The sequence below is a fragment of the Grampus griseus genome, assembly GCF_964374135.1.
Source record: "Grampus griseus genome assembly, chromosome: 13".
Lineage (NCBI taxonomy): Eukaryota > Metazoa > Chordata > Mammalia > Artiodactyla > Delphinidae > Grampus > Grampus griseus.
Window position 1 is genome coordinate 5341514 of NC_139007.1, and position 1145336 is coordinate 6486849.

Sequence of the window (1145336 nt, forward strand, 5' to 3'; positions counted from 1 at the left end):
AGACAGAAAATCAATAAGGAAACACAGCCCTTAAATGACACATTAGACTAGATGGACTTAATTGATATTTATACAGCACTCCATCCAAAGGCAGAAGAATACACATTCTTCTCAAGTGCACACAGAATATTCTTCAAGATTGACTACATCTTGGGCCATGAAGTGAGCCTCGGTAAATTTAAGGAAATGGAAATCATACCAACCATCTTTTCCAACCACAACGCTATGAGATTAGAAATAAACTACAAGAAAAAAAACTACAAAAACACAAACATGAGGAGGCTAAACAATATGCTACTAAACAACCAATGGATCACTGAAGAAATCAAAGAGGAAATCAAAAAATATGTAGAGACAAATGAAAATGAAAGCACAATGATCCAAAGCCTATGGGATGCAGCAAAAGCAATTCTAACAGGAAAGTTTATAGCAATACAATCTTACCTCACGAAACATGAAAAATCTCAAATAAGCTATGTAAAGCCACACCTAAAGCCACTAGAGAAAGAAGAACAAACAAAACTGAAAGTGAGTAGAAGGAAAGAAATCATAAACATCAGAGCAGAAATAAATGAAACAGAGACAAATAAAACAATAGCAAAGATCAACAAAACTAAAAGCTTGTTCTTTGAAAAGATAAACAAAATTGATAACGTTTAGCCAGACTCATTAAAAAAAAAGGAAGAGGACTCAAATCAATAAAATTAGAAATGAAACAGGAGAAGTTACAAATGACACCACAGAAATACAAAGGATCATAAGAGACTACTATATGCAACTGTAGGCCAATAAAATGGACAACCTGGAAGAAATGGACAAATTCATAGAAAGGTATAGTCTCCTAAGACTAAACTAGGAAGAATTAGAAAATATGAACAGACCAATTACAGGCACTGAAATTGAAACTGTAATTTAAAAACTCCCAACAAACAAAAGTCCAGGACCTGATGGCTTCATAGGCGAATTCTATCAAACATTTAGAGAAGAGCTAACACCTACCTTTCTGAAACTGTTCCAAAAAATTGCAGAGGAAGGAAAGCTTCCAAACTCATTCTATGAAGTCAATATAACTCTGATACAAAACCAGACAAAGATACCACTAAAAAAGAAAATTACAGGCCAATATCACTGATTATCATAGATGCAAAAATCCTCAACAAAATATTAGCAATTCGAATCCAGCAATACATTAAAAAGATCATACACCATGATTAAGTGGGATTTATCCCAGGGATGCAAGGAATTTTCAATATCCACAAATTAATCAGTGTGATACACCACATTGACAAATTGAAGAATAAAAATTATGTGATCATCTGAATAGACGCAGAAAAAGCTTTTGACAAAATTCAGCAAATATTTATGATAAAAACTCTCCAGAAAGTGGGCATAGAGGGAACCTACCTCAACATAACAAAGGCCATATACGACAAACCTAGAGCTAGCATCATACTCAACGGTGAAAAGCTGAAAGCATTTCCTCTAAGATCAGGAACAAGACAAGGATGCCTACTCTCACCACTTTTATTCAACATAGTTTTGGAAGTCCTAACCACGGCCATCAGAGAAGAAAAAGAAATAAAAGGAATCCAAACTGGAAAAGAAGTTAAACTGTCACTGTTTGCAGATGACATGATACTATACATAGAAAACCCTAAAGACACTACCAAAAAATTACTATAGCTCATCAGTGAAGTTGCAGGCGACAAAACTAATACACAGAAATCTGTTGCATTTTACACTAACAATGTAAGATCAGAAAGAGAAATTCAAGAAACAATCCATTTACCATTGCATTAAAAAGACTAACACAACTAGGAATACACCTACCTAAGGAGACGAAAGACCTATACTCCAGAAACTATAAGATGCTGATGAAAGAAATCAGACACCAACAGGAAAGATATACCATGTTCTTGGATTGGAAGAATAAATATTGTCAAAATGACTATACTACCTAAGGCAATCTACAGATTCAGTGCAATTCCTATCAAACAACCAATGGCATTTTTCACAGAACTAGAGAAAAAAATCTTAAAATTTGTATGGAGACACAAAAGACACTGAATAGCCAAAGCAGTCTTGAGAAAGAAAAATTGAGCTTGAGGAATCAGGCTCCCTGACATCAGACTACACTACAAAGCTATATTCATCAAAGATTATGGTACTGACATAAAAATAGAACTATAGATCAATGGAACAGAATAGAAAGCCTAGAAATAAACCCACACACCTATGGTCAATTAATCTATGACAGAGGAGGCAAGATTATACAATGGTGGAAAGACAGTCTCTTCAACAAATGGTGCTGGGAAAACTGGACAGCTACATGTAAAAAAATGATATTAGATCATTCTTTAACACCATACACAAAAATAAGCTCAAAATGGATTAAAGACCTAAGTGTGAGACCGGACACTGCAAAAGCTCTTAGAGGAAAGCATAGGCAGAACACTCTCTGACATAAATTACAGCAATATCTTTTCTGATCTGTCTCCCAGAGTAATGGAAATAAAAACAAAAATAAACAAATGAGGCCTAATTAAACTCAAAAGCTTTTGCACAGCAAAGGAAACCATAAACAAAACAAAAAGACAACCCACAGATAGGGAGAAAATATTTGAAAAATATGCAACTGACAAGGGATGAGTCTCCAAAATTTACACACAGCTTAATATCATCAAAACAAACTACCTGATCATAAAATGGGCATAAGACCTAAATAGACATTTTTTCCAAGGAAGACATATGATTGGCCAAGAAGCACATGAAAAGATGTTCAACATCGCTAATGATTATATAAATGCAAATCAAAACTACAATGAGATATCACCTCACACCAGTCAAAATGGCTATCATCAAAAAATCCACAAACAATAAATACTGGAGAGGGTGTGGAGAGAAAGGAACCCTCCTACATTGTTGGTGGGAATGTAATTGGTACAGCCACCATGGAGAACAGCATGGAGATTCCTTAAAAAACTAAAAATAGAGCTACCGTATGACCCTACAATCCCACTCCTGGGCATATATCTGGAGAAAAACATGGTCAGAAAGGATACATGCACTCCAATGTTCATTGCAGCACTGTTTACAATAGCCAAGACATGGAATGTCCATCTACAGAGGAATGGATTAAGAAAATGTGGCTCATATATACAGTGCACTATACTCAGCTGTAAAAAAGAATGAGATTATGCCACTTACAGCAACATGGATGGATCTAGATATTGTCATACTGAGTGAAGTAAGTCAGACAGAGAAAGAGAAATATTGTATGATATCACTTATATGCTGAATCTAAAAATAAATGATACAAATTAATGTATTTACAAAACAGAAACAGACTCACAGACTTAGAGAATGAGCTTATGGTTACTGGGAGGGAAGGGTGGAGAGAAGGAATAGTTATGGATTTGGGGATTGACATGTACACGCTGTTACATTTAAAAAGGATAACCAACAAGGACCTACTGTATAGCACAAGGAACTCTGCTCAATGTTATATGGCAGCCTGGATGGGAGGTGAGTCTGGGGGAGAATGTATACAAGTATATGTATGACTGAGTCACTTTGCTGTGCAGCTGAACCTATCACAACATTGTTAATCAGCTATACTCCAATATAAAATTAAAAAGTTAAAAAAATAAAATAAAATCAATCATGTAAGTTACCACATTAGAAAACTAGATAAAAGGGGCAAATTAGATTCAAAATGAGGGGAAAAACATCATAAGAAATAGGACAGAAATCAATGAAACTGAAAATAAGAAATCAATTGAGAAAAATCAACAGAACAAAAAGCTGGTTCTTTGAAAAATATTAATAAAATCAGTAAGACTTTAGCCAGGCTAAATAAAAGGAGAGAGAGAGAGAGAGAGAGCAATGGCATAAATTAGTAATATCAGAAATGAAAGAGAAGACAAGTACAGATTCCATGGAAATTAGGAGAATAATAAAGTAATACTATAAACAACTTTATGCCCACAAATTTGATAACCTAGATTAAATGGACCAATTTCTTGAAAGACAACCCTGTCATTTCACAGAAGAAGAAATAGATGATCTGAATAGGCCTATATCTACTAAACAAATTGAATCAATAGTTAAGGACCTTCCAAAACAGAAAGTACCATGCCCAGATGGATTCATTGGAGAACTCTACCAAACATTAAAGGAAGAAATTATACCAATTCTTTATAATCTCTATTGGAGGGTGGAAGCTGAGGGGATGCTTCTTAACTCATTCTATGAGGCCAGCATTATACTACTATCAAAACCAGAAAAAGACATTACAAGATTAAAAAAAGAAAAGTATCTCTCAGGATCATAGGTGCAAAAATTTCAACAAAACATTAGCATATCAAACCCAAAAATGTATTAAAACAATTATACACCACAACTAGGTGAGATTTACTGCAAGTATGTAAGACTAGTTTAATACTAAAAATAAATTAATGTAACTCATCAACAGACTAAAAAAGATAAATCACATGATCATATTAATAAATGCAGGAAAGGAATTGACAAAATCCAGTGCCCATTCATGATATATATATTAAAAAAAAACCTCTCAGGAAATAGGAATTGAAAGGAACTCTTCTCAATTTGGAAAGAATAGCTACAGAAGAAAAACAAAAACAAAAAACCTACACCTAACATCACACTTAATGGTGAGAAACTTGAAGCTTTTGCAGTAAGATCAGGAAGAAGGCAAAAATGTCCCCTCTCACCATTCCTTTCCAACATCATACTGGAAGTCTTTGATCATGAAAGGAAGCAAGAAACATAAAGTATAAAATTGGGAAGAATGACATAAAACTGATTTGTTCACAGATAACATGATTATCTATATAGAAATCTGAAAGAATAAGAAAAAAATCCTCCTGGAACTAATAAGCAATTATAGCAAGATTTCAGGAAACAATGTTAATATACAAAAGTCAGTTGCAAAGGGAGGTGGTTCAAGATGACAGTGTAGGAAGAGCCTAAGCTTACCTCTTTCCATGGACACAACAAGTATGCAGCTGCATATGGATTAATTCCCTCTGAAAAGAACCTGAGAACTAGCTGAACATCTATTTCACAACAAAGAATAAAAAGGACCACATTGAGATGAGTAAGAGATGCAGTGAGAGAGTCTGGCCAAAAAAGCCCTGGTGGGGTAAAACACAATAGGGAGGGATCTCACGTCATAGGTGCTTCTCCAAGAGAGCACCCACATCAGGCACCCTGTTCCTGGAACCTACACCAGAGAGGTGAGGTCCTAAAATGTCTGGCTTAGAAAACCAATGAGGCTGATATCCAAGGGTCCCAAAATGCTATAGGAAGCAGAGACTGTCCTCTTAAAAGGTCCATGTGGGGTTTCCCTCACCACAAGACCTAGCAAAGTAACAGCAGTTTGAAAAGTGCCAAGACTATACATGAAGGAGAGTCATTTACAAATCTAAAATCATAGCTGGAGGAACAGGGGAGGGTTCAAATGTTCCCTGGAGATGAAGGCACTGGTGGATGCCATTGTTCTAATCCCCACCTAACCTACTAGCATAAGTGGGCAAGCTTAGAAGAGGGAGCAAGCAATCATGACACTATCCCACTACCTGCTGAAGCTGGAGAAGTCCAGTGACTGCAGCACTCTCCTGTTGTGGCAGGAGAGCATGAAACTCTGCATCATTCTGCACTCTAGCTAAAGTCTGCAAGTGCAGGTAGCTGTGACACTCCCCTGCCCCCTGGCTGGGGCTGGTGGGTGACAGTCACAGTATTTCCCCACTCTTGGCCTATAGTTGATGCATGCACACAGAAAAGGCACTCCATGTTGCACTGCTGAAACCCACAGGTGCATGTGTCATGTCATTTTGCCTTTTTCCAGTTGTTTTTCTTTTGTTGTTGTTGTTGCAGTACATGGGCCTCTCACTGCTGTGGCCTCTCCCGTTGCGGAGCACAGACTCCAGACGTGCAGGCCCAGCGGCCACGGCTCACAGGCCCAGCTGCTCTGAGGCATGTGGGATCCTCCCGGACCAGGGCATGAACCCGTGTCCCCTGCATCGGCAGGTGGACTCTCAACCACTGCACCACCAGGGAAGCCCCATTTTGCCTTTTTGAAGCAAGAGAGCAAGCCCTTTCCAGTTGCCTATCTAAAGCCAGTAGGTATGCACAATCCACACTGGAGATACCCCTTCATCACCAAGAGAGCTGGAGTTTCTGAACGTCATAGGACTCTAACAATCAGAAAAAACATTCTTATCACTGCACAGATGCCAACTGAACCACAGCCTTAGTCTTCCTGTGAAAGAAGCCTCTTTACTTAACTTGGAGCTTTACCCTGAGGGACAGGCTTCAGGCATAACACATCTCTAGAGGCTTAGGAGGAGCTCCCAGGGAACATAAGCAGGGAGATACCATTCCTGCATACCTCTTTGGCTCATTACAGCTTGATGAGGCCTCTAAGAAAGGAGACTTTACACTCATCTGAAGGCGTGAACTCTACAGCTGTGCTCTCCAGATCTTCTAGACTGACAGTAGCTAGGTATTATAATTGTTGCCCTATGAGACTGTACATATTTGCATACTTTAGCTGCAGCCTGAGAGTCTGGCTTCAATCAGGCTGAAACTAGGTGCTAAATGAGATTCCTCCACTTGGAACAGATCTTGACACACAGATCTTGACACACTCACAACAGCAGGGGCATATTAAGAATAAACCAGAGGTATAGACAACCACAAAAATTCGAGACAACAAAGAGATAGGGCAGGGTTAAATGGGAAGGATCATCACCTACACAAGGCTACTCCTTCAAGACTGAGAGAGGCACTAGTTTTGCCTAATACGTAGAAGCAAAAAAATAAATAAATATAATAAAAAACAACAACAACAGAGAGCCAAGAAAATGAGTAAACAGAGAAATATGTTCCAAACAAAAGAACAAGGGAAAACCTCAGAAAAAGACCCTAGTGACATGGAGATAAGTAATCACCTGATAAAAAATTCAAAGGAATAGTAATAAAGTTGCTCAAGTAACATGAGAGAAGAAAGAATGAACACAGTGAGAACTTCCACAATGAGTTACAAAATGTAATAAAGAACACAATCAGGGCTGACAAACACAATAACAAAGAAAAATACAATAGAGGGAACCAACACCAGATTGGATGATATAGGAGAATGGATTGGTGATCTGGAAGACAGAGTACTGGAAATCATCCTATCAGAACAGCAAAAAGAAAAAAGAATCTTTAAAAATGAGACTAGTTTGGGCTTCCCTGGTGGCGCAGTGGTTGAGAGTCCACCTGCCGATGCAGGGGACACGGGTTCATGCCCCGGTCCGGGAAGATCCCACATGCCGCAGAGTGGCTGGGCCCGTGAACCATGGCTGCTGAGCCTGCGCATCTGGAGCCTGTGCTCCACAATGGGAGAGGCCACAACAGTGAGAGGCCTGCGTACCACAAAAAAAAAGAAAAAAAAAAATGAGACTAGTTTAAGGAACCTCTGAGACAACATCAAGCATACTAACATTTGCATTCTTAGGGCCCCATAAAGAGAAGAAAGAGAGAAAGGGGCAGAAAATCTATTTGAAGAAATAATAGGTGAAAACTTCCCTAACCTAGGGAAGGAAACAGATTTCCACGTGGAGGAAACACAGAGAATCCTAAACAAGATGAACCCAAAGAGATCCACACCAAGGCACATTATAATTGAAAAGTCAAAGATAAAGAGATAATTTTTAAGGCAGAAAGAGGAAAAAAAATTAGTTATATATAAAGAAACCTCCTTAAGACTATAAATGGATTTTTTTGGCAGAAAATTCACAGGCCAAAAGGAAGTGTCATGATATATTCAAAGTTCTGAAAAGAAAAATGTACAACCAAGAATATTCTACCCAGCAAGGTTATCATTCAGATATGAAGGAGAGATAAAGAATTTCCCAGAAAAGAAAAAACTAAAGGAGTTCATAACCACTAAACTGGCCTTACAGGAAACGTTTACATGGAAAAGAAAAAAGTTTTACTAGAAATAAGAAATAATATGAAAGAAAAGACTCATTGGTAAGAGCAAATATATAGGAAAGGTAGTGGATCAACCACTTATAAAGCAACATGAAGATTAAAAGACAAAAGTACAAACAGCTAGCACTACAATAAGTAGTTAAGGGATTCACAAAATAAAAGATGTAAAATATGATGTAAAAATAAAATGTGGGGGAAGTAGTAAAAATGTAGTGTTTTTACAGTGTGTTCACACTTATGTGACTATCAACTTAAAATAGGCTGCTTTATATATCGATTGTTATATATAAACCTCATGGTAACCACAAACCAAAAACCTATTATAGATACACAAAAAATTAGAGAAACATATCCAAATATAACACTAAAGAAAATCATCAGACCAGAAGAAAAAAGAACAAGAGAAGAAGGGAACAGAGAAGAATTACAAAAATAACCAGAAAACAATGAACAAAATGAAATAAGTATGAACCTATCAGTAATTGCTTTAAATGTAAATGGACTAATTGCCCCAATCAAAAGGCATAGGGTATTCTGAATGAATTAAACAACCAAGGGACATATATATGCTGCTTACAAGAATTTGCTTCAGATTGAAGACACACTTAGACTGAAAAGGAAGAGATGGAAAAAGATATTCCATAAAAATGAAAATGACAAGAAAACTGAGGTGGTAATACTTATATCAGATAAAATATAGTTTAAAACAAATATTGTAATAAAAGATAAAGAAGAATATTACTTAATATTAAAGGGGACAGTCCAATAATAGGATATAACATTTGTAAATATTTATGCACCCAATATAGGAGCATAAATATTTGAAGTAAATATTAACAGACATAAAAGGAGAAATTGACAGTAATCCAATAAGAGTCTAAGGTCTCACTTTACATCAATGGACACATCATCCAGAGAAAATCAATAAGGAAACACTGGCCTTACACAACACATTAGACTAGATAGACTTAAGAGACATATATATAGAACATTCCATCCAAAAGCAGCAGAACACACATTATTTTCCAGTGCACATGGAATGTACTCCAGGAAATCACATATGAAGCAAAAATACAAGTATCAAATGTAAGAAGATTGAAATCATACCAAGAATCTTTTCCTCAAAAAACTAAAAATAGAGTTGCCATATGATCCAGCAATCCCACTCCTGGGCATATATCCGGAGAAAACTACAATTGGAACATATATGTGCACCCTAATGTTAATAGCAGCACTATTTACAATACCCAAGACATGGAAACAACCTAAATGTCCATGGATGGAAGGACATTTCATGTGGTATATATATATACACACACACACACAATGGAATATTACTCACCCATAAAAAATAAATAATGCAGTTTGCAGCAACATGGATGGATGTAGAGATTATCATACTAAGTGAAGTAAGTCAGGAAGAGAAAGCCAAATACCATATGATATTGCTGACATGTGGAATCTAAAATATGACACAAAAAGAACTTATTTAAGAAACAGGAACAGATTCACAGACATAGAAAACGAACTCATGGTTACCAAAAAGGAAAGAGGGTGGGGGAGGGATAATTGAGGAGTTTGGGATTAGCAGATACACACTACTACGTATAAAATAGATTTAAAAAGTTCTACTGTATAGCATAGGGAGCTATATTTAATATCCTATAATAAGCCATAATGGAAAAACATATAATATATATATAGTTACATATATAATATATTATAATGTATATAATATATATATCACATAATATATACAATAAAATATATAATTATAATATATATTAAATATATTATAATATAATATGTTATAAGATATAATATATATTATAACAATAATATTATATATTATTATAACAAATGACTATAATAATATATACGAACATGTAATAATATATAACAATATATATCCTATAGCATATTATTATATAATAATTATTATATTATTATAATAATATTATATAACTATTATTACATAATATGTTGTAAAAATAATATAATATATTATAATAAAAAATATAAAATATATTTTACATAATATATTATATAATATATAATATATAATCTACAATAATATATAATTATATGTAATATATAATAATATATAATATATACTATAATATAATAAAACAAAACAATAATATAATACAATATGAAATATATATAATTATATAATATATATTATTATATAATGTATAACATGTATGTTACATGAATATATCATATATAATACATAAAATATATATAATTATATTTTATATTTATATATAATATATAATATATAACGCATATAAAATACATAGTATATGAATATATACATATATTATATAATAATAAAATAAAATAAAATAATATATAAATATATTGTACATTATATATTCATATATATATGATATATACATATATTAGTATGTTTATACCATACATAATATATATAATATATAATTCAAAATATTTATATTTTAATATGATATACTTATATTTATACTGTTTATATTTATATATTATATACTTATATATTCATATTTATATATTTTTATATATTTACATATTTTTATATAGTTATAATATATAATAATATATGATTTTCTTATATTATATATAATATAGATATATAACATTGCATATAATATATATAATAAAATATATTCATATATGTATATATTTCAATTATATGCTATATCATATAGTAATATATAATACATATATTATAATAATATATTATCATACATAATATATGTATTAGATATTATATATAATGTATAATATACATATTATTATAATATATGTATTATATATTATCTATATTATATTATATATAATATATGTGTTATATATTCATAAAATAATATATATTACATATAATATATATAATATATATGTAATATATTATATATAATAATACATATATATCTATATATTATCATAATATATAATATAATATATTATTTATATATGGTATGAATATAATATATATATATCACTTTGCCTTACACCAGAAACTAACACAACATTGTAAATCAACTATACATCAATTTAAAAAATTAAAATAATTCTCAGTTACATTAGAAAAATATAATACTTAGGACTAAATTTCATTATGTAGGTGAAAGACCTACACTGTGAAAGCTATAAGACACTGATGAAAGAAACTGAAGAAGTCACAAATAAATGGAAAGATAAACCATGCTCATGGATTAGAAGCATTAAAATTGTTAAAATGTCTATACAACCCAAAGCAACCTACAGATTCAATACAATCCCTATCAAAATATCAACGGAAGTTTTCACAGAAGTAGAACAAAAATCCTAAAATGTGTTGGGCTTCCCTGGTGGCACAGTGGTTGAGAGTCTGCCTGCCGATGCAGGGGACACGGGTTCAGGCCCCAGTCCGCAAGGATCCCACATGCCGTGGAGCGGCTGGGCCCATGAGCCATGGCCGCTGAGCCTGTGCGTCCAGAGCCTGTGCTCTGCAATGGGAGAGGCCACAACAGTGAGAGGCCCGCGGACCACAAAAAAAAAAAAAAAAAAATCCTAAATTGTGTATAGGACCATAAAAACCCCAAATAGCCAAAACAATTTTCAGAAAGAAGAAAAAATATGGACATTTATGACTCCTGATTTTACTACAAGCTATATTAATCAAAACAGTGTGATACTGGCATGAAAAGAGATGCATACATTAATGGAGCATAGTAGAGGGTCCAGAAATAAACCCATACGCTTAAAGTCAATTAATATATGACAAAGGAGGCAACAATATACAATGGAGAAAAGACTTTCTTCAATAAATGGTATTGGGCAACCTGGAGAAATACTTGCAAATGAATGAAACTGAATCACTATTTTACACCATTTACAAAGATAAATTCAAAAGGGATTAAAGACTTGAATGTAAGACCGAAACCATAAAATTCATAGAAAAAAACAAATGCAATATCCTCTTTGACATTTTTTTTTGGCCTTGCCTTCTCAGGAAAGGGCAATAAAAGCACATGGTCAACAAATGGTACTACATCAAAATAAAAAGTTTTTGCACAGCAAAGGAAACCACTAACAAAACAAGAAGGCAACCTACTTAATGTGAGAAGGTGTTTGCAAATCATATTTTCAATAAGAGGTTAATATCCAAAATATACAAAGAACACCTACGACTTAATATCAAAAAATGAATAAACAACCTGATTTTAAAAAATGGGCAGAGAACATGAATAGATATTTCTCCAAAAATGGAGACAGCTGGCCAACAGGCACATGAAAACGTGCTCAACATCACTAATCATCAGGGAAATGCAAATCAAAACCACAATGAGATACCACCTCACACCTGTCAGAATGGCTGTTATCAAAAAGACAGGAAATATCAAGTGTTGGCAAGAATGTGGAGATAAGGGAAGAGTTGTGTACTGTTGGTGGGATCATTAATTTCATAAATTGGTGCAGGCACTAGGGAAAACTTTATGAAGTTTCCTCAAAAAGTAAAAGTAGAAGTACCATAAGACTCAGCATTTCCAGATATGGGTATTTATCTGAAGAAAATAGAAACACTAAGGTAAAAAAAATATATGCACTCCAATGTTCATTGTAGCTTTACTCACAATAGCTAAGGTACAGAAGCAACCTACAAGGAAGGATATTAATAGATGAATGGATAAAAAACATATGGTGTGTGTGTGTGTGTGTGTGTGTGTGTATATATGTATATATGTATTTATACATATATACATATATATATGAAATGGAATATTATTCAGCCATAAAAAAGAATGAAATCCTGCCATTTGCAATAACATGGATGGACTAGATTATATTATGATAAGTGAAATGTCAGACAGAGAAAGACAATTACAGTAGAATTTCACTTATATGTGGAATCTATAAAACAAAACAAACAAATAAAAGAAAAACAGACTCATAGATATAGAAAACAAACTGGTGGTTGCCAGAGGGAAGGGGTATTGGGGAGACAGGTGAAATATGTGAAGGGGTTAAAGAGGTACAGGCTTCCAGTTATAAAAATAAATGTCATGGGGAGGTAATATAGAGTCCATAGGGAAAATAGTCAATAATATTGTACTAACTTTGTATGGTAACTGATAGTAACTAGACTTATTATGAGGATCATTTTAATTTTATATAAATATTGAATCACTGTGATGTACACCTGAAACAAATATGATATTGTATGTCAATTACATGTGAATAGAAAGAAAGAAGGAAGGAAGGAAAGAAGGAAATGTAAGAATAGGAAAGAAAAGAAACATTTATTCAGAGAAAAGAAAATCTGTGGTCCTTTGAGACTATAATTTCTGAAGAACTGTCTGTACTTTCACTCTGAGAGGGTTATGCTATAGAAGTGCTTTCTGTTTAAATCAGGAAAAGGGACTATGAGAGAGAATTTTTGCATATCCTTAGATATTTGACAGCTTTATGGATGCCCTCTTAAACTTGTGTGTTTTCTCCTCTTTTTGCCTCTTGTAATATTTCCCCACACTTGACAGGTTATGAGAGGTGGCTCTTTTAAGTCAGGTGAAAGGAGATTCAAAGTTTATCAATACAGATTTAGCTGGCTTTAGGGGAAACTATGAATAACAACATTTCTTACCACCAAATCACTGTGATGACTTCTCTGGGCAGAATTGCAAACATCACCATCTTTCATAAATTATTAAAACATAATCTTAGAAATATTCCCTTTTGTATAATCTCTTTTACAGACTTTGAGTATATATCAGGCAAAATATTTAAAAAACATGTGTGAGTGACATTTGAAATAGTGGCAAATAAACAAATGTACAATTATTTTTTATTACTATGTCAAAAGAAAAACGTGACATTTAGAACTATTTTACCTGAATGCTTTTCCATTCTCTCTAAACAGAATTTGATGTTTTCAACTTACTGTACCTGAATTCTGTCTAAAGAAAAATAATTCATTTTGCATCCAAGGAAATAAATATTTTCAAATACCGCATAATGAACCTCTATAAAGGAAGTAGATATGAGATTATATTTATTTTATTTTTTGTCTTTTCCCATATTTTCCAAAATTTTTACAATAAATATGTACAGCTTTTATATGAGAAAAATAATTTAATGGGATAACAGATAAAATTATACTAAGGCCAGGTCTCCTCCAGGACAAGATGAGGGTTGATGTACACCAAGGGAGTTTCGTGTGTATAGAAGTGGGGATGGGAGGAACTACAGAATTTTTCCCCATTCTCTTGCAACCCCTTAACCTGAATTAAATTGCTAGTTGCATTTGTGTAAATCTCACTTAAGTATTAAAACATGTAATAAGACCTGAAAGACAGAATAATCATTCTTTCTCTGCTCTGACACCACTACAGTAAACTAAAAAGAAGAGTAACTCAGCATCCAGAAAATAATTTAAGGAACTGATGTTGCTATCATCTTCTTAGGTGGGCAAGAAGTGACAGGAACCTGTGGAGAAAGACTCTGACCGAGTTCCCCAGAAGTACAAAATCTACTTTTGCCCCAAGTGTAATAGACAGAGTGATCCAAAATACACAAGAGAAGACCTTCGAGACAGCGGAGGAGTAAGACGTGGAGATCACCTTCCTCCCCACAAATACATCAGAAATACATCTACACGTGGAACAACTCCCACAGAACACCTACTGAATGCTGGCAGAAGACCTCAGACCTTCCAAAAGGCAAGAAACTCCCCATGTACCTGGGTAGGGCAAAAGAAAAAAGAATAAACAGAGACGAAATAGTAGGGATGGGACCTGCACCAGTGGGAGGGAGCCGTGAAGGAGGAAAGGTTTCCACACACTAGGAAACCTCTTTGTGGGCGGAGACTGTGGGTGGCGGAGGGGAGAAGCTTTGGAGCCGCGGAGGAGAGCATAGCAACAGGGTTGCTGAGGGCAAAGCGGGGAGATTCCCGCACAGAGGATCTGAGCCGACCGGTACTCACCAGCATGAGAGGCTTGTCTGCTCACCTGCCAGGGCGGGCGGGGCTGGGGTCTGGGAGCTGAGGCTCGGGCTTCAGTCGGAGCGCAGGGAGAGGACTAGGGTTGGTGGCGTGAACACAACCTGCAGGGGGTTGGTGCACCACGGCTAGCCGGGAGGGAGTCCGGGGAAAAGTCTGGACCTGCCAAAGAGGCAAAAGACTTTTTCTTACCTCTTTGTTTCCTGGTGCGTGAGGAGAGGGGATTCAGAGTGCCGCTTAAAGGAGCTCCAGAGAAAGGCGCGAGCCATGGCCATAAGCGCAGACCCCAGAGACGGGCATGAGACGCTAAGGCTGTTGCTGCTGCCACCAAGAAGCCTGTGTGCGAGCACAGGTCACTATCCACACCTCCCCTCCCGGGAGCCTGTGGAGCCCGCCACTACCAGGGTCCCGGGATCCAGGGACAACTTCCCCAGGAGAATGCAAGGCATGCCTCAGGCTGGTGCAACGTCACAAAGGCCTCTGTCACTGCAGGCTCGCCCTGCCTCCGTGCCCCTCCCTCCCCCCCACCCCCGGCCTCAGTGAGCCAGAGTCCCCGAAGCAGCGGCTCCTTTAACCCCGTCCTGTCTGAGTGAAGAACAGATGCCCTCCGAAGCAGCGGCTCCTTTAACCCCGTCCTGTCTGAGTGAAGAACAGATGCCCTCCGGTGACCTACACGCAGAGGCGTGGTCAAATCCAAAGCTGAGCCCCGGGAGCTCTGCGAACAAAGAAGAGAAAGGGAAATCTCTCCCAGCAGCCTCAGGAGCAGCAGATTAAATCTCCACAATCAACTTGATGTACCTGCATCTGTGGAATACCTCAATAGGCAACAAATCATCCCAAATTGAGGAGGTGCACTTTGGGAGCAACAATATATATTTTTTTCCCCTTTTTCTCTTTTTGTGAGTGTGTGTGTGTATGCTTCCGTGTGTCATTTTGTCTGTATAGCCTTGCTTTCATCATTTGTCCTAGGGTTCTGTCTGTCCTTCTTTCTTTTTTTTTATTACTTAAAATTTTTTTTCAAAATGATTATTTTTTAAAAACTTTATTTTATTTTATCTTTTTCTTTCTTTCTTTCTTCTTTTTCTCCCTTTTATTCTGAGCTGTGTGGAGGACAGGCTCTTGGTGCTCCAGCCAGGAGTCAGTGCTGTGTCACTGAGGTGGGAGAGCCAAGTTCAGGACACTGGTCCACCAGAGACCTCCCAGCTCCACGTAATATCAAATGGTGAAAATTTCCCAGAGATCTCCATCTCAATGCAAAAACCCAGCTCCACTCAATGACCAGCAAGGTAGAGTGCTGGACACCCTATGCCAAACAACTAGCAAGACAGGAACACAACCCCATCCATTAGCACAAAGGCTGCTAAAAATCATAATAAGGTCACAGACACCTCAAAACACACCACCAGATGTGGACCTGCCCACCAGAAGGACAAGACCCAGCCTCATCCACCAGAACACAGGCATTAGTCCCCTCCACCAGGAAGCCTACACAACCCACTGAACCAACCTTAGCCACTGGGGACAGACACCAAAAACAATGGGAACTACGAACCTGCAGCCTGTGAAAAGGAGACCCCAAACACAGTAAGATAAGCAAAATGAGAAGACAGAGAAATACACAGCAGATGAAGGAGCAGGGTAAAACCCCACCAGACCTAACAAATGAAGAGGAAATAGGCAGTCTACCTGAAAAAGAATTCAGAATAATGATAGTAAAAATGATCAAAATCATGGAAATAAAATGGAGAAAATACTAGAAATGTTTAACAAGGACCTAGAAGAACTAAAGAGCAAACAAACAGTGATGAACAACAAAATAAATGAAATTAAAAATTCTCTAGAAGGGATCATTAGCAGAATAACTGAGGCAGAAGAACGGATCAGTGACCTGGAAGATAAAATTGTGGAAATAACTACTGCAGAGCAGAATAAACAAAAAAGAATGAAAAGAACTGAGGACAGACTCAGAGACTTCTGGCACAACATTAAACGCATAAACATTCAAATAATAGGTGTCCCAGAAGAAGTAGAGAAAGGGACTGAGAAAATATTTGAAGAGGTTATAGTTGAAAAATTCCCTAATATGGGAAAGGAAATAGTTAATCAAGTCCCTGAAGCACAGATGGTCCCATACAAGATAAATCCAAGGAGAAACACACCAATACACATATTAATCAAAGTATCAAAAATTAAATACAAAGAAAAATATTAAAAGCAGCAAGGGAAAAACAACAAATAACACATAAGGGAATCCCCATAAGGTTAACAGCTGATCTTTCAGCAGAAACTCTGTAAGCCAGGAGGGAGTGGCAGGACATATTTAAAGTGATGAAGGAGAAAAACCTACAACCAAGATTACTCTACCCAGCAATAATCTCATTCAGCTTTGATGGAGAAATTAAAACCTTTACAGACAAGCAAAAGCTAAGAGAATTCAGCACCACAAAACCAGCTTTACAACAAATGGTACAGGGATTTCTCTAGACAAGAAACACAAGAGAACAAAAAGACCTACAATAATAAACCCAAAACAATTTAGAAAATGGTAATAGGAACATACATATCGATAATTACCTTAAATGTAAATGGATTACATGCTCCAACCAAAAGACATAGATTGGATGAATGGATACAAAAACAAGACCTATATATATGCTGTCTACAAGAGACCCACTTCAGACCTAGGGACATATATAGACTGAAACTGAGGGGATGGAAAAAGATATTCCATGCAAATGGAAATCAAAAGAAAGCTGGAGTAGCAATTCTCATATCAGACAAAATAGACTTTAAAACAAAGACTATTACAAGAGATAAAGGAATACACTATATAATGATCAAGGGATCAATCCAAGAAGAAGATATAACAATTGTAAATATTTATGCACCCAACATAAGAGCACCTCAATACATAAGGCAAATACTAACAGCCATAAAAGGGGAAATCGACAGTAACACAATCATAGTAGGGGAATTTAACACCCCACTTTCAACAATGGACAGATCATCCAAATGAAAATAAGCAAGGAAACACAAGCTTTAATGATACATTAAACAATAAGGACTTAATTGATATTCGTAGGACATTCCATCCCAAAACAACAGAATACACATTCTTCTCAAGTGCTCATGGAACATTCTCCAGGATAGATCATATCCTGGGTCACAAATCAACCCTCAGTAAATTTAAGAAAATTGAAATCGGATCAAGTATCTTTTCTGACCACAGCACTATGAGACTAGATGTCAATTAGAGGACAAAGTCTGTAAGAAATACAAACACATGGAGGCTAAACCACACACTACTTAATAACCAAGAGATCACAGAAGAAATCAAAGAGGAAATCAAAAAATACCTAGAAACAAATGACAATGAAAACACGACGACCAAAAACCTATCAGATGCAGAAAAAGCAGTTCTAAGAGGGAAGTTTTTAACAATACATTCCTACCTTAAGAAACAAGAAACATCTCAAATAAACAACCTAACCTTACACCTAAAGAAATTTGAGAAAGAAGAACAAAATAAACCCAAAGTTAGCAGAAAGAAAGAAGATCAGATCAGAAATAAATGAAAAAGAAATGAAGGAAACTATAGCAAAGATCAATAAAACTGAAAGCTGGTTCTTTGAGAATATAAATAAAATTGATAAACCATTAGCCAGATTATCAAGAAAATAAGGGAGAAGACAAATCAATAGAATTAGAAATGAAAAAGGAGAAGTAACAACTGACACTGTAGAAACACAAAGGATCATGAGAGATTATTACAAGCACCTCTATGCTAATAAAATGGACAACCTGGAAGAAATGGACAAATTCTTAGTAATGCACAACCTTCTGAGACTGAACCAGGAAGAAATAGAAAATATGAACAGACAAATCACAAGCACTGAAATTGAAACTGTGATTAAAAATCTTCCAACAAACAAAAACCCAGGACCAGATGGCTTCACAGGCAAATTCTATCAAACATGTAGAGAAGAGCTAACACCTACCCTTCTCAAACTCTTCCAAAATATAGAAGAGGGAGGAACACACCCAAACTCATTCTACAAGGCCACCATCACTCTGATACCAAAACCAGACAAAGGTGTCACAAAGAAAGAAATCTACAGGCCAATATCACTGATGAACATAGATGCAAAAATCCTCAACAAAATACTAGCAAAGAGAATCCAACAGCACATTAAAAGGATCATACACTATGATCAAGTGGGGTTTATCCCAGGAATGCAAGAATTCTTCAATATATGGAAATCAATCAACGTGATACATCATATTAACAAATTGAAGGAGAAAAACCATATGATCATCTCAATAGATGCAGAGAAAGCTTTTGACAATATTCAACACCCATTTATGATAAAAACCCTCCAGAAAGTAGGCATAGAGGGAACTTTCTTCAACAAAATAAAGGCCATACATGACAAACCCACAGCCAACATCATCCTCACTGGTGAAAAACTGAACCCATTTTCATTAAGATCAGGAAGACGACAAGGTTGCCCACTCTCACCACTATTATTCAACATATTTTGGAAATTTTATCCATAGGAATCAGAGAAGAAAAAGAAATAAAAGAAATCCAAATTGGAAAAGAAGTAAAGCTGTCACTGTTTGCAGATGACATGATACTATACGTAGAGAATCCTAAAGATGCTACCAGAAAACTACTAGAGCTAATCAATGAATTTGGTAGAGTAGCAGGATACAAAATTAATGCACAGAAATCTCTGGCATTCCTATACACTAATGATGAAAAATCTTAAAGTCAAATTAAGTAAACACTCCCATTTTCCATTGCAACGAAAAGAATAAAATATCTAGGAATAAACCTACCTATGGAGACAAACGACCTGTATGCAGAAAATTATGACACTGATGAAAGAAATTAAATATGATATAAATAAATGGAGGGATATACCATGTTCTTGGATTGGAAGAATCAACATTGTGAAAATGACTCTACTACCCAAAGCAATCTACAGATTCAGTGCAATCCCAATCAAACTACCGCTGGCATTTTTCACAGAACTAGGACAAAAAATTTCACAATTTTATGGAAACACAAAAGACCCCGAATAGCCAAAGCAATATTGAGAAAGAAAAACGGAGCTGGAGGAATCAGGCTCCCTGACTTCAGACTATACTACAAAGCTACAGTAATCAAGACAGTATGGTACTGGCACAGAAACAGAAATATAGATCAATGGAACAGGATAGAAAGCCCAGAGATAAACCCACGCACATATGGTCAACTAATATGACAAAGGAGGCAAGGATCTACAATGGAGAAAAGACATCCTCTTCAATAAGTGGTGCTGGGAAAACTGGAGAGCTACATGTAAAGAGTGAAATTAGAACACTCCCTAACACCATACACAAAAATAAACTCAAAATGGATTAAAGACCTAAATGTAAGGCCAGACACCTTCAAACTCTTAGAGGAAAACATAGGCAGAACACTCTATGACATAAATCATAGCAAGATCCTTTTTGACCGACCTCCAAGAGAAATGGAAATAGAAACAAAAATAAACAAATGGGACCTAATGAAACTTAAAAGCTTTTGCACAGCAAAGGAAGCCATAAACAAGATGAAAAGACAACCCTCAGAATGGGAGAAAATATTTGCAAATGAAGCAACTGACAATGATTAATCTCCAAAATTTACATGCAGCTCAATATAAAAAAAAACAAACAACCCAGTCCAAAAATGGGCAGAAGAGCTAAATAGACATTTCTCCAAAGAAGATATACAGATTGCCATCAAACACATGAAAGAATGCTCAACATCATTAATCATTAGAGAAATGCAAATCAAAACTACAATGAGGTATCATCTCACACTGGTCAGAATGGCCATCATCAAAAAATCTACAAACAATAAATGCTGGAGAGCGTGTGGAGAAAAGGGAATCCTCATACACTGTTGGTGGGAATGTAAATTGATACAGCCACTATGGAGAACAGTATGGGGGTTCCCTAAAAAACTAAAAATAGAACTACCATACAACCCAGGACTCCAACTACTGGGCATATACCCTGAGAAAGCCATAATTCAAAAAGAGTCATGTACCAAAATGTTAATTGCAGCTCTATTTACAATAGCCTGGACATGGAAGCAACCTAAGTGTCCATCAACAGATGAATGGATAAAGATGATATGGCACATATATACAATGGAATATTACTCAACCATAAAAAGAAATGAAACTGAGTTATTTGTAGTGAGGTGGATGGACCTAGAGACTGTCATTCAGAGTGAAGTTAAGTCAGAAAGAGAAAAACAAATACCGTATGCTAACACATATATATGGAATACAAAAAAAAAAAAAAAAGAAAAGAATAAAGAAAATGTTCAGAAGAACCTAGGGGCAAGACTTGAATAAAGAAGCAGACCTACTAGAGAATGGACTTGAGGATACTGGGTGGGGGAAGGGTAAGCTGGGACAAAGTGAGAGAGTGGCATGGACATATATACACTACCAAACGTAAAATAGATAGCTAGTTGGAAGCAGCCGCATAGCACAGGGAGATGAGCTCAGTGCTTTGTCACCACCTAGAGGGGTGGGATAGGGAGGGTGGGAGGGAGGGAGATGCAAGAGGGAAGAGATATGGGGACATATGTATGTATAACTGATTCACTTTGTTATAAAGCAGAAACTGACACACAATTGTAAAGCAATTATACTCTAATGAAGATGTTTCAAAAAAATTAAAAAAGAAAAGAAAAGAAAATACTTATTCCTGTGCCCCATCAAAATAAAGAAAGAAAGAATTAAACTAAAAGACAATGTGGCCTTAATTATACATCTTGAAAATGGGAAATGTATAGTTTGGGAGAAACTGCCAAAAGATTAGAATTTAATAATTAGAGAATACTACTTTCAATTTCTGACATTTGACACCTATTTTGATAATATTAGTGATTTGGGGTTCAATAAAACTATGCAGAAAATCTGAAGTCTCTAAAATAGCATAGATAATTCAATACTTCATCACATACCAGTACCGTGTATAATCTAATTTTATAGACAAATAAAATTAATTTTAAAAACAAAAGAACAACAACAAAAAACAAAATGCATAAGAGGGTGTAGCAACTGAATAAAAAATTAAAATGTCCTATCATTAATGTATAAGTTTTATAAAAATAAATAATATTGCTTGAGTGAATATGATGTCCAGAAAAAAAAAATTCACTGATTAAAAAAAAATAATATATCCTCCAATGCTATTTGCTAAAAAAAATAGAAGTCAATTGCTTTCCTATATACCAATAATTAAGAAGTAGAATCTGAAATTAAAAACACAATACGACATACATTATCACCCAAAAAACTGAAGCACTTCGGCATGAATTTACCAAAATATGTAAAAGATTTATATGAAGAAAACTACAAAACTTTGATGAATGAAATTAAAGAAGAACTGAATAAATGAAGAGAGATTCCACATTCAAGGATAAGAACATGTCCTTGGGCTTCCCTGGTGGCGCAGTGGTTGAGAATCTGCCTGCCAATGCGGGGGACGCTGGTTCGAGCCCTGATCTGTGAAGATCCCACATGCCACGGAGCAACTGGGCTCGTAAGCCACAACTACTGAGCCTGTGCGTCTGCAGCCTGTGCTCCACAACAAGAGAGGCTGTGATAGTGAGAGGCCCATGCACCGTGATGAAGAGTGGCTGCCGCTTGTCGCAACTAGAGAAAGCCCTCGCACAGAAACAAAGACCCAACACAGCCAAAAATAAATAATAAATAAATTAATTATTTTTTTAAAAAAAGGATAAGAACATGTCTTTCAACATTGTTTAGATGTCAGTTCTCAGCTTATTCTATAGATTCAATGCAATCCCAATCAAAATCCCAGCAAATTATCTTATGGATACAGACAAGCATATCCCTAAAGTTTATATGGAGTAGCAAAAGATCCAGAATAGCCAACATAATACTGAAGAAGTACAAAGTTGGGGAACTGAAACTACCTGACCTCAAGGCTTACTATAAGGCTATAATAATCAAGATAGTGTGGCACTGTTGGAAAAAACAGACAACTAGATCAATGGAACAGAAGTGAGAGCCCAGAAATAGACTCCCTATAAGTAGAGTGAACTGATCTTTGACAAGGAGCAAAGGCAATACAATGAAGCATCTTCAAGAAATGGCACTTGAACAACAAAACACCCACATGCAAAGAAATGAACCTAGACACGCACATTACACACTTCACAAAAGTTAGCACAAAGTGGACCATAGACCTATACATAAGAGGCAAAACTATCAAACTCCTAGAAGATAGCAGAGGAGAAATTCTAGATTACCCTGAACATGGTGATTCTTTTTAGATACAACACCAAAGACACTATCCATGAAAGAAAAACTAAGCCAGACTTCATTAAAATTAAAATATTCTTCTCTGTGAAATACAGTATCAAGAGAATTAAGAAGACAAACCCCATGCTCCAAGAAAATATTTACAAAAAACATATCTAATAAAGGACTATTATTCGAAATATTAAAAGAACACTTCAAACTCAACAATGAGAAGACAAATGACCCAATTAAAAAATGACCCCCAAACCTTAACAGACACTTTACCAAAGACGACAAATAGATGGCAAATAAGTACATGAAAGATGTTCTGCATCATTTGCATTGAGGAAAACACAAATTTAAACAACGCAACACCACTACATACTTAGTAGAACAGGCAAAATCCAGAACGGTGCCAACATCAAATACTGGTGAGGATGTGCAGCAACAGGAACTCTCCTACATTGCTGGCGGAGATGCAAAATGGTGCACCCACTTTGGAAGGCATTTTGGCTGTTTCTTACAAAATTAAACATACTCTTACCATATAATCCAGGTCATGTTCCTTGGTATGTACCCAAAGGAGCTGAAAAATTATGTCCACACAGAAACCTGCATGAGGATGTTTATAGCAGCTCTGTTCATAATTGCCAAAACTTGAAAGTAAACAAAATGTCCTTCAGTAGCTGAATGGATAAGTAGCACATCCAGACAATGGAATATTATTCAGAGCTAAAGCGAAATGAGCTATCAAGCCATAAAAATACAGGTGGAAGCTTCGATTCATATTCTCAAGTGAAAGAAGCCAATCTGACAAGGTTACATACTGTATGATTCCAACTATATGACATTCTGGAAAAGGTAAACCATAGAGACAGTAAGAAAATCAGTGGTTGCCCCATTTTTAGGGCAGAGAAAATACTCTTTATGATAATATAACTATGGCTATATATCATTATACATTTGTACAAACACATAGAATACGCAATACTAAGAGTGAACCCTAAGGAAAACTATGAACTTTGGGTGATTATGATGTGCAAAGGTAGGTTCATGTTTTAAAAAACGTACCATTGTGGTGAGTGTTGCTGATAAAGCAGGGAGACTGCATGTGTGGTTGTAGGCGGTGTAGGGGAAATCCTTGGACCTCCCTTAGAATTTTCTTGGAAGCCTAAAATCACTCTTAAAAATAAAGTCTTAAAATTAAAAAAAAAATAATAAGTGAAAAAGTAAGACTAAAGAAAAGAGAACTATAATGGGCAAGGTTTTAAAATGTACACAGAGAGAAAATCAATAGTTCAGAGGTACCTACACACCATTGGTGGGAGTATAAATATGTGTAATTTTTCAAGGAAGAACTTGTCAATATTTTTAAGAAATAGAAATATGTTCTTCTCCTATGTAGAAACAATTTAATTGATGTGGTTCTATACTAAATAATCTTCACATTATATAACTTCTGTGTTTCTCTCCTAAATATATAATCAAATATGGTAAAAGAAAGATATACAAGCATGTATCTATAATTAGTTTGTAAAGTTTAATAGATTGGAAACAACTTAAGGGTGTTGTAGTGTAATACCTAAATAAGTATATATGAAGATTCTGCAATGTTATGGGACCATTAAACCTCTGCTTTGGGAAGATATGTACTAACATGGAAAAAATTATCAGTACATAGTGGTATGTTTAAAAGTAGGATATGAATTTCTTTAGAGGGTTAGTTCTACAATTTTTTAAAATTGAAATACTTAGAATAATCATAATCATGCACATAACTTACAAATACAAAAATGAATGAAAAGCAGTGTATCAGAATTATTACACTGGATCAGTCTGGGTGTGGTGAGTAAATAAAATGTGCTTTTTGATTTGAAAGGATTATTTTGGGTGCAGCCTGGATAGAGCTTAAGGAGTATAAAATTGTACACATAGAGAACAGTGAAGAGGCTATTACACAAATATTGGAGGCTGCTGGGACTAGCATGCTGGTCATGACAATGGGGAAGAATGGAAAGATCTTCAAAATATTTGGAAGTTAAATCAGCAGGATTTGATGAAGTGGGGGTTGAGTGAGACAGGGCTGTCAATTATGACTCATAAGTTTCTTTCTCCCTTGAATAAAAAGAAAGACATTGGAGTCAGTAGTGATTGCTTATTTCTATACCCAACAATTTTTTTTCATGCTTCTTATACCTGAATTGTGTGCAATGCTGTCTACTATTCTGTATTCTGTGCTATTTTATTTCATTTTTTAAAAATGAAGTTTTGGTCCTTCTAAATTTATTCATGACCCACAAAGAGATCTTTGCCCATAATTTGAAATCACCATTTGAGTTGTTCTTATCTACTACAATGACTTCAGTATTATCTCTAAGGTAATAAAACACAAATTTTAAATCTTTGTAAAAATACATTTTCAAAATTCAAAACCATAAATTCTTCTATTTTAAACTTCCTTAGAACAAATTACAGACATTTCAAATTCAAAGTGACTGAACTCGGGCCTATGGTATTTCCCTCCAAAACTGCTTCCACCTCCAGAAATCCACATCTCTGCAAACACAGTGGCATCTACACATTTCACAGGCCAGGAATTGATGTTCATTTTTGAAGCATCTTTCTCATTCTTCTCTAGCTCCAACCGATATCCAGGTCCTGTCTCTTCTATTTTTTTTTTTTTTTTTTTTTTTTGCGGTATGCAGGCCTCTCACTCTTGTGGCCTCTCCCGTTGCGGAGCACAGGCTCCGGACGCGCAGGCTCAGCAGCCATGGCTCACGGGCCCAGCCGCTCCACTGCATGTGGGATCTTCCCGGACCGGGGCACGAACCCGTGTCCCCTGCAACGGCAGGCGGACTCTCAACCACTGCACCACCAGGGAAGCCCTATTTAATATTTCTTGATGGCATGCTCTTCTCTTGATCCCATTAATAACATATTTGAGCCTGTAAATTTTCTCTGGGTTACTGCTAAAAATGGTATCTCGGCTTCTGGATAAGATCAGAGCAATTTTTTTTACCATACTGCATCCAGATGGATTTTTAGAAAAACAGAATATTTATAGTATTTTCCATCTTTAAAAGTCTTGAATAGTTCCATGTTGCTAGTAGTAGAAGTTCATTAATAGGATAATACTCTTCATGATCATATGGAGATTTGTTTCTCTTTCCAAAAATATTGGCACCTAAGTTTTTTGCCCTTAGATTCTTCCTCCATCCATACAGAATTTTACAGATTTCAGTAACTCTCACTTGAGATGCTATTCCTTTCCAATCCTCAAATACTGATTCTTTAGGTTTAGGGTAAAGGCATCTCCTACAAGAATACTTTCCCATTCCCTGTAGACAGGGTGAAATATCATTCCATAAGGCCTCATTTTGGGGGTTTCCCTGGTGGCACAGTGATTAAAAATCCACCTGCCAATGCAGGGGACACGGGTTTGAGCCCTGGTCCAGGAAGATCCCACATGCCACAGAGCAACTAAGCCCGTGCACCACAACTACTGAGCCTGCGCTCTAGAGCCTGTGAGCCACAACTACTGAGCCCTCATGCCACAACTACTGAAGCCCACCTGTCTAGAGCCCATGCTCTGCAACGAGAAGCCACCACAACTAGAGAAAGCCCACGTGCAGCAACAAAGACCCAATGCAACCAAAAATAATAAATAAAAATAAATTTATTTTTAAAAAGGCCCCATTTTGCATTAATTTCTAACATAAAACTACACTGAGTTTTAATTGCCTGTTTACTTAACCATCTCCCCTTCAGTACATATGCTCCTTGAGGGAAGGGATATTTTCTTGTTTATCACTGAAACTTCAGTATGTGACAATGAATTACTGGCACACAGAGAGGGAAACAATCTTTAAGAGTTAGATGATAGGATGAGTTATCAAAAAGTATCTCAAGTGATATCACTCAAATTTAAGATGTAGATTCAATCAGTGCCCACTTTTCCTTCAAATTTTTCATTAAAATACTCATGAAGGATCTATTCATTATAAGGCCTAGCTGAAATCTTATTTACATGCCCACTGACACAATTCAAAGATGAGAGAAACAGGGATATATCTACACATTACGTATGGGATGGATAGATAGGTAGATAGAAACATAGATATAGACACATACATAATAAAGTCGATCAATTAATGTAAAATATAATGTGATGGTCTCAATTGAAATGTATTTTTAAAAATAATAATAAACCACCTGGGGTCAACTCACAAACCACTGCGTGTACGAGAATAAACCAGAATTTACCATAACCCCAGAACATTTACCAAACTGAAAGGGCACGTGTTGGAGAAAAGATCAAGGGTCCACATTAAAGATACCATGTTCTCTCTTTTCTTAAGTTTGGTTATTGTATTTCTTGGTTATAGAATTTCTATTTGGTTTTTATTATACTTTCCAAGTATCTGCTGAAAATCTCGATGCTGCTTCTATGTTATTGTGCCTATTAAGCATGATTATTTTAATGTCATTTTCTGGCAACTCCATTATCTGAATCCCCTGTGATTTGTTTCAGCTATCTATTGTTTGTTATGGTTTGGAATCACACTGTTTTATCTCCTGATGTGTCCGGTTAGTTTTGATTGAGTGGTGGATATTGTATATAAAAATCATAGAAGTAATTTCAGGCCCAGGATAATGTTATTTTCCTCCACAGAGAATTTGCTTTGCATTTGCCAGGTGCCTGGGGAGAATCATTCTGAGAGAACTACAATCCGATTCAGGCATTGAGATCATCTGAAGCTAGCTACAGTCTCTGTTAGTTTATTTGTATCAATACTTCTGGCTCATTCTTATCCTAGGGTGCAGCCCCTCCATCTCAATTCATGCTCAGAAAGCATGGTCATTAGCATATACCACTTGGCAAGTCCTTGATGTCACACGTCCTTGATGATCTTTAGCCCCATGGGATTGTCAAAACTGCTCCCCAACTTCTCAGGTCATCAATCCCCTTCAAGATAGACCAGTGTCTCCAGAGTAAAAAGAGACCCAAAGGCTAACCTCTTGTCTCTGGAGCTCTAGCCTCTCCTAGATCTCGCTCCACCTTTCTTCGCAATCTTGGTAACTTCCCACACCTTGGTGCAGATTTATCTACAGCATTATCCACCTAGGGCTAGGTCTAGGTCTATATTTATCCCACTTTCCCATTTGTTCTGGGCCAGAGGATTAATCTGGTTAGCACGATTCACCAACACTGGAGGAAGAAATCCCTGAGCTAATCTTAAACAAAAATTCCTCTGTGGAAATCCTCCAAGAATGGAGTAGACTCTGCTTTCCTTTAGAGCATCTTCACATTTGCTTTTATCAGGTGCTTCTCAGATTGGGGTGTAGTCTCACCTTAACTTCTCAACTTGTTGCTTTCTGGTCCACACAGAGCATACATTTGAAATCCAAACATATTTGGGGTTTAGGCTCTTGGTTACAAATTCACAGTTAAGATATTTTTTCTGACCTAGAGTCTAAATAGAAATATAGAAAAGCCTTGCTCTGTTGGCAGTGGTGGATTGAATCCTAGTGTTTCAGGGGTTTGGTTCCCTCCCATCACCTTTTGTAAATACATCCAAGCAAGGTCTTGTCTCCCTAGGAAGTTGTTAATAACCAAGCCTCTAAGCTATCAACTGGAATCCCTCCAGGACGGCCTTAGAGTCAGTGCAGGCAGTTAGGTTTTCATTTCACCTTTTTATTTTAGATTCTTAGCTTTTTCCTTAGTTTCTTGAATGCTCAAGTGATCATTTAAAAATATATTTGATAAAACTTTATCCAGAATTTATCCATATTTTATAACAGCAGCTTTTTCAGATGAATTTGTCTGATACATTGCTAGAACTAGAAGTCTATTAAAAATGTTTATGTATACTATTACTTTCAGAATAAAATAGCAGTTAATAGGAATAGCCATGAAAACTCACAAAAAGTCACAAAAATTATAACAGCAGTGAAATACAACAGTATGAGTTAAAGTTTCAAAGAGAAATCCTATTGAGAAATTATCAGTGATCAATGAATGCTTTGATTGATATACTCAATTAACAGGTTCAAACATGAAGACTGTTAGATTTAGATTAAACCCAGCTCTCTAAAGATTTGATACTACAGAATCTCAGAGTTTATCAATTCAGAAACTTAATATTCATGTCTTACTCTGTGGGAATCTATCTCTGAGAGCAGTCTACCCTGCAACCCCTTCATCACACGCTGATTCCACCACTTCTCGCAACCACCCGATCATCATAGATACCTTTCTCCCTCCATCCATTTAGAGGCCAATGTTGTACTAAATCATCAGCTAAGCCCAGGAGACCAGGGAGGTGTTCTTTTTCTTCTGTTTCTCAGAATCAAAATCGGGTATTAGAAGTGAAATCTGAGAGGGTCCTGGGTACAGTTTACTTTAATTGTGTTTTTACATATTCTTTCCTGTCAAAAAAGTACAAATTGCCTTTTATTATACAGGAATACATTCTTCTCCACAGAGATAACTAGTCAATAGGATCAAGAAACATTCCTTATTTAGGCATTAAAGCCATTTTAGGCAAATGCTACAAGGTCATGGGAATTTGTTGAGGGTGTGTATACCTCTAGACTATATACTTTGAAACCAAGAAGGACTCTGTCCCTGCCCAGTGAACACTAATGTGTATGAAAAAGAATTCATGTCTTCTCTGTTGGCAAACTTCAGGACTATTCTACTTTCACATGAGTAAATCATTAGCAACAACAGAGAAAAGGAGAGAAAATTCTGCAGTTAAAACAAAGGGAGAGTTTCCCTAAGCTTGACAAATAGTACATTTAAAATTTTTTTTTCTAGCAGACAAAATAAATATTTGGAAAGCACCTACTTTGCACAGCTGTAAAACCAATACAAGATGTGGCTACTGTGAAAGATGAGATTAAATATTAGATTAAAAGACAATGGACTGAGTGGCTCAGGGTATCAAAATAAAAAGGGATTCAAAAAAGGATAGAACAAGAATGAAAAGTACCTAAAATGAAATATCGGAATTAAGCTCCCCAGGAAGAGTCCATTAAAAGGAGAATCAACACTGCAGAGAAATGACTGAGTGACAAAATGAAAAAGCTTCCTATGAATTCAGGGAAAATGAAATACAGATGAAAGTAAAATAGATGATAAATAAGGAGGGTAGAGAATGGGGACCCAACCCATGAATTATAGGTGCTGCTGAAGAAGAAATGAGAACAAACGAAGTAGAAGGAATGATAAAATTATAATCATTGTCATAAAAACTGTCCATGTGGAAGAAAATCTGTCTGTAGATCTTTCTGCTCATAATGCTATGTGAGAAGAAACAGAATTAACCCATGCCTACGTTTATATAGAAGTAGATATGCTTTCTTTTTAACTTAACATAAACCACGAGTACATTTTTAATACATAGATAGATGGATAGATAGATAGATAGATAGATAGATAGATAGATAGGTAGGTAGGTAGATAGGTAGATAGAAGAATTCTCCCTCATAGAAAATATAAAGAAATCCTAGTTCATTAAAAAGGAAAATTAAAAGAAAACAAAAACATTGGTTAAGGTGTATATTCACTGAGGTGACTCACCACTTTCTAAGCACTTAACATATCCTCTCAATCCTTATTAAAATTACATATAATCTGAATTCTCACAGGAACCCTAGGGTGTAGGTAGCACCATTCCCCTTACTGTGCAGAAGTGGATTAGCTGATTGTCCATCTTCACACAGCCAGGAAGTAGCAAAGACAATTTGACACTGGTCAAGATGTTTGCAGAAACTGTGCACTTAACCACTGTGGCATGTCATCTAAAATCATTGTAAATACACTGAGAGATAGTTAAAACAAATAAACTATGATAAGATATCAAAATATATTTGATTAAAAAGTAAATATAAAATGATTTTAATTTCCCAATAATAAACAGACACTCAGATTGAGATAAAAAGTATACAATTGTGTATTTCCATTGTAGTCAGGACTCTTTTGGCTTACAGTCACAGAAACCTAACTCGACGTATGCAATTTCTTGGCATATGTAATTGCAAGGCACAAGCAGCATGACTGGTTTCTGATTTGAGAGGATGCAGTGGTTCAAAAGCAGCTGTGACTCCATGGGTTTCCAACTTTCACCTTCATTTCCTTCATGGGAAAACTCTCTCCATCTGGTGACCACGATGTAAACAAACCACAGCTATGGATTTAAACATTCCAAATCATGAGTGATTCACAGAGTAAGAAAAGCCTCTGGTCAGCTCAACCAGGGCTACAAATCCTTTTCTGAACCGACCACCATGGCCAGGTGTGTGAGACTCACAGAGCAAAGGTGGAGTATGTCATATCCCACAAGCAGAGGAGGAAGAAGGTTCACAGAAGGGAGAGATGAAGAGCAAACAGTGACAGACGGTCACTACCACCGCTCACAAGAGGACCAACACTATACAAAAATGTTTAAACAAAAATGATGCACAGGGGGACTTCCCTGGTGGCGCAGTGGTTAAGAACTCACCTGCCAATGCAGGGGACACAGGTTCCAGCCCTAGTCTGGGAAGATCCCACATGCAGTGGAGCAACTAAGCCCATGAGACACAACTACTGAGCTCACACACCACAACTACTGAAGCCCGAGTGCCTAGAGCCCGTGCTACACAACAAGAGAAGCCACCACAATGAGAAGCCCACACACCACAATGAAGAGTAACCCCCGCTCGCCGCAACTAGAGAAAGCCCGCGTGCAGCAATGAAGACCCAACACAGCCAAAAATAAATAATAAATAAATAAATTTAGTAAAGAAAACATGATGCACAAAGTTTACAAAGAATAAAAAGTAAAATTGGATTATTCCATCAAGAAAAGAATTCAAATAAAAAGCAGGTATGTAACAAATATTTATACTGATGAGAGCTCAATGAATAATGAACACATAACATGGACTGACCTCTAAATTGAATAATATAGCAAGAAAATATATTAGGAAACAGAAAAAATAATAAATTAAAACTTAGGGGAAGAGATATGGGAACATATGTATATGTATAACTGATTCACTTTGTTATAAAGCAGAAACTAACACACCATTGTAAAGCAATTATACCCCAATAAAGATGTTAAAAAAAAAATTAGAAAAAATAATATAATTAGTGTATGGAAACTAAAAGCACAGTAATCATTCCATGATAGATCTAGTAGAAATATGAAGACAAGGAGGACTGTACAACATAACAAATAAGGAAAAATGTTGATATGTATATTTTGAACATTTCAAATAGAAAATGTCTTTAATTTTCCCACAAAACTTTTTCAGAAATTGGTTATAAACTGGAACACAAATAAAAAGTCTCAAATTTCCAAAACTTAAATTATACTTTGTAAAATTAGACACTAAAAACAAATCTTTACAGTTTAAAAATTCAAACACTTGAAATTTTTAAAATCCTCCTGAATTATAGGGCTAAATAAGAAGATTCTTTCTAATTCCAAGTTTCTAGGGTTTGATGAGTTGAAAAATACTCACATGAGTATATTAAGTTAATGAGCCCCATTTTTAAAATAAATTTATTTATTTTTTATCTTATTTATTTTTGGCTGTGTTGGGTCTTCATTGCTGCATGCAGGCTTTCTCTAGTTGCGGCAAGCGGGGGCTTCTCTTCGTTGCAGTGCGCAGGCTTCTCATTGAGGTGGCTTCTCCTGTTGTGGAGCGCGGGCTCTGGGCGCGCAGGCTTCAGTAGTTGTGGCGCACGGGCTTAGCTGTTCCGCAGCATGTGGGGTGTTCCCAGACCAGGGCTCTAACTCACGTCCCCTGCATTGGCAGGTGGATTCTTAACCACTGCGCCACCAGGGAAGCCCGTCATTATTTTTAAATTAAATGAAAGCATTGTTTATTCATGTTTAAAATTAATGACCAATTCAATAAAGATGTTAAATACATATTGTGAACTTAATAAAATCTACTTTAATCAGCTTAACTGTATTTTTAAAGCCCCAACTCGTTTTATTCTATACCATATTTTCCAATACATGAAATAACCTATTTCTTCATATTTAACTCTTTTCAAAAAAGTGATATTGATTAGAGGGTATCACACGTGGTGAAAAGGTGAATAAATCTTGATGAAAAGGATGAAGCCAATACGACTATATTCTAATTGAATTTTATATTAATGCTTACCTGACATGAAGACAGTAGAAAAAAATTATCTAGAGTTATCTCCAACTCTAACACATTTAATCTTTACTCAGATACCGATGCTATTTTTCTCTCAGATAGTTCTAAATTCCTAAATACAATCAATTTCTTAAATGAACTTGGCAAACCCTCTAACTACTAGAGGGCAGTAAAGTCTTGTTATGTGCCCAGGAGTATCGCCAGTACAATCAGTCCCTTGCAAAACCCACATGGGGTGACTGTATGATGCAACTTTCAGCTTTATTTCCTGCCAAGTAGTAAAGTGTGAGAGATGGTGTGGTTCTAATATTAGCACCTTAAACAAACCCAATCAGGTGATCCATCTCAATCAGTAAACCCTAATTAGCAAGCCAACCTTTGTAATTAGGTTAGAAATCGGTTAAAGTGGTCTGTTCCTTTTAAGCATCAGATATTAACACTCTTCCTATAAGGCTCTCTACTCAAATTGTTGTAGGACTTTCTTTTTAAATGATCATTCTAAACTTAAACAATTGCCTCATTTAAGATATCATGACAAATATTTACTATAAAATCATGTATCGAGCCAACTTTTCAACATTTAATTATTCATTGGAAAGAAATAGCCAAAATAGAATTTTGGTGCTCTGAGGAATGTATGTAAAAAATGATACAGTTGCCTAGCAACACCCCCCAAAAAAGATGAGAAGCATTGTATACTGTTTAGCCATTTTTTAAAAATGCTATTCCTGTCGTGCAGCGTATTAGATCAGCCTGCCTTGTGAACAGGATTTTAACAGTCTAGAGATGTGACTGTATTTAAGATTCCTTTCTCCAGTCACTAGTTCATTGTCAGCGGCAGCTACAGAGCAGCTTTATGTGCATTCAGAGACCGCCAGGAAATTAGTTCTGCATGACTGAGTCAGCACTGTAGCTCAGAAAACCAGGAGCACCCATTTCCTTACGCAATTGTTTATTCCTTGTTGCTATAACAATATGAAATATTTTCATTCTGGTGTACAAAATAGTCACGCCGTTCTATTTCATGTAAAAATGTAGCCACCACTAAAAGGGTGAGCCACACTCTAGACTTCACTCAAGTTTAAATGTAACGTGCTGAGCTTTTCTTTGCTTTCTGTTGCATTCCAAAGTACTGGATGGCTGTTGATCGCTGATTTAGTGCCTTCAAACCTTCTCCTAAACTCTATGAGGCCGTGAAGTAAAATCTCAGTGAAATGAATTCAGGGAAAATGAACATGTAAAACTAGCGACGGCTAAAATTAAACTGATCTTTATAATTAAGGCAAATGTTTTTGTTTCTATGGTTTTCAAGGAAAAAAATTATCATGGCATTAAGATTTTCCTACCTGGACTAATTAGTCAGTAGGCTGCATCCCAAAGTAAATGTGCACTGTTCCAATGTGCTACACTGCTGCCATTCCTGTCTATGTGATCCCTCGCAAGCCTATCATACAAATTACTCTTCATCTCTGTTCTTTCTGTAACAAAGCAATATAAAATATTCCTAGACCCAGTCCTATAGATTTGACACTATTTCCTAATTAAGTTCTAAGTTGTTTCTCTAAATAAGGCTTTTGCATATTCTTTAAGATTGAGAAGGATTTTTTTCACGATTGCTATACACTATACATGCATATGCCGGCCTGCAAGTAGTCTCTGTTTCTTTGGTACATTTCCTAATCATATATCAAAATATGGTATATAGTCTCAAAATATTATGCACACCGACAGGCACACACACATGCACACAAAACTTTGAGTTTGGGCAAATTATCCTTGCCTGAAGGCACAGTATAACCCATTCAGAATTTTCTAGGCATTTTAAGGAAGGATTCCTATTTTATATTCCTCAGTGTTCACTATATATATATATATATATATATATATATATACCTCTTTTTAGGATTTCAACAAAATTACTAGCAGTCACTTTTTAGACCTGGGAAACTGATATGAAACTATCATCTAGAACATGGAAAAGAAATTCAATTCAACAGAAACTTACTAGGCACTACTCTATAGCTTGAACTTTGCAATGGTGAATACAGAAGTACACAACACAGATCTTACCCTGATCTTCGTTCCTTTAACAACATGAAAGATACCAATTTACCATCTGTCATAATTTTTTGGTTGAAAACATAAGAACATGTCGAGTAAATTCAGTTTGTAGAATTTTGTAATAGTAAGAAGAAGAGAACTTTTGCATAATATTTATGCAAAATATGATATTTATTTATCAATCTTTCAAATTGATCAAATTCCATTTTATGGTGGAATGACATGCTTCCTAACTCAGGAGAATCAAGAGATGTCATATGTTGATTCTACCTGGTCACAAACACTAGCAAAATATGGGGAATCTGGTTTACTTGAAAATGTTTTCTCTGCTGTTAGAAATGGGGTAATCTCAGGAATAAATGTTAACACATTATCCCAAGGAGGACAGAAAAGTATTTCATTAAAATCAGTTGTTTAATCTGAGCTTGATAAATTGCAAAGTAGCATGGAGCTATTCTGTAGCAATCATGAGACAAGTTGCAGCAAATACCAAACTAAGAACCTGAGACAGATTAGTATGCAACAATCAAAATCAGACAAGGAGACCAGGGTGCAAGAAAAGAGTAAAATCAAAGCCAATAAGTTTTAGCAATTTGTGCTACTTTCTAAAGAGCTGATTCCTAATTTTTGGTTCTTGTTCTGAGAGTATCTTAAAGCCTCTCCCCCAAACCTCCAAGTGAAGTTAAATTTTGAAGAACTAAATGGCATCACAATTCATTTAGGAAAAATATGAAATTTGTTCAAAAATATTAGGGCTACCAGTCCACAAAAGAAAACAATTTAGAAAAATACCTGACAGGTTGAATTACTCAAGCTTGTAAGGATAGTGTTAGGCTGTGTAAAAAAGAAATGATTACCATCGATATCATTCCACATGTTACCTAGAATATCTGCATGTGAATATAAAGCTGGAAATGCAGGTAGAAGGGGACTAATTCTGATGTTCTTTAACTCCTAAGACATTCATAGGTGATCGACAAATATCACCAGGGAGGTCTTCGACTGGTAAACACTAGCGTCCTGCTACAAGGACTAGTCTGAGAAAATGACTGTGGACTGAAGTCCACCCTCACTCTGCTCTTGAAGGCGTGGGTCCTGGCCTGGGGCTGCGTTTGCCTGGAAGGGAAGGGCACCATTTTATACATATTTTGTTCAACTCTCTGATGAGTCAGTGGAGGCACAAAGCTTTGTTCACACATGGAAAACATTCTGTGTTCATTTGTGTTTTCTTGACCCTTCCTGCCATTATGTAATAAAAAGATATCAGGACTTTGTCCTAAGAAATATTTTTACATGTGTTGCTGGCATCTATTATAAGAGGAGGAGGCATTGATAGTTCATGGCAATCATAAGTTTTTTTTTTTTTATAATTTGTTTAGTTATTGTATTCTTTTCACACTGAATTTATTTTTAAAATTGTAAAGCAAAATCTTTAGTTATCTCAGCTCTAACACAAATTAAAAAAAAAGAATTGTATCTTTCTAACAATAAAGAGTTGGTTCTATTTCATATCTTTTAATAGATATGAAAATATTTTACTTTGATCTTTGCCTCTTTTAAGATAATATTTTTACTTTGAAAAAAAATAAAGCTGGTCAAGTTGTATGAATGAAGATATTCATATTAGCTACAAGGTTTTATTTTCTGGGTGAGAGTTACATAATTCTTGGAAAAAGGAAAGAAAAATATCAATTAATGCATGCAGTTAACATATCACCAGCCAGCTGATACACTGAACACAAGACATTATGCTAAGAACTGTTCAAAATTTAAACCTTAAAGTAGCTCTAAGCCCATTAGACGCTGACAATCTGTCATCACAAGTAATCTCTATGAGGCAAATGTGTGACAAGACTTGCAAACATATATTGACTTTCTAAAAACATAATCCCAATTATAAGATTTTAGAGCTCTGCAGAGGATGTAAAGTTTCTAGGGGTAAGAAGATGGGTATTTTATTGAGAGAAAGGAAAAATAAATGGTACAGATAGTCTGCACAGCTGGGGGTAAATGATTAAGCATTGGGATTCTTAAAGAGAGAAGAGAAATAAAAGATGAAAAAATAAAGAAAAGAAAAATAATCTTCACCTACACAAGTAGACCAAAAAGAACTGTCCTCTTTCTCACTTGATTGTCATTCTAACTTAATTGTGTGTCGTCTCTCATCATTCCTCTCCACCAACATCTGTTACAGGAAGGATCAGCAGGTAGGGCTGATTGCCAGTTGCCCTGATCCTTTACTGTGCTTTGATTGAGGCTTGCACACAAACAGGACCAGCGCTCAGGGACTCGTTCCTGTAACTCTTGTTTCTCTAGGAGCGAGAACAATCTCTTGCTCGGTGTTATTTCCTGATTCCTACCACAGTCATTCCAGCCTTCAGATGACTTTCTTCAGAGAGTAGGATCAGAAAGTCCACAAAAAGTTGTTCATGAAAACTCACAGTGACCAAACTCACATGGGCTGAGATCTCTAGGAAATTTACTATTTGTCAGAGCCTTGTCTCTTGGCTCGGAACCATTCCTCTGACATTTGAGCCTGTTACAATATCGCACAGTGCAGGATCCGCTATGTAGTAACATGATGTATATTTTACAGCTTCCTTTACAACAAGGAAAACATACACAAAACACAAGTAGAAAATGAACACAACACCGAAGCACTATGAAAAGAAAGAGATGCCTCGATCACTGCTAACGCAAAAAAGAAAAATGTAGAGAGTATATCAATGTCACATGCTTATTCATAAAAGGCGTAATTAACTAAATGGACAACAGTCATTTGAGGTATGTTGAAAGTGTATGCAAGTGTCATTTGAATTTGGTCAAACAGAAATTAGTGGATTCAATTATAGAATTTACATGTCTATAAATTATGCTTTTGATAGATAAATTATATATCTGTGCTTCATGGACAGATATTTACTTTCTTGATATAAATTTGTAAACATCCACTATTACCACAAATTGGAATTTTGGTTTTATAGATCTATAACAGTAGAGGACAATAAAATAATATTACAGTATAAAGTGAGACTTGTAACAGATCTTCAAGTGTATAAGATTCTTAAATGTTTTAGTAACATCTCCATCTTGACAGATCATAAATCATATAGTTTATTCATATTTTCTAGAACTAGAGACCCTAACAGTATCGTAAGTTACCCAGTTATTTTTTTCCCTCCTTTAGGTTTTCTAAATACCCAAAACTAAAACTTTTTTCTTTCCCCAGAAGAGTCTTGATATTCAATCTGGAAATTCCTGTGAGTTTTCATCCATTGTCTGAATGAACTGTGGAAATAATTCCTTGTTTTGTCTTTGGTAAGTGCACTAATGGCCATGTGATAGACTCACAACCCTTCAAGGTAATGGTGTGAAACTGCTCCAAATGGGCTAAAGAAATAGAGATCCCATTTCAGCCCTAATATCTTGATGGTGGCAAATGATATACTTTTTCTATTAGAGAGTAAAACAGTCCCTCAAAGAATATTCCTTAGTTTTCACACAAAAGAAACTAAGAATTTTGAAATTTTATATTAAAAAAACTTTTCAACCAAATAAATAAATACTTTATATGCAGAACTATTCAAATCTAAATGTCAGGTGATCATAAATAAACCAGTGTTTACTCCAGTCATAAAACTTTCAGATAATGATTATAATTGCACTAGTTTATCTAATACATAAAAAAGTCTCACTAGCACTATGCAATATGTTTTATATATATATTTCAGTGTCCCCCAAACAAGCCAGCAAGGTTGGAGTCTCTATTGCATCTCTATTTTAGATACTGTATAAAATTAGGATGCTTAAGCATCTTGCTCCAGACTGAGTCAGAGTATGTGCCTCATCTTGATGAAATCTTATTTTGAATTGCATAATGACTTTATTTTTTGCCTTCATTGTGATTTTATTCTACTTGAAGCAAGTCTGATCATTAGAATGGACTGATTCCTTATAGAACAATAAATTGCCACTTTTTAAGATGACAAAATTCTTTGACTTATGAGTGTTGAATCATTTCTCCTGTATGAGAGGTTAGCTGAAGAGAACTTATATGACAAACTCCACAGTGGATGTTTTCCACGTATCCAGGGAATATCTGATTCCTTTCTCACCTTAGCAATTATAATTTAATTCTTTATTCTCAAATTACTGTATCCAATAACTGCTATATTTCTGCTTGTTTTCAAACAGCCACATTTTGTTTTTAATCATTTGTTATCTAAGGGCTATGCAGGGAGTTATAATATCTGTGATCAAACTACTCTTTCACTCACCCATGAGGTGGATTGAGGGAACATGTTGCATCTATCAAAAAACTGCAGACTGGTCGAAGAACACAACAGATAGTATTTCTTTATGAGCCAGAACGATTCCAAGTGAGTGGGGATATTATAGTACAACTCTGTTTTCATAGAGCCCCTATCACTTACCCTCATAACACTAACTTTTTCAGAGATAAAAGAATAGAAAGGTATTGAAAAGGCTTGGAATAAATGATAAATTACTGGATGAAAAATGAAAGCCTTTGGATGAAACAAAACCTTGTACTGTGACTTAGAAGAAAAAGAAAGAAGAAAGAATGAATTAAAACTGGGAGGAGAGGGTGTGAATAGGTCTACAGAAGAATAGGTGAGAGAAAAATGATAAAGACTTTGGAAAATGGATAAATTATTAGCAGGAGCACTCATACTATATTCCCAACCCTACATCAAGATCCCGCCCCCAAAAAAGAAGTGTAGAAAAAAAGAAAAGAAGTCATGCGAGGTTGTTGGAGTGTCTAAAGAGTCTTTGTATGAAGCCTGTATTTTTCAGCTATTAATTCTTGCTATGTCAAGAGAATAAGCAATTCAAATATTTGGATCAGAAATATTTGGAAAGTCAGATATATAATAATGATAATCATGTTTTTGAGTGGGACAAATCTGGGTTTGAAATGTTGACTACACTATCTCTTAAATTACTGAAGCTTTCTGAACCCAGTTTTCTTATCTTAAAATGGAGACGATAATATTTACCTCCAGAATGATGTTGCGGATTGAATAATTATGTAGAAAATGCCAAGAAAAGTATAGAACAAGGGAATAATGAAGCCAACCTAGGCTCCCTCACCATCTTGCTCACTGTGACACAGCCAATCCATCCTCTGTTGAAGATTTTTCATCCTTGCTTATATCCCCTATAATAAGACATCAACTTTGATTCACTCTGCCCTCTCATGGGAGTTTAGCCACTATCCACTCACCTGCACTAAATAAATAAGAGGAAGGAGTGGAGAGGTGTCAAGAGTAAGTCTACCTGATACACTTGAGTCATTGGTAGCTATTAGGGAGCCAGGGAGACCTCCGAACGTGACTAAGTAATACATGAGGATTATGCAACAGGTGACCAGGTGCAGTGCAGACGGTGATGCCAAGCAGGAGGTTTGAGATGCTGCTCAGTGGACGACTTGGAGAAAAGTTGAAGATTAGGAGTAAAGGCAGAACAAGAAGGATGGCCACAGGTAGCCTGGGGTCTTGGAAACAAAGTCAGGAATGAGAGTTTTATTGTTATTCTTAAATATGTAGCAACACTACAATTATAAAATCATATGTAACACTACTCCCTCCAAAAATGCATATTTTTCCTGTGGTGGACAAACATCCATCACTGCTCCCAGGCCAAAAGCCAAAACGTGTGCAGGAATGAACTATTTCTACGCCGAACACAAGGTCATCCATATCTATAGTTACCAGACACTAGAGCACAAAAAAGAAAAAGACAAGAAAAGGCAGAAATGAAAAATGGATACAGGAGAATGCATTTTAAATGATCACTTTAAAGGGGAAAGCGAAAGTCAAAACGTAGAAATTCTGCTTTAAAACTAAAGTGATTATTCGCGAAGCTGAGTGACCCATTGTTTCTATAATATTTGAATAAAGATTAAGTTTTATCTCAGCAACACAGCCTAGGAACTCTTTATCCTGCTTTAGCCTATGCAGAATTGTGAAATAGCCAAAGAGACTTTCCTCTCAAATTTTTACTCTTAACCTTCATCTGAGCAATCGGTTCTCCTTTTTACTTCCTACCAAAGTTAGGTTTTATGATCAATAATAATGTTACTGAAAAACACCCAAAATGTCACTCCTTAAGTAGCTTTGAGTTAAATAACAGGGCTCAGGGTCTGTCTTAGGTCGAGTCCCTAGAAGGAGAGCCTGAGATTGAGATTCTTATGCCTACAATGGATGTATCAAGGGCGTGACCTCAGGAGAAGCCTAGGAGAGCTAGAATGAGGCTGCATCAGGAAAGGGGAGAAGGGAAGTGAGGGTGTGGCTTCAGGGACCCTGCTCAGCCCGATCCCCCCGTCGAGCTCTGGAGTATGCATTTCACTACAGAGTCCATCTCCCTGAAGGAAGCGCCTTTGCAACACAGCACAGTCAGGTATTGTCTGGCCTCCTAGTAGTGAGGCAGCTCCAAAAGCCAAAGGGAGAGGTCCAGGGAAGTTTTCAGAAAGCTGAGCCCTTTGCAGCCCCTGAAGCTGCAGTTAAAGGGGATCCTCGAGAATCTGGGTGAGGCACCAACCGTGTCAGCGAGACCCATTATCAAAATCATCTAAAAATCACCAAAAGAGATTCTTATATAAATCTCTAAAAAATTAAAGTGAAATACGTTTTGAGTGACTTGGAAAGTGGGGGAGGGCATGGGAGAGGGAGAAGAAGCATTTTCCCTGTATCCCTGTAGGCATTTTTTCCAGGTTTTAAACCTGATTCCTCAGTAATATGACTTAACAGTGTTTGCTGAACACTTAGTGATCCACACAAAAGGTGAGTCAACAGATGCATCTGCGTGAAGTACTTTTCAGTACATATCTGCATGCAGGCACAGATAGTATATCTTATAAAAATGCGGGTATTATTCTTGAATCTTCTAATGACCCTGCGAAGTAAGTGGAGCAAGTATTTATTATCGCTTCATAAACAGGCAAACCAAGATCTAGAAAAGACACAGACTAATGCTGCTCACTAACTCTTAAGTGTTGTTTTCAAAACCTGACCCCACAATGCTGCAACTTCCATTTCAAAGCATGTTTCAACTTCCCAACTCATTTTTTAAAAAAACATCCTGTTCTCTAAACATGTCAAAGTTCATCCTTCCAGATAACACTTTGCAATAACTCTAGTGAAATAAAGAGGCAAAGCACTTAGAATCAAAGGAACATCATTCAAGATCTATATCTGACACTTATTATCTATATGACCATAGACAATGCATGCTGAACTTTAGTTTTCTCCACTGAGAAATTACAGGTAGAAATAATACCTTTTCCCCAAGTTTGGTTGGGCTATAGCTCCAAGAGATACAATGTTTGAATATTGTAAAATACTGTAAGGTGTTATTATTATCACCAACATCATATGGAAAAGACCAGATAATCTCTTGTCAAGGACAGTTATTTGCAGGTGACCATTACACCAAGCCTTTACAGCTTCTATCATTCAGAAGGTTTTAAGATTCAAAAATAATAGGACTCCAGACCTAGGTTTGTATCAGACAATATCTTGCCCAACCTTATGACAGCAAAACTCTATTCTTCTTTATCTGCTGGGGCTTAATTTCACTTTAATGCCAGATACCCACTGAGGCCCAAAGCTCGTGCTGAACTTTCTTGATGATTTTTCCTCCCTCTTTTTGAGGTAAGTACATCATTTCCTGCCTAAGTAGCACCGTTTGGTGGTGCCATTTAACTCTATTTTTCTGAAGAAAATCTTCACATTCTACTGTTTCAATTTCCTGTGACCTCAATTAAAATTGCAGATGGAATTCATAGTCACAGTTTTTGTTCATAAAGTATGGATACAGATAAGAGTTTTTCTTCAAAGGTAAAAGAATACAGTCTGAGGTTTCAGCATGAATAAAACTAGCGTCTTTACAATGCATGCCTAGTATAAATTCCCTCATGACAATGAATTACAGATTTCAAAAACCAGATTAGATAGTGCAACAGTGCCCTGATTAATCTCTCCATCAGAAGATTAAATTCTAGCTATCTTGTAACTGAAAGTTTGTATCTTTTGACTATCTACATCCAATTCCCCATCCTCCCTACCCTGACCTCTGGTAACCACAGATCTGATCTCTTTTTCTAGGAGTTTGTTTCTTGAAGTATAATTGACCTATAACATTGTGTTAGTCCCTGGTGCATGACATAGTGATTCTATATTTCTATACATTACAAAATGGTCACCACAATAAGTCTAGTTACTATCCATCAACACAGAAAGATATTACATTATTATTGACTATATTCCCCACGATGTTGAAAGTGTCACATTCATAAGATATTTGAATTCAAACACAGGGTTCTATTAAAAAGCAATCTAGAGCAATGTATCTCAAATATTTGTCAAAGTAAAGTGTATGTTTTGGCTTAAAGAAGTAACAAAAGTAGTCAAATATCTGAATATAATACAGCTGGTAGTAGAAGAAAATATTTTTCCCACACATGCATAGCAACTGGCACTTGAAAAACACATACTTTCCCTATTGTTTCCCTGTTTGTCTGAATTGGACGCAGCAGTGGGTGGCTGTGTGATAATGCAAATGATGAAATATATCCTAAGTGCCTGCCATCTTAAATTTTATGGTTATGAGTCAAATTGCAGTACAACACGTAACTCAGCTTTAATGAGAGAAAGAAAGAAAGAAAGAAAGAAAGAAAGAAAGAAAGAAAGAAAGAAAGAAAGAAAGGAAGGAAGGAAGGAAGGAAGGAAGGAAGGAAGGAAGGAAGGAAGGAAGGAAGGAAGGAAGGAAGGAAAATCGATCGAGAGACAGAGAAAGAAAGAAAGAGGGAGGGAAGGAGGGAGGGAGGGAGGAAGTGAGGAAGGAAAACAGAGAGAAAGGGAGGAAGGGTGGGAGATTTTCAATAAGATCAAATAATCATTTTGTCACAACATTTTAATTGGTTGATTTCCCACTGGAGAAATGCCAAATATTGCAACAAAGGGACTAATTCTGTGGAAAATAATAATTCTACAAAGACTTTAAAATATTTAAAGGCTGATACTACATTTTCAAAGAAAAGACTCTTCTAAATCAAGCATTTCTTAAAAATAAACAAACATGTATCTCTGACGGGAAGTACTTGTTTTACTAACTCTCAGAATTTAGCTTTTTTCTGCTCTCCTCATCCATACTTGAAAGGGAAGATTTAAGAGTGCATTTACATTCGTTTGTTAAATCCTAAGGACAGCACAAAGATACTCTGGTGATCTTAAAATCTCTTTTTCTGCTACTAGCTTTCCAGACCTCCATGTTAACCCCAGCTTGAGGGGAGAATAGCACTGCCCATCAGCCTAAACTCAGTCCTTTGGTTTAGTTTGAAATCAGCAAGCACAAAACAACAGGAATTCTATATGCAATTGGGCTTATACTGGTATAGTAGTATTTTTTAAAGTATCATGTCCAACTATGAGATAGAAAAATACTACATTAGGTCAAACAGAGAATATTCATCTCTGTCCAATTAGTTTCAGCACAGGTTCTTATCTACCTAGGGACACAGACTTGGGTAATTACTCTTTTTGTTTTTCTAACATGCTATGGTCACATTATTGAGTGTATTTTGGCCTTGCTAAAGTCCAAACTGACTCTTAATAAGGACAGTGTACTGGAACAACTGTTTAATGATGTAGTTTTTTGCATCACCAGGAGACATTTTAAACCTACGAAATGTCTAATGGGTGTTGCTGATTGGTTGGCAGTCCTGAAATAAATATCATTATATATCTGGATTATTTCCATAAATCAGTAGGAAAAAAGTTTCAAATGAGGTAAAAACTATTAACTCCTTCAGTTGCCTGGATAAAAGGACAAAAGTATCAATTGTTCTAAACTGAGTATAACAGCATCTATGGTGGAGTACCTAGACAAGAAGACACAAGATGCTTGGTACTCTGTGGTGAAAGCTCGATGATTTTTTCTGTATCCAAGAAATTATTAATGACATCCACCCATGACGTTCTCTTTTAAGCAGTATTCATTGCCGAAGAAAGGCAAATTCGCATATCTATTAGTGGATATTGCCTACCCGTGGAGGTCGTCCCCCCTTTATTTAAGTAATAATACTGTCATTCATTCAAGTGGCACATGAAAATTTTTTAAGTATTTTACCTACAGAATGCTCAACATAGAGGTACCAGTCCACTTTGGTTAGACTTCTTTTGGGGGAAATATAGTTTAATACTAATCACAAATGTGTGCTCTAACTTCCTATTAGAGACCAATTTAAAACCTACACTCAGTAACTATCTCTCAATTGGCTTCTGTGTAGTACATTCTCCAGCATATAAAGTTGAGAAATGTGTGCTCCATATATGGGATTTTTTAGTGATCTTAGAGCACAAAAACAGATTACATGGAAATGTGTTTGACAGATTCTGGCTTGTTTAACAATTCTACTGAGCAGAATAATTCTTAATTCCCCATATTTTTAAACGTCCTCATATTTAAAAACCCATTCTATTTTATAAAAGCTATCACACAGTCACCTATTCACAGACATTTAATTTAGGGATTGTATTCATGCTACATTTTGTTACTGTACAACAAAGGAGCTATTTCTTATTTGGCGGTTGTGGATAAATCATTAAGGTTCAGTGTAGAGTACACAGTTTGTATGCAGGGAGGGGGTGTGATTTTACCATCTTTCTTATTTGATTTGTTGATTCCCTTCTATCCCTTCCTCTCCCTCAACCTCTCTGCCTGGGCAACCATTTAATCTTATGTCTGCCAGTAATTTTTCAAAATGCATATTATCGTTCTGTATGCCAGTATTTTTAACTTTCATAAAGGCTTGTATTGTATAGCTAAATCACTCTCTCAGCTTTTTCACTAAGCATTGTCACTTAAGATCTGCCCTTATTGTCGTGTGGACTTCAAATCAGTTGCATCTAACGGCAGTACAACATGGCATGCATCAAGCACATTTTATTTATTTACTCCCTTGAAATGGAGATGCAAAATGCTTCCAACTACTCAGTTCCACAACCAACACCCTGCAAGGGATGTAGACATACACAATCCCCTAAGGACTGTATAAAAATTATACACTCTGGGGTGGGGTTGAGGAAGATGGTGGAAGAGGAAGACGCAGAGATCACCTTGCTCCCCACAAATACATCAGAAATACATCTACACGTGGAACAACTCGTACAGAACACCTACTGAACGCTGGCAGAAGACCTCATAAATCCCAAAAGGTAAGAAACTCCCCACGTACCTGGGTAGGGCAAAAGAAGAAAAAAAAAAAAAAAACAGAGACAAAAGAATAGGGACGGGACCCGCACCAGTGGGAGGGAGCTGTGAAGGAGGAAAGATTTCCAGACACTAGAAGCCCCTTCGCGGGCAGAGACTGCGGGTGGCAGAGGGGAGAAGCTTCGGAGCCGCGGAGGAGAGCACAGCAACAGGGCTGCTGAGGGCAAAGCGGAGAGATTCCCGCACAGAGGATCGGTGCCAACTGGCACTCACCAGCCCGAGAGGCTTGTCTGCTCACCTGCCGGGGCGGGCGGGGGCTGGGAGCTGAGGCTCGGGCTTCGGTAGGAGCGCAGGGAGAGGACTGCGGTTGGCGGCCTGAACACAGCCTGCAGGGGGTTAGTGCACCATGGCTGGCCGGGAAGGAGTCCGGAGAAAAGTCTGGAACTGCTGAAGAGGCAAGAAACTTTTTCTTATCTCTTTGTTTCCTGGTGTGCGAGGAGAGGGGATTCATAACACTGCTTAAAGGAGCTCCAGAGACAGGCGCGAGCCGCGGCCATCAGCGCAGATCCCAGACACAGGCATGAGACGCTAAGGCTGCTGCTGTTGCCACCAAGAAGCCTGTGTGCGAGCACAGGTCACTATCAACACCTCCCCTCCCGGGAGCCTGTGGAGCCCACCACCGCCAGGGTCCCGGGATCCAGGGACAACTTACCCGGGAGAATGCACGAGGCGCCTCAGGCTGGTGCAACTTCCCGCTGGCCTCTGCCGCCGCACACTCGCCCCACACCGCACCACACCCTCCCCCCAGCCTGAGTGAGCCAGAGTCCCCAAGTAAGCTGCTCCTTTAACCCTATCCTGTCTGAGTGAAGAACAGACACCCTCAGGCGACCTACACGCACAGGTGGGGACAAATCCAAAGCTGAGCCCAGGGAGCCAGGCTCCGGATATCTTACTTTATTTTATTTTATCCTCCTTCCTTCCTTCCTTCCTTCCTTCCTTCCTTCCTTCTTCTTCTTTCTTTCTTTCTTTCTTTCTTTCTTTCTTTCTTTCTTTCTTTCTTTCTTTCTTTCTTTCTTTCTTTCTTTCTCTTTCTTTCTTTCTTTCTTTCTTTCTTTCTTTCTTTCTTTCTTTCTTTCTTTCTTTCTTTCTTTCTTTCTTTCTTTCTTTCTTTTCTTTCTTCTTCTCCCTTTTATTCTGAGCCCTGTGGATGAAAGGCTATTGGTGCTGCAGCCAGGAGTCAGTGCTGTGCCTCTGAGGTGGGAGAGCCAACTTCAGGACACTGGTCCACAAGAGACCTCTAAGCTCCACGTAATATCAAACGGTGAAAATCTCCCAGAGATCTCCATCTCAACACCAATACCCAGCTTTACTCAACGACCAGCAAGCTACAGTGCTGGACACACTAAGCCAAACAACTAGCAAGACAGGAACACAATCCCATCCATTAGCACAGAGGCTGCTAAAAATCATAGTAAGTCCACAGACACCCCAAAACACACCACCAAATGTGGACCTGCCCACCAGAAAGACAAGATCCAGCCTCATCCACCAGAACACAGGCACTAGTCCCCTCCACCAGGAAGCCTACACAACCCACTGAACCAACCTTAGCCACTGGGGACAGACACTGAAAACAATGAGAACTATGAACCTGCAGCCTGCAAAAAGGAGACCCCAAACACAGTAAGATAAGAAAAATGAGAAGACAGAATAAAACACAGCAGATGAAGGAGCAAGGTAAAAACCCACCAGACCTAACAAATGAGGAGGAAATAGGCAGTCTACCTGAAAAAGCATTCAGAATAATGATAGTAAAGATGAGCCAAAATCTTGGAAATAGAATAGAGAAAATGCAAGAAACATTTAACAAGGATCTAGGAAAACTAAAGAGGAAACAAGCAATGATGAACAACACAATAAATGAAATTAAAAATTCTCTAGAAGGGATCAATAGCAGATAACTGAGGCAGAAGAATGGATAAGTGACCTGGAAGATAAAATAGTGGAAATAACTACTGCAGAGCAGAATAAATAAAAAAGAATGAAAAGAACTGAGGACAGACTCAGAGACCTCTGGGACAACATTAAACGCACCAACATTCAAACTATAGGGGTCCCAGAAGAAGAAGAGAAAAAGAAAGGGACTGAGAAAATATTTGAAGAGATTATAGTTGAAAACTTCCCTAATATGGGAAAGGAAACAGTTAATCAATTCCAGGAAGCACAGAGAGTCCCATACAGGATAAATCCAAGGAGAAACATGCCAAGACATATATTAATAAAACTATCAAGAATTAAATTCAAAGAAAACATATTAACAGCAGCAAGGGAAAAACAACAAATAACACACAAGGAAATCTCCATAAGGTTAACAGCTGATCTTTCAGCAGAAACTCTGCACACCAGAAGGGAGTGGCAGGGCGTATTTAAAGTGATGAAGGAGAAAAACCTACAACCAAGAGTACTCTAGCCAGCAAGGATCTCATTCAGATTTGATGAAGAAATTAAAACCTTTACAGACAAGCAAAGGCTGAGAGAGTTCAGCACCACCAAACCAGCTTTACAACAAATACTAAAGGACCTTCTCTAGGCAAGAAACACAACAGAAGGAAAAGACTTACAATAACAAACCCAAAACAATTAAGAAAATGGGAATAGGAACATACATATCGATAATTACCTTAAATATAAAGGGATTAAATGCTCCCACCAAAAAACACAGACTGGCTGAATAGATAGAAAAACAAGACCCATATATATGCTGCCTACAACAGACCCACTTCAGACCTAGGGACACAAACAGAAAGATAGAGGATGGAAAAAGATAACATGCAAATGGAAATCGAAACAAAGCTGGAGTAGCAATTCTCATATGAGAAAAAATAGACTCTAAAATAAAGACTATTAGAAGAGACAAAGAAGGACACTACATAATGATCAAGGGATCAATCCAAGAAGAAGATATAACAATTGTAAATATTTATGCACCCAACATAGGAGAACCTAAATACATAAGGCAAATACTAACAGCCATAAAAGGGGAAATCGACAGTAACACAATCATAGTACGGGACTTTAACACCTCACTTTCACCAATGGACAGATCATACAAAATGAAAATATATAAGGAAACACAAGCTTTAAATGATAAATTAAACAAGGTGGACTTAATTGATATTTATAAGACATTCCATCGAAAAACAACAGAATACACATTTTTCTCAAGTGCTCATGGAATATTCTCCAGGATAGATCATATCTTGGCTCACAAATCAAGCCTTGTTAAATTTAAGAAAATTGAAATCATATCAGGTATCTTTTCTGACCACAATGCTATCAGACTAGATATCAATTACAGGAAAAGATCTATAAAAATAAAAACACATGGAGGCTAAACAATACACTACTTAATAACCAAGTGATCACCTAAGAAATCAAAGAGGAAATCAAAATATACCTAGAAACAAATGACAATGGAGACACGATGACCCAAAACATATGGGATGCAGCAAAAGCAGTTTTAAGAGGGAAGTTCATAGCAATGCAATCCTACCTTAAGAAACAGGAAACATCTCAAATAAACAACCTAACCTTGCACCAAAATCTATTAGAGAAAGAAGAACAAAATAAACCCAAAGTTAGCAGAAGGAAAGAAGATCAGATCAGAAATAAATGAAAAAGAAACGAAGGAAACGATAGCAAAGATCAATAAAACTAAAAGGTGGTTCTTTGATAACATAAGCAAAATTGATAAACCATTAGGCAGACTCATCAAGAAAAAAGGGAGAAGACTCTAATCAATAGAATTAGAAATGAAAAAGGAGAAGTAACAACTGACACTGCAGAAGTACAAAGGAGGATGAGAGATTACTACAAGCAACTCTATGCCAATAAAATGGACAACCTGGAAGAAATGGATAAATTCTTAGTAATGTACAACCTGCCAAGACTGAACCAGGAAGAAATAGAAAATATGAACAGACCAATCACAAGTAATGAAATTGAAACTGTGATTAAAAATCTTCCAACAAACAAAAGCCAAGGACCAGATGGCTTCACAGGTAAATTCTATCAAACATTTAGAGAAGAGCTAACACCTATCCTTCTCAAACTCTTCCAAAATACAGCAGAGGGAGGAACACTCCCAAACTCATTCTACAAGGCCACCATGACCCTGGTGCCAAAACCAGACAAAGATGTCACAAAGAAAGAAAACTGCAGACCAATGTCACTGATGAACATAGATGCAAAAATCCTCAACAAAATACCAGCAAACAGAATCCAACAGCACATTAAAAGGATCATACACCATGATCAAGTGGGGTTTATTCCAGGAATGCAAGAATTCTTCAATATACAGAAATCAGTCAATGTGATACGCCATATTAACAAATTGAACAAGAAAAACCATATGATCATCTCAATAGATGCAGAGAAAGATTTTGCCAAAATTCAACATGTATTTATGATAAAGACCCTCCAGAAAGTAGTCATAGAGAGAACTTTCCTCAACAAAATAAAGGCCATGTATGACAAACCCACAGCCAACATCTTCCTCAATGGTGGAAAACTGAAACCATTTCCGCTAAGATTAGGAACAAGAAAAGGTTGCCCACTCTCACCACTATTGTTCAACATGGTTTTGGAAGTTTTAGCCACAGCAATCAAAGAAAAATAAATAAAAGGAATCCAAATCAGAAAAGAAGAAGTAAAGCTGTCACTGTTTGCAGATGACATGATACTCTACATAGAGAATCCTAAAGATGCCACCAGAAAACTACTAGAGCTAATCAATGAATCTGGTAAAATAGCAGGATACAAAATTAATGCACAGAAATGTCTGGCATTCCTATACACTAATGATGAAAAATCTGAAAGTGGAATTAAGAAAACACTCCCATTTACCATTGCAACAAAAAGAATATAATATCTAGCAATAAACCCCCCTAAGGAGACTAAAGACCTGTATGCAGAAAATTATAAGACACTGATGAAAGAAATTAAAGATGATACAAGTAGATGGAGAGATATACCATGTTCTTGGATTGGAAGGATCAACATTGTGAAAATGACTATACTACCCAAAGCAATCTACAGATTCAATGCAGTCCCTATCAAACTACCACTGGCATTTTTCACAGAACTAGAACAAAAAATTTCACAATTTGTATGGAATCACAAAAGACCCCGAATAGCAAAAGCAATCTTGAGAACGAAAAATGGAGCTGGTGGAATCAGGCTCCCTGACTTCAGACTATACTACAAAGCTACAGTAATCAAGACGATATGGTACTGACATAAAAACAGAAAGATAGATCAATGGAACAGGATAGAAAGCCCAGAGATAAACCCACTTCTCTATGGTCACCTTATATTTGATAAAGGAGGCAGAATATATAGTGGAGAAAAGACAGCCTCTTCAATAAGTGGTGCTGGGAAAACCTGACAGCTACATGTAAAAGAATGAAATTAGAACAATCCCTAACACCATACACAAAAATAAACTCAAAATGGATTAAAGACCTAAATGTAAAGCCAGACACTATCAAACTCTTAGAGGAAAACATAGGCAGAACACTCTATGACAAAAATCACAGCAAGATCCTTTTTGACTAACCTCCGAGAGAAATGGAAATAAAAATAAAAATAAACAAATGCGACCTAATGAAACTTAACAGCTTTTGCACAGTAAAGGAAACCATAAGCAAGACCAAAAGACAACCCTGAGAATGGGAGAAAATATTTGCAAATGAAGCAACTGACAAAGGATTAATCTCCAAAATTTACAAGCAGCTCATGCAGCTCAATAACAGAAAAAGAATCAACACCATCCAAAAATGGGCAGAAGGCTTAAATAGAGATTTCTCCAAAGAAGATATACAGATTGTCAACAGACACATGAAAGAATGTTAAACATCATTAATCATTAGAGAAATGCAAATCAAAACTACAATGAGATATCATCTCACACCCGTCAGGATGGCCATCATCAAAAAATCTAGAAACAATAAATGCTGGTGAGGGTGTGGAGAAAAGGGAACACTCTTGCACTGTTGGTGGGAATGTAAATTGTTACAGCCACTATGGAGAACAGTATGGAGGTTCGTTAAAAAACTAAAAATAGAACTACCATATGACCCAGCAATCCCATTACTGGACATATACCCTGAGAAAAACATAATTCAGAAAGAGTCATGTACCACAATGTTCATTGCAGCCTTATTTACAATAGCCAGGACATGGAGGCAACCTAAGGGTGCATCGACAGATGAATAGATAAAGAAGATATGTCACATATATACAGTTAAATATTACTCAGCCATAAAAAGAAACAAAATTGAGATATTTGTAGTGAGGTGGATGGACCTACAGTCTGTCATACAGAGTGAAGTAAGTCAGAAAGAGAAACAAAATACCATACACTAACACATATATATGAATTCTAAGAAAAAAGAAAAGGTCATGAAGAACCTAGGGGTAAGACGGGAATAAAGACACAGACCTACTAGAGAATGGACTTGAGGATATGGAGAGGGGAAGGGTAAGTTGGGACAAAGCGAGAGAGAGGCATGGACATATATACACTACCAAACGTAAGGTAGATAGCTAGTGGGAAGCAGCCGCATAGCACAGGGAGATCAGCTCCATGCTTTGTGACCGCCTGGAGGGGTGGGAGGGAGAGAGATGAAGAGGGAAGAGATATGGGAACGTATGTATATGTATAACTGATTCACTTTGTTATAAAGTAGAAACTAACACACCATTGTAAAGCAATTATACTCCAATAAAGATGTAAAAAAAAAAATCTTTCAACAAACAGAAGTCCAGGACGAGGTGGCTTCAGAGGTGAATCCTGTAAAACATTTAGAGAAAAGCTAACACCCATCCTTCTCAAACTCTTCCAAAAAATTGCAGAAGGAGCATTCCCAAACTCATTCTATGAGGCCACCATCACCCTGATACCAAAACCAGACAAAGATACTACAAACAAAGAAAATTACAGGCCAATATCACTCATGAATATAGATGCAAAAATCCTCAACAAAATACTAGTAAACAGAATTCAACAACACATTAAAAGGATCATACACCATGATCAAGGGGGATTTATCTCCAGGATGCAAGGATTCTCCAATAATGCAAATCAATCAATGTGATATACCATATTAACAAATTGAAGAATAAAAACAATATGATCATCTCAGTAGATGCAGAAAAAGCTTTTGACAAAATTCAACACCATATTATGACAAAAACTCTCCAGAATGTGGGCATAGAGGGAACCTACCTCAACATAATAAAGGCCATATACAAGAAACCCACAGCAAACATCATTCTCAATGATGAAAAACTGAAACAATTTCCTCTAACATCAGGAATAAGAAAAGGAGGTCCACTCTCACCACTATTATTCAACAAAGTTTTAGAAGTCCTAGCCACTGCAATCAGAGAAGAAAAAGAAATAAAAGGAATGCAAATTGGAAAAGAAGAAATAATAATGTGTCTGTTTGCAGATGACATGATACTATACATAGAGTATCCTAAAGATGCCACCAGAAAACTACTAGAGCTATTCAATGAATTTGGTAAAGTTGCAGGATACAAAATTAATGCACAGAAATCTTTTGCATTCCTATACACTAATGATGAAAAATCTGCAAGTTAAATTAAGGAAACACTCCCATTTAGCACTGCAACAAAAAGAATAAAATACCTAGGAATAAGCCTACCTAGGGAGACAAAAAACCTGTATGCAGAAAACTATAAGACACTGATGAAAGAAATTAAAGATGATACAAATAGATGGAGAGATATACCATGTTCTTGGATTGGAAGAATCAATATTGTGAAAATGACTGTACTACCCAAAGCAATCTACAGATTCAGTGCAATCCCTATCAAATTACCAATGGCATTTTTCACAGAACTAGAGCAATAAATCTTAAAATTTGTATGGAAACACAAAAGACCCCGAATAGTCAAAGGAGTCTTGAGGGAAAAAAACGGAGCTCGAGGAATCAGACTCCCTGACTTCAGACTATACTACAAAGCTACAGTAATCAAGACAGTATTGTAGTGGCACAAAAACGAAAATATAAATCAATGGAAGAGGATAGAAAGCCCAGAGATAAACCCACACACCTATGGTCAACTAATCTATGACAAAGCAGGCAAGGATATACAATGGAGAAAAGACAGTGTCTTCAATAAGTGGTGCTGGGAAAACTGGACAGCTACATGTAAAAGAATGATATTAGAATACTCCCCAACACCATACGCAAAAAGAAACTCAAAATGGATTAGAGACCTAAATGTAAGACCAGACACTATAAAACTCTTAGAGGAAAACATAGGAAGAAAACTGTTTGACATAAATCACAGAAAGATCTTTTTTGATCCACCTCCTAGAGTAATGGAAATAAAAACAAAAATAAACAAATGGGACCTAATGAAACTTAAAAGCTTTTGCACAGCAAAGGAAACCATAAACAAGACAAAAATACAACCCTCAGAAAGTGAGAAAATATTTGCAACCAAATCAACCAAATCAAAGGATTAATCTCCAAAATATATAAACAACTCATGCAGCTCAATATTAAAAAAAAAAATCCAAAATTGGCAGAAGACCTAAATAGGCATTTCTCCAAAGAAGACATACAGATGGCCAAGAAGCACATGAAAAGCTGCTCAACATCATTAATTATTAGAGAAATGCAAATCAAAATTACAATGAGGTGTCACATCACACCAGTTAGAATGGGCATCATCAGAAAATCTACAAACTACAAATACTGGAGAGGGTGTGGAGAAAAGGGACCCCTCTTGCACTGTTGGTGGGAATGTAAATTGATACAGCCACTATGGAGAACAGTATGGAAGTTCCTTAAAAAACTAAAAATAGAACTACCATATGATCCAGCAATCCCACTACTGGGCATATACCCAGAGAAAACCCAATTCAAAAAGACACATGCACCCCAATGTTCATTGCAGCACTATTTGCAATAGCCAGCTCATGGAAGCAACTTAACTGCCCATCAACAGACAAATGGATAAAGAAGTTGTGGTACATATATACAATGGAATTTTACTCAGCCATGAAAAGAAATGAAATTGGGTCATTTGTTGAGATGTGGATGGACCTAGAGGCTGTCATACAGAGTGAAGTAAGTCAGAAAGAGAAAAACAAATATCGTATATTAATGCATATATGTTGAACCTAGAAAAATGGTACAGGTGCACGTGTTGCATGGCAGAAATTGAGACACATGTGTAGAGAACAAACGTATGGACACCAAGGGGGGAAAGAAGCGGGGTGGTGGTTGTGGCGGTGTGATGAATTGGGCGATTGGGATTGACATGTATACACTGATGTGTATAAAATTGATGACTAATAAGAACCTGCTGTATAAAAAAATAAAATTAAATTTAAAAATTAAAAAAAAGATATACAACACAATGTTATGTTGTTTATAACAATAACGTTATGTTTTGTTATAACAATGTCTTCTCCCCATTCTGTGATCTGTGGTCTCTTTCATGTCACAGAAATCCTCAATTTTTACGTAATTCCAATGGTCTAAAATTTTCACTTATAATGTGTGCTTCTGAAGATTGTTTAATATTTCCCCATACATTGGTCACAAAGATATTTCAAATATAGATCTTTAAACTATCTAGTCTTCCTTTCTATGAATAGTTTTGCCTATAACGTACAGTGCATACAATTGTCTCAAAAGAGTGGACAGGTATAAAAGTGGGAATGCAACATTAACAAAGTGACTGACAAGAAAATATATTCATGATGGGAAAAACAAGTTGGTGAGAGAATTATTTTTAACAAATTCACCTTCTAAAGTAAGTTTATTTTTCAGATTTTTGCAGATGTATTCTAAAACAAACACAAAGATAAAGACACTTTGCAAAGAACTATATATGAATTCAAACAGATTTCAACCAGTATCATTGTTACAATACTCCATAGAAAGCTGACTCTTCATTAAAGTGACATGTATATTTCTTGGTATGAATAAGGAACTCAAACTCTATGCTTTCCCCCTCCAGTAGGCTTTCCTACCTCACTGACATGTACACTTAGTATGAATGAGAAATTAATAGTACTATATATAATTCTCCTATGGCAATTTGCTTTTTAAGCATTCCTCCTAATAGTGAAATAAAATAGATTTTAAAGAAATGTTAAGTATGTTGACCTGAAACAAAGAGACTGCCAGATATTTCTCCAGCAGAGATGGGTTTATTCAGGATCCACAGAGAATTATAATTCGGGGCCTGTAACGATGGTGAGCCACATGCGAGCCCCAGCAAGAATAGAGAAGAGAAGGCTTTTATAGAGGGGAAAGGAAGGGGGGAGGGCTGGAGTAAACAAAGAGTCTGTGGCTTTTCATTGGCTGAGTCCTTGCCAGGAAAGAAGAGGAGTCTTTTTCCTTCCTGCTGGGCTCTGATATCATCACAGGGTGTAAGAGAGCCTCCTGCTGGTCTACCCACTCTAATTTAGGTTTCTGTTTATTACTTTTTATAAGTACCATATCTAAGTCATTATTTAAAGCTTGAAATAATAGGTGAATATCAGTTTATCTTGAAAGGTAATAGATTACGTATTTCATCATATCAAGCTTTCAACACTGATACCTATGAACAAGTTAAATTGCTTCAAAATAAAAGGATAGGGACTTCCCTGGTGGTGCAGTGGTTAAGAATCCGCCTGCCAATGCAAGGGACATGGGTTCAATCCCTGGTCCAGGAAGATCCCACATGCCGCGGAGTAACTGAGCCTGTGCACCACAACGACTGAGCCGGCACTCTAGAGCCCGTGAGCCACAGCTGCTGAGCCTGTGTGCCACAACTACTGAAGCCCGTGTGCCTGGAGCCTGTGCTCTGCAACAAGAAAAACCACAGCAATGAGAAGCCCCTGCACCACAACGAAGAGTAGACCCCTCTCGCTGCATAGAGAAAGCCCGCATGAAGCAATGAAGACACAACACTGCAGAAAATAAATTAATTAATTAAATAATTAATTAAAATAAAAGGATATCTTATCAGGGAGTATTGCTACGTATACAAACACAAAATCTTGATGGCATATGAAAGCAGGCATTTATTTCTCATACACTTGAGGATTTATTTTAAGCTGTGATTCCAAATAGGTTGGTTCCTCACGGCTTATTGATGTCTCTTGCACTTAATATGTTTTCATTCAGAGGCCTGGGATGAAGGGGGAGCAACTAGCCAGGGGTGCTCTTCTCATAGCAGTGGTGGAAAAACAAGATGAAGCCCCACTGTGAAACCACATTCCAAATTTTGCTTGCATCATGACTGTTATAATCCATTGGTCATAGCAAGTCACAAGGCCATACCCAGAGTCAAGGGATACATTCAGCCCACCATGAGGCCAAAAAAGCTCACGGCCAAATCCAATACATACTGAGACAGGAAGTACATTCCACCCAAAGGAAGAGCAGAAGAGAGTCAATATCTTCTGAACAATAATCCAAACCATTACAGATATCTTTAAATTAAAGTATAGTTGATGCACTTTATGAGTAAGTTTCATGAGTTTCACATGTACAGCATAGTGATTCACGATTTTTAAAGCTTATATTCCATTTATAGTTACAACAAAATACTGGCTATATTCCCTGTGTTGTACAATACACACTTGTAGCTTATTTATTTTATAACTATTACAGATATTTTTGAAACAAGTACTAAGAGACATGATTCTTATGTACATTATTAGGGACAGGAAAAAGGAAGCACATATTTATTACTGGGAATATATAACATGCAACATGATTCTTTAACATAAGATAAGGAGCCTGGTAATTATGCAGAAGGTCCTTGTTTTAATTTGCTCAGGCTGCCATGGAAAAATATCATGAACTGGGTGGCTTAAACAACAGAAATTCATTTTCTTGAAGTTCTCAAGGATGGAAGTCTGAGATTATAACCCAGCAGAGTCGGGTTCTGGTGAGAGCCCTCACCCTGGCTTGGGGATGGCTGCTTTCTCACTCTGTCCTCACATGAATGGGAGGAAGCAAGCTCTGGTCTCTTTCTCTTCTTGTAAGGACACTAATCCCATCATGACTTCAAGATCCCCAAGATCATGATCCCCAAGATCATGACTTCATCTAAATCTAATTACCTCCTAAAGGCCCCATCTCCAAATGCCATCACTTTGGTTTTGGACTCGAAAATATCAACATGAACACATGACTTTCCCAGCTCTGATCCCTGAAAGGGCCTCGAAGCAGTGATATCTCCATAGCAATGCACATATCCAGTGCTCATATTTGCTTACTAAATGCCTTTCAGCAGAAAAGGGGTTGGGGAAGGATTACAGGAGAAATGGCAGATTCCAGGACTGAAGTGTAAACAGTGCAAGGTAAAATAATCCCAGAATATCTTGTTGCTATGCTGAGAGTAAGAGGATATATCATAAGACAAAAGCCAGCTTGAAAGAGTTTCTATCGGGAATACTCTGAGAATCACAAATTATAATGATGGTAACGAAGTATCACACATTGAATGTGTGTGTATGTCAACTGAGTCATTAGTGGTACTCAAAAATACAATGGAGAGAGCAAGGGAAGCTGTTTTTTGTTTTGTTTTGGTTTGGTTTTTTAACAGAAGAATGAAAAATCATAATTGTAGAAGGGAAGACAGATTGAAAATTACCTTTAGAAACCACTAAAATAATAAATGATATAGAAACGAATCATCAGTTGATACTAAAATCATTAGGTGAATGACTGGGAATAGGATATTCACATACTCTCAAAGATTTCATATTAATACATTACTCATTAATTAGAAAGAGAAAAGGTCACCTTAGTAATGGAAAAACCTGTCAGACACATCAATCGAGACTTCAAAATTAAAGACTTCCAATATGAAACACCCAGACCTTGTGTTCCTCTTGCTGTGATACACTAAGAAGGACACATTACCAGTTTAATGTTATTTCCAAAACAATATTTAATCCAAATGTCATCATAAGGTACTAATCAGACAAATTCAAGTCAAGGGACATTCTATAAAACCACAAGCCTGAAATGTTTGTTTTTTTTTTAAATGCCAACATCATGAAAGGCACAAAAAGAAGGGAATAGCTCTTCTAGATAAAAGGAGATTTTACAACTAAAGGCAATGCTTTCAATTTCATTGGATTCTGGGTATTTTTGGGGGGAGAGGGGGTTATATTTGTTTACTATGTAGTGTTAGTTTCTCCTGTACCACAAAGTGGAGTTCCCTGTGCTATACCACAGGCTCTCATTAGTTATCTATTTTATACACATTAGTGTATGTATGTCACTCTAAATATCCCAATTCATCTCACACACCTCTTTCCCCCTTTGGTGTCCATGCATTTGTTCTCTACATCTGTATCTCTATTTCTGCCTTGCAAACTGGTCCATCTGTACCCTTTTTTTAGATTCCACATATATGCATTAATATAAAATATTTGTTTTGCTCTTTCTGACTTACTCCACTCTGTATGACAGTCTCTAGATCCATCCACGTCTTGACAAATGACCCAATTTCATTCCTTTTTATGGCTGAGTAATACTCCATTGTATATACGTACCACATCTTCTTTATCCATTCGTCTGTTGATGCGCATTTAGGTTGTTTCCATGACCTGGCTATTGTAAATAGTGCTGCAATGAACATTGGGGTGCATGTGTCTTTTTGAATTATGGTTTCCTCTGGATATATGCCCAAGAATGGGATTGCTGGGTCATATGTTAATTCTATTTTTAGATTTTTGAGGACCCTCCATACAGTTCTCCATAGTGGCTGTATCAATTTACATCCCTACCAACAGTGAAAGAGGGTTCCCTTTTCTCCACACCCTCTGCAGCATTTATTGTTTGTAGATTTTCTGATGATAACCACTCTAATGGGTGTGAGGTAATACCTCATTGTAGTTTTGATTTGCATTTCCCTAGTAATTAGTGATGTTGACCAGAATATCATGGGTCTCTTGGCCATCTGTATGTCTTCTTTGGAGAAATGTCTATTTAGGTCTTCCATCCATTTTTTGATTGGGTCACTTATTTTTTTGCTATTGAGCTGCAGGAGGTGTTTGAATAATTTGGAGATTAATACTTCGTCCATCAATTCCTTTGCAAATATTTTCTCTCATACTGAGGGTTGCCTTTTCGTATTGTTTATGGTTTCCTTTGCTGTGCAAAAGCTTTTAAGTTTCATTAGGTCCCATTTGTTTATTTTTGTTTTTATTTCCATTACTCTAGGGGGTGGGTCAGTAAAGATCTTGCTGTGATTTATGTCAAACAGTGTTCTTCCTATGTTTTCCTCTAAGAGTTTTATAGTGTCGGGCCTTACATTTAGCTCTTTAATCCATTTTGAGTTTATTTTTGTGTATGGTGTTAGGGAGTGTTCTAATTTCATTCTTTTACCTGTAGCTGTCCAGTTTTCCCAGTGCCACTTGTTGAAGAGACTGCCTTTTCTCCATTGTATATCCTTGCAACCTTGTCACAGATTAGTTGACCATAGGTGCATGGGTTTACCTCTGGGCTTTCTATCCTGTTCCTTTGATCTATATTTCTGTTTTTGTGCCATTACCATATTGTCTTGTTTACTGTAGCTTTGTAGTATAGTCTGAAGTCAGGGAGTCTGACTCCTCCAGCTCTCTTCTTTGTTTGATTGTCTTTTTCTCAAGATTGCTCTGGCTATTCGGGGTCATTTGTGTCTCCATACAAATTTTAAGATTTTTTGTTCTAGTTCTGTGAAAAATGCCATTGGTTATTTGATAGGGATTGCACTGTATCTGTAGATTGCTTTGGGTAGGATAGGCATTTCCACAATATTGATTCTTCCAATCCAAGAACATGGTATATCTCTCCATCTGTTTGTGTCACCTTTGATTTCTTTCATCAATGTCTTATAATTCTTTGAGTACAGTTCTTTTACCTCCTTAGGTAGGTATATTCCTAGGTATTTTATTATTTTTGTTGCAATGGTGAATGGGATAGTTTCCTTAATTTCTCTATCTGCTCTTTTGTTGTTAGTGTATAGGAATGCAGGAGATTTCTGTGCATTAATTTTGTATCCTGCAACTTTACCAAATTCTTTGAATAGCTCTGGTAGTTTTCTGGTGGTATCTTTAGGATTTCCTATGTATAGTATCATGTCATCTGCAAATAGTGACTGTTTTACTTCTTCTTTTCCAATTTGTATTCCTCTTATTTGTTTTTCTTCTCTGATTGCCATGGTACGGACTTCCAAAACTATGTTGAATACTAGTGGAAACAGTGGACATCCTTGTCTTGTTCCTGATCTTAGAGGAAATGCTTTCAGGTTTTCCACCATTGACAATGATGTTTGATGTGTGTTTGTCATATATAGCCGAAATTAGGTTGATGTAGGTCCCCATTATGCACACATTCTAGAGAGTTTTTATAATAAATGTGTGTTGAATTTTGTCAAAAGCTTTTTCTGCATCCATTGAGATGATCATATGGTTTTTACTCTTCAGTTTGTTAATATGCTGTATCACATTGATTGATTTGCATATACTGAAGAATGCTTGCAACCCTGGGATGAATCCCACTTGATCATGGTGTATGATGACTTTTAACGTGCTGTTGGATTCTGTTTGCTAGTATCTTGTTGAGGATTTTTGCATCTCTATTCATCAGTGATATTGGTCTCTAATTTTCTTTTTTTTTTGTAATATCTTTGTCTGATCTTGGTATCAGGGTGAAGGTGGCCTCTTAGAATGAGTTTGGAGTGTTCCTTCCTCTGCAATTTTTTGGAAGAATTTGAGAATGAGGGGTGTTAGCTCTTCTCTAAATGTTTGGTAGAATTCACCTGTGAAGAGCTCCGGTCCTGGAATTCTGTTTGTTGGAATTTTTTTTTTAACATCTTTACTGGAGTATAATTGCTTTACAGTGGTGTGTTATTTCTGCTGTATAACAAAGTGAATCAGCTATACATATACATATATCCCCATATCTCCTCCCTCTTGCTTCTCCCTCCCACCCTCCTTATCTCACCCTTCTAGGTGGACACAAAGCACTGAGCTGATCTCCCTGTGCTAGGTAACTGCTTCCCACGAGCTATCTATTTTACATTTGGTAGTGTATATGTGTCCATGCCACTCTCTCACTTTGTACCAGCTTACCCTTCCCCCTCCCCATGTCCTCAAGTCCATTCTCTATGCCTGCATCTTTATGCCTCTCCTGCCCCGAGGTTCTTCAGAACCATTTTTTTTCTTTTTAGATTCCATATATATGTGTTAGCATATGGTATTTGCTTTTCTCTTTCTGACTTACTTCACTCTGTATGACAGTCTCTAGGTCCATCCACCTCACTACAAATAACTCACTTTTGTTTCTTTTTATGGCTGAGTAATATTCCATTGTATATATGTGCCACATCTTCTTTATAGTTTCAATTTCAGTACTTTTGATTGGTCTGTTCATATTTTCTATTTCTTCATGGTTCAGTCTTGGAAACTTATACCTTTCTAAGAATTTGTCCATTTCTTCCAGGTTGTCCATTTTATTGGCATAGGGTTGCTTGTAGTTGTCTCCTAGGATGCTTTGTATTTCTATGGTGTCTGTTGTAATTTCTCCTTTTTCATTTCTAATTTTATTGATTTGAGTCCTCTCCCTCTTTTTCTTGATGAGTCTGGCTAATGGTTTATCAATTTTTTTTATCTTCTCAAAGAACCAGCTTTTAGTTTTATTTATCTTTGCTATTGTTTTCTGGATATTTTTTGAAGCTAAAAGAATACTGTTAGAAAAATAAAAGATTTTCAAAATTAATTGTATGTTAGATTACTGTGTCAATATTAAATATTTCTTTTGGTTATTGTGGTGTTTATATGACTACAATTCCCATCTTTACCAAGTATTGCATATTAAATATAATAAAAGGTTTATGAATTATAAACATCTTGGCAATTTCTGAATGTCATCAGTAAGAAGAATTTATTATAGCCTATTATATATGAAGTCAACAATTGCCACAGGGGATTCAAATACATGTGACAATCTCTGTGCTTGACAGTTAAGAGATTAACTAGTTAAGGAACAATAAACAATAATATAGATGATATACCCCCCAAATATCAAATTCCATGATATTATCCAGTGCTTCTTAAATTTTTTATGTACCTATGAATTACCAAGGATTTTCTATTAGGCAGGCTTTGATTTGGTAAATCTGTTGTAGGGCCTGAGATTCTGCATTTCTAGTAAACTCTGGCCCTTGGATCACGATTTAAATAGTGGGTATAGACTGTAAGAGCTATAGGAGGAAGAAATTATTAAGAATTAGGGTAAGTAAAGAAGGCTTTGGGGAAAAATTGAATCTTGAAACCTTAACCCTTTTTCAAAAATGAAGGGGTAAAGGGAAAGGTAGAAAGGTGTTTATAATAGCTCTATTCATTTATTCATTCCTCATCTTGTACATCTTCTCAATTTCCAGCATGTAGAAGACTCTGTGTGCAGCAGTGAAGGCAGTGTTTGAATTCATTTTATTTTCTCTCACAGTGTCTTATATAGAGGAGGAGCTCAGTGAATATGTTTATTAAACTCAATTTAATTTATGGCTAGGAAATAACCAGAAAAAAGAATTAGAGAGAGAAATTATCATAATGCCATTATGGGCTGGTAAAATAAATAGTCTGACTCAAGAGAAATATAATTGTGCCTGTGAGGATAGGATGAAGAAGGATTATGAACAACTTAAAGGGGTAGCAGAGAAGTGTACATTTGATAGAGTTAAACTTTTTAAAATTGGGAAATAACATTCTAAAAATAATGCTTGAGAACAGTTTGTCAAGCAATGATTTTGATTGGAGGAGGATAAGATGGAGGTCAGTTGGAAGCTATTGCATAATCCAGAAAACCATCTCTCCTAATTTATCAATCTTCTCCTGGCATCAAGCATTTCCTTTGCCATCTTCTCTTTTCTCTGTATCAGAGGTTGGGCGACTGAGTGACTGAGTTATTCGAATTCCAGGACACTAGGTCGCTGGTAAAGGTGAAACCCTGGTCAGCTTTTCTTTTACCCATTTCAAAGTTCTTATATTCACAACTGATTTTTTCTTAACTTTTTACAAAAGTTTTTAAAGTTGCTTTTAAAGGAACTTGATATCAAAGATAATGCACCATGCTAATCATTTTAATCAGGTTCTTTCTTGAATCATTGATAAAGTTCAATTAGTTAGGCAATTATTGGTGTTAGCTTGTTAGTGCAAATATTTAAAAACCTCTCTATTTTACACTTACTTCTGTTAGTAAATACTATTCACATGTATATTGTGAATAATTTTTCCCTGTTCATGGCTTGCATTTTCATTTTCTTAATGCTATTATTTGACAAACAAAATGTATTAATTATTAATAATAATTACCAAGTGAGCAAGATGGCGGAGGAGTAAGAGGTGGAGCTCACCTTGCTCCCCACAAATACATCAGAAATACATCTACATGTGGAATAACTCCTACAGAACACCTACTGAAAGCTGGCAGAAGACCTCAAACTTCCAAAAATGCAAGAAAAGCTCCACATAACTGGGGTCCTGTTGCTTTGGCCAGGGCTCAGGCCTAAGCCTCTGAGGTGGGAGAGCTGAGTCCAGGAGGTTGGAACACAAGAGAATTCCTAGCCCCATAGGATATTAATGAGTGAGAGCTCTCCCAGAGATCTCCATCTCAACACTACACCTAGCTCCACCCAACTGCCAGAAAACTCCACTGCTGGATGCCTCATGCCAAACAAATAGCAAGACAGGAAAAACACCCCACCCATTAGCAAACAGGCTGCCTAAAGTCATACTAAGCTCACAGATAACCCAAAACACAGCACTGGAAGTGGCCTTGCCCAACAGAGGGACAAGATACAGCTCCACCCACCAGAACACAGGCAAGAGTCTCCCCCACCAGGAATCCTACACAAGCCACTGGGCCAACCTCACCCACTGGGGGAAGACACCAGAAGTAGAGGAACTATGACCATGCAGCATACAAATAGGAGACTCCAAACACAGTGAGTTAAACAAAATGAGAAGACAAAGAAATATGCAGCAGATAAAGGAGCAAGGTAAAAACCCAAAAGACCAAACAAATGAAGAGGAAATAGGCAGTCTACCTCAAAAAGTATTCAGAGTAATGATACTAAAGATAACCCAAAATCTCAGAAATAGAATGGAGAAAATACAAGAAACGTTTAAAAAGAACTTAGAAGAACTAAAGAGCAAACAAACAGTGATGAACAACACAATTACTGAAATTAAAAATAATTTAGAAGGAATCAATAGCAGAATAAATGAGGCAGAAGAACAGATAAGTGAGCAGGAAAGTAGAATGGTGGAAATAACTGTCACAGAGCAGAATAAAGAGAAAAGAATGAAAAGAATTAAGGACAGTCTCAGAGACCTCTGGACAACAGTAAATGTACCAACATTCAAATTATGAGGTCCCAGAAGAAGAAGAGAAAAAGAAAGGGTCTGAGAAAATATTTGAAGAGATTATAGTAGAAAATTTCCCTAACATGGGAAAGGAAATGCTCAATCAAGCGCCGGAAGTGCAGAGAGTCCCATACAGGGTAAACCCAAGGAGAAACACACCAAGACACATGTTATTCAAACTATCAAAACTTAAATACAAAGAAAAAACATTAAAAGCAGCAAGGGAAAAGCAACAAATAACATATAAGGGAATCCCCATAAGGTTACCAGCTGATTTTTCAGCAGAAACTCTGCAGGCCAGAAGGAAGTGGCAGGGTATATTTACAACGATGAAAGGGAAAAACCTCTACCCAAGATTAATCTACCCAGCAAGGAACTCATCCAGATTTGATGGAGAAATCAAAGGTTTACAGACAAGCAAAAGTGAAGAGATTCAGCACCACCAAACCAGTTCAACAAATGCTAAAGGAACTTCTCTAAGTGGGAAACACAAGAGAAGAAAAGGACCTACAAAAACAAGCCCAAAACAATTAAGAAAATGGTAATAGGAACATACATATTGATAACTACCTTAAAGGTGAATGGACTAAATCCTCCAACCAAAAGACACAGACTGGCTGAATGGATACAAAAACAAGACCCATATATATGCTGTCTACAAGAGACCCACTTCAGACCTAGGGACACGTACAGACTGAAAGTGAGGGGATGGAAAAAGATATTCCATGCAAATGGAAATCAAAAGAAAGCTGCAATAGCGATACTCATATCAGATAAAATAGATTTTAAAATAAAGAATGTTATAAGAGACAAAGAAAGACAGTACATAATGATCAAGGGATGAATCCAAGAGAAGATGTAACAATTATAAATATATATGCACCCAACATAGGAGCACCTCAATACATAAGGCAAATGTTACAGCTATAAAAGGGGAAATCAACAGTAACACAATAATAGTAGAGAAATTTAAAACCTACATAAGGCAAATGTTACAGCTATAAAAGGGGAAATCAACAGTAACACAATAATAGTAGGGAAATTTAAAACCTCACTTACACCAGATCATCCAGACAGAAAATAAATAAGGAAACACAAGCTTTAAATGACATGATAGACCAGATAGATGTAATTAATATTTATAGGACATTCCATCCAAAAACAGCAGATTACAGTTTCTTCTCAAATGCACATGGAACATTCTCCAGGATAGATCACGTCTTAGGTCACAAATCAAGCCTCAGTAAATTTAAGAAAGCTGAACTCGTATCAAGCATCATTTCCAACCCCAACGCTATGAGATTAGAAATCAATTACAGGGAAAAAAAACGGTAAAAACACAAACACATGGAGGCTAAACAATATGCTACTAAATAACCAAGAGATCACTGAATAAGTCAAAGAGAAAATAAAAAAAATACCTAGAGACATGGGACTACCCTTGTGGTGCAGTGGTTAAGAATCTGCCCGTCAATGTAGGGGACACATGTTCGAGCCCTGGTCCAGGAAGATCCCACATGCCACAGAGCAACTAAGCCCATGTACCACAACTGTTGAGTCTGCACTCTAGAACCACAACTACTGAGCCCACGTGCCACTACTACTGAAGCCCACATACCTAAGGCTCGTGCTCCACAACAAGAGAAGCCATTGCAATAAGAAGGCTGCACACCACAATGAAGAGTAACCCCCAATCACCACAACTTGAGAAAGCCTGTGCACAGCAATGAAGACCCAACGTAGCCAAAAATAAATAAAGTTATTTAAAAAAAATAACTAGAGACAAATGACAATGCAAACACAATGACCCAAAACCTATTGGATGCAGCAAAAGCAATTCTAAGAAAGAAGTTTATAGCAATAAAATTGTACCTCAAGAAACAAGAAAAATCTGAAATACAATCTAACTTTACACCTAAAGGAACTAGAGAAAGAAGAGGAAAAAAGACCCCAAAGTTAGTAGAAGGAAAGAAATCATAAAGAACAGAGAAGAAATAAATGAAATGGAAACAAAGAATACAATAGCAAAGATAAATAAAACTAAAAGCTGGTTCTTTGAGAAGATAAAAAAAATTGATAAACCATTAGCCAGACTCATCAAGAAAAAGAGGGAGAGGACTCAAATCAATAAAATTAGAAATGAAAAAGGAGAAATTACAACAGACACCATAGAAATACAAAGTATCCTAGGAGACAACTACAAGCAACTCTATGCCAATAAAATGGACAACCTGGAAGAAATGGACAAATTCTTAGAAAGGTATAAGCTTCCAAGACTGAACCATGAAGAAATAGAAAATATGAACAGACTAATCAAAAGTACTGAAATTGAAACTATAAAGAAGATGTGGCACATATATACAATGGAATATTACTCAGCCATAAAAAGAAACAAAAGTGAGTTATTTGTAGTGAGGTGGATGGACCTAGAGACTGTCATGTACAGAGTGAAGTAAGTCAGAAAGAGAAAAGCAAATACCATATGCTAACACATATATATGGAATCTAAAAAGAAAAAAATGGTTCTGAAGAACCTCGGGGCAGGAGAGGCATAAAGATGCAGGCATAGAGAATGGACTTGAGGACATGGGGAGGGGGAAGGGTAAGCTGGTACAAAGTGAGAGAGTGGCATGGACACATATACACTACCAAATGTAAAATAGATAGCTTGTGGGAAGCAGTCACCTAGCACAGGGAGATCAGCTCAGTACTTTGTGTCCACCTAGAAGGGTGAGGTAAGGAGGGTGGGAGGGAGAAGCAAGAGGGAGGAGATATGGGGATATATGTATATGTATAGCTGATTCACTTTGTTATACAGCAGAAATAACACACCACTGTAAAGCAATTATACTCCAGTAAAGATGTTAAAAAAAAATTCCAACAAACAGAAGTCCAGGACCGGAGGGCTTCACAGGTGAATTTTACCAAACATTTAGAGAAGAGCTAACACCCCTCATTCTCAAATTCTTCCAAAAAATTGCAGAGGAAGGAACACTCCAAATTCATTCTAAGAGGCCACATTCACCCTGATACCAAGACCAGACAAAGATATTACAAAAGAAAAAAAAAAAAGAAAATTAGAGACCAATATCACTGATGAATAGAGATGCAAAAATCCTCAACAAGATACTAGCAAACAGAATCCAACAACATGTTAAAAGTCATCATACACCATGATCAAGTGGGATTTATCCCAGGGTTGCAAGCATTCTTCAGTATATGCAAATCAATCAATGTGATACACCATATTAACAAACTGAAGAATAAAAACCATATGATCATCTCAATGGATGCAGAAAAAGCTTTTGACAAAATTCAACACACATTTATTACAAAAACTCTCTAGAATATGGGCCTAGTGGGAACCTACATCAACCTAATTACGGCCATATATTACAAACCCACAGCAAACATCATTGTCAATGGTGGAAAACCTGAAAGCATTTCCTCTAAGATCAGGAACAAAAACAAATAAGAGGAATACAAATTGGAAAAGAAGAAGTAAAACTGTCACTGTTTGCAGATGACATGATGCTATACATAGGAAATCCTAAAGATGCCACCAGAAAACTACCAGAGCTATTCAAAGAATTTGGTAAGTTGCAGGATACAAAATTAATGCACAGAAATCTCCTGCATTCCTATACACTAACAACGAAAGATCAGATAGAGAAATTAAGGAAACTATCCCATTCATCATTGCAACAAAAATAATAAAATACTTAGGAATAAACCTACCTAAGGAGGTAAAAGACCTGTACTCAGAAAATTATAAGACACTGATGCAAGAAATCAAAGGTGACACAAACAGATGGAGAGATATACCATGTTCTTGGATTGGAAGAATCAATATTGTGGAAATGCCTATCCTACCCAAAGCAATCTACAGATACAGTGCAATCCCTATCAAATAACCAATGGCATTTTTCACAGAACTGGAACAAAAAATCTTAAAATTTGTATGGAGACACAAATGACCCCGAATGGCCAGAGCAATCTTGAGAAAAAGACAAAAAATCAAACAAAAAAGAGAGCTGGAGGAGTCAGACTCCCTGACTTCAGACTATACTACAAAGCTACAGTAAACAAGACAATATGGTAATGGCACAAAAACAGAAATATAGATCAAAGGAACAGGATAGAAAGCCCAGAGGTAAACCCATGCACCTATGGTCAACTAATCTGTGACAAGGTTGCAAGGATATACAATGGAGAAAAGGCAGTCTCTTCAACAAGTGGCACTGGGAAAACTGGACAGCTACAGGTAAAAGAATGAAATTAGAACACTCCCTAACACCATACACAAAAATAAACTCAAAATGGATTAAAGAGCTAAATGTAAGGCCCGACACTATAAAACTCTTAGAGGAAAACATAAGAAGAACACTGTTTGACATAAATCACAGCAATATCTTTACTGACCCACCCCCTAGAGTAATGGAAATAAAAACAAAAATAAACAAATGGGACCTAATGAAACTTAAAAGCTTTTGCACAGCAAAGGAAACCATAAACAATACGAAAAGGCAACCCTCAGTATGAGAGAAAATATTTGCAAAGGAATCGATGGACAGAGGATTAATCTCCAAAATATTCAAACAGCTCCTGCAGCTCAATAGCAAAAAAATAAACAACCCAATCAAAAAATGGGTGAAAGATCTGAATAGATATTTCTCCAAAGAAGATGTACAGATGGCCAAGAGGCACCTGAAAAGCTGTTCAACATCACTAATTACTAGAGAAATGCAAATCAAACTATAATGAGGTATCACCTCACACCCATTTGAGTGGGTATCATCAGAAAATCTACACACAATTAATGCTGCAGAGGGTATGGAGAAAAGGGAACCCTCTTGCACTGTTGGTAGGGATGTAAATTGATACAGCCACTATGGAGAACAGTATGGAGGGTCCTCAAAAAACTAAAAATATTGTTACCATATGACCCAGCAATCCCACTACTGGGCATATACCCAGAGAAAACCATATGGCACTTATAGAGACCCTAAATACCCAAAATAATCTTGAGAAAAAAGGACAAAGCTGGAGGCATCACATGTACTGATTTCAAACTCTACTGCAAAGCTATAGTAATCAAAACAGTAAGGTACTAGGATAAAAACAGAATGATATACAGTTGACCCTTGAACAACGTGGGCATCAAATGTTATGGCCCTCTGTGTAGTTAAGAATCCAAGTATAATTTTTTGTCAGCACTCCAAATACATAGTTTCTTCATATGCACAGATTCAATCAACTGTGGATCGCGTAGTATAGTATTTACTATTGAAAAAAAATCCCTGTATAAGTAAACTTACACAGTTCAAATCCTTGTTCAAGGGCCAACTATAGTCAGATTTAACAAATGTTAAATCTTTGCAATATTTCCCACTGATTATTTTATAAAGAAATAAAACTTTGATACAGTTTTAAAACCCTCTTATCACTATCCTATTATTTCCCTCTTATCCAGAATCAACCCTTATCTGGAAACTGTTATGTTTGTTTCCTGACTGTGTTGTTAGCCTTAGTATTCTGTGTGCCATATAATAGATGATTTTGAAATTTTACACAAATTGCTTTATATTGTAGTACTAGTTTTTCCACTTTACTTATTTGAAATTTGAAAATTATAATATATGTCTTTACATCATTCACTTTATTAAGGTATTTCAAAATTATTCTTAATTAAAAATATGTTACAAAATATTATACACACGATGACACAGTTGTGCATATGTACTTAAATGTACTTATGCATAGGCAACAATGTGGATGATTATAAATAGAAATCTTACCATGTTTAGTTTTCTTCCTCCAACTGGTCACATTCTTAATGAACATATGTTCCTTTTTAAATTATATATATTATTTGTATATGCAACTTTTAAGAATCACTTCCATAACTCAGTTAACATATGCAAATTGAGGGCTTCCCTGGTGGCGCAGTGGTTGAGAGTCCGCCTGCCGATGCAGGGGACACGGGTTCTTGCCCCGGTCCAGGAAGATCCCACATGCTGCGGAGCAGCTGGCCCTATGAGCCATGGCCGCCGAGCCTGCGCGTCTGGAGCCTGTGCTCTGCAACGGGAGAGGCCATAGCAGTGAGAGGCCCGCGTACCGCAAAAAAAAATAAAAATCAAAAAAATGCAAATTGAGGGACTTATTCATCTGTTAGTATTATGTGGGTGGGAGTGGGGCCCAAAACTTGTAGTTTTTGCAAAGGGTTTAATTTACAAGCCAAAATGATTTAAATGAAATCTGTATTGACATATAATAAATCCTAATTCACTTGGAGCAAAAAATTAAAAATACAGCATATTATTCCACTAGAGAAATAGAGTTATAAAGAGAAAGAAAATATTTGAATAAATATAAGAAAGCAATGGGCTAACATAAAATGTAACCTATATTCAAGAAAAATGACTTAAAAAAACCCTAAGCTTTATTAATGTTACTAAAATTGTTTGAAATTGTCAAGCCATGCACAGCGATTGGAATAAGAAAGTAAATGTGTTTAATCATCATGGTATTTGTTGAGATGAGAGTGAGTTCTATGATAAAAACCCAGATAGCTATTATTAGTACAGTAAAATCTATCACAATAACCAGAAGAGAGCCTCCAGGAGCTCAAGGAGTCTAAAAAGCCGTTGTTAGAGCAGATGGCACAGCAGTGCTCTGGAATCCAGGATATTTTTGTTTGTTTGTTTGGAACTTCAGCGTTGGTCCTCAGAGTTCCCTCTGACTTCAGCTTCCATCAATAACCCCTCTCACTCAAGCTTCCTTCCGGTTGGGTACCACGTTCCTGAGTTTGGGCTTCTGCAAAGTTGCATCCCTCTATGGCAAAGATTGCATAGCCTCGTACTTGCTGGCTCCTATGCACTGATACACCAGCTATGGAATGTGATTTCTGGTGCCTCAGATTTCCCCCTCTCATCGTTTTTATATCTTGTAGAGTCCAGATAATTAAGTAGTTGTACACTGAAATGACACCTATGCAATCATATCAAATAAAAATGGATTGTTAGGCTTTTCATTGTTGAGACAGGAGTTTTTGGCTAATATTCATACTATGTTAAGGAGAAAATAAACCTGGACTTGGATTCAGAAGAGTTGGATTTGCATTTGAGTGATTGCACGTGTGCATTAGATTAGATATATAAATATGTAACATTAATCAAACTTTGAATTTCACTTTAGTCATTTATAACAAAGTTGGACAAACTTTTTCTGTGATGGATCAGATAGTAAATATTTTAGGTTTTGTGGGTTATACTCCTCTGTCATGACTATTTAACTCCGCCTTTGTAGCTCCAAAGCAGCCATAAAAAATATGTAAATGATTGAACACGGCTGTGATCGGATAAAACCTTTTTACACAAGCAAGTGGCTGGCCAGATTTAGCCCACAGACCACAGTATGCCAACTCCTGATGTACGAAATGGGAATAATAATGGCAGTCCCAGCTCTTTGACAGGGTTGACGTAAATGATGAAATACATAGGAATGGACTCCCACATAAAATGTAAGTTTCTATACCCTTGCATGATGTTATCGTTAATGATTTCATAAGCTTAGAATTCATTCTATGAGATATTTTTATGTTGAAACACCATAATATGATTCTTCAGTCTATAGCAATTAACTTTAGTCACTTCCACAAAAAACTTGATTCTAAAATCTGCACTACAATATTGAAACAAAAAAACCCTAGAATTTTAAATATATCTTTAAGTGTAAAATTTTGATGTTTCACCTATGAAGAGTATATGGCATAAACACATGACTGTATATTATTTGGTTGATGAACATTGACACAAATGGAGGATTAAGTTATAAAGGGGAATCAAATTGATGGCATAAAATTAAGGATCTATAATATAACCCACACTTTTACTGAGCTACCTTAAAGAGAATGTTCTGAAGTGGATCTTGATCAGAGTAGTAAGAGGTAATGCTATCCATTTAAATGGATTTTAATTCATTCTAAATTATAATTGAAATACAAAGCACATGAGGTGACCACATTAAAGAGTCATTGTTGAGCAAGACGGAACTTGATGGTAGTTTTGCTGTCTGCTTGAGAATGAATGCTGAACAGAGACAATGGCACTTCTGCTAGGAAATCTGGGAGAGCACATTTTATGGACATCTCTGAGGAGCAATTAAACCAACCGAATTCAATTAAAAATTGGCTGGAAACCAGGAGGATATGAACTTAGCCAGGAGAATAGAGCTATGTGTTAAAAATTTTTTTTTTAAACCCTGGACTTGGAGGAAAGAGGTAGAGCGTTGTACTGATTCTTTCGGATGTTATCTAGAATGAGATTGTGTTATTGCTATAATAGCAAATCATTTTAATAAGCAAGGACCTTTATGAATTATTTCTAGGTCACTACTTCAAAAGCTAAATTAAGCAACTGAGTATGAACCTAGCCAAAGGATTTAGTTAGAAATCTCTTTTATATCACTTGAGTTATTCTCCTTTCTGATGACAATTTGTTTAACAGATGTTAGATGTGCCTGAATCTTCCTACATGCTACATTTAAAACCGCCTATACTTTCCTAAATTAATCATTTTGATCTAGTTTATTATCATGATTTATGTATTTTTTCTATTTTACTTCTCCCCTTATTACCCTCAACACATACATATACGTACACACATAAGAAATAGTAAGCTATGAAGACTATACCCAGAATATTGTCATTCTATTATAAATATTTAAATGAGTAGATAATGAGGATCACAGATTATCTTTTCTCTTAATGTGAAATTTACTACTAAATAATGGCTAGGACATTAAGGACTGTAAAATGGAGAGTCTGTATTTCTTCCTAGGTATTTTACATTGTCTATTAAATACATGCTAATGTTTGAGTTTGAATTTGTGGATCCAGTAGAATGACTTGCTTATATGGTGGACAGTAATAAACTATCTAATTTAATATTATGTATAAAAGTATTACTAAAATAAGATAAATAATGAACAGCTATTGTTATTAATTTCTGGGTATATGAAATTTATAGTGTGAATAGAAAAGTGACATTGAGTTATCACTAATAGCAATAACAGTAAAGTATATTGCTCACTACTGTGCCCTGTGCTACTTAATGTGCTGTGTTTTAGTTGAAATTTTTTCATTCATACCTCACAATAACTTTATGAAGCAGGTACTATTATTATCTCCATTTTAGATTTGAGGAAACTGAGTACCTTTGATACACTGAGAATAGTAGTCAGGGTTAATACTCCTTACCATTAAGCCTACAACAACTCTATAAGATGAGCATTAGTCTCCCCATTTTACTGATGAAGAAGTTGGGATCCAGGAGATGTTAAGAAACTCGAATAAGTGATAGAACTACAAATTAAACCCAGTGTTCTCTTTTTCAGAATTCACCCTCTTAGCCAGTACAATATGCAAAATATAATTAGCAATATCAATACCAATGTTCATATTGACTTAACTATATAGTATAAGATTGAAACTATCTTTATAGCTGGTACCAGAACTTTACTCAGGGAGGAAATATATCTTTATTTGGAAAATTACATTGGTGAGCTGCTTGGAGGTAAGACTTGAATACAGGGGTACAGAGACATGATTGAAAATAAGAATTTTTCTGGTCATTGTTTCTGAAGGGGAAGAAAAGAAAGCTGGAAGAGGAGAGAAAAATGGCTATATAATTAAAGAGAATTTTAGGAGTATGAATGTATAATGTGTAATGTCACATTGTGTGTTGGGTGGTTTGTGATATAATCACTCCACAGATGTGAATTGGGATTGGGTTTTTGAAGCATTCTTTTAAGATCTCAGGAGACATAGAAGACTCCTAATGACATCTGATTGATCTATCTAGCATCTGTCTATTTATCCATCCATCTGTCTATCATCTATCCATGTATCTATGTATAATCTATCTATCACCTATCTCTCATCTATCTATCAGTTTATGTATCCATCTATCTGGTAGAGGCTATGGTAACAAAACTCCAGCTAACTTACTTACCAGATTACCTAAGCCGACTTGCTCATTCTCATTACTAGGGGATTTATTCAAATATTTCCTTCTCATACATAGGTTTCAAATGCTCTTTTAACCTTATCTGGTAACTATATCTCTTATATAAATTTATAACTAAAACAAGTTGAGAAAAGGTGGAAATGAAATACCTGTGTTAAAAAGAAAGAATAAATTAGGGGCTTCCCTGGTGGCACAGTGGTTAAGAATCCGCCTGCCAATGCAGGGGACATGGGTTTGAGCCCTAGTCCAGGGAGATACCACATGCCGCAGAGCAACTAAGTCCATGCACCACTACTACTGACCCGGCGCTCTAGAGCCCATGAGCCACAGCTGCTGAGCCTGTGTGCCACAACTACTGAAGCCCGTGTGCCTAGAGCCCGTGCTCTGCAACAAGAGAAGCCACTGCAATGAGAAGCTCTCACACTGCAAGGAAGAGTAGCCTCCGCCCACAAAGACCCAACACAGTAAAAAAAAAAACAAAAAAAAAAAACAAAAAAAAAACAAATCTTTAAAGAAAATAAAAGAAAGAATAAATTAAAATATTGAAAGTATCAGACAGATGCTACAGGAATTTGATCAAAATTGAGGTTTGTTCATCCTGAAATCTGGCTCCATTCCACATTCCTACCAGACATGAGGAGACTATACAAAGAGGAATGAAATGTCTTCTTCTATAGTATACTAGATCCGAAATGCTGTTCAGATCTCAACATTCATTTTCTTTATGTAACAAGGGAGATAATTTGATTCTAAAATTTCTATTGAATTTCAATGGAATTCTGAAGTTTTATGAACTCCATGGGCAATGATGTACAAATCTGGTGTCTTGGTTACTTAGTGATTATTTACGAAGATTTTAAAGAGAGTAAGAAGAATTTGTCTGACAATTGGTAAAAATTCTTTTCAAAAGTTTCCATGAGTCCTTTTCTCTTTTTGTATTAAAATAATTGATACATTTAGCAATTTTTATAAAATGAAAATATTGGTGGTGGTATCAAATTGACTCTTATACCTAGCAATTGCTTGAAAAGAGTGTCACTATTTAGTAACACATAAAATGATCCCAGAACATTTAACACCATTTAACATCTTCTAAAAGTCATACCTAAAAACAGCTAGAGTTTAATCTGAAATTCTAATTCATATGAACTAAATTTTCAACGATTATTAGAACCTACTTTTTATTGTAAGCACACTACAGAAAATTAATTTTCCAATTACATGGGTTTTATTATGGAAGCACTCAATTATACTGCCAAAGTCATATTCTCTGAGTGTTTTTCAGGAGGTTATGAATAGTTTGACATTAGCTGGCAATGTTCATCTCAGAATAAAATTTTACATTCAAAGCCTCTTTCGGCAAACTTTTTAATAACATGGATTGAAAAAAAACATGAAAATTGTTAGTTAGCATATGTCTTGAATTTATTCTTATACAATCCTTGAAAATTAAGATTATTACTATTAAATAATCAGAAATGAAAAGTAGGTTTAAAGATCCCAGTATCACTTTCTTACATGTAGAAGAATTTTAATAGATATTTTGATATTTTATTTCTCTTATTTTCACAGAAATAAAACTAAATTTAAGTTTAAAACACTAATATTGTTTCTGAATCATAGACTCATTATTCATTACCCGTCTGATTATATAAAATTATTCAATATAATTAGGAATGTATCTGAATGCTGGTTTTATATACCACTAATAACAAATGCTGGGACTTCCCTGGTGGTGCAGTGGTTAAGAATCCACCTGCTAATGCAGGGGCAAATGTTCAAGCCCTAGTCCGGGAAGATCCCACATGCCGTGAAGCAACTAAGCCCGTGCGTCAAAACTACTGAGCCTGCGCTCTAGAGCCTGCGAGCCACAACTACTGAAGCCCACATGCCACAACTATTGAAGCCCGTAGGCCTAGAGCCCGTGCTCCGCAACAAGAGAAGCTACCGCAAGGAGAAGCCCATGCACTGCAACGAAGAGTAGCTCCCACCCGCCGCAACTAGAGAAAGCCCGAGCACAACAACGAAGACCCAATGCAGCCAAAATAAATAAATAAATTTATAAAAATAAATAAATAAAATAACAAATGCTATATCCACATATGAAGACAGATTTATATTTTAGTATGTAAAACTATGAATACATAATTCATATCCTATCATACAAGTAACTTTTTTTGAAAAGAAATTAAACATGTTTAGGATTTACTGATAATCATTCAGATGCCAAAGTTTATGACCTGAATGTTACCATCTCTAGAAAACTAATTCAAATATTTTTTCTATATCTGGATTTTATTTTGCTTTCCAAGGAAAAAAATATATATAGCCAAATAAGCTTAAACAATTATATTTTAACAGTTAAACCATAACACAAAATGTGTATTATGTTAGCTCATTTTAACCTTTCTCTGTCAAGTGCTTGGAATGTTTGATACAACAAGCAGTCTCTAGTCTAAACTATATATGTAAAATAAGTGGGCAATGTTCCAGGTCTAACCTCTCCTTGACCTTGAGAACAGGAAACTCTTGTTCTCATCCTCATATCACCCCTGTTAGACTCAGCATATGTGAGTCAGTATACATGACTCAGAGTCAAACAATATGTTTGTAAATAGTGCTAACAGTTACCATTTATTATAATGGTAATTTATTATAATTATATGTTATAATTATAACAGTTATATATTTTTATAAATGAGGTCTTTCTCATTTCTTCCACCATATTTAGCACTTCCCATGTCATCCCTAATCCTCATGACAATGATGTGAAATAAGTTGTATTGCCTTAATAACTGATTTTTTAAAATACTGAGGCTCAGATGTAAAGTGACTTGCCTGTGTCTACACAGTCACTAGGAAGCCAAGTCAGAATTCAAGCTTTAGTCTGTCTCAAAACCTATACTACATCACTAACACATTTTGGTTATCTTTGCATTGTAGGCCATGATGATCTTTCTGAATTTTTTCAAATATAGTATGTGTATTGCAGAAACAAAGGCACAACAAACATTCTTCTTAAATGGATGCATTAATAAAAGTTTATTAGTTTTAAGAATAGCCCTCTTTTACTTCCATGAATTTCATCCACAATTTTAATTAATTAATTTCAAAGTGCACCCATCAAAGCTCTCAGTGGTTACAAGATATTTAAGCAGCTCTCTCTCCAGGCCCGGTTAAGAGGCGTCACCAGATGGCTTCCCATCATGTGAAGGTTGAGCAGCTATAATGCAGGTATAATGCAGGTATATTGCAGGTCCCAGTGCAGAAAGAAAAGCAATGCCTATGTCTTACCATCAAGTAAGAGAAAATAGTTCAGTATATTTTTTGTTCAAATAAGCTCATATAATGATAAAAACATCTACTCAGGAGAACTGGATGAATAATCGTCTTTCAGGAATCAAGATAAAAACATCAAAATAGAAATGATTTTGGAAATGGGAAAGAGCAACAGGCCATGAAAACCTAGCTTCCCATCTCAGCTCTGTCATCAGCCAGCTAGGCAATATTGGATAGTTCACTGTTGAAGCCTACGTCTCCTTTTCCTTATCTGTAGATGAGGACCTTGAGCTACACCGTTATTTCCCAAACTCATCTGATCATAAGAATCACTTAGGGTCAAGGTTAAAAATATAACTATGGAAAGCCTAGAGAATCAGAATCCTTGAAGAAGGGTCTTGGGAATGCGTATTTTAATAAAGATCCTTGTTGACACAGATGATGGGGCAAGTTTCAGAAACACAGGAGTAAACTGCCTCTAGTATTGCTTATGGTTATGAAAATCCATAATCTATCTTACAACTCTGCAAACTTTTCTGTAGAAAAATGGAGAGTGGATAAACCGAATGATTTATCATTGCCAATACTTGCGCTTAATCTAGGTTTTTCTTTCCAGTTTGTAAGTTACTTTCTTGAAGAAAATAAAATTTAGCCTCAGTATATATTCTGCTGTTACTGGTGGTCCTGACACGAGGACAGCATGAAGAATGAAATTTTGAGTAAAACAAAATAGAGTTGCATGTGTGAAGCATGAAATTCTTTCTGTGTTTAACGTGTTCAGTAATTCAGAAGGTAACATTTATTCAATGAGGAGACTTCCTTTTTAGCCTATGGGGAAACTGAATACGTTGATATGAATCTGCATTTTTATATGGCAGATTAATTTGAAATTTTTACTAGTTCTAATTCTGTGTGATTCAAGAGAGGCACAGAAGGAAAAGATTAATAAAATCCATATTGAATCCCCTCCTCTTTCCTGAAAAGAAAATATGAGGATGCATCTTGATGAGTGGCATCACATCAGCAGTTTGCCCTTCTTTTCTAAGTCACTGAATAATTCCTTTATGGCTAGTGATCTATGGATTAGCATGTCTCCCGGGTGTTCTGCCTGCAATCTGGGCAGCAAACTCCGCAGCAGCCCTGAGCAGGCTCTGGGAGATACAGACATTCTTCCAGATGTTGACACTGAAAGCATCAGTTAGGGAGGTCAGGTGCCCTTTAAAAAGGGAACTTTGTAAGGAGTTGTTTACCAATGTTTCCCTTAGCAGAGCAGCTAAGACCATAGAGAGATGGTGTTGACACAGAAATGGCAGGTTTGCCTGAGATTTCATCTCCAAAAGCAAAATCAAAACTAACCTATTTATAGGTTATGCAACTTAGAGAGAAATGCCTTCTCTACAAGTTGGAACTGTCAAATTCTCCATAGTATTAAAATTCAGAATATTTACAAGAGGTTTCAGTAAACAAATTTCCCTCCAAAAGACTCTGAAATTTTTGAGAGATCACTTTATCTTCAAGAAAAATATTTTAAAAGTATTAAGAAAGTTCCAACAAGGACTTACCGTGTAGCACAGGGAATTCTACTCAATATTTTATAGTAACCTATAAGGGAAAAGAATCTGAAAAGGACTCTATGTATAACTGAACCACTGTGCTGTACACCTGAAACTAACATGATATTGTAAATCAACTATACTTCAATATAAAAAAGTATTAAGAAAATAAATCGCCTCAAATGGATAATCTACATAATGCCTGTTCAGTAAGGCCAAAATTACATGAGCGAGTCAGTTACATCACTAGGATAAAATAACTTAGAAAAAATTTTGTAAGAATATTAAAAAGAAAGATGACCACATAAAGATAAAAGAAACAAAAATGTTCAAATGTGTAATAATAACAGAAAGTCTGAAGAAGAGCCTGCCTTCACGGCCCAGAATGTTTAATTACAATAGAAGACAGGAAAAGCAGCATTATTCAACTCTTACTTTGATTTTATCTTCCACTAAAAAGAGAATGACCTTTCACCTTGAAAGTATGGTCCAACAATGTCTGAGTGAAATGATACTCAAGAAGTCAAGAAAATATTAAATGAACCCTTGAATCCTTTATATTGATTCAAATGCCCTAGTCTAGAAAAATTGCATCACAGTATAAAGAAAGTATAAATGTTCTTAGGAAGGCGTTTTCAACGATGTTTGAAAAATCCTGGAATGTAAGTAGGCACAGGAAAAACATATCATTAAATGGTATATATTGACTCTGTTTCAAAAGGGAGAGAGAACTAATTTCTAGAAATCACAGTTTAACAAATTCAATATTGATCCCTGGAAAAACTTACAGAATAAATTATTGAATAGGTAGTTTGTGAATATATAGAAAGCAAAATGGTGACAAAGAGGAACACCCCTGGACATACTAAGAAACAATATTGTTGATCTAATGGTTATTTCTAGGGATGTTACAAGAGAGGAATGTTATAAGGATAATGCCTGTGCTTCCGATTACAAGGTATTTAACATAATCTGGCATATTCCTGGAGAAAGGAAAGATAAGCATGTGCTGTTTGATTAAAATGCATTCTCTAACAACTAAAAGAATGTCAGTTAGTGGGCTAGCCAACAAATATTCATCTGGTGAGTGCCATGGCATAAGACAATATCCCTGCTTTCCAGAAGTTTATATTCTAATGGAGAGAAGGTCCTAGTGGCATTTTATTGGACACTCTATTTGAACCTGATTTATTTAACATGGTCCATTGACTTGGATAAGCACATCAGATGTACAGATGCCATTGACTAAGGAATGTTTTGAATAATATTATCCACCAATAAGATGTCAATAAACAGAGTGGGCACCATGTATCACACATTCATTAACACTCCTTCCATGGAGAGGTGATTACATCAAGATGTCCCCCACCCCCCACTTCCACAGGTACCTTGAGTCTGGGCAGGCTTAGTGACTCCTCTGACTGGTAGAATAATGCTGGATGTGATGCCGTACCGACTTCCAGACATAGGCCTTCAGATACTGGCAGCCTTCTTTTCCTGACCCACGGGAGACAGCTTCAGTGCTGCATGGAAAGTAGAGCAGCCCTGGGGAGGCCAATGGGAAGGGGCACCGACAAATTCTGCCAACAGCCAACACCAAATGCCAGTCATTGAGTGTGCCATCTTGGAAGCCGATTCTTGGATGCAGTCGAACAATCTATCCCAGCTGACATTGCAGGGCACAGAGGCAAACCTTTCTGCCAGCAGAGCATTCCTCAGACTGCATATTTATGAGAAAAATAGATGATTGTTATTAAGCCACCATGTTCTTGGGATGTGGTTTCCCTCTCTCTCCCTCTCTCTCTCTCTCTCTCTCTCTCTCTCTCTCTCATACACACACACACACAGGATAAAATACTCAATTGTATAAATAAATAGGTACATAAATACGTTGATCAAAGTATTAAAACTGACTTACTTCAATATGAACCAGCAGAATGCAAATTCACTAACAGATGCCCTTATCTAAATCCAGTCATTCTTGCTATATGTAAACATTGACAAATTCTATTGATTTTACCTCCAAATGTCTCTTGAATACTCCTTCTTCTCTCCATCTCCACTGACACCAGTGTGGTCACTTACACAGTAGCCTCCTAAGTTGTTTCTTCACATCCATTCTTACCTCCCTCAAATCACTCCTCACACTGAAGTGAGAATGAACTCTTAAAAACATAAATCTCAATGAGTTATTTTTCTGTTTATAATCCTTCAATCAATATTGCTATTAGGATAAAGACCTATTGATTTTTATTCTAATCTTTATCAACAACATCAATTGCCATGATCCCTTCGTTGTGTGTTTTTTTTTTTTTTTTCATTCCCCTCACCTTTATTTTCTTTTTCTAGAATGTGTTCTGCTCCCAGCTGCCTCAATATCCTTGTGCTCTCTGTTCCCCTTGCCTGGGATGATTAGGAATCTCTCACTGTCCTTCAGATCTCTGACCAAGTACCACTGCTTCAGGAAAATGTTCCTTGTCCTCCCATACCTGGTCATACACACTCCTTACCCCACCACATACACTCCTCACCTTTCAGAATGCCATAGCTTTGTCCTCTGAGACATTTGACACATTTGTGATTTATAACTAAGAAGTGGTTAGTTGTTCATTAGTTACCTCTGCCAACAGAGACAGTCTTCACGATGGCAAGGACTATTCGCGTAACACCTCCGTTTCCCAAACATCGTACAACATGCCTTCTATGGAGTATGTGCTTAGTAATTATGTGTTAAATACATCAATGACTCGTTTATTTCAGGGGGTTTAAAGCCTTCTTCTCTGCAAATAGAAGACCATGAGATTTTCATCCTTGTTAACTACAGAGTTTGGCTAAGTAGATGCTCAGTAAATCTTTATTTAAACTGAATACACTAAATAGGATTATTTTACATACATGGGAAAGTTAAAAGAAGGAGTCATTTTAAAAATTAGGGCATCCAGGGCTTCCCTGGTGGCGCAGTGGTTGAGAGTCCGCCTGCCGATGCAGGGGACACGGTTTCGTGCCCCCGTCCGGGAAGATCCCACATGCCGCGGAGCAGCTGCGCCCATGAGCCATGGCCGCTGAGCCTGCGCGTCCGGAGCCTGTGCTCTGCAACGGGAGAGGCCACAACAGTGAGAGGCCCGCGTACCAACAACAACAACACCAACAAAATTAGGGCATCCAAGAACTGTGACAAACTGAAATAAATTCAATTGAAAGCAGCCATAAAGGTGAAAAGTTTGGAGACAAGGCACATGAGAAATGACTGAAAGAAATAAAGTCCAGGGAAGAGAGAACTCTAGCTGAGCTGTGATACACGTATATGTTATACAGCTATTAAAACAGAAAATACCCCAGTAGGCCCAACTAATGCCAATGTATGGAATTTATCATGTTGCAAATTCCAACCAACTCATTCACTGAATACCTAATAATCCCTTACTGTGTGCCTTGCACAGTGTTAGGGACGAGGATATAATCATGGAGCTTGTAGGCTAAGGAGGAAAAGAAATAAAGAACAATTAAATAATTAAAAATTAGCAAATACTAAAAAACAGACACATAAGTATCTTGAAAAGAATATAAGGAGAGAGACCATAGATTGGGTGGTTTAAAAAAGCCTCTCTGAAGAGAGGATTTTCAAGATGAAACCTGAGGAATGAGAAAAAGACAGGCCAATGAAATTTATCCCAACAGCAAGAGGAGGGAAGTCCATTCCTTCTACAGGAAGGCTGTAAGGAAAGGAAACATTTTGGTGTCTCTAAGGCACAGAAAGTTTAAGTAGCGTGGGCATCGTAAGTAAGCAGAAAAGCAGTGCAGGATGAAAGGGAAACAGGAGTCACATGATGTGAGGCCCTGTTGTCTGCAGTTAAGGGTTTGGATTTATCATATGTGCTATGAGAAGTAACTTGGGTTAAAAAAAGAAAAAGGATTCTCAATCCTTTTTAAAAGAGCACATTTTTGCCTTGAGTATAATTGATTGAAGGTAGATTAATGAAGAATATTGGACACCAGGTAGAAGTTTACTACAGTCAACTCGGCACAAACTACATGCTTTGGAAAATAAAGATGTAAGTGAAAAGGGAAAGAATTAGTTAGATTTGAGATATATGTGTTTGAGATGTGTTATGGGTTGACTAGTGTCCCCTCAAAATTCATATGTTGAATCTCTAACCCTCAGTATCCCAGAATGTGACTGTATTTGGGGACAGGGTCTTTAAAGAGGTGATTAATTTAAGATGAGGTCACTAAGGTGGGCCCTCATCTAATCTACCTGATGGCCTTATAAAAAAGGGATATTAGGACTTACAGACACCAGAGGAACCAGGCATAGAGGGACCATCCCGTGAAGAAGCAACAAGAGGGTGTCCATCTGCAAACCAAGGAGAGAGACCTCAGAGGAAATCAACCCTGTCAGCACCTTGATCTTGGACTCATAGCCTCCAGAGCCATGAGAAAATATATTTCTATTGTTCAAGCCACCCAGTCTGTGATATTTTGTTTTGTAGCCCTAGCAAATGGATACAAAGTGGAACAGACAGCACTTATCAAGAAACTGGATTTGAGAGTGATAGAAAGTGAGGCCACAAGCATAATTCTGATGTTTGCAGGTTGAATCACTGGGTGCATCATGGTGCCATTTCCTGAGATGGAAAGACTGAGGGAGAATACATTTCTTTGGGGAAACCAGGAGTTTTGTTGGGTTACTTAAGTCTGAGATGACGGTGAGGCATCTTTAGTAGAGGTATCAATTAGACAATTGACTATATAAAAATCTAGGGCTCAGAAGAGAGTTCCTGGCTAAAGAAATATATATGTGTGTGCCTGTGCATTTGTATGTAAGTATGTGTGTATATATGTTTGTATGTACGTGTGCATACATTCTTACAGTGATATTTGATATCAGGGAATGTATTAGATCACCAAGGAAGACAAGGTAGAGAAATGGAGGGAAGTAGACCCAAGATTTACCTCTAAGGAAGTGGCATTTCAAGGTCATGGAGAAGAAGAACCAGCAAAAGAGATACAATGCATTAGTTATCTATTGTTACATAGCAAGTTATCCCCAAACTTAGCAATCAGAAACAGCAGACACTTGGTATCTTGTAGTTTCTGCAGGTCAGGAAACTGGGAACAACTTAGCTGAGTAGTTCTGATTCAAGGTCTCTCACAAGGCTCCTACTGAGATGTTGGTATGGCTAGACTTGACTGGGGAAACTTCCCCTTCTGACTCACTCACATGGCTGAGGACAGGTCTCAGAAGATCTGCTCCTAGGTCAAACTCACACGAGCCTCCCGAGAGGGCTGTCTCTCACCTTGGCGACTGTCTGACCTCAGAGCCAGTAAAAAGAGAAAGAGCTCCTAAGATGGAAGATACAGCCATTCTATACCCCAACCCAGGAAGTGACATCCTATTACTACTGCCATATTCTATTCATCAGAAGCAAATTTCTAAATCTAGCCCACAGTCCAGGGGGGATGATTACACAAGAGCATGAATGAGAGGAAGTAGAGATGATTGGGGGCCAGGTTAGGGGCTGCCTACAACAGGGTATAAAGAGGGAGAAGAAATTGGCAGGGTCAATGGATTAAAGATCTAAATTTTATGGAAGACTTGGTTCTATGTGGTTATTGAGCAGGTGAGTATACAAGTGTAGAAGGTTGTACTTAGAGACTGAAACATTAAATTTGAAATACTGAAGATGGTGTGGTCATTGGTTTATGATCCCTTTAGCTGAAGACCAGAGAAACATGTTGTTGAGTGGGTAGGAAGGAAAATACAGAAATGGAACCGAGAAGTTGTTGTGCCATACAAGCCATCGACACGGATGTTGGAAGCATGAGAAAGAAGACTGGAACTTGGATGGAGAAGCTGTGAGCCAGCAGCTAAACGATTGCATGAACAAAAAGCAAAACATTGCAAGTCAGGAAATGCTATAGCAAGGAGGAAGAGGCAAAGCTGTTGAAGGGGAAAGAGGTGTAAAAGGCAGATGAGGAGTGAAGATCTGAAACCAGCAATGGACAGCAAGGAAAATGACCCCGTCTCCCCACAGACCCTAGTTAATCAGGGTGTAGAAGAGGCACGCAAATAGGAGATGTCATTTTGTCGTGAAAGAGCAGTTTTCAGTCAACAGAGGGTACAGAGGTTACTGTCCTGCAAAAGATGTGTTGGCATCAAACAGCAAGGAGTTCTTAGAAGGCAACGAGGGAGAATTTGGCAGAAGCAGGAATAGGTGGTTCAGGATTGGTAAGGAACTGGGCTGGAAAGGTACAAGAGCTCAGAAATAATGGGTAATTAATAGACCTCAATCTCTGGTGCTGATGAAAGTCAACAGACATGCTGGTCCTCACAGCTTTGGTTCTTGTCGTCATTACTGGTAGTGTGGGAACTCAATCTTAGGAGAGAAATGATCACAGTGAGGGAAGAATAAGAAGGTAAAGGGCTGTCTTTACATTAGCAGGTGACTAATTAGCAAGGAAGAAAGGCCAAAGCTGGTAAAACTATGGAAGTTTTAAAAATTATGATAGAGGAGTTTCCAGTGCTTGAATGGAACAACTGTGATTCTTCCTAGTCTATAACTTTGTTGCATTTTTCTCTCATTGCTGCCACTTCTTGTGAGATACCTTCTTTTAGTTAGAAGATATCAGGAAAAACCTTAGAAATTATTTCCTCAAAGTCTTTCCTGGGAAGAAGCTGAAGCCCAGAGAGTCCACAGCATCTCATCCATGACCAGGTGTAAAAACAGTGTCAGGTTCAGGGATAAAAATGAAGAATCTTGATTTTTAGTTCATTTGAAATTCTGGGGATAAAATATAGTGGCATAATAACTTTATACAAAAAAAAAGTAGACAAACAAAGTAGCTGACAAGGGAAGGATTTGGGGGTGAATTCACATTTAACTGAAAACATATATTTTGAGCTTTTAAAGTCATTTCCCAAGATGCTTTGACAACACACAAATGTGACATTATGTGTTACCTACCCATGGCATTTCCTGAGATTCAGATGAATTCTTGGGAATTGATGGCTAAAACTTTTTACCAGTTTAAATTCCATACATGTGTCACTGTAGAGGGACACAAAGACAAAAATAGAAACATGATGTAGTTGGGCTCTTCCAACTAGAAGTAACTCTGGCTGTGTCTGGCTTGGGGCAAGTTGGACTAACCAACCAGGATAATGACCATGTCACATAGTCCTTTACGCTATCCTTCTACTTTTTAGTACTTTTGTCATGTACTTTCTATTCTGAGATGTCTAAGTGAAAACAGCCAACTTGTTTTTAGAGACAGAAGGGGAGAAGAAGAAAGAGGAGGAAAAACAGAAGTTGTTTAGGTTCATAGTAAATATGCTTATCTTAAGTATAAGGGAAGTACTCATAACAATTTAATCATGTAATATTTTGATCATCCTATTAACAGAACATATATAAGCATTAGTTGATTATAGTAAATAATAAGGTAGTTAAGGTTCATATCTCTGAAGTTATTACATTAATTCTTTTTTCAATTTATTTTTTATTGAAGTAGAGTTGTTTTACAATGTTGTGCTAGTTTCTGCTGTACAGCAAACTTCAGTTACACGTATACATATATCCCCTTTTTTTTTTTTTTTTTTTTTTGGTAGTACGTGGGCCTCTCACTGCTGTGGCCTCTCCCGTTGCGGAGCACAGGCTCCGGACGCGCAGGCTCAGCGGCCATGGCTCACGGGCCCAGCCGCTCCGCGGCACGTGGGATCTTCCCGGACAGGGGCACGAACCCGTGTTCCCTGCATCGGCAGGCGGACTCCCAACCACTGCGCCACCAGGGAAGCCCTATCCCCTTTTTTTTTTATATTTCCTTCCCATTTAGGTCACCACAGAGCACTGAGTAGAATTCCCTGTGCTATAAAGTAGGTTCTCGTTAGTTATCTACTTTATACCAAAAAAGGCTTTTGGAAACTACTATAACTTCATTACATTAATTGTTTAAAAGGAATTAGTAGTTTCCAAAAGTCCTTTTTGGTGTATACTGGAAACATTAAGTATTGAAAAATTAGAGCATATTGAACAAGGAATACTCTACAAACTTATTTGTCCCTCTTAAAGCCTTACTGAAGAAAAGTTATAAAATTTAGAACGTGGTAATATAGTAATACCAGAAAGACTAGGAGAGAAAGGGGTGAGGAGAGAGAAAACACTTTCTAAAATTGAGTAAACATATTCAAAACACATTTTTTGAGCCTGAAAATTGTGCAGGTTATACTGAATTTTAAGCAATGATTATAGAAGACGGGGTGATTTTCAAATGCAGAAGGATCAGCCTTAGCAAGAAAAAAAAGGCAATAGAAGAAAAGGCAAGCGATAAATTACACAGAAATCTCATTTTTTCTGTAGTAATCTTAGTAAAACCATCAATAATAGGAGAAAGAAATTTGAAAGATTTTAACTTTACAAACCTGGGCCAATTTAAAATACAATACTATATTTTGCTGTGAACACTGGTTTCCCAGTAGTCTTTTTGAAAGTCGGGAAAGGACACTTAAATGAAAATTAGTTTATACAATTAATCTGGCAGTGTAGGGGTTAGAGTAAATTACCAAAGAGAAATATACAGCAATGCAGGGAAACCATCCTCCCAAATACATGTGTAACAACTGAAACACATATGTGCGTATTATATATTTATGTGTGTATGTACACTTACGTATGTGTGCATATGTGCACACGTGTATGTATCACGTGTATATGTAAAATATGTGTGTGCACATGTTTATGTACAGACACATACATGGACTTGTGAAAGAGGCCAAGGAAAGCTGATGATAATAATTTGAAATGGTGAATTTAAGATGCATAAAAGCATGAAATAGACCAATCTCAAAAGGGAGGAAAGGACACAGAGAGCCTACAGCATGTCAACTGTTGTGTTCCTTTTGGGGGGGAGGGTAAATGTGCCAGCAGTGCTTTCACGTGGAACACTGTGCAGACACGGAGCAGGGTGGTTCTCCGTCGTTGTGCCTCAGGAGCATGCTGTCGCCAGGGGCCCGAGACTGGATTCTCCATGTAAGGGTCTTTTTGTGATTCTCGATTCTGACTCCCTGAGCAAGACAGACCAGCCTGGGGGTACTGGAGCCCGTGTCTTGCCCTGCATATTTATCACCCACAAATCATCTGTTATAAATATACCTCAGCCAGATCATCATCAGGCCGGCTCCATAGCCCGCAATTTATGAAGGTTATAGGAAACAGTGTGAAGGGTGAAGTGCTTTATTAAGGGTGGCTTTCTCCCTAACCCAATCCTGCATTCCTCTTGAATATAAATGACTCTGAGAGTGTGTGCTCCTATCCCTGCAGGATTAAGGCTTTTTAAATTGTCCCTTTTGGCTGTTATTCTTATGTCACTGTCATGAGACACACAAGATTTTTAAAGAAACATCTAAATCAGTGTTCAAAGATAATGTGAGAAACCCCTAGATGCAAAGTAGAAGTATTTCTAAACCCCACACTGGTTCTTTTTTATGTACAAAGCATGCAAACCATTCTCCTTTTCTCCATTTTTTTTGCATGTCATTAGTCTCTTTATTTTTGCTTCTGGCAAAAATAACAGAATTGACCAAAATGTCTTGCAAATATCATAATCACAATCTCTGTGGAAGTTGAAATAAATGAAATGTGTTTCTTCTTTCTGTCGCTGAATGTTGTTTGTGTGTTTTTTTTTTAAGTGTTTGCTGAAGACACAATGTTTTGGATTACGCCCTGGACATAAAGCTTATTTTCCTTTCGCATTCTCTTAAATGAATAAAAAATACTGTAATGAACCAAAAACGACACAAAACCAAAACGCCACCCAGGCGGCTCTCTCAGCAGTGAATTCTCCTGGAACATGGTTAAAGCCTGCTAGATGGGGAATGCTTAACTGTTTCCCTTACAGAGTGTTATTCTGAACACCTGTCCCAGAAGAAAAAGACTTAAAGAGGGTCACCCTATTAATATGTATTGAGCAGTAAAGGGCCAATTTTAATATTTCAAACAACTCCTGTGAATAGAAGATCACTGTAGCGCACCTCCCTGATGCACTACAATCCTCTTTTAAAATGATGTTCTTGGCTATCCAATCGCCCCAGGCGTGAGGAACAACAAGAGGAAGAAAAAATGCAGAAAAAGTACGGAGAGAAAATGGTGGGAATTTGTTTTATTCAACTTCACCTGTCGCTCAAGCAACTCGCCCATAGGAAGACTCCACACTTTATATGAATTACCTAGTGTGGTCTCTTCCCACCACTTCAACGCACTATTTTAGCACCTTTTTTGCAAACCACCAACTGCGTTTACAAGTAGAGGCATAATCGGTAGGAGAATGACCTTTTGCAGCACGTACTGTAATCTAATTCATCAAATACCTGTCAGCCAACTGTCCAGAAAGCAAGAAAATCGAGGTGGGGAGAGGTGGAAATTTATCCCCCTTTCCCTGATAAATCGAGAATCTGGTCATTTCTCCTCCTCCTTTCCCTCCTTCCTTCCCATCTGCGTCCCCAAACTGTTACTAGGGAAACTCGAAAAAGGAATCGGAAACATTAGGAAAACAAAAGTTTAGACCCCATAACCACGATCCCATTGCCATGCAGAAAGCAACGCACACGCCCAACCTCGGTCGCCGCTATCAGCCAGAGCAAGTAAGACGTTAATTGCAGCCTCGCTGAGAAAAACTAGGATTGTTCCACCCGGGAACGCAAGTAGTTCGAAGGCCGAGACCTGCCCCCTCCGCGGCGGGCAATCCATCCCTCCGAATCCCGGTGCGGAAATGAGCGCTGCGACAGGTCGACGCTGAAAGAAAGAAAGAAAGACGATCAAGTGCGGCATTTACTCCCCAGCCCCGGGAGTCGCCTTCCCGTCCTCCGCAACCCCCCTGGCCTCGCCTCCCCGGGAGTTTCTCTGACGGCCGGTCGCCGTCGGCAGCGGCGCTGGGAACTGAGGAGGCACAGACCTCCCAGGCGCAGAAAGCACCGCTCCCGGGACGTGCTGGGCTCGGAGCAGCCGTGACGTGCAGGCGCACCGCGGCCCGGACTGGAGCTCCTCCCGCTGCCCTCCCGCGCCGCTCCCTCCGCGCCCCGCCAGGGCCCAGGCGGAGCTCAGCGAGGCGCCGCGGCCGCGCTGCGCTCGCGGACCCCAGGCGGCCGCCGGGCTCACCGCGCTGCATGCGCGCGCCCAAGAGCACGCGGGGCCCGGCGCGCGCCTCGGGGCCGCGCGCCCCCTCCCTCGCGCGCCCGGGTAGAGCGAGCGCCGCGCGCCGCGCGCACACCCGAGACAGAGCTTTACTATCTCGCTCCCTCCCGCGCCTCCCTCCTCGCCCGGCGTTCAAACAGCTTTCCGACATCACCAGTCGCGGATTTTTTTCCCCTCTCCTTAGTCGCCGTCAGTCCATCAGTACCTGCGGTGGGGGGGAGGGGGGAGGAGGAGGCGGGAGGAGAGCGGAAAGAGGAGAAAGCATGAGCTCCAGCCTTCCGAGGCGACCACGAACACTCCCGTAATAAACCCACCGCCCCCAACAAATCTGCCTTAGCAGCCGCCGCCGCTTCTCGTCTCAGCGCTTTCTCGGCTTCTTGGCTGACCGGTTTACTGGGGGGTAGATTTGGAAAAGCAAATCCTCGCTCTTAAGCCACTTGCTTTTTTTTTTTTTTTTTTGATTCCTTAGTGTCTGTCTTCGGGGGGCTCCCCCCGCCCCCGCCTGGGTTGGAGGTTGGATTCACTTGGCTACGGCTTAGGCTCCAGGGTCCTGGGGGCTTTTTTCTCCCACCCTTCCACTCTTTGATTCTTACCCCCCGCCCCACATCTTTTGCTTCTCTTATGAGTGCGTTAGAAAAAAATCAATCCTGATTTTTGAAGCTCAGCCGGGGAAAATGGGCAACGGTGCTTGGGACCGAAGGGGAGTCTCTCCGTCACTGTTGCTGGGACGCGTGCCTGTGCTGGTGTCTTAGAGCAAGAGCCTCCCTGAGCTTTCGGAGTGGAAGGTAAGGACGGGGGTCCGGGGGTCACCTTCCCTCTGCCGGGGGCGCCACCGAGGAGCTTTCCGCCGGGTGTTTGCGGAGGGAAGACCTGCAAAGGCCAGGCTGTTGCTGGCGGATGGAGAGGCTGCGAGCAAACCCGACTGCCTGCATTTACTTAAACGCCGCAGTTGAAAAGTTGGGGAAGTCTGGTTTTCCAGAGATGTGCTGGGTTGGAAGGAATCGGCAGGGAGACCTACAAAACCTGACAGTTGTGTGTGATTGGGGTAATTTGATGGGGAGAAATTTCAGGTTAAAAGGAAGTTAAGATAAGGGGAGGCCGTGGGTCTTTCATTGGGGAAAAAAAAATTCAGTGGAGTGATGGCGCCGTCTATGTTCGACTGAAAAGTGTCATCCAGAGAATCAGTTTTGAGGAGAGCTAAACTAAACGCCGCTTTGCCTCTCAGCAGGAAACAAGCAAATAAATAAATAAATGGCACATCCTTGAAACCTCGGGGGCCGGGCCCTTAGACACCCGCACCCTCGTCTTTCTTTCTTAAAGGGAGAAATACAGTTGTTTGAAGTGGCCCTGCAGGCGGGGGCTGGCGAGGGCTGGGGGTGGTGGCAGCGACAGTTCAGTGATTCATCTGTGATTAGTTAGAATTAAAGGAGACTCCGTACACCAAGGCTGAATGATTAAAATAAAGAGCATTACGTTGAGGGGGCTTTCTTGAGCCGGCTTGAAAGCGAAATCAGAGCCATTTCCTCACTCTTTCTAATCCTTGATGAGCACAGAAATGCAGACTTGCACCGTCAAATAGATGGAAGAAAAAGTACCGGATTTCATTAGGAAAAGAAATAGACCCCTTTTTGAGTTGGCGATTATAAAATGAAGCCCCCTTTCATGGATGGAATTCCTAATTTAGACACTTATTGTCACATTGGCTCTCAACGCCTACACTCTATCCTGAAGAACACTGCGCAGACCTGCATTGCCTGCAAAGTGCTACAGCAAAAAAAAAAAAAAAAAAAAGAGAGAAAAAAAAGGAAAATTCCTTCCAGAATTTCCTATAACTTTCCCTATTTTTTAACCTTTACATGCTCATTGGCTTCATTTTCTCAAGAAGAAAATACATTATTCATTGAACTGTATGTTTGAATTAGGAAAACACTGTTTTGATAGTCCCCGCAATTCTGATGTTATTTTAAACTGCTGCTATATGGAGATTTTAGAGTTGGGGTTGTTTTTGCTTATATCAAAACTTAGAATTTGTATTATGAACTGGGGAATGCAGATCTGTCTTCAGGGACTTAAGTCACTGGATTTTGTGTGCATGCGTTGGTGTATGTTATGCAACGGGAAGGAAGAGGGTTTCTATCCTTTGGTTCAGAGAGGACCCAGGCAAAGACATGAAAACTCTTAATTATCTATATGTCTGTGTGTCTGTCTCTGTTTACAGAACAGTGGAAGAGACTGCAGCCTAAAGACTTTTAAAATTAACTTGGCATCACTTAGCTCAAAAGCTAAGCAAAAAAAAAAAAAAAAAAAAAAAAAGCAGTGTCATTTATTCTAAGAAATAACTTCTTAAAGGTTACAGCTGAAAAATATTCAAGTTACTTTTGGATGACAACTTACAGAGGTAAATATAACCAAGGATTACTGTATTATGCAAGGCCAGGTTAAAAAAATAGAGAAAAAAAGGAGCTTTGAAGCTGTTATTGGAGAGGGAACAATTCAATAGTTGAAATCGGCTAGGAAAGACAAAGCTAATATCTTTTATGTACCATGTGTAAATCTTAAATACCAGTAGATAACTCTAGATAAAATAGCCCTATTAAAAAAAAAATAAAGCTGAAACCAACTCAGTTACTGTGGTTCTGGGATTTTTCACGGACATCGCCTTTGGATACAGATATTAATATAGTGGTCTACTTTATATATCCCAAGAGGGCATGTCACATTGAAATGACTGCCTTCTCAATGATAATGTCCAAAAGCAGGTCTTCCCTATGTATCTGCCCTTTCTTGGATGATGGTTTACAAATTCTGTTAATCCACACGAATACCTGTATTTTTGCACAGGAATTTCCCACCAGTTCACCCAGTGGCCCCTGCGAAGACGATTTGGGTGATGATGTTTCAGCTGCAACAAATTATCATTTGTGCTTTTAAAATTGAGGCTATCATGGATCATAATTGCTTTTCACATTTAAAAGAAAAAAAATAATATGCCGATAGCTGTTCTCCGATTATCAGATTAGATTTTGTGTGGTGTTGTTTACTGCAGGCAGAGGGCTAAGGGGGGAGAAAAGGTTTGTATAGGCTGCTTAAAAATATCTCAAAAATTAACATTTAGGCTGTTACATTAAAAAAAACAAAAATTTCCTCTTCTTTCAATAGAATCACCACGCACTTGAAGGAAATCTTGGTAGATAAATTAAGAGCATTCCTATTAATAATCTATTGAATATTATTCTTATATTGAATGTAGGGAATTTGGCCACTGTGAATGACCACGTGAGGGCGCTGTTCACACAGCAACAGATAATTTTCGTGCGTTATAAAATAAAAATTACCTGCCCTTCTTTTAAAAAGGGTTTTTTACTGAAATCTTGAAAACAGCTGGCTGTGATATTGAAAGGAGTTTCTTTTTTTCGATGCGCGTAGACTCCTACTTGCATTTTTCTTTCATTGCCATCTTTACAGGCCAAATGACATAGGATGAAGGCTGTTCGTAACCTGCTGATTTATATATTTTCCACCTATCTCCTGGTTATGTTTGGATTTAATGCTGCCCAAGACTTCTGGTGTTCAACTTTGGTGAAAGGAGTCATTTATGGATCGTATTCTGTAAGTGAAATGTTTCCCAAAAACTTTACAAACTGCACTTGGACGCTGGAAAATCCAGATCCAACCAAATATAGCATTTACCTGAAATTTTCCAAAAAGGACCTTAGCTGCTCTAACTTTTCCCTCTTGGCTTATCAGTTTGATCATTTTTCCCATGAAAAAATCAAGGATCTTTTAAGAAAGAATCATTCTATAATGCAACTCTGCGAATCCAAGAATGCTTTCGTTTTTCTACAGTATGATAAAAATTTTATTCAAATACGTCGGGTCTTTCCAACCGATTTCCCAGGATTACAGAAAAAAGGGGAAGAAGATCAGAAATCTTTTTTTGAGTTTTTGGTATTGAACAAGGTGAGCCCAAGCCAGTTTGGTTGCCACGTATTATGCACTTGGTTGGAGAGCTGCTTGAAATCAGAAAATGGGAGAACAGAGACCTGCGGGATCATGTATACAAAATGCACCTGCCCTCAGCACTTGGGAGAGTGGGGAATCGACGACCAGTCGCTGGTTTTGTTAAATAACGTGGTGTTACCCCTGAATGAGCAGACCGAGGGCTGCCTGACCCAAGAGCTGCAGACCACCCAGGTCTGCAATCTTACCAGGGAGGCCAAGCGACCGCCCAAAGAAGGTAAGCGCCGGCCGAGAGGGGGAGCTGGGCGGGGAGTGGTGCCGGGGGATGGAGTTAAAACGTGCTGTGTCACACACCGGCCCAACCCTTGCCCCTTTCCTCTGTCACCCTTGGATTGATTTGACTTGTGATCTTCCTAAAGCTAGTTTTACGTTTCAAGATTTGAGAGATGGGGCGGGGAGGATGGGATAGCGCTCAGCAACCTGACGCCCGGTGCGAGTGGCATGTTCAGGGGAAATGAGATGCTAAAACGTGGAGCCAGTTTGCGCTGGAGGTCGGTGAGGAGGGATGGGTGGGGGGCGCTTTATTAGGCTGCAGCCCCTCTGGGAGACGGACACACACACACACACACACACACACACACACCTGTGAATGGATCTGTAGACTTCTCCCTTCGCCTCCGGCCCACCCTCCCTTCCGTGACCCCTTTCCAGGTTGGAACTTGGGGCTTCGTGACCGAAAGGTGACACAAACTCAGTGGCAAGTCTGTGTGGACCAAATGACTTGGCGACACAGGAGGGCGAGGGTGCCCCTCCTCCCCAGGCCTGGGAAGGAGCCCACGTGCCGGGTTTTTCGTCCAGGGAAGCCCACTGGGGCTTCAGACTCGGGTCTCCGGGCAGTGAAGTCACGTGGCAGGGGGAGGGGGCGGAATTAACACAGGCGGGTCCTGCCAGACCTGGTATCCCGTTCGCGGGTACCCACGAGGAACGGGAGCTCCTCAGAGCCGAGCTAGATGCAAAAACAGTGCAACAGGAAGGAGAGATGCAGAGGAAGGAGAGAAAGTACAGGAGTGATTTACAGCTTTCACCCAGACGCTGGAGGGGGAGCTGCCCCGGGATCTGAGACAGTGGATTATGTTTAATAAGGCAAAAAAGCTGACACATTTTGAGAGAAAATGACTTTCCGGTTTGGAAGGTTAGGGCATGCGTTCCATTCGTTTGAGGGCACTGCTGGTACATAGTCGCTTCTGCTCCCCAGCCCTGCACCCAGAGAGTGTGTTGAATTTTTATGCAGGAAGTGTTTTCCGATCGCCACAAAGATCCCTGTCTGTGGAAAGGCACAGCCAAGCTCCAGTCCCTCTTTCCTCCCCTCTCCCAACAGAAGTTGTCTTTGTGGCCAATATAAAATTGACACGTTGTTGGAGAATTTTCTTTAAGGGTAGCCAAGGTTTTGTAAGGGGCAGGGGGTGGGGAAAGAGAGAGAAAAGGGCTTAACCAGCGAAAAGCGGTGATTTTTCTTCTGAAAGCATTTTGGGGGATGGGAGTTACGGAAGAGCCATGGCACAAGGGGCAAAGAAGCCTTAGAAAATAAATGCAGACTAATGGCACTGAAAAACCTTTAAGATTTCTACAGGTCAGTGTCTCCCTAACAGCTGTGACTGAAGAAAGCAAAGTGGTTTTAAATTACAGGAGTTCTTTTCTCCAGTATAAATCCCAAAGAAGCACTTGCAACTGCAGGGATGGTATTTAACACCATTTAAAACCAATTAATGTCCCCTAGAATGAGAAGCTACAGTACGCCAGGAAAGCGTGATGTTACAAGCTGGCTAATAAGACAATTAACACCAGAAACTAGTTTTTGCTCGTTTGTTTTATTGCTGTTCCAATAAAATTGAGAAAATCTGTATCTTCAGTAGTTAAAATTTTATCATCAAATTGACTGCAGATGACAGTGGAAAGAGAATCCAGGTGTACAACCCTTTTTTGTGAATGGTGACAAGTGACAAAAAACAAAGTCGTGTGCACACTAAGCATGATTTTCAGAGATTTTGCTGGTCATGATCATGAGATGTGGGTTAGGACAATGCTGGAATTTATAGAATTTGGACTAGATGGCCATTCGTTTTAGTATACGACGAAGAATAAGAGTGATTTTAGACATTAGATGTTTAAATCATGGGGGAGAACGTACATTTCTTTTGGCTAATTAGCTGGCGAAATGAGAACGAAATACCTCCACAGACCATTCAAAGATTGTATTAAAATTGTTAGCACGTTAATAGAACTGACAAGGAAAAGTTTATGTAATGGGGAAGAATATATGCTGTATCAGTAAAATTGCACAGCCTATAGTCTCTGTATTCTACATTTGTGCTCTTGAATTGTTTAGGTGTTCTGAGTCAGAAAGGTAACGATAAGTAATTCCTGATGACATAATTGTAGCTGATGCATTTATAAGTAAGTCTTATAAAATATGTGTATAGCACTCTTTCCCTCATTCAAAGAAGACCTTTTAGGCTAAGCTGCATTGTAGGGAAGGACTGTGAAAATCTGCAGATGCGTAATTTAGTCAAATTTATGCAAAGTACATTACATCTTAAATAGTTGATATAAACGATATGTAAAATCTTATGAAAGAATTATTTAATACTATTTCAAGTACACTACCACGTAATGATATTCACAGGGCTTGAGGGCTATATGTAATAATTACATATAGTTGTGCTACTCATATCTAATTTTATTACAAAATGTCTTTACTTTATTTGGTTAACATGTAATCCCAACTTCTAAAATGGGGTTTTAAAAATTCCACTTATATTTTATAGTACTTTATGATTTCTATTTTCTATGAAAAATAAACCATCCTGTAAATCATCAGGGGAATATATACAAAATTATTCTCCATGGTTTTTGACTCCCATTTTATTCACTGTAATAAGTACTGACTCAGAAGCTTAGAGTAGACATATTTTGATGCTTATTATATCATAGAGGTGGCATAAAGTTGACAGAAGGGTCTTTACACTCAGTAAACGCAGCTTCAGAATTTTTTTACGTGATGCTGTTAGTGATGGCAAAGGTATACTAAATACTGAATATTTTGGAATATGTGTCCACTGGAATTATCATATTTAGTTAGTATTTGAGGAAACTATGGGCTCCCAGCAATGGGATATTGATAGGATTTCTACTAAGATATTTGTTAATAATACATTCATGTACTTAAGAATTTCATAGCCAGAAAATAATAAGATGACTGTCACTGTTTGAAGTGACAACACCAACAATGACAAATTTTATCTTGAATACATTATAAAAGTAAATTACTGAATGATGCTTCATTAAAGTGTGAGATTTTAGTGTATTTCAGTGTCTTCCTATTTAAGATTGTATTTGACATATTTGAGGGTGCCATGTGATTATAGAAACTTTGTTGTTATTTCCCAATTTTTACGTGAAGTTTTGAAAACCAAGTAAATCAACAAAGTGAAGCCTTTTAAAAATAATGTTGTCTTATTTCAGGCAGTTGTTTTAAAAAAGCTGTCTACATACAGTGTATATAACCATTTTTAAAAGAAAACTCCAATAACGTTGCTATTTACCTGGTTTTCAGATATGAGTATGGGGCAAGACTGACATTGATTCATGAGGTCTTTAATATGTTTCGTAGGACTCTTACCAAAGATGATTCTGGACTATCTAGCTAAAATATAAAAGGTGATGTATGATCTTATTTCTTCGTACTTCACTTGAAATAAGTGATTTAAACAGTTTGGAGAGAAAAATTCCACACCAGCATATCTAAATCACATAATAAGCCTTAATGGAACCTTTGTTTCCTGCTTACATCAATGGAGCTACTTATGTGAAGGGAGATTGGGATCCCTGTATAGATTCCAGGAAATCTGAACACACACACTTATTTGTCTTTTCATTCTGCCTCTGCTAATCCTTGGTAATCAGCCGCCCAAGGGAAGTCTCATCATGTGCCTGTGTGAAATCTAGTCTGTGTTTGTGTGTGCATTTGCATGTCTAGAGCGATTTGTGTGTTTCATTTTAAGTGTTTTCATTTCTTTCTACCTTTGCTGTTTTTGTCCTCAGTACTGCTTCAGCCACCTTTCCCCTTCCTCTTTACCCTCCTTTGATCTTACTTCCTTTGTAAATGCGGTGATCCCACACTCTTTATCAGAATGTAGAAAGATCTACTGAGTATGTTGTATGTGACAGTTTGCCCTGCCCCTTGCCTGGACCCACAGCCCTTTGAACATACTGTGCTTCTGTTCTAGCGCATATTTCCATTTCTTTTTCCATCTTCCTCTACTAGTCTTACGAGTTCTTCAAGTGTACAGACTTGGTCTTCCAGTAGTCTAGCACAGTCTAAACAGACCTTCAATAAATATTGGTTGAAACGAATGTTAAATGAACAAAACAAAACAACTCAATAGGAAACATAGCAATAAATTGAGATGGCTACCATTTATAGCATTTCCAGTTCCATTAATGTATGATTTATATAACAATACCTTATCTCAAGGTATTATTTAATAACATTTTTAAAAGAACAAGAAGAATGGAGTCATTGAGAAATAGTCTTAATTACCTATGTGTTTATTTTAATAGATTAGATTAATGATAAATAAAACTTTCTATACACAGCTGTCTGCAAAAACAGGGGTAAGAAAATTTGCCAAATTTCTATCGGTTTAATTGCCTTCATTTCCATCGACACTTCTTTCTTCTGGTTCTAGCATTACTTCTCCAGATATGACATTTCCCAAATCTTTTCTTCCACAGTTTGAAGAGAAACGTATGCAAACTCTTTCCGAGAAAGAGGAAGAATACTTGCAGGTCAAGCTCAGTGCTTCTGTTACCTACTCCTTTTACTTATGTTGTAATCTATACATATAGTAATAGTATAATATTACTAAAATTGTAGACCTGGCCAAAGATGCCCTAATTTTTACTTTTGCCATTGTAGAATTTTGTCAAACAGTTTAGGAAGTGACTCAGATATATAGTATTAATAAAAATTCCATCATGTGGCAACATTCTTTTCGTAGACAGTAAATTAAAATAGTAACAAGAAAATGTTTGTGTATGCACGTGTGTCAGGCAGGTTTTGTTACTGAGTCCAGACTCGCTCTGCTTGCTGCATGACGGCAATAAATCGGAGACGAGGTGTTGAGACAAGGAATATGACTTTATTCGGAAAGCCGACAGACCAAGAAGATGGCAGACTAAAGTCTCAAAATAACCACCTTATTGGGGTTTGGATGCCAGTTTCTTTTATAGCACAGAGAGGGGGAGGAGATGAGGAAGTAAAGTAAAAAGGCCATAAGTCTTGCAAATATCCCCTGGAACGGCCAGCCTCGAGGAAGGGAGGTGCTAATTTCTTCTTTCTTGCAGCCATCCACAGGTGGACAGTGTCAGGATGCTTCCCTGAACAAAGGCACTTTGGTTTAACATTCAGGCAGAGGGGCAGGGTTCCCTGAGGCAGGCCATTATGTATAGACGGTGTCCTTTTAGAGAACAAAAGCAGCAAAGGAAAGCAAAGGTTAAAGTAAAAGAAACAGATCCAACATGGAGTCAGATTTGGTTCTTCCCCGTTACAGTTTTATTGGTGGCTGTAGATAAATGTGCCGTAGATTGGTTTTCTTCAAAATTGAGATGGGAATTTTACTTTACTTAGAATCTAGCTTCATGCATTCCTATGCTTCATTTCCTAATAGAAGTGATTTTATTGTTAAACGGAATACTTTTATAGAATATAGGTTTCTTTAGAGTCACTTTGATATGTATTTCCTGTAAAAGTCATCTGGCCCTTGGATCGAAAATCAATGTTTGTTCAAAAATCAGCCTTTCTTACTTTTTCAAAATACCACGAGCTGGGTTTAAAGATTCTGAACAGAGAGAGCCAGTTTTAAACCTGTATGTCCACCTCAGAACTGTGTTCTGCTGTGTCAACTACTTCCCTTCTTGGGTTGCTAGTAATGCTTATTCCTCAGGGTACAGAAGAACAGGATATGACATTATGTAGTAATAAAAACAAAATGAATAAAATTAATGGCTTGGAATATTTTAGTTCCTGTCAGCCCTGTGGAAATGTCTTACTAATTCAATTAACTAATACAAATCAGAGAGGTGTGTTCAGTTTTTCTAACTGTGGTCACTTCATTGAAATGAAAGGTGTATTTTGGTGTAAGATGCACTTGGGCCCTGAGAGTGACTCAGCCACCTCGTAGCATCTTTGACAAGAGACTGTGCTTACTGAGCTTGACTCAGCAATCTATACTGTAGTGGCGTGTTGTATTAAATGAGATTGCACATGAAAGACACTTAGTCAAATGCTCGAGTTATATTAGGCCCTCAATTCAGTTTTTGAAACCTCTTTTTTATTATCTTTTAGCTACAAATGATGGAGGATTGATAATATAATGAAGTAGGTTGCCATTTAATTATTTGAACTTTTTTAGGAATTTAGGGCATTTAACAAAGGGTCATTAAACATCTTGAAGTTATGTCTGTTTTGTATTATATAAAGAAAAGGTCCCGGGCTTCCCTGGTGGCGCAGTGGTTGAGAGTCCGCCTGCCGATGTGGGGGACACGGGTTTGTGCCCTGGTCTGGGAAGATACCACATGCCGCGGAGCGGCTGGGCCCGTGAGCCATGGCCGCTGAGCCTGCGCGTCCGGAGCCTGTGCCCCGCAACAGGAGAGGCCACAACAGTGAGAGGCCAGCGTACCGCAAAAAAAAAAAAAGAAAAAGAAAAGAAAAGGTCCCATTTCAATACCTTTGTGCTGATGGTGGCATGACTAATACATCAAATAGACCAAGCTAGTGCTGCGAGACATCCCAGGGCTAGGAAGCTGTCCTTTGGATATCATTGCTGATCCTTTGTAAAAGTCTGTAAAATTTAAATGTAAATTAAACAGTTTCCAAGTATTTTACTCTGCTGCATTATGCAAAGTTAAGTTCATGTTTTGAGATCTGTTTCGTAAAGGAATTATCTTGAAACATTAAGCCTATATTGAATCATTTGGAAAAAAGTAGAACTTTTTTTGGCATTTTTTTTCCCACTGAATTATGATCAGTTGTTATAGGCCAATGAGCCCTAAGAGTCCCCCAAAGGCTTGCATATTCAGGTATTGAAAAGAAGATTTAAAAATTTTGTTACTACTCATTTGCAGCTTCTGATATTTTCTTAAAGCAGAATTACAGAATGCCATCTATAAGACTCCATAAAATGCTAACTGTTGTATGTTCAATTAAATGCTAAATGCTGTATGTTCAATTATCTTTCAACTGTCATTCAGGAATTTTGCTCACATGCAGAGAATGACCAGCTACATATCTGATAAAGGTTAATAATAATTAACCTTTATAATAATAAAGTAATATATTATTTATTATTATAAATATATTTATAATATATTATAAATAGAAAAGTAATATATTTATTATATAATTATTTTTATTATAGATATAATATATTTATATTAAATAATAATAAGTAATATATTTCTAATTTGCAAAGAAAGTGCAATTAAGTAACAAATGCATAGTAAATACATTAGTATTTACTAATGTATTTGAGAGCTATTTCTCTCAAAACTAATTCCCTGAATAGGTGTCTTTTCTGAAATCCGACATGTTTGCTGATGTGCATTTTCGCATTTTCCTCATAACCAACCCCTTACGACAGCGGTCCCCAACCTTGTTGGCACCAGGGACAGGTTTCGTGGCAGACAGTCTTTCCACGGTCGGGGCTGGGGGAAGGTATGGTTCAGGCAGTAATGCAAGCGATGGCGTTCGCTCGCTGGCCGGCCACTCGCCTCCTGCTGTGCGGCCCACTAACTAACAGGCCTCTGACCGGCACCTGTCCTCGGCCCGGGCGTTGGGGACCCCTGCCTTATGACACATTCCTTATGATTGGAACATGTTGTAAAATACGAAGGCCAAATGGTTACTCTTTGGTTTCTGCCATGTTAAGTGAACTAATTTAGCTGCTAACCTAATCTTGGCTATTATAGTCTCAAATTATTTGTTCCAGATAACAAGTTTCTTTGGAGACAGAGTTGTTTGGGAAAACTGAGCAAATGGGTGCATGGATAAGACATTGGAACACTGATGGAACCAGATTACAATGTTGAGAATGCAGTTTACACGCACTTAGACATAATCCAAAGCATTAAAACAGTTGTGGGATCAACCAGAGAAAGTTACCTTGGTGAATTACTTTTTAGCAATAAATATGTTAAGGTGATTGAAATGTCACAGAAATATTTGCTCTCCTGGGTAGTTCATCTTGGGTGAATGGTTTAGAGCATTTATTTCATGACATTTCTACTGGTGTTCCTCCATTTTAAAATAATGTTTAAACATTTGATAAAATTTAAAAATTTATTTAAAAATTAAGTTCTATGCTTGCATATATAAATAAGGATAATTTGTTCTCTAATAAACTATTTTTAAAGAGAAGCTTCATCTACATATCGCTCTTAAGAAAATAAAGACGTAAAGTGGTTTAGTAAACGTTTTATAAATTAAAAGAGTATAATGAAACCTGCCGTTGAGAAAGTGCTTTCCAGTTTACAAAGTCTGTGGCACAAATTGTTGTACTTAGGCAGTAACTGTGTGAGACACCTGTTATCAACATGGGCTGCTTATACCCTGAAGACCGACCATGGCTTTCCTTTCTTTAAAAATTTTAATACAAATTGGTTCAAATGAAAAACTACAGCATTTCAAAGCTGTGAGTTTTCTCACTGTTTCTGGAACACTTGAATCTGAATCACAAATTCTCAGATTCATAAGGGGCTTTAGGCATTAGCTTAGGCCAAATCTTACCTAATTAAAGCAATCCCAATCTGCAGATGTATCATGGGAACATTATTTCAGCTGAACATAAGTGTTCTTGGAGTTTATATTTAATGCCATTTCTATAATGTAAAAGAGACACAGTCATTTAGGATGGTGGGATAGTTCTAATTATTTTAAAAAAATTACCTGGTATCCAGCCAAGACAATAATCAGAGTATACTTTGCTAGACTACTGAATACAGACTAGTCTGTACAAATCAGAGCTTTCATTCATTAGATTTTTTTTTTGTCCTATATTATTTAACAAATGTGATGCAGGTCTCAAAAAACGATTGATTTTCAGTCTAAGCTCATTAAATTTAAAGAGAAATGTGTTTCAAGTGCAGAGTCTGTCCAGATTTAGGAAAATGATTTATCAAGGTCTGTCTTGGATTTTCATTTCATTATTTCTCTAGGGCAATCTGTGTTTTAAAGAAATAACAGGTCACATTTTTTTTGTTATCCCATGGTGCACTGAGAAATACTGCTGTAGGTTGGGGCAGTGAGGTCAGGGTCCCCTCCCTGTACTGAAGGTCACGGCTCCTGTGGGGTGTCCTTCCCCTGGGCTCTCTGGAGACCCCTCTCTCCTCTCACTCCTGAGGCCTGCCTGCCCCCTGATTCTCACCCCAGGACTGTACTCTTGTCTCCTTGGTTTCTCCAGCCTCTATCCATGCCTTGTGCTCTTTTCAAATTACTGAACTTGAGGACACTGTCTGTTTCTTACTAGGATCCTGACTGGTACAGGGGTGTATGATTTTGGTGGTGAGGTGATTTCTAATTACTTTGGGATTGGTCTGAAATCAGCATTTTAAGTTTTGATCTTTTGATCCTTCCTTTTAATGTGCTAAAGGTCTTATGTAATGATTAGCCCTTTTGGAGATTGGCATATGGGCCAGCCCTATTAAATAAATAAATACATAATAATAATTTAAAGAATTGAGTTAATGAAAGTGAAAAACAGTCAGTCATTTTTTAAAGCTCAGTTGATGTGGTATTTTTTATACTTGGTCCTAACTCAGGATCAATATGTGTTCATCTTTGTAACTCCATTGAGTTTAGGCCCTCCTCCAAGAGTTCTTCTATATTTACCTGTTGGTTCGTTGATTACTTAGCTTGTTTTAAAATCACATAACATGTATACATTCATATACATCTTCCATACAATTTTTCAGTGTTGATGTGACCGCAGAACATTTAAACTGGCCTGGGTATTCAAAGAAAGTTTTGTAAGTTGGTAGTTTCAAGGCTCGCATATAAAACGTAAAAAAATCCTGACAGATTACTATTTAGTTTTAATTTTATATGATTATAATAATGGAAATATAAAATGAAAACAGAATTTCAGTTGCTAATATAAGTATCATTTTGCCTGTTGATTTCACTATACCCCTGAAAGCAAAGACAAAAACAATGAAAAACCCAACAAGACTCACACAAGGCATTTTTTCTTTCGTTTCATTGCAAAAAAAGAAACCAAGGCAGTTAAGTTTGCCCTTATAATTTCATTAAGAAAATTGCAATTTTTAACTCTTAACTGTGTTGGTCTTGAGGTGGCCTTTCACATCAAGGAGGTGTCCTGAGAGGCAAAAAGAAAAGTAACTTCAAAAAAACAAAGGGGCTAACCCTTTTTTTTTTTCTGACCTTCTGTTTTCTGAATAGGTGGTACATAACAAATATTTATTATACAGTGGATGCTTTTGGAAATATTTCTTCTAATGTTGGCTCATAATAATTGTAATGTGGAAAAGAGGGCACCTTGGGAAGACAGAAATCTGTTTATATAATCTTTCCACATAAATCTGGAAAATTTTCAAAGATCTATTTCTGCACTGTAGGCTGAGAAATTCCAGTTTATTTTGGATTCCCAGAGAGGTCAGCTTCCTTTACAGAAATGTCAGCCTGTGGTCAGCTCTCTGCCTGGCCTTGGTTTTTGTAACTTAAGAGGGCAAACACTGTATATTTTTTAAGTGGTGCCTGAGAAATTAACCAAGTGCAGCTCTTCCATCTGAAGTAAATGCCAGGAAGAACTATTGTTCCATTTGTACAGCATAGAACTTTAATGCCTTCCTTAGCTTGTAATATATTAACAATCCATTTTCTTAAAAATGTATGGCTTCTTTCTGTTTAGTGGTTTTCCTGGAGTTTTCTGATGACTATATTTTGGTGTTCGGTTGGTGATGAAGGGCATAAATGAGTTCTAGGCAATAATGAATATTACATGTCCTTGCCACTGGTCTCTGCATCCTTAGGCCAGAGAAACCACAGAGGTGGAGCTGACTAGAAGTTAATCCACTAAGTAGCAAGAACTGATTAATGCAAAAGAAATAAGTATGTGTAGGATGTGAATTAATACAGCTTTTTTTTTTTCCCCTTAGCAGTGGAAACTCTTTTTCTAAATAAACAACAGTATATTAAAAAAAAGATTTTTAAAAATAGAGCTGCGGGCTTCCCTGGTGGCGCAGTGGTTGGGAGTCTGCCTGCCGATGCAGGAGCCGCGGGTTCGTGTCCCGGTCCGGGAGGATCCCACATGCCGCGGAGCAGCTGCGCCCGTGAGCCATGGCCCCTGAGCCTGCCTGTCCAGAGCCTGTGCTCCGCAACGGAAGAGGCCACAACAGTGAGAGGCCTGCGTACCGCAAAAACAAAAAACAAAACAAAACAAAAAAATAGAGCTGCTTTCGTTGAGGTGGACAGGAGGCTCAGAGCCTAGCCTAAAGGGTCTCCAGAGGTGAGACTGCCCCCCTTCTCCTTTCTGTCAAACTTGTGGAATGAGAGACCTGTTCATGACCCATCCCTAGTGCCAGTCCTGTGAACACTTCCCTCGTGGTCTCTCTGGAGTCAGTTCGTCCTGGGGCTGCATGTGGGATTTCAGGATGAACACCCCAATTCTCCATCGTTCTGTCTCGTCATCTGTATTCCAAAGTTCTTCCACCCGGAGTTCCCAAACCTGCAAATACGCTTATCCCGATCATACCTCTTGCTCACAGACTAGAGTTTACCTAGATAAAAATGAATATTGGTTTAGAATCCCCTTGGATCTTTAATTTTAATTGATAAACAGTTAGAAGCCCTAACGTTAAATCTTTATAAATGTACTATATTTTGGTGGTGTTCATTCTGACTCTCTTCCTCAATGTTTTGTTAATCCCCAAACAGTTCAGTTGCAAAAGGTCAAACTTCTTGGAATAAACTAAAGTTATTAGGGCATGAGATTTATTTTGAGTTCCTTTGATGGTTCACACGTAATGGATATGCACAACTGAAGCAGGTTATTAAAACAACAACCGAAAGCATGTTAGCGTTGCCATTCCATAGTCATGCGTGGATAGTTGAGGTGTTATTAGTGCTCTTCCAATAGTCCCAGCCTTCCACCATTCTGGGCACAGGTAGGGATTGTTTTCTGGACCAGTTGTGGTTGGATGAGGTCATGTGACCCGCTCTGGCCAATGAGTTGTGAAGAGCAGTGGCACTCCTTACCTCTGAGCTGGGTCATTTCATTGCTGGAGTCAGACCACCAAGGTCTCTTGACCTCTGGCAGGGAGACCTGTGCCAGAGAGAAGGGCCTCCTGTGTCAGCCTGCATCCTTGAATGTGTGAAAGGAGAGGAGCCTCCTCCCCATGCCCTTGCTGATCTGTGATGGTCCTGAAGACTGAGCCAGGAAGGACCTTTTCTGTTTTGAGACACTGGGGATTTGGAGTTTGTCTTTGTTCCTGCAGCCTAACCTAGCATATTCTAGCTGATACAGTGTCCAGTTAGGGAGGACTGGGGCACAGTGGTGCTAATGAGGGCGCTAAAAGGTGAAGAGTTACATTGGTGGTGTGTTCTGTAATTGAGCTGTGATGATGTGGTGACCAGACAGGTCTGTGATGTTTTGCGGAGAGGAACTCACCTACCTGCATTTTCTACAATGTACTCTGGGGTAGCTGAATTTGTACTTATTGTTAGCAACACTCTGGACCTCATTTTAGGTAGTATTTATCAGTATTTACTTGTTTTAGCCTAATTAAAATTAATACTAAATTAACTACAATCAGTGTATGTTTAGATTACAAGAGACCGTTCTTCTGACATATTTTTAAAGTTATTGGGTTTTTCTATATTTTCAACTCACCCAGATTAGAGAGGGTATCATGGTCTCTTGCCGAGTCATGATTGTCAAAGAACTAAGGTGGAAGGGTTCATTTTGGCATGGCAGTTCTTGCTGAAAGGTAGAAACTTGTTCTGATCCCTGTCCTTGATCTTTCCTTCTTTTCTTTATCTTAATTCTTCCTTCCCTCCGTCCCCCTCCTTCCCCTCTTCCTCTTTCTCCTTTCTTACTTGTTTTTTTTTCAGATACATAGGCTATGATTTATATGTGTTTACCTAGATCTCATATTGCAATAATTTGTAGAGAATCTGTTATCAATATACATGTAGGTGTTTGTGGTAAACAAATATTTCTAGGGTAGTTCAAGGGGAGCTTATAATCACTGCTTCATTAATCTTAACAGTTTTCTATAGCGAGGTTAATTATGTAGTAATAATTAACCTCCCGTTTGAGTAGGTAGGCTTTTGCCACATTGAGAAGCCTTGTTCCTTTCCAGGAGAGGTGGGAGGGAACAGTGAGCTGATGTGAACTTTGAACAAACCTCTGAGCGTTCCTTAGCAGGAGTGAATGTTGATGGTACATGGGCAAGTTTTGTTACACTGGGCTGAGCCTTGCATTATTTCCCTGCCTCTCCTGTTCTCAAGTTTGGATTATAATATGCTCATTAATTATAAGAGACACACTTCAGGATTCCAACAGGGCTATACAGAACATTGAGCAACTGAGAAATTAAAACAAAAATGAACACAAACACTTTCTCTTTTTTTTTTCATTTTATATCATGTTCTGAAGAAAATCCAGGTATGCATTGAATTGTCAGTTTCCTTCCCACGTGTTTTATATCTGATCTGTGGGACACACACATACCCAGTCACTTATGCATGAATCTGTGACATTAAATGCTCACAGGTATTACATGCAATATGATTTGAAAAGATGAACGTTTTTCAATAGTTTGAGAATATATTCGCTGCTAAACTGCATTAATTAACTAAATATTTAATAAATATAAATCTACCTAGAGTGACTTATGAGAAGATCACAGGAATGATGAAGAATAAAGATACCGTTTGCAAGGGAAGCTTTAACATTTATATTGATATGTTTGAAAATGCTCTTGGAGTCCTTTTAACAGATACATTCAGAACAGTATTCTGTGGATCTTCTTGGATATCAGAAATTAAAGTTTTACTTAGGATATAAGAGTAAATCATTTGCCAAGCAAGTTTCTAAAAGGTGAAAATAAATGTCAGTTCAAAAAAGTGAATAATTTAACTTTTCCATTTCTGAAAAATTCATATATATTATGTCATAACAAATTAACACTCTTTCAAATTCTTTTTTTTTTTTTTTTGCGGTACGTGGGCCTCTCACCATTGTGGCCTCTCCCGCTGCGGAGCACAGGCTCCGGACGCGCAGGCTCAGCGGCCACGGCTCACGGGCCCAACCGCTACGCGGCACGTGGGATCTTCCCGGACCGGGGCACGAACCCGTGTCCCCTGCAGTGGCAGGCAGACTCTCAACCACTGCGCCACTGGGGAAACCGTCACTTTCTCCATTTCTAGCAGAGAACATTATGCATCTCTCTAAACCTCGGTTTCTTGTCAGTGAAGAGGTGATTATTGTAGTGAGGTAATTGAGAGATTGAATGAGGTCATTAGTGTAAAAAGTTAACATGATTCTTGGACTGTGTAGTACAGGCTCAATAAATGTCATCTTTCAGTAATTGGATGATTCTGGAACCCTTTACTGCATGAGATTTCTTTAGGCAACAAATATATAAAATTTTGATTTGTAATAAAAAAGTAATCAATTTATTTAAATGACCTCAAAGAAAGTAAACTGCCTCCTGGGTCATGTAGTCTGGAGAAATGCACTGCATCTTTCATCCTTTCTTCCCTCTGAAGCCTCACATTCCTGAGAAAAACAGTCTGAGTTAAGGTGCCGTATCTGTTCTCCTTTCCTCGTCATTTCAGAAGTGAATCACTCTGTTCCCAACATCATCGTTTTTCTCTTAAAACAGACTAGCCAGTGATATTCACAGATTGTTTGGCAAAGGGTGATTGCCCCAAATGATGTTCTCCGGAAGACCTGGGGCCCCTCTAATCAGAAAGCTGTGCTGATTGTATTTTGTCCACCTAAGCAACTTCATCTTCTGTGTATTTTCCTGAAAATATTTATGTCCCTTTGGGCTAGTCGTTTCTCCATAACATTATGGTTTAAATGGAGTCACATTTTATTGGTTAAGACAAGTTAAAATCTATATCCTGATTTCTTAGGGTTGGTATACATGTTAAAATGAAGCAAACTGTTAACCTACATCTTGGCCTGCAACAAATCCCTTTTTCCTTCTGAGCAGAGTCAGATCTCCTGGAAAAATAACTTGCTTGCTGCCTGCTTGGTAACATTTATTCTAAGGCTTACTGTAAGAAAATATCAATCAAATATAAATCCATATAATATTTTTCAAAAGATCATACTTTTTTACTTTGGCTTTTCTGAAACTTTTACTTTTGCCATTATAAACAAGAGAATTGGCAACATGGCTTTAGATTTTCTTTAATTCTCTAGAGTCCTTTGTATTTGGAAGAGCACTGAGAAGACTGAATAGCTGCCTTCTGAATGAGATGTGCCTTGACTTCAGGCAGGTCACATCATCCCTCAGAAAGAGTTTCAGTTAGCTCAGTTACAAAAATAAAATTGGGCGTCTGAAGCTCATAGGATTGTATGGCAAGTAAAGCTGTACTATATATGAGAGCCATTAAGAAAATGAAGAGGGGCATCCAGAAATATTGTTATTATTGTCATTGACAATATTAACTTGTAAATTTGATTAAGTCTTTTAGTTTAGTTCATTGGCAAGTGTGCATGTGAAATAATGGTCCTGTCCTGTGTTAATAAATATCACAGATTGTTGGTTGGATTGTTGGACTTGGCGTTTTTAGGTAAGACTGATCTGTCCCTAGGAAAACACTGTTCCTTTGTTGTTTTCTTTTTGCTTTTTCCTACGTCAGCAGAAGCTGTGACAGTTTGAGCTGCACATTCAAACCTTTTAGTCTGATTCCCAGCCCTGCCTTCTGCCCACTTTGTGACCTTAGGCAATTTGCTTCGTATCTGTGAATCACATTTTCTTTGTCTGTGAAAGGGAGATCACCTCTATGCCGTTGCTTTTTTATTTTTTAATGTAGTCTGTACAAAAACAATATTAAGATTAATGCATGAGAAATGCAGAAGTGGTCGGTTCTCTTAAGGCAGTTTTTAAGTAATGGAACACTAAGTTTTTGGCTGCCCATAGTGAATTAAAGTATGACTTCAATTGTGTTCAGCTCTAGCTTTCCTCATCTGTAGATGAAGACCAGAAGTACAATGAATCACTGCATAACAAGCTTCCACTCCATGTCGGTCAGGGAAGCAGTTTGAAAATAAACACATCCTTTCTTCCCTTTTGTGTCTTGGGAAAGTCAAGACTTGGCATTGGAGGAGAATGAGCAGATGAACTCTTGCCCGAAACCTTATCCCAAGTGCCAAAAAACTGTGTGGGAGAAATTGTAATTTTACAGAACTACTTGTTTTCTCTAGGGGACAAAAGCTACATGTAAATAAGCACGGGTTTCTCTACCCCGTATCAAGTAATTAGAAATTAAACATATTAATGTTTAAGGAATACAAATTAGGTAAATTTTGCATCAGGGTAAATTTTGAAACAGACTAAAATATGGATACATGTGGATAGAGCTTCATAATTTCATGGAGTGTTGTTGTATCAGTCCTGAAAAGACTACAGTTTGGAATCTGTTCTTCTCTATAGGTCATAGGTGGGAATACTTCCGAGGTCAAATGTGATGTAGTAGCCAGACATGTAGCCGTTCTGATGGGATTATCCATCAAATTTAGTAGATAAAATGCATACCCGTTACTTTCTACTTAAAATAATTAAAGAGTTTTGGCAAACCTAATACTTGGTAAACAGTTTTTAAAAACAGTTGTGTGCTTTTGAACAAGTGTAGCAAACTTAATCGGTGAAACTGTATACAGATTTTTAAAATAAACCTTCCATGATTCAGGTTTAAGCCTAAGTATTTTGACTTCCAGCTTCCTACACCTTGGCATTGTACCACTTAACCGCCTAATGTCGTAAACTTTTCTGTTAACCTGACAGTGAGGACCGGACACTTTCGAGATCCATTTAATAGCAATTGACCATGCATAATGGATATTTTGAAGAGAATCCAAATGGAACAAAACAGACTACCCAGCTTATACTTTTTAAATGTATTTTTTGTAAATGTGTTTATTTTCTAATCACAGTACTAATGAATACCTATCTGTGTGTCAGGTACAATTTTATATATCAACTCTTTTAATGTTGTAAGACTCCTCTGAGATGTTATTGTTATTATTTCCAGATGAGGTGTCTCAGACACAGCAGGGCTGAGTGACCTGCCAGAATGACACTGAGAAGGGACAGAACTGAAATTGAATTCTTCTCTTAATCTGTACAGTATACCTCTACTCTGTACACATGAATCCAGTCTAATATTTTGAATAATTGCAAAGGTGCTTAACTCTTGCTATCCTGTGGAACTATAAGATGTATTAAAAGAGTATCACGTTTTATTTTAATCCCTCCAAAGTCCATTTCCTCCTGTGTTTGTTGTAGCCTCTGATCTGTTAATGCTCCTTCAGCCTTAAGACTTCCCCAAGCTGTAGCCTGTGTTAAAGCCTCACTAATAAAGGAGCTTTCTTCTTTAACCAAGTCCATTATTCACAGAACTCTTCAATCTCATTTCTCCCAGGAAACCTCAACTGATGAAAATAAGAGTATTGATTTTGACCTGCTCTGAGACATGCAATGCTTATGAAGTCCTTTCTACTCTTACACATACATTTTTGAGTTTTTATATTTGCAATTAATGTAAATGTTCATTGAGATATAAGTACAGTCTGTTTTAATAGTTTTCTATAAAATATGAATTTCTTAGGTTTCAAGAGTAAGGTTGATAAAGGCTATGGTTTAATTGCTTGAACTTTACTTAGTACCATATTAACACAATGAGGTGCTTAATCTTTTCTGTAATTGTGATGGTAGAAGACCAAAATAAAATTAGAATGACAATTATCTTTTCTTGTATAAGTTAATGATTTTAAGTTGGGAAGATGCCATTTATATTAGACAAAAATAGGTTACAGTTAGATTAAGCGTCTTGAATACTAGAAAATACAGGATACTTATAAAAAGAAACAAAGTTGAAAAGTTCATTCCCTAGCTCAGAGAATATTTTATTTAATCTTTGTCTTTAAATTAATTTTGATATGTTCTTTTTAAATTCTCAACTTTTATATGCTTGGGCATTGAAAATGAATACTGTCTTACTGGGAAAAAGAATAAATCTTGATCCATTCCGACTAAAATCATTCTTTGTGGAATTTTCTTAACTGTGATAACATTCAAATACTGAAAATCAAGCTGATGCCAACTTTTACTTCCGAATGATAGTGATTAAGTGTTTTGGGGTTGTAGGAGTTTCTTGAGAGGGAGTAATCAAAATAAAATTATTTTTCTTCATAAAAAGAACAGCTATTCCATTTATTCTAAGAAGGGGAATTCAGAGACTTTATGTAGGTAAATGTCATAAAGCAAAAAGAGGAAAAGAAAACTGAAAAATAATTTTCTGAAAAGTTCAGTTACCACAGAAGATTTAAGGTTTATTTCCATTTTCTCTTCATTTATTTTATGTTTTCTTGAGTTTCTTTCACATTTATATGAGCTAGGAAGACATATTCCCCAATGACTTTTTATTCTGTGTTTCTTATTGAATTTTATAGATCTTACATTTTAATCAACATAAATATATCTTATATCCTGTCAGACCCAATACTAATCACTTTTATACTTCATTATTTCAAAAGGTATTGTATTTGAATTACTCCCAAATTCTTATATCATGCTAATTTTGTAGCAGGACTTTAGGTACATGATTAAAAATATTCTAGCATTTGCATAATTTAGCAGGTTAAGAAAAATAATTTAGAAAAACATTTCAGTAATTTACTTGTTTTGAACATCTGGTTAACAGCTGGAGTAATGAGAGTTAAGGCAGCAGTAACCATCTTTTACACTGATCCCTGATGCACTCCCTAACACTAGGAAGGATTAACTACTATTAATTCTTGCTTTCTTTTGCTATAGGGATTTACTTAAAAAGGGAAAAGAAGATTTGAGAATTCCAAACTGTAGAATGTCAGCTGAAATTTATATGAAAAATGGGAATAACACTGATTAAAATCAGATTCCAAATTTATTATCATAAACTGTAAAAAGAAAGCTAACTCTTGATAGTGGATACAGATAGTTAAGATAGTTAGAATTTCCTTGCAATGCAAATCAGCATACTTTAGGCAATAAACCACATTGCAGTAACAGCCCTGTCATATTCAGCAGAACCTTAATGGTGAATTGGTTCGTAGATAAGGATTGAGCACACACCTTTGAAGATGTTTAATATATTTGTTAGGTTATAAATGTATGTACAATATGTGTAATATATAATAAGTACAGTATGTTTTAATACTATAAGTTTTTACCTTTTCAAATAAATCTACTTTTGTATTAATCTATTTTCATTTAGTATGGTGATAACTTTGGGATGCTTTCAGTTAGAAATGTTAAATGATCTTGATCGCATGCTCAGATCCCAGTGAAAAATGGTTAATTTTCTGATTCAATTTAAAAAAATGATCATTATACTCTTAGTTATTAGAAAACACCAGAAGTTGGTAGAATAAATTGTCCTTTCAGTTTACTCAAAATCCCACAAACTGATACCCCTCCCTTTAAAATTTTTAATCCTGTATATCTAAATTTCTAGGCACAGTTAATAGAGTGAAAACAATTAGAGATAAAGTTGAAATTCTTATAAAGTAAACCGTAATGGATTTCTTTTAAAATGTCTCATCTCTAGCTAAATGCTTCAGTAGCACAGCAATAATTCCAGTTTTTAAGCTCTTGTCAAGGAATAGGATTTAGTTTTGCCAAGTGCTTCCTCTCTTTAGCAAAAGGTTTATTTAGTTCATGCCATGTTACAATGGTTGTAAATGGCATATATATATATATATATATATATTTCATATGAGGTAAGCTGAATAGTTGAAAGAAAATCATGATTCTTGGTGTTTTCCTTCCCTGAGACCATTCTTGAAAAATAAAATTATATGAAGTTTATATATATATCATAGTTCAAAATATGTAATTACTGGCATATACATAGTATCTCAGGGTGATGTAGTCAGCTGAATTGAATTATATACAAAATATTTGTTTTGCAACTTTGCTTTCTAAGAAGTGTCTCTAGGTATGGTATCACCAGTGATGAGCCAGTAATGGCAAACAGGTATTAATTGCATATATTATGTTCTTGGCCTTGAAATCAGAGCCATGTAATAGAAATAGGGAATGCATTTAATACATATCCCAAATGAGAAGAGTATTTGAGATTTTTGCCGTTATTGAAAAGAAGCAAACACTATAGAAGGTCAAAAAGAAAAGATCAATATGGCTCATGGCCATTGAGAATTAGATTGGATGTTCAAAGATTGGCAAGAATGTAATTGAGATGAAGGAAACAGCTTTAACAGAGATGGATACCAGGAGATGTTTATGCACCACTCTTCAGTGGTGTGGTTATTGGATTGTAAGAGGTATGGGCGGGCTTCCCTGATGGCACAGTGGTTGAGAGTCCGCCTGCTGATGCAGTGGACACGGGTTCGTGCCTCCGTCCGGGAAGATCCCACATGCCGCAGAGCGGCTGGGCCCGTGAGCCATGGCTGCTGAGCCTGCGCGTCCGGAGCCTGTGCTCCGCAACAGGAGAGGCCACAGCAGTAAGAGACCCGCGTACAGCAAAAAAAAAAAAAAAAAAAAAAAAAAAAAGAAAAAGAGGTATGGGCACAGATAGCCTTAGGTGGGGCAGGTCAGAGGGTTCTTTATTTAGGCTAGGCACCTAATCTGAAGGGATTTCATGATGAGTGTGTGGGAGGCTGACAAGAAGGTAGAGATTGAATGCAGTCTAAACTAGCAGAATTAGACTATCTGGGAAGGGATGTAGGGCATCAGACGCCTTGCGGGGACTAGTGATGGGGCTTCCGCAATAATCCAGACAAAGCGTGACTGAACAGTAATAATTGAAAAGCTATGGTGAAGAGCTATGTGATCCATTTGAGATGTTTAAAATGGCATGAGGTGACACATTTTTCAAATGAAGTACCGGAGGGAAAGAAAAGGTCTGAGTTTTGATGAGTGTGGCATTGGGACAGGTTAGCAACTTGCAAAGGGGAGCTGGTTCAAGTTCAGTCAAGTATGGTTCATAAATGATGAGTCTGAGGTTTTGGCAGATAATTAAATTGGCCGTGTCCTGTGAAAAAGCAAACGGTCTTTCATATTATAGCTCTGTCACTTAATAGCTATGGGACTCACCACAGAAATCAATTATCTAAGGAGCTTAGAGTAGTTATTTGCATGTAATTGGTGCTTAATAATTTTGGTGAAAATAGTAAATAATTGGAGAAAGTATCTAAGTTAATTTTCAGAGGAATAATTTATTTCATATGATCAAAATTGACAATAATGTAGAGAATTGGGGTCAAGTTTGGAGTCTAGGGCGAGATCATTGGGAGTCCTCAAGAGTAGCCAAGTGGTGAGAGGTAAAAACAGGATCTGAAGGCTTAAGTAAAGAATTTTTGGTGAGGATTTTAAAGCTCTTGTCATAGGACATGTATTTCAGGAGTTGTATTTTTTCCCAAAGCATTGTAAAGTCTAATGTTTAAAATCAAAATGGTGCTAGGCAAGGCAAAAAGAGAGCCGAGATTAGTCAAAATATAAAACTATTTCTTCTTTCAGTATTTCTTAAACATTGTCTTTTAGGGGTCATTGAGTTAAGTTAAAGGTTTTATTCTTGCGACTCTGTAGATAGAAATGGCAAAAGTACTTTTAAAATAATGTTAGAGTATAAAATCCACTCATTATAGAAAGTTTATACCACAATGTGTCATATATAAAAATATCATTTTTAGTCTTGTTAAAAATCTCTTATGAATATACATTAATTTTATTACAAGGGAATCATGAAAATAGTGCTTGTTGCCTTTCTTCATCGACACTATTTCACAAAATATAAAAATCACTAATCTAGAATTACTAGTCCCTTAAAGGGGAAAAATGAAAAGAGAAAATAACACCTGAGATTTTAAGGATTGATGTTATTTATCTCATGAAAAAAATGTTGCTATAAGTTTCTTCCCAGATATTATATAATCTTGCTTGTCAAATAAACAATAAATGTTTATTATATTCATTTTATCAGCTTTCAACAAGTTATTCAAAATAATAAGAACTAAAATAGATAAGAAAAAAATTTAAACAACTTATATTTTCTTTTCTCTGTTATTCAAATTCAGTTTTCTGAAGGTTCATAAATAAATATGAAGCAGACTATCTAGATTCTAAGAAAGAATTTTAATGGTATTTTGTATACAATAAATTATAGTTTGTGTTCACTATATAATTTCTACATAGAACTGTACCATTTCCCCATCAGTTCTATTTTGAAAGCTGTTGAAAGTAGTTCTTGATTTTGGAATAACATTTTTTTTCTTCTTAGAATTTAAAAAAATGTATGATTACCAAAAATTTGCACAATAAATTATGCATAAACATATCACATTTTAGTATTTGAAAAAATCTTTATATAATATTTTAGGGATTTTCAAGTTGAGATTAATAGGATTAAATTATTCATCCAAACCCATGCAGCCAATTTTATGCTTATTAAATTGCCTGTATTTGCTGAAATCTGCCGTTAATATCTGTATGTGTTCTGCCTACAGCGCACTGTAGGAATTCAGTTACTTTGAAAGACACATTTTGCCTTTAAAGAAGATGGGATTCAGAGTTGCCCGCTTGAAATGTTTCCTGTCTTTCTTTGAAGTTGTTAATAGCTTTGAATAAAAATAATTTTAAAATAGAAATTCTCAGCTATCAATGAGCACATTGCCTTGATTTCAACAGGAATTAAATACAAAGAGCTTAGCAGAGTACTTGGCCTTCCACTGTCTTCTTCATCTAGAAGCTTCAGTATTAAATAAGGGAAAGCCAAATGATTCAAGTATTTTCGTATACCACAGATTGAGATCTTTAGAGTTACATTATCTATAAATTACCAGTAGCCCAACTGAAACATCTGCAGTGTGGCACTTTCTGTGCAATTTAATTTTCACTAAAAGCATGAGAGTCAATAGGAAAATCACCCTGTCAGCAAAATTTGAATATAGAAGTTCCATTCATGGGATAAAAGGATTATTTGTAAATGGAGCAAAATATGCTGAGTGATATTTGTCATTTTGTTAATGATCAATGTTCTCATTCGTCCTAATTTATTTTATCTCCCCTAGTGTGTTCTACATTTATAAAATAGAATAAATAATCTTAATCACATTTTTTTCTATTTTACAATACTATCACTCCATAAACCTGCTGGGCCATCATCCTCAAAACTGTATTTTTTTTGAGCAGTGTGAAAATGTTCGAGACGTGTTTGATGTTTAGCATAAAATATCTTGTCATCCTAGTGTGTTCATGTGCTCTGGCCCAAATGAGGAAGTTGAGGACCGGCGGTTACGTGTAATTATTGCTGGAGGACTCGCAGGGCAAGACGCTGGTCTGCACCGAGGCAGTCAGTCCCTAGAGCCCATGCCCTTCACCACCGCTCCACGCTTCACTGCGCCCACATATTTGCTGAAAAATTACATAGGAGTGGGACAAGTGAGCGAGTTTGGGGGAGCGGAGAGAGTGTGGTTGCAAGTGAGTATGTTGGAGCGACTTCCGTTAGAGTTTATAGTCTTAAACATTCTTAGTACATCTTTTTTTTTTTTTAATTCCTTTTTGGTGGTTGGTTGAGAGCCTGTCTCTCAGTTTTCTGTGTTCAGACGCCTAGTGTGTGGATCAGATTAGGTCATTTAGGTCACAGGATCTCACCCCCTCCACTTTCACCAGGCATCAGCTTCAGCCCTCTGTACCCGGCAGGATGCTCTAGGGAACTCGGTACCGTGCTGGAGGGGTGAGGAGGGAGGTACCACTCTTCATCAACACTCCCCACTTCCTGATATTTGTAGGTTCTCTGTGGCTGGTGTTTGAGAGGTTAGGGTGGTTTCATTTCTTTGATGAAAATGAAGTCAGTCTTGCCCTCTATATATGTTTCATTGGACCCATTGGGTTGGAGAGTTCGTCTTTCTCTTTATGTTTGTTTTATTGTGCCTGTTGGGTTTCAGGGATTGAGAAAAGGTTTAGCAAGATACAGATCCTTTGCAGGCTTTAACTGTAGACCAAAATATTTTTCTCAGAAGACTTTTATCTAAATTAAAATTATAATAGTACAACATGTATGCCTCTGGACGAAAGAAAACTACAATGGTAGCTCTTGCCCAGAAGTCTGATGAGGTTTAATGAAGCTGACAGATGTGCAAAGTGTCTAGCCAAGTACCATATACTGTAATAATTACACAGTAATGTTTAGCTGTCATCAACATCATCATCATCATTATCATCACGGTTGGGGCTTTTGGGGGCTAATATTATATGTCTGTTTTGTTTGGATTTCACTTTAAATTCTGAATTAATTCAAATCAGTAACTCTACAAATACTTTATTTTGAATGTAATAATTGATGAAATAAAATAATTTTGATAATTCTTTATTGAAGTGGAATTGAATGTCAGTAGATCCATGAAATGAGCTTTGACATTATTATAAGCTGCAGCCATACTTTTGTAAATCTATATCACATAAGCATGAATATATTAGTGTCTAATTTCTGTATTCCCAAGTTTAGTGATTCAGTATGATCTCTTCAAATTTGTTTATCTGACATCAACTGATACATAGATGTATCCTGAGGTTTAATATAGTATCTTTCAATTATTTATATATGTATCCCAGTTAGAATATATTCCTAGGCTTTATTTACCTTGACCTTAGATGAGACACTTCTGTGAGTCTTCATTATTGAAATATCTCATACATGAGTTCTAGAATCATAGACTAGCAGACCTGAATCTGCCTGGAGAAATATTTTGATGTATCAGCACAGAGTTCAAAGCATTTTTTAATTTAAATGCCTCAGTCAGGGTCACCAGTTCTTTTCAGACTCTACAGCTTATGTACCACTGCTTTATACTCTCAGGTTAGGTGTGTGATCACGGACGGAATTGAGGTTTTGACTCCTGGACCTGTATCTAGGAGGTTGCTTCCCACTTTAAAGGCTTTGCATATCCATATGACTGTTCCTCTCTGCTAGAGAGGTGAACAAATTGGTCTTTATTTGCACCCACCTGCCCCATCCATTACGCTCTTTGGTGAATACGTGTAACTGTCATATTCCACTTGGGAAGAATGGCTGTTTCTCTTTTAGTCGTGGGTCCCAGAAAATAATATATTACTATTTTTGTAAGTGCTCATTATTTTGCAGTCTATAAAGGTATTTCAAGGAAAAAATATATTATTAATTCACTATAAAAATAGCAAATTTAGATTCTGTCTTAACATTAATCAGTTTTGTCATTGGCTATTTTCATTTTTCTCTTAAAATAATGTTTGAAGACTTGTGAATGTCAAAACTGTAACTTATTTCGAATTCCATAAGCATAATTAGATGACTACCCCAAAAAGAGTAATGGCAAATGACCTTGATGTAATAGTCATGGGATTTCAGTAGGCTAAAGATCAAGATAATGAGGTAGTTTAAAGGGAAGTGGTTTGTACCCTTTGAAAAAAAAGCTATCATATCCAAATTAATGATTATTTCTAGTATTTTATAAATATGAAGTTGACCCACTGCTGTCAGGAGTACTACCTGGAAAATTAAGAGTTTTCATTCAGTGGTTCTAGCAGATTATTTTTATAGGCAAACTGCCTTATAACCAATGATGGTCTTCCATATAGAACTGATGTATTTTGTGTGCTTTTTTTTTACTTTGGGGGAAATATAACTAAAATATGAATATCAAACTTGGTTTCGTTAGCTGAGATCAAGTTATAATTTGAGTTATAATTCTAAAGTGACTAAGAAGACATTACTTAAACGGGGGCTTTGATAAGGTTTTAAAATGATTATTTGCTCGTAGTATGATGAAAGTAAACATTTAATGTTACAAATTTAAGCAGAACACATCAAACTGCTTGGTGGTTTCACACTTCTACTGAAACTGGATTTGAATGTAAAAATGCTAATTCATAGGTCTTTCTCTGCTCAAAGTCAGCAGTGGTACTCCTCTGTTTAACTTAAGGCAATAGACTCATAAAATAAACTTGAGGAGCTCTGACAGTATGAATTTTGTATCTACAGAACCTTAGAGAGCCAAACAATTCTTAGAATTAATATGTATTCCAAATAAATTTTTAAAAGAAATCAATACGATAAAGAGTCCACTCACAATAGCAGCAATAGCAAAATTTCATAACTGTAACTAGAGACAACCTTAATAAAAGTTTATTGGGAATATTTGAAGAAAACGTACAATGCTTTGGTAAAGAACATAATTTTAAAATGGAGAAATTGGGTATTTTCTTAGAAGATAAATCTAAGAATTATGAAAATGTTAATTTTTCCAAAGTCAGATTATCATTCGAGTGGATTTTTCAAATGGAAAGTTTTGCAAACGTTATTCGAATAACATGTTTTTTTTGATTGAAAGAGATCTGAGGGGAACTCAATTATCAAGTAATTATAAAGTTGTAAGTAAAGAGCCTCAGTATTTAACCAACATTAACATATATCAGTGAGGTTATATAAAGCCTTAACAACCCTACTATAAATGGGAACTTAATATTCAGTAAGAGAAGCATCAGTAACAAATACAAGTGGAATCAAGGATTCAACCCGTAGCATTGGAGGGCTACTTGGAAAACTACAATTCAAGTTTAAAATCTCCCCTCAAATCTTATGCTGAAAGGTTAAAAATCTGTATGGGTTAAAAATCTTCACATCTGTGTTAAATGTAAGAATGTAGTTTCAAAATTCGAAAGAAAATATTGATACTTAACTAATCTCAGGTATTTAACAGAAAAAAATACAAAAGAAAATTTTTATTAAATTGACCATCAAAAAGTAAAAAAGGGCTTCCCTGGTGGCGCAGTGGTTGAGAGACCACCGGCCGATGCAGGGGACACGGGTTCGTGCCCCGGTCCGGGAGGATCCCACGTGCCGCGGAGCGGCTGGGCCCATGAGCCATGGCCACTGAGCCTACGTGTCCGGAGCCTGTGCTCCACAACGGGAGAGGCCACAACAGTAAGAGGCCCACATACCACAAAAAAAAAAAAGAAAAAGAAAAAGAAAAAGAAAGGAAAAGAAAACTAATACATAGCAGAAAATGTTATATAATCAAACTTAAAAGCCAAATTTCCAAATAGGCAAGATATTTAAAAAAATATTTCATTTAATAGGTTGATGTCCTTACTGCATAAATAGCTCTTATAAATCCAATTTCTGCTTTCCACTGGGCTTGGAAAGCATTATTATTTTAAATTAATAAAGAAGCAGAAAATACTGTAATGAAAGAATAGAGGATTGAATAGAATAGACAAAAAAGTAAATCCAAATGTACAGTAAATATATTAGGATACCAAACATCACTAGTAATGAAACATGACTGAAACAGCAGTTAGGATGCCATTTAGGATATCAATTTTTTAATCTATCAAATCAGAAAATGTTAAAGAAGACAATAGTGATAATAAGAGTGAAATCATAGGTGCCTTTTCTTAGACTACTATTGATAAATACTATATAAAAAGAAATTGGCAATATATACTAAGAGCTTTAAACCAGTAATTCTTCATTCTAAGACTATAACTGAATTTTCAGAGAAATCTTTATGTAATGTTCTTGTGTAATTTTTATATTTGTCAGTAACTGGAAAACTTCTTGTGCCCAATAATAAGTAAGTGATTAATTCAGTTATGATATATTTTTATGATGAAATAATGAGTATTCAAATTCATGGTTTTGAAAATTTAATGACATAGAAAAATGACCATGATATAATGTTAAGTGAAAAAACGTAGAAAAATTGTGATTATGAAGCCAAAGTTTGGTTTTAGATTACATCTATATGTATAGACTATATAGAAACACACCTAAATGTTAGTTGTCTTACTTCTAGTAGGATTATGGGTTGGTTTCATTTGCTTCTTCATGTTTCTAATTTCTTTTTGTCCAGTGAGTACAAAGAGCATAGAAGGAAGTACTGTATAGTAAGGTTAAAACTTGCCAATCCCAGAAGATATACTTTATTGCTTCAATACATATATATTATGATAAAAATCGCAGTAAGTTCAGTTAAATAACTAGCTATTTAAGCACAAAGGGCTTGAGAAGGTTAGATGTTTACACAGATAAAGGGCACAACAGCTCTCCTCTGATGTCCTGATGGGGCCGGAGTAGGTAAGGTGGCTTTATGCACATCAGCTGGTATCTTGGCTCTCCCCCATGTCCTCAGTCTCTAGTAGATTAGATTGCATTTCTTCACAGCATGCTTCTCAGAGTCCCAAAAGAGCAACAGCAGAAACTGAAGCCAAGTCCAGCCTCTACCTGGATACCAAATTAAATCTCGGAGACAGAGTTTTGGGTGAAGGATTAGAAAAAAATAGTTTCATTGCTTTGCCAGCCAAAGGGAGCCACAGCGGGCTAATGTCCTCAAAACTGTCCCAACCTGGAGGGGGTAGTGAGGAGTGTTATAGTAAAGGTGCAAAGAGGGCGTGGTCAGCTCGTGGATGTTCTTCTGATTGGTTGGTGAGGAGGTAAGTGGGAGTCAACACTGTCAACCTGATTCCAACCCGTCTGGTCTACCCGTGCTTGTGGGCAGCATAAAATTAACTTCTCCCACCTGATGGGGGTTTCGGAATAGCAGAAGAGCTTAAAGTCATTTTTATGTGTATCCCTTAAGGGGGCACCAGGACCCTGCCCCAAGGCTGCACTATTGTTTCCTGACTGCTCCTCCCTTGTCTCTGCATCCCCTCCCTTCCCTGATTAGCAAATGTTTGAACCTGATTGTTGGAACTCAGGGAACCTCCAGGAGGGCAAATGAAGCCTATTTCCTGTAATCGAGAAATGGGGGACACAGAAAGGCTTGTGTGCCCAGGGCATCTTTGTGCTCAGGATTCCAAGCAGCACACTGTTATTTCTACCATATTTTATTTGTCAAAGTAAGTATCAGGGGCAGCCCAGATTCATGAGGTGAGGAAATAGATGCTGGATGGGAGAAGCTGCAAAATATGGTTGCCATTTTCAATCACCTGTACAGTGTGATTTGCTTTGGCCAGTGGGACACTGAAAAATGCTTGCAATGAGAGCTAGCCTTCTGGAAAGTGATAGACCACAGGAGAGAGGATCCAGCCATGCTAGGGATCCCAGGTGTACCCAGTCGTCCCCGCCATCCCCACCGTGGGCACAGGTGTGTGACCGTCCAGCTGGAGCCGGGACTGCCTGAAGCTCAGAAGAACCACACATATGATCCGAATAATCTTGAGAAATTATAAATGTTTGTGGTTTTAAGCTGCTAAATACTGTGCAGCATAAGCTAACTCGTGATAATCCCCTTTGGTACGAGTCAGCGAACAGGAAGTTACCAGGTCAGATATTGGCTCAAAACTGTGCAGCCATTGCCAGATAGACTAAAGCCCAGGGTTGTCTTTCAGCAGCCGTCACTAAGGGACCACTGCCCTGAAGACAGATGCTTTCATGGGCAGCCTTACAGCAGAGAGCACCTCTCTTTCAAATATTGTACAGTGCTGTCTAATAAGCTGTAGCTAAATTAGGTCAAAAACCCTGCATACAGGAAAGTCTGAGAAATGTAGATTCTAGTACTCCAAAATCTATAGTGCAGGAAGTCATTATCAGGAAGGTGTGATATTGTGATTTATGATAAGAAATATTTATTTGTTCTTAGACTCAGTTCCTGGCACAGAGCTCCTAAAACCTTTAGAATTTCCTGTGATTAGAGCAATCAAGGTGTCTTTTGTTATGTTAATGAGGCGACCCTGAAGTAACCTAAGGCCCAGGAAGCTGGTTGGCAGGAGAAGGTGTGACTACAGGATTGGAGGTTTCAGTAGCCAGCCTCCCCCAACTCCCAGCCTCCTCCAGCAGGGGAGATGAATCTATTGCCAAAGGCAAGCGATTAATTAATCATGACTCTGAAGCCTCCATAAAAGCTGAAGAGGATCAGGGGTTTGGAGAAAATCTGGTTTGGTGAACATGTGGAAGTGCTGGGAGAGTGGGGCTCCTAGAGAGCCTGGAAGCCTGGAGCCCTTCCCCATACCTTGCCCTACACATCTCTTCATCTGGCTGTTCCCGACTTACATTTTTTTTTAATTAATTTTTTAAAAATTTATTTTGGTGCATAGTTGATTAACAATGTTGTGTTAGTTTCAGGTGTACAGCAAAGTGATTCAGTTATACATATACATGTAGCTATTTTTAAAATTCTTTTCCCATTTAGGTTGTTACATTTTTTTTGAGCAGAGTTCCCTGTGCTATACAGTAAGTCCTTGTTATATCTTTTTTTTTTTTTTTTTGCGGTATGCAGGCCTCTCACTGCCGTGGCCTCTCCCGCCGCAGAGCACAGGCTCTGGACGCGCAGGCCCAGCGGCCACGGCTCACGGGCCCAGCTGCTCCACGGCATGTGGGATCCTCCCAGACCGGGGCACGAACCCGCGCCCCCTGCATCGGCAGGCGGACTCCCAACCACTGCACCACCAGGGAAGCCCAGTCTTTTTTATACTAAATCGATAACCCAGTTAGTAAAATGTTTCTCTGAGTTCTGTGAGCCACTCTAGCAAATCAATGGGATGCATGAAGGGGGGTGTTAGGAACCCTGATGTGTACCCTGTGCAAGGGGACAGAGATCAAATAACAGGAGGGGGAAGGGAACCGCTTTCACTGGAGCCCAAGTGGAAGGAGTGGCTCAGGTGAGTCATTTCCCAGAGCGCCAGACCAGTTGAGAAAAGAAGCAACATTAAAAGTCAAGTGTTTCTAGGTCCAAATCTCCTATTTATCTAAAACTGTCCTGGGAGAGCAGAGGAGCGTTCTCGGGGTTCATAGATTAGTTAGGTTTTGCCTGGACAGAGGTTGTGGACTAAAGTAAGAGATATGATAGGAAAGTTAGTTTTAAGTTAAGATTTTGGACTCTGTTTCAGAGAATGCCCTCATTCTGGCTAATTCTGCAAATATTGGAATTTATTATATACCAGTCCTAACTTTAATGCAGTTTAGTTGTGTCGACTGGAAAAAAAAAATGCACGTGAGAGTTGTGAGTTAAGTTTTATTGGGGTCAAGATGAGGTCTATAACCTGGGAGATAGCATCTCAGGTAGCTCTGAGGAACTGCTCCAGAGAGGTAGGGAAGGTCGGTGTATATGTGATTTGAGTGCAGTCAAGCACACATTTTGGTAGAAGCTGGCTTCTAGTCACGAGGCGCAGATGCCACTGTTAATGATTTTAGCGATATTCTTGATGTGAGAAGATGCAAGAAGTTGGGCTCATAATATCTTCTCCGGAAGAAGATACCTAACTATCTGAAGGCCTGTTCTGCCAGCTTTTCCCAGAGCACAGAGGGCCTCACTCCCGATCTCCACCCTGACCTCCTTTCAGGGGGTGTTGAAGGTCGGTGGCTGCAGTGGCCAGTGACTTTATTCCTCTAGAACCAGATGGGAAGCAACAATTTTTAGTTGGCAGTCGTAAACAGTTGGTATTGTCAGGGAAAATTTAACATTTTCTTCTGAACCCGTGGTTAAAAGTGCAGGGTAGTTGGGAGTTAGATAACCTCCATTCTCCTTAGTCTGATATGTTGACATTCTTCTAAGCTTGGCATCTTGCTGGTCGTCAGTTCAAAGAAGAGAAAACGAAGGAGGTAAATAATAAGTTATTGCTGTGACATTTAAATTCAGGCTGAAAACTAGTAACCAGAATAAAATGTAGTGAAAGAAACAGGTACACAGAAGATTTACGATAGGAGATATAAAGGATCAAAAGCAAGGAGAAAAAGAAAAATGATTACAACTGGGCTTAAAATCTAAAAATAGTATTTAGACTGAGAAATAAAGTTGAGTGAAAAAAATGTTAGAATAGAAAGAAAAATTGAAACCAAAGTGAAGTAAGAGGATAAAACCTGCATATAATGTGGAGAGAGTAAAAGCCCTGGGTGAGGGAGCCCCTCATCACCCAGGTGGGTTTCCCCATGTCTCCCTCGAAGGGGAGCTTTAGGTAAGGTCCTCAATCACTTTTTTATTTGGGATCTTCTCGAATCACCCAAACCCCCCATAAGTAGTCATTGACAAACCCGTTGTTTATAAATGTCAATTCTGCTCTTTGATGATTTTCTTTTTTTATTTTTCTCTGATTAGATTTATCATAATTAAAAATTTTTATACAATTATAGAAATGTCTGTTCTCTTTGCCAGCTCACCATTTTGTTTTCCACTCACCCCAAAAATGCTTTATTTTCTTTGTCCCATTTTATCATTCATATAAAAAAAATAGCTTGTACATATTTATTCAAAATGTTTTGACCTACATAGTATTCTCCTTTAAAATCGTCTGCCAACATTTTGCTGTTTGTTTCCTAAATGAAATTGTGCCATTTTTATGGATGGTGTTTTCTTTCTAGAATGCTAATGTAATAATGGAACTGTAATAAAGCTAACTCACAGCCACAGAACGGCTGTTTAAGCACCTACCTATGATGTGAATCTTTTTCCAGCTGCATTATTAGGCGCTTGCTTTTGTTTTCTAATATTTCTGTGGTCTTCTGTTTCCAGCCAGACTGTAAAATCCCCCAGGACAAGGACAGCATCTTATTGCTTTTATGTTCTCCTTAGCTCTTGGTATCGTGCTGAGTGCAATGTGCTTTTTAATGTATGTTAGTTGAATTAATGATACAGTTCTTCTGTGCACATAAGGAGTCAGGTAACATATCTATGTAACCAAGGATTTCCAGTCTAATAAACCTACATTTAAATGGAAATAGCTTCCTTAAAAGGACATGTTTTAAAAAATTCTGAGACTCCCTAATTCAATTTGCAAAAAATTATGATGCAGTTACTCAGGACCCAGCCACTGCAGAATATTGTTTGTTCTAATTACATTTTGCTGTTTGATTCTAGAACTCTTAAATCCTATGTAGTGCTCATCTTGTCTTTTTGGCAAAGAGTATACATAAAGAGTAAGTACTCCATATGTTAATTTTTGGCAAGAATATTTGCTTTATATGGCAAGTTTCTGTCCTTTCTTTTATTCAGACATTTGTATTTTTTAAAAGACTCACAACAGAACAAAACAATATGTACATTGTGTAAAACTGAAAGTCTGTTTTTTTGTGCTGCATATAGATTTCTTAAATAGTAAAAGATTTGCTGTCCTCTGTGCATTTCTACTGGCTTTGGTTCAATACAAATATTTGATAACTCTCGGTTTTCTGAAGAATTATTTTCTTAAGTTATTTTCTTCTTGTCACTACAGATGCTATCTCAGAATTTTTTATGGGATGTCACTACTTTTCCCTTTTGTGTTTTTTTTTTTTTTTCCCACCTGAATGTTTCAAAGGAACACTCAGAATTTATTGATATAAATGGAATCGTAGGAATTTAAAATGTAATTTCAAGTAATAATAGAGGGGGCTATGCAAAAAGAAGCATCCAAATTTCTTTATTCACTTAGATGAAAAAAATGTGATGGCATCAGGTATAATCCTGAAAAAAATAACAGTATTGATAATCTATCATTAATAAAAACATCATAGAAAACTCCATCTTGTCTCTTCAGGTCATGCTAAATCAAAAGAGAGGCCAGAGTATCATTGCTCCTGAATGCTTGTTGCTTTTCATTTTCTTCATCAATTTAAAATACACCCTCAGTTGTTCACAGACAGGTAGAATCTTTAGAATACAGGTCAGAGCTGTGTCCATCATGTATTGTGGTTGCTTCCCAGTGTCTCAGAAGTTAAGTTAATTTCACATGCAGTTCTGGATTGTTAATTTTTCTGAAAAAAATCAGAGGATCAGAATCACTAGACTGACATGTCCACAAGGCATTGTTTGGAGCCTGGCATCTGCTTCCTGTAGAGGGGACATTGCCTCCCCCATTTCCTCACAAGCTCACCACTGCTGAGGAAGTATAACCTGCAGGCCTGGGCCACGGCCCCATCCCCTTTAAGCTTTTGGATTTGTGATCTCTGCTGTAGAACAGATAATAAGTGACAGGTATATAGAATGAAAAACAGTGGTTTCAAAAAAAAAAGATTGAATTCTTTTGGAGTTGGAATGCTGGTGAGATCAGAGGAAAATTAAGTGGACTGAAAGATAAAATTGAGAGTACATCCCGGTTTGGACCTTTATTTTCAGGATTCCTCCCTGTTGGGTCTAATAGCCAGTTTTGCATCTGTCACTTTTAGAATTTCTCATACTCATTAACTTTATTATAATTTTTAATATTCAAGGTTGTCAGTAGTATAAAAATCTTAATACTCCATTAATTCCAGGATTCATAAAGTCTAGGATATGTAAATTAAAATCTAATAACAAAATCAAAGGAACATTATAATAATAATTTTAAAAATTCAAAAGGATATTATTTCAAGCTCTCCAGTGACTTACCTGACAGATATTTTGGTGTTATGCACACAAATACAAGTGAATGGCTTTTCTTAACTCCTTTTCTTTTAAATTTTATCCCAGTTTATTCATTGTTTAGGTTTTTACAGTTTTTCTATGAATCCTCTTTTGAATATTTATGATGGGACTTCAACATTCAAATTGTATAGGAGACACTTGCATAAAATTAAATAGTTATTGATTACTATGAAAATATTCAAAACCAGACCAAAAAAAAAAATCACTCTAATTTATAGTGTGATAGTGTGTTAATTTGTAACAAACTCCAAAGTTTTAGTGGCTGAGTACTGTAGAATTTTATTTCTTGCTCATGTAACAGTTCAATGAAGATGTTCCTGGTTTGTGTGCAGATTTCCTTTATGGGGTGATAGAAGGACTCAGATTCTTTTTTTTTTATATTTGGTTGCATTGAGTCTTAGTTGTAGCAGGTGGGCTCCTTAGTTGCAGCTCTCAGGCCCCTTAGTTGCAGCTTGCTGGCTCCTTAGTTGTAGCATGCTAACTCTTAGTTGCAGCATCCATGTGGGATCTAGTTCCTGGATCAGGGATCAAACCGGGGTCTTCTGGATTGGGAGTGCAGTGTCTTAACCACTGCACCACCAGGAAAGTCCCAGGATTCAGATTCTTTGCTTGTGGCTCTTCACCCCTTAGGGACATGGAGATTCTTGTACCCAAGTAGAGAAAAGGGAAAGCTTGTAAAGAAGACACACCTGCTTCTTATGGACTAGAAGAGCCATTTCTGCTCACATTTTTATTGGCAAAAATTAGTCAATCCTACGTTCTACCATTAATGAATCCTTCCATTTGAAACCTCATTCTATACTGATCACAGTGGCTTTGATGAGTAAAGAGGTCAACATCATTTTCCAAGGAGAAACAAGTAAACAAAAAACAACTTGAGGACACATTCAAAAGAAAGGTATCATCGAAAGAAAAAAAAGCTGAGTTCAGTTATTTTTTCCTATAGAGAAAAAATTGAGAACAGTAAATGTAAATTTTTATTTTTCATAGTATACTGCTGTCAGATGAGTATAGGAGGAGGAATAAAGGATGCAACAAAAGGAAAAAATCTTTTCATATACCGATAGGCATTTGTCTGTTTTCTTTTTAGAAAAGTCTATTCTGGTCCTAAGCCCATTTTTTAATCAGGTTATTATTATTATTTTTTTTGCTATTGAGTTATTTGAGTTATATATTTTGCTTATTGACTCCTTATCAGGTGTATAGTTTGCAACTATTTTCTCCCATTCCGTAGGTTGCTTTCTCATTCTGTTGGTTGTTTCCTTTGCTGTGCAGAAGATTTTTAGTCTGATGCAATCCCACTTGTCTATTTTTGCTTTTGCTGCCTATGCTTTTGCTGCCTGTCATAACTTAAAATATCATTGCCTGCTCCAATGTCAAGAAGATTTTTCCCTATATTTTTTCTATTCGTTTTACAGTTACAGGTCTTATATATATCTTATTCCATTATGAGTCGATTTTTGTATTTTGTATATGGTGTGAGATAAGGGTACAGTTTCACTCTTTTGCAGGTGGCTATGTAGTTTTCCTGACACTAGTTATTGAAGAGACTGTTCTTTCCCCACTGTTTATTCTTGGCACCTAAGAACAGTTGACTGTAGATGTGTGTTATTATTTCTGGGCTCTGTATTCTGTTTCCTTTGTCTCTGGGTCTGTCTTTATGCCAGTACCATGTTGGTTTGATTACTGTAGCTTTGTAATATATTTTGTATCATGCCTGCAGCTCTGTTGTTCCTCAAGGTTGCTTTGGCTATCCTGGGTTTTTTGTGGCTCCATATGAATTTGAAGACCGTTTTTTCTGTTTCTGTAAAGATTGTCATTGGGATTTTGATAAGGGTTGCATTGAATCTTTAGACCACTATATGTAGTATGGACATTTTAACAGTATTAATTTTTCAATCCTTGAACATGGAATGTCTTTACATTTATCTGTGTCTCCTTTAATTCTTTCATCCATGTTTTATAATTTTCAGTGTACTAGTCTTTCAACTCTTTGGCTAAGTTTATTCCTAAGTACTTTATACATTTTGTTTGCTACTATTGGGACTGTTTTTTAATCTCCTTTTTAGATAGTTTGTTGGCAAGAGTGCAGAGAAAAGGGAACCCTTTTACACTGTTGGCGGGAGTGTACATTGGTATAACCATTATGGAAAACAGTATGGAGGTTCCTCAAAAATTAAAAATGGAACTACCATATAACCCAGCAATCCCAATTCTGAGTATCTATCCAAAAGAAATGAAATTAGTATCTTGAAGAGATATCTGCACCGTCATGTTAATTGCAGCAATATTCACAATATCCAAGATATGGAAACCACCTAAATGTTTGTTGACAGATGAATAGATAAGAAACTGTGATATATATATATATGTATATATTCAGCCTTAAAAAAGAAGGAAATCTGTAACAACATGGATGAACCTGGAGGACATTATGCTAAATGAAATAAACTAGATAGAGAGAAGCAGATATTATACTTCATGATCTCATGTGTGAAATCCAAAAACATGGAACTTCTAAAAGCAGAGAGTAGAATGATGGTTGCCAGGTTCTGACAGGTGGGGGAGATGGGGAGATGTTGGGCAGGGGGTACAATGTTTTAGTTATGCAGTATGAATAAGTTCTGAAGCTCTAGTGTACAGCATTGTAACTGCAGTTAATAATACTGTGTTATATACTTGAAATTTTCTAAGAGACTTAATCTTATGTGTTCTCACCACGCACAAAGAAACTGTAACTATGAGAGGTGAAGCATATGTTAGTTATCGCGACTGTGGCAATCATTTTGCAACCTATACATATATGAAACATGATGTTTCCCTTAAATATATACAATTTTTATTTATCAATTGTACCACAATAAAGCTGGAAAAAAAGCAAGAAACAATAAGCTAGGAAAAAGAAAAAAGAAAAGAACAAAAGGGGAAAGGTAGAGGCAGTAAAAATTGACATATACAAACCAAGCAGAGAGGGAGACTGCCAGTGGACAGGGACTAAGAAGGGAAGTTTTGAAGTGTGTGCCTGAGGACAGGCTCAGCTGTGCACGTTAGTAACAGGCTGTGGAGCATTCTGGACTCTTAGTGTGTCTGAAATGTGGCAGAGTGCTTCATCTTCTTTAATCCTGAAGTCTTTAGGCTACTCTGAATGGAATAACTGGAGCAACCCAACAGCATAGAAATTAATTTCTAAGCCTAGGGATCAGGAACCAGAAGAACTAAATGGAATCAGTTGAAAGTGGTCTCATAGTTAGTTTACCCTTCCTTTGAGGTGTACATTCAGATACCTATTAACAGGTTACTAACAACAATAAAATACGAGTATTTTTATATACATATAAAATTATATATATTTTGTGTGAATTTATAAAATTCATATTTATAAAAATACAAATACATATAAATAAATAAAACTTGGAGGGACTTCCCTGGTGTTCCAGTGGTAAAGAATCCGCCTTCCTGGGCTTCCCTGGTGGCGCAGTGGTTGAGAGTCCGCCTGCCGATGCAGGGGACACGGGTTCGTGCCCTGGTCCGGGAAGATCCCACATGCCGCAGAGCGGCTGGGCCCGTGAGCCATGGCCGCTGAGCCTGCGTGTCTGGAGCCTGTACTCCGCAACGGGAGAGGCCACAACAGTGAAAGGCCCGCGTACTGCAAAAAAAAAAAAAAAAAGAAGAAAAAGAAAAGAATCCGCCTTCCAATGCAGGGGATGCAGGTTCCATCCCTGGTCAGTGAACTAATTAATATCCCACATGCCGTGGGGCAACTAAGCCCGCGTGCCATAACTGGAGAGAAGCCCGCGCGCCACAATGAAGAGCCGGCATGCCTCAAGGAAGACCCTGCATGCTGCAACTAAGACCCGATGCAGCCAAAAAAAAAAAAAAGAAAAAAATAACTTGGAAATTAAACTATGTATTGCCAAATTTATTTTCTATTTCAGAATTGTGGGATTGTAGGGTTACTATCAGAAGACTCAGAGCTCTTATCCCATAAATTACATAGTATATAGGAGATCAGTTTGTCAGTAATATGGGGGCATAGCATAGAGGGTAAGGATGATTTCAACAGGATGCTTTAAAATCATCCAAAAAGGAAAGAGATTCTAGTTATAAGGGGATAAATGCACCTGTCTTCTTATTCATTACCTTTGCATCTTTTCTCGCTTACTTGTAATAGTTAAAATGAGTTACATAGCCTTTGAAATCTCTAAACTATCCCATGGAATAATGCTATTTCAATCTCTACTGCTTTCTTACTCTATTACCTGGACCGTCATGTTAATTGCAGCAATATTCACAATATCCAAGATATGGAAACCACCTAAATGTTTGTTGACAGATGAATAGATAAGAAACTGTGATTAAATTAAAGTTAACTTCTGCTCAAATTCTGTGACATTATTATTTTATCAGAAATTAAATGTACGTTACCAGGGTCATGAAGTTGGAAACATATTAGGACATTTTTAAAGCTACACTTTTTTGTTTTGTTTTGTTCCTCTAAAATGAAATCTCTTTAGTGAATTGTGTCATTATTCTAAAACATCAAACTTTTCCAAAATCTGTTGAGATACAATAGAGTTAATATCTTTAATAAATTAGTTAAAATGAAATTAGTTAATATTTTTAATGAGGTTGAATTTATAGCCATTCAGCCCTTTTAATACCTGGATGTTTAGATGAAGGAAACAAAGTTTCTGATCAGGCTGATATGACAGTCATATGATTGCTACTAAAGATTCCTCAGTTTATCAGAGGATATTTTCAAGCTGTTTTTGAGGATTGATTAACTTAATTTATAAAAATTCTAGTAATATTGGTGATCTGATTTTTCAGATTAGAGATAATAAAAAACCGTGAGGATAATAACGCCATGTAATGTGGCAGACATTGTCTATATAGTATCTAAAATGTTCTAATCACCCTACAGTTTAGGGCTAATTCTATTTTCATAATTCTGAAGGGAAAGTGAGCCATTCCTGAAGTGAGTGACTTCCTAAATCCCACAGGTGGATCTGGACTTGGAACCAAGAATTGTCTATACCCAGAACCTAAACTCTTCTGATGACACCTTTCTATTCCCTAGTCTGAGAACAATGCTCACATTACAATGCAGTTCTTTACTAGGTGGGCAAAATGCTGACATGAAGTAAGTTAGAGATATCTATGATATACTTGGTATGCACAGTTTTAAAAATGAAGAAATGTATCTCCAAAGGACTTTTTGGAGAAAATATTTCAAGTTAAATGCAATCTGTTGGCACTTAAATGAGAAAATTCCAATTTATTGGTACATTTATATCTATGACAAAGCACATTTCATGACTGCTACATTTACATCAGCACAATCAAGCACTCTTTCAGAAAAACAATTACACATTTTCTTTCAGTATTTTTTTTTAATTTTCATGTTGAGTTATTTTTTACTCTGTATTAGCGTGGGTTCTCCAGAGAAACAGAACCATTAGTGTTTGTTCATTCATTCTATTATATCAGTGTATATTCATATATTCATTCATTCTAGTGTATATATATATATATATATATATATATATATATATATATATATATACTAGAATGAATGAATATATGGTTATGTCCATATAACCTGAGGTTATGTCCCAGGACGAGCGGTCCACCAGCAGGATCAGCTGATGGTCTAAGTTCCGGTACCAGTCTGAGTCCTAGGGCAGGAGAAGACTGCTCCAGTTTGGAGACAGGCAGAGAGAGAAAATTTTCTCTTACTCTGCCTTTTTTTTTCTATTCAGGCTTTCAATGGATTGGGTGCAGCCCACCAACACTGGGCAGGGCCTTGGCTTCACTGGGTCTGTCCATTCAGATGTTACTCTCATCCAGAAACACCCTCACAGACACACCCAGAACGATGTTTAGCCAAATATCTGGGCACCCTGTGGCCTAGTCTAGGTGACACATAAAATTAACCATCCGAAACTTCTAGGAAAATTTGCATCAATTTTTGAGTCCTTATTAATCTAACTATAGGACAGTATGAAGCACTCAATGTATAAATATACTTAACTACCTAAATTTCAAAGAAAAGATGGATTAATGTGTATCTGTCATGGCTTTTAATTACAAATGACTTTCTCAAGATGCATTGTTTCTCTTTCTTTTTTACTTTTTAAATCTGAGATCAGAATATTCACTATAGAACTATGCTAGGTACAGACTGGCCTCTAGGCAAGTAAATAATAATCATTATAACAAGAGCAAACAGGCTGTGGTCCTCGAACTAGGCACTAGGTTAGAGCGCTTAGAACTTATTTCCATTTAATCCAGGAGAGATTCTATAGCTATCTAGGTCAACTTTCGATATTGGCAGGGACCATATTCTTGAACTTGTCCTAGGAACCTCTGCATTTACTCTAGTGTGACGTTGGATTGAAGTGCTGGCTCAAGGTGAGGAGTAGACAAGGTCCAACAGTGTGAAGAAGGGGTGTTGGAGACAAGCAGGTCACGTGCAAGCAGGCACCTGGAAGATTCTGACAGTCCAGCAAGGGCAGTTCCCTGGTCAAGGCCGACCATGAAACCAAGGGTCCAAGGAAGAAACCACTGGGCACTGTGCTTGGGGAACCAGTGCAGATGGGTGTCCTTCTACTCAGCCCTTAGCTGCTGAAGCTCTCCTTCCTGAACCCAATTGTGGCACAAATATACCCTACTGGCTTTTGACCATCTTTTACAAGAATCTCTTAAGAGTGGTATTTCAGGGGCTTCCCTGGTGGCTCAGTGGTTAAGAATCCACCTGCCAATGCAGGGGACACGGGTTCGAGCTCTGGTCCAGGAAGATCCCACATGCCGCGGAGCAACTAAGCTCATGTGCCGCAACTGCTGAGCCTGTGCTCGAGAGCCCGTGAGCCACAACTATTTTGCCCGCGCGCCACAACTATTGAAGCCCGCGTGCATAGAGCCTGTGCTCCGCAACAAGAGAAGCCACCACAAGGAGAAGTCTGCGCACCGCAACGAAGAGTAGCCCCCGCTCGCCGCAACGAGAGAAAGCCCACCCGTGTGCAGCAACAAAGACCCAACGCAGCCAAAAAAAAAATTAATGCTGTTTCACTCATAGTCATCTTATTTTGTTTTACCCCAAAATCGGGAATACCCTTGAAGACAAAACCTATTACGTAAGTGAAGATAACAATCAGGGTAGCCTGAAGCTGGAAATTAAACCTAAGAAAATAAATTCAGAACAATAAATTACTTTAATATTTTTATTTACATTGATAACTTTCAATTGTGCGATGCACTCTAAATTTAATTGGCAGAAAAAAATGTTAGTTTAGCAACTCCCCATCATATGGCCAACAGGCACATGAAAAGCTGCTCAACATCACTAATTATTAGAGAAATGCAAATCAAATCTGCAAACAACAAATGCTGGAGAGGGTGTGGAGAAAAGGGAACCCTCTTGCACTGTTGCTGGGAATGTAAATTGATACAGCCACTATGGAGAACAGTGTGGAGGGTCCTCAAAAAACTAAAAATAGAACTACCATATGACCCAGCAATCCTACTACTGGGCATATACCCAGAAAAAAAACATGATTCAGAAAGACACATGCACCCCAATGTTCACTGCAGCACTATTTACAATACCCAGGTCATGGAAGCAACCTGAATACCCATCAACAGACGAATGGATAAAGAAGATGTGGTGCATATATACAATGGAGTATTACTCAGCCATAAAAAGGAATGAAATTGGGTCATTTGTCAAGACGTGGATGGATCTAGAGACTGTCATACAGAGTGAAGTAAGTCAGAAAGAGAAAAACAAATATCCCTTATTAATGCATACATGTGGAAACTAGAAAAGTGGTACAGATGAACTGGTTTGCAAGGCAGAAACAGAGAAACAGATGTAGAGAACAAATGTATGGACACCAAAGGGGGAAAGCGGGGGGCAGGTGGTGGGGGTGTGATGAATTTGGCGACTGGGATTGACATGTATACACTAATATATATAGAATAGATAACTAATAAGAACCTGCTGTATAAAAAAATAAATAAAACTTTAAAAAAATTATAAAAAAACTTCCCATCATACACCAAGTAAAGTTTCAGAAGTATTAATAATTTTTTTCAAAAAGACCAAATAAACAGTTGTAATTCTTAAAGAAATTTATTGACTATCTGATCTTTGCGGCAGTGGGACATTTTACCATAAGAAGGAAAGGAAGAAACCATTAACAAAACAGTTAAGTGTATTTGACTCCTCAAGATAAAAAAATTTTGGCATATACCAAGCACCATAAACAAAGTAAATGACAAATGACACATGAGTAGTTTATTCAATGATTTCTAAAAACCAAATAACTAAATATTTTAAAATAAAAATAACCAACACTGGTTAGATTAAGGCTTAAGATACACACTGCTAGAATCATGTAAGTTGGTTTACCTGTAGAGTTGTAAATAAATTGGTTCATAACTCTTCTTCCCATTATTTATCTGCAAAAATAATCTGAGGTGTTAATAAATATTTTTATGATGGTAGTATTTATAGTACACTGTATTAGAAACAAGGTACCCAAACATAACATGAGGTAATATGACACAGTCATAAAACAAAGATTATTTCAAAAATTTTTATTGACATGGTAAATTTGTTTGCACAACTACTATTATTAAATTTTAACAAGCAAGTTAACAAAAAGATATGTGTATTAAAAACAAACATTGAAGTGACCTAAAAGTCTATCGACAGAGGAATGCATAAGAAGATGTGGTATATATATGCAAAGGAATATTACTCAGCCATAAAAAGGAACAAAACAGTGCCATTTGCAGAGATGTGGGTGGACCTAGAGATTGTCATACAGAGTGAAGTAAGTCAGAAAGAGAAAAACAAATATTGGATAATATCCCTTATATGTGGAATCTAGAAAAACGGTACAGATGAACTTACTTGCAAAGCAGAAATAGAGTCACACATGTAGAGAACAAACTTATGATTACCAAGGGGGGACGTTGTGGGGGGGTGGGATGAATTGGGAGATTGGGACTGACATATACACACTATTGTTCATAAAATAGATAACTAATGAGAACCTACTGTGTAGCACAGGGAACTCTACTCAGTGCTCTGTCATGACCTAAATGGAAAGGAAATCTAAAAAAGAGTGAATAAATGTATACGTATAACTGATCCACTTTGCTGTACAGCAGAAACTAACACAACATTGTAAAGCAACTATACTCCAATAAAAATTAAAACCCAGTAACATGATTTGTATATAGCAGCTGGAAAAAAACCCCAAACAAACAGTATAGTGATTATTTTAGACTATGGGATTATGAGTATTTTTTTCTTTACATATTTCATATTTTTAAAGTTTTCTATAGTGAGTATGCATTTCTTTATATTAGGTAAATATTCACATTAAAAATAATGAGTTGATCACTGGAATCATGATTAATTTTGTGGCCTGGCAGCTGGGGGTTGTGTTGATATTATAGGGCCTTTGGCTTCCGTTTGGAGTGAGACATGGGACCCGTGGAGGGCTGTGAGCAGAGGAGTGATGTTAGCTGACTTAGGTTTATAAATACCTGCTAACACTTTCCTGCACTTAACCTTTAAGGTGATGTTCTTCTGTCTGTACTAGTGCCTCATACAAGGCACAGCAAATGCAAGGGCATTTTTGTGCCAGGCAGGTACAGAACTGGTTGAAGCATGTCAGGGGTAAGTACATGGGCATGCCTGAACTGTGTGAGTGGTGAGGACACCAGTAAACAGTCTGGAGGGGAACCTGCTTCCTAGCACCAAGTGACAGCCCTCACTGGAAATGGGGGCAAGTGTAACTTGATCTAATATTATCAAGAAGAATTGAAACTGTAGATTTTCATATGAATTTAAACTTTTACAATGTGAGGCAACACAGATGTGGGATAAATCTAGCTCTGGAATGTTCGCTCACAGCCTTTGTCTTGTTCTCATTCCTAGTGTCTTAGGATAATTTGTACTGTTCCAGTAGTTTCTTGAGAGCTCTCATGACTGCCCTCCAGTTTTCTCGGTCACTCTGGATTTAATGTAGTTGGTTTATCTACCCATCTGGCTTATTGATCTGGTTTGTTCTTGAGCCTATGCAATGCCTTTCCTGGCCATTTTATTCTTTGTATTAATTCCACTGCATTGTACAGTTCATACTAAGTCAGTTAGGGAAAAAAAAAAAGCTCAGTCTGCTCTTTTTATAACAATCTTTTTAGCTCAGGGACAAAAAAGGTACAAAAGATGTATTTTTTAAACCCTCAACAGTTAAGAAATGCAGAATATGGCCATTTCTTAAGATTTAATCCTACATTTTATAATGGGGTCATTGAAATCTGAATTGAGATGTCTGACCTACTTTTAATGAGGCCTCGCTCTTTTAATATAGCCTTTATTAAGAGGGATTTCCATTGGGAGGAGGAAAATGAGAGCAATATGATATAAATTGCAATTATGAAAGATTCTAATATGAATATAGGGACAATTTTCCAGAAAAAAATTGAGGATGTGTTTATAAGAGACAGTAGACTAGCTACACATAAATAGATTATCTTTTGGAGTGGAACTAATGCCATATACCATAGCCATATATGGCTATAATTTAATTTTACGTTAATTCTTGTCATTAAAATCATCATAAAATGCTCTTTTTGAAAATAATCACTCTTAAAATAGGAGGCTATACTTTTGTATATGTTAAAAATACACAAATATGGAACCAGAGAGTGTTTGGACTTGGTTCTCACAGTCATAGGGGGTTGGGGTGATGTGCTGGACAAAACGGGGGTGAAAATATGTCAAGGAAGAGACCGTGCTTTACTCCTGTACTCCATGAGAGCCCAGATACTCAAACCCTTACACCCTCCAGGGAAAGAGTCAACAGAAACTGAACCAACTCAGACAAAAGACCTTCACACACTTGAACATTGACCCTCATCTCTGGTGAAAGCTCTGTTTGCATCTGTGAACCCCATTGATTGGACACAAGCTGCAGTGACAGGCCACTCATTCAGTGCTTTACTCGTAAGTAAATTAAAGAAAACCTCTAATACTACGAATCCAAATAAAACGGGTGAACAAGGAACACAGGAAATGAAGACTTTCAGAGAGCAAAATAAAACTTCAAAAAAGCTATAAATTATTATCTTGAGAGAAATAGAATATATTGTATCTCTAAAACAAAATAAAAAAGAAATCAACAAAGAATCTCAGAAACTAAAAATATGAGAAGCAAAATAAAAGTTTAATATATGAGGTTGAAATATAAAATTAAAGATAATAGAAAGTAAAAGTACAAAGATGGATAGTGAGAACTGAAAGAATTAAAAAGATATAGAATCAGTCTATAAGACACAATGGCTGATAGGAATTCCAAAAATAGAAAAATATCATGGGCAGAAATTAAATAAGAATATGTAATTGATTATTAAGTTTTTCAGAAATAAAGAATAAAGGACATGGTATCCAGATTTGGGCCCAATTTCCCAGGACAGTGATTTGGAGGTTATAGGTGCAGGCAGGCATAGCATTCGTTATTAATTCTCAACATTGGGAATAAAGGCAAGATCTTTAAAGTTTCCAGAAAAGCAAAACAACAAAAACAAAACAGAGAAACAGGTGGCACATAAACAGTAGAGATAATATAGGGAGTTAAAATGTCATTTCATTTTTAGTTTTTTAAGATATGATCCAGCAATCCCACTCCTGGGCATATATCCAGAGAAAACCATAATTTGAAAAGATACATGCACCCCAGCTTACATAGTAGCGCTATGTACAATAGCCAAGACATGGGAGCAACCTAAATGTCCATCAACAGATGAATGGATAAAGATGTGGTATTTATATACAATGGGATATTGCTTAGCCACAGAAAAAAAGAATGAAATAATGCCTTTTACAGCAACGTGGATGGACCTAGAGATTATCATACTAAGTGAAGGAAGTCAGAGAAAGACAAATATCATATGAGATCACTTTATATGTGGAATCTAAAAAAAAAAAAAAATGATACAAATGAACTTAACAGAAACAGATCCACAGACATAGAAAACAAACTTATGGTTACCAAAGGGGATGGGGCAGGGAGAGATAAATCAAAAATTTGGGATTAACATATACACACTACTATATATAAAGCAGAAAACCAACAAGGACTTACTAAATAACACAGGGAACTATACTCAATATTTTGTAATAACCTATAAGGCAAAATAATCTGAAAAAAATAGATATATATGTATGTATAACCAAATCACTTTGCTGTACACCTGAAATTAACAAAACATTGTAAATCAACTATACTTCAATTAAAAAAAAGTAAATTTTGGGCTTCCCTGGTGGCGCAGTGGTTGAGAGTCCGCCTGCCGATGCAGGGGACGCGCGTTCGTGCCCCGGTCCGGGAAGATCCCACACGCCGCGGAGCGGCTGGGCCCGTGAGCCATGGCCGCTGAGCCTGCGCGTCCGGAGCCTGTGGTCCGCAACGGGAGAAGCCACAGCAGTGAGAGGCCCGCGTACCGCAAAAAAAAAAAGTAAATTTTTAAAAAGATTTAAAGAAAAAATAAATTCAAACAAACAAAAGGTCTATGTTATCCAGTGAATAAAAAACAGAATGTCATTTCATGGAGACATTCTAAGCTAGATAATAAGATAAATTCCTTCAAATTTTTCAAGTAAAATGATTTTCCACCAAGAATTCTATACCTAACTAAATAATCAATCCAGCATAAAGGTTGACTATAGACCCTCTAAGACCAAAAAATTGCAAAAATTTGCTTCCCAGTATTCTCTCTCAGGAAGCTTCTAGGTGGTATACAGCAAAATGATATGTAAACCAAGAAAGAGGAAGATATGGGATCTGTAAAACAGGAAATTCAAGGAGGGGTGAAGGGATTTTGCAGAGTAATGACAGAGGGTAATCTGTACACAAGCCCAGCAAGCAGCCAGTACAGAAGGCGGCTCACAGAGAAGAGGATATCCTCAGATATGTGGACATACCTAAAACTGTGCAGAATTCCAACTTAAAATTTTAAGATGCAGCTCTGATTTCTCAGAAATCGGAGAGAAATCTGTGACGGAAGTCATCATGTAGGGCTGTGCCTACAGCACTGTTGGGCCACACCCAGCACAAACGCCCTGCTCCAGCCCCAGGGGCTCATGCTGGTAAACGCATGCCCTAAACTGGAGACAACTATCAAACCCAACTGGTCCCTGTCCAGGAAGCCTTGGACCTGCCGTTTCCTTCTCACTACAAGCGCTTCAGCATTTCCACCTGCAGTCTCGTGGACTCAGTGGCAAAGCAGGCACTCAAGGGACCGGTGTATCTGCACTGCAGTGCATCGGTCTGCCAGCCTGCTGGGGCACCATCCTGTACGACAGCCTGTCCTGCCAGACGAGAAGAAGCTCTGACATCCATTTTCAGAACAGCACTGCTAGAATTTCTAGCCAGTGTCCCGTGATTCTACTCCAAGCCACTCAGGACTCTTCAGAAAAGCTCCGTTAAGTGCTCAAGGTCTCCTGTAGACTCCCAGGCTCTATGGGTGGCTGGCCTTTCTGGAACCTTAATCATCGGAGCCTTGTTAGTGTCCTATCTGTCCATCAGGAAACAGAGATGAGTTCCTCAGACCAAATGTGTTAATAAAACCAGATTGCACTCCAAAAAAAAAAAAATTTTTTTTTCTCTCTGATTTCTCTCTGATTTTCTCCAATCCAGAAGCAGATTAATGATCCCTCATCGTTTCCAAGTATTTACCAATTCATTCTGGTTGCCCTTAGGACGCTCAGTGGCTTTAATGTGCTTCTTGGCAGTGTATATCTAACCTACTAGCTTGCGAGTCCCTAGAGGCTTTATCTTATTGACGCACACACCTGCAGTGCCTCTTGGAGAGATCATGGCATGGTAGGGCTTTAAAATATGGCTACATGTGTTTGGAAAGTCTTTGGCTGTTACTTCAACTTCAGAAAATACTTTGCTCTGGAACATTATTTTATGTTCATGAAACAAATTAGAATAGCAGACTCTATGTAACTATGGTATTGACTCAAAATTGAGAATGTTAATAGTTTTCATGTACCAATATAATATGGTCATTATATGGGGATGTGTAAAAGTTTCAAAAGAAAAATCATATGTAATGTGAAATTTAAATGTCTTTCTCCATATAACACTAATAAGGGAATCTTGTTTTTCCCTGACTCAAAGCTGTTATTTAGGAATTTTTTTCCATATATTTAGACCATTAGAAATTTTGCCACACACAAAATGGATATTTTCCTGATAGAATGCAACTGTTACCATGTATAAATATATAAAACCCCAAACTACTAAAAATCACTAAATGCACCTAATGTTTCAGAAAGCATATGTTTTTTAAAAATCACTTATTAATTTATAGAGATCACTTTTTAGATGATCAAGTTATATCTTCCTGAGAATTAGACTTTTTTTAATGAGAGAATATGGTACCTGTAGTTCTTCTGCAAGCTACAACAAATTCATGAAAATTGGGATGGAATAAAGCAACTTAGAGTGTGCTAAGTGCAAGTTTATGGGCCACTTAGAGACTAGAAGAATCCACATGTAATTAAAGATAACAGTAGGGACAGAGGAGGATAAGAGTAAAGTGGTTATTCGGATAGGTGAGAATCCTTGTGTACAAGGTGGAAATCTAACATTTCTGTGTCCAAAATCACAAAGATAAAGAATTTTTTAAAAATATTTTTGATGGAAAGTATTACTGTGGAAGATTGCACAATTGCTGTTTTTGCAGGTCTTTGAATATAACATACATTTTCTACCATGTATGTCTGTAAAAACACATATTGTATATTTCTTATATACCACTGACCATGAATCTTACCTTTCAGAGATGTTGAATATGTAACTTACACGAATAGTATACAACTAGCAATTTTTATAGGTTCTGTGAGAGAGTGCTATGAGAACGCAAATGTTCTTTAATATGCTTAGTTTTCATATGTAAAATACCTGAAAGTCTCCATGCATATTTTCCCCTAAAAACTAGCATTTATAAAGTGAACTTTCTGAGGTGCATTATTCACTAAGGCACACTAAGTTTTAGTGTAAGAACAATGTACTTTTTCACCATTCCTATCAAATACATTTAGAAAGAGAGAATGATGCTGTTATCTGTATTTGGCCCTTGGGGAAGTTGATTCACAGGGAGATTGAGTAACTTGTCAAAGAAATTTAAGTCAGGAAAGCTGGGGCTCTTTAGATCCAGGCACCAGTCATAGGACCGAGTTGTCAGGCTTGGCTTGTTGATAGAGAAAGGACCTAAGAAATTCAACTCCAGCCCCATCATTTTACACATGATAAAATTTAGGTCAAGGAACTTTCCCAGTGTCAGAAAAGTGTGGGAGCTGAATAGATATGCAGGTGACTTGATCGTAAGGCTTCTGTTCTCTTTCCTCCCTGACCTTATGCCATGATCAATGAGGTTAATTTTAGATTCCATTTAACTTTTAAAGATTCTAATTTCTCTTTAAATATTCCATTCTGTAAGAGATTATAATTTGCCCTTCACCTACTTATACTTAATTGGGTATGATACTTGGTATTCACCCGAGCCTGAAAGATTCAGTAAAGGTGCAATCCCTGAGATACCTAGTCTGAGTCATGATTTTATCTTTTTCCTCCTGCTGGAATTTCTGTTAGAAGCAGGGCACCAACCTCACCTATTCCGGTTTGTTCTTTCCCAAATCCCAGACTATTTCATACTCACTTAGGTTCACAGCTTATATCGTCCTTTCCACTGATTTTTGTGCAATCACAGGCTTCACTGTAAGATTATAGAAATACGTCTTGTGCTTCTGTCTTGGTTTTCTATGAAAGGCCTGCTCTAAATTTATGTCCTTAATAACTCCCAACAAACATAAACTATATGGTGAGTGTTAAAGAGAAGGGGTACACCGAATATAAGCAATCCATGTTTAATTCTGTGGAATTTTTTAACTTCATTTTTCTCTCCTGGGTATTATATATTCATTCTTAAAATTTTTAAAACATAAACATTACTACTGATCTGAATTCTGCATTCCTTTATTAACAGACACTAGTGCAAGGAAATACGTACTTCCTCTTAATAAAAGTACATATAGTTTTTAATATTAGGGATAATGTTTATCTAGTTGGTGATCTTTGCTTGACCATGTCAAGGAAAAACAAGAAACAAAGCAAAAGAGCTTTTGTGGTCTCTGCATCCTTAATCAATTTTGAAGTCTCTTTACAGAAAGAATACAAAACTATAAGACAAGGAAACAAATTCATAAGAAAATGCAAATTTAAAAAACTGATAAATGCCACAAATGTCATGAAATTCAGAACAATACCTTAATAATTTCAGTAGTTAAGTGACTGAGATACCTTTTTAAAACATTTTTCCTAAATTTTTGACTGCCTTTTTTTAATCTCCTCTTCATAAGACATTGATTTTATATTTTTTCCCCCTGAGAAAAATAGGAAGCTAATTCAGTCTTCCCCTAGCATGTATTTTATTATTGATAGCCAAAATGAATAATACATGCAACTTTGCACAACGGCCGATGTGCTATTTGTAGTACTGCTCCAGGTTTGTGTTCTGAAAACCCAGGGGTCATGATAAATTCTATTTCATACGATTCCCATCCATAGGAGAGAAAGTATGGCTGTTTATCAAGTGTGTTGCTGATAGCAGAGAACTTCTGTTTTGACTAGGCATTGATGAGAACCAAATTCTCCACTTAGAGTTTTATAGGCCTGATGATTGGAATAATTTTCTACAGAACTCACATCATGTTCTGTATATTTGCAAATCTTTTTTTCTCCTCCGCCACCCACATACTTCCACTACTGGGCACAGTAGGAGATGCTTTTATTGTGATAAAACCTTCATGTCACAATGCCTGGAAAGTAACCAGCCGGGAGGATTCTAGGAATCCATTCCTCCCTTGGGAAGGACAGCAATGATACATTGATTACTCTGACTACATACCTGGATCTCACAAGACCCAAACTAAATGGATCCTTTAGTTACCTTTACCCGTAGCTGGGTCTCAGATTGCCCGTGGCCATTGTATTGTCACCCCGTCTGATAGAGGCAAAACTGTCTTAGAAAGAGACAATGGACTTCACTGATTGCAACTGAAATATCTTATTTATGCAAATTTGACAAAATAAATTACCACATAAGCATATTGCTAGGTTCCCTCCCAGGATCTTAAGAAGATCCCTGCAGGTCCCCATTGTTAACCCATTCTATATATAGTAGTGTGTACATGTTAATCCTGAACTCCTAATTTACAATGGGGACCTGCTGTATAGCACAGGGAACTATACTCAATATCTTGTAATAACCTATAATGGAAAAGAATTTGAAAAATAATAGATGTATCTCTCTCCAGTGTGTGTGTGTATATATATATATATATATATATATGTAACTGAACCACTTCGCTGTACCCTTGAAACTAACACAGCATTGTAGATTAACTAGACTTCAATTGAAAACTAATGAAAAAAAAGAAAAAGGATCCCTGCAAGCAAGGGGCCCTGAAGCTGAAGCTTCATTGAGTTCACAGGACATGAGCCTCTGGTCTCTGAAAGCTTGGAATCAGATTTGCAACCTACCTTGATCAATGGACTGTAGAACCTGATTGGAATACATTTCTGAAGCCTAGGCTTTTCTCTGGGATTCTTTAATCCTTCCATGGACGATTTCCCATTGTTTTCATTGTTGCTATGTCATTGTCATATTGTGCACAGACACAAAACACACCCTCAGAGTTTTTCCCTGATGCAGTTTAAGGAAGGCCTGTTTACAGAGGTGTGGCTAGGGTTCCGGTGAAGTGCCCAGAGACTGGCTCAGTGGGAAGTTGTCAGCAGCTACCCCAGGCCTGGCAGGGCCAATGGCGGAAGCGCTAGCACTGGAGCCTGGGAGGCCTGAGGCCCCTAGGGGGAGGGATGGAGGATTCAGCTGGAATTAGAACCGGGGTTTTAGGCAGAGCACTCAGCAGCGGCCCCAGCCCGACCTCCTCAGGTCTCCTGTTGGTGCCTCCCAACTGGCTGCTACCAGGGGTCCGCCAGAGGCTCAGGGACCCTGGGTGCTGCAGTTCAAAACAATTCAAAAAAGTCCATAAGGGGTTGTTGTTACCCAACCAAAACTGGGTCCACTTGCCCACGTGCGCAGTAAAGCTAATCTACTGACACTGGGTTGTGGTGAAGGGAAGTGCAGCATTTATTGTATTTCTGGTACCAGACAAGGAGAGTGGGGCAGCTAATGCTCAAAAGACTCCAAACTCTTGGATGGATTTCAGGGAAGCATTTTTAAAGCCCAGGTGAGGGAGGGTGGTTGCAGGTTATATGATCAGCTCATGCACAGTTGTCTGATTGGTTGATGGTGAGGTAACAGGGTGGTGTCGCAGGGGTTAACGTTATCAATCCTTAGGCTCCAGTAGGTCTGGGGGCTACATGCTCAAGGTCATCAAGTAGTTAACTCCTTCCATTGGGTGGGGGTCTTAGCATCTGGAAAACAACCCAGGAAATGTGCATCACGTACTGTTATCTAGGTACTTCAAGGAGGAACTAAAGATTCTGTGACTGCCACATGGCTGATTTCCTGTTTAAGTTGTTACCGGTTCTCCTGGTCCAGCTGCTACTTTTGTCACTACGTGTTCACATCCTTTCAATCATTAATTCTTGAGTCAGGCCTTTGTGACTCAGGGGAGGCGTGGGAGACTTCAGCTTTTCCACAAACAAGAGGCAGGCAGAGGACATGGGGGGAGGGTTCTATCCCGGGAAAGCCCCATAGCATCCTTCTCGGTTACAGGGTGAAATAATAAAATCATGTAATACTGAGGGATTTATTGCTAAATATGTTTGTGAAGAGTACATACTATCAAAGGAGGGTAAATTGTAGTTTAAGCACACAATAAATTCCCCTGTGAACACAGAACAGCTTCCTGGCCCGGAGCATCCACCAGCCTGCAGACAGCATTTTGACTGTCTCATCTCCTGTCTTTTGCCCTTCCTGATGCTTATACTTACAGCTCCTGCACCAGCAACTTCCTAGAAAGCACTCTGTCCTGAGCCTTCTGGGCACAGTCTTTGTTCAGTGTGTTGGTGGTGACAGGCTTACGTGGGTGTGACAGTAAAGCCCTTCTCAGCCAGGGAGAGGCGGCCTTGCCTTTCCTCCCTGCCTGAGTTCCTGGATCCTGCAATCCGAGAAGAAGTGAATAATTGATGTGGGTGCAAGTCTTAGCCTTTATGTGCTACTGAGCTGCCAGGAACAACGTGTGGGGTTAACTGCAACTCTGGTGTGTGTGGGAGGTTTGTCCCCAAAAGATTTGGAAATATTATAATGCCCCTTTGTTTCTTTGTGTGTTCTGAGGCATGGAAACACAGCTTAACATATATTTAGGGGCTACAAGTTTCCTCCTCTCAGAATTTAGGAATAACTCCTTTTTGGGCGATATAATAATAGGTTTGCTGCCATCAGAATGAATGTTTCTGCCCACTGGTATGTTCTCCATAAACAGGATCAAATTCCTTTATATTTTAAATACACAGAAAAACTAAGAAGAAAAGTTTGCATTTCTAACCCCTGAATCATGTTAAATCATCACTTCTCTTGGGGTAATGGATGAATGTAGATTTTTGATTTAGAAAAGCTTCAGTTTGATTCACTTTACTTGTTTTCTGAGATTGAGCTTGACTTCCAAACCTAATTTTCATAATATGAGCTTGGATAACAGCTACCTTGTGTAAGGACTAAATACATTTAAACAGGTAAAACTAATTCTATTTGGTATCTAGCATATGGTCGGCACCCCGAATATAACAGTTCCCTTTTTTTCATCTTTTCTCCATGCTTTGTTATTTTATGTCTGTTTTCCTATTCATTTCATAGAGAAGCCACTCTGGGTTATCCTTCCCTTCCCTTCCCTCCCCTCCCCTCCCCTCGCATCCCCTCCCCTCCCCTCCCCCCTCCCCTCTCCTCTCTCCTCTCCTCTCCTTTCCTCTCCTTTCCTTTCCTTTCTTCCTTCCTCCCGTCCCCTCCCCTCCCTTCCCCTCTCCTTTCCTTTCCTTTCCTTTCTTCTTTCCTCCCCCTCCCCTCCCCCTCCCCCCTCCCCCCTCCCCTTTCCTCTCCTCTCCTCTCCTTTCCTCTCCTTTCCTTTCCTTTCCTTTCCCTTCCTTTCCTTTCTTCCTTCCTCCCCCTCCTCTCCCCTCCCCTCCCCTCCCTTCCCCTCTCCTTTCCTTTCCTTTCTTCCTTCCTCCCCCTCCCCTCCCTCCCTTCCCCCTCCCCCCTCCCCTCCCCTCCCCCTTCCCTCTCCTCCCCTCCTTGGTTATGTGGTGATCTTTCTTGCAGCTTTGGTTGTATGAGATCCCCTGCCAGCATTCAGTGGGTATTCTGTGAGAATTGTCCACATGTATGGATATTTTTGATGTATTTGTGGGAGGAGGTGAGCTGCATGTCCTTCTGTTCCGCCATCTTGCTCTCTGCCTCTGGGTTATACTTTTCTCAAGGAAAGGAATAAATTATTCAAAGAATTAAAAAAGAATACCAGTAATCATTTTATAAAATGACTATAATATTTTTCTCTAGACAACTGGGTGCTTTATCCAACAATGCCACCTTATTCTACATATTTTAAGGACCTGATAAATATTTGTCCAAAATTCTTTTCACTGATTTTAATTCACTTGTTATTGCTGTAGACTTTAGGATGAAGTAGATTAAAATACCCATAGGTTTAGATGTAACATGTGCCCATTTTAGCTGTAGGGGCACCAGTTGAGTTTTTGAATGGATCTTAAACAAAATGGAATGTGTTGTATAGAGGACATGACTTTTTTTCTTAATTAAATGCCAGAATTGTAGTAGGCATTGGGATGGGTTTCTAATCATGTTTGTTCTCTTCTCTCTGAAAGTAGCTGCTGACTTTGTAAGAGTCTAAGGCTCAGCTGCAGGAAACTTCCAGAGCCTTGGAACAAGGAACTTGCATTTGGTCAATTGATAGATGAATGTGCAGTGTCTGAGTTTTATCCCTCTTGGGGAAATTTTAAAATTTATGTGTCTGTGACTTGAAGCAGCTTATATACACCAGTGGAAATTTCTTTATTACCCAGTATCTCAGTTAGTGAACTCCCCAGACTGAAGACCATGTATTTAAGTTTAATATATTTTATATATACACCCACCCAAGTGTAATGGATTTTAAATGCATTGGTTCTTTAATTGCCACTTTTTTTTTTTTTTGGCTGTATCACACGGCGTTTGGGACCTTAGTTCCCTGACCAGGGATCAAACCCGCGCCCCCTGCATTGCAAGCACAGGGTCTTAACCACTGGACTGCCAGGGAATTCCCCAATTGCCACTTTCTTATCCAACAATCTTAGGTATGATGGCAGTCATTGGAAAGACATTAATATAGTCGTCTTAAATTCATATTTCATGTCATTAAAATAAATTCATAACTATCAATTTCAGATCACAGATTATTTCAGTACATAGATAGCTACAATAGGGGCTAATGTTGACCATGAAATAATAATAGTAAGCACTTATTAAAGTGCCAATTTCTATTTCTACTCTGCCTGAGACTGAGTACTATTCTGAGCCTTAATTAAAAGGACCACAATTTATAAATATCTAAGTAAATTTAGCCCCCATGTAAATATGTATATATCTGGATTGTTTATAAATTTCAAATGCATTATATTTTCCTAACAGATACTAATGAATTCAACGGAAGAAGCTAGATCTTAATTCACAAATAAATGCTAGCATATAGAGGACTGACAAAAGAATTGCCATATGTACAAAATTACACAGCTGTGTACATACACATTCATATATACAAAATCTATGATGGATTAACTCCAATATTTAGACTACTGTATAATTATAAAAGGAGGATTTTAATATGTATTCCTAAGATAATTTTAAATATATTCCCTAGGAAACTTGAAATAGGGTAAACATTTTCTAATGTTTGAAGTAACGATGCAAAATCTCTTGAAATCAGTTTTTAGAGTCCATTAACTTTGATGTCATTTAAAATGCTGTTTACATATGGAATAACTACTTTGATTATTCCCTAGGAAGTTAATTTGGTGTTTAAAGTAATGAAATCTGCTTTCTTCCACATTTAAAATTACAGAGAAAAAAAAAAACGTAAAGAATAGCAGGACTGTAAGCTAGGATACTGAAAAAAATGTAATTCGTGATGCTCAAATTTTGTTTATACTTCTAAGCTCCAAGGATTTTTTTTCTTTCTAATTTTAAGAAGTGAGGCATTACATTGAAATATTCCATATGTTACACCATTTCTGCACCTTGGTTAGAAAAAACCTGAAGTATACTAGAGGTTACTTAAACCTATACTGTAGCTACCCAAAAGCCCATGAAATACACATTCACCATCAATGGTCCTTAACTAATGCTGAAATCAAAACCAGCAAGGGAAGCCTTAGGGATATTCTGAAGTGGTTGTTTGAGACCAGTATTGTCTGTTGGAGGTTATCATACATTTCATGGCTGTGTGTCTTACTAGAAGTTTGAAGCGGATAGAATTTCGAAACTCAATATTGTTTTAAAGAGTTTGCCTTTTGACTCTCACTTCTATTTTGAGATGTTGGAAAAGGATTTTTCCTACTGCAAAGGGGGCTGTAAAGAGAAATGAGAGTGGTAGCTACTCGTGCAGACAGAGTTGCCACCTTAAAAATGTCAACAATGAAATAATGTTTTCAAAAGGGCTCTTAAGATCACACACTTAAAACCACATACTGAAAAAAAAAAGAAACAAGTTGTTGCTTGGTGCTTATATGACTACTCAGCTCCATGTAATCAATTTAAGGAAATTTAGAAGCTTCAAACAGGCAGCATGTTCAATTTTAAAGGTAACTGAATTTGAGGAAGGAAATAATAGTGGGAAATTGCTTGAGGTCAGATTTTTCTTGATAAAAATCTCCACTCTTCTGTGAGTTCAATGGGTGATATAGTTCATTGACCACATTTTTCCTCATATGTCCCTATAATTCCAACTCTGGGATTTAGGCTTATGGAAATGAATTGCACAACAAAGAGAGCAAATGAAATGAATTGCTAGTCTTGGGGTTTGGCCATCTATTGAAACATACCCAGTGTGAGAAGAACATTGCAATATTTTAAAGATGGTCTTCAACATTTAAGAAATTTAAAATTATTAAAAAGCTATTGCTAGAACATTCCATATTTTATAATATAAATCAGTTAACTAGAATATGGCATATCATTTTCCCCTGATTCCTTAGGAATGGTTTTGGCTTTGCTTAAAATTAAGTACTGCATGATACTGTATACTCTTGTGGTTTTTTTCCTATGATGTATATTCGTCTTTGATTTTCATGTATGTTTATGCCTATGAGTTAGCAAAATAATTTTTTTCAGCCTGAACTTACGACATCAGCAGGAGTGGGTTTTCTATACTAATCGACAAATTAGGTGCACATTAATCACCAGGAACACATAGCACCTACCTTCAAATTTGGAAAGCACTCAAAAGTATTGTTTGTGAATTTGGCACTGTTGACAAAATGGGCATTTTTTTTTTTTTTTGCACAAGGCATGATGCCAGGGGCCTGGTGAATTGACATAGTGAACCCTATTTGTAAGAAAGCATGAAGAATATGATAAGGCATATAGACCCATTTGGAATCACCATCCATTAAGATGGCAGAAAGTCAATTTCAGTGAGTTTCTGAGCCAACCCTTCCCCCTCAGTTCCCTGAGATTTATCCAAGTTTGGGGTAACTGGTATCAAGATATCGTCATGGAAGTGGGGTGGAGGGAAGACGTGGCGGTGGCTAATCCATCTGGTTTCCAGGTCCTCTGCCTACACACACAGAGGTCTGCTGAGATGGCTGTCATCCCATATGGCCCTCAATTATTGTTCCCACAGGTTACCTCAGAGACATGCTGTGTTCCTGTCAGATCAACCTCTTAAGGTCTGGTGCCCTCTCACTTTCCAAAGTTGGCAACATTTGATTGTTTCCAGGCTACATTAGGGAAAGGAAGTACGTACTCTGTGCTTTTCAAAATCCCAGCAACTGCCTACTTCCGCTGCATCTCTGGATTCTATCCCATAATCACCAATTCCTTGCCCCCAGACCAGGGTTCCCATCTTCAGAGAAAGCTTCAGTCTCCTTAAACCCCTTTCTCCTAAACATTGTGGGTACGCCTTGGACTTCTCTGTGTGTCCCTATGGGTTTAGGCTTTCAGAAATTAAAGTCAGGAGTACTCCTTTCTTCTCTGTGTTGGGCTATTTTATATCTCCTGTTAGAAGGAAGCAGGCACAGTAAAGTCTGCTGTCAGTGCTGTCCATAAAACTTGTGGTGATGATGGAAATATTCTTTATCAGAGCCGTCCAGTGTGGTAGCCAGTAGCTACATGTGGCTCTGAAACACTTGAAATGCGGCCAGTGTGACTGAGAAACTGAAGTTTTAATTTAATTCAGTTTTATTTGATTTACATTTTAATTGCCACATGTGGCTAGTGGCTGCTATGTTGGCTAGCACAGGTAACTGCTTGAACGTGGGGAAAGGACAAAGGGGAGACTTATGAGGCTTTTAGAGAAATGGCTATAATGACTAAATATCTGGCAGTCCTAAAATCACATCTGGGGAGTGCTATATAGCATGTTAAATATGAGTTTTACTCATTGCAACTCAGGCCGCCTGCAAGAAAATCTTGTCCCTCTTTCTGAATAGATTCTACTTGTGCTCCTCTGTCACCAGTGGGTGCAGGTGAGTAGCAGGGAGAGCAGATGGGAAATCTAAACTTTCAGTGAAAGATCTCTTCTGACTAAATCCTCCATCTTTCATGAGAATTCTTTCCTTCACTTTCCAAGATGGCATCAGGATGTGAAAGAAAGCCTACGGCTATGTCTTCTGGAGATGGGAAGGGGCCCCCTGGATTGCATGCCATTATCTAGGTCTCTTTCGGTCTCCTGAAGACTGGGGCTGGAGAGGTCTGGTGTCTGGGCATGGCTCACCCCCTGCTGCCAAAGTCCACAGCAGCCAGGACTCCTGGTCTGTTCTTGGTGGCTCTTGCTATCGGTCACCTCCCCTAGTCTGACCAGCATTGATGGGATCAGACTGCTGGCTCTCTAGGACAGCATAGATGAAGGCCTCTGAGAGCCCAGATAGTTTCTGCATCATTTCCCAGTGTTTCCCAGTGTTTTGGATCCTACAGAGGCAAAAGAACAGCCTGTGTGACATTAAATGTGGTGGGGAAGGAGCCACACGCTCAGATGTTCTTCATCTCAACCACAAGCTCAGGTCTTCATCTGCACCTCTGGAACTTCTGTTGTGCATTCTCTCAGCCCCTACCCATATCTGGCTGAGGCCAAAGTGGTAGTTGCTTTACAGAGTCTGTTAACTGACTCGCCCCCCGCTCTCCTCTGAAGGCTTTCCCTTCCTCTTCCTGCTTGGGCAGAACTTGTCTTACATCCTGTTATCAATGGTTAATAGTAAATTTTCACAATCTGAATTAGCCAAGCTTGAGTCTTAATATTTAAAGGGAACTTTGAGAATTTCTCATTGTCTCTTTAGGCAAAGCCTGGCTTTTTCATAACTGTTGTGTCACTGTGGAAGCAATTGCCTATTTTTGAAATTAAAAGTGAATATTGTTTTTTTTCCTGCATTAAAAATACAAAGGACCTATACAATGATATTAATAATGCAGCCTATGAATTGGGGGTTTTAAATTTTTTATACTTTGCTGTGTTTTTGAAAATTGACATTTGTCACTTTTGTATCCTAAAAAATAAAGAGAAAATCTAAAAGGGAAAATTATGAAATTTTGCACAGCCTCATTTAAAAGTAAAATACAAACTACAACTGAATTAATGAGACTGTTTCGATAAAGAAAGCCCCGGAATTTCATCTTATTGTCTGGATGAAAAGCAAATCTCCTCCTGACCTTCATTTTAAAATGTTTAACGAGAATCAGATGTTTCACATTGTATGAAAAATTCTGAATCCTAAACACTTATGTAATTTTTGTCCTAATGATTATAAGTAATTAAGGGGCAGTTTCCAATCTGGCTCCAAAGAGTTGAACATTAAACGGTTTTAGAGATCATAAAGTATATACATCCCTTAGTCAAGAAAATTAGCCATTTATTTGTAGATTATAGAAGATCAATGTGAAGCAGATTTAGCAAAGTTGTAGTTAACTTTGCTTGAGCATTTGCTTTAAAGAACGTCCAGAAAGCCCCAGATTGTTTTGCTTAATTAAAGGACGGTTCATTCTCCTGTAAATTGATGCCATCATAGTGTGGTGCTTCTTATTCTTGGCGAATTATCACCTGTCAGCTCAGTCAGTGGGAAAATAATAAAAAGACCTCAGGTGATGTAAAGGATCCTATGAAGGTATTCTCTGAGGGACTGATTGTGGGATGGATCAAACCTGAGATCAAAATGTTCAGCTGTGATTTTATGTTAAATACAGCTTTTAATACTTCTGCCTAAAAATTAACACCATCCTTTTGGTGGAACATCATTTTTACATTTATATTGACACAGGTAAATTTCATAAAATTGCTGTTTCATTTTAATTAACCAGTTGTTTCATGGTTCATTTCAGAATGAACCTCTGAAAATAAGGATTCTGTTATATTTAAAGTTAGAAAATTTTTTATACAGTCTGCTTTTGGTCATCTTTATTGATATCCTTGCTTATATTAGTCCAAGTGGCAAATGACTGACTTTTCCTCTCTGAGCTTGTAAACTAATGTTTATTTACATTGTTTACTCTTATAAAAACACATGAAATACTTTTCTGTGCGTGTATTCTTTTTTCACTCATTTATCTTTATTTTAGGAGGCTAAGTCCCTCATAATAACCTTCTTTGTTACTGACCCATCTGTTGTTTTTTTTTATTTTTTAAGACTTTTATTTTTAGAGCAGTTTTATGTTTACAACAAAATAGAGAGAGAGGTATGGAAATTTCCTATATCCCCACTGCCCTAACATACACATAACCCCTTATCAGCGTCCCACACCAGAGGGGCATATTGGTTAAAATTGATGAGCCCTACTTTGTCGCATCACATTCGCCTGAAGTCCATAGTTTACATTACAGTTCACTCATGGTGGTGTGCATTTTTTGGGTTTAAACAAATGTGTAATGACATGTATCTATCATTACGGTATCATAGAAATTATTTTTACTGCCCTAAAAATCCTCTGTGCTCTGCCTATTCAAGCCTGCCCTGGCCAACCCTGGAAATTGCTTTCTTTTTTTTGCGATTTTTTTTTTTTTTACCGTCTCTGTAGATTTTCCTTTTCCAGAGTGTCATATAGTTGGAATTATATAGTCTGTTGCCTTTTCTGATTGGCTTCCTTCACTTAGTGTGTATTTACGTTTCCTCCATGTCTTTTTCATGACTTGGTAGCTCATTTCTTTTTAGCACTGAATAATGTTCCAGTGTCTGATGCACCACACTTTGTTTATCTGTTCATCTGCTGGAGGACATCTTGGGTGCTTCCAGGTTTTGGCAATTAAGAATAAAGCTCGGGCTTCCCTGGTGGCGCAGTGGTTGAGAGTCCGCCTGCCGGGCTTCCCTGGTGGCGCAGTGGTTGAGAGTCCGCCTGCCGATGCAGGGCATACGGGTTCGTGCCCCGGTCCGGGAAGATCCCACGTGCCACGGAGCGGCTGGGCCCGTGAGCCATGGCCGCTGAGCCTGCGTGTCCAGAGCCTGTGCTCCGCAACAGGAGAGGCCACAGCAGTGAGAGGCCCGCGTACCGCAAAAAGAAAAAAAAGAATAAAGCTGCCATAAACATCTGCGTGCAAGTCTTTGCATGGACATATGTTTTTAGCTCCTTTGGGTAAATACCAAGAAGCATGCTTGTTGGATAGCATGGTAAGAGTATATTTAGTTTTGTAGGAACTGCACCCTTCTGCGTCACCACCAGCAGTGAATGAGCGTTCCTGTTGCTCCACATCCTTGCCAGCATTTGGTGGTGTCAGTGCTCTGGATTTTGGCCATTCTAATAGGTGATGCTGATTATTTTATTAATAATTTCAATCATCCTAGTGGAATGACATAGCTGTTTCGGAATAATGGTGATCACTGTTTAGAAAGCAAGGATTCAGCCATCCTCTGCCTTCCTTGTCTTCTCTTCAGTGCAAAATACTGGACAAGCACTGATACAGCTGAATTCTGGCTCCACCAATTAATATTTAAATAATGTTGTGCATGTTATTTGTAAGGTAAACGAGTTTCTTCATCTGTAAAATTGGAATAATACCTACTGTTTAGGGTTACTGTAAGCATCAAATGGATGTATAGATTTACAGATGTATATAGAAATTGATGTAGATTACTAAGTACAAAATATTATAACTATTACAGTTAAATTATAGTATAATATAATGATTACATGATTATCATTTGTGTTGGATTTGTAACTAACCAATGGAATACTAATTATATTTTAATTTTCCCGAATTGCCTTCCGATTTAGAACAGTTTTGAATTGAACACTCTTTATCTGGTTGGTGGTGAGCACACCTAGGAAAGGTCATCAAAACAGAAAAAAGCAAGTCTTATACAAAGTATAAATGAGACAGTAATCATTTAAGAATGCGAATGATTATAACATAAAGGATAGGTATTAATGAGGAAAGACTAAATTGTAAAGAACTTAAATTATACCATGGTGAATTGAAACGAATTTTCCACGATAAATAGAAAACTTTGATTCATAGATAATATTACCTACTAATTGCTCTATTTTGTTGATTTATCTAATTATCTTAGATCATTTGTTTTGTTTATTTTATTCATTCTTGTCAGTCTTTGTTTATTTTAACTGATATCATTGAATATCTTACCATGTGATAGACAAAAAGCATCATTGTACTTTTCTGAGTGTTAGTGATGGGCATAGGGGCACTAAAACTGGTAATATAGAGATAATATGGTTATTAATGATGGCATAAAATATGCTGGAGAGAGAGGGTGGTAGGAAAGCTAATAGCAGTGGTGTTTATTCCAGTCTGTGGGTTTGGGGAAGGTTCATGGAGGAGATGGTTATGTGATCAGCCTTGTGACTTACAGGTAAAACAAAGCAAGAAGGACACAGATAACTGGCACAGGATAATAGCAGGACCTGTTGAGTCAGAATCTAGCATAGGTATATCTGGGCACATGTATTATTAGTGCAAAGCTTCCCAGGTGATTCCCAGGTGATTCTGGTGCCTATCCACTGCTCTTTTTATTTCAACATAGAAGTCTCTAACTTTTCTGTAGTTCTTTCTCCAGAAAAACTAATTAACAAAATACATATTAAAAATACCAGTTTAAAAGGAAGGATTTATTTATGATGAAATCATTTCCTTGCACACTACATATTTTGGACCACAAATCCTGAAAAGTCGAGTTCCGTAATATGAATGGACATAAATTCTTCCCCATTTAACAGCAGCTGGGGAAACTTGTTCTTTGAATAAACACTGTACAATTTGCAGATACTTCAGGCTAATCTTAGATTGGTGTATCTATTTGTGTAAATTACTGCTATTGAGAAAAAAACAGCCACATAAATGAGGTAATTCTAAAGAGTAAATCCAACTAACATCCCTAGAAATGTTCAGAGTTCAATATTTCAAAAACTTTTTTAAAACCAAAGAGATATTCTTGGGATGTAGTGATTTATTTTGAATCCTGGCAAAAGGGGATGAATCTTCATAGTTTGACGGATAAACATTTTAATATTTTAGGTTAAATTTGGGTGAAATTGAAAATGTATCATGTGCAGCAGCTGGTGGTGTTAGATCGATCACATTTTCTTCTGTTCATACATGCTCTTCCTTTAACGTTCCATAGTTTCCTTTGATTTAAGTAAGCATCTCTCATTTGGAGAACCAAATCAGACCTGCTGTCCTGGGCACACAGTCACACACAAAATACAGACCCCCAGAACTGTGTATTAGCTTGAAAAACAAGAGGCAGAAGGTGACTGTGTATCACCACCCAGAGCAGGTGAGCATATGAGAGATGTGCTCCTGGGACCCCCTGCCCCATGCCCAGCTCTAAGTGGTCATCCCAGGGCTGGCAGACAAACGAGACACCTGAGTCCCAGGGGCAGTTAGTGATTCCAGCAGAGGACAGTCTTCAACACTTAACACTTGCCTAGGTGTGGTCCCTCCTGTTCTCAAAGGCATCTCCACCCTTACCCCTGTGACTCAGATCCTTCTTTCACCACTTAATGGTGAAGATGTCCACTAGCCATCATTAGGAAGTCTGTACAACACACAAATGCACACATACACTAAGAAACCAGAGACTAGAGGAGACAAAGGCATCAAAGAAGAAGTAAATGGACGAGGTTTGATCTTTAATGCACAGTCAGATATTTATATAAATAATGCAGAAGCATGTACAGGTGTGTGGGTCAGGGAGCAGGGAGAAAGCCTGGTCCTGGGACTGTAATGTGGAGACAGGGCAAAAGGTCCAAATTCAGAAAGGTTGTACCCACAGCAGATTTTCGAGTAGGCATCTCATAAACACACCACCAAATATTTACACTCTTCAAAGTCATATAAAACACATTTTTGTTCAAAATAGATCTATTTTATTTTCAAAACATTTTTTTCACTTACTGCATTCAATACAAGAAGAGATTAAAAAGAAAATCTATGCTGAGTGAGTTGGATTCAATTTAGTATTTCCCAGTCATAGGAGAGTATAAAAGGGATCTGGTGTTATTATTCTCCTCTAACTCCTGCGATTAAAACAAATACAAACTATATGCAGTGTTACTTTATTTTTTTTTAATGTGTGTGTTGTTTTGTTTTTACCCATCCACCAACATCTAAACAGTTTTGAGTGTAAGAGAAACAAATAGAAAACCCTTTGATATATCAGTTGTTCGTTATCATGGGATTAAGGAACATTTGGGCCTTTTCCTTATTTGTAACTAAGATGAATAATTTATAACTTTTTTAGATTTAGTCCAGGAATTCTACAGAACACATGAAAGCCTTAAGATATCCTAACTGATATCTTTGAAACTATACTGAAGCACCATGAAAAGCATTCTGAAATGATCTGAATAATCAATGAAACTTGACATTATGAAAGTGTCATTTATTTTTGTCAGCAAGCAAATGGCCTCTGAAAAAAAATCATATAGTGTTGAAAAGGGTACAGTATTAAAACCAAGAAATCAATTATATTACCTGGATATTTCATAGCCAACGACTATACAGTAATTTCAAATTAATGCTTGGGCCAAGGTTGACAAATAAACGTGAATCTCCGCTAGCTCCCTTTGTCCTTTCCAGCAGTAGCCATCAACCACCACTCAGGCATCCTTCCCACCTGGCGCAAATGAGGACGCACAGTCACACTGGAGAGAGGGGAGAGGGACCCAGGCTGTCACTACCGGTTGATCAGAACTGGCACAAAAGATAAATCCTATTCACCCTCCCCCTATTAGTGTGAATGTTTATTATATATTTATATTTTTAGACTGGGATAATGTTTTCATTAATGATAACATTCATACTGCGTTTCTAAGATTTACATCCAAAAGAGTATATTGTATGTACATGCAGTGGCCAGTCCAGGATAACAAACTCAGACCACAGCTCCATTAAGACTATGGCTTGTCCCAATTAAATACATAATACTCATACCTCCTCCTTTCAACATGTACAATAAAAATCCACTCTTCCTCCTTTTAAGGGATATAAAATTGCATTGGTAACTGCACGGATTAGAGGGGGAAAAATTCCCTCCTGGTGGTCCAGTGGTTAGGACTCCGCGCGGGGACACAGGTTTGATCCCTGCTCAGAGAACTAAGATCCTGCCAGCTGTGCTGTGCAGCCAAAAAAAAAAAAACAACATTCAAAGCTTGTTTTGCAAGGTGTTTGTGACTATGATTATAGCTCTGCCTCATCTCAAATTAACAGAACGTCTTCTTGAAAACTTGCTTCTTTTATTTAATGATCTCTCTTTCTCTCTTTTTTTTAACCACCTCTTGGTTCAGGGTTCTTGATTGGCAGCTTGCAAAACAAAAAAGTCATTCTTCTCCTGTGCTTTGAAAGCCATTTAAATTGGCTGTTCATTATTTTTCTGCCTCACAAAAGGAAATCAGAAGTTTCCCAGATCAAACGCCACAGACACATGAGGCCAGGAAAATCCTCCTTTTCCACATTCACCCGTTGTCCTAATCACTTTTTAAAGATGGAAATGGTGTTCATAAACACCTGAGGTTTTCAGTTTGTGTTAGTTTTTTCCCCAGACTGGGGGAAGCAAAAGAGACTGGGGATGGTTGATTCTGGTTTCGAAGGATTGGTAAATTGCCTTAGAATCTGCAAAATTTACTTTATATATAAATCTTTGAGTACATTTATGCAATTCATCAAATTATTTTTTAACTCCTTAATGACTTGAGTGTCAGTGTACAGAGGCAGCTTGTTGGTGGGAGGGTCAATCCTTCCTGCCCCCCAGAGTAGAGCAGGAGTGGGCTAGGGAAGAATCTGAGGCCAAAAGGGCACAACAGTCAACTCCTTTAGGGTTCAATATTAGAGCCTCTTAATATTTCAGGCCCATTAATAAGAATGTGTATGAATCTGAGAGACTCTATAATCAACCAAGATAAAAGTATTGTAAATTTCTCATGGTAATATTTTGGTCTTTTGGAACTACTCAGAGTGGTTTCTGTTTTCCTAAATGGAAACTGGCTGATGCACTTGGATGAAATATAAAATATGTAGGATTTACTCTTATTTTCTGGATATATTTATGTGTGGTTAGAAGTGGCATACCTTTTCTGTCCTTTTTGATGATTATTTCACAGAGTATTTAAGATAGATCTATGATTTTTTAAAATATTTATTTTAAAGTACATCAAAATGATATGGTTTGATGGTTGTCGGGAAAGATTAATAGTGGCTTGATATTAATAAAATAAGTATAGTAATAGTAGAGTCAAGGTAGTGGGTCCACAGCTGTTTATTGTAAAAATCTTTCAAATCTGCTGTATGTTTGAAAATGTTCATAATAAAATTTTGGAAAAAAAATCAAATTTTGTAGATTCCAAAACGATTTCTTTTTTTTGACACTCAGAATCAATGATTTACAGGAAATCCAAAAAAGAGGGGATATGTGTACACTTACAGCTGATTCACTTTGCTGTACAGCAGAAACTAACACAACATTGTAAAACAACAATACTCCAATAAAAAATTATTTAAAAATTAAAAAAAGAATCAGTGATTTACTTCACAATCAATATTTTTTGTTCTCCTAATTAGCTAAAAATTAATAAGAAAAGCATGCTTAAATGCAATTTAAACAGTCTTTTTTATTATATACTACCACTATTTTGTAGATCACCAAAGGACTTTGAAATTTTGGGAGCATTGTCATATACTCATAAAGGCCAGATTCATAATTGAAATATAAGAAATTAACATTGTTATTCATTTCACATAATTTCTAAGAGAAATTATGGCTAAAACTGAGGACCTTTCCTGTTTCAAGGATTTACTTGACACTTTTGCGTAATGCCTAAAATATTAAATGCAAGAAGCCTCAGTGAAATTAGTATGTCACCCTATTGCATTTAAAGGAGGCCTTTGCATGAAGCTTATAAGAACAGTGTTGTTGATATGTAAGTCCCTAATACATGTTGATAACCTATTTGGTTATCTGTATTTTACCATGAAGCACTGTCTGCATTTAATTTTTTAACTGAGATAATTCACATATAATATTGTATAAATCTAAGGTGTACAACATATTGATTTGATACGTTGTAGCATTAGCTAACACCTCTATTGGGTCACATAATTATCATTTTTTCTAGTGATGGGAAAGGTCTAGTCACTTAGCAAGTGTAATGTTTAAAATACAGTTTTGTTGTCTATAATCACTGTATTGTGTATTAGACCTCCAGGACTTATTTATCTACTGCTTGCATGTTTTGTACCCTTAAACCACATCTCTACCATTCCCCTACCCCCGAGACAGTGGTGCCCACTGCTCCATTTTCTGTTTTTTTGAGTTCTTTTTTTTTTCATTCACATATAAGGGATATCCTATAGAATTTCTCTCTCTCTGTCTGACTTATTTCACTTAGCATAATGTCCTCAAGGCCCATCATAAATGACAGGATTTCCCTTTTTCTCATGGCTGAATAGTATTCCATCATATATATATATATACTATTAATCATATATAATATATATGATGTATAATCATATATAATATATAATCATATGTAATATATAGGATATATATATATCATATAGAATATGTATATATATATACACACACACCTTATATTTTTATCCATTCATCTGTTGGTGGACACTTGGGTTGTTTCCATATCTTGGCTATTGTGAATGATGCTGTAATTAACATGGGGGTGCAGATATCTCTTCAATACCCTGTTTCCATTTCCTTTGAATATACCCAGAAGTGGGATTGCTGGATGATATGGTAGTTCTATTTTTTGTGTGTGTGGATTTTAAAGTTATTAAAAAAAAATCAATCCTCATTGTTCTACATGAAATGTTTTAAAATTGCTTGAGTTCTTGAAATATTTTACAATATGCATGTGATACATTTTGCAATATATTAGTTTTGTAATCAGAAAAAATTAAGATAGTAAAAGTAAAAGTGATAAGCACATACTAGAGACAATTTAAAAATTAGAGGGGAAAAATGGTAGTTCTATTTTTAATATTTTGAGGAATCACCATACTGTTTTCCACATGTCTGCATTTAATTTACAGGTAGTAAGTTAAAGTTATTTTTTTTTTAATAAAGTATAAGAAAGAGAGCCTCTGGAATATTGAGGTAAGCGCGGTATTATTGAAGCATCAAGGCTTATTAACCTCATGTACTATACGTCTTTGTTGTTGTAAAAGTTTTGCTCTGTTTTTAGATTTGGGGCATTTAGGGAATAATGCCAACCTGATTATCATTCTCAAGTGAGCTTTCAAGAGTTCATTAAAAGTTAAGGAGAGAACAGCATGCTCTAGGAAGCAGCTATTTTTAACAGAACCAAATTTGAATTCACCTACTTTAAAGCTTTTCACTCTTTTTAGAAAATATTTCCGTCAATAAATTTTAGATTATAAGTCTATTGAGGTTGCAGTTTATGGACCCATCTTGCAATGATCTGATATTTTTGCATCTGAGAATGAAATTCTTTCATTTCAAGAGCAGTCCAAATAAAGAAGCAGAGTATACAGGTTTGCTTTAAAAAACAAAGAAGCAAACAACCAAAGTCTCAAAATGTTCAGTTTAGTTGGGAGTCCTCAAATATATATACTTGTGCTTTGATTTGATAAATGGCTGCAAAATATTTTGCCATATGGAAACCTCACTTTATGGCAAAGGGCTCCTTTTAAAAGTGAAAATTTAAAATTCCATTAAAAATAAAATCCTATAATGTGAGGTATACTTTTGTCTTGGATTTAAATGAAAAAATAAAAACCAGTCCTTGAAAGCTGTAACATCTTCTTAGTAATTTAGCTACATCATAAACAATATATTTCAAATGTACTTACACATATTTTAGTATAGATTTATTTGAAGAAATACTAGAAAAATAGTTTTGAGATTACAAATGCATTTAAGAATAGTTACTGGACAAAGGAATGCTATATTTTTGAAATATCATGCCTGGAATAGGTCACAGATCTCTAGGCTATGGTTCCCTTTATCTGGAATGTGCGTGCTTCTCTTTCACTTGTTCAGCTACCCTTTGCTCTTTGGTACCAGTTTAGAGTTACTTTCTCTTCGTCTGTTTCCCTGTACCTGAAAACGGGCTCATCTATGTTATTCTCTTCTCCCAAATATAGCACTCTGTAGTGCTTACTACTGTGTTGACTTGTATATTTCCTCCCCTAGGATCTAAGCCCAAATTGAGCAGGGATTGTTTTCTCCAGTGCCCATTCGTTGATGCTTGTAGCCCCTCTGGAACAAAGTAAGTGCTCAGTGAATTGTAACAGTTGACTTATCCTCTGAAGCCTGCCTTCTCTCAGGGCTATTCTAATGCCAATCAGCATTTCAGCGGTCTTGAAAGAGAGCAAACTAATTTCAGGGTCCTCCCTTTTCTTTTCCATAGTATGTGTGTTTCTTTGAAGAGTCCTGGTAGAGTCAGTCTAGGTTGACGATTCTAGGTCTCTCTGCATCAGTCAGTGGCCTCTAGGAAGCAGATGCATGGTTTCATTGAAGAAAGTTTAATGAAGGGCCATTTAGAGGTGTGGGCAGGCTTAAGTTGACCAACCCGAGATAGGAAGTGCTCAAGGACTTGTGTTAAAGAAAAATAATTGGACAGGACTTAAAGCAGCAAAACCAGATTTTATTCAGGAACTGCTGAAATAGAGGAAGAGAGTCCTCGGTACAAAACTGGACTTGATTCTGAATACAGCATGGACAGTGGGGATTTATAGCCCAGGAGCAGGGTTGGGTCAGTGGATGGAACACTACTAAGTGGCAGAAGGGGAGTGTTTGGCTAAACTGATGCAACAAGATTCTTAAGAAGGTAGGCTAGTGTGATCAGGTGTCACCTGGGGGATCCAAAGGATCATCACCTTGGTCAGATATCAACGTGATCAGATATTGAGGGTGCGGGATTCTCTGTAAACTGACTTAGCAGAATTTTTGCTAAAATTGGGCAATGCCAAGATGGACACAGAAGTTCAAAAGTCGAGGCATGGTTGACAAGAGGGTTCAAAGGAGCCTGGCTAGAGGGAAGCTGTTAGCACCTCTAGCCCTGAGGGGCAAAGGGAAGGACACTGCAGGAGCTGGGGCTTGCAGGAGGCCGCTGCTAAAATTCTGACCCCATTAAAAATGGAGCTGGGCGTGGGGAGGATTGGGGAGTGAAGAATAAATACCCCAGTTGGCCAACCCAACAGGAGGCCAGGCAGCAAGGGAGCTCATGTATAGAGGTCGTTCTCCTGAGCCAAGAGCCAGGCAGAAGAGAGCACAAGAGACAGGAGGGGTCACTGGAGACTAATCACGCATATGCTCACTGGCTGGTGCCTTTAGCCAAATTGTTCATTTTCTTGAAAGCTATTTTCTCATCAATAAAATGTGAACAGTAAGACCTAATTTGTAGTCATAAGATTGAAAGAAAGAAAAATATGTAAGTCACAGCATACATCAGTCCCTATAATTTCCTTGTTCTTGGTGTTCTGAGCATAGACACAATTTAAATCTCTCACGTTCCTAGCCTTTGAACTTTCTTCTGATTTGAGAGTTACCTTCTAAGTCGAATATATCAAGAATGGGCTGAAGAAATTAAAGATACGGCAACATAATTAAAGCAGAAAAACAATATAATTTGGTGAACGTTAACTTTTGCTTTACCTAGCCTGTGAGAAAGTGAAGCTGGTTGTGAATAAGGAGGGAACTGTGTGTGTACAGCACGGATGTACATCTGTGTGTTTGTGTGGCCGCAGTGTTTGAGCACACGCTCTGAGCCAAGCTGGCGGTGTTCATATCCTGGCTCTGCCACTTACTACCTCTGTTACCTTCAACAAGTTACTGAATATCTCTGTGTGTTCATTTCCACATCTGTGTAAATGGGGATAACAGTATTTTTTGCTGTGGAATAAGATGAGATATACAAGTTGTGAGAACAAGTCCTGGGATGTAATGAAGATTTATTCGATATTAGTATTACTCCTTGGATATGTAATAATTTTTAATGCATACATATCATTATATATCCATCTATAAGTAATTCAATTATAATTAAGTTTGTTTTGACTAAAGGATTTTGCTGACAATGACTCTACCAGTGACAAAAAGGTCTTCTTTTTGTTTTTGTATAGCCTATTTGAACTGATCATCTGATGGATTGTATTGACATTGGCCTTGAAACAAAGCTGAAATAGAGTTTAAATCACATCTTCTTGGATTAATTGTGCTCTGTAGATATTTTCCTTCCTAACACCACATCTGCATTGTGTATCCAAATACCTTAAGAAACTCGTTTGGTTAAATATTTTCTGTTAAAAGTGAGGTAAGATCATTTGTGTATTTATGCATGTGTGTGTGTGTGTGTGTGTGTGTGTGTGTGTGTGAAGAGACAGTTTTCAAGTATAAACAATTTATTATTATAAACAATCATACTCTGAAAAAAGACAAAATGGGTTTATTTTTACCATGTGTCAGTTGCTATAATTAGTTATATTGCTATATACTATATACTATAACTATACTATATATATATTGCTATATATAGTTACATGTTCAATTACTATAATCCAATCAGGTGGGCTAAAGATTAAAATATAATTTCATGTAAGTATGAGATGAAGTAATTATACTTATAAATTATTGAGAAATAATCTTTGTTCTTATTCAAAATAAATTCATCAAATCATTATAATCGCATTAACTGGTAAATGGAAGAATGAAGTTGGGTGAGTTATTTTTAGGAGGAAGTCTAGCAGTGTAGGGGCAGTAAGAGATTAATTATTCTGACCTGCACCCCTCCCCCGCCATCAGAGTGATACCAACTAGGATTCTCAACCTTCCCCAATCAAGAGAAATTGATCAGAGGCCAGACAAGAAATTCAGGCAAGGTTTTACTGGGACCCCTGCTGCAGCAGGGAGGAGCAAAAACAAGTAACAGGTTCCCTTGCTGGCTTGCCAAGGTGGAGCGAGCTGGTTCCATTATATGGCGTGAGGTAGGGGTGTGTCCAGGGGTCAGGCCAAGGCATGGCTTAGGTGGTGTGCCCACCCCTTTGGTGGTGATGAGTGCAGGGGGCATGCGCAGGACCCTGCTTTTGCTCCCGACACTCTGTTTTTGTCCCTGCTCTTCATAAGTGATGGTTGGGGTTTTTTTTTTGTACTTTCTGTATCTTCTTGTCCATAATTTGCTCCAACTGCGCATGTGCACAGTTATTTTTAGTCCCTTGTGGTTTCTTTGTATCTGTGCCTTGAGGACAGGTTTGTCCAGGTGCAGCAAAGGGTCCCAGGTCCCAGGTCCCAGCCTGCCTCAAGAGCACTGGCCTGCTGCCCTACCTAAGAAAAGGGCATTTCTCCACCAAGGTTTCTGGAGGGCTCAGTTCACAGACACATACATTCCATAAAAATAGCAGAAGTTTGTATCATCACACATTGTTAGATTTTTAAGATACAAAAACTAAAGATACTTCTAATGAAAGAGGTCTACCTTTAAAAAGATCTTAACCACTGACATCTATCCTGAATATTTAAACAAATATTTTGAATTATTTCAGGAATACCTAATTAAGAACAAGATAATGGCTGACTCTTGATACATATCAGGTTTGAAGCTTCACTTGATTTCATTTTTAAAATAGTTTTATCTGACCAAAAAATTAAGCAAATGTTTCATACTTGCAAATGGTGTCTTATGAACTTCTGAAAGTGAGCTTCTTTTTAAAGAGCTTGATTCACATCAATGCCTATTATCAACCTGTACCTAATATGATTTTCTTATTTAATAGCATTGAAATCAGAAAAAAAACTTTCTGCCTTACTCAGGGCCACAGACACTGGGGCTAGGATGGGAGGAAATGCATTTCCCAGGCACTCCTTCAGTGAGGATTCTTTTAAAATGTATGTGGTTCTTCTTTAAAACTCAATGCTCTGGACACTTTGAACCTTTGCTTCATTGACCACATTCTTTCTAAAATACCTTTCAATTTAAAACAGGAGATAATTGTAATACCTTAAAGCAAATGTGATGTTATTGCAATAATTAAATCCAAAATGAGAGGCAGATACATTAGCCTCACTGCTGTGTCCGCCTGTTAATAGTGACTCACGTTCCCATTGGTCACATTGATTTCTTTCTTTTCCAGTGGAGGTGAAGTACTGCATAGTAATTGTATTCTAATGCCTTTTACAAGAGGTAAAATGTGCATTAAGCTCTACCACACTCTTTTAAATCAATCTAACTTTGCAAAAATTATAATAATTATATGACATTGCTTTCCTCCCATGCAAATCTGTATCAGATTTAAGAAAATAATTTTACATAAGAATAACATTACTTGAATACTAAGTGCATGCTTTTCCACTAATGAATCTGTTAGTAGAATCAGGGGGCTTTTTCTTAGCTCTCTCAAGCTTCAGAAACTTTTCAGTGTTTAAAATGTGCCTCAGCGTTATAGCTGGGGGATCAGAGCCTGTGGACTGGGAGGCTACGCCAAGAGGAGAAAGCATCTATTTTCTCCAAATAGTGTGATTTTTTTAGAGGGTAGGGAATATCATTTTCATCAAGGACACAGCTCCTATATTAAAATGTTAAACTGGGATACGTTATTTGTGTCACAGTACATAGGCAAAAGGAAGTTTCTGTTTATAGACTTGACCTAAATGTACAAATTCTCTTGAAGGACTACTTCAGGTCGGTGGGTTTTTCTTTTGGTGTAGATTATTATGCTCTCTGGTTCCTAAGAAGCTGAAACACACTATGTTTTTCCTACTCCTCATCCTTGCTTACGTCTTCCTTTTATCTTAAGTCTTATTGCTGTTTTCTTCCTTTTATCTTAATCTTACATTAATAAAAATACAAATAATAATAAAAAAAGAATAACTGACACATTAACACTTATTGTACACTTACTGGGTGATGGACTGTGGTTACTGCTTTGAAAGATTATCACCCTTAATCCTCACGATAAACATATAAAATGGATGTTCTTATTATCTATATTTTATAAGCAAAAACTCCACTGGTGGTGGAGTCATTTACCTGATGTCCTACAGAAGATGTCCCCATAGGTGGTCTGGCTCCAGGTTTCATCCTGTCAACTTCTCCATCATCCTGAGGTTACAGGGGCTGGTGGGTGGATGCCGGGAGGAGAGTAAAATCAAAGATGTAGGCTGTGTTGTTTTTCAAAAGTGTTTCAGATACAACCTTGAACCTGTGCTCGTCTCAGCAGAATCAGTGAAACCTCATTCCCTGAAATCCCCTTTCGTCCCCTGATTCTTTTTGTATGTTATTAAATCCACTTCAGAGCTGGTGCTATGAGTTTCTGTTTTCTTGCCCCCTGGCTCACCGTGTCCAGCCTGTTCTGCAGCAACTTTTACTCTGGGTGGTTCTCAGTCTTCTGCTCCTGTTCTTGTTTTGTATTGAGTGTGGCATTTCTAGTGATTAGTGCCATCTGTTATTTGGGTTTATCTGACTTCTGGTGACAGAGGCACTTTTGCTTTTGTTTAAAGAAGAGCCAGCTTCCACTTCCTACATGTACGCCATTGTTAGGATGTTTCTAGTTTAAGGCAGAACCTTCTCTCCTGCTGCTGCAAGGGAGTTGAGGGGATGGTCTGGGAACAGTGCTGGTGTACCACCCCAGCCCCTGAGAGTGCATCTCTACTGAGCTTGCTGCGGGCCATTCTTTTTGCAGAAGCCACTAATGATCAGAGGGCAGCCGCGACTTCTACACTAGTTTCAGAGCCTTAAACTAGGGGATGGCCCAGGGTTCCCATCATTCCCTTACTGTAGGTTCAGCTGGTTGGTCTTCATGGAAATTGGACTCCCAGATGTGTGCATTGATAGTTTTAAATCTCCCTGAGGGCTTCCCCCCAACCCCCACCCCCACCCCCACCCCCACACAGTAGTTTTCTTTCTGGGACCCCTTTGTCTTTTCTCCTTCCCTTACATTTCTTGAAATAAATGAAAGACTTTGGTGGGAAAGTTAACTACCCTAATTACCACTCTCCCTTCTCACCCCTCAGACTGCTGTGAATTTAACCCCAGTGAGTCTCCATCTGTGTCTATACATCCTTTGTTTTCCACCCAGGCCAGGTCTCTTCATCCTTATGGAATGAGGACAACTGATGCTATCTTTATCTTTCTAGATCTCAGAGCCATAACTTAAGACCTTATTTCTTTCCTCCTGCCAAGGCTGTGAACTGCTTGCATTTCTGTCTCTCTTACTTTTACACCTCTTCTAACATTTTCTTTGTCTTGGACTCCTTTCCCCTCCAGAAGACTGGTGATCTGTTTATAATTTCGAATCCCTCTTTCACCATACAGTTTTTATAAACAGCACATAAAATGATTTCTATTTTGTATGAGTTCTTATGGTTAGCTCATAGGAAAGCAAACGGAATTTACAAAATAAGCAAATAATGACAATTATGGAAATGCAAACCCTCTGAAGGCTTAATTCAAATTGAAATAGGAACTAAGTGTGCTTTCTAATATTCCCCACAGCTGCCCCTTGACTTTCTGCACGGATGCCCCCTGCCAGCCTCTGGTTTTTATTTGGGGCTCAGCCTGCTCAGCAAAGACAATGAGATTTTAGCTCCAGGAGAATGAGGCTGACCCGGCTGCTGGGTCAGCTGTTAGCCTGTCCTGTCCAGACGGCTTGCTGGCCCACTGCTGCTTTCATTCTCTGCAGCCACTCTGATTAATTCACACCCATGACCACTGATCAACTTATGTCTGCACAGGGACTCATCACATCACCCAGAGAAACATGGTTCTTGCCCCTTAGTACATTAAACCTAATTAGCATGAAAATTTTTTGTAAACTAAACACTGTGGAAATACCTTACTTAATGAGATAGGGTTGGAAGGAGTGGCTTTTAGGGGAACATGGTTTGTTGGGAAGGCATGTTTTGTTTGTTTTGGTTTTATTTTATTTTTTTTAAGGAAGTAGAGTTGACTTACGATGTTATATTAGTTTGGAAAGGCATAGTTTTTTATTTATTGGAGTATAGTTGATTTACAATGTGGTATTAGTTTCTGCTGTACAGCAAAGTGAATCAGTCATACATATACATATATCCACTCTTTTTAAAATTCTTTTCCCATATAGGCCATTACAGAGTATTGAGTAGAGTTCCCTACTCTACTCAAGGCAAGTGCTACTCTAGGCAAGTGCTATACAGTAGGTCCTTATTAGTTATCTGTTTTATATATGGTAGTGTGTGTGTGTCAATCCTAATCTTCCAATTTATCCATACTTTTAATGTGACTATATCTTAAAGATTCTGTCTGTTCTTGTCTTGAAATATTATGCTATGGAAACAAAAGATAACTCTGGGTTGAATGTCTTTGAAAAGTATGAATTAAAGTTCCAAAAATAATGACTGAGGCCAAAATATTATTAATACATTTATTGACTTCCAAAGTGCACTAAAATTTTTTATGGAATGGAAGTCGAGCAGAGGCTTAATTTATGTGTGTAACATCATTATTTTGCAACTTGTCTGAGTTCAGCAGAAATAAAATAAATAAAGAGGCAGGGCTTCCCTGGTGGCACAGTGGTTGGGAATCCACCTGCCAATGCAGGGGACACGGGTACGAGCCCTGGTCCGGGAAGACCCCACATGCCACGGAGCAACTAAGCCCATGCGCCACAACTACTGAGTCTGTGCTCTAGAGCCTGCGAACCACAACTACTGAGCCCACATTCCACAACTACTGTAGCCTGCATGCCTGGAGCCTGTGCTCAGCAACAAGAGAAGCCACTGCAATGAGAAGCCTGTGTACTGCAATGAAGAGCAGCCCCCGCTAGCCTCAACTAGAGAAAGCCCACACGCAGCAACAAAGACCTAATGCAGCCAAAAATAAATAAATTAAATAAATAAAGAGGCAGCAATTTCTGGTGACTATAACCGAGAGGGCAAAGAGTGTTACTGAACTGGACTTGGGTATGCTTGCCCGCAGTGCAGTAAAGCCCATCTACTGGCACTGCATTGTGGTGAAGGAAAGTCCAGCATTTATTGCAGGTGCCAAGCAAGGAGAAGGGGCAGCCAGTGCTCAAAAGACCTGAACTCTCCAATGGCTTTCAGGGAAGGGTTTTTAAAGGCAAGATTTGGGATGAGAGTTGCAGCTCATGGACTTTATTTAAAAAAAATGTTTTAACTAAATTATAGTTAACTTACAATGTGTTAGTTTTAAGTGTACAAGTGATTCAGTTATGTATACATATATATAAAATATATATTCTTTTCTAGATTCTTTTTCATTATAGGTTATTACAAGATATTGAGTATAGTTCCCTGTGCTATACAGTAGGTCCTTGTTGTTTACCTATTTTATATATAGTAGTGTGTATCTGCTAATTTATCCTAGACTCTTAATTTATCCCCCTCACTCCTGGCCACTATCCCTATCCCCTTTGGTAACAATAAGTTGGTTGGTTGGTGGTGAGGTAACAGGGTGATGTTTTTTCTGGAATCTTAGTCGTCAACCTTCTGGTTTCAGTCAGTCTGGGGTCTACGTGCCTGTGGTCAGCATGTAGTCACCATCCTCCACCTGGGCGAGGGGCTTGGTTTTTCTGCATAGCGGTGACTCAAAGATTTGTCACTGTCAAGGCCTCCCAGGGTCCTTCTGGGTCTCAAGGGCACAGCTATGTTAATGATTTTGGTCTTGACCTTCACCACAGGTATTTCAATAGCTACTATTTAAAATTCATTTTAAACTCTTATTTTTTGCATTTTAATAGCTTTGCTTCTAACACTAGAATGCCAAATGTGAATTTTTGCCTCTAGCATATTTTATTCTTTACCTGGTCAAAATCACTAGGAATCTATATTCTTATACTAGTACCCTGCGTGTCTCAGAAATCAGGAGGAGAAAGAATGTAGGGGTAAAAATGAGAGGGTATGGAAAGGAGTGTTGTGAAAAGGAGGATGGATGGAGACAAAGAGGTAGAAATATAGGAGGAAGTATTAGGGGAAAAGGACACCCTGGACAGACAAGGAAAAACAGAGAAAAACATGAAAGAGAAGTTTGGTAAATTATGACTTTGGATGTTTAGACCAGTTGAATGGATTTTGCTCTTTCCTATCTACTTGGATAATAGCCATTCTCAACTTTTATCACTGTTATTTCGAATCCCTCTATAATAGTTAAGAGCACCCCTTTCTTCCTTGGAAGGAGCTTGCCAGCTTTAATTTTCAGGGTTCAAAGTTTTGATGTTTTTAAAATAAATCTTATTGACTACTGATGGTTTTGCTGAAGGATGAAAGAATTCTTTTATAAATTTGTTTTGGGACTTACAGATTTTGGTTAGTTTATTATATGGGCATAAACACCTCAAACACTGGCAGAAAATCTTTTTTGTTTGTTTGTTTTTGTTTTTGGATTATTAAGGCTACCTTGTACCCCAAATAGCTGAAGGTTATATTTTGACTCAGCAGATATTTTGTACTTCTCAGCTGTTTCTTTCAAATCAAATTCAGCTTTATGGTCTAATTAGGGAAAACATATGGTGTGAACAACAATAACAAAATGACACCTTGATGGAAACGAAAAGGCTCAGAGGTAAATGGATTAGGCACTTTAACACAATTTTCAATTTTTGTGAGCACTCATTCAGAGAATGTTGTTCTGAGTCATAAAACCAGAGCCCCCGCCATTTGACTACCTGCTCCCACTGCAAACACTCCGTGCACTCATACCTGGAAGACTCCAGTTTCCTTTCCACTGTACCCTGGAGTTATGTTTTAACTCTGAGACGTAATTTGTATGATAACAAAATCATTCCCAGATTGACTACTGGAGGCATTTCACCCAGTGTCACTGCTCTGTCTCTGCATCTCTGTGTGTGCTGGGTCTCTGTCTCTGACCATCCATTGTTTTCTGAATTGAATGGAAATTTCTTAATTCTACCCTAACATCTGCTTTGCCAACTTAACTTCTACTTTTTTTTTTAATAAATAAATTTATTTATTTTTGGCTGGTTTGGGTATTAATTGCTGCACACGGGCTTTCTCTAGTTGTGGCGAGCGGGGGCTACCCTTTGTTGCGGTGCGCAGGCTTCTCGTTGTGGAGCATGGGCCCTAGAGCACGTGGGCTTCAGTAGTTGTGGCTCGCGGGCTCCGTAGTTGTGGCTCGTGGGCTCTAGAGCTCAGGCTCAGTAGTTGTGGTGCACAGACTTAGTGACTCCACAACATGTGGGATCTTCCCAGACCAGGGCTTGAACCCGTGTCCCCTGCATTGGCAGGCAGATTCTTAACCACTGCACCACCAGGGAAGTCCCCTAACTTCTACTTTTGTGACCCGTTGTGGGTCTTCCGTTGCCCCCCTTCTTGTTAACAGATTGTCTTCTTTTGACCCCTGTGCTATAACCTCCCACCAGGTAGCATCTCTTTAGTTGGAACACTCCAAGGCTAACAAAGGGCAACTGCTTTCCTTTCAGGTATTCACATGTGTATCTTAAATCCAAGTGAAAATTTTACTTTTACACCTAGAAAGTTGAATTTAATATCTCTTATCCCAAGATAATTCATCTATATCTATTTAATAAGTTAAAACACTTATGTTTTATATATGCGTTTAAAATATAAAATAACATTTTACATGGAAGGAGCATTATGGAGTAATTTCTGTTCATTAGAAGGGCAGTAAATACTTGCTAACAGATGTTTTAAAAAAAGTATTCTTTGGTTACATACAGTCTAAACACTTTGTACCTATGTTCTTACCTATATACTGTAGACAGTTGTTTGGCAACTTCTTTAAAATATTTGGTGCCTTGGTGGTTTTAATCTGGACTTAAGGCTCTGATTTCTGAAATAGTCTTTTGAATTTGAAAAAATATCGTTAATCGTACATTAGTTTCAAAACATTTTGAGCATTCATCAGTGTAGTCTAGGCAACTCTTTTTTTAATTTCCAAAGATAAGAAGATGTGAGAGGACATATCCAAAACAATAAGTCGATTTTCAGTTATGGAAAGAGCTTTTCGTCTAAAGGTTATTGCACACATGGTATTTTTCATTCTGTTCAAGTCATGTGACACTATTGTCAGTGTTTACACAAGTTTTGTCACCATATGGTGGTAGTGGGATGGTGATGCACAGGTGTGCACAAACCACACTTAGGTTCATGGATTTATTTTACCTGGTAGGCAGTCTGGAAAATAATGATGAAAAACGCTGATCAGGTAGCAAAACACAGCAGGATGGAATGTTCTGTGTCCCACAATATAATTGGCATGTTGAAAAATTGTTTTGAGGGTGTTTCAATTTAAAATGTACATGCAGTCAGGGTAAAGGTGAAAATACTGTGTTTTTTCCAGTGACCGCACAACCATTCTTCCATAAAAATGCCTTGGGAACACCTGGAGTTGATGTATTCATCTGCCTCCATTAAACTGCAGGGTACATTTTCATTGCTCGTTTTGTATGAATATATTTATGTATACTCATGTACATAAATAGATTCATATGGACTATATGTGTAAGTACAATGTAGTTTAGTTGATTTGAAATATTATTATCCTACTTGATCAACTGCTGGAGCAACTTAGTATGTCCATACTCCTGAAAGAACCCTGGAGATATTAAACACCTCCTGAAGTTGTGGACCCACGTTTTACTGGTCTTGTAATATAGACTCTGTTTTCTATATTTATTTGGACATGCTAAAATTTGTATCACAGCTTCATTTTGGTTTCTTTTCTAGAGGTGTCGTAGAGACAACTCAGACAGGCTCACAGAGCTGGCATTCCTTCCTCACTCCACATTCAGTGACCTCACATTGGTGGCTTGAAATTGCCCACTAGGAGTACTTCTACCACAGAAATTGGCAGACACTGCAACTCAGAGCTTCCTCCTTCCTCACATCCCAGGAGAACCAGTTGTTAAACGTTTTCAAGCTCATTCCTGCTTTTAACGCTTCTGCTGGGAAGTCTGCTGAAGTATCTGGGAGGTTTGTGAAGAGTCTGCATCTAAGCAAAATAATTTACCCTCCTGTTCCCTAGAGATAAGCTCTGACTTTTGGAAGTGATTTACTTTCTCTGAGCCTGTAAACTCAAGATTCAAAGATTTTTCTTTATTGTAGGATTAATTTTCTCGTGTTCTTTATTTCCATGAAAAGACCTGGTGATAGGTTTTCTTCACTTCTCACTTAGGTGCTTATCTCTCTACGTGGGATATTCAGCAGTTTTCAAGTTCTACTCAAGAATGTTTTGTTTGAAAAAGGACCTTCTTTTTCAAAAAGTGCCACTATATTTTATAACATATTTGTCAGTAAATTGCAATTTTCCTGAACCACATTTCAATAAAGGGCCATCATTAAGGGAAATTTTAATGTCTGCTATATCAACAGTTTTAAATGTTACGTATGCATAGCTCTTAAGAAGGTCCATATAACAATAGATCTAAACATAATTCTCTGTATTTTATAATAATTCCAAATTTAGAGCTCCAGTTACAGATGTTAATTTCTCCAATTCAAATGAAAGCCTGGGCATTAAAAATGATAGATTTTAGAATGTCAAATCATAACAAATGCTGGTCTACAAATGTCTTAGGTGTTCAAAATGATGAAAATAAAAAGTATTCTATAGAAAGTCTTCCTGAATGGGTAAGATAAAAATGAGTTTCAGTGTAGACGAGTTCAAGGTAATCCTTCTAGGGAAACGTGATTCTGCTTGGAAGTCACTCGGGTCCAAGACAGCTCTTGTACCAAGAAAGGGCTGGAAGCAGCCTTTCTTTTCATAAGAATTTGATGGACTTTTATTGATTAGAGAGGTCTTCACATCACTAGCCATAGTTAATGAGGATATAAAATTTACTTATATTTTTCTTATGATTTTGTGAATTAATAAAACATAGTGTGTTTCTGCCATGTTACATAAACTTCATTAGTACGTCTCAAGAACGTGTTATGGGGCTTCCCTGGTGGCGCAATGGTTGGGGGTCCGCGTGCCGATGCAGGGGACACGGGTTCGTGTCCCGGTCCGGGAAGAGCCCACATGCCGCGGAGCGGCTGGGCCCGTGAGCCATGGCCGCTGAGCCAGCGCGTCTGGAGCCTGTGCTCCACAACGGGAGAGGCCACAGCAGTGAGAGGCCCGCGTACTGCAAAAAAAAAAAAAAGAATGTGTTATGGAGAAATTCCATTGGACAAATGATTTGATCAGGAAAATGTGAGGCAAGGGGTGTGAGTGAGAATCATTTTAAGGAGTCATATACTTCAGTCCAGAAAACAGGCCTGGAAAAGGGAATAACTAGAGTATAAAAATTCATCAGTGGAATGATATGGTGAACACAGGCTCATGCAGTGAATTGAAATGAGTTAGAATGAGGAGGAACTTCTTGAAACCACTTAAACAGTGAGGAGTAAATTAACTTTTACTTAGAGGGAGGATGAAGGATGGAAACGGGCTCAATAATAATTCTAAGACTGTTCAACCTTTATTCAATGTTTAGCTCGTTTTACATGTTCAAACTATTCCGTCTGTGTTAAATGATTAAGGAATTGTATTTAGAGATGTTTTAACTAACCATGTATGTCAGTGGTTCTCACATGTTAAAAATATGCCTCAGAATCACAGCAATGTTTGCTCAGAATGGACGTTTCTAAGCAGTACCACAAATCCACTGAATTGGAATTTCTGGGGGCTGGGGCCCACGACTCTAAACTTTAACAAACACCAGAGATGATGCAGCTGAGCCATGGACCACTTAGAGAGATCCTGCTTCCTGTTGATGTTAGGAAAGAACATCCTGGTGTATTCTTAGAAAGCATGGTGGCCTCCTACTAATATATGTCCAGGTGCCTCTGTCAGCTCCAGTTACAGGGATCTGCCCCCAACTCACTGAGCAGGTCCTATGCTGTTAAGCCTTTTGTCTTTCTTCAGGTTGTTTCCTGTCACTGAAATTCCCTTCTTTTCATATTTACTCACTGAGGTCACGTTTATCTTTCAAGACCCATTTCGTATCTTCCCTCCCCTGGGAAATCTCCAGTTCACTCAGTCAAAACCTCTCTCTCAACTCTGTGTTTCCTTAAGACATTGAACGTGAGATAGCATTTATCACAGTGTATCTTGCATATATATACAATTCTTTACCTATTAGGTAAGTGCTTACCCATCAACTAGAGAAGGGGTTGGCAAATTGTGGTCTGTGGGCAATCTAGCCCATGCCTGTTTCATAAATAATGTCTTACGGCAACACAGCCGTGCCCATTTGACGGCACATCATTTAAGACAGCAGAGTTGAGTAGTGTCAACAGGGACCAATGTTCCTCAAAGTCAGATACTTACCACCTGGGTCCCTAGAGTTTGCCAACCCAGAACTAGAATATGTGCTGTATTATATACTAATTATGCATTAGTGTTTAATAGAATGTATTGTAGAGTTTTGGTACCCTGTAAGTTATATAAAATAATTGGTGAAAAAATGAAGAAATAGTTGGGAAATATGTTTATTATGTCAAAAAGGGAAATATAAACTTAAACTCTTTTCCCATTCCTGCCTCAGTTTTTTTTTTTTTTTTTTTTTTTTTTTTTTTTTTTTTTTTGCGGTACGCAGGCCTCTCACTGTTGTGGCCTCTCCCGTTGCGGAGCACAGGCTCCGGACGCGCAGGCTCAGTGGCCATGGCACACGGGCCCAGCCGCTCTGCGGCATGCAGGATCTTCCCGGACAGGGGCACGAACCCATGTCCCCTGCCTCGGCAGGCGGACTCTCAACCACTGCGCCACCAGGGAAGCCCCTCAGTTTGTTTTTGAGCCCTTGTCCTTGGTGTCATTCAGTGCTGCCATAGAACTTTCTGTGATGATGGATCGTGTTCTGTATCTGTGCTTCAAATTCACAGGCTCATGTGGTTATTGAGTACTTGATATGTGATTAGTATAACCGAATAACTGAATGTTAACTTAATTTAAATTAATATAAAATTAATATATGGTAGCTAGTCGAACCATATTGGACCATGCAGATAGAAGAAAAAACAGACGGGTTTATACATAGTTCTACCTAAAGATGAACTGCATGCAGTGAGAGGGAGAGAGAGAGAAGAATTAAGTCTACAAGATAGCTCTGATCCCTCTGTTGTGATCCCTAGTTGTATTTTGGCTAGTACTCTAGGGTTTGGATGTAAAACAAGAAACGGATTTCAAAAGTTAGGCCAAAACTCTTAGAGATATAAAGTCTTATTCCTAAGTTTCCATGTTTTTCTAGGGTCCTTCAGCATTTGCACTGATGAACTGGCATCTTTTCAAAGATGAAATATGCCAAGGTAAACATGAAAGAAGGAAATGAGAAACACTTAAAGATTCACACATAGATTCTATGTGTGAGTGTGTGTGCTTGTGCTGAGGTTGGATGCCAAGTAACCATAGGGAAAGAGAAAAGCAGGGAGGGTGAGACTGGCACAGGGCTTGGATGCATTGTCATTGGTGGTAGAGAAAGGGGGCTCTTACGTTTCCCCAGCTTACTTGTGTACTTATCATCTCTGCACTTGTGTTTACTGAAATTGAGTTAAACTTCCTTGTGCATGAACATAGTTGATGAGAATCCTGTGGGTGTGGAAAAGTGCAAATTCAAGGAGTTGATTTTTTATGCACGTACAACTCTTTAGGGACAGAGGCTAGAGCCCTATCTAGCACGTGATGAAAAGGAGCAGGGTGGAAGGGAGGCCGTTTCTGATGTCACCTTGCAGAGTAAGGAGAGCAGTCAAACATCCTTTGGATATTTTGTTTCACAGAATATTTTGTTTCTTAGAATTGTCCTGTCAATCAGTGTAGACAGAGCTCGGATTAGCAAGATAATAATGCTGTTTTCCTTTGTAGCAGTCATTTTCATGTCTTTAAATAGTCATTATATTGATGCTACGGTGTTCAAGCTTTCTGAGAATTTTCCATTCTTTGGAAAAGTGAGGCATCCACTTAAATTATCACCTCAGTCTCAGTAGGTATCTATAGATGTAGATGCATCCATATATAGATATTTTATTTTTGTATATATATTTATCTGTAGGTATCTATCACGATCATTTGATATGTATATTTAAATATATTTATGTATATATGTAAAATAAATTGCTCTGGTCTCCTCTAAATCATCCAAGCAAAGCAGAAGAAGAGAAGGCCATACTTTAAATTGATCTATGAGCCCAAAGAGGTGGCAACCCGTAATATTAGGTAAATTCTCCCTTTCCATTGTGAGGATCTTTCAGAGAGGAGGACAAACTTAAATGAACTTTTACATGTAGATTAAAGCATCTCTTTAGCTGATCATATTTAATTTATTAATGTAACTATGCAATAAAATTTTATTAAACATTTTTCACTCACATTTTATGAAATAATTTTCTTCCTTCTTTTCATATGCATTTTGTACAGAGCTGTGTCTACATCATCACCAGGATTATTTTTTGAGTTATGTAGTGCAGATTGACAATATCATTGCTTCCTACCAAATTATTTGAAATGCAGCACTTTTTAAATCTGTGTATAATTTTATTGCAAGCCATACATAGTTATTTGCATAATGTGAGGATTTAAAAAATTGATCCTGAGGTGTATGTTCATAGGTGCCACAGAATGTTTTTGCTATTAAAAGATGACGTTATACTGCCTTGAATAATGACTTGCGTTAAATTTTTTCCCCTCTTGTTTTAGTTGCTTTCATCAGGTTCCTTCGGTATCTCAAACCATCATTGCTTGAGGTCATTTCAGGCTGATGTGCATTCCCACCAATAGCACTTTATTTTGAAAAACAAAGTGATTAGAAATTGTTCCATAATATGAGACATGGTGTGAAGTCTCAAATATAAATCAACCCTTTCTTTCCTAAAAGATAACTTTAGGGAGTGACCCCATGTTATCTACATTTAATTACTGCATTTGGTGATGTTCATTTAGAAATGAGACCAATAAAACAAGCAAACAAATGAAAAAGGCAAGGAAAAAATATCTTAGAAGTTCCGAGGAGGAAATTACAGGACATAAAAGGCCCCCGAGGGCACAGTGCTCTCGGAGGGCAACCCTGGGGTGTCCTGAGGGCTTTGTATGGTGACGTTCATTTGGTGAATTTTTGCTATGCAAATAACAGTGTTTGCAGATATTAAATGTTCTGTTATATAACCAACTTCTTTTGTTCTGATTTTATGCCCAACTAGCAAACTTCTGATGATTTGGCTTCCCGTGTACTTTGCTTGTAAAAAGATGTGATTTGCAAAAGATAACACGCTACATGGTGTCAGTCCCTGGATTGCCCAGACCCCATGTTTGCCTTCATGACTTTTTTCCCAGCTTGAGCAGCTCTCTCTTAACTGGCATCTTCCATCTTCAGATGTTAATACATTCAGTGAAGTTATAGCCAAGGTCTGCCAATCTTGGAGACATTTGACCCCTTTAAGATGACTTTTTATGACTTCTGTCTTATCTGCTAAGTGATGGCTTGACAGTTTAACTCTCAGAAGGCAGTGTTATTTCCCACTTGCACTATGAGTCTGTAATCTCTGAAGAGGAATGACGGTCAATTGTGTTCACCCTCACATAGAATATTGTGCAACTTACTTACACATAAGGAAGTCACATGCTGTTGGTTTTGTACGTTTTCCCAGGAGTGGTGGGAGTTGCTGATCTTTCATCAGTACTTATGGACTGGATATACCTTGGGGCTAATACATATGTAATTGTAGGATTGCTGAGTTAGAGTATGGCATACAGTCTTAAATATAATTAGCACTTACTAATTTATTCCGGGAAATATTTATTGAATACCTATTATGTGCTGGATGAGGTGCTATGTGGTGACTATATAAAAAAGTATTAGCCATTTTGCTCGCCATCTAAAGCAATGATTCTCAACTGGAGAGTATTTTGCTGCCTAGGGGACATTTGGCAACATTTGGAGACATGTTTGGGCGTCACACCTGGGGGGCCGTACTGACATCTAGTGTCATCTAGTGCCACTGAGGGATGTGCTAACTACTGTACAATGCACAGGACAGTCCTCCATATCAAAGACATATCCAGCCCAGCATTGCCAGGTTTGAGAAACTTTGACCTGATGTTAAAACAAATGGAGATAAATTTCTCCATGACCTGGTAGTATATGTAAAGTATTAAGGAAATAGCCTCCGTGGAAATGTTGTTTTTATCCGGCCGTTTATTTTATAATTTGCTATTATGTACTGGTCCAGGAAATGCTGAAGCCTTGACAGATAGTTTCAAGAATCATATAGATGTCATGGTATCACATTCAGAAGTTCAGATTTCAGACATTGATTCTCTTTAGCTTGTATTGCACAGATTCCAAATTCCTGACTAGAAACAGATTTTAACTGCAAAATGGGGAATATGATATTAAATTAGAGATTCAATGGACTTTTATTGACTTCTGGGCATGGCCAAAATATCGGTCAACTGTAGGTCAGGTCTCTAAATCTCAATGGTTTATTGTTCTGGGAAGAAGTATTTAATTTAATAATTCTGGCTCGTGGTGAAAACAAGCTTTTCTACTTCCTGGATACCAACATCTTTAAACACACACACACACACACACACACACACACACAAACTCTCACAAAATTTTGTATTAGAGGTAAGCAAACTAAATACATAAATAACCATAAAGTTTTAATTTGAACTCTTAGATGCCAAAAGAAGAGAACTGGTTACTGACTTTGTGTGTCCCTTTGTTTTCTAGATTTATGATCCTGGCAGATCCAAGCTAGAGCATACAACACACAAGCACAGATTTTAAAAAAGTGAATTGTCTGTAAAAACTCACATTTCTTTACGAGTTCTTACAAAGAGTCTTTCCCATTCATCTCTATTTGATTTTTTTAATAAATTTATTTATTTTTGGCTGCCTTGGGTCTTCCTTGCTGAGCACGGGCTTTCATCTTTTTGTTGTTGTTGCAGCGAGTGGGGGCTACTCTTCGTTGTGGTGCGCAAGCCTCTCATTGTGGTGGCTTCTCTTGTTGCGGAGCAGGGCTCTAGGCGCACGGGCTTCAGCAGTTTTGGCACGTGGGCTCAGTGGTTGTGGAGCATGGGCTCTAGAGCGCAGGCTCAGTAGTTGTGGAGCACGGGCTCTAGAGCACAGGCTCAGTAGTCGTGGTGCACGGGCTTAGTTGCTCTGCAGCATGTGGGATCTTCCCATACCAGGGCTCGAACTTGTGTCCCCTGCATTGGCAGGTGGATTCTTAACCACTGCGCCACCAAGGAAGCCCATCATCTCTACTTTTTAACTTTTGTCATTGGGAAAAACTATCCAAGAACCATTTACTTTAATTCATGGAGGAGATGCATAAGCAGTTTGTTAGTCACTAGGAATATAAACCAGAGCAAGACATGGTCTGTGCTCTTGATAGAAATATAGTCACAACTGCTGTAACAAAGGCATGCATACGGCCACCATACATCCCAGTATTTCTAATACTGTCTTAATGTTTAGTAATCTAACCTATAGTTTCCATGAATATATTTGTATTTGTCAGATCTCCTGGCTATGCTACTGGTAGTCAGAGAATTGTGCTGTCAGTTGCCTTGAGGAGCTTAAGAAAGCTTCATAGATTAGGAAGGGGTTGGGATTTCTGGGCAGAAAGGATGTGACATTCAAGGGCACTGTAATAGAAGCATGCATCACAAATTTCAAAAAGAGGAAACCGATGCCCCTCCACCCATTGGGGTAGGAGGAGTAGGCAGAGCAGTGGCTCAGTCTAGAATTTGAAGGATGATACAGGTTGCACTGAGAATTTTAGGATTTATTTCATGGAATTTAGATTCCTAAATTTTTAAGGCAGTGGGAATGGCATGATTAGATTTTTGTTTTAGAAAGATAATTCAGGAGTTCCGCTGATAGATTAGACAGAAGGAAAACTAGAATGACAGAAGTTATTTAGGAGGTTGTGGTAGCCGTCCACATGCCAAAGATAGGAACGAAGCCAGAAGACAGTGCCCAGAATGGGGTGTTTTTCAACAACATTTTCATCACAAATTGAAAGGAACTGATGATCAATTAGATTCCAGAAGTAATAAAAAACAACTTAAGAATGATGAACTTGCCATAGTTTTAGCTTGGGTGACATGGAGGATGCGGACCAAAGACCTGTTTTGAGAGGAAAGGTTTTTAGTTGTCTGTGCAACATTTAGGGAGCAGTTGGGAAGATCCCTTGGGAGAGAGGATGGAGTCAGAGATTTGGATTTGAGAATCATTAGTAACTACAGTTGGTAGTTCTGATGCCAAGGGGGGGATGAGTCTGTAATCAGCACAGAGTGAGAATGGGCATAGTTGACAGAAGTTTGAGGAAAGGGTTGATGAAAAGAAGCCAAGACTATGAAAGTAGATTAAATTAAGGAAATACAGGTTCAAGGAGTGTTGTCACAGTAATCAAGATGGAAATAGAGGAAGGCTGGAGGATGAACAACAGTGTCAAATTTTGCAGAAAGTCTAAGAAAGGTAAAAGCTATGACACAGGCCTATGGATTTGGCAGCTAGGAAGCTATTACTATTATTGACTATAAACTTTTCCATCATTTTTGTGGGTAAAAGCAAGAACTGTTGGAGGGGTGCTATCTAGATTAGATTAGTTCTGGTGAGGATTATTTGTCAAACATTATTAGCTGGACATTTTTCTTCCATGAGTTTTTTTTGTTATCATCTGAGTGAATGTTTTTCACCCAAAGGTATGTACACCCATGCAAAAATAACGGAGGGATACAGAAAAGGGCTTTATAGATTACCTTTTCTACCTACTCAATTTAGAGAAAAGGAAATTAGAATCAAAAAGGTTAAGTGTTTTGCCCAGTGTGTGCACACAGTCAGTTGTAAAACCAAATCTGGGATTGGCCTCTTGATTCGTGGTCTGGTATATTATCCATTATTCCGTGAACAGAAAGATAGAGGTCATTTCTATGCAGAGAAAAACAAATGAGCTGTGTCATTGCAGAGATGTTCTGCATGGTTTGCTACCATCTGTCTTGAAGCTCAGTCTGGACTCCTAGGAATTGAAACTGCTGAGCTGCATTTAGATGGACCATGTGGGCAGGGCATGGAAAATCTTTTACTTGGGGGGTTTGGTTATTTCCAGATTTGGAATATGGAAGATGCAAAATATTTATGAGAAAATTCCTAGAGCTGTGGGGTTTTTGAGGACTGACTTTGATTTCCTGTTTTGTATGATTCCAGACCTCTGTGTCTTCTCATTAGACCTGCTATATTTTGTACATGTTAAAATGTTAAAATGGAGCAGAATATATTGCTTTTAGAGGGAGAAAAGGGTGAAGTAGACAGAGCATTGGGGTGGAAATCGGGGAAATTAGATTCTGACCCCAAGTGTGCTACTTTGTGCTTTGGACACTTCGCACTCTATGGGCCTCAGTTTCCTTATTGGACTAGGTCAGGGTTCGAAACTGGAGGTCTTCTGAAGTCCATTGAAGGCTTGTTTGGTCGAGCTCACACAACTGTTGGAATTTTAATGTCTTCAACCGGCAATGCTTTCCCTAGGATACCTTAGGTCCTCTTGCCAGGTATTCAGGTCATGGCCTCTGAAGGCATTAGGCTTGTGAATCCTGGTGTCCAGTTCCCTTTCAGCTTGGATATTCCATGATTCTACAATAGAAGGATTCAGAGTCAGTAGCTCCGTGTAGCCAAGTGTTCTAAGTATTAATTTACTATGTTGAAACTGTCAAAGCAAATGCACTTAAACTATATCTATACAACAGAAAAACAAACATAAACCCAGAACTATAAATAATAATTCCAGGCTTATTATTTGTTGCCCATAATGACATAGTTGCAAACTCCTGGAAAACTTATTTAAAACTAGAAATTAAAAATCCTGAAAAAGAATAGATACATGTATACATGTATAACTGAATCAATTTGCTGTACACCTGAAAGTAACACATTATAAATCAACTATACTCCAATATAAAATAAAAATTTTTAAAAATCCTTTAGGTTAAAAACTATATATATCATTTAATGTAATCATTAAATATTATCAGAACATTAAAGGTTATCAGAAAAATTACACCAAGACATAATTAGTAGGATGCTCTTTCTTGGTTGATTGTTTTTAAACAGCCTTTCCAAATTGCTTTCAGTACTATTCCATAAAATTTGAGAAAAAACAAAAGAGGTATACACAGAAATCTGTGGTGGTACATTGTAATTTAACCCCCTTTTTTTCCAGAAGTCACTTTTTAGACTAAGGCATGGTTGTCATTGTAAGGAGTCACTACAATTCTATATTTTCTTTCATTGGGACTTTTTCAGTTTACTTTTAAAGGTTCATGAGATTTGTCTTACATTGGGACTTTACGTTCTATAGCCATTGCTTGGAAATCCAAATGTCACGTGAAAAACTAGAAAATTGGTGCTAGGAATTGTTTGTGTGAATTCCCTTAAGCGTACTGCAACCAACTTGTTGACAGCACGTCCTTCTCGGTGATAAAATGGTTGTCATTTCAATCAGATGACAAAAAACAATTCTCAGAGGCCAGCTGAACTCCTTCACCAAGAGGACTGTTGAACTTTTAATAGTTTGAGAATGAAATAATCAGGCATTTATTTGTCGGAAGCTTAATATAAATTTCTTTTGTTTGATTTGATCTGGGCATTTTTATTGAATTTTACTTGATTTGATTTTTCCGACTCTTCTGTGAGAATGGCCTTTTGCTTGTAAGTTTCACTCAAATTGACATTTTGATGGTTTAACACATTAATGAAATTTCTAGGAGATAGGCTGTGTTCTTTGAAAAATAAAATATTGACAGAGCACACCCAAGGGACATTTTAAGGTACATTTTGATTTCCTTTGCAGCTTGATGACATATTTGCTGCTGCTGTTTGGTAGCTCCCCAAGCCATACTTTCCCCTCCAAATCCAGATGATATTTGACAATGTTGCAGTACAGCTTTCTGTATCTAGATTTATGTAAGCAAATTGAGTGCTTGGCAGTCTATGAATATCACAAAACCCTTATCTCCCAGGCTAGGAATATGGAACCAGAAAACAAACAAACAAAACAAAAAAACTTGCTGAAGCCATGAAGAAATCTTTTTTTCCACAGTCACTGAATTTCCAGACCAGATAAAGAGTCTAATTTTCTTTACAAAATATTTTATTTTGCAAAAACACACAAAGGTATACATGTAAATGCTTTCATAGCAATGAGTGCCAGGCAGTCTTCTAAATTATATATGTAATTCATGTCATTTGTTCTCGAAAGCATCCCTATGATAGAAGAACTGTTGTTAGCCTGTTTCACAGGTGAGGTAACTGAGGCACAAGGTGAGCCAACCGGCAAGAGGCAGCAGAGCTGTGTTCACCAAGACAGCTTGATCCCTGGGTCCCTGAACCTACCCAATAAACAGTGCTGTGCAGCTCTGACTGAAAATGCGACATGGAGTGCAGCTCCCAGTGAGACGAAAGAACTATCAGAAGTTCTTCTTATGGCTGAGCAGTATTCCACTGTATATACATGCCACATCTTCTTTATCCATTCCTCTGTCGATGGACATTCAGGTTGCTTTCATGTCTTGGCTATTGTGAGTAGTGCCACTGTGAACATTGGGGTGCATGTATCTTTTCAAATTATGGTTTTCTCCGGATATATGCCCAGGAGTGGGATTGCAAGATCATATGGTAGCTCTATTTTTTTTTTTTTTTTTTTCGATACGCGGGCCTCTCACTACTGTGGCCTCTCCCGTTGTGGAGCACAGGCTCCGGACGCGCAGGCTCAGCGGCCATGGCTCACGGGTCCAGCTGCTCCGCGGCCTGTGGGACCTTCCTGGACCGGGGCACGAACCCGCGTCCCCTGCATCGGCAGGCAGACTCTCAACCACTGCGCCACCAGGGAAGCCCCTATTTTTAATTTTTTAACATGGATGGACCTAGAGATTATCATACTAAGTGAAAGACAAAGAAAGACAAAGACAAATATCATATGATCCCTCTTTTATGTGGAATCTAAGAAAATGATGCAAATGAACTTATTTACGAAACAGAAACAGACACAGACTCACAGAGGTAGAAAACAAACTTACTGTTACCGAAGGGGAAAGGGGGGGTAGGGGAGAGAGGGGGTGGGAGAGTGATAGAGGAGTATAGGATTAACATGTACATACTACTATATATAAAATAGATAACCAACAAGGACTTACTGTAGAGCACAGGAGCTCTACTCAATATTCTGTAATAACCTACAAGGAAAAAGTATATGAAAAGGTATATATCTATATATTCATCTATCTATGTATCTATCTATCTATCTATCTATCGGAATTACTGTGCTGTATACCTGAAACTATACTACAGGACATTGTAAATCAACTATACTTCAAATAAAAGATTTTAAAAAAAAGAAGTTCTTACTCAAGCTAGAATTCTACACTGTACTATTTTTTTTTTTTTCCATTAAGAGACATTCATGAACCTTTTCGCTTTCCTCTAGTGAGTAACAAACTCAGCTAAGCCACTCTGGCGTAGGCAAGAAGTTTTGAGGATGTAGGGGTAGAATAATCCAAACACTCAAAGAGTAAATTTAGAAGAGTTTTGCTTTGTAATCAAGTTTTTCCAAACAGCATTAACAGGCAGTGTTGGTCCACCCGCAGGAATTTTGTCCCTCTGCCCGGTTGCCCTGCTCTGGTCGCCCCCTTGGATGGCAGCGCTGTCCTGAAAGCTCCCCTTGTTAGCCTTGTGGGTGTTGTTGCTGCTTCATCTAGAGGTCAGTACCTGGGGCTTTCTCGGATAAGTCATCAGGAAAATATGAAGTCCCTTTGGAAGGTGTAATCCTGGGATTAAAATCTTTTCTAAATGCTCAGTTCGCCATAAAAATCAGTATCGAGGTATCAACAAGCTTCTCGTGTGTTTTGTTAAGTCTCTGTTTATCTTAGTAAGCTTGATTATTTTAAGGAAATGCATGCCATCTGATGACTCAACCAAGTAACCCCAAATTCAGAGTGCCCCATCTAGTGCTAGAGAGCGTGATGGATACTGCAGATCAAAGGCCGGAGCAGGAGAATCTGAATGACCGTCAGGGAGCAGAGCCCGGAGGGATGTCTCTGGTTCCTGGAGATCCAGAGCCTGAAGTTTTGTGGGGCTCTTGTGCTCCAGGGCAGGCAGTGAAGGGCCCTGGGCCAGGTTGGATCATAGAAGAATACCTGAGAATCTCTTTCCCACACTAACTGCTATATTTACAGAATCAGGGCCAAAGTTTCAATTATTGCTCAATTGTAGTTCTTGCAACTAATGTTGCTGTTACAGTAGCACTTTTCAGAGCAGTTAATATCAGTGCTGTGCTGAGGGAAGCATAGTCAGATAATGGCTTTGCTCCTTGCTTTATTGATTCTCCATTTATAAATACACACTTTTTCCTCTATATTCTTACAGTATGGCTCCCACTTCTAGAAGCCAAAAATCTACTGTGCCAAGCTATAAACTAGTAAAAGCAGTCTCCTCAGTCTTCCTCAGCTCTGGGAATACAAAGATGAATAAGAAACCGACTTTACCTTAGAGAAGTTTACTATCTAGTAGCAAAAGGATGCTTGAAAAATAAGGCAGTTGGTGTTTGGAAATAAGACTATATCCTATTCCATTTGTTTACTTGTCTGCTTCTATGAGTAAACAGTGAAATTTTGGGAAAGAGGGTCCGTTTCTTATTTATCTTTATAAATGTCTGGCATTTAGAAATATCTTCGAAGCTGAATCAGGTAAATATCTAAATTCTTATATTCAATTAAATGTAAAGTTATACTTAAGCTTTTAGTAGCTTTTAGCCATAGAAAATGAATCATGTGATCTTGTACAAGTCATTCCTACTCTAAACTTCTAGAACGATCCATCATAAGAGTTTTTTTTTGTTTTTTTTGTTTTTTTTTTTTTTTGCGGTACGCGGGCCTCTCACTGTTGTGGCCTCTCCCGTTGCGGAGCACAGGTTCCGGACGCGCAGGCTCAGCGGCCATGGCTCACGGGCCCAGCCGCTCCGCGGCATGTGGGATCTTCCCGGACCGGGGCACGAACCCATGTCCTCTGCATCGGCAGGCGGACTCTCAACCACTGTGCCACCAGGGAAGCCCATCATCATAAGAGTTTTGATGAAGCTTCGCAAGAGAAAATGAAATTAATCCCATAAGAGGAGTAATGTTTCATTTCTGTGTGTACGTCTGCACTGCTGTGTAGAATGTAAACGCCATGACATCTCTTTCCTTTAGCAGTTTGCATTTTAAGTTGGAATTATGGCACACATCTAGCAAACGTCCAACACAGATGATGACTCAGACGCTGTGGAGCCAGAGGATGAATTAGAAACGTGGGCACGTCCGTGTTGAACTGGCCCCCGTGGAGGAAAGCCGCACGCTGTTGCCTCTTGGCTACTGAAGGGCTGTGGCTGTAGAGTCCTCCCTCGTTCTCCCCAGTTTGCTCCCTGCTTTTGGTCATTATTGGGCTCTCACCCTTCTAGCAGGTGAGCTGGAAAGAAGGAGGTAACGCTTAAATGTAGATTCCATCATTTTCAACAACTCGGTTACAAAGGGAAGTAGTAGTGGAAGATGTGAAAACTAATGGTTTAAATGGGGCTTTTAATTTTTTTTTAAGTTTATTTATTTATTTTTGGCTGCGTTGAGTCTTTGTTGCTGCACGCAGGCTTTCTCTAGTTGCGGCGAGCGGGGGCTACTCTTCATTGCGGTGAGCGGACTTCTCATTGCGGTGGCTTCTCTTGTTGCGGAGCATGGGCTCTAGGTGCACGGTCTTCAGTAGTTGTGGCACGCAGGCTCAGTAGTTGTGGCTCGCAGGCTCAGTTGCTCCGCGGCATGTGGGATCTTCCTAGACCAGGGATCTAACCTGCGTCCCCTGCATTGGCAGGCGGATTCTTAACCACTGTGCCACCAGGGAAGTCCCGGGCTTTTTAATTATATGTAGCTTTCCTTGATGCATGAGTGGCCTTGTTTTCATTAGTCATGAGGCTGAGTTAGCTTTTGTTCCAGATGTTCATCTGCAGATTGAGACAGTGAACTGCTTTGATGTGAATCACAGACCTGCAGAGTAATGTTCAGAAAGGAAGAAGAAAAATCTTAAGTATTCACAGAGGCAGGGAAAAAAACAAAACAAAACAAAACAAAACAACTTCTTTAGGGAGAAAACACGAAGGAATTAATGAGATGTCTGGATTACAGCCAAGCAACGAGGAAATCAGATGTGTAGTTTGAGCGAGTTGAAGAAAGTATAAGAAAGAGTCACAAAAGATGTATAAGCCCTTCCTTCCAAGTCTGCTGAAGATGAAAGAGACTTGAAAATAAAAGTGACAATGAGACAAATATGTAAATGAATATTTGATCAATAATCTCATGGATAATCCTTTCCTCTCAGAAGAGTGTTTGCCCATAGATATCTTAATCCTTATGATACTAATTTACTATAGGTCAATTATATATATATATATTTTTTCCCTAAAAGAAACATAACTCCACTAGGGTTTGACTTAAGTTATTTCTGTTTGAGTCTTTTACAAGGAATATGCATATCTTTGATGCAATAACATAAACTATATTATACTTATACTTTAATGCATAGCTTAAGCTGCATTTCAAGATGTCAAGATGAGTACAAACCAGTCACACAAAAAGAGCTACTGAAAAAAACAAAAGCCTAAAATTTCAACTATGACATGAAAATATGATCTACAATGTTGATTCTTTTATTAAAAAGCTTCAAGTTCAGAACATAAATGTTTTTAAAAATATTCTGAGGGCTTCCCTGGTGGCGCAGTGATTGAGAGTATGCCTGCCGATGCAGGGGACACGGGTTCGTGCCCCGGTCCGGGAAGATCCCACATGCTGCGGAGCGGCTGAGACTGGGAGCCATGGCCGCTGAGCCTGCACGTCCGGAGCCTGTGCTCCGCAACGGGAGAGGCCACAGCAGTGAGAGGCCCGTGTACTGCAAAAAAAAAAAAATGATATTCTTCAAAACTTTTGCACTTTCTAACAATATGCTGTGTCACTGGTGATCAGACTCAGAATTTTTATACACTTTTTTGGATTACTCACGCTTTAGTCACAGGCATAGTTTATAGCATACACTGACATATGCCTAAAGCAAATTATTTTCATTTATAGCAAAACAATTAATAATATAAGTTTAGTCACTTTTACAATGTAAAATTATATTTAATTTTAAGGATGAAAAAGAAATGAGATACTTTTTAGATATTACTAATATATAGACTTGTGGATCACATTATCACTATATACAAAAATTGATCACAGTTTATAAAAGTAATAGACTTGAATAAATTATAGTTATTAACAAGTTAAATATATATATCTTCATTTATGGGCATATAAACAGATATATCTGTTCAGTGCTTTTGGGTTGTTTTCTAAGATTTTACTGTTCTTTAATAGAGTGAAAAAGCATGCAGTAATACCTTCGTGGGTATATTTAGCTTATCTACTCATAAATGTATTTTTATAAATCAATTAACTTTAGTATTACTCTTTATAATAGTGAAATAATTCTTTATTACATAATTAGTGATTTAAAAATGTAATTTACTAGTTTTAAAATTTCATTCAATTTAATTGTTTTAAACTATTTAAATATTGAACTGTTTTTAAAGGAGAGTTATTTCTAGTTATAAAAGCTATAACAATTTGAAATTCAGACCTGAATGAAGAAGATATGAGCCCATGCTGTCCTACCACAGGACCATTGCTCAGACTGTGGTGTGGAGCTGGAGAGATGGTGGGTGACAAGGAGACTGGGAAGAGGTCTGAGGAACTGGGGGACAGGAAGTCCAGGATGATTTGCAGAGTGTTCCTCTGAGGGTGGACAAGAGTCGGATTGAAGTGCAGAATATCTGTGTGGGGGGTGAAGGAAATGTAGACTCCACCCTCACTGTGTATGAGAGTCTTGGTAAAACCTGGGGCTGCTGCCATATTGGAATTTGCATGGTCTGTGGTGAGTCCTAGGCAAGGGTCTTATTTAAAAGATCCCACGTAGTTTTAAGGTGCTGTCATGGTTAAGGAAAATTATTCATGGTTTTCAAACTTTGGAGAGCATTAAAATCACCTGGAGGATTGTTAAAGCACAAGTTACTGGACCCCACTCCAGTGTTTCTGATTCAGGTAGGCTGGGGCAGGACAGAATTTATATTTCTGATACCATCTCAGAAATACATGAATTGCTGTCGGCCTGGGAACATACTCTGAGAACCACTGCTTACCATCCTTATGAGAATTTTAGTTTGAAGATGCAAGAGTGCTAATCAATAATTAGAGAGGGGGTTTTCTCAAATTCTTCATGGAAGAAGTGATATCACAGATATATAAACAGAAACTTGAAAATAAAGTGAGGTTCATAGAAATATTTGGTACTAGAAAATAGTTAGGTAAAATTGTAAGGTGTGTGGAAGTTTCTCATATGACTTGAGAAGGAAAGAACTATTTTATTTATTTATTTATTTATTTATTTATTTATTTATTTTTTGCGGTATGCAGGCCTCTCACTGTTGTGGCCTCTCCCGTTGCGGAGCACAGTCTCCGGACGCGCAGGCTCAACAGCCATGGCTCATGGGCCCAGCTGCTCTGCGGCATGTGGGATCCTCCCGGACCGGGGCACAAACCCGCGTCCCCTGCATCGGCAGGCGGACTCCCAACCACTGCGCCACCAGGGAAGCCCGGAAAGAACTATTAATGATGACATATATCAGAGGAATATAGAATACAGGTGGAAGGGAGTAAAGACATCTTCCCCTCTTCCCTCAGAGTGGCTTTGAATGTTTGATTTTTGAACATTTCTTTTCCATTTTTCCTTTCTGAGCTCTGTGAACCTACAGATTATCTTCTGTCAGGCTCTTACTACCTATTCATAGGTAGGCATTCTCATTGAAAAATTAGCATCTTTCCCCTTTATCTTGCCTGGAGATTATCCATGCTGGGGATACCTTTGGCAAAAGTAATACTTAGAGGTACTTTTATCGAGAAGTTTAAAGAAGCTAGTGATATGGAGTTCTGAGGTTTTTGAAAATTCAGAGGGTGAAAGATCAAAATGTTCTGGTGAGTGACATGAAGTTCTGCCTGTTATCCTGAGGATGTGGTTTAAGTGTTGGGCATGTGCAGAAGGAATAAATACAAGAAGACACTGAAGTTGACATCATGAAACTTTGAAAGAGCCATTCCATATGATTATTTAAAGGTATATCCAGGGTGATGGTAATGTAGAAGAAAAACATGGATTCTGTAAGAAAGTTGAGAAGTATCCCAGATGCTGGAGGATGGTAATAAAAATGGGAACAGGTGGATATGAACAGGATATGGAGGACATTCAAGGGCAAGGAGGCTACCTGGCAGTCTAGCCAGGGAGCGTATTTGTCACCGACAAAAAACAAGGAGGAATGAGGAGGATGTTGGATTGGCTTTTAATGAAACATTTGGAAGAATAGTCAACTATTTTATAGGAACATGGTATGGGAGGAGGGAGAGTCCAGGTTTTGGTTCAGATTAGGTCTGTTGGTCAGGCCACCTGAAAGGCCTCCTACTTCTTACCCTTTTGATAGAGTCTAACCTGGGCTTCTGGGAAATCCAGTACGTGAATGAGTAAAATGAAGCAGAAAATAGAGATCACACAAGGTCAGCAGTACCATGAAAATGACTAATACTGATGCAAAGGTTCAAGAAAAACTTCAAACATTGTGATCATTTTATCACTGCCCATGTCACTCCTAATTTACTATTCTTAGTTTCCCATTGCAAGTAAAAACTAAAAATAAAAAAAAAATACTAAATCTGTACATCTCCACCCTCATCTTGTTCAGCTCTCTCCCCCATTCAGTGTAATGTCCTCAAGCCATCTGGGACTCAGTTCAGGTACTAAAAATTCACCTTGATCTTTTCTGCCTCATGGTCTTTGCTGTTCTCTCCACTTTGAATACTGTTGACTTCACCTCCTCCTGAACTTGGTGTATCTACTAGGGTCTCTGGTTATGAGCTGCATAACCATCTTTATAACGCTCACCATACCTGGGAATATTTCCTCCATTTTTTTCCCTTCTAGCCTGCCATCTCCTGGAAACAATCTATTCTATCTGATTCACTGCTATTACGTGCCATGTTTAGTACATACATAGCATGTGATAAAAAATATTATTTGAAAGAGTGAATAATCAAGTTCTAGAATCAAATTCTACAATTAAGGTTATTAATTAAACTATAAAATATAGATAGCTGAATCTAAGACATGTCTGACATGAAAAAAAAAAATAGACTTACCCCAGTTTCTAAAAGCCTGTTTAGTGCTCAGAATATTTAACACATTTTTACTTTTCTATGATGGAGGACACAATGGTGACTTGTTAGCATCTAAGAATAATTAGACTGCATTACAACTGTAGGCTGTGTAAATGTATATGATAGAGAAGAAAACAGGTGAACATAGTGTTACAAACTAAAGATAGAAATACGTCTATTAATTTACTGGGCAGTTATTTGGAAAGTACTAAGGAGGTTATGATGATTGAACAATATGATTGTGCTCATATTAAAATACATTGGAAACTAAAGTTTTGCCTAATTAAATTGATTACACATTTTGGAGCTTTTTAACATGCTTAGCTTTGGAATTATAACAAAATTAGGGGGGAAAAATTCCATCTTCAAACTTATTCTCTGGAAAGGCTTCTAACCTGGATACTGCGGGTTATCCTATCACCATGCCTTGCTTGAAACAGTTATTCAGTGGAGGCTTAAGGTATTAGACTGGATTTAATTTATAGAGGAAAAAAACCTAGATATTGCATAATCCCATATTAGGGGCAAACTCTGGAAACCTATTTTTTCCCATCTGTCTTAAAATAGATGAATGCTTCAGTTTTGGTGAAAGATTTTGAGTCAAAAGATTTTACAATTTTTATAACACAACAGCCACTGAATTCTCCTTTTCTCCTAAAAATATTTTATTATAATTATTGGCTTTGAATTTTGCATTATGGGTGGAGAACAGTATGGCTTTATCAATGTTTTATGACAAAATGGAACTAATTAAATTTGAAATAATAATAATGATTACAAGAGTGATTATTGTCCTTATCAGAGTAACAGGAAGTTGAAAAATAATTCTTAAAAAAATTTACAATATAAATAATAATAATATTCATGGAATATCTCCATGAAAATAAAAAATATATTAAACTGTATTCATTTGAACTCCACTTACCTGCAAACAAACAAGTTTTGTTTTCCCACAGTTTGAGTGTCTCTACCAATTGGTCTTAAATGAAGGTATATTGTTGTTCTGTGTAAATGCTGATAGGGTTTAATTGAAGGCTCTAGGATAAAGACCTCTGGATGGTTAAGTAACAGAGAGGGGTGGAGGAGAAGACTTAACAAGTTCCCAAAACAAGACTGGGGACTTAGAGTCCTTTAGAGGACTCGTGAACTTTTGACTGAAGGAGAATGAAGATTTAGTTGTATGAAAATAAAAGGCTGGATATCAAATAATTTCTGTTGTTAAGTTAATTCAACATCTTTGAATTTATTCTACATTGTCCTACAGTCCTAAAGGAAGTAGGCAAACTTTTAAAAAAATATATTTACTTTTTTTTTTGAATTAAGAAAAGTAGTTCCAACACCCAGAGTCACTCACTGCTAATAGTTGCTATACTTTCTGTCATTCCATCTTTTTTTAACATACTTGATTGAGTCATGTTTAGCATTTTAATGTCCCATACCTTTCAATAAGAATATTTCCCTTAATAAGACATAATGAGCATTCTCCTGTGTAACAGGAAATACTGTATATGGTTATGATATACTCTAGTCTGTGAACACATCATAATTTTTTTAACTTATAAAAATTTGGTGATTTTTTCCAACATTTCTTTATAATGTGACAATGAGTATTTTTATGCTTAAATCTTTATGTGAGCCTCAGGTTATTAATGTTCATAACTGGAATTACTGTATTAGGAGTTATGAATGAAGTAGAAGCGTTGTATCAAATAATCTTCCTTCATCCAGGAGCCAGCTTCCCACGTTTCATAGCACTGAGTATTTTTTAACTTGTTATTTACTAGGAAAAATGATATCAATATTATTTTCATCTATTTCATTACTAGTGATGTTGCACATTTTCCCCATGTTTAAAAGTCACTTGTATATTTTTTCATCAGAAAGAGAAAGTAAAAAAAAAAAAAATCCTATTTAAAATAGCATTAAAAAAATGCCTAGGAATAAACTTAACCAAGGAGGTGAAAGACGTATACACTGAAAACTATAAAATATTTACGAAGGAAATTGAAGATGATTCAAAGAAATGGAAAGATAACCCATACTCTTGTATTGGAAGAATTAATATTGTTAAAATGGCCATACTACCCAAAGCAATTTACAAATTTAATGTGATCTCTATCAAAATACCTATGACATTTTTCACAGATCTAAAACAAATAATACGAAAATTTGTAACCACAAAAGACCCAGAATTGCCAAAGCAATCCTGAAAAAACAACAAAGCTGGAGGCATAACCCTCCCAGACTTCAGACAATATTACAAAGCTACAGGAATCAAAACAGTGTGGCACAAAAACAGACATATGGAGCAATGGAACAGAATAGAGACCCCAGAAATAAACCCACACACCTATGGTCAATTAATCTTCGACAAAGGAGGCAAGAATATACAACAGAGAAAAGACAGTCTCTTCAGCAAGTGGTGCTGGGAAAGCTGGTCAGCTACTTGTAAATAAATGAAGTTAAAACACTCCCTCACACCATACACAGAAACAAACTCGAAATGGCCTAGAGACCTAAATAGAAGACATGATACCATGAAACGTTTAGCAGAGAACATAGGCAAAACATTTTAAGACATACATTGTAGCAGTACTTTCTTAGCCCAGTCTCCCAAGGCAATAGAAATAAAACAAAAATAAACAAATGGGACCTAATCAAACTTAAAAGCTTTTGCACAGTAAACGAAATCATAAACAAAATGAAAAGACAACCTGTGGACTGGGAGAAAGTATTTTGCAAGTAATGGGATTCACAAGGGGTTCATATCCAAAATATGCAAACAGTTCATGCAACTCAATATCAAAAAACAAACAACCCATGGCTTCCCTGGTGGCGCAGTGGTTGAGAGTCAGCCTGCCGATGCAGGGGACATGTGTCCGTGTCCCAGTCCGGGAAGATCACACGTGCCGTGGAGTGGCTGGGCCCGTGAGCCATGGCCGCTGAGCCTGCGTGTCTGGAGCCTGTGCTCTGCAACGAGAGAGGCCACAACAGTGAGAGGCCCGTGTATCGCAAAAAAAAAAAAAAAGACATACAGATGGCCAACAGGCAAGTGAAAAGATGCTCAACATCACTATTTGTTAGAGAAAAATCAAAACTATGAGATATCACCTCATACTTGTCAGAATGGCCATCATCAAAAAGTCTACAAATAATAAATGCTGGAGAGGGTGCAGAGAAAAGGGAACCCTTCTACACTTTCGGTGGGAATGTAAATTGGTGCAGCCACTATGGAAAGCAGTATGAAGGTTCCTTAGAAAACTAAAAACAGAGCTACCATATGATCCAGCAATTCCACTCCTGGGTATATATCTGGAAATAATGCAAACACTAATTCAAAGGGATACTTGTATCCCAATGTTCATAGCAGCACTATTTTATTTAGAATAGCCAAAACATGGAAACAACCTAGATGCCCATCAACAGATGATTGGTTCAAGAAGATGTGAGATATATATATATATATATATATATATATAGAGAGAGAGAGAGAGAGAGAGAGAAAGATAAATATTATATGACATCACTTGTATGTGGAATCTAAAAAATAATACAAATGAATCTATATACAAAACAGAAACAGACTCACAGACATAGAAAACAAACTTATAGTTTCCGAAGGGGAAAGGAGAGAGGGAGGGTTAAATTAGGAGTATGGGATTAACAGATACACACCACTATATATAAAAAAGATAAGTAACAGGGATTTACTGTATAGTACAAGGGATTATATTTAATATCTTGTAATAACCTATAATTGAAAATAGTCTGAAAAAAATTTGTGTATAACTGAATCACTTTGCTGTTCAGCTGAAAATAACACAGTACTGTAAATCAACTATACCCCAATTATAAAAAAACATTTAAAGGAAAAGCACTTGTATATTTTTCAATTTTTTGTTATTATGCGTTATTACTTTACTACTCTATAAATATCTATTTAAAATATAAGGACATTGTTTTTAATAGTAAGTCTTTTATCTCCTTAAGGCTGGCATCAGGATTTGAATTAGGGCATTCAGGCTCTCAAAATGCCAGTTTTGGCCACTTGCTCCGTCTGGAACCAGGATGTTATTATCAGGCACTGAATGGAAGGCAGGAGGTGGCAGGACTGTATAGATAATAAGCTAGGAAACTGAGGTCAGGGAACCTGAGGGCCCTGAAATAAAAGGGGGTTTTCCTGGGGGTTCCCTGGGGATTCTAGCAATCACCTCATTCTCAGTGGCCAGAAATCAGCTCAGCTTCCTATACAAGACTGTTTGAAAGTAAAGCCAAAAAATGTGAAACTGCAAGTCGCCAACAGTAAATATTTATTGAAAGCTACCTATGAGCTAGAGGGGACTTTAGGGGCCAAGGATAGAGTAGTACAAATGTAGACAAGGAATATCTGCTTATGGGAGTTCATATTTTAGTGGGGAGGGCTTACAGTAAATACATTCAATTATAAATATATAATCTGCCAGGTGGTGATAGTGCTATGGAGAAAAATAAAAGAGAAAAGGAACAGCTTTGCTGGGGAGAGTGGAATACAAGTTTTAATAAGAGAATGATCTGTGAGCAAAGATCTGAAAGGAGGAAGGGGGTGAGCCATGCTGATACTTTGAGGTAAACGGTTATGAAATGGCAAATGCAGAGACATAAAACAAGAACATTGCTAGCGATTTGGAGGATAGTCTGGATGTCCTGCGTGGCTTATATGACCAGAGTAGGGGAGGGAGTGGTCGCAGATGGAGTCTGAGTGATGGGGAGAGGCCAGGACTTGTATTATCTTGCAGGTCCTCACAACGGGCCGGTGGGATGGGGAATCCTCAGAGGATTTTGTGTAGAGGAGTGACGTGATCTGAGAAAAGTTTTAAATGCATCATGTTGGCCCCTGAGCTGAGAACAGTTGGAGGACCACAGTGGAAGAAGGGAGACCCATTAGAAGGCTATTCCCATGAGCCAGGACAGAACATGAAGATGGACTGAATGAGGGCAATAACTGTGGTGGTAGGGAGAAGGTGGTGGAGATGGTGGGAAATTATTCAAGTCTGACTGTACTTAGAGGGAAGAGCCACCAGGGTTTCCTGGATGATGAGTATAGAACATGAAGATAAGAGGGTCATCAGCTCAGCGAGGATGGCCCTGAGGATTTTGGTCTGAGCAGCTGTAAGAATGGAGCTGCTGTTTACTGAGATAAGGAAGCCCATGGAAGAAGCAAGTTTTGCAGGAAGATAACCAGTTTGGTTTAGGTCATGATAAATCTGAGAAACATTTCACATTCAGTAGAGACCATTATATATACTAACCTGGAGTTTCACAGAGGTCCAAGTAGAGATAAAAATATGGAAGTCATCAGTGGATGTTAAAAAATAAAATTTAAAATGAAATTTTATGATCTTAGCAAGAAAGTGACTCTAACTAGAGAAGAGGTGTGAGAATTATGACCTGGCTCAATCCAACATTAATATTTGGAGACATGAAGAGGGTACAGCCAAGGAGACTGAGAGGTACCTGTCCTAAGATAGAAAACTAAGAGTGTAGTGTCCTGTACTCAAGTTGAGAAGGGGGAAGGGGTGTAATGTACATTGTGATTAATATCATTAACGCTGTTGTATGTTGTGTGTGAACATTTTTAAGTGAGTAAATCCTAAGAGATGTAATCACAAGGAGAAATATTCTTTTTCTTTTTCTTTAGTTTTGTATCTTTATGAGATGGTGGGTGTTCACTAAACTTATTGGGATAATCATTTCATGATATATTTAAGTCAAATCTTTATGCACTATACCTTAAATTTATAGTGTTGCATTTCAATTATATCTCAATAAAACTAGAAGAAAAAAATACTAAAAAAATTACTTGAGCAGCATTAAACCCTCCATGGGTGCTATAGGTTCTGAGGAAATGGTGACGGACAAGACAGATAAATTATTGACAATAAACACACTGTGTGCCTCTGAGTGGGCAGGGGGAAGAGAAGAAAGAAAGTGGAATGGGCGTGAGGTAACATTGCACCTTCTGCTGTTGGTCAGTAAACTGAGGACAGATCTCTAACTACTGACTTAGGAATATGGTGGTCAGTGATGACCGCGCTAAGAATTCTTCACTTCGGTGCAGTTTTACCAGACAGAAATCTGCATAACCAAAGTGGATTAGGTTCAAGTGTGAATAGGAAGAGAGCGGTCGGAAGCAACAAATAAAGCAACTCCTTCTGGAAACTTTGGTGGGAAGGGCACAGAGCTGGATATTGGCAAGTTATGTGTAGTCAAGCAGGAGTTTTGTTGTGATTTGTTTTTTAAGGTGGGAAAATGTTCAGGATGCTTTAATATGCTGATGAGAATTATTCTGAGGAGAAAAATTTGATGACATAAGGAACTAAGAGGATGAAAACTTGCCCTTAAATAGGTGAGAGGGGAATGGATCCTGGTGCACGATTCGGGGGCCGTTCTTCAGATGGGAGCCTGGAGGAGATGAAAGAACCAGAGTCTGTAGGTACAGATGCAGGTGGATGGTAGATACGCAGGTGAGAGTCCTTGGAAACTCTTTTCTGCTTGTTTATAATTTGTGATTATAAGCTCAGCCGCAAGTGAGGATGGGAGGTGGTGAAGGTCTAGAAAGAAAAAATATGTGGAATAGTTGGCTGGGAAAGTGAATTGTCCTTTCTTAACTCTGACTTATTTTTCAAAAATCATAGTACTAAATACATTCCACGTGTTCACATATTCAAATTGTAGGTTAATTATTAATAGATCTCATGCCATCTCTTGTCATTTGTGGAGAGTTTAAACTATCAGTGGTCATTTTGTTTCATTATCTCATCTGCTTGGTTTTAAGTACAGTAAGTCCCCTACCTACGAACCTTCAAGTTGCGAACTTTCAAAGATGTGAATGTGCATTCGCATGTTCAGTCACATAAGTTAGTTCACGTGTCTGGCGTACATTGTCTCGTGTGTGCATCCTCTACAAGTGGTTGTGCGTTTGTGTACTTAACTGTACAGTACTGTATAGAGTACAGTAGTACAGTATTTTTATTTCAAGCCCAGGATGTCTGGAAGGAAGCATAAAAGCACCAGTGATGGAGCTGGTACTGCTAAGAATTGCCAAGTGATAACGATGGAAGCAAAAGTGAAAACAATTAAGAGTGGAGCGAGGCAGAAAGATGGTTGACGTCTCTCATTCTTATAACATGAATCATTCAACCATTGGCATGATTCTAAAGAACAAGGACAAAATTATGGAACATGTGAAGTCTCCAGTGCCAACGATGTTGACAGAATATCGAAGAAGCATGGAAAAGTGATGGAGGAGATGGAGAAACTTCTCAGCGTGCGGATGCAGGATCAACATCAGCGCTGAGTCCTGCTCAGCTTAATGCTGATTCAAGAGAAAGCTAAGAGCCTTTATGAAGACTTGAAGAAGAAACACGGCAAAGAATCAGAGGGCACATCTTTTAATGCCAGCCATGGCTAGTTTCATCCGTTGAAGGCTAGAGCCAAACTTCACAACGTAAAAGTACGTGGTGAGGCAGCAACTGCAGATATGGTAGCTGCCTGGGAATTTCCTGAAACGCTTCGAGAAATTATTGATGAAGGCGTGTATTTACCTGAGCAGGTTTTTTTTTTTTTTTTCTCTTTTTTTCTGAGCAGGTTTTTAATGTGGATGAGACAGGACTGTACTGGAAGAGGATGCCAGACCAAAGTTACATCAGCAAGGAGGAAAAGTTGATGCCAGGCTATAAAGCAGCAAAGAATAGGATAACTCCGTTGTTTGCTGGCAATGCTTTTGCAGAAACGAAGCTGAAACCTCTCTTAGTTTATCATTCAGAGAACCCAAGAACCCTTAAAAACATAGCCAAAGGCTCTCTTCCTGTTGTGTGGAAGAGTAACCCCAAAGCCTGGGTTACACAGGCCATTTTCCAGGACTGGTTTTTCCACCACTTTATCCTGGAGGTACAGAAATATTGCTTGGAGAAGGATGTCCCATTCAATATTCTTTTGCTGCTTGACAATGCTCTGGGCCACCCCCCATTCAAGGACGTCTTTCTTCCCAATGTCAAAGTAGTGCATCTGCCACCGAATACTACATCGCACATCCAACCTATGGACCAGGGAATTATAGCGACTTCTAAGAACTGTTATTTATGTCACACTTTTCATCAGACAGTAGAGGCAAGTGAGGAATCAGAAACAACCTTGCGACAATTTTGGAAGGACTGTACATCTACAATGCCGTAGAAAACATTGGCTTTGCTTGGCGTGAGGTTACAGCCATAACCATGAATGGGGGTTGGAAGAACCTTTGCCTACAGTTTGTTCATGATTTTCATGGATTTGAGAAGGTGGATGAGGAGTCCAAAGAGGTCTTCAGCAAAGTAGTGACCCTCAGCAAGAAGCTGGAGCTAGATCTGCAAGAGGACAACTTCTTGGAACTCCTTGCTGTGCAAGACAAGGAGCTGACTAATGAAGACCTGATGGAATTGGAGGCCCAGAGAAAGGACAAAGAAAGAAAAGAGGAAGAAGAAGTAACTGAAGAACGGAAGAGATTCACACTGCAGGAAATGGCAAAGGGGTTTTCTTTATTTGAGGAGGCACTGTTAGTTTTTGAGGCAGAGAATCTGAATGTAGAACGGTACATGAAGGTTGCAGCAGCCGTTCAGAATGCAATCCAGTGCTACCATGTTATCTATGACGAGAAAACAATAGCTACTACCCAGACATCACTGGATCATTTTTCAAGAGGGTAGATAGAATTGAATCCAGCAAGGAACCAGAACCTGTGCCACCAACGTCAGGCGTGAGTGAAATTGCAGCTTGCCCTCCATCTCCTGTTGCTGACAATCCTTCAGCTCTACCATCTCCCACCTCCTCTCCCTCCTCCAGTCAGTAACTCTTCTTGCCTGTTCACTCGATGCCAGCCCCTGTACGCCAGCTGGTGTACTGGACTACTGTACTTTTCAAGGGACTGTACTGTAAGATTAAAAATGTTTACTTTTTGTTTGTTTTTTTATGTATTATTTGTGTGAAAAGTATTATGAACCTATTACAGTACAGTACTGTGTAGCCGATTGTGTTAGTTGGGTACCTAGGCTAACTTTGTTGGACTTACGAACAAACTGGACTTAGGAACACGCTCTCGAAATGGAACTCGTTTGTACGTAGGGGACTTACTGTAATTTTCTTTGCTTTTGTTCAACTTCCTGGACTACTGGTAGCAAAATTTTGTAGCTTGTTAAGGGAGAAGCTGATTTAGCATTTTCGAGTGAACAACAATATTCATCAACACAGGTACAACCACGGGAGACTAATTCCAATTATTCAGAAGTAGGAGATCCTCACAGAGCTTGCTGGCATCTCCATTTTATCAGATATTGTACACTTGATTGGGCACCTATAATGGTTTCTGCTTCTACTGCTTTCTGCTGATCAATAAAAAATTCCTTTCAAAACAAATCTCAGCGTATATTTTAGTGAGTGGGAGTCTGTACTACTTATAATCATTACAGTGTTGTATATTTGGCAAGCTTTTCAAAGAGTTCTTGTTACAAAAATCCATAAAGTGATTAGTGGAAAACAGATATCAACAACAAACAAAAAAACATTCTTGTGATAGTTAGATAATTAAAACACCTTAAAAAATCAACTTGTATATGTTAATCCCAAACTCCTAATATATACACACTACTATATATATAAACTAGGTAACCATAGAGGACCTACTGTAGAGCATAGGGAACTCTACTCAATGTTTTGTACAATAATAACCTGTAAGGGAAATGAATCTGAAAAAAATTGATATATATGTATGTATAACTGAATCACTTTGCTGTACACCTGAAACTAATACATTATAAATCAAGTATACTTCAATTAAAAAAAATGCACAAAGACAAAAAAAGAGAAAAGATCTTTTGAAGAGAGATGATCCAAGGTAAACTAAAGGTGGCCTAAAATATAATAATAAAATCTATAAAAGAATCAACTTGTATCATTAACCTCAGGTGGGAATATGGCAGAAGTGTAGGTTTAGAATTCACTACACTGTTTCAGAAACATTCAAGTTGGCTAGTGAGAATGAACCATGGACTTTGTAGGAACCTTGGCCTTGTATGGACCACAATGTCAGTGTTCATTTTTACATGAGCTTTTGTTTTAAAAACATGTATGCAGTAGTTGCAGCATTATCCGTTCTTCCTGTGTCAGTAAGACATAATATTTACTTGTATCCATACATTTGGAAAACTAACTTCAGTGTACTTGTAGAAGGACAGAAGTAATATTTTTTTAATAAAATTTAAATTGGGACACACCTTGTGTTCCATTTGTCTTACACTCTTAACAAAGATTAAGTGAGTTTGTAGAAACTGAAGCATAGTTAGGGGGATGTTGGTAGGTGTCCTTCGTATGACCCAGCCCTGCCCCTATACTCTGTCATACATACAGTGATCTGAAGGTTAGCTGAGGGAATTGGGGAACTGAACTGAATTGTCACCAAAAATGAACTATTTTGGCTATTTTTATCTACGTGATGCAGATTATGAAGCCGAGGTAGAGGAGATAAAGGAAGTTTCCCAAGGTCACACAGCTAGCATGGGGTGGTGCTGGCATTTCACCACAAGCAGCCTGGCCTTCTTACCCACCAGGTCATATCACCTTTTCCATCCTACACAGAGAAGGGTGATCACAGCAAACTGGCTTCTTGAGGGAGCATGGTGGGTTCATGTTGTTAATTCCTTAGAGACTGAATATATTTGCTTCTGATGAAATTTTCTTTAAAATATCTTTCCCGTCTTTTTTACATTCTTTTTCTTACAGTATTTTAGCTAAGTGTGTAAATTCTCTCATCACCATTCACGAGTGACTATATTGCTTTGGAAAGAAGGGCAACCTGAAAAAGCTCATAAAGATTTTGAACAAATTCCTTTGTTGAAAGTTCAGTGAAAGGGCTGAATATGCAGGTATCTTGTATGAAGAATTTCACCTAAAAATGAAGAAAATAACACAGGAACACTTTCTCTGAAATAAGAGCTACGAGTCAGTGATGTCTTTCACTACTATTGCCTTGCAACTGACTTTTGGAGAAATCTTAGAAAATAAGTTGCTTGGTTTTTGTTTTTGTTTTTTTCCCCAGTCTTATCACAAATCATTGCTAATGAGTAGCTTCTTCATGATGTAGAACAGTTTTAAATTCAGTGTACATTGTGGATTCTCCAGTGCTAATTAAGCACACTGTTTATATAGTATATGTCAACATAAATGTCTGAATGAAGGTTCAAGCCTTTCCAGTGACAGGTAATGTACATTTAACAACGAATCTGACAGATTTCCTACTTCCTCTGGGACTTGACTCTGAGAGAGGGAGAAGAGAAAATAAAAACACTGTCTATAACCTTCATTCTCAGAAATAAGGTTCATTGTTTGAAAATTGAGTTGGTATAATTGAAAGAGGATGGGAAAAGGGGAGCTGTTGTTTAATAGGTATAGAATTTCAGATCTGCAAGATGAAACAGTTCTAGAGATATTTCACAACAATGTGAATAAACGTAACACTACTGAACTGTACACTTAAAAACAGTTAAGATGGTAAATTTTGTGTTACGTGTTTCTTAACTACAATAAAGAAACTCTGCTCAATACTCTGTAATAACCTAAATGGGAAAAGAATTTGAGAAAGAATAGATACATGTATATGGATAACTGAATCACTTTACTATACACCTGAAACTAACACAATATTGTTAACCAACTCTACTCCAATATAAAATAAAATTTAAAAAAAAGACATCTTGGTTGCTTCCAACTTTTGGTGATTATGAATAAAGCTGTTATAAATATCAAAACATAAATAAATAAACTATTTTTATAAACTTGAAAAAAAAAGAAAATTTAAAAATCAGTATGTATCCTTCCATCCTTCCACAGGATTTTTGTGAATCACATACATATATGTCATTTATGTGTATGTGTATAAATGTATGTATACATTTATATATACACATACACACATATATATCTATATATACACCTATATATTATGTCTTATACCTATATCTATATATTTAGAAATTAATTTAGAACATACCTATAAATATAATATAAATGTATATACATATATAAAAAAATATATATACACATATACGTATAACTAGTTACTGTTTTCTCCCAAGCGAGTGCTTATTATTTCTTTCGTGCTGCAGCTGGCCTTTGGCACCTGTCAATATAACACAGCTCTCCTTCTGTGTCTGTTCAGTACAGTTTGTAAGGAAGATGATGTTGATTATAATGATGTCACAGTTTTTGACAGCATAACACTTGTCAGTCATTCTTCTATTGATGGGCATATTTATTGTAGAAAGTGCTGCAGTCACCAACTCTGTACAAATTTTCTTACAGATGCATTCCTATAAGGGGAGTTCTCAATTACAGATATTTACATTTACGCTTTTGTTCTTTTTTAAATTGGTACTGCAAATTAACCTCCACAAACGTGAGAATGTCTGATATAACCTTGCCAATATTGGGTAATATCAATTTAAATAGTTTATCTAGAGACATAACAGTGTTTGCTAATGTAATTTTTAATGTACCATATGATTTGTATGTTTTCCGGATACCTCTTGTTCATATCCTTAGCCAGCTTCTGCCTTTTTATTATGATTGTTGCTGTCTCCTTATTAATTTACAGGAACCCATTCTGCAACTTTGTTTAGAAAGAATCTCACTATAGAAATGCTTATAGTCTTTATATAATCAACTAAATTGGAGTTTATTTAATGGGACGTGATACTAAACTGTGCTTAGAATCCTACTTCTTGTGTCTAAATAAAGCTCATCCCACAGGGCCTTGTGACATGGATGTTGTCTCAGTGGCCTTTTAGCCCTCTCTTTCTTTGGTTGTGAAAATGTTCTCCTTTTTCACTCTTTCTAGTAGAGCATTTTATTATTTATCCTTGGGCTTTTTTCTATTTTTTTCTTCTGTAGGTTTTTCCAGACTCTCCAAAAACATTCATTTGATTTCTTAAGTAATTTTTTGACTCTCTCTAATCCTTTTAAACTAACGTTTTAATTTTATTTAATACTCTTTGAAGATAATTTGGTTTTCACATCCTCTAATATTTCACTCTATGCTGTTAGCCCCATAGTCCATTTGTTTTCCCCTGTGGATTGCTGAACTTGCTCTGTCATTGGGCTCTTGTGTCTTTTGGACAGAATCTATTGGTCATAAAAGCAGCACGGGGGACTTGCCTGGTGGCGCAGTGGTTAAGAGTCCACCTGCCAATGCAGGGGAAACGGGTATGATCCCTGGCCCGGGAAGATCCCACATGGTGCAGAGCAAGTAAGCCTGTGCTCCACAACTACTGAGCCTGCGTGCCACAACTACTGAGCCTGCGTGCCACAACTACTGAAGCCTGCGTGCCTAGAGCCCATGCTCCACAGCAAGAGGATCCACCGCATGAGAAGCCCTTGCACTGCAACAAAGAGTAGCCCCTGCTCGCTGCAACTAGAGAAAGCCTGCGTGCAGCAACGAAGACCCAACGCAGCCCAAAATAAATAAATTAATTAAAAAACAAAACAAAATAAAACAGAAAAACGGGCTCAGAGTCAACTCATAGTTCCCATAAGTCACTACCTTGTTATGGCAGCGTGTACTAGGGTGGCTTACACAGGGCTCGGGTGGGCAGGCCAAGAGACAGGGAGGCCCACAGAAATAAGAACTTAAGTTATCCAATCACATGTAATGCATGAATTTATTTATGTATTAATATATATTTATATAACTGAAAAAATGCTTTTGGTGTAACATAGCCTATCTGAATGAAGAGTGATATGTGGCCAGAAAAATAGGGTCCTGTGAGTGTGAGCCTGTGTGTCCCTTCTTCAGGGCAATGAATCCTCCACACATGTGTGGTGAGCAGCGAAAGTAGTGAAGTCACTCAAAGACAAGCATTTCTGTAACATTCGTATTCAGGGCAGAGTTTGCGGTAATGGAGCAATTGACTAAGAACACGTTTTTACAGTCTGATGACATGCTTTTTAATTAATTATACTTTTTATCCATTTGAACCTAAGCATTTTCAAGCAACAGAATGAATCTCCTAGAATCAACTCAGAAACTGATACACCATTTCCATACACTTTAGCCTAATTCATCTAAGTGCTGTACATGGAACCATTTCAGCCAATTGCATTTGTACATTTGGCAGTAGTCATAGAGTAGGGAAGAAGGTTGATAAAAAAGTGCGAAATGGAAGAATCTTTGAATAGTTCATGGGAGATTGTGAAACCTAGAAATCATCAGAATTATCTAGTTGAGAGTTTTTTTGGCAACAGAATGCCCACAGTATTCATACTGTCACTTGGTAAAAATTGTCGTTAGCAGTATTAGCATTTCACTGGCAATATTGCATGTAAATTAGTCTAGTATTGTAATGTTGAATGAAAGTGGTTTCAGATTAACTACATCATGATTAAGTTTCACGTCCCTGTGAATCTGTCCAGTAACACTGTCTGTCAGGAAAAAAAAGTGTCACTAAATTTCATAAGTCACCATGGTTTAATCACAGAAATTACCTAGTCTAACATTTTGCAGCAGTAATTGCTGCATAGTTGCAGGATATGTAAAAAAGAATTCTGGCATTCTAAGTCAAGGATTGTGACCAAGGAAAAATGTCACAATAGTCAAACTTAGGGTAAAGCCTTCGGTACCTGGTGTGTAGCAGCATTTCTAAATATCTGTAAGGATATTGATAGACATATATGACTCCACAGTAATACAAGCCCCTGAAGTACAGTCATTCTTTACAAAAAATGAAACTTTATAAAAATTGAGGAATTGACTCTTTTAGTGTGCTGTAATTCTTGGATAATTGGTAACCCACGTAAAGCATCTCTGTGGTAACCAGAATATTTAACTGAGTTTCCATTTTATGCCATAGTGGATAATTGAAAAAAATTTACATTAAAATTTCAGCATTGTATGAAACTGGGTTTATTGAAATTCACCAGTTAACATTGCCGGCATAAACATCAGTATCCACATACTTTGTGATAAGAATAAAAAGTATTGCTCTAAAAGGAAGTAGGGAGTTTTAGAATACTTTATATTTAAGCTAATATTAAATCAAGGGTCTTTCATTAAGCACTGAGTCTTGTGATCGCTGAATTGCTATAAAAGCTTTTATATGTTTCTGAACTATACAGTATTGAGTACACAGTTTCTGCCTATGCGACTGAGGGTAGGAGGAATGTGTGGAAGGGGGTCATTCAAAATAGGGCATATGTGTTATCTACTGCCAGAAGAAGAGTGTTTTTGTATTTCCATTGTTTAGAGCCTATAAATAAATGAATGCATAGCGTATGTTAGCCTTTATTTTTCCATGTTATCAAATGTAGTTCCTCTGTGTATTTGCACTGAAGCAAATATGTATGAAGAAATAACTTTTCAATTTTTTTTTTTTTTTTGATGTGGACCAGTTTTTAAAGTCTTCATTGAATTTGTTACAACATTACTTCTGTTTTATGTTTTGGTTTTTTGGCCGCAAGGCATGTGGGATCTTAGCTCCCTGACCAGGGATTGAACCCACACCCCCTGCATTGGAAGGTGAAGTCTTAACTACTGGACTGCCAGGGAGGTCCCGTCAATTAATTAATCTTTAATTTTATCTTTGCTTAAACTTTGTCCGTGACATTTTTTTTCTTTCTGGCATTTAACAAGTTTCTTTATTCTGCGACCCTTCCATTCACCTCTGCCTTGCTTTTAACAACCTGCTTTGCTGTTTTGTTTGGACCCATATTTAGAGAACTTTTGGAGTGTACTTGCCTTGAAATATTTATAATGGATAATATGCAGATCTTGCAATCAGAGCGCTGTATGATATCTGTAACTAAATGAAGATAATGGTTCATTCAATGTTTCTTTCAACATATTTTCTTACCTATCATTGACCAGGGGAGAGACTGGGGGTGTAGGAGCTGGCTGAGGGGAGGTACGGGTTGGTGGAAGATGTCTGTAATATAAGCCAGAAAAGTGTACAGTTTTAAAGCAATTAATTGCACGTTGCAGCCTTTAGCCTTTAATGCCCAAACTGCCATTGTCTAAACTGCAGCAGGCCTGGCTGCAGGAAGCCTGTCCTTTACCAGGCTCCTGTTCTCTTGTGTTTCTGAGAGTCAGAACTCTTCTCTTTCTCACCCGTCTGCCCTGGGTTGACTGAGATCTTACCCAGTCTTGCTGTCTTCTGCACCTCATGTGCAGCATCCCTCTCCCAGGATGGCTGTTCCTCTCCTGGACAGCTGTTCCACCAAGCCTGTCACTCAGAGCATACCTGGGTCCACGCTCTGCTCACAATATTTACAGAAAATTCCAGATGGGCAAGAATGACTCTGACTCCGTGCTAGATGTAACTGCTCTCAGGCTGCACAGGACAAGACTTGGTCTCTCGCTGGGCACTCACTGCTTTGTCTTCTGTGTTTTGGAGGCCAGTTCACCCCCGCTCCTTTACCAGCTCACCCCCAAACAGTTTGTGCCCACCTACTCCCCTCCCCGCCGCGCTGCCCTTCATCTGCTAAGGCTCAGCAAGGTTTCGAAAACAAGTCTCCACCCCCCCTCCCTTTGCCCAGTCACAGCTCAGCCTTCAAGTTAAATAAAATAAAATGATAAAACGGCAGACATGTAAATTCATGGAGAAAGGAAGAAACCTGTTTAAAATATATTATTATGCAAAATGCTTGTCTCCTAGGTATTATAACACATTTACATAACCAAAAGGCTTATTAAAATTTCCCCCGTATCAAGGAAGCATTTTGCACTCAATTTAAAATGCAACTTGCAGAGAACTAAGAAAAGCTGTTGGTTTAAAAAGAAAAATACAGATATATCCTGTCCTCACTCCTCCATCTGTTTGTAGCCATTGTCAAAACTGGAGTCCATTCACTGCTAGAAAATTCTGTTTCATATGCAGAGAGAAGATAAATGGAAGAAGACATATTTCAATTATTTTACTATTAAGTATATATTTTATTATTAAGTATTATTATTAAGTATATATTAAGTCTATATTATTAAGTATATATATAAGTATATATTTATTGAGTACAAACTTTGTGTGTGACACCACTGTAAATCCTCTGTCTATATAACATACGGGCCCTTAAGGATGTGATGCAGTGATACGAATAATTGGGTACTAATTATGTATTTCCTGTAATTCTGTGTTAATTCAATTACCATTAGCTGACTATTCATCTCACATCAACCCCTGCCAAATACTGTAGAAAATACAAGGACATTTACAACACAGGTTCTAGCTTTTAGGAACCTATGATGTAATTGGGTAAAAATGTGCACGTGAAAAGTTGACGTGATTTGTAAGTAATATATAAGCAAATTGCAACATAACACAGTATAAATATTAAAAGAAATTAAAGTTGGGATAGGGAATTAGTTAGCTTACTAAAGAAGAATAAGAATTGGCTTAGCTCAAAACAGGTAATGGCTTTCCAGTTATAGTAGAATATTCCTGAAATATGAAGTTACCTTTGAACAAGTCTCAGAATATAGAGATTAAATAAAGAGAAGTGGGCTTCCCTGGTGGCGCAGTGGTTGAGACTCCGCCTGCCGATGCAGGGGACACGGGTTCGTGTCCCGGTCCAGGAAGATCCCACATGCCCCGGAGTGGCTAGGCCCGTGAGCCATGGCCGCTGAGCCTGCGCGTCCAGAGCCTGTGTTCCGCAACGGGAGAGGCCATAACAGTGAGAGGCCCACGTACCGCAAAAAATAAAAAATAAAAAAATAAAGAGAAGTATGTGAAACGAGAAGATGGGTCCAGTTGATGGGCGCTCATGGGAGTCACACTGAGCTTCTGGGGTAACATTCAAGAGGCAACATTGACGTTCTTGCCCCAGAGAATCAGGCACATACAGTACGTGTGTGATTAATTGGTTTCGATTGATAAAGTCATATTTTAATGAGTAAATCTGATACAGACCTGCAAAATATTTTAGTGATGGGAGAAACAGGAAGTAAGTTAACATCAAAGATTCAGGCAGGCCTTGGACCATAAGAAAATGCAGTTAACTTTGAAAATCATCGAGAAGCTGCTGATGAGAAGTGAAGGACTGTGTTGTTTTCACAGAGATGGTGTTGGAACAGGTACATGTGGAAGGTGTTAAGGGCCTGAGGCTGAAGAGATGACAACACATCGTCAGCATTTTCATCAAGAATAAGGAGAGGGCTTCCCTGGTGGCGCAGTGGTTGAGAGTCCGCCTGCCGATGCAGGGGACACGGGTTCGTGCCCCGGTCCGGGAAGATCCCACATGCCACGGAGCGGCTGGGCCCGTGAGCCATGGCCGCTGAGCCTGCGCGTCCGGAGCCTGTGCTCTGCAACGGGAGAGGCCGCAACAGTGAGAGGCCCGTGTACCGAAAAAAAAAAAAAAAAAACAATAAGGAGAGTTACTATGGAAAAGGCACCACCCTAGGAGATAAGGATAGAGTGTGGTATTAATACTCCATCCATGATTTACGAGGAGAACAGAATTCATACAAATAAAATATCAGTGACAACGTCACCTGCCAGGAAAATGTCAAAATTGGGCATGTGTTCAACAAAGGAGATTGGTTAGAAAGTTCGTTGGACAGAATGGGACTTGAGCTGAGCCTTTCAGGAAGAGTAGGAGAGAAAATGGACAAAAGGCATGAGAGGAAATCAGCTGAGTCTTCCCAGTGTCTGCAGGTTCAGTGATGGGCATCAGATTGGCAAGGTAGGCAAAGAGTAATTTGGAACTCATCTTTCCTTTCTGGCAAAGGATGCCCGTGGAAGATTTTTAAATATAAGGCTGCTGCGAAAACATTTGTTAAGTGGAGTTATGAATAAGGATGCATTATTTGATCTGAGGGTAGAAATGAAGGCTAGCAGAACTGCTAAATTATAATAGTCCAGGTAAAGTCCTCCATAGTGAGGGGAGAATACAGTAGGGCCCTCTGTATGCCTGGGTTGTACATCCACAGATATGGTGGGCTCACTGTACTACTTCCTTTTGTATAAGGAACTTGAACATCCACGGATTTTGGTATCCGTGAAAGGTCTTGGAACCAATTCTTCAGAGATACTGAGGGCCAACTGTAATGGAAAAACAAAGAACAGGACCGATTAAGAAACATTGTAAAAAATAATCTAGTAACTGACTGAGAGTAGGAAAGTGAATGTAAAGAAAAGTCATTTTTCCTAACTTGGTGTGTTTTTAAGATGGTATGTCATTTACAAAAGTAAAGCAGCCTGGCGCTGATTAGAGGGGCTGGTGTATCCCTAAGACAATGTGAAAAATTTGGTTTGAGATTTGAAAGAGTACCAAGTTGGAAATTTTGGCTAGACTGTCAGAGATGTAATTTTTAAAAGCACAAGGTCATTTTAAAATGAGATTTAGAAATTAAATCACTTTAAATAGAAGGACTTTGGTATCCAGAGAAGGTATAGTATTTGAGGTAACAGCTGAAAATATAAAATGAATATAAATCCAGAGGAGGTGTGAGTTCTGTAAAAGAGCAGGTCCCTGGGGGGAAAGCTTAGTGTCACACTGTGGTTTGGGTGACTTAGGGAGCAAGCTTTACGTTTCTCTGGAAGTCAGAGATTAAAACTAAGGATAAAACATTTACAAACTGCTTTCAAGTGCACTGCATATTTGATCTTCATGTCAATCATGAGTGAGGCAGAACAGACAGTGTTATCCCCATGTTGGATTAGGAAAGGCAGGCGTTTGTTCATCTTTCCTGCCAGCCCTCTGGTTAGAGGAAGAGAGTCTTAAAGACCAAGAAGTCGGGGTGGGGGCAGGGAGTCTGGATAAGAGAGATGATGGAGGGCAGCTCAGAACTGAGAAGGTAGGAGTGAGGGCTTCCCCTCTATGCACATGTCTGCTCTACCATCCCCGGTGCTGCCTCCGTCCTGGGAGACTCACCAAGCATGCACTGTGTTTCATTTGTCTTCTCTTCTTGGCACTTAACATAGTACCAGCTAGGTGGCCCCCAAATTTTTATTGAATGCACACTATTGTTACGGAGTCCAAGCCTGTACTGCTCGCTGTACGACAGGCCAATAAATCGAGAGACAAGTTGTTGGGGCAAAGAAGAGCGACTTTATTTGGAAACCAGCAGACGGAGAAGACGGTGGACTAGTGTCGCAAAGAACCATCTTGGGGTTTGGATGCTAGTTTCTTTTATAGAACAAAGAGGGGGGAAGTGAAGAGGCAAAGTAAAATAAGGCAATAAGTTGTTGCAAATATCTCCTGGTTTCCACCAGACTCTGGAGGAGATGTGTTAATTTCTTCTTTCCTGTAACCATTCACAGGTGGGCCTGGTCAGGATGTTTCCTGTGAGCTAAACAAAGGTATTTTAGCTTAATACTCATTGCATGGGAGTCAGGGTTCCTAGAGATGGGCAATTATGTATACTTTACACTATAGGCAGCCCCCCTCTAGTGATTAACTTGTAACAAAAGCAATAGAACACAAATGTTAAAATAAAAGGAACAGACCCAATATGGAGTCAGATTTGTTCTTCCCTATTACAATTTCTGCAAAGGGAATCGAGGAACGAGAAGTGTATAGAATAGAAAATATGGGTCCTGAGCTCCAGTAACTCATAAAGAAATCTAGGTGAGACTCTCGTTTAAGAGAGAGCTTACCTGTGCAATGTTACGTGTGTGCAGCATGAGGGGGGCAGTTTGACAAACCACCACTTGGGAAGTTGCAGATGTGATCACGGACACACTCACTGTGGGCGCAGAGGGCTGAGGGGCTGAGTAATGTTCCTGAGAGAAGGGCTGGGGGCAGGGGAGAGGGACGTGTGCTGACATCACAAACAAGGACCGCCAGTCAAACAGATGAGGCACTGAAGGTGCCGGAGGACACAGGACAAGTTGATGTGACAGCGTCAAAGGGAGAGTCCCCAGAACAAGGGCTGTGCATGTCAGCAGGATTCTGTGTGTGGTGTGACTGCACGTGCCTGTGGTGGAACCAGCCCTGTGAGCTCCTCTGCATCTGGCACAAAGGAGTGGGTGCAGAGCCAGTTCGCAGGCACTAATGAGAGTGGAACTGAGTGTCCTGAAGTGGAAGTGGGGGTCCTGAGTGGAACTGAGGGCCATGTGAGTGAACAGCAGGGTCAAGCACATTGTGAGGATGGAGGGTGAGCTTTCCTCAGGTTATTTGTTAATACAGTTATGTTTAAAGATGTACAAACAAACAAATAAAAAAAGATGTACAGACAAACATGGTTACCAAAGGGAAATAAGGGAGCCAGAAGGGATAAATTAGGAGTTTGGCATTAACATATACACACTGTTATATATAAAATAGATAACCAACAAGGACCAACTGTATAGCAGAGGTATAACTATATAACTATACTCAATGTTTTGTAATAACCCATAAGGGAAAAGAATCTGAAAAAGAATATATCTATGTATATATATGTATATACGTATACACACACACACTTGTATATATATATCTATATATATACATATATAGATATATATAACTGACTCACTTTGCTGTATACCTGAAACTAACACCAATTGTAAATCAACTATACTTCAATAAAATAAAATAAATTAAAAAGTAAATAGCTGCATATTATGAAAAAAAAATATAAAGGAAAGATAGCAAGACAATTAAGACAGCAAATATGCTGCCTTTGATGAGGTTGCCTGAAAAACCACCTGGGGAGGGAGAGGTGGGCAGCTTGGGCCCCACTAAGCAGGATGGGGTATCTTTAATTTTTGACCTTGGAGAGAAGGATGAGAGACATTAGTGTCACTGATTGAAGTGGCGGGAACTCTAGGCACGAGCTCATGATAGATGCAATGGTCTGTCTGGTCTTTTTTGGAGAATTAGATGGTAAGGTCAGCTACCCACGATGGGGCTGACTTAGACCTGAAAGAGGAAAGAAAGGTCAGTAGGGACCCCTGTGGGAGGGGATCAGTGGAAGATGAATAAAGATGGCGGGAGTTTGAAGGGAACAGAGATCAGCACAGGGAAAACTGAGCACTCCGGATTTGAAGGAAGGAGGAAAGAAACCACAAGGGGGGAGAAAGATTCAAAATATTAATGACAGAAGAGAGAACGGCAGGAGCTGAGTTCTTTGGTTCCGGAAGAGGGAAGGTCGCAGACACAGAGGAAATAGTTTTCTGAAGAGTTAACTGAGGACATTTCCTTTGGAACACTGCACCTAAGACATCCTATTTTCTGATAAAGGGTGTTTTGTAGCTTTGTGTCAACCTTCTGCTGTAGACATGGTCCCTTTGTTTAAATTTCCACTAAAATAAAACGCTTGTCAAACAGGAGCACATTAAAGGAGGGTAATTCTCAGGTACAGCAAAAACCCCTCTGCCTGTTTCCAGGCCCTGTTAGAAAGAGCCTTTAGAAAACATTGATATATGTGTCCTCTGAGTCTAGAATTCTGGTTGATGGGCATGCTGGCTAACTTAGCTCTGGAAAATCTCTGCAGGTCAAATTAAGGGTAGAGGACAGAGTACTCCCGCCCCAGGAGACGGCTGTATATAACTTCCATTTAAATGCCACCAATAAAAAAATTGCCCTGGTATAATTTAAAGCATTTGGTTAAGGAGAAAGTTACTTTATAATTAGATAATACTGCTTTCTTCCTATCTACCCCATGGCCTTGAGAGTTAAGAACTAAAACAATTTAATAAGATCATATTTCAAGAGCGTACAGAGCACCTTCAATCCGAGGGGAATAGTGGGCACAAAGACAGCAGAGAAAGCTGTGGAAGCAGGCGATCGCTCAGATACAAAGAGGCGAATCAAAGCACAGGCTCCTTGTTTAGGAAATCCGTTTGCTAGGATGGCGGTGGGTCACATATTTACAAAACAGAAATAGACTCACAAACATAGAAAACTAACTTAGGGTTGCCAAAGGGGGAAGGGGGAGGGATAAATCAGGAGTTTGGGATTAACATATACACACTAGTATATATAAAATAGATAAACAACAAGGACCTACTGTAGAGCACAGGGAACTCTACTCAATATCTTGTAATATCTATCATGGAAAAGAATCTAAAAAAGAATATTATATATATTCATATATATATATAAAAAACTGAAGCACTTTGCTGTACACCTGAAACTAACACAACATTGTAAATCAACTATATTTCAATAAAAATTTTTAAAAACGCTTTAAAAAAAAAGAAACCTGTTTGCTAGGATGGCGGTGGGCTGTTGTCCTGTCGTGCGGGTGTTTGCTTTCCTGCAGGCCATATTCAATACCAAAAAAATCTCTCCAGATCCATGCAGGGGACCAGATGGGAGCTGAGGGCTGGTTTATTTCTCACATGTTTGTTTTTAATGTTGGAAGAAGGTGCCTCAAGGATCAGAGACTGAAAATAAAATGCCTGTAGGCTCTAAATCCTTGGCTTTGGCCAACTTATCTACCAGTGCTTTTAATCACATGCAGTTTCATTTCTCCGGTGCTGTGCCCCTCCATTTCCCCATGTGCTCCTGAAATTTCCTCCTTGCCTTTTACAGCTCTTTTTCTGCAAGCCCTAAATATGCTTGAGAACTTCCTATTGCAATAAGCAAAACAACAACAACAAAATAAATAACCTTTTAGTCTTGCTTTCCTCCCTCAGAATAACAACCTATATCCTTATCTCCCTGAAAAACTACTGGAAGCTTACCACCATTTTAGTCACTTACAGTTGGTTTCCATGGTTACTACTTACGGAAATGTTCTCTAGCCTTACCATGGACCTCTAAAATGACTGATTTGGATATTTGTTTGCAATATTTATGCTACTTGTTGCTTGATTCCACTTGCAGCTTTGATTAGAAACTCCTCATTCCATCTTCTTGGTTTTTAGAATGTGTGTCCTTTTCCTTTCACTGATGGGAAGCATCCTGGTGAAAGTCTACATATGTGGGCTGTGCAGCCTTACAGACCCATCTTTTGGTTCTAGTCTCTAATAATACATGTGCAACCCTAGGAGAGCTGTTTACTTCTTCTTAGGCTCATGTATTCATCTGTGGGAGATAAATTGACCTTGCAGAATTTCTATTAAATTTAGAGGTAATAGATATTAACTTCTAGCAAGTTCTTGATACATATGAAGACCTCAGTAAATGGTCCCTCCTATGTGGATTCCTAACATCACTAATTACAACCATCATCATCACCAGCATCATCCCAGCATCCCTGCTATCACCATCACCATCACCATCATTATCCCAGTATCCCAGCATCACCATCACCACTATCATCACCATCAGCATTGTCATCACCTTAGTTATTGGAGCACCAGGTTTCTATCTCGTGATATTTTCACGCATTATCCCTTACTTGCTGATTTGCTTCCACTCACAGTAACACAACTGTAACACAGTATTGAAAAAAAGAGTTTCATTGTGTCACTTTTGTTGTAAAAAACTTCCAGTTGTAACCCATTTCCTCATAATATCATTTATGTCATCTATGACTTGGTCTTAGAACGTGTTCTTCCATACATCTCGAGTTTGAACAACAGGGTTTCAAACACTTTCCCTTTCCTGTACCTTAGTGTTTGTTGTCTTATCAGCCAAAAATGTTATTTACGTGTGCCTTTTTACATATACAGTCCAGCTGAATTAGCATCTCTTTCTTAAAGCAAATTTTACAGCCCCTAGTTGGAAATGAATGATTAAATATTCCTCCCATTATGTGTATTCAGAACTTTTTAGAGCTTTGTGCCATATATGTTATTTTGCTTGGAGTATCATGAGTTAGTTATTTGTCTATTTGACCCTCCCTCTCCTAATCCTAAAAGCTGCCTAGGGTAACTACATGGATTCATCCCTTTTTGAATTACAGCCAGCTTTGTACCTCCACTGGGTGATTTCTGAGACTGACAGTTTTACATATATAGGCCTGCAAACACACATAATTTCAAAGGTATTTAAATAGAGTAGGTACCCAGAATATGAAATTCTAGGCCATGAACTCTTGTGGCTTGAAAACCCAGGAAGATCATTCCATTGGAAGAGGCTACTCATGATAAAGTATAAAACAAGCAAACTACCTTGTTTGCTTGCTTACCTGCTGAGAAAAGAATAGATACCGAGTTACAGAAGATCTGGGTAATTAAATATGTGTTTTTTTGATGGCTTGTGGCCTGTTTATTATTATTTATTATTATATAGAGTACATAGCTATTCAATAAAAAGCGTTTATTTTTCCTTATATTGAGGCAAAATGAAAAGAAAATATAAATATATTCCAAAATATTTAAATGAATTTAGTATTCATTTATGAGTAAAAAATATTTATATAGTACTCTGAACTGCTAATAGTTCTTTTTTTTTTTTTTTTTTGTGGTACGCGGGTCTCTCTCACTGTTGTGGCCTCTCCCGTTGCGCAGCACAGGCTCCAGACGCGCAGGCTCAGCAGCCATGGCTCACGGGTCCAGGCGCTCCGCGGCATGTGGGATCTTCCCGCACCCCTGCGTCGGCAGGTGGACTCTCAACCACTGCGCCACCAGGGAAGCCCCACTTACAGTTCTTTTCTTCAGTTCTTAAAAGATAATTCACCTATTCTCGCCTAACAAAATGTGTGCTCCTCATTAACTAACATTCTTGGCAAGTCCTTTTTTTCCATTGTCTGTATTAATTCCAATCCCAGCTTCTTTTTATTTTTAATATAGTTACTGTGTGTGTAATATTTGGCCACTGCTTTCCTTATTCCAGAACTACTTTTACATTTACATTCTGACATGGCCTAATTTTATATAAAATGGTGCTCATGAAGTCTTTAGATCAAATTGATTCTTTTGTATGTGAGATATTCCCCAAATGTATATCCAATATTTCTTAAACTCAAATACAATTTAAACGTAGATTAGTTCTTGTGTTAATGAAAATTTTCTCAATATGTGAAAAGTAACTTTTCTTTCCAGAAAAGCCAAAGAAACTAGGTCAATTGAATGGTAAAAATTAAGGGCTATAGTTGAAGAAAATGGACGTTAATAGCACAAATCATTTCATTACATTATCATATATTACAAAATTTAACCTAAGAAAATCCCATGAATTTTTGCTTATTAACTAAAGTAATATCTTAATTGTTTGAAATTATTCCTTTTGCTGTACTATATATGCCATTGGTTTCCTTTTAGTCAGTGTGTTCTTAACTTGGAAAATTCTATTTAATTATGTAATCATTAGCTAGTTAGGTCCATTATTTTCTATTAAATCTTGATTAAAAGCATAAGATATAAACAGAAGCAAGCTATTCAGCTTATCTGAGCATCATGTAATTTATGTTATACTCAGTATTTCATAATAAAAGTCATTCATTAGTTGCAAATGATGCTGGCTCCATATGCCATCAAAGTTGAAGGGAAAAATTAGGTATTTTAGTTGTTTCTGAGAATGACTGTCTCTCTGTCTCTCTCACTCTGTCTCTCTCTCACACAACACTCTCTCTCTCTCTCTCTCTCTCTCTCTCTCTCTCTCTCTCTCTCTCACACACACACACACATACACACACACACCCTCAAGGCCATTTCTCCCCTAGGGATGGTTGTCATATGCTTCAGTAATGGAGATTAAATTCCTAGTAGTTAGTTGGATAGATCTTTTCCTAACAGAGAAGCTAAAATTCATTAAAAACTAATTAGGAATGTATAGGAAGTTAATTTTCCATGTTAAGCCTTATTAAAATGAGATAAGTAATTAATAAAATATCAAAGGATTGCTTTGGAGAGAACTAAATAAAATGACATTACCAAGTATTGTTTCCTAAAAAATAATAGAAACTATGAAAGCAAGTCAAGGCAAAAGTTCCAGCCCAGCTCATCTTGCTTTGTGTCAGAAGGAAAACCACAAACATGATATGACCACAACTCTATTAAATAGTGGCTGCTGGTGAAGCATCTGTGAAGTAGCAGCTGCCATGCAGGTGGGCAGTGACCCTTTTAGTGTTCCAGCTAGAGAAAGCCCTGTCATTTGCCAGGATAGATTTCCCCTCAGCAAAACATAACTGGGGATGAAATCTAGCTGGATTCGGTGTCCAATTGCTGAGCCTACCCTCGGACGCTATAAGTGCAGCACGTTCAGTTCTCTGAATAAATTTGCCAGCTGCAGTTTAGATATATGACATAGAGCAGAAGCAAGGGAAAATATTCAAATCCTATCATTTTTCTTTTTGCCAAACTTATAATTTTTAAAATATATTAGCATCCTTTTGCACCTTGCCTTCTAGCTAAATAGCTTGGGTTGTTTCCAACAACCCAAGAAAAAAGTCGATTCCCTGGGTCTCCGTTCCAGCAACCTCCTCCAGTGGGTGTTCTGACTCTTCCTCCGTGGTCCTAAGGGACAGGCTGCTCAGAGCAGCAAATACTGGTTTGATTCCTGCAGCCCAGCTCAGCCCCATGCCCTGTCAGGGCAAGGAGTTCCCCACTTCCCAGTCCCCAGAGGCAGCAGGGAGACAAGTAGAAGGTAGGGAGTGCCCTAAATAGTCTCACAGTAGAATGCTTGGATGTATGGCTTTATACAGATACCCTAAACCTTCTTATTGGGTTCCCTCTTTTGAATCAACCAGGTTTTAGTTGGTACCGGATGTGGTCAGGTTTGGTCTTGCCCTGTTAGTCTCTGGGGTGGGCTCCCTTGGTCCTGAATCAGGCTCTACCTCTACTGGTGTATCTTACTATACACCCAGGGCAGCCTGGGCCGTCCTTCAGTATCCTCGGCAGCCTCTTGGAGTACCTGTGTGGGCCTCGCTTGGTTATCTTTTTTTGTTTCTTTTTCTAAATTTTTATTGGGGTATAGTTGATTTTCAATGTTGTGTTAGTTTCTGCTGTACAGCAAAGTGATTCAGTTATCCATATACACATAGCATTCTTTTTCGGATTCTTTTCCCATATAGGTTATTACAGAATGTTGGGTAGGTTTTCTTCAAGGAGTCCACAATGTTACTCTGCTCCTATGATCCACATTGTGTACGATCCCACCATGTATTTTCTATTTCCCGTTTTATCATATAGACTGTACTTGATGTTAAGTGGCCTGTTTATTTTTTTTCCTTATCTTTGTTTAGGTTCTGCTTTCTGGGGGGTGGTCCAACTTGTTTTTCCTCAGATTAAGTCTAAGTTTTTTAAACATGAAACTGCTAATCTATTTTATTGTCAGATTTCCTCATCATTATACTTGCGTGTCTTCCAAAATAGTAATTGAAAAATGGAAAATGTTCTTATGAGGTCAATTATATAATACATAGGTCAAGTTTGGGGTTACCTGAGAGGTATTGTATATGAACGTTTTATTGCCTAATATTTTTGTATAAGAATGACAGATTTTATTTTTTTTAATTTATTTTATTGAGGCATAGTTGATTTGCAATATTGCATAATTTCTACTGTACAGCAAAGTGAGTCTTATACACATATATACATTCTTTTTCATATTCTTTTCCATTACGGTTTATCACAGGATACTGAATATAGTTCCCTGTGCTAATCTGTAGGACCTTGTTGTTTATCCATTCTGCATATAACAGCTTGCATCTGCTAATCCCAAACTCCCAATCCATCCCTCCCCCTCCTCATTTTGGCAACCACAAGTCTGTTCTCTATGTCTCTGAGTCTGTTTCTTGTTTTTTTTTGGCCACGCCATGCTGTTTGTGGGATCTTAGTTCCCTGACCAGGGGTTGAACCTGGGCTCCCAGCAGTGAAAGCCTGGAATCCTAACCACTGGACTGCCAGGGAATTCCCTGTGAGTCCGTTTCTGTTTCGTAGATAAGTTCATTTGTGTCATATTTTAGATTCCACATATAAGTGATATCGTATGGTATTTGAAGAATGACAGATTTTCATTTTCATCATTCATATAATGATTTAAACTGTGACACCACATTTAAAGTCTACTTTGATCTAAAATGTCCACCTAGTAAGTATATAAATATATTTAAATATTGTAGAGAGATTTACCATGCCCCTTGCTGGTCAAACTGAGTAATGTGCAAATATCACTGTTTTCCAAACTACGCTACGTATTAACTGCAGCTTTTTTAGCCTTGCCCTCTTCCCCATTCTCCCCCTTCTTCTTCTGCTCAACCTTCTCTTTTCTTTTTCCTCCTTCTACTTTTCCTCTTTTTTTCTGATCCGTTTTTTTAAGGGCTTGTGAAAGTAATCCTGGAGTTTATATGGGAGAGAAAACAGGTGAGAAATATGTATATGTTTTGTTAAAAAAAAATGAGTAATAAACAGCAGCTTGATTTCCGTGCTAAACCTTACTGTAAACTCACGATGATTAAATTACTATTGTATAGATAAAGCATGAGATTCAGCCAAAATAAATCCACCCCCCTCGTAAGCCCAAATATGGATAAATATACAATGAGTAATAGATGTGACCCCCAAATTAATGAATCAAAGAATTGTTCAATAAGTAGGACTGGTAAATTAATTACCTGAAAAGTAAAAGAAAGTAAAAAAGGAAAGGTTGCATTCTAACCTTTCACCTAAACAAGAAAGCAGTGAAATAAATCATAAACGTATTTGCATAAATTTTAAATGCTATATTGTAATTAAAGTTAAATAATATTATCATATGATCACTGATAATTGGAACCCAAATACAATGATCAAAGAATATGACTTATAGATATAAATAATAAAATAAGAATTATAGTAATAATAGTAATACCACCTATCCTTCTTTGAAACCTTACATAATGTCAGAAACTCTGATAAGTGGTTTACTTACAATACCATGTTTAATCCTCTGTGAATCTCACATTATAACCTCTGTGATCTTCTGGAGAGGAACACAGGTCTTAGATTTCAAGTAACTCACTAAACTCTGTCATAACTTAAACTTCAGTCTGACTTTTTATAATCACTTAAAACACTCCTGTGTGTAGTTATTTAGGTTGCTTTACTTTATTAATATTATAACACTCAGATGAACTTTTTGATATACACACCCATGTTTAAGAGAGAACTCTGCTTTTAAGTGTTAGGTTTTAATGATTCGAAAGAATGGACTACTCATTTTATTCTTTTATGTCATATTGGTGGACATTTATATTGCTTGTTGATGCTCCCTGTTACAAATGAACATTTTCATGTACCCACCTTTTTGCACCTATTGAAAGATTTCTTCCTTCTACTAAAATGACGGGATGATGGGGATGCACAGTTTAAATGTTAAGGAGAATTTGTTAGAAGTGTCAGCAGAGATTCATGTCTTGTTTCTGATTTTAATGGAAATGCATCTGAGGATTGATCATTAAGGATGATTTCATGTTATTTGCTTGTTTTTGAAAAAAAGTTATTTTTCCTTAATTGTTTCTATTCCTTTTTTTTTTAAATTTTGCGGTATGCAGGCCTCTCACTGTTGTGGCCTCTCCCGTCGCGGAGCACAGGCTCCGGACGCGCAGGCTCAGTAGTTGTGGCTCACGGGCCCAGCCGCTCCGTGGCATGTGGGATCCTCCCGGACCGGGGCACGAACCCGTGTCCCCTGCATCGGCAGGCAGAGTCCCAACCACTGCACCACCAGGGAAGCCCCTATTCCTTTTTTTTAAAACAATATTTTTAGACACAAACAGGCATCGGGCTTTATAAAATTTTTGTGTACAGTTGTTCTTTCAATAAGTAGTAATGTTCTTGCAAAAGTAGTTACAATCAGTAGTTAAAGTTCTTGCAAAAGTTTACTTGCAAAAAACCTTCTAGTTTTATTGAATAAAGTTCTAGAGCAAGTAAAATTTAGAACATGTCAGAGTTTTAGAGAAAATTACGATTCAGTTAGAAAAAAGAGGTAAAGAATATGGTGACTGAGATGTAACATCATAGGATACCAAACAGATTATGACCATGATTCAAAAGGAGAATGAAAAGAATAAAGAAGTATATGTGACTCCTGTCAGAACCAGAATCAGAAATGAAGGTGCGATTACCAAACCAAGGGGAGCCAGAAGAGCAGCATTGGATAAGGTGAACGTAATCTTGCACACTTCCTCAAGGAAGATTTAAAAGGAAAGATGCTGGAGACGGAGTCCCTTTAAAAACGTCCTTTGAAATTATGTTCCATTCTTTGCTTTAATAACATTATCCTTGTATCAGAAAAAAATGTTCTCCAAATAATTCCTGGTGGGATTTTGATTAGAATTGAGTTCATTGATTAATTCATCTTTAAATATTTCAACATGTTACATTTATTTGTGTCTTCTTTTATGTTCTTCAATAATAATATATAATTTCATTTGCAAAATGTTTCACATTTTGGTAAACTTTATCCCATTGTATTTTAGAAAATTTTACTCCTCAACATTTTTCTACTAAAATTTCTGTTTGGTGACTGCTGGTTTAATGGAATGTTACTAAATTTAGCATGTTGACCTGATATCCAGCAATTTTTTGACCTTTCTTATTAATTCTAAGAGTTTGTAGATTCTCTGGGCTCATATGAAGATCATAAATGTCCATTTTCTGCAGAATGTGTCAGTTTTGACTCTTGCTTTATGATTCTCATACCTTTTCTTTACTTTCACTATCATTTTGTCCTGGGGGGGCCTCTAGGACAATGTTGAACAGCAGAAGTAATACCAGATACTCATGCATTGTTTTTTATGGAATGTTTGTAAAGTTACACCAATCAGACATGATATTTAGTTTACATTTGTCTGAGGAAGAAGGATAACTATTTTTAATAGACTAAGGAAGTAACTTACCCCGAGTTCTTCATGATGCTTTTAGTCATGAATAGACATTAAGGTTTATCAAATACATTTTCTGCATCTATTAAATTTGGTCATATCCTTTATGTGATGAAATAACATTGGTAGATTTTCTAAATGTGGAGCATCATTGAAAAAAACCTTTCTTGTCTATGATATATGAATATTTTAAATAGCCAACTGCAGCAGAAGGTTGGGTTATTTATACTGCACAGTTCACAGTGTGTTATTATCGATTCCTGCAAGGTTCTCGTCTTTTTAAATTCATCTTTATTTATAAGTTCAACAAGTTTATAACTTTCTTTACATATGATGCCTTAAGATCAAGTTTATACTAGTTTCATAAAATTGGATGATTGTGGATTTTTTTCTGTACTGTGGAACAATGTGTATAAGGATTATCTATTAGTTGAAATTTTCAAAAACAATCTCTGCAAATACTCCTGGATGAGACACCTATTTTTATTCTTTGATCAATTTTGGTAACTTGTATATTTCTAAATCTTAACAAATTTCTAGGAACATATTGTTTCACTTATGTTTTCAAATTTAGTGACATATTTTAATGATAAATTATGTATTTTAAAGTCACAAATTTATGTGAAGATATATCTATTTTACATTTTTTATATTATGTGAGCTATTATTTTATTTTTGTTTAATCTTGTCAGATATTTTTGGGGTTCTTTTTCAAAACACAGGAAATTATTTTTACTGACCATATCAATTATGTTTTTTTGTTCTTAGTTTCTATTTTATTTAATTACTTTTTCCCTCAATTGTTTCTTTTCCTTACATTTCTTGTATTAATTCTGTCTTCCTTTTTAAACTTATTCCACTGAATGCTCAGAATATTTATTTTCAGTTTTTCATGTTTTCTATTAAATGAGTTTTTGGCTAAACATTTTCCTGGAGGTACTGTACTAGCTGTTTCCTATGTAGTAGGAACTTTTTAAAGGATTATACATGTATTGACTGTTGTTTTACAGAGTCTGTGCCAATTTATACACACAATAGCTCTATGTGTGAAAGTGCATTGTTTTTCAGGACCACGTTATTCCTAGATCTAGAATTATAGATCTTAAAGGCAATTTGCAATTTAATGAACAAAAATAACATATTATTTTTGCTTTAATGCAATTGCTGATGCTTCTTAGAAAAGGCTGTTTTGAACATAATTTTATATTTACTTGATTTATGTTTTCTTGATTGTTTTAATAAACCATTTACCTTACAGATTATTGTTAACAAGTCCATGAAAGGATCCCAGGAAGTAGTCATTTTAAAAATGTTTTTATTATTTCTTGTCCAACTCCTCTTTAGACACTTCACAACCACTACTCCCACTGGAACAATCTCCAAAAGAGATATATCCATAGAAGATTCTCTATAGAAAAAAGTTATAGTTTATCCATGATGCAAATATACAGTCTCTGTTAATGATAAATACATAAATCAACTCCTGATTCAGAGATCAACTTGGTGAAATCTGATTAAGGAACAATAGTTCATTTGTAATACACTGGTTTGTAATCCATGGTTCCCAAGATAAATTGTATCAGCACACCCTTCTTAGGGTTTCTCATATACATTCTGACCCTACATGGTCATATTTGCTAATGCCAGGTGAACTACATTCTCTCTATATTGTCTGTATTCTCTGTAACTCTAGACTTTCTTTAAAATAAAAGTGCTTTTTTAGTTCCTTAATTGTATGTTTCTAGAGGCATAAATTGTTTGTCTTAGCATCTCCACATCACTGATGTAGAAATGATCGGAGTATATTGGCCCATCTCTTAAGTTTTATGAATTAGAATAAATAACATTACAATACTGATTTAAGTACAATTTGGGAAGTTGTAGTTTAAAAGATTCCAGGGGCAAAGTTGTACATAATCTCTACCTTTAAAATCATAGTATAATATAATTCTTGGCTGAAAAAATCTGCGGTTCTTTAAACTTAAAAAATTTAAAGTTAAAAATTGGTAGTAGGTGCATATATGATAAAAATCATGGCTGTTATATTTTATATGTCAAAATATTCTAGGTGTTGACAATAAAGAAAAGAAAATTGTAAAAGATTAGTAGATACAGCAGTTCCACCATGAAGCTTGTGTGTGTGTGTGTGTGTGTGTGTGTGTGTGTGTGTGTGTGTAGCAGATTTCCTCTACACTTCTGAGGTCCTTTTGCTGGTATAATAATCAGATTGACATAAGATGGATTAACAGGAGAAAAACAAATTTAATTTTGTAAGTATGGAAGCCCTATAGGTAAGGGAACTAAGAAGTGACTGAAGCAGGTTGTTGATATATCTTTTTAGACAAAGAATCAAATATGTGTGAAGATTTGATGAAACAAAGGGGTTTTGCTTGGGGTAGCAGATTAATGAAGAAGTAACACGGTTTGTTTAGACAGCTTTCTTGGCCTCGAATTCCCTGTCTCTGGCAATAGGATGCCCTCCATCCCCCTGCCATAGGGAGGATACCTCCCCATTGGAGCTTTGTTTCCTGCTTTCACAGGGACAGAAGAGGGCCAGAGTTTTCTTTTTGTTCCAGCTGTCTCTCCATTAACTTTATTTTTTAAATTTTTTTTTAATCTTTATTTTTTTGCGGTACGCGGGCCTCTCACTGTTGTGCCCTCTCCCATTGCGGAGCACAGGCTCCGGACGCGCAGGCTCAGTGGCCATGGCTCACGGGCCCAGCCGCTCCGCGGCATGTGGGATCTTCCCAGACCGGGGCACAAACCCATGTCTCCCGCATCGGCAGGCGGACTCTCAACCACTGTGCCACCAGGGAAGCCCCTCCATTAACTTTAATTTAAAATAATCAATATGCCACCTTGGCACATTTGGGGGCAGCCTGCCCTGAGCCACAGGACATGTAACATTGGACAGGAGAATCTGTATTAAAATATCATGCTTGTTATATTTTAGAATCTCTGCCTCACAGTAAAATTCCTTTTTCTAGAGATAAGACAATTTTCTTCTACAAGACAGGCAAACCCTGTTTTATTGCACTTTTCAGAGAATACTTTTTTACAAATTGAAGGTTTGTGGCAACCCCACTTGAAGCAAGTCTGTGGGTGCCATTTTTCCAATAGCATTAGCTGATTTTGCGTCTTGGTTACATACTGGTAATTCTCATAGTATTTCGAATGTTTTCAATTATCGTGTTTGTTACAGTGATCTGTGATCAGTGATCTTTGATGTTACTATGGTAATCGTTTGGGAGCACCACGAACCATACCCATATAAGATGGCAAACTTAATTGATAAATGTGTGTGTTCTGGCTGATCCACTGACTGGCTGTTCCCTGTCTCTCTCCCTCTACTTGGGACATAGCAATATTTTATTAGGACAGTTAATGACCCTACAAGGAGACACAGCAGTATTTGTATTAGGACAATTAATCACCCTACAAGTGTTCAATTGAAACTAAGAGTCACATGTCTCTCATTTTAAATCAAAAGCTAGAGATGATTAAGCTTAATGAGGAAAGCATGTTGAAAGCCAAGACTGGGCGAAAAACTAGGCCTCTGTGCCAAACAGGTAGACAAGTTGTGAATCTTGAAGGAAATTAATAAAAGTGCTACTCTAGTGAACACATGAATGATAAGAAAGCAGAACAACCTTATTGCTGATATGGAGAAAGTCTTAGTGGTCTGAGTAGAATATCAAACCAACATACACTTAAGCCAAAGCCTAATCCAGAAGAAGGCCTCCACCCTCTTCAATTTTTTGAAGGCTGAGAGATGTGAAGAATCTGCAGAAGGAAAAGTTTGAAGTAGCAGAGATTGGTTCATGAAGTTTAAGGAAAGAAGCCATCCGCATAACATAAAAGTGCAAGGTGAAGCAACAAGTGCTGATGTAGAAGCTGCAGCAAGTTACCCAGAAGATCTGGCTAAGATAGTGAAGGCAGCTATACTAAACAATAGACTTTCAGTGTAGTTGAAACAGCCTCAAATAGAAGAAGATGCCGTCTAGGACTTTCATAGCTAAAGAGGAGAAGTCAATGCCTGGCTTCAAAGCTGCAAAGCTTCAAAGGACAGGCTGACTCTCTTGTTAGGAGCTAATGCAGCTGGTGACTTCAAGTTGAAGCCAATGCTCATTTACCATCTGAAAATCCTAGGACCTTTAAGAATTATGCTAAATCTACTCTGCCTGTGCTCTATTAATGTAACAACAGAGCCTGCGTGACAGCATGTCTGTTTACAACACTGTTTACTGAATATTTTAAGCTCATTGCTGAGACCAACTGCTCAGAAGAAAAGATTCCTTTCAAAATGTGACTGCTCATTGACAATGCACCTGGTCACCCAAGAGCTCTGATGGAGTGGGATTCATGTCGTTTTCATGCCTGGTAACACAACATCCATTCTGCCGCTCATGGATCAAGGAGTCATTTTGACTTTCAAATTTTATTAAATAAGAAATACATTTTGTAAGGCTATAGCTGCCTCAGTTAGTGATTCCTCTGATGGATCTGGGCAAAGTCAACTGAAAACCTTCTGGAAAGGATTCATCAGTCTAGATGCCATTAAGGACATTTGTGATTCACGGGAAGAGGTCCAAACATCAACATTAACAGGGAATTTAGATCGATTTCAACCCTCCTGGATGACTTGGAGGGACTCACTCGTCAGTGGAGGAAGTCACTGCAGATGTGGTGGAAACAGCAGGAGAGCTAGAACTAGAAGTGGAGCCTGAGATGTGACTGGATTTCTGTAATCTCATGGTAAAACTTGAATGGATGAGGAGTTGCTTCTTATGGACGAGCAGAGAATGTGGTCTCTTGACATGCAATCTACTGTTGGTGAAGATGCTGTGAAGACTGTTGAAATGACAGCAAAAGTTTTAGAATATTAACATCAATTTAGTTGACAAAGCAGGGACAGGGTTTGAAAGGATTGACTTCGATGTCGAAAAGAAGTTCCACTGCGGGTAAAATGCTGTCGAACAGCATTGCAGGCTACAGAGAAATCGCTCGTGACAGGAAGAGATGCAGCAAACGTCACTGCTGTTTCATTTCAAGAAACTGCCGCAGTCACCCCAGCCTCAGCAGCCAGCACCCTGATCAGTCAGCAGCCACCAGCATCAGGGCAGGACCCTCCACCAGTAAAACTATTGCAACTTGCTCAAGGCTCAGATGATGGTTAGCAGTTATTAGCAATAAAATATTTTAAAATTAAGGTATTGATACATTGTTTCTTAGGCATAATGCTCTTGCACACTTAATAGACTACACAGTATAGTGTAAGCATAACGTTTATATGTCCCGGGAAACCAAAAATTGTGTGTGACTTGCATTATTGCAAGATTCACTTTGTTGCAGTGGTCTGGAACCAAACTCACAATATCTCTGAGGTGTGCCTGTATAGAAGAATGAGTAAAACTTTACTAGGTAGACAAGAAAAGACAGACATTCCAAAAGAACTTGCTTTATTTTGATATTCACTTCATTGTTGTCAGGAACTGAACCTGCAATATCTCTGAGGTGTGCCTGTATTTCAGTTTCTTTTTTAGTGACAGTATGCAATCTCCTTTAGGTTAAAGAAGATGAAAAACAAATATGTGTATTCATTGTCAAAACTTAAAAAACATTTATCTAATTCAACTAAAAAAATACACAAAACACAAATGCCAATTTTTTTCCCCATTCTTATTGCAAGCCTTTCTTTGTGAAACAAGTTCATTTGATATATGGCATAATTAAACTTATAGAAGACATTTCAATCCATATTAAGTACTCTAGCATAGTGGTTCATAATGCATTTGTAATATATTGATATGAATTTTGAATCTAGCATAATCTCAGGATTATTGTTCTTGAAAATATTCAATATTCAAAATTAAGTTCTAAATTGTATGAAAACAAATGGGACATGTAGCAGTATTTTCTCTTGTGTTTAGGAAATAAAGTTCTGATAAAAATGTTTGAAATCATTCTTATTAAAGAAGTTTAAAAGTATAGCTGTCAATCAGGTAAGAACTAATTTCTAAACCCTTTGTCCTCTTAGTCTAGATGGGGGAAACTGAGAATTGACCCCTGAGAGAATGCCTTAAATTTTTAATGACTTCCTATTGAAATTAACTGAAGTTCAATCATTAAAAACATGGCATGGCATTTCTTTATTCATTCAGTATCTCAACTTACTCTGGCTGTCTTCATTTTGAACTGACAAACACTGTCTTTATCATCCTAATAGAATGAGAAAAAGAGATCTGCATACTTTGTTTTCTGCTGTTTTATACACAAACCTCAGTAAATGGATTCTGAGACTTCATTCTCATTTTTATGCCAGGGCTCTTATTGATTCTTTAGCCAGTAAGACAGAAACTCTGGAAGGAATACATGAAGAGAACAGCAACACTGTCTGATAAGTGGTTGCCAGAATCACTGATGTTGTAATTTTGGTAACGCACGTCTCTGTCTCAAGTTATAAGGTCGGAGATACGTAGACCCTCTTTTCATCACTTTATGCGTTATCTGTGGCCTTTTTTGCCTCTCATTAGCATCTGCTTGGTTCATGAATGTTGAGTGAAAGTTCTGTTACACTGATTAAGTGAAGAGTGTGGCCATGAGTGGATCATAGTGAATTATCTTAATATTGAATTTCTACTTTTACTATGTAAACTTTTATTATAATTATGGAAATGTTTCAATTTCCACATGTTAGTTTTTGGTGACTTCAAAAACAGAATAATTGTAACGTGTAAAATTTCTTTTTCTTAAGAGGTCGAAAAGTGAGCAGTAATAAAAATCAAATACCCAAGGTATGCATATGATACGATTTGATTCACCACTTACTGAACACCTATAATGTGTCAAGACCATGCTGGGTGCTGAAAGGGTTATAAACAAGAGCTGTGCCCATGTTCATATGTAGATTACATTCTAATAGAAGAGGTTTAAATGTAGGCAGCTGTTGTATTTTTAACGCCTAATGTGATAACAGCCATGTTCATCCACTCATCCAATAAGGTTTTTTTTGTTTTGTTTTGTTTGCGGTACGCGGGCCTCTCACTGTTGTGGCCTCTCCCGTTGCGGAGCACAGGCTCCGGACGCGCAGGCTCAGCGGCCATGGCTCACAGGCCCAGCTGCTCTGCAGCATGCGGTATCCTCCCAGACCGGGGCACGAACCCGTGTCCTTGCATCGGCAGGCGGACTCTCAACCACTGCGCCACCAGGGAAGCCCAATAAGTATCGTTTGAGTGCTCATTCTTGAGTCCAGGTTCCGAGGATACAACAGTGAATGAAACAAAGTCCCCGTGCTCAGGGAACTTACATTCTCACAAGGAGAGACAGATAACGTACAAGCAAACAAGCAAGTTATTAATATCATGTGGTTTCAGATACCACGAAGAAAAATACAGCAGCGTAAGGAGATGGACAGTGGTGTGCTCTTGATGTGCTTAGCTGGATAAGATGTATAGAGAAGAGTTCTCTGATCCCCTTGGCACCTGACTGGCAGGGGAGGGAGAGGTTGCAGCACAAAAAAGATAAGTTGAACTTGAGGGAGAAGAGGTTGTTTTCCAGGCACTGTGGATCAGACTGCATGGGGTCCTGCGTGAGTGCTTGGGGATGGAGTGTGGCCTCCTGAGGGCGTGGGAAACCTTTAACAGCTCTGCTTATGCTCGCTTCTATTTATAAGCAGAGGATGCCTGTGAGGAGAGCTGTACTTAGAAGTGGAGAAGCGTTCCACTTCACTTTGTGGGAGGAATTAGAGCAGGAAGATCCCACTGAGGTGGATCAGTTAAGAAGGCGTAGCAACTCCCCAGGCAAGCGAGTAGTGGATGGTCACAGAGCAGACTGGCCCGTAGTATTGCAGATGCAGAGCTGAAAAGGCTTGCAGCTGGGTGTGTGCACGGGGGAGGGAGGAAGGATCGGGATATTGGTGGGGGGGCTTCTGAAGGCTTCCTGAGCCTGAGTCCAGGAAGGGATGGTGAAACCATGAAGAGAGTTATGGAAAATGGATACGGGAGCAGGTTTCTGGAGCTGTGACAGGTGATTTCTGATGGAGACTTTTGAAGTAATGATAGGGCTCTTGATTTGAGGTATCCAGGAATCTCATGCAGCTATGGGCCAGATTTCGGAAGAAAGTCTGAAATTCAAGATGCATATTTGGAAGTAAAGATGTTCAGCATAAAAATGGAATAGCTGGGACATGTGATTTAAAAAAAAGAACAAAAGTGTCAGTAATGAATTACCATACCGGTAACCAATTCTGAGAGATGTTACTCTATCAGTTACTCTAATGTGAAAAGTCAAGACATTTGAAATGGAATAAAACTAAGGCAGCTCGGGCTAGGGTAGGCAAAGATAGCCCTATATTAGTTAGGAATAGTAATTACAGACATGACACAAGTAGCTATTTATAGCTTGTTAAAAAATTTGCATACATTGTCTCATTCTTTCCACGACAACAACCTGTGGGTTCACTATGACATTCTCATTTAACAGAGAAGGAAGTTAAGGTTTAAAGAAACTGACCAATTTCCCAAAGCTGCCCAAGTCATATGTAGCAGAGTTAGGACTCAAGGCCAGCTCCTTATGCTACTGTTTAATGGAAAGAATACAGATTCCTTCTTCTGTCTTGTGCTGTACTCACAGCACTGATGTTATCCTAAACACTGCCAACTCCCTAAATTAGGACACATCAGTGAAACCAATACCAACCTGTTGTTCAGTTCACAAACCTTGATAGAACCCAGTTAAGTTAGTTCATATTAGTGCATAGTGAGGTCGTTTGTGTTCATTAATGTGTTCATTCATTCAACACACATCTATTGATTTCTGTGCGTTGGGCAGTGTACTCACTTGAGAGGATCAAAAATGCATGAGGTAGAAATTAATCCAAAGGCACAGAGGAATAAACAGGCAGTTATAAGGACCATGTGGTTAGCTCTGTCCCGGGAAGTGTGTGATGCCGTGACAACCCAGGAGTAATGTGGAGCCCAGATTCAGAGGGTCAGGGAAGACTTCGCATGGGAGGTGACACTGTTACAGAACCAAACTTGGGTCCTCTCGCCCGAGTGCTCAGTAAAGTCCATCTGCTGACACCCGGTCGTGGTGAAGGAAAGTACAGCAGTTACTGCAGGTGCCAAGCAAGGAGAACGGGCAGCTAGTGCTCAAAACACCCAAACTCCCTGATGGGTTTCAGGGAAGCATTTTGACAGGCCAGGTGAGGGAGGAGCATCCCAGGGTTGTGTGATCAGCTCAGTCACAGTTCTCTGGTTGGTTGATGGTGAGGTAACCAGGCAGTGTCACAGGGCTTAACATCATCAGTCCTCAGGCTCCAGTAGGTCTGGGGGCTACATGCTCATGGTCATCATGTAGTTAACTTCTTCCATTGGTAGGGGTTGAGCGTGTGTAACGCAGCTCAGGAATGTGTACCAGACACCATCATCTGGGTACTACAGGGAGGGGCTAAAGCCGAGGATATGGGAGAGGGGTCCATCCCGGGATGGTCCCATAGGGTCCTGCTGGTTACGGTATCTAAGCTGAAATCAGAAGTGTGATGTGATGAGTTGGGTTTATTAAAGAGGCAGCAAGATCTGAAGATGGGAAGGCCTAAGAGGGAACAGTGTTGTTGGAGCATAAAGGGTCAGGTGGTGGGGTGTCCACATGCGAACTCGAAGAGGTAAGAGGCAGAAGGAGAAGTGGGGCCTTGACACCTAAATTACAAGTAAATTTGTAAAACTATATGCGATGGATTCTCTCTATAAAGAGGACAGAGTAATGTCTAATACGTTTCAGGTTTCTATCAAGATTTTATTTTAAGTTTGTAATGCCTAGTGTTAAATTTTAATTTTTCTGGAAAATGGTTTTGTGTGAACTAAGGTATTCCTGAATAAGTGAAGTATCCTTGTGATTCTTTATATTATTGTCTGTTAAGTCATTGGTCCTAAGAAAGCAGAGGGCGTGTAGGGAGCAGGACGGACTGGATTCAGAATTCTAATAATCTATTTTGTGCATTTTTTTTTTTCGGTACGCGGGCCTCTCACTGTCGTGGCCTCTCCCGTGGCGGAGCACAGGCTCCGGACGCGCAGGCTCAGCGGCCATGGTTCACGGGCCCAGCCGCTCTGCGGCATGTGGGATCTTCCCGGACCGGGGCACGAACCCGTGTCCCCTGCATCGGCAGGCGGACTCTCAACCACTGTGCCACCAGGGAAGCCCCTATTTTGTGCATTTTAATGCCATTTTTAGACAGAATAATGCTGAATTTTCCACTTTGCCTCCTTTCCTTTTTTGGGGGGTATGGAATCACTGAAGTTTTGATTGAACTTTCTCAGTATTGGTATACTCAAGATCACTTTCAGAAATATGTGAATTTAGCTCTAACAGCCTCAGAATGAAACTAGATTAATTTCCCCCAATTTTGCTTTTGTTGTTACACAGGCTTTTAAATACTTTTAATTACAGGAAAAGGCTTATGGACACTGGGCATGCAGTGGCATGTGGCCTTCTTATGTTTATTGCTATCTTCTTTTCCAGTGATACTTCTGTTCAGGAAAAGATCATGCTTCACAGACACATTTGTTTCTCAGAAACATTTCTGAAGATGCGAAATACAATAGGAGGCCTGGGACTCTATCCCAGTTGGCTCCCCAAATAGGTTATTTTGAAACATTTTTCACCCACATGAATGTTACAACAGTAACATTTATCAACAAGTGTATTTATCATAGCAGTAAACACACTTCCAGCAAAAAACCTGTTCAGGATTGAACAAATATATTCCAGCCCCTAAGCAAAATCCTGCTCTATAAATATGCCCTTATCTTGTAAGGTTTTGGGAAGAGGCGTTCTGGAAGACAGCTTTTTTTTTTTTTTTTTTTTTTGCATAGACAAGAGACATATCAGTTTGTTAAGAGAGTAATTGGGCAGGAGACAGGAAGGTCTGGGGAATGGGGAGAGAAAGGCTCATGACTAATACAGCCTCACCTGTAAAGCAGGGATAAGAACCTTTCTCATGAGGATTAAATGAGATAAGTTCCACAAACCCTTACTTCTGTGCCTCTCACAAGCCAATTGCTCAGGGGAAAAAAAAAAAAAGTGTTCATTTTCCTTCCTTCATCCATTTGAACTCCACTCTGCATTTCGTTGTGGCTCCTGACATGGAGCACGGGTGGGAATGGGGAGTTAGTGCCTTTTTGCCTTTCTTTGACCTGAGGGGACACTGCCACTGCTCCAGGGGCACAGAACATGGCTGCCTCTGTACATCATGTAACGTTTACGGGCCCTTGGCCGCTGCAGTTCCCTGGAGACGGCCATGGGGAGTGCAGGCCAGACAGTGCCTTCTTTAGGGAGGAGACAGTAGGATTAAGTCAGGAACTTCAATCCTCCGTGCAGACAGCAGCTGGAGGCCCCCAAGCCTCATTCTTAGCCTTGATGCCCAAGATTAAAATGAGTTAATGTTTCTAAAGCCCTCAGAACAGTGGCTGCCCAAGCATGTAACTCTTCCAGATAAAATAAAAGTCAGAAACCAAGACTCCTCTCAGATTTCACCCATGACGGATAAAGATAGCAGGATTGCTTTGGGGGCCTCTCATCTCCTTTTATCCGCTCTGGTCCCAGGTTTCTCTACTTTAGCCACCGCTAATTATGACCTAACCTTGGGAAGCATCCTCTTCTAGAGTTCCTCAGTTCATTTTGAATCCAGCCAGCCTGGCTGCCCAAAGAATTTCTTTTTCTCTTTTTCTTTTCTTTCTTTCCCTTAAAATAAACACCTAGCTGATTTATTATAAAAACATTTTATTCGTATAGCATTTATTCAGTATTAGACTTTACTTTTGCTGTTTTCAGTGGTGCGATAGATAAGGATTTGGAGGTCAAGGTTCCCACCTTGTGCTGTGTCCCTCCAGCATAGGTTAACATGGCTGAGTATTTTCCTTACACGCTGTCGTACATAGAGAGCACGTGTTCAGTTATGATCCAGAGGCTGGGACAAACACAGACTCCGTTACCTCGATAGCTTCTGCTTATCACACTGCCCCCCACTTAATGGCCATTTCACTGCTAATAGTACCTCAATTTTAATTGGATACAAAAAATAAGGAGGTAAGGGACTAGGAATTGACACTTTATTCCTGGTCAGAACATCTAATAAAAGCCTTAGTGCAAAGAGTTGAGATATTAAAAAAAAATTGCTTTGGAAAATTAAGTCAACGCTGCTCTTCTTAATCCTCTACCATAGATAACTGAAAAGGGGTTACATATAATGATCTTTAAAAGTAAGCTATAGTTTCACCTGCCCGGAGTGGCTGACAAATAGATGAAGGACTGGAAAGCGGGCAACGGATGGAGTGGTTGACCTCTCTGGCATCCTTCAAGTCCCCTGATTCCATGATTTGAATGCATAATTTCACATGCATTTATTCAGAGTTATGTGCGCCCAGACTGCTTTCTGCTAAATGCAGACTCCCACTCTTAAACACTGAAGACAGAAAGAAGCCTGTTAACTGACATTTGCAATTTCAGGATGGCACCGTGTAGGAGAGGGAACTGCCAATCATTTCTGCCAACATCACTCTCCAGGGGAGTCTGAAGGAAGCTGGCTTCGTCCAATTAAAAGAAGCAATTATGAGTAATGGAAAGTAAGCAAACCTAGGAAGAATGATACTGCCGATTATCGTGCGTGCTCACAGTGAAAGGCTGTAGTCTGATGAGTATTACCTTTGTTTCTAAAGCTATTAATCTACTTTGATTCTACTGAAGATTTTCATAGGAAGTAATCAAAAAGAAATCATTAACCTTCATTTCATAAGTAAATAAAATTCACAGTAGTGGAAAAATTAAAATCTCTCTTTTTTTTTAACATCTTTATTGGAGTATAATTGCTCTACAATGGTGTGTTAGTTTCTGCCATATCACAAAGTGAATCAACTATATGTATATACATATATCCCCATATCTCCTCCATCTTGCATCTCCCTCCCACTCTCCCTATCCCACCCCTCTAGGTGGTCACAAAGCACCAAGCTGATCTCCCTGGGCTGTGTGGCTGCTTCCCACTAGCTATCTATTTTACATTTTGTAGAGATTCACACAATTATTTTTCTAGACTTTTTATTAATATTCTCCTGAATACCTTGAGAATCACCATTGATGAGATATTTTTTTTGTCTCATAATAGGTTTTAAAATGTTTCAAGCCATTTTTACAGCCATTCTAATGTGTGTGATATAATTTATATTTAAAGACTTACAGTTCATTCCTTTCTTTCATTGGCAAATATGATACTGGTGTTTCTTGTAATAATTATAAGAGCTATAATATAAAACATTTAAAAACAATGGTGAAACTCTAACTTTTTCTTTTAACATCTTTATTGGAGTATAATTGCTTTACAATGGTGTGTTAGTTTCTGCTGTATAACAGAATGAATCAGCTATACATATATCCCCATATCTCCTCCCTCTTGCGTCTCCCTCCCACCCTCCCTATCCCACCCCTCCACGTGGTCACAAAGCACCGAGCTGATCTCCCTGTGCTATGCAGCTGCTTCCCACTAGCTATCTATTTTACATTTGGTAGTGTATATAAGTCCATGCCACTCTCTCACTTCATCCCAGCGTCCCCTTCCCCCTCCCCGTGTCCTCAAGTCCATTCTCTAGTTCTACATGTTTATTCCTGTCCTGTGCCTAGGTTCTTCAGAACCATTTTTTTTTTTTTAGATTCCATATATATGTGTTAGCATATGGTATATGTTTTTCTCTTTCTGACTTACTTCACTCTGTATGACAGCCTCTAGGTCCATCCACCTCACTAAAAATAACTCAATTTCATTTCTTTTTATGACTGAGTAATATTCCATTGTATATATGTGCCACATCTTCTTTATCGATTCATCTGTTGATGGACAGTTAGGTTGCTTCCATGCCCTGGCTATTGTAAATAGAGCTACAAAGAACGTTGTGGTACGTGACTTTTTTTGAATTATGGTTTTCTCAGGGTATAGAAAAAACTACCTAGCAAGCACATTACTACTGGACACTCTTCTAGCCATGTAATTTTTCTTTGCAGGAAAATACCATTTGAACAGTGATGTCAGCTGAGAAGTACTTGAATTAGGTCGATTTTCTACAGGGCCTTTGGGTTAGGAAAAATATATAAAGTATTACATTGTGACCCATTTAGCTACTTGATTATAGAAAATATTACAAAACAGCCTAGCAGACCTACTTTTTTTTTCCTGTTGAATCTATAATATGTGATAATTACTTTTGTGATGTAATGCAATTCAATTGTCGTAAAATGTAGACTTTGCCAAGCTCCATTTTTATGCCTTCCCTTATGTGCAGGGGAAATTGAACCATGCACTGTAATGGTGCATAAGTGTATGTTATCTCCAAAAGCATAGTGGTATTTTTACCACTGCTGACAAACTTTGTGGTAAATTAATTGGTTTTAGTTCACTTGCACAATGATGAAATTAACACATATCTGTAGACATCAACATTTTGGTTGTAATACCTGAACAAAAAAATATGCCTGACCCAAAATTCTGGAAGAAATGTAGAAATTTTTTTTCCAAATAATTTTCCTTCTCTAAATCTCTCTATACTTGGATCATACAAGATAAATATATATTAGGGAAGCAAAGTACAAACTCATATTACCTACCAGTGATAATCAGAATAAGTAAATAATCTGTGATAAAAGGCACAGTATCAAGGAGGAAAATGTCTTTGGACACATGAAAAATGTGGCGGCAAATGGCTAAAAAAAGAAACACAAGCTTCTTTAATACTGGAAAACTGCTAACGGGACCAAAGGCCATAGGGAACAATTAATCGATCTCTCCAGGATGTAAGAAAACTACTAAAGATAAGCATGATATGCTAACATCTACCTACAGAAAAGATTTTGAACCATCCATCAAAGGGGTTTACAGATGACTTCCAACTAAGAGGAGTTGAAGGTGCAGAAGACTCATGCACAGAAATGTACAACAGTTTGTTTCAAAAATACAAAATTGAAAGCTGAAGCTAAAGGTTGATTTAGGTGATGTCCAGAGCATGCTGAAAAATGCTACCTTAACAAGCAAGGTAAAGCCAGATCATCCTGATCTAGTTAGTTTAGCACATCCTAAAAGCAACGCACCCACCAAGCGATAGAGGCCAGCGCCCCATTCGGCTTCTGTAGGTGAAAGGCTACAAGCATGAGCCTGCCCATTCTTATCTATGGAGCTTGCCCTTTAGCCCTTCATGGACATCACATCAGGCATCCTGAAGTAGATGCTATTTCATTAGCATCACTTACTGCCAGAGAATGACAAGGTCTTGAAGTAGGGCCAAGCCACTGGCATGAGAGATGTGTTAGGTTCCAGACTGGATTTCCCAGGAATGGACGAGAGCTATCAGCCTGGTCCTTGCTAAAGGCTGCTGTGAGAGCGAGACAGATGGAAAGGTTTCATACACCCCATGTTGCTGAGCAAAACTAGATTTTAAAAGAGCCCTTTATCACCACAGAAAGACAATTCCTTGAAGCTTGCTCACTACACGTGCCTGTATTCTAACTTAGTTCTACGGCAGTACGTCGTCAGGACATATTAACTTTCCAAATGAAAAATTTGAGGCAATTTTTAGCTATGAAGCAGAGGTATATTTAGAATACTAACCAAATCCAGATAGTGACTGTAACCACATACTTGAACACATTCTATGTTCTGTAAGTTTGTTTTCAACTCTCAGTGTCAGGTAGCAGAAGCTTAGGTCAGTATTCAAAATATTTTTAATTTGTGCAGTTCCAATTGTTTGCTTTTGTATTTTTGCAGAACACTTGTGATGAGTTTGTACAAAACACCTACACTTCGTTTCTTATGGAATCAGCCTGTATATTTGTCAGTATTCCCCATCACAGAAAATACCAGAATTACATACTTCTATATCCAAAATATTACCACCAACTCCCTCCCACGCCCCTTTATTTTTCTGGTCCTGATGCGGGACTGCCATCTGGTGGAACAGGGAAGGCACTTCTGGTTTGGACCTCATCAAAACCTGATCATGGTTTCTCAGGTTTCTGAAGGGTGAGTATAACAAATAGAGATGAATCTACAGTGAAGAAACAAGACGATGATAAGGATCACCGCAGCTAAGACCATCACTGAGGGCTGCACTGGTTACGATGGGGGTGAACTGGTGAGAAGAGATCGCTCTCCCAACTTTATTGTCAAGATATTTTTTTAAATTATATATATTTATTCACAAACAGCGCATGCACACACACATGTTATATGTACGTGTGTGTGTGTGTGTGTTAGACAAGGTAAAGAACATCTCAGTGGAAACGAAGTGCATTTAAAGCTAGAGCAGATACAGCAAAGTTACCTCCCCACAAACGTACACCCCCCCGCAAGGCCCCCTCCCTAGAGTCCTTAACAGGGCCCCACAGTGGCCATATGATGCTGCCGGGGCAACATGGGGTCTGTGAAGCCCTGGAGGCTTCAGTTCTTGCTGTGTATCCTTGTGACCCTCAGGGATAACATGGACATTGCAGAAGAATTGCACATCATGGAGGACTGGGGAGGGAATCTTCGTCAAGACTTGGCGCACCTGATCTTGAACTAAAATCAGTATCAGTCATCCATGGGAAGAGAGCAGAGTCAGTGCCCAGGTATTTCAGAATAATAGGTCTACCTCTGACTTCCTAGCTTTCAGGAAGCAAAGGGCTTCTTGTGAGCCAAGCACTGTGCCAAATTCATCCAAGCTAATCACAGACGTCAAACATGTGGTGGTACTTTATATGAGGCGCAGAAAGGCTAAGAACGTTCCCAGCCAGACAGTAGCATTGATGCTGTATGTGGTGCGCCCCCAGCAGCTCTTTACATCTGAGGGAGGGGTTGAGAGGGAGCCTGCTGACTTCTTACTTTCCCTGCTTCTCGCCCAAGCTGTGCCTGTGTGTCGCAGTAACATTTTGGAAAGAGATAAAGCCCCAGGACAGATACTTTCATATCCTATAGAGCAGTTTCCCTAAGAGTATGTTTGTTTCTTTGAAAGTGACGTCTTCGAGCTTGAAGAATTCCGTTGAGTCCAAGAAAAGGATGCCTGTATGTTTTTTCATCTGGAGGAAAGTCAGGATGGCTGTCAGAACTTACATAATCATGTTCCCTGTCAGTGCTGGGCTCGAGGCATCCTTCTGAGTAACTGCGGGCATCACCAGACTCTGGGAGGAACCCATCCCTAAGGGTCCATCCCCAAACATCTACATGGTTAAGAATGGAACTGTGCTATTTGTCCAGATGTTTTCCCAGTCCTCAAACAAGCCTTACATATCAACCAAGAGGTAAATATCAATGGGAAGTGGTCAGAGCCTCACGTTTGATAGGAATGTGGTCTGTTTGAAATTTTGAAAAGCGAGTTGTGGGTATTTGGTGACCAGTTGTCCTTGAATGTTCCTGAGGAGTGAGTAAACTTCAATCAGAGGAGTTTAAATTGCTTGAAACCCATGGCCAAGTGAAGGATGGTTCAGAAAAGACTGTAGAACATCTTCCAAATGGTAAAAGGCCAAATGGTAAAAGGAGGAAAATGTGGTAATATATGAGAGCATAATGTCTTGATGGTGAATGTTTGTGGAGTGATACGAAAATGCATAAGTAGCTTGGTCACGTAGCAGAGCAAGAATTTTGTTTCTAATTTCATCGAGAGCTTTTTTTAAAAAAAGTATTTATTTTATTTTTGGCTGCGTTGGGTCTTCATTGCTGCGCGCGGGCTTTCTCTAGTTGGCGGCGAGCGGGGGCTACTCTTCATTGCGGTGCGAGGACTTCTCGTTGCGGTCGCTTCTCTTGTTGCGGAGCATGGGCTCTAGGTGCATGGGCTTCAGTAGTGGTGGCACACGGGTTCAATAGTTGTGGCGCACGGGCTTAGTTGTCCCGCAGCATGTGGGATCTTCCCAGACCAGGGATCAAACCCGTGTCCCCTGCATTGGTAGGCAGATTCTTAACCACTGTGCCACCAGGGAAGTCCCAGACAGTCCTTTTAAGAGTACAAAGTCTGCACTTCAAATTTTAATGGATTTTTTCCTGTATACATCCCCTTGGCATATGAAATACTGTCTTTTTTTCTTTAGCTTTTTATTTTGAATTAAATAGTTTTGGTTTTATAAGAAGATGCAAAATTAGTACAGAGTTCCTAGCTTCTCCAGTGATGACATCTTACATAACCAGAATATATTATCAAAACAAGGACATTGACATTGGTACACTACCATTAACTATAGACTTTATTTGAATTTCACAATTATGCAGTTTAAAAAAAAACATTTATCATGTCTTAATGATTGTTTTTAAAATTATTGTGTTTCAGATAGCTGCTTTGTAATATGTCTTAATTCAGAACTCAAAAATTTACTTGAAAATTGGATTTCCTAAGTAAAGCTTTCCTATCTGCATATATGTTTTGCTTTTGCTTTTGCTTTTGCGTTGTTCTCAAATAGGCAGATACTATAACCTGCCGTTGCATGAATTCTTATGGAGTTTGATGTGATTGCTCTTCTTCAAAATTAAGACTTGGAGAACGTCTAAGGTGGCTGTCTTCCAAGTGGTTCCTCGTCTTCCGTAAAATCATAATTTTCACTGTTTCTATCTGTGTCTTCTGACTTACGAGCTCATAGGAGCTCTGCAATGCCAAGCTCAGTTATCTCTTGGACTTTGTCCTCCCCTTTATTCAACTGTGCAAATTACAGGCATGATGTCATTGGAAGACATCGGTATCGTTTGGAACATTGCTGCTATAGATCAGTGAAACTAAGCTGTTCCTTTGCAACTGAAAATGCTAAGAGAAAAATGTTACATTTGTGCAACCATTTATAGTTTCAGAATACTTTCATGAGCAGGATTTTCCTGGATCCCACACAACTACCCTGTGAAACAGGCAGAGCAAATGTTTTATTATCTCCACTTAAGCTTTGTGGGCCCCTGCGACTATAATCAGACCCATTCAGAAAAAAACTGGGTGCAGCCGGGAAGGCATATTTGTACCAGATAAATCAATAGAGGATATTTATTTATTTATAACATCTTTATTGGAGTATATTTGCTTTAAAATGGTGTGTTAGTGCTTTATAACAAAGTGTGTCACTGCTGTATAACAAAGTGAATCAGTTATACATATACATATATCCCCATATCTCCTCCCTCTTGCATCTCCCTGCCACCCTCCCTATCTCACCCCTCTAGGTGGTCACAAAGCACTGAGCTGATCTTCCTGTGCTATGAGGCTGCTTCCCCCTAGCTATCTATTTTACATTTGGTAGTGTGTATGTGTCCATGCCACTCTCTCACTTTAATATGGAGCATTTAAAATAGGTTGGTTAGAATTAGATGGAAGAGCTACAAGAATAACCATGGGAAAATGAAGCAAGCAGGTTGACAAGCACCAGAAGCTGTCTGCCTTCGCTGGAGAAGCAAAAAGCAGAGATGGGGTGACTGGGTCCCAGGAAGCAGAGGTACCAGGTTAAACCAGTGGGTGCACCAGCCAAACTTAGCCAAAGCCTACTGTCTGGGCAGGGGGAGAAACATAGTTTCACACCCACATGTATTCCAAGCAGAAGAAAGGAAGAGTGGGGAGCGAATCTGAGAGCAAAAGTGCCAAATAATGTTGGACCAGGTGTACTTCTCATTTTTAACAGAGATACCACCTGATGGCTTGTTGCTGAGCACAAAGGTCAGGGATGAAGTGCACATTATCTCTGCTGGGAAGAGATGATCAGTTTTGTAGGAAGCGGCCATCATATAAACAACAACGACTATCCTTATTGCTGCTGCCAACTCATATTTACTACCCAATTACAGTCATTGAGCACTACGTAGGTGCCAGGAATGATAATAAATTATTTAAATGTAGTTCCTCATTTAACCCTTTGAGTTGTGTTTATTATTCCCATTTTACAGATGATGAAATTGAGGCTTTCAGGGGTTAGGTGTATTGCCAAGGGTCACAAGGCTGCATAGCAAAGATTCTGACCTAGACCATCTGAATCTAAAATCCTATATGGCCTCCCTACGTATGATAAAGTGTTCAAAGTTTTAGGATTTTTTCTGTGTACAGGGTATAGGGTAGGTACAAAAGAATAAGTGACCAGTTTGTCCCGGGGGCAGGGGAGACTTCAAAGGAGACAGTACAGTCAAGTTGCACTTGGAATAAGAGTGAGGGTTTCTCCGGGGGAACCAAAAGGCAGGGGCGGTCAGAGCAGAGAACAGCGGTGACAGCCCTGAATAACATTTCTGAGAGCCTGGAAAACTTGGCTACTAGCAGGTAACACGGGGCTGTTGGAGCCTAACGTGGGAAGAGGACTGTGGTAAGAGAAAAGGTGATGAAGCCAGGAGCCACGTGGGAACCGTGTCGTATTCAAGAGACACTTCATCCAGGAGAAAGTGGGAAACTGTTGCTGATTGTATGCTGTGGAGAGTCCTGGACAGTTTTGCTTTAGAAGATCTCCCCTGCTTGCAGTTAGGCAGCTATTACGACATGTTCATATCATACTTAATCATTGTTCTGGGACTGGGTAGATGTCAGAAGATGTCCTGAAAAAACAGACTGGAACTTAAGTGTTATGCTAGACAAGTAGAAATGCCACCAGCTTCATCTGACCACTGACCGTTCTTTGTTAACTTCATCATTGTAAATCGATTTTACTGAAAAGAGGTTGGTGATATTTGAGTAGGCTTCTGCTATAAGTGCTTGATTGAGCTCTTTATTAACTTGGTTCAAAATTATCTCTCATTATTCTGTTATGATTATGTCATGTATTTATTTAAAGAAATTAAATTTCCATATAATTCCCCCAATTTTTCTGTGAATTGTGTTTTCCTTTTGTATCTGCATGCACATTTATAACTTCTCAGGAATGGACTTTGTGATGGATTTAATTTTTTTTTTCCTTTGGCAATCGTCTACATCTCAGAAATGTCACTTGTCAAGGATATCAATTTCTTCAGTAAATAGAAAGCTATTGAATGCTTTTATATGAGCTTTAAACTTAGCTTTACCTCGTTTCCATTATGTTGCAAGATGCTTTAGAGATAGAAATGCATTTTTGGTCTTCTCGCTAGCAGGTGAGAAATGATTTTCCTGCCTTCTTTGATTTATTTACTTTCTTTTAGGAACTCATTTGAGTTATACATCATCTGTGTTAAAATGGAGGTAGCTTCACATCAGCAAAGCAGATTCAATCAGCAAAGAATTCTTAATATTGAAAGAGTCCATGTTCTTTTCTTATTTTCTTTTTCATCACAGAGTTTAATAGTGTTCATTTTATTTATTTGAATGTCAGAATTCTCTAGGGAGCTGCCACATGTTGTGTTTAAAGCAATTTAAGTGAGTGGAGAAGAGAAGTGGCTGGATTTACTTATGGTCAATAACCAGAATAAGAAGGGATGCAAGACATTCTGATTCTCGCAGACCTTCATCACCGCTACTTATTTAGCAAAATAATTCAGTGTTAATGAGCCTATATTGGAATTGATTTATCTATATCTGATAAAAGAAAAAAATCTTAGATTTTTAAATGACAGCTTATACCTCTAGTTTCTGAGTTTCCTTGGTAATATCTTCTTCTGACTTGTCAACAGGCATTACTCAGAGGAAGGATTTAAAGTTGTCAGTGTCATGATTCTAAAATGAACATTCATTTATGTTTTTTCCACACTGTGCTCATGTGTACATATATTCACAGAGTGATTCATGACTGTGCAGGTGACAATTAGAAAGCATTGCTTTTAAAAACAAATTTGTGTGTATATAAATTATAAATATATGCAGTATAATGAATATATACAATATAAAATACGGAGAAAATTGGATTATGATTTTTATTCCATTTTTTACTCCTTTGTTTGCTGTTGTTTCTATGGAAATTGACTATCTAGGGGAATTCAGCTTCCTACTGGGAAAAACCGAATGCTGTGTAGTGTGTAGACACTGCAGATTCTCTGAGTTAGAGAACGAGCTGGCTGACTCTGAATGAGGAAACTGTACCTCGTTTTCCACATAAGCAACCTGAAATGTTTTTTTTGAAAGTAAATAGAATTTTTTTTATATTTAAAAAATATGAGACTTTGATGAACAAAGTATTCAAATTACATTTTGGAAATGATTTTTAATGTTTCCGTCAGGTCAATTAGAAGTCAGTTAAATGTGACAATACAAGCCAAGGGTATTATCATAATGTTTGTGGGTAAATCCGAGTTATGGTTTGGAAGGCCCAGAAAGACAAGTTCTAGGAATGAAATCAGAGTCCAAAGTCTCTGGTCAATGCAGATGGACAGGTGTTGCACTAGAGCAGGGATCGCATAACCTGTAGCTCGGCCAGAGAAAGAATCTTTGTTAAGAAAGAAGTTGGTAGAAAGATGAGCATTGTTTTCCTCCTTTACCTCTTCTAGGCCCTAGAATCTTGATTAGAAGTGTTATAGGGGGTGTTCCGGAGTCAGGTATCCCTAAAGATTATTTTACTCAAGACTTTTTTTTGTGGTAAGCGTGTTTGTGAGAATGACGGACACCTGAGTGCAGGTGATTGGTTGTGAATCTGCCTTTCCTCCTCTCCTCCTTACGGGGGCGCCAGCATAGGCGCTACCTGACAGCAGGGAGTGGGATTTGGCTTCCTTCATGGTCCTTACAGTGGCCGGTGTGGCTCCTGTGCTGGGAGCTACGCTGCCCAGTCTTGTTTCAGGGCCCTTGTTGCTTAGTTACAGTAGGTGCTTAGTCTCTTGTTTGGTGGTCTTTGAATTCTGAGTAACACCTTGCTTTTCCTCCCGTGTAAACGACCAAGTGACGCTGTCCGTGGTGCTGAAGCCCTCCATCTCTCCAACCTGAATTCTTCCGTGTCTGTAACTGTGATGTCCTGGCAGCTTCATGTGTTCTGCACAGTCAACCTTTGCACTCACTGTCAAGAGCCCTGGCATTTTAGCCCTCTTGGCAGAAACAGTTTGCTGTAGGTATGCCTCATGTTGAGCAGAAACAATGCTAATCTGATGACACTTAGGCTATATTCTGTCAACAATAAAGTACCCCTCCCCCAAGCTCCCGCCCTTCACCCTGGCATAGCTGAGCTGCATTACAGGTGAAGTGTCTTTGCTTCCTGCTCTGCTATATGTCTCTTGTCATTTGGGACGACAGGTAGGACGGCCAAATGGGCTACACAAAGCTACAAGACTGCTAGTGCCAGGAGGAGGGAAGCTGAGGGAAGAAATCTCACCATATAGTCCATTACGGCCCCCCACCCCCACCCCGTATGCTTGGGCGACGCCTACCGTCATGCTTCTGGTACAGTTTTCATTCACCGACCTTAATAGATAGAGTACTTAGCACCCCGACCGATGTGTCTGGATGAGTTCACTACCCACAAGCCAAGGAGACCCAGGAAAGGAGCCCTTGGCCAATGCAGCTGTTTATCTCCAGGGGACGCATTTCTGGTCATTTTAATTAGTGGCTGCTTTTCTTTTCTTTTTACTTTAACATCTTTATTGGGGTATAATTGCTTTATAATGGTGTGTTAGTTTCTGCTGTATAACAAAGTGAATCAGCTATACATATACATATATTCCCATATCTCCTCCCTCTTGCGTCTCCCTCCCACCCTCCCTATCCCACCCCTCTAGGTGGTCACAAAACACCGAGCTGATCTCCCTGTGCTATGCAGCTGCTTCCCACTAGCTATCTGTTTTACGTTTGGTAGTGTATATATGTCCATGCAACTCTCTCACTTTGTCACAGTTTACCCTTCCCCCTCCCCATATCCTCAAGTCCATTCTCTAGTAGGTCTGTGTCTTTATTCCTGTCTTACCCCAGGTTCTTCATGACATTTTTTGTCTTAAATTCCATATATATGTGTTAGCATACGGTATTTCTTTTTCTCTTTCTGACTTACTTCACTCTGTATGACAGTTTTTCCCCTCATTTCTCTTATCAAGCATTTGGAGTTATTTGGAATTATTTCTGGTAACTTTTTCCATGAAAAGCATTTGGATGTATGATTCAGTTCAATTTAGTATCCTGGATAAACCTAAAAGAAGACTTCATGGGCACCCAGTTCTGACAGAGCAGAGGAAGGTGTCTGGGAGCCTGCCCAGTGGGTCTTCCAGGATCTTAACCCCCTGCTGGCCTCCTACCGCTGTGGGAAGATAGCTGGGTTTTGATCTTTAAAATTTGCTGCTTGTTATTATAATTCCAACAGCCCACAGCGTCTTACCAAGTGAAACTAGTCTTTTTGTATCTTTTGTATTCTTTGTGTGTGTGTATGCGTATTTATATACACTACAGGTGACCCCTGAACAGTGTGGGTTTGGACTCCTTGGGTCCACTTACAAGTGGATTTGTTCAATAACAGATACTGCAGTGCTACATGGGATTGGTTGAGAGCGGGGGTGTGTAACTGGGGCTATGAAGGAACCGTGTATATGGCGGGCTGACTATATTTATACTCAGATTCTCCACTTAATGGAGGATGGGCATTGCGAACCCCTGTGTTGCTCAAGGGTCAACAATATTTACATCCAGAGGTTGTCCCTTTATCTACATAGTCCAGTGTGAATTGCTTTTCTAGCTCTATGCATGAATTTGTTCTTAGGGCAGTTGTAATTTCTTCAAATTTATACTCTGTCCTTTAAAATTTTAACTGGCTACAATTATCACCCTTTTTACCGACTAGTTTATATTAGTTACAGTCTCACTCATCATTGAAAAAAATCCTTCGTATTTAAATCTGGAAACTATATGCAGTTAGTGTGTTATTTACTACCCTTGCATTCAGGACAGAGTGAATTCTTCCGCTGCTGCTTTCTCAAGATGCATGTAAACCTGTCTCATTAGAACTCTAAGTGTTAAAAATCGCCTGTGCAGTTTGGAAATTGTATGTGAGAAGCAGTATTTCAGCTCAAATATCCTGTTTCTTACTTTCTACAATGTAACCAAACCGAGGCTGGAGCTCCCAGATGGTAAAATTGTTTATGTATATTAGCAAATTTTATGTATCATTTAAATATGGAAATGATTCAAAGCTCTAGCCAGAACAAATAGGTGAATCAAAATATAATCCCTTAAGGGAGAGCCATGTGATATTAACCCATCTTATGTTTTGATACTGTATGTGTGTATTTATACTAATATATAAACATAGATCAATGAAACATAAGAACTATTAAAGCTGTGCAATCAGTTTGAAGTGCAAGTATTTATGTTCTACTCTTCTGCAAAATGAGATACTACCTGGGGAAGAAATTGATGCTATGGTAATATCTCCAGCATATTGAGCACAGACCATGCACCACTTTATATGCTCATCTATTTAATATTCACAACAACCCTATAAAGCAAGTACCATGATTATTCCTACTTTACATATAAGGTGAGCCCTAAAGAAATTAAGTAGTTTACCCAGAATGTGCCAGTTAGCATATCTACAATCCGGTGGTCTATTTTAGTGGCTTTATTTACTTTGCAGTTTTGAAGGAAATGAGAGCTACAGTGATGAACCATATGCATGTTAGGAATACAAGTCAGTAAGAGGATAAGTCAGGGATTGGAAGTCCTTCCCCGATAGATAATCCTTCCTGAGAGGTCTGTGTGTAGAAAGGATCACAGGGGTGTTGGGGTCTCATCACTTAAATCCAGCTTGATCTTGTCCTGTACTTGACTGTTAACTGTGCTCAGATAATTTAAAAGTTTAATACCGGGCACTGTTGGAGTCCTAAGATGGCAGAATGTTATATGTCTTCCTTCAGTTCACATAAATCAACCAGAATGTTCTCAGTTGATTTCCTGGGGAAGGTCTATGAAAAATGTCATAAACTTTATTATTCTTAACCATCATTATTTTTTGCCAATTTTGAGATTATGTAAAATATTGACTAAAGCCAGAAGTACCCAGGTGGAACCAAGTGATGGAGCTTTTTAGTAACATTTCCATGAAGGTGAAAGTGAACACGTGTGTAGCATTTAGATCTTCAGCCCCTGGACCATCAGATGAGTTCAGGGATGTTAGCTGTTACCTGGGCTTTCATGCATATGCCATTGGAAACTCATAATTTCATCAATCTTACATCTTAAGACTTACAATCAGCCCGTGGAATTTTTGAAAGAAGGGAGATAAAAACAGGAAGTTATTAAAGTGATCTTTGATAAACTACAGGTAAATGAAATAATCCTGAAGGAAAAACATATATCTTGAAATAAAACAAAGTATATAGTATAGAAAGGCACAGAACTCTAAGACAAATGGGATATATTCTTTAAAAATAAAGATTCAAGAAGCTGGAGGCTGCTCTGATAATACAGGAGCAGTTTTATATTTCTTCTTAAAATAATCAGATGCAAGTATACAGTGATAGAAATGCAAATCTTAAGGTGTTCTTAGCTAGCTAGAGGTTAAATCAATGTTTTATTCTCATATCAAAACGTCAGAATTTTTCCTCAGTCAAGTTTTAATTTTTAAAGGTTGAATATTTATGAGGAATCTAAAAGCTGAAATTGTTGGAAGTCCTTGGAAAAAGGTTAAGCTAAGTAATAAGTAAACATCAAATGGTCATGAGTGAGCTTGAAGGTCTCCAAGAACACCTTGAATTAAAATGCAAAGCATCCGAGGAGAAAGTCTGTATCTTTCATCAGATTTCCAAGAGTCCCAAAACTCTTAATATTTACTTCCTTATTATTTTATTATTATTTCCTTAGAACAGTATTTTTGTTTTCTTTTTAACCTGTCCGTGAACTGGACTGGCTTGGAGACTTCATACCTAATGTGTGTTAATGGCTTTGTATAATGTTGTAGAATCATAGGCTCCTAGAATTCCAGGTTCCATCTTTGTGAATCTCTTCTGTTTTTGCTGCCAAGTGAAGATAAGCCTGTGCTAAAGAATCACTCCTGTGAAAGGAGAAAAAAGAACCTTTTGAGGCAGGTAGAGTTTGTGTTCAGAGCTTTTCCTGATACTTGGTCACATTTCATAAGTTTTAGAATCTCATCGTTCCTTACTTGTAATAATGGTAATCATGTAGCATAAGGTTGTGATGGATTAAATGAAAAAATATATATATATATATGCATACCAGATAGAACTCCATTTTAGTCCAAGATTCTCCATTCTGTGTTTCACCATTTTATTAGAATATTCTTTTATATACTCTACTGACTGTAATCTGCTAAGATGTAATTCTCCTCTAATTTTTTTTTTGAAGCATTGCACTCATACATTACAAGTCTAAACCCTCTTCTGCCTGACGACTCCTCCAGTCTTTCCTACTACTCTGGGGTTACAAGTGTTCCCATTATCTCTACCCTTCTTTTTAAGTGTCATATGTTTATGTCAGAGTATTTGTAGTCATTCTGCCAGTCTTTCCAAGTGATTTCTTAGAATTTCCTGTTTTCTCCAAAAGCCTCAGTTGAGCACTTTCTGACTGCGGATCTTCTGGGAATGTGCTTGGCCCATCTTGGGGGTTCACTGCGTAGTCTCTGCTGTCTTGGTGACAGTCCTACTATTATTGACCCAAATTCAGAGAACTGTGAAATGAAATGTTTGCTGCTATAACTTCTGACACAATCAGTCCAGGGAAGACCTTTGTCCACTTATAACAACTTAGGCACAATTCTTTCTGGAAATGAAATAAAATAGAATGGTTTTGCCAGACCACTGGGTGCAGTTTCTTAGGTGCTTATGTATAGGTAGCCTCTGTGGGGAAAAATCGTGTAGGAGAACAAAACATATATGTTTTATGTATACTTGTATCTGTGCTTTGCATCCTCCTTTGTAAAATGAGAGAAAAGATTCTCACGGGTGAGGATAAAAGATATTTGAAAATATTTTCAGAGACATGAGGAGAATTTGTTTTCCTAATTTCTGAGGGATTTTAGGGAAAATATGTCCACTTGTCCTCATCTGAAGGCCTGTCTGGCAGCTGAAGGGAGCCACTCCCAGAAACGAATGAGCCATGATGATGGTCCCTTGTACCTGTCATTCCCGAATCCATTCATTCCACACACGTGGGTTGGGTGTCTAGCATCTTCGAATGCTGAGATAGAAGCTTCTGGTTACAGGGAAGAGGAGGATAGTAAGAGGAGACAGACATGTAAACAAGCACATGGTGGAAAACAACGTAGGGAAACGTTCCATCCTTCCCAAAGCTGTAAGGGGAAGCGTTCTGAAGATATTTTCCATTTGAGTCTCAGTAGGTGGAGAGTGGGACCATTTTCAGCAGAAGGATGGAAGGGATACCTGCACCCCTTGAAACATGGAAGCCATCCACCCACTGGAGGGAGGGCTCTGGGTCCCTGTGCAGCACTCCTAGGAGTCAGTTTCTTATTTAACAGAAGTTCGGGTAGAGGTTCCGAGTGGTTAAGGGCTTGGCCTGGAGGCTTCTGTTTACTGAGTTAAGTTATTGACCTTGAGGTGAAGGCTTCCAGCTCTTGCCCTAGTGACATGGTCATCTTGCGGAGTGCTCCATGGCTGTGGCTTCTAGAGACAAGGAGCCTTCCTCTGGTCAAGGATGCTCCTCCCATTTGTATCTGGATTTCTCTTCAGTCATGTTATTTTCACCTCTGTTGGACTGTAGATCTCAAACGGAAAGCTGAAACCATGTAATAACATTTGCTTTATTAGTAAACCACTGAAAAGCATCTTGGTCGGATGGGTTGTAACCTGTCACCGATGGATGTACCTCTGTGCCTTTCTGCCCTCATTAGCCTTCCTTCCACCCCCTTGTCCTTTCTCAGTGTGACATTTCCTTTATTCCCTTTCTAGTTGGAAGCAATTCTCTCTAAGATGCACTTTTAAAATTAAAGAACTTCTTCCTGCTACCCCTCCCTCAGCAACAGACTTATTTTGCAAGTCAAGGGCTGAAAGTTTTAAATGACATTGAAAATACACTCATTAACATGGATGGTTTATTGAAAAACAGTGAACCTATACATGACGTCAATTTATGGAAGCATATTTTAATTGAGTTTGGCAAATATGCATGTGTTCACAAGGCTTCTATTCTGGATTCCATTCTCCATCTTCACGTGGAAGATTAGAAGATGAATAGAGCACTGGCCCCATCCTCAAAGGGTTCTAAGACTGGTAGGGAAGCCAAATATTTAAGCTAATGAATTGGAACACTGAATACAGAGTGCAGCAGTGGGAGCACTTTTAAAATACAGAGAGGCTGCTGATGAGAGGGTGACTCAGCCTGGAGAGGAAGGAGAAGCTTCCTGGAGAAAGGAACCTCAAATTGTGCTTTCCTAACAGCAAAGGAGTTTTCTAGGAGGAGCAAGTTATTGGCAGCAGAATCTTCCCAGTAGAAAGAATGTTCTGTATAAAGATGTTGATGGGTGATGACAGAAGAATGGATAAAGAAGGTGTGGTACATATATACAGTGGAATACTACTCAGCCATAAAAAAGAATGAAATTTTGCTGTTTGCAGCAACATCGATGGACCTACAGAATATCATACTAAGTGAAGCAAGTCAGACAGAGAAAGACAAATATCGGTGATATCACTTATATGTAGAATCTTATATGTGGACCGATCAAAAATTAAAGTAAGAAATATATATTGGATATTTAAATTTTATAGACCATATTATTATGTATTGATCTGATATACAATGTAAGTTTTTTTAAAGGAGATAAATACAGTAGGACTAATTAAACAGGTATCACCATGGATGGATCTAGAAAATATCATACTGTGTCGGACAGAGAAAGACAAGTATTATATGATCTCACTTATAATATGTGGAATCTAAAAAATAATACAAATGAATCTATATACAAAACAGAAACAGACTCACAGACACAGAAACCAAACTTATAGTTACGAAAGGGGAAAGGGAGGGGGAAGGGATAAATTAGGATATCTTAGGGGGACATGGGATTAACAGATACAAATTACTATACATAAAATAGATAAGCAACAAGAATTCCCTGTGTACAGCACAGGGAATAATATTTAGTATCTTGTAATAACCTATATTGGTAAATAATCTGAAATATATATATATATATATAAAACTGAATCACTTTGCCGTACACCTGAAACTAACAAAACATTGTAAATCAACTATACTTCAATTAAAAAAAAAAAAAAGATGTTGCTGGGTGAAATGCCATGAATTGCTCAGGAATGGTTATGCGCATCGGCCTTAAACTTCAAGTGTGGAAGGACAGCAGGAAGAGGTAGGGTCCCGGCAGGGCTGGGTGAAAGGTCTTATATACCCACCTGACCAATTCGACTTTACCCTCTGGGCTGTGGGAAGACAAGAGAGTTTAAGGCAAGAAAGATAATTGAACAGACTTACATAATAGAAAAAATAAATACTTTTTCAGTTTACAGAATATGTTGGTGGGTAAAAGAAGGTAAAAAGAGTGCAAGTTTAGATAAGGGAGACTAGTTAGGAAATGGTTACAAAATCCCAAAACAAATAATAAAATATTGAAACCCAAGTACACATAAAGTCACAGCATAGCCACCATTCCACTAAGGCAGTGCCCTGGAGAAGGGAGGAGAAAGGTATTTAGGAGGGAGAATCCCCAGAAACTAGTGGCTCATTGGATTTAAATAGTGAGGAAGACAGAGCCCAAGATTACTTCCAGGTTTCAGGCCTTGGAGGAAGAACAGGAAGTGGTACCACCTACCTAGACAGGGGATGGGAACGAAGATGTTTTGGAGGGAGCAGTCATCTATTAATTTAACAAATATCATCAAGTGTTTGCTAGATGCCAGCATTGCTCTAAGTGCTGTACATATGAAAAACAAACCAGACAAAGCTCCTGTTCTTAGTTCACAGTCTGTAGAGAGAACGGATAATGTGCAAAAAAGAGTATATAATAGAATTCCACGTGGTGGTTAGTGCTCTAGCGAAAACTAAAGCAGATAAACCAGTAGGGGCTGTAGGCTGGGGAGCCTGCTGGAGGCAAGACGGTTAGAAGTACCTAAATATCTTCTCTCTGAGAAGGTGACATTTAATTGGAGACATGAATGAGGCAGACAACCACGTGAAGATCTGGAAGAGAGAACAGGAAACAGGAGTAATTTTGGCATCGAGTGGGAGTGGAGACAGCCAAGCTGGGAAATGGGGTAGGAAGTGAGTTTCAGAGAGAGAGGAAGTGGCCTTTCCATAGAGGAGAGTTGGGATTTTATGGCAGAAGAGTTTGGCCATCAGAGTGGCAATATCCGATTTATGTCTTTAGAAGATTGTGATGGCTGTGGAGCATAGAAAATTGATTGTCGGAAGGTAGCATAGATGCAGAGCGACGAGTTAGAAAGCGGTTTCAGCAGTTCAGGAGGACATCACGGTGTCTTGGACTAGGGAGATGTTGAGCATTTGAGCAGTGTTTAGGATCAATACGTATTGCGATATATGGCTGTATGGATGGATGAGTTCCAAGGTGAGGAAAAGGAACAGTCAAGGAGGAATGCCAGGTGCTTGGCCTGAGCCATTACGGTGTGGGAAGAGCACAGTTTGGAGGGAATATGGAAGATGGGGAGATTAAGAGTGCAGTTTTGGACATATTAAGCTTGGGATGCCTTTGGACATTCACGAAGAGATGTCGGGTCCATGGTTGGACCGTGTTGTCAGGAGTTACGAGAGAGTTCCAGCTGGAGCGTTAAACTTGGGGGTCATTAGTGTGGATGTGAATGGGATCTTCTGGACTGGAGGACAGTGGATGAAAGAGGGCAGAGGGGCAGTGAGCCTGGAGGCATGCAGAAATCAGGCTGAGAAGGGCGCTGACAAATAGGGTGAGAAGAAACACTGAGAGATTTGGGGCATCTTATCTATGAATTTTACTGATAAAAATATCACTAGAAGGAGGGTATGGATCAATTATGTCAATTGCTACTGACAGGTCAGATAATTAAACCTTGAGTTACTGCAGAGTTTTAAAAATTAACAGGATTCTGCCTTTGAATGATCTAGCTGAAAAATTAGGAATTAAGATAACATATACACATTACTATATATAAAATAGGTAAACAACAAGGACCTTCTATATAGCACAGGGAACCATACCCAATGTCTTGTAATAGCCTATAATGAAAAAGAATCTAAAACAGAATATATATATATATTAATATATTCTGACTGCTGTACACTCAAAACTAACACAACATTGTAAATTAATTATACTTGATAAGTTAATTAAAAAAAGAAGGAATTTGGCTCTTACCCAAGAATATTTGGGAGAGTTCCCTTGCTTCCTGTGTGCTTACTATAGCCATTTTGGTTTTTGTTTTCCTTTTTCAGTTTAGAAGTTCCCTTATAAAAAATTATTACAGAAAATGTTAAAAATGAAAAAAAATTGTAATTAAGACCAGTACATATAAAACTATTGTACAAAAAGGAGAGTATCATTGCTCAAGACAGGTACAAACCACTGTGGTGGGAGCAGGGAACAGGGAATAGTGTCTAAAAGGCAGACGGCGGATGAGACAGAGCAAGCAGCCGACTGCAGAGTCCAGAGCACCTGAGACCAAGGAGGCCTGCTTCCTCCTGACAAACTGTTTCATGCAGAAACTTGATTCTGAGACAGAAGGGAAAGGGACTCAGTGCTGCTGCTGAGATAATAACGAAATTCCCTTTCAATATTCTCCAGCTCCATTGGCCTGTGTGTTTAGGCTTAATTAATACGTATTCATTTAATTATTTTACTTGCTTGTTGCCCATGTGCATGGTGGGAAATATCAGTCTCCTTTGCCCTGTGTTATTTCTAGGAGTTTGCAGAACGTGGGTACATCAGATGCTCTCTTCTTAACAGAAAGGTTTCTCTCCCCTGCGCAGCGTCATGATTTATTCCTCGAGGCTGTTAGCATCACTCTCCTCCAGTTTGGGGCTTCAGACAGGCTTCAAAATCAACAGAAAGAGTGTCTCTATCCTGTCCTTATCGTGTTTGATCTCCCCAATACCTCTCAACCAAGAGCTCAAGGATTGCCCCTTCCTTCGTAAGCCAAAGAAAGATATTCACGAGTGGATAAATGCACTCCTCTCCAGTCTGTCCCACTAGCCTGACAAATATGCCCAGACGTGTCTGAACTACAGCAGAGGACATAGCCTAAGATTAAGCTGAACTCGGCTACATAGATTCTAGGATTTATAAGAGATTGAAAGCACACAATAATGAAGCAGACATAAAAAATTAATCTTAGATCCTTAGGCAAGAAAAGGAAATAATCCAACTTTATTTTTCACTTGAAGAAACTGAAATCCAGTAAATTTAACGGATGCATCTAAAGACACAAAACTGAATTTTGTAGAACTCAGACATGTACCCGAGTTTCCAAACCTTAGACTATTTCTTTTTCCAATAAAGTAAAAACGCACACATACACACAGAAATGCCACGGTAACTGAATTTTCAATACAGTCTAATTCTTTCCATTGAGTAGGTGGATTAATTTTACTGTACTCCTGGAAACAAGAGCACTGTTTGGGAAACAAACGTGGTAATATGTGGATGCATCATACTACAGATGCAGAAAGAGAAGTACAGTAATGCTTGACTAATTTCTCTTTGTGTTTCAAGCTTCAAATTGTATTCACTTGTAATGGAGAAGCAATAGTTTTGACTAGATCTGCTTAGAGGATGGGGAACTTAATAAATATTGACAAAGAGTATAAAATCTTAATACTTAATTTCTGAAGTTCATGAATCTTGTGTAAAATAGCAGACTATAACAAAATAATCGTAGTGATGTGTGTTTCCAGAAACCACTGGTCAGTTGAAATACAAGTCTAACTGAACTAATACTTGATTAATGAATCAACATAAGCAGTTAAACCAATGGCCTTGTGTAGATAATGTTAGAGTTTTAAAAATTTATTTGTTTTAAAAATTATTTGTTTTAAAAATTTATTTTCCGGGTAGGTGGTTAGATAAATACAATCTCCAGCAATCCAATCCTGGTTCCACATTCCTACCAGTGTTACCTTTTTAAAATGCTCCGTTTAATTCAATCCCCTTATTTAAAATATTTTCCCCTGTTTCCAACAGAATGAATGTCAAACTCCTTTATATGGCAGTCAGGGTCCTCTCCATCTACCTTGACTTACCTTTCCAATGGTGTCACTGGTCCCTCTTCTTCAATCACTTTTCTAGCCAAACTCTTTTTTTTTTTTTTTTTTTTTTTTTGCGGTACGCGGGCCTCTCACCGTTGTGGTCTCTCCCGTTGCGTAGCACAGGCTCCGGACGCGCAGGCTCAGCGCGTCCATGGCTCACGGGCCCAGGCGCTCCGCGGCATGTGGGATCTTCCCGGGCCGGGGCACGAACCCGTGTCCCCTGCATCGGCAGGCGGACTCTCAACCACTGCGCCACCAGGGAAGCCCTGATCCTTCTTTACTGGTTGAAAGCCTATGACTTCTTCAAAGACCCCCATCAAATATCAACTTATTTGAGACTCCAATAACTGCTTCTGGACTCTGTTATAATTCAGAATCTCATATTCACAGGACCCTCCAGGCTACTCAGCTGTCCCTTTCCCTACCGAGAGTTGCATTCTTTTTCCATTCTCCAGAGTGGCCAGTTCAAATCTACCACTATTTTCAACTCTCCACTATTTTCAAGCTGCCCTTACTGCTCATTCAGCTGACTCACTGAGAAACCAGCTGGTCAGTGTGAACTCGACCAAACTGTACCCTCAGCTTCCAGTAGACCCATCCATGTCTTCACTCTGGCTTCCCTGCCGCACGTTGCAGCATGTCCCCTTCCAGATCGCCCACCTGTGCTCTCCGTGGCATCCCTTCCCTTGTCTCGGATGATGACCTATTTCTCGTACCTTTGATATCTTCTTTTCCAGCCTACACTCTACTTGTTTTTAATTTTGTTCATTTTGGTTCATTTTAAACAACAGTGTTTTCCAGTATCTCTGCTGCTTTCTCCAGCATCTGCCACGTTGCTCATTGCTTGCTTTTTATTTGATGAAAACTATGTGGAAATGCTAGTGGATACCTATGACTCCACTTCAATTCTATTTATTCCTCAATTCCGTGCTCCCAGGTGTTAAGTCTCCCTGCACTGCTGACGTGGTTCTGAAGTCCAAATCCATGCTCTTTCTATCTTTGTTCTCATTCTCTTCACTTTTCTCCAACATTCTTTCATGAAATACTGCCCACTTCTGGTTTGAAGAATATGGATTTTCCAGTATTTGCTCCTGCTTTTCTGACTCTTTTCATGTTTGTTAGGAACTGAAAGCCTAGTTGGACATGCCTTTCCTCAACTATCATCAGTGGCTCCCCATTACCTACATAATAAACGTACTGGCCTGTCACATTTTAATACAATCTAACTTTTGCACAACCTTTTAGAGCCACACCAGAAGGCCTCCAAAATATCATGCACACTCATACCTCCAGGCCTTGGGTAACACTTGCTCTCTGTCTAGAACGCTGATTCACACTTTCCAACTTGAGAAAGTCATGATAATCTTGCAAATTATCTCCCAAATGTCACTCCCACTGGACCACCTGCTTTCTCTAATTATTACGCAGAGAATTAGCAACTGCCTCTGTTGCTTTCCCATGTTTTATGTGTATTACAAACTTTCAGTAATAGTTTATGTCATATATTGAAAGTATTTTTAAAACTTTCTCTTTCCCATTAGGCTATTTCCTCAGTTAGGTTAGGGTCTGTATTCATCTTTACATTCACAGTGCTTATCACAGTGTAAGTGGTCACTACATATTGATTTATTTGATAATAGTTTGTCCTCAATCAGAGCTCTTTGGTGAGGGCAATTCTATAATATTCCTCCATATCACATATCTCTATAAAATCAGTTGATAAAAAAGATTGAATAAAAAATAGCTTTTCTACAATTTAAATGGTGAATTTGCAGTCAGGGAGAAAGTGTTTGCTGTAATGACTACAACAGATTTCAATATTTTATTTTATTTTTTTATAAATTTATTTATTTATTTTTGTCTACGTTGGGTCTCCGTTGCTGTGCATGGGATTTCTCTAGTTGCGGCGAGCGGGGACTACTTCAGTGCGCGGGCTTCTCATTGCGGTGGCTTCTCTTGTTGCGGAGCACGCGCTCTAGGCGCGTGGACTTCAGTAGTTGTGGCACGCAGGCTCAGTAGTTGTGGCTCATGGGCTTAGTTGCTCCGCGGCATGTGGGATCTTCCCAGACCAGGGCTTGAACCCATGTCCCTTGCATTGGCAGGCGGATTCTTAACCACTGCACCACCAGGGAAGTCCCCAGAGTTCAATATTTTAAATTAATATTTTAAAATATAATTTCTCATTTTTTGTTTACATATCTGATCATTCAAATTCAATTAATACTAACTGTAGCTCTTATTTTTCATCTTTCATGATTTCTTATCTCTGACTTTTCTCTGATTTCTCACGTTCTATTAAAATGTGTAGACCGTGGTTCTGAAAAAATGCCGGCTTAAAATTAGTTTATTCTCTGACTGTGTACACTCTACAGAACAGAATGTGAACATTTTACAAACTCTTAATCTCCCCCCAACATTGATCACTCACTTCATAGCTGTTTCTTTTCTCAGTCTAATTTTATTGGATTTACTTAATTGAACTCCGTCTTGCTAATGAGTATAATTGAATGGTTAAGAAAGCCTGATATGGGGCAAGTTCTGTCTTATTAAACCCATGAAAGAAAGAAACTCCCATCCCGCAGGGGACATTCTGGAATTGTTTTCATTCTCTGAAGGCCTTGAGACCAGAAATAAAAGTTCAGAGTATCTATAGCTCTTGAACTGTGGGAGGAGGCGTTTGGCGCCTGCCTTCACCAACTGGTTCACATCTCAATTGCAGGAGCCAAGTCTTAGGTGACTGCATAAGGCACTTATGTGCCAGAGCTCAGCGAGGGGCTGTGATTATAGATGTGCATGAATGAATGACCATGGTAATTATTTTACACACTTAAATTCATTACATTATCTTTCCTGTGTAGTTTTACGATTATAAGTGTTTGCAAAATCCATGTTCATGATTTGACGAAATGAAAGTACTAAAGTTAAGATGGATTATTTTTTAACTCCTGAGGATTGGCTTTTGTCCTTTAAAAAAAATATACAGACATCATGGCATTGCCTGTAAGCATAATATAAATAAACTGTCCTTATGATTACACTTGTTAACTTTTAATATGAACACTTTGGTTTCTATAATCACAGCCCACATTCTTCTTTTGTAGTCAGTAAGGACCTTACCCAGTTACCAGAGGTTCAGAAATAACTAGGTACTCAGAGTCTGAACTTCAGGATGGGTGCTTCATATTTGTAGATTACAACTTTGGATCTAAGCGCCTGAGTTCAGATTTTTTTAAAAACTATAACACTATTAACATTTAAAATGTTAAAAAAAAGAAAAAGCCCTCATAATTTCAGAACCTAGCAAATCATTGGCATTACCTTTCTGTGTTCCATTCCAGATAACTTTTCTGACACTAAGTTGGAATCTTAGCATATATACAGTTTTGTGTTCTGTGTATTCACATATTGCCAAACAGAATTGTCTGTGTTGTTAAAATCTTTTATGTTATTATTCTAATGGTTGCATAGTGGTCTAGAGATCTGATATTCTAAAATTTACATAACACTCTCATTACTATTTACTTAGAAAATATTCAAGTTTATTGTATAGACTTATAAGCCAGCAAGCAGCCTGAATTAAAAAGAAAAAGTACTTATAATTTCACTTCCCAGAAACAATGGCAATTAATATATTAGAATATATCTTGGCTCTTATAAATATCTAGCTATCTTCTTAAGTTTTTATACAAACAGACATATAAATATATGTGTATATTTTAAAATGTGACCATATAATATATAATAAAAATATACAAATTATAATCAGAAATCTTATTAATATATATTATGACCAATATTTACATTTATAAATCAGAGTTATCTGCATAGTATCTCCTTTCTGAAATATAGCATAATTCTAGAGTGGTCCGTATTACTGCACATTTAGAATATATGTAATTTGTTGCAATGCTGTGGAAAACACCCATATCGTTATGCAGTTGTCTTATTAGTTACTTAAAATAAATTCCTAATGTAGTGTTAAAGGTATGCACATTTTTAAGGCTTTGATACCTGTGCACTAGACAGCATCAAGAAAATGTTATGTGAAGTTACATTCCTAACAGCAACGATGTAACACAACCTAGCCTTTTTGAACATTTAAAAAGAACTCTTTTAACATGAATTGCTGAAATTGCATGTTACAAAATATCTCAAATAAAACCCAATTTTATTATAGATAAGGTGAGATAATGGTGACATTGGACTTGTTCTTTTCTTATCCCATTGAAATAGCTATGAATTTCTTTTAACATGACAGTGATTAGTGATGTGTTCTCTGCTTGCCATTTGACCATAAATTCCAAAATAAAAATAGAGACAGTATGGTAATGATGCACAGGCAGTAGCATTTCAATTATCAGTAGACTGTAGACAGAGTTCTTTCAAATTAATTTTAAAAATGTTTATGTGTATTTCACTTAAGCGAGGGCTCAGAAATCTGTGAAACCTTAAAAAAAAAAAAAAAACTAGAGTCTTTTGTCTAGGATACTGTGTGGAACCACTTACAACAGCTCAGTTAGTTAAATGTATCATTAGTTAATAGTTGAAAGAATTTCAGGGACCAAGAGTGAGGAAAACATTTAAGTATGCAAATTTTTATTTGCATTTCCTTTAATACCTAGTCACGATAACTTTGTTGTGCCTTAAGAAAGCTCTAAAATATTTCTAAAGTTAGTTCAATAAGCATATTTCAAGGTCAGATTGATCTTATTTCTTTTTTATCTCTGAAAAAATAAAGCCAAAATAAAATTAAATCAGACTTCCAGAGATTCCAGTGTGGTAGTTTCTGACCTGGCATTTAGGAGTGTCAAAAGTCCAGTCAAAGGGAGGGGTGCTTGTTTTGGTGACATCATCCGTCACCTTGTCAGCTGGACACCAAGTCCAGATTTGGCTTCTGTTTCAGATAATGTCTCTGGAACTGTTCTCAGTCCCACAGGCTTGTTATCTATATAAGTCTGGCAAAAATACCTTACTTCTCAAAACCTTTCTTTTGCTATCCCTAAGTATGCATTTGCTACACTTAAGATTTTTTTCAAATCTAATCCCTTTTCAATACTATGTAGATAGTATCTTTTTTTTTTTTTTCCCTCCTGAACAGTTCTTTTTGTCCCCAAAGTACTATATGCTAGGAATGTGTAAAGTGAATGTATAACGTTAGACTCCAGATATAATACTTGTATATTTCATAATACCCCTCAGAATGTACTAACATCCATGAGATACTATACAAGATAACTCACAAAAAGTACATTTTGTATCCATTCGAGGGTGGATATCCTCAGGAAGGAAGAGACAGGAAAGGATGAAAAGGATCAGAGGGAGAGGAGAGAAGGGGGAGAAAGGAATAAAATGAATGCCGAATGAATAAAAGAAGGTCCTTGCATAGGCAGCTGTCATCAGAGAATCAACTACAGCAGTATTTTTCCAAGTGTGGTCAGAGGACCACCTGTAAAAGCATTAACACTGGGCTTGTTAGAAGCAGAGCTTCCTGCATGCAGCTCCGTATCTGCTAAGTCAATTTCTCTTGGGACAGGACTCAGGGATCTGTACTTTTCAGGAGCACCGAAGATGATCTTGTGCCCACTGAAGTCTGAAATCTACTGATTTCAAAGTGTAAAGTTAACTGAAAATTCTGACCCATAGCCTGATTTTAAAAGATTGTGTTGGCTTAGAAAATCTACTCATATGTTTTGACTTGTTCTCAAGCATTAAGAACAGTATAAATACACAGAACCCTCTAAGAAAATAGACTTCCCATGGAGAACGCATTGGAAAGCAGAAACTGTTGAGGACTTATTCACTTACTGTTCACTCCTGTTGGAAGGCTCATCCTTGAAATGCAAGCAGGGACATATTAGGATAGAATGACTATTTACCTACAGGGTGTTTTTCTTTCATGAGAAACTAAATGATGAGTGTAATTAATGTTTAAGTAACACAATAATTAAGCTGTGCAGGTATAGCCTCTCTCTGAATTGCTGAAGCATACAAATTATTTTAAGAATTTGAATACCAAATGCTGTTTGTATGCCAACATATTTACTCTAAATCTATTGATGTTGGAACATATTTTGCCCAGGCAAATAATATAAATACCACCTAAAGAGCAGATAATGGTAGTTGATCCTTGCTAATAAAAGGGGTTCATTTTAACCAAAAAAATACATTTGGGAGCATATTTATTATGACTTCTGAGAGTATAAGACTATTTCTCTATTTATATAATTTAAATAAATTTTCTCATCTGAGAAAAAAAATAGCATAAAAAACCAAGAAGTGAATTCACAGCCCCAAAGGTCAAATGCTAATTTTGGATTTCCTTCATTAAAAAAAAATATTACCAATATCAGTGTCAAAACTATTGATTATTAATGAAAAATACATTTCCTGTGGCGCTCTTTTTGACTTGTACATTTTAATCTCTGTTAAAAACATATTAATCTCTGCGTCTTTTCCCTCCAATGTTTGAAGTTGAATCAAAACACGAGGATATGCAAATCAAGACAATTCTTTCCACAGCTCTGAAAATTTAATGTCAAAAATACATATTTTAGCATACATTATTTAGTGAAAAGTTCATTTTTATTTTTTATGCAAAAATGCTCTGAGCTTTGTAGTAAGAGAATTTTGTGGGTTCCTGGTTTTACCAAATGATTTAGGAGTTTTAACTTCCTTGTGGGTGTCCAAAGATGTTAATATTTGACTTTTTTCTGGCATTGGACTAATTTCCTTTTCATTCTGTTGTTGTTGTTATTGTTATTATTACCTTATGTAGGAGCATAAATGGAAAATCACTCAAAAGATCAGTGACCGATGACAAGCACAAAACTCCTGGCCAATAACGTAAGCTGTGTTGGGCAGCTGTGATTCCGGGGAGGATTGAGGCATGTCAGGTCCTTAGCATAGAATGGAGTAATGTTGTCTGTAACTCAAAATGTCCCATAAATGCTTCTGAAAACAGTCACACCGTCAAAAACACCAGCCCATTGAGAATCACTGCCCCAGACACGACCTGCAATGACAACAACTTTAGTTGTTTATTTATATAATAATAATTAAGGATAAGAACATTTTAATTCCTATGCACTTGCATTTTCTGTGTATTGGAAACTTGCTGAGTTTTCTACATCTATATATAAACAAACCAGTTTACCGAAGTTTATATATGGCATAAACCATATGGATCTGACTAGGATTTGTATTTCACGAGTTTTCTTTTTCTTTTTCTTTTTCTTTTTTTTTATGACTCAGTGTTAGATCTCACCATCATGCCAAATCAATTAATTTTTTTTACCAGTTACTCATAGAACATCAGAATGGACCAGGCACTTTTCAAAATGCCACGAGAAAAATGTGATATGCTAGAGATATACAGACAGACAGATGATGATGACAGATAGACAGACATACGCATACACAAAACTGATCTGCTATTAAACATATGAATAGTTTTGAGTGATTGAGTCAGTGAATACTCTAAGAATTGAGTGAGGAAGAATTCATTTTCAGTTGTAGTAAAGAAACGATTGTAACGATTGTAGAATTATTTGGCCACTGTCAAACCTGGGGTTTGAACAGGTGTCAAGAGGTGCAGAGGCAACGGCATGAATAAAAATATGAGTCTGCAACTGTAAAGTGGTTTTGGGAGACACAAACAGGTTAGTAGACGGACCCCTACTATTGCAGGGACCTCATGTGAGAACTGGTATATGTGTTTGGGACCCACTTGTAAAGAGTCTTAAATGCCAGGCTAGTAGACTTTGAAATTTATCCTGTGGGCAGCAGAAAGCTTAGGGATAATAGAAATCTTTACATGATTAAATATGCTGAGGGTAGATTAATCTACCTTAATTCTTATTTCTGAATGACTGTACCCGTTAGTGACCTGTGTAGCACATTAAGGTTTATTCTCCTCACGAAGTGTCATTTATCAGATGCTTAACTGTGAATGTTGCTCCCACCGGGCCATGTACAAAGATCACTACTTAGAGGTTCTTCAAGAATTGAGTCCAGGGAACCTAAATGCTCTTAGCATCCTCAGTACGGCACACTACTTTTGTACCCACTGGGCTAAATTGTGCTTGGTAGTGTCAGCTAAATATGTTAAATAGTGACACTTACATAAGCTGGCTTCCAAAAATACCAGATAGTGGACCTAATATTACCTTGTAGCAGGCATGTAGGCCCACCTTAACTTAGCACATGCAGTAACCAGATGGTGAAAAGAATTTGACTTTGCATGACTAATGTAATGCTTTGTTTCACACCCATTGGCCAATCCTTCAGAGAGCCCTTGCTCAGACGCTTTAAGTGTTCAATACGGAGTTTAAGTTAGAACTTACATTTCAGTTCTTACTCTCTTCCTTTACGGTCTTCACAAACTGAATACTGAATCTCAGAAGATGGGCCTTATGTAGTTTGAATCTTTGTATAAGTTAATTATAGCCTTGACATTATTAGCCAACCGGCTAAATTTATCAGAGTCAACTGAAGTAGTCTAATTTTTATGGAAAAGTAAAACAACAGCATTCTGTCTAATGTTATTGAGTTAGGAGACCCTTCTTATTAACTTCCCAAAGGAAATATTCATTTTCTTAGTGTACTTTTTCTTATTCCACAAATACTTTCAGGACTGAATATTCAACTTTCATGATACCCACATGACTGATTTGATTATCATGAACACTTATCTCCGTGTGAGAATATGTGTATGTGTCGTCCATGCCTGAGATAACAGTTCCCTGAAAACTCTTGGGAATTATGCTGAATTTTGAAACTCAGCCAAAGAAAAAAAAATCACTGGCCTTAAGCATATTTTGCATATATAATTGCAAAAAATAGACATATGTTAAAGATACACAACCAAAAATCCTTCTTCCACAGAACTTTAATATTTGCATTGCTTTACATATTTCCAAAAAGAATGTAACAATTTGGTTGGTGTATGTTATGCTATATTTGATACTTTTTTAAAAAGTCATAATATTACACATATTTTTCATACTCACATTGATAGATTTATTTACCAGACTCAGTCATTTTATTTAGTCTCTTCTCACGCAATATTAAGCTTTCAGCTGCAAATTATTATCCTCCTCAGACTAAAGAACTTCTAAAATCTTTTGCAGTTTCTCTGAAATTTTAATGGCACAGTATGTCATAATTTTAGACTATAAAAATACTTTGGAACAAAAATATGTCAAAAAAGAATATGGTAACAGGAGGAAATTGCCTTTGGACATTACAATTTATCTAAAAACGTTAGAAAGCCTTTAAAATAGTATCTATTCATGGTGTTTCATCTTTCTTTCCTATTTGTTGGAGCGTATATGCTTTTGGTTTAAAACTGGTTGTGATAACGTAAAATAGATAGCTAGTGGGAAGCAGCCGCATAGCACAGGGAGATCAGCTCGTGCTTTGTGACCGCCTGGAGGGGTGGGATAGGGAGGGTGGGAGGGAGGGAGACGCAAGAGGGAAGAGATATGGGGACATATGTATATGTATAACTGATTCACTTTGTTATAAAGCAGAAACTAACACACCATTGTAAAGCAATTATACTCCAATAAAGATGTTAAAAAACAACAACAACAACAAAAAAACTGTATATCTTGAAAGAAAACCGTCAATCGTGTAGGCAGACAGGGGGAAGGTGCCTTTCTTCTTTCTTCTTGTCATCCTTTCTTCTATTTTTAGCTTTGAAAGTTCCTGAAGGACAAGGATCCGTCCCTGGAGGAAGAACAGAATAAATTCAAAGATTGAATAAAATTAAATGCAGTGGGCAAAAGCTTCTATATGAAAGTATAAAAATTAGTTGATATAGGAAAATAAATGCTATTTAATTGATTTTAAATTAGCAAACTAAGTTAAATTGACTTTGAATAAGTAATTTAGGCACTCTTGAATATACCGAGATGTATTTAAATCTGAAATAAACCTAGAAGTATTTAGTTTGGAACAAGCAGCCAATGCTTATTGGAATAAAAGTTATGATTATTTATTACTGTGAAAATGATTAAGAATCTGTACTGAGTTATGAGACTGTTAAATGGAGAGTTATTAGAAAACATAACAGAGTATTAATATCTAATTATATAAAATTGATTTGTAATTAGCTCTACAGGAGTGCAAAAATAATTCCTGCAGTATTAATGACAACCCGATTAAAGAGGAAAGCTTTCTTGCCTCTTGTTGGTTTGCGAATTCTTATTGATGAAACAAATATATTATTTATTTTTCTCTAAATGCTTATGGCTCCCAACCTCCCTTTCCTACTGCATGAAAGTTTCAGTTGTTTCTCCCTACTTGGCCTTGAAGTTATTCATGGAATCACACAAAGGCTACAACAAATGAGAAAAAGGAAAGAAAAAAAAAAAGACCCAACCCGAAACAAATTAATATTTGTAAATTATTTGTAGATGGTGTTGGTGTGCCCTTTATTCCCTTCAACTATGTGTTTCAATCCCCTTCCATGTAAGCAGCCTTCAGGGGCTACATCAGCACCAGGTCCCCACACACACAGCCAGCCCTCCTCAGCCCAGGCCTGAGCTTTGTTTTGTTTTTTTGAATGAATAAACAAATTATAGTTTATTTATATAATATAATACACCACACAACAAAGATAAATAATGAACTATTGCTACATACATGATGGATTCATATCAAAAACACAAGATTGATCAAGGAAGCCACCTACACAGGAAACATATACTGTGTGATTTCATTTAAATAGCATTTGAAAATAAGCAAAACTAATCTATGGTGACAGAAGTAAGGATAGAAGTTACATTTGGGGAGAAGGGAGGGATACAGATTGTCAGGCGACATGACGGGGCTTTTAGGTTAGCGTAATATTCTATTTCTGGACCTGTGTAGTGATTAACCGAGTGTGTACTTTGTGATATGATCTATTGAACTATACCCTGGAATCTGTGTGTTTTTTTGCATGTAAATTGGACTTTGATAAAAGATGTCTATTAAAACAAAAAGATGATTAGGCCCAGGAGAGGGAATCCTGATAAAAGAAAAAGTCATTTTAAGTGTAGTATAATTATGGATGAAGTTTTTTTTTTTAATTTTTATTGGAGTACAGTTGCTTTACAATGTTGTGTTAGTTTCTGCTGTACAGCAAAGTGAATCAGCTATATCTATAAATATATCTCCTCTTTTTTGGATTTCCTTCCTGTTTAGGTCACCACAGAGCACTGAGTTCCCTGTGCTATACAGTAGGTTCTCATTAGTTATCTACTTTATTCATAGTAGTGTATATATGTTAATCCCAATCTCCCAATTCATCCCACCTCCCCTTTTGCCCCACCCCCCCAGTATCCATACAGCCATTCTCTATGTCTGTGGCACTATTTCATTCCTTTTTCTAGCTGAGTAATATTCCACTGTATATATGTACCACATCTTTATCCATTCCTCTGTTTAGGGATATTTAGGTTGGCTTCTCATGACTCCCATTGCCCCATCTAAACTCAAAACTCTCTTGAATACCATCCCATAGTGACCTTCTAAATTTCTTGTTGGCGGCTCACTAGTCCAGTATGAATCCACCAATTGTTATTCTCTCAAATATTATTTGGGAAACACGTGGAGACTATCTCCTAACCCAAAGAGACTGGCTGAAATCCTCACAACGTATTTTTTATGATATCTTTTATAAAATATACTTGTCTTCCATACATTTCTCCCCTGCTAGACTAAAATTTCTGAACAGTAAACACCTGTTTTACTCACCTCTGTTTCTCAGAGGCTAACACCACAGCAGCAGCAGGCACTTGGCCACTATGGGTATTTTGTAAATATTTGTTGAATAAATGAGTAGAAGAAAGACTCAGTACCAAGCTTGATATAAATGCCAAAGATCGAGGGTTTATTTAATCAGTTATGAGGTAATAAATGGTGAAAGTTTATTTATTGTTTCTACTTGTCCTTATATGTATAAAATTTGTGACTCTGTATTTCACATTTGTTCCCTTTAAGGCATTAGCTTTGTTCTTCTAGCTAGTTTTTTCTCCCTATGTCTAAATACTCTTTTCCAGCTGGTATCACTGTATAGTATAAAGAGGCTGTTCAATGTGGTCTGCTGCTAGAATGCTAAGAGGATTGTTAAGTTAAAGCATACAAGTCCTGTGTATAGAGAATAGCAAAACATTCAGCAACACACAAATGCCTCTGTAAAAGGGGTCTTCTGGGGTTTCCCTGGTGGCACAGTGGTTGAGAGTCCGCCTGCCAATGCAGAGGACACAGGTTCGTGCCCCCGTCCGGGAAGATCCCACATGCCGCGGAGCGGCTGGGCCCGTGAGCCATGGCCTCTGAGCCTGCGCGTCCGGAGCCTGTGCTCTGCAACGGTAGAGGCCACAACAGTGAGAGGCCCGTGTACCGCAAAAAACAAAAAAACAAAGGGTCTTCTAATAATCCTTAAGACGGTTGCAAGTTTTAGTAAAAATGTATTTAAAAATTATCTAGGATAGTGCCTGACATCTGCGGTAAGCCTTCAATAAATTGCACTATGGTCGTATTTCATGCTGATTTTCAAGCCAAATGCACTTGTGAGTAGCAGAGAGGCAATTAAAAAGAGCGGTTATGCTACCACACTCGGGAAAGTTGTATGGTAGAACTTTGAGAAAAAAAGAATTAATGATCTAGTTTCACTATTTGCATTGCCACCTACCTGCTCATTACTGTAAAATGACTGTTGTGCTTCAAGTGTTTAGTGTCATGTTTTGTATCTTTGGCTGGAGGTGAAAGGAGGAAAGTAGGAAAGAAAGTAACTGAGTTACTCTCTCTCTCTCTTTTTTTTTTAAAGGAGCCAAAGCTCAGGAAAGAGAGTAGCTATTTGTTCTAGTAACTGGGACCCATTCCGTCTGCTTTGCTAAGTTAGGTGAGAAGCTCACAGACCAAAGGCTTCAGAGGAGGAAGAATGCAAATCACAGGCATCGTTCTCTGGCCCTCAGCCTCTCCATCTGCACTGCCCCTGCAGTGTGAGTGGAAATCAGCACACACAGTTCACTGGCTTCACGCCATTTATTTATTTATTTATTTTGCGGTACGCGGGCCTCTCACTGCTGTGACCTCTCCCACTGTGGAGCACAGGCTCCGGACGCGCAGGCTCAGCGGCCATGGCTCACGGGCCCAGCCGCTCTGCGGCATGTGGGATCTTCCCAGACGGGGGCACGAACCCGCATCCCCGGCATCGGCAGGCGGACTCCCAACCACTGCGCCACTAGGGAAGCCCGGCTTCACGCCTTTATGTCACCACTCTGTCACGTATAATCGGAAGCCGGGTGTCCACCTCCACTGGTGAGGAGTGAAGGAGCATCCGGCACGGCACAGGGCAGGTCCTCAAGTTTTTCTCCCTCCTCTTTCCTCTTCTTGATCCTCCGCCCAAACAGTTGTGATGTGTGAAAACACTATTGGAGAAATGAAACAGCTTTGTTTGGTGGGGAAAACTAAGAGAAGGAAATTTTGATTTAGAGTCAGTTGTGTAACTAGCGTGGAAAGGAGAAAAGGCTTTCTCCCACTAGCCATATAATCTTGGTCCCTGGAAACTTTTTGGACCTCATTTTTCTCCCATACAATGTAGGGTTAGTTATCTATTACTTGCAGCTCAAATTATCTACGGTTCCAGAAAGAACTAGCAAGTCTTCTTATCCACAGACAGATGGACCCGAAGAAATGGTATGATATTTTGCCAATACAAAAATTTGAAAGACGGAAAATTCAAGGATGAGAGAGCCTCTCCATTCTTTATTTAATCTTCCAGACTTTCTCTCTTTCAAATTCTTAAAGAAAACCAACTCTCTGAGGAAGATAAATTTCCAAGAAATCAACAGTTTCTATAAAAGATTGATAAGTACACGTTTCAGTGTATAAAACATTTGCCTTAAAAGGAACAAAGCACATGGCAGATGCTTCTTTATCCTGAACTTTCACAGCTGTCATCTGTTACAGCAGTGATGGTTGAATGAGTGGAGTATTGTTTATTCCACTAAAGAAATTATCCAGCTTTCAGTATATCCAGCCTTCTTTCATTTTTCTCACCTTTCTATCTGAAAGCAATGGCATACACCTATCTTCATCTGTAACTAGCTGCTTATTGCCAATTACATGTGCATGTCCGTAACACTCACCCCACTCCTTTAAAATCTGGCTTTCACCAGCTTCACTCCATTAAAACTTCTCATTCCCATTTCAACAGCCCTCTAGCTGCCTGGATGCTTTTACTCTCTCTCCTCCGCAGTGTCTCTGCACTGTGTGGCCCCTTCTACCATACACGCTTTCTCCTCTGCCCCAATGTGCATTTCCCCTCCATTCCTTGTCTCCTATGTTAGCCTGCCTTTCTCCTGTCTGCAACCAGATTGCATCCTCAGGTGACTGCTCTCTGTATCACTCTCCTTGGTGTATTCGTTCACGACCACAAGTTGAGTTTAGTTAGTACCTCTAGCGCCGTGACCCCCAAATCTCTATATGTGGTCCTGACATATCGCGTATATATCCAGCTGGTCCTGGGTATCTCTGCCAACAAGAGGCACCACTGGGCACCTCAACGTCCAAAGTCCCAAGGCAAAACTCGCTGCATCCCTCATGGGGATTTATTTCTCCTTCCTTTCTTACCCTGGTAGTACATATCAGCTTTGAAATTACAAAGGAAACTTCACTTTCTCATTCCTTTTCGCTTCTTGTTTGCTTTGCGCTATGGAATTTTCCTCCATAGTGGAAAGTGAGTAGCGACTTGGATTCAAAGTCACTACTTCTTTTTCCCCCCACTATCACCATACATCTTTTGTTACCTTCAGCCTGAGCTACTCTAATAAATACCCTTATCATTGGTTCTGCATCATCTCTTTTCCTTTCCTGATCCATCCTACATCTCTGATAGGCTAGACTTATTGATTGTACAAGTTTCCTTCAAAGTAGCTTCCATGGCCTTCTGCTTTGACTGGCATTCAAGGCCCTACACAGAAAGCTGATCTACCTTGTACCCACTACTTGCCTTCATGTTAATTTAATTTAACCCAATTAGTTTTACTGTAACTGTACATATCTCTCTACTTCGCTCATGGTTTCTCTTTTTAAAATGCTCCCTCCAAGCACCTTAAAAAGAGGTTATAGTGAATGCTCTATAAATACTAATCGAACAAATAAGGAATTGAAGCTCCTAATTATTTGTTTTTACCTTGTCTTATAGCATTTGTATTACAGTGCTTTATGCTATGCTGATTTGTATATTTATTTTATCCTCCCTTCAGTCTGTAAGCACCAAAAAGGCAGGGGCTTCATTTTACTTATATTTCTAACCCTGCAATGGTTAGCCCAGTGTACCATGCAGGTGTACTCTCAAATATTTATTAAACTGAATAAATGATATTCATTCAAATCTATGTTAATTACTTAGATACTTAGATACAAATATTACTACTCATTACTTAGATACAAATATTAGTCAATACTGTGGTATTGGGAGTGGTCTCATTTTGCTGCTTGATAATATATTTTCAATGGCATGACTTAATGACCTCATCTGTTTGTTTCTATAAAAATTTTAAGTGTTGATTGAAATGGACCATATATATAATCTGCCTCTTATTTTTATTTATTTATTTATTTATTTATTTATTTTTAACATCTTTATTGGGGTATAATTGCTTTACAATGGTGTGTTAGTGTCTGCTTTATAACAAAGTGAATCAGCCACACATACACATACGTTCCCATATCTCTTCCCTCTTGCGTCTCCCTCCCTCCCACCCTCCCCATCCCACCCCTCCAGGCTCTGCCTCTTATTTTTAAAATCTTGACAGAATCTAGTATAATGTTGTATAAACTGAGAAAGCTTAGGAAAAGATTGATAATTTTAGTAAACTCAATTGATAGCAAAGCTGCCTTGTTTTATTTAAACTTTTGTTGCATTAGAGACATTATTTGTAACTTTCTGACATGTATCTTATTAAGAAACAAAGTAATTTAGTTCCATGGTTCAATTGGAGAATTGGAAAACTATCGCTAATACTAGTTAAAATAAGGCTTGTACTTAGTGTGTCTCACACTCTTCCTAAGACAGATATTAACCCACTTAATATTTTACAACCACCACAGAAGTCCAGCACTGTTATTATTCAGGTTTACAGATGGAGAACATGAAGCACCCAGAGTTCATGTAAACTGTCCAACAGTAGAAGGCTCGGGGATCCACAAGGCCTGACTTCAGATTCTGTGCCCTGAGGAATGTTGCTTTCCTGGCTCTCCCTAGGGATGTATGTGCCTGTGAGATGAGAAAAAGGAACACTGATGCCATAAAGGAAATAAAGAGCTGAGAGGCTGATCTCAAGTGTGTTCCTAATATATCAGGCACAATTTAACAGACAGCTTTTTATGTAACCAATTCCATCATCTCCAAATTCATGAATAATAAATTTAAGGAGAAGGCACAAAAAGAGAAGTTAGGGGAAAAAGAAATAATTATTTGTAATTTGAGGCATACAATTCCAAAATTTATCAGAACACAGGCATCAGAAGCAGCCAGGTGAGATCTTTTTGATATTAGAGAATCTGGCTCCTTTTTGACTACTTCCTTTTTTCTCACATTTTGTTACATTTGAAATACCTATTATTTGATATATTTGAGATGCATTGTCAAATAAGAATACTTTAAAAGCTTTCTTCAGATAGACTCATTGTGTCCTCTGAAAGCTAATGTTCCTATTGTTTAGCAGTTTTTCTTATTAAAATTCAAAAGCTGCTATTCAAGGTCCATCTGATCTTGATTTGAACTACCAGATCTCCAAAGGATGAACCAAAGGAATAGCTCATCATGAAGATTAAAAAAAAAAAAAAGTTTCTGTGTAAAGCTTCAGTTTTAGAGCCTTGGACTATGCCTTAAGAAATTCTATAAAAGATCTTGAGAAATAGAAATTATCATCCAAGCATTTTACGAGGCATTTCATTTTAGACTCTGAATTAAATGGCTTTCTGGTCATTAGAGATAGTGACAATTTCTTAAAGAGGTTGTGTTGCCACTAAGTTAAGAATCTTTAGAAGCATCATTTCCTTTTACATCCGACAAGAAAGCTGTATTGGTTCCCGAGCTAAAGAATAAGTCATTCCACTTCTAGGAATCTAACTGGAAGAAAAAAACATAAAGCACAAAATGTTTTAGGCGCCAAGATGATTGCTACTCTCAGATAATTCACAGCAGCTGAAGAGGCTCTCACAGGGCAGGGGCAGGCAGGTTTCAAACCTTCGTCTGTTTGGTGGAATAGTATGGAGACACTAAAATGTGCTATTAATGTTCATTAAAATGCTTAGAGCACAGAATTCAATATGATAATGATTCTAAAAAATGGGGCATAGAGAAAAATGGAGGAAGTCAAGTATAGGTACTTTTCATACTTCAGGCGTTTTTACACTTTGAATGAGAAATTATTACTTTTATGATGGAAAAAAATGAGTTTACCTCAAAAATGTTATAGCAAGTTCTCCTTATTCTTTATTCTATTATTTATTTAAACAGTGGGGATGCTCACTAAGGTAATGAAGAAGAAAATATGATTACCTTTCTATGTTCTTGTTCTTGGTTTTTTAAGATCTTCATGATAAATAATGAGGAACACTTTTTTTTCCAGTCATGGATATTATTTCTAGTTGTTTATGGTATGATTTTTATAAGAACTACTTATATTTTGGTTAATAATCATGTCAGTGACCAGCAGTCTTCATGAAAAGCCATTCATGCTTGATGTGCCCTGTTAGATGATGTGAGAAGTTTGAAAAGATGTTTTGACTCTGAGGTCATGTCATAAAACAGGAAATGAAATTCAGTTGCTTTCCTACACTAAGTAATCACTGCTTTTCTCTATCATGTTAGAAGTTCCAAGTGAGTTTCTGTTACTGGTAAACTTTCTTGGGTTTTATATTTAAAAATTCATAATAATTCCCACATTCTTGTATGATAATTTAGTTGGCTATTTAATTTTGTTATTTTCTCTGAAAAATGAAGATTTTACTCCACTATCCTCTGATTTCTGTTGTTTCTTTCTTGTCTAATAGTTATTACTTCATAGAAGTTTTTCTTTGACAGCCTGTAGTATTTTTCTCATTGTCCTACAGTGCTGAAGTTTTAGAGCTGTGTGCCTAGCTGTGGAATTCTTTATAATTGACTTGCTGTGGACTCTTCTTCCTACATTTGAGGTTTCATGTCTTTCATCATTTATGAGACTATTTTATCCATTTTCACTTTGAATATGTCCCATCTTTCACTGTACCAATTTTCTCATTGTGAAAGTCATATGAGAGCCAGGAGAGACTTACCCTGTGCTCCACGTCTCCTAACCTCTCTTTATATTTCCATTTCTTTAGATTTCTATGAAGAATTCTGAGTCACATCTTTACCTTCATCTTCTAAGTCACTACTTTTCATACCACGAGTAACCTACTGCTTACACCATTCTCTGCATCTTTATTTCAATGACTATTTTCTCTTTCTGTAACTTTCTTCAAAATTACCTTTACTGAGGTATAATTTACATAAAATAAACTTTACTGATTTCAAGTATATAACTGTATATTTATATGTGTGTGTACATAAATAGAATGATAGTGGAAAACATTTTTTTACATCTTTATTAGAGTATAATTGCATTACAATGGTGTGTTAGTTTCTGCTTTATAACAAAGTGAATCAGCTATACATATACATATATCCCCATATGTCCTCCCTCTTACATCTCCCTCCCACCCTCCCCTATCCCACCCCTCTAGGTGGTCACAAAGCACTGAACTGATCTCCCTGTGCTATGTGACTGCTTCCCACTAGGTATCTATTTTACATTTGGTAGTATATATGTCTATGCCACTCTCTCACGTCATGCCAGCTTACCCTTCCCCCTCCCTGTGTCCTCAAGTCCATTCTCTATGTCTGCATCTTTATTCCTGTCCTCCCCCTAGGTTCTTCATAACCATTTTTTTTAGGATTCCATATGTATGTGTTAGCATACAGTATGTATTTTTCTCTTTCTAACTTACTTCATTCTGTATGACAGACTCTAGGACCATCCACCTCACTAAAAATAACTCAATTTCGTTTCTTTTTATGGCTGAGTAATATTCCCTTGTATATATGTGCCACATCTTCTTTATCCATTCATCTGTTGATGGACACTTACGTTGCTTCCATGTCCTAGCTATTGTAAATAGAGCTGCAATGAACATTGTGCTACATGACTCTATTTGAATTATGGTTTTCTCAGGGTATATGCCCAGCAGTGGGATTGCTGAGTCGTATGGTAGTTCTGTTTTTAGTTTTTTAAGGAACCTCCATACTGTTCTCCATAGTGGCTGTATAAATTTACATTCCCACCAGCAGTGCAAGAGGGTTCCCTTTTCGCCACACCCTCTCCAGCATTTATTGTTTGTAGATTTTTTGATGATGACCATTCTGACAGTTGTGAGGTGATACCTCAGTGTAGTTTTTTTTTTTTACTTATTTATCTTTGGCTGTGTTGGGTTTTCATTTCGGTGCGAGGGCTTTCTCTAGTTGCGGCAAGCAGGGGCAACTCTTCATCGCGGTGCACAGGACTCTCACTATCATGGCCTCTCTTGTTGTGGAGCACAGGCTCCAGACACGCAGGATCAGTAGTTGTGGATCACGGGCCTAATTGCTCCGTGGCATTTGGGATCTTCCTAGACCAGGGCTCGAACCCGTGTCTCCTGCATTGGCAGGCAGATTCTCAACCACTGCACCACCAGGGAAGCTCCTCACTGTAGTTTTGATTTGCATTTCTCTAATGATCAGTGATGTTGAGCATTCTTTCATGTGTTTGTTGGCAATCTGTATATCTTCTTTGGAGAAATGTCTATTTAGGTCTTCTGCCCATTTTTGGATTGGGTTGTTTGCTTTTCTGATATTAAGCTGCATGAGCTGCTTGTAAATTTTGGAGATTAATCCTTTGTCAGTTGCTTCATTTGCAAATATCTTCTCTTATTCTGAGGGTTGTCTTTTGGTTTTGTTTATGGCTTCCTTTAGTTGCAAAAGCTTTGAAGTTTCATTAGGTCCCATGTGTTCATTTTTGCTTTTATTTCCATTTCTCTAGGAGGTGGGTCAAAAAGGATCTTGCTGTGATGTATGTCATAGAGTGTTCTGCCAGTGTTTTCCTCTAGGAGTTTTATAGTGTCTGGCCTTACATTTAGGCCTTTAATCCATTTTGAGTTTATTTTTGTGTATGGTGTTAGGGAGTGTAATAATTTCATTCTTTTACATGTAGCTCTCCAGTTTTCCCAGCACCACTTATTGAAGAGGCTGTCTTTTGTCCATTGTGTATCCTTGCCTCCTTTATCAAAGATAAGGTGACCATATGTGCGTGGGTTTATCTCTGAGCTTTCTATACTGTTCCATTGATCTATATTTTTGTTTTTGCACCAGTACCATACTGTCTTGATTACTGTAGCTTTGTAGTATAGTCTGAAGTCAGGGAGCCTGATTCCTCCAGCTCCATTTTTCTTTCTCACGATTGCTTTGGCTATTCGGGGTCTTTTGTGTTACCATACAAATTGTGAAATTTTTGTTCTAGTTCTGTAAAAACTGTCATTGGTGGTGTGATAGGGATTGCATTGAATCTGTAGATTGATTTTTGGTAGTATTGTCATTTTCACAGTGTTGATTTTTCCAATCCAAGAGCATGGTATACCTCTCCATCTGTTTGTATCATCTTTAATTTCTTTCATCAGTGCCTTATAATTTTCTGCATAGAGAAAACCTTTTGTTTTGTCTTTTATCTCCTTAGGTAGGTTTATTCCTAGGTATTTTATTCTTTTTGTTACAATGGTAAATGGGAGTGTTTCCTTAATTTCTCTTTCAGTTTTTTCATCAGTAGTATATAAGCAGGCAAGAGATTTCTGTGCATTAATTTTGTATCCTGCTACTTCACCAAATTCATTGATTAGCTCTAGTAGTTTTCTGGTAGCATCTTTAGGATTCTCTATGTATAGTACCATATCATCTGCAATCAGTGATAGCTTTACTTCTATTCTGATTTAGATTACTTTTATTTGTTTTCTTCTCTGATTGCTGTGGCTAAAACTTCCAAAACTAAGTTGAATAATAGTGGTGAGAGGGGGCAACCTTGTCTTGTTCCTGTTCTTAGTGGAAATGGTTTCATTTTTTCACCATTGAGAATGAAGTTGGCTGTGGGTTTTTCCTTTATGACCTGTATGATGTTGAGTAAAGTTCCCTCTTATGCCTACTTTCTGGAGGGTTTTTATCATAAATGGGTGTTGAATTTTGTCTAAAGCTTTTTCTGCATCTATTGAGATGATCATATGGTTTTTAACCTTCAATTTGTTAATATGATGTATCACATTGATTGATTTGTGTATATTGAACAATCCTTGCGTTCCTGGGATAAACCCCACTTGACTGGGGTTGAGAATGAGTTTGAGAGTGTTCCTCCCTCTGCTATATTTGGAAGAGTTTGAGAAGGTTAGGTGTTAGCTCTTCACTAAATATTTGATCGAATTCACCTGTGAAACCATCTGGTCCTGGGCTTTTGTTTGTTGAAGAATTTTAATCACAGTTTCAATTTCAGTGCTTGTGATTGGTCTGTTTATATTTTCTATTTCTTCCTGGTTCAGGCCTGGAAGGTTGTACTTTCCTAAGAATTTGTCCATTTCTTCCACGTTGTCCATTTTATTGGCATATAGTTGCTGGTAGTAATCTCTTATGATCCTTTGTATTTCTGCAGTGTCAGTTGTTACTTCTCCTTTTTCATTTCTATTTCTGTTGATTTGAGTCTTCTCCCTTTTTTCTTGATGAGTCTGGCTAATGGTTTATCAATTTTGTTTATCTTCTCAAAGAACCAGCTTTTAGTTTTATTGATCTTTGCTATCGTTTCCTTCATTTCTTTATCATTTATTTCTGATCTGATCTTTATGATTTCTTTCCTTCTACTAACTTTGGGTTTTTTTTGTTCTTCTTTCTCTAATTGCTTTAGATGCAAGGTTAGGTTGTTTATTGGAGATGTTTCCTGTTTCTTAAGGTAGGATTGTATTGCTATAAACTTCCCTCTTATAACTGCTTTTGCTGCATCTCATAGGTTTTGGGTTAGCGTGTTTTCATTGTCATTTGTTTCTAGGTATTTTTTGATTGCCTCTTTGATTTCTTCAGTGATCTCTTGCTTATTAAGTAGTGTACTGTTTAGCCTCTAACTGTATTTTTTCAGATATTTTCCTTAATTGACATCTAGTCTCATAGCGTTGTGGTCGGAAAAGATACTTGATACAATTTCAATTTTCTTAAGTTTACCAGGCTTGATTTGTGACCCAAGATATGATCTATCCTGGAGAATGTCCCATGAGCACTTGAGAAGAAAGTGTATTCTGTTGTTTTTGGATGGAATGTCCTATAAATATCAATTAAGTCCATCATGTTTAATGTATCATTTAAAGCTTGTGTTTCCTTATTTATTTTCATTTTGGATGATCTGTCCATTGGTGAAAGTGGTGTATTAAAATCCCCTACTATGAATGTGTTACTGTCAATTTCCCCTTTTATGGCTGTTAGCATTTGCCTTATGTATTGAGGTGCTCCTATGTTGGGTGCATAGATATTTACAATTGTTATATCTTCTTCTTTGATTGATCCCTTGATCATTATGTAATGTCTTTCTTTGTCTCTTGTAATAGTCTTTATTTTAAAGTCTATTTTTTCTGATATGAGAATTGCTACTCCAGCTGTCTTTTGATTTCCATTTGCATGGAATATCTTTTTCCATCCCCTCACTTTCAGTTTGTATGTGTTCCTAGGTCTCAAGTGGGTCTCTTGTAGACAGCATATATACAGGTCTTGTGTTTGTATCCATTCAGCCAATCTGTGTCTTCCGGTTGGAGCATTTAATCCATTTACATTTAAGGTAATTCTTAATATGTATGTTCCTATTAGCATTTTCTTGTTTTGGGTTTGTTATTGTAGGTCTTTTGCTTCACTTGTGTTTCCTGCCTAGAGAAGTTCTTTTAGCATTTGTTGTAAAGCTGGTTTGGTGGTGCTGAATTCTCTTAGCTTTTGCTTGTCTGTAAAGATTTGAATTTCTCGCCTGAGTCTGAATGAGATCCTTGCTGGGTAGAGTAATCTTGGTTGTAGGTTTTTCTCTTTCATCACTTTAAATACGCCCTGCCACTCCCTTCTGGTGTGCAGAGTTTCTGCTGAAAGATCAGCTGTTAAACTTATGGGGATTCCCTTGTGGGTCATTTGTTGTTTTCCCTTGCTGCTTTTAATATGTTTTCTTTGTATTTAATTTTCGGTAGTTTGATTAATATGTGTCTGTGTGTTTCTCCTTGAATTATTCTGTATGGGACTCTCTGTGCTTCCTGGACTTGATTAACCATTTCCTTTCCCATATTAGGGAAGTTTTCAACTATAATCTCTTCAAATATTTTCTCAGTCCCTTTCTTTTTCTTTTCTTCTTCTGGAACTCATATAATTCGAATGTTGGTGCTTTAATGTTGTCCCAGAGGTCTCTGAGACTGTCCTCAACTCTTTTCATTCATTTTTCTTTATTCTGATCTGCAGTAGTTATTTCCACTATTTTATCTTCCAGGTCACTTTTACGTTCTTCTGCCTCAGTTATTCTGCTATTGATTCCTTCTAGAGAATTTTTAATTTCATTCATTTTGTTGTTCATCATTGTTTGTTTGCTCTTTAGGTCTTCTAGATCTTTGTTAAACATTTCTTTTCTTTTCTCCATTCCATTTCCAAGATTTTGGATCGTCTTTACTATCATTGCTCTGAATTCTTTTTCAGGTAGACTGCCTATTTCCTCTTCATTTATTAGGTCTGGTGGGTTTTTACCTTGCTCCTTCATCTGCTGTGTGTTTCTCTCTCTTCTCATTTTGCTTATCTTACTGTGTTTGGGGTCTCCTTTTCGCAGGCTGCAAGTTTGTAGTTCCTGTTGTGTTTGGTGTCTGTCCCCAGTGGCTAAGGTTGGTTCAGTGGGTTGTGTAGGCTTCCTGGTGGTGGGGACTGGTGCCTCTGTTCTGGTGGATAAGGCTGGATCTTGTCTTTCTGGTGGGCAGGACCACGTCTGGTGGTGTGTTTTGGGGTGTCTGTGAACTTTGTATGATTTTAGGCGGCCTCTCTGCTAATGGGTTGTGTTGTGTTCATGTCTTGCTAGATTTTTGGCATTGGGTCTCCAACACTGTAGCTTGCTGTTTATTGAGTGAAGCTTGGTCTTAGCATTGAGATGGAGATCTCTGGGAGAGCTCTCGCCGATTCATATTACATGGGGCCGGGAGGTCTCTAGTGGTCCTATGTCCTGAACTCGGCTCTCCCACCTCCGAGGCTCAGGCCTGACTCCTGGCTGCTGCACCACGACCCTGTCAGTCACATGGCTCAGAAGAAAAAGGGAGAAAGAAAGAATCAGATAAGGAAATAAAGAAAGAGAGAGAGGAGGGAGGGAGGAAGGAAGAAAGAAAGAAAGAAGGAAAGAAAGAGAAAATAAAATAGTTATTAAAATAGAAAATAATTATTAAAAAAAATTAAAAAGTAATAAAAAAAGAGACAACAACGAAACCAAAAAACAAATCCACCAATAACAAGTGCTAAAAACTATACTAAAAAAAAAAAAAAAAAAAACCAATGGATAGCCAGAACCCTAGGACGTATGCAAAAGCAAAGCTATACAGACAAAATCACACAATGAAGCATACACACACACACTCACAAAAAGAGAAAAAGGAAAAATATATGTATATCTTTTCTCCCAAAGTCCACTGCCTGAGTTTTGGGCTGATTCTTTGTCTATTTAGGTATTCCACAGATGCAGCATACATTAAGTTGACTGTGGAGATTTAATCCACTGCTCCTGAGGCTGCTGGGAGGGACTTCCCTTTCTCTTCTTTGTTCGCACAACTCCCGGGGTTCAGCTTTGCATCTGGCCCCGCCTCTGCGTGTAGGTCACCTGAGGGTGTCTGTTCTTTGCTCAGACAGGACGTGGTTAAAGGAGCAGCTGATTCGGGGGCTCTGGCTCACTCAGGCCAGGGGAGGGAGGGGCACGATGTGCGGGGCGGGCCTGCGGCGGCAGAGGCCTGCATGACGTTGCACCAGCCTGAGGCGCGCCATGTGTTCTCCCGGGGAAGTTGTCCCTGGATCCCGGGACCCTGGCAGTGGTGGGCTGCACAGGCTCCCCGGAAAGGGGGTGTGGATAGTGACCTGTGCTTGCATACAGGCTTCTTGGTGGTGGCAGCAGCAGCCTTAGCATCTCATGCTCGTCTCTGGGGTCTGCGCTGTTAGCCACGGCTCGTGCCCGTCTCTGGAGCTCGTTTAGGCAGCGCTCTGAATCCCCTCTCCTCGTGCACCCGAAACAATGGTCTCTTGCCCCTTCGGCAGCTCCAGACTTTTCCTTGGACTCCCTCCCGGGTAGCCGTGGTGCATTAACCCCCTGCAGGCTGTGTTCACGCTGCCAACCCTAGTCCTCTCCCTGTGCTCCGACCGAAGCCTGAGCCTCAACTCCCAGCCCTGCCCGCCCCGGCGGGTGAGCAGACAAGCCTCTCGGGCTGGTGAGTGCCGGTCGGCACCGATCCTCTGTGCAGGAATCTCTCCGCTTGGCCCCCCACACCTCTGTTGCTGCACTCTCCTCTGCGGCTCCAAAGCTCCCCCACTCCACCACCCGCATTCTCCGCCCGTGAAGGGGCTTCTAGTGTGTGGAAACCTTTCCTCCTTCACAGCTCCCTCCCACTGGTGCAGGTCCCGTCCCTATTCTTTTGTCTCTGTTTATTCTTTTTTCTTTTGCCCTACCCAGGTACGTGGGGGGTTTCTTGCCTTTTGGGAGGTCTGAGGTCTTCTGCCAGCGTTTAGTAGGTGTTGTAGGAGTTGTTCCATGTGTAGGTGTGTTTCTGATGTATCTGTGGGGAGGAAGGTGATCTCCACATCTTACTCTCCTGACATCTTGAAGGTCTCCCCAGAAAGCATTTATATTAGTTATTTTTTCCTAACATTTCTCATCTTTTTTGACGGTATCTTATTGCCTTCGCATATTTTCACTCATTATTTGTGTCTTTAGCTTTTAAATGTTTGTTTTGTGATGGGCATCCAGTTAGTTCTCTAATTTGAACGTCTTATGGTCTAATTATGGTTGGATTTCTGTTTCAGTTTGTTTTTGATGCATTATGCTCATGGTTGCTTTGCTCCTTGTGTGTTTTGTAAATGTGCACCGTGAGCACATATTTTTGCACATTTTCATCTGGAAGTTCTGCCTGACCTTTAATTTAGTGTGGAAATGCTCTTCGGGGAGAATTTGCGTTTGTTTCTTTCTAGGTGCTCCACAGGTATCCAAGATCACTTTATAGTTTTCATTGTGTAATACGTCACATATAAATAGGCTTTTCATATATATAAGGGAATACATACATAAGTAATATATATATATATCATATGTAAATAAAACAGAATAATGAAATTAATACATTTTTCACTACCCCTGGACTAAGAAACTGCACTCTAAATGACCACCATTTACAGTGACTTTTCAGGACTAACCATCCACACTGGTGTTCAGCTTCCTCCCTATGTTTGTACCAGTTTTTCTCTTTTATGGAATTCATTCACCTATTTATGTATTCAGCAGATAGTTACTGAATGCCCACTGTGTTTCAGATATGATTCTACTTGCTGCAGACACAGAAATGAGAAAAACAGACAAAATCCTCTGCCTTTAGAGAGTTTACATTGTAGTAGGGATGAGGCAATACTTCAAATGAGTAAGTAACATACGGAGTATATCCAATGGGATAAATGCTACAGAGGAGAGTCCAGGAGAATAGTATAGAGAGAGTGTTCACGGGGGGCAGAAATTAGACTTGAAAGTTATACTCAGGGAGGGAGAGCCTCACTGAGAAGAGAGGTTTGAAGAGAGTGAGGGAGTGAGTAAGGAAGTTATGTGGGAGGATAGTTGAGGCAAAGGGAACAGTAAAAAAAACACAACAGCCCAAAGGTGGTTTAGGAAAAGGAAGAACACGGGAGCTTGGCTGGAGCAGAGCGATTACAGAGAGGTCAGTAACTGATGAAGTTGGAGCCAGAACAGGGCCAGACTGTGCAGACATTGGAAAAAAGTTTGGCTTCAACTCCAGGTGGAGCTGGGAGCTTTTGGAGGGTTTTGAGGACAGAAATGGTGTCATCTGATTTTTTTAAAGGGATCTACCTGGTTGCCGTGTTGAGATACACTGGGATTGGTCAAAGATAAAGCAGGAAGATCTGCCAGGGGGCCATCTCAGGGGCCCAGATGGCAGGTAGTAGTGGTTTTACCGGAGTGACGGCAGTGGAGGTGGTGAGAAGGGGTCAGATTCTGGAGGTATTTATAAGGCACAGACCTACAGGATTTGTCCATGTGTTGGTTGTAGTGTGTGAAAGAGTAGAGTCCAGAGTGACCACATTGTTTTTGGTCTGAACAGCTATAAGGATGGTTTCCCCACTAGCAGAGATGGGAAAGGGAATAGGATACCTACCATCTGGAGGGGAAGGTCAGCTTGGGAGGCGTTAGGTTGGCGATGCCAACTAAGCATTCCAGTGGAGACTTCAAAGAGAACGGGAGTTCAGGGGACAGGGCAGGAGTGGAGTCATAAATTTGGAGTGCATCAATATAGAGATTTGAAGCCCTGACACTGGATGAGCTCCCCAAAGTAGTAAGGATAGAAAAGAGGTGAATTCTAGGGCCTTAATCTCGGGAGCTCTACGTTGTGAGGTCTGGAGACGAAGAGAAACCAGAAAAGTGGATTGAAATTGAGCAGGCCCCATATTAGAAGGGAGACCAGGAGTGTGGCGTCCTGGAAGTGAGGTCAGCACTACAGTGACAAGTGGGCGAGCAACGCTGACAGCGTGGAGAGGAGGGCTGTGATTGAACCTTAGCTTTGTAGTCTGGAGGGGCGTTTTCAGGCTGATTGCAGTGAGTTCAAGAGAGCATGAGAAGAAAGGAAATGATTCTTTCTTTTAACAAAGCAAGAAAATGGGGCCATAGCGGGAGAGGGAAGTGGGGCTGAAAGAGGGTATTATTCGGGTGGTGAAAAGAGCATGTTTGTAGAGGGAAAAAATTGAAGAGAGAGAAAAATTGATGATGCAGGAGAGAGAAGGGAGACTCCTGGAACTTCGCTCTGGAATAGATGGGAAGGCATTGATGCAACACAGCATGAGTGGAGGCAAGGCCCGGGGTTTAAAAGGATGTCTGTTCTAAAGTGTTTCATGGATGGGTTTTTTGCTCATATAATCTACAAGATTGTCAGAAATGGCCAGATAGTTTGACAACCGTAATGCATCCTCTTTGGTAGTGCAGCATGAAACACCCTGCATACTCCCGTCTCTCTCTGTGGTCCAGCCACAATGACCTTCGGTCTCCAGAAGCTCCCTGCTCGCCACAGAACCTTTGCATAGCAGTTACATCTGCCTGCAAGGGTACCTACCCATGGCTTCATTCAGACCTTTGTAACACTTTCCAAAGATGTAACTCCATTCAATCATGGGATCATCTGCTGAAAGCCAGTCTTTAACACTAGGCTTTAATCACATGAGGCTTGACCACATCTCTTAAAATGTATAAAAAGCACAGAGTATACTGAGTAAGCAAACAGTAACATTCACTATTGACTGATTGGCAAGCATGGTATGAACGAGATACATTTTTGTTTTAAAAAATGTACTTAATTTATAGTTTATATTTTTAATTTATAGCATACAAAGTACATAAGGCAGGTGCTTCCTGCTATTCAGTTTGGCTGCCTAGGTGGTATACGGATTAAGTAGATTACATTCATAATTGTACTTAGTTCTCTGCTGCCTGGATAACATATTTTAACAAGTAGAATGTAATCTCAATAAGCCAGCAAGTCACTTTACATCAGAAGAAGGTGTTTTGCCACTTTGTTCAAAAGTAGAAAATACATGTACACAGCAAATGTTACTTAGACATCCAAAATTAAGCTTCAGTTGAAGAACCTTTAATTTTGCTTCTATAATTTAGAGATAGCACTGCCTCAAATATGTATAATATTTTCCTACTGAAATAAAGCATTCAGTGGTCTGGGAAAAGCATGTCTTTAGTGGAGCATGTTGAGGCTGAAGTGTGAGCAGGCCTATGGGAGCAGGGGGGGTGGAAATCAAAATTTAAACAAAATAAAATTAAATCAGTGGCTCCACGTTGATTCAACTGATATACAAACAACAAAATGAGGAATAAAACAGTGTGTCTAAAATATCTTGCTGATATCCAAAAATCAGGAGAATTTCAACAATAGCTAAAACGTAGCAGGAGTCAAATACAAGTAAGTCCCGTAAGTATGAACAAGGTCCATTGTGAGAGCGCGTTCGTTAGTCCAACGAAGTTAGCCTAGGTACCCAACTAACATAATCGGCTATGGAGTACTGTACTGTAATAGGTTTATAATACTTTTAACACAACTAATACATAAAAAACAAACATGAAAATAAAGAAAACATTTTTAATCTTACAGTACAGTCCCTGGAAAAGTACAGTAGTCCAGTACACCAGCTAGCACACAGGGGCTGGCATCCAGTGAGCAGGAAAGAAGAGTTACTGACTGGAGGAGGGAGAGGAGGTAGGAGATTGTAGAGCTGAAGGATCGCCAGCCATAGGAGATGGAGGGCAAGCTGCACTTTCACTCACGCCTGACATGGATGGAAGGCACGTCTGCATCTTTGAAAGTTCGCAGCGTGAAGGTTCGTAGGTAGGGGACTTATTGTAAAAGAGTGCTTGGTCCTGATGCTTGCTGCTTGTGTGGTTATCAGGAGAGTGCTAGAGTGTACAGACCTAATTCCACACCTGAGGGGCGGGGACCGCGCTGTCCCTCTGCATGTGCCCACTGTGTGAACGGAGTCTACAAGGTAGAAATGGCAATTAACAGTATGTGTGACACAGAAAGAGACTGCTGCATAATTAAAAGAAAAATAAAGGAAACCGTGGACAAAATGAAAAGACAACCTACTGAATGGGGGAAGATATTTGCAAATGATATGACTGGTAAGGGATTAATATCCAACATATATAAACAGCTCAGACAACTCAATATCAAAAAAACCTCCATAAACCATCCAATTAAAAAATGGGCAGAAGAACTGAATAGAAACTTTTCCAAAGAGGAAATGCAGATGGCCATCGGGCACATGAAAAGATGCTCAACATGGCTAATCATCTGGGAAATGGAAATCTAAACCACAATGAGACATTTCCTCACACCTTTCAGAATGACTATTATCAAAAAGAACACAAATAAAATGTTGGCTTTTGGATGTGGAGAAAAAGGGCCCCTATACACTGTTGGTGGGCATGTAAATTGGTGCAGGCACTGTGGAAGACAGTACATGGGTTTCTCAAAAAACTAAAAATAGAACTACCATATGACCTAGAAATCCCACTCCTGGGCATATATCTGAATAAAAGAAATACACTAAGTTGAAAGATACATGCACCCCAACGTTCATAGTAGCACTATTTACAATTGTCAAGGTATGGAAACAGTCTAAGTTTCCATCAACAGATGAATGCATAAAGAAGATGTGGTATATATAGAATGGTATGCTACTCAGCCATAAAAACGAATGGAACAACAACATTGATGGACTTGGAGGGCATTATGCTTAGTGAAATAAGTCAGACAGTGAAAGACAAATACTGTATGTTATCATTTATATGTAGAATCTAAAAAATACAACAAACTAGGGAATAAAACAAAAAAGAAGCAGACACAGATATAGAGAACAAACTAGTGGTTACCAGTGGGGAGAGGGAAGAGAAGAGGGGGAATAGAGAGGTAAGGAATAAAAAAAAAGAAAATGGTTATTATGGAATTATATGAAATAATGTGTGTGAAACTTTTGAAAATTGTAAAGCACTGCAGAATTTAAAGAATCTTTCATTCACTTTAAAAGAAGTTCCATCCCTAAAAGTGCAGCCTCAAGGTCCGTATTATCCCTTTAATTGATGTCTCATGGAGTCCATATATCAGGTAGAACAGACAAGGTTTAATCCATGTACCTTTCAAATAACTGCTATAATATCATTGCTGCAGTGCCAAAGCAAAAGTCAGTCCTAACAGTTCATGGCATGAAAATGAGTAGAGAAATTTATGACACAAAGCCAAGGGAATGAAGGAATTATGGTGGGGTGAGGTGTTATATAAAATTACTTGGATCTTTAGTGCAATACTCTGTATTATTTTAGCATCAATAGAGGCAGGGGATGAAAAATTCATATTCTCCTTAATATAGAATTAATTTAATCTTTTAGAAAGAATTCATCTTTTTTCAAAGATGTATTAACTTCGGTAACTTGAGTGTTGTGGTGCGCATGCGCCGGTTTGATTCTTTGCCTTGTGTTGATTCAAAGTGAAATCACCATGCTCAGCAGTGCCTTCTTGTTAGAAGGAGTTAATAAGCTGTGATAAAGAGAAAATATTAATTATTCAGCATGCTTTTAATAGAACTGTTTTAATACCTAATGTCCTGTTTTTGATGAATATAAAACAGGAAACATTTTTATTGACAAATACATTAGGTACCTTCAGGTACTTCTTTCTTGGGATCTGCTTTTGAATTGAAGTATAATCAAAAGAGCTCACTTAGAAGTCAGATTATTCAGGTTAATTGTTATTAATTTTCCCACATTCATATTTAAATGACTATCACAAAACAAGAGTATTGTTTTGCACATTGATTAAAATAGAATATGTTCTGAATGGAATTTACTATTATTAGAAGACAAAGTAAAATAATCTCGTATGAGATAGAACATAATGAAAAGAATGAGTATTTGAAATAGATAGCTACATCTGCTCTTCAGACATACTGAATTTACAAAATGATCATCAGTGAGTAGAATTGTACCTTGTTTAAGCAGAGCAGTAAGCAACTAAGATCTTACTGTCATAGCAGATATAGTCCGAGCGGTCTAAACTTTCACCTTAGAGCAGAATAGTGATAGATGAGGCTGGTTTTAAGAAATGTTTGGATTTCTTGTGAATCATAATCAGAGCCAGTTAACAGTCTCCATTAGCAAGTGTTATTTTTGACATTTTAAGATCTATAATGGTATCAAAACTGGAAATACCTTTCGCTTTACTGTCATATGGACAATAAAATGCTAGATAAAGGAGGGAAGAGGAGAGAATTCAAAGGAAGCAAAGGTTCATATTCAGATTTAGAATTTATAATGTCAAGCAACTTTTTCTGTCACCTACATCTCTCAATTCCAACCACAGATGCAGTGTTTAAAAGCAATATATAGAACTTGGAATTTCTGTCCTAGTTCTCACGTCTACATGTTATTTGCTTTAAGAGACAATAATAATGTCTTTCAGTTTAAATTAAACCAACTGGTATATAAAAATTTAGAAAAGCAAAGTGAATTCCTTTCCTGAACTTAATTCACTGACATTTTTTGTGCCTAGGTGGCCAGAAATTATATGCTTAAAAATACCATAGACCTGAAAATGTCAGTAATTGACTGCCAAACAGAAAAGGAGTATAGAGAAGGGACACACTTGGAAAAGTTGTAGAGTCACAATAGGAACCATGGTGATGAACCAGCTGTGAGTGTAAAAGAACAAAGATGGCACAGTGTCCCCAAGGCTTCTTTCTCATTGAGGCAAATGATGAATGATAAAGTGGAGAAGACAGAAGGAAAGCCTCATTTTAACGATTTTGGACATGTGGATTTTTGTGGACTGTTTAGGTGGAAGGTCATTCAGCAGTTGAGAAAATGAGGGTAGAACCCAAGAGAGAAGACTGAGTTGTATTTATCAGATTACTCAAAACTGATTTTCTGTCAATGAGACACACTTGTCTACCTTGTTAAGGTTTCAGAGTCATTGAATAGGGTAATGAATGAGACCTCCTGGAGAAAGCCTGTGGGCTGTGGGGAGAAGATGGTCAAGTGTGGATCTCTGGGAAAGCCATTAGCTGAGGAGGTCAACGGGAGGTGGGAACGGGACCAGGAGAGAAAAAGGGCTGGGAAGTCAAGAGGGGATAGTGTTAAGAAGAGGGAGATGGTCAAAAGGATCAGATTCTGGAGAAAGTCAAATGAAATGACAAAATAAATTGTGCTTCAGAGATTGGGGAAAACAGTTATCCTAATTATATTGTAAATTATGTCCCCTGCCCCAAAGGGTATTTCCAGCCATCCATCATTAGAATGCCAAACCCTCTTGCAGATCACTTTTGACTGTTCTTACCATGATCTGAGCCCAGATGGACTTACAGAGTCAATGATGACATTGCTACCAGGATCATGGTCAGTGATTGAATTATGAACCTTGTGGCTACCTTTTCTTGTTGGTGTCCCAATATTAAGGAGTTTAAATCACAGCCTTTCATTTTAATTACCTATGTGTATTTTAAAGCATATGTTCTAAATTGGACTTTGTATCCAAAGTATCCAGAACCTAGTAGGATTGAATAGAATTAACATTAATATCCTTAAGATTATATGACATAACCATATTTGTAAGAACAGACTGAAGACATTCAGAAAGTATTTAACTCAATCATTAAAATAACTATGCTTCTATGAATAAAGTGTACGTAAAGTATAATGCTGATTAAGTTACCATTTATTAAAACATCTATATCATTATAGTCTTAAAGATACATCATTTTTTAATCTTTGTTTTGTAATTATTTAGGTATTTCACGTCTTCAACTAAACTCTTAATTTCCCTGGTGAGAGGACTCTTCTGACTCATCTCTGAGTTTCCCACATTGCTTTGCCTCCAGACCCAAAATCCAAAACTAGAGATAAAGTAAAATGTTTCTCAATATATCATATTAACAAAATATCAACAAAAATCATTTATCCGGTTTGATGAGATTAAATTTTGCTCCTGCCTCAATGAAAACAAATCACATTGTGGGTTTCACAGTTTTTCAAATTAGCTTCTTTAATTTTCTTCTTACAGCTTTGACTAGTGATTAGATTGGTTACAGTGTGGTACTAATATGATCAACCTAGGATTTGAGTTCTGTGTGCGGCTTTTAGCTCTTTTTCTCAGAGTCACAGATTCAGTCTTAACCTTGGCCACATTTGCAGCTGTGGAATATTGGTTAAAAATAAAGGGGCAGTGGGTAGACAGAAGTGGAAAAACTATTTACAAATCCATTTACATACCTGGAAAATGAGTTCAAAGAACATATCTATTCAGTCTGGATCAGTAGCATGTTTGCTCTTAAGGAACAGCACATATTTTTTGTGCTGCCTGAGACCTGAATTCCCTGTATTCATGATCCTCCAATATTGACCTGTTAGCATCTGCTCGCTGTGTACCTTCCTGCATGCTGTCACCAGCAGTGTGCTCAGAAATACAGTCAGCCCACACTTAAGGAATATAAGGCTGTCTCATGTTTTAAAGCATGACTTTTAAAAAGACATGTTTATTTCAAAGGCCTATGATTTTAAACCAAAATAGCCATCTCCATTCTGTATGGGAAAGAGCATATATAGGCAATCTAAAAATCCAAGATACTGTAATATTTCTTGATTCGATTACAAATAACTTTTCATGCTCAATTATTTTAAGAAAATTATTTTATAAATGAAACAAATTAATAGGTAGAATGCAAAATTTTTTCGTTAAAAATAATGTTAAGGGCTTCCCTGGTGGCGCAGTGGTTGAGAGTCCGCCTGCCGATGCAGGGAACACGAGTTCGTGACCCGGTCTGGGAAGATCCCACATGCCGCGGAGCGGCTGGGCCCGTGAGCCATGGCCACTGAGCTTGCGCTTCCGGAGCCTGTGCTCTGCAACGGGAGAGCCCACAACTGTGAGAGGCCCGCATACCGCAAAAAAAAAAAAAAAAAAAAAAAAAAAATGTTAAGGTAGTGTATAAAAACTAAACTAACTAAAAAATTGAATAAGTATGGGAATACAAAGATTGAAAATATTATAGTTACTCAGTTTATTATATTATTGGTACTATGAAGGCCTTTTACTGTCAAAGGAACACAATATATCAAGTCGTTCAGGTTGTGGCTTTAGTCAAATCTAAAAGTTGAAATCTAATCATTGAACTAAAGTATTATTGTATTTATATTTGCAAGTAGTTAAAAGAAAAAAATCATTATTATTTTAACTAGTTAAGCATTCTTACTTTAAAGGATGAAAAATTATTTGAAGTCAGAATCTTTATTATCTTCCTATTTTCCTGAAATCAGTATATCAACTTGCTAAATATTATTAAACTTACTAAAACAATAGAAGTTCATTAATATTACTGCAAATTTATTTAAAATGGAAAAAAATAACTATTTTCTTGACAATTACTCTGCTAAAAAGGTTCATAACTTATACATGATTTACTTCTAGTACTGCTGGAAAAAAAATTTGTAGTTATTACCTCAAAAAAATTAAAGCAAACATATTTTCTGGAATTAGAAAAGATGAAAAAAAAAGGGAAAAGAAAATGTTAATTTGTTTGATATTATAACCAGTCAAGAGGAAATCGTTTTCCTTTGCACTAGAGTGTAAGCTTCATGTCTGCTTTGATCTCTGCAGTACCGTCTGCACCAAGAACAGTGCTTATGTATAAGTAATTAATAAGGATTAGTAAATGAATGAAAATGAATCTGATAATCTGGGAACCATATTGTATTTATAAATCAACATAATTGTGCCACACAAAGAAAAGGAACTTGTAAACCGAGACCAATAAACTCTTTGACATCATTCTGATCAGCTCTGGTCCCTTTTCCAGTCTGTACAATACCCAAAGCCGCGTGCCCTCACAGCAGGGTCTTGAGGTCCCCATGCTCTTCTCCCTTTCATTGTTAATGTACAGGGGTCTAATTTCAACCAAGGGAAGGTGTGTGTAGATCAACACAAAGATAATAACCAACTGTGTATGAATAATTACTTGTAAGAATAATTACTTGAACTTCAAGTTCTCCTGAGTGTGGGCCAGTATTATTTTAATTCGGGAACAATAGGATATTGTTAAAATAATAATGGGACTGTGCCTAAGATTTTGTGTATATCTACGTGTAAAGTTTACTTTTAAAAATCAAAAATATAAAAGGTTTAAGGTAGCCTGATGGTTCCATTCTGTAACTAGTTGATCTGAATTCAAAAGTTATAAAACGAAGCAACTTAAAAAATAGCCACCTTGTGTGGAGGACCAGAAATCAAGAAGACTGCAGCCAAGATGAACTCCTTCAGGAGAATACTTCAGCTGATGTTTCCGCAGTTTTTTTTATATTCTGAGTTAGATTTGCTGCATTTATTCATGGATACTCCATCTGTTCAGTGTGGAGGGAGCCTGGAAGAATATATTGATGGGTGGCCTCTTGCTCTGATCTGATGAGTCACTGAAGCAGGAAAATACTAAGATCCTGCCCAAATTCAGAAGGGCTTGTGAAATACTGTTTACAAAATCAAGTTCAAGATTCTGTTTTCAAGAATCTGGGTCAAGCCTTTAAGTTTTGGACAAATCAGGCATAAATATTTTTTTTTTCTCAAACTAAACATTATGACTTTGTTAGAAAATATTTCAGTTGAGAAAACCAATATCTAGGCCATTTAAAAACTTTTTAAATGTATTTATTTATGTCATGTCAACCCTTAAAATATTTTGCACACTGTATTAGGGGAAAATTTTAAAAGAAAGTTCAGGAGTTTTTGTCAACACTAGTTACAGAATGGAATCATCAGACCACCTTAATAAGTAGATATACATAAAATACTGTGCGCTTATACAGCGGGACTTCAAGATAAGACGCTTAGTATTAGGTCTGCTAAAGTAAGGAGACATATTCGATGCTTTCCATGTACTCACCTGCTGCTTTCTGGGGGCTGGAGGGGTCTTGACATGCGGCACAGAGGAGTTAGGCGGTCTGACTTGCCATCATTGCCGACACTAATTTTCTGATTCAGCTTGAATTGATATCACTGCAATCAATTTAAGTAGTTGTTCAGTGATTTGAAGTGATTGATTTTCCCGTGGAGTTTATATTTAGACAAAATGTTTGCAAATGATGTGTGGTGCTTCCTTGTCCTCTTATTTTCATAAGAAAGAAGTGTGTGTTATGTTTCTTTTTCAATTTTCTTAGGAAAAAATAACTATCCTAAATGTAAATGAAAATCGTCTAGATGAGTCATTAAGGAAACAAATTACATCCCACATAAACATGAGGCATAATCCTATTACCGTTGTTTTTCTTTTTCATTTTTATTCTGGCTCTTCCAGCTCAAATTTCATCTCCTGTTTTTGTTTTGTTTTTTACTTTTTGAGCCCTTACATTCATTTAGAGAGTTCATGTATTAGAGAGGTCATAACTTCTGCAATTTCTTGGGTTTCAGGGAGTCTTTTATAGTTTTTTTGTCTATTTTACAGCATAATTTTTCTGCTATAGATTCTTGATCTGCCTCTAGCTTTTCATGTCATTTTCTTTTCCTTGTGGCACTTTTTCGACTTGAGTTTGCTTAAAATCGGTTTTCTTCCGGAATCGTACTCACTGTTTAGTAGAGGTGATCTCTTTTCCCTGGACAAGCAGTTTTGTAATTTTGGCGTGGGGAGGTGAGCTAGTGGGGTATTAGCTGGTTTATGCTGGGGCTGCGCCCCTCCAGCACCCCCCACTCCACATTGCAGGGAGATCGCTTCTGCTCTTGGCTAGCAGGGCTGCGGGTAGGCTCCCAGCGATTCATTACATGTCACCAGTCCTGGGCATCACCCCTTGCTTTACTCTAATACACCAAAGCACAGGCACAGAGGTGATTTTTCTCCTCCATGGGACAAATCAAAAGCCTGCCTTGTGTTGGAGATGCCACAGATGTGTGTTTTCCCATCTGCTGCCCTGGAATGAGGAGCTCAGGGATTTCCTGCGTATCTGCCCTCACAGGTCCATCTTGTCTTTCTAGATGAGGGACACTGGCCTGACACTGTGGGCCGTGTGCTGCCTGAGAGCTGCAGAGCAGGGAGGCCCTCTATACTTCTTCCCTGGACCAGGACCAGTTTTTACTGCTCTTCGCTGCCCATCTTCCTAGATCCTTCGTCAGGATTGTGGCCATTTTCTAGTTTCACCAAGACAAGTTCTTCTTTCCCATATTTGTATTCTTGTTGGTTAGTTTCAGAAAGAAGAACCAGGCAAGGCAACCTTATTTCCGGATCTTTAACTGTTATTTTAAAGAATAGCAATGCATAATTTCTTCTTTCATCTCCATGCACCTTATTTTAAGAGTAAACTCTGAAAGAGGATGTGTGGATGGAGGGTGAAAACAACATGAAGGTACGGTGCTTATGACTTCAACATTCATTTTCATTTGATTGGGAACTCAGGGTGTTAAAAGTCCATGTGCCTCAAAAAAAGGAATCTTCCTTGTGAGGATGCTAATTTCAAGAAATTGAGGGCTTCCCTGGTGGCACAGTGGTTAAGAATCCTCCTGCCAATACAGGGGACGCGGGTTTGATCCCTGGTCTGGGAAGATCCCACATGCCGCAGAGTAACTAGCCCGTGTTCCACAACTACTGAGCCTGTGCTGTAGAGCCCACAAGCCACAGCTACTGAGCCCACAGGCCTACAGCCCGTGCTCCACAACAAGAGAAGCCACCACAATGAGAAGTCCGCTCACCGCAACGAAGAGTAACCCCCGCTCGCTGCAACTAGAGAAAGCCCACGTGCAGCAACGAAGACCAAATGCAGCCAAAAAAAAAAAAAAAATTTAGAGAAATTGAAAAACTGTTTGGCTTTCCCCCCTGCAGCCCCGCACTCACCAATCCAACCACTGATCCTGCTGCTCCACCATCTCTTTCCTACTCAAACCCTTGGACAGGAAGAAATGCATTACTTCCTAGAATGATACACACCAGAAACCAGGAACTGGATGAACACACAGCACAACTAATAAGCTTTGTTCTATAACTAACTTGCTGGCTATGAAGCTTTCCTGGGGTACAGGAATTAATTAACAATCTTGATTCGTAAGGCCAGTCCTTTTGTTACTTGCTACACCATAAGATGCGTGAGAATATAAGAATGAATACAGATGCTAATAATTCAAACTAGAAAAATAAACACAAAACGTGTAAAAGTCTTATGGTTGATATATTTTTGCCTTAAATTAATTCTTATATAATATATTCACTTTATATAGAGCATAACTGTGTTATTTGTGCAACTATTCAAATATTTTTATAAATAATATAGTAAAATTAATCTGTAATTTGTATAGTGTAAGGTAGATAAATGCAAGAGTTTCTTTTAAGTGCATGTCCTTTAAAGAAAAAGGGGTATCAATAAAAAGTTTCATTTGCTCTTTCTGAAGACTTGAAATAGGCTAAAAACTGAGTTGTGTCATTCAGGGATAGTTTATGGTCCTAGCCCAAGAAATAGATATGGGCTTAAAGATAACCTTCCAAGATGGGAGTATAGTCTTTCTCATTTGAAAAATTGGTTTGTTGACCTGGGGTCTCTTGCATGGCTTCTGAAGGCCAAGCTTCATCTGAGTGAATTTATCATTTAGAGCCACCCTTGTACTTGGACTCCCACTCACACTCTTTAAGAAGGATGCTGCTGTCTAAGGGTTTAACCAGGTTCAAAATCTATTTGTAGTAGCAACCACCAAACAGCATCTCAAGCTGAGCTGTAATATCTCCCATCAAGGTTAACTTCCAAGCCTATTCTGATGACCATTGCCTTCATTCCGGATCTTGAATTTTCAACTCCTACATTTTCACTTTCATGTGAAAAAATAATCAGAGGGAAAAATCAGAATTCAGAAAAAGAAAAAAAAAAAAACTATATTGGGAAATACCAACCTGGAATATAATAGTAAAGGTATGCCAGGAACTCTGCAGACTGTTACCAGGATGCTGGCTTCAGAAACCAGTCAGTAGATGTTGTGGTAAACATGGCTTTCCAGAAGCTTCATGTGTTACTAGGCCCATTTCCCAAAGTCTCTTCAAAACTGAGGAATTAACATTAGCTCTGTCATGATAATGTCTTGTCGGAACAATCAGCCTGCTCTAACACTGGTCCCCTTGCCCCCTGCAGCTCAGCTGTTTACTACAACACATGCAGAAATGTAGCTCCTGGAGCATAGGCAGCAATTTGCCTCACTTTGTTTTTTTTGCTCTTATCAAAGTATTAACGGAAACAAATGATAACAACAACACACTTTTATTCCTGAACAGAACTGGGTTTACTTCTTTGTCCCCTTTTCTTATTCCACTGTTACCTTATTTGCAAATACTACCAATCCAGATTGGATATAACAGCAAGCAACTGTATATTCCTTTTATTTGGTAAACTCTTCTGTTAGTAAAATTAAAATTTGTAGCATAGCCAAATGAGATATTGAAAAGAACATTGGTTTAAGTAGGACTTGGATCCTAAGTTTAGAGTTCTAGATCTGTTACTTATATACTGACTTGATTTATATAAATGGCTTCACCTCTCCATGCTTTATATGCTGATAAGCAAAGTGGAGGAGATGCTTCAACTAATTTAAAGGGTTGTTTGGTGACTATTTCATGTGTCTGTGTGTGTTTGATTTTTTAACTTCTCTTTATTCCAAAATCTGTTTGAAGTGGCTTAGAGAGACATATAGAATATGAGCAGATAATTGGAACAAAATTAAGTCAAGGCAAAGACTAGACCAGAAGTGGGACTAAATCAGCTCTCAGTTCCTGGAAGTCAACACAAAAGGGAAGGCTAAATGGGCACATGATCTCAGAGTCGCTCTCTCTCACTTCCTTGCTATGACTAGTTGTGAACACAGTGGTACAAATTAGAAATATGATCTTCATTTACGTCCTGTGATAGAAATACAAGAACCTCTTCTGTCATTTTCTCATAGGAGTTTGTCACCATCTAGCTTCTCAGGAAGGTCAGGTGAAGTTGTATATATTATTCTGCCATCATTCTACTCCAATGTTGTAGCACACTTAGTCAAAGTTTATCTGAAACCATGAACTTCAGAATGTAGAGCTTCCATTTTTTAAAAATTGATTAAGTTATTTTTGGCCCTGGTGAGTGGGAGCTACTCTTTGTTGCAGTGCTCAGTCTTCTCATTGTGGTGGCTTCACTTGTTGCAGAGCACAGACTGTAGGTGAATGGGCTTAAGTAGTTGTGGTACGTGAGCTCAGTAGTTGTGGCTTGCAGGCTGTAGGGTGCAGGCTCAGTAGTTGTAGCTCATGGGCTTAGTTTCTCCGTGGCATGTAGGGTCTTCCCAGACTAGGGCTTAAACCCATGTCCCCTGCAATGGCAGGTGGATTCTTAACCACTGCACCACCAGGGAAGTCCCTGTACAGCTTCTTATATGATGACTTGATTATGTAGAATGTCAAAGACAGCATAATTCTAAAAGGTCAAGTTTACCATTTCTATGTGAACAGTACTTACTGTCCTGGGGATGTTTACTCTTCCATTCTTCCAAGTACCCAGGGATATGACTTTTTGATGAGCTAATTTTACACAGATGCTAACTGCTAGGAAGAAGTTCAAATCTCCTGTTGGTGGTGTAGACTTTGTCTAGTCGTAACCTTCCAATCCTGTTCCCCTTTGGCCACTGTTAAGCATATGAAATCAGAAGGTGTAACTAAAGTATAAAATCCATGTTCAAAAGGAACCAGGAGAGGATGACATTTGCAAAAGAAAAGAATAATGAAAAAAAAAGGAAAGAGGTATTAACAAAGTAAAAATTTAAGAACTTCTATCATACGACTGAGAAATTAAGTCCAAAAAAGGTATCAATGTAAAATACTTTTTAAAAACCTCAGAGACTTAAATATGAGGAAGTGCTAAAATTTATTAAGCACACTGTAAAATTAAATAACAATTTGTTAAATAAAAGTGAAAAAAGTTTATGAATTAAAAAGGACTTTTAAAACATTTAAAACAGAAAACAACACAGTGGTAAGTAATTTAAAAAAACATTAAAAAAAAGCAATTAAGAGCTCTACCACAAATGCTAAAGTAACTTCTCTTCTCAGGAGGAGAAAAGGACTTACAAAAACAAATCCAAACAATTAAGAAAATGGTAATAGGAACATACATATTGATAATTACCTTAAACGGGAATGGATTAAATGTTCCAACCAAAAGACACAGGCTCGCTGAATGGATGCAAAAACAAGACCCATATATATGCTGTCTACAAGAGACCCACTTCAGACCTAGGGACACATACAGACTGAAAGTGAGGGGATGGAAAAAGGTATTCCGTGCAAAAGGAAATCAAAAGAAAGCTGGAGTAGCAATACTCATATCAGATAAAACAGACTTTAAAGAATGTTATAAGAGACAAGGAAGGACACTACATAATGATCAAATGATCAATCCAAGAAGAAGATATAACAATTATAAATATATATGCACCCAACATAGGAGCACCACAACACATAAGGCAACTGCTAACAGCTATAAAAGAGGAAATCGACAGTAACACAAAAATAGTGGGGTACTTTAACACGTCAGTTACACCAATGGACAGATCATCCAAACAGAAAATTACTAAGGAAACACAAGCTTTAAATGACACAATAGACCAGATAGATTTAATTGATATTTATAGGACATTCCATCCAAAAACAGCAGATTACACTTTCTTCTCCAGTGCGCATAGAACATGCTCCAGGATAGATCATATCTTGGGTCACAAATCAAACCTCAGTGAATTTAAGAAAATTGAAATAATATCAAGCAACTTTTCTGACCACAACACTATGAGATTAGAAATCAGTTTACAGGGAAAAAAACGTAAAAAACACAAACACATGGAGGCTACACAATACGTTACTAAATAACCAAGAGATCACTGAAGAATCAAAGAAGAAATCAAAAAATACCTAGAGACAAATGACAATGAAAACATGGCGATACAAAACCTATGGGATGCAGCAAAAGCAGTTCTAAGAGGGAAGTTTATAGCAATACATTCCTACCTCAAGAAACAACAAACATCTCAAATAAGCAACCTAACCTTACACCTAAAGGAACTAGAGAAAGAAGAACAAACAAAACCCAAAGTTAGTAGAAGGAAAGAAATCATAAAGATCAGAGCAGAAATAAATGAAATAGAAACAAAGAAGACAATAGCAAAGATCAATAAAACTAAAAGCTGGTTCTTTGAGAAGCTCACCAAGATTGATGAACCATTAGCCAGACTCATCAAGAAAAAGAGGGAGAGGACTCAAATCAATAAAATTAGAAATGAAAAAGGAGAAGTTACAACAGACACCGCAGAAATACAAAGCATCCTAAGAGACTACTACAAGCAACTCTATGGCAATAAAATGGACAACCTGGAAGAAATGGACAAATTCTTAGAAAGGTATAACCTTCCAAGACTGAACCAGGAAGAAGTAGAAAATATGAACACACCAATCAAGTAATGAAATTGAAATTGTAATTAAAAATCTTCCAACAAACAAAAGTCCAGGACCAGATGGCTTTACAGGTGAATTCTATCAAACATTTACAGAAGAGCTAACACCCATCCTTCTCAAACTTCCAAAAAATTGCAGAGGAAGGAACACTCCCAAACTCATTCTATGAGACCACCATCACCCTGATACCAAAACCAGACAAAGGTACTACAAGAAAAGAAAATTACAGACCAATATCACTGATGAATATAGATGCAAATATCCTCAAAAAAGTACTAGCAAACAGAATCCAACAAAATATTAAAAGGATCATACACCATGATCAAGTGGGATTTATCCCAGGGATGCAAAGATTCTTCAATATATGCAAATCAATCAATGTGATACACCATATTAACAAACTGAAGAAGAAAAGCCATATGATCATCTCAATAGATGCAGAAAAATCCTTGGACAAAATTCAACACCCATTTATGATAAAAACTCTCCAGAAAGGGGGCATAGAGGGAACCTACCTCAATATAAAAAAGGCCATATATGACAAACCCACAGCAAACATCATTCTCAATAGTGAAAAATTGAAACCATTTCCTCTAAGATCAGGAAGAAGACAAGGATGTGCACTCTCACCACTATTATTGAACATAGTTTTGGAATACCTAGCCATGGCAATCAGAGAAGAAAAAGAAATAAAAGGAATCCAAATCGGAAAAGAAAAAGTAAAACTGTCACTGTTTGCAGATGACATGATACTATACACTGAGAATCCTAAAGATGCCACCAGAAATCTACTAGAGCTAATCAATGAATTTGGTAAAGTTGCAGGATACAAAATTAATGCACAGAAATCTCTTGCATTTCTATGCACTATTGATGAAAATTCTGAAAAAGAAATTAAGGAAATAGTCCCATTTACCATTGCAATGAAAAGAATAAAGTACCTAGGGATAAACCTACCTAAGGAGATAAAAGACGTGTATGCTGAAAACTATAAGACACTGATGAAAGAAATTAAATATGATAGAAACAGATGGAGAGATATACCATGCTCTTGGATTGGAAGAATCAATATTGTGAAAATGACTATACTACCCAAAGGAATCTACAGATTGAATGCAATCCCTATCAAATTACCAATTGCATTTTTTACAGAACTAGAACAAAAAAAATCTTAAAATTTGTATGGAGACAAAAAAGACCCTGAATAGTCAAAGTGGCCTTGAGGGAAAAAAAACAGAGCTGGAGGAATCAGACTCTCTGACTTCAGACTATACTACAAAGCTACAGTAATCAAGGCAATATGGTACTGGCACAAAAACAGAAATATAGATCAATGGAACAGGATAGAATGCCCAGAGGTAAACAAACGCACCTATTGTCAACTAATGTATGACAAAGGAGGCAAGGTTATATGATGGAGAAAAGACAGTCTCTTCAATAACTGGTGCTGGGAAAACTGGACAGCTTCATGTAAAAGAATGAAATTAAAACACTCCCTAACATCATACAGAAAAATAAACTCAAAATGGATTAGAGGGCTTCCCTGGTGGTGCAGTGGTTGAAAGTCCGCCTGCCGATGCATGGGACACGGTTTCGTGCCCCGGTCTGGGAAGTTCCCACATGCCATGGAGTGGCTAGGCCCGTGAGCCATGGCCACTGAGCCTGCACATCCAGAGCCTGTGCTCCACAATGGGAGAGGCCACAACAGTGAGAGGCCCGTGTACCACACACACAAAAAAATGGATTAGAGACCTAAATGTAAGACCAGACACTATAAAATTCTAAGAGGAAAATATAGGAAGAACACTCTTTGACTTAAATCACAGCAACATCTTTTTTGATCCACCTCGTAACGTAATGGAAATGAAAATAAAAATAAACGGGACCTAATGAAACTTAAAAGCTTTTGCACAACAAAGGAAACTGCAACAAAGTCGTAAGGACAACCCTCAGAATGGGAGAAAATATTTGCAAATGAATCAATGGACAAAGGATTAATCTGCAAAATATATAAACAGATCATGCAGCTCAATATTAAAAACACAAACGACCCAATCCAAAAACGGGCAGAAGACCTAAATAGAGATTTCTTGAAAGAAGAGATACAGATGGCCAAGAGGCACATGAAAAGCTACTCAAGATCACTAATTATTAGAGAAATGCAAATCTAAACTACAGTGAAGTATCACCTCACACTAGTTAGAATGGGCATCATCAGAAAATCTACAAACAACAAATGCTGGAAAGGGTGTGGAGAAAAGGAAACCCTCTTGCACTCTTGGTGGGAATGTAAATTGATACAGCCACTATGGAGAACAGTATGGAGGTTCCTTAAAAAACTAAAAGTCGAATTACCATATGACCCAGCAATGCCACTACTGGTCATATACCCAGAGAAAACCATAATTCAAAAAGACACATGCACCCATGTTCATTGCTGCACTATTTACCATAGCCAGGACGTGGAAGCAATCTAAATGCCCATCAGTAGACGAATGGATAAAGATGATGTGGTACATATATGCAAAGGAATATTTCTCAGCCATAAAAAGGAATGAAATTGAGTCATTTGTGGAGACGTGGATGGATCTAGAGACTGTCATACAGAGTGAAGTAAGTCAGAAAGAGAAAAACCAATATCGTATATTAACGCATATATGTGGAACCCAGAAAAATGGTACAGATGAACCGGTTTGCAGGGCAGAAATTGAGGCACAGTGGTAGAGAACAAACGTATGGACACCAAGGGGGGAAGGTGGCGGGGGTGGTGGTGTGATGAATTGGGAGATTGGGATTATCATGTATAGAGTAATATGTAAAAAATAGATAACTAATAAGAACCTGCTGTATAAAAAAATAAAATTAAAAAAAAAAGCAATTAAGAGAGGTGAAAGAAAAAGCATAAATCTTCTACATTGGATATTAAGCCCCAGGGTCTCTTTACTTCATCTTGCACTTTGGTAAATACTGTATAAATAAATGACACTTTATTATTCCCATTGACAACAACAATAAAAACTTTCATCTAAAGAGCTGAAGGAAAAATGCTAATCTTCACTGTTAACAAATACTAACTAGGAAGACAGGTTGAAATTCAAGTTTTCAGTGTTTTCATTTAAAATTAGCTTTTCTGGGCTTCCCTGGTGGCACAGTGGTTGAGAATCTGCCTGCCAATGCAGCGGGCACAGGTTCGAGCCCTGGTCTGGGAAGATCCCACATGCCACAGAGCAACTAGGCCCGTGAGCCACAAGTACTGAGCCTGCGCATCTGGAACCTGTGCTCCGCAACAAGAGAGGCTGCAATAGTGAGAGGCCCGCGCACTGTGATGAAGAGTGGCCCCCGCTTGCCACAACTGGAGAAAGCTCCCGCACAGAAACGAAGACCCAACACAGCCATAAGTAAATAAATAATTGAAAAAATAAAATCAGCTTTTCCTATAAATATATTGACTCTTAAGAGCATAGAAACAACATAATGGCTATTGTTTTGCATTGATCTAAGGAACTAACTGCCAAATATCCCATATATATATATATATTTTTTTTTTTTTAATTGGGGTATAGTTGTTTTACAATGTTATGTTAGTTTCTACTGTACAGTAAAATGGAGTTCCCTGTGCTATACAGCGGGTTCTCATTAGTTATCTATTTTATACATATTAGTGTGTATATTTGTCAATCCCAATCACCCAGTTCATCCTACTCCCCTCTTCCCCAGCTTGTTGTCCATGTGTTTGTTCTCTACATCTGTGTGTCTATTTCTGCCTTGCTAACCAGGTCATCTGTACCATTTTTCTAGATTCCATTTATATTTTTAAAGGGTCTTCTCTTTCTTAGACTCATAACATTTATTTCTACCATGTTTTACATAATTCTACTAAAATATGCTTATTGTATTTTTTGTATGGTTTACAGACTCACAGTTTCAAGATCAACAGGGAAAAGGAAAATTCTAACTGAGGAGCAAAATAATGTAAAAGTGCTTTTGTTCATTTGTTTTGCTGAAATTTATTTCACCCTAGAAGTTATTATTCTTTCCTTGATCAATGCTACCAAAATTTAATAAAACTTAATAATTAATATATATATATACTAACATTAAAAATCTTTTTCTGAGGTGACATTAGCATTATGTGAATTGTCTGTTGAATTTTGAACGTTGACAGTTCAAAGACTAATGCAAATTTTGATGTTTCTTCCCAGTAAATAAGAAGGCCATAACCTCACTTAAATTTTTTAGAGGAAAGACAGAAGATTGCTCTCTAAGGCTGATTCATTTTTTTAAAAGTGTTAATGCTCACTCAGACTTGTGGTGAATTAAATGTTTGAGTTGTTTATCAGGAAGTCTTTGAAAAGGAATGATATTTGCTTTGATGTTTTTTACGTGAAAAATGGTTCTTGAATCATGAAAAATGGCTTTTGGAAAACATGAATGTTCTTAAATTAAATATTTCCCAGTGGAGGTACTTTATGACATATTTTTACTAATATCATTTTAGAATCTGTGTCTGGAGATTTTGCAGGAAAGTCTAAGGAAAGACCAGAATGCAGGCACTCTCATCTAAATTGCACAGTTAAGTTAAATTCAGATTTATAATTTTTAAAATGGTTTGATAAAATTTAAAATGATATCTTAAGAGAGGAAATATCAAGGGATGAGTAGCTAAATTGTATACACATTGTTAAATACCCAGAGTATCCAAATTAAACCTGTCATTAATCTTCCATTAGGAGTCAGCTACTGAAAATTTGAATAGTACACCATTTTTACACATTTGCTTCCAGTTTTTAAAGAAAAATATATTTCATTTTGGGAGGTATAATTATACATGCTTAAAGAATACAAGTAATACTGAAAATTAAAGATGAAAATTTAAATTCTACCACTCTAAAATAATAACTTTGAACATTAGCTGGACACCAGCCCATCTTTCAATGCACCAGTTTCCTTCTCTCTTTGCAGAAATACAGCTAAATATCTGGGTGCATGGGTTACTGGATGGATGAAAACACAGAAATAATTTATAATATGGGAACTGTAGTATAGATGTGTTTTTAAGTAAAAACCTTAACTTTAGTTTCATCTGAATTTCATAGAAGAAAAATAAACTGATACGAAAATGAAAAATTTTAGTGTCAAACAAATGATTCTTCACTAAACTTAGTACTTCTTAAAGTATGCCTCTAAGGTTAAAGAGACTGGGATAGAGAGTGGAGAAGAGGTCAGGAAAGGAGGGAAAAGGCAAAGGAAGACAGAAGAGAATGGAGAAGGAAGTATACATTTTTTTAAATTAGAGTCATTTTCCCCAAACCATCTACTTCAATTTTAACTCTATCAACTCTGTTTAAAAGATGAATATATTACAACTCATTTTAACAAGGCATATTATTGTTTTTACATTTCCCATGTCCAATATGACATTCATATTTTGTTCCATAACCTGAGATCCCGTGGGGTGTTATTAATATTTCTGTGTGTAAATGGATTCATGTGCCTCACCAGTACTTTTGCCATAGCTTGTTAATTCCTCAGTGTTTATTTTCATTTATCTCTTAATTGGACATATTAATGCTCTACCTGTATTTGTTTGTTTCATTTTTGTTTTCTCAACAAGGGCTTCTGGGCATTGCATTATCTCAGGTTTTTCCTATTTAAAAATAGTATCTGCCTATTGCCTTTTCACATAAATAACATCTTGACTGGTTATAGAATTCTTGGGTTACACTTTTGTTACCCTAGAACGTTGTAGACATTGCTTTATTACCTCTTGCATTGAAAGTTGGAAATATCTGCTGCTAGCCTGATGTTTATTAAGGAATTTTTTAAGGGAGACTAGGGGACTCTGTAGAGTCAGTAGGTTGACCAGGCCATGTCTTGGCATTGACTATTCTGTATTAAATTTGTTTGAAACACAGTGTATTCTTTTTTTTTTTAATTTTTATTATTTATTTATTGGTTGAGTTGGGTCTCTGTTGCTGCGTGCGGGCTTTCTCTAGTTGTGGCAAGCGGAGGCTACTCTTCATTGTGGTACACAGGCTTCTCATTGCAGTGGCTTCTCTTGCCATGGAGCATGGGCTCTAGGTGCACAGGCTTCAGTAGTTGTGGCATATGGGCTTCAGTAGTTGTGGCGCATGGGCTTAGTTGCTCTGCGGCATGTGGGATCTTCCTGGACCAGGGCTTGAACTCATGTTCTCTGCATTGGCAGGCGGATTCTTAACCACCGCGCCACCAGGGAAGCCCAACACAGTGTATTCTTTAATGTGTAGATTCAGTTCTTCATTGAGGGAGTTATATGAGAGATTTAATATGCATCTTCTTTTGCATTTGTGGGCATCTCTACTTCATGAACATAAATGATCTTTATGCTGGATTCCCTTTGTCTTGCTTCTATATTTGTTTTACTTTAATCATTTTAATCCCTTACATTAAAAAAATTAGCATTCACTATACAAACCTCAGTTGTTTCCTCAAATCACTTATTTGATCTTTTTTTAAAATTTTTTAAATTAGTTTTTATTGAAGTATTGTTGCTTTACACTCTTGTGTTAGCCTCCACTGCACAAAAAAAAATGAATCAGCCATACACATACAGATATCCCCTCCTTTTTGGACTTCCCTCCCATTTAGGTTACCAAAGTGCATTAGGTAGAGTTCCATGTGCTATACAGTATGTTCCCATTAGTTGTCTATTTTATACATATTATCAATAATGTATGTGTGTCAATCCCAGTCTCCCAATTCCTCCCACCTGACTCCTTTCCCCCTTGATATCTATACATTGGTTCTCTATGTCTGTGTCTCTATTTCTGCTATGCAGATAAGATAACCTATACCATTTTTATAGATTCCACGTATATGCATTATTATATGATATTTGCTTTTCTTTCTCTGACTTACTTCTCTCTGTATGACACTGTCTAAGTCTATCCACGTCTCTACAAATGACCCAATTTCATTCCTTTTTATGGCTGAGTAATATTCCATTGTATATATGTGCCACATCTTCTTTATCTATTTATCTGTTGATGGACACTTAGGTTGATTCCACGTCCTGGCTATTGTAAATAGTGCTGCAATGAACATTGGGGTGCATATGTCTTTTTGAATTATGTTTTTTTCTGGGTATATGCCCAGTAGTGGGATTGTTGGGTCATATGGTAGTTGTTTTTTAGCTTTTTAAGGAACCTCCATACTATTTTCCATAGTGGCTGTATCAATCTACATTCCCACCACTGTGTATGAGGGTTCCCTTCTTCCCACACCCTCTTCAGCATTTATTGTTTGTAGATCTTTTGATGAAGGCCATTCTGACTCATGTGACGTGATACCTCATTATAGTTTTGATTTGCATTTCTCTAATAATTAGTGATGTTGAGCATCTTTTCATGAGTTTGTTGGCCATCTGTATGTCTGCTTTGGAGAAATGTACATTTAGGTCTTCCTCCCATTTTTTGTTTGGATTGTTTGTTTTTTGTGATACTGAGCAGTATGAGCTGCTTATATATATTTGAGATTAATCCTTTGTCAGTTGCTTTGTTTGCAAATATTTTCTCCCATTCTGAGGGTTGTCTTTTTGTCTTCTTTATGGTTTCCTTTGCTGTGCAAAAGGTTTTAAGTTTCATTAAGTCCCATTAAGTCCCATTTGTTTATTTTTGTTTTAATTTTTCTTACTCCAGGAGGTGGGTCAAAAAAGATGTTGCTGTGATTTATGTCAAAGTGTGTTCTGCCTGTTTTCCTCTAAGAGTTATAGTGTCTGGCCTTACATTTAGGTCTTTAATCCATTTTGAGTTTATTTTTGTGTATGATGTTAGAGAGTGTTCTAGTTTCATTCTTTTACTTGTAACTGTCCAATTTTCCCAGCACCACTTATTGAAGAGGCTGTCTTTTCTCCATTGTATATTTTTCTTCCTTTGTCATAGACTAGGTGTGTGGGTTAATCTCTGGGCTTTCTATCCTGTTCCATTGATCTATATTTCTGTTTTTGTGCCAATACCATACTGTCTTGATTACTGTAGCTTTGTAGTATAATCTGAAGTCAGGGAACCTGATTCCTCCAGCTCCGTTTTTCTTTCTCAAGATTGCTTTGGCTATTGGGGGTCTTTTGTGTTTCCATACAAGTTGTAAAATTTTTGTTCTAGTTCTGTGAAGAATGCCATTGGTAATTTGATAGAGATTGCATTGAATCTGTAGATTGTTTTAGGTGGCATAGTCATTTTCACAATATTGATTCTTCCAATCCAAGAACATGGTATACCTCTCCATCTGTTTGTGTCATCTTTGATTTCTTTCAAGAGCGTCTTATAGTTTTCTGCATACAGGTCTTTTGCCTCCTTAGGTAGGTTTATCCCTAGGTATTTTATTCTTTCTTTTGCAGTGGTGTATGGGATTGTTTCCTTAATTTCTCTTTCTGCCCTTTCATTGTTAGTGTATAGGAATACAAGAGATTTCTGTGTATTAATTTTGTATCCTGCAACTTTACCAAATTCGTTGATTAGCTCTAAGAGTTTTCTGGTGGCATCTTTAGGATTTTCTATGTATAGTATCATGTCATCTGCAAACAGTGACAGCTTTACTTCTTCTTTTCCAATTTGTATTCCTTTTATTTCTTTTTCTTCTCTGATTCCCATGGCTAGGACTTCCAAATCTATGTTGAATGATAGTGGAGAGAGTGAACACCCTTGTTTTGTTCCTGATCTTAGAGGTAATGCTTTCAGTTTTTCACCACTGAGAATGATGTTTGCTGCGTGGTTGTTGTATGTGGCCTTTATTATGTTGAGGTAGGTTCCCTTTATGCTCACTTTCTGGAAAGTTTTTATCATAAATGTGTGTTGAACTTTGTCTAAAGCTTCTTCTTCATCTATTGAGATGATCATATTGTTTTTATTCTTTAATTTATTAATATTGTGTACATTGATTGATTTGCATATATTGAAGAATCCTTAAATCCCTGAAATAAATCCCATTTGATCACAGTGTATCATCCTTTTAATGTGCTGTTGGATTCTGTTTACTAGTATTTTGTCAAGGATTTTTGCGTCTATGTTTATCAGTGATATTGGCCTGTAATTTTCTTTTTTTGTGATATCTTTGTCTGGGTTTGGTGTCAGGGTGATGGTAGCCTTGTAGAATGCGTTTGGGAGTGTTCTACCCTGTGCAGTTTTTTGGAAGAGTTTGAGAAGTATGGGTGTTAGCTCTTCTCTAAACATTTGATAGGATTAACCTGTGAAGTGATCTGGTCCTGGACTTTTGTTTGTTTGGAAGATTTTTAATCACAGTTTCAATTTCATTACTTGATTATCACTTATTTGATCTTTAATCAATTTTGTTTCTACTGTTTCTATATTATGTATTGTTATGTAATGTTGGAATTGTGATCCTTGATTTGTGTTCTCAATTTTCTGATAAGCATTTTAATTTCATGTAGTCGTTTCATCTCATCTTTGAGCTCATTTTTGCAGAATTCACATTCTCAGTGTTATTTTATATCATGAAATAATTGTGAGGAATTCCATTTTGTTCCATGAGTTATTTTTCTTCGATGTTAGAAACTTGGTCTTTCTGCCTTTAGTTGCTCATATTGGGAATTCTACAAAGGCCTTATCTGCTCTGATAAAATATGGTTGACATGTTTGCTCTCTTCCCACTATATCCGACACCAGTTAAGTATTCTTTTGGAGCTGCAGATTGAGGGCCGTACATTTGGTTTTCTTATCCTGTTGTTGTTGTGGTTTTTTTTTTTTTTTTTTTTTGGTTGCATGTATCTAAATTTATTTTAAAAATTTTATACAATTTTAAAGGTTACTTTCCATGTACAGTTATTACAAAATATTAGCTATATTCCCTGCATTGTACAATTCATCCTTGAGCTCACCTTACACACAATAGCTTGTGCTTCCCACTCCCCCACTACTAAACTGTGGTAACCACTGGTAATCCATTGGTAACCACTACTAGTTTGTTCTCTATATCTGTGAGTCTGCTTCTTTTTTATTTTATTTATTAGCTTGTTATATTTTTTAGATTCCACATGTAAGTGATATCATACAGTGTTTGTCTTTCTCTGTCTGACTTATTTCTATTAGCAAAATATCCTCCAAGTCCATCTATGTTGCTGCAAACGGCAATATTTCATTCTTTCTTATGGCTGAGTATTCCCTTGTATATATATATATCACTTCTTCATTATCCATTCATCTTTTGATGGACACTTAGGTTGTTTCCATACCTTCACAATTTTAAGTAATGCTTCTATGAACATTGGGGTGCATGTATTTTTTCAAATTAATGTTTTGGGAGTTTTTTGGGGGTTTTTTTGGGGGGTGTATATATACCCAGGAATGGAATTGCTGAGTCATATTTTTATTTCCATTTTTAGCTTTTTGAGAAAACTCCATACTGTTTTCCACAGTGGCTGCACCAATTTACATTCCCACCAATAATGTAGGAAAGTTCCCTCTTCTGCACATCCTTGCCAACATTTGTTATTTTTTTTATGATAGCCATTCTGACAGGTGTGAGGTGATATTTCATTTTGGTTTTGATTTGCATTTCCCTGATGATTATCAATGTTGAGTATCTTTTCATGTGCCTGTTGTCCATCTTCACTTCCTCTTTGGAAAAATGTCTATTCACTTCTTCTGCCCATTTTCTATTGGATTGTTTGTTTTTTTTTTTGATGTTGAGTTGTGTGAGCTGTTTACAAATTTTGGATATCAACCCCTTATCAACCATATCATTTGCAAATATTTTCTCCCATCCACTAGGTTGTCTTTTTGTTTCGTTGATGGTTTCCTTTGCTGTGCAAAAGCTTTTAAGTTTAATTAGGTTTTGTTTTTTTACTTTTGCTTTTATTTCCTTTACTGTAGGAGACAGATCCAAAAATTTTTTGCTGTGATTTATATCAAAGTGTGTTCTGCCTATGTTTTCCTTTAGGAGTTTTATAGTGTCTGGTCTTACATTTAGGCCTTTAATTCATTTTGAGTTTATTGTTGTATACGGTGTTAGAGAATGTTCTCATTTCACTTTTACATGTAGCTGTCCAGTTTTCCCAGCATCACTTATTTAATCGACTGTTTTTTCTCCATTGTATATTTTTGCCTCCTTTGTCATAGGTTAATTTTTTTAATTAAAAAAAAATAATTGCAATATTCTTGCTTTACAATGTTGTGTTAGTTTCTGCTGTACAGTGAAGTGAATCAGCTATATGTGTACCTATATCCCCTCTCTCGGGCCTCGTTCCCACCCCACCATCCCACCCACCTAGGTTGTCACAGAGCACTGAGCTGAGCTTGCTGTGATTTATAGCATGACAGAGTGAGTGGAAGTAGGAGGTTGAGCTGAGGTGGTGCACAGTGTTTGTTAGAGTTTTCTCTCCATCTGAAATTTTGTCAAATATTCAATTCTGGATTAACTTCATCTGACTTTAGGGGTGAAGATATATATGATTTTCAAAGGGTTAACCCTTGGACTTTGGATCAGCCCTCCAATTCATTTCATATCTTCCAGAATCTTCACTTCTACTGCACTTTACTAATAAGGATGCCCATTCAGATTTACTTCCCTACAGGTTAAGCACCCTTACTGAGGGTTATCAAGTGTGTGACTCAGTAGTATAGAGGCAGAGAAAGGTGCCAGCAAGGGCTGACCTCAGCAACCCCACCCCAGAGAGCATGTCCCTGGCTTGTCTTACCCCTCTCCCTCTCTCTTTTTCTCTCCTTCTTCCTCTTTTTCTTCATCTAAGTCTTCTCTCTCTCCCTGTCTTGCTTGCTAGTTCTTTTTGTTTTTTTTTTTTTGTTTTTTTTTTGTGGTACACAGGCCTCTCTCACTGTTGTGGCCTCTCCCGCTGCGGAACACAGGCTCCAGACGCGCAGGCTCAGCGGCCATGGCTCACGGGCCTAGCCGCTCCGCGGCATGTGGGATCTTCCCGGACTGGGGCACGAACCCGTGTCCCCTGCATCGGCAGGCGGACTCTCAACCACTGCACCACCAGGGAAACCCGCTTGCTAGTTTTTGAAGATCATTGAATTATGTTAGCCTAGTTTCTTGTCTGGATACTATTGGTTATTTTGTGTGTGTGTGTGACCCTTTTTTGTTCATGGTTAGGTATCGGTGGAGAAAATGCTAATACTCTGAAGATATTTTAGTCATCTTAACCCAGAAGTCCCTTTTTAATCTTAAAATTCTGCACATACATTGTCAAATTATTTTCCCAACACCACATATAATTTTTATGATCATTATATTTCTGAGGCAATTATGCTACATGAACTGTGGCATTTAAAAATATCTTGCATTTGTAAAATAGCCCTTAGTTAACAACAGAAAGTTTATCATAATGTATGTGGATGGTCCTTAAATGTATCTCTGAATTTTTTTTCCTCTGATTGGTAGGTAAAATGACTTTGAAGAGCTTCAGCCTAGTAAATAGAAGTTGCATTAAACATATGATTTTCACAGAGCCAGTTTATCCTGTGATATTGTTGACTGATTTGTAAAAATGTAAGCTATTTACTTACATTATACAATGAGCACATTTTCTTTTCTTACATGCGCAAGGCACAAGCACATATTTAAATCTCTATTGACTATTCATTTCAACATTATTATAATCTATCATAGTAGATATTTAAGTCCTTATGCTTTAATCTACTTTTTTAAATAAACTGGTAATTTATATTTCTTCATTTTTTTAAAACATGATATTAAAAATCATATATCAAAGGCCAGGTACTTACAAATATGTTCTAATCATGAGTGTCTAGATTTATCAGCTATTTTGTAACAGACTTGAATTTGAATTCAATTTGAATTACAGCCTCTGTATTTGAAAAATCATATTTGTACTTAATGTCTTTTATATTTAATTAGTAAGGTCTCCACAGATAAAAGCATTTTTGTAAAGGGTTTAGGAGTCTTTAAAGCTAAGTATATTTTGGGTACACTAAGTTAGCCTAATATAGCAAAATAAAAGAATTATGGTAATGGATCTCTGATTAAAATGCCCAAATTATTTTATACAGTTAGTAGAAAACTGTGTCAGTATATACCCAATAACGTGTATCTTTAAATACTGTGGGTAAACACTGGAGTTATTGATTAAAAAACTCATAAAGGCCATCTGAAATTATTTTGTTTCAGAGGTAAATAAATGTATTTTGGCATCATTAAACATTTTCACTTAAAACAAACAAACAAAACATATACCTTTTAGGATTTATGTCAGCATCATTAGTGACATCTTTTTAATGGTGTCCCTCTGCAAAAAATGCTACGTAAGCATAATCTGTGTCTTTTAAGTTCTAAACCTATTTTTTTCTTTAAATAAAACCCTGTGGCTTTCAATCCTGCACACGGGGGCAACGCAGGCTGTCAAAGACGGGAGAACTAATTTAGCTGGAAATGAATTAATACTATCCTCCTCTCACATTAATTTTGTTAGAATTGTGTCTCAAGTAGAAAATGTTGGCTCTGAGTATGGAATAATGAGTTACTTCTTTAGGCTCAATTGAGCAACATGCCACAAATGGAAACCGTGTCACCTTTGTGACTGGAATATTAAATGATGAGCTGTGTGTATCGCTCAGCAACAGAAACGTCCTCAGTGCAGATGGGATCAATTTGACCAGGATCAGTGTTTAAATTCATCCCTGAAATTATGTATCATTTGCTTTGTGTACATTCTAGAGACCAGACTTTTTTTTTCTCCTGCAACTCTTATTCATTAGTGTATATAATTTATTTTTACCCATGGGTAAACTTTTAATCTTTTCTGCAATCATGACAAGCCAGAACAGAACAACGTATGATATATCTTTGTACAATAATATCTGACAGAAATCACCCAGAGTAAGTAAAAAGGAAAATGCATTTGGGAAAAAAGCAATTAACTTACATTATAATTGAGTGGAGATTTCATAACCTGTATTGTTTTCAAAAGATTTTGAAGCCCCATATTTAATAACCATAAGTTTGAAAAAATGAGTGGTTTCATTCAACTGTTGGCAACATATTTAATAATGTTTTTCATTCTATAGTGATTCTTATCTTTCTAAGTAAAAATACAACCCAGATTTTGTTATTGGAAGAAATATGAAATCAAAAATGTTATTACACAGAGAAACAACATGTGGGCAGTGGGGAAAACAACTAAAATCTGAAATGTTTCTGTTAATATTTTGAGTAAAAAACGTAATTAAACATAGCTCTGTGAGGGGTGTAGCACTGCTATCTGCTGCGTCTGGGAATATTCTCAGTATCTGTGAACTGGGATCTGTTTTATGTCTTCATTTAACACTAAGTGAAGAGGTTGTTCGAACTTGGACTTGCAAAATACAAGGTAAATGATGTGAGAATGACTGAGATCACACATGGAACATAATGTATACAGTTTATTAGAAAGTTCACTGAAACATGAATAAGAATAGCATAGATTACAAATACTGGAGCTGTGATGTTTACTTTCAGTCTTGCAGAACAGGGAAGTGCTGGAATCCTTAACCACGTGTGTGCAAAGGGAATTTTCTTCAACCCTGTCCTCTACAGACCTTTTATTATTCATCCTGATTCTTAATTCTGCACCATCTGCTTGTTTCTTGCTGTGTTTGTTTTGTAGTGATCTGTATAAGGACTGCTGCTTCTTCCTATCAAGACTCATTCTAAAGGTTTTCTGTCTTGGCTTGATCAAAGATTCTGTGGGCCCAGACTCTATCAACTGTCCCTCTATAGCACTTATTGTTTCCTTCTCTTGGGCAGTCTCTGCAGATCTCTGCCCATGGCTGCTAGTTTTCTGGAAATAGTTTTTCTCTATTTCGTTTGCATCTTTGCAAGTTCAGGAGCTCAGCTTTTAGAGCTGGGCTGGGTGGTGCAGAGAGGTGACCAGCCGATCAGGAATTTTCTCATCCTGGCAAAGGGTTTGGCTATGAAGAAAAGTAATGTCCTGTCTGTGCCAGGGTTTTGCAGGTTTAGAGTCTCAACGGCCTGATGTTACCCACTGCGTATTCAACTTCATTCTCTCCAACTCTGAAGCTAGGGCACATTTCTTTCTGATCTGAACTTGACCCAGTTTCTGCCCTCCACACTGTGTCCCCATGGCTGCAAACCCCAGGCTCTCCCCCATCTGTCTTCATTTCTCCTTCAGGGCAGGGTATCCATGGAGGGCATCCTGGCTCTTGCTGGACCTGCTCCGAGAACCCCTCCCTGTACCCTCCTCCTGCGTGTAGCTTCTCACCTCTCCTGTCTCTGCCTAAGGAGCTAGACCCAAGCAGGACAGCTTTGGTCAGGAAGGAACCTGTCTCCAAACTTATTTTGACATAAAAGAGCTCCCCTTGAGCCCCATGTCTTTTGCTGTGTGCTGCATTATTATTTCCTTTATGAAAGTTCAATTTTCTGTTTAACTCTTTGATGCCTGCCTCTTAGTAGATATAAACTCTAAACATCTTCAAATATCTACAACCAAGGTGCTTGTGGGATAGGCTCTTTAAAGACAACAAGAACTCTAATTTTAAATGTTTATAAATAGCAGATATAGCTTTACTTTATAGTGTCTTCAAATAGTTTCATGTCTACTGTCTGAATGAGAGTGTACTGGAACATAGGCTTTGTGATTCATAAAATTAAAATTTCAATACTTAAGTAAAACAAAACAACAAAAACCCCTCAAAACTAAAAGCAACTGTAATTTCTAGTTCAAAACCCTTATGTTATTAGTGATTTCTTAAAATAAATATATTGTGCTAAAAGTGTATCCTTTTTTCCTCAGGTATTATAGATTGCTTTTCTATTTGAGATGATCAGTCATTTGTGTTCTCCAATATACACCATTATTAAACAAAATAATTTTGAAACAGGGTGTTGGATGACGATAAACTTTACTCTGTAAAGAGCAATGGAAAAATGATAACATTATAGGCTTCATTGTTTTGCTAAATATTAAGAATGTACTGGATTAGTAACAATTCCACAATGCTTATGCAACTGAATAACATAGGCATTCAGAACTAGTACATTATTACATAGTAGAATGACTTTTTTTTAAGTTGCAATGAGAAATAAAAATTTAAAAGATTTTTTAAAAAACTATACCTATTACTGACCAAATTAAGGGAGAAGGTATTGGTATTTATTGGGCCAATTTTTCTCAAGCATTTTAGACTCAGAACTACTTTACATGCTTAAAAGTTATTGAGGAGCTCCCCAAATTTTTGTTTATATGGGTTATATCTATTAATTGAAATTAAACTGGGAAAAGTTTAAAGTATGTGTTAGTTCATTTAAAATAAAATAATAAATCTATGGCATATTAGTAGCAATATAATCTTTTATGAAAAATAACTGTATTTTTCAAAATAAAACAAAAAATGGGAAGAGTGGCATCGTTTTATGTTTCTGCAAATATCTTTAACATCTGGGTATATGAAAGATAGTTGGATTTCGGTATCTGCTTCTGCATTGAGCGTGTATGTTTTGCTCTTAGACTATGTATATGCTGATATGCTATTTTGACTCTGTGTAAGAAGAAAATCAAACCTCACACAGATAGGTGGTTCAAAAAGGGAGGATTCTTTAATATCCTTTTCAAATAACTATGAGTATTATTTGGCACTACCCTAAAACTCAATAAGTGGTATTTTCTTTAAAGTTAGTTAAACGTAAACTTGGAAGCCATGTCAATACACATTACACACCCATTACATCAAAGTCTGTTGGTTTGTTTTGAACTTCAAGTGGATCTTTTACCTGTGCATGATTTTGACCTTGTGGACCCCTAAAGTATCTTGGGTGCCCCAAGCGGTTCCTGGACCACATTTTGAGAACCACTGTGCTAGTCATTGCTTTTGAAAAACAAAAGACCATATGAAATATATCCTATTGCCCTCTGTTTGCAGGTTATGAATCTGACTCTAGTTGAGTGGACGATGCCTGGACTTTATATTCCAGCTCGACTAGTTTGCATTCCAGCTCTACCACTCACCAGCTGTCTAACTGGAACATTTTATGCGCTCTTCAGTATACCACAGTTGCGCAAATGTGCAAATGTGGCGTATTTCATTGTCGAAGAGACCATGTCAAAATTAAGTCCCCTCAGTTTCTTTTTGGCAAGGTACTCAATTGTAGTTGAATCTCATCTTAAGTGATAATTAGCCTAGCATAATTTTTAGACACAAGGATTCTAGGAGCCAGATTTTCTCCGTTCAAACCCAGATTCCACCATTTTCTATCTATGGCACCTTCAGAGTCCTCATGCCCTTTAGGAAGCTGTGAGAATTAAATAAGGTGAAACTGTACCTGTTAAGTGCTTAGTGTCTGGCATATTGTGAGGGCTAGATGAATGCATGCTGTTATTTACTACTACTACTGTTGTTATCTTATGCTGTTGCCCTTGGCCACTCTTGCTTTCCCAGAAGTGAGTCAGGCACTGTCCTGCCCTGGCTCCCAACCACAGGGAACTTATTTCCGGCTCTCCAACTTATCTTACGGAAATGCCCTCACTCTAGGGTTAAGAAGAAGAGCAGACCTTGACTCCAGCAACAATTTCTTATAGGGGGAGGGGATCTACTATGACTCTTTCCAAATAAATGTCTTCACAGACCCCTCGTCTTCACGTTCTGACCACCTTCGATATTCTTGATCCACATGGGAAAAAATAAACAACCCAATTGAAAAATGGGCAGAAGATCTAAATGGACATTTCTCTAAAGAAGACCTACAGATGGCCACCAGGCACATGAAAAGATGCTCCAAATCACTAATTATTAGAGAAATGCAAATCAAACCTACCGTGAGGTATCACTTCACACCAGTCAGAATGGCCATCATCAAAAAAATCTACAAATAATAAATGCTGGAGAGGGTGTGGAGAAAAATAGAGTTACTGTATGATCCAGCAATCCCAGGACTGGGCGTATATCCAGAGAAAACTAATTTGAAAAGACACATGCACCCCAATGTTCATTGCAGCACTGTTTACAATAGCCAAGACATGGAAGCAACCTAAATGTCCATCAAGAGATGAATGGATAAAGAAGATGTGGTATAATATACACAATGGAATATTACTCAACTATAAAAAAGAAGGAAATAATGCCATTTTCAGCAACATGGATGGACCTAGAGATTATCATACTAAGTGAAGTAAGTCAGACAAATATCATATGATATCACTTATATGTGGAATCTAAAAAAGGATGATACAAATGAACTTATTTACAAAACAGAAATAGACTCACAGACATAGAAAACAAACTTATGGTTACCAAAAGGGAAAAGTGGTGGGGGGAGATAAATTAGGGGTTTAGGATTAACCTATATACACTACTATATACAAAATAGATAACAAACAGGGACCTACTGTATAGTACAGGGAACTAATACTCATTACTCATTACTAATACTCATTATTATTAATGTCTTGTAGTAACCAATAATGGAAAAGAATGCCCACTACTGGGCATATATCCTGAGAAAAATCATAATTCAAAAAGACACATGCACCCCAATGTTCATTGCAGCACTATTTATAGTAGCCAGGACATGGAAGCAACCTAAATGTCCATCAACAGAGGAATGGATAAAAAAGATGTGGTACATATACACAATGGAATATTACTCAGCCATTTAAAGGAATGAAATGGGGTCATTTGTAGAGATGTGGATGGACCTAGAGACTGTCATACAGAGAGCAGTTAAGTCAGAAAGAGAAAAACAAATATCGTATATTAACGCATATATATGGAATCTAGAAAAATGGTACAGTTGAACCTATCTGCAAAGCAGAAATAGAGACACAGATGTAGAGAACAAATGTATGGACACCAAGTGGGGACATGGGATGAATTGGGAGATTGGGATTGACATGTATACATGGCTATGTATGGAATAGATAACTAGTGAGAACCTGTTGTATAGCACAGGGAAGTCTACTCAGTACTCTGTGGTGACATAAATGGGAAGGCAATCCAAAAAAGAGGGGATATATGTATACATATAGCTGATTCACTTTGCTGTACAACAGAAACTAGCACAACCTTGTGAAGCAACTATACCCCAATAAAAAAGAAAATAATATATAGGAATCACTTTGCCATACACATGAAATCAACTATATTTCAATAAAAATTAAATTGTAAATCAACTATATTTCAATAAAAATTTTAAAAACTACAAAAGTTATGACATTGGTTTTCAACTATTCCTTCATTTAATTCTGTCTATGGGGTGTGTCTCTCTCATTTTTGTGTCTGCTATTTAGCCTATAGACACCATGGATGAAATGGGAACAGTCAGTGTTCCATCCTGTTTTATTACACAATAATAACAACTCAGGAGAGAGCAGAAGGGGACTAAGCAGGACCCTGTGCACTTAACCATATGCTGTGTTAACTCTTTACCAACATAATCTTTCTTCTTTACGGTGATTCCGTGAAGAAGGTATTATCCTATTTTACAGCAATGGGGTTAGGAGCACCGATGCTTAGAGAGGTCGAGTAACTTGCTGCAAATCACAGAAAGCATCAGTATGTGACAGTGTCTGCCTGAGCTGCCTTAGCCAAGCTTGCCTGACTTCTGTGTGTTAAATTTCCCTCCCCCTACTTTGTCTACTTTTGTTCCTACTTTTAGTTTAAAAGATCAAAAATATAAATAAAAGATTGTACATAAAATAAGAATCCTGTACTCTTCTTCTTACTGTTAAAGCCACCACTTCTTGGATGAAGAATTCAGTGTTCACCTTCAAGTCTCAGCAGGATATGTTTGTACTGCTTCCTCTTGACTTGCAGTTTTAGAAATGATTTCTTAACTTTTCACTACAGAAGATCAGAATTGGTGCCTCTCTTTCTTTCCCTGCTCTGTCACACATGTGCACCCTTGAAAAATTCTTCATAGGATTGGGTCATAATTTTGGTGTAGATCAGTGTCAAATATTTACATTATTATGATTATATAGATGATATTCACAGCTATGATTACTTTTCCTTTTATTCACTACTTTTTGTCTTCCCCGAAGTTAATAATTATGTTTTATTTTCATTTTATTACAATTTTCATACTGTAAGTTTTGTGCATACTTACCACCATTTTAATCCCCAAATGTTTGCCAGTTATCTGCATTTTCCCACAAGACATTCTATAAGGAACGTGCAAGTAAAAGAGTCATTTTCTTTTCATTAATTGACACATTCTATTTGCCACCTATTTGGATTTTCAGAGATATTTTAAATACTCATAAATCCAATTTTATCAGTACAGATGAGAAGAAATAGTCAGATGTATTCATCTAAGAGAAGTATATTAATAGAAATTCTCATTTAATTTAATATTAAAAGTTAGTTATTAAAATTACCTTATATTTATAAAACAAGACAGTCTATAGTGTTTCTCATTGCACATTGACTGGGACAAGTTTAAGGTAATTTGGAATACTTTAACAATTAGGACAAGTTATAATGTCGTTTCAGGGTAAAATGAATATATCTATTAGAATGATTATGAACCCTAGTTATTGATATTCAATAAAATGTATAATCCTCCTTATGTGTAATGCAATCAATTTATAATCTCACACGTTTTAAAAATCTGTATGTCTAAAAACATAAAAGCTGTTTATTGATGAGCACACTTAAGAATGCACACAGGGACACATTAAAGTGAAACTCTCAAATATCTGGCTTATATGGAGAATGGATTTTTCTGAATAACTGAGTCTTTGAAATGCCTGGTGATTATTGTCTGTAAGCACAGAAAGCAGCTTAACTGAGCCATTGCAAAACTGCATTACATTCAACCCTGCCTTCCTTAAAAGAGCCCAGCCTTTTTTGAAGGCTCATAATGAGCCTCGGTCATTATTCCAGGGATACTTGTAGGGTAAAATATACTAAATGTTCTAGATCTCTGTGCTGTTTGAGTTGTGTCTTTTTCTTAGTTACATTTGCTTTTGGGCTACCAGAGCTCACTATAATCTGGTATGTCTTCCTTTTTCATCTCCTCTCCTTTCTTATAACTTGTTGCTTCTCTTGAACTGTGGGCTTTGTACCATATAATCAAAATTATTTGATCAGGGTAAAAACTAATAGTGTGGATATAAGGGCTCTTGTGTGAATAAAACTTAGTGCATGGGTTTGTAATACTTATTTGGACTGTCCAGAATATACAATTAGTTAATTCCTAGATATGACTTTATCTATGTCTAGTTAAGCTTGTCGTAAAAGTGATGTATGTGTTAGTAACTGCTGGTTGCTAGTTGGCCCCTATACACTCCTTCTACTGTAGTAAAACTTTCACCTTCACTTGGGCCCCAGCAGCCAGGAAGGAGCAGCCTTGTGATTTAGTTCTGGACAAAGAGATGGAGGGAAAGTGTACCATTTTCAGGACACAGCCTTAAAAGAAGCGGTGTGCTTTTCTGCCTCTCTCTATCCAACTGCTTAGAACGCACAGCCCTCCCTTGGTGAGGAGAGGATGAGAGTCACACCGTAACGATGATGAAGTGGAAAGCTGACAAAGAGACCCCCGAATTAAGGGCAAAGTAAATGACTTCTCTTTTGTTTGAGTCATCATCATTTGGAGTCTTTTTATGCTTCTGCTCCTTAATCCTAATTAGTATAAGTGAAGAGTTAAGTGTGTGAAGACAGCATCTTCTCTGCTCAAGATACTGGCCGGTTCATTTGCTCTTGGCTTCAGTTAAAACCTCAGTAGATTTTATTTCAGTCTCGTCTACTCAGTCTCGTCTACTCAGGCCCTGAAGTTTGAAACACTAGATTTCTGAAGATAGTTGGCTGTTGTTAGGTTATTAGTTGGCTAGATGATAAATAGCGCCAGTGTTGTATGAATGAGGTGTTGATTAGAGCGGGACTATGTTTCTTAGTCTTCTTAGGCTCTGACTCAAATTGAAAAACTAAACAATATACCCTAAGGTTTTATTATCTTTGGCCTCTTGAAGGATTTGAAGGAATGATGAACTTGTCTGCCGCCTATAAATCTTGGTCTGCAGAGTTATTTGCACCTCTAGTTTCAGCTACCTCTTCTCCAAATATAGATTCAAAGAATAGAACAGAATAAAGACCAAAAGTAACCTGAGTCTTGCTGAAACCCCAGTTTATTGAGGTGTTTAACTCAGGGGGAAGTTTAATCTAAAATAGGTGTTTTTTTTTTCTTTTTTCTTTAATCTTACAATTGTCCTCAGACCCTTTCCTATCCCTTAACAACGTTTTGGATATTTTGCTAATTTTTCTTGGGAATGAATTTGGTTATTAAAAGCCCAACTCAGTTCTCAAACTTGCTTAATATTTCATTTTCTCTTCTTTTCCAAGCACAAACTTGGCCCTGGCTGAGGGGCCTGGAGTGGTAAGGGAGGAGAAGGGTCTGCCTTTTCTCACCCCATCTCACTCTTAGGGTTCACCTTCTCTGTGATGATAGGACAAAATTCTGGTGTCTCATGGTGGGGGGTGGGTTCCTGCAGGGACCTTCCTGCGGCTCAGTTCCCTAGTGTGGGAGTGGGAGATCCTTCTGGAACTGACCCTGCAGCCCTCTTAGCCCTCACCCCTCGTGGAGTACGGACACCCTCCAGCCGCAGGGGTCCCTTCATCGAGGGGATGAAGGCTCATCCTGCGTGGGCTGCCAGCAGAAGGATTCAAGGCCTCGTCTGCCTTCCGTGTCCCTGTGGTCCATGGACACCTTCCTCTACCAAACGTGCATATGTGGCATGTAGGGGCCACTCCTACCCCCTCCATCCACCCTCCCTGCTGTCTCTCTCCAGTTCTCTTTTGACCAAAGGGCCTGAGTCACAGAAGTAAATCTATTACCCCAGCAGATGTCCGGCCATGCAACATCATGGGAGTCCCCCTCCTTTTCACCATGGACTCCAAGTGGTAGCATCAAATTTTCACAAGATGTAGCCACTTTCACTCCACCTGTGCTCTTCCCCCATCTATTTACTAGATAGAGATAAGGAGGGGTTCTGTAATTTCTTGATTCTTAGCGACCCACGGGGAAGAGATCTGGCTCCAATTTCCAGGCACCTCTCTTCAGAAAGAAGAGTTGCTTAAAAATTCTTTGTGTCCAATTTTGGCACTAGTCCCACTTTACATGCCGTTACGTCTAGGATGGTGTTCCTAGTGGGGACCACGTATCATTTTATACAGAACGATCTAATTTGTAAATGAAAGCCACAAAATTTGGCTTAAGCAATTATACAGTAGTTTCACAGTGCACATTTAAAATAAACATTTATTTTCCCTTACTCTCCAAATGCCTGTTTTTAAGTGAATATAAAATGCTGCTATTTTTAGGTTTATTTTGGAAAATCTAGTTAAGGAATTGTCATAACCTTGATAACTATTATTATCATTCTCTGAGATGTTTTGAATAAATATTATAATACACATTTGTGCAATATTTCTGTGTAGACATATGCCAAATGTGTGATGACATGCAGCTTTGCAATCCAATAATACAAACTCCTGGAAGGCTAGTAACGAGAAGTATTTTATACACTGAATATAACTCTGGAGACAAGACTGGCAGATAGTGGTGTGTGTGTGTGTGTGTGTGTGTGTGTGTGTGTGTGTGTGTGAACTTCATCTCAGCATCCCATCCAGCTCTAAAACTTTATGCTTTGGTTTTGCTGATGCCTCTCAAAGCAAAATGAATCATTTGCAGAAGATACCAATGAAACTAATGTGTTTAACCTCAAAGATTTTATCCTTCTCAGCAGTCAACTGGAAGCTAAAGTTCATCAGAGAGAAACTAATTACAAGATGCTTGCATTTCAATTATTATGCATTTATCATTGCAATTACTAATTCCATCTATCGTTCACTTGCTAAATATAGGAATAGGAAAAACAACCCCAAATTCATAGTCCTTTCAGAAATGTGAATAGCTTATAGTTGACATACATAGTTCTTTATATATTTATAATTTTAACTATGACTGAAACCACAGAGAGATTTCAGAGAGATTTTTCTGCAATAGAAAATTTAAGGAATATCTTTAGTTTTTTGAGTATACCATATGCATGCTTCAAATTTAGGTTGATAATTATATCTATAGAAACTTAAATTTTCTAGACTGGAAACAAGGAGCGAAATCATGCAGGAAAATCAAAGATCAAATTGAGCGTTTATGATGCAAAGAATAATAGCTGACAGTAAAACTTAGTAAGCAATATTTGTATAGTCAAGTCAGCTAGATCATTCCATTTATGAATACAATGTAAAAGTAATATTCCCAATATAAAGAAAATAAGAAAAAGTATCTAAGTTTTCAATTGATTTAGAGTTCTGAAATCACTCTCACATAAGGAAAATCATGAAGAGCTATTTTAAAATCCAACTTTATGTAAGGGACACACACACACACACACAGAGACACACACACACACAGGGCTTTAAAAAGCAACAATATTCTTGTGCAGTGTAAGACAAACTCATCTTTCTTGATGTAGTAGCCGCAGGATTTTCACAGCGTGTCCAAAACCAGTGACATCATTGCCTTGAGCTTCCCATGAGAAATGACCACTAAACACACTGCCATATGGGTATTGTAGGGGAGTTTTAGGGCACTGGCTCTGGAAAAAACCAACTGGTGACTCATAGACAGCTTTCAACCACAGTTGTGCTTGGCCTCCTTAATATTTTAAATATTTGGAAATTTCACATAGACATCTTGATTCTCAGCTTATTTTGAAAAATCAAAATCAGCTTGAAAATACACTGGGCTTGTCTGGCCATCAGATGAAGCTGAGTCTACAACTGAGCCCTATAGAGGGGTGTGTCTCCTCCAGGTTTCCACAGACCCCCTCATCCCCGTGGCCTTGCAAACAGTAAATTTCACAACTTAGTACCTGCATAACCTCCAAAGATACTTGAGGTTTTGACTCCTGATCTAGCCCATCTTTCACAGGTGAAAACATTGAGGTGTCATCCATGAAGGAAAAATTTTGTCTTCAACAGATATCTATTAGACATATGTCATACTCATCAAAATGTGGGACCCCCATTACCCTCTTGTCAAATTAAATTTGTTTTTATCACCCTAAAATCTACCTAAAAAGCAAGAGAGAACATTTTTATGGAGTAAATAGTATTTCACTAGAGTTAATCTATTTCTTCTTTAGACAGGATCTGTGTCTTCCTAAGATCATCTCTGATGCTTAAACTTGCGCCAAGATTTTATATAACAAATTTAATTATTTTCAATGATTATAACTAATTTTATGATTTTAATTACATTTTATAAATTAACTTTCTCTTGCTGTACTTTTCATATAAATAAAAGGTGTATAAATACAGGGAGATAAATTAGGAATTGGATATTAACATATACACACTACTATGTGTAAAATAGATTAGCAATAAGGACCTACCATATAGCACAGGAAACTATAGTCAATGTCTCGTAATAACCTATAATGGAAAAGAATCTGAAAAAGAATAGATATATATATGTATATACATGTATATACATATACATATATAACTGAATCACTGTGCTGTACACCTGAAACTAACACAACGTTGTAAATTAACTAGACTTCAATAAAACAGTGGTTTAAAAAAAAAGGTATAAATATCCATATGTGTGAGGCTCTGACACTTGGATAGCAGTTACTATAATTCAGTTAAGGCAATATTTACAGAATTTGTAGCAGCCAATGACTCCTGTCAGGTTGCAGGAAATGAGAGGCTTTTTGAAGATAAGTGTATACCAGCCTTAAATAGCATTTGTTTGCCTGTAGAGCTACTGTGTACTGACTTAGCAACCTGTTATTTATTTTAAATAATGCAATAGCTAAGTTGCTACCGATAGGAAAAAAGAAAGAAAGTATGGAGAAGGTGAAAACAATTGTTGGGAAGGTATGATTTGAACAGAAGAAACAACTAGGAAAGGGATTTTTTAAAAAGAAATATATGAGAAGAGAAAGCAAGAAATAGAAGAACAATCAACTCGTTGGATTGAAAGTCTGTCATTTTTTTAAGCTTCATTTTTCTTTAATTCTCCTATATAGAATTTTTAAAGTCTCTAGATTAGGCTTTGTCAGTGTTTACTGTTTGGTTTGTAATATACATAAAAAATATTGGTCAAATGCTTTTGAGAATGAGTTCTTTATTAATCCTGGGATTTATTTTACCTTATCATTGAATTAAGGATCTACTTCTTGCAATAACGAACCCATAAAAACTGTAATCAAGTTACGGTTTACGTGGCTATATTTGCTCTTAAGTGTAACCTGGAATATAAGTTCAAAAGTTCTTCCTCGTGCTTAGCTGCTCTGAACAGAAAAGACACAGTGGTTCTGTATTGGTGACCCATTTAGAGGTACTTTGACAAGTTCTAGGACCATAATTAGAATTTTAATGTATTTTATTGTTGGTTGAGGAAGTTCAAACATTCTAGGATCATTTCACACACACAAACACAAAATATATGTAAATAAATACTTATAAATAAATATTAACTATATATATATATATATAGAGAGAGAGAGAGAGAGAGAGAGAGAGAGAACAGGAGTTAGGAGAGAAATGTATTGAATATTTGGTTGTTTGGACTCATAAACGCACTTGCCTAATGGCTACAGACTGATCCTTCTCCAATTTCCACAAACCCACAACTACATGTGTTTCTCTATGTCCTTAGCTCCTGGAAGACATGCTGATTTTTGGAAAACGGCATTGCTAGAAATCAAAAGAACTGAGCTAGCCACTTATAAATGAAGAGTTTGCAATGACTAAAATTGTGACAAATCCTTCAAGATGTGTTAAAATATATAGCATAAATACATAGTATGATTGGGACCTCCCTGGCTGTCCAGTGGTTAAGACTTCACCTTCCAATGCACGGGGTGTGGGTTTGATCCCTGGTCGGGGAGCTAAGATCCCACATGCCTCGTGGCCAAAATACCAAAAAAACATAAAACAGAAGCAATATTGTAACAAATTCAATAAAGGCTTTAAAAATGGTCTGCATCAAAAAGTCTTTAAAAGAAAATGTAGTATGGCAAATGCATTAGCTTTGTGTAATTCTGAATCAGTCTCAGCAAAGAAAATGGATGAAAATCATTTCTAAACAGCAGGTGAATCATTTCTAATCATTTCTGGTTTTAGGTTTGGCTACTCTTTGTAAGATTGTAGTTTGGATTACAGCTATATTTCATGTATTTTTCTCTCTGAAGGCTAATGAAAATCCTCTGGATGTAATGCCATTAATCCCTGGAGAAGAAATAACTGGGGCAACATTTAGGATAACAGATGTGGGTGCTGTAAGTGCCAGTGGTAAAACAGGAGTCATTGCATCAGCAGTAAGGATTAAATTAGGGAAGTTGAGAAAGGGGGGCAGGGGGACAAGGTTCTGTGTGCCCTGAGGGAAGTGTCGTGATATACCAACGACTTCAGTTGCTGTTTTCAATAACATTGAAGTAATAATGTGTAAGATTCAACCTTAGATTATTGACTGGATTCCAACAGTGAAAAGTGCAAGATCTTACAAGATCCAAGTTTCTTCACCAAAGAAGTAACATTAATAAAGTGCTCATTCTTAGTGAGGGGAGTATGAAGGAATGATAACTTCATTTTACTCGGGAAGTGTATTAAATATTCAAAATGCTTACATTACATTTCTCTAAAGGTAATTCGGTATATTTTGAAGGACCTTTTTATTTCATAAAAATTTAGCGTATATTCTCTCTTCATTCCAAATTAGTTAACATAACTCAGAAAATCCTAAATATTAAATGAAAGCTCTAGAATTATATTGGTTGTTAAACAGTATAAATCCAATGATTCCAGACTGAAGATCTCTAGATGCTAATATTCCACACATCACAGTAGGTACCGACTCTGAGATCTGACTTTCGGAAGTGCTGCCTGTGCATATGTTTTATGCCATGTGATATTGTTTATAATGTTGGGGTTTTCTGATAGATGGGATAATATTCCCGATAATAAGTGCTTCTGTTCTTAAAGGTGCTTCCGGCAAATATAAAAATGTATGAATTCACATAAATATTGCTACTGTAGTCTTAAAACATGACCTTCTGGGAAATAACATGTTGTACCTTCATAATTTATTATTACACTTTCAGGTAACAGTCAAGTTTCCAAGCTTGACTCTTATGACTATAAATTTTTCAAAACTATGAATTATGGATTATGAATTATTAACCGTAAACTCTTAAATATACCTTTTAAAATTCCTACCTCAAGGAGCATTTGGTCTGGATTACACCCCGGCCTCTTAGAAAGTTAATAATAAATAAAAATTTCCCTATACCCTGAATTAGCTTTCTATGCATCAGTATGTTAAGCTTCATATTTAGGCAAACTTGAAAATGCTCTTTATGTACCTTAAACAAAAACCATATGATTTTAGGAAAACTGAGGAGGCCAGTATTAATATTTTAGTAACTCATATATATAGAGCCAGATCCTAGTGGAATTCCATACTTGAAATTCAAATAAAGCCACTGTCCATTAATTATTAACATTGATGACCATGTATTAAATAACTATTAGTGACTTTCATGGAATTTGCAATTAAATTGTTCAGTTAATCTGTCCATCCATGAATGTGTCTCATGACTTTGTGATCATGATTCACATAGTACATTTGCTGTTCATAAATCTGAATTAAGGAGTCATGAGTAAAGTAGGTTGATGATTGAATATTATATTAAGTGGAGCAAAGGTATATGCTGGGAGCAAGCTTGGTCCCACGATGCCTCATGTTGTGAGTGAAAGCCTGGGTGTTAACGATAACTGATCCTGATGCAGACGGCAGTGCCCTGATGACAACCCACCGCCAGCATCAGTGTGGGTTCAAATGTTTTCTTTCCTTCTTTTTTTTTTCTCCAAAGCAAAACTGTAAAACAAAACAAAACAAAACAAAAAAAACATTGGGTCTTAGATCTTTTTCTTATCAATACTTGCCTAAATCAGCTGACACTTTTGTTAGGGTTAAATGGGAAGCTTGAAAGCGAGCCATTGCACATAAAACAAATGGTTTCCCCAGGCTGATGACATGGTCCTAGGACCACATCTAGCAACAAGGGCACATGTCCACTTAGAACTATGAGAAAGAGCTCAAGTCAATTACCAGATGTTCTTCCTCTTCCTGATGCATGCCTATCATTTATTCAGATTTTATTTTGTTTCATTATGCTGACACAACATTCCTATGTGTTTACAAGTATTATTATTGCCATTTTAAGGGTTAAGGAAATTGAGTATTTTGTTGAAGTAGCAGAAAGGTGGTGAGATTTGAGTCTCTGCCTTCTGAGTTCCAAAGTGTCAACATATTTTAAGTATAACTCTGTTGATACTATTTTAATCACATTAAAACATACAACCAAATTACCTTATTTCAAGTAAATGATTTTGGTGTTAATAAGTGAAAATTTTTCTGAGAATATTTTATTAGACAAGCAGTTTTAATTTTTTTAAAAAAATTGCAAATGGGAAGCTTAGTAATGTGTACCACGTTTGCCCAAGAAAATTACAAGCACTGTTATTGTCCATACACTGTGCATTGAAATTAATTTATCAATGTTTTCTATTCAGTGCTAAAGCATAAGCTAGAATGAAGCTTCATGGAAGTTATTTTAGATATGAATTTGTAAAATTTTATATTTGAAACTTATTTCCATTCACGTCTGATTTAATAAACAACTGTATACATTTTAATTTTAAATATAAACAATGCATTTATTCATTCAATCAGTAAATATGTATTGACTATACCAGAGCTTAGAGGTCGAATGAACCAAATGGAGAGTCTCTGCCTTCAAGGACCTTCCTGTCTTGAGATGATTATACACAGACACAAGATGAATCACAGCTAAAAAGACATCCGACAGAAAGGTGACCTGCTGTTTGTGTAGGACTCCCTCCATGAACTGTGTCTTTCTTGGTGGAATCTGCAGAGCCTTCTTTGTGGCTTCTGAAGCCAAACTGTATCATTCTACCAGGAGATGATCAATCCTTGATAAACAGACCCGTCTTAACTAAATTCATAAGAGAGAGGTATAAAAGCCAAAGCAATATTTTATTGATTTCTAAAGGTGACACTATGTAATGCCTTCATAGCAAGTGCCTGGGACTTGAAAGTATTGAAGAAGATTTTGATAAATATATAATCATACCAAAGGGTTTTCGATGGTGTCAACAGGTGGTTGATTTATTTTTCCTCCAGGGAATTATCTCCCATCTATTCCTAGAATAACTTTTTGCTGGCCAGAATTTTCCAGATAATGTTAATCTTTATGGGAAGTAATGAATAAACACTGCAAAATGTTTATTTTGCTTTGTTCTTTATTTTCTTTTGTGTTTAATACAATTTAATTGTAAGTTTACATAATTTAATTTTTTCCAGCTTTTATCTAGATGTAATCGACATATAACATTGCGTAAGTTTAAGAATACTGTGTTGTATTGTGTATGCTTCTTTTGGGTTACTAAAAGCACCATTATAAAATCATTAGGTAGGTTAACAGTTACATTTAAGTATTGTCTTTCCTGGATATACGGTAGTCATCTGGATTTGACCTGGACATTTGCCTTCTGCAAAATATTTTCAGACCAAGTGTGTTCAGTATTTTTATGTATGGCCAAGGTTGCTTTTTATTGGTGATTTTAACTAGGTTGCATGATGGATTTTACTGACCTTTTCTCAAAATTAGAAATATCAATTTATAACCAGCCAATAATGCATTGACAAAAATGGGTCTCATTTAGCTATATCGTAATCTAAAATGTTTAATCAGAAAAAATACTTCAAACATTTTAATTTGTAAAATGACCCATAAAACATCTTTTTAATTTTCAGTAGTGGTAATAGTAGTAGTAGTAGTGTTTTGGTACATATTTAAGTCATTCTTGATTATTTTACCTTTTGTATTTGGTAAGGTCATTATAAAATATTCATTAAATATTTAATAGTTTACTTCTATATTTCTCTTCAAAACATTCAGGTAGATAAGTGTATATGTAAATTAACACGTGGATATAATGAGATGATTGGATTTCTGTGAATCTTCAGGTTCTGTACGTTTTTGGTTTCTAGACATTATTAGGCTGTGCCCAACTTTAACCTTTAGGTGGCAGCGTTTGAGAACAGTTATACATACACATAGAAAGTTGCCACCATTTAGAAAAATATGGTGAAGAATAACACATAAGTTTAAAAGAAAGGATTAGAGATTTATTATACTTTGTATTTAGATTCAAGACAATCCCTAAGCAAACCATAGAACATTCTCATAACTTGGAATGATAAAAAATATTTCCTGTCCACATAAGACTACTTTATCCCCATAAAAAGCCCATCATCTTTTTTTACTGATATTTCTTCACTTATCATGCTTTCATTGAAGTGGGGGGGAAGTCTTCCAAATGGATATTCCTAAGGGGGCTTTGTTCCCAGCACATCCCCAATTTTAAGGAGTCTTAGCTAATTAGACATATCCGAATATTCTCTCTGAAGTATTGAAGATAAGAAGATATTTCCTTCCTCGCAATTCATTTGTGAAAAAGTACTTTACATTGATGTATAGTAAGAGATGAAACAGGAAAATACAGTTTAAAAATAATGTATAGCAACACTTCTGGTTAGTAGACCATCTTAGTTGCTAACTAGAATAATCATCATAAAAGGTAAATTTTGTTGCAAAGTTGACAGCTCAATCTTGTTCCCTTTTTTAAAACTTGAGGTCAAGTAATTTTATTTCACTATTCAAGTACCTAATCAAGATCAGGCCATATATGACCAACTTCATTAGGAAATAAAGAAATGACTAGAATCTGTGATATTTAGTGGAATTTGAGTGTTTAATTTTCACATAGGATCATGTCAGCTTTTCCACAATGACTATAATTCTTGTTGCTGTAACTTTTCATTATATTAAAGCTCAAAATTTCTCTCTTTTATTTTACTCCATTTAGATTTTAATATTCAAGAAAATCTTTTAGAGTAACTTTTAAAATAGTGGTTTATATTCTTTTATCCTTGTACTTATTGGAAAACATTTCATTATTTTTATCCTGATTTAAGTTCACAGGGTTTTAAGTGCTTATTCTGTTATTATTAGAGAGAGATAAAATTTCGAGGAACTTAATTAAAGTCATGTTTATATATAGCTACCTGGTCCAGAAGATTGGTTTATTTTGCCTGTTCAAAAAATTTAATCATTTTGCTGAGGGTGAAGCGTTTGCAGTGACTTCGATGGATTGTTGGCAAAACTGTAAAAAATAATTCTCATTACCCAGTAATCATCTAAAAGTTATAGACATAATCCAAACCATAGAAAACCCTTCACGATTTAGATGCTCATTGCTATGCTGTTTATATTAATGGAAGTTTGGAAAGTATCTAAAGATCCAAACATGGGATAATGGATAATCCTTTAATTTCTCCAGGATACGAAAGTATGTGTATTCTGTGACCACTTCAGTTTTTGTCAGGATTCTTTCATTTGCATGAGTTACTTAAAATAGCTTAAGGAAGAGAAAGGATTTGTTTATTTATTGACTGGACCCAGGTGCTCAGAAATCTGACTCTCCATCTTTCTTCTCTGCTTTCCTTTTGGTTGGCATCATTCTCAGTGACTCTCTTCCAGTTGGTGGCAAAACAGGTTTCCACCACTCCTGGCTGGCACCCCTGGCAGAAAAAGCCTAAGGGTACATCTTTCCAGTGACGTCAGTGGAAGTTCCAGGGAGGGCTTTCATTGTCTCAGCCTGAGTTCCATCCCCGCCCCTGAGCTTGTCATCACTAGGAAGTAGGCTCTGACGGATGGGCCCGGGTCCCAGGCCTCCATCCTCCTCACCCCAGCACCTTCCGGGAGGACAGAGCTAGGATCAGCCTTGTCCAAACCACATGACGAAAGCAGAAGTAAATGTGGTTCCCCAGAGCAAATAGAATTTTCACTTGGAGAATAAGTATATAGGAGTAAAATATATGCCAGAGAACCAAAATTATAGATGTGTACCATCGTACCTGTAAAGTGAAATCATAGACTGTTTTATACTGAGAGAGAGAGAGAGAGAGAAAGATACGGGAAGAAAGAGAGCACCAGAGAGAGAATGACAGAAATAAAAATGAATGGATTAACTGTTCTAAAACTCATTATGATCACATAGCCAGTACATAAATCAAATATTGCTGACTAAAGCCAGTTGCAAAAGCAAGCCAATTAACTTAAATCAAGCATAATTAGACTACAATGCATATTTTTTGTATAAAATGCTATATTACTAAAAATTCTAAAGTTCTCCCATCCTTGTAGTAGTGTTATGATGAGAGCTTTGTAATAATTTTTAACTCTATATATTGGCATAATAAAAGTTCAGATTATTATTTTAAAAGCTGTATCATCTAAGAATTCTACGCAAGTATGATCGTTGTAAAAGGGACATGATTGCAGAGGCAAATATCCTCTAAATTGGGGCGATTTAAGGTACAGTATTCAAATTTGCTCTCATCTACTTTAACTGTAATAACTATAGAGCTACAACGTTTGGATTAAAACTCAGTTTCCTATTCAGCAAGATGGGATGCAATAATACAATAATGTATTAATAAGGATTAAATGAGATATGAGTTCACAAAAACTTACACACTGAGCATTGTCCTTAATGGAAGTGACAGAGTTAACAGTTTTGTGATAAAGATTATTAAAAATTATTATTAAAGATTATTAAAATTATTAGCTTCACCTTTTAATAGCTTAAATCACTTAAAAAACTAGATTATATATATGTATATACATATACTTAAGAAAAGTAAAATTAAGATCCAGTATATTCTTTAAAAGTAAACATATCAGGACTTTTTTGGACTCATCTAAATTAAACCACTTAGTTTCCTTCTTGTAATTGACTTGTTTAAAGTCAAGATTAAAGGGCAGCAGGCAAGGTGGAGAAGAGGGGGGAGGGAGAGAACCCACAAGGGAACACCACTGGTGGGTGTTCCTCTTACTCAATGACCTCAGAATTCAGTTATTTGCTTCCTTGTGATCATAATATTTCTATCTCTCTGAATCTGCTATTTTCAAATTTTAAAAGAGTCTTGTGTCAAAGGCCTTTGGTTTTCTGAGGTACTTTATGTATTTAGGTACTGAGAAATATTAGCAGACTAAATCAGAGAATCAATCTTTCAATGTGCATCTTTTCTGAGTTCAAACTGTGATCAGGCCTTGACAAATTTTAGCTCATGCACCATCCAAGTCATTTTGGGGTATTAGTTAATTCCTATATTCAATAAAATTTAGGCTAAATGAGCCAAAGCAGATATTGAGGCTTTTCACTCTTTCCACTGGCACGTTGACCCAGATCAATTGCGTTCAAAGCTTGTCTACATGACTGCATAACAAATTGTGAGATGCAAACCAATTTCTATAAAATGGCAATGTGCAAGTTGTAGCCCCTTTATAATAATAGTTAGGTATGATCAGACTGCTTGAAACTACATAAAGGGGAGAGATTTCTAAATCAGGGGACATTGTTAAATTATCAGAAGGTTTGGTATGTCAGACATCCTGACTTTTGACCTCCAGATTTGCACAGCCATTGCCTGGCGTTAAGGGGAGGGTATTATTGGGTTCTGCCTGTGACATTGGCTCAGAAGGACAGGCTGCCCCCTCTAATCATAACTCCTGCAGCTAAAACGAGTCATGGCCATAAGTTGCAGGGTTAAAGATGGCCGGCGTCATCCCTTCCTGTTTCCTGTACAATTACATAATATTATTATCACTTTAAAAAAGGACATTTAAGTAAATTTTTTCTTTAAGTGTAAAAATGTTTATACGGTCAAAGCTTCTGTTACATTGAATTATCTTTTTAACTACCCCACCCTCCAAAGCATCTCTTCCCACTGCATCTAACAACACTCTCGTTTCAAGCTGGCTAGATATCCTGTGTATCATAAGGGAACCACAAAACTCTCCTAATTCATACCACAGTGTAAATAACTACCAAACCAACGCTTTTTGAAGAGTTTGTACTATATAAAGAAGACAGTTAAAGAAGGCACCAGAGAAGACTTTACAATTCAAATCGAAGGTGGGGCATTTTTCACAGCACACAGGAAAAAGAAAATCAAAAGAGCCATCATCCCCAGAACAAATTAATATAGTGTATTCATATATTTATTCAACAGATATTGGCTGCCTATAATATTCTAGGCACTGTTGTCAAAGGTCTATTTTTAATCATAAAAGTATAGATCTTACCTTAAAAAAAATAAAATGCCAGGGAATATAAAGCTAATCAAAAGTTTAACACTATCTGTATCAAGTTTGTGAGACATTAAAAAGGAAATGCATCAAAATACTAGTGGTGGTTATCTCTGGGAGGGGAGCATGGGGAGATGAGTCGTCGGGGCAAAGAACAGCGACTTTATTTGGAAAGCCAGGAGACTAAGATGGCAGACTAATGTCCCAAAGAACCATCTTACCACAATCAGAATTCAGGCTTCTTTTATACTAAAAGGGGCAGGGGTGGTGGTGGTGTGGTGGCTGGTAATTGCAAACTTCTTGGTGCTGGAATCCTTTGTTCTTGCAGCTGTCCACATAGGTCAGGTCACGATGTTCCTGTAAACCACCACCAACACAAATGTTATTCTCTGTTCTGCAACTTTTTATCTCTATATGAATGGAAATGTATTATACCTTTAAAGGTCAGAGCCTTGAGAATGGGATGTCATGTATATTTCAGGCTATAGGCAACATTCTTTTACAAAAGATGCAGAGCTAGCATGACTAAGCATAGGTAACAGAACACAAAGGTTAAAGTAAAAGAAACAGATCTAATATGGAGCCCTCCTTGAGGGCAAGGACGATGTTTGCTTTGTTCTGTGCTTAGCACAATTTTGGCACAGAGTAGGTGTGTGGCTAGTATATGTTGAATGGGTGAACTACATTCCCTTCAGGAAATATTTCCTAAGTGATCTTGAGTGCACAGGGCTCTATTCTCTGCAATCTAAAGTTGACTAAGACACATTTCTTCTCTTCATGTAGCTTTCCACTTAGTGTGCATAGGTGTTTGGGGATAAGTCATGACACAAATCCTATTATAAGGCAACATTACAGTCTGAACAAAGGGTTATGGGGTTTTAGTCTCAGAGATCAGAGATCATGGAATCTCTTGGAGATTAGAGTTCATTGTGGAACATTCTGATTCATGTTTTGGAAGGTAGCTCTCTCTTTTAATAGATAGTTTTTAATTAACTTATTTGATAAATGAATAAAACAAGGATTTGCTTCCTTTATGCTTGCGTTTCAGTTTAAAATAGTAAAAATGATTATCATATTCATCTGTTCCATACTGGAGTAAACAAAATATTTGATGTATATTTAAGTATTACTATAATTATGTTTTTTATTTTGCTAGGCAAGTTACATCCAGATTTTGTGTACGCAGGTCTGTGATTATGATAATCCATTCATAATTGCTTATGTGAAATCTATGAATCCTTTTTCGTATACTATTATATCCTCTTAAGTGTTGATAAACTAGATCTATTAACAGTCTTTAATGTTCTCTTAAAGGTTATTTGACTTTGACTTAGAAATGTTGCATTCCCATTAATTTCATAAATATTCCTCTAATGCTCTTTCTAAACCTGAGACATAATATGGATCTTATTCTGCAGAAAATTATGGATACTATCAGTAATTGCTCTATTACCACAAGGAAAAAATATATTTAGATTGTAGAGTCCTGAGGTATTTCAAAAGAATCTTTTGAAGTAGTGATTCAATATTGGTAATGTGTATAGTTTGCATGCAAATAATAGTTATTATTCTTTCACGTGTAACATTTAAGCCACAGGATATGAAGTTCTCATTTCCTGTTGGGAATTTTCCATGTAAATGTAGTACTGGTCTTCCGTTTGAAGAGCTATAGATTTCCATTTTATTGTATTAAACGTACAATAAAATGATGATGCTTTGTTGTGATTTTTTTTAAATAGATTATAGTCTTAAAGAATGCTATGCTTCCTTCACGTTGTATCACCTTATTCTATTTTATGATAATATCCTTTAATTCTCTCTCTGAATTGAATTTACTCTGTGGATGGGATCACCCCCTTTCTTTTTAATGGTCTGTAGATGCCTCCCTTATCCTTGACATAAGAAACCTCAACTATGCTAGTTTACACAAATTATGTGAGGTGTTTTCTGTGGCAATATAGATTTCCTCCTCTTCCCTGCTTTTACTATAGACACTTTTATACACCATCTAAAAAGACTTTTTGAGATAATGTAATATGAAAGAGGCCCCTAATGTTTATTGCCCTGGAAGATCCGTTCGGTAAGAATACAGTTCCATTGGCTGCTGCTTCCATTACTGGTTTTATAAGTCAGGTGTGAGGAACCAGCCTTCAGAGCAAGAAAATGTTCAGGATGGCAAAGTTGTCTTTCTGAGATGCACTGTGGAACTCTTCCTATAGAAAGGCATTTGAGAGTAATTAATTTTCTTAAGTATTCCATTACCCTTAATTCTTAACTGACCATGTTATAATGTTTATGTTTCTTTTAGGTAAATGATTAAAAGAAAGATCAAAGCTCTTCTTCTCCAAGTACCAAAGTGATAAAGAAATTAGATATTTTATAGTCTGTTCTTCTGATAGGCACCCCAAGCTGCTTTTGTGAAGAATCACCATACTATACAGATGGGAGTACTGAAGCGAGATACCTTTAAAACTGTAGACATTTCATGTATTTGATTACAGTTAGAATTAATGAGGCTTGAAGTCAAACAAGAAGTTAAGCATACTGCTTAGATTGGTGTTCTGTCAGTGGATATTTGTTCAGTGATATATGAATAAGAGTGGCAGAATTCAAAGAGAATTTGACTAGAAATCCATGTGCTGGGTTTGAGTCCCTGCCTTTTCATTCACTAAATATGGTTTTCAAGATCTCCAAAGTTCATCTAAGTCTAAGATAGATTTAATTTTGAGAATCAAAATCGTCTTTGATTTTGATACTATACTCTGAGTACTTTCCTCATGTTGGGCACCTTGCTGGGCAGAGGCATGAAGCAGTGACAGGCACAGTTTCTGTGCTGTGGGACCTGGGTCCAGGAGGAGACACACAGCACATCATCACAGAAATCAGTAGCCACATAGAAATTGTGACCAGTGCAGCAAGTATGTCATGGAGACAATAGCGGGATGATCCTGACCTAGAGTGAGACTTGGGACTTTCTCTGACAGAGTGAGAGTGTTGAGCTGAAATCTGAGAAGTGAGACGTAGCAGTAGGTGGAGTGAAGCAGAACTGGGCTCTGGGCAGAGGGATGAAATCACCCAGAGGACAAGGACAGGGTCTGTGTCTGAGATGAGGCTGCAGAGAGAGGACAGAAAGTACATCATGGGATGCCTGAGGCCAGCTTAGGGCTTTCATTAAATATGGGAACAATCTGAAAGAGACAGAGATGGAGAGAGAGGGGGTCCGCGTTATGAAGATGTGCCTTTCTTTTTCCTTTTTTACATCTTTATTGGAGTATAATTGCTTGACAATGGTGTGTTAGTTTCTGCTTTATAACAAAGTGAATCAGCTACACATACACATATGTCCCCATATCTCTTCCCTCTTGTGTCTCCCTCCCTCCCACCCTCCCTATCCCACCCTTCTAGGTGGTCACAAAGCACCGAGCTGATCTCCCTGTGCTATGCGGCTGCTTCCCACTAGCTATCTATTTTATGTTTGGTAGTGTATATATGTCCATGCCACTCTCTCGCTTTGTCACAGCTTACCCTTCCCCCTCCCCATATTCTCAAGTCCATTCTCTAGTAGGTCTGTGTCTTTATTCCTGTCTTACCCTTAGGTTCTTCATGACATTTTTTTTCTTAGATTCCATATATATATGTATTAGCATACGGTATTTGTCTTTTTCTTTCTGACTTACTTCACTCTGTATGACAGACTCTAGATCCATCCACCTCACTACAAATAATTCAGTTTCGTTTCCTTTTATGGCTGAGTAATATTCCATTGTATATATGTGCCATATCTTCTTTATCCATTCATCCGATGATGGACACTTAGGTTGTTTCCATCTCTTACCTATTGTAAATAGAGCTGCAATGAACATTTTGGTACATGACACTTTTTGAATTATGGGTTTATCAGGGTATATGCCCAGTAGTGGGATTGCTGGGTCATATGGTAGTTCTATTTGTAGTTTTTTAAGGAACCTCCATACTGTTCTCCATAGTAGCTGTACCAATTCACATTCGCACCAGCAGTGCAAGAGTGTTCCCTTTTCTCCACATGCTCTCCAGCATTTATTGTTTCTAGATATTTTGATGATGGCCATTCTGACCGGTGTGAGATGATATCTCATGGCAGTTTTGATTTGCATTTCTCTAATGGTTAGTGATGTTGAGCATTCTTTCATGTGTTCGTTGGCACTCTGTATATCTTCTTTGGAGAAATGTCTATTTAGTTCTGCCCATTTTTGGATTGGGTTGTTTGTTTTCTTGTTATTGAGATGCATGAGCTGCTTGTAAATTTTGGAGATTAATCCTTTGTCAGTTGCTTCATTTGCAACTATTTTCTCCCATTTTAAGGGTAGTCTTTTGGTCTTATTTATGGTTTCCTTTGCTGTGCAAAAGCTTTGAAGCTTCATTAGGTCCCATTTGTTTATTTTTGTTTTTATTTCCATTTCTCTAGGAGGTGGGTCAAAAAGGATCTTGCTGTGATTTATGTCATAGAGTGTTATGCCTATGTTTTCCTGTAAGAGTTTGATAGTTTCTGGCCTTACATTTAGGTCTTTAATCCATTTTGAGCTTATTGTTTGGTATGGTGTTAGGGAGTGTTCTAATCTCATACTTTTACATGTACCTGTCCAGTTTTCCCAGCACCATTTATTGAAGAGGCTGTCCTTTCTCCACTGTACATCCCTGCCTCCTTTATCAAAGATAAAGTGACCATATGTGCGTGGGTTTATCTCTGGGCTTTCTATCCTGTTCCATTGATCTATATTTTGGTTTTTGTGCCAGTACCATACTGTCTTGATTACTGTAGCTTTGTAGTATAGTATGAAGTCAGGGAGCCTGATTCCTCCAGCTCCGTTTTTCGTTCTCAGGATTGCTTTGGCTATTCGAGGTCTTTTGTGTTTCCATACAAATTGTGAGATTTTTTGTTCTAGCTTTGTGAAAAATGCCAGTGGTAGTTTCATAGGGATTGCATTGAATCTGTAGATTGCTTTGGGTAGTAGATTCATTTTCACAGTGTTGATTCTTCCAATCCAAGAACATGGTATATCTCTCCATCTATTTGTATCATCTTTAATTTCTTTCATCAGTGTCTTATAATTTTCTGCATACAGGTCTTTTGTCTCCTTAGGTAGGTTTATTCCTAGATATTTTATTCTTTTTGTTGCAATGGTAAATGGGAGTGTTTTCTTGATTTCACTTTCAGATATTTCATCATTAGTGTATAGGAATGCACGAGATTTCTGTGCATTAATTTTGTATCCTGCTACTTTAACAAATTCATTGATTACCTCTAGTAGTTTTCTGGTAGCATCTTTAGGATTCTCTATGTATAGTATCATGTCATCTGCAAACAGTGAAAGCTTTACTTCTTTTCTAATTTTGATTACTTTTATTTGTTTTCTTCTCTGATTGCTGTGGCTAAAACTTCCAAAACTATGGTAAATAATAGTGGTGAGGGGGGCAACCTTGTCTTGTTCCTGATCTTAGTGGAAATGGTTTCATTTTTTCACCATTGAGAATTATGTTAGCTGTGGGTTTTTCATATATGACCTTTATGATGTTGAGGAAAGTTCCCTCTATGCCTACTTTCTGGAGGGTTTTTATCATAAATTGGTGTTGAATTTTGTCTAAAGCTTTCTCTGCATCTATTGAGATGACCATATGGTTTTTCTCCTCAGTTTTAATATGGTGTATCACATTGATTGATATGCGTATATTGAAGAATTCTTGCATTCCTGGAAGAAACCTCACTTGATCATGGTGTATGATCTTTTTAATGTGCGTTGGATTCTGTTTGCTAGTATTTTGTTGAGGATTTTTGCATCTATGCTCATCAGTGAGATTGGCCTGTAGTTTTCTTTCTTTGTAACATCTTTGTCTGGTTTTGGTATCAGGGTGATGGTGGCCTCGTAGAATGTGTTTGGGAGTGTTCCTCCCTTTGTTATATTTTGGAAGAGTTTGAGAAGGATAGGTGTTTGCTCTTCTCTAAATGTTTGATAGAATTCGCCTGTGAAGCCATCTGGCTTTTGTTCATTGGAAGATTTTTTTTTTTTTTTTTTTTTGCGTTACGTGGGCCTCTCACCGCTGCTGACTCTCCCGCTGCAGAGCACAGGCTCTGGACGCGCAAGCCCAGCGACCATTGCCCACAGGCCCAGCCACTCTGCGGCACATGGGCTCCTCCTGGACCGGGGCATGAACGCCCATCCCCTGCACTGGCAGGCTGACTCCCGACCACTGCGCCACCAGGGAAGCCCTGTTGGAAGATTTTTAATCACAGTTTCAATTTCAGTGCTTGTGATTGGTCTGTTCATATTTCCTATTTCTTCCTGATTCAGTCTTGGCAGGTTGTGCGTTTCTAAGAATTTGTCCATATCTTCCAGGTTGTCCATTTTATTGGCATAGAGTTGCTTGTAGTAATCTCTCATGATCTTTTGTATTTCTGCAGTGTCAGTTGTTACTTCTCCTTTTTTCATTTCTAATTCTATTGAGTCTTCTTCCTTTTTTTCTTGATGAGTCTGGCTAATGGTTTATCAGTTTTGTTTATCTTCTCAAAGAACCAGCTTTTAGTTTTGATCTTTGCTATCATTTGCTTCATTTTTTTTTCATTTATTTCTGATCTGATCTTTATGATATCTTTCCTTCTGTTCACTTTGCTGGGTTTTTTTGTTCTTCTTTCTCTAATTGCTTTAGGTGCAAGGTTAGGTTGTTTATTCGAGGTGTTTACTGTTTCTTAAGGTAGGATTGTATTGCCATAAACTTCCCTCTTAGAACTGCTTTTGCTGCATCCCATAGGTTTTGGGTCATCGTGTCTCCATTGTCATTTGCTTCTAGGTATTTTTTGATTTCCTCTTTGATTTCTTCAGTGATCACTTCGTTATTAAGTAGTGTATTGTTTAGCCTCCATGTGTTTGTATTTTTTACAGATCTTTTCCTGTAATTGATATCTAGTTTCATAGCATTGTGGTCAGAAAAGATACTTGATATAATTTCAATTCTCTTAAATTTACCAAGGCTTGATTTGTGACCCAAGATATGATCTATCCTGGAGAATGTTCTATAAGCACTTGAGAAAAATGTGTATTCTTCTATTTTTGGATGGAATGTCCTATAAATATCAATTAAGTCCATCTTGTTTAATGTATCATTTAAAGCTTGTGTTTCCTTATTTATTTTCATTTTGGTTGACCTGTCCATTGGTGAAAGTAGGGTGTTAAAGTCCCCTACTATGAATGTGTTACTGTCGATTTCCCCTTTTATGGCTGTTAGTATTTGCCTTATGTATTGAGGTGCTCCTATGTTGGGTGCATAAATATTTACAATTGTTATATCTTCTTCTTGGATCGATCCCTTGATCATTATGTAGTGTCCTTCTTTGTCTCTTCTAATAGTCTTTATTTTAAAGTCTATTTTGTCTGATATGAGAATTGCTATTCCAGCTTTCCTTTGGTTTCCATTTGCATGAAATATCTTTTTCCATCCCCTTACTTTCAATCTGTATGTGTCTCTAGGTCTGAAGTGGGTCTCTTGTAGACAGCAAATATATGGGTCTTGTTTTTGTATCCATTCAGCCAATCTGTGTCTTTTGGTGGGAGCATTTAATCCATTTACATTTAAGGTAATTTTCGATATGTATGTTCCTATTCCCATTTTCTTAATTGTTTTGGGTTTGTTATTGTAGGTCTTTTCCTTCTCTTGTGCTTCTTGCCAAGAGAAGGTCCTTTAGCATTTGTTGTAAAGCTGGTTTGGTGGTGCTGAACTCTCTCAGCCTTTGCTTGTCTGTAAATGTTTTAATTTCTCCATCAAATCTGAATGATATCCTTGCTGGGTAGAGTACTCTTGGTTGTAGGTTTTTCTCCTTCATCACTTTAAATATGTCCTGCCAGTCTCTTCTGGCTTGTAGAGTTTCTCCTGAAAGATCAGGTGTTAACCTTATGGGGATTCCCTTGTGTGTTATTTGTTGTTTTTCCCTTACTGCTTTTAATATGTTTTCTTTGTATTTAATTTTTGACAGTTTGATTAATATGTGTCTTGGCGTATTTTTCCTTGGATTTACCCTGTATGGGACTCTCTGTGCTTCCTAGACTTGATTAACTATTTCCTTTCCCATATTAAGGAAGTTTTCAACTATAATCTCTTCATATATTTTCTCAGTCCCTTTCTTTTTCTCTTCTTCTTCTGGAACCCCTATGATTCAAATGTTGGTGTGTTTAATGCTGTCCCAGAGGTCTCTGAGACTCTCCTCAGTTCTTTTCATTCTTTTTTCTTTATTCTGCTCTGCAGTAGTTATTTCCACTATTTTATCTTCCAGGTCACTTATCCATTCTTCTGCCTCAGTTATTCTGCTATTGATCCCATCTGGACTATTTTTAGTTTCATTTATTGTGTTGTTCATCGTTGCTTGTTTCATCTTTAGTTCTTTTGGTCCTTGTTAAATGTTTCTTGCATTTTCTCTATTCTATTTCCAAGATTTTGGATCACCTTTACTATCATTATTCTGAATTCTTTTTCAGGTAGACTGCCTATTTCCACTTCATTTGTTAGGTCTGGTGGGTTTTTATCTTGCTCCTTCATCTGCTGTGTGTTTTTTTGTCTTCTCATTTTTCTTATCTTACTGTGTTTGGGGTCTCCTTTTTGCAGGCTGCAGGTTTGTAGTTCCCGTTGTTTTTGGTGTCTTCCTAGTGGCTAAAGTTGGTTCAGTGGGTTGTGTAGGCTTCCTTGTGTAGGGGACTAGTGCCTGTGTTCTGGTGGATGAGGCTGGATCTTGTCTTTCTGGTGGGCAGGTCCACATCTGGTGGAGTGTTTTGGGGTGTTTGTGGACTTATTATGATTTCAGGCAACCTCTCTGCTAATGGGTGGGGTTGTGTTCCTGTTTTGCTAGTTGTTTGGCATAGCATTTCCAGCAGTGTAGCTAGCTGGTCGTTGAGTGAAGCTGGGTGTTGGTGTTGAGATGGAGATCCCTGGGAGATTTTCACCATTTGATATTATGTGGAGCTGGGAGGTCTCTTGTGGCCCAGTGTCCTGAAGTTGGCTCTCCCACCTCAGAGGCACAGCACTGGCTCCTGGCTGCAGCACGAAGAGCCTTTCATCCACATGGCTGGCACAAGGTGGCCATCCCTGGTTTCACATCAACATGATCTCAGGCACAAACCTCCTTGTTTTTCCATTTTATCTTTAAGTTACTTGTTGAAACAACCGGCCCGCCATCCCCACTACTGTCGTGGCTTCAGCCACTGGGGCTCCTCCAGAGCCAGCAGCCTCAGTGAGGCCGACCTCCCCTCGGGCTCCAGGGCAGTTCTGTGACGGTGGAGGGAAGAGACCCCGAGCCGGGAGTTCCAGCTCTGTGGAAATGCGGGCTCCATTCAGATATGCCTTTTTTGAAAAGTTTGGGTTCTCAAGGAAATCATTTCACGTCCGAGCCCATGTGGAATTTAAGCATCTGCAGATGTTCCTTCAAAGGCTTCATTTCCCACATGGTAGTACTATTACCCAACTTGAGTACCTCTGTTCCTCATCTCAGAGAGTTTGTAATCTCGTTGGATAGAAAAGACGTGAACTTAGGAAATGATAAATAATCATAACAAATTTATAGTTCAGGATGAAATCAAAAAACTATAATAAGCAAGCCATGTATAATAGCTTAATCAGTTGAGCAGACAATGACATCTCAGAGGTCCACAATGGTCAGGGACTTCGTTTGGGATCTTGAAAAACTGAGGGTATTTGAATGACCTGAGAGGAGGGTTTATGACATCTCAGGACAAATAGTAGTGGAGATTATAGAAGGGGAAATCGGAAGATGTTTTGGGGTCACTATAATTTGGTGACATAATCAGAATTCAGGCAGTTTGATTGCAAATCATACCGAACGCCAGCCTTCAGAATGTGTATTTCATGATATAGGTCACAGGGACCCCCTGTAGGCTTTGGAGCAGGGAAATGCTGGAATTAAATAGGTCAAAAGTATCCAGTGAAAGCCTTAACAAAGGGATTGGAAAGACGAAATGGTCGTCACATTTAGAAGTCTGGAGTCAGAATCCTGGCCTGAGTCAGTAAAGACTGGAGTGATGGATATGCAAATGGAAAGTAAGGAGTATTTTTGAGAGATCAAACAAAAGTAAGGAAACAAGATGAGACAGGACTGGGTAATTATTTGGATATGGAACTCAAGGAAAAGTGAGGAGTCCTAGAAAGCAGAAATTTGTACCTCATACATTTGGGGAATAGTTTTTGTCACTATTTAATCAATTGGAATGTTGGATGCATTCTAATTCAGTAAATTAGTAACAACAATATTTTCCAGTAAGATATACAGCTTACACATCAACTAGAAACGTTGTCTAGTCTCAGTCTACACTGTCACCTGCTTGTTAAGATAGTAGGTGAAAGCACTTGTATTGCTACTGCTGTCAAATCCTGGTGTTTATACTTGCTAGTATTAGCGGGCTGGTGTTTACTTATTTGACATTATTTACTTACCTCTCTCTAACTAATATTTTTCATAAACCAAAAGGACAATACTCATTACTTAGTGGCTGTACTTTGTTTATATAACCCTCCATGTGGCTTTCTTCTACCAGGTGTAGCTTGGGCAATGATGACCCTTAAGTGCTATAACTTGTCTCTTCCTAGAGAGTAAAAGTGGACCACTGGTCAGAAATATGGACTGTTTCACGTATACTCCCTTTTTCTCCTTCTTCAAGAATAGCTTTCCAAAATCATTCTTGAACCTATCCACAGTTCCTTTCCAGACAATGAGTCATAACTCATTGTTTAATAAACTTTCTCCAACCAAAATATCTTGTATATTTTTTAGGCAATTTTTCAAAATGCTTTCAAAGTTATTTTTTAAAATTCATCCAAATTAAGAAAACTGAACTAGAAAAAAGAAACAGAATTGAAATCAGCCATCATCATACCACCCAGAGATAACCACTGATTTATGTCAGCTTATTTCTTCTGCATACACATAAAATATCTTTTATTATAGAAATGTGATCATATTTTATGTACTGAAAATGTGAACATTCTGTACCTACTGTTATGTGACCTACTTTTCTCAAACCATAATTAGTTGTGAATGTCTTTTCAGTGAATAATTTTAAACAGCATCATCCCTATAACCTTTATTAAATTTTATTTCAGTAACTTTCTAGTATGTTTAGATGGTTCCTAATATATTCTACTATAAATACTGTTATCATAAAATATTTGCCTACTCACACATATAGAGATATACACATATATACATGCATGTATATGCATGTGTATGTGTATTCACACATTTGTCTCATTATTTCTTTGGAGTAAATTTCTAAACACGATGTTAGTTCAAAGTTGTACAATTTTATGTCTTATCATATATATTTTCAAATTGTCATATAGAAGTGGATAACCCTTTAGGTAGAAAATGTAAATAGTCATTTCCTCACTCTTTCAACAATAAAACAATGAGCAGTCTACTACCTAGAAAATATGTCTCAGGGTTTTAATTTGCATTTGTGAGTTACTTGTAGGTGAACATTATATTGTTCCGTTTATAGGTCATTTGTATTTTTCCTTTTTGAACTGTTCTTATTCTTTGCCCATTTCCCACAAGTGTTCAAACCAATTTCTTAAATATTTTTATGACCATCAACCAACACAACTAGCTTTTTTTTTTTTTTTTTTTTTTTTGCCGTACGTGGGCCTCTCACTGTTGTGGCCTCTCCCGTTGTGGAGCACAGGCTCCGGACGTGGAGGCTCAGCGGCCATGGCTCACAGGCCCAGGTACTCTGCGGCATGTGGGACCTTCCTGGACCGGGGCACGAACCCTTGTCCCCTGCATCGGCAGGCGAACTCTGAACCATTGCACCACCAGGGAAGCCCCACAACTAGCTTTAAAAGATTATTGAAATAACTAGATTTGTTATGTCTATTCTTTTATTGCAAAACAATTTTTTGTGCTGTGGCAAAAAATCCACATACTAAACACCTGGTATTCTTTAACATCAGCAGTGTTCATTTTACTAAACTCTTTATTCAATGTTTGTTTTAATGAAAATGAATAAAAGTGGTGACATTTAACAACATTATCTTATGTAATTTATTTGACCATTCTCTTATGGGGATTATCTTCATAAAAATACCTAAAATATGTCAAAAGAGATATTTCTTGTAAAAGTCAAAATTTAAGTGGTAGCCCTGTACTGCCACTGAAGGCAAAAATTTATATTCACCAGTATCTGAGCAGGCAGCATAACATGGAAGGTTTCAAAGTTAGTTAGCATGAATTATCATAAAAATTGAAATCTCTGCTCATATACCTGGTGGGTGACAGGAGCTGAGTTTTCACTCTTCTCACTGGCAGCCCTTTCCAAATGCTGTGCTTACTGCATGCCAAAACAATGCCTTTCAGTTTCTTACACAAAATCGTAGTTACTTAAAGAAAATATATCCTTATAAAAACTAGAAACATAGGTGGAAATTTGAGGGTAGAGGAAAAATTTGAGATTGACAGTGGGAAATCAGAGTTTGATGGGGTTCAGGGACCAATCTGGTGAGAACAGAGGAGAGGGTAAGAAGAAAATGCTTCTGCAGAGTATGTGTAACCACCCTTCTCAAGTATTTACAGGAGATAAATAGTGGGCTTATTAATGCAGTTTAATAATTATTTCCATGTATTAATAAGAGATACGGTAATAGTACAAAATGATTTACTCCCTGAGTAAATCAAGCCTGAGGGAACAGCACATGGAGAGGCCCCGAAACAAGAGTGTGCTTGATTCTTAGCACGTTCAGCGATTATTTTGGAAACTTTATACTACTTCCTCAATTTCCTATTGAATTACTGTTTCACATTTAACTTCAAATCTATTAATTGCCCCAAATGAATAGAAAGTAGGGCATATAAAGTTTATGTTCAGGGGCTTCCCTGGTGGCACAGTGGTTGAGAGTCCATCTGCCGATGCAGGAGACACGGGTTCGTGCCCCGGTCCGGGAAGATCCCACATGCCACGGAGCGGCTGGGCCCGTGAGCCATGGCTGCTGAGCCTGCGCGTCTGGAGCCTGTGCTCCGCAAAGGGAGAGGCTACAACAGTGAGAGGTCCGCGTACCGCAAAATAAATAAATTAAAGTTTATGTTCATTAGTGTATTTTCTTTTAGGCACACTTTTTTTTTGGTGTTAGAAATGTCTAAAGACAGAGGCTGATAGAGGTAGATGTCAGGGGAAAGATAAGCTGAATTAAGATAGGTAGGATAGTGGGGAAAAAAGTAGAATTTGTTAGTGTATAAATTTTAAACAAGAATGTTTTAGTGGGGCTTCCCTGGTGGGGCAGTGGTTGAGAATCCACCTACCAATGCAGGGGACACGGGTTCGAGCCCTGGTCCAGGAAGATCTCACATACTGCGGAGCAACTAAGCCCGTGCGCCGCAACTACTGAGCCTGCGCTCTAGAGCCCGTGAGCCACAACTACTGAAGCCGGCGTGCCTAGAGCCCGTGCTCTGCAACAAGAGAAGCCACTGCAATGAGAAGCCCACGCACCACAGCAAAGAGTAGACCCCGCTCGCCGCAACTAGAGAAAAGCCTGTGCGCAGCAACGAAAACCCAATGCAGCCAAAAATAAATAAATAAATTTATTAAAAAAAAATGTTTTAGTGGTGTGACTAATGACCTCTAATGACTAAAGAATTCAACATTGTTCTTATCCAAATATTGAATTCGAGACTTCCTTTTAGCTCAGCATTTTGATTTCTATACATGACTTAAGTTCTTATAACAACAACAAAAAAAGTAGCATCTTAAGACAATGAGTCTTACAAAAGTTGCATCAACATTTGGGTCCTGGATTTTGATTGATGGCTAATTGACCTGAGACAATGAGTTTATCCAGCCGCACTAATGAAACCAGGTATATGATATCTATCTTTTAGGCGATCCTGTTTGGTGCTCCAGCTGACATCAAGTAAATATCCCTGACATCTAAATGAGCAGCAGTTATGGCATTAATAGAGTTTGCAAGATTAATCCAACCTTATGGAGTAAAATTTCCATATTCTTTTGTATCTATCGATCTATTTATCTATACCATTATATATAGGGCTATATGTAGGTATAAATAATAAATACTGTTGTAAAACTCTATACATGACCATCAAATAATTATGAATTTCAAAAAATTCCAAGTGATTTCTCCAAAAGAATATGCAAATAATAAAAATTCAATGATATTTTCTGTACATATTATGATTTTTAAAATGATAAAGGTATTTTTTCTTGAAATCTTTCTTTCAATAAAGTCCTAAGGGAACACTAAAGGACTTAGTTCATCAAGATGTCAGCATATCTGTCCTTCACAGTATGTGCCACCCATTGAGAAAACTGTGCTCAGTATCCAAGAGCAGATCATGACTTTTACATTCTCAGGAATTCAACTTGGTCTAAAGAATCTGAGAATTGAAATCTTTGCAGAGGTTGACTTACAGGTAAGTACTATCACTTAAGAATTTCACATAGGATGTTCTATTTATCCTTAGCAAATACTTTTGCCCTAACAAAACAGAATATTTTACGCTTCTTTTCACAGGTAAGAGCAGTCCACATAAAGTGATTCCAAAGTGATGGAAGACTTCAGTTCGCACTCCCAAACTTTTTAAAGGAACTCTGTTACACTATACTTGAGCAATCTTTACAAGGACATTAGACTTTTTTGATACCTAGATAAATCTAGGCAGGGTATTCCTTGAGAGCTACAATGAAATCTGTAATGAATGTGGAGATGTTTGTATATTCTACTTAATTCAATTAAATAAATATGTTAGATGCTGCCTTGGATATAAGTACATGCACACTATTTTTGATCTTAGAGATTATTAGGTATAAGAAATTAATAAACTCTGTAATGCAGGGTGAAAAAATTTAAACTCAAGAAAAAAAAGACATTAAAAACTTAAAAGTGGTCATGAAGAACCTAGGGGCAAGATGGGAATAAAGACACAGACCTACTAGAGAATGGACTTGAGGATATGGGGAGGGGAAAGGGTAAGCTGGGAAAAAGTGAAAGAGTGGCATGGACACATATACACTACCAAATGTAAAATAGATAGCTAGTGGGAAGCAGCCGCATAGCCCAGGGAGATCAGCGTGGTGCTTTAACCACCTAGAGGGGTGCGATAGGGAGGGTGGGAGGGAGGGAGATGCAAGAGGGAAGAGATATGGGGATATATGTATATGTATAACTGATTCACTTTGTTATAAAGCAGAAACTAATACACCATTGTAAAGCAATTATACTCCAATAAAAATGTTAAAGAAAATAAACAACTTTTACTGGGAATTAACCAGAGAAAATAGCAAGTTTTGAATCTAAAGGACAAATTCAGAGAGCAAGTAGTATTTATGACGGATCATAAAGGAGAGTTTGGATAGTCATAAGTGGACGCGAGATGTTTTGTGGATAGAAAGGGAATTGCATAAACAAAGTTTTAGGGTGAAATGCACAGGATAGGTTCCTGCAACAGCAAACAAGCTATGTAAAATCGGAAATCTAACATTATTTTCACAGCAGTACTGTACCGGGAAAAGAATATGTATCTTTGAGCAGCAGTATCTTTGGAGACATGGGTTTAAAGTTTAATTCAAGAAGATGTATCTACCAATGCTGATTTGGAATGAATTTTATTGGGGAAATTATAAAATTAGCCCAGGCAAGAATTAACTGGTAACATTGGAAATAAGAAGTATGTAATACATTAAGAAAGTAAGACATTAAGTATGTAAGACATTAGGAAAGTAGATTATGTATGATCGAATGGCTGCCTGAGAAAGGAGTGCAGGGCGCTTCCATCTGGTGACTAAGACATTGGTAGTGCCATTAATAAAAAATAGAGGGGTCAGCAGGAGTTCATGGTCACAGGGAAAAATAATACAGTTATGGGCATCTTGAATTTACACGGCCATCGTAGCTGTTCTAGGAAGATGTGCAACAGGCTGCTGGAAGGCTGTGTCTGGAACAGAGAAAGAGGAAAGAAAAGTTTTGATGGGGTAGGAGGCATAGAAATGGGCATAAAAGTGGAAGAGTCAGGAAAAATGAGGAGTGAGGATGAGGAAGCCGAGAGGGATCTTATAGCTGGCAGGTTCCGTGGAAATGTGAGGAGGTAAGGATGGAGCCCAATAAGATATGGATGGTGTCCCAGAGCATCACTGCCTGGAGAAGGTCCTGCACTGATGGGAATGTTCTCCATCTATGTGGTCCAGCTTGGTGGCCAGCAGCCACATGGGAATAGTGAGGATCTGAGTTGTAAATATTGTTTAATTTTAACTAGTTTCAACTTTAAATAGCCACATAGCTACTTCATCGATAAGTGCGTTACAGAGAGGACCAACACGCTCTGTCTCACCACAATTGTGTTTCCACTCAGCCACCAAGTGACACCCCTACAATAGCAACTGGAACATGTCCTTTCCATGCTTAAAATTCCCTAGTGGCTCTTCAGTGTCTGCAGTAAGGTCCAAGCTACTGCATCACAGCTCTGAGGAGGCATCTCCAATCTCACCCTCCCAGCCAAAGCCCCGGCCACATCAGCCTTCCCGAGCAGGCCGATCCTTTCCAGGCCAGGACTTCATCCTCCTTTCTCTAATGCCCCTCCCTCATTTCCCCCTGCTCTTTCTAGTGTCCCTTCTTCTCAGTCTTTCAGGTCTCCATGTAAGTGTCCTTCCTCAGAGGGGTCTCCCTTGAGCCCTTTATCTAAAATAGCCAGATGGCCCCCGTATTCTCCAACTCAACAATTTATTTCTTTTATGCCATGGATCATAATTTGCACTCAATCATCTATATATTACCCTCAGCCTCCCTTACTGGACTATAAACTCCCTGAGGGCAGGAATCATGTGTGTCTTCTATTTCTCAAACCTCTCAGAGTGCCTGGTATATGGTGTGTGCACAATAAATATTGGTTGAGTGTTGATCAAGTACCAACAAAGACTGCCTGACAAAGACTATGTAACTACAAACAAGTTTCCATAAATAATCTCTTGTTGCTGTGAAATGAGTCTGTTTTCAGCAAATAAATGCTCAGAGGAACTTATACAAACAGATTGGTAAAATATATACCTGGAAAAGTCTTTTAAAACAGAAGAAACTAAAATAATATGTGTTGAAAGACACAATTTGGGTAGTACTTCATGTGGAACAAAGTTGTGTAACTTTTGTACTTTGTAGAGCCTCAAGCCTGGAATTCCCAGCCTCTCTAGCTCCACTCAGCTTCTTCCTGCACCAGAAGAAGATTTTATTTCTTAGCTACCCCTCCAGTGCCTACCTCTGATATATTCTTTAGGTTTCTACGACACTTGAAAGCACTGCGACACTTTTGCTCAGGGTATTTTCTGGAATTGTCAATAATAATGGAAGGTAGACACTACTATTATTACCATTCATTTTAATTTTAAAATATTTATTTATTTATGTATTTATTTATTTTTCACTGTGTTGGTCTTTGTTACTGTGCGAGGGCTTTTTCTGGTTGTGGCGAGCGGGAGCTACTCTTTGTTGCGGTGCGCGGGCTTCTCGTTGGGATGGCCTCTCTTTGTTGTGGAGCATGGACTCTAGGCATGTGGGCTTCAGTAGTTGTGGCACGCAGGCTCAGTAGTTGTGGCTTGCAGGCTCTAGAGCACAGGCTCAGTAGTTGTGGTGCATGGGCTTAGTTGCTTCGCGGTATGTGGGATCTTCCCAGATCAGGGTTCCAACCCGTGACCCCTGCACTGGCAAGTGGAGTCTTAACCACTGCACCACTAGGGAAGCCTCATTAGTACCATTTAGAAAACAAAATAAAATAAAACATTTGGTTCTCATATTGACAGCATTTTAGAGAAAGTGAAAGGATCTGTTTTCACTTGGAAATGCACGAGAAATTAGGACCAATTTATCACTCAGAAAAATAGTTGTTTACTTTCATTATATGAGTGAAATAAAGCAGCTGGCCTGTTGAACTGCTTCCATTACTTAAGTAACCAGAGAATGTTACTTTTAATAAAATTTTATTTCACTAGGAATGAAATTGATGGTGCATCATTTTTAAGTTTTTAAAAGACCTTTGTCTTTTAAAAGTTATGTATAAAGAAATTACATATATGAAAGCCAGTATTTTTCCTTAGTATTTAAAATGAGGGTTCATATCTACTGATTAAAAAGGTATCTCCAGGACAAGCAGCTCTTCCCCCCTGCCCCCAGTGTTATGCTTCCTGTTCCACTACTATGAATGTTTTAAAAAATACAAAAGGAAAAGGACAGTGATGGAAGAAGGAAATAAAGGGACAAAAATGAATAAAGTATAACTGAATATGCTAGTATGAAGCAGGCACATTTTACCTCAAAAATATGAGTTTACTAAATTCTAATTTTATTTCCATATCTAAATTAAAAATAAATTCCATGTATTTAATTTTTTATGCTGATGTATAGTTTTTGTAAATACCAAGGGTCTGGGAAATAAAGTTGGATTTAAAAAACAGCTTCAAATTCTAACTTTAACTCTATTCAAATACTTATATATCTTCCTTCATCTGAAATTTAGACCCATATCCAAATGGGTGACTCCAGAAAGCTGTTTGAAAAGCATGAACTTTCTTAGATGGGTATAGATTATATAAGTATAGATAACATATGTGGGTTTTTTTTGGGGGGGGCAATGAACATATATGATTTTTTAGAATTATTTTATTTTAAATAAGGGGTTACTGAGACGATAGATTTCACTACTTTTTTTTTTTTCCCTGCATCTGACATTAATTAATTTATGTATTTTTGCTGTGTTGGGTCTCGTTTCTGTGCGAGGGCTTTCTCTAGTTGTGGCAAGTAGGGGCCACTCTTCATCGTGGTGCACGGGCCTCTCACTATCGTGGCCTCTCTTGTTGTGGAGCACAGGCTCCAGACGCGCAGGCTCAGTAGTTGTGGCTCATGGGCCTAGTTGCTCCGCGGCATGTGGGATCCTCCCAGACCATAGCTCGAACCCGTGTCCCCTGCATTAGCAGGCAGATTCTCAACCACTGTGCCACCAGGGAAGCCCGACATATGTGATTTTTAATGATATATCTTAGTAATATAAAATTAAGCCTTAAGTATAAATAATAGTCCAATAAAGTTGTCCCCAAATTGAAGATAATCTTATGAATAATACTGTAAAATAACTTCTCTTTTGAACCCTTTTTCTAATTCCTTCATTTTCCTGTTGAATTTAACGTAGTTACTCCATGACCCATTACTTAGCACGTGGTGCCTGTTAATTAGATAATCATGAAACTTCCCTACATGGGAATACAGTACGGTCGGCTAATGTCCTACATTAAAGAATGAAAGCAAAATGGGTCTCTGTTTTAGTATTATGAATGATAACTTGGGATGTAAAAATGAGACATATTTTATGAGCTCTGTAAGGTTCTTCTGATATAACTGTTGAACTTCTAGAATGTCTCTTCTGGAAAAGGAGTCTCTGTACTATGTGAATTACAAATTTTGTATCATTAATTTGTTGCTGGACTATGCCTCTTTAGGTAGAGAATTTGAGAAAATAAAAGGCAGATGAGTCTCCAGTGGTGAAAATTACAACATGAGTCCTTGAAAGACTATGTCTTTCCTTTATCTTCCTCCCTTGCCCAAAGGGGCATGTTAGAAAATAGATAATTACCTTGTGAGCTCATGTTGTATACACAGAGGGATTGGTTAGTATGAAAAGAAAATTGCAGATGAGGTAATTATTTAGATAGCTCTGTCAAAACACTAACTCATTCTGATCTTAAAAATTTAAATGAGTCTGAGGAACATGTGGTATGCCCCAGTCATTTTGGCATAAACATTTCACTTCAAATCATAAGAGTTAAGATACAAGCTTAATTTGTTACTTTAAATAACTATTAATCCAATTGCTATGTGAATTAACATATTGTTGTTGTTGTTGTTGATTTTGTGGTACGCGGACCTCTCACTGTTGTGGCCTCTCCCATTGCGGAGCACAGGCTCCGGACACGCAGGTTCAGAGGCCATGGCTCACGGACCCAGGCACTCCGTGGCATGTGGGATCTTCCCAGAATGGGGAACGAACCCGTGTCCCCTGCATCGGCAGGCAGACTCACAACCACTGTGCCACCAGAGAAGTCCTAACATATTTTTTTAATTTCAGTGTTCTAGTGTGTATATAATTAGGTGGGATTCCATTATCATTTGGTGATTCCTAATGGATTGCATTTTTAGGTTATCAAAAAGCATATTTTGAAAAAAAAGAAAACACTGTTGTCAAAATCTAGATCTCATAGGTAAAGGGAGTGAATGGGAAAAATAATTGAAGTGGTATTAAGTGCATTTTTTAAACACAGGAAACAAAAAGTCTAGAAGGCATTCCCCTCTGAAACAGAGCATAATTATTAACATAATAATCCTTTCCCAGATGTAACTCTAGTTTGGCATACCCTTTTTCCTTAATTCAGAAATATTCCATTGACTTCACAAGCTGATGATTCTGCTGAGACTGATTTTTTTTTCCCCTAATTTCAATGTGTGCAGACTATACTTCCTGACTAAATGTTTGAAATGAGTCACACTGACTTGAAATATAATGTCTTTTGCACTCTCATTTTTCTTTGTTTTATTTTTGCAAGTCTTGTGGAATGTGTATTTAGGGTCTAGGATTTGCAAATTTTTGTGATGCTTAAGAGGGCATCTTTCTGGGTCTGGGGTTCTAGAATGTACCAAGAGGGTGGAATTGAACAAATCTCTCTGTATTCTATGCCATAGATCTGCCATGTGTTCTATAGGAGGGGAGGAGTATTTGTTGTATGCAAGCATTTAAGAGGATTAAACTAAATTTCTCACACATGAAAATATTCCATGTCTCAAAACATTAGTGTATAAATGTTATGTCTTGCTGTGTCAAAATTTGACTTTGGTAGAGGATGAATGTATTACACAGTATGTCAGTTATTCATATCAGTGTTTCCTGATGAGTAAAGTCACCAAGAAACTTGTTACAAACACAGAATATCCAAGGCCCACAGCAGGTAAATGAAATGTGAACATGTAGGGGGTGGGGAGGTGGCCAGGAATGTTAAGGGATGTCACTTCTTTGATGAATGGTCATCAGTGTATATATTCTTGAAGAAACAGTTTATAACAAAACTGAACTACACTAGCAGACAAAAAAAAAAAAGTTATAAAGAATCAAAGTAATAGTTTTTAAAAACAAAATATTTCATTTGTTATTAAAGGAAGTTATGGAATTGAGGGCAAAAGTGAATTGAAAACAGTGGTAAATCTTTGTGTGGGCAACAATTTCGTGTGGGGAACTTAAAGTTCTGGAAAAAGACAAGAGTCAGAAACAAGGTTAGCACAGCCTTGCTTTGAACTGAAAAGATTAATGGAACTGGAAGCTTCTTTTAAGGGGAACATAAACACTTAATGATGGATAAGAGAAGGAGAAGGATAGGGATTCAGGTACAAGTAATCCCTGAAAACTACAATTCCCTTGGAACTGGTTGACCTGGCAAATAATAATCACATAGGGTTTTGAAAAATATATAAAAGAACTGGAGAATTTATAATAGTTTCTTAAAGTACTTTATGTCCTGATACACACTTACATAGAGAGGAGACCAGATGAAAAAGCCACATTACCTTGGAACCATGGTCAGAGATTGCCATGATATGATGCAGAAGATTCTCTATTCAAAAGATAGTCCTGGGCACTGTGCCAGGTGATACATCTGAAGGGTCAGGTGAATGTGCTGTAAAGAACCTTGGAGGAGAGATTGGTTCAAGATGGCAGAGTAGGAGGACGTGCTCTCACTCCCTCTTGCAAGAACACTGGAAGCACAACTAACTGCTGAACAATCATCAACAGGAAAACACTGGAACTCACCAAAAAATATACCCCACATCCAAAGACAAAGGAGAAGCCACAATAGGACAGTAAGAGGGGCGCAATCACAATAAAATCAAATCCCATAACTGCTGGGTTGGTGACTCACAAACTGGAGAACACTTATACCACAGAAGTCCACCCACTGTAGTGAAGGTTCTGAGCCCCATGTCAGGCTTCCCAACCTGGGGGTCTGGCAATGGGAGGAGGAATTCCTAGAGAATCAGACTTTGAAGCCTAGCAGGATTTGATTGCAGGACTTCGACAGGAATGGGGGAAACAGAGACTCCACTCCTGGAGGGCACACACAAAGTAGTGTGCACATTGGAACCCAGGGGAAGTAGCAGTGACCCCATAGAAGACTGAATCAGACCTACCTGCTAGTGTTGGAGGATCTCCTGCAGAGGCAGGGGGTGGCTGTGTCTCACCACGAGGACAAGGACACTGGCAGCAGAAATTCTGCGAAGTACTCCTTGGCGTGAGCCCTCCCAGAGTGTGCCATTAGCCCCACCAAAGAGCCCAGGTAGTTTTACAGTGTTGGGTCACCTCAGTCCAAACACCAACAGGGAGGGAACCCAGTCCCACCCATCAGCAGACAAGCGGATTAAAGTTTTACTGAGCTCTGCTCACCAGAGCAACACCCAGCTCTACCCACCACTAGTCCCTCCCATCAGGAAATCTGCTCAAGCCTCTCAGATAGCCTCATCCACCAGAGGGAAGAGAGCAGAAGCAAGAAGAACTACAATCCTGCAGCCTGTGGAACAACAACCACATTCACGGAAAGAGAGACAAGATGAAAAGGCAGAGGGCTATGTACCAAATGAAAGAACAAGATAAACCCCCAGAAAAACAAGTAAACGAAGTGGAGCTAGGCAACCTTTCAGAAAAAGTATTCAGAATAATGATAGTGAAGATGATCCAGGACCTTGGAAAATAAATGGAGGCAAAAATTGAGAAGATGCAATAAATGTTTAACGAAGACCTAGAAGAATTAAGGAACAAAGAAACAGAGATGAACAATCCAATAACTGAAATGAAAACTACACTAGAAGGAATCAATAGCAGAATAACAGGCAGAAGAACGGATAAGTGACCTGGAAGACAGAATGGTGGAATTCACTGCTACAGAACAGAATAAAGAATGAAAAGAAATGAAGACAGCCTAAGAGACCTCTGGGAAAACATTAAACATAACAACATTCGCATTATAGGGCTCCCGGAAGAAGAGAGACAGAAAGGACTTGAGAAAATATTTGAAGAGATTGTAGTTGAAAACCTTCCTAACATGGGAAAGGAAATAGCCACCCAAGTCCAGGAAGGACAGAGAGTCCCACACAGGTAAACCCAAGGAGAAACACACCGAGACACAGGGTAATCAAACTGGCAAAAATTAAAGACAAAGAAAAATTATTGAAAACAGCAAGGGAAAAATGACAAATAATATACAAGGGAACTCCCATAAGGGTAACAGCTGATTTCTCAGCAGAAACTCTACAAGCCAGAAGGGAGTGGCATGATATACTTAAAGTGATGAAAGGGAAGAACCTACAACCAAGATTACTCTACCTGGCAAGGATCTCATTCATATTCGATGGAGAAATCAAAAGCTTTCCAAACAAGCAAGTGCTAACAGAATTCAGCACCAAAAAACCAGCTCTACAACAAATGCTAAAGGAACTTCTCTAAGTGGGAAACACAAGAGAAGAAAAGGACTGACAAAAACAAACCCAAAACAATTAAGAAAATGGTAATAGGAACATACATATCAATAATTACCTTAAACGTGAATGGATTAAATGCTCCAACCAAAAGACACAGGCTCACTGAATGGATACAGAAACAAGACCCATATATATATGCTGTCTACAAGAGACCCACTTCAGACCTAGGGACACATACAGACTGAAAGTAAGGGGATGGAAAAAGATATTCCATGCAAATGGAAATCAAAAGAAAGCTGGAGTAGCAATACTCATATCAGAGAAAACAGACTTTAAAATAAAGAATGTTACAAGAGACAAAGAAGGACACTACATAATGATCAAGGGATCAATCCAAGAAGAAGATATAACAACTATAAATATATATGCTCCCAACATAGCAGAACCTCAATACATAACGCAACTGCTAACAGCTATAAAAGAGGAAATTGACAGTAACACAATAGTATTGGGGGACTTTAACACCTCACCTACACCAATGGACAGATCATCCAAAATGAAAATTAATAAGGAAACACAAGCTTTAAATGATACATTAAACATGATGGACTTAATTGATATTTATAGGACATTCCATCCAAAAACAGCAGGTTACACTTTCTTCTCAAGTGCACACAGAACATTCTTCAGGATAGATCACATCTTGGGTCACAAATCAAGCCTCAGTAAATTTAAGAAAATTGAAATCATATCAAGCATCTTTTCTGACCACAACGTTATGAGATTAGAAATCAGTTACAGGGAAATAAAAACATACACAACACAAACACATGGAGGCTAAACAATACGTTACTAAATAACCAAGAGATCACTGAAGAAATCAAAGAAGAAATCAAAAAATACCTAGAGACAAATAACAATGAAAACAGGACAATCCAAAACCTATGGGATGCAACAAAAGCAGTTTGAAGAGGGAAGTTTATAGCAATACAAGCGTACCTCAAGAAACAAGAAAATCTCAAAAAACAATGTAACTTTACACCTAAAGGAACTAGAGAAAGAAGAACAAACAAAACCGAAAGTTAGTAGAAGGAAAGAAATCATAAAGATCAGAGCAGAAATCAATGAAATAGAAACGAAGACAACAATAGTAAAGATCAATAAAATTAAAAGTTGGTTCTTTGAGAAGATAAACAACATTGATAAACCATTAACCAGACTCATGAAGAAAAGAGGGAGGGGACTCAAATCGATAAAATTAGAAATGAAAAAGGAGAAGTTACAACAGACACCACAGAAATACAGAGCATCCTAATAGACTACTACAAGAAAATCTATGCCAATAAAATGGACAACCTGGAAGAAATGGACAAATTCTTAGAAAGGTATAACCTTCCAATACTGAACCAGGAAGAAGTAGGAAATATGAACAGACCAATCACAACTAATGAAATTAAAAGTGTGATTAAAAATTTTCCAACAAACAAAAGTCCAGGACCAGATGGCTTTAGAGGTGAATTCTATCAAACATTTAGAGAAGAGCTAACACCCATCCTTCTCAAACTCCTCCAAAAAATTGCAGACGACAGAACACTCCCAAACTCTTTCTATGAGGCCACCATCATGATACCAAAACCAGACAAAGATACTACAAAAAAAGAAAATTACAGACCAATATCACTGACAAATAGATGCAAAAATCCTCAACAAAATACTAAGAAACAGAATTCAATAACACATTAAAAGGATAATACACCATGATCAAGTGGGATTTATCCCAGGGATGGAAGGATTCTTCAGTATATGAAAATCAATCAATGTGATAAACCATATTAACAAATTGAAGAATAAAAACCATATGATCATCTCAATAGATGCAGAAAAAGCTTTTGACAAAATTCAACACCCATTTAGTAGAAAAACTCTCTAGAAAATGGGCATGGAGGGAACCTACCTCAACATAATAAAGACCATATATGACAAACCCACAGCAAACATCATTCTCAATGGTGTAAAAATGAAACCATTTCCTCTAAGATCAGGAAAAAGAAGGATGTCCACTCTCACCATTATTATTCAACATAGTTTTGGAAGTCCTAGCCATGGGAATCAGAGAAGAAAAAGAAATAAAAGAATACAAATTGGAAAAGAAGAAGTAAAACTGTCACTGTTTGCAGATGACATGCTACTATACACAGAGAATCCTAAAGATGCCAGCAGAAAACTCTTAGAGCTAATCAATGAATTTGGTAAAGTAACAGGATAAAAAATTAATGCACAGAAATCTCTTGCATTCCTATACATTAATAATGAAAAATCTGAAAGAGAAATTAAGGAAACACTCCCATTTACCATTGCAACAAAAAGAATAAAATACCTAGGAATAAACCTACCTAGGGAGACAAAAGACCTGTATGCAGAAAACTATAAGGCACTGCTGAAAGAAACTAAAGATGATACAAATAGATGGAGAGATATACCATGTTCTTGGATTGGAAGAATCAACATTGTAAAAATGACTGTATTACCCAAAGGAATCTACAGATTCAATTCAATCCATATCAAATTATCAGTGGCATTTTTTACAGAACTAGAACAAAAAAATCTTAAAATTTGTATGGAGACAAAAAAGACCCCAAATAGCCAAAGCAGTCTTGAGAGAAAAAAATGGAGCTGGAGGAATCAGACTCCCTGACTTCAGACTATACTACAAAGCTACAGTAATCAAGACAATATGGTACTGGCACAAAAACAGAGATATAGATCAATGGATCAGGATAGAAAGCCCAGAGATAAACGCATGCACCTATGGGCAACTAATCTATGACAAAGGAAGCAAGGATATACAATGGAGATAAGACAGTCTCTTCAATAATTGGTGCTGGGAAAACTGGACAGCTTCATGTAAAAGAATGCATTTAGAACACTCCCTAACACCATACACAAAAATAAACTCAAAGTGGATTAAAGACCTAAATGTAAGACTGGACACTATAAAACTCTTAGAGGAAACATAAGAAGAACCCTCTCTGACATAAATCACAGCAACATCTTTTTTGATCCACCTCCTAGAGTAATGGAAATAAAAACAAAAATTAATGAATGGGACATAATGAAACTTAAAACCTTCTGCAAGGCAAAGGAAACTACAAACAAGATGAAAAGACAACCCTCAGAATGGGAGAAAATATTTGCAAACAAATCAATGGACAAAGGATTAATCTCCAAAATATATAAACAACTCATCCAGTTCAATATTAAAAAAAAACAAACAACCCAATCCAATAATGGGCAGAAGACCTAAATAGAGATTTCTTGAAAGAAGACATACAGGTGGCCAAGAAGCACATGAAAAGCTGCTCAACATTACTAATTATTAGAGAAATGCAAATGAAAACTACAATGAGGTATCACCTCACACCAGTTAGAATGGGCATCATCAGAAAATCTACAGACAACAGATGCTGGAGAGGGTGTGTAGAAAAGTGAACCCTCTTGCAGTGTTGGTGGGAATGTAAATTGATACAGCCACTATAGAGAACAATATGGAGGTTCCTTAAAAAATAAAAATAAAGTTACTGTATGACCCAGCAATGCCACTACTGGTCATATACCCAGAGAAAACCATAATTCAAAAAGACACGTGCACCCCAATGTTCATTGTAGAACTATTTACAATAGACACATCAGGGAAGCAACCTAAATGTCCATTGACAGACAAAAGGATAAAGAAGATTTGGTACGTATATACAATGGAATATTACTCAGTCATGAAAAGGAACGAAATTGGGTCATTTGTAGAGACGTGGATGAATCTAGAGACTCATACAGAGTGAAGTAAGTCAGAAAGAGAAAAACAAATATCGTATATTAAAGCATATATGTGGAACCTAGAAAAATGGTACAGATGAACCAGTTTGCAGGGCAGAAATTGAGACACAGATGTAGAGAACAAATGTATGGACACCAAAAGGGGAAAGAGGGGGGAGGGTTGGTGGTGGGATGAATTGGGAGATTGGGATTGACATATATACACTAATATGTATAAAATGGCTAACTAATAAGAACCTGCTGTATAAAACAATAAAATAAAATTCAAAAAAAATTGATAGTCCTTAGCTGTTAGAGAGAGAGAGAGAGAGAGAGAGAGAGAGAGAAATTATTTTTTTAAAGTTACAAGTCTAAAGTTATGGAGCAAGCAGAAAATTCTGAGAAGAATTTTCCTTTAGTCAAGAACCAGTTTTTCTCTTTTTAATTGACTGTGACCTCTCCCAACTGTCACCTTCCTGCCTTAATTAATCCTACTAGAAAAAGGTAGTCTCGTAGGTGTGTACATTTCACAGAACACAAACCTATTTCTTGCTTGGGAAGCACAAGTTATGTGGGGAAAGGAGAGAAACAGTAAAGGGAATGAGAATGGAGATGGGGATTGAACATCTGATGTTTCATTAAGAGTTTTAAAGAAAACTAATATTCTAAATTGTCACCTGATCCCACCCGATCATCAGAGATAAAAATGCCTGTCTGCTGGGCTAGGCAACTTGATTCTCTTGCTTCCCCCGATAGTAAGATAGATGGTTTCTAACACATGATTCGTAGAATCAGAGCCTATAGCTTTAAACAAACAAACAAAGCAAAAAACTAATTCTCTTATCTGTAAGTCAGTAAATCTCTTGGTCCCCTGCCACACCCAGCTGCCAGTCTGGGTACCTCACCTGGGTTACAAGATCAACCTTAGACTTAATTTTTTCTCCCAGCTTCACTGAGGTATTAGAGTTTAACCTCAGCCGTGTTTTTTCCAGTCTAGAACACAGTTAGCAATAAACCCACCAACTGATCTAAACTGGTGTATGTGTAGCTGGTGGGAGGGTGGTTAGATACTGAAGAAATAAACGGATTGCAGAAGGAAGAGGAAATGAAGATAATTTTATTGTAAAACATCAACACTTCAGATTTAATATATCTACTACAAGAAATGCAGAGAAACACATTATATATAGCAAAGCTCCAGAGTATTTGTTTTGAGAGAAAATTTACTTTTGGCACTTATTTTTAAAAGAGTGGAGATAGAGCATGACTCCCCAGCCCTTAGATTTGGACAGCACACATGATTTTCTTCCAAAGAGTACAGTATGGCAAGAGGGGGAGAATAACTTCACAGTGGAGATGAGAAACCAGTCAACACTACCCCATTATATCCAGGTGACCAAGGTCAGCATCAGTAGTGATCAGTCATCTTCATGGCATGTACCCTGGATATAATGTGATGAGAATGGTACCTTACCTCTGTGACCGTCCTCCCCAAGCCCCATAATTTCAGTCTAATCATAAGAAAAATATCAGGCAAATGCCAGTTGAGAAACGTTCTATAAAATACCTGACCAGAACTCTTCAGAACTGTTAATGTTATCAAAAACCAGGAAAGTCTGGGAAGCTGTCATAACCCAGAGGACCCTTAGGAGACTTGACAACTAAATCTAATGTGGTATCCTGGCTGGGATCTTGGAACAGAAAAAAAGACTTTAAAATCTAAGGAGATCTGAAAAATATGGACTTTAGTTACTAAAAATGTAACATGAGTAGTATTGGTTCATGAGTAGTGACAAATGTACCATAGTAATGGAAGATTTTAACAATAGAGCGAACTGGGTGTATGGTGGCAGGAACTCTGTGTATTATCTTCCAAATTTTCTGTACATCTAAGACTAATCTAAAAGAGTTAATTAAAAAAAATTAGTTTATAGCTACCTACAACTTAATATTAAAAGGCTTTTGGAAAAAAATTGTGTGCGATAAAACTATTCCTTAGATAAATGCTTTTGCCATTCTTACATCATTATTATAATATCTATGTAACAAACTGTAAGCCAAATGGACTAAAATGTTAAATATAAAAAACTAAATATAGCAATAATAGGACCACATATGTCTCAGAAAAGTATTTTTCTAAGATTTAATGTGTTAGAAAGAAAAAGTTAGAAAAGATTAGTATATACATATTTTTAAACCTCTGCCTAAACAATGTGAAGCATATATAACACTATTAAAAGTTTAAAATATACTATTTAAAGACTCCAGTAAACCAATATTTTTAAATTAAGCGTTCAACAGATGACTAAGAACAAAACGTGAACACTATGGTGAGGGTAAACGCAAAATATGGAACTTCACATTTTTCCTTGTAGGTGATAAAATAAGACATTAAACACAGTGCCTGGCACACAGTAGTTAAATCACCAATTTAAAAATATATATATAATAATGAACAATAAGGTAGCAGTCAAATGAACATACTCTCATATTGTTTGGTGGCAGTGAAAAAATTTAATGGTAGTGGGAAAATAACTCAAAATCAGTAAAATTACTATTACCTTTGATCCTGTAATTCCATTTCTAAGAATGTTCTTAAGTGTATTTGTTACCTACTGCTGCATAACCAGAAGTACAGGTCTACGGAGATTCACAGATCATGGCTAAATGCTTGGATAGATTGTCAGGGACTCGGGAGGAACGTGCTTGGAAAATTGGTCACAAGGAAGTCTGGGGAGGAGGTACATGGATAGACCTCTCCAAGTAGGCAAACTAATTTGAAGATATGTATATCTCATTCAACCAGTGGAACCACTTCCATCATGGAAAGGGCAACATCTACTAAAACAGACACTCTTCTTTCCCCACACCGCTTCTGCCAACACTGTCATCTGTGGGTTTATAGAAGGTCTTATCCACTGTTGTGACATTCCAAAGAGCAGCTCTTCTAACATAGGAATTCGTTTCCCAGTAAATGAAACATGATGGTTTTCCCATGCTGTGGCATTATTGTTCTTACAATGTCCCCTACATCTGTTCCCCAAGTCTGTATTAGTAATATATTTCTGGATAATGTACTGTCATAAAGTGGACATGACTAAGAGTAGGGATGACTCCTTGCAAACCTTCTATCACTCATGGCATCAGGTTTTTAGTAACGTCATCCTGGTGTATAGAGAATCCACAATTTTGTACCACGTATTTTCTTATCTGTATTTGGAAACCAGGCTACAAGTAATTAGGATACTGTTAGTTGAGATTTCAACACCAAATTGTGATTAATATACTTGGTTGTATGTTATGTTATATATATCATATATATATATATATATGGTATACATATATATGATAACCTTGAAAAAAAGCCGTGAAAGAGTCTACAATCTTGTTTAGATAAGGTGTTGGAGGGACTAACTATACTTTTTGCTATAAATGTGAAAAAAAATTCATTTTCCAAATATAATCATATGCTCCTTTTCCCATTTGGCTGATAAACTGAAAAAAAGTCCTACCTAATGAACTTGGCACTAGAACTCTCAACTTAACCTCTGTGTGATGGAGTAGAATGAAGGGCTTAGACAATGTGATTTCAAAGTCTCTCTGACCTCATGTAATAAGATGCTTTCGATGTATTTTTAAATTGTTTTATACCAGGGAGTACCCCTTTGCAAGGTCTCTGCTGCCTGTGAAGTCTCTCTGAGTATGAAATATAGAAACAAATATCAATCCACATGTTCTGATATGTAAGAATGTATTTATGGGTATAGAATTGTTTAATTGGACTCCTCTATAAATCTAGGACATATAATTTAATCCGGGACAAAGATTAAAAAACTAATTGGCCCATAATTTCCATTTCTGAATTGAGCTCACTATCAGTAGGCCCAGTGATCTAACCATGAAAGAAGTCTTTTGTGAAAAGGAGATAAATTGTCTGGGGAGACAAGAGCAACTTTTTAAGTAACAGTCAATGATAAATGATGACAGTATATAATGGATATGACAGTCTGAAGTTAAACAGCTTCAGGATAATAATAATGATGATGATGATGATGTTAAACAGTATTGTGTCTCTAAATCTCTTACTACTTAAAATCGAGAAGTAGCCGAAATGATCTATCCTGTAATGAAAAGCCACCATGAAAGTACGGAGTACCTGTCTCTTAATGAATGGAACGAGATTACAAATTTGATGATGATATTTCAAAAACATTATAAGCTATCCAATGCATATTTATTTGCTTCAGTATGTATTTATTATTCTAGGGATCAGACTTTTAATCATGAAAGAGCTAACCAGCCAATATCCTATTAGTATTCTTTAATAGAAAGTCCTACCTAATTAGGATGCCTACAATTGAATTACTGCTATTTGAAACGATAAAATGACAATACTGCCTGTAATACTGATAACACTTGTAATACCTATAACACCCTAAGAGCAATAACTAAATCTCACTCACTTACTCAATCTGAAGAAATTCTAGCCATCTCTCAAGGCCCTTTTGAGGAATCAAACCAAATAATTTAGTTAGACCTTTCAGCACACAGTGGCATATATAAGGGGTCCTCTACCAAGTTCAGTCTGAAAGTCAGACATTAGGTTTGAGCTATGAGATGGAATAGCCAGATTCTATGTAGGTGTGAGAAATTCTGAAGTCTAGAGCTGCTAACAGGTAGAATTTTTAAAATTTATTTTATTGAAGTATAGTTGTTTTGCAATGTTGTGTTAATTTCTGCTTACAACAAAGTGATATATATATATATATATATATATATATGTTCTTTTTTATATTCTTTTCCATTATGGTTTATCACAGGGTATTGAATATAGTTTCCTGTGCTAAACAGTAGGGCTTCATTTTTTATCTATCTTATATATAATAGTTTGCATCTGTTAATCCCCAATTCCCAATCCATCCCTCCCCCACTCCCTCCCCCTTGGCAACCACAAGTCCTAACAGGTAAAAATCAATTACTGAAACTGGTAAGAAAGGTATTTAGGAACTCGTGGAGCTACTAAGGACTGGAGAGGGACTATCTAGTCCAAAGAATTTTTTTCCATAGAAGAAGACTGGCCTTAATTGCTAGATCTTCAGACATTTAAATAGAAGTCAGAAATATAGATCTCCTGTGAAATTCTTAAGGCATGTTTTAGGCACTGATATGTATTTAAAAAGCTATAACAGGTATTTCCTAGGCAATCTAAACTTTTTTAAACATGGTCTAAGTTTATTTCTTCTAAAAGTTTGAAAATGAAAAGAGATAGAGCAAAATTTAAGTGGCAGGACATTTTAGGCAGGCTTGATGGGAGTATAACATTCTTCTGGGTGACCTCAGGTTTCTAGTTTAGTAATTTCAGCATCACATGATCTCTGAGAAAGCACGCCCCGGACTCGTCTAATGATTAACATTAGGAAAAGTGCCAACAGGGAACTCTAATCAATACTCTGTAATGGCCTATATGGGAAGGAATCTAAAAAAGAGTGGCTATATGTATAACTGATTCACTTTGCTGTACACCTGAAACTAACACAATATTGCAAATCAACTATACTTCCAATAAAATTTTTTAATAAAGAGAAAAGTGCCTAAATAGGCATGAAAGTATTCATTTTGAGAATCATATTTCGAAAAGACTTGTGTGAGAATGTCCCTGCAAGTACAACTATGTTAGAAACAAAATAATGCAAACGACCGTGCCTGTGGAAGTGACCCAGGGCTCAGTGGGATCAGTATTTCATTGCATTTTGACTGCAGAACTGAGTTAGTTGTGACTTGAAAGAGATACCCACATCATTGCCCAAACCAGGGCATTGCCATAGTGATGAAGAGTGAATTTGCACTGTGGTCTCCTACTGTGAGAACCTCTCTCTTCAGTTACATTCCCGAAAGCTCAGCTTTTAGAAAATGTTTCCTATATGTGCCTGAAGTCCAGAGCCACCTCCAGCTTACAGTTGCCTGTGAGGTGTACAATCTCCTATTCATTTATGTAGATTTACCAGGATTAGGACCTTTCTGAGTTTTCGTGTACTTTACTTACTTGACTTTTTTTTTTGTAATCTGTAGACTTTTAAAAAAACTGTTCAGTGCCAATTTTAAAATTATTATCCTAGTTAACATGAATGTTAATATTTATTATAAAATTTGTATTGTAATATTTATTGTAAAAACCCCAAACAGTACAAGAGTATACGGATCACATACTTTCATACTTCCCCATCTGACCTTGATACAAAGAGGTCACCAATGTTGGTGTGATCCTTCGGAGACATTTGTACATGCATGCAAGCACACACAGGAGCACACTCGTGTTTTAGTGAAGGTCTGAATAAATGGAATCAGGTGCAAGTTATGTGACACTTTATTCACTTCACAATATGCCTTTGGAGGTTCTTCCAAGTCTATACACACGCATCTGCTTCTTCTTTCATTGCTTGCAAAATAGTCTGTATTTTTGGCTGTATCCTAATTTTATTCTTGCTTATTGATAGATATTTAGGTTGTTTCCATGGACATACTTCCAACCATGGGCCTCCAAGAACCCTCTGTTGTGACTTTCTGTTTTGCATGTTTCTGTCATCATCCTGTTTCAAATACTGAAACTAATCCCCAGAGCCATTTCTTCCCCAAACACCCAATCTAATGAAGCTCTATTGTGATTTCAGTGATGTTAGGACCATTAAGAATGCAAGTCTTCCTTTTCTTGTAATTTAAAGGAAGGCATGTTCATACAATTGATGCTGTTACCTGAGAATTGAATTTTACTCCACTTATAAAGATGGACATGACCACTGTGTGTAGCTGCCAGCTTTGGCTCATACTGGATGACATCATAATGAAGAAAATGTATGTTTAGGTTGATGGAGCTGTCTCCTTTGTATTACATTATCTGACCAGTGTATAGCATCATTATACTTTATAATCATATCTTTAGTAATAGTCCCAAATAACAGGTCCAAAACCATGTCGAGGTTTTAGAGCGCTATTCCTAAAGATGAACAACATATGACTTAGTATACATATATAAGAGCCCTCTAATTCATCCTCAGGTTTATGCTGTCAGTGCTACTTTTATCCTTTCTGCAGCCGACATAAACTCCACAAAGCCTCTTCCCGAGCCTCTGACATTAAGAATAACGAATAATAAGTTCATCCTGTTTCGTACTCTGTGAGATCTCATAATTTACTGTCCATAAGGATTGAGGAAAAACACTTCCTTTATTATGGACTAAAGCTGTAGGGCTACTTGTGAATAGATATATTTTGTAGCAAAATATGCGGTGATCTCTTTTAATCACTAAGCAATGAGGCCTCTAGCAGGCTTCCCTTTCTGCTTGTTGGCCAAGCAGATAATTACAGGTGTCCCACTTCAGAGACACCTGCTGCAGGCTTGTCCATGACCTCCATCCTCCACTTCATCTCTGCCCAGCACAGAGCACGGCGCCTTGCTTCACAGCAGTTTTTTTTTTTTTTTTTTTTTTTTGCGGTACGCGGGCCTCTCACTGCTGTGGCCTCTCCCGTTGCGGAGCACAGGCTCCGGACGCGCAGGCTCAGCGGCCATGGCTCACGAGCCCCGGACGCGCAGGCTCAGCGGCCATGGCTCACGGGCCCAGCCGCTCCGCGGCATGTGGGATCTTCCCGGACCAGGGCACGAACCCGTGTTCCCTGCATCGGCAGGCGGACTCTCAACCACTGCGCCACCAGGGAAGCCCTCACAGCAGTTCTTTGATTGTCTCCAAACTGTAAATGAGTTTTACAAATTAGATTAAAAAGTTTCCCAAGTTTTCAAACTCTATTCTTCCCTCTAGCTGTTGTCCCAGTTTCCTCCTCTCTCTTCACAGTTACAGAACGGACGAACTTGATCACGGTCTCCATTTTCTCACCACCTACTCTCCTTAAATACATGAATTTAGTTTCCCTCCCTATATTCTAGAGGAATTGTGCTGAAAACAATTTTTTTTCAAATGCTCCCTTCCTGACTTTTAGAAATAACGTATAATCATTGTGGATAACTTGGAAAAGACAACGAATTATAAAGACACACAAAAATTGTTTATTTCACACAGAGGTAAATACTGTGGGCCTATTTTTGTCTTTTGGGTTTCTTTTTGAGTTGTTTGCTTGTTTGGTTGGTTGGTTTTTTTTACTGTGCTTATAAATATAGCAAGAACATTTTCCTTTGCCATTAAAATTTCTTGGTAATGGTTTTTAAGTGCTGCATTCATTTCATTAATTCCTAGTTGCTTAGTTTCTGATCGTTTGCTATTAGAAACTAATAAACATTTGATCATACATGTTTGACCACATCTCCAGTATTTTGAATCAGATATTAGTATATTCAGGAAAGTAGAGTTGCCCAGTCAATACACAATATTGACAGTTTTAAAGTTCCTGGTAAAAATCGCCTTGTTGCTAAAGACAAAGGTTGAGATAGTTTGGATTCCAGGAGCATTCTCTGAGCGTTCACTTCGTGAAATGAGCTCTTAAAAGGATTGTCTCACTTTGAACTTTTGCTAATCTATTAAAATAATTTTTGTTATTGCAATTCATCTTATCTGCTTTGCTAGTGGAGTTAGCGTGTGTATTAGTTATTATCATTTTTGTCTGTTTTTTTTTTTTTTTTTTTTTTTTTTTTTTGCGGTACGCGGGCCTCTCACTGTTGTGGCCTCTCCCGTTGCGGAGCACAGGCTCCGGATGTGCAGGCTCAGCGGCCGTGGCTCACGGGCCCAGCAGCTCAGCGGCATGTGGGATCTTCCCGGACCGGGGCACGAACCCACGTCCCCTGCACCGCAGGCGGACTCTCAACCACTGCACCACCAGGGAAGCCCTGTCTGTTAATTGTGTATTCATGTAACAGTACCACAGATATCTTTGCCGGTTTACTGTTAAACCTTAGCTTATGTTTATGATGTTTCTGATAAACCAAATCTTTGCTGTGTACAGAAAGCCTTCGACAGTAAAATCTCTTATGTCTGTGACTATTAGCCTGTGTAACCACCACTTTCTCTTTTTCCTCCCTTTTTCTTGCCCTCCTGTTCTCTTCCTCCTGCCACTTATCTGTGAGACATTAGGCAACGCTATTCATCTTCATAAACCTCAAAACAACGTTATACATATATGAACGGTAATTGTACGTCATACTGGGAAGCACAGTGTCTGGCACACTCTGTAATTCTGACTGAGGTTTGTAGTTTTGCTTCAGAAAGCTTTTGCGTATTTATTGCTAAATTAATTGCTTGTGTTATAATTTTAGTATACTTTAAGAAAATATTTAGACTTTATTATTTTTGATTGTAGTCAGGCTATTAATTTGGGTATTTTATCACATATGCAGACATAATGACATCTTATTAATTCTACCAGTTTTTCAGTTGGTCTGTCTAGGTAAATAATTTTGTCTGCAAATAAAGACAATTGGTTTCTTTTCCCACTATGTGTGTTGTATAAATGCTTTGAGTCTAATTGTGTTGGTTCTACTTCCAAACTAATGTGAAGCAATCATTGTTATTATGAGCATCCTTTTTTGTGCTTTTTACTTATGAGCATGTCTCTAGAGTTTTGTTTCTAAGTATGATAAGGCTGTTGATTTGATACTTCTGTGGTTGTTTTCCCTAATCAGATTGAGGATTCTGAGTGTTGGCTGAAATAGCAAAACAAAACAAAACCGCACAGTGTGAGAGCTGTGAGTTTTCATTCTATTCAGGGACGTTACTGAGGACTCTAGCCCAGGAGACAGCCTGTCAGTAATTCTGAGGAACTGCTCCTCTGAAGAGGTAAAGGGAGAGGCCGGTGTGTGTATGATTTTGGCGAAGAGGGTGCATGCAGCCAAGCATACTTCCGGGTGAAAGATTACTGCTAGTCCTGAGGAGTGGGCAACTCAGTTAATGGTTTCAGTGCTTTTCTGTGTATGGGAAGATGTGAGAATCTGGGCTCACTAACGTTTTTTCCTGGGACATGCATCCTAACTATCTAAGGGGGCTGTTTTTCCAAAGCACAGAGCACTTTATCCTGTTTTTCATCCTGAACTCCTTTCAGGTGCACTGTGTCAGTGACTGCAGTGGCTAATGACTTGCCCCTTGTAGAACTGGAGGGTGGGCAACAGTCTTTGTTTTACACTAGTTTTAAAAGAATTTTAATTAAGAAAAGTTGATGAATTTCAGGCTTTTCCAGATCTCTCTAAAGGTATACATTTTATCAAAGATTTTCTAATATTGATACATAATTCCATGAACAGACCTTACCCAGTTGTGAGAGACCTTTTCCTCTCATGCACTATTAATTTCATCCTAGCATTTTATTTAGGACTTTCACATAAATTATTTTGCTTTATGCTTTTTATTTTTAACCATTTTGTTTGTTATATTTTGCTATCTTTGATATCCTAATTTTATAAAACAAATTAGGTAGTTTTTCATCTTTTGCAAGTTCTATAACATTTTGTATATATCAGGAAATAGCTTTGTTATAAAAGTTTAAAAGTCAGCCTCTCCCAAGGTATATGAAACTGGTCCTTATTTGCATATAGTTCTTTAACAACATTTTCTGTCCTCTTTGTTTATTGGACAATTAAGTATTTTTCCTGCTTCTTGAATTACTATTGCTAATTTTTTTCTGAAAATTATTAATTTCAATAAAATCTAATATTTACAAATATAATATTCTCCTTAATATTAAAATCAATAATTTATATGGTTATCTCTTCCCCTTTTAATTTTATGCATATTTTATTTCTTCATTGCATTTGTTAGAATCTCAAAAAGACACATCTGTTGGCTTTATCAATGTTCAATTCTAATTTTTCTGTTTCTAATCAAGTTATTTCTCTTTCATCGTTTTGAAAATTATTTGATTCTTGAGGGTCACCATTGATTACCTAATCTCCAAATCCAGTAACCTTCTAAACTCCCTTTTATTCATTGAATGCTGGGCTTCCCTGGTGAAATACTCTCCTAGGTTTTCTGTCTGCTTTCACTATTTCTCTCAATCTTACTTCAAAGTTCCACTTTCCTCTTCCAATCCCAAATGTGGGCCTTCTCCCAAAGCAGTTTCTGATCCTTCTTTGTTTTGTAGACCTCACCCAACCTTTATCACAGGAAAAAGTCAATAAGCTTTAAAATGAGGAAGCTTTAGAAACCAAGATTACTATTTTATTTTCTGTTTTTAAAGAATGAAATTAATAATAGTTTGCTCTTGGAGAGAGATCTTTTGGAAATTTTCAAATGCACTTTCTCGCCTGGGCAAGCTATTAACCAGAGAGGAAAGTCTTTTTTCAGGCACATTCACCAATCTCTAATTTCTTTCCTCCTATTTCACCCTGTACTTTCCATGCCTCAGGCAAGTCTGGGTTATCTTTAACCAACTGATCAAGCCATAAGTATTTGTTAATAACTTAGTCTGTACCTAGCACTGTAAATAGAAAAAGAGTAACATCTCTATGTGAAAATATGTAGGGGTGAAAATTACTTCCTGGAACTATATTGATCTGACTTTTTACAAAAACAAAACACTTTTCCTTGGCCAGTTAAAAGTGCTTCTTGCAAAAAATATATATATATACATATATATGTGTGTGTGTGTGTATACATATATATCTCCTCATATTGACTTTCTTAGTTCATCTGCCTACATTTTCACGAAGAAGTTTCATTCTCATCTTAAACTGAAAGTGAAGTCATAAAATTCTCAAAAGTGATTCCATGTTGTGACTTTCTGATTGCCCATAGAAGGTATCACTTCCATTCCTTCTAAATCTTGTTATCTTTAAACCCTGAAGATATCCATATCCTCATCCCCCTCCCTCAGCTGCAAAAACTATCCCACTCTTGTATTTTTAGTTGACATGGTCTCATGGAAGCATCTCCCACTGGTGCTTTCTCCTCTTTATGTGACAACACATGGCTGACAAGCAAGTCTGATGATTTCAGTGAAGTCCAACCAGGAAATGTTTTAGTCTCCCCTAAATATATCAGTGATTCTCCAGAGATCTCTTTTTCTTCTTTTGGGAAAAACACCATCAATACCCTTACCTTGGGATGACTTTCAATGGTAAAAGCTGTTCTTGTGTCCATGGCAGATGCTGGAGATTTAATTCAGTAAATCTCAACAGTGAAATCTTTGCACTATAACGTCACCCCTGTACAAGTTCTAAAGGAAACCTCATAACATCTTATGACATATGTCTCCCCCCAAAAGAAAGTTTAAAACTTGGAAGATAATGGTAGTAAGAAATTTTTGGCAGTACTAAGAAATTTTTGGAATAGGGACAAACATAATTTTTTTTTCTGGCATCTTTATTTTCCATAATGAACTTGAATTACTTTTACTCAGGGGATGGATGCTGTCCCTTTGTGTATTTACTTTAATATTGTAAAGCAATGAACATAGGCCTTGAAAACAGACATACCTAATTTTGAATGTCTGCGCTTTAATGTATAGTGTAAGTGACACTATTATTAGTAGGTTCTCATTAATTATCTATTTTATACATAGTAGTGTATATATGTCAATCCCAATCTCCCAGTTCATCCCACCGCCCTTACCCCCTTGGTATCCATAAGTTTGTTCTCTACATCTGTGTCTCTATTTCTCTTTGCAAATAAGTTCATCTTACCATTTTTCTAGATTCCAAATATAAGCAATATTATACAATATTTGTTTTTCTCTTTCCGACTTACTTCACTCTGTATGATAGTCTCTAGGTCCATCCACGGCTCTGCAAATGGCACTATTTCATTCACTTTTATGGCTGAGTAATATTTCATTGTATATATGTACCACATCTTCTTTATCCATTCCTCTGCTGATGGACATTTAGGTTGTTTCCATGTCTTGGCTATTGTAAATAGTGCTGCAGTGAACACTGGGGTGCATGTAATTTTTGAATTATTGTTTTCTCCAGGTATATGCATATAAGAATTTTATGGTAACTTTGTTAATGTATTTGCTGATATCACTTACTGGCTGGTCTCAGGGTAGAACCAAAATGCTTCTAACCACTGTTTTCCAGACAACCTGCTCCAGGAAGCCTGGAGATTGCTTTTTATAGAATCCGTGTGAGATTTCAAGGGCAAAACCTGAGGTCAAGACAGCAAACCATGAACCTCCTTTAAATTTGTAAGTCACTAAATTCAGTGAGACTGTCTGGATACCGGCATAAGATGCTCTCCATCTTTAGAGGAGGCTGCAAGAGAAGGCAGTTTAGCAAAAAGAAAATGTGCATTCAGTAAAGTTACCAAAACCTATTCAGCAGTGCTACAAAAGTGACATGAGAATCGATGGAGCATTTCTTCTTAATCTGGGCATTTAACTTCACTAATTTTAGTGGTGTTTGCAAAAAAAAAAAAAAGGTTTATGGCTAGCAATTACTGTTTTAGCTGGTGATGTCTTTTCATTTGCAAATGTGTTTCTGGGAAAGTTTGAATGTTGGCTTTTTGGAAAATGACTTTATTTGCTGCACAAAGGTCATTCTTAAATGTCAAACATCATTTGGTATTTGTTCATGTTGCATTTTTTTAATGTCTGGAAGAATATTTTTTCCAGACTTGTTTTTGAGGTCAAGCTAGTGTTTTGAGGTAGTGGGAAATTCTGATCCTCTAAAACCATAGGGTATGAGAAAAACAGAGCACTGTCATGCAGAAAAATTAAGTTCTTGTGTGGCTCAGTCGTGACCTTTATGAATGATTAACGGATTGCTTGTCTGGTAAAGGAGTTCAGTTCTTTTCGGCCATTTACTAAGAAGAATTGAGTACTGTTGTAAAGTTGTATTCTTTTATTAAAATTGGAGTCAGAAAACCTTTAAGTCTGTAGAGGACACCAAAATTAATGCCTTTTCAATCTCAATAACTGAAAGATTGAATATATAAATTTCTCTGATTTTTTATGTGCCTCTTCCCGAATGAATGTAATGTGGCCTAGTACTCACACTTTTAAATTCTTTATTGAAAATATAAATGCATCTTTTTATTTACGCTCAGTAAAGGAAATTTTGGTAAAGGCAAGTTAAAATGGCATCTATTGCCAATGGTGAAAACATTAGGGAAGGAGCAGTAGGATACATTACTCACCATTAAAATATTTCCATTATATTCAACCTCATGTTAATGACACTATAAGATTATACTTTTTTAGGGCATCTTAATATTGATTCACTTTGTGAAACTCTTAATTTAGCATATTTTCCTTCCCATGGAGTATCATGGAAAACCTACAAAGCAACTGGAAGTGAACTGCAGCTGAGATTATTAAAATCTCTGAGCAAACACTAGCCTGATTATATATTCCATCATTATTAACACCATGAAACCACATATTCCAATGTAGGGAAATAAACCATGCAAAGTGCAAGGATATAAAATTAATTTTAAAGTTGAAAGGGATTCTATTAATTATATAGCCTTATACTTGAAAGCCTGGCTTGGGCATCAATTATATGTGACCTTTTTGAATCCCAAGCCCAAAACATCCTCACTGTATAATGATGGACAAGTAATGTAACCTCTTGAAACATCATCATCTCCATGTCTAAAATGAGAATAATAATAGAACCTAACTCATGATGAAGATAGCACTTAAACACAATACCTAACTTTTGGAAAGGATTCGAACAATATGGCAGAATGAGTGATGTGGGTGGACCCCAGCCCTGATAAAAACTCATAGAAATGCTGGATAAAATGTTAGGACAACAAAAATGAGGCACACTGAAAATAAAAGGAGATTTATAGGTGTCCATAAAATACAACAACAATAAAAAGACAAAAGACAAAGTATTAGGGGTAAGCTGGGGGCTTTTAAATGTTTTGAATAGTTATAAGCTCTAAATGGTTAAGAATTAGGATTTCATTGTTGCTATGTGGAGAGAAGAATGTCCTCAACTTGTGTAGGTTTGGAGAACTAAAATCAATTCAACTACATAAAGCCTGGGGCCTCACAGAATTACCCTTTCTGTCAAAGGAGGTTTAGAGAAATTTTATTTGATGGCCCCAGGAAACAGTGAGAAAGAAGCTCACCTTCTTTCAAGAGCCTTGGTGGGGAGAAAAAAGGCACACCCCCCAACAAAAGAAACAAATAGTAGCACATGCCATGCAGGTATATGATAGAAATTGATGCTTTTGTGATATAGCAACCTAGAACAAAGAAATTTACTGCTGTGAAAGGATGTTTTTACAGTGAAGATTATAGGAGTTTCATAGGGGAGAAAATGCTGTGCAAGATGAACACTCAATAAAATAATACAAAATAAAATAAAATATAGGAGAAAACAAAAGCCATGCAGGGGAATCAGCAGATATAATGAAAGGAGCACACTCTGAAATAGAAAACAAACAAGAAAAATCCTTAAATAAACCATAAAAGAGATATGTTTAAAGTGTTTTTTAAAAAGTATAGAAATAATAAATACAGAACAACATAACAGAAAATAGATTTGGAAAAAATAGAACTACCAAAAATAAAACATATAGTCACTGAAGTTAAAAATTCAGTAGATGGGTTAAATACTAATTTGACACTGTCAAGGGGAATGTTTGTGAATTGGAAGGTAGATCTGAGGAAGTCACCCAGAGTACAGTGAGTAAGATTAAGACCATGATATTATTCAATAATAATAAAGTTCTTTCCCTTTTTCCTCTGTTTTTCCTCTCTCTCTCCATTCCAAAGTACTTTTTAGTCACTTACAAGGCACAAGATATGGTGATGGACAAGACAGACAAGACTCCTAGTCTTATGAAGCTCATATTTTAGTGTGTTGATGGATACAGTTATTAAACAAATACATAAAAACAACACAGATATTGATAAGTTCTGTAGAGAATTAAATTCAGGTTTTAGAGAATGACTGTATTTGTATTTGGTGGTCAGGGACCACCTCTGGAAGGAGGTGAGATTTTAGCTTTGATAAAAATGACAAGAATGAATCAACCATGCAAAGATCAGAAGAGATTTCCAGTGAAAGAAATCAATGTATGTTTAAGAGCTAAAAGAAGGCCAGTGCGACTGGAACACGGTTAGTCATGGGGAGAAGGATGTGAGATGGTTTTTGAAATGTAGGCTGGGCAGATTACACAGGGCTCTTAATAAGACCCAGAGTAAGGAGTTTAGATTTTATTCTAAGAGTTGGGAAGACATGAAAGGAATTTAAGAAGAGGATTTACAGTATCTGTTTTATCTTTTAAAAGGTCTGCCTTTCTGCTCTGTGGAGACTGGATTGTAAGCAGAAGTGGTGACAGGGGTGGGGGCCAGTTAGGAGGTCATTGCAATGATCCCAGTGCTGGAGCCTAGTGGGGTGTGGACCTGAGTGGTGGTGGTGGAGCTGAAGAGACCTTGACAGATTTGGAACATGCTTTGGATGGAGACACATGACAGTGGAAAATTGATAGACTATGGGTTTGGGGGAACAGGAAGAATCACAGATTCTAGGAATCCGAGATACATCCATGTAGGAATTATTGCTACAATACTCATTAGTCGCACAGCCACTGCTTAAGTACTTCCACTGATTAACAGCTTGTTTTTTTTTTTTTTTTTTTGCGGTACGCGTGCCTCTCACTGTTGTGGCCTCTCCCGTTGCGGAGCACAGGCTCCAGACGCACAGGCTCAGCGGCCATGGCTCACGGGCCCAGCCGCTTCTCGGCATGTGGGATCCTCCTGGACTGGGGCACGAACCCACGTCCCCTGCATCGGCAGGCGGACTCTCAACCACTGCGCCACCAGGGAAGCCCAACAGCTTGGTATTTCATATGGCCACCCACTCTGTTTTATGGACCCTAATTTGTTAGAAATTTCTTCCTATGGATTTGACCCTTCCCCTTAATTCTTTCTTAATAAACATCATAGTTAATTTATTTGTAATCCTTCTGCTACTTGAGGTTTCCAGATATCCAAAGAAAATTATCATTTCTTCCTGAGTTTTTTTCCAAGCTAAACATACCCAGTGTTTGACTCTAATAAGAATCTATTTTTGTGGTACTTATAGAGATTATAATTCTAAAATGAGGTTTGATTCTTTAAGTTTTCCCTAGCTTTTCTACTAGATTCTTTTCCCTGAAGCGCTTTTCAATTGGGCACTCAAAATTTACTTCCAAAATAAGCCTGACACTAAACTATAATTTTTGAGACAGTCTTCACTCCATTTCTCACTCTTTTACCATTCTGAGCACTATTCTTTCTACATATTTATCAATATTCCTCTGTAAAACACTAATGACCACAACTAAATGCTAAGTAGACCAAAAGTCCTGAATTCCACACTTTAGAAAATGCAACCAAAGTTTTTCTTAATGATCTTTTTTTTAAAAAAAATATTTTATATTGGAGTAGAGTTGATTAACAATGTTGTGTTATTTTCAGCAAAGTGATTCAGTTCTACATATACATGCACCTATTCTTTTTCAAATTATTTTCCCATTTAAGTTGTTAAATAATATTAAGCAGAGTTCCCTGTGCTATACAGTAGGTCCTTGTTGGTTATCTGTTTTAAATATAGCAGTGAGTACATGTCAATCCCAAACTCAAAAGTTTCTATTGAGTTTTGGTACAGCTATTTTACAGTGTTGACTCATCAAACTTTAGTCATCAAAAATCCAATATATTCACTTTAAAATAACTTGTTATGCCAGGTAGATCCCAGCCTAGAAGACATACCCTGACATATACTTCTGGCAAAGAGATAATAATATACAGAATACATCAATTTGAAGAGATATTATAATTAAGGAAACCATTAAAAAATTAAAACTACAACACAAAGAAGACATTGTTTTTCCTTCAGAAAAGCAAAACTTTAATTACGTCTCCCACTTAAGTCTTGGTGAAACTGTTCACAATAGTCAAAGCTAGTGTCTCCTGTGAAGGTTGGGGTGAGGGAAGAAGAAAAAGCCCTAAACCGAAATAGGGAAGGATTTAGCATATAAGAGATGCCGTCTTTAACCCTCTCTGCCAATCCTTGGCCACTTGGCCACCAGTCCTGTAGAACTCAGTTAGGTGATGACTAGTAAACAACTTAGGACTCCTTGCTAGATTAGGTTAGAGTTTGCATATGGTTCAGAAAGTACAAAATCAGCTGAGGGACAATGTTTAATATATATTACAGTATGAGCTACCCAGAGCCCAGTATAAGAATGTCAAGTTGTAACCCTACAGTTATCATTGATGTGCTCCCAAATTCTCCAGCCTTTGGAAGACTATCTTTACCTTAGTATAATTTTTAAACAAACACTTGGCTTGATCTGCCACATAATTTAGAACTATAAATTCAATATACTCCCAATATCTCTAAGGATTTTTTGAGGGAGGACTTGTGTGTTCCTACCCATCCACTCTTACATGTATTTTAGCTATATCATCAATCGTTGCTTTGTATTTTGTGTCTGGGCTATTCTCTTTATTCTGTCCCTAGTCAACCTCAATGTGAAATCAATCTTTCTTTTCTTTAATCACCTCTTTGTAAATATTTCTAATACAGGGTATAGGCTTTTAATAAAAGTTGGTTGTAGTGTAGAGGGATTTTATTTCAACCCAGCACTGTATATACATTTATACTTAAGTATCAGTGTTCTTAAAATTGATCCTGATGTTCCTTCCACATGGAATCCAACAGTTTTCTCCTCTGGTCTCAACTTTCCACCATTTTTCTGGACGGTTCTCTCCTTACTCCTGAAGCCCCTCCTTTTAACCTCACATCCTTCCTCTATTTTCCCCAGGAAGCCTCACCTTGTCTCCCTGGCAACCTCAGTAAATTTCAAATTACTACTCTGTTATTATGCAAAATAATATCTCTCTATCACCTTCAGTTTTCCAGATTTAGTGCCAAGGCCCATCTTTACATAACAAAACTGGTCCATCAGGATGTTTTTGATAAATCTAAGAAAATTTTCTGCATTATTTCTGGTCAACTTTTATTTTGCTCTTTATTCACAAACGATTTATCTTGAGCACCGTATGTTTATTAAAACTAAATTTGAAATGCACATCTAGGACCGGCTCTCGTAAAGGCAGGGATTAGCTTGTTTTCATAGATACTAAGTTTGTGTCACAGTATCTAGGGGCCACTGTAGTGTAGGTGGTCTGGAGATAGTTCAGCCTAGAGGAGTGGAAGACTGATGGTTGCTTGCCCAAGAGCGGTACCTGAGTCTGTAGGAATGGGTGGAATTTCTCAGGGAGAGAGTATTGAGATGAATCCCGAGGGGAAAACTTAGCTTTTAGAGGATGAAGAGCCACTAAAGCAATGGAATGGATGGAAGGCAGTCAGGAAGAGGAAGAAAATCAAATCGTCAGCTTTGAAAACCAAGGGAGGTGAACGTTTTAGGAAAAGTTGTGGGACGGGGGAGCGTGGGAGAGTGTCAAATGCTGAAGGAATCAGGATGAATGTGACAGTTTCTAAGAGGCAGCTGACTTCCCAGAGAGCAGTTTCATTCCGGGAAGGAGGCTTGAAGTCAGATAGCCTGACATTATTGGGCGAGGGGAAAGTGAGCAATTAGAGGATATGCTTTTGAAAGACTTATGTAAGTAGGAAAGAGGACTGTTCAGAGAACGACATGGAAAGTAATATGGTTTGCACTTATCCTTTAATAGTCAGAAATCAGGGGTTGACTTTTCTCAGAAGAAGTTCTTAGTGGATACAGAGGGGCTGGGATGGAAGCAGAGAGCAGCTTGCAGTAACTCCGAACCTCCACACCCCGATATGGAAGGAAACCAAGAAAAGAGGAAGTTGGAGAAAAGCCCTCAGTGTGCTCAGCTAAAGGGTTGGTCCTTGTATGGAAAGGGAACAGAGTACCAAGTAAGCTGAGTGAGAAAGACTGATGTCTAGACATACATTGGTAAAATTTCCAAGGATAAAAGGAAAAATCCCAAAAAAGCCTTCCAGAAAGAAAAGCAGATTCTCTTACCAGAAGACATCTCACAGGCAACACTGGATACCGGCATTCAGGGTCCAAGTTATCATCAAAGTTCAGTATGAAAAACAAAATTCTCGACCTTGGGAGTTCCCTGGTGGTCCAGCGGTTAGGACTCACTGCTTTCACTGCTGGGGGCCCAGGTTCAATCCCTGGTCCAGGAACTAAGATAAAACTTCTTGACCTTAAATTTCTAGGTCTAGCCAAACTAGCATTCAAGTGTAAAGGCAAGATGAGTCAATTTTAGACTCTTCTCTGTTAAAGGATGTACTTGATCAAAATTAAACAAATCTAAGAAAGATCAACAAAGAAATTAATACTGATAGTTAGACTAATAGCTGATACTAATAGTTAAGTCTAATTACTGCAGCACAATATACAATCATTTGGAAATAAATGATATGTGAGTATCAAGACAGTGAGACATGGATAGCACACTCAAATTCTTGTCTTGGTTTGGGAAAGAGTACAGATACTGATTCACTATAGATAGTGATAGATTTAAAAATTTACTTAAGTGTATGTGATAAAATTAGTGTACAGCACTTGGAATAATTGAAGAAGGATAACTAGAGGAAAAAATGTAACTGAAAATTCCTACTGATCCAAAAAAATTTAAATAGGGGAAAAATGAAGAAACAGCAAGAAAATATGCTAAAGAGAAATCCTAATATAAGATGGAAGAAATAAGTCCAACCTTATAATAAATATAGTGAATGTCAATGGATTTAATTTCCTACTAAAAGGAAGAGGATCAGATGGGATTTTTAAAATACAACTATACATGTTTTATATAAGATATATGCTTAAAGCAAAATGACACTGAAGAGTAGAAGGCATATGGAAAAAAATGTAGCAAAGGCGTTAACAAAGCAGCAATAATAATATTAATATCAAGCAAAATTGGACAAGAAAAAGCACTAATTAGGATGAAGAGGGGTGTTGTATTTTGACAGAAAATAGATCAAAAAAATCTAACATTTTCCCTACCTTCACTATTTGTTGTGAAGTATATTTGGGATGGGAGATGACATCACGCTGCAAAACCACTTCTAGGAGTCTTTCCTCTGGAGGCAAACCTCTGAAGGCAACATAGATGTAAATATCTGGCCACAGGAAAATAGAGAGGCATGGTATAATGAAAGCATATTTATGTCTTCTTGGGTAGTTTACAAAAATAAAAAGATATAAAGGATATAATATGACAATAGTGAATGGAATGAGAAAGAACAAACATTTTCTTAAGGGGTATAAAGAGACTAAATCAGTGTATAGCAAAATCAATTAAAATTGAAAGGAAAGAAAACTCTGAAGATAATAGAAGAGAAACCAATGAGACCACAGCATTGTTTTGGATATGGTGACCCAGCTTTTGAGTCAACCATTTTCATCTAAGTGGTCCTCTTAACCAATTTCTGTTGAATGATATGAATGAGACATGCAGTTAAATCAGTTTTATCTGAAGCAGTTTGTGAATGAAAGAGTGAAATTAAAAGTTATTAATCTGACACATATATATTTGACTGCTTATAATGAAATTTTCCAAGGGCTTGCTAGTAAATTTAATATTTGTGAAATATTTTATAAGCCTTGCCTATCAGACTAGGAATAACTATAAAATTTTCTCTCACAAAAACAAATTTTTGTCTACTCTGTTCATGGCTATATCACCAGTGCCTAGAATCCTGTCTGGAATATAGTAATTGCTCATTTAATGTTTGTTGAACGAATGGACTCTATTCATGCTCAATGCCTTTGAAAGCATATTGTCTTCTAAAAAATTCCCTCTCCAGCGTGGATGCTGGCTAAGGTGTTTAAATAAGTACTGTGCAATCTTGAGACCTCCCATGCAAAGTAAACCTTGCTTTGGTGCTTAGACATGCATCCAGGGAACTGTTCCACACCGAGTGACTTAAGAAATGCTTTAGAAGCAACTACAACTCTGTGTTTTACTTAGACTCGGGTGCCTGTGTGTCTCTGCACACCCCAGTCAACCTTGGTCAGAGCCTCTAGGCCTCCAGGTCTACTGAGAGACGGCCTGTATGTTATGTTCATGTGCCAACTTCTGACCTGAGAAAATAATGCAATTTTAGAGCTTCAGAAGACCTCAGAGACCCTGTTCCCAGAATCCCCTTTTGCAACAGGAGGAAAAAGGTTTGGAGAACTTCAGGTGTGATGCTCAAAACAGGAGCTGTATCTGCTGGTCTTCACTTTATTTTTCCACCCTGACAATTCAGCTGCACCTCACATCTTAGTTTAATGGTCTTCCTTGTCTCTAGGTATTTGAAACACTGCTTTGAAATGGCTAATCATTTTTAGTTCTCTCTATAGAATGCCCCTTGGGCTTCAATACGGATAATGATAAATGATGGAAACAAGTTTGAATATATGTTAATTGATTATAAGGATAATTTATAGACTAGAAAAATACTGAAACTATTATCCACATGTATTCATGTGTCCCTGAAAAATAAGCTAGAGTATTGAGAGGATAGTTAAGATAGTATTATAGTTATTTTTAGAAATTGCTGTAAGCACTATATGTATGTCTTAGTGGAATCATTTTCATTAAAAACTCAGTTTTGATATTTCTTTCAGTAAACATGTATACAATGATACTGCTGTAAACTAAAACATTATGTGATAAGACACAAAAACATAGCAATAAATGGTAAAACATGAGTAGAACTATTTATTTTGATATTTATAGATTCTCTAAAAAAGAAATTCTGTGGGAACAAAATGGATGAGTTAAAAAGCATAAATGACAAAGGAACTTCTTTCTTACCTCCAGGTACAAGCTTGAGATCATGTGAGTCACATGAAGGTGGTTTAAGTGCAGTAAATATGTTTCAGAACTATCCAGATACCAGTGCCTTATGAAAAAGCATGAAAAATCCATTCATGGTTTACCCACTGTGTATTTATGTTGAGATGTTTGGGTGAAGCAACAATTCACCTCATCTTTTAACTTTCAGTTGGAGTGTAGAATGTACTAATTATTCTCACGGGGTATCTTGTTAAATTATTTCTTTCAGTAAATATGCGTTCAGTGATATTGCTTTAAGTTAAATTATTCTGTGCTGTACTGTTATAGGAAATGAGATTGAACTTCAGCAAGTGGAAAAGTCCCATATGGATATAAGCCTTAATTAAAAAATCATAGAGGAATCATTTTTCTTAAACATTCTAAATGAATGCATAATATAATACATATAATACAATATGCATAATGTAATATATATACAAAGGTAACATCTCTCAAAAATACCATACTAAAAGCGTCACATTTTTCAAGTGTAAACTTTCTTATAAAACACTTCCCTGTAAACTTCTGGGGCACTGACAATCGCTCTAGTTGCCAACAATTTGGACCCAATCATCCAAAGATGTACTCAACCTGCAGTAACCTGGGACTTCTGATTCTTATCTAATGGGGGTACCCCATCCATTTGCTCCCCCAGGCTTAGGAGCTGCTGGTGACCCATCTATCAAACCCGACGCCCTACCCAATCACAAATAGTTGTATATGGACAATTGCAGTAGCTCTTCATAGTTTATGTTGCCTCTAACTTTGCTCCCCTAGACTCTGCTATCCATTCTTCAATTATAGTAATCTATCTAAAATTCAAATCAAACCATGATTTCTCACTCATTGCCTCTTAAACCCCTACAAAAGTTTCACATTTAATCAGGTAGAGATACTTTCCAGGGTTCTTAATAAGGCCTCAAAGAAGCTTTCTGTGGGCCTGATTCCCTCTGCATGTCAGAGAGCTTGGCAGGAAAGCAAGCCATCCCTGTTCTTGTTAGGAAAATGTAGAAATGCTTCATCCAGGGACAACCCAGTTTACTTTCTTGTAATTCACATTCCCTAAGATCTTATTGGGCCACTTTAGCAATAAGATTATTCACGTCTTATAGTGTGAGGGTTTTAGTCCCCTACAAAAGGTGCTGGAACTCGCAACATAGCATCTTATTTTGCCACTGATGTACTAAGATGCTAAATTAAATTCTGATACAGGTCAACAAGAAAAGATGAATCCTACTAGTTTACTATTGGAAGTAGAATTGCTTTATTATTTATGTGCTTCTACATTTATTTTACTCATCACCAACAAATAAAGTATCTTTCAAGCAGACCATTACTGATAGTTTATAAAAATCCAAAAGTTATCTCAAAAAGAGATGAGATCATAAAATGCAATTGGATAATATATAAGAAATATTAACAAATAATTCCTACATGATTTCACACATTGATGATTTCTTACATGGAACGGTGCATCCAGTTTACTAACATTTCTCAGAAGTAAGACAGAGTAAGTGTAAAAATGATGATTTAAGGGTTTACACCCCAAATGTCCTGGAATCATTCTAGATAAGATGTTTTATAATATAATTTTTGAATACATGTTTGAAAAGTTCTAAAAGGAATCTATCATTATATGTAATTATTTCAAAGCTTCTATTTGGAAATAAAATGAATTAGAATATATCATCATTGACTAAGAGTATATACACTAAATATATTTGACAATCTCTTCTATAAAATAGTTTGGGTTTCATAATTTAACAACTTAATTGAAAACATCTGATCATTTAAACTTTTTCTATAAACATGCTATCAGTATATCGTTTCATTACACTATGTTTTGTCCAATTTAGAAGTGCCATAAAATCACCCATTTACTTAACAGAGTCATGGCCGACTACCTAATAAAATCATTTCTGTGGGAGTATTTTGAAAAGCAAGATTCTGTTTTATTATTGTAATAAATAGCATCTTCATGCCTATAACCACGTATCTAATTATGTCAATAGAACCAAGAAATAATTTGAAGGAAAGAATATCAGTTAATCTTTCAAATTTTGATGATGGATTTCTCAGATTTCTAATATTTCTTAACATGTATTAATTTATTTTAAATATTTCTTAGTATTAATTTTTGATTTTCTCAAAATTTATTTAAATATTTCCTGATATTTATTATATAATTGTCATTAATTTGAATTAATTATTTGGAAATTGTCTTTCATCCACTTATTCTATTCCTGTTTGTTTCTTTGGGAAAATGAAATTAATGTATAATTAACAGTAAAATGTATTTCTTAAACAGCGTTCTTCAGAATTCCAGCTAATGATGTCTAATTTTAAAATTCCTTGTTTCCAATAGTTCATGCCAGTTCTAGAAATATCTTTGATGATGTAGATAATAGTCTTTTTCCCAATCAGCTCTATGTTTTCATAAAACACCTGACTATATAGGCACTCAACAAAGAGTTGTTGAGGGAGAGAAAACAATTTTTACGTCTAATCATATTGCAAAAATTTTTTTTTAAATAATCTCAGAAAACAGAAGACTATCAAAATGACTGATGATCTGCTCTCTTCTTCACTACCTAAATATCTCCAGGCCATCTTATGCACACAAAAAATCTGCATGCAACATAATTGTGACAACTCTGTTTCCAATAAGTGTAAAAATAAATGAACGAATTTAATAACATACAAGTGCAGCTTAATGTTTTGATTAAGGTAAATAATTTTATGTATTTGAAAGGAACAGGCCATGTTTAGTGGGTTTTCTTGGGTGTGAGAATATCAGAGACAGTTTTTTACTTATGTTTGTAATTTTAATACCTAAAACAGTAAGTAATTGATAAATGTTTATTGACAAAAATTAAGCATTGTTTTAGGGCATTAAGCTTTGTTTTGGGACAGTGAGATTTAAGTTCTAAATAAAGTAATATTTCACTTATTTAAATAATAATCTGAATATATTTTTCGACACAATAGCAACAATAGTTAACTCTGTTGACAAAAGAAATGTTGACCATCATAATCATACATAATTAACTTTTAAGTACTTCTCTAAGAATTTTATCTTTTCCCCATTGAACAGTTCACCAAACAAGTTAAAGAAATGGTTCTTGGCATCTAGAAATTTGCCTTTTGGAGAAGAATTTCTTAGCATGAAAGTTATTTATAGAATAAATATTGAGCCCCAGTTATATGCAAAGCAGGAGGTGCTTTTAAAACTTGTAAGACATACTTCCTTTCCATATAAGTTCATAATCCAGTTCGGGGAATAAGACACAGTCTAATAAGTAAAAGTCCATTATTGATACAAAGCAGAACAGAAGTTAGGGCAGACAGAGGCTGATTCTGATTGGTTGGTTAGTTCATGGAGGTGGTGCCATTGGAGGAGGATTTGGAGAGGGCTTTATTGCAGGCATGGCTGGAGGAGCAGATGTTTCAGGTGGAGGAAAATAAGAGAAAGGCTGCGTTGGCTTGACCATTTCCATGACAAAAAGTAGTGCAATTTGGCTGTAGATTAAAAGTAGGGCATATCTCTGGGAGTTTCTTGAGAAGCAACAGTGGGCTAGAATAGTTTCTGTAGAAATGCGAAGGAAAGCTAGCTAACAATGTGAAGTTAATATTTATATAGCAAGCTGGTTTGCAGTAATAACTGTTATTGACTAATTTGCTGCTCTACTTGTCCATACGTTGAAGAATAAACATGGTAAAATAACAAGTGGATATGTGTGTGTTTTAAATTTTTGATGACTTCACATTATTATAACCCTTGATTTCCAGACAAAAACTTCATGACTGACAATTGACTACCAAGAGTCAGTTTTCAAGTGTATTTGTTTCTTAACGATCTACTTATAATATTCCTGGATGGGAGAAGAAAAGACATAAAACTATACCTAAAGCAACAGATTTTCAAACCTTTTTTTCATGTGACTTTGATTGTATCGTACTTCCAGAGACTACTGCTTTTTATCAAGAAGCACAGTGAAAGAGTGTGTATGAGAAAATGTGCCTAAACATGGAAAGCCATATGAGTTTTATATATGAACGCAGTTATTTATCCACCACTTCATCGATACCATCAACATAAAGATATAGGAAATAACCCTGTATTTTCATAAGCCATGTACCATATGTACATATACAACATTATGCTGTACATGACTTCATTTGATTTCATAACTTGCTTTTCATTGCTTTTACCAAAGCAGATCATCTTTTTATTTGGCTATGCTGTTTTTCTCGTGCAACTAATGTAGTATATGATCTTTGCCACCTCAGAATCATTTGAATATAAATCAACAACGATGAAGAACTGATATTATTCAGAAAGCATAACACACTAAAGGTTTACCTCAACCCATATTCACTAAATAAGAGAATAATAGCAAAAATGACAGCTTTTTCTCCCTAAGTTTAGATGATCCAATTGGCCTTTATATTCATGAGAAATGAAGAAAATTGAATATGATATCATCTTGAAAGAGAGCACGAATATTTTGAAAGTATTCCATTGTGAGAAATGGATGGAGCCATAGCATTTGTTGTTAAATTTTACCATTGATAACAACCCTTAAACAAAGAAGATTTTTTTCAAACACTTGGCACATAAACATTGGCAGAAGAAACTCACTTAATTAGATAAGAGTTTACGTGTTTCACTTACAAATTAGGATTGTTTAAGGTCTGAAACAATCCGTCTAGCACATTAAAAAAATACCACCATAGTGTTGCTTTTCCATCTGAGAAAAAGAAGTAAATTGTTAGCATGTCTTCTATCTTATAGGGAATTTAGTTATATCAAGGCCTCATATTATTGAATAGTTTTAATTTTTTAAGTAATTTTTAATATAAATTATATTGGTAACCATAATCAGAAAATTTATTTTAAACTTTCGATTATGTAAAACTTATGTAATCAAGTCCACATATGATTGAAGAATTTCTTAAATGCTGTGACCCATGATAAGGCATTAGCACTAATGCTCATATAACATTGATTATTAATAAGTAGAAGTGACTAGAGTGAAGAATATGGAAATTTAATTTGTAATATAAAATTTGTAATTTGTATTTGAGAAGCTTCAATTACATTCCAGCTAATAATGTGAAATAGTTCACTGAAATACTAATGCCTATTTTAAAAAAAATAGTACTTTACTCATGTTTAAATTTCAGAAATCATTAAAAATTGAATATGACACTTTTAAAATGATCTCAGAGCCAACCTATATCCTCAGACCCCTAAATTTCAGGATCATAATCCCTGTAAACTATTTTTCCTTAGAAAACAAATTGCAGGCTATTATCATGCTGCCACCGAGTTGAAGAATTGCCTTCTACTAGAACAGGTAATAAAGTTACCTTGTAGTTAGGAAGTTGTAGGCATGGGATACTTTCTTTGGTGTCCTTTGCCCTCCGGTTGCCCAAACTACCTTAGTGTAAGCATCAGAGCCCCCAGATTACTTATGTGAACATGTGCTCTGACTGAGATGCCCTAAATGAAAGACACACACGTACACAATTTAAATGATAAATTCAAGAGGACAGAAGGTAAAGCATACTGTTAATAAAAATTACTATTAAATTTCTTTTGCTATTTTCAGATCCAGAGAAATTTCAATTATATATAATATTTCAAAATATTGGATAGTGCAGGAGTCTAGATATAAATTTTCTACGTGGTCACTTTCCAAAATCATTAAATGATAGGTGATTAGATACTTCTCATTAGCAGAATGAAGCATGGTTTAGGCAGCACATAACGTACACATAAATGAATGGAATGAAAGGATGTTGGCAGTAAGGGAAAACAGTGATGGATTTTATGAGATTAAAGCAACTGACATTTTATGAAAATTTCCATTTCCTGCCTTGGATTTTATCTAAACTGATAAAAACAAACACACATTCATTTAGATTTCTCAGATTTCTCATGAGATGTTCTCTTGGGTAGAATATCTTGAAAGAATTTCTGACAAATCAATCTGTCAGGAGCCATACTTTAATATTTATGAGGAAATCTGCCAGGCTGGACAAAAACATGTGCTAGTCTTTTCTCCTTGCATAAAAGATCAGAGTTGTGTATAAAAAATACACTGCTTAATCGTACAAGGTACATTGTAATATTTTAGCAGAAGATGATTTAAAGATGGATGGGAAAAACCAAAACAATAAGCTGGTGAAATTATCCATTCCCAAATGTTGACATTATTAGTTCTAGCAATCTATTTGCACTATCATTAGAACATATTTTACCCAGTCATGTGTGTCATGTATGAAAGACCTGGTGTTAAAGACCCAAAACTTTTCTTGGAACATTGAGCACCACTGACCCCTGCCCCTCAGCAATGCTCTTCCCCCACCTACAGTCCTGTGAGCCAGAACTAACCACTCCATTCATCAGGCTTTGGTTTTATTCGATTATTTTACAGTAACAGTGAAATAAGCATGGAATGCTTACAGATTTCTAAGCATATAGATTAAATAAATGTATGCTATGTGGAATCTATTCTTTTGTTCAGCTTATTTTTTCTCTCCCCCATCTGTCTCTGAGTTAGGCCCAGATTATTTTCCTTTCCTAGGAGGTATATGTTGAAAGGATTAAATAACAGAAACCTGGAGTCATTCTCTCTCTTAAACATAACTTTTAAAGGAGAAAACACTCTCTTCCAAGTGGTTAGAAAAGGGATGAAGAATTTTGTGGGCACAAGGCGGGAGAGAATGAGAGTTATCTAAGCCACCATTTTCTATAAGCTTTGGAGGACACTAAGGGCAACCTCGTCTTTGGGAAAATAGTCCATCAAGTGAATGTTTGCCTTAGGTAAGCTAGGTTACATGGTCACTCACTCCTCAAGGATGTGCTGAAAAAACTTGTCGGGGGTGATGATTCTTCAGCAAAGCAACAGCTGGTTTGCATCAGGATTCTATCTCTGAAAAACAAAAGTTAGCCCTGTGGTTGTATTTTTTCTCATGTATTGCTGCAAAACACGATCAGAAAAGAGTACACTATTTCTGTTACTTCAGCTGACTTAAAACCTGATGTGTCATTTCTCTGACTGTTAGCATTGTTTCTTGAAACCTTGTTCTTGTTTATAGATTTTTTTGATTTGAGTTTAGAAATGTTCCAAGCAGATCAGCCGAAAAATTTTAGAATCGTGGATTTAATCAGTAACTTATAGGTCTGTGTAGGAACATATTGCATGAGACAGTGATGTAATTTGTGAGAAATGTCTACACACAAGCTTTCATATACCTTTATTCTGTCTTTAGAATTTGGAATGATGGGAGATCATACAATTAAAAGTCAGCGACCTCGATCTGTTCATGAAAAAAGGGTCCCTCAGGAACAAGCTGATGCTGCTAAATTTATGGCACAAACTGGTAATACGTTAGTTACATTTTTCTATTTATTGTTGTTAATTTAATGAAACCACTGCATGTTTTCATAATCTTTTGCTGCACATTTGTCAGTTTTTGGAGCTAATATTTTTTGAACCATTTTTTTTGTCACCAGTTAAAGTCCATAAATGAAGTAGCTGTGAACTGAAAAGTGCACAAAAAATGTGTAAGATTTATTTTGATTTCATTGTGGGACATTTAGGATTTACATATTATTATTTACTTATGTTAATTAACTACTTAAAATGTATCATTAAACTTTTAAAGAAACTCAGCAAAGTTATTTCATCAATAATTGATTATTTTAGGACTTTTTTAGAATTAATATATTAAGCAGGACTTTAGATGATGAAATTTAATATTTAATATGTTGAATATTTTTTCAGTTGTCATGTATCATATAAATATTAATTGATTGTTAAAGTGTATAGCAATTAGTCAGAAACTTTTTTTAGAATTTAATATCTTTAATTTGAAAAGAGTTTTGTTATATAAGCTAAATAATAAACAATTGACAGTCTTTATTAGTAAGGTATAATACACTCCAAATAATTAGCTATCAACAAAAATGATTTTTTGGTTTATAGTATTTTTAATCCTAAATAAGTTAGATTACTTTAAAATACATCCCTCCAAATATATATATATATATATATATATAAACAAATAAATGCATTCCTCTTTTGTCTCATCATAATATATGGGCTATAATTCCCCCTCTTTGAATGTAGAACATTCTTAAATGAAAACATGATTAATCTGTGTTATAAACATTTTCATCTGTCAGTTTTATTGCAGGAAATTGCAAACTAACAGTTTCATCTATGTCTTCATAAAGTCTTATACATTCCAATCTAGATGATGTGTTTTACTATTAATACAGAAGTTTCAAGCACATAACCAGCTTTTTGACATGACATTCAGACTGATTTTGATGAAATTCCCTTGAAGAATGAATATTTCCTTTAGTTCATGTAATCTTAGGATAATACTTATTCAGAACACTAGATTTGAATCTATAACTCAAAAATGCAAATATTCTTAATGAATTGTGCTCTTGGTAATGGGTGAATAGTAGACTTGAATACATTAGTGGCAAGTAGGTCAAAGAACTCTCAGAAAAGGAAGAACATTTAGAATAACTTCTACATTAAGGACACTTTTTTATCTTTTTAAAAATATATGTTGCAGCCAAATCCAGAAATGAAGAAAACTTGCTTATCTGGATTGCTTTTCATGCACCTTCTTATTTAAGAAAAGGTGATTTATATTTTTACTATTTGATTGAACAAGTCCAAAAGTGCATGACCAGGTTCAGGCAAATTTTCAAATTTCTAAATGTATTTTTCTCCCTTACAAGGATCAAAAATTCTCAACTACTGACCAGAAATTAGGGGGTGACTGACTCTAAGTAAAGACACAGGGCATGGGCTGACTACTCAGACTCCTTCTTGTGCTGTTTCATGGGGCATTTCTGTAAGATTAGAGGTGTCCTGACATTTTGCAAAAGAAGTGGCAGACATTGGTTTACTGAAATTCCTTAAAATTGGGGTCACTTAATAATGAAATGGTGAACCATAGTTTAAATTTCCAATAATGTAGCAAAATTAGTTTATGCATGAATATTATGCAATTTGGCTAGGAGTTTTTATATAAGTTTAGTTTTTGGATTTGCCTGTGACACATACCAAGAAAATTCAGAGTTTTCAGCCAGAAACCTTTTTGCAAATTCAAATCACAAGGAACATTCTATTTTCTTAGTGAGGAATTACTAGCTTCCATTTTAATTTACTCACTATTTTCCAGGCATTGTTTTGTATCTAATATATAGGGACAAATGATTTGGTAAAATAAATGAAATGCTTATTAGACAGATCCATGAGGAGCTTTAAAACTATTTCCCCATGTTGTTAACAATAAGTCAGAAAAGTCAATGAACTTCAGAATTAAAGTTCTGAAAATATTGATTGGATGCTTTAACTAATGAATAACATAAAGTTATTATTTCATTTTAAACCAAATATCGTATAGGTAAATATAAATACAGGTATAAGACATTTTAAATTTACATTTCTATGATACTGATTAAAGATTGGAAAACTGCATTATTTAACATAGTTTTTAAAATACATAATTTGACACGAGGCAATTATAAAGCTAAAAAGAGCAGGTTTTTTATTTTTTGCCCTTAAATATTTTCTGAGATTATACTTTCTTCAAATGTTAAGGTAGTCTGAATAAATACAGCTCAGTATAACACAATAAAATTCTACAAAAGTTGTTTTATTTATACTTTTCTATTTGTCTTTCAAACCAAGAAATTGGTGTTGCATGTAAATAATGATGAGTAATTGCTAGCATTAATTTGAGAACAAAGAATAATGCAATAGGGGTAAAACTGAATAATAAGACACAATATATTTTTATGTTAGTCATGAGGAAAAACAAAGCAAAAGCTATCAAACCGTATAACTTAAGAATTACTTCTCAAAATGAGTAACCTGGCCTCTTCAATCATTATGATCAGTCAACCCAGTATTTAAAAACAAACTTTCTATAAAGTAATAATGTGACTGGCAATGTTTTTAGAAGAGTAATATTTAGTAAAGTCACATTACTTTATCAAAATAACTTGGCCATTTTGGTCAGTTTAGTAACTGAGATCGGCTAGTTTGGACATAATTGTACAATGCTCAAATAGTCTAGGACACAGCTCTATTTATAGTCGATGGAAGTGAAATGCCATGATAAGATATAGATATTTAATATAGACATCTAAATTAAATACCAACAAGATGGCTTAGGACATCTTAATTATACATACTGATGATTTTTAACATCATAGTTATCAAATGATCCTATAAACATGTTTAGGAAAGTAGTCTTTTATTCCAGTGGGGAAAATAGTATGTCACATGTTATCAAAAACAGAAAAATAAAATTGTGTGTTTCTAATTTCATGATTTTAACATACTAGCAACATTTTTTATTAGTATTTTGTTTATAGTTTAAAATGCACTCCCATACCTTACCTCATTTAATCCTCTCAAATAGGTTTTGAGGTATATGTATCACTCATTTTATTGAGCGGTTCAGAGAAATAAAGTGACTTTCTCAAGGTCACAGAGCTAATATGCAGTAGCTTTCCATCAACGACAGATCTTCTGACTTTAATAGCAGTGCTTTTTCAGTTCCCTTTCATGTTTCGCGTCAGAATAAAGAGCCTTAATAGTACCTTAGATACTGAATCCTTCTACATAATGTAGAATACCTAATGTGTAATATGCCTTAAGTTACAAGTTAAGGAACCAAATTAGTTTGTGCTATCTCCAAAGACATATATATTAAAAATAGTATACTTTACTGTCTTAATGTCAGTGAATTTTTTACAGAATATCTTTGCTATAAAGTATTTCTCACAAAGGCCCAATGTGCTTGACTAGAACAGCCTTCATGCCTTTTGGGATGATGCTGTGGCAGCATGGAAATCATAACTATTTCATGGAAATGTCACTTGAAATTATAGATTGAGATATAACGGGGTCATTTTCGTAGGTGGGCCAGTATTTCAATGGCAAGATTTGATTCAGAATTTGAAAGCCCATATATATCTTATTCATTTATTTGTTTCGGTTTTGATCAACAGAATGAACCACCAGTTGGAAGGGGAGTGAATAATGCCAATTCTGAGCACTAATTATCAATCTCTCATGACCCAGTCATCATTATCTAGCTTGTTCAACATCATTGTAGCTTCATACATTCAGAAGCAAACCAAAATTTTACAGAAATGCACATAAAAATAGTTCTTGATCTTGATTCATTGCTCAGTTTAGTTAAACCTTCTTTTCCTGCCATCATAACAATGCAATGCTCTTGTGGAAAAATAGAACTAATTGTATTCATAACCTTTATCATTTTACTTATTATAGAATTCACAATGTTCAAGGTTTTCTGGCTTTTAATTAATCACATTGAACCATAATATTTCTACTTCACTTAATCTCATCATAAAGACAGGTTGAAATATCACAAGAAAAAAATTTGCATTAGATTTTCCCCAACTTTAAGTTTTTTTCACTGCTAAATATATATGTGCACGTATACATATATGGGTAGATATTTTTTAACCATTGTCATATTATAGGGTTTCTAAAATAATTATTTTAACTTTGATAGAGTATTCTTTCATGTAAAAGAACAAACTATGAGGCATAGCTTTAAATATTATTCAAATGGTCATTGAATAACATTTTTATAGATTAGTTATATATAAATTGGTAAAGGCAAAAAATACTGAAATAATCAAGGGTGACGTATAGAGCATGACCAGGACAAACACTGATCACAATACTGAAAAGATGTCCTATTTAATAGAATATGTCATCCCAGTTACCACTGTGCCCTTATGATATATATCCAGTTATAAATGCATTATATTATTTACACCTCTGGGTGCATACTGTAGACCAGTATAAGAGCAAATGCTTCCAAACAGTGCTACTCAAAGTGTGCTTGTCTGTGACCTGGTTGTCATGGGCCCTCGAGGAGATAAGAAGCTTACACCAGAATGTAACTTGAACTACTTTATCAAACACATGTTTTATTTCATCTGACTCTGTTTTTTGGAAAAAGAACTTCTCAGTGATCAGCAAGTTGAGTTACACTCTGGTCCAAACTTCATCTGTCCTAGAGTCCCAGCCCGTGGACCAGATGCCTTGAGTTGCACTGCAAGTCATTTCTAAGTCATGTATTAACCTTTTCAAAAAAGGTGGAAAATGGATCATCATACTGTATCAGTTGAATTCTCTGCTAAAGGCAAATCAAATTCTAAGCAGAATCTGTAAAATATAAATTGCTCCTTGATTTATATAATCAGTGATGCAGAGTTTTCAGAAACACTTCACCAAGTGAAGTAAAAGTGTCTTTTTCAACAAAGTCTAAATTTAATTTAACTAGTTCCTGCCAGCAGGTAAATGGCCCAATTTTGTATTTGTAGGAAAGCAACTGCAAGTTTTCAAATTAGAGTTAAAAATCTATCCTGAACACCATTCCATAATAGAATTAGAAGCCTGTTGAGATGGTCTTAGAAATTCTTGACTTTAAGTCTCCTTGGGACATGACTTTGGATCATAATAGAACTTAGACATAGTCTCAGGGTGATGCCTACTCCAAGAAAGTTAATGAATTCAGACATTCAGTGACTTTTAAAGCCCTATTTTTTTTAGTAAATTTTAGTTCCAGATTAAATTAAGAGAAATCATAGAGGAAGTTTCCTTCATTTCAAGTAAAACTTACTTCTCTACTGTAGATCATCATGGGGAAAATTGTGAGTAGAATGTTTTTGAACAAATTATCACAAAATAAATAGCTGTCATAGGATGAAAAAGTAGGAATTGCACAAGGAATAAATTATAAACAAGTGTGAGTATTCAACACAATAAAAATTAGATATGCCCAAACTCCCAGAGCCCTACCTCATCCAGCATTAGAAAGGAGATTATGGAACAAACGACTGGGGAAGGATATATCAATATATTCCTACTCACCAAAGCCAGAGTAAGTTTAGCAATACATTTTGTTTCCTCTTCCATCAAAGGACAAAGCTTTAGATTGGCTTGAAGAGAATCGCTCCAACAATCATTCTTGAAAACTGCTGACTTGTCCCTTCATAGCATCCATGGCCCAGTGGATTTGTGAAGTGGAGTCTTGCTAACAAGGTTATAGCTAACTTGGATCTTGCATCAGCGTAATAGTATCTCTCTTTAAGTTTCTTTTTCTCTGAAATGTTTTTGTGTATCTTTGATGTACTGTCATGTTTTTACATTGAAATTATTCTTGTATGTCGTAATGTCAGTTTGGTATAATGCTTACTAGATGAATATTCAATACAGTATTTCATGTTTATTTGTTGTCTTGCACACAGGTGAATCTGGCGTGGAAGAGTGGTCCCAGTGGAGCACATGCTCAGTTACTTGTGGTCAGGGGTCGCAGGTGCGAACCAGAACTTGTGTATCACCTTACGGGACACACTGCAGCGGCCCATTAAGAGAATCAAGGGTTTGCAATAACACTGCCCTCTGTCCAGGTAGTGTTAGCAGCAACTACAACTGTGGATGTTATTGAATTGTGTCATGCTATGCATTTGGAAGATGTGTTATTTTCATATGAACCTGGTATAGGCATTTTAATTAGAGTGGATAAGTGTAATTTGTATTCAACTGTGAAATTTTATCATGTATATGATTCTTTCCGCTTTCAGAGCAGCCAAGAAATTACAAAAGTGTCTCCCTACCCACTGCAGCTATAAGCTTGGAATTATGTATCTGTTTCTAATGGTATTTAAGGTTCCAAGTCTTTCCTTATTTTAGATGGTGAAAATGTCCAGCTAAATATTGTAGGAATAGTGAAATTTGCCAGCATCCTGGAAATGTGATCAGTACCCAGTGTTTAAGGCAGTGGTTGATACAGCCTTTAAGGCAGTCAGCTATTTTCCTACCACTTATTCGACCCCATCGGGGAAAATAGTGCCCCGGGCCAAAGGACTTTCTGTTAGTTTATTTCATTCAAGTGCCTACCCTCATCAGAGTCATCCTCTGCTCTGTAAACTTAAAGTCACTAATGGAAAAAAAAAAAAAAAAGATCTTTCATGTTAAATGGAGCATAAGGTAATAGCTTACCCACTTAGGATCAGATTTTCCATGTTACATCAACATTTTTTTTGTCCGTCGGTGCATACATGCATATTATAAGTATTTCTTCTTCTCAGACCACTGACTTTCATGTAAAAATAAGTACTAAAAGGATTCTGGGCTTTCTTTCAAGAAGTCCGAAGCACGTAATCCTGTGAATCTCCAGGTCTGTGTTTCTGCTCAGCCATTTGGTGGATGGGTGATGCCGACTCAGACCACTGCAGTTGACAATGGACTTGCATTCACAGCCCTTCCAGAGGCCTCTGGAGTGAGGTGGGCACAGGGAAAGGGCCTGGCACTACAGCCGCCTTTCATCTGGTGAAATGTGCTTAAGTCTTCTGCAAGTTCCATTTCCAGAGAAGCCTAATTCCGCAGTTGCTAAAAGCAAGAGTACAGAGTGGGTGGCATCGGGCAGGGGCAGGGACAATCCCAATTCCCCAGAAGAAGGGGCGAGAGCAACCCACTCCAAAACAATTTGGAGGAGGAGCTGTTTAATAGGTACAGAGTTTGGATTTGCAGAATGAAAAATTTCTGGAGACCTGTTTCCCAACACTATGAATATACTTAACACTGCTGAATTGTACATTTAAAAAGGATTAGATGATAAATTTTCCGATAAAAGAAAAGGCAAGCTGGAAAAAATAAAAGGGGAAGGAAGTGGTGGGCAGTCGTGGAGGAAGAATGCTGCAGTGAGGGGGGAGATCCCTTTGCTACGGGCTTGGGAGGCACAAAGGTAGACAAAGGTAGAATTAAAAGATAAAATGGGCAGAATAAAAAAATATATATATATACATAACTGAATCACTTTGATGTATACCTGAAACATTGTAAATCAACTATTCTTCAATTTAAAAAAAAGATAAACAGGGCAGAAAGATATGAGGGAGGGAAGACAGAATTAGTAGGAAAAGAGCAATGGTTCCACTGAAAATAAGAAAAGTCAGTGAGAATCAGAGGGAATCAGACTAGATGAGAAAGAACATCAAATGAAACATAAAAACATAACAGAGGGGGGAAGATGCTTAAGGAGATCATGGGTGGGGAAGACAACAAAAAAAGATGACAATAACAGGGGCCACAGAGCAAACATACGTACATTAGGCAAGAGAAGGGAAACAAGAGCAGTAAGGAGACGGGCATTTTAGAAATTGTAATGTGTCTAAATTTTATAGGTAAAAGGACCTCATGAGGAAATGCTAGTGGATTTTCAGGTGGGTGTGGGTTAAGTGCATTGCCTGGACTAGAACTTAAAGCTGGGCCCTATTTACAGTATTTATGTTAAGGGTTCCACGATCAAGCGCCCTGTACTTGGCAACAAGAAAAGTGTCAACAGAGAGTTAAGCTATACTTGACATATATGTTTATGTTATCAGCATCCTTTTGAAGAGTGAAGATCCTTTCAACATACAGGGATAGATTCTAACGGCAAACAGATCCCCAAATGGAAGTCTGAGTGGGTGCTAAAGTGTTCTCCACAGTTCTCGATTCAGAGCTTACTTTCCAAACACTAGTTATGAGCACTCACCTGGCTGACATATGGAAATCTCCATCCTTCTGCCCGAGGCTGCTGATTCATCCCCTCCCTGGACGTGGAGACCATGTATAGTGGGACCAGTGTGTACTCCCTTTCACCCTGCATCTCATGTCCAGAAAACTGAATAATATTCTATGATTATAAAGCTTTTCCTCAGTTTCTTAAACCTTCTACTATTATGCCTACTGAAGAAGTACATGCTAATTACTGGTTTCTCTTCACCTTCGTATACGTGTAGGTTTATCTTTTAAATTTGCTTAAATAGTACTGATGATAAGAAATACGTATCTTTTAATCATTGTTATAGTTCAGATGTTGAATTAAAGACAAAAGCATTTTGTCGATTTCTTTTTAATTTTCCAAACATGAAGAATAATTTGGGAACTTTATTATTTGAAAAATGTAGAATAAGTATCCCACTACAGGATATTGTGATACCTTTCAGATGGTGATTGTTATGAAATATTTTGTGTTCGATATTTTGTTCAATTATTTGTCTTGCTGGTAAATATGTATGTTTTTACACAACATATAATGAAAACAGTGACAAAAAGTGAATTTAAAACCTAACATAACACGCTGAACAGTGTAAATATCTTTCTGAAATACTTTATTCCCAAGAAGAAAATTATCTCAGAAATAACCTACTTGTCACACTGTGAATAAGCAAGGGTATTTGCTATTTAATTAATGAAAATGACACAAGGACAAACTGAATATTAATGCCACTTTTCACAGAATATGTGGGATGATAGAACTAGAGCTTATATTTATTTGTACTCTTAAAGGCTAATCAATAGTATTATAAATTAGTAAACTTTCACCCACATTATTCACATTTAAAGAGTTTTTAAATTGCATAATAATGTGTTATTTCTAATACGAATCCTAAGATATCCAGCCTTTTACAAAAGTGTTGCTCTGACATCATAGTGTCTTCAGAAACTCTTATTGCTCAGGGCAGAAAATGATCCGGATAAACAGAAAGTAAATTGAGAAAAATAGAGAGGTACATGAAATTATGTATTTACTGCCCTGGTTTCTGACTTACAGTTTTATGACCTCTTCCAGGATTTCTCAACCTTGGCACCACTGACATTTCGATATGGATAAATCTTTGTTGTGGGGCTGGCCTGAGGATTTGGGGATGTCTGGCAGCATCCCTGGCCTCTTCTCATTAGATACCAGTAGCCCCCTTTCTTCCCCTGAGCCATGACAACCAAAAATGTCTCCGATGTTGCCAAATGTCTCCTGGGAGGGGGAGGTCATTATTGCCCCTGGTTGAGAACCACTAGTCTACTCTATATTCCAGTCTTTTAGAAAAAAGCTGATTTAGGCTAAGGAATGGTTTTGATTTTTTTTTTTTAATGTCACAGTTTTCACATCCATTTATTTCCCTAAGAAAAAAAGCTTTCACTTAAAGGAGTTATTTTATACATCCCAATCTGAATCACAAGATACTTTGTATACTTATTTCAGAAACCTGGCAGTAATATAATTTGGGTATTGTGTATTCCTCATTTCGTCTCTAGATAAGTCAGAGACATGATATTATAGCTAGGGTCTAAAGAAGAAAACTAAAAAAATGGATCAATTTGATTTTAGTTTCTAGGTACATTTTTCAAATGGACTAGATCATTTACAGATTTTCATACTTTACTGAAAATAAAGTAGTTCATCCAACGCATTTCCATTAAAATAAAAATATTTAATATTTATCATAAATCTTTATGAAAAGGATTCATAAAATTACAAGATTTGTGCTACAATTTCCTACTAATTCAATAGTATCAAGTATAAAAAATAAATTATTAATAATTGTATGTCTTTTTCAAATGAAAAAACATATTTTTGCTTTTTAAAATTGATGTGGAGAAGCCATGAAATTTCACCATGGAGCAATAAAGGCTGTTAAAAGGTAGTGAGTAAGAACCTGCTGTATAAAAAAAAAGTAAATAAAATTCAAAAAAAAAATTCAAAAAACAAGATTAGTTTTCAGAGGATTCCAGCTCCATAATTTAACTAAATAATCAAGATTAATGAACATTTCTTTGAGACTTTAGAGAAAAATCTGCCAATTTAGCAGCTTTTTCTTCTGAGATTGTTCACTGCATGTGCAACGATGTGATTTGATAGAAGACAACAGAAACAGAACAGAACAGAACCAGAAATAAAAATTCTATATAGTCTATTAGCATCTTATATAGAAAATCGGGGAGAAAAGGTGGTTTTTAAGTGGAGAACATTTGGTAACTAGAAATAAATGTGAAAATTGCTTACAGGTGTACAGTTTACATAACAGTATATTCATATATGTTACTTTTAAATTATTTTGCTGTAATTGATCATATATACCTATATGTAAATATAGGTATATGTGCATTTTTTTTCCTTAGACTTAAATACAGACTTACTATTTATTCTTATACCAATGGATACAAATTGCCTTTGGTGTTCCCAGACTTAAATGGGAAAAATGCAAACATCTTAATTTCTCTCACTTTTTCTGTATAGTATTTTTGAAATATACTTTCCAGCAAGTTTCACAGAATCTTAAAGAATTTTTCATTGGATATTACCTAAATTTGTCTAATTTTTCCAATATTTGAACATATTTTCACAAGTTGGGCAACTAAATAGTATAAATAGAAGAGAATGGGCTGCCTCATAATTAAGGATGTCATATCTGTGTTTTTAAAGTAACAACTTGGTCAGCAGATAATGTGCAAAATATTCTAGATGTACTATATTTACTGGCATGTGTCCTCTGACACTTCTGCTTACCCCGACCAATGTTGAGGAGAAAATGAACATTTTTGTCATGTTTTGTGATAAATTTCTACTCCCCCTACTCATGTCAGTGGGTGTTATATCAAACATCTGCTGAGGAACTTTTAAGAGTAAGGCAGAGGTTCAGCATCAAGACAGGAATTTTGAATTGAAAAGGACATTTTGCCTGGCTTCTTTTGATTTGTACTATCCATGGAGTGCTACTGCTTACCGTCCCAAATGTTAAGAATTGGGATGGGATTGGTGATTTGACAGTGCAAGAAAGTGACCTAAACTTTGAACCCTAATGGACTTTCTGCAAAAGATGTCAACATTTATTTGCAGCGGTTATTATGGAGGAACACAAATTATGTTAGTATTTCCGATCAAGGGTGAATTCATCGTAATGGCGTATTTGAAGTACTGGTGTACTGATAGTTATATGAGACATAACTTAATTAGATCATATTTTTTTTCTAGAATTTTTATTAATTAGGAGGATTTCCAGCGTTATCCAGTTACTGGAAGAGGACAGATATCTTCTGTTTTTCTGGCTATTAGAAAGAGGTCTTCATATTTGCCCCTCGTTTTAAAACTGGGGAGAGAGGAGGCTCTTATGCAAGTAGATAGAGTTCTTGAAATTTCCCTCTTATTCAAAAGACAGTTACTTTAAACACCCACATTTTTTAAATGGCAAAAATACGTTTTCTAAAATATGAGGTCAAAAAGCTGTTTAAAATATGTACCATCAATTTTCAGATTTTTTTCATTCTCTGACACCATAAAATTTATTAATCCTGAAACTTTGTAGATGCTGGAAGAATTAAATTGACACTTATCTATTTAAATGCAATTTTAACTTCAGAAGATCACTCTAAGAAATTTAGTTGATGTTACTTTTACATAGAAGTAACTCATGACTATTTTACTATGAGGGAGAGAGGTGCATTTCCATTAAAAAAAAATAAAAACATTTAAAGTTTATAACATAAATAATTGTTCAAATACAAAAAGAGGTACATGCAATTTTCCATTAGTTAAATGATTGCTGACTTAACTTACATTTTGTGACAAATAAGAGTAATTCAATTGAATTTTTAAAATATCTTCATACTTGTCTATTTGATGTTTTTTTCTTAATTATAAAGAAAAATAATCTTTGACTTCGCCTCTCTGCTTCTGTTGTTGAAGCTTCTTTGCTTTATTACAGTCCATGGAGTCTGGGAGGAGTGGTCTCCGTGGAGTTTGTGTTCATTCACGTGTGGTCGAGGCCAAAGAACAAGAACACGGTCGTGCACTCCGCCCCAGTATGGGGGAAGGCCGTGTGAAGGACCCGAGACTCATCATAAGCCTTGTAATATCGCTCTCTGCCCAGGTGAGCCTGTTCTGGATTTGGGGAACTTGGCATTTATGTCCCAGTGTATGGTCCCTAGGATACCTAGGAGATATTAAGAGTACAACCTTCATGCAGTCACACTGGAAAATGTGTCCTTTGCTTATTGATTCTTGCTTAAATAAAATTGGGTACCTTCCTTGCTTCTATCATATGTAATTGTGTATAATATTTCCTTGACTAAGTACCAATGAATGCTCACCTTTATTGGATTTCTATAAATAGGTATATTAATGATTCCCACTAAGATTTTATCTCTACTTGGATTTCCCTCCTGGAAAAATTATAAGCCATCCCAAAGACCTGAATTGACTGTTGCATCGACATTGTAACTAGAGAGACCAGTGTGGAGGCAATCCTTCTGATATTATTCTCTCACACTCACTCAGCTAAGGAGTGGGATGCACCCTTGACCACGTGTGAGCATGATAGACATTTGCTAGGAAATCAGACTTTCTAGATTCACTGCTAGATGCATAAAATGGTTAGATCATAAATGACATACAGTCTTTATGTGATTATGAAGACTGTATAGTCTGTTCTTAGAGTGTATTTATGTTATTTAAATTTTTTTTCCTTCAAACTATTTCAATTCTGTTTTAACCGACTTTGCTAATTCCACCCATTACTCCAGAGAGAAGTCTTCATAATGCTATTATTTAGGTTGCTGAAACATTCACACATAAAACAGATACCTACAAAATGAAAAAGACTGATCTCCACCTTGAAGGGGCTTGCAATTTATGAGAGAAAATAAAAACAAACAAATGATAGAATCTCCCCAGGAAAAGCAAAGGCACTTCTAGAGGAAGACACAGACAGGAGTGGCAAGTGGCAGAGGCTAACAAAAATGACAATGGGACCATTATAAATAAGCATCATCTTCTCTTTGGGAGAGTTTCTCACCTGTCCATGCAGTCACGTGTTCTACATGCAAGCAACAGAGCTGGGATGCCAGTAGTGAGCTCCAGACACATTATTCAACTCACACTGAGTCCCATTTGCCCTCTAAATTCCCCAAGTTAATATCCTATATCATAAGGCAGTAATTCAAAGTTCTTCTGGAAATTTTAAGAATCTAAAACATCTGAAGACTGAAAAACATCCAAAAATGTAGAGAAGCAACTGTTATCTAACAAGCTTAATTGTTCTCTTTTACTGGCTTGCTACACTTAGGAATATACATGTAAATATGTAGTAGTTGATTTGAGTAATATCATCACTTTTAGAATGTTATGAATTCTACAAATAGTGAATAAACTCATATGATTCAGTATTCAGGTATTATGAATATTGGGGAGTCAATAATCATGATTCCTTATTTGCAAATCACTCCCAGAAAATCTATTTATGATCTGTCTTATGTCTATCTCTCTGTAAACATACAGATAGGCACACAGACACACACATATGTATTTATGCTCTGCCTTTTTTCCAAAGATTTGAGTAAATTTATACAAATTTTAGAATTTTTTTTAACTGCTGAGCTGTGATATTTATGGGGAGTCAGAGCTCACTCTTATTTTTCTGTGGAGTGTGAAAAAATAGATAACACTGGGAAATAAAAAATTATAGCTAACTATAGACTCTGTTTTAATATATTAGTTTCTAATTAATTCTTTTACCTCAGTTGATCCCCATAAGTACAAAGATAAAATGGCACTGATCAGTAAAATGTTATCAACCAGGTTTTTCATAGTCCACTTTCCATGAATTTTCTCTAGCAGGAAAAAGCTTGGATGAGTACACAGAGATGCTGAGTTGTTACAATTTAGATAAGAAAACTCATTTTTCTAAGTTGATGTAGTTTTTGCTTTATCACTCAAGTAGTAACCATGTGTGTTTTACCTGTATTATACCATCACTGGAGCCACTCTAAGACCCTTAAATTTGGTTGGCTTTCTTTTGTTAGGTCTTTAATTTTGGGGAGTTATTATACTAATTGTAAATCTGGCCTAGCTCATATTTTCTCATAAAGTGAGCATTATGGATCTATCTTGAATACTTAATAAATGTGTTGTTTCTGACTTCTGTTATTTCCATTCTTGGATTTAGTTACATCATAAAGGATAAAATTCTTACCATATTTTATCCCAATTTCCTTACTATCTGAAAGGGAATTCTTATAGCTATGATTTAAAAAATATATATTTTTATACTCTGCTCAACATTTTGGCATTATGTTTTTAAATTATATAAGATATGTTTGGTACAAATTCTTCCTAGATATTAGAAGAATTAGAACCAATTTCTTATAGCTAATCTCAGGCACCTTCACTGAATATAAAGCATTATTAAGTATCAACTAGATGTAAGACACTACTGAGAAGAATATATAGTCCTTGATCTCAAGAAATTTGTAATATCTTCTGAGGATTTAGAAATAAGCATGTGAAAAATTGAATGCAATTCTGAAAAACACATACAAACACTCTAGTCTCAATGAGAGGTGGTAATTTGAATATTAAGTGGTTTCAACCTCCTTTTCTTGTAGCCATCCTACCTGAGATCCCTAAGACAACCTCTTAAGGGAAAACCTTTAATGGGAAAAGTGTCAGTGATGAAGAAGTGGGCCAAGACCCACACTTGGTTTTCTTTGGTTAGGCTGATTGAGAAGTGAAGAACAGAAGAGAGCAGAGGAAACATTCAAAACAACAAACTGGGTCTCTGCTCACCACCTTTACAAGATTTGACCATGCAGGTTGTGGTCATGGGCAGTGACGTTTTAATGTGGGATCATGTTAGAGCAGCGCCCCAGCTTCCTGCTTTTAGGAAGCACATATCATCCCCATAATGAAGTGGATACTGTGTAGGGATGATGAATATTGCTCACATCAAATAATAAAATGGTTCTATTTATGCAAATTTTGATGTCTACTGCTAAGTAGATGGCATCCAATTTTTTTTCTTACATCTTTATTAGAGTATAATTGCTTGACAATGGTGTGTTAGTTTCTGCTTTATAACAAAGTGAATCAGCTATACATATACATATGTTCCCATATGTCTTCCCTCTTGCGTCTCCCTCCCTCCCACCCTCCCTATCCCACCCCTCCAGGTGGTCACAAAGCACTGAGCTGATCTCCCTGTGCTATGCGGCTGCTTCCCACTAGCTATCTACCTTACATTTGGTAGTGTATATATGTCCATGCCTCTCTCTCGTTTTGTCACAGCTTACCCTTCCCCCTCCCCATATCCTCAAGTCCATTCTCTAGTAGGTCTGTATCTTTATTCCTATCTTACCCCCAGGTTGTTCATGACATTTTAGTTTTCTTAAATTCCATATATATGTGTTAGCATATGGTATTTGTCTTTCTCTTTCTGACTTACTTCACTCTGTATGACAGCCTCTAGGTCTATCCACCTCATTACAAATAGCTCAATTTCGTTTCTTTTTATGGCTGAGTAATATTCCATTGTATATATGTGCCACATCTTTACTCATTCATCCGATGATGGACACTTAGGTTGTTTCCATCTCCGGGCTATTGTAAATAGACCTGCAATGAACATTTTGGTACATGACTCTTTTTGAATTATGGTTTTCTCAGGATATATGCCCAGTAGTGGGATTGCTGGGTCATATGGTAGTTCTATTTGTAGTTTTTTAAGGAACCTCCATACTGTTCTCCACAGTGGCTGTATCAATTTACATTCCCACCAGAAGTGCAAGAGGGTTCCTTTTCTTCCACACCCTCTCCAGCATTTATTGTTTCTAGATTTTTTGATGATGGCCATTCTGACTGGTGTGAGATGATATCTCATTGTAGTTTTGATTTTCATTTCTCTAATGATTAATGATGTTGAGCATTCTTTCATGTGTTTGTTGGCAATCTGTATATTTTCTTTGGAGAAATTTCTATTTAGGTCTTCTGCCCATTTTTGGATTGGGTTGTTTGTTTTTTGGTTATTGAGCTGCATATAAATTTTGGAGATTAATCCTTTGTCAGTTGCTTCATTTGCAAATATTTTTTTCCATTCTGAGGGTTGTCTTTTGGTCTTGTTTATGGTTTCCTTTGCTGTGCAAAAGCTTTGAAGTTTCACTAGATCCCATTTGTGTATTTTTGTTTTTATTTCCATTTCTCTAGGAGGTGGGTCAAAAAGGATCTTGGTGTGATTTATTTCATAGAGGGTTCTGCCTATGTTTTCCTCTAAGAATTTTATACTTTCTGGCCTTACATTTAGGTCTTTAATCCTTTTTTTTTTTTTTCTTTTTGCGGTACGCAGGCCTCTAACTGTTGTGGCCTCTCCCATTGTGGAGCACAGGCTCCGGACGCGCAGGCCCAGCAGCCATGGCTCACGGGCCCAGCCTCTCCACGGCATGTGAGATCCTCCCAGACCGGGGCACGAACCCGTGTCCCCTGCATCGGCAGGCGGACTCCCAATCACTGCGCCACCAGGGAAGCCCTTTAATCCATTTTGAACTTATTTTTGTGTATGGTGTTAGGGAGTGTTCTAATCTCATACTTTTACATGTACCTGTCCAGTTTTCCCAGCACCACTTATTGAAGAGGCTGTCCTTTCTCCACTGTACATTCCTGCCTCCTTTATCAAAGATAAGGTGACCATATGTGCATGGGTTTATCTCTGAGCTTTCTATCCTGTTCCATTGATCTATCTTTCTGTTTTTGTGCCAGTACCATAATGTCTTGATTACTGTAGCTTTGTAGTATAGTCTGAAGTCAGGGAGCCTGATTCCTCCAGCTCCGTTTTTCGGTCTCAAGATTGCTTTGGCTATTAGGGTTCTTTTGTGTTTCCATACAAATTCTGAAATTTTTTGTTCTAGTTCTGTGAAAAATGCCAGTGGTAGTTTGATAGGGATTGCATTGAATCTGTAGATTGCTTTGGGTAGTAGACTCATTTTCACAATGTTGATTCTTCCAATCCAAGAACATGGTATATCTCTCCATCTATTTGTATCATCTTTAATTTCTTTCATCAGTGTCTTATAATTTTCTGCATACAGGTCTTTTGTCTCCTTAGGTAGGTTTATTCCTAGATATTTTATTCTTTTTGTTGCACTGGTAAATGGGAGTGTTTTCTTGATTTCACTTTCAGGTTTTTCATTATTAGTGTACAGGAATGCAAGAGATTTCTGTGTGTTAATTTTGTATGCTGATACTTTACAAAATTCATTGATTACCTATAGTAGTTTTCTGGTAACATCTTTAGGATTCTCTATGTATAGTATCATGTCATCTGCAAACAGTGACAGCTTTACTTCTTCTTTTCCGATTTGGCTTCCTGTGATTTCTTTTTCTTCTCTGATTGCTGTGGATAAAACTTCCAAAATTATGTTGAATAAGAGTGGTGAGAGTGGCAACCTTGTCTTGTTCCTGATCTTAGTGGAAACGCTTTCAGTTTTTCACCATTGAGGACGATGTTGGCTGTGGGTTTGTCATATATGGCCTTTATTCTGTTGAGGAAAGTTCCCTCTATGCCTACTTTCTGCAGGGTTTTTTTCCTAAATGGGTGTTGAATTTTGTCGAAAGCTTTCTCTGCATCTATTGAGATGATCATATGGTTTTTCTCCTTCAATTTGTTAATATGGTGTATCATGTTGATTGATTTGCATATATTGAAGAACCCTTGCATTCCTGGAATAAACCCCACTTGGTCATGGTGTATGATCCATTTAATTTGCTGTTGGATTCTGTTTGCTAGTATTTTGTTGAGGATTTTTGCATCTATGTTCATCAGTGATATTGGCCTGTAGTTTTCTTTCTTTGTGACATCCTTGTCTGGTTTTGGTATCAAGGTGATGGTGGCCCATAGAATGTGTTTGGGAGTGTTCCTCCCTCTGCTATATTTTGGAAAAGTTTGAGAAGGATAGGTGTTAGCTCTTCTCTAAATGTTTGATAGAATTCGCCTGTGAAGCCATCTTGTCCTGGGTTTCTGTTTGTTGGAAGATTTTTAATCACAGTCTCAATTTCAGTGCTTGTGATTGGTCTGTTCATATTTTCTATTTCTTCCTGACTCAGTCTTGGCAGGTTGTGCATTTCTAAGAATTTGTCCATTTCTTCCAGATTGTCCATTTCATTGGCCTAGAGTTGCTTGTAGTAATCTCTCATGATCTTTTGTATTTCTGCAGTGTCAGTTGTTACTTCTTTTTCAATTCTATTGATTTGAGTCTTCTTCCTTTTTTTCTTGATAAGTCTGGCTAATGTTTTATCAATTTTGTTTATCTTCTTAAAGAACCAGACTTTAGTTTTATTGATCTTTGCTATCGTTTCCTTCATTTATTTTTCATTTATTTCTGACCTGATTATTATGATTTCTTTACTTCTGCTATCTTTGGGTTTTTTTTGTTCTTCTTTCTCTAATTGCTTTAGGTGCAAGGTTAGGTTGTTTATTTGAGATGTTTCCTGTTTCTTAAAGTAGGATTGTATTGCTATAAACTTCCCTCTTAAAACTTCTTTTGCTGCATCCCATAGATTTTGGGTTGTCGTGTCTCCATTGTCATTTGTTTCCAGGTATTTTTATATTTCCTCTTTGATTTCTTCAGTGATCATTTCGTTATTACATAGTGTATTGTTTAGCCTCCATGTGTTTGTATTTTTTACAGATCTTTTCCTGTAATTGATATCTAGTCTCATAGCATTGTGTTCGGAAAAGATACTTGATACAATTTCAATTTTCTTAAATTTACCAAGGCTAGATTTGTGACCCAAGATATGATCTATCCTGGAGAATGTTCCATGAGCACTTGAGAAAAATCTGTATTCTGTTGTTTTTGGATGGAATATCCTATAAATATCAATTAAGTCCATTGTTTAATGTATCATTTAAATGTATCATTTAAAGCTTGTGTTTCCTTATTTATTTTCATTTTGGATGATCTGTCCATTGGTGAAAGTGTGTTGTTAAAGTTCCCTACTATGAATGTGTTACTGTCGATTTTCCCTTTTATGGCTGTTAATATTTGCCTTATGTATTGCGGTGCACCTATGTTGGGTGCATAAATATTTACAATTGTTATATTTTCTTCTTGGATCGATCCCCTGATTATTATGTAGTGGCCTTCTTTGTCTCTTCTAATAGTCTTTATTTTAAAGTCTATTTTGTCTGATATGAGAATTGCTACTCCAGCTTTCTTTTAGTTTCCATTTGCATGAAATATCTTTTTCCATCCCCTTACTTTCAGTCTGTATGTGTCTCTAGGTCTGAAATGGGTCTCTTGTAGACAGCAAATATATGGGTCTTGTTTTTGTATCCATTCAGGCAATCTGTGTTTTTTGGTGGGAGCATTTAGTTCATTTACATTTAAGGTAATTATTGATATGTATGTTCCTATTCCCATTTTCTTAATTGTTTTAGGTTTGTTATTGTAGGTCTTTTCCTTTTCTTGTGTTTCTTGCCTAGAGAAGTTCCTTTAGCAGTTGTTGTAAAGCTGGTTTGGTGGTGCTGAGCTCTCTCAGCTTTTGTTTGTCTGTAAAGATTTTAATTTCTCCATCAAATCTGAATGAGATCCTTGCTGGGTAGAGTAATCTTGGTTGCAGGTTTTTCTCCTTCATCACATTAAATATGTCCTGCCAGTCCCCTCTGGGTTGCAGAGTTTCTGCTGAAAGATCAGCTGTTAACCTTATGGGAATTCCCTTGTGTGTTATTTGTTGTTTTTCCCTTGCTGCTTTTAATATGTTTTCTTTGTATTTAATTTTTGACAGTTTGATTAATATGTGTCTTGGTGTATTTTTCCTTGGATTTATCCTGTATGGGACTCTCTGTGCTTCCTAGACTTGATTAACTATTTCCTTTCCCATATTAGGGAAGTTTTCAACTATAATCTCTTCAAATATTTTCTCAGTCCCTTTCTTTTTCTCTTCTTCTTCTGGAACCCCTATAATTCGAATGTTGGTGTGTTTAATGTTGTCCCAGAGGTCTCTGAGACTGTCCTCAGTTCTTTTCATTTTTTTTCTTTATATTGCTCTGCAGTTGTTATTTCCACTATTTTATCTTCCAGGTCACTTATCCGTTCTTCTGCCTCAGTTATTCTGCTATTGATCCCATCTAGAGTATTTTTAATTTTATTTATTGTGTTGTTCATCATTGTTTGTTTCCTCTTTAGTTCTTCTACGTCCTTGTTAACTGTTTCTTGCATTTTGTCTATTCTAATTCCAAGATTTTGGCTCATCTTTACTATCATTATTCTGAATTCTTTTTCAGGTAGACTGCCTATTTCCTGTTTATTTGTTAAGTCAGGTGGGTTTTTAATCTTGCTCCTTCATCTGCTGTGTGTTTTTCTGTCTTCTCATTTTGCTTATCTTACTGTGTTTAGGGTCTCGTTTTTGCAGGCTGCAGGTTCGTAGTTCCCATTGTTTTTGGTGTCTGTCCCCAGTGACTAAGGTTGGTTCAGTGGGTTTTGTAGGCTTCCTGGTGCAGGGGACTAGTGCCTGTGTTCTGGTGGATGAGGCTGGATCTTGTCTTTCTGGTGGGCAGGTCAACGTCTGGTGTTGTGTTTTGGGTGTCTGTGCACTTATTATGATTTTAGGCAGCCTCTCTGCTAATGGGTGGGGTTGTGTTCCTGTCTTGCTCATTGCTTGGCATAGGATGTTCAGCATTGTAGCTTGCTGGTCTTTGAGTGAAGCTGGGTGCTGGTGTTGAGATGGAGATCTCTGGGAGATTTTCGCCATTTGATATTATGTGGAGCTGGGAGGTCTCTTGTGGACCAGTGTCCTGAAGTTGGCTCTCCCACCTCAGAGGCACAGCACTGACTCCTGGCTGCAGCACCAATAGCCTTTCATCCACAGGGCTCAGAATAAAAGGGAGAAAAAGTAGAAAGAAAGAATTAGTAGAAGTAGAAAGAAAGAAAGAAAGGAAGAAGGAAAGAAAGAAAGGAGGGAGGGAGGGAGGAAGGAAAGAAGGAGGGAAGGAAAGAAAAAAAGAAAGAAAGAAGATAAAGTAAAATAAAATAAAGATAAAATATAATAAAATTATTAAAATAAAAAATAATTATTAAGAAAAAAATTTAAAAAAAAATAATGGACAGATAGAACCTTGGGACAAATGGTGGAAGCAAAGCTATACAGACAAAATCTCACACAGAAGCATACACATACACACTCACAAAAAGAGGAAAAGGGGAAAAAATCATAAATCTTGCTCTCAAAGTCTCCCTCCTTAATTTGGGATGATTTGTTGTATATTCATGTATTCCACAGATGCAGGGTACATCAAGTTGATTGTGGAGCTTTAATCCGCTGCTTCTGAGGCTGCTGGGAGAGATTTCCCGTTCTCTTCTTTGTTCGCACAGCTCCTGGGGTTCAGCTTTGGATTTGGCCCTGCTTCTGTGTGTAGGTCACCGGAGGGCATCTGTTCTTCACTCAGACAGGACAGGGTTAAAGGATCCGCTATCGGGGCTCCGGCTCACTCAGGCCGGGGGGAAGGGAGGGGCACGGAGTTCGGGGCGGGCCTGCGGCAGCAGAGGCCAGCATGACGTTGCACCAGCCTGAGGCGCCCAGTGCGTTCTACCGGGGAAGTTGTCCCTGGATCCCGGGAACCTGGCAGTGGCGGGCTGCACAGCCACCCCAGAAGGGGGTTGTGGATAGTGACCTGTGCTCGCACACAGGCTTCTTGGTGGCGGCAGCAGCAGCCTTAGCATCTCATGCACGTCTCTGGGGTCCGCGCTTTTAGCCGCGGCTCGTGCCCATCTCTGGAGCTCCTTTAAGCAGCGCTCTTAATCCCTTCTCCTCGTGCACCAGGAAACAAAGAGGGAAGAAAAAGTCACTTGCCTCTTCGGCAGGTCCAGACTTTTTCCCGGACTCCCTCCCGGCCAGCCGTGGTGCACTAACCCCCTGCAGGCTGTGTTCATGCTGCCAACCCCAGTCCTCTGCCTGTGCTCCGACCGAAGCCCGAGCCTCAGCTCCCAGCCCCACTTGCCCCAGCAGGGGAGCAGACAAGCCTCTCGGGCTGGTGAGTGCCGGTAGGCACCGATCCTCTGTGCGGGAATCTCTCTGCTTTGCCCTCTGCACCCCTGTGGCTCCACTCTCCTCCACAGCTCCGAAGATCCCCCCCTGCGCCACCCACAGTCTCCGCCCGCGAAGGGGCTTCCTAGTGTGTGGAAACCTTTCCTCCTTCATCGCTCCCTCCCACTGGTGCAGGTCCCGTCCCTATTCTTTTGTCTCTGTTTTTTTCTTTTTTCTTTTCCCTACCCAGGTACGTGGGGAGTTTCTTGCCTTTGGGGAGGTCTGAGGTCTTCTGCCAGCGTTCAGTAAGTTTTCTGGAGGAGTTGTTCCACGTGTAGATGTATTTCTGGTGTATCTGTGGGGAGGAAGGTGATCTGCACGTCTTACTCTTCCACCATCTTCCTGGAAGCCTGCGATGGCATCCTATTTTTATCTGATACTTTCCTTAGTCAATGTCCAACTTTCTCCCAACTTCTTTAGCGATGAAAGTAAACCACTTACCTGAGATCCATATAAGGAGAGAAGAAAGGAAGGAAAGGGTAGATCTGATCTGATATTTCCTAGTTTGGGTTACTAGTTACCGACTTGTGTACTGTGTCTGAGAACAGTGATTGATGTTGGTTGTGGGGAGGTGGGCCAGAGGTATACAGAGCAACGAAAGGATTTCACTGCGATTCATTCACTGGCTCATAAACGTGATGTGACTTCATTTTCCTCCTCTTCTCATCTGTAGTAATAATTACGTGTGGTACTATGGAAGGATGTGTGTATGTATGTGTGTGTTCAGGGGTCTTTGGGATATGTTTCTCTTATCACCAAACTCAGAACTTCTGGCAGTCCAACCTATGTCTTCTGTTTTCTCTGAATTTTCATGGCAGTCACTAATTGAGCATCAAGTTCATAACTGATATATTTGAGGACAAGGAAATGCTCTTTTATTTCCTGTTTATCTCTCCATGCATCTTTGTACCTGGTGATATGCAATAGATGACTATTGATTGGATTTTCTTGACATGTACGAATCTTTAATACTCATCCAAATTTTTCTAGGACATTTTCTGTGCCTACTTAATAATACATTAATGTGTTATAGGGGAAAGATCTTGGACTTTTGCAAGAGAACACATATTTAAATTTAGATATCATCTTTTCACATCTATGTTGCCCCTCTGATCCTTAGTTTCTTCAGCTGTACAATGAGGACAATATAGTAATACCCTCTTCATGAGAAGACCATGGTATGTAGCAAACTAGGAAACACTCTCTAATACTAGTATTATTATCATGTCAGTGTCTCCAGTGAGAGTCCATCAGGATGACCCTTGTAGTTGAACAAGTTGGGTTTGTTACTCTTGGCAGTGAGGGGAAATCAACATAGGGAATTGCAGGGCATCATAGTAAGGGGGTGTTAGGAAAGACTTATCAAGGGTTTGGGCTTGTGTTGGGTGATTTCACAGAAGGTTTAAAAAAGTGGGGCTTTGCTCCAGATTTGATGGTGTCAGGGAAGGGGGACAATGCTATGATTGGGTATATTAGTAAATTATCTAGAACGAGGGAAGACCAGATGCAGTTGGTGAAGAAGTGAGTCCCTCATCTTAGCTGAGAGAGGAGAATGTTTGGAATATTGTGGGTTCCACGGGGACCTGGTCTTTGTCTATGAAGTGACCTTGTTTTACCTCATTTTTATCACAGTCTCAGAGTGACCTTTTCTGGTTATTAATGTGTTTTCTGATGATTTTAGGTCCAACGGGGATAACACAGCCTCACTGTGACACCAAGGAAGCAGCCAACAGTACTGAGGTCTGGCTAAGTGTCAGACCTGAACCTGGGTGTCACCTTGGTGGTCATTCCTCCTCCAGGGTGATTTGATCACTTTAGATGCTTCTGTTTTAAATGATTTTGATTTTGATTAATATTCAGCTGGAGAAAACTCACAGACATATGGTATGTTTGCATTTTCTAGGTAGGCCCTCCATTAAAATTATATAATGTATATCCGCAAAATAAAATTGATATTGTCTTTTCCAAAATTAAATTATTTTGGGAAAATGAAAGCTTAAGTTTTTAGTTCAAAGCCTCAAGCTCTATGGTAATTTTCTTCGTAGTATTTTACTTCATAGTAATAATTTTTTTTCCCTCTGTCAGTAGCTGAAGACTGGAAGAACCAATGAATTAAGTTTGGCCCTCTTTGTTTCAGTTTTGACAATTCTCTTTCTGATATATATTTATGAAGTAGAGTACAAGTAATATAGAGGATAGGTAGGGATAAATAAGTGAGTGACAGATTGAAGACTGACATAAAGAACTATTGACAAGTTTTCATTTATATATGGGGCTATGTATAAATGAATATAATTATATGATTCAGTGGTCTGGAGTTCACAAGACATGGATTAAGGTTTAGTCCCAATCCTTAATTTTATTTATTTACTTATTTACTTATGTATTTATGTATTTACTTTCCAATCCTTAATTTTAAATATTTACTTGGGCAACTTCTTCTTCTTTTCTATTCCTCACTTCTTTCATTTTTAAAATAGAGCTGGTATTCATTACCCTTCTATATCATAGGAATGTTATGTGATTAAAATTAGGTGGAAGAATCTTGAAAACTACAAAACAATGTGAAGTCAAGGATCATGATTTATATGGGAATATTACTTTAAAAGCAAGGGATTTGGTGACGTAAACTCAGGATATTACGATAGTTTTTGAGCTTTATTTCTTATGAATAGCCTTCATCAGACACTCAAAGGGATTCTTTGGCTAGGATTGTTCTAGGGAGAAGTAGCTGCGTAAGGGCCCATTTCAGTCTGTGGGGCCGAGCAGTCCTGCATTTGAGAAATTCATTCCTGAGAATCCAGAACCGTTCCAGACAGATCCCATTAGGTTGTAGTTTCCAGATATATTTTCAGACTCATAAACTCTAAGGAGAAGGAAAGAACCACCCAACGATATGTCCTGAGGAACACAACTGGAACCTAACATCTGTTACCTAGAGCAAGAGGCTTTGGTCTCCTGTTGTTCTAGTATTTTGATCCTTCAGCATTTGTGAGAGGGTGACCTCCCCACAGTCCCTCTGCAGGGAGCGTTCCTGTGAGGACAGAGAGGAAACATCCTGAGCTTTTGCCCTACCCTGGTTCAGAGGTCCCTGATTGTCTCAACATGAGGATGTTATAATTTAAAACACAAATACTGGCTCGTTAACCTGGTCTTTAATTAAAATTTGCATTTCATCATCTTAACCTTCTAGTCTATTATGTGGCAATTGTATTCATTTTGTGTCATTTCAGATTTTCAGCATTATTCTGGTGATCTTTCAGTGCTTAGCTTATGAGAGTTTTAAAAAATTGTGTCTTTCTTAATCCTGGCTTGCTCTCTTTTACTATGTAATATTTTTCTCATTTAAACTTTGTCTTAATTTACTTACCAACCTTTCTTTTTTTAATCCTTCTTAGCCCTTACCATGATAAATTGCCTCTATTCTTAATTCTAATTTTTAAACATGATATTTCATTTTGATTTTCCTCTTTTGTCATTTATTTTAAAATGGCAAATAGGAAACATAGGTTTTTGCTCTTCAGCATATGGCTCTTCTGCATTTCAGTCTTGTATCCCAAAGGAGTCTTTCCCATTCCCTGGGTAACTCCCAATTCAGTAAAAACCAGAGCCAAATCAGATAGCCTAAATCAGATAGCCTCAAAGGGGCCGGAACTCTTCTCCCCCGATTCCTCCCTACAGGTAACTTCATCAGTCATCAGCAATCAACCCAGAACAGTTGTTGAAATGATGGTTTTAGTGTTCAAAATATTCATGACTTTACCTTGTGGTTATTGTTATCCAACCTATACTATAGTGTCACCAGTTATTGGTCAAGATAAGAAAATAGACTGAAACATAGTATTTTCATTAAAATGTATGAAAGTCACAGGGAACTATATTCAATATCCTTGGTTAAACAAGAATGGAAAAGAATATAGAAACAAATATATATATATATGTGTGTGTGTGTGTGTGTGTGTGTGTGTGTATAACTGAATCACTTTGCTATACAGAAGAAATTAACACAACGTTGTAAATCAACTATAAAATTTTTTTAAAAATAATAAAATACGATAAAATGTATCATAGGAATTGCTCCCTGCACATCGGAGACAGGATTTTCTTCCTGGTGAACACAATTGCAGAAGGAAGTTTCTTTAACACAGAAAACCCCAGGAATCTAATGTTTTAGCCATTGCAATTTTAATTCTTCTGGGTCCAGAAAGTCTGGTCATGTGTCACATTGCTGTAAAAAAACTTTGTGTCCCCAGAGTGACACTGTTGTATAAGGAAGCACGTTACGTGAAGGTAGGACTGGCTGATCTCAGCATCCTCCCAGCTTCAAAATACAGCCTCGCATTCTCTATTCTTAGTCACCTTTTGTGGGATGGTTCGTTAAGAAATAGGCATTTGGAGTTTTTAAATTGAAAAATAGCACTGGAAAAATCCAAATGCAAATGTTTACGATGGAAATGAAAAGAAAGTAAAAAGCCTAAGACAGTTCTGATTCTTAACCTGTCTGCCTATCGTGGAAGAAATTATGTCCTCTAATGCAATGTTTACCAAACGGTGTCCCATGAAAAGGAAAAAAAAAGGGAAAGAGGGGAGGGAGAATTTATTTTTAAATAAATTTGGGAGATACAGCTTTAAACAAAGTCTATTCAGAGTAAGACTCCCTGCATTAGGTCTATAACGGCATCACAAATTCAACACGTTCCAAATAGACATTCTTATTTCAGGACTATGTACCCGCGGACCTGTTTGAAACCTACTCTAACCCAGTTCAGTAAAAGGTTCTACCATTTACCCATGTCTGGCCTACACTCTAGTCTCCAACGTCTCCCATACCCATTCTTGTCTCTGTGCAATCCAATCTACACACAACCGCAAAAGGAAGGGTTAAAATGTCACATCTCTTCCCTACTTTAAAGTCCTCTCGTGGTGCCTCACCTTGTTGGCCCCATGCCTGCCGGGCCCTCCAGGATCAGACTTCTGCTCACCCTCCAAACCCATCTCCTGCCGCGTCCCCCTCTTCATGAGCCCCACGAGCCCCAGGCTTGTCTCTGTCCCTGAATACACAAAGCTTTCTAGACCTCAAGACCTCACTTGGGTAGAGGCTTCCACAGAGCCTTATGTTTCTGGCTTCTTTTAGTGTTGGGGACTAAGCTCTCCTGTGGTCACACTGCTTTCAGAACACTTCCAGCTGTGACTCTCTTGTTCACTCATTTGTTTACTTGTTTATCATCATCTGTCTCCACCACAGCCCCTCAGACTACACGTTCCAGGAGAGCAGAGCTTGGTGGGTCTTTATCTGCACAGTTTCCCCTGAGTCTAACAGAACAAGACCGGTCACAGTGCGGATGCTCTGTGCATCTTTACTCAGGAGTACAGAGGAGCCAGTTTGGGAATGTTTACATTTCCCCAAATCATCGGGAACACTTTTCTGACAAGATGACAAGGTGCTAATTAGCCTTCAGTAGGAACACAGTTCTAGAAAGAAAGCTTTGAGGTGTTTTCAAGCTTGTGGTTTTGCAGTGAGTCTGGGGGTTCTCCCTGTAAGTGTGGAAGGCCGTCGTATCTGGGTGGGTGGTAGGGTGGGGAGGGCCTTGGTGGTCTCTTGCCTCCATACTCACCCAGGTGGAGAGCAAACCTGAACGCAGCTGAAGGAGAAGCATCTTCGGCACCACTCTGGATCCCAGTTAAGCACCAGAGAAAAAGAAAAAAGTCTCTTCATGTCTTGTGTGGTACCTAGACAAGAGGTTATGAAATATAAATCTTAGGTGTATCATATGATAATTGGTTTTTATTTTTAAATATCTCAACATTTAATCCCTGAACTAGAAAATGCTTAAATGCCCATAGCAGAACTCTTAATTTCCACCTCTCAAAAACCTCACTTTTTCCCATTCAGTAAAATGACACTACCATTTCCTGAAAGATCTCTTTTTATTTGTTTTGGTTTAGGTGATTTCAGCGATATTGTGATATTGTTTTCTATTTTATTTTTTTTTATTGACATATAGTTGGTTTACAGTGTTGTGTTAGTTTCAGGTGTACAGCAAAGTGATTCAATTATATATGCATATATATCTTTTTTTTCGAGATTATTTTCCCTTGTAGGTTATTACAAGATATTGAGTATAGTTCCCGGTGCTGTACAGTAGGTCCTTGTTGTTTACCTATTTTATATATATTAGTGTATATATATTAATCTCAAACTCCTAATTTATCCCTCCCCGCCAGAACATAATTAATGAGTTTTTTTTTAATTCTAGGATGAGAAACAAACAAAAATCCTAAAATAAAACAACGTTCCACGTTTGGCACTAAAGAAACTCTTTCATGTACATATAAGTCAGTTGTCTAATCTTTTAAATTAAATTCACATACTCCTCTCTTTCTAACCTCTCAATTTTCCATTTTCACAGTGAAAATGGAACTTTGCCTTACCACACTCTATAACACACTAAAGGAATATTGGGTTTTTGCTCTTTTTAAAAAATATCCAATCAGTTACTTTGTCAAGTCCATTCTTTCATACTGGTGCAGTGAATGTTCAGGAAAAGAAACTTCTAGTTCTCAGTGTAAAATAAAACGTCAAACACATCCACTTGATACATCTTCAATTTCATTGTTATTTATTTCTGTAACTGATTGATAAACAAAACTGTTCATATCTAAAATATATGTTTTGTTGATGTTTATGGTGGTGGTGAACCTCAAGAGTTCCCTCAAATGTCTAATTTAACTCATTCTTGAACTTTAGCCAAAACAGAAAAATGTGTACTTTGGCAGAAAGGACTGAACTAATATTACAAATGTATGGATTTAAAATGTTAGAAAAATTTTAACAATGGTGATGCAAAGTCTTCTTTCAAAGAAAGCCTTCTGAGCAAAACACTTCACAAATATTTTTCCTAATCTCTCTTAGGCAAGGTCTTTCCTCATTCCTTGTCCATAATACAGCCCCCTGCCCAATTATCTTCTCTGATTCCACCTCTGACTCAGTCATTACCACGTGCACATCTTCCTAGACAGAGACACTAATCCTCTGTTCTTTGCAGTGAGTTTGTAGCTATTACATTCATTAAAAAAAAAAAAAGCTAAAAATTTACCTCAAACCAGAATTCTTAAGGAAAAGAGATATTCTTTTATTCTACTCACTGAGCACTAAACAGATTGGCATCCCTTAATTCATCTTTGTTTATGTGTTGCTTTCTGAATGTTCTCAAAAATTTGAATACCTATATATTCTTTTGCCAAATAGATGGTACATATGCTGCAGGCATGAATGGTTTTTTTTTTAACCATTCTTCTCAAAAGCAAACTTAATAAATGTTATCTTTGAAAAGCAAAATTCTGAAATGAAAAACACATTCATCTTCAAGGCCAACATAGAGAGAAAATGGATAGTTTATATCATCCTCTTGATTCACTAGACTTTTTAGTCTGGCAAATGGATTACATAGCCAATAAGATTGTGTCAGATACTTTTAATAAAGTGAGATGCTAAAATTACATGAATGGGATGATTAAATTGGTATTTTGTGATTTTTCATCTCACAAAGTGTTTATTAAGTACCACTAGACACATATTAAACAGGCTTCTTTTTAACAGCTACCAGCAAGACCTGAAATTAGGTTGAAAGCACTCACTCCTATTCTGCCAGGCTTTCTCATTTAGGTGGGTTTTCACAGCAGCATTAGTTTATGTTGGAACTTTGGATTTATGGTGAACTCTCTTTCGCTGTAATGAAATCGACCAAGAGCCATGGAATGATATTGGAAAAAGTAGAGCGTCATATCCTGGTGCATTTATAACACTTACATGCTAGTTTATGCCTTCTAAATTAGGTAAATATTTTTGCCTGATTCCTTTGTTCCCTTGTAGTTTGTGGCCTGTGGGATTATACCTTCATGAATGCTGTCTCCTTTGTCTAAATTATCCAAATCATAATTACCCCCCAAGTAGGTGTGATCTGTTCTCTGAAAGTCTTCACTGCTGTCTTAAGATGTATTGCTCTTAATTTTTCATTTACTTATTTGTATGTGTAGAGTACTTCTTTTACTGTTATCCTATTTTTGAGGTTGGAATTCAAATTCTTGTATTTCTTGTTAACACCTACCACAGAGTCTGATGACTAAGAGATTCTAAACAGTCATTCGAATGAGTGAATAAATAAATGCATCTCAATTTGAACTTCCAAAGACAAATTCAACCATCTATATTCCATTCTGGTCACCAGACACCTGGACGTCGTTTTGGTCCTCTCTCCACTCACGGTCCTTCCCGTGTGGCCCTCAATGGCTTCTTATTTTTTTTTCTTGTTTTTGCTTCTTTTTCTTGGTTTTCTTCTTTTTTCCAATGGCTTCTTAATGATCTGTGAAAAATAGGCAAAATCCATAACACAGTTGACCAAAAGTTTGCAAAATCTGATCTCTATCTTCTTCCCAAACTCCTCTGTGTAGTTATTCACCTGGCTCTCTGGATGCTGTTCACAACGCCCTCCATTCAGTCCTGCCCAGGATCTTTGTGTATCTTCAGGGAACATGCCCTTTCCCTAGGGATTTCCTATTATCGTTCAAGCATACTTGAAACCTCACTTTGTCCGGGAAGACTCCCCAGGCTCTGTAAACTCTTATCTCACAGTGTCTTGAAATCATCCTTTGCAGCAACGCTATAGAATTAATTTATTTAGCATGGAATTAATTAGTTAACTCATTCTAGGGGTTCCTTTTCTAAAATATGAGCTCTGTGAGTTACTGGTCATTATTTATTGTATTAATTGCTTGCTGTACCCATCTCCAAGATCAAGGTCTTGGCTTGTTGAGTGGTCAATAAAAAGAGATACCAGACACATAAAGTAAATAGAAGTGCAGAATCAGGTAATAGTTGTTTGGGGGTTAATAAAATCTAACTGCATTCATTTAGAGTCTCTTGGTTGGGACTCATCTTCAAGGTTAGTTTTACCTTGTACAGGCACCTCAGAGATATCGCAGGTTCAGTCCCAGATCACTTCAATAAAGTGAATATCACAGTAAAGTGAGTCACACCAATTTTCGGTTTCTCAGTACATAGAACAATTCTGTTTACATTAGACTGTAGTCTCTTAAGAGTGCAATAGCATTGTGTCTTTCATACAACGTACAAACCTTAACTTTAAAATATGTTATTGCTAAAGCATGCTAACCATCATCTGAGTCTTCAGCAAGTTGTAATCTTTTTGCTGGTGGAGCGTTTTCTTCCATGCTGGTGGCTGCTTACTGATCAGGGTGGTGGCTGCTGAAGGTTGGGGCAGCTGGGGCAGTTTCTAAAATAAGACCACAGTGACGTTTCCCACATGGATTGATTCTTTCTTTCATGAACAATTTCTCTGTAGCATGCAGTGCCATTTGATAGCATTTTATCCATAGCAGAACTACTTTCAAAATTGGAGTCAGTCCTCTCAAATGTGTGTGCTGCTTTATCACCTAAGTTTATGTCATATTCTAAATCTTTTGCTGTCATTTCAACAGTCTTCACAACATCTTCACCAGGAGTGGATTCCATCTCAAGAATCCACTTTCTCTGCTCGTCCATAAGAAGCAACTCCTCATCCATTCAAGTTTTGTCATGAGATTGCAGCAATCCAGTCACATTTTCAGACTCCGCTTGTTCTTTTTTTTTCATGTTCCTTTATTATTTTTTTAATGTTACTTTTTTAAAAAAAATTTATTTATTTAGGCTGTAACGGGTCTTAGTTTTGGCATGCGGGATCTTTAGTTGCGGCATGTGAACTCTTAGTTGTGGCATGCATGCAGGATCTAGTTCCCCAATCAGGGATCAAGCCCCGGCCTCCTGCATTGGGAGCATGGAGTCTTACCCACTGCACTGCCAGGGAAGTCCCGATGTTCCCTTACTTTTATTTTTACTTATTTTTTTAACATTTTATTTTGTACTGGAGTATAGTTGATTAAGAATGTTGTGTTAGTTTCAGGTGTACAACAAAGTGATTCAGTTATGCATATATGTGTATCTATTCTTTTTCAAATTATTTTCCCATGTAAGTTGTTACATAATATTAAGAAGAGTTCCCCAAGCTTCACTTCTAATTCTAGTTTTCTTGCTATATCCACCACCTGCAGACAATTCCTTCACTGAAGTATTAATCCCAGCAAAGTCATCCATGAGGGCTGGAATCAGTTTCTTCTAAATTTCTGTTAATGTTGCTATTTGGACCTCTTCCCACGAATCATGAATGTTCTTAATGACATCTAGAATGCTGAATCCTTTCCAGAAGGTTTACTATTGACTTTGTCCAGGTCCATCAGAGGAATCACTATCTATGGTGGCTGTAGCCTTACAAAATCTATTCGGTACGCGGGCCTCTCACTGTTGTGGCCTCTCCCATTGCGGAGCACAGACTCCGGACACGCAGGCTCAGAGGCCATGGCTCACGGGCCCAGCCGCTCCGCGGCATGTGGGATTTTCCCAGACCGGAGCACGAACCCGCGTCCCCTGCATCAGCAGGCGGACTCTCAACCACTGTGCCACCAGGGAAGCCCCAAAATGTATTTCTTAATAAGACTTGAAAGTCAAAATGACTAGCAGGCATGAAAAACAACATTAATCTCATTGCCCATCTCCATCAGCGCTCTTGGGGGACCAGGTACATTGTTGATGAACAGTTATATTTTGAAAGGAATCTTTTTTTTCTGAGCAGTAGGTCTCAGCAGAGGGCTTAAAATATTGAGTAAACCATGTTGTACACAGATGTGCGTCATGCCTGCTTCTTTGTTGTTCCATTTATAAAGCAGAGGCAAAGGAGATTCAGCATAATGTTAAAGGCCCTTGGATTTTCAGATGATAAATGAGCATTGGCTTCAACTTAAAGTCACCAGTTGCATTAACCCCTAAAAGGAGAGTCAGCCTGTCCTTTGAAGCTTTGAAGCCAGGCATTGACTTCTCTCTAGCTATGAAAGTCCTATAGGTGGCGTCCTTTTCCAATAGAAGGCTGTTTTGTCTGCACTGAAAATCTGTTGTTTAGAGTAACCACCTTCATGAATTATCTTATCACTACATTTTCTTCATATTAGCAATAACGCTGTTTCACTTTCTTCATTCGTGTGTTCATTGGAGCAGCGCTTTTAATTTCCTTCAGGAACTTGTCCTTTGCTTTCACAACTTGGCTGCCTGTTTGGCACAAGAAACCCAGCTTTGGGGCTATCTCAGCTTTCAACATGCCTTCCTCACTAAAGCTTAACCATTTCTGGTTTTTGATTTAAAGTGAGAGACGCGTGACTCTTCATTTCCCATGAATGCTTAGAAGCCATTGTACGGTTATTAATTGGCCTCATTTCGTTATTGTTGTGTCAGGGAGGCCTGAGGAGAGGGAAGGAGATGGGAGAACAGCCAATGGGTGGGGCAGTCAGAACACACACAGCATTTCTCTCTTAAGTTCCCTGTCTCGTACGTGTCTGGTTCCCCAAGGCAATGACAATATTAACATCAAAGGTCACTGATCACAGATCACCGTAACAAATATAATAAGCAAGAAAAAGTTCGAGTTATTGTCAGAATTACCAAAATGTGACGCAAAAACTCAAAGTGAACAAATGCTGTTGGAAAATGACACCTGTAGGCTTGCTCCAGGCAGGCCACCACAGAACTTGAATTTGTAAAAAATGCATTATCTCTACAGTGCAGTAAATGCATGAGTGTACTCCGTGTACAGCCTTCTCTCCTAGAAGACCTCCTCACACTGTCTCTGCTTCTGCTTTGGCAGTTGATGGACAGTGGCAGGAGTGGAGCTTCTGGAGCCGATGCTCCGTGACCTGCTCGAATGGGACCCAGCAGAGGAGCCGGCAGTGTACTGCAGCCGCCCACGGGGGCTCCGAATGCAGAGGGCCCTGGGCGGAAAGCAGAGAGTGCTACAATCCCGAGTGCACAGGTGAGGCCTGATGCCTGCTTTCGAAGGATGCCTGCCCTTTAGATAATGTGACAGAATCGTGCCAGACGGTCGTGGCATCGTCAGGTAATTATACATTTCTAGTCAATGAAGCCAGTTGTACCAGAGCTCATCCTACTGTATGTTGCATGAATAAAGCAACAAAATTCAACAGATTCTTAAATTAGATGAAATTAATGAGATTAGATGAAATTTTGATTAAATTGATGAAGTCTAGCACGGAGCTCGTGTTCTTTACAAGTAAAGGTCAATGTCCATTTGCAGCTTCTGACAAACTTACAGAAACTTCTGTTCATCACAATGCTCTAAATTTGACCAGCAAGTTAAATATTTGTGTCCATTTTATTCATGGTGGTAGATTAATAAAAATTGAACAGACAGCCATGGGCCTCAGATTTTCAAATCCCTAAAGCAGTGTGCACTGGATGACTGCCACTGACCTTGACGTATTTCTTTCAGCCAATGGTCAGTGGAATCAGTGGGGTCATTGGAGCGGATGCTCCAAGTCCTGTGACGGCGGCTGGGAGAGGCGAATGAGGACCTGCCAGGGTGTGGCGGTGACCGGGCAGCCGTGTGAAGGGACAGGCGAGGAAGTGAGAAGGTGCAGCGAGCAGCGATGTCCTGGTGAGTGAGCTCAGATCGTCCCCAGGGAAACACTTTGGTACCTGGGGAAAAAAAAGGATTGAAAACATTGTCATTGGTTAAAGCCCGTATTTCCTCAATGGCAGTATTGCTAATAATAAGTGGCAATTTACTCCTTTCCATAATGTATGACGTTTTGTCTGTTTATGTGTCATAGACTGTGTCTTCTATACATTTTTAAATTATTTACTGAAAAATGACATTGAAAAGTGTAATAACACCAAAGTAGGCATACTGAACAATAACAAGGCTAGAAATTTTTGAAATTAGGTTGGGGTACTGTTTTTTTTTCACTCTCTTTATGAAATATTTGTTTACTGAGAACACAAAACAAGTTGCCTTAGATTATTATTTTTTTTATTTTGCGGCACGCGGGCCTCTCACTGTTGTGACCTCTCCCGTTGTGGAGCACAGGCTCCGGACGCGCAGGCTCAGTGGCCATGGCTCATGGGCCCAGCCGCTCCGCGGCATGTGGGATCTTCCCGGACCAGGGCACGAACCCGTGTTCCCTGCATTGGCAGGCAGACTCTCAACCACTGCGCCACCAGGGAAGCCCCTGCCTTAGATTATTTTACTATAAATATAGAGACATCAGTGTGAGGTAGATTGGTAAGGAAGTAAAGAGACGAGGTTGAAACTCAGAAACTTGTAAATTCTGCTGTTAATCCATCCTGATGTGTGACCTTGGACACCCCAGTTACTAGCCCTTGCCCCATTCCCACTGTAAAAGGAAATTCCTGTGAGGAGCTCACTTTAAAATAACAGCATCACGCCTTAATTCATAGTGAAAAAATGGAAGTATTGCAACATTGGAGGATTTTACATATGAGCATAGAAAAAAGAGAAGGTCAGAAATTGCCCAGAGTATAAATCATATTATATTATAGGTCATATATTTTAAAAGCTCATTTAGAACAAAGACTCCTTCCTAAGTGTGTGTACATTTCATAAAATACTATTGACACACTCAAGACTCAATAAATAAGTGAAAATTCGGATTTTAGAATGATACCATTGGCAAAATTTTATAAACATGCTGGAAAAGCTAATAGCATGGAATTTAAAAACTTCATAGCTGGGTATAAAGTTCTGAACTTAAGAGAATTTGAAGACCCAGTTAGAGCCTTTGTTGCCACTAGTAACTCTTGTGGGCAAGCTCACAGATCCTTGGGCTATCTGGTCCTAGTGGGTGTGGTGACTTCAGCTGTTTGAGATTCCTTTTCAGTTCAGGAAACTATGGATTTCTGTTTCTATGTAACATGACCGCTGGGATTTAGAAAAACCAAGGAATTCTAAGAGCTATCCAGGGATCAAAACTTTTTATTTCTCCATATTTAGAATTCTAAAGACTTTTCATGGTTCAACACTAATAGCAACAGAAACTGGACTCTAAGGGTAACAGTATATCAGTAGTATTTTCTTAGTTCTTAAAAAAGATCTAAAATAAGTTTTGTTAATTCTTAAGGCCATATGAATCCAGAATGATAAGAAGTAACCAGCATGCAGGACTCTGTTTAGAAGGATACCTATACAGATTAGCATCATGAAATTTCTGCTGTGCTGCATAAGAATTAAGAAGCATTAAAAAAAAAAACATTTCTTTTGCCCAGGGAGAAATTTCACTGGAACAGTAGGCATGACTAAATAAGACCCTTTTAATATCTGAAGTTATCTGAACTAGTCTGAGCGTGCCAAGGTTCTTAACTGGTCCTTTAAAACTGACTTTTATCTGCATATATAGAGGTAAGATGGTGGCGCTTGCAATCAGCTTTATAAAGATTGCCACCTGCTGTTTGGAAAACATTTTACATATCTATTTACAAAAAAGATATTATACCTTATTTGCTAGGTTTATTCGCTGGCTTTCGTGCTTTCAGGGAGATTGAAAAATTATCATATAAAGCTGTAAACACTTTTTAGATTATATAATATATATATATAATTTTGATATTAACCATAACATTTTCATTTTTCTCTTTTCAAAAATATGATTTGAAATCCCCTCAAGTATGTAAATAACATTTTTGAATTAAAATGAATTATTGAATCAGCTAAACAATTCACAAATTAGGGCTTATACAGGGGTAAAAAAATAAATATATGTACGAAGCTTTTGAAAATATATCCTAATCTTGTACCTTCATACAAATCACATTATCCATTAAAAATTATATGTGACTATTAATTTCAACAATGCTTTCTGCCTCTGTAGAGTATAGAAATTTTATCAAATAAGGGAGGTTTTTTACTTTTAATATTTATCCTTTAACTTTTCAATGCACAGCCATGTCATCCCCAGATTATTTTATCAAGAAAGTGGGATTTATAAATAACTCAGTTTTCCACCGTGGACTTGATTTATATATTGGCTTTTCAACTCCGCACAATTGTTTCTCTGTAGTTAATATACATTCCTTTATGATTAGAGCATAGGTTTCCTAATTTCTGCCATTAGATTGCTCCAAATTTACACATTGACAATATAAATTGAGAAAACTTTCAAATTATCTTAACAGTTGCTAAGGCATTTTTTCTCGTTTTGTCAGTGATAAAGCCTGAACAAATGTCTCTTTGGAAACAATGTTTTTTTCTAGTATTATTTTTAGTACTGTTCTCTCTTAATTTTTCTTCCTCTTGCTGGAAGCAAACAAACTATTATTTATTTGTATGCTTCACTTAATTTGAATACAAAACAAATTAATCAGGTTTTCCAAGAGACCCTCAGTTGTCAGGAAGGAGAAATGTAATATATGCACATCTTTGTCTGGATAATTAATAAAAATAATGATTAGTCATCTGGGTTTAATCAAAAGCTGTTATGGCATCTACTAACAATGGAAAATAAAAAATGTTTTCCCATCAAGATTAGGATATTTCTTTCCTGGTAAATAGATAAAATGAAAGTATTAAAAAGGACATCAATGATGCCCTTATCTTCATAAGAAAAGATAATTAGAGAGATTAAAAAATTATATTATTACTTTTTAAAAATGCTGCTAGTTAAAGAATAAAGTAGCTACAAGGGAGATAATTAAGTTGCCCAATTTTTAAATTGGTCAACCTCACCAAATAATGATTTCATTGATCTCAATCTTATTGTACACCAAGGCTTTGAGGGTTAAAATAGTAGAAAGTTAATAGCTCCCCTAATTATGTTATGTTGCTACAATGTGAAAAAATACTATTTTTAATCTTTTGTTTGGTTGGTTTTTTCCCCCAATATTCCCCTGGTTAATATCATTCAGAAAGCAGAGTTACTGGTGATTGGCCTACATTAGCCCAGGCTTCCCAGGGCCTCCCTGCTCTGCTCCCAGGGAAGGGCTTGCTCTTTCCAGAGCCCAATTATAGTATGTATGACTTTAGTCATTAGTTGCTAAATTGGAACCTTCCATTCACAGGGAGACATTACACTTAATTTATACATAAAATGTCCTTTCTGGAGTCACCATTGCTTTGTCTGCAAGTGGCAAGTGAAGCCTGCAGGTTAAATGTTCTGAGAAAAACTTTGAAGTAAGGGTGCCATACCATAAATGTGCATGGTGACAGCAACTTAGACCAGAGATGGAGCAATTACTGGGATACTGAACTCTAGATATTCATCCCAAGGGAAGTCAGCAGTGATGCTGTGAGCTCAGACTTGTCTTGCACATTGCGATGCATTTGTGTTGGAATTTGGCCCCCTGTAATGTGCCCGACTATAAGCTCTCAACAGCCCCCCACCCCTCTGGAGTGACTGTCTCTGAAAGATTGCTCCCCAACAGAATTATGTCTTCTTTGAAGATCAAGAGAGCTGTTCATTTCGTTTCTGAGTAATTTTCCTTCAGTAGGAAGAAAGCGTCACCATGCTTGCTTCCTTTGGGCTCCTACCTTCTCTGAGTGCCTCTTGACATCGCCCAAGCTGTGCTTCTCAAACTTTAGTGGACGAATCCCTTTTAAAATTCCATCAAAAAAAAAATACTTAGGAATAAAACTGACCAAGGAGGTGACTTATATGCTGAAAACCATAAAACATTAATAAAGGAAATTGAAGATGGTTCAAAGAAATTGAAAGATATCCCATGCTCTTGGATTGGAATAATTAATATTGGTAAAATGGCCATACTACCCAAAGCCATCTACAGATTTAATGCAATCCCTATCAAATTACTCATGACATTTTTCACAGAACTAGAACAAATAATCCTAAAATTCATATGGGACCGTAAAAGACCCACACTTGCCAAAGCAATCCTGAGGAAAAAGAACAAAGCAGGAGGCATAACCCTCCCAGATGTCAGACAATACTACAAAGCTACTATAATCAAAATAGTATGGTATTGGCACAAAAACAGACATATGGATCAATGGAACAGAATAGAGAGTCCAGAAATAAACCTGCACACCTACCGTCAATTAATCTACAACAAAGGAGGCAAGAATACACAATGGAGAAAAGGCAATCTCTTCAGCAAGTGGTCTTAGGAAAGCTGGACAGCTGAATGTAAATCAGTGAAGTTAGAACACACCCTCACACCATACACAAAAATAAATGCAAAATGGCTTAAAGACTTAAATATAAGACATGATACCATAAAACTCCTAGAAGACAGCATAGGCAAAACATTCTCTGATATAAGTCATACCAGTGTATTCTTAGGTCTGTCACCCAAGGCAATAGAAATAAAAGCAAAAATAAACAAATGGGACCTAATCAAACTTACAAGCTTTTTCATAGCAAACCATAAACAAAACAAAAAGACACCCTGCAGACTGGGAGAAAATATTTGTAAATGATGAGACCAACAAGGGCTTAATTTCCAAAATATTCAAACAGCTCATACAACTCAATAACAACAGCAAAAAAATACAACCCAATTGAAAAATGGGCAGAAGACCTAAATAAACATTTCTCCAAAGAAGACATACAGATGGCCAATAGGCACATGAAAATATGCTCAACATCGCTAATTATTAGAGAAATGCAAACCAAAATTACCATGAGGTATCACCTCACACCGGTCAGAATGCCCATCATTAAAAAGTCTACAAACAACAAATGCTGGAGAGGGTGTAGAGAAAAGGGAACCCTCTTACACTGCTGGTGGGAATGTAAGTTGATGCAGCCACTATGGAGAACAGTATGGAGGTTCCTCAAAAAACTAAAAATAGAACTACCATATGATCCAGCCACCCCACTCCTGGGCATATTTCCAGACAAATCTATAACTAAAAAAGATACATGCACCTCAAACTTTAGAGTACAAAAGCATTACCCAGAGTGCTTGTTTCATTTTTTATTATTTTTTAATATTTATTTTATGTATTTAGTTGGCCGCACCGGCTCTTAGTTGTGGCATGCGGAGTCTAGTTCCCCAACTAGGGATCAAACCCAGGACTCCTGCATTGGGAGCATGGAGCCTTAACCAATGAACCACCAGGGATGCCCACAGAGGGCTTGTTAAGACAGAGATTCAGGATCCAATGTCCTCTGCCGCAAGGTTCTGATTCAGTAGGTCTGGTCCAGGCCTGGAGATCTGCATTTCTAACAAGCTCCCAGATGATGGTGATGATGCTGCAGATTACCTCCTGGGTTGCACCAGCCTCGAGTATAAGTAAGTAAGTAACTAACTAAATAAATAAACATTAGTGATAAAACTCACAAAGAGTGGAAAACAGTTCTCCACCTCAGCTCCACTGTTGAAAGTTGAGGTATCATCTGAATAAGGCTGCAGAATTTTGTCTTATTCACACTTCTTCACACATAAATAAGGAGGGATTGTTTCTGGAATCAGTTCATAATGAAAATACAGATAATGCATTTCAAGTCTCCCTACCCAACTCTTGTTTCAACCAAAATAAAACAGAAAAATAGGGCAATTAACTAGCCGCTGTAGACAAAGTAGGGTGGTTTAGGCAGAGCTGCTCAATTGTACAGCACTAGTATTCCTGTTTTGTGGGGAGCTGGAGGGGTGTCACTGGGACCTGTCTGATGTGAGGCTCTGCCCCACCGGGACACAGATCTTCTGTAGCAGGAGCGTGCTTTCACTGCTCCGTCCCTCAAGGCTCTGAGCTACTATACACACACACAGGTGGATAATATCCGGGCTGGGTGTCAGGGCGGAGGATGGGGTCTGAGCTCACATCGACTTAAAGTTCTCAGCTCCCAGCTGGAGGAGTGAGGAATTAATTAATCACTATCAATATAAATATTTTGTCTCTGTTAAAGACAAGTTAAAAAGTTAGACTTCTGGCTTCCCTGATGGTGCAGCGGTTGAGAGTCCGCCTGCCGATGCAGGGGACACGGGTTCGTGCCCCGGTCCGGGAGGATCCCACATGCCGCGGAGCAACTAAGCCCGTGGGCCATGGCTGCTGAGCCTGCACTCTAGAGTCCGCGAGCCACAACTGCTGAGCCCGCATGCCACAACTACTGAAGCCCGAGCTCCTAGAGCCCGTGGTCTGCAACAAAGAGAAGCCACTGCAGTGAGATGCCCATGTACCACCACAAAGAGTAGCCCCCGCTCAGCACAACTAGAGAAAGCCCGCGCGCAGCAACAAAGAGCAGCGCAGCCAGAAATAAATAAATAAATTTATTTTTAAAAAACCCAGCATACTAGTCTCTATTGAAATATTCACATACAAGTTGGCACCTGCTTTACCTCTTTGATTCCAGACCACAAGACTAATCACTACTAGTACTTTAAAAAAGCTCCTATTTCATTAGAATTGCTATTTTTTTTGCTGTCGGATGTTATGTGTATACCCCGTAAGGAGCTATATTATTACCTGTTCAGTTTCAAAAGGTTAAGGCAAGTGTTTCACTGCACATGTTTGGACATGGCAAGTAATGTCACACCCACACAGTTCATACCAGCCGTTCACCTGAAACCAACCGCTGAGTCCAGTGGTGGCAGTACTGGACTGGCACTAGGGACTGACTGTTCTCCTCTGCAATGCCCTATTTTTTTCTTGCTAAGTCACCTCAGATACATTCTAAAAGGTAGGGAAATAAAGTAGAACTTGAAGGTACCCCACAGGGAGAGAGGCCACCTGGTGTTTAAGCAATCTCCAGGGAAGCTTCCCATCCTCCCGAAAAGTTGGGGTTTCCTGACCTGCGCCTGTCCGAGATTCTACAGCAAATCGATTCAGTGTTAGAGGCAGAATTAAGGGAGAACCGCTGGGCTCTGACATAATCAGTATATATGCCAGAGAGTACTCTAGGCCTGCTATTCAAACCTGTTGCTATGGAAATAATTATTAGCATAATTTGCCTTATCAGATTGCTCATCAGATGAAGCTGGGAGAAAACTGTCACAGCTTCTGCACAGCAAAAACTTAGCAAGCAGTTTGTTGTAATCCTATATTACTCTACCTTGACCCGTTTAGAAATATTTGGCAACACGCTGATCATTCGCAAATGGAAACAGAAAATTTAATCAGCACGTTTTACCTTTTTTATTTCTTCCTTTCAGTCCACATTGTTTTGACAGTAAAAATAAGCATATTTTAAGAACCACTTAATGCTTTTTAATGAATAAAATGAACATTAATGCAATTAGTAAACTCCTTTTTGGGTTGAAGGTCTCCCAAGACACTAAACCTGAACGTTAGCCCTTGACATTTCTCATTCCCACTTAGTTTCCTCCCCTCACACATCCTGACACGTGAATGGCCCTGAGATCCTGCCCCTGGCGCTTTGGTTGCTTTCTCTCTCTCTCCAGCTGTCACCTGTGTGAGAACTGCCACCTAACAGACCTTTCCAACTGGGGTATCAAATGAGACCCATATGCCCCCAGGGGAGATTTTCTGTCTGAAGTTCTCCCTCCTTCTTTCCAACCTCTTTCCTAGTGGGGGAGTCCACCTGGGTCAAGTCTTTCCTCCTGGGGCCCTGCTTTCTCCTCCCCCGGACACTGCCTTCCAGCGGAAAGAGTCTGGGGAGTGTGGTCAAACCAAGGTTGGCTTGGGCCTCTGTCCTCATACGTTAAATGAGATAATGATACATGCCCAGGGGATTGTTTCAAGGATGCAGTGATAGAATACTTTAGATTAGAGTGATTAAAGTGCAGTGCAGGTCTCCTATGTCCATTACCCATATTATGACATCAACCCCATTATCTAACCTCTTCCACATAGGTTCTTATCTGATGATTCTCCCCTATCCATGGCCTTAGTCTTGTGACTCGCTCATTAAAAAACTTCGTGGCTTCTGGTTCCCTGCCCGATTCTGTGCATACTGAGATCCTGGGTACAGGAGTGTCCTCATCAGTGGCTCATTTGTACATACGGCAAATCTTTGTGTGTAAAGCAACCAAGCAGACACAGTCTCTGGTTCCTGGATCGAGAGGCACGTAGTCTGTCCTTTCTCTGTTGCTTGCCCTCCTATTCACCTGGACTCCCCTAGTGTCCTGGGCCCTCATCTTCACCTACTGAAATAGCATCTTGGGAGCCCAAGCCATTAGAAGTTGTCTTCTCACTTAAGCATTCTTTCTTCCACAATTGCATGGGTGCTCTTTCTTTTTTGAACCCTTATAAACTTGCTTTGTGCTTCCCTTATTATATATTGCTATTATATTTTATTATATATATATATTTATATACCTCTTAGCTAGAATTCCAGCTTATTGCAAATGAGCTATATATTTTCACCTTCCAAATCCCCTACTCTGCATTGACTGTAGCAGGTCCTTAGATATATGCTCTTTTGAATGTATTTATTCCATATCATAAAATCTATAACTGGACTAATGAAATCATCTGTGCAAAAGCATGTGAATACACTTCAAAATGACTATGATAGTAATACATTTTATAATCTTACTTTACTCTTTCAAAATGCTGTTAGATTACTTACTTAGAATTTGAATAGACATTTTTAGCACATCTACTATTTTTATTTTGTAGTTAGAATTTGTGGCACGATCCTTCCTTCTTTAGAAATAAATCATCGAGATGTTGGGGGTAAAAAATTTGTAAGTTTCTGTATAGCAAGTTACTCAGTTTCCCCAAATCTCAGCCCAGCTTATTCTTTTAGGCCAGAGTTCCTCAAGGTGGCCTCGGAGCCATTTTGTCAGCCTAGCATGGGTCCCAGGTTTGCCCAAATAGGGATTCTTTTTTTTTTTTTTTTTTTTGCGGTACTCGGGCCTCTCACTGTTGTGGCCCCTCCTGCTGCGGAGCACAGGCTCCAGACGCACAAGCTCAGCGGTCATGGCTCACGGGCCCAGCCGCTCCACGGCATGTGGGATCTTCCTGGACCGGGGCACGAACCCATGTCCCCTGCCTCAGCAGGCGGACTCTCAACCACTGCGCCACCAGGGAAGCCCCCAAAGAGGGATTCTTAAGGCCTTAAGGCAGCTCACAAGACAGGAGGCCGTGGCTCATGGCCTTGAGCCTGAAGTAGCCTTGCCCATCACCCTAATGTACCTCCAAATGTTATCATCTGTTCCATCCGCCGTGACCTGGGGAAGGCTGTGGAGTGCTGTTCTCCTCAGCAGTTCCTAAAATGATGTAAAAAGGCAAGTAAGCACAGCACAAACCTCACGGGTGCTCCAGTGTAAAACTTTGTCTCATGCAACGATAGTTACTTAAGAGTTATTCCCCACAGTTAAAGTTAGCTATCTTTTAAATTATTATTTAACTTTGCTGACAAGTTGGAAGTAGGGCGACCTTGTCTAAGTTGAAATATGGAATTTAAAAAATACTAATTCAGAATTTTGGGGTGTGTGTTATGTATAACACATTGTCAGACCAAGTGCTCAAACAGGCAACCTGAAATGCACACTGTTCGCTAGGGAATTCAAAGTTCGTGGTTTGCTGACTTCCAGACTTAGAAACAAATTTTTGCAAAATACTTATGTATTTATTTTAGTGCAACAAATGCTTAGAGATGGTGTAACATTCTCTGAAAATGGGCCGAGAGAGCTGTTTGATGGACTGAGGTCCACCACCCCCTCACTGAGGGATCTCTCGCTGCCTTGTTTTGCCCATGTTTACAGGGATGACAATAACTGCATCCACTTTAAAGATTATGACAATTATTTGAATGAAAATATTTAATGCGCTTAGAAGATTGCCTAGTTCATAGTATGTGTAAATATTGCTGTTGTAACGGTGTAGCAACTTGATACTGATAACGATCCTTCTCTATAGAAGGAAGGCTATTATGAAACACATCTGATGAACACCCCTCTTTTTCCCTTCAGCCTTATTAGTAGCTGCATGAAGTCTTCACATGTGTAAGCTCCACTGCTGAATTAGAGCTGTACACCGTGTGAGCACAGAGGCTGAATCTGTCTTATTTACCTCTGTCCCCCCCAGCACAGGGGGTTCCCAAAACATAAGAATTAATGAATTGGCAGCAAGTGAAATTTGAAATACGGGGTCATGCATCGTGCATATTTTTTTCTTTTCTTTTTCTGCCTGCACCTCTACAGTTTGGAATCAATTTCTCTTTAATGCTGAAATTCTAGCATAAGTGGTGAAAACTAATTTTCCACATCAAATTAATTTAAGCCCCGTATAATTTTTGCTATTTTTAAGAGACAGAAAATCAGTTTGAATAGACAGATTAACAGCTAATCACTAGGTAATTGCCACCTTGTTTTAAGGGTGCACGTTAACTGCATACTTGTGCCTTCAACTACAGTTGTATCTTACAGATGGGTTTTTATATCTTTGCACTAGTGAGAGCAAACAGTGGGATCTCTCAGCTGATGAACAGAGTCGTGGTTCCATTTTGCTGAGGCATAAAAAACAAGTGCTTCATATTGCGACGCAATAATACGTTTTTATTTTGAGCACAGCAGCATGGCCTGAGCTAATTATACATTTTCTAATTTACAAAGTGCACGCAGGTAGCATTAAACAGAAAAAAACCCCAAAACAACATTAACACAAATCTCTATCTCTAGCTTTTGCTTCTCTCCTGCACTTTCGTGCCATACACCAGCCAGCGTTTTGATACCAGGATGCGCTCAGATAGCTCACGCTCAGAACTGTTTTCAGCATCTTCTCTCCCAAGCCATATTCTCCCCGTGTGCTGTCACTCAGGGTAGAGCACATCAGACTCTCTCCCTGGATACCTGAGTTTCATCTTTACTCCCTCTCTCGTCCTCACCTCCTACACCTGCCCTGGGGTTGAGCCCATCCCTCCTCCTAAACACATTTGGAATCCACCCACATCTTGCAGCCACTTCCTGTGACTCCACAGCCCTTCTTCCCCAGTTACACCCTTTCGATCATCACAGGCCTCCTTGACGTCCATCTCACTCGCCTGCAACCCACTCTCCAAACTGCCAGGACAGCATTCAAAACATGGCATCTATTTCCCTCACCCTTAAGTTCACACCCCTAGTTGACATCGTCACCCTCACCCCCTCCTCCTCCTGCAGTGACCCACCTCTGTCCAGCCTCAGCTCTCCCAGGGGAGATGTTCCCAATGCCTTGGATGGACCAGGCTCTCCTTGCCCTGGGTCTTGCCACGTGTGGCACAGTTGCCCATCCTTGTTTGTTGACTCCCCCATTGTCCTTCATATCTCAACTTGGACATCCTTCTGGAAATCCTCTGCTGGTCTGCTCGCCCCTAAAGTACCCCTAGAGCAACTGGGACTCCTCTGATCATAGTGGAAGGCTGACGGCACTGTAATGTCTCTACTTCTGTGGCCCTCGACATCTTGGAGTTGAGAGGCTCTGTCTAGTCCTTTTTTGTGCACTACTTCCCAAGGAGACTGGCACATGATAGGAGCCCAAGTATTTGTAGGATGAATGAGTTCCATTCCTGCCACTGAGAAGACCCCAGGAAGTTTCTCACCCCTGGGGACTTCATAAACCTGAGATAGAAGAAAATAAATTGTCATTTTAATATCTAGACTCTTTTGCTTTGGATATGAGCAGAAATAGACCTATTTTCTGAACTAATTTTTTTTTAAGATTTAATCTTCAAAGATGCCAAATCACCTTTGATGAAATATTTAAAGCAGCTGCAGGATTTGACATTCCTTCTAAAAAGCTGAAAATCCTGAACCGATTTGCAACTTTGAACCTCTGATTCCTCTGTCATCTTCCCTTCTTATCATTTGTGTACTGAGTTTCTATCTACAAGAAGCATGACGAATCCAGAGTTTCATGCATTTAGAGGAGAAAACAAAGTTTGCTGACTTCTCTAGGTTTAAAACAATTACTGTGATTTTTTTTTTTTTTTTTTGGTCTGGTTAAAGTACCTCACATTGATTGTCACCAGGTAAATGGGAACTAATACTTACTTGAGTGGTGTGGTTGGAAAAATAACTGTTGAATCAGCTTCTTCCTTGACCAGTTAGGATGTATGCAGTTCATATCAGGGGCTTCTGAACAGGGTCTCCTGGACGCTTACCAAGTCAGGCACAGCCCTACAAGGTCAACTTTTGTAAATATCCAGTACCATGGAAACCCATTTTGGCTAATTTTTAGGAAACCTATTGTAGCTAACTTCTCTGTCTTACTACTCTTAAATGAAAATGACTACCTACTGCTGGCCTATTTCTCACACACACACACACACACAGTCCTCAGTACTTTGCAAAATCATCCTCATTCTCTGTCATCTTAAGCACTGGCGTACTGGAAAAATAGATCTTCTGAACGTATTTGGTAGTTTTTGGTTAAAAGTACATGTGTGTCTATAGTTCCCACTATCATTTACCAGGACCTATAAGTGCTATGTGCCGTTAAGAACGAAACAAAACAGAAAAAGCCCCGTCTTCATGGCGCTCACATTCTAGCAGGAGGCTAATAATACTACTACTAATAAATAAGGGAGGACACCGTGTAGCAGTGGACGGTGAGGGGTGTCTTGGAGAACAGCCGGGCAGAGGAAGGGATGGGGTGAGAAGGCGGGATTCCAGAAGAGCTTGAGGGCAGCAGACAGGAGCCACGAGGAGGTTTAGGGAGGGAAGGGGGAGGCGTGTCCTGGGCAGAAAGAACAGGTGCACAGGCTGTGGGGTGAGGGTCCTCCTGGAGTTGGAGAAGCCCCCGGGAGGCAGTGAGAGTGGACGGGGGGAGCTGAGGAAGGGGCCAGACTGAGGCGCCTTGTAGCTGACGCTCCTTTCATGGCTCAGCGTTGTACTTACATGGAAAGAAGAACCCTCCCCCACGTGATATACCTTTAAATAACAGTGGAGCGATCACCCGTATCCTGCCGTGATTTTGAACCTCATCAGTTCCAGGTGTGGGCCCGGTAAACAGCTCACCCTGTTGGCTCACCCGTGCCATCTAGTGGTGAACGGTTGCAATTACCAGGTTTTCTGACCCTAAGGTCGGCGGGGGCAGGGTGCTCTTGTGGGAATAACAATACGTGTCCAAGGTGGGGGGGGGGGTGTGATGAATTTGGAGACTGGGATCGCCATGTATACACTAATATGTATAAAATGGATAACTAATAAGAACCTGCTGTATAAAAAAATAAATAAAATAAAATTCAAAACAAAAGAAAAGAATTCCAAAAACCCCCACAAAAACAGATGAATGGATAACGAAAAAAACCCAGAGCAATACGTGTAGAAAGCTTTCTGAAAACATACATGGAAATGAAGACCTCCGGGTGCAAATTTCTCCTTCATTGGCTTATGTCAAGCCTGAATCAGAAAAAAAAAAAAAAAAAACCCGATAGCTATAGCAACAAGTTTTACAAAATGTACTTCAACATCAATGGAACTGAAGAAATTGTTTGAAAACAGAAAAAAAGTACAAGTGAAGTGAAAGGTTACAAAGGAAAAGTTAATGAGGGAAACCATGAGCAGAAGTTGGATATAGATAAACAAAAAGAATACTCAAGTGTCATAGTAACATCAGGTTAATTAATTAATTAATTCTATAGAATTATATCAGATTAATTAATTTTATAGAATTCAACTATGGAATAAACTATGCATGATGCATTTTGTGAGTTTTAACATGTATTATAAGTTTCCTTTTCATATTCTGTGATAGTTTTGGTTGACATTTACAGAAACACAATTATCATCTGTTCTATTGTTGTCCAGTGGGGTAGCTTTTAAAATTTCAACTTACATTAATTCAAATAGATATCTTTAAAACTCAGTTCTCAGTCTTGCTTGCCACATTTCAAGTGCTCGATTGCCACATTGACTAGACGCCACCGTATTGGACAGTGAAATTCCCATTTCCGTCACGGCAGAAAGTTCTACTGGATGGGCTAGTCTATTATATTGTTTCCTCAGTAGAACTGATGTACTCCACAAGCATGTTCTGAACACCTACTATGTGCTAGACAGCTTAGCAGTTCCTTACAGCAGATTAAAGAGAAATAAAGTAAAACATAATTGGTCTCCTAAAGGGCAAAATTTAGGAATTGAGGAGGTTCACACTGTAACCAGATGTTTTCCATCCATTGTGAGAAGAGATATAATACTTGTATATTCAATGACTGAGGTACCGAGGGAGGTCCCCCAGAGAATACACCAGTTAAGATGTGTTTTAATGATATACAGGAATATTACTAACAACAAGCAAACGAACAGAAAAACAAGGAGGGGAGAGAGTATTTTAAGTAGAGGATATAGCTTTTGCAAAGTTAGGGAAGTGTAAATTGGTATGGGGTATCTGGAGGATGACAGTTAGTTTTGTGTGGCTGGTCCATGGGGCAATAAATGTGAATCATAATTGGAGAGCGAGGTTAAGGCTTGCTGGAAGGACCATTTCATCACAGCAAGCACAGGCCTCTTTATCCTGTCAGATAACTGGAGAACCATGGAAAATTTTATGCAGCAAGTTATGGGATTACTCTTCATTTTGGAGATTACTTTTTTGATGTGGCATAAAAGAAGGAAGTTGCTGGAGAATTGTAGCACTTTACACCCTGCCTTTTAATATAAATTAAAATTTTATATATTTGGAATCCGAAAAAATATATCAATTCACCACTCTGTGCCTGCCTGTTTTCCCTTTTGATAAATGGGGCTAATAGTGTCTGACTTATAAAGTTGTTGGGGAAAATTAAATGAGCCCATTCATGTAAGACTGCTAATAAGGGCTCAATGCTATTACTGTTATTAAAGGTTTGAAATTATCTAAGGAAAGCATTTAACATAAGGAAAATGTAAGGGGTGGATGATTCTGCAAAGGATGCAGGGAATGAGATAGGGAGAAAGAATGGTCCAAGTGCTTGGTGGAGGCCTGAGAGAGAAGAGATTTCTAAGACCCTAAAGAAAGGATTTCCAAGGAGGAGGGGGAAGTCAATATAAAAAGTACTGCAGGGGGCTTCCCTGGTGGCGCAGTGGTTGGGAGTCCGCCTGCTGATGCAGGGGACGTGGGTTCGTGCCCCGGTCCGGGAGGATCCCACATGCCGCGGAGCAGCTGGGCCCGTGAGCCATGGCCACTGAGCCTGCGTGTCCAGAGTCTGTGCTCCGCAACGGGGGAGGCCACAACAGTGAGAGGCCGGTGCACCGCAAAAAAAAAAAAAAAAAAAGTACTGCTGGGAAGGTTTAGTGAGTGATGACCGAGGTGAGCGTGTTGGGTTTGGCCAGTAGGAGATCACTGGTGGGTGAGGAGGGGATATTTATGAAGACGGGCCTGGTGAACGTAACGAAGAGAGTGCGCAGGAGTCAGGGTTCTAGAATCCAGTTCTGCTGATACCTCCACCAGCTCCATTGCCTTAGACAAGCCTCTTCTTTGGGGGCCCTGGTGCCCCCATTGGTAAAGAAGAAGGAAGTGGATTAGGTGATCTTCAGTGCCACTCTCAGTTCTGAATGCCCACGAGTTTCAACCACTCATCTTATTTCAGGTAATCATAAAGTGAATATTATTTCAAGATGGCAATGTCTCAAGCTGCATTCTTCACCTGCTAACAACTGTAATGGGTCCTAATGAGGTCATACATTCTGAAGTAGAATTAGTTTCAGTAGAATTAGACTAGCATGGGTTAAATAGTATGTTGTCCCCAAAGGAAGAAATTGCTCCCTGGACATCACACTCCTGTATATATTAGATACTTGTTATTTTGTAGGTCCTTGTTTACTTACTAAAGGTATTTCTATAGCCATATAGTCATTCATGTATTCACTCAACTTTGAACAACTTCTGTGTGCCAGACACACCTTTAAGTGCAAGATACAGAGATGAGAGGACCCAACTTATCCCGGGCAAGTTGTGAGGACAGGTATCAGAACATATAAATGGCAGTTCTGTGTGAAAGCACAACAGAAGTTCTGTCTGGAGAAAGGACTAATGTGTTCCTTCAGGTTTGATGCAACATAGACAGACTTTTTTTTTTTTTTTTTTTTTTTTTTTTTTTTTTGCGGTACACGGGCCTCTCACTGTTGTGGCCTCTCCCGTTGCGGAGCACAGGCTCCGGACGCGCAGGCTCAGCGGCCATGGCTCACGGGCCCAGCCGCTCCGCGGCATGTGGGATCTTCCCAGACCGGGGCACGAACCCGTGTCCCCTGCATCGGCAGGCGGACTCTCCACCACTGCACCACCAGGGAAGCCCAGACAGACCTTCTTCTTTCATGAATTCTTTGGCTTTCCATGAACATATTTCTGGTGTGCATCTATTATTCTTGCAATTCCCTTTAACTTTCTCACCTCAGTAATCAAATGGAGCTTTTGAAAAGCATAAGGCTAAAAGGTAAAATCTGTTAATTTTTATATAATGTAGTATGATTGGCATCATACTTATATGAAGAAATGAAAAGTTACGTATTTTTGCCCTTTATTTACTCGTATCACCTACAGTTAACAATTCTGATATGGCTTTCAGTTTATTAGAAATCACTTTATTGTATGACATCCCCAAACTTTATGAATATAGGTGAATACTGGAAAGATTTTTATGTATATGCTTGAATATAATGTTCAATTTATAGGCAAATCCGAATGACCTTTTTAAAAAGCCTGCACGGTAAGCACTTTCCAAAGAAAGTACATTTCTGTGAGGATTTTGTAGATAATGAAATGAAAGCTAGTGGTGTTTTATTTCTGAAGACATCTCTGACATTTCAGTAAACAGTACACTTTTAAGAAATGAAAACTCTCTGCAGTCACTGAGGTGCGTTTCAGGATTGCTTATTGCCAACATTTAAAAAATAAACACCACCGGCATTCAAGTCCCTCTGTTCTGAATTGCAGCACCTTATGAAATATGCCCAGAGGATTATCTGATGTCGACGGTGTGGAAAAGGACTCCAGCAGGAGACTTGGCCTTCAATCAGTGCCCACTGAATGCCACAGGTAATGTAGGATGACCCTCCAAAGTTGACCACCCACCAAGAGCAGCATGCTGTGTTCCTCACCATGCTTTGTCCTATATCCAAAATCAATCTGTCCAATAAGCAGTTAATTAAACAATTTTAGTAAAGGGCTTCCTAAGTGGAGACAACGAAGAGACCTGGAAAATCTTGATGATGCAGTGGTTTCTCCGTGTGACTAATATGCATTGTAAAAAATGATCAAAGTAACCATGTCACATGCATGTTTGTTAAAAGCGAGAAAATGTACAAACCCAGGTTTTCAGCCCGCCTCCCAGTTCTGTGTCTCCTCCCAGGCTCCCTGTCGTAAAGCTCTCTGTTTTTGTGACTTGCAGGCACCGCTAGCAGACGCTGCTCGCTCAGTCTTCACGGAGTGGCCTTCTGGGAACAGCCGAGCTTTGCAAGATGCATATCAAATGAGTACAGACACTTGCAGCATTCAGTAGGTGCAAAAGCCAGCTTTAGTACTTGCTCTGTTTATTTTTTGCTAATGATCGCTGTGTGAGAATTTAATCTGCTGCTATACAATCAAATCAGTAAAATCTCTGAAAAAAAAATGCCTGAAGGAAAACAGGCTGTGCTAGAAAGCTAATTTTTATAAGTCGGCGCTAAAGAGTTTTGTTCCTAGGGTTTGGGGTTTGTGGATCCTGCTTGGATCCTGCTATTTAAATAAATGGATTCCTTGTCCAATGAGGGAAAGGCGTGAAGAAAATCTGCTACGCAGGCTTATCTATAAGAGTTAAACTATGTATTATGATTGGCACAAATCTGTGTTACATAGCACATAAGACATTTCGAAATACCGTACATTTTAAAATTAAATTCTTTAGAACTTTAGTAGGTGGGAAATGATAAAGCTGTGTCATGTAGGTATCAAATTTCTCACTGCATTTTGACATTAAGACACCAAAAAAAAAAAAAAAAAAAAGACAGGGGTTATCGTATCAGAGAAAATTAGCTGCTTGCAAAACATTATATGGGACACATTTCCCCAAATAGCCCCTCTTCTCCCACATATCATTGAATTATTCACGGAGTATGCTGTATGAATATTTCGAGCACAGTTAAGTGTCACTTGGTGTTTTACGAGTGCAAGTCATTGTCATTTTCGGAGACTGTTGTCATTCATCCTGGCAGTCGAGAGAGCTTCCTGCGTGAACAAACATCGCGGGGTTCAGAACAAAATACAAGCCGGAGCCGCTGGAGAGCCCAACGTTGGCAGTGATGCTGTTCAGTTAAGAGCCTTGAAGTTTTGTTGTGCTTATGTTTTCTTTCCGTCTTCTTACAGTTGCTCACAAATAAGCCTGATTCTTAAAAAAAAGTCCTAAGGAACATTTTTGCTTGTGGATGGAGAAGTAGCTTGTACAATAAGAACGCTTCTTAGTGAAGTAAACGTATTTGATTATCAGAAAAACAAAAAGCACGTTTTAAAAACATCTGAAAACCAAATGCTGTCTAATATGCTTACTTACCAAATCCGTAATTAAACTGATGATTATTTGGCTACACAGACCCTTATTTCTATTATTGTGTGTATGTACATTCATATATATACATACATGTTATTCTATATATATACATAAATACTGATTACACACAAATACATATGTTTCGTAATATATATTTATGTGCATATCAGTATTTGGTGATATTTGGCTTCATTGAGCCTTATTTCTTTCAAAATTGAAATATTTCAGAATTAAGTAAATATATATATATACATATATAAAACCAAGACTTTCTTATGAATTTAATTTTTAATGAATTTTATTTTCCCCTAATTTTAGACATTCGACTCTGTTTACTTAATCTTAATAATATCCATATTTAGTTCTTGTTTATTCATGGTAATTTATATGAGAATAATTGCATGGATTAAGTAAACCATAGGTCAATTTTTACAAATTTGTTAAGAATGAATAATATCAGCTGTTGGCAGAAAATGTTTCCTTCCTAAATTCAGTGTTTTGCACAGTAGTATTTAAATGAGTCTGCATTCTGTGAATGCAGGTCATCTGATAATGGAGAGAAACAGAAACACTCAGTGAAACAGGAGAGATGGTCTCGGACTGTGAGTCGCATAGAAATCACGCAGTCAGTGATTGGACAGCCGATGTGTCCGTGCCCGTGCTGACTTGCAGACAGAAATCAAGTGCGTGATTTTGTAGAATAAGGAGCAGCCTCAGGGCATTCAGCTTCCACAGAGGACCAAGCACTCAGCTGGGCACTGTCACAAATTAACTTCAGTCCCCACCACAACCTGCAAGTGGGCATCCCTGCCCCAGGTTGAAGCTCTGCTGGGGAGCAGTCCAGTTACCTGAGGCAAGGGTGAAATTTGCATCCCAGGTACAACTGTTCAAAAACTTAACCTCCTTTCTGGAGGCCTTACTCCCTGCTGAGCCTTTGATTTGAAATCCTCTGCCCTAGATTCTGGCACCGGGGGCACCTTCTTCTGGTTGTGTGTCCTTCGGAAAAGTCATGTGATCTCACTCAAGTCTTGGCTTGCTATTTGCAACTGAAATCGGTAGCCTCATCTTAGCACCTCTGGAGGTTTGGAGAAAAAGTAGATGAGATACTGTATGTGAGATGTTTGCAAAGCAAAGGGCTTTGTAACTCTGAGGTATTAATATCTACAGGTAAAGAAAATGGGTTGTGTTAAAAATTATCTCCATAAGAGTAAAATTTTAGAACTCAACAAGTTATTAACTTGAACGCTTCATGTGGAAAAATACAGATAGATATAGATGAATGGATAGATAGGTAGGTAGGCAGGTGGATAATTGAGTGGATGGATGGATGGATGGATGGATGGATAGGATTGATGTCACATGTATTATTTTTTTAATCACGTGAGGTTTTTTAAAATAAATTTGTTTATTTATTTATTTATTTTGGCTGTGTTGGGTCTTCGTTGTTGGGTCTTCATTGCTGCACGCGGGCTTTTCTCTAGTGGCGGTGAGTGGGGGCTACTCTTCATTGAGGTGTGTGGACTTCTCCTTGCGGTGGCTTCTCTTGTTGTGAAGCACAGGCTTTAGGGCCTGCGGGCTTCATTAGTTGTGGCACGTGGGCTCAGCAGTTGTGGCTCATGGGCTCTAGAGCACAGGCGCAGTAGTTGTGGAGCACGGGCTTAGTTGCTCCGTGGCATGTGGGATCTTCCCGACCAGGGATCGAACCCATGTTCCCTGCATTGGCAGGCGATTCTTAACCACTGTGCCACCAGGGAAGTCCCAGATGTCACATGTATTTTTGCTGATGAATTCTGTTTATATACACATATAGAAATATATACATACTTATACATCCACACATACATGTCTCTAGTACTTGCCTAGGGACCATGATCTTCTCTTTTACAAGTTCAGGGAAGTATAGGACCAATGTATGCCTTAAAGAATGGTCACCTAGTATATTGAGCTCATCATGTGTACTCTGAAAAGTCACTTGGAAGTGGAAATAAAATCCCCTTCCTTGCATGCTTGTACTCTTGTGGCTTCACATACTTTGCCTGAGTAGCAAAACTAGGTAGTGCTTACGATGTAGAATAGTCCTGTCTCCCACAAATTCTTAAATTACCTTGGAGACTCTGCCTCTTCTCTAGTAGAGTTTATCATTTCACAATTTAATATTCTATTTTCCTTGGAGGATTCCATTTCTTGCCACTCTATATTCATAAAACTCATTAAATGTTAATTGTCACCTACTGCAGATAATTATTTAAAATAAGTAGATCTGTGTTTTCCACATAGATTACAATATATGTACATACCCACATAGATTACAATATTTTATATGCCCATTTTATAAAATATATGAAGACTAAGTTTGAAATGACATTTTATCATCAACAAACATTAGTTGAGTGTGTCCTATGAACTCTCATAAACCAATTGAGATAGACAGAAAGGTGTCATTAATGAGTTTACTATATAAAATCACTAATCTGTCATATTGAACACTTATTGAATTCCTTGAGGACAGAAACCATTTCTTTTAATCTTCATTTCTCTAGTGCCCAACACAATGCTAAGCATATTCTAGATATTCCATAGATGCTTGTGTAAAGAATGACTCTGCCACTTTTCTTATCAGGAGGGGGATGCTGGCAGGTGGAGAGTTCTAAGAAGGTGATGTACCAGATTTAATGTTCGTGAATTTTAACCACATGAAATTAATAAGTATTATCCCTCATGTGCAATTTTCCTAACCCAAAAATATCTAGAAATGTGGAGTGATTTATGACATTACTTCATGAACTTACTTTGCCACTGCAGAAGAATTTCAGTAAGCTAAAATTCATGAAGTCTCTCGGAAACTTTGTAAGATACAAAATTAAACACTATGATCCAACTGCTGTTTATTAAAAAAAAAAATCACAAACAAATGCACACAGTTTAAAAAAAATGAGGCTAGAGGAATAAAGTGCTTAATTCCTCTGGGATTCTTGGAGATTTCATGTGTTTTTTTCCATATGTTAATATTTCATTTCATATTCTGGGATATTTTTTGAATTTTGTACCAAGCAAGGTAGAAATAATTTCGGAACCTATTGAGAAATAGGCACAGAGTTCAGGCACATTAAGAATAGTGTCTCTTTTACTTATAAAAATATTTGGAGAAAATGGGTGAATATTGTGGACCAAGGCGGCCAGTCCCACTCCTCCCCAAATTAAACAAACAGACAGCCTTGTCTCTGGTACACCTGGAAAATCATGGTACCTCTCTCTCTCTCTCTTCCCCCCAACCCTGTCCTCTCTCTCACTCATTCTCTCCCTCTCTCTCTCTTTTTTATTCACATACAAATACATGCCTACACACACACACCCGAAGTGACAGATGACATAGAACTAGAAGAATGGTTGCCCTCTGCAGGTAGACAGTTCTAGAGCAAGGTCACAGATATTCCCCTAGCAGAAGTCCCTCCACATGGAAATGTGAAGAATTGGTATAAATGTGTCCTTTGAGGTCACTGTCCTTTATAACCTCTGTTTCTATTTTTCAAGACGTCATTTAGCAGATGAATAGATACAGAAGTTGGAGCAATGATCTGTCTAGTCATGGAAGGGTTGATTTTGTGGGATGGGATGTCAAGGAGCTTGAATTGTGGTTTAAGAACTTGTTTCTCCAGTTTTCCTCTACTTTTATGAGGGTTAATTAGAGAGAGAGAGAGAACGATAGAGAGAGTTAAGGTGGAAGGTTAGGGTGAGTGAGACGGAGACAGAGACAGAGACAGAGAGAGGCTGGGGTGGAGAATGTACTTGCTGCTTCTTGCAGGGCCCAGCAGGAGGGCAGGTGACACAGGATTGGAGGTACACCAAAGAGTGAGTGAATCACTCAGTTTAGTACACACAATAAGCACTCAACACAGAGTTGTGAGAATAGAAGAGGGAGTAACAAACCCCTCCTGGAAAAGTCCAGGAAGGAGGCAGTGATCTCTGGTCTGGCAACAGGTCTTTGGACAAGCGTGAGTGGGGAGTTGCCGTGCCCCGCAATGGGAAAGGCTCTCAGCTGCATGGCGTCGGGTTCTCCAGGCAAGAGTCTTCACGTCGCTCAGCTTAGTGGTCTCTTTTTAAGTCGTAACAGTTACCCCAGGAAAAGGGGTATTGACTTTATTCATTCTCCCTCTGTTCCAGTGAAGTACATCGCCCGTCAACATTCTTGTCTAAAGTAACACTCTTAGTTTATCACTCCAAAACACTCATAGTCCTACAGGGGATGTTTCAAAACAACTAGCATGGAAGTTCATACTGGCCGCTGTGACTCATTTTGAGCTATTCATCATGTCTTACGGTAGCTTGAATCCTGTAAGTTTCACACTAGTTGAGTAGGAATCATAATACCAAAGAAATCACATCATAGCACATGCTTTATATTAACCCATATTCCCTACCTTCCAGGCGAATTTTGCTGCATTGCAACAAAACTTCTCACACATCACACTTTGTTGGCCACCACCTAGTTGCACAAATGCCAAACACATTGCCTAAAAGAGGCTAATACATTTGATGACTGCAGCTTATTTAGAGGAAAGGAAGAAAGCAATGGCCACCATAGTTTTGTTTACACCAAATATATTTTGAGCCAGAAAAGTGGACAAGTCTTACTGTGTTTTTAATGAGCAATTGCAACACAAAGAACCGAGTGCTATGGTCCAGCCAACCAGTGGAACTAGCAGATGATTTTAATTTTTGAATATTCACCACTTAAGTAAAGGTAAGTGAGCCTGAGAGAACAAGAGTTATTTGTTCTTCCAGTTTTTTGCAGTATGATGTCAGTGTTTATTAGGAGAGAGAGAGAACAGTAGAACGTTAGAACACAGCAAGTGACAGGGAAATCGGGAAGAAGAAGCTAGATCAGTAGATTTTTAATCCTGGCTGAATATAATAACCATGTGGGAGTTCTTTAAAAAATACCAATTTGGGAAGTTCACCCAAGGCCAGTTAAGTGGAGTTGTTACTAGCCTATAGTGCACATTCAATAAATGTGAACTATTATTGTTATTAATTACAACATTAATTTGGCATTCATATACATGTATTTCTACTTACTTGGCCCCCTCATGAAAGAATGTGGACATCCTCCTTTTAAGTACTCAAGGCACAGCGCATGGCTGCCTTCTTATTTCTGTTGCCAAGTTTCAGGTTTGTCAGAGTCCTCACTCCCAGAGCTCAAATAATTATTGCAGAATCCAACAATGCCAAGGAAACGTTGAAAAACATTATTTCCTTTAAAATGGACAGAAGGCTCTTAATTTATTCAAGGCCACATGTTAAGGTTTTGGCGTCTGAGTTCAACTTCACAATCCCAAAGTTTTCAACGTGAGGTCCTAAATAAAATGATGAGCTTACTGAGTGTTCATATAGCTCACATTTATTGAATGCTATCTACCCTGAAGGAGCTGATTGAAAAAAAATTTGGAAGGAAGATGTTAATTAAATCTTGGTATTTTAAGCAATTCATATGTCAAAGTTTACAATGTATTTCAAGGACAAGCTAGAGAATATTTTAGACTTTATATTCCATATGGTGTCTGTTCTAAATACTCAACTCTGGTGTTGTAACACAAGAGGAACTATAGACAATTAGTGAACATGGCTGGGTTCCCATAAAACTTTTACAAAAACAGGCAATGGGCTGAATTTGGCCCACGGGCTGTAGTTCACTAACTCCTGGTCTATAATATACATTTTATTTTAAGTTGGTTTCTTTTTTTTAACATTTCAACTCTATTAGAATTCTCCATCAGAGAATGGACAAATTTTATTTTGTTCTTCTCTTCTCTGTTTTCTTTAACATTTTAACCAGTCATTTAAAATTTCTTTTCAGCAAAATCTAAGATGGATAATCTGTGAAGGGCTTGTTTTGTTTTCTTTCATCAGTCACATCATCTGACATATGTAGTAAATTTTTTAAAATAAATGTATTTATTTATTTTTGGCTGCGTTGGGTCTTCGTTGCTGTGCGCGGGCTTTCTCTAGTTGCGGTGAGCAGAGGCTACTCTTCGTTGCGCTGCGCAGGCTTCTCATTGAAGTGACTTCTCTTGTTGTGGAGCACAGGCTCTAGGCGTGTGGGCTGCAGTAGTGGTGGCTTGTGGGCTCAGTAGTTGTGGCTCACAGGCTCAGTAGTTGTGGCTCACAGGCTCAGTAGTTGTGGCTCGCAGGCTCAGTAGTTGTGGATCACGGGCTCTAGAGCACAGGCTCATTAGTTGTGGTGCATGGGCTTAGCTGCTCCGCGGCATGTGGGATTTTCCAGGACCAGGGCTTGAACCCATGACTGTTGCATTGGCAGGCGTATTCTTAACCACTGTGCCACCAGGGAAGCCCGAGTAATTTTTAATTAAATCTCAGTCATTGTGTAAAACAAATGTAGGATTTTGGGACAGTGTTGATGCCCACCAAAAAGCATTCCCACTTTTTCAGACATAATGAGGAGCAGGAACTTTAAAGCAGCCAAGGATTCATCTGGGTCAAGATGTTTTGCAGTTTTCATCAGACTACCACATCCCCTTAGTCTCCCTTTTTCCACTGTGTCTTATATGCTTTGGATAGAGAGCTCATGTGGGCCCATCCTATCAGCCCTGAGAAACTGTAGAAGATTCAGCTCTGCCCTTTAGAGTGTCCAGGATTTCTGCCCAGGCAACTTCAAATACATCAAATGTCTTGAGTGGGAGGCATCTGGTTACTTAAAGCTGGACTCCTCCCTCACTAGGTGTTTGTTTCTAAATGCCTACTTACAAGGATGGAGAAAACTGCACTCTGCTTTTTACAAGTGTTTATCCTAACTCTTCAGCTTCCTACACATTACAAAAATCCAGCCAATGTCTCATGGAGAAAAATCCCAGTAAGATATTTAGGGACCCTACAATTTCCATTATAGTTCTTCAGCCCTGAGCAACCAAAGAACATTAGTTTCTCTTTCTACCCTAGAAGTCCTCTGCCTTGGCCACACCTTCCCCTCACTTTTTGCCAAAATTTAGCAAACATTCCTAAGGGGAAAAATAACAGCTGGCTGAAATTGTTTGCCTACCTCAGAAAGGATCTCTTCTTTCTGGAAACTTAGTTCATCTCATCCATAGCTCGCTGAAGCTCTGCGAGCTTGAAGAATATGATTTTCGTAATTTATGTTTTTTTCTAGTTGTAGTGGCAAACACATTGGCCTTACAGGAATTACTACACTTTACTAAACTGATAAATTTTCACTGTATTATAAAATATAAAAAAAAATCTTTAGGCACATATGATAGTGTTTCCCAGGGAGTTTTAAGGGAGTCTATTACAAAGCTGTATAATGAAATACTTCTAAAATTATACTTTATTTCCTCTTTTTTAAAAATGCACAACATATTACTGATTATATCTATAAATCCCAGAAGATTTGTATGCTTCTCCCTTATTATGGATTATTGTGACTTGGTGAAGAAATGTTAGAATTAGTTTTAGGCATTGAAATCCACTGACTTGAAACTTATTTATGGGATGATTTAACGGAATATACTTGTACAGATAATTATGTTTAGGCTAATGCGGAAGGAAAATATTATAAGGCAAAGTGTACTCTATTATTTAATCATTCATCCATCCATTCAGCTACTCATTAGTTATTCTACAAATATCTGCTGGGCTTTAACTAGGTGCAACACAGTGTAAGGACCCAAGGATGCAACTTGAATATGACACACACAACAAATACAAAATAAAGTAGACAGGAAAAGAGACAAAATAATTCCAAACTGTGATATGTTGGAGGAGCTTAACAAAGTGCCAACATAGGGAATAAAGTCTGGGGACTATTTTACATAAGAAAGTCAGTGAGATATCGAAGAGGAAATGACATTATAAGAGTCACCTGAAAGATGAGATAGATGTAGACATGCAAAGAGTGGAGAGAATGAGTTTTTCAGGGCATGAGTGTACATTCTACTGGGGAGAATAGTATGTGGGAAAACCATGAGGTGTTTAAGGAAGTGAAACTCGATCCAGTGGTCAGAGGTTTTGAGCAAGAAGAGAGTGTCATGAGGTGGAGTTGGAGAACTAGGTAGGGAAAAAATTATTCCGTGCCTTAAAGACTTTGCTAAGAGTTTGGGTTTTATTCTAAGGGGAATGGGAAGCCATTGACAGTAAGGAGTGATATGATTCAGTATAATGAAAGAGGGTCAGAGAGCCGTTCTATAGGGAATAGGCTGTAGAGGGCAGGATGGGAAGCTGTGGAGCTCACTGCAGAATCCAGAGGAGAGATGATGGAACCCTTTATTAAGGTTGAGCGAGAACATGCAGCTGATGTGATATCATTTTCTGAAATGAGAAGGCAAGACGATGAAGATTAACTTGAGGCAGGTGGCTTAGGTGTTGCCAAAGGTTGCATGGTATAAAAGTGGGACATAAAGAACTTAGAGTAGAACTAGCCAGTGTAGATGTGACTTGTCTCCAGGAAAGTTGAGCTACTTGGATGCAGGTGCAGAGAATGCATTTGGTAGAGCCAAGATATTTTCTGAAGACCAAAAGTAGAAGCAACACCTGGGAGCTTGTTAGAAATATAGAACCTATCCCAGACCTGCACTTTGAAAAGTTACATTTGTGATTCATATACACATTACAATTTAAGAAGTACTGTGGCAGAGTTTATCTAGGGTTGAAGTTTTGTTGAATGGATGCAAAGAATTTAAATTAGTGCTGGCCAGCTCCGTACCATTGAAAGGCATAGTATGTTAAATGACACCTAGTTTCTCTCTCCTAGCAAATGGGAGGATCGTGCTTCTTCACCCCTTGAAGTTCCAGCCAATTGGTTGTGTATGGAAGTGACCTTTCTTATTTCAGTCTTGGAAATGTCCTTGCCAGTGCAAAATCCTTCATCCTTTGTCATCCCAAGCCCCTGAGTGACTAGCATGAACAGAGCTTCCCTGATGACCTGGGTTGCTTATGTAAAGTGAGTGGGAAATACATCTTTTGTTTTTAGGTACTGAGATTTGGGAGTTGTTTGTTATCACAGCATAATCTATCCCATTCTGACTGATGCAGTATCTCTAGAACTAGGAAACCAAGTAACAGAAACAGAATTGAAAAAGCCTCAGAGAAGGAGGGTTACTTACTGCTCTGCCTCCCATTGGGCAGGTGCCTGAAAGTTTGGGTCCCGATCTGGAACCACCATACTACTTTGAGCTCATGCATACGCTCTAGTGCTGTCCTCTGGGCCAGAATATTGATAATCGTTCTAGATCTTTTTGGTGTTAAGAAAAGAAATTCCACCTACCTATGGCCTATGCTCGGGAATTGTACTTTTAAATTTTGACTAGAAATTAAAGCTATTCTTAGGTTTTTTGTGGGGAGGTACGTTTACTGTGCTCTCATTCTTACTTTGGAAATTTCCAGGTTTTACAAGGAAATATGCACAGTGTATACCTGGCTCAGTTTTCTTCATGACTCAGTTTATTCTCATAACAATACCTTGCAATCCTCAAATTCATGGCATCCTCTCTCTCACTTCAGGAATTCCTGGGGCAAGAAATTATGATACTCAATGCACCTATGGCCAAATGCTTTTCATCCTGGGTTCTGGGCAATAATATATAATTTATGCAGCGGAATATTTAACTAAATCTCCCTATCGCATTGTCTCTAGAGAAGAATTTTCTTTTCATATTTGAAGTCCTAGTCCTAAGATGAATGTATGTTTTTTTAAATATCAAATATAGGGAAAATTGAGAAGTATGCATGTACTAGAACAAAAGATATACTTTCTTTTTCATACAGAATGATCTCTGTCTTTCCTGGAGACACCAGATAAACCTGTAAATAATTTAAAACCATCATTTAGTGAGTGACTTTTGCCTTAGAAAATGATAGTTATTAACTGAAGCAAAAGATGTATATTTAGATCATTGCTTTATGAAAAGAAGTTTCTTGTATAATTATCTTTTAATTGAAGCCACTTAGAGCTGTGGGAGCCTTTAATATACCTTACAGATGGATTGTAGGAGTTGAAGCTGAAAATAATATATGAACATACAATGTTTAAAGTGTGTCATTTGTACAGAGTGACTACAATGAACCATTTTTTAGGATTCACAATAGAGACAACTATGGCTGGCAGTGGGAGGCATAAAGTGAAAAAAATAAGGTTATTTCAGAAACACACCTACTCTTTAAACCATGACCCTAACCACATCTCTCTATATAAAGAGCAAGGAGGCTTAATCCAGAAGTATAAAAAGCAACTATTTTTAGACTTTTTTTTTTTTTGCCTTTCACTGTTGATCTTGTCAACAGTATTAAATGTGAATGACACAGAAACTATTAAAGCTTGTCCTTTGGAGAAAAAATGCTCACAGAGTACAGCAATGTGAGCAGGTATAATCACTGACAATTATAATTTTATAGGAAATATTAAAATTATAAATCTTTCTGAACTACTTCAGTAACTAAAATAAGAGAATTAAAAAAATAAAGCCCAAGGGAAACAGAAACCTTCATGTATCCATGGGGGCATTTCTCTCCACTTGAGTAAAACTACCTACACAATCTTTTATTGGTAAATGGCTTTAGGAACATTTCTGCATTGCATTCAAAAATACTGACCACTACTCAAATAATTGACAGCATCTCAACAGCCTGGAAAGTTGCTCTTCAAGTCTCTTGATTTTTGTATTCTTTCTACATATGAAAAAGATTCAGTGTCTCTTTAAAACAAACATGATTGAGGATGACTTCTAAATATTGAAACATTTTGATAGTTTCTAACAACAGTGCTGTATAAAACCTAGTTAAGTGTGTGGTGTTAAGAGCATGGACCCTGGAATCCAACTGCCTGAGCTCAAATCTTGGTACAATTTAGGAGCTAGGCAATCCTGGGGAACTCATGTCACCACACTGTGTCTCTACATCTTCATCTGTTAAATGTGGATAATTACGGTGCCTCCAATGGTCATTTTAAAATCAGATGAGATAATTCATGTAAAACATAGTCCCATGCTTGCCATAAAATAGGCATTTAATAAATGCTATATTTTGTTGTAATTGTCATTATTTTTTAAAAGGTAGAAATTCTGTAATTATAACTGTAGAAGTTTAAAATTTCTGAAATAATTTACCGATGTATATTAATTGGATATCATTTAAAAGGCAGTTCTGTCAGAAAATGTAAATGTTCTCTAATTATTACATACTTCTTTGTTTTGCATAATTGTGGACAGCTATGTTTTTACCTTGTTGACTTTTGAGGATTATAGTTACAGAAGGAAAAAGAAAATTCTTCTGTGGTTTCAGTTTAATTTAACAAGCATTTGAGAAGATACCTCTGTGTGTCAGACAGTGTGCTGGAAATTACAGGGTAAACAAATTGAAAAAAGAAACTACAGGCCCTTTAGGAGTTTATGGTCTAATAGAATGGATAAGATAAGAACACAAACACTATAATAATATAAGATAGAGCAAGATTTCTTATATGAGGTTTGAAAGTAGAGATCGTATAATGATTGCAGTTATCTGAAAAGAATTCAGGAAGGAGAAAAGAAAACAATTTAACAAAGTGTTCTGGGGCAAGCATTTAAAGTTATAGAAGTGCATAAGTCAGGGAGTAAGAGCAGCATCCATGGGCTTTCTTTGGGAAATGGTGAGTAGTTCATTCTGGTTGGTATTAGGGAACTTCAGCAGGAGAGGAACAGTGGGATGGACCAAGCTAGTACTTCACAGATCATACTGAGGTTCTGCATAAACTACAGCAAGAATATATTTTCAAATAGTATGTTATAGCTGAGCTCAAAAGAAAGACAGAGAAATACTTACATACCAGAAATGAGGGGGAAAAAGTGAAAGCCTGAGTGATAGGGGAAAGCTGATGCTTCAGCAGCCTGGGAGAGTTTCAGATTATATGTGAGTCCTAGGTACTGGAGGCTGAGATTCTAAAGCTGTCTTGGGTTTACTGACAAGAGCCCTTTTCCACACAAGTCATGATACTATACCTAGCTCCCTGCAACAAGCTGGCACTATCTTGATTGCTCTGGTTTCATGGGCAAGGAAAACTCTGTAGGTCTAGGATATGTCTAAGAAATTTAAATGTATACAAGGTTTTGGGAAGAAGAGGAAAGAAATGACCTTTCAGAAACCGAAACTCTTAGCTGAACCATAAACAGAAGGAATTAACATGGAAATTAATGTAAAATTATCCAGTATTATCGAACTGCCTGTGGCCCTCACCCTCAGAGAAGCACACTCAAAGCTAGTCTTTAAGAACTCTTTCACAAAACAACAACATGCGGGTCCCAAATGATAAAAACACCTTAATGAATATGAGTTGGCAATAATAACAAATATCATGAGGGAGAATTATCAAATGCAAGAATCAAGAAATTAGCAATGCAAGCAGTAGAAATATTAGAACATATGAAAGAAATTATAACATTTGTTTAAAATAATTTGAGCAATAAAAGAAAGAACAGAAAACACAGTTCAGAAATGAAAGACTGTGAAAAAGATGAACTAGAACTTCTATAAGTGGAAAATATTGTCATTGAAATTAATGAACAGAATAAAGAGACAATTAGGCACAATTGAAGAAAGAATTAGTGATCAGAAGTAGGTTTGGAAAAAGATCACTCAGAAGCCAGAATAGATAAAGAAATGAAAATCATAAAGGAGAACTTAGAAAATGAAGAGTAAAAAGAGAAAATTTAGTATACAGTTTATAGAAATGTATATAATATAATGGAAATGTATTCCAGAAAGAGACTACATAGAGACTGCAGGAGAAGCAACATTCTATGAGTTAATGCTTAAGAATTTTCCACAGTGAAGACAGGTAATATATTCAGATTAAAAAGAATCATGAATAAATACATGAAAATCCACATAAATGTAATCCTCATTGTACTAAAAACACAAAGAAAAACACTAAAGCTACCACAAAGAAAAGACTGGTAATTTACAGAATATCAGCTGTCTACTTTGCAACAATAGAGGCACTAAGTCATATTATGAAAATGCAAAGGGAAAAATAAACATTCCCATGAAAAAGATCAACTGAAAGTGAGCATAACTTTAAAAAAATTAAGTCAAAGATTGAAGGAGTTACCATTCACAGAACCTTACTAAAACAACTCCTAAAAGGTTAGAAGAAAGGAAACTATGCTCAGAAAAAAGAAGAGAATGTAAGAAGCAATGGTTGAAAAGCAATAGTGAATAAATATATTGGATTAAAATTATTACCACTGGCTGAGCTGAGGTGTTGGCACAGCCATTTCTCACTAGGCACTCTGATCTGAAGTGCAGGGTGTGAGGCCTCTGCATGAAGCACCCTGTGAAGAAGTGAAACTAAATGAAGCACAAAGGAAAAGAAAAAAAAAAAAGCTGAAAACCCTCTGAAAAAAATGTCTCTGCACCTCTAGCTCTTGCAGAGGTTGGCATCATCAGTGGAGTCTACTATTGCAGGGGGACCTTCAAGACGGAAGAGGAGTAAGATGTGGAGATCACCTTCCTCCCCATAAATACATCAAAAATACATCTACATGTGGAACAACTCCTACAGAACACATACTGAAGGCTGGCAGAAGACCTCAGACTTCTCAAAAGGTGAGAAAATCCCCACATACCTGGCCATGTCACTGACAGGGTGTTGTTGCTCTGGCCTGGTGTCAGGCCTGAGCTTCTGAGGTGGGAGAGCTGAGTTCAGGACATTGGATCATGAGAGACCTCCCAGCCTCTCATAATATCAATCGGTGAAAGCTCTCCCAGAGATCTCCGTCTCAACGCTAAGATCCAGCTCCACCCAATGGCTAGCAAGCTACAGTGCTGGACACCCTATGCTGAACAACTAGAAAGACAGGAACACAAACCCACCCATTAGCAGAGAGGCTGCCTAAAATCATACTAAGTTCACAGACACCACAAAACACACCGCCAGACACGACACTGCCCACAATAAAGACAAGATCCAGCCTCATCCACCAAAACACAGGCATGAGTCCATCTACCAGGAAGCCTACACAAGCCACTGAACCAACCTTACCCACTGGGGGCAGACAACAAAAACAATGTAAACTACGAACCAGCAGCCTGCAAAAACGAGACCCCAATCACAGTAAGTTAAACAAAATGAGAAGACAGAAAAATATACAGCAGATGAAGGAGCAAGGTAAAAACCCACTAGACCAAACAAATGAAGAGGAAATAGGCAGTCTACCTGAAAAACAATTCACAGTAATGATTGTAAACATGATCCAAAATCTTGGAAATAGAATGGAGAAAATACAAGAAACATTTAACAAGGACCTAGAAGAACTAAAGGGCAGTAACACAATAATAGTAGGGGACTTTAACAGCCCAATTACACCAAAGGACAGATCATCAAAACAGAAAATAAATAAGGAAACACAAGCTTTAAATGACACAATAGACCAGATACATTTAACTGATATTTATAGAACATTCGACCCGAAAGTGGGAGAATACACTTTCTTCTCAAGTGCTCATGGAACATTCTCCAGTAGAGATCATATCTTGGGTCACAAATCAAGCCTTGGTAAGTTTAAAAAAAATGAAATTCTATCAAGTATCTTTTCCAACCACAACGTTATGAGACTAGATATCAATTACAGTAAAAATACTGTAAAAAGTACAAAGACATGGAGGCTAAACAATACACTACTAAATAACCAAGAGTTCACTGAAGAAATCGAAGAGGAAATTTAAAAAAATACCAAGAAATAAATGAAAATGAAAACACGATGACCCAAAACCTATGAGATGCAGCGAAAACAGTTTTAAGAGGGAAGTTTATAGCCATATAATCCTATCTCAAGAAACAAGAAAAATCTCAAATGAACAACCTAACCTTACACCTAAAGCAATTAGAGAAAGAAGAACAAAAAAACGCCACGTTAGCAGCAGGAAACAAATCATAAAGATCAGATCAGAAATAAATGAAAAAGAAATGAAGGAAATGATTGCAAAGATCAATGCAACTAACAGCTGGTTCTTTGAGAAGATAAACAAAACTGATAAGCCATTAGCCAGACTCATCAAGAAAAAAAGGGAGAAGACTCAAATCAATAGAATTAGAAATGAAAAAGGTAACAACTGACACTGCAGATATACAAAGGATCATGAGAGATTACTACAAGCAACTATATACCAATAAAATGGACACCTGGGAAGAAATGGACAAATTCTTAGAAAAGCACAACCTTCCAAGACTGAACCAGGAAGAAATAGAAAATATAAACAGACCAATCACAAGCACTGAAATTGAAACTGTGATTAAAAATCTTCCAACAAACAGAAGCCCAGGACCAGATGGCTTCACAGGTGAATTCTATCAAACATTTAGAGAAGAGCTAACACCTATCCTTCTCAAACTCTTCCAAAATATAGCAGAGGGAGGAACACTCCCAAACTCATTCTACGAGTCCACCATCACCCTGATACCAAAACCTGACAAAGATGTCACAAAAAAAGAAAACTACAGGCCAATATCACTGACAAACACAGATGCAAAAATCCTCAACAAAATACTGCCAAACAGAATCCAACAGCACATGAAAAGGATCATACACCATGATCAGTGGGGTTTATCCCAGGAATGCAAGGATTCTTCAATTTACCCAAATCAACCAATGTGTTAAACCATATTAACAAATTGAAGGATAAAAACCATATGATCGGCTTCCCTGGTGACGCAGTGGTTGAGAGTCCACCTGCCGATACAGAGGACATGGGTTCGTGCCCTGGTCTGGGAAGATCCCACATGCCATGGAGCGGCTGGGTCCATGAGCCATGGCCACTGAGCCTGCACATCTGGAGCCTGTGCTCCGCAATGGGAGAGGCCACAACAGTGAGAGGCCCGTGTACCACAAACAAAACAAAACAAAACAAAACAAAAAACACATGATCATCTCAATAGATGCAGAAAAAGCTTTTGACAGAATTCAGCACCCAATTATGATAAAAACTCTCCAGCAAGTGAACGTAGAGAGAACCTACCTCAACATAATAAAGGCCATATCTAACAACCCCACAGCCAACGTCATTCTCAATGGTGAAAAACTGAAACAATTTCCTCTAACATCAGGAACAAGAAAAGGTTGCCCACTCTCTTCAATATTATTCAACATAGTTTTGGAAGTTTTAGCCAAAGCAATCAGAGAAGGAAAAGAAATAACAGGAAGCCAAATCAGAAAAGAAGAAGTAAATTTGTCACTGTTTGCAGATGACACGATACTATACATACAGAATCCTAAAGATGCTACCAGAAAACTACTATAGATAATCAATGAATTTTGTAAAGTAGCAGGATACAAAATTAACGCACTGAAATCTCTTGCATTCCTGTACACTAAAGATGAAAAATCTGAAAGAGAAATTAAGGAAACACTCCCATTTACCACTGCACAAAAAATGTAAAATACCTAGAAATAAACCTACATAAGGAGACAAAAGACCTGTATGCAGAAAACTATCAGACACTGATGAAAGAAATTTAAAATGGTACAAACAGATGGAGAGATATACCATGTTCTTAGCTACAGATTCAATGCAATCCCTTTCAAACTACCAATGGCATTTTTCATGGAAGCAGAACAAAAAATTTCACAATTTGTATGGAAACACAAAAGATCCTGAATGCCCAAAGCAATCTTGAGAAAGAAAAATGGAGCTGGAGGAATCAGGCTCCCTGACTTCAGACTATATTAAAAAGCTACAGTAATCAAGACAGTATGGTACTGGCACAGAAACAGAAATATAGATAAATGGAACAGGTTAGAAAGCCCAGAGATAAACCCACATACATATGGTCACCTTATCTTTGATAAAGGAGGCAAGAATATACATTAGAGAAAAGACAGCCTCTTCAATAAGTGGTGCTGGGAAAACTGGACAGCTACATGTAAAAGAATGAAATTAGAACACTTCCTAACACCATACACAAAAATAAACACAAAATGGATTGAAGACCTAAATGTAAGCCTAGACACTATAAAACTCTTAGAGGAAAACATAGGCAGAACACTCTATGACATAAATCACAAGGTCCTTTTTGACCCACCTCATAGAGAAATGTAAATAAAAACAAACAAATGAGACCTAATGAAACTTAAAAGCTTTTGCACAGCAGAGGAAACCATAAACAGAACGAAAAGACAACCCTCAGAATGGGAGAAAATATTTGCAAGAGAAGCAATTGACAAAGGCTTAATCTCCCAAATACACAAGCAGCTCATGCAGCTCAATATCAACAAAAAAGCAATAACCCAATCTAAAAATGGGCAGAAGACTTAAACAGACATTTTTCCAAAGAAGATATGCAGATTTCCAACAGACACATGAAAGGGTGCTCCGCATCAATAATCATTAGAGAAATGCAAACCAAAACTACAATGAGGTATCACCTCACACCTGTCAGAATGGCCATCATCAAAAAATCTACAAACAATAAATGCTGGAGAGGGAGTGATGAAAAGGGAACCCTCTTGCACTGTTGGTGGGAATGTAAATTGATACAGCCACTGTGGAGAACAGTATGGAGGTTTCTTAAAAAACTAAAACTAGACCTACGATATGACCCAGCAATCCCACTACTGGGCATAGACCCTGAGAAAACCATAATTCAAATAGAGACATATACTACAATATTCATTACAGCAATATTTACAATAGCCAGGACAAGACATGGAAGCAACCTAAGTGTCCATCGACAGATGAATGGATAAAGAAGATGTGGCACATATATACAATGGACTATTACTCAACCATGAAAAGAAATGAAATTGAACTATTTGTAGTGAAGTGGATGGACCTAGAATCTGTCATATAGAGTGAAGTAAGTCAGAAAGAGAAAAACAAATACCATATGCTAACACATATATATGGAATTTAAAAAAAAAAGTTCTGATGAACCTAGAGGCAGGAGAGGAATAAAGACACAGACATAGAGAATGGACTTGAGGACAACGGTAGGGGGAAGGGTAAGCTGGGATAAAGAGGGAAAGTAGCTTTGACATATATACACTACCACATATAAAATAGAAAGCTAGTGGGAAGTAGCTGCATAGCACAGGGAGATCAGCTTGGTGCTTTATGACCACATAGAGGGGCTGGATAAGGAGGGTGGGAGGGAGCCACAAAAGGGAGGAGATATGGAGATATATGTATACGTATAGCTGATTCACTTTGTTATACAGCAGAAACTAACACAATTGTAAAGCAATTATACTCCAAAAAAGATGTTAAAAAATTATTACCATTTATTGTAGTTTATTTCTAATCTCATAGTGCTGTAGTCAGAAAAGATGGTTGATATGATTTCAATTTTCTTAAATTTACCAAGGCTAGCTTTGTGGCACAGGATGTGGTCAATCCTGGAGAATGTTCCATGTGCACTTGAGAAGAATGTGTATTCTTCTGCTTTTGGATTGAGTGCTCTATAAATTTCAGTTAAGTCCATCTGGTCTAATGTGTCATTTGAAGCTTGCATTTCCTTACTGATTTTCTGTCTGGATGGTCTGTCCATTCATGAAAGTGGGGTGTTAAAGTTCCCCACTCCTATTGTGTTACTTTCGGTTTCTCCCCTTATGGCTCTTAGTATTTGCCTTATATATTGTGATCCTCCTATGTTGGGTGCATATATGTTTACAATTGTTATATCTTCTTTTTGATTTGATCCCTTGGTTGTTTGTATTGTCCTTCTTTGACTCTTATAGCAGTCTTTATTTTTAAGTCCATTTTGCCTGATATGAGTATTGCTACTCCAGTTTCTTTTGATTTCCATTTGCATGGAATACCTTCTTCCATCCAATCACTTTCAGTCTGTATGTATTCCTAGGTCTGAGGTGAGTCTCTTGTAGACAGCATATATACAGGTATTGTTTTCATATCCATTCAGCCAGTCTTTGTCTTTTCGTTAGCACATTTAATCCATTTACATTTAAGGTAATTATTGATATGTGTGTTCCTATTGCCATTTTCTTAATTGTTTTGGGTTTGTTTTTGTAGGTCTTTTTTCTTTCCTTCCTCTCTTTTGTTCTCTCCTCTTGTGGTTTGATGACCATCTTTAGTGTTGTCTTTGGGTTGCTTTTTCTTTTTTGTGTGTGTATCTACTGTAGTTTTGGGGTTTGCTGTTACCTTGAGGTTTTGATATAGCAGTCTATATATGTACAGGGCTGTTTTAGGTTGCTAGTCTCTTTCCCATCTAGAGGAGTTCCTTTAGCATTTGTTGCAAAGCTGTTCTAGTGGTGCTGAATTCTCTTAGCTTTTGCTTGTCCGTAATGCTTTTGATTTCTCTGTCAAATCTGAATGAGAGCCTGCTGGGTAGAGTGTTCTTGGTTGTAGGTTATTCCCTTTCATCACTTTAAATATATCATGCCACTCCCTTCTGGCTTGCAGAGTTTCTGCTGAGAAATCAGCTGTTAACCTTTTGGGATTTCCATTGTATGTTATTTGTCATTTTTCCCTTGTTGATTTTAATAATTTTTTTTCTTTGTCTTTAATTTTTGTCAGTTTGATTACAGTGTGTCTCAGCATGTTTCTCCTTGGGTTTATCCTAACTGGGACTCTCTGTGCTTCCTGGACTTGGGTGGCTATTTCCTTTCCCATGTTAGGGAAGTTTTGGACTATAATCTCTTGAAATATTTTCTTGGGTCCTTTCTCTCTCTCTTCTCCTTCTGGGACCCCTATAATGTGATTGTTGGTGCATTTAATGTTGTCCCAAAGGTCTCTTAGGCTGTCTTCATTTATTTTCATTCTTTTTTCATTATTCTGTTTTGTGGCAGTGTTTTCAACCATTCTGTCTTCCAGGGACTTATCCATTCTTCTGCCTCAGTTATTCTGCTATTGACTCCTTCTAGTGTATTTTTCATTTCAGTTATTGTATTTTTCATCTATGTTTGTTCTTTAATTCTTCTAGGTCTTTGTTAAACATTTCTTGCATCTTCTCGATCTTTGCCTCCATTCTTTTTCCAAAATCCTTGATAATCTTCACTATCATTATTCTGAATTCTTTTTCTGGAAGATTGCCTATCTCCACTTCATTTAGTTGTTTTTCTGTGGTTTTACCTGATTCCTTCATCTGGGACATAATCCTCTGCCTTTTCATTTTTTCTCTCTTTCTGTGACTGTGGTTTTCATTCCACAGGCTGCAGGATTGTAGTTCTTCTTGCTTCTGCTCTCTTCCCTCTGGTGGATGAGGCTATCTAAGAGGCTTGTGCAAGCTTCCTGGTGGGAGGGACTGCTGGTGGGTAGAGATAAGTATTGCTCTGGTGGGCAGAGCTCAGTAAAACTTTAATCTACTTGTCTGTTGAAAGGTGGGTCTGTGTTCCCTCCGTGTTTGTTGTTTGGCCTGAGGTGACCAAGCACTGGAAACTATAGGCTCTTTGGTGGGGCTCAGGGCTCACGCCATTGAGTCCTTCCCAGAACTTTTGCTGCCAGTGTCCTTATCCCCACAGTGAGCCACAGCCACCCTCTGCCTCTGCAAGAGACCCCCCAACAGTAGCAGGTAGGTCTGGTTCAGTCTCCTGTGGGGTCCCTACTCCCTCCCCTGGGTCCTGGTACACACAAGACTTTGTGTGTGCTCTCCAAAGTGGAGTCTCTGTTTCCCCAGTCCTTTCGAAGTCCTGCAATCAAGTCCCACTGGCCTTCAAAGTCCAATTCTCTGGGGATTCCTCCTCCCATTGCTAGACCCACAGGTTAGGAAGCCTGACATGGGGCTCAGAACCTTCACTCCCCTGGGTGGACTTCTGTAGTATAATTGTTCTCCAGTTTGTGAGTTGCCCAACCAGTGGTTATAGGGTTTGATTTTATTGTGATTGTGCCCCTGCTACTGTCTTATTGCAGCTTCTCCTTTGTCTTTGGATGTGGGGTATCTTTTTTTTAGATTTCCAGTGTCTTCCTGTCGATGATGGTTCAGCAGTTAGTTGTGATTCTGGTGCTCTTGTAAGAAGGAGTGAACACACATCCTTCTACTCTGCCATCTTGAACCAATCTCCTATTACCAGTTTGAAAAATCAAAAATAATAATAGTAAAGACTACTGTGAGGAATTCAGAAGCAAAGTGATTGAATTATTAAGTAGCCATAAAGATGGAAATGTAGGACTGAAATAATCACTAACAGAATAGAAATAATGGGAGAATAGGGTTGGGTAGATAAAATGAAATAGAGAAAAGATTGGAATTGTTGGTTAAGATTATATTTGTTTGGCCTCATAAGTCAAACAATGGAGGGTATATTTGATTTAATATGAAAAAGGATGGATTTTGTCATGGACTTTTTTTTTTTTTAGCAGAGAAGTGATATGTCCAGACATGTGAAAGGTAGGATAGTTTAGCTTGGGGAAAGACTCAGTAAAACCAGTTAGGAGACTATGTAAAAGAGTGTGATGATAGTTATTGAAGACCTGTTCCAGGCTCCATCTTGCCCAGAGGTAAAAAGGATAGATATGGGAAACATTACATAGCTAGTATTTAGAAGAACTAGAAATTGAAGATGAAAAATAAGGAGGGGAAACAGTCACTGTGTCTACTTTTAATCTCTATCTTTGCAGTAACCCATCATAGCAACATTCTAATGATATTTGCTGTTTTTTACAGACAAATCAAATGATTCTAGGAAAGATCTGTCCAGTGTTCCTAAGTAGTAAATATTAGAACTACATTTAAATCCAGGTTTTATGGCTCCAACAGTTCTTTAAACATAATATACTAGTAAGATTTTCAGAGAGAATGCTTAGTAGGTAATTATTGAGTTTAATTTGCAACATAAAGAGTTGTGGGTTTCAAATCAGATTTCATACCTCTGATTTTGATTTTGAAGAGAAACAATGAAGACTAGTTGAAAGGAAATAGCAACATGAGGTGTTGTTATTTAAATAGGATACCCAACTTCAGGCCATATTTTCGAGAGAGGGAAAGATTGAAGAAGAATGAAGATTGAAGAACAGGTGGGATTCAAAATCATAGAGGTTAATCATAGGGTTAAGTCATGGAGATGAAAATTAAGGATGCAAATAAAGGAACAGTGTGAAAATAGAGAAAGGTGAGGTGAGCAAACCCAATCTGAACTCTATTTCTTCATGATCCAGAACAGTCCAGCAGATAAACATGGATTTGTTATTCTAAAAAAGGGTAGCGAAAGGGTAGGCGCAAGGTAAGGACTCTTCTGATATGGAAGGAAGACCAAGAGACTGGAATTGTTTTCCACCTAAATATGTTCTGGGTCTGCCTTATCTGAACACCCTTTATATCCTTCATAAATGCTACCAGTAGCCTATGCTAGTGTGTACAAACATTACAAGGTATTGTTATGCCTTGGCTGGGTGCCTTCCACTGACAATGCCAGGAAGGATGCTAATTAGTGCCAATTGTGAGAGCTGGTGTTGTGGTCTGGGCACATCTGTCTCCAAAGATCAGGACTGAGAACAGTTCATTCCAGCTGTCAGATGGCAGTGATGTTATTAATTTACTACTAACTGGGCCACATTTGGTGCTGACCCAGACGTGAAAGACTGCCTTTCCTAGCTCTGATTAGCTGAGCCATCCAAAGCCTTCTGTGTTATTTTTACTGCAAACAGAAAACATGTCTGACTGTTGTATTCCTCAAGGTTCAAGTCAATGCTGTGATGCTTTTGTTTGTGGGGAAGGATGAATTTTGTCTACCTGAGTTAGACCCTCACAGACATAGGTAGGTGTTGCCAAAATAACAGATAGGGAGCTGAGTTGAGTAGTCAGATGAAGTTTACCTTGGCGACCGTTGCTGCACCACATCCCTAGTGGAGAACCGTCTCAGTGCTCCTTGGTTTTGAGCATCTCAGCTGTGGTTTGCATTGCCAGCACCAAACTGAACACTGAATTCTATGACATTTTTTAATGTAGACCTTATTAATTTCATTTCTCTTCAACATTTCAAACTCCACCTGCTGAAGCAGACACTTTTGAGCCCAGGAGCTGCACTGTCTCTGTAGGTCAGGTAGTTGATTTATCTCATGCTGTTTGATACCAGTGTTTTCTATGGACTATGTTGATGAACAGTTTAGGACGACTTCCAAATGTGCCTAACTTGATCCCATGACCTCACATGAGCTTAGAAGGACTCATTCAATCATTTGTTCATTAATTCTTTTGTCCAAAATATTGAGTAAGTCTTCTAGGTACTGGAATGTAACAGTAAATAAAATACACAAAATCTCTTCTTTCACAAGTTCTAATGGGGGAAGCAGAAAAACAAATAAGCCAAAAGATAGATGCACAGTGGTAGGTAAGGTTGAGCACTAAGAAGAAAGGTGAGATATTTTTTAAAAAGGTGAGATACATAAATTAATAACTAAATAAATAGAAGGGTAAGATCATTGAGAATGACAAAGATACCATTTTAGATAGGAAGTAAGATAATACCTCTCTGAGGAAATAACAAAAAGCATGTGGATCTCTGTGGGAAGACTGTTCCAGGCAAAAGGAAAAGCACATGCAAAGGCCCTGAGACAGGCCTGTACGAAATGTTGTTGAGGAAGATCAAAGAGACCAGAGTGACCAGAGCACAGTGAATTGAGGGAAAGTGTTAGCAGTCTCCAGGGACCAGATCATGTAGGACACACAGACCATGATGAAGCAGGGAGCTTTCCCCGTGCACAGTAGCTGTGCTGACTATGGTAGGCTTGTGTGAGTTCATTTGAATTTTTTTAAATGATTTTTAAAACTTTTAACCATATAGGCATATTTTTCAAGGCTTAGAAGATACATGAAAAACTGAGTCTTTGATGGCTTCAATTACACAAATAATAAGTTGGATAGTTTAAATAAAAACCTAGGCAGCTCTGGCTCCAAAGCCCATTCCATCGTATTTTGTCATAAAGCTCTAGTTAGAATATCGTAACTGAATTCACTCTACCAAACTTTTACAGTGCTGTGTTCTAAGGTTGTGAAGAAGGCAGGGAACCTACCCTCAAGGTTCAGAAAGCCCACCCCCAGAAGACATATAAGCAAATGATTATATTTAATTCAGTGTGATAGAGTGGTTGATGTATACAAGAATTAAGAGACAGCACAGACAAGGAGTTGATTGACTCTGTTTAGATATTTAGAAAAAGCAGAACTATTTGAGTGGTGTATAAACATGAGACAGTATAAGGGAGGAGGTTAGTATATCCAGTGCAAAAATAGGATGTGATGGCACACATGACCTGAACAGGAAATTGCAAAGAGTTATCACTAATTTAAAGGCAGGACTGAAGTTCAACCTGGTAGCACACATCATCGTGGTGCACTAGCTGGCTTCTACTGGAGGTCAGCATCCTTTCTGATTGGCCAACACAGTGTCTGCATCTTGATTAAGATGGGCATTGGACCACAGAGATAAGCAAGGACTAGATCACTGATGTCTCACCCATCCTCTGGCTTTAGTCAGGGGGTGATGCCTGCCACTGAGGGGAGACAGGAGAGAAATGAAATAAGAAAATGGCAAGAAACAAACTCCCTATATATGTTATGTTCTTTTAACATAACACGATGGGAACAGAGAATGTCTCTGAAGATTTTTATTTTCCCAAAATATTTTTAGACAGAGCTTTAGAGACTAGAGAAAAGTTAAATATCTGAAGTGTCAAGATAGCACTTTTTAAAATCCATTTTAAAGAAAATTCCTAACTTTAGGATTCGCTCAGATTGATTACCATACTTCAAAGGATTAGTTGGCACTTTCCTTAATGGGAAATTGATGATTATAGTTATTACACTGGAACCTTTCTAGTCCAGTCTTTCTCTGGTGTGTTAGTTCTTAGTTATTTCATGATCCTTTGATAAGTCGTCATTATCATAAATTTAACAATGCGATGACAAAGACTAACCTTCTAGTAAACAAGTAAACGTATAACAGATCTCTGCTGTCACTTTACCATCTCTTTCCTTAACATTCTTCCACATGATAAGTTGCTTTTCTTTCCTTGGGCTGGAGGATAAGCAAATATGAAAACTGACAGCATGTTTCCCTGACCATCAAACTAATTTAAGCTTGCATCTCAATAGTTCATTCTGCTGCTGAAAACCTAGCTGAGAGATTTTTGTTGTTGTTTATTTTTTTAAAAATAAAGCCAAAATAATCTAGCTTTCAGTCATTTCTGTCATAGTAGTCCTTTAAAGTTTATCTAAATGTCTTTCTTAAGCTAAATGTCCTCGTGAAAACTCTTTTTTATTTTTGCTGCTGTATAAAGATGTCTTTATTTTAAGAGGTAAGGCAAAAATTATTAACCTCAGCTTGGATATTTTGAAGTGTTTATAATCTCCCATCTCTGCTCACACCTCACTGAACAATCTCCCCTGTTTACCACGTGCAAAATTATTTTTTAATTTTTATTTCAATTAAAAACGTAAATTAACACATGCTTTTTGCGAAGTATTAAATTGTTTTCTGAAAACTAGAAAAGGCAAGTCCGTCAAGTCAGCCAAAGTGTGGACAGTGATGCGGAGGTCTATCCATGTGAGTTTGGGGTACACACAGCTTAGTTTTGAAATCCTCCCAGGTCTTTCAGTGCTATTGGAACATTGTCCCTGCAGTTTTAAATACATTCGTTTGATGAAGATATGTGGAGAAACAGTAATGAAGATTCTGATGTTTTTTCCACTCTTTTGACCATCACAGATCAAAGAACACCTTGCGAAAGGGCAGAGAATGCTGGCAGGTGATGGGATGTCCGAGGTCACCAAGACACTGCTGGATTTAACTCAGAGGAAAAACTTCTATGCAGGTGATCTTTTGATGTCCGTGGAAATCCTCAGGAATGTGACAGACACGTTTAAAAGGGCAAGTTACATCCCTGCATCTGATGGCGTCCAGGTAAGGGAGGTGATTCCATGAAGGAAAAGCAAGTGAGCTTGGGATCAGTTGTGGTCCTGGGAAGCCAGTGCAGCCACCATGGGGGCTTCCTGGCCTGGAGGGGAGGGTGCTCACTCCTGCTGGGGAAGGCATCCAGGCTGTGCTCAGCTGAGCTCTGGAAATGACCTCAGATCCTTAGTCATTCTATATACCTCGGTGTCCTCAACCGTAAAATGCACGTAATGCACCTCCAGGAGATAGTGAGTGAGAATGTGTGTGAAGTGATTTGAGTCCTCGGCAGAAAGGCACTATAGCAAATTCCAGGTTGTAGCGTGGGTATTTTATTCCCACATTTAATATCACCATCTTGCCACAGGAAACTATTAAAAGTACATTAAGCATAATGAAGGCACATTAACTATAGCATGCAGAGAAGACACAGTTTAAGTTTTGTTTGGGGTTTGCTATTAGAAGGGGGAAAGCCATGTTTAATTCTGTGGAACCATTGTCTGAAAATATCAGGCGAGTAGAGAATTGTTCTGGGTAGGAAAATAAGGAATTCAGGAACTCCTCACAGCATATTTTTCTTGTCATGGAAGACTTCTAGAACAGCATCATTTATTTCCATAGTAAAGTTTAAGTACTCATCCAGTTTTAGAATTGCCTTTGCCATTAAGACAAAGCTTGTTGAATGGCAAAAAAAGCATATTTAATGCAACTCTAGTTTGCATTTCAGATTAACTCTTCTTGTGCCTAGGCTAAAATGTACGCCTGCCAAGAGTGTTGACTTGTTTTTTTGCGTTTCTAGCATAATGTTCTTCCTGTATCTTGGCATGAAGTTCATTAAATAAAGGTTTGGCAAAATTCCCACATCAGGTAGTTTTCTTTCAGCCCACTCTTCCTTTGGGAGTTTTATTTGCATTTCACTTGGAGAATTCAGAGGGTGGGTTTTTTTGTTTTGTTCTTTGTTTTGCTTTATTTTGATCAGCTATTGAGGGAAAGAGGAATAGAAGGCTTTTTGGAATCATGGAATTATTCATAAATAATATTAAATGCCCTAATTTGTATAGAGGTACATATAGTATTTAAATTATATGCATATACTGCTGAAAGTAGCTGCAATGAGAGTTAGTGGGACTGCATTCTATATTATATCACTAATGTCCAGGAATACTTTTTTTTTTTTTTTTTTTTTTTTTTGCGGTACGCGGGCCTCTCACTGCTGTGGCCCCTCCCACCGCGGAGCACAGGCTCCGGACGCGCAGGCTCAGCGGCCATGGCTCACGGGCCCAGCTGCTCCGCGGCATGTGGGATCCTCCCCGACCCGGGCACGAACCCATGTCTCCTGCATCGGCAGGCGGACTCTCCACCACTGCGCCACCAGGGAAGCCCCAGGAATACATTTTTAATTGTAAAAATACATAGTAGGGAGGGGAGGTGGAAGATTACTGTCATTTGAGCATTTCAGAGATGCATTTGTGAGGTTTTTTTGTTTTTATTTTTTTATTTTTTGGCCATACTGCATGGCTTGCCGGATCTTAGTTCCCCGACCAGGGATGGAACCGGGCCCCTGACAGTGAAAGTGCCGAGTCTTAACCACTGGACCACCAGGGACTCCCCAAGATGCTTTTGTTTCTTTACAAAGAATGAGAGAGTTTTCCAGTTTTAAAAATGTACTAAGTAAGCCAAGTATAACCTTTCCCTGTAGTTCTGAGATACGTCTATCCATTGGCATTTACATTGAAAAATAACATCTGAAACCCTTGACATAAAATACAAGCTGTAATTTTGAAAAACCTCAGACCCTTGTGTTCACGTTGAAACATCAGGCAGAAGGCTGCACACAGTGAGCTCTCGGGCCTCTTTGAACCCTCGTGAGTGTAGGGCTTTAAGAGTTTTAGGTGCTGAAATTCAGGAAACTAAGAATCCCAGGTTGTATTGGGGACATATTATGATTGAGCTTCTCATTGGAGTGCGCGGACTCCACGGACAATTAGTGTAACCACAGGCTTCGGCATGGACATCAGCTGGCTTGACTTAAATAGAGCAATGTGGCTGATGGTGGTGGTGTCCTTGTGGCATGGTCAGAAATACCTTCCTCCGTTTCTGTCCTACTCTCTCCTTAGTCCTCCACATGCGCACAGAATTCTCAGCAGGCTGGTGTCCTAGTCATTCACAAACGGGAGCTGTGTTTATCTCTTTCACTGTCTTTATTAGTGTCTTTTCGGGCACCTGGAAACCTTCCTCTTCTGGGAGTCCTTCTTCTTCCGTCTCTGCCCGTCAAACTCCTGGCACAGCTCCAGCAAGTCCTTCTGACTGCCAGACCTGCAAGCCCCAAACTCCATCTGAAAATGACCTGTCTCGTCTCTGAAATTCTAGAGAACTTTGTACCACTTTTATTCTACTTTCCACAAGCAATTTTATACAAATCTTTTGGACATATTTGTCGTCTTTGCTTGATTACAGTCTTACTGCGACTTCAGTCCTCCACTTTCAAGGTCTCTGGGCCCTTGTGATTGGCTAGCACCTCAGGCTTCATATGGAGTAAGCTAAACTCATCTTGAGTGCCACGTTTTCTTGTATTTTCTACTTTGCCTTGGAGGATTAGTGGTCCGTAGGCTGGAACTGTAATGTCATCTTGACTTTTCCCTTCTCTTCCTTTCCTGTTGGGTCAGCCTACACGGCACCTCTTCCATCCGTCTTTCCTCTCCCCACTGCTGTTTCCCTGTCTTGGCCTCCAGTTACCCCAGCCTCCATTATTTCCATGGCCTCTTTCCTTTCATCCTCCCTCAGACCCTTACCAACATCCCTCCTCATCTTGTGCACCATGGTCCCATTGGCTGTCCTAGGACAGTCCTGATTCTGTCACTCCTCAGTCAGAAATCTCCAGCGGGGCACCAAGGCCTCCTCAAAGACAACCCGAAGCCTGTGTCTTGGTTTCTAGTACGCCCGCCGTACGTAGGTCACCTGCCTTTCCGGCCGTGCACATGGACTCCTCTTTCCCTTCACAGACTTGGAGCCAAGTGAACTACTTCCTGCTTCCTGGATGCACTGTGCGTTCTTGGCTCTGGGCCTTCGCTTCCTCTATGCCTTCAGACTGGCTTGTCTGTCTCCGTCTCCTAAATCAGTCTCTTGGTACAGACTCTGGGACTCTGAGTTCCAGCAGCACTTCTCCCGCATCTCTTTATGTCTTGAGTTATTAGTACTCATCTGCAAATCTTTGAAAAAGAAGAAATATCCCTGATCCATCTTTGGATACTAGCCGAGCTCCAAGTCATCCTCTCCCCAAAGAGGAGTCTTGACTATAGAAGCTGCTCAACAAATGTTTGTTGAGTTAATTAACAACAAAATTAATAACTACATAGATACCACTGACCTTTTTTTTATCCTTTTTTTTTAAACTGGGAAAACAGCAAAGACCAAAGAGAGATTAAGGAAAACTATTTAAAGAGAATACATTATTTTAAATGTAGTTATGTGCAAGACATTTTATGTAAAATGCCTGGTGATGCTGGATTCAGTAAACAATTGACTTGATACATTGATGAAAGTGAGATAGTATAGCTACAACCTGTTAAAATTTGGGGAAAAAATAAAGTGTACTTTTATGTCTTGGAAGGATAAAACATAGTAATAGTTTTATTTTGGGAAACTGGTAGAAAATTACTCCAAAAGTCCCTTCCCTTCAGGCATATTCTTTCCAAACCTTGGGGCTTGGTCATATGTCCAAACCTCTGCCTATATTGGTCCTCTATGTAATTTATTCTTCCCATTTCCAATCTGATGCCAAAGTCCTTCAGGATCCAGCTCAAAAATCATTCCTACTCCAAAGTCTTCTCTTCATATCTCAGGCAGAATTCAGTGTTTTCCTAATTGTCTGGTCTTTTTGAAACCTTGTAAATATCCCTACTAGAGCAGGTCTCTCACATGACATTGTAGTTATTTGTTTTCAGACCTCCCTTCAGCAGCAAATGTTAAGCTTGTGGAGAGACAATTAGGTCCCTGGGGCTTAGCTTGGCACTTGGAGCATAGTAGACATGCAAATATTTGTTCAAGTAATTAGTGACTATGAGTAATGTAGTAATATTTGAGGAATTTACTTCACAAAAAACTAAGAAAAGTACTCTGAACATCCAATTAAGAGAAAGGAAGAAAAGGAGAGGAAAGCTTGTCTTTTTTTCCACCCCTGGGAAAATTCATACTGAGTCTCATTCTATCAGTGGAGGATGAACTCACAACACCCACACCAGGAACTTGACAAAGTTGAATCAGACATACAAATTGAAATTCCAGTTTGTCCAATAAATATCTTGATGTCTTCAGACACATTACTTAATCTTTCTTTACCTTATTTCTTCATATCTAAAGAAGAAATAGTAGTACAGTCTATTCTCTTTAGTCATGGTAGTTATATTTTATAAAATGAAAGAATACTGATCATTTACTAATAGGGAAACTACAGGATGGGTTCCTTCAAGAATCTGTCATATAATTTTCATCGACCAATTAATACATGACCTGTTTTATGTGTGTTTCTGTTATTGTTGTACATATAACAATATATATGTTATTATTATATATACATTGTGTGTGTGTGTGTGTATATATATATATATATATATATATATATATATATAAAACTCATGCCTGAACAAACCTTATCTAACACACATATTTTCTCTATAAGGCATAACACAGCCTTCTTGGGTTTAGGAATACTAGATGGACCTCCACACTATGCTGATGGCCATTCTCAACAGTGAAATTACCAATAAAAAATATGGAAAGAAACCTGGGCATTAAATAGGCCATGAAAAGGGCATATTTACAGGATATGAGCTGAAACCAAATCTCAGAGCATAGCCATGTGACATGAGCTGGGCACTTGTGCATGGGTGACTCAAATTCACCACCGTGCATGCCCTTGAAGCTATGAGCTTTGATTTGGGGGTTACAAATAAATTTTAGCGAAGAGTTGAATTTGCAGATACGGAATTCATGAGTAATGAAGTTCGATGGTAACTATTTTCCAGTCTTGTTGCGAGGCTTAGAAGTAATTCAGGTTAAATACGTAACAACCCATACATGATGGTATTTGTGAGTCGTCCAGCAGAGAGTAGGTGCTCTGTAATGCCCTTAGCTCTGGTGTTGTAACTCTTAACATAAAAGGAAAAGATGGGCCTTGCTCTCAAGCTGCTTACAACATCATTGAAGTAAAAGTTAAGTCATGAATGAGGCTAGACCGGTAATGAGGAAGAGAGATATGAGTACAGTGTCTCACTTCCAGGAGCTCTCAAGACATAGAATCTGAACTGCAGCAACAAGAAAATAATTTATGGGAGCCTTAGGCCTTGAGATAGAATTTGGAGAAACAAGCTGGGTGCGGAAACAATAATCAAACTCCAGTCAAAGCCACAGAAATGGTATGAGTGTGGCACATTCAAAAGACCAAGGTTGGTAAAAAAAATGGGATTCACATTGGAAAATGTCGATCGTGAAGGCACGGGAATCAAGGCTAGAGGAGAGTTTGAATGTTATTCTCTATGAGCAAGGTTACTAAATGTGAGTGCTGTTTTTGGAAAGATGGTCTGGCCAAGGTGGATAAGGGCGATTAGTGAGTAAAGGAAGACTGGGGGAAAGAAACCCGTGAAAAGGCTACAGCAATGACCTAGAGGTTGGCAAAAAGAAAGCATGTTTCAGTGACAGTGGATCAGAAAAGCAGGCATGATCCACTTAATGGAAAGAAAGGCAGGCCCCTGAGACAGCTTATATTTGGGGGTAAAGAAAGAAGAATTGGAAAGAATACATACATGGAGTATCCACAGAGACGCCTTGTTTAAAGTTGCCCTCAAACTTCCTGGATGCAAGGATTTGTCTCTTCTCAGGCATGCTTTTGTTCCCTGACAAAACTTTTGTTGGTCTAACTCAGCATTTTCCTAATGTTTTTGACTATGACCCACAGTAAGGCACACAGTTTACCTCAATATATAATTGAAAACTTGAAAACAATATATAATTGAAGACTTTTTCAAAATAATATTTCCCTTTTCCTGTGGGTAATGCACTCTTGTATTTTCTATGCATTCCTATTTGGTTATAAAAAGTCAATCATGACCCTCAAACAGGTCGCCAATGTTTGAAAATCACTTGTTTGTCTAACGTGTTCTCTAGGCTTGAAAATTCATTTCCCAATGATTAGGATTAAATAGGAAGCTCAAAACTCAGCTTCCAATTTCTTTCTTAAAGGCAAACTACATTCTAAATAAAATTCTCAGAGTTAGGTGATCAAGAAATTAAACTGAAAGCAGAGTTAGTGATTTCGGATAAGCCAAGCATCTTCTTTCCTAAAACACTTGACAGGCAAGCACGTATGTTGGATCTTTCTCATGCTACCCATCCAACACTAGGTGAGGATTCTTGAGTATTATTTCTCTGATGCTTTCAGTGAGAAATGCTTTTACTTTTTGTGTACAAAAGAGTGGTCTGATAAATGGGGAAGCAATTATGGCTAACAATCCAAAGCCATTATGTAATGCTGAAACTAATTCTCTTGACTAAATAAGATCTAGTATGGGCCCTTTAGGTTTGGAATTGTAGTATAACTCTAGCCTACAAGACAGTACCTTATGACTTGTGATCCTCTGCTTAAAGAACATTGTGCAGCAGAAGATTAATAATTTCCTGGAACGTAAGTCGGAGAGGTAAGGAAGGCAATAGAGCGTGATGACTCAGAGTGCCTGTTCGTGGTCAGAATCCCGAGCTTCTGGTCAGGGCTCTGCTACTTGTTAACTATCTGATGCTGGGCAGGTGACTGGACCTCCCTGAGCTGCCATTTCTCTTCCACTGTATTGGATGATGGTACCCATGCACAGTGCTGGTGTGAGGGTTGAGTTACTGTGTAAAACTTACACAGCATGTGGCACACAGTAAAAGCTCAAGGAACATGGCGACGAACCTTATGATCCGGGAAGGTGAGATTCTGATGGAGCAAACACCTGAAGCATCTCTGGACCACAGGTGTCTGCTGCCAGTGCAGATGTGTATTTTGCTATCACTCCTGGGAACAAAGGAAGGTCAAATATTCTCCATGGCATTACCTATGCAAGAATGGGCCACTACTTTTTTCCCACTCTTTTTTTCCCCCCACTCTTAGTAGAGGAGAAGGGCAGGGAATGTATCAAGGAGAAGGGAAGTCAGAAAAGAAGTGTTAGTCCTTAAGGCCTTTATCACAAAGCCATTTCAATGTTAGCTGGCAAGTGGATGAGAGGATGGCTTGAATCAATAGCCAGGATGCCTGGATCTGTGGGAACCAAGAGGAGCCCAGGATGGCAACTCCCAGCTGATAATCACTCCAAGTCACAAATGCAGCCATTTCAATGCTTCCAGCCTGATACGGTTCCCTATTCTTTCTCTGTGGTAGAGAGAATGTGTACAGCTAAAAGCTCTTTCTAGATAATGTGGAGAATGTGCCCTTATTATATAAGATGGAAAGAAGAAATTCAATGCCAAATACCTGACTTAAATGGGTGAGATATTAATAAACACATCTTGCTTCACCCACCAATGTGAATAAATCCTACCATGAACAAAATTTGGAAGATGGCTGCAGGCTGAGAGGGACTGAGGACCTCCATAGGTGAATAGAGTATTCACAAAGATAGGGGAAAAAAGAAGGGCGACTAAGAAGGTTAGGTATTTGTGGAATGGAGCCTATCACCTGGTACATGCCATGTGATGTACATGAATGACTTTGGTGGAACTTAAGAAAAATATGATAAAGCATCTGATAGGTAGTTTTGTCGTTTCAGAATCCCTCATTATTTCCATCAGAGTCAAGAAAATGTTGAGATTTGCATGTGCACGGTGTACAGGTAGTCTTCTATTGTGATTCCATTTATTATTAAATTTTTCTTTTAAAAAATTATGGGGGAATGTATCAGTTTGCAGGGCTGCCATAATAAATACCACAGACTGGGTGGTTTAAACAACAGAAGTGTATTGTCTCCCAGTTCTGGAGGCTGGAGGTCCAAGATCAAGGCGTGGGCAGGTTTGCAGGCAGCCGCCTTCTCCCTGTGGCCTCACATGGCCCTTTTCTCTGTGTGTGTCACCCCTGATGATTTTGTGTGTCCTAAATGCCTCTTCTTACAGGAACACCTGTCAAATTGGATTAGGACCCAGCCTTATTTTAAGTTAATTACCTCTTCAAAGGCCCTGTCTTCAAATACAATCACATTCTGAGGTACTGAGGGCTAAGGGCTTCAACATATGGATCAGGGCCAGACACAATTCAGTGCACAACAGGGGATCTTGAAGGAACTGTGAGAATTTCCCTTTAGCCAAGAAAAGTATGTGCCAGGCATCTTCCCAGGGACAGGACCTCTATGGCTCTGCTCGCAGCATCCCAGGGGTGAACCTGTGATGTGTGTGTGTTTCCTGCCCAGGTGGCCCTTTGGTATATCCGCCAGGCCTGCCCAAACGCGGTGATCACTTCTCACCTTGTGCCTTGTCTGGATTTGAGGAAGATTTTGCCCCACTTGTTATGATGTTTTTTATGACTGACTGCTCGGCAGGGCTCCCTCTTGGGAATAATTGATGAACATACCTAATCATATTAGCATCACTAAAGTTTTTACCCTTCATTTGTAAAGCAGCACCACGCTTGGCCCCCCTAAGCGCTGACAATAGACGTTGCTTCTCTCCACTCCCCCATTCTGGTTGTCACTTGCACCTCAAAGCAGACCCACTCTCTGCTCTTTCTCTGGAGCCCTCCATCCTACACTTACCCTGGAAAGACTCATAGCATCGTGTAGGAAGTTGCCCATCCAAGCAGTTCCAAAACTCCACAGGTGGTACCGTCTTCCATCTCGGCAGAGCAGTGAGATTAGTGGGAAAGGCAGCCCGAGATTCCTGGACCCCTGTTCCATGTTGTTTCCAAAATGAGTCAGAGCTTCGGTGATATCTGTGACTAAAACGAGAAGAAAAAAACAAAGGTGTCCTTAAAGGCTCTGGATTTTTTTCTCCTAAACTAGTGCACGTTAGGGAATATTTGCTTCAATAATCGGCTCTCACACCCTCTGGATCTGGCATATGACACTGGGCTGTCTGGGACAGCCCGGCCCTGTTGGCAGGAGTCCTCTGACCACAGCCTTCCAGGCTGGTGACCCCACGGCTGACCTTCTGACCTTGATACCCCAATCCCTTTGTCCCCCCCATTGATCCTCTTGTTTTCCAGTGCTTCAGTTTCTTGTCTCTGAATCATATTCTCCATATATCTTGGTCCCTGATGCCTTCCAGGGGGCATCCTTAATTATCATCTGCTGCTTCCTGAATCCTTGAGGGTTTCTCATTGCCAACGGCCAGTTGATGTGCTTCTAGGATAGGTATTCTAGATAAAAGATTAAACCAGAGTGATGTGACTTTTTGTCCTGATCCGTTGAGAGACCACCTATTAAAAAAAATAGGCAAAGCACTCTTTAGGGATTAGTTAGCTTTAAAAAATACAGTAGAACAAGCCTAAGATTATTTGTGTAATAATATTCCTCTTACTCAATTTTATTTCTCTACACTTTCTTGACTGGGAGGCTAAGAAGTAGAGTCATAGCCCAATCACAGGGATTGGACATCAGTTATCCAGGCCCTAATCTGTAACCTGGGTGTGTTCCTGGTTTTGCACATCTCATGTGCAAGTGTCATCATCCAAGTGCATGGAGGCTAAAAAAATACAGGAGACCAAGGCATTGTATCTTGAACTCTTTGGGTTTTTACCTTGCTGCAGACTTGGTCCATCTCATCTGACTTAACCTCCCCACTGCAGAGTCCTTCTGCCCCACTTCCTGCTTCCTTATCCCTAAGCCCTCATCTAACCTCACGTGGTCCTCTTCCTGTCTATTTTATCACCAGTGTTTTAACTTCGAGTTTATCCCATTCAGCTCTATTCCTGGTCATTTTAGTTTTTCCCCCAAAAGCTCCAGGTTTCAACTAGGATTAAGGATTCACAGGTTTTGACCTTTTGAGCTTCAGGCTTGTAGGGACAGCGGCAGCTGGGCGTCTGCTCTCAGCTCTATCCCAGGCGCCTCACGCTTGGCCAGAACAGAGCTGAGCCCACAGTCCCCGGGCACACGCAGCTCTGCTGTGTCTTCTGCGTGTTCAGCAGAGCTGTGTGTCCTCTAGGAACCAGGGCCTGGTCCCGGTTCTGCCCTCTCCCTCCGTCACCACGACACTTTGTTCCCTAATCAAGCCAGCAGACAACACCGCCTCCTTTCTGACCTCCCCATTTCCACTCTCACTCTCCTGTACTCTGTTTTCCACTCAGCAGCCAACGTTAGATTTTTATTTTTCCTGAAACTCGTGTCACATAACTATGGTGGGATCCAGGCACCTCTCTGTCTGAGCCCCTGACTCTCTTTTTCATCCTGTATTAATATTCTCCCCTTCCCCTCCTCTAGCTCCCTGCTCAAGGCCATGCCAGCTACGTTGCTTCCTCTCTGTTTGTGTTCCTTCGTCCCACTGTTGTTCTGGGGCTCTCTTCCTCGGGCCTGCCCATGACTGCCACCTTCATCACTCTGTCCTCAGCTTAGATGTCACCTCCTCAGAAAAGTCTTTCCTGCGGACTCTTCCACCTGAAGCAGACTTGTGCGCACACACACACACACACACACACACACACACACATGTGTGCACACATACAAACACACATACACATATATACACATAAACTCATACACACAAACACATCCACATGTCCACACAGATACCCAGATATACACATACACACACCCACATGCACACATCCACACAGTTACACACACACACATATACACATATACATATACACACGTGCACAATTACACATACAAACACACATACACATAAGCACATAGACATGCAAACACACAGATACCCACATACCCACGCACATACACGCATACACACACCCACATACACATGTCCACACAGGCACACACGCACACACAGCCCTCCCCTGCCCAGTCCCTCCTGGCCCCGTACACTATTTTATTTTTGATTCATCACCTTAAGTCCTGTTTTAAATGATTACTTATTGCTAAATGTCTTTTCTTTACACAGCGCAGTGCAAGCTCCGTGAGGGCAGGAACTCTCGTGTGTCTCGCTCACTGTTGCGTTCACTGAACTCAGAAAAGGGCCAAGTACACAGCAGGTGTTCAGGCAATGTTCCTGAAGGAGTGAGTGCCTTTCTGCCTCTCAAGCATCCCCTGGGTCTTTCCTCACCTCCACCCTCACGCCCACTTCTGTCCTCGCTGTGTCTCACTCGGGCTCTTGGTAAAGTCTCCCCGGGATGTTCCCTTCCCCAGGCTTCTTCCTCCCCAAGCCCCCAGCTTTGCTGCCTGGAGTGTAATTTTCTCTCTCTCCCGATGCCCTCTGCTGCTGAACAAGGTAGCCCTCGCTCCATCAGGGATGGGGCAGCAGTGGTGGTGCACAGGGGGCTCCACTGTGTTTGGCAAAGAACCAGCTGTGTGTGGAAGAGGAGACCCCTTCCTTGGGAGGGGACCAGGGCCGAACATCCTCCACTGTGTCCTCTACTTGTGAGGCCCTGCAGTTTCTCAAGAGTGCGTGTCTGTGACCAGGACGGCCTTGAGACTTCAAAATGCCACTCAGATAGGAAGAGTTCGATCCCGTATTTAATCAGGAGAACCAGCTTTCTGATCTGTAAAACTAAGCACCCCATCTCCTGCCCTGGACCTACAAGAACCCTGGGTATAGAGCAGAGGAGGGTGTTGAAAGGAGGCCACACGTTAGGTGGGGACCGTGTATCCGTGATTTTTAATTCCCCCAGTGTTTATCCCATGGTCTTCCACACAGTAGGCATGCAGTCAGCCAACAGGAAATATTTGAGTATTTACATTTTCCTATGCCTCGTGCTGTACCCTGGGGGCATGGGAGTGAACAAAATGGAAACAGTCCCAACTAAATTATAAGCTGGTAGAGAAGAAGCCCTAAACTGATCATCATACAAATACATTGTAATTACGAAGTGTGATACACTTCAAAAGAAATCTACACAGTGCAACTGCAACTCCTCATGTTTGCTGCCCTGTGAGTGGCTCCCTTACAGCTGGCTGCTGCCTGCATTACATTAGGGTGAAGGTGCACTTATTCATCCTTTTGGGTGAGTGCACAGTAGTTTTGCTGGGTTGGTCATGCATGGACGTAGAGGCCGGGAGAGTCAGAGACCGTCGTACTAGTAATTCCCCAGGTACTGGGGAAAGGTGACTCTCAGAACAGAGAACAAGGGTCTCTTCTGGTCAATAGAACCTCTTCCTTCACGTCTTATTCTTTTAGGTGATTACTTCCAGGAATGGGCTGTTTCTTTTTTCCATGGATTTTTGGCAAAGCATGAATGATGACAGTACTGGTAAATGAAAAATAAAAATTTTCACTACTCAAAATCAGAAACATAAAGAGACTGTGCAGACTTTGTATACTTACAGTGTGGTGATGGGAGAAAGCCTTTCTGGGGAAATGGCATGTAAATCTAGACGTGGAGGACAAAAAAGGGGTTATTCAAGTAAAGAACAGGAAGTAAAGTGGTTGAAGAAAGGGAGCAGCATTATATAGGTCTGGAGACTGGGCAGAAACAGGTTTGGGATGCATGGAGAAGTCTGCTGAGCCTGGAGTAGAGAGAGTGGGGGACAGGATCGCTCAAGACAGAGTGGAGAGACAGGAAGGGGCCGGATCACGCTTGACCTGCAGCCGTCGACTGCTCTCTGGATTGGGGATGCATGACTGTCCTGGGCTGTGCCATTTTAATCCTAATGGTGTGTCCCTGCTTCCTTGCTTAGCCTTTAAGCCTCTCTTATGATTCCTCTATATTTCATGTTGAGGACACCACCATTCCTGAAAGCTTTCTGTTCTCCTTCTTAACTCTGTTCCTTGGGGCCTGTCTCTGCTTCTCGGTGCCCAGGCATTTGCTGCTGGGTTAGGAGGAGGAGAACACGTTTCTTGTGGCTTAGATATCTCTGATCATGAGCCTAATCTACAACTCTCTTTCAATAAGGAATTCAGCAAAAGTGCATGCTAAGATGTGCTTCAATATACTTATAGAAAATTGTATATAGTCCTTGAGAAATTTGTCAAGTGGAAGCCAACCAGATATAGAACAAAGAATTATGTACTTACTGCTTTGCATAAAATTGAGTGTCCTGACCAGTGTGAGGTGATACCTCATTGTAGTTTTGATTTGCATTTCTCTAATAATTAGTGATATTGAGCATTTTTTCATATGCCTCTTGGCAATCTGTATGTCTTCTTTGGAGAAATGTCTGTTTCGATCTTCTGCCCATTTTTTGGTTGGGTTGTTTGTTTGTTTTGTTTTGTTTTGTTTTTTTATATTGAGCTCCATGAGCTGTTTGTATATTTTGGAGATTAATACTTTGTCCATTGCTTCATTTGCAAATATTTTCTCCCATTCTGAATGTTGTTTTTTATCGTTTATGGTTTCCTTTGCTGTGCAAAAACTTTTAAGTTTAATTAGGTCCCATTTGTTTATTTTTGTTTTTATTTTCATTACTCTAGAAGATCTATCATACAGAGTGAAGTAAGTCAGAAAGAGAAAAACAAATATCGTATATTAACACATGTATGTGGAATCTAGAAAAATGATACAGATGAACCTATTTCCAGGGCAGGAATAGAGACGCAGGCATAGAGAACGGACTTGTATAGACATATATACACTACCAGGTGTAAAATAGCTAGCTAGTGGGAACCTGCTGTATAGCACAGGGAGCTCATCTCGGTGCTCTGTGATGACCTAGAGGGGTGGGAGGGTGGGACGGGGGTCCAAGAGGAAGAGGATATATGTATACACATAGCTGATTCACTTCATTGTACAGCAGAAACTAACACAACATCGTAAAGCAATTATACTCCAATAACAAAGAAAATCGAGTGTCCTTTTAGTCTCACATGGCCAAATCTAGGACTTGCACTTTGAATGGGGCAGAGACATCAATGCTTCTCTTTACGACATGCGTTCACTGTGCTGATTTTAATAATACTTCCTGCCGAGGAAAACCAGAGTCCTGCTTCCTGCCCATGGTGTCCCACAGCCGTTTGCTCAGGGTCTCCCACGTGCTGAGTGTCTCATCATCACAACACTGAAACCCCTCCCAGCAGAGGACATTCTTAGGAAGGAGAGCTTTCTGCTGAACAAATCATGGGCCATAATGTGGCTATAAATACAAATCATGCAGCCAGTCGTAAAAAGATAACACAAAGGGAATAAAATCATAAAGCTGCCATATATTGAGCACTTAGCGTGTGTCGGATACTGTGCTGAGAATTAGCTCTGAGCTTCACAGCTGCTCTGCCCTGCAGGTGTTAGCATCTCTGCCTTACAGGCTAGAGAACGTAGGCGGAGGTGGGCAACGTTACCCCAGTACCACACAGGTAATAAATGTTGGGAGAATTTTTAAAGCAGGTCTGCCTAGTTCAAGCTCCAAACTCAGACTCTGCTAAGGACGCTGAATTTTTCAAATCAGTCTAGGTCGTAGAGATCGGGATGTGATCAAAACAAAACAGAAACCTGTCAGATGCAATTCAGGGGCTAAGGGACTTGATCCACATATCATCAAAGGAGAGGTCTGACCATAGGTAGCAGAGCTCTTGAAAAACTCTAGAAGTTGTGCATCTGCTGCCGTGGAAGTTGCTTTATACTTTTCTCAAAAATTCAGTCAAGTGGCCTGAAAGGTTATGAGTCTCCTCTTCAAAATGCTGTTCTGTTTGGTTCTGCTTTGTTCCATCTGTCAGTATGATATTTGAGCAAATGTAGAAGTGAATTGATATATCGAAGTACATTTTTTTTCAACGTGTGTGAGACAGATTAGAGCAGGGTCAACTCAGAGGAATGATGCTTGAGTCTTGTTGGAGAAACCGAGGTGTACTGACTTTGTGATTTCATTGTTTCCTTTAAGTTAGGACTTTATTAACCACCTGCTGTGGGCAAGGCATTGCATGCGACGAGGATACACTGAGGAACAAGCAAAGCTCAGTATCCCCGGAAATGCCCCTCCCCCTCCCCCATCTGGGATATTGAGGCTTAGCCCCTGTCCCCCTACACGAACCCACAACTGACCATTTTCAGATTCAATCCACTGGGAGATAGAAGGAGAGCTTTACTCTGTGCGGCATTCCCATGTTCATTTAGTCAAGTATGATTTATTGGCCTTGGAAGATAGTACAACCGCCTTTCTTAGACTCTCTGCTTACTAGAATGTATATTTTAATAATCTGTGGTTTTTTATGTATGCCCTCTGGTGATTTTGAAACACCGAACTCTGAATTTATCGTTTTGATCGAGGAATCGCGTGTGCTCACTGGCCTTGACGTACAGCGCAGAGCTGCTGACTCCCTGTCACTAAAACACGCTTTGTGCAATGTTTTCCCAGAAACGGAGATGCGTTGGCACAAATTGCTTCCCATTCTTGCGGTACCCTTGTTAGGAGCAGCATGCATTTTGTATGAGAGCAGGCAGGGGCTAGGACGTAGGCGCGGTCATGGACCTCAGCAAGGCTGGCGGCGTGAAAGGGGATGAAATCTGCAACTTTCGTCTCGCTAGCACCACGTCTCCTACTGAGTTCACTAGCCACAGGCGATCGGAGAACTCTGAAGGTTAATTCTTTCTGCCCATACGTAGAATTACAGCTCAGTGGACAAAGCCCTTGAAATGTTATCACCGCAGCCAGGACATTTTCAGTGGAAGAAACGGCTGGCAGTACAAAAAGGTTAAACGAATTAGAAAACGGGTCTCAAACAGACTTGCCGGGTTTTTTTCCCAAGAGCTGCCTAAAATATTCTGTAAGTTTTATAGAGGTTGTGACTGGAAACATGTTTCAGCCATATGATTGCCGGGAACTATTAAAATGAATAGCACAAATAGGGCAATTAAATATAGATGCTAACAGATTCAAACCCCAAGAGGAAATGAAGCTGCTTGGTTTTTCTTCTAAAAACACGCAGGTGAATTTCTTTGGAATTAGAGTAAAGGCCTATCTTGAAAAGCTGGCTGGATAGGGAAGAAGGCTGAAGAGACTAAAAAATGGTGACTACCTGGCCCCCAACTCCTGAAGGGAGACCTGTCCTAAGTGAAGGTATCAACGTAGGGCCGTGCTCCTGTTCATAACATACGGAGCAGCCAGAAGAGATGGGGTCTGAGGATAAAAGCAAGGGACCACTGTCCGTGTAGCTTCAGACAGATGCCAAGGCTTCACTTTACACTTCTTAGGTCTCCTGTGACCCCATGTCCCTGGCACCCTGATTTTCCTCTCCTGGCTCACAGCGAGTGTGAGAGGATAGGAAGGTCTCTCTTTAGTACAGATCCCTCGTGTGTGAAGTGAGTACTGACACAGACGATGCGATGTGTGGGAAACAAAAACCGAACACTGAGAGGTGCCTGTCTGCCTGGAAAGGGAAAACCGAAACTCATCGCAGGCACTGCTGGAACACGTTAAAGCCAATGTGTTTCCAACAGTTAGTTAGGGACCAGGGGGATGACAAGGGTTTGGACATCTCTCCATTTTGGTTTGCTGCAAAAGGCAGGGGGATTAAGAATGGGAATTTGAAAACAGCCAAGACTTCTTGAGCACTTACCATGCAGGAACTTGAAAAATTTCATGTCGTCGTTACAATAAGTAGTTGTAAACGTTAAATTAAAATAGCGAGGAAGGGCAGAGCCAGGATCCAATAGGAGGAAGGCTTCACTGGCCTCAGCTTTGCCCGTGGCCTGTGGCTTCACTGTGATGCCCTTCGACCCAGCAGTGTGAGTAGCAATCATTCCTCACAGGGAACTGGACGACTTTAATAAGACAAACACAGGGGACTTTCTTACAGGAGCTTACAAAGAGAGCTTCTTTGTAAGGAATAATTATACGGTGGCCTGACAGAGTAGAATGCAGAGCATATAACTGTGATAGAAAGTAAGTGTTGTGCCTATTGTGATGTCTTCTGAATATGTGACGTTCTCTAGAAATCCCAGAATCATGTTGCTGAGAGAGGGTCCTCAGAGACCTTCTAGAATAGCATGTTAGGGTCATCAAGCAGTATTGCAAAGTGTTTATACCCTCAGCGTTCAAACAGATGTTGCTGGAAAAGATATTCCCTCGTGTAACATTAAACCTTTTATCTAATTTAATTTACAGAACTTCTTTCAAATAGTTAGCAACCTTCTAGATGAAGACAACAAGGAAAAATGGGAAGATGCACAACAGGTAAAGCTGAAGTTATTTCGGAACTTAAAATGAAGTTGTTTAAATAAGGCTTCGTAATATGTGAAAAAAGTAATGGCTCGCTATTCCAAGAACATAATAGGAAAAACTTTAAAGTCATTCTAATCTTAGAGAAAACAAGTGACCTCCTTTATCATAACAATCTATGGAATCAATGATATTTAAAATGTGAAAAAACAGAGCAGGTTTAAGTAATGTTTAACTTTAAGGTATTAATGCGTAATGACTCTATGCCTTACCCATCATTTTCTTTCCTGTCTACAGACTATAGGAAAAACAGGTAATCTAAAAGGACACATTGCCATATCAATATTGATATGGTAAGATGCTTATAATGGAATGTTAAATGAAAAAGAATTACCAAGCAGCATGTAAACCTGATTGCATATTTGTGAAAACAGAAATGTAAAAATGTTCAGTTATAATACAAAGATAACTTATGGATGGGATAAACAACAAAATAATAAACTAGCACTTTAATATTGCTTAAAACATAAAAAAAATAAAAGGACACATTGCAAACTAAACTGTGGGAGTACTAACTAGTAAAATCATTTGTATTTACTGTTATGTGTTATCTGAATTATGTATACAGATGTGCATTTTGACTCAAAGCCAAGAATTGTAAAAATGAGTTCTCATTACAAGAAATGTATTCTGCTCTTTTTCTCTTTCTGCTAAGCATGGCAACTGTAGCAAGGAGCCTTGTTGGTTTAGTTATTGTTTTAAAAATGCCTCGCCCTGCAATTTGTGCTATACTCACTGACACATGGTTAATACTATTTTTTCTAAATCACAGAAAAAGTGAGTTAGAAGAAAGGGAGAATAAGCATGTTTTTAAAAATCCTATAGAAATTTAATGTAAACGTTTTCTACTTGACCCTTGTTAAAAATTCCGTGAGAACAATGCAATATTGAAAATGAATATTTCCTGAGTTTCAACTGGACCTTCTCTCTCCCTTTCCCTTTATAATCATATTCTGGGCCTTCAGGAGTAAAGCATGCCCTTTATTTCTATTATCATAGGAACTCTATGGATAGACTCTAAAAATAGTCCAGTGTGGGTCCACCTCATTATCAGGTACAAGTGCTGTGCTTCTGGCCATAGCAAGAAAAAAAAAAATCACTCCTTAGTTTAAGACACGGAATCTATCTTTTCCTACTAGTTTGAGTTATGTATTTGTCCTTGGCTTCATTCTAGAGGAGAACCTCCTTCACTCGCTGTGAGAAAATGGTGTCTTTCCTTAGAATACACTGCTAAGTGTATTCTAAAGTGGTTAAACACATCTTTGTAGAGTGCTGGAGACTATTAATTATGGATATATTTAGGACAAATGTATAATACCCTATTTAAAACAAGACTGCAATCCATCAGATGGTGTTATTTACTGCAAGGTCCCAACTTGAGCAAATAATGAACAGTGGCAGAACTTTTTGTCAATGGAAAATCCTGAATCCATAATCCACCTATTTACTTGTGATTTTGAGTTAAGAATATTCTTATCTTTTAAATATTTTTTTCAGTAGTGATGATTCTTAATGCTTCTTTGAAGTAACTATTTGAAATAAAAGCAACTATTCTGTAGCGGTGTTTTCATGAATGCAGCCAAGTGGTAAATGAGTCTCCAAGTTTTTGGCACAAAGAGTGAACTCTTCAGAAATAAGAGCTGTTTAAAATCTACCAGAGATAATCCTTTGTCTATTTTAGAGGAATAGTCTCAACAAAATATAACATAAAGCATAGCTCTGTGTGCATTTGGAAGACTAGCTGAGTAAAATGGTGAATACTGAAGTCAGAAGCATTTTGCCATTAGAACTCACACTTTTGGACAATAAACAGTGTCATTTCGTAGTTTGTTCACTACACATAAACCCCAGTTATGAAGGATGAAACTATGTTTAGCTAAAGAATCCTACTAAAAATACAGTATACTAAAGTGAAAAAAAAAAAAAGTCTGCATTCTCTATAGCACTGTTTTATACACCATCATTGTAGTTGGAATGGACGGTCCATTTCATTCATGATAATTGTGATGATCAGTATTTCCTTTTTATACTGAACGCTCCTGTGTCTCTCCAGGAGTGCGTAAATTGTGGCCGCTGAGCCAGATCCAGGCTGGCACCTGTTTTGTAAATAAAGTTTGGCATCATAGCCACAGTACCTATGGCTGCTATGGTGCAGCAAGGACAGAGCTGAGTTGTTCCAACAGAGACCCCGTGATCCACAAAGCCACTCTCTGACCCTTTACAGAAAAAAAAAAAAAAAAAAAAATCAGCCCCGGCTCTATGACATTTGAAAACTGTTGGGAACATATAACTACAAACAAAATCTGCTGCCACCCTAGAAAACCTCTCCCCAAAGTAGACAGGAAAGAAAACAGTTTTATTATTGAATAGGCATTAAGCCAGAATGTGATGTGCATCACAGGCAGTTCACTAAGAGTTGCAAAGACAGAGAAACTTCATCCTTTAATACAGACGAGCGGATGTTCAACTCATTACACACGTGTTCTCGAGGTAAACAGTAGCTAGTTCTCAAGTAAGAGGACTTTAGGTAGTTCATGCTAAATGCACTGGGTAATTGGGATGACCATCTTGTTAGTGAATTGGCTTTATCCAAAGGAAAAATGAGCTCTGATATCTTAATGACTGCGGGCAGTTTTGCAACTCAGAGTGAGGCACCTGCTTAAGTCAGGGTCTAACCCTCCCACCGCCCCTCCCACCGCACAACAATCTAGATGATGACTTTCCACTGAGAGACATCCCTGGGTCTTTAAGCTGGGAAGAGGCTATTTAACTTTCAAAAAGGTATACACGCATTTCAAAGAGACAGAGAAAGAATTTAACCATTACAAGTTTTCTAAAGTAAATGCTCTTAAGGGAGGGGGGCAAGGGGTTAGGGAGGGAGTCTCTTCTCTATTTTCAACTGGGAGGATTAAGCCTCTTCTTTTTAATTTGTATTTACCCACACACTACACATACTCATAGACACACACACCTACACAAAAATAGAAGAAAAAATACAGTAGCAGCAGGAAGTTTGGAGCTGATGGAAATTTCACACACATTTTTGGAATGGGGAGGAAATTTCACACACATTTCGGGAATGGAATAGGTAAGCAATAGCATTTGTCCCCAAATCTTCCTGAAATTAAAAAATAAATTACAACTATCTATGCCATACGTTTCTAACTGTAATAACCATTGTTCATGTCTTCAACCATATGTGAGTAAGTATACAATGCATTCGAGGTGTCTGATTTTTGGGTGGGTGCGGCCGCAAGCTCCTGTAAAATATACGCACTGTGCCTGCTGGCCACCCTGCCCGACATGTCTTTCTGCTAATCAGAGTCTCTCTCCCCCTTCTGCACAAGCCTTTGCAAATACAAAGCCATTTAAAATTCTCTAATGCACTTAAATTTTTCATGGCTTGAAGCTGCAGTGGTGCTGAATGGCTAAAAGCAATGAACGTAACTTCAAAAGACTTTCTGCTTTAATCTGGTTATATAATGCAGGCTGACTTTGTCAGCATGATGGGTTACACATGCTAAAATTCATTTGTCTTTTCAAATGGACCTCACATTCCACTCACTGTGAGCTATTGCCAGAATCAGGTCATCTTTAAGCAAACACTCATCTGTTTGCAGTGTATGAGGCGGATGATGTTGGGTGTGTCTTACATACGTACATGTGAAACACCTATACTAGAGCTGTTTTATGATCCTGCAAGTATTGCCAACACTATTATTCATACAGCAGCTATTACAATGATTAGAAATAAATGTCTCTCCCAAGATAGTTATTTTACAGTGAACTTAATAGTCTGTAAATATTCATGATGGCAATAATAATTATTTTTCCCCAGTGTTCATTGTACAGATGCTAAGTAAAAAAAAATGTAAAAAGCCCCCAAATTTCAGTGTTTGTTCTATGTTATATTTAAGTGAGGAAAGGAACCCATCAAAAGTAAAGACATGCTACTTCTAAGTGTACAATCTGTTAGATATTTTGAGTTTTCTTGGATTTATGAAGGATTAATCACGGCATCATATCACCTCCAGAGTTCTTGCTGGCTGACATTTGATGTCATTCTCAACTGTTAGTTCAAAAAATATACAACTGTTAGATGGGTTAAAAAATAAATTAATAAATAAAAATTTAAAAATAAAATAAAATGATTAAAAATAATTTTAAAAAGTAAAAAAAAAATACAGCTGCTGTTAGTTGGAGAAATGTCTTCAAATAAATCAGAGCTCATTTATGATCTCATTGTGTCTTTTTAAAATTCCAGTTATACATTCTATTATATAGATTTTTTAAATTCCATCTAACCTTTGCTTATTTTTGTAGATTTATCCGGGCTCAATAGAGTTAATGCAGGTGATTGAAGATTTTATACACATTGTTGGAATGGGGATGATGGACTTTCAGAATTCATACTTAATGACTGGAAATGTAGGTAAGAAATAGGATGTTTTCCCAAAATCTGACTGAGTTTTTAAAAAACTTTGCAAGTATCTGAGTCATACATTTCTAAGTGTGGTACCCATTGTTCATATCTTTGAGTCTACATGAGTAATGTATTGTGGGTATTTGGTGTCTGAGTTTTCAATGGGCCAACCACATATGCACTATAGACACATACCGACACACACACATTCGCATGCATCTGAGTGTATTTGTATACTTATTTAAGCCTACTTGTATTTATCTGTACACGTATATAGCAAATGTTTATTGCTATCCAATCTCACGTTGAAAATGTATAGTATATACTATGTGATTATATAAAAAATAAGCCTTCGTGGTCTCGCAAACACTTCATGAAGATGCCGAGTCACTCTCTTGTTAGGGGTCCCGAAGAAGTGCTGAATCTCCATAAGGGTGGGACACTTCAGAGACCTTTAGGGGTCATTGTCACAATGCTGTTGCTGCCGAAGTTTTCATGCGTAACTTCCAGGACACAGTGCGTCTCTCGGGTCTCTGTAGTGGATTCTGTAATGGTAGCACACGTAAAGTGAAAACATCTTTCTTCCTTTAGCTGTCTATAACATTGTCTCTTATAGGGAGGAATTACACACGGCCTCTTACAGTGCTACAATTATTGTGCATTCAGCCAACAGCAATTATGTTAACCAAACGGCACATTTCTTTCTGTAGTTAAAAATACTGCAAGAACAAAGAACTATTCTTCCTAAATAGTATATGCATTGAGTTGATACATGTTTATAGTTTTATTTCTTTACAGCTTCCTCTTGTGATGTTACTACGACTCAGATTTTCTTTCATTGTCATGTTTTAGCAATCTTCACATAAAGACTACTAACTGTAGATAAAGATGTGTTTAAATCAATATCTTACCTCACATTCTTATTCAAAGGATGTTTAAGTTTTAGTTTCTAGATCAGGAAGAGACCTAACTTTGAGGAGGGATTAACTAGGGGAGTTCACACGGTATAGAACATAACATTTTTATGATTACAGCTTTGGTGGTTCATCTTATACTTGATTTCTTCGGAAGGTCCTTTACTCCTATAGTGACTCATTTGACTCTGAGATATATTCTGCCAGGGCGACCTCAACTTGTAACTGGTAATAGCTAACTACTGGTAATATTCTTCAGTTGAAGAGAACCTGTGTAATGGAGACCTCAAAGGTCTGCAGACGGTTCCATGCCCACATGCCATCTTCATGCAGCTTGAGGCCTTACGAGTTAGAGTTATGCCTTAATCCACTTTCCAGAGGTGGTGGAGGGCCCAGACTTTTGCCGAGAGTAGATGTCCAGCAGCTTGTGCTGGTTCACGAATGAAGGGAGCTGTCCTTGCTATGGGCAAGGAGAAGAAAAAGTGACTGAAAATAGTATATTTATTGAAGGATGAATTCAGAAATCAGAGAAAATCCAAATTAAATGTCCATTCCAAAAGTGTCTGGGCAAAGAGAGGAAAGGTAAAATCTGTGGAAAAAGGGGGTAGCATGTTGGGCTATGAGTTTGGGGAACGTGGAAGGAAAACCCTAGAGAGATTCTGGGGACGCTGATCATTCAAGATGGAACCACTCTTCTAAGGGCCTATGATTTTTTGGGGGGAGGAAGGAACCAGGAAGGCTGCTATGCCAGTTTGGACAATAGTAATTTACAAGAAAAACAGAGGGGGAAAAAGCAAAGAGCTATTGTTTTCTTGATTTTTGTTAACCTTAGCACCTAATTCTAAAACGCATGGCTAATTAAAAGTATTATCAGATCGAAACATGGCACGTCTTCAGAATGTGTTTGGAAAAAACTTTAAAAACCAAAAACAATCTTAGAGTCTAGTAACTTAAATGTGAACTTAAAGTAGGCTGTTTGAATAACAGCATACCAAATGCCCTATATTACTAGTATTACTTACGACAAAAATTCCATAAATATCAATAAATTGCAAATCTTTATTCCTCTTTACCTTTCTTTTGACTTACCAAACTTGTATTTTTGAAAAATTTGTGTTAAAATTATGCTTCGCCTAGGTTTGCCTACTTCCTTTATCATCACTAAACTTTAAGAAGTATATTAAGCATAGTGACAAAGCAATTTAATGCTGCAAATAAAACCAATATTGTTCTATATTGTCTTCAGTCTTGTGTAAGGACAGTGTGATTGTTTGGCCCGCTGATTGCTTCACTGATTATCCATATAAGAAAAGGTTATATTCTGTGAATAAGTATCCCAAGCATTATTACACTACCCAAAAGAGATTTTATTTATTTTGGTTTCTCCAAATACTGGTCCAGGGACTGACTTACTGTTGTTTGATGACCAGAAGAAGGTTATTCTCAATAATATTTAAGAATTTTCCAAAGTATATTCATATATTAGTCAGAGTTCTCCAGAGAAGCAGAACCAATAGGATATCTGTAGGTACATAGAAATAGGTTTATTTTGGGAGTTTGGTTCATGCAATTTCAGCAGCTGAGAAGTTCCAAGATCCGTTCTGTGCAAGCTGGAGGCCCAGAAAGCTGATGGTGTCATTCTAGTCCAAACCCGAAGGCTTGAGAGCCAGGAGAGCCAATGGTGTTAAGCCCCACTTTGAATTCAAAGACCTAAGAATCAGGAGCGCTGATGTCCAAGGGCAGGAGAAGATGGATGTCCAGGATAAGCTGAGGGCATATTCACCCTTCCTCTGACGTCTTGTTCTATTCAGGCCCTCAATGGATGGGACAATGCCCACCTGCATTGGTGAGGGAGAGCTTTACTCAATCTACTGATTCAAATGCTAGTCTCTTCCAGAAATACCTCCACAGACACACCCAGAAATGTGGTTTAACCAGCCATCTGGGCATTCCCCTCCCAGTCAAGTTGACGCATAAAATTAACCATCACAATCCACTCATATCAAATTGGGTAATATAAATAATAATCACTTATTATTCACATTCTTCATGGTATCCAATTTGATACTAGTATATGTAAAGCATGACTATAGTGTTGTGTCAGATATGTCCAATGTTTTTGGACAAGGACACACAGAGAGAATAATTTGCGGTGACAACTTGTAAACTGTGTGAGTTGGCATTTGTTTTATGTCCTAAGTCCAAATATTAATTATCCAACATCAAACTTACACACACACACACACACACACACATGCTTGCAGGCTCGCAGACACACATACACACAGCATGTTAGTGATAAATAGAGACTAGGTAACTAAGAAAGTTTGTTTATTGCTTATGCCCATTTTTTTTTTCAGTGGGTTGGAATAAGACTCCTTAACGAAGGGGGTGGGTGGTGATGTGATGAATTGGGAGATTGGGATTGACATGTATACACTAATATGTATAAAATAGATAACTAATAAGAACCTGCTGTATAAAAAAATAAATAAAATTAAATTTAAAAAGACTCCTTAAAGAACTTCAAAAGATCATCATGTCTTATAGAGACTACAAATTTTTTTTTTATAAAGCCTGTATGCACAGCACCTCACTTTTCTGGAATATAGATAAGCTCTTGAAGAAAGAGACAGAGTTGAATAACCACAAATAAAAGAAAGACCATACAATTTAATAAGAGAGTCTCAGAACCTTGCAGATAGCTTATTTTATTTCAACTTTAAATAGTTTTGGGCTTTCTGTTTTCTGGTTCCTGGTTTTGACGGAAAGGGTTGGGAGCAGAGATGGTGCTGTTACAATCACATACATAGCAGATAGAATACCTGAAACAATAAAGAAAAAGAAGTTCTGAAATAATCTGGCAGAGTGGAGCCCATATGGTGGGAACAGCACTCTTCATCAAGATAAAAGTTTCTATAATCTGATTAAGATGGAAAATGAGTGACATGTCTTGGAAAGATTTTCTTCCAAAATAATTCAAATGAAAAGTTTTGAAGCTTCTTTTATCTGAAAAGTGTCCCTACCTGTATCAGCTTTTGATAACTGAAATGCTCTTATATGCTAACTATGAGCATGTTGGTATAAAGGTGAGCATGTTCATTGTGGGAGGGAACAGGTCCATAGCTTTGATCAATTTCTCAAACGACTTACGACCTCAAAAATTTATCAACACAAGCCTTGGAAAAAAGTATTCTATGAACAAAGATGTTAAACAAGCCAATGCATTTATAAAGTAATTGAATATTTTTCATATCACATATGAATATGACATTCAAAATAGACACATGATAAATTATAATGAATAAAATTTAGTGAGCACTTAGTAAACACTACTAAATAGCTTATATAATTACTCAGTAAATGAATGAATATGAAAAACTGATGTGCTACAGAGAGATTTAAATTTTCAATATGCCTCAGTTTATCCTAGAGTTGTATTCTACATGTTCTAAATATGCTGTACAGGCAAGTGATCTTCTTCAGTGAAAAATGTGAATTTTTCAATATATTTTAAAAATATTTATTATCGATTAGGTCGGGGGACTATATCTTAATATTATCTAGTGTGCGTTCAAGTTATTTTTCTTCAACAAGAATATTTCTTGAAGAGTGTTTAAACTGACTTTCTACGCTTTCTCTCCAAACATTTCCTCTTCGGTTCTTTTCAGCCCCATTCTTCTCCCATCACTTTCCTGAAATTCCCCTCAGAAAAGCCTTCTGGAAACTCCCAATTGCCAAATTAAACCCCCACTGTCTCTTGAAACTGTCCATTCTCTTAACATTTGTGTATGTATTATATTATAAAATAGAATTAAGGGATAGAAATTACTCATGACTCAGAGATATTTAGAATTTTTGGAGGCAGTAACGTAAAACAAGGCAGAGTATGCACTGAAGGGGAGACAAGCACATTGTTTGAGGCCCAGCTGTTTGCAGTTCCCAAGACAGAACAGGATGTATGTGACCTCATCTAATCAGAGTTACAGGACAAGTGCATGGATGACAGCTGCTCTAGAGCGTTTGTCTAAAGTTGTGGCAGCGTGTTTTATAGTTTTTTATTATGATTTTAGTCGTCTATTTTCCATAATCACTTCAAGTAGCGTATTGTGTTTGCCTTATTTGTTGGTAAGAATAGCCTATTCTTTAGAAATTAAGTGTTTTAGTTTTGGACTTAAAACCTGAATTGTGTTCACCAAACTGAATTCAAGGAGGATCTGTCATGTGATGTATGTTGCAGCCCACTGACTGTGTTCAATTAAAAACAAAAAGAATTTGTCTCTTACTATAAGAAAAGGCTTTCCTTAGTGATTCAGGTCATTAAATGAATAAGCTTCTCGTCTACAAAGAGTTTGCAGTCCAGTTGTGGGCATAAAAGAATTACATAGATGAATAACATACCAAGTGCACTCTGGTGTGTGTCATGGAAACCAAATGTCACAGAGATTCATTCCGAGAGATGTTGTTCCATGTAAGGAACTAGAAAATGTTCTTCAAGAAGGAATCATTTAGTGTAGATGTTGAAGGATGGCTGGATTGTTGACAGTCCAACCTGAGGCACAGTGAGTGACAAGGAGATGGTGACATTCCAGAACATTCTTTTAGCAAAAACAGTATAGAGTTGTCCAAGCTGAGATAGTGCTTAGGGGATACGTGGTCTATTTTGATAAAGACACCTATGTATGGAGGTAAAGGAAATGAAATAAACTTGGAGAGGCATGCTGAGACATGGTGTCACATGCTTCCCGATTCCGAAGACAGTAGAGAACTCCTGAGGCTTCATCGATGGGTGAGATCTGTGCCTTGGAAAGACACAGGTCACAGCAGAAATAAAATTTGTTGAGATTGAAACATATTTTAAACACAGAGACCAGAAGGCTTTTTATAATAATCCTTGCAGGAGATAATGAAGACTTGAGTTAGCAGTAGTAAGAATAGAAACCAAAATGTAGTTATATCAGTTTGAGACTCTGAGGGTCGAAATGATGGCATTCCGTAACTGAATGCGGTGTCAGAGAGAAGGGAGGAATTGGTAGTATATTGATTCAACGAACATTTGAGAGTGTCTTTCACATATTAATGTTTAAATGCAAATGTACCCCTCAACTGGAAAAATAAAATGTGGTCTTGGGTTTTGGTAGAGAAGTCAAATTTATGATATACCCTTGGTAGTCAACTGCATAAAAGTGATGGTTGAAGCCAGAAAAGCATTTTCAATGATCAGGACAGTAATAAGAGGGGTAAGATGGAAGATGATGCCTATATTTAAAAAGAAAAAAATCCTGACTATGTGTGGTGATGGATGTTAACTAGACTTCTTGTAGTCATCGTTTCACTATATATAAAAATATTGAATCATTATGTTGTGCATCTGAAACTAATGTTATATGTCAATTATATCTCAATAAAAATATCTCTGTATATGACTATGGAGAGATCTCTAGGATATATTATTACCTGAAAAAGTACGTATAGTCATAAACCAAGTTAAGAAATATATTTTGTTTGCAGATAAAATTTACACATTATACTAAGAAGAGGTCATGTAAGTTATAGAATAGAAATCAATGTTGAGGGGAAAAAAACAACAACAACAAAGAATTGTTACAGATATCAGAATAAGAATAGTCAGAGGTAGTAGGTATAAGGGGTTCCGGAACAGGGCAGTAGGAAATCAGTGGCATGTAATTAATAGGAGAGAGAGAACATATCAGAACAATATTGTAGTTAATATCAATTGCTAATAAAGTTCAGAGTAGTGGAGTTAAGAAAAATCTTATGTGATTGCTGGTGGTAAAACATAAGAGTTCTCCAGGAAAAGCACAGACACAATGAACAAGATCTAAATTTCCAAGCTCTTTAGGTGGTTTCAATGGATTTACCTGTAACATTTTAACACAATTATCTCTAAGGATTTAGTTTGCACAGATCAATGTTGCTGCATCCACTTAACACTATCTCACAACAGTTCCTTAGGAACTCTTCAAAGTTGACAGTATCAGATAAAAAAGGAATATTGTTAGGCTAAGAAAGTCTCAAGATACAGAATATTAAAGTTACTGGCTGTAAGGAATTTCAGAAGTCACCCCTATGTACACCCTTAGAGATAGAATATTCTGGAAAGTATAGTTCCAGTTTTTCTCTAGTAATCCAATAAGGCCAGTGCCTTGAAAACATTAATGTTAAGACATTTTTCTCTTCCAAGCTAAATATCACTGTCTCTTCTTGGTTTAGAAATATGAAATGCTGGGCTTTTCAGAATGAACATTCATACTTGGTGTTTTCTGAAATCGAGTCCAAATTCAATCTTAAGAATGACATGATGCAATTTTGACATCTTTCTCTCCACAATGCTGGCTCATCAACATCAAACCTGTGTTATTTCTTACACTCACTGGTAAATTTAATCATTCCTTTAGAGAATATCTTGTTCTTCAATTGAGAAACCCGTCTTCAATCTGATGATGTAATTACAAAAATAAAGTGGCTTCTCTTTCTAGGCCTATTTTCCTTTCCGTCACTGCTTCATTTTGTGGGTCATACACCTCTATCACTTGTTTAACTTCCTTGCTTTGGAAAAAAGATGCCTGTAGTGAGTTGACACCGAGCCTGAAAAATACACAATTTAACATCTTTTTGCTGTTGTTGTTTATCTGTAGCACCTGATGTTGGTTCAGTCAGCTAGACTTGAGTCTGGAAGTGTCAGATTCTACATCCTCTGCCTGGCTTACTACACTTTTTCTTGCTAGACTTGTGAAGCAAATGGTACTTCTGTAGGTCAGAAAGAACAAACTAAAAATACCTGTTTTTTTTTTTTTTTTTAATGATACTAACATACTGGTTCCATTGAGAAAATAAATAGTTCAAGCAGCATTTTAAAACTATGGCTTGGAATAATATGCAACATTGAGTTCTTTGATGATTTCTCATTTAATAGGAATTATCTCATTGCATTTCCTATGATACCGTTATTCCAAATGGTTGGGGTGAAGTGCTCTGAGGAGGCTGTTGAGAAAGGGCCATACCAGACTCTTTTAGTGGTAGGAAAGACATACTCCTTACGGGGATATGATGAGAACCCCATTTAGATGCTCCCTAATGCCGGCGTAACAGTTTGGGAATAATGCATGGATTTAACCGGCTTTAAGAGGGTGCCAGGTTCTGTTTTAGGTTCTGGGCATTTCTCAGTGAACAAATCGAATGAAGCTCTTGCTCTCATGGAACTTGTGCTTTGCGGCAGGGACAGAGGTCAGTCAAGCACCCTCTGATATGCCCAATGGTTCTAAGTGATGCGAAGACAAGTCATCAAGAAGGGTGACGCAGAGGGGACAGAGGAAGGGGGGGGATGGTCGGGAATAAGTGCTAGTTGAGTATATACCTGGGTGCCTTGAGAGCATGGGGCACAGTGACATGTGGGGACAGACCATCTCCTGCAGAAGGAACCAGCACAAAGTCCAGGATGTGTCCACGTGCTTGGCATTGTAGAGGCCTGGAGGAGGCCTCTGATGGTGGAGTGGCTGACAGAGGGGCTGTGAGAGGTGGAAGGGGAGTGAGGACCAGACTTTGGAGGGCGTTTGACTGTAGGTCTCTGAACGAGATGCAAAACCACTCAAGGATTTGAGCAGAAAAGCAACCGGATCTGGTATATGTCCTGAAAGGACCATTCTGACTACGGACTGTCGGGGGTATGAGTGCATACAGGGTGACCGGAGGGAAATTATGGCAATAGGCCAGGAGAGAGAGCTCTGTGGTTTGGACCAGATGCCAGGGGAAATAGTGGGAAGAGGCCAGATGCTGGAGGTATTTTAATGGTACGTCTGACAGAGTTTACTGATGGCTAGAAATAGGGTGTGCAAGAAAAAGATTGACAAGGAAATGTTTCCACTACATCTCCAAGAACCCAACTACAACAACAAGACAGGTTAATTTCCAAACCTCTATACTATAAGCAAATGTCATAAACCTCCTTTGGTGGCCATTTAAATGTCTCTAAAATTTAGGATCCTAAGCAATCTCTTTGGTTTATTTTTTCCTTAAAGTATTTTCATCGAGATATAATTGACATATAACATTGTATCCGTTTTAGGTAATCAACATACTGATTCGATATATGTATATATTGTGAAGTGACTAACATAATCACTTTAGTTAACATTCATCAGCACACATAGGTACAATTTTTTTCTTGGGAGAGAATTTTTAAAATCTTCTCTCTTAGCAACTTTCAAATATATAATAGACGATTGTTGATTATAGTCACCATGCTGTTTCTTTTTTATATAGTCTTGTTCCTGAGTCCAACACAAATACTTGCTCTTGCAGTTTAAGCAATTCTATCCTCTGGAGCCATGCGCATTCTGTCATCATTACACTCTCTGAATCCTTGCTCAAAAGCTAGAATGAAATTGTTCATTAAAATGACTTTTTTAGGGCTTCCTTGGTGGTGCAGTGGTTGAGAATCTGCCTGCTAATGCAGGGGACATGGGTTCGAGCCCTGGTCTGTGAGGATCCCACATGCCATGGAGCAACTAGGCCCGTGAGCCATGGCCACTGAGCCTGCGCGTCTGGAGCCTGTGCTCTGCAACAAGAGAGGCCGCAATAGTGAGAGGCCCACGCATCACAATGAAGAGTGGCCCCAGCTTGTCACACCTAGAGAGAAAGCCCTTGCACAGAAACGAAAAAAAACCCAACACAGCAAAAATAAATAAATTAATTAATAAACTCCTACCCCCAACATCTTCTTTAAAAAAACAAAAACAAAAACACACACAAAAAAACAAAAAACAAATGACTTTTTTAAAGCTGACAGATTGAGCTGCCAGTTAACACATGAAATAAATTCTACCTTTCCTACCATTTTTGTATTTTTTCTTCTATTTATAAAGTCCTGGGACCTCAAGAATAGAAGAACACTTATGGATCAACTAAGTCCAGCCATAAACTTGTCAGTTTCATCTTACTTAAACTATATTGTATTTTTTTAAGTTTTTTTGGAAAATAAATAACAAATAAAAGTTTATTATCCGAGTTGCAAAGATCTTTGCAAAGGTCTTTGCAAACCTTTATCTCTCCAATTTAAAAAATGTTATTTCTACTAGTAATACTTACGTAATTACAACCCTGGACCTCAACATAGAAAACTCTCATCATGGGATAGCGCTTCAAATTAACAGTAGGTCTGTGTTCTTTTAGAAGGTAACTGGGGTGAAAATAGTTACATAATAGTTACATATAATAATGGTTACATAGTTACATAATTGTTACATAGTTACATAGTTCCAGGTTTATCTATCTAATCTGCTTTATACAGCCATGCTCAAGGTCACAATTATTCATGGAGTCATTATTAAATAGTACTTCTTGTCCCTGAAAAAAATTGAACTAGAAAACATTGTTAATAGCTGTTCATTCTCATTTGAGTAACTTAGATGCCCTAAACTTTCCCTCTAGTGTCCCTGTACTCTGCTAGCTCTAATCCTAACTACTGCTCTGCTGTGAATCTCTCACATGGTCTCTGGATCTTGAATAGTTTTTACTTCTTTACCCTGGTTTAATTTACTGTTAAGAAAGAATAGAGTCTTTTCCATTATGGGTTATTACTGGATGTTGAATATAGTTCCCTGTGCTCTACAGTAGGACCTTGTTATTTATCCATTCTCTATATACTAGTTTACATCTGCTAATCCCAAACTCCCAATCCATCCCTCCCCTGCCCAAAAAGAATATGAAAAGGAATATATATTAAAAAAGAAAGAATAGAGAGCCTACATGTTGCTACTTTGGCATGCCTCCTTTCTTATAGTACCTTATGTGTGCATCATCTGAGTATCCATTTAATGAAAATTACTTAGTATCAGACAGTGACTGTTATTCTAAGAAACCCTTTTCAGAAGTGCCATTTGAGTACAAGGCATAGGAAAATGTTTTTATTTGTTTGTTTCTACTTTTATTCCTCAGGCTTTCCAAGAAAAGCTTTGGTAAAGCATCCTTTGTATTATGCAGTGTTTCCCAAATTAATGCTTTCACAAATACTCATGATACAACCTTGCTGCCAGAGCGTTAAGGGCACCCACGCAATGTGTTCTCATCAGTGCTTTCCATTCAGAATGGATGAATTTTTTTTTTTTTTTTTTTTTGTGGTACGCGAGCCTCTCACTGTTGTGGCCTCTCCCGTTGCAGAGCACGGGCTCTGGACGCGCAGGCTCAGTGGCCATGGCTCATGGGCCCAGCCATTCTGCGGCATGTGGGATCTTCCCGAACCGGGGCACGAACCCGTGTCCCCTGCATCCGCAGGCGGACTCTCAACCACTGCGCCACCAGGGAAGCCCCAGAGTGGATGCATTTTTATCCCTTTGCATCTTAGTAATTGAAAGTTAAAGATTTGTTTCATTATCTTGCTCAGCCAACCACACGCTAACCTACTTCTGTCACATAAAGAACTTCACTGTAGCTTTTGATATGACTCTAGGGAAATCTTACTGATGTATTCTGTATTTCTACATCAAAGTAAAATGAGGCTTAACCTTTCGATGCCTGAATGATGCTTTTTTCTGAATCTTTTATAACATATCTTGACCAGTGAAAATTTTGTGAACATATTTGTCATTCATTCGTTCTCCATCCCTTCAGTAACTATCTGGGGGAGAATGCCTAGGTAAAGACCAAATCTTTGGCCTAGGCCCATCATTTCTGTTGGATTTTATATTTACAAGGAAAATGCTCATGGTCTGAAGAAACCTAATGAGGTCACACAAACCTCAGTAGGAAATGTACAACATACACTGTCACAGTGGTGCTCAGCAGTGTAGAAGCAGGAACAGGAAAAGCAGAGGACAAGCTGGCTTCTAGCACAGCTGTGCGTATCTAAGGAAGAAGAGTTTAAAGCCAAAAGGATGAAATGTGTGTTACAGAGACGGTGAAGAGGTATGTCTTAGGGCTACATCTTGGTGTATGGGACAAGAATTGTGGAAGCTGTCCTGAGATAGAAAACCACGATTTCAAAAATTAGGATTTCTGGTGAGAATGCAGACAGAATTCCTGGGTTTCACATGCGTTGACACCTAGACCTAACCACAAAGGTTTTGGATTTGAGTTTTAACTATTCTCTGTAGAGAACATGAGTTTCTGCAGAGAAGTTACTGTGACTTGTGCCCTCAGGAAGCTGTGAAGAGCTTTGCCTAAAGGAATCCATGCTTTGCCTCCGTCCATCAGCTGGGTATCAGGAGGAGGGTTCCAGTCAGGGAAAGGCTTTCAGGGGTGGGATTAGCACAGGGCCATGTTGGAAAGTGGATGGCTTCCTAGTTCGCTGCAGATGCTGCCTCTAAAAGATGCTGGAAGGATAGGTCTTCCCAGTCTGACTTCATTCTTCTCTTTGAATCAGTTCCTTCGGAATCTAATAGACTCACACTTATAGGCTAGAATAGAAACATAAAACCTAAAGCCAACTAAACACAACATTTGAATGTTATAAAATAACATGTCTGGTCTCTATTGGTTTATGTCATAAGGATTTGGAATCACTAAAATTGTCACACAGGAGGCCATCTTTCTGATTTTGCTGTTCGACTGTATTAGAAGGATGTTGCCATAAGTTTGTGTGAATATGAAATACGGTCCCATTTTAACTGTCTCTATGACAATGATTGTTTATCTCTATGGCAATAGCAGTTTGCTTCTACAACAATAACCAGTGAAAAGAAAAGAAGTACTAATTCCCTTTTAACATTTTTTTCATTTTTTTCTTTTTATGGTTTCACCTTTTCAAATGTCTTATTTTATTTAGTTAGATCAAGAATTCTGTGCTAAATTGTTCTTCTTCTCCATTGTTTCCTTCACTGAATTCCAAAAAAAAAAAAAAAAAGAGGTTCTCATCTGAATTGGACAGAAAACTCTGACCCCCAGATTAAAGTTAAAGACTGATGCTTTTTAACACAGTGGTAGCAGGGATGCTGTTCTGTATCCAAGAAAGCACACTGGCTTTCGAGCCCGACTGGCTGCAAACCTTGGCTATATCACAACTAACTGGCCTTCTGCAGGTTATTTCGTCTCTAAATCCCTCAGTGTGCTCCTTTCTAAAGTAGAGGTAGTGATATCTTTCCTGAAGAATTATTATAAAGATTAAAGATATACACATCATCTGGCATGTAATAGGCCCTCAGTAATTGGTAGTGGACAAATGTAGGGCCAGATATGGGCTCTGCTACTGATAGGGTATGTGACTTTGGTCAGGTCACTCCATCCCCATATGTACAGTCTGCTCCTCCAGAGAGCTTGCAAAGTTGCTACCTAAACTTAAGACCCTAAGCGTTTGGTTGTTGTTGTTATTTTTAATCTCAATAGTACACTTATTGTTTATTTAACAAAGCAGCCAGGATCCCAGACTTCTAGGTAGTTACTGTAACTAAATGGGAAACCACTGGTGCCATGCCTGTCTGTTTGGAAATAGTTTGTTATGCAGTTGTCTTCTGTAGTGTAATGACACAAATGGCCCAAAAACATTTCATTGGTACTTGCACTTTGCTATCTTAAGAAGCTCCTCTCGGGCTTCCCTGGTGGCGCAGTGGTTGACAGTCCACCTGCCGATGAAGGGGACACGGGTTCGTGCCCTGGTCCGGGAAGATCCCACATGCCGTGGAGCGACTGGGCCCGTGAGCCATGGCCGCTGAGCCTGCGCGTCCGGAGCCTGTGCTCCACAACGGGAGAGGCCACAACAGTGAGAGGCCCGAGTACCGCAAAAAAAAAAAAAAAAAAAAAGAAGCTCGTCTCTTCCATGTATTTATTTGTCATTAGTCAAATCCTAGCTCTCCTGAATGATTTATACAGAAGAATTTTTTTCAGCTTTAATTTTATAATTTCTGCCCCTTAACACGTAATCCATCACCTGCAAAATTTTATCAACTGTCTCTATAGGTGCATTAAATAATTCTCTAGTGCTAAATCTTCCTGAATTCATAAATGAATTAGTTCTCTTTTGTCCTTAAATAATGTCTTTTGCACAGTCCAGAATATTTTTCTATTGCTCATGGTCTGAAGAAACGTAATGAGGTCTGTTTGTTGCCCACATAAATTTTTCATGTGAAGAACTTTAACTTTAGAAATGTAACTAATGACTTATGTGGTTAGTTTAATGTGTTTTCTTTAATTTTATCTTCTGTTTTGGTTGGTGGCATATGAATACGAGAAAGCAGGTGTGAATGAGTGTGCCCTTGTGTATATGTCCTAAAATATTTATCAACCGAAATGCAGTTCTTTTAGATACCATTAAAATTCATACTATGGGCTTAGGAGACAAGTTGTGTTTTTTCCTTTAAAGTTACATCAAAGAATGAAGATACTTTTTCATAAAAGTTAAACTGAATTGAAACCCCAATAATAACAGGCTGTAAAGGTCACATAACCTTATATACTGGACAGTAATTTTATTCAAGTTGCAGCTGATAACTACAAAATAAGATGTTATAGTCATAGGGAATGAACGATTCATACAGGAATGATTTACATTGGATAAAAGTTCATATATCCAAATATATATTCTGATATCAAATAAAGCTTGATACGCTGAAATTATTAAAAGGGTCTAAAGTGCAATAGGAATACAGGGGGATATAGTTGGGACGAAGATACTGAAACGTTTCCTTTGCCACTACAGAACGTTTTAATGGTCAACTTCAATATCCATTTGGGCTACTTTATTACTTTTTGAAGTATGAACCTTCCTCCTTTTAAAGAATCTTGTCTTCATTATTTGAGAGCCTTGATTGCCCTCTTCTTTTTTCTAGGCAGTCTCCTTTTGCTTTCCCCAAACTCACTGCCTGATTAATTCTCTTTTAACTTTCCCTAACTCCTTCAATTTTTTCTTTGCCTTCTCTAAAATGTAATAATGTTTTTACTAAAGAGGATAACCTCTATCATCTTTAAAATGTATTCCAAGAATCCATAATATTTCAAAAAGTATCCTAGTAGATTAGAAATATGTAATGTTTACTTCTAAAATATCAATTTCTTAACAGCAAAGTAAGTATATTATTGAGCAGTATAATTTAGACTACATAGGCAAAGCAAAATTGTAGTTGGTTTGTGTGCCCTTTTTAATGACATATAACTTATTGTAGTGAAATAGAGCACTCAGTCTTAGAGTGTGTGCTTTTATGTGTTTGTGCATGCATGTGTGTAGTGAGGAAGAGTAATTGTTATTTGGGGATTATTTTGGGTTGTTTGGTTTTATGATCCAAAGACCAAAACTGTTTTCTGAGCTTGAGGGGAAAGAAACGATGTTCACAAATATAGAGCTCCTGTATTCATTTTCCTCCCAACGTTCATTCTTTTTGTTGTTGTTGGTTAGCTATCTTATATAGAGTAGTGTGTGTGTGTTCATCCCAAGCTCATGATTTATCCCTCCCCCCCTCCATGTTTCCACTTTGGTAACCATAAGTTTCTGTTTTGTTAATAAGTTCATTTGTATCGTTGTTTAGGTTCCATGTATGAGTGACATCCTATGATATTTGTCTGTCCGACTTACTTCACCTAATATGAGCATCTCTAGGTCAATCCATATTGCTGCAAATGGCACTGTTTCATTCTTTTTTATGGCTGAGTAGTATTCCATTGTATATATGTACCACATCTTCTTTATCCATTCCTCTGTCGATGGATATTTAGATTGCTTCCATGTCTTGGTGGACTCTTGGGGGGCCATCAAGGAGGAGATAAGGAGCCAAATTTGAGTTATGTTTTGGAAGAGAAACAGTGACCACAGTGATGAATGAGCTTCTGGCAGGTGAATGTGGAGGATAACTTACTGTTTAGTGTCCTGAGAAAAGGGTAGGTGGAGGTACCCTGTTAGAGATGGAAAAGGCTGCTAAGGGAAAGAATATTTTGATAAAGAGTGGGTGGAAATCAAGAGTTAAGCTCCAGAGATGCTACACTGGAGATGCCTGGAGACATACCATTGAAGAGTTGAAGTAGGCAGGTTTGGAGTTCAGAAGAAGAGTTCTTATACTCATTCAGCCCATACTGAAGATATTTGTGTGAAACAGGTGTCTCACCAGGTTGTAATTTCTTTCTATGTAAGGACTTTTTTCTTTTTAAATTTTGGATCTTCAACAGTGTTTTATACAAGGCGGAGAATGGTTGAGGGGAAGGATAAAAGGAAATTGGCATATATCATGTCCTACTGTGTATAAGAAATGAGCTGTCTTTGGCTTAATCCTCATGAAAGGCTATTGACTTTTTACAGATGGTCAAAGTAAAACACAAATAAATGACTTGCCAAAGATCACAAAGTAATTGGAAAACCAAGTGTCTTTGTCTTCAGGGCCCAAAGATATCACATTAAACCCCAGTGCTTGCTAGTGAGCCTTTAGAAAACCTCATTCATTACAAAAAGTTACAAGGAGCTGTGTCAAACCTACTAGATGTTAGGACCCTAGTACATATCAGTAAATAGGTAAAATTCCTTTCCTTTCGGAGCTTGTAGTCCAGTGTGTGAGGCTGATAATAACTCAACATAAAGCTGGATAATATTTACCTATGAATATAGAGCCATAAAGAAAACAAACAGGTGATATAATAGAGAGGAATGAGGGAGCTGAACTTCTTTAGATTGGGTGGTTCAGAGAGACCAAGCTAAGGAAAACACAGTTTAGCAGACACTTGAGGATAAGAGTAGAGAAGAATATTCTAGTTGGAGAGGAAGAGCCTTGTGGTGGAGAGGAAAGACCAGGGGCAGCGAGCAGGACAGCGGTTTGGCTGTGATCCACAGACAGGCAGGTGCCAGCCATGCGGAGCCTGGGAGGCCCTCGTGTGGATCTGGATTTTACTCTAAAAGCACTGATGGGCCACTGAATTCTTTCAAGTGAGAGAACAACATGGTGTGATTTACATTTTTAAAAGTTAACTCTGGTTTCTGAGAGGAGGACTTGAAGGAACAAGGGTGGACTCAAGGAAGCCAGTCAGGCGGCCCTTGAATTAGCTCAGGTGAGAGATACTGGAGGCTTCCAGAGGGATCTGGAAAGGAGACAGAGGGAAGAAGCATGGTGTTGATAGATGGTTGTAGGAGATGCAGGAAAACCAGGACCACCCTTGCGTTTTTGGTTCAAACATCTTGAGTACCTGGTGGTACCTTCTAGGAAGATGGAGGAGAAGTGCTTTGGTGGCGGGAAATCAAGAGTTTTGCCCCCAAAAACGTTTGTTGAACTAGAGAACCACAATACTGGTCACATCAGATAATTATTCTTCTATGATTAAATACACGTGTTCTTGCACGACCATTCAGTTATGAATTGTCTGGGGCGGCTTCCAGGTCCTCCTAGCAGACTCGGTGGCCCTTGAAGCTGAAAATATTTATTTTTTGGCCCTTTATAGGAAGTTTACCAACTCTGCCGTAGAGCATGGCCAGACCCTAAGTTTAGAGTATGGTTTTCCTTTTTCTAAACCAGTGGCCCTTTTCCATAATCTTTATAAAGCCTTTGACTTCTTGTAAAGCCACGTTGGCATTATTAAGATACATCTTTCTGTTTCACAGTTAGTTTACTATTGTGGTTTATCTTTTTCTCTCTCCATTTATTTTTGGTGTCTTTCCTTGATTATTTCTCTTTACCCTCTAAAAGTGAATCTCTCCTAAACTACACTTCTCAGCCTCTTTTCTTTCATCTTCTTGATGTCGGCACAGCTCACCATGTCTCTTCTGCAGGTGTTTGCACGGAGGCCAGCCGACCAAAGAAGCTTCCACTATTTAGTAAAGGTCCCCGACTCAACTCATCATTCTCTAGCAGATCATTTACTGTTACTGACATTAGATCTAGTTCTGTTTGTTCGTCCCCTGTCTCTCCCCAGGTATCATGCTGGTCCCACGAGGGCAGGGACTTTAACTGTTTTGTTCACTGGTGTATTTCCAGTGCCCAGAACTGCACTTGGCATGTTATAGGTACTCAGTTGATATTTGTTGAATGAATGAATCTGTCCATTGTATTCTCTCTTTGGGGGGGGAACTTATCATGTCCACATTTTCAACTATTACTTCTTTTTTAAAAAATTTATTTTATTCACGTATAATTGATTTACAATGTTGTGTTAATTTCTGCTGTACCAACACGTGACTCAGTATATGTATACAACTTTTTCCATATTCTTTTCCATTGTGGTTTATCCCAGGATACTGAATATAGTTCTCTGTACTCTACAGTAGGACCTTGTTGTTTACATTACTTCTAATTAGAAGACAACCAGTTTACATCTCTAAGTTCTAAATTTGATCATGCTCCAGATCTCAGATCACTTAGCCTAAAGTGTCATTTCCAGCCCTTTGTTTGACTGCTTCTCTACCTAAACCTTCATGCTCTATTAAAAACGTTACTCTTTTTCTAGGGCACAGTAAGTTCCCTCACCTCATACCCCAGACACTGCTATTCTGATACTTCTGGAACATCACAGCCCTTTTCCAGGCTCTGGGTCTGCACAGGCTCTTTCTTCTTCCCCTAACTTATACTCAGCTGTCAAACCACAGCCCACATTCTCCCTCTTCAGAGAGGCCTTTCTTGGCCGACTGACCACGCGCCATCTCATCAGTTATTTCTTTCATGCCACCTGTCACAACCTTGAATCATCTGAATTTTTTCTTCACTAACGTACTGTGTGCATTCCCCCACTAGACTGCGAGCTTGTTAAGGGCAAAGACTTTGTGTCTCTTGCTCACTTGCTAGGTCCTCAGTGGTAAGACCCTGCTTGCAACACTCTCAGGGCTCGCTCAGTAGAAGTTTGCTGGATGAATGAATTTCCAGACAGAACTCTTGAGTCTACAATGATCGTTCTCCTGTCAAGTCGTAGCACTTGGCATTGCTAGTACTCTTCTGGGGATGGATGATTACTGTCTCGGGAAGCCCTGGGATTGTTGACCTTGGTTGTCGTTTCCTGACTGTATGGGTGCTTGTCTTCTTGCAGGTTCCTGCCTCACTCCCCTTGTAAGATTTGAATACCCATAGATATCAAAACAATACATCACACACACACACACAATGCTGCATACACAAACTCTCTCATTTGTTTTTACTTGGTTTATTATCATCTAAAGGTCCTTCCTCTAGGAAGGAAGGACAGGAATACTGTTCTTCATTTCACTGGTTGAGAGAAGAGGGAGAATTTACTTCCTAAAGCATTTTCTTTATTGATTTGGTTTTACCATTCAGGTATACATGCAAAATTGATTTGCATATCACATTTTGTTTTGTATTTATGTGAGGAATGAAATCATGAACTACTTGTGTAGAGAAGATGAAAATTTATAAGTGACATACCCTTTTTAAAACCTGAAAGAAAATTGGTATAATCAGGTTAAATTTCCCGCATTAAATTTTACATAGCGTAGAAAGAAAAAGGCTTTCAGAAAGAACATGCAATAGTTAACAGAAAAAGTGCAGAAAATAAGATATTTTAGAAAATATTTCTCTTTAAAGAAAGATTGTAATATTTAAAAATAGATTCTCCGATATATGTCTGCAACAGGGGTAGGCAAACCTTTTCTGTAAAGGGCCAGATAGTAAACATTTCAGGCTTTGTGGACCGTACAGTCTCTGCTGTAACTGTTAAACTCTGCTCTTGTTGCCTAAAAGCAGCCCTAGGCTTCATGTGAATGAATTGTGTGTCTGTGTTCCAATAAAGCTTTATTTGTAGACACTGAGATTTGAATTTTATTTAATTTTCACATGCCAAGAAATACAATTCTTCTTTTGATGTTTTTCAACCACTTAAAAATGTGAAAACCACTTTTAGCTTGCAGACCATCCACAAACAGCTGGTAGGACAGATCTGGACCGTAGGTTGTAGCTTCCCAGTCCCTGGTTGAGAGAGTTCAGCTTGAACAAGGGTGGTGTGTCTGCCTGGGGATGTACCATGTAATCATGTAAACATGTGTGTCAGCAGGATTACATGTTGGAGAATAGGAGTGACCTGAGAAGAAGCTGAGGAAATCCTCCATAGAGAGCACTGAAGTCTGGCAAAAAGGCCAGGAGCAGAAATAAGAAACAGGCCTTGTGCTGCAGAGGCTCCCAGGCTTCGAAACCGGCTAATGGATAATAAACAGAATCTGAAGCTGATAATTCACAGGTTTTTCTATTTTGATGCCAGAAAGGAACACACAAAATGATGAAATATTTAAAGTTTCACTATGTATAATATGTCATTGGAAACTAGCAAGTTGAAAAAAATCTTGCCACATGGTTACTTTCTTGACTGTCCATCAAGTTTGTCTACTTTTAAATATCAGGGGAGCCTGCTTTTTCTCTTAAAACAAATCTGTGAACTCCTAATGGGAAGAACGTTTCTCAACTAAATCTCTGTGTGCTGCTCTGGGTTGTGGGGATGCTACACCCTGTAGGTGGGATGGTGGCGGCTGAACTGATGGATGCTCTCAGCTCTCAGCACCCTGGTCCTTGCAGACGCACTTCCCACCTCCTCTGTTTCCTGGGAAGTGGTGGCTACAGGCTGCTCTCAGGGAGCCTGTTCTTTCCCCACAACCCTCAACACTCCAATCCCAGCCTTTGGGAAGGAGACAGAGTAAATGGGGGAAATAGAGCGGAGAGGAGAGAAACTAAAAATCTCTTTGAATGTCTGAGTGTTTCCTGGAAACGATGTTGGAGATCATGATGGACCAATTAACGTGTGTGTATATATAATATCTGCATTCCCTTTTGATAACCATTGCTCTTCAGGGGTGCCTAGTTTTGATTTTCTGTTGGGCAAGTAAGATAGTTTTATTTCCTCTAACTGAGTCACTATGTCGGTCTTTTATATTTAGTGCAAAAATATTACAGTAAGGCAAAGTAAATTTGCTGTTTATGTGTTAGGTCTAATCAAACTGCATCACACAGTACAAAATCCTATACTTCTGAGTAGGCAACTGAGATTTGAATCACAATGCCACCACTTAAGTGTCCTCTTCCTCATTTAAGAAAGGAAGGATACTGACAACACCAATACCCCCTGGGCTTGTTTTAAATATTAAATAAGGTATCATGTTTAAGGCATCTGGCCAAGTGCTGTGCTAGAAACAGGACCTGGCGCAGAGGAACCACATGATAAATACGTGCTGAATCAGTTAAGGAATCCGGTAATGACAGTGCCAAGGCCATGGCAAGTGTGCAATAAAATCAGCTGTGCTTCCCTTCCCTCCCAAACGCCCTCAGTAGTTTACAAGCCACTCAGCATTGCCATAGGAAAATAATGGCTTCTTAAGCTGCTAAGTGCCAGGGGGGTCACACTACATAGAGGCTCTGCTCAGCCCCCATGTGCTTGATAGGGGTTCAAGAGCAGGACTGAGTTCCTTATTTTTTTTTTCTTAATTATTTTATTGAGGTAGAGTTGATTTACAATGTTGTGTTAATTTCTGCTGTACAGCAAGGTGTTTCCGTTATACACAGACATACATTCTTTTTCATATTCTTTTCTAGTATGGTTGAGTCGCTTTCTAACACACTGACGCAATGCATCATTTCCTCCCTCCCAAGTTTTACTTACAGGATTTTGAAACTGTGCAGGTGACCATCTAGTAATATCGAGTGATGTTTTCCATAAGCAATTCCATTTTGATAACTGGCCAATTTTCTAATATTGGTGAGTCAGGACCCCGTTTGTACGTTGTGCCCTCTGAATCGACGTGAAAAATGATGCAAACTTTAAATATATGGGAAACATCAATAGAAGGGAGCAATGAGAAGGACTGCTTTTAGGGCATCCCGTAAACAGCTTCTTCTTTATCCGCCCCCGACAATGAAGGGTCTATGAGTATTAGGTGTCCTCCCTTGGGAGTTCCCTCCACTCATTATAGAATGTGAGTCACTGCATTAAGCATTTAGGTCAGTGCTTAAAAGTAGTGCTTTTGAAGTTCACTGTGCAGTCTGTGGCCATGGCTGCAACGGAAGTATGGAATTTGTCATTCACGATGCAGCCAATAGATTTTTAACCTGACTGACCTTGTGTAGCCAAATAACCAGAGAAGGCCCCTCTTACCTCTGGCAGAAGCTATCAGAAAAAAAGGAAGGGAGGGAGGGGGGAGAGAGGGAGGGAAGGGATAAGTAAAAAGGAAGGCTTATTCACTCCCTAGTGGTGCATTAAAGTACTAAAGGATGATCTCTATTTATTTTTAAGTGCAATTCCTGCCTTTGATCATCTGAATATAGTCAACATTAAGTTTTGACTATGTAATCCCATGCCTAAGGTCACTGAAGGACAAACAAAACAGAATGTTTGTTGTAAAAGTCAAATACTTTATCATACTATGGACATACAATGAGGTAGTTCCCAAGTTCCCTTGGAAGTGATTATGAGAAAACCTACTGGAATAGCCAACACTTCCATAGGACCACCCATGCTCCAGGTCCTAGTTAGGCACCCAACTCCCACATCTTGGCATATAGTTACTTATTTCATCCTCCAGCATCCTAGTGAGGTAGATAATATTATTATTCCCATGGTACAGAAGAGGAAATTGAGGCACAGAGAGATTAGGCAATTTGCCCAGTGTCACACAACGTATAAAATGAACTTGGAATTTATCTTCTAAAATGAGACTTTTGAGAGTGATAGGGGATGTTAATCATAATTGTACAAAATATCAGAGGTGAACTGGCACCGGCCCTAAAAAACTAGGACATCATAGTTAGCCTAAACTACCAAGGATTTGAATCCAGGGCCCAGATCCAGAGTCCACACTTACCCCACTCTTGTAAACTGCCACCTACCTCTGCTGGCACTCATTTGCCCATTCTGCTGTTTCCTACACCATTTTACCATACACTTTCACTCTCTAGCATTTTCCTTCCAGATGCCTTATTTTTTCTCATTATGTCTTTTTTTTCTTTTTTTTTTGCGGTATACGGGCCTCTCACTGCTGTGGCCTCTCCCGCTGTGGAGCACAGGCTCCGGACGCACAGGCTCAGCGGCCATGGCCCACGGGCCCAGCCACTCCACGGCATGTGGGATCTTCCCGGACCGGGGCACGAACCCGTGTCCCCTGCATTAGCAGGCAGACTCCCAACCACTGCACCACCAGGGAAGCCCATCATTATGTCCTTTTTTAATTGAAGTATTGTTCATTTCAATGTTGTGTTAGTTTCAGGTGTACAGCAAAGTGATTCAGTGATATATATACTTATATATTCTTTTTCAGATTCTTTTCCCTTATGGGTTATGACACAATATTGAGTAGAGTTCCCTGTGGTCCTTGTTGATTATCTATTTTTTTTATATATAGCAGTGTGTATATGTTAATCCCAAAGTCTTAATTTATCCCTTATTTTCTTGTTCATGATGCAACTGATTCAACTGTAGTGGGCCATTCATATTACAAGGATGAAAAGGACAAGAGTCCCCATCGTCCAGGACCTCAATTAATAGGGACAAAGGGCTAAAACCTCATGATTTTCCTCAGGAACAGGTTAGAAGCACCACCTGCTTTGATGAACCAAAGGAGAGCTCAGTGGTTACCAAAAACAAAAACAAAAGAACAACTCATGTGCTTTTAGACCCATTTGCAAAAATTTGCTTATGCTTTCTGATGAGCAAAAATCTATACCGAACCTCAATCCTTTGAGAGCTTGGCCAATAACAAATATGATGCTGTCAGAGGATTTTATGCTGCATATCCAAATGCAAAATGACAGCATTAAAAATGCAAACTGAAAGTCAGCTGGGTTTGTTCCAAGGTTTATCCATGATGAGTCACCTATTTTATTGCATAAGAAATCAAATCTAGAGTTGTAATTAAAACATGATGCAGTGAATTTTGGGTAGTTCACTGCATCAAGATGTGCCTATTTGTTCAGGGACATTGTGTCCTTTGAGATTTTTTTTTAACTACTTTAATCTTCTGTAAGAAAGACATTTTCTCAATTTTTGAGGAAAGACGCTCTATCATCTAAATACCCACGATTGGTTTTAATGCAGCAATTGTTACAGAAGCAAAGTATGTACATTGTGCCCTCATGCTTTGCATTGATGTCCTTTTGCAGCACTAGACACATATGTACTCTAGACATACTTTAAGGCATTCTTTTTTTTTTTATTGAAGTATAGTTGATTTATAATGTTGTATCTTTTTCAGATTCTTTTCCTTATAGGTTATTACAATATATTGAGTTTAGTTCCCTGTGCTATATAGTAGGTCCTTGTTAGTTACTATTTTATATGTAGTATTGTGTATATGTTAATCCCAACTTCCTAGTTTATCCCTCCCCCACCCCTTCCTCTATGGTAACCATCAGTTTGTTTTCTATGTCTGTGAATCTATTTCTGTCTTGTAAATAAGTTCATTTGTATCACTTTTTAGATTCTGCATATAAAATGCTATCATAAGCTATTTTTCTTTCTCTGTCTGACTTACTTCACTTAGTATGATAATCTCTAGATCCATCCATGTTGCTTCAAATGACATTATTTCATTCCTTTTTATGGCTGAGTAATATTCCATTGTATATATGTACCACATCTTCTTTATCCATTCATATGTTGATGGACATTTAGGTTGCTTCCATGTCTTGGCTATTGTGAATAGTGCTGCTATGAGCATTGGGGTGCATGTATATCTTTTTGAATTATGGTTTTCTCTGGATATATGTAAGGTATTCATTTTTAATCTTACCTCTTTTGAGCTCCCTAGTTCCCTAAAGACTAACTGCAACTAAATTTTTACCTGAGGGTTTTGGAGAACTTCAGTGAAGAAGGGAAGGAATTGAGGATTGGATTGGTCCAAGTGTTTGGTACAGGGACTGAAAGAAGGAGAAAATGAAAGTCATCTTTAAATCATTTTTGCTGTGTGGAAATAGTTTTTCATGTTAATTAATCACTGCAGGGTCATGAAGCACCACAGTGGCACCTTAGGCATCTTCCTAAGTAGGTTTAAGGTAAAGATGTACAATTTTAAACACTAAATATTTTAAAGAGCGTGTATACTGATAATTTGAAGGCTAGATTTGAAGCTTATCAGTCTGTGAAGTCATATCCCTTTTCATAATGTATTTATTGAAAATACCATCTTACTTTATGGACTACATATCTACTAAAATTAATGAATACGTGTTTGTTTCTATATCCTTCTGATGCTCAATACTATGCAACTTAAAGGACTTCTTGAAGAAGTTAGTGATCCTAATTGATTTTTATATTCTTTTAGTCTAGACTCAAAAGTCGATCTAATCTATATAGTCATCATTTAATACCCAATGTACCTCCAACTGAAGAATGAATGCATTTCATAATGTGAGATACATGCATGTATAATTATCTCATTTTTATATGTTTAAGAATAAGGTATTAGACCAGCATTTATTCAGGATAAAGTGATATATAATTGGTACAGAATAAGCTTCCTCCGTATGTTATTTATTTCTTTTGTTTGTTTATTTATTTTTGTTTTCTATCCAATGTATACGGAAACAGCGGAATTATTAGACCTCAAGATCCAACAGTTTATCTCTTGTTTGTTTTCCTGTATAGTAGAAACCAGAAATCAGAAAAACCTTCATTTCTTTTCATCAGTTTTTAGAGCAGAGAGGTGAAGTAAATTTCCTCTAAACACCAAGACAACCAAAGTTAGAGTCAAGGAATTTGGAAGTAGATGAACTTAGTTTTGCATATTGGATAAAGCTTGTAGGGCCCTTAAGAAAAAGCATGCTACTAATGTGCTGATCTGTCCATCTGTACACACTGAAGGCTTTGGACCCTTTAGGACACATGAACTGGGTTATTTCTGGACAACAAAGACTACATTGTTCGAATTATTAAAGAAACTAAAATAATTAGAGATGTTGTCCAAAAACAGCCTTTCACATCCATAATAATTTATGAGTTACCCAGCACCCTCTTTCCTTCAACATTTAATTACAAAATCCTTTTTTAAGCTTATTATGTCAAATTACAGGCCAAATGAAATTCTATCCTATGCTGAAAATGGATGTGTATAATTGCCTGAAAGAGCTTTAATAAAGTATAGTAATACATAACCAGTTTAATTTGCAACTGAGCCAGTGGTACAGTAATAGATTTATACAACTAATATTATTAAATTCTTAATTTTCATTCTCTCTTGTTTTAATTACAAGTTTCTTTTGAATGAAATCCACTTATGAGGAGTCTAATGGTTTCTTACTTCACCTCTCTTATTGGGATAGCTTTTAGAGTTTCCTCATCATATTTCCATTTAAATCTTCCAGGGAACACCTGAAACTTTAATGTGGAACAAGTATGGACCTATGTAAAAACTCAACAGATTACATTCCTTAATTGAAACTGTGTGCACTCAATAAGTGCTTGAGTGTTTACTATCATAGTTTTGTTATATGTAGTTATATATAGATGTATATGTGTGTGTATATATATAATATATATATAATAAAAATATATTCAGGCATTACCAAACATATTATTCATTAATTTTCTCAATATATGTTAAAATACTTACTGTGAGTAAAGACAGAATTCTCCATTCACATATATACATTTATTATTTTCAATTGTGGGTGTGCATTTTAAGAATCGTTTGTTATTACTGTCCTATTCGTTAAACGCTCCTGCATATTATATTGGCTCTGTGGTTATGGTGTTTTTAGTGCTTCATTATTTGAATCCTGACAGTTCTGTCTCCCAGAGCAATGTGTTTGTTTTTCATGTCTTCACGGTACCCCATCTCATCCAGGAAATATTTGTTCCAAAGACAGTGTTCAGAGGTAGGTGCAGAAAACTTGCTCTGAGGACAAAGTTCAGATTTAAATGAAAATGTCAGTCTGTGAATCAGGTGTGTTAATCAAAATATTTAACAAAAATACAGTAGGGGATTCTAACAATGGGAATGGAGGCCAACCATGAGCAACCAGGTTGGCCGCAGCTGTCAGTGCTCATGAGATTGTCCACCCAGCCACTGACCGTCACTGTATGATCCCTGCTGAAAGCGACAGAAACCAAATTAATAAGGAAAAGTCAGCAGCCCTAATGAATATCCTCTAATTTTAAGGAATCAGCACGTTTTATAGCTCTGATAAATATAATTAGGACTAGAAATTTTATTTTTAATATACTGCAAGGTTTAATTTGATCAATTTTGATAATGCTGAAAGATTTTAGTTGACATCATTACTTCTTTTTTCACAGTGGCTAGCATTCAGAAGCTTCCTGCGGCCTCTGTTCTAACAGACATCAACTTCCCAATGAAAGGACGGAAGGGCATGGTTGACTGGGCAAGAAACTCAGAAGACAGGGTGGTCATTCCAAAGAGCATCTTTACCCCCGTATCATCAAAAGGTAAATATGTGAAATAGTTTAAGCCTCGAACAAAAAATTTATAAGTTCAATTTAATAATACACTTGGCATAAATTCCCATGTATTAAGCAATTTAGGAAACAGTCTGCAATCACGACTCTAAACTTATTTTGTAACTATAGAAAACCTAATTTGGGCTTTAAATCTGAATTTACTTGAGGAAAGGCTCTATTAAAATGAAAAAAAATAATACAAGTGCAAATTATAGACCTGAGCTTGTCAGGGTCAAATTTCAGTGTTGACAGTCTCATCCCAGTGTAAAGCACTTGGCCTAAGATTTTAAGTTTAGGTATTGAAATGTGTTGTATTTTCCATTCCATGCAAAATAATTGTTTCTGCCTCACTTCTGAAAAAAAAGAGCTGGTATCTAAAAACAAATCTAACAAAAAATTAAGTTTTAAGAACATCTTCAGTAGCCTCTAAAATTTAATGGCCCTTTTCAAGAGTGACATTGTGGTCTTAATTCTTACGTTGGAAATTTTGACATTTTAACTGAGAGCTCCAAAAGAGAATTGGCTCTGCCCCATATCATGGGGAATTTTAACTCCTTAGCTGTAACTACAGCCGCTTCTTGTCTCAGCCTGCAGGAAAGTTACTTCATGACACAAAACCACTGAAAATACATCTTCTGGAGCTACAATTAATGCATGCAGTGTGTGGGCTCACTTGCCCGGTACAGTTAAGAAGGCATTACTTATACCTGGCTTTGCATTGGCAGATACTGGAATCCCCTTGTAATTAGGAGATTAAAGTTTTATAAGACACAATATTTTTCTTGCTGTTTTGCTAATATTTTAAAATTTTATTCTTTCTAGAATTAGATGAGTCATCGGTCTTTGTTCTTGGAGCAGTCCTGTACAAAAACTTAGATCTAATTTTGCCCACTCTGAGGTAAGCTACAAATTAATAAGCTGTTGTAATCTCTGTAAATTATTCCAAATATGTGATTATAGCTCATTCTATGAAAATAGTCAAACAAAGTTTGGTAATACAAAGGGCTTTTTTCTTAAATGAAATAGAAAATACCAATTTAATGAGCAGCTTATTAGCATATTGTGCATTGAAAAACAACTAGGAAAGACAATTTTGGTTCCTGATTATAGCCGTGTAATTCTTTTGTAACTAATCATGACTTGCTTTAAGACCAAGGGAAAAAAAAAGTAAGAGAAAGAAAACCTCAAGCCTCTATAATAGAACGGATCATTTTAAAATGAATCTGTCTTCTCCCTTTATTTGTACTTACTTGTACTGTTCATCAGCATTACATGAAATTAAAGGAGTGTCATGATGGCTGGGAATACTTGGTTTTGTTCATCTGCGCAAGATCTCAATTTGCCTCTAGATAAATATTCAATTACAGTTACATTAAGAAAAATGTTCAATTAGAAGACTAATTTTGGAAGAAATCCATTGATTTCTTTCCTCCCAGACATTAAAAAGAAACAATTACAGATAGTAATTCTACCAACATTAATTTATTTCCTCTGCCGTCTTAACTATTTTACCAGATTGTACAGAAAACATGATACGCATCTCTCTGCATGGTGCTGTTCTCACTCTTGGTGACCTGTTTCCTCCACCCCACCTCACGGTGGAGAACTGAGACAAAGTTGTATTTTAGTTAAATACAGCCACACGGCCGTGAGCACGTACCCACAGCCTCATGAATAAAGCTTTAAGTTTTTCAAGAGGAGAGACTGCGAATGATGTATACAGTTATACCAGGGGCCTAACAAATGGTCTAATAAATAAAAACAATTAGAGTTCAGTCCATCAGGAAAAGGTCTCCCAAGGAAGCAATAACAGCTGCAGTTAGTCACGATTATTTGGAGAAAATCTATGTGCAGTGAATTATTATTATAGTCTGTGGATCATCCAGTGGGATGTTTTGACCACAGAAACAACTCTGGGAAATCTAGCTTTCTTTAACGCCCTTCCTCTCTGGATGGAATTTGGGTTTCCTGAATTTGAATAGGTTTGTGTTTGGTTTTGTTCTACTAACAGATTTTCAAAGCTAATATATTTACTCTCAACTTTGCCATGGGTTTTATTAAAACACATTGGTCTGTACGATTACTCACAGCTAAAATTAATTTATAGTTACACCACCTCTATTGCTGTGTATGATGTTTATTTGAGGAGAAATGTGGTAAAGTTAAAAGTACCCAGATAGGGACTTCCCTGGTGGTGCAGTGGTTAAGAATCCGCCTACCAATGCAGGGGACACGGGTTCTTCCATCCCTGGTCCGGGAAGATCCCACATGCCACAGGGCAACTAAGCCTGTGTCCCACAACTACTGAGCCTGCGCTCTACAGCCCGTGAACCACAACTACTGAGCCCGTGAGCCACAGCTACTGAAGCCGGCGTGCCTAGAGCCCATGCTCCGCAACAAGAGAAGCCACCGCGATGAGAAGCCCCCGCACCGCAATGAAGAGTAGCCCCCGCTCGCCACAACTAGAGAAAGCCTGCACGCAGCAACAAAGACCCAATGCAGCCGACAATAAATAAATAAATAAATAAATAAAGTATTAAAAAAAGAAAATAAGTACCCAGATACTCAGAGTCAGGCCCTTATTTCCACTGGGAGTTCGTTTGCGTAAAGCTAATCTTGCAGGAATTCTAGACTAGGCACTAACTCACAATCAGATGACTTGGGTTTTAATTTCAATTTATCATAACAAGAAATTTATAAACTTGTTCAGTCACTCAGTCATCATCTGCCTTCAGTTCAGCTTCAAAATAGAAGCACCTTTATATGCAACATTCATTCTGTTCGCTGCAGAGGGACATAGTGAATGCAAATAAAATATTCAACATGAAATGTTGTAGATTGTGAATTAGTTTCCCTGCTACATGTTTAACAGAGTTTCATTATGACTAATCTTATTTTGAATAACACCGTAGAACTCGCTCACCTACACAAAGTCAGATTACTCCAAGTTTCATAAAGCTATACAGTCAAGGGAATTGGAAGTGTATCTAGGGATATCAGCCTTTTTGTAAAAAACGTGTTTCAACATTTTTGAAATTATTGCAGAGGTAGTGGTCACTTGTGGGTGGACTAATGACGACATTGTGGGCGGTTGAATGGGTAAAACTGGGAAAAGTCCAGAACTGCACCCCCTAGTACTACCTGGGACACAAACAGATGCAGATTAGCCTTTGGACAAGTCACTGACTTTATAAATCATGGGGTTGGACTCAAAGGTTCTTTTTAACTTCAAAAACTCCCTGTCTTTATTTCAGTAAAATTGTAGGGTTGTGGCGTTCTGACATATTTTTTAGCTTGAAGTTCTTAATAACCTTTTATAAGAATTATGAATATGTATACCCACTCACACTTTCTAAGTATAATTAGGTAAATGAATATAGAAAAACAATATTCACCTTTGGATTCATTAGAAATAATGACAATAGAATGCTCAGGATGAAAAGTTTGTTTAAGCACTATTTGAAAAGTGAAATATTAGCATTTACTTCTCATTTTCTTTTACTTCATACTGTAAAATAAGGTAACCACTAAGCAATCTCGGCTTGTTTTTTTTTTTCCTTTTCAAAACGTTGTTCCAGAAGGTTTAGTGAGTAGAATAAGCCTTTCAAAGGACAAGGGTGATGTCTTTGTTTTATAGTCACTTAACAAACATTTACTAAGGAACAACCCTCTTCACCAAACTGTCTTAATGATTTTAAATCTCCTCTACTGTCAAAACTCCCAGAACAGTGCTTAATAAATAATACAGGTCCAAGAAATGTTTACTGGAATAACTGTCTTATCTGATAAAATATTCTATATAAGCCATTTTTAAAAAATGAGGTACATAGAAGTTTAGTGTTTACACTATTCAAATATTTTAGGAACAAAGGAATAAAATGCATATATTCTGTTGTTTTACTGTAAAATTTGACTCTGTGAATTGAACCCAACAGAAAAGGAAATATCTTCTTATTCAACATGAAAAAATACACAAATTTGCTCTATATGTTTACTTATTATCTACTAAATTTTCGTGACACATTTTCTTCTGTGATCATTTTACTAATAATTATCTGTTGAATATTTTGGAGCCAAGTTTCCCAGACACAGAATAATGTTAGGCTTGCTGTTAAGTCTCCAGAAATTTTTTATTTTGATACAATATTTTAAAACAATACTTTGCATAATTCCCCTCGTGGGGACCCAGAAGGAGAACTTGACATAATGTTTTGAATAGATATAATTTAGAAATGTTCCTTCCCACAAAGACAGAAGTAACTTTTCATGTTGACTCTTTCCTTTTGATATTTCCTTTTCTTCTCTTGCCCTAATATGCATTCAACTATTCTTCAAGCTGCAATTTCTATTTTACTGCTGGATTGTCTTTCCTTTTACAATTAAGTAGATTCAATTTATGCCTTCGTCTGAAGGAAATGTGCTCTACTCAAGTCCAAACTAAATAAGGGCTATTCTCAGCCTCCCAACTATATTCTTTGGAATAATGTCTTACAGTAAAAAGCATAGAGCCAGTGGACATTAGTGCTGCAAGCCCTTTAAAGGTTATGCCATCCAGAACTCTCATTCTACAGACAAGAGAACCTTATTGCCTCACTGACTGGCCAAAGCTGATATGTCCAGTAGGTGGGTGGGTTCTAGTCCATCTCAAGCCGTTGGTCCTCCAAAACCAGGACACTTCCACTGTCCTGCTTCCTCTGTGATACTCATATCTACTCCTTTAAGCAGTACAAATTTCTACATTCCTTTGAATACACATATACCTTCCACAGAAAATCTTGAAAGGCCCAGGAGGAGGTAGCTGTGCATGGGCAGCTAAAGGTGCTTGGCGTCAACTTGGTGGCCCCAACACAGGCTATGGGCAACAAGACCTGGACTCTTCCCACCCTTCATGATCACTTTTGAGGTTGATAGCTGAAAGCTGGCCAGCCAAGGGCAAGGGGTCCTTTGGGGGGAGCTGAGACCACTCACATAGGCCCCATTCACATTAGGGAACTAATGGCTACCCACAGCATGGTGAGTTCTCACACTGCTGGTGAGGATTTTAACTGTAGTACCTTTTAGTAGGACAATTTGGTAACTCCAGGAGGCTTTAAAAATACATTTTCATTGATCCAGCAATGCCACTTGTAAGAATGTATCTGACAGAAATTAACTCTAAGGAAAAAAAAGTATATTCAAGCCAAGGACTTCAAGAAACAGTTGTAATCAACCCATTTGCTGATTCATTTAATAAAGCCAAGTTCCAGTTCTATAGGAAGATCACAATACTTTTGAGTATGGGATCGATGTGTAGTTTTCCTGGTAGGACGTATGGAAAATATAGTCCTGTTTAAGAAAAAAAAATAGAAATAAAGAAAAAGAAACGTAAAAAAGGCACATTAATGTAGCTATTAACACTCGAGATATTGTAAAGGATCTAATTAAAATTATATGCAAATGACAGTATAGTATTATAGTGCCAGGAAAAATACAGATGAACCCCCCAAAAAAAGAAACCAAAAAATAAACAACAAAAAAAACCCCAACGTTCTCATAAGCCACTAACATGAAAACTATCTTTTAAAAAGGAAATGTCAATAATACAAAATCACATAAATTTGCTGTCAAGTGCACCAACCTAATAAAAGATAAATGATGCTAATTTTTTTCACATTTAGGAAATGGAACCCATTTGAGTTCCTAATATTATAGGAATTAAAGGCAAACAGGAAAAACAGTGGAACTAGAAAATATTTGAAATAATACAAAAATGAAAACATAATCACTTTTTAAAGAAATTTTTACAGGAGTATAGTTGCTGTGCAATGTTGTGTTAAGTTTCTGCTGTACGGCAAAGTGAATCAGCTATATGTATACACATATCCCCTTTTTTGGATTTCCTTCCTGTTTAGGTTACCACGGAGCACTGAGTAGAGTTCCCTGTGCTGTACAGTAGGTTCTCAGTGGTTATCTATTTTATACACAGTAGTATATATATGTCAATCCCAATCTCCCAATTGATCCCACCCCACCCTTTCCCAGCTTGGTGTCCATACGTTTGTTCTCTAAGTCTATGTTTCTAGTTCTTCTTTGCAAATAGGTTAATCTGTATCATTTTTCTACAGTCTACATATATGTGATATAATTAATATAAGATTAATTAACTAATATGATTAATTAATGTGATTAAGTAATAAAATTATTAATATACAATATTTGTTTTTCTCTTTCTGACTTACTTCCCTCTGTATGACAGTCTCTAGTTCAATCATTTTTATACCAATACATCCTGAAGGCACTGGACCTGAAGTACTGATTTCCCTCAAGAGCACCTTTTCTTCAGTTTGAGGACCAGACGCTAAATCTTCCCACTTCATTCTGAATTTACAGTGAAATACTGTAGTTTTGTGATACTCTGTATCTTTTTATAATGCCCTCCATTGAGAACATTAGAAATTAAAATTATCCATTGGGATGACACATTGGCATGACTAATACTATAAAATATTGTAATATTGCCTAGTCAGTACATTCTTTACAAAAATCTGAGTTTAATTGGGCCATACTGTTTGAAAGTGAATTTAAATCCCTGATCACTTGGCTTCATTGTGGGTCTAGGTGTTGCCTCCCTCAGCAAACTTAACTTGAAATTCTTGTTAGTTTTTTTTTTTATTTTTTTTTCAACATCTTTATTGGAGTATAATTGCTTTACAATGGTGTGTTAGTTTCTGATGTATAACAAAGTGAATCAGCTATACGTATACATATATCTCCATATCCCCTCCCTCTTGCGTCTCCCTCTCACCCTCCCATCCCACCCCTCTAGGTAGAGAGAAAGCCCTGAGCTGATCTCCCTGTGCTATGAGGCTGCATCCCACTAGGTATCTATTTTACATTTGGTAGTATATACATGTCCATGCCACTCTCTCACTTTGTCACAGCTTACCCTTCCCCCTCCCCATGTCCTCAAGTGCATTCTCTACATCTGTGTCTTTATTCCTGTCCTGTCCCTAGGTTCTTCAGAAACTTTTTTTTTTTTTTTAGATTCCATATATATGTGTCAGCATACTGTATTTTGTTTTCTCTTTCTGACTTATTTCACTCTGTATGACAGATTCTAGGTCCATCCACCTCACTACAAATAACTCAATTTTGTTTCTTTTTTATGGCCAAGTAATATTTCATTGTATACATGTGCCACATCTTCTTTATCCATTCTTCTGTTGATGGACACTTAGGTTGTTTCCATGTCCTGGCTACTGTAAATAGTGCTGCAATGAACATTGTGGTACATGACTCTTTTTTTGAATTATAGTTTTCTCTGCGTATACGCCCAGTAGTGGGATTGCTGGGTCATATGATAGTTCTATCTTTAGTTTTTTAAGGAACCTCCATACTGTTATCTGTAGTGGCTCTATCAATTTACATTCCCACCAACAGTGCAAGAGGGTACCCTCTTTTTCCCACCCCCTCCGGCATTTCTTGTTTGTAGATTTTTTTATGATGGCCATTCTGACCTGTGTGAGGTGACACCTCATCGTAGTTTTGACTTGTATTTCTCTAATGATTAGTGATGTTGAGCATCCTTTCATGTGTATATCTTCTTTGGGGAAATGTCTGTTTAGGTCTTTTGCCCAATTTTGGATTCGGTTGTTTGTTTTTTTGATATTGAGCTGCATGGGCTGCTTGTATATTTTGGAGATTAATCCTTTGTCAGTTGCTTCATTTGAAAATGTTTTCTCCCATTCTGAGGGCTGTCTTTTCATCTTGTTAATGGTTTCCTTTACTGTGCAAAAGCTTTTAAGTTTCATTAGGTCCCATTTGTTTATTTTTGCTTCTTTTTCCATTATTCTAGGAGGTGGGTCAAAAAGGATCTTGCGGTGATTTACGTCATAGAGTGTTCTGCCTTTGTTTTCCTCTAAGAGTTTTATAGTGTCTGACCTTATATTTAAGTCTTTAATCCATTTTGAGTTTATTTTTATGTATGGTGTTAGGAAGTTTTCTAATTTCATTCTTTTACACAGAGCTGTCCAGTTATCCCAGCACAAATAATTGAAGAGGCTGTCTTTTCTCCATTGTATATTCTTGCCTCCTTTGTCAAAGATGAGGTGACCATATATGAATGGGTTTATCTGTGGGCTTTCTATCCTGTTCCATTGATCTATATTTCTGTTTTTATGCCAGTAACATACTGTCTTGATTACTGTAGCTTTGTAATATAGTCTGAAGTCTGGGAACCTGATTCCTCCAGCTCAGTCTTTCTTTCTCTAGATTACTTTGGCTATTCAAGATCTTTTCTGTTTCCATACAAATTGTGAAATATTTTGTTCTAGTTCTGTGAAAAATGCCAGTGGTAGTTTGTTAGGGATTGCATTGAAACTGTAGATTGCTTTGGGTAGTATAGTCATTTTCACAATGTTTATTTTTCCAATCCAAGAACATGGTATACTCTCCATCTGTTTGTATCATTTTTAATTTCTTTCATCAGTGTCTTATAGTTTTCTGCATACAGGTCTTTTTTCTCCTTAGGGAGGTTTATTCCTAGGTATTGTATTCTTTTTGTTGCAATGGTAAATGGGAGTGTTTCCTTAATTTCTTTTACAGATTTTTCATCATTAGTGTATAGGAGTGCAAGAGATTTCTGTGCATTAATTTTGTATCCTGCTACTTTACCAAATTCATTGATTAGCTCTAGTAGTTTTCTGGCAGCATCTTTAGGATTCTCTATGTATAGTATCATGTCATCTGCAAACAGTGACAGTTTTACTTCTTCTTTTCCAATTTGGATTCATTTTCTTTCTTTTTTCTTCTCTGATTGCTGTGGCTAAAACTTTCAAAACTATGTTGAATACTAGTGGTGAGAGTGGGCAACCTTGTCTTCTTCCTGATCTCAGTGGAAATGGTTTCAGTTTTTCACCACTGAGAATGATGTGGCTGTGGATTTGTCATGTATGGCCTTTGTTATGTTGAGGTAAGTTCCCTCTATGCCTACTTTCTGGAGGGTTTTTTTTTTTTTTATCATAAATCGGTGTTGAATTTTGTTGAAAGATTTTCCTGCATCTGTTGAGATTATCATATGGTTTTTATCTTTCAGTTTGTTATTATGGGGTATCACATTGATTGATTTGAGTATATTGAAGAATACTTTCATTCCTGGGATAAACCCCACTTGATCATAGTGTATGATCCTTTTAATGTGCTGTTGAATTCTCTTTGCTAGTATTTTGTTTAGGACTTTTGCATCTATGTTCATCAGTGATATGGGACCATAGTTTTCTTTTTTTGTGACATCTTTGTCTGGTTTTGGTATCATGGTGATAGGGACCTCGTAGAATGAGTTTGGAGTGTTCCTCCCTCTGCTATATTTTGGAAGAGTTTGAAAAGGGTAGGTGTTAGCTCTTCTCTAAATGTTTGGTAGGTGTTAGCTCTTCTCTAAATGTTTGATAGAATTCACCTGTGAAACCATCTGGTCTTGGGCTTTTGTTTGTTGGAAGATTTTTAATCACAGTTTCAATTTCAGTGTTTGTGATTGATCTGTTTATATTTCTATTTCTTCCTGGTGCGGTATCGGAAGGTTGTGCTTTTCTAACAATTTGTCCATTTCTTCCAGGTTGTCAATTTTTTTGGCATATAGTTATCTGTAGTAATCTTTCATGATCCTTTGTATATCGGCAGTGTCAGTTGTTACTTCTCCTTTTTCATTTCTAATGCTGTTGATTTGAGTTTTTTCCCTTTTTTTCTTGATGAGTCTGGCTAATGGTTTAAATTTTGTGTATCTTCTCAAAGAACCAGGGTTTAGTTTTACTGACCTTTACTATTGTTTCCTTCATTTCTTTTGCATTTATTTCTGACCTGATCTTTATGCTTTCTATCCTTCTGCTAACTTTGGGGTTTTTTGGTTCTTCTTTCTCTAATTGCTTTAGGTGTAAGGTTAGATTGTTTATTTGAGATGTTTCTTGTTTCTTGAGGTAGGATTGTATTGCTATAAACTTTCCTCTTAGAACTGCTTTTGCTGCATCCCATAGGTTTTGGGTTGTTGTGTTTTCATTGTCATTTGTTTGTAGGTATTTTTTGATTTCCTCTTTGATTTCTTCAGTGACCTCTTGGTGATTTAGTAATGTATTGTTTAGCCTCCATGTGTTTTTATTTTTTACAGATTTTTTTCCTGTAATCAATATCTAGTCTCTTAGCATTGTGGTCAGAAAAGATACTTGATATGATTTCAATTTTCTTAAATTTACCAAGGCTTGATTTGTGACCCAAGATATGATCTGTCCTGGAGAATATTTCATGATCACTTGTGAAGAAAGTGTATTCTGTTGTTTTTTGATAGAATGTCCTATAAATATCAATTAAGTCCATCTTGTTTAATTTAAAGCTTGTGTTTCCTTCTTTATTTTCATTTTGGTTGACCTGTCCATTGGTGAAAGTGGGGTGTTAAAGTCCCCTACTATGATTGTGTTCCTGTCAATTTCCCATTTTATGGCTATTAGCATTTGCCTTATATATTGAAGTGCTCCTATGTTTTGTGCATAAATATTTACAATTGTTAGATCTTCTTGGATTGATCCCTTCATCCTTATGTAGTGTTCTTCTTTGTCTCTTTAGTGGTCTTTATTTTAAACCTATTTTGTCTGATATGAGAATTGCTACAACAGCTCTCTTATGATTTCCGTTTGCATGGAATATTTTTTTCCATCCCCTTTCTTTCAGTCTGTATGTGTCCCTAGGTCTGAAGTGGGTCTCTTGTAGACAGCGTATATATGGGTCTTATTGTTGTATCCATTCAACCAGTCTGTGTCTTTTGGTTGGAGCATTTAATCCATTTACATTTAAGGTAGTTATCAATATGTATGTTCCTATTACCATTTTCTTAATTGTTGGGGGTTTTTTATTGTAGATCTTTTCCTTCTCTTGTCTTTCCTGCCTAGAGAAGTTCCTTGAGCATTTGTTGTAAAACTGGTTTTGTGGGGCTGAATTCTCTTAACCTTTGCTTTTCTGTAAAGGTTTAAACTTCTCCATTGAATCTGATTGAGATCCTTGCTGGCTAGAGTATTCTTGGTTTTAGGTTTTTCCTTTTCATCACTTTAAATATATCCTGCCACTCCCTTTTGGGAGTTCTCTGGGAGAACTCTCTCTGAATGATATTATGTGGGGTCGGGAGGTCTCTGGTTGTTCAGTGTCCTGAACTCAGCTCTCCCACCTCAGAGACTCAGACCTGACACCCAGCCAGAGCACCAAGTCCCTGTCAGCCACATGGCTGTATTAGCCCAGGCATAAGCTTTCTTATAGGTAATTCCATTTTGCTGGCCATTGGAAAAAAGAGGACAAGGACTTTGATGATTTTGGGCCGTATCTGGGGAGCACCTCTGCTCCGTGTCTTTGTCACTGAAGGTCTGTGTTTTCGGCTGTGCTGTTGTCACTGAGTTGTTCTGCAGTCAAATCTTCCTCGCCATCTGCTGCCAGGCCACTCTCACGCAGGTGCTCAAGACCCCCTCCTCCAAGCTCTCTGCACTTGTCCTGTCCATGCAGGGGGGACTACAGCACTCTGGGCTGCAGTAGTTGAAATTCTTGTTAGTTTTCAAAGTTCTAAGTTAGCCCAACCTTAGTTGTAGCAGCCATAGGGTAATTTTAGTTTTAAAAGTAAATGTATCTAGGTCAGTGACATTGATGAAGTCCTCAGTTCAGTTTTTTTAAATAAATAAATAAATTTATTTATTTATTTAATTATTTATTGGCTGCATTGGGTCTTCGTTGCTGTGTGTGGGCTTTCTCTAGTTGTAGTGAGCAGGGGCTGCTCTTAGTTGCGGTGTGCAGGCTTCTCATTTCAGTGGCTTCTCTTTGTTGTGAAGCATGGGTTCTAGGCACGTAGGCTTCAGTAGTTTGGGCACATGGGCTCAGTAGTTGTGGCACATGGGCTCCAGAGCGCAGACTCAGTAGTTGTGGAGCTCGGGTTCAGTTGTTCCGCGGCATGTGGCATCTTCCTGGACCAGGACCGAACCCAGGTCCCCTGCATTAGACAGGAAGATTCTTAACCACTGTGCCACCAGGGAAGTCCCCTGAGTTCAATTTTTTAGCATATATACCTAGGAGTGGGATTTCTAGATCATATGGTAACTATATTTTTGATTTTTTGAAGACTCTGCCTACTGCTTTCCATAGCAGCTTCACCATTTTATATTCCCACCACAGTGCAGAATCCTTCTGGTTTCTCCACAACCTTGTCAACATGTTATTTTCCGGTTTTTTTTAATCCTGGCCATCCTAAGGGATGTGAAGGAATATTTATTTCCTTGTGATTTTGACCTACATTTCCGTGATGATTAGTGATGTCGGGTGTTTTCTCATATATTATTGGCCTTTTGTATATAATCTTCAGAGAGATATCTAAGTCTCTTGTCTCTTTTTTAATCTTTTAAAAATTTATCTTTAATCTTTTTAATTTGTTTGGTTTTATTGTGGAATTTTAGTATTTCTTTATATATTCCCAATATTAACCCTTTATTCTATATATGGCTTATAAATATTCTGTCTTATTACATAGATTGCCTTTTCACTCTGTCAGTTGTTTTCTTTACTGTTTTTAAGTTTGATGTTGTACCATATGTCTATTTTACCTTTTTTTGCCTGTACTTTTGGTGTCATATCAAAGAATTCATTGCTAAATTCAATGTCATGAAGCTCTTCTCTTATGTTTGATTCTAAGAGTTTTATTGTTTCAAATCTTATGTTTAGATCTTTAACCCACGTTAAGTTAATTTTGGTATATGGTGCAATGTAAATGTCCAACTCCATTCTTTTGCATGTGGATACTGAAAACATGGGATGTTTTACCAGCATTTTTTCAAGAGATTATCCTTTCCTCACTGGGTAGCCTTGGCAACCCTGTTAAAGATAATTTGACCATATATGTGAGGGTTTATTTCTGGGCTCTCTATTCTATTCAGTCAGTCTCTCTCTTTATGCCAGTACCATACGGTTTTGACCTACTGTAGTTTTGTAACATGTTTTGAAATCAGGAAGTATGAGACCTCCAGCTTTTGTATTCTTTTTAAAGATCATTTTGGCTCTTCAGTGTCCTTTCAGATTCCATATGAATTTTAGGATTTTTTTTGTCTATTCCTGCAAAAAAGTCATTAGTATTTTGATATGGATTGCATTGATCTGTAGATTGCTTTGGGTATTATGGAAATTTGAACAATAGTAAGTCTTCCAGTTCGTGAAGATAGGATGTCTTTCCATTTGTTTGTGTCTTCTTTTACTTATTTCAACAATATTTTCAGGTTTTCAGTGTGAAGTTCTTCACTTTCTTAGTTAAGTTTATTCCTAAGTATTTTATTCTCTTTAATGCTGTTGTAAATAGGATTGTTTCCTTAATTTCCTTTTTGGATTATTCATTGTTAGTATATAGAAATGCAACTGATTTTTGTGTGTCAATGTTATATCTTGTAACTTTTCCACATTGTTTATTAGTTCTAAAAGGGTTTTTTGTGGAATCTTTAGGGTTTTCTACATGTAAGATCATTCCATCTACTAAAAGAGATGATTTTGGTTTTTGCTTTCCAATTTGGTTGCCTTTTTTTTCTCTTTCTTGCCTGATTGTTAGGCTACTAGGCATCCCCTAATTGTTAAGAATTCCAGGTCTATGTTGAATAGAAATGGAAATAGATGACATCCTTGCTTTGTTCCTCATCTTACAGTAAACATTTTCAGTTTTTCACCATTGAGTATGATGTTAGCTGTGGGTTTTTCATAGCCTTTATTACGTTGAGGTACATTCCTTCTATACCTAACTGGTTGAAAATTTTTATCATGAGAGAATGTTGAAAATTTTCAGATGCTTTTTCTGCATCAATTGAGATGATCATGTGGTTTTTGTTCTTCATTCTGTTAATAATGGTGTTTTACACTGACTGATTTTCTTATGTTGCACCAACCATGCATCCCAGAGATAAATTCTTCTTGATCATGTATTTGATCTTTTTAATGTGTTGTTGAATTTGGTTTTGTATTTTGTTTAGAATTTTTGCATCAATATTCAATATCAATATTACCTTGTGTTTTCATTTCTTGAGGCATCTTTGTCTGATTTTGGTATCAGGATAATGCTGGCCTTATAAAATACGTTTGAAAATATACTCTCCTCTTTAATGTTTTGGAAGAGTTTGAGAAGAATTGGTGTTAATTCTTCTTTAAATGTTCAGTGGAATTATTCAGTGAAGCCATCTGGTCCTGGGCTTTGTTTTTTTTTTTTTTTTTTTTTTTTGTCAAGAGGCTTTTGATTACTGATTTAATGTCCTTCCTAGTTATAGGTCTGCTTAGATTTTTAAACTTCTTCATGAATCCATCTTGGTAGGTTGTATGTTTATAGGAATTTATCTGCTTCTTCTAAGTTATTCAGTTTGTTGTCATATAATTGTTCATAGTAGTCTCTAATGATCCTTTTATTTCTGTGGCATCAGTTGCAATGTCCCACCTTGAATTCTGATTTTTGTTGAGTTTTCCTGCTTATTTTAGTAGTTACTCTAGCTAAGAGTTTGTCTTTTTTTTTTCTCAAACAACTCTTAGTTGGATGATGTTTTCTATGTTTTCCTGTTCTCTATGTCATTTATCTCTGCTCTAATCTTTATTATTTTCTTCCTTCAGCTAACTTTGGGTTCAGTTTGTTTTTATTCTAGTTCTGTGAGGTGTAAAGTTAAGTCATTGATTTGAGATCTTTCTTCTCTTTAAAAGGAGGCATTTACCCCTATATATTTTTGTTTCAGTACTGCTTTTGCTGCATCCCGTAAGTTTTGGTATGTTGTGTTTTCATTTGTCTCAAGATATTTTCTAATTTCCCTTGTGATCTATTTTTTAACCCACTAATTGTTCAAGAGTGTGTTGTTTAATTTTCACATATTTGTGAGTTTTCCAGTTTTCCTTTTGCCTTTGATTTCTAGTTTCATTCCACTGTGTTCAGAAAAGTTACTTGGTATGATTCCAGTTGTCTTAAATTTGTTAAGACTTTTTTTTGTGCCTTACCTGTGATCTATTCTGGAAAATTCTCTGTATCCATTTGAGAAGAATGTATATTCAGCTACTGTTGGATGGAGTGTTCTGTATATATCTGTTAGGTACAATTGATCTATAGTGTTGTTCAAGTCCTCTGTTTCCTTATGGATCTACTATCTGATAGATCTATCCATTATTAAAGCAGGGTATTGTATTGAAATAGTTTAATATTATTGTGTTACTGTCTATTTCTCCCTTCAGTTCTGCCAATGTTTGCTTCATATTTTTGGGTGCTCTGCTGTTAGCTACATATATTTGTAATTGTTATATCTTCCTGGTGAACTGACCCTTTTATCATTATATAATATTCTTCTTTGTCTTTTATTACAGTTTTTGCTTAAAGTCTATTCTGTCTGATACAAATATGTCCATCCCTGCTCTCTTTTGGTTACCATTTGTATGGAGTATCATTTTAGATCTTTCACTTTCAGCCTATGTATGGCCTATACCTAAAGTGAGTCTCTTTCAAACAGTTGCATTGTATTTTATAGTCACTTTTTTACTCTCTTTAAGATATGATTCATGTATCTTAAGCACCTTAAGCCTTTGTAAAAATTGTGAAGAATAACTTGAGCCTTCTTTGAATAAAGAACTCTACACATTTTTAAATGTTTTAGATACTGACTACTGCTAATCTCAAGGACAAGAAAGATCTTTATTACTTTAGTCATGAAATCCATTTGGCTGTAAGATCTGCTTTTCTAGCAGTGAATACAAATGTGAACCCAGCCAGGAAGCATTAGTAGATCACAAAGCCTGACATGGCACATGAGGAGCCAGGTATTCACTTATGCAAATTAGAATAAATTGATGGAATAAATTAAGGAAATTTTGTACACTGTACACTTTTTTAAAAGGGAGCCACTGCATAATGTAAATTTGCTTATTTTTCCTTCATTAAATATTTGGATACTGTGACATTGACATATTTTAAATCACATTGGCCAAAAGCTTAATATTTTTGTTTATTATGTGGTATTTAATAAGTCATTCAAATATGTGTTAACCCTAAAATGTGCCATGCATAATGTAAATGAGGATACATAAATGCTAGATAAAAATCTTGCCCTCCTTGAACTATAATCTTGTGGAAGGAGACATATATAGCATTAATGGGTGTGGGGTAGATCTAGTACATGGTAGTAACTCGAGGTGGGAGGGGACTCACATAATGTTATAAGCACATCCATATGCATAAATATATTGACACACATCCCTTCTCAGATGTAGTCTAAATGAGTTAACATATGTATACACACATGCCCTCTCCCTCCACTCCCCACACACATATTTAGCAAAAGCCATAAGGCAGATTTCATCTTCTAGGAACCTTCTCCACCAGGCTGATTAGGTAGCTGGTGAACCTGCCACAGAGTAAATACTCTACAGAAGACTGCTTATCTAAGCTGCTTGGATCTCCACCATCCAGTTTCCTAGGGCTAAAATACCCACAAGCCCAAACACACAAGAAGAACTTCATAAATGTCTTGACACGTTATAAATTCCTGTTTGGAATACCCACATCTGTATTTTCCAGTAAATCAGTATACAACTTCTAAAATAATATAAAATACCTGTATACGATCAAATTTAACTAAAATTTGTTAAAATTAGCAGTTTATAAATTAGTATTTGGTTTTATTTATTGCAGGGAAATGGGATTATAAACAGGACCAGAATAAGGGGGCAGATTGGGTTTGTGTGACGTGTAAATATTTCTGTTTCAGATAACCAAACTTGAACTCAAATGTATTCATTTCTGAAAAAGGAACTTGCATCTGTGTCCTAGGACTCTTCTTTTTTTTTTTTTTTTTTTTTTTTTTTGCGGTATGCAGGCCTCTCACTGTTGTGGCCTCTCCCGTTACGGAGCACAGGCTCCGGACACACAGGTTCAGTGGCCATGGCTCACGGGCCTAGCCGCTCCACGGCATGTGGGATCTTCCTGGACCGGGGCACAAACCCGTGTCCCCTGCATCGGCAGGCGGACTCTCAACCACTGCACCACCAGGGAAGCTCCCTAGGACTCTTCTTTGGGAGAAATAGCCATAAATTTGTTTGGTGGTGACAGATTAATTTTGTCCCCAACTCCAAGTTTATATATATATATATATATATATATATATATATATATATATATATATATCTTGTCATTTTCTGGGAATCCTGTCAGATCTGTTAACATAATCAACTGGTATCACCTCACAGTTAATCCTATCTATTCTCACATGATCCCGATTACTTTTGCTCACAGAGAAACAGGGAAGAGTGAGTTTGCAGAGGAAACTTGGCATTTAGAGCTTACTTCCATATCCTTCTCAATGCCCCTTACCTTCAGTTGACTCATTTAGTATTTTTCTTTAATAAATTTATTTATTTTATTTATTTATTTTGGCTGCATTGGGTCTTCATTGTTGGGAGCGGGCTTTCTCTAGTTGCAATGAGCATGGGCTACTCTTTGTTATGGTGCACACGCTTCTCACTGTGGTGTCTTCTCTTGTTGCGGAGCATGGGCTCTAGGCGCACAGGATCTGGTAGTTGTGGCTTGCGGAATCTAGAGAGCAGGCTCAGTAGTTGTGGCACATGGGTTTGTTGCTCTGCAGCAATGTGGGATCTTCCCTGACCAGGGCTCAAACCTGTGTCTCTTGCACTGGCAGGGAGATTCTTAACCACTGCGCCACCAGGGAAGCCCAACTCATTTAGTATTAAATGAAATAAATAACAGTCAACCAACTTTCTCTGTTTACAACCACCTTCCTCCTAAAGAATACTGAAAACAAATTTATACTTTGTTGTTTTTTACTATCTTTCTGTTAGGCTGGGTACCATGAAACTTCCTGAGTGTTCTAGAATTTGTTATTTGACATTACTAAATATATGGGTTAAAAAATGTTATCCCACTCAGAATATGTTTATAGTTCCTCTGCTACTAAATATTCCTCCAAGTGTGGCATAGTTGGCATTTTTTTCTGGTGAAATTTTGTGGCAAAGATCAGCCCATTAGAGAAAACATTTTCACAAAGAATGTGAGGTTCTATGATATTAGAATTATATGACTTTGATGATACAGCCATTTTAGAAAACCGTATGGCAGTAACTTATAAAATTAAACATGCTTTTACCACATGAGCAAGCAATTCCACTCATAGTTATTTACTCAAGACATGAAAATATATGTCCATCCAGAATGTATGTATACCAATTATTCATGATAGGCAAATATGAATAGCTGCTAAAAATCATAAAAGCTAAAACTCAGAAGCAACCTAAAGGTTGCTTACTTAACTGATGAATAGATCACAAATTCAATGTCATGAAATACTACTCAGCTATAAAGAGAAACAGGACTGATAAATCTCAAAAACATTATGCTGAGTGAATTAAGTCAAACACAAAAGTCTATGTAGTGTATGATTCTATATAATGAATCATATAATTATAGTGACAACATGCCCATGGCTTCCTGGAATCATGGGGAGGGATGTGGGGATCAAGTGCAAAGGGGCTCAAGGAAACTGTGGAGGGTTGTCTGTCTGGATTTGGTGGTGCTTGCATTGTAGCATACAGTTACCAAAAGCTTTAAACTGTCCACTTAAAGTTGATGAATTTTATTACCTATAAATAATACCTTAAACAACAAAAAAGAGGAAAAAAATTAAGTTACTTTGTCTTGTTACCTGTTATAAATTCCCCAGAATAGTAAAAAGGAAGGATGAATATATACATATATATATATACATATATATATACATATATATGTATATATATATATATATTTCTTCAAATAACTAAAATCTTTAAATCTCTATATTATAGGAGGTGTATAGCATTTTATATATGTTGGATGAAAACCTGTATATGCAAGAAAGAGCTGGTTCCACTTTACATGTTTATATTTAGGGATAATTTTTTTGTAGCTTGTAAATATGATTATATTTAAAACTTCTTTGTGAATGAACTGTACTGGTGAGATATTTCCAAATGCAAATGTGTTTTTTACATCTAGCATGTTGAGATAAAGAAGTGGCCTGTATATCTCTATTGTTGAAATGAATGATGGTCGGTAATTAGCAACAAAGTTTATTGATATTTAAATTCTACTTGTTTTCATTCTACACCATTTTCTAATCATTCATCTTAACGAATTTTGAGATAGTTTAAAAACAAACACCAAGACAGCACTTTGCAAGAAGAATATTTGGTCTCTTGGAAAACCAAACTGTTAGGTCCACCTTGAGATGAATGGATTATATTCATTTAAAGATTGCCTGAAGGTTTGAATTCATGATCCACCTGTCTCACAGGTGAATCAGATTTAAGTAATTGTTAGTGCTATTGCTTTTCCATCTTTCCTGCCTTTAAAATGGTAACAGTCAGCAATAGCCTTCTCCCCCTAAAGTTTGCTAGTTCCAGATCGGGTATATTTATAACAAAAAATCAACTGTATCTTTCCATGAATAGTAGTTCAGTATCATGTTTTAAATCTATTTGAGCGATGTTTGTATGTCTTTGCTTAGGATACATTTATTAAAAATGTCATCACAACATGTATTGAACAGTAGGAATTAATATTCATCATCAATCCTGTCTCATTTTAATCATAATTATTCTGTTTCAGAAATTATACTGTCGTTAATTCCAAAATCATCGTGGTCACCATAAGGCCTGAACCTAAGACAACTGATTCATTCCTGGAGATAGAACTAGCTCATTTGGCTAATGTAAGTATCATCCACTTGGCATTGAGTTGCTTGTAGAATTTACCTTTTAAAGAAGGTTAACAGTCCTTCTTTTGACTTATAAGACCAGAACACATTTTCTAAACTCTTTAGAGTTGCAAACGAATTAATTTGTTATGAAGATATGTATGATATAAAAACAAAATGACACATTATCCTATGCTTTGGTCCATGATAAAACTCTCTTCAATTTCTCCAGGATAATAGTTAATAATTTGTCAGTGCCCACATCTTTATTGGGCTCTAAGCTAAGAAGTGGGGGAGATCAAGATGAAAGAACCAGTCTTGCCACATGGTGAGGAAGACTGCCATGTAAACACACAGATTTAAGATGCATGCAGCAACAAAAGCTACCGGCATAAAGCAAAGGGCAGTGATGTCCTTCAGGGTACCCCAGGGTAGGAGAGTCAGTGAAGCAGCTTTTTAAAGTGCTACACCCTGGTGCTACACCCAGGATCAAAGGAGCCTCCTTGTAACTGTTTGGGTGCTCCAGTGATTCAAATCCAGCTCTTCCATCCAGAATGACAAGAACCCTCTGTTAAATCCATCCACCTGCAACTGAAATTCTTTAGACCTTGTTCAGGCCTTATGTAGAAATTTAAAATATCTACTTATCCTTTATGCATCCACCTTAAATACCTAAATCATTGATTTAAGGGACAAGGAAAGTGATTCCTATTAAGACTTTCTTAATTATGCTTTTACAATTCCTGTGTTAAACTGTCTCATATGTTGCATATACATAGCTTTTTTTTTTAATCCCTTGCAAAGTTTCTATGAACTTGACCTTTGCATACAATTATGGAAAGCACAAAATGATTGTGATTTTCCCAAGTTCATATAGTTAGTGAATGACATGATGAAATTGATTCTCACATCCTTTAGTTTACAAAACCTGTACATCTCCAGTATTTTATAATCGCTGATTTTAAAAAACTCCGCTTCATTTTATTAAAAAATGACAATTATCTTCCATATAAACCACTTTTTACAAAGGTGTTCTAGCTTCCCAGATTGTTTAATGAAAATCTCAAATCTCTCAGCAGTAACTTTTAAACATCATGATTGATACTTAAACTATTTGGCCTTTTCCCAGTTTTGCCAAAATATGACCATACGGGTTCTGTCTAACTTTGACAATGTATTTTATTTCTGTTATATCTACCTCCTCATACCTTTAATGACCCTAATCTCATCACTGCACTGAAAGCTAGGAGATACTTTTAACATAATTTTTGAATAAGGAACTGTGTACCTTCAACATGTATTATAAAATATTTATTTACATATTTGTTTGTATATATTGTTTATCATGGTAATGTCTATCCAGTTATAAGCATTGGTGAAACACAGTAAGAGATAATAATTCCCTGAATTGCTTACTGGAAAAGCAATGCAATGTCAGAATGTCACAATTCTGTAAATGAACATTCACAAAACTTTCCTAAATAAAGATAAAATCACTATTGAGAATTTAAAGAACATGTTAATTAAATGGCATTTTTTTCATAAGCTGAAGAAAGAGTAACCTTAAAAATAGTGTTGATAAAACAATCTCATTATTTCAATTCAAGAGAACTATTTGAAATGAACAGGTTTAAGCTTTGAGTCAAACTTTTCTGGGGGCATATGTTGTCAGCCCAATTTCAAAAGAGATAAATCATGTACAAAAAATTTATTTTCTACATATGGAAACCAGAGTGTATGGTCAATACATTTTATGAAGCACCAGCTACACTCTGGAGTGGCAATGAAAGTCAGAATATAAGAATGGTGAGATGATTATCGCAAGTCACTTAGAATTAATTCTTTCAGTACTTTGAGTGAGTGTGTTGACCAGATTCCTAAAATAATACTCTACTCTGGAAGGCCTAGATTTAAGAGAATATAGACAAATCCGTTACACAAAGGGTCTGAGGGAGAAGAAGAAAAGTTTAGTCTGGAGAAGAAAATGCCTCGAGGTGCTCCCACCCGCGTCCGTCCTGTGTCAGGAACAGCGTCCACCTGTGCCTGTCCTCAGAGGCCGCCCTGATTCCCAGGCACATGGTGGAGATTCTCTGGGCTCCTCCATCCCTCATTTCTTTCCTCCACTTTGCTTTTTAAAGTTTTTATTGGATTTGTTACAATATTGCTTCTGTTTTATGTTTTGGTGTTTTGGCTGCGAGGCATGTAGAATCTTAGCTCCCCGACTAGGGATAGAACCCGCAGCCCCTGCATTGGAAGGCAGAGTCTTAACCACTGGACAGCCAGGGAAGTCCCTTCCCTCCACTTTATAGATACCTCCCACACCATTGTCTTACCACACCTACAGTCCTTCACGTTCTACTGTTTAAAATTTCCAGTGCTTGTTGTATTGATATTTATACTTACCATGCAGATTAGATTTTGTTAAGGACTTTAATGTACACTGAGAGAAGGAATATATGACTGGTTTATTGAGTGTCTTGTAAAGTATGCTCTGATTTTAGTTTATTTTCATTGAAGAGATAGTCAAAAGAGCCTATGCTGACATATAATAGTCTTCACTAAAATGTGAAGAAAAGATGTATCTTAAACATGAAAATTAAAATTGATTAGAACAAGCTGAAATGTCACAATAACTATGTAGATACAGATGTATTATCATTGGTATTGCCTTCAAAGTTGAGCTATTTTAGATATGACATCTTGCTTATATCAAGACTGTCTACTTTCACCTATTTTCTTATAGCAAATGTATCTGCTGCACTTTTCTAAGCTCAGAAGAGAATAATGACTTGCAAATTATATCTGTTGTATACACCATGTGCAAAAAAAATGAAGAAAGGAAATTAATAGTTATAATGAGTCTAGGGAAAAGCCTGTTAACATTATTTAAACAAAACATGTTCTTTTTAAAAAAGCTTTTAAATAAATAACATTTAAAGTATGTTAAGTGTAATAAGGCCCTTGGGAACTGGTAGGAATAGGTAATGGAACATGAAAACTTGAAATTTCAAATTGTATTCAGCAAAGCCATTTGCAGTTTTAACCAGTTCATAAGTCATTAAAGAGTAAGATAGTATTCTTAGTTCAGTTTTCTAGGCTCATGGCTTTATTGTTGTAATCTGTAGAGTCTGAGTTTGTGGTCCTTAGTGCTTGGGCATAGCAATTGTTTGATTATAGGAAATCCCAAATTTGCTTTTCTGAGAAAAAGAATTTTGTTTTTCATATTACTTAAGGTTTCTTCGGTGTGACATTTATACTTATCAATATTAGGTTCCATAATGTGCAAGGAAAGTTAATACATTTATTGAAAGTCGTTATTGGGACCTAAATAAGTGCAGCATAAGCACCTATATGTGCACACATAAGCAAACACGCATGCACACACGCTCACACCCACCATTAGGATGCCTTGGTCCTGACAGATCTGAGCCTGCTGTGAACTTACAAGATATATAACATCCTTATCGTTAAAAGATGAGTTAGAAGAATAAGAAAATAAATGCATTTTAGTTATGTCGTGCTCTACCAACTTTGCAAGCCTGAAAGTTCACTTTTTTCAAATAAAAAGTCTTAAATGTAGTTCCATTTCTGGTGGAAGGACACATTGGACTACCCTGGCCTGCAGCCTCTGCAGTCTATTTTCGCCTTTCTTTTTATTTCTTCCTCTAAGCAACAACTCTCATGGTCTAGGTAGGACCAACCTGCTATCTTTCAGGATTGAGGAAAATCCACTGGGTTTTTTTGTAATTCTCAAGTTGGTCATATTCACAAAAGATCTCATGGGAATTGGGGCTTGCGGTTTTATTTGCTGTATTTGCTGGCATACTAACAGGATCTATCTAACAAATTAAGGAGTTTGTTTTATGTGTATAAACTAAAATTAATCATGAGCCATGGCCTTTGTAAATCATAGTAGAAAACACAATGGAAAACTGTGATGAATATGCTTTTTACCATTAACATGAAAAACAATGAAAAGAAATTCCAACATTCATCAGTGATTTTCATGAATAGCAAAGGCTGATAACAACCCAGCAAATTAAAACTCACTTGGCAAAGCTTAAAGAAGTTCATTCTATACATCTATGATTCCTACAAAGGGGCGTTTTTATCCCTTTACTTTTTTTTTTTTTTTTTTTGCGGTACGCGGGCCTCTCATTATTGTGGCCTCTCCCGTTGCGGAGCACAGGCTCCGGACGCGGAGGCTCAGCGGCCATGGCTCACAGGTCCAGCTGCTCCGTGGCATGTGGGACCCTCCCGGACCGGTGCACGAACCTGCGTCCCTGCATCGACAGGCAGACTCTCAACCACTGCGCCACCAGGGAAGCCCATATCCCTTTACTTTTAAATTTACTTTTCTACCCTAGCTTGCGTCCATTTGGAAAAGATTTCTGATGTTTTGCCTGCTTAAAACCCCCTTGGTAGTTTTTATGAGAGAGTCTTGAAATGCTAAGTAGACAGGTAGATTGATGGTGCTGCCAACGGCTTCAATTGAGATAGAAATTATCTAGCTACAGTTTTTTTTTTTTTTTTTGGTTTTATCCTAAATTCCTAAACTTGAGTAAGCATTCTTCCCACTTACATTTCACATTCAGTTTATTCTTATTCATAATACAACATTGATATTCTTCAAAAATATTTTAGACTAATTATGCTATTGTTGGAGCAGGGGTCAGCAAACATTTTCAGTTGAGTCAGGTTAGACATATGAGCTATAATGGTCTTTGTCTCATCTACTCAGCTATGCTATTGTAGTGTGACAGCAACCAGAGACAATGTATGAAAATGGATGTGGCTCTGTTACAACAAAATATCATTTACAAAGTAGGTAGCAAGCCAGATTTGGCCCCTGGACTGCATGAGTTGTCACCCCCTGTATGGTAAAGAGAATGTGGCCCCCCAAAGATGCCCATGTCCTAACCCCCATAACTTGTGAATATATTATATTACATGTCAGAAGGGACTTTGCAGATGGGATTAAGGGTAAGAACCTTGAGATGGGGCATTTATCCTGGATTATGTGAGTAGATCCAGTTTAATCACATGATCCATTAAAATTGGAAAGCCTTTCCCGGCTATGGTCAGAGAGATGCAAGGTAAGAAGGACTCACCCTGCCATTGCTGACTTTGAGGATGAAGGATGAGGGCCACAAGCCAAGGAATATGGGCAGCCTCTAAAAGCTGAAAATAACCCCTGGTTATCAACCAGGAAGGAAATGTGGACCTCAGTCCTACAACTACAAGGAACTGAATCCTCCTGAGACCCGAACGAGCCTAGATGTAGATTCATCCCCATATCCAGAAAGGACTGCATTCCTGCTAACATTCTGATACCAGCCTTGTGAATTTCTTGAGCAGAAACCCAGCTAAGCTCACCAGACTCATGACACACAGAAACCGTGATATAATAAATCTGTGTTGTTCTATGCTACTAAGTATGTGGTAATTTGTTACAGCAGCAATAGAAAACTAATAACCCTGTATTGGAGCATTGCAAAATTATTTTTTTGATTATGAAAATAATATATATGCATACAGTAACAGTGACATTTTGAATCAGATAAACTACAATAATGATAATATATTACTCAATGAAAGTCAGTTAGCAACTAGAGATTACATTTTTCCATGCTGATTATCATGCTAACATTTTAGGAATTTGATTAAAGGAATCACCAGACAATGAGAATGGCCATTGTAAAGTGGTGGTGGGATATTAGGGAAAACTGGAGGATGCCAGGAGCAACTCTGATATTTGTAGATGTGTTGTGCTCTTGAAGCAATTTAGCAAAACTTCTCTGCTGGCAGCAGATAGATTGGAACTGTGCAAAACAGCCTGGCCAGACCTTGTCTCTGCTACAACCCCATAAAAGCACTACTAGGGCACATTGTTACAACCTCTTGGATATAAAAGGAAAAGACAAGCTGTATGCTATATCTATATGGAATCTAGTTATTTGAGTGTTTATTTATTAAAGTTATTTGCCACTTCAACCTTGGAGAGTTTTACCCACAGATAAACCATTTGTTTTTTGAGAGGTGCACCCAGACTTGTATAGCCATTGTTGGAAATGATGCAGTCACATATGGGGAAGACACTCTAAGACATATATGTGGAGGCAATGATTTTCTTTGAAGGATGCACATATAAATAATTTCTGATAGTGGTTCTACTTTTACTACTTCCCACATGTCAAATAGAAAGTATTTGTCAGGAAATAATGTACATTCAGTGACTAGTGATATATCCAAGAAATTAGAGACACAAAAATAGTGTCATCTGGTTAAGTTGGGGTCCTGAGTAACCAGATAGCAGAAGCTGGATTACACACGTGCCCTCCCCTTGTGTTCTAACTGAATGGCTGCCAGGTCCTGGAAGACGTGACTTGTCTTGATAGAACCATACTCTGCCTTCCTCACTTCAGTGACCTCTATGCTCTTCTGCTTTAGCTAAAGACAACTATTCCTTTTCCATCTTCTTGATTTAACTAGTTCTCAATGAGGTGCTTTCTGTAGAACTCATGCAAATAAATTGAAAAATTCCATATCTCCATTTCCTTTTAAGTAAGAAAAGTATTGCATTCTCAATGAGGCTCTTTGGACTTCAGGTATATGTCAGCTACCCCGTCAAAAAATGAGAATTAGACCCAGATTTAACTCTTTTTAAGTATCACTTAGAAATGCTAAAATACTCTCAAAACCTTGAGAAGAGGTATGGGGAACATTCAACAGACTGTCTTCCTGTTGTAGAGTTGCATGTGATATGATACCTTTTCAACTGCATCATCCCCTTGGATGGTGTATTACGTTTTCAGGGATTATGAAGGTGTTTATATGTTAGAAGACATAATCCAGAAAGGGCTCCCTTTCACACTGATCAGCTTTCGTGACCTGTCAGAGATTTGACTGTGGAAAAATTTACATCTACGAGAATCTTACTTCCCTTAGAATGCATTCCTGAGCGTTTTAAAACGTGACTTTTCTCAAGTAGTAGAATTATAGGCAGGATATAAATTAGTCTTTTGTGGGTCAGGTCAGGTATTTTGGAAATGTTCTTAGGAATTCCCAAAATCTGTTTGTGCAGTTATATAAGAAATACAATTAACAGTGGGGATAGAAAAAGGGTAAGCTTAGCAAAATCCAGATATTATTAATGTAATGCCTTTATATCTAAAGTTTTGGAAATGAAGAGAGGCTTTGGAGTCTCAGTTGAACAGTCTTTCTCCTGTCCACGTACAAGAACTCAATGTGCAATTCACTGGAAGATGTGACACAAGGACTCGCCCTGGAACATCTTGCTCAGAACACTGGAAATGTTGAAAGAGTGACAAGGAGGCCACTGGCCTTCTCCAAGTCCTTAGAAGCTTTGTCTATGAGCTTGCTTTACCTCTACAGACAAGAGGATATTTTTTGTTTCAAGAGGACTATGAAAGGTACAAGAAAGTTAAGAGGTTTCCAGATTAGGAATTTACTGTGGCATATGAGGACTAAGCATTCGAAAATGTAAAGAAAAGCAGAGTGAAGTAACCATGTTATTTCTGTTGTGTGTCCATGCTTCTACAAATGTGATATAAATTAAAAATTATAAGGAGTGGAGGGAGTCGTTAGAATGTATGTTCCTAAGTTAAGCCCCAATCTCAAAATTCCTGGAGCCAAGGAACCTACATTTTTCATCAGCATCCCAGGTGATTCAAGACTAGGTCCAGAGAAAACGCCTTGAAAACATGAAGATAGCAAGAGTGTAATTAAGATAGCATGTGAATTGAATTTATTCAGAACTTAAAAGCACCAAGGAAAAATTAAAGTAACTTGGTTCAGCATTCATGTTTATTGTGACTTTTATCTTTTCTGTAAATGACTTCCTTCAGGCATTTGTTCAGGTATCATCTTATTGGTGAAGCCTTTTCAATATACAAAATTGCAATCCATTCAACTTCCCAGTCTTTCCTACTCATGTATTTTACTTTTCATCATAACACATATTACCACCTAGCATATTATATATTTACTTCTTTATGTTTTTTGTCTCTCTCCCTGCCCCCTTCACTATAGCTAAGTGTATGAGGCAAGGATTTTGTTTTGTTCAATGCTGTAGCCCCAGTGCCTCCAAGGTGTCTGGAATGTTACAGGTGTTTGCTAAGTGACTTTTGCATGAATGGATGAGCTTGTTTTGATCATCTTCCTGGCTCACTCTTCTGACTTCTTCTCTCTATACCATAGTGAGATGTTTTGAAAATATTCCATAGGGGAAAAAAAAGACTTGGAAGAGAGTTTTGTAAAAGAAAAGGAATTCATTTATAAATGTCATTCTAGAATCGTTAAGGGCTAGGGCTAGAAAAGATGTCTAAATTCCCTATTCTGCAAACAAGAAAATAGAAAAGTTATGAAGATCAGAGGAAAAGAGAGAACCACCTATAAAAATACATGGACAAAGCCAGTGATGTATTGTATTGTTAAATAGATACACAGACAGTCACCAATTTACGATTTTTTGACTTTATGATGGCGGGAATGTGATATGCATTCAGTGGAAACCATACTTAGAATTTTGAATTTTGATATTTTTCTGGGCTAGAGATATGCAGTAGGGTACTCTCATATGATGCTGGGCAGTGGTCCACAGCTCCAAGTCAGCCACACAACCACAAGGGTGCACAATTGATATACTTATGACCATTCTGTAACCATACAACCATTCTGCTTTTCACTTCCAGTACAGTATTCAATAAATTACATGATATATTCAATGCTTTTTATTAAAAAAGACCTTGTGTTAGATGACTTTGCCCAGATGTAGGCGATGTAAGTGTTCCGAGCACATTTAAGGTAGGCTAGGCTAAGCGATTATGTTCTGTAGGTTAGGTGTATGAAGTGCGTTGTCAACGTATGATATTTTCAACTTGCAATGGGTTTATCAGAATGTAACCCCATCACCAGTCAAGGATGATCAGTAATGGTTTGCTTGATGAGACAGAGAAGAGAAGTAAAAGAAAATATCAAAGACTGTTAAGCACTAAAAGTGCTGTGTAGAACATCTATGGTAATTAGAAAACTTGGGTCATGGTACATTTTTAAACGCTTAAAAGTGGGTGAGTACAAATGTTTAACTCAAGTTCAACTATACTGTTTTCAGTGGAATCAAGAGACAGTTCTTTGGCCAAAAATATGTTTTTCAAGAACAACGTATTCTTTCCAAAAGTTTTCAAATACATTCAGTTTTAATATTTTAAGTGTCAATTATATTGACAGCTCTATAAATTAATCTTCTCTAGCCAGTTTGACTCATTTACCTGACAGCTTTTGCTTTCTTAGTTTCATGCTTTTCTTAAATCCACTTTTGTGAGTTGGTTCACAGCCTACCTATTTGCCTCTTGCTTCTGTCATTACGTTTTGTTCCCGCTCTCTGTCGGACTTGCCATTTCCTGTTATTGATTTTCTGTAAATTCCTCATAACAGATCTTGCAGCAGAGTACCTTTGAGAAAAGTATCTGAAAATTATAACAAATATTTTACAAGTGGTTTCCTTTAGCCAGGTTTTCTGGGTTTTTTTTTTCATGTATAGAATTCATTCATCATTGGGTTTTGCTTTCTTTACCATCTCGCATTCTTATTCTCTAAGTGACTGGTCTATCCAGGTACTAAGATTCCTCTAGTTTGTTTGTTCTGCTTATTTTTGTAAACTTCAGATGTTTCCATAACTGACCTCAGCTCGTAGGCCCACGTATGGGTGACTGTTCTGGAATGAATGTTCACAGAGGGGTGCCTGTCTTTTGTGTAGGTCCGGAATATACAGTGAAATGCAAGATTGCGTGGTGTGTTTTGGAACCTATAATTCTCATGTGGATTGTTTCTAAATTTTCACAAGGACAGAAAGAGAGAGAATCATGAGATCTAAGGGGTGAGGGGTGAGGAAGGTAGTGGGTGAAACTGAGGGTTGACAGAGGCATGGATAAGAGTAGAAGAGGCATTTCTCACCTTTATACTTTCCTTTTAAGGTGGAAATTAGTGTCTTTCGAGGGGTAAAATGGAAGGTGATATCTAAACAATTAAGTTCATATTCTATTTCTTTTCTAATATTATTATCTTTTGTCATAACCTGTTATGAGCTCTAACTATGAAACAGTAATCCTATAATCAGTATCCTGCTTTGGTTTATATAGAGATTGAACTTAATCTCACTCGTACATTGCTGAAGAAGTGAACTCGATGTAGAGGACCTGTAATCTCAAGGTCCTCACCTACGCATACAGTCTATATCCATGACATGTATACTCCCATGACCTTCATTGTCATACTCCAGGGTTAATTTTCTTTCTAGAAAGTGCTCTGAGCTCTTTTGAACAGAACCCTAGATAAATATAGCATAACTTTATTATACGACATTGTAGCTCTGCTGAGGATTTCTTAGAAAGTCACAAGCTGTATGAGGATTTCAGGTAAAACCAGACCGGGTCTCATAGGACAGAGAAAGAAACCAATTTGAAACACTATCACCCTCCCCATGTCTTGAACATCCATATCTATGGCTCCTGTGAGAACTAGAAAAGGGCCCATTTATTCCATGGAACTCTCTCTGACACAGGCCATGATGCTCTGTCCATAATTTGTCCTTTAAAAAGTAAATTATCAACTAGTGACATTTATATGAGCATGTCTCTTTTTTTGTTATTCCATGAACATTCCATGTGTGTTCCTCTTCAATCTCTGTAAGGCTATAACCCATTTCAGGGAAGGGAATATTTTTTTATGTTCTAAGAGCATAGTTTATAGGTATGAGCATCTGATAAGAAGGATGCATTAGAGATGTGGTCTTTGAGGGATTTTGGAGAATGGTAATGGTGCTAAAATATGGGAGTTAGTCAATGTCCCAATTAAAATGAATAATGAAAGTTGGGGTAAATTTCACCAGTTTTAGAATAATGAGCTAAGTTTCTTTTTCCTAGTGGAATTCTAGAATGGACTCAGTGAACAGCACTTAGAAAGGCAGTGTTTCACAAAGAACTTGCCTAGACTTTTAAAGATGTTGCTTTGCCAGATACACGCCAGTGATTATCTACTTGGAAACAAGACCGAGGGCAGGTTCTCTGAGGGAGCATGACCCGCTGCGGGAAGCAGCCAGTAGGCTGTTTCAGGACTATAAATTTCACCTGCCTTGGCCTATTCATCACTTTTATCACTGACTTGTTGGATGAGCCCATAGATATCATGTTTGTTTCTTAATCATGCAGTGACACAAAGTTAAAGAGTGAATATATGTGATGTCAAAATCAGAATTCAAAAAGCTCCTGAGAGACTTCAGTGGGTAATAATACCTGTCAAGCTCAGGGGAAGATTACCAAAATATCCCATACACTGTTGGAATGCATTATTAGGCATATGGCACCTACCTTGCAGAGGCAAGAGTACCGCTTTGTCCTGTGCAGGTAGGACACAGGTGGATGGGTTCCCTAGACACACTTTAAAGTGTGTGCTCCAGGAGATGAATGTCGTGGAGGATGAGAGAACTTGAAAGCTACAGAGTGTGTTTAATAGAAAAGAGAAGAGGATCTGTGGATAGCTCACAACATCAGAGAAGAAGAATTACTAGGTTAGTTTCAACGGGAAAAATAGGGCCCAATGAATGTGACAGAAAGACAGAAAGAAAAACATTCCAACAATTAGTCTCTTCAAAACAGAAGGTACTTGGTGGATAATCCAATGTGGAAAACTCATTGTGTCGTGCTGAAGATCATTGTGGCTACTCATTACATAATGATTAAACTGAATAAACATTTAGCGTGTTTTTCCCATAGTTTTATTAGATGTGATTTTATAGGAATATGATCTGTTGATTAAGAAAATATTGCAAGTCTACAGACTCCCTGGAAATGGACAATTAATGCAGCCATGTCTTGCCTTTTGGAAGCTGCACCACTGGAGGCTGAAGAGGAAGTGGCAGGTGTGCCTAATGCAGAAAGTTTCACTGTGATTGAATTATTATAAATATTGTAAATATTAGATATTGAAAATACTTTGGCTTCTTAAAAGAAATAATCCAGCAATTACTATTTTAGGGGAAAAAATGAAATAGAAATCATCAAAGTATGTACCTTGTCATTTATGAGGCCTTCACTTATAATTTAAAAAAAAAACAACTATGGGTTATGATGTTTGGAATAAACGTAAAGTTTTCATGAATAAAATTTCATAAAATGGGCCATTAAACCTATGAGAAAGGACATGCAAATTTTTAAAGCAAAAAAATAGAGGTGGAATCCTTAAAGAATCTTACTGCAGGATAAGAAATGTGCCATTCTTTTTGCATTTCACATAATCCTTCAGTTTTTTATGTATGTACTCAAGATACATTTATTCTTTCTCTGCTTATTTTTAGGGTACTTTGAATCCTTATTGTGTGTTATGGGACTCAAAAACGTAAGTGACAGATGTTTTCTTACATGACTTTGGACTAAACATTCAAAGCACATTAAGTTATTTCAGCTGCTTTCTAGTCAACAGGAATATGATAAGTTAGTGGGATGTGAGTTACACTAGGAGAGAAAGCAGTCTTCTTTTTGAACCTGTAGGACAGCATGATGAATGTGTTTGTGTGTGATGATGCCATCAGGTTACATCCCAAGGTAGGATTGCATTACCTGATGTGTAAGGCACATTGCGATGTGAATTCCATGAGGATTTTTAAAAGCTCTAATATTTTAAAATTATAGGAGCTCAGATGCTATTTCAACATTTTGCCCTAGTAATTCAGCTTAGAATCGCAGAATAAAATAGCAATCTATATGGTCATTTAGCCAATACATTACCTTGAATCTATTCAAGGTATGACCTTGAATCTATTATCAGAGTAATGCGATATTTATATGGTCCTTCCAAATTGTTTTGTTATAAAAACATTGAGTGACATTTAATTTTCTTATTCATATAGTAAGGATGAATAATTCTTCCATGTATTACTTTGTTTGTAACAAGTAATTGCAATATATCTGGTCAAAATCATCTTAATCTCATTGGTAATGCTATGAGATTCTAAGGTCTCAAAGAGCAGAAAAATCCATGATTAAGGATTAATTAGACTCCCATACTTTAAGTACTTCTGTGGGTTTATTTCAGTGTAGTAGCCAGGTTATACAATCTTGGTTTGTTTTGTTTTGCATGGAGGGGGGATAAATGTCAATCAATCTCAAAAGCTAATACCACCATGTACATGCTGTCAGTTAACACACCACATTGTTGGGTTCTATGTATTCTATGATTTCCCCCCATGTTCTTCACCCTAAATCGGATCTACATCTAAGGTTTTATGATGTTACTTGTTTCTCATCAGTAGTTATGGAGAGTCTAGAAGAGGGACATTCTTAGACTTTCTAGGTAAAGAGCAAACCTACTGGAAATGTGCTAATTCTTAGGATACTGATGTAATTTAAACTAGTATTTATGTGGGTGAAAAATCAATGATATTAAGCATGATTTTTTGCTATAGATTCTGATATTCTAGAGATCCTCTTCTCCTAGGAACCGTAGTGCATATGGAGAATCCCAACTTGTCCTGGTGATAACATGAGCTGGATGTTTCTCACTGATGTCATTTTTTTTTTCTTTTTAAAACCACATAGAGAAATCCGTGGTCATAGAATTTTTGTAAGATTTCCTCTTTACCAATAGCCAGAGAAGATGCTGGTAGTATATTCTAAGGCACTGTTTAGTTTTTTTTTTTAGGGAAAAATAAAAGGCTACAAAAATCTAATTGAACGTTTGCTACTCAAGAAAATCATGCCATCTTAAGCACCTGATTACAGATACTTGCATATCTCCATGAATAATAACCAACTTTTATTTAGTTTTATTACCTTTTTAGTGGGTAGAATGTATTTCTATGTGATCCAAAAAGGGGAACGTGCTGGTTATTCCAAAAGACCTTCGGGACTTACAGGGATATTACAGAAGAAACAATATTCCCTTATTCTGTGCCTCTCTGGGTTTGCTTTCACAGTTTTTCTAAGGTTTTAAGTTTAATTTATAAAACTGTTGGGTCTTGAGGTCAGTGTTAAGTTTAGGAATCAATCATGCTCTGTTTTCTCTAATATCTGCTGACTCTTATCCATCACAAAGAACATGTCTTAGCTTTACAAACTTCAGCTTTTTAGCTGTCCTTGAAGAAAACAATTCAGCGATAGGAGGTGTGCTTAGCTGCCTTTCAGATCAGATTATCTCCAGAGATCAGTGCAGTTCATGTTTCCTTGATGTATCTGAAAAGTGATCAAAAAGCTTTCCACTATGACAGAACTTCCATCCCATCACACGTTTTACCAGACTCTTTCATCATTAAATTGCTTTTCTGGGTGAGTTTTAAACAATGAAGTTTAAGACAACTTTATTTTCTTTCTTCACATCTGTTCTTCTGTTTTTGTTTTTTTTTTAACATCTTTATTGGAGTATAATTGCATTACAATGGTGTGTTAGTTTCTGCTTTATAACAAAGTGATTCAGTTATACATATACATATGTTCCCATATCTCTTTCCTCTTGCGTCTCCCTCCCTCCCACCCTCCCTATCCCACCCCTCTAGATGGTCACAAAGCACCGAACTGATCTCCTTGTGCTATGCGGCTGCTTTCCACTAGCTATCTATTTTACATTTGGTAGTGTATATATGTCCATGCCACTCTCTCATGTTCACATACACAATAGTTTTATCGATGCAATGATGTTAACTTTGAGTATAAGACCTCTAAAAATAGTTAATGAAGAGATACGGCTATTCCTTTTTACACAGAAAAACATTGATCTAAATGGTGTTTTCAAGATTGCAGTAACAAAATTGAAATTAGAAGTTATCTTTTAATTTTGGTTTACATAATCAAATTGCCTTAATTTTTTATTGAGGTATATTTGACATATAATATTATATTAGTTTGAGGTGTGAAATATGATTCACTATTTGTATACACTGCTAAATGATCACCACAGTCAGTCTAGTTACCATCTGTCACCATACATAGTTACAAATTCTTTTTCTTTAAGAACTTTTAAGATTTACTCGCAGCAATTTTCAACTTTGCAATCTGATATTATTAACTATAGTCATCCCCTGTGTACTGTACATTACATTACCAGGTTCGATTCATTTTGTAACTGGAGGGTTTGACCCTCCCCCTTTACCTATTTCACCCACACCCATCTCCCCTCCCCTCTGGCAATATCAAGTTGCCTTACTTTTAAATATTTAAAGTTAAATTTTAATTACAAAAATAATGCATGAGTATCTTTTACTTGTAAAACTATAAAACATAACAGCTAAGGCACAAGACCCCGTTAATCATTAATAACTTGGGTCTCCACATCCACCACCTCTCCAAGGTCACTCCTACTTATATTTTTTTATGTATAATTTCAGGCATCTACTTATGCATTGACACACATGTGTAGCCATAGAAATTAACACTATTTTAACATAAATATTGTCATACTGTATATAACACTTGTCATCTTAAATTTTTAATTCAACGATTATTGTGGAAGTTTTAAAATTTCACTACATATGTTTTATCCCTTGTACCTGCTGCATTGTATAGATATATCATAATTTATCTAGTATTCCCAATATTGGTGGCATTGAAGTGGTTTTCAATTTATTTTATTGTACAAACTGTTCTTCTGCGTACCTCCTTGTACATTCCTCCTTGAGGTGGTCTTTCACAGTCCAACTTGTTACCCTGTTGTTCTCTTTATATAACATTATTTTACATTCTTCACAGCATGCATTGTTACTTTTTATTTATTTTTCTTGCTTACTCTCTGTCATCCCCACTAGAGAGTAAATACCACAAGAGAGAGACTTTACCTTTCTTATTCACTAACTACACTAATGCCTGATACACCTGCACGTAGTATGAATTCAACAAATACTTATTGATTAGTTTTGTATAAGAATAAATGTTTGAATATTTCTCAGGTATCTTTTTTACTTAAGAATTATTCTCATTTATGTTTCATTTTATTAGTGACATATACTTCTAGCAATCATTAGATTGGAAGATTGAAGGGAGAATGCTTTGGCGTGTTACAGTACTAAGGTCCATCATAAACAATTAACTTTAACTCTAGTGATAATCTACTACCTTGATAATCCCAAACAAAGCCTTTTTATTTTACTCTGCTTAGGCTCAACAGTTTTAGACAATTATAAAAGACATTTTTATTCTGCTTTCAGTAACTGATTAACGGGATGTAGAAAATGCTTCATCATGGGTGACCCATGAAGTAAACTGAAAGTACTTTCCTCACTTCAGAAAAAGACTTATTTTAGTTACAAAAAGTGGGTTTTTTCGTTGTTTTTTTATTACACTTGTGTGATTGATAATTTGCACATTCTTTGGGCTACTCCAAATTTGGATTTTGGTTATTGAATCATGTGTGTTGACTACACACATGGGTTTTCACTGGAAAACCCATAATCCTTCCTTTATGTGAACCTGCAGTGTTTCTCCATGGGTTTCAGTAGCACCATCTGATTCTAACAGGTCTGTGAAATATCATGTTTATTCTCAGAAAATGTTTTGGAGGGTTTTTTTTTCCTTTTTTTAATGCAGTATAGTTGATTACAATATTATATTAGTTTCCGGAGTACAACATAGTGATTCAACATTTTAATAGATTGTGCTCCATTAAAAGTTATTACAAAATAATGGCTATATTCCTGTGTGCTGTACAATATATCCTTGTTGCTTATTCATTTTATACACAATAGTTTGTATCTCTTAATCCCATACCCCAAACTTGTGATCCATCCCCGTCCCTCTCCTCACTGGTAACCACTAGTTTGTTCTCTATATCCGTGAATCTGTTTCTGTTTTGTTATATGCATTCATTTTATTTATTTTTTATATTCCACATATAAAAGAAAACACAGAGATTTTGTCTTCCTCTAATTTCACTAAGCATAATATCTTCTGGGTCCGTCCACATTTTTGCAAATGGCAGAATTTCATTCTTTTTTATGGCTGAGTAGTATATATATTATATATATATCACTGAATAGTATATATATATATATATATATATATATATATCACTTCTTCTTTATCCATTCATCTGTTAATGGACACTTAGGTTGCTTCCATATCTTGGCTATTATAAATAGGGCTGCTATGAACATTGGAGTGCATGTATCTTTTCAAATTAGTGTTCTTGGTTTTCTTCAGATATATACCCAGGAGTGGAATTGTTGGATCATGTGGTAGTTCTATTTTTAGATTTTGGAGGAACTTCCATATTATTTTTCATAGTGTCTGCACCAACTTACATTCTGAGCAACAGTGTACTAGGGTTCCATTTTCTCTACGTCCTCACCAATATTTGATATTTGTAGACTTTTTGATGATAGCCATTTTGAGAGGTGTGAGGTGATATCTTATTGTGGTTTTGATTTTCATTTCTCTGATGATAACCGCTGCTGAGCATTTTTTCATATGCCAGTTGGCCATCTGTATGTCTTCTTTGGAAAACTGTCTCTTCAGGTCTTCTGCCCATTTTTTAATTGCGTTGTTTGGATTTTTAATATAGAGTTGTATGAGCTATTTATATATTTTAGAAAGTAACACCTTCTCAGTCATATTATTAGCAAATATTTTCTCCCATTCCATAGGTTGTCTTTTTGTTTTGTTAGTGGTTTCCATTGATGTGTAAAAACGTTTACATTTAAGTAGATCACATTTATTTATATTTTATTTTGCTTCTTTTGCCTTAAAAGACAGATCCAAAAACATATTGCTACAATTTATCTCAGAGTGTTATGCCTGTGTTCTTTTCTAGGAGTTCTATTGCTTCAGGCCTTACATTTAGATCCTTAACCCATTTTGAGTTTATTTTTGTATGTGGTGTGATAAAGTGTTCTGGTTTCATATTTTTACACTTAGCTGTCCAATTTTCAAAGCAGCACTTATTAAAGAGACTGTCTTTTCTCCCAGAGGTTCATGGGTTTATTTCTGGGCTCTCTATTCTGTTCCACTGATCTATGTGTCTGTTTTTGTATCACTATCATGCTGTTTTGAATACTGTAGCTTTGTAGTATAGTCTGAAGTCAGGGACCAAGATACCTCCAGCTTGGTTCTTTTTTCTCCAGATTGCTTTGTCAATTCAGGGTCTTTTGTGGTTCAATATGACTTTTAGGATTACTTGTTCTAGTTCTGTGAAAAATGTCATTTTCATAGGGATTGCATTAGATCTGTAGATTTCTTTGGGTAGTATGGCCATTTTAACAATATTAATACTTCCAATCCAAGAGCATGAGGTATATTTCCATTTCTTTGTATCATCTTCAGTTTCCTTTTTCAATGTATTATAGTTTTCAGAGTATAGGTGTTTCACCTCCTTGGTTAAGTTATTTCTAGGTATTTTATTCTTTTTGATGCAAATTTAAGTGGGATTGTTTTATTGCTTTCTCTTTTTAATAGTTCACTATTAGTGTATAGAAAAGCAACAGATTTCTGTATATTAATCTTGTATGCTGCAACTTTACTGAATTCATTTATTAGTTCTAATTGATTTTTGGTGGAGACTTTAGGGTTTTCTATGTATATTACCATATCTTCAGCAAACAGTGAGAGTTGTACTTCTTCTCTTACAATTTAGATGTCTTTATTTCTTTTTCTTGTCTCATACTGTGATCAGGACTTCCAGTACTATGTTAAATAGAAGTGGTGAAAGTAGACATCCTTGTCTTTTTCCTAATTTTAGGGGAAAGGCTTTCAGTTTTTCACCAGTGAGCATGATGTTAGCTGTGGGTTTGCCATAAATTGCCTTTATTATGTTGAGATATGTTCCCTCTATATCCCCTTTGGTGAGTTTTTATCATGAATGGATGTTGAATTTTGTCATATGCTTTTTCTGCATCTATTGAGATGATCATGTGATTTTTATCCTTCCTTTTGTTGTTTTGGTGAATCACACTGATTGATTTGTGAATGCTGAAGCAGCCTTGTATCCCTGGAATAAATCCAACTTGATCATGGTGTATGATCCTTTTTATATATTGTTGAATTTTGTTTACTAATATTTTGTTGAGAATTTTTGCATCTATATTCATCAAATATATTGGCCTGTAAATGTCTGTTTTTGTAGTATCTTAGTCTGGTTTTGGTATCAGGGTAATCGTGGCCTCATAGAAAGAATTTGAGAGTGTTATGTTCTCTAATTTTTGGAATAGTTTGAGAAGGATAGTTATTAGTTTTTCTTTATATGTTTAGTAGAATTCACCTATGAAGCTGTCCACTTCTGGACTTGTGTTTACTTGAAGTTTTTAATTGCAAATTCAATTTCACTACTGGTAATTGTTCTGTTCAAATTGTCTGTTTATCCTTGTTTCATTCTTGGCAGGTGTTGGTCCCCAGAAATTTGCCCATTTTTTCTATGTTGTCCAATTTGTTGGCATATAACTGTTCATACTGTTCTCATGATTTTTTGAATCTCTCTGGTGTTAGTTGTTATTTCTCCTCTTTCACTTCATATTTTGTCTATTTGAGTCCTCATTATTTCTTGGTGAGACAGCTAAAGGTTTATCATTTTTTTTGTCCTTTCAAAACACCAGCTGTTGGTTTCATTGAGTTTATATTTTTCTTTTTGTGGTCTGTGTTTTATTTATTTCCTCTGTGATCTTTATTATTTTCTTCCTTCTGCTGATTTTGGGCTTTGTTTATTCTTCTTTCTCTAATTCATTTAGGTAGCAGGTTAGGTTGTTTATTTGAGGATTTTTTATATCTTTAGGAAGACCTGTATCACTGTAAACCTCCCTCTTAGTACTGTTTTTGATACATGCCATAAATTTTGAAAAGTTGTGTTTCCATTTTCATTTGTCTTGGCATATTTTCTGATTTCCCCTTTGATTTTTTCATCAAACCATTGTTTTTTTTAGTACCATGTTGTTTGGTCTCCATGTGTTATTTTCTGATTCTTCTTTCTGTAGTTGATTTCTAGTTTCATACCATTTTGTTTGGGAAAAAAAAAACACTTTATATATCATAATTTTTTTTTCATCTTTATTGGAGTATAATTGCTTTACAATGCTATGTCAGTTTCAGCTTCACAACAAAATGAATCAGTTATATATATACATATGTTCCCATATCTCTTCCCGCTTGTGTCTCCCTCCCTCCCACCCTCCCTATCCCACCCCTCCAGGCAGTCACAAAGCACCGAGCTGATCTCCCTGTGCTATGCGGCTGCTTCCCACTAGCTATCTATCTTACGTTTGGTAGTGTATATATGTCCATGCCTCTTTATCGCTTTGTCACCGTTTACTCTTCCCCCTCCGCATAGCCTCAAGTCCATTCTCTAGTAAGTCTGTGTCTTTATTCCTGTTTCACCCCTAGGTTTTTCATGACATTTTTTTTTTCTTAAATTCCATATATATGTGTTAGCATACGGTATTTGTCTCTCTCTTTCTGACTTACTTCACTCTGTATGACAGACTCTAGGTCTATCCACCTCATTACAAATAGCTCAATTTCGTCTCTTTTTATGAGTAATATTCCATTGTATATATGTGCCACATCTTCTTTATCCATTCATCCGACGATGGACACTTAGGTTGTTTCCATCTCTGGGCTATTGTAAATAGAGCTGCAATGAACATTTTGGTACATGACTCTTTTTGAATTATGGTTTTCTCAGGGTATATGCCCAGTAGTGGGATTGCTGGGTCATATGGTAGTTCAATTTGTAGCTTTTTAAGGAACCTCCATACTGTTCTCCACAGTGGCTGTATCAATTTACATTCCCACCAACAGTGTAAGAGGGTTCCCTTTTCTCCACACCCTCTCCAGCATTTATTGTTTGTAGATTTTTTGATGATGGCCATTCTGACTGGTGTGAGATGATATCTCATGGTAGTTTTGATTTGCATTTCTCTAATGATTAGTGATGTTGAGCATTCTTTCATGTGTTTGTTGGCACTCTGTATATCTTCTTTGGAGAAATGTCTCTTTAGGTCTTCTGCCCATTTTTGGATTGGGTTGTTTGTTTTTTTGTTATTAAGCTGCATGAGATGCTTATAAATTTTGGAGATTAATCCTTTGTCAGTTGTTTCATTTGCAAATATTTTCTCCCATTCTGAGGGTTGTCTTTTGGTCTTCTTTATGGTTTCTTTTGCTGCGCAAAAGCTTTGAAGTTTCATTAGGTCCCATTTGTTTACTTTTGTTTTTATTTCCATTTCTCTAGGAGGTGGGTCAAAAAGGACCTTGCTGTGATTTATGTCATAGAGTGTTCTGCCTATGTTTTCCTCTAAGAGTTTGATAGTTTCTGGCCTTACATTTAGGTTTTTAATCCATTTTGAGCTTATTTTTGTGTATGGTGTTAGGGAGTGATCTAATCTCATACTTTTACATGTAGCTGTCCAGTTTTCCCAGCACCACTTATTGAATAGGCTGTCCTTTCTCCACTGTACATTTCTGCCTCCTTTGTCAAAGATAAGGTGACCATATGTGCGTGGGTTTACCTCTGGGCTTTCTATCCTGTTCCATTGATCTATATTTCTGTTTTTGTACCAGTACCATACTGTCTTGATTACTGTAGCTTTGTAGTATAGTCTGAAGTCAGGAAGCCTGATTCCTCCAGCTCCATTTTTCGTTCTCAAGATTGCTTTGGCTATTCGGGGTCTTTTGTGTTTCCATACAAATTGTGAATTTTTTTGTTCTAGTTCTGTGAAAAATGCCAGTGGTAGTTTGATAGGGATTGCATTGAATCTGTAGATTGCTTTGGGTAGTAGAGTCATTTTCACAATGTTGATTCTTCCAATCCAAGAACATGGTATATCTCTCCATCTATTTGTATCATCTTTAATTTCTTTCATAAGTGTCTTATAATTTTCTGCATACAGGTCTTTTGTCTCCTTAGGTAGGTTTATTCCTAGGTATTTTATTCTTTTTGTTGCAATGGTAAATGGGAGTGTTTTCTTGATTTCACTTTCAGATTTTTCATCCTTAGTGTATAGGAATGCCAGAGATTTCTGTGCATTAATTTTGTATCCTGCTACTCTACCAAATTCATTGATTAGCTCTAGTAGTTTTCTGGTAGCATCTTTAGGATTCTCTATGTATAGTATCCTGTCATCTGCAAACAGTGACAGCTTTCCTTCTTCTTTTCCAATTTGGATTCCTTTTATTTCCTTTTCTTCTCTGATTGCGGTGGCTAAAACGTCCAAAACTATGTTGAATAAGAGTGGTGAGAGTGGGCAACCTTGTCTTGTTCCTGATCTTAGTGGAAATGCTTTCAGTTTTTCACCATTGAGGACGATGTTGGCTGTGGGTTTGTCATATATGGCCTTTATTATGTTGAGGAAAGTTCCCTCTATGCCTACTTTCTGCAGGGTTTTTATCATAAATGAGTGTTGAATTTTGTCAAAAGCTTTCTCTGCATCTATTGAGATGATCATATGGTTTTTCTCCTTCAATTTATTAATATGGTGTATCACGTTGATTGATTTGCGTATATTGAAGAATCCTTGCATTCCTGGAATAAACCCCACTTGATCATGGTGTATGATCCGTTTAATGTGCTGTTGGATTCTGTTTGCTAGTATTTTGTTGAGGATCTTTGCATCTATGTTCATCAATGATACTGGCCTGTAGTTTTCTTTCTTTGTGACATCCTTGTCTGGTTTTGGTATCAAGGTGATGGTGACCTCGTAGAATGAGTTGGGGAGTGTTCCTCCCTCTGCTATATTTTGGAAGAGTCTGAGAAGGATAGGTGATAGCTCTTCTCTAAATGTTTGATAGAATTCGCCTGTGAAGCCATCTGGTCCTGGGCTTTTGCTTGTTGGAAGATTTTTAATCACAGTTTCAATTTCAGTGCTTGTGATTGGTCTGTTCATATTTTCTATTTCTTCCTGATTCAGTCTTGGCAGGTTGTGCCTTTCTAAGAATTTGTCCATTTCTTCCAGGTTGTCCATTTTATTGGCATAGAGTTGCTTGTAGTAATCTCTCATGATCTTTTGTATTTCTGCAGTGTCAGTTGTTACTTCTCCTTTTTCATTTCTAATTCTATTGATTTGAGTCTTCCCCCTTTTTTTCTTGATGAGTCTGGCTAATGGTTTATCAATTTTGTTTATCCTTTCAAAGAACCAGCTTTTAGTTTTATTGATCTTTGCTATCGTTTCCTTCATTTCTTTTTCATTTATTTCTGATCTGATTTTTATGATTTCTTTCCTCCTGCTAACTTTGGGGTTTTTTTGTTCTTCTTTCTCTAATTGCTTTAGGTGCAAGGTTAGGTTGTTTATTCGAGATGTTTCCTGTTTCTTAAGGTAAGATTGTATTGCTATAAAATTCCCTCTTAGAACTGCTTTGCTGCATCCCATAGATTTTGAGTCGTCGTGTCTCCATTGTCATTTGTTTCTAGGTATTTTTTGATTTCCTCTTTGATTTCTTCAGTGATCACTTCGTTATTAAGTAGTGTATTGTTTAGCCTCCATGTGTTTGTATTTTTTACAGATCTTCTCCTGTAATTGATATCGAGTCTCATAGCGTTGTGGTCGGAAAAGATACTTGATACAATTTCAATTTTCTTAAATTTACCAAGGCTTGATTTGTGACCCAAGATATGATCTATCCTGGAGAATGTTCCATGAGCACTTGATAAAAATGTGTATTCTGTTGTTTTTGGATGGAATGTCCTATAAATATCAATTAAGTCCATCTTGTTTAATGTATCATTTAAAGCTTGTGTTTCCTTATTTATTTTCATTTTGGATGATCTGTCCATTGGTGAAAGTGGGGTGTTAAAGTCCCCTACTATGAATGTGTTACTGTCGATTTCCCCTTTTATGGTTGTCAGTATTTGCCTTATGTATTGAGGTGCACCTATGTTGGGTGCATAAATATTTACAATTGTTATATCTTCCTCTTGGATTGATCCCTTGATCATTATGTAGTGTCCTTCTTTGTCTCTTCTAATAGTCTTTGTTTTAAAGTCTATTTTGTCTGATATGAGAATTGCTACTCCAGCTTTCTTTTGGTTTCCATTTGCATGAAATACCCTTTTCCATCCCCTTACTTTCAGTCTGTATGTGTCTCTAGGTCTGAAGTGGGTCTCTTGTAGACAGCAAATATATGGGTCTTGTTTTTGTATCCATTCAGCCAATCTGTGTCTTTTGGTGGGAGCATTTAGTCCATTTACATTTAAGGTAGTTATCAATATGTGTGTTCCCATTCCCATTTTCTTAATTGTTTTGGGTTTGTTATTGTAGGTCTTTTCCTTCTTTTGTGTTTCTTGCCTAGAGAAGTTCCTTTAGCAGTTGTTGTAGAGCTGGTTTGGTGGTGCTGAACTCTCTCAGCTTTTGCTTGTCTGTAAAGGTTTTAATTTCTCCATCAAATCTGAATGAGAGCCTTGCTGAGTAGAGTAATCTTCGTTGCAGGTTTTTCTCCTTCAATACTTTCAATATATCCTGCCACTCCCTTCTGGCTTGCAGAGTTTCTGCTGAAAGATCAGCTGTTAACCTTATGGGGATTCCCTTGTGTGTTATTTGTTGTTTTTCCCTTGCTGCTTTTAATATGTTTTCTTTGTATTTACTTTTTGACAGTTTGATTAATATGTGTCTTGGCGTATTTCTCCTTGGATTTATCCTGTATGGGACTCTCTGTGCTTCCTGGACTTGATTAACTATTTCCTTTCCCATATTAGGGAAGTTTTCAACTATAATCTCTTCAAATATTTTCTCAGTCCCTTTCTTTTTCTCTTCTTCTTCTGGAACCCCTATAATTCAAATGTTGGTGCATTTAATGTTGTCCCAGAGGTCTCTGAGACTGTCCTCAGTTCTTTTCATTCTTTTTTCTTTATTCTGTTCTGCAGTAGTTATTTCCACTATTTTATCTTCCAGGTCACTTATCCGTTCTTCTGCCTCAGTTATTCTGCTATTGATCCCATCTAGAGTACTTTTAGTTTCATTTATTGTGTTGTTCATCGTTCCTTGTTTCATCTTTAGTTCTTCTAGGTCCTTGTTAACTGATTCTTGCATTTTGTCCATTCTATTGTCCATTCTATCTCCAAGATTTCGGATCAACCTTACTATCATTATTCTGAATTCTTTTTCAGGTAGACTGCCTATTTCCTCTTCATTTGTTAGGTCTGGTGGGTTTTTATCTTGCTCCTTCATCTGCTGTGTGTTTTTCTGTCTTTTCATTTTGCTTATGTTACTGTGTTTGGGGTCTCCTTTTTTGCAGACTGAAAGTTCGTAGTTCCTGTTGTTTTTTGTGTCTGTCCCCAGTGGCTAAGGTTGGTTCAGTGAGTTGTGTAGGCTTCCTGGTGGAGGGTACTAGTGCCTGTGTTCTGGTGGATGAGGCTGGATCTTGTCTTTCTGGTGGGCAGGTCCACGTCTGGTGGTGTGTTTTGGGGTGTCTGTAGACTTATTATGATTTTGGGCAGCCTCTCTGCTAATGGGTGGGGTTGTGTTCCTGTCTTGCTAGTTGTTTGGCATAGGATGTCCAACACTGTAGCTTGCTGGTCGTTGAGTGAGGCTGGGTGCTGGCGTTGAGATGGAGGTCTCTCGGAGATTTTTGCTGTTTGATATTATGTGCAGCTGGGAGGCCTCTTGTGGACCAGTGTCCCGAAGTTGGCTCTCCCACCTCAGAGGCACAGCACTGACTCCTGGCTGCAGCACCAAGAGCCTTTCATCCACAGGGCTCCTTAATTTGGGATGATTCGTTGTCTATTCAGGTATTCCACAGATGCAGGGTATATCAAGTTGATTGTGGAGCTTTAATCTGCTGCTTCTGAGGTTGCTGGGAGAGATTTCCCGTTCTCTTCTTTGTTCTCACAGTTCCCAGGGGCTCAGCTTTGGATTTGGCCCCGCCTGTGCGTGTAGGTTGCCGGAGGGCGTCTGTTCTTTGCTCAGACAGGACGGGGTTAAAGGAGCCGCTGATTCGGAGGCTCTGGCTCACTCAGGCCGGGGGGTAGGGAGGGTCACGGAGTGTGGGGCGGGCCTGCGGCGGCAGAGGCCGGCGTGATGTTGCAGCCTGAGGCTTGCCGTACGTTCTCCCGGGGAAGTTGTCCCTGGATTATATATCATAATTTTTATCCACTCAAGTTTGTTGAGACTTGTTTTGTGGCCTAGCATGTGATCTATCCTGGAGAATGTTCCATATGCACTTGAGAAGAATGTGTATTCTGCTGGTTTTGGATGTAAAGTCCTGTACATATGTATTAAGTCCGACTGGTCTATTGTGTCATTTAAGACCACTGTTGCCTTCTTGATTTTCTGTTTGGATGACCATCCAGTGATGTCAGTGGGGTGTTAAAGTCCCCAACTGTAATTGTACTATTATAAATTTCTCCCTGTATGTCTGTTAACATTTGCTTTTTATATTTAGGTGTTCCTATATTGCATACATATATGGTAATGAATGTAATACCCTCTTCTTTTGTTGATCCCTTTATCCTCATATAATGTCTTTCTTCGTCTGTTGTGAAAGTTTCTTATAAAGTCTATTTTGCCTGATATGAGTACTGATACCCTTCTTTCGACATTTCTGTTTGCATCTTCTCACTTTCATTGTGTATATTTCTCGACCTCTGATGTGAGTCTCTTGTAAGCAGCATATAGATGGTCTTTTTTTTTTCTCAAATCAGCCACCCAATGCCTTTTGATTAAAGCAATTAGTCTGTTGAAATTTAAATAATTATTGATAAATATGTACTTATTACAATTTTACAACTTGTTTTCTGGTTGTTTTTGTAGGTCTTCTCTTCTTATTAGATTCCTCCTTTGTGGGTTAATGATTTTCTTTAATGGTATGCTTGTGTTCTTTCCTCTATGGTTTTTGTGTATCTATTGTAGGTTTTTGATTTGTGGTTACCATGAGGTTCATATATAATGTCTTATGACTGTATTTACTTGTTTCAAACAGGAAGTTTCTTTTTCTAGAATTTTTTAACCTCTTTATTGCAGTATAATTGCTTTACAATGTTGTGTTAGTTTCTGCTTTATAACAAAGTGAATCAGCTATATGTATACATATATCTCCACATCTCCTCCCTCTTGCGTCTCCCTCCTAATCTCCCTATCTCACCCCACTAGGTGGTCACAAAGCACTGAACTGATCTCCCTGTGCTATGAAGCTTCTTCCCACTAGCTATCTATTTTACATTTGGTAGTGTATATATGTCAATGCTACTGTCTCACTTCATCCCAGCTTGTGCTTCCCGCTCTCCATGTATCAAGCCCATTCTCTACATATGTGTCTTTATTCCTGTCCTGGCCCTAGGTTCTACGGAACCTTTTTTTTTTTTCTTTTAGATTCCATATATATGTGTGAGTGTATGTTATTTGTTTTTCTCTTTCTGACTTACTTCACTCTGTGTAACAGACTCTAGGGCCATCCACCTCACTACAACTAGTTCAATTTCATTTCTTTTTTGAAATGGCTGAGTAATAGTCCATTATATATATGTGCCACATCTTCTTTATCCATTTATCTGTTGATGGACACTTAGGCTGCTTCCATGCCATGTCCTGGCTATTGAAAATACTGCTGCAATGAGCATTGTGGTACATGTCTCTTTTTGAATTATGGTTTTCTCATGGTATATACCCAGTAGTGGGATTGCTGGGTCATATGGTAGTTCTATTTTTAGTTTTTTAAGGAACCTCCATACTGTTCTCCATAGTGGCTGTATCGATATGCATTCCCACCAACAGTGCAAGAAGGTTCCATTTTCTCCACACCCTCTCTAACATTTATGGTGTGTAGATGTTTTTATGATTGCCATTCTGACTGGTGTGAAGTGATACCTCATTGTAGTTTTGATTTACATTTCTCTAATGATTAGTGATGTTGAGCATCCTTTCACACATTTGTTGGCAATCTGTATATCTTCTTTGCAGAAAGTCTGTTTAGGTCTTCTGCCCATTTTTGGATTGGGTTCTTTGGGTTTTTTTGATATTGAGCTGCATGTGTTGCTTGTATATTTGGGAGATTAATCCTTTGTCAGTCGCTTAACTTACAAATATTTTCTCCCATTTTGAGGGTTGTCTTTTCTTCTTGTTTATGGTTTCCTGTGTGGTGCAAAAGCTTTTAAGTTTCATTAGGTCCCATTTGTTTATTTTTCTTTTTATTTCCTGTTCTCTAGGAGATGGGTCAAAAAGGATCTTGCTGTGATTTATGTCATAGTGTGTTCTGCCTATGTTTTCCTCTGAGAGTTTTACAGTGTCTGGCCTTACATTTAGGTCTTTAATCCATTTTGAGTATATTTTTGTGTATGGTGGTAGAAAGTGTTCTAATTTCATTCTTTTACATGCAGCTGTCCAGTTTTCCCAGCACCACTTATTGAAGAGTCTGTCTTTTCTCCATTATATGTTCTTGCCTCCTTTGTTGTAAATTATGTGCCCATATGTGCGTGGGTATATCTCTGGACATTCTATCCTGTACTATTGATCTATATTTCTGTTTTTGTGCCAGTACCATACTGTCTTGATTACTGTAGTTTTGTAGTATAGTCTGAAGTCAGGGAGCCTGATTCCTCCAGCTCAGTTTTTCTTTCTCAAGATTGCATTGGCTATTCAGAGTCCTTTGTGTTTCCATACAAATTGTGAAATATTTTGTTCTAGTTCTGTGAAAAATGCCATTGGTAGTTTGATAGGGATTGCATTGAATCTGTAGATTGCTTTGGGTAGTGTAGTCATTTTCACAATGTTGATTTTTCCAATCCAAGGACATGGTATATCTCTCCATCTGTTTGTATCATCTTTAATTTCTTTCATCAGTGTCTTATAGTTTTCTGCATACGGGTCTTTTGTCTCCTTTGGTAGGTTTATTCCTAGGTATTTTATTCTTTTTGTTGCAACAGTAAATGGGAGTGTTTCCTTAATTTCTTTTACAGATTTTTCATCATTAGTGTATAGGTGTGCAAGAGATTTCTGTGCATTTATTTTGTATCCTGCTGCCTTTCCAAATTCATTGATTAGCTCTAGCTGTTTTCTGGTAGTGTCTTTAGGATTCTTTATGTATAGTATCCTGTCATCTGCAAACAGTGACAGTTTTACTTCTTTTCTGATTTGGATTCCTTTTGTTTCTTTTTCTTCTTTGATTGCTGTGGCTAAAACTTTGAAAACTATGTTGAATACTAGTGGTGAGAGTGGGCAACTTTATCTTGTTCCTGATCTTAGTGGAAATGGTTTCAGTTTTTCACCATTGAGAGTGATGTTTTCTGTGGGCTTGTCATATATGGCCTTTATTATGTTGAGGTAGCTTCATTCTATGCCTACATTCTGGGCAGTTTTTAACATAAATGGGTGTTGAATTTTGTCAAAAGCTTTCTCTGCATCTATTGAGATTATCATATGGTTTTTATCCTTCAGTTTGTTAATATGGTGTATCACATTGATTGAATTGTGTATATTGAAGAATCCTTACATTCCTGGGATAAACCCCACTTGATCATGGTGTATGATCCGTTTAATTTGCTGTTGGATTCTGTTTGCTAGTATTTTGTTGAGGATTTTTGCGTCTATGTTTATCAGTGATAATGGCCTGTAGTTTTCTTTTTCTGTGACATCTTTGTCTGGTTTTGGTATCAGGGTGATGGTGACCTCATACAATGAGTTTGGGAATGTTCCTCGCTCTGCTATATTTTGGAAGAGTTTGAGAAGGATAGGTGTTAGGTCTTCTCTAAATGTTTGATAGAATTCACCTGTGAAGCCATCTGGTCCTGGGCTTTTGTTTGTTGGAAGATTTTTAATCACAGTTTCAATTTCAGTGCTTGTGCTTGGTCACTTTATATTTTCCATTTCTTCATGGTTTAGTCTTGGAAGGTTGGACTTTACTTAGAATTTGTCCATTTCTTTGTGGTTGTCTATTTTATTGGCATAGAGTTGCTTATAGTAATCTCTCATGATTCTTTGTATTTCAGCAGTGTCAGTTCTTACTTCCCTTTTCTCATTTCTAATTCTGTTGATTTGAGTCTTCTCCCTTTTTTTCTTGATGAGTCTGGCTAATGGCTTATGAATTTTGTTTATCTTCTCAAAGAACCAGTTTTCAGTTTTATTGATCTTTGCTATTGTTTCCTTCATTTCTTTTTCATTTATTTCTGATCTTATCTTTATGATTTCTTTCCTCCTGCTAACTTTGGGATTTTTTGTTCTTCTTTCTCTGATTGCTTTAGGTGTAAGTTTAGGTTGTTTATTTCAGATTTTTCTTCTTTCTTGAGAGAGGATTGTACTGCTATAAACTTCCCTCTAAGAACTGAGTTTGCTGCATCTGATAGCTTTTGGATCGTCATGTTTTCATTGTCATTTGCCTCTAGGTATTTTTTGATTTCCTTTTTTATTTCAGCAGTGATCTACTTGTTATTTAGTAACATAATATTTAGCCTCCATGTGTTTGTATTTTTTACAGTTTTTTTTCCTGTAATTGATATATAGTCCCATAGTGTTGTGGTTTAAAAAGATACTTGATACAATTTCAATTTTCTTAAATTTACCAAGTCTTGATTTGTGACCCAAGATATGATCTATCCTGGAGACTGTTCCATGGGCACTAGAGAAGAAAGTGTGTTCTATTGATTTTGGATGGAATGTCCTATAAATATCAATTAAGTCCATCTTGTCTAATGTGTCATTTAAAGCTTGTGTTTTCTTTATTTTTATTTTGGATGATCTGTCCATTGGTGAAAATGGAGTGTTAAAGTCCCCTACTATTATTGTGTTACTGTCGATTTCCCATTTTATGGTTGTTAGAATTTGCCTTATCTATTGAGTTGCTCCTACATTGGGTCCATAAGTATTTACAATTTTTGTATCTTCTTGGTTTGATCCCTTGATCATTATGCAGTGCCTTTCTTTGTCTCTTATAACAGTCTTTATTTTAAAGTCTATTTTGTCTCATATGAGAATTGCTACTCCAGCTTTCTTTTGATTTCCATTTGCATGGAATATCTTTTTTCATCCCCTCACTTTCAGTCTGTATGTGTCCCCAGGTCTAAAGTGGGTCTCTTGTAGACAGCGTATATATGGGTCTTGTTTTTGTATCTATTCAGCCAGTCTGTGTCTTTTGGTTGGAGCATTTAGTCCATTTACATTTAAGGTAATTATCGATATGTATGTTTCTATTACCATTTTCTTAATTATTTTGTGTTTGTTTTTGTAGGTCTTCCCCTTCTCTTGTATTCCCTGCCTAGAGAAGTTCCTTGAGCATTTGTTGTAAAGCTGGTTTGGTGGTGCTGAATTTCTTAACTTTTGCTTGTCTGTAAAGTTTTAAATTTCTCCATCAAATCTGAATGAGATCCTTGCTGGGTAGATTAATCTTGGTCGTAGTTTTCTCCCTTTCATCAGTTTAAATGTGTCCTGCCACTCCCTTCTGGCCTGCAGAGTTTCTGCTGAAAGTTCAGCTGTTAACCTTATGGGGCTTCCCTTGTATCTTATTTGTTGCTTTTCCCTTGTTGCTTTTAATATTTTTTCTTTGTATTTAATTTTTGATAGTTTGATTAATATGTGTCTTGGTGTGTTTCTCCTTGGATTTATCCTATATGGGACTCTCTGTGCTTCTTGAACTTGATTGACTATTTATTTTTCCATGTTAGGGAAGTTTTCAACTATAATCTCTTCAAATATTTTCTCAGACCCTTTCTTTTTCTCTTCTTCTTCTGGCACCCCTATAATTTGAATGTTGGTGTGTTTAATGTTGTCCAAAGGTCTCTAAGACTGTCCTCAATTTTCATTCCTTTTTCTTTATTCTGCTCTGCAGTTGTTCTTTCCACTATTTTATCTTCCAGGTCACTTATCTGTTCTTCTGCCCCAGTTATTCTGCTATTGATTCCTTCTAGAGAATTTTTAATTTCATTTGTTTTGTTTCTCATCATTGTTTGTTTGCTCTTTATTTCTTGTAGCTCCTTGTAAAACATTTCTTATATTTTCTCCATTCTATTTCCAAGATTTTGGATCATCATTACTCTCATTTCTCTGAATTCTTTTTCAGGTAGACTGCCTATTTCCTCTTCATTTCTTTGGTCTGGTGAGTTTTTACCTTGCTCCTTCATCTCCTACATATTTCTCTGTCTTCTCATTTTGTTTAACTTACTGTATTTTGGGTCTTCTTTGCACAGGCTGCAGGTTCATAGTTCCCATTGTTTTTGGTGTCTGTCCCCAGTGGATGACATTGGTTCAGTGGCTTGTGTAGGCTTCCCGATGGAGGGGACTGGTGCCCGTGTTCTGGTCAGTGGGACTGAATCTTGTCTTTCTGGTTGGCAGGACTGTGTCTTGTGGTGTGTTTTGGGGTGTCTGTGAACTTATCACTTTAGGCAGGCTCTCTGCTAATGGGTGGGGTTGTGTCTTGCTAGCTGTTTGGCATGGGGCGTCCAGCATTGTAGCTTGCTGGTCATTAGGTGGGGCTGGGCCTTAGCATTGAGATGGAGGCCTCTTGGAGAGCTCTTGATGATTGATATTACATGGGGCCAGTAGATCTCTGATGGTCCAATATCCTGAACTTAGCTCTCCCACCTCAGAGGCTCAGACCTGACACCAGGCTGGAGCACAAAGACCCTGTCAGCCACATGTCTCAGAAGAAAAGGGAGGGAAAAAAAGGAAGAAAAAAATAATAATAAATAATAAAATATTAAAAATTATTAAAATAAATTATTAAAATTAAATAAATAAATAATAATTTAAAGAGAGCAAACATACCAATAAACACATCCACCAATGATAACAAGTGCTAAAAACTATACTAATATAAACAGAAAAATCAGAAACAATTCAGTCACACACAGCAAACCCCACAACTACAGTTGCTCCCAAAGTCTACCGCCTCAATTTTGGGATGATTTGTTGTCTATTCAGGTATTCCACAGATGCAGGGTACATCAAGTTGATTGTGGGGAATTAATCTGCTGCTTCTGAGTCTGTATGGAGAAATTTCCCTTTCTCTTCTTTGCTTGAACAGCTCCTGGGGTTCAGCTTTGATTTTGGCCCAGCCTCTGCATGTAGGTCACCCTCTAGCATCTGTTCTTTGCCCCAACAGGAGGGGGTTAAAGGAGCAGCTGATTAGCAGGCTCTGGCTCACTCTGGCTGGCAAGAGGAAGGGGTATGGTAATCAAATTGGAATGAGGGGCAAGCCTGAGGCAGCAGAGGTCGGCGTGACATTACAACAAACTGAGGTGTGCCGTGTGTTCTCCCAGAGAAGTTGTCCCTGGATCACAGGACCCTGACAGTGGTGGGCTGCACAGGCTCCCAGGAGGGGAGGTGTGGATAGTGACCTGTGCTTACACACAGGCTTCTTGGTGACTGTAGCATTAGCATTTCATTCCTGTCTCTGGGGTTCGTACTGATAGCCGTGGCTTGTGCCCATCTGTGAAGCTTATTTAGGCAGTGTTCTGAATCTCCTATCCTCGCGCACCCCAGAACAATGGTCTCTTGCCTCTTAGGCATGTCCAGACATTTTCCTGGACTCCCTCCCGGCTGGCTGTGTTGCACTAGCCCCCTTCAGGCTCTGTTCACGCTGCCAGCCCCAGTCCTCTCCCAGGGATCCGACCTCCGAGGCCCGAGCCTCAGCTTCCAGCCCCGCCCGCCCCGGCGGGTGAGCAGACAAGCCTCTCAGGCTGGTGAGTGCTGGTCAGCACCCATCCTCTGTGCAGGAATCTCTCTACTTTGCCCTCCTCACCCCTGTTGCTGCGCTTTCCTCTGTGGCTCCAAAGCTTTCCCCCCACCCCCCTCCAGCTCCATCTCTGCCAGTGAAGGGGCTTCCTAGTGTGTGGAAATTTTTCCTCCTTCATAGCTCCCTCCCAGAAGTGCAAGTCCCATCCTTATTCTTTTGTCTCTGTTTTTTTCTTTTTTCTTTTGCTCTACCCAGGTACGTGGGGAGTTTCTTGCCTTTTGGGAAGTCTGAGGTCTTCTGCCAGCATTCAGTAGGTGTTCTGTAGGAGTTGTTCTACATGTGGTTGTATTTTGGATGTATTTGTGGGGAGGAAGGTGATCTCCACGTCTTACTCCTTGCCATCTTGAAGGTCCCCCTGATCCCCTTCTCTTTCTTCTCCTTCTGGGACCCCTGTAATGCAAATGTTGGTATGCTTAACGTTGTCTCAGAGGTCCCTTAAACTGTTCTCATTTAAAAATATTTTTCTTTTTGCTGTTCTGTTTGGGTGATTTCCATTATTCTATCTTCCAGTTCACTGAAGTGTGCTTCTATATAACTTAGTTTGGTAAGTCCTTCTAGTGTGTTTTTAATTTTAGTTATTGTATTCTTCAGTTCTGATAAGTTATTTTTCATATTTTCTAGTTCCTTGTTAAAATTCTCACTGTGTTTATCTATTCTTTTCCCTAATTCAGTTAGCATTCCTAATGATTTGTACTCTTTATCTGGTCAATTTAAATTTCTGTTTTATTATTTTTTCAGAGGTTTTCTCCTTATCTTCCAGTTGAAAGTAGTTCCTCTGCCTTTTCATTTTGCTTAACTTTCTCTGTCCCTATGAATTTAGGTGAAAGTGTTACCTAATGCAGTGGTAAATTGGTGTTCTTATATAGGAGCTTTCCTATATAGTCTGCACGTGCCCAGTGGTTTTGGTGGGAGAGTTGAATTTGATGTGAACAAAAGTCACATTTTTCCTTGGTGTGTGCTGGCAGCTATTGCCTTGGTAGGAGATGGGCCTGGATATGGAGGGAAGAGAGCCAGAGAAAAGTGTGAAGCAGGGCTTCTCCTGTGCTCAGTGACAAGCACCAACCTATCAGGGGCAGGGTTGAGTCCCAAGTTACTGGAGCAAAAGCCTGGAGGGTCAGGTCTGAGCTGGCTTTGTTCCCTCTAGATGTATCCTCTCCCCTCTCCCAGCACTGGAACTCTCATCCCAGAGGTCCAGCAGCAAGAGGGGCTGGTGTGGTTGCTTGGTGTGGATCTGGACATAGGCTGTGGTGGCCCTGGCCATAGTCAGTGCCCCAGACTGCTTCTGATATGTGGCCTGTGTGAGCGCCAGTAATGGCTACCCCCAACCTGCTGAGATGCTTCTTCAGGTCTCAGTCAACTCTGTGCCTTTTGCTGAGTTCTTTCCTTAGCCAGAGCAGTCCTTCCCCACTGTGGAGCTGCATCAGGAAGCAACGGGGTCCAGAGTGGTTGCTCAGCTCCGTCTGGGTCACATGTCAGGGTGGTCATGGGAAACCGGCCAGATATCCACACCATTTCAATCCACCCTCTCTTCCCTGTTTTGGGAGTAAGCAAACATTTCCACATCCCTCACGTGCAGAGTCCAGGCTCCCCACAGACCTCCTGTTAGTCCCACCTGCCCTCCAACCAGTCTAGGGTACTCATCTTTTCAGAGTTGGACCCCATGCCTGGGGCACTCAATATGTGGCTCAAATTGCTCACTCCCAAGGGAGGATCTCCATCTGTGTAACCTCCATTTTCCTGATTTCCCTCCCAGGAGCACAGGTCCCCAACTGATCTATTTGCTTCCCATCCTACCTGATTACATGGGAATATTTCTTGCAGCCTTGGTTATGCAGGAGCCTTTCTGCTAGATTCAGTGAGAATTGTTCCATATGTAGATGTATTTTTGATGTGTTTGTGGGGGGAGGTGGGTTCCAAGTTTTCCTACTCTGCCATCTCAGTCACTCTGTTGAGAGATTTTTCTTTTTAATAGATCTTTATTGGAGTATAATTGCTTCACAGTATCGTGTTAATTTCTCTTGCACAACAAAGCGAATCAGCCATATGCATACACATATCCCCATATCCCCTCCCTCTTGAGCCTCCCTCCCATCCTCCCTATCCCACCCCTCTTGATCATCGCAAGGCACGAGCCAATCTCCCTGTGCTATGCTGCTGCTTCCTGCCAGCCAACTATTTTGCATTCAGTAGTGTATGTATGTTGATGCTACTCTCACTTCTCCCCAGCTTTGCCCTCCCACCCCATGTCATCAAGTCCATTCTCTATGTCTACCTCTTTATTCCTGCCCTGCAACTAGGTTCATCAGTACCCTTTTTTTCTTTTTTAGATTCCATATATATACGTTAGCATGCAGTATTTGTTTTTCTCTTTCTGACTTACTTCACTCTGTATGACAGACTCTAAATCCATCCACCTCACTACAAATAACTCAATTTCGTTTCTTTTTATGGCTTAGTAATATTCCATTGTATATATGTGCCACATCTTCTTTATCCATTCATCTGTCGATGGACATTTAGATTGGTTCCACGTCCTGGCTATTGTAAATAGTGTTGCAATGAACATTGTGGTGCATGTCTCTCTGTTTTTTTTTTTTTTTTTTGTGTGGTACGCAGGCCTCTCACTGCTGTGGTCTCTCCCGTTGTGGAGCACAGGCTGCCGAATGTGCAGGCTCAGTGGCCATGGCTCACAGGCCCAGACGCTCTGTGGCATATGGGATCTTCCTGGACCGGGGCATGAACCTGTGTCCCCTGCATCGGCAGGTGGACTCTCAACCACTGTGCCACCAGGGAAGCCCTGCATGTCTCTTTTTGAATTATGGTTTTCTCAGGGTATAGGCCCAGTAGTGGGATTACTGGGTCATATGGTAGTTCTATTTTTAGTTTTTTAAGGAACATCCATGCTGTTTTCCATAGTGGTTGTATCAATTTACATTCACACCAACAGTGTAGGAGGGTTTCCTTTTCACCACACCCTTTCCAGCATTGATTGTTTCTAGCTTTTTTGATAATGGCCATTTTGACCAGTGTGAGGTGACAACTCATTGTAGTTTTGATTTGCATTTCTCTAATAATTAGTGATGTTGAGCATCTTTTCATGTACCTCTTGGCCATCTGTATGTCTTCATTGGTGAAATGTTTATTTAGGCCTTCTGCCCATTTTTTAACTGGATTGTTTTGATTTTGAGCTCCGTGAGCTGTTTGTATATTTTGGAGATTAATCCTTTGTCTGCTGTTTCTTTTGCAAATATTTTCTCCCATTCTGAGGGTTGTCTTCTTGTCTTGTTTTTGATTTCCTTTGCTGTGCAAAAGCTTTTAAGTTTAATTAAGTCCCATTTGTTTATTTCATTTTCATTTCTGTTACTCTAGGAGGTGGGTCAAAAAAGATCTTGCTGTGGTTATGTCAAAGAGTGTTTCTCCTGTTTTCCTCTAAAAGTTTTATAATGTCTGGTCTTATATTTAAGTCTCCAATCCATTTGGAGTTTATTTTTGTGTTTTGTGTTAGGTAGTGTTCTAATTTCATTCTTTTACATGTAGCTGTCCAGTTTTCCCAGCACCACTGATTGAAGAGGCTGGCTTTTCTCCATTGTATGTTCTTGACTCCTTTGTTGTAAATTAGGTGCTCATATGTGCATGGGTTTATCTCTGGGCATTCTATCCTGTACTATTGATGTATATTTTGGTTTTTGTGCCAGTACCATACTGTCTTGATTACTGTAGCTTTGTGGCATAGTTTGAAATCAGGGAGCCTTATTTCTTCAACTCTGTTTTTCTTTCTGAAGATTGTTTTGCCTATTCAGGGTCTTTTGTATTTCCATAGAATTGTAAGATTTTTTTCTTCTAATTCTGTGAAGAATGCCATTGGTAGTTTGATAGGGATTGCATTGAATCTGTAGATTGCTTTGGGTAGTATAGACATTTCCACAACATTGATTCTTCCAATCCAAGAATGTGGTATATTTCTCCACCTGTTTATGTGATCTTTGATGTCTTTCATCAGTGTTTTATAGTTTGCTGAGTACAAGTCTTTTGCCTCCTTAGACAGGTTTATTCCTACATATTTTATTCTTTTTGTTGCAATGGTAAATGGGAGGGTTGCCTTAATTTCTCTTTCTGATTTTTCATTGTTGATGTATAGGAATGCCACACATTTCTGTCCATTAATTTTGTATCCTGCAACATTGCCAAATTCATTGATTAGTCCTAGTAGTTATCTGGTGGCATCTTTAGGATTTTCTATGTATAATATCATGTCATTGGCAAACAGTGACAGTTTTAATTCTTCTTTTCCAATTTGTATTCCTTTTATTCTTTTTCTTCTCTGATTGCCATGGCTAGGGCTTCCAAAACTATGTTGAATAATAGTGGTGAGAGTGGACATCCTTGTCTTGTTCCTGATTGTAGTGAATGCTTTCAGTTTTTCACCATTGAGTATGATGCTTGCTGTGGGTTTGTTATATATGGCCTTTATTATGTTGAGGTAAGTTCCCTCTATGCCCATTTTCTGGAGAGTTTTTATCATAAATCAATGTGGAATTTTGTCAAAAGCTTTTTCTGCATCTATTGAGATTATCATCTGGTTTTTATTCTTTAATTTCTTAATGTGGTGTATCACATTGATTGATTTGTGTATATTGAAGAATCCTTGCATCCCTGGAATAAATTCCACTTGATCATGGTGTATGATCCTTTTAATGTGCTGTTGGATTCTGTTTGTTAGTATTTTGTTCAGGATTTTTGCATCTATGTTCACCATTGATTATGATCTAAAATTTTCTTTTTTGTGTGATATCTTTTTCTAGTTTTGGTATCAGGGTGAGTGTGGCTTCATAGAAAGAATTTCGGAGTGTTTCTATCTCTGCAATTTTTTGGAAGAGTTTGATATGGATTAGTTAGCTCTTCTCTAAATGTTTGATAGAATTCACCTGTGAAGTCATCTGGTCCTTTATTTTGTTTGTTGGATGATTTTTAATTATGGTTTCAATTTCATTACTTGTGATAGGTCTGTTTATATTTCCTAATTCTTCCTGGTTCAGTCTTGGAGAATTGTACTTTTCTAAGAATTTGCCCATTTCTTTGTGGTTGTCCATTTTATTGGCATATAGTTGTTTGTAGTAGTCTCATATAATCCTTTGTATTTCTGCAGTGTCAGTTGTGATTTCTCCTTTTTCATTTCTAATTTTATTGATTTGCGTCCTTTCCCTTTTTTTTCTTGTTGAGTCTGGCTAAGGGTTTATCAAATTTTTTTATCTTCTCAAAGAATCAGCTTTTAATTTTATTGAACTTTTCTATTGTTTTCTTCATTTCTATTTCACTTATTTCAACTCTGATCTTTATGATTTCTTTCATTCTACTGACTTAGGGTTTTCTTTGTTCTTCTTTCTCTAGTTGTTTTAAGTGTAGGGTTAGATTGTTTGTTTGAGATCTTTCTTGTTTCCTGAGGTGAGATTTAATTGCTATAAACTTCCCTCTTAGAACGGTTTTGGCTGTGTCCCATAGGTTTTGGGTCATCGTGTTTTTCTTGTCAGTTGTTTCTACATATTTTAAATTTTCTTCTTTGATTTCTTCAGTGATCTCTTGGTTATTTAGTAGCACATTGTTTAGCCTCCATATATTTGTGTTTTTTACAGTTTCTTTCCTGTAATTGATATCCACTCTCATATATTGTGGTCAGAAAAGAGACTTGATACGATTTCAATTTTCTTAAATTTTCCATGGCTTGATTTGTGACCCAAGATGTGATCTACCCTGGAGAATGTTCTATGTACACTTGAGAAGAAAGTGTATTCTGCCACTTTTGGGTAGAATGTTCTGTAAATATCAATTAGATCTGTCTGGTCTATTGTGTCATTTAAAGCTTGTGTTTCCTTATTTATTTTCTGTTTAGATGAACTGTCCATTGCTGTAGGTGGGTGTTAAAGTCCCCTACTATTATTGTGTTACTGTCAATTTCTCCTTTCACGGTTGTTAGCATTTGCCTTATGTATTGAGATGTTCCTATGTTGGGTGCATAAACATTTATAATTGTTATATCTTCTTCTTGGATTGATCCTTTGATCATTATGTAGTGTTCCTCCTTATCTCTTGTAACAGTTTATTTTAAAGTCTATTTTATCTGATACTCCAGATTTCTTTTGATTTCCATTTCCATGGAATATCCTTTTACATCCCTTCACTTTCAGTCTGTATGTGTCCCTAGGTCTGAAATGGGTCTCTCTAAGACAGCATATATATGGGCCTTGTTTTTGCATCCATTCAGCCAGTCTGTGTCTTTTGGTTGGGGCAAATCCATTTACATTCAAGGTTATTCTCAATATGTATGTTCACATTACCATTTTCTTAATTGTTTGGGGTTTGTTTTTGTGGGTCTTTTTCTTTTCTTGTGTTTCCCACTTAGAGAAATTTCTTTAGTATTTATTGTAAAGCTGGTTTGGTGGTGCTGAATTCTCTTAGCTTTTGTTTGTCTGAAAAGCTTTTGACTTCTCCATTGAATCTGAATGAGATCCTTGCTAGATAGAGTAATCTTGGTTGTAGGTTTTTCTCTTTCATCACTTTAAGTATATCCTGCCACTCTCTTCTGGCCTGCAGAGTTTCCACTGAAAAATCAGCTGATAATCTTATGGGGATTCCTTTGTATGTTATTTTTTGTTTTTCCCTTGTTACTTTTAATATTTTTTCTTTGATTTTAATTTTTATTAGTTTGATTAATATGTGTCTTTGTGTGTTTTTCCTAGGGTTTATCCTGTATGGGACTCTCTGTGCGTCCTGGACTTGGGTGACTATTTCCTTTCCCATGTTAGGGAAGTTTTCCACTATAATCTCTTCAAATATTTTCTCAGACCCTTTCTTTTTCTCTTCTTCTTCTGGGACCCCTATCATTCAAATGTTGTTGCATTTAGTGTTGTCCCAGATGTCTCTGAATTTGTCTTCAATTCTTTTCATTGTTTATCCTTTATTCTGCTCCCCGGCAGTTATTTCCATCATTTTGTCTTCCACCTCACTTATTCATTCTTCTGCCTCTGTTATTCTGTTATTGATTCCTTCTAGTGTATTTTTACATTTCAGTTATTATGTTGTTCATCTCTGTTTGTTTGTTCTTTAGTTCTTCTAGATCTTTGTTAAACAATTCTTGTATTTTCTCAATCTGTGCTTCCATTCTGTTTCCGAGATTCTGGATCATCTTTACTATCATTACTCTGAATTCTTTTTCAGATAGATTGCCTATTTCCTCTTAATTTATTTGGTCTTAGAGGTGTTACCTTGCTCCTTCATCTGTGACATATTTTTTTGCTGTCTATTTTTTTTCCTTATGCATGGAATTGTGTTCCTGTTTTACTGGTTGTTTGGCCTGAGGCTTCCAACACTGGAGTTTGTAAGCTATTGGGTAGAGCTGGGTCTTGGTTCTGGGATGCGGACCTCTGTGAGATCTCACTCCAATGAATATTTCCTGGTGTCTGAGGTTCTCTGTTAGTCCAGTGGTTTGGACTTGGAGCTCCCACTGCAGGAGCTTTTGTCCAATCCTGTGCTTGCAATTCGAGATCCCACAAGCCACGTGGGGTGGCAAAAAAAAAAAAAAAAAAAAGAGAACAATAACAAAGTAAAAAATAAAATTTAACTAAGAATTTTGTTAGAAAGAATGTAAAAATAAAAATATAGATGAATCAACAACCATAAGGTATGTCAGTACAACAGCAGTAAAAAAGTGGAAGAAGACAAAAAAAAAAAAAAAAAAGGAGGCAGGGAAAAGCCTTGGCTGTGAGAGTGGGGCCTAAACAAGGGCAAGGTTTGGGTGGTGGGTGGGGCCAATGCTCAGGACCCACAGGGCTGGAAAAGGCCCTGGGGACTGTGGGGGCTGGGGCTTAGGCTCAAGGAGTGGAAGGGGCCCAGGAGTGGCCCCCACCCCTGGTCTCAGAGGGCAGGGACCTCACCTGGGAGCCCAGCAGGCTTCCTGGGCTCGAGTGGGTGGAGCAAACGCCCTCCTCTCCTCTCCTGCTCCTCCAGTCTGGAATCTGGGAGGGCCCCTTCCACCTGCCTTGAGAGTTTTAATTGCAAGAATTTTCATTGTAACTTCTTAACTATTGATTAACAGTTTTATCAATTCACTTATATCTTATTTGCCTACCTTATAGTTGAAACCAAAAACTTTTACAGACTAGACTTTCCATTTCTCTACATTTCAGATTGATTTATTGGAGTTGGAAGTAGGAATAATCACATCTTGACTGAGACTGACACTGGCTTGTTTTATCTCAAAGTTATGTAATTGAATTTAAGTGATTCATCTTCTTTGCTTTTGCTATCTTTATTCCTTCATACCCAGAACATCATCCTCTTTTTATTACTTATATTGGAAGTCATCATTTCATTGACCTCATGGTGTGATTCCTAGAAAATATAAAACGATCTCTCTAGCCTCATCCCGTCACTCCAGAGAGCTTGTTATCACCATCCTTGCTCTTTAGATGAGCAACATACCTGTGTCATTAGGGAAAAATATGTTATACTGTTAGGAACATATACTTTAAGAAAGACCTGCTAGCTCTTAGAAGTTCAGAGCAATTAAACAAAACATTGCTACTATTAGATAACCAACCTTTACCCTCCACATAATAACCAAATAATAAAGCTCCTTTATAGACTCTATTCAAACCACTCTCCTTAAACTGCTAGACTTGGGGCAAACTGATAAGGACAGAAGTTAATAATCTCAGTAACTTACAGTTATTATAAGAGAACAAAAACAACAAGACAGAGCTCTTTTTGGAGACAATTTATAAAATAATTAAGAAAGAAAAGAGACCAATTATGCTTCAAAACCCAACCAACAGACAAACAAATTATAGAAAAAGGCATAAGATTTGTGGTTACCAGAGGTAGAAGTGAGGAGAAGGTGAATTGAATGAAGGTGGTCAAAAGGTACACACTTCCAGTTTATAAGATAAATGAGTTCTAGGGATGTAAAGTACAACGGGACAAATATAATTAACACAGTTGGATGTTATATGTGAAAGTTGTTAAGAGTGCAAATCTCATCACATGGGAAAACTTTTTTCTATTTATTTAATTTTGTGTCTATATGAGATGGTGGATATTCACTAAACTTATTGTGGTAATCATTTCATGATGTATGAAAGCAGCATCATTATGCTGTACACCTTAAACTTATACAGTGCCATATGTCAATTATATCTCAAGAAAACTGGAAGAAAAAGAAAAGAAAATAGACTAAGAACAGCTATGTAAAACAGTAACACGTTGGTCATATTGTTATGGGGGGAAAATGCAAACATCCTTTACAGACCTGAAGTTACCTGACTGAAAACTTTTCTTGAGAAGCAATGAAAAAAGAAAGTCTATATTCAAAATATTCAGCATACTTACAGTCATGATTCCAGTAGAGCCCTGGAATTTTTGTTGATACAATTAACCAGAGACATGATTTTAAAACTATTTAGCTTCAAGAAGCGTTATTATTCTTATTGCATAGATTTGTCTTTTAAAATATTAAAATTTAACTGAGTGTCTCATAGAAGTCAATACTTTGGAAAGAAATTACACAACTATATGACAATCTTACGTCATTCAAGCTTCCAAATTGACATTGTTATGTGCATTTTCTAGTATGTTCAATATATGTCCTAAGGGTCAGTATGTTAAATTTTACTGGATAGTCTCTGAGGTCATGCCTGCTTTTCTGTAGTTAGAGAGGTAAGAAATAACTAGTTCTGAATGGCACTTGATATAATTCTGCCTCAGTGGGTATGTTCAGAGCCCATATGGATCCAACTGCAGCAGCAGTTAAGTTAAATTTATGGTGTTTGTGTCTAAGGTGTCAAGATTCCATGGAATTTGCCATTATCCATTCAGGCTCAATGATCAGTTCTCTAATAATATAAAAGTGTTGTACTTTTTGTCCCTTTGATTATACACATGTTAACAGAGATAAGAATATTAGATGCTTGCATTATCAAAACATGAGTCCTTGTAAATTAAAATTTACCCAGTTCCCAACAAATTAATTTTTTTTTTTTTTCTGTATGCGGGCCTCTCACTGTTGCAGCCTCTCCCGTTGTGGAGCACAGGCTCCGGATGCGTAGGCTCAGTGGCCATGGCTCACTGGCCCAGCCGCTCCACGGCATGTGGGATCCTCCCAGACCAGGGCACGAACCCGTGTCCCCTGTATCGGCAGGCAGACTCTCAACCACTGTGCCACCAGGGAAGCCCAAATTAAATATTTTATCATGGTCAGAATTAATCATGCCCAAATTCATAATAGTTACTGGTGTTCAGATTTGTAATTGATAAAATTTTTGCTTCTGTTCATAAAACAACTGTAGTCTTCTAAAAGTACTGCAAAAAGCATTAGAAAAACCTTAATTTTCTGAGAAACTACCAATATAATTAAAGATTAATTGGTAAGAAACTAAATGAAGCTTTCTTTTTTGCTTTTCTGTTTTAGACTGTACATTACTTTTTAAAGTTTTCATATATCCACAATTGTGTGTTTTCTCATAAATCCATTATAATTTAAAATGACCTTGTTTCAGCTTTCTTCAGGAGTTTTTTTTTTTCATCCTTTAAAATGTTTGAAAAATTTTTAGAATGTTTTAAATTACATCATAGATTCTATGCAATTTAATCTAGTTCCTAAAGGATAGTTTTGGATTTGTTAATGTATAAACTATCTCTTTTAACTGATAAAGTTTATACAAGTGCCTCTAATATTATTAACAACCCATTATGTCCATTATTGTGAGCTATAAAGTTCAAGAAATATTGCATTATGCCTTTAACGTGCATTCTGAGGACTAATATTTGGAGTAAAATGGCACCACATGTTTTTTATTGTAACCCTTCATCCTCTAAAATGGGAGTTGGCAAAGTGTAGCCTAGAGCCTGTAGGACAAATCCAGACCGATACCTGTTTCAGTAAATAAAGTTTTATTGGAACACAGCCATGCCTATTTGTTTACATATTGTTTATGGCTGCTTTTGTCCTGCAACTGTTGCATTGAGTCATTTTAATGGAAACCATATGGCCCACAAGTCTTAAAATATTTACTATCTGGTCCTTTACAGAAAAGAATTGGCAACTCCTGCCCCAAAAAATTGTTTTCCAGCCTTTTTCATGTCTTGGCACACATAGAAAATAATTATACAGCACATTGGGATAAATGAATGAAATGTTTGCAAGCTGAGTCAGGTTAGGGTGCCCAAGGGTGGAGAGAACTATTAATCTATTAGTTACGGAGAATTTGCAATCATTATTGTTTCAAATACATATTCACCTATAGTGTTTCATCATTCTCTAGAACTCTAAAGAATATTGTTTTCCTATTTTCCTTGTATCATAACCTCTCTTCCTGATTTTCTGCTCTGTTTTTCTTTTTTTTATCTTAGTAATATATTTTGGAAAAAATTTAACCTAACAATTCAGTTCACTATTTTTCTCTTCACTTCTGTCTAATCTGTTGTTTAATTATCCATAGAGTTTTGATTTTAAGTTATTATCATTTTTTCACTCCTAGAGTTTCCATTTGGTAATTTTTTAATCCGTTAGATTACTTTTTAGACTTTCCTAGTTTATGCAGGTATTCTTTATTTTTTTTGCGGTACGCGGGCCTCTCACTGCTGTGGCCTCTCCCATTGCGGAGCACAGGCTCCTGACGTGCAGGCTCAGCGGCCATGGCTCACGGGCCCAGCCACTCCGCGGCATGTGGGATCTTCCTGGACCGGGGCACGAACCCGTGTCCCCTGCATCGGCAGACGGACTCTCAACCACTGCGCCACCAGGGAAGCCCTATGCAGGTATTTTTAAACATGTTTTATTTATTTTACCTTAGTAAGTGAAGTTTTATAATCAATGGATAATAATTTCTGTATTTGAATTTTTGTGGGTCTGTTCTGCTGTCTTTTGTTTCTCTTAATTCTCACTCATAAGACCTTATTTCCAAGTGTGCCAGATTACGTCATCCTAACTGTCCTTAAAATATTATTTGTGAGGATTTTTTGAGACCTATTATTAAGGTATAATCTTCCAAAGATGATTACTTTTGTCTCTTCTGAGCACTTGGTGATACTACTACCCAGGATTCCAATTCAGTCTTGAGGTTACCTGGGCCATCCAGGTGATGTCAACCCAAGCTGCAAATCTACAGGAGGACTGCATCATTGTCCCAATTTTTCCTCATGTATTCCAGCATTTCTATCAGTATTCACATAGGAGGACTGATCTGAAAAATAACTTATTGCTGGAAATCGGAAATCTAAATCAATATCTTATCACACCTCTAATTCTTGAACTGCTCACCTTATTTGTTGGAAGCACTGCTCTAAAGTACATTCACCTTTGTAAATTCTATGCTTAGCAAAGAGATTTGCAAATAGTTAGTGTGCTGAGTAAATTCATTAATTCATATGACAAATATCTCTTGAGAACCTATTATTTGTTCTGATATTCAAGGTGCCTGACACACATATTAGTGAACAGACAAAAATATCTGACTTATGGAGCTTATATGGGAGGATGGGGGAAGTAAGAGTGATAAGAACATAAATATAATAGATAAATAAATTATATAGTGTGTTAAAAGGTAAAAAATGTCATGGTGGGTTTGATCAAGATAGGAGAGTAGAGAGTGCTATTTAAGTCAGTTGATTTATTTTTATTCATTTGATTGACTTATTCTAAGATTTTTTTATACAATATTTATTTAACAATAAATATTCCCAATGGGCAAGGTATCACTTCAGGATCCATCTCTGGTTCCTCAGGTTTGACCAGAAGCTTTCCTAGGCTACCTAACTAGCTGTTACATTTGGTGGTGAAGTTCCTGATCCTTTCCAGTTACCTTTCATTAAATGTCTGGCTTTCCATCTTCATGTATCCTCTAAAGTCTAAGTGTCTGTCCCTCTGGTCCCACAGTTATCCCAACTATGAAACTAAATTGTGTAATACCTGAGAAGTGGTAGACATAAACTATGAAAGTTAAATATTTTCTGAAATTGAAACAGCTGAAAATTAATAAAAAGAAAACACTAGATAGGCAGAGTCGATTCATTTTCTACTTGCCATTAAAATTCAGAAAGGAAAACTCTCTGACCTTATCCATAGGCATTTCTAAAACCAAAATATTACAAATGATATCTAGATGTATAGTTTTCTACAGTTAATTATTTACTATATGAATAATGATCTGGAAAGTGCAATTTTTTTTTTTTTTTTTTTTTTTTGCGGTATGTGGGCTTCTCACGGTTGTGGCCTCTCCTGTTGCGGAGCACAGGCTCCGGACGTGCAGGCTCAACGGCCATGGCTCACCGGCCCAGCCGCTCAGCGGCATGTGGGATCTTCCCGGACCGGGGCACGAACCCGTGTCCCCTGCATCGGCAGGCGGACTCTCAACCACTGCACCACCAGGGAAGCCCTGGCAAGTGCAATTTTTGAAGGCATAATATTGCACAGTATTCCTCTTCAAAGTTCAGTGAAAATACTATAGGAAGTAGGGGCTCTCAATTTGTCAGTAAGGCTGCCTACGTGTTTGAGGATATGAAACTGAAAATTAGCTTCAACTTTTTAATCAGTAATATAGAAAACTATGATAATAAAAATAACTCTAACATATTTAAATACTCTAAAATTCAGATTCCTAAAAAGTAAAAATGGGCATAGTATTGCCTATTGCATAGGGAGGTCTTGAAGATCAGCAGGGAATCTGCTCTGACATCCTTGGTCCAGTGACTTTAACATGACAGAAGTTCAATGAAGTCTGGGCTGTTGGTTACTTGCTGGGATATTCTAACAGGGAAGGATAGATACCCATATTCCCTTGTCTGAACAATGAGCCTAATATATCTGGAAAAGTAATTTTTTTAAGATGTCAGATACCATGAGTAGTATTATAGCATGCAAAGGGAAAAAATAAGCTGGACAAAGTAAAGCCAAGCAATGCTGCGGAAGAGACGCCCCATGCCGTGGAAACTCTCATCAGTGTTTGCACCTGCTCTGCCCCTCACCCACGGGCCTTCCTTCTCCCAGTCATCTTCACAGTGACTGAAGTCAAAGTATTTACTTAAACTGAATGTTTTTAAAAAATTGGGAATTCATCCAACATTTCTCTCCAGTTTATACTGTTCTCAGGAGCCCTGGGCTGATTCCAGGAAACACTTTTGACAGGATTTTTAAAATTAGGTTGTTAAAATATTACTGGATATGGTATTAATGGGAAGAAACAGGAACTGGCTGGTAAGGAAAGGTCCCTGGTGAACCTCTCTAAATTTGCCAGTGTCTGTTGTTCTGTTTCTGAAAAGATCCAGGTTTAAATTGCAGAGAATTGATATTAGATAATTTTAGAGCTCCATTATTTCAGCTGTTTGAATGACTTAGGCTAAAAATTTCCCCTACTTATATAGCCTATAAACAACAGACTGGACATTTTTCTTAATATTTAATTTGCTATTGACTTTTTTTTTAATTTTAAGCCTCAGAACTGTTCATTTGTACCATGGTTAATAATCATTTGACAGCTTCTGTGTTAAATACATTCAATAATTAAAGATAGGTAATGTCATCTCTCCTTAGACCCCATTAACCAAGAAATTCACTATATATTCGTAAATATCTCTTAAAATTTTAATAATATTCTCTTCCAAATTATCTAAAATGTGAATGAACATTAGGAAATGTGAGACCAATGTTTTTTAAAGTTTGATAATAAATCCACAGGTTATAGATTTAACTTTGGGGACCATTGAGGAAAAGCAATAGGATAAGAATGTATGTAGTAGTCATGATTTTCATTAAAAAAGTTAAACTTACTATTTAATCATTTTCATTTGTACTTGAGAGCTATGAATCAAGTAACAACTATAATCACAATATCTTAAAAATGTTATTTGGAGTCAAATTGAGTTCCTATTGCAGATGCAATATTTTGAAAAGATTGAAAACAAAAGAAGTCATTTAGGGCTTCCCTGGTGACGCAGTGGTTGAGAGTCTGCCTGCCGATGCAGGGGACACAGGTTCGTGCCCCGGTCCAGGAAGATACCACATGCCACGGAGCAACTAGGCCCATGAGCCACAATTACTGAGCCTGCGCGTCTGGAGCCTGTGCTCCGCAACAAGAGAGGCCATGATAGTGAGAGGCCCACGCACCGTGATGAAGAGTGGCCCCTGCTTGCCGCAACTAAAGAAAGCCCTTGCACAGAAACAAAGACCCAACACAGCCATAAATAAATAAATAAGTAAATAAATAAAATAAAAAAATATATATATATGTATAAATATGGTCTAGGGACTTCCCTGTGGTGCAATGGTTAAGAATCAGCCTGCCAATGCAGAGGACATGGGTTCAAGCCCTGGTCCAGGAAGATCCCACATGCCGCGGAGCAACTAAGCCTGTGCGCCACAAATACTGACCCTGCACTCTAGAGCCCGCGAGCCACAACTACTGAGCCCATGCACTGCAACTACTGAAGCCCGGGTGCTCTAGGGCCTGGGCTCTGCAACAAGAGAAGCCACTGCAGTGAGAAACCCGCACACCGCAACGAAGTGTAGCCCCCGCTCACCACAGCTAGGGAAAGCCCACATGCAGCGACAAAGACCAATGCAGCCAAAAAATAAATTAATTAATTGAAAAAAAAGCAAATTTTTTTTTAAATTTCCTTTAAAAAATTATGGTCTATAAAAAGGAAAGTAATTTGGAAATCTATATTGAAATATCAGACTAAAACACTATTTTGTCAATACATAATACACAAAAGATTGTCTAGCCACTCTCTGTGCTTTCTATAAGCAGCTCTTTTCATATGTCCTGTTGTTGTTATGTGACTACTTTTTAATGCTATTTGTAGAACTGAGCTTTAGCAAGAACTAGGTAAGTTTCATTGCCCTGAATTTTCACCAGCTTCATAAGCCAGCACTGTTCTAAGGTGGGTTGCTCAGTAGGCTAACTCAGAGTGGGTGGCATTGTTCCCTCTCACTAGTTGATGTAGTTGTGATCTTTAAAAGTGTGGTTTGGGCTTCCCTGGTGGTGCAGTGGTTGAGAGTCCGCCTGCCGATGCAGGGGACACGGGTTCGTGCCCGGGTCCGGGAGGATTCCACATGCCGCGGAGTACCTGGGCCATGAGCCATGGCCGTTGAGCCTGCGTGTCTGGAGCCTGTGCTCCGCAATGGGAGAGGCCACAACAGTAAGAGGCCCGCGTACCGCGGAAAAAAAAAAAAAAAAAAAAAAGTGTGGGTCAGTTTACTAGGTTTTATGAAACTGTATTTGAAAATATGGTTAAATACCTGAAACCTGGTGCCAGGTTTTTGTTTGTTTTTTATGGAGAAGGGGAAGAGGGGAAATAGGAGTAGCATTGAAAGAAGTCTTCCAATGGAGTATTTTAAACCATTTCCAGCATCACAGTGGCAGCCACCTGGGAATTGCTATGTGTGGATGCCTGTGTGTTTGAAATATACATGTAACTAAGCAGATTCTGAAGTTATTAACTCAGCAAGGAACGCCCCCCTCCCCCCGCCACACACCCAAAAGTGTTCTAGTAACAAGAAAAACTTTGCACACTGCCTAAGCTCTTTTATTAGAAATATAATTGTAATAATGTACCATGAAGTCTCAATAAAGTACTACTTACCAAAGTCCACAACCAGCCAGTTCCTTTTTTGGGAATCATACACATATATGGATGCTTTAAAGTTTGAAACTTGAGCCTACACTGAAACTGAAGTCAGAGAAGAGGCCTAGTCTGCCTCTATATCTGCTGCCTACAGAGGGAATCTCGTTTATTTTCTTTAATCTTTGTCAACTTCAAGTCTCAGGACAAGAGAGCTGAGACTTATCAGGTAGAATTTAACATCACTGTCCTAACTAAATCCATTACCATCCACCTTCTTAAGTTAGAAATGTGGAAATTAGAATATCTGGTTTCCATACAGCTGTTACATACTGAACTGAGGCTGGGAGCATAAAAGAAACTATGTAAAAGGTAGAGGTAGGGAGAATTAGAAAACAGCTTATAGACAACTAGCTTGTGTTTCAGCTAAAAGAAATATAACACCTTTGGAATGGCCTCAGACCGTCCATGAGTCTAGGTCACAAGTGAGCAGCTGTCCTTTGAATAATCACTGTAATTAAAAGGCATTTATGCCTCAGCTCAACGTAGGTCCTATGCTGACAGATCTTTTCGGCTGGCTCTGTGTACAGATCACACGTTGCTGAAGTGTAAGATACCTTTCAAAACTAACGACACGGAAGTACATTTTCTACAGTTTCAGGCACTCAAAACTTATTAGATGGTGTTGCATGCCACTGGCTTTCTTAAGAGGCCTCCCCTCATCCCCAGGTTTCTGCGAATCCCCTCGCTGTATCACTCCATTTCTGCTTTTTCAGCACCTAGAACAGTTCCTAGGCAGAGTAGGCATTAAATAAATATTTACCAAGTTGAACCTGAAGTATTCAATTTTATAGTAAATTTGTGTAGGTTATTGCCTTGTCCATATAGATATGTTACACAAAAATGGTAAGTTTTATGACATATATAAAGAATAAAATACTTTTTCGGAGTTGATAGGTCATCTAGCTCAGTATAGCAATCTATGTGTTTCTGAAAGTTAAAATGTTCTTGTTCTTCTTTTCCCTTCAAGAGAAAAATAAGTTTTTGCCACAGAAAACACAAAGTGATTCAGTGTTCATGGGAGGAATTCATAATTCAGCCTCTTATTTTCACACTGCCTTTCAACAACACCTACGCCACCCAGAATAATAATGTGCTAAGCTGCCGTGGCTGCAAAGTATTTCAATAAAAGAAGGAAATTATTTTCATAATTACTGATAAGTTCTTAATTTGTTCTGCTAAATGGTAAATCAACCACAGCTGGTGAAAGTAACGCTTCTTATGTTTTGATATTACAGGTTTAGAAAAGGAGGCTTACAGTTGTCTTGAAATGCCCGGGAGTGATAATTTCATTTTAAGGAGATAAAGGGTTAATTAGTGGAAATTCTTTGAAGCCCTAAAGGTCAAGCGTTATATTGCTCTCTGATATTTAAAATGCTCAGTAAAGTTATTTGCAGATTTCTACTATTATTGAAAGTACAGAATAGTATTTTTTTTCATGAATGGTATTATGTCAGCAGGGTAGAAATCAGTTCAAACTGTAATTAAACGTGTCAAAAAATATTAACACAGAATATTTATTGAGGTGTACCTTGAACTTAGGCATAATCATTAACTTTATAAAGAAAGTAGACTATTTCAGTTCTGTCAGATATATGTCAATTAGGTACTCACTAATTGTACATCAAAAGGAATTTTTGTTGAATGAATCAATGAATGAACAGTTACATCATTTTTTTTTTTCTGCACTAGTATCTCCCTTGCAGTATACCTGGGAATATCAGGAACTTTTCCAAGCTTCTATTGTGCGTGCTACGTAAATTAGTGATTTACTGACACCCTCCGTCTCCACCAACCAGCAGCTTCTCTCCACCTCGGACTGTGGGATGTTTAGCAGCATCCCGGCCTCTACCCACTAGAGACTGGTAGCACTCCACTCCCCGTTACTTGTGACAAACAAAAATATCTCCAGATGTTGCCAAGTGTCTCCGACGACGATGGGGAGGGGCAGAATCATTTCCGGTTGAGAACCACTGATATCGGAGAACTTTGTTAGAAACACAGATTTTGCCCCAGCTCAGATCTACTGAATCATGAAGCCTTCCCTCAAGAAGCTACAATTAGTGTAGTGGTAAAAACAGAAAAGTAAACATATGGAGACGGTTGACAAACAAAAGACTGCATATAGAACCCATCAGATTAGGAGACCCAGGGGCAGTCTCTCAGCGGGAGTGATGCCTGAATTATTAAATAGTCAGGGGAGTGCTGGATGGGTGGGTTGGGAGCAGAGGAAGGAAGTTTTCTAAACAGAGCCAGCAGCATGTGTAAGGGTGTGGAGGGTAGTGCTGGAGCTCCTAGCTTGCTGGCGATGCTTGGAGGCTAAGTACAGGGGGTGGGCGGCCCCAAGAACTACGGATAGTCAGAGCCAGAGGGGCGAGAGCTGTTTTTGCCTTGCTAGAGAGTTCGGACTTTTTCTTCAAAGTTACGGAGAGCCACAAAAATTATTGAAACCAGAGAAATTTACAAGGAAACATATTTATTTAAATTTAGATAGTGATGGAGAAAGAAACTGAACCAGAGGGATCAAGGCAACAGGAAGGAAACTTCTTCAGAGGTCCCATAGGAATCCAGGCCAGACAGAAAGGAGTTTGGACAGTGGAAGGGAATGAAGAGGTGTGGACAGGTCAGAGGAGTGTCTGTGACTGAAAACCAATGGAACTTGGTGACCAGCTGGACCCGGGGCAGAGGGAGGGAGAGCAGTGGAAGACGACTCTAAGGGCCGAAGCAGAGGGTCTATGCCTCACCTTCTCTCTGTGGACACTTATTCTATTGCAGAGGGAAACGTAATTGATATATTTCCCTAGACATCAAGATTGATGATTTCCTCATGCTCTGACCTAAAAATTATTGAAATGATTAAAGATGAAAATTCTTCTTTTTAAAACGATTCCCTTATTAGTTGCCACTGTGTTTACTAACAGACATGCTGGTACTGATGTTTCTTAGTTCAGACTACTTTCTGATTGAGCTTTTTTAATATTGAGTAGACATAGAGCAGATATAAATAATGAACAATAATCCAAAATAAAGATCGCGGCACCTAGAACACCTCTAATGACAATTAAAAATCAACACTTGTATTCATTGTTTTGTCTCAGATTTTTCTGTGATTGACTTTGCACTTTTTAGTGGAGTTTTCCTTTTCTTTCTGGAATTTTAAAGACTCCATTTGAAATGTTTCTAATATGACAAAGTCTGGAAAGTCCCATTAGGTCATAAATGAATATTTTAGCCTTCCTAATATTTCACTGCAGACTGCTATCATCAGAAGTTTAAAATTTAAGTAATCATTTTTATGTGCTGATGCCTTGCATCCGGATGTAAAACCAAGTCAAATTCCAAAGCTCAGTGAGCTTGCTTTGATTGACGATGATTGTCTCCTGCTCAAGAAAGAGGAGGATCTCTTCTTTTCCTTGGTCATCACCCATTAAATCATCATCTATTCTGTGCATCTATACGCACATGCGGATTTCCCCCGAGCGTAAGAGGAGCATTCACAATTATGTCAACTATTTGATGCCGCTAAAATATTTATAAGTTTTTATTAAAAAAACTCTGAATGTTAGCTCTCCCACTGCCTTAAGTACTTAAACTCTCAGCTTTTTAACTTAAAATCTGATATTGTCCTAAGCCCAAGCCGTATAATTTTGCTTATTGTTTGTGCTTTTTTCTTTGTAAAAACCTTGCTCTGGTCATTTCTACGCATATGACTGTGCTCTGATAGCTGCTACCCAGTTTTAAAAGTCACTGGTACACTCTGTTCAAACACGTTAAGTCTCATCTTTGCCACAGAAAAGAACAATACCTTTCTGATCTCCGTAAGAGCCTCATTTCATCTTAGGGAGCTGGTCAGGGACCCAGAGGTTCTGTTCTGTGTTTTAACCACACTACACACTGCATTTCAAGTGACATGTTTAGTGAAATGCAAGGTCTCTCAGGAGTCCAAATGGAATTTGCATTGCGTCTGAAAGAAAGAGAAATCTCATTGTCTCTGTGAGTTAGCCGTTTGAATTTTTGCCGTATATAAATACTAGAAGGGGACCCTGATGTCCTCTTATATTAGACTAAAAGAGGACACTAAGAAAGCGATTTCACTTTAAAAGCTATAGCTAGTAAAGAGAGGTAAATATTACATTCTGTTTCCTTTTATCTTTGAGAATGTTCAATAATTTTTAAAGGTAGGTCTTGTGGATGCCACTTACCACATCATGAGATTAGAATATCTATGATTCAGATTAAGTTCTACAGGGTGGCCAGATTAATAAGAATAATACAGATGATGCTATGGATTTAAACATTTCAAATGAATGACAATATTACTCAATGAACAGCTTTAGATTAAATGATTTTACTTAAAGAATGTATTATTTTAATAACTGCTAGATCACGGATGAAATAACTAATCTTTTGTTGAAAACACATTGACTTTTTTGTAATCCCTGGAATTGTTCAATGAGAAGCATTTCCTGCAGAGCCCAATGTAATATTCCTAACTGGTCATGTCTATGTGCTTGAAACAGTTTGTCTCTGAGATATAAGTATATATCTTATGGGCTGCTGCAGATACTGGAAAAATCTAGATATACCAAGCACTTTGGAAGGGTTTCCCAGAATAATACACAAATATATTCACCATAGCTAAAAATTATAGTCTTCCCTCCAAAGATCCTAGGAAACAGATAAAAACCTTTAAACATTAATGAGTTATTTCATTCAATAAATGAAATAGTTGTAGTAATCAATATGAAAAGAAAAAGTAAAAGTATAATTATGTTAGCATTAAAACCAGATATTCTGTGGCCTCATTTACACAGTTGGATTTAGATCATTTAGGTAAAATAGGTTATTTTCTTGAATTAGCCATTGAATCATTTCTGACTTGAATAAACTGCCTCCACTTTATCAGTTCTTTTCCCCCACTCCTTTATTGTATTCTCTGTTCTTCACACACATGCACACACAAGTATAACTTTAATTGAAGAAGGAGGGCCTCTTATCTGAGTTTTACTACTTTGAGTACTGGAATCATGACTAAAATGAACTACCAAATTCAAGTGTTACTAATTTGGGACTCTAGGAAAACACAAGACTTTTTTGAGAATGAGTGAAGCACACCATGAGATTCATACTCATACTTATTAGGTATTAACTTGGGATGTTATTGGTTCCCAGGAAATGACTGTTAACTTATTTTACTAGAATAACCCAAATAAAACTGACGTTATTATGAACATTAAGAAAGGACATTTTTTCACATAAAACAATAACTTTAAAATGTTAATGGAAAAAAAGAAGTACATTTACTTAGGACAAAAAGTCACTATGTTGTCCTATATTTTTCTCATTTTATGTCATTTCAATGAAAACTTTATTAGTACCAGTGCACTCTCTGAGCACCAATTTTGGGGAAATCTTTAATTAACTTAATTTTAAATTCCTACATCTATAAACATATGGTGTGCAGTTTTGATATCAGCATCATGTTCCTTCCGGGGGTTCACAGCTGAGGGTGACCATCCCCAGCAGACATCCAGTGATGTCACACAGGGATGGGGGGGTCCACTGGCATCTAGTAGGTAGAGAACAGGAATACTGTTAAATACCCTACAATTCACAGGACAGTTCCCTGCAATGAAGAATTATCTAGTCCATAATGCAATAATGATGGGACTCCGAACCCTTGTGTTTCAGGAACGCCTGCCATATTGCTGTTAGCAGAAAGTCTCTCTTTTTTGCTTATGCATTAGCACAAAGTTTGTAAGTAAAACTTTCATCCTTAGTATCCAAGGGAAGGCCCTGCTTCCAATCTGTTTCCCAAAAGGGTGGCCTTCCTCACTTTTCACTTTGCTATACTTTCTACCACCTAGGTGCCCATTCATTAATTCTCCCCCAAATATATACACTCTGAACATGTTTGTGTTTACCAGATGGGGATCTGAGATGAAAATAGATTTCCTTCATTCCCACAAGGCAGAAACGTGGTCTTCGGCACCATTCAATGCAAGGTCGTACATTGGGTGAGACCGTCCAAGGGCCAATTCTGCTTAAGCATTCCTCGCCCAGTATCATGCAAGCTGAACTAAGTAAATCGTCACCCACAGAGATCTATCTACACATGGAATATGGAATAGTTTTCAGTCCTTTGTTTCTTTGTGTGAATATTTGTGGCTCTTGCATTAATATACATAAAGAACAAGATAGGAAAATGTGGAGTCATTCCAAACGTAGAAAATACTTTTAAAGTCAATTTCATAAACCTTATTATTAGATTTAGACACATAAGTCATGTATACATGAACAAATTAAGGAGTATTTCCTATAAAAAAATAAACAACTACTGGCCTCCCTCTAGATATTATTTTAACTTTTATTAGAAATACCCATTTGCAGAGGAATATGTGTGAAAGAATTTCCCTCCACTGTGATGCAGAATTCTCTGTAAATCATTCTGTTTACATCTATAATTCTTAAATGTATCTCATATGTTAACGTTTTCCTTCAATCTTCCTTACTGTTTGGTTTTTATTGCTCCTGTCCTTTGTATTCTGTGAAAAACACATACTATTCATTATTCACCTGGAAGGCTGTAACTAGATGTAGAGTAACTGAAATATAAAAACCAAAAAATAAATTTGTTCCAATCCATAAAATGTTCACCGGGAAAATAGTGTCTTCAGAATCAATCCTAAAAAGTTATTTTTATACTGAGGCACGGATAACCTCCAACAAATACCGTGTATTTTATGCTTCTGCTTATCCTGTTGTACAATTGAGAGGTATATCCAATTTACTGCAGTGTATATCATGTTCTTTATACTCAGAGTGATAACCAGAGAAACAATGTTATTCACAGCTACGAATTTCAGCATCTAGCATAACAGATGAAAAATGCCTGCTTCTCTAAACTAATATTTTTTATGTGTGACTTAGATCCCTAAGAAAAGTTGCTTTGGTTTTAAGAAAGAGAAAAGGAAAGCAAAAACTAAATTCTCCCGTTTTTTAATAACTGGGGAGCTTTTACTCAAGTAAAACAGTTGCCTTTCCCCTAAATTAAATGCGTTGGGGCGTATGGGCCAGTGGGAACATAAAGAGACCTCTCCTTGATCACACATTGGCTTCTAGTTTCAAATAAGATAAGACCCTTATACTATTCCAGCTGCTAGAACTTTTTCAAAAGATAACTTAAAAAATGGGTATCATAATTTCAGAAAGACAATTACTGTTAAATTTTGGCCTTGTAAAACAAGACTTTAAGGTCAATTTCCTTATCAGAAAAAGTGTAGATTTAATGAAAGAAAAGAAAAAAAAGAAGGGAGGGAGAGAGGGAAGGAGAAGGAGGCGGTGAAGTCCCAGCTGCAGATCTGGACAAGCATCCCCAGACACATGGCAAGATCCGGACAGGAGAGAGAGCATTTTCTAACTTTAAAAATGAGATTTCATGCTCTACGTTGTTCCCCAGATTAAGGGCAACTTGGATCTGATCACTATTAACAACTCCCCTCAAGGGATCTACAATGCTTACACGGTGAAGAATAGTTTAAATGAATAGTTTGGTTCCCTGTGGGTTAATACCAGGAGTATAGATTGTTGTTCTTTAAAGCTCTACAATACAGCAAAATTAAATTTTGTGTAGAATATTTCTGAAAACGATTTTATTTCCTTGTTTTGACTTAGAAGTTTTGAGAGAGCTGAAGATCATTAGGGCTATAAGTGCAAATATCAGATAGTCAGTATCATGTATGTGTGCTACACAGCAAAGGGCTGAAGAGTAAAATACAGGAATCAGAGGTGAATTGGCACTGAACTGTTGGGGTTTTCACACTGTTTATATCTTTCTTACACAAGTAGACTATGAAAGAATAGACTTGAACTTCCATTTACCATTCTTATGAGAAACATTTATATGGTACTTCCTAGGTGCAGGGTACTGTTCCAAATTTTTTTAAGATACAAATATGTTTAATCTCATGAAGCCATATAAGATAGTATCATCCCTATTTATACAAGAGAAAATGAAGCACAGAGAATTTAAAAATGTGTCCAATATCACTAAGCTAGTGAGGGTAGAATTGGATTCGAACCTAGACAGTCTACTCCGGTGTGAATACTATATTTTCTCCTGATATAATATGTTAAGACTCTCCATCTTAAAAACACTTAAGTACAAAATTTGCATAGTCAGTCAGCTTGAAGCCTTCACATTAGAATCATTTAATATGCTGTAGTGAACTATATAAAGTGATCCCAAACAGCAGAGATGCATCTGTCCTGAAATTCTTATAAATAGGGTTAAGTCAGTATGGTGAGTAACTTAGAATAAGCCTGCAAAGATATTTCAAATATGTGTCTTTTTGTACATGTAATGTTTTTCACATACATCTGAAATTCCTTGCAAGAAACACAAAGTTGTGTCTATAATGTGTTTTAGCCTTTATTTTTCTTAAATTAATTAATTAATTTATTTTTGGCTGCATTGGGTCTACGTTACTGCGTGCAGACTTTCTCTGGTTGCGGCGAGCGTTGTGGTGCGCAGGCCTCTCACTGCAGTGGCTTCTCTTGTTGTGGAGCACGGGCGCTAGGCACGCGGGCTCAGTAGTTGTGGCACACGGGCTTAGTTGTTCCGCGGCATGTGGGATCTTCCCGGACCAGGGATCTAACCTGTGTCCCCTGCATTGACAGGCAGATTCTTAACCACTGCGCCACCTGGGGAGTCCCTGTTTTAGCCTTTAAGAAGCAGCTGTCTAAATACATGGCATTAGGAATCAGAGGTCTCTGGCTCTGTGATTGAGGCCGTGTTCCCTGGCTAACAGGAGCAGAGGTGCTCATGTCATCATGAGTATAAGGTGATGTTAAGGTACGGATCAGTGAACAGTGGGCCAACAAAGGTCTCCTGGTGGAGCCCAAATGGAAAAGAGAGCTTCAGTAATTTTGCGCTGATTATTTGGTAGAAAAGAGGCTACCTGGTGCCACGTCTGATTTATGGAATAGATTGGACTTGTAATGAGAGTCCAGATACAGCTGACCTCTTTCAAAGAAACTTGTAACCTTTTTTTGATATACTTCATGTGAGGGCTCTTGAATAAATTATCGCTCTGCAGTTTTTTTATGCTGTAGCTCACTCTTATGTTTAGATGTATTCAGATTTCTCCATAAGAATAGACAACCATAGAATCCAAAGTGTATTCATTTCATTCTTTTATTGTTCTTTACCTCTGGTATTTTTTTGTTTTTTCAAAAAAAGACATTGTGTTATATTGTGTATTCGTTCTCATGACAACAATTCCAACAAGAAAAATATGCTTGGAATGAATTCATTTCCGTGGTATTCTCAAAATGAATATTATAAAGTGCTCAGATGTTGTCCTCAAAACAACTACCAAATAAGAAAAGCTGCTGACCTCTGTAAGGAAGGTGGCATAATCCATATTTGGGCACGTACAGATGAAATTCAGCTATATTGATCTTTAGAAGAGTCCAGATGTTTCTGGTATACTGAAATTATGTTTCATTCAGTTGAAAGAAGTAAGTCATAACTATGAAATTGTTACATTATTTACTGGAATGAAATTTACACCCTGCCGATGTTTCAAGAGAAGCTAATTTTCGTTAAGCAAAGTGGGCATCAAAAAAACTATTTTCTATAGCTCTGCTTAGATGGCTACATTAAGCAGGTTATGTTTATAGATTTAATTGTACATGTCATATCTAGAGTGTGCCAGCTGTCAATCAAGTAAAATGTCCTTACCTTCTGTCTCCATAATCATTTTTTCTTAATACATTGGTTAAGGAAAAAAAAGGTCTCATTTAGCAATGAACCTTTAGATATTTATTAATTATGACAGATCTATGACATTTATCCAACTTTTAAAAATCTTTTATGAGCTCCTAAACTTGATTAAAGATGTTTAATTCTTTCCTATAGCTGCCATCCATAGTTCTGTCCTGTAATGAATTGTGAAAATAATGAAGAAGGGTAATTGCATGGATTCTCTTACACTTGCACTCAGAAAAGTTCTCTTTGTCATCTATAGATCCAAGAGAACTTCTGCAAAATACATTTATAATTATAAAGCCGTATCTATTAAGGCAGAAGCATTTGTGTTTAACAATTACCAGGTGGTAACAGTGGGAGAACTTGTATGCAAACTAAATAACAATTGGAACCTATCTCAAGGCTTTCCTGGGTCCTGTCATTAATATTTAAATTACACGTGAATATGCCGGGCTCTGGACAATAATATGTTATGAGGTTGAAATTTTTGTTTGTATTCTAGATTTCCTGAAATTTTATATTTTAATTTGTTAAAGGTCTAGGACAGAACACAAATTTCTCTTGTTGTTAATCTTTAGTTTGTGATTTTTTGTTTTTATAAGATTTCTTGCAACCTTTGATATAATTATCTATAAACATAATAAAATTATTGTGCAAAGAATATTCTGCCCTTTTCTATAATATCATAAAGAAAACATGTGGAAACTCCTAACCAACTACATTTGTGGTAAGGAACCAAGGGATAATATTTAAAACGTATTTGTTTCAATAAAAACTTCCCCAGTAGCTCAATAATTCAATATATTGTTTTTTTAATCCACATGTTTTCTGGTAATTTACTTTTCTGGAAATTTCTAGGAAAAATTCATAATTAAGTTATTTGTTGCCTGCCTTAAAGAAGTTTAAGCAAATATGTATATTGTTTCATTATTCTTCCATTTTTATCTAAAAGATATCTTTCTTTTAAAATACCTTCTTATCGGGAGAAGCCAAATATCACAACATATGAATTTGCTATGGTTCTGATAACATTTGGAAAATGAACTTGCTTTAGTGCTGTGGTTTATATCAAATGACTTAAGAATTGATCCTTAAGTAAGTGAAGTAGGAAGCTAGTCAATACTAGTAGTAGTGGTAAATGGAATGGATGTATAGTGGGTATAACTTGTGCACCACCAACTCTAGACTGCAAGAAATGTCTCATCTAAAGCTCGGATCTATGTGTATGTTCCACACCACAGCTGCTAAAATAATCTGAGGTTGACTTTACCAGCCTCTTGCCATGAACTAGTTCTCTTGCCATGAACTAGTTGCCATGAACTAGTTCTCTTGCCATGAACTAGTTCTCCTTGCCACATGGCAGATTGGTTTGCAGAAAACCACGTACTTTATATACATTTCTCCTTGACTAAAAAGTTGATTTTTTTTCCTAGTTGCTAAAAATACTATGAAATCAATTAATAAATACAGAATGAAGTAAACTTCAGCTAGAGAACCTGGAAATAGTTATATTTAAAAAAAAAAGATCACTGTGATCCCATTAAGACATAGACTTCCAAGAAGGCTTCTTATTAACCAGACTATCTGAACCAAACACAGCTGTAAAAGTTAAATTTTGTGTCAAAAATAGTAATAACCTAAGGACATTATTTTATAACAATGATCAAACCTCATAATAATTTTGTTACTTTTTTTATGTTCGCTAACATCGTTTATGTTTTACGTTTTGACATTTTTGACATTATTTTGCCAATGTCACCATCATCACCTAGCTGAGGTGCGCCTGCCTCTCCACGCACTTACAGGCATATGGTAGTAAAGAGGTTTAAATTGCATTTAACTGGATGGTGGTGTGCAGAGCCCCACAGGCCAAGGTTGAAGCCGTACTTCTGCCAGCTATTACTTTTATCAGGCCTTATTTTACCTGTCCCAACAGCACTAAAAATGTGAGAAAATACATTTGTGTTCCCCCGTCCCTCCCAAGAGAAAGTAAATCACATTTTGAAGAGCATCTAAGTCAGTAAAAGCTTTTGTTCTTCAGTCAACTTATTTCAGTTATATCTTCACGGTCAGATCCCCTTGTTCACCTGGAGAATTCAATGGATTCAGCAGTTTTCCAGAGGCTTTAATAGTCTTCTATATTGTAAAGCCAGAAAAGGCACATTGCTCAAGGGACTTCTGTTGTAAAGGGTAGTGCTTCTGGGAAAGCACTCATTGTAAATTATCCATTCATACCTGCAGTACGTGGGAGTGTAAACATGACCGGTGTGCTGGTGGCTGTGGAAGAGAGGAACAGGGTATCTACACAGCTGAAGGAAGTCACGTCGGGATTTAAATGTGCTTAGAGTCCCCCACTAGGGGAGCCGTACGGTGTAGCTGTGGACCCTGCACATGGCCGGGATAAAAACCTTCCTATCAGAAAAAAACAAAATGGAAGCAGTTTTGATCCAAGCACACTAACTCATGCAAACATACATCTGGCCCAACCCTCCAGTCTCTCAAAACTCGTATTACTTCATCCAGGATCTTCGTGCTACTATTATACGTAAATCTGTTCAATAACTATCTTCATCAGAGGATGTCTAAATAAATCCTTGTTGTTCTTCGTAAATAGCAAAACAATAGACTATGACCAACCTTTGTTAACCTTCTACAAGAAAATTACACAGTGTGTTTGTGTGCTCTTTTAAGTAGCAAGAACCTTAGATACATTTCTGCTTAGGTCGATGAGCAAAAGAGTTTTAAAAATCCAGCTTTCCTAAAACTGATGTTTCTTTTTTTAAGTACACTGAATGTATATAAAAAGATCACTTTCAAACCTGTATTATTTTAATCTATGGCATTAAATATGCATTAGAACCCTTGAAAATTATTCATTTAACAAATATGTATTGTGTCTAATAAGTGTCAAGCATTATTCAGGGTTCTAGGAATAAAAGAGTTTTGCTTCTTATTTAAAACCCTTCTTTGACTGTAGCTTTCTCATTGTGAGAAGTGAACTAAGAGTGTGTGGGTTACCAGCAGTCACAAAATACACTATTTAAAAAAATATATGTATATATCACAGAGCAAAAAAGCGGGAGCCAAAGAAGAAGGCACCGTCTCGATTGTGTAGACCAAGAAGTAAGTCAGTGGAAAGGACTAAGAATCTTAGCTCCAGGTCACAGAGGCTGTTGGGCCTCCTCCTTTGAGGAGGGACTGTCACTGCCAAACTTGGCCAAGAGATTCCCTGCATTGCCATTCCGATGCCCTGGAGATTGAGAACAGCGAGTGTTGGAAAACTGAGTGTGTACCTAGGCTGTGAGACCAGCCTGGTAATGTATGTGTGGGAAGTGAAGTCAAATGGACTGGAGTTCTAAGGTCAGCTCCATCTGTAACTGGCGAGAGAGATGGGAGATTGGGATAAGGGCAGGGATAGCAAAGACAAGATCCTAGGAAAGAGGAGAATGGAGTGGAGATCAGAATTCAGTTTAGGCGAATCCAAGGCCTTTTTGAGGACAGAAAATCAAACTGAGGTCTGATGACAGATAAGAGTCAACTGGGGGAGATATCTGGAGGAGTGCTGAGAGGACTTCAGGCGGGGAAAGGGTTTGGTGCCCTCGGGGATCTGAAATGCGAGTGATCTTGTGGGGCAGGTGGGCGGGGAAGAAACTGGGCCTCATTTGGAGGTAATCACATAACTTACATATTCTGAGCTGGGAAGCTCAGTAAAGGGCAAATGTGATGGGAGGGGGCAGTGTTGGTCATTATGAAGCAGCAGAGAGTGTCTCAGGCGCCTCTTGTTTGGTCATGTTCAAGGGCAATAGAAAGCCACTGGAGAGCATTCAATTAGAGGGTGACCTTATCCCATCTATGCTTTTGTAAAAACTACCCACCACAGTGGCCTGTAAGATTCTGGGATTCCGTTTCTCTTAGCATACACAAAGTGAGAGCCAGTTTGATGACATGTTTTAGCCAAGGTTGGATTTCTTCTGAAACTGTATCTCATTAGTGAAATAAATGGGGAAGAAGTGTCGTTTTGTACTTTAAAGGGGGATGTATAAGTTCTTTTACTGCTGCCTACTGTTTGGATATGCTTCCAAGATCAGTGACCAAGGGCCAGTGAGAGGTTTAGAATCGATACGGTCTCCCAGCCCCACCCACCCCAGACCCTCGCATTCCTTTGTGCTTCATTATCTGGTTCTGCTAGACATCACGTAACTCAATAAAAGTGATGAATAAAAATAGTAATAATAGGGCTTCCCTGGTGGCGCAGTGGTGGAGAGTCCGCCTGCCGATGCAGGGGACACGGGTTCGTGCCCGGGTCCGGGAGGATCCCACATGCCGCGGAGCGGTTGGGCCCGTGAGCCATGGCCGCTGAGCCTGCACGTCCGGAGCCTGTGCTCTGCAATGGGAGAGGCCACAACAGTGAGAGGCCCGCGTACCGCAAAAAAAAAAAAAAAAAAAAAGAATAGTAATAATAGTAATAGGTAATGTTGATTACCAGAAAGCATGCTACGGGGCTTCACATTCATTATCTAACTCAAATTGTGAGGTAGGTGTTATTAGCCTTAACAGAAGAGAAAATGGAGCTTTCCAGGGGTTCAGTGACTTGTCCAACTAGCAAGGGAAGAGTTGGGCTCCATTGCAGATTGTCTGACGGCAGGGCCCCTGCCCCAACTCCCTGTATTGGAGGTGGTGGTCTGTAGCTTGTCAGAGCTCTGTTTTGGTGACTCAGTGGGGTGAGAAGGTGATAAGATTAACTACTGTTTGCTGGCTTTAGTGTAGCAAGTCTAGTTTCTAAGGCCAATTCCCTGCCTGTGCAAACGGTGTTGAGTGATTTCTGCTGTTTTAAGGTGTCATTGTCACTGTTGTTTATAACTAATAACCATGATGCTTTCAAAATGGAAATGGCACAGTGATACTATGATTGCCTTCTTTTTTTTTTAAATTATATGAACTGTTGCTCCTGTTTTTAGGCTGTGGTATTAACTCTGGAATAACTCCCATGTTTAACAATGAGATTAAAACATTCCATGTATTGAGTTAAAAATGGAATAAGACCATATTTTGGACATAATATCCCTAACAGTAGTGAGCGATTTATGATTGCCAAGTCACTCTGTGTTGAAAATGGGAAAAAAATTTCATCATAATTTTCTTTAATTTTATTGACATATAGCTGATTTACAATGTTGTGTTAACTTCTGCTGTACAGCAAAGTGACTCAGTTATATATATATATATATATATATATATATATGTATGTATACACACACACACACACACATTTTCCTCTTCTATATTCTTTTCTATTATGGTTTGTTACAGAATATTGAATATAGTTCCCTGTGCTAAGTAGGACCTTGTTGTTAAGTCATCATACTTTAGAGAGGAAATTGCTATAGAAAGACAGAACTTACTATAAAGAAGTTTAAAAGCATCTTGTCTTGATGAAATCTCATTGATTGTTGTAGAATTTATTTTAATAATGCGTATGTAATCAAGTCCCAAACTTTTCTCTTGGAACCACTTTCATCCTTATCTTTTTTTCCTTTTTCTTATTAAAGTGGTAGAAGATAGGTTGCTTTAAAATTAACAATAAGTTTTAAATCCCATTTATTTTGTAGAATAATACACACCTTATCTAAGGTGGTAAACGATAAACATTTAGTCCCTAACTTTCAGGCTGTTGATAGCACCAGGGGTGTAGAGAGAAAGCAGGAAAATTAACAACCTTCCTCATGTGGATATTTGTTATCATCAGTTTACATACAGTGAACATTTTGAAATCTTGCTCTTCAGCTTCTCAGTGGAATATGCATGATTAAAATTTGCATTTGTGGGAACATTCAACCTCACAAAAATAGGATACATCTAGGAAATTTTTCTTGAAAATGTGTTATGTTTTTTATCATTATTCAAAATATCAAATGGATTTGGTTCCTTCTTGATGCTTTAGTGTTTCATGAAATAATATTATAGTATAAAGAGACTTTTATCGACAAATAGGATGCTCCCCACACAAACATTATTAGAATCGTATCTCACTTAAGCACATTACAGTCACTTAGGGACCTGCCAGATACACTGGGGTTGAAATATATTAAGTGCTGTTTTGCTGCCCAGCATGCAATCCCATTCCTTCTGGGAAGAATATCACAGTTGTCCTTAGGAGGACCACTCATTTCTCCGTATAAAACCATAGGTTTTTGTGTAAGTTTGACCTTATTCCTATCCAAAGCAATGGCTCTAACCTAAATCAAGGTCACCTGATGGATGTGGGGTGGGCACCTGACCTAGGGCCATCCATAAAAACCACAGCTCATGGCTTCTTCTGCAACAACTGTCTCCCTTTTCTGTGGCCTGAATGAGACGGTATGAAGCCCTGGTTGCTGCCTACAACCATCTTGTGACCTTGGGGAATCAGCATTAGGATAAAACTATGGGGAAACAGCATGGAAAAAAGGAAGGAATATGAGTATATCCTTGGTGACATCGTGGAGTCCTTCTGACTCAAGCCATACCTGAACTTCACACTAACACTGGATTCTTCAGCTAAACAACTCAACATGTTTGTCTAATTGTTTACTCAGTTTGGGTTGGGTTTTCTATGACATGAACCAAGATTATTGTGACTGCCGCAATAAAATATTTTTAGTGAAAATATCATTTCACTTCAGACTTGTGAAAAGCAGAAGAAACAGAACCATTGAGCACGTATGAGCCATCAGGTTCAAAGACCTGTCTGTGATACCATTGATAGAAAGAATGAAAGAGTTCTTTTCCAGCTGGGTAGCCTATTGGGTATGTGTTGGCATCTGGGTCACTTTCAGTGGCCATGAAGTAATCCGTTATAGATCCCAGTGGTTTGAGATCCTCTCACAGGCAGAAGTGATCTCATCATTTGGGCACTGGCATCACCTGATTACAAATGGGCCCTGCGATATTTAAGACATAGAGTAACTTACTATAACAAATGGACCTAAAAATGCAGGGGTTCAAACAAGGAAGAAGTTACCCTGTCTGTTCATAAGAGTCCATAGGTGGGCAGGCAGGCCAGCCAGGGAAGGGAAGTGCCTCAGTCCACAAGTTCACCTGAGGACCACCCCCTTCCCAGGTGGTACTACTTTATCATCTTCTGCTTGGCTTCCATCTCTGGATCAAAGGCAGAGGCTCCATTGAACCCAGCAGAATAGCAGAAAGGGAAAAGAAAAAGGGTAAAGGGTGATCACTTTCCTTTACAGAATGTGATGTGGTAGCTGGTCACATTGCTTCCACTCACGTCCCATTGACCAACACTTACTCAAAACCATGTGTCCCACCAGGTAGCAATAAAGGCTGAGAAGTGTAGTCTCTGGCTAAAACTTTCTAGGACTCTAATACGATAGAGATGAGAGTACTAGAAACTAGAGTACTAGTTTTAGTCTCTGGCTAAAACTTTCTAGGACTCTAATACTATAGAGATGAGAGTACTAGAAACTAGAGAGTACTAGATGAGAGTATGCACCTCATGCACAATTTTCCATGTATCTAAAACATTAATACCATCAAATATTCATCTTATACATATACATATCTATGTGTGTTTTATGTGTATTATGCACATAAATTTCACACACACACACACACACACACACACACACACACACACACACCCCTCCAGTTACTCCCCAGAGAAATACTTTTTCTAATTCTTACGTGATTTTACAAATTAACAGAAATTCAAGTTCTAAAAAAACTAAAATAAAAGAAAGTTATAACTAGTAACCACAATAGAATGCGTAATTCCAGTTTCTTTTAAATTCTTGGTAAATTAAATGAGAAAGCAAATTTTTACTTCAATAGATTGTAAATATTTATACAAAATGACTAAATATGTTTACATATTACCTTGTTCTGAAGTTTATATTATTTGTTGGAACGTTTCCTGGCATGAAAATGAGAGGATAAACTTACATGATTGAGGCCATCAGTCAATTATTTTGCTTCAGCTAAGTGATTTATTCAAAGACTTCTTGTGAGGTGCAGTGGGTATAATTTTTATCTTTATGACTTTTCCTAATAATGCTTTGCAGTACCAAATAATTGAATGACTATTACTTTAGGTCTGATTTAGACAGACATTAATCATGTCCCCTGAGTCAGCCTGGGTATTAGAATTTACAGAGCAAGGAAGCTCTCTTTCAAGTGCATCTTAAAACAGAGATTTGCATTACTTGCTCTCTTATGTCCCCAGTGTAATACTAGCATTTCTGCAGAACTTCTGGTGCCTAGGACAATGAAGGACCCAAACAATGACATTTTGGGAGAAAAAAAATGGAGCATACCCATAGCATCTCAACATGGCTTTCATCTTTTTTTTTTCTTTAAGCCACTACCCCTGAGTACTCACCCTGTCCCAGGCACTGTCCTAAGTGCTTCACTTTTCATCCTTACAAGAACCCTTAGGTGAGTACTATTATCATCATTTTACTGATAAAGAATCCGAGGCCTGGAAAAGTGATGGACTCGTGCAAGACAAGACCAAGCTTTCCCCCTTCTTTCTCTTGCTCCAAAATCCTTGAATATTACCCAACTCTTATTACATCAAAGTCAAAGTGGGTGTGGGCGTGTCAGTCAGGATTCTCCAGAAAAACAGAATATATATATATATATATATATATATATATATATATACATATATATATATATATATATCCTACTGAGAGAGAGAGAGAGACTTCAGGTGTTGGGGGGAATAAGGGCAGGCCCTGATGGAGGGGCAGGCAGAGGACTGACTGGCCAGGGCTAAGTGTTTTCTTTGATGAGACCCATGTAAGCTGTAGGAGGGAACAGGAAAAATCGGGGATTGTGGATGCTTATTTTCACTGATTACAATGAAAACTGAAGGCAATTTTTTGTCCCAGGTGGTATGAAGAAGGTGGAGATCCTGAAAGCTATAGTATCCAACAACAGCTGTGTCTTCTTTAAGGGTAACACAGCTAGAGTGAGATAAAGGTATAATGCCATTTGCAGCGACACGGGTGGACCTAGAGATTGTCACACTGAGTGAAGTAAGTCAGACAGGGACAGACAAATACCATATGATATCACTTATATGTGGAATCTAAAAAAATGATATAAATGAATTATTTACAAAACAGAAATAGAGTCACAGATGTAGAAAAGAAACTTCTGGTTACCAGGGGTTAACAGGGTGGGGAGGGATAAATTGGGAGACTGGGATTGACGTATACACACTACTATATATAAAATAGATAACTAATAAGGACCTACTGTATAGCACAGGGAACCCCACTCAGTACTCTGTAATGACCTATATGGGAAAATAATCTAAAAAAACAGGAGATATATGTATATGCATAACTGATTCACTTTGCTAAACAGCAGAAACTAACAAAACATTGTAAATCAACTATAGTCCAATAAAATAAACAAACAAACTTCATTGCCAGAGCAAAAAATATACATATATATGGTTTTCAGAAGACAACTTTCAATAACAAATGGACCATCCTCAGGCAGGTGGCTCATGGCCTGGGACCGAGCTCTGAGAGCACATAACGACAGCAGGCATGCCAGGCGTGCTAATGTGCCTGGCTGGCGTGCGGGCTTCACTAGTGCTTCAAGGGGCACAGAACTGCAGTCCTGGACCTTGGCCGGTAGTCTGCTTCCTGGATGCCCCTTCCCTCCAGTTGGGCTGTGCTGACTTCATAAATCAAAGCCTTCGGGATACATCGTCTACCATTATTTTATTACAAAAGCCAATATATAGTGTCTGAAAGAAACTGGAAAAAAGCATAGACAAAAAAAGTACCTATAATCCCATCATCTCTGTTGGTAAACATTCTTAAACCTTTTTTAATTTAGCCAGGATGTTAATATAGATCTGGCTCTGGATATAATGAGAATATAGTTGCAAAAATGGGTTTATGCTTTATATACAGGGTTTATGCCCTGCTTTTTCATTTATTGTATCATTAATATAGTTCCATGCCAATAAGTATATTTCTACAGCTGTTGGTAGGGCTGCATAGAACTCCATTATATTTATATTCTCTACTACTGTTGAAATGTATAATCCCCGGATAAAGTACAAAGTATGTTATTCCAACAGAATACACATTCCTGAGGTTTTGGTGATTCTCAAGCCACCAGGCATAAATTATTTTTTTTTCTGTCTTTAAAAAGCAGGAAGAGAAAAGGATATACTGGTGTCATCTAAATCATCACCCCTTAATAAGTAATATCACAGCCATATTACAGTAAGCCAAACTCTCACAGGCAATAGGTAATATTTCAGGAGTAAACATTAAAATGTAATTATCTCAAGTTCAGAAATAAGGGTGATGAATCAAGGACAGTTTGTTTTTAAATTTTATATTATCTTGAGCCTTAAGGCAGAAGGTTTTAAACCCAAGACAAATTTTCAATGCCCTGTAACTATCGTCTTGTCTTCTTGTGTCTGAGTATGATGTGTTTTATTGAATTAGGTTTAAATTAAGTTCGGGAGCTTATTATGCAATGGCCTCCAAAGAGCATCCTTTCCCTTCACTGCTGCCTGTTTTAGGAATTGCTGATGTCCTCAGTTCAAAGCTGTATCATCCATTTCTAGAATTACTTTCTTGAAACGTGAAGATAAGAGCATTGTCTGATTGCAGCATCCAGATTTCCCTTTCCTGTTTTCTGACTCTTTTACCAATACATGTGTTTTACAAAGTCACAGAAGTAACAGTGTAATGACCACTTAGGCCCAAGTCTACGTGATTATAGCAAGAATTACTTTGAACAGGTAGTCAGGGGCACCTGACGTCTAGCTGTGGCTCTATCATCAATCAAATTGAGAAAGCAGTTGGCTCCCAGTTTCATTACCTGTAAAATGAAACGGCTAAACTACATGAGCATTGAGATCCCTCCAGATATGGTGTAATTCTGGTATCGTTCACCCTTTTGGAGACCAGAAGCTTGTTCGAACTCATGCATTGATGACTAGGTACCAGACCTGGGATTCTGTTCTGGTCGAACTACCAGGAAACAATTCGCTTTTCCAAGGTTAGCATGTGGTATTAAATGGCTTACTGAATCCCCTGGGCTCAGTTTCTAGAAGAGACCCTGAAAGCCTCAACACAGAACTTAGCCAGCCACCTGGATAAGTGACACTCCTACTATCATCAAGAAGCTGCCTACAGGAAAGAAAGTCAGACACCAATCTGCACCATGGGATGCATGCCTGGTACCCACTGCTCTTCTTGTTCAGCTCAGTTCTAACTTCAGCCCTCATGTGAGTGCATGTGGTTGATGAAAACTAAGTGACATTCAGCCCTGGCTGCAGGGCCTCTAGGACATGTTCCATTTCAGATTCCCAACCTCTGCAGCAGAAGGTGTCACACCAGACTGGAGGTTGGAATAGTTTTTTAGGGAGTCAAACCACAGTCCCAGATGTTCTCAATATCTGATTGGTACCAGAAACCCATGAATAGGCCACTGTTTTATCAAAAAAAATGTGCCTTAGTATGTACATATACTTATTTTAAATGGGAATATATTACCATATACAATTTTGAAAGTGATTAATTAGTAATTAATAACCAAATTTATATTTGGTCTATCTATAAGAAAACTGTATTTTTGGTGACAATATTCTAAATATTGTTTTTCCCTTGAAATGAAGAGTATATGTTAAATATGCGCTAAAAGAATATAATATGAATTAAGCTCTAATTTGTCCATATTTTATTCTACTCAAAAAGAATTAGAGCTGCCGTTGTAATGGACATATCCTGATACTCTAGATTACAGATTTCTCAAAGCTGACGTTTGTTATTAACAGTATTTTGAGTTCACATGCCACCATATAAATGGCTTTTTGCCAGTTAATCACTGTCATAGAAAACTACTGACTTACACAGAAGTCAGAAATTATTGATAATTTTAATTTCTTTGTCTCACTGAGCTAAAAAGTTATTTCAGAGAGAATTATTGATGAGTGGCTGATTCTAGAGCAGATTGTTAGCATGGAATTTATCAGTCTGATGAAATGTTAAGTGAATAGGAATAATTATTCACTCATTCATTCAACAGTATTTATTTGTCCCTGCTGTGTGTGAGACCGTAGTAGGGATTTGGAACACAGAAGTGAGCAAAACACAAGAAGATTTCTGTCCTCTCAGAGCAACTATTCTAACATGGGTAGACAGGCTATAAACAAGAAACATAATACATAAGCAAATCATGTTATAGAAGGTAATACGTGCTATGGGAAAAATAAAATGTAGAGCAAAAGGATGTGGGTGGGGATTGGGGGAGGGGTGTGGCCAACATATCCCTCACTGGAGATGGGAGACTGGAGCAAAGACAAAGGAAGTGAGAAAATATATTCCCGTGACCCTCTGGAGACAGAGCATGCCAGCCAGAGGGGTCAGCTGGGGTAGGTAAAAGGCATAAAATAGAAGAGTGCCAGGCTTGCCCAAGGAACAGCAAGGAGTCTGGAGCGGTTGGAGTGCTGTGAGGGGGGAGACTAACAAGAGGTTACTTTGGAGAGCTCTGAAGGCCACATGGTGCAGGGCCTTCCGGGCCATTACAAGGACTTGGAATTTGGCTCTGAGGACACGAGTCATGTCAGGGTTTGAGCAGAAGAATGACATAAAGTTACATTTTAAATGTACCTTTCTGTAGCTACTATGTTTACCACAAGCTGTAGGTGAGGGAGCATATTAGCAGGAAGGTCAAATGTGAGTCTGTTTCAGTGATCTGGGTGAGAGATGCTGGTGTCTCTATCAGGATGGTCGCAGTAGAGGCCGTAAGATGTTTGCAAGATTGGATTCACAGTATGAAAGCTGTAGGGGATTCAAGAAAGACTTCAGAGACATTGGTCTGAGCTGTGGAGGAATGGAGTTGCCATTAAGTGAGATGGAGGAAACGACTCATGGATGAGGTTTGTGGGAAGGGAACAGGAGTTCTGAACCCAAAAGGTTGGAGGGTATGTATTTGTGTACTGCAGTGCTTCTCAAAGTGTGGTCCCTGGACCAGCAGGATCACCATCACCTGGGAACATGTTAGAGATGTATACCCTTGGGCCCCATGCTAGACCTTCTCCTTAAGAAACTCTAGCCATGGGGCCCAGCAGTCTGTGCTTTAGCCAGACCTCCAGGTGGTTCTAATGCTCACTCAAGTTTGAGAAACGTTGTGTGTCATTGACAGGGACCACGGGAACACTATGGGTTCTGAAGTTAGAAGACCTGGATTCAAATCCTGCCTGACTGGGGCAAGATGATCCCTCCACCTGAGCCTTAATTTCTATACCTTTAAAGGGTGGACAGTAATACCTGTGCCGCCAGATTGATGTGAGGAACTAGATAAAACCTGTGCACTTTGTAAGAATTAGGAAGAGGAGACAGGAGGCTGGGGGTGGGGAGGTATAACACTTTTTTATAATATCCTTTTGCTTTCAAGAAGAAGTAATAAACGTTACATGGAAGATCAGAGTTTTTCTTGAACTTTCGCTAGACCTTCAACATGCAGGTAAAGATGACTGCTAAGCAAATGTGAGATTGATGATGCTACTTTTGTGACTTGGTAGAAGGAATAATTGTTTGAATTAAATAATTTCTTTACCTCCTTTGGATATAGAAAGAAAAGAGAAGTCTGTATTTTTACTACAAAATAGAAAAACCTGTTTCAATATGAATTTGCTTCTCTACGTGTATGCGGTTATCTTTTAGCATCTGTTTAAATTTGGTTTGCAATCTTTAGGTTCATTTTTCCACTTTTCTAGAAAATGTAGAGTATGATGTCTCTGGGTTTACAGAATTCTGCAAGTAAGCTAAAAATAAGGGGAGTTGTAGTCTTGGAACCATGTTTCCAGGAAAACTCAATTATTCTTTCATTTTGTTATAAGAAAAAAAACTCAAGCTATTCGTTAAAACCAAGTCTATGTGGTGGCAAAGAATGTTTTAAGGTTTAAAGAACTTGTTACACAGCATGAGTTTTTATATTCGAAGTCACTAACATATTTTTGCCATGGCAGTGGTTTAGCAAAACTCTATACGTATGTTTGAAACCAGCTTGGTTCTGCCATTTTGATTTCCAAGTGTCACCTAATAGTTAGTCATGGTAGTCTTCCTTATTCTAGGTTTCTGATTGAGGAGCTATTATGGTCTACATAGAAATGAATACATTTTCAGAGCATAGACGAACATCACTAGGCTGGGAAATTAAAAATTAACTACCATTTTGTATTTTTTTACATTCAGTAGAGAGTGAAGGTAATATAACAGGATTAAATAATAAGGTAGATTTTAAAAGTCTTGTCTCACATAAGTACAATTTAAGTCAATACTCATCTGCCTGTTTTGGAAACTTTTATTTCCTACCTCTGAAATTCTCTAATCATATTCTTGCAGAGTGTTTAACATTCATTCACCAAAAGTATGTTGAAGATCTTCTGTGTGTCTGGTACTGTTCTGGATGCCTGAGATACAACGGTGCACTAAATAGACACACATCTGGAAGTTATATTCCAGTGGAAGGAGGCAAACAATAAATACGATCAGCAAATTACAGAATATGCTACACAGGCTATGTCATAAACACTATGAAGAAAGATAAAACAGGGAGAAGGCTACAGATAATGGGGAGCTGAGAGGAAGGGAATTCTACATAGAGTTCCTAAGGAAGGAGTCCCTCAGGTGACAGCTGAGTCTAAACCTCATGGGTGTGAAGGAGTGAGCTGGGTGGATATTTGGGGAAGAGATTCGTCAGAAGAGGGGCTGCAAAGGCCTGGAGTTGGAGCACATCTAGGATCAGCAAGGTGGCCAGTATGACCAGAGAGGAGTGACAGCAATTTCAGAGATGGAGACAACAAGATGCAAAATATAGAAAGCCTTGTGGGCCTTTGTCAGGACTGAATTACTTGGCGTGAAATAGAAACTGGAGAGTTGGGGCAGAGGACTTACCTGATCTGGCTTCCATCCAAAGATCTCTTCCTTTTGCATTTTCATTTGATTGAGAGCTTGCCTAGAAATAAGCTTCTGGGATTAAGTCATCCTCCCTACAAACTTTGGAGTCACCACTGACCCCCACCACGTAGCATTGTATGGGACTCTGGTTTGTGTTTTTTCATAGATGATAGTTTAAACTCTCCATAATGTTTAGTATTTCTAATCATCTTTGTATTTTACATAGAGTTTGTGTCCAAGTGGGTTTTTTTTTCTTTTTTTCCAAAAGTTGTTTTCATGTAGCTCTAGATTCTAATCTTTCTTCAACACCATGAAAATTTCTTCTATTATTTCTTAGATTATTTCCTCATCCTTTCTAACATTCCTATAAGAAGGATGATGGATTTTCCAGATCTTCTCACATCTCTTAATTTTTCTCCCTTTAATTTCCATATATTTATCTTTTTCTACACTACAGACTGCCACAGTTAGAATTTTGTCCTTGCCACTTACTTGCTGTATGACCTTTGGCTAATTACTGAATCTCTGTGTTGTCTGTGAGTCTCCATCCATAAAATGAGGGTAATAACAATGGTACCTACCTTGTAGGAATGTTATGTGGGGTAAATGAGTTCATAGCAAATGAAAAACTAATGTTAGCTCTTTATCTTCCAGGTCACTAATTCAGCATTCAGTATCTTCACTCTATCATTGAGTAGTTCTTTTGATATTTTTTTTTAAATTTAAGGCAATTATAATTTCAATTTCCAAGGATGTTTTCTCACTTTTTGACTCATTCTTTCTACAGAACAGCCTATTCTTTGTCCATGTATACAATATGCTATCAAGTCTCCCTGAGGATAACAATTAGAAAAATGTGAAATTATTTTCTTCCCCTAATTGTTTCTATTTCCTCTAGAGTCTGCCATTCTCTATCTACTTCCTGGTATTTTTCTTTTTGCCATTGGTTTTCTTCAGAAGCCTTGAGATGTTCAGTTGTCAGTCCATATTAGTGGACGAAATACATAGTTTGTTTGTGTTTTGTTTGTATCTATACATCTGACATGGGAGAATCCCATGGGTAGTCTCCCCTTGGCTGCAAGGGCTCCTTGCAAGGTCTGCATTACCAGGCAGAGGTCTGTAGAAGGCAGGCTTCCTCTGAGGGCACATGGGCAGGGAACAAGCAGGCAGACCAAGCAATTCCCAGCTTAACTTCCCTCTTGGACAGCGCTGCCTTCCCTTGTGTGAACCCTTCTTCCGTATCGTTTGTGGGAGTCTAGATTCCCCCTATCCTCCACTCTGATTCTTTCTTCAGCTCCCAAATCGATATTTGGAGCCCTCCCCAGACAGATCAAGCACTTTCTTTGGAGACTTCTCAAGCTTTAACTCAATTAGTCTATGTGCATCTAAACAGGAGGAGGGCACCTGACTAACTCCTCTTCATTTAATTCCTTTAGTGACTCTGAAAGTTCTCCAGCGCTTCTTTGAAAACAACAATGCTCACCTCTCACCTTGAAGGAAACTGGCTCTACTCTGGTTTCTCTTCCAGTCTCATTCCATCTGCATCCAGGGTCTCAAAATTTCTACTTGGACCTTGGGACTTATCTTAAAAATATATTTGATGTCATTTCAGTGAATTGGGGAAGCAGCAAAGCGATGAAAAGCTTGTGCTCTGTCCCACATTTGGGAACACAAGTCAAGTCCACATCTTTTAGTTTGCACTCCCCAGCTCATATTTCTGACTATGGATTTTGAGTGGCTTAAGTCTGAGGGCTAACATAGTAGTTTTTAACACAGGGAGGCCATATCATCAAGAACTTCCCTTCCTTCTCTTCCTTTAGAGATTGACCCTTTCAACCCTAAGATGAGTTTGCCAGATTACATAGTGGGATCTCCAACCTGACAACCATAGTGGTTAACTCTTCAGCTCCTAAATTAAAGAACCTTAATACCCTCGGACCAGACTCTCTTCTTCCCCAGGTGAACATGAGGCCAAGTGGATTCACTGGAGTTTGCCTTCAGGAAGATACTAGGGATGAGTGTAGCGAGGTGAGATTGGGTCAGAGGCTGGAGGGAGGAGAGGAACTTTTGAGGACAGTGTGCGGGGAGAAGAAGCGAGGTCATTAGTCTTTCCCGTTCCCACCTGTGAATGTGTCTCCCTCCCACATTTCAGGATTTCAACTCACAAGGGGGGATTAGCACCCAGTTCCCTGGCTAGGATGTACCTCGTCTCTTATTACTCCACTCTTCAACACCATCAAAGGGCTGTAGAGAGATTAGAGAGTTGTAAAATAAATTAGGTGATACAACCACTATGGAGAACAGTATGGAGATTCCTTAAAAAACTAAAAATAGAATTACCATATGACCCAGAAATCCCACTACTGGGCATATACCCTGAGGAAACCATAATTCAAAAAGACACATGCACCCCAATGTTCATTGCAGCACTATTTAGAATAGCCAGGACATGGAAGCAACCTAAAAGTCCATCGATAGATGAATGGATAAAGAAAATGTGGCACATATATACAATGGAATATTACTCAGCCATAAAAATAAACGAAATTGAGTTATTTGTAGTGAGGTGGATGGACCTAGAGTCTGTCATACAGAGTAAAGTAAGTCAGAAAGAGAAAACAAATATCATATGCTAATGCATATATATGGTATCTAAAAAAAAAAATGGTACTGATAAACCTAGCTGCAGGGCAGGAATAAAGAGGGACATAGAGAATGGACTTGAGGACATGGGCTGGGAGGGTGAAGCTGGGGTGAAGTGAGCATCGACACACATACACTACCGATTGTAAAATAGTTGGCTGGTGGGAAGCAGCTGCATAGCACAGGGAGATCTGCTCCGTGTTTTGCGATGACCTAGAGGGATGGGATAGGGAGGATGGGAGGGAGACACAAGAAGGAGGAGATATGGGGACATGTGTATGCATATGGCTGATTGGATTTGTTGTGCAACAGAAACTAACATGGTACTGTGAAGCAATATACTCCAATAAATATCTATTAAAAAATTAATTAATTAATTAAAGGAAAGGTCAAAAACCACTCTTCCCTCAGGTTCCTGCAAAGTCAAAATGAACAGGATGGGAATTCTGTAATTTTTAATGGGCCTGAAGATGACCAAGGAAGGGACTCCCACGTCCCACCCAGTGAGGCAGAGGACCCTGTGAAGGCAGGGGGATAGACTGTGCATTAGAGGTGACTGTTTTTCAGGGAGATGCACGAGGTCAGGAGACCGTAGATGGTCACTTAGCTGGATTCCCCCAAATCATCAAACAGGCCACCCATGGAGTCTGAAGCTGGATGTATTCATTGGACAGACAAGGTGAGGACTGACCAACAGAGAAGTGACCCAAACTGGAGTCATAGCCTGTCACCAATTTGTTCACAGGCTCCTTTTGTGCAAATATTCTTTGGTCTTTTCTGACAGATTTAAGTCAGGTTTGAGAGTAGGAGGAAAGGGAGTTTGGGAAGAGTGTTGAAAGGGAAAAGAGGTCATGGAAATGTTTGAATATGACTGTATTCACCCAAAGGACACTAAGTTTTAATCTGGAAGTTACTGAGAAAACTGTAGGGCTGGAGAACATTTATCAAATCACTACTGACTGAGACTGGGACCATGTTGAAGAAAACCAAGAACAATTCTAAAATAAATACAGAAAGGAGTTTCATGTCCACCCATAGCTGAATGTTGACTGTATCATTTTGAGCTCTTCATACCCAGTAATGTACATTATAGTAAGGTGCTTTACAAACATTGTCTAATAAAAATACCTAATTTATCACTAATTAGATAGTAATTGTGTTTCCGTGCTAAGAGATAAAATATCCAAATGTGTCTCCCTCTGAAATTGGGTTTAGGCACCATAATGGCCGTTCATTAATGTTCCAGCAATCTCTGAGGTCCAAATGTAGTTATCACACGGAATCATCCCAAGTCACTCATGGTATGCCCCAAACCATCTGCCTCATACCTTTACAAACTGGAAAGGAGGTTAGAAACTGAGATGCCTCTTCCCAATCTCAATCCTGAAGACTGAAGCTTAGAAATGGCATTAAAACATTTACTACAAGCCCACTAAGACACATTTTGTTTATTATTATTTCTACTTAGACTTTGCACCAGGTTCTGCCTTAACATATTTTACAGTCAGTAAATATGACTTGATTCAGCACTGAAGGGAAAAGGGTAACACGATGTTCCTGGGATCATTTCCTTCTTGACATCCTCATATTAATGACTGTTTGCTTATGTCTTGGCTGACATGAATTGGAAACAAACCAAACTTTATAATTCTTGCCTTCAAATTTGAGTTATTTGTCAGTGAAGATGGTATTCCTAAATTGCAATTTTCAAACTGGATTTTTCGCCATGTTTTATGAAAAGTGCATAGCAGTCTGCAAATCTCTGGTTCAAAATTACATGTTTCTCTCTATCATGACAGTGCCTAAGCTATGTTCTGTCCCTTAATAAGTCTATTTCTGATTTCTGACTCCCGTCAAAATTGATCCTGTACAGGTCAGTCTGACCCATAAACTACATGAAATTGTTTTTGAGGTTTGAGGCCTTAATATCAGTTAACGTCTAAATCTGCCATTAAATTTTGCTATGTGCTTTTTGTTCCATGGTAATTACCACCTTCGTCATCATATTCAAGTCTTGATAGGCAATGTTGCTTTGAAAATACTAAGAGAAAGCATATTTTTTAAATCACATAGTGTATTTCTTTTGGAAATTAAGTACTGATACTTACACCTAACTGGAGACTTCCATAATTTTTGTTTTCTTCTTTATCCTAAAAGAAATGACTGCTGTTGTAATTCATGTTGCTTACGTGTGGTTTCCTGGCTTCTCATTCTTGAACATGAGTAGACTCTGCCGTGTTAGAAAATTTTCCTGATATCTTCAGATACACGAAGTCAGTCATTGCGATTCTTTCTGTAACCATCAAGTGAGTGTGGGATTGTCTGGTTCTTTCTAGGTTTGAAACTACAAATGTAGCTTCTAATCCAGTTTCTACTTAATCACGGGGTGACTTGACCCATATCACTTAGCCCTGTGCGTCTTACTTTCCCTCTGTTATAAAAATGAGGATGTAATAAAAACTACTCAAAGAGTATTAAATTCAATGTGTAAAAAACAGCTGAATCATGGTTAGTATTCAAAAAACGTAAACTTTCTTCCTTTCTTTGCTCGCACTACAGAACATATTTTATTCCAGAATATATCAACCTCATATATTAGGTGTGATTTCTTTTTCCAAAAATTCTTGATACTGTGAACACCTTGGTATCAGCTTCTACCAAATTCCAAATGTTAAAATTTTGCTCCAGGAGTGCTCCAGTGCCCAGGAATTTGTGTGAGGCAAGGGCCCACATAGCAAGATTACAACCAAGGTACCAGTGTTTCTTCTGGCATGGCATTTGGACACAAGTGCCTTTGAAAGTCTCCTTCATACCTGCCCCCTAAAGAGATACTAGAGCTGTCTCCCTACAGAGAAAGGAAATCACACGTTAAGAGTCAGCACAATGTGTTCACATATGGACACATTCTCCATTAAAAAAAATCCAGTTACTCTATTTCCAGTGAGACATTGTAGCAGGGCTGCCCCCAATCTATGAAAAGTGCCAGCCCCTGTGAACACTGTGTGTGCTTATCATCAGTATTTAAGACACGTCTGCTTATCCTCACTGTCACCTGTCTGTTCACAAGAAAAAGTATCTAAGAGCTCTCCCTTTATTTGAAAGTCAAACGTATTTCGGTATCTTTGCCACATCGCAGTTTTACTTAAAGACTTCATTCCCCAAAGCCAAAATGACAAAATCCACAGCTTAGAGTAATTTATTAAAATGTAAAGCCTCCGTTTAAATGAAGCAAGCTGTTAGGGGATCCTGTAGTCCATGAGTTGAAGACAATGATTTATTCTACAGGGATAATACTGATCATTTAAAATGTTCCTTCTTTGCCTTTAATGGATAGTAACTGGAATTACTATTTGGAATTTCTTCCAAAGTCTATTTCTGCTCTTTGGTGAATCACATAGCAGATATAAACCCCTCTTCTCCAAAGGAAAAAAGAAAAAAAAAAGCTCCAAGAATCATTGATCCAGGCTTGAAGCCAAGCAATCTATATTTAGTGCTTTCTCAACAAGCCACACAATAAAAATGTAAATGGAATGGTGCTACTTTCTCCTTTCACCTTTTTTCAGTGTGTAACTTTGATGCTGTTTAAATTATTTATTTTCAGATTATCTTCAAAGAACTTAGTTAATCCCATGTAGGGGTCTTACTATCCCAATTTCACATTAATCATAATTCCATGATTCTTATTGCTTTACAATACTTGACTTTCATAAAAATGTAAGGATAAACCTGAGGTACCCTCCTACTCTGGGTTGCTGAATTTGCACAGAGTCAATGGGTCTCATCTAAGTCCTTTCCCCCCCAATTTATTGGGATATACCTGTTATATAAGGTCATGTAAGTTGAAGGTGTACAGTGTGTTGATTTGATACACATGCATTGCAATATGATTACCACTGTAGTGTTAGCTAACAACTCCGTCACATCATATAATTACCTTTTTGTTGTTGTAAGAACATTTCAGATCTAACCTCTCAGAGACTTTCAAGTATGTAGTACAGTATTGTTATCTTTAATCATAATGCTATCCATAGATCCCCGGAAGGAATTCATCTTCTAGTTGGAAGTTTGTACCCTTTGACCATCATCTCTTCATTTCTCCTGCCTCCCACCCTTAGTAACCACCACTGTACTCTCTGTTTCCATGAGCTCGGCTTTTCTAGATTCCATATGTAAGTCATACCATATAGTATTTGTCCTTCTCTGCCTGACTTATTTCACTTAGTATTGTGCACTCAAGAGCCATTCACGTTGTCATAAATGACAGGATTTTGTTATTTCTCGTGATTGAGTAATACTAGATATCTTCTTTTTTAAATTTATTTTTTATTTTAACATCTTTATTGGAGTATAATTGCTTTACAATGCTGTGTTAGTTTCTGCTTTATAACAAAGTGAATCAGTTATACATATACATATATCCCCATATGTCTCCCCTCTTGCATCTCCCTCCCACCCTCCCTATCCCACCCCTCTAGGTGGTCACAAAGCACTGAGCTGATTGCCCTGTACTATGTGGCTGCTTCCCACTAGCTATCTATTCTACATTTGGTAGTGTATATATGTCCATGCCACTCTCTCACTTTGTCCAAACTTCCCCTTCCCCCTCCCTGTGTCCTCAAGTCTATTCTCTGCATCTGCATTTTTATTCCTGCCCTGCCCCTAGGTTCTTCAGAACCCTTTTTTTTAGATCCCATATATATGTGTTAGCATACGGTATTTGTTTTTCTCTTTCTGACTTAATTCACTCTGTATGACAGTCTCTAGGTCCATCCACCTCACTACAAATAACTCAGCTTTGTTTCTTTCTATGACTAAGTAATATTCCATTGTATGTATGTGCCACATCTTCTTTGTCCATTCATCTGTCGATGGACACTTAGGTTGCTTCCATTACCTGGATATTGTAAATAGTGCTGCAGTGAACATTGTGGTATATGTCTCTTTTTGAATTATGGTTTTTTCAGGGTATCTGCCCAGTAGTGGGATTTCTGGGTCATATGGTAGTTCTATTTTTAGTTTTTTAAGAAACCTCCATACTGTTCTCCATAGTGGCTGTATCAATTTACATTCCCACTAACAGTGCAAGAGGGTTCCCTTTTCCCCACACCCTTTCCAGGATTTACTGTTTGTAGATTTTTTGATGATGCCCATTCTGACTAGTGGTACCTCACTGTAGTTTTGATTTTCATTTCTCTAATGAATAGTGATGTTGAGCATCCTTTCATGTGTTTGTTGGCAATCTGTATATCTTCTTTGGAGAAAGTCGATTTAGGTCTTCTGCCCATTTTTGGATTGGATTGTTTGTTTTTTTCATATTGAACTGCATGAGCTTCTTGTAAATTTTGGAGATTAATCCTCTGTCAGTTGCTTCATTTGTAAATACGTTCTCCCATTTTGAGTGTTGTCTTTTCATCTTGTTTATATTTTCCTTTGCTGTGCAAAAGCTTTGAAGTTTCATTAGATCCCATTTGTTTGTTTTTGTTTTTATTTCCATTTCTCTAGGAGGTGGGTCAAAAAGGATCTTGCTGTGATTTATGTCAGAGAGTGTTCTTCCTATGTTTTCCTCTAAGAGTTTCATAGTGTCCAGTCTTACCTTTAGGTCTTTAATCCATCTTGAGTTTATTTTTGTGTATGGTGTTAGAGAATGTTCTAATTTCATTCTTTTACATGTAGCTGTCCAGTTTTCCCAGCACCATTTATTGAAGAGGCTGTCTTTTCTCCATTGTATATTCTTGCCTCCTTTATCAAAAATAAGGTGACCATGTGTGTATGGGTTTATCTCTGGGCTTTCTATCCTGTTCCATTGATCTATTTTTCTGTTTTTGTGCCAGTACCGTACTGTCTTGATTACTGTAGCTTTGTAGTATAGTCTGAAGTCAGGGAGCCTGATTCCTCCAGCTCCGTTTTCTTTCTCAAGATTGCTTTGGCTATTGGGGGTCTTTTGTGTTTCCATACAAGTTGTGAGTTTTTTTGTTCTAGTTCTGTGAAAAATGTCATTGGCAGTTAGATAGGGATTACATTGAACCTGTAGATTGCTTTGGGTAATATAGTCATTTTCACAATGTTGATTCTTGCAACCCAAGAACATGGTATATCTCTCCATCTGTTTGTATCGTCTTTAATTTCTTTCATCAGTGTCTTATAGTTTTCTGCATACAGGTCTTTTGTCTCCTTAGGTAGGTTTATTCCTAGGTATTTTATTCTTTTTGTTGCAACAGTAAATGGGAGTGTTTCCTTAATTTCTCTTTCAGATTTTGCATCATTAGTGTATAGGAATGCAAGAGATTTCTGTGTATTAATTTTGTATCCTGCTACTTTACCAAATTCATTGATTAGCTCTAATAGTTTTCTGCTAGCATCTTTAGATTCTCTATGTATAGTATCATGTCACCTGCAAACAGTGACAGTTTTACTTCTTTTCTGATTTGGATTCCTTTTATTTATTTTTCTTCTCTGATTGCTGTAACTAAAATTTCCAAAACTGTGTTAAATAAAAGTGGTGAGAGTGAGCATCCTTGTTTGTTCCTGATTTTAGAGGAAATGGTTTTAGTTTTTCACCATTGAGAACGATGTTGGCTGTGGGTTTGTCATATATGGCCTTTAATATGTTTGGGTAAGCTCCCTCTGTGCCTACTTTCTGGAGGGTTTTTATCATAAATCGGTGTTGAATTTTGTCGAAAACTTTTCCTGCATGTATTGAGATTACCATATGGTTTTTATCCTTCAGTTTGTTAATATGGTGTATCACATAGATTGATTTGCATATATTGAAGAATCCTTGCATTCCTGCAATAAACCTCACTTGATCATGTGGTATGATCCTTTTAATGTGCTGTTGGATTCTGTTTGCTTGTATTTTATTGAGGATTTTTGCAGCTATGTTCATCAGTGAAAATGGCCTGTATTTTTCTTTTTTTGTGACGTCTTTGTCTGGTTTTGGTATCAGGGTGATGGTGGACTCATAGAATGAGTTTGGGAGTGTTCCTCCCTCTGCTATATTTTGGAAGAATTTGAGAAGGATAGGTGTTAGCTCTTCTCTAAATGTTTGATAGAATTCACCTGTGAAGCCATCTGGTCCTGGGCTTTTGTTTGTTGGAAGATTTTTAATCACAGTTTCAATTTCAGTGCTTGTCATCGGTCTCTTTCTATTTTCTATTTCTTCCTGGTTCAGTCTGGGAAGGTTGTGCTTTTCTAAGAATTTCTCGATTTCTTTCATATTGTCCATTTTATTGGCATAGAGTTGCTTGTAGTAATCTCTCATGATTCTTTGTATTTCTGCAGTGTTGGTTGTTACTTCTCTTTTTTCATTTCTAATTCTGTTGATTTGAGTCTTCTCCCTTTTTTTCTTGATGAGTCTGACTTGTGGTTTATCAATTTTTTTTATCTTCTCAAAGAAACAGCCTTTAGTTTTATTGATCTTTGCTATCATTTCCTTCATTTCTTTTTCATTTATTTCTGATCTGATCTTTATGATTTCTTTCCTTCTGCTAACTTTGGGGGATTTTTGTTCTTCTTTCTCTGATTGCTTTAGGTGTAAGGTTAGGTTGTTTATTTGAGATGTTTCTTGTTTCTTGAGGTAGAATTGTATTGCTGTAAACTTCCCTCTTAGAACTACTTTTGCTGCTCCCATAGGTTTTGAGTCGTCGTGTTTTCATTGTCATTTGTTTCTAGGTTTGTTTTGATTTCCTCTTTGATTTCTTCAGTGATCTCTTGGTTATTTAGTAGTGTATTGTTTAGCCTCCATGTGTTTGTATTTTACAGATTTTTTCCTGTAATTGATATCTAGTCTCTTAGCATTGTGGTTGGCAAAGATACTTGATACAATTTCAATTTTCTTAAATTTACCAAGGGTTGATTTGTGACCCAAGATATGATCTATTATTGAGAATGTTCCAGGAGCACTTGAGAAGAAAGTGTATTCTGTTGTTTTTGGATGGAATGTCCTATAAATATCAATTAAGTCCATTTTGTTTAATGTGTCATAAAAGTATGGAACGCTTCACAAGTTTGTGTGTCATCCTCACGTAGGGGCCATGCTAATCTCTTCTGTATCAGTCCAGTTTTAGTACATGTGCTGCCAAAACAAGCACTCCATATCTTCTTTATCCATTCTTTCACTGGTGGACACTTAGGCTGCTTCCCTATGTTGGCTGTTGTGAATAATGATGCAGTGAACATGCAAGACCAGTTCTTTATAGTTTATGAATTCTTTTTCCATGTAGAGCTTGTTTCCGCCAGCCTCCTTCTAGGGTAGATAATTTAACTTGCTGGAACACCACTAGACCATAAATTCCTTATGAACTCGGATCTATGAACCGTCCATCTGCCTAGAGACTAACACAGTGCATAAAGCATAATGATAGATAGCATTTATAAAATGCTGACTGTATGTCAGGCACTCATTTACACTCTTTACATGCATTAATTTATTTAATCTTCAGAACTTAATGAAATAAGTATTACTATTATCTTTACTTTACAGTTGAGTTAACCTGAAGTTAATCTGAAATACAAATGTGATTTGGCCAAACCCATACAACAAGTATGTAAGGTAACAAAAATCTGAACCTAGGCAGCTCTTGAGTTCTACCTTATAGTATCAACTAGTGGAGTTAAGAATTCAGTGCATGTGTGTAGAATTAAATAAACTCCTCTGGAACCTAACAGAATTTCTTTAAAAAATGTAGATAATGCAGATGGGATGAAAACAAAAGTGAAAGAGAAAAGTGTAGAATAAGGAAGTTGGAGAGTAACATCAAAGAAAGAATAGGGGATAAAAAACAGTGAAGAAGGAAATTAGCCCAAGTGCAGGATTTCATGGTGCAAATAGGAGAAAATAATTAAAAGAGGCTGCTTGAGGTGAGGGGGGAAGGAATATTGGAAGAAGAGAATATTGAACAGAAAAAGCCTGTGAAAACATTATTGGTGGGCTGGGAAAAGTATCACACATTGAAAATTTTAAATAAAAAAGCTTTATTTTTAAATAGATATGCACTTGTGGTTAGATTATTTCTTCCTGTGTTACATTCACCCTAATCTCTCAGCCTCCCAATCGTGGTCCCACGTGAATCAAACCAGACATGTGTTCAGGTGAGATGCTAGGAGAATTATTTCACTGGACTACAGCTGTTGATGCTTTTTACTATCCACTGAGTCTTTATATTGTACAAAATCAGAAAAGGAAATGTCCGCTAAGGATCCTTTTTGGTGCAGAAATACACTGTCAATCCTCTCCTTGAATACCTTTCCCAGACTCTGTCTCACTACCAGTTTTCCCTTCCCAGTAAATAATCTACCCTAATTATTTCTAACCAGTTTTTGTAGAGATTAGTTGACCTGACAGATGGTGGGAAAGCCCTGGTTATCATTCTTGTTGTGTGTTGTCTTAGCTTCCTGAACATACCCAGTTCACAACTCATATTCATTCAACACATTTTTGCCCTCTTACATGCTCGTATCACCCACTGACATTAACACCCTTCCAAGGGAGGGGAGAGTGCTATTCTAAATTGACTAAAGTAGATTTGGAAGTGTCCCACCCCACCCCCCAACTTCTTTTTCTCCTCTGTTTCTTTCTTTTAGATAATTTGAGACTTTGTGATGCCTTTTTCCCCTTCTCTGGTTTTAGAAGTTATATATTCTGTTTCATTTCACCTAATGGTTGTCCATTATTTTTAACTTATAAACTTGATTTAACAGAGTTCAGTGTGGATCAGTATCTCAGCCCTTTTCCAGAACAGTACAAAGATTTGGAACTCTTTAACTCCTGTCGTGCCCTCCTGACATTCATTATTTTTTTCCAAGCTTTGATATCCACCTTATGTTTATACTTTCCAAATTTATGCATTGTTATTTTTGTTCTAAAAGTCATACCTGTTAAGTTTTACCTGCATATGATTAGCAAATGCTTTTCCCATTATTTCCTTCTAAATTCAGTCCTTCCTATTGTATCAATTTTCATCTGCTTGAGATACATCCTTTAGTAGTTCTTCCACCAAGCAAATCCCATTAGAGACCTCTCTCAGTCTGTTTCTGAACATGTTTTTAATCTTTGTTTAATTCCAAATGATATAAGACATAGTTATTTGCTAGTTTTCCCCCAATTTATAATTATATTTTTTGTGAAAATCTCCAGATGAGAATTAAGAACCATTAAAACAGAGTGATATTCTGAAAAGAAGCCCTGAATTTCAAATGTTGGAAGAAAGCCATTATTTCAAGGTTAAAACCTAATATAAATTATCTTAAAATTAGAAAAAAGAATAGTGTTTAACTCAATAGGCTTTCAGAATAAGGCATTTAATTAGAAATCGTGGCATTATCATGGAGGTCAAACAGTAGAGTACTGAAAGTTAATATTGAAAATTATATTTAAAGCAGAGTAGAGAGATGACACTGAACATTCTCATTACGTCTAGTACCAAATGGTGTTGAAAAAAGTAGATTGAAGTTTGAATACAGTCCATAGTTTGTAATAGCAACAAGTACAGTGTCCATGTGGTGGTTTGCAGCTGAAGCACACAAATTTAAATGGGACTATTTGAAAAATCATTCACACATATGCTTTACTTTTTAAATTTTTATTTTATGTTGGGATAGAGTTGATTTACAATGTTGTGGTAGTTTCAGGTGTACAGCAAAATGATTCAGTTTTACATATACATATATGTGTTCTTACATATAGATACATTTATCTATTATTTTTCATATTCTTTTCCCAGCTAGCTTATTACAGAATATTGAGTAGAATTCCCGGCACTGTACAGTCGGTCCTTGTTGTTTACCTATTTTATTTTGAGTGACATGTGGGCGTTAATCCCAAATTCCTAATTTAGCCCTCTCCCCACACCTTTCCCCTTTGGTAACCATAAGTTTGTTTTCTGTATCTGTGAGTCTGTTTCTGTTTTGTAAATATGTTCATTTGTATCTTTTTAAGATTTCACATATAAATGTTATCATATAATATTTGTCTTTCTCTGTTTGACTTCACTTAGTATGATAATCTCTAGGTCCATCCATGTTGCTGCAAATAGCATGATTTCATTATTTTTTATGGTTAATATTCCATTGCATATAAACACCACATCTTCTCTATGCATTCATCTCTCAATGGACATTGAGGTTGTTTCAATGTCTTCACTATTGTAATTAGTGCTGCAATGAACATTGGGGTACATGTATCTTTTTGAATTATGGTTTTCTCTGGATATGTGCCTAGGAGTGGGATTGCTGTGTCATATGGTAGTTCTATTATTAGTTTTTTAAGCAACTTCCATACTGTTCTCCATAGTGGTTGCACCAATTTACATTCCCACCAACAGTGCAGGAGGGTTCCCTTTTCTCCACACTCTCTCTAGCATTTACTGTTTGTAGACATTTTGATGATGGCCGTTCTGACAAGTGTGAGGTGATACTTCATTGTAATTTTGATTTGCATTTTTCTAGTAATTAGTGATGTTGAGCATATTTTTATGTGCCTTTTGGCCATCTGTATATCTTCTTTGGAAAAGTGTCTACTTATATCTTCTGCCCATTTTTGATTGGGTTGTTTGTTTTTGTGATATTGAGTTGCATGACTTGCTTGTGTATTTTGGAGATTAATCCCTTGTCAATCACATCATTTGCAAATACTTTCTCCCATCCTGTAGGTTGTCTTTTTGTTTTGTTTATGGTTTCCTTTGCTATGCAAAAGCTTTTAAGTTTAATTAGGTCCCATTTGTTTATTTTTGTTTTTATTTTCATTACTCCAGGAGGCGGATCCAAAAAGATGTTGCTATGATTTATGTCAAACAGTGTTCTCCCTATGTTTTCCTCTAAGAGTTTTATAGTATCTGGTCTTAACATTTAGGCCTTTAATCCATTTTGAGTTTATTTCTGAGTATGGTGTTAGAGAATGTTCTATGTCATTCTTTTACATGTAGCTGTCCAGTTTTCCCAGCACCATTTTTGAAGTGACTGTCTTTTCTCCATTGTATATTCTTGCCCCCTTTGTCATAGATGAATTGACCATAGGTGCGTGGGTTTATTTCTGGGGTTTCCTGTTCCGTTGGTCTATAAGTCTGTCTTTGTACCAGTACCATACTCTTGTGATTACTGTAGCTTTATAGTGTAGTCTGAAGTCAGGGGCTTGATTCCTCCAGCTCCGTTTTGCATACAAATTCTCCGTTTTCCATACAAATTCTGATTTTTGTTCTAGATCTGCAAAAAGTACCATTGGTAATTTGATAGGATTTGCATTGAATCTGTAGATTGCTTCACGTAGTATAGCAATCTACAGATTGCTTCGCATAGTATAGTCATATTGACAATATTGATTCTTCCAATCCAAGAACATAGTATATTTTTCCACCTCTTTGTGTCATCTTTGATTTTTTTCATCAGCATCTTACAGTTTTTGGACTACAGGTCTTTTGCTTCCTTAGGTATGTTTATTCCTAGGTATTTAATGCTTTTTGATACGATGGTAAATGGGATTGTTTCCTTAATTTCTCCTTATGATCTTTTGTTGATAGTGTATAGAAATGCAACAGATTACTGTGTATAAATTTTGTATCCTGCAACTTTACAAATTCATTGATGTTCCAACATCAATTCATTCATAGTAGTTTTCTGGTAGCATCTTTAGAATTTTCTAGAGTTTTATGTATAGTATCATGTCATCTGCAAACAGTGAAATTTTACTTGCACTTTTCCAATTGGATTCCTTTTATTTCTTTTACTTCTCTGATTGCCATCTCTAGAAATTTCAAAACTATGTTGAAAAAAAGTGGTGAGAGTGGATATCCTTGACTTTTTCCTGATCTTAGAGGAAATGCTTTCAGCTTTTCACTGTACAGTATGATGTTGGGTGTGGGTTTGTCATATATGGCCTTTATTATGTTGAGGTAGGTTCCCTCTGTGCCCACTTTCTGAAGATTTTTTATCATAAATTGGTGTTGACTTTTGTCAAAAGTTTTTCCACATCTACTGAGATGATCATATAGTTTTTATTCTTCAATTTGTTAATGTGTTGTATCACACTGATTGATTTGCAGATATTGGAAAGTCCTTGCATCCATGGGATAAATCCCTCTTGATCATGGTGTATGATCCTTTTAATGTATTGTTAGATTTGGTTTGCTAGTATTTTGTTGAGAATTTTTGTGTCTATGTTCATCAGTGATACTGACCTGTAATTTTCTTTTTTTGTGGTATCTTTGTGTGGTTTTGGTATCAGGGTGATGGTGGCCTCATCAAATGAGTATGAGAGTGTTCCTTCCTCTGCAGTTTTCTGGAATAGCTTCAGAAGGATATATGTTAACTCTTCTCTAAATCTTTGAATAAATTCACCTGTGAAGCCAACTGCTCCTGGCCTTTTGTTTCTTGGAAGTTTTAAATCACAGTTTCAATTTAAGTATTTGTCATTGGTCTGTTTATATTTTCTATTTCTTTCTGGTTCAGTCTTGGGACATTGTACTTTTCTAAGAATTTGTCCACTTCTTCCAGGTTGTCCATTTTATTGGCATATAGTTCCTTGTAGTAGTCTCTTATGATCCTTTGTATTTCTGTGGTGTCAATTGTAACTTCTTTTTCATTTCCTATTTTATTGATTTGAGCCCACTCCCTTTCTTTCTTGATGAGTCTGGCTAAAGTTTTATCAATTTTGTTTATCTTCTCAAAGAACCAGCTTTTAGTTTCATTGATCTTTTCTATTGTTTTCTTTGTTTGTTTCTCTTTCATTTATTTCTGCTCTGATCTTTATGATTTCTTTCCTTCTGCTAACTTTGTGTTTTGTTAGTTCTTCTTTCTCTAATTGCTTTAGGTGTAAGTTTAGGTTGTTTATTTGAGATTTTTCTTGTTTCCTGAGGTAAGATAGTATTGCTATAAACTTCCCTCTTAGAACTGCTTTTGCTGCATCCCATAGGTTTTGGATTGTCATGCTTTTGTTTTCATTTGTCTCTAGATATTTTTTTATTTCACCTTTGATTTCTTCAGTGATCCATTGGTTGTTTAGTTGCATATTGTTTAGCCTCCACGTGTTTGTGTGTTTTACAGTTTTTTTCTTGTAGTTGACTTCTAATACCATAGTGTTGTGGTCGGAAAAGATGGTTGATATGATTTCAATTTTCTTAATTTTCTGAGGCTTGCTTTGTGTCCCAGCATGTGATCCCACCTGGAGAATTTTCCATGTGCACTTGAAAAGTATGTGTATTCTGCTGCTTTTGGATGGAATGCTCTATAAATATCAATTAAGTCTATTTGGTCTCATGTGTCATTTAAGACCTGTGTTTCCTTATTAATTTTCTGTCTGGATGACCTGTCCATGGATTACAGGGGTATTACAGGGACATTACCGTCCCCCACTATAATGTGTTACTGTTGTTTTTCCTTTTATGGCTGTTAGCATTTTTCTTACATATTGAGGTACTCCTATATTGGGTAATATATATTTATAATTTTTGTATCTTCTTTTTTGGACTGATCACTTGATCATTATGTCGTGTCCTTCTTTGTCTCTTGTAACAGTCTTTATTTTAGAGTCTCTTTTTTCTGATATGAGTACTGCTACTTCAGCTTTCTTTTGATTTCCATTTGCATGGAACACATTTTTCCATCCCCTCACTTTCAGTCTGTATTTGTCTCTAAATATGAAGTGGATCTCTTGTAGACAACATATATATGGGTCTTGTTTTTGTATCCATTCAGCCAGTCTGTGTCTTTTGGATGGAGCATTTAATCCATTTACATTTAAGGTAATTATCAGTATGTATGTTCTTATTGCCATTTTGTTAATTGTTTTGAATTTGTGTTTATAGGTATTTTTTCTCCCCTTCCTTTGTTGTTCTTTTGTCTTGCAATTTGACGAATATCTTTAGGGTTGTGTTTGGATTCTTTTGTGTGTGTGTGTGTGTGTGTGTATCAATTGTAGATTTTTGGTTTGCTGTTACTATGAGGTTTTGATATAGCAGTCTATATATATATATATATATATATATATATATATATATATATATACGATTGTTTTAAGTCGCTGGTCTCTTAATTTCAAGTGCCTTTCCAATATCCTGCATTTGTACACTCCTCTTCTCACAATTTCTGGTTTTGATATCATATTTGTGTGTGGATGATTTGCTACCTTTACTGTATGTTTGCCTTTACTGGTGAGCTTTCCCATTTGTAACTTTCTTGTTTCTATTCATGGGCTTTTCTTTTCCACCTAGAGACATTCCTTTAGCATTTGTTGTAAAGCTAGTTTGGTGGTGCTGAATTCTCTTAGCATATTCTCCATCGAATCTGAATGAGAGTCTTTCTGGGTAGAGTATTCTTGGTTGTAGGTATTTCCCTTTCATCACATTAAAAATACTGTGCCACTCCCTTCTGGCCTACAGAGTTTCTGCTGAAAAATCAGCTGATAACCTTATGGGGATTCCCTTGTATGTTATTTGTTGCTTTTCCTTTGTTGCTTTTAATAAGTTTTCTTTGTCCTTAATTTTTCTCAATTTGATTACTATGTGTCTCCATGTGTTCCTCTTTGTGTTTATCCTGCCTGGGACTCTCTACACTTTCTGGACTTGGGTGACTGTTTCCTTTCCCATGTTAGGGAAGTTTTCAACTATTATCTCTTCAAATATTTTCTCAGAAGATTTCTCTCTCTCTTCTCCTTCTGGGACTCCTATAATGTGACTGTGGGTGCATTTAATGTTGTTTCAGAGGTCTTTTAAAATGTCTTCATTTCTTTTCATTCTTTTTTTTTTATTCTCTTCTGCAGCAGTGATTTCCACCCTTCTTTCTTCTGTCTCATTTATTCTGTTATTCCTTCTAGTGTATTTTTCATTTCACTTATGGTATTGTTCAATTCTGTTTGTTCTTTACAGCTTCTGTTTGTTAAACATTTTTTGTATCTTCTAAGTCTGTGCCTCCATTCTTTTTCTGAGATCTTGGATCATCTTTACTATCATTACTCTGAACTATTTTTCAAGTAGATTGCCTCTCTCCACTTCACTTAGTTGTTCTTCTGGGATTTTATCTTGTTCCTTTGTTGGGAACATATTCCTCTGCCATCTCATTTTGTCTAACTTTCTGTTTGTGGTCTGTGTTCTGCAGGCTGCAAGATTGTAGTTTCTCTTGCTTCTGGTGTCTGACGTCCCCCCCACCTCCGGTTGGTGAGGCTCATCTAGAGGCTTGTGCAGGCTTCCTGGTGGGAGGGACTGGTGCCTGCCCACTTGTGGGTGGAGCTGGGTCTTGTCCTTCTGGTGGGCATGGCCATGTTAAGGAGTATGTTTAGAGGCAGCTGTGGACTCAGGAAGACTTTAGGCAGCCTGTCCACTGATAGGAGGGGATGTTCCCATTCTGTTGGTTATTTGGCCTGAGGCATCCCAGCACTGGAGCTTATAAGCTGTTGGGTGGGGCCAGGTCTTGGGGTCAAAATGGCAGCCTCCAGCAGGGCTCATACCAACGAGTGCTCCCCAGTACATCCACCACCAGTGTCCTTGTCCCCACAGTGAGCCACAGCCGCCCCACTGCACCTCCCCAGGAGACCCTCCAAGACCAGCAGGTAGGTCTGGCCCAGGTTCCTATGAAGTCACTGCTTTTTCCCTGGGTCTTGATGTTCACAAGACGTTTTGTCCTCCCTCCAAGAGTGCAGTTTCTGTTTCCCCCAGTCCTGTGGAATTCCTATAATCAAGTCCTGCTGGCCTTCTAAGCCAAATGCTCTGGAGCTCCTTCTGATGCCAGCCCCCAAGGCTGGGATGCCTGATGTGGGACTTAGAACTCTCACTCCTGTTGGAGATCCTCATAATTATTTTCCAGTTTGTGGGTCGCCCACCTAGTGGGTATGGGATTTGATTATATCACATATGCACTCCTCCTACCATCTCGTATGGCTTCTTCTTTGTCTTTGGCTGTAGGGTATCTTTTTATGGTAGGTTCCAGTCTTTTTTGTCAATAGTTCTTCAGCAGTTAGTTATGATTTTTGTGTTTTCATGAGAGGAGGTGAGCTCAAGTCCTTCTACTCTGTAATCTTGTCTTCAACCCACACATCTGCTTTAAATAAACATTCAACCTACAGAACATTCACTCCCTTCTCCCTTTGTTGTCACCATTTATGTTCTTTACTCTTTTCTACATATTCAACTCCTACTTTCCATTGAGGGTTCAAGTCCCACTTTCTCTTGAAAGCTTTTCCTCATCAACATAAAGTTCTGTATCTTTTAGAGCACTGATTATTTATTCTGGTCACCAAACACTACATTGTTGACAGATAGCTTTCTGAGTCTTACTTTGCCAATTGAATTTTGAGAACACACTTGAGATTAGAGGCCATGCCCTTTGCTTCTCTGTAACTATTATGGGTCTTCCTGTGTCACGTCACACGTGTGATTCTTATTGCATTTTTAAAAGTACAGTAGTAAACACTAGCCACTTTGGAAAAAGGACAGAAGGATACAAGTTGATCAGAAGGACATTTTCTGCCCTCATGAACCTAGCAAAGTGGGTTCTCCACTTGAGGGGGCATATATACATACATACCTAATATAAGTGGAGAATAATTAATTTTAAGACCATACATGAGCAATTGGACAGTAAGGAAATACAAGCTACTTATAAGAAGAATTTGAAGAGTAACATTCCCATAGAATACATTCAGTCAGAGGTTGATCACATAGGTTGTTTTTTTTTAAAGATTTTTTAAAATTAATTTATTTTATTTATTTATTTTTGGCTGTGTTGGGTCTTCATTGTTGCATGCGGGCTTTCTCTAGTTGTGGCGAGCAGGGGCTACTCTTTGTTGAGATGCACAAGCTTCTTATTGTGGTGGCTTCTCTCATTGCAGAATATGGGCTCTAAGCGTGCGGGCTTCAGTAGTTGCAGCATGCAGGCTCAGTAGTTGTGGCACACAGCCTTAGTTGCTCCGTGGTATGTGGGACCTTCCAGGACCAGGCCTTGAACCCATGACCCCTGCATTGGCAGGCAGATTCTTAGCCACTGCACCTCCAGGGAAGCTCGATTACATAGGTTTTAGCATGTATGTTTTCTAAAGGTAAACTGGACCTTTCGCATACAAGCAATCCCTGTTGATAGTGTTATTTTTGGTTTTCTGGAAAGATCATCTTTTTCCACAGTGTATTCTGAGGGGTATAAATTTAAATACATTGAGAATTTTATTTAAAATGAGCCTCAATGTACTCCCTTGAGAAAAGAAGGACCATCAAACAAATGTTAAAATAGGAAGGAGCTTTGTAAATTCCAAATAAGTAGCAGAACTGTTTATGCTAAGTAAGTGACCTTTTTTGTCCATTATAGACTTATCTTCTGGTTTCTTCCAGAAGTAGCCTAACAGATATAAGTACTATTCAGCAAAAATAACAACTACATTTTATGTGGAAAGGATTTGATGCATTACATCAGGCCTCTTTAAGTAAAGTATTTTCAGATTTTTACCTGGTGCCATTGATTTCAATAAGGTCCATAAAAAAGTCCTCTATAGGCTAGTTTAATGCCAACAAAAGTGTATTTATCTTTTTAAAAAAATGTTCTCTTCACTCAACAGAATAAATGTTCTGTCATAGCAAGGAGAAAGGCTATACATGAGTTAATTTCTACATATAAATTTTGTAAGTACAGATAACATAGCATTTACACTTTCTATGTCATTATTTAAAAAAATTCTTGTCCTGGCACAAAAAATTCCAGGAAATTAAAGCATGTTTATTACTAGGAATTTGCAATGTCTTGTGTCTAAACAATACCAAAGGACCCATTTCAAATCTGACTTGGAAAATTCAGCAACTCCTGATTTTTGACTTAAGATTTTCAAAAATCTGCCTGGGGATAAAAAAGGTCCATAATAACCAGGAAAAGAGACTACAGGGACAATTAAGAGAAGAAGAAAAAGTGCCAAGTGTTGAATTTTGTAAAGTCATAACAGGTTAGTCTGTGGCAATAAACAATGTAAAACAGAAATTGTTCCCTCTCTAAGAGATTCCCTGTGTAATTGAAATGAAATACAAGGAAATGTACCAAGCATAACTTTGATTTAGTCTTCACTGAAGAAGGAAGAAAATTGCAGGGACCAAAATTAAATAATAACTGTGATATCTCTTTCCTAGCATATTCTCTAATGAAAAGAAATAATTTCAGAAATATGCCCTTAGTTAGCATGACTATACATATGTGTGTATATATACAGATTTAAATGTTTATGTATGTATCCGTGTGTGTGCGTGTGTGTCTGTGTACAAGTGTGTATGTGTGCATATACAAATATATGAATATAGTTGTAAATAAGATGCAAACTACTGTGGCTATAAAAAAATTAAACATAAGAAATGTCATCATGAGTAAAAAATTGTATTTTTCCCCTTCCCATATTCTATAAGTACCACTAGTATCATAAAATAATTTCTGGGGAAAAACAATTATAATTCATGATTAGGTTTATATACCTAAAATCCCACCCCCCAATTAGGAATATATATCTGACATCTATTTTTCTCTATGAATGTATCAATTACAAATGTGAATATGTAGTGGCCTGCCCACACAAAATACTACCAATGCTTTTTGCTACAGAATATACATCCTACTATATTGAAAAGTAATTGCCTATTTTATTTAATATTAAATTTTCTGTCTACTTCTCTAGGTCAATAAATTTAGAATTCCACAAACAAATCTATTTTCTTTTAAAAATTCCCTTCATGATTGTATTCCTTTTGGTTATTCTCTACCTACTACCCTTTTCCATCTTCAAAATGAAGAATTCTTCAGTCTTTGATTATTTTTGATTATTTGGTTCCTCTTTGAAGTGTCTTTACTTCCTTTAATAGCCAGACTATATTTAGAACCCAGAACTTCAGGTAACAGCCTATTTTATTTATATGTACACCTAAAGGAGAATATTTATCTTTCTACTTTGAATAATGCCCAGCTCTTTGTGGCATTTTATGGTTGTATATTAAACATATTACCTACTATGAATAGATAATATCTTCTATAGGGCCAGTGATTTTATTGAGTAAAGAACAGATTTCAATTCCTCACTGTTAATTTCCTTCTTTAAAAAAAATATTTTTTCTAGTAAAAACTATTTTTTTTCTCTTTACCCCACAAATGCAGTAGTGTTTCTTTTTTGTAAGGTCTTTTTGGGGCCTGAAATGTGAAATTAAAATAGATTACCAATGTTTTCCCTCATAACTCCTGCATTCTGTGTGTGTCATGTGTGGACTCATGTAAAAGTTCATAAACGTCTAAAGTCCTTTCCCCTTGTCTCTATACAGACTTGTTTTTCGGTCAACTATGTTACTCTTTGCCCAATAGGTTATATTCAGTAGTTTTATCCTTTGCTACAGACCTTGCCAATTCATAAAATGATAAAGTGAACCTATATTTCCTGTGCTTACTTGGCTAGTTTAGATGAAATAGTTTATACTATGGTAAATTAAAACAAACAAGCAAATAAATAAATATCAGTGGCTTGAAACATCAGCTTCTCAAATTGTAGTATTCTCCATATTAGGTACAGTATGCTAGCTGCTGTAGGAAAGGGCTCCTTAACTTACTGTGGCTCAAACACAATAGATACCTTCCTCTTCCTGTTGAGAGGTCATGAGGTGAAGGAGATAAAGAGGTTGGCAGGGTGACCTTCTTCCAACCTTTCATGCAGGAACCCAGTGGGAGGATATGTTTCCATTGGCAACATATCTGCAGAGGCCGCTTTGGGATCAGGTCCACTCCATACAAGACAAAGTAGAAAATAACAGGGAAGAACAAGGATGGGAGGTTTTAATGATCCAGTCCTAGAAATGGTGCCTACCACTTCTAGGTACATTTTATTGGTGAAAACTGTATCATACCTAAATAAAAACAAACACACAGATACAATCATAAATATAACAACATAACATAAAATATAATGTAATATAATACAATACAGTACAATATAATACAATGTAATATATAATGACAACATAATGACCATACCTAATGACAGGGAAGAAGCCAGGAATGTATGGTGTAATGTGTTTCTGTTACTGAACCAAACTCGGGTCCACTTGTCCGAGTGCATTAAAGCCAATCTGCTGACACTGGGTCGTGGTGAAGGAAAGTGCAGTGTTTATTACAGGTGCCAAGCAAGGAGTCTAGGCATCTAGTGCTCAAAAAGGCCTGAACTCCCTGATGGCTTTCAGGAAGGGGGTTGAAAGCCCCCAATGGCTTTCAGAAAGTGGGGTTGTGGGACGTGTGATCAGCTCGTGGACATTCTTCTGATTGGCTGGTGGGGAGGTAATTGGGAGTCAACATCATCAACCTTCTGGTTCCAACCTGTCTGGGGTCTACGTGTTTGTGGGCAGCATGCAGTTAACTTCTCCCACCTGGTGGGGTTTCAGCATCCGCAAAACAGCTCAAGGACATGGCTCAGAATATTATCTATAGCCCTTGAGTAGAAACTAAAGGCCCTTGACATTGTTTAATGGCTAAACAATTATTATTTTGTCTTGCTTGACTGTTTTCCTTTCTTAATCTTCTCACTTCTCTGGTTAAACTTATTCTTTGACTAAAGTTTTTCTATACACTGAAGGCTGGCAGAGGACATGGTGGGGGGCGGTGGGTCTGTCCTGGGGTGGCTCCATAGGGTCCAGCTCAGTTACATTCCCAGGAAGGTGAAAAAAAAAAAAAAAGCTTTTTGTAGAATAGCTGGCAGTCTCTGTACCATCTGTTTTACTCAGCAACATTGTCCCAGCATCAGGAAAGATGTAGTTGGAAGACACTAGCTACAGGCAGTTTATGGGTAACTATTTCAGGGTCCTCCATGTGCCTGAATATATTCAGCTGCTAACTTCCAGAGCTGTTTGGGGCTCAGGCATAGCTGTGAAATGGTCCTGACCTGGTGTCATCATGGTGTCATCACAGTCTGCTGATAAACTTATTCGATGGTAGTCAAGTGTTCACAGCATAAATGTGCCAAAGTGAGAGTGAGAGTTAACACTATCCTTAATGACCCCCGACCTCCACGTTCCCATCAACAACTTACTTGATTTTTCCATAAGTTCTTTTCTTGGAGAAAGGAGGCTGGCCCAGTGTCAGGCTCTTTGGTGGTTAAAGTGAATTATCAGATATGACGAATTCTTTATTTACTGGGAGTTGCTATTTTTTTTCTTCCTTGAACTCCAAATTAATGAGATTTATAACATTAAGTTTATAAAATGCTAAGTTAATGAATTATAATGAGGAATAAGAATATTCCATTGTAAAGCTGCCATTAAGACTGAAAGGCAGAACCCTATGATGAAATTCATGTCATAATTCAAGTGACTAAGGAAAGCAGAGGTTATAAGAGGAAAAATGTTCATGGGAGAAAACTTGCTTTATGCCCATCAGAAGACTCTAAAGGAAAATATTATTTTACTTTGAAATTAGCTCATGGCTCTATTCATAACGAGCAGATCTTGATTTGTGAGTTTACTCTAAGCCCAAGAATTTCTATTTGAAAACTGATCAGTACTGAAAAATTGGCTCGACATGAGATAACTGCCACTCGTGTCTATGTGTGGTTATGAAAGCAGGTGCCTTACCAAGTTCTGCCTCTCAGACATGGTGACCCTCCTATTTTTGGAGCTTTTCAACCTATTTTCATGTTTCTTCACCTCAGCCTGTCCCAACACCAGATACCTGGTTTCACGGGGCAGCCGGGCTTCCTCAAGGGAGTGTTTTACCAGCCCCCTCTACTCACCCACGCACCTCCTGCTGTCACTACTTCTCTTCCTGGTAGCAGTGCGCCCCCTGCTGTCACCACTTCTCTGCCTGGTAGCAGTGCCACAATGACTTGTTCCTGCAGGCAGTCAAATGCCAAAAATGGCAGAGTGATCTACTGATATTAGGACTGCTTCTTCTGTGCCCTGTTAGTGTGAAAAGTAACTGCTGACACAGGAATTTCCAGCATTCTGCTTTCAGTGCGAGATTTTATTGTGGGTGTATCTTCCCTGTCCCTTGATTATGACATATATCTGTTGGATAAGGTTGCCTTTATGTGAAGAATTGTGTTGATTTGTACATTACTAATATAATGAAATGACTTATATCTGTGAACTGTATGTAGAAATGTGTGGGAAAAAGAGTTAATAGCTACCATTGTTTACTTTTACGTGCCATTCAATTATTGAAGTATGTTACCTAAGTTAATCCTCCCAAAAATGATTTCTGGATTTTTATACTTGTTTTACAAATGAGAAGATAATTTTTCAAATTTGTGCAAGTTGCACAAGCTCACCCGGTAACTCCTAAGTAGGAGACAAGCTTAGATCACAGGTCTGTCCAGGGCCAATGCCCATTGTGTTAATAACAACTAGTCTATCTTTTTTATTTTATTGAAGTACATTTGATTTATAATGTTTTAATTTCTGCTGTACAGCAAAGTGATTCAGATATATATATGTATATATGTGTATATATATATATATTTCCCTTTTCATATTCTCTTCCATTATGGTTTATCACAGGGTATTGAAAATAGTTCCCTATGCTATACAATAGGACCTTGTTGTTTATTCATTCTATATATACTAGTCTGCATCTGCGAATCCCAAACTTTCAACCCTTCCCTCCCCTTCCACCTCCCCCTTGGCAACCACAGTCTGTTCTCTAGTCTGTGAGTCTGTTTTTGTTTTGTAGATATGTTCATTTATGTAGTATTTTAGATTCCACATATAAGCGATGTCATTTGATGCTTGTCTTTCTCTGTCTGACTTAGTTTGATAATCTCTAGGTCCATCCACGTTGCTGCAAATGACATTATTTCATTCTTTTTTATGGCTGAGTAATATTCCATTGTATATATGTACCACATCTTCTTTATCCATTCATCTGTTGATGGACATTTAGGTTGCTTCCGTGTCTTGGCTATTGTAAATAGTGCCGCAATGAACACTGGGGTACATGTATCTTTTTGAATTAGAGTTTTCTCCAGATACATGCCCAGGAGTGGGATTGTTGGGTCATATGGTAGTTCTATTTTTAGTTTTCTAAGGATCCTCTGTACTGTTCTCCATAGTGGCTGCACCAATTTACAGTCTCACCAGCAGTGCAAGAGGGTTCCCTTTTCTCCACACCCTCTCCAGTGTTTATTGTTTGTAGACTTTTTAATGTTGGCTATTCTGACTTGTGTGAGGTGGTACCTCCTTGTAGTTTTGATTTGCATTTCTCTAATAATTAGCGAAGTTGAGCATATTTTCATGTGCCTCTCGACCACATGTATGCCTTCTTTGGAGAAATGTCTCTGCCCATTTTTTGATTGGGTTGTTTGTTTGTTATTGAGTTGTATGAACTGTTTCTATATTTTGGAAAGTAAGCCCTTGTTGGTCTCATAATTTGCAAATATTTTCTCTCAGTCAGTAGGTTGTCTTTTTGTGTCATTTTCAACTAGTCTATCTTGACTTCAAATACATATTTTCACGTTGACTCTCAATATGAAGTGAGCAAACTAGAAACATTTTATATTTTGAAGGAAATTTAGAGATCCCTTTATCTAAAGCAGTTATTTTATGGAGACCCAGAGAAATGAAATGTCCCTATTTCAGGGTAAGTTAATTGGTCAGCAGCACAGCACAGACAAGAACTAGAGTGAATATTCTTGCCGCTATGACATGTAGCCTCGATGACTCACTGAACTCTTTCAAACCTGGTCCTTTCAGCATCTTAGTGGAAAGACTCTAAGCTTAATAGCAACATACTAATTGGTAATATTATATCATTAAGTTTACGCTCTGAATGCAAGAGCCTCATAAATAAGGTTAAATAAGACAATTCATGAAAATAGTAACCAAACTCAGACTTTCAACAGCATAGAGGAAAAACAAACAAATATGCACTCTTCCTTGATCACATCCCAGATTAGAGCATGTTCATACCCCCACACAGAGAGACCCACTGAGAAAGACACTCTCAACAGAGGCCCCTGCACTCAAGAAGAGACATCCACACTGAGAAACAGCATTGCTGCTCATCTAGTCTTTGTTGTCATGAGCTGGGGAACTAACCACCTTATTCCAACTGAAGAGTGATCACCGTGGGCTTTAAGAGGTTGCTGCATGCCACCATTAGCATGGCACGTGCTCTGAGCATTTTTTTTCCGTCCACAGTGATTGACTTGTGTGGTTCTGTCCTTCTGACCAAGGGCATGCATTTTCAAGGCAGCTGGCCAGGGTTTGGGATGCATTCTGCAGCTGTGACAGGGCCAAGGTACATGCCCACATGGGGAAGACCTCATGCTCTCAACTTAATTAGCTTCAAGCCTCACACACTAAGCCAAATGGACATAGAGCACTCCCAGGAGGCCCTGCGCATCTATGCACGTCACTCATACTCAACTATAGACAAGACAGATGACCTTTGCATAAGCAAACCACCGTTATATGTCCTATAAAGAGTTTGTGAGACCACTCCGAGTTAACGCCTGAAGAGAAAATGTAGGGACAGATCAATCCAACCAAATCTTCTTCATGGAACATGATCAGATTAAAAACATTCAATAAATGAAATACTTGCCAAAAGAAAGATCAAAGCATAATGTTAGAGAATTCCTTTTCCCACCAATATTTTGTTAATGTGATTGTTCAGCTTAGGGTCACTGATTCTAAACTCGTCGATACTAATCTCCGAGTCTCCAGCCTCCTTGAAGCTAAGACACATTCCTTCCTGAACCTGTCTGTGAGACTTTGAGACAGCATATGTGATTGAGTTAGAATTCAGCCTTTGACTAGCTACATGTAGGCAAATCCCAACTGCTCTGTGCTTTGATTTCATCAGCTTAAAATGGAAGACTCAGGCTTGCTCATAACTCAGATACCCCAATTTCTCAGTGTCTCAAACTTTACAACCTACGTTTTCCTTTACTGTGTTATCAGTAGACAAAGCTCCTCCCAGACTATTCACCCAAAGAATATACCTGTGTCTGTACTACAACCTTCAAGGCTCTGCATGAACTACCCGCTCCCTGATTACTTCTCTGTCTTGGTTTCCTACTTCTCTCCTCCTTGTTCTCTGCATCTCTATGGCCTCCTTGCTTTCCCTCCTGCATACCAGGCACCCTCCAGAACCGCCTTCGCACTGATTGGAACGCTCTCCCTGTAGATGCCTGTGGGACTTGCCCTCTCATTTCTGTTAGAAGTTTCTCCTTCATCACCTTCTTGGGGGGCATTCTCTGCCACCCTTTGGAGGAAATATTAATCCTTTCCCCCACACTGACCCCCCATCTCCCTTCTCCCACTTTCTTTATTCTCCTTAACATTTACTGCCCAAACACTGTATTCTTTTTCCTAACTATCATGATTATTACATGTTCCTGCCCCCCATGCAAACTCTGTTGGGGAGGAATTTGTGTCTGTTTCATTTACTGCTACATCTAATCCAATGCCTGGCATAGAGCAAGTAGTCATTAAATGTTTGTTGAATGAATGAATGAAGCTAATGTCTTGTTAACAATCCTGTCTAGGGGCACTTGTCCATATATTTCTGTTACCTTAAGTGGTTTGGCTAGTTGGTTATATTTCATATTTGAAAGGGCCCAACCAAAGCAAACGCATTTTATTTTTGTTTTTTAAAGCTGGTCTTTAGGAGTGAGGAAAGAGTAATTGTATTTCTTTTCAAGCTCATCTTATTCTTATTTGTGAAAAAAAACATGCATTATTCCACACTTGATACTCCAAAATGGATTTATCTGGTGGAGGCATTGCTTCTTGTAGCTTCCACAGCTACCACCAGAGAGAAACCTTGGAAAGATAGTGTTTAAATTCAGGTCCCAATTGTGACTCTCCTGAATGCAAATTGAGTGTGAATTTATAAACCATCAGTGGGATAAATGTTCTCCTATTATGTAAATCTGTATCTTTAATCTGAAGTGTGGAAAGTGAATCGTTTTCCAGAATAACTAGTCTGTGATTCTGTAATTAGGTGAGCAGGTGATTAATTACAGGTGCAGTTAGTGACTTACCCCTCATCACAAACAGCTAATTCCGTGTATCCCAAGTCACTCAGAGGGGCAGTTGTGTTGGCTACACAGTTTTTAAACCTACAAGTGTGTTAAGTGCCTGAATTCATAAGCAGAACTGGGTATGTGTTTTTGTCTTACAAATATCGAAGTTGACCCTTCACAACTGAGACACGTTTAAGGTATTTTCAGTGACACATTTATATTGATTTTGTATAGTATTCTCTACAATAGTATCTGCTTGAATATCTAGACAGCTGGTGGAGCAGGTAGATAAATTGGGTTTATATCTATATTTTAATACTATACTGTGATACTATATGAAAAGTCTAAGTAGATTATAAAGGGGGTCATTTATATCTCTCTGGCTAAACTGAGGGTCCTGGAGCTGCACTGAGGCACTTAATTTATGATCTCACTTATTTTCTAATATATATTTAAGCCATAGTTTTAAGGAAAAGATGATAAAACAAATTCAGGTGCTGAGCTTGGCGTCATAACCAACAATATATAGCCCTAGAAGTGAATTCTGGGTGAAGTATACTCCCAGATATTGAAAAAAACCATCACTAAAATGTAGGAAAAACCCAAGAAAACAGCACAAAGTTGGATTTTCAATTATAAACTCTGTGAAAAAGTAGAAGATGTTTACAGAAGCCAGAAAGTGTAACATGGAGACAGAGAGAAGAACATTCTAAAGTTGTCCTTCAAGACTCACCCTTCTCCCTGTTTCTAAACATATAGCCTTGTGGTCCAGGGAATTGTACGGGGTATTTTGTCAAGGTTGATAACCCTAAAGACTTAAAGACACACAAACAGATGGAGTAATATGGGGAAAGGGAGGTTGGGAGAATTTTTTTAAAAGGCCAAGAAGGATTATAGAAAAATAGGACGAAAAGTAAATGGAGGGAACAATGAAAGAGAGAGAAGTTTGCACTTTGCATCCAAATGTGACTGTGTTTCACAGAAAGGGAAAGCTGTTTTCAGTGATGTAGAACACCATAGCCTTATCCTAAAGAAGAATTAGTAAAGTTTAAGAAAATAGGGACATTTCAAGTGGAATCCATCAGACAAAGATCATTTGACTTATCTCGGACTGCCACCCCCAGAAAAGTACAACCTTAGAATTCAGTAGGAATAACTTAAACCACCTTAGAGACGTCGTGAAAGCCAACCTATTTGTGTATTCATTGTCTCCGTAAGAGGTCAGTGCTGGGGTTTAACGGCAGCTCCTACTTTTCATGTGATGGTGAGAGACCTGCACTTATAATCAACAGTTGCAGTAGGAGATGTGATTCGACCCCTGGTCTTTGGTTTTTGAATCCATCTTCCATTTTTCTACCAGAATATTTTCTCTTTCTTTCGGTTCCCCACTTGCTCCTTAGATAAAGTGCAGGTTCCTCAGCGTGGTTTAGGAGGCTCCAGGGTCCAGCCTGTCTCCATCACGCTCTGTCCTCGTCCTGCACCTGCCCTATTATCCCAGCAGTCAGCCGGCTATTGTTTCCCAACACACCACACAGACACACCTTGCTTCCTGCTATTCCGTTTGCCAAGTCTCTCCATGTGTTTCGTCTGGGCCTGGCAAATTCAGGTCACAACTTCAGCCCCTCCCTCTGTTTGCTCAGAGCACCTCGTAGCGACCACTGATTTAGCACACAGCGCGTGATAACGAGCTTCTGTGTTATGGGCAGTCTCCGCCCTAGAGGGCAGGGCTAAAGGTCAAAGACCTGAGCTTCAAGTCGATTTCCCCAGTGGCCAGCACAGCGCCTGGCTCACATTAGATGCCCACTGTCTGTTGAGCTGGACTGAACAGTGTATGTGAGTCGGCCACAGTCTTCATCCGTCCATCCATCCACTCCTTCAGACAACAGGTATTGGATTTCATCGCACTTATAAGGCCCTTGCTCCTTGCTGAGATAGCGTATTCTCATAAGTAAAGAATGACCAGCTTAAAGGTTTGAAAATTGTAGTAGCTTTGACAGTTTCAAAGTGATCAACTGAACAGAGAACACTGAAAATGTATTTTGCCTGCATCTGGTTGTTTAAGTAGCACTGAAACTCTTGATAGTCTTCACAAGTGTTCTGAAATCTAAGAGCTGGTTTTTTTAGTTACACTTGAGAGCTAATTCTCATGTAACTAATAACCTAATGTGACAAATTGCCCTCCTGTGGAAGGATGTGTCCAGTATATATAAGAAGGGAAAAGGGAATCAACTGAATATTTCACACCTTGGCTATGTTGCCCTTCTAGACACATCTCCCCAAATCCTGCCTCTATTAACTTTCGGACAAGATAAACATCTGCATTTCGGTCTCGGCCACCAAGCAGGTGGTGTGGGCTCTTTCCATCTGCCAAAATAGAAATAACAGTTCACTATGTTTTGCTTGACTACAAGAAATCAAGTTTTCAACTTCCAAGAAAATATGAAATTTGACATTAGGCCATCGCGTATCTCAATGTATAATACCTTCTGCCCTTTGTCAAGGTACATTATAAATTCTCTATTATTACAAAATTTAAGCTGATAGTATTTTTAAAGGATTATTAGATGCAGGAATTAATTGAATCATCACAACATAGGGAGTTAAGGGCAGCCAGCTCCCACCATCCATCCCGATCAGTCTACGGCTGTCACCTCACATGGGAGCTGTTTCTAAAGCAGAGGCTAAGTACTAATAATCTCTATCAGTTAAAAAAATTTTCATAGGACCATCTGTTTCTAAAAACTGCAACAATTTCAACTGCTTCTGAGAGGAGGAAGACATAGTGAAGTAAAATGGAGAAAGCTTTGTTTCTGCATTTGGAAGCTGCAAATGAGAGAAATCACATGACAGTAATTATTTGAATGCTGATATTTGGCCAAAACCTGAAAGAAAATTAGTCATTTTCACTGATTTGGCAATATGACACTGTCTATATAGGTCCTCATGTTTCTTATATATATATTTAATGAAAGTCAAAAAATATAACTGTAATTGGGAGACATTAGTATTGTTTTATATATGCTGATTGATTTAATTTAAAAATATTTAATTGAGACTTACTGTCAATTAAACCCCAAAATATTGTACTTGTCTTTCACAGAAATGGTTAGCTCCTTTTCAACAAGTTATTATTATTCGAGGTGTTGGTTAAAAAAATGGGCATTGTCTGTACCCTCAAATTAATGAACAAGACGATTTCAGAAAATGGAAAGCTTCTGTGAAGGAAAGAAAGCAGGATCATGTGATAAAGAACAGTTGGGTTAGCAGAGAGGCTGGGGGAAGGGCGCGGGGTGTGAGACAGCAGCTCAGGACAAGCCACTGTGAGGAGGGATGTATTAGGTGAGAAAACAGTTTTCTCTGGCATCAGATCATGAAGAGTCTTTAGGACATTGTAAGGAGTTTGATTATTTCCTAAAAGCGATGAGGGGCTTCCCTGGTGGTGCAGTGGTTAAGAATCCTCCTGCCATTGCAAGGGACACGGGTTCGAGCCCTGGTCCCAGAAGATCCCACATGCGGTGGAGCAACTAAGCCCGTGCGCCACAACTACGGAGCCTGCGCTCTAGAGCCTGCGAGCCACAACTGCTGAGGCCCTTGTGCCTGGACCCCGTGCTCTGCAATGAGAGAAACCACCAGAATGAGAAGCCCATGCACCGCAACAAAGAGTGACCCCCGCTTGCCACAACTAGAGAAAGCCTGTGCGCAGCAACAAAGACCCAACGTAGCCAAAAATAAATATATAAAATAAATAAATAAATTTATATTAAGAAAAAATAAAAACAATGAGAAGTCATACAGGGCCCTTTAGCTAAAGGAACAACATGATTGGTTTAAATTTTTTTTCTGTTAAGGTTCTTGTGTGTGTGTGTGTGTGTGTGTGTGTGTGTGTGTGCATTCTTTTTATTATTATTGAGGTATAGTTGATTTACAAGCTTCAGGTGTACAACATAGTGATTCATAATTTTTAAAGGTTATACTCCAGTTATAGTTATTATAAAATATTGGCTATATATCCCTGTGCTGTACAACATATAATTGTAGCTTATTTATATTAGACATAATAGTTTGTATCTCTTAATCCCATGCCCCTATCTTGCCCCTCCTCCTTTCCCTCTCCCCACTGGTAACCACTAGTTTTTTCTCCATATCTATGAATCTATTGTTTTTTGTTATATTCATTAGTTTGTTTTATTTTTTAGTTTCTCTATATAAGTGATATCATACAGTATTTGTCTTTCTCTGTCTGACTTATTTCACTTAGCATAACACCCTCCAAGTCCATCCATGTTGCAAATGGCAACATTTCATTCATTTTATGGCTGAGTAATATTCCATTATATATATATCTCACATCTTCTTTGCCCATTCATCTGTTGATGGACACTTAGGTTGCTTCCATATCTTGACTATTACAAATAGTGCTGCTATGAATACTGGGGTGCATGTATTTTTTCAAATTAATGTTTTCATTTTCTTCAGATACATACACAGGGGTGGGATTGCTTAGTTTTCTGAGCAACCTCCATACTGTTCTCCATAGTGGCTGCATCAAGTTACATTACCACCAAGAGTGCACAAGGGTTCCCTTTTCTCCACATCCTTTCCAACAGTGGTTCTTTAGCTAAAGAAACAACATGATTGGTTTAATTTTTGAAAGACCCTTCAGGTTGCTGTGTGGACAATGGATTGTAAAGAGACAAAAGTGGAAATAGGAAGACCAGTGTTGCTAAGAAAATATGAGGCTAATTTTCAACTTTTGTCAAAGCTACTCCAGAGAGAAATCCTCCCAAGAAGTTCCCCTTTTCCCATCCATGATTTTGGATATTTCTATGTGAGGAATTGATGGTTGGAGTGGTGACAGCCACCCTGTGACCGTGAGGAAACCCCAATTGTATCACAGAATAACTGGATTCTGGCAATCATTGAGATGCTGAATTCTCCAATCAGAGAACTACCTATATCTGGAGTTCTTTTTAAGTATACTTTATTAACAAATTTCTTTTGTCTGGGCCTCTTTGGCCTGGTGCTTTGTTAATTGGAGTAGAATCATCCTGTCTGAAATACTCTCCCAGATCACTCAATATTTTCAACAAATAGTAATTGGATCTCTTTAATGCCATCTTCTGCTTAATCTTATCATACAAGTAAAATAGGTATGAACCCTAATAGCATTTATGATGCTTTTCTTATTCACTATTTATTTCTATGATTCCTCCTTACTATTAGGTTGGCAAAAAAAGTTTGTCCAGGTTTTTCCATAAGATAACAGAAAAAACCTGAACAAACTTTTTGGCCAACCCAATATATTGTAAATAATTTGAAGACAGGGATTGGTTTTTATTTCTTTCTCCCTTACCCCTCCATAAAACCTAATAAAGTTCCTTGGGTACCAAATGAAATTGATGAACGTTTATTGAATTGTTAAAATAGCTTTGGATAATTAAATCTTCCTTCTCCCATCTCTCATATCTCTAATTCCATGTAACCTAAGATAATTAAACATAGACTGAAAAACACACATTACATTAAGTATTCATTTTCTCACCGTCAGCTAAAATTCAGTCAAAGAAAGCAATACAAACAAGGCTTGAGCAGTTGCAGGGTAAATGTAATAGATGGGTGTTGCTCTAATTCAAAGACATTCCAGCTAAGAATCATACTTCACTTGAATTAAATACAGCTTCATAAAAATAGGAAAAGAAAAATAAAATTTATATTGAATTTACATTGCTAATAAACTTATTGATACTACTCATTGGAGGATCTTATGGGAGAAGAAGTATCTCTGTCTATAAGTCTTCCAGCATTGCTAAAGTATTGTGACAGCTTTCTCTGAAAACTGCTTGACGACATCATTTTTTTTTTTCATTTGCTTCCACTCAGCTTTTTCTCATCTGCTTCAAAGTGAACATAAGAGCACTTTCCAGAGTGAGCTGCTTTTCTCCCAACTCCAAAGTAAAGAATACCATAATGCAGACTATAATATCATTTGATTATCACAATTTTTCAATCTTTTTGAAGATTCAAATAAGGCAGAACTGAACTCCTAACTCCAGTTTTCTTGCAGCATTTTTCATCTTCTCTCATTTCTCTCGGGTTCCAAGCCCCTTCCTCTCTGATATGTCTTGTGAAATTATTCTCTGGTTTCAAGTGAGGGAAACTGAGAAAGTATGGCTTTAGTCTAATGTCTGAAGTTCCAAAATGTCCTTTGGATTTCTATAGCACATCTGAAAGTAGACACTCATAAGTGACTAGACCTCAGCTCCCCTAATGCATCTCCTTTCATTGTTTCTGAAATTTTTTCCATAAGTTTCTAACCCACTTTTAAGTTCCATGTCCTAATAAAAGTCTCTCATCATTTAGTAGAATGTAGAGGTTCTAAAGTAAAATGAACAGCCTTCCCTTACATGCCACCAGCATTTTAACCATGGTCATAATTATTATGGACAGACTATAATTGTTTTCTTAAAAATTTTTGTGTTTTATTTTCTTATCTCAAGTCCTAGTAGAGTTGATTTTAGTTAACAACTTGTTCAAAAAACATGGATTAAAAACTTGTTATATGCCAGGTACCTGGAATGGAAAGGTAAATATAAATGAGTCCTGGCTCAATGGGTTCTTGCTGTAGTTGGGGAGAGAAATGAACAAGCTGACCAACCAGGTCCAGCTGGTTGCCAAGCAGATAGTAGATATTTATTATGTAAATATTTAGGAAGGCCAGGAAGGAGTGAGAAAGGGCTATGTTTGAAGACAGATTTGTACAAAGAGTCCCAGGGATTCTATCTCTATTCATTCTCTTAATAATTCAGCCAGTCTTGTGGTTTTAAATATTGTGTATTAACTGATGACTTCCAGATTTGTACCTCCAGCATCAAGTCTCTTCTGAATGCCTCTGTATACCTGATTTCCACTTGGACATCTCCACTTTGATAGCTTTTCTGCTTTGCAGACTTAACAATACAAACCCACAATTTTGAACTTTTCCCTCAAACCTACAATTTACACATTCTCCTCATCTCAGTAAAAGACAACTCTATCGTTCAAGATGCTCAGGCCAGAAAAGCTGACTCCTTTTCTTTCCCACTCTATATCAAATCCTTTAGAAATACTGTCAGCCCTGTCTTTAAACAGAGACTTATGAATCCCACTGCTGTCATCATGGCCCAAGCTTCCATGATCAGTGGTCTAGACCCCAGATTATTGAGATGGGTTTCTAACTACTCAGAATGGGCTTCTTGCTTCCACCCTGGCCTGTGTAGTCTATTCTCAACACATCAGCCTAAGTGATCTACTGAAATGTAAGTTAAACCATGCCGTTCCCTCTGCTCAACACCCTTCCACTGCCCCCCATCTCAAGCAGAGAAAACCCCAAATTCCTTGCAATATGTTACGTGGCCCTTCTTGATATTTGCCCTCCATTCTTTCTCTGGCCTCCTCTCCTGCTACCTTTCCTTAAGTCAGCCTACTCCAGCTGTTCAGGTCTCCTTAACATTGCACCAACATGGCAGACATCTCCTACCTCAGGACCTTTGCACTTGACTTGCTTATTTCCAATCATGGCATTCTCCTACCCAAACCAGAAACCACCTCCCTTTCCTGCATCAGGAATCTGCTCCAATGTTATCTTTCAGTTCCAGCCTCCCTAATTATTGTATTTAATATCATAACACCCTCCCTCTACCACCACCAGGTTCTTTATACACTTCCTGATTTATTATATGCTATTTTGAATAATCATCTAGAATAACTCTTTGTTTTCAAGTATTTCCTTTTAGGCTGTCTCCTCCAATCCCCGACTAGAATGTAAGCTCCAAAGCAGTACTTTTTGTCTGTTGGTTTGTTTGCTTTTTCTTCCACTGCTATATTTGTAATGCCTGGAATATTTCCAGACATATAATAAGCGTTCAGTAAACATGAATGAGTGAGCAAGTATCTATGCCAGAGAGAGGGACGAGGCCTCGGGACTTGAGAGGACATAGGAACTGCTCAAGGAACTGTAAATGCATGTTCTGGCTGTGTGACCGCTGGCTCCATGTGCAAAGGCTATAGTCAGACTCATGCCAAATCATGACTCTAAAAGTTACCATGTGATTTTAGGCAACTTACTTTACCTCTATGAAACTTACTTTCCTCAGTTTTAAAATAGGGATAATAACACTATAGATTTCACAGGGTTTGGTTAGGAGATTCTCACGTGATATGACCTAGAGAGTGGCCAGCTATGTAGTCTGCATTCAAGTGGTATCTATCATGACTCTAATAATTACTAATTAATGAAATAAAGTATACAATTTACTTAGCATAGTTTGCATCAGCTAAGAAGACAGTCAGTGGCTTGTAAAACTTCTTCGGCTGTAGGTGCTACTGCTGAAACTCAATGGGGAGGAGAATTCTTAGGGATGAATGACATAGGATGAGAGAACAAAGGTTAAAAAAAAAAAGCCATAGAAAGGGTTTTGTGGGCTTAGCTAAGGATTTTAGACTTTCTCCTATAAAGCAGTGGTTCTAAATTTGAAAGTGCATCAGGGGACTTCCCTGGCGGTCCAGTGGTTAAGACTTCGCCTTCCAATGCAGCGGTTGCGGGTTCAATTCCTGGTCGGGGAGCTAAGATCCCACATGCCTCTGGGCCAAAAAAACAAAACATAAAACAGAAACAATATGGTAACAAATTCAATAAAGACTTTTCAAATGGTTCACATCAAAAAAAAAAATCTTAAAAAAAAAAAGAAAGTGCATCAGGATCACTTGGAGGACTTGTTATAAACACTGATTGCTGGCCTCCACCCCCAAAGTTGCTGCTTCAATAGGTCTGGAATAGATCCTCGAATTTGCTAAGCAACAAACATTTATTCAGTTTTTGTAGGTCAAGAATCCAGGTGAGGATTGCACTCAAGTGTCAGCTAGGGCTGTGGTCTTATTGGAAAGCTTGACTGAAGGAGAAACTGCTTCTTTTTTCCCAAGGCTTCCTTCCCATTTTTTTCAGTTGAAGTATAGTTGATTTACAGTGTTATATTAGCTTCAGTGTACAATGTAGTGATGCAGTATTTTTGCACATTATACTCCATTATAGGTTATTACAAGATAATGGGTATAATTCCCTGTGTTATACAATATATCCTTGTTGCTTGTATCTGTTAATCCCATACCCCTAATTTGCCCCTCCTTCTCTCACTCTCCCCTTTGGTAACCACAAGTTTGTTTTCTCTATCTGTGAATCTCTTTCTGTTTTGCGTATATATACATTCATTTGTATTATTTTTATGTTCTACATATAAGTGATATCATACAATACTTGTCTTTCTCTGTCTGACTTATTTCACTAAGAATAAGACACTGTAGGTCTATCTGCATTGTTGCAGATGGAAGAATTTCATACTTTTTATGGCTGAGTAGTATTCCATTGTTCATTTCTTAATCCATTCGGGCTTCCCTGGTGGTGCAGTGATTGAGAATCTGCCTGCTAATGCAGGGGACACGGGTTCAAGCCCTGGTCTGGGAGGATCCCACATGCTGCAGAGCAACTAGGCCTGTGAGCCACAACTACTGAGCCTGTGCATCTGGAGCCTGTGCTCTGCAACAAGAGAGGCCACGATAGTGAGAGGGCTGCGCACCGTGATGAAGAGTGGCCCCTGCTTACCACAACTAGAGAAAGCCCTCACACAGAAACGAAGGCCCAACACAGCACAAATTAATTAATTAATTAATAAATGCCTACCCCCAACATTTAAAAAAAAAAATCCATTCATCTGTTGGTGGGCAATTAGGTAGCTTCCATGTCTTGACTGTTGTAAATAATGCTGCTATGAACATTGGGGTGCATGTATCTTTTCAAATTAGTGTTTTCATTTTGGGGAGGATATATATACTCAGGAGTGGGATTGCTGGATCATATGGTGGTTCTGTTTTTGTTTTTTTTTTTTTGCGGTACGCACGCCTCTCACTGTTGTGGCCTCTCCCGTTGCGGAGCACAGGCTCCGGATGTGCAGGCTCAGAGGCCATGGCTCACGGTCCCAGCCACTCCGCAGCATGCGAGATCTTCCCGGACCGGGGCACAAACCCGTGTCCCCTGCATCGGCAGGCGGACTCTCAACTACTGCGCCACCAAGGAAGCCCTGTTTTTTTTTTTTTTGAGGAACCTTAATAATGTTTTCCATAGTGGCTGCACCAATTTACATTCTCACCAAGAGTATACAAGTGTTCCCTTTTCTCCACATCTTCTCCAACATTTGTTATTTGTAGATTCTTTGATGATGGTCATTTCAACATGTGTGAGGTGATATCTCATTGTTCTGATTTGCATTTCTTTAATAATTAGCAATGCTGAGAGTCTTTCAATGTGCCTGTTAGCCATCTGTATATCTTCTTTGGAAGAATATCTGTTCAGGTCTTCAGCCCATTGTTTGATTGGGTTATTTTTTAGCTGACGACCTTCCTCCATTCTTTGCCATGTAGACTCTTCACAGGGCAACTCACAACATGGCAACTGGCTTTCCTCAGAGACAGCAAGCAGAAGAGCAAGAGAGAAGCCCCAAGATAAAAGCCACAATCTTTCTGTAACCTAATCTTGGAGGTGGCATCCCATCATATCTGCCATATTCTGTTTGGTAGAAATAAGTCACTAAATCCAGCCGTACTCAATGGAAGGGTGTGAATACCAGGGGGTTGGAGTCTTTGGTGGCCAAGGTGATTACAATGGCGATGGTCTGGAGACCAGAGTCTGAGAACCATTGCTGTAGATAATTTTAAGCAAGCGAGTGACAGGGAGGGATGCAGCATGGAAAGGAGGTGAAAATGGAGGTGAGACTTTTGAAAGCTATTGCAGTAATCTACATGATAAGTTTTATGTTTATATAATTAATATTCTTTTATGTTTTGAAAATTAACTCTTTTTTAATCAACATATTTAACAATTATGCCTCCAATTTTTGGTCTAAACTTCCTCTATAAATGAGATATTTGAAAATAACTTTCAAGGTTGTATAAAAAGATCTCTGTGGAGTTAAATTTCATTAAGGGTTTCAGTACAATTTTGTCCCCTTATTTACCACTAAACATGTATTTAAATCGAGAGAGGGTTCAGGCTGGACTATTGGAAAAGGTACTTTAGGCTTGGCCACTAAGAACATTCTAAGATAAAGGCAATTGACAGTTCTAATTACATAAGTACAGACATTCAACATACCTTTCTCTCTCTGAAAACTTAGACTAGGCTGCAAATTAATAATATATTCAAGGACACAATAGCTGTTAAAGTTGCTAAGAAAATGAACATGAAAAATAGGGCAACATTTCATAAAATGAAAGGAAAATGATTTTAATTTGAAGGTAGAAACAAATGGCTTTAAAAGTGTGGGAGATTCATAAGTAGACAGTCTGCCTCACCCCATCAGCTGTTCCCATCCCATCTCCCAGAGTCATGGACATCCAGTCTCAACAGCAGTTTCCATATTCTTTTGCTGCGGCAGCAGGGGGCAGCTTAGCCCCTCTGGCTGAGAGCTCTGTTTCCTTGGCTTGCTTATTGTAAGTCAATTCACTTGCCTCAGTCTGCTCTCACTTCCTGGTCACTGATTTTGGCTGCCATTTAGTTCAACATGTTATCCATTTTCTTAATCATCTCCAAAAGAGAGAAGGGGACAGAGATGCTCTAACCATTACCCATCACGTCAGCCCACGACAGCTTAAAGTCACGGGTTCCACGGACAGCGGCCCAAGTGTAGGTGTTTTCCTTAGCACTACTTCAGCCATAGTGACAATAATGGAAAAATTAGCGTGTGCATCGAGAAGTATATCAAAGCCCTGATTCTTTATCTTAATCAAGCAATGGCTTTCTGCCTGCACTGCAACCAGCTGCCCCCCATATTGCCACTAGATAAATAAATAATGCTCAACAAAGTACAAATGTATGCAATTTTGAAAAGGTTCTCTATGACCCAGAAAATCAGCAAGTGAAACCATGCAAATCATTTGAAAAGAAATTAAAAGAGGCAGAGACAAGATGCATTTTTAGTATGGCCTTACAAATGCTGAACAATTCACTTCAGGAATGGTAGGTGGAACCACTGCTTTGAAGCGACCCAGAGACCAGGTGAAATAGATGTCCATCACCTAGATTGCCTGAGGATAGATTAAGGGGCTGGTTGAATGGGTAAATATTGCATAACACTTTCAGTAAGAGTGAGAAAGTATGGCATTATTTGAGTGAGTAAGTAAGTTTAAGAGCAAATACTGCATTATGTGAACTGTTTCTAGTTTCAACCCTGACTTCTTCTAATTCCTCCTAAATTCTAGAGCAGTTTTCCTAATTGCCTAAGGAGACAACTTACAGGTATGACTGTTCCTCCTTCAGTATTACCTTCCTCTCTTAAAGGCAGAATCATCCATATGGTTGTGAGATCTTTGAAGGTGCAAGTTATGCCTGATTTAGCTCTGTATCTCTAGTATTTTTTCCCAGAGTAGAAAGGAGGCAATCAGATGTAATCACATATCCAGACATTGAAATGAGCTCATGAACTACCTGAAGAAATGAATTCATTATTTTGTAACTTGCAAACTTTAGGTTAGGGTAAGATTCGTCTCTCAAAGCAAAACCTTGTCATTAAATGATGAGAAAGCACCAGCTCGGAAGCCTGTATAGATGTGTTTATTGTCAGGTCAGGTAACCACTCAGAACAGGTCACCACGTGACAGGTCACCACTCAAGGGATAAATCAAGATGTTTATTCCATGAAACAGGCATTAATCAAGAACTTCTTGTGGGCAAGTCACTGGTAGAAGATAGACAAATAAGGCACAGTCCCTGAACTCTGGAAATATCTATTTAACGGGGAGGCATAGCACCTATCACAATTATAATTAGATAATTTTCCATTTTCTGTTTCTTCTTTTAGTTTCAAAGCTCTGTAAGCACTAGGACTTTCTATCGATATTATCTAGCAGTTAGCACAGTGCCTGGAATATATAAGGCATCCACAGGTCCTTGTAGAATGATTGAGTGATTCTAATACCAAGTGGAGAGTGGCCATCCTCTCCAGTCCATGTCCATCGTCCTCCTTCCTCGGGCCCTTATCTCTGCCTGGACCCTTGAGAGTCTCCTCACTCATCACTCAAATCTCCTGCAAGCCTTCTTTCTCACTGCCACTAGAGGGACCTTTCTAACACCGCACCTGATCCTGCTTAAAATCCTGAATGTCACCTCCAGCAGATAACAGTTGTCCTTCATTTTGGTCCTGGAGATCCTTTTGAGACGCTGATGAAAGCCATGGATCATTTTCCCACCTAAAATGCACCTACAGCACAAGATCCTGTACCCAGTTTCTAGGTGTCTGTGATCATCCTGAAGCCCATTTCTTAAGCCTGATAGAGGTCTAGGAACTCTACCTTAAGAATCCCAAGATAAAATGCAAACTGCTTAGTAGGACACAAGCTATCTGTCACTTCTGTGTCATCTTCTGGCACTACCCTCTCCCCCAGCAGTCATACTCCTAACCTCACTTTGCACACCAACCATACCATGCTCTCCTGGACTCCATGTATCTTCCTGGAGTTGGTGCTGTCATCTCACAACCCTGTCCCTTGTCTGCTTGGTAAACTTTAATCACCCTTCAAAAACAAGCTCACCTTTCACCTGTTCTGGGGAGTCTCCTTCAATAGGCCCTAATAAAAATCATCCCTTATTTCCTTTGGTTACCTGTGGTTCTTTCACATACCTCTGAGGTTGTTTGTCCTACTATATTATAATCATCATTACTTACATGTCACTCCTCTAAACTCTAGAAGTATTACTAATACTACTACTACTAATGGCTAGTATTTAATCCAAGCTTATAATTGCATAAGGCCCTGTTCTAACCATTTTATATATATAATTTTTTTAATTTATTAAAAAAAATTTTTTAACAACTTGATGCTTTATTTTAAACAGAGTTGAAATTAAATATATATTACATGCCATACTTCCTTAAGGAGCAGCCATTAGGTTTTTTATTTTAATTAGTTTTTTTATTGGCGTATAAGTGATTTACAATGTTGTGTTAGTTTCTGCTCTATGGCAAAGTGAATCAGCCATACATATACATATATCCACTCTCTTCTAGACTCCATTTCCATATAAGTCATTATAGAACTCTGAATAGAGTTCCCTGTGCTATACAGCAGGTTCTTATTAGTTATCTTTTATATATAGTAGTACATTATATAACATAATTTAAATCTCACAAAAGTCTATGAAGTAGGTATTATTTTTATCTATATTTTATAGTTGAAAAAGCCAAGTCATAGAGAAGTTAAATTTTAATTCCTTGAGTCAAGAAGTTCATCTGAAAACATGTTTATTAAAATGAACTGATTCAAAACGCAGTATTAGAAACATCAGCAAATTGCTGAAACGATACTTATAATAGCTGCCATTTGCTGAGCACTGACTACTCTCACTGCACTTGGAAATTTACGTTATCAGTAATAGTAATCATCCTTCAGCAAGGCACATTTTAGTTTCCCCCTTTAAAAGTGGGGGGAGAGTTAACCCCTTGATAGAGTGTTTCCTGTGAAATCTGAATACAGAATACAGAACAGGTGAGCCTTGGGAAGACTTCTAGGAGGGCTGGTCTGTGGGTCAAGATGATGAAAACAGAAGTTTTGGCAGGTTCTGGAGCTTGGAGAAAGGACGTTAAATAGAGACGATCTCTTGGCCTCTCAGATGCTCACGGTGAGGAGGACCCTGGTGCGGTCACATAGTCTCACCCTCTAAGATCACATAGTCTCACTCTGAGCTTTGTAGATTCACAACCTTGAGTATTAGTGCTTCTAAGGATCATCAGTTTTTAGATTTATTTGACTTAAAGTCATCAGAAACCAATATATAAAAATTAAAGTGATACTTTATTAATTCAGTATCCATTCCCTGATAAGTACGTTCATGCCTTGTTGTCATATCTGCATGAGAAGTTACATCATAACTAAAAGATTGCCAGGAGCACAGAGATCAGAGCTCCGGCAGTTGGTGAGACAATTTTCCAACAAGTATTGAGTACCTCTATATGCCACTCACTGCACTGAGGAATACAACAGTGATCAAAAAGGGACAAAGATCCTATGCTCACAGATATTAAATACCAGGGTTGCATCATTAGGTCCTATATGCCTATTGTTCCATCTGTGCTATAGAGACAACCCCATCATGTGCTGATAGTGATGGCAAGGAACCCTCTTCTGAGCAGTACAGTCAGCTCTCGGTCAGTGTTTGCTCCCTGACTCCCTTCTCTACCAAGGCTCTATCACTGACAACAAGTTCACTTTATATTTAAGAAATTCTTTCTTGTCAGTTAACCTATGACAAAGGAGGCAAGAATACATAATGGAGAAAAAGACAGTCTCTTCAATAAGTGGTGCTGGGAAAACTGGACAGCTACATGTAGAAGAGCGAAATTAGAACGCTCCCTAACACCATACACAAAAATAAACTCAAAATGGATTAAAGCCCTAAATGTAAGACTGGATATCATAAAACTCCTAGAAGAAAACCTAGGCAGAACACTCTTTGACATAAATCGTGGCAATAAATTTTTTTGGATCTTTCTCCTAAAGCAAAGGAAATAAAAGGAAGAATAAACAATTGGGACCTAATTAAACTTAAAAGCTTTTGCACAGCAAAGGAAACCATCTATAAAACGAAAAGATAACCTACTGAATGGGAGAAAATATTTGTAAATGATATGACCGATAAGGGATTAATATCCAAAATATATGAACAGCTCATACAACTCAACATCAAAAAAACAACCTGATTAGAAAATGGGCAGAAGACCTAAATAGACATTTTTCCAAAGAGGACATACAGATGGCCAATAGGCACATGAAAAGATGATCAACATCACTAATCATCAGGGAAATTCAAATCAAAACCACAGTGAGATATCACCTCACACCTGTCAGAATAGCTGTCATCAAAAAGAAGACAAATAACAAATGCTGGAGAGGATGTGGAGAAAAGGGAACCTCGTGCACTGTTGGTGGGAATGTAAATTGATGCAGCCACAGTAGAAAACAGTATGGAGGTTCCTCAAAAAACAAAAAATTGGACTACCATAGGATCCAGCAGTCCTACTCCAGTGTATGTATCTGAAAAAACCCCAAAACACTAATTCGAAAAGATACATGCACCCCAATGTTCATAGCAGTATTATTTACAATAGACAAGATATGGAAGCAACCTACGTGTCCATCAATGGATGAATGGATAAAGAGAATGTGGTTTATATATGCAATGGAAAACTACTCAGCTGTAAAAAGAATGAAAATTTTGCCATTTGCAACAACATGGATGGACTTGGAGGGTGTTATGCTAAGTGAAGTAAGTCAGACAGAGAAAGACAAATACTGCATGACATCACTTATATGTGGAATCTAAAAATTACAACAAACTAGTGAATAAAACAAAAAAGAAACAGGCTCACATATTTAGAGAACAAACTAGTGATTACCCGTGGGGAGAGGGAAGGAGGGAGGGGCAACATAGGAGCAGGGGATTACGAGTTACAAACAATTATGTATAAAATAAGCTACAATGGGGCTTCCCTGATGGCGCAGTGGTTGAGAGTCCGCCTGCTGATGCAGGGGACACGGGTTCATGCCCCGGTCCAGGAAGATCCCACATGCCGCGGAGCAGCTGGGCCCGTGTGCCATGGCTGCTGAGCCTGCGCGTCCGGAACCTGTGCTCCGCAATGGGAGAGGCCACAACAGTGAGAGGCCCACGTACCAAAAAAGGGGGAAAAAAAAAAAAGCTAGAAGGATATATTGTATAACATGGGGAATATAGCTAATATTTTTAATAACAATAAAAGGAGTATAACCTTTAAAAATTGTACATCACTATATTGTATACCTGTAAGTTATGTAATATTGTATATCAGCTATACTTCAATAAAAATATATATGTTAAAAAAAGAAATTCTTGAGTGTTGTTTATTCTAACAATTAGAGTATACTGAAGTCTTAGTCCATTGACATTCTGGGTTTTTATTTGTTTGTTTGTTTGTTTTTTGGCATATCTTCTCTGTTCTGTTGCATGTTTATTTAGAGTTTCACTCTCAGAGAGGAGGATTCTGGACCTGTGCATCACTTACAGAGAGCAGCTTGAGCAAAACTATGCTTCTGTACATGTCTGCATGTTGGCAAATAGATAATTGTGTCTATAGCTTATAATACAAACAGGATGGGTTGAAAATGTAGCTTGGGGCCAAATCATGAGGATTTGAAGGGCCAGTGTGTGGAGTAGGAACTTTATTCTGTATTTGGTAGAAAGTCATTGCAGGTTTTAGAACAAGAAGTGACATACTCAGATATGAATTTTTAGAACGTACATTTTTTTAACATCTTTATTGGGGTATAGTTACTTTACAATGGTGTCTTAGTTTCTGCTTTATAACAAAGTGAATCAGTTATACATATACATATGTTCCCATATCTCTTCCCTCTTGCGTCTCCCTCCCTCCCACCCCTCCAGGCAGTCACAAAGCACAGAGTGGATCTCCCTGTGCTATGAGGCTGCTTCCAACTAGCTATCTACCTTATGTTTGGCAGTGTATATATGTCCATGCCTCTCTCTCATTTCGTCACAGCTCACTCTTCCCCCTCTCCATATCCTCAAGTCTGTTCTCTAGGAGGTCTCTGTCTTTATTCCTGTCTTACCCCTATGTTCTTCATGACATTTTATTCCCTTAAATTCCATATATATGTGTTAGCATACGGTATTTGTCTTTCTCTTTCTGACTTACTTGACTCTGTATGACAGACTCTAGGTCTATCCACCTCATTACAAATAGCTCAATTTCGTTTCTTTTTATGGCTGAGTAATATTCCATTGTATATATGTGCCACATCTTCTTTATCCATTCATCCGATGATGGGCACTTAGGTTGTTTCCATCTCCAGGCTATTGTAAATAGAGCTGCAATGAACATTTTGGTACATGACTCTTTTTGAATTATGGTTTTCTCAGGGTATATGCCCAGTAGTGGGATTGCTGGGTCATATGGTTGTTCTATTTGTAGTTTTTTTAAGGAACCACCATACTGTTCTCCATAGTGGCTGTACCAATTCACATTCCCACCAGCAGTGCAAGAGTGTTCCCTTTTCTCCACACCCTCTCCAGCATTTATTGTTTCTAGATTTTTTGATGATGGCCATTCTGACTGGTGTGAGATGATACCTCATTGTAGTTTTGATTTGCATTTCTCTAATGATTAATGATGTTGAGCATTCTTTCATGTGTTTGCTGGCAGTCTGTATATCTTCTTTGGAGAAATGTCTATTTAGGTCTTCTGCCCATTTTTGGATTGGATTGTTTGTTTTTTTCATATTGAACTGCATGAGCTTCTTGTAAATTTTGGAGATTAATCCTCTGTCAGTTGCTTCATTTGCAAATATTTTCTCCCATTCTGAAGGTTGTCTTTTGGTCTTGTTTATGGTTTCCTTTGCTGTGCAAAAGCTTTGAAGTTTCATTAGGTCCCATTTGTTTATTTTTGTTTTTATTTCCATTTCTCTAGGAGGTGGGTCAAAAAGGATCTTGCTGTGATTTATGTCATAGAGGGTTCTGCCTATGTTTTCTTCTAAGAGTTTGATGGTTTCTGGCCTTACATTTAGGTCTTTAATCCACTTTGAGCTTATTTTTGTGTATGGTGTTAGGGAGTGATCTAATCTCATACTTTTACATGTAGCTGTCCAGTTTTCCCAGCACCACTTATTGAAGAGGCTGTCCTTTCTCCACTGTACATTCCTTCCTCCTTTATCAAAGATAAGCTGACCATATGTGCGTGGGTTTATCTCTGGGCTTTCTATCCTGTTCCATTGATCTATATTTCTGTTTTTGTGCCAGTACCGTACTGTTTTGATTACTGTAGCTTTGTAGTATAGTCTGAAGTCAGGGAGCCTGATTCTTCCAGCTCCATTTTTCGTTCTCAAGATTGCTTTGGCTATTCGGGGTCTTTTGTGTTTCCATACAAATTGTGAAATTTTTTGTTCTAGTTCTGTGAAAAATGACAGCGGTAATTTGATAGGGATTGCATTGAATCTGTAGATTGCTTTGGGTAGTAGAATCATTTTCACAATGTTGATTCTTCCAATCCAAGAACATGGTATATCTCTCCATCTATTTGTATCATCTTTAATTTCTTTCATCAGTGTCTTATAATTTTCTGCATACAGGTCTGTTGTCTCCTTAGGTAGGTTTATTCCTAGATATTTTATTCTTTTTGTTGCAATGGTTAATGGGAGTATTTTCTTGATTTCACTTTCAGATTTTTCATCATTAGTGTATAGGAATGCCAGAGATTTCTGTGTATTAATTTTGTATCCTGCTACTTTAACAAATTCATTGATTAGCTCTAGTAGTTTTCTGGTAGCATCTTTAGAATTCTCTATGTATAGTAGCATGTCATCTGCAAACAGTGACAGCTTTACTTCTTCTTTTCCGATTTGGATTCCTTTTATTTCCTTTTCTTCTCTGATTGCTGTGGCTATAACTTCCAAAACTATGTTGAATAAGAATGATGAGAGTGGGCAACTTTGTCTTGTTCCTGATCTTAGTGGAAATGCTTTCAGTTTTTCACCATTGAGGATGATGTTGGCTGTGGGTTTCTCATATATGGCCTTTATTATGTTGAGGAAAGTTCCCTCTATGCTTACTTTCTGCAGGGTTTTTATCATAAATTGGTGTTGAATTTTCTCAAAAGCTTTCTCTGTATCTATTGAGATGATCATATGGTTTTTCTCCTTCAATTTGTTAATATGGTTTATCACATTGATTGATTTGCATATATTGAAGAATCCTTGCATTCCTGGAATAAACCCCACTTGATCATGGTGTATGATCCTTTTAATGTGCTGTTGGATTCTGTTTGTTAGTATTTTGTTGAGGATTTTTGCATCTATATTCATCAGTGATATTGGCCTGTACTTTTCTTTCTTTGTGACATCCTTGTCTGGTTTTGGTATCAAGTTGATGGTGGCCTCGTAGAATGAATTTGGGAGTGTTCCTCCCTCTGCCATATTTTGGAAGAGTTTGAGAAGGATAGGTGTTAGCTCTTCTCTAAATGTTTGATGGAATTCACCTGTGAAGCCATCTGGTCCTGGGCTTTTGTTTGTTGGAAGATTTTTAATCACAGCTTCAATTTCAGTGCTTGTGATTGGTATGTTCATATTTTCTATTTCTTCCTGATTCAGTCTTGGCAGGTTGTGCCTTTCTAAGAATTTGTCCATTTCTTCCAGGTTGTCCATTTTATTGGCATAGAGTTGCTTGTAGTAATCTCTCATGATCTTTTGTATTTCTGCAGTGTCAGTTTTTACTTCTCCTTTTTCATTTCTAATTCTATTGATTTGTGTCTTCTCCCTTTTTTTCTTGATGAGTCTGGCTAATGGTTTATCAATTTTGTTTATCTTCTCAAAGAATCAGCTTTTAGTTTTATTGATCTTTGCTATCATTTCCTTCATTTCATTTTCATTCATTTCTGATCTGATTTTTATGATTTCTTTCTTTCTGCTAACTTTGGGGGGTTTTTTTGTTCTTCTTTCTCTAATTGCTTTAGGTACAAGGTTAGCTTGTTTATTTGAGATGTTTCCTGTTTCTTTTTTTTTTTTTTTTTTTTTTTTTTTTTGCGGTACGTGGGCCTCTCACTGTTGTGGCCTCTCCCGTTGCGGAGCACAGGCTCTGGACACGCAGGCTCAGCGGCCATGGCTCACGGGCCCAGCCGCTCCGCGGCATGTGGGATCTTCCCAGACCGGGGCACGAACCCGTGTCCCCTGCATCAGCAGGCGGACTCTCAACCACTGCGCCACCAGGGAAGCCCTTTCCTGTTTCTTAAGGTGGGCTTGTATTGCTATAAACTTCCCTCTTAGAACTGCTTTTGCTGCTTCCCATAGGTTTTGGGTCGTCGTGTCTCCATTGTCATTTGTTTCTAGGTATTTTTTAATTTCCTCTTTGATTTCTTCAATGATCACTTTGTTATTAAGTAGTGTATTGTTTAGCCTCCATGTGATTGTATTTTTTACAGATCTTTTCCTGTAATTGATATCTAGCCTCATAGCGTTGTGGTCGGAAAAGATACTTGATACAATTTCAATTTTCTTAAATTTACCAAGGCTTGATTTGTGACCCAAGATATGATCTATCCTGGAGAATGTTCCATGAACACTTGAGAAAAGTGTGTATTCTGTTGTTTTTCAATGGAGTGTCCTATAAATATCAATTAAGTCCATCTTGTTTAATGTATCATTTAAAGCTTGTGTTTCCTTATTATTTTCATTTTGGATGATCTGTCCACTGGTGAAAGTGGGGTGTTAAAGTCCCCTACTATGAATGTGTTACTGTCGATTTCCCCTTTTATGGCTGTTAGTATTTGCCTTATGTATTGAGGTGCTCCTATGTTCGGTGCATAAATATTTACAATTGTTATATCTTCTTCTTGGATCGATCCCTTGATTATGTAGTGTCCTTATTTGTCTCTTCTAATAGTCTTTATTTTAAAGTCTATTTTGTCTGATATGAGAATTGCTACTCCAGCTTTCTTTTGGTTTCCATTTGCATGGACTATCTTTTTCCATCCCCTTACTTTCAGTCTGTATGTTTCTCTAGATCTGAAGTGGGTCTCTTGTAGACAGCATATATATGGGTCTTGTTTTTGTATCCATTCAGCCAATCTGTGTCTTTTGTTGGGAGCATTTAGTGCATTTACATTTAAGGTAATTATCGATATGTATTTTCCTATTCCCATTTTCTAGAAGGTACAACTTTTAAGGGCAAAAGTTCAGAAAAAGAAATAAACTTTCCTTTTCTAAAGCTGATCCTCATTTTCATTCCATGCCTCTATCCTTTCAGTGCATACAAGTTAATCCCAATTGGTTTAGGATCGTCCACTGTTTCTTCCTGGATTTCCTTGCCAAACAGCTAAATTTAGTAATTTGGGTTTTTCTGGTTGTTTTCTCCAATTTTAAGTAATGTCTTCCCTGGCTAGGAGGATAATACATTTCCCAGATATGTTTGTGAATATTAGAACAGAAGGGACATGTGCGTATTCCTGAAGAGAGCCCAATATGATAACCAGATCCCAGAGTTTTTTTGTTCCCCAGCAAGTACAGAAGCTGCACCATGGAAATGGCTGGGCAGCCTGTACTGGAGCCGGGCAGAGGGTCTAAGTCAATCTCCAGAGTTCTTAGTTGCCAGTGCAAGAGGCAGGGGAGCCTAGCTCTGAGATGGGTAAAGTTCTTAGGCAACCTCAATGAGGTTCCCACAGTAATGGAACTTTTTCTTTGTGTTCAAGAAGGGCTCTGAGAAATAACTGGGTTGGAGTTGGATTTAGAGTGACCTTGCAGTCTAGAGTGAGGGACGAAGCATGATCTGCTCATAGTAAAGATTATTTACATCCCTGGAGCATGGATGCAGAATCAAGGCTCATATTACAAATTAATTTTTAGAAAATTAAAGAAGTTTGACATCCTCTATACCTATGTGGCCTGAAATTCTGACTTGCTGCATAGTTTAGAATCGAATAAACTACAACCCAGTGGCTATGAAGGAAAATTGTTTAATCAATGGAAAGTTAAGAGTATGCCACCAAGTAGATGAGAACAGGGCAATGGCCAAGTTCGTTTCCACCAGTGAAAAAGCAGTTTCAGGAAATATGGCTGTAGTTATCTGAATTATTAAATGTGGAACTAAAAGCAGAATTCTAGCACGGGTGAACAAAATCTATGGAGAAGCAACAAAGAAACTTAAATGACTTGTTAATGTTGGGGTATAAAAATTACCCAAATATTCACTATCTGAGTACCCAAGTTTTGATGACGATGATGGAGAACCAAAGGTCACTCAAAGGAAAACACTCTCCAATGAAGTAATATTCTATAAAACTAGTCCCCATTGAAACAACCTACCCAATTCACAGTAACATTTATGCATGCCAGTTCAATCAAAGCCTTTTATTAGTCAGTCTCTCACTGACTATGACTCACATTAAATGTCCAACTTAAAATTTCATTTTGATGCAAATCAATTGCAGACTGAAATTCCAAATTTTGCAAGATCTGATTTCATGAAGTTTCTGTAAGTAAATTTGTAGAATTACTCATATCATAGCAGAATTATTGGCAGAATGCCATTTTGCTCTATCTTAGTTTTCTGTTGGAAAAAATCAGCATTTGATTCAGTCTACAGTGGTTATAAGAACTGATGCCTAGTTGAATTATAAACTAAATTTATTAAAATAAGCATATCATAAATTAATTTTTTACTCTAAGATAACATCTCAATTTAACTTGTTGCTACTCTTTCTATTTTGTAATATTTACCATAAAAATTTGATTTGTTTCAAAGGGATTCACTTTCAGTGGCTTTTTGTAATAATGTAATTTGTACCTGCTATACTAAATAAAGCAGATGGAACTTTATGCAGGCAAAAAGACAGTTCCTCTGTAGCCATTCTGTGTAGGGGACAAATATACATTAAAAGGAAGCAAATGGTTTTGGGGCGAAACGAGATCAGTTGGGTAGATTGGGAAAAAAGTACCCACTTACCATAAATCCTCATTATACAGTTTTACAACTGACTACTAGAAATGCAGCTTATTTTCAGATAAGTCGACCACATTTAGCAAGTATCTAGGTTTTCTTAGCATGTACAATGTGCTCAATGTAACGTCTACTAGAGTTTACTAAGCCTTATTTTCTTTGCCTATTTCTCTTATTTATTTTAAATTTATGTTGTACAATGCTGTAACCTATCGCAAAACACAAGTGTGCTATAAATAAAATAAATCAAATACAATAGGTATTAAGGACCTTGCAAGTTGAATCTGCTGCCGATGATTGTTTTGACCTTAAATATAAAGATTCGGGGGAATATATAAAGAAGGATAATAGTCTATAACTACTGGTTTCCAGTTTAAAGCTCTGGAAGATTTAACCTTGTCTAATGCAGTGGCTCATGAACTCTTTCCTGGCAGCTATGGCCTGGTTAGATGATAGTTTACAGGCTGACCTTGGGCTAGATTATCCTGCACAGCCTCTGTTCTGTCTTAGCAGCCCTAGGGTCCTCAGCTGGCTAAGTGCAGAAAAACTTAGAATTGACTAGAAGGCTCTCTGGTGCACTCCTGAAACCTAATAATTCCACCAAGACGTCAGCTCAAGGAGACCATACAGGCTTCAGGGAGTGCGGCAATTTCTAAGTGCCAATGATGAGGGGAAGTTGACCCAAAGGAGAAGCTTTGGATGGATTTTCCTTACGCTGCTCTTAAGGGACCTCAGAACATTTTACTAGGATTTTAGACTGAATTGCTTTGAGACACTCAAGAGTCATTTTCCAAATTTTTATAATAAGGCCAAGTCTATAACTTTTTCCCTTGAACCATTTTCAGTTCAAGTGTATGTAGAAAATGCAGCATTTTGCTGAAAAGCCCCTAGATCTAAATTCTTTGAATGATGTGCATTCTTACCTGCATACTTTTAGATTTCATAGGAAGTGTTTTTTTCTTTATGACCCCTAACTGGTATTTCATCACTTTCAAAGTCCCTTGGGGCCCTTGCTTCTCCTTTAGCACTCACTCTTGAACTTCTCAGCCTTTCTTCAAAAGTAGGCCTATCAGTCCCCCCCCCACTTTTTCCCCCCTACAGCAGCACTTATTTATTCTCTCATCCTCAGATATTTTGTTAAAGTCCTACAGCAGCCAAGGAATTAAGGGGAGATAGAAAGATTTAGAAGCAAAACTTCTGCTCAGAAAAGAAAGCATGAAGTCTGTAAAGGGGCTAAACCGTGTAAACAATCCATTGTAATACATAGCAAATGGTGTTTCCTGCCATAAACCTGCACAGGTGAAGTCGTATTCAGAGAAGGGGGAAGAAAGTTGGAAAGGTATCATTGTACCGCTTTACGGAAGACATGGCCTTTTGGCACGAGAGCTTGAAAAGTGAGTAGGGAGTGGGATTTGGGTATGGACTTAGAGCATGTCAGCTGCAAGTCGTTCAGGTTTGCTTGAAGGTAGAGGAAGTCCAGGTGAGAGCTTGAGTAAGGCGGTGTCTTAGAAGACAATCTAAAACTTTTTTGATGAGTGTCGTCTAACTGAAATATAATATGAGCCGCCTATGTAATTTGTAATTTTCTAGTAGCCACATTCAAAAGTAAAAAAAAAAAAAAAGTAAAATTATTTTTAATCATATCTTTCATTTAATGCAGTAGATCTAAAATATTAACATTTAATATGCAATCAATATAAAATTTATTGAGGAGATATTTACATTCTCTTTTACATACTAAGTCTTTGAAATCCAGTGTGTGTTTTATACTCACAGCCCATGTCAATCCCTACGAGCTAACTCTCAAAAGCTGCATAATCCCATGTAGTTGGTGGCTCCCTTATTGGACAGTGCAGTTCTTAACTTGAGCTGATTTTAGTTAATGAGGACAAGAACTAAAGAAAAAAGAAACTGAAGAAAACGAAGAGATACCATGCATTTTGCTCAACATGTATTTGTATGATTTGGGCTGAGAAACACATGCAGCCCCCAAAATGAGCTGCCCACCTTCTCCTTCTCCTGCTCTGGGTAGCTATTCTCCTTGTTCATCCGGGATCCATAGCTCCTAGCCACAGTCCCTTTGCTTAGGGCCACAGCAGCTCAACTTCTGGTCTAAAAAGGTGCATATGACTTAGCCCCAGGCTAACACGTTCAATTCCTTCCCCTGGACGTAGTTGTTGGTTGTGACCAATGAAGTTGGAGGAGACACTTTCTGGGCTGTATAGGAAAGGTGCTTCCTCTATTGAGAAAGCAGCCTGAGGTGCATCTCCCTCTCTCTCTGTCTCTCTCTCTGGATGTGAACAAAAGAATGCTAAGCAGTATCTTGTAACTACTCGGGAGCAACGCTGAAGAAAAAGTAGAGAGAACCCTACTTACATCAAGAAGACTGTTCTAACCCTGTATCCCATGGGAGAGATTGCTACCCTGTATCCATTTTCTTATTTTCCTCTGTAATGGACCTCGAGTTTTGATTCTGACACACTGCCATGCAGAATTAACACTCCATTTCCTGGCCCCTTTCGAAGAGAGGTGTGGCCATGTGACCCAATCTGGCCAGTGAGATGCAAGCAGAGGTGTTCTATATGACTTGCTGGAGGTCTCATACTTCATGGCTTGAGTTATTAGCTGCATTCTCGACCATGCTGTGACCTTAAGGTTGGAGATTGTGTGCTGAGGATTAGCAGGGGACAGATTGGAGCTTGAGTTCCTAGTAAGATCGTGGGGCCTCCATATCATTTTTAACCACATTCCTTTTACATGAGAGAGGTGTAAATGTCTCTTTTCCTTCAACCACTGGTATTTTGAGTCATTTATATTATAGAACAGCTACATCTCAATTTAATCATGCTCTTCCCCTGGTGAGCAGCAGTGACCTACACAGACAAGATCCACTAAAGGGGGAAGGAAAGGTAATAAACAAGTAAACAAGCAGAAGAGAGACTTTCCATGAGAGAAGGGCTGCTCTGTGCAGTCAGGTAGGTCTCCTTGGGGAGCTGTGGCCTGCAGGACAGCACAAGAGGCCCGAGATGGAAACAGGAAGAATGGCAGTGCACCTGGAGTGCACAGAGGACATACAGAAACAGGAGTTCACAGGCAGGGCCAGACCAGATGGGGCCCCCTAGGCCAGGAGAGCAATTCACATTCTTTCCTAAGGGAACTGGGAAGCCCCTGAGTAAGTTTTTAAACAGGAGACTAAATGGCCTAGTTTTGTAATTAGCTGTTTGTTTATTTATAATTTACATTTTGATGGATAACTCAGTATATAAGACAAGAGTAAGAAAACTATTTGCAGTTGAAAGTGAAGACTGGTGATGGCTTAGACTAAGATGGAGATGAAGATGGACACGTGTATTTTCTTTTTTTAGGGAGGCATATTTATTTATATATATATATATATAGTTTTATTTTTTATTGAAGTATAGTTGATTTACAATGTTGTGTTAGTTTCAGATGTACAGCAAAATGATTCAGTTATACATATATATGTATATATATATATATATTCTTAGATTCTTTTCTTTATAGATTATTACAAAATATTGAGTAGAGTTCTCTGTGCTATACAGTAGGTCCTTGTTGTTTATCTATTTTATACATAGTAGTGTGTATATGTTAATCCCAAACTCCTAATTTATCCCTCCCCTGCCCACCTTTCCCCTTTGGTAACCGTAAGTTTGTGGACACGTGTATTTTCATATAATGAAAGCATTAGGTAAACAGAAGAGATATTCCAATAGTTCATTAATCTTGTAGCATTGATTTTTTTTTCTATGTGATTTAAGTCATTACTACTCTTTGTTGTTACCCAGCAGAGAGTAGGACCTGGAAGAAGTGGGAGAAATACTGAATAGATAATGGCCAGTGGATAAAGAAGGTCAGGGAATGGATCAGTGTGTGAATCCACACTGCTAGGAGAAAGCCTGAGAATACAGGGAAAATGAAACCATGCTGAGAGTACCCAAAGTGTTTGGTGACCAGGAGGGAAAAAGAGGATAATGCAGAAGGTAAGGGTGGACATGGGAAAATGGGAATCTGTTCACTTCCAAGTGTTATCTAAGCCCTTCTTGCAGAAAATACTTTAGCTGATAGGCTGAAGATTCCAGAGAACTGGAGAAAGGGATTTTCTGTCACTTACTGATAAATATTAAAACTCTCATTATTTTAAATGAAATGGTGTTTTATTTATGATATATGTCCTTCATGTTTACTCTTCCTTTATAATATACCTCTTTTTAAAAGATAAGACTACATTTTGACAGTCACATAGGTTGAGTTCATAAACCCAATTTTTAGTTCAAATAAATTTTATTTTTTAAAACTTATAAAGGTACTAGGTATGCATTATAAAACTATCTAAGAGGTAAAGATGTGTAGAGTTGAAAATACTCGTAATTTCATTACCTAATGGCTAAATTCCTTTTGAATTTTTTTGAAGAGTTTTATACAATTGAGATCATACCATGTTTTCTTTTATTTCATATATATTGTCAAATAAATATAGCCCTGTGTTTTAAAAATATTTCCTTAAGGTATTTTTAAGGAAATATATTTTACTAAATACTTTTAGTTTGAATATTTAATAAATATTTTAGTTGTATGGCTATGGCATAGTTTTCTTATCACTTCCTAAAACTTGAATATTTAAATTATTTTCAATCTTTCACCGTAATAAATGATATTGAGATACTATCTTTCTGCATAAACCTCTATCTTCAAGCTTATTTCCTTAGGTTTGATTCCCAAGAGAATTACTGTGTCAAACATGGCGGCTCTATTAAGCTGCTTTTGGGATTATCCGTCACTCTTTGTTCTTCCTCCCTTTTGATGTTTGGCTAATAGTGGATTCTTGTTAATTCTGTTTCTGCCCTGGGCCTCAAGTCAAGCCCACCTCTTTATTGATTGGCACTACCACTAGTCCAGTCCAGACCTGAATGACATGTGTGTCTTCATTCCTCAGCAGTTTCCTCTCTGGCCTTTTCCTCTTCTCACTCAAATCAGAACTATATATACGCTGCTGTCAGACTAACCTTTCTCAGATATGTCTCTGAAACCATTTCTCTGCTCAAAAACCTCTCAGTGGCTCAGCACCAACTACCTGACTGAATACAAACACCTCATCCTGACAGTCAAAGACAGAGGGGCTCCTGGTGGACATTCCAGTATTTCTTTCCAGTCTCCTATAAACATATGCAGGTTCCAGCCTGTATGTGGAATGTGGCCTATTCATCGTGCTTCTGTCAAGAACTCTGATGAATCCAAGATGTCCTCCTACTTGCAGTCAATTAAGTTGGCTGGTTGCAGCTTCATAGATGTTGGTAGACTCCATGAGACTCTGGAACAGAGATAAAGGAAAGCTGATTGTTCAATGCAAAACTATGAGCAGAGTATCGTCATTTTGGGGTCCAGCTCCTCAGGCCCCACTTCACGTAGTTTGACACAGAGAGCGAGACAATACTAGTGCTAACAATGGGTTGTGTTATAAGAGAGGCACCAACCCCGAGCTTAGGAAGCTTCAGTATTTTGTGATGAAGAGGGAGAATTCCCATCCCTTGCTCCAAAGAGAGATACTACCTCTATCTTGGAACAGATTCCTGGAAAAATGACCATCAGTGATTTGCTCTCAAGGTGTGCAGAAATGTGACCAACCTGTGGAGAATCACACGGCCCCAAATTTCCAGATTCTTTCTTCTGCCTAGAATGGCATCTTCTAAAGCTTTGTTTTACTAATAATTATCCATCTACAAAGGCCATTTAAACGATTTCCCTTAAAAATGCCCTCATGTAGCCAGAAGTATATTCTCTTTTTTTTTTGAATGTCCATAGCACTATCTTTGTACTTCTTCTATTTTATTACATTTTACTATAGTCCTTTAGACAACTAGATTTTTTATAGTCAAAAAGATTGATAATTTCTTGTATTTAGGGGTAATCTTACTTAGCACTGTGTTTCCATTAATACCTAGAGAAGACATACAATACACAATTCAATTCTATAAAATTCCATGATTCCAATAAGAGGAATTCCATGGCAGAAATTGGCTCACCAAATTTCCCAACCTCAGTAATTTTGACATGGAAGTATAGAAATAATCAGTGTTTAGCAGGAAGCAAGGACTTAAAATTAAAACATGCACACACACAGATGCACACATAAGGCAGGAGGGATCTTAAAGAGACGTGCAAAACAGAGATGTGAGTGATTCAAAATCATGAGTAAGCATAAACTATGACGTAGAGAGAAGTTGCAAAGCAGCGTATGAAGAAACCAGCTAGTAGAGGGGAAATGAGTGTGGAGTTGCACACTGAAGCAGAAATCTAGCCGAGGAATCCTAAGCTAAGATCCTACTGCTGAGGAACCTAGGCTGCCTTGGATTCTGTTTTAAAAATTTTTATTGGCATATCGTTGCTTTGCAATGTTGTGTTAGCTTCTGTCTTTTTTTTGATTTTTTAAATTTTTATTTATTTTTGGCTGTGTTGGGTCTTCATTGCTACGTGTGGGCTTTCTCTAGTTGTGGCTAGCGGGGGCTACTCTTGGTTGCAGTGCTCAGGCTTCTCATTGCAGTGGCTTTTCTTGTTGCAGAGCACAGGCCCTAGGCACACGGGCTTCAGTGGTTGCAGCACGCAGGCTCAGTAGTTGTGGCTTGCGGGCTCTAGAGGGCAGGCTCTGTAGTTGTGGCGCACAGGCTTAGTTGCTCCGCAGCATGTGGGATCTTCCCAGACCAGGGCTCAAACCTGTGTCCCCTGCATTGGCAGGCAGGTTCTTAACCACTGCACCACCAGGGAAGCCCCTACAATGTTGTGTTAGTTTCTGCTCTGCAGCAAAGTGAATCAGTTATACGTATACATATATCCACTCTTTTTTAGATTTCCTTCCCATTTAGGTCACCATAGAGCCCTGAGTAGAGTTCCCTGTGCTATACAGTAGGTTCTCATTAGCTATCTATTTTATACATAGTAGTGTATATATGTTAATCCCTATCTCCCAGTTCATCCCACCCCTCCTTTCCCCCTTGGTAACCATAAGTTTGTTTTCTACATCTGTGACCCTATTTGTGCTTTGCAAACAAGTTCATCTTTACCATTTTTCTAGATTCTGCACATAAGCGATATTATATGGTATTTGTTTTTCTCTTTATGACATACTTCACTCTGTATGACAATCTCTAGGTCCATCCATGTTGCTGCAAATGGCATTATTCATTTTTTTATGGCTGAGTAATATTCCATTGCATATATGTACCACATCTTCTTAATCCATTCCTCTGTCGATGGACATTTAGGTTGCTTCCATGTCCTGGCTATTGGAAACAGTGCTACAGTGAACATCAGGGTGCATGCACACTTTCGAATTCTGGTTTTCTCCAGATATATGCCTAAGAGTGGGATTGCTGGGTCGTATGGTAGCTCTATTTTTAGTGGTTTAAGGAACCTCCATACTGTTCTCCATAGTGGCTGTACCAATTTACATTCCCACCAGCAGTGTAGGAGGGTTCCCTTTTCTCCCCACCCTCTCCAGCATTTATTGTTTGTAGATTTTCTGATGATGCCCATTCTAACTGGTGTGAGGTGATACCTCATTGTAGTTTTGATTTGCATTCCTCTAATAATTAGTGATGTTAAGCACTTTTCATGTGCCTCTTGGCCACCTGTATGTCTTCTTTGGAGAAATGTCTATTTAGGTCTTCCACCCATTTTTGATTGGGTTGTTTGTTTTTTGATATTGAGCTGAATGAGCTGCCTTGGAGTCTGAACCACAGACCTTTGAGTTATTTCCATGATGCTCTTGATTCTTCACTATTTGGTTCTGTTTGTGCCAGTTGGCCTGGGACTCTTCTCTTGGGTAAGATTCATTTTCCCCTTATTCTTCCCATAACCACCATTATTCTTTCCATTATTTGAGGCAATCTGAGTGATCACTGCCCCTTTCAATTGAAAGAGCCTAACATAGAAATGAATTAGATGTAATGCACCAATGGTATGTTGGTAAATGTCTAACAACTAACTCTCCAGAGGAAAAAAGAACTAATCTGTAGCCTTTGTCAGTTTCCATGATGTAAATACTGCTACCATGACTTATTTCAAGCTACCAACATAATGTTACATAACAGTAGAGAATGAGGACGAGGTGTGCGATCAACTCTCGTGAGCCTGGAGGAACTGACCCCAGCATAGCACTGGATCAAACATTCAACAATATAGATCTAGTTCTTTTTCTAATCCTTCCTTATAAAATTCAGTAACTACTTTCTCTGTTATCCCTTTAAAGATCTGATATTACTGTTATATGGATGTTACCCCCCCATTCCCACTATTTTATGCCAATTAATTTATAGGGCAATTTAATTTCCTTTTGTATTTCAGAGGATACACTTTATGTTTATATTTTTCTATAACCATGTGCACTGTACTTTTGTCATAGTTTTGGTTCCGTTTGAAAGCACTTAGTGCATTTTGAATTGTTCCATTGTAAAAGCTGCTTGACTTACTTTCAAATTGAAAGTCTTCAAATGAAATGGGAAAACCTACAAGTACTTCAGTCTTAAAATTGTCCTACACTATACATGGTGATTTGAAATGATTGCGGTACTTTGTTTTAAGTGTCTCTTTATAAGCAGTAGGGACTCTGAACTTACGAAGCGGAAAATAATTTAAAATTATTGGAATGCTGTGGGTCTTTAGGGGACCTTCATTCTTTCAGATTGGAATTGTAATTTGTGAAGTGCTCCAGCAAGTTTAAATTGCTGAATGCGCTAGACTCAAGATTCTGGTACAGAGCTCCTTACCAAAGTATGTATTATACATTAAAACTCCTTGAGCTACTTCTGAGATGACATGGCCAGATTATTAGGTTCTTTTTTTCCTCAACCTGCAATTAAGAACTTACATGATATGTGTGAAGAATGAAGGCAGTTCCATATTTTAATCTCAAATGTTAACTCACACCCTTAAATTCTGATCCTCTGAGATATAGAGGTTTATATTAGACAATCTGAAATACTATAGACTTGAAGAGATACGAATGAAAATAAAAATTTCATAGGTCTGAAAAAACTCATTTTTATGGAAAAAAAAACCCTAATATTATTTCTTGTGCCCTATGAATATGGACAATGTAAAAAACAAATTGTATGCCCTTAATCTTCCATGTCATTATGGTAATAGTTATTATTAAGAAAAATTAATTAATGCAGTCATTTGGTTCCAATTGGAATAAAAATAAATTCACAAAAGCTAGTGTAGTAACTCTAGAAAATGTAAGGGTGTGTAGGCAAAAGAGAGTAATGCTGTTTTAATCTTCATAAATCAAATAACAGCTGAGGCTGGTGGCCATGACAGTTTATGTTTGTCCATAAAGAAATGGATTCAACAGTTTCAAAGCACTTCTGTGTCCTGATAAACTTAACAAATCATATTTGAAACCAGTGACTCTGTGTGGGTCCATCCATTATAAAGAAATGGGTTCCCATCCATTGGCTTCCAGTGCCATGTCCATCACTTGGTACATATATGTCCTAAGTGCTATAAGAAACAGAAAATGAATGTGACAGTTTGACTTTTCTCATGTGACTTGGGGAAAAATGCAAACGTAATCTTTCTTTCCTCCAACCCAAATAAAAGTGACTGTTGCCATCATAGCTTCCACCACCATCAACAAAAAAAGTAACAAATTAAAAATGATGTAAAAGAAAAAAAACCTATACAGAATACATCATTAATCTGTGGGTATACGTTAGTTGTCTGTGGAGTTTTGTAATTTTTCTGTCACGTATAGAATTTACCATCCTAAAACATCTGTAAAGTCTAAAATCAGCATTATTTTTATTTTAAAATTATAAACTGGCCTGACATTATTGCCTTACTGGAAGAATTTGACCTTTCAAAATATATTTCTATCTTATTGGTTTCTTTTTTAAAAAAGCACACATGGATCTGTGGAAAGGACCAAAGATACTTTCATATGAACCTAGAAGAACAACTGCTAAGGGAAGAGAAAACAATGTGAATGAAAATGTTTTGAAAAATATTCTTGTTATTCTAAATTCATAATTTGCATGGGACATACTTGTTGAGGCAGAAGATAATGTGCCCTAAACCTTACTTGAAGATTACTTGCTTTAAATTATTTTCTTCATATGCAGTGGAGAGAGAAGGTTGTTCTCTGAATGACAGTGATTCTTTTAAATTAAGCACAGAGAGCCATCCATGCATTACACACACGTTGACTTGTCAAACATCCTCAATTCATTTTTTTAATTTTTTAATATAAATTCTTTTATTATTTTCTAAACTGGGATTAGCCTTCCAATGCTACTTTGAGGAAAATAACATATATGGAAAAACAGGGCAGTAAATATACCTTCTTTTGTATAGCCATTTTGGATGTTGGGTTTAATGAAAATTCAAGAACCTATCATTGTACTGTACACATAACCTGCTTCATCCAACTCTAATATTGACAAAATGCAGAACAGAGAATAATATAGCATGAAACCTCTTCTTATAGTTTTACAGACTTTTATTCACTGATGTATTGTTTAAAAGTTTTGACTGTAACTCTTCTTGGCCATAGGAATGGTAAGAGAGTGTATAAACCCTCACACATCATTCATGAAAGAAAAACTACCATGTAACTGAGGCACCAGATTAGACCAGATCCAGGAACATTTTCAGCGCAGCACAGAACAGAACACGGCGTAATGGTACAAGGACCAGAGTCGTCTTTCTTGGAATGTCTCCTTTCGTTTTCTCTCTCACTATTCACACTATATTCCCTCTGAATAGTGAAGTGCTTTCTAAACTCTTAAAGGACCTCACTCATTCTTATCACTTCTTTTACAAGAAGCATATGTTGATCTTATTTCATGAGGTTCTATTTAGGTCTCTATTCATTTAACTGAAAGTAATAAATTATGTGTACGTGCCTTATCTTTCAAAGGCAGAATCTACTTATCATTGACTTTTAGGCTGCAAAGAATGCAGATGACTTCTGTATGCTCTGAGAAGCAGTTAGCATATTGTGAACTCCCAAATGATAAATGACAGCCTTATACAAGAATCTGGCACCTGATACATTTATATTTCCAATAAAATATCTTTGTGTAAGAAGTCTCTTTTTTAGTAGCAAACACATCAAGACAGAATAGGCCAAAAGGACCAAAGTGATCAAGCAGAGTAAAAGAAGGGAAATCAGAGTTCTAGATTTTGAAATACACATGGTGTATGTGTACACACACACACACACACACACACACACGTGTCGGTAGGGGGAGGGTAATCACTTAGCCTTGTTGGAGATTTCTTCTACAGAGGGAGCTGGGTAAAGCCTGCTCAGAGGGGTAAAAGAGGCCGGGCATGATGCTCCGTTGGGCATTCAAGTCATTCTTCAAATGAGCCACCGAGTAAAACAGCAACAAAACAATTGTCGACCGGCCCTCAACCCTCTACTGAGCAAATGAAACTCTGTAGGTTCTCTCTGTCCTTGGCTACAGCTGGACAAATAGGCCCCATGCTTCTTATGTTAAGAGTAATAGATCTAAACACATTTTATTCATCTTTTTCATAGAAGCAAAGGGCAGCATTGATTTACTTGCACTTAGAAATTTAGAATCAGTGGTGAAGATGGACAAAAACTTACTTGAATAGAAGCTCTGTTGCTCCCAGCATCACCAATTCCATTTATTTTATACCCAGTGTAGAATGAGAATACAAGAAAAAATAGCCTGGCATGTAGTAAAAGCTCAGTCACTATTTTTAGTACAGATTTTAATAAGTAAATGGTTAAGCAGAATAAACTAAAATCTCCAACTTATTGTATTCATCTTGAACTAAAACCCTTATTTCCTCAAATTTGCCGTTTGGGCCAATACCAGAACCAAACTGAATTTCAGTCTGTAAGAGTAGGAAAAGCCAGAGCCGGTGCTCATATATGTCTGAGTTTGTGTGTGTGTACACACATTTTTTTAAAAACAAACTTGTGCTATTACCAGTTGCTTGGGTCTCTAATCCCATGTACACTCACAGCAAGGTTATTTTTAAGTAGGTAGACAGCTGAACTGAGTTTCCAATGTGCAGATTCAACTATGAGAGAACAATAATTAGAATGGTAATTAGGATGGTAAAGGTAACATTTGAAATGTGATTTTTTTTCTTTCTGATTTTCCCTCATTCCTTCCTGAAATTATAAAGGTGGAATCAAAAGCAATGTGTACTTCTTCACGGTTTTTATATTGCTTTGTGTTTGTATATATGAGGACTGCGGTAGGGGTTAGGGAGTAAGACTGAGAGAGAACGATATCATTTTTGCTTTAAAAATTTTTCTAGGTAATTCATTTAAGTAACAACTTTAAAACTAAAAAAAGTTAAGATATTTACCTATAATGTTAAATCTGAAACCTTAAGGGCCAGAGATAAGAGTTTTACCTGATATAAGGCTTAGAGCAATGACAGCTGCTAGCACTTATTATGAGGCTACCTGGTGAAGTAGTAAAATTACAGGGGAGCATCTGTATAATGATGTTTTCTGACAGGACTAGTAGACAATAGCCTGTATTAGATCAGGTCTTTACTGAATGATATTTTTATCTTGAAAGTGAAATTATATGACTTGTGTAATATTGAAATTTAGGCAGTACTGTACCAGCAGTATTAGTTTCACGTTAGATTATTCATACTGTGGCTTCACATCCCCTTTGAAGTTGTTACCTGGTGAGTTTTGTTTCCTGGAGCTTAGCCAATTTAAAAGCAGAATGCAAATCAGTTTTAACACAAATCAAAGAAGGACGTTGTCTAGGTAGATGTTCTACGTATAGGAACTTTCAAAAGCCCACTTTTCTATGAAGCTTCCACAGTTTTGACAGAGCAGGCTCTTGAGAGGAGAGCACAGAGGATGTGAAAGGGAAAAGCTGCTCGAGATACAGAATGAGCCAGCATTGGCTGGCCACCAAGCTCTGCATGCCCAGAGAGTCCTGACATCAGCAAAAAGCAACGAGGACCTGAAGGTTGTCAAGTCCCTTTAATTTGGGGTCATTCAGAAAATGAATTATTCTAGAGCTTGTCCAAGTGATAACTAAAGTGCTGGTGAACCAAAAGAACTCAAACTGGTTCCTTTCAGCAATCACACTGAGGTGTGATTTCTTTTGTAAGAGTCCTCTTTCTCAAGCTTCTGTTCTCAGGAAGGTATTATGTGATCAGTATTCCCTTGTTCTGGATGTGGTCGGAGAAGGGAGTGAGGTCCAGAGTCAGCGAACTAACATTTTAATAAAACTGTAAGGTCATTTTCTTGTTTTTTGCTTCTTACCCTGATAATATTCTCCATGAAATGCCTTCTGCTCTGTGAATTACTACCCAAGAAATATTTTAAGGCCATTTTCACTTATGTCCCCCTCCTGGAGTCTCTTTTTTTTACTAGGTTTATGATTCATGACTTTCCACAACAGACACATTTTTGGGGTGCCATTGTGTGTTCAAGTCATAATATTGAAAACAAAAAATATAAAGCTCATTTAAAAATACCTGTGCATCTGGGATTAAACTTTTTTAAATTTTTAAAAATTATAACAGGGCTTCCCTGGTGACGCAGTGGTTGAGAGTCCGCCTGCCAGTGCAGGGGACGCGGGTTCGTGCCCCAGGCCGGGAAGATCCCACATGCTGCGGAGCAGCTGAGCCCGTGAGCCATGGCCGCTGAGCCTGCGCGTCCGGAGCCTGTGCTCCGCAACGGGAGAGGCCACAACAGTGAGAGGCCCGCGTACCGCAAAAAAAATAAAATAAATAAATAAATAAATAAAAATTATAACAGACAAATTTGCTTGGATGTGCATATCTGGATAAACCATTTGCCTCCATTTAGTGTTATTGGACTGCACAAATAACTGAAATTTAATTATAAATGCTCTTCATATGTAATAAAATTAAGTATATACAGTAAGATAAAATAAATAAAATATCACAAATGCTCTCTGGCATTTTATGGTAAAAGGTAAATTTTTGAATTTAATGGAACAGGAAGTAGTTCTGTGTTCCTCTTCCACAGTCACTTGTGAAATGATGCCCATTGACATTAACATCATTTCTTCTGGAGCACTGTGGGTACTTTAGGAACACTTAGAAATGGAAGAAAAACTACAGTTCCACAAGTGGAGATAATGCATGGATGTCAGAATTTATTATAACATCTTTTCTCTCATGGAGTCAGAAATGAGACTTGAATGGTTCATTATTGACCCCCAAAGAGTCAGTTTCTTTGGGAAATATTCACCTAAAAATTATTATTGGTTAAACTATGTTTTGATATTTGCATTTACACCAGCACTTTTCATGCTTAGAATTCTTTCTACTATTTGTCCACAGTGGTGCTCTTTCATATTAAAGATTTTACATCAGCAATGAAAGATTTCAGGATTTACTATTGACTCAGCACAAAAAAAGGCATAAACATCTTTTATTATTGCTTTGTTAGGAATGTTATGAAATTATTAATGTGACTGTAACCAGAGTAGCACATATTAATATTCACATTCATTTCTGTGGAAAAGAAGTCTGTCTGGTAAAAATACCATTTAGCTCAATATGATTCTCCTTAGGGAATCTCTCAGAATTATAAATAGGCACCTCTATTATAATTTAAGCCAATTTCTGCTAAAATGAGTCAGCAGTTGACCTTAGACTGCTCATCAATAAAATTCTCTTCTCTTTACTTTGTAAGATACATACAGCATATTGAATCTTATTTACTAATGGCATCTAATCTTGTTTTAAGATAGGTGCTTTTCAGAATATAACCATAATAATGTTTTATATTTGTATGGGGCTTTTGAGTTTACAGAATGCTTTCATATACTTGATTCCATGTGATTCTCTCGGCAAGTATTGCTACCCCCTTGAAGTGAAATACCATTAGCCTCCAAATATTAAGAATCTTACTTGAGATTACACAGTCAGTAGTGGTGAAACTAAGACTGGAACCCATGTCTTCCTACTCCTAGCTAAATGTTTTCTCCACCGCGGCTTGCTGCCTGGAAAGTAAGCTACATGCGCTTCTGGGACCACTGTGAGTGAATGTTTCCTGATCTAAGTCTAGAGCAGGGAATTTAAAACTAGGTTACAGGGAGCAAGGGAAGGGCAACTTGGCAAACAAGGTTCTAGCAATCTAATAACACTTAGCTTTAATCTTAGCCTCAGGAATTCCGGCCCATAAGTTCTCTCTCCTCGAGAGTACAAAATGGTAAAATGGTTCTAAAACTTGGAGTCTTTCAATGATTTGTTTTTCTTATTTCAAAGAAGACCAAGCTGTGTTATCCATTTCTTTGTGTGTAGACAATGCTGATCCCTTCTTATGAGCTCTTGCTTATATTTTGAAAAATGTATCTGTTGGCTTCCCTGGCAGCGCAGTGGTTGAGAGTCCGCCTGCCAGTGCAGGGGACGCGGGTTCATGCCCCAGGCCGGGAAGATCCCACATGCCGTGGAGTGGCTGGGCCCGTGAGCCATGGCCGCTGAGCCTGTGCATCCGGAACCTGTGCTCCACAACGGGAGAGGCCACAGCAGTGAGAGGCCTGTGTACCGCAAAAAAAAAAAAAAAAAAAAAAAAAAAAGTATCTGTTTCATTCATGGGTGTTTATTCATTTTTATTCATGAAAGAGACATTTTCCAGGACCCATTATATTCTACAGTAAAGTCGCTGGGAGTGAAACAACGATGAACAAGGCAGACACATCCCCAACTTAGAGCTTTTACCTACAGATATTTATCATAGTTTTTCACTGCTGGCTGCAACATTTTGCTGCAAATTCAGTTAGTTTGGGGAGGAAACATATACTTGGCTAAGCACTTATTTCCTGAGAACTTATATAGGGGAATTGATGTTCTTTTTGTTATGTTTCAATATCATGAGTCCAAACAAACCATCAAGTTAAGTTACCTTAAACTAGATTTCTTTTTGCTCTTAAATGAAGACTTGAATGGACTCTTCAAGATTCTTTTTCTTTCAATTAATTTTTATTGGAGTATAGTCGCTTTACAATGTTGTGTTAGTTTCTACCGTACAGCAAAATGAATCAGCTATACGTACACATATATCCCCTCTTTTTTTTTTTTTTTTTATTTCCTTCCCATTTAGGTCACCACAGAGCATTGAGTGGAATTCCCTGTGCTAGACACCAGGTTCTCCTTAGTTATCTATTTTATACATAATATCAGCTGCGTATATATATGTCAATCCCAATCTCCCTATTCTTGTGTGAATTACTCTCTGCTAGTTTTTCCGGACTGCCTGCCCCTACCAGCCACGTTCATCCCACCTCCCATTTCACTCTCCACACCTGTCCCGTCTCCCCCTGACTCAGCAGCCCCACTTCTGCGGTTCCCTCTTCTCCCAGAGGAGGCCGGAGCAGTGTGAGGTGGCCTGATGGTGAGATGGTAGGTACTTGCCAGCAAGAAAACATACCTAAAACACAGTGTTCTGTGACTTTATGAGCCTTTGCATTCATTGTCTTGATGAGGAGAATTGTATGAAGGAAATAGCCTCTGTTGGTGGACGCAGGTGTGCTTCAGTGTGTGTACTTTTTCTCAGTCTTCTCTTCTTAGCTGAATCTCATACAAAATCAGGAGAGGGAGGGAGACAAAGAGAGACAGAGGCAGTTGGAGACATCGAGATGCTAGTTCCCCTTTCCTGACACTGTGACACCACATTGAAGAGCACCCTGCAGAGGGAGCATCCTGCAGGAGAAAAAACACTGAGTTTGTAGGTGGGATACCTGGGCTCTGCCACAGACCAGCTGTGTGACCTTTGCAGAACTACTTAACCCTTCAGATCTTAGTCTTCTCACCTAGAAAGTAAGATAATAACCTGCTTTGAGTATGTCATCAGATTGTTCTGTGAATTAAGGGACAAGAAGGGCTATGTGACCTATCAAATAGAGCATAAATTAAGATGACATTATTTTAGAACTTGACCCATGGGAAACTTGTGTCAGGTCTGGTAGAGCCAGGAAAAGAGATAAGGCTTTGTCTGTTCTGTTCCTTGACCTGTGGTGCTCATTTTCCTTCCTCCAGCTAATGGTCTATCCCTTACCTGTCTTTTCCATCCACTGTGTTCATTTCATTCTCATGATGGGTTCTTCCTCCCATCCTTCTCATCCCTCTCTCTTCTCTCTATAAATCTCCAAATCAATGAGTTCCATTTTGGAATTTCTCTCCTTCTTATTTCTCCATTTACCTCTGGAGCTTCCATAAAGGTCTACAACAAAAGAAATGTGTATTCATTTTTAATTCTTTTGAAATATAAGTCATATGACAGATGGTGAAGGAAATAGGAAGGAAGCTTCCTCAAAATCAAAGAGCAGTGGGAAAGAGTATCACCACACAGACCTGCACTGAGAGAGTGTGTGTGGTTGCCTGCAACTGGACTTACACAGCACTTGGTGCCGTGTTCTGTCCCCCAGAGGGCGGCATACACAGTGGGTGATGGTGATGCTGCCTGGGCTGTACCATTGCTGGGGAGGCCTTTATCTTTGGGCCTGGATGCTATAACTACATCCTCTCCAGGTGTTCCAGAGAGAAGATGGGGAGAATTTCTTAATACCTCTCTGTTTCCTTCTTGATAAGGGCATGGTTAGGCAGCTTAAGACAAAGAGGTGGATTAGCATTGAGTTCCATTCTCTGCTGCCCAAAACAGCTTTTGATTGTATGAGAAGGAGCCTGGATGTGAGACGGATTGGCTTCCAGATCTGGTTCCACTACTGATGAGTCACGTGATGGTGATCAACTCTCTTAACCCCTAGTTAGGGTAACCTCTTAACCATACTAGAGGGACCTTGGTGCCCAAGATCCCATAGGATCTTGTTAGTCTTTGAGCCCACAGGGCTCGCTATTTAAGAGTGGAGCCTCTGGGGCTACACTACCTGAGTTTGAGACCAACTCTGTGCTGATTGGCTGTATGGCCTTGGGCACTTAGTTTCTCTCACCTCAGTATAGTGACTTGTAATAATTGTACATAATCATAATGTAATAATGATTGTAATAATGCCCTAAAGGATTATGAGACTTCAGTATGCTGCTACATGTAAAGTGCTGAGAGCACTGCCTGGCACATAGCTGTTAATGTTAAATGTTAGCTGTTAGTGTTTTTCGCTTACCAAGCGGACAAATGCCTAGATTCCATTGCCGGAGGTGGGTGTTTGCTTATAGAGGAGAAGTCCGAGCTGGCAGGCATGTTGGCACCGCTATGTTTGAGCAGTAGTGGAACTGGAGAGAGACACCCAGATGCCCTAGGAATTGAGGGACAGGCCTCCCCACTTATACCTACTTTTCACTGGGTCCTTGGAAACATCGGACTTGAACTTTTTCAGTTTTCAGAGTTTCGTTAATGGAACTGTTTCAAAGCTATACAAATGGCAGACACTAGTTCCAAGGTTTAAAAGACTGGCTGATCTTTGTAGAGCAAGAAGCAGTTCAAAAGTCCAGATTTCATCCATTATTCTCCCATTCTTCTTCCCACACCTTCTCCTTGCTTCCTGTCAGAGAGGTCATGTTCTCATCGATTGGTTCTACATTTGGAGAAACCAATACACAAAGAGGTTTTCTATATACAAGGCCAGACAAGGCCACACTGTACCAGTTTTCTATATACAAGGCCAGACAAGCCCACACCGTACCAGGATTGTGTAATCACAATCCCTGTCTCTCTCCCTGGCCTCTACTGTCTTTCTAAACACCATTTTAAGCAAACTCCCTTTTCTATGCTTCACCAAAGTATAAATATGTCACAAGCCTTATTTATCTTTAGAAATTTGGAGTTTAAGAAACAACTGTTGATTTCAAAGGAGGAATGAATATTCTTCTGATAAAAGTTGTATACCACTCAGAGAACCTTAAATCACTTCTAAACAGAAGTTTCCCTTCCTCTTACGATGTGTATAATGTAATGCACCAGGGCATAAACTCATAAACTTCTGCAGAGCAAAGATCTTCTCCCTCGCTAATGTCATGGGAATTAAAGCCCTACCTCAAGTACCAGGCAATAATAGATCTGTCATGTCAGCCTTCATAAAATGTCAAACAGGTCAACTTTATTGCATGTGTTTGTTAGGGCTGCCGTAAGGAAATACCACAGGCTGAGTGGCTCAAGCAGCAGACATTTGTTTTCTCAAACTTTTGGAGGCTAGAAACCCAAGATCAAAGTGTAAGCAGATCTGGTTTCTCCTGAGGCCTCTCTCCTTGGCTAGTAAACATCCCGCTCTCACTGTGTCTTCACGTGGCCTTTTCTTTGTGCATGTCCCACCACCCCTGCCCCGTGTCCCTTTCTCCTCCTATAAGGGCGCCAGTCCTATTGGCCTCATTTTAACTTAGTCACCTCTCTAAAGGCTTTGTCTCCAAATAGGGTTACACTCTGAGGTACTGGGCTTTGGGACTTCAACATATGAATTTGGGGAGGGCAATCCTCAGCCCATAACATTTACATAATGAAAGAGCAGAGCAAATAAGTTCCCTGTGGTACACTCGTTTTTGTTTAAAAAGAGACTTTGGATTTATTGTGGTGACCATTTTGCAATATATACAAATATCGAGTCATTATGTTGTATCTCTGAAACCAGTGTAAATGTCATACGTCAATAATACATCCATAAAAACAAATTAATACATAGTTAAATTAATTAGTTAAAATGAGAGTGTTTACAGAAGGTAGGCATACTACTTTATGTTTAGATGGATAGATTCCCTAGAGGGAAAAAAAGTAACATGCATAAGAGAAAGAGAGTTCTTCTAGTGAATAGTTAAAATACAATATGAACGATTTGTTTATTTATTTGTTTAATTCTTACACAGCTTTATGTGCCGAGTTCTCTTCTAAGTACCTCACAAACACTAACTCCTGCAATCCTTCCCTGATACAGATGTACAAGGTGATGGTACTGATCAATAACAGCTCTCTAGATACGATAAAATCCAAACTTTTTATTTTGGCATGTAAGAAAGATTCTTCACTGTCTGCACACCAGTCATGGGGAATTCTTCGCCACAAGCGAAATTCTTCATACGTATTTGCCTTTACGCAAGCTATCCCTTCTGCCCTTTACTCTTAAAAAAAAAAAAAAAAAGGGAAATCCTTGGTTTTTCATGAAGGATTATTTTTCATCTAATGAAAGGCAATGAGGCAGAGTAGAAGAGGCACAGAGTCTAGGTTCCCATAGACCTGGATTTGAATGCATTATTTCAGGCAAGTAATTTACCTTTCAGAACTTCAATATTACAGCTGCAACAAAGATACTACTATTACTGCCCTGCCAGATTGTGAGAATTAGAAATAATAGCACTGGGAGATACCTGGCAGTCCAGTGGTTAGGACTCCAAGCTTTCACTGCCGAAGGCACGGGTTCCATCCCTGGTTGGGAAACTAAGATCCCGCAAGCTGCCCAGCGTGGCCAAAAATAAATAAATAAGTAAACAGAGTGTAAAGAAAAAAATAAATAATAGCTCTTTGTACTCTGCCAACCATACCTGTACATGTTTATGTGCGTGTCTAACAGCTCTTATTGTTATATTGTTAATATTAATACTGTGTACACTGGGATCCCTTGAATGCAAGACAGAAGGTGAGATAAAAATTCTGCTAGTAGCTTTTGGTCTAAATTGAACGTTTACTGATCAACTTAATATTCTCTGTTTTCATATTCAGTAGTGCTAATATTCAACCAGTATATTTGCCATTTTCTCAAATCAAAAATATTTTAGCATTTTTATTTTTTAAATATATGTATGTAATTACATATGGTAATTGTTTTTAATGTTGCATATATATATATATTATATTGAGTAACTAGATTTAGCTTCTGCGTAAATTTCGAAAGCAATGTGCTTTATTTTTTTAAACCACTTTATGAGGTACGATTGACATACAAAAACACTGCACATATTTAATGTAGACAACTTGATGATTTTGGAGATATGTGTAAACCTATAAAACCATCACCATAATTCATGCCATAAAAATATCCATCACCTCCAAAAGTTCCTACCAACATCTTATTTTTGTGTGTATGCTAAGAGCATTTAACAGAAGGTCTTCCTTCTTATCATTATTCTAAGGATTTTTTTTTACACTCGTGGATTTTTCAGTTACCCACTTACACACTTAAATGAAAACCTCGAATTCGGGACTTCAAAATAAGAAAATGTGCAGAAACACACGTATCCTTGAACATGCTATTTCATGGGAAAGGAATAACTATGGTATATCAGATGTTCAGCTTAAATCTCCACTGATTTTTACAAATTTACTTTTCCACTCACCTGTTCTAAGTGTAGGATTCCTGATCCCCTTCTCTCATCTAATTCAGGCAGGTGAGGCACAGAAAAAGTTTGGAGTCGGGCATAAATTAAACCTTCATATTACAATGATATCAAGTGTAGGTGTTCTATCAATGTGGGTATAATGTCAACCAAAGGTGAGAGGCTAGACAATTGAAAGGCTGGGAGGAAATAGGAGAACCTGAAATAAAGAAGGATTCAGAAAGCACTTTGGAAAAAATTAATCTCATGTGCACGGAGACTTTCCTCCCTTTGTTCACATCTACCCACCCCATCTTCTGTTACCTAATTCAAAACTTACTCCTCTGATTCCCTAACATCTTTACTCTTCCCTAATCATTGATTTGTCTTTTCATTCTCTTTTATTCTTTTATATTTATATGAATAATGGTAAATTTGTCAGATAGGATGATGTTTTCTAGTTCTGTGTTTCTGAACCTCTTAACAACGGTATGTACTGTAGGTATACAAATTATTAATTCACTACCATCTGACATGATACATCATTATTTTTAAATCAGTTTTCCCCATCAGAGTATAAGCTCTGTGAGAACAGGACTTTGTCAGTCTTGTTCATTGCTGTATCCAGAATCTAGAAGTGCCTGGAAAAAAACTAGGCACTCAAGCACCTTCAGGGAACCAAGTACTGTTCAGGGTGCTGGTAACATAGATGGATGACAAAGCCCTTACTCCCCTGAGTTCATATTCTAGTGTAGAAAAATGGGAATGAACACACACACACACATGCTATCATTGCTTAGGATAAGTGGTAGAAAGGAAAGGCACTGTGAAGGGATAGGACTGGGAGGGTGGGTGGTGTTTAGATAAGGTGATTGAGGGAGAACTCTGGACTCTGGGAAAAAGTGACTTTGGGGCAGATTCCCGAATCAAGTGAGAATCTGAGGATTGGGGGGAGCAAGTCATTCTGACAAAGGCAGCAGCAGCTACAAAGGCTCTGCAACAGGAGTAAGTTTGGCTTATTTAAGAGAAAAAAAATGCAAATAAGGGAGCACCGGGGAAAGTTGTAAGAGACAAGTCTGGCGTGATTAACAGGGTCAGATCACTTAGTGCCGCAGAGTCAACCAGGAGTTTAGGTTTTATTTCGCAAGTACTGTGAATCCGCTGAATGAATGAATAAATGAAAAAGTGGGTCAGTGGTGCCTAAATACAGTGTGGTCCAGGTACATTTGCTTCGGAGCAATTAATGGATTAATTGCCAAAATATCATTTTATGCCTGCTAATCACACCCTCCATCAAAACACAAAAGAAGTCCGATCATTTTATGTGAATCTAGCTCAAGGGGTGGGCTCATTGGAGCAAATAATGAGAACCCTAGAGCAACTGGGTATGTAACTAAATGCAGATCCATTATTGGTGCTGCCAGAGCTGCAAGGGTACCCGTGGAGATGAAGCAGAAATGCTCCAACAGCAAAGGTGTGCCAGTAAATATCTGCAGTGGAGAGACTTACACCAAAAACTTTATTCCTCTCACTTTTCTTTTCCATTGCTGAGCACATCTCTGCCAACGCTTCCTTGGGTGTTGCATTACTATTCTGGAGAACAAGCTTTCTTGGTAAACCAACTGCATTCGAAGTATTTTAGCTGAAAGGGAATATAAACAGACGTTAACCACACAGGTTCGGGAATCAGAGTGTTTATTAAGCCAGCTGGGTGCTCCTGGGTAAGTTAAATTGTCAGTGCCACAGTTTCTGCATCAGTAGATGGGGATAATAATAATCCCCATCTTGGTGTGTGATCATTTAGTGTATTGTTGAATTCAGTTTGCTAATATATTGTTGAGGATTTTTGCATCCATGTTCATCAGTGATATTGGCCTGTAATTTTCCTTTTTTGTAGTGTCTGTCTGGTTTTGGTATCAGGGTGATACTGGCCTCATATAATGTGTTTGGAAGCATTCCTTCCTCTGTAAGGTTTTGGAATATTTTGAGAAGGATAGGTGTTCACTCTTCTATAAATGTTTGGTAGAATTCACATGTCAGGCTGTCTGGTCCTGGACTTTTGTTTGTTGAGAGTTTTTAAATTACTGATTCAAGTTTATTACTGGTAATTGGTTTGCTCATGTTTCTTAATTTTTTCTGATTCAGTCTTGGGAGATTGTAAATTTCTAGGATTTATTTATTTGTTCTGGGCTGTTCATTTTATTGGTATATAATTGTTCATAGTAATCTCTTAAGATCCTTTGTATTTCTGTGATGTCAGGTGTAACTTCTCCTCTTTCATTTCTGATTTTGTTTATTTGGGTCCTCTTTTTTTCTTGATGAATCTGGCTAAAGGCTTATCAATTTTGTTTATTTTTTCAAAGAATCAGCTCTTGGTTTTATTGATTTTTTTTCTATTGTTATTTTATCTCTATTTCATTTATTTCCACTCTGATCTTTATTATTTCTTTCCTTCTGCTAACATTGGGTTTTGTTTGTTCTTCTTTCTCTGGTTCCATTAGGTGTAAGGTTAGATTATTTTTTTTGGAGGTTTTTCTTGTTTCCTGAGGTAAACTTGTATCACTATAAACTTCCCTCTTAACAACTGCTTTGGCTGTGTCCTATAGTTTTTTGATCATTGTGTTTTCATTTTCATTTGTCTCCAGTTATTTTTTGATTTCCACTTTGATTTCTTCAATGACCCCTTAGTTGTTCAGCAGCATATGTTTTTAGATGATTTCTAGTCTCATGACATTGTGGTTGGAAAAGATACTTGATATGATTTCAATCTTCTTAAATGTACTGAGCCTTGTTCTGTGGTCTAGGATGTGATCTGTTCTGGAGAATGTTCTGTGTGCACTTAAAAAGAATATGTGTTCTGCTGCTTTTAGATTAAGTGTTCTGTACATATAACCACTAAGTTCATCTAGTCTAATGTACCCTTTAAGACCAGGGTTTTCTTATTGATATTCTGTGTGGATTATCTGTTTATGAATATCAGTGGTGTGTTAAAATCCCCTGCTATTATTGTGTTACTATAAATTTCTCCCTTTATGTCTGTTAATATTTGCTTTATGCATTTAGGTGTTCCTATGTTGGGTGCATATATACTTATAATTGTTATATCTTCTTGTTTGATTGAACCCTTTGTCATTATGCACTGTTCTTCTTTGTTTTTGTTACAGTCTTTGTTTTAAAGTCTATTTTGTCTGATATAAATATTGCTACCCCACTTTTCTTTTTGTTTCCACTCACATGGAATAAATTTTTTCATCCCCATTCAAGTCTGTGTGTGTCTTTAGATCTAAAGTGAGTGACTTGTAAGCAACATATAGATGAGTCTTGTTTCTTTATTCATTCATCCACTCTATGTCTTTTGACTGAAGCATTTAGTCCAGTTACATTTAAAGTAATTATTGGTAGGTATGTATTTGTTGCCCTTTTGTCCATTTTTTCTGGTTGTTATTACAATTTTCTTTATTGTTGTTGTTCCTTTCTTCTTCTTTTGCTCTTCTTGTGATTTGATGACTTTCTTTAGTGTTTTATATCTTTTTGTTTTGTGAATCCCTTTACTACCTATTGTAGGTACAGATGATTTTACTAGTTTTGTCTTTTTACCTTCCTACTAGCTTTATAATTGATCTAGTACCTTTACTGTACATTTGCCTTTAGCAATGAGAGTTTTCTATTTATAATTTTTATATTTCTAGTTGTTATTTTTTTTTCTGCTTAGAGAAATCCCTTTAACATTTTTGGTAATGATGGTTTAGTGATGTTGAATTCTTTTAGCTTCCACTTGTCTGTACAACTCTTTATGTCTCCTTCAAATCTGACTGATAGCCTTGCCAGGTAGAGTATTCTTGATTGTAGGTTTTTCCCTTTCATCACTTTAAATATATCCTGTCACTCCCTTCTGTCCTGCAAAGTTTCTGCTGAAAAGTCAGCTGATAGCTTTATGGGAGTCCCCTCGTATGTAACTAATCCCTTTTCTCCTGTTACTCTTAAGATTCTCTTTTTATCTTTAATATTTTTCATTTTTAATTGACTATAATTTTAAATTCATAATTAATTATAATGTTTCTTGATGTGGACCTGTTTGGATTTATCTTGTTTGGAACTTTCTGTACTTCATGTACCTGGTGTGTTTCTTTTCCAGGTTAGGAAATTTTTCAGCGATTATTTTATTAAATAAATTACCTGCCCCTTTCTCTCTCTCATCTCCTTCTGGGACCCCTATAATGCAAATGTTAGTGTGCTTAATATTGTCCCAGTGGTCTCTTAAACTGTCTTCAATTTTTCATTCTTTTTTCTTTTCTCAATTTGTCTTGGGTGATTTCCATTACTCTGTCTTCCAGTTAACTCATCCATTCCTCTGTATCATCTAATTTACTGTTGATTCCTTCTAATGTATTTTTTTATTTCAGTTATTGTATTCTTCAGTCTCTGTTTAGTTCTTCTTTATATTTTCTAACTCTTTGTTAAAAATTCTCACTGTAGTTTTCATTTGCATTTCTCTAATGATTAGTGATGTTGAACATCCTTTCACATGTTTGTTGGCAATCTGTATATCTTCTTTGGAGAAATGTCTATTTAGGTCTTTTGCCCATTTTTGGATTGGGTTGAATGAGGTATCACCTCACACACTGGTCAGAATGGCCATCATCAAAAAATCTACAAACTATAAATGCTGGAGAGGGTGTGGAGAAAGGGAACCTTCTTGCGCTGTTGGTGGGAATGTAAATTGAGGCAGCCACCATGGAGAACAGTAGGGAGGTTCGTTAAAAAACTAAAACTAGAACTACCATATAACCCAGCAATCCTACTACTGGGCATACACTCTGAGAAAACCATAATTCTAAAACAGTCACGTACCACAATGTTCATTGCAGCACTATTTACAATAGCCAGGACATGGAAGCAACCTAAATGTCCATCAACAGAGGAATGGATAAAGAAGATGGGGCGCATGTTTACAATGCAATATTACTCAGCCATAAAAAGAAAGGAAATTGAGTTATTTGTAGTGAGGTGGATGGACCTAGAGTCTGTCATACAGAGTGAAGTAAGTCAGAAAGAGAAAAACAAATACCGTATGCTAACACATATATATGGAATCTAAAAAAAAAAGGTTCTGAGGACCCTAGGGGCAGGACAGGAATAAAGACACAGATGTAGAGAATGGACTTGAGGACACGGGGAGGGAGAAGGGTAAGCTGGGAAGAAGTGAGAGAGTGACATTGACATATATACACTACCAAATGTAAAAGATAGCTAGTGGGAAGCAGCCACATAGCACAGGGAGATCAGCTCAGTGCTTTGTGACCACCTAGAGGGGTGGGATACGAGGGTGGGAGGGAGACGCAAGAGGGAGGAGATATGGGGATATATGTTTATGTATAGCTGATTCACTTTGTTATACAGCAGCAACTAACACAACAATGTAAAGCAATTATACTCCAATAAAGATGTTAAAAAAGAAAATTCTCACTCCATTCATTCTTCTGAGTTTGTTGAGCATCTTTATGATCATTACCTGAATCTTTATCATGTAGATTGCTTATCTCCACTTCACTTAGGTCTTCTTCTGGAGTTTTGTCTTGTTCTTTCCTTCAGAACATATTCCCCTTTCTCCTCATTTTGCCTAGTTTTCTGTGCTTATTTCTATATATTAAGTAGGTCAGGTACATTTCTCAATCTAAGAGAAGTGGCTTTATGTAGGAGACATCTTATGGGGCCTGGTAACACCCTCCCCTCTGGTTACTAGATCTACATGCTCTAAGGATGTCCCTTATGTGGACTGCCGGGACTCTTCTGTTGTGCTGACTACTGTGGGTATGCTGGTTGCCTGGATTGACCCCTGGCCCAGTTGGTGGCCTGGCCATCTTGTGCAGTAGCTGCCAGCCCACTGGTAGATGGGGTTGGTTCCCAGGGAAGTGGACTACAGAGCCGGGGATCCTGGAGCTGGAGCTGGCCTGCTGGTGGGAGATCTAATAGGTTAGTGGGAGGACTGCAAAATGGCACTTTCCAGCATCTGTGTCTTCATAGTGATTGAGCTCCCAGAAATGACTCTCACCAGCATCTTTGTTCTGAAGAGGAGTTCCAGTTGCCTCCTGCCTCTCCAGAAGGCTCTCCAGGATCAGCAAATGGGTCTGACCCAGGTGGCTTTCAAATTACTCCCTCTGCACTGGGACTTGGAGTGTGTGAGATTTTGCATGTGCCCTTCAAGAGTAGCATCTCTGTTTCCTCCAACTCTCTGGCTCTCCCATACACAAACCCCACTGGCCTTCAAAGCCTGCCTGACATTCGGGGGGCTTATCTTCCTGGTGTAAGACCTCTGGGCTGGAGAGCCCAGTGTAAGCCTTGGGTCCCCTCACTCCTTGGGGCTCTGCATTGTGATTATCTTCCCATTTGTGGGTTACCAACCAGGGGCATGAGTCTTGCCAACACCGTGTCTCTGCCCCTTATACCAGTCTTGTGTTGTTTGCGCTTATATCTTTAGTTATGAAGAATCTTTTCTCCTAGTCTTCAGGTCCTTCTCATAAGTAGTTGCCCTTTCAATAGTTGGGTATTTTGGTGTGCCCATGGGAGGAGGTGAGCTCAGGGTCTTTCTACTCTACCATCTTGGCTTCACCCCCTGGCATTTGCTTTCTGAAATAGAAGTAAAGTGTTGTTTTTAATACTTAAATTGCTAGAACTTTATGTTAACAGTTTTCTGCTCTATGTATCCCTTTTTTTCTTTTTTAAACCAGAAATAAAATTTTAATCAGAAAAATTAAAAGAGAATACTCTATTGGGTCTGATATTCTCATGTTCAAGGTGTTGATTTCCAATATGAAATTTAAAGAAACTGGGACGGAGAAACCAAGGAGTAAGAGTGTGCCTGCATTTCATGAAAACAACTATTTTGGTAGTGATAAGTTGAAGGCAATTTCTAGATACCCTATCCTTGACATTAGTTTGGCAAGCATATAGCACAGATGTGGCAGAGAGAACATTATGGCTAATTTTATAGCATCAATCTGTTGTCATCAGTAAACAAATGAAATCAAACCCGTGTTGACTGATCAAATTACTAAAGAGAGACGTGTGGATTAGAAAGGAGCAGAGGCCTGAGAACAGAAACCCTGATGACACCTGAAAAAAAAATGCTGAGTGTCAGAGTCCAAGCCCCCAACAAGGTGTTGTCTACATGCAATTTTTATTCAACTGAGGACTCTAACCAAAGATAGAATGTTTCTGTTCAAAATGGAAATCTAAGCAGCTGTAGAAAAGCTAGTGGCCATTATGATCTGAGAAAAGCAGCTGGGAGATCAGTGGTTGCCTCTGCAAGGCTCCTTTGCTACATCTCCTTGGAGACCCACAGGCTTTGCTATAGACTAAAACAGAAATCTGCAAGCAGGTGGCTTTGGAGAAACTAGAAGAAGCCAATTCCTAGATCCCCAAGGTGGAATTTTAAAAGCAGTCGGAAATAGAAATGGAAAAGAAGTTTTTCTAAGCCAAAGCTAGAACCCATTCCCTATGCGGTTCCCAAAGGACTGAGAGCATGCTTTCCTATGGCTATTGATTTGTTAAAGAAATGCAAAAAATACACTCGTTTAAGTAACATAAGATGAAAAAATGCTTCACAGAGCATATGACTTTGTAGTTTTAACACAGAAATCACTGCTGTTGTTCCATTGTCACAAGACCTTGCCCCATAAATCATTCTATTTCTTCACACAGTTCCATCCACATTCTTTCCCAATGAAGAAATAAACTAACAAAAACAAATAACACGCTTATTATTTCTCCCTTATCTTAAAATATTTCCCTGGTTCCTCTTGAACTAACACCCATTTCTTAAAGTGCTTTACTGAACAATCTTCATGAGAGGGTCTACATCTGCTGCCTCTGCACTCTCCCCACATTGGCTGGATCTCACGTCCTCCTCTGACTCCTTAGTATTTCCAGCTCCCAGGGCCTTGTCTCAGCTGTTTCTTTCTGAACCTGTCTCTGGGACACTTAGCACTATTGACTACCTACTTGATTTTGAAATTCTCTGCTGTTTTTTCCCAACCTCCTTTGTGTCTGTATCTGTGTGTGTGTATCTTGCCTTATTCGTAGTATTTTCTCTCTGACCCCTTCCATCCTTCTCATTTTCTCTGATTCCTCCAACTTTTTGTTTCCTAACTCCTAAAAGAGACCATTTCCTAGAGTTCTGATTTTGGCTCCATTCTCTTCTATACATCTATACTTTACTGAGTTAAAATAGCATAAGTAGACCATTTTGCCTTCTTTATATGCCTGTGTTCTTAACTTCATCATTGTCAGCACTACCACTCTCTTGCCCATTCTAGAATTATAACTACACAGATTTTATCATCAGGTCCATCCTACACTGTATCTCTCTTTCCATGAGACTTCTTGTTTACAGAGTTCTCACTTGGACCCTACTCTTTCTCTGAACAGACTGCTTCAACCACCTTCAGAATATTCCCACCACTCTCCAATTCAGCCTGTCATTTCACCAAATACCAATATATCTTCTGTTGTCTCCTTGTGATTTAAAATTACACAAATAAAGTGTCCAAAAATATGGCATCACCATCACGATTAAAATATCTTAGCCAGGTAAAAAGCTGAGCTCTACTATATGGCTCTCAGTATTTTGAACTCTGTTTAAAGTGTGCCAGCAGGACATGGTGACGTTCCTACATGTCAGCTTGGTTCACCAGGGAGATTTGCAATCCTTCATGTGGGTTCTACATTCAGAAGTTGAACTTGGGCTTGTCTTGAGGATATATTGCTTCTGTTAACTCACAGATGTTAATCTACTGAGGCCATGTTTTAGTTATAAATATTCTAATGTTGATAGGCGAGTTGTCTCATGAAATTGATGTTTTAGGTTCCCCTTCTGTTTTTCAATATTAAGAATTCTGAGACTGAACTGTCTAATTGCAAAGTTTTCTATGGTACCTATGACAGATCCCAAGAACCTCTATACTTTTTCTATATCCTGAAGTGGATTCTGACTCTATTTTTCTTTGCACCTAGGACATTGACACTTAACCAGTTGCATTATTCCACTTATACTAAATTCTAAAACATTCCAATCCATACTTTCCATTCCATTTATTTACATAGATAGATAGATAATTCTTTCTCTGCTTGTCTCAAAATGCTATAAGCCAAAGCTTACACTTGCAATATCAATAGACCTTTTATCACCTAGAGTGGAGAGTAGTCTTCTACATACTGAAATAACACAGTGAAGATTATCCCTAGTTGAGATTTCAAATAACATTTAGAACCAAGCTAGTCTCCAACCGACAGTTAAAGGTAGAGGGCACAGATAGTTGAATTTTTATAAACACCATTTCTTACAACTAACTGAATCAAGAAAAAGCTGCATTATGAGAACAGAGGCATTTGAGAAATCAAATACTTTATTGGCAGCCACCAGAAATAAGTACCTACTTGCTTCAGGTTTGCTGGTTGAAGAAATGATAAATTCCACAGAAACCTGAGGAGTTCCAGAAGAAAACCTTTCTCTGGCAGAGGCTGCAGAATGTGATAAAATGCTTTAACAGAACGTTGGAGTTACATGACCTTCCATGATAATAGCCAAGTAATAAATTCGTCTTCCCAGCTGCTAGTGCCTAATCATAACAGCAAACAGTACGTGAAAACTAACACCATGACAGATAGTAATCATGTAACGTAACATGTTTATCCCAAGCACTGAAGGATAAGAGTGCAGAGGCCCGAGAGGAGCTCAGTTAAGAATACATGTATTTCATCAAAAACTCCATGTGAAATTAACACTGCATTATGCAAAGACATTGTGAAAACAGTTTTAAATCACACTCTAATCTGGGAAAGTACAAGGGCATTGTCTTATATGCAGATCATCATTGCCATAGTTTTACTGTTATTATCACTGAGTAGGTTTTGAACAACTATACTTTGTGAAACATCATTCATCAGCAAAAAGAGGCATTGTCAGGATTGAGTGGAGACCTTGGCTTTAGGGTCAAAAAATTGCAGAGCCCTTTCTCTTGTCCTTACTTCTTTTACTTCTTCTAATTTTCTTTTTTCATCCTTCCCTTTATTTCACCCATGATTAACTATACTAGGATTGCACACACGCTGGGAATTATAGGAGAAATTGGAGCTGGTGGAAGACGTGTCCTTCTCCTTTGAAATCTCAGTGTTGACCTATCATCTACAAGGTGAAGGCCAGACTTGGAAATGTGGCCCTTAAGTTCCTTCAGTCACTAGCCCCTGGTCACTCCTCCAGCCACAGTGCTTTCTACTTCCTGCTCTTGCATTGTTCTCTGCAACCCCTACCTACCCTTATCTCTCATACATCTTTCTTCTAACCTAACAATCATATCGGTATCGTCACACATAACTCCACACAACTGAACATCCTACGTCATTCCAAAGAACTGGAAATCTCTTTTGATGGGATGCGTCATTTGCAATCTCATGGTTTAATTTTCTTCAGTTCACTACCAAAATTTGTGTATGAGTAATTCCAGTGATCCCTCTGGTCTTCTGTACAGAGGCCAAGAGGGTTGCCACTAGCTTTGTATATATGTCACTGCCAGTTTTTCATCTGAGAAGTTTCTCAGTTATCTTTATGGTAATTAACTGTTTTGATATGAGAAACAGAACTACCACATATATTTTAATGTTCCCAAAGCTTGTGCCCTGAACACATTCAGTTTTTAGTAAATGGTGTTGACTGACTGGCTGGCTGACCAGTGGTGCACTAAGAATAAGCTTAACCTTTTTCCTGGGCGCATTAACTTGAACTTTCAGAGCCTCTCTGCAAATTAGCTTGGCTCTCAAGCTGTTATTTCACACATATTCTGTGTGAAATATAAAAGCCCAGAGTCCTCAAAATAGTTTTCCCTTTTCCATGAGGCAAAAGTGTTTTCATTGAACATTATATTTTTTCGTTGACACAAATCATATTTCTTTTTTCTGTAATACTAATGAAAATGGTTAACTTCTTACTTATGAAAAGTCCAAAGTATTTAAAGATCTGAACAAACTATTCATACAAAATTGAGGTGTGTGTGTATATATATATATATATATATATATATATATGATAACTGGATGTCTTGTGTGCTCTCTGCTCTTGAATTAAGTTGTCTAAAGATGGTAATAAGATAAGACCTGGGTGCATAAAATTCATCTGCTTGGCTGCTTTTATTCTCTAGTTTATATTTTTTTTACAAAACAACTCATCTAATAATTAGAAGACTCACCTTCCAGTTGCCATCATTAGTTGTTTTTCCTTGAGCAAGTCCTTTAACCTCCCTGACCTAGTCTCCAAGACTGTAAAATTATGGAATTGTTGTAAATTATCACCAATTTCTTTTATAGCTCCAGTACTAAGGGACAAAGTTAAGGACACCTAAAAGTAGAAAGTAGGTTTTGTATACTTTATAGAATTTTCAATTTCTAAAAATTATAGTGTGCTTGTTAACATGTTCCTAATGTAATATACAGCAAAATCTAGTATAATAAAGCTGGATTTATTTTATATTATGTTAGAAATATCTTTTTATATTATATGCTCACATATTTCCTTCATTTAAAACATCACCGAAGTTAACACTAAATAATTTGTATAATTTTTAACATAAAGCAAACCCAGCTAGAAATAAGCCTTATTAAAACAGTATTGTGTAATGGATTATTGCTTAGTGCTCTTATTATTAAAATATTGACTTAAATAGTTAGCTAAAGTCCACTCCATACAAGAAAGCTTTATTTAAGCCACACCATCTGGGGTCCTCATTATTACAGCATTTCTCTACCCTCGAAGATGTTAGGTTTTCAAAGCTGGCCCAGAGGAAGAAGTTCTTCATGCCTGGGTTCTTAGTAAAGAAATATTTTCAATAATACTGTCCCCATGTGTCTGAGATTGTGACTGTCACCATTGTTCTCCCCTTTTTCTACAATAAAAACTCCTTTCCTTTTGAGCTGGAACCTAGGGGCTTCCCTGGTGGCGCAGTGGTTAAGAATCCACCTGCCAATGCAAGGGACATGGATTTGAGCCCTGGTCCCGAAGATCCCACTCGCCACAGAGCAACTAAGCCTGTGTGCCACAGCTACTGAGCCCACGAGCCACAATCATTGAAGCCCGTGTGCCACAACTACTGAACCCTGAGCGCCTAGAGCCCGTGCTCCACAACAAAGAGAAGCCACGGCAATGAGAAGCCTGTGCACTGCAGCAAAGAGTAGCCCCCGCTCACTGCAACTAGAGAAAGCCCGCATGCAGCAATGAAGACCCAATGCAGCAAAAATAAATAAATAAATTAAAAAACCAAAACAAACAACAATTCCACATGTCCCAGCCTCCCTTTCATCTAAATCTGGCCAAGTTCTGGTCAATGAGACACAAGCAGAAGTGATATATGTGACTCTAAGGAAGTATCCTTAGGGAAAGGGAGAAAGTTCTCTTTCCATTTATTTTTTCATGCTGGCTGCAATGGAGATGGTCCTCATGGAGCGTGATCAGTCATCTTTGTGCTTGAACTGGAGGTCACGCATAATGAAGTAATAAAAGAGATGGAATCGGGGTCCCTGACACAGCCCGGGGCGACCTTCCTTCAGTTTTTATGTGTAAGAGAATATAATCTGGGGTTTTCTGGCAAACCTAATCCTGTGAGTCTACAATATACGTATATATATTTTAGTGCATCTAAGTGCCAGGTACTGCCGAAGCATTTTCCCTGCATTATATTATTTAAGGTGTTACAACAACTCTGTGAGGTAAGCATTATCATAAAAGATGTAAGAACTGAGCTTAAAGAGGGCAACTTGCCCACGTAGAAGCCCTGGACTCTCTCTGTCATTGACTATGCCCCTACCGTGCTCTGGTTTACATTCTATTAAATATTTATTGGTTTATATTATCATCTTCTTCCCACTCAAATGTATGGGCAGGAATGTTGCTTTGCTTGTTGCCATATCCCCAGAAGCTACAGCTGAGCCTGGAACAAGATTAGTTGAATATATATGAGTAGATGACTCAAAATCCCATTCACTTAGCCACCAAATTATATTGCTCTCCCTCGTGTAATCTTGTAAGGCCAATTCTGTGTGAGTTACAACTAGGCTACATGTGTTTTACATACCTCAGCATTTTTTGAATTTGGGATACATGCTCAGAAATTACATAATCTGGAGAAATGTATCAAGAGAAGAAGAGAGAAACCCGACTACACTTTTTAATTCTATTTAGTGGAATTATTTTTATTCTTAAATATAAAAGAAGTTTAATATTTTCTGGCCTCTATAAATTCTGATGTAGCAGTACAATTAAGTTCCAACATTGACATAGTAAATTTGCAGAAAATCAAATAAGGTTGCAGTAACACATATTGCAACAACCTATTGCAACAAATAAGATTGCAATAAAACATCAGAAAAAAAAATCAAAACTCATTCTACTTGTCGCTTATTTGCTGTGAAATGTGTTTGATGATGGCCTTTTCCAATATTGCCCTCCAATTATTTTGCTGAATTGCTGAAAACGTAAATCGTATGCAGCTACATTTAAAAAATTAAAGTGGGTGCATGAGTTCCTTCAGCCTGAAATGGAAGAAATACAAGACTTTGTATTTAAGAGTAATTCAGACCACACTATTTTGAGTTCCCACTTTATGTGGGGCATTGAATTTTTCAAAAGATGACCTAACAAGAGACAGCTAATATACAACTCTTTCCAAATGAATTTAAAGTTAAAGGTGATTAGCTGTTTTATTTTTTCCATAAAAATTTTATTTGAAAAGGGGGGAAAAAAGAAGACTCCCCAGTAGATACTGAAATAAGCCCTTTTCTTTTATTCCTCCAGATTAATGGACATTTGTAAAATTGCACTCCTTGACTGCACTTCTGTTTTCTTGATTTGGTAGGCGGAATATTTGAAATATTTAATTGGCTAGTTATCCATATTTCAAATCCCATTACAGACCATGAAAGCACTGGTTTGATAAGAAAACTTAATGTATTAGAAAAGAAGAATGGGTAGTGTTTGATTGAGGGTCTTTGCAAGTAACCTTTATTAGCAAGTCTGAACCAGTTTTTCAACTTGCTGATTTTAGAAATTTCTCATTGATCTGTGGGCCTGAGATGCCTCTTTGCAGCAGTAGATAGCTAATGGGAGGTAGCAGACATTATTTTAGCTTTAAATTTATAAAGCAGAGGAAAAAATGATATTATCTTGTGTAACAAAGTTGATGCATAGCTTGACCAAAGTGTTCCAGTAGTGTGATCAAATAATGTTCCACTTTAACCCACTGATCTAATGAGGTACCTGAGTGAGTACAAGTTATAGATAAAGCATTCATTTCACAGAGAAGTCGCTTTATGTTGTGATGAATGTGAACAGTTAGCACAAGATTAAAGTGAACACACATAAACAAATTCAGCTATTTGTTCATATCTCACTCCCCCATTTCCCCTTTAGAAAGCTTTCAAATGCACACAGTTTTCTTCCCTATATACTAATTCTAGGAATGAGATAAGTCCAACAAACAGGAGAGTCACTTTGCCCTTAACCCTCATATTGAATTTACTTATGGGTAGCGTAGCTATGCCTGTTTCTAAGGAAGCTTTGTTCAGATTCATCAACGCGAATGGGAAGCAGGTGTGTGGATTGTTTCAACAAACCTTGACTGGCGATCACTAAAGACTTTTGCATGAATTAAGGATTATTTTTGTGTTTTGCTTTTAGAAGTTAATACTTACTATATATTGGCTTTAGGATAAAGAAATTGTTTACCTAAAATAAATAGACTGCCAGATACTTCTCCAGAAAAGATGAGTTTATTTGGAATCAGCAGAGAATTGCATTTCAGGGTCTTCAACCATGGTGAGCCACTTGCAAGTTCTCTCATGGCAAAAGAAGGAGAACCTTTTTACAGAGGGGAAAAGAAGGTGGGAGAGCTGCAAACAAAGAGTCCATGGCTTTTCATTGACTGAGTCCTTCCAGGAAAGTAGAGGAGTCTTTATTCTTCCTGCTGGGCTCTGCCATCATCACAGGAAGTGAGAGGTCCCCTTCTGGTTCCCCCCGCCCCCCGTTTAAGTGAGGTTTCAGTTTATTAATTTTTTATAGAATCATCAAACAGAACATTCTGTGGCTACACAGCATGGTTCCTTAGGCTTCATGACATTTTTGGAACTATTTTTTTCATGTTTATCATAAGACTTAGTTTTAAACAGACCCCATTCCTAGCAACAGTATAGGATATTATAAAATATATTTCACTGGATACACTCCTGGCCCCTTCTTCTCACCCCTACTTTTTCATATCTATTTTTGCTTAGTATTATTATATTTATCTTTCATTGTATATATTTACATGTCACCTTAAATCTTTCTGTAACCAGAAGGGTAAAGCTAGAGGAGATAGATGGGTCGATAAGTAGATACTTAGAAAGACAATGATAGAGCATTTACTGTTTCAATGTTTTTGAAGTTTGTAGTTAATTTCTCAGTATTTACCACCTGATATATTCAAAGCTATATATTGTGGTTCCAAGTAGAATGATGTAGTCTCTGATACTGAGGACCTGAAAACTGAGTATGGGTGAAAGAGACCAAGGTAAACAACCAGTGTACAATATTGGATTTGCTACAAATGTTATCTGGACATGGAGAATCCTGGCAGCCCTGAGGAGGAGGTCAAGGATGCTTTCATAGAGGATATGGCATTTGACCTGGACGAAGGAAGGAAGGGCGTCGATACAAACGGGAGAAGAGGGAAGAACAGTCTTAGCAAAGGCACAGAGACGTGGATGTGCACGATGGATTTGAAAATCTTTCATTCCCTTTTTGTTCCAGTTGTCAGTTGTGGCTAGTATTGCATTGGAGTGTCAGCTTGATAATAAATGACCACGTTTGGTACCTGATCTGGGTTCTCAGCAGCCCTTGAATACCGCTGTCAGTCTGCTTGAGTAGGTACTGAGTTAAAGCATCCTCCATTCCTGCTGATTCAGATCCATTTTATTTTTCTGCTAGGCCAAAGAGACTGCCTTTATATTGTTGGGCCATGCATTCTATTCAGGAACTACACTGTATTTGTGGAAGGAAATTCTGGCAAGTTCAACCTAAAAAGTGACTAACACCACAGCCAAGCTGGTGACATTGGCTGTACAGACTTGACTCCCCAGTTCTGCTGAGGTTTAAAATTAAGAGGAGCACCGCCCAGTGAGCCATGGGGATGACTGTAGAGCGTGTTAGGTGTTAAGAAGGAAATAAGGTTCCTGTCCCTATAAAAGGTGCCCCAGAATCACCCCTGTAATAATTTCAAAAAGAGGGCATAGATAGGACTTCCCTGGTGGCGCAGTGATTGGGAGTCCGCCTGCCGATGCGGGGGACACAGGTTCGTGCCCCGGTCCGGGAAAATCCCACATGCCGCGGAGCGGCTGGGCCCGTGAGTCATGGCCGCTGAGCCTGCGCGTCCGGAGCCTGTGCTCCGCAATGGGAGAGGCCACAACAGTGAGGGCCTGCGTACCGCAAAAAAAAAAAAAAAAGGGCATAGATATCTCCCCCAAAGATATTTCTTAATTACAAATGGAAAAGGTGGGGAAATCTGGTAGATGCAGCCAAAATCAAGTGACTGGAGTTAACTTCACCAGGAATAAGACCTATGTGTGTCATGTGCTTTCTGATATGATGTACCAAGTAAGACAAAAACATCACTTCTGTGTTATTCCTGCCAAAAATTCACAACCTCAATCTACTTTTAAGAAAGGGCACACACATCTAAATTGAGGGAGGTTCTACAAAATAAGTGGTCAGTAGCCTTCACAGTGGTGAAGATCGTGAAAGACAAAGAATGAGAACTACCCCAGATTAGAGATTAGGGAGACAGGATAACTAAATGCAGTGCAGGATCCTGGATGGGAGGGTCCACCACAGAAGGGACAGTAGAGGTACAAGGGCTGAATTTTGAGTAAGGTTTGCAGACCAGTTAAGAGCATTGTTCTTTTTTTTTTTTTTTTTTACTTTTTTTTACTTTTTGGCCGCACCATGCGGCATGTGGGATCTTAGTTCCCTGACCAGGGATCGAACCCAAGCCCCCAGCAGTGGAAACTCGGAGTCCTAAACACTGGACTGCCAGGGAAGTCCTAATAGTATGTTCTAAGGTTAATATCGTGACTTAGATTAATTGCACTGCTGTTGTGTCAGATTAATATATTAGGGAAAGCTGGGTGAAGGATATGCAGGAATTCTATGTACTATTTTGCAACATTTTTATGTCTAAAACTATTTCAAAATAAAATGTTAAAAAAGAGAGAACCTATAAATTATGATTCTTCCCATTTCCTTTTGTTCTTAGTCCTAGCTTCAAAAAAAGGGTGACAGAATAAACATAAACATAATTATATATGTGTGTGTGTGTGTGCACGTGTGTGTATATATATGTGTATATGTATAAATGCTGGAGAGGGTGTGGAGAAAAGGGAACCCTCTTGCACTGTTGGTGGGAATGTAAATGGATACAGCCACTATGGAGAACAGTATAGAGGTTCCTTTAAAAACTAAAAATAGAACTACCATATGACCCAGCAATCCCACTACTGGGCATATACCCTGAGAAAACCATAATTCAAAAAGAGTCATGTACCAAAATGTTCACTGCAGCACTATTTACAATAGCCAGGACATGGAAGCAACCTAGGTGTCCATTGACAGATGAATGGATAAAGAAGATGTGGCACATATATACAATGGAATATTACTCAGCCATAAAAAGAAACGAAACTGAGTTATTTGCAGTGAGGTGGATGGACCTAGAGTCTGTCATACAGAGTGAAGTAAGTCAGAAAGAGAAAAACAAATACTGTATTCAAACACATATATATGGAATCTAAAAAAAATTGTGGTTCTGAAGAACCTGGGGCAGGACAGGAATAAAGATGCAGACGTAGAGAACAGACTTGACACAGAGAGGGGGAAGGGTAAGCTGTGACAAAGTGAGAGAGGCATGGACATATATACACTACCAAATGTAACATAGATAGCTAGTGGGAAGCAGCCACATAGCACAGGGAGATCAGCTCGGTGCTTTGTGACCACCTAGAGGGGTGGGATAGGGAGGGTGGGAGGGAGACGCAAGAGGGAGATATGGGGTTATATGTATATGTATAGCTGATTTACTTTGTTATACAGCAGAGACGAACACACCATTGTAAAGCAATTATACTCCAATAAAGATGTTAAAAAAAAATCTTTGAACAAAATTCACCAATTACAACAACAACAAAAAAATGTCTATTGCTTTCAAAAGTTAGGGCATTTTCTTTTCAGGAAAATATTGACTAAACTCAAGCTTTTTTGCTGTAACATAGAATTGTAAGTCCTACAAGAGACCTAATGTAACCTCTCCCCACAATTCTCATTAGAGACATTTTAAAGACTTAGGGAGAAAAACAAAAAATAAAAAACAAACAAACTAATAATCGTAACGAGTTTATTAGTGGTGGTCTTGTCCATTCTCTCATAATAATATTCTTGATGATTTAAAGACCTCCTCCCACAGTTCGAACAAAATTCCTGTCATTTCTTGTTAGAGGGGAGAAGTGTGGTGGCTGTCTTTTACACAATGAAATACATTTCTTAGGCCCTGATAAACCTCAAGCCGAATGTCGCTAACCCATTCATTCTTCTTCACAGTTGACCTAGATTGTTAAAATAAGTTTAAATCTCCTGAACCGATTTATCTATCTTGACTTTCTAGAATGCAAGATTATTTTCAAAATATTCTACAGGCAAAGGAGATTACAATAGAAATACATGTGTATTCTGCCCATCATGTTTTTAAGTTGCTACTAAATATTGACCTTATTTTAAGGATGATAATGGTTTTGGTGACAGAGTATCTTTTTCATCTTCCCCAAAGTCTAGTAAATGCCTGACAATAGTAGACACTTTGTTTAAGTGGATGGATGAATGGGAGGCCTTGGGCCAAAGAATTTGCTTGATTGAGAGGCGCTAATGGGTCTAAACAGAACTGTTTTACATCGCCACAGACTGCTGCCTGGGAGCATTTGCATTTGAATAACCAGAATTAGTGAGAAAATTTGCTTAAGTCTATTTCAAGATCAAGGTTCCTATCAAGAAGCTTAGTGATTTGAAGGGCTTTTAACACTTTGTGAGGGGAAGAGTCACTGCAGGGCTCTGTTGCGGTCATGGTGGGCACTGATGCCCCCGCCCAGACAAAGGAGAGCTCAGAGGTAAGTGAGACTGTTGTCAACAGTCTGTGCAATGCCTGTGGGTAAGACCAGGGCTGCGTAAATGTCCTCAACCACAGGCCCCACTGTGAGAGACCAGAGGAGAGAGAAAACCCTGGGATATAGAGTCCTCTGAGCAGAGCAATTCCAAGAACATATAAAAGGAAGCCCCATGTGTGTCCGTTCTGCAGAAACAGAAAAACAGCCTAGAAAGCCCTAAAAGTCCATGGAGTCCCAAAGTATACAAAATCTATTTGGCCAGAATAACAGGAGAGAGCCCGTCCACTGGTCCTGAAAGCGACTGTGTTTAGATTTCAGGGGCAGGGGATCCCAGCGGCTTTGAATTTATTGGTCTTCAGGGAGATGATGAAATCAGCCGTCAATCAACAGAGGGACTGCAGGCCTTCAGGTTTAGCGTTGGGACAGCACAGTACGACCAGCCTCACGTGCACCTGCAGCCTATCTTGTCCTGAAGCCAGGCAGGGGCTTACTGAGGAAAAGGAAAAAGACACTCAAGGGCATGATCCTTCTTCCTGGAACAAAAGGGGTGTATAAATCATCACACCTCCTTTCAGCCACTCTGGATCCAGTCCAGCCAATGACTGACAAGAGGGAACCCTCAGCTTCTCTGAGTCCTGAGTGGGTGGTGCAGATGCCTGGTCCAGAAGGGGTCTCACCAGAGACGTAGTCCTCATAAGCACAGACAGACCCTCTGAGGCTCTGCCTGAGTCCTGGCAGCAGTCACTGAGAAGGGAGGGGACTTATCAGTACCGCACTGAAGGCGTGTCTGAGGGAATGGCTGGCCTCCTTACCTCAAGTCTCTAAGAGCCATCTGCACAGTGATTGCAATTAAAACTTATGGGGAAAAAGTTTTTTATGAAGCGATAGGAAGCACACAGAATAAAACTGGTAAAACCCAGCCTTGAGCATCTGTTTTTCCTGTCCCTTATTCCTGAGTGTAGCAGTCCTAAATTATCTACAGTTGGTAACGTGGCTGGTAAGGAGGGCTGTGTGACACAGCAGGAATGCAGCGGTTTGTTCAAGGTGGCTTAGCCGCAAGGCAAAGGAAGCAGTGTGTCAGCCAACATCCCATCTGGGCTGCAGCAGATCTCAACGCTGGTCCCGCATGGCCTTCGATTTGGCTGAAAGAGACCCCGGGAGATGGATGATTTGGTGTTAGCGTGTTTTCTCCTTTGTACTGCTAGGATGATTCAAAACCCTGATTCGCTTCTCTTTGTGGACCCCTTCGCTGTCAGGTGGGAGAGTTCTCTATCCTTGAGTCCTTCCTGAGGTATATCTGAAAGTAAGATTTGAACCTAGCCGAATTAAGAGTAATGTAACTATATCCCTTTCCCCTGCCACCCCACCCGTTTGGAGCTAGACAGCTATTTAGTTTTAAAAATGCAAAGGTATGAAAGAGGTGATGGAGAATATTGGGCTCAGAGTATCTGACTCTTGCATAGGGATTCAAGGCCTCTGATATCTAGGAGATTGTCTTGAGACACTTCTTTTCGCACTTAACGTTAATACCTTTGGGTGTGCCCGTAAAAACCTTATCTCCGTCTGAAAAAAAGATAAAGGTCTTTCAAGCATTATACTGCAAATGAAGCAGCCATTGTTATATCAGTATAAACACTTCTGTCCAGAGTGGTCCGTAAGTCCTTGTTGTTGAATATTTGAACCCATTAATGTCAAGACTGAGTCTTATACACATGGGATCTACTCGTATTTTAAATAACAGTCCAATCTTAGAATCCATTAGTAATATTCTTCCACCTATAAAGCTCTACCTGTGTCAGCTTCCTGTATAAACTGCAGCCCTGGGTCGTTGGTGTCCTGGTGTAGATATACAAATCAAGAATCTCTTTGGTTCTGGGAAGAGAAGCTGCCTAACAGTGAACAGTTCACGTAAGATATAAAAGACAACAAACTCACAAGGATATGAATAAATGTTACCATAAGGACGTCTGTACTCAGAACCTAAAAGAAATCCTACTGAACTCCGGGGCTAGAGACAGGGGACTCCAGAAGCAAGTTCTCCCCCTTCTTCCTCTTCTTTGGTGCTTGACTTTCCGTAGAGAATCTGTCGCCTTTAGAGGAGGCTTTGTTTGGCAAGCCTGGTAGCAAAAGAAGCCTAATTAGGTGAACACAGTTCCGGAAGGGGGGAGAGTAGCACTCATTGGACAAAGGTGGAGCCAGTGGAAATTTACGGTGCCGCCCACAGCAGATTTTCTGTACATCTACAGGGTTCTTAAATGTCTTCCCAAACCAGTTCATGAAGTACCATCACTCTTACTTGGAGGTGAAGTGGATTTCTATCCACATTTGTCTCATGTGTTAAAAGTCCAGGAGCCACCTTAGTAATATAAAACCACTGCTCCAGAACTCATTATTACACTTCCTAGGGCTATGTTTGATTCTGTGTCTGTCGCTCCAAATGGCTACAGTTAAACTCTAGGACATTGAAGATACATCTAATGGCCTGAGTTAGAGAAGTTTTAACATAGGTAATTTGTTTCTTTGTCTTAAAATTGCAATGTTGGAAATTGTGCAAAGTGAATTCTCTGTGCCATTCTGAGGATAAACAGTCTTCATACCAGCCTTCCCAAATGCATCCTCAATAGGAATCTTTCTGATTTCCTGGGATCTTCTATGTATCCTAGATGGTTGGCTACAAAGATAGGTAGTTTATATTGTGGGGCATTATGTTGATTTCTGATTCTCTTTGGAGAACTTGGAGTCTTCTTCTCCAGATGACATTCACTTCAGTGGCAGACACCGTGTGACAACTGTTCTTCATAAAATCAATCAACTAAATATGGCAGACATTTCTATACTTTAAGTTTTTTAAAAAATATCCTTGAGTATGGTTACGAGGAAAACAGGAATGCTGAAGGACACAACGAACACCACTGGAGTCTTCAACTTTGCTAAAAGATTACATAACTCATAGGTAAATGTCCATGCCGTCCTTGACTGAATCAGTAAGCAAAATTTAAAGTAGTGGTTGAACTACTTCAATATCTATGTGTATTATTAATGTTCACTTCTTTAGAGATAACTAGAGCTATGCTTTCTTGTCACTAAGAAAGTCAAAATTCCCTGAGATTCTGCAGTCTTTACCTTATAAGAATAATAATATAACAAATATTGTGCTATATGTGTAACATACGTTATAGTAATGGGTCTGCAGTAGTCAGAAATGAGATATGAAGAAGGGAGAAGCAACTCGAATTTTATATTAGTGATGTTATATTAAGACGGAGAAGGCTTTCCTATTATAAGCCTCGTTTTTAAGATGCTTGAAACTTTCCCATAGGAATTTTTCTCATGACAGTTTTTTTATTTTGCCTCGTAATGAAAATAGGATATTGTTTTTTAGTGTTTGTATTTTTTTTTTTTGCGGTACGCGGGCCTCTGACTGCTGTGGCCTCTCCCGTTGCGGAGCACAGGCTCCGGACGCGCAGCCTCAGCGGCCATGGCTCACGGGCCCAACCGCTCCGCGGCATGTGGGATCTTCCCGGTCCGGGGCACGAACCCGTGTCCCCTGCATCGGCAGGCAGACTCTCAACCACTGCGCCACCAGGGAAGCCCAGTTTTTAGTGTTTTTTGAAAGATGTTATCTAGGAGTAAAAGTGTTTTTCTAAACATTAGAACATTTTTAAGGTAGTTTTTGTTTTGAAACCTCAAAACAAATAGCTTTTTAATGACCTTCAAACTTGTCTCCAATTAAGAAGTTTAGTGCCTCTGGTGTATGAGGCAAAGTTTGATTTGTAAATAATTAAATAACAAGCATTACCCAATGCTTCCTTTTCAAGTTATCGTGTCCCCAAATAGCAGTTAGCCCGCTGCACATTGCAAATGAGGGGAACCTGCAATTAACCACTCCCGGAATGTGAGTGCTGTGGGTACAGTTTTTGTACCTGTTAAAAAAGAAGCCAGAGCTGAAAACTAGTTGTTGGACTCTGACATGGCACCTTCGAATATAAGGGAGCTCTGCTAACGAAGGAGAGAGCAGTATCAAGCTGAAACAGTGGCCTGTGTGATCTACTTTTGTTTAAAATCTCACTAAGACAGAATCACCCCATTCTCTGAGCTCAACAGATTGAGGTCCACTCAGACGACAAACAGTTGAGATCCAAAACATGAAAGGTCCTGACTTTTTATTAAAATGTTAATTGTGCCATGGAGAGTTCAGGGCTCTCCTTCAACCATGAATTTTCACAGCTCACCTTTTTAATGTACAGAGAAGCCATGGTACCAGTGGAACCACAGCATGATAGGAAGATAGAACACATAGGAAGATAGAACACAACACATCATAATTATAATCTCGAATGGAATAGGGGAAAAAATGTTCTATAATACAAATAGCTGCCTTAGATGCTTACTTAGTGATTCTGTGTTGAAATTTTTTGTGCCAGGATTTCTGCCTATAGAAGATAGAACACATTTATTTAAGTACATGCAACACATATTTCTTTAAATGCCAAACTTTTGAGAAATGGATTCACACACTTCTTTCCCTTTGTCACCAGATCACTAGCCACACTCTTACAGTCTCTAATTGGGTTATAGGGTTTGAAATTTTCTTAATTGGGAGTGGAGATGGACAAGCTGCGTGTGTCTTCACGTTATACTGTGTATCTTTCAGTCTTTGAAATCTCTATAACCTATACTGTGCAGAGCATAAAAAAGGCATTAAAACATTTTATATAAATTTACAAATAAATGAGGTTAAAGCAAAATTTCATGTTCTCTAAATGATGAAAGTCAGTATTTTATGGTGTCTAAAACAGTACCTAAAAAGCCTTAATTTCACCTACCAAAGAATACAGAGAATACCATTCTTTCAACTTTTATGTCAGAATTTAAAAATCAACTTAAACATTAAGCACTGTTAAGCACTGAACTTAAAAAAACCACATTACATAATTCACATAAAGTCACTCCTGCTTCTTTATCATCCTTTCTGCTTCTGCTGTCATTGAGGAATTAAGCACAGGCTTCCATTGCTTCTCTCTTGTCAAGTTGACATGTAGTCAAGAGTGGTTAGCTTAGCAAATGCCTGGCCAGGTGGGTGATCCAGGATGTTCTAGAGTCTGGGAACAATGCTTTCTCTGTGAACTCTCATCAGCAGTAGAAGTCCTCTATCCTCACTTGCCTAACATCTTTTTGATCTATCTTCAAGTTTCCTCAGAGCCAGAATTTTGTAGAAATTACTACATTTTTGTAATTTCACACATTGTTCTTCTTGACCATACTTCTAAGGGCATTTGTTTTGAATATTCATAATTTCCAGAGAGAGTACTTTGAATGATAATTTCTTGGCAGTGTTTAGGAGGTAGAAAGATCACATCCTTTGTATTTCATTTCAGGATATGACATGGATCCCTCCTCTGGTAGTGTATACATTTTCTCTTGATAGTTTGCTAGTCACCCATGACTTAAAAACAATATGCGATGTAGCTGTTGGCTGTGTGATTCTGTGATCACAAAGAGATTTGCTAATTCAGGGTTCTGTTTTCAATTCTTTAGGTCTTTATAGTAATAAAAAAAATTCATGGTGAAAAATCAATTCATACCTTCTCTTTTCTTCTCCATGGAGGATATTAATTACTTTATTTCTTTTAATTTTGGGTCTTCCAAACCCGGACTCTTAAACCTGGAAATGTTACGATGCAATGGTAAAAGAGAGTATCTTTGATGGATAGTCTTGATCACGTCACTTGACTCCTCTGACATGGTTTTCTTGTCGATAATATGGTAGATGTGATCATCGTGATAATATATTGCATTTATATAGAACTTTTAACTTTCTTTAGAGAAAGTATTTTCATTCCCATTAATAATGCCTGGGCCATATAGCAAATAAATAAATAATAGGTAAGGATGTCTATTATCTTGAGTTTTTTCAACACAAATCCCAAAAAGGTAGATAGAACATGCAATTGTCGAATGTTATAGATGAGTATACTGAGTCCCAGGTTAGGCTAAGGATTTCCTCCAGATAAAAGTACTGTGGTGGTGCTGAAACCAGAAACTGTGTTTCCTGTTGCCACATCTGTGACTTTAAAAAACAAAGATGACACAACTATGCAGGACAAGGATATTTGTTTTCTCATAAATTCTATAGATGATATAAAAGGGAGGAAACTTGGCAAGGTCTTTTGAAACTAGTTTCAAGTAAATTCAAAGCGTAATTTTAATTAGAAGGAAAAAAAACAGATGAAAAGAATATGTACTGACGCCATTATTACAAAGTTTGATTTGGTGTAAGAACTTACCTCTGTCATCAAGTAGGTACAAAATGTTTGTAGTGTGGCTTTTATTGAATGAGATTTTTCACTTTCAACACTGCAATGCTGGGATATTGATTCGTTTATAAAGAATTCAGTAGTTGCAGATGAGTGATATCGGGGGCTGGTACAAAATTAGTGTGTTAGTTGAATAAGTATACGACAAGGAACCACTTGGTTGAAGTGAACAGATTATTTTCTTAGCTTATATTTTAATTGAATTCAGTTTTTCATAGACTATCTTATTTCACGTCAATGTGTTTGCATGCAGTAATACTTTGTTCTGCCACTACAATCATTTCCATTTCCTCTCTGTGAATATCCACGTTCCCAAATTTGCACATAATACACTGAGGAAGTGAACAGAGAAACAGTCCCCAAATACTCAGGGCTCCCTTTTTCAGAGTTCTAAGAATATCGTGCCACCCAGATAGTCATTTAGACTATATGAAGCCTCGTTTTTTCAGTTTCTGTGTAGGCAATGATGAATCATAAGTTTTGAAGTATGATTAACCCAAGATTTAAAATTTCTGTTTCTTGAAAATAATAACTCTGATATTAAAAAACAGACTTTTAGCTTTATCCCAGAAATAATGCATCAGAATTTTGAGTGAATTAAGCTTCTACCCCTAAGTGATACCTCAGTTTCATGTCTCAACAGTAAATTGTTGAGAACTATTCTTCCAGTTTAGGTTAACATTGCAGGCATGTGCTCCAGTTTTTAACTTGGAAAACAGCTGGCCCGTGACCCAGTGCCAAAAGTATGACTAGACCAGTTTACAGCCAAACCACATCATAATTATAATCTCAAATGGAATAGGGGAAAAAAAGGTTCTATAATACAAATAGCTGCCTTAGACACTTACTCAGTGATTCTGTGTTGAAATTTTTTTGTGTGTGTGTGTGTTTTAATTTTTTGTGCCAGGATTTCTGCCTATAGAAAACTGGTGTGAATCATAGCTGTACCTTTTACAATGGTTTATGAAGTATTTTTGGTTGAAAATTTTCAACAGTTTGGTGATTTGACTTCAAGGTGCTAGGAACCCTGTAAGAATTCACAACATTTATCATCTTGTCCCAAAATATGTAGCACAAATTTCCAGGATAAACAGCTGACCTTCCCTTGTGGGTCCAGGACTATATATTCTCTTATAAGTTGTCTTTTTTACTGGGTCTTCGTCAAAATAGTGGCTAAAGCTTAAAGATGACCATTGTAAGTCAGTGGTTAAATGTCAGTTTGCAAAGTCTGCTTTATCACTATAAATCTGGGTAGATTATTTATATAACTTTAGCAAAAGATTATATAAGATTGTACCTCCCTTGGTAAATAGTGGAAAGTAATAAAATTAAACATCAGTGTATGACCCCAATCATTATTAATTCAATTCAGTGTGCCATAATGCTACTGTAGTTTAAGAGAAAATATTTATATGCTACAAAATGACTTTTGATATCCAATAATAAAAGACTTGGAGGATCCATTTAAAATTGGATTCCTGAATCACATATAAATATATGTACAGTTTTAAAGCTATATATAGATTTTCCTTAAGTTTATCCCTTTAGTTTTCTGGTAAGGGGACTATTGTGGTGCAAATTATAAAAGTACTTTTGAAGAAATATTCATTTTCTACAAATAAACACTATGAAATAATTAATCTTCTGATAATGATATATTAGCTTGATATTTCATATAATTTTATTTTTGAATCACAAAACATTTTTTTTATTATAGAGGTAATATAGTCATATGGGAAAAATATAAAGAAGCAAAAAATACTTATAATTCAATACCCTGAAGCAACTACTGTAATTAATTCATCAAATATATTTTCAATCTCTTTTATATGTGTATTTTACACATTCGGAATTAACCCTGTACAAAAAGAAATAGAAGTCATTAGAATCAGGAAATGAGCAAGTTAATTTTTAATTGGACAGAACTTGGATACACATTGTTGTTTTATAAATTGACAATGGTCTAGCCATATCCCAGGACTGCTTTGTGTCCATATTATCTGAGAACTAGTGTGGAAAGTAACATATGTTTACATGGGCTCTATTTTATTTCAATAATCCTGCTTTTCTAAGGCTGTGCATCTCAACTGTTGCAGATTATATGAGACAAGAAACTGGGTACTAGCCCAGATAAACAGTTTTTTTGGAGGGAGGAAAATATCCAAATAGAATGAATTATTTTGTGATTTTGAGATTAACTAACACACAGTGTTCAAGAAATTTGAAAGTGTTTTAAAAAGAAATGAGAGGAAAGATAATTTTTTGGAGCTTCCCTTACCTACACCCAAGAATGACTGGAAATCTTTCTTAATCCAGTTATAGATAGAACTAAAGTGTATTTTTGCTACTTTAGTAGACATACCATACATAATTCATCAATAAATTAAAATGTATTATAGCAGTCCCCTCCAGTTCCATTCAAAATTTTATCTCCGTATCCTGCAAACCATCTCTTTTTTTTTTTCTGCCCATTGATTCTGCTCTTTTTTTCTTTTAAATTTGTCTAAACAAATTTGGGGGACATTTCTGAGGACAAAAAAGGCTTAAAATGATATAAATGAATTTTTTTTTAATTTTTATTGGAGTATGGTTGCTTTCCAATGTTGTGTTAGCCTCCACTGCACAACAAAATGAATCAGCCATACACAGAGTGAAACTTTATTCTTGAATTTTCTTTCATTTTATTGACACGAATAACACTTTCTCATACCAACACTGAATCAAACTGTGGGACTTCTGTCTCACCATTGCTACATCCTATCAGAATCTCTTCTCAGTGGACAGTTAAGGTCTGCATGGGAAGGCATTAGGAGATTTATTCTTACTTCAAAGTAAAAACATAATTGATAAAATGTTATGTTTCTGTGTTGACTTGCATGCAGTCTTTTTTCTTCTGTTGCTAACCTCTTCAATATCACAGGGTTCCTTTTTTTATCTTCCAGAAGTCTAGTCTCCATCTGAGACCTCTACGAAAATCATTCTCTCAAATGTTCTTAATGTCCTCTTGCCCACAGTGACAATTCTCAAGCCACATCTTTTTATTCTCTTAAGTGTTTGCCCTTTCCAATCACCTTTTTATGAGATCCACCCCACCTATTTTCTGTGAGGTATTTTTAAATTAAATTTTATTGGAATATAGTTGATTTGCACTGTTGTGTTAGTTTCAGGTGTACAGCAGAGTGAATCAGTTACACATATACATATATCCACTCTTTTTGAGATTCTTTTCCCATATAGGTTATTACAGAATATTGAGTAGAGTTCCCTGTGCCATTGAGCAGGTTCTTATTAGTTATCTATTTTGTATGTAGTAGTGTGTATATGTCAATCCCAATCTCCCAATCTATCCCTCCCCCCACTTATCCCCTTGGTAACCTTAAGTTTGTTCTCTACTTCTGTGACTCTATTTCCGTTTTGCAGATAAGTTCATCTGAACCATTCTTATAGATTCCACATATAAGTGATATTATATGATATTTGTCTTTCTCTTTCTAACTCACTTCACTCTGTATGACAATCTGTCAGGTTTTAATTCCCAAAACCGTGACCTTTCTGGGTGCTCTCCCTGTGCATTCCTAGCTCAGACCGTGCCGTCTCCTATCTCCTCATCTCTGAGAGAGCAGAGGGACGGGAATCTGCTCTGAAGTCACATAGACTCGGGCTCAGTTCCTGGCATAGCCCTGTACCAGTTGAATGGCCTTAGGAAAGTCACCATTTCCGTATTTTAAACATATAATAATAAAGCCAAAGATAGGTGTCCAGGGGTTACATGGATCTTATACAGATGGAGATATCTAGGTACCTTCCAACTCCAGGCTCTTTTGTCTCCAGGGTCCTCACGATCCCAGATGGAGGCATTAGGTCTATTTGTCAGTACTATCCAACCTTGATATTTCATTTCAGGATTTTTTCATAAATGTATTTAAAGTATCTACCACAGCACCTAACTTTGAGTAGACACTCAGTAAATGTTAGCTGTTATTTTCATTAGCATGATTATTTTTATTTGCCTATTGACTAATTAATGATGGCAGCTAGCATATTTTAACGTTTAATTATTAATAACTCATGGTGAAGATATTTATACATATTTATAAGCCAGTAGATTGGTTCCCTTAATGTTATTACTTCCCACACTCCTTTCTACTCTCACATTTCTAGTTTAAAAAACAACAAAAAAGATAATACTTTGCCCATTTTTAAATTTTTTTTTTCATGATTGAGTTGTAAGAGTTCCTTATATATTTTAGAGTAACCCCTTATCATTTATATGGTTTGAGGGTATTTTCTCCCATTCTGTGGGTTGCCATTTCACTCACGTTTGCTTCCTTCGCTGTGCAGAAGCTTTTTAGCTTATAGAGGCCACTTATCTTTTTTTGCTTTTGTTGCCTATACTTCTGAAACCATGGTTGCCAGGGGCTGGGGGAGGATGAAATGGAGAGTCTCTGTTCTACAGGGGCAAAGTTTCAATTATCCAAGATGAATAATTTCCAGAGATCTGCTGTACAACACTGTGCCTGCAGTCAACTGTATATACTGTAGATCTCATGTTAAGTGTTCTTACCACAGTTTTAAATGTAAGTAAGTAAGTAAATAAATAATATTACTGGAAATAAAACTGGTGCTACCATTCTTGTAAATATTATTCAGTGACCCTCAAGAGTAACATATTCTTGGTTTTAATGTGTATTTTATGACAAAGTGGCAATGACACTACACCTGCAAGATAATTTCCACTGAAGCTCTCAAGCTCCAAAAGGCAAAGTGGAAATTTATATGTCCACAAAATAACCTAGCACAGTGTCTGAATCTATTTGATGATGAATAAATATTTGTTACAAAAAAATAAACAAATGAAGTAATGTGGTCAGAAAGTCCAACTACACTAGGACAAAATCTGTACCAGGTAGTCATTCAACAAATATTTATTGAGCACCTACTAAGTGTCCAGCACTGTTTTAGGATCTGGGAAGACTGAAATGAACGTAACAATATCACTGTTCTCAGGAAGTTTACGTTCTAGTAAGCAAAGACAGGCAAAAAGTGAATTTAAAAATACATACATAAATAGATGTAATAAGTGCTGTGGGCAACAATAGATCAGAGTAAGGTCAAGGGCATGTGGGAAAGTCTTGGATAGTGTATTGCTTCCTATGTAACAAATCACCTCAGATCTTAGTGGCTTAGAGAAAGAATCATGTTAATGCTCATGGTTCCATGATTCAAAGCTCTTTGACTGAGTTCAGCTGGTTGGTTCTTCTGCTGGTCTACTCTGGTGTCGTTCACGAGGCTACAGTCACCTGACTGCTCAGCCTAGGGATGGATGATCTAATACTGCCTCACTCACATGGCTGGTAGTTGGTGCTGGTTTCTTGTCCTCACATGAAAGCAGAATTTCAGGATGATGAGAGTAGAAACTGTAAGACATTTTGAGGCCTCCAGGAAAAGTCACACATCCCTTTTACTGCATTTTTCTGACCAGATCAAGCCACAGGCTTATCAAGATTCAAAGGAAGAAGAAGGAAACTCCACCTCTTGTTGAGAAGAATTATATAGAATTTGAGCCCATTTTTACCTACTACAGATGCAGAGTTACTACTTTAAGTTGGATAGTCAGTGACATCTCTGGGAGAATGACATAAGGGCAGAGACATACGTGATATGAGGGAATAGCAACGTTACTATCTTTGAGGAATACATTCTTGGCCATGAGATTTGCCAGCGCAAAATGCCAAGGTGAGAAATCGAAGAGCTCAGTGTGGTTGGAAATGATGAGCAAAGGTATTGTGTTAGGAGAGGAAGGTAAAGAGATGATAACAGGAGCTTTCCTTGTGGTGCAGTGGTTAGGAATCTGCCTGCCAATGCAGGGGACACGAGTTTGAGCCTTGGGCCGGGAAGTTCCCACATGCCATGGAGCAAGTAAGCCCATGCACCACAACTACTGAGCCTGCGCTCTTGAGCCCGCAAGCCACAACTACTGAAGCCTTCATGCCTAGAGTCCATGCTCTGCAGCAAGAGAAGCCATTGCAATGAGAAGCCTGTGCACCATAACAAAGAGTAGTCCCCGCTAACTGCAACTAGAGAAAGCCCGCGCACAGCAGTGAAGACCCAATGTAGCCAAAAATAAATAAATAAATTAATTAATTAATTTTTAAAGAAAGAGATAATGACAGACCAGCTGGTAGAGGTCCTTGTAGGTTATTTTAACTGCTTTGTCATTTACTCCAAGTGAGATGGGAAGAACCATTGATAGAGTTTTGAAAAGAGTGATGTGAGTTCACATATGTGTCAACAGGATCTCTGGCTGCTGTGTTGAAATTGAACTTGAGGATAGATAGCAGGGAAGGAACAAGGAGCCCAGTGATGATATTTATCTAGAGGGGAGATGATAGTGGCTTAAAATAGAAGGGCCATATCAACAGCATTTTCGGGAATAATTTGTAAAACAAATAAGATAGAAAACATTCTTGGATTATATAGTCTTCCAACCAGATTGCCTACTTTTCTAGGAAAGAAACTGTTAGTTTTCTTTTTGTATGTGTCTTCTACTTTGGCATTTGAAAAGCACTCACTAAATACTTATTGACTGCTTAGTGAAGACTCAGGCCTCACTGCTGGAGTGAACATAATCACTGCAGGATGCTGAGTCTTTCAGAGTTCATCATCAAATGATGTTTGAAGACCAAAAGCAAATAGATAAGCCTATTAAGATCCATTGATACTCTTCAGACTGCATTTCTGCTATATGCTGAAGGATAGCAAATGAATTGGAGCTAAGACAATCTGTCTGGGTCCAACAGCATTAGAAGCCATCCCTTGAAGTGTAAATAATTATTAAATTAACCGAACAAACATTTAAGTCCCTACTAAGTGAAAAGCGGTATGTCAGAGATTCAAATCTGAACAAGATACAATTGTCAAAAGCACTAATATTCTAGTGTGGCATGGAGAGTGTTAATTTTATAAATAAAGAAAGTGAGGTGAATTTATCAACTAATATTCTAGTGTTGGACAGAAAACATGAATATGCACAGAGGAGTGCTGGAAAGATCTAAGTGTAGCATGTTCCTAGAACTAGTTCATTTCTAGGAAAAGAATTGGAAATCTGGTGTTAATTATGGTCTGGAGGGGTCACTATTAATTCCAGGTTCAACCTAGTGGATGATAAGTTCTCTTCCTGCTGGTAGCAAAGTACTTACTCCTAAATTTCACCACAGTGAATGAACTATAAATGCTTTATGTTGGTATTATTCTTTTTAAATTAAAAATATTTATATATGTGTCTGTGTATACTAGTGTATATTACTATATGCAGACATTATGATAATTGATATGAAAATCCTCTATTGTATCTAAATAGAGGATATTTTTAGAAGGAAAAAAGAGCTTATAACTTTTACTCAATATCATGTTTTCAGAATTTGTAATTTCAACTTTTATATCACCTCAAACTATAAATGATCTCACTAGAGATGAGAGATGCTTTATGTCATGAAAAACTGGTATAAACTCAATGTTTGTTTTTTTACATGTCATACGATATATCACTTAAAAAACAGGATGAACACCAAAGCATGACAATCTGTCCTTAGCTAACTTCATCCACTGATAAATCGTACTTTGCTAAAACCATTATACGAGGGCCACATTGTTTGCAAGTGTAAATAGGCATGATATTCAGATCTTTTTATAGGACTGTTCATTACATTCTGCTTTAAAACGGACTACAACTAAAAGTTAGTATTAAAAAAAAATCTCTAATCTGGAAATGAGAAGCCCAACTTTGTGTCTCACTCTGTGCCTTAAAATAAGCTTCCTGAATTTCCTGCACTTCACTTTCCTCCTCTGTAAAACTAGATGGTTGGGATAGATCAGTGATTCTCAGCATTGGCTACACACTAGAATCATCTGGGGAGCATTAGAAAAGTAATAATGCCCAGACTCCACCTCAGGATTTAAGTTTTATAGGTCTCCAGGTGACGTTAATATACAGCAAGTGTTGAAAACCAACGGGCTAGGTAATCACTAAGGTTACTTCTAGCAAAACTTCCTGATTTCATGTTTCACTGTGTTTTAACATACTAATGGTTGCTAGAGATAACAAAGTTCTCAGTATTTCCAATGTCCTGAAAAGTAGAAATTACCCTTAAAGACTGTTTTTTACTCAAAATTGGGAACATTTTTTATCTGCACTCCAAAATTTTCTGTATTATGAGAATAACTTATACAAAGAAACTATATGCATTATTCATTTTGGTATGACATATACATTAAAAGTGATATAGATTCACCTAATTCTTAGAAGTTAATGACTGTTATGATTGGAAAATAATTACTTTCTTTCAGTGCACATACATTGCAAGGACAGTGTACTCAGAAGCTGTGTGTAATTTTTTAAAGAATTGCTGCTGTAGCTATTTTGGTTTTGAATAAATTGACCATTAAAGCCCTGACATAGGAGAGACCTTCAAGATGGTGGAGGAGTAAGACATGAAGATCACCTTCTTCCCCACAAATACATAAGAAATACAACTACATCTGGAACAACTCCTACAGAACACCTACTGAATGCTGGCAGAAGGCCTCAGACTTCTCAAAAGGCAAGAAACACCCCACGTACTTGGCCGTGTGGCTGACAGGGTCCACATGCCCTGGCCAGGTGTCAGGCCTGTGCCTCTGAGGTGGGAGAGCCAAGTCCAGGACACTGGTCCACAAGAGACCTCCCAGCTACACATAATATCAAAGGGCAAAAGCTTTCTCAGAGATCTCCATCTCAAACTAAGTCCCAGCTCCACTCAACGACCAGCAAGCTACAGTGCTGGACACCCTATGCCAAACAACTAGCAAGACAGGAACACAACCCCACTCATTAGCAGAGAGGCTGCCTAAAGTCATAATAAGTTCACAGACACCCCAAAACACACCACTGGATGCAGTCCTGCCCACCAGAAACACAAGATCCAGCCTCATCCACCAGAACACAGGCACAAGTCTCATCCACCAGGAAGCCTAAACAACCCACTGAACCAACTTTAGCCACTGGGGGCAGACACCAAAAACAATGGGAACTACAAACCTGCAGCCTGTGAAAAGGAGACCCCAAACACAGTAAGTTAAGCAAAATGAGAAGACAGAGAAACACAGCAGATGAAGGAGCAAGGTAAAAACCCACCAGACCTAAAAGATGAAGAGAAAATAGGCAGTCTACATGAAAAAAATTCAGGGTAATGATAGTAAACATGATCCAAAATCTTGGAAATAGAATGGAGAAAATACAAGAAACGTTTAACAAGGACCTAGAAAAACTAAAGAGAAAACAAACAATAATGAACAACACAATAAATGAAATTAAAAATTCTCTAGAAGGAATCAATAGCAGAATGACTGAGACAGAAGAACAGATGAGTGACCTGGAAGATAAAAAAGTGGAAATAACTGCCACAGGGCAGAATAAAGAAAAAAGAATGAAAAGAATTGAACACAGTCTCAGAGACCTCTGGGACAACATTAAACACACCAACATTTGAATTATAGGGGTCCAGAAGAAGAAGAGAAAAAGAAAGGGACTGAGAAAATATTTGAAGAATTATAGTTGAAAACTTCCCTAATATGGGAAAGGAAATAGTCAATCAAGTCCAGGAAGCACAGAGAGTCCCATACAGGATAAATCCAAGGAGAAACATGCCAAGAGAACTATTAATCAAACTATAAAAAATTAAATACAAAGAAAAAATATTAAAAGCAACAAGGGAAAAGCAACAAATAACATACAAGGGAATCCCCATAAGTTTAACTGTTGATCTTTCAGCAGAAACTCTGTAAGCCAGAGGGGGAGTGGCAGGACATATTTAAACTGATGAAAGGGAAGAACTTACAACCAAGATTACTCTACCTAGCAAGGATCTCATTCAGATTCAATGGAGAAATTAAAATCTTTACAGACAAGCAAAAGCTAAGAGAATTCAGCACCACCAGACCAGCTTTACAACAAATGCTAAAGGAAGTTCTCTAGGCAGGAAACACAAAAGAAGGAAAAGATATACAATAACAAGCCAAAACAATTAAGAAAATGGTAATAGGACAAAAATATCGATAACTACCCTAAATGTAAATGGATTAAAAGCTCCAACCAAAAGACAAAGACTGGCTGAATGGATACAAAAACAAGACCCATATATATGCTGTCTAAAAGAGACCCACTTCAGACCTAGAGACACATACAGACTGAAAGTAAGGGGATGGGAAAAGATATTCCATGCAAATGGAAATCAAAAGAAAGCTGGAGTAGCCATTCTCATATCAGACAAAACATACTTTAAAATAAAGACTATTACAAGAGACAAAGAAGGACACTACATAATGATCAAGGGATCAATCCAAGAAGAAGATATAACAATTGTTAAGTATTTATGCACTCAACATAGGACCACCTCAATACATAAGGGAAATGCTAACAGCCATAAAAGGGGAAATCGACAGTAACAAAATCATAGTAGGGGAATTTAACCCCACTTTCACCAATGGACAGATCATCCAAAATGAAAATAAATACGGAAACACAAGCTTTAAATGATACATTAAACAAAATGGACTTAATTGATATTTATAGAACATTCCATCCAAAAACAACAGAGTACACTTTCTTCTCAAGTGCTCTTGGAACATTCTCCAGGATAGATTATATCTTGGGTCACAAATCAAGCCTTCATAAGTTTAAGAAAATTTAAATCATATCAAGTATCATTTCCGACAACAATGCTATGAGACTAGATATCAATTACAGGGAAAAATGTGTAAAAAATACAAACACATGGAGGTTAAACAATACACTACTAAATAAGCAAGATATCACTGAAGGAATCAAAGAGGAAATCAAAAAATACCTAAAAACAAATGACAATGAAAACACGATGACCCAAAACCTATTGGATGCAGCAAAAGCAGTTCTAAGAGGGAAGTTTATAGCAATACATTCCAACCTCAAGAAACAAGAAACATCTCAAATAAACAACCTAACCTTACACATAAAGCAATTAGAGAAAGAAGAACAAAAAACTCCCAAAGTTAGCAGAAGGAAAGAAATCATAAAGATCAGGTAAGAAATAAATGAAAAAGAAATGAAGGAAACAATAGCAAAGATCAATACAACTAAAAGCTGGTTCTTTGAGAAGATAAACAAAATTGATAAACCATTAGCCAGACTCATGAAGAAAAAAAAGGGAGAAGACTCAAATCAATAAAATTAGAAATGAAAAAGGTGAAGTAACAATTGACACTGCAGAAATACAAAGGATCATGAGAGATGACTAGAAGCAATGATATGCCAATAAAATGGACAACCTGGAAAAATGGACAAATTCTTAGAAAAGCACAACCTTCTGTGACTGAACCAGGAAAAAATGGAAAATATAAACAGACTAGTCACAAGCACTGAAATTGGGACTGTCATTAAAAATCTTCCAACAGGGCTTCCCTGGTGACGCAGTGGTTGAGAGTCCGCCTGCTGATGCAAGGAACACAGGTTCGTGCCCTGGTCCGGGAAGATCCCACAGCCACGAAGCGGCGCCTGTGAGCCATGGCCGCTGAGCCTGCGTGTCCAGAGCCTGTGCTCCACAATGGGAGAGGCCACAGCAGTGAGGGACTGGCGTACCACAAAAAAAAAAAAAAAAAAAAATCTTCGAACAAACAGAAACCCAGGACCCGATGGCTTCACAGGCGAATTCTATCAAACCTTTAGAAAAGAGCTAACTGCTCTCCTTCTCAAACTCTTCCAAAATATAGCAGAGGGAAGAACACTCCCAAACTCATTCTACAAGACCACCATCACCCTGATACCAAAACCATACAAAGATGTCACAAAGAATGAAAACTACAGGCCAATATCACTGATGAACATAGATACAAAAATCCTCAACAAAATACTGCCAAACAGAATCCAACAGCACATTAAAAGGATCGTACACCATGATCAAGTGGGGTTTATCCCAGAAATGCAAGGATTCTTCAATATATGCAAATCAGTCAGTGTGATAATCCATATTAACAAATTGAAGGAGAAAAACCATATGATCATTTCAATACATGCAGAAAAAGATTTTGACAAAATTCAACACCCATTTATGATAAAAACCCTCCAGAAAGTAGGCATAGATGGAACCTACCTCAACATAATAAACTCCATATATGCAAACCCACAGCCAACATTGTCCTCAATGTTGCAAAACTGAAACCATTTCCTCTAAGATCAGGAAGAAGACAAGGTTTTCCACTATTACCACTATTTTTCAACATAGTTTTATAAGTTTTAGCCACAGCAATCAGAAGAAAAAGGAATAAAAGGAATCCAAGTCAGAAAAGAAGAAGTAAAGCTATCGCTGTTTGCAGATGACATGATACTATACACAGAGAATCCTAAAGATGTTACCAGAAAACAACTAGAGCTAATCAATGAATTTGATGAAATAGCAGGATACAAAATTAATGCACAGAACTCTCTTGCATTCCTCTACACTAATGATGAAAAATCTGAAAGAGAAATTAAGGAAACACTCTCATTTACCATTACAACAAATAGAGTACAATACCTAGGAATAACCTACCTAAGGAGACAAAAGACCTGTATGCAGAAAACTATAAGACATGGATGAAAGAAACTAAAGATGATACAAACAGATGGAAAGATATACCATGTTCTTGGATTGGAAGAATCAACATTGTGAAAATTACTACCCAAAGCAATCTACAGATTCAGTGCAATACCTATCAAACTACCGGTGGAATTTTTCACAGAACTTGAACAAAAATTTCACAATTTGTATTTGACCACAAAAAAACCCAAATAGTGAAAGCAATCTTGAGAAAGAAAAACAGAGCTGGAGGAATCAGTCTCCCAGACATCAGACTATACTACAAAGGTACAGTAATAAAGACAGTATGGTACTGGCACAAAATCAGAAATATAGATCAATGGAACAGGATAGACAGCCCAGAAATAAAGCCACACACATATGGTTACCTTATTTTTGATAAAGGAGGCAAGAGTATACAATGGAGAAAAGACAGCCTCTTCAATAAGTGGTGCTGGGAAAACTGGACAGCTGTATGTAAAGGAATGAAATTAAAACACTCCCTAACACCATACACAAAAATAAACTCAAAATGGATTAAGACCTAAATGTAAGGCCAGACACTATAAAATTCTTCGAGAGAAATGTAGGCAGAACATTCTATGACATAAATCACAGTAAGATCCTTTCTGACCCACCTCCTAGAGCAATGGAAATAACAAGAAAAATAAACAAATGAGACCTAATGAAACTTAAAAGCTTTGCACAGCAAAGGAAACCATAAACAAGGTGAAAAGACAACCCTCAGAATGGGAGAAAATATTTGCAAATGAAGCAACTGACAAGTGATTAATCTCCAAAATATACAAGCAGCTCAATATCAAAAAAACAAACAACCCAATCCAAAAATCGGCAGAAGATCTAAATAGACATTTCTCCAAAGAATACATACAGATTGCCAACAAACACATTAAAGAATGCTCAACATCACTAATCATTAGAGAAATGCAAATCAAAACTACAATGAGGTATCACCTCACACCAGTCAGAATGGCCACCATCAAAAAATCTGCAAACAATAAATGCTGGAGAGGGTGTGGAGAAAAGGGAACCCTCTTGCACTGTTAGTGGGAATGTAAATTGATACAGCCATGATGGAGAACAGTATGGAGGTTCCTTAAAAAACTAAAAATAGAGCTATCGTATGACCCAGCAATTCCACTGCCTGGCATATACCTTGAGAAAACCATAATTCAGAAAGAATCATGTTCACTGCAGCTGTATTTACAATCGCCAGAATATAGAAGCAACCTAAGTGTCCATTGACAGAAGAATGGATAAGAAGGTCTGGCACATATATATAATGGAAAATTACTCAACCATAAAAAGAAACGAAATTTAGTTATTTGTAGTGAGGTGGATGGACCTAGAGTCTGCCGTATAGAGTGTAGTAAGTCAGAAAGAGAAAAACAAATACCGTATGCTAACACATATATATGGAATCTAAAAAAAATGATTCTGAAGAACGTAGGGACAGGACAAGAATAAAGAGGCAGACATAGCGAATGGACTTGAGGACACGGGAAGGGGGAAGCGTAAGCTGGGATGAAGTGAGAGAGTGGCACAGACATATATACACTACCAAATGTAAATAGATAGCTAGTGGGAAGCAGCAGCATAGCGCAGGATGATCAGCTCAGTGCTTTGTGAACACCTAGGGGGTGGGATAGGGAGGGTGGGAGGGAGACACAAGAGGGAGGACATAAGGAGATATATGTATATGTATAGCTGGTTCACTTTGTTATACAGCAGAAACTAACACACCATTGTAAAGCAATTATACTCCAATAAAGATGTTAAAAAAAAATTTTAAGTTAAAAAAAGTTTGTTAAATAAAAAGAAAATCAACTATACTTTAAAATGAAATAAAAATTAAATAAAAAATCGACCCTGAGATATAAACCTGCTAAAGTTTATAACTTATTCATGATAAATACTTTACACACTGATGTATTATGAAGTAGAATAGATGGTTTTATAAAAGAGTGATTTAAGTGGAATATTTAGTTGTATGGGTATTTCAAAAGGTAAAAGTTTGATTTCTTGAAACAGTTTTGAAATGTGTCACTATAAGTTTTTGCTATCAGTTTTTTCCTAAACAACTTTTCATTGGAGTGAATGGATAATCTTTTTCTTTAATCTTAAATGCTAGAGTATATAATCACATGCTATATTATTTAACTCTCCCATGAGATCCAGACCCCAAAAATGAACTCCGATCCAAAGAGGAATCATGTAGAGTCTTAGGAAATTGGGGAAAGGCCTCAAATAAATATTAAGGTGGGAAATAATAGATTTTGTGTCATATATTTTCACAGCATTCTGTCCTTGTGGGTATGTACTTTCAAATACTTGGGACAGGCAGACTCTTTTCTTCTTTTAGCCAGCCTAATAATAGGAAGAAGGAGAAGAGGTACAGATGACAGCTAAGAGCTAACATGGGTGAATGTAGGTGTAGCCAACGAAGAATGTGCTGCTTATATGAAATTTCTGCAGGCCTAGTTATTTTGAAAACTATTTGAAAAAAAAAATTAATGCCCAGAAAAGACACTATGAAAAAGAAATATGTGATTTTTCAGTAAAACGTGTGTATCATCATTTTGTGTTTGCTTCTGACATCCTCAGTCTGTTATTCTTATTATATCTTTAATGTTCATACATATTTCATTGTATTTGCTTGCCCCATTGATGACAAGCTAGACTTAATAACTAAGAATAATTCACAGATATACCATTAATCATGGCATGCAAATCTATGACATTAGAAGAATAATGTGACTGCTGGAATAGTCCACGTGCTTTAAAACCTTGTTCTGTGCAGACTGGGGAAGCTATTTTGCTTCACATTAGCTCTACCACACATCAGTTTGCTTTACAAGGTCTCCCTGAAATCAGTCAGACACATGTACCGTGCTTTCGAAGAATTTTGTACAGTAAGAATAGCTATGAAATGTGTGAAAATACAGGTGACATATACTATAGTTTTTGTAATAGTAGTGACATGTATGCTAGTGATTTTAAAAACTAATTTATAAGAGTTTTATCTGGTTTTAAAATATCAAGAGGTTTTATGAAACAATTTAAAATTTGGCATCAGATGGCATCACACTTATTACTCAGCTCTTGCAAGCAACCAAATATAGAAGTTGGAAGTTACCTCCTCACCTTTCAAAATGTTCACTCCTACTCATCTGATCATATTCTGGTGTTCTGCTATCAGATGCATTATTTTGTGTTTTATAACTTGCATTAAACTGGGGAGAGCACATCAAGCTGTACTCAGTCACTCATAATATTTTCCATTAGTTTCATCAGGTAAAGTCAACAAAGGGATAATAATTCCTAAGAAAGGTAAGGAGAAAAGTTATGTAAGCCTCAGGAAGGTACCCATCAAAAGGGGCCCAGTGAGATCAGAAACATTTCATGCTTGGGGGGGAAATGAAAGATTGAAACATGGAGACCAGTGTCACTTACTTCCCAGTTTTGCCTGGGGCTGGGCCAGGTCAGCACTGCAATCTTTGTACAGAGCAGAGTAAATTGACCTACTTTTCTGAAGATGTCATATAAAATTTGCATGATCTTCAGAGTCTAGCAACGTTATATTGAACATAGACTTTACATCTGACAGCCAAAGGTTAATAATACTAACATTTTCTTGAGTAAACAAACTTTCATTACCTAGATATAAATATATCACTTTGTCTCATGAGGTCTTATTTGCAGTAAACTTTTTTCCTTGTAAGACTTTGAATTAGTTTATTGGTCATAGCCACATAATATGAAAAGTGTAGGTACTGGACTCCATCTTGAAAGCACAAATAGTGCATTAAAGTAAAGCTGTCATACAGGATTAATAATGCAATGTTGTGTTTTAAAACATGTCAGATTTTCTTAAATGTATCTTTCTTCTTTAAACTTTAATCAGCTGAGATAAATGTTTTTTATTTGGCCTTAACTCTTTGTCACAAGACAATAAGAGACAGGCAGCCAATGAAATAAATTGAAGTGCTGCTCTGGTTAGGTAGAATTGGAATTTAATACTGTTGCAGTTGGTTGAGATATAACTGATATATATATATATATATATAATTTTGCATGGTTGTATGACATCATGAGAAAGAAAAGAGACCTACCAAATTTTTAATTGGCTAATACTTAGAAGTATTGGGGTGAACTTAGGTATAACGTTTTTGTACCTCTCCCCAAATATAGTCTATTCCTTTTTAAAAGAAGTTGTAATTAAGAGTATTTTGAGTCGTGCATATTAGTGATATCAAATCAATATTTAAATCAAATTAATGAATATTAAAAAGATATTGCATCTAAATCCCAAAAAGGGATAGTGTAAATTATACTCTACAGCTCAACTTGGAAGTCCAGCTGTCACAGTGAAACCTCTGTCATTGAAATAGCTCAGAAATAGACTGCATTCATATTTAACCCAATAGCTTTAGGCATTCAGAGATATGGAGTAGATGAAATAAAAAGTACCATATCAAAATTAACACCAAGCCATGTGTTATCCTTCTGGAGCTTTAGAGTGATTTTTAACATAGATAGTAATTGGGTTTGAAATTTAAGCACACACATACACACAGGTTTGCTACTTGGAGAGTTCCGTGCCTGGGGGAGGGGAGGTGACAATTGGTGCATTCAGTATATAACACGTGTAATGATAATAAAGTTGATTGGTTGAACTCTATAGCTTTTATTTTTTTTCTTTTCTTCCTCTTCCTGTAGAGTAGTTCAGCCGGGGGGTGGAAGGATTCTCCCCCATCTTCACCCCCCACTAAGAAGGCGTAGGTTGATACCATTTTTATTGTTCTGCTGGGGTGGGAAAGAAACCATATGCTTTAGAATTTTGAATGGCTACACCAAAGGGAAGATTGAAGCAGGCCCTCTTTCCCCATTCCTACCGGACTTTGAGGTGGGGTTATTCTTCTAAATGTTCTGGCAGTCTTGTGGTTAGCTTAATGCTTCCACCCCGGGGCAGAGAGGTGGGTGAGGGGAAGAAATGTCAAGGGCTTCAGAGGAGCTTGGGCTGAGTGAAGTGTGGAGTGGGAAGCTGATGTCTGAAACCCACCACTCCCCTGGATATCAGGCAAAGGCAATGAGAGTCGGAACCAGCTGATGCCGCTGCTGCTGCTTCCCATTTCCAGGGTGAAATTTTCACAGCAGCTAATTCTAAAGGGAGGAAAAATCCCTAACCAACAGAGAAGATTCTATATCACCCAACACAAGCTATCTAACCTTTTAGGTAGGCTTTTCAGAGAAATCCTCGGTTTAAAAGTCAGCGTTCACGATCCAAAAATACGGGACGGGAATCAGAGCTGGTATGCAATGTGAAAAGCCTCTTTACACTCTATGAGTGTTTGAAACGATCCGATGAGCATAGGAAGTGGCTGCCAACGCTCTGGCGGCTGCTCGTGCCGCCGCCGCCGCCGCCGTTCCTCGCAGAGGGCTGGACAGAGCCAGTCCCGGTTTCAGCACCTCCGGCGCTGGACAGCTCTCTGCACGCCGTACCGCCGCCCGCCTGCTTTCTCCAAACACTCTCGCTTTGCATTACTGGAGATGCATCTAAATTACGTCCTGTTCAACAACAAGTAGATTTTTTTTTCCCCCTGTACGGGAATTACAGTAGACGGTTCTCTCAATTAAATTGCATTTTCTTCATTACGGATTTGGCAGTCAGGCGTATTTATCCCGATCTCCCCCCCACCCCCCACCCTCTACAGGAACGAGTCTTTGGGAACCTGGTCCACCCAGGGATGTAAAACTGTGCTTACCGATGCATCCCATACGAAATGCTTATGTGATCGTCTCTCTACCTTCGCCATTTTGGCTCAGCAACCTAGAGAAATAGTAAGTAACAAAGGGAAAACACGGCTTTAATGCAAAGGCAGGGACATTGTGGAGAGTGTTTCTCCAGGGAACTGCATTTTAAATGGGGAAATGGAAAATGTTGCAGGGTGGCAAAATTGGGTTCGTCTCCTCCTTAGCTACAGTAGCTTGGTGAAATGAATTCTAGTTGGTGTGCTATAACTAAATTCTACTCAATTTTATGTCTTCTAACTTGAAATTTCTGCAGTATAGTTTTGAGGATGTACTCCAATCATATTGCTAATATGCTGCAAACTTTCAAATAAAAATACTTGTCAGCTTAACCTTTATTTTAGAACTCTAAAGCTGTTCTGGGGAATTTGTGAGGTTACTGTTGGTAGTAGAATGAAGACCCCAGACACTATAGCCAAACACATTGCATATCTGCATTGGATATTTTCAGTACAGGTTTTCTGGGGTGTCCTTGGATATTTATTTTTTTAATTAAATGAAATTTTTATGAAAGCAGAGACTGTCAGAAACTGTAAAATCATTCCTTAGAAGTATATAGGTTTGTAAAACTAGTTTCTGAAACAGACAGTTGTATAAACTGTCTGAAAGAAAAAATAACATCCTCATCAAATGTACTTTGAAAAATTATTTCAGAAATTGAAGTGGTGAAAAATAATTATTAAGAAAAATGTGACTTTCTGTCTAAATCTGGCCTAAATATGCATCACTCTTTTTCCTTATTTTGATAGCCAAAAATGCCTATAAAATTGATTGTGCATATCTAAGATTTGGAACACACTTGATCTTAAAGTGTATTTCTTTAAACTTCCAATACTAAAAATATGAAAAACAGCAGATTTTATTAGTTAGTACCATGTTAGTGTCTAAAGAAAGAAATCTCTTTGATCTTTATATATGTTTTAAAAGATATAAGACTTATTTTTCAAGGTCAAGTATTTAGAGACTAATATTGACATTGTGAAGATTATCTCTATATATTTTGTTCACAGAAAAAATATCACAAATATATTCTAAGGTCTTACACTTGAAATTTGATTTTCTTCTATATTCTTAGAGGCCAAGCTAGTGAAATTAAATGAGAGAATACTTGACTTAGAACAAAGTTGTCAAAAGTCAGAAAGTTTGAAAAATTTTCAATATCTAGGTACCAGATTTGGATAACATAATGGGAGGATCAAAGTAAATTTCAACAAAATATTTTGTGAAATAACTGAACTGTAGTTAGTTGAAGAAAAATAAATACTGCTTCAAATTTCAACTAGATGAAATTTAACATGTTAATGTTGACCAAGTTGTAGCTTCAGTTATTTATTTTAGAAAGCTGTAAGTGGGTATATGCCACAATCAAGCATTGAAAACTCTTAAGGCCTTCATTACTTCACAGTGGGAGAGAGGGAGTAGCTAGAATTAGTCATTTTAGAGGTTGAGAATATGTGAACAGAGTGGTTACTGGGTAATTATCTGGTTACTATAACAACTATATTGGCTATTTTTGAGTGTTAGGATAGTTTTGTTGAGTTTAGAAGTTATTTTAATTTATTTTAAAAATTCTCTCTCTCTCTCTCTTTTTTTTTTTTTTTTTTTGCTTCTTTTGTTTAATTTACAGATCATGGAATCCTCTAGTACACCTTCAGTTACCCTAATTGTAGGCAGTGGCCTTTCTTGCTTGGCCTTGATCACCCTAGCCGTTGTCTATGCAGCATTATGGAGGTATGTAGTCAATTAATACACTAGAAATGGAATGTGCTGTTATTCAGAGTTAAATCAAGGAATATAATAACTATTATATGTCGCATGTTTTCTTAATTTACTGAAAGAAGTACTTTGAAAACAGGATTATAATTGCCGTGACTGAGCTATAATAAATGAGCTCAATAATACTAAATAAGTGTTTACTTAATTTTCTTGTCTGTATTTTCCTACAATGGGAAAGTAAACAAAACACACACACACACACACACACACACACACACACACACACACACTTTTCTTCCCAATTCAAATGATGGTAGCCTTCAACAAGTTGCTTACCCCAAGCATGGTACTCTTAATACCCCAAGTTCAGTCTATGTGTTGTTTATATTTATCCCAACTGCTATTGAGCTTGAGAATTTAATGATACAGTCAAATTAATTTCTCTGTTATAGAAATATGGTCTCCAAATGCTTAAGTTTTAAACATATGCTTTCTGTGTGTCTCAATGTGTAAAGTCTTCTATAATATTAATGCATTAATATAATACCATAAAGCTTTAGAAAAGACTTCTCAGCTGAATGTTTCCACTAAGTCAGATTTTGACAAACTGATTTTAAAAAGTCATAAAAATACATAAACAAGGGAAAGTGATTGAAAAATACTGTTCTATAATATGTGAAATTATATCTGTTTGACATTGTATGAAAATGTAGTAGTTCTCTAAGATTTGTTCTTGTTCTGTTAATGAGAATTAGACCTGTGAAGTTTATTATGTCTACTGACATATTGATAACTAGTATATAACTAAACTTCCCAATAAATTTTCAAATGTTAAACATTTTTATATCCATTCTGATTACTTTAAAATGTTCTAAAAACAGTTACCATATTAGCAAATAAATAATTATGTATTATTTCCTGAATATTTGAAATATTAAAATTGCAAAGGTAGCCAGGCCTAGTATTTTACTTATCTTTTACTGAGGATAGAAAACAATTTCGTTGAGGGCTTCCCTGGTGGCGCACTGGTTGAGAGTCCGCCTGCCAATACAGTGGATACGGGTTCGTGCCCCGGTCCGGGAAGATCCCACATGCCGCGGAGCGGCTAGGCCCGTGAGCCATGGCCGCTGAGCCTGCGCGTCCGGAGCCTGTGCTCCGCAACGGGAGAGGCCACAACAGTGAGAGGCCCGCGTATCGCAAAAAAAAAAAAAAAAAAAAAATTTCATTGAAAAATTAATTACAATTTAATAAGGAAAGATCATTTGATTTAACATCCTTTTTTAAAAAATAAAAATCATTGTTCTCCATTATATTTTTTACTCTTTTGAGGACAAAAATTAATTGTCCAGAATATTATATTGTCAAAGATATTAAGATTTTCATGCTTCATACAGAAACAAAATATGTACACATTCTTGATCCATTGATACAGATACGTAATAGAGGTCCTGCCTTCCCATGCAGGGTAGTGAAATACCAAATGAGGGAATCTGATAATATATGGCCAGTCTCATGAAATGAAAGAAATGTTTGTTCTAGGCATGGCATTGTCGACAGTAGAATCCAGGGTTCAGGGCTCAGTCAAGCAGGCATTGTCCTGGTAATACAAGAGCAAGACAGACAAAGGCTGGGAAGAGACTTTCTCTCCCACAATTGCCTGAATGGTATTTCTCAGGAAATGAGGCAGTGTTTATGGGCCAGGATACTAGGTAATAGTATCACAATTCATCAATGGCATCATAAGTCATACTCACTGAAGTGTTCAGAACCAAGTTCCATTTCTCAGTACTTAGGGTTCAGCCACCAATTACACCTCTTCACGCCTCAATACATGTGGCTAACGCTAGCACAAACACTGTTAGTATAAATGATATATAAAAGTTATCAAAGAAGTACAGGATTATTTAGTCTGTAGGGAAGTTTGCTGTAATCCAGAAAATCCAGGAAAATCACCTATTGCAATAGCTTTCTAGGAATTACCACCTGAAAGTATCTATCCAAACTTGACATGAAACTGAGAAGTTTAGAAGACAGTACTAAGAAACAATATAAATTTGAATTCCTAACCGTTAGTGGCCATCAACTCATTGTCTACAGGTAGAAGAATTGAAGTAATATTAATAATTTGATAGAAGTTTCAAGATTCATAAACTATTAAGTGAATCTTGTAGCATGATGAATTCAATGCATTTTCTAAACATGAAATTTACCTAGTAACATTCCTGTATGATAATACTCATGTCAGGATCTTACTGCTTTTTTTTTTTTCTAATTAAAAGGTTTAGTGTTTTTTTTTTTTTTGCTTTTCTAATGATGTGTAAAATGTGTGAACATCAGAATTATTTTATATATAATATACCACTTTGAAATTTGCTGATGTCTCATGTAGCTCATTAGAAATATTCATCAAAAAATGAATCCATTGTTACGTTCTCTCCATCTACAGATATGTTCTGTAGAATTACGTTGTTACATCACAGAGCAACTGAGCATGTCTTTTAATCCATGTATTGAAATGATGCATTCACAAATTTTGTTTAAAACATAAAGCATATTTATGAAATGTTTTGAAAGTTGAGACATTTTATAGCAATTTTTAAGGCAATAATGTCACAATGTTAATGAAAATGAAAACATCTAAAGACTCTTCAGGGTGGTCAGTCTAGGTCTTCATTACCATGATTTTTCTATTTACTGAGCAAATGATATCGATGAAAGCCTTTCAGTAATGTCATCTGTGTACTTGTGCTGTCATGGAAGCCTTTAATATCACATAAAGGGTCAACTGTGTGCAGCCCTTAAATGTTTTAATGATACATCCCCAACCAAAAAAAAAGAAACAACTTAATATTTGATGTTTTCAGCATCCCAGTGTGTGGTTTATTATATTTTTAGATACTGATGATGCAGGGACAAGATTAAGCTACTCTGGAGGCCATTTTTTATTGAGGGTCCACCTAGGTTCATTCTATGTTTGTTCTGTGAAGAAAGGAAGATTCTTTTATATTAAAAATTTTCTTTGTATATTTTATTATTACTCTTGTTTTTGTTTTGCTTTCTTTTCTGAAACATGTGATGGAATGTAGGACCTCTGCCTAAATATTCCTCACAAACAGAGAGTAAGAACTTTGATAGATTTTTACCTTCCAAAGAGTGCCTCCAGATCTCTGGCACCCCCATGGAACACTGCACAGGGAAGCCCACACTGTGGGCTGTGGACAGTGAGTTCATGTTCTAACACAAATTGAACAGTCTCAAATACACAGCACGAACAAATATGTCTTTTTGTTACTGTCACTCAGTGATTTACCACAGGGTACAGTAAAGCAAGATAGCTGCTACCCTTTTAGGGTAAACACCTGGTAGAACATTTGATTCTGAGCAGTTTTCTCCATGGCTTACATTCTTTTTTTTTTTTTTTTTAATTGCTTTACAATGGTGTGTCAGTTTCTGCTTTATAACAAAGCGAATCAGTTATACATATACATATGTTCCCATATCTCTTCCCTCTTGCTTCTCCCTCCCTCCCACCCTCCCTATCCCCCCCCCCCAAGGTGGTCACAAACCACCCAGCTGACCTCCCTGTGCTATGCAGCTGCTTCCCACTAGCTATCTATTTTACATTTGGTAGTGTATATATGTCCATGCCACTCTCTCACTTCGTCCCAGCTCACCCTTCCCCCTCCCCACATCCTCAAGTCCATTCTCTAGTAGGTCTGTGTTTTTATTCCCATCTTAACCCTAGGCTTACATTCTTGATGTGCTTAAAAATTATATGACAGACTGTATATAAATACTTCTTCATACGGGTAAAATATGGCAGGCTCCAACTAATTTTCCAGCCTAATGATGAATTATCATTTGTGGATTGGATTAGATTTCAGCAGTAAAGATTCATTTTCTTTTTTCTTGTCTTGGAACAATTATTCAGGAAAAGAAAAACCTAAAGAGTAACAGCCTAACTATATAAAAATACTTGAGCGAGTGAAGTGGTGGGTGCAAATTGTTCATGGCTTCATGAGAGTAAAGGCATCTTCCTCGTAAATAAGGGGGATATTTCAGAATCTGTGTGGGGTTTTTCTTTTTGGTTTTCAGTTTCTACTGGTTGATGTAAATGATAATAATTAGCATATTACAGATACACAAATAGGAAGGTAATGATACTAACTGATACCATCCTAAGAAATTTTATACTTCTAGTAAAGAATGTTATGGTGATAACAGATGTGCAATTAAGCTTCTGTCAGAAGTGCCATGTTGTCCGCACTAATGTCTAAAGAAAAATAAATTTAAGGTCTCTTGGATATTATATGTCACTATAAAATTGGGTCTCTAAGAATAATCTTCCTTAAAAACAACGTTTTAAATATTTTTTTCTCATGTAAAGGCTTCATGTTAGTGTCTTTTTCTGGATGAATTCCACCAATTTGCATAATAGAGAATTTCTCATCTTTCCGCTGAATTTTAAAGTTGGACACTTTCTCTCTCTGGCTAGGTACATACGCTCTGAGAGGTCCATAATTCTGATTAACTTCTGCCTGTCTATCATCTCATCCAACATCCTCATCCTGGTTGGACAGACTCAGACACATAATAAGGTATGACTGGTGATTATTCTGCTTCTCTTTCTGCGTTTATGTTGTGACATAAAGTTGGCTATTGATAATCTATATGTTTATTCTTGATAAAATAGGGAACTTCTGATGAAATTATTTTTAAAAATAAAAATATTTTATTTGTTTCTGAATAAAAGTATTGGTGATTCCAGTCAAGAAATACATTCCCTTGGCTTAATTTCTTGGGGATTGAGAGGCTGTTTATAATAGTAAACATATGTGTTTATTAAACATTATGTCAAAGCTCTATGAGTTCAAAGCCTTGGAACATCAAAAGCACAAATTTTAATTCATTATCCTAATTGTAATAGAATTTCCTGTGTTTTGATCTAATTTATTAACATACTGATTCCTAAAATTCAACTATAAATTGCTAACTAGTGTAACATAGCTGTTGAAAAATCCGCCAAAAAACTTATTTTAGACAATAACCAAAGACAGTATTAGGAGGAAGTGACTCTAGATTTTATGCTTTTCAAAAAGTTTTATTAGGCAGAAAGTATTTTGATACTTAAACAGTTTTGTAGTTCTTTAACTGTGTAACACTTTCAGCAAATGTAAAATATATGACTTGAGTTGAATGACCATGTTTTTTGAGAAATGACTGCCAGTCTTTTTGCTAAATGACTCTGAAATACATACCAAGAAACCCATAATAGAAATCTTAAATTAACTTACCCCAACCTCAAAGGAATTCTGTTAAAAAATGCTTTGATAATATTTGCTGGTCAGTTTGGGCCTGTTCTTTTCTTAATTTTTTTCCAAATACTAAAGTCAATAATTGAACTTCTTCCCTATAAGCTATCATTTTTAGAACATCCAATGCACTTTTCAGTAGGTACTTTCGCTATATTAGATATTTATAAGACATGCATCAACATCAAAGATTATGGATAGTTTGTTTATTTTGCTAACTTACACTCCTAAGAATCTGATTCCTACCCAAAGAATACAATTTGGGGTCTAGAGAGGTCTGGGAAACTGCTTAGGTGATTCTGATGAAGATTTTATCTTGACCCATATTACCCTAGGACTGTGGGGAGGGGGTGGAGGGGGGATAAGCGGAAGGTCACTAACCATGAAGGACAAAAGCAAAAAAGGGAACACCAATAAGAGCCCAATAAGGAGCCTTGTGGAAGTAAAAAGCACTTTCACCTTTCACATATCTGAATGTTTAGTTCTTTTCCCATTTCTTTCCTGTGTCTTCTTAAAAAAAGGCGAGACAAAGTAAAGTCTATTAAAATATATTTCAGGGCCACCTTCTGACTATTTAACCTAAATTTAACAAGAAATTCATGGGAAAAAGAAAGTCAGAGGAAGAAAGGAGAAAGACCACAGTGAGGGAGATGCAGTTGGAATTGGGAGGGGAAAAAGAAGTGTGCAGAGTAACCAGCAGAGGGGAAATGGATGGGGGTAGGCGCAAGCAAGCTGGGAAGGGAAGGAAAGGGCTGGGGATGAAGGAGGGGAGACACCCCGTGAGCCCTGAGCAGTGAAGAATCCCTCATCTCACCCCTGTCCTCGCTGTTCACCTGGCAGGACCTCAGATCCCTTAGGAATGCTCCTTCACTTGTTCATACCTGGTCACAATTCTTTAACTGTTTGTCCTTGAACCTCTGTGCAAAGAAGAAGAGCTTTCCTCTGAAGTAGAAATCACTTACTGGGTCTGGGAACCAGAAAAATTCAAGCTAGAGTTAGCTTGAGCTGGTAGCTTGTTTTGTTTTGTTTTTTTCCACCAAAGTCTCCATGTCATTTTTTACCCTCCAAACACTCTTGAGTTATGTCCCTCATTAGAATATGGAAAACATCATTGTCTTCAGTAGGAAATATGCTTTTAAAACTGCTTTATGCTGTCTGGCAAAGTTTTTACAAGTTCTGAGCCAAATGGTCAAATAGTAGAATTTTCCACAAGGTTTACCACATATTTTAGTGGTTGTTGTGTATTTCTGTTGGATCATTGCTGTTCAATAGAAATACACTCTAGGCCACAAATGCAAGCTATGTATGTAATAGTGACAGTTTGGTAGCCACATTAAAATAAGTAAAAATAAACAAGCAAAATCAATTTTAATAATATATTTAACTCAGTATATCCAAAAGATGACCATCTTAACATATAAGTAATATTTTTAAATGTTAATACAATGTTTTAAAGTTTTTTAAAATAAAGTCTTCAGAATCTGGTGTGTGTTTTATACTTATAATACATCACAGTTTGGGCCAAGCGCATTTCAAGTGCTCAGTGGCTACATGTACCAAGTGACTACCATGTTGTGTAGGTCTAAATGGTAATGATACTTAGAGACTAAAGAAGTTTTGAGAAATTACATTCTGCTTGCCCATTTTTGCTTTTCCAGGTTCTCAATATCCTGTTGTTTTTTTTTTAAATTAAAATGTCTGCTAGATATCTATGAATATTATGAGCATCAAAGGCAAGATAAGACAAGTCTAGTTTTACATTTCATTTCTGATTATGAAGCATGGCCGGCATGGGCTTGGTTTAAAAAAATAAAAGGTCAGTTTAGTTCTGTTTCTGCAGAATAGATTCTATATGGTTTTGGGATCCTGGTGGTTCTGTTCCAGATAGACTGTGCTGATTTCTGCTGCTACACTGTGATGCGTGTGGGGAGGAGTGGGGGATAGGTGGTAGCGATGATAAAGAAAATGAAAAAATTTTGTTTTTCTCTCATGCTACGTTAACTTTGCTTTACTAGCTCTGAGTAGATGATCTTGCAAGCCTAGGACAATCCACTATGGAGTGACTAGGAGAGAAAAATACAACACAGTAGGATTTTATTCTTAGTCTCTCTCAACAATATCAGGTTTCCAGAGGAAATAATCGTATATTTTATTACGATACATGTGCTGAATTCAATTAAATTGACCTCACTTCATTTTAAATATATGTGAAATAGCAGTATGTGAAAAGCCATACCTGCTTCACTGTTTGGAGGATTAATGATGTCTCAAAAAAAAAAAAAAGAGAGAGAAAAAAATATGAAAATGTATTATCCGTATAAACTCATGATCTGTATAAACTCCAGGACAGTATTTTAAAAAGGTAAAATATTATCAGTGGGTACAGTATATTTTTTAGGGTGTGTGTAGGATCCCTTCGCTGCTGTGGGCATTTTGTAATTGATCAAATTCCTATCTTTGATTTCCCTGGTAAATTTTGATTGATGCTTTACCATTCCCCACTTGGAAAAATGGAAGCATCTGAGAGGGCTTCTTTTTTTATATCTATAAATTTATTTATTTATTTTTGGCTGTGTTGGCACTTCATTTCTGTGCGAGGGCTTTCTCTAGTTGCGGCGAGCAGGGGCCACTCTTCACGGCGGTGCGCGGGCCTCTCACTGTCGCAGCCTTCTCTTTTTGCGGAGAACAGGCTCCAGACGCGCAGGCTCAGTAGCTGTGGCGCACGGGCTTAGTTGCTCCGCGGCATGTGGGATCTTCCCAGACCAGGGCTCGAGCCCGTGTCCCCTCCATTGGCAGGCAGATTGAGAGGGCTTCTTGAGGAATAGGTTCTTTGGTACTGCCTCTGAGAGTTGTCATGGCTAGTTTGTGTGAAAACTGGTATTTGATACTGAAGTCCAGAATGGTTTTGAAGTGTCAGACTGGGATCTTTCTCCAAATTGCTTGTTGAAATATAATTGATTCAATTATCTCACTACTGAGTATCTCTGCTTTCTTTTGAGTTGGGATAGAAACAAGCTGAAATGACCCATTGTTTAAAATATGATGTATTCAAATCTTTGAACTATAGATTCAATTGCTGGTAGCAGAGAAAGGAATCAAATCCATTTCTTCTATCTCTTCTTAAAATGCAGTTATAAAATGTAATTATAACTGACTTCATTATATTTCAAGCTATCTTATAAAATTTCATTGCCCTTTGATTTCTCTGTGTATTTTAAATTTCAACCACGATGTTCCTTTATCACTTGAATGTTGTTTATTTTTAGAATTTCCTTTGTACCTTAAAGTATGCAAATGGTTTTTGTTGAGCCATATATTCAGAGAATAGTTTTCTTAATCACAAAAATATATATTTACCTTCTTCTAAAACACTTTGAGATGATTTATCATATTAACCATTTTATAACATTCTTTTTAACTGATGGAAGTCAAATTTGGTAAAACAGTTGGATATATATATATATATTTTTTGGTTAGATAATGGTGGACACCCAAGAAGATTCTGAGAGAGAACTTCTCCCTATAACCTTACTACCAGGTTATAATGAAAGGAAGCCAAGTCTAGATTCAATCAGACAGTGTGATATTTATTAGATAAACATTTATTAGCAAATCAAGAGCAAAACCTGTTCTGTAAACTCAATGAAACTATAGGTCTCTGTCATTTTAGATATTTTAACCATGACCACACCTTGTATGCAACATTCTCTTCAGGTGAACATAGCAATACTCTAGAGACAGACTTCTGTGCCTTCAATCAGCATCTTTCAATCAGAAATCCTCCTAATCGAGTGTCTGAGTACAGAATGATTGGGGGTAAAACTATGGGCCTCATTTCTATGAAGTACAGGATATAAGCTTCAATGGAATCGTCCACGCAGTCTATTTAGACTAAGAAGTGTTTAACTATATTAGCTCATCTACATATCTTTCAACGCCTTTGTTTTCACCAAGGGAACCCATAATAATTGACTAGGCACTAGTTCGTCAATAAAGATCAATCTCCTCTAGTCAGTTTGATAATAATTGAAGTGTTGATTGTGGATACATCTACCTAAACCCAAAGACTTTCAGTTGACCCTGCAAGACTCTGGGGTATGACCCTTTCAAATACAATGCCAGCTGACTGCCTTGTTCTGTGCATTCCTGGACAGCTCCTAGGATTAAAGGTTAAACTAACTGGCACATATATATCAATAGTATCATACTGAGAATACCAAAGTGTTATAAAATAAATTATAGACATCCTGAATAGACATCCTTATTTTGAAAAAGAATAACTAAATGTGAGAGGGCAAAGTTAGACCCTAACTTTAGTCCCAGGAGACCTACAAGACCTAGCAAAAGTCCTCATTGACAAATCAAGGAAGCTTCCCAAATTATTTCAGATGTGCAGACATTTCCTTATCACTCTTCAGAAAGAATTTCTCTCATAATTCTTTATGTATGGACCACTGAATTACATAATAGGTCTGTGTCTTTTCATTCAGTCTTGCAAAAAATATAAAAACTCTGTGTTGGAGCACTTTTTAAAAGTCACATAATCTACAAAGTTTGCTTACTACATCCGGCGCTTATTTATCCTTTATCAAATGTTGTTATGTTTTTTGTTTTTTTAATTATTATTTATTTATTTTTGGCTGTGTTTGGTCTTCATTTCTGTGCGAGGGCTTTCTCTAGTTGCAGCAAGTGGGAGCCACCCTTCATCGCGGTGTGCGGGCCTCTCACTATCGCGGTCTCTCTTGTTGCGGGCACAGGCTCCAGATGAGCAGGCTCAGTAGCTGTGGCTCATGGGCCTAGTTGCTCCGCGGCATGTGGGATCCTCCCAGATCGGGGCTCGAACCCGTGTCCCCTGCATTGGCAGGCAGATTCTCAACCACTGCGCCACCAGGGAAGCCCCATGTTGTTATGTTTTTGTTATGTAGTTTGCCTAGAGATAATTAGTAAAGATAGGCCAAGCTAGAAGGCTGTGGTTATTCTAATGGAAGATGTTTTTGTGTTGTCAGAATTGTGTTTTTTTTTTTAAATAAAATCTTGAATTTTAATACTTTAATTAGGTGAAGAACTCTCTAATTCACTTATTTCTCCCATGACTTCCTTTAGCGAGAGACTGAGATTCTCCACACATTTATCAATACTTCCATGCCTGGCCTCTGAGTCTATACGTGTTCAGTTTCTGAGGAGGAATACTGAGTATGTGCTTTCAGCCACCCAGTCTGTCCATTCTGATACCACCTGAAACCGTCTACTCTTCTCTTGAGGGTCAGGCTCTCCAGGCTTCCCTGGAGACATCCATCTCTCGGTGGTGAAGGTGAAGAGCAGGCATTTTAAGCCAGAGAGACCCAAGCATCCTACATCTCCTGCTTCCTAGCTGTGTGATCCCGAGCGTGATACTCAGCCTCCCTGGACCTCAGCTTCCTCTCAGTATCTCCCTTACAGTGTTGCTGTCAAGGTTACATGAGAGTACATATGAAGCACCTTATAAGCATTCCTTAAACAGTTCTTGTGATCATGGTGATGGTGATGATGGTGATGACTCACGGACATACATCTGATTCTGAATTTCTCTTCTGAGCTTCAGACTTCCTCGTGTCCAATTTGCTGCTCACCACTAAATTTCCCATTTATGTCCCTGCCCCACACTCAAACACATTATATATAAATTGCATGTACTTTCTGTAATCTCCAACCCAGTTACATAAGCTGGAACTCTGAGCATTATCCTTGATACCTCCTTCTTCCTCATGTAGTAAATCTAATAAATCAGCCCCCTGTGCCGTGTGTACCCTCACATATTTCTCACCTCCAGCTTTTTGCCTCAGTCAGGTATGAATTACCTTCACTAATCTTCCAGCATCATTAACCCCACTCTCTACCTTGTAGCTCAAGTGATGGAGCTAAAATTCAAATCTGACCACTCCATTCCCCTTAGCAAACATGTATTGTTGTCTGACCTCCTACAGAAGTGATTTTCAAACTGTGCTCAGACACAAGAGGTGAGAATGTTTTATTTATCTGTGAAGGTTCCTATTCTCTGATTTTCTTGCATTAATATATTGGGGCTCAGGAATAAATTGTATTGAGAAAGACTTCTATAGCTTATCAAACTTGAGAAACTTTAAACATGACCTGCACTGACCTCTTCATTTTCAGTCTATTTTACTGACTTTTTTTTTTTAGTCACACCAGCAATACCAAACTGCTTACAGTTCATCAAAATAAAGGTGATTGCTTATTCCTCACTCCCCTCCAGCCTGGAGTGCTGTTACTCTCCTGCACCCCACCTGATTTCCCAAACATCTTCATCTGGCTTGTGCTCATCCTTGACACTCTTCCTCATTTGTGAGGCCCTCTCCCATCCTCAACATTTAGGTACCCCAGCTCTGAGGCTCCATCATTCTTAGTGCAAAACTACTGTCTTGTATTTTGTTACCTGTTTCCAACAAGGCTATACACTTCTTAGGGCAGGGCTAGGTTACATTCATTCTTAAATGCATTGGCAACATAGAATCTGAGTACGGTAAATATATAATAAATCTTTATTGAATTAATAAGTAAATAAATTTATTTGAATTCATCATTTAGGCTTATACCTGTGGAGCTAACAGCTGTGGTTAGTTTTACAAGGATTAGGGTCTCCCATTCTAGACAGAATTTAAGCCAACGTAGTGATAAATACTATTTTCCTGGGGCCTGGTTTAACCTCTAAGTGATCGATGGCATGCTTTAAAGGAAATCTGGTTCCTGGGTTTTAGTTAGAGACTCTGAAATCCAACAAATATGAATATTCCCACTTGATAAGTCATGTAAAATAATGTTCTTAACCTTCAAAAGGAATGTGTTTATTCATAACTTCTCTCATAGAAGTCACTTCCTGCCAATAATGTCCCAAATCCATGTCTATTTTGTCTCAAATGCATTTGTGATTCCAATGGCGGAAGCTAAAGCTTCCTATTTAGATTTATTAAAATCTCATTCATTGACTTGCTGTGATGTTTGTAAAAGGATTTGGATATAATAAGCTTAGGTGTGATTCATTTGAGTCCATCTTGAGGCATCTTACTAATTCTCCCAGGGTTCTTCTAGGTTCCTGAAAACCTTCATCAAACCATGGAACAGAATGGTATGTTAGTTTCCTGATTTCCCCAGGCTCCTGGCAGCGAGGATTATCGTGCCTTGTTGGTATGGGGCTCACAGACTGAGAGGTATGGGATTGGAGGGACTCTCTTAGCTTTCTTGTCCCCTGGCCATACGTTTCCAGTTATGTGTGGTAGGAGCCAAGGATCACATTATTGAAGTCAACTTCAAATTAGGGCAAAAGATCAATGTGAAGAATGGGTTTGAAACAAGCAAAGGAGATGGAAGGGGCATTAACTTGACAACAAAGAGTGACTGGAATGGTTACAGTAACAGGAGGCAAATAAGCTTGAGGGACAAGGAAGCCCATTTGGATATTCACAGTGTGTTCTTAGGTCAGTCTCCAGAGCTGGACAAAACTCCTGGAGAGAAAGCATTCCTTCAGCAGGGGAGACTTGTGTACTGGTAGTTGCTTTGGAGGGTGTCAGACCTACCCTGACTACCTCTGTTCATTTATCCTCAAGCAATCGTGCAGAAACGTTCTACAGGCAATGTAGGGACTCCTCCATTTGGCCAATCCCTAGTGTCTATCCCAGCCACCCCACTTTAGACCTGGCCATCATGATTTCTCACTGGAAGAGCATAACATTCTTCCAACTTTTGTCTTGCTCCCTTAGCCTTTGTTTACATTAGCATTTTACTGTGCAAAAGATCCTAAATTTAAAGGAAAACAAGCACCCACCTGATTAAGTCATTCTCCTGCTTCCAGCTCTACAGTGGGTCCGTAGGGCTCATGAGATTAACCTCACGGTCTGAACTGCCTCTAGTACATTCAGGGCTGCCTCTAGTACATAAACTGACTTTGTGGGACACAGAAAGGGCATTCCTTCTGGACAGATGAGTTATAAAACAACTCCTGTCTCTCCAGGCTGAGGTGGCCTCCAGCAGAGCTTCTGGTCTCCCACCATTGCTCCCTGCCGGGGGGCCCGTCTCTGTGCTTCCCAGTGCATTCTAGCCCGTGTGTGCTTGGCCCACCCTTGCCTCTGTCCCTCTGTACTTCGCCTGATAAGCACCTACCACCCTTTGGAAGTTGGCTTATGTAAATCATCCTCATGAAGCCCTTCAACACCTCCATAGCATGTGGTATATACCTCTAATTTTAGCACCAACATTACCCAACAACTTTCATTCACTGATCAACCTTGCCCACTTACTGTGATTCTTAAGGGTGTTTTTTTTTTCTGCTTTTAGGTTTTAAAACCACTACTGTTAATACTTGTTTAAACATGGTATGAAATCAATAAATGCTGAATGAATGAAGCTGTGGCTCTATCAGTTAAATGAGGGATAATGTAACAGCAGTAAAGGCAATTGTACATTGGGGGCCTTATTTGGGATAATTGCAACCAAGGTCAATTATTGTTGTTGTTTTGTGATGAGAAAAAGTAGTTGAGAAAAACACCTAAGACTTGTTCTGAGATCTTTCTTTGATGAGAGATGATAAGTTAAAACAGATTTTATCTTTTTTTTCAATTTTGAATTTGTTTTTAATGAGTTTGGGGGGTTTGGGGATGGGGGAGGTATATCATGGCTGGTAGTACTGGGTTGTATATTTTTTTGGTATACCAGCCTTGCATAGATGAAAATTCTTCCTATTGGTCATAAATAATTTGGGGGCTCCCTGACATTCTGAGCCTAGTCTGGTTTTTTGGTTTAAACACCATATGATTTACAATAAGCAGTGACAAATTTTCCAGTGATTAGAGCATAGCAGGACAGTAGGAAGAGATTGTGATTAGGACTCAGTAAATCTTAAAAATGACGTGGTTTCACATTCTTACAGTGTCCTCTCTTCAAAGAGAGCTAAAATATTTTGCAAAATATTGGGGCAGCTTAGAGTGCTGTGCCTAATGGTGTCACTCTTTTTTTTTTTTTTTTGGTGTTTACTTGGAAATTTTTTAAATTAAAGTATAGTTGATATAGGATATTATAAAAGTCTCAGGTGTACAACATAGTGATTCACAATTTTTGAAGATTATACTCCATTTATAGCTATTATAAAATATTGGCTATATTCCCTGTGTTGTATAATATATCCTTGTAGCTTATTTTATACATTGTAGTTTGTACCTTTAAATCCCCAACCTCTATTCTTCCCCTCCCTCCTTCCCTCTCTCCATGGTAACCCCTAGTTTGTTTTCTACATCTGTGACTCTGTTTCTATTTTGTTATAGTCATTTGTTTGTTTTATATTTTAGATTCCACATATAAGTGATATCACATAGTATTTGTGTTTCTCTATCTGACATTTCACTAAGCATAATGTCCTCCAAGTCCATGCATGTTGCTGCAAATGACATTTTTTCATTCTTTTTTATGGCTGGGTAGTATTCCATTCCGTGTGTATTTGTGTGTGTGTGTGTTCACGTGTGCGTGCATGCACGCACACCTGTGAGTGTGTATTTGTGTGTGTGTGTGTATTTATATATACACATACCACCTCTTCTTAAGCCAGTCATCTGCTGATGAGCACTTGGGTTGCTTCCATTTTCTTAGCTATTGTAAATAGTGCTATGAACATTGGGGGGCATGTATCTTTTCAAATTAGTGTTTTTGTTTTCTTTGGATATATGCCCATAAGTGAGATTGCTGAATCATGTGGTAACTCTATTTTTAGTTTTCTGAGGAACCTCCATGCGGTTTTGCATAGTGACTGCACCAATTTACATTCCCACCAACTGTGTACAAGGGTTCCCTTTTCTCCCATCCTTGCCAACATTTGTTATTTGTGGTCTTTTTGAAGGTCACCATAAGTCAGATTTTATTTTGATGCAGGGATATCTGAGAGAGAATTTGAGAAGTCGAATGATTCTCCAGGAGTATGACAGAAAGGTTGAAGATTATTTTTCTCTCCTAGAATCAAACCAGTAGAGAAATTACAAATTTCTCCCTATGTATGATTTTTTAACTTTCTCTATTCTCAGTACCTAATATGAAATGGTCAGAAATGTGTCTAATGTCAACAAGGGAACCATGTAGTATAATTATAACTTATAATGTTTATGAGAATTCTGAATACACTCTAAAGTACTGAAGTGTTAAAAAAAAACACCACATAAAGTGAACTGCTTTAAATCATATTCTCACAAAAGTGAAAGTCCCTTGAGATAAGATGATAATAGTTTTCAGTAGTCCATTATGTTAACTTTGTGGCCAAAGAGAACTCTTTTTTTTTTGTTTACATCTTTATTGGAGTATAATTGCTTTACAATGGTGTGTTAGTTTCCGCTTTATAACAAAGTGAATCAGTTATACCTATACATATGTTCCAATATCTCTTCTCTCTTGCATCTCCCTCCCTCCCACCCTCCCTATCCCACCCCTCTACGTAGTCACAAAGCACCGAGCTGATCTCCCCGTGCTATGCGGCTGCTTCCCACTAGCTATCTATTTTATGTTTGGTAGTGTATATATGTCCATGCCACTCCCTCACTTCATCCCAGCTTACCCTTCCTCTTCCCCATATCCTCAAGTCCATTCTCTAGTAGGTCTGTGTCTTTATTGCCGTCTTACCCCTAGGTTCTTCATGACTTTTTTTTTTTTCTTAGATTCCGTATATATGTGTTAGCATATGGTATTTGTCTTTCTCTTTCTGACTTACTTCACTCTGTATGACAGACTCTAGGTCCATCCACCTCACTACAAATAACTCAATTTCATTTCTTTTTATGGCTGAGTAATATTCCATTGTATATATGTGCCACATCTTCTTTATCCATTCATCTGTTGATGGACACGTAGGTTGCTTCCATCTCCTGGCTATTGTAAATAGAGCTGCAGTGAACATTTTGGTACATGACTCTTTTTGAATTATGGTTTTCTCAGGGTATATGCCCAGTAGTGGGATTGCTGGGTCATATGGTAGTTCTATTTGTAGTTTTTAAGGAACCTCTATACTGTTCTCCATAGAGGCTGTACCCATTCACATTCCCACCAGCAGTGCAAGAGTGTTCCCTTTTCTCCACACCCTCTCCAGCATTTATTGTTTCTAGATTTTTTGATGATGGCCATTCTGACTGGTGTGAGATGATATCTCATTGTAGTTTTGGTTTGCATTTCTCTAATGATTAATGATTTGAGCATTCTTTCATGTGTTTGCTGGCAGTCTGTATATCTTCTTTGGTGAAATGTCTATTTAGGTCTTCTGCCCATTTTTGGATTGGGTTGTTTGGTTTTTTGTTATTGAGCTGCATGAGCTGCTTTTAAATTTTGGAGATTAATCCTTTGTCAGTTGCTTCATTTGCAAATATTTTCTCCCATTCTGAGGGTTGTCTTTTGGTCTTGTTTATGGTTTCATTTGCTGTGCAAAAGCTTTGAAGTTTCATTAGGTCCCATTTGTTTATTTTTGTTTTTATTTCCATTTCTCTAGGGGGTGGGTCAAAAAGGATCTTGCTGTGATTTATGTCATAGAGTGTTCTGCCTATATTTTCCTCTAAGAGTTTGATAGTTTCTGGCCTTACATTTAGGTCTTTAATCCATTTTGAGCTTATTTTTGTGTATGGTGTTAGGGAGTGATCTAATATTTTCATAAGTGCTTCAGAATCTAATTCAAATTTTGGTAAGGTTGGAGGGTAAAGGGCCATATAATAAATATTTGGGACTTTGTGGGCTATAGCATAGCTGTTGTAGCTCAAAAGCTGCATCAGCATGGATATTAAGACATGGATGTGGTTGAATTTGACATGAAGTCACTGTTTGCCAACTGTGAGCAATTTTGAGTTTTCTAGAAACATCTACTGTACATGTAAATGGAAGAACTACAATGTCAGCTGAGGCCAGCCCATTTTTAGGCTGATGCTTTTATGTAAAAATAACCTTCAGTTCTGAAATCTCCACCCAAGGTTTTGTCTGTATAGCCTGCAGAACTAGAACAGGAGACCTGTGGCAGTTTCTGAAAAGGCCTCTGCAGAGATAAGAAGGAGGGAAATGCACTTTGAATTCCTTCTTTGGAGCAAGAACTAAACACAGAGTTTCTTCATATGGTGACTATTGGTTACCAGTATATACAAAATGAGAATAAAACATGAATCCAATCACTCTCGACCAAGTAAGACCTTTTATGAATTGAAGAAGCTAAAAGCAGCTAACAAATGCCCAGTGCATGAGACAACAAAGCTGGCTCTTTGTAGAAGAGAACTTCTTAAAGTACAGCAATAAATGGTGACGCCCCTATTAGAGGAAGTCTCTCTCACCTGACAGTCTTGGGCAGAAAAGTAACATCTGACACAGAAAAGAGGGATGGCAGAGTCCAGCTAATTCCCCACTGAATTCAACCATAGACAGAGTCTTTTTTTCATGTCTCAGCCTCCGGTACTCACTGTAGCCTAAAAACTGTATAATTATTATGTATCTTAGATCATAAGCATTGCTACAGCAAGCCTCAGAACTAAAGCACAAACACTAATGCCTATTACCAGAAAAAATGAGTGTGTTTGAAGATTAAACTTCACTCTTTAGTTCTTTTGTGATGCTAGTCAGTTCATTTTAAATCTTAAGCCTCATAAAAATGAAGTAGGCATATGATTGAGTTTAAGTGTTAGCTATGAAATTTAAGATTTATGAAATTCAGAGTGTGTAAATTAAAATATTTATAGTTATCTAGGCTGCTAGAGAACTGAATCAAAGATTAAAGTTTCAATTGTAAAGAAGAAATCATTAGCTTAAACAGTAGAAATGTATCATAGAATGATCATTTTTAATTATATAAAATTTTTTTTTTTTTTTTTTTTTTTGCGGTACGGCGGCCTCTCACCGCTGTGGCCTCTCCCGTTCCGGAGCACAGGCTCCGGACGCGCAGGCTCAGCGGCTATGGCTCACGGGCCCAGCCGCTCCGCGGCATGTGGGGTCTTTCTGGACCGGGGCACGAACCCACATCCCCTCTTTGGCAGGCGGACTCTCAACGACTGCACCACCAGGGAAGCCCAATTATATATAATTTAAATTATATATTAAATTAAATTTTAATTCACAAATATTCATGATGAGGACCTGGATACATGTTCTATGTCAAACTACAATACGCATAGTTTTTATATATCTTTATAGATGTGTCTGTGGTAGACGATACATCAGTATATACACACAACTAGGACTACAAAGGATTTTGAATGAATCTTATCTGTGTCTATTTTACATTCTTATTGTTAATTAAATTCTATTTGTATTTTAAAGTGATTTCTCATAATGGACAAGAATAGTGTATATTACTTTTAATATAAATTATTATATTTATATATAAATATATATATTATATTTATATTAACTAATATAAATTAGTTCTGGTTTTCTGGGTTTTTGTTCTCATACAGATAACTTACTTTTGTTTCTTTTTGTTAAAAATAAGAGAATCTGTTTCTCTGTTTAGAAACTTTTGTTATATATTTTCCTAATTTCCAAAAGAAAGTTACAAAGTGAATCCTGTATACTTAAGGAAGAGCACCTTTTATAGAAACGAAACAGGTAATCATTTGCTGCGAAAAAAATTCCCTCCAATTTAATGGCCCTAAACATAAATAAATATTTGCAGTCCTCCCAGTTTCTGAGTCAGGAATGTGGGTGTGATCTAGGTGGGTAGCTCTGCTCAGCATCTCCCTGGGGCTGCTATTAGATGTGGGAGAGCCACGGTCCTGTGGAGGCTGGTGGGGGTGGAGGATGTGCTGTTAGGTGTCTCATCACTCAGGTGGAGTGGAGGGTTCCCTTACCCTCACCTGAAGGCTCTTTAAGCTCTACCACCCACTGGCTATGTGCCATTTGTCAAAAGTTACTTTTCCATTCTCCACATGCCAGCCTAGTGATCTTTTTTTTTTTTTATTGTTACATCTTTATTGGAGTATAATTGCTTTACAATGGTGTGTTAGTTTCTGCTTTATAACAAAGTGAACCAGTTATACATATGTTCCCATATCTCTTCCCTCTTGCATCTCCCTCCCTCCCACCCTCCCTATCCCACCCCTCCAGGTGGTCACAAAGCACCAAGCTGATCTCCCTGTGCTATGCGGCTGCTTCCCACTAGCTATCTACCTTAAGTTTGGTAGTGTATATATGTTCATGCCTCTCTCTCACTTTGTCACAGCTCACCCTTCCTCCTCCGCATATCCTCAAGTCCATTCTCTAGTAGGTCTGTGTCTTTATTCCTGTCTTACCCCTAGGTTCTTCATGACATTATTTTTTCTTAAATTCCATATATATGTGTTAGCATACGGTATTTGTCTTTCTCTGTCTGACTTACTTCACTCTGTATGACAGACTCTAGGTCTATCCACCTCATTACAAATAGCTCAATTTCATTTCTTTTTATGGCTGAGTAATATTCCATTGTATATATGTGCCACATCTTTATCCATTCATCTGATGATGGACACTTAGGTTGTTTCCATCTCTGGGCTATTGTAAATACAGCTGCAATGAACATTGTGGTGCATGACTCTTTTTGAATTATGGTTTTCTCAGGGTATATGCCCAGTAGTGGGATTGCTGGGTCATATGGTAGTTCTATTTGTAGTTTTTTAAGAAACCTCCATACTGTTCTCCATAGTGGCTGTACCCATTTACATTCCCACCAACAGTGCAAGAGGGTTCCCTTTTCTCCACACCCTTTCCAGCATTTATTGTTTGTAGATTTTTAGATCATGGCCATTCTGACTGGTGTGAGGTGCTACCTCCTTGTAGTTTTGATTTGCATTTCTCTAATGATTAACCTAGTGATCTTTTCATGAAGTAGAATCGTGACCAATTGGATAAGGATACTGAGAAAGAAAGGAGTGTCATAAACTGCAATGTTGTTTTGGCTCTGGTATAATGTTCATGTTTAAACTCAAGAAATAGTTGAGGGGAATCAGTGTCCAGTGTCACTGATGGGGGGATCTGTGTCCTGCTCTAGGGAAAGTATTCTGCTCCAAGCAATTTTTCCCTCGTTCTTTAATCCTTCTCTCTTTTGGGACTTTTCACTTGATTACTTCCTACATACGTTTTCTCTAAAATGTGGAGCGCTTTCCTTCCAAAATGGTGTCTATTTTCATCAAAACATATGCAATTACGGACTGAATTCGTCTCTTTAAATTTCTTGAGCTTGTTAATTACCAGCTGAGGCAAAATTGTGTCTAAGATCAAAAGTTCACGGACCACTTTCTCTTTAGGCACGTAGGCCTGTCTCTTGATGTCTCTTACGACTAGGCACAAAAAAAGCGTTTTTAGAGTGAGCAGTTATGTTCCCCTCCAGTAGGTCAGAGGCACACTTTTTACATGGGAGCAAAGCAGTTCTCAAATTAAGGCAGAGAAAGGAGCATAAGGGACAGAATCTATGCCAAGCAGACCACTTCTGACTTCATCTCCAATGAGTGAGAACAAATTTAAAAACCCATTAGTGAATATTCGGTCTGGAAACCATTTATGTTTTAAATTTCACTGACTAGGTTTTTCTTTTTTTAAAGTATAGGTAGTATTCTGTTATCTGGCTTCCTTTAAATTGCTCAGCATCCAAATATCTGAAAATAGCCACTCTTTTGCCTATTAATGCAAACACAATGAACGTTGTTATTCAAAAGGTAAAATAAGCCAAATACTGGAAAGGATGTTGTTGAGTATAAACTGTGTTTTACTATTAGAAAGCCTTTTCTATTTGTCCCTGTGAGGCTGTTTCAGGAATATGGAAACAGGAGTGTATAACATAATAATTTCTATATTTTTTTCCTTTACTTTCTATACTGTCAAGAAAAAATGACGCATTTTCTTTGATTAGTAAACCCTAAAGCTATATATCTTATAGTTATTTCCCAGATTTACCGTGTTGATGTTTTTCATATTCAATAAGGACCGATTTTTTTTTCCCCTGAAATGTGTTTATATTCCATCCTGCACCCATTTGCATCCCTGGCAACCTTGCATCCAGCAGTCCTCTCATTTGGGTTTATTAACTGTGGGTTGTAAATAAAAAAAGAAATGCCATCTGAAGTAAACAAAATACTGTTTACCTAGTTCCATGGCTCACAAGCAGTGATAATCTCAGTTGAAAACAAATGACAAAAATGCATTCCACAGATGGGGGAAAAGTTAATTATTTTCCATTTTGTCTGCTGATCAGGTTCAAGATTGAGTTGACTGGTCTGTGTTAGTGTCTCCAAGGGGGATAGTGTGAGTTTTATGAGCAAAGTACATTTTCAGCCTACATTCTCCACTGGATGCCCACTTGTAATTTCTTTTGGTGATAACAGAGCTCAGCTATGCACATCAAGGGGAAACACAGTTCTTCGGGGAATCACGCAGGGTGGCTCACACAGTGTCCTTAACGCTTGTTGGCAGATCTATCTATTTGTAGAGATGGGGTTGTTAGTCTACGGTGGAGATGGCTGGAGTGTGTTTATGCATCTTCCCCAGCCTCATGTCCAGGCATGAAGAGGATCCTTGTTAAGCCTCCAGAGCCCATTTGTTGGAAAAGGGGAATTTGAATGAAATTGCCACAGCTAGCAACATAAAGAAAATGCTTAAGCTCCATTTTCAGAAATGGAATTGTATTCACAGAGAAGGATAAAAAAAGAGACAACTATTTCTGCTGGGAGAATTCTAAGATCAATAAAGGAATTCTTGAGGATTAGAGAAAAACTACCAAGTTTCAGAATTGGAAATATTGTTGATGGAGAAGAGCTGCTTTTTTATATTTTTAAATATAAAAAATAATCCCACGCAGCCATGATTATTTCTTTTTTTATTATTTTGTATTGGGGTATAGTTGCTTTACAATGTTTGTGTTTGTAGTTTCTGCTGTACAGCAAAGTGAATCAGCTATACGTATACATATATTCCCTCCTTTTTGGATTTCCTTCCCATTTATGTCAACACAGAGCACTGAGTAGAGTTCTCTGTGCTATACAGTAGGTTCTCATTAGTTATCTATTTTATACATAGTAGTGTATGTATGTCAATCCCAATCTCCCAGTTCATCCCACCTGATTATTTCTTATTCTTGTAACTTTACGGGAACGTGAGTAAGGTATAATATTGGGGTCCTTTTCATAGAATACTGGTAAAAGGGACAACTTGTTGACATAAGAAATGTCTGCATATTGAATCCATGTGTATATGAGAGTGAAGAAAGTTGGGAATTGTGCTGAGTATGAAAATATTAAATACTAAAGTTAATGCATTCAATAAAGTGAATATTACAAAGTCAATAAAGAAATAAATTACCTTTATGTGTCAAAAATGTTAGATCTCACAACCATTTTTCTAAAGACTAAGGAGTGTATAGTCCAGGGTCCCAAAGTAGGCATTGTTAAATTATTATTATTTAAAAGATGATTTATAAAGGGAAATACATTTAAGAACCAAAGTGCTCATATTGGGAAACTACTGAGACAATAGTGTTCATCAATTAGGGTAAAGGAGCCAGGGCATTTAGAACCACATGGAGAGTTTTCAACCCTCCTTCCCCACGTCCTCCCCAAACTTTGCCCTCGGGAATGGTGGGAACAGATTGAAAATACCCTGCCGGTCGTTATGATCGGCATTCTAGTTCAGAATCACTGGTCTCAGAGCTTGTGCCAGAAAATGAAAAAATGGGTAAGGAATACAAGGCTGAAGTTTGCCCATCAATACTTCTCCTGTTTTGGTCTATTCCGTGTAATCTTCTACTTACCTCAGCTTTACTGTGTGTCAAATAAGGATAAGAATATGCCACAGCAATGTTATGAAGATTAACATTAACTCTTTGACCTTCTTGGAGAAAAGCACAAGATATTAAGAGAAAGGAATCCGGCAAAGCCAAAAATATCATACCATTTCAAATTTGCTTAATAAGAAAGTGAGTCAGTACCTTTGCAGAAAATTAATACAAGCCCTCAGCTCCAAGCGGATGAGACTCAACAATAGCTGGGCCTACACGGGGAATAATTTTAAGTCTTTTTAAAGTCTTCAATGACTAACCTTTTTGCAGCCAACTTTGTCAGCCCTCTGACTGCATTTATTTAATGTAGCCTCTGTGCCTGTGTTCAGGAACATATGTTTAGTTTCACCTTGAAAAGTTTAACAAGAATATGTTTATAGATTTTCTCCCTACTTATCTATTTTCAATAATGTCCTAGAGTATAATCCAGCAAATATTATATATACATATAAATATTATATATACTAATGGAATCAGGTATAAGAAGGCATTGAATACATCAGAGAATAAAAATAAGTACTGGAGTTCTTTAAGCTGGGTAAGTTTTCCCTTTTTGGTTATAGCAATCCATATTTTCCTGGCTATAAGATTGCAGTTGGCAACTGGAGAAAGTTAACTAGAAGTTTAAAAAAGTTAATCTTACTTAACTCAAATTCTCAAGATCAGAAACCATCTCTTCCATAGGGATGCCTTGTATAAAATCTATTTTTTTAATAAACAAAATCATATTCATGTATGTATGTATGTATGTGTGTGTGATGTGCTTTGTGCTGAGTTCAGGGGTTTTTTGGCACTTCTCTATGTTATGGAGGGAGAGAGGATGTATGGGAGGGGAGTATTGAAAGTCAAACTTAAAATACATCTTAAATTATCTTGTCCTTTTAATACATAGTAGACCAGACTGGATGAGTACAGATTTGGGGGGAAATAGTTTGTGTCTATGTTTTTATATAGTGAGGCTATAGACTTCCGTACGTCTCACCAGGCTTTAGCGTTCTTCCTTACAGACGTCTCTAATTTAGGCACACATAAATAATAGGCCCTCTGCTACAGTGTATTTACCTTTCTTTAAGGAGTGACATTCCTCACTGGGAGCAGAAATAAGTCTATCTGCTTTGTCTAAGTCTTAGGACCTCCTTCTAGACACCATTTCAGAGTCAACTTGGTATTAGTACAAAGGGGTCCTTGTCTCAGACCCTAACCCTGTCACTTATCCAGAGGTGATCTTAGGCAAGTCTAGCCTGTCTCAATGGCAGTTTTCTTAACAGCAGAATGGAAATATGTGTGTATATGTTTGGTGGAGGTTGGATGGCCAGGGTGGAGTAAGGGCAGCGTTGGACTCTGCTTGGAGGGGTTCAATGGAAACTGCCTTTAAATTCCTTACACCTCTAAGAGTCTAGGGTTCTTACCTGGAAGAAAAAGGATTTTTTGTCCAGTATTTTTGTCCAGTTGTGATTTCCATAAACTCCTTCTTAGACCAGCATGTTCCATTCATATATTCTCATTTCCCTGTGTCCTGGTATCAAAATGTGGACATTAGCAGTTGCTATTGTAGTTTTTTCCCAACAATTTAGTGATGATGCATCAGTATACCAAAGATGCAAATTATTTTGTTTATTATACATCTGAACCAGTCTAAATTTTATTTAGGAACATTATCTACCTGCAAATGGACGAAATCTGCCCTCAGTCTCTTAAAAATCTTTCCTAATTGTAATTGTTGGTAAGTACAGTGAAGGACAAAGTTGTGTCTAAAGTCACACCAGTTCACTAGCTTTTGGTGCTTTTGAATCACCCCCACATTCTTTTACAACAGGCTTTTGTATTTGAATAATTATATGCAGATGCACTACTGAATAGGAAACTGTCTCCAAAAAAATACTTTAAAAGGAAAATGGTAGCAGCAAAGCTAATCTATAGCTGTGGCCTTTCTTAATGAGTGCTGCTGGGAAGCTTTTCAGAAACCTGCAGGGAATTGCATGTTTTTGTAAGAGAAAGGTCTCAAGCTGTTAGAACTGATAGAATTTCAGAAATGCCATAAGTTCAGCTTGCAATATTTTTAGGTTTTATTAGGAGACTGAAAAAACTAAAATATTCCTTTTTTTTTTTTTTACATCTTTATTGGAGTATAATTGCTTTACAATGGTGTGTTAGTTTCTCCTGTATAACAAAGTGAATCAGCTATACATAAACATATATCCCCATATCTCCTCCCTCTTGCGTCTCTCTCCCACCTTCCCTATCTCACCCCTCTAGGTGGTCACAAAGCACCGAGCTGATCTCCCTCTGCTATATGGCTGCATCCCACTAGCTATCGGTTTTACATTTGGTAGTGTATATATGTCCATGCCACTCTCTCACTTCATCCAAGCTTACCCTTCCCCCTCCCCGTGTCCTCAAACCCATTCTCTATGTCTGCATCTTTATTACTGTCCTGCCCCTAGGTTCTTCAGAACTTTTTTTTTTTTAGATTCCATATATATGTGTTAGCATACGGTATTTGTTTTTCTCTTTCTGACTTACTTCACTCTGTATGACAGTCTCTAGGTCCATCCATCTCACTACAAATAACTCAATTTCATTTCTTTTTATGGCTAATATTCCATTGTATATACATGCCACATCTTCTTTATCCATTCATTTTCGATGGATACTTAGGTTGCTTCCATGTCCTGGCTATTGTAAACAGAGCTGCAATGAACATTGTGGTACATGACTAAGATATTCCTTTGAAATCAAAGTTCATCTAGACTGAAGAACTGCCAGTTGTATAGAGCTGAAAATAAGTTTGACCTCAAAATACAGATTCAGTGACTGCTGAATATTGTATAATTGTTATATAAATAGGCCAGATTCTATATGTTTATTTCATCTATCAGAAAATTGTAGAGTCTCAGTAAAATCATTCAAGTGTTTTATTCAAGAACCTTTTTATACTTTTATTCAGGTACCATGTAAAATGACAAAGCCCTAAAAGAATAAACCCATGAGTATATATGAATCCATGTTTCAGGTGATGGAATGATTTTCCAAGTCATTATATATAATAATGTCTAATATTTGGTCATTAGTGGTAAGTCTTTGGTTTAGGTTATGTAGCATTTATTTGAACCAATCAAGTTGAAAATTACCAGTGAAGGCCAAAGCATTTTCACACTTTTGAAAATTACCAGTGAAGGCCAAAGCATTTTCACACTTTTGAATAAAGGAAAATTTTATAGTATATAGTCAAGTATGACCAGAATTGCAAGAACCTAAGATTAGTTGAGAATTCTGTATTCACATTGGTATTTCTTTCTTAGTGCTGGAAAAAAAATATAGCATTATTGAATGCTTATGAAACAACTGAGATTAAATTAGAGGGTCAATATTAACAGATTATAAACATTTATAGTCAATGTTAGCATGCCTTTCCTTCGAAGGCATTCTGTATCTCCTATGAATACATAGGGAGAAAAGTAACTTTTTTAGGGGAAAAGATAACATAATGTGCCACAAAGAGCCAGGAATAACCAACCCTTTCTTGTCTTTAAGTCAGCACACTTTGAATGGGGTCCAAGATACACTGGTCTTGTATCAAATTATGGTGTGTGCTATAGAAAACAGTGCTGTTGTTTAGAGTTTCACTGTGGGTCATACAGATCCTACCTTGAAGAAAAAAGGATAATTTTATTTGCCTGTTAATTCTTGACTATTTTATTTCATTTTTTTCCTAGACATATATAAATTTTTGGTAACTTAGAAACTAGAAATCTTCAGTAGAAAAGATAAGCAGACTTGAAAGCATGTGAAAGATGAGTATTTTTGAGGAGGAGTTTTATTTCTTTTTCCATCCTCATCCTCCTTGGTCTTATTAATACCAGTTCTTTACTTACACAAATGATTTTCTCTGTGTGTGGTTAGGACCTTAGTGTGACATGTTATTTTTAATTGCTTCCACCTGTCTTTCCAGAAAAATCCATCATTTATTGGCAGGTCCTCAATTTTTCGCATCAATCTCACATGAAAATTCCAACAAATGTTTTAAATATACTAGTGCATCTGAGACTTTACACAAAACATTTTCTAAATACAGATGTCAAATTTCCCCCAAAGGGAGCCATTTTGGATTTGGTTGACTGAAAAGTTTTCAGGAATCTATTTATTAAAAAGTAAAGGCTAAAGTTAGAGTTAATTGTAAGTATCATTTATCTTCAGTAAAAAAAAAATAGCTCTCAGGAGGTGTTAAAGGAAGCAACAAACACCACTTTGCTATGGCTTTCTTCAGTTAGCTGTTTGTAAGGCAACGGAGGGAAACAGCTCTGTCTTTATACACTAATGGGAGAAGAACTGTCACTAATTCAGTGAATGTTCTTCATATGCTATATTTAACATAGGTAATTGATTATGCTTCAGAAAAATTTCATTTTTCTTTCAAGGATCATGATGATGAGAAGGGAGATTTTTGCATGGTGGCCCCTAAAGGACCTCTGCATTTTGACACAAGGAATTTGGATGACCCATGAGTAGAACCATGGTTTCTCCTAAGCAGCATTCATAGGTCCTCACAACTTGGAGGCCACAACAATGTAGCGGAGACACGTGTGTTCTATTCGCCTTATGTGTCAGTCTCGTGTATGTTACATTTATGTTTAGCAATCGAGTCTAAATTCAAGAACTGCAGCCCTCAAAGTTCCAAACTCATGTTAAAATATGGGCAGTTCACTTGTCTGCTTTTTGATTAATTTGAGGAGGCTTCATGGGCAAGTGAGTTTTCAGGCAGATTGAATTGTAAGGGAGGTAGATGTGATGTCTCATAGGAATTTGTATACAGTTGATCCTGCATGACACGGCTTTGAACTGCACCAGTCCACTTGTGCACCTATTTTTTTCAGTAGTAAATTCTGTAGTACTACTCCATCCACAGTCGGATGAACCTATGGACGAACAACACTGATATGGAGGGACCGTGCTTTCGGAGGGCTGACTGTAAGTTATACGCAGGTTTTGGACAGTAAGGAAGGTTAGTACCCCTCATCCCACGTTGTCAAGGGTCAACTGTAATGTCTTAATGATTAGCTTCATTCAAAACCTCTCACTTTACAAATGAGGAAACAGCAAAGTAGATTGTTGATCAAAGCAAATAATCAGCAACAGAATCAGATTCCTCCATGTATATGCTGCCCAGGTGAACCTCACTTAGATATCCTTCGTGTAAATAAAACGTTCCCCCCACTCCGTTTATTTCCTTATGTTTCATAGCAGCCAGTTTAACTCTGGAGTCAAAACTGTAGAGGCTACAAGGACAATGTCCTTGGACACAGAAATGCACTCATCCAGAGATGACATAAATTGCTATCTTTATTCACTGCTTCTCCCCATTTTTCAAATCAAATCTAAGGCAAACATTATGCAAAAGCTATATCCAATTAAAATTTCTTGGAAAAGCAAACTTACAAAGTGAGGAGGAATCTCTCTAGGGAAATTTATTTTACTTGCAGTACAGAAGTTAAATACAAGTAGGGTATCTGTGATCTATAGATTGAGATTTATACCTAGAAACCACCATGGCTATTTCAAGCCCAGCAGGGCTTTGCTTTCGTGTGCTAAAAACTCCAGTGTGAGATGATCTCATTGTAGTTTTGATTTGCATTTCTCTAATAATTAGTGATGTTGAGTATTCTTTCATGTCTTTGTTGGCAATCTGTATATCTTCTTTGGAGGAGTGTCTATTTAGGTCTTCTGCCCATTTTTGGATTGGATTGTTTGTTTTTTTGATATTGAGCTGCATAAGCTGCTTGTAAATTTTGGAGATTAATCCTTTGCCAGTTGCTTCATTTGCAAATATTTTCTCCCATTCTGAGGGTTGTCCTTTCATCTTGTTTATGGTTTCCTTTGCTGTGCAAAAGCTTTTAAGTTTCATTAGGTCCCATTTGTTTATATGGCCATCATCAAAAATCTACAAACAATAAATTCTGGAGAGGGTGTGGAGAAAAGGGAACCCTCTAGCACTGTTAGTGGGAATGTAAATTGATACAGCCACTATGGAGAACAGTATGGAGGTTCCTTAAAAAACTAAAAATAAAACTACCATATGACCCAGCAATCCCACTACCGGGCATATACCCTGAGAAAACCATAATTCAAAAAGAGTCATGTACCACAATGTTCATTGCAGCTCTATTTACAATAGCCAGGACATGGAAGCAACCTAAGAGTCCATCAACAGATGAATGGATAAAGAAGATGTGGCACACATATACAATGGAATATTACTCAGCCATAAAAAGAAATGAAATTGAGTTATTCGTAGTGAGGTGGATTGACATAGAGTCTGTCATACAGAGTGAAGTAAGTCAGAAAGAGAAAGACAAATACCGTATGGTAACACATATATATGGAATCTAAAAAACAACAAAAAAAGTGGTCATGAAGAACCTAGGGGCAAGACGGGATTAAAGACACAAACCTACTAGAGAATGGACTTGAGGGCATGGGGAGGGGGAAGGGTAAGCTGGGACAAAGTGAGAGAGTGGCATGGACATATATACACTACCAAATGTAAAATAGATAGCTAGTGGGAAGCAGCTGCACAGCACAGGGAGATCAGCTCGCTGCTTTGTGACCACCTAGAGGAGTGGGATAGGGAGAGTGGGAGGGAGGGAAATGCAAGAGGGAAGAGATATAGGGATGTATGTATATGTATAACTGATTCACTTTGTTATAAAGCAGATACTAACACACCACTGTAAAGCAATTATACTCCAATAAAGATAAGTATACTCATCTTTATACTCAAGTATAACAAGTATTTTACTGCAAAAACCCATGTATTGCTACATCTGCTGTCTCAGATTCCTGCGTGAACTCTTACTTGCGTTCTTTCCATAAGTCTTGTCTCAGATATGCCTGTTAACGGTATGCATCCCAGCTCACTTCAAACACTCACCAAGCTATCCCATAGGATACAAAATAACAGCAATGGATTGTGCTGAGAGTTCTTTTCAACATTAAAAAGAAACATCTTTTCATAGTTGCCAGAAAAATATCTACTTGTTTTTATATTAGAGGTCGAAAGGTATTCTCAACTGTCTTGTTCATTGTATTCTACTGATGAATTAAATTTCTGGAAAGTCAATTGTGAATTCCAAGAAATATGGTTCCTTTCGTTTCTCTCTTAGTAAGATCACTATCCAAAATATAATTAGCCTCCTTACTCTCTCTCCCTCTTTCTGTCTCTTGCTGAAGTCCAAATAATAGCCTTTCAGCAGAAACAAATAAATTGGAACATTGCCTTAAACAGTGGTTCTCAACCCTCGTTGCTCATCAGAGTTACCCAGTGAGCTTTCTAAAGCTGCGAGTCCTGGGCCTGGACCATGAAACTGAATTCGAACCTCTGAGGGCTGAGGTCAGGGAACGAGGGTCATACAGAGCATCACAAGTGATGCTGTTCTGCAGGCAGGGCACACAGTTTATAATAGACCCTGTAAGGTGACAAGCATGGTTGACACAGGTGGGATAGTCCGTTATCCATAGAGCAGAAGGTAAACATCCATACACTTCATACCTCACCACCTACCCTCACCTCCATAAGGACATTCTTCATGAGCATGACTGAAGTTTCTCTCCATGTGATTCTTCCAACAGCACCCATCTTCCAGGTGGAGAAACTGCCTAGCGTTATGTATTTCTTAAAAAGAAAATCTGTAAATTTGATTAAAATTTAACTTCATTATGAAAGCGTCTCTAAATTTAACCTGATTTAGATGAATGTTACCAAATTACATGTTCCAAAAATAAGAAATAATTTTAACCCAACATTTTAAAAAATCCAAAATATGACCTTCTGTATTCCAAGATTTCAAAAACCGGAGCTTATTGGCTAATTTTAAAAATAGAAAGTTCTCCTGGTCACTTCCTTTCTGTCTATTTTCCCTGAACGCTGTCTCCACATGTGTCCTGAAGGACATTTTCAATTAGCTTAACCCAAATCTATGATGGACTGAGGTAAGAGAATCACCTTCCCTTGTGGAAATAACCTGCTCCTATACAGAAGACAAATGACTCCTTCAGGCAAATGCAGTTTGTTCAGCTCAGTCTCTGCTTCATTCCATGACCCATTATTTACATGCTTAATAAGTGAAAAAAATTACAGAAATACTTCAAGTTACTTGAGTCCTTTCAGAAAATACATGAATATAAAGGAGAGTTTGCAGAAGCTTTCTTAGTTTTTTGAAAGAGCAGGGCTTTTATGTCAGTAAGTTTTCTGCTTATATTTTTCTGCCTGATAATTTCAAAAAGAGAGGAAATTGAAAAGGAAAATATGGTTCAGAGCTACTGACTGACATGAAATATTTACTGGATAGATAAAGGTAATAATTAGATATTTGTGTGTGTTATCAAAGGATGGTGCAGGGTGTTCATGGTTTCTTGTTGACAGTAATGGATAAAAAAGCAAAATCTGAATGTGTTTGTATGTTTCTTTGTTTTTAATTCAGGGGTATTTATTTTAGTTTTTCAGTGCTTATGTGCACTTTGCAACAGTGGGGGACTTTGCAAAGTCTCTGGAAGCATTACTTAAATATAGATAGACATTCCTCCTTGAGGGCCAATGCACATTTCTTTCTGTGGAGATCTTGGCACAAAAGGCTAATCTCAGTCTACAAAAGATGTAGTATGACAGAAAGAACATAAAAGTCATTTGTACATGTCCAGGTATAAATCTGTTCACCAGTTTCAGTGTTACATTTTAGTAAAATACCCAATAATATTTTATATTAAATTATTTTTAAAAGCCACATTTATTTATTTATATAAATTATATATAAATATAATTAATATAATTTGAAATATCAAATAAAATGCTTCTTTTATGTAGAAGCCACTGGAGACTTAAAAACTATTGCTGTAATAAAGTAAATGTTATTTAAAACAATTGAAAAATTGATTTTAGTTCCATTTAATTTTCATGAGATTTAAATTAAGCAATTTTAACTAAGTTTGGGACTCATGTCATCCTGCAATAAACATTTGATATTCACTGGCCACTGGGCAGCAAATCCCTTGTCAGGGTTGCCATCACTCTGACAATGGTAAAATCCTGAGTGCAGCCCTGAAAATCATGGCATGAAGGTAATGATATTACTTTTGTATAATGGTTGGTTCATCAGTAAACAATTTCTGATTCAATATAGTTGTCAGTTTCTGATTTACATTAAACTACTCAAGAAAGTATAATATTTATTTACAAACCAGGAAGCATACTCAACTCAAAAATATTTCTATTCACAATTTGTAAAATATGAAGATCTGAAGATTCCTTTTTTTTTTACTAACCGACCTTGGAAAACATTTAGAATGATTTTTTAGATTTATGTATCATTGTATTATTTTTCAACTTTTTGAATCTTATTAAAAATCAGACAGTAAGGATTTTAACAGTACAGTGACAATATTTGGATAAGTAACTATGAAGACTTATGATATAGTTTTTACAATATGTTCTTATAATGTGAAATTCTATTTTATATGTTTATAATATCCAATTATAATGTTTAAATCCAAGTTCATAACAGAATTATTTGAAAGCAAATGTAATGACTATATCTTATTTTCTTGAGCATTGAACTGAGCACTGACAGTCCCCAACTTAGAATGTTTCAAATTTCAATTTTTCCATTTTAAGATGGTGTGAAAGCCATATGCATTCAGTAGGAACCATACTTTCATTTTTGAATTTTGATCTTTTTCTGGGCTCGTGTTATGCAGTCCGATCTTCTCCTGTGATGCTGGGCAGAGATCCACAGCTCCCAGTCAGCCCCGCGATCACGAGGGCAAACCACCAATACACTGACAACCATTCTGTACCCAAACAGCCATTCTGTTTTTCACTTTCAGCACAGTATTCCATAAATTATCTGAGATATTCCAACACTTTACTATAAAATAGGCTTTGTGTTAGACGATTTTGCCCAACTGTAGGCTGATGTAAGTATCTGAGCACCTTTAAGTTAGGCTGGGCTAAGCTATGATGGTCAGTAGGTTAGGTGTATTAAATGCATTTCCACTTACAATATTTTCAGATTATGATGAGTTTATCAGGAGGTAACCCCGTCATAAATCAAGGAAGATCTGTACATTCAAAGAGCCTGTTTCTTTTTGGTTAGGTAGGAAGTCAACGTCAGACCCACTATTACATTAAATGGTTATGACATTATATCCAATTGAATTTATTGCTGTTCCTGTTAGACTTTTCTCTAAGCCATCACCATTTTGACAAGATGACCCCGCTAACATTTTAAGGTGGCCCGGAGGGCTGGTTTGCTCTCAGACTCCCAGGGCATTGTGGGCGTCCACAGCAACTATTGACACATCCTGTCCTGGGGGGGAGCCGTGTCCTTTATTTCTCAGGCTTTGTGACCCCTTATTCTCAGCTCAGAAGCAGCTCTTTAGATAGAAACTTCCTATTGATTTTTCTGAGCAATCGATACAGTGATTTAACTTTGCTCTTCTGTCATGCATGATTTCTCTCTGTTCATTAGAGGAACCTCTCTAGTCACCTTAACTTTAGGCTACTTTCCTTGTGTTACCCACTCCTAAAACGGGCTGGCAGGGAGTCGGGCTGGTTAGTTAGCAGAGTGCTTTACAGAGCACGAGAGGGCTGACACAGAGGGGATGTCACTGAAGTTGTCTGGGCCTTGACGTTTTCTTTTCTAAAATGAGATGAACAGATGGTCATGAGGTTCTCTTGGTTCACATATTTCGCATGTGCCGTTGGTCTACTATACCTGCTACCTATAATCATCATCACCATAAGTATTGTTATTACACCCAACATGTATTCAGTATTTACCTTCTGTGACATATTATGCTAAGCATTTTATATAAATCATCACATTTTCTCCTCCAACAATCCATTCAAATAGGTTCTTTTATCAACCCCCTTTAAAATGAGTATGCTCAAACCTACAAATGTTAACTATCTTTCCCAAGGTCACACAGCTGTTCAGACAGAACCAAGTGTTGAACTTAGGCTTGTCTAACTCCAGAAAGTGTTCTAAGCTACAACAGAATACAGAGGTGTTTATTAGAATATAAAGAAAAATGAAGTATTAAAAATTGTCTTCATTGACTACAGGTGTTCCTTGATATTTCCTTTGAAGAGAATAAAAAATATTAAAAGGAACCATCATGTAAAAATATTTTAAATGTAAAGAATTCATCTTAAAGTGATAGTTGTTCCTGTAATTTGAGATAAAAACTGATGTGTGCATTTTGACAAAGGAGTTTATGCTTACAATTGTTCATTCAAAATGTTATATTTCAAGTGGTTCTCCTTTATTAGAATTTGAATTGCATAAATGCATAGCTATCAAATAATTTTTATATTTCATTAGCATTAGCTTTGAGATTTCTAAAATAGTCAATACAAGCATTAAATCATTTATACCTCCAATCAAATCAAGAAATATCATGATTGCTGTGCCTACAGGAATAATCATTTTGTAGTATCATATGATTTTACAGGAAAGAACTAAGAAATGGTCCGAGAAGTAAAATTTATATCACTACAACGTTTCATTTGGTTAGTATATCATATTCTTAGTGCTTTAGGCTTATTACATAGGATTGCATATATACTAACTTCTTTTCAAAATTTAAAAACAACTGAAGTGTTTTAGAAACTACATTATATTTCACTGTCTTATAGAATCCTTCTTTCACTAAATATGAGTAAAAGCATGTGCAGTATTAACACACTGATAAAGACTCTAAAATTAAAGTTTGAGAGCAATCTTCTTAATTAAGGGACAGTACTCTAGAACACAAAGGTATAAAGTGCAATGTTTCTCATTTGTACACCTTGGCTCGCCAGAGTTGTATGTGTGATTATGGCAGTTTGGGAAGTTTGCAATGGGTCTTTTGCTCTTAATGAGCATGGTTCCTCCACTGTGGCTGACATTTTGATGTTAGACTTCCAGCAGTGAATTCTTGTCAAAGTCGAGTTTTAGATCACTAGGCTTTTCATGATTAGAGCTTTGGGTACATAATGTCAAGTACATTCATCAGTTAAATGAGTTAATTATAAACGAGCATACTGTTGGTCACACAGCACCAAGAAGGAAGGCTGTCACAGAGATAAGTCTTGGGATGTGGAATATGCCCTTTCCTCTTTGTAAACATCAGCCTGACCTGGCCAGTGTCTCTCACGTGAACTCCAGACACTTAGTGTCAAGAGTAGGCTTATGGGCATGATTAAAATGAAATATATTTTTAACAATAAGATATACCAGTCTACAAGACTTCAATATCGAGAAGAAAAACAAGGTGTCTACTATTTTGAAAGAAACTTTAAGAGTAATGAAATTGTCCTTTTAAGGGAAGTAGAGCTGATTATGTACATTTTACTGAGGAGGAACTTAAAGCATGAAGACACTGAGGAAAACTCCAAATCTGTTTGTCGATTTAATTGACAGTCAAATTTTAATAACAGTTTGAACTGTAAGCCTTAATCATATTGCAAATCATTGGGATCTCAAATTCGACTATCTGCCCCACTGTTTGGTTAAAAATAGCACTTTCCCACATTCATTCAATACAGCACATAGATTATTGCAGTGATGTCTACAAATGTAAGTTGATTTTCTAAATATTTCCATTTTTGTTTCATACTGTTTTATTACAGTAGATGAGACTAATAATATTTTAAATGGAAAAATTTACATGAGGTAGGTATTTTTCAGGCAATCCAGTAAATTGGTAGTATGACAGTGTTCTCTCCATTGGCTTTGGATCAGTTGACAACATTTGCCTTCAAATGATCAGTTACCATAAAGACATGCATAATTTGCATTGAATCGGGAAAGCTAAAAATTGTGTCATTAATGGAAGAATTCTCCAGTATTGTTGTAGTAAACACTAGTAAGAACTAGACTAAAGACTTCCTTTCCCCAGAGGAAGGATTCAATGTGAGAATGTGTAAATATGAAATAAAACCGAATAATAAGGAAAGGGCAATCTCAGTTAACAGGTGTTTAGAGTTGGTCACCATAGGTTAAGAATCGAGGGGGTCACTTGGCAAAGGACCAGATGGCTGTATAAAAGCTATTTTCAAGGGTCTATCTTTTGTGTTGTGTGGCTGGGCCATGAGTATATGTTACATTATTAATACATCCACGAATGAATGGATCAGTGAATGAAAAAAGAGAGCCACGCAGAGAACAGTGATGAGACTGTTTCGTAGACCAGAGATTAAGGTTAATCCGATATTACACACCCAAAGTCCAAAAAGTTAAATAAAATTTTTTAAAACGCATTCATCCACATTCCTTTTCTGTTCATCAATACTATTTGGGGTAACATGTAAATCAACAAGACAGCATCAAACTTCCCTTAATTATGTAGCATTATGACATTTTATTCTGAATTTTAGTTTCCTATTCAAAGCCAAAACATCATGGGAAACATATTATTGAATTCATTTCAGGTCAGAAATGATGTAAGTCAATCTCTCCCTCCCTTCATCTCTCTCTCTTTCTCCCTCTGTCTCCCCACCCCCACCCCCCGCCCCACCGCCACCCCTGCTCTTTACTATGGCTCTGTATCTCACTTGCATTTTCTTGACTTAGCAGAGCCTATTAAGAAGATCTGAATCTTTCCTTGCTTATTAGCAAAATTGCAGTGCACAAAGGCACCATTTCTTATTGTTGCAGATACCACACATCTCTTCTTATCTGAAAGGTGAAAAGTGACTCATAAAAAATATTTCCAAACAAATTAAGAAAAATAATTAAGAACAAAAAAGTAAAGAAAAAATGATATGAACGAAAAGCAAATGCGTGCGCCCACATACATACACACACCCACTCACACACACACACACACACCTCTCACACACACACACACACACAAAGTCCTGCCCAATAGATAGGTGTAGGAAAATTTGGTCCCAATAGTTGTAGAAATTCCCATCTGAACTTGGAATACGTGCTGAGATTTATTGTTTTAGCTCTCCGTTCTCTCAGGTGCTAGGGGTCCAGAGACAAATGGTTTTCATTCCTGCCCTGGAGGAGATGGGCAGGTCAGCAGATAATTAATTAGGACACAGTGTGTCTGTTCTCTAGCTCAGAAGAGAAGACAGGCAATCAATCCCCACATCACAAGTGGGAGTGGGGAGGAGATGTTAGGGAAAGCTCCACGGGGGACGTGGAACTGGCAAAGCAGTTGATGTATAAATGGGAATTTGCCCAACAAGAAAGACAGACAGAGTGGGGTAAGCAGTACCCAGCATCACAGCGCAGTCAGGGCCTGGAGTGTGTACTGAACAGAAGTGGGGAAGCTGGGTTGGGATGGGCCCCGAGTGCCATGGTACAGATGTGGGGAGAGAAGTGAACTTGAGAGAAACGAAGCCGGCCGCGGTGTACGGGAGGGGCTGGAGTCAGGAGAGACCAGAGATGGGGAAGCAAAGGGTAGCCGATTCCACAGACAGGTGAGAGCTGAGCCCCAGGCAGAGCAGCCACAGAGGGTGCGGGACTTGGGGGCAGAGGAGGGGATGGGAAGGATTTGCCATCAACCCAGGACTCACACCCGTTCCCCGATCTGGTATCATCTGGGCACACGATAAATACTTTTCAGTCATTCCATGAGTCTGAGGTTTCCCCTCTATGTTATATCCCTGGTAACCCTTTGCTTTATTACCACTTTAAAAATAATTATTTTCCATCTAAATCCACTTCTGTGCCTCTGAGGTCTGGTCAGGTTCCGCTAATCCAAGTTCAGATTTGCCTGTGGGAACGTGTGTAAATCACGTTCACCACGTTCCATTTTCTCAAAAAGAAAAGGAGGCCACTTAGAATCGCAATTTGATTGATTACATCTAGCATGGTAAAAAAAAGGGTAAATGCATGCAGTCTAGAAAAACAGAAAATTTAGTTTTATGTGGGTTGTATGATGCACCCAGAAATCCTTAGTGTTGGCTGTTTGTGTTACCCAAGATTTTGAAGACTCAGGCCAGCAGCTGGGGTCGGTGTGTTGAAAACGGAATCGGGCAGGGCGTCAGGAGCGGTCAGCATCAGAAGCGCTTTCTTCCCTTGGTTTTGGTCATTTTCTTCGGAGGCCTATTATGGGAATGTTTGCATGTTAAACACAGAACAATGCGACGGCTTTCAAGTTTTTTGTGTGTGATTCTAAGAGACCACTAGTGCTGAGGAAAAGCAAGAAGTCAGCCTTGGGTAGCCGTGGAAGGGTTACAGAGACTTCAGGTGTGACGCGGCTCTGCTTCCGCTGCAGAAGGCTGTGCTCCAGGGGCCTTTATGTCCTTACGGGCTGAGTGTTCCTGGGGCAAACTTGCATCGCTCAGCAGCTACCCGGCGAAACAGATGATGCATTGAATTAGGATACAAAGGGTGTTCTCTACGTCTGTGTCTTTATTCCTGCCCTGCCCCTAGGTTCTTCAGAGCCATTTGTTTGTTTGTTTCAGATTCCATATATATATGTTAGCCTACGATATTTGTTTTTCTCTTTCTGACTTACTTCACTCTGTATGATAGACTCTAGATCCATCCACCTCACTACAAATAACTGTTTCATTTCTTTGTATGGCTGAGTAATATTCCATTGCACATATGTGCCACATCTTTATCCATTCATCTGTCGATGGACACGTAGGTTGCTTCCAGGTCCTGGCTATTGTAAATAGAGCTGCTATGAACATTGTGGTACATGACTCTGTTTGAATTATGGTTTTCTCAGGCACGGGGAGGGGGAAGGGGAAGCTGGGACGAAGTGAGAGAGTGACATGGACATATATACAGTACCAAATGTAAAATAGATAGCTAGTGGGAAACAACCACATAGCACAGGGAGATCAGCTCAGTGCTTTGTGACCACCTAGAGGGGTGGGATAGGGAGGGTGGGAGGGAGACGCAAGAAGGAGGAGATATGGAGATATATGTATACGTATAGCTGATTCACTTTGTTATACAGCAGAAACTAGCATACCATTGTAAAGCAATTATACTCCAATAAAGACGTTAAAAAAAAAAAAGGAAAGAAGCTGGGACCCAGTGGTCATGGAAATGTCTCGTCCACCTTGGATTATCTGTATTTACGTACATTTACATGGGGGAGAAGTAATTTCTACCCATTTCTTAAAATTTATTACTACCTTGATGTTTCTGCCATTTTCTGTGAAACCTAATTTTAACTGATAGGGTTTCTAAACTTACAGGGAGACCAACTGGTTCAAAATCTCTTGGTTTTAAGGCTCAGGCGGCTTGCCAGTCTATTAAACTTCCTAAAATTCTTTCTTTGCCTGAAAACTGTGAAAATAGAGGGACATTAAAAAATTAGAATTGCAATAAATAAATTAATTAATTAATTTAAAAAAAGAATAGAAAGGGCAGCTCTGGATGGTAGCTGTGTGGGAGTCCTGTAGAGGCGTGCTGCTGGTGGACCTCTTCAGAAGTTGGGATAAATACGTGAATAGAGACATCCCAAGTCAACAAATCTCTACTGAAACCTACAAGGATTTGGGCATATTTTGCAAAACAAGGTCCGGGAGATGAAAAGAATATCCATACATTGTGAAGTGTTCACAATGCCAAGTTGCACTTCAAAATGTCTGAGAAGAAAGAAACAAAAACATCCATATTTGCGATTCTGGTACACAAACCTTTCGCCTCTGGGAAAACTCTTTGGGTTCTAAGCCAAACCAATTTTGTGAGTTTTACCATTCCATCCCCAGGTCACACACAGCTAAACATTTTTACCTGACTTGCAGTGTTCATGCCAAGAAGCAAAGAACTGTGGAGTTCATTACAGAGCAGCGTGTGCAGTGTGGGAAACGTGTGCTGAGGAGGAAGTTGTCTTTCATGATGGTAGTTGCATTTCCTTTTTTTATTCTAGCCAAATAGAAAGTTAAATCCAACTGGACAGATGAGGCTGCGCTCTGAAAGAAGTCAATCAGGCAACAGAAAGGGCTTAAAATCCTTCGTACATCCCCTTACCGAGGAGGGTCTGGACCGAGCAGCAATAAAACACCAATGGGACCCTTGGCCGAGGAGTGAAACCAAGTCTTAGACATGTACCAAGGCACTGCTTCTCTCCCCATCCCATTCCCTCCCCACTTAGATTCTGCATTCGGTGAGCTGCATAAGTAGCTCCTACCCAGTCAGTCCTCGTAGGTTTGGAGAATTGTTCTTGACAAGAGAAAGCAAACGCTTTGGGGGTTGTCGTGGATTTACAGAGACTGACCATTTTATGCTTGTAGTAGGCACCCCAGTGCTGTCATGTAGGCCTGGGATGCCAAGAACATTGAGATCTCACCGTTACTGCCTCTTTCCAGAACCCCACTGACCATGACATGGAGTAGATTGAATTCCTTGTGCAAAAGCTCAGAAGTGCTCCAGAGCTTGAGTTGTCATTAACTCTATAGTTTCCTCATTCATCTTTACTTCAACTGCAATTCTTTAGGAAAAAATGCTCACGAGACTAAAACTTGAGTGAAAAATAGAAGGGGAGGGAGAGAGGGAGGAAGACATATTACTGTATGAGTAATGATAATTCCACATTGGACTAGAAATCCCAACAGTAACCTCTATGTAAGGCATTTTTTAAACTTCACTTTCTTGGGGGAAGGGGGAGTGGGAGGGCAGGACCTGAGATTATGTTCTGTATGATCCAGATACCACTGAGAAACACAGTCAGAAAAGCTTTCCCTGTAAAATTCATGAAATGGCCCACCCCTGCATTAATTGTTGATATATTTTGAATAAAGAAGACCCTTAAGATCAAAAATGATAATTGTAAGTCAAATAGTACCCAGGGCTAGGTGTAAGTGCAAAATTCAGCAGACATTTTCTCAGCACATGTGATTGTATGAAAATAATTATTTATAGTGACCTCTGAGTATTTTGAGGTTAATGGAATGATTTCTCCTGAGTTTCAATGGTCAATACCTTCTGGAGGAAAGAAGAATACAAAAAAATAAGAAAAATGTTGTATTCAAATATATATGCTATAAGGTTTCTCTCAATATCATTCCACCAAATGCAAGTTAAGTCCCAGCCATTCTTCCTTTTTACTTGCATTGCAACATTTCCATGGTAACCAAGCATTAATTGTGGTTCTTTGCATGGTGTTAAATTGTATTAAATAAGAAAATATCCCTTCATTCAAATTTGGCATTAACACTGGTTGTTCCCATAAGGTAAAAAATGCAGACAGAACTGTGGAAAAAAATAATGAGGAATTAAAAGAGGATTCTCCTAGATTTCTAGAGCATCTGGTATTTACCAGATTTCTGTAAAATATCTTCATTTATACTTAGGAAGAGGGAGAGGACACCATAAGAAAGAGAAAAATTGCAACCATTTTAATTACATTCACAAATGACACTAAATATCTAGATATTAGCAAAGGACCAAATGGAGGAGAAGAAATTGAAATAAGCAATCTTATGAAATCAGAGCTGTGGTCAGGTGGCATTCAAATGAGTTTTTAAAAAGAAGCAAATAACCTATCAAGCATAAGTCAGTCCACATCTGAATTAATCTAAAATAAAAATACCCCAGGGCAGGTGGGGAGGAAAGGAGTCCCTGTAAAAGAGGAAGATGGATGAATTCCTGTCAAAGTTTTCAGTTATTTGTTCTTGTTTTTTTGTTGTTGTTGTTTTGTTTTGTTTTGTTTTTTGCGGTTCGCGGGCCTCTCACTGTTGTGGCTTCTCCCGTTGGGGAGCACAGGCTCCGGACGTGCAGGCTCAGCAGCCATGGCTCACGGGCCCAGCCGCTCTGCGGCATGTGGGATCCTCCCGGACCGGGGCACGAACCCGTGTCCCCTGCATCGGCAGGCGGACTCCCAACCACTGCGCCACCAGGAAAGCCTGTTTTGGGTTAATTTTTTCAATTTTATTGAAGTATAGTTGATTTCCAATGTTGTGTTAATTTCTTCTGTACAGCAAAGTGACTCAGTTATATATACACATTCTTTTTCATATTTTTTCCATTATGGTTTACCACAGGATATTGAATATAGTTCCCTGTGCTGTACAGTAGGACCTTGTTGTTTATCCATCCCATATATACGGGTTTGCATCTGCTAATCCCAAACTCTCAGTCCTTCCCTCCCTTAGCCCCTCGCCCTTGCCAACCACAAGTCTGTTCTCTATGTCTGTGAGTCTGTTTCTGTTTTGTAAATAAGTTCATTTGTATCATTTCTTTTTAGATTCCACATATAAGTGATATCATATGATATTACTCTGTCTCACTTCGTTTAGTATGGTAAACTCTAGGTCCAACCATATTGCTGCAAATGGCATTATTTCTTTCTTTTTGATGGCTGAGTAAACTTCCATATATATATATTTAGAATGGAAGTCTTCTTTATCCATTCCTCTGTCAATGGACATTTAGGTTGCTTCCACGTCTTGGCTATGGTAAATAGTGCTGCAGTGAACACTGGGGTGCATGTACCTTTTCGAATTATGGTTTTGTCTGGGTACATGCCCAGTAGTGGGATTTCTGGGTCATATGGTAGTTCTACTTTTAGTTTTTTAAGGAACCTCCATACTGTTCTCCATAGTGACTGCACCAATTTACACTCCCACTAGCAGTGTAGGAGGGTTCCCTTTTCTCCACACCCTCTCCAGCATTTATTATTTGTAGATTTTTTAATGATGGCCAAGGTTTTGGTTTTTTAACGTACATGATATTATGAGAAGGGTTTAACCCTTCCAGGGCCCAGAGAAGACTTTCCAAGGTCTTCTCATCAGCCACTAGTGGGGAACAAGCAGCTCTTCTGGGGGTGGATTCATTGACAAGATGTAGATGGTGTGAATTAGCTCACCTCGCTGCTTTCGCCTCACAGCCTGTCAGCCTAAGGACCTTCCAGCCTTGTGGCACCTTCTCATTTATAGGGTGCTTTAAGAACACAAAATCATCACTACAGTCTTAAACCCCTTCTCCATCCATTCATCCCAAACTGGATTTTGGAACACTGTTCTCTACCGGTCACCACTGTTCCTCTTGTGAGCAGAGTGGCCCATTGTCCTGTGTGTCAAGTATCAGCATAAGCACATTGGATGCACTGGTGGAGACAGGATACCAGATCTCGTGGAGTGACCATGGAGCTAGCACAGTTCAAGGGGGAGCTGTGGATTTGTAGAATAAGCATTTCCAAGGGAATTCAAAGGGGTTTGCAGCTGTCATCTCAGAAACTGCCACAATGTGAGCTTTCAGTTAGGACAGTAGCCACATTTTAGACTTGTGGTCTGCTACTGATGACTTGTAGAGGGCTGTGCTCCCCTCACCTCCAATCACCACCGTCATCGCCCCATTGTTGTCATTAGCAAACAGAAGAAATGACGGTTGAGAACACAAGCCAGGGGTCTGGTTCCCTGGATGCACCTCCAGCTCTGAGACCTTGGGAAAGTTATTTAGTCACTCTTGCTTTAGTTTCAGAATCTGTAAAAGGGAAATGGTCTTAGCACACACCTCATAGTATTGTTGTAAGTATTAAATGAGATAATACAAGCGAAGTGCTTAGAACAGTATCTGGCATATAACAGGAGTTTGATGGATGGTGACTATTGGGCTGGCCAAAAAGTTCGTTCGAGTTTTTCCATTAAGATGTTATAGAAAAAGCTGAATGAACTTTTTGACCAACCCAATGTTACTGTTACTGCTGTTTAATTATTGTATCATGTACCAAGAATAAAGTTCTATCCTTGGAGACATTTGTGCTACTTTTTACTCATATCCTCCTCTGAACACACCATGTCTTTTTTCTTATTGATGCTTGATAAACCTGTTTTTGACAGAAAACAAGATGTTTCTTAAAGGAATAGGGTTTTGAGGACTTCCCTGGTGGCGCAGTGGTTAAGAATCTGCCCGCCAAGGCAGGGGACCACAGGTTCAATCTCTGGTCCGGGAAGATCCCACACGGCACGGAGCAACTAAGCCAGTGTGCCACAACTACTGAGCCTGCGCTCTAGAGCCTGTGAGCCACAACTACCGAGCCCAGGCACCGCAACTACTGAAGCCTGCACACCTAGAGCCCGTGCTCCGCAACAAGAGAAGCTACCGCAATGAGAAGCCCTTGCACCGCAACGAAGAGTAGCCCCTGCTCGCCACAACTTGAGAAAGCCTGCACACAGTAATGAAGACCCAACGCAGCCAAAAATAAATAAAATTAAAAAACGAAAACAACGACAACAAAAAAGAATAGGGTTTTGAGACTTATAACCACTTTCACAGAATTCCAATGTCAATGTACCATACACACACTGTGAAAAAAAATGGTTGGTGTTTAGCATTTTCCTATCATGTGGCATCCTGGAAAGACAATTTTTAGATATTCATACATGAAAATTATTCAGACATTGTGATCAGTTGCTTTTATGAGAAAGCAAGAAACCCTTTGCTATAACTTCTTCCTCATTTCAAGGCATTAGAAAAGGGTTAATCATCATAGATTTGAATTTAGTGAACTTTGATAAAAACTTCATGGTGCATAGTGGTAGTATATTAGTGATGAATTAATTTGGTATAACAGTTGGTGTATTAGAATTCCCCTATTATCTCATGAATTATTTTCTACCTATTGTTTGATGCCTTGTACTGCTCTTCACTTCACCCAATCTGTTTTTTTGCAGAATAACATTGACAGCTAATCAAAAGCATAAATTGAACACATTCTGTATTAACCCTCCTGCATCTATAACTCTTTTGGACTACAGACATGACAACTGGGTTTTCAAAAAATTAGTAAACATTTGCTCACAGTCAACTACAAGAAGTAAATCAACATCTGGTAAACAGTGTGAGTTCCTGGTTCAAATTCCTATGTCTTTGCTTTCCTGCTCTGATTTGGCCTTGATTTCCTCACCTGTAAAATGGGAGTAATAATACTGTCTGTCTTAGACAGTTATTTGATGATTAAAGATAATAAAGAGATATATAAAATACTTAGCAGTCCCTGGCATAGAGAAAAGTACTCACTATACTTAAACTGTAATTAATAACATATTTAGATATGATCCAGAAATAAGGAACTTCATGGAATTCTTGGAAAAGAAAATGAAAGCTTTTTTTTTCCCAATGTCCTGATTTTCACAGTCCTATAACAAGAATTCTCTTCCAAGAATTCACCTCTCACTTCCCTTCCTTGATTCCTCGATACCTCAGATAGCACTTTAAATATATGTGTATATTTATCTAGCTGTTTCTTAAATGATGCCTCCTTTCCTACATTTAAAATGTGACTCTGATTCTGATCTATCGGATATCAGTTATATATTTTTGTATATCCCAGAGGAACTGATTTTGAAATTTTTGATAAAGAGGCTTCATCCTGACATGACCAATGTCAAGGTTAATACTTGCTAGCTTAACCAATTCAGTGAAAATGTGGACCGCTTTTGGCCACATAGTAAAATTGCGATGTCTAGAGAATCCAGCCCTCTTAAGGAAAGATGCTAAGTTTTTCTTTTGCCTAGAAATTAAAGGGCAACATGGGAGCTTGGGAAGGATCTGTTCACTTGCATTAAACTGAAACTATCTTTGAGTTTCATCTTCTTACACTTGGCAGCTGGTACCCCTTCTTTGTATCTTGCCTCTCCAACAAAACCTCCAAGAAGGCAAAAAATACATTAGAGAAAAGCCTCTTGCTGCTTTAGTCAGCAGCCTCCCACAGTTGTGGGGTGTCTGTGTCCCTGGTTCCTGGCCAGGCTCCCCAGTGACGGGCAGGAGATGCTTTCCTCAGAGGAGATCTGACAGCCAGAGAAGGAGGGATGGCAAGACATGGGACTTTTAAAAATAAACGTTCCTGGTTTTCACTTTGGCTCTCTATTCTGCTGTATGCAGAACAATATTCTTCCTTATAACAGAAGGCTGAGGCCAGATCGCCTGTATATCTCAATGGGCAAAGCTACAAAACACTTCACAGTTGTGGCTCACACATCTTAAAGCTTTTCCAGACCTCACCAGGTAGAACCGACCTGTCAGCTCCTGTTTGGGGCACCACCCCATGTGGAACCAATGCCAGCGTCATACAGATATTTGTTTCTCTATGTCTTCCTGAGAAACAGTACTGTATTATGATTAAAATCGAGGACTCTGGCCTCCGACTACCTGGTTTTGGATCCTGGCTCCGTCACCTCTGGCTATGTGACCTTGGGCATGTGTTTTCACCTCTTTGTGTCCAATTACCTTATCTATCTATCTATCTATCTACCTATCTATGTCTAATGAGAATAATATCTACCTCATGTTAATACTGTGAAGGTTAAATGAGTTAATATGTGAAAAGCACTTAGCAGAGTGCCTGGCACACAGTAAGTGCCAGCCAAGTGTCTGTGTTACTTTCTTGGAAAGTAACAGATTTTAATCAACCTCTCTCATCCCCAGAACCTAGCATGATGACCAGCACACAATGCGTACCTAACATGATTCTCAAAGACAAAGCTATCCATGGGCTCCAAAGGGCAATTGCCAGCAGGCTTTAATGGCAAAAGAAAATTGTATGTTTCTGTGACTACCAAAAAAGAAAAAAAAAAAAAGAAAGAAAAGAAAAGAAAAAACCAAAATGTATAAGAAACATATTGGAAAAGAGACAGAAAAAAACCCCAACAAGTTCTTTGTAAAGAGAAACAGAATCTCGGTGGGATCTCCTTTCTTTCAAACTAAAATGTCCTAGTAACCAGCCTTTCCGAATCCCCTCCTGAAATACAGGAGCAGGCCAATTAATTAATATGAAGTTCGGTGGAAAGGACAATGCTACCTGGAGAACTAAGCAGTTCAGTCAGCCTGGCAGCATTTAATTGAGCCACAGACCAAGGAACAGCCTTGTTGGTAATTTAGAGCATCCCCGGCCACCGGAGCCTGTGTGCCCAGGCAGGTCTCCTTCAGCTGCTTTTCCGCTCGCTGGTCCAGCACTCTCCGAGGTAGACAGGAACCAGGGAGCTCCGCCCCTAGGGCGGGCCCAACAGCATGTAGCCCCAGGCTCTGGCACATATGTATTAGGGGATGTGAACCCATTTTCAGACACATATACAGATTCCCAGAAATGAGCGCTTTGACGCACTTTCCAGGAAACATGTAATAGAACAAGGCGGGGACTGGAGGAGGAAGCTGTGGTGCGAGAGCGCCGTCGACAGTGTGGTATCCACAGCTAGTGTGTTGCTCCCGTGGGCGCCTCACGCAGAAGAGCTGCACCCAGTGTGGAGCTGTCACCCCTCTACGGACCCCGGAGGCGCGGCTCAGGTGAGGGAGGGATGGTTCAAGGCCCTGTAGAGCACTGTCAGCGCACCTGTGCCGCCCAGCTCTAGGCTCCCCAGCGTGTGAACACCCCCAGGGAAGGCAGAATGCTCTGAAAGAGAGACCAGGATCCAGGCTGAGCCAGATGAGGGAGGCCATTGAGAAGGGCTCATTTTGGGAGAATCAACTCTTTTTTTATTGAAGTATAAATAATTTACAATGTTCTGTTCATTTCAAGTGTACAGCAAAGTAATTCAGTTTTATATATATATATATATATATATCCTTTTTCAGATTATTTTCTGTTGTAGGTTATTATAAGATACTCAGTATTGTTCCCTGTGCTCCCTTGTTGGTTATCTATTTTATATACAGTAGTGTGTATCTGTTAATCCCAAATGCCTAATTTATCCTGCCCCCCCTTCCCTCTTGTAACCACAAGTTTGTTTTCTATGTCTATGAGTCTATTTCTGTTTCACAAATAAGTTCATTTGTATAATTTGTTTTAGATTCCACATATAAGTGATATCATATGGTATTTGTCTTTATCTGACTTACTTCACTTAGTGTGATAATCTCTAGGTCCACCAATGTTGCTGCAAATGGCATTATTTCATTTTTTATGGCTGAGTAGTATTCCACCATGTATATGTACCACATCTTCTTTTCCATTCACCTGTCAGTGAACATGCAGGTTATTTCCATGTCTTGGCTACTGTAAGTAGTGCTGCACTGAACATTGGGGTGCATGTGTCTTTTCAAATTAGAGTTTCCTCCAGATATATGCCCAGGATTGGGATTGCTGGGTCATATGGTAGCTCTATTTCTAGTTTTTTAAGGAACCTCCATACTGTTTCCACAGTGGCTGCACCAATCTACAGTCTCACCAACAGTGTACTAGGGTTCCCTTCTGGGGGAATCCACCCTTTTAGGCAAATTCAAAAGCCTTGCCCTGTGTTGGGTGCCAAATGAAGCTACACAATGGAGAGCTATGACAGTGAATGAAATCTATTACCTTCTGCACAACAAATCATGTTCCTGGAGCAAAAAGTAAATTCCCCAGTGGCGAGGCTAAGCTAGCTTCCTTAAGAATTTATTGGTGTCCTGATCCAGGCATGTTCTTGGGAAAGGGGCTGAGCAAAGCTCAGTAGGAGGGATCCCTCCAGCTTACGAGGCTCACAAGGAGTAAAGGGTGGTTCACAGTGAGCGTCCGTCAAGGCCCTCCGTGGGTACCCAGAGCTTAGAGGCTTAAGATGACAGTCTGTCTCTCCCAATCCTCCAAGGGGTCTTGCTTCCACTTCCCATCGAGTTTTCTCAAGAAAAAGGGCACTAAATGAGAATCTAAAAGAGCAGTTAAAAATTCCCAACAAACATATAGTCACACATTCACAAAACTAAATTTTAGAAAACCATAAATTTAAAGAAGGCAGTGAAGAGTCTGAATTACTTTCCTAAAAAGTGAATTGAAGGGCTTCCCTGGTGGCGCAGTGGTTGAGAGTCCGCCTGCCGATGCAGGGGACACGGGCTCGTGCCCCGGTCCAAGACCACATGCCACGGAGCGGCTGGGCCCGTGAGCCGTGGCCACTGAGCCTGCGCGTCCGGAACCTGTTGCTCCGCAACGGGAGAGGCCACAACAGTGAGAGGCCCGCGTACCACAAAAAAAAAAAAAAAAAAAAAAAAAAAAAAGTGAATTGAAATGCACTTAGGTCACTCCATATAGGTAATATGACTCTTAAGAATTTATTTTTTTTTAAATCTCAATTTCATAAAGTACTTAAAGGGCTTAAGTCAGAGTTATGATAAAGAGTTTGCATTTGGGTTTTTCTCATAAAGGACAGGTGGGAGGGTGGAAAATATGTAAAAGGATTAATAATGGGATTATTGGGGTTTAAACTGCCCAATATTTATCAGGTGACCATAAACTGCATAAACTAAATCTGAATTTATGGGGTGGGAGCTTAGCAAGTAATGATATTAATACTTTTTGATCACTGGGTTAGGATCATGTAAGAGGAATAGAAATGAACATAGCACAATTCCTGTCTTTGAGTAGCTTAAAATATAGAAGCAAAGTCATCTTACCATTCAAAGCATTTTAAGATACATGGAAGCTGGGAGGTTCAGGTAAAATTCTATGGGCCAGCAAAGAAAGGATGGACAGAAAATAAATAGCTAGAGGTGGACTAATGAGGAAAATGTGCAAAGGAGAAAATCAAGACAAGAATAGAACAATGGTTAGCAGTCCAGGGGCTGCTGCAAACACAGGGTGTTGGAAGTGGGATAAAGGGGGATGCACCTGGGAAAATGACTGAAACTTTATTCTCTTGGAGATTGCCAGGGGGACTGGGAGATATATTAAAAGATATATCTTTTTGCTTTTGTTTGGTAACAAGGTAGTGACACAATTAGAAAATGCTTTGAGCAAGAGATTAGATTGTAATGAAAATCAAGTAAGACTGATCTACCAATGATACTGCACAGAGCTGGCAAGCCCAGGGGCTGCAGACAACGCATGCTTCACCTTTCTCTTCAGGGTTTGGAGAATGAGCATCCTGCCACCCAGCTGATTGTGTAACAGCCACCATGTTTGTGCAGGGTCCTCCCATTCAGTGCAGTGAGAGGCTGGGCTTCTCCATCCCACGAGGGAAGACCTGCCAAAGAAGCTGAACATTGTTTTGATTTCTTGTAGTGGAACCTATATTCAGACTGTGGCTGTGTGAACTTGAGCTCTTCACCCATCAGTTTTCTTCTCCTGTGAAGAAAGTTTAGCACATTGGTCGGGATATGGGAAAAAGGCAGTAGCTAGCAGCTATGACTACAAATAGGAACTATAGACCATATATTTACTTTGAGTCCATGAATACTCTTTTCAGTAAACTGATGTGTACTCTCCTTCGTTAACTATACATTCAAAGAGATTCACAGATATCCCAAAGAAGTCTCAGCACAAGTGGGTAAGGCATTCACATTTTCAACTGTGACATTACTAGACCAAGCAAGTGTGTTCAGACAGGGTGGTGTCAACTGACAGCTGAGCTTCACACATATTCCCCTACTGAAATCCAGAGCATGAGACACTTTCCAGAGTCTGTAAACCCTTCCCTGAAAAGAAAAATAATGACAGTGACTCATGGGCTACTGGCTTTTTCCACAAAAGAGGCTCTGGAATGATGATGCTTCTTTTGCCCCAAACTACTTTTACTACTGTTATTTGTAGATGACAAAGAAGCTCTAAGTCCTATTGTTCTTAAGATTTCTATTTGGAGGCTTGTCCAGCAGAGTAGAACTGAAGGTCTATCACTCCTCACCTTGCCTGGCAGTGCTGGCCTGACGAGGGTCCTGAGATTTCCTCGGCTACCCCCCATCTTCCTCCCACTTTCCATCTCTTCTCTCCGGCTGCAGCCTTTATGCATTTACTTTGTGCAGAGTCATCATATTTTTTCACTACACGTGTAGTCCAGCTCTCCTCTGGACGTTATTGGGCAATGAAAATAATTGATCCCTGCTGTGTTCTTGGTAAAGGTCAGAGAATAGAATCATATCAGCTGACTTGATCTGCTTGGCTAGCAGTGTCGTGGGTTCTACACTGGCAACTGGAGAGGGCTGCAAACTGTCAGAATGAAGACTAAGCCTGGCCAGGCATCACATGAAATTGGGCCAGGAACGCTGGTTATTGCTTTTCAACAACTGGCCCTTTCTCTGAATCTTTCTACAAGGAACAGAAATGCAGATTGGAGTGGGACCTTCTTTCTCTTGGCATTGTGTATCTTGCTTTCCAAAATAACTTGGGTTTGCTTAGATTTACTCGAACATTACCACTTAACCTGACAATTGACTAAAGGGGCTTCCTGAAATGTCTAGTCATGGGTATGTACCAATTTTTTGTGTGCATTGATTTACCCTTCTTCATTAAAAACATTGAGAGAAGAAAAAAAATGATTGCTATCAGCTATCATGGCTTTGTTGGTGCAGAAAACAATCAAGGAGAATTGAGAATTGTAAGAAAAACACTAAGGAAATAAAAAGTTAGATTTACCAAATGAAATTGTCAAGAAATTGCAGAGAAAAAGCATTAAGAATACAGTTGCTCATTGAAAATAAAGAAATGATTAAAGTTGACAATAAAAAATGTAACACCTTTGGGTAGTAATAAGGTACTCACAGAAAGCTATAGAATTTATGGGTTCTTCCTTTAGAAGAATTTATGGGTTTGCCCAAGAGGCGTAAATGTTTCAATAATCTATGGGGATTGAGATAGTGGTACCTCTTCCCAATATTAAGAAGTCTGAATACTTCTGTTTCCTGCCAGAGGAAATAGAAATGACTTTGCTTCTAGAGAGTGAATGGTTAGGGAAGAGATCATGAACTTCCTCTGATAAATTTATTAGTAGTCTGGCTCCTTTACCTCTGTCTCCACAAACCCACCTTCCTCCAGTAGCCTCACAGTAACCCCTGCTTCCAAACCATCCTCCACCCCATTCACATCCTAATCTCTTTTTAATTGAAGTAGAGTTGATTTACAGTGTTGTGTTAGTTTCAGGTGTATAGAAAAGTGATTCAGTTATACATATACATATTTATAAAAGTTTTATACATAATATATATATTGAGTTTTTATATTTAATATATTATATATATATTACATATAATATACTATATATAATATACATATTCTTTTTCATATTCTTTTCCCTTATAGATTATTAAAAAATATTGACTATAGTTCTCTGTGCTATACAGTAGGTCCTTGTTGGTTATCTATTAATATTTTATATATAGTAGTGTGTATATGCTAATCCAAAACTCCTAATTTATCCCTCCCCCTGCTTTCCCCTTTGGTAACAATAAGTTTGTTTTTTATGTCTATGAGTCTATTTCTGTTTTGTGAATAAGTTCATTTGTATCATTTTTTTAGATTTCACATATAAGTGATATCAAAAGGTATTTATCTTTCTCTTTCTGACTTACTTCACTTAGTATGATCATCTTTAGGTCCATCCATGTTGCTGTAAATGGCATTATTTCATTCTTTTTTATGGCTGAGTAATATTCCATTGTGTATAAGTACCACATCTTCTTTATCCATTCCTGTGTCGATGGACACTTAGGTTGTTAAAGTGGTGCTTTCACGTGACAGTCTCCTACCCCAGAGCTACTTACAGCAGCATATTCAAGCCTCTCTCTGTACTTCGAGGTTCTGTATCACCTGTCCACACCCACCCCATCTAGCCTCTTCCCTACATGGACCCCCTGGAGTCTTACCTCTTCTCTCTAGGCAGATGCCAGCTTAGTTCTACCACCAGCAGACAAATCAAGAGCTTTCCTTTAGTTAAATACCTCCCTAATGAAAGAAGGCAAAGGAATCATGGACTGCTTCCCTGCTTGGCTTCTCCCCAGACTTGGTTTCTCGCTTCTGAAATGTGGGCCTTCCTGTTACCCTGGCCCACTCTTGTCCCACTTGTGCATCTACAAAGCAGGTTTCTGGGGAAAAAAAAAAAAAAAGATGAACAAAAAAAAATGACTTCCTAGGGAAAGGCTGGCATTGGCTAAATTTTCCTGACAATCTTCATTCCTAATCATGCCATTTTTTCCTTCTGGTTCAAGACACCTTTCAGAAATATATCCTTCATTTCTAAACCATATATTTTCCCATCTCTCTTTAACATTTGCTTGATCTCACTGTCCCTTATCTGATTTGCCTCTATCTTCCTTTCTCGTAATCCTTTGCTTTCATAGTCTCCTCACCTAATTATCCTTCCTGATTCCTCCCCCATTAATGCTGGGCCTCTTCCGTCCTCCTTTCAAGGGCTCATTTCTGACAGCAGTGTGGGAGCCCCAAGTTGCAAAGGAGATGCTGTTGACTTTCCCTTTTTAACTGTTGTCACCAAGGCTGTGTGTACCAGAAACCCCAGGTGCAGGGGGCTGGGCTGTCAGAAAGGTAGTGTGATCCAGAGAAGGGTCTGCCAGAAAGTGCCCCGTGATCCAAGTGGAGAAGGCCATTGCCAACACCAATATTAAACCAGGAGAAATAGTGTTGGAGTCTTTTCAAAACTGAAATGTGCATAAATGCTGTGTTTAAAAAGCCCCCATCTTTAAATCCACCATGGAATCCATCTAACTCTTAGTTTGGGAGCAACTCATTATAAGGAAAGGGAATCAGAATTCTAACTCAAAATAAAAGGAGGTAGAATCAGATTCCATAAAGCCTTCACATTCTTCTCAGGTATTAAATTACTATGTAATACCTGTGCTGTTAAATACATAGTGTGCTGGTGACCAACTACGTCAGCCTCTCTGATAAGAGTAAAGTTAGCGTGACTAACATGCTGCCGATTTTCTTCAACCTAACGTTGATCAAGCCCACATAACGCAGAAGTTCTATGGAGTCTATTCAGCCATCGCATGTGAGAGCCATTTCAAAGTTTGTGGCTCTGGATCCCATACTCGCATCATATAATGTTTTGTTCATAATATATGAACATAAGGTGCTCTCAAAGGAAACTGAAAACAGTTTGGAGGCTGTAGTTTTTGAGCATGTGTGTGTGTAGGGTGTGTATGGTGTGTGCGTAGGGTGTGTATGGTGTGTGTGTAGGGTGTGTATGGTGTGTGCGTAGGGTGTGTATGGTGTGTGTGTGGGGTGTGTATGGTGTGTGTGTGTGCACGCTTCACCTCTTCCTTCAAGGTCGTGCTGTGTCCGTCACTGAGGACACTGTGTCTGCTCTTTGACACTCTCTGCAGAGTGGACAGGATGTTAAGTGAGAAGGGACCTCAAACGCCTCTACTCCCCAAATGGATTAAGCTTTCCTCGGGGAGGAGGGGATGATGGGAAAACTTTTAACATGTGGATTCTGTTTAAAAGATGAAATAACTTGCGTCAGTGTTCACCACTATTTCTCATGGAAGAAACTATTGCAGTAGGAAAGAAAAACGAGCCGATTATGTGGCGGGCATCAAGCCAGGTACCTTCACAAATGTTGATTTATAGAAACTTCACAACAACCCAGTGGCCGTGTAATTGTCCCCATTTTTTCACTGTGGAGGAGACTGGGGCTCATGAAGGCCAAGGTCACACAGATAAGATAGGACAGGGTCCAAGCTGCCCTGGACTGCAATCCCACCCTCTCTTCCATTATACACTCCTCTCTGAATATGAACTTGCCTCAGTTTCTCCTCTAATAAACCAAATTGGTCTTGTGGATGAAAGTGATTCGTATGATTGCCTGAATTTCTATTTGAATCTTTTCTGTAATTGAGAAACCCCAGAGTATTGATATAACTCCAGAAGTCTCAGTGCAATCATTTTGTTTTCTAAGGTCCAGGGAAAGTTACTTTAAAACACGTGGCAACTTTCAAGAAACGTTTAAAAAAAAAAAAAAAGGTGGAGATTTGAATTCTCAGTGTGTTCTGTTATTGGGGCAGCTGAAACTTGCAGTAGCAACAAAACGTGGTTCCTGACAGTACCTTTTACATTGTGATTGAAACCATTTGCTTTCCTTCAAGTTCATCACTTACCATTCTCTAGCAACTGAAATGAAGTTTCACTCCGAACTTCTTCCATTTTTACATCTTGATGGACTGGCTTAAGGTTCAACAGTCTAATGGCAATTCTTGCAGATCTCTACTCCCTGAGGGAGTCGTTGGCTTAAACGCTGGTATACTTTCTGAGCAAGTTTGTGGTTTCACTTTCCACACACACCCCACCCCGCTGTGGTTGTTTATTTATTTGTGTTTTTTTTTAACATCTTTATTGGAGTATAATTGCTTCACAATGGTGTGCTAGTTTCTGCTTTATAACAAAGTGAATCAGCTATACGTATACATATATCCCCATATCTCTTCTCTCTTGCATCTCCCTGCCACCCTCCCTATCCCACCCCTCTAGGTGGTCACAAAGCACCGAGCTGATCTCCCTGTGCTATGTGGCTGCTTCCCACCAGCTATCTAGTCTACATTTGGTAGTGTGTATATGTCCATGCCACTCTCTCACTTTGTCCCAGCTTACCCTTCCCCCCTCTGTGTCCCCAAGTCTATTCTCTACGTCTGCGTCTTTATTCCTGTCCTGCCCCTAGGTTCTTCATAACCATTTCTAAAATTTATTTGTTTTAAATTAAAGACCTGCTGCACAATTTCTGTTGACAATGATGACATCTCTATACGTGGGATGATATAAAAAAATGTTTTCCATCAAGTTAGATTTCTTAACATGTCAAGGCGCCATGATTTGTGCGAGCAGAGCCATCTCTCCTTCAAAGGAGCCCAGTTCCTGTTTGTCCTCCTCTACCTCTATGGCCTTCCACCCCTACTTGCACCCCTACCCCCAAACAAACCGTCTCTATCATGCGTTCATTTCTTTTTGGCCTATTTGCACCTCCCTCCCAAACAACAACCACCAAAGAAAAAGGCAGGTAGCTGATGAAATACTAAAATAAATGTTGAGAAGGGCATCTGTCCCATGGCTCCCTGAGTAACACGAGGACATCTCAGAGGGGACCTCCTGAGACAGAGCCCGGTTTTCTGCCCAAGAGTGCAGCACGAATTGTGTGAATTTTAAACCAATCGCCAAGGAGGTAGGCGGCCTCACAGGGAATAAAGAGATGATGCTGAGTGGAAGAGCCTCAGCTCCCTCACCCATCACAGCCTGAGAAAATCACCTGAATGTACCTCCACACACCAGAGGTCCCAACCCAGCTGCCATGCCTGGGACACGTGTGGACCTCAGTCAAGGCCCAGGTTGTCACAACCACCCGAATCCCTTCTTAGCACTTTTATAGATCTCTGACCAAAAGAAAACAAAACAAAACAAAAAAAGAGGGGGAGTTATTTTTCACTGCCGGTCCCCCTTCCTAATTCAGTAAGAACGGATTTATTTCAGGCTTTGTAGCTCTGCCTCAGCCTTTTCTTTGCAGTTGCATCCCCCAACCACCCGGTTATATGGCCTTTTGTGACTCACAGACACTTGCGTGCACGTGGCACCAAAAAGAGCTTCCGCCAGGTGTGCATGGACTTAACCCCCCAGGCCCAGGCACCTGATCTGCGGTAGATGCACCTGTGCCTTTCCGTCCCATAACCCCCGCCCTGGCCGTGCAGGTTTGGCTCCGCTGCAAATAGGGCCAGGCAGCCCAAGCCAGGAGCAGTGTCTGGCCTTCAGGTGTGCTTCCGTCTGTAACTAATTGCCCTGCATCCTGTGCACCCTGTTTACAGACAGTCAGCGGCTGAGTGATCCATGACTGTATGAGGTACAGCCATTGGAGAATCACCTCATCTTCTTGGTTAACAGGAAGGAAGGCTGTTAAAACCCCACGTAAACACTGAATTTTCTTAGTGGGCATTTTAATTGTCACCGATTCCTGATGCTCACACACCTCAGGACCAGAATTGTGGCGGATCCGGCGGCAAGTAAACGATTCGGTTTCGGTTGCTAAACTCCCAGGATGAATTGCGCAGAAGATTATCAGAGTGAAAAGGGTGTGATGGGGCCGGATCATTAATATAACTGAGTGATTACAGACCCTTTCGCAGGAGAAAATCAGACAGGAACCGGCCATTGAAATAGAAAATAGAATCGTGGAGGAGACTGGCATGAGATCTGTGCTTTGTAGCTAAGAATAGCAAGGTTAATTACAGAAGGGAGGGACAGAAATGGGAAAGCAGCAATCGTACCCAGCAGAAGTTGCTGCAGCGTTAGTTCTAAAATAATTAGTGACAAGGTTGATGGTGGAGTTGTCAAAGTATTAACCCTTGAGGGCGGGAGGTGGCAGAGGAAAAAGGAGAGATGAGAGACACAGGTAGGTCACTGGTGACTTCAATTCACGTTTTCCTTGTCTGCCATGACGGACAATAACTACTTAATGACCTGAGCCACGTTCTAAGTCTTTAATTCTATTTGTCAGTATACGACTAACGCCCCTTAAATTCAAAATGTGTGATGTTCAAACTCACTCATGCAACTCTATCTCCTTTTTACTCTTGACAAGCATTAAGTGCTATAATAAAAAGCAGAGTCTTTATTTCAAACAAATAAGTAAATACATCTCATAGCAAAAGTCTGAACAAACTCTAGTTAAGGAATTTTCTAGCCTTTATGAGTTTACCATATATAATAGTGCCCCAGGAAAAATTCTGTGAAACTCCTTAAGGAAATAATATAATAATGTTTTTAAAGATACGTTAAAGTTAACATGAGACTATCTAAAACAAGCTCATAACAAGGCTGAACTTTACTCAAAATACATTTTCTAAACAGCTAGTATTTCTTCCCTTAGGATAATTGTAAGCCAAAGTTTATCATCTTTACCAGAATGATACCCTTTCTGTTCCGCTTTTGCTTTAGTGGTAGCTGATTGCATAGACAGAAAAAGTTTAGCTCAAGCATTAAGATTAGCAATGAGGAATAAAATATTAAACACTGGAAATGAATTTCTAAAGGAAGCTTTGTCATCCTCTGCTTAATGTTTCTCACATCAATTTTTGTGAGAATGTCTTCATTTGCTTTTCTGGAAAATAGAAATGAGGGCTATTTTAGCCTGTGGGCATGTGTCTTCCTTGTGATAAGCCTCAGAATTCCATCAACACTCTCTTTATTGTTACTGTGATTAGTGTCATCAGAGCTATTAATAAGCATCACTTGAGTCTCTGCTACATAACAGACATGTGCTGGAGTATTTACACGCTTGGATTATAACTTGTCACTAAATAGGTGGATATTATCCCTGTTTGAAGGAGGAGAGAACAATGGCTCAAGGAGCATCAGTATTTCACTGAAAGGTATACAATATCCATTGATAAGCAGCAAAACTAGGATTCGAATGTAGAAATCCATAGTTTTCCCAAAATACCTTGTTACTTCTTATTTAAAATTTTCTTAATTATTATTATGAATTCCAACTTCCTTACTACCATTAGCATTAAATAACTGCATTTATTTTTAGTATTCACAATGGAGTTACTCATCACAATATTTTCCATATTTTTTACCCTGAAGCCCAGTTTACAGAAGCTGCCCAATTTATATGCATTCTTCAGTGAGGTAAGCCTGTAGCAACCCCTAACCTCAGGGCAAACATTTTCTAGAGACCGTGGGAGTGGAATGGAAAATTCTTATTAAGAAATACAGTGAGGGTTTGCAAATTGTCCCCCAGGTCACCCCAATTGTCCTTCCCTTATTTAGAAAGTAATTGATATATAAAACCAAGAAAGGCATAGTATGTATATATATATTATTTTTTGGATGCACAGTTCTTTTTGGTTGTTGAAGCATAGTTGATTTACAATATTAAATTAGTTTCAGGTCTACAGTATAGTGGTTCAGTATTTTTACAGGGTATACTCCATTAACTTATTACAAGATAATGGCTATAATTTCCTGTGCTATACAATATATCCTTCTTGCTTATCTACTTTATGCATAGTACTTGCTAGTTTGTATCTCCTAATCCATACCCCTATCTTGCCCCTCCTCACTCTCTCCCCCACTGGTAACCACTAGTTTCTTTTCTATTTCTATGAGTCTGTTTCTGTTTTGCTCTATACATTTGTTTTATTTTTTAGATACCACATATAAGTGATTTCCTTTTTGATTTCTTCATTAATCCATTATCTTTTAGTAGCATGTTTAGTCTGCAAATGTTTGTTCTTTCCCCCTTTTTTTCTGTAATTGATTTCAGGTTTCATACCATTGTGGTAAAAAAAAAATGGTTGATATAATTTCCATCCTCTCAAATTTATTGAGGCTTGTTTCGTGGCCTAGCATATGATTTATCCTGGAGAATGTTCCATGTGCACTTGAAAAGAGTGTGTACATAGTTTACATTTTTGCTCTCGGAGAGTATCTGGACCAGGTCAAGGAGTCTACAACAGACTGCATTAGTTTACTTGTTTTGTGGGATATCTTTTGTCTGTCTGCTGTCACTTCCATTCCCTGCCCTTTGCACTGCTCTGCTCTGTTCCAGATCCTAGGAAACCAAACTTGTCACACTCCATTGCCTCCTGGCTCCTGGGCAGGATGACCCATGGGAAGCTCTGGAGGATGATTAGAGAGAGGAGGTGGTGAGAAGACAGGGTCTTTCTCTACTTACAGTGGCTGCTCCTCCTCTGTGATTCTGGTTCCCGTTGGGTTGTCCCATTTCCCACCCATCAGTTCCCCACATGAGCCCAGCCCCCACTGAAAGGCTCCAGCAGGGGGCTTTGGCCAGCCTTGTCTCAGCATGTGCAGAACCTGGGGTGAAGATACAAAAGGAGGCCCACAAATATGTCCAATATTTAAAAGTTACAAATCAAATATGACTCAAAGTATTTTCCTATTTTTTTTTGTGGCAAATACAACTTCATAATGAAAAATTTAAAAATAAAGTCACTTGCTTGGGAATCCACAAGATAAACATCCCTTTTATCTTACTTATTAGGGCGGGGGCTTTACTTCCCACACAGAAAGCTTGACTATGTGTCCTTCCTCTTCCCCACGTCTAGTAACCATGAGAATCCTGTGAGTGGGGATGCCAGGCATTTTGCTTTACTCCAGCCAGTCCAAGCCAAGAATTCTCTGCCCGCAGGTGTCCCCTAATGCCCTAGTCTAGTTGGTGTTGAGCCTTTAAGTTCCTCAGAGGAACCTGGAGCTGGAAGGCCAGGTTCAAGTTCAGAACTCTCAGGCCTCGGGTTTGCTGCCTACCCACTTCCCTTCATCTCTTGGCTCCTGTCTACACTGTAAGGAGCTTTAAGTGCACCTATATGGACACTGCAGACCCCAGACAAACTCTGTCCACCACTACCACCCACTCCTCTCTTGATAATAACTGCCTCCTCTTGGCCACCTCTTGGCTCCAGGGATCTGTGCTGTCCGAGAGAGAACAGACCCAGGTAAAAGGCTTCTTCAGGCCCTGGAGACAAGCTTTGTCCTTTTGGGTGGGAAGACCAGGACTTGTTTACCTGGAACATAGTCTAGAAGGGGGCAGGGCATGAGATCTAGGAATGTATGTCCTCCTGACTCAGAGGTTTTTTTCTCTCTGGAAGGAAAGTTCTTCCCAGCCAGGAAGGAACATGGCTGGGGAGGAACAGAGAGAGGCCTTCCAAAGTGAAGAGCCCAGAGCAGCTTCCATCTTGCCCAGTTCTAAGACTTTGAGGAATCCCCCGAGGATGGTGGTGATGGCATCTTTCCACTAATGTCACATCTGGGTTACATCACTGTCCTCTGTTTTTCTCCTCAGCTCTTCTCTCCCCTGTTTAACCAATCTCCTGCACTAAATTCCCTCTACTTGAAACACCTAGAAAGTTTTCTGTTTTCCTGACTGCACTCTGATTGATATAGCTCACTGAAAACCTTTCTAAAAAGCATTAGATTGCAGTGATCTTTTCTGTGTACAGTTGGTCATTCTGTGCATTTATCAGAACTAAAGAAAACAGGTCCTGTTACAGAGATAGATTCAGATGTATAAAATGTTTTCTGAAAATTGAAACCTTTTCCTAACATATGCACATTTCATAAGTCGTATTTCAAAAGGCTTTATATATTTAGCTGTACCTAAATTTGCACGTGGAGTTACAAGGTAAATAGGACAGATGGAGAAAAATAGAAGGGGAATATTTCAACATGCCAGGCAGAGGGGCAGGAAAGTGATAGTGATTCAACTAAATGCTGCCTCTTACCTAATATAGAGTCTTTGTTGGTGAGCTGCAGCCTTTGGGTTCTCTGCAATCCGCTCTGACACTTCCCACGTTGGATCTCTTTCACGTGTCATTCTACTAGGGCAGTGCACACTGCTAGCTCTTAAAATAAGAGTTACACATATGGTACTTATATAATGGAGAGAAAACCTGTGCAGTGGGCCTGGATATGTTCACATTTGTTCTCTTGATAACGCTTCAGGAGAGATGCTGCCTGGGTTATATAATGATTCAGTCCCTAGGTTTGTGGTTCTTTGTTTTTTCCTGGAAGGCACAAGAATTTGACATATATCTGACTTCTGAACTTTGCTCCTTTTTAGTAAAGAATAAGATTTTTTATTTTTAAAAATCCTAATTTGGGTGCTGGAACTTCTATTCTGTATTCTATATCACCTTGTCCAAATCATCACTGGAAACATAATTACTGAAAAAAATCAAGGATCTGTTTGTCATGTTCTGTTGCTCCTGCTTCTGTGCCTTTGCTTGTAAACCTCTCTCACTACAGCAAGCCTGCTCTGTCTGACCTGGCAGACACTGCCAAGCTTTTACAATAGAAGGAAAATCAAAGAAATCAACTTGACTGCTTGATGTTACTAAAATTTACAGCCAATTTTCAATTATCCATGTCAGAAGATGCAAGGACCTTTGGAATCAAGATCTAATCTATAAATAACAAACAACAGAAAGAAAACAACAGAGCTGCGTGCGATCAAGAGTTGCAGACCTTTCCCATATTTTTTAGTCAGGATTTCTGAAGTAGTCATCATAGCCTCACGGTTGAGAAACAGATCAAGCCTTGGGTCAGGATTGTGGCAGGTAGAGCTGGATTGAGGAACTTGGCCTTCGTTTTTTGGTAACTGGTCATCCTGTTCCTCCACCATCTCCAAACTGACCTTCCTCTCCTGGACACACAGGAAGATCAGAGGGAGAGCCTGAGGCTTCTCACCAGAGGGCTGGGTGATTTAGAATATGGAGGGGAGATTGGAGAGGCTGCACCCAAGGCTGAGAGAGGCCGTACTGCCTGGGAAGAATAATGTTCAACCCCTTAAACCACCCAACAAAGAGAGGAGAGAGAGGTGACTGCAGGCATCACTGGTTACTCTCCCATCCTGGGAGAAAGATGTTCCCTCATGCAAACACCAGGGCAGGGAACAGAGTTCTCTAACACTTGCACCTGAACTATTAATAATGTGCAATATTCTACCTTCACAGTTGACAGTACTAGACCATTCTTAATGGAGTCAAAGAATGAAAGTCAATAACCTGTAAACCATATAATCAACTGCCAAGCCATGAAGCACTGATTGTTCATATGTATTGCCTCCGGTTGTCTGTTCTGTTCCAAACGTTGGCACAGCCCTCACTCACGTGGGAAGGCTAGACTAGGATGTGTCTGTGAATCAGGAGACCACGTGGCCATCTTGGAGGAAATCTGAGAAGGTGTTTCCCATTTGTTGGACTAGTAGCATCATGTTTGCATATGTAGAGTGTTAGTGATGTCTTCCAGCTAGTCTGACTGGTTGTGTTACCCTCGTCGCTTCTGTTGGCATTTAAGCTAAACAATAAATTGTGATTTGTTGGTGACTCCCACCAAACGAGGAACTTTCTGTCAAAATATTCATGTTACCTAAGTTGATGAATGTCCAAAGTGAGATGGGTTTATTGTTGTTAATAGCTGTAATGAGTACAATCGACAGAATTGCACTACAAATTTCAAGGAATTAAATGGACTCATGAAAATTAATCAAGTTAAATAACCAACATAGATGGTTATTTCTTATAATAATAAGTTACAAACAAGAGACTCAGCAGTGTTTCCAATCTCATCATTATTTACTTATTTTATATTTGCGTGCTTACCCCACTTCTCCCATCTCCCAAATGCAAGTTTTGGAACATGACAATATTTTTCAAGCATTAATAGGACTTGATGCCTTCCTTAAAAATAATCCAAACCCTCAACGTGTCAGAGAATTATGAGACAGAGAATCTTTCAGCTCAAGTAACATTCCAGCACAGGAGGTGATGAAAATGTTGTTATCTGAAAATTACGCCCTATGAAGTGAATGGTCATGTTCTCACTTGAATTCCTCAGAAACAGATGGCCACTCTTGTAGTAATAAAAATAATTCTCCTTACTTACCAGGCTTTAATTTCAAAATGTATCCACTGGCATCACATGGCGTTATCCTCGCACCCATCTTATGAGGGAGATGAGACCAAGACATGATACTTGATGGCACACTCAGCAGAAAAGTCTGAACCCACCTTGGGACTTGTCATCACTTTCAGGGGACCTCAGGGCTCATTAGACTCTACGCTAGGATTATGATTGACCCATTCATAGACATTCTCTGTGAAAATTTGCAGCTGCCTTTTAAAAAGATGTTCAGAGGATATCAAGTGCATGTCCACAGGGTAAAATCAGGAGTTTGTTATATCATAGGCTTAGATTATGGTCTTGCCACGTTGAAACAGCATTTGTACCAACTCCCATCTTTCTTAGACCTTCACTCAGGGGTAAACGCAGCCTGATTGATGCACAGCCAAACCAAACCATGGCTGGCAACGCTTGGTACTTTGAGTTTTGTGGTGATGACAGTGGAGGTCATGGTGGTTTCCCGTGGAGGTTGTTCATCAACATATGAACTTAACAGAAGCGATATATTGTAGCCCAATAAATACAAAGGAAGTTTTACTCTGTAAATTCCTTTCTGCTTTTTATTAGTAAAATACTATAGACCACGTAGGAAAGCTTAAGGAAACCACTACGTCAAGAAAACCTGGCTTGAGGATGCTTTTTGAGGTTAAGCTACTTAGAGTACTTTCATTTCCTATCACTAGGGTGTGAGGAAGGCAAAGGAGAAGCTCTGAAGTTTTCCCCCTCAGCAGTCAGGTGGTTAAAGCTGGTGTGGAGTAGGGGAGGATGTTGGTTTGGGCCTTAAATGAGAGGAGAACAAAACAGTTCCAAAAGATGGTTCATGAAGTGTTTAAGATGAACTCAGAGAGAAAGGCACCAGCTGGTCCTTAGGAGGAGCCGAGCGAACGAACATGAAAGGTACTTTCTGAGTTGTCTTGAAATAGATAATTTAGTTCTGTTTGTTTATGATGCTGTTTTTATTTTTTATAAATTTATTTATTTTTGGCTGCGTTGGGTCTTCGTTGTTGCATGTAGGCTTTCTCTAGTTGCGGCGAGTGGGGGCTACTCTTTGTTGTGGTGCGCAGGCTTCTCATCGCGGTAGCTTCTCTTGTTGCGGAGCACGGGCTCTAGGCGCGCCGGCTTCAGTAGTTGCGGTGCGCGGGCTCAGTAGTTGTGGAGCACGGACTTAGTTGCTCCATGGCATGTGGGATATTCACAGACCAGGGATCGAACCCATGTCCCTTGCATTGGCAGGCGGATTCCTAACCACTGCACCACCAGGGAAGTCCCTATGATGCTGTTTCTAGTAAGAAAGATACATTCAATAAATTTCTGTCAAATTACTCTTTTAACATCTAACCTCTCTGCCGTTAGTTTTGGTCTTCCACAGAGAGAGCTCATGGTTTGAATCCCTGTTCTTCCACTTACTAAGTATGTTCACTTTTGTTACTTGGCCTCTGGGGGCTTATGTGAGTCCAGGTCACTCGGGAGTTACTGTGAGTCACATGAAACCATACACTAGGCAGTCCATGGCACTGAGTCTCTTCCCCTTGTAAAAGAAAAAAAAATGCACTGGACACTCGTTAAAAATGGCAGGGAAGACTTTTTATTGAAATAAAGGAGAAAGACAGTTGCAACAGGGCAACGAGATTGATTCAACTCTGCTGAAACAAAAGACAAGAGGATTATTAAACACTGGAATCAGCGACTGGAAAAGCACTGGGGATTGATGGGGAAGGTTAGTGACCCTTCCCGAAGAGATTGGGAGAGACACCACCTTCCAGACAGTTCCATTTCAAAGAGGTGGCTCCCAGGTCCTTGAGAAACACATTCCTGGGTGGCAGAAGATTTGCATCTCCAAGGGGCAGAGAAAGAGTTACAATTTCAAGTTTCCTAAAGTGAATGCTCTAAGAAAAGGGAGGTGGGGCCTGCAGTCAGAGGAAGGCTGTCTGACATTTAGTCCAGGAGGGGATGGGAAGGCCCTTGGTCACCCTTCTCACCAGGTGTGTCCTCACACTCAGCATTTTTCCATCTCACAAAGTTTTGGCCTTTATTCACTTCCTCTCACGTCATCTGATATCTGATCCTTCTGGAGTCTGTTTCTTCTTAAGCTTTTCTTGTTTTATTCTTGTTGTTTATGTTTTGTTTTGTTTTGCTCATATTCATTCTAGGTCTTCTCTCCTACACAATAAAAGACATTATTTTAAAAATGACCCATAGGGCTTCCCTGGTGGCGCAGTGGTTAAGAGTCTGCCTGCTGATGCAGGGGACACGGGTTCGTGCCCCGGTCCGGGAAGATCCCACATCCCACATGCCGCGGAGCGGCTAGGCCCGTGAGCCATGGCCGCTGAGCCTGCGCGTCCGGAGCCTGTGCTCTGCAACGGAAGAGGCCACAACAGTAAGAGGCCCGAGTACCGCAAAAAAAAAAAAAAAAAAAATGACCCATAAAACTGACCTATCTCTAGAGGACCTTTTGTTTCATGGGAGGCCTGGGAAAAGCAGCTTTTAGTTTTTGAGTTTGGGGTTTGGTTAAGTTGTATACTAGGACCCCATCATTAGCTTGATTATAATCTCCTATGAATTCTGATTCTTCTTTGAAGGACATTTTCCTTGAATTCAGCATGCTTTCCTCAGTCTGTAATTGCTCTCAAGGCTCAGGCTCTGTTATTGTTGTTAACAATAGACTTTTATCTTTTATCTACTTTGACATTCATTTCTGTTTTTTTTTTCTTCTTTCGATAATATTCTTCTAAGCAAAAATTTTAAACAAATCATAAGTTTAAGGAAAAGGAGTTCATAAGCTTATTTTCTAATTTCCAAGTTGAACTGCATTTTTACCACTCTTTATAACTGAATGGCAAAGCAAGTCGAACTTTTTAATCCTTGAGTTATTAATGTTATAGATTTTCTCCTCAAAATTATATTGAGTGCATAATTAGATCATGATGGAAAACCCCGTTTGTTTACTCCAGGCTTTGAATCAAAACAAAAACATAACATCCACATGGCTTGAACATATTCTATAAGTTCAATCCCCTGATTTTAGGATTTCAAAGACTTGTTTAAAGAAAATTTAAATGTTCTCTCTTCTCTCTGGGACAATGTGTTTCTTAGACTCTTTTCCTACTAGCAGTGGGAGTATAGTGAAAATACAGCTGCTGGATCTTTAAATGAAATTAGATATCTTAGATGCTGCAACTGTCTTCCTTAAGTTTTAACTACAGATCTTCCTTGACTTACAGTGGGGTTATGTCCTGATAAACCCATCATACTTTGAAAATATTGTAAGTTGAAAATGCACTTAATACACCTAACCTACTGACCATTATAGCTTAGCCTAGCCTACCTTAAAGGTGCTCAGACACTTACATCAGCCTACGGTTGGACAAAATCATCTAACACAAAGCCTGTTTTATAATAAGCTGTTGAATATCTCATGTAGTTTATGGAATACTGCACTGAAAGTGAAAAACAGAATGGCTGTCTGGGTACAGAATCGTTGTCAGTCTATCGGTTGTTCACGATCGTGATCTTGGGGCTGACTGGGAGCTGTGGATCACTGCCCCTGCCCAGCATCATGAGAGACCATGTATCACTAGCCTGAGAAAAGATGAAAATTCAAAATTTCAAGTAGGGTTTCTACTGACCACTGTCACTTTCACACCATCATAAAGTTTAAAAATTGTAAATTGAACCATCGTAAGTCAGGGACCAGCTGTCTATTGATTTGAACTCATTAAACTCAAGTGAATGTTATCTTTTGCTTCTTGGGTAATTATATTTTGTCAGTCTTTGTATGTCAAAGCTTTGGAGGTGTAATATTTCTATATTTTTCTCAGTTTATCTGCCTCTAGAATAAGGGTAGCACTTTCTATCAGCATTGTTAGCTTTGGAGGCATGTACTAGTCTATTCTCTAAAATGGTGTCGTTAATAGAATATTTTGGTGTCCAAATCTGTTGTGTACCATACATGAGTCTGTAATTTTCCAATATTTAAGAGGAAGTACAGAGTCATATAAGCACGGGCTGAGGAGTTCTGTGAGTCTGGATCTGAATCTTAACATGACTCATTACATTTTATTGGACTTTGAGTATGTTGCTTAATCTGTCTGATCTTCACTTTCCTCATCTGTATATGGTAATAATAATAAGTGATAATATTTCCTGGAAGGACTATGGTAAAGTCTAGAAATAATGCAGCTAAAACACTTAGCACAGTGCCTAGCACATAGCAGCCACTCAAAACAAAGCAAAATCAAATAAAAAAAACAAAAACCAAAAAAAAAAAACCAGGACCTTTAATGGCCATCGAATAAACAATTTTCCTAAATTATACTTATCCTAAATATATTTGCTCCTAAGACAAAAGGAACATCTTTCAATCTTTCTCTGATTATTAATTTCAAGATATTCACATTGTGACAGCTGTGCAATCTACTTTTCTGGTTAATAGAGATGGCTGATTGATAGAGGATGAATTACTTCTCTGTTTGAATTATCAGGTCATCTTTTGCTTTTCTTAAGTTGTTGCCCTTCTGCTATAAAGGAGAGGCTCCTGGGTCACGTTAACCCTCTTTCTAGAACTAAGGTTAGATTTATACTTTTCTACACATAAGTTCCTTCACAGTTCCTCTGGGGTTCCTTAAGGTTAGTGTGTCAGGGTGTGGGAGAAAGAACAGGGTGAAACGAACCAGCCCACAGAGGAACCAGACCTAGGGCCATGGTCACTTTGTGCAGCTGCAGGTAAACACTCCACCTGACCGCAGGCTCAAGTAAGTAATCTATACCGGCTGTTTCCTTGACCACAGAGCTTTCTCGACTTTTCAAGCCCTCATATGGTCTGTTATCATTGATTCTAAATACATGTTGGTTTTGGACTGGGGATTAGTAAATCACTGTGAATTTTCTTTTATGCCGTAGAAATCAGGAGTGTGTCATTGAGTCATCCAGCACCATCATGATATTATCTATATAAGTTCAATGACATCTTGATGTATGGTCATCCGACATATAGTTTCTTTGTAAAAGCAAGACCAGTAACACTTATCTTTTATTTTGCTTTTATCCAAAGTCTCCAGTCTTTGTCATACATAGAATATAAGATGCTACCTCTTCTCATTTATGGGAAAAATAAGAACAGCTTCTCATTCGTGACTCAGTAACAAATAGAGGAGTGGACTGGAGATAGAGCTGCTTCTGGAGGCTTGCATTCAGGGAGATAAGCCAGACAAATAAGTAACTAGAAACAGAGCAATGCAAAGACAAGAAAGTGTTCATTCATCCAATGACTTACTCAGTCAATCACTCATTTATTCAGCAACTGAGAGTTTTTATTTCTTAACACAGGTCAGGCTTGATTCTACATTTATAATGATGAACAGCAGCAAAGTTATAGCAAACCGAAGCTTCCTCTTTGGTCCTTTCATCTGAACGTGTGCGTGGCAGTGTGGAGTGGGAGTAGATAGACAATTAAACGAGCTGTGATAATACAGTGGTGCTTATCAAAGAGGATGGGGCCCAAGAATATAGGAAGGCACATGGCAGACTTTGGAGATCCAGCAAGATTTCCCAGAGTGTTCCACCTTATTCATTCCTACTCACCACAAGATCATAGCTTCTTACTGTAGCCTCTGTTGCATTGCAGGGCAATGCTACCCCCTCATTCTCCTTACTCTGTGCTTTGTTCTTAAGATATTGTATCGGTTATACTTGTAAAAATAACTCTTTTTTTTTTTTTTGCCACCACGAACTTTCTTGCTTTCCCAACTGTGCTCATACTCTAGTTTAAAACTACAGTTCTAAGTCCAGCTGCATTGCATTCTCAGTAATTACTCCTTTTCATTGGTGTGGATTTGATTCTAAAAATCTCTTAATGTCATTATCTTCTATAAAGTTATGATATTAAAGAGCCAATTGTATTGCAACTGATTAAAAATATAGTTTTTTTTTAATGGATTTCAGAGTCACACTTGTGTTAACTGCTGCATTTTAAGCAAATCTAAAACATATCGCCATGCTTGAGTAATCCACATTAAAAATAAGTCAGGTTAACAATGTTCACTGCAGCACTATTTACAATGGCCAGGACATGGAAGCAAGCTAAGTGTCCATCAATAGATGAATGGATAAAGATGATATGGAACATATATACAATGGAATATTACTCAGCCATAAAAGGAAATGAAATTGAGTTATTTGTAGTGAGGTGACGAACCTAGAGTCTGTCATACAGAGTGAAGTAAGTCAGAAAGAGAAGAACAAATACCGTATGCTAACACATATATATGGAATCTAAAAAAAAAAAAAAGAAAAAGGAAAAACAGGTTCTGAAGAACCTAGGGACAGGAAAGGAATAAAGACGCAACGTAGAGAATGGACTTGAGGACGTGGGGAGGGGGAAGGGTAAGCTGGGATGAAGTGAGAGAGTGGCATGGACATATATACACTACCAAATGTAAAATAGATAGCTAGTGGGAAGCAGCCGCATAGCACAGGGAGATCAGCTTGGTGCTTTGTGACCACCTAGAGGGGTGGGATAGGGAGGGTGGGAGGGAGATGCTAGACGGAGGAGATACAGGGATATATGTAGATGTATAGCTGATTCACTTTGTTATAAAGCAGAAACTAACACACCATTGTAAAGCAATTATACTCCAATAAAGATGTTAAAAAATAAATAAATAAAAATAAAATGGATTGTCAAAAAAAAATAAGTCAGGTTACAAAAAGTGAAGTATCATAATCTCTGGTTTTTGAATAATTTGAACACTGATACATTTTGAGTTCCTACAACATCCTACTTAAACTAATAGTCAAAGGGAGCTTACATTGTAACCACATCTCCTGGATGGCTCTTGTTCACCTTTCCCTGACACTTTTGGAAATTCTCTGCTTGACCTGGTTCTGCCTTTATTTGCTGAAGCAAGTAGGAACTTTTTTCCTCAAAAGAAAGAACACTCCCAAGTTCTAGGTTCAATATCTGTACTTAAAGATCCCAGAAGGATCGCATTCCTAGCTGTTCTAATTCACTACAATAGCCCAAGCCAACTGGTCATCCTCATGGAAGAAGTTGGGGAACTGGTTCTGATGATGAGGGAATAGTCAGGGGATGTGGCTGGCACAAATGTTACTCTCTCTTTGCTACAGAGCCCCCAGCCTCAAATACATTGGTGAGGTGTTCATCCCAACTTATGAATTAAATTTGAAACTGAAGTGTATATTCTGGTGTCAGTATCACACTAGGAAAAATATGAAGCCACGAATCTTGACTTCCATCTGCTAGAAAGGCAGGGAGGAACAAGGTGAGAATTTTGTTTAGTGAGAAGTTTTAGATGTCTAGGATCTGCTCCAGTTTAATAATTTTAGATGATATTGGTCATTTCCAAGTCAAACACATCTACTAATAGCATTCATTGTGAAGGAAAGCAAATGAGACCTGGAATAAATCAAAAGCCATGACTTGGGGTCCTTGCTCTGCCCCTACTGTGTGACTTTGGGAAAGCCACCTACCTCACTTCACAAATATTGTTTATTGCTAAGTGAGGGGGCATTTAGTGGAGACGAGGAAGATATGGTTCAGAGTATATTAGAGTGTAAATATTTGGATTTACTTCAGAGCTTGGCAGAGTAGTAAAATTTATTCCAATTGCTTCACAGACTGCATTTACTCTAGCACAATATATAATATTTTATCAATTAAGAGCATGATAATACATGTCTGTCTTTTATACATTGATACCAAATATAATATTTAGGTTTAACTGTGGCTCTGAGTTATGGGAAAATCCAAAACAAGAGTGATGTAAAAGATATAAAAGTTTATTCCATACTTAATATAAATATAGGCAGCTCCCTGTCATTAGGGACTCAGTTCCTTTGGACTTTTTTCTGCCATACTAAATTTGCAACTTCCACTCAGTGTCCAAGATGGCTGCTCAAGCTCCAGGCATCATGTAAACCTTCCATCTTACAACAAAAAGGAAAAGGGAAAGAAAAGGATACTTTCCAAAGTTCCCATACTATTTTTGTTTATCTTGCATTGGGAAGAATCTAATCATATGACCTTAAAAGAAAGGATGGAGGGCTTCCCTGGTGGCGCAGTGGTTGAGAGTCCGCCTGCCGATGCAGGCAATACGGGTTCGTGTCCCGGTCCAGGAAGATCCCACATGTCACGGAGCGGCTAGGCGTGTGAGCCATGGCCACTGAGCCTGCGCATCCAGAGCCTGTGCTCCACAACAAGAGAGGCTACAACAGTGAGAGGCCCGTGTACCGTAAAAAAAAAAAAGAAAGGATGGAAAAATTCAGTTTTTATCCTGGAGACTTATGTGCCCAGGTATTATCTTTTAACATTCTGTTACGAGGTCAAGGAGTGAACAAATATTGAAGGAAGTTAGTCATCTCTACAACAATAATAATGGATAACTCCTCACACTTAATCACCACCAAGCAACAGCATGTATATTCAGGCCAAAATCGCCTTTGAATTTATTAATAACAGAGCTACTTTCTTAGTTTTTTCATAGGACAACTATTTACGGGATAAAATCTATGGGCCAGGTATTCCACTGAACAGAAAAAAAGAAAACAAATTCCTGATCCTTAAAAGCTATAATCTTTGAAATAAGCATAAAAATAGTAGTTTCCAACAGATACTGTGATAATATAAGAGAAAATGATTTTGAATTCATGGAAGAAAAAAGAAGATGTGTTATTCTGAGGTACAATCATTGTTTGCTATAGTCATGCATTAAATGGGATCCTAGAAACCTGAAAGGATGTGTATTCCTCTCAAAGTGCTTCAAGTACTACAAGAGAGTGTCTCATGCATTGAGAGCCTGTAATTGAGAACTGAATAAGATAAATAAGTAGATAGAAAAAGATAGATATGATTTATATAATATTAGCTTGATCTGAACTGATTCAGTGATTTGTTCATTTGGTTCATTTGTTCATTTGTTCATTTAGCATTTGGTTCATTGGAATCGAGTTGATTCTACAGCAAAGCTCTCTTCCTTGTGGAATCCTGGCATTAGGACATTGTGGTCAAAGTAGGAGGACAGGTGGCTGGATGTAACTGAATTCTCTTTCTTCTCTCTTTTCTGTTCCAACACTAACTTTGACTATGCCACACCTCTCCTCAGACGGCAAAAATGTATGGAGAAGAATAGAAGGAGGGAAGGCTGGAGGTGGGGCGAGAGGAGCGGGTTTTGCCCTCCTAAAATGAGGGGAATGAAATGATAGCTCTCTAGAGATGACCGGGGACACCTTTCCACTCTTCCTGCACTCCCCACTCTTTCCCCCTCAACCTTGAGCCCAGATCTCTCTCGCTCGTACTCTTGCTTGTGAGTAAAAAAGGAGGGAGTTTCTCAGCTCATCCACATTACTTTAAATTGTATAGTTAAATGTCATGGGCTTCCCTGGTGGCGTAGTGGTTGTGAGTCCGCCTGCCAATGCAGGGGACATGGGTTCGTGCCCCGGTCCGGGAAGATCCCACATGCCGCGGAGCGGCTGGGCCCGTGAGCCATGGCCGCTGAGCCTGTGCGTCCGGAGCCTGTGCTCTGCAACGGGGGAGGCCACAGCGGTGAGAGGCCCGCATACCGCAAAAAGTCATGATATAAGAATAAAAGACTACACTTAAAATATTTAGTGAGATCTATTTTTGACTTAATGGCTTTTTGGATTTCGCCTCTCTTTTCCTGTTGACACATTTTTGCTGTTTTGGTTTTAAATAAATATTTAAAATATGATAAAAGGAAACGGTATAAGGCATGACGTGTCACGTTGAAACCAAAGAAGCTTAATAATAAAGTTTTGGCCAACCCAGAAACATTGTGATCCAGCCGTCACCATTTCTAAACAAAGTATGAGGTTATTATGTAGTATACTGCTAATGTTTTAATGTTCTGAAAATAACGTAAAATAATGTTTTTACTTCCTTCCTCTTTTCAATCAATTTTTTGCTAGTGTCATTTAAGCTCCAGATTTAAAAGTGAATTGTCCTCATAAAATTTAGCTAATATTCTGTACTGATAAAAGAAATTAAGTAATGTTAAGAATGTGTTTTTGTTTTGTTTTGTTTTTTTAAAGAAGATGTTGGGGGTAGGAGTTTATTAATTAATTAATTAATTTTTGCTGTGTTGGGTCTTCGTTTCTGCGCGAGGGCTTTCTCTAGTTGCGGCAAGTGGGGGTCACTCTTCAACGCGTTGCACGGGCCTCTCACTATCGCGGCCTCTCTTGTTGCGGAGCACAGGCTCCAGACGCGCAGGCTCAGTAGTTGTGGCTCACGGGCCTAGTTGCTCTGTGGCATGTGGGATCCTACCAGACCAGGGCTCGAACCCGTGTCCCCTGCATTGGCAGGCAGATTCTTAACCACTGAGCCACCAGGGAAGCCCAAGAATGTGTTTTATACACACACCAAAAATCCAGCAACTTAAATTCAGAATTTGAAGTGTCCTTATCCTGTTGACCTTATTCCTTTCAGTAATCTGTACTAAACACATGCATATGTCATAACTGCTTGCAGATGTGTTTTGTTTTTGTTTTTGTTTTTGTTTTTTTGTGGTATGCGGGCCTCTCACTGTTGTGGCCTCTCCCGTTACGGAACACAGGCTCCGGACGCACAGGCTCAGCGGCCATGGCTCACGGGGCCAGCCGCTCCGCGGCATGTGGGATCTTCCCGGACCGGGGCACGAACCTGTGTCCCCTGCATCGGCAGACGGACCCTCAACCACTGCGCCACCAGGGAAGCCCGCTGCAGATGTGTTTTATACTTAAGTAATTTATAGTTTTATGTTCTTGTGTAAAATGTTTATATTGTAACTTGCTTAATACAGGATTTTCCATACACTGGATACTCAAGAAATATTTTGACCCTGAATTCCTTGATGGCAAAACCTATTAAGACATGATAAAGAAAAAGATTATCTAGGGTTTCTCTGGGCTGAACTATTCTTTCCCAATAAATGAATGTCTTCCAAAAAGGTATTTATAGTCATTACTTATAAAAGTAATGGTACTGGAAATAGTTTGTTTTGCGATCTATTATTTTTGTCCAATCTGAATCACAGCACTGTGACCACAGTTGTCTGTCCCACATGCTGAGAAGCTGAGAACCTAGCCTGGCAGGGTTCCAGACTTTCAAAAGTCATTGTTTATTAAAAGATAAGAAGCAGCTTGAGACACATCTTCAATCTTGCTTCAGAATAAGGGGTTTGAGACAACGTGATTTGAGTATATCCCAACCAATGTGCTGAAATTTTGATTTGTTCCTGGCAATAGTTTGAATTGTTTCCAGGGAGCTGGTTTCTGTCTTCTGAGAGCACAACAGCAAGGGGAGTGTAATAAGAAGTCAAAGCGGGGAGAAATGGAATTACGTGTGTACTGGATGGTCCATTGCAAATGGAACCCAGGAAAACACCCAAACAGAAAAACAGCAGAGCCAGTATTTCTCGACTTTTGCAGGGGACTGGAATCCTTGGCTTCAGAGTTGGATGGGGGCCTATGCTCTAGGTCTTTGGTTTTCCAGTGGTGATGAGCTGATACATGCATAGTCACTTGCTGGATAGAGGCTTCAAAGCTGCCTAGCAATTCCCTGTCATCTGGCCCTCCAATTCTCAGCAAAGAGAATTCCCAGACCCTCCGTATGTACTCAAACCTCTGATCTGCCTCCTACTTCTGTAACTTTAGCAACTGTCTCAATCCTACTCCAGGAAGAATCTGCCAGCCATCACAGAGAAGGACCTTACTCTCCCACCACAAATATGCCACGTCACCTACATTTCACCCCCTCATTCTTCTTCCCTACCTGTTTTAAATCAGGACCTTCTCAAAAGTTCGTTCTTCTCACTTGCTTTAGATTTCATTTCTGTCCGAATTTTCCTGAACTTGATGCAGTCAGTTTTTTCTCATTCCTGATTCACAGTTTCTCTCTCTATTTGATTCTTCACTTAACATTTAAACATACTTTAGTATTTCTCATTGTGAAAATAAATCTCGTACCCATATCCCCTTCTAATAATTATGAAAATACTGATAACGATACCACATATTTATTTAGCACTTAGTATATACCAGGCATATTCAAAGACCTTTCCTTTTTTTTTTTAACATCTTTGTTAGAGTATAATTTCTTTACAATGGTGTGTTAGTTTCTGCTTTATAACAAAGTGAATCAGTTATACATATACATATGTCCCCATATCTCTTCCCTCTTGCATCTCCCTCCCTCTCACCCGCCCTATCCCACCTCTCTCGGTGGTCACAAAGCACCAAGCTGATCTCCCTGTGCTATGCGGCTGCTTCCCACTAGCTATCTATTTTATGTTTGGTAGTGTATATATGTCCATGCCCCTCTCTCACTTTGTCCCAGCTTACCTTCCCCCTCCCCGTGTCCTCAAGTCCATTCTCTAGTAGGTCTGCATCTTTATTTCCGTCTTGCCCCTAGGTTCTTCTGACCTTTTTTTTTTTTTTTAGATTCCATATATATGTGTTAGCATACGGTATTTGTTTTTCTCTTTCTGACTTACTTCACTCTGTATGACAGTCTCTAGGTTCATCCACCTAGTTTCATTCCTTTTTATGGCTGAGTAATGTTCCATTGCATATATGTGCCACATCTTCTTTATCCATTCATCTGTTGGTGGACGCTTAGGTTGCTTCCATGTCCTGGCTATCGTAAATAGTGCTGCAGTGAACATTTTTGTACATGACTCTTTTTGAATTATCAAAGACCTTTCCTTGATTAACTTGTTGACGGGAGGGGCACGGACATCTTGCTGTGCTTACTCTGGAGTCTGCTAAAGGAGCTGGAGATGGGGCCGGCAGAAGGGAGGTCTGCACCAAAATCTCACTCTGTCACTAAGAGTTCAGGAGAGAGCACGTGACAGCCCCATCTAAGGTTGTGGAAATGGAAAGGTCAGTGGAGTCAATATATCGTTATTAAATATACTCAAATAGGAATGGGTAATTGATTGGTTGTGGGGGAATTACAAGGTTGACATCTAGATTTCATTCATTCATGAGAATGAGGGTGTTCTTTCAATAATAGCAAACAGAAAAAGAAGAGCTAGCTAAAAAACAAGGGTGAAGAGTTTATTTTTAGACATATTGGACTGGAAATATCTGGGGTTGGATGGCTCAGATATAAGGAAATAGAGATTTGAAAGGTGAGCACAAATGCAACCACCCAATCTCAGGTTTGAAAGTGGTTCTTTGGAGAAGTTCTTTGAGATTTCTACAAGTTTTCATGCCCGGAGTCCCATAACTGGCCGAGTGAATTGCATAATTTAACTGAGGGGGTCTTTCAGCGTCAGGCATTTTCCCTCAAGTATCTGGAGGAGTCTGCCTTCCTCCTTGCACCACCAAGGACAGCATTACTCTGTTTTGTTTTTTTTGGGGGGGGAGGGGTTGTGTTTTTTGTGTTGTTGTTGTTGTTGTTTTTTTGTGGTACATGGGCCTCTCACTGTTGTGGCCTCTCCCGTTGCGGAGCACAGGCTCCGGACGCACAGGCTCAGCGGCCATGGCTCACGGGCCCAGCCGCTCCGTGGCATGTGGGATCCTCCCGGACCAGGGCACGAACCCGCGTCCCCTGCATCAGCAGGCAGACTCTCAACCACTGAGCCACCAGGGAAGCCCCATTACTCTGTTTTGGCTTGTTTTTTTCCACACCTTTCATTGTCAGCTACTTGATTCTCTTTTCATAGTGGGTTCTATAAAGAAGTATATCAGTTCTATAGGCATTATAAATTAAAATATGAATGCATAGCAGAGGGGCCCATTTTTGTTATTCTTTCTAGGAACTGACTACGATTAGATAAGTTACTATAATAGGTTGAGAATTTGCGTGGATAGTCATTATTGCTAATCCTTTTTAGAACCCACCAAGAGTTAAGCACTTTACATCAATTATATGTAATTTTAAGGTGACCCTATGTAGTGGGTATTTTCACTTCCAACTGACAAATGAAAGATTGACACTGTGAGAAATTGAATAATGTATGCAAGGTCACACATCTGGAGTTATTGACTGTCTATGTTGGATGCACATTGGAATCATAAGTGGAGCCTTGACAATTCTAAAATGGCCAGGCTACACCCCAGACTGATTGCATCAAAGTCTTAGGGGATTGCACTAATTGGTGCATATTTTTTAGAGCTCCCTAGGTGATAATCCTGTCCAGCCAAAGTTGAGAATTACTAGCCTGCCTCTAAAACCTAGGACATTTTCACACCATGTGGTCTCTAAATCAAAAGTTGTTTTCACTCCACATTTAAATAGTCTTGTGATACCAAGTGGACAGTTGATTAAACTTGATAAACAGTAAATAAATAAATGTCTTCTTGATATAAAAATGTCTTCTTCTTGTTATCTTCCTCTGCCTTCCAAGTCATCAGAAAAATATTTTCAAGGCCTAGAAACCCCAGCAAAAAGGCTTCAGAGTTTTATTTTATTTGCTCTGCTGTTACAAGTTGAAGGCAACTTTATACACAAGTTACTATTATCCCTTTTGAGTGACTGTATATGGTGCTTACTTAAACCAGGGGATATACACTCACTGATGAATGATTTCCTCTACAAATACAGATCACAATGTAAGTCAGTTTTTAGAAGTATCTTAGAGCTTATAACACATTTCGAAGATTCCAAGTTATTAGTGAAGCTTTAGATGAACTTTTGGCCTTATTTAGCAAGTGGCTTAATCTCATTTCATTTTGAATAAAATTGTTATTCCCTAAGTCTGGAGATAACAGTATATAATGAAGCATCTGCTGTGTGTGATGTACAAATGTTTGGATTCCCAAAGGACATATTTCAAAGAACCAGATTTCCCCATTATATGTGACAAACTTTCCAAGGTCTGCAAATTAAGAACATGTTTTTGCAAGATACATATTTTTAACATCTGTGGAACAGATTTTTATCTCTATTGACATCTATCTAGCATTTATTTTCTTTTTAATAGTGCTGCTTTATTTTAATATGAAATTATAAAAATCTAGCAAATAAGAGTTATTATTGTTTGAGGTATTCATATTTACCAACCATTGATATTGTCCCTTTACTCATTAACTATTTCATATCATACATGACTATTTAGCAATGTCTTCTATTGTTCAATTTTTTTTCAAAAAAGATGAATCAGAGAGATAATAATATAATCACATTTCCTCATCATAGTTTTGTGCCACTACTTTTAAGCGAGTATTAGAACTTTTAATGGTGAGCCAAGAGTTTTCAAGAGAGAACTAAAGTCCATTATATCTCTTCTCTTGATATTTTCCTTTACATCCAAGGGGAACAATGCACAGGCTAAGTATCTGGGTTTATGAGAGATGTTTGTCAGTTTTCTGCAAATGACATGGCTGTTGATGTAGCATGTCACAGCAGCTATGGAATGAGGGAGCCTGAAGAAGTGACATTAACAGAAAGATTCTGACTGAATCCTTAATACCATAAAGTTTTCATTTAACTTTGTGAAATGTTGATGCTTAAAGCCACAACACTTACTGGTTTTAATGATTCATTCCATTTGGCATTTGCATATGTGTTGGTGGAATCTATATAACCAGAACTGTACTTTTTTAAAAACAGCTTTATTAAAGTATAATTGATATACAAAGAACTGCACATACTTAATGTGCGCAATTTGTACCATCACCACAATCAAGGTAGTAGATACATCCAACACTTTCCAAAGTTGCCTTGTGTGCCTTTCTTGTTGTTATTGTCTTTAATAGAACACTTAACATGAAACCTACTGTCTCAACAATATTTTTTCTTTTTTTAATTAAAGATAGTTGATTTACAATATTATATTAGTTTCATGTATACAACATAGTAATTCAATATTTTTGTAGATTATACTCCATTTTAAAAAATATTGACTATATTCCCAGTGCTGTATAAATATATCCTTGTAGCCTACCTATTTTATGCATAATAATTTGTACCTCTTAACCTCCTACCCCTATCTTGCCCCTCCCCCATCTCTCTCCCCAATGGCAATCACTAGATGGTTCTCTATATCTGTGAGTCTGTTTCTGTTTTGTTTTATTCATTCATTTATTTTATTTTTTAGATTCCACACATAAGTGATAACATACAGCATTTGTCTTTGTCTGATTTATTTCACTCAGCATAATACCCTTCAGGTTCATCCGTGTTGTAGCAAATGGCAAGTTTCATTCTTTTTTTGGCTGAGTAGATTTATCTGTTCATCTGCTGATTGGCACATAGGTTGCTTCCATATCTTGGCTATTGTAGATGATGCTGCTATGAACATTGGGGTGCATGTATCTTTTAGAACTAGTGTTTTCATTTTCTTTGGATATATACCCAGGAGTGGAATTGCTGGATCATATGGCAACTCTATTTTTAGGTTTTTTGGGGGGGTTTTTTGTTTGTTTTCTGTTTTTTGTTTTTTTTTTTGTTTTTTGTGGTACGCGGGCCTCTCACTGTTGTGGCCTCTCCCGTTGTGGAGCACAGGCTCCGGATGCACAGGCTCAGCGGCCACGGCTCACAGGCCCAGCCACTCCGTGGCATGTGGGATCTTCCCAGACCGGAGCATGAACCCGTGTCCCCTGCATCGGCAGGCGGACTCTCAACCAATGCGCCACCAGGGAAGTGCTATTTTTAGTTTTTTAAGAAAACTTCATACTGTTTTCCATAGTGGCTGCACCAATTTACATTCCCAACAACAGTGCACAGGGGTTCCCTTTTCTCCACACCCTCACCAACATTTGTTATTTGTTGTAAAGCTATACTTTTACATGGTGCATTTTTCTGTTTTATTTGGTGATGATTTGGACAATAAGGACAAATCACTTAATATCCTTTTTGTTTGTTTATAATAATATCTATTTATTTAAAAGCTATACACTTTTATTTCAAAAAGAATTTTTGGTGGCTTGAAAAGATATAGTATAACCACATAAATATGAGTATTAGCAAAATCAGGTCCCTCATGGCACAGGCAGCATATTGTAGTGAAAGGAGCACATGCTTCTTCATTTGCTACCTGTGCAACTTCAGACATGACTTCACTGAGTTTCATTTCCTCAGTTATAAATATTGACCTTGTAACATTGCTGTGAAATTAACGTTTAAGACAGAGGATGTGCTTAACAACTTAGTTTTCTCATCATCTTTTAAAATGTAGTAAAACATCTTTAAATAAGTTTGTTTTGCCAAATGAAAATATTTCATGTATTTGATTAAGGTTTTAATTATGATCCTATTCTTAACATCTATCATTTATTGTGCACTTACTGTATGTGAAGTTATGTACTACCTTTGTGTAAAGCCCTTTTTATCCATTATCTTATTTCACTCTCACAACAATTCATTTTTAGTCTGTAAGAACTACCATTTTCTGAATATTACAAATAGGAAATTATTAGTGTAGCCTTTAAAGGACTGTCTTTGAAAATCACAACGGTGGTGAGTCATAATTTCTTCCCATAGCAACATTCATATGTAAAGAGTTATGGATGCATCCCAAAATTATGCTGTGTGTGTCTTGTATTGAATACATGTTTTATTCCATGAGAATAGCAAGGTATACACATTTATAATTTATTTATTATGGACAAATCAGTATGTGAATACAGGAAAGTATTAAAATAATTCAAATACGAATTCGTTCATATTAAGGAATTATTTCAGTTTGTCTAAGATTGTTAAATTGTTGTGACAACTGCAATAATTCTTGATTTCTCCATAAATGCTGAAATTAAAGTATATGGATATTGATACTGTTTGATAGTTTATAAATATTTCCCTGGAGTGCTTCATCTCAATATTCTGTTTTTCATATTTTTAACAAAATCAGGTTTCTCTGCATTCTATATGTTCCATGGAGGTTTTATTATATCATGTATCTCTCATCAAAAGCATTTTCTCTTTTGCTTTTTTGAAATATTTACAAAATAGTTATCTAAGATTGCTTATTTTTAAATGTTAACACCCTTCTCTCTGACTTATTTGAATGTTGGAAATAAGGTAAACACTGTGTTTTGTTCTTAGAATTCTTGAAAATCTGCCAAATGAAAAGAGGAAATAATTATATTTCACACTTTGAAAAATTCTTCACTGTAATAATGTAAAATAGTTTTCAAGTTGGAATTAAAGAATCATTAAGATTTGAAATAAACTAGTAAAATAGACATCTTTGATAAACCTAATAAGACGTAAGAAATATAGATAATCAAACTTAGAAATTAACAAATGGTATTTCTTAAAACTTATGAGAGGGCTTCCCTGGTGGTGCAGTGGTTGAGAGTCCGCCTGCCAATGCAGGGGACACGGGTTCGTGCCCCGGTCGGGGAAAATCCTACATGCCGCGGAGCGGCTGGGCCCGTGAGCCATGGCCGCTGAGCCTGTGCGTCCGGAGCCTGTGCTCCGCAACGGGAGAGGCCATAACAGTGAGAGACCCACGTACTGGAAAAAAAAAAAAAAAACTTATGAGAATATTAATATAACCAGATACTAAGACATTGGAAAATGTAAATGAAAAGGATAATTTCCTGAGAAAACATAAATTTCCAAAACTAATTAATTAAAAATTAAATTAATTCAAGAAGAAGTGAATATCCTGATGAGGTCTTTAATTAGAGAGTATTCATGGTATTGTAGAATTTTAGAGCTAGGGAAGCATTTAAAGATCATATAGTAAAGATCTCATTATGCATGAGAATGTTGAGGTTCAAAGTTTGTGTGGCAAACTAAAAGAATTCCATTCATGAGCTCTGGAAATTAGGAAGTCAGGGGTTATTCGTGTGGGAGGGCAATTCAGGGGAGATGCTGTATGGCAAGAAGAGAATATGTGAGCTGGTAGTAAAGAAGTTGATGAACAGCTTAACCTTTCAAGAATTTTGACAACTGGAAAGAGAGAAAGCAACCCGATGAGAACCAGTCCAAAAAAAGACAATAAAAAGGTGGTTGATTGGCTGGTTTGTTGGTTGAAGATAGATATTTTAACAGACTTGTAGGCTAGGAGATTATGTATATAAGCATATAGAAGCTAACTAAATGGGGAGAGTATAGAGCTGACCAAATGTAGGGTCGAGAGTAGTTACTATGTATCAAGCTCTTTACATAGATCATGCCATTTAACCTTTACAACAGTCCTACAGCATAGGTGCTGTCAGCATCCTCATTTTTACAGCAGATGAAGCAGTGTGTGAACCTGCCTCTTAGCTCTATTACACCAGCTCCTGGAAGGGTGAGGGTCTGCTCTGGAAAGGAGGCAGAGGCAGATGAAGCTAAGGGTCCCAGGGAATATGAGATTAACAATACTATTGATGGTCTGTACCTCATCAGTAATGTTGAAGGCAAGCCCATCTGATATAAGAGTAAGGGGGAAAGTTGGGACCTGAAAAAGATGAAAAAGATTGTGAGGCTTAGGCTATTAATGAGCAAAATAACATTGTCAAAATGCAGTGTAGTTAGATAGTTAAGGGAGTGCACAAGCTCTGGGATCAGAGACAATGTCTTAACTGCTCCTCCCCATTCAGTAACCATGAAACATGGGCCAAGTTACTTAGTGTCTCCAAACCCTCATGTGCCAAATGGGGATGGTGATCATCTGACTACACGTTATTCTCTTTTATGCCATTAGGAAAACCTCTATCCTGCTTTATTCTTCTTTTGAGACTTCCTGGAGGATTCTTTGTATTGGGTTTGCTCCATGACTTAGAATTGGCCTGTCAAGCTTAAAAAAAACAAAAATTGATGGAAATTGCATTGAATATATTTATCAGTTTGGAGAAGATTGACATTTACATGACACTGAGCCTCCCAATTCATGTACATAATATATTTCCCATCTATTCATGTCTTGTTTTGTGTACTTTAATTAAATGTTAGCATTTTCTACATGAAGCTCCTGCACATTTTTGTTAAATGTATTTGAGGTGTTTTATAATTTTGGTTGTTATTTTGAATAGGACCTTTTCCTTCATCTGATAATCTTTCCCTAGTGATTTTGTTTTATAGGTGCAATGTCTTTTCTCAGTTTCTGAAGGACTTAATCTGTTTTAGAAATTTTAATTTTTCTGTTACCTCTATTATCTCTCCTCCTGCCTCACTTTTTTTTTTTCTTCGCTTGGCTTTTTTTCATTCTTCCACGTTGGAAGATTTTTTCAATTATCTAATTATCTTTTGCTGTGTAATCATATATAAAAGCAAGGCCCTAAAAAGTGACTTGAAGTTCTCTACTAGGATAGATGGACTTACTGAAAGGTAATCTACATGTTAATCAAGGATGAGCCAGGGTATGAAGATTTTTCCCCTTTGGGGGAGAATTTTAACCTCTGACCTGCTGGCATTTGGGGAGTAGAAGTGAGGGCGACAGAGAGGGAGGGCCCTATGGTTTAATACATACATTTGTATCTGCCTTGTACACTTACCCACTGAGACTGGTGTCTGAGTTCAGAACCCAACCCACTGAATTTTTCAAAGACTAAGCCTCCCTGTGACAGTGCTAGGCTGCATTGAGCTGGGAAGAAATAGTTTCAGCTGCTCTGTATGTAGAGTTTTCAACCAACCTGGCTCTTTTTCAGTCCCATGCAAACTTGGGTCTTCCTTCCATTTCTGGCCCCTACTGTTTCCACGTGTTAAACCCTCTGAAGGTCTGCAGAGTGACTTGGCTCCATTACAGTCAGTATTTCCTCCACCACCCCCTCACCCTACAAGAGCTTAGGCTGTAACTTTCTCTGCCACTCTAAGTCAGTTACACCTCCTTCCCTCAGCATCTTCTGAATTTGTCAATGCCTTGAGTTCATTCACTCTTGTCTACTGCCTATTCTCTTTTTTTCCTGTTGCTTAAAAATTTGGCCATTTTAACATGGTTTGGGAGGGAGAAGAAAGACAAATCAGTCATGAGTAGTTAGAAATTTTGTACTACATCTTCCAATGGATATTGTTGGTATATAAGGAAGTCAGTTTTGTATATTGATATCAGTGTACAGGAAATATAATATTTGTATGTTGATCTTATTTGCAGCCACCTTGTTGATTCTTCTTATTATTTCCAATTTTTAAAAAATTGATCCTTTTGGGTTTTCTAGTAAGGAGATATATTTCTGCAATGATGAAAATATTGTCTCTTCCTTTCCTATTACTTTTTCTTATATTGTTTTGGTGAGGACCTCCTATACAATTTAGAATAGTAGAAGTGATGGTGGGCCTGCTTTAATTCATGATGGGAATGCTTCTAATATTTCACTATTAGATATGATTTTCAATCATAAGTTTTGGAGAGATAACCTTTATTAAGTAAGAATGTTCTCCTCTATTTGTAATATGTAATGAAGATATCTTAAATGATCATTGGATTTTGAATTTTATCAAATTCTTTCACATTTATTGATATGATCACATGGTTTCTTTAATCTGTTAATATAATAAATTATATTGAGGGTCACTTTAAATGTTGAAATCATCCTGCATTAGTGGGCACACTTATTTGACAGTGATTTATTATCTTTTTTTCTGTATTTCTGGATTTGATCTTTAATTTAATACTTTCACATTTATGTAGATAAGTGAAAGTGGCTCATAGTTTTCTTGTTCATTTTGATGTCAATGTTATTCTAGCCTTGTAAAATGAATCAGATACTTCTCATCCTTTTCTTTGGTCTGAAAATATTTTATAAAATGGGACTTATAATACATTGTTTGTTAGAATTTGCCAGTAAATTTTTCTGAAACTTCTGTCATTTTTGAAGATTTCTTTTATTACCTTTTACTACCTTTCCATTTTAGCTAAGATTAAATTTTATCTCTCAGGCCAATTTTGATCATTTATGTTTTTCTTGAAGAATGTCCATCTTATGTAGATTTTCAATTATATATATATATATTACCTGCTATTCTTTTATGATACTTTTAATAACATTTTTTATTCCTAATGTTATTTATTTTTCTTTCTCCTCCACCCTTTAAAAAACCACAATAGCCAAAGGTGTAGGTGCTTTATTAGCCTCTTGAATCAGCTTGGGTTTTGTAGATCAATTTGACTCTTTTTAAATTTTTTCATTTGTAATTTCTGCTTTTGTCTTTATAAAACTCCTTCTGATTTCTTTAAGTGGCCCATTTATTTTCTTTTTCTCTTGTTTTCTGTCTGTGGCTTCTACTCTCCTGAGTACTGTCATAGTAAAATTGCACAAGTTTTGATACTGATTTTCAGTTCTAAATAGTTTATAATTTGGATTTTAATTTCTCTTTAATTTATTAATTATTTAAAAGTTTTCCCCCCAAGAGGTACAGAATTTTAATTTTGATTTCTAAACTCATTACATTGTAGTTTGTGAAAATGTCCTGTATGTTATCAAACTTCTTAAGTTTATTTTATTCTACTTTCTGTCCTAGCACTAGTTAACTGCTATAAATATTCTATTTGTATTTTAAAGAACTGCACATGTTGTTTCTGATGTATAATATTGCAAAGGAAGAAGATTAATCACTTTTATTGATTGTTATAGTATTCCATATTACTATTTTTCTCCACTTTTCTGTGACTTTCTGAGAGCTATAAGTTTTCTTTCATTGTAAACTTAGTTTGACAGTTTGTCCTTGTAGTTTTCTCAGGTTTTGTTTCATATACTTTGGAAACTTGTGATGAGTTTCATAGAAATGTGTTACTTTGGAAACTTCTTTATGGCCTGCTCCTTTTATCAGTATGAAAAGTCCTTCATCTCTTTTAATGCTCTTTTCAATATTAACATTGTGACATCTGATTTTTTTCTTATTAGCATTTGCTTAATATAGCTCTTTCATCTCTTTATTCTCAGTCTTCCTATGTCATTGTGTTTGAGGTCTCTTATAAACTCATTACTGGATTTATTATTTCTTATGCAGGATAAAAGTTCTTAACGTTTAACTAGTGAATCTAAAGCATTCCCATTTATTGTGATTCCTGTAGTTTGGAATTATTCTTATCCTCATTTAATTTTTCTGTGTATTATATTTTCTAGTTGCCCTTTTGCCTACCATTAATTGGACTGATAGATTTTTCTTAGTTCAATTTTTCTACTATTTTACAAATATATTGTTTCCACCATTTTTGGTTACCTTAACATTGTTAACATAAATGTTCAAACATGTCTTTCTAACATCTAGAGTTACTCAGTATCTGAAATATTCCTGCAGACAAAAAAAGAGGCTTCAACATACTTTTAAATTACCCTGCTCCTTTGCAACTTTTATGTCTCACCTTTTAGCCCTCATTGATAGTATTTTGAATTATATATCCAAGTGGCTATATAATAAATATATATTTTTAATTTTTAATAAGCATTTATTAAGACTTAACATATTTTAATATTGATATTCATGAGACTTCTTTTGTCTCATTCCTTTCTTCTGGATTTTTTATTATTATTGGTTTTTATTGTCTAGCAGTTCTTTCAGAGAGAATCTTAAGGTAATAAACTTCAAAGTTCCTTTCCATTCTAAAAAATGTCTTTATTTCTGCCTCTACCTGAATAATAGTTTTGCTGTGTGTAGAATTCTGCAAAGTTATTTTCCCTTAGAATATTGAAGATAGCCTATTGTCTTCTTATATCCTGGGTTGCTCACAAGGAATCTGACGTCAATGTGATTCTTATTCCTTTGGAAGTAATCTTTCTTTTGACTCTGACAGCTTCTAGGATTTTGTCTTTATTCTTGATGTTCACAGATTTCATCACAATAGATCTTGGTGTGTGTGTGTGTGTGTGTGTGTGTGTGTGTGTGTGTGTATCTGTCTTCCAGCTAGAGGATCTTTAATGTTCTGAGAAATTTCCCCATAATATTTCTTTAAAGGCTTCCTCCTCCCTAAATTTTCTCTCTTTTTTTCTTCCAAAAATACTTTTAAACAGATGTAGGAGCCTCTGTATCATCCATATATCGTACATCTCCTACTTTCCATGTCTTAATCTCTGCTCCTAATGGGTAGCTTTGGGCTTGGTATTCTTCATTCCTCCCTCGTCAGCTCTCTGTTTATCAGGCATTTCTCACAGTACCTAGTCTACCATAGTTTACATATCTTTTCTTTCCAGTTATTTTATGCAACCTTTTCTGTTGTCCCTATGGATTGGCAATGAAAAGTGTACGTGAAGGTTATAGGTATAAACTGTCCTCAGTTTGCCAAGTTAAATACCTTTCCAAGTTTTGTAATATTTATCAACAACAGGGAAGGAGGAGCCGAAGAAGTGGATGATGAGCTTGAAGAGCTAGTGAGTGGCAAGCTGTGAAGACCCAGCTCTGATGGAGTTGAGAGCAGACACACATGGGCTGAGTAAGGACAGGGTGTGAGAGGGTGGAGATCACCACAGAGGGTCCGGTGGCAGGAAGAATTGACCAAGAGACAAGACATGAACGTTGACAGAAAAGGAAAATCAGAGTTTGAGTTTATAAGTGGAAAAGTCCCCAGTACTGTGGGGATCCAAGGATGGGTGATCTCTGTGGGTTCCTGATGTGGGATTTAGGTTCTGTGGAAGAAGAAATCAGAGAATCCTGAGCCCCAGACTTAGAGTGGCCACCTTCTGGAAACTGATGGGACAAATGTGAAAATAACAGACTTTATTTGAAAATTGCTATTTATAAAAGTTGTACTTTAAAAGACAGCTTAGCAAATATAAGACATCAGTAGAAAAATCAGTGTGTGTTTCATGAAGTGCATATCTGAGTATACTGATCCTTCACGTGATAATGAAGCAAAATGTAGCTCCCTCTCTCTCAGCATCATAGGGTTTTGCTGTACCCTTTGTACAAGATTAGTTTTGTAACTTTAGACCTCTTTAGTCCACAGATACACCTTTATTACATTGAGACAGCTTAATTCCATACTTGGAGCACTGTCTAGATGTATATGAATTTCATCTGATCATAGTAGGATGCCACCACCCATAGAAATGGGTCTTACTTCTCTCGTTACTGTATATTTCCCCACACACGTTGTGACCATATTATTGTCCCGAGAGACATGAATTCTCAAAATATAAATGTCAGTAACCCCAAATTATTTGTATTATGTGTATTTCAATTTACATTAGAATTAAAGGGAGTCTCATAAATCCCAAAGTAACAAACATAATATAGCGAGAGCAAATTAAGTCACTGTAGTGAGACCTTGAGCATTTTACTACTTCTTACAAAATGTCAGTGCCTCTAGCACTTATCATTTAAACATTTCAACATTTTGTATTGTTTCATATAAGCCTGTACTGATAGTTTATAAATCAATAAACACATACAACTGAGAGGAGACGACCAGTTGGAAGGAAATGACAGGTGAATTAGAAAGTGTAACTAGTCCAGGAATTGAATGGAAGGGTTATCTTTGAAATTCAAATCGGGATCAGGGACCACAGATCAAGAAGGAGCAAAGTAATCAGCCTGCAGATGTTTAAACTTCAATGTGGAAAAAACTCTGTGTCTCAAGTACAGGAGGAATCACAGTTGGTTAAAGCTCCTGCATTATGGCTGAAACAGGAGTAAAGGGATGAGGAAGAAGGTGCTGGAAATCCATGACTTTCTCAGACTGAAAGTTATCAATATCTTTATGGATTGCTTTTTTTTTTTACTTTTTATTTTATATTAGAGTTGATTAACAATGTTGTGATTATTTCAGGTGTACAGCAAAGTGATTCAGTTATACATATACATGTATCTATTCTTTTTAAAATTATTTTCCCATTTGGGTTGTTACATAATATTGACCAGAGTTCCCTGTGCTCTACAGTAGGTCCTTGTTGGTTATCCATTTTTAATACAGCAGTGTGTACATGTCAGTCCCAAACTCCCATCAGTTTTGTAAGAATAAACTTAAGTACCAAGTAGATTTAAGTACCACATGAAATAAGGAATCCCATGCTGAAAAATGGTAACAGCATTTTTAGTACTACTTAAAAAATGATGATTATACTCATAATCGATTAAGCAGTTGCCATCTGCCTAGCACAGTCCTACTCAGCATCTGTACATTATCCCTCCTCATTAAATCAACCTGGTGAGATAAACATGGTAAAGTTTTTTTATATATGATTAAAAGAACTGAAAAGCAAAATTAACATCTGGTGAATTTCCAAAGAATAAACAAATAATTTGAATAATTTGGGTTAAATTTTTTTAAAGATATTCTGCTATAGTGGATCAGAATGGAGATGGGAGGATGGGGATTGTATTTTTATTTCTTTGTTATGAGTTTTTAGTGATTTTTTTTTGTAGCTCTCTATGTTTTGCTTTTTTTCAATTTTTGGAAACAGCAAGACTGAAACTGACAAAGGAAGAAATTAGTTTGCTTAGTGGGACTGGTTTATAAAGACTGGCATTTTAACAAGATTTACACAAAGAAATTATACCAGTAGTGAAGTAAGTAGCAGCCTTTACCAAAATGAAGCTGCTCATCTTTGCAGATGAGTCACAAGTAACTAATGGTGGCACATTTAAGTGATTAAGTTGCACAAAGAAAAAGATCTCTGAAATCATGGCTGTGTACTGCCAGTGACTTGGTTAGCTTTTCAAAATGATTTGATTAGGATACACATTATAGTGTAATAACACAGAGCAATGTATTAAGTGCTTTGAAATACGTATGCTATTTTTTTCTAGGCTATTAGCCAGACCTCATTTTGTACTTTGCCCTTACACCTTGAATATCACACTTGTATAAAAAAGCATAGTAATTTTTTTCTTTTGAAAGGCTGTGGCGATATAATCTTAACATCAACAGATAATACAACAAAGCATTATTGGTTAAAAAGGAAGGATAAAGAAAGTACCAAAAAGAATTATGCAACATGTCTGTAACTTAAATTAACCCAAAGAAAGGATCATTCCCATAATTATGTTTCAAGAAAAAAATTCAAGTAAAGTATTAATTTAAATCTCCCTAGAGTTTAAATTTACATTCAGGCTTCACCTCATAAAAAACCGAACACACAAGTGGAATTAGGACATTTTTTTCTATCATAGATAATGTACAGCATAAAGACTCCAGGGTCTCTAATTTCTGTAAATAATTACTCTGTCACAAAGCAGAGGTAGATATTTGAAGTAAAAGCAATGGGTTGGAGATTAACAACCTTCTGAAGGACATGTGATGCCCGCATATTAAGTGTGAGTCTTTTCTGTTTCCACAGAGCATCTGTACAACCACCACTGCATTTTTGCACTTTTTCTTCCTGGCTTCATTCTGTTGGGTTTTGACTGAGGCGTGGCAATCATATATGGCTGTAACTGGAAAAATTAGGACGCGGCTTATAAGGAAACGCTTTTTGTGCCTTGGATGGGGTAAGCATATTAATATTCCCTTTCGTGCTCTTGTTAAAATGACCTTGAACACTTCTGTAATGAATGAAACTGGAGAGTGTGATTATCCCCAGGCTACTTTGTCTAATTTGATATGAGGAAGTGGAAATATAGGAGGCTGGTCATATTTGAACATTCTTTGAGCGTTTGGAACTTTAAAAAGGAGTGAATATTAGATGACCACGTAGCTGGTCAGTTGATAATCAATAGTGCCCACGTGGTAGGAAATGAGACCTGAGGTATCTACAGACAAGGAATCAAAGTGTTCTCTACTAATAGGTTCTGGAAACACAAAATGTCTTAAGATGTTCAGGGCTCAAAGCATGATGTTCTAGTCATGTACACTAACCATGTACTGGACTCCCCACAAGAAAACTCTGAGGACTCCATTTCAATAGAACTATTCGCGTCACAGGAGAAAGCTGTTCAGACCGTGAGTGAAACCTCATGGCTAGTCTGTGGGGTCCTCAAAGGAAACACAGAATTGCTGATGGGCTGAGGATGAATTAATTCTTCATTAGGAAAAGTTTCTGTCACATTGACTTATGAAATGGACATCTGGAAGACCTATACATTTCAAAGGACCAATTCTAAAGTTTAATTGGAATTAATAAATTGGTTTAATTATAATTAATTAGTTTAATTCACTTAAGAAACTAGTTTTAGGGAAAAAAACAGGATTTTGTCTTATTTGCCTTTGAGTTTCAAAAGACCTGCACTAAAAAACTTGGAGAATTTTGGACCAAATATATAAGAAATGCCTAATGTACCAGAAGACTGGAGAATAGGATGCTAGAGGGACCCTGAAAAATTAGAAATAAGTGAACTTATTACCATACCAGAATAATTCATGCTGGAAAATATAGGACCAAGAACACGAGGATTATCCATCAGTTTTCAGCTAGGGGATGTCATGTCTGCACAGGGAAATGGGAAAACCATTAAGAAGAGATTGGAGAATGTAATGTACTTACAGTTTCTTAAAAGTTTTGTCTGGATTTCATGTTAAAGACCTTCTAAAGTTGAATCAGGAATTGATTAGGTCTAAGAACTACAGTATGCAGGGAAATGAAGACTTTCCTTGAAGCATAAAGAGTAGCAATTTTCAGGAACCTTAGCTACCTTATTTAACATCATTACCAAAGATGATATTGAGGAGAAGGGTGCACAGCTGGTCTCCAGGATGACAGCTAATATTAAACTCCTCTGGGTAGCAAAAAAGCTAAACCAATGGTTCTAGACTGTCAGGAGGTCTGGGAGTGGGCAGAATAGTAGCATATGAGTTTCATGATGGCAAAGGGCAACATAATAATTTAGAAAAATTTTAAATCTAAATTGTATGGAATGAAGATTATTAGCTCTTCAGCTAGCACCCAGAAGAGAATTTTTATCTAACAAACTCGGTCTGGTCAATCAAAAATTTCAACTATATGAAAAAGGAAGAGAAGATGGAGGACAAGAAAGGGGGAGGAAGAGACATTATACATATAATTATATACATACATATATTTACAAATATATGTGTGTACATATATATATGTGTATATACACATATATATATATACAGAGAGATATATACATATACACATACATATAATATCATATATATGCAGAGAGAGGGAGAGACCAGCATTTGTTTAAAAGAACATGGTGTGTTCCTCAGAGGTGCTCTTTACAGTTCCCATCATTTAAACCTCGTGAAGGAATGTGATATCATTTGAAGATTCCCAGAAGAGAATAAGAAAAAATGATAGGAAGAAAGAAGATGGATGGAGGGGACACAGGAAGATGATGGATTTTTCAACCTGAAAACACAAACATGGTCTTCCTGATAAAAAGGCATGACCGGATAAACCATTAGGTTAGACTGAACTCCATTCGCCAAAAACAGGGAGTTTCCACTGAACTTGAGCAAGGTAAGCATGATTCATAGAAACATAAACCGAAAGATGTCAGGTTGGAATTGGTGCAGGAATGCAGGCACTTGAATGCCAAGAGGGACTAAGTATTGTCCGGAGTGATACCTACCTAGAGGTTCATGAAGAAAAACTGGCATAAATTCCCTGAACTTTGTTCAGGATTGTTAAAGGAGTATGGGCAGGAAGCCTAAAAATCAATTCCTCGAGCCCTTAACCCTGTTCCTACATTCTTGTTATAAGTAAATCATAAAGAAGTAAGTGATTTATTTTTTCTATCTTATTATAAGTACAACTTGATGTGGATCGATATGAGGCCAACTGAATGTTCCATTTCTGTGATACTCCATCACACCAGAACATCCTTTTTTTGCCTTTCTGATTTTATAAATATAAATTTCCTTTATAAGAGTGTAAACCCCTAGGGAAAAAAACAAAAGATATACTAAATCTCTGTTATGAGTTTCCTTTAAACCCATGTCAAATGCGGTGGTAACCTAGCAACATCAGAGAAATGCGCTGACTTAAAAACCCAGCTGGTGTACTCATGTTTTTGTACTTGGAAGAAATTTTGTAATGGAAACATACTTTATGAAGTGATTCATCTGAAGGTAGTTCCTCCGATTTCAGCACTCCAAGTTTGTTCTGGCTTTGCTTGAGCCAGTGTGCACAGTGGTTGTAGCTGAATGTGAAGTGTGACAATGCTTTTCTTGCAGGTTTACCAGCATTAGTGGTGGCCACATCAGTAGGCTTCACCAGGACAAAAGGATATGGCACTGATCACTAGTAAGTCCGTCCACAGTGATAAATCTTGTTTATTATTAAGTAAATCATCGAATATGCTTCATTAGTCTTGGCTGGCACTGCTGATGGCTTGCACTTTATCACTGAGTCATTAACAATGGTATAAGTCATATTACTGAGGAATGATGGAAGTGGCTTAAATGCACAAAAGTTAAACACTAAATGCTGCAGGACTATTCAGAATTCTTGTTTCAGTCTCCCATGTCTTTGTAAGACCAGCGTCCTTAATTTCTAAAATATTTCAATATTTACTTTGCATGTTCAATCTCAGATACCTTTTTTAAAGAACTGGATAAACCTTGAAATGTTTACATTTTAGAATATGATTCCGATCTGAGCTTCTGATTTCACAGATGATAGTATATACTGGTAGCCACCAAATTATGTCACGTTAGTTCAAGTTTTGTTGCTATGTTAGGGTAATGCATATTGAAACCTGTAGGTCAGGGAATCAATAGACTCCAAATCAGAAAATTCCTGGGCTGTGGAAGAAATTAGAAGGGAGAAAAAGGGATGTGGCGTCAGCCCACCCTAATCAGAGCTGGAATACTTATAACATTCTATGAGAGAATTTATAAGTCAAGACTAAATTTAATATTTCAGATGTAAAGCAATGCACTTTCATATTTTACTTCATCTGCTCTTTCAAGTTGAGGAGACAGTAGAGAAATGAGGAAAGAGATGTGCATCTTATTAGAGGCATACGTCTTAAAGGGAGATGCCCTGTTTAACTGTGCTCAGGTTTGAGATACGGATTGTTGCTAATGAGGCCCTCCGGTGGGTACATCCAACTGGAGAGTGTGCCAAAAGACACCACTTCACCTGCCACCCGAAAGAAACCTCCAAAGAATTGCAAGAACTCATGTCATCAGAGCACTTGCTTTTCTTATGCAATCGACAGTACAGAAAAACTCCCTGGTAGCATATGCTGTAGAGCAGTCCTAGTACAGCACCATTACCTTTAAGCTATTGCTTTTCACAGTAGCATGCCTCTTTTTGAAAGGCACCATGTTGGGGACATGGAAAGAAGTAGGATTATAGATGGCACAGTTCCAGCTTTCAAGGAGTGTATGATTAACAATGAATGCAATACGATGAGGAATGTATCAGTTTGAAGGTGAATTTACACAAAAATGCAGTAGAAATTGAGTAACAGTCTCAGAGACACCAAACTGAAGCATTCTATCAGATTAAGGGCTTTTTCTCCAGGTATTTTATTTTTAAAATAGATATTAAATCGTCGACCTCAAAGTGGAAAAGTAGACTTTTATCTATGCACTGTTATGGCGAAGGAGCAATAACTAGATGCAGACTTTGAATCCACACACACACGCACACACGCACGCATGCACACACGCATGCACTGATTTACATAGTAACATTCACCTTATTAAGTGTATATAATTCTGTGAGTTTTAACAAATGCATAAGTCATGTAACCACCACCACAGCCAATATAGAAAAGTTCTTAGAAGAGAGAGAACAGTTATTGTTAATTGTTGATTGTTGGTCACTTTGGAGGCAGTCTGCTGATTCTGAGGACTGAGAAATAATACGGAAAGGGTCAGAGGTCAAAGACAAGTGCATGAAATGGTGGGCATGACTGCATCAAGGGGACCTCTTGACAGCCCTCTGCTATGAGAGAATGAGTGTTTTTACCTAAGTGGTTACCATGTCTCTATCAATGCAAACCTGCCTCTCTTGGTGAAGCTAGTAATTGAAACAAACACAGCTGTATTTATTTTTATTCAAAAGCTTATCTTCAGTGATTTTTTTAGTAGTCTAAGAAAAAGTAAAATTAGAAGAAAAAAAAAGCATGCAAAATGTAGATTATCCATTCTTTGCAATGATGGCTTTTAAACCAATGTCTCCCACTATCTCAATGGTCTCAAAGAAGAACAGGTAAATGGCACATATAAGACTCTAAAAACATGCTGTTCTTGCTTCAAAGTATATTTGAAAAATTCCGTAATGGATGTAAAGCAGCATTTTACAAAACTTAATCATCACCTTTGTACTGAAAGTCAGTATAAAAATCTCACTGCAAGAGTAATTTGTCTAAAATGTTTTAACTGCCCAACAGTAAGACCTTATAATCAAAGCGTCTTTTCTGTGAGAGGTATATAGTATTTCTTACTCACTAAATGAGCTAATCTTAGCTTTTTTCCACTTCTTCTGTGCTATTTTTTTTAAACTACAAACCTTTGAAATATGCCAAAATTCCAAGTTATTTGTATCACACTTTAGTGGTTTAACCCTTATCACTAATTTTTGTTAGTTTTTATCTGATGTTATTTTCAGCTGCTGGCTCTCCCTTGAAGGAGGACTGCTCTACGCTTTTGTGGGACCCGCAGCTGCTGTTGTCCTGGTAAACACCGAAATCAACTTAGTTTGTTTTCTTAGCAAAGGAAGGTTACCTCGTTTCCATTAGAGAGACACTTCCGTATTGTGTAGAAATGTTAAAGTTCAATGAATCTTTGCTTAAATTTGAATGTTAACTGCCATTCAGTCCTTTATTACGCTAAAATATTCTTATTTTGAAGGCTGAAGAATTAAACGTGGGAGTGTGGGATTTCTCCTACAGGAATTTCACATTTGTGACGAAGTTTAAGTTTTGGTAAATTCTTCCTCATTAATGTATAGAATTTCATCATTATTATTTCAACTTCACACTACTCTGTATGAGCTACATAGTTATTAAGATCTCTTAATAATAACTGTGGCTGATACCAAATAGCAACAAGAAAATATATGTTCGTGGGTAAAAGTTTCTTAGCCTCCGTGCTGCAGACATCTTGAGCTGGACATTTCTTTGTTGTGAGGCTGTCCTGTGTATTTATCAGCACCCCTGGCACCTACCTACTAAATACCAATAATACCCTTCAGTTGTTAACAATCAGAAAATGTCTCCAGACATTTCTCAATGTTCTCTGGGGGCAAAAATCTCCCCCCCACCCCGGCCCTGGCCCCAGTTGAGAACCCCTGCCATATGTTATGCATAAGTTATACAAATTTTTCTTTTCTGAATCAGAAAATAATTCCTTTACATGTTTGTTTATAGGAACATGAAAATTTCCCACTAATCTGCCTTTCTTTCTCTCTCTCTGAATTTATTGATTACAAATCTTTCTTGCCTAATAAGTCTTTGAAAAATGTTAGAGAGTAAAGAAACGATCTGAATGAAATACAAAGATCCATTTCGCTGTACAATTAGATTTCTAATTGAAAAGTTACCCTTTGGTTTCTTGAACAATTCATTCAATAAATTGGAAGCTAGCGATATCTTTCTTAATAACTCTGCGTGACTTTTCTTCCTGTAAAGCTTGTCCTTCCGCCTCTAAATTATAACAGAGAGCAGGAACTGTGTGTGACTCACAAGAAAAAGAAAATCTAGGCATGAGGGTTAGAAGAGCATAGGGCAAATGAAACTATTGCACACATTTTTGTCTGCTGCATTAAATTTTTATGTAATCAATTGAATTATTTCCCTAGGCTACTAGGTTAACATACCTATAACCCTAAAATGAAGAAACAAAAAGTACGTGCATAATTGAAAGATAAAAGGTCTTTGGAGTGGTGATGAATCCCCTCATGATTAAATTGTAGATAAATTGAATCCATGGAATACACTTTCTATTTTTTAGTTCAAATAATAGACGTACAAAGATGAGTAACTCTTTCTCTTGATCAAATGGCATCTTGTAAGGAAGCTATGAAGAGTGACACCTAAGTCCTTACCTCACGGGTGCTTTGGATCTTCCTTACACCAGTAATTCAGCAGATTTCAGCTTTATGTTCCGTCTGCCCAAAGCATGTTGCAGAAGTGGAAGTTTCTTTTTTTACTAACTGGTCATCCTGCTTCATTTAAAACAGAAGTCTTGTGAACTGCTAGTTTCAGTGTAAAGGCTTCACCATTTGCATTGGGGGTCGCACCAAGATTCTTTTGACCATGGAGGGTGAGGGGCAGGAAGGCAAAAAGTAGAAAATATTTCTCCTTGATTATCTATCTTGGTTCCAGCATTGTACTGGATTCCTTTATCAGGAAGCTCTGGTAGGTTAGAGAACCGGGAGCTCTTAGAATAAAGCTGCTACATATAGACCATGGTGGGGCTTCCCTGTTGGTCCAGTGCTAAAGAATCCACCTTACAATGCAGGGGACGTGGGTTCGATCCCTGGTCAGGGAGCTAAGATTCCACATGCCGCGGGGCAACTAAGCCCGTGTGCCACAACTCCTGAGCTCTCGCGCCTCAACAAGAGAGCCCGCGTGCCACAACTACAGAGCCCACGCAACCTGGAGCCTGCGTGCCACAACTAGAGAGAGAAAACCTGCACGCGGCAACGAAAGATTCTGCATGCCTCGTGGAAGATCCCGTAAGATCCTGCATGCCGCAACTAAGACCCGACGCAGCCAAAAATAAATTAAATAAATAAATAAATAATAAATAAATCTTTAAAGAGAAATAGACCACAGCAATCTCTACAGCTTTTTACAATTTGACTTGAGAAAGACAAATATGTGTGATTTCATTTCAACTGTATTATGCAAAAGACCTTTTGAGTGGGTGAGAGAGTCTTAGGAAAGGCTGAGAAGGGTTCAATAGAGCACATTGTAAAAATTAGTGTTAGTGTACATCTTAAAGGATGCAGCTGAGTTGAAGAGGCTTTCTCCTTTGTCTAGAAAAGCATGGTGCATTAAAATGCTCCCTACCTCATGGGAGAAATAGCTGCACACTGTGCAGAATTGAGGCGCTCTGTTCTCCCAGCTGGGAGCAACAACAAATCCTTAGCACCTTTGGATGCCAGGGCTCACCCTAGCCACACACTGCGAGACAAAGTCTTTTGATTCCCAGGCATAGGGTAAAACTCATTAACCAATTTATTTTATTCAAGGATGACTCAGAGAGAAGAATGCCAGCTTGGCATAGTATGGCAATTGAAAAGTTCGGCAGTTGAATGTTAATTTCCTCAGTGTAAGCTGCAAAGCATAGAAATTAAATGTGCTTAATGCACTTTAAAACATTAAGGTCACACACCTTTCCAACTCATGAGGATCCTTTAAGAGACAGACACTAACACCACTGTTAAAGTGTCCCAGTTTCCTTTACACACTTGTAAAATATTTGAGAAGTGCTTCCTATCACTACCATTGTGAGTATATAATTCTGCCGAGGTTGTGAATGGATAAAAGTGGGTTTTCAGGAAAAATCAGGGACCCGATCCCCTTCAATATCATTGAAAGGCCAACCTTTGTTTCTATTTGACAGGTCAACATGGTGATTGGCATTTTGGTATTTAATAAACTTGTTTCAAGAGATGGGATCCTAGATAGAAAGCTGAAACACAGAGCCGGGTAAGCTGCAACTGGTGGATTTCGAAGGGTCTTTACCAGTGCGTCCCATACTCCAATCCCAGGTCACCGACTGCATTTGACCGTGCCTTGAATTTTGTTCTTGACAAACTGGTGTGTATGGTAGATTCTGTCATTCAAGTTTCCAATGGGCTATTCCTAAAGAGGTGGGACCAAAATCTGAAAATAATTAAAAAGACCATTAAGAAAATCTGGATTTGTATGTGCATATTGCCTCTTTGTAAGATAAGATTAAATGTTAAGACTAGCCTTGAAATTCTTGTCCTTGGGTGTGGGCTTCCAAAGACCTCCTAGTTTTAGTCACAAAGGACAGTAGGGTAGATTGAACATAATTTCAGTATGGGACACAAGAGAATCAGGACAAGCAAACCTTAGGAGGGCAAAATACTACATTTTCTTTGATTCATTGTATATATCAGAAAAAGTCTTCACTTGAAATAATCACTTCTGAAACACTATTCTTATCATATGTATTCATTTTTATGACATGTTCACTATAACTTGCTACAAAGAGTTACTCATAATTGTCACTTGCACATTTTAACCACTTATAAAATTTTGAAAAACATGTCCTTTAATTTTACTGTCATTGTAATATCACCATATCTAATGACTTAATAACATTTCATGAGCAGGTTGATAGCAGCTTTTTAAGGTTATATTGTTAGCTCATATAAATTTGTAAAAACTTGAATGAAATATTAATGCCTTTGAGTTTCCCTTTGTATCATTTTTTATAAAAAGTTTATAGCTTTCTCCTTTCTGTTTGACTGTACTTTCATTCAAAACTTAACCCTTAATTGTTCTCATTTCTTTAATAATTTATGTATTCTTTAATAGGCATAGTATTTTATCACTGACTGGTGGGAATTTCAAGTCCTTTGTGTATTTATAATCTATGTAATGATTTATAAGACAAGATAGTCCAGGCAGTTTTTTTTCCTAGTAAAAGACTAGGTTTAATGGCTTTCAGTATAAAATTGGATATCAATCATATCAAGCATTAGAACTTGCAGTGATGAATAAAAACATCATTGGAGGCTCCTTTCTGAGGGGGAATCACTTCCTATCTAGAGACTGTCTTCACTTCAGATGAATCTCTAAAGCAACTTGAAATAGGCAGACTTGAACTTGTACAGACACTGAGCTTTCTATACCATGTGAACGAAACTTGTCACACTATTACTCATTAGTCTGACGTATGGGTAGAATTGGAGCAATAGCTACTTCAGTTATTTCTTGCCTAGATTAATCATGTTAGAATAAATTGTTCATATTGGGTACTGGATATAGAAACTCAGTTCTGCCACTAGTGGTGTAGACTTGTATAATTATTATTTTTAATTGGGAGGTGGAGTGGGTTAGTGGTTAGGATAAAGCTTTAAAATAAAATAGAAATCCACGCTCAGTATTTAGCTCTGCAGTTTCCTAGCTGTGTGTGGGGATAATAACTCTCGCCTCATAATAGAGTCTATGAAATACAATGTGTATAAAACTTTCATTAGAATTTCTAGCAAATAGCAAGCACTCACTCAGCAGGTGGTGGCTATTGTTATGATGGGTGAGATGAAGAAACCAAGCTGCACAGCTGGCTTGCAAAGGACCCTGAACTTCTGTCAATCAAGCATCCATCATTCCACCATTCATGACACCAAAGTCAGAAAAAGAGACGAGATTATCAGAATGAGCTTAATGCTAAGGATTTATTAAACTCAGTCAGAATTGTTTTCTCATTTGATTATTTTATACGTAACATCCAGTTCGATTCACATAGCTCTTTGGAAGAGATAATATAGGTTTAGGAGAAATGGCAACATTGTCATATTATGAATTTAGAAATTACCCATTTCAATCTACAGAATAATTTTTAAACCTTTATTTCTAAAAATATCATTAGAAGTTACACCTGTTTTACTGGAAAAACTGAGTCAAACAGTTTTTTGTTTTTTGTTTTTTTTCTGGTACAAAGGCCACTGCTGGAGAAATAGGGATAATGTTACTACAAGTTGTAGAAGCAGAATGCTGCTTACTGTCCAAAGCAGAAAAGGACTATTAACAAATTAATGACTCTAGGCTTAAATATTTTTTCTATAGTAGAAAATCTTATTTTAGCTTAAAGATTGAAATTTGCTCTCTATTCCAAAGTGTGATTTAATGTCTTTTTTTAGAAGATATGAGTATTTGCAGCTAATTTTTAGTTCACAGAGAAGCAGTGGGACCAGTAATAAAGACTTCAGTGAAGAACAAATAATCAGAATTATCTAAAGAAACATTGGGCAGGAAGCTAATTGATTAACTTAACAATTGATCTCCCTAATTGTAAATATTGACCATTTCAGGTTGTTTGTATATATATATATATATATATATATATATATATATATATATATATATATATATATATAAAACAAGTGTTTCTTTTGAAACATTATTATTTATTTAGAATCAAATATGGTACCAAGATGTTCCTCCTCCCATTTTATCTACTTCTTCTATCTATTCCCTTTCTTCTTTTTATCATCAATTATTAGAAACTGCCAGGCATATAGTTTATGCTCAGTAAAGATTTATAAAGGAATGAGTGAATGAATATTTAAATAATAGTACAATAGTTTGACAAGTTTTGTAATACCCAAACTAGATTAACTTTTTCTGATACATAAGTATATTTACCAAGGGGGAATTTACTGCAAATATCAACACATCTTATATAAAATGATAGTTGGAAAGAATGAAAACAAGATACAATGACATGTGTCTTTTTAGAACATCTCAAGTAAAATATTTTATTTTCTCTTTTTTTTTTCTGCAACAGAACTTTCTCATCTACTATTTTAAAGTATATATTGTGGAGACCACTTGTCTAGGCATTCTCCTGGGAGCAGTTTCACACACACACCGGCCATTGGGGCATTCATGAACCAAACTGGGTAGACTCTTATTACTTCTTATTTAGAAAAGTCTGGACACCTGTGTCTAGTACATATGCCCTGGGTTGAAACAGTAAAGTGAACGGTTTAGAATCATATTCTCCACCCCCATATCTAACTCTGAGAGCTTTGATTTTTCTCACGGGATCTACAGGTCAATTTACTTAATAGCTTTCAGATTTATCATCTCATCCAAGTGCAACTCAACAGTGAAGGCACGTCTTTGAAAGAAACCAGACTTTCTGAATTAGGAGCCCCTTATGACTTTCTCTGTTCTGCCATTTTTATTTTACACATAGTAATACAGGCCCACCACAATATTATTTTTTTGAAAAACCTACTGGGCAAACCTATATTTTAGACATAAACATCACATGGGAATGGACAAGAGACCACAGAAAATTATTTTAAAGTGTTTTGAAATTTGATTCAAGTAATTCTTTTTGGTTTTTCCTAAAACTATAGGGTTCTAAAAACGAGTCATTTTCAAAGGACTTTTTTCTAAAGAAAAATGTGTCAAGTTTTTCTACGTAGTGTGACTTTGCTTCTGTGAGATAATAGATTGAATCTGAATTTACCTGCAATATCCTCTAGACTTGAATAGACCATTTAAAAGCTATTGGAGTCTATGACAAAATGTGCAGAAAGAATATTTTGAACTTGGTGACTATGTTAAGTGTGTTTTATTAAAGCAGAAAACTATCACTCTTTTTATTATCAACTAATATTTCATCAAATTTCATCAGCCCCTATATTCAGATCATCCTAAAATATAGACAGTACATTGATGCTATAAGAAAGTTCCAAATATGAATATGTTGAGATAAAAGCTACATCTTCCACAAATGACTAAAAGCCTAAAATATATATCTCCCTATATTGGACTTCTGAGATACATGTGTACATTTCAGAAGGTTTTAATTGATATTATGTGTCTTCTGTAAGTGACATTGAAAATATTTGAAGCTAGGAATCCTTACCTGTTTGATTATCAAGGGTCTGAATAAAGGGTTTTCACTGTATGTCTACACAAACACATGCTTTTGTTTAACTCAGTGTATTGGGCAACTTTGATCTGTAGACACAAGGGCCATTTATGGTGTAAATTATGGAAATATGCTTCTCATGTAACAAAGGCCCATATTATTAAGCGGTGAATGTTACAAAAATAATGTGTAGTGTAAATGCATCTTTAACACGACAGAGAGCATTCTTCTTTGATAAATATACTTTTCTGCATGAAATCGTATTTAAAAGCTAACTTGCAGTGGCAACTTTTTTTTTGGTGACAATTCAATATTTTGTTCTTTTTGTGGGTGTTCTGTTTGTTTGCAGTCAGATGAGTGAGCCTCATAGCGGTTTGACGCTCAAATGTGCCAAGTGTGGAGTAGTTTCAACAACAGCTTTGTCAGCCACCACCGCCAGTAACGCCATGTTAGTCCCAATCATTTACATCTTCTTGTGACAAATCTTTTACCGTGCATGTGAGAAAATGCTACGATGGAAAAAAAAAAAAATCATGTTTGCTAATATTAGAGCTAAGAGCATACTTAAATATTTATAGTTTGCAACGGCTTTTGTAACGATTGTGGGATTGTTTATCAAAAAATAAATAAAACTATCAAATGTTATCTGCTTTGTGGTTTCCAAGTTAATGTCTTGGTGCCACCTACAAGAATGCTTTGTTGAACTGGGGTTTGGTTATCGCCTGGGGCATACGTATGTGCAGCTACGTAATGTCGCTTCCTCTGTGTTCCAACAGGGCGTCTCTTTGGAGCTCCTGTGTGGTGTTGCCCCTTCTGGCTCTGACGTGGATGTCTGCAGTTCTGGCCATGACAGACAAACGCTCCATCTTGTTTCAAATACTTTTTGCTGTGTTTGATTCATTGCAAGGCTTTGTGATTGTCATGGTCCACTGCATTCTCCGGAGAGAGGTGAGAAAGATCATTCTGCAAGAGAGAAGAATGATACCTAGAAGAGTCTTTTCCATGTTAACAAATAGGATCTTTTCTTTTAATAACTTGATCTTCAGGTTAAAGCTGGTCTCCTCTAAAGACAATCGTTTGGGAGTCAACGCTAAAGAGAAATGAAAAGGCAAAGGCAAAGTTCAAGGGGGCTCCTTGGACTCTGAAAGTGACAGATTAGAACAGATGGGGTGATGCAAGGAAAAACGCAACCAGAGGTGCCAAGAGCCAGGGACAGTGGGTTCAAGAGAGGCTATGTTGCAATCATAGGTGTAGATAAGAGCATGGGCGGCGTACCTAAAATGTAATTGCGATGGTATTTCTTAAACCTGTTCCTTAACTCATGCTTCTACACACAGCATAACCTCATTCCTCATACTTGACAGACTTTGTTTTAGAAAGAAAATGTTGAAGATGAACGAGGGGTTCTTTTGTCTCTGTACTAAGATGCGGTTAAGGTTACTCAAAGGGGATGATTTTGATATGGATGACAATGCTCAGAAAATACAAAATATGGACACAGTGGAGCATGATTGGGCAGTAATGGTCCCCAAGGACTGTAGGTCTGTAATCACAGTGCTTCTCCAGGTCCTGGTGAGGTTTGTTGGCAGCAGTGAAGGAAAGAAGTCATCCTTCATGAGACACTAACCTGCACCAAATCCATCAAGATCAATGATGGAGTTCAGACTTGAGTTGTTTAGGGATAAAATATTGTTTTCCAACTGGTGCAACAATTATTCCGAGTGCTTGCAAGCACCAATACGGTGTTTACAAGGTTTAGGAATCATTTGAGCATTTACTCTGGGGACGGTGGTGACTAAAACACACAGTGACACAGTGCCATGCTAGTAATTTTGAGAAGATGGTCTCCACTGTCATTTCACATTATCTAGCTTGTTTGAGAACTCTATTGTGATGGGCACATTGCAAAAAGATACATGCGCATCTGAGTACACATCCTATAGCTTTCACATTGATGAGTGATGGTAAGCACAGGTTTTTACCTCATTTACCAGATGAGGAGAACAGCATTTCTGAGCTACTTTAGTGTAATACAGATGTCAGCAATAAACCCACACGTGTATTCCCAGAACATCGTAGGATGAGAAACAATGAAAACAGAAGAATGATTTCACATTGCAAGGGGAAGGGGGGATTTCATCACTTAAAAAATCTGATCTAGGTCTTTGTTACCAAGACATCACAAATTTCTACCTAGAATATCAGCACTAAAACTCTTCCAAGTGTTGATTTTTTTATAGACCAAAGTTGCTTAAAAGTTAAAAAAGAAATTGAGCTATGTTCTTCTCCGACCGTAACTATCCCGAGAGTCTTCTGTGTTAATGTTATGTCTAATATGTTAATGTTATCTCTAATATGTTTATGTAACAAAATTGTTCAAAGTGTGTAGACACATGGTACATTTTTGATGGACGATTAAGGATGAATAGTGTGGGCTGTAAGCAAGATCCATGATTTATCTGCATGAGATTTTCAGAAGATATTAATACTTTAGGTGTTAAAGAGGAAAAAAATATCCCAACTCTAAATAAGCTTCTCTTTTTCTTCAGAAATAAGCTCTCTAAAAAGCCTTGGGCTATGATCAAAATATTCAGGTTTTAAAGTGACAGATATTTTGTTGGCTGATTCACAAAGTTGTGCTGCTTACATGAAGAAAAATGTTTGGCACAAAAATTCAATTCCATCAGAACTTTCCCATACTTGCTAATTGGACTAATAATTATCAAAAACATGATTTAAGGGTAATTAAATCATATAGTAAATGCTTCTGTTAAATAGGTGTCTGTAAATCTATATTTTCTGTATTTATTGGGAATAAGACTATGGATATTGGCCCTGTTATTATTGCATTTTCAATGATTAGTTCAAATTGAATAATTTTATAGTTGATAAATCAATAGCAGAGTGTCATGTCTCTCATTCCAACACTGAAATGGAAACTTGCATATCTAGTATTTTTTCATTGACCCTTAAAAATACCCTGTAACAGTGCTATAAATACACAGAGCAGATTTCAGTTATAGGCAAGTCTCTCAGAATTCCTCAGTGGCAATTGTTACCGAAAAACCAAAAGAACCCTGTTTAAATTTTGCAAATCCCAAAGACCACATCACTGAATTCATAGAAATTCTTTCTGACCTTCTAAATGTGTGTTGCCCGACGCTAGCAATGGGTCTATCTCATAGTACCTGTGATCACACTGCCCTAGCATTAACCACAGTCCAGGAGAATAAGACATCTTTCCATATCCTTGCTATATCCTGTGAACAAACATCTCATAAAAATAGACCAAAGCAAATAGTCTCAATAGCTACCTGTAACATATTGTATAATGACTCAAATCTAGTGATCTACTTGATAATCCCATAGGAGATGCTAGGAATACAGTTTTATCCCTACTGCTTTCTTCACTTTAAAATATTTTCGTCACAATAATTCAAGATAATTTGTATGGACTTTTTCTTTCTTTCTTTCTTTTTATTTGTTTAATATTTATGGTGTTCTTGCTGTATGCCAGCACCTAAGCTAAATGTTTATTTTTTAAATATGTATTTATTTATTTATTTGCCTGTGACATGCAGCTTGTGGGATCTTATTTCCCCAACCAGGGATTGAACTCGGACCCTCGGCAGTGAACGCGCAGAGTCCTAACCACTAGACTGCCAAGGAATTCCCTGGTCTTTTTCTTTCTTAAAAGTGTATAAGCAATGTAAGGAATATTTCCTTCAATTTAGAAAGGGACTGGGTACAGATAAACATATTTCTGTTTCTGTGTATTTTTGATACATACTAACATAAAGTGGTTGTTTGTAGTCTTTAATGATTCATCCAATATGAATTCAAAAGGCTTTGGAAGCAACCTATGTGTCCATCGACAGAGAAATGGATAAAGAAGCTGTGGCACATATATGCAATGGAATATTAGCCACAAAAGGAAACGAAATTGAGTTATTTATAGTGAGGTGGATGGACTCAAGAGTCTATCGTACAGAGTGAAGGAAGTCAGAAAGAGAAAAACAAATACCATATGCTAACACATATACATGGAATCTAATAAAAAAAAATGGTTCTGAGGAACCTAGGAACAGGACAGGAATAAAGATGCAGATGTAGAGAATGGACCTGAGGACACGGGGAGGGGGCAGGGTAAGCTGGGACGAAGTGAGAGAGTGGCATGGACATATATATACTACCCAATGTAAAAGAGATACCTAGTGGGAAGCAGCCACATAGCACAGGGAGATCAGCTCAGTGCTTTGTGACCATGTAGAGGGGTGGGATAGGGCGGGTGGGAGGGAGATGCAAGAGGTTGGGGATATGGGGATATATGTATACATATAGCTGATTCACTTTGTTATACAGAAGAAACTAACACACCACTGTAAAGCAATTATACTCCAATAAAGATGTTAAAAAAAAAAGTCAAAGATAAAACAACAAAAAAAGGCTTTACCCATATTGACTTTTACAGTCTTCTATGAAGCAGGTGGGTCTGCACAGAGAGGAAGAGAGCCTTGCAGTTTAAGGAGAAAAGAAATGAAATACTGTAACTGTGGCATTTTGAATGTGATGTGTGTGGGGCTTCATCCATTTTAAAAGTGGCTTTGCTTTCAGTGGCTCGAATTAGAAAACCTAAATTATTTCAAGTCAGGAGGGGAAGGAGAAAGGATCATCCTACTACCATCTCAACTCAATTATATTCCACTTTTCTAAAAAAGCAAATTGGTTCTTTGACTAGCAGTTTGTTGTGACCTCCAGAGCTGATATCTTAATATTTCAGTTTCATAAAATGTTTATTCTTGAAGTACAGGGTCTTCTTCTGAAGTCCCTTTCTCTTTTGAATTGCTTTAGCAGATGTCACTGACAGAAGTGCAAACACCAAGAGGGAATAAGAATATTTTTAAAAATTAAACCATCTGATTTATCACAACACATTACTTTCAGCAACAAACCTAGATCTTGGAAACTAATATGTGTCATACGTAATGAGACAGAATCTAACAGAACAAATATAGGTGCTTCCTTCATTTAGCCATCATTTCTTGAGAAGAATTCATTTGCAGCATGCACATAGCGACATAGCTACTATTTACTATTCTCCACATTGCTATGGAAATTCTAACTGCACAAGAGTTATGAAAGCTTTGAAATAGTTCCTGTTGCTAGGAAACCACTTTCCTGGTGCCTTCACATTCTTCTCATCTCTCCTGTCTCTGGCTCTGCCTGGCTCTAAGACAGTCGGGCAGCTTGATGTCAGAGGGGTAAAATAACAAGATTGTAGTACAAAATAAGCTACAATAAAACCCCTTCACTGGAAGGAAGGGAAAAAGGAAAGTACTTAAATGGATAATTTTGTTGTATCGGTATGTGAGGATCCTAGGGCTGCTCTGTACATCAGTAACAGGGCCAAGCTCATCTTTCTCTTTCCCCAGCGCTGGCAGGAGAGCCAAGCTCCGCCAGAGGAGGTCCCAGAAGTTTCATCCAAACCTGGGAAGTGATTTTGTAACAAATGCTTAAAATAAACATGAACAGTTCTTTTCTTTCTTTCTGTTTCTCCCACTCCCTTCCACCTTTTTTTTTTTCTGTCAATGTCCCATTTCATCTTATTGTTTTCATAAAAATACAGATAAACAAACTTATTTACAAACACATGACAGTGATCATATGAAGCAGACAAGCCTCCTTAGCTATCTCATGTAAAACCAATATTCTCCCCAAATCATTTTAAAACGTAAATGAGGCCAGTAGTGGTGAAATAACTAGAGAGCAATTTGAAAAGAGGTCGTATTGCATATAAAAAAGTTCAGATGGAGAGTTGCATGAATCTCCCAGCTTGATCTACAGGGAATTTAGGTAGGACTCATGACCACGGAAGAAGGTACATTGTACAGCCCCCTGAAAAGCAGGGGCTTCAGTGGGTTTTGAAGATGGGGGTGTGGGTGATAGGAAACTTCAGAACTTAACGGGGTCCTGATTAAGAAAGCAAAAGTTTCAAGTGGAGGAAAATGGAGAGAGGGTCCCGGGCATACGACTTGCAAGAAATGAAGCCTGTGGTGAGTGGTAGAGAGTTGACTCTCCTCTGAGACCACCTGGGGCACATGGGGGCATAAAACAAGTGGAGAGATTTTTTTTTTAGTTGCTCTGACTGCAGCACCAAGAGAAAGACAGAACTGACGACATTTAAGGGCACAGCACTAAGTGATGTTTTAGAGCTTTCTCCTTGGGGTGTGCAGCGGCCTTGGTGAGAGGCCACAGTGTGTCGTGAAGAATAAATTTTAGAAGGTGGGTGAGTTGCCCAGGGTGGGGAGTGTTAGGGTCCTCGTCCTTGCTCAGAGGGGTGTTGGGTTAAAGGGAGAGCAAGGTGGGTTGCTAAGAGCTTTATCTTAGTCGTGCTGAATTGAAGCTTTCAAAAGAAATACATTTAAAGATTTTGTTTGTTTTGTTTTTAATAAGATAGAATGTGTGTCTGGAAGTGGGAGGATGGCTAAAGCTACCGCAATAAAGCTGGATTTTAATCGGAACAGAGGGTAGGAAGCACAGAGAGTGCCTTTAAATAGGAGCGTAGACAGGACCCAAGGAAGGACCATATAAAACCCTCTATACTTTTCCCCAGAAATCACCAGCCTCCCTTCACTCAATAGTCATCTCACCTCTTAGGCAGGAAAATATAAGTCTTATATCTCACTCCAGATTAGGTTTTCCTGATTGGAGCATAGTTGCAATTATGTCATGGATATTTCTACCCATCTTAATCTGCATGCGTGGTTCTCCAACTCCATACAGGAGGTTAACAAAAGCATGAAGTCAGATTAGTACAATGGCATCAGTGAACAAATTAAGACACAGAGAGCTCATGGCAGAGATTGGCAAACTCTGGCATGTCCGCCAGGTAGCATCCAGCCATGGCTTACTGTTACCCAAAATTCTTCAAGTGCCTGCCTGCATGAAAGGGCAAATCTCACCTCTCTCTCTCTTCAGACCCCAGGATCCCAGCTTGCAACAGTGTTAAGCTGGTGACAGGAAGTTGAGTATGTTTGGAGTAAAGTTTTAAAATTAATAAAAGAAATAAGAGGTCATGAGTTAGGTTTTTATTTTCTGCTTTGACGTGGATGGCGCGAGGCTATGATGAAGTATCTTCGGTGAAGGCATGGGTGGAGGTGGCTGGTGTATGACTTCCCTTTCCTTCTTTTCTCTCCTGCATGCCGAAGAAATACTGTTACATTTTTTCAGATCCTGTATGTGAAATGCTGTCTGGGGCAGCTTATGTGACCCCCAAATCTGATACAAAAAATAGTAAAAGCTGTGAGAATTTTGAGACTAAGTGAAAGATCCTTTAGGTGTTAGAGAATTCCGATAGAACATCATTAGGACTGAAAGTTGGGACCGAAGTCCATATTTTCCCTTCCACATATAGCAAATGACAAACCATTTTTGTTCATTTCCCTTGCTCTCAGAGAGGTCAAATAATATTTTAATAGTGTGTAGTCATTCATGGTGCTTCTGTGAATTGGTATTAGACCCATGAAATTGACAACACTCTTGTTCATTTAATGTTGAAATTATATGAAATTTCATGTAATTAAAAAGCCATTTGTACAGATGTGAATCAATAGAAACAATAGTCGATATTCGATTTAGAAAATAACCAGAACATTTAAGAAACTTCTCTCCTCCCAAGCTAACAATCAAAAAAATCACAAGAATGTAACTTTAAAAAAAAAAAAAAAAAGAATGTAACTTTATTTCTTTTCTTTGCTTAAAATGATCTTCTGGAATTGGGAAGTCAGGAAGAAAAACTGGAGGTAAAGCTGTCTTCTTAAAAGGTGAAGCTTTGGGGTCTGTAGCTAAATACAGAGCCTGTTTCAAACAGTGCAGCTCTCTCCTGAAGCTTCCTCTGAATTGCAGCACTGCCAAGCAATGCTCCCTGCTCTTCCCCAGCAATCTCTAAATCTGGCACCGACTCTCACAGTGACATTGCCAGCTGTCGTCGGAGCGGGGACCAGCAGAGAAGCTCTCGCTGGCGGCTGCTGAGATGAACCGAATCACTGTCCCTAGGGGAGGGACAGGAGAGAGACACGCCCTGTGGACCTCTTTGAACTCTGGTCTCATCCAGGAATCTGTCCACAGGAAAAGGGTTGATAGCTTTTTCAAGAGATTTTAGAGCAGCCCCAGCAGGATCTGGTCGGGATAACTTTGGTGGTGCCTGGCAGGATCCTTTCAGAAGACAACCTGTTAGCTTATTGTGTTCACCTCACCTTATTTTTGGAGATGTTTCTTGCCACTCTTTTTTATTTCACAACATGATACCAGGTTTCCTTAAAGTCTCCTAAATATTACAGGGCTATTCACATATCAGTTCTTTGCTACACCCCCGATACTTTTTAACCCTCTGTCTGACGTCAAGGTGGAAGATCTATGGCAGAGTATTATAAAAAGAGGACATTTTGAAATCTAGATTTTAACTGTGCCAAAATTGGTATTAAATGTTTAATTATTCTAGACGGGTTTGTTTAAAAATTGTATTTACTGGTCCTACATAAGTTTAAAACATGATTGATATTGGAAGAATTCAGGTATAATGATTTTAATATCTAAAAAGAAATTTTAAATTAAATTGGAACCTCAAATAAGTGACTTGTTCTCCACAGTCAGTCAGCTTAAGGAGCTTAAATAGTAAATATCTGCATCTTCTAACAGTTATTTTTCTTCAGTCTTAATCACAAGGCAAGAAAGACACCAAGACTATTATTGGCCAGCGTTGTAAATGCTCCTTTGGGCACAGAAAGTTTTAATTTCAGCATGCAATAGCCAGGTCGAGATTCTGTCTTTTGTTTGTTTTTATGCTTTCTCCTTGTTCGGAATTAAGGTCCTTGTAGACTTGCTTTCTTAAAACTTCTAGCTGTTCTCCATAAGTACAATACACATTAGTTCACCAAAGATAAAAGTCTCTTTGTTTACCTGATAGAACATTCATTTAGTTATCAAAATGTTTTCAAATAGCTGCAGATGCATTTTCCAGGTACTGTCCTGCTTGAAACACCCTTTTCTGTGATAGTACAAAATCTAGTCTAATCATGCTTCCCTGTCAGTGCTGGATAAATATTTAAGGCTAGTTCAGCTAGATTGCCTGAATGTATTTTTAAGATTTTTTTTTTAATCAAACAGAAGAATTTCTCCTGCAAATCTTTCTGAATTAGAAGGAACAGAGGCACTAAAAGTGTCAGAGAATCCAATACTTAAATCATGGCATTTATATGACCAGTAAAATGACCTTGAATTTACTGTAGACTTTTTATGCTTTTCTGTTTTATATTTCTTGTGACTAGCATTGACTGATTCATGGAGCTGACATCATTCTCCAGTATGGAAATGCCCTTAATCCATTGTCGTATTTGGGAGTTTGGTAGTTTAAGGTATCGATTTTGTATGTGTGTGTTATGAAAAGGAGATTTCTTTTATATCTCCTTCAAGCAATCAGATAGTGGATTTTGAAGAGAAACTGACAGGAGTTGCTTTTCCGTATTTCATTGTCAGACAAAAATATCCTTGACAACTGCACTCTGAAGGCCTGAAAATAGAGTGGCTGGTGAACAAGCGTTAATGTTTCGTTTTACCAAGGGCCACCTTTCATATTTTATGGGTGCTGGTGCTCAGAAGCAGATTTGAAACAAATTCATGTGACAAGCTCCTGGAAGGCAACATTTCTAACACATTATTTATCTTCTTTTATAAAGTGTGTGCTTCTTTAACAGTTGCCTCGGGGCACAAACAGAAAATTGGCAAGTACCTATTTTTCTGACATTAGTTCTTAGAATTTTTCTTCTGAAACAGATATACTTTCTTAGAGTTTTCCCCCAAATGCGAATTTCTGTGTAACAGAAACAGAGATCATCCGGCAAACAGGAGACGCATTACCCTAGTGTATAATGATCTTCTGATTATTAATTGTATCGCTTTATGTCTCACAGCTATGACTTCTTAATCTAAGAAGCATTCGCTTCTAAAGAGTCTAGTTTGTCCATGCCATGTCTCCTCCAAGGGAGAAGCTGGATGAATTACTTCCAAATAGGCATCCAGTTCTTCAGGAAAAGATGATCAGACTAAATTTCACTGAGCCTGAACTTTTACTGATGTGTCTGAAAGAGGAAATAAGAAATTACCTCACCCAGTTGTCTCAGACAACTCCTTGTTCTTTTTTTCCAGAAAGTTTCAGATTTAGAAATATTAGAATATACACACTACTATAGATAAAATAGATGAACAACAAGGACCTACTGTATAGCACAGGGAACTCAATATCTTGTAATAACCTGTAACAGAAGAGAATCTGAAAAAGGATATATATATATATATTATATGTATAACTGAATCACCCTGCTGTACACCTGAGACTAACACAGCATTGTAAGTTAACTATACTTCGATTAAAAAATGGTTAAAAAAAGAAATATTAGAATCAGAAAATGGAAGGGTCAGAGAATATGGAGCCCACCCCCCGCTTAATTCACAGCCATAGTGGTTGCATCACCAGGATCAGAATCTGAGGGGAGAAATCCAGCACGTGGGCAGAGGTCTCATGATGGAACTGCAGCCAGGGCTCAGTGGTGGTAACTAAACTTCATGTCACTTTCCACATCTTGCCGTTTGGGAAACAGGCTGCTAACGAATTTTTGAAATGGGTGAGAGGAGCTGAAAACAGCTTAATAGGCTCAGGGTTTTTTATGGCCAATACATAAACTACGCACATCTCACAACAAGTGACAGGATAGTTTATACACATGCTTTGCAAAACTGGACATCATTATGTTTCCCTTGGTGGCCCCTACAATGGTGCTTCAGGAAAATAGAAGGAATGCCACATCATCTGTGCTTTGTTTGATAACCCGATAAGACAGATTATAATAAACAAGGAGGGGAGTAACAATAATGTGAAGTCAGAAAAGCCAAATACTAGTAAAATGACGTTGCCATTGACTTGGCTTATGGTGATGCCCACCGGCAAGCTCGTTAGGGGCCTAATGAGCTGCAGGAGGTGGACGGACTAGCAGACACAGAGGTACCACGACGTCAGAATAGCTGTCGGCTGATTTGTGTGTTTGTTATTCATCTATTCAGGTTTATCCATGTGCTGTTTAACAAAGGATTTAACGTTCTTCGAACTTCCTTGTGATGTGTTTGTTCTTTGCTCAGAATCCAGTTGTGAAAGTATATTAAGGAAGTTCGGCTTTGCTAAGTGGCCTTTTTTTTTTCCACGAGAATCAACCAGAAACAGAGTAGTTTTTGTTACCTTTTGGTTTCATTGTGTGTGGGGTTTTTGGTTTTGTTTTGTTTTGTTTTGTTTGCACATAAGGGCACATAGTACTTGAAGCAAGACAAGAAATGGTCTCCCCAATATGCATTACATAAGACATAAAAGGAAAATCCCAGATCAATTTTGGTCGACAGATCATTGAGTCATCTCATTCTTCCCAATGTTTAAAGCTGTTGTGAAGATTATGCCATACCGAATAGTAAATCCCCCTTGAAAGACAGGCATATTGTTTGTAGCAGTGGAAATAATCCTGCCGTCGGGCAAGAATGATTAGTATTGAGCCAGACACAGGCATCGGCACAGCTGAGGAGTTCCCAGCACCTCCCTCTACAGATGTTGGTAAATGATGAATTCCCTGGGCATGGACCAAAGTCCAAGTGCACCAAGTAAACAAAACGGGTATTGGATCATAAAAACAGTGATAATGGTTTTCTCAGTCAATTGCCAATATGGACAGTATCTGGTCATTACCAAGAGAGAAGAAAATGAATGTTTGTCCTTTTTTCACAGGTTCAAGATGCATTTAGATGCCGATTGAGAAACTGTCAGGACCCAATCAATGCTGATTCTTCCAGTTCTTTTCCTAACGGGCATGCTCAAATCATGGTGAGCTTTTAATTCCCCTCTGAGTCTTCATTCAGTCATGATTTCTCAAGGGAATAAGCAAATATTCTTAGTCGTAAAATAGTATCAAAATTCCATTTTGAATGACTTTGACTGTAGTTTGGTCACAGGCTTGGAACTCTGATACCAGATGGCGGTTCTGTCTGGACTGGTTAGGAGTCCTGGATCTGTTACTGGACCCTTGATGTGTTGAGTGTGGAGTTTCTGGGTGACACCAGGGGGTATGTTCATCCTCACACAGAGTTAGGGTTAACAGTGTGTCCATAGGATCATGTTTGTTTACAGATCAGAACAGGATGGTACCTGCACATCTGGTCTTAAAGCAAGACCTGAAGTGGTTCTCGCCTTGCTTCCCATTCAGATTCCTCAGAGGAGCCGCACTCCAGAGCAAGGAAAAGCCAGCATCCTGGGATAGAACCCAGGCATTGGTGGCTCCAGGGGGCAGCCCAAGACGAGAGCCACTGCCCTAAAGTATGAGGGGCAGACACACTCCCAGAAGAAGGCCAACCATTGTACATGAGCTCTGACTGTTGTTGGGATAAGGGGTACTTTACACATAACCACTTCCGTATATTTTAGAAATGAAGTAAGGTTTAAACTGTGTCATTAACATCATGGCTTAAATAGAGTTTTCTTAGTAATATGCTTGATTTATTATCGATGTATTTGGATTAGGCAACACAAAAACAGTCTAAACGGTATACTAGTAACTAAGACAGGAGAAGGAATAATTAATTCCTTATTAAATACAAAGAGATAAATACTGATATCTTGAATCTAAGAATTGATTAAGATGGGCTAATTTGGGCTTCCCTGCTGGCGCAGTGGTTGAGAGTCCGCCTGCTTATGCAGGGGACATGGGTTCGTGCCCCGGTCCGGGAAGATCCCACATGCTGCGGAGCGGCTGGGCCTGTGAGCCATGGCTGCTGAGCCTGCGTGTCCGGAGCCTGTGCTCTGCAACGGGAGAGGCCACAACAGTGAGAGGACCGCGTACCACAAAAAAAAAAAAAAAAAAGATGGGCTAATTTAATTTCACCATTAAAAATAAACTAATTTGTTTACAGTAAAAGTTTGGGGAAAATATGAGGATGGAACTAAACTCTAAGCAGGTTCTAGGCCAGATTAGTATTGTTTAATCTTCAATTTTAATTCCTAAGCCTGAAAGTCTTTTGTCACATTTGCATGAAAATGTATCATCAGAAGAGCCTAGTTTGACTACTAAGGATTTGACAAAGCTGTATTATAAGATATTGCATTACAAACAATATATTCAAAATCAATGCATAAAAATATAAATAACAAAGACATTTATTTAAGTATCTTCATAATATTTCACATTCTAATCTTTTTATTGTGGTTTAAGGAATTGCCTTGAAATTCTGTTTTTTTACATCTGGTGTTAGATGACCGTGGGTATAGTTTTGCCTTATTAAAGTCATACACCATGTTCCCACTGATTTTATCCAACATGTGGTCTCTAGAAAATACTCTTGAAAACAATTTGATTATTCCTTGATAAACTTCCTTTGCACAAAACAATATCCTGGTATCTCATAGTCAGATATTTGTTAACTTCAGATAATTTGGTCAGTAAAAGTCACTTGAGGTCTTCATTAAATGATGATTCTATGTCATTATTTCTTGTTACAGACAGACTTTGAAAAGGATGTAGACATTGCTTGTAGATCAGGTAAGAATATTTGAATTTTGAAAATATAATCATTAGATGTTGAATAATTTTTATGATTTTGATTTTAAAGAAAATGCTGTGGTTTACCCATCACATATTCCTGTAAATGTGTAAATTGAGTCTTTCAACTGGAAACATTGTAATAGCAGATGTAGGAGAGGGGGGAGGGAATGAGAGAGAGGGAGAATATGAATGGGGAATGCGAGGAAGTGAAAATGGTTGATTGGAAGTACTGTGACTGCAGGAAAGCATTGACTTGGAGACAGAAGCCTTCCATCCACCTATTACTGGTTGTCAGGTGTAAGGCCGGTCAAGTTGGTGTCTCTCTGTGCCTCAATTTCATCATCCATGCTGGAAGGATGAAATACCATTGTGTGTGAGTGTGTTTGGGTGCGTGTGTGTGTATCACAGCTTTGTTGCTGTATTTTCAGAGCATGCGCACACCGTCTTAGAGAGCTGGGTCCCAGGGACAGTGTTCCCAACGTCTGTTCTCCAGCCTGTGGACACCCACCAAGAGTAGATGAATAATGTTCCTTTATATTGGGACAAAATATACCTTATTTAACCTTTTATTCATTGGTTTTCGTGGTGCCTTTGAGAATAAGAGTGAATATCCACTTCACCTAACTATCCAAATATTTGAAAGCAAATACTACTTAGCCCAATCTAGGTCTTTTTTTTTTTTTTTCCAGACTAAACAAACCATGTTTCTTCACTCATTCCTCAGAACATCCTCCCAGGCAGACATGGTACCCCAGGTGTCAATCATTTGAAATTATGGTGCCCAATTTTAACTATGCTGCCCACACCTAGCCAGCATTTATCACAGTTGGCTCTTTCCTTGTATTAATGCTATCTACCTTTGCATCTGATTTCATAGCAGCTGGTACAGTACCAGTGTCAACTGATTATCATTTAAAATTCCCAAGACTTTTTGTAGTAGCTGTCAGGGATTTCCCAGTCTATGATTTGTAAAAGTTCTGGGGTTTTTTTGTTTGTTTGTTTTTTTAGTCCTTGATGAAAAATCTAGCCTTTGCATTTATCTCTATTTGCTACTATCTTACTGGTTTTAGGTTACCATTCTATCCATTTGAAATTGTTTGGCCTTTGAAATTTTGATAAGAATGCCTTCTAAATCTTCATCCAAACTTTACAAATAAAGGAGTTATATTCATCTTGTTCTCTTTTGTTAAAATACCCATTTTCCCCAGATTCATTGTATTCTGAGATTTAGTATTCTTAATATTAGGCCAGTATCATTATTTTATTAGAAAAAAATTCTTTTAATTTTTCATTTTCTGTCCGTGCCTTTTTTTAGCTGAACTTATCAGGAACTTGCCCCTGTGTTTTTCTAAAGATTTCCTTCCATGTTGAGGTATATTCAGTGTTAAAGTCTCAATTCCTGGTCTCTGAATAATCTTTCCCTAAGTTTTGTTGAAATTCACTTTCCCAAAGGGTGGAGTGTATATCTGATTATGCTAACTATTCAGGTGCTTTTTGCTTTGTCTTGGTTTTATTTGCATTTTGCGCTTCACAACTTGACTAATTTCTCTCAAAATTCCCATCACTTCAACATCACATTTGTATGTGTAGGTGGTGTTGATTTGTTTATGTTTTATATTCAAAATTTGGATATCCATTTTAAGTAAGTCAAAGAAATAGTTAAATTTCTCATATAGAGTCGACACTGCTTAATAAGAATTATATTTCCCCAAATATTTAAGATATACAAATTTTCAGCAAAGACAGCTGTATCATTGATAAAAATGGGCTACTATAACTACAAATCATATTACATTAATACAAACTAAATGTATTTTATACAAATGCAGATTATGAAATCAATATTCAGTACCAAGGTTTACTTTACAGTTTACAAAATACTGATAAAAGTATAAAATTATATGTCCTTAATAAAATGTAATAGGTTCCCATAACTAGCCTTTATATTGTATTGCTATAAATTTTGGATTAATTTTTGCCTACAGTTAAGGATTAAAAATATTCTTCCCTGAATTTGGAGATATCTTAAGGTATTTTATTTGGAATATTACTAAATCTATTAACTTAACATACTTTATCTCTGAATATTTTCAAGTAAATTGTTCCTGGCAACCACAATTCATTACCTATCTATTAATTTAAGAGGTTTGGAAATAACTTTTTTAAACTGAATTATTCTACTTTTTAAACATTATAGTTAAATATAAAAAGTCACACCAAATTGTGGATTAATAAAAAATATGCAATGTAGATTTAACATCTTTTGTTTGTTTGTTTTGTTTTTTGGGGGGTTTTTTCTGCTCATTTTTAAAAATTTTGACTGGAGTATAGGTGAATTACATCTTGAATATCTAAGAAGAAAGAAACCTAATACAATGATTAAATACAGTATTTCTAAAGATAAAAGATATTACATGAATGATGCATGTCTTGAATTAATTTGAAAGCTTCTCTTCTTTGTAATAGGGAAAGACATTCAGAACCTTCTATTTTGCAAACTCTGCTTTAATGCATAATAATTAGGATGCTATTTGAAAACTGGATAATAATGGGTAAAATTGAATATGTCTGAGACTTTTCATGAGGAGATAATAAACCAAATAGTTATAGCTACCCATGCCTAACAAAACATTCAATGGCAATGGCTCTACTTGTTGATAGGGCAGTACTTGGAGGCCGTGTTGAACCACCTTGCACACAGTGCTGTTCTCTGTGCTTTCAGCACCACCATGACCAAGAAAACGTCTTCAGAATTTCATTCTCTCAGACCTCGAAACCGACAGCTGCCCGCAACTAAGCAGGCTTCAAGTCATTCTGCCTCCATTACACATAAAATATGATTTTCTTCCTTCTAGAGAGACAAAAAAGAGAAAAAACTAAACTATATTTTCATAAAGAGTTCTGAACTCTTCTGTTGATTGGTTTTTCCTTAGTGTGGTTTATGTTTTCATTTTGATCTCTTTCTTACTACAAGCTATCATGCATTTTTAAGTTTTCTAAGTCATTATTTTGCAGGCTTAAAATGGAATGGAAGTTTTAGAGGCTCATACAGCTTTTTTCTGCTTAAAGTCAGTTGGCACTTTTAATACCCCCTCAAGGGCATTGGAGCTTATGGATTGATCTTGTTAAAAAAATGCCTTACTTTTCCTGCATGGAACTGAAGATGATAAATACTTTTGAACCCTGCATCTACTTGACCATATGGACTTCACAGATAAATGCTCATTAGTTTTCAATGGGCATAATTTTTGAAGGGATTTCTGATGTAGTAGGATGAAATTCTCATTGATTACCTCTCTCAAGAAGTATTTTAATGAGTAGAACTTGTAGAACACTTTAGGGGAAAACCCTTTAAGAAAAAGTCAAACTCTTGTTAATATATCCATAATTTTATAAAGCCCTTTGCAGTAGACAGATGGAGAAAATTTCTCTGGTAATCTACCTTTCCCCTGAAAAGTTAGGCTGAGTTATTTAGGGTTAAGGCACTGAGATTTTTGAAAGTCTGTTCATCAGTTTTCCCATATGTTTTATCTGTGGGCTGCCTGAGAACTATAAGAGCATGTCAGAATCAACACAGAGTGACTGAGTAATTTGGACCATGTGCAAAAAATAGATATGTAATTTTTAATAATTTTTATTTTACTAAGGAAAATGTTTAGTAAAATGAGGGACAACAGAATACAATAGTAGTCAATAAGTGTGCATTAACGTTCTTTTATTTACTTTTATGTTCTAATTCACAGTTCTTCACAAGGATATTGGTCCTTGTCGAGCAGCAACAATAACAGGCACCCTCTCCAGGATTTCTCTAAATGATGATGAAGAAGAAAAGGGAACAAACCCTGAAGGGCTAAGCTATTCAACATTGCCTGGAAACGTCATTTCCAAAGTCATTATTCAGCAACCCACAGGTCTGCACATGCCCATGAGTATGAATGAGCTGGGCAATCAATGTTTGAAAAAAGAGAACAGTGAGTTGCGGAGAACTGTGTACTTATGTACGGATGATAATTTGAGAGGGGCGGATATGGACATCGTTCATCCTCAAGAAAGAATGATGGAGAGTGACTATATTGTGATGCCCAGAAGTTCTGTTAATACCCAGCCATCAATGAAAGAAGAAAGCAAAATGAATATTGGCATGGAAACCCTGCCCCACGAAAGGCTATTGCACTACAAAGTGAATCCTGAATTCAACATGAATCCTCCTGTCATGGACCAGTTCAATATGAACTTAGAGCAACATCTCGCACCCCAGGAACATATGCAGAATTTGCCCTTTGAGCCTCGCACAGCTGTGAAGAACTTCATGGCCTCTGAGTTGGATGAAAATGCGGGATTATCGAGAAGTGAAACTGGATCAACGATATCAATGAGTTCTTTAGAAGTAAGCAATGGAACAAGCCTTCCCTTGATATTTGAAAGTTAGATAGATGATACACTGATAGATAGACTGATTGATTAATAGATAAGAGGTAGATAGATAGATAGATAGATAGATGGATGGATAGATAGATAGATTCATGGGGCACTGCACTGGGGGAGAAGGGTCACATTAGCTTTTGCAGTTATGTATTGTCTAAGAATTTGGGGTATGTTGTGTTTAAGGTTCTGGACATATGCTTTTTCCAGTAGAGCATCAGAATCCCCTTTCTCGAGGTCATATTTTTAAAAATGAACCCTCTATAATTAAAATGATACCTATCTGTCATAATGGGAACCAAGTAGAGCACTCCTAAACAAACAGAAGATCCTCCTGATGTTTCTTGGGTACCAGAAGTCTTTTGGTGGTTAAAGTAGTTTCTGGATGGCACTACAAACTTTAAGCAAGGTCTGGGTTTTCTGTGTGAGGGCAGCTGTTAAAATAACAAAATTGGAATGTTTCAATGAGATCTACCATTACACTGATTATAGACTTTATTATTACCTTAGACTGATATCTTTCAGAGGAAATGTTTTTTTCTTAGCTCTTACAGAATTATGACCACTAAATGTTTTGGTCTTAAATTGTGAACTCTTGGGAGGGATGTAAATCAAGCAGATCAAGAGTCAGGACTCTGAGGTCAAACCACAAGGCTTTTGTGGAAAAGCAAGCTCCCCTCAGCTTCCTTTCAACCCACAAAGTGATGTAAAGAGTAGTCAACAGGTATCAATATCACTCATATTGTATTACAATTAATCAAGTAAGATCTAAGTCAAGTAAGACAAGTAATGTCTAGTTTTCTTTTGACATACCTCCTGTAACTGTTTTGTATGTGACTTTCATATCCTCTGTCTTGAAGTTTTGCTGTAAACCCACTGCAGATATATTGCATATGTTCAATATACAATGCAATATATGCATTTTTTAATATGTATTGCCAATTGTCTTAATATAACAGATTATTTCATAAGACAATATAATCGGTTGCCTACTCTTTCCATCAGAAGTTTGTTGACAATATTCTAATGTTCAAAAGTGCCCAGAGGCAATTGCCCCTTCCTTCTTCCCACAAGACTGTGCCTTCTACGAGGCCAAGATGAAGAGACACCCTGAAAGGCTGGAGTGACTTGATGTGCAGTGTAATTTTGAGGGTTTTCCCGGCTGCATTGAGGAAATTCTACCGTAGATGGGAATCTAGGATAAATCCCTAAATTCTGTCAGTAGATCAGACCTAAACAGAATAGGGTTTCTGAGGAGAATCATTCTTTGGAACCAAAGGCATAGGGGCAGTGAGTCCAAGTTCACTCCTGAGTGGCTGGAGCTCCCTGTAGACAAGAGCGTCCAATCATTCTGAATTAGCAGAGTAGCCACTGTTTCCATCTCTAACTTGCATATCCCAGAGACTAGCAGGTCTACTAAAATAATGACCACGTAAGCACAAACTACATAACATTTATGCAAAATCACAGAAGTTTTTACAAGAATTTTTAGTGAGTGTGCATATAATAACATAACACTGTAAATAATCTTAAAGACCATATGGAGTCTTCTACATAGAATGGCTCTTTAAAGTGTGCTAGAAGGGTTAGAATGGAATTGCATTAAAATATTTTGCTTGTTATAAAAATGCTTTATGTCTAAAAGGCTTAAAACCTTGCTGGGTTTGATATTGTACAGGTTGTATGTGTTTGAACAATAGACTGAATTTCTGAGTGCTGCTTTGTTCAGTGGTAATTTTTCCAAATCTCCATATCCTTATTATTAAGAATAAGCATCATATATAAGTGTGATTCAGCCAAAAGATCTGCATTTAAATGACTTAGAAATCACAAGGCTTACATCTTGAAAAGGAGAAAATTCAGGATTCAGAATGAAATTTCAGTTCCTCATTTTCATTCTTTCAAAGAGTTTAATAGTTAGTAATTGCTTAGGGTGACCATTTTAGGAGACAGCTGAATATATAGATGTGGGAATGAATAATATAAATTAGCATTTATATAGCATCTTTCATTAGCAGATCCTCAAATCACCTTAAAAACGTGAATTAATTAATCTTCGCGACACCTCTGGACGATGGATAAGTTGTTCTAATCCTTGAAGTAAAGTCATTTGTCCAAGGTCACAGTGTAAGTGCACAGCAAATCTAGGACCGGAATCTTTCTGTCCTGATCAATTTTACGCTGTCTCAAAGAGACAGTCATGTGCCTGAACATTAGCATGAGCATAACTTTATAAAGTTCATTTAACCCTGGACAGACACTTGGTCTTATGGAATAAAGACGTGAAATGGATGAAGTGTAGATGTATACAGCTAGCAGATTTTGGAGATAAGACTGTGGCCAGATAAAGTCTGGTGTGGCTTCCTTTGTGGGCAGAGTGAGCCACACTCTGTCTGCAGTGAACAGGTGAACAGAGCAGGTAAGCTGATATTCTGACAATAGAGGAAAAGCAGAAAGATGACTAGAGTATCTACATGGATTGTGGTGCGCAACAGTAGCCAGGAGGTGTCTTGAGACCTAGAAGACAATACAGAGATGAAAGTGAGTGACTATGTGGCAGCCATGGGGCCATAGAACAATTTGAGTCTTCTCTGAGTGAGAAGGGAGGTTCCAGCCACAGGGGCATCCCTGCCTGGGAAACCGGGGCAGCAGAGGACGGCCAGATGCCTCAGGGACTTTTCAGAGATGGAATAAAAAGATGTTCCTAGTAATTCAGGAAGTTGCCTCCAGAGGAGTGGGTGTTCACAATTTGACAAAGTGGGAAGTGGTGGGAGAAGAAAAAGAAGAGGGTAAAACCTGGCAGTTGCAGCCCAGAAGTCAGTATTGTGAGGAAGAGTGCAGGCGAGGAAAAACAAGAGTCAAAGGAGAAAGAAACAAAGCCAAAGAGTGGGTGGAAGTATTTATTCAAATAAGCAGGAGGCAACAAAGCAAGAGGGAGGCTCCCCAGCCCTGAAGGCAGTGCCAGCAGAAAAGGCTCCAACCTCCAGGACAGCTTGTTCAGCTAACCCCCAATTATTCAGCGTAGAAAGTTTAATAAATGCATCAAGTTTTTTCGGCATAAAAGCATTTCCAGCTTCTCTCCCGTCTTAATATTATCTTGTGTCTTTCTTTCATGTAATATGTTATCTGCCAATTTCCGAACTGTATCCATTCCCAGAATGGACTTGTTAAGCAATTCTGAAAACTTTAGATTTCCACAATTAGGGATTCATTGCAATATGCACATGGTAGAATGTCTCACAATGGCTTCAGTCCTAGATGTCCTCTAATTGCTTAACATTGTCATCAGTATTTAAGTCATTCACCTTCAATTAATGAGCAAAATGTGTTGAGTGCATGGTATGTATATAAAGCAAAAAACTACGAGGTACTGTGAAGCAAGTGGGGAAAAAAGAAGTATCAGCGTTCTCAAGCCATTGAGCACTATGAGATATATCAATAATTTAAACCTTGGGCTGTGGTTCTATTTACTTTTTGAAAAATTATAGATATATCAGTGTAAGAAGATAGGTCAATATTTGTCTTGACTTATTGGAACATTCGATGGCTTGTAGCTGGTAGATCTAAACAGGACACATTTCCTTAGTCAAAGCCTTCCCACTTGTGTGCAGGTCCAGGGCCCACCTTCACCCTTTTTCCCTTGTGTCTCTCGGGGTTGATACAGGTTCCTAGCTGGGTGAGAAGACTGGCCACTAGGAAACACTGTGAGAGATTGGAGGCTGGGGAAAAGAAGGAATCCAGGGTGTTTTCCTCCCTCTTTCTGCTTTGGGCAGTACCTCATGTCTCCTTAGCTGTTCTGTAGGGCCTCCAGCTTCTGCCAGGTGCCTCAGCCCCCGGGCTTAGGTCGAAGTGTCATCTCCCCATGTCCGTCCAGCCTGGTGGGCGGGGGTGGGCAGTAGCCCCTTCTCCTGCAAATCTCTGGGTTCCCTCGTGGTCCCTTTTGTGGCTTCTCAGTTCCTCCATCACTGGGATTCCTGTGAAACACTTTTCTCCAATGTAAGCACATTAAGTGCTTAGCTTAGCTTTGCCTTAGCTTTTCTTATAACTAAACAGAGTTAGATAGTAAATTGCACAATTTCTTTTTTAAACAAAGTTCTGCTACTCCAGGTTTTCTGAACATTCAGATATAACTTAACAATGTATCTCAAAACATGCTCAGATAAATCTCTCTCAATGTATAAATGGGTAAATGGGTACCATTCTAGGGTAACTTTTTATACACCAGTTTTCCTCTGGACATGAATTATAGAGCTCTCAGCATAATGGTTTTGAAAGGTAAAACATTTTAGCTATAGTGGCACATCGCAGGTGCTTCCCTTATGGCTGTTGTGAACATCAAATTGGATAATGTATGTGAAAACCCCTTTGAACATTGTAAGGAGCACTTCAGATGTAAGGTCGTGTGATTATTATTTCATTACCATTGTATCTTGAATATCGGTAAAGAAACTTGTTTGCTGTACTAGGTCAGTATTCAGGAAATTAGACAAAATGTTATGGCCATACTTCTGTCACTAACAGAAACCATTGTAGGACTGACCATTGGGCAGAACACCTTTTTTTTTTTTTGAAAATTTTTTTCCTCATGTAGCTGTGGTGAAAGAAATGCTTGCCCTTCTTCAGTGTTTTGTTTTTGCTCCTGGATTAGGAAATTTTGTCTTTTATGAAGGTGTACAAGCAAAATTAGCTCAAATAACTCATTTTTCAAAATTAATGATTCTCAAGTTTCATTTACACAGATATTTTGAATGGATTTGACATCAAAGCTTTCTCCTTGAGTGGGTTCATTGCTCAGTCTGTAATGGAAACTTTTAATGGCAGTCACATTGACATTTATTAGTCCATGGAATTTATTCCTCACTGTGAATCTTCTAGTATCCTGTCCAACTTAATTTGCAAAGGCACAAACAACGAAGTATTCCCTTTGAGAAATTATTCATCATTCTACAAGGCTTTGCTATGGACAGATGCCATTATACACATCCTTGCTAAGTATTCCTCTGAGTAGCCTCATACTGGTGTGCATTTTCTTACTCTGACATCATCCTAAAGAATTTTCCCCTCTCTTAGTGGTGGGCCTGCATTCTTCTAAATGGTCTCAATCCTCTTGGCTGTCAATAGATCTATTCAAAATGGTTTTCTTTGTGTATATAGCCCACATGCTTATCCAAATTCTCCTGGAGTATTCCTGAGAAAAAGAACAAAACACAACCAAAATACAAGTCATTCTTTTGGATTTGTTTGGCTTTCATAGTGTAGCTCCTTCAGTCTTTCATCAATAATTTTGTGAATGTCTACTATTATGCCAGACCCTCTGATAGATGCCAGGGATATAAAAGTGGCCAAGACAGATGTGGATCCTGCCCCGGTGGTGAATAAACACTATGGAAGAGGCAGATGGTGAACTGTTAACAAATGATTAATCTAAAAGTGTGTGCTGTGCTGGGAAATAACCGTGGAGTGTGAGAGACAGGCTTCTTTAGAGGAGGTGATCTGGGGGGCCTTCTGAAGCTCCACGGGATGAACAATGAAGTTAAGGAGGAACATGGCTTGTGAGATGCTGAAGGATCGGGGGTGTTTCAGACAAAAAAAATTGCAGGTGAAGAGGTCCTGGGCAGAAAAGAGCTTGGAATATTCTCATAGGATTAGAAGACACATGTAGCACGGGGCAAGCTTCTTAAGTCCAAGTTGGAATAGGAAGAAGAGACCAGATTTTGCAGAACCTTGTAAAATGAAAGAAAAAATTGAGGACAGTTAAGCAACTGTCATGATCATTTCTCCATCCATCCATCCATCACTTTGATGGTTTGGAATGGAAAGGTTTAGGATCCAGTGGTAGTGGGAGAGGTAGTAGAAGTGGAGCAGAAAGCTGGAGGACAGTTAGGAGACCACTGAGGTCAACCACACAAAAGACAAGAATGTCTTTGTCTGTGGAGGGCAAATTAAGATGTGTTTTGGATATAGAACAGATGGCACTGCTGGTGGATTTGATGTGCAGGATGAGAGGCAGGGAGGGCTGAAGGGTGACTCCTAAATGCCTGGCTTCACCAACTAGATATGCAACATTTCCTGTGACAGGAAAGAAAAGGGTGTTTGCAAGTTAAAAGATGGTATTGAAAACCCTGGGAATGAATGATTTCATCCAAGAGAGAATATAAGAAAAAAGAAAACTGTGGAACTCAACATTTAGAAGTCAGGGAGAAGAGAAAGAGCCAGCAAAGGAGACTTGGCAGACAGAACTAGAGCAAATAAGAAGGAGGAAAAGAAAACAAAAGGAAAAGCTGAGAGAGATGAGGAAGGGATTAACCTTCAAAAGCTTCTGAGAGTCCATTAAGATGAGGAGAGAAAATTGACCTTGGAAACCATCCAGATGGAGCTCACCTGAGACCTTGACAACAAGAATTTTAATGGAATGTTGAGGACAGAACAGAAGTTGGGGTGAGTTCTAAGTGGGAAATTAAGAAAAGGAAAGAGCATAAAAGAAATGTCACCTACTATGACAAAAAGGATGATTTATATCAAGTTATTTGGGAACTAGGGGATGTACAGAGAAAGGGACTTATATCTTCCTAAAATATGTCAACACCATCCTGTCTTATTTTAAATTTGTATGTAGCATTTCTTCAATTATCAACTTATCATAAAAGTTGTTATGACTTGATCACTTTTCTTCATTGATTCTCATCTTTTAAACATATAACCATTCTTTCTAACCACTTTCCAATGACATTCCAGAGAGCTCAGAGGGACATTTGAATTAGCACGTAAGTCAGTCACAGTTTCCACAGACTTCAATGCTTTGAAAGACCCTCCAGCACATTGCGAAACAGACTGAGAGATAGTGAGTGTTATAATGAGGAACTGATAAACAGAAGTTAACATTCTGGTCCTTCCATTCCATCACAGATTTCCCAATGCAGATACTTCTTTAAGATAAAATAGATTTTGCGATGGGAGACCCATCATGAAAGTGAAGTCTGCCACTGTGTTGCATCATGGCTCATAAACTATCTCATGTTAGAATGATTTTAAGTTATTTTATTTGACACAAATTATTGTAAATTGCCATCCGATTTTTCTCTCAAATAAGTGCCATATCGATGCTTTTTTTCTACTTTAAAATATAATTGACAAGTAAAAGTTCATCTGCCTGACGTTGCTTTATGCTTGCAGAGCATCTCGGTCCCACTGCTGTCAGCCTGGGATTGACTGTATCCCGTAATGTTATTCTTGCTGAGTTCTAGGGGCAATCAGCAAACTACCTTGGCTATGAACCATCACCCCTTACACCACTGAGCAGTTACTGAGCAACAGCGGAGAAAACACAGGGTTTGCAGGCAGAACACCTGAGTGGGAATCCCAGCCCATGTGATAACTACCCAGGTGAAGTAGGCAAGTTATTTGAACTCCTCTGGTCCTCAGTGTTCCTCATTCATAAACAGGGATAATGCATAGTACTTTCCTAACCATCCCACAGGGCAGTTAGCATGTTCAAACGTGAAAGCACTTTATAAAAGGTCTGAACACTTGGTCAGGATTGTGGGGACATGAATAATGTGCACATTTTATCTCCCTTGGACTCTCAAAGTCTGCCACATTTTTTTCCGCTCTCTAATTTTTAAGTCTTCACTGCTGTATTTTCCAGCCCACCTCTTCACCTTACCCCCAACTATCTTTCGGCTGTTTCAACTGAAATCTGTTTCACGTGTTCATTTCCTAGTCTAATCCCTCAAGGTTGCTAGTTCCGCTATATACTCTTAGGTTAGAATGTGATTTTAATAAAGTGAATAGACGAGAGAGAAACTTATTTGTGGGGGTACATCTGTTTTCTTTTCTATGTTTCACATCTGCATAGGTGGCATCTGCTCTCATAGGGAGAATCTATCTCTGCCGTTCCTCTGGGTTCCTATCTTTTGTTCTTGTGCCTGAAATCGGCAGCCTTCAGCAATATGCATCCATCCACATTTCCAGTTCTTAGGCAACACAACTTTGCATTCAACGAAGAAGGTAGCACATGGCTGTTAGGACCTTTGCAATGGAGAAGCCCTCAACACGTGCAGTGGACGGGCCTCTTTGCTGACTAACTGAACATTTTTCATCAGGTTTCACTATTTAATTTTCAAATGGAAAGCAAAGCATGAGACTCATGTTCTGTTAATAATTGCTTAACACTGTTTCCATGCTTGAATTTTGCTGTATTAGGAAAGAATTTTGCTTAACGTATACTTACAGAAGTGTCCTGCTGAGTCACAGTGCCAAGAAGGCAAAGCGTCCGAGAGCAGAAGGGAAACCCTGACATTTGGTCTAACATCTCACAGCAAAGCGGGTTGCAGTGCGCTGGAGCCTGGCTGTTACACAGCACAGTCAGACAACAGCAGTGGCAGGGAGATGGCGAAGGAGGGCTGTGTTAAACAGCTTCCCACGCACGTCTCTTCTTGCAGGATGCCACCAGGGCTGGCCTAGAGTCTGCTGGCCACAGGGAGCAAAGTGAGCTCAGGCTGACTTTCCCTTGAATAAAGCAGCCCCCTTCTCAGCGCTCTCCACAACGGCATTGAAAGACGCGGCTCTCAGTCTTTAAGCAGCCCCACCAAAATCAAATGATTTCAGAACTTCTAAACTTTTTATTAAACAAAATCTCTCTTTGGGTATGTTGCTTTCTGTTTACTGCAACATCCTTTGGGGGAGGTTGGTTACCTAGGAAGGTTCCAGGTCTATAGTGACGATTTTAACTCTCACTGGAGAAATTTAGTCATATTTTCCAGTAAACTGCATTAGTTCCTTTCTTTCTCTCCTGATACTCAACAGTTACAAGAATCTCTCACCTATCTTGGATACGATTCCCTCGTAGGTTATTGAAATGTATGCTATAGCTATTGGGATGGGAGAAGAGGAACAAATAAAACAGAAGAAGTTTGTCCAAAGGTTCATATATTTTCCCAACTTCCTGGATATTACATGTTGTTTAATATTTATTAATTCCCCCTGTATTTCATTCCCACTTCTTCAAAAAAGAAAAAAAAAAAGAGAGAGAAAAAGCCTGTATGGAAACTTTTGATATTCAACAATTTGGTGAACTCTGTATTTATCAGCTATCTCCTTCTACAGCTAATCATTCTAAGAATCCAGTGACTGCTTAGAGCAGATGTTTAGAACACCTTCCCTGCACTAATATTATATAATCACATTAATTTCATTTTAATCATGTTTCCTGATTTTATCAAGGCATATTTACCTGTAACTAGATTCGGGAACTGTTTAACAGAGTCAGAGGCATAGTGAGGTATTTACATCAATATCCATGTCCTGCTGAGGTGTAGACTGTTTGTTATTCATTTTACTAAATTAGAGCAAATACTTCAGCTCCTAATGCCTAGCACTGAGAGGGACTTTCCTGTCATGGAGGACTACCAAATACTAAGAAATTTATGGGTGAGACCTATATAGAACTTTGGAATATAGACAGAGGGTTGGATAGAATTTGGTAGAAATGAAGATTGCAGGGGGATGGTGCAAGGTCTTGAGACAGCTAGATGATTTTCCCACACAGCTTTGAACCCTTTGTGTCTATAAAGTAGTTTTGCTGTAGTAGACCGAAAGTCTCCTTCAAGATTGAATGTTTTGTGTGAATTTTCACTTAAATTTTTTTTCCTTATTGAAAAAATTAGAGTTAAGAGGCCAAGAGAAATATATTGTATATTTATATTCTTCAATTGTAAAAGAAGTCCAAAGTGAAAATGGAATAATGTGAGTGGAATAGTTTGAAATCATAAAAATGTTCACAGATTCTTATGTGCAGGAAATACTTATAACACAATGAAGCAGGATTATCTTATTGAAAGCAGTAAATTTTGTTTTATTTGAATGACTGAACATAACTTTATTGGTTTTTCTTCTTTTTAAAAAATATCTAACAGAGAAGAAAATCACGATATTCAGACCTTGACTTTGAGGTAAGTGTCTAAGGATTATTTTTTTAATTTTAATTACTTGAATTCAAAGTTGGTGTATAATTACTTAAACATATTACCCTGTGCATCTGTGTAGGGGTTCTACTTTTTTTTTAATTAAATGAGAAGTCAAACATTTTTAATTAAAATCCCTACTGTATAACTAGTTGTAGAAAAAAATTTAAGTTCTAACTGCTTTAAATGTATGCTAAGACTGAGATTTTCCAGACAAGTAAAGAATCCATTTCATAAACACTAAGATAAGCAGACAATTTATGTTGAGAGTTGAACTTGGTCAATTTTTTTACCTCCCTCAGTTTGTTGGGAGGTAGGAATTTCGGTTTCTTGATTTTTCATATTTAAAACAATTGTGTTTGTTTTACTTCAGTGAGGATGTGAAGAGAGCCGTGTGAGGGGCTTTGGCTGGGTAGCTAGGCTTCCTCAGGACTGATTTGCCTTGAGTCAGTGGTACCATAGGCTCCCTGTGGTACCTTCCAGACTCTTTTTTCCAATAGCAAGTGTTGGTTCAATGTACTCCTGTGTTTGGTAAATGCTTTTTCACAGATATAAACAAGACGAAGATGTTCATTTTCCAATTTATATTGCTGCTGTAATACTGATGCTAGAAATTACTGAAATCATACCGTTTGAGCAGCTTGTGCTATGCATAAAATTAATGATGTTGGAGCATCACATAAAATGCACTTATGCATCTTGATAATTGGATATGATTCATAGCCTGCTGACATAATTGGATATAATACATTATCAATTTCTCCAGCATATTTGTACTGTTGTGATACTTACATAGAACTCAACACTCTTAGCTGATAGTCCTAAAATTACAGAAGCCTCCCAGAACATGGGAACTCGTAATTCCATCATTTCATTTATGAAGATGAGTGTTGTAGCTCAGTAATGCACATCAGGTATCAAAAGGGAGACAATTGTTTTTATTTACTGCAATGGTGAGCAAGTCCTGATTTTACCTTGAATAAAGTCTAAGGAAAATTGGTCTTTTTTAGGCATATTTCAGGAGTATTTGTACAAGATACAAAGTAATGGTAATGAATCTGACCTCAGTGATTACATGGCACATTTTAGTACTGATGTGGCTCAATTGTAGTAACCTGGCACAGAACCAATATTTCATTATATTCTAAATTGTTAAGGTAAAAGTATCAAGACTATAAATTCAAAGAGAAATAAGCAAAAGTCTTCACTTTTAGATTCTTTAGTGCCTTTTAAGGGACAGATATTTTAGGGTTTTTTCTAGTAATTCTTCAGGTAGTCAAAAGAGAGGATCATAGTGTGTGTGTGTGTGTGTGTGTGTGTGTGTGTGTGTATTCTTGAAAACAATCAGTTGTTGTGTTAGTACAAAGGGAAGGAGGTGGGAATTAACTCACTAGGCATCAGTGATAAAATATAGTAAAAATCTAGATCTAAAATTGAGCCTCAGTGCAACCAACTGAAGTTATGTAATTGCCAGCACTGAAAAGGGATCTAATCATACGGTGTCCTTTGGAGCATTAGAAAAATTGTGATTTTTCTTTTGTATTTGTATTTTTCTCTATGGCAACTGGTAGCAGACTCCCTAAGCGGATCCTTCTTCCTGTGCTTAGGATCCCAACATACAGCCAGGATATTATTGAAACATCTGCTAGTAAAGAAAGGAAGTGGCAACACTGCAACCCTGGATATTTTCTTGTGCTCTTTAATTGCTTTAGTTATTGTGTGATTTCTATAGGTGTCAAATCTTGCCAGAAAAAGTCTTTGAGGTATTACTTCTTTTTTAAGCAACCATTTAGTAGTGTTCCCCTTCGTCTATGTGCAACTACGCTTATGTAGCAGATGTCTCATAGATTGTGTTCAGAAAAGTTATGGCCACATTGAGACGTTTAACACAATCTATCTGCTCTTTATGGATGGTCCTTGAAGAAGAGTTCAAGTTGTCCCCTCCCCATTTTAATTCAGGCTGGATAAATTAAGTCTGTTTATGTCAGTCTTTCTGCTAACCCTCACCCAACCCCAGGAAGATTTACCACACAATGGCCAACTCAGGCATTTTGTCAGTGACAGAGAAACTTTGCCTCCTGGACTCCTGAAAGCATCTTCCCTTCACACACTCCCCAGAAACTACACATGAAAACAATATTCTCTTAACTCACGTTATCCATAAAACCCTGTGGGTAAGTGTCATACATGGGAAGAGCCCTTTCATGGAGCTGATCTCCAAGACAATATTGAGCAAAGAAAGCAAAAGGTTGACTGGTCATAAAATGGTGGAACATGGATTCTTACTTTCTGGAAAATACACAGAAAATACTGTAGTGATGACCCTATGTTCTGTGACCAAACCTGTTACTGGATTTGAATTCCCAACTCCAAGCAGAGATTCGGTATATCGTAAGCATCCAATAAGGCTTTGTTGAGTGAGTGATGAAAAATTGAATTTTTAATCTGGCTTGCTTTAGTAAAAAATGATCACGCACTGTATCTGAGTTGGGGCAGAGAGCAGTGTAAAAAATGGACCACTATGGAGGTAACACCTCAAAGATAGCCACATGGGACTTCAAAGCTACCCACATCAAATATAACTCAAGGAGCTAGAAATGGCAGGTAGAAATTCCCAGAGGAGGAAAAGGCATAGAGATTGGCTGAGTGTGGCATGTGCAAGAAACAAGAAGCAAGTCAAAATTCACCATAACATGGGGTCTGTGGAAGAAAAGCACAGACAGAGGGGAAATTTAGAAACCATATAGTGAAGGGCTTGCAACCATGGAAACAATTACCTGATTTGTTACTAAAAGCTGCTAAGTCTTTTCTGTTGTGTTTTGTTTTGTTTATTTTTAGTGAGGAATATTTTTAGGACTAATCTGGGCTACAGAAAGATAAATATGGCAGTAATAGGAAGGAGAGATTATAGTATGGTGAATGAGGAAGTTGAAATATAAATTAGGAAGTGACTGGTCGAAGAAAGAAGAAATGAAGGTCCACTTCCTAGAGGTGGTAGGAAAGGAAATGGATAAAGGGACACTGCAGAGTCAAGATCAGATCCTTAACTGAGCATAGGGTCAAAAGGCAGGGGGGCAGAAGAAAGATAGCTCTATGGGTCTGAGCCTGGGTTCCTACTAGTACCACAAACAGATCCAGGGAAGCCAAGGTGACATCTAGCTAGGATGAGTTGCATTTTAATACTTTAGGGATTAAGGTGACTAATATGATGTTAAATCAAAAATATTTGGCAGGTGGTTTAAAGTGTCTGTCTTGGATTGAGGACGAAGCTCAAGGAATTCTTAGGAACGCTATTACAAACCTCCATTCTGAAACCGTAATAGACATTGTTATTCTTTCCATGTTAAAAATACATGGAGAGAGGTATCTATTTTGTATTTTCTCTTGCAAAACCATGGGGATAAACCTTGTCACATTCTTCCATGGGAACCATGCAGCCTTTTAAACATGCCTTAGAATGTTCCTTTGACGTTTCTAGTGAGTCCTCCGCTCCCAGTAAACCCATGCTTCTCGCTCTGGGCAATGGTGGTGGGCAGCAGGCACAAGACAGCACCGATCCAGGGTGATCATGAAGTATCTTTGTGGGGACTTAATTTTATTGGAAGATTTGGGAGAACATAGTCAAGTAAGATAAAATATTATTTTATACTGATTTTATATCACTGTGAACACAGCTAAGCTATGACATAGAAGATAAAATTTAAATTAATTTCTAAATATCAATAGAAAGCATAGGATTTCTTAGAAATGTCCTTTTCATAAAAGCCCCCTTCCTGCTTTGTCCTCGACCCCCAGCAGTGGGTACATTTTGTTAGGCAATCTGCACATTTTGGGAGGAAAAATTTGAGCACTGCAAACTTGGCTATATCCATCTCTTGTAGCCTCCTAAATTTAAACTGTTGCAAAATTATTTATTTGTAGCCAAGTATACTCTTGAGTGACAGTGACTATATATATATATATGCACACACACACCTTATTCGGTCTTTCCAGACCTTTTGTCTGGTTTCTTTTAAGCCCTGAGTACATATTTATTCAACTAGAAACATGTTTGAAACGTAAATAGACACTGTAATGTCAGACATTTCAAATGGCTACAGGTTCTGTCTTATGGATACATTGGGACTCTGGCCAAAGAAAAGTACATAAATCATCCCCTTCCCACAATGTGACTTTGATTTGATAGTCAACCTTAATTCCTGCAGTGTCTCTTGCTTCCTTGACATGGGTTTTCCCATCACTGCAGACTAGTATTCAACAGCCCACTCTGGATTGAAGCCTGTAAAGCAGTGAGATGAGTAGAGATAAACCTAGTTTTATATGAGTAAATATAGACATTGGCAGTATAGCTATATAAACGCCTAACACTGAAAAGGTAATTCGGGCCAAGTGGTTTCTAATTCCTAACAGCACATGATTTCCCAGCCCCATAATCTAAAGTTTATAGTCAGGAGATTCTCCAATTTTTTCTAGCAATTTCTTTCCATTTCTAAAAGTTTATATATAGTAAAGCCTATCTTATCTGTAATTCAGGCTTAAAGAGATTCCAACTCTATGATTCAAGACTCTGAATTTGGAAGAGAAAACCTTCAGTTTGTTTCAAACCACCTGCAGGCCCTTTATAAGACACTTGTATGGGAAATAAGGGAGCACAAGAGGACCAGAACAGAGAGGGAGGCTTTTTGTCTGGGGCCAATAAAATGAGTCTTCCCTCCAGTGGGGAGACCTCTTGAATAGAACGAGAGGGGGCAGGATTTATGATGGCCTTCCAAGGCCTATGTATCTATGACATCTCATTCATTTAATTTATTCCACACCCATCTGTCGAGCACCTTCAGAACGTCAAACACCGTGCTAGGTGTCAGGGAGGCAAAGTCACGGCCCACGAGGTGTTCAGAGACAAAATAAGGAGACCAGCCTTCAAACCAGAATTGCAGTACTTTGGGACCATTGCAGGGTGATCAATAGCCACAGAGCTTATGGCCTCTCTACAGAAGGCCCCTCACCCACTCTGGACTGTTCCGTCTCCTCTTCCATCAGAAGAATTGAGATGGCATAATCACAGACTTGAATGGTCCGATAAAGGAGGCTCCCTGGACCTGCGGCGTCCATCTGAGACAGCAAGCAGCATGCAGAGAGAATTCCCTTGGACTCAGAATGGATTCCAACCTCCCACCACCTGTGTGAGCTGGGAGCCTTACCGGCCTCTCAAGCTAAGTGTCCTAATCAGTCAAGTGAGATAGGGACCACCACCTCCCAGGGTTATTGTGAGGATTGGGAAAGCTAATAATGGCTCCTCTGGCTCTTACCTGTGTGCTCCAGTGATGTGACTTATAGCCCTTTTTAAGTCTTCAAAACAATCTTCCAAGGTTATTCTGACTGCTGAAACTGTAGCTAAAGGGAGGTTGGGTTTGGGGCCTCTTACCACACAACTTGAAAGCCATGGAGGTAAGATCGTAATCCAAATTTGTCCAGACCTAGAGCTGTTAGATTTGATATGTCCCAAGTATGTAATCAAGGAGATTGTCTGGGATGTAATAGGAGCTCAAGACATGAAGTTTATTCACATCCTAATTTTTCTCAAATATCTGAAATTTCATGAAAGTGTATCACTTTTTCTCTAATTCCAACAATTAGAAGGCTGCCAAGACTGCCTCCCTTGAATTACAAAGATATAAAATAAAAGATAAGAGTCCTGTGAAAAAAGCTATTCGGAGACATTACTTTTGTGCAGTTAGGTGGCTGGTCTTCTTGGGATAGCGCTTCAATACAGCTTTGAAAAAGGCTGGACGATAATAATCTGAGTGCAGGGGAGCATTGCCAAGCATTTATCTTTACTGCAAAAGATGCCTGTAATATTTGAAAGGCGTTATAACTGAAGGAACCTGAATTTTATATGTATTGCCAATTAGAATATATTTGATTGCTTCAATAGAAAATCCACATGAGTTACAGTTTTGTCACAGAAGTCAATTTCTTTGAGACACAGGATGTTTAGGTCACAAAAGAAAGGAAAAGGTAAACAGATAAACACTAAGGTCTGTAAAAATCCTAAAAGAGCCATCAAAATGAACCAGTAAGATTTATAAGCATGAAAACTTGTAATTAGGTAAGCAAGATCATCAAAGGCATGACTGCTTCAAATAAATAATTATTTAGGCAAGTAAATAAAGCAAGGGAAACCCTTATTACTTGTGACAACTAAAACTGCAGCTTAAGTTTTTATCCCAGAACACTACTGGGATAGAAACCATCCAATATTCACTGTGATGCTGGCTTTCTTGTCAATGGAACCTTCCCCACTAAGAAAAGCAGAAAGATGGACTTGAGTTTATGAACAAGAAGGAATCATGCATGGAAGGTCAAACTGGGCCCATGACAGATACGTGAGCTGCCCCTTGGCAACCCTAATGTGACACTCCTCTCAGAAGCAGCAGGCCATCATTGCTATGGTGATTTCTGGCTGTGCTAAGATGGCAGTTTCAAATTAGAATGATTATCTGGCATGAGGATGTTTCTAGATAGGAAGGGCCTTGAATTTTAGCATCTAAATTTTTCATTTGTCTTTATATTCATTTCAGGGTCCTTGAGCTTTATGGTTCAGAGTAGCTTTCATGAACTTACGGAGAACATTGCAAACGGCTCTTTGGTTATATCATAGTGGTATCCACCATATATATTTCTGAGAATGTCTTAACAATCCATCTCCTCAAAATAAAATCCACTCGATTCAGAATCAGGCACTGCCCATTCAATCAGGATATGATTTAAAAACTCCTATCAGTTAATGTATCCTCATTTCCACGGGATATATTTGACACTTTATTTGCTTCATTAAACATGCTTTTACCCATCAGAGATATTTGGTTACGAGAGAGAGAGTGACTTTGACTGACAGACAAAAGAGAACTTTGTTGGAAGGATATGGAAAAACTCACCTCTTGGGAGGGGACGGTAAAGACCTTGATGGACAGTCCCCCAGTGCAAAGTTGGGACCCTCTGATGAAATAAAAGATAAGTGGAAGATGACACAGCAAACCCACCACAGGACCACGTTAGAGCAGGCTTGCTGTGCTAGTAGTATCAACCATCTTAGAAGAAAATAAGTCCATCTCTTTGGAAAAGAATGATCTCCTTGAGGAAAGGGGATTTGGGCATAAGATTACAAGTTGTACTAGGAATTCTCTGCATTTTATAAAATGGAAGAAAGAGAACAAACACGATGCAGGAATAACTGATTTGAGAATTTGAAACTTAAAAATGAATATGGAAATATTGGGGAACTGACCTCACTTGGATTTCTCTTAGCAAATTTCCCTGTCACGTACTGCTATAACAGCACTGCTTGTTTTCCTTACCACAGTCTAATTTAACTTTCATTTGAGTTATTATGTGATTAACACCTAGGTCCTCCATTACACCTCAAACTATAAAAGGGCAGGGACTCTGCCAGATTTTGCACACCATTGTTACTCCCCCGTTTAGCTCAATATGAGATGTCATGAATATGTATTAACTGACAGAATGAAATATCGTTAGAGAAATGTCAGTACTATGACATCACTCCGACTGCACCCTAGCACAAAGTAACTGTGTGGTTAGACTCGTTATCATGAAAATCACTATTTGTAAGTTAGAGCCAGAGTCAATATTCTGATGACTATAGTTTTGTTTTGTTTTTTTTAAAAAAACATTCCTCCCCCCCTCCCCGCCCCAAGTTCCCTGAAAGTCATCAGACCCGCCCATCCCCACCCCACCGTCAGAGTCTGGCTCCTGCAAAAAAAAAAAAAGCATTCCTTGTAACACAAATCCGTATTTTAGTCAGTGTCTTAGGACCTGGTGCTGCTGGAAATATTTGCCTCCCTAAGGATAGAATGTACTGCATTGTTTGCCAGCTACTTGGTCCTTAATATCCCTCCATCGCGTTGCTTATGCAAATCCCCCTCTCATCAGTCTTCATCAGCTATCACTAGTCAAGTTACGTTTGTCTGGTGTTTCTCTGCAAACCCTGTAAATCTGTTTCTTGTACTCTCCCGAAAATTGCAGGGAAGTTCATCACTCTGTAGCCGGGTGCTGTGTTTCATGCTCCTGTCACCAGTGATGGTGCCATGTTCCCATCTTCCCCACCTGATTCATCAACAGCGAACTCCAAGAGCTCAGAAGAGCCAAGGTGGAAATAATCCAGTAGAGCAAGACTTAAAATGGCAGAATTCTCTCTTATGAAAGTAGGCTAGTGAAAATGGAAGAATTAGCTAAACAAAGTATTGCCTAAACACAGATTCATTAAATATAGGAAATTAAAGTTGGCCTAAGAGAGAAGAAGCCTTTTTAAGATATGTTAAAAATGCCATTTGCATTTTTCTTTTGCCATTTTTGTTCTCAAGGAGATAAAGTGTTCTACGCAAATGTCTTTTGAGAAGAAAATTGGGCATTATAGATCTTCCTCCAAAGATATATTTCTTTTTTCAAAACAAATCCTTACTTTTGAAAATATTTGATAATTAAAACAATAGACCAAATGTTCAAATCCTAGCTTAGGCATGAATATAGTATACCCATGCAATCCACAAGAGCAAATGGTGAATTATGAATCGCATGCTTAAAAAAACTATAAAATCTTACACAAACGCGAAGGCATAATCTTGGAGAACCACCAAAATTTTGACATTTTTAACTTTTAAAAATCACAGTAGAGGAAGGTATTTTCTCCTTTACACTTGTAAATACAGGGTATTTATTATCTAACTCTTCTTTGTTAGCGCTCTTTTAAATGCTCTGTAACAGAAAAAGATTCAGCTCATGGTATTATACTTACCCCAGGTCATTTTTGATTTCTGACTCGATTTGTTGAGTTATGATGAAGTTGGAAGAAGTATATCACCAGGGATGAAGGATATCAATATATTTGTATCTGTGGTTGTAGAAGCTCATCAACCACAATTCATGCTCTGAATTCTAAGTGTTAAGATTATTTTGTAAACAAATACGTGAAACCTATGGGTCAGATTTTCCTTCTGCGAAGCTCAATCACTATTCACAGGGAAAGTGTAAGATTTCAGATCTCACATTATATTTCAGACACTTTAGTGCTTTGAGTCAGCCTTAAATGGCAGGGCCTGGGAGTTTGCTTCCCCTTTAGTACAGCCAGCTAAGATTTTAGTGTTTATAGAAATAAAACATAAAAATGTAATATCTCCCATGACAAACACTGAGAGACTGTGGTGCTTTATAAGTCAAAATGTTTAAACTTTTTTTTATATTGTAACAATTTTTGTAAAACAGCTTTAACTTTGAATGATGAAAACCTTACAGAGGAATGACTGCTGTATTTTTAATGCACCCACAGGAGAAAACTATTTTTTGGTAATCTTGTAAGTGGAAGAAATAGCCAATTCTTCATGTTCCAGAAGTGCGGACCATAAGACAAGGATTTGGTGCAAACCATTTGCATTTCTGGCATCTTCTGGGACCTTCTAGCTCCTGGAAAACTTGATTTCCCTTATTAGCATAGCAAAATACTAAATCTCTTCTTTTAACGCATAAATCAGATTAGAAACGAGAGCCATCTTACTCTCTTTTGCAGAAGGTCATGCATACAAGGAAGAGGCATATGGAACTGTTTCAGGAACTCAATCAGAAATTTCAAACTTTGGACAGATTTCGGGATATACCAAATACAAGCAGTCTGGTGAGTATGCTTTACTTCATCGGTGCCTGATGCCACGATAAAGATGCATCATGTCAGCTGTCCCCCCTGCCTTCGGGAAGCTCCCAGATGTCTTGGGAACACAAGAGTGGCAAACTGAAAAATAAGGAATAATCCCCCGAAGGTGCTTTGAAATGTACTAAGAAGCCAATTAGGAATGACAGAGTCTTTAAGTGTTTTATTCGTATTTCAAATGTCCTCAATTATAAGGTCTAATTGCAATTAGTTATATATCCAAAATGTGCTGGATTCACTTGGACCTTTTATCATCAGAGTTAAAAGTCAGCTAATTCAAATTTCCAAGTACTTGACTAAATATTTTCATTAGAATGCCTGGCATTTTAAGGTCATTAAATGTAATATATATAACCTATATAATATAGATAGATAATATATATTATAAATGTATAATATATAAATAACACATATATCTGTCTCTCTCTCTCTATATATATATATATATATGGAGAGAGAGAGAGAGTTGCTACCTAAAACTAGAGTGGTGGGTTTTGTCTACCAGAGTAGGGAAAAGAGTTTCAGGATACACATCAGCGCTGGGGGCTTTGATTGTTGATTGCAGCGATTCTCTTCACTCATTCCCACTACTATAATGCTAGCATAGGATGTAATCAAATAAAATGATGTTTTGCAGCTACTATGTGCATGGCACAATCAAAGCTCCAGAGAAGACTGTATCATTATTTGTGAGAGCACTGGAGCAGGCATCCAGAAATCAGTATGATGCTTCGACAAGATATTTCAGTTTTATGATGGTGCAAAAGCAATATGCATGCAGTAGAAGTCGTACTTTGAATTTTGATCTTTTCCCAGGCTAGTGAGATGTGGTCCAGTACTCTCTCGTGATGCTGGGCAGAGGCAGAAATCCACAACTCCCACTCGGCCCCGAGATCACGAGGGTGAACAACTGATACACTGACAACCGTTCTGTACCCAGACAACCATTCTGTTTTTCACTTTCAGTGCAGTATTCCATAAATTATGTGAGATATTCAACACTTTATTATAAAGCAGGCTTTGTGTTAGATGATTTTGTCCAACTATAGGCTGATGTAAGTGCCTGAGCACCTTTAAGTTCGGCTGGGCTAAGCTATGATGGTCAGTAGGTTAGGTGTATTGAATGCATTTTGACTTATGATATTTTCAACTTATGATGGGTTTAGTGAGACATAACCCCATCGTAAGTTGAGGAAGATCTGTAGAAGAAAGCTCAAGCAAGAGCTATCTGCTTGAGTTTTCTAGCAGACAGTTAGCTTCTGCTAAGAACTCGAGAGCTCAAGAACGATCTTGAGCAAATTACAAAGCTCAATTTCTGAACCTCAATTTTCTCCTTCTAATTTGGGCATAGAAAAACAGTCATTAATAATACGCTTCCTTCGATCCTCACACTTTCCAAAGCGGGTGGGACCCTGAGATGCTACAAGCTGAGACTCAGCTCTGAAGGCTGGAGCTGGGACAGCCGTCTGACCCCACGCTTCTCCTCTCCAAGCGTGGCACTCCTTCTTTGCCTCACACTTTTGCAGGCCCTGGCTGGACCTACTCCTCCCAACCTCTGGCCTTCTGAAATACATGTCACTCTAAGGTATTTTGGGTCGCTTTCTAATGCTAGTGATTCTTTCATATGTGTATGGGTCTTAATCCTGGCTTCCTGATTAGTATCATTAGCTTATCAATAGCAAGAATTTATGTGTCTTTGTGTTTTTCTTGTATTCTTCTCAGTACTGAGTATGATGCTGGTCACGCATGGTAAGTGACCAGTAAATGGCCGCTCTTGATTTCTTGCATGTCTAATAGTTTAATCTGCATTTGTTAAATGAAGGTTATCAGAAGTATATACACTTTAACTCTTCATTGGTCTCTAAAGAGCTTGTGTATATCAGTCTATTTTCCTCCATACAGCAGGAATCATGTGTTATGTGGAATCATCAACACAGCGCTAGGCGTAGAGAAAACACACGTAGTGAGTGGTTCTTTCTCCGTCTACCGCCCCTGCACCAAAGATTAACCCGTCAATTTTTAGTTAGCAGGAAAATGAAAATTGCACCATTGAGATTAGACCTAAACTTATTAGCTGCTCATTTTGGAATGTTGAAAGCTAACATTGAAATAAACTGAAGAAACTTCATTTTGTTTTTTTTTTTTTAAGAGAAGGTTATGTTTACCAATCCAAAAGCCTTATGCAACAGATACAGCTGGCTGACTGCTATAATATGACTATAATTTCCCCTTGTATGGTCTGGGTATTAAATCATTAATGGCACAAATATCTGTATCTCAGTTTCCTGACAACCAAAATAGTCTACTAATTACAGCACAGCTCTGCAGCAGCCTGCCTTTTCTAGAAAGGATTTATAAATATTTATCATTTGGGAGGTTAGGAGTGGGGAGGATAGTTGTCATTGCTGCTTCACTATTGTCCTAAATACATGAGAACAGAGAAAAAAATCCTTATTCAGTTCTGATTAATAAGGGATGTGCGAGTGAGTTCACTATCCTTAATTCAGTCATATAATTCATAGTGGCACATTGCTAATGGAACAGTGCATAATTGGGTGGAGAAAGACATGTTCGAGACACAAACCTCAATAAAGTCTGTTTCATCTTTTTTTCCGGCTCCTAACTCACAGCACCTGCCTGGCACCTGCAAATGATGGTAATTATGTAGAATGTGGGGAATCAAAGGGAAACCAAAAGACCATTAAGTCCGTCTCCCTGCTCCAGCCTGGACAGCACCTGAATCCCTACAAGGGGTAGGCATTGTTAACAGCCTTTCCCTGTGAGTGTCTCCATCAGGATCCCACCCGCGCGAGCAGCAGCTCCAAATTCTCCCTCTTTTAGAATGTAAAATATACACATTCTCTTTCCCTTTGTCCCCTCGATCCGTAGACTGGAGGGAAAGAAGGAAGAGAGGGAGGGAAGAAAAGGTGAAGGGAAGGAGGGAAAGAGGAAAGGATGGAGGCAGGAGGGACTCACAAGTCTGCCAGACCCTCAACCCCGGCTGGGAACTGAGGGAAACGTGCAGGCAGCCCAGGCCATGTTTCCGGTGGCTCTGAGTTCTCATATTCCATTAATCTTCTCTATTTATACAGCCTAAGACCATATTTGTATTTTTGGAAGCCTCACGCATGTTGGCTTATACTGAGTTTATAATTTATCAGGCCTTTATCACACATGCTTCAGTTTACGTACATCGCCCCTGCTCTATACTTGAGCTCAAAAAGCAAACCAACCAACGTAAAACAGTTACATCAAATCAGGAACTTGTACCAACTCTGATTGAATTTTATATCAGGATTTAGGTCTCCACTGAAAGCTTTCCTGGCCTGGGTGGCTCTCCCTGTGGAATTCAGTGATCCCCACGGGCTGTTCCAAGGTTGATCGTTCTTTGGACCGTTGAACAGTTTACACTTTCCACGCGAGAATCCATCCACCCCAAGCACAGAGGAAGATGGGTGGCCCCATGGGCACCACCCCCTGACTCCCAGCCCCCTCATTCCCTGGGGGTCCTGTTCCCACCCTGATTGCTGGGGGTGGCGGTTCTTCTCCACTCAAGGGTGTCCACACACTTGGGAACAGTGGTGAGAACCACAGCTCAGCAGGGAGTACTATGGGATGCCAGAGGAGATGAACCACATTAACTAATTTATTACCCACTAATAGAAGCTCTCGGAAATTCGATCGGTCCCGTACTGGCAATAATATTCTTTGAAATTAGAATCTAGACATCCTGACAGTGTTTAAAATGGGCCTTTTTAGTTCCTGTATCCATGGTGCTTGATCTTTAAAATATAAAAGGAAAATCACACTTGTTCCAAACATAATGAAACCTTTATTTTTAAAGCCAGTGAACTAACACTTTACATATCTTGAATCCTTTTAGGATTGAACTAATTCAACTCTCTGTCAAACCTAGGATTCTCAGAAAGCTCCTTGAGACAGCCCTCCTCCAAGATGGATAAATCCACCCCATGGCTTTGCATTGATGACTGATGGCTCAGGTTCCTGTAGTGCCCTCTAAGGTCCAACCATTCTTCATTGCCTACAAAATAAATTCCAAATTGGGAAGTAGCCTGGCAGGCGAAGCCCCTTATGATCTGGCTTTCAGTTCACATTTGCTTGTTTTTTTCTGATATTCTTTTTCACTCCAGCTAAAATGAATTGGCACTGTTCTGAGATGTCCTATCTCCACGCTCTCTGGGTTTGTACTTCTTGGTACACGTGCCTTTCCAGCCACCCAACCTCCAACCACACATATGCCTTCATGACAAAGCCCATTCTTCTATGCCAGCCTTAATGTCACTTTTCTCAGAAAGTTCTCTGTGCTCCACAAAGGGAAGCTGTATTTCCACCCTCTGAACTCCCTCAGCACTTTTTCCAGATCGTAGATGTGGATATAACTGTATATTTTATACCTTCATTTAACTATAGACACCTTTATGATGTGTATGATTACTATCTAGTGAGCATTTATTAAAATCAGGCATCATGCTAAGCCCCTCTGTGTTTTTTATCTTTGCAGCCCCACGAAGTAGGTAATGAGCTGCACCCTTGGCCAACTCCTTTGGCCCAAAAGACAAAGCATATCTCTCTTTTGCAAATAGTAAAGTTGAGATTCAGAGAAATTGTTCAAGGTCACGTTCATATGGAATGGAGTAACTGGAATTTGGTACTGTGTGCATTGGGCTTTAAATCTATGCTCCCTGGTGGACCATGTGCTTTTCACCAAGTGATTTATCACCTGACTCTCCCTAGCACCTAATACGATGCCAGCACAGAGCAGCTGGTAAATAAACATGGGTTGAAGGGAAGCAAGGAAGGAGACAGGGAAAGAAAAAAGGGAGAGAGAGAGAAGGGGAGAGTTATAAGACTATATATTTCATGAGACTTTAGGGTATTAGACTAAATCAGAATGAATCCACTGTACATCTCTCCAAAGATAACTTTTTATTAAATCTTTACCTATTAGCTATTTTTTCTTGTGTGTCCTCATGATTAAGGCTAATAAGTGCTGAAAACATCTAATGTATTGAGAATTTTAATAACGTAATTTCTAGTTATAAGTATTTCTGTAAGTCGCCTCTTTGGCCTATCCCAACCAGAGAATGATTTTTAATATACTGAATGGAATCCAAATAATTATTCAAGAACCTGTTTTATGTTCCCCCTGCTAATTGATTATAGTCAGTTGAAGGCCAGAATTTGTGGGGGGATGGGTGGGGGGGAAGGGAGAGGGAGTAAAGGACGCATTTAACAACCATAGTTGTTTTAGCTTAAGTTTTGTCTAAGGAGATTTCAGTCATGATTTCCTTCTTGTTCTTTGACGTTATTCAGATTAGTGTATCCTATTCAAAGCCCTTCATTTTACAGAAATCTTTAAATCATACTTCTTTAAAATAGAGAAATTTTACTGCTAACTTTCAGCAAATACCAGACTATAAAAACCACAAATGATGTCTGCTCATGCAGTCATCGAGCACCTATAACATGGAAGGTCTCGGTGGTGTCATAATTAGGCAGATCTTAAATCTTAGGTAATTAGAGGGTGTGGACTGTGAAACTTAAGAAGAAATGACTTGTAGACATTTTTTTTAAATGCTTATATTGCTGGATATGTTTCCCCCAAAACGGTGTGCTCTTTGAAAGGATTTGTGCTAGTGTGCTACCCAAGTATATAGAAAATTGTGGGGAATATACATCAGATAAAAAAATAGATTACACACAGCAGCATTTTCATATTCTAAAAAGGATAATTTCTTGCAGAGAAACTAAACAAAGACAGTGATCTAAAATTTCATTTTATGAAATATGGCTAGTTTGGGTTTACAGCTTTTAATGTTGCGTAACATGCCCTATGACATATCCTCAATTTTTTTTATCCCTCCAAAGATTCTGACAAAATACTTAAATTTTCTACATTTAATCTTAGCAGGAACTTAACGCTCCTTCCTACCTGAACATATAGCCATCCTGACACTTCACAAGATGCCCCAAAACAAAACATCATCTACCTTGCCTTCTATAATACTATTCACTTCCTTTGATTGCTGGAAAATTTTAGGGTAACTCAAAAAAGGTGTTCATCAATTTGTTCAATGAAAGAAAACTGAAATCAAAACCACTTCCTGCAGCTGGCCACAATTTCAAATCATCTCTGAATCACATAAACTGGATTAAGCTTAGGAACAGGCTCTCTTCCTGGAAATTTCAACAAGCAGCAATCCTAGCCATCAAATAAATGACTCTCTTCCCCTCTCTTCTCGACAGGAAAACCCAGCACCAAACAAGAATCCATGGGACACTTTCAAAAACCCCAGTGAATACCAACATTACACCACAATCAATGTCTTAGATACAGAGGCAAAGGACACCTTGGAACTGAGGCCAGCAGAGTGGGAGAAATGTCTGAATTTGCCTCTGGATGTGCAGGAGGGGGACTTTCAAACAGAAGTTTAACAAAATCAAAATGGACTGAGGTGGAGACAAAATGTATTGCACTGACACTTAAGACTTGGGAAGCCTGACATTTCTATCCGGACAGTGTGACTCTCTCATGTCAGCACCTCCACATGCCAAATGTCAGTGGTGTTTGCTTTGGTAACTTCTCCCTAGTCAGGCTAGTGGAGAGAAGCCCAGGTGTACAGTCCTGACCACCCTGTGTTGTAAGTACCCGTGGAATGGATTTGTAGGGTAAACTTTATAGATAAACCTCAAGCAACGATTCATGTTGTAACCGCTTCATATGGTTTAGTTTTCAAAAAACTTCACCATGAAGCACAATGTATATATTTATGCAGTTTTTAAAGTTTATAACAGTCTGTTTGGCCATTACTACACTTTTTACTTTATAATATAAAAGCAAAGTTTTTGTCATTAAATGAATGTTTGTTGAGCTACATTCTTCATTGCTTTAAATGCAATAAAGTAATAATCTCACTTTTATATGAATAATATATTTCACATCTTTATTATTGCAGTTTTCTCTAGAAAGCTCTGAGTAGCTTTCTCTGCTGCAGCTGTGTATAAAATATTTAAAATGTTGTATGGTGTAAATAAACTTTTGTCTACATATCAGTTTTTTAGTGTATTTTATTTTGGATTTGTTGAACGGAAATTTACATATTTATAAAGTCTTGTTTCACTACAGATACTGAAAATGTATTCATGGTTTTAATAGCATACCGTTATTACTCCTTTGAGGCTCATGATTTCTCCAATGTAATAGTAGGTCTGTATAGTGCTTCTGTATTTTCTACTCACACACCCTTTGGAGCAATGTACCATGTAAATGGGGCTTGTCAGAAATCTGCTGCCATCATAGTATTACATAAATATTACGTTTTTTCTCTCTCATGGCAACAAAAGATAACTGCTAGTAGGAAACAGTAAGTTACCATACAAAAAATAATACAGGGACAATGTTTATTATACGAAATGAAGTTCACTGCATGTTTCACAGAAGAAACTACTTGTACTACCGTTCTTCATGGCATATGGGGAAAATGAACTTATTTGGGATTTTTTAAAAAATTGTATCTGTACATTCTCTAGCAGAAGGAAAGGGGAGTGAATGTATTGGCAGATGATTTATCTGTGATTTGAAGAGTCTGACATGAGCTTACTGCAGAAGGCTCCCTGGTGTCCTGTCTGGTGTTAGAGCCACACAGTGATGTCCCCCCCACCTCAGAGTGGCACCAGAGGAACCCGGGGGCCAGGGGGGCAGGTTGGGGAGAGGATTTCGGCAATTTCCTCATCCTTTCGGGATGATGAGATTGTGCTTTTCAGTCTGAGGGAAGTAAAGGGAGTGGGGAGGAGATTGGGGGCTTTGAAATTTCTAAGATGTTTATTTAGTTTGCTGGTTAAGCCTGGGCTGCACGGCCTCCTGTGGTCTGGCCGAGACTCAGATGGGCTCCTTCTGCCAGTGACCGAGGGGACCCCGGCCCACAGGCCACGAGGCAGACACCAAGGTGCTTCAACCTCAAGGGCGCCTTAAAACCCAACTCCTGTCAGATACCCTTCCTGTGCTCCATGTAAAGCCGTGAGAAGTATATTTTTAATCAGATTTTAAAAATAAAAGTGACACCATTATGCAAAAAAGAGTACAACATAAAGAAGGACTGGTTTTTCAATAAAAATAAACTTGATGCTAATTATAATGTAATTGTAATATTTAATGGCTATTAAATTTATCACATGACTTTCCGGTGGCAGGAATAATATTTAGTAGATTTCTCTCACTTTCTCTCTCTCTCTATTATATATAAACACACACATATATGAATGTGTGTATATGTATACATATACATATACACACGTATGCACATATATGTATATAAAATCCATAACGCTCAGCTCCATCTCAGTACCCTGTAGAGGGAATGAAAATCATATATACAGTTCCCCATTTCAAACTGTAAAATCTTGATGAAAAAGAAAATAAAAAAACACAACAGGACTTCCCTGGTGGCGCAGTGGTTGAGAGTCCGCCTGCCGATGCAGGGGACGCTGGTTCGTGCCCCGATCCGCAAGGATCCCGCGTGCCGCGGAGCGGCTGGGCCCGTGGGCCATGGCCACTGAGCCTGCGTGTCCGGAGCCTGTGCTCCGCGGCGGGAGAGGCCACGGCAGTGAGAGGCCCGCGCAAAAAAAAAAAAAAAAAAAAAAAAAAACACAATAAGCATATGTTTGAAAACAAATTCTATATGTTTAAAGAGATAAATTCAATATATTATAGTAATATTTCTTCTAAAACCATAATATTCATGGCCATAAAACAAAAACTTATACTTTTTGCCATTTTTCTCTAGTTCCAATAACTCTAAATATTAGATTAATATATGAAAGCTAACCAAAACTTGCATACTTAAAAATGTTAGCGTAAATTTACTCTAAGAAGGATGCCAAGTTGTAGTGGTGCTGTTTGTTTTTTAATCCGTAAGAAAAAAATACAGGTCAGTAAGTATCAAGGAATCATCATTTTAAGGCAGCCCTCTTCTAGTACACACCTTTGAAGTTTCCACTGCACTTCCACACGTACTCTGCCAAAGTGGGTGCAGCTGTCACCCAGATAGTGCTGGGCACATCCCTCTGAGCCAACTCAGGACCTGCCAGGGTCCTTGTGCCCTTGGACTGAAAGGTCTCCCTTTCCGCATCACCGGATTTTCTTTATGCTTCAGAATAACGTCATATTTCTTCTTCACGAAGTTATCCATGATTTTCCAAGCTAGAAAATAATTTCTCCTGTGAACTCTTACAGCCCTGCTTCTGTACCTCTCCTAGGATTTTAAAAATCTTCTATCTTGTTACTTATACACATTTCTGATATCCTCTGATGGACTGTAAGTGCCTGGAGGGCAGGATTCACATCTGATCCATTTTTGTATCTGTAAGGGACCTACCACAATAATGTACACACAATAAGTATTTGTTGAATTATTTGTGGAATTTATTTTAGAATTGCTTACAGTCATATATATCATCACACATCCAAAAGAGTTTACTGAACAATTATTATGTGTTTACTTCTATAAGTCCTCTGTTTTAGGTAGCTCACAGTATACTGAAGATATGAGATACATATGTGAAACAAGTATAAATATTACTTAAATATTAAGAAGCTCTTATTACCCTATATTGTCTTTTTGTCCTTAAGATTACCACATGGGGCAGGAATTAATTACCCTAAAGATGGGGCTCAGAAGAGGCTGAGCTACCTAAGATCACCATAAGTAAATGACAGACCCTCTATTAGAGCCCAGGTCTTCTGACTTCTACTTTGGGGTCATTCTCCTGATGCCATGGTATTTCCACTTGTTCCTTCTACATTATTAAATCCCCAAATCAAATAACAACAAGTTCCATGGAAATGTTTTTCAGGTGAATCGTAGAGGCAGAAAAATGAAAACATGCATTAGCTGTCATGGGAGTGCTGGGGCTGGAGCTGATTGTAGCAGAAAAGCATGGCTTATCCAAAATAACAGGTGATTTTAAACAGATTTGGATCTAGAGTCCATTGTGTGGTTCTATTTGGACCTGCTTTACTTCTCAAACCCACTTGAAATGTACTTAATTTTTCCCCAGTTTTGTTATTACCTGCACACATGCAACAGGAGACGGAAGAGAGAAGCCAACCTGAATCTTCAGGTTGGATTCAGACACTTGGTAAAAATATATAGTCACAAGAACTTTTTTTTAAAAAAAAGCATAATCAAAATCCCACTGCTTCAAAAAATTCAACTTGTAAATTTTGAATCACTCTTAGCTTCTTAGGAAAACTTTATTAGTTTTCCAGAGTTATTGATGTAAAAATCAATTCAAGAAATTCTACAATGTTGTAGCACTTCATTGAAGAATATGAGACAAACATGTCTGCAGCATGTCAATCTACACAGAGTTTTACATGATGAAAAAATCATCTTGCCCCTGAGATGTTTCTGTAGTTATCTGTAACTGGGATATTACAACAGAAAAGAGGTTTAGTAAGAACAGAGAACCAGAAGAACATAGAGACTGAAGAAATTTTGGTGACCAATGAAAATGGCTATTGTCTTTTAGGTGTCAAAAAACAAATCCAGACTTAAGTAAGGAGAACCTTTATGTGAAAAGACTACTGCAGTAGGGCAGAGGGACTGTTGCAGTAGGGAGAACACTCCAACTGTGAGATCCAGAACATCCCAGATAGCAGGCAGGAAGGGGTGAGTCCACAAGACAAGAAGGAACTGGGTGGGAGAGTAGGATGAGTGGGACCAAATAGCACTGGGAATGTCTTTCTCAGTGGCTAGACAATTCTGGGACAGATAGACAGGCAGGGGCAGTGGTTCCATTTTCCCTGCTTGGTTAATCTCCTGATTGTTGTTTAAACTCAAGGATGGTCCAAAGTTCAGGAGCCTGGGAAAAGGAAGACAACCAACTGAAGTTTGGTCAAGTTAGCAAGTATTTTGTTCAAATTGGTCCATGGGCACAAACAGTTCTGCTAGTAATCTCAAGACAAAGCATAGGAATTTGGATGGTCTGTGTCTGATTTTTGTCATGAGTAGACAAGAGTTTCATCTGAGAGTCTTGTCTAAGTAATATCAGCAGGATGGTTCTTTGCATTTTGTAAAATTTTTTTTTTTGGAACACAAAAGAGTGGGGGATTTCTTAACCACTGCCATTTTCCAAAGTCATAGAGCTCAGGTAAAGTTCAACACTGTCACAGTGAAAGAAACTAAGCCCACTGGAATGAGAAGAATTATTCAAGAATAGTCCATGTGCAGCCAGCAGTGATTAAAGAAACGATTTTTCTCATGTTAGACAAAGGTCATGGCTCTTTCTGTTTTGCAGATGACATGATACTATACATAGAAAATCCTAAAGATGTCACCAGAAAACTGCTAGAATTAATCAACGAATTTGGTAAGGTTGCAGGATACAAAATAAATGCACAGAAATCTCTGGCATTCCTATGCATTAACAACAAAAAATCAGAAAGAGAAATCAAGGAAACAATCCCATTTACCATCATAATAAAAAGAATAAAATACCTAAGAATAAACCTACCTAAGCAGGCAAAAGATTTGTACTCAAAAAACTATAAAACACTGATGAAAGAAATTAAAGATGAATGACATAAACAGATGGAGAAATATACCATGTTCTTGGATTGGAAGACTCAATACTGTGAGAATGACTATACTACACAAAACCATCTACAGTTTCAATGCAATCCCTATCAAATTACCAATGACATTCTTCACAGAATTAGAACAAAAAATTTTACAATTTGTATGGAAACACAAAAGACCCCAAATAGCAGAGCAATCTTGAGAAAGAAAACCGTAGCTGGAGGAATCAGGCTACCTGACTTCAAACTATACTACAAAGCTACAGTAATCAAGACAGTATGGTACTGGCAAAAAACAGAAATACAGGTCAATGGAACAGGATAGAAAGCCCAGAGATAAACCCATGCACATATGGTCACCTAATCTATGACAAAGGAGGAATACAATGGAGAAAAGACAGCCTCTTCAATAAGTGGAAAACTGGACAGCTACATGTAAAAGAATGAAATTAGAACACTACCTAACACCATACACAAAAAATAAACTCCAAATTGATTAAAGACCTAAATATAAGATAGGACACTATAAAACTTTTAGAGAAAAACATAGAAAAAACACTCTTTGACATAAACCAGAGCAAGATCTTTTTTGACCCACCTCCTAGAGAAATAGAAATAAAAATAAATAAATGGGACCTAATTAAACTTAAAAGCTTCTGCACAGCAAAGAAAACCATAAACAAGATGAAAAGACAACCCTCAGAATGGGAGAAAATATTTGCAAATGAAGCGACAGATAAAGGATTAATCTCTGAAATATACAAACAGCTCATGGAGCTCAATATCAAAAAAAACCAATTGAAAAATCGGTGGAAGATCTAAAGAGATATTTCACCAAAGAAGACATACAGATGGCCAAGAGGCACATGAAAAGATGCTCAACATCACTAACTATTAGGGAAAAGCAAATCAAAACTACAATGAGGTATCACTTCATACCAGTCAAAATGGCCATCATCAAAAAAATCTACAAGCAATAAATGCTGGAGAGGGTGTGGAGAAAAGGGAATCCTCTTGCACTGTTGGTGGGAATGTAAATTGATACAGCCACTATGGAGAACAGTATGGAGGTTCCTTAAAAAACTACAAATAGAACTACCATACGACCCAGCAATCCCACTACTGGGCATATACCCTGAGAAAACCATAATTCAAAAAGAGTCATGTACCACAATGTTCATTGCAGCTCTATTTACAATAGCCAGGACCTGCAAGCAACCTAAATGTCCATCAACAGGATGGATAAAGATGTGGCACATATATACAATGGAATGTTACTCAGCCATAAAAAGAAACAAAATTGAGTTATTTGTACTGAGGTGGATGGACCTAGAGCCTATCATACAGAGTGAAGTAAGTCAGAAAGAGAAAAACAAATACCGTATGCTAACACATATATATAGAATCTAAAAAAAAAAGGGTTCTGATGAACGTAGGGGCAGGACAGGAATAAAGACGCAGACATAGAGAATGGACTTGAGGACATGCGGAGGGGGAAGGGTAAGATGGGACAAAGTGAGAGAGTGGTACGGACATATATACACTACCAAATGTAGAATAGATAGCTAGTGGGAAGCAGCCGCACAGCACAGGGAGATCAGCTTAGTACTTTGTCATGGCCCAGAGGGGTGGGTAAGGAGAGTGGGAGGGAGACGCAAGAGGGAGGCGATATGGGGATATAAGTATATGTATAGCCGATTCATTTTGTTATACAGCAGAAACTAACACACCATTGTAAAGCAATTATACTCCAATAAAGACATTTTTAAAAAAAATCTACAAACATTAAATGCTGGAGAAGGTGTGGAGAAAAGGGAACCCTTTTGCACTGTTGATGGGAATATAAATTGATACAGCCACTATGGAGAACAGTATGGAGGTTCCTTAAAAAACTAAAAATAGAACTACTGTATGACCCAGCAATCCCACTACTGGGCATATACCCTGAGAAAACCGTAACTCAAAAGGACACATATACCCCCATGTTCATTGCAGCACTATTTACAGTAACCAGGACATGGAAACAACATAAACGTCCAATGACTAATGAATGGATGAAGAAGATGTTGTACATATATACAATGGAATATTACTCAGCCATAAAAAGTAACGAAATTGGGTCATTTGTAGAGATGTGGATGGACCTAGAGTCTGTCATAAAGAATGAAGTAAGCCAGAAAGAGAAAAACAAATATTGTATATTAATGCATATATGTGGAATCTAGAAAAATGGTACAGATGAACCTATTTGTAGGGCAGGAATAGAGACGTAGATGTAGAGAATGGACATGTGGACATGACAGGGAAAGGGAGGGTGGGACGAATTGGGAGATTAGGCTTGACATAAATACACTACCATGTGTAAAATAGAGAGCTAGTGGGAACCTGCTGTATAGCACAGGGAGCTCAGCTTGGTACTCTGTGATGACCTAGATGGATGGGGAGAGGAGGGAGGGAGGTCCAATAGGGAGGGGATATAGGTATACATGTAGCTGATTCACTTTATTGTACGGCAGAAACTAACACAACATTGGAAAGCAATTTTCCTCCAATTAAAAAATAAATAAATAACTGTCCATGTTCAGCCAGCAGTGATTAAAGAAAAGATTTTTCTCATATTAGACAATAGTCATGACTCTTTAAACAAAAAATATTCCAAAGTGAAAGTGGTAAATATTCCAAGCTAGGTGAGAACAGCTAATTTTCTTTAATTCTGAGCTCACCAATCATCTCTTCATTTGGACTCCTTGTATCTTTACACCACACCATGTGCTGGTTCGGAAATACTGATCTATCTAAAATGTAAAAAATGGCACTTTGGTTTGTGATTCAGATAGAGCTGGGATGTGGGCGCAGATTGCTGCTTTACCCAAAAGAAATGCAAACTTGCCCCTCTCTTTATGAGTAGGTAACTTTCCACTTGAAGCAAGGCTTCTGCTGAAGTTAGGCTCCTGTCCTTCCTTCTTTGAAGATCATACTTCAAAGACTTGGTCCAGATGCTTGAGCAAGACATTCCTGTACTGTAAAACCTGCAAGAAGCTTTTAAAAAGACCTGCATCTCACAGAGGCAGATAGAGAACTTAACGATTCCAAGTTCTCTAAAGAAAAATCTCTAAGAAGAGGCAGGTCAGGGGCCTAGAGTCGAGGAGAATCCTGTCTGAAGTTTGGTCAGGCGAGGGGGCTGTTAAGATCTTCCTGGTCACAGGTAAATTCATCCACTGACACCTAAAAACCAGCTAAACTGTTAAGACATCTGCGAGCTTAATCCACTAGAGTTCAGTCCCCTCAAAGCATCAACCACTTCTCACCCCTACAAAAGACAGCAATTCATCATGAAAACGATTCTTCTGGAAGCAACCACGGATGTCAGAGACCTCGGAGCCTCTTGACCTCGGAGCCTCTTGAGAAGTGTCCAATTACAGCTTCTTCCTCACCAAAACCACTAAATTCCAGGAAGAGGAGCCAGCTTGCTTTTAACAAGCAATTTTCAACTAAAGAGGAGAGTCAGAAAGATCAGAAGTGAAGGTCAGCATTTCAGTTCCTGTTCTTTTGTTTAATCAGCTTGGAGGTTGTATCAACTTTTCAGATGAATGCCTAGCATCATCTAGTATCTCTCTCTTTTTCTCTCTCTCAAATCTAGAATTGCATTTCTAAAATGCATGGAGAATTTTATATGTAGACTGGAAGATAATTTTATTTAGTAATTAAGTTGTGCTTTATTCTGAAGTGAACTAGAGGTGATTTATAAAAAATATATACATTAATATGTTTATTTAATAAATATTTAGATACTGTGGTAGGAGGTGGTGATTCAACAGTGAAGAAAGCATGGTCCTCGTTTTCAAGTGACTTAGTATCCTTGGGAACAGACAGACCAACAAAGAGAATTACAATAATTTAATGGACTTATGCTCTAGGAAAAGATGCTGATACATAGGTAAAAAACATGAGGAAGGACAATCAAGGTGACATAGAGGCTAACTTAACACCTAAAATGTATGCCTCAAGGTTCTAGACTCTTCTCTGGAGCTAAACCAAGTGATGGCTCTGAGCTTCCTAGCAACCAGTGCAAATATAGAACCTGCAGGAAATTCCCTGGTGGTCCAGTGGTTAGGACCCTGTGCTTTCACTGCTGAGGGTGTGGGTTCAGTCCCTGGTCGGGGAAATAAGAGCCCACAAGCCAGCCGCACGGTGCAGCATGGAATCTTATATGTATATATATATATATATATATATATATGTATATATAAACTGCAATTAGTTATGTAGTTCACAGTGTCCCTAAGACCCTAAGGTAAAGCCAACATCTCCTGTGTAGACACAGAAGGCCAAGAGGTGCTTCTCATGAACCTCATGCTGCATTACATGGTGAATTCCATACCCGTAGCCTCCTCAATTCCCTGAGCTTTACAGACATAATTCTCATGTCTCTCTCTCTCTTTTTACACAAAGCCTGTTCTACTTTTAATATATCACATATAGGAGATCATAAAAATATTTCTGATTATTTTTTGTACAATTTTTAAAGGATACACCTCATTTACGGTCATTAAAAAAATTGGTTATATTCCCCGTGTTGTATACAACACAACCTTGTAGCCTGTCTTACACCCAGTAGTTTGTACCTCCCACTTCCCCATCCCAATGTTGTCTCTCCCCTTCCCTCTCCCCACTGGTAACCACTAGCTTGTTCTCTATATCTGTGAGTCTGCTTCTTTTTTTGTTATACTCACTAGTTTGTTGTATTTTTTAGATTCCACATATAAGTGATATCATACAGTTTTTGTCTTTCTCTGTCTGACGTATGTCTCTCCTTGATGGTTAATTTATGTCTCAACTTGACTAGACTACAGTATTTGGTCAAACACCAGTCTATATATCATGGTGAATGTATTTTTTGGAAGAGATTAACGTTCAAATCAGTAAGACGTTGAGTAAAGTAGATTACCCTCCATAATATGGGTAGGCCTTATGAAATCAGTGGAAGGCCTTAAGAGACGCCCCAAGGGAGAGGAAGTTCTTTCCCCAGACGGCCTGAGGACTAGAGCTGTAGCATCAACTCTTCCACGGGTGTCCAGCTGCTGGCCTGCCCTGCAGATTCAGACTCACTAGCCCCCGTGATCACATGAATCAATTCCTTGAAATAAATCTCTCTCTCTAAAATATTTACACACACACACACACACACACACACACACACACCCTATTGGTTCTCTTTCTTTAGAGAATCCTAATACAAATAAATACTTAACACCCAAGTACAATCACCAAAACCAGTTTTTCACAGTCAAAACATTGTGCTACAAATACAAAGCTCCCCCAAGATCTGGCTGAATCCAAAAAGAGGAGAACATCATTCTACTTCAAGAAATCACCCATGAAGATGACCTTCTAAAACAGAGGGCTTGGTAATAATCTTAAGCTCTTTCTGCATGCTAGCGAATACTTTATGTATAAATATTCATTTAATCCACGAAATAAGCCTAGGAGGCAAGTTCTATCATTATTTCCATTTTACAAATAAAGACACTGGGATGCATAACTCTTCCAACATGACACAAGGCAGAGGCAGGACGCATCCTCACAGTTTGGCCCCAGAATCTAAGCTCCCAATTATTCTGCTGAAAACTGAATAGTGCTCAGGGGGTAGAAAGTTGAAGGGTAAACTCACTGGCACGTATTTGGGATGAATGAAGGACAGATCTGCAGAATCAAACAGAGAGACGTGGGTATCCAGAAGGGCACGCCCCTTCCATACAGAAGGATGCTGAGGGAGAACAGCCAACAGCTTCCCCGGAGCACAAGACTGGGTTTGGTTCAGCACAAGGGCACGTGACAGAATGAGATCCCAGGGTTTACATCAAAGTACGTTTTTCTTAGAGAATATTATCAGGTTACTAAAGCATGCCATGTTCATATATATACAGAGAGAGAGAGAGAGAGAGAGCGCTGACCACCCAATGCCTTTAATGGGAACATGCCCAGGGATTCTCACGTTCTGAGCCTGAGGAGATGGGAGATGGGGATGGTCCACGGATTCCACGTGGTTGCTCCCTGCTGACCCTCCCCTTCACAGGACAAGAGGGAGACTGGTTGGCCCTTCTTTTGCCACCTAACCTCCCCAGTGACCCAAGGATCAGGAAAGCAGAATAAAGAACCAAGTGAACTCCTGACAAGGCATCTTCATCCCGGGGTCCAGCCATCTCATCACGTCAGCAGACAGACTTCCCTGAAAAAGAGAGATGTTCCCACAGATCACTTTGAGCAAATGGCCTCCACCATGTGGCCATTGTGAGGACTTTTCTTTATTCTTGTTTCAGGATCTTGGAGTACAGCCAGCTTTGGGGTACCTTTCCCTTTCCTTTTCCTTTCCAGAATTCCTTAGACCCAACTTGCAAACAGAACAGCCATATCCAACGGCCAATCGGTGGGAGGTCTTGGACAAAGCCCTTTCTTTGCACAATTTCATTCTCGGGCATTTATCCTAGAGGTGAGAACTGGACCTACTTTTCTTCATGGAGCCTGGTGGAAATACAACGCACATACTTTTTGTGCTTTGAATTGAGGCTCTCCCATCCCTATCACGGTCCCCCAGTTTCACCAATCTGTGTTCTTATTTGCTGGGAAGCCCATCTGCTAGGTGCCTGTGAAACTGTCTGGGGCTGGCTGACATAGTCCGACCATGCCTGGGGTGAAGCAGCAGCCTCAGTGAGGGCCAGGTTCTCTCTTCTTGCCATGGAAAGGCCTGGAGGAAGAGTCCACACACACCTCTGTCCCTGCCAAGTTTGGCATCAGATTACAGACAACTTCACAGAAATCTATCCTGTGACCTACTGAACAGGCCCCAGGCATTTGTCTTCAGCACAGCTCCTTTGAGCAGATCACTTATCTGATGAAAAAATTGTATTCAAATCTTAAAAATACTTGAATTGTAAGCAGGGCTGTGCTTACAATTACAATTAAATATTTTAAATATTTTAAAATATTTAAAAATATTTTTTATGATGGTATCAAAAGACCAGCATATTGTAGAGATTGTTTGGTATATTTATTTATTTATTATTTTTATTTTATTTATTTTTTTTTTTGCGGTACGTGGACCTCACTGTTGTGGCCTCTCCCGTTGACGAGTACAGGCTCCGGATGCGCAGGCTCAGCGGCCATGGCTCACGGGCCCAGCCACTCCGCGGCATGTGGGATCTTCCCGGACTGGGGCACGAACCCACGTCCCCTGCATCGGCAGGAGGATTCTCAACCACTGCGCCATCAGGGAAGCCCTGGTACATTTATTTTTAAAGGCAATTGTGTAAGCGCTATTTTGGAGCAGCCAAGAAAATGTTAGTAAGCACATGGCATCCAGGTTTCTCAGGAGCCCAAGCAGAGACCCTCTGCCCCAGTGTTTCCCCTACCCGCGTTCTGGGATGTGGCAGAGCACATCTTCCTGTTGACACCAGCATCGTGACAACCATGTGTTCACATAGCAAGATGCTAGACCTTGTCCGTAATTTCTAATGCTTCACTTCACTGCAGCTGTGCAGAGACCTTCCTAACCCCATTTGAATTAGTGTAATTAACTTCCAATCTTATAATTCTAGCATGGTAGGTGTTTTTTCAGAAGTTATCATTTGACACTCAAAGAGAAAATTCTCTAAAAATTATTTCATCATTCAAAGAAATCATCTTGCTTCCTTTAACCATGCATCCAAGAAAAGCCTGTAGGCATTCACAGGCACCTGCCTAGTTGCACATCATCATCTTGCAAAACCGTATAGTCAGATGAGGGCCACCCTGAAAATACTTGCTATGTTCAGGGTGAAAGAGGTTAAACAAACTATTCTACTTCCTGTTCACAGCCACAAATGCAGGAATATAGGTCACTTAGAAATGACTCTTTTTCTCCTAAGTTGCAAGTTATACAAGCCCAGGTGTTTCAAATTTTTGTGCATCAAAGTCTTTCTGCTGTTCAAAAATTTATAAAAAGCCTCTTCCAGAAGGCTTCAAAAATGTAAATTAGAGAATGAGTATCGATTTGCCACTTTGCATCGTGACCTGTGTTTTCCAGCAACACACGAGTAAAACCATGAGCATTATTTTTAGGGGCTGGTGGATGAGGAGAGGGGAAAAGAAAGAGAAGCAGAGGGAGGTAAGAAGACAGGGAGAGAGAGGCCATCAGGATGAGAAATTAGAGCTAAGTTGAGAGAAAGAGACAAGGCATATGTAGAAAGCACTTCGGGAAAAGAAAACAAACGTATGCTTCTCTGCCGGCCAAAAGCATGAAGACCTGTGGCGATCACAGAGCATCTAGTCCTTGGCAAAATCACTGCGCAAAAAAAAAAGGCCAAGAAGCACGTGAGTGTCGTAAATGAGAAGACCGGGCAGAGGGCGGGAGGGGAGGAAGGTAGGCAGGTGATAAGGATGCACAGGACACGCCGAGATACTGACCAGGATTTTAAGCTGCGGGGTCCTTTGTCAAGACTGGTGTCCAGGGAACTTCCAGCTGTTGCTATGAACAAGGAGTAAAGCTTCCTAAGTGCTTTTCCAATACAGATATTCTACCTATGTATCTAGAGAAAGTAGGTTCTCTAGTAAACGGAATAAACTCACTGGGGAAACATATTTATGGCACCACCGAAATACTGTATCTAGAGAAACTAATGCTGTTATTCATCTGCTTGAAGTCCATTCTTATATCTTCTTAAAGTACTGATCAAGATCAAGAGTAAGGTTTTTTACCTTCCAGAGTTCATTCAGCCTCAACTATTGACTGGTTACAAAAGCAAACACTACTTACTATTGCCTGTGGCCCAAAGGAACAAATGTTCTGGTTACTTATGTGTAGGAGATGAAAAGAATCTGCTGGACAGGAAAAAATGTGGCAGAGGAGAAAAAGAAGAATAGGAAAACAGGAGGGGTCACGGGTACATGGACATAATTGCTTTCTAGTTATGTAGAAAGTGGGACAGCAAAGTACATCTAATAATAGCTTTACTACCTGAGGCAGGTATGTTGAATCTGCTCTCTCTTGAAGAGTCTGTAATTCCGATGAAGGATTTTGACCCATAAAATTCATATATCAAAATACATAAAGATCATATTGAGGAAATGAATGTCATTAAAGAGGCCATGTGATTTTTGATTCCATGGCAGAAGTTTCTGAAATATAAATCTTCTCCATGGAATACCATCTCATTACCAACCCATGGTTTATAAGTAATATAAAAGTGTCCCTTGCTTCTGTCTCAGGGGAAAAGTTCATAGTACATGCCTCATTTACAATTTGACAAAGCCCTTGAAAATTTATAGCTTTTTTTCTTTTACTAAATTTTTGTTTTTAATGAAAGTGAAACTATGAATGCTCCTAAACTCTAATGAAAGAAAAGAGAAGAAAGTTAGCACTTCATGATCATCATCACACACTATCACATTACAGGAGACAACACGGAGTCCATTGCTATTTTTGTAACATAATCTGGTTACATAATCTTACAGGAGATGTGATATGAAAATGCCTTCTTTCTTTGAAGAGAGTCAGAGGCTACTGAAATATATGATAAGACTGACCTGGCCCAATGTAAATACCCAGTAGCAGCAAGGATTTACTCCTTCTTCTGAGAATAAAGAAACCTTTTTCTTTTCTGACTAGGAAAACAAATGCAGTTAAGAACTAAGTTATTAAAAAGTAGATTATCAGGTAGCCAGCTCATTTCCTGAAGTGATCAGCAAAGCTGAAAGTGTACTTGGGGACATTGGTGAGGAGGGATTGGAAGTGACAGAAAGCCACAACTCACCAATACTGCTTGGTGACAGGGAGCACAGACCCTTGTGAGGTGTGCTCATTTATTTCCTCTGCCTTATCTCCAAAAGGTCTGTTCTCCACTTGATTACAAGCTGAGTCTGGCTTCTCAAATCAATTCTTCTAACGTAAAGTGATGGTGTTCAGTTAAGTGACTGTTTTTATCTAGTCGGTTCCTGGTGAGCTGAGCCCCACGTGACTGCTTCTCCTCTAGAGAGCTCTAAGGCTTAAAGGGTCACAGCAGCCATCGTCAAATCTTCCCTGACCCCGAATCTCACCTTGTCCACCATACCAAGTCTGGGAACATTCTAGAAAAGTTTCTCCAGCGCAGTGACTGACCCCAGTTTCCCCACACACAATGGAACATTTGCAAACTATGCAGCAATCATCCCTGTTTTGTTGACCTCAGAGTTTGATTTATTATTTCCAAAAGCAACACAAGGATCTCTTATTTTTTAGAAAAAGAGCATTGTACAAAAAGAAAAAATCTGCCGATGTTTATTTAAAATTACATCCATAGGTAGGCTCATTGGACCTTGAACTGCTCAAGTAATGCAGAGAATTCCCTTCAGCTACTTACTGTCCCACAATGAGAGCTAGTGATGACCTTTAAAAATGTTATCTAACCACATAATAATAAAAGTTATTGAAATAACATCAATATTTCTCCTACCTCTGGAACACTTCCAAAGATATTCAGAGAATAGAATTTATTTACCAAAAACTATGTTCTAAGTTTTTCTTTTATGTAAAGACAGGTATTTGAATTATTTAAATTGTTAAGATTACTTAGAGCAAGACTTGTGTTCAGATATAACGTCAGCCTATAACGTCCCTGCCGACAGCACTAAGTACATAAGTAGATAATCACTGTCACAAAGCAATTTAGGTCTCCAGCAAAACACTGAGGAAGATGTGCCCATCACAGACTTGTCTTCTTTTAGCAAATTGCTTCCAATCAAATGGTTGAAGTTTGAGTTTCTTTTTTGTGTGTGTGGTTTCTATGTTTTTTAATTTTTATTGGAATATAGTTGCTTTACAATGTTGTGTTAGTTTCTACTGTACAGCAAAGTGAATCAGCTCTATGTATACATATATCCCCTCCTCCTTGTATTTCCTTCCCATTTAGGTCACCACAGAGCACTGAGTAGAGTCCCCTGTGCTGTACAGTAGGTTCTCATTAGTTATCCATTTATACATAGTATCAATAGTATCATAATAGTATATGTCAGTCCCCATCTCCCAATTCATCCCACACACCCCTTTCCCCCTTGGTGTCCATACATTTTTTCTCTACGTCTGTGTCTCTATGTCTGCTTTGTAAATAAGATCATCTATACCAATTTTTTTCAGATTCTACATATATGCGTTAATATACAACACTTGTTTTTCTCTTTCTGACTTACTTCACTCTGTATGACAGTCTCTGGTTCCATCCACATCATAGAGATGGTTTCACCACCATTTTAGGATCAGTGTAGCCCCCAACTGAATTCTCCAATTTCCAAAAGAGAATAAAATATGTTCATTAAAAACTCAAAATACTGGCTGCACAACGAAAACTTCCCATAGCAGCACACTCCACTCCCCCCTCATTATCACCCAAGTATTGCAAAACGTAAAACAAGAAGGAAACATGCTGACAAGATAACTGCCTCTCAAGTATCACCTACTACAGAGGGGAAGGTATTTAAGAAAACAATTAAGGTTACAAAACGTTTCTGACAAACTGGTTCCAATTCCTGCTTTTCTTCAGCTGTGGAGCTGATGCTCGCCTGTCCTCTGGGAGTTTGACCCACCTGCAGCCATACAGACCCCGGAGTTGTGGCTTCCAGAGTGATGGGGCTTGTGTCATGATTCTGCCATGTACAGAAATCATTTTCAGGTGTTTTTTTTTTTAAATCACAAAGTTCCTCTTATGCTTAAAAGACCTCAAAGTACCCGTTTCTTTGTGCACCGTCAGAGGACAGCTGGCATACCTTGCAGAGTTATCGGGGGCAGGAGGACAAGACTGCAGGGCTGTGAAGAGTGAACAGCCAGCCCCAGGGGTCCTGCACACACACTGGCTCCCCAGTTCTTCTTGTGCTCAAAACCTCTTAAAAATTCTTGACTATCTCCCAAATAGTTTCTTTATTAAAATATCTGAAATATACATATTAGAAATCTAAATTGCTTATTTTAAGTTTTATTTATTTAAAAATAACAATAATAAATCCATAACCTGTTAGCATAAATCACGTATTTTAGGAATAATTTATTTTCCAAAACCGAAAAAAATTTAATAAAAAGAATAGCAGTATTTTACACTTTTTGCAGATCTTTTGTATGCCTGGCTGAATAGAAGAGAGCTGGATTCTCAGATCCATTCTGCATTCCTTCAACGCACCCATTCAGTGTGTTCTGACATGTTGTTTTTGTTGAAGTAGATGAAGAAAATCAGGTTCCCCACAGATGTGTGATGGGAAAGGGAAGAAGTCATTAAATAATCTTTTTAGATACTTCTGGTCAGTCTTCCTTGACACTATACCAAAACTCAGCAGCAAGAGTATCTTAAAAATTAGTTGCAAGACTATATTACAAAGCTACAGTAATCAAGACAATATGGTACTGGCACAAAAACAGAAATATAGATCAATGGAACAGGATAGAAAGCCCAGAGATAAACCCACGCACCTATGGTCAACTAATCTATGACAAAGGATGCAAGAATATACAATGGAGAAAAGATAGTCTCTTCAACAAGTTGTGTTGAGAAAGCTGGACAGCTACATGTAAAAGAATGAAATTAGAACTCTCCCTAACACCATACACAAAAGTAAACTCAAAATGGATTAAAGACCTAAATGTAAGGCCAGACATTATAAAACTCTTAGAGGAAAACATAGGCAGAACACTCTATGATATAAATCACAGCAAGATCCTTTTTGACCCACTTCCCAGAAAAATGGAAATAAAAACAAAAATAAACAAATGGGACCTAATGACGCTTCAAAGCTTTTGCACAGCAAAGGAAACCATAAACAAGATGAAAAGACAACCCTCAGAATGGGAGAAATATTTGCAAATGAAGCAACTGACAAAGGATTAGTCTCCAAAATTTACAAGCAGCTCATGTAGCTCAATATCAAAAAAACAAACAACCCAATCCAAAAATGGGCAGAAGATCTAAATAGACATTTCTCCAAAGAAGATATACAGATTGCCAACAAACACATGTAAGAATGCTCAACATCACTAATCATTTGATTTGCAAATCAAAACTACAATGAGGTATCAGCTCACATCAGTTAGAATGGGCATCATCAGAAAATCTACAAACAACAAATGCTAGAGAGGGTGTGGAGAAACAGGTACCCTCTTGCCCTGTTAGTGGGAATGTAAATTGATACAGCCACTATGGTGAACAGTATGGAGGTTCCTTAAAAAACTAAAAATAGAATTACCATATGACCCAGCAATCCCACTACTGGGCATATACCCAGAGAAAACCATAATTCAAAAAGACACATGCACCCCAATGTTCATTGCAGCACTATTTAAAACAGCCAGGTCATGGAAGCAACCTAAATGCCCATCGACAGACGAATGGATAAAGAAGATGTGGTACATATATACAATGGAATATTACTCAGCCATAAAAAGGAACGAAATCAGGTCATTTGTAGAGATGTGGATGGATCTAGAGACTGTCATACAGAGTGAAGTAAGTCAGAAGGAGAAAAACAAATATCGTACATTAATGCATATATGTGGAATCTAGAACTGGTTTGCAGGGCAGAAATAGAGACACAGATGTAGAGAACAAACGTATGGACACCAAGGGGGGAAAGTGGCGTGGGAGGGGTGATGTAATCAATTGGGAGATTGGGATTGGCATGTATACACTAATATGTATAAAATAGATAGGTAATAAGAACCTGCTGTGTAAAAAAATAAATAAAATAAAATTCAAAAAAAAAGTTGCAATGTCAAATCTGAAATCATTGTTGTAAAATTTTCATATTCTCTTACATTAAAATGTATTGGTCTGTCTTGTACTTTGAATGTGTCCTGTACTCTGAACAATTTTGTAATATCATACATTGATCATTTAGAAAATATTGGACAAGTTATGCAGCTCTTCCTAGTGTTAAAAACACTTCATTTATGTACTATCAAAAGATCACATTTATTCATATCACCACCAGTCTCATCGGATAAGTCTCTAAGTGTAGGGAAGCTATAAAGTTTGCGGTGGCAGACCTGAGTTTTCCAAAATTCTAGTTTTCACTTGAACGCTAAAATTTTATCATTGGCAACAAATACTGTCAGTCGGTTTCCTTGAAGTGGCAGGTTCACTTTGTTCAGTTTCAAGAAAATGTCTCCCAAATACTTAAGGGGGTACTTTTTTATAATTCATTTTTTTCATTCAGCTCATTCAGTTTGTAACTCAGCTGCACAATGAGTTACAGGTTGGTAGTATTCTATCCTACACAATACTAAAAGGACACGTACTCAGGATCAAGAGGTAACACAATTTTTACAGATTCATTAATGCCATTCTTATGTGAAATTGGCTTTGTGCTTTGTTTTGCTTTTAGTCATTTTTGTTTTGTTTTTCTACTGAGAATGCCTTGCAGTGAAGAACAACAGAATGACTTTTAGTAACGTTTGGTGCCACTGATTTTATTTGTGTTAAAAATCACCAGAAGTTTTACCACTGTTGCGTTTACACCATTAATGTGCAAATATCACCACAGTGGGAAAGGCAACTAATGTCTTGGTGTCACTGTGAGAGCATCAGTCCTAAAAGTTGTGTTCTTGTCATTATGAAGGATGTACTAGAGCCATCCATTCATTCAGCAAGTAGGTATTGAATGTCCCCTATGAGCTGGGAGCTCTTCTGAGAACTGAGAACCCAACAGCAAAAACAAACATGGTCCCAGACCTTGTGGAGCTTATAGTCTTGTGGTGGAGGCTGCTGTTAATCAGGAATTCCTAAAACAAATAAATTTCATGAAGAAGAGAAGTGCTAGGACACAGTGCCCTGAGAACACAGAAGAGGATTTGACCTGGTTGCAAACTTCGGGAGAATGTCCATAAATAGTGGTGATGGAGCAGCAATGTGATGATGAAAAGCTGTCCCATGTGACCTGAGTGGATGCAGGGGGTAGAGAGAATGGCATGTGCAAAGGCCCTGTGGTCGAGGGTAAGATGGAGAATGAGGTGTCCAAAGAAGGGCGTGTGCACATTTGAGGCTCCACCAAATGGAGCATGGTAGGTAATGGTATGCAACTGTTTTATCCCAAGAGAAAACGGGGGAAGCTTTGAAGTATTTTAAACATGAGAGTGATCGTGTTCTGATCTGTCTTTTGAAAATATTACTCTGGACATGACGTAGAGATGCGCTGGGTAGGGGTGGATGGGAAAGACACGTTAGGAGGTGGCAGAATAAGTGAAAGGTGAGAGTCACCTGGCTGAAAAGATGGAGAGAAGTGACTGGATTTAAGGGAGTAAAGTCGACAGAATTTAGGATGGGTGGGATTGTGTAAGGAGGAAGAGGAAGGTGCAAAGACGCCACCTGGTGTCTAGATTCTGCAACAAGATGGATGGCGGTGGCAATCACTGAAGAGACGATACCGGAAGGAGGTCGTCAGGTAGAGGGGTTAGTGAGGGGCTAGAGAGCATGAGTTTAATTGCGGGCTTAATTAATATTAGATGTCTTTGGAGACCATCAACAGAAGAGGGGGACTCAGTCTGCAACCCAGAGGAAAGGCTTGCACTGGAGAAACACATGTGTGAACAGTCGGCCATGGAGGTCCTTGAACCTGTGGAGTAGACGTTGCCCCTAGAGAGGAATCAGAGGACATGAGAGCCCAGGAAACCGTGACCTCTAACACAACAGTGAGGAGGGAGAGGGAAGGGAGGCCTGAGAGGGTCACAGATGGAACAGCTGAAGGGCGGGGAGGAAACAGTCAGATGCCGGGCAGTGCATTCCACAAAGCAACTTTATGTCAAGGGGAGAAACGCCCAGCATACGTTTCCAGGTTTCCACGTAGGGATGCTCTAGAGTTCCCGGGAGACACAGGTGAACCTATAAGTGAGATTGAAAGTTGCTCTTCTCTAATGGCTTGTTCTCCAGTGTTTATCAAATCCAAGCAGGAGCTTACCCATCGCAGACAGCCCATCATGAAAACCTTAACGTAAAGATCAAGTGATTCTCACTCACCCCCAATGTCCCTAACTCCTGTGAGGAACTGTGAGAAGAGTTGAGAGTGACACATCCAAAGACATTCTATGATGTGCTAAGATGCAATCGTAAAGCTGGGTGTCTTATGGAAAGAAGAATAAGAGTGTAAAAAAAAGAAAATTACACTCAAGTTCAAGAGGGCAAGGATGTTTAAAGTTAATCCTCTGTAAATGATATTTTTGGTAAGTATAATGCGAATTCAGGAATAACAATATGGCAAAGATAGCTGCTTGCCTGACAGAAATTCCTTTTCCTTTTCTTTCTTTAACAAAGCCTAGAGTTTTAATTGGTCACAGTGTTACCCCAGCCTCTTTGCAGATGTGTGTGGCCATGGGATGTGAGAAGATACTGTATTACATGGGGCTTCTAGAAAGTCTCATTGAAAGGAAAGGTTGCCCTTCCTGGCTCCTCCCGGCTGGCTGAAATGCAAATGTGAAGGCTGTCACTAGCCGGTGACACGTCATGGGCTGTGAAAACAAATACTAAGCATAGGGCTTCCCTGGTGGCGCAGCGGTTGAGAGTCCGCCTGCCGATGCAGGGGACGCAAGTTCGTGCCCCGGTCCGGGAAGATCCCACATGCCGTGGAGCGGCTGGGCCCGTGAGCCATGGCCGCTGAGCCGGCACGTCCGGAGCCTGTGCTCCGCAACGGGAGAGGCCACAACAGCGAGAGGCCCGCGTACCGCAAAAAAAAAAAAAAAAAAAGGAAAGGAAAGAAAAACTAAGCATAAAGGAGAAGCAAGAGAGGAGGCACCTGGGTCCCTGACAACCTGAGCCCCCATAAGAGCTCTTGCTGCCACTGGACTTCTGGAAGAGAGATGTGCAGACAGTTTAAGCATTGTTTTGATGGGCTTCGAGTATATGCATTTAGACCTGGTCCTAAGGAGCTTAAGGTTGTGACCTGAGAAGAAATTATAGCAGATGTAAAATTCAGGTGAGACTCTAAGGGTGAGGAGGGGTGATCGGAAACTGATAGTTTAACCAAATAATGTTCCAAAAGAACATTAAGTACAATAGATGCAAAGAAGGACTCCATTCTCTAAAATTAATCAACTCCGGAGTATTAAGTTTAATATAGGTAAATCGAATAACTTTTGCATTCCATGTTTTTTATTTGTTTTCCATAAGATTTAAGATCTTCTCATTCTCCCCCAACATCTTCTGTTTCATAGCATAGAGTTAAAAGATAGCTTCTAAGATTAATAGGAAAATTCAGAATTTAGATTTTGTAAGAGAGGCAAGATGGTGATAGAGCACCAAGCCTTCTACAGGGACACAAGTCTCAGGGAACAGTGAATGGTGCAGAGAAACGCTGAACTCGGAGCCTCTGAGCGTGCTCACTGCGGGATAACAGAGCCTGGGAGATGTGCCCGGCGAGATGGGCAAGCGTCCCAGGAATTCCAGAAACTATACATCCGTGAGCTTAGCATCGGTCTCCAGCGGAATTCTGGAATGGTGATTAAATGAATGGCTTATGAGCATGTTAGAGAAAAAGAAGGAGTGGAACTGATGATCCCTATGTACCAGGGTAGAACGCCGCGCACTCCTTCTTCGGTGTGTGTTCTTGTTTACCAGGACCCCCTCACGCTTCCCTCTGCCGCCTATACAGTCTCCTCACCAGGAGATCTCACGTGCATTCTTGCCTTTAACTACAACAGTTCAAGGGTAGCCAAAAAGATAGTGAAACCCCACACGTACAAGAGACAGTAAAACGTTTTAATACAATCACGCAGGCAGCATTACAATGTGTAAATGTCAGGCCAGTTCTGTCCGTGGAAAAAGGGAGGAATACTTTCTTGATTCTCTATTCAGTATTCGTTAGCTCTTTCTTCCTCCCCTTGGAAATGAATAGCAAGCTCACAAGGGCAAAATAAAGAGCAAATAGTCAAGATGGAAGGGTGGGGAGAGAAGACCAGTCGTGTGGGAAAGGAAGCAGTACCAGGAATAACAACTGAAAGCATATATTTAGTGTAAGGCACTTGACATAAAGAACCTCTGAATGCAATTATGGCTTTGTTCTGATGAAAATCTGAGCAATTACTGATGAATTCATGGGTGGCGAACACTTTCTGGTGTGGCACAAAAGCAGCACGGAATAAAGAACAGGACCAGTAGCACTGGAGGAAAAGAAGGAATTATCTGCGCCCCATCTGACTGAAGACTTTCACCAGTTCCATAATGGAAAACGTCTAGACTTGGATGTGGTTATTTAGAGATTCCCCATCATTGGGTTGAACTTAAGCGTATTTAGTTCTAATTTCCTAGTGTGAGGTCTGCTATTTTCAACTCCTTCTTCTATTCTCTTCTTAAAATCCTGAAGAAAGACGCCACCCCCTCCCCGAAGGTGTTGTTACAGGTGAAGACATCTGGATAAGTAAAGACTGCTGCCAAGAGTTAGCAAGGCAGGGAAGCTGTACTGCTTCCAGACGCTGCCCTCAAGGCTCGTGAGGCCCATGCTGGTCACTAGGAATCCACGGATAGATGACACGACGGATATATAAAAATCTCCTGTCTGCCTTTGCTGACGCAGACTCACAAGGCAATGGGATTGCACACCTTGTCTTTCCCAGTACCGTCCGCTGCCTCAGTGGTCTCTTCATCCATCCCGTGTAATCAAGCTGGATGCCCTGGAGCGAGCCAGCCTCCGTCTCTGCCCACGCCTCTCCCCCATCCCATTTCCATCAGCCACCGCATGCTATCGATACCACCTTTAAAACTCTTATCAGTCAATTCCATTATCTCCTCTCCCTCTGCTGCCACCCTGGTTCAGTCTTCTATCCATTTCTGTCTGCAGTTATCTTTCTAAAACAAAAATCTAATTATTTCGTAGCCTTACTTTAGCAAACCTTCCGCTGTGACATTCTGCCCACAGGACGAAGGCCAGCTCTTTAGCAAGGCTCTTAAAGCTACGAGGAATTGAGTTCTGCTTTTCCAGCCTCATCTCCCACCCGCTCTCTCCCTCCCTCTTTTCACACACACACACACACACACACACACACACACACACACACACATATACACACATGCACGCACTCCCTTCTTATCCGCTAATGACCTAAGGCTAAATTTTCTGAATATAAGCAACAAACGTTTACCCTCAGAGCCCCAGCACAAGGCTTTCCCTGTGGGTCTGAAGTTACTGTGCTGTTGTCTATATAAACACCACCAACACAGGAATAACACTCCTGATTCCCAGACCCAGCTCTAACATCACCACCACCAAGAAGTCCTCCCTGATTGCTGAAGATCATATCAATAGATGCCTCCTTTGTCTTCCCATAGCACTTTGCAATGCTGGCTTGGTTATTTTCTGAGTGCCTGCAATGGATAAGGACCATTCAGAGCCTCAGGGATTCCGAAATGGAAGGAATAATGCAGGTCTGAGGCCAGGCCATGGGGTGAGAGTATTAGTAGTTGTACAGGACACTCTAGGAGGGTCACCCAGAGGATGAGGAGAAGCGTGGGGCTGACGAGGAGGGAGAAAGAAAGAAAGGGTTTCCAGCGGCTTGGTTCTTTGGCCTGTGTTCCATTATCAGTGGCTTTGACAAAGACAGAGAAGGCACAGCAAAGAGCTCAGCAGATGATACAAAACAGGGGAAATGCCTAAGACAACAAAACACAGAATAAGAATAAAACACATACCAGTAGGTTTGATCTCCAAGCTAACACAATGGAATATGCACGGGTAATTTGAAGGTACGCACTTTATATTCAAAACATTGCACAAGGACAGGTGTTCTGGGAGGAGTGAGGGCTGATTTAAGAGTAATTTGCATAAATTGGATTTAGTTGACTAGCTGATATCTACTGACTATAGATTTTGTTCCAAGTGCAGCACTAAGTACTTTATATGCAGTGTCACAGCCATGCTATCACCATCCTCATTTTACAGCTGAGGAAACTGAGGGGCAGACTGTTTAGTCTAAGGTCATATAAGTAGAAACGATGGCTCTAAGATGTGAAACCAAGCCTTCTGACTCTGGGTCCTCACAAGCAATCACTAGGCAAGGCTCTCTGGCATGAGTAGTGCTAAGCCAGTTGTAGGATGTGCTTAAATTAAATAGCAAATGCAATATTGGGTTGTATTAATAGAAATATATTGTCCAGATCAAAGGAGGTAATTTTCAGCTGTAGCTGACTTCTTCCTAATCAACTCAAGTGTGGATGTTGAGCTTAGTTTTGGAGCTGCATTTTTTAATTTAAATGTATTTATTTTAATTTATTTTTGGCTGCGTTGAGTCTTTGTTGATGCAAGCGGGCTTTCTCTAGTTGCGGCGAGCGGTGGCCTCTCTTCTTGTGGAGCACGGGCTCTAGGCAGGGGTGCTTCAGCAGTCGTGGCATGCAGGCTCAGTAGTTGTGGCTCGCAGGCTCTAGAGTGCAGGCTCGATAGTTGCTGCGTGCAGGCTTAGTTGCTCCGCGGCATGTGGGATCTTCCCGGACCAGGGCTCAAACCAGTGTCCCCTGCAATGGCAGGTGGATTCTTAACCACTGCACCACCAGGGAAGCCCCTGGAACTGCATTTTAAAAAGAACATGGACAAAGCAGAAAGCACTCAGTGGAAGACGATTAGGAACATATATGTCCTGAAATTCAGATATTTAACTGAAAGTTTGAAGCTCTGAAGATAGTTAGCCTGGAGAAAAGAAAACTCACAGGAAATATATTAGCTTTCTCCAGCTGTTTAAAAAGAACCAGTCACATAGGCTAGGACTATATTTGCATTGCTATTATAGGCAAAATTAGGACCAAAGATTAAAATGAAAACACATCTTTTTACTCATTGTAGTGAAAACAATTATAGTATTTACAGTTGTGTAGAACAGTTCTCCTCATAAACGAGTAAGCTTCCCGTGACAGAAGGATTCAATGGAAATCTAGTTGAGAACAGGGAGGGTGGTGTAGACAGGGTTTCTGTATTACATGGAAGGCTAAACCAAATGGCCCCTAAATTCCGATCTCTTCTACCTACTCTAAGGTTTGTTTTTCATAGTCTAGTTTGAAAATACTACAGTTAAGTAGAGTTGCTGCATAGGAGGTTTTTATACAGGGCTGGCAAAGAGCAGAGGCTCCATGATTATGCCTTCAGTGATCTGGTTACGCATGACACTGGTTTATGTTAAGAGACTTTCCATGGCCAACAAAATGTGCTGATGTGTTTCTGTAAATGAGAATATGGCAATTTTAAAAGTGTCCATCGACAGAAGAATGGATAAAGAAGATGTGGCATATATATATATATATATATATATATATATATATATATATATATATATATAACGGAATATTACTCAGCCATGAAAAGAAATGAAACTGAGTTATTTGTAGAAATGTGGATGGACCTAGAGTCTATCATACAGAGTGAAGTAAGTCAGAAAGAGAAAAACATATATCGTATATTAACGCATACATGTAGAATCTGAAAAGATGGTACAGATGAACCAATGTGCAGGGCAGGAATAGAAACGCAGACACAGAGAACAGGCATGTGGACACGGGAGGGGAAGGGGACGGTGGGACGAACTGGAAGATTAGGTTTGACATAAAAACACTACCAAGCGTAAAATAGCTAGCTAGTGGGAACCTGTGGTATAGCATAGAGAGCTCAGCTCAGTGCTCTGTGATGACCTAGAGGGGTGGGTTGGGCTGGGGGGAGGGAGGTCCAAGAGGGAGGGGATATTTGTACACATATAGCTGATTCACTTCATTGCACAGCAGAACCTAACACAACATTGTAAAGCAACTATACTCCAATAAAACAAAACAAAACATTCTCTCCCAAAATCCTATACTATGCCTCTGATCCAGAGGTGGAGTCTGCATCCCTAGCCCCAGAATCTGTGCAGGCTAGTGGCTGTCTCAACCAATAGTGTTCAGTAGAGGTGACACCATGTGACATCTGGGGCAGGGCTGTAAAGGGGCTGTGAGTGTCCGCCTGTTTGCTTGTGCCAAGAGCCCACATGAGATGGACTGCCCTGTGGCCGCCATGCTGTGAGGAAGCCATGCCACGTGGAGAGGCTGTATGGCCAACACACTGTGGCTGGTGTGGGTCTTTGTCCCCCAGCCCAGAAGTGTGAGTGAAAGAGCCTCCAGGCAAGTCAATGCATAGTCCCCAACCCTTGAGTCCCCCCAGCTGAAGTTCCAGGCCGGGAGCAGAGATAAGCCATCCCTGCTGTGCCCTGTCCAAGTTCCTGACCCCCAGACTCTCTGATCATCATCAAATGTGGATGGTTTCAGACCACTAAGTTTTGAGTTGTTTGTTGCACAGCAATAATGACTGAGACAGAATAACATTTCACATTTATAAGCAACATTTCTGGATCTATGTGGAGGGAAAATCAATTACTACAGTAAACATGCCACGAATAAAGGTAGTCAGGAGGACTGATGGTGTATGGGAGGGGGCATTCTACAGTGGCCTTTGGCTTAATACAGACCTTTTTATGCTCAAGAAAACCCACTTTGAAGTAATCCTCAGTTGGAGGATAGTAAGGGATATTTAAGCTATATTACTCATTCATTTTACATTGATTGACAGTGTGATTTTTCACGGGATAACCTGGATATTACAAAGGAATGCGAGTTAGTTTATGCAAATTCTTAAATAGCTCAGGCTTCTCTGCTAGAGCCCTTCCACGGATTGGCTACGACATCCACTTTAGAGGCCTCTGTATTTTAACTTTCCTTTCAGAAAACCTTCGGTAACCAGAAGTCAGATGCTCTTGCTGTAATAAAAAACTCAAACTGATTGTATTGGAACCATCTCATCTTAGACCAGAGTTAGGAAACCATCAAAACATCAGACCATTCTCATAAACTGTCAAATTCCCAGCACCTAAGTCATTCATGGCTTTTCTCTAATAAGCACATGAGTTGTGTTTCTGGAGGAGTGTTCAAAAGGGTGACGCCATCCGAGGTGGACACACGGTTTCCTCCCAGTTAGAATATTGACTCTACAGATCCTTGAATAATCGCTCTTTGCTTAAGAGATGATCAAGGCTCCAGAGCCACTTCACTGCCACTTGCTTCATTATTTTACCAGGGGATGAAATAGACTTAATAGAAGGTAATTATATTTGGCTTTGGGGCTCCAAAGAAAGAAAGAGATCAGTATTACATTTGTTCCTTCCTAATCCCCTAACTCTTCTCAAGACTTCAAAAGATAATTGCCTGTAATTCAGAAAGTTCATGAGTTAATTTACTAAAGAACCTAGAAACACACATCAGACCCAAGGAAGACCTCGAGACACCCTCTATGATCTTTTCCCTAACAGGATTATTGAAGACAAGATGATTTTAAAGATGCTGTGCTAAAATGATATGAAAAAAAGTTTTTTTCGGTTTGCATATGTCTGCACAAAGCAGAAACGAAACAATGTATTTTATAGTGTCGGTACTAAGTAATATGTGTTTTAGCATTTTTTATTATAAAAGTAATACATGTGTGTGATTCTTTTTTAAAAGGCAAAAGTGTTTATGGTAAACAGCAAAAAACCCTCCTTACTCACCGGCCAGTGTACCCTAAACATTTCTCCAGAAACAACTGCTGTAAAGGCTTGTATCACATATAAACATTTATGTATTCTGTGGTTTTCTTTATATTGTCTTCTTCAAATTGTGTCTGAACAATGTATTTTGAATATATTTCCTGCAAAAAATGTACATCCCTAGTATGTATGTATGTGTATATGTATACACATACATATATATACACACATATATAATATATACATATAGTACACATACATATACATATATAATATATAATATAATAGATTCTTAGGACTCCATTTTATGGCTATACAACAATAATTTATGTCACTAGTACCCTATTAATGGACAATTAAGTTATCAGATTTTTGTTCTTGTTATCAATACTTTATTGAGGGTCCTTTAACCTATATGTTTTCATACATCAGGAGCACATTCTAAGATAAATTCCGGCTAGGTCAGAAGGTATATGTATTTTTAAAATATTCTAGCTGGGCCATGTCCTTTATATCCATGAGGTTAAAAATATTAATTCCTAGATGAAATTTACAGCAAAACGTGAATTTAATTTTATTTGAAATGGGACAGAACTTATAATCAATGATCTACCTCCAAAATATGAAGGATCTTAAAATGAATTCTTTCTTTTCCCTTAAAACAAAAGAGGTTTCAATCCCTTGCTTGAACATTTTACAAAAGAATTGTCATGCACAATAAATAGACCCTGAATCTATTTCAAAAAGATACATTTTGAATGGTGCTTCCTGTTTACATATTTCACAAACTGCAGGAAATAAATGCTGTCTGTGAAACAGTGTAGAAGAGGAATCCTTCATAGGAGTTAATTATCTGGACCACAACAAAAAATAAAATCTCATTCCCAGCGGATGAAATTGTGCACTGCTAAGTCAGACCGCTGGTACAGCTGGACAATTGGAGCAGACACATCGTAAGTATGATTGCATATAAAACAGTGCCGTGAACATGGAGCTACCCCTGCTCAGATATTCAAAAGCCATTTCATGGTTGCTATAGTCTAAGATAAATCTTCTTGGGCGTGCCCAGTCATGCATGCATCAGGTAAGGCTCTCAGCCAAAATAAACTGCACTTCAATAGAAGACGGAAAACCAAAGCCCGCAGCAGGTCCCTTTTCCAACTTGCTCTTTTTCAAATCTTAATTTTCCTACTTCCTCCATTCTCTTGATTTCCTCTCTCACTCTCTCTCTCTCTCTCAATCAATACAGGAATTTCTCTAAGAAAAGTTTCTAACTATATTATAGCCAGTATATTTTGTATATACAAGATATATCTTTATTTCCGTCTTTAAATGCGAATATTTAATCACCTCCTTTCCTCCTTTGGGAGCTTTGGTCTCACTGTCAGAATTGCTAAATAAGAAGGTACAGGCAGCCTGTGATGGCTCCCTTGTCAATCTCAGTGGGCACCAGCAGTCACTGGAGCTTGCAGAACCAGTTGCTAGGCAACCGGTTCATCTTCTGAACCTGATATTTCAATTCGGCAGCAGTAAACGTCTGTTATGTTATGGCCTTTCAGAACTACCTTCATTACATAATATCTACCATTCTAATAAAGGAGTTCCAAGTGTTGAGGGCTGTGAAGGGAGCAAGGAAATTCGGTGCAGCTATGGCACTGAGATAATGTCAAATGAGACTTTCTGCACATAAAAAGTATAAAATGATGACATATTTAACACTCAGTCCTTCCTGGCAGAGCATTAAGGAAGCATCATGCAAGAGTCATTTCCTTGATGATATCAAATCAACTCTTGTTATCAATCTAGAAAGGTTTCTAACTGCCCCTCTAATGAAGGTGCACCAGCAATGGCCTAGAGAAATAGGAAGAATGTTAACGCTCGTATATCATAAATGATGCTAGTGTGTCTAGCCAAGTATTCGTCCAGAGGACAATTCTTGGGAACAGACTTTATGGAACTACATTGAAGTCTGCCCAGCAACAGCTATGCAAGCATTTCAAGTTGCCAATCTTGCTGGAACATTTTCCTGAATAAATATCTGATATTTTATGCCCCTCACTGGAAATGATTTCCAATAGTACACTTTATCCTTGAGTTTATTTTAGAAGAAACAAATAATTATTTTAATAAGATGGCTCAAAGCAGATTTGTTTACTTAGCTACTCTGTGTCCAAGTTTTCCTTATTTATAAAATAGAAGGGTACTAATTAGAATATAGGTTTGGATACAGTAACAACAATAAAATCCCCAAGTAACAGTATCTTAAGGAAGACAGAAAGTTATTTTTCTCCCACATAACAGTTTGCTAGGAAAGTCTCAGGCTGAGATAGTGTCTTCTGTTTTTTGTCTTCCCATCTCCAACTTGCAGCTTCTGTCTCCTGGTCTAAGATGCTAAAGGAGAGTGCCTTACACGCCTTCCCTCAAGGCACTCCTAGGAGCTACTTCTGTCTACACTCCATCGGACAGAACCTGCTCACACCCAACCACAAGGGAAACTGGGAAACCTGGCTGTCAATTAAGAGGACGTGTGTCTGTCCAGCTACAATGCAGGGTGGCTCTTATTAAGGAAAAGGGGAAGTGTGGAGAGTGGGGGACAACCAACTCTTCTCTGCCGTATGAAGAAACAAAAGCAATCCTCAGCAGTGTCACAGAGAAGAAGTAATAAAGTTACCTTAAACTGTAAAAATAACGTTTCTCTTACAAGTTTTAATTATACCCCAGGAATGGAATAGGCAGAGAGAATAACTAAAACAAAATGAATTCACCCCTTTACCTCACTTCTTTCAGAAAGGGTCCAGTACGCTGAAGAAAATGGGCCAAAAGCAATTTGGGATGACAGGTGTGTTAATTCCCTTGAGTATGCTGACGGTCTCACCTGTGAATACAGATATCGAAACTTAACCAATTGTACACCTGAAATATGTGCAGTTTGTTGTATGCCAATTATCCCACAATAAAGTGTTTTTTTTTAAATCATAAAATATGAACAAAAATGCATTTAAATAAATGCCATGGCTTTTCTTAGGGAAATAACTGCAAAGAGGGTTAAACTCAACGTGCTGCTCTCATCAATTAAGTTCTCCAGCGATGCAGAGAAACCAAAACTGTGACCTATTGCTAACACAACAGTACAAAGTATGTGAAAAAAACCGGGAAGAAATGGATCACTGAGAACCCTTGAGCAAAACTACATTTATTCAGTAATTCAATGTGTGTGTGTGTGTGTGTGTGTGTTCATGATCTCTCCTGAGTCACCAACGTGAGAATCTACTGCATTCAGATCATGGTCAAGGTAATCGTGATGAAGTGTAGGAAAAACACTCCTTATAGGGAAAAAACAAAAACAGGAGAATGTGCTTTCTTTTGGAACTGGAGGCAGAAACTTCAGGCGGCAGAAAATTGGCATTTTTTTTTATTTTTTTTTTTTTTGTGGTACGCGGGCCTCTTACTGTTGTGGCCTCTCCCTTTGCAGAGCACAGGCTCCAGACACGCAGGCTCAGCGGCCATGGCTCACGGGCCCAGCCGCTCCGTGGCATGTGGGATCTTCCCGGACCGGGGCACGAACCCGTGTCCCCTGCATTGGTAGGCAGACTCTCAACCACTGCGCCACCAGAGAAGCCCGCTTTATTTTTCTATAAATAGTAGAAGAAGGAAGATCAGGGGACCAAAACCTTCCTGTTTACAGTGAAAAGGATGGTGAACTGACTGGTCCCTTGGCCTGTCACTTTTCCTAGTCTCAATTTTTCTTATTAATTCTCATCTTTATGTATTTTGTATTCACTCGTTCGTTCAAACATTTTTGAGCACCAACTTTTCATGTGCTAAACACTTTGCTAAGTGCTGGGGATAAAATTAAATAAATAAATGCAACCCTAAGGAAAAGCTCACAATGTGGAAAAAGAGAGAGGTAAGCATAAAATCTCTCCAGCTCGGCTTATCCATTTTTTTCCGAATCTTTGTGATGCCATTGTAAAATATATATATTTACTATATATTTTAAGCAAACCCAGAGAAATAAGCGGTAGAAAAGTAGGAGAAGACTGTTTTCTGCCCCAGAACCAAAATTCCTCTTGTCTGCATACCATCGGAAGTTATTTTTTCTCTGTATTTTAGAATATCAAATTGGGTGGACTTGGCCTCTGCATATCTTTGGCATCTTTTCATTCCATGATATGGTAATATAAATAGAAGAAGACAGATTGAAGAGCAGTGAGGCATGCATACATTTCAAAAGTAAAATAAAATAAAAGCTAAAACCTTTATGTTACAGCCAGGAGAATAGTGAGGTTTTATGTTAAGGGATGATCCTCAGCAAAACAAGTGTTTTATTTTACACCTCACATTATTGTTTTCTGTGTTGCTTTATCCTTCATCTTACATTAATAAACAGATCTGAAATAGGATTTACTATATTAGATGACCTGTCCATAATGGTACCACATCATTTCAAATATAAACCTATCTTTTTTTCAGAGGGGCTAAGAAATATGTCCTCAGAAGGGATGAGCTCAGGGTTGACATTCTTTGCTTCTTAGTTGGGCGGCACGTTTTGGATCCATTACATTTGGATGAGACATGAACGTGTGGGCTTGTGAAGTGTGGTAGAGACAAGCTGATCACAGGCAGGATGTCTAAATGGCAATGGTGACAACACCTTAGGTGAAAATAGTCTTACATCAGTGCAGCAAATCTACAACAAGCCCCAGATTTCATAATGTTAATTAGCTAAAGTAATTTATGTAGAAAGGGTGATTCATTATTCATTTATTTATTTATTTTATTTTTGGCTGCGTTGGGTCTTTGTTGCTGCGCACAGGCTTTCTCTAGTTGCGGCGAGCGGGGGCTACTCTTCATTGCAGTGCACGGGCTTCTCATTGTGGTGGCTTCTCTTGTTGTGGAGCACGGGCTCTGGGCACGCAGGCTCAGTAGTTGTGGCTCACAGGCTCTAGCGTGCAGGCTCAGTAGTTGTGACGCACGGGCTTAGTTGCTCCGTGGCATGTGGGATCTTCCCAGACCAGAGCTCAAACCTGTGTCCCCTGCATTGGCAAGTGGATTCTTAACCACTGCACCACCAGGGAAGTCAGTGATTCATAATTTTAATTTTGAATAATTAAAGGTAATTTTGAATAATTAAAGGTAAGGTAATTTTAATACCTCCTTACCCTTTCTTTTCCATGTCATCAAATTTTCCATGTAATTAACATTTTTCTACACTCTTTGTAAGCCATCATCCACTTGGTGCTCTGCAGCCCCTTTATAACTATGTTGGTTATAACATTTTCATTTTAAAGCTTCCATTGACTCATCAGTACGTATTTAAAATAGTTTGACCTTGCAAAGCATTCACTGTAGGCTGGAGGAGATTCTCCCACCCACTGCACTTTTCTGATTAAGGAAGACAATTGATTATAGATTAAAGTAGCGACTGTGCTTCCACAAGCAGATGGGAAGATCTGATGTTCACAGGTGCTGCCTTCTGTCCTCTGAAACCCAAAACATAACTTGCATGCTCCCAACTTTCTCCAAATTATCAACACTGCCATGAGAAATTTGAGTGCCCGAGGAGTAAACACATTTTTCAAAGGCAAAAACAAGTTTTCACCTCATCCATCAAAACCTATCTTCACTACTGAAATAAAGTTTTCAAGGAAGTTAAACAGAAAGAAAAGCTAATAACACTGGCACTGCTGCTCTTAAGTTTTCGAAAAACTGATGATTATCTTAATTTGAAATAAGAGCTAAACCCTCCTCCCCTTGATCCAGGGTTGTTATCCCCCAAAACAGCTGTGGATTCATAAAAGAGAAAATAATGCTTACAGTTGCTATTTTGCAAGTTGTGTAATCTTAAGTTACATATTGATTAATGTGGAGTCTTTCTCCACAAAGCTGCAGGTTTTCAGGTATTTTGGAACCTACGTGGAAATGCTACCATGGACCTTTGTGGGGCAAACTGGAGGCAGACAGTGCAGGGAACACGGCTGCAGCCCTCTCTCAGGTTCCCTGGGGAGCTCATCTCAGCCATGGGGCTTGTTAACAGTCCAGAGTTTATTTGCATTTTAATAGGAGACCCTTGAAGAAAGTCCTTCAGTTCAGAAGAAATAAACTAAAATGATAGATGAGGGTTTATGTTTCAGGAATGTTTGCTAGATATACAGCAATTAAATCACAGAGATGCTTGCTTCATCTCTAAAATACAGCAGAAACTATGTTAACTGAAATTATATATGCCGACAGTGTGGTCAAATAACTCCCCAGAGTATAGGTCATATTTTGGCAGCTTCTATGTTTCAATGTTGCTGACATCCTGCACGTTACCAAACCACATAAATTTCTAAAAATGTTACTTGCTGTATTCAACAAATAACCACTGTGTCATGAGCAGGGCAAGGTGTCGGGACTTCAACAGGGAACAAGGCAGGTACGGTCTTCCAGCAATCCTAGCAATGATCTGAAGGCTAGTGGGAAGGGACATAGATGTCTTGGGGGAAAGTGGTCCAAAAGAGGCCTGAACAAGTGGGGCCGGAAGGAAATGTGGGTTAATTCATCAAATAAAACTAAGTTGGTAATTACTGGTTACCCCAAGATAAGGCAAGCTTCTCCCTAAATCTCTCCCACCCTGTCCCTGCCCCCAAACTTTCACATACGTGTGTATGAGTTTTAAATAACATAATAGACCTTTCTTAAAGCTCAAAGACTGTGTCTTATGAAATAGCAATACTACTGGAGTTCAATCAAGGTTAAATAATAATAAATAGTAACAACAAATCCAGAGCTGTTAATCTCCGGCACCAACATTTGTCAAGCAAAATGATTACATGTTTTATGACCTGGACTAGTAAAAGTGTCACTTTTATGAAGCATTACAAATTATATCATAAAAATTAGAAACTGAATGGCCTTTATAAGTCACATCGTCTTGCCCCTCTCCCCTGGGGTGGCAGCCTAGAGAATTGTGCAATGGGCCCAATTACCCAGTAGGGGCGCTGTAGGGAGCTCTTACACAGTTCACTCTTAACCTACAGGCCCCCAAGGTCTCAAAATTCAAACCTGTACTTTAGCCTTTTTTGAAGCTGATAAAGCAAAAAAGATTGGTCTTTTTTTGGAGAGAACATCTCCTTCCTTGTAGAACTGGGGATGAGGCTGTCAAAATATCAAGGATTCCCTGCTGACAGTTTTGTCTAGCTCTACAAACTACGGAAGTCAAAACTGGAGTCTCATATGTATCCCCGGAGTCAACCAGCTTTTTCTGAAGCTCGAGGGTCTTGCTAGGTGGCACCGGATGGCTGTTTAAAGCCTCAGACCTCCCCAGCAGGAATAAGGGATTTGGAGAATGCTGCTCTGATGGGCACAGGGCTTAACTTGATGCCTGTTGTCCTGGCATAATTATTATTAGTGCCTCCTTTTACTTTCCAAGGTCTCCTAGTTTGGAAAATGAATTATATATAGTTCCCATATAAATAGAAGGAAGAAGGCTGTTGACCTCACCCCCTGTGTCCAGGCCTCAGTATGTTGGCAAAACAGGTATTCAGGGGCAAATGCATACCCAAAGGGTCTTGCTTCTGCTGTAAAATTTGCTGAGTGACGCCTGCTTTTGCAATTCCATTTGGACGATGCAACATTCTCATGCATGTAAAAAGATGGTCGTCGTCTTCACAAGCACCGTCTACAAAGATGAAGACCAGCCATACCGTAGATTCTCAGTATATTGCTGTCCACTAGAGAACGTAAGCTCCTTGAGGGCAGGGACTTTGTTTTGCTTAGCACTGTATCACTAGTACCTAGAATAGCCCGTGGCGTAGGGCAGGTGCTCAACAAAATCTTCTGGAATAGATGAGTCAAGAAATCAATGCTGTCCTTCACGACTTTCCAGTGGACCATGTTACATGTGAATATAATATCAAAAGAAACCATATTTCTTTTGCATAGTTGTTACTCTTTCATTGTAACAGTCCACTGGCCACATTAAACATCCATTGCCATTTTAACGTCAAGAAATCAAGCATCTTTTCTTCTGGTCCCCTTTTCCTTTCTCTCTGGTAAGTCTTTGCCTAGAAACTCTTGAGACTTCGCAAATAGAGGTTGCCTAGAACTAAATATGAAGACCGTGGCTTGTCCCTTCCCCTTCGTTGAGTCACTTGTTAGAGCTAACACCAAGGATCTTTTTCCAGATGGGGGAGAAATCTGGTCATAAAATAAGACTTGTTAGTGATGTTCATTCATTTTTATTTACTAAGACTAGAGTTTATTACCTCTGCAAATTGCAAAGCTATTCAGGTATTATTACCTAAATGTATGTGTGTTTCTTTAGAAAAAAATGGAAATTCCAATCAGAACATAAATTATTTAGCTAGATGCTGGTATCTTCTTCTTCTTTTCAAAAGTTTATATACCATTTACTTTCCCACCATGTTCATCCCATGCAAATCCTCTAAGGGTGGTGCATATCAACAAAAGTCATTTTTCATTTAGAATATTTTTCCAGAATTAAAAAATGTCTGGAGGATCACAGAAAGATCTAGTATAGGTCTTATCTATGCATAGCAAACCCAAACTACACATCTTGGTCAAAGTCAGAGGGGTCTGTCTTTGAAGTACATCCTCCTCTACAGTTCTCCAGCCAGAAACATGGGTCATCTTCTTTCTAAAGGTCTGGTCCCAAAGACTGAGGTGCAGATCAGCAGAAGAAAGTTAAGTATATTAGTTTGGAATATTTCATTTCCATGTGACAGAAACTCAGTTGGAGCTTAGCAAATAAGATAAACTAATGAATTCTCAGAACCTAAGGAACAGCTGAACAAACTCCTGCACTGGCAGAGAGACCTCAGGACACCAACTCCTTTTCTAACCCCACTTTTCTGCTTATTGGCTTCATGCTTCTTTCTCACTATCGGGCTTTCTCATTGTGCAGAGGAAACATGACATCTTTTTCAGGGAAATGGGTCACTGTGACTGGATCCGGGTAATTCACACACACACATACACACTGTGATTGAGTATCTCAATAAATCTTATATATAAGGCAGGCAAACGAGAATAAAATTCTATACATAGATAACTTTATATAGATAAACTAAAGCTGTATTTGGTAAAGGAAGTCGTGGTCACAGGATGTTTGTTATTTTGTATGTTGCATGGTGGACTTGTTTCTGTCCCACTTATGATGGTCTTAGAGTGACTTTTTCTGATGTTGATATTCTCTGACATTGTTTATGTCCAACAAGAGAGCAATATGGCCTTGCTGTGAGACTCAGACCAGCTTATAAGAAAGGCCCCGCCGTGAGTGTTTTTGGATCTCAGGGGCTACCTTTTCTTTCTCAAAGCTTTGATAACTAGGCAATCAATAGCGATGTCACTAATGGTTGGGAAATAGCCAGACTGCCAAGGACAGAGTTTTGCATAACCAGTGAGGAAATGGACATATACAAACTTAGAGAAAAAGGGTCTTGAGGGCTTCCCTGGTGGCTCAGTGGTTGAGAGTCCGCCTGCCGATGCAGGGGACACGGGTTCGTGCCCCGATCCGGGAAGATCCCACATGCCGCAGAGCGGCTGGGCCCGTGAGCCATGGCCGCTGAGCCTGCGCATCCGGAGCCTGTGCTCCGCAACGGGAGAGGCCACAGCAGTGAGAGGCCTGCGTACTGCAAAAACAAAACAAAACAAAACAAAACAAAAAAAGGGGCCTTGAAGGAAAAAATTGACCTTGAAGGAAAAAGTGGGAAAACTAATGACTTGAAAATATCCGTAGGCAGATGGATAGGAGCCAATGAAATAGGATTTAATAAATGCACAAGGTGCCTGAGGGAGTGAGATGGAATGGAATAAAGAATTCACTTCTTGTTCTGGAGTGGAAGCGAAGAATATGATGAATAAAAGCAGAAAGTTTGATATGGAAAAGAAAATTTGTAAATAACTTATGTAGTGGACCTGTCTTGATATGCAATCATCTACAAAGAGTAAAGAGGCTAAGAATGGAATTGGAATTGGAGGACAATAGAAATGCACCATGCTTACGGTACCACGAGCAGTGCATCCAGTGATCATTTAAAGGTGAAGAAAGGGTTACGGAATGCAGGTGTGGGTCCCGCTAAAATCAAGTCATATGAATTGGTGGTGGGGCTGGCTGTGTCCTGACTATAATTGGTGATGATGTTGACATTATCATAGCACCATGCTGGGTAATGGTAATTTATCCATAGGTTTAAGACTAAGAGATAGTATTGGTATTCAAATATTTGAAATATCTAGACAAGGTTGATTCCTTTTATTGTTTCTTCTGAAATTGTACCTGAACTAATTACATTTGAGGAGCAAATTCTATCCCTTTTTTGTCCTAGTGTGCCAAATATCCTACTATGCTACTATTTCCATGTTTTAATCTATAAGGTGTTCATGTGATATTGCAAAGTTAATGAGATCCAGAGAATTGTAGAAATGTTCAAATGTATAAGTACCCCAATTCCGAAGAACTTCATATTAATCCATCATATCAGCTTATATGATTAAGTGTTATTCAGTGTTCTCAAACATAGGCTACGAAAGAAGAAATAGATGAAGATTATAATAACAGGACTTGACATGGACCCACTTAATTGCCATTAAGTCAGGCTTTCTATATCCTTTATCAAATTACCACTATGCTTACACTAACATGCAAAAGGAGATGTTAAATAAAGCAGATTTTCTGTTTTGCTAGTGGCTAGAGAAATATATCAGGTCTTAAATCACACATACATTAAGTTGATTTGTTTTTCTTTCTTTTCCACCTCTAAACTATGTGGTATGGTAGATGTTGTATGATAAATGACATTATTCAAATATAAAAGTCTAGTGTTTATTACTGAGAATTCAGCCCAGTAGATATTTTAAAACTTGCTTGACTCCATAAATTCTAAGCTCTGAGTCCCGTTTTGCTTTTTAAATCTCTACATCTGGTAAGGGGACTGTCCTCAGTAGAAATGGAGCTTTTAAAATTTGAACCAAATGTTTAGACTTCGAAAGATAAGGTCTAAATTTCCTCAGTAATCCAAAGAGTTTTCTTAATTCAAGTTTTGAGAACCTGGACCTACCTAACATCAAAGAATAAGTTGGTTCTTGTAGTTTTTTAACTGTGGCATCTTCTATTTGTATCTCATAGTAAAGTTGATCATTAAGTAAAGTAATAATGGCCAATTACTATGGTTTATGAAAAAACATTAAAAATCAGTTATAACTTCAACTTGTCCTCATCAGAACTCTAAAACTTCCAAATGAAGATGTAGTGTGACTAATAGTTTCTAGACTGGACTATAAGGCCTTATTTGAAGATCACGGGCTGGGTGAGTTATACTTTATTCCATACGGATCCCAGAACACAACCAAGTCAAGGGATTAGGATTACTTTTATCCTGATTTAGCCTCTAAATAAAAATAGTTTTCTCACACTGCCAAAATCTATGGCAATCTCATGCATTTAACACTGTTGTGACCTTTCCTTGAAGTTTTCTTCCTTGAAATTCTTACTTACTTTAATGTTAGTTGTGTTAATTTCAGCTAGCCGGATTAAACTGGAGTCTGAGAGGGGTGATTTTTAATTAACTGCTCCAAGGAAAGGAACTATGACTCCGTGGAGATTTCTGCAGGACTCACTTGGGCCATTGTCTCAGCACACAGCAGCTAAGATGGAGGATTAATTGCCCTGCTTTCAGAGCAATGGTTTAAAAAATTACATTAGTTGAATAGAATACTGCTTTGAAAGACACAGCTGTATGTTTAAAAAAACCACAAACGGGGACTTAGGTTAAGGAGAGACTTTATTCGGAAGGATTATTGCAAGAAGGGGGACTAAGAATTACTGCCACGGGAAGGATGCTCTGACTGTCAGATCTGGAAACCAGAGGGCGCCTGCTGTAGGGCAGTGGACGGATGTGAATGTGGCGTGGACATGGCAGTGACAAGACAGTAGGTCAGAGAATGCACTACTCAGGGTCAGCCTACTCTTAGGAGGGGTTGACTCAGGCTGAGGGTGGACCAAAGTTCAGGGGTCCGGGGGAAGGAGAGAAGCTTAACTAAAGTTCAATCATAACAGATTCATGCGTATTTTGCTGCAATTGATTAGTAGAGACAAAGCAGTTTCGCTAATCATTTACGAGGCAGAGTGGGAATTTGGAGGGTCCCTGTCTGGCCTCATCAGAGGCAAACAAGGGGGGTAGCCCTGAGCTATAGCTCAGTCATGCAGGGAAGAGTGGTTCTTTCCATTTAGCAGCTTTTCCAAACACAAAAGAGTGGGTGGACTTCTTAACCATAGCTGTTTTCCAGGGTCCCAGGGTTTGGGGAAAGTTCGACTTTATCAGTGCACAGATGTAATACTCAGGGTTTTTTTCCCTCTATTGTATGTGAGGCAACACAAATTTCACAGAAGCTTCTGTTACTCTGTGGTAGGCAGAATTCTAAGCTGGTCCCCAAGATCCTTGCCTCTCTGTGCAAACACTCTGTATCATCCCCTCCCCTTGAGAATGGGCAGGACCGTTAATGTAGCAGAATCTCATTCCCAGGACTATGTTACTTTATTTGGTAAAAGAGACTTTACAGATGTCATTAAGGTCCATAATCAGCTTGCCTCTTCCCTCCATCAGAAAGAACGCAGGAAACCTTCCCGTCAATCATATTTTAGCATAAATATCTCCACTAAGCTTCCCTATCATTTGCCTGCTCTGCAGGGGCTGGGCAGCTCAGTATAAACACTCATCTGGTGCTGTAGGAGGTTAAATTGGAACTAGAATGTTGAAAACAAAATGAACACTTTGCTTCACCCAGCAGTGAAGAGTCCCACTCTGAATTGCCACTGGGCCTTTTGCATCACTGAACTTCTTTCTTAATATGAATGAGATATGTTTCTTTTTTAGGTTTTTAAACATGGAGTTACCAAAAATGAGAAATAAATGGAGCTAGCTGACTGGGAACAGCTGATTGAGTGTGGGTCCTTCAACACCTTTTTTTCAGACTGTGTGTCTCTGGGCAAGTTCTGAACTTCTCTGTGCCTCCCGTCCCTTGTCTGCAAAGTAGGAACAATGATACTGTATTCTCATGAGGTTATAAGAATAAATGAGATAATCTGTTTCTTTGCATAATATCTATATGGCTTAACTAGGAGAATAACTGCTAGTTGAAATTATATAAAAAGGCATTCATAATAAATAAGCAATAAAGGATTTTAGTTTTGTTTCTGTGGTTTGTGTTAAATTTTCTCCCTTGATTTGAAAGTGCCCTTAGTTTAAAATTCCTGATGTTTTGTCATTGTTTTTGCTGTTGTTGTTGTTGATTATTGGTATTGGTTACCTTGGGATTTAGTTTTGTTTTACTTTTTTGCTTTCATTTTTGTTTTTTAACTCCGATAGAGGTGTAAAGGTAAAGATTTGAGAGAGAGCTTTCATACGATTTTGCTCATAAAATGCTAAGTTTATTCAAGAAAAAAGAAGGGCACGGTGTGTTTAGAGGCAACAATGAGACAACAAAAGAATCTGTCAGGCTGCCAAGGGGACTTATAGTCTGAGGTTAAAAGATAGAACAAGTCTTACATTAGAACAGAATGGATTTGAGTGGATTTGAAGGCCTTGGCTGTTAGGGCAAAGTTGATGGAATTGCTCTTATAACTGTGATTTTAATTGACTTAAGAGCAGAAAGGTAAAAAAATAAAAGTTGAAGAAAATTTTTTCCATAGAGACCAGAAAAATATTCAGCCTGAATTCAGTTTGCTGCTCTTTTCTCCTCGGAGGGCAGTAACCTAGGAAGCCTTCACAAGTGAATTTATGGGTTCCAGTTTGGTTTTCATCGGCTACATTAGATTTGCTGCTTAATTAGGAATGTTATCCACCCATTCAACTTTCCAAATGAACACAGGAGCAACTGTATAAATGTTAAATGCTAGAAAAATTTTTGGAATTTGTATATGATATTAAATAACAACTCCTACCAGCTGGTTCTTGCTTGGCCAACCAAAAGCTTCAGAAAAACGCCCTTTTTGAAAGATAGATCTATAGTCTTAAAGTAGACACTGAAATCCATTTATCACTGAAGGTTCTCCCTTAGTCAGAGAATTGAAAAATGTAATGAAAAGGAATTTAGAGATTAAAAACAGCCAGCATCATATGTATTCTTTGGATATCCAGATGTATGAGGGGGGAAAAAAAGGCAGAGGGACACAGGAGGAAGAAGCAAGACTCAAGGAGCAATTCCTCGGGAGCTTGCCAGCTGTAGCTCCTCCTGTAAAGGACACGCCCTTCAGGGTTCAGCCTGACGGGGTGCTCATTGCCTCAGACCCGCCATTTGCCTTAGGATGAAGCTACGGTTCTGTCCTACACTGTGATTATAAAAGGCAGTCCAGGGTTATTTCATAACCAATGGAAATATTTATGGGCTTTGTTGCCAAAGACAGTTTATATGTGTGTGTGACAGTATGTTTGATGTTCTGGCGACAGAAACTCCAATCGAGGCATTTCATCCTGGCCTTTTCTTGCTACAGATGAGATACGGGTGTAGGCGGGCAGAATAATTCATTGCAGATGACAAAACCCTGATCACAACGTATAATGCCCAAGTCTATTGTCTATGCAGGCAACTTGAGTTATTATTATGCCATTTCAGAGCACTTTATAATTAAGTTTCAGATGAAAATCCTTGTGGAAATGATTCACTAGCTTTCGATTTTGTTTTTCTTTTCTTTCCTTTTTCTCACTGCAGTTCTTCAGTTTCCCCTACCTGTATTTTATGACATTCCCCACTGCTATAAACTAAGGCTCCTAGTTCATTTTTCAGCCGTTCCATTAATTTGGTATTTACTCCTTATTCAGATTCCCTCATAAAAGTGCTAATTATGATCATATCTAATAGTGACTAGGGAGGCACCCCACCAGTTCCTTCCTACCTCCAGTTGGACCCACTCACATCCATTATCAGGGTTTGGTTTGTCAGCCAGATTGCAATATACCCAGCTGCCCTTCTCCAAGCCTGCTAAACCCAGTTTGGGAAATAAATCCAATTCACAAGACACTCTATCAATTATTCCAGCAAACCTCAGACGCAGAGCCACATTCTGTGTATTTACTAATGTAATACCGTTGGGAAAGAATCAAAGCTGAAGACGAAATCGAATTTATTCTTACCTCTTCTCATAATTATTGCTCCTATATGTACAGATTTTTCTACAATCATCTGGCCTAATTTTAAATTCACGTGTTTACCTATCTTTCAGGAAGCTGCAAATAACAGTTCTAGGCTGCATGGAATTCTTGCCTTTTACGAGCTCCAAAACTGATTCACAAAATGCGTCAAAACAAAGATTTATCTCTGGATCCTATTTTAATGTTCTTGAGCATTCTGATTATTTTCCTGAAAGCTATTTTGACAAATTCTTTCCTACTGTAAAATAATTTTAAATATTTTTGCTAATTGATTTAATCAGCACAACCCACATACTTTTAAAAAATCTTCTTGTTGGGCTTCCCTGGTGGCGCAGTGGTTGAGAGTCCGCCTGCCAATGCAGGAGACACGGGTTCGTGCCCCGGTCCGGGAAGATCCCACATGCTGCGGAGCTGCTGGGCCCGTGAGCCATGGCCGCTGAGCCTGCGCGTCTGGATCCTGTGCTCCGCAGCGGGAGAGGCCACAACAGTGAGAGGCCCACGTACCGCAAAAACCACGTACTGCAAAAAAAAAAAAAAAAAAATCTTGTTGTTCACTGCACAATGTTTGCCTTATTTATTAGAAACTTTTCTTCTTTCAAATTTTACTTTAGTTATCCAGACACTATTTTAGCCATTTAATTTTTAAAAAATATGTTCTGTTTTGGTGTGATATTAAGACCCTGGAAAAACAATTCACTGTACCACAGAGGAAAGACAAGGAGAAAATATTAATGTAATTAGCTTCCTTCAATAACCAGGGGGGCCCCTGTGGGAAATTCTTGCCTTGTTGAAATCAGAGTATCTCGACTCTACTTATGATGGTTAGAACCACTCCACATTTTTTCCAACTTTCCTCATTTCCTTCTGATTACACCGAGATGAACAGCTCTTTTCTATCCCTACATTTCTGCCAACAGGCTCACTCTGAATGTCAGTTTTGGTTCACATCAGCTGTACTCCATGTATGTGTCCGCTCTATTCACGCAACTGAGTCTTTCAGGTTGTGCTGCCATCAAAGTGATTTGTTGTTCAATCCACAGCTTTAAATACCACAGTTCGGAGGAGTTGTGCCCCTGGAAGTTCAGAAGTGCCTCCAGTTTTCCCCACAGAACTGTGTCTCCTCTCAACTAAGTTTTGAGGATGTAATTCTGATCCGGTACTGGCTATCCTCAATTTTCAAGAACTCTAGTCACCAGAGCTTAGTTTAAAAAGCAGCAGACCCCAACCACACAGTTCAAATTTCAGTTCCCATGTTGTCATCACTGTGAGCAGTTGCATAAAGTACACACTTCGCCACGAGCCGCTGTCCACAAATCACCAGGTAAATAAGAGACGCGCTTCAGGATCATGATCAAACACCTGGCTTCTTTCAAAGTCTGTCACTGTAGATCTTGTTTGGTTCACAGGTAGGAAAGCACGTGCTTGTGTTGCCTCCTTGTCTCTCATTCTAGGTTATTAGTAGCAGGTTCCACTACTGAGACTTCTCGTTTGGATATAAATGGTTCTCAAATTATGAAGATTATTAGCGTTACTGCTGTTAAGGAGATTACTGAGCCTATAGGTGAAATGATATTTCATGCTGTTTATGCGTCAGGGTAGAAACATCATGGCGCCCCTTTTATTCTCCCGGTGGTGCCTCCAGGTGGTTCCTGAAGACATCTGGTTCCTTCCAGGTGACTCGTTCCAAAAATGGATAATCAAAGAGGGAAGTGGCCAACAAAGATGAAAGTGCTGGCTTGAGGACACAGGGGAGAAGGGGAAGCTGGGATGAAGTAAGAGAGTAGAACTGACATGTATACAGTGCCAAATGTAAAATGGATGGCTAGTGGGAAGCAGCTGCATAGCACAGGGAGATCAATTCGATGCTTTGTGACCCCCTAGAGGGGTGGGATAGGGAGGGCGGGAGGGAGATGCAAGAGGGAGGAGGTATGGGGATATATGTATACCTATAGCTGATTCACTTTGTTATACAGCAGAAACTGACACACCATTGTAAAGCAATTATACTCCAATAAAGAAGTGAAGGAAAAAAATGCAAATGCAGCAAAGAAATGAGGGGTGATTACACTGGGAGAGATATTTCACTGGAACTTGCATGAAGTCCCAGCTGACTGTGGGGACACTGGCACAGCCACCATTGGGGAGGCTCTAGACCTACAGCCAGAGAGCCTAGTGGAGGTGAGGCTGTGGACAGACAGGTGTGAACAGACAGGAAGAAGACGGTGGTGAGGAAAAGGAGGACGATGTCTTAGAGGAAGTGATGCTGGCAAAAATGTCTCATTAAAGAAATTCTTGGAGATATTTCACAACATTGAAAGGGAAAAGGATACAACATGGGAAGCTGATCCAGATTTACAAAGGAATGTGATAATTGGCCAAGGCGGTTAGTTATATGATAACAATAAGCACATCACTGTTCAAGCTACCCTTGGTACGTTTTTTACAAATAAATGAAACTTTCATTATTAATGTTTCTAATTTTTTTTTGATGTGGACCATTTTTAAACCCTTTATTGAATTTGTTACAATATTGCTTCTGTTTTATGTTTTTGTTTTTTTGGCCGCGAGGCATGTGGGACCTTAACTCCCCAACCAGGAATCAAACCTGTACCCCCTGCATTGGAAGGCAGGGTCTTAACCACTGGACCACCAGGGAAGTTCCCTCTGATATTTTAAATAGCAGTATGTTAAATAAATATTAGTTTTAGTATTTAAAAACATCCCCCTATACACTTAAAACCAATGGTAAGAGAGTTTTAAGTGTTTTGATGACAGTTTCTCATAGCACAGAACAATCATAAATTTTCCCAATTATGATTAAGATCTCCATGTTTGGTGTCGGCTGGCAGAGCCATTTACTGTTCCTTCACAGCTGTGCAAAGTAAGGACAACCTGTAATAATGTTTAAAAATTTCAACACCAATAACTAAAAGGGACCTATGGTTTTCCAAACTAGGGAGACAGGAAACATGTTTAGTTATTCATTGGGCTTTGACTACACTGTCCTTATGGACATTCAGTTTTACTGTTTCTGTATGAAATAGCATATTGCCAGTATAATTCCCCACATTTTTCCCCCAATGCTTAATCTAAATGTGGTACAGGTTCTGATTTTCTTCCTTCCTGTTACAGAACTCAAGCAGTTTACACTCCTGGTAACAAATTTGTATATTGCTCTCACATGAGTGCAGTTGTCTACATAACCCAAGAAACAGAAGATGAGATTCTAAAAGGAGCTCTCATGGCTTACAATGGACTGAGCTCCACAGGATGCTGGTACTGAACCGCACCAAGGGAGCTCCATGTACACAAGTCTGAGCCCAACCACAGTGGGAAGAGCTTTAGCCAACTTGAGGGGAAAAAAAGCTCAGAGAGAGTGGATGGAATCTTTTCTCAAATTTTCGGATTGTCTATATTAAACTTGCCACTCAAAGTATGAACACAGATTGTCTCTTGTTTATTCAGAGACTCACAATGGCCCAAAGAGCAAGTGGTTGCCAAAGGGACAGAGTGACTAGAAAAGAATGAGAAGTTCTTATCCTGCACTATTTTTTATTCCTAAGAATGTTATTTGGAACCCCAGATTCATTTTCTCCTACTGTCAGCATTATACACAGTGAACATGCCAGCCCACAGAAACCTGTTTAACCCAAACTGCCCCTCAAAAAAGACGCTAATTGTTACACGGCAGTAACCCTTCATTTTTCTAAAGATTATTTTACTCAATAAGCTGATGACAAGGAATATAGCCAGAACACAGGATGGGTATAAAAAGTCTATAGAAACTGTATTTATTTATTTATTTTTAATTAATTAATTTTTGGCTGCACTGGGTCTTCATTGCTGTGTGTGGGCTTTCTCTAGTTGCGGTGAGCTGAGGCTACTCTGTTGTGGTGTGTGGGCTTCTCATTGAGGTGGCTTGTCTTGTTGCAGACCATGGGTTCTAGGTACGTGGGCTTCAGTAGTTGTGACACGTGGGCTCAGTAGTTGTGGCTCATGGGCTCTAGAGTGCAGGCTCAGTAGTTGTGGCGCACAGGCTTAGTTGCTCCACAGCATGTGGGATACTCCCAGACCAGGGCTTGAACCCATGTCCCCTGCATCGGCAGGTGGATTCTTAACCACTGCACCACCAGGGAAGTCCCCAGAAACTGTCTTTAACTTGTATTATTTTGCTTAGGAAACCCAGATGAACAATAAAAATATCACTTGTAATTTGACCACCCACAGATAACCATGCTTAATATTTTGATGCTTATTATCTGAGACTTATTTCTATACACATGTGTATGAATGTGTGTAATGTTAAATTCTAAAAAAAGTATGATCATACTATGAATTTTACTTTGAAATCTGCTTTTCCTCACTTAACATATTACAGATATCATAGTGAGAAACATGTATCTACATGATAATTATTAAGGGCTTTACATATTCTATCAGTGAAGCACAACTTGGCAAAGGACCTTCTCATTAACAGCAGACTAGGTGATACAGAAGAACGCATACATGATCTGGAAGACAAAATAATGGAAATCACCCAATCGGAACAGCAAAATGAAAAACAAATTTTTAAAAATGAGAACAGTTTAAAGCACCTCTGAGACAACAACAAGCATACCAACATTTGCATTATATGGGTCCCAGAAGGAGAAGACAGGAAGGGATCAAAAATGCATTTGAGGAAATTATGGCTGAAATGCTCCGAACCTGAAGAAGGAAACATATATCCAGGTACAGGGAGCACAAAGTGTCCCAAACAAGATAAACTTAAACAGACACACATCAAGACATATCATAGTTAAAATGGCAAAACTAAAAATAAAGAGAGAATTCTAAAAGCAGCAAGAGAAAAACAAAGAGAACAAGGGAACCCTCATAAGGCTATTAGCTGATTTTTCTACAGAAATGTTGCAGGTCTGAAGGGAGTGGTGTAGTCAAAGCGCTGAAAGGGAAACACCTGCAACCTAGGACACTCTATCCAGCAAGATTATCATTCAGAATTGAAGGAGAGATGAAGAACTTCTCAGACAAGCAAAAGCTAATAATGTTCAACTCTACCAAACCTACCCTAAAAGAAATGTTAAAGGGTCTTCTCTAAGTGGAAAAGAAAATGTTACAACAAGAAGTAAGAAGTTATAGGAAAGGGAAAATCCCCTACTAAAGGAAAATATATAATGAAGGCTATGGATAAACCACTTAAATAAGATAGTACAGAGATTAAAAAACAAAAATTGTAAAATCAAGTACAGTTGTATAACTACAATAAACAGATAAGGGATAAACATGACGGTATAAAACATAAAATAAAAAACACAAAAATTGGGGGAAACTGGTTCAAGATAGCAGAGTAGAAGGATGTATGCTCACTACCTCTTGCGAGAGCATCAGAATCACAACTAACTGCTGAACAATCATTGACAGAAAGACACTGGAACTAGCCAAAAAAGACACCCCACATTCAAAGACAAAGGAGAAACTGCAATGAGATGGTAAGAGGGGCATAATCACAATAAAATCAAATCCCATAACCACTGGGTGGGTGACTCACAAACTGGAGAACAATTATACCACAGAAGTCCACCCACTGAAGTGAAGGTTCTGAGCCCCATGTCACTCTTCCCAACCCGGGGGTCCAACAGTGGAAGGAGGAATTCCAAGAGAATCAGACTTTGAAGGCTAGCAGACTTGACTACAGGACTTTGACAGTTCTAGGGGAAACAGAGACTCCACTCATGGAGGGTACACACAAAGTAGTGTGCGCAACAGGACCCAGGGGAAGGAGCAGTGACCACAGGGGAGACTGAACCAGACCTACCTGCTGGTGTTGGAGGGTCTACTGCAGAGGCAGGGAGTGGCTGTGGCTCACAGTGAGGACAAGGACACTGGCAGCAGAAGCTCTAGGAAGTACTCCTGGGCATGAGCCCTCCTGGAGTCCACCATTAACCCCACCAAAGAGCCTGTAGCCTCCAGGGCTGAGTCACCTCAGGCCAAACAACCAACATGGAGAGAACTCAGCCACACCCATCAGCAGACAAGTGGATTAAAGTTTTTCTGAGCTTTGCCCACCAGAGTAACACCAAACTCTACCCACCACTAGTCCCTCCCATCAGGAAACTTGCACAAGCCTCTTAGATAGCCTCACCCACCAGAGGGCAGAGAGCAGAAGCAAGAACCACAATCCTGCAGCCTGTGGAACAAAAACCACATTCACAGAAAGACAGACAAAATGAAAAGGTAGAGGACTTTGTACCAGATGAAGGAACAAGGTAAAATCCCAGAAAAATAACTAAATGAAGTGGAGATAGGCAACCTTCCAGAAAAAGAAACCAGAATAATGATAGTGAAGATGATCCAGGACCTTGGAAAAAGAATGGAGGCAAAGATCAAGAAGATGCAAGAAATGTTTAACAAAGACCTAGAAGAATTAAAGAACAAACAGAGATGAACAATACAATAACTGAAATGAAAAGTACACCAGAAGGAAGCAGTAGCAGAATAACTGAGGCAAAAGAACAGATAAGTGACCTGGAAGACAAAATGGTGGAATTCACTGTCATGGAACAGAATAAAGAAAAAGAATGAAAAGAAATGAAGACAGTCTAAGAGACCTCTGGGACAACATTAAATGCACCAACACTCGCATTATAGGGGTCCCAGAAGGAGGAGAGAGAGAGAAAGGACCCAAGAAAATATTTGAAGAGATTATAGTTAAAAACAAGAAACATCTCAAATAAACAAGCTAACCTTACACCTAAAGCAATTAGAGAAAGAAGAACAAAAAAAACACCAAAGTTAGCAGAAGGAAAGAAATCGTAAAGATAAGATCAGAAATTAAATGAAAAAGAAATGAAGGAAACAACAGCAAAGATCAATAAAACTAAAAGCTGGTTCTTTGAGAAGATAAACAAAATTGATAAACCATTAGCCAGACTCATCAAGAAAAAATGGGAAAAGACTCAAATCAATAGAATTAGAAATGAAAATGGAGAAGTAACAATTGGCACTGCAGAAATACAAAGGATCATGAGAGATGACTAGAAGCAATGATATGCCAATAAAATGGACAACCTGGAAGAAATGGACAAATTCTTAGAAAAGCACAACCTTCCATGACTGAACCAGGAAGAAATGGAAAATATAAACAGACCAGTCACAAGCACTGAAATTGAGACTGTCATTAAAAATCTTCCAACAAACAGAAACCCAGGACCAGGTGGCTTCACAGGCAAATTCTATCAAACATTTAGAGAAGAGCTAAGACCCATCCTTCTCAAACTCTTCCAAAATATAGAAGAGGGAGGAGCACTCTCAAACTCATTCTACTAGGCAACCATCGCCCTGATACCAAAACAAGACAAAGATACTACAGAAAAAGAATATTACAGACCAATATCACTTATGAATATAAAGGCAAAAAACCTCAACAAAATACTAGCAAACAGAATCCAACAACACATTAAAAGGATCATACACCATGGTCAAGTGGGGTTTATCCCAGGGATGCAAGGATTCTTCAATATACAAAAATCAATCAATGTGATACACCATATTAACAAATTGAAGATTAAAAACCACATGATCATCTCAATAGATGCAGAAAAAGCTTTTGACAAAATTCAACACCCATTTATGATAAAAACTCTCCAGAAAGTGCGCATAGAGGGAACCTACCTCAACATAATAAGGGCCATATACGACAAACCCACAGCAAACATCATTCTCACTGGTGAAAAACTGAAAGCATCTGGAAGTCCTAGCCATGGCAATCAGAGAAGGAAAAGAAATAAAAGGAATCCAAATTGGAAAAGAAGAAGTAAAACTGTCACTGTTTGCTGATGACATGATACTATACATAGATAATCCTAAAGATGTCACCTAAAACTACTAGAGCTAATCAATGAATTTGGTAAAGTTGCAGGATACAAAATTAATGCACAGAAATTTCTTGCATTCCTATACACTAACAACAAAATATCAGAAAGAGAATTAAGGAAACAATCCCATTCACCATTGCAACGAAAAGAATAAATACCTAGTAATAAACCTAACTAAGGAGGTAAAAGACCTATACTCAGAAAACTATAAGACACTGATGAAAGAAATCAAAGATGACACAAACAGATGGAGAGATATAACATGTTCTTGGATTGGAAGAATCAATATTGTGAAAATGACGATACTACCCAAAGCAATCTATAGATTCAATGCAATCCCTATCAAATTACCAATGGCATTTTTTACAGAACTAGAAGAAAAAAATTCTTAAAATTTATATAGAGACACAAAAGATCCCAAATAGCCAAAGCAATCTTGAGGGAAGTAAATGGATCTGGAGGAATCAGACTCCCTGACTTCAGACTATACTATAAAGCTACAATAATGAAGACAATATGGTACTGGCACAAAAACAGAAATGTAAATCAATGGAAAAGGACAGAAAGCCCAGAGGTAAACCCACACACCTATGGTCAACTAATCTATGACAAAGGAGGCAAGAATATACAATGGAGAAAAGACAGCCTCTTCTGTAAGTGGTGCTGGGAAAACTGGACAGCTACACATAAAAGAATGAACTTAGATCACTCTGTAACACCATACACAAAAATAAACTTAAAATGAGTTAAAGACCTAAATGTAAGACTGGACACTATAAAATTCTTAGAAGAAAACATAGGAAGAACATTCTTTGACATGAATCACAGCAAGACCATTTTTGACCCACCTCCTAGAGTAATGAAAATAAAAACAAAATAAACAAATGGGACTTAATGAAACTTAAAAGCTTTTGCACAGCAAAGGAAACTATAAACAATACAAAAAGACAACCCCCAGAATGGGAGAAAATATTTGCAAGTGAATCAAGAGACAAAGGATTAATCTCCAAAATATATAAACAGCTCATGCAGCTCATCATTAAAAAAACAAATAATCCAATCCAAAAATGGGCAGAAGACCTAAATAGACATTTCTCCAAAGAAGACATACAGATGGCCAAGAGGCACATGAAAAGATGCTCAACATCACTAACTATTAGGGAAATGCAAATCAAAACTACAATGAGATATCACCTCATACTGGTTAGAATGGGCATCATCAGAAAATCTACAAACAACAACTGCTGGAGGGGGTGTGGAGAAAAGGGAACCCTCTTGCACAGCTGGTGGGAATGTAAATTGATGCAGCCACTATGGTGAACAGTATGGAGGTTCCTTAAAAAACTAAAAATAGAATTACCATATGACCCAGCAATCCCACTACTGGACATATACCCAGAGAAAACCATAATTCAAAAAGACACATGCACCCCAATGTTCATTGTAGCACTGTTTACAATAGCCAGGTCATGGAAGCAAACTAGATGCCCATCGACAGATGAATGGATAAAGAAGATGTGGCACATATATACAATGGAATATTACTCAGCCATAAAAAGAAACGAAATTGGGTCATTTGTAGAGATGTGGATGGACCTAGAGACTGTCATACAGAGTGAAGTAAGTCAGAAGGAGAAAAATAAATATTGTACATTAACGCATAATGTGGAACCTAGAAAAATGGTACAGATGAACTTGTTTGCAGGGCAGAAGTAGAGACACAGATGTAGAGAACAAATGTATGGACACTCAGAAGGGAAAATGGGGGGGGGGGGGCTGGTAGTGGGATGAATTGGGAGATTGGGATTGACATATATACACTAATATGTATAAAATAGATAACTAATAAGAACCTGCTCTATTAAGAAAATAATAAAATTAAATTTAAAAAAAAGAAAAAGTAAAACACAAAACGTGGGAAATGAGAATAAAAAACGTAGATCTGCAGAATGTGTTTGAACTTAAATGACTATTAGTTTAAAACAAGTTGATGTAGTTATAAGATAACATGTAGGGACCCAATGGTAACCACAAATCAAAAACCTACAAATAGACACACAAAAACTAGAGAGAAAGGAACACAAACATATCACTAAAGAAAATCATCAAACCACAAGGAATGAAACAAAAAGAAGAAAAGAACAGAAAATAACTAGGAAAACAAGTAACAAAATGGCAATAAGTATACACCTGTCAATAACCACTTTAAATGTCAACAGACCAGAATGTTTATTTTTTATTATAAACATACATATATGTATATCATTGAATATCTATCTTCACATATTTCTTTCCTCTGGATAGATTTTTTAGAATTAAAATGTTAAGTCCAAGTATGCTGTAGTTATACAATCTATTAATATCATACAATTAAGTTTTTATTTCAGATATTGTAATTTTTTAGTTCTAGAATTTCCATTTGATTCTTTTTACCAAAATTTCTTAATTTCTTCCCACTGCTTCCATATTTTTCTGTAGATTTGTTAACATATTAAACATGCTAATTTTATTATCTGGGTGATCTGCTATTCTGTTTCTGTTAACCATATTTTCCTCTTGACTATGAATTACATTTTCTGTTTTATCATATACCTAGAAATTTTTTAAATTGTATACTAAGCCTTGTAGATGGTACATTGTGCAGGGTTTTTTTTTTTTTTGAATTTTAATTTTTTTTGTGGTACGCAGGCCTCTCACTGCTGTGGTCTCTCCCATCGTGGAGCACAGGTCTGGACACGCAGGCTCAGCGGCCATGGCTCACGGGCACAGCCGCTCCGCAGCATGTGGGATCTTCCTGGACCGGGGCACGAACCCCTGTCCCCTGCATCAGCAGGCGGACTCTCAACCACTGCACCACCAGGGAAGCCCCATTGTGGAGGTTTTTAAGCAAGAGTTATCTGAGGGTTCCATTTTTTGTTTTTGTTCTCAATTAAATGCAATTGAACCTAGTACTACCTGATACATTATGTTTATCTGGGTTTGTTTCTGAGCTATTCCATCCTACTGATCTATTTGTGCACTTGGCTTCCAGTAAAAAACTGTGTTAACTTCCTCTGAAAAGTATAGAGTTTTGTTCCTGCAAATAATTAAATTGTTGGCAGATCACGTTGAGAGTGTGGAGGTGTGGTTTCAGGCTTTGTTAAATAAAGCTGGTGCGTTTCAGTTCTGCCCTTTCTCCTGAGACATGGGTCTCATTCCTAAACCATGGCCTTCTGGATTCCATGGAAAGCTTGGGGTGTTTCCCAAACATTGGTGGGGATCAAACTCCAAACTCTGTCTCTCCAGCATCAGGGTAGCTGCTAAAATCTCTGTACCGCTTCTTTTTTTCAGCCTTCCAGCTGTTGTTTTCCCCTGGGGCATCCTGGCATTTTCCACACATGTGGAAGGCTTTGAGAAGTTAGTACACAGTTTTGGGGGCTCCCCCTCATGTCTCTTTCTTTTCTGGTATTTCTTCCCCTCACTTCCTGGCGCCATGGCCACACCTACTTGCCAGGAAGCATGGGAAATGTAGTCTTTGTTTCAGGTGCCATGCATTCACATTTTAATTACATTTTAACATATATTAGTCTATCAAGGTAAAAAATAAACTACGTTTATTGATAGCCACACATAAGGTGAAAGGTTAGTATATTTCTACCTCCTCTTCTTCCCATCCCCAAGTTTTTGTTGAAATAATGTCTCTAAAAAAAGAAAAATCCAGCAATGGGAAGAATACAGCATCACTTCTCTATTATTTCAGCAAATAAAATCATAACCTGGTTATACACAAGAGGAAATATCAAACAGAAATTTAGAAAGTTTCTACAGAATAATTGACCTTCAAAAATGTCAAGGTCGGGCTTCCTTGGTGGCGCAGTGGTTGAGAGTCCGCCTGCAGATGCAGGGGACGCGGGTTCGTGCCCCGGTCTGGGAAGATCCCACATGCCGCAGAGCGGCTGGGTCCGTGAGCCGTGGCTGCTGAGCCTGCGCGTCCAGAGCCTGTGCTCTGCAACGGGAGAGGCCAAAACAGTGAGAAGCCCGCGTACCACAAAAAAAAAAAAAAAAAAAAAAATGTCAACGTCATTAAAGTCTGAGGAATTAGACTGAGGAATCAGACTGAGGAATTCTTCTAGACTGAAGGAAGCCAGGGAGATATGACAATTGGGTACAATGTGTGGTCCTGAATTAGACCTTTTGTTATGAGGGCATTGACAATGGGCAAAACTTGAAGTTGGGACAAGGATATTCAGGAATTTGTCATGCTATTCATGCAACACGAGAGTTGGAAATTATTTGAAAATAAAATGTTTTTTAAAAAATAAATAAAACAAAACATCCAGATTATCATGATTATTAATTTTCTTTTCCGATAGTACATATATTCTAATTCAATACATTATGTTTTTGGCATTTTAAGCTATGTTAACAATTTTAGACTTACACTTTTTCCATTTCTAATTTATGATTAACATTCCTCTGTGTGCAATAACTTCAGGAGAGGTAAGCAAATAAGCCCTTTTTGAGCTGTAGTTTATCTGCAAATGTCTTTCCTGCTATTGCAGTGAACAATGGCTTTTCAGGCAGTATAGCTTTTATGCCACAACTGCTGACATTTCTTCCTCCTCTTTTAGTGTTTAGTCTCATAGAAGTATAACAAAAAGGATTTTTTGCCTTCTATAAGATTTTCTGACTAGATATTTGAACGATTTCCCCTTTGTTTCTGAAATTCAATTTAGTAGACTATGTCTCATCATTAATTTTATTTGGATTTGATGACTCCTTTATTATGAAGACCAAGTCTTTAAAAAATTCCTGGAAATAATATATATCTATGAATATTTTAATTTTTTTGGCTTGTTTGTTTGTTTAGGTACTTTTTCTTCATCTGAGGCAGTATTTTCCCAAATTTTCATATCATTAAAATCACTCCATGTTCATTTTTGAAAAATAGGTAAACCTCAGTCGAGTCCCCAACATACTCAACTAGCATCTCTGAAGATGGGGCTTAGGACACAGCATTTTAAATGTGTCCAGGTGGCTATCACACTCATAAACATTAGGGAAACCTTTCTGTATTTTTCTTTATGCCTATATTTGACTTTTCTGCATCTATTCTCTGTGTCCTTTGTACCCTACTCCTTTATTTTTTTCCTTTATCTTCTCTGAGACTTTCTTGAGCTGCTTTGCTAGTTCACTGATCCAGTTTTCTGTGGTATCTACTCTGCTGTTCAATGACTGATTTTTCAAATTCAGTACTCACAAGTCACCTGAAATAAAACTGTCCCAGTTTCTGATTCTTCTGTTTCTATAAATGCAAGAGCACTTGAGTCCTGACGAGTAGACACATTTGATTTTTTTTAAACTTGGTCATTTTTCTTGAAGAAGTCAGTTCCTCAGGGGCCATTTTGTCTGCTTTGACTTCTTTTGAACTAGTGAATCATTTCCTATGTACCGTGTATATATTATGATTTTGTTGTACTTACAACCCATGGAGGGATGGACTTATCCACTTTTAGAGATGATGTGCCCATGTGTTTATGCAGACCAAAAGGGGAAAGAGAAACTGCTATTTCTATAGTTTTTTTGTCTGCATAGTATTTATTCAGTGAAACAACAATCAAGAGTACACTTCACTTGGCTTCGCTTGGAATGGATCTTGCTTTGAGAAGGATGGCTGCATCCCCAGAGAGCTTAGAGATTCTCAACAAATGGTATCAAGAAAATAAATAAATGTTTCTTCACAACTATTCCTTATTGGAGATGGAGGAAAACAGGGGTGGTAGCAAAACTTCTCTGTGTATATATCTTTATATTATTTTTTATTTTTGAAACATATGAAAGTATTATTCATTCAAAACCTAAATAAGTGGTGCTGGGAAAACTGGACAGTACATGTAAAAGTATGAGATTAGATCACTCCCTAACACCATATACAAAAATAAGCTCAAAATGGATTAAAGACCTAAATGTAAGGCCAGAAACTGTCAAACTCTTAGAGGAAAACATAGGCAGAACAGTCTATGACATAAATCACAGCAAGATCCTTTCTGACCCACCTCCTAGAGAAATGGAAATAAAAACAAAAATAAACAAATGGGACCTAATGAAACTTCAAAGCTTTTGCACAGCAAAGGAAACCATGAACAAGACCAAAGGACAACCCTCAGAATGGGAGAAAATATTTGCAAATGAAGCAACTGACAAAGGATAAATCTCCAAAATTTACAAGCAGCTCATGCAGCTCAATAACCAAAAAACAAACAACCCAATACAAAAATGGGCAGAAGACCTAAATAGACATTTCTCCAAAGAAGATATGCAGATTGCCAACAAACACATGAAAGGATGCTCATCATTAATCATTAGAGAAATGCAAACCAAAACTACAATGAGATATCATCTCACACCAGTCAGAATGGCCATCATCAAAAAATCTAAAAACAATAAATGCTAGAGAGCGTGTGGAGAAACGGGAGCACTCTTGCACTGCTGGTGGGAATGTGAATTGGTACAGCCACTATGGAGAACAGTATGGAGGTTCCTTAAAACACTACAAATAGAACTACCATATGACCCAGCAATCCCACTACTGGGCATATACCCTGAGAAAACCACAATTCAAAAAGAGTCATGTAAAAAAAAAAAAAAAAAAGAGTCATGTACCAAAATGTTCATTGCAGCTCTATTTACAATAGCCCAGAGATGGAAACAACCTAAGTGTCCATGATCGGATGAATGGATAAAGAAGATGTGGCACATATATGCGATGGAATATTACTCAGGCATAAAAAGAAACGAGATTGAGCTATTTGTAATGAGGTGGATAGACCTAGAGTCTGTCATACAGAGTGAAATAAGTCAAAAAGAGAAAGACAAATACCGTATGCTAACACATATATATGGAATTTAAGTAAAAAAAAAAAAGTCATGAAGAACCTAGGGGTAAGACAGGAATAAAGACACAGACCTATTAGAGAATGGACTTGAGGATATGGGGAGGGGGAAGGGTAAGCTGTGACAAAGCGAGAGAGTGGCATGGACATATATACACTACCAAACATAAGGTAGATAGCTAGTGGGAAACAGCTGCATAGCACAGGGAGATCAGCTCGGTGCTTTGTGACCGCCTGGAGGGGTGGGATAGGGAGGGTGGCAGGGAGGGAGACGCAAGAGGGAAAAGATATGGGAACATATGTATATGTATAAGTGATTCACTTTGTTATAGAGCAGAAACTAACACACCATTGTGAAGCAATTATAATCCAATAAAGATGTAAAAAAAAGAAAAAACCTAAATAAAGTTAAGGTAAAAAATAGTATAAAAAATTTAAAGGAAGGTGGTAGAAATGGTTTGAACAGCCCTAGGGAAAGTACTAGATTTTTTTAAACAATAAAAATTATTTTCTTTAACAAGAGAACCAAGTGGTCCCTCAATTCTAATTTGTTTAGATTTTTGAAAGATCAGCTTTTAAATACAGGTTTCTGAAAATTCCTTTGGGATTTTCTCTATTGTGTTAGCTCTTTATAAAAGTACTATGCCCCATTTCTATTTGCACTGCTCTATTAAGAAGCCCATTCCTGTTTCAGATAAGCAACAAGGTTAGGCAGAGGAAAGTCAGAGAACTTAATCAATACACTTAGAACATAACAAGTGTACCAATTTCTGGCCCCGTGTTTCCTAAAGAAAGATCTTTAAAATATATATATTTTATTAGCGGGAGTGCCAAGTCTCACACATCATGTTGGAATTTTCAAATAGTTGCGTACGTTCTTAAAAAACAACCTCCCCTGGATGGTAGAGTGAAATTCTGAGACATAAAGTCCTATCCTGGCTCCAAACTGTATAAATTAAAGGAATATTGATCTCAAAATACCAGTACTGTAAACAATTGAAGCGTTAGCCTGAACTGCCACTGGCATTGTTAGTTTTGTCTACATAATGCTCTCCCAAGCAACCACTTAAACAGTCAAGCCCATTAGCTCTTCACAGAGATCAACTTTGTCAGTCTAGACAGATTGCTTTAAGCATATAGATCTCTTTCTTGAGTCTGATTACTTGCTCTGGCATAGTGATGACAAAATTCACCGTATTATCTGAACACCCATTTAAAGTAGCTATAAACACCAGCCTCTAAGATGAATACAGGTGCAAGAGAGGCAGTTTTCTTACTGCCTCTTATTTTTCTGTTATGCACACTAGTCTGAAGTCAAAAACAGAGTATTCATTGGAGAAATGGCAGGACATGAATTCAGTACCATTAATTGCCTTACCACCAAAAACACCAACACTTTTCTCCTTTGACTAACAAATTGAAAATAGTCTTCATTTTATAAGATTCTTTCAGAAGATGATATTTTAAACAACAACAACAAAAAATTGGAACATGGGCAGTTACAATTCTGCAGGAGAAATGGCTATAGCTCCTCCTTGTGAAAATAATTGCAGATTTAAGTTGAAATCACTTATTAGTGAAAATAATGGGAGGATATTGATCAATACAAGATGTGACCATTATTTCACATTATTTAGTCTAAAAAAATAGTCCTTTTGGTGATGCAGCTTCCTTGAGATGATGTTATTTGTGGGGGGCAGGGCGCAAAGAGCAGAGGGCTGGAAATAAAGAGGCTGAAACAAACCACCCAGCAGGGTGTCTGGCACATAGCAACTCAGTGAGTGTTCATTGAATCAAAATCAGAATTGGGGGTCCTGACCTGTCAATCACCACTTGTGATCTTGGATGTTTTGATCTCTAACACACAGCTTTCTCATTCACAGTGGTGTACGCCTCTCAGAATAACATATTACAGTGTATACGAACATTTGAATCGTTTAAAGGGAACATACATTTTACAATCTGCTTCACTTAGAAATTACTCTTATTCTGAGATATCAGAGACGGTGTTGGAACAAGCCCAGTGATCAGCTATTTGCTTAAATTTACGTGCTTGTGTGGACAAAACATTAATGTAATGGATAGGATTCCACCATTACGTAGATAGACCAAAAATAAACTGAATTCTGCCATTTTCTGTTTGTTTCAACAGGATTCTCAAGCTCCAGGCAACAAAGGGCTTCCATGTGTCAGTTCAGCCCTCCTAGCACCTGAACAGACTGTTAGAAGTAGGATAGGAGCCAGGGTTTCTGCTAGGATCTAGCTGTCCCTCGGATGGGGTCTGTGCATCCCCTCACACAAGGGGTTCTCCCCATTCCGTGTGCATCCTCACCATTTGCCTTGATTTTCAGAGTGTTTCCCAGATCCTACCCCCTGCTGCAATCAGTACCTCTTCTGAGCCCCAAGTTTTCTTGAATTGGGCCCAGATGCCCTGCCCCACTTCCTGCCTAGTTTCCTCCTAACAAAGTTCAGACTCCATTCTCTTACTCACCTCCCCCTACTCTCCATCCAGCCATGCCAAGGCACTGGACAAAGATGTGATTAACCCTGAATTAACCTGAGACTGATACATCACCACTCACCTGACTACTCATGAATTGACCCAATAATCATCTGGAACTCACGGGCAGCTCTTACCCTTGAGTCCTCTTTCACTGATAAAATCGAAGCAACTAGAAGAAAACTTCCAGACCCCTACCTGCATCTCCACCTACATGCTCTGCCTTCCTATCTGTAACTAAGAGTGAACTACCCCTGCATCTATCTGAAACCAGGCCATCCACATAAACATAGGACCCCATCTCTTCTTTCCTCCGTAAAGGCATTGTTCTAGCAATTCTCTTCTATCTCTCCCACATCAACACATTTATTTTCTCTGCTAGTCTTTTATCACGAAAATGCACTGTTATTTCTCCGGTACTATAAAAAAAAAACAAAAAAAAAAAACCAAACAAACTTTCTTTTGTCTCTCTGCTGGCAGAGTAGCACTATATTGCTTTGCTTTCCTAGAGCAAAATTCCTCGAAAGCACTATCTACACTGTCTCCAACTGCCCTCCTATTCTCTCTTAATACATTCCAATGTGTCTTTTATGCCCAGCTCCACCAAAACCACTCTTGTCTCGGTCACCTATAACAACCACATTACCAGTTTTCACTTCTCAATCCTCTCTCTCCTCAGTCTATGGGCAGCATTTGACGTGGGTGAGTGCGCCCCCTCCTGGATACACTTGGCAACTCCACTCTCCATTGGAAGAGTCATCTGTCATCTGGGATGAGAAAACCCAGGAAACCCCTAGGCATTCTTTCAGAATACACCCAGGATCTGACTGTTCTTCCCACCTCCACTGCCGACACCCAACTGGAGCCACCATCACCTCCCTGTTGGTTGTTTGTGATGACCGCCTAACTGGTCGTTCTGTTTCCACCCCTGCAGCGTTACAATCTCTTTTCAACATCAGCCAGAGCACTCCCTTTAAACCGAAGTCAGACGATGTCTCTCTGTTCAAACTCTTCCAGTTGTTTCCAATCTCGCTCAGTGTAAAACCAAAGGCTTTAAAATCTCTTACAAGGACTTGCAGGATGTGATCACCAATTCGGTTCCCTGAGACACTCCCCTCAGCTGTTCTGTTCCAGCATATGAGCCTTACAGTTTTTCTCAAACGTATTCCCGGAAGAACCCCTCTCTCTTTGTGGTGCCACCCCCTTCTGATCACTCATTTCTGCCTCCAGTTTTCTGTGGATGTATCTGCTTGGAGGAACCCAAAGACGTGCAGAACCCCAGCTGCAAGGGAGTCCCCAGGTGTGATTTGTAGCCAGCTAGTTTCTGTAGTATAGCAGGGGATGGAATGGTACTGAGTGTGCCAATCTGGTTACTATGCCACAGGAACGGAATAATAACTAGGGGTTAGTGGAGAGAAAAGGTAGTGGAAATTAGTCATAATTTAGGCTACATCAGTGCAAGAAAATAGAGAGGTTGCCTTTGGGCACAAAATCAATAAAGTAGCATACTTACATTAAAAACAATAACATTAATTACACATGATAATTTGAATAGTATCATAGATAAATCTTACATGAACTATGCAAACAGAATGCTAGACTTAACAGGTCCTTTATAAAATATATGTGCTGTCTCACCATTTACAGAAGTGATATATAAAATTTCCATTTCAAAGTCTCACAGAATTTTAAGAACCTTCGCTGGTGAGATTTTTTAATGGGCTTACTTCCAGGTGTGAAACAAAGATTCATAACGACTGGCTCAATGTCACGTGCCCAGCCAGAGATAAATTCCAAGAACTTGGTGTCTCTATTCATAAGACTATATTTGATCATGCTTTAAGTGAAGAGATTGTGATTGTTCAAAATAAAGCACAAGGAGAGCTTATTAAATGAAAGTGGGCAATATATATTAGTCATTTCTTCATGGCAAGCTTAATAGTTCAGTAATTCTAGGATCTAACAGTAACATCAAAGTACTGACTTGCTAATACTTTCTGCTATGGCTGCATTTCTTCCACACCACCACACAGGTCCTTTCAGATTCCACTCAGTCACTGATGGAACTGCCAACCCAGCTCAAAAATGTCTTACTACTGGATTATTTCCAGGATTCTCGTGGCATTTTCCTTGGAAGTAGGTTTGTGGCTCTGTTCAATACTTTCTACACATTCCAAACCATCATCAATCACAATGCTCTATCTCACATTTATTTCATACATTCTATTTCCTGGGACCAGCAAAAATAATTTAACTAAAATTTCTCCATTGATTTCTATGGGATAGGATGGCAGCCACTTCTGCCGTACTTTCTTCCTAAAAAGCTATTTTATTTTTATAACACTTAAAATTTCTTCTGCATAGTTGAATGAATACATATTGGTGTTAATAATGGGGAAATTGAAGAAATTTGCTGTGATGGCTTCATTGAAGAAGATAGATGAAAGTGATAAGTTCTCAGCCTAACAAGTAATGCTTCAAGGAGCTTTTGCTACATTTTCACCTGTTGACAACAGCTGCTGCTGATTGTTTTAAAAAAGCAATTGATAAACATTTATTATGAATTTACTAAATAAGAAGAACATTTTGGATAAGGAAATGCAAATAACAGTAATATTTTAAATTTTAAATATAAAGAAGATAACATTGTACCTTAATATCCTAGTACTACCTAACCACTAGGGGATAGGAATCAATCCTGGCTGGGGCAGTGATTTGGGATATAGGAAGCATTCCTGCCTTTGGAAGATCTGAAAAGTATAGATCTGGAAGAAGAGGATTCTAAGTCAGTGGAATGTGGTGACCAGAGACTTGTCTGGAAGTTAGGGTAAAAGTTGTTCGGGAGTTAATAAGCAGAGAGGCCATTTTTTTAATATAAATTTATTTAATTATTTATTTTACTTATTTATTTGGTTGTGTTGGGTCTTCGTTGCTGTGTGTGGGTTTTCTCTAGTTGCGGAGAGCAAGGGCTCCTCTTCCTGGAAAACACAGGCTCTAGGCGCACGGGCTTCAGTAGTTGTGGCACAAAGGCTCAGTAGTTGTGGCTCGTGGGCTCTAGAGTGCAGGCTCAGTAGTTGTGGCGCATGGGCTTAGGTGCTCCGCGGCATGTGGGATCTTCACAGACCAGGGCTCGAACATGTGTCCCATGCATTGGCAGGTGGATTCTTTTTTTTTTTTTTAACATCTTTATTGGAGTATAATTGCTTTACAATGGTGTGTTAGTTTCTGCTTTAAAACAAAGTGAATCAGTTATACATATACATATGTCCCCATATCTCTTCCTTCTTGCATCTCTGTCCCTCCCACCCTCCCTATCCAACCCCTCTAGGTGGTCACAAAGCACCGAGCTGATCTTCCTGTGCTATGCGGCTGCTTCACACTAGTTATCTATTTTACATTTGGTAGTGTATATATGTCTATGCCACTCTCTCACTTTGTCCCAGCTTACCCTTCCCCATCCCTGTGTCCTCAAGTCCATTCTCTACATCTGCGTCTTTATTCCTATCTTGCCACTAGGTTCTTCATGACATTTTTTTTTTTCTGGATTACATATATATGTGTTAGCATACGGTATTTGTTTTTCTCTTTCTGACTTCCTTCACTCTGTATGACAGACTCTACGTCCATCCACCTCATTACAAATAACTCAATTTCGTTTCTCTATATCGCTGAGTAATATTCCATTGTATATATGTGCCACATCTCCTTTATCCATTCATCTGTTGATGGACACTTAGGTTGCTTCCATGTCCTGCCTATTGTAAATAGAGCTGCAATGAACATTTTGGTACATGACTCTTTTTGAATTATGGTTTTCTCAGGGTGTATGCCCAGGAGTGAGATTGCTGGGTCATATGGTAGTTCTATTTTTAGTTTTTTAAGGAACCTCCATACTGTTCTCCATAGTGGCTGTATCAATTTACATTCCCACCAACAATGCAAGAGGTTTCCCTTTTCTCCAAACCCTCTCCAGCATTTATGTCTGTAGATTTTTTGATGATGAACATTCTGACCAGTGTGAGATGATATCTCATTGTAGTTTTTTTGTTTGTTTGTTTTGTTTTTTTTGTGGTATGTGGGCCTCTCACTGCTGTGGCCTCTCCCATTGAGGAGCACAGGCTCGGAATACACAGGCTCAGCGGCCCCGGCTTACGGGCCCAGCCGCTCTGCGGCATGTGAGATCTTCCCGGACCAGGGCACGAACCCATGTCCCCTGCATCGGCAGGCAGACTCTCAACCACAGCGCCACCAGGGAAGCCCTCATTGTAGTTTTGATTTGCTTTTCTCTAATGATTAGTGATGTTGAGCATTCTTTCATGTGTTTGTTGGCAATCTATATACCTTCTTTGGTGAAATGTGTTTAGGTCTTCCACCCATTTTTTAATTCGGTTGTTTGTTGTTTTGATATTGAGTTGCATGAGCTGCTTGTAAATTTTAGAGATTAATCCTTTGTCAGTTGCTTCATTTGCAAATATTTTCTCCCATTCTAAGGTTGTCTTTTCATCTTGTTCATGGTTTCCTTTGCTGTGCAAAAGCTTTGAAGTTTCATTAGGTCCCATTTGTTTATTTTTGTTTTTGTTTCCATTTCTCTAGGAGGTGGGTCAAAAAGGATCTTGCTGTGATTTATGTCATACAATGTTCTTCCTATGTTTTCCTCTAAGAGTTTGATAGTTTCTGGCCTTACATTTCGGTCTTTAATCCATTTTGAGCTTATTTTTGTGTATGTTGTTAGGGAGTGTTCTAATGTCATTCTTTTGCATGTAGCTGTCCAGTTTTCCCAGCACCACTATTGAAGAGGCTGTCTTTTCTCCACTGTATATTCATACCTCCTTTATCAAAGATAAGGTGACCATATGTGTGTGGGTTTATCTCTGGGCTTTCTATCCTGTTCCATTTATCTATATTTCTGTTTTTGTGCCAATACCATACTGTCCTGCTTACTGGAGCTTTGTAGTATAGTCTGAGGTCAGGGAGCCTGATTCCTCCAGCTCCTTTTTTCGTTCTCAAGATTGCTTTGACTATTCAGGGTCTTTTGTGTTTCCGTACAAATTGTGAAATTCCTTATTTTAGTTCTGTGAAAAATGCCAGTGATAGTTTATTATGGATTGCATTGAAACTGTAGATTGCTTTGGGTACTGTAGTCATTTTCACAATGTTGATTCTTCCAATCCAAGAACATGGTATATCTCTCCATCTATTTGTATAATCTTTCATTTCTTTCATCAGTGTCTTATAATTTTGTGTATACAGGCTTTTGTCTCCTTAGGTAGGTTTATTCCTAGATATTTTATTCTTTTTGTTCCAGTGGTAAGTGGGAGTGTTTTCTTGATTTCACTTTCATATTTTTCATCATTAGTGTATAAAAATGCAAGAGATTTCTGTGCATTAATTTTGTATCCTGCTACTTTACCAGATTCATTGATTACCTCTAGTAGTTTTCTGGTAGCATCTTTAGGATGCTCTATGTATACTATCATGTCATCTGCAAACAGTGACAGCTTTACTTCTTCTTTTCCAATTTGGATTCCTTTTATTTCTTTTTCTTTTCTGATTGCAGTCGCTAAAACTTCCAAATCTATGTTGAATAATAGTGGTGAGAGTGGGCCACCTTGTCTTGTTCCTTATCTTAGTGGAAATGGTTTCAGTTTTTCACCATTGAGAACAATGTTTGCTGTGGGCTTGTCGTATATGGCCTTTATTACGTTGATTAAAGTTCCCTCTATGCCTACTTTCTGGAGAGTTTTTATCATAAATGAGTGTTGAATTTTGTCAAAAGCTTTCTCTGCATCTATTGAGATGATCATATGGTTTTTCTCCTTCAATTTGTTAATATGGTTTATCACGTTGATTGATTTGCATATATTGAAGAATCCTTGCATTCCTGGAATAAACCCCACTTGATCATGGTGTATGATCCTTTTAATGTGCTGTTGGATTCTGTTTGCTAGTATTTTGTTGAGGATTTTTGCATCTATGTTCATCAGTGATATTGGCCTGTAGTTTTCTTTCTTTGTGACATCTTTTTCTGGTTTTGGAATCAGGGTTATCATGGCCTCATAGAATGAGTTTGGGAGTCTTCCTCCCTCTGCTATATTTTGGAAGAGTTTGAGAAGGATAGGTGTTAGCTCTTCTCTAAATGTTTGATATAATTTGCCTGTGAAACCATCTGGTCCTGGGCTTTTGTTTTTTGGAAGATTTTTAATCACAATTTCAATTTCAGTGCTTGTGATTGTTCTGTTCATATTTTCTATTTCTGCCTGATTCAGTCTCGGAAGGTTGTGCATGTCTACGAATTTGTGCATTTCTTTCAGATTGTCCATTTTATTGGCATATAGTTGCTTGTAGTAGTCTCTCATGATTCTTTTATTTCTGCAATGTCTGTTGTTACTTCTTTTTCATTTCTAATTCTATTGATTTGAGTCTTCTCCCTTTTTTTCTTGATGAGTCTGACTAGTGGTTTATCAATTTTGTTTATCTTCTCAAAGAACCAGCTTTTAGTTTTATTGATATTTGCTATTGTTTCCTTCATTTCTTTTTCATTGAATTTCTGGTCTTATCTTTATGATTTCTTTCCTTCTGCTAACTTTGGTGGGGGTTTTTGTTCTTCTTTCTCTAACTGCTTTAGGTGTAAGGTTAGCTTGTTTATTTGAGATGTTTCTTTTTTCCTTAGGTGGGATTGTATTGCTATAAACTTCCCTCTTAGAACTGCTTTTGCTGCATCCCATAGGTTTTGGGTCATCGTGTTTTCATTGCCATTTGTTTCTAGGTATTTTTTGATTTCCTCTTTGATTTCTTCAGTGATCTCTTGGTTATTAAGTACCATATTGTTTAGTCTCCATGTGTTTGTGTTTTTTACATTTCTTTCCCTGTAATTTATTTCTAATCTATAGCACTGTGGTTGGAAAAGATGCTTGATATGATTTCATTTTCCTTAAATTTACCAAGGCTTGATTTGTGACCCAAGATGTGACCTATCCTGGAGAATGTTCCATGTGCATGGGAGAAGAAAGTGTAATCTGCTGTTTTCGGATGGAATGTCCTATAAATATCAATTAAATCTATATGGTCTATTGTGTCATTTAAAGCTTGTGTTTCCTTATTAATTTTCTCTCTGGATATCTGTCCATTGGTGTAAGTGTGGTGTTAAAATCCCCCACTATTTTGGTGTTACTGTCGATTTCCTCTTTTATAGCTGTTAGCATTTGTTTTATGTATTGTGGTACTCCGATGTTGGGTGCATATACATTTATAATGTTACATATTCTTCTGGATTGATTCCTTGATCATTATGTAGTGTCCTTCCTTGTCTCTTCTAACATTCTTTATTTTAATGTCTATTTTATCTGATATGAGTATTGCTACTCCAGTGTTCTTTTGATTTCCATTTGCATGGAATATCTTTGTCCATCCCCTCACTTTCAGTCTGTATGTGTTCCTAGGTCTGAAGTGGGTCTCTTGTAGACAGCATATATACGGGTCTTGGTTTTGTTTCCATTCAGCCAGTCTATGTCTTTTGGTTGGAGCATTTAATCTATTTACATTTAAGGTAGTTATCGATATGTATGTTCCTATTACCATTTTCTTAATTCTTTTTGGGTTGTTATTGTAGGTCTTCTCCTTTTCTTGTGTATCCTGCCTACAGAAGTTCCTTTAGCATTTGTTGTAAAGCTGGTTTGGTGGTGCTGAATTCTCTTAGCTTTTGCTTGTCTGTAAAGGTTTTAATTTCTCCATCAAATCTGAATGAGATCCTTGCTGGGTAGAGTCATCTTTGTTGTAGGTTTTTCTCCTTCATCACTTTAAATATGTCCTGCCACTCCCTTCTGGCTTACAGAGTTTCTGCTGAAAGATTAGCTGTTAACCTTATGGGGCTTCCCTTTTGTGTTATTTGTTGCTTTTCCCTTGCTGATTTTAATATTTGTTCTTTGTATTTAATTTTTGATAGTTTGATTAATATGTGTCTTGGTGTGTTTCTCCTTGGATTTATCCTGTATGGGACTCTCTGTGCTTCCTGGATTTGATTAACTATTTCCTTTCCCATATTAGGAAAGTTTTCAACTATAATCTCTTCAAATATTTTCTCAGTCCTTTTCTTTTTCTCTTCTTCTTCTGGGACCCCTATAATTTGAATCTTGTGGGTTTAATGTTGTCCCAGAGGTCTCTGAGACTGTGCTCAATTCTTTTCATTCTTTTTTCTTTATTCTTCTCTGCAGTAGTTATTTCCACTATTTTATCTTCCAGGTCACGTATCCGTTCTTCTGCCTCAGTTATTCTGCTATTGATCGCTTCTAGAGAATTTTTAATTTCATTTATTGTGTCGTTCATCTCTGTTTGTTTGTTCTTTAGTTCTCCTAGGACCTTGTTAAACATTTCTTGTATTTTCTCCACTCTATTTCCAAGATTTTCGGTCATGTTTACTATCATTACTCTGAATTCTTTTTCAGGTAGACTGACTATTTCCTCTTCATTTGTTAGGTCTGGTGGGTTTTTGCCTTGCTCCTTCATCTGCTGTGTGTTTCTCTGTCTTCTCATTTTGCCTAACTTACTGTGTTTGAGGTCTCCTTTTTGGAGGCTGCAGGTTCGTAGTTCCCATTGTCTGTCCCCAGTGGTTAAGGTTGGTTCAGTGGGTTGTGTAGGCTTCCTCGTGGAGGGGACGAGTTCCTGTGTTCTGGTGAATGAGGCTGGATCTTGTCTTTCTGGTGGGCAGGTCCATGTCTGGTGATGTGTTTTGGGGTGTCTGTGGCCTTATTATGATTTTGGGCAGCCTCTCTGCTAATGGATAGGGCTGTGTTCCTGTCTTGCTAGCTGTTTGGCATAGGGTGTCTAGCACTGTAGCTTGCTGCTCATTGAGTGAAGCTGGGACTTGGCTTCGAGCTGGAGATCTCTGGGAGATTTTCACCATTTGTTATTACATGGATCTGGGAGGTCTCTTGTGGACCAGTGTCCTGAAGTTGGCTCACCCATCTCAGAGGCACAGCCCTGATGCCTGCCTGGAGCACCAAGAGCCTGTCATCCACACGGCTGGCACAAGGTGGCAATCCCTGGTTTCATATCAACATGATCTCAGGCACAAACCTCCTTGTTTTTCCATTTTGTCTTTAAGTTACTTGTTGAAACAACTGGCCTGCGGTCCCCAGGACTGTCGCATCTTCAGCTGCTGGGGCCCCTCCAGAGCCAGCAGCCTCAGTGTGGCCACCCTCCCCTCGGGCTCCGGGGCAGTTCAGTGACGGTGGAGGGAAGAAACCGGAAGGTGGATTTTTAACCACTGCGCTACCAGAGAAGCCCAGAGAGGCCATTTTTGACTGAAACTGTGATTGATGTAATAGTAGAACAGATTAGAACTGGAAACTCAGGTTAAATCCAAATCTGAGTCCTGAGTACAAAGCTAAGGAATTTAGACATCATATTTAGATACTTATAAATCAGGGTCATATACTGGTGGTCCATGGGCTTTAACAGCAGCACATGTTTTCCACTTGACCTCACCTGATGGTTTTTGGGTTTGACAATCCTGCTCTGAAGAGCGGAGTGTCATTTAAAGCATTTTCATAAAAGAGCAACATATGGGAATTAGTAGTTTCAAAAGAGGAGTCTGGCTGCAGTGTTCAATAAGAACCAGAACATAGATAAACTGGAATGAAGGAAATCTACTAGCAGGTGACAGTAGCAATTTAAAGATGGAATTATAAAGGCCTGAACCAGCATGGTAATGGTGATAAAGGACAGGGGAATTCCTGAGGGCAGTCAATTTAGTTACTTACAAATATTTTTGGAATATCTAATATGGTGGTCAAAAGTCTTTGCCCTAAGAGAGCTTATAATTTATTGTGGGAGACAGACTGTAATCAAATAATAACACAAATGATTACAAAATTGTAAATACTATAAGTACTTCAAAGGGTAGAACATGCTGGGAGCCTTGACAGAGTAAGACTAGTGAGAGAAATTTCAGTTAAACCTTGAGCGTAGATCTGGAGGATCAGCTGGAATTAATCAGATACACAGGGCTGGTAAGAGGGTTCTAGGTAGAAGATACAGGCAATGAAAAGTCCTGTGATGGGAAAAGCATAGCAAGCAGTAAACACTGAGGTGATGTCAGTGTGACTCAGTGCAGAGAGGGGGTGTGCACTTGGAGGAGCCAGACCATGCAAGCTCTTGTGAAGGAGATTGGGCTTAATTGTAAGAAAAACTGAAATATTATTTGACTTTTTGGATGCAGCTGGGTGATAGTTGTATTTTAAAAGAACATACTGGCTGTAGCAAGGGGAAATGAATTGCAGGAAGGCATGGGGAAGGGTTTAAACCCAAATGCTGCTGGCAATGCTAAGCTTCAAACAGAAGGAACACGTGGGTGAAATAAGATATTTAAGCACTTCCGAAAATATATTTCATAAAACATCAAAGCAAAATGTCCTAAGGGGAAACTGTTCCATGATCCAGGAACTTTGGGAAGTGTTGCGTATTGTATCCCCCCTTAGAAATCTGCAGTGAATGTAGCATATTAAAGACTAGTGCTGGGCTTCCCTGGTGGCGCAGTGGTTGAGAGTCCGTCTGCCGATGCAGGGGACATGGGTTCGTGCCCCGGTCCGGGAAAATCCCACATGCCGCAGAGCGGCTAGGCCCGTGAGCCATGGCCACTGAGCCTGCACATCCGGAGTCTGTGCTCCGCAACGGGAGAGGCCACAACAGTGAGAGACCCGTGTACCGCAAAAAAAAAAAAAAAAAAAAAAAAAAAAAAAAAAAAGACTAGTGCTGTGAAAGAATCCAGCTAGAAATAAAAACAAGGCACGTTTAACTTTGCAAACCCCAGAATATCACAATTGTATCTAACCTTGAAATTTATTGCACACAGAAGACATCTTGGGAAATAAAGATATGGGCTGATTTCTTGTAGACACAGAACTGGATTTTAGTTGATGGCTCTGACTAGTAGTTTAGTTGATGGCTCTGACATATTGCGATTATAGAGAAATATTTTTCTACTTCAGTTTTTAAGAATAATATTGAAGAGAGAAAAAGAAGAAGAATATTTAGTCCATTAGGCTATTGCAATGACATAAAAATGAAATAATTGCAGAAGTATAAGAAAATTGAATAATAATGATGGGTTTGCTTCTAAGGAACAGTTGTTGGGTGGAAATAATAAAATCAATTATTACATATTTCTAAAAATAAGAAATGTAAGTTTGAGCAGCAGCAAGCCTCCAAGACCTCCTAAGGAGCCATACCTTTTGCTATTTATGCTCCACTCAGCACCCTCCCATGATGAATCACACTACTGGTGTCCAATAACACACAGTGGGAGTGGCTGTAAATTTCAAAGTGAGGTTATAACAAACACTGCAACTTCCACCTTGGGCATTTGGGTTCTCAGATGGTTGCTTACTCTGGGGGAAGCCAGTGCCTGTGCGGTGAGGACACTCAAGCTACCCACTGGAGAGACCTGGGTGCCAGGAACCAGCATTCAACTGCCAGCTAAGTGAGCCATCTTACAGCAGGGGCCCCAGCCCCAGGCATACTTTGATGATACTGCAGCTTCTGCTGACATCTGACTGCAACTTCTTGAGACCCTCAAGAGAGGACCTGCCCCAGCAAGCCCTTCCCAAACCCCTGACCTACAAAAACAATGAAAGATAAACAATTACATAATAGGGAAGAATCTTTGTGTTCTATCACAAGTTAATCACTGAAGGAAAGTTGCCTATAACCTTAAAGTGTACACAATGGCCCATCTCTGAGAACCCTGCCTCACAGGTGATGAGCATTCAGCTAAAATACCTTTGTTTAGCCCACAGGAAACATCCTGGCCAGGCCCACCTGTGAATGGCTGCAGGAAGGAAGATATTAACACGTCCCCTCTGGAGTATGATGGGAACCAAGAAATGTTTGACTTTACTCCCTCCCCTTTCAGTATAAAAGAAACCCGAATTCTAACTCAGGCAAGATGTTTCTTTGGGGCACGGGTCCACCATCTTCTCCGTTTGCTGGCTTTCTGAATAAAGTCTCTATTCCTTGTCCCAACAACTCGGCTCTTGATTTATTTGCCTGTCGTGAGACGAGCAGTGTGAACTTGGGCTCGGTAACAATTATCGTCATTTTATGTCACTACATTTTGGGGTGTTTTTGAAAGCAGCAATAAGAAACTAACATCTAAATACAAGTCATAGGGCTATACTTGGCCAATGAAGCGTTAATGCTTGTAGAAGCATTTTATTTGCCTTCCAACATAGTTTATACTATGCTCTTCAGAAATAAAGCTCCAAGGATGTCACCTGATCATCTGCAGGAAAAAATTTAATGACCTCATGATATAACTCATAGGAACTGACAGATCACATTGCAAATGCTAATGTATAACCCTTCTTCTTTGGTGGAGGCATATTGTCACAGAAGTGGGTCTTTAGAATACTGTCAAATCTTGAATAGGATAACCTTCTCTGATGATGAAAATGATTTAAAGGCTTTGAAAACTCTGCTAGCCACTGTGAACGGAGTGAAAAATTTTACAAGGTGAAGAGGATGAATCTCATACTTTGCAAGGTCTTCCCTTAATAACGTTCACCAAACTCTTTCCAATCCTATATTCTATATTATCTACTCAATTAGGTATAATAATGCAGGCCTGGGGTAGAGTCTAACTCATTTCCACGATCCTGACACTTCACTTTATCTATTAGTCTCAACCTCGTCCCTCACTTCTTACCCTGATGTTTCTAACAGAGAAAAAATGGTCTTGGATTTTGTCCTTCCTCTTTTTTCCCCACTCCCAACCACTTTAGGAAGTCTTATTTGAGTAAGAGCATTGCTCCAAATCAGAGACGCTTGGGTGAAATGTGAGAAGGCATAGCTACCGACAATCTATAAGTACAACCAGCCTTTGGATAACTGAGATTTGACTAATTTAATTTTAAGTATATTCAATTTTATTTATTTTAAAATTATCTTCCCTGAGCTTCCCTGGTGGCTCAGTGGTTGAGAGTCTGCCTGCCGATGCAGGGGACACGGGTTCGTGCCCCAGTCCGGGAAGATCCTACAGGCCGCGGAGTGGCTGGACCAGTGAGCCATGGCTGTTGAGCCTGTGCGTCCGGAGCCTGTGCTCCGCAACAGGAGAGGCCACAACAGTGAGAGGCCCGCATACCGCAAAAAAAAAAAAAAAAACAGTGATATATCACTACTATTAGAATGGATAAAATCCAAAAACCTGACAATAGCAAATGCACAAAGTTACATATTTAGATTTAAGAAACTATAGACAAATTTCTTACAATTGTCCTGTTCAAACGAGTGAATCATTAAGAAGGGGCTGAAGAAAGTGCTTGGTGATAAAGTCCATTTTCCTCTGAAGGCTTTCGAAAATCCTTTGTATCTCGGGAACAAGAGCAGATATGGAATGTGCTTAGTTATAGTGTTGGGTAGAGAACACACATACACAGAGCTTCTGCATGTCTGAATGCCTGATGTGGAAAGTAGGGATTAGGTGATAATTTTTTGAGCCAAAAGTAGCAAATAGATACTGCTGAGCCACAAAAAAAGTCAAAATTCTCAGGCTTGCTAACACCAAAACTGTCAGACAGCAAGAGCGCCAGCCATTCAGAGCATAAGATGTGACAACATGAATTACATGGTTGTGTGAAATGTACAAAATAGCAAAAATCATCTTCCCTGTTCCCTTCCCTCCTAAGGCATCATCTTTGTTCAGAATTCCCTGGTTCCTTTATTTCCCAAATTAGTACTAATAGGCAGAGAAAATGGGAAGGTCATTAGCAGGTGGCTTTACATTTTAAAAAGACATGGAAAACTGGATAATAAAATTAAGACTTTCCGTTCATCAAAAAACACTAATAAGAGAGTATAAAGGCAGCACATGGAGTGGAAAAAGATATTCATAACACGTATATCTGGATAAATCTATCCTGAATATACAAAGAACTCCTACAGGTCAATAGGGAAAGAACACACAAACCCAGTCGAAAATGGACAAAAATTCCCAAACAAATATTTTACAAAAGGGGATATCCAAAAAGCCAACGAGTGTATGAAAAGGTTTTCAACTTCTTCAGTCATCACAGAAACGCACGTTAAAACCACAAATAGATTTCACCACACACCTACAATGATGGTGAAAAGGAAAATAAACAAACAAACGATAATGGAAAATAAGCGTTGGTGGGGAAGTAGAGAAACCGGAATGTTCAGACAATACTGTTGGGAGTGTAAATTTATATAACCACTTTGTCAATCTCGTTGGCATTCTCTATTAAAACTGCCCATGCTGAGAGGAGGGTGTTAAAGCAACTGGGTTTTGATCCATTCACTGCCCTTACCAAGGGGAGCTCTTGGGAGAAAGGATCTTGGGGTCATCCAGTGTAATCTGCTCTATAACTAGACCTCCAGATAAATAGACTAATGATATTTGGGAGAAGTGACCTTCAATCTGAAATGCCCTTGGCAGGATGTCCTAGTGAAGGATTACCCATAGAAAAAGAACCCAGGATACATGAGAAATGGCCCTCTGGAGAACCTCACCTAAACTACACAGCTCCATGGCTTCACAATTTAAATGCTCCTGACTTGTGAGGTGACCCCGCAAATGTAATATCTATTATTCTGGGCCAGCAGGACATGTTGGGCAAGGAAAGACAAGACTGGGGAAGCCACCCTTGATGCCCTGAACACTCTCTTCTCTTTCTGAAATTGTCAATCGCCTTCAAATTGAAATTATTTAGTAAAGCTTGCTGAGGGATAAGATCTCTGTGGTTCGCGTGAGTCTGATTTGATAATTCCTTCCCGTGTGTTAATTTATACAATCAGACACGATAATTGCACTCATAGATGAATGGCAAACAGAAGTCATTCAGATGTTCAGCTAAGGCCCAGGAGTGTTATATTCATATTAGGACTATTCTTAATCCAAAATGCCTATAAAATATCCAAATGAGGGCTTCCCTGGTGACGCAGTGGTTGACTGTCCGCCTGCCGATGCAGGGGACGCGGGTTCGTGCCCCGGTCCGGAAAGATCCCACATGCCGCGGAGCGGCTGGGCCCATGAGCCATGGCCGCTGAGCCTGCGCATCCGGAGCCTGTGCTCCGCAACGGGAGAGGCCACAGCAGTGAGAGGTCCGCGTACCGCAAAAAATAAAAAATAAAGTATCCAAATGCCTATACAGAAAAACTGACAAACTGTGGTATGTTCACACAATGAAATGCTATTCAGCAACTAATAAATTCAACTACATGAGTTAGTATGGATGGATCTCAGAAAAGTGATGTTGACTGAATTAAACCAGACCCAAAGAGTTCTGTGTGTTTCTAAAAGCACAACAGGCAAAATTAATCTAAGATGTTAACGGTCAGGTCATGCTACCCTGTTGGAGGGTTGTAGTACCTAAGCAGAGCATGAGGGGATTTCCTGGTAAGGTTTTATGTCTTGATCCAGGTGCTGGTTAGTTCAGCTTGTAAGAATTTATTGAGCTGTATGCTTATGACATGTGCACCACAGGAAGAAAGGATCGCTGGTAGGGAGCAACACCCGTAAATGGGTCTTGGAGGGTTAAGATGGTTAAGAAAAAATTTTAGGAAGTTTTACTGGATATCGGTCATAGAATTCTCCCACTGCTGCCCCTTCGAGAAGCTTCTGTCCTCTTGGGACCAGTGAGCAAGTCCTGGTCTCAGGGCAACTTCTGGTTTTCCTAGATGGATTACTGTGTCTCAAAGGAACATGGAGCATCTAGTCTCCTCTTAGAAATACACAGTGCAAATTTCTAAGGTAAATACACACTGTGCATTTATCTTAGACATAAATAATGGCTCATGGTATTCAGATTAACTACTTTATCTGTAGCTATCTTATAAAAGAAGGTGGCAAAGAATGTATTGTGGAGTTTGAGTGATGAATTATATACTCGAAGTTTAGTGAACAAAGAGCAGGCTTCCTGTGGAGTAAAAATGGTTCTGGGAAAACAGTACATTCTCAGGCTGTGAGCTTTCAAAATAGGGATAAGCGCCTAGAGGAGTATGGCAAACTGTAAACCTCAGAGTGGAGAGTGCACCTACTGATGAGGTGAGGTAGGAGTCTGTACCTCAGTGTTCTGGTGATTTAATGCACATAAACCACGAAAAAATTGTAGTGTTGAATAAATACATGCTTCAAATACATCCCCCCCCAAAAAAGAAACTTCTGAAGAGATTTATATGAGTTTCAATGGTTTCTAAAGCCAAATTATTTATCTATTCAACATGACAACATGTGGAAATGAGTGATGAGATGGGAAAAACAGCATTATAATGGAAAAGAAAGAAAACTTTTCCAACAGATATAAATGAAAAAAACTTTAGAGATAGCAAGGCACCTAATTATTGACATTTCTAAGCCTCTGCGTTTTGGTTTTAAGAAAATATCCAAATTGATGCTGTCATACTTCATTCCATATTATTAGTGAATATTCAACTTTTAGTCTATTTTTAGTAACTCCTAAGAAGTTTCAAACATTATTGCTAAATTAATAATTCCAAATACATATTCCTGCCTTCTGAAATGATGACAATGGTGACAGTGATGATGGTGGTACTAACTGTAACAACAACAAATATACCTTAAACCCCTAATCTATAAGATACTGTGCTAAAACCTTCTAATACAAGGGTTCTTGAGTAAAAATCCAATAAAATCCAGGGATCTATAAATTTGAATGGGAAAAAATACATCTTAATTTTCCCTAGCTTTTAACATAAATTAACACTTCTTTCAACAGAAATTTAACATTTCTTCCAATAGAAATCACAAATATTTTCATCACACATTACACTTACGAGAGATACCTTGAAATACTTGTTTATGCTTATTACTACATTGAAATTATGAGTTATTTGACTTGTCCTCAGATCTTATATTTCATGTGTAAAGAACCACGTATACTAGTGTGGCACACAATTTTTAATATTTTAATAACTATTTCAAAATGATTTGTTTTCTTTTAATTCTATGTATTTTATTTTATGAATTGAAAAATGTTATCTTCAATTACACCAAAGGGTTCCATGGCACCTAAAGGGTTAAGAACCCCTAAAATGTCTCATTTAATTCTTATAACCTTATGACATTGATAATATTATCATCTTCATTTTAGAACTAAGGAAAATGAAGCATGGAAAGTCGAATGACTTTCCCAAGTTCACAAGACTAATAAATCTCAGGGCTAAAATTAGAGCCTAAATTCATCTGTCTTCAGAACCTGTCCTCTTGACCACTGGTCTACGTAGGCTGTTAGAAATTTAAATCCTAGTACAGTGGCTTTCAAACCATGTCTACAGATCCCTAGGGTGAAACGGTAGAGACCAAACTTCAGGCAGAACAGTGCTTTGCTGATAGCTTGAAGTTCCATTTAAATTTTTGCTTTTAAAACTTATGCCCTCTAATATTAAAAAAAAAGTTCTCAACCATGGCCCTAAAAGTAACATAAAAATATACAAATATTAGTCACAAGTGAAGGTTTTAAAAAAATCAGTTTTTAGACAGATATTTTTATTATCAACCAATTCGCTCAGCCAAGGCCCCAATTAAATCATTTTGCTGAATAATTTGATCCCTCAAAATCTTAATCGGAGAACCAACTGTGTTTTTACAGTTCTGACGGAACATCTCCAGCCTTGACCCCTCAAAGCCAACGATAGGACAAGGGAAGAATCCTGTACTTCCCAGGATTGCACCCACTCCATCCAACCCCAAGCTCAAGACCCTAAGTTTATTGCATTTGTTTTGTTTTACAAAACTTTCAGAGCTGGTAGACTTGGCCATGCTGAAAATATCTGATAATTGACAGCAGGCTAGACTTGGCTGTAGTATATGTTTAATATACAGTCACTCAACTGCATTTTTATTTTATTTTTGTTGTTAAATTAAGCTGTTTGGCTTGATTACTTCCTGTGAGATTTCTGAGAGTTCCATGGAACAATTTCAAGATTATAGATAAGGCAGAGTTAACTTTATGAAGACATGTTGTATATTTGGAAATGGTACCATGTTCAATTAGGAGGGCTTACATTGAGGCAAGAAAGATACACATACATAAAAACATTGGATTTTTCCTTTTAGGATATTATTCAGGTTCAGAAGGAGTGGAGATTGATTAGGAAAAAAAGAGAAGGCTTTTTGAGATTTATCCCTTTTGTGATGGGTCAGAAGGAAGTACAGGGGCTGACTAGGTCAGAATTGAGAAAAAATACTGACCCAGTATTATTGTCTCTGCCATTAAACATATCTGAGTGACCAACAGAGATGTCATTCAGCACTATTAACTATCCCATTAAGTATTAAGTGTATCTTTCAACATTGTATCCCAGTGCTCTAGGGTATAAAGAAATGAATGAAAAATAATTTGGGAAACAGACGCTGCTGGATGAGGCAACGAATACGATGAGATCGGAGGATGATAGACCATAGTTTACCCAAAAATCTTGTGAGTAAAACAGAGCATCTCTGCACAGGCTTTTCACTGATCCTGGGTTTCTTATAACTGCAACAAGAAGAAAAGTCTTCTTTAATCCTTGACTTGCCAGAAGCTTAAGTACATATCTGCTCTCAGATGAAGCTCTCATTACCTTGTAGTTTCTCCTCTCCACCCCCATTCCCTACAAAACAAGAGAATACAAATGATCTACATGTAGTCCTGGGCACTTTACTGGGCACTTTATGCACAGATTAATCCTTATAAACTAGTCAGATGGCTATTATATAAACAAAAACAGCATAGAAAGTGGATTTGATTATCTTAGACTCTCCTTTCTTTTATAGATTAATCAGTAATTACCAGCCTTAAGAATGGTGTCCTCTCTCTCTGTCCCACATGAAAATATCAGACAAATATCAGAGGAGAGACACAATTTAGCAAACATCTGAGTCAGTGAGAAGTCCAGCAAGTGCCATGTCATGAGAGATGGACAGGGACCCAGGCAGGGGCTGGGGCGGAACTGTAGCAACAAGACAGGGAAGCAGAAACTGCGCTGCAAAGGGAGCCCGGGGAGCAGTTATGACTCAGGAGGACAACCCTCAGGCATCCCTGCAACATCATCAACATCTCCACTTCCCATACGATCCGTCTCAGCATCTTGTCACCAAACATTTTCCAGCCACCTCTTTCCACGTTCATATTTCACCAGCATGCTCTCAACCCCAAACTGCCACAGAGTGAGATACACAAAACCCCCTTCTTTGGAAGGGATCCCCTTTACATGCTGTGGTAGCCCCAGAAGCTGTAACAGTGCTAGCGCTCAGTGGATTCTCAATATGTGTGCTAAAATAATGAATGATTTGCAAATCACTCAAAATAACTTGTTCTCCCTGAGCATTCATAGGGTATATGCACCCTGCAGTCAATCAGATGCAAATATGGATTCAAAGGAGGTATGTGTGGGTCAGTTTGTGTGCATGGCAATGTTAACATGAACCTTTTGGGTAGGGACTTACATCCTTGATGGGGGAAGGATAATCCAAAACAAGATAAGCCATGCAACTCAGCATGTGCTATTTGATGAAATGAATGAGATATATATTTATGTATGTGTGTGTTTATGTGTATATATATGTATATATATATTTAATATATTTTCTATATATTTTTTAAAGATATTTTTGATGTGGACCATTTTTAAAGTCTTTATTAAATTTGTTACAATATTGCTTCTGTTTTATGTTTTGGTTTTGTGGCCGCGAGGCATGTGGGATCTTAGCTCCCCGACCAGGGATCGAAGCCACACCCCCTGCATTGGAAGGCAAAGTCCTAACCACTGGACCGCCAGGGAAGTCCCTATTTTCTATATTTACCTGAGGAAACCATCACAGGTAGGTAAATCCAAGAAGGAAAGCTTCATGACAAGAATGACAATAGCAATTCAGTTTTTAAGCAAGTGCTTTATGTATATTATTGATTCAAATAATTTCTCACTCCCTTATCAAGTATGTGCTCTTATTATCTCCATTATACAGGTGAGGAAGCTGAGGGTCAGGTGGTAGAGGAGCTTTCTTCCGAACACACAGCTAGCAAATGTGGACCCAGCTCTAGAGCCCAGACTCTTAACTACTGGGTTGCATATAAAGGAGTGTAGACATAGATTTATTATTATTAATACTATTTTTGCTCACTAATGTAATAATTATTAATAATACTGTTGATGATAAATTCTAATATAGACTGTTTCCTGTGTGCCAGGTATTGCACTAAATACTTTACATATTTTATTTAGTCCATAAGACAATTTTACCAGGTCGGTCAGTCATGAATCCCACTTGACAGAGGATGACACTGAGACCCAGCTTCAGCAACCTGCTCATGTTTCACGGGTAGTGATGATGTACAGGGTGAGCCAGACTAACTCAAGAGCCTACACACCTAAGCACTATGACAGAGACCAGTCCTTCCCAGCAGGCAGCTTCAGAGACTAAATCAAGCAGTGACAGAGAGAAGGGCACCATGTGAGCATTTCCATCCAACTGTATTTTCCACCCCTTCTAAAGCAATGTGAACTCTCTGAAGCTTCTATTTGAATGGAGACTGTCCCTTGCATTTGAAAGAAAGTGATTTGGGGCTGTTAAACAGAGCAGCTCTCTTCGATATGTAATTCATTGTTGTACAGAAATTTTCACTGTCAAGGTCTGAAATCCGGGCCGGGGCAGTAACCAGAAATCCCTTCACAGAGCAGTATGGGTGACCTTGAAGTAGGTACATGTCAGCTGAAGACACGGGTGTTCCTCTCATGACATGTACCTGTGCAGTCATGTCAAAAATAAGCTATTACAGTGAGGAGACTAAATGATGCTGTCCAGTCATCATGAAAAGATTTCTTTTCTTATGTTGTGTGTTGTGTCTTTTATTGTTGTTAAAATCACTAAATTTTTACAAAGCTTCTGTGTGCCTTGGCTGCTTCATCTGTCAAGGGAGATAATAGTACCCACACCTCAGGGCTGATGTAAGGATTTAAATGAGATAATGAGATAACATTTCATAGGTGATTTGTACAGTGCCTCACACAGAGTAAACACCTAGTAAATTGTATGTACATCTATGTACACTTACTATAATCCAGCCCAAAAATTAGTAATAATAATTACATCATCGATTATCATATGCACCACAGAACCATGAGGACCTGCCAGTTGAGAGAAGGAAACCAGGAAGGAAATGATTTTGTGGGAGTAGAGGGAATCACAGTCAGTGTAAGGAAGTTAGAGAGTAAAAAGAATGGGATTCTGAAGAAAAACAATCACAACTTAAAAACAAGTATGAGTTTTGACCCATGGAGGGTAAATATCCCCCTTTTGAAAAATTATTAGCAAACAATGTTTAATGAAACACCTAGACACTAGCTGAAGTGTCTCATTGCCACTCCTGGAAGGAAGAGCAAAATCAAGGTAGTTAGAAGCTCTCTTGAGGGGTAACTATGAAGTGTGCCATCTTCCTGGGACATCATCTTGGAGGAAGTAAAGTGATTCCTGTTTACCTCAAATGGCTGTGTATGGACCAATGTCTTGACACCTCCTAGACTGTTATGGATGTGAATACTGGCAATATAAGAGGCTACTTGCAGTGAAAACTGTCCCCCTGATGCTCAACAATGCCCATGGATGACAGTCTCCTTCACAGAATTGGGAAGATTCATTGGCTAATTGTAGACTCAAAGTTCAGTGGAAAACTTACCTGGCAGCGACGGAGCACCCAGGGACCATCCATGAGGAACCTCGCTGCTTAAGAGGGTGGCTGTCTTACTGTCCTTGGAGAGTGGCACATTTTTATATTTAAAAAAATATGAAATCAGGGAACTTCTGATGGGGGAGGCTGTGCATGTGTGGGGACAGGGGGCAAAGGTACTTTATGCTCAATTTTGCTGTGAACTGAAAACTACTCAAAAAATAAATCTATTTTTTTTAAGAAAGGGCATGTGGAAATTATAATGAAGGCATTCAGATGTTATGCAAACTTTATTGGAGGATACACATAGATTTTTAAAAATCAAATGGTCAGGAGGTTCCATAAAATTCAAGGTGGAGAATAAAACATGAGTTAAAATCTTTCTATTGTTCCTTTTCCTACCCACTATGTAGTCTAAAAATAATTTGTGTCTTATTCTCTGTATTTTATGGAATTTTATGCCTTTCAGACTTTGCAAGTGTTCTTTTGAAGTCTATTCTTGTAGGTCTTCCCACCCACCTTGGTAACCTCACACACTGATGCTTCAACCTCTCAAAACAATAGGGACAAAGGATTGGTATGTTATACCACAGTAGCCTCAGCTCTCAGGGTCTCTCTCATTCCTTACATGGTTTTCTATGTAGGGTGGTCTGAGGTCCTAGAAAAGATTCTCCCAGATGCCTCTTCCCCCTATTAAAAGAATGAACTCAAATTGTCCTGGAGTTTGACAAAACTCATAAAGCTCATCTCTTGATTCATCAGCCTCATCTCTTTTCAGATTTCTGTATCAGCAAAGAATTTTTGGTTCCTTCAGGCAATAAAATTGTACCTTCATGAATCAATAGAAATAGTTCATGATATGGGCTTCATGAGCCTTGTCAAACTCTCTGGGACAGCTTGGGTTCATTTCCATAATGAGGAAATGGGAAAATCTTGGAAGGGACATGGAACATAGCTCTCAAGACTTCAAAGACATGAGTGGCAAACAACAATTGGGGGTACAAATAAGATTTTTCAAGTCTTCTTCCAGTTGATGGTGATGATAGTAAATGAGATGGTTAATTTTATGTGTCAACTTGTCTGGGCCATTGTGCCCAAATATTTGGCCAAATATTATACTGGATATTTCTGTGAGGATGTATTTTAGGTAAGATTAACATTTAAATTGGTGGATGGACTTTGACTAAAAGAGATTGCCCTCCATAATGTAGGTGGAGTTTATCCAATCAGTTGAAGGCCTGAATACAACAAAAACTGACCTCCCCTGAGCAAAGAATTCTGCAAACGTACAGCCTTTGGACTTAGACTGCAGCAATGGCTCTTCCTTGGGTCTCTAACCTGCCAGACTACTTTGCAGATTTTGGACTTGCCAGGCTCCATAATCCTGTGAGTCAATTCCTTTAAAAAAAAAAAAAACCCTCTATATATTCAAATCCTATTCAATCTATTCCTCTGGGGAGAGCCCTAACTAATACAGTAAAAAAATATATATATATTATAATGAAGTAAAAATAGAATACAGTTGACCCTCAAACAATGCAGGGGTTAGGGGTGCCAACTCTTCGCATAAAACTTTAGAGTCAGCTCTCTGTTTCCGTGGTTCCACATCCTTGGATTCAACCAACTGCAGATTATGTAGTACTGTGGCATGTAATTATTGAAAAAAATTCCATGGTTATGTGGACCTTGCACATTTCAAACTCCTGTTGTTCAAGGGTCAACTGTATGTGTGTCTTTGATAATAATATGTGACATCAGAATGATGGACTTTTGTCAAGGGATGGATTGTATCACATAAAGTACAGTTAATAAATGATCCACAGGAAATTTATTGGCCTCAATTAGAGAACTCTAAATGGATAAAGTAGAAGAGGGAATATATATATATATATATATATATATATATACACACACACACACATTCACACAAATACATTTTTGTTGGTTTTCTTAATTAGCACTTTATTGAATTTTCTAATGGCCCTGTCTGGTTTATGATTTTTATTAATAATCTGTAAGATACAGAAGGAAGGAAAGACAGGGTATTAATCCAGCTTTAACTGCTCATTTCATTCAAGCTCCTGATTTCAGCTTATAGATAGCTATTTTTCAATCCTCTCTACCCATATTCTTTTTCTTCTTTCTGTATTACCATTCTAGAGCTATCAATACCTGTTTTAATAAGCATATTGACACTGTGTGACACTTCAACTGTTCAATTTTTCATACATCATATCCCAAGTTCAGTGGCAGAATTACTGTGAAATTAATGATGCTTAACTTTCAGAGGCACTCACTCCCATAGGTCACTTTCAAAGCCTTTGGAGGAGCCCTAGCACTGATTTTGTGAAATTTGGGAAACTAATGTATTTTAGCATTCTTTTTCTTTAAAAAGAACTCCTAGAATTATATTAAGGTTCAGGATCCCCAAACCAAGATGTGCTTCAGCCCCACATGCATGCTAGCTTAATAAATCCATAGATAAATTGAAACTGGGTAGGCTATTTAATTTACAGTATGATGGAATCAGGAATTTTTAAATCTTCAGTTTCTAAAAGAATGAGTCAACATCCCAAGATTAATTTATCAGAATTAAGGTAATGTCCTGATATTAACTACAAATAATCAATTCCTTGGATGCAGAATGGAAAAGGAAAGAGATATGAAAACCTCTAAGATGGTGGCATAAACACAGTAGGAGTCCACAAGAATGACACAACCACTATAAACCTAATGCAAACTCATATTATAGAAATACTATGTCCTGATAAAAAAGGATTAAATAGCCTCACTCTTCTATGTGTTGGGCAGATACTAAAGGATCAGATTCAATTCTAGTTTCCTGACCTGAATAGCTTGGCTACCAAACAGGGATCCCAGGGTAGTGGGCTGGACAACCCAAGGAAAATGCTGAGGAGAGGAGGTCTGTTTCTACTGGATGATACTCAGGAGAGGGAAAGACACAGACAGTGCATTTAACTCATTGAATTAAAGTTATACAGAATAGGGAGTAGGTGCATTCTTCATTGCAGAGGACAAGAGTAGAATCAACGGATGAAAACCAGATGAGTAGACACATTCAGCTGTTGAAATGGGCTGCCTCAAGAAATAGTAAGTCTCACTGGTTTTACATGGCTGCTTTAAGGACTGTAGACTGTCTTATTTTTTCAAGTTTTTGCTTCCTGAAAGATTATTTATCCCTGTCCACTGCCATGTGACCTGCAGTATCTTCCTGTGGGTGTGAACTTCCCTGATCCACGTTGAGGTTTTGTCAATGACTGTGAGGGGGTGTGATGTACCCCAGTATTTCTCACACTTTAATGTGTCTAAAAATAGGTGAAGATCCTGTCAAAATGAAGGTTCATATTCAGTAAGTCTAGAGGGGTTCCGAGATACTGTATTTCTAACAAAATTCCCAAGTGATGTCACAGCTGCTGGTCGTCAGACCAAACTTTGAGTAGCAAGGCTTTATGCAGCACCTAAGCTTGAAGAGGCATTATGAGTTTCTTGTGTCTCTCTTGCTTTTTCCCCTTGGCCACAAAGCCAGCATGTCCTGAATTTGGGAACTTTTTCAGCCTCAGTCCTACAATGACAAGACATGTGCAGAGCCAGAGCCACCAGCATCGAAATGAATATGAAACAAATGTTTTGGGATGATCACTACAGAAACACTGACTAATGCAAGATTCCTCTATGAAAGATCACACAGAGGGCATTCCTGAAAAGAGAGTGAGTCTGGACTTAATTGCAAGTGTCTTTACAATCTGTATTCTAATCATACATAGACTACAGTTTGAACATGTTCATGTGCACCAGTAATCAGCAAATTAGTAAAATGCTAGGATTGATTGACACTTCTTCTTCTCTCCTTGCTCCCATATCCAGGTGATGAATCTGACATTTGAAGGCCTCTAGACCTTCAGGTCATAAAAGAGAAGTTCGTCTCCTGCACTGTTGGTGGAAATGTAAATTTGTGCAGCTACTATGGAGAACAGTATGAAGGTTCCTTAAAAAACTAAAAATAGAGCTACCATATGATCCAGCAATCCCACTCCTGGGCATATATCCAGAAAAGATGAAAACTCTAATTCAAAAAGATATATGTACCCCAATGTTCATAGCAGCACTATTTAAAATAGCCAAGACATGGAAGCAACCTAGATGTCTATCAATGGATAAATGGATAAAGAAGATGTGGTACATATATATATATATATACACATATATATGTAGTATATCTACATTATTTGTTTTTATATATTTATATATATATATATATATACACACACACACAACACACAATGGAATACTAGTCAGCCACAAAAAAGAATGAAGTAATGTCATTTGCAGCAACATGAATGGACTTAGAGATTATCATACTAAGTGAAGTAAGTCAGACAGAGAATGACAAATATTATATGATATCACTTATATGAGGAATCTAAAAAATAATACAAATGAATCTATTTATAAAACAGAAACAGGCTCACAGTTATAGAAAACAAACATGGTTATCAAGGAGAAAGGGAAAGGAGGGGATAAATTAGGAGTTTGGGACTAACATATACACATTACTATATATAAAATAGATAAACAACCAGGACCTGCTGTATATCACAGGGAACTATATTCAATACCCTGTAATAACCTATAATGGAAAAGAATCTGAAAAAAATTATATATATATATACATATATATATAACTGAATCACAATTCTGTATACCTGAAACTAACACAATATTATAAATCAACTATATTTCCATTGTAAAAAATGAGAAGTTTCCCAACCTGTGGCAAAATCATGAAACGTTCATTGTCACATTGTCACGAGTCTAGATTTTAGATAAGCTTCGTAGGTATGAGGTTGAGAGAGTGACTATGGGATTTTACTGGTCCCAAGAAGTTTAGAATTGCCTTGAGTAACCATGAAAATGTCCTGAACAAGAGGAAAGTGCACTTTCCTCAAGAAGGTCTGAAAGGAAAACTCCCCACATTCAGCTCTTCTAAACAAGCAGGCACACTCATGAGATTACGACATTGGCAGTACAGAGGAAAAGGTGTTGCCAACCTCAGAGTCAAACCATTGAATTAATGTTGGTTTATCTTAATTAAACTTATTATTATAACTCTGCACTAAGTGTTGCTGTCCTGTCTTTCCAGTATTCCCAGGAGTGCTGGGGGAACATGCCAGCCCAGCAATATTCCATGAAATCAATTACATAGGGAAATTTGCTAAAGTATGCTCTAATGTGAATGCTTTTCCTATACTTACTCTTTGGATTTTATGGTTAGTTTTTAAATTGGTTAGAGCAATAGTAATACCTTTTTAAGAAAGCAAATTCCCGAATGAAGCCTCTAAATATAATCTACTGATTTAATATTTAATACATTAATAAACAATTCATCTGGTTCATGACCATTAATGCGAGATCACCATTTGTCAGATTCTTGTGGAATATCCCATCACCAACCAAAAATGTGTTGTTAATATTTCCCTTGTTCTGTATTACCAACTCTGGAATTTTGCAATGTATCAATTACATATCTGGCTAAGTAGCAACACTGCTGAGTGATTATTGACCATATATCATAGAACGTGAAAACAATTATCCTTTCATCCTGAAATATAATGAGATGAATTTTTAAATGCTCTAGAAGATCATATCTTTCAAGTGTTTATGTAAATTGTTAAATTCCCTCATGAAGAATGGTTTTCACTTTACTGTGAACATAACTGTACACGTGCACTTAATGAGCAATTTATTTATATTGGTAGACGTAATTACCTGTTTCATCACCTAAAATGAATGTCAAATTTCTAGAGCAAGTTACCTGTTTCATCACCTAAAATGAATGTCAAATTTCTAGAGCAAGTTTCCCCCCCAAAGCTAAAGATGTTTCTCATGTATCATGTCATAAACTGAGAATGCCTGTGAGGTACTTCACAGTAACCATCAACATCAAACTACACTCAGGGAAGTCAAAGCTAGAGGGATAGGACAATGATGGTTAAACTACATCCTGGGTAATGACTCACCATTTGACTTTGAACTAAGGTTCATGCTAAGCAATCTTCTACTCTGTCAAGATTACTGCTCCATAGGAAAAATTATATTTATTTACTTCTCTAGAGAGCTACAAATTTTAATTAATTCTTCTAAAGAGCATTTGACCTCCTTGAACATGTGCTAGCATTTGTATAATGATCTCTATTTTTGGTTTGGTCATATTTTTTAAATTACTTTTAAAATTACTTCCCTGGCAGATAATACAATAAGATGTTAGGTAAGTTAAAATTAAAACAAGACTACTCATTTCTAATGTTAGACTACATTACACTGCACATAAGTTAAGGGTGCTCCATGACCTTCAACAAAGATGTAATAGGAACCTAAAAGCTCCAGCCACTTGAAAAGGGGCTATGACTGTCTCCTTGGCATTTCTGTAAAACACTGCTCTCTATGACATGAATTTTATCATTACCAAACCAATAGCAGAAACAACTGCATTCCAAAATATTTTTAAATGCAAACAGCTACCACTGTTAAATAAAGTCTGTCATGATTTTTACTCTGTAATTCAAATATTACTGATTCCCCATAAGGATTTAAGAACAGGAACAAATTTCTTATCCCCCAATGCATGATATGGGTATTGTTTATGAAGATAATGCCTCAAATTTAAACCCATAATTTTAAAAGGTTGGTTTCTCGAATATTATGTCTTATTCATCTTTTTCATCACAAGGGCAATATCTGCCTCAAATCATTTTCTCTTTTATCTCTAGACCTCATTTTATCTTCTTCCTGTTTGTTTTTAACAAGACTACTTAAGTAGTTTTTCCCTTATCTCTTCCTAAATATTATAGAAAACAACTACAAACTGGTATTAACAATGAGACATATTTTCAGCTTTAATTCTGAATATTTATATAAATAATACAAAAATTACTAGAAAAATAATTCTCAGTTGCCTATTTCAACTAGATTATACCTGCCATATACCAGTCCCAATCTGCTGGTTATGTATGCCAATGGTTTTCATTATACTTTCTACAAGTTATGTTTAATTATAAAATATATATTAAATATGCAGAAAATACAGGGTACAGTAAGGGAGCTATATCATGTACTCATTTCCCAAGGCTAGAAAATATTAACATTCTACCATAATCTACAAATCTGATTTTATTACTCCCTTCTGAGAAGTAGCCACCATTGTGAAGTTGTTATGTAGCCTTCCTATCCATGCTTTCACATGCATACATTTCTGTAGACAATATAGAGCAGAGGTATGCAAACTATAGTCTGTGTATCAAATCCAGTCATGGCCTGTTCTGTATGGCCATGAGTTAGAATAGTTTTTATATCTTTAAAATGTTGAAAAAAAAATATGTGTATATGCAGCAGAGACTATATGTGGCTCACGAAGCCTAAAATATTTACTATTTGGCCCTTTACAGAAAATTTTACTAGTCCCTGATATCAAGTATTAGTTTGTATTTTTAAAATGGATATACATGATGTCATGTTAAAGAGGTCTTCTGAAACTTCCTTTTTAAAACTCATATTGTTTTTGAAAATTATCAATGTGGATATCTATAGATATATTTCATATTTTCAAATTGCTGCAGAGTTAAAATACCACTGAAAATGCCACAATTTATTGTGTAATACTCCTATGGACAGACATTTGTGTTCTGCTCAATTTTTGGTCATTAAACATATATCTGAAATATATACTGTCATACACATCTCCTTGTACACATATGGGAGGTCTCCTGTGTTGTGTGTTCCTGGAAGTAGCATTGCAGGTGATGAGGTCTGTACATCTTCAACTTTGCTCAAGATTGACAATTACTATTTAAACTGGCTTCATTGAAGGAAACAATCCCATTTACCATGACATCAAAGAGAATAAAATACTTAGCAATAAACCTACCTAAGGAGGTAAAAGACCTATACTCAGAAACCTATGAGATGCTGATGAAAGAAATTGAAGAGAATTCCCTGGTGATCCAGTGGTTAGGACTCCGTGTTTCCACTGCCAGGGGCCCGGGTTTGATCCCAGGTTGGGGAACTAAGATCCTGCAAGCCTCGTGGTACAGCCAAAAAAAAAAAAAAAGAAATTGAAAATGACACAAATAGATGGAAAGATATACTGTGGTTTGGGATTGGAAGAACCAATATTGTTAAAATGACCATACTACCCAAGGCAATCTACAGTTTCAATGAAATCCCTATCAAATTACCAATGGCATTTTTCATAGAACTAGAGCAAAAAAATTTTAAATGTGTATGGAAACACACAAGACCTTGAATTACTGAAACAATCTTGAGAAAGAAGGACAGAGCTGGAGGAATCATGCTCTCTGACTTCAGACTATATGACAAATCTACAGTAATCAAAACAGTATGTACTGGCACAAAAACAGACACATAGATCAATAGAACAGGATAGAAAACCCAGAGATAAACCCAGACACTTATGGTCAATTAATCTATGACAAAGGAGGCAAGAATATACAATGGAGAAAAGATAATCTTTTTAATAAGTGCTGCTGGGAAAACTGGACAGTTGTATATAAAAGAATGAAATTAGAGCATTCTCTAACACCATATATAAAGATAAACTCAAAATGGTTTAAAGACCTAAATATGAGACCAGAAATCATAAAACTCCTAGAGGAAAACATAAGCAGAACACTCTTTGACATAAACTGCAGCAATATTTTTTTTTGCAGCCATCTTCTAAAACAAAGGAAACAGGGCTTCCCTGGTGGCAGTGGTTGAGAGTCCACCTGCCGATGCAGGGGACACGGGTTCGTGCCCCAGTCTGGGAAGATCCCACATGCCGCAGAGCGGCTAGGCCCATGAGCCATGGCCGCTGAGCCTGCGCATCCAGAGCCTGTGCTCCGCAACAGGGGAGGCCCACATACCGCAAAAATAAATAAATAAATAAAGCAAAGGAAACAAAAGCAAAAATAAACAAATGAGACTTAATGAAACCTAAAAGCTTTTGCACAACAAAGGAAACCATTGACAAAATGAAAAGACAACCTACTGAATGGGAGAACATATTTGCAAATGATATGACTGATAAGGGGCTAATATCCAACATATATAAACAGTTCATACAACTCAACAACAAAAAATCAAACAAACAACCTGATTTAAAATTAGACAGAAGAACTGAGTAGACATTTTTCCAAAGAGGAAATGCAGACGGCCAACAGGCACATCAAAAAATGCTCAACAGGGCTTCCCTGGTGGCGCAGTGGTTGAGAGTCCGCCGATGCAGGGGACACGGGTTCGTGCCCCGGTTTGGGAAGATTCCACATGCCATGGAGTGGCTAGGCCCGTGAGCCATGGCTGCTGAGCCTGCGTGTCCGGAGTCTGTGCTCCACAAAGGGAGAGGCCACAATGGTGAGAGGCCCGTGTACCACAAAAAAAAAAAAACTCAACATCACTAATCATCAGGGGAATGCATATCAAAACCACAATGAGATAGCATCTCATCTCTGTCAGAATGGTTATCATCAAAAAGAGCACAAATAAAAAATATTGATGAGAATGTGGAGAAAAGGGAACCCTCCTACACTGTTGGTGGGAAGTAAATTGGTTCAGCCACTGTAGAAAACAATATGGAGGTTTCTCAAAAAACTAAAAGTAGAACTGCCATATGACCCAGCAATCCCACTCCTGGATATTTACCTGAAAAAGAACAAGAACACTAATTCAAAAAGATACATGCACCCCAGTGTTTGTAGCAACATTATTTACAATTGACAAGGTATAGAAGCAACCTAGGTGTTCATCAACAGTTGAATGGATAAAGAAGATACGGTATAGTATACACACACACACACACACACATAATGTAATATTACTCAGCCATAAAAAAGAATGATATTTTGCCATTTGCAGCAACATGGATGGACTCTTGTCTATTATGCAGACAGAGAAAGACAAATACTATATAATATTTATATCTGGGATCTAAAAAATACAACAAACTAGTGAATAAAACAAAAAAGAAGCAGGCTCACAGATATAAAGAACAAACTAGTGGTTACCAGTGGAGAGAGGAAAGAGGGGAGGGGCTATATAAGGGTATGAGATTATTTTTAAAGGGTTACTATGCGATTATATGAAATCATCTGTGAAACTTGAAAATTGTAAAGTACTACAGAATTTAAGGAATCTTTCCTTCAATAAAAAGTAAATTTAAAACATCTTTGTTGATTACATTCTCAGCAGCAAGGTATGATTGCTGTCATTTCAATACTTGGTATTATCATACCTGTTTAAGTTTTGTCAGTGGTAACCCCTTGTTTTACATGCACTTTATTGATTACCAGTGCACAAGTTTTCAACTTACTGACTCTCAGCTTTAAACCCATCCTTTTTGTCCTGCTCTGTGATACTGGAGCTGTACCCTCTAAACTTTCATCCTTTTATTGCTCCATCAGTAGAGGTCACTGAACGGAGTTTAAAGCCACAGCAAGAGGAAGAGGTGTCCCTCCCTCAATCCAGTGTGCTTTTCTAGTCTAGCACAGCAGCCAGCAAATTGGTACACAAGAGGTCTGGTGGTGTGTACCCACTTCAGTGGCCTGCGTGGTCTGACTCCAGCCTACCCATGCCCTTAGGCAAGCTTCTCAGCCACCTGGCTAGCCCATGTCCTCCAGCAAGTTTCTTCCCATTGGCAGCTTTAGAGAGAAGAGAGACAGAGTCATCTAAGCTCGTAATTCCTTTCTTGTTCATTCTCCCTCAGCTTAGAGGTGGTAGCTCCTTTCCTCATTTGTAACTTCTGTACCCTTAGAGTCATTTTTAGCTTCTATTATCAGTTAACCACTTTTTGAGAGTTAGTTGTTTGTATTAAAATCTCCCTGTTCAAATGATTGGTATGATTAATGTCTCCTGAGTGGATCCTGACTGTACAATGAGTGAGGATGAACATATTTTCAACCCTCAGTTATTGGCCCTTCAATTTTCTTCTCTGGATCATGTGTATGTAGTAGACAGACAGATAAATAGGTAGGAAGAGAGAAAGAAAGAAAGAAAGAAAGAAAGAAAGAAAGAAAGAAAGAAAGAAAGAAAGAAAGAAAGAAAGAAAGAAAGAAAGAAAGAAAGAAAGAAAGAAAGAAAGAAAGAAAGAAAGAAAGAAAGAAAGAAAGAAAGAAAGAAAGAAAGAAAGAAAGAAAGAAAGAAAGAAAGAAAGAAAGAAAGAAAGAAAGAAAAGAAAGAAAAGAAAGAAAGGAAGGAAGGAAGGAAGGAAGGAAGGAAGGAAGGAAGGAAGGAAGGAAGGAAGGAAGGAAGGAAGAAAAAGAGAGAGAGGGAAGGAGAGAGGAAGTAAGGAGGGAGAGAGATGTGCTTCTTTTCTTGTGGGAAGGTAGATGTCCTTTATGTATTTGGGATACTAATCTTTTATCAGATCTATGGTTTACAAATATTTTCACCAAAGCTGTAACTTATCTTCACATTCAGTGATGTCTTTTGACATAGAGAAATTGATCAATATTTTCATTTATGATTTGTGCATATTGTGTTTTATTTAAAAAACTTCATTATCCTTATGTCATAAAGATTGTCTCCTATTTTTCTCATGGAAGTTTTAGAATTTACTTTTTTTATATTTAAGTCTTTAATATACCTGCAATTTGGGGGTAAGCAAAGTATAAGTTGAGAGTAGTATTTTACCTTTTTTCATAGAGATAGTGATTTTTGTCTCAGCTCCATATGGAGAAAGAACATATTAAATAGTTATTCTTTCTCTACTAATGTATAGTACAACCTCAGCATTTAACAAGTTATTATAACCATGAGCTTCTTCCTAAATTTCAAAATTCTGTCCATTTTTACCTATTTATCTAATCTAGTATCAATATCCACAGTTTTAATTATGATGACTTTATAAGTTTTTTAATCTGATAGAATAAATAAGCACTCCTCCATTTCCTCTTCTTTCCTCTCCTTTAAAATTGTCTTGGCTAAAGATATGGAAGCAACCTAAATGTATATTGATAGATGAATATATAAAGAAGATGTGGTATGTATACAATGGACTATTACTCAGCCACAAAGAGAATAAAAGCTTGCCATTTGCTACAACATGGATGGACCTAGAGGTATTACACTAAGTGAAATAAGTCAGATACATAAAGAATTACCATAGGACTTCACCTATATGTGGAACCTAAAAAACAAAACAAACAGAACAGAACAGAAACAGATTCATAGATACAGAGGACACTGATGATCGCCAGAGGGGGAAAGCAATGTGAGGAATGAGTGAAATAGGTCAGGGAGATTCAGAGGTACAAACTTCCAGTTATACAAGAAATAAGTCACAGGGATGTCATGTATAGCATAAGGAATACAGTTATTATTATATTTACTTTATGGTGACAGATGGTAACTAGACTTATCACGATGATCATTTTGTATTGGACAAAAATATTGAATCACTTTGTTGTACACCTGAAACTAATATTATATTGTAAGTCAATTGTATTTCAATTTAAAAACACATTAATTAATCAGTTAAATTATCTTGGCTATTCTTTGCCCTTCAGTCTTCCATCCAAATTTAGGATAATCTTATCAAGTTCCAAGAAAAGAATTTTGGGGATTTATATGAATAGTACTGAATTTATTAATTAATTCAGGCAAAATAGAAACAGTTACAATGTTGAGTCTTTCCACACACAACATAGTATTTCTCTCCACTTATTAAGGTCTACCTTCAGTAAAGGTTTAAGATTTTTTCCATAATAAACCTGAATGATTTGTGTTATATTTATTCCTAGATACAGTGAAAGTAATTTAACAAGGAGGCTGTTAGAATGCGGTAGCCCCAATGCCTTGGGAGTTATATAAGCAATCAAAACTTAAGAGTCAACACATTGGAATTTGAGAAAATGAAACTTAAGAACAATCAGTCACAAACAGCCAACCAGCCTTTCCCAAATAAGGTAACTGCTTACGCTATAGCCAATCAAACAAGTTGCTGGCTTGGCTTCCATACCTTCTCTATAAAAATCTCTCCCCTAGCTCCTGGTGATGGAACACTCCTAACCACTTCTGGTTTGGTGCCGCCTAGTTCAAATTGAGGTATGCTCAAATAAACTCCTGAAAATTTTAATGTGTTTCATTCAGTTCATCTTTCGATGATACCATACAGAGTTTGGGGTTTTTTTGTTTCTTTTTGCTATATCAAAATAGTTTTTAAAATCACACATTCTAATTGGTTTTGATGGTATATGGAAATAAGATTATTTTTTGGTGGTGATTTCTGTATTCAGCAAACTTGTTGGTCTCATTTCTCAGTTGTAATAGTGTGTCTGTAGATTCTCTTGGATTTTCAAGGCAGTTAATCACACCATCTGTAACATTTTGCTTTACATTTTATTTCACATGAAATAGTGGAACATTCCTAAAGACCAGAGTATTTAATCATCAAATGGGATTCACTAACTATTAAGCATCTTCTCTAAAAAGAAAAGTTTCCTCCAGAAATGAAGTTTAGCAGCATTGAGAGCCCCGTGTGGACACAAGTCAAGTAAATCTCACTTATATTTTGTTTTTTAAACCAGATCAGTTCAGGTGTTAACTGATGTAATCACCCTTGTCAGTTGTTAGTTAAGCTGAAAACTTCTGAAACTTAATTTACCTGTGCTTTAACAGAGTAGCAGGTTGCTGTGGCCCTCTCTGTATGCCCTTAATCAAAGATATAGAAGAAGAATTACTTCCTTTGTCTTTTCTTAGTTATCAGTCTCTCTAAATTTATGTCTAAAGGAAACTAAATAAAGCTTTCAAAGGTGACCATCCAGACCAAAATAATAATAATAATAACTAGAAATAATCAATAAACATAAAAATCAGCTTTGCTAGTAATAAAAATGGAAATTAAAATATTGCTTTTACCCATATAAAATTGTTACAATTTTGGTTTGGTTTTGGTGTTGGTTTGGATTTTTAAGGAGTAAGAAGGGTAAGAGGGTTTTTTCATACTGTTTGGTTTCAGGGAAAAGGAAGTCTCATGGATTTCCCATGGGGGTATATGCTGGTGAGCAACTGGGCAGAATTTAGAAAAAGAGTTTAAAATCGTAAATGCCATTGGATTCAAGAATTTCCCCTCTTTATCTTTATTTTAAAGAAAGAGTCAGATCTGTGGTAAAGATGGAGATAAAAGGAGGAGGATTGTGGTGTTATTTATAACGACAAAAATGACATATCTAACAAGAAAGAATTTGTTAAATTGTGGTACATTCGTATGACAAAATACTATCTAGCCATTTTAAATCTTATCAGAAAAGGCTATTTCATGAACTAGAAGTAATTTTCCTAATATACTGCTAACGTTTTAAAAATCATATGTGTAATATAATATCAGTTTGAATCAAATTCTGTGTATGTAGGAATAATAGCTTTTACTTATAATGGGCCAGGCATATGTGTGTATAAATCTATTTAATCATCACAACAGTCTTATGAAAATGCTATTATTATCATCATTTTACAGATGCAGAAGCCAAAATACAGGGAGATTCAGTTATTTGCTTAAGATTAGACAGTAAGAGGCAAAGCTGGACACACACACGTGCGCACACACATGCACACACACGCCAGAACATAACACACACGTTCTCTCTAAGCAGTGGGAGTGTGCATCTTTTTTGTTTTCATATTTGTGCATGTTTTATAAACTCCAAATTTCCCCAAATGAGCAGTTATTAGTAAATCCCATAAATTATATAACTATAAAGATGAATATTAATGTTTCTTGTGAGAGTTGAAGGGAAAAAAGCCTCCTTAGTCATAGGTAATGCTAAAGCATATCCCTCTTCACATATATTTTTGGTACCAAATTCTGGAAACTTAGTGCAGCCTCTGTATTGATTTACATTTTCCTGTGCATATTGTTTCTATGAAAACAAAAACAAAAAATTGTAAGCCATTCCCATGCAGCAGCTTTATGCCACTGTCAGTTACAGTTGATGTTGGGAGGGAATTTCCCACCCCTCACACCCTGAAAATAACTGAAGTTAGGCTACAGCTCTACCTGTGTTCACTCATTACCCTTAGCCAGAAAGCAATAAGTTCTGTAAGGAAAAATAATTGCCCCATTAAACAAAGTGTCACCATTGAAGAGCAATCATTGTTTTTTATTTTTCCCATGAGGTTATCTTAATAACTCACTCATAACAGTTATCTCCCAGGAAACATCTAGTTCATAGAGTAGTACTGTTAAACAATATGAATCTGGTACAAATAGCACAGGATGAATGTTTCCAACCATAAAGGCTCCAAACTTATTAAAAATATACACAAGGCAAAGACCACTGCAAGCTACCACCAACTGTTGGTGGAAAACTAATTTATTCTTGCCTTTTCAGGGCTTTTCACTCCTCCATATGTAACTTGTTATGTTACAAGCTATCTTTCATCACACCAAAGGAAACAAAGTAAACCTAATTGACAAACCCACATTTGATTTGTGAGACCAAAGATTTGTGAGAAATAATGACTAATTGGCATTTTATTCAATCATCATTTTAATATCACTGGACCATTATTCCCGAATGAAGGGAGTGAATTCATTTGACTGCTTTTCCTCCAACATGGGGTTGGCGGGAAAATTTCCAAAGAAAGTTACAATGAAATCTTTGCAAAATATAATTCTTGTTGCTATGGGGACTCTACACTCATATACATGCTTTGGTGCCCACAGGATGGATCATTTGCTCAAATGACCTAAGCCCCATACCACCTACATTCTTGTTCTTACATTTATTGCTTTCCCCTCAACTGGCATTTGTTTATGATACAGACTTACTGACAGAATTATCATTGAAGTCAAAATAAATTTGTATCATTCATTGTAAAGCAAAAAGAAAAGAAAGTGCTACTGAAAACTTTTACCAAAACTTGGCACCTGACAAAGTTTGAAATAACTCACACTGAAAACCAGTGCTTTTAAACTCAGTATATTTTGTTTCTTCAATCCATTACTAGTTTGTCACTGTTGAACTTTTTTTAAGAAAGGAACGAAGGTCATGAAAAGGAAAATATATATCTAGTTTCATACCAATCACCTGATTTGGGGTGATTATTATATTTTCCAAAGCAGGGTTGTATTTCATTTTCTTGTAGATGTTAGAATTAAGATTTGCTGTAGTCATCACAGTGTATTAATTATCTATTGTGGTGTAACTACCTACTCCAACATTTTGTGGCTTCGAACAACAAAATGTATTATCTCAGTTTCTGTAGATCAGGGAACTAGATGAACCTTAGCTACATCTCCTGCTTCAGGGTCTCTCACAGGCTGTAATAAAGCTGGTGGCCAGGCTGCCCAACTAGGGAAGAATCCACCTGCGAGCTCATTCGTGTGGTTGATGGCAGGAATTAATTCCTTGTGGGTTTTGGACTGAGGGCACTTCCGATAGCCGGAGGCCACCCTTGGCTTCTTGCCACATGAGTCTCCTCAACACAGTAGCTTGTTTCCTCAAAGCAAGAAACCTGAGAATGCAACAGAAAACCTTCTAGCAGGAAAGAGCATCTCACCAAGATGGAAGGCAGAGTCTTTGGTCTCATAATCATGGAAGTGACATCCTATCACTTTAATGTGCTCTGCTTTTTAGAAACAAGTTACTAGGTCCAGTCCATACTCAAAAGAGGGAATTACACAAAGGCATGAACACTATCGTGGAAGTCTGCTCACCAGACACAATGATAAGTTGTGAATTAAATCATGCTCAGATTGAGAAGTATTACAAACAGGAGTGGAATATATGAGCCCAAAATATGCCACGTTGGCACGTGGGTTATTTTAAGCTGATGGCAATCAAGGCCTAACAAACACATGAAGAGTTGGGTTTTTTGTTTTTAACCTCTTCCTTAACTGCCTAGAAGAGTTTATACGGGGGGTCTGGACCAGGAAAAGAGCTATGACCAGAGATAACTTTTTACATGAGAAAGACATCTGAGGGCAAACATTTGTTTAGCTGTTGTTTGCTCTTCCCCTTCCTGTGAGTTCTCTTCCTCCTTTTTGAAGCCGCAGACCCCTATCCCCTTCTTCTTAGCTCAGGATGTTGTATAAACCTCAATTAACTGTCTGAGCACCTCATATCCTTGGAGCTCACATATTTACAAAATTAAATTTGCTTTCTTCTCCCATTAATTTGTCTTATGTCAATTTAATTTTTAGACCAACCAAAGAACCTAGAAGAGTAGAAGGGAAAAGTTTTCCTCACCTACAATTACAGACACATCTCATTTTACTGCATCTCACTTTATGGTGCTTTACAGATATTGCATTTTTCACAAGTTGAAGGTTTGTGGCAACTCTGCATGGAGCAAGTCTATTGGCACCATTCTTCCAACAGCATTTGCTCACTAGTGTCTCTGTCATATTTTTGCAATTTTGGAATATTTCAAACGTTTTCATTATTATTATATTTGCTATGGTGATGTGTGATCAGTGATCTTTGATGTTACTTCTATAATTGTTTTGGGACACCATGAACCGTGCCCATATGAGATGGCAAATGTAATCAATAAATGTTTTTTGTGTTCTGACTGCTCTACCCACCAGCCATTCTCCTATCTCTTTCCTCCTTGGGCCTCTCTATTCCCTGAGACACAACAATATTGAAATGAGGCCAATTTTAAAAACCCACAATGGCCTCCAAGTGTTCAAGTGAAAAGAAGAGTCACACATCTCTCACTTTAAGTCAAAAGCTAGAAATGATGAAGCTTAGTGAGGAAAGCACGTCCAAAGCCAAGACAGACTGAAAGCTAGGCCTCTTGTGCCAAACAGGCAGCTGAGTTGTGGATGCAAATGAAAAGTTCTTGAAGGAAATTAAAAATGCTACCCCAGTGAACACACAAATGATAAGAAAGTGAAACAGCCTTATTGCTGATATGGAGATAGCAAACTCCTAGTGATGGATAGAAGATCAAACAAGCCACAACATTTCCTTAAGCCAAAGCCTGATCCAGAGCCAGATCCTAACTCCCTTCAATTCTCTGAAGGCTGAGAGAGGTTAGGAAACTATAGAAGAAAACTTTGAAGTTGCAGAGGTTGGTTAATGAGGTTTAAAGAAAGTACAAGGGGAAGCAGCAAGTGCTGATATAGAAGCTTCAGCAAGTTACCCAAACGATCTAGCTAAGATAATTAATAAAGGTGGCTACACAAACAACAGATTTTCAATGTAGATGAAACAGTCTTCTCTTGGAAGAAGATGCCATCTAGGACTTTCATAGCTAGAGAGGAGACATCAATGCTTGGCTTCAAAGCCTCAAAGGACAGGCTGACTCTCTTGTTAGAGGTTATTGCAGCTGGTGACTTAACTTGAGGCCGGTGCTCATTCACCATTCTGAAAATCCCAGGGCCCTTAAGAATTATTCTAATTCTACTCTGCCTGTGCTCTATAAATGGAACAACAAAGCCTGGATGACAGCACATCTGTTTACAACATGGTTTACTGAATGTTTTAAGCCCACTGTATTGCTCAGAAAAGAAGATTTCTTTCAAATATTACTGTTCATTAATAATGCACCTGGTCACCCAAGAGCTCTGGTGGAAATGTACAATGAGATTCATGTTGTTTTTATGCCTGGTAATATAACATCCATTTGTCAGCCCATGGATCACGGAGCGATTTTGATTTTCAAGTCTCATGATTTAAGAAATGTATTTTGTAAGGCTATAACTGCCACAGAGAGTGATTCCTCTGATGGATGTGGGAAAAGTAAATTGAAAACCTTCTGGAAAGGATTCACCATTCTAGATGACATTAAGAACACTCATGATTAATGGGAAGAGGTCAAAATATCAACATTAACAGGAGTTTGGAAGAAGTTGATTCCAACCCTCAGGGATGACTTGAAGGGGTTCAGACTTCAGTTGGGGAAGTAACTGCAGATGTGGTGGAAACAGCAAGAGAACTAGAGTTAGAAGTGGAGCCTGAAGGTGTGACTGAATTGCTGCAATTTCACGATAAAACTTGAATGGATGAGGCGTTACTTTCTATGGATGAGCACAGAAAACGTTTTCTGAGCACAGAAAACGTTTTCTTGAGATGGAATCTACTCCTGGTGAAGATGCTGTGAAGATTGTTGAAATTACAACACAGGATTTAGAATATGACATAAACTTAGTTGATAAAGCAGTGGCAGGGTTTGAAAGGATTGACTCCAATTTTGAAAGAAGTTCTCCTGTGGGTAAAATACTATCAAACAGCATTGCGTGCTACAGAGAAATCATTAATGAAAGAAAGAGTCAATCCGTGTGTCAAACATCACTGTTGTCCTGTTTTAAGAAATTGCCCCGGCTGCCCCAACCTTCAGAAGTGGCCACCCTGATGAGTCAGCAGCCATCAACATCGGGGTAAGTCCCTCCACCAGCAAAAAGATTCAGACTCTCTGAAGACTCAGATGATGGTTAGAGTTTTTTTGCAATAAAGTATTTTTTAATTAAGGTGTGTTCATTGTTTTCTTAGACATAATGCTATTGCACACTTAATAGACTATAGTATAGTGTAAACATAACTTTTATATGTCCTGGGAAACCAAAACACATGTGTGAGTAACTTTATTGCAATATTCACTGTATTGTGGTGGTCTGGAAATGAACCTGCAATATCTCAGAGGTATGTTTGTACAAACCAAATCCTTATTTCTTTTTATTTCCATTTTAAAGGTAAGTTTCATCAAAAGTATAAAATCATTCCAAGGTATTAAACACACACATGCTCATGCACACACACAGAAGACAGAGAAAGATCAACGCGGAATTTAGAGTTCCAAGATAGGAGCAAATAAAGCATGGCGTTTCTTAAAAATATTTTCTAGGTGACGCTTAGGACAGAGACAGAAGCCACCTGACTTTCATAACTGCTTCCCTCTGCCCAGCTATGTGGATTTATCACGTGGTTCAGGGAGTGTAATCACACTGGGCTTGATCCCCACCATTCCTCCATCATAGTTGTTCCGAATTCTGCAACATTTTACACCCCCGAGTACAGGAGACAACCGCATGATGAGGCTGAGGTGAGAGAGAGTTTGTGGGCCAGTCTCTTTACCACTTCTTTAGGTTTTGCTTAAAGCATAAGCCTCATTTCTTTATTTAGACAGACTTTATGGCACAAACCTTTCTCTACTCACCTTCCAATGTGTACTTCCTGAATCACCTAGATGTCCAGCATTCCACCAAGCCTTGTGAGTGGTTAGAAACCATAGATATGGCCCTTGCCCTTTAAACTAGTTTGGGGACTAAGCCATGTACACCTGAAACCAGGGGAAAATAATTTAAGGCCAATTTAAAATTAAATCCAGAACACTGGATTATAAACCAGCGGATCCTCTACAAAAATGTGGTTAAAATACTAGAGCATTGCAGTCCATTCACTCACAGTAAACGCCATTGTGACGGGTTGTATATTCCAAAGAAGACTGCAACAATACCTCCTATACCACATCCTCTTCTAGACCCTTTCTACTCTCTGTCAAGAGGCTGCACTTTTGCTCCCTTCCTTTGGACCTAAGTAGGCTTCTGAGACTGCCTCAACAAACAGAGAAGGGAAGATAGACATCAGGGACTTCTGAGGCAAGGTCATAGCAGTGCCCTGTGCTCTCCCCTTGTTTCCTTGGGATGTTTGCTCTTGGAAATCAGTTATCGCTTGTGAGAAAGCTCAAGCAGCCCACGGGGAGGCCTACGTGGAAAGGAAGCCGGGCCTTGGTCTCCCTGCTCTGGCTGAGCTTCCCGCCAGCTGCCAGCACCAATTTCACATCCATGTTCCACCCATGAGCCATCTTGGACGTGACCCTCTGGCCCCTCACGGAGTCACCCCTAGTGACACAAAGTGGACCCATCCCACCATCCATGCCCAATTGTAGATTTGTGAGCAAAATTAATATTGTTGTTTTAAGCCACTAAATGCTGGCTGTTTTTTTTTTCTCAGCAGTAGGCTCATGGGATACCACATAGTACCAAACTTCACTTTCACTTGTATTCAGCTAGGCTTCCTTCAATAGAAAAAGGGATGGAGTTACTTTAAAGCCCTGGAGAGTGAACCTAAGTCACAACCTGTCTTGATTAGGCCCAATCACACAAATAGCAACTGTTACCAGTGTGCCATTTATAGTTAGTCAATATATATTAAACCACTTTATAAATACTATGCGACAAAATTCATGTGCAGAGCTAGGAAATACTCTTCTATAGTTTTGTCAAGACCAGTGTATGCCCAACGTGGGTAGGTCTTGAATGTTAACAACATCCATCTTCCTGAAAAAAGGGAATACATTTTTTGAGCTGTAAGAGTTTAGAGAAGGGGAAAATGAATCAGGGTTGGAATAGTCAGGGAATATATCCTAAAGGAAGTGGAACTTGGGCTTTGTGTTGAAGAGTGGGTTGCATTTGGACAGGCCACATGGAATGTGTACTGAGTAAGGGAGATACCATGCACAGATGCCACAGAATGGGATACAGGCCCAGGGTCTTTTCTAGACCAACTTGTCTAGAAGAGCAGAAAAACCTTAAGAAGGGGTGAATGAAAAAAAAGGAGAGACCAGATTGCTTACAAAGCTGAAATGTAAACTCCTTTAGCACTGGTTTTAAATCTGGGTAACAGTTCCAGTAATTGCTGTCAATTTGCCTGTTGTATTTAGATGCATTAATTAGGAGTCCAAATAAATCTCTTTTTAATGGATTTTCTCCCTCTCTGCTTCTGAGACGTGCAACAGCATGCTTTTTACCAAAAGGGAGTTAACTCTTTTTTTTCTCAAGCAGCTCCTAAAATTTAAAAAACGTATATTGGTTATGTTTCTGTCTCTAAAGTCAAGCCCATGTTTCGGTAACAGGAAGGGCTTAATGGTTTGAATGAAGTTCTCTGTTGTCCCAGGCTTTCTTATCAGTCTTAATAGCTTGAGTCAAAACCATTGACAACTGCGTGTATCAGCTGATGGGCAGTTTCAGAGCTGAAGGAAGATAACCCCAGTTTTGTTACAGTCAACTTACCTCCCGCCCCTACCCCCATTCCAGAATCCTATTCCTAGGATCAAGGTGGACCTTCCCACGCTTTCGTGTTTACACATCCAGTCACTTACCCATTAACTCCTATGTCCTAGGCACTAGCCCAGTCACCACTGACTGTGGCCAAATCTCTGAAGCAATGGTTTTTTTGGCCTCTGGGAACGTGTGCCAACTTCCAAGGTCTTTGAGGTCGCCTGATAAATAGCTCTCTCTTACTGTTCAAATTCTGAACCCAATAAGATCAATTCGTGGCAGGTCAGAATGTCACTCAGGTAAACCTGGATAGGAGGATGCAGTTTATATCTGAGGACGAAAGAATTTCTCGGAAATAAACAGAGGTACCTTGCCTTGACCAGAGAAGTTTCGCTCATTATGTCTTGTATTACATCCCCAACTGATGGGAGCAGAATGGAGGGTAGCTCTAGCTTCCAAGACCAAAGGGAACAGAAGAGCTAGAGCTACACATGCCCAGTTTCTCTCCACAGACTTCCAAAAAGAGATGGTTGGGAAAGATGAGAAATCTAGAGCATTGCTTGCACACAGGCTACGAGTCAGCAAATTATGGCCCATAGACCCATCACATGTTTTTGTACAGCCTGCAAGCTGAAAATAGGTTGTACATTTTTTTAATGATTGAAGAAAATCAAAAGAAGGATAATATTTTCTGACCCATGAACACTACAGGAAGCTTACATTTCAGTGTCCATAAATAAAATTTTATCGGAACACAACCATGCCCCTTTGCTTACATGTTGTCTGTGGCTGCTGTCACCATACGGTGGCAAAGTTGAGTGTTTGTGACAGACTGTATGGCACATAAAGCCTAAGGTATTTGCTCTTTGGCCCTTCACAGAAAAAGTTTGCTGACCCTTGACAAAGAAGGAAAAATCTGAGTGGAGAAGAGTCATTCTCCCGGGAATTTTTACTGAAGTTGTATCCCCTTCTATGTTTCTGTCTGTGATGTGGGATCAACATTCTCTCAGCCCCACTGCTCAAAACCTTCCAAGCATTTTATGATTTTCCTTAACTACTTTATCTATCTAATCACCACTTGTTTTCTGTTTGTTTTCCTTTTAAATTGTCTTTGAAATTTTCTTTCCATTTTTCCTGCTAGTTCCCTAGCTTCTCCATTTCACACCAGGATCCCTGCAACAGTTTTCCAATTAGACATCTTAAGTCCACCATCTCCACAGTCTTTTTGAATTGAAAATAACATTAGAGACTTTCTATGCAATCCCCTCATTAGGAAAATGAGGACACTGTTACTCTGTGAGGCAAAATGACTTCCTCAAATTTGCAAATCTAACTTGTGATAGACCAGGACGGGGCCTCAGGTCTCCAAACAACAGTTCAGTGCTCCTTCTACCACGGCATGCTCAGTCCTCACATTGCCCTGCACACGAAATTTCCAAGTCAAGTTTATAATCTAGACCAGGAATCAAAAATTATAGTCTGTGGGCCAAACTGTGCTCTCCACCTGCTCTTTGGAAATTAGGTTTTATTGGAGCACAGCCATGATCATTTGTTTGCTTATTGTCTATGGTCGCTTTGTCACTGCTGTCTGTGGTGGAGTTGAGTAAGTTATACCGAAGACTGTAGAGCTCACAAAGCCTAAAATATTTACTATCTAGTCCTTCAGAGAAAACATTTGCAGAGTCCTGATCTAGACTCTCTAAGTGTTCCACCTTATTTCTCATCACTCTCTGTGGCACTGATGTCTTTCTGTTCCCTATATTTATTCTTACTTTCTCTAATTTTGTTAAGCGAAGCACATGACAGCCTGAAATGAAGACTACACTTCTCAGCTTCCCTTGTGTCTTGTGGCCAATGACATTCGTGAGAATTCAGTGGACTTGTGCATGCCATTTCCAGGAATTGTCCTCCAAGGAAGGAAGTGACTTTAAAGGATGAAAGTGTGCCCTTTTCTTCCAGCTGGAATGATGCCCAGATGACTGGAAAAGCCAGCATGCACAATCAAATGATTTTGACAGGGACCTAGTATATGGCAGAGCCACACAATGGAAAGATCCTGGGTTCTTGATATCAGAGTCCTCAGATCACATAGCTCTGGGGTGTTTTGTTTTGTTTTGTTTTGTTTTTGCGGTATGCGGACCTCTCACTGTTGTGGCCTCTCCCATTGCGGAGCTCAGGCTCCAGACGCGCAGGCTCATCGGCCATGGCTCACGGGCCCAGCCGCTCTGCGGCATGTGAGATCTTCCCAGACCAGGGCACGAACCCGTGTCCCCTGCATCGGCAGGTGGACTCTCAACCACTGCGCCACCAGGGAAGCCCAGCTCTGGGTTTTTACATGAGTGGGAAATGCAATTCTATGTTAAACAAAACCCTCCACTAATTAAGATTTCTCTGCACTTGTAACTCATCCCAAGTGACACATTTTCCTATAGGAACTTTCTCTTGCAGACAAGCTGATATTTTTAGAACTTGTTGAATCAGTTATGCTTATTCCCACACCTCTATGCTTCTGCTCATGCTGGACTGGCCCCTTGTCCTCTCCATTTGACCACATTTTATGAACTAGTCAAAGCAGTTGATGCTGTATCTACACCCTGAAGTATTTTTCTTCTCTTTTCCTATTTAAAAGTAAGTGCAATGGATTTGGACAACTGAGATTACACACTGCATTACATTCTTTGAGTCATGTGTTTGATCTTTTATGCTCAGTGAGAATGTAGACTTTTAAAGGACTGGGATATAATTTCTTTTGTTTTATCTTTATTTCCAGGGTCTCCATACTATAGGTAACCTCAAATATTTGATGGATTTATTCAAATAAATTTTGGCAAAAGTGAGCCATACGTACTCATGAGCTCACAAGCTCATTCTTTAAACACAGAATGTCTTCCAACATCTGAGTCATAATGTACAAACCAGCCAAAGGAAGATCTGTCCCATCATAGGTAATTCGAAAATGCATATGATGGACATTTAGGCAAAGAGTTACATGCTGCCTAGTAAAGGCATCTTGAGACAATGCACATCACCTTTAGGTATGATAGATTGGACAGATGTGCCATGCTCTCACAGAAGTGAGCGGGTCAATTCTTTGTTCAAATCCTTCCTTTATGATTTATGAGATGCTCTGAGGCCCTGGAAGCTACACAGCCATACCTTCTGCCTAAGTGACAGCACGTTAGACAAATACATTTAAACACTGGAACAAAAAGCTACTCAGATACTGTTTATACTTGTCCCAGTTCAGGAAGCAAACAGAAATGCACTGGCTTGTCAAGGACTCAAACGTCAGAGCTCAAACATTTCCTGAGCCAACATGCAGGCAGTTTTCCCCCTGTGGAGCTGCAGAAGGTAGATTAACCCTTGTTTATCTACAAGGTATAGGGCCATTTATGCAAACCCAGCCTGCAGTTCATACATGGTGATGTACAGTCTGTATCTGCACTCTAGTTGGCAGCAGAGCTCCTAGAACATTCTTACAAATGAATCGATTCCAGTACCCGTCAAAAGCCTATCTACAGGGCTTCCCTGGTGGTGCAGTGGTTGAGAGTCCGCCTGCCGTTGCAGGGGACACAGGTTCGTGCCCCGGTCCGGGAGGATTCCACGTGTCGCAGAGCGGCTGGGCCCGTGAGCCATGACCGCTGAGCCTGCGCGTCCGGAGCCTGTGCTCTGCAACGGGAGAGACCACAACAGTGAGAGGCCTGCGTACCGCAAAAAAAAAAGAATGAAAAAGAAAAAATTCTATCTACAGATAAGTGCCAGGAGCCGCTGAAGGGAGAAGTGAGTGAAAACCATCTCTGCACTCACCATTTATGGCCAGGCTCCACCTGGAGAGGCAGACAGTTGCCTATCTGCAGAGGAAGTTAGACTATGGAAGAAGCAAAAGCTTGTCAGGAGGCATGGCAACAGAGGGGCTCGCAAGTCTTTTGTTAGTTGTAGTAAATTTGTTCCTGTCCAGATCCCCGAAGGCTTATTCCCCCAGTTTCACAGAACATTTTGTTCAAATCTTCTTGATTTCTTCATTAGTCATTGTTACTTATTTGAAGTTCTTATCAGAAAATTTCTTTTTCTTATCGAGAAGATGTCATTAAGTTATGACCGTTTGTATCATTTCCACCAACCTTGGTTTGAGAAAGAAGCCTTATTCCTTCACCTGGCTTCTCACCTTCAGCCCAGACCTGCCTGCCTTAGAAAATTAGAAAATCCAAAGCCCACAGATCATTCTGAGACCTCAGCCCCAATGGTAAGAGGAACAAAAGGGACCCATTGCCTTTTATTTTAAGGTAGCAGTTCTTCTTAGATGTCTTAGGTCACCTGTACATTTCTGCCCCATCTACTCCTAGATACCCTATTACAGTCCAGTTCGCATATTTATCCTCATCTTCATCAGGGACTTCTCCAGCAGTTAAATTTATCTTATTCACTGTAAGCACTCTTCCTTCCTTCATAAGCCTTCCCTTCACTGATTATGTTAGAAAAATATAATTAAAAACAAAATATTCCCTGGTGGCGCAGTGGTTAAGAATCCGCCTGCCAATATGGGGGACACGGGTCTGATCCCTGGTCTGGGAAGATCCCATGTGCCGTGGAACAACTAAGCCCGTGCACCATAGCTACTGAGTCTGTGCTCTAGAGCCCACATGCCATAACTACTGAAGCCTGCGTGCTCTAGAGTCCACGTACCACAATTACTGAGTCCATGTGCTGCAACTACTGAAGCCAATGCACCTAGAACCCGTACTCTGTAACGAGAGAAGCCACTGCAATAAGAAGCCCATGCATTGCAATGAAGAGTAGCCCCCGCTTGCCTCAACTAGAGAAAGCCCACACACAACAACGAAGACCCAACACAGCAAAAAAAAAGAAATCTTCTCCCAACCCAGAAAACCTTCCCACAAAGGGAGAGGAGAAAGAAAACAGTTTCATTATGGAATAAGCATTAAACCAGAATGTGATGTGCATCACAGGCAGTCCACTAATAGATACAAAGACAGAGAAATCTCACCCTTTATACAGCCGAGCAGATACAGCCCATTCCATATGTTTGCAAGATAATAACTAGTGCTTACATAAGAGGACTCGACAGCACCATTTGTTACACAGAGTTCATCCTGACTGTACCTGGTTATTGGGGTGACCGTCTGTGTTAGATAATTGGCTTTTTCCAGGGGAAAACAATCTCATCTTTTTGTGACAGGAGGCTGTTTTGCAACTTGTAGCCAGGCACCCCCAAAGTTAGGCTCTAGCCCTCCCACAGAGATGGAGAGACTGGGCAGTACTGGTCTTGACATTTACATTCCAAAGGATGGTTCCCAGGTCCTTGAGAAAGTCATTCCTGGGTCATAAAGATAACAAAAGGCCTATCTAGTACTCAAACGTATTTATAAAATTTTAAAGAAAGAAGAAAGAGCTCACTAAAGTAAATGCTCTAAAAACTAGAAGGGGGAAAGTTTCTTCCCTTATTTTCTACAGAGGGAACTGGGTCTCTTCTTTTAAATTTGTATTTGTCCTCACAATTATACCTTAACTTTAATCTCCTTGTTCTAACTAATGCAATCATGTGTGATGAGGGAGGAGAGATTTGAAGGCCAGTGATGGAAAAGCTCCAAAAAGGAGATTGTAGAGAGAACCAGGGAGAAAACAGGCATAGACCTTACTGTGAGGCAGGAAGAAAATATGGTACTTGAACGCGGTTCAGAAACACTCACTGGCTGTCCCTCATAGGTGAAGTGTTAGGTGGGATTCTTGGGTCCTACCCTAGACATTTGCATTCAGCAAGTTTTGGGAACTTAAGTTTAGGCTCCAAAACATAGAATTAAAGAAAGAAAAAACTTTCCCAGAGAGATCACAATGGCAGAGTAGGAGGACATGGAACTCACCTCTCTCCACAAACACATCAAAAATACATCTACAGCTACATTTCTCACTGAAAATAATCTGGGGACTGGCAGAAAGAGTCCTGTACTACCAAGGCTGTAAGAAAGATTCACACAGAATCAGGTAGGAAGGGAGGAGAAGCCATCAGGTCAGGACCTGGGCCCCTGGGAGGGGACTCAGAGGAAAAGGGAGATTCACAGCTGGAGAACCACCCTGGGGTGTGAGTGGCTTGAGCCACATATTGGGCACCGAGCCCTGGGCTCCATCACCAGAAAAGAGGAATCCACATAGCTGGCTAGAAAACCAGTGGGGCTGATATGGGGCTGTAAGAAACCCACATTCCTCTCATGAAGAAGACACTCAAGTAGCAAAATGGCAAGAAGTACATACCTATCAATATCATTTTAAATGTCCGTGGAGTAAATGCTCCAAACAAAGGACATAGGGTGGATGATTAGTTTTAAAAAGAGAAAGCTATATGCTGCTTACAAGAGACTCACCTCAGAGCTAAAGGCACACACAGACTGAATTTGAGGGGAAGGAAAAAGATATTTCATGCAAATGGAAATGACAATAAAGCAGGGATAGCAATACTCATATCTGACCAAGTAGACTTTAAAAGAAAGTCTATAACAAAAGACAAAGAAGGGTATTATACAATGACAAAGGAATCAATACAAGAAGAGGCCATTACACTCAACATATATGCACCCAGTACTGGAGCACCTAAATATATAAAGCAAACAGTAACAGACACAAAGAGAAAAATGTACTATAATATACACCATAATAGTCTGGGACTTTAACACCCACTGACATCAATGGACAGATCATCCAGACAGAAAAGAACATAAGATGCTCTTTGATATAAATCACAGCAATATTTTTTTCGATCTCCTAAGGCAGATGAAACAAAAGCAAAAATAAATAAATGGGACCTAATTAAACTTAAAAGCTTTTGCACAGCAAAGGAAACCTTTGACGAACACAAAGACAACCTCTGAATGGGAGAAAACATTTACAAATAATAAGGGGTTAATATCCAAAATATTAAAAACAGCTCATATAACTCAACATCAAAAAAATAAACAACCTGATTAAAAAATGGGCAGAAGATCTTTAATAGACATTTTTCCAAAGAAGATATACAGATGGCCAACAGGCATATGAAAAGATGCTCAACATCACTAATCATAAGGGAAATACAAATCAAAACCACAATGAAATATCACCTCACACTTGTCAGAATGGCCATAATCAAAAAGAACACAAATAACCAATGTTGGTGAGGGTGTGGAGAAAGGGAACCCTCCTACACTCTTGGTGGGAATGTAAATTCCTGCAGCCACTGTGGAAAACAGTATGGAGGTTTCTCAAAAAATTAAAAATAGAAGTACCGTATAACCCAGCAAGCTCCTGCTGGGTATTTAATCTGAAAAAAAACAAAAACAAAAGAAACACTAATTTGAAAAGATACATGCACCCCAACATTCATAGCAGCATAATTTACAATAGCCAAGATACAGAAGCAACCTAAGCGTCCATCAACAGAGGAATGAATAAAAAAGGTGTGTTACATATTTGCACAATGTAATATTACTCAGGATAAAAAGAAATAAAATTTTGCCATTTGCAACAGCATGTATGGACCTAGAGGGTATCATGCTTAGTGAAATAAGTCAGACAGAGAAAAAAAAACAATCATGTTATCACTTATATGTAGAAGCTAAGAAATAAAATAAATGAATGAATATAATAAAAGAGGAACAGACTCAGATATAGAGAACAAACTAGTGGTTTCCAGTTGGGAGAGGGAAAGGGACTGGGGCAAGACAGGTGTAGGAGATTAAGAGATATTAACTACTATGGACAAAGTAAATAAGTAAAAATTATATATTGTACAGCACAGGGAAATATGGCCATTAATTTGTAATAACTTTTTTTTTGTGGTACGCAGGCCTCTCACTGCTGTGGCCGCTCCCATCGTGGAGCACAGGCTCCGGATGCGCAGGCCCAGCGGCCATGGCTCATGGGCCTAGCCGCTCTGCGGCATGTGGGACCCTCCCGGACCGGGGCACGAACCCGTGTCCCCTGCATCAGCAAGCGGACTCTCAACCACTGCGCCACCAGGGAAGCCCTGTAATAACTTTATATGGAGTGTAATCATTAAAATATTGAATCATTATGTCTCATACTTGAAACTAATATTATAAATCAACTATATGTCTATAAAAAATAATTAATTAATTAAAGAGAAAAAGGTTTTCCAAATGATTTTGATGTACAGCCAGATATAAAAACAACTGACTAGGGGTATAATAACGTGAGCATTGCTCTCATTTTTCCCTTGGGTCAGTCCTACAGAGTTTACCCTAAGATCTTGGAGAAATGGAGATAGAAATAAATAAAATACGTAATACTAGTAGTGTGTTAAAAAATAAATAAATAAGCAAAGGCCATTCCATTTGAAAATTTTGAAAATGGAATTAAAAAAATCATTTTTCCCACCACAGAAAATACAGCCTGATTTTTAGATTCCACATACAAGTGACATCATACTGTATTTGTAGAAACAGAGAGCAGAATGGTGGTTACCAGGGACTGGGGATGGAGGAATTGGGGAAATATTGGTCAAAGGGCATAAACTTGAGGTTAGAAGATGAATACGTTCTGGAGACCTAGTGCCCAGCACTGTGATTGTAGCTAACAATACTGTATTATATACTTCAAAGTTGCTAAGAAACTAAATCTTAAGTGTTCTTATCACAAAAAAGAAATGACAATGGTGGGACATGTTGGAGGTGTTAGCTAATGCTACAGTGGTAATTATATTGTGATAAACAAATGTATCAGTTCCACACATTGTACACCATAAACTTATACAATGTTATATATCAATTATATCTCAATAAAAAATTATAAAAAGAGAGCTGCTCTTGCAGAAGGTTTCTACTTCCCTCCCATCTATGTCACGGGGTTTGAGGGGTGGACATCTGCAAGGCCACAGGGCTTCAGGGGAGACTGGCAGAGATAACAACCACAGAGGTCTGTAAGAGTCACATGGAAAGGACATTTCCAGGAGACGGGAAAGACTTGAGTGGGAAGGGGACGTCCAGGGATCTCTAGGTGGAGGCTCAGATCAGCTACCATTAACTTCACCCTCATCCTCTTGATTGTTTTCACCCAGACTTTTTTTTTTTAATGTAGATCTTTTTTAAATTTTATTTTTATTTATTTTTAATTATTTTTTGGCCTCGCAGCATGCGGTATCTTAGTTCTCCAACCAGGGGTTGAACCCACACCCCCTGCTGTGGAAGCCCAGAGTCCCAACCACTGGACCACCAGGGCAGTCTCCAGACTTTTGATTTATGGTGAAAAGCTAAAGGTGAAGGCACCATTTCTGCTGACAAATGACTGACAGCAACAATTAATCACAAAGCTCAGTTGAAGGCTGCACTTTGTGAGTACCATTTGGACCCTAGGAGGTTGATAAAATATGAATTTCCTAGCGTCTGTAGATAGACTATAAAGGCTACAAAAGATGTTTGCAAGATTTCCTGGTAGGGCGGCCAGCAGCACTGTTCATTACTATGTTCTGTCTAAAAAATAGATGGTCTAAAAGTAGTGTCTTGATCACAGTGGGATGGGTGGAGAGGTGCAAGGGCAAGACAAGAGTGCACGGGGATACTATCATAAAGCAATATGATTTATCAGACATAAAACACAAATGGTTTTCAGAGCCTACTATAGGTAATATGAATCTTTTATAACCCTATCCACCAACCAGAAATATATCCATCCAAAATCACAAAATTGCAGTAAATACTAGTTCACATCAGTGTAGTAATGAAAATAAAACAAAAGAAATGGTAGTGACTCCTATTCTCAAATGAAATTCAGCCTCTTCTGGTAATTAGTAGGATATCCAGTTTCTCCAGCAATAACATCACACTGAGCAAACGGGCTACTGAACATGTACCTGTAAAGATGCTGTGAGAAAAACTGCCGTAGGTTGAGCACCTGTAGTGTGCCAGACGGGAGGCTAAGTATCCTACACAGGTTATCTCAGAAACGCTCAGAGTAATTGTAAGAATTAGGTGTTATTTACAGTTTACACATAGCGAGTCTAAATTTCTGAGAAATAAATTGCCCAGAATTGTACAACTAGGGATAGTGGAAGCGGAATTGAAGGTGAGGGCTTCTGGACACAAAGCCCTTTGCATTTTCACCCTGCTTTCTAGTATCAATTCTGTAGATTATGCATCCTCTAGGCTTCTACTCTATGATTTGATTCTAAATGGTCATGAGATAGAGGAACTGTCTGATTAGTCCTTTTCTCGTTGGACATGCAATCCCTATGACTTCAATTACCCAATATCTTAAAAAGGGCAAATCTTACATTTTTATTTCCAGTGGTCTCTGACTTAATGTTCCCCTATCTGTATAAGTTTTTGAAGGGCTAATATATTAATATATTGCATATATTATAACACTTGTGCAAAGATAAAATCACTTTACAATGAGATTAAATATTTTCAATATAACACTTTCAGTATTTTTAAGTTTTATTTATCCACTCTGCCCAAATATATTGAGTACAATGAGATGAAAGATGTTGCCTTATTTTTGAAAACCTTGGTTTAGTATTTTGTTATACATTAATTAGATTCCAGGTCAGTTTTGAAATTCAGTTTATTTTGATATTTACGTGAGACATTTTTTATTTGGCCATGGCAGTCATTAAAAGCAAATATTGAACTGGTAAATATGCTTTTTCTCTGATTTCATCCTATTGTCCTTGAAAACTCATTAGACAGTGTTACTTTATATTTTTCACAAGTGGTTTCAGATACCCAATAACATGAAATATTTTTAAATTATCTAGAAAATTCTGTTTCCAATTTTCCTAAATGTGTGTAGAGGGGGTGTGTGTGTGTATAAGTATGTATATATATTTATATCAATGGCATGTATTGCTAAATGGTGAAAAGATATCCAGATGTTTATTTTCAATATATTTTCTCTATAGTACAAAAGGCAGTTATTTTCTCACTTACTGTTATTATAAAACTTACATGTGGATAATGCGAAAGTATCTGGTGGACCCTGTTAGATCGAAGCAGATGGTCGCTGTTTCTAACCATGGAGTGAGGCTGACAAAGAGCTCCTACCGCGAGTGTCACTCTGAGAGTTTCTTGTGTGCACAGGTGCTTATATTATTGATATCATTTTCAAGTTTAATATCCATATTAATATTTAAACCTCTTTTCCATTTTTGAGGTATATTTATTAAAACTCAATAATAAGCTCTGTAAATCCATTTATCTAGTAATGTTACTGTGTGGCAGGGCCCTGATTAGACATGTGAGGGACCTCTGTCAGCCCAATTCTCAGTGCAAAACTAAACTCTCTATGCAGGAAATCTTACTTACTGTGTATAACCCATCCTGGTGAAAAATGTAGGGACCAGTCAGGGCAGCCAGTGCCCATCCATAGGTGACACTTCGTAAAGCTCAATTCCTTATAAAAAATTAAAAATAAACACAAGTAAATGTTCCAATATTTTCTCCATACAGCATAAGTGGTGCCCATACACCTTCCCAGAGACTGCTGTGTGGTCAACTCCCACTTAGATGCCCAATCAACACCCCAAAACAACTTATCCAAAACAGAATGTCTCCTTTTTATATTCTACCACAAACCAAGATGTACCACTTTCCTGTGTTCCTACCTTTAAATATTAAAGGAAAAATGCCCCAAATCAAGAAACATTGGTCAGCACTTACTAGGTGCCAACATTGCGCCAGACAACACAATGCAAATTCAACCCAAATTGTCAATATCCTTAATCTGCAATGTACTTTTATAAACGGATAAGGAAAACTGATAATTTCCAAGGGATGTATGAAAAAGATTTGATTTCATTAGTAATCAAATAAGCACATCTTCTTAAAAAAGAGAGGCCACTTTTATCAATCAAGTTACACAAGATATTTTAAATGGCAGTACTCTATATTAGTGATGAAGAGAATGTTCTTTGTATAATACCATTTGACAAAATTTGTCAAGGATTTAAGAAATGTTTGTGCCATTTTAAACTATGATTAACAATGTCATTTTCATAAATTTATTCTAAAGACATACTCATAAAAGTATGGAAAGATTGATTTAAAAATTAGTCTAGCAAAACATTGGAGACAATTTAAATATCCAACAATTGGAGATTAGGTAAATCAACTGCAGTGGATCCAAAAGATGGACAAGTATGTGATTATTAAAATCAGATTCTGAAAGAATATTTAATGGTATGATATAATTGTAAGTGAAAAAAGACAGGATATAAAAGGATATAAAGTAAATAAAGGAAGATCTCAATTTTGTAAAAAAAAAAAAAAAAGTCTCAAAAAATAAGAATAGAAGGAAACACATTTTTTTTTTTTTTCGATACACGGGCCTCTCACTGTTGTGGCCTCTCTCGCCGTGGAGCACAGGCTCCAGATGCGCAGGCTCAGCTGCCATGGCTCACGGGCCCAGCCGCTCTGCGGCACATGGGATCCTCCCAGACCGGGGCACAAACCCGTGTCCCCTGCATCGGCAGGCGGACTCCCAATCACTGCGCTACCAGGGAAGCCCAGGAAACACATTTTTAACAATGTATGTCTCTGTGTAATAGAGTTACAAGTGGTTTCTACTTAAATTTTTTATGCTCTTTCATATTCTAAAAAATTTCTACATTGAATATATATGTATGTACACATATGTATATATACACACATATATGTATATATATTATATATATTATATTATATATATATATACATGCACACATTCTATTCACTATAGACATTTAAAATTTTTGAAATACTTTTGGATATTCTCTGATATGCACCCAAATCAAATCCTGTATTATGTGTACATGTGCATATACAGGATTTAATTTTGCAGCATACCATAGAAAATCCCAGTACATGGCCTAAGCAAGACAAAGATTTATTTCTCTCACTTGACTGAGGTCTGGAGGAAGGGAATCTGGAGGCTGGCAGGTCCAGGGTTACCAGTGGCTGAGGCTTCTCATACGTTTTTGTTCCACCAGTAGAACATGGCTTCCTTGCTCAGGGTCACCTTACCGTCCATTCCATCTGCATTCCTGGAAGGAAGAAGGATGAAACGGGGTGGCAAAGGTCACACCTCCTACCAAGTCAGGACCTGTGAGGAGCCTTTTGGGAATCCCTATCCAGTAACATCTCATGGCCACCATATCTGCAAGCTGTGACCTGGAGACTTTACGTAGACATACATCACTGCTTGGAGTAAATTCTGGGCTTTCTTCTAAGGAAGTAGGAAAGAATGGCATTTGCATAGGCAATCTGTGGGCTGTACTACACTGATGATAATAAAACTGCCTTTTAAATTTTTCTGTAAAGCGTGATGGTGGCAGAACAACAAAAAGAATCTATGTGAGGAAAAAAAGAATGGAGGAGAAAAGAGGAGATGCAGATAAAAATAAAGAGTCACAGAAATGAAGGATTATTCTGATGCTCATTAGTGGGGAAAGAGAGGGCTCAACAATGGCTTAACTCCCAACTATGCTAAATTTCTAATACACCTTATACCACTTTCCAAAAATAAATTCAAAGGAAATGAATTGAAAAGGAGAGAAAAGTCTGAAAGGCAATGGCATTCAGTCTTCCTTGTCTCTTTCCAGGATTCCCAGGAATTAAAGTAAATCTTGGGAACACAGTACATATGGCTAAATTAGAGTCTGATTCTTCTGTTTCTCCTTGTGTAAAATAGAGAAGGCTAGAATTCCTGTAACGTGTAATTTGTATCTTAAAAAATATCAGTGCAATCCAGTCTCCTACTCCATGGGATTAATATCTCTATACAGTACTTGCTATTAAACATATTTCTTGCTTTTCATATGAGTTTGTTATATAAATATGAATAATATTTAAATGTATATGCAATTTTAGATGGATATATATTTATATAGAAATATATAGAAAATTACATATAAAGATATATATTATAAATATATATATATGTATTTTTCTAGCCATTTTTAAAAATAATCTCAAGCGCATATTATGAGTTATCAAAGAAAAGTATTTTGAATTCATTTTGAAGTTAAAAGTTAAACTTTAAATCAGGCACATGATTCTAGAAAAGTTGAAGCACAGAGAGTAACAGAAAGCCTTAAAACTAAATAAAAACAAAGGATTACCCCAGTTTATCCAGTTATATAGCTGAAGAAGTGACAAGAAAATTAAAGAACTTCCTATATAAATTTTAGATTAGCTAATTGAAAGACATTAGCATTTCTGAGTAAACAAGATGGTCAAAATATCCAAAGAGAATTTGATGCCTGGGTCTAAAATGGAACCACAATGATTATTCTAGAGAGAACAATTAGAAGATGCTCAAAATTAAAACATGGAGGTCTTCTATTTCTTCAGAAATGAAGTTGAGTATATGATGGTGACATTCTCTTCCATGCCATCCCACTATTCTGTGTTGTTATTTTCCTTTTTTTTTTAATTTGATAAGTGTGAGATTGTGTATATATTGGCAGAGAGCCTAGTTTGCAGAGGAAACATAGGAATAAAAATATCTATGAACACCTGCTAACATTTCCACGATCAACAGAACATTTCCATGATGCTCCCTTAAAAGTGACAGTCCTCCCTGTTCTAAGGTTTAAGGTCTATGATCAGAAACCCACTCCTACCAAACAGAGAGCTCTCCTTTTGATGCTAAGCAATAGGATGTTGATAATCACAGGAATTTAATTTCCCCACTTAATGTCAGTAGTAAATTTGGTTAAGGCAGGACAACACCATTATCAAAGAACAGCTAGCAGATCATTGAAAAGCTACTAAATTATGCCATGGAATCTTTGAATTTATTATCACTTTACATTTTACTGACTCATTTATCTAAAGCACCAGAAAGCTCCTAAATTCTGAATCCTTCTTACCTGATCATTCAGAATCAAGCAATCAAACAGCATTTATCAGAAGCCTTCTGGCACGTTGTGTAATATTGGGAAATTTACCAAGAGACTTCTCTAGAAATACGATCCCTGATCTCTGAAAACTTGCCTCATGAAAATGTTAAAAAGAATTTTAACAGCTGTCTGTTGTTGTATATCGTTCCTTGTCACACATTGTCATAAATGTGTCACAATAACCCAACAAAGTCGGCACAATTATCATCTTCATTAGGTAAAGTGATGGGCCCAAGATTACAAAACTGATAATAAGTGATACCAGTTTCAAATACAACTCAAATAACAACACTGTCCTGGACCTACATAGAGCATAAAGGACCAAAGTATCTAAATTGTGTATCAATGTAGCACAACCACTGTACATTTGTTCTAAAACATGATGTTTATGTGTATTTGCAACATAAATATGAATATATATTTTAAAAATACAATATATGCAAAAACCAAACAAAAGCACAAAAAATCTTAAACTGAAACAAGAAGTCCACATTGATTAACTTCATTTAATCAACTAGGTTAAGGCAAAATTTTCCTAGTCAGTGCTCAATAAATAGCTTCCATTATTAATAATAATAATAATATTATTATTATTAAAGTAGTGTGCTTTCAGGGGTTGAATAATATGGGGAGTGGGGGGTTTCCTGATTGGATATCACCCAAGTCTCAGATCCAAAAGAAATGCCCTTTCCTTCCCAGCAGATACAACTAGACATCTAGAAGTAATCCAACTCAGAATACCACCCCCAAAACGTCTAAAACTTAAAATTAATTTTCTTTCTTTACTGTGAGACAGACAGATACTACAATGCCAGCTGATAATGCAAGAAGGCCTTTGCTTCCTTCAGTCTATCTAATAATGGACTAATTTTCTCAAACCTAGGAATATGTCCCCAGCCCAGCTAACTCTGGACCCCTGGGTCTCCCGGGCTGTCTCATCTGTAATGTACCAAGTCTGCATGGCTAAGGACTTAAAAGTAATCATAAATGAAGTGTCAAGGAGGAAACACAAGAGCATAGATGTCAGGTCACATGAGATTAATTCTATTCTTCTGGATCTGAGAGCAGCTTTATCTAACATAACAATCTTCAGGATACAAAATAAAGCCACTAAACTATACTCTGTATTTTCAAGTCATAAAATTCATCACTAATATAAAAAGATTACTTTAAATATTGTCCATAAATCACCCTCAGTAACAATTTCCAAAACAGAAACAAAAGGTAAAATATACTCTCTAGTCTGAATTTATGGTTTGTCTGCGTCATAAGACAAAAATGTATCCTGACGAGTTCTCTGAATTGTCAGTTTATTGTACTACTGAGTTTTCAAGTGATTTATCTTCTGGGTATAAGGCCAATATTTGCATCTCGACTCATTTTTATAGCTACGTTACACGATTGTTATGACCAAGAATTTAGCATTCTGGTATACGAGCAACAAACTCATGGAATCTTGTAAACATTTTACTTCTGTTCCTTCACAACAACTAAAAGGTGCTAATTCTACAACCTTTCTTTGTAAAGTTGGGGTCACACATACGGAATTAGAAGTCAAAGTAGATGAAACATTTTGGAGTATAGGTATCAAAAATGGTAAAATACTATATTGAACATGTTTACATAATTTGTTCATTATATTATTAGTTTTTAATGGGAAAAAATATTTATGTTTAGACAAACACAAAAAGTCAACTTGCAGTTGTCAGCCTGCACCAAAAGATGATGATTTAAGCTAAAGAAAAAAAGTTAATTTTATAATTTTTGGATTCAACAATTTCTATTTTAAAATATTTAATGGGGGGGACGAGGGGAAGATGGCGGAAGAGTAAGACGCGGAGATCAACTTCCTCCCCACAGATACACCAGAAATACATCTACACGTGGAACAACTCCAACAGAACACCTACTGAATGCTGGCTGAAGACCTCAGGCCTCCCAAAAGGCAAGAAACTCCCCATGCACCTGGGTAGGGCAAAAGAAAAAAGAATAAACAGAGACAAAAGGATAGGGCTGGGACCTGCACCAGTGGGAGGGAGCTGTGAAGGGGGAAAGGTTTCCACACACTAGGAGCCCCTTCGTGGGTGGAGACTGCGGATGGCGGAGGGGGGAGCTTCGGAGAAGAAGAGGAGAGTGCAGCAACAGCTGTGCGGGGGGCAAAGCAGAGAGATTCCCACACAGAGGATTGGTGCTGACCGGCACTCACCAGCCCGAGAGGCTTGTCTGCTTCCCCGCCGGGGCAGGCGGGGCTGGGAGCTGAGGCTTGAGCCTGTCGGAGCGCAGGGAGAGGACAGGGGTTGGCGGCGTGAACACAACCTGCAGGGGGTTAGTGCACCACAGCTGGCCGGGAGGGAGTCTGGGGAAAATGTCTGGACCTGCCAAAGAAGCAAGAGACTTTTTCTTCCCTCTTTGTTTCCTGGTGCGTGAGGAGAGAGGATTAAGAGCACCACTTAAAGGAGCTTCAGAGACGGGCAGAAGCTTGTGTGCGAGCATAGGTCACTATCCACACCCCCCTCCCGGGAGCCTGTGCAGCCCGCCACTGCCAGGGTCCCAGGATCCAGGGACAACTTCCCCAGGAGAACGCATGGCGCGCCGAAGGCTGGCGCAATGTCACGCTGGCCTCTGCTGCCACAGGCCCACCCCACGTTCCGTGCCCCTCCCTCCCCCCAGCCTGAGTGAGCCAGAGCCCCCGAATCAGCGGCTCCTTTAACCCCGTCCTGTCTGAGCGAAGAACAGACGCCCTCCAGTGACCTACACGCAGAGGCGGGGCCAAATCCAAAGCTGAGCCCCTGGGAGCTGTGCAAACAAAGGAGAGAAAGGGAAACCTCTCCCAGCAGCCTCAGGGGCAGTGGATTAAAGTTCCACAATCAACTTGATGTACCTGCATCTGTGGAATACCTGAATAGACAACGAATCATCCCAAATTGAGGAGGTAGACTTTGAGAGTAAGATTTATGATTTTTTCCCCTTTTCCTCTTTTTGTGAGTGTGTATGTGTATGCTTCTGTGTGAGATTTTGTCTGTATAGCTTTGCTTCCGCCATTTGTCCTAGGGTTCTATCCATTCGTGGTTTTTTGGTTTGTTTTTAATTTTATTTATTAGTAATTATTTTTTATTTTAATAACTTTATTATATTTTATCTTACTTTATTTTATCTTCTTTCTTTCTTTCTTTTTTTCTTCCTTCCCTCCTCCCTTGCTTCCTTCCTCCCTCCCTCCCTCCTTTCTTTATTTCCTTTCTTTCTTTCTTTCTTTCTTTCTACTTCTACTAATTCTTTCTTTCTACTTTTTCTCCCTTTTATTCTGAGCTGTATGGATGAAACGCTCTTGGTGCTGCAGCCAGGAGTCAGTGCTGTGCCTCTGAGGTGGGAGAGCCAACTTCAGGACACTGGTCCACAAGAGACCTCCCAGCTCCACATAATATCAAATGGCAAAAATCTCCCAGACATCTCCATCTCAACACCAGCACCCAGCTTCACTCAACGACCAGCAAGCTACAGTGCTGGACACCCTATGCCAAACAACTAGCAAGACAGGAACACAACCCCACCCATTAGCAGAGAGGCTGCCTAAAAGCATAATAAGTCCACAGACACGCTAAAACACAAGACCAGACGTGGACCTGCCCACCAGAAGGACAAGATCCAACCTCATCCACCAGGACACAGGCACTAGTCCCTTCTACCAGGAAGCCTACACAACCCACTGAACCAACCTTAGCCACTGGGGACAGACACCAAAAACAACGGGAACTACGAACCTGCAGCCTGCAAAAAGGAGACCCCAAACACAGTAAGATAAGCAAAATGAGAAGACAGAAAAACACACAGCAGATGAAGGAGCAAGATAAAAACCCACCAGACCCAACAAATGAAGAGGAAATAGGCAGTCTACCTGAAAAAGAATTCAGAATAATGATAGTAAAGATGATCCAAAATCTTGGAAATAGAATAGACAAAATACAAGAAACATTTAACAAGGACCTAGAAGAACTAAAGATGAAACAAACAACAATGAACAACACAATAAATGAAATTAAAAATACTCTAGATGGGATCAATAGCAGAATAATTGAGGCAGAAGAACGGATAAGTGACCTGGAAGATAAAATAGTGGAAATAACAACTGCAGAGCAGAATAAACAAAAAAGAATGAAAAGAACTGAGGACAGTCTCAGAGACCACTGGGACAACATTAAACGCAACAACATTCAAATTATAGGGGTTCCAGAAGAAGAAGAGAAAAAGAAAGGGACTGAGAAAAATATTTGAAGAGATTATAGTTGAAAACTTCCCTAATATGGGAAAGGAAATAGTTAATCAAGTCCAGGAAGCACAGAGAGTCCCATACAGGATAAATCCAAGGAGAAATATGCCAAGACATATATTACTCAAACTGGCAAAAATTAAATACAAAAAAACATATTAAAAGCAGCAAGGGAAAAACAACAAATAACACACAAGGGAATCCCCATAAGGTTAACAACTGATCTTTCAGCAGAAACTCTGCAAGCCAGAAGGGACTGGCAGGACATATTTATAGTGATGAAGGAGAAAAACCTGCAACCAAGATTACTCTACCCAGCAAGGATCTCATTCAGATTTTTTGGAGAAATTGAAATATTTACAGACAAGCAAAAGCTGAGAGAGTTCAGCACCACCCAACCAGCTTTACAACAAATGCTAAAGGAACTTCTCTAGGCAAGAAACACAAGAGAAGGAAATGATCTACAATAACGAACCCAAAACAATTAAGAAAATGGGAATAGGAACATACGTATCAATAATTACCTTAAATGTAAATGCACTAAATGCTCCCAACAAAAGACACAGATTGGCTGAATGGATACAAAAACAAGAAGCATATATATGCTGTCTGCAAGAGACACACTTCAGACCTAGAGACACATACAGACTGAAAGTAAGGGGATGGAAAAATATATTACATGCAAATGGAAACCAAAAGAAAGCTGGAGTAGCAATTCTCATATCAGACAAAATAGACTTTAAAATAAAGACTATTAGAAGAGACAAAAAGGACACTACATAATGATCAAGGGTACGATCCAAGAAGAAGATATAACAATTGTAAATATTTATGTACCCAACATAGGAGCACCTCAATACATAAAGCAAATACTAACAGCCATAAAAGGGGAAATCGACAGTAACACATACATAGTAGGGGACTTTAACACCCCACTTTCACCAATGGACAGATCATCCAAAATGAAAATAAATAAGGAAACACAAGCTTTAAGTGATACATTAAACAAATGGACTTAATTGATATTTATAGGACATTCCATCCAAAAACAACAGAATACACATTTTTCTCAAGTGCTCATGGAACATTCTCCAGGATAGATCATATCTTGGGTCACAAATCAAGCCTTGGTAAATTTAAGAATATTTAAATTATATCAAGTATCTTTTCCGACCACAACACTATGAGACTAGATATCAATTATAGGAAAAGATCTGTAAAAAACACAAATACATGGAGACTAAAAATACACTACTTAATAACGAAGTGATCACTGAAGAAATCAAAGAGGAAATTAAAAAATACCTACAAACAAATGACAATGGAGACACGACAACCCAAAACCTATGGGATGCAGCAAAAGCAGTTTTAAGAGCGAAGTTTATAGCAATACAATCCTACCTTAAGAAACAGGAAACATCTCGAATAAACAACCTAACCTTGCACCTAAAGCAATTAGAGAAAGAAGACAAAAAACCTCCAAAGTTAGCAGAAGGAAAGAAATCATAAAAATCAGATCAGAAAAAAATGAAAAAGAAATAAAGGACACGATAGCAAAGATCAATAAAACTATAAGCTGGTTCTTTGAGAAGATAAACAAAATTGATAAACCATTAGCCAGACTCATTAAGAAAAAAAGGGAGAAGACTCAAATCAATAGAATTAGAAATGAAAAAGGAGAAGTAACAACTGACACTGCAGAAATACAAAAGATCATGAGAGATTACTACAAGCAACTCTATGCCAATAAAATGGACAACTTGGAAGAAATGGATAAATTCTTAGAAATGCACAACCTGCCAAGACTGAATCAGGAAGAAATAGAAAATATGAACAGACCAATCACAAGCACTGATATTGAAACTGCGCATAAAAATCTTCCAACAAACAAAAGCCCAGGACCAAATGGCCTCACAGGTGAATTCTATCAAACATTTACAGGAGAGCTAACACCTACCCTTCTCAAACTCTTCCAAAATATAGCAGAGGGAGGAACACTCCCAAACTCATTCTACGAGGCCACTATCACCTTGATACCAAAACCAGACAAGGATGTCACAAAGAAAGAAAACTACAGGCCAATATCACTGATGAACATAGATGCAAAAATCCTCAACAAAATACTAGCAAACAGAATCCAACAGCACATTAAAAGGATCATACACCATGATCAAGTGGGGTTTATTCCAGGAATGCAAGGATTCTTCAATATATGCAAATCAATCAACGTGATATACCATATTAACAAATTGAAGGAGAAAAACCATATGATCATCTCAATAGATACAGAGAAAGCTTTCGACAAAATTCAACACCCATTTATGATAAAAACCCTGCAGAAAGTAGGTATAGAGGGAACTTTCCTCAACATAATAAAGGCCATATATGACAAACCCACAGCCAACATCGTCCTCAATGGTGAAAAACTGAAAGCATTTCCACTAAGATCAGGAATAAGACAAGGTTGCCCACTCTCACCACTCTTATTCAACATAGTTTTGGAAGTTTTAGCCACAGCAATCAGAGAAAAAAGGAAATAAAAGGAATCCAAATCAGAAAAGAAGAAGTAAAGCTGTCACTGTTTGCAGATGACATGATACTATACATAGAGAATCCTAAAGATGCTACCAGAAAACTACTAGAGCTAATCAATGAATTTGGTAAAGTAGCAGGATACAAAATTAATGCACAGTAATCTCTGGCATTCCTATACACTAATGATGAAAAATCTGAAAGTGAAATCAAGAAAACACTCCCATTTACCATTGCAACAAAAAGAATAAAATATCTTGGAATAAACCTACCTAAGGAGACAAAAGACCTGTATGCAGAAAATTATAAGACACTGATGAAAGAAATTAAAGATGATGCAAATAGATGGAGAGATATACCATGTTCTTGGATTGGAAGAATCAACATTATGAAAATGACTCTACTACCCAAAGCAATCTACAGATTCAATGCAATCCATATCACACTACCACTGGCAGTTTTCACAGAACTAGAACAAAAAATTTCACAATTTGTATGGAAACACAAAAGACCCCAAATAGCCAAAGTGATCTTGAGAACGAAAAACGGAGCTGGAGGAATCAGGCTCCCTGACTTTAGACTATACTACAAAGCTACAGTAATCAAGACAGTATGGTACTGGCACAAAAACAGAAAGATAGATCAGTGGAAGAGGATAGAAAGCCCAGAGTTAAACCCACGCACATATGGTCACCTTATCTTTGATAAAGGAGGCAGGAATGTACAGTGGAGAAAGGACAGCCTCTTCAATAAGTGGTGCTGGGAAAACTGGACAGCTACATGTAAAAGTATGAGATTAGATCACTCCCTAACACCATACACAAAAATAAGCTCAAAATGGATTAAAGACCTAAATGTAAGGCCAGATACTATCAAACCCTTAGAGGAAAACATAGGCAGAACACTCTATGACATAAATCACAGCAAGATCCTTTTTGACCCACCTCCTAGAGAAATGGAAATAAAAACAAAAATAAACAAATGGGACCTAATGAAACTTCAAAGCTTTTGCACAGCAAAGGAAACCATAAACAAGATGAAAAGACAACCCTCAGAATGGGAGAAAATATTTGCAAATGAAACAACTGACAAAGGGTTAATCTCCAAAATTTATAAGCAGCCCATGCAGCTCAATAACAAAAAAACAAACAACCCAATCCAAAAATGGGCAGAAGACCTAAATAGACATTTCTCCAAAGAAGATATACAGACTGCCAACAAACACATGAAAGAATGGTCGACATCATTAATCATTAGAGAAATGCAAATCAAAACTACAATGAGGTGTGGAGAAAAGGGAACACTCTTGCACTGCCGGTGGGAATGTGAATTGGTACAGCCCCTATGGAGAACGCTATGGAAGTTCCTTAAAAATCTATAAATAGAACTACCATATGACCCAGCAATCCCACTACTGGACATATGCGCTGAGAAAACCATAATTCAAAAATGTCATGTACCAAAATGTTCATTGCAGCTCTATGTACAATAGCCCAGAGATGGAAACAACCTAAGTGTCCATGATCAGATGAATGGATAAAGAAGATGTGGCACATATATACAATGGAATATTACTCAGCCATAAAAAGAAACGAAATTGAGCTACTTGTAATGAGGTGGATAGACCTAGAGTCTGTCATACAGAGTGAAGTAAGTCAGAAAGTGAAAGACAAATAACTTATGCTAACATATATATATATATATATATATATATATATATATATATATGGAATTTAAGGGGAAAAAATGTCATGAAGAACCTAGGGGTAAGACAGGAATAAAGATACAGACCTACTAGAGAATGGACTTGAGGATATGGGGAGGGGGAGTGGTAAGCTGTGACAAAGCGAGAGAGAGGCTTGGACATATATACACTACCAAACGTAAGGTAGATAGCTAGTGGGAAGCAGCCGCATAGCACAGGGAGATCAGCTCGGTGCTTTGTGACCGCCTGGAGGGGTGGGATAGGGAGGGTGGGAGGGAGGGAGACGCAAGTGGGAAGAGATATGGGAACATATATATATGTATAACTGATTCACTTTGTTATAAAACAGAAACTAACACACCATTGTAAAGAAATTATACTCTAAAAAGATGTAAAAAAATATATATATATTTAATGGCTATTGTCTCATTAATATACAGAAAGAACTTTAAGTATGAATATAAAGTAAATTTACTTTTCTTAGACTTAATAATAAATATTCAACTTCCTAATGTATATTTACTAATTCTTTCACTAAAACCTAACTCTAAATACTTCAGTGCCAACAGTATGGGAATTGAAATAGTTTCTTTAATTTTTTAATGGTTTATGGAGGCAATTTATTGGAACAAAGAAACAAGACATGGATTTTAGTTTTAAACAGACCTTGAGGAAGCGAGGGAGAAAGATACATACATACATAGTACATACATACATATATCATACATACATAAAATATTTTGTCTTGGTTTTATGGATTCTAATTCATTTAGCTCTTTGATAAAACTTCTATTTATCCTTCTGGTTCTAAACACAGTTATTTTAACAGTTTTTCATATTGCTCTATTGTTCCCTGTTCTTGGGAGCAAATTCTTTCTCTCCTGGTGATGGACTTTGTTGTGTACTTTGTAATGTTTTTCTGTGAGCTCCTCTTTGACAGAAAGCACTTTCCAGATTATAAGGCTTCCCAAAGACCAATTTTATTTTTAAGTTGAGGTACAATTTATATATATATTAAAATACACAAATCTTGAGTATTCAGCTTAGTTAGTTTTTGCATATGTAATATATACCTAAACTATTACACAAGTAAAGACATAGAATGTTTCCTGCATCCTTGTGGCTCCTATCCATCAATATCACCTGAAAGGTAACTACTATAAGTCTTGATATGATAGTTAGCTATACATGATATAGGTAACTAATATGCTAGTATAAGTATTTCTTCTTAGGAAAGAAGTATGTTATAGATGTACAGTTTTATTCTTCTTTTTATAGCTTCTTTCCTTATTCTAGGTCCTTTGAACTTCTACCTATTTATTTATTTTATTTTATTTTTTTACATCTTTATTGGACTATAATTGCTTTACAATGGTGTGTTAGTTTCTGCTTTATAACAAAGTCAATCAGTTATACATATACATATGTTCCCGTATCTCCTCCCTCTTGCATCTCCCTCCCTCCCACCCTCCCTATCCCACCCCTCCAGGTGGTCACAAAGCACCGAGCTGATCTCCCTCTGCTATGTGGCTGCCTCCCATTAGCTATCTATCTTACGCTTGGTAGTGTATATATGTCCATGCCACTCCCTGGAATTTCTACCTATTTAGAATCAGCTTGTCAATTTCCATCAAAAAACCTTGTTAGAATTGTGACTGTGATTGAATTGAATATACAGATCAGTTTATGGAGAATTGACATATAATCAATATTAAATTTTCTAATCCATGAACATGGTAAATCATTCTGTTTATTTGATTTTCCTTAATTTCTTTCAGCAATATCATATAGTTTTTTGTGCCCTTTTACTAGATTTATTTCTATCTATATGATTTTTGGTGCTATTGTAAATGATATTGCTTTTAATTTGATTTTAATTGTTTGTTGGTTGTTAACACAATAGACTGATCTATACCTTGCAACCTAACTTCCTTATTTCTAATATTGATATTTTGTTTACAGGGTTTTTAAATTTTCTGTGAATGTAATCATGTCATTGTGAATAATAGCAGTTTTCCTTCTTCCTTTCTAGCCATTCTACCTTTTTCTTTTCTTGCTTTACTGCACTTCTAATACAAATGTTAAATAGAAGTGGTGAGAATGGACATCTTTTTCTTATTCCCAATCTCAGGAGGAAGCTTCCAATATTTCACTATTAAGTATGTTGTTTTCTGTAGGTTTTTTAATAGATAGCCCTTGTAAGATTCAGCAATTCCTAGTTTTCTGGACATATGTTGAATTTTAGCAAATATTTATCTACATTTATTGAGATAATAAAATTATTTTTATCCTTTAATCTACTGATGTGGTGAATTCTATTAATTATTTTTTTAAATTATTAAATCATATTTCTGGAATAAATCCATATTGCAAATTTCTAAATTAGCCACGTTCATGGCTCTACGGAGTTCACTATTTCCAGGCAACTTTTTATATTACTGTCTAAGTTTGGGTTTGTGGTACCATGAGGGTAATCCAAATGACAATCTATACTATAATCATTTTGTATGTGGATACATGAGTATGTATAATATGATACGTACTCATGTATGTATGCATGATAAATATGATGGATTTCTATTATTCTGATTATAACTCACTTCTCTAAACAGAGCTTAAAGGAGCTTAATAAAAAACAAACTTTAAAAAGTAGAAAAAAATTTACATTTTTTAAAAATCTGTTGATTTTTACCCAATAGGGTTCCTTGGGCATGAGATTGATGAGAGGTAAGTAAATGAAGGAGAATTTAGGAAAAGAATTACAGGCATGAGCAGGAAGCAAAGTACTGAAAGCAGATAAGGGCAAGAGTACCGCCATCTTTTGCCATCTCATGGAGAAACCAGAAGAAAACCTTCCACAGCTCCTGGGAAGTGGGCCTCATATTACTGTAGGACAGTGCAATAGTGTATGTTTATAGAGATAATCCTATGAGTAATCTAGAAAATATTAAATTACGTTTAGTTTGTTCTGATTAAGAAGATGTAGGGGCTTCGCTGGTGGTGCAGTGGTTGACAGTCTGCCTGCCGATGCAGGGGACACGGGTTCGTGCCCCGGTCCGGGAAGATCCCACATGCCGCAGAGCGGCTGGGCTCGTGAGCCATGGCTGCTGGGCCTGCGCGTCCGGAGCCTGTGCTCCACAATGGGAGAGGCCACAGCAGTGAGAGGCCCGCGTACCGCAAAAAAAAAAAAAAAAAAAAAGAAGATGTAAAGTTTTCTTCCAAATATTTTATGCAAAATGGTTGACATTCCAAGTCTGAAAAAGAGGCGAACTTTTCATATATATATATAGTTATATATAGTTATTTATAAAATTATATCTTTATATATCATATATAAAGGTATATATAGTTATGTATAATATAAATAATGTTATAAAGGTTTAAGTTAATATATAGTTATATAAACTTTTATATATGTAGATGTTTATATGTATAGTTATTTACTTACATAATTTTATAGACTATAGTTCAGCTATTTAGGATTCAGTCTCAGTTTTTTGAATAACTGAAATTTATCTTTCTTATGGACATGAACTCATTCTTTGTCACTCTGTTCTTTTAAAAGTAAATGCCTTGTACTCACTAGCTAAGAAATTTCACCTAGCAATTTCAGTGATGGTTTAAATAATTTGAGCTGTCAAAATGGTATCAATTTACCTGCTCTCCCATCCTTACATCCATAAAAGCATTTCCTTTTACACAAGAGTGTACTGAGGAATAATTAGTAAGTGTTTTTAAAAACAACTTGAAGGTATGAAAGATTACTCCAAAATGCTAATTTTGATTATTATCATAACAGCTAAAAGGCAAGAAGAAGAATACAATGCAGTGATCCTCATTGTTGGCTTAATACAGATGTCCTCAACCATCTGTGAAAGGGATAAAGGAAAAAAATCTGTTGGGCCCAATAGCAAAAGCAAGATAACAGTTGCAAAACTGAGGGGGACTAGAGTTTTGCATTAGAGAATCCTAATTCGATTCTTCACCAATTGTCTGGCAGAGCATAGTCTTTAAAACAAATTAAGCCTTCCATCTTCAAATGTATCCTGAAGTTTCCACAAAATTCGATTAGGCTCTAAAGCCCATCCTAAAGTCCAAAGTTTATAGGACCTGAGATATCAAAGATGGCAAATGTAACTTTGTGGTAGAATATACCTGTTTATGTACCCTGGATATTTCCCATCCACAGAATAGGTGTATGTCCATATGAATGTTTCCTCTACCATCTACAAGGTGATAACTTCCAAATGTGTGTCTGCAACTCAGACATCTCCTCTGAGCTCCAGACTCACCTGTTTATTGTGATATCAAACAGAGAGCTGTTGATATCTCCAACTGAATGTCTTACAGACATCTCAAATTTCATGTGTCTCAAACACAGTGCCTACAATACTCAACCTCCCAGTTTTTCTCCTGTGTGTCCTTGATATTCCCAAAGATGGTACCACCATTCACCGGGTGCTCAAACCCGAGGGCTGTTTTTGATCCCTCTTTCCTTCTCATCACTAGTGTCTAATCTACCTCCAAGCCCTATCAACTCAACGACAAAAATATCTTGAGTCTCTTCCTCTCAGCTGCCACTGCTTTAATGACCCTTGTTCAAGTTATTACAATATCTGCGTATAATTCTGCCAACTTTGCTACAGCTATTTTCAATACAATAGTCAGAGCAATCTTTCAAAAAAATAAATCTGACCATGTCACACTCCTGTTAAAAGCATTCCCATTATTCCCGTTTCACTTTGAACAAAATCAGATCATTTAACATGGCCTACAAGACTGTGATCGGGCCCAGCCCCACCTCTCCTGCTTCTATTCTTGAACTCCTGTTCCAGCCACACTGGCCTTCTTTAGAGTCTCAAACACATTAAGCTCTTTCCTTCCTCAAGGTCTTCACAAAGGCTGTTCCCTCTACCTGAAACACTCTTTCCTCTGAGTGCTGACTTCTGTGATCTTATGACTAATCTCAAATATCACCTCCTCAGGGAAGCTTCTATTAACCCTATGCTGTCTAAAATAGTTTTCTCACCCCCCATGACATTTCCCAGTAGTCCCTCTTCTTGCACGTTCTTATTTCCTCTTCACAGCATCTAGTACAATTTGTAAGGTATTTACTTGTTTGCATACTTATTTTCTTATCCCTCCCCAAAAAAACAAGTTCCATGAGGATTGGGAGAAACCCTGTTTTTTTTTTTTTTTTCCTCACTGCTGTGGCCTCTCCCGTTGCAGAGCACAGGCTCCGGACACGCAGGCTCAGCGGCCATGGCTCACGGGCCCAGCCGCTCCGCGGCATGTGGGATCTTCCCGGACTGGGGCACGAACCCGTGTCCCCTGCATCGGCAGGCGGACTCCCAACCACTGCGCCACCAGGGAAGCCCTAGGAGCACTCTTTTGCCCACCTTTGTGATCACAGTGCTGTGGACTGGAGACATGCCTGTGTGGGTGTGCTGAAGGATGTGTGTTTATGGAAGATAGAGACTCTTCAGTTAAACCTGCTTCTCACTGCACTCAGTTCAGAGGCCGACCCTCAGGAAGGGAAGTTGATGGTGGGAAGTTAGAGAGGGCAGCTGGAACTCTCTCTAGGGGTTGGATGTTCACCATATGCTAAGTCTCCTCTTTTTACTTTCCGTATCCTATCTCTTCTCACTTAGCAAGTAGCTGGTTCTTCTGCCTTTGCTGCTGCAAAAATGATCTTCATCCTCAGAGGAAGATTATGGTGCTTTATCCTGTATTGCCAATCAGTCAGGATGTCCGTGTCACTCTCCCCAGCCCGCCTACCTGTAAACACCTCCATCATTTCCCCCACCTGTTTCCAACACAGTAATCAAGAAATACCACTCACTTCCCCTTCTGTCTGTCTCTTTCTATAGATGCTTTATAGGACAGTTTATGCTATTTCGAAAACCTAGAACAACCTCCCATCTGCCATCTGTTAAACCATCATTTCTCCTTCATTAAAAATCTTTCTTAAATTCAAGCACATTTCAGAAAAAGTATGAGTCTAAGAAGGAGTGAGTCTCACATTTAGATTCATATGTCTGACACTGTTCTGTATTATCTACCTGGGTCTACTTAATAGGAAAAAAATAAAAAATAAATTCCCAAATAGAAAAGCAGAATTATAGCATGTATATATTTTAAATACATGTGACCATATTTATACAGATGCATATTCTGTTTGTGACCTGCTGCAGTTTTGCAAAGTTATTTTTTCCAAAATTTTGCAGAGACTAGAACTATGTTTCCCTTCTGCACACTGCCCTAGCACACTGAGGATACACAATAAACGTATGTGTGTGTTATATATGTGCTAATGTACAAATTGCAGATAAGTGCATATGAAGTTTGAGAAGAGTTTCAGATTGGCGATTTTTCTCAAACATGACCACTGGCTTATTTCTACTGATTGAGAAGGTATCTCTACACAACAATGTCAAGTTGGCTGCCAAGTAGCTCTCCTCCTGAAGTACTTAAAATATTTCATGTTCTTAATGAGACTATATTCACCAAAGTAGGATAAAGAATTTTGCCAGTTCCACAATGGGGGTACCATACATCATTAATGTCAGACTAGAAAGAGGGGAAGATTTCACCATTTATCTCCCAGTCCTTTAAGTCCCAAACCAAACACTATCCTAATTGTGGAAATCACTGGCTAGACATCAGGACCACATTTTTTAAATATGGGAACTGATAACAGACCATGAGTTTATTATGAGTCAGCACTGAGTTCTTTAAAAATTCATACTTGGAGGAGTTGGCCAGATGAGAGTAGGCACTGATTCCCGTTTGGCAGACCAAAATTATGGGTGGGATGATTAAAGCCTATTAAGACAGAATAAAGCATTTGGGTTGTTTAATCTTCAAAAAAGAAGGTAATGGGGATGATGGCTACTTTAAAAAGTAGAAAAATTGTATATAAAGGGTACTTCCTAGTATTTCCATACTATGAGGGCTATATAAGCTGGGAAGTGGATTTAAATTGTGATTGAGAAGAGATTTACACTAGAGATAAGAGAGTTTTTTTGATAGAGATTTTAACATTCAGAAAGAAGCTTCTGCAGACATTAGTACAATCTCCATCCTCAGAAAGCCTTGGAGCAGGATGTATGGTCATCTATCTCAGGTTGCTTTGATATCGGAGAAAAGTGTCCTGCAGTTTGCACTTAAGAATTGGTATTCTTTGATTCTACTTTCAGTGACTCTGGGAAACTTTTTCCTTAAAAATAACAATGTTTTATTTAAATAGTATATGGACTACTGACTATTTTAGAACACTAATACTTATTATTAGAAATCTTTATGATGTGAAGAAAGAACAAGATGTGAAAATGAGGCAATGAAGAAGGGGCAGGAACTTTTCTATGATTACAGGTTAATTATAAACAAAGCACATCTCTTTCTCATTCTTCTTTCCCCTGTAATTCTGAATGTCAATTCTGATGCAGTATGAATCCTGAGAGGGAGAAGGTAGGAACAGTTATCACTAAATTTAATCTCTGGAAAAGTTTACAAATGGAAAACTTCATAATTGAACTTGTCACAAATATGGTACTTTGAAGAACTGGCATTAACTAGACACAGAGGTGTCCTCATTCCCAATCTGTAGGACCATTCAAGAAAGATGGGGTCACCCCTATATCATGGATAGAAATTCCACTGTCCTCCATCTGGTTCTGACATTTCCCTCCACATAAAGTGTGTGCTGGTTCAGTTCCAGTCTGACCTTTAGCTTTCCCTGTAATAAAAACTCCCCAGTCATATCTGCAACAGCAACAGGAAGTTCCTGAGCTTGACCTTTACCTGGCACAGGAAGGACGTGGTGTTACAACAGTACTCTGTACGATGTTACACTTGTAAAGAGATGAACTACTCATTCACAAAGACAATGTTTCAGGCTAAGTCATTAAGAATTATAAAGAGCTCTTAAAATCTAAATGAAGACTGTCAGCAGTAAACATGTACACTTACACCAAGTTACCAAAAATTTCACCCTATTTATGGCAGGTATTTTACAATTATAATCAGAGTGGGTGAAATAAACACACATGCATTTATCTAGTTAAGTTTTTCAATTTTGCTGATCTTCAGTTTTTCCATTTGGGAATTTATATTACAGCTGATTTCTGAGAACTTTCCAATTAAGAAATTTAAAAAGGGTCAATTCAGTGACTTCCTTTTGATTAATATGGTGAATCCAGAAACCACAAAATGCCTTCTATGTTAGCTCCTTTAAGTACAGTTTCTGTTTGCTCTTAGCCAGAAAGTTCATTCAGGAAACTGATGTGTACAAACATTGTGACAATCCAAGGAAAACATCCCACACAGGCCTCATCACCATGGCCAGCTCTGAGAATCAAGGTACTCACCCTGGAGAAAGAGGAGGGGGAGAAAAAAACGTGAAGCAACAAAAGGATTTCTCTAGTGGGCTTAAAATTTCTAGCAATGATAGGAGAAATGAAAGAATGATTGAGAAGGGAAATGTTGGAAAAATACAGTCACACACATTATGTGACATATAGCTAACTTTTGAAAAAGAAAAAAAATCAATTATTTGACTATTTACACATTCTAGAAATATGATTTTATTTCTAAAGAGATACAAATAATTGACTGAATTAAGTTGTCCTTTAAATGCATCCACGAGGTCAATGACTTAAAGGTAACCTCAGCTTTTGCTAACATTTCAAGTTGTTTGCAAGAATTAAAATATACTTCTTTTCTGTTTTATGAAGCTTGACTAATTATCACCTAGATTTCCAGACAGTTAAAATATCCTAAGGATAGAGAAAAGATAAGTATTGATGATGGGGTGGAGAAAAGGGAACCCTTGTATACAGTTGGTGGGAATGTAAATTGGTGCAGCCACTATGGAGAACAGTATGGGGGTTCCTTAAAAAATTAAAAATAAAGCTATACTGTGATCCAGCAATGCGTCTTCTGGCAATATAGCCAAAGAAAATGAAATCAGTATCTTGAAAATATATCTGCACTCCCAGGTTCTTTGTAGCATTTTTCATTATAGCCAAGATATGAATAAGACCTAAGTGTCCATCAATGGATGGATGAAGAAGAAATTGTGTCTATATACATACATTTTATATATATATATATATATATATAATGTATGTATATAGCCACAGCCTTAAAGAAGGAGATTCTGCCATTTGCAACAATATGGATGAACCTGGAGGCTGTCATGTTGTACAGCTCTTAGCATAACTAACACCATCTTGGGCCCCTTCAGCTCCTCCTGTTCTTCCTCTGACCCTACCTGGGACTTTACTGTGTAGTAAATCTCTTCTCTGTTGTCAAAGGCTTTGTAGTTAATAAATACTGTTTAATGTTCATTAGGTAGCCCATATGCTCTGTTAGTCTTTGAACAATAAGATTCTTCACTGACATGTTCCCGGCACTCATGAGTCTAGTTACCCATCATAGATCAGATACAGTCTTGACTTAGGAATGCACACCCTGTCTCTGAGCACGTACCCTCACGCCTGAGTTTGACTATAAAGTTGTCTCAGTGGCCCCTTGGTGGTGCAGAGAATTGCTGAATAGCAGAGGGATCACTGTCTGCCTGATTCCACACTGTATGTAAGTTACTCAATAATAAACTGACCCATTGATTATAGGGGGCTGGCTCCTTCATTTTTCAGTTTCAAGATACCTTCTCCATTTGGTGGGCACGCTCCATTCTCTCCATCCTTGGAGCTATGCTAAGAGAAATAAGCCAGACATAGAAAGAAGAAAACTGCATGATCCCGTTATACGTGGAATCTGAAAATGTCAAGTACATAGAAGCAGAGAATAGAACAGTGATTACCAGATGCAGGGAGGTGGGAAAAATGGGGCAAGGTTGGTCAAAGGGCACAGTTGCATTGATGTAGGATGAATGAGTCTAGAGATCTAGTGTACAGCATGATGACTGTAGGTAGGAAGACTGCACTGAATATGGAAATTTGCTAAGAGGATAGATTTCAGGTGCTCTCACTACACACATGAAAATGGTAACTGTGGGGGAAGATATGCTAATTAATTTGACTGTGGCAATCATTTCACTATGTGTATGTATATCAAATCGTCACCTTAAACATATACAATTTTAAAATATACATATATAAATAAATAACAGAGCAGGGGAGGGATGAATTAGGAGTTTGGGATTAACATTTACACACTACCATATATAAAATAGATAACCAACAAGGACCTACTGTATAGCACAAGGAACTATACTTCATACTTTGTAATAACCTATAAGGGAAAAGTATGAAAAAGAACGTATATATATATATATATATATACACATAAAAAGAGAGAGAGAGAGCTGAATCACTTTGCTCTACACCTGAAACTAACACAACATTGTAAATCAACTATACTTCAATCAGTCAACATAAATAACATAAATAATAAATTAATATCCTAAAAAAAACAAAATTCAAAAGAACATCCTAATATTCACCTCTATTTCATGCCATATCAACACTCAAATACTCCCAAATAAGATAACATATTAATTTGTTTCCAAAACTGTTTATACAGATTTTTTGAATGTGGATTTTTGTAAAAGAGAGCTATGGATTCCTGAAGTTGGTGGTATAAACAAGTCAGGGACAAAGAAGAAAGTGGATGGAGAATGGAGATAAGGCTCAGTGACTCAGACTCCTGGCGGCAGATGGCAGAAGCCAGATCAAACTAGCCGAAGCACAAGAGAGATATATTGGCATGAATAACTAAGAAATCCTTGACCTATTTCGAGCATGATATCATCCCATATCTGAGGCTGTGTCTTTTTACCCTCTGATTTCCTCTGTGTTTGCTTTATTCCAGAAAGATTCAATCATGTGGTAGCAAAGATGATCCCCAGCAGCTCCAGGGTTAGAGCTAAGAAATCCAGGAAAAAGAAAGACGTACTCTATCCCCCAGTATCCATGTCAATCTGTACCAGTGATGTGTCCATCCCTGAGCCAATCACTTTGTCCGGAATTATGAGAGAACACTGATCAGCCTGGGGTTGTATGCTTCCATGTCAATGAAAGTGAAGCTGGGTGTTGAATTCTCACTATAATGACAAGAATTTGGGGATTTTCGCTCCAAAGAGGAAAAAGGTAGAGGATAGATCATCCCTCCCTCTCCACCCCCAGTGCCCTCATAACACACAAAAATAGCTGATGTATTCTGCAGGGCTAAAGTACTTATTATTCTATTATTTGCCTGTAGTCTCTCTGCCTCCTCTTAACTCTTCTTTCTTCCTTTCTTTCTCTCTCTCCTTTTCTCCCTCCGGCCCTCCTCCTTTCATCCCTCCCTCTTTTCCTCCATCCCTCCTTCCTTTCCTGCTTTGTTCCCTTTTTTCCTTCCTTCCTCAAAATAACTCCTCAAAATAACGGGCGTATATATTTTAGAAGTCAAATACTATTATTGTAAGGCTTACAGCAAAAAACACCAGCGTCCTGCCCTATCCTTCCTCACCATTTACTTCCACCACCAAAAGATCATCATTTTAAACTATATTATCTTTTTATTCTATTGTTTTACTTCCCATTTCTAAACAGCAGGCTTATAAATAGTATATCTTTATTTTTTAGATATTGACAATTGGCACCCCACACAGAAGTACATTTTTTAAAATCTTTTATATGAGCAAATACATATACATCTTACCCCACTCTCCCAATGTGGTTATATCATAATTTTTATTAAGTCACTATTCATTTTTAACAAAATTGTGATTACGTATACGTTGTTACAGCTCATTCACATAGTACATATAGGATCGTATTTTCTTTCTTTCTAACATTTGCTCCTCATTTACTTCTTTCTAGTGTTTCTATTTGACTGGGGTGTTTTAGTCTATTACTGTTGCTTATTCGTTTGCTTGATTTTCTTTGCTTGCTTAGTCTTCTGTGCATTCGTCACAAAGTTATATATTTTAAAAATCTCCTAACAAACTCTCAGATTCATCTCAGTACAAACCCATCAGGTATGTCACCAGTTCATGGGGGTCTTTGGGAGGGGACTTCCGTGTGGTGGCCCCTTGTCCTCCTGCTGTAGCCCACGCTTGTCCAGCGGAAGCCCTGGTACTTCCCTCCACCCACGTGCTTGGAATTCCCTTCGCCCACTCCCTTTGTTAGAACCCTCTGTCCTTCGACCTCACGTCTCTCCCGTATTGTTTACCCTCTGGTTTTGGTGGAGCGCTTCCTCTACCGACTTCCAGAAAATACATAGAAGATAACTTTGTGAGACCCCACATGTATAAAGAGCCTTTGTTCTGTCCTCACATTTGACTGGTGGGTTTGAGTGAGTGTGAATTAGGCGGACCCTTCAATTGGAAAGCTGTATGGCAGGTCCATCGATGATCTCTTCTGTCTCATTACTTTGGTTTCCCTGACTAGAGCCTTACCTGTCAAATTTTAGGCCTCCTGAATGGATCCTCTGCTTTTTAAATATATATTCTCCTATTTTCCATCACTTGTGTTCCTACTTATCCTCTGTTCCTACTTTCTGAAAAATGTCTTCAATTTTTTTTTTTTTTTTTTTTTTTTGGCTGCGTTGGGTCTTCGTTGCTGCACGCAGGCTTTTTCTAGTTGCAGCGAGCAGGGGCTTCTCTTCATTGTGGTGCACAGGCTTCTCATTGCGGTGGCTTCTCTTGTTGCAGAGCATGGGCTCTAGGCGCATGGGCTTCAGTAGTTGTGGCATGCGGGCTCAGTAGTTGTGGCTTGTTGGCTCTAGAACGCAGGCTCAGTAGCTGTGGTGCATGGGCTTAGAAACCACCCTTTCACTTGCTTTCACCTCCAAATGATCTCCAGCCATCATTGATCTCTACTACTAGTGTTATTTTTCTTTCTTCTCCATCTTCTCTCTTCCTCCTCCTTTTTCCCTCTTCTTCCTTCTTTACATTTTTTGTGTGATTCCTCCCATGAGAATATAAGCTCCATGAGGACAGGGATTTTGCTCTGTTTTGTTCTCAACATACTACCTAATTCCTAGAACAATACCTGACAAAAAGCCAATACGTACTTGCTGGGAAAAAATGACAACATACTAGAAAAAATAGAAAATTTAAGTAAACAGAAACAAAAATAATTTATTTGCAAAGATCACAAATAACCTCTCTATCCAAAGCTAATAATTGTTAACACTTGAGTGAGATCCTTTTCTTTGCAGATATATACCATATATTCTTCCAGAAGAATTCTTCTGTCTTCCACAGTCCTTCTGAGGAGAGAGAAATATAAATTACAATACAACACACCAAGTACTATGACTGAACAAAATTCTATGAAGCAGAAAAGGTAAATAATTAATTCTGCCTGGCAGAGTTAGGAAGTATAATAAACGCTGAACTTAAAATATAAGTAAAACTTGTCAGATTTCTATGGGATATTTTAAAGAAAATCCCAAACCTCCTATCACCCTGCTATATAATTATTATCTTCTTATTACAATAAATAATAATAATAAGTATATGGCCACTGTTTTGAAACAGGGCATGTCAAAGATTACTGTACCCATTTCTTTTCTGTGAGATGTTTGCATGTTTTCACTGAGGAAGGAAGGCGAGTACATCCGAATTTCCATTGTACATAGAATGTTGAGAAAATTCAGATAAAATATCATTTAGTATTATATATCTGGTTGCTTAGTATTATTGGATGAGTCAAAAGGGTCCTTTCACAAAAATTGAGGGGAAATGTTTCAACTACAAAATAAAAAATTGTCAATCATGATCTCTTTTAAAAAATTATAATGTAGCATCAGTTACATCTTTAAAGGAATTTGTAAATATATATATATATATTTTTTTTAAATCCTGGCATTCGTGTAGATTTTATTCCCTGTCATCATTTAGCCCTTATCACAGAGCCCTCAAACAGCAGACTACAAATGGGGTCACCCGAATATATTCTCTATTTTAGTGCAGCAGGAAAATGCAGAGATGTCCCAGTTTAGTCAATCCTGTTTTTGGTTTTGCAGGTCACACACCAGCCCTTCAGTTCATGAAGTTTCTCTCTATGTCTGGAATCAAGGCCTCCTTTTCCTGTAGAGCACTTCAATGATGTCAACCCAGAGAAGAGAAAACTGATGGGACTGATTTCTCTGCTGGACGTTGTCAGCAAGACAGTGTAAAACTGACAGGCTTAAGGATTCAAATGAAATATCCCAATGAAAGTACAGCTGAAACGTGAAGACTAGTACCACTAGCAATATATATGCAAAAAAAGGAAAGGAAGCAAAGAGCATAAGTGTGACCAACGTAACACAAGAAAGAGCATGGGGAAGAAACTTCAACTGAGGAGTTTTCAAACTCTAAAAGGAGGTTATAGACAACAGAATGGAGATGAGAGGTAACATAATCCTACAATAGACTTAATGCACTCCACTAATGAATCAGAGCACTGCAGTGTTTCAGCCCAAAGAACCTCTTAAAGAGGATAAGAGGCAAGGAACAGCTTCTTTATAAGATTGCCTGATTCATCTCAGAATATAGCATTTTCATTTTCCTGAAGTCATCTTCAAAAGCCTATTTCAGTGTAGAGTTGACCCCTGAACAACATTTGTTTGAACTGCATGGGTGTACTTATACGTGGATTTTTTTTCAATAAATATATGTCCTTCCATTACCCACAGTCCACCTCCTTCAATTGTGCCTATTTGTCCTCTTAAATTACTTGCAAGAAAGTGAGAAGAAGAGGGTGAACAAGCCCAACTTAATAATGTGGAAATCAGAGTGTGGTAAATGGCCCATAGAAAGATTCAGAAGAGACAGCAGTGGTGAGCAAAGCCAGGAGTACCTGGTAGATGTAAATGAGGAAGGAATCCTAAAAGCCTGAAGTCAAAAACTGAATGTGCACTGCTGTGTTCAGTGTGCAGATATTTTGTCTTTTGCCTGCGTTTTGTTGACTCACACGATATTTAAAATTTATTTGAGTTAGGTACCACCATTAGCAGATCTAGAGATTTTACATAAAAATACAACTTTCTGATGCACCTGGGGCTCTGTAGGTCTCATCCTGGCTGCCCTGACTGAATGATCTGTGCAAAGTCACCCTCTCCGTGCCTGAATTTCTTCATCTACAAATTGGGGGTAATAATATACCTCACTTTATAGAATTTTTGTGAAGATTAAATGACAATGAACTGAAAGTACTTGGAACAGTATTTAGCACAGTGTAGTGATAGTACTTGCTTTATATTTGACAAAGTGAGGCTTGGAATCCTGAGATGAGCATTAAAAAGGACACAGGAAAATGACAAATTGATCAGCAAGGCATATTTTGTGAACTAGATAAACAACTGAGTTATACAGGCTTCTAACCCAATGATTTGCTTTAAGAACGAATTGCATGTGCTCAAGGAAATGAAGAATCCCTTTTGAAGCATCTTCAGTTTCAAAATTCTATGCACATTGAAATAACAGCATAAGGAAGCAGAAATTTCATCTTGAAAGTAACTAAAGAAGCATACTTCAAAATATGTCAGTCTTACTCAAGTGAACATTTTTTTTTTTGAATTGAGGTAACACTGGCTTATAACAGTATATAAGTTTCACATGTACAACATTACATTTCTGCTTCTATATACACGACAGGGTCCTCACCACCTAAAGTTTGGTTTCCAACCATTACCATACAGTTAACCCCCTTTACCCATTACACCTTCTTCCCACCCCTATCCCCTTTGGCAATCACTATTCTCTCTGTGTGTCTATATGTTTGTTTTTGTTTGGTTTGTTCATTTTATTTATTTTTTTAATTCTACATAGGAGTGAGATCATACAGTCTTTGTCTTCCCCTGTCTGACTTATTTCACTTAACATAAAGCCCTCAAGGTCCATCTGTGTTGTCACAAATGGCAAGATTTCATCTTTTTTATGGCTGAATAGTATTCAGGTGGCATATATATATATATATATATATATATATATATATATATATATATATATACACACACACACACACACACACACACACACACCCCACATCTTCTTTATCCTTTCATCCATAGATGGACACTTAGGTTTTCTCCATATCTAAGTTACTGTAAACAATGTTGCAATAAACATAGGGGTGCATATATTTTTTCTAATTTTCATATTCTTCAAATAGATACTCAGAAGTGAATTAGCTGGATAATATGGTAGTTCTACTCATAATTTTTTGAGGAACCTCCATACTGCTCTCCACAATGGATGTATCAAATTACATTCCCACCAACAGTTTATGAGGGTTCCCTTTCCTCCCCACCCTCTCCAGCACTTGTTATTTCTGGCCTTTTTGATAATAGCCATTCTGATGGATGTGAGCTGATATCTCATAGTGGTTTTGACTTGCATTTCCCTTATAATTAGTAATGTTGAGCATCTTGTCATGTGCCTATGAGCCATTTTTCTTCTTGGAAAACTGCCTGTTCAGATCCTCTGCCCATTTCTTAATCAGCTTGGGTTTTTCTGTTGTTGGTGTTCTTCAGTTGTGTAAGTTCTTTGCATATTTTGGATATTACTCCCTCATTGGGTATATGATTTACAAATAATCTTCTCCCATTTGGTAGGCGTCTTTTCATGTTGTTGATAATGTCACCTTTTTCTGTGCAGAAGTTTTTTAGGTTGATGCAGTCCCTTTTGTTTATTTTTGTTTGTTTCCCTTGCCTGAAAAGACAAATCCAGAAAGATATTGCTAAGACCAATTACAAAGAATGCATTGCCTATGTTTTCTTCTAAGAGTTTTATGGTTTCACGTCTTACATTCAAGTCTTTAATGTATTTTGAGTTAATTTTTGTGTGTGGTGTAAGGTAGTAATTTAGTTTCTTTCTTTTGGTGTGTGGCAGTCCTGTTTGCCCAACATCGTTTACTGAAGAGACTATATTTCTCCATTGTATATTCTTTGCTCCTTTTTTGTAAATTAGTTGTCAGTATCTATATGGGTTTATCTCTGAGCTCTCTATTCTTTTCCATTGATCTGTGTGTCTGTTTTCTGCCAATACCATGCTGTTTTGGTTAATACAGCTTTGTAATATAATTTAAAATCAGAGCGTGTGATACCTCTAGCTTTGTTCTTTTTCCTCAGGATTGCTTTGGCTATTTGCCATCTTTTGTGATTCTACACAAATTTTAAGTTTTCTGTTCTGTTTCTGTGAAAAATATCCTTGGGATTTTAATAGGGATTGCATTGATCTGTAGATTGCTGTAAGTAATATGGACATTTTGACAACTTAATCCTTCCAATCCATGAGCACAGAATATTTTTCCATTTCTTTCTGTCTTCTTCAATTTCTTTCAACAATATCTTATCATTCTTAGTGTACTATTTTCAGTGTTTAAATTTATTCCTGGTATTTTATTATTTTTTTGAGTTTGTACATGAGATTTTTTTTTATTGATGTATAGCTGATTTACAATGTTGTGTTGGTTTCAGCTGTATGACACAGTGATTCAGATATACATATATATACATGTTTGTATATTATCTGTATTCAGATTTATATATATATGTATAAAGAATATATATATTCTTCAGATTCTTTTTCACTATAGGTTATTACAAGATATTGAATATAGTTCCCTGTGCTACACAGTAGGTCCTTGTTGTTTATTTATTTTATATATAGTAATGTGTATCTGTTAATCCCAAACTCCTAATTTATTCTCCCCACCCCTTTCTTCTTTGGTAACCATATGTTTTTTTCTATGCCTGTGAATCTGTTTCTGTTTTGTAAATAAGTTCACTTGTATCATTTTTTTTAGATTCCACATATAAGTGATACCATGTGACATTTGTATTTCTCTGTCTGACTTACTTCACTTAGTATCATTATCTCTAGTTTGCTTCAAATAGCATTATTTCATTCTTTTTTTATGGCTGAGTAATATTCTATTGTATATATAGACCACATCTTCTTTAACCATTCCTCTGTTGATGAACACTTAGGTTGTTTCCATGTCTTGGCTATTGTAAATAGTGTTGCAATGAACATTGGGGTGCATGTATCTTTTAGAATTATAGTTTTGTCTGAGTATATGCCCAGGAGTGGGATTGCTGGATCATATGGTAGTTCTATTTTTAGTCTTTTAAGGAACCTCCATACTGTTCTCCATAGTGGCTGCACCAATTTACATTCCCATGAACTGTGTAGGAGGGTTCCTTTTCTCCACACCTTCTCCAGCATTTATTATTTGTAGACTTCTTGATGATGGCCATTCTGAGTGGTATGAGGTGGTACCTCATTGTAGTTTTGATTTGCATTTCTTTAATAATTAATGATGTTGAGAATCTTTTAATGTGTCTGTTGGCCATCTGTATGCCAAAGAAATCCTGAAGAAAAAGAACAAAGTTGAAGGCACAACCTTCCGAGACTTTAGACACTACTACAAAGTTACAGTAATCAAAACAGCATGGTATTGGCACAAAACAGACATACAGATCAATGGAACAGAATAAAGAGCCCAGAAGTAAACCCACACACCTATGGTCAATTAATCTTCAACAAAGGAGGTAACAAACATGGACCTACTGCATAGCACAAGGAACTCTCTCAATGCTATGTGGCAGCCTGGAAGGGAGAGAAGTTTGTGGAGAATGGATACATGTATATGTATGGCTGAGTCACTTTGTTGTGCACCTGAAACTATCACAACATTGTTAACCAGCTATACTCCAATATAAACTAAAAAGTTTAAAAAATAAGAATATACAATGGGGAAAAGATAATCTCTTCAGCAAGAGGTGTTGGGAAAGCCGGATGGCCTCGTGTAAATCAGTGAAGTTAGAACACACCCTCACACCATACACAAAAATAAACTCAAAATAGCTTAAAGACTTAAATATAAACATGACACATAAAACTCCTAAAAGATAACATAGACAAAACATTCTCTGACATAAATCCTAGCAATACTTTCTTAGATTAGTCTCCCAAGGCAAAGGAAATAAAAGCAAAAATAAACAAGTGTAACCTAGTCAAACTTACAGGCTTTTGCACAGAAAAGGAAACCATAAAGAAAATGAAAAGACAACCTACAGAATGGGAGAAAATATTTGCAAATGTTACAAGCAACAAGGGCTTAATTTCCAAAATATACAACAGCTCATACAGCTCAATATCAAAAATCAAACAAACAACCCAATCAAAAACTGGGCAGAAGACCAAAATAGACATTTCTCCAAAGAAGACATAGAGATTCTTTTCTTAATTTTTCATTCTGCTAGTTTGTTATTAGTGCCTAGAAATTCAACAGACTTTCCTATTGATTTTCTACCCTGCAACTTTACAGTATTCATTTAACATTTCTAATAGTTCTTTTGTGGAGTCTTTAGGGTTTTATACATATGTAATCTGCAAATGATGACAGTTTTTCTTCCTTCCCAGTTTGGATGCCTTTCTTTTCCCTTGCCTAATTGCTGTGGCTAGGACTATGTTGAACAAGAGTGGCAAGAGTGAGCGTCCTTGCCTTGTTCCAGATCTTAGAGAGATACCTTTCAGTTTTTCACCATTGATTATGACGTTAAATGTGGGTTTCTTGTATATGGCCTTTTTTATGTTGGGGTACTTTCCTTATATGCTCACCTTGTTGAGAGTTTTTGTCATAAATGGGTATTGAATCTCGTCAAATACTTTTTCTGCATCTGTTGGGATGATCATTTGATTTTTATACTTCATTTTGTTAATGTGACGTGTCATGTTAATTAATTTGCAGATTTGAACCATCCTACATCCCTGGAATAAATCCCTCTTGATCATGGTGTATGATTCTATAATGTATTGTATTTGGTTTGCTAATATTATGTTGAGATATCTGCATCTATGCTCATCAGAGATATTGACCTGTAATTTTGTGTGTGTGTGGTGTCCTTGTCAGGTATTGGTATCAGGGTGTTGTTAACCATGCAAAGTGAGTTAGGAAACATTACCTCCTCTTCAATTTTTTTGGAAGAATTTGAAAAGAATAGGTATTAAATCTTCTTTGAATGTTTAGTAGAATTCACCTGGAAGGTATCCGGTCCTGGATATTTGTTTTTTGAGAGGTTTTTAAAATTACCATCTCAATCTCCTTACTGGTGATTGGTCTACTTAGATTTTCTATTTCTTTATGATTCAGTCTTGAAACGTTGTACGAGTCTAAGGATTTATTGATTTCTTCTATGATGACCAATTTGTTGGTGGATAGCTATTCATAGTATTCTCTTATAATCCTTTGTATTTCTGTGGTATCTGCTGTAATTTCTCCTCTTTCATTTCTGATTTTATTTATCTGAGTTTTCTCTCTTTTTATCTTTGTGAGTCTAGCTAAAGGTTTGTCAATTTTGTTTATCTTTCCAAAGAACCAGCTCATAGTTTCATTGATCTTTCATGTGTGTGTTTTTGGGTTTTTTTGGTCTCCATTTTATTTATTTCTGCTCTGATCTTTATTATTTCCTTCCTTATACTGACTTTGGGCTCTGTTTTTTAATTCTTTACCTACTTCCTTTAGGTGTAATGGTAGATTGTTTATTTGAGTTTCATAGGCCTGAACTGCTATAAAATTCCCTCTCATTACTACTTTTGCTGCATTCTATAGAATTTGATATGTTGTATTTTCATTTTCATTTTTCTTCAGTCATTTTTTTACTTCTCTTTTCATTCCTCATTAACCCAATAGTTTTTCTGCAACATGTTGCTCAGTCTCCACATATTTGTGATTTTTCCAGCTTTCTTCTTGCAGTTGATTTCTAGTTTTATACCACAGAAGACAGAAAGGATGTTGGATATGCTTTCAATCTTCTTAAATTTATTGAGCCTTGTTTTGTGTCCCAACATATGTTCTATCCTTGAGAATGTTCCATGCACATTTGAGAAGAATGTGTATTCTGCTGCATTTGGATGGAATGTTGTATATAAATCTATTAAGTCTATCTGGTCTAATCTTTCATTTAAGGCTGCTGTTTCCTTGTTGACTTTCTGTGCAGATGATCTATCCATTGATGTAAGTGGGGTGTTAAAGTCCCCCAGTGTTATTGTGTAGTGTCCATTTCTTCCATTAGTCTGGCAATAATTGCTTTATATATTTTGATGTTCCTATGTTAGGTGAATATATATTAATAACTGTTATACTGGGGCTTCCCTGGTGGCGCAATGGTTGAGAATCTGCCTGCTAATGCAGGGGACACGGGTTCGAGCCCTGGTCTGGGAGGATCCCACATGCTGCGGAGCAACTAGGCCCGTGAGCCACAACTACTGAGCCTGCGTGTCTGGAGGCTGCACGTCTGGAGCCTGTGCTCCGCAATAAGACAGGCCGCGATAGTGAGAGGCCCGTGCACCACAATGAAGAATGGCTCCCGCTTGCCACAACTAGAGAAAGCCCTCGCACAGAAATGAAGATGCAACACAGCAAAAATAAATTAATTAATTAATAAACTCCTACCCCCAACATCTAAAAAAACACAAAAAAAAATTGGTTGAAAAAAAAAAAACCAAAGCTCCCTATAAGCCTAACAAAACTTTAAAATAAATAAATAAAAAATAAAATAAATAAAAATAAATAAATAAAAAATAAATAAATTAATTAATAAATAAATAATAAAAAATATACTTTCTTGATGCATTATCCCCTTTATCATAAAGTGTCCATCTTTGTCTCTTGTTACTTCTTTTGGCTTGAAGTCTATTTTGTCTAATATGAGAATGGCTATACCTGGTTTCTTTTGACTGCCATCTGCTTCAAGTATCATCTTCCATCCCTTCTTTTTTGAGCCTCTGTTTGTCTTTAGAGCTGAGGTGTGTTTCCTGGAGGAGGTATATACTTGGATCTTGTTTTTTAATCCACTCAGCCACTCTGTGTCTTCTGACTGGTGAATGAAATCCATGTACAATTCGGATGATTATTGATGATGAGGACTTAGTTGTGCCATTTTGTCTTTTGTGTTCTGGTTGCTCTGTATCTCCATTTTTTCTTTGTCCTTGTGTTCCTGTTTGCCATTTTAGTTTGGTGGTTTTCTATAATTTTTTTCAGGTTCCCCTCTTTTCTATGTTTCCTGTCTCTGCTCTAGATTTATGTTTTGTGGTTACCATAAGGTTTGTATAAAATAGTCCTTTTATATAAAAAATAGTCCTTTTGTGCAAAAAAATCATCATAGATAAAAATAATCCTTTTCTGCTGATAAAAATTTATCTTTGTTTGCCTATACAAGTTCCATCCATTTTCTCTTCCTCTTTTATGTTTGTATTGTCTCAAATAATCTCTTTTTATGTTGGGAGTTTGTTATCAAATTGAAGTAACTATTGCTATTTTTACTGCTTTTTCTCCCTTTAATCTTTATGCTATAATTAGGTGTTTAACAACCTCTTCTGATATAGAGTTGCGATTCTCTGATTCTATCTCTCTATTTATCACCTTACTTAAACTTTTCTGTACTTTTGCCTTTTCATTTAAGGGAGAAGAGCTCCTTTCAAAATACCCTGTAAGGCAGGTCTGGTGGTGATGAACTCCCTCAGCTTTTGTTTGCCTGGGAAAGCCTTTATTTCTCCTTCATATCTAAAGGATAACTTTCCTGGATAGAATATTCTTTGTTAACTGTTTTTACTTTCAATATTTTGAGTACGTCATTCCACTCTCTCCTGGTCTATAGAGTTTCTGCTGAGAAAACCATCCTTTGTTCCCTGGCCACTTTAAAATTCTTTCTTTGTCATTGACTTTTGACAGTCTTAATATAATGTGTCTTAGAAATGGTCTTTGTGCATTGTGGTAATTAGGTGTTTTCTTAGCTTCCTGGACTGGCATACCCAGTTCCTTCCCAGGTTTGGAAAGTTCTCAGCTATTATTTCTTTAAATAAAGTCTCTGCTTCTTTCTCCCTCTGGGATACCCATTATCTTTATGCTGAACTTCCCAATGAAGTTGGATAGTTCTTGTAGAATTTCTTAATTTTTTAAGATCTGAGTTCTCTCTCCTTTTCTCCTGTATCATTTCTATCACTGAGTTCACTAATTCTCTCTTTCATCTGATCTTCTCTGTTTCCAGTGCTTTCTAATGCATTCTTTATCTCATTTATTGAGCTCTTCACCTCCAGAATTTTTGTTTGGTTCTTGTTATTGTTTCCATCTCTTTGGTAAGTACTCCTTCTGTTCATTAACTTTATTCCTGAGCTCACTGAACTTTCTTTCTGACTTTTCTTGTAGCTCATTGAGTCTCTTCATGACAGCTATTTTGAATTCTCTATCAGTTAGATCACAATATTCTGTAAATTTAAGTTTGGCTTCTGGAGAATTATCATTTTCTTTTTGTAATACTGTGATACCATGTTTTATCATGTGCTTGATAAGTTGTTCCTCTTTTAGTGCATTTGAAGTAGTGAACACCTTTCTTCCTTAGGCAGAGGGGTTTATTTTGTTTTGTTTTGTTTTTGTTTTTTTCACTTGATTCTAACAATTCAACAGCTTGATAATTAGATATCTTTATTTTTCAGTAGGTGGCGCTATAGCACAAGTTTTTGGTTTCTCTTAGGTTTCCTCATCTGCACTTTCTACCCTCCATTGCCTCTGCCAGAAATGTCACCTGGTGCCCTTGTTGTACCTGAGCTTCCATGGTTGCTGGTGCCTTGTTGCTGTCAGTATCACTGCTGTCACTAGTGTCACCACCAGGGGCACCAGGACAGTGGGTGCCTCTGCTGTGTCTAGGGTTACCTGGGTTGTGGGCTCTCCTCAGCTTTTGCTCCTCCATATATTCCAATACATCCACCTTCAGAAGTATGAATGTGTGGAATTCTCTGATGTCCTAGTGTGTTGGACAGAGGAACATTTGTTGAGTTATGGATGTTTTACTGTTTGTAAATTGAAGGGAAAAAGACAGCATCTCACATCACCATGATGCTGATGTCACTCCTCCTTAGAGTTCTTAATAAAAGAAAGCATCTGGAGCAACATTACAGAGGCAAAATGTCCTTAACACTCAATACAAGGTTATAAGGGTAGAACTTCTAAAACTTACACTAAAATTTTAACAAAGAGACTTATAATTATACTATTTTTAAAACAAATTTCAAAACAATATGCCACAGTAAATGAATGTCCTTTATACTCATATTGTTATCTAAAATCTAAAAAGAAATAATGCATATTTATAGGCATTTATTTATATTTATATAAACAGTTATCTTTTATAGGCATTTATATGTAAGAGAAAAATGGTAAAATGATATGTAAAAATTAAGTATAAATATGTGATATACACATATTTTAACAGAACCCAGGAGAACATTTGGATTGTTGAATAATCAGTACACTAGATGACAGTTAAAGGATTAATAAACTTAATATATAATGAGCACTTATAAATCAATAATAAAAAGTCAAACACCATAAAATTTTGAAATTATTTAAGTACATAATCATTTCTAAAAACATAAAAACAATAAGCAAAAACATTTTAGCCTCACTAGCAATTAAAAAAAAATACAAATTACACAATTAATGGAATTTTATATTTTACCTACAAATTGGGAGAGATTTTAAAAATTTAACAAGGGTTCTAGGAAAGGGAACTCACATCCATTGTTGGTACCAATTTCTACAAATTATGGAGGATAGTATATGAATAGATGTCAAAGGCCTAAGGAATATCCCTATTCTTGGGTCTAAAATTCCACTTTTAGTAATTTGCCCAAAGAAAAGAAGTCACCAAATGGGAGAAAATGATAGCTTATATCTTATGGCCTGTGGGTTGGCAGTTCACCAGCAAGCAGTCCTTATCTAGAGAGGAAGACACTAAGCTCATTCTCATGACAGATGGACATGACGATGATTGCCTTGCTCTGACTCCATTACTTTAATCTTCTGGTGGCGCGCCTTAAAACCCATTAAATTGGGCTGGATCACCATCAGAGCGTGAACATCTTATTCCTAACCCTTAAGTCTCCTGAGTTCACTCCTGAATAGCACCCAGAAAATGTAGGGAACAACAGATGTGACCTACTACCAAGACCTTGACACAAAAGAGAAGTCAAAACCCAGAAGTCACAGAAAGAAATATGGATTAACTTGACACAGAGAGCAACCTTAGATTTCTACACCTCAGAAAAATTCATGAACTATGGGAGACAAGTGAAGAGATGGAAAAAATACATTTGCCACATACATGTCAAAGACCAAATATTCTTAATATTCCAAAAGTTCTTATAGGTCAATATAAAAAAGAGCAAAACTCTAATTTTAAAAATGGGCAAAAGACATTCATTGACTGCTCAAATAAAAATAAATATAATTTTTAAAGCATATCAGAGGAAATCACCTTAATCATAGTTAAACAACTGCAAATTAAAACCATGAGACAACAGTTTTCACCTCTCATACTAACAAAGACCAAGGCTGATAATGTCTTGTGTTAGTAATACAGTATTGACACAGAATCTATCACACATCACTGATGTCTGTACAAGTTAATATAATATCTATGGAAGTCAAATCAAAAAGATTTATTACTATTTAATATGAACATACACTTTGATCCACAATTGTACCTCTAGGAATTGATCAACATATACTTACACATGTGCTTAAGATGAAATCATTCATTGCCACATGGTTTACAGTAGCAAAAGACTGCAAGCAATCTAAATATTCATTAGCAATAGATTTTTTAAATAAAAAATATATTTATACAATAATATATTATGAAGTAATTAAAAAGAAAAGATAAGTATATATGTATTTTATATATATATATATAATACATATATACTGATAGAGAATGAGCTCCATGATCTATTTAATTTTTTTTTTTTAAAGTGCAGAAGAATGTACACATTTTGCTTCCATTTGTTTGTATAAAGCAATAAAGCACGTTTCATCAGCATAGACTACCTCTAGAAGGATTTACAAGAAACTTTGCTACTGATAAAAACAGCTAAGTTTTGGGCTTCCCTGGTGGTGCAGTGGTTGAGAGTCCGCCTGCCGATGCAGGGGACACGGGTTCGTGCCCCGGTCCGGGAAGATCCCACATGCCGTGAAGCGGCTGGGCCCGTGAGCCATGGCGGCTGAGCCTGCGCGTCCGGAGCCTGTGCTCCGCAGCGGGAGAGGCCACATCAGTGAGAGGCCCACGTACCGCAAAAAAACAAACAAACAAAAAAAAAACCAGCTAAGTTTTACAGAGCACTTACAATAGGCCAGGCATTGTTCTAAACAATTTAGTTATATAATTTAATCATCAAAGAAGTTCAGTGTGTTAGGTACAATTATTATCCCCATTTTCCAGGTGAAGAAACTGAGGCAGAGAGATTAAGTAACATGCCTAACTTCTTACACACAGCAACTGCAAGGGGAAGAAAACGTAGGAGTCAGGGTTGGTAGGAATATCTACTCTCTGCTCTATTGCTTGTGCAGCTACTACATTTTCAAAACATAAAAATTAAAATTATAAAAACATTACACAAAGTCTAAAACACATCTGGAAAAACAGTAGGAAAAAAGCTCAAAGTTCTGAGAATGTCTAATGAAGGAAGACTGACCATACCAGATGCTATAAACAGAAAAATTTAAGCAGTGAAGAATTAACAGAGAGACCAGTGTAACAGGAAAAAAAAAAAAAACTTAGAAGTCAATCTTAGCAAAATAAGAACTTACTGTATTATTTTAAATACATGAAGATGTGGGAAGATTTTTGCCTTTGGGTAAATTGACTAATTGTTTGGAAGAACATTCATTCAAGGTGTCATCTGGCATCATATGCTAATTATAAATAAATTGAAGAAATAAATGTTAAACTGAAGCATAAAAACAAGAAATACATATACAGTCGGCCCTCCTTATCTGTGGATGCAGAATCAGCAGATAAGGTAACTATGGGACTTGAGCATCCACGGATATTGGTACCCATGGGTGGGTCCTGACATCCCCTGTGAATACTGAGGAATGACCGTGTGTGTGTGTGTGTGTGTGTGTGTGTGTGTGTGTATGAACTCCACAGGTCCACTTATACACAGATTTCTTTGATAAATACGTACGATAGTACTACATGTTCTGAGTTTGATCGATGTCCCTTACGCTGGTGTTGTTCAAAGATCAACTGTTTGTATATCTAGGAGGACCTGATCTCTAGGTAAGGAAAGACTTTCTTACTGTAAAGCACAATGGAAGAAATAATCTAGAGAGGATAAGGCAATTTTGCCAACATCAAAATTCTAAAACTGCACATTTAAAATATCATAAACAAAATGCAAGGCTATGAATTGGGAATGATTGTTCACCACAAATATAATAATAAGTTATTAGCATTATATACAAAACATGATTATCAATAAGTAAAACAATAAGATGTTAGACAAAAAGTCAAGAAAGAAAACTAACTGACCACAGAAGAAAAATACTCATCACACACAATTCATTTAATTCTATCTTTGATGTAGGTATAATTACTTTCCCCATTTTACAAATGAAAACTGACACTCAGATTAAGTAGTTCTGCCAAAGTCCTATAGCCAATAACTGGTGAGCTGAGATCTGTCAAAACTTACTTTACTCCAAAGCCCATGCTTTTAATCCTAAAGCCCCACTCTCTGGACATCGATGTGTTTCACTATATAGATACACAGTATAGCAGTCAGAGTGTGTCACTATCAAAAGCAAAGCTGAAAAAGATGGTTTCATGCATGTACTTAACAAATTGATACAGTGTTTCTCTGTGTCTAGTCTCAAAATAAGGTCCTTATACCTAATCAGTACATGGACATATACTTACCAGTTTCCTAGTGAAATAATTCAACAAAATCCATGTGAGAGTTTATGTTTTGGAAGCACAAATGGAAAAACAAATGTAGATGTATCCGTGGGAAAGGACTAAATGCATTTCTGGTTGATTATTGCTCTGTCCTATGTAGCACAGTTTTTTAGGAAGTCAGAGGCCAAGTAGCAAAGGCACCGCTAGGCATGTATTATTACCAAGAAGAAACTGAAATTATAATAACATTTGCAATACCTAATTTGAATTTTTCATTTGTTTGCATTACTTAAAACAATTTTATAACCACATAAATCCTAAGGGTGTTTCTGTCTAAACGTTAATATCTTTATTCTGAGTTAAATCAGCTTCCCTGCCAGATTGTTGGCCCAAAGTTCTGGTGTTACTGAAGTTAACTGATTGCTGGACAAAGAAAGGTAATGTCAACTTTGGTAGCAGAGGTTACCTCTGAAGCTTTGACGAATTCTTGCCAAACCCAAGATCTATTTCCATTCTAAGACATCTGTTACTCTGCAAATGGACTGTCTCCTCCTTCCCCCTCATGTTTTCCAAAATCATCAGTTTCCTTCAACCAAGAAGCCTCATCATTCCTGATACTGCTGCTTTATGTTGTGGAGCTTCACTCCATAGGGGGAAATCTTAAATCTGTCTATAGATATACCCATAGAGATAGCCAGCCAGATAGACAGATAAAACATTTTCTATTCCAAAATTCACAGGCAGCATTGGGAAGGATAAACATCTTTACTGCAGATTCTTCCAGGGTCACTTTGTGTCTGAGAGAAAGAAAAACTCTGTGGATGGTTGAATTGTTTAAACCTATCCACTTAGCTCAGGTAAATTTATTGGTGGATGAATGGATAAATGGTAGGGATAAGAAGGAGGGTATTAAGTGCCAAATTTAAGCTTCAACAATAGCTTTTGCTGCCAACTGGCGTGACTCCAAATATCCCCTCACCGAACAGATGGTATGCAAGCTGTACCCGTGGAAAATGACACCTTTTAAAATGCATACAATGAATTAGATATTATGGAGTTGAACCTGAAAGTTTAAACTGTTTTTACCTTATTATTATACCTCTACTAAGAAAACTTCATAGAATATTGAATATTATTAGTGCGCCCACTTAGCCAATATGCATCAAGAATTTTAGGTCAAGTTCTTGAAATATACTATGGATATGACAACATATATTTTTTATTGATCGAATATGCTAATATCTAAATGAGGGCTCAAAGGGAAAAATAGAGAGGGATGTTGGGTTTATTTCATTCTGGGTACTAGAAAAATTCAAAGAACATGGAAAGATATAGATAGGAAGCATAGATGTTTAAATTATTAAACAAATACACAGATAAGCATTCTATTAAAAGTTATCTAATTATTTTCCTTTCTCTTGGGTTCTTTAGAGGATTATGGTCCAAGTGCTGTTCTTGCTGCTGTAGGCCACGGTGCCTTTTTAAATACCAGTATACTGCATCAGACTTTTTCATCTGTTTCATAAATATAAAATGCAATTATGTTCATCAAATACATCATAGAAATACCTTGATAAGAAGTGGACAGTACCAAGGGTTTAGTCGCAGCAAATGATAATCCTGGGTGTCACAAAATAGACAATTTCAGAAGCACTGATGAGTTATGACAGCAATCAAGTCCTCGTCACTGGGGATATTTTTATTTGTGCACATCTGGTGTTATGCTTTAAATACCTGCCGTTCGTAGAAACACTTACAAGTGATCATATTCAATACAAAATAATAATAAACAAACAGATGCTGCTGCTCTCTCAAACACGCCAAAACACACTTGGTCCAAGTGACAAGGGCCAAATTTCACCCTTGGAAAGTCATGTGCTGCTGGGTCCCCAGTATTTCAGGATTCATCAAGACTAATTATTCATCTCAATTCCACATTCTCCCAAATGGGGAATTCTGAGAGTCTATTATTTTCATCACGCCAAGGCTAGGGTAAAAAGAGCAAACGAAGCTTAAATAAACTCAAAAAACGGATCAAAGATCAGCATGTAGAAGATGTTTTTCATTTTTCATTTACTGATTTTTTTTTAATGCAAGATTCAAAATGTCCAGAAGATAATAGGAAAGTAGCCTTCCCTGTCCTCCAGGTTCTTTTGCCAAAGGCATCAGTTTCTTGTGGCTCTTTCCACAGGTATTTCTATGCCTAAGCAAACATGTAATATTCTCTTTACTTTTAACCAAATGGGGCTTACTATATGCATCACCCTCCACCTTGCTTTTTTAAATTAATTTTTTTCAGAGATTGTTTCATGTCAGTACATAAAGAAAACTTTCTTTTTTCATTACATCATAATCAATTATATAAATATCCATTAAATTAATGGATTAATTAATTAACAATTAAATTAATTGTTAAAATTCCCTATTGATGAATGTTTAGATTATGTCTCATCTTGTACAACTATGAACAAAGGAAGTACTCTCTCTATATATATATTACTTATAGCTTAGGACTCTGCCTAGATCCTAAACCCTATAAGTGTTTAATATTTGGTTGAATTATTAGCACAGACACAAAATTTCCTACTTCAAACAATTTCATCTGGTGATTTTACCCTTTACAATCCTTTCCAACTCTAACTGCCAAGTATAACAATAGGCTCTCAGTGAACATTACTTAAGAGTGATGTGGCCAATCCAAAAATGGGCAGAAGACCTAAATAGACATTTCTCCAGAAAAGACATCCAGATGGCCAAGAAGCACATGAAAGGATGTTCAACATCACTAACCATTAGAGACATGCAAATCAAGACAACAATGAGGTATCACTTCACACCTGTTAGAATGGGCATGATCAGAAAATCCACAAACCATAAATGCTGGAGAGGGTGTGGAGAAAAGGGAACCCTCTTGCACTGCTGGTGGGAAGGTAAATGGTACAGCCACTATGGAGAACAGTACGGAGATTCCTTAAAAAACTAAAAATGAACTACCATATGACCCAGCAATCCCACTACCGGGCATATACCCTGAGAAAACCATAATTCCGAAAGATACATGTACCCCAATGTTCACTGCAGCACTATATACAATAGCCAGGACATGGAAGCAACCTAAATGTCCATCGACAGATGAATGGATAAAGAAGATGTGGCACATATATACAATGGAATATTACTCAGCCATAAAAGAAACGAAATTGAGTTATTTGTAATGAGGTGGATGGATCTAGAGTCTGTCATACAGAATGAAGTAAGTCAGAAAGAGAAAAACAAGTAGATGTGAGGTTGAAACTAGTGGCAGGGCAGGAATAAAGATGCAGTTGTAGAGAATGGACTTGAGAACACAGTGGGGGAAGGGGAAGCTGGGACAAAGTGAGAGAGTGGCATGGACATATATACACTACCAAACATAAAATAAATAGCTAGTGGGAAGCAGCCGCATAGCACAGGGAGATCAGCTCGGTGCTTTGTGACCACATAGAGGGGTGGGATAGGGAGGTTGGGAGGGAGGCTCAAGAGGGAGGGGATATGAGGATATATGTATACATATAGCTGATTTACTTTGTTATACAGCAGACACTGACACACATTGTAAAGCAATTATGTTCCAATAAAGATATTTTTTAAAAGTGGCTAAGCAAAATGAAAAGACAGCAATGAATGGGAGAAGATATTTGTAAACGATATGACTGATAAGGGGTTAATATCCAGCATATATAAACAGCTCATACAACTCAACATCAAAAAAACAAACAACCTGATTTAAAAATGGGCAGAAGAACTGAATAGACATCTTTCCAAAGAGGAAATGCACATGGCCAACAGGCACATGAAAAGATGCTCCACGTTGCTAATCATCAAGGAAATGCAAATCAAAACCACAATGAGGGCTTCCCTGGTGGCGCAGTGGTTGAGAGTCTGCCTGCCGATGCAGGGGGCGCGGGTTCGTGCCCCGGTCCGGGAAGATCCCACGTGCCGTGGAGCGGCTGGGCCCGTGAGCCACAACTACTGAGCCTGCGCGTCCGGAGCCTGTGCTCCGCACCAGGAGAGGCCACAGCAGTGAGAGGCCCGCGTACCGAAAAACAAACAAACACAATGAGGGGCTTCCCTGGTGGCGCAGTGGTTGAGAATCTGCCTGCCAATGCAGGGGACACGAGTTCGAGCCCTGGTCTGGGAAGATCCCACATGCCGCGGAGCAACTAGGCCCATGAGCCACAACTACTGAGCCTGCGCATCTGGAGCCTGTGCTCCGCAACAAGAGAGGCCGCGATAGTGAGAGACCTGCACACCGGAATGAAGAGTGGCCCCCGCTAGCCGCAACTAGAGAAAGCCCTCACATAGAAACGAAGACCCAACACAGCCATAAATTAAAAAAAACCCACAATGAGATATCAACCTTACACCTTCAAAATGGCCATCATCAAAAAGAACACAAATAACAAATGCTGGAGAGGGTGTGGAAAAAAGGGACCCTCGTGCACTGTTGGTGGGAATGTAAATTGGTGCAGCCACTGAGGAAAACAGTATGGAGATTTTTCAAAAAAACTAAAAATAGAATTACCATATGACCCAGGAATCCCACTCCTGGGCATATATCCGGAAAAGATGAAAACTCTAATTTGAAAAGATACATGCACCCCAATGTTCATAGCAGTGTTATTTACAATTGCCAAGGTATGGAAACAACCTAAGTGTCCATCAACAGATGAATGGATAAAGAAGATATATATATATATATAATGGAATACTACTCAGCCATAAAAAGAATGAAATTTTGCCATCTGCAGCAACATGGATGGATTTGGAAGGTATTATGCTAAGTGAAGTAAATCAGACAGAGAAAGACAAATACTGTATAATGTCACTTATATGTGGAATATAAAAAATACTACAAACTAGTGAATAAAACAAAAAAGAAGCAGACTAGACAGATATAGAGAACAAACTAGTGGTTACCAGTGGGGAGAGGGAAGGGGGGAGGGGGAAGACAGGAGTGGGAGGTTTCAAATATTATGGGATTATATGAAATCCTTTGTGTGAAACTTTTGAAAATTGTAAAGAACTATAAAATTTAAAGAATCTTTCATTCAATAAAAAAAAGAGGTGTTCAAGGAAAAAAAAAAAGAGTGATGTGGCATATTAAATTTCATTAAAATTCTAAATGACATCACCAATACTCAGAATACTGCTTCATTGGAGGATCTGTTTGACCCTAATTAGTGAAATCAACTTGCCTTTCTTTGTATGTCCTGGCAGAAAAAAAGGGAAAGGGAGTAAACCACATACATTTTGGATTTGTGACCCGAGTGACAGCTGACCTCCCCCATGTGAGAACTCTGGCAGCGTCAGTATCAGGTGGGTTAACGTTTAACTCTTCTACGTAGGGCATAATTCAGAGACCTTTTCAAGCTACTATGGTTCAACTCTGGTTCACTTAGGCGGCAAAATATTTTACCGGAAGGATAGTGAGAGTTTATAGAACTGTCTAAAAGGCGAGGCTTGAACAACGGAAATTAATGCAACTCCAAGAGCTCAGAAAACAGAAGAACAGTATCTGCACAAGACGGCACCTCAAGTAATCCGGATGGCATGTCTGTGGGCCACCGTGGTCACTGCCCTCTGGGGCCCCTCAGCAGCCACCAGTGAATCCCCACCGTCCCTCCGCAGTGGTTTTCAATCTTTCTTATCTGTGTCCACAGGAAGGGATAGATTTCTTATAGTGTTCTAGTACAGCCATACATATAAATTAAATCTATTTCATTAAAACAAGACTCTTCCAATGTGCAAGGCATTCCAATATCATATATTCCCCTCTACTTCATGTTTTAAACACTGGTTACAACCCACTAAATTAATTTCAAGACCCTGTATAGGTCAGTTTGAAAAGTACTGCTCTAGAGAGATTGATTGAGATAACAGTATCACCATGGATAATAAAATGAACAAGCTTGTGGATGAGGTGAAAAGTAAAGAAAGTCAAAGACCATTTTGCCTCTGGAAGGGGACAGGGTAGAAAGAATGGAAAATGATCTTACACTCGCATCCTTCATCAGCAAAATGAAACTAACCCGACTCTAATTTAATACCATACCGAAGATAAACCCACACCCATCACTGCATAGCACTGAAGCAGTAAAAATCATGGCTTGTCTGACAAGGAAGGAAGGAAGGAAGGAAGGAAGAAAGGAAGAAAAGAAGGGAGGGAGGGAGGGAGGGAGAGCAATGTTTTAAGTGTTCTTTGTAGGAGTAATCCAGCAGCTGAAATTCCATATAACTGCCCTGAAAAGTCCTCATTTATTTCAGAGGTAACACTGGTTTTTCTCATGCCCTTTTCACCTCCGCTTTGCAAACTCTCACCCACCATTGCTTAGGCTGGAGTCTCCTTGTCTGACATGAGCTGTCAACATACTCAATCATAAAATTAAAAAGAGTATTCTTGTAGGATCCAGCTGTTTCCAAACACATCCACCTAGATCCTAGACTAACTTCTTGCCACACCGCATGCCAAGAAATAAATCTAAACTCAAAGTAGACGTCATGTGCTGAGGCCCACGACGTACCTAACCTCGGGCTCAAGTTCGTGCTCTGTCTCTGGTAGATGACATTTTCCTCAGTCTCTCCCTCTTGTTCTCATCCAGCGGCAAACACCTCTCTTCTGGGAACAGTCAGCCTTCCTGCAAGGTTTCAGCCTTGGCATTTATCCCCTCCACAGTTCTAAAGTTAGTGGAGAAATAGAAATATTTCATTGTCTTGATTATGCCTTCACTTTTTCAAATTACTCCCAGGAAATGTCAATACCAGGAGAAATATTTTGGAGACTGTGACTGCATATTAAGATTGTGCAGAAGAGTGGCCTGTCCTAATGAAAGGACGCCCATATAGGTCGTGAGTTCTCTTCGCTCAAGGAAAGCACTGCATCACAGGCCTTCCTGCTTAGAGGAGATCACAGCCTCCAGTCTGTCGGGTGCCCTCAGTGGTCCAGGAAGGGCTGGCTGGAACCTCCACGCTGGTCACCGTGCTCTGTGTAGCAGATGCTGCTCAAACGGTGATTTTTTTCAACTTTGGAGCAAAACCCTTGCACTCTACTTCTATGTTCAGTCACATTTGTAATAATGGAAGGAAAAATAAGTGACTTTTTGAACTCCTGTTACACGTCAGTCAGGGAGAGCAAATATAGCTCCCTCTGACAGCTACTAAGTCAGACTAAAGAATTTCTCAGCAGTTCAGGGGTGTGAATTTGCACATTCTTTAAGCCGGTTATTTCCTGGGTGTACTGTCTCTGCAGATAAAACGTGAAACACGACGTGGAAGCATACTTGGCATTCACAGGTGACAACCAGATTCCTGTAAGTCTGGTTATAGCATAAAGGATTATCAGCGAAGGGCTGGGTTCCTAAATGTCACAGGTGGTGAGGCTGCATCTTCACCGTGTCACTTCACTCTCACTTGTCCTCAGCCCCGATGACATAACCTCAGCCCACAGTGCAGGCTGGAGGGACAGTATGTTACCAAACACAAAAAATATCAGACTTTGGGATCAGAAAGAAAGCATGAGACGTAGAAAAAGTGTGTTTTCTTAACAGAAAAACAAACAAACAAAGTGAATAAATGCAAATTGCTTCACAACGTTAATTCTGATTCTTCTTCAAATCCATAACTAAAATGTTAAACCTACAGTTTCCTGATTTGATTTTGTTTTTCCTATTATTCTTTCCTTTTGTCTTGATAACCTGATTTTACAAAAGATCAGCTCTCCTATTGTACTTCAGCAAATTATTCTGAAGGAAAGGATTCAATGGGCAGCATTTTCAAATAATAATTAATGGCTGATAACAAAGACTTCCATTTCCTGTCAGAGAATATCTATGTTGTAAAGATGATTTCAAATTACTTCTATCGTACCTGCTTAGTGCTCAATGTTTGAGAGTATGTAAGGTATGATACTTGTATGATTTTGTTCACAAATGTGTGAGGTCGACATTTGTCCCGTGTTATCAAAAGTCAGTTCCATTTTCAAGTTCTCGACCTCATTTATCACTATCTTTCTTTACGCCCAGTAAGTTAAATACAGGATTTTCTCATTTTAAAGACTTTCAGACGCAAAGATAAGCTTCGTTCAGTTTCCCCACCTCCAAAAAAAAAAAAAAATTGGAATTAATCCTCTGCTTTATGTCCATGTTGGCCTCAGTCCCAGACTTTCGGGTTATCTTGGTACGCGGGCCTCTCACTGTTGCGGCCTCTCCCGTGGCGGAGCACAGGCTCCGGACATGCAGGCTCAGTGGCCATGGCTCACGGGCCCAGCCGCTCCGCGGCATGTGGGATCTTCCCGGACCGGGGCACGAACCCGTGTCGCCTGCATCAGCAGGCAGACTCTCAACCACTGCGCCACCAGGGAAGCCCTCGGGTTATCTTTTATAACCTGGAATCATCATACACAGCTCTGTAGATCCCCTAATCCTATCCATGCTCTAACCCCCCGAGACCTTCTAAGCTGGGAATTCTGTAACTTGCAGCTTAATATCAGCAAAATATCCTTCATCCTCAAACTCACAACAGAGCCTTTGCTCTACTCTCTGCTGGAGAAATCTGATCCCACCCTGAGGACTATGCCAGTAGCTGCTCCAGTAGGACCTTTTCCTCCAACGTTGCATATACTTCAGGGTCTGGAGGTAGGGTGGGTCCTCCTTGATCCCTGTGGACACCTTCAGACAATTTTCTTGCCTCTTTTCTCATAAATCTCTACCCCCTTTGAAGCACATGTCACCTGTGGGAGCTGTCTACTGAGTCTCTAGTCAACCCTCTTCCCGGTGTTAGCACCTTGTTTGTGACTTTCCTAGTTGTTACTGAAAGTCGCGTCAGTTGCTTGCTGCTTGAAGGCCAATACTCAAGAGGAAAGGTTAGTGGAAAAGAAAGCTTGTTTTATTTCAGAGGCTGGCAACCAGGGGAGAGGGTGGACTTATATCCAAAGGGCGACTTCCCCCTGCCAGTCGGTGGGCAAGAGATTTTATTTTATTATTTTAAAAAAAATTTTATTTAAATTAATTTTTATTGGAGTATAGTTGATTTACAATGTTGTGTTATTTTCTGCTGTGAAGCAAAGCAAATCTGTTTTACATATATCGACTTTTTTTAGATTCTTCTCCCATATAGGTCATTACAGAGTACTGAGTAGAGTTTTCCGTGCTCTACAGTAGGTCCTTATTAGTGATCTTATACATAGTAGTGTGTATATGTCAGTCCCAGTCTCCCAGTTTATCCCTCCCCCCTCCCCTTTCCCCCTTTGGTAAGTATAAGTCTGTTTTCTACATCTGTGACTCCATTTTTTGTTTTGTAAATAAGTTCATTCGTACCATTTTTTTACATCCCACATGTAAGTGATGTAATATGATGTTTGTGTTTCTCTGTCTGACTTACTCCACTCAGTACTGCAATCTCTAGATCCATCCATGTCGCTGCAAATGGACAAGAGCTTTTAAAGGGGAGTTTCAGGGGTGCACAGGCAGAGGGAGGGGGCTACACGCAGAAAGAACACAGGCAGCTCTGACAGTCGTCTTGATATTGGTCATGCCCTGGTCAGATCAATGTCATCTTGATCGTTTTAAATACAGTTTGTTTTCAGTTCCAGGGTCGATTTGTTCCCATTTCTTTGAGGCCAGTTCTCCGAACTGTGGCAGCTTATGTCATGGTTATAGTCTGGTCATCATGCACTTAACTTCTTCCACCTGGGGAAGTTTTCATTATCTACAAAAGAGCTCAAAAGACATGGCTCAGAATATTGTCTATAACCCTTGAGGAGGAATTAAATGTCCTTGACTTTGATTAATGACTATATTATTATTTGGTCTTATTTGACTGCTTTCCTTTGCTTCTGCATTTTCTCATTTCTCTGATTAAACTTATTCTTTGGCTAAAGTTTTTCTACAGACAAAAGGTAGGCAGAGGGCTTCCCTGGGGGCACAGTGGTGGAGAGTCTGCCTGCCGATGCAGGGGACGCCGGTTCGTGCCCCGGTCCGGGAAGATTCCACATGCCGCGGAGCGCCTGGGCCCGTGAGCCATGGCCACTGAGCCTGCGCGTCCGGAGCCTGTGCTCCGCAACGGGAGAGGCCACAGCAGTGAGAGGCCTGCGTCCCGCAAAAAAAAAAAAAAAAAAAAAGGCAGGCAGAGGACCTGGGGGAGGAATGACCGTAGAGTCGTGCTCCATTTTACTGTTACCACTACTCCTATGGTGACTCTTCATTATTTCAATATCAACAGGAATGATCCCATCCAAACACTAGCCTCTCAATTTCTTTATTTTTTCTCCTCCAGTGGTCTTGTCACACACATCCCGTGGTCAAACGTCAACACTGACAACAGCAGCAGCAGTTCCTGACTGCCCATTGCAGGGATCTGCCTTTCCGATCACCACCATTCATCTTTCCAGCCAACTTCCTTGGACTCTCTCCCTCTGTGCTGTCCATTTATCCTACCGCTTTTCCACTGTTCATCTCCCCCCTCACCTGCTTATCTAGTTAGTCTCCATGATCATTTTAATCCCTCTCTTGCATTTACTCTAAAATTCCTTGACTTCATGTAGGTCAGCAAAATCTAAACTCGATTAAACTCAGTTCTCTCTTTACTCCAGGCTGGTTCTTGAGCTGTAGACATTGGCTTACAAAAAAACACACATGTGTACAGATTAGATCCACTTTATTCCTCCAAACCTTAAGTGGGCCCTCAAGCATACCTCATAATCCTACTATATTCTTGTAATCAGTTTACTTTCTGATAATGCATCTCCTTTTTCCTCAAAACTCCAACTATTTCTTTCACTTCCATGGTCTCAGCTGAACTTGACATCATTTGTCAGTTTATTAGCAAATAAAAGCTATCAAAAGGGAAGTAAAATATGAATCAGAATAAAGGAAGATGAGAAAAAAACTGTATGGAATTTCAGGTATTGGTATGAAGCCATTCCTTAAAAAAATGTTTTTCCTGGCTCTGTTTTCCGAAAGGGTATAGAAACAATGACACCTCAGCAGCAATGTGCATCCATGTGCCCCAGTAAGAGGAACGTGGGTTCCTTGGAGAAATGGCCAGTTCCAGGTGTGAAGTAGGAAGGAAATAGGAGGTGGAGTAGGAAAGAACACCTTGTGCCAGAGAATAAGAAGTCGGCCTGAAGGAGGTGACACTGGCTGGATCTGGGACTTTTGATCATCCAGAAGAATAATGGCAGTAAAAAGTACTACACATTAGATAATAAGATATCTACACAACCTCAAAGTATCTCCTGAAATATTCTGTTGATTACAAAGGGAGATAAAACTTCCTTTAAAATAAAATGGAGAACTCTTGCAGACAGAACCTTAACTAAGTAGTTTTATTAACTTGCTCGTGTTGCTATAATAGAATACCACAGACTGCATGGCTTGAGAAACAGGCATTTATCTTCTCACATTTCTGGAGGCTGGAGGTCCCAGATCAAAGTGTCAGCAGGGTTGGCTTATAGTGAGGTCTCTCTTCTTGGCTTGCAGACAACCACCTTCTTGCTGTGTCCTCACGTGGCCTTCCCTCTGTGCACACGTGCTCCTGGTGTCCCTTCCTCCTCTTATAAGGACATCAGTCCTATAGAGTCAGGGCCCCACTCTTCTGACTTCATTTAACCTTAATTACCTCCATAAAGGCCCAGTCTTCCAATACAGTCTTATTGGGGGTTAAAGGTTCAACATATGAGTTGGGGAGGGAGACAATTCAGTCTGTAAATGTGGTGAAATTTAACATCACCAGTAATGGGAGACATTGACAACAGGTGACTCCTGATGTGACAACTAGAAGGACACAGCATCACTTAGTAGCATTCTCGCCAGAAATGCTAACGGGGAATTCATCATGGGGAGTCAGTCAGATAGATAAAAACGAGGAACACTGTCCAAACAACTGACTGGTACTCTTCAAAAGTGTCAGTGTCCTGAAAATTGAAGAAAGGCTGAGGAAGCTTTTCAAATGAAAGGAACTGTTCCTCATCCAGGAGACCAAAGCAACAGGACAGCTAGATGCGGTGTAAGAACCAAATTGCTGTAGAGACACTGCTGGGAACACTGGCAAAGTTTGAATGCAGGCTGTCTTTTAGATACAATATTGCATCAGTGTTGCAACAGTGCCAAATTTCCTGAATACTTTCATTGTGTTATGACTAGGTAAGAAAACATCCTGCTTTTAGGAAATAGATGCTGAAAAAATGTTAACAATTGATACATCTAAGGGAAATGTTCTTGAAACTTTCGATAGACTTGAGATTTTTTTAATGTAAAAAGTTAAAAAAACAAAAAGAGAAGACAACCAAACATATGGAAGTAAATCATGCAGGTAGCTTCATCAGCTGCTGCAAAATTCCACTAGAAGTGACTTTTAAACAGTATAAATCCACAAGGACAAAGAGATGAGCAGGTGTAACAGAACTTGGGAAACAGGGAAACAGATGAATGAGTAGTAATTGACTTAACAAATCCAAAGAGCTGAATCTGAAGCCAGTGGTGGGTACAGCCAGCCAGTTTACCCTACAGAATCCCACCAAACACTCAGCCATTGGCAGTACCAGCTGCCTCTGAGGATGAGATTAAAAACAAAAGAATCCCTTCCCCAATTGCAGCCCAGCAACTGCTTCTCTCCCACCTCGTAGAAGACCAGAGATTTATCCCCCTAGAGATGGTAATGCAGAGTGTGTCTGGGCTGGCAGACTCCAGGAATTTTGAGAGCAGGAAGATGTTACTGAAAACAAGTGATTTAGAAAAGTTTACTTGCATACAGGTCCTGTCATCTTCAAGCTGTGTACCCAGGACAGTTCATCATATTCTGATTGGGCATACTTCTTAAATTCATCCAAAACTTTTAAAATATTGGAAGAAATCAACTAGCCAGAGAGAAGCCAATTTAAAACATTACTGGCAACCTTATAAAAGTCACTAGGTCCACAGAATTCACTAGGAAGTTCTGTGAAATTTTAATAACTGTCATGCTACATAAGCTGTTCCAGAATGTTTATTAACAAATGAGCAAAGACCTCGAATAAAAATTTCTCCGAACAAGACATACAAATGGCCAAGAGGTAGATAAAAAGATGCTCAACTTTACTAATCATCAAGGAAATGCAAATCAAAACCACAGCGAGATAGCAGCTACACCTGTCAGGATGACTGTCCTAAAAAAATAAAAAAGGTAAGTGTTGGGGAGGTTATGGAGAACCCTCGTACACTGTTTGTAGGAACGTAAAATGGCACAGCTGATATGAAGGTTTCCCAGAAAACTAAAAATAGAGCCACCACATGATACAGCAATCCCTTTTCTGGGTATTTATCCCAAAGAATTGAAATGAGGATCTTGAAGAGAGATTTGCACCCCCATGTTCACTGCAGCTCTATTCACAACAGCCAAGACATGGAAACAACCAAAGTGTCCATTGATGGATGAATGAATGAATCAAATGTGGTATATACACACAATGGAATACTATTTAGCCTTTAGAAAAATGAAAATCCTGTCATATATGACAAGATGGATGAAACTGGACACTATGCTAAATGAAATGAGCCAGTCACAGAAGGACAAGTGGACAAACGCTGCATGATTCCACTTATATGAACTCTCTAAAATAGGCAAACTCAGAGAAGCAGAGAATGGTATTTGCCAGGGGGTGGGGGCAGGGAGAAGTCGGGGTTGCTATCCAATGGGTATAAAGTTTCAGTTGCGCAAGACGAAGTTCTACAGATCTGCTGTATGACGTCACCCCTATAGTTAACAATACTGTATTGTTCACTTCAAATTTTATTATGAAGTTAGATCTAGTGTTAAATGTTCTTACCACCGCAACAGAAAGCATGCAGTCACCTGAGTTTAAGTTACGAAACTGGTAAAAACAACACCTAAAAAAAGATAAAACTAAAACTACAGTTCATTTTCATCATAACTATAGTTTTAAAAATAATAAACAAAATGCTATGATATCAAACTCAACACTGTATAAAAAATGATACAAGTAGGACTTATTCCATGAGAACGAAGATGGTTTAACATTAGGGACTTATTCATATAACATTTCCTATGCATAGATCAAAAAGAAAAGCGCAGACTAAAAAATTGTGTTGACAGATATCTAAATCCACTTGCTAAATTTCAGCAAACACTTATCTTTAAACAACTAACTCCCTAATATGATAGGAATAGCAGAATACTTCCTTAACGTGACATAGAAAGTGTATATTAACCCAGTAGCCAACCTCAGGTATAACTGAGAAACATTCAAGGAATTACTTTTAAATGAGGAACAATGCACAGGTAAGATGCACACAGCTGCTCCTAAGGCTTGACACTATCTAAAATTTCTGACCGACACAATAAAAACCTTAAATCAGAAGTATAATATTTTAAAAGATTCTCTACCTAGAAAACCCAAATGAATCAACTGAGGAATAACTAAGGTATTAAGAGAAGACACAAAAGTAACCTGTTAGAAAAATAATAGCTTTTTTCAAATACCAAGAACATCCATTTAGAAAACGTAATGGATGAAAGTTTATTAGCACAAGAGAATTTGATTTACGTAGGAATAAACATTTGAAAATGTGTGCAGGATTTATACTGCATAAACTACTGAATATTTCTCAGAAACATAACAGAATCTGACTCAATGGAAAGACTTAACATGGTAGATTTCAATCCCTTTCAGATAATTGTTCTAATGAATTTCAACTTAAATCCTGATTTTTTTAAAAATGAAAAAGTGATTCAAAAGTTCATTCAGTTGAAAGAATAAACAGGATAGAAGATGCAAAAAAATTATAAAAATGTAATGAGGGGATTTTGTTCAACGATTAAAACTGAGTACGAATTTAGTGGATAACCTGAGAACAGACATGAGTGAACTGTCACAGAAGTCAGAAGCAGACACTCATGTGAACCAGAATTTAGCAGGTGATAACAGTGGAATTGTGAATCAGTAGCGAAAGATTGTCCCATCAGTAAGGCTGGATAATTGCCTGTCTAGATATTTTAAACTAGTTCCTCACTTGAAAGTCTCATTCAAAATGTAGTCCAGATAAATTAAAGAAATAACAGTAATAAATGAATACAAAAATAAATAAGTGTATAATAAAAGAGCCAAGTGAAAATACGAGTGAATTGCACAAAGCACAAGGGAAAACAGCGTTTCCTAAGTAAAATTTAATTGAAGGAAGGAATCCTAAATTAAAATTTCACTGTAGTGGCAGATTTCACTACAAAACAATCCAAATCTCCTATATAACAAAAGCCATTGTAAATAACATGAAAGACAGATGACTCAAAGGGAAATACATCTATTGGGAAATTTGTAGACATCTTTAATTTATAAAGAACTCAACAAACAAAATGGCAAATAAAGAGAGTAAAAACACTAAAAAAAAAGGATAATGGACACAAAAGAAGAAACGCAACTGGACAGTAAATGTAAGAAATTTTCTTTTCTACATTGAAACACTAATCTAGCCTACCAAATTTGTGACTGTATATGTATATATATATATATATATATATATATATATATATATATATACACCTGTCCATCTACCTGTTTATATCCAAGATGGGCAGGAATGCAAGGAAACTTATACTTTTTATAACCTACTATGTAGAAAGGGGATTGTAAACCTTTTCTGTAACGGGCCCAATAGTAAATATTTCCAGCTTTGTGGGTCATGTGGTCTCTGTTTGCTCTGCTATCACAAGTGCAACCATAGACAAATGGACATGGATGTGTTCTGATAAAACTCTATTTGCAAATACAGGCATTGGGCCAGATCTGGTAAGACAGACCTCTGTTTTAGAGGAAGAAGTTGCAACAATTCTTAGAACACTTTGTTCAATATATATTGAAAGCCTTAAAATTTGCATATCATTTGACCCAGCAATTTCCTTCTAGGAATGCATTCTGTAGACACCATTATACTTATGAGTATTGATATTCGTCAGAGAATGTCTTTAATGTCTAACGATGTGTTTTTAAATAAACAAATCCTGCTTTACAATGGATAACTATGCCATAACCCAAAATTATGTCATAGAAAAATATTAATGACATCGGAAATATTTATAACCAATTGAAAAACAGGTTTCCACAGAATATATACAATATGACCATAAATGTTTTGTACATATGTGTGTGCACGTGCACACACACACACACACACACACACACCCCCCGTAGAGACTGAAGAACAGAAATGCAAATCACAGCATCTGAGTTAAAATTCAGGTTCCACAATTATCTGTATGAATTCAGTCAAGTCATTTAGTCTCTTTAAGCCTCATTTTCCTCATCTGTGAAATGGAAAGAGTAATTGTACTTAACTCACTGAGGTATCATGAAAATTAAATGACACAATACATTCGAACACTTAGAATAACTCAATATATGTATATATGCACATAGATACGTGTGTATATGTATATCCAGAAATCCAGAATATTTATCTTGATTCTTGTTATCCTCTCAGCTCTTTGATGTATTTTCTGACTTTCATACAATATGTATATATTATTTTGTAATTATACAAAAATGTTAAATTTTTGCATGTGAGAATTTCATAAGCTACTTTCAATATCATAGCAAAGTGAAATTGTCCATTAAGAAATATTCTTTTCAAGAATTCAGTAAATTTTGAGGAGCACTGAGTTTGCCCAAAGAGCAATATCCTATATCTGATTTTCAAGAAGCAATTTCACAGACTGCTGATGCCTTTTTCCCTGAGAGGAAGAATGTTAAAGATGCTTTTATCTCAGGTGAGGCAGATGTGAACCTTAGGCTGGTAGCACACGTCTCACTGGTAGCTAACAGTCAGCGTGGCCTGACCTAAGGCAGGGATGTGAAATATTCACTCAGTGTCAAGAGCTCATGTCCTGGCAGGAAACACCCCCGAGAGCAGATTTCTATGACCCTTGCTTCTTATTTGAATAAATCAGTAGAACCAAAACATGTTTTCTCTAGAATATGAGTCCAAAAGTGGCCTCCCTGCGTGGCAGACTCTTCCTCTATCCCCAACTATATTTTTATGTAAAATCATATTGTGATGTTCATCAATATGGGTTCATCAATGGGGAAGATGTTGATAATGGGGGAAGCTATGCATTTTGGGGTGCGGGCATATCACAAATCTGTATGCCTTCCTCTCCATTTTGCTGTGAACCTAAAACTGCTCTACAAAAGTCTCTGCAAAGATTCCAGTGACCTGCCATGATCCTACCATTTATCCAACACTAAGTTACCCACTGCCAGATCAGGGTGCCTTGCACTAGGTTCTGAAGATATAAATGTGAATAAAGATGGTCCCTGTAAATAGCGGGCATAAACAAAAAAAGACATAAAAAAATCATAAGGATAATTAATTATATATGAGATTCTGTCTTCAAATAACCCTGTAAGGTAAATACTGTCACCTGCGTATTACAGATGACCCTTACAGAAGTTGAGGGACTTGCCTGCAATCACAAAGCTAATTAGTGGCCAAGATAGGGTTTCAGTACAAATCTGATCACAGAGCCCGAGCTCCTAGACACTGCACAGCATCAAATTGTGTAGAAGTCCGTTCGCTCATTCAGCGTACAGTTATAGACACGACTGCCAGGCCTTAGGTAGGGATCTTGATAATAGTTTAACTCAGAAAAATAGGAAGGGAGAGAAAAAAAGGCAGGACGAGTGATTAGATCTGGCCCAACGCCTGTATCTGCAAATAAGGTTTTATCAGAACACATCCATGTCCATTTGTCTATGGTTGCGCTTTTGATAGCAGAGCAAACAGAGACCACATGACCCACAAAGCTGGAAATATTTACTATCAGGCCCATTACAGAAAAGATTAGAGGCAGAAGCGAGAACTCGACTGAAGACAGGCACAGGTCTATGTCCTGAATAAACACACGGCATTCATGGAATCAAATAGGTCCATCGTCTGTGCCTGAGCTGCAGGCATTCTGCGTGGCGTCGAGGAGGGGCGGAGATCCAGTCCCTGCCAGGGTCTGCCCTACCACTCGCTGCTGTGACCTCAGCACCAAAAGCTTGTGCGAGAGGAAGGGAAAGCGATTTCTGAGCTAATACCACGTGATAAGTTTACGGGCGTGAAATGAATCAGTTGTGTGCAGGGGGCATCAGAATGGGAAGTGGGAGGTCAGAAACACTCCATGGAAAAAAGTGACTGAGCCTGGAAGAATGAGTAAGGTTTTATAAGGAGCTGTTTTGGATCAATCTGCCCCAGTTACCCCACTTGAATTTCTTGTACACATAACCCTGTAATTCAGGGATTTCTTACCGCTCTGAATCTGTGAATGCAGGTGAATCGATGTCAGGGTGAAGGCTGCGAGATAAACCTTTCAAAACAAGAAAGCCTTATGTGTGTCTTTCCATATTGCTTTAGACTTTATATAAAGTGCTTGTTATACATGGCCTCATTATATGAAGCTTCAGAGTGTGTGTGTGCATATACGTACATATATAAAATCATCCCAACCTCAGCATTTTTTTTTTTAAGGTATACAATCCAATTTTATTTTCCCCACCAGGGTATCCATGTATTAACGGATTACCAGCTTACAGCAGACTAAAGCTTTTTTGCAAGGGTCACACAGTGGGGGGAGGTAACCCTGGAAATGGTTTTTATTTATTATTTTTTTTTAATTTTTTAAACATCTTTATTGGAGTATAATTACTTTATAATGGTGTCTTAGTTTCTGCTGTATAACAAAGTGAATCAGCTATACATATACATATATCCCCATATCTCCTCCCTCTTGCGTCTCTCTCCCACACTCCTTATTCCACCCCTCTAGGTGGTCACAAAGCACTGAGCTGATCTCCCTGTGCTATGCGGCTGCTTCCCACTAGCTATCGATTTTACATTTGGTAGTGTATGTATGTCCATGCCACTCTCTTACTTCGTCCCAGCTTACCAATCAACCCAACCTCAGCATTTTTGCAAAATGTCATAGGCATTGATAATATCAGTATTGGTACTAAATGTAGACCCTCGTACCAGTGAAGCCTCCCCTCCTGGTCTCCTTCCCGCCTTGGTGCCCTGACACAGGGCATCCACTGCTCCCTTGTAGCCTCCATGCCCTGCTCACTTTCCTCTCTTTTCAACCAAATCTTTATAGAAAACGATTCCAATAAGTTGATGACTTAGAAGCCACAGTACCAGATGAGTTTTCACACACACATGTACAGAAATAGTTTTCATATTTCCTTGGGAAAATACATACTGGATATATTTTTCAAAGAACTTAAAGAACTTCCACATTATCTCATCATAACATTCCGGGGAAGAATATCATGGCAGCCCACTCACTTCCATTTCACAGATGAAGAACCAGACAGAGGAAGGTCACAACGATGGCCCAAAACTGTACCTAATATCAGAAACAGAACGTGGAACACTTGTTTCCCAAATTTTAGATTTTTCCTATTTCTCTCTGTCATCTAACCTTAACTTTCAATGTTGCTAAATACATAGATAAGAAAAACAACATTTTGTTCTTAAATGTATGTTCTATTTTACAGACAAATGTTGTCAAACATACTTGGCGGGCTTCCCTGGTGGCGCAGTGGTTGAGGGTCTGCCTGCCATTGCAGGGGACACGGGTTCGTGCCCCAGTCCGGGAAGATCTCACGTGCCGTGGAGCAGCTGGGCCCGTGAACCATGGCTGCAGAGTCTGTGAGTCCGGAGCCTGTGCTCCGCAACGGAAGAGGCCACAACAGTGAGAGGCCCGTGTACCGTAAAAAAAAAACAAAAAAACAAAGAAACAAAAACATACTTGGCATTTTTTGCATTTGATACAAGAAGCTATTAGAATTAGTAAAAGCTTAGTGCTGAGTATTTTCCCTATTCTAAACTTTTATATTGATGTAAAGGACCAATAAGTCGATTTTGTTAACTTCCGAAAACCCATTGCCTTGATTGTTCATGAAACTATGGTAGTTCTTTGATAATACTTTTTGTGGTCTTACTTAACACATTTTTATGACAAGCAATAAAATATTTCTCAGAATTTGGCCCATCTCAAATCAATGTGTCACATGCTTATCTTAGGTGCTGTCACCTCCATGTGGGGCTTCAGGGTAACTGATGAATATAGGATCATACAGGCAGACTTGATCTGGAAAAGGTTTAGAGATGACACCAGATTGCTGAACACCTTGGTTGTGTCAGAAAAATTTTGCCATCAAGGTCAAAATTACAACTAGATTGACACAAGCCTGTGGAACAGGTTACCCCGTCATTCTTTAGCTGTAATGAAGGCTGGTCTGGGAATAGTTTCTATATCACGCAGTATATTGGTTTACTAGGGCTGCCATAACAAAGTACCACAAACTGAGTAGCTTACAGAGCAGAAATGTATAGTCTTACAGTTCTGGAGGCTAGGAGTCCAAGGTCAAGGTGTTGGAAGTGTTGGTTCCTTTTAAGGGCAGTGAGGAGAGATCTGTTCCAGCCTCTCTCCTAGCTTTTGGTGGTTTTCTGGCATGTTTGGTGTTCTTTGGCTTTTGCTGCATCACCCCAATATCTGCCTTTATTCCCACATGGCATTCTCCCTGTGTGTGTATATCTGTGTCGAAATTTTCCCTTTTTATTGATATAAGGATACCAGTAAAATTGGACTGGGGTGTTCTACCCTACTCCAGCATGATCTCATTTTAATTTATTACCACTGCCATGACCCTACTCCAGAAAAGGTAATAGGGGTTTAGGGCTTCAGCATATGAATTTTTCAGGGACACAATTCAGCCTATAATCTCTAGGAATAGAACTCATGGTCCAAACAAAATGCCCAATGGATGGCACTTAGGTGCTGGCTGTGTTTTTTTCTACTTTTACAAAGGAGGCTGGGATCTTTGGTTCATTGCCATGGGGTCAATTAGAGTCACACAAAAGAAAAAAAAAAAGACCACAGACTCCCTGTGGTGTGAAGTGTGTGGCCCTGGCCAGTGTAGGTAGGTGAAATAGCATGTAGGCATCTTGGCAAGACAACATCATCACTACTGGAATCACCCAAATGCACAACCTCTTGAAGTGACTCAGACTCCTTTTATTACCAGGTAGAGCAATGTTACTGCTGCTTAAGGAGTAGTAGAATTCCCTTAAATTTAGAAGCTATTTAGAATCCCCTGGAGCCATGGGCTTTCTGACAATGATGAATGGAGATTGCTATCATTCTCTCATCTCAGTGTCCAGTGAGGCCGAGAATGTGGTAAATTAAAATTTCACATATTCTCTTTCGAATTATATAGACTTAAATGTACAGATCTGTGTTAGTTTTCTAATGCTGCATAACAAATTATCACATAGTTAGCATATTAAAACAGTACTCATTGGGCTTCCCAGGCGGCGCAGTGGTTGAGAGTCCACCTGCCGATGCAGGGGACATGGCTTCGTGCCCCAGTCCGGGAAGATCCCACATGCTGTGGAGCGGCTGGGCCCCGTGAGCCATGGCCACTGGGCCTGTGCGTCCAAAGCCTGTGCTCCGCAATGGGAGAGGCCACAACAGTGAGAGACCCGCGTACCGCAAAAAAAAAAAAAAAAAAAGTACTCATTTATTATCTCACAAATCTGTAGGCCAAAAGTCCAGCACAGCGTGGCTGGATTCTCTGTCCAGGGTCTCACCAGGCTGGAACAAAGGTACCAGGCAGGGCTGCAGTTCTCACCTGGGGCTCAGCATCCTAACCCAAGCTCACTGGTGGTTGGCAGAATTCCTCTTTGGCCTCCTCCTCCTTCAAGCCAGCAACAAAATATGGAGTCAACACACTTTGAATTCCTCTGACCTTTTCTCTTCTATTTCCTCTCCAGCTTTCAAAGGGCTTGTGTGTCACAATGGTGCACTCGGAAAATCCAAGATAATCTCCCTATTTTAAAGTCAACTGATTAGTAACCTTAATTACAACTGCAGAGTCCCTGTCCAGCAGTACGTAGACAACTATCTGATGGGATAACTAGGGAATGGGAATCATAGGAGACAACTCTGGAATTTTTCCTCCCACAAGGTCTAAAAAACTCAAGCTAAAGGCATTAATGTGTGGCTAATTGATATTCAAACTTGTTCTTTTAAGCAACTACGGAGCGAGGGTGAAACATAAAAAGAGAGAGAGAGGGGGGAAAGTAAACTAACAAACAAACAAAACTGCTAACCATATTGAATTTTTTGCCTTGATTCTGGTTTTAAAAATAAAACCCTGAGTGGTAGCCTGAAAGCAAGTTGGGAAGAAAGTTTAGGTCTGGAAACTCTTAACTCTACGTATAGTGGTGGTATTGGGGTAGTTAATTAAATCTCTGAGACTCAGTTTTCCCTTCAGATAAAAGTGAACAATATTAATACTTTATAGGATTGTTATGCGAATCAAAAGGGATAATTTCCAGAAAGTATTTTTTAATTGTAAAGCCAGAAGCAAATGTGAGTTGTTGATATTATCGCAGAAAGTTTAAGCCTACTTCAGAGAGAATCAGAGTACCCAGCCCCTCCTTCCCTTAACTGAATAATCGCCCTGGAGGTGAATTCTAACAAAAAAGAAATCCAAACTTTAGTTGAAACTTATCCAGCATTCATGCCAGGAGATATTCCTGTGAGTGCATGAGTAGGTGAGCACATGTTTCGGGGCAATACACCATGTTAAAACTGTACTCTTCTAATTCAGTAAGCAAGATAATAAGGTTAGGGAACATTCTGATGGAAGAAATTTAACAAAAAAGCCTTAAAGAAAAATCCGAAAGCCTCTCCTAGAACCAGGCAAGGAGGGGTGAAGCCCTAACAAAGGAAAGAAGAGCAAAGAATTTTCAGCACTCAAGCAACCCATCTTCTGTCCTCGTCTGCTCAGAAGACCTCTGCAGACCTGTCTGAATGGTTTGGGTTAACTTCGTTTGCTAAGAAGCAAACAGAAGTCATCACACAAATGAACGTTTAGGTGCCTGTCACCCTCCTATTACACCTCCGGTGACCTACCTCATGCCACATTATCACTAACACTTATTTCTACCCTAAACAATTGCATCCTAAAAATTCTCTTATTTATGCACTTAACTAGCTCTGATATAACATGCATTATGAACAAGGCACTGTTCTAAATTTTTTATTAATATTAACTCATAATGATAACTCATTTTGATAACAACCCTATAAAGTTGAAAATATTATTATCCCTATTTATAGAAAAACAAAATATAGTTATTTATTTCAAAATTCTTTTCTTCATACAAAAAGGAGAGCATTTTTCCCCAAATAGTTTCCTCTCTTCTTTCTATCATTTCTACAGTTTATATCAAGAAGGAATTTGAAATGCAGTTGCTTAAGGATTTATCCTAGTAAAAATTACAAAACAAAGTCAGACTGATTTCAGTAAAATCTGTGAAGCAAACGGGTTAGACCCATACAAGATACACCGTGATTAGAGGTGGTATTGTGATTTTCTAAATAGTGTCAGTTTTAGCGAAGTTAAGTTTCCTCCCCACACAATAAAATGTGCCAAGCTGTCTTTTTATGATTTACTATGGCTCTTGAACAGTACAGCTCTTTCTACATTTTAAAAGCACATGCAGTTCAAATTCTTTGATTTTATTCTTCCTTCCTTCTGATAAACATGATGGAAATATGCCATTTCCATTTCTAAGCAAGAAAGACATGCTCTTGGTATATTTTCTCATATTTTATTTTTCCAGTAAAATTTTCTAAAATTCCTCTCCACTTATTGTGCTATTTCAAGATTAGGAAAAAAAAGAAAAAAATCCAAAGTGATACATTGCTCTGCCCTACTCTCCCCTTAGACACACAATTGGCTTGAGTGTGATGCTGTCTAGTAAATACGCCTGGTGTCAGCTGAGGCTGCATAACAAATACCATAAACTGAATGGCTTATCGACAACAGAAATTCATTTCTCAATATTCTGGCTGCTGGAAATCCCAGATCAGAGTGCCCCACGGTCAGGTTCTGGTGAGGACTCTCTTGTGAGCTACAGATGGCTGACTTCTCATTGTGTCCTCAGAAGCAAGCCCACCTAATACTAATTGCCTCCAAAGACTCCGCCTCTTTATACCGTTAATTGTGGGGGGTAGGTTTTCAACTATGAATCTTGGAGGGGACACAAGCATTCAGTGCATGACAATGGGTTTATTCTGAAAGCTCACAGGTGCAAGTAACAGAGATAGCAAATGGCCAGGCGCAGGACTGATACTCATTTAAACAGAAAGGTAGTTTTGAGAAGAGTTTTGGTAAATTTAAATTCTATTTTGAAATTTTATATTTCAAGTTCCAGATTTGTGCCAATTACTTGAAATCCATATAACATCATTATCAACCTTAACCAGTGGGTAAAAATGTATTGTATGTAAGGGCACATGACACTTGAGATCACATCTCCTTCTTTGAAAAGTTAATGTACCTGGCACTAAAATTAGATAAATTTTCCTTAAGAGTTCAGGGGAAAGAGTATTCATTAAGAGCCAAGCTGTCAAAAAATATGAACATTTTATGACCATTTTATTTGCCTCTCACACAAATGTATTTGAGGTTGTTCTTATGACAATAGTTAACAAGCAACCACCACACAGTTGGCATTAAGTGCTGCAGCCTCCAGGCCAGCCTGAAAACTGTGTGGGACAGGGTCCCACGTAAAGATAGCCCTTTATGCTAAATTTGAGAATTCATTCATTGGGCCCATTCTGACCCAGGCTCCAGGCTTTCCAATAACATATGCAGAGTATTTTATAAATGTGAATCACCTTCTGAGTGTAAGGTGATACAACTACAGAGATAATAATAACAGCTAATGCTCATTTCATGCTTACTATGTTCCAGACACTCTCATGAGCCCTTTACAACTATTAATCCTTATCTTTGTTTTAAAAATGAGCAAACTGAATCCTGAGAGGTTAAGTTGCCCAGGGTCGCAAAGCTAGTAAGTGGGAATCAGCATTGGAATCCTGGCAGTCTGTTCACAAGTCCATATTCCTAACCACACAATTCTGAATCAAAATTCTGTCTCTTACAATGAAGAGGCAACGACACCTCTACTCCTTAAAAGTTACACCTAAACCTCCTGCATACTATCTAGAACAATCCTTAATGAAAAAACTCACTCCTGAATATTTATGTTAGTTATATATTGCTGTTTAACAAACTACCTCAAAATTTGCCACCTTAAAACACCAAGAATGTATTATCACACGGTTTCTGAGGGTCAGGAATACGAGAGTGGCTCAGCTGGGAGTTCTGGCTCAGAGTCTCCATGTGTCCTCAAGCAGTCATCTGAGCATTCCACCAGGGCTGAGGACCTGCTTCACGGTGGTTCACTCACATGGCTGTTGGCCTCAGTTTCTTACCTCATATGTCTTCATGAGTCTACCTGAGTGTCCTCATGACACTACAGCTGGCTTCCCCCAGAGAAAGTGATCCAAAAAGAGAGAAGAAGGCGGAGGCCATGAATCTTGTAACCTAGCCACGGAGGTCATGTTCCATTATTTCTTTTTTAGCCCATCATTAGACCTAAATCACTAAGCCCAACCCAAACTCAAACGGAAGAGAATTAGGCTCCCCCTTTGAAGGGAATATCGAGGCATTTTGCACATATTTTAAACCCACCACTTATATCTATCTCATTGCAAATATTCTAAATGATTCTGGCTCCGGGTCATGTTTTCTTCCTGCTTTCTTGACTTTATTGCAATGTGCCCACAAACGCTGAGCTAATCAGCACTGGATTCTCCCCTCAACCTGGCCCAGGTCACCATTCATACCTTTTGGGAGGGTCTCCATCAGAAGAAACATGACAGCAAGCCCTTCCCTACAGCCATGTGATTCCCTGAATATCCTGTTCCTATTGCCTTGACCAAGTTGACAGATAAGCAAAACTTGTTTCAGACCCCAACTGTCAGAAATTCTCCCTGGATCACAGGGTCCTCCTCCTACCTGCCCTGGTCCAGAATCCTCCACTCAGGTATGCCAGGTAGTCAGCTTGACTTTCCACCTGCTCATTCTCTAGCACCATCTCCTCAAAGCCTCACTCTCAGCTGGCACTAAAGCGTAGACCCTCTCAATATGATCCGGAGTTTCTCAACCTTGGCACTATTAACATCTGATCCTGAGTAATGTTCGTGTGTATGTGTGTGTGGAGGGCCATCGTGTGTACTGTAGGATGTTTAGCTGCATCTCTGGCCTCTACCCATGGGCAGCAACCCCCAGATGTGATAAAAGTGTCTCCAGACTTTGCCAACTATTCCCTGGGAGAAGAAAGTGCCCTTGATTGAGAATCACTGATCCTAGCTATTATGACTGAAATTGACTGAGTAAAATATGTGAGCTTTATCAGATAAAATATGTGCAGAGTGTTGACCTAAAACAAATATACTGCCAGATATTTCTCTAGCAAAACTGGTTTTATTCAGGATCAACAGAGAATTGCAGTTTGGTGTCTGCAACCATGGCGAGTGACCGTCTGAGTCCCCAGCAAAAATAGAGAAGTCTTTCACAGAGGGGAAAGGAAGCTGGGACGGCTGGAGTAAACAAAGCGTCCACAGCTTTCATTGGCTGAGTCCTTGCCAGGAAAGAAGAGGAGTCTTTCTTCTCCCCACTGGGCTCTGCCATCATCACAGGGTGTGAGGGCGCCCCCTGCTGGCCTCCTGACTCTAGTTAATTTTTTACAAGAGATATCCCATTCTTCACTTATAAGAAGTAACCAATGAAATTTGGAGTTAAGCAAGAAAGATTTCAATACAAATTTAGTTTAGGTGGTTGTCTCTTCAGCTGCTACTTGGCCTTTCTTCTACTAGCTGGTTTCTGGAAGAGAGGAGGATCTCTACACAGAGGTTATGTTATGTTTTCTCAAGGTTACAAATACTTAAGAAATCTGGAACAAGATGGAGGAAAAGTAGAATAAGGATAGTAGAAAAAGCAAACTTGTTTTTCCATGATAAAATTACTTTAGGATATCTACTGAATGTTCATCCTTCTGTTTAAGGGAAATTTTACTGCGTGGTAACCATGTACAAGTCGGTTGGCTAACCATTTTGCTCAAAATATGAACTCATTTAGTTCTTTTAACAACACATGCAGTAGGCATTATCATCCTCCTTGTGATACATGAAGAAGCTGAGGCAGAGATATTTTCTTGCTGAATAGCTAGTTTTAAAAAATGCTTTAAAGATCTCTCTTCTGCTCTCTCTTCCCTCAGGGCTTTGTTTTTGTTCACTAGCACTTTTCACTTTTCTCTACAGTGATTCATGCTAAGCACTGAAAACTTAAAAAAGAAAAAAAAAGAGAATCACAGAAGTTCATGGGTACACCCACCCTTCCATTTTCTGAAGGGAAACAATAGAACTCAGAATCAGTAAGAAAAGGAAAGTAACCCGACCAGAGATGCCAGCACAAGAGTGAACAGGGAAGTGACTTTGCCTTCAAGGGGATGGGGGTGCTGGGAGGAGACCAAGATGGAACGGTGAAGACAAGGTAAAGAGAAGCACTTCTGCCAAAGCAAGAGGTCAGATATACTTAAAACACAACCTGGATCTTCGTAGAAACTCGACACATTGCCTTGAACAGAAAGGGGAACTTATCTAAGAAAACTGCTGTTGGCATTAGAATGTTCCTAAGAAAATGTAATGCATTGGATGACTCCGCAAACAATTGAGTGTCTACTTTTTGTGTCCAATCATGCCCTGTATCCTCACTTGCCCTTCTCAAAGGCCTTCAGCAGTGCTCTGCTGCCTCCTTAGCCCGGTAATAAAGGTCTTCTATAATCTGACCCCACCCTACTTCCTCAGCTCAATCTTTGCTCAGGATGCACAAAGTTGAGACACTTCCATTTTCCATGAAATGCCTTCTCCACCTCTAAATGCCTAGTTTCCTCTGCTTAAAATGCCCTTTTCCCAGGATCTGCTCTGTTAAAACGTTAACACCCTTCAAGGCCAAGGTCAGACGTCTCCTTCCCCACAACTCAATCTCTGGTTAACTCCAGTTGGAAGTGCCCTCTGGCTCTGACAACTACAGTGATCACCGTACACCTCTTTGAGGAACTTTTGGGATTTTCCCTGTATTATAAGGAGCTGTGTGTCTGTCTATCCAGGCACTAAACAGTAAACCTCTTAAGGGGACGAACAAGTTTTATTCATTTTAGTCTACAAACTTTGAAAATCATATATACTCAATAAATGTTTGTTGAATTAAATTGAAATTTGAGGGTTTGACACCTTCATTTTAAAGATTAAGCAAAACCTAAGTCAGCAGAAAAAGTTCCACTTTCTGAAATGCTGCCAAGTACCTTAATAATCTTGGCATTTGTAGAACATTTTTCATTTCTGAAGTGCTTTATAAAAAAATCTCTACTTAACCCTTCAGTGGTCCCGGCCTTGGTGTATCATGTAATAGGGTGACGATCTCATACCCCTTGGGATAATGCTGGGAAGACGTCCCACAGAGGGTGAAGTCAGGTGATTTCCACAGCACAGGGAAGCAAGAAGCCAGCAGGTTCCACATGAAATAACTGTCAGTCACCACACAGGTGCCACAGGTGGTGGCAATAAGCACAATGAAAGGCAAAGCTTCCTCTTCTGTTTCCCTTTCTTCCTTCTTACTATAGATGACATCATCTTCCTATGTCTAAGTGCTCATTTTTATAAATTCTAGAAAATAATTCAAGTTCTCTTTAGTCTAACAATTTATTGTTGTACAAAGCCAATGGGCCAAATCCGAAAATATAAATTAGTGTGTATGGTTGTGTTAGAGAGAGAGAGGAAAAAAATTATTACATTCAGTGAAGAGCATGATATCACAGCTGTCAGCCAATTTTAAGTCAAACTTTATGTAAACATTTAGACGTTTGGAACAAATTTTTTTTTTTCTTTTTGCGGTATGCAGGCTTCTCACTGCCGCGGCTTCTCCCGCCGCGGAGCACAGGGTCCGGATGCGCAGGCTCAGCGGCCATGGCTCACGGGCCCAGCCGCTCCGCGGCATGCGGAATCCTCCCAGACCGGGGCACGAACCCGTGTCCCCTGCATCGGCAGGCAGACTCTCAACCACTGCGCCACCAGGGAAGCCCTGGAAGAAATATTGTAGAAAACAAATTACTCCTTTTAACACAATGAATTACCATGCTTGTTCTCTCCACAATAACCATTAATTCACAAAAAATTAGATTCTACATAATTTCCAGGAGCATATCTACTAACTAAGTTAGAGCACAATAAGTAAATCAGTCGTAAAAATTAGAAACATCTTACGTATCCAACAATATAAAATTGTTTATTAAATGTAACAATAAAATATGCTTTGTTCTTACACTAGAACATTATGTAGCCATTAAAAATTGTGTTATAAAAATTAGTGTGTTGTGAAAAAATATTCACAGCATATTATTAAGCAAAATAAAATGAACACTTGTGAATTCTGATAAATAATTCATTTGATTGATTATGAATCCTAATATTTTTGAGGTTGTTTTAATGACAATATTTTATAGGTAACCACCACTATGATCCTAAGACAATTGGGCTTAATGCTTGATTTCAGAAGTGATTCACTGGGCCATTACCAACTAGGTCCCTGATAAGGTACAAAAGGTTGTTTGTCAACATAAATCAGGAAGTTAAACAGAAGAAAAAAGAGGAAGAAAGAAAGAAGGAAGGAAGGGGAGAAAGAAAGGAGAGGGAGGGAGGGAGGGAAGAAGGAAAGGAAGAAGAAAAAGTTAAAATTCAAAAAGGTAGAAGGGAGGACTTGAGAAAGAAAAAAAGGCAGAAATAAATAAAATATAAAACAAAAAATTAGGAATTTTTAAAAGCCAAAAATTGGTTTTTTGGAAAAGCTAATCAAATCAATAAATCTCTGGAAAAATTGATCAAGATGAAAAAGAGAGAAGACAGGGCTTCCCTGGTGGCGCAGTGGTTGGGAGTCCGCCTGCCGATGCAGGGGACGCGGGTTTGTGCCCCGGTCCGGGAGGATCCTGCGTGTCACAGAGCGGCCGGGCCTGTGGGCCACAGCCACTGGGCCTGCATGTCCAGAGCCTGTGCTCCGCAGCAGGAGAGGCCACAACAGTGAGAGGCCCACGTACTGCAAAAAAAAAGAAGACATAAATTGCCAATTTTAAGAAGTAAACAAAGGATCTCACTAGAGATCCTACAGATATTAAAAAGATAATAATATTGAATGAGCAAAATCCTTTAAAAATCCAATTTGCCAAAACTGGCACAATAAAAAACAAAATCTAAATGCTCCTACAGCTATAGTCTACTAGAATCTATAATTTAAAAGCTTTTCACAAAGAAATCACCAGAACCAGATGACTTCATTAGTGAATTCTTACAAATATTTAACACCAAGCTTTTGCAAACTCTTGCAGAGATTTATAGAAGAGTGTACACTTTCTAAGTATTTTGTGAGGTTGGCATAGCCTTGATATCAATACTTGGCAAGAATATTACAAGAAAGGAATATTGCAGTGAGATTTCTCCTACAACACAGATGTGAAACACCTACAAAAGTTAGTAAATCAACTCTGTAAAATATAAACATTGTGATCAAGTTGGATTTAATCCACAAATGTAAATTTTTTAAATATAAAATCAATTAACCATATTAACAAAATAAGGAGAAAAGCCAAAATAAAAACATTTGATAAAAATGTAAAACTCATTATAAGTATAGATACACATATATATAATTTTATTAAATTAGGAATGAAAAGGAAACTTCTTGTTACTTATTACTTATCATTGATTAGTATAATGTAATCAATGATATTACCTAAAAAAAGACTACACAGCAAATGTCTTACTTAAAGTTGAAAGAGTGTAAGTTTTACCCTCTGACATACAGAATAAAATAAGAAAGCCTGCTATCATGACTTTATTCAACAACGTAAGAGAAGTCCTCATTACTGCAAAAAGAAAAACAAAGAAAAGTTACAAGGACTGGAAAGGAAGAAATATGACCGTCATTATTGATAGATAATAAGATTATGTACATGGAAAAATTTAAAGGATCTATGAAAAACTATTAGACTTAAGTTAAATTAACAAGGTAACTAGCTATAAGGACAATATAAAAATTGTTATTCTATGTACTAGACAAAAACAAATAGAAAATGAACTTTAAAAATAATTTATAGTAAGTCAAAAATATCAACTACCTGGGAATTAATTTACTGAGAGAGATGTGAAACCACTACAGAAAAAACTAAAAACAAATTTAAGAAGACCAAAATAAATGGAGGGATATACCATATTCATGGATAGGAAGAGTCAATATTTTTAAGACATTAATTTTTCTCAATTTTCTCTCAGATTCAATGCAATCCCATTCAAAATTTCAGCAGACATTTTTGTGAAAATTGTTGAACTGATTCTAAATTTTTTACAGAAATTGAAAGGAGCAAGGATAGAGAAGACCATCTTGATGAAAAATAAAATTAAAAGACTTCTACTACTAAATATTAAGACATTACACTACCAAATATCAAGACTTATTGTAAAGATTTAGTAATTAAACACTGTGATGTTCATACAAGGATAAACAAATAGACCATTGGAACAAAATTAAGAGTCTAGAAAGAGTCTAAATAAATCATCACCTAATTTTCAATAAAGGTGCCAATGCAATGCAGTAGGGAAAGGAAGGACTTTTTAGCAAGTGGTGCTAAATCAGTTGGAAATCCACAAGGGGAAAAAATTGAATCTTAATTCCACCTCCACAACACATAAAAATCAATCTCAGATGGATCATAGATCAAAATGTGAATGATAAAACAACAAAGTTGTTAGATAAGAACATAGAAAATGGCTTCACAAACTTGGAAAAACAAAGGTTTCTTAAGTGAGAAGGAAAAAGTAATACCCAAAAAGGGTAAAAATTCAGACTTCATTAAAAAGCATCTCAATTCATCAAAAGACATCATTAAGAGTGTAAAAAATCAGGCTTCCCTGGTGGCGCAGTTGTTGAGAGTCTGCCTGCCGATGCAGGGGACACAGGTTTGTGCTCTGGTCCGGGAAGATCCCACATGCCGCGGAGCGGCTGGGCCCGTGAGCCATGGCCACTGAGCCTGCGCGTATGGAGCCTGTGCTCCGCAACGGGAGAGGCCACAACAGTGAGAGGCCCACGTACCACAAAAAAAAAAAAGAGTGTAAAAAATCAAACCAAAACTCCAACATATAAAGGGCTTGGAAGTCATCATCTCCACCCTTAAACAAGAAAAACATAAACAAACTGAATATAAACAAATTTGCTTAATCCATCAGAGGAATGGGATTGCAAGGCAAACAGTGACTTCAAAATGTGAAGAATGTGTGTGATGAATTGGGATGAATACATACACTAATACATATAAAATGGATAACTAATAAGAACCTGCTGTATAAAAATAAAATAAAATTCAAAAAAAACCATAATGTGAAGAAACAGGCACATGCTGAACAATATAGCGACTGAGATCAGCTTACCCTGAGCAGAAGTCACTGGAGCCATAAACTTGTAGCAACACTTAAATGGTAATTTTAGCAAATTGACGGAATGTAGAGTGTGACAAAGCAATCTAACTGTATTACACATTTATGACACAGCCTCACTGAAGGAGGTGGGTGTTTTAAACTAAACAACTTTGCAAATGAGTTTCATCTTTATAAGACTAAAGGCAAAAGAAACTGTACTCTATATAAAGTTGAGTCATGGATGAACAATTCTGATACCACTATCCATGTGTACCAGAATTGGATGGTGGGAGGTGGGATCCAGGTTTCTTACTGTTGGAGTCAGAGGTTATTGAGAAGCAAGTGGAAGAGGCTGGAATGATCCATGTGGTGATGGATTAGACACTGTGTATAAGTTCATTTAGCTGAGCATGAACTCAACAGTAATGAACTCATTTAGCTAATGCAGATATCAATGTTTACACACAGAAACATTTATAATGTGTGCATATACACAGGTTAGTATAGGCACATATACAGCCTTGTTCTATCAGCTGAAAGGGCGTAGAAGCAGTGACTCTCCAGTAGCAATGATCCCACCTAGTGCCCTCCCTCTAATAAAAGGAATCAGGGATCCTTGAAGAAACAGCTGATTCTAGAACTTGAACAGAAAATACATAAGATGACACCTGAGCATCTCTGTAGAGCCAGAAAATAAGGAAGTGGTCCCCAAAAAATAGCCCACAAAAAAAAAAATAGCCCACAATATTGGGGGGACATCAAAGGGACACAGGAACCAATTGAAAGAGCCCCCAATGGCCAGAGCTGGAACAATTTGAGCAACAAAATAAAATGGTCTTAGATTATAACCCAAAAAATAAAAAAAATATCTGTGAGTTCATATTGATATAAGTGAAGTAAGTTAATAACGAAGGAGAAGAGACAAATCTCCCATGCAGAAGATTTCTAGATAATTTCTGTAGCTACTCCACCCTCAAGGATGGGGGGCATAGCAACTGAACTTCCCAATCCTGAAGGGTGGGCTGCACACAGTGACTTCCCCCCAAAAAGAGAAAACACTTAACTGAGGAGGAACCTAGAAAACACCAACTCAGCCAGCTGATCAGGCTATCACTGCCAGCAATAAGTCATGCTTGTAGTATGCATTCTTGATAGGATGTGATGAAAAGACCACTTTATATCTGTGATCTTCCTCCACAAAGCCCATGATGCCAGTTTACTCTGTGAATCCCAAACTCCTAATTTATCCCTCCCCAGCCTTCCCCTTTGGTAAACACAAGATTGTTTTCCATGTCTGTGAATCTGTTTCTCTTTTGTAAATTGACTGTATCTTCTTCTATGTGTACCCTTAAGTATAAAATGCAAAAAAAGAAAAACATCAGACACATTCCATTAGAGGGGTATTATACAATATATCTGACCAGTACTCTTCAGGACTCTCAAGGTCATCAAAAACAAGGAAAAGTCTAATAAACTGTCACAACCAAGAGGAACCTAAGGAGGCATGACAACTAAATGTAATGTGATAACCCAGATGGGATCCTGGAACAGAAAAAGGACGTTAGTTTAAAAACTAAGTAAATCTGAATAAAATATGAAATTTAGTTAATGTTTATGTATCAGTATTGGTTCATTAATTTTAACAAATGAAAAATACTAATGTAGGATTTAATAATAGAGAGAACTGGGTATGGGATATACACTATCTTTGTGATTTTTCTGTCACTCTACAACTGTTCTAAAATAAAATTCACCTTTAAAGTAATCTGCACCATAGAATGGGACAAATATTTGTAATGCTTATATCCAGGAAAGGACTTACATATAGAAAACATAAAGAACAGACTTGTATACAGAATACATAAAGAAAAAGGCAAATTGATGAGGAAAAATAAAAATGGTCGAGTGAATTGAGTAGGTATTTCACAAAACAGAAGATGCAAATTGCCAGCAAGTATGTAAAAATGTGCTCAACATCATTAGTCATCAAGAGAAGGTAAATTAAGACTGTAATAAGAAAACACCTCACACACATCTGCATGGTTATAATTTTAAAAACTAACAGCACTAAGTGTTGGTGGGATGTGTACCAGAGAAATTGTAATCACAGCTGCTGGGGAGGTTACTGGCACAGCTACTTTGGAAAATTAATTGCTGTCTATTAAAGCTGAATATAGTTATTCTGTAGCACCAAACTAGAAACAACCCAAATGCCATCAATAAATAGAATGAAAAAATAAATGTTGGTATGTTCACATAATGGGATGTTATACAACGAAAGAGGGTATTTTATTGCTGTATAAGCATATGGATGAATATCACAGAAATGAACAAAATGAGCCAGACACAGAAAACTAAGATATCATTTATATAAAGTTCAAAAAATAGGCACACAGAATCTGGGGTGATAGAAGTCAGATGAGTGTCACCTTAGGGGGAGAATGACTGAAGGGGGCTTGAGACAGGTTTCTGGGATAACGGCAGTTTTCTGTCTTGGTTTGGGCAGTGAATATATGTTCATGTTCCCTCTGAAGAAGTTAATGGAGCCCTTACATTACATCTGTGTGCTTTACTGCATGCATATCTTACTTCAACAAGATAAGTTACAGAAACAACTACACTGAGACATCATATCTCACACACCAGGTTGTTAGAAATTCAAAAGATGCACAATGTACTCTGATGGTGAGGCTGTGAAGGAAGGGGCCCTCCAGGCAGTGCTCGTGGGAATGCTACATGTCACCACCCCATGGAGGAGACTTTGATGTTGTTATGGGCTGAACTGTAGCCTCTCAAAATTCACATGCTGGAGCTTCAAGCCCCAGTACCTCAGAACATAACTGTGTTTAGAAATAGAGCCTTCAAATGGATGACTAAGTTAAAATGAGGCCATTACAGTGTACCCTAATCTAATCCAACTGATGCCCTTAAAAGAAGAGGAAATTTGGACACAGAAATGTAGCTGCACAGAGGAGAGACTGTGTGAGAACACAGCTGGAAGGCGGCCACCTGCAAGCCAAGGAGAGAGGCCTCAGGAGAAACCAAACCTGCAAACACCTTGATCTTGGAGTTTCAGCCTCCAAACTGTGAGAAAATAAATTTCTATTGTTTAAACCAACCAAACCTAGCAACCTAGGGTATCCCAAAAGTCTTAGAGCATTTTTAAGCTTTATTAACTTCAGAACAATAAATGCTATAAGCCTACAAAATATAATTTGAATGTTTTTTATATTCTTATATACTCACTTACTGTTGTGAATTTTAAGTAATAATTTTTATTTACTTCTTAGGCTCTCTCATAGATGATGCAAACATTGATTTTAAAATTAGAAAATTATTTTTCCAACTGACAAAATTAAGTATGTAAATGAAATTTAAATGATTGAGCCATCAAGTGATAAGTTTTTGTAAGTTTTTAACATTTATATTTCTGACATTGTTAAACCTTAAAACACACTGAGCTTGTGGAACACTTTGTGTATGCATCTACCCTTTGATCCAGGGTTCCCACTTCTGTCTGTCCCACAGTTAGACTGGCCAAAATATGTAAAGATAAATCCACAGGGCTTTATATTTTAGTACTATTTATCATGGAGGAACCAGGAATAGAAGCTAGACATCTCTGAATTTATCTTGTTTCATATATTTTATTTTGAAGCCTTGCAAATACTTTACATATTTAGAAGCTCAAATTAAGTTTAAAACAACAATTCCTAAAAACTGGAAGTAACATAAAAAATATATTGTGTATCCAGTTGATGTAATAACCATACAAAGGCAACTAATTCAAATGACTTTAAAGCATAGAAATTTGACTGTATTTTCTTTTTTTAATTTTTTTTAAATTGAAGTATAGTTAATTTTACAATGTTTTGTTGTCAGGTATACAGCAAAATGATTCAGTTAAATATATATATTCTTTTTCAGATTCTTTTCCATTATAGGTTATTACAAGATATTGAATATAGCTCCTTGTGAATATAGTTCCCAGTAGGTCTTTGTGGTTATCTATTTTATATATAGTAGTACGTATCTGTTGATCCCAAACTCCTAATTTATCCCTCCCCTCCTTTCCTCTTTGGTAACCATAAGATTGTTTTCCATGTCTATGAGTCTGTTTCTGTTCTGTAAATTGGCTGTATATTCTTGTATATATACCCGTAAGAACAAAATGCAAAAAAAATTTAACTGTTATAGGAATCATATTATTTATATTTTCAGTGCTATTACTGGTATTTTTATTCTGAGTATTATTTCCTTGAGTTAGACAAGGAAAATGGATAATTATGTTGTTGTTCATGAGAACTGGGATATGGGGCATGTGGTAAAGAAAATACAAATGTAACATCAACAGATGAAGTAAAAAACCTTATTGTCCCAAATTTGAATTGGAAATGGATTCATTGTTTCATTTCAAATGTCCACTGAAAACACCTGTTGGGATACAATAATCCATGGATGTCTCACAGTTCTGCACATCTTATAAGCAGAGCTACTGACTGCCCTTTGTTTCCAACTATCATTTCAAGGATGTTTCTATAGAGAACAGCCTTGGAAGATGGAAACAGAGTTTTCCTCCAGAGCACAGGGCAAAAATTCTTATTGCCCTTCAGAAAATATCCAGGTTTCCTAAGCTCAGCACAACACACTCAGCTCCTGTGCAGTATCACCTGGCCCACTGTGTGGGAAATGGGGAAATGGGAGATACTGAAGTAAAAATGCTGATACTCTAGCTAATTCTACTGAATTGAGTAATAATCTTTTCTTCATCTTTGACCCAGGAATCTCTTGTCTTCCACCAATATTCGTGAAACTTTGGAAGGCAAATTTCATAAATTACAAATAGGTAAAATCTCAAAACCTTCATAGTTCTTAAAATGTCTAGAAACAGGATCCTGCCTGGTAGCAAAGAATAACTCTAACACCTGGATTGTTGTGTCTAAATACCATTTCCCACTAAAAGGAACCAGGGCTCCTTGGAGAAGTGGCTTATTCCAGGTCTGGGCAAGAAATTGTTAGAATGATCCTGGAGCATCTTGGTATTCCAGGAAACAAAACAAAACAAAATAAGGTGACCAAAGACTACTAGGGTCCTGTCAAAAGTACTCAGGAGTCAATTTGAATAGGCTACTACGGAACAATTTGAGCATCAAAAAGGATACTAATGGCAGTAGATTAAAACATATAAAATATGTTTAAGTCTATGAGTACATAATGATAAATATTTTTTTAATCCCATTGATCACCTTTGTAGTATACAAGAAACCAAAACATAATTTTGAAAACTGGTAAATAAAGTGAAAGAATCTAGCGCTTTTCTGCTTCCTCTATATGTACTATACTTCAGCATAAGCAAATAGTTAATGAGGGGAAGTATTGCCTTATATAACTATTCCAGCTATTAAATGAATTTTCACAGCACTGTTTTACGGATATCAGGGCAGATAAACAACCAGACTTTATGTACCTCCTGATGGAAGTACACACCACCACCTATGACGTAATTTTGCCAAAAAAATGAAATAGAATGCCAATGAAACCTCTAGATCTAAATACCAATTTATAGTAAATAAGGGACAGAAGAACATGGTAAAGGAATGCAATCAGCAACTTTTATAGGACAAATACTTAGTTTATTAACAACAGAAAATAAGCAAGAAAAAAAAAAGGATGAAACACCTATAGATGAGACAAGACCAAGTCAAACCAAGTCAAACAAAGAAACAAAAACAAAATTAATATTTACGTAACAATAGGTGGAGAATGACCACTAGATAGGTGACATTAAAGAATTATTGTTTATTTGGGGGGAACGTGTAACGATAATACAGTGGCTATATATATATATATATATATATATTTATGGTACGCGGGCCTCTCACTGTTGTGGCCTCTCCTGTTGAGGAGCACAGGCTCCAGATGCGCAGGCTCAGCAGCCATGGCTCACGGGCCCAGCCGCTCCATGGCATGTGTGGTCTTCCCAGACCGGGGCACGAACCTGCGTCCCCTGCATGGGTAAGCAGACTCTCAACCACTGCGCCACCAGGGAAGCACTACAGTGGCTATATTTTAAAAGGGAAGTCCTTGCCTTTCAGATACATTCTGAAATACACACAGGTGAGAGATGATGTCTGGGATTTACTTCCAAGAAATCCCATGTGGAGAGAAGAAATGAAGAGAAAGAGCAAACATTGTGCTGATGGGCTCTGGGCACCAGAGAGTTTATTATAATATTCTCTGCTTTTGTGATTGTTTGATATTTTTCATACTAAGGAGATGTTATAAACAGGAGTTAAGTTTTTTCAGTAAAAATAATGATGGTGAAATAACAAACAAAAGAATTCATAAGGGGAAATCCATCCTAAAGTATGGATTTCTAAATTGAATGTTCAACTCTCTCATTTACCACAGACAAAACTTTCTCATCTTTAGATGATGCAAAATATGGTACTCTGAAATGAATTAGACTCTTTAAGAGTTTGCTTGCAGCATTTAATTTTATATATATATATATATATTTATATAAACTGCTGATGTGAAACACTGCTCTGGCATAATTCACTTTACAATTACCCAGGAGCACTTCATAGCCTAAGCTAATTTCATAGGAATAAGTTACCCAAGGAATTAATTACCAACCAATTTATGACTTCTTCATATCGTCTAAGCTGCTGAAGAAACTGGTTACCTGGAAAATTATGTAATTTTGGAATACTTGTCAAATTTAATTTAGGTTGAGTTGTAAGGCAGAATGAACAAGCATTTTCCTATTTCTTGTTCCTAAAGAGCCACAGGTGTGTCTTCTACAGGACAGTTGATTGTAATATGTTGGAGGAATCCTACTCTCTGCAGCTGTGCAGTCAAGGCTACCAGAATTTAACATCTCAAAGGATACAGCTTCAGAAATCTCTACTGAACTTAGCAGCTGTCAAGAGCTAATTGCCTGGTAGCATACCTGGTTTTCTCACATCATAGCAATTGATTTGAGATTTGGACTGGTGCTTGATGTGTTACATCAAGGGTAAACTCATTCTTAAAAGCAAGACCCAGATTAATGCAAAATCAAAGTCTTTTCCATTTGCTTTCTTCACCAATTTGGTAGGAATAAATTTGGCTGTCCCGATACCAAGAGAGTGATCTCTGGAGGCTCAAAGGGTGTCTTTATGTTTTATATCAAAATATAAACACTGATATTCAAATACTGTCTTCTGATTTCCCATTAATTTGTCTCTTTCAAGTTTTGCCCTCCCTATGGCTGCCAGACTTAGCAAATAAAAATGAAGTTTGGATAAACAACTTTTTTTTAGTATAATCATGTCCCATGAATATTTAATATAAGTATGTCTCATGCAATATTTGGGACACACATGTTGAAAAGGCATTTCTCGTTCATCTGATTTTCAAATTTAACTGGGTGTCCTGTATTTTATCTGGCAACCCTGGCTCTCCCCATCATCAGCAATAAAGTTTCTGAAACTTTCAAAGGAGATGAGAATTTCTACATTATTTTGGTTGGTCCTATTCTTGCTGAATGGAAAATTGCAAGAGTCTGGTGCAAGGCCTCAAGGGAATCATTGTTAAGAGATAGCCAACTGCATACATTCTTTCGAACTCAATCTCAAGAACGAATTTTCACCTGAGAAGCAAAATCCTCAGAGCAGCTTTCTTGGTTTCATAGTAGATTCACTTGGCAAGAGTTAAATCCATTGTTGGGTAACTTGCCGTCCTATACAAAGTGTGTTACTAACGTTCCTGTGTATCTTGGGGCAACCACAATCTTCCTAGGGAATTCCCTGGCGGTCCAGTGGTTAGGACTCCGTGCTGTCATGGCTGAGGGCCTGGGATCAATCCCTGGTCAGGGAACTAAGATCCCACAAGCCAAGCAGCCAAAACTAACAAACAAACAAAAAGGATGAAAACAAATGAACAAACAATCTTGATAAAGAAATGAATCTTTCTCCAGAGAAAGAGAGTTGCTTCTCAAATGCTGAGTACACAGATCACCTGGGAATCTTGTTAAAATGCAGATTCTGGTTCAATAGAGATGAATTCTGCAGTTCTAACAGATCCAGTATTGCTGGTCCATATACCACTATTTAAGAAGCAAGGGACTAGAGTAAAGCAATCCATGTAAGAGATGTTGTGCAAGGCTTGATACCAACAGAAGCTGCTAAACGTCAGTGACCCAGCTCTCAGAAGGATCTTGAGAATCAGGGTAAGTGAATCATGCCTAAAGCTGGGAATATAGCCAAAATTGAATTAAATAGTGATGGAGAATGTACTGAAGTCATCTCTAATTATATATAACCCTTGCTTGAGATAAGTAACAGAAATAAGTAATAGAAATCTGGGTCAGAGAACTGATACTAATGGAAAATGTTTTGAAAGATAAGCAGTCCACACTTATCCGGATCAGGGGTTCTTACCTTGAGGTCCATGGTATCTGAGTGGTTCAGGAATATATCTGGGGAGACCTCAGGAACCTCCTGACTTGTTATACAAAATTGGGTGCTAATAATGCAGGGCTGACATTTAAAAGATTTAAGAACCAGTGTGGTTCAGGCACCACTGATAGGAGTATATCCTTGACCAAATAGTTGCCAGCCAGCATGTGGTCACAGTGCAGCCCATCTGAATAGCCACTCTGTTTATATGTGTTTTCTCTGTTTACATGCTTTTCTGTTTATATATTGATTGTTTCCATAACTTTCCTCAGATTCTCAAAGGAGTCAGTGATCCAGAAAAGGTCCTAAACCACTGCTGTCAATGAATTGTGTCCAATAATGGAAAGGAATACACATCAGTAACTGAACATATTAAGTGATTGATGAATGTTAGTATATGGTTATTTATCAGTATAATTTTTATTTTTTTATTAAGGTATAGTTGCTTTACAATGTTGTGTTATTTTCTGCTGTACAGCAAAGTGAATCAGCTATATGTATACATATATCCCTTCTGTTTTGGATTTCCTTCCAATTTAGGTCACCACAGAGCACTGAGTAGAGTTCCCTGTGCTATACAGCAGGTTCTCATTAGTTATCTATTTTATATATAGTAGTGTGTGTATGTCAATCCTAATCTCCCAATTCATCCCACACCCCTTTTCCCCTCTTTGGTGTTCATACGTTTGTTCTCTAGGTCTGTGCCTCTATTTCTTCTTTGCAAGTAGGTTCATCTGTATCATTTTTCTAGATTCCACATACATGCACTAAATGGAGAAAATTCTCTTCAATAAATGGGGCTGGGAAAACTGGACAGCTACATGTAAAAGAATGAAATTAGAACACTCCGTAACACCATACACAAAAATAAATGCAAAATGGATTAAAGACCTAAATGTGAGACCAGACACTATAAAACTCTTAAAGGAAATGTAGGAAGAACACTCTTTGACATAAATCACAGCAAGATCTTTTTTGACCCACCTCCTAGAGAAATGGAAAGAAAAACAAAAATAGACAAATGAGATGTAATGAAACTTAAAAGCTTTTGCACAGCAGGAAACCATAAACAAGACAAAAAGACAACCCTCAGAATGGGAGAAAATATTTGCAAATGAAGCAAATGACAAGGGATTAATCTCTAAAATATACAAACAGCTCATGCAGCTCAATATCAAAAAAACAAACAACCCAATCCAAAAAAGGGCAGAAGACCTAAATAGATATTTCTCCAAAGAAGATATACAGATTGCCAACAAACACATGAAAGAATGCTCAACATCATTAATCATTAGAGAAATGCAAATCAAAACTACAATGAGGTATCACCTCACACCAGTCAGAATGGCCATCATCAAAAAATCTACAAACAATAAATGCTGGAGAGGGTGTGGAGAAAAGGGAACACTCTTGCACTGATGGTGGGAAGGTACATTGATACAGCCACTATGGAGAACAGTATGGAGGTTCCTTAAAAAACTAAAAATAGAACTACCATCTCAGTATAATTTCTAAATCGCTTTCACTGAGTCAGATTTTAGAGTTAAATTGTCAGCTTTTACTTAGGAATGACATAAGAAAGACTCTCATGAATCATTTGCTGGGTTTTCCTAAAGTCCGTAGCTATTACATCTCACTGTCTGGCTCACATGAAACAGTTGTAAATTAATTCACTGAAAGTCAACTCGGAGAAGTCTACAAGGTTGCTTTTTTTTAACTGTGGCATTTTTATTAACTAGTACTCTTTTTGTTTTTACAACATCATTTTAAGGACTTTTTCAGTTGTCTTCACCCTAGCTCCCCACTGTTGTAGAGGGTTGGAGGGTCAAAGAGAAGAGACACTCAAGTTCTAGGCATCTACCCAGAGCACGCCTCGAATACATGTGGCTCTGGCCTTCCATTTGATTTTTCTCTTACTCCCATCTTTTCTGTCCCTCTTTTCTCTTTCCTACCCTCACAACCTAGCTCTGAGTCTTTTTTTAAATTAATTTTTATTGAAGTATAGTTGATTTACAATGCTGTTAGTTTCAGGTGTACAGCAAAGTTATACATATAAATAGATCCACTCTTTTTTTAGATTCTTTTTCATACAGGCCATTACAGAGTATCGAGAAGAGTTCCCTGTGCTATATAGTAGGTCCTTATTAGTTATCTATTTTTTTATATAATAGCATGTAGCTCTGAGTCTTGATAAGTATCTACCAGGTTTCACTGTGTTCCAGACCCACATGTTTAAAAACTGCATGAAGAGGAGGGGCCTTCAAGATGGCGGAAGAGTAAGACGCGGGAGACGACCTTCCTCCTCACAGATACACCAGAAATACATCTACACGTGGAACAACTCCTACAGAACACCTACTGAAGGCTGGCAGAAAACCTCAGACCTCCCAAAAGGCAAGAAACCCCCCACGTACCTGGGTAGGGCAAAAGAAAAAAGAATAAACAGAGACAAAAGAATAGGGACGGGACCTGCACCAGTGGGAGGGAGCTGTGAAGGAGGAAAGGTTTCCACACACTAGGAGCCCCTTTGCGGGCAGGGACTGCGGGTGGCAGAGGGGGAGAGCTTTGGTGCCGCGGAGGAGAGCACAGCCACAGGGGTGCGGAGGGCACAGCGGGGATATTCCCGTACAGAGGATCGGGGCCGACCGCACTAACCAGCCCGAGAGGCTTGTCTGCTCACCCGCCAGGGTGGGCGGGGCCTGGAGTTGAGGATCGGGCTTTGGTCGGAGTGCAGGGAGAGGACTGGGGTTGGCGGCGTGAACACAGCCTGAAGGGGGTTAGTGCGCCATGGCTGGCTGGGAGGGAGTCCGGGTGAAAGTCTGGACCTGCCAAAGAGGCAAGAGACCTTTTCTTCCCTCTTTGTTTCCTGGTGCGTGAGGAGAGGGGATTAAGAGCGCTGCTTAAAGGAGCTCCAGAGACGGGCGCGAGGCGCAGCTAAAAGCGCGGACCCCAGAGATGGGCATGATACGCTAAGGCTGCTGCTGCCGCCACCAAGAAGCCTGTGTGCGAGCACAGGTCACTATCCACACCCCCCTTCCGGGAGCCTGTGCAGCTCGCCACTGCCAGGGGCCCGGGATCCAGGGACAACTTCCCCGGGAGAACACACGGCGCCTCAGGCTGGTGCAACGTCACGGCGGCCTCTGCCGCCACAGGCCCGCCCCGCACTCCGTACCCCTCCCTCCCCCCGGCCTGAGTGAGGCGGAGACCCCGAATCAGCGGCTCCTTTAACCCCGTCCTGTCTGAGCGAAGAACAGATGCCCTCCGGTGACCTACACACAGAGGCGGGGTCCAAATCCAAAGCTGAACCCCGGGAGCTGTGCGAACAAAGAAGAGAAAGGGAAATCTCTCCCAGCAGCCTCAGGAGCAGCGGATTAAAGCTCCACAATCAACTTGATGTACCTGCATCTCTGGAATACCTGAATAGACACCAAACAGTATGGTACTGGCACAAAAACAGAAATATAGATCAATGGAACAGGATAGAAAGCCCAGAGATAAACCTATGCACATATGGTCACCTTATCTTTGATAAAGGAGGCAAGAATATACAGCCTCTTCAATAAGTGGTGCTGGGAAAACTGGACAGCTACATGTAAAAGAATGAAATTAGAACACTCCCTGACACCATACACAAAAATAAACTCAAAATGGATTAAAGACCTAAATGTAAGTCCACACACTATAAAACTCTTAGAGGGAAACATAGGCAGAACACTCTATGACATAAATCACAGCAAGATCCTTTTTGACCCACCTCCTAGAGAAATGGAAAGAAAAACAAAAATAAACAAATGGCACCTAATGAAACTTAAAAGCTTTTGCACAGCAAAGGAAACCATAAACTAGACCAAAAGACAACCCTCAGAATGGGAGAAAATATTTGCAAATGAAACAACTGACAAGGGATTAATCTCCAAAATATACAAGCAGCACATGCAGCTCAATAACAAAAAAGCAAACAGCCCAATCCAAAAATGGGCAGAAGACCTAAATAGACATTTCTCCAAAGAAGATATACAGATTGCCAACAAACACATGAAAGAATGCTCAACATCATTAATCATTAGAGAAATGCAAATCAAAACTACAATGAGGTATCACCTCACACCAGTCAGAATGGCCATCATCAGAAAATCTACAAACAACAAATGCTGCAGAGGGTGTGGAGAAAATGGAACCCTCATACACTGTTGGTGGGAATGTAAATTGATACAGCCACTATGGAGAACAGTATGGAGGTTCCTTAAAAAACTAAAAATAGAACTACCATACGACCCAGCAATCCCACTACTGGGCATATACCCTGAGGAAACCATAATTCAAAAAGAGTCATGTACCACAATGTTCATTGCAGCACTATTTACAATAGCCAGGACATGGAAGCAACCTAAGTGTCCATCATCGGAGGAATGGGTAAAGAAGACGTGGCACATATATACAATGGAATATTACTCAGCCATAAAAAGAAAGGAAATTGAGTTATTTGTAGTGAGGTGGATGGACCTAGAGTCTATCATACAGAGTGAAGTCAGAAAGAGAAAAACAAATACCGTATGCTAATACATATATATGGAATGTAAAAAAAAAAATGGTCATGAAGAACCTAGTGGCAAGATGGGAATAAAGATGCAGACGTAGAGAATGGACTTGAGGACACAGGGAGGGGGAAGGGTAAGCTGGGACGATGTGAGAGAGTGGCATGGACATATATACACTACCAAATGCAAAATAGATAGCTAGTGGGAAGCAGCCGCATAGCACAGGGAGATCAGCTCGGTGCTTTGTGACCCCCTAGATGGGTGAGATAGGGAGGGTGGGAGGGAGAAACAACAGGGAGGGCATATGGGGATATATGTATATGTATAGCTGATCACTTTGTCATACAGGCGAAACTAACACACCTTTGTAAAGCAATTATACTCCAATAAAGATGTTTTAAAAAATTACTAAAAATAAATAAATAACTGCATGAAGATTGGACTTCTACTTCTGGGAAGAAGGAGTAAATAAACTTTTCCCTATTCCCCCTCTAAGTATAACCAAAAACCCCCGTATGTCATATATAAAACAAGGGTAAGATCTTTTCTTGTAGGTTCCAGTTTCTGATACATAATGGGGCACATCTTTAAATCTGATGCTAAATTAGTTTTCCTAGCCATTAAAATTTTTTGTCCTCTTTAAAATGATTTCACTAAGATTTTTTCATTTGTTAACCTATTGGTAACATACATATATGACTCTCTGGAGGTAAAAATCTTGTAGAGATATGTGATGGTTTGTTGTAAAGGGGAAATATTTAAAAAGCATTGTCGCTCGTAATTAAACATAGTTTTTGGCCCTCTTAGCAAGGAAGACTCAATTTTCAGTTAGTATGATAGGTTCAGGCCTTTGATTCTTCAATGATTTAATGACCAGATGTTGAAGCCAAAATATTTTGGCATACTTCATCAAGATGATCAAAAGACACAGATGACAGCATTCACAATCTAAATGTTCTCCAGGTTTTATTCAACCTCTGAGAAGTCCTCTGACTGCAGGAATATGATAACTCCAATCTACAGACCTATCCTTTTGGCTTATTGTCAGGGTTTCCCTTTTGCAAAATTAAATGGGTTAAACTGGCTAGCTGTTCAGCCATTCTTCTTCCTGGGCACTCAGCTGGACTACAATTTCCAGACTCCCTTGCCCTTAGGCATGTCATGTGACTGAGTTCTAGCCAATGGAATTGGAAGAAAGAGCTGTGGGCCACCCCTAAGCCTGGACCAGTTTACCACTTGACCCCTTAGGTTATTGTCTCCTCTAGCTTCATGTACAGTCGCTAAGAAGCCACACATGAAAGATGGTAGAGCCGCAGAATGGAAGGAATCTGGATCCTGGAATCGTAGCTTAGGAAAACAGCTGCTTGCCAATCAGAAACACTTGTTTTAGACTTCCTATGAACAAGAAATAAATTTCTCTTGGATTTAGCGACTGAAATTTGTGGGTTTATCTGTTATAGCAGTTACCACTACGCTAAATAACGCAGAAGGTTTTACCTTCCCTACCTGCCCCCTACCCATCCCCCAATTTTTTTTTTTTTTTTTTTTTTTTTTTTGCGGTACGCGGGCCGCGCACTGTTGTGGCCTCTCCCATTGTGGAGCACAGCTTCTGGACGCGCAGGCGCAGCGGCCATGACTCACGAGCCCAGCCACTCCGCGGCATGTGGGGTCCTCCCGGACCGGGGCACGAACCCGTGTCCCCTGCATCGGCAGGCGGACTCTCAACCACTGCGCCACCAGGGAAGCCCCCCATCCCCCGCTTTGTTCATGTTTCCCCTCTTCAACACCCTCCTTCTTTCCCTTATTCCAACACAGGTCCACCACCCAGTTTCCAGCTCCTGGGCCTGGGCAGGCTTGAGGGCAATGCCCTTTTAGGCCCCAGAGAGCTCTCCTTTTCCAATGTTGCACATGAGGCATCTTTGGAAGGAAGAGGGTTGATTGAGTCCTTGCTGAGGAAGAATTCAAGCCCAGCCTGAGCTCCTGGGAACAGAAACTAGGGGGGAAATGGGAAGGGTGGAGCCCTGGGTCGTACACAGGCCCTGAGGGCTGCAGGCAATTCTGCATACCTTTGTTGCCGCAGTTCATGCCTGCAGGCAGAGGCTTGCCAGACATCCAAGAAAGAGAAGCCTAACCTCTGGGCTCAGGTGGGGTGCACTTCCAGGCAGGGTTGTTATTATCTGGGCTGTGGGCGTATGACGGCTGCGATTTCCTCTTCTTTTTCTTTGCCGGAACCACCTTGTCGACCTCCTATTGTGAACCTATGAAAAGAAAACCACAAAACAAACCAAAACAAAAACCACACCTCTCTGCTACAGGGGAAGCTAGTCAACCTTTAAATTAGAAAGACCGAGTTGCTGTTACTCTGCCTCTGACTATGCCGCGTGAGCCTGGTTCCCTGCCGTTAGGAGTGATTCAGGAACTCTTGTCTTAAGAAAGAAGGGTCTGGAACAAAAAGGGACAAGGGAGACAGAGGAAACACAGCAGACCATGAAAAGAAGCCAGGATGAAAAAAGAAGATGCAGTCTTACTTTTGTCACTGCTGGAGACACAGGAGAGAAATCAGCTTTGTAATGACATGACTGTTTTTGGTTGTGCGTGTGTAGATGACAAATGTCAGGTGAAATGCAGTTTTTCAGTAATAGTTTTTTGGGTTTTTTTTTTAGTGGTACGCGGGCCTCTCACCTCTGCGGCCTCTCCCGCTGCGGAGCACAGGCTCCGGACGCGCAGACCCAGCGGCCATGGCTCACGGCCCAGCCGCTCAGCGGCATGCGGGATCTTCCCGGACCGGGGCACGAACCCGTGTCCCCTGCAACGGCAGGCGGACTTTCAATCACTGCGCCACCAGGGAAGCCCTCAGTAATAATTTTGAGAATAAAGGTGATGGGTTCTTTTTTAAAGAGTAGCCGATACATAGTATGTACTTAATACATTGTAAATAAAGGAATATCAAAAAGAAAACAAAGCAATTTTTTTTAACAAACAGAAAATGGAAAATTGCTACTTCTTATATGACTTCAAGATATTCTTTAAACTTTTCGGAAGGTGATACCAATAATATCTTTTTATATCAAGAAATCTCATTAACAATGTTTGATATGGGCAAATTCATTTTAGTATCATTTTGTTCATAAATCAGAGGCTGGGCTGGCATAGAAGGTGATTCAAAATTCATAATTCAAGCAGATTTGGCCAGTTATCACATAGACTGAATAATCTTCCTTTCCTCATGGAGCTAAAATAAAACCCTTTTGGTCTAGTTTCTGTCGTTTTTCTTTGGTGCTTTGATTGGAATCTACTATTATTTCTTCTGTTCTTCTGCTTTGTTAGAGTTTCTTACCTTGCCTCAACCCCTTATATTGAAATATAAACCCATTTCAATCTAAAAGAAGAAGAAATACAACTTTACCCAGTCAAGAGGCAGAGGAGACTTACTTTAAATAAATAACACAACATTCCAGTCCATGGTCAATATTACACCACAGCAGATACACTAGTACCAGAATAAGTATTGCAGACCAAGGACAAGCCTTGGCAAAACCAAAGCAGATGGCTTCTATCGTAACCCATCGAGAAGAACCATGGAAGTATGACCTATTGGCCTTGAATACTAATCCTAAATCTAATGATAATTAAATAGCTGCATGGCTCTGGGTTAGTTAGCTCTCAGCACGTCCATCATTTCCTCACCTGTAAAATGAGAAGTTTTGAAAGGTTCCAAGTCCCCTCCAGTGAAGGAGTTGACTCAACCCAGTTTGTACCTTCGGAATCTTTGCCTAAAACAGAAATATTGCTTCCAGGTTTGACATAGGAAGCATTTCATTTGTTTGCACAAGATACTCACAACCACGCGCAGTGGTTGGGAGTCCGCCTGCCGATGCAGGGGACACGGGTTCGTGCCCCGGTCCGGGAAGATCCCACATGCCGCAGAGCGGCTGGGCCCGTGAGCCATGGCCGCTGAGCCTGCGCGTCCGGAGCCCGTGCTCCGCAACGGGAGAGGCCACAGCAGTGAGAGGACCGCGTACCGCAAAAAAAAAAAAAAAGAGATTTGTGAAAAACCATATAATGAAAGAGGCAAAACATGTGCGTTTTCTCTGCTTTGTGACTGTCTAAATTGACAGCACTGGAAAGGTCATGTTAAATACGTTTCTGTGAACATAATGTTAATATGTTCATGTGTAACGTATGTTATGTCATATAGCACTCTAGTTAGCTTTCTCCCTTGCCTGTCCATCCTGTCTTCCTCCTTAATATAAATCATTATTCTCCCTATTATGCACTGTGGATTAGATAAAAAATGATTTAGACAAAGGCTTACCTTTCAGATGCTTATAGCTGAGAAGGTTTATGTGTGCGTGTGTGTGTATACATTGTCCATTTATATATGTAAATATATTTTACTTGGCATTTTATATATATATATATTTGATATAGTTACCTGATGTGTGTGTGTGTGTGTGTGTGTGTGTATAAATCTTCTCAACTATAAGCATCTTATATGAGCAAATATATAAAAGAGAGAGAGAGAGAAAAGGTAGGAAGTTATTTCCAGGTAAGGGATGAAAATGATCCTAACTTAGCCTGATGACTGTAGCAGCGGGGATGGGTCAGCAGGTATGAGGACTGACTCTACAGTGTTTGACAACCTGGGACAAAGGTGAGTAATTGCGGGGAAAGGACCGCTATTGAGCCCTAGAGCTCGGGAGGTTGATGGAGTCCCCACCAGCGTTCTGTTTCGAAGGGTGTGTGATGAGGTGAGGTCAGGGCGGAGTACACTCGAGGAACACACACAATCAACAGAAGCACAAAGTTGCTTGGGGTGTAGAGATGTGAGCACTTCATTCACCTCCCTACCATGTTCTGGAATATTACAAAATGGAAAAATACCAAAAAAGAGTATATGTAAAAGTTTTCTGTATGAAAAATTAATGCTTTTAATAAACACATATAAATCAGAACTACTTTTTGTATGACCATGGAGATAATGTCAAAAAGCCTACATTTGCAGTGGAAGAGGAAGCCCTTAGTCAATTCTGAAGGTGGCCAAGAAGGAAAGCCAGTGCATGACGGAGGCTGGGGCTCTCGGAAGCAAGGAGGAATTGGCTAGTGACTTGGCAAAGCAATGTTAATGATTTAAGTGGCTGTTCTCTAAGTATTTAAAACAATTGTGAATTGCCTTAAGAAAGTTGACATTATTGCCAAATTTATTACTTGTATTTTTTAATTAACTTGCTTTTGTTTTATTTATGTGAAATTACTTTTTTTGACTGAAGTATAGTTGATTTACAATGTTATCTTAGGTTTAGGTGTACAGCACAGTGATTCAGTTATATATATTCTTTTTCAGACTTTTTCCATTATAGTTTATTACAAGATATTGAATATAGATCTCTGTGCTATACAGTAGGACCTTGTTTGTTATCTGTTTTATGTATACTACTGTGTACCTGTTAATCAGAAACTCCTAATTTATACCCCCCCCCCTTTTCCTTTTGGTAACCAAAGTTTGTTTTCTATTGCCTGTGAGTCTGTTTTGTAAATAAGTTCATTTGGATCAATTTTTTAGATTCCACATGTAAGGGATATCATATGAAATTGTCTTTCTCTGTCTGACTTACCTCACTTACTATGTTAGTCTCCAGGTCCACCCGTGTTGATTCAAATGGCATTATTTCATTCTTTTTTATGGCTGAGTAATATTCCTGTGTGTGTGTGTGTGTGTGTGTGTGTGTGTGTGTGTGTGTGTGTATTCCATATATGTATATATATATTCCATTCATCTGTCAATGGGCATTTATATTCTTTCCATGTCTTTGCTATTGTAAACAGTGCTGCCGTGAACATTGGGGTGCATGTATCTTTTTGAATTAGTTTTCATCTTTTCTGGATATATGCTCAGGAGTGGGGTTGCTGGATCATATAGTAGTTCTATTTTTAGTTTTTTAAGGAACATCCATACTGTTCTCTATAGTGCATGCACCAATTTATATTCCCACCAACAGCATAGGAGGGTTCCCTTTTCTCCACACCCTCTCCAGCATTTATTATTTGTAGACTTTTTGATGATGGCCTTTCTGAGAGGTATGAGGTGTTACCTCATTATAGGTTTGATTTGCATTTCTCTAATAATTAGCGATGTTGAGCATCTTTTCATGTGCCTGTTATTCACTATATGTCTTCCTTAGAGAAATCTCTACTTTGATCTTCTGCCCATTTTTGGATAGGTTGATTTTTTTTTGGATATTGAACTGTATGAGCTCTTTGTATATTTTGGAAATTAATTCCTTGTTGGTAGCATTATTTGCAAATATTTTCTCCCATTCTGTAGGTTGCCTTTTCATTTTGTTGATGGTTTCCTTTGCTTTGCAAAGTTTTTAAGTTTAATTAGGCCTCATTTGTTTATTTTTGCTTTTGTTTCCATTACTGTAGGAGGTGGATCCAAAAAGATATTGCTGTGATTTATGTCAAAGAGTGTTCTACCTAGGTTTTCCCCTAGGAGTTTTACAGTATCTTGTCTTACATTTAGGTCTTTAATCCATTTGAATTATTACTTTTGTATATGGTGTTAGAGAATGCCTTAGTTTATTCCTTTATATGTAGGTGTCCAGTTTCCCCAGCACCACTTACTGAAGAGATTTTCTTTTCTCCATTGTATAATCTTGCCTCCTTTGTCATAGATTATTTGACCATAAGTGCATGGGTATATTTCTGGGCTTTCTATCCTGTTCCATTGATGTATGTGTCTGTTTTTGTGCCACTACCATACTCTCTTTATTACTGTAGCTTTGCAGTATAGTCTGAAGTCAGGGAACCTGATTCCTCCTGCTCCATTCTTCTTTCTCAAGATTGTTTTGGTGATTTGGAGTCTTTTGGGTTTCCATACAAATTTTAAAATTATTTGTTCTAGTGAAGAATACCATTGGTAATTTGATAGGGATTGCATTGAATATGTAGATTGCCTTGGGTAGTATGTTCGTTTTAATAATATTGATTCTTCCAGTCCAAGAAAATGTATATCTTTCCATCTCTTCATGTTGTCTTCAATTTTGTTCATCAGCATCTTACAGTTTTTGGATTACAGGTTTTTTGCCTCCTTAGGTAGGTTTATTCCTAGGGATTTTATTCTTCTTGATGCAATAGTAAATGGGTAGTAATAGTAAATGAATAGTAAATGAATGTAAATGAATAGTAAATGAATAGTAAATGCAATAGTAAATTTCTCTCTCTGATAGTTCATTGTTAGTTTATACAAATGCAACAGATTTCTGTATATTAATTTTGTATCCTGCAATTTTACCCAATTCATTGAGCTCTAACAGTTTTTTGGTGGTGTGTTTAGGATTTTCTGTATAGTATCATGTCATCTGCAAAGAGTGACAGTTTTACTTCTTCCGTTCCAATATGGATTCCTTTTATTTCATTTTCTTCTCTGATTATCGTGGCTAGGACTTCCAAATCTATGTTGAATAAAAGTGGCGTGAGTGGGCCTCCTTGTCTTATTCCTGATCTTAGAGGAAATGTTTTCAGCTTTTCACTGTTGAGTATGATGTTAGCTATGGGTTTGTCATATATGGCCTTAATTTTGTTGAGGTATGTTTCCTCTATGCCCACTTTTTAGAGAGTTCTTTTCATAAATGGATGTTGGATATTGCCAAAAGCTTTTTCTGCATCTATTGAGGTGATCATATGGTTTTAATTCTTCAGTTTGCTAACATGGTGTGTCACATTGATTGATTTGCAGATATCAAAAAATCCTTGCATCCCTGGGATAAATCCCACTTGATCATGGTCTATGATACTTTTAATATATTGTTGGATTCAGTTTGCTAGTATTTGGTTGAAGATTTTTGTATCAATATTCATCAGTGATATTTGGCCTGTAATTTTCTTTTCTTGTGATATCTTTTCCTGGTTTTGGTATCAGTGTGATGCTGGCTTCATAGAAATGAGTTCAGAAGTGTTTTGTCCTCCACAAATTTTTAGAATAGTTTCAGAAGGATAGGTGTTAACTCTTCTCTAAATGTTTGGTAGAATTCACCTGTGAAGCATCTGATCCTGGACCTTTGATTGGTGGAAGTTTTTTTATTACTGATGCAATTTCAATATTGATAATTGGTCTGTTCATATTTTCTTTCTTTCTGGTTCAGTTTTGGAAGGTTATACCTTTCTAAGAATTTGTCCATATCTTCTAGTTTGTCCATTTTATTGGCATATACTTGCTCATAGTAGTCTCTTATGATCCTTTGTATTTCTGTGGTTGTAACTGCTTTTTCATTTCTAATTTATTGATTTGGGCCCTCTTCCTTTTTTTTTCTTCATGAGTCTGGCTAAAAGTTTATCACTTTTGTTTATCTTTTCAAAGAACCAGCTTTTAGCTTTGTTGATCTTTTCTATTGTTTCTTTCTTTTTTTATTTTTTTTTTGCGGTACGCGGGCCTCTCACTGTTGTGGCCTTTCCCGTTGTGGAGCACAGGCTCCAGATGCACAGGCTCAGTGGCCATGGCTCACGGGGCCAGCTGCTCTGTGGGATGTGGGATCTTCCAGGACCAGGGCACAAACCCATGTCCCCTGCATTGGCAGGCAGACTCTCAACAACTGTGCCACCAGGGAAGCCCTCTATTGTTTTTTTAACTTGCTATTTCATTTATTTCTGCTCTGATCTTTATGATTTCTTTCCTGCTGCTAACTTTGGATTTTGTTTGTTCTTCTTTCTTTAGTTTCTTTAGGCATAACCTTACATTGTCTATTTGAGATTTTTCTTGTTTCCTGAAGTAAATTGTATCACTATAAACTTCCCTGTCAGAACTGATTTTGCCACATCTCATAGGTTTTGGCTTATTGTGTTTTTGCTTTCATTTGTCTTTAGTATTTTTTATTTCCTCTTTGATTTTTTCAGTGATCCATTGGCTGTTTAGTAACAAATTATTTTTGCCTCCACATATTTGTGTGTGTGTGTTTTTCTTAACATCTTTATTGGACTATAACTGCTTTACAATGGTGTGTTATTTTCTGCTTTATAACAAAGTGAATCAGTTGTACATATACTTATATCCCCATATCCCCTCCCTCTTGCGTCTCCCTCCCACCCTCCCTATCCCACCTCTCTAGGTGGTCACAAAGCACTGAGCTGATCTCCCTGTGCTATGTGGCTGCTTCCCACTAGCTATCTATTTTACATTTGGTAGTGTACGTATGTCCATGCCTCTCTCTCACTTTGTCCCATCTTACCCTTCCCCCTCCCCATATCCTCAAGTCCATTCTCTAGTAGGTCTGAGTCTTTATTCCTATCTTGCCACTAGGTTCTTCATGACCATTTCTTGTTTGTTTTTTTAGATTCCATATATACGTGTTAGCATACAGTATTTGTTTTTCTCTTTCTGACTTACTTCACTCTGTATGACAGACTCTAGGTCCATCCACTTTTCTACAAATAACTCAATTTCGTTTCTTTTTATGGCTGAGTAATATTCCATTGTATATATGTGCCACATCTTCTTTATCCATTCATCTGTCGATGGACACCTAGGTTGCTTGCATGTCCTGGCTATTGTAAATGGTGCTGCAGTGAACATTGTGGTACATGACTCTTTTTGAATTATGGTTTTCTCACAGTATATGCCTAGTAGTGGGATTGCTGGGTCATATAGTAGTTCTGCTTTTAGTTTTCTAAGGAACCTCCATACTATTCTACATAGTGGCTGTATCAATTTACATTCCTATCAACAGGGCAAGAGGGTTGCCTTTTCTCCACACCCTCTCCAGCATTTATTTTTTCTAGATTTTTTGATGATGGCTATTCTGACTGGTGTGAGATGATATCTCATTGTAGTTTTGATTTGCATTTCTCTAATGATTAACGATGTTGAGCATTCTTTCATGTGTTTGCTGGCAATCTGAATATATTCTTTGGAGAAATGTCTATTTAGGTCTTCTGCCCATTTTGGAATGGGTTGTTTGTTTTTATGATATTGAGCTGCATGAGCTGATTGTAAATTTTGGAGATTAATCCTTTGTCAGTTGCTTCATTTGCAAATATTTTCTCCCATTCTGAGGGTTGTCTTTTCATCTTGTTTATGGTTTCCTTTGCTGTGCAAAAGCTTTGAAGTTTCATTAGGTGCCATTTGTTTATTTTTTTTTATTTCCATTTCTCTACGAGGTGGGTCAAAAAGGATCTTGCTGTGATTTATGTCATAGAGTGTTCTGCCTATGTTTCCCTCTAAGAGTTTTATAGTGTGTGGACTTACATTTAGGTCTTTAATCCATTTTGAGTTTATTTTTGTGTATGGTGTTAAGGAGTGTTCTAATTTCATTCTTTTACATGTACCTGTCCAGTTTTCCCAGCACCACTTATTGGAGAGGCTGTCTTTTCTACATTGTATATTCCTGCCTCCTTTATCAAAGATAAGGTGACCATATGTGCGTGGGTTTATCTCTGGGCTTTCTATCCTGTTCCATTGATCTATATTTCTGTTTTTGTGCCAGCACCATACTGTCTTCATTACTGTAGCTTTGTAATACAGTCTGAAGTCCAGGAGCCTGATTCCTCCAGCTCAGTTTTTCCTTCTCAAGATTGCTTTGGCTATTCGGGGTCTTTTGTGTTTCCATACAAATTGTGAAATTTTTTGTTCTAGTTCTGTGAAAAATGCCAGTGGTAGTTTGTTAGGGATTGCATTGAAACTGTAGATTGCTTTGGGTACTATAATCATTTTCACAATGTTGATTCTTCCAATCCAAGAACATGGTATATCTCTCCATCTATTTGTATCATCTTTAATTTCTTTCATCAGTTTCTTATAATTTTCTACATACAGGTCTTTTGTCTCCTTAGGTAGGTTTATTCCTAGGTATTATATTCTTTTTGTTGCAGTGGTAAATGGGAGTGTTTCCCTAATTTCTCTTTCATATTTCTCATCATTAGTGTATAGGAATGCAAGAGATTTCTGTGCATTAACTTTGTATCCTGCTACTTTACCAAGTTCATTGATTACCTCTAGTAGTTTTCTGGTAGCATCTTTAGGATTCTCTATGTATAGTATCATGTCACCTGCAAACAGTGACAGCTTTACTTCTTCTTTTCTGATTTGGATTCCTTTTATTTCTTTTTGTTCTCTGATTGCAGTGGATAAAGCTTCCAAGACTATGTTGAATAAGAGTGGTGAGAGTGGGCAACCTTGTCTTGTTCCTGATCCTAGTGGATATGGTTTCAGTGTTTCACCATTGAGAATGATATTGGCTGTGGGTTTTTCATATATGGCTTTTATTATGTTGAGGTAAGTTCCCTCTATGCCTACTTTCTGGAGGGTTTTTATTCTAAAGGAGTGTTTAATTTTGTCAAAAGCTTTTTCTGTATGTATTGAGATGATCATATATTTTTTCTCCTTCAGTTTGTTAATATGGTGTATCACATTGATTGATTTGCATATATTGAAGAATCCTTGCATTCCTGGGATAAACCCCACTTGATCATGGTGTATGATCCTTTTAATGTGCTGTTGGATTCTGTTTGCTATTATTTTGTTGAGGAATTTTGTATCTATGTTCATCAGTGACATTGGCCTGTAGTTTTCTTTCTTTGTGACATCTTTGTCTGTTTTTGGTATCAGGGTGATGGTGGCCTCGTAGAATGAGTTTGGGAGTGTCCCTCCCTCTGCTATATTTTGGAAGAGTTTGATAAGGATAGGTGTTAGCTCTTCTCTAAATGTTTGAAAGAATTTGCCTGTGAAGCCATCTGGTCCTGGGCTTTTGTTTGTTGGAAGATTTTTAAACACAGTCTCAATTTCAGTGCTTGTGATTGATCTGTTCATATTTTCTATTTCTTCCTGGTTCAGCCTTGGAAGGTTGTGCATTTCTAAGAATTTGTCCATTTCTTCCAGGTTGTCCACTTTATTGGCATATAGTCGCTTGTAGTAATCTCTCATGATCCTTTGTATTTCTGTGGTTTCAGTTTTTACTGCTCCTTTTTCATTTCTAATTCTATTGATTTGAGTCTTCTCCTTTATTTTCTTGATGAGTCTGGCTAATGGTTTATCAATTTTGTTTATCTTCTCCAAGAACCAGGTTTTAGTTTTATTGATATTTGCTATCCTTTGCTTCATTTCTTTTTCATTTCTTTCCTTTTTTTAAACATCTTTATTGGAGTATACTTGCTTTACAATAGTGTGTTAGTTTCTGCTTTATAACAAAGTGAATCAGTTATACATACACATACGTCCCTATATCTTTTCCTTCTTGTGTCTCTCTCCCTCCAACCCTCCCTATCCCACCCCTCTAGGTGGTCACAAAGCACTGAGATGACCTCCCTGTGCTATGTGGCTGCTTCCCACTAGCTATTTTACATTTGGTAGTGTATATGTCCATGCCAGTCTCTCACTTTGTCCCAGCTTGCCCTTCCCCCTCCCCATATCCTCAAATCCATTTTCTACTAGATCTGCACCTTTATTCCCATCTTGCCCCTAGGTTTTTCCTGACCAATTTTTTTTTAGATTCCATATATATGTGTTAGCATACAGTATTTGTTTTTCTCTTTCAGACTTACTTCACTCTGTATGACAGACTCTAGGTCCAACCACCTCACTACAAATAATTCAATTTTGTTTCTTTTTATAGCTGAGTAATATTCCATTGTATATATGTGCCACATTTTCTTTATCCATTCTTCTGTCGATGGACATTTAGGTTGCTTCCATGTCCTGGCTATTGTAAATAGTGCTGCAGTGAACATTGTGGTACATGACTCTTTTTGATATGGTTTTCTCAGGGTATATACCCAGTAGTGGGATTGCTGGGTCATATGGTAGTTCTATTTTTGGATTTTTAAGTAACCTCCATAGTGTTCTCCATAGTGGCTGTATCAATTTACATTCCCACCAAGAGTGCAGGAAGGTTCCCTTTTCTCCACACCCTCTCCAGCATTTATTGTTTATAGATTTTTTGATGATGGCCATTCTAACCAGTGTTAGATGATATCTCATTGTAGTTTTTTTTTTTTTTTTTTGGCGGTATGCGGGTCTCTCACTGTTGTGGCCTCTCCCATTGTGGAGCACAGACTCCAGATGCGCAGGCTCAGCGGCCATGGCTCACGGGCCTAGCTGCTCCGTGGCATGTGGTATCTTCCCAAACCGGGCACGAATCCATGTCCCCTGCATCGGCAGGTGGACTCTCAATCACTGCACCACCAGGGAAGCCCTCATTGTAGTTTTGATTTGCATTTCTCTAATGATTAATGATGTTGAGCATTCTTTCATGTGTTTGTTGGCAATCTGTATATCTTCTTTGGAGAAATGTCTTTTTAGGTCTCCTGACCATTTTTTGTATGGGGTTGTTTGTTGTTTTGATATTGAGCTGCATGAGCTGCTTCTGATCTGATCTTTATGATTTCTTTCCTTCTGCTAAATTTGGGGTTTTTTTGTTCTTCTTTCTCTAATTGCTTTAGGTATAAGTTTAGGTTGTTTATTTGAGATGATTTCTTATTTCTTAAGGTAGGATTGTATTGCTATAAACTTCCCTCTTAGAACTGATTTTGCTGCATCCCATAGGTTTTGGGTCGTCATGTTTTCATTATCATTTGTCTCTAGGTAATTTTTGCTTTCCTCCGTGATTTCCTCAGTGATATCTTGATTACTTAGGACCGTATTGTTTAGTCTCCATGTGTTTGTGATTTTTACATTTCTTTCCCTGTAATTGATTTCTAATCTCAGCATTGTGGTTGGAAAAGATACTTGATATGATTTCTATTTCCTTAAATTTACCAAGCCTTGATTTGTGACCCAAGATGTGATCTATCCTGGAGAATGTTCCATGTGCATGTGAGAAGAAAGTGTAATCTGCTTTTTCCAGATGGAATGTCCTATAAATATCAATTAAATCTAGCTGGTCTATTGTGTCATTTAAAGCCTATGTTTCTTTATTAATTTTCTCTCTGGATATCTGTCCATTGGTGTAAGTATGGTGTTAAAGTCCCCCACTATTTTTGTGTTACTGTCGATTTCCTCTTTTATAGCTGTTAGCATTTGTTTTATGTATTGTGGTGCTCCGATGTTGGGTGCATATATATTTATAATTGTTATATATTCTTCTTGGATTGATCCCTTGATCACTATGTAGAGTCCTTCCTTGACTCTTCTAACATTCTTTATTTAAAAGTCTAATTTATCTCATATGAGTATTGCTACTCCAGTTTTATTTTGATTCCCATTTGCATGGAATATATTTTTCCATCCCCTCACTTTCACTCTGTATGTGTGTCTAGGTCTGAAGTGGGTCTGTTGTAGATAGCATATACCCAGGTCTTGTTTTTGTATCCCTTCAGCCAGTCTATGTCTTTTGGTTGGAGCATTTAATCCATTTACATTTAAGGTAATTATCAATATGTATGTTCCTATTACCATTTTCTTAATTGTTTTGGGTTCGTTATTGTAGGTCTTTTCCTTCTCTTGTGTTTCTTGCCTAGAGAACTTCCTTTAGCATTTCTTTTAAAGCTGGTTTGGTGGTGCTGAATTCTCTTAGCTTTTGCTTCTCTGTAAATTTTTAATTTCTCCATCAAATCTGAATGAGGGCCTTGCTGGGTAGAGTAATCTTGGTTGTAGGTTTTTCCCCTTCATCACTTTAAGTATGTCCCGTCACTCCCTTCTGGCTTGCAGAGTTTCTGCTGAAAGATTAGCTGTTAACCTTATGGGGATTCCCTTGTATGTTATTTCTTGTTTTTCCCTTGCTGCTTTTAATATTTTTCTTTGTATTTAATTTTTGATAGTTTGATTAATATGCGTCTTGTTGTGTTTCTCCTTGGATTTATCCTGTATGGGACTCTCTGTGCTTCCTGGACTTGATTAACTATTTCCTTTCCCATATTAGGGAAGTTTTCAACTATAATCTCTTCAAATATTTTCTCAGTCCCTTTCTTTTTCTCTTCTTCTTCTGAGACCTCTATCATTTGAATGTTGTGCATTTAATGTTTTCCCAGAGGTCTCTGAGACTGTCCTCAATTCTTTTCATTCTTTTTCTTTATTCTTCTCTGCAGTAGTTATTTCTACTATTTTATCTTCCAGGTCACTTATCCATTCTTCTGTCTCAGTTATTCTGCTATTGATCCCTTCTAGAGAATTTTTAATTTCATTTGTTGTGTTGTTCATTGTTGCTTGTTTCATCTTTAGTTCTTCTAGGTCCTTGTTAAATGTTTCTTGCATTTTGTCTATTCTATTTCCAAGATTATGGATCCTCTTTACTGTCATTATTCTGAATTCTTTTTCAGGTAGACTGCCTATTTCCTTTTCATTTGTTAGGTCTGGTGGGTTTTTACCTTGCTCCTTCATCTGCTGTCTGTTTCTCTGGCTTCTCATTTTGCTTAACTTACTGTGTTTGGATTCTCCTTTTCACAGGCTGCATGTTCGTAGTTCCTGTTGTTGTTGGTGTCTGTCCCCAGTGACTAAGGTTGTTTCAGTGGGTTGTGTAGGCTTCCTGGTGGAGGGGACTAGTGCCTGTGTTCTGGTGGATGAGGCTGGATCTTGTCTTTCTGGTGGGTAGGTCCACATCTGGTGGTGTGTTTTGGAGTGTCTGTGGCCTTATTATGATTTTAGGCAGCCTCTCTGCTAATGGGTGGGGTGTGTTCCTGTCTTGCTAGTTGTCTGGCTTAGGGTGTCTAGCATTGTAGCTTGCTGGTCATTGAGTGGAGCTGGGTCTTGGCATTGAGATGGAGATCTCTGGGAGATTTTTACCATTTGATATTACATGGAGCTGGGAGGTCTCTTGTGGACGAGTGTACTAAACTTGTCTCTCCCACCTCAGAAGAACATCCCTGATGCCTGGCTCAGGCACCAAGAGCCTGTCATCCACATAGCTCAGAATATAAGGGAGAGAGAAAGAAAGAAAGAAAGAAAGAAAGAAAGAAAGAAAGAAAGAAAGAAAGAAAGAAAGAAAGAAAGAAAGAAAGAAAGAAAGAAAGAAAGAAAGAAAGAAAGAAAGGGAAAGAAAGAAAGAAAGAGATAAAATAAAATAAAGGTAAGAAGAGAGGCAACCAAAGCAAAAAACAAATCCACCAATGATAACAAGCACTAAAAACTATACTTCAAAAAAAAAAAAAATGGACAGACCAAACTCTAGGACAAATCGTAAAAGCAAAGCTATACAGACAAAAATCACACAGAGAAGCATACACATACACACTCACAAAAAGAGAAAAAGGGAGAAAAATATATATACCATTGCTCCCAAAGTCCACCTCCTCAATTTGGGATGATTCGTTGTCTATTCAGGTATTCCACAGGTGCAGGTACATCAAGTTGATTGTGGAGATTTAATTCTCTGCTCCTGAGGCTGCTGGGAGAGATTTCCCTTTCTCTTCTTTGTTGGCACAGCTCCTGGGTTTCCGCTTTGGATTTGGCCCCACTTCTGCATGTAGGTCGCCTGAGGGCATCTGTTCTTCACCCAGACAGGACGGGGTTAAAGGAGCAGCTGATTCGGGGGCTCTGGCTCACTCAGGCTGGTTGAGGGAAGGGTATGGAGTGCAGGGTGAGCCTGCGGTGGCAGAGGCCGGCGTGACAATGCAACAGCCTGAGGCGCGCTGTGCGTCCTCCCGGGGAGGTTGTCCCTGGATCACAGGACCCTGGCAGTGGAGGGCTGCACAGGCCCCCGGGAGGGGAGGTTTGGACAGTGACCTGTGCTTGCACACAGGCTTCTTGGTGGCAGCAGCAGCAGCCTTAGCGTCTCATGCCCGTCTCTGGGGTCCGCGCTTTTAGCCGCGGCTCATGCCCATCTCTGGAGCTCCTTTAAGTGGCGCTCTTAATCCCCTCTCCTCACGCACCAGGAAACAAAGAGGGAAGAAAAAGTCTCTTGCCTCTTCAGCAGGTCCAGACTTTTCCCCGGACTCTCTCCCAGCTTGCCGTGGTGCACTAACCCCCTGCAGGCTGTGTTCACGCCACCAACCCCAGTCCTCTCCCTGCGCTCCGACTGAAGCCCAAGCCTCAGCTCCCAGCCCCGCCCACCCCGGTGGGTGAGCAGACAAGCCTCTCGGGCTGGTGAGTGCCAGTTGGCACCGATCCTCTGTGTGGGAATCTCTCCACTTTGCCCTCTGCACCCCTGTGGCTGCGCTCTCCTCCATGGCTCTGAAGCTTCCCCCTCCGCCACCTGCAGCCTCCGCCCATGAAGGGGCTCCTAGTGTGTAGAAACCTTTCCTCCTTCACGGCTCCCTCCCACTGGTGCAGGTCCTGTCTGTATTATTTTGTCTCTGTTTATTCTTTTTTCTTTTGCCCTACCCAGGTACGTGGGGAGTTTCTTGCCTTTTGGAAGGTCTGAGGTCTTCTTCCAGCGTTCAGTCAGTGTTCTGTAGGAGTTATTCCACATGTAGGTGTATTTCTGATGTATTTGTGGAGAGGAAGGTGATCTCCACTTCTTACTCTTCCGTCATCTTGAAGCTCCTCCCATATTTGTGTTTTTCACAGTAATTTCTTGTAGTTAATTTCTACTCTCATGGCATAATTTTCATTAAAGATTCTTAGTATGATTTCAGTTTTCTTAAATTTTCTAAGGCTCGCTTTGTGGCCCAGCATGTGATCAGTCCTGGAGAATGTTCCATGTGCACTTTAAAATAATGTGTATTCTGCTGCTTTTGCATGGAATGCTCTGTAAATATCAGTTAAGTCCACTTGGTCTAATGTGTCACTTAAGACCTGTGTTTTCTTATTGATTTTCTGTCTGGATTGTCTGTCATTTGATGTAAGCGTGGTGTTAAAGTCCCCCACTATTACTGTGTTACTGTTGATTTCTCCTTTTATATAGGTTAATATTTGCCTTATATATCGAGACACTCCTATGCTAGGTGCATATATATTTACAATTTTTATATCTTCTTCTTGGATTGATCCCTTGATCATTATGTAGTGTCCTTCTTTGTCCCTTGTAACAGTCTTTATTTTAAAGTCTATTTCTTCTGATATACGTATTGTTACTCCAGCTTTTTTGATTTCCATTTGCATGGAATACATTTTTCCATCCCCTCACTTTCAGTCTGTATGTTTCTCTAGATCTGAAGTGAGTTTCTTGTAGGCAACGTGTATACAGGTCTTGTTTTTTTATCCATTCAGTCACTCTGTGTCTTTTGGCTGGTACATTTAAGCCATTTACATTTAAGGTAATTATAGGTGTGTGCTCTTATTGCCATTTTGTTATTTGTTTTTTGTCCTTTTCCCCCCTTGTTCTTTTGTTCTCTTCTCTGTGATTTGATGAATATCTGTAGTGTTATGTTTGGATTCTTTTTCTTTTTTGTGTGTTTATCTCTTTTAGATTTTTTCGTTTGTGGTTATCATGAGGTTTTTGTATAACATTCTATATATACACATGGCTGCTTTAAGGTGCTAATCTCTTAATTTCATGTGCATTTTAAATACCCTGCATCTGTACCCTCCTCCCCTCATGATTACTGTTTATGATATCATATTTTGCATCTAATTATCTTGTATATCCCTTAACTGCTTATTGTGGATACAGATGATTTTACTACTTTTGTATTTTAGCCTCCCTCTTATCTTTGTGTGTGGATGATTTCCTACCTTTCTGTATGTTTGCCTTTGCTGGTGATTTTTCATTTCATAATTTTCTTGTTTCTAGTTGTGGTCTTCTCTATTTCACCTAAATGTGGCCTTTTCTTTTTTGCCTAGAACAGTTCCTTTATCCTGTGTTGTAAATCTGGTTTGGTGGTGCTCAATTCTTTAAGCTTTTACTTGTCTGTAAAGCTTTTGATTTCTCTATCAAATCTGAAAGAAAGCCTTGCTGGGTAGAGTATTCTTGTTTGCAGGTTTTCCCTTTGCTTCACTTTAAATATATCATGCCACTCCCTTCTGGCCTACAGAGTTTCTGCTGAAAAAGAAGCTGATAGCCTTATGGAATTCCCTTGTATGTTATTTGTTGCTTTTCCCTGCTGCTTCTAGTGTTCTCTCTTTATCTTTAATTTGTCATTTTGATTATAATGTGTCTTGTTGTGTTCCTCTTTAGGTTAATCCTGTTTGGGACCCTGTGCTTCTTGAACTTGGGTGACTGTTTCCTTTCCCAGATTTGAGAAATTTTCAGCTATTATCTGTTTAAGTATTTTCTCAGGCCTTTTCTCTCTCTCTTCTCCTTCTGGGACCCTTATAATGCAATTATCCATGTGTTTGATGTTGTCCCAGAGGTTTCTTAAATTGTCTTCATTTCTTTTTACTCTTTTTACTTTTTTTGTGTTAAGTGGCAGTATGAACTACTCTGTCTTCCAGCTCACTGATCCTTTTTTCTGTATTGTTTAGACTACTTTGATTCCTTATAGTGTATTTTTTGTTTCAGCTATTATATTCTTCATTTCTGTTTGTTTGTTCTTTATGTTTTCTAACTCTTTGCTAAAAACTTCTAACTTCTCACTCTGTGCATCCATTCTCCTCCCAAGTTCTTTTATCATCTTTACAAACATTACTCTGAAGTCTTTCTTGGGTAGACTGCCTCTCTCCACATCACTTAGTTCTTCTTCTGGGGTTTTATCTTGTTCCTTTGTGGAAACATATTGCTCTGTTGCCTCATTTTGTCTAAGTTGCTATTTGTATTTTTTTTCACTTTATTTTTATTTGTTTATTTTGGCTGCATTGGATCTTCATTGGTGCATGTGGGCTTTCCCTAGTTGTGGCGAGTGGGGGCTCCTCTTCATTGCTGTGCATGGGCTGCTCACTGCGGTGGTTTCTCTTGTTGCGGAGCGTGGGCTCTAGGCATGTGGGCTTCAGTAGTTGTGGTGTGCGGCCTCAGTAGATGTGGCTCGTGGGCTCTAGAGAGCAGGCTCAGTAGTTGTGGTGCACAGACTTAGTTGCTCCATGACATGTGGGATCTTCCTGGACCAGGTCTCGAACTTGTGTCCCCTGCATTGACAGGTGGATTCTTAACCACTGTGCCACTGGGGAAGACCTGTATTTTTATATATGTGGTAGGTTAGTTACATTTCTCAAGCTTGGAGAAGTGGCTCTCTGTAGGAGGCATCCTATACATCCCAGAAGTGTACCCCCCCACCCCATCGTCACCCAAGCTATATGCTCTAGGGGTTCCCCCTAAGAGGGCTGTGTGGGTCCTTCTATTTTGGTGGGATGACTATGTAGAGGGTTTGGTAGGCTTGGTTGGCCCCTAATCTGGTTGGTTGCCAGGGCCTAACTTGTGCAGATGCTGCTGGCTGCTTTTTAATGGGGCCTGATCACAAGGCAGCTGGTTGCAGAATCCTATGAGGTCCTGGGTCTAGTACTGGCTCACTAGTGGGTGGAGTCAGGGTCCCAAAGACTCCAGAGTTCTTGCCTGCCCACTGGCAGGCAAAGCTAGATCTTCACAGGAAGAGCTCATTCCTGGAGTCTAGGTTCAGGGACCAGGGATCCCAGAGCTCATTTCAGATCATTGGTGGGAGGAGTCGATTCCTGACACAATTAGGTATGAGGTCTGCAGTGTCCCAAACCTTACATTTGCCTGCTAGTGCTAGGGCCTGGACCTAGCTAGTCCCAGGGTAAGGTCTGGTTGGCTGTTGGTGGACTCTGTCCACAGGATGTGGGATCATAGTTTTCTGGCTTTTGGTTTCTGCCCCTGGTGGATGAAGCTGGGTCTTGTTCCTCTGAGGGCAGGGCCATGTGTAGGGATGTGTCTAGAGTTGGCTGTGGACTCATGAAGTCTTTAGGCAGCTTATCTGCTGATGGGTTGAAATGTGTCCCATCCAGTTAGTTGTTGGCCTGAGGCATCCCAGCCGTGGAGTTTCAGACTTTTGGGTGAGGCCAGGTCTTGGCATTAATGAGCCAAGATGGCAGCCACCAGCAGCAGTGTTCATGTGTTTGAATGTTCCCAAATCTTGCTGTCACCAGTGTCTGTGTCCCAAGGGTGAGCCACAGCTGCCCCCACTTCTCCAGGAGACTCTCTAAGACGAGCAAGTAGGTCTGGTCCAGGCTCCTATCAAATTACTGCTTTTGCCCTGGGTCTTGGTGTGCATGAGATTTTTGTATGTGCCCTTTAAGAGCGAAGTCTATTTCCCCCAGTCCTGTGGGGCTCCTGCAATTAAGCTCTGCTGGCCTTCAAAACCAGATGTTCTGGGGTCTTTTCTTCCCAGTGCCAGACCCCCAGGGTGGGGAGCCTCACATGGGGCTCAGAATTCTCACTCCTATCAGAGAACCTTTGCAATATAATTATTCTCCAGTTAGTGGGTTGCCCACTGGGGGATTTGGGATTTGATTATATTGTGAGTCTGCTCCTCCTACCTGTCTCATGTTGGCTCCTTTTTTTACGTCTTTAGTCGTAGAAGACCTTTTCTGGTAGGTTCCAGTTTTTTTCATTGATGGTTTTCTGCAAATAGTGGTGATTTTGGTGTGTTCATGAGAGGAGGTGAGCTCAGCGTCTTTCTACTCCGCCATCTTAGCTGCTCTCTCAAAATTACATGAAACACTGTCCCTTGAGAGGTCTTCTACAGATGCTTCCTCAGAAGGATAATCCCACGGCTACAGAATGAAAAATAAGTGGTGCTACAGACTTACGGTTACCGGGGGGAAGGGTGCGGAGAAGGGACAGATTGGGAGTTTGGGATTGACATGTACCCACTACTGTATTTAAAATGGATGACCAACAAGGATCTGCTGTACAGCACAGGGAACTCTGCCCAGTATTCTGTAACAACCTAAATGGGAAAAGAATTTGAAAAAGAATAGATACATGTATATGTATACCTGAATCACTTTGCTCTTCACCTGAAACAAATACAACATTGTTAATCGACTATACTCCAGTATAAAATAAAAAGTTAAAAAAAAGAAAAAGAAGTGAAGCTGTTGTCAACTGCAGTCAAGAAAGGTTGAAAATTTTACACTACTCTACTGAAAGATCACAGTACACGTGGGAATACAAAGGGTCCTGAAATTCCTCCCATTGATCCAGCTAACACTGTGTGAGGCCCATGCTGAGCTCTTAAATGGTCTTACATGGTTCTCAGAACAATCCAGTGCCACAGGTGATGATTACCTCCAGTTAGAGATCAGGAAATTGAGGCTTAGAGAAGTCAAGCAAGTTGCCCAGGTCCCAAGGTCATTATATTGATGTGAAATCATCTTTCCCTCTGAACCCCAATTAACTGAAAAGCAAGCACACTTTGGAAAATGTTGCCCAGAACAGATTGGTTTTCTACGCCCAAAGCCACTCACCTTTCTTTCTCTGTGCTGACTGCTAACTCCAAATAGGTGGCAGTGCTTCTGTTTTTGCTTCTTTGTTTTGGTGGCAGCATGATGCGGGCATGCACTAACTACCAACTCAAATCTTAAACCCCTAACCCCTCAAAAGGTGATATAAATGTCAGCTTGCTTTTCCCACTCTCTAGTAACACCTCTAGGCTCAGACTCTTTCTGACTAATTTTATAGAGGCTCACCACTTTGGATGCACCCATGTTTAGCAATTAGAATAAAAGATACATTAAACTGGCCTACACTTGCATTTTTTTTAGCAAACTACACACATTAAAAAGAATTGCCCCTGCTGGAAATGACCAGACCCTGTGTTCAAAGAGGAAAATTAATGAATTCTTTCTTTATAGGCAAAGTATAGTAAGGCCAAGCAAGACTACCCAAATTTACACTTTTATCTGCAGCTGAGTAATTAGATAACAATAAACTCTGTCCTAAGTCACCACTCTAAAGCCCAGCTGAAGCTACCAGCCGGCAAATGAGTCTATTCTAGAGGAAAGGGTGGATGTGTGTGCATGTACTAATACACAATAGAAAATAAAACCCCAATGGAAAATGAAAAATGCTAATGACTCAGAAAAGCAGATAAGAGCCTTATGATGAAAAGAGACATAAGGAAAAATGTAGTTTTCTCTAAATTGTTGTCAAAATCAGACAGCAGCTGATCGGCAAATGGTAAAACTTGGGTATAGAGAAAACGATGTGATACTAAGCTTTTAATCTCTATCCTCCTTTTTGTTCAGAATATATCAAAATAAGACTTTGTCTTAGATTATAGGAGAGTAGCTTTTCGAAGCTTTCGGAAAAGTATTAAAACTTGACTGTCACACAGCTCATTAAATGGGAAACTCTTACCTCTAGACAACAGAATAACTTTTCAAATTGGAACCTGTTATTTTTATTAAGGAACCATGGTCTTACATTTTCAATCTAAAGTAAAAACATGTGTCCTATATAATAAAAAAGAATTTTGTATTTTTCTGGAAGTAGTTTTTTCACTGTAATTATACAGAATTAAAAGTACTTACTGTTTGCGTAATTGTGAATTTTACCAAAAAAAATTGAGTCAAACTGTAGGCTGACATCTTAAAATATGTATTATACACAAATTGCAAGTGGAGTAACAGGTACTTTTGTATTTATTGAGCTATGGTCTTTTGTATTGGGGGCAGGAAATGTATTTGTGTGTCAAAAAAAAAAAAAGTGCCACGCACACTGTCAGCTCTGTAGATATAATAAATACTGAGCATGTTTACACCAAAGTTTCATTTGTATTTCACATTTTTTGGTTTCCTAAAATTTCTCAATTTACCCACTTTATATTTGATACCTTGACTAAATCAACATTTGGTCCTTGTTTGGAAGTTCAGGTGTTTTAAATATTGATAGAATTAATTCCATTTGTAGGTCATTAATTTATTTTGGTTCTTCCTTTCATTCTCTGACTTCAAGGCTTGTTTAATCCTCTTTCCTCACCCAGGTGAACACACATGTTTCTTGGCCTTGGTGGTTATAGTACTTGTTGACCATTCTACCTATTGCCATCAATTTATGCCGGGTGGTTTCTTGGGTTTATCCAGTGAAAGTACAATACTCTAGTCCCTCAATAGATTCCTGAAAAACCCAAACTTAGAGGATAGGGAAGTTTAAGACATTGGAGTTCAGGAGACTGATGTTGGAAGTGAATTCAGGAAAACCCTCTAAACACTTATGTCAACTAAAAAGGCAAAACAGGGCTTCCCTGGTGGCGCAGTGGTTGGGAGTCCGCCTGCCGATGCAGGGGACGCGGGTTCGTGCCCCGGTCCGGGAAGATCCCACATGCCGCGGAGCGGCTGGGCCCGTGAGCCATGGCCGCTGAGCCTGCGCATCCGGAGCCTGTGCTCCGCAATGGGAGAGGCCACAGCAGTGAGAGGCCCACGTACCGCAAAAAAAAAAAAAAAAAATATTCTCTCCTCAAGACACTGGACTTGCTTGGATTTGTCCCATGACAGATGTCCATTCTGTTGGGCCTCAAGCAAAATTTGCAGGGCATTAGAAAGTTAACGACAAGAACTGAGCTTCGATTCTGAAAAGATGCAGCCCAATCCATTAATGATAATTACAGGTGGTCTTGCAGCCAGCAAGGACATTAATAAGAAAAAAGAAACCTCAAACCAGGACCTCAGAATCAAAGACTTAGGATATGTTCAGCTTAAAGTCCTATAACTGTAGTCACTGACCCAGCCAACCAATATTTTAGATCATTTTAGGCTAGTTCTGAGAGCTTAGTGTCTATATCATATCAGGACACTGAAATAAAGAGGAAGCTTATCATAAAACCCAACACTTACTGAATGTCAGTCATTCTTCTGAGCATTTTACACATTAGCTTATTTAAGTTATTTAATCCTCATGACAAATCTCTCTGATCCCATTTTACCTGTAAGGCCATTGCTACATCCAATTACACAACTAGTATGTGAAGGAACCAGCATTCAGCCCCGGTTGTCCAGCTCCAGTGCCCAGGCTTTTAATCAGGATACTTCGCTTCTCTAGCTTTTGCCAGATACCGGTCATCTGAGACTTCCTGGCTTTCACTGGTAATTTGAGTAAGTGGTGCTGTGCTAGACCTCTCTTATTTCCTCCAGATCCACCTCACCTTGCTTTACGCCTCCGCAGATTCCCCTGCTGCCCTGGTCCAGCCTGGGCTCACCAGGAGAGGTACCAGCAGGTGACCCAAGGGCAGTAGAAGAAGGTAAGGAACCGTCCCACAGCCAACCTCCTTGCCAGGTCACTGCCCACTGGCTGCATCTTCCTCTGTGTCTTCATGTCTAAAGGTGGTAATGCTTCACGTGTTTATCAGTCCCCAAGCCTGATAAACCTCCACCCCTTGTTTCTTCCCTTCTCTTCTGCCCCCACTTTGTAAAGAGTCCCTTTAGTAAACCATTCTCATCAGGTTCCTGCAGAAACCTGGACAGTTACAGGTGCCTTTCAATCAGCATGCCAGCTGCTGATTTCCCTTTCTACTTATCATTTATGGGGCATGATATGCAGGCATCGCACCAAAGATTCAAACTTGTGTTCACCAAAGGGCCGCTGGACTGTCAGAGTCATTTGGGTCCCTGGAGGCGTAATGCCTTGCCCTGTATAAGGTGTTTCCATTTGTTCACTTATTCATTTATTCATTCAAAAATATTCACTGAGCACTTACTATGTGCTAGGCATTGTGACAGGTGCTGGAGATGCAGCCGTAAACAGGATCGACTGGGGCCCTACTCTCATGAAGCTTACAATTTAGCGGGAAGAAACAAAAAATAATCAAGCTCACCTAATAACTGTGATAACTGCTCTGAAGACAATAAATCAGTATAGTGGTAGAGAGAACACCTGCTGGGTGAAGGGATGCTACTTTCGATAGGCTGGTTAGAGAAGCCTCTTTGAATCCTACCTGATGGGAGGGACCTAGATGTGAGAAGAACTGGAGAGAGAGCATTTCAAGCAAAAGGGTTTGCAAGTACAAAGACCAGGGAGGAATGACGTTTTCAAGGAAAGGAAAGAAAGCGATGGTAAGGAATGAAGTGGGAGAAGTGGAACAGAGCAAACTCACCCAGGGTTTTCTAATTCTATAGTAACTATCGAGTCTATAAGAAAAGTCTGAGGTTCTCCTGCCACCAGGTTTTTGTTTTGTTTTGTTTCTTTCTGGCTGCGTTGGGTCTTTGTTGCTGCGCGCAGGCTTTCTCTAGTTGTGATGCGCAGGCTTCTCATTGCGGTGGCTTCTCTTGTTGCAGAGCACAGGGTCTAGGCGCGCGGGCTTCAGTAGTTGTGACATGTGGGCTCAGAAGTTGTGGCACGCAGGCTCAGTAGTTGTGGCACGCGGGCTCAGTAATTGTCGCTCACAGCCTCTAGAGCGCAGGCTCAGTAGTTGTGGTGCACGGGCTTAGTTGCTCTGTGGCATGTGAGATCTTCCCAGACCAGGGATTGAGCCCATGTCCCCTGCATTGGCAGGTGGATTCTTAACTGCTGTGCCACCAGTGAAGTCCTGCCATCAATTTTACACAGGAGGTTAGTGGAAGAAATCCCCCTCGGAAGAACCCAGCTAAGAGGAGTGATCCAAGGGCAGGAAGAATCAGTGCTTTTTACAAAGGCAGCAAAGATATTGTTTCTAGCTTCTTATAGACCGGACTGATGATGCAGATTTGGAGGACAAGAGCAATGGTTTCCCCCAAGAGTATCACTCTATGGTCCTGAGAGTTTAATATAGGGCTTTGGGCATTTGGGAGGCAGAGAAAACCCTACAACTCATATGTTTCTCATCTTTTTAAAAAAAATTTGGATCTAAGAAAAGTTGGAATCCAAATTTGAGAGAAGATGCATCCTGAGAGAGACTTTTTCTGTGTCTAGTGCTATATCCAAATCTGCAACGCCTTTCTGATTAGATGTCTCAGCTGTGAATTCACTTCTCCTGTCCCCAGACTCAGTATCGAAGATGCAGAGATGCGGAAATGCAGTGACTTCCAGCTGACCAGGAAGAGGGGAGATTTCAGGCTGTAACTCTGGTCAAGAGAAATAAAGATGTTGCAAAAACTGAAAATGGTTGACCAAATCTTAATGAGCTCAGAAACTGGAAACAGTGATTTGAAAGCAAAAGCAAGTGGTCAAGGGCTAAAAGGGCCTGTGAGATTTCTGTTACAGGCACTGATTTTTCTTCATTTACTGACATCTTTAGGGGGTGGAGAGGGCTTGTTCTAGTGGTCACATGTATGGTACCTCTGGGCAATGGACAAGCCGCAGATGACTGGGGTAACTTTTTAGATGTTTGGGATATTTTGAGAGTTATTTCTCAAGGGTCCTCTCCAAACCACATAGGTATGTATCTTAGCTATCTCCAGTATGATGACCTACCAGTGCTGTTAAATCTCAACTCAGTCCTAATAGGACCTCCAGTTTCCTTTCTTTTGCCAAGACTTTCTCTGAGAAATCTTTTTTCCTCTCTGCCCTTTGCTTCACTTCCATTTCCTATTCACAAATTTTCATTCCTCTTTTTCAATTCATCCCCAAAGTGTGATGAACAACGGCCAATACTGTTAAAGAAAGGGCATAATTTAAGGAAGCTGCACATCCTGGAATTTTGTATAGGAAAACCCACTCCTGTAAGGAAGGTAATTTTTAGCTCCTTATAAATTATAAGGTCAAACTTCCTCTAACAGACCTTCTTCCGCATTAATTCCGTGTTTAAGGATTCCTCAGTTTTGTGTAGACTTGCCGTCCCATCTAAGTTGCCCTCTTCAGTGTATTTAAGTGCCAGAGGTTTCTTAATAACTTGCTGACACTTGATGTCTGTGATATTGTGCACATCAATTTCAATGGGGCCATTTGCTTGGGCCTAATGCAGTGACTCGCAAGGCAAGCTCCCCTGGGGTTGAGGCAGGAGAGCCTCTCTAGACATTGTTATTAATGAACAGGCTATCAATCACTTCCTTCCCATTCAGAGGTTTGTCACTCTTCATTACTCAGCTCCTCAGACCTTTCTCGCTATTTTTCCCTTGCTCTTCATCACATCACATGCCTGTCATGCCTGCCCAACTAGGTGATCTGCTTTTTGTTCTTAGCAGGTAGTGGAGCTTAGTAGATTTGGTGAACCTGTATTTCACTGCTTATATAATCTTTCTGGAAGGAAGGAGAGAGGAATCTAAATACCAAAATTGGATCTTGGTTAAAAACTTATTTAAATGAATTTTTGGAATGTTGTTTATAAGTACAAACATAACTGAAAAGGGCTTGATAACCTTTGAATTACTTTGTTGAAAATTGCTCACTCTGAAGGTTTGATCCCTTTATTCATCGTTGAAGTATACCTAAGAGATTATAAATGCAAACAGGAAAGATGTCATTTTGAACTATTCGGAACTATTTTTATCAGAATGGTTTGACAGCAGAAACTGGGGCCTAAGCTACGTTGTAAACCAACCATGATTGGGAACAGTAGATAAATATTTTCTTTTCTTTATATATTCAGCCAAAGTGAATTTTCACATGTGGAGTTTATTTACATAGCAAGAACGAAGACCAGGTCATTAATCTCATTTCACATAAGTCACTGGACAGGAACATGCAACCCTGATTAATTTAGTTTCTTTTTAGCTCCAAGCTAAACACTTCAAAACAGCGTAGTTTTAATGAAAAAATGGAATATTCCTCAAGTGTTATCAGACAAGCAGGAAATCTAATAAAATAAACCCATATCTGCTTTGAAGAGATGTCAGGTAAGTGGATATTTTGCAGGTTCTGAGCAGTTTCTATTCATGGTAACTTGAGAACATCTACTGAGAGAATCTAGTTTCCAAAATAAGTTAATCCCCGTATTTTGAAGAGGAGTTTTAGAATGTAGAATTAAAGTAATAACAATAAAAATAGAAAGAACTTGTTGGAAATCACAGGATGCTAATTGTGATGTGGGAAACTGGCCGTACCTTACGAGAAGTTGGGCAATTTGAGGGATAGGCAACAAAAAGAATACAGTATTGTTTCTTCAAGGAGGAGATATCCCTTTCAGACACATTGGACTGTTAATATAAGCTCACAGATTTGCCATGTTATGCCGGTGTGTATTTCTCAAAGGCAAATAAGCAAGCAAACAAGCAAAAACTATAGATAGCTACACCTCAATTCATATGTATATGTATATATATATATAAAACAAATAAACTGACAGATATTTCTCCAGCAAAGGTGGGTTTATTTGGGATCAGCAAGAATTGCAATTCAGGGTCTGCAACCATGGTGAGCCACTTGCAAGTCCCCTTATGGCAAGGGAAAAAGAAGACCTTTATAGAGGGAAAGGAAGGTGAGAGGGCTGGAATAAACGAAGAGTCTACGGCTTTTCACTGGCTGAGTCCTTGCCAGGAAAGAAGAGGAGTCTTTCTCCTTCCTTTTGGGCTCTGCCATCTTCACAGGGTGTGAGAGCACCCCCTGCTGGTCTCCAGACTCTATTTCATGAGGTTTCTGTTTGTTTGTTTGTTTATGAAATAGTTCACACATAGATCATTTTCAGCAGAAACACAAAGCCCCACAGGTTAAATTCAAGATAGGGTGAGTAAACAGAAGAAAACTAATCTGGGATCACTGAAAAATTTTGTAGCACTAAAATGGAACAAAACTGTGAGAGCTCCGAGATAAACATAACCCCAAATTAGATTTGCTGCAAGAAGATTTTAAAAAAGAGATAAAATCTATTCTCAAAGAGATAAAAAAGGACAGGACATCTATTAAAGAAGGACAGTCCAGAATAAAATACAAAACAAAATGAAATCTGCAATAGACCAAATAAAATCACTGTTGGAAGCAGACAAGAGCTCGTTATTATGGGAAGCTGCTATGTGATGGAGTGGAGAGAGTGTGAGATTTGGAGTCTGAGGATCTGGGATTAAAACTGCTTTGGTTATTTATACACTATGTGATCATGAGAAAATCACTCACCCTCTCTGAGCAAAAGTTTCTTCATATGTAAAATGAGGTTAATGGTACATTCTAGGCTAGTCAGAAACATCCCATTTACAACCCTGGGGAATATAATGTAAACGGTGCCCCTGGAGTTACATATCACAGCATGCTAAATGTCTGCAATAAAATAATGTCACTGCATCTATTCCTAGCACATGGTAGGTAGTTCATACTTGTTAATTTTACCTAAAATCATAGCAAAGCAGACCTCATGACAAAATGCTGAATCAGCAAGGTAGACAATGAAAGTGACAACTATATCCTGGTCACCAAAGGTATAAATGTTAATATTAAAACATCTGCAAAAAGATGAAAATCAGGGATAATAGATCTAACCTACAAATGACAGCATTTTCCAAAGAAGAACACAGGATGAATGCATGTGGACACTGGTATTTAAAACATGTAAATTAAGAAGAAGTTCCAAACATAAGTAAAATAGTAATTAAGCTTAGAAATAGGCATCACCGTGCCTCAGGTTTTAAAAATAATTGGCTACATGTAAAAATAATTTTGCAGGGACTTCCCTGGCAGTCCAGCAGTTAAGAATCTGTGCTTCCACTGCAGGGGGCACAGGTTCGATCCCTGGTTGGGGAACTAAGATCCCACATGCCACACAGTGCAGCCAAAAGAAAAAGAAAAAAAACTGTAAAAAAAATAATAGTAATTTTGCAAACATGCAGTTTGAAAAGTGTTATACTAAAGGGATAGAAAATAAAAATTCAGAGAAATATTTTTCCCCTCTGGATGAACCCAGGCCAGGACAAAAGAGTTACATCTGAAGAAATCTCGCTTATAAAGAGTCAAAAAGAATGAATCAAGGTGTTGCTTGTGTGGAAAGTCACCAAAATGACATTCCCAGATATGCAAATATATTAACCTTTTCAGGTGAAGACATACTCCAGAACACTAGATACAAAGATAAATTTTTGAATAGAGATGACACCATTAAAAAACTTAAAATTAGTGCTGATATATGTTAAATTTAATGGAAAAACGGGGCATATGAAGAATATTCCAAAGGATTAAAAAATATCCAGGACCCTGGGATTCCAGGAAGATAACGACCTTCTTTTCCAGCATCAATTTCAATCATTCTGCCCCATTTGAGCCAAATCGCTGTTGGTGCTGACAGGACACCAAATCCAAGTAAGGCCGTGGGCTCCGTGAAAGACATAAGGTGAGGTTAAGCCCCTGGGACTGGGTCAGCACCGGGAGACCAGCACCGGGAAGCCCAGGCTGAGGATCACAGCCAGGCTGTTAGGAATCTCAGGTGGAAAGGAGTGGGCCTGTGGAGACTTCCTGTCCCTAAGGATACCAAGAAGAAGCTGGAATAATGGTCAGGCGCTCCTTGGCCTGGAGCCTGGGAGGGAAGAAAGAGACCAGAAAGCAGGGAGGCTTCCTCCAGGTGTCTTGGTTAAGAGATTGGCAGCCTGTCTGCTTCTGCACAGTTGGACCAGGTGGAGACAGATGTATGCCCCCCCCACCGGAGGAATTCCCAGAGAGCTGGCAAAGAAAAATAACATCACACAGGGCCCAGCAACTAGAAGGAGAAATATATCAGTCAGGACAGAATGCTCAACAGCAAAGGAGGCACATGACAAAATGAATAAAACAATAATAGGCACACGTAAGGATACTTGAGAGTGCAAGGAATAGTTTCTGGAGTTACCGAAAAACCACATGTTTTTCAACTAAATATTTTCGCAGGAGAACTGAAAGAGAGGCTAATAGTTGTGATACTTGAATTACAGGCATGGACAATCAATGCAAGAAATATCTCAAGCCACAGTTTAAAATATAAGAAGATGGTGTATTGATTTCCTATTGCTGCTCTAACAAATTACCACTTACCCAGTGGCTTAAAACAACAGATTCATTATCTTGCGGTTCCAGACATCACAAGCCTACACTAGGTCTTTGGCGCTGCTTTTCTTCAGGAGGCTCTGGGGGGTGGGTTTCCTTCCTTTTCCAGATTCTAGAGTCACGTGCACTCCCTGGCTTATGGTCCCTTGCTCTCTCTTCAAAGTCAGTGGCCGAGCATCCTCTCTCCGCTCTGACATCCTGCTTCCATGTAAAAAGGAAAAGCCCTATAAAAGGACCCTTGTGGTTACCTTGGCCCACCAGGAACATCCAGGACAATCTCCTGATGTTGAGATCCTTCATTATATCTGCGAGGTAACATATCCACAGGTTCCAGGGATTAAGAGGTGGACATCTTTGAGGAGAGGCATTGTCCAGATTACCCCAAGTAGAATGAAGGAAAAAATAAGAGTTGGATGATAGAGCCAGGATACGTAACATGAAAATCACAGTCATTTCCAGTAAGAGAAAAAACAACACATGGCGCATAAACATTTGCTTAAACGTGTACTAGGAAAAGAATTACCTAAAGTGAAGAAATCTTGAACCTGCAGCTTTAAATGACTTCATGAGTTCAGGCAGGATTCGTGGGAAAAGAGACGTCTAGGCATTCTCTGGTATCATTTTCAAGCTCTTAGGACAAAGGGAAAAAAATCAAACCTTTAAATAAAATAGCAAGTTATTTAGATAAAAGAAGACTCATGTTAATATTGGACTTCTCATATATATAACACTGGTAGTAGAAGAACGCAGTGGAATAAATCTAGACTCTGAGAGTCCACACCTTTCCTGTCACCAATGTTGCTGATGAAAATCTAATGATAAACTGAGACTTAGTTTTCCCAGATAAGCTATGGGAGAATAATGGGAGAAAGGTATTGCAATCCAAGAATCCTATACCCAGCCCAAAATTATTCACCAGCAAGCCAGACAGATACTTATATATATGCAAAAATTTAGAGAGCATATCACATACCCCAACTGAGAGAAATACTCTAGAAAGGGCTTTATTCAAACTAAAAAATGGAGAAAAACAGAGCCCTCAAAATGGGTGTCCCTGAGGGAGAAAGAAATAACGGAGAACATGGATAAGTCTGATGGCTTTATCTCTTAGACCTTCTGAAAAAATGTTTTTATTTTTATTTATTTATTTATTAAAATTTGAACAGCACTTTTTTTTTAATTTATTATTTTTGGCTGTGTTGGGTCTTTGTTGCTGCACGTGGGCTTTCTCTAGTTGCGGCGAGCAGAGGCTACTCTTCATTGCGGTGTGCGGGCTTCTCATTGCAGTGGCTTCCCTTGTTGTGGAGCACGGGCTCTAGGCACATGGGCTTCAGTAATTGTAACACAGGGGCTCAGTAGTTGTGGCTTGCAGGCTCTAGGGCACAGACTCAGTAGTTGTGGTGCATGGGCTTAGTTACTCCGTGGCATGTAGGATCTTCCCAGACCAGGGCTCGAACCCGTGTCCCTTGTGTTGGCAGGCAGGTTTTTAACCACTGTGCCACCAGGGAAGCCTAAAAATGCTTTTAAATATGTCATGTTAAAACAAAGTCATTTTTGAAAAGGGAATTCAATGGAAATTTTAATTATGATGTAGAACTAAAATACTAAATTAGTTCAGCAAAACCTAAGAATTCATACAGTGGAAAGGACACAGGAAAGTAAAAATTTTCTAGATGTCTCATGTAGTTGGGAGTGAGGTAGACAGACAAGAGAGGAGGAAAGTTAAGATGTTGTAAACGTCTCATATAATAAGAGTTGGGAGCAGGGAGAGATAGAACAAATGGGTGGGAAAATAGAACATCTTTTTAAAAAATTTTTATTCAAGTATATTTGATTTACAATGTTGCAGGTGTACAGCAAAGTGATTCAGATATATATATATATTTGATATATATATACACATATATATTATATATATATACACACATATATATATGCTTTTTCAGATTCTTTTCCATTATAGGTTATTACAAGATATTGAAGATAGTTCTCTGTGCTGTACTGTAGGTCCTTGCTGTTTATTTTATATATAGTAGTTTGTATCTGCTAACCCAAACTTCTAATTTACATCCCCATCCTTTCCCCTTTGGTAACCATAAAGTTATTTTCTATGTCTGTGAGTCTCTTTCTGTTTTGTAAATAAGTTCATTTGTATCATATTTTAGATTCCACATATAAGCAATGTCATATGGTATTTGTCTTTCTCTTCCTTGCTTACTTCACTTAGTCTGATAATCTCTAGGTCCATCCATGTTGCTACAAATTGCATTATTTCATTCTTTTTATTTTCTTCTTTTATCTTTAAAAAAAAAACAAGTTCCTTTTAGTTTCATTGATCTTTTCTTTGTCTCTGTTTCATTTATTTCTGCTCTGATCTTTATGATTTCTTTCCTTCTATTAACTTTGGGTTTCATTTATTCTTCTTTCTCTAGTTGCTTTAGGTGTAAGGCTAGGTTGTTTGAGATTTTTCTTGTTTCCTGAGGTAAGATTGTATGGCTATAAAATTCCTTCTTAGAACTGCTTTTGCTGCATCCCATAGGTTTTGGATTGTCCTGTTTCCATTTTCATTTATTGCTAGGTATTTTTTGATTTCCTCTTTGATTATTTCAGAGATCCATTGGTTGCTTAGTAGCATACTATTTCGCCTCCACATGTTTGTGTTTTTTGCAGTTTTTTTCTTATACTTGATTTTTAGTCTCATAGTGTTACGGTCAGAAAAGATGCTTGATATGATTTCAGTTTTCTTGAATTTACTGAGGCTCACTTTGTAGCCCAGCATATGATCTATCCTGGAGAATGTTCCATGTGCACTTGAAAAGAATGTGTATTCTGCTGTTTTCAGATGGAATGCTCTCTCTATATATTAATTAAGTCCATTTGGTCTAATGTGTCACTTAAGACCTGTGTTTCCTTATTTATTTTCTGAATGGATGATCTGTCCGTTGACGTAAGTGGGGTGTTAAAGTCCCCCACTATAATTGTGTTACTGTCGATTTCTCCTTTTATGGATGTTAGCATTTGCCTTATGTATTGAGGTGCTCCTATGTTGGGTGCATATATATTTACAGTTGTTGTATCTTCTTGGATTGATCCCATGATCAATATGTAGCTTCCTTCTTTGTCTTTTGTAACAGTCTTTATTTTAAAGTCTATTTTTTCTGATATGAGTATTGCTACTCCGGTTTTCTTTTGATTTCCATTTGCATGGAATATCTTTTTCCATCCTCTCACATCAGTCTGTATGTGTCTCTAGATCTGAAGTGGGTCTCTTGTAGGCAGCATGTATACAGGTCTTGTTTTTTAATCCATTCAACTGGTCTGTGCTTGGAGAATTTAGTCCATTTACGTTTAAGGTAATTATCCACATGTCTGTTCTTTTTTTTTTTTTTTTTTTTTTGCGGTATGCGGGCCTCTCACTGCTGCGGCCTCTCCCGTTGTGGAGCACAGGCTCCGGACGCGCAGGTTCAGCGGCCATGGCTCACGGGCCCAGCCGCTCCGCAGCATGTGGGATCTTCCCGGACCGGGGCACGAACCCGTGTCCCCTGCATCGGCAGGCGGACTCTCAACCACTGCGCCACCAGGGAAGCCCCATATGTCTGTTCTTATTGCCATTTTGTTAATTGTTTTGGATTCGTTTTTGTAGGTCTTTTTTTTCCTTTTCTTCTTTTGTTCTCTTCTCTTGTGACTATCTGTAGTGTTATGTTTGGATTCCTTTTTCTTTTTGTGTATATGCCTAATATAGATTTTTGGTTTCAGTTGACTATGAGTTTTTTGTATAGCAGTCTATACATATACATAATTATTTTAAGAGGCTGATCTATTAATTCTTAATTTTATTTAATTATTTATTTATTTATGGCTGTGCCACGTGGCATGTGGGATCTTATTTTCCTGACCAGGGATTGAACCTGGGCCCTCAGCAATGAAAGCGCAGAGTCCTAAGCACTGGACTGCCAGGGAATTACCCTGATCTCTTAATTTTAAATGCATTTTAGATATCCTGCATTTGTACTCTCTTCCCCTCATGATATCATATTTTACATCTTATTGTTTTGTGTATCCCTTAATTGCTTATTGTAGATACAGATGATTTTACTACTTTCATCTTTTATCCTCTCTACTAGTTTTGTGTATGGATGATTTCCTACCTTTATTGTGTGTTTGCCTTTACTGGTGAGCTTTTCCATTTCATAATTTTTAAATTTCTAGTTGTGGCCTTTTCTTTTTTGTCCAGAGATATTCCTTTAGCACTTGGTGTAAAGCTGGTTGGTGGTGCTGAATTCTTTTAGCTTTTGTTTATCTCTAAAGCTTTTGATTTCTCCATTAAATCTGAACAAGAGTCTTGCTGGGTAGAGTATTCTTGGTTGTAGTTTTTTCTCTTTCAGCACTTTAAATATATCATGCCACTCCCTTCTGGCCTACAGAGTTTCTGCTGAAAAAATAGTTGATAGCCTTATGGTAGTTCCAGAAAATAGCCAGCCTTATGGGAGTTCCTTTGTACATTATTTTTTGCTCTTCACTAGCTGCTTTTAGTATTCTCTTGTATTTAAATTTTGTCATTTTGATTACAATGTATCCTGGTGTGTTCTTCTTTGGGCTAATCCTGTATGGGACTCTGCCTTTCCTGGACTTGTGTGATGGTTTTCTTTCCCAGGCTTTGGGAGTTTTCAGCTATTAACCCTGCAAATATTTTCTCAGGCCCTTTCTCTTTCTTTTCTCCTTTTGGGACCCCTATAATGCAAATATTAGTGCCATAGATGTTGTCCCAGAGGTCTCTTAAACTGTCCTCATTTCTTTTTATTTATTTATTTTTTCTGTTTAGCAGGAGTGATTTCCACTACTCTGTCTTCCAGCTCACTGATCTGTTCTTCTGCCTCAATTTGTCTACTATTGATTCCTTCTAGTGTATTTTTCTCTTTGGTTATTACATTCTTCATTTCTATTTGTTTGTTCTTTATATTTTCTAACTCTTTATTTAAAACATCTAACTTCTTGCTCTGTGCATCCATCCTCCACCTTTGAACATCTTTACAAAAATTGCCCCGAACTCTTTCGCAGTTAGATGGCTGGAGTATCTCCACATCACTTAGTTTGTTTCTCAGGTTTTATCTGGTTCCTTTTTCTGTAACATATTCCTCTGCTGCCTCATTTAGTCTAAGTTTTGAAGGGTTGGGTTTTTTTTGGTTTTGGGGGGTTTTTTTTTGGTACTTGTATGTATGTGGTAGGTTAGTTGTGTTCCTGACTTTTGGAGAAGTGACTGTCTGTAGGAGGCATCCTGTTGTCCTGGCAGTGAACTCCCCTCTCATCACCCGAGGCTCTAGGGCTCTAGGGGTTCCCCCTAAGAGGGCTACATGTGTCCTTCTATTGTGGCGGGCTACGTGGGCAGTCTTGTCAGCTTGGTTTGTCCCTAGCCCAGTTGGTTGCCAGGCCCTGCCTTGTGCAGATGCTGCTGTTTAGTGGGGCCTGGTCACAAGGTAGCTGGTTGTGGAACCCTAGGGGATCCCTGTGGCTACTGCTGGTTCACTAGAGGGCAGAGTCATAGTCCTGAAGACTCTGGGGCTGTTGCCCACCACTGGCATGTGCAGCTAGATCCTGGGGTTAATGCCAGACTGCAGTCAGGCAGAGCTGCTTCCTAAATGTATACATATAACCAAATCGCTTTGCTGTACACCTGAAACTAACACAACATTGTAAATCACCTATACTTCAATTTAAAAAAATTTTTTTTACAAAGAGATCAGAGACAGAAAAAAAGTGGGTAAAGAAAAATGATAAACATATGGATAAATCTAAATACATATTAACATAAAACAGTAAATACATATTAATATAAAACAGTAAATAGTAAATAATAGTAATAAAAAACAATAAAAAATTTCTACTTTGTAGAATTTTTTAAAAAGGATATAGCTAGATTGCCTGTCACCATTTGAATGTAACCTACAAACAGATGGGGTAACTAGAGCTGAAGCATTCTAAGGTACTTGATGTTTATGACAGAGGTTGACAGACTTCGTCCTTTGGCTGAAAACTCATTTGCCTCCTATTTTCTTTTATTTTGGAAAATAGAAATGTGTTCTCTCCATTTTGGAGGCTAGAAATCCAAAATCAAGGAGTTAGCAGGGCCCCATTTCCTCTGAAGTTTCTAGGGAAGTATTCTTTCTTGTCTTTTCTTAGATTCTGACGATTGCCAGCAATTCTTGGTGTTCCTTGGTTTGTAGCTGCATCAGTCCAATTTCTGCCTCTGTCTTCATGTGGTCATCTTCCCTCTGTGGGCCTGCTTGTGTCTTCTTGGCCTGCTTACAGGGACAACAGTCATTAGATGCTTGTGTTAGTTTCAGGTGTACAGCAAAGTGATTTGGTTAAATGTATACATTCAGGAACCAGCTCTGCCTGACTGCAGTCTGGCACCAGCCCCAGGATGAAGTCCAGTATGACTTCATCTTAACTTGATTACATCTGCAAAGACTATTTCCAAATAAAGCCATATTCACAGATACCAGGAGTTAGGACTTCATCATACCTTTTTGTGGGACAAAGTTCAACTCACAACAGTCTATGGCTTAATATTCCACCCTCTGAGCCCTTGGCATTAGAGGAGCCCCATCCCCCCACTCTGGACCCTTGGTGACAACTCAGCATCAATTTTTACAAAGTTTTCTTGGAACACTGCTACATCTATTTCTTTATGTATTGTCTATGGCTGTTTTATGCTACAATGACAGAGTTGTATTTGCAGAAAATCCCGAAGGTTAAAATATTTACTGTCTGATTCCTTATAAAAAAAAAAGTTTACCAATCCCTGGTTAAGGGAAGCATAAGGATATTGACTATATTTAGACTTTAAATTCCCAGAATATGAACTAAAATCATTGAAACAGAGATTATAATTCCCAATGCAATAGAGCTTAAGTCAAAAGAAAGAAAGAAAGGAGAGAAAGAGTGAAGGGAGGGATGAAGAAGAAAGAAATAACAACAAAAAATCAGGTTAAATAAAAATCTCTATAAAATATGCAGGAAAAATCCATATTATAAATAATTGGGTATATTTAAATGAACTGAAATTTTAATTAAAAGAGACATATTGTCAGACAATATTAAGAAATAAGCTAAAAATCTAGCCACATGCAGATTATAAAGGATAGAGAAAGTTTGAAGTAAATGAATAAAAAAGACATAGTAGAAAATTATTTTCTAGACATACTAGAAAATTACCAATAAAAAAGTTTATAAATCCAAATTAATTAATATTAGATAAATTTCAAAAAATGTTTGTTTTAACAATGCTAACATGTGTTATTTTCATACAAATTAAGCTTTATATATCATAAGCCCATCAACTAAAGAGATTCTAGAAAAAATATTCTAGAATTAATAAGAATTTAATTTTAAAAGCTGAATACTAGATAAACATTAAAAAGATCAATAACTTTTTAAGATTTCTAGACACAAGTGTCTAGAAATAGAAACAGGAAATTTTTAAATATATCAAGCTATAAATCTACTATAATATTGCAATATGGAATGAGTAGAGGTAATCTAAAATTGATTGTGTTCTAGAAATATATCTTAGTGTATATGATAATTAACATGATAATTTTAGATTATAACTTAGTGGGAAAACAATGAATTAGTTAATAAGCTGCTGCTATGCTGAGTATTCATTTGGAATAAAATTAAAATTTAATCTTTCTCTTATACAAGAACCCAAAAGTAAATTTCAAATATATTAAAGATTTCAATGTACAGAAAATTAATTATCAACATAAAATATAAGATATGTACAAACTAGTGTTTAGGGAATATATTTTAAAATCAAGGTCTAGAAGTTTTTATGAAATTGTGTATAAGTCAAGATAATGAAATTGTGAATAAGTTTTATGAAATTGTGTATAATTTAGGAAAGCAAGAAATGCACTAATTGTTTCAGCAGAGGGAATTTAGTATAAAAATTTGGTACACGTTGTTGGAGAGCTTAGTGGCAAGAAGAAGACGCTGAGATTACCCAGAGATAGTAACTGCAGAAGCAGCACGAACACACACACACACACACACACACACACACACACACACACACACACCGCTACTCCAAGGCTGGGAGAACAGAGAGAAAAGGTTGGGGTTATAAAGCCTAGGAGCTCAGGGGGCCTACGAGCCTGGGTCACAGACCCTACATGAAGCTAGCTGCAAGGAGAAAAGTAATTTACAAAGTCTCAGCTCTGGCATTTGGAATGACTTTGGAGCTTAAAAACAAAATGTTTAATAACTGGCACAGATAGATTTCATTGACTACATAAACCTTAAATGCTTTGGATGGCAAAGAGATCATAAAGATAGTCAATAGGCAAACAATACAATTGGAATAAGGACAGAGCCGTCATATTCGTGGCTATCTATCCAACTGCAAAAAATAGAGCCCCTGAACAGAATGGGATTTTTTACAAGGGTTTCTTTTTCTCCACACCCTCTCCAGCATTTGTTATTTCAAGACTTTTTGACGATGGCCACTCTGACTGGAACGAGGTGACACCTCATTGTAGTTTTGATTCACATTGCTCTAATAAGGAATTGTTATCTTGATGCTTAACACAGTTGATGTACAAGAGGTGGTTTGAGGCCTTGTCTTCCTTTTATGAAACCAAAACTTGGGTCCACTGACCCACGTGCAGTAAAGCCAATCTGCTGACCTGGGTGTGGTGAAGGAAAGTGCAGCGTTTCTTGTACGGCACCAGACAAGGAGTCCAGGGAAGCTAATGCTCAAAAAGCCTGAACTCCCCGATGGGTTTCAGGGAAGCCTTTTTAAAGGCCAGGTGAGGGAGCGAGTCCCAGGGTGTGTGATCAGTTTGTGCAGTCCTCTGGTTGGTTGATGGTGGTAACAGGGCAGTGTCACAGGGCTTAACGTTACCAGTCCTCAGGCTCCAGTAGGTCTGGGGGCTACGTGCTCATGGTCATCGAGTAGTTCATTTCTTCTGTTTAGTGGGGGTCTGTAAAACAGCTCAGGAGTGTGTATCAGACACTATTATCTAGGTACTTCAGGGAGGAGCTACAGCAGAGGATCTGGGGGAGGGTTTGTCCTGGGAGGCCTGAAGGACCCTGTTCCATACATTTCTCCAGGACTCGGGCAGGTCAGAGTCCCTGTGGTTCTCAGAGCGGGCACGGGATGCAGTGCGGGGCCGAATTTGCTCGCTTGCTACCTCTGGTCTTATGAGGGCTCGTTGGATCCTAACAGCCTCGGGTGATGGGGAGCTAAGGGCAGGAACTGCATGGTGGGCTTAACTGCCCCCTTTCCTCCCCTGCTGGTCGAGAGTCCCTCTCTCCCAGAACTGGCAGTGCGATTGGTCAGTTCATTCACCACTGACCCACAAGGACAGACACTGCTGACAAGGATGGAGAGTCCAAAACAACCTGAATGTCGAGGGGACGTAACACGAGCAAGCAAGCAAAACAAAATCAGAATACACTTAAGGGGGCGCGTAACCCGAAAAAAGAAGACCAAATGGATCCTGCGGAGCAGAACATTCCCTTTGAGGAAAAAGAGTGAAGACACAAAAGAATTCAAAATAAATCTTAAAGACATGACATTAGAGCACAAAAATAGACTTTCTGGAAAAAATACGTGTACATAATTTAATTAAATGATTTTAATATATTTGCCATATGATCATTTAATTAAAATCATATAATTACTATGTAACACGTATGTATAATAAGTAGTTAAATTTCAATGGACAAACTATAAGATGGTCACAGCTGAGAAGAGGGTTACCAATCAGGAAAATACAAAATGGTCCAGAACACAGAGAGCTGGAAGGGACAGAGGGACAAAGGGGAAGACGGCTCAGGTGCCATGTGGGTAAACCACCCCCACCGGAGTTCCCTTCTCCATCACTTCTCCTGTGATGCTGCTTTTCTGGTCTGGGAGCCAAACATTAAGGGGCATGAAGCTGGAGGAGCCAGAGTCTCCAAAAGGTGCCACAAAGCTGCTCTTCTGCGCTGTCACCCTAACTCAGTTCTTCATAACAGAAACTTCACAAAAACTCCATATGTAAAAAGTAAACGTTTAAAGATTTTTAAATCGAGTAAAATCATAACTAATTTCACCATACCAACCAAACTTTACACTATTTCCAAGAGGGAGAACACACTACAAGAAATTTGACATGAAAGACTATTATCCAAGCGGGCAAGATTCTATTACTTTTTAAGTCAAACACACAGCCTGACGCCGATATGTCCTCCAGGCATATCTCCCTGAACAGCTTAAAACAAACTTTCAAAGACTCGTGTCTATAGTGAATTTCTGAAAACTAAGGTATATTTTCCCCAATGACCCTTTTCACTTTTAACTGGAGATGCTTTCCTTTCAAAACTGTTGTTTCCAAGTCTTAATAAGAATGAAAATATAAGATTGAACACTTAAGTAAAAAGTATGTTTTGAAAAGTGGATTCGAGTAATACTTTGGGCATTATTTATAATAAAGCACAAACGACACTTGGGGCTTGACGAACAAGAGAGAGAGAAACACAGAGGTCCCAGCACTGTTTGTAAGTTCTACAGGTAAAGGACAGAGCCTCTTACTCCTCTCTGGTATGAAACAATCCATTTGTTGTCTGTAAATATTTATTTTCAAAATCCTAACATCATAAATCAAAGCCCAGTGTTAATATTTCCTAACCCTTTACTTTTGACAGGGTGTTTACCTAAAGCTTTTGTACTTAAAAGGATCCTCACACCTTCAATTTATTTGTAAAAATCCTGTCTTCTTCCATGCTTCATTATCAGTGAAGTGGAAGAGCTACAGTTGATATTCTGCCCAGAAAAAAAAAAAAAAAAAGATCAGAAGTACCAATTACCAGCTTGTTGGGTACAGCTGGGAGTATAAACAGAGGTCTACACATGTGTTTCCCAAGGTGGGTTCTAGAATGCCTGTTGATTGCTAGAAAATGCCATCCAGTGACTCACAAGCAGATAAATTTATTGGAGCAAAGGTCATAAATTATGTATGGAGAATTGCCCAAGGATTTTGGAAACAATATTTACAGCCACCAACCGAAGGTGGACAGGAGCCTTGGTGATGAGGGCTGTTGGTATTATTAGCCTCACACACTCTGTCAGAGTCATACAATCTGCTTTTCTGAAAGCTCCTAAGCCCATTTATGAAATGAGACTTTCTCGAAGGGGTGAGAGGATTCTGTCTTGCAGGCTGTACTTGTCTTTGTAATCTCAGCATCTCCTGGAGTCTGGCACGTGGTAAACGTTCACAACGTGTTTCTGATTGAAAGCACGCTGTGTTTGTTAAGTCACCATGACTCGTAATAATTGCTGCTCTCAGGCAAATAATGTCAAAGGAATGCTGCTATCAATGTAATGAGAGATTTATCTTGAAATGTTAACGTAGTCACAGCTAGATTACTTCTTCAGTATCTCTTAATTGCAGGTTGAGTGAGAGACTGCCCAAGTAAAAGGTCCCTACACTCTCAGAAATTATATAACACTTAAGACAATTGCAAAAGTTCCTTTTCACAGAAAACATCTGCTGTGCCTTAATGCCTAGACATTCCCAACAGTGATGATTTTATCCAGGGAGGTGAGGGAACATGGTTGGATGAAATCAAGTAGCAAGCCATTATCCCAACTCCGAAGACAGAGAGATGGTTGGAAGACTTAGTTCTGTTGGTAGGAACACCAGTGTACAAAGTAGCAGCAACTACCTTTCACTAAATGTCTACTACAAGCCAGGTGTCACCCTAGGCACTTAGTTGAGCTCTTTGGGTTGTTGTGTAAATGGCCACACACACCTGGGGAGTCCTGGAGGGGGAGGTACTGAGGCTACAGCCAGGGCATGACCCCTTGACGCCACTCTTTCTTTTATGGGGTCTTCTGGAAGTTTCTATAGAGTTTATTTTTCTTTTCTCTAATGATTCTAAAAGTGCTTAATCTTATAAATATATGATATTTACATCTCTATTTCAAAAGGTCAGGACAAAAATGTAACTTTGAAGTTGCTGTGATTTTTATGGAGTGAGATCAAAGCTTGGCTTTTGTTTGGTTTTTGATTACTTCATTAAAAAAATGTATGGTAGGGAGACACGTTCACATCTAGGTTTAAAACGTGCTGAATTGTTGAGATGCGTTTTTCAATATTGTTTTAATATATGTTGGAGGAAAGTCTGGCTCTTTTGCATGTGAACAACTTGGATCAGGGAAGAATGAGCAACAGCTACAAAGAAATTCAGGAGAAGGAGAGGATTGACCGGGACTTAGAAAAAAGTGAGAAATTGCTTTTACTGAGTAGAAAAGTGGAGTCATGCTGGGAAATGTGGAGTCTCCATGGTTAAAATTTCTTCTTTATCTGTCAAACCAAAGGGAAGAGAAAGATAGTTTTGAAAGAGAGAAACGCACAATTCTCTGAGGAAATTACTTCAACGACTAAATAGGGAGAGACTGAGGTAACAGACAGCTACCACGTCCAGAAGGGCTCCTGGGGGTCATTTGTCTTCGACAGTGTGAAACTGTATTTTACACCGAAAATTGGCACCTGAAGTAGCGTAGATGAAAAATTAGAGGTTCCATTTTTAAAGCTTTAGGAGAAAGATGTAGGCTGAGAAGAGTTAAAGGTAAAACAGAAAATTAATTCATTAAATTCTGATATTTATATGCCTTTCAATTTTTTCACACTTATTTGCCCTGATCATAATATACTACATAATTTTAATTCCAACTATTTAAAAAAATCATCGAATGGAAAAGTTCCTTGGATAGGAGTGTCAGGAGGGGGAAATTTCCCCCTCTACCTCTCTTAAGTGCTTATGGCTGGACTAAGAATAAAATTGACACAGATTAACAGGAGAAAAAACAATTTAATTTTGTGTGCACAGGAGATCATAAAATGACGCTCAGAGACTGACCAAAAGCAGGCAGCTTTTATACTTTTTAGACAAAGAAACAATAAACTTGGGAGGAATTGACAGGATAAAGAAACTTAGGCTTTGGGTGGTTAATTAGCAAAGAATCTAAACAAGAGTGTGGGCTTGGGGTACTAAATGGAAGCAGCAAGCTTTCTTTATACAGGCTTCTCAGCCCAAATTCCCTGTCCCTGGTGACGAGTGTCCCTCTACTTCCAGACGCAGGAAGCATACTTTTCACATGAGAGATTTATTTCCTGTTTTCAGGGAGACAAACAGGAGAGTCAGTGTCCTTTTTTGCACTGGCCATTTCTTCAGTAAATTTCATTCAAAAGAATCAATATACCATTGAGGCACATTTTAGGGCAGCCTGCCCTGGGCCCCAACAGGGGCTATGCTTTATACATCTTTGTAGCTCTCCACTTTGGCTCAGTCAGCCCACAGGAATAGTTGTGAAATGAATGGGAAGAGAAACTGTGTTTTCAGTGTACTCCTTTGGGAAGCTTATCCATTTGAACTCTAGGGACAGAATCCACTGCTGAGGGCCCAACTCAGAAGCCTTCTTGGAGCACGTATTTGCAAATGTGTGACGCTACTGGATTGGAAGTGTGGCCCCCTGGAGAATATACACCCCACCCAAAGCACTCAAATCCATTCTGGTTTGAAACCATGTGCCTTCCTAAGGCTTGTACGTATGTAGACTGGTCCTTGGTGATAAGTGCCTGAGTGCCTGCTATGTTCTGAGTGCTTTGATAACAGGGTAGGCAATGCGAGCCCATTTTACAGAAGTAAAGTTAACTTGCCTAAATTCACCCAGCTACTAAGCACCTCAGGTCAGATTTTGATCTAGGTCTTTCTTCTCTTTGTACTTTTATCACACTGCTGATGGAAGCAAGCTTGGTGGAGGTGTATGAGGAAACAGAAGCTTAGGTAATGAATTGCAAATTCTAGCCTCTAAAGTGACAAATGTTTCACTTAATTTTACTTTGTTTTTGAACTCCACAATGATGGTACCTGTACAATTTTTATTCACTCTGAAAGAGAAAAAAGCTTTACAAATGTTGTTTTTTGAATTCACAATGTTCCCAGGAGGAACTGAAGAGAAATTCTCCACTCTGTACATTTAAGTAAACAGAAACACAAAAACCTAGAAGACAAAGAGTGTACTGTAGTCTTTTCCTAGCCACTCAGCAAGGGAGCCTGTAAGGAAGGAGAAACACAATGGCTGTGCTTCATAATTAGTGCTCTGACTATAACTCACTGCTCCTTTGCTTGAAGTAATTGGGATGTTTCACTCTTGCATTTCATTATTTGGAGTCTTGAAATACAATTTGAGAAAGTGAGGTCTCTCAGCAGAAAAAACAAAGACATTAATAGCCATGATTTACATTACAAAAGTTTACATCTCAAGGATATTTCCTCTTTAGGGTTTCTTACACTCTGAGCTCTCATAATATGATTAAATGTTGGTTTTTGAATCTACTAGGTACTTAAACTAGAGGTGGGATTACAGGAATATTTCTTAAATATAAAGTTTTTGGAGCCCTGATTATTAAAGAGCATTATTAAATAAAGGAAAGCACCTTAGAAATAAAAACAAAAATAGCTAATAAATATTGAGAATTTATCACCTAACAGACACAAAACTAAGAATTTTATACTGATTTTGTGTCTCCAGTAATCCCATGAAGGGGATAATATTATTATTCCAATTTTACAAATGAAGAAACTGTGACACAGAGAGGAATAATCACTAGTAGAGTTGGTCCTCCATATCCAAGGGTCTCACATCCATAGATTCAACTAACCAGGGGTTAAAAATGTTCAGAAAGAAAATATTCCAGAAAGTTCCAAAAAAGCAAAACTTGAACTTCCAGTGCACTAGCAACTGTCTACATAACATTTACATTGTATTACGTATTATAAGTAATCCAGAGAAGATTTAAAGGAAATGGAAGGATGTGGGTAGGTTATATTCAAACATTCCACCATTTTACACATGGGACTTGAACATCCATAAATTTTGGTATCCACTGGGGGTGTCCTGGATCCAATCCCCTGCAGATACCAAGCGACAACTGTATTCACAACTTTCAACTCTGGAGTCACATTTATAATTCTCTTTGACCAAAACAGAGAAATAGGACACAAATATTGGAAGTGGAAGGTAATGTAGACATAATATTGTCCATAATTTCTCCCACTGGGCTCCATATGAGAAGATACAGGACAAAAAAATCCTTGATCAAATAAATTCAGAGATCACTGCATATTGTATTTATTATTTCTCTAGGTCAGTTAAAACCTCTGAATTGCTTGAATTCTTTTACAAGTTCATATCACCTTTAAACTGAAAAAGTTATGTTTAATCATGAAAAAACTATGAAACAACATGCTAAAAGCATTTGAAGAAAATTCTTTTTCACATAGTTTACCAGTCCCCCTTCTGTAGTTTTATAAATTTTATGTCATTAGCCAACTTTTCGTTTAGTAAAACTACCTTTAGCAAAATGATTTTTTTTTTATTGAAGTATATAGTTGACTTACAATGTTGTGTTAGTTTCAGGTGTACAGCAAAGTAATTCAGTTAAACATATGCATATATTTTTTTCAGATTCTTTTCCATTATAGGTTATTACAAGATACTGAATATGGCTCCCTGTGCTATATAGTAGGACCTTGTTGTTTACCTATATTATATATAGTAGTGTGTATCTGTTAATCGCAAACTCCTAATTTATCTCCTCCCCCTCTCACTATCCTGTTTGGTAACCATAAGTTTGCTTTCTATGTCTGTGATAATATTTCTGTTTTATAAATTTGTTCATTTATATCATTTTTTTTTAGATTCCACATATATCATACTTGTCTTTGCCCGATTTACTTCACTTAATATGATAATCTCTAAGTCCATCCATGTTCCTGTAAATTGCATTATTTTATTCTTTTTTAGGGCTGAATAATATTCCGTTGTATATACGTACCACATCTTAATCCATTCATCTGTCTATGGACACTTGGGTTGCTTCTATGTCTTGGCTATTGTAAATAATGCTGCTATGAACACTGGGGTGCCTGTATCTTTTCAAATTAGAGTTTTCTCCAGAATATGCCCAGGAATGGGAGTGCTGGATCATAGGGTAACTCTACTTTTAGGTTTTTTTTAAGTAACTTCCATACCGTTCTCCATAGTGGCTGCACCAATTTACATTCCCACCAACAGTGTGGTAGAGTTCCTTTTTCTCCACATCCTCTGCAGCATTTATTATTTCTATATTTTTTAATGATGGCCATTCTGACTGCTGTGAGGTGGTACCTCATGGTAGTTTTGATTTGCATTTCTCTAATAGTAAGCGATATTGAGCATCTTTTCATGTGCCTGTTGGCCATCGGTGTGTATTCTTTGGAGAAATGTATATTTAGCCCTTCTGTCCATTTTTTGATTGGGTTGTTTTTTGACATTAAGCTGTATGAGCTATTTATATATATTGGAAATTAATCCCTTGTTTGTAGCATGATTTGCAAATATTTTTTCCCATTCTGTGGGTTGTCTTTTTGTTTTGTTTATGGTTTCCTTTGCTGCACAAAAGCTTTTAGGTTTAATTAGGTCCCATTTCTTTATTTTTGCTTTTATTTTCATTACTCTAGGAGACGGATCCAGAAAAAAAATTGTTGCAGTTTATGTCAAAGAGTGTTCTGCCTCTAGCAGTTTTACAGTATCCAGTCTTACAAACGTAAGTCTTTAATCCACGTTGTGTTTATTTTTCTGTATGGTGTTAGAGAATGTTGTAATTTCATGTTTTTACATGAAGCTGTCCAGTTTTCCCAGCACCATTACTGAAGAGACTGTATTTTCTCCATTGTATATTCTTGCCTCCTTTGTCATAGATTAATTGACCATAAGTGTGTGGGTTTATTTCTGGGCTTCCTATCCTGTTCCATTATCTATGTATCTGTTTGTGCTAGTACCATACAGTTTTGATGACTGTAGCTTTATATGGTAGTCTGAAGTCAGCAAGCATGATTCCTCCAGCTCTGTTCTTCTTTCTCAAGATTGTTTTGATTTGGGGTCTTTTGTGTTTCCATACAAATGAAAAAATTTTTTGTTCTAGTTCTGTGAAAAATGCCATTGGTAATTTGATGGGGATTGCACTGAATCTGTAGACTGCCTTGGGTATTATAGTCATCTTAGTAATATTGATTCTTCTAATCCAAGAACATGGTATATCAAACCATCTGTTTGTGTCATCTTCAAATTCTTTCATAAGTGACTTATAGTTTTTGGAGTACAGGTCTTTTGCCTCATTAGGTAGGTTTATTACTAGTTATTTTATTCTTTTTCATGAAATGGTAAATGGGATTTTTTCCTTAATTTCTCTTTCTGATAACAGAAATTGGCAGTTTATACAAATGCCACAGACTTCTGTATATTAATTTTGTATCCAGTAACTTTAACAAGTTCATTGATGAGCTCTAGTATTTATCTGGTCGTGTCTTTAGGATTTCCTATGTATTGCATCACATCATCTGCAAACAGTGACAGTTTTACTTCTTCTTTTCCAATTTGGATTCCTTTTGTTTCTTTTTCTTGTCTGATTGCTGTGGTTAGGACTTCCAAAACTATGTTGAATAAAAGTGGTGAGTGTGGGCACCTTTTCTTTTTCCAGATTTTAGCAAGAAGGCTTTCAGGTTTTCACCACTGAGTATTATGTTGGCAGTGGGTTTGTCATAAATAGCTTTTATTATGTTGAGATATGTTCCCTCTATGCCTACTTTGGTAAGAGTTTCTATCATGAATGGATGTTGAATTTTATCAAATACTTTTTCTGAATCTATTGAGATGATCATGTGATTTTTGTCTTTTCTTTTGTTGATGTGGTGTATCACACTGATTGAATTGCATATGTTGAACCATCCTGTGACCCTGGGATGAATCTAACTTGCTCGTGGTATATGATCTCTTTTATGTGTTGTTGGATTCAGTTTACTAATATTTTGTTGAGAATTTTTGCATCTACATTCATCAAAGATATTGGCCTGTAATTTTCTTTTTTGGTAGTGTTTTTGTCTGGTTTTGGTATCAGGGTGGTGGTGGCTTCATAGAATGTCTTTGGGAGTGTTCCTTCCTCCTCAATCTTTTGGAAGAGTTTGAGAAGGACTGGTATAAGTTCTTCTTTGTATTTTTGGTAGGGCTGGTCTGTGAAGCCATCTGGTCCTGGACTTTTGTTTGTAGGCATTTGATTTTTTGTTTGTTTGTTTGCTTTGGGGTTTTTTTTTTGTTTGTTTGTTTTTTTTTTACAGATTCTATTTCACTTCTAGTTATCGATCTGTTCAAACTACTTTTTTTTCTTTATTCAGTTTTGGTGGAGCATATGTTTCTAGAAACTTGTCCATTTCTTCTAGGTTGTCTAATTTGTTGGCATATAGTCGTTCATAGTATTCTCTTTTGTTTTTTTTGTGGTATCAGTTGTTATTTCTCTTCTTTCATTCTTATTTTGTTTATTTGGGTCTTGTCTCTTTTCTCTTGGTGAGCCTGGCCAGAAGTTGTCGATTTTGTTTACCCTTTCAAAGAACCAGATCCGGATTTTACTGATTTTTTTCTATTTAAAAAAAATCTCTATTTATTTATTTCTTCTCTGATTGTTATTATTTCCTTCCTTCTGATTTTAGGTTTTGTTTGTTCTTCTTTTTCTAATTCTTTTAGGTGGTAGGTTAGTTTGTTTAGTTGAGGTTTTTCTTGTTTCTTGAAAAAGGCCTGTATGGCTATGAACTTCCCTCTAAGAACTGCTTTTGCTGCATCCCATAGATTTTTGTATGGTTGTTTTCATTGCCATTAGTCTCAAGGTATTTTTAAATTTCCTCTTTGATTTCATCATTTACCCATTGGTTTTTTAGTAGCATATTGTTTAGACTCTTTGTAATTGTTTTTTTCTCATTTCTTTCTCTGTCATTGATTTCTAGTTTCATGCAATTGTGGTCAGAAAAGATGCTTGAAATAATTTCTATCCTCTTAAATTTGTTGAGGCTTGTTTTGTGCTCTGTTATGTGGTCAATCTTAGAGAATGTTCCATGTACACTTGAAGAGAATGTGTATTCTGTTTTTGGGGGATGTAATGTGCTGAAAATATCAATTAAGTCCAGCTGTTCTATTAGATAATTTAGGATCTCTGTTGCTTTATTGATTTTCTGTCTAGAAGATCTGTCAATTGATGTGAGTGGGGTGTTAAAGTCTCCTACTATTATTGTATTCCGTCAATTTCTTTATGTCTGTTAGTGTTTGTTTTATGTATTTGGGTGCATATATATTAATGAGTGTAATATCCTCTTCTTCTATTGATCCTGTTATCATTATATACTGTCCTTCTTTATCTTTATGGCCTTTTAAAGTCTCTTTTGTCTTATATGAGTATTGCGATCCCCATTTTCTTATCATTTCCATTTCCATGAAAGATCTTTTTCTATTCTGATACTTTCAACCTATGTGTGTGCTTTGCCCTAAAGTGGGTCTCATGTAGGTAGCATATTGTAGGCTCTAGTTTTTTTATCTGCCACTCTATGACTTTTGATTGGAACATTTAGTCCACTGACATTTAAAGTAATTATTGTACTTATTCTATATGTATTTATTGCCATTTTAAACCTTGTTTACCAGTTGATTTTGTATTTCTTCTTCCTTTCTTTTTCTTTTTGTTATTCCTATTGTGGTTTGATGATTTTCTTTTGTATTATGCTTGTTTTCTTCTTTTTGATTTTTATGATTCTATTGTATGCCTTTGATTTCTGATTACTGTTTTTCAAGTATGTCAAGCCCTTCTTATATCTACTTGCTTTAGACTGGTAGTCATATAGGCTCAAACACATTCTAAAAAAAAAATCTACAGGTTCTTATTCTCCTCTCCCACATTTTATGATTTAGACGTCCTCTTTTACATCTTCATGTTTATCCTTCTTCATTGCGGTTATCATCATTTTAGCAAAAATGTTTTGATTTTTTACTTTTTAATCTGTGTACTGGCTTATTTAAGTGATTTACTTTCCAATTGTGATTTTTCTCTTTGCTATAGATTCTTGCTCCTTTTTATTTAGAAAAGACCTTTCAAGATTTATTTTAGGATAGGTTTAGTATTGCTGTATTCTTTTAGCTTTTGCTCGTCTGAGAAATTCTTTGTCTCTTTTTCTATTCTAAATGATAATCTTGCTGGGTAGAGTATCCTAGGTTGCAGATTTTTCCCTATATCATGCCACTCCCTTCTGGCCTGCAAAGTTTCTGTAGAGAAATCAGCTGGTAGCCTTATAGGGGTTCCCTCGCAATTAACTCTGTTTTTCTCTTTCTGCCTTTAGAATCCTCTCTTCATCTTTAAACTTTTGCCATTTTGATCACAGTATGTCTTGGTGTTTGGGACCCTCTGTACGCCTTGTACTTGGACATATTTCCTTCTTTAGGTTTGGGAAGTTTTCAGCCATGTCTTCAAATACATTTTTGAACCCCTTTTCTCTTTCTTCTCCTGGGGTCCCTATTATGCATAGATTGGTTCACTTTATATTATTCCATAGGTCTCTTATATTGCTTTCATTTTTTTTTTCCATTTGTCTGTTTTTTTGTTTGTTTGTTTTGCGACACGTGGGCCTCTTACTGTTGTGGCCTCTCCCGTTGCGGAGCACAGGCTCTGGACGCACAGGCTCAGCAGCCATGGCTCATGGGCCCAGCTGCTCCGTGGCACATGGGATCTTCCCGGACCAGGGCACGAACCCGTGTCTCCTGCATCGGCAGGCGGACTCTCAACCACTGTGCCACCAGGGAAGCCCTCTTTCTGTTTTTGATTGGGTGACTTCCATTATTCTATCTTCCAGATCACTTATTCGTTCTTCTGCATTATTCAATCTGCTATTCATTGCCTTTAGCTCAGCTTTTGTGTCGGAAATGAGTTTTCTAATTTTTCTAGGCTCCTCTTTATGGTTTCTAGTTCCTTTTTACAGTAATTTGCGTTTCTATCGATAATCTTTTTTTCTTTTTTGGCCGCACCACGTAGCTTGTGGGATCTTAGATCCCTGCATTGAACGTGGGCCCTCAGCAGTGAAAGCATGCAGAGTCCTAACCACTGGACCGCCAGGGAATTCCCTCAATAAACTTTAATCCCTTCTGTATTTTCGTTATCCTTTTTAAACTTGGTGTCTGAAGAGGTGTTTCATTGTTCTTTCAGGGGAATTCTCCTGATCTTTTAATTGAGAGTGGTTCCTCTGCTTCTTCATTTTACTTATATTTCTGATTCTATGAGTTTAGGAGAAACTGTGTTCTTGGAGGGTTGTTTTTATGAGGGAACATCCCTTTGTAGCCTGTATGGCCCCTCCCTTCATGCACCACTTAATGAAAGCGCTTCACTTCTATGGCAGGCCCAAGCTTCTTCCGTGTACACCCCTGGTTGCAGCCATACCACACGCCAGCCCCTTCAAGCTGTCTCTGCACAGCCGACACCAGCCCTCTCCCTGGGTCTGTCCTCTAAAGTCCGAGTTTAGCACTCGGACCCACACGCAACAGCGAACGAGTCTCAGGCTGGCATGTGCAGGGCAATGGCATGGACCATCTATGCAGCTCTCTTTCTGTTCTGCCTGCTGTCAACTTGCTGTTGCGCTCTCCTCCACGCCTCTGAAGCTCCCTTTCTGTCCTGGCCGATCTCTCTGCCAGTGAAGGGGCTTCTCAGGATGTGGGAACTTCTGCTCTTTCACAGCTCCCACCTAGGGGTGCAGGTCCCATCCCAATTTCTTTTCTTTTTCGTCCTACCCAGTTATGTGGAGATCTTTCTTGCAATTTTGGGTGCCTGATATTCTGCCACCGTTCAGTAGGTATTCTGTGAGAACTGTCCACATGTATGAGTATTTTTGATGTATTTGTGGGAGGAGGTGAACTCCACGTCCTTCTATTCCAGTATCTTGATTCTTTTCCCATAAAGCTTTGAATTAGCAAATTCGCCTGCCAACTGAGTGCTTTCCAAGTGCAGGGAGATGCTCTGACACCAGGGGCAAAGTTGAACGACCAGATATGTGTTCAAGGACTTGCAGCCCAGAGGAAGCAGCCCTGAAGGTAACAGTCACAACACACTGTACAGGGAGCCCTGTGAGCAGGGAAAAGACAGCACCTAACTGTGCCTAGGAGACTAGGGCAGGTAACTAACCAGATAACGTCACGGCTGAGATCTGAAGAGTAAGGATTCTCTGAGGAGACAAGAGGAGGGGAAGTGTGTCATAGGCAGAAGGGACAGTTCAGCAGAGTGGGGATGTGAGAAATCAGAGCCGTTTGGATAATGGTGAGACATCTGTGGGGATGGCAGTGAAAACTGGATAGGTAGGTAGGACACACACCAGAAGGGCCTTAGATGTCACATGAAAGCTATGAATTTCATTCTGAAATAACGGAAAGCTTTTCACAGCAAAGAAATGTCATCATCTGATTTGTGTTTTCACTGTCAAGGAAAGATTGAAAGGAGTTGGGACTCAGCAGAAAGCCCAGTGAGGACATTAAGAAGCAGTGTGCGTTAGAAGGCTTGGGCTGCTATAACAAAATACCACAGACTGGGGGGCATAAACAACTGAAACCTATTTTCTCACAGTTCTGGTGGCTGGAAGTCCACGATCAAGGTGCCGGCAGGGTCGGGTTCTCCAGAGGCCTCTCCCCTTGGCCTGCAGGTCCTCACATGGCCTTTTCTCTATGCACACACATCCCCGATGTCTCCTCCTCTTCTTATAAGGGCACCCGTCATACTGGATCAGGGCGCCACCTAATTACCTCTTTAAAGACCCAATCTCCAGATACAGTCAGAGTCTCAGTTACTAGGGGTTAGGACTTCAATAGGGAAGTTTTTCTGTGGCGGCAGAGGGGAACACAACTCAGTCTGTAACACAGTAAGAATGGAGAAGAGGGAAAATGGAAGGACAGTTAAGCAGAGATCAACATGGCCTGATTAGTGATGGGCCAGGTACACACAGGAGATAAGGAGGTCTGCTTGAGTTTTGGTTTTGGCAACCAGGTATGTGCCAGTGCCATCTGTCAAAAAAATGAATAAAGAAGGAGGTTTGGTATGACCAGAAAAACGAGGAGTTCAATTATCAACATGCTGTAATTGAAGTAGTAATTTCTAGTTAACAGGTAAGTAAAAGTTTGGAAACTGAGGGTGTATGAGATTGTCCAAAAAGAAAATGTGAAATAAGAACAGAAGGGAATGGAATCTTGGTGAATAACATCAAAGG

The 1145336-nt window shown here is 38.1% G+C and overlaps 1 protein-coding gene across 1 annotated transcript; it reads left to right on the forward strand.

Annotated features, from left to right (window-relative positions):
- Positions 1–95728: 95728 nt before the first annotated feature.
- Positions 95729–889409, forward strand: ADGRB3 (adhesion G protein-coupled receptor B3; the record flags this gene model as incomplete). Its single annotated transcript, XM_082669119.1, has 30 exons — positions 95729–96485; positions 399474–399584; positions 405529–405690; positions 411808–411972; positions 433700–433864; positions 434342–434506; positions 451619–451720; positions 452073–452179; positions 478841–479035; positions 496189–496257; positions 500626–500734; positions 527773–527922; positions 528757–528832; positions 547580–547682; positions 560041–560081; positions 740980–741106; positions 742704–742807; positions 747288–747390; positions 833048–833198; positions 835849–835918; positions 838238–838304; positions 841201–841286; positions 845570–845668; positions 845997–846168; positions 857042–857137; positions 858806–858845; positions 862592–863235; positions 873185–873220; positions 882816–882920; positions 889221–889409. 30 exons carry the CDS (start codon positions 95729–95731, stop codon positions 889407–889409), a joined length of 4566 nt encoding a protein of 1521 aa, XP_082525245.1.
- Positions 889410–1145336: the final 255927 nt, after the last annotated feature.